General features: G+C 40.2%; 17 protein-coding genes and 4 long non-coding RNA genes across 53 annotated transcripts; 12 read left to right on the plus strand and 9 right to left on the minus strand.

Annotated features, from left to right (window-relative positions):
• Positions 1–21,017: 21,017 nt before the first annotated feature.
• vstm2lb (V-set and transmembrane domain containing 2 like b) lies at positions 21,018–47,781 on the plus strand. 2 transcript variants are annotated; one of them, XM_042511310.2, is made up of 4 exons: positions 21,018–21,305; positions 41,813–41,982; positions 44,152–44,196; positions 45,876–47,779. In XM_042511310.2, exons 1-4 carry the CDS (start codon positions 21,191–21,193, stop codon positions 46,167–46,169), a joined length of 624 nt encoding a protein of 207 aa, XP_042367244.2. In that variant the 5' UTR covers positions 21,018–21,190; the 3' UTR covers positions 46,170–47,779. The 2 variants fall into 2 exon arrangements, with proteins under 2 accessions (XP_042367244.2, XP_087941734.1); XM_088085608.1 differs by lacking the exon at positions 21,018–21,305 and adding an exon at positions 32,602–32,968 and having other exon boundaries at positions 45,876–47,781.
• A 695-nt stretch (positions 47,782–48,476) lies between these two features.
• tgm2b (transglutaminase 2b) lies at positions 48,477–60,638 on the minus strand. The gene is made up of 13 exons (XM_042511112.2): positions 60,515–60,638; positions 57,199–57,378; positions 55,097–55,312; positions 53,834–53,952; positions 53,214–53,342; positions 52,905–53,082; positions 52,602–52,734; positions 52,112–52,215; positions 51,773–52,012; positions 51,162–51,437; positions 50,909–51,069; positions 49,690–49,826; positions 48,477–48,979 (listed from the first exon to the last, which is right to left on the minus strand). The coding sequence occupies exons 1-13, from the start codon at positions 60,522–60,524 to the stop codon at positions 48,829–48,831; spliced, it is 2,034 nt and encodes a 677-aa protein (XP_042367046.1). The 5' UTR covers positions 60,525–60,638; the 3' UTR covers positions 48,477–48,828.
• Positions 60,639–63,943: 3,305 nt separating this feature from the next.
• On the minus strand, positions 63,944–98,311 carry quob (quattro b). The gene is made up of 24 exons (XM_042501439.2): positions 98,007–98,311; positions 85,136–85,333; positions 81,868–83,404; positions 79,795–79,998; positions 79,480–79,603; positions 78,101–78,194; positions 77,015–77,101; positions 76,795–76,911; positions 74,140–74,238; positions 73,892–74,040; positions 72,639–72,777; positions 71,807–71,929; positions 71,393–71,590; positions 70,261–71,246; positions 69,786–70,035; positions 69,264–69,353; positions 68,629–68,853; positions 67,754–67,924; positions 66,798–66,975; positions 66,336–66,452; positions 65,970–66,224; positions 64,985–65,253; positions 64,694–64,750; positions 63,944–64,542 (listed from the first exon to the last, which is right to left on the minus strand). The coding sequence occupies exons 1-23, from the start codon at positions 98,007–98,009 to the stop codon at positions 64,712–64,714; spliced, it is 5,652 nt and encodes a 1,883-aa protein (XP_042357373.2). The 5' UTR covers positions 98,010–98,311; the 3' UTR covers positions 63,944–64,542; positions 64,694–64,711.
• Positions 66,169–79,804, plus strand: LOC148190160 (uncharacterized). The gene is made up of 4 exons (XR_015778188.1): positions 66,169–66,298; positions 68,662–68,808; positions 77,038–77,119; positions 79,516–79,804. It is a non-coding gene; the product is annotated as an uncharacterized LOC148190160 (long non-coding RNA).
• Positions 85,251–272,272, plus strand: dlgap4b (discs, large (Drosophila) homolog-associated protein 4b). 8 transcript variants are annotated; one of them, XM_088085642.1, is made up of 16 exons: positions 85,251–85,365; positions 123,834–123,951; positions 182,203–182,250; positions 222,500–222,548; positions 239,652–240,925; positions 241,071–241,285; positions 244,057–244,158; positions 245,959–246,109; positions 248,800–249,055; positions 249,452–249,604; positions 260,940–261,379; positions 262,154–262,242; positions 263,203–263,690; positions 265,699–265,790; positions 269,469–269,639; positions 270,605–272,272. In XM_088085642.1, exons 5-16 carry the CDS (start codon positions 239,726–239,728, stop codon positions 270,845–270,847), a joined length of 3,600 nt encoding a protein of 1,199 aa, XP_087941768.1. In that variant the 5' UTR covers positions 85,251–85,365; positions 123,834–123,951; positions 182,203–182,250; positions 222,500–222,548; positions 239,652–239,725; the 3' UTR covers positions 270,848–272,272. The 8 variants fall into 8 exon arrangements, with proteins under 8 accessions (XP_087941768.1, XP_087941780.1, XP_087941771.1 ...); XM_088085654.1 differs by lacking the exons at positions 85,251–85,365; positions 123,834–123,951 and adding an exon at positions 138,131–138,502 and having other exon boundaries at positions 269,469–269,676; positions 270,605–270,792; XM_088085645.1 differs by lacking the exons at positions 85,251–85,365; positions 123,834–123,951 and adding an exon at positions 138,133–138,502 and having other exon boundaries at positions 222,500–222,581.
• A 4,265-nt stretch (positions 272,273–276,537) lies between these two features.
• On the plus strand, positions 276,538–285,348 carry tgif2 (TGFB-induced factor homeobox 2). The gene is made up of 3 exons (XM_042504791.2): positions 276,538–277,402; positions 279,885–280,126; positions 281,331–285,348. Exons 1-3 carry the CDS (start codon positions 277,384–277,386, stop codon positions 282,948–282,950), a joined length of 1,881 nt encoding a protein of 626 aa, XP_042360725.2. The 5' UTR covers positions 276,538–277,383; the 3' UTR covers positions 282,951–285,348.
• Positions 285,349–286,508: 1,160 nt separating this feature from the next.
• On the minus strand, positions 286,509–292,563 carry myl9b (myosin, light chain 9b, regulatory). The gene is made up of 4 exons (XM_042501472.2): positions 292,406–292,563; positions 289,071–289,274; positions 287,947–288,108; positions 286,509–287,396 (listed from the first exon to the last, which is right to left on the minus strand). Exons 2-4 carry the CDS (start codon positions 289,252–289,254, stop codon positions 287,221–287,223), a joined length of 522 nt encoding a protein of 173 aa, XP_042357406.1. The 5' UTR covers positions 289,255–289,274; positions 292,406–292,563; the 3' UTR covers positions 286,509–287,220.
• Positions 292,564–294,920: 2,357 nt separating this feature from the next.
• On the plus strand, positions 294,921–311,343 carry LOC121954142 (zgc:123305). 3 transcript variants are annotated; one of them, XM_042501501.2, is made up of 20 exons: positions 294,921–295,042; positions 300,525–300,725; positions 300,839–300,934; positions 301,058–301,326; positions 302,567–302,674; positions 302,804–302,912; positions 303,033–303,783; positions 303,910–304,003; positions 304,239–304,426; positions 304,524–304,617; positions 304,766–304,835; positions 305,028–305,120; positions 305,424–305,482; positions 306,527–306,677; positions 306,779–306,927; positions 307,103–307,189; positions 307,660–307,812; positions 308,098–308,212; positions 308,614–308,717; positions 309,845–311,343. In XM_042501501.2, the coding sequence occupies exons 2-20, from the start codon at positions 300,534–300,536 to the stop codon at positions 309,990–309,992; spliced, it is 3,030 nt and encodes a 1,009-aa protein (XP_042357435.1). In that variant the 5' UTR covers positions 294,921–295,042; positions 300,525–300,533; the 3' UTR covers positions 309,993–311,343. The 3 variants fall into 3 exon arrangements, with proteins under 3 accessions (XP_042357435.1, XP_042357426.1, XP_042357418.1); XM_042501492.2 differs by lacking the exon at positions 294,921–295,042 and adding an exon at positions 298,118–298,624 and having other exon boundaries at positions 302,807–302,912; XM_042501484.2 differs by lacking the exon at positions 294,921–295,042 and adding an exon at positions 298,119–298,624.
• A 291-nt stretch (positions 311,344–311,634) lies between these two features.
• Positions 311,635–315,793, plus strand: trim107 (tripartite motif containing 107). Its single transcript, XM_042496005.2, has 2 exons — positions 311,635–311,801; positions 313,194–315,793. The coding sequence occupies exon 2, from the start codon at positions 313,205–313,207 to the stop codon at positions 314,708–314,710; it is 1,506 nt and encodes a 501-aa protein (XP_042351939.2). The 5' UTR covers positions 311,635–311,801; positions 313,194–313,204; the 3' UTR covers positions 314,711–315,793.
• A 262-nt stretch (positions 315,794–316,055) lies between these two features.
• Positions 316,056–323,801, plus strand: tpra1 (transmembrane protein, adipocyte asscociated 1). The gene is made up of 11 exons (XM_088085671.1): positions 316,056–316,247; positions 317,205–317,388; positions 317,552–317,684; positions 318,142–318,228; positions 319,158–319,230; positions 319,425–319,504; positions 319,620–319,730; positions 319,851–319,911; positions 320,119–320,221; positions 321,463–321,543; positions 321,642–323,801. The coding sequence occupies exons 2-11, from the start codon at positions 317,216–317,218 to the stop codon at positions 321,910–321,912; spliced, it is 1,173 nt and encodes a 390-aa protein (XP_087941797.1). The 5' UTR covers positions 316,056–316,247; positions 317,205–317,215; the 3' UTR covers positions 321,913–323,801.
• A 557-nt stretch (positions 323,802–324,358) lies between these two features.
• chchd6b (coiled-coil-helix-coiled-coil-helix domain containing 6b) lies at positions 324,359–387,673 on the plus strand. 2 transcript variants are annotated; one of them, XM_088085765.1, is made up of 9 exons: positions 324,359–324,597; positions 325,932–326,028; positions 326,486–326,540; positions 328,110–328,266; positions 344,164–344,184; positions 348,012–348,095; positions 356,170–356,240; positions 369,613–369,748; positions 387,364–387,673. In XM_088085765.1, exons 1-9 carry the CDS (start codon positions 324,514–324,516, stop codon positions 387,385–387,387), a joined length of 729 nt encoding a protein of 242 aa, XP_087941891.1. In that variant the 5' UTR covers positions 324,359–324,513; the 3' UTR covers positions 387,388–387,673. The 2 variants fall into 2 exon arrangements, with proteins under 2 accessions (XP_087941891.1, XP_042357448.1); XM_042501514.2 differs by lacking the exon at positions 344,164–344,184 and having other exon boundaries at positions 324,363–324,597.
• Positions 387,674–387,815: 142 nt separating this feature from the next.
• On the plus strand, positions 387,816–672,211 carry plxna1b (plexin A1b). Of its 20 annotated transcripts, none has more exons than XM_088085701.1 (41): positions 387,816–388,147; positions 390,109–391,307; positions 392,296–392,357; positions 393,805–393,888; positions 396,208–396,259; positions 423,904–424,042; positions 431,020–431,081; positions 435,260–435,315; positions 437,436–437,562; positions 441,285–441,394; positions 481,963–483,405; positions 503,071–503,253; positions 547,184–547,324; positions 562,126–562,226; positions 566,028–566,151; positions 567,963–568,116; positions 569,232–569,331; positions 576,994–577,108; positions 597,974–598,174; positions 614,711–614,807; positions 617,265–617,455; positions 624,498–624,649; positions 628,288–628,411; positions 628,543–628,679; positions 632,160–632,327; positions 636,965–637,058; positions 638,065–638,301; positions 640,176–640,319; positions 642,780–643,014; positions 646,940–647,088; positions 649,513–649,769; positions 653,759–653,825; positions 657,362–657,508; positions 657,918–658,077; positions 658,567–658,670; positions 658,971–659,079; positions 662,603–662,793; positions 666,155–666,324; positions 666,614–666,826; positions 666,917–667,067; positions 668,448–672,211. In XM_088085701.1, exons 11-41 carry the CDS (start codon positions 482,224–482,226, stop codon positions 668,541–668,543), a joined length of 5,694 nt encoding a protein of 1,897 aa, XP_087941827.1. In that variant the 5' UTR covers positions 387,816–388,147; positions 390,109–391,307; positions 392,296–392,357; positions 393,805–393,888; positions 396,208–396,259; positions 423,904–424,042; positions 431,020–431,081; positions 435,260–435,315; positions 437,436–437,562; positions 441,285–441,394; positions 481,963–482,223; the 3' UTR covers positions 668,544–672,211. The 20 variants fall into 20 exon arrangements, with proteins under 20 accessions (XP_087941827.1, XP_087941822.1, XP_087941818.1 ...); XM_088085696.1 differs by lacking the exon at positions 423,904–424,042 and having other exon boundaries at positions 390,109–390,288; positions 390,997–391,307; XM_088085692.1 differs by lacking the exon at positions 423,904–424,042.
• A 19,582-nt stretch (positions 672,212–691,793) lies between these two features.
• LOC121948471 (uncharacterized) lies at positions 691,794–786,059 on the plus strand. The gene is made up of 3 exons (XR_006106149.2): positions 691,794–691,920; positions 692,720–692,844; positions 784,743–786,059. It is a non-coding gene; the product is annotated as an uncharacterized LOC121948471 (long non-coding RNA).
• Positions 786,060–835,058: 48,999 nt separating this feature from the next.
• On the minus strand, positions 835,059–841,016 carry LOC148190161 (uncharacterized). Its single transcript, XR_015778208.1, has 3 exons — positions 837,043–841,016; positions 836,557–836,652; positions 835,059–836,436 (listed from the first exon to the last, which is right to left on the minus strand). It is a non-coding gene; the product is annotated as an uncharacterized LOC148190161 (long non-coding RNA).
• A 6,192-nt stretch (positions 841,017–847,208) lies between these two features.
• On the minus strand, positions 847,209–857,789 carry LOC121961499 (rac GTPase-activating protein 1-like). The gene is made up of 17 exons (XM_088085779.1): positions 857,633–857,789; positions 857,101–857,197; positions 856,379–856,581; positions 855,956–856,110; positions 855,552–855,621; positions 855,383–855,436; positions 855,102–855,179; positions 854,757–854,871; positions 854,434–854,582; positions 853,666–853,830; positions 853,474–853,569; positions 853,094–853,292; positions 852,845–852,950; positions 852,184–852,316; positions 851,521–851,629; positions 851,185–851,293; positions 847,209–849,295 (listed from the first exon to the last, which is right to left on the minus strand). Exons 2-17 carry the CDS (start codon positions 857,186–857,188, stop codon positions 849,223–849,225), a joined length of 1,902 nt encoding a protein of 633 aa, XP_087941905.1. The 5' UTR covers positions 857,189–857,197; positions 857,633–857,789; the 3' UTR covers positions 847,209–849,222.
• Positions 857,790–861,588: 3,799 nt separating this feature from the next.
• On the minus strand, positions 861,589–867,248 carry LOC121949266 (major intrinsically disordered Notch2-binding receptor 1-like). Its single transcript, XM_042494911.2, has 4 exons — positions 866,914–867,248; positions 863,664–865,674; positions 863,012–863,230; positions 861,589–862,750 (listed from the first exon to the last, which is right to left on the minus strand). The coding sequence occupies exons 2-4, from the start codon at positions 865,662–865,664 to the stop codon at positions 862,556–862,558; spliced, it is 2,415 nt and encodes an 804-aa protein (XP_042350845.1). The 5' UTR covers positions 865,665–865,674; positions 866,914–867,248; the 3' UTR covers positions 861,589–862,555.
• A 587-nt stretch (positions 867,249–867,835) lies between these two features.
• On the minus strand, positions 867,836–878,628 carry evc (EvC ciliary complex subunit 1). Its single transcript, XM_042495751.2, has 20 exons — positions 878,128–878,628; positions 877,899–878,012; positions 875,708–875,794; positions 875,156–875,379; positions 874,967–875,051; positions 874,742–874,840; positions 874,493–874,621; positions 874,209–874,370; positions 873,878–874,094; positions 871,892–872,040; positions 871,667–871,765; positions 871,364–871,576; positions 871,103–871,212; positions 870,701–870,902; positions 870,281–870,496; positions 870,059–870,194; positions 869,632–869,734; positions 869,396–869,522; positions 869,200–869,296; positions 867,836–869,115 (listed from the first exon to the last, which is right to left on the minus strand). The coding sequence occupies exons 1-20, from the start codon at positions 878,305–878,307 to the stop codon at positions 868,967–868,969; spliced, it is 2,898 nt and encodes a 965-aa protein (XP_042351685.2). The 5' UTR covers positions 878,308–878,628; the 3' UTR covers positions 867,836–868,966.
• Positions 878,629–878,849: 221 nt separating this feature from the next.
• Positions 878,850–893,056, plus strand: evc2 (EvC ciliary complex subunit 2). 3 transcript variants are annotated; one of them, XM_088085795.1, is made up of 23 exons: positions 878,850–879,406; positions 879,816–879,891; positions 880,181–880,323; positions 880,934–880,990; positions 881,126–881,312; positions 881,415–881,515; positions 881,669–881,734; positions 881,862–881,996; positions 882,304–882,443; positions 882,774–883,098; positions 883,220–883,459; positions 883,710–883,885; positions 884,213–884,372; positions 884,511–884,687; positions 884,771–885,075; positions 885,469–885,643; positions 886,546–886,614; positions 886,848–887,075; positions 887,263–887,495; positions 887,598–887,685; positions 887,845–888,020; positions 891,183–891,284; positions 891,513–893,056. In XM_088085795.1, the coding sequence occupies exons 1-23, from the start codon at positions 879,164–879,166 to the stop codon at positions 891,919–891,921; spliced, it is 4,011 nt and encodes a 1,336-aa protein (XP_087941921.1). In that variant the 5' UTR covers positions 878,850–879,163; the 3' UTR covers positions 891,922–893,056. The 3 variants fall into 3 exon arrangements, with proteins under 3 accessions (XP_087941921.1, XP_087941910.1, XP_042367278.2); XM_088085784.1 differs by having other exon boundaries at positions 878,852–879,406; positions 886,471–886,614; XM_042511344.2 differs by having other exon boundaries at positions 878,855–879,406; positions 886,471–886,614; positions 891,522–893,056.
• On the minus strand, positions 885,081–887,968 carry LOC148190162 (uncharacterized). Its single transcript, XR_015778209.1, has 4 exons — positions 887,772–887,968; positions 886,446–886,569; positions 885,457–885,614; positions 885,081–885,179 (listed from the first exon to the last, which is right to left on the minus strand). It is a non-coding gene; the product is annotated as an uncharacterized LOC148190162 (long non-coding RNA).
• Positions 893,057–893,309: 253 nt separating the features above from the next.
• cytl1 (cytokine like 1) lies at positions 893,310–896,210 on the plus strand. The gene is made up of 4 exons (XM_042497385.2): positions 893,310–893,608; positions 893,699–893,743; positions 894,780–894,926; positions 895,029–896,210. The coding sequence occupies exons 1-4, from the start codon at positions 893,462–893,464 to the stop codon at positions 895,128–895,130; spliced, it is 441 nt and encodes a 146-aa protein (XP_042353319.1). The 5' UTR covers positions 893,310–893,461; the 3' UTR covers positions 895,131–896,210.
• An 8,380-nt stretch (positions 896,211–904,590) lies between these two features.
• Positions 904,591–907,102, minus strand: msx1a (muscle segment homeobox 1a). Its single transcript, XM_042500300.2, has 2 exons — positions 906,092–907,102; positions 904,591–905,893 (listed from the first exon to the last, which is right to left on the minus strand). Exons 1-2 carry the CDS (start codon positions 906,522–906,524, stop codon positions 905,475–905,477), a joined length of 852 nt encoding a protein of 283 aa, XP_042356234.1. The 5' UTR covers positions 906,525–907,102; the 3' UTR covers positions 904,591–905,474.
• Positions 907,103–979,678: the final 72,576 nt, after the last annotated feature.

The following is a 979,678-nucleotide window of genomic DNA, read 5'->3' on the forward strand; positions in this document are numbered from 1 at the left end:
GTAATCTGAATGTTTTTAGTGAAGGAACCTTGAATATGTTTTCTCTTCAGTTTCCTTTTTATAGTTCTCCTTACTTTCTTCGAAGGTATGATATGCTAATCTTTTTTTTCTATTCAAGGTTTACATTATTCAAAAAGGGGTTGCAAAAGTCATGTTCATTTGGGTTGGCTTTAATACATTTGGCCCTTTCCTTCTGTATTGTCTGAGGTGCACTAACAGGAATTACATGGTGGGGGATTGAGAGGTGGAAGGTGTTAGCGCTCCTTAATGCCCTGGAGAGCTGGCCTGACTTCTTTTATCTCAAATAAGCAGATCAGAGGACTGCTGATGGATTGCTGACTGCGTGTGAGAGATTTTCAGCTCTACTGGGTGTATGCACATGTTGTGGATTCGCACTTGCATACAAATAGGCCTGCATTTTTTTTTTTTTCGTGAGTTGTGAGCTTGAATGTTTCAAGATTGAGCCTTAGACATACTCTGTGTGAATAGCAAGGGCAATGGAACATTTTCATTCAGAATTCAGCTGTGGATGGTGTGCAAAAGCCTGACATTTTTACCACAAGTAGAGACTAATCCACATGCTTCTACTGTCAGTCAACATCAGCCTTGAACTGTATCAGCTTTTCCAAAAAGGAAATAACTGCTAATTGCTTCCACATGTTCTGCAACTTTGACTTCTTGTAGATTTATGTGGAAAACAAATCATCACACCCATCACTTGAGCTAATTACACAACTATCTGCCACACAACAGTCTCTTTCTGTCACCCTTAATTGTGTGCAGAGTTTCCCATTATTATTTCATGAGTTGACACGACACTGGTCAGTGATTGGCATTTTGCACTGTTCAGCATCAGCAGCAGTATTTATTGGGTGAAACATTGTGGCAGAAAGCTCAGAGGAGGATGAATAATGAAATAGTAAGACAAAAAAAAAAAAAAAATCCAGCTGGCTCAACTTGATTATAATTCAGATAGCCACTCTGTTCAATTGACAGAGAGAGATACAATGAAGATGTTTTTCTGATAAGAATTATTATTATATATTGTTTTTTTATTTTAAAAAATGATTAATATAAAAAAAAGGTTGGTGGGACTAAAGTCTCACATTTCGGTCCTTGAAAGGCATCATCAGTTCCTGTTAACTGTCACACTCTGACATCAGCAGCTGCTCCAATGTCTACAGGTCAACCTGTGATTGAAGTCTTTTTGGGAGAGAATTCACCAGAGCCCAGGCCACAGCAGTAACTGTTTGGTATGCAGACAGACACACTGTATTCCAATTGAGGCATCACACCGTGATCCTCAGCCCCTAATCCGTGTTGTTCATGGTCACGACTGTGCAGGAATGTGCTCCTCATAGCAAGCAAGCGATTAGGTTTTTCTAAAAAAAATATCTCAGAGTTGTATTCTGTGTCACGGACAGACAAACTCTCCATTTTAATTACATTCTGTCTGACTTACTTCTTTTCTTCCACTTGTCAAATTCTGGTATGTTATCGCTACATTGAGATTGCTCCCATTGTACCGACTATGTGTCCATTTCATTCTCTGCTTATCTCTCCATTTCTTTTCTGCAAAGTCCCTTTTGCACACTGTTGTTTCCTGTGACGGCAACAAGGCAAAATTGTGCAAATCCATTTTGTAAAGGGATCACAAGCAGATGCTCTGTGTCCTCACAGGAGACTACATGTATCTCTCTGTAAACCCTGTGTATATTGTCTGAAAAAACTGGAAAATAAATGTGCTCACAATGAGACATAGAAAGTAAACTAGAATTCAGCTTATGTGGTTGTCAAAATGGGATCATACCCTCTACAATACATCATAAATGACAGGGTAAATGAGCTGTTTTCATTTTGAGGGATAAAGGGACTACACTGCACTTAAAAGATACAGACAGGTTTAAATTATGATGCAGCTTGGTGGATGAAAAATGAAACTGATGGTTATTCATCTCTAAAAAGTGTCTGTTTTATACAGAGAGAGTTTGATCATTAAAAACAGGAAGTTATCATCTCCCTTTCAAGAACAGACTGTTCATAATGACTCCATTTTTACTGTATTCATAATTAAGTTTTACTTTAAAAGCTGTAAAATTTCCTTTTTAGGCTGAGGCAGGGGAAGCATAGCAGTCTTCTTATACAGGAAGGAAATGCAGAGCCTTTCCACTTTTATAAGCAAACCTGTGAAGTGTCACCGTGGCTGAAGGCTGGTGAAGCTCAATCCTGCCTGACCTCGCTGTGGTGTCGCCCCCTGGGATTTATGAAACTTTATACTCAGGGCGGATCTGGGCTTTGCCTCATAGACTGTGTATTGTGTTATGGTTCCTTGTGCTCACACAATAATAGAGCGAGATTGTGGGGTTATTTAAGGGAACCATGGTTTAGTTACACCTGTGCTTTTCCTGCTGTGGCAAGTCAAACACAATAAAAAGGTCTGTTTGGTTTCAGGAGCTACAAGTTATATTAAAAACTGATTTTGTTGAATTAATTCATCAGCTGGGTTTTCATCCAAATGTAGCACAAATTACTGCAGAATTTTAAAAAAATCTTTTAATTTAAATGCTTTTCCATCCAGTACTGTCATGCTGACCCAATTGCCAGAAGCGTACGTGACTGCAAACCATGTTAAATTTGCATTTTTCATACATAACACATCAACTTTGCTAAAGTGACATGGAAATAGCTAAATTATCCTCTGCCAGTGGAGGGGATTCGTGGATGGCTTGACACCCAGGTGAGACACCTGCTATGCTGCAGACCACTGTTTAAACCAACAAACAACAAAAGTGGTTATTTGACTAAGTCAACACTGTTTCCAGTGGATTTTTTTGTCACTTAATGTCACCAAACCTGACTTTTTTAAAGTGACCTGTTGGTGTTTTTTCAGCACAAATAGCAGTTCTTTTTTACCAAGACATTGCTTTTCCTGCCGGGGTTGTACCCCAAAGCAAGATATTTTAAGCCAAAATATAATCTTTTCCAAGCCATAACCACGTGTGTTTTGTGCCTAAACACACCAAAGTGTTGTTGAAAAATTTTCATGCATCTGCCACATTGTAAGATGTAACCAATCTATGGTTTGCAGAAAAGAACAAGGGCAACATTTTTTGAGGTGATTAAGTTGGTAATGCGGATATTGGGACCATTTCATCGAGATATGTCTTGGATGGGGTTAACTCTCCTGTCACAGCAGGAGGTAGTGTCACATGATGGCATCATTATCAAAACTCAAACAAAGAAAACTATGGAGGTATAATAACAGAGAACACACTTAATACAGAGTTTTGAACAACTAATAGGACAGCTATGTGCTTTTGGAAAAGTTCTGTTAACAGCCCTGTGTGCATAAACAATCATGCTAAAAGCCTTTAGAGACAAACCAAAGAGCTTTCAGTGGCCTATGTAATGATGGTTTGTTATGACTCTCCAACAGTGTTTATTCACTGAACCTGGTGCACTCAGTCACATTTATTGTTTACCTATACAAGATATAGCAATTTTTTCCCCACATTTTTACTATATCCACTAAGATTTTTTTGCACAAATTAAAAATGTGCATAAAATGTGTTGGATGGCAAGTATGTGTGTATGTATATGGGTAGGTATTTATCCTGCAGATGTATATACAGATATAATATTATTATTCTATGTTTTTTTTTCTTTCTTTTTTCTTTTATTAATTAATTAATTAATTAATTTATTTATTTACTTATTTATTTATTTTTTTGTTATTATTGTTATCGCAATACTTTTACTATAATTCATTTTTCTATCTGTTTATTTTATCTTATTTAATTAATATTATTATTCTTTTTTTTTTTTTTAATTATTTATTTATATTGTTGGACCTGTGTTTATTCTCATCAGTTTGTCTGTCACCTTCGTACTTTATAATTATACAAGGGGTTCAGGGGATTTGGGTGGGGGGAGGCACTGCTTATCTATTTATGTTCAATTTACTTGTTAATGTTATAAAAAAAAAAAAAAAAAAAGGGGGAAAAAAGGAACTGTACACACTCTTATATACACTGAATATTGTTGACTTGTCCTTTATAAATAAAAGTTATAAAAAAAAAAATGTGTTGGATGGAAAAGTACTTAATTACTATTTGACATTTACAGCAATGCGAGTCATTTTGTTGTATTTAGAAAAAAAAAGATAGAAAAGCAAGAAAAAAAAAGCATTTTATAAGTGTAATAGAAATAAAAGACCAAAGGCAAGATGAGGAAGTTAGGTTGATGAAAATAGGTAAAATGAAACTTTAGTTAATGGATTTTTTTAAACTCACAATTATTAAACAAAAAGATGATCCATGCAGCATACAATAATTATTATTGCTTCATTTCCACAAATCCACTTTATTCCAGGCATCTAATGCAATTCTTTTTCATTTGGAAATGGGAAGTAAAGTTTTTAAATTAAATTTGCTAATATCAAACGCATTCATAAAAGTATATTACCGGGCTCCTAGAAGGTGATCAGTGACCTGGTGTACCTTTCAGAGTTTGTGGATCTGTAATCTGGACCAGCATAGGGAACTGTAACGTGAACAAATTGTAATGAATTAATATTCTGTACACATTTTTGAAACATTTCATAATTTCATGTAATTTTATTTAAATTAGTGTATGCTGGAACTTAGTGTTTTTTTTGAACACCTGCCTTATATCTAGTAATTGGTCTGTAGATAATTTGTCTGCTTGTATTATCAGGCTCCATTGACATTCTCTCAGCATCTCATCATAGTGGCTCTGCAGCTCATACACCCTTCAAAAGAAAACTTTTCTCAGTTGAGGATGCATCCTTCAATGAACCCCACAGTTTGATCAATTTCCTCTCTATTCTGTGTGTTTGTCAATGTTTGCACTCCTCCACCATTTGTTACCATTGTCTCTGCATCTGCTCTCCTCTCCCAACCTTCCTCTCCCCTCTCCACACCTCATCAATCTCTATTCTGCAGCTCTATCTCTAAATCTGCTACAGTGCTTTCCCTCTCTTCCTCTGGTCTATCTCCTCACTTTCACCTCACTTCTCTGGTGCTCCCTGGAGGAAACCACTTAAAGTGATGTTTTATTACAACTTTCAACAGACCGACCTTTCCCACAGTCGTTTCACACCTCCTTTCCTAACAACATTCTCTCAGATAATGGCCCGTGCTTTATGTTTGTGTGGTGCTGTATTTTGCATTTACGTGATCATTTCCTACAATGGCATTTTCAATATTAAATAATATACCTTTGATTTTACATTATCATATATATATATATATATATATATATATATATATATATATTATTAAAAAGAACAGGATTATTCTTTTGACCCATATGATGCAACATTTTGGAACATAAATGTAATCAGAATGCAAAATGTGTGGTTTACTTTTTCTTGCTTTTAGTTTAGAATCAGCAAAAACAGCCTTAAGGCATGAGAGGATCACAGGTGACAGGATGACAAACCTACTGACACTCTGTTATCTAGATCAGCAATTCACATTTGTTCCGCCTGTGACCCATTAACACAAAGCATTCTGTTATCGTGACCCCTTTGTGTTTTTAGAGACTTGTGTACATAAAAATACACAATATATAGACATTTGTGCTGCCACATTTATTTCTGACAAATCTCCTACCTCAGTAATCCTCCCATGACCCCTTCAGTTCATTGTGCAACACCAGGTTATGGAGCAATGATCTAAATTATTCAGCATTTATTATTCAAGACAGAAAGGAAAATGTACCACTACAGAAAACAAGTAAAGCCTTTATTTGAAAGTTTTGTATTTTCTTAATTATTCTTAGATGTTTCCTTAAAAAAAAGCATGTCATTAGTCCCAGATTTTAGTTAATGTACAGACAATGTTTACTGGGTCCAGACCTTTGAAAAAGCCCCCTCAACAAAGCTCAAGTTATGTTATTTATCTAGCATTGTGGCATGAAACAGCAGTTTCTTGGTTGAAAAAAACAACTAAAAACAATTGGACTAATGCCGTCGTCAAATTGTTGTCAAGCTGTGTGCTCAAGTGCACCAGACAGTTGAGGAGTATCAAAAATGGCATCCACTGTAGACAAGATAGACACTGCTATCGAGGCTGTTCTAAATCAACATGTCTTCTCAATATCGCCAAACATCGTAGTTCATTTTTACTTTGCTCTGCCCCACTCTTAAAAGTCGAGTGTGTAGAAGTAAGCGTTGTGTTTCAGAACTGAGACTTCTCCCGTGTGCCAAGCATTTAGGAGAACTATGATGCCCTGCAGTAATGCGGACTCCTCACCGATTCAAGTACTTCTTTTTCTTGGAAATCAAAACTAAACTTTTTCTCTGCTTTGACTATATTTAGTACCACACAACATATTCTCCTCAGGAGACTGTCAGAAAATTGTCAGGATTTTTTAAAGATATAACATACCTGAAAAAAAGGTTTTTAATTAAATGAATACTGAATCGGAATATTGAATGAAACCAAAGAGACCTTGATATAAACAGCAAATTTTCTGCCCGGTCAGCAGTTGAAATATGTGGATATTTGCAAACAGAAAGAGATTAGTTTCAGCACAAAAAAAGCTACTGAGCAATTTAGCCATTAACAGTGACCTGCATAACTTTCCTTTTGAACTTAAAAGAGCCATGATCCTGAGGTTAATCTAAACAGAGGTCTTCTCGGGGTCAGGGAGGAGGAGGGTGCGCTCTGCCCCTGCTGTGCAATGGATTAGAAGCGGTGGCAGGTCATTACATACCTGGAAGCTGAAGCTAATCAGAATGTTGGCAGAGCCGCAGGCCGCCGGAAATGATTGCCTCTTTTTTTACCTTTCAACGTTCATCTGTACTAATGGTGTTGTCACAACGCTGGCATTTTTATGGCCACCTATAGCACATTTCCAACGCAAACACCGCAAGGAGGTTGTCCATATTTCAGGGGCTGTAAGATTCTTGCATAAAATGGGCATACATTAAGCACATGAGGACAAGAAAAGCAGGAGAAAATCTTTCAAGCAAAAAGGATTTTTGCTCCAGCAGGAAAAATGGAAAGTATATTGCTGAGCCATGTAGCATTGTGATGGGATTATAATGTACAGAATTTAATGCTTCTCGATATCCCGTGAAGCTGTTTCTTCAGTGCACATCCACGTGCCTCAAAGATATATCTGAACATACAGGATCCTCTTTACACGTCAATGTCAATATGAAAACACTTTTGTTCTATAACAATTTGGATATGATCATGAAAATGATCACATATCTCATTGAACCGTTTGTATATTATCAGGCTGTTCTCATGCACTGAGAAGTGAGACTTAAACTGCAACTGATGTTGCCAACAAGCCTAAAATTTATATTTATTAATCAGAAGTTATATTTATTATTCATGAGAAGAGTATTTGTAGAACAATCTCAGGATTTAGATTCAGATTGTTTTTGAAAAATATAAATATATACTTTTTTTGTCATAGTCTGCTGTGTCCTGATTCTTAAGACTTTTGGGAAGACTGGACTAAGTATCTGTACAAGACAATTTGAGTTGCCTCCATAAGTTAGTTTCTTTGTTTTCACTTGGTCGGCTTATTGAGAAGACTGTGTTTTCTTAGTTTTTGAGTTTCAGTTTACTGTGTTGTACCTGTGCTGCTTTTCCCTCACTAACCCATCCACACACATGCTCTGCATCACCTCCCTGCTCCTCAGTTTCTCACAGCCAATCAGCTTCCTGCCTGCTCCTCTGCCTCATTGCCTTATTACCCTCACCTGAGCTTCTTTGCCCTTTTTCTTCACCTGCACTTCATCACTTCATCAGTAGTTTGTATTTAAGGCCTGGTTTTCACTTCAGTCTTTGTTGGATCCTTGTTTTGGTCGTGTGGTTTTTTGTTGTCTCTGTGCTCAGAACTGGAATGAAAGAGTTATCTCTTTGAGTTGTCTGCTGTCTTCTGCATTTGGGTTCATGTGCTCTGAATCTTACACTTTTAATATATTGCCACTTTTGCCAATGTATGCCAATCTCCAAACCTCATATGCATTTTATCTGTTTTAAATGTTTAGATTTTTACTTTCAGTGATATGTCCAAGATTCAGGCTCTTCAATGAGGGTAAATTGATACAATTACTATTTGGTGACAGTTTTAAAAAAACGGTATCCATAAGCAGCATAAGTTTGTCTTTCTTGACTGGATGAACAGTGAAACTTCTTATCTCTGAAATCCTCCTCGCTGAATCGACAGAGTACTTTGCGTTAACACCCTCTGAGGTATAATAAGTGCCTGTTGTTTAGATTTTATTTAGTTTGCTTTACATATGCTCAAGGGGCATGGCGTTTAAAGACAAAACAATATGAAATGTCTTTAGTCTGCTGCGGCTTTAAAGACATCTAATTTCAGCTCAGACTTAAACAAACAGGCAGCAACATTTTTACTGAAATGCAAAAGAAATGTTTGAGTTTTAGTAACATGTCTGCTTTAAATAGTAATCACTTAAGACAGTTATAAATACTATATGAATGCATATATATCCCCTTTTTTATTGAGAAGTGATTCCTTTTCCTGACTATTAGGCATGAAGATCTTATTATGCATGTTAAATTATAAGCAGATCTCATAATTAACAAATATGCACTAAGCTGTCCCACACCACTGAATCAGCAACTAAAAAACACTCCTTTCTCTGTATATACTGTAAATCTGTATATTTTCTTTGACATTTTGAACCCAACTTTCCAAGTTTACACAAATCTTCATACTGCTTCATACATCAGTGAAACAGGCCTGATGTGGAGGCAATTAAAAAGACATTCAGAGTCGGTTAGTATGTTGGTGATGATTAAAAAAACAGGGTTCAGATCAGAAAATGGTGAGAGCTATGCTTTCAGCCTAATAAGTTCCTCTGGGCAAAGTTTACTTTGTACTAAGTCATTTAGATATAGAGTCTTTTTTAAAATTCTCTTAATGGGGGTTTAACACCATCTGAAACATTAATTATCATTTGGGGTCACTCCATGGATCCAAATTATATACCTGCAAATGAAAACAAAGCATGATTAAACATCATAAAACACTGTATATTTTTCCCCTCTGGTATTAAGTGATGATAAATCTCCACAAAACATTTTTCTGTATGCATTATGGTTTTCACCGCCTGCTCACTGTTCTCCTTCTGTCTGGTCCCAGCGGTTCCACTTAGCACTCATTGCACCATTTATTTTCATTATACTCTGACACTGTGACTACAGCCTAAAACCAGCATCTCATCATCTCAGTGCTTTCTTGGTTGGAGCTCACTATGGCCCACAAAACTCTGGATATTTTATTTCATTATCCACTTATTGCTCCAAACATTGTGTTTTAAGGGCTCTCATTTTGAGATCCAGAGCACAGCTTTTTATTTCATATTAAATTTATATAATAAACAACATCTCTGGAATGTCAAAGGAATAATAACATTGTCAAAGCTTTAATTAGAGACAGCTTTATTAGTTTTTGGCTGTATCTTCGCTTGTAGTGCTTTCAGTGAAGGTAAACAATAAACAAGATTGTTTTTGTCTTTGAAGCTTTGTTGTTCTGCCAAATATCAGTTCAAAGTTTATACATTTGGTCTTTTATGATCAGCCTATGCATGAAAAAAGCTGAGTGTCCAACAAATTGTGTATCTCACAATGAATAATTCATATCTCCCGAAGGCGTGTATGTAATCCTGCATGTGTATGATTTCTTGCTCAGTATGAATGAAGCTTAAGCTTTTCCATCAATGCACTCAGCAGTCTGCTGCTTTCATCCTGGAGAGCAGAGCCGAATCCCAAAGAACCTCTGAAGGAGCAATTACAAGACCACAGAAATGCCAACTGTCATGCTCCTCCCAGGGATGATGGCCAGATGTTGATGAACTGCCCCAAGTGTGGTTACTTTCTGCTGGCCTGACAAGAGGCAATGACTGCGAGCTGGGACTCAAGAAGAATAGCACATACACACTCTGCAACACAATACAGAATATCCTCAGTATGGTGGAGCGAACTGAAATCACCTGCTCAGCTGATATGCACAGTATCATCTTGAGTAAAAGCTGACAGCTTGTAAGACCCTCCAAAAAAGTGATTGTCCCTAAACAATAGTAAGTAAGCACAGCAGCCAATCTTAAGATTCCCCACATGTTGAAGCTGTGTGCTCAGGCACTGAGAGTCACATATATTTCAAGACTTTGGTGGATGGCATATCTTTTTGTAGTCTTTACAAAATAACAAGCACAAGGCCAAATTTGTGAAGAGCAGATTTAAAGGACCAGTGTGTGGATAAATATTTGTGTTTCATTAGATTTAGCTGAATTTAGGTTTTGATGATGGGTGACCAAAATTCTATGTCAAGACAACGTAGTCAGTTAGATGTAACAAACAGATGTTGTTGATATTTTGTTGGGTTTAAGTTGTGTCGTTAAGTAACCAATATCAAACTTCTTTTAAACATATTATCCCATCGTGATGTAGAAATGACATTTAGTCATAACGTATGGAGAAAGAAATTTTTACTTTGTTAGACATTTAAAATGTCATTTACCTGATTTTCTTTCCAGCCAATTTTTTTCTTGTCTGTCCAACACAAGACTCCAACATCTTTCTGACATCATACTGACATCCACTGCCAGCTGACTGTGACAGAATGGGAAATTTGAAAAGAGAGAACAGTAAATAAAGGGTGTAGGGCTAATGGTAAATTGTCTGTTTTAAGCTTTAATTACAAAGAAGGTACAGTTGAGGTGAAAAAGAAAGAATGGTGAGTGAGAGGTAGCAATACTAGCTGTATAAACTAATCTGTCCTCTCTCTGTTGAACAAGCTTCTCGGCTTATGCTCATAGTAATTGCTTATGAGTGATAGACAGACAACATGCATCACTGAGACAGCTATGAATACAAAATAAAGAATATAGTTTTACCTTACTGTGAGTGTTATGTAAATGTCCAGGTCTATGAGCAGCGGGCAACGATGTCAAGCAACTAAGCAACACAGATATTGAAGTTTCTGAGAGAAAATATAAAACCTTCAACTTTCAGACTTGGAACAAAACAGCTTGGCTGTCAACACCCTCCATGCCTGCTTTGCATTTTATCATCACTATAAAGTTGGAACCGTACCGATCGCTTCTCTGCCCTGCTGTTAAACTGATTTTTTTTTTCTTTTTTTCCTTTTTTTTTTTACAGCTTGGCACACTACACAAGAGCTCTTGTTGTTCATAAGACACATGAATTTGCCGGAGGGGCGGTTTGGAGCACATGCCAGTTTATTTGGTGAGCTTGGCACCGCTGCACATGAAAGTGTAATAAAAACCCATCTGCTACAAGACTGACGCTGAGCCAGTCCAATAGAAATGAGGCTTGTCCTCTGTTTGTAATTGCTTTTTGTTTTTTTTTTTGTCGTGTTTGTCTGTCTGTGTGTGTGTGTGTGTGTGTGTGTGTGTGTGTGTGTGTGTGTGTGTACTTGAGGATTTGGCCAACAGTTTGTAATTGTAATTTTTAGATGTAAAATCAGAAGTGTGCTGCTTCAGTTCATACAGATACACGACATATGGACCGCACCAATGCTGCTGCTGCCAAAAATACCAGAACATGTTTTTGTAAAGATTTCATTTAGGACAGAAAATACAAGCTACTGAACTCACCAACATGATACACATTGTTCTAACATGCTGTCAATCTTGTGCAAACAATGCATTTCAGCAACTGTGAACGCTCACTGTTGAACCTCTCATTTCCTTTTGAAGGCAACGGCAATGTATAATAGTGTTGTCATGACAACAGGGTATAGTGATGGAATTAAGTAGCTGCACACACAAGCAAATGCAAAATTGATTGACTCTGCATAATGCGCCCCGAATCGCACGCTCTCTCTTTGGGAATGCTGATGAACACGGGATGAATCTCATCAGAGAACAAACATGCTGCAGGATGCTACACTCTGGAAATCCCATCATCTTACAAATGAAGTAATGCATTTTTCAGCTGGCCAGATAGAGCTCCATCTCTTTTGGTGTGCTTGTTATTACACACTACCACCTTTATGTTTCTTTTCTGGAGCAGGCAGCAGTTTTAAATTTGAAGATTTGATACATTCACCCTTCTTTATAATATGTGACGGCAGCAAAAGGTGCCACAGCAGCTAGGCTGATTTCTCTTAGTATTCTGACAGTGAGGCCTGATGGGGATAGGGAGATTGAATGTGGGTGATCTGCAAGAGCATACATTCACATGATTTAAACCGCATGACTGTGAGATGTGGAGTGGGTTGTAATGAAGTCCAAAGTAAGCATAGAGATAGGCAGGTAGTTCAACATGTCACTGTGGTAAAATCTTATCAAAATTCTCACATTTCAGTCCGCTGCTGCAGAGGGGTTTGCTTTACAGTGGGACAACAGTCATCATCCCCTGGGGAAATTTTCAAGTACAAGCGTAACTTTAGAAATCCATTGATTCATTTTCCTTGAAATATGAAGGGACATAATAAGTAGTGACAAGTGACAACAGAGCTGAGTTGTTTCAAATACTGACTCACTCCATCAAATATGTACAAAGACAGACGACTCTATAACTAGCAGTCCACTGTAGACAAAGCAAATCATTTTCATGAGAAAGGTCTGTCTTCTAGACAACCGTCTTTAGGTTTACTCTAAAGACAGACATATAAAGAACTTGCTATGGCATTTCTTGTAGCCTACTATTTTTTCAGCTATTTTTGTCATTTAATCCATGGTTACAGAAGACTGCAGCCTCTCAAGACACCGAGCTTGTTTTGGGAAGTTCAAATTTTTCAGTGAATGTGATGTGGAGAGAAAATGTAAGAAAATACAGGCAAAACATGCAGATTCTCTCTTGCTGTCAAGTGACCATGCTAATAACTAAGACATCTCTCTGGTTTTGTTAATGATGGTTGTTGTGTGAAAATTTGGGAAATGCACGAGTTAAATGCGAACATTGATATAACAAAAAACTGTCACATAGCCCCAACAACTTTTTACACATTGGTTTCTGAAAGGATTAAAGAAAGGAAGATGATATAGCATGGCATCAACGCAAACATGTCCATTCAGCTATTCTGCTAAAGCTTCTATACATTGTGTGCTTTCAGCAACTTTATACATCCTAAAAACTGAAAATTATAAGTCCACTCAGTCTAAAAATACCTCAGTCTCCTGTGTGACAGTCCTGTGTTTAACCTATTCATCCATCATGTTTTACTCCCTCTATGGACTATGTCGCTCATTATGCTATGTCACCTAACTTTCTGGCAGTTAAATTATATGTTTTTTTTCTCCAAATTTACCACTTTAATCTCAAATAATTTTCAAGTTGGCTTTTACTAGCCCTAACCATGACCTGTTCCCCTAACTGCTTCCAACCTTGATGTGTCAACATGAGGAGTACTAGCCAATCACAGCACATAGTGTGATCCATAATAATGTGTCACAGGGATATGTGTAAATATGTGAATAGCTGCAGTGTGACTTGTCTTACCTGAGCTGGGTGCAAACAGACATTCCAATCTTCAAGCTAGGCTAACTTGCTTTTGGCTGTAGCTGCATATTTAGCATACAGACATGCGATGTCAATCTTTTCATCCAACTCTTAGAAAGTGAATGGCCATATTTTCTGAAATGTCAAACTTTTTGCAGAAAGGTGAACATCAATTTCCTAGTTTCTTGGGTGACTATATTTTTATGAAAGACATATTATAATCTTATAAAAATATTGTTTTTACCAGTTCTTTTTCAGCCAGACATTTTTTTTAACAACAGGGGAAAGTGCTTTTCAAACAATGGCATCTGATCCTGTCAGCCCTAAATTCGATTTAAGTATGTAGTTGCAGTTTTTCAGCAGTGCTCTTGTCTTGTTACATTGGATAGAGGCATGTCCGGGTTTGTTCACATTTAACTGAGATAGATTATTTACAAAAAGGCTTAATAGGCTTAATATGCCTCCACACGTGAGCCTTTATATGTTGATGTGACTGTTGCTTGGCTCATCAGTGTGGCCTGTAGGAAGCTGAATTGGACCTGAGAAATCCTGAGCCTGCAGTACTGATGACAATTGGTAAAGGATTAAATAGCAGTTGACTGCAATCTGCGCCCACTGTGTTGAAATGCCAAGGGCTGCTGAGAGTGAGAGCACAGAAGATTGCATCACCTCCTGAGCAAAAGCTGGCTCTAATGAGAGCGTACTAACACTGCACTGTTTAATAGCCAGAATGGATCTTGCTTGTCCAGCTCCCCATAGACGAGCAGGCACTGTGAGTCCACATGGCATTTATAGTAAGTGCTCACATAGCTATTGACTGCTGAGTCAATGACTAATAAAGAGCAAGTATTAAGTAGGAAGAATTTCACATTTATGTAATCACTTTAAAGTGTTTTCATAAGTTAATGCTAATTACTGTTGATCAGAACTCACTCCATTGCTCCACACTTTCTGTAGTTATTTGATAAAAATTGTAATTCAGTTTAATATTCAGAACCATTGCATCTACATGTGACACACAATACACTCATCAGCACCACACAAGATCTATCTTTATTCATTGCATGTTTCCGTCAAGCCACATTAGCCTCGGAAGGAAAGCGGTAAACGGAAAGATGGTTAATGTGCCGCACCTGCTGCTAGTTGACATCTTCGCTTCTCAGCGACAGCCAGTTAAAATTGTAGCAGAAATGAACAGGAAAGATTTACTGGAGCGCAAAGCTGTATCCAGTGAACCAGGAAATGGTGGCAAGGTTTTTGCCATTACATAATTTTTCCTGAACGGTCAGGGAGATGACACGTAGGAGACAGAGGAGACAGGCTGGCCAACAAGCTGCCTGACTGGGAAGTGATGAATTCTGTGGTGTGTGAAAATACTTTTCTCCTGTTGAGAACAAGTGTCATGGTGTAATGTTCATGAAGGGTCTTGTGTCGGCAAATGGCACTGCATCAGGTGGTGCTACAAAAGATGGCTTTGACTGTTTCCAGTCTGGTGGTTCAGCAGCTGTAAATGAGGGATAATTTTTCAACGGCACGCCGAGTTCAAGTCCAAGTGTTGCATTTCATTTTTAAAATCAACATGTAAATGTATTTCACTGCCAAACATCCTGCAGTTTTGAAGCCAATGCAGTTATTGTTGTACATAAAGTGTGGCAGACTAGAGCTTCAGATCCAGAATGCTCTATTTAAATGTCATAAAAAAGAAAGTGCATCTTTTTGCTTGTGATGCACTTTCAATGGACATGATAACTGATGAAAAAGGTGTATTCACTCTGCTCAAGTTAGCTTTCCCCTCCACTTGACCCCCAAGAGGGTCACTTTTCTCAAAATGTAAGCTCTGCACGTCTTCACCAGGGTATGGCAACATTTTCCTACATTTGACTCACAAAATAGCCTTTGGAGGTGATACCTGCACCATCTACATGCTAAAAAGCTTGGCCATTGCAAAGAGAGTTGCAGGAGGAGACGCCTTAGGACTTTTGAAGTTAAATCCCTAAGGATTGTGTAAAGGATCCAAAATAGCCTAAAAATACAGAGATGATTGAGCCTGCCAGCGACTGCACCCACATTTTAAGCCTTCACCTTGCACATTAAAGCTGTGGTCATATGGGTTCCAAAGCTCGGAGCTCAGTTTAATATTCATGAAGTGCTGAACAGCCTGAGACCTCTGTGCACTCGAGAGCCAAAAGATATATTGTTATTTGGTGTGGTAAACAGAGCTTTGGAAGAAAGTGCAGCGAGGCAATTTGCCACACATACTGTTATTTCCTCAGCCTTTTTGAAAACGCTATAGATGTATCAGACTGCACAGAAAGCTAAGGGTTAATGGGCAGAGGTGACTTTCATGGACAGACAATAGCGAGAATTGTGTCTCTCCAATCAACATCAATGTCACTTTAAGCAGTTAACATTTTCTGTTAAAAAAAATTAACATCTGTTATTTCTGTGCATGGCTTTAAATAACTTATCGATGTATCTCATACAATGGTTTGTATGATATCTGACATATTGGTGCCCCACGATTGCCATTATGTACATACAAGGCAAGGCAATTATATTTGTACAACACATTTCATACACCAGGGAAATTTAATATGCTTTACAGGGTACTAAAATACAGGAAAGGTAAAAGATTTACTATTTAAAAAGTGAAACGTACAAACAAGTGATACAAGATGTACAACATTTTAGAAGTAAGCTTGTGCAGGTCAAGTGAAAAGAGAATGAATAATTAAATAAGAATGCATTAAGTACCCCCAAATTTAGATGCACAAGTAATTTAAATCAGAAACAATTAATGGGTAGACTATATGTGTAAAATAGGAACATTTTTAGCTGTGACTTAAAAGTGTTCAGAATTGAGGCACATCTTATATACTGGGAAGCTGTTAAAGGTCTGTGTTACCTGATAACAAAATGCTGCTACACTGTGTTTTTCTCTTTGGACAACCAGTTGACCAGTCTCAAGTTTCCTTAGCGTTATTCTAGGTCCATATGCCACAAGCATTTCAGAGATGTATTAGGGCCCAGAGACACAAAGTCATTTGTAAAGGTATATACTTAACATGAAATTACGTAGGGTCAGGTTTAGGCAAGTGGAGCTAGCTAGGTGAGGTTTAGAAAAAGAAACACGGTGACGATGTCACTTAAAATAACTCAAAGTTCACTGGGTTTGACATGGTCTTAAACATCAGTCCCCTGGAAAAGTCCTGTGTCTGTTTGACCCATCCATCATCCCAACCTGCATCCTAATGCAGACTTTTGGTCTTTATTCAACTTCCATCTTTACTCCCGTCAGTGCACTGGTCACATGATGAGAGTCTTCCCAAATATATGCGTTGCACATGAATTACAAGTTTATAATTCCATGGGCTATATATAAATTGTGGTGCATTACTTTCCATAAATATACTTGCGAAGAGCGTATGCGAAAAGCCTGAACAGCTGTGTCGATCTAATTCACACCTGACACTTTTTTTTCTTTCGCCGTTTTTCATGAACATAGCTAAGCAGCTACAGGCTGGAAAAAAATGTTTAAAATGTTGATGCAGCACTTAATAAGTGTAATTGATGTACTGGAGATGACTGGAGCAGGATCAATGAGTAGTTCATCCAGTTTAAATGCCAACAAGCTTATACTGACCTGAAATATAAACACAAGGTATATGAGACTTGAGCTATGATAGCACAGCCTAAATAAATTAAGATCATTGGGGGAAACCAGCCTTTTTTCAAGCTAATTCATTTTCATGATGACAGCCCAGGGATGTCCAGGGAGAACATTAAAAATTGATCAGTATCTAAATGATTTATTTTTGCAATCCATATAAAAGCTGCAGCAAGTTCTTCTCATATGCTGAAACTTGTATCATTAGCCCTTTGTATTGTTTTATTTATATTCTTGTGGGAAATATAATGACAATGGAGATCAGTCAGTGGGGCCTAATGGGATTTTTTGGCAAATGATGAAAAGATAGCATTTTTCATTTTCCAGTAATAAACATTCATTTAAACCTAATACATACCCATAAATCTCATCTAAAATCTCAATAATATAATAATATTTCATTTATTGTCACATTGGGAGCAACGATTGTGCGTTACGTTCTCTGCTGATTGCATCAATTTGCTCAGAGAGAGGAGCGCGCTCCTCTGTTCTGCTATCTGAAAGCAGCAGGTAAAGAAGCGGCTGAATGTGTCAAAGAGACCTCAATAAATAATGGATGTCATGAAGCTTCTGTGGAAGCTGTCGGCATTGAAATCCACTCCCTGGTTGAGTCACACTCCCAGTTCGCTCCTTTCATTTTACATTTAACGGACCCTGTGCTGTATAACCATCATCTTCTTCAACACACATACACACACACGCGCACACACACACACACACACACACACACACACACACACACACACACACACACATATACTTCATCTCTGGCTGGGGCTGTCTGAGGCAGTTAGTGTTGGGGAGGTGCTGAGCTCAGAGCAGCCAGGCAGGTGTTGTGTCCGTCTTAGGGGTTCACGTCTGCATACATCAGCTTCAATTTTACCCTCAGTTCTCCGGGCTTGAGAGCCTGGTTGACACCCACAGGAAGGGAGCAGACAGCAGCATCAGCCAAGAGGAAAAATAAACAGCCTCTTTTGGACCAGGCACACAGTGAAAATTGTAGCGTTTCTCAAAGACCTCTAGGGTTAACTGGTTTTCTTTTGTAGCTGCGAATTGATTTCTGAGCTCTTCAAATGGTGCTATCTGTTCCCGCTCATATGTGGAAGGGGAGGGCTTTTAGCTGCGGATGTCCCAAATGTCTAAACCCCAAACAAATCACTTTCCAGTATTGCCAACACTGACAGAAGACAGCAGGTGCACTGGAATTAAATACCTCATTAAAGTCAGAGCAAACAAATAGATTTTATGGCCCCACATGACTTTGATACAACTCATATAAACCTGGGTGATCAAAATAACAGTTTAAATGTGTTCAAACTTTAATTAAAAAAAATACCTTCCCCAGAAAATCTAAAATGCATGCTGTGCGCTCCACATGTCAGGCTCTTGCACAGATGGATCAAAGTCAGCAGGATGAATGGCTCTCTTCGCTTTGATAATAATTAATTACACACTCAAGAAAAAACAAATGCCTATGCAGGCGCCATAGTAAGTGTGAGGGGATTATACCTCTTTTAATAAGCCCAGAGATAAAGAGTATCATGGCAAAAATTCTCGTCATGTATTTTACATTGTTTGTTACCAAAAATAGCAGAATAGTCTTTTTACATCAGATTAAGAGTCAGTCAGGATAATAGTTTTGCAACTTATTTGAGGCCATGTTGATTAAGATATATACAATAGCAGCATTTATATAATAATAAAAGAACTGTGTGATAATGGCTAGCTATGGAGATGCAGTTTGTGCTTATTGTGCAATAAGTATGTCTTTAATACCAGAGGGACAAGGAGAAAGCCAGGAATATTCTCTTTGTCTCCAATATGAGATCATTGTTCTTCACCTATAATGTGAATCTTCTGGCTGTCAAAGTGGGAGAGAAGGCCGCTTGTCTTTTCACTGAGCCCAGACCATGCTTACATTGTCAGCCCTGGACAGCTCAACACAGACACACATCTACTTACCTCTGAATCACGTGAAGGTGAATCCGAAAATACTTCAGAAATATTGATATGATCAGGATTGGATGTTGATGACCATGGCATCACTCCTAGGTCACTCTGTTGTTATTCTGATCTCATAAAACAATTTGTCAGTGCTTTAATGAAAGTGTGCAACATGAAGAGGTGCCTTTTAATGTGCGCATGAAATGCTGCTGGGTGGTGTCAGCTAATAATGCGGCCAGACAGAGCCGGTTGCAGTGTTATAATATCCCGTTGGATGGGCGGACGGCCTGTATAATGGGGAGGTGGATAGATCCCACAAACCCTGGACCCTGATGCGGAAGTCTGGTGTTTGCTTCCCATGAATGTGATTTGTGTTTTTGGACCCTTACCCATGTCCCTCCTTTCCCTAAACCTAACCATTCGTGACTTTGTCACCTAAACCTAACCATCTGTGCCAGCATGTGTGTATGTTGGCAGTCTGGCATTGATTGCTATATGCTTTTGTTGTGTAAACACAACCATGCCATGTCATCCTACCATGTCCATTTGTTGACATCATAGTAGCGACATCCTGGAAAATAAACTACAGATGTAGAAGGACACCTAACTCGTGAAAACGTAGACAAAGAAGAAGTCCACGACGAAAGCTGCGACATGTGACAAGCTGGGATGAGAACGTGTTGCCCAGATCTAAGCTGTTTCACATCTACTTCATATTTTTTTGATGACCATTTTAAGGCACGGACTCATCTGCATCTCGCTGACCATCACGATGATGCAAACCTTCTGCATGCTAGTAGACCCTTTTTACAGCAAATATTATGACTTGTTAAAAGAAGGAAAAGTGTGGGTGTAAATGTTAACATTAACACTTGCTCCATTCCATTAAGTATTCCAGTAAGCTTTGTCAGTGACTTAGTGTACAAAGTACCAAACCCTAGAAACGACTCACCTAAATGCAATCTAGATATATATAATGTTACTAATTCCACTGTCCTTTTTTCTGCTTTGGCAAGTCAAAATGTCTGCAGTGAAAAGGGTTTATGGGAGGCCCCATAACACTCACGCCAGTGTTAACAATCCTGTCTCAGTGGGAGTCAGCAGTTTAATGGCACTGACATTGTAGATTTTCTTTCAAACAGTACTTGTTCCTACATTAGCCTGTAGACTTAGTATCTTCTATGTTCCTGTTTTGAGCATCGCTGTAACCTCCACTGTGACACTGTGTTTCTTGCCAAAAGTTAGATGAGGAGACTGATACCAATCTCATGGTTGTCACTGTAATAGATGGCAGAAGCAGCCAGCTATATATAGTCTATTTTCAGTATTGTTTATTTACTCTTTTTTGTGCTTATTTTAACATAGGCCAATTTTGGGCAATGTCTTGTTAAATTGCTCTTTATCTTGGCCCCATGTTTCTAAAAGAAAACAAACCAATTTGTTGAGGATTTAAAGAGTTAATTAGGGGAACATTTGAACATTCACTCATGCTGTTAACTATAGTTTTCAGTCTTATATAACTGCAACTCAACCTATGCCTTTGGCTTGCAACCAATTATAAGTGGTAAAAACATCACCATAATCCCCCAATAATGGGTCAAAGTCCACTGTACAAAAAGTAGTTGTACATCTGATAAAATAAAAGTCCTTATTTAAAAAAAAATCCTGCATATTTAGATAAACTAAAGATGTAAAAACAACCTAAACAACGGTAGCAGTGTTCAAAGCTGACATAGTTACTGAAGAGAGTTAACAAGATATATAGTTATATATGTAACAAGATATATAATTCAAATATAGTGCAGTAATTTAACTTAAACTGACACAAACATGTCTGTGAGATCCCTCCGCCTAATTGACTCTCACAGTGTGAGCCGCTGCACCTGTCACCACGCCGCTTCTCCCTCCGCCTCCGCTGGCCGCATCATCTCCTCCCGCAGAGCCGAGCGGAGCAGCAGCAGCAGCAGCAGCGTCTCTCCCCTCCAGCCCTCAGCTTTATGTCTGTAAGGGTTGCTCAGCACCGGCGGGGATATTTTACCGATGCTCTTCACCTAATGTGACACTTTTTATACAACTGCTTGAAACACCGGCTGAAGCAATGGGAGCCTTTGGGGTGATAATAGGGATTTTACAGTACGCGGGACTTTATATTCAACTTAACGCAGCTCTCAACGGCGGACGCGGCGAAGTGGATAATCACATCTCCGGGAATGGTAAGTTGTCTTATGCCTGTGTTTGTTGGTGGTAGAAGGAAGAAGCTCTATAATAATAATAATGCGATATTCACTCTTGAGGAGTGACTGTGTGATTTTTTATAGGCCTATCCCTTTTAAAGTTTAGTCTTGTTGATATAAAGATATACAATATTTCTTACTGTTGTCTGTGATATATGCCCACCCAAAAGTGGTACAATATAGTACAAGTCTGTGAAGCTTTTGTTTATTTTTTTTTTAATGGAAGAAAATACGACTTATTTAAGAACTTATCAAGAGATGGGCACAAGCCACTTTCGTACCCCACGTTTAAATTAGTTTCAACACCACAATTTTTTATTTATTTTTTGGACAAAATTAGGTACAACGCCTTAAAAAGCTTTTTAAATCTGTATGAACCTGTATCCAAGAGGCTGGTTAAGCATATAATTCAAACAGCTGCTGACCAAAATGTCTTCACGATTGTCTGTGTTTAGTTATTTATGCAGAAAATCCTCCATGTAAAAATAACAGCTTAAAATCTATGAGAAATGTTAAGATAACTACAACCTAAATTTCTGTGCAAAATAAACAGATTCCCATTGAAATAGTGACAAAATATCAGGAAATAAAAGACAAGCTTGGGCTATGATAACCTTGCTAAATTATATGCGTTATGGATCATGACTTTTATCATGGGATCAGAGCGGAAATTAAAAATAGCTGAAGGTTGATGAGCTGAGGCTGTACCTTCTGTAAAGAATAAGTTGCTAGTTACACTGCTTTCTTGTCTGTGCACTCATCCTGGAAAATGTGCAGCAAAAGTGAGTCATTTTCCAGTCCTACATTACAAAAAGGCCCAGCTGCATCAACTGTACTCATAAGATCACACCTGAACAGCTCCATTTATGCATCTAAAGAAATTTACTCTCACCTGAGCCATATTAGAGATTTGAACTTCCAAACATCCCTTCACAAACACTATTCTCTGACCCGAAGCTCCCAGAATCCTAATAATCCTAATAACCTAATAAGGAAAACAATAAATGCTTTTCATTCATGGTTCGCAGCAGCGGCAGACGGTAGAGAGCAGGACGCAGGAAACCTGAGGAAAGAGCGAGGGGGGATGACATGCAGCATAATAAGCTCCTGTCAAAAGCAGATTGTGAATATTGCGATTTCATGGTATGTGCCTCAGACAGTGAGGCTACAGGCATAAAAATACTATCTTCTATTACCACTATCTTACCTCTGGGTGCTGTATATGAAATAATACATCATAGTATGTATGTAAAAGTGTGTTCAGCACTAAAAACAAGTTCAAGTCAGTTGTTTGAGGGGAGACATGCACCATAAACCAACACCAGATCAGCAGTCCAAATGGCCACGGTGTTATCAGATTAATTAAATGTACAGCACAGGTTTGGTTGAATGTTTTAAGCTAATGGACATGGAAACTTTTGAGAAAATACAAGTCAAGGTGAACCACAAAAAACAACAACAAAAAAAAAAAAGCCAAGGGTATGTGCCTTCAGTGTTCTTGAGACAAATTACATCTCCTGAAGGCACCCAAAGGAGAGAGGGGATATATGCTGCACTATGTGCTTTTTATGGAGTTGGGTGAAGGCCCGCGATGCCCTGTTGCTGTACTGTAGCACCTTCACCATATTTTATATTCACAGCTCGATGCCTCTTGTTGGAACAAAATTCACAGCGTTAGGTTATTATTGTTAAACTCCTCTGGGGTTTGAACCACATACTGCCTGTGCACTTGACTTCTAGTAACTCTGATTTCTTTGGTGATTATGCACTTTGTTAGGCAATACATTAGTAATATTACTTTTCCAGAAAGAACCAATGTAATGAATTATTAATAACATGTCAGTAATAAATATTACAGTAATCCCCCAAAAAATAACTCTTTACAAACTTGCTTTTGTTGTTGCCTCCCTACTGCTTTAAAATCCTTCAATCAGTCACATCCCTGGATTCATTTTCATTATCGTCATGCTGTGCATGCATATCACCAAACAGCAAGCTAGTTTAGAGGATGACAAGTTTTGAAATGCTGGAAAGATTCCCGTTACTTTTAATTTTGTTGGAAGAAAAGATGACAAGACCACTGTTGTTCCATGTAGTAAGTCTAAGACTGTTTCCAAAAAAACCCCTCAATCTCTAACCAACAGCCCAACAATGTGAAGCTCCAGTGTGAAGCTACATGGAAAAACAACTGTGGACAGCAGGCTAGACGCAACAAAGAACTGATGAAGCTTATGGTGGGATTTGTTGTGGATGAAATGTGGCCTATCTCCATGATCGATTCTGATCCAGGGGCATCTTTTATCCTGAGTCTCAGCTGAGTTGGGCTACCACACTGGTTTGGACCAGTGCTATGCCAGGTCATCTATGATAACGTCCTAGTGATGTCAGTATCGCCAGCTGGAATCGAACCAGTTTATTTGACCAGATTCTGTGGTGTCATTCATCCCAAATCGGGAATAGCGGACGCAAAAAGATTTATTCCTTTCGGCATGCCTAGTTTGGGCAGATGCTGGGCCAGGTCATTTTGGCTTCCTGAGCAGTTTTGTGGTGGAGATATCTCTCTGTAACTGAAATGCAATATGAATTGTGTAACAAATTACTGTTGGCAGGGAGTAAAAATATTACTTTTCAAAAGCATAACAAGTAATGAGTATTAAATTTAATTTTTTGACTGACAAGCCCAATACTATCTATCCATCATGTGAAATTGCCTTTTATTATTTTGATCAGTCAGTGTCATTCACTGCTGATTAAACTCGAAATAGCTTGAAAACCTGCTGTAAGATAGTTTTATCTTTTAATTAAGGCAAGGAGGAACATATATAAATAATAATGAGAACTATCTGGATAAAAATGTATGTGAGGATTTAGATCTAATTAAACAAAAGTAAAGCCTGCTTCAAACTTCTAATTAATGTCTAATTATGTTTCTTAGACTTTCTTGACACCACTTATACAGTGTAAATGTCACTGCAAATCTCTTTCTGAGTATAAATTTTCAACACATAGTAGGTGTTTTGTTTTAATTTGTTTTGTTTGCTTATATTTAGACAACTTTATTATTAATGCTTTCATTTTCAGTCAGTACTATTGTTTTTAGTGTAGAACACCTTTTCTGTTACTTTTCTCAGTGTCAGCTCTTTTAAAAATAATAGACATTTTCACCTACCAGCAATCTTACCTTTCTCCAGAAGCTCCAAACATAGATTTACTGCTGTCTAATTAAATTGTGTGATAACCACTTCATCACAGTGTCTCACCAGTTGTCCCTCGAGCCCTCTCTGCTTAGCAAGTTAGCTTTAGCTCGATCGCGATAAACGAATGCAGCATACAGCCGTTCCAGATAGATTGACTGTCTTGGACAGGTTAGAAAATCAATTAGTAGCATTTCTCCCAAAGGGAGTTAATTAAAATTGGCTATAATCATTGTGTTCCTTCTCCCACTCCATGTCTCAGACTGGCTTTAAAGACGAAAATGCCTGAGGGTGTTGAGTCTTAACAAAAATGAAAACCCCTGTGGAAAAACAGCTGTTCAGGTTTTTAAAACCTAATCCAAAAAACCCAAAAATAAAAGCCGTCTATTTTCACTTTTGAACAACTGCAGCTCCAGCACCAGAAAATGAGTTGTGGTATCCTTTGTGGTTAAGTAATCCTCAGGAGATTTTTTTTTTCTTTCAATCGCACTCTTTGATAAATTGCCCAGGCAGAGGGGTAGCTGAGCCGTCATGTAGAGCAGAGAGGCTGGATGCACTGTTCTAGAGAGTGCTTGTTAGATTCAGCCCTGACTCATTTGTTTCAGATAAGTGCGTCTGGCTGGGGCTCAGTCAGCCCCTGCACCCCAGTTTCCACTTCAGTTAAAGTGTAGATTGAGTCACCTGTGACACAAAATCATATGTTTTGTGTGAAGCCAAACAACCAGGTTACGTGGATCAGTGCCTTCACCTCATTGTGGCCCACATGTGTCAGAGTATGACTCACCTGCCGTACAGGCTGAGTCTTGGCAGTAAAAAGGAAGAGTGAGCATTGTTTACATGAGGGTCATGTCGACACCGTATAACACAAAGTGATGATGATGCCACACCTGGTTTCCTCATCAATTCTGAACCCTTCATATCCAATGTGAGACAGTGTTAGTGCTCTTTGGCAGCGTTCATCCTGTTATCCATCGTAAGCGTACCACTTTCACAGTGTGGGGGCGTGTACCAATTCATTAGGCTTCCAAAGTGTCTGGGATTCTCTGCCAGTCCTCTGCTTGGTGTCCTTTTAATGAGGATGGCCAGCCCCGGCAGTTTGCATTGGCTTTCAATTTAATGGAGCTCTGGCTGTGCGAGGGGGGCCAACAGATTGTACAGTCATGCTGTCACAGCGGAGGCTGCTGGCGGAGGCTCGGTAGGAGAAAGCAGGAGAGTGAAAGGATGGTTGAAACAATGCTTACCTCGAGAGGATACCAGAGGCAGAAGTAAATTTTAACATGCCGCAACTTGAAGGGTCAACTGCTTCCTTTGGTGGCACAATAATCCTTGGTGTGATATAATTATTTATGGTATGACCCATGTTTTAAAAAAGTACGTCTGCTTCACTGAACTTTCTGTGGAATCAATGATAACATTTAATTTTCCCTGTAGCTTTGCTATATAAAAACAAAAGCAACCAACCAGTCTGGGGAAGCAGCAAATTTGTAGAAATACTTACAGAAAGTAATGCACCTCAATTTGTACATAACCCAGGTAATCATGAGCCAATAATTTGTACATAGCCTATGTAATCAGGAAGGCTGCAATCACATGACCAATGCTCTGAGGGGAGTAAAGATGGAAGAAGAATTTAAGACCAAAAATCTGTGTAAGGACGCAGGTTGGGGTGGTGGATGGGTCAAACAAATGCAGGACTTTTCCTCAGTGGACCATGTTTGGAACCGTGTGAAACCAAGTGAACCTAGAATTAATTTATGACACATTTTTGCCAAATTTCTTTTCCCAGACCTAACAAAAGTAACTTAACTTGCTTTAACCTCACCTTTGAAACTTTATGCTAAGTACATAATGTCTTTCGTGTGGCACTAATTTGTTGGATATCATACAAACATACCTTGTGAATTTACACAGTTGTTCCTTATTCTTTCAAAATGAATTGACATGAACAGTCTTAAAATAGAACATTGTGCTTCTCTTGGATACTATCTGAAGACTAACTAATTATGAAGTCAAGCCTTTGGTCACATTATAGCACACTGTCTATACATGGTCCAGCCATATATTAGGTTTTGACTTACTCTTGTTCAGATATGGAGGGGACGTGACCTCAATCCCCTGCGGTGATTATGCACTTACTAATAACGGCAGGATCAGCTCTTGAATTTATTCTGAAGCACTGGAGAGAAGTTAGCAGTGAGCCTGGAAAATTTAGTTTTGTGTGGACCTTTATCACCTCTAGCTGAGATGGCCAGCTCTGCTCAGTGAAATGAGCAGTGTTAATAAATGACTGACACAGAGGTCCTTCAATTGAGAGGATGGATAATACTGTACAGGACATTTCTGATGAGGTCCTGGTTGAATAAACTCACTTAGACCCATTTAAAGAAATATATGTTAAAGGGACAATTCACCTCAAAATCAAAAATTGCATATTTTTCTTCTTGCCTGTAGTCCTATTTTTCAGTCGAGATTGATTGGTGTGATCATTGGAGCCATCAGTTGTAGAGATGTCTGCCTTCTCTTGAATATAAAGAAGCTAAGTGGCATTCGACTTGTGGTGCTCAAAGTGGCAAAAATATACATTACAAAAACTCAACAGCAATGTCTCTTTCCATAAATCATGACACAACTGTTTTCTCTCTCTAACAAACCTAACCGCTTCACATCGCAGAAGGAAGCGTACATCTGCTGCTGGCTCACTTGAGCTAGCTAACATAACAGCTCAGCCAAGGATAGCTGGCGCTACTGTTTACATCTTTCCCATGAGCCTCTTGTCAGTGAGTAGATGCATGCTTCCCTCTGCACTGTGATAAATTTTGCATGTGTAGTTGAGAAGAAAAAAAAATTTCCTACATGAAACTGCTCACAACAAGGCTTGCAGATTATCTTCAGTAACTGGGCCATGATGTCTGGAGAGAGACATTACTGTTGAATTTTCTCTTTTTTGGGGGGGGGCGCCTTGAGCACCACAAGCCGAGTGCCATCTAGTTCCACAATATTTGAGAGACATCAGACATCTCTACAGCCATATCTCAAACATTGGGCAACTCACACCAAAACAATCTTGATGGATACACAGCACAACAGATCAGAGGAAACACACGTTTTTCTGTTTTTGGGTGACCTGTCCCTTTGAGGTTACATTTTAAAACATTCCTTAAACCACAGTGACACTGCTTCACCTTTCATTTAACTTTATCTCACATTCAAACAACACATAATTTCTAGCAGAGTGCTCTAAGCACTTGGTACTCAACTGTCGTGTCTCATGAAAACATACACACCATCACTTAAAGGTTCTTCAGGGCAACATATTCAAACACAACATAATGTTGCCTTTCATCCCCAGAGAGTCCAGATGGAGTACAATGTGCATTCTAGAAAATGGCTCCGGTATGTGTTTTCAACAACACATGCTACTTTGTGTTACCACACACTGGGAGGAAATTCAGAAATAGCCTCTGAGTCTTGTGTCCCAAGGGCCATAAAAAATTCACTCTGGAGTACCGGCAGCAACAGGCAGACAGCTGCTTGCTTGATTACCGCCTCCATTCTTATTTCATTATTTTACCTTCCACCTTGAATGGAGGCTGAAGGTCTCGCAGCAAGCAATTATTTCCCCAAGGAGACTCCTGTCTGTTTGCCCTGCCGCTGATTCTGAACCAAATACAGCATTATTGACTTTCTGGCAAATTCCAAGGGTGCCTATGTTTATCTGTGTTATTATGTTTTTCCACATTTTGTAAAAGGCTGTCACTTGTACAAGCAACTGCTATACAGAAATCTGTTGGCACACTAAGTCAGGGTGTATTCAAAACTGCAGGTTTATACCAATTTTTGGCTGCAAGTAGTAAATAAATAAGAATACATAAACTTAATAAAACTGACTTAATCCGGCAGTAAACTAATATCTTTTTAATGATACTGAGTGAAAACTATAGTCTCTAAACCAATATAACTGGCTGTAACCCCTGAAGGTTTTTCCCATTATCTCTAACTAGACATAACTTCATTCTCTAGTTGGTTATCTGCATGCAAGCTTTTTAAGATCAAGATGGATATATGCAGCAGGTCTCTTTATTACAGGAGCTCCTTGTTGTTTCATCCACCATTCCCTTGGGGCTCCCCTGATTATTAAAGCCATTCATCAAGTTAGTGAAAACCCTCTTCCGAAGGAATTCTGTTCACAGGCTATTTACATTCACCTTGGTGGAAAGTTACGATGTTAAGCTGGATTTTTATGTCTTGGTATTTACTGTGTCTGATTTCTTCTCAATGAATCATTCCTTCTCTTCAGTGCCCTGCAGATGCGACTCAAATGGAAGCATTGAGTTAATGACCCTGATTTTACTAGCTGTCCCCTTAAGGTGGCAACTTTTCAGGTGAAAAATGTTTGCACTTAACCTAGAAAAGGATTTTTCGACAATTCTTTCGGCTGCCAGGGCTTCATCCCAAATGCCTCTATTTGTCTCATTCTTATAATACTTTTACACGACTGTGAGATGTGCGCCGACAGTCTCATATTCCCTCATTTCAGACATGGTGATATAAACATGTTACATTGCTTGCATTTTCTCCTTTAAAAGCAGAAAAATATTTACCACAATGCTCTGTCTTTGCTAGAGGAGCATTTGATGAAACACTATAGATTTCAAATACTGGAATGTTGTTGTTAGAACACTGCCCATATTTATTGTCTGTCCTATTTGTTTTTTCTTTTTGTTTTGTTTTTTGTTTTGGGGTTTTTTGCCTCTGCAAACAAGTACATTTTAATGGTAGAATCAATTCTGACCATGCTCTTTTTCAGTGTCTTTGGTGCCTTGGTATTTGACAAGTTACCATTACTGTATGGCAATTTTAAGTCTGCAAACCGATTGACAGAGCATTTTACAACACCTGCAGCTCTTTATAAATGTTACAGGTTTATTTGGTTGAATTTAGGTTTTGACGTGGAGTGATCAAAATTCAGTGTCAGGACGTCTATTGCCAACGTCAATTTGACGTAAAATATTGAAAAAATGGCACTGATGTTTGTTGGTTTTAAGTTGTGTTGTCAGGTAACCAAAATCCAATGTCTTCCAAACATCTCATGTCACCATCATCTTGACGTTATATAACAACATTTAGTTGTATGGCATGGATAACAAAACCCAATGTCTGCAAAACATCATAATGTTAATGTCCACACAACTTAAAATTTAATGTCATTAGACATTTAAAGTACAGTCAGCTCGATTTTCAATCCAACCAAAATTTAATGTCTGATAAGAGGCCATCACCTTTCTGACATCATATTAACGTCTGGTGCCAGAGGTGTTATTTCTCCATACCATAGAGTTTAATTGTTGTCCAAAACTGTTAAAAGCATTTAAGTGAGCCACAGTATTCTAGTACAATGACCACAAGTATGGTAATTTAAGTCACTCCTACAAATACTGTTCTGGTGCTGTATATACACTAAATGTGTGTAAATCCACAGCGTAAGTAGTTCAAAATAAATGCTCTATTTACTCTGGTTTGTGTAAAGTTTGCTAAAAACTACAGGGCCCAGCTGAATTAGGTTTTTTCATCTTACTTAAAGAATGGAACTACATAATCAATTAAAATTAATGTCTTAAGTAGGAACAACTGGACTTAAAAGTGTTGAGAGATGGACTAACACACTGTTGGTTTTGCTGTTTTCATGAGACATTTTCAAAGTAAGAAAAAAAGGATAACATAAGCCACATCCTTTAATGGTATGGCAAAGAAAAACAGAAGCATGCACAGTTGGTAACAAGCTTACCCTGCAAGCTTGTCTCTCTGGCTCTCTCACTCACAGACGAGCACACACACATGGACCAGCAAAGATACGGGTGTCACACTTGCTTCTCGTCCATGTTAATAAGCCCTCTGTAATTTAGTCATCCCCAAACAGCTCAAGCTCCCTCCAAAGCAGAGAGGGAGATGGAGAGAGAGAGAGAGAGAGAGAGAGAGAGAGAGAGAGGATCGATGGATTGACCTCACACTGGCACTCAGGCTGGATTTATCCCTCTCATTTTGCCTTGGACCTGAAGTGAGAAAATATTTAAGAGTGGTCTCTTTTGGGCTGGAGCAGTGTACACGCATTTGTTTATATATTTATGTCCTCCACCGTGTTGCTTTCTTTCATTATTTTTTCCCCTTTTCATTTTTAATGAGTCTTTGGTGAATAGCGAGCAGCTGCCTCTGTGTTCTTGTGGCCTCGCTTCTATCATTGCTCTCTGAGCAATATAGTTAAAAATGCCAAGGAGGACCATTTTAAAAATGCATGTACTGTACTTGCATCTTGAAACAAGGGTCCCCTGCCTCTACTAGAAGGCGGTTTTGACAAGACCGCCTTTATGAGAATCTATACTTAGAAAAGGCCAAGCCAAGCAAAGTCTTTCTGTGCCAGCTATATAAGCAATATAAATGAGACAACCCAGTGTGCTTGAGATTTCCCTGGAAGTCAATATTCACATCAGAAGTGTGTGTTTTCACTCTTTTCACAGCCAGCTTGGGGCCGTGAAAAGTTACTATTGGCTTCAGCTTTTGTGTTGATATAGCATTCCACCAAGGTTGTAGGATTGATTTCCTGACGCTCCCGTGATTAAAGTCAGGAAACAGTTGGATGTCTGCAGAGCAGGCTTGTCAGGCCTAACGTCGGCACAGCACTCACCGGGAGACGGTCTGGTTGTCAACAAGCCATGTTTCACAAGCAGGTAGAAGAGGGCACCTGCATAGCAAACTGAAGCCAATTTGACAACTGTCAGATCGATAAAGCCAAGAGAAGGTGGTTTGGGCACAGCATGATATGGTATTGCTAATGATTTAGGATGTATACAGAGACCTCTAGGAGTGTATCTGTCATAACTGTCATTGTGCATTTGAATTATTGTCCTCCAATCAAAGGATAAAGCTGAACTGTGATCAACAAAATAATCTTTGTTATTGTCACAGTCGGTCTTTTCCTCCTTTCTTGCCACAGTCCCTATTCCCCTACTTTCCATTTTCCATCCATCCAGTGTCCGAAATTAAGTTTTTCACCCACTGGCCAAGATGTCTGGTAGATAAAAAAAAAATCCACTGGCCATGCAGTTTTTTTACTGGCCAAAACAATAAATTGCCTTCTTTTCTCCACATATACATGTGTTTCAATACATTTCATTGAGATAATAATGTATTATGATGAATGCAAACTTAACAAGAAGCCAGAGCAACATCAGAATCTATATAGCTAGCTTATACAGTTATACTGCTCATCTCCTCATCCTTAACGTGTGAATAAGAAAGGTAAGCAGTGATGCAGTTTATTTGTGTAAGGCTTTTATTGTGATAGGTAAGAACAGAAAAAAGTGGAGCTAATGCTCTGTCACTGACTATGTGGGAGGCAATAAAGAGTTTGCTGTCTTATTGCAAACTATGGGGCCTGCTTGTTTTTATTTCCCGATCTCCGTATGTATGCGTGCAACACTAGTTAGCAGCAGCAGACCGGCAACAATTCAAAGTTTAGTGGATCAACTGATGTCCCGTACAGTAAATGGTGCAACAGAACTATTATCCAAGATTACCCCTATTTTCACCTGACAGCCTCACCTATCTACTAACCTGTTCCCACATTATAAGCCCTACAGTTACCTGACCTTCCCTGTCTACCCTATCATGTGTTCCTTCCTCTCCTCATTAGTCCTGCATGTCACGGTCCTAATCAGTTTCCAGAGGCCCTCACACTTTTTGTTTAAGACGATCTAATGTATAGCTTTAAGTTGTAGCAACCTTTCTTTGTTTTCACATGTCAAAATTTATGAGCATGTGGTTTTCTAGGTTTGGGGTTTTTAGTGTTACTTTGTTGCATTTATTCAGTTAGTCATGTTTCCTAATTTATTTTGTAGGTTTACTCTTTATGTGTCATGTCTGGTTTTACTTCCTGCCTCTGTGATTGTCTGCCCACTTTGATTAGTTTCACCTGTCCCTCACTCTTTCTGCAGTCTTCTCACCTGTTCTCACTTCAGCAGTTAGTGTTTTCCTACTTAAACCTGCCGAGTTCTTTTGTTCTTTGTCAGTTTGTTGTCATTTTTGGTTCAAGCCTTCTATCTGCTCTCCAAGACTGTGACACTGCAGTACATATACCAGCCCCTGATCTCCAGTCAGTTGCCACATTGCACTATAAAGGGGAGTGAATTTAAATAGCAGATGAAGGAGGACTAAAATGCAGACAGTTGAGGCTCATTTCAGTGATTAATAAACAAAAGAAGAGCTACAGAAGCTTAAAGTAGAAAGTCCAGAAGTTTTATTTAGTCCGTGGGATAGCAGGAATGGAGCAGGGGAAAGTACAGGCAGCATCTGAGTCTGTTTCAGGTTTAAGTGCAGATGGCTTGAAAACATATTGAGGCACATGGCAACTTGGAAGCTGAAAAAACTGCAGACTGATGGGAAGCATGGGAACAGGTGTGTAGATTGGTGCTTCAGTCATATGGTGAGGAAAGGAAGGAACGTTGTCTTGTGGGTGAAAAGAAAGACGGCCCATAGAGAACAGGGGATGTTACTGGAGAGGAGGGACAGAGAGAGACACTGTTTCACACCTGTGTGTGACATTTCTGATTCTGACTCATTACATCACTTTGTTATTTTGAATTAATTGTCCATAATGTGACACTTTAAAAGCTACCACTTTGTGTTGTGTTTTAGGTGATGAATATCACAAGTGATTTTTCAGATTCATTTTTAGCTCATGAAGTACAGGCTATAGTTTGCAAACACTTTTACACTACAGTGAGTGACAGGTACTGAGTCTTAGGCACTACAGCTCATGAATATGGAACAGACAGACATGACAGAAGAACATCCTGCTCAGAGGAGGTGTGAGAAGATGGTGGTTATGTGCAAGGGTGAGATGAAATTTAGTGAAATTAGTCACTATAAGATGCACAATTTGAATACAGCTTTAACTTGAGAGTCACATATAACGTTTTTGATAAAGCTGGGTTGTACTGCCTAAGTTTTGTGAGATATTTTCAGGTGAGCTGCTGATGGATTTTGACTCTGTTATGTATAGTAAATATGAAAGTTTCATGAGAGATTAAGGAAAACAACTTCATTGTACTTGCTGTGGGACACTAGAAAGTTTGTTGTTTTTTTTGTCAGAAAATGTGCGCACTTGAGAAAAATATGAACAGACACAACCCCTAAAAGCCTGCAGACCACCCCTAACATGTTGAGCAATGCAGCACACCACAGATGGAGTATTATTTGCAAAGCATACAGTAACATCTCGCAAATTTGGCTTTTGATCCTTCTTTTTTTTGTGTGTCTTTTTCTGTATCTGCGATTTGCCTTTTGTTCCTGACAGTGGTAATGAGGCCGTTGCCCTTCACTGGAAACAAATCAGTGAACAAAATGAGTTATACGATGAACTCAAAGAGAATAAAAAAACAATAATGTCATCTTCATGATGAAAGAAAGAAAGGAGAAGGCAGAGTTTGTGAAACTGCAGATTTTTTTTTAACACTTTCAGCATATAATGTGGGGAGTCAGTCATACATTTTTTCTTTGTTTAATTTTCTGTCCTCCATCTTGTGAAATAGTTCATAACTTTGATCTTTTTTAGAGTTGCTGTAATTTCCTGTGTTTTGCTTGTGTGGATGGGAGACATGACTGTACTGTGTGTGTGTGTGTGTGTGTGTGAGTGAGAGAGAGAGAGAGAGAGAGAGAGAGAGAGATGCTGCAAAATGATAATTAGAGACACTCTCACTCTGCCTCACATCTATTACTTTCACATATAGGGACACAATGCATTATGGCTTGGATACAAAATGCAACAGAAACACACTACAGCCCCATTATGGTTTATATGTGACATGCATTTCAAATCAGCACAGCTCCGTTTACACACATGCACTGACTGTATGCTGACTAAAAGCCAGAGGGCACCACACACAGTGAGACACACTCTCACAGGGTAAGTCTCCTAGGATGCTGAACACCTGCCAGAGCCAGTGGGCAAGGCTCCAGGAGATGTAGTGAGCTACTCTGAGAATTGGAAGCATCTCTTTATGCCACACACCAGAGAGCCAACAGACACAGATTGCCCACTCAGCGAGAGAACCACAGAGAGGAGGAGAAAGTGTGGAGGGGAACTGTATTAAAGGAGGAAGGAAGGTGAGAGTACTGAAGAGGCTCGAGGAGCAGAAGGAACCTCTAATAGGTAGAAAGTTAGAATGAAAGGGCAATAGAAAAGGGAAAGAGAAGAATAGAAACGTAGTGTCAACAACAAGAGGGGAGATTTGTGGGAGATGTTACTAGCTGGAGAGAGAGAGAGAGCTAAGAAAGGATTAAACAAGAGAAAGAAAGGGGTGGAAAATTGAGAAAAATGTTGCGTTTGCAGAATTGGGGTCTTATTGGTTGGCTGGGGAAATGGGAAAGTGCAGGAATTACCTTGCAGCAATAAGCCTGTCGGTCTCTATAGCTCTGGACTCCCGAGTGTATTTTTCGGACTTCCCATGCAGCTGTCTCCTTGACTTGACTTTGACTTCAGACATTGTGGTTTCAAATGGCTGTGGAGACTGAGTGAGTGTCATTAGGCTAATTCTTCACCAGTTCTCCTTTACAACCAGAGTATACTTTGATTGTAAGTTGTAGAGAATTACTTGCATTTCTTACATTTGAAAAGGTATCAAGAATTAATTTTTTAATTGAAGAATTAATGTTTTTGTGTCTAAGTGACAAATGGAAACATCAGTTTTTAAAATTGGTCCAGCGTGACCATTGCAGACAGCAGCGATAAAATATTGCAATGTTACCACTCAGGGCATGTTCACAATGTCAATTTACATCCACTTGAAGTGCTTGTTTTTGCCACTGGCCGGCTCAAATTACTGTTATAATAAGTGTCTGACAACATTAGGGAAATACAGAGATAGATTGTTTTGTTAAAGAATAAGATAATTTTTGTTTAACCAGATTCAGTCCCGAAGTAGCTTTTGCCAAACCCATCAGACTGTTTAAATAAACAGTAATTTTAGCGTGTAATGCCACCCATATCTGGGTTAATTAAGGGTTTATTTCAAGCGAGCATAGACTGGTTTCAAAAATTGCTGTTTCCATTAGTCACTCACAAAATATAAGGTCCATGTTGAAAAATACCAAACTTGCCCTTTAAGTCTATAAAATTAAGAAGGATAGAAACAGCCAATAATGTGTAAGAATAATGCTTCTATGATATGAACCAAACACGAGTGGCATCGTCTAAGTTGTTGTAAAACTGTAATCAACAAATGTAACCATTGTAACTTAAAGTTTACAATGATTATGGTTTTAACACATTTTCCACTCAAAATTCTTGGTAATTTTTGAAAAAGTGGGCCCTCGCTGATAATTTATTAATCTTTTTTACTGATCAAACAATTAAGTAATAAGATATCATTTCAAAATTACATTACTTTAGTTAATTAAGATGATGTTTTTCTACTTTGTTTCAAAATCATTCTTTGCACGCTCTCTTGTTTTTATTTTATACAGTGTGTGTCCCACAAAGATCTTTTTGTGTGTGGGAACACAGCCTGTTCAAAGTGACAGATGCTGCTGTCTGTGCTGTGCCGCTAGCTGTTGATACTGTATCTTGAGGACCAAGAAAAAAAAAATGTCAGCCCCTGCATCGAATACTAAGAAAACTCAGAAGATTGAAAAGCCACCCTGTGTTGTTTTGTCATATATTTTATACACAGTGAAGTTCTCTGCTATTCCAGGCTTCGGCTCTGGCACCATATGTTCAAAACACATTATTTCAAGACACTGTGATAAGTTTTGTCATACCCTCTGTGCTCTTCATCATGCAAACCTGAGAGAGGGGGTGCCAGTCTTGAATAATAAGATATAGGAGACGAAAAATGGCAGAAATAATAAAAAATATGCAGATTTTCTTTTTGTTATTCATACAGCACTTCTTAAAGTAGGCTTACTGTGCTTTTTCAAACGAAAGTTAATACTGTTACAGAAAAAAAGAATCACTGACAAGAAACCATGAAGAAAATGTCCTTTTTCAGAAACATGTTTTGAGGCACAAATGCATCAAATACATATTTTACCTCAACTTTGCTCCCTTCAGGATATTTTTTTCAATTTTCGTTCTTTGTCCTATCAGAGTGAAAGAAATTTGTGGCAAGCGATTGATTGAGACATTTATCTTTGCCGTCACTAAGTATTGATTTAGCCTCACAACAAAATTATAAAATTCAAGAAATAATTTGCAGCTTAAAAATTGCAACACACGCTAAGTAGCTATTTCTGAAATAACTGAGCTCCCCTGGCATTTATATACATTTATAGATTAAAAAGTTTATAGTTCTGGTAACATTACAGCTTCATTTCTGAATCCTTTAACTTTAGAATAATCACCAGAGCTTTTCCTCAGATGCTATTTCTGAATCTCTTGGACTTGCTCAGTTCAGATTTGGGTTGCTTTGTTATCCTGAAAGATTTTGCTGCCATCAGGAAAGACATGCATCATCAGATGAAAGTGAATCATTATGCCAGCTGTGATTACAGTCAACAATGGCACTGAAGGAACAGTTAGCGCTACAGGAAATTGTCCCAGAAAATATGTCCCACTGTGCAGCAGAACCACAAGACATCGGTGCAGGAGCATTTAATGTTTGTGTCTCCTTCTGCTTCACACAGAGCTGCACCAACATCAGAACTCTAGCTCAGAAAAACCTCTATTTGGATGCTTCGGTATCTTGTTATCTAGCTTGTTTTGTCTGTTTTCATATCGGTCTTAGCATGTAGTATAAGTTTGACAGTTTGAAATTAAGAACCAAACAAGAAACCCTAGCAATATGCACTTTTAAAACAGCTATGATTTTAAACATCTAGATAACTGGACTAAAAATTATATATCCTATTTCATCTTAGGCACTATGCCTCCAGTCATCCCTGTCATCCTCTATTTTTGTATATCTAACAAAAAATGAAAAAAGATTAATATATGAAAGCTGTCTTAAGAATTAACCTTTTAGAAATGCAGTGTTTTAAATGAAACTTTTTAAAATCATTTTTAAATGTCATAAATACCTTATCTTTAAATGTTAGGTCCACAATTTTTTTTCTCATAACAATCAAATGTTAATGTATGTCAATACTATATATATACAATGCCAAATGTTTATTATATGTGACCAAAGTTTTAAATAATGAGGTAAATGTGTGAGACAAACTGACGTTGGCTTGTGATGAATTTCTGTATATGGTCATCTGCTCCAAATACGCTACTGCAAGTATTAATATAAATTGCAACATGTAGTTATATGCCTGCGATGGTCTGGCGAACTGTCCAGGGTGTACCCCGCCTTCTGCCCGATGACAGCTGGGATTGGCTCCAGCCCCCCCACGACCCTTACGAGGACAAGCGGTTGCAGAAAATGACTGACTGATGACTAGTTATATGCCAGCATCAGGAAAACATGTAATCTTGGTTCCTGATGTTAAGATTTTGCTATTTTTAATTTACGCCATATATTTATATTTTAGTCAAACTGCGTTTTCAAAAAAGAAGAATGAATTTTAACACACACAAAAAAAAACTCTTTTCCCCCCTTTAGTTTTCACTTTGATCACAGTTTTGTATTGTTACATAAAATAGCTTCAAGCCATGTGTTTTATACGCTATCGCTTCCGGCCATGTGTTGTATAGCACACCTCATGATCTGCTTGTAGCTGACAGCAACCATAGGGAGAAAGTATGTTCTCTGCACTGATATCTGTCAGCATTTTAATAAAGCCTCGCACTGTGAGATGGTGATGGAACAGGATTGAGGAGGTAGACTGAGTTTGACTGAAATGTATCTTTATCTCACCTGTTATTTTTAATCTTAGGAGAATTTGCATAATAGAGGAGAGCTGGAGAGAAAAGTAAAAGAACGAGTTATTCTCAAGTGGCTAGAATATGCTCTTATTCCATCAAGTCTGTGCATACATAATGGTCCTGCAGGCTGCCATGACAAAACACACATACAGGAATTTAACACCTTACATAATGTGGGAGACATTCCAAGGACTTAAATCTACATATGGGAACATTTTATTTTTGGGCCTAGCCAGCTTGTTTATCCTCCAGCTGAAGAATAAAACATATGCACATGTATTGGATGCTGTTGTAACTTTTGATTGATGACTCAGTAGCTTGTCAAGGAAGTAAATGTGTTTATTTGTAGTCTGTTGGAGCAATACTGGGAGAATATTAATAAAACCCCTGACCTTTGTTGGCAAAAAATGTCGTTGTACATACACTAACTCCATTAACTTGTTTACTATATAACGTAAATGTCGCTGTCACACTGTGCATCCCGCGGAGCCCAAGCAGACTTTAAACTTTGTATGGAAAACAAAGCGATTAAACAGCAAAATCTGATTCGACTGGCATGATTCTGTGTCGGGCACAGCCCTAAATATCTAGGTTTCAAAAAACAGGTGCTCTTTGGGTCTAAGGACAAATATGACCAAAGAAAGAGGGAGAGGTTAGACTTTTTGGTTATGACAGAAGTCAATGCGTGCGTGTGTATTTAGTTGCTCTGATTTAAAGCTCTTTTCCTCACTTTTCCATCTATCTTTCCCAGCTCTTTCTTCTCAACACAGTTGCCTTTGTTCACTTCTGCCCCTGTCCTTCTTTTCTCTCTTTTCCTCTCCTTCCTTTTCCTCTACATTTCTTGGCCCCTGTACGGCTCCATCCCTCCTGTACGTCTCTGTCTGACAAATGAGGCCGCTGCCAGGCCGCAAGCAGCAGTGCATCAAGGGCACGGCTCCGAGGGCCCAGTCGCTCAAACGACACCAAAGCCCTCTCCACCGTTCCTCTATACTCAGCCTCTCTCCTCATCTCTCCTGTTCATCCCTGGATCAGCTGTGCACAGGAGCCCAGTGAATGTCAATTACAGATACAGTGACTGACTTCTGCTTTTGCTCAGCTGCTCTAAATGTTCTCAGTTTTTTGTTTGGTCTCTTTGAATGGGGATTATACTGTAGATGAGAGGTAGAATTTTACCTGAAGATAGCAAAGACAGATTATTCTCTCATCACACTTCATGTACAATGATGGGCTGAAGTTTTTCTCTTATTTTTACCTGTTTTTTTAAAATTTATTTATGTTTTATGTGTGCCTTTAATGAGTGCTCATAATTTTAATTTTGTATAAAATGTATTTATGTTTATGTTAAGTGTGAAATCAGAGGGTGCTTTTAATGGGTTGCTGATGCGTTTGGGAGATTTTTAGTTGAAGCAGAAAGCCTCAGAATAAATGCTTGGACTAATACATATTCATCACACTGTTTCAATAAAATAGGATGTACAGAAATATTTTTTGTTCTCATCAGAGAATTGCTGTTGACGTTTTTTTACGTAGTGTCAAACAAATGTATCTCAGTTTACAACAACTTCAACTCTGCGGTAATTTGTATTTTTATATTAACAATTAATCAGCTGACAATGTTAAACTCACAGATAATTATTAACCAACTCTGCAATACCTTCAGCACTATGAATCATTTTAGCATCTTTCAACTCAGTGTTTTGGTTTTACGTCCACAGCTTTACTGTTTTGGTTCAGTCTCACAGCTCTAATTGAACCAGATTTCAGTAGTAGCCGGTAACTGTTTTTACCAGAAAAGGCGTGATAAACCCATGCCACACTATCCGCCCAGCACCATGCAGATGAAAGAAAAAGATATCAATAAGCTGGTGAACATAGTGGAGCATGTTGGAGCTGAGGAACAGTGAGTATTCTCATGACGTGGTGGAGACCAAACCAGAGTGAAAAAGAGAGTGAAAAATAAACTTATGATGCACTGTGTCTCTTGACTGACTAGATAAGCAACTGCATGTTAGTACTTTCGGCATATCAACTCAATAAAGTGATGTCAATGCTGTGTTTACCAAAGTGGACAAAAGCATAGTTAATGCAGCTCCATGACATACTAACACTATGCAGCTGCTGCAGCAGCACTCTTATTCCTGTAATATTTCTTAAATATGTTCATATAAAATCATTGCAATCAATGAGACAGAGAGAGGGTGTGAGAGATGAATGTGTGAGATGAGGAGGAAGTGAGTATTAGGTGGGTGTGAAAAAAGGCTCAGTGTGGTGTGATGTACATTTAATCAATGCACATCTCCTTGGATGGTTTATGTAAACCATACTTTCATTGTACAGTAAATTAACTATATTATAATAAGATTGGTCAATACTATATACGATTATTGCCTGCACAACATTAAACTGACTATAATGAGATTACACTTTATGCTATATAACTTTAGTGAGGTGTTTGTATTGATTCTACGTGTAGCTGTTGCTTGGAGAAAAGAGCAAAGCAACAAAGTCATTTTTGACTTATGTCTGAGTTAAGCATCTATGTTAAATGTATTATTTTGATTTTATATGAAGTGGTTACGCATAACTTTTTAATCTTAGCTCATTAAATTCTTGGCTGCAGTAGTCAAGTTAAATTTGTAGTGAGAGTGAGAGGTTTATAAAGAAAAACAAAATTTGTCCCTACAGTTACATGTTTAATTCATTTTTACAGTTTTAAGTGCAATGTGTTTATACATAGTGAGCAGAGCAGAAGGTGCATTCGGGTCAGTTGATGTCTCCATTTTGCTTGAGCTTCTATAGACTGGGAGGATTACACAGTGTCCCCCCACACACATACTGCATGCTGAGTCAGATGGTATGTGATGGAAAATGTGGTGTTATGTTGAATTATTGACCATTACTGGGAGCCAACCCAGAGAAAATGATGTTCTCTGTGTAGGTGGTATTACAGTATGTGCGTGGGATTGAAGTGTTATGACACTTCCAAATTAGTATATCGGTACAATGTTCAACACAGGCTGCTGTACCGTTGACAGAGGGATTATATAATGTTCTTGAACCTTGAGTTTGCTATACAGTATCTGGAAAAACGTACAGAACTGTTGCAGATAATTGATTATGCAGGATGGATCTTACCCAAAAATGGCGACCAAGTAATGTGAGCAATTCTTTCATCTTATAATTAGCACTGGTTCGTGAGTCGATGCCTTCTCTCTGAATTTCTCATTGCTATATTTACTTGGCTACCAACACCTTGTACCTGTGTGTCACAGTTTTTCTCTCGCTGAAGTGTGATGCAGCTGAGTTGCCAGTAAAATGTTGTCACTGAGCTCCGTGAGAAATGAAAATCTTGAGGAATTGTTTTTCTGCCATTTTAAGGACGTCTTATGCCCATCATTTTCCATAATCTGTTGTTGGTTTTTTTTGTCTTGCAGCTCTCTTTACAGAGGTGCCACACGACATCACGACGCAGAGCGGTGAGGATGTAGAGATGGCGTGTTCCTTCCGTGGAGCAGGCTCTCCCTCCTACTCCCTGGAGATCCAGTGGTGGTACATCAAGGACCACAGAGACTGGCAAGAGAAACCTACACAGATCACTAATAATGTAAGATGCAAGGAAAAATAGGTTTTTCATGATATATTTTTAATGTGCTAGCAACTAGCTAGCAATTGAGCAGAGTTAACTAAAATCATTGACTCAACTTTTGAAACTGATTAGTTTTGGCCAAAGGAGTAACTGCTCATAATTGGAATACAAACTTGACCAGTGGTGCAACAAAAAAAGTTTTGATGGGGGGTGATTGGATGGGGGTGGCACACCAAAACAAAAAAAAAGCCATTTGAATAAATTGAAGAATTTGAGTATGCTGGTTAAAACATTGCAAATATGACAATTAAGGAATCACATACTGATATACTTTGGTATCTCATTTTACAGTTATTATTACTAATTATCCCATGTGCATAGACTATTAGCCTACAGCCTACAGCAGTATTTTGGATTCAACAACAATCCTCCAAGACAAACAAGACAAATATACAGCTTCAATTTGAAAGAGTACATTGAATATAAGTAAGACAGCATGGGAACAAGCCTTCTTAAGTTTAGGGGAGACTCGTGGGTACCCATAGAACCCATCTTCATTCAGATATCTTTAGGTGAGAGTTCATGGGACCCCTTTGAAAATGGCCACGCCAGTTGTTCTCTCTCCCAAATGTAGGCTCACTTTGGAGCATTATTTAGCCCACTTCCCAACAAGCCACGCTGACGTGGTTGGCACCAATCAATGGCCTTAGGTTATTCAGCTTCACAAGATACAGATGTGGTATCTGTATCTCGTACTGGCTTAAACAGCGAGTGTTCCACAGCCTCTTGAAATAGTAATGTCGCCCCCCCCCTTACTCTCCCTTAGAGGCACAACTGAACTTAGCAGCTTAAATATTGACAATTCAATTGTATGAACAAAAATAGTAATCATTTTTCAAATAGTTGTGTTAAATAATAGTTTCTGATGCATTCATCAGAACATACTCTGGATGGTGTAGATGAAGGGGTGCTTGAGCTTACCTAATAGGACTGCAGAGATATGAATAGATAGTTGGGACCCGTTGTATTAGTGCTGGCCTCTGTAAGACATGCATGACAAAGATACCAAGACATACAGGTGCACATGGACAAAACAAAAACATAAATTATATTTTCATGACTTCATAATTACACAATTTCAGGTTGCATATGTACTTATATACTGTATACACTGAGTAGAGGGGGGAAAAGGGGGAATGTAACAAGCTCGGCATGTATCCTTCATCTGCCAGGCCTTCTGCAAGTGACTAACATATTACATGTTTAATATGTTAATAACCAACTCATTTTTTGTGTGTGTTGTCAGTGTTCTTAAAAAATCAATTTTAGTTTTTATCTTATTAAACAACAGATTGTGTGAAGAAACCCAAACTGAACTTCTTTTCTGTGTCATTAAGAGCCTTGTGGTTAGTGCTTATAAGCAGCCGAGCATAACATAATCTACGATGGAGCTATTTTTGCATGCATGTTTTTTTATTTTTATTTTATTTTATTCAGTAACCCATATTCGTTCTTCAAGGTGAAGCAGAGTTACAAAGTCTGTTTTCTGTTTTTTGCAGTTCACTTTATTCGGCCAGAGGTGCCCAGACTGAACCTAAAGCTCACTGTATATCAGGGAGAGGGAAATGCACTATTAGCCACGGCAGAAACCCTCTGGCATGGAAACGAAGGGATAATTGCTGATTAGCATTTGCCAGCACTAGGGGAACAGGTTGACTCTCTCCCATCATGGGAGAACTCAGGCTCCCCTGTTGTGCCTCTAGACACTATAATTGGCACTGAGAAAGAAATAGATTTTCAAAATCTCTGCCTGCTCCATGCATAATTCATACCTATGCCCAAAAGAATACCTCTGTGCCTCTGCATACACATTCACACACACTCTGCTGCTCAGAGGCTTACGTGCTCAGTGCTGTAGAGTGTGTGCTCATACAAGCTTTTAAACATGTATAAGCATGCCTGCCCACGCACACAAACATACATAAAGCTCAACCACCGCGGAAAATGATAACTACAAAAAAGCTTTGTTCAAAAAAGACTGCTGAAAACATCAATAGTGTTTGTCCACTGCAATGTTTCACTGTTGTAAGTCCATGAAATGAGCCTGTTTTAGCATGAGATGTTTTTAGAAATGTGTTGCCTCGATCAGCCTTCCGTTGCTAATGCATCATCCGTATTTCTGTACAGGTTGTACCCCTGGAGGAAACTTCCAAAGATGCCACCAAAATTAGTGTGAGTTTGATCTTGCATCAGCTGTCAACAACCACAAAGCAAAAACACTATCAAAGAAAGCAAGCAGAATTTTTCATTAAGATGAATATTAAAGACATCCAGGGTTTGGCAAGATATATTTATACTATCCATTCAAGGATATGTGCTTCTTTTACTCTTAATTACAATTAAAGCTCGTGTGGAGAACTTATACATATGAATGAATGTGTATTGTTTACACAGCACTGATAAAGCCATCACATCGCTGAATTTCACAATATAAAGGAGTTGTGGAGTCTGGTGCCTGGGGCAACTTAATATTTCTTGCCTTTAATGTTTTCAGAAACATATTTACTGTACCATTTAGCTGTTTAAGTCCGGACACACCAAACTTATATAGCATATAGCAGCAACAAAGCCGACTGATGCATTGCTTCATGTCGCCTGCGTTTCAGAGAGAAAGTTGCACACAAACACACACTATTCATAAAAGGAAACTGTGTTGATGCTAGTTAGCCAGTTAACACATTAACACGACAATCCAATGTAAAAAAAAGAAAATCTAGCATATTTACCAGCAGCTCCACAGTCTAACTGGCAGTGAACAAAGACACAAACCATCAGGAAACATTTCTGCTAAAGAGTGCAATGGCTAAAAACATAATTTTACTTTATATAACAAATGTATGCCAGTCTAACTGCCTCTTGACTTTGAGCCCTACTTTGCTCACCACTGTTTCTGGCCTTGTGTGCTGAGCTAAACTGCCAGTCTGAGTGGTTTCATTCTCAGATGGCCTCCGCTTTCTTCAATGCCAATTCATGCTGATTTGGTGGGGAAAAAAGCTGCTGAGGGCCAATGGTGCAGGACATACCGCAGTAACTAAGGTGACCAAAGGCCCAACATTGATGTTGGGTGTGTCAGGGCCTGAAAATGAGAAAGTTGCTCACAAACTTTCTCATTTTATATCAAAACAGTACACAAAAATACATTTTCTCAAAACATTTCGAAACGTTATTTTAGTGAAAGTAACCATAGCTGCTGTAAGCTCAGAAAAAAAAAAAAAACTTGAAGAGCACACTCCCGGGGGCCAGAGAGACGCATCAAGCTCGGCTGCAAACACACCTCACAAGCATGCATCGACATTGTTTGTGTAATTACTCTCACTGCCGGAGGGGGGAGACAAACGTTCCACATTCCAGCTTTAAAGGGTTTAGATTAATGTCGAACATGTTTTACTGTATGTTTACATCATCAAGATTCAGTGTTGGGCTAGTTACTTTCAAAATGTAATACATTACATATTACCAGTTACCTTCATTTGTATGTGATGTTACATTACAATATTACTCTCTGTGTAGAGTGATACGTTATACTACTTTTATGTTACTTTTTAAAAAAAAATGTCAAAAATACGACTAGGCATTGTAAAACAGAAGATGGTCATGTTGTCTAAGCACAGAGTGACAAGTTTATTGCAGTTCATTAACGCACAAATCCAGTAGAGGGCGATATTGCTCAGCCCTGGCAGAAGTGGTGTGGTGAGGGTGAAAAATGAAAAATGAAAACACTTTGTTTTGGGTGATAATAGTTTATGTAGTGTAATTTTATAACCCTAAATCCTGTTTTGTTTGCATGTAGTTACTTTTGTAACACATTACCTCAACAATGACAAGAATATGTCATGTTTGTTCCACATCAGGTGGTAAAAGTGGCTGGCAGCAACATCTCCCACAAGCTCCGTCTCTCCAATGTCAAGCCATCAGACGAGGGCACGTACGAGTGTCGTGTCATTGACTTCAGCGGCACCGTGGCTCAGCGACATCGTGTTCGCGCCTACCTCCACGTGGAGCCTGAAAGAAGTCAGGGGTCAGAAGACGTCAAGCTGCAGGAGCCAGGGCAGCGGTCACACCCCCACCACCAGACTGAGGGCAGGGAGCTGAAGAAGCGATCAGCTGGCAGCACCACTGACTGTAATGAGAGCTGTGTGCTTTAGAGTGGGCAGTGTGCCCGTCTGTCTGCATGTTCATGACTTATCTCTAAAGAGGGACTGTCATCAACACACACACACGTCATCACAGAGTCAAGGCGTCAGACCGGACCCTTTGTGTTTGTTCTTTAATATTGCTGTTTGGATGCCAATGCTGTTGAATGCCAATAAAGGGCACGGTTTTACTGACTGTACATACGATTGTGTTCCTTTTGTTGCTTTGTTATTTGTCTCTGTGCTTTTTCCTATTGCATTAAGTTTGTGTTAATGTGACAGTAAGGCTGTAATCACAGAGAGCTTTTGTTATTTTGTCTGAGCAGGACTCATTCAGTGTCCGAGCACCCAGAACTTCTCCTCACAAAGTTACAGTAAAGGGCAGTGGAGAGTCAAAATTATCATGGATATCATTAATAACAAACATATACAAACAGACAGACCAATTCCTTTGCAATGTGCCAGCTCTGCCATCTTTTACCAAAACATGTGCCAGAAGCTGCAGTATTTCAGTGTAAATGCTTTCTAAGGAGTAAAGAATAAATTAAGCTTCTTTTTTACTTTATCTGAGAACGTTTCAATGTGCATTAATGTCATTTATGTACCCTTTGTTTAAACATTCAGTATTTAGCTTTCTAAATCATGACTAGAATGTAAATGTATGCCTTCATCACATCAAGATAATATATCAATTCTTATGTATATTCACACTTGGCACCGTAGACTTTTACTGATATCATTCAAATAAAGTTTTCTCTGTGCTACTTAACCAAATGACTCAAGAAACATAACTACTGTGTTAATTACTCCAAACTTTAGTCACCATTTTCTCAACGACAGTATAACTTTTTGAATTATTATGGAGTTTGTCATTTGAATTACGTTCTTCCCTTGACCGTGTTTGTTCTAAGTGCTGCTGTTTGGTATCTGTTCTGTTAAATACATTCATTTGAAATTACTTTGGTCTTTTTTTCTGTGATTGCGATAGTGTTGTACAAACGTGCTTTACTTTTCCTTACAGGACTTCTCTTCTATTGTATAACTGACGCCCCCTGACTAAGTGATATATTTAATGGATATTCATATTATACTTAATGTATAACAATAACAGCACATAAAAACTGATCAAATGTTAAATGAACCCAAGTAGTGAATGCAATAACTGCAGGAAGTTTGCTTAAAATGAACGATTTGAATAACGTTAGAGACGCTTTCTTCACAGAAATGAATGAAATGCTAAGGTACAGGTCCACTGTATGTTTATTTTTAAATTTTCTAATAGCCCTTAAAAGCAACAAAGCTGTGTGGTAATGTATTTTCTACTTTCACTCCACTATACCTTCTGTTAAAAATGATAACAGTTGAACAGTTGTGAACTGTGCCACATGCCTTTTACAGCAGCTCCCCAGCCTCGTTTTAAACACTTGCAAGAACAATTTGTGGCCAAAAGAGGGCAGCAGTTCCCTTAACTTTTGGAAAACAAATCAGCACATCCAAACATGTAGGTCCAGTGTACTGAAGGTAGAAATGTATTATCTTAAAAATTTGGTGATTTTTTTGCAAGAAGAGAAGAAGCTGACTTAGAGGTGAAAATGTGCTTAAAATGAATAAAATATGTTGTTACTATTCCCATATCCATGGTGGAATGTAGTGAAACACTACTTGCTGGATGTCGATACTCTGATTCTGCTACTGAACTATTTAGTTGAACTTGACCTCTTCAGTAAAGATATTCATGATTGAAGTAACTTCACTAAGACACCAGGTGACAATTGCTGTAGGTAGAATGTGCAAATGGTAGGTTGTTGCACAAAGTGAAAAGTGACCTCTGCTATATCATCTGTGCTGTTGATTTTTGTGAGCTTTCTTTGCAGGCAGGTGATTGTTAGGGCAAGTGGGAACACCTGAGAGTGTGCAGGTTATTTAAGTCTGTGTGCAGATGGTAGTTCAGTCTCCTGCCTCCACTATGTGACTGCATTTCCCTTCCCCTCTCTGGTTTGATTATGTTGCCTTAGTTCGATTTTGCTCTTTCGCTTTACAAAACCCAGACACATTTTTTATTCATGCACCACACGCATGTCTGACACCATTGACTTCCATACTAATTTAGTTAATAATTTAGATTCTAGTCTGGTTTAGTCTGAAGTATATTTTGTTCAACTTTGCCATTGTGTGTCTCAGTTTTGATATGGCCATTTGAGCCAGGTCATAACAAAAATCATTGCATTTGTGCTTTCAGTTGCACACATTTTATCCAACAAGGTCAAAGTTTGTGAGAAGACATTTAGACAGGTTGAAACATTACAACAAAACAAAAAGACATGTGTAACAACTCTTTTAATTGAAGCACTGAAAAAATATTAAAAAATAGTACATAGTACTCAAAATACTAAGCCTCACTTCAGATCACAGTATGTATTCTGTTAAAAGTTTTGCAAGCAGAGATTTGATCAGCATCAATGAGTACAAAGCGTTCACATTTAAATATTTATGGCTCTGAATAAAAACAGGTATAATTGGAGCATTCAGGAATATATAGTGAGATTCTAAAGTATTTGAACTGATGAGCATTTTATCTTCTAAACACTGTGCAAAGGTGGGAGCATTCGTATTTGCAGTTCTGACAAAATAACAGTACTGCCGTCTAATACATTTTCAGGATTACAGGGCTTTATTTTCCAATGATGACATTTCTGTAGCCCTTGACATGACACAACTTGTTGCTGTCGAAGTCGACCACCAGCTTTCTTAGCCCAGAATGGGTGGGAGTGAAGTATATTTTCACCTTGGCATCTTCCCCTGGTCCCACTGAGGAGTCCAGCCTGTAACATAAATATTTAAATATTGAAGTTTGAGACACACATTAGGAGGGCTTTATCTCAGTCCTCTGATTGCATAAATATTTAGACAATTGATTACCACTGACATATTGTAGGACTCATGTGAGCTTTGACTATTTATGGAGATGATAAAGAAAGGAGCTGCAGTGTTTGAACTCAACAAAGTACCATTTTTTTTTCATATACCAGAGCTTTGGCTGAACAACAGCATTGACCGTGAAAATGCATCATGCAGTCAGAATTAAAGGAACTGATTGGCTACTCCTTACTTTACTCGCTTAATGAGATCACAGTATATAAATAAACTCTTAGAGATTATTGTTGAGCAAAAACAAACTAGCTCAGTGATATTTCATTAAGTGCATTCTGTTTTAACCTTGTGGCTGCACCAGTAAACCCCTGTACTACTTTTTTTCACAAGTGGGCTCCTGTCCTGACTAAACAGGGGTGCATCCAGCCAGACATCTGGATGACCGTGGCAACAAATTATAAAACAAAATAAAACATATCTCACAGTCTGGAAGTCAAACATTTCCATGGCACTCATTTGATGATTTTTAAAAGGCCAAAATAAGCCCACATTGGAGGGAACATGTTCAAATAATTTTGTTACAGTGTCTAATTTATGTCAAGTATTTTGGTAATCTGTGTGAGTACAGAGTAATGATTTCTAGATGAATAACTCATATTACCTCTCAGAGATGACGCGTCCCGCCGTGAGGTTGGCCCCCTCGATGCTGAAGCAGCAGTTCTCCAGCGACTCTGGCAGAGGGTTTTTGAGGGTGATCTCTGCAGCCAGCTTCCGATTCTCCTTTGGTTCACCCAGGATCTGCAGAACACAGTCACATCTAGCTGTTAGTTAATTGAAAGTCTCACACTTGAGTACAATACACTTTTATTTACACCAAGCTTTGTTTATAATTAATAATACAATCTCAGATCCTATTAATAGATGTTAGACTGCCTGAAAGGCTAGAGAGGTTCGGAGTCTCACTTGGCTTTATTGGGAGATACAGCTGCGTGTCATAGCAGTGGAATGAGAGCTTATATCTATGTATCATGTGGCAAAGGGGGAGCATATAAATACACACTGTGGGAACATGTGTTGTCGTTCCAACATTGCAGTCGCATACTGATATAACCAAGGTATGGGAGAACTTGTTTGGTATGGCTGATACTAAGCTTTAAACATCACCATCAGATGGCCCATAACATAGTTTTAGTGATTTCCTTGACAGATTTTTTTTAATTTTCATGTTAACATTTCTAATTACTAATTTTCAGGGCTTGTTTTGACTTTGAATTTACATTTTAAGATCCAGTATGTAAGATTTCAGGGAAAAGTTTGTTTTCTTTCATGAAAATTCACCTGAAAATAGTTGTGTTTTGTTTTTTTTTACCTGAGAATGAGCTGTTAATATCTACATAGGGAGCAGGTTTTTGTCCACCATGTGTTACAGCACTATGTTTCTACAACAGCACAGAAGGGACAAACTTAACACTGGCTCTAGATAGGGCCATTCATTTTGGCCACTATAGTTAGCAACGACTTCGCAATGGGTTAAACTGTGTTGGAGAAATGCTGACATGACTGAAATTGCTTTATCCAGTGTATTTACCAGTTTTAATAACCTTGTTCATTTATTTTGGAGTGGAAGAGACCTCTGCAGATAATCCAGCTCACATTTAAAACCTCTTGGACAATTGACACTGGAGTAATCACAACTAGGTGTTCATGCTTGGCACAAGGGAGAAGTTGTAGCAATCTGCTGTCCTCACTACAAAATGGTTCCAAATCATATGAATGCTACACACTGCTCCTTTAATTCAAAATGACAATGTTATTTTTTGGCATTATTAATGACAGTTTGTCCCAAGTCTGTATCTCTAGTTGCAGGACATAATACTCACTCTGACTTTGATTTCAGGATTGTCCAGCACAATGTTTCTCACTGCCAGTGTTGCATCTCCAGTGGAGTAGTCCACCAACAGAGCCGCCAGGCGGATTAAGTTGTCCTCAGTGATTGCGCCTCCATATTTAGAGTAGTTCAGCCTAAGTGGAACTCGCCTCTCTAGATGAACAAATACAATATATTTAAAAAAAAAAACAAAAACAAAACAGCTATAAAGCAATCTGTGAACACCATATGGTGATTTCTCTCACCTCCTCCTGGTGAGAGTTCAACATTGAGCAGGTCTTTAAAACCACAATTTTCTCCCAGCAACCCGTTGTAAGAAACGGCGCAGGATCCAAACACCAGGCGGCACTTTTTCTCACTTTGTGTGTTGTTTGTGACCACAGCAAACACATCGAAGTCACAACCCTTCCTCATGTCTGATGTGACCTTGATAGTGAGATGTAGGCCCTCATTTTCCTGCTGCTGGAGCAGCTTGTTTTGATGGTTGGCCTTCTCAAAAGTCTGCCGCTCTTCATCAGAGCCTGGAAACATAAAATAAAAGGGGAAAAAAACAACTGAAGAACAAAAGTTCAAATTTGACTTTTGACAAATAGCAAATTTCTATATAATTAACACAATGAATTACCTTTATGCAATGGAGCAAGTCTTACCTTCTTAAACTACATTAAGCGCAACACAAATACTGACAGGGAATGAAAGAATAGACACAGCAGGTGACCTTGTTGTAACCTGCTGGCATGCAGAGGAGCTCTGTATATAGTTAAGGTCATGTTTTATGGTGTCTTATAATAACACACACTATTTATGGTGATGACCAACTCTACTGATGCTCAGTTAGATGTTCAGTGCTCTCTACCTTCAGGGTACTTGTAGAGATGAGTGATGTCCTCTCTGGCGTCACTGCCCACACGCTTTGTGCTGATCTTCTGGCCCACCAGTGTAGTGCTGGTGACTTTTGATGTACTGTTGTCTTTTTTCTTCATGGTGGTGATGACATCAGCATTGACTTCAGCAAAGACAAATGGGGCATCATACTTGAATGTGAGGTCGCCTTCCTTAATAGCCCTAACAGGGATGGGGCCACAGCAGTACACTCCTTAAGGAAGCAAGAAAAGGCAGAAACAAACATGACTGTGAAGATTTGTTTCAATCAAAAATTAGCATTGTGGGTTCATTAACGCAGCGTGTTTGTTACCTTCACTTTTCTCCTGGGGTGTGGGGTCACTGGCCTGCCAGCCATTAAAATCAGATTTAAAGTCTGGCCTGGTCATCCAGCTCTCCACCCAGCAGTGATAATTCCTGCAGACACAAACACACCATCAGCTTGATTCCTATACTTGACACTCTTTCTGTTTTGGCAGTTTAATAGAGACATCTGATTAGTGCACCTGTTCCAATGTCTTTACCAAAACCACAGTAAACTGGTTGAATTTAGTTTTGTCACAACTAAACTTCTACTGATTGTGTCTGCTCCGAAGAAAATAGTTCCATTGCAAACATAATGGTCACATCTTAGTCAATAATTGAATCAGTATTCCAAACCACAGTAAAATAAATGCATCTGATTTTTTTTTTGATGAAACTATATTCTTCAGAATATGTAATACTACCACATTCCAAGTACACTGGTACTACACAATCCTTTCTACTGCTGTATGACAAATGTAAAATGTATGAGTTCTTACCAGATCATTTCTTTAGACTGAATGAGCTCTCCATTTTCGTTGACTAAGCGGTGAATCACCAGGTCACCGTTGCTGTCGTGGGCTGACAGGTAGTTGGTGACGACTCGGCAGGGGATGCCAAGGGCCCTGGAAACTAACAGGGTATAATAATAACTTACGTGAAAATTGCAATACCAAGAGGAGGAGCAAGATGTATACTGTAACTATGTGGTTACATATATGGTGTTATGCTGTGTCTGTTTGAGACAAATCAAGTGTGTTTTCCAGTGATAGGCCACCAGGCTCCACCACGCCCTATCTTACTTGAACAGGCCACTGCAGCAAACACCCAGCACTGTCCATAGCGAACAGGCTGACAGGCTTGTGTGTCCCAGTTGCGCAGAATCTCCACACTGCCCCTCCAGAACATGGGGCTGACACCTCCCTCATAGCCATCTGTCCATTTTCCCAGCAACACCCCTTTGTCGTCATTACAATTCACCTAACAGGAAAAAGAAGGGAGTGCTTTTGTATGGTTACTTTGAAATGACATAACTGGTATCACACATGAGCTCATCTATGCAAATTAAGACAGCAAAAAAGATGGAGATATCAGAATTTAACATGACTTACCATGGCACTAAGCACTCTGGAAACATAGATGGGATTTCTCCTCCCTGAGCAGTCTTTGCCAGGATTCCTCAGACATTTAGGATTCATGTCCAAAATCCTGAGACAGATGTCCAGGATTCCACTTTCAAACTGTGTTTAAAAAAAACAACTGCTGATCAGCTGTTTGTCACGGATACAAGTATCAAGGTGGAAAAATAATCAAAAGAGAGATCCAAGGTTAAAACGTCCTTTGCAAAAAAAAACCAAAACAAAAAAACAGAAAGCAAATTATATGTGTAACTCTGCCATGCTGTAGAGCTCAATAGCCATACTGTTAATGCACTGCTAATGCCAGACTAATCAAACCGTATTGAATATCAAAGACAAGGCTGAGAACAAAAACAGTCCTCTCACTTTATCAGACCCAGACTGTCCACTGTCAGATATAAATAACTCACTGTCTAATTTCACTGTCAAATGTTCATCAGTTATTGCCTGTTTGCAGTTATGCAACTCATCATAAATCACTTGATAAGTGAGCCTTTTCCTGTTATCAGAATATGCTTCAGACTCCTTCACCCGTCTGGCACAATGCTGGCTTGGTGGACTGTGGATGTAAGATGAAGTGCTGATGTTGGTACCTGGCCAAAATTCCAGGCAGTTGCTATTGGATGTTTGTAGCTGCCACGAAAGATGATTCCATCCTGAGATAGGACATACTCAGTTAAACCCTGCTCGTCGTCCATGTACACCGCATCTCCTGTTGCATAGAAACATCATATAACAATACAATGAATGACCTTCACAGCATTCTCATAAAAACTTAAAGTTTCACTTAACTTAAAGGAATAGTTTATCATTTTGTGAAACATGCTTATTAACTCTCTTGCCAAGAGTTAGATGAGAAGATCAATATCACTCTCATAAATGTGCATTCAATATTGAACTACAGCCAGAAGCTGGTTATGTGCGCTGAGTATAAAGTCAGAGACAGGCTCTTTGGCTCTGTCAGTCAGCCTACACCTGGACTGTAAGTTCACTATTTGCTGGTTGCCCGGCAAGCTCAAAGTCAGGCATGACAATCTATCAATATTTTATTAATACTGTGATATGAGACTATATAATGTCTTCGATTTTGGAAAATACCAAAGGAGTTTATAGTTTATAGTGGCTGCATAACAGTGAAGTGATGTAATTTTCTGAACTGACCAGACTGTTCTAGCTGTTTTATTATTTGCCTTTATTCATTGAGTCATTAATCCACATTATTAATGATTATTTATCAAAAATCATTGTGTAAATATTTTATGAAAGCACCAATAGTCAATTCTACAATATCATCACACTATCAAGTTATTTGACATCTTTCTTAAAATCTTTCTTAAAAAATGAATATTTGACTTTCTCCATATCACTTAACCCTAGCTAAAAGTTATAGTATTGACAAAATAATGATTTGTTCAGATCAAATGAACAAGATACAACAAGTTTATTAATTAACTTTTGAGATGCTGGTAGGTAGATTTTGTTACCCTCAGGCAGTGCCAGGGTAGCTTTTTGCTTCTGCTTCCATTCTTTATGTTGAGCTAAATTAATTGTTTTCTTGGTGTAGCATCATATTTGCCATAAAAATACAAGAGTGGTACAGTATAGATTGGCTGAAAAAAATAAAGAAAACACTAATCATATCTCTAAAAATGTTAAACTATATCTTAAAAATCAAACAATCATCATTTACCTAAACTATTACAATTCCTCTATATAATCTCTTTCACACTGCTGCTGAATAGCTTCTATCATAAGCCTACTCTGAAGTGAAACATGATCATCAAAGCACTTTGTAGCTGAAGATTGCTACACATGATCCACTAAACGACAGCTTGACATATGGTCTGTTTACCCACCTGGGCACCAGGGGTTAAAGAGCAGGATAAACTCAATCCGCGATCGCCCCAGGGTCAGGGTGTAGCGACCAATAGGTGCATCAGGGGCAGAGCAGATGCACAGAGCCACCATGTCCCCAGGGGGACTTGTCACAGCAGCACTCCAGCGGGAAGTGTCAATGTTGGCAGAGAGACCAAAGGAGGCCCTGGTGCCATACTGCTCAGACGGCTGAGGACCTGTGTGTAACAGACAATATGGTCAGAGCCCTGAGATTACATGAGGGAAAAAAGCCAAGAGAAACATTTGTGTCTGGGGCATTGAAATTCGCAGGGTTTATTTTCACAGTTTCCCAACCCTGCCTAAATTTAATTCAAACATCTCTGGAATCTTATCTCATGCATGGACAGCCTAACTGTGTAATGGCACATAATTATGAACAAAATTGTTTGGGACCCAAGTCTCCCTCAGTACAGATTTCAATTCTGGAAAGTTATATAAACTTAAAGGGACAGGTCATATCAGAATCCAAAATATATATTTTCCCTCCTACTTGAAGTTCTATTTAATAATCTAGATTGTTTTGGTGTGAGCTGCAGAGTTTTGGAGATATCAGCCATAGAGATGTCTGCCTTCTCTTCAGTGTGATGGAACTAAAAAGCACTCGGCTTGTGGTGTAAAGTCAACAGCAACGTGTGTTTTCAGAATTCAAGATCCAGTTTCTCAAGATAGTCCACAGACCTTGCTGTGAGCAGTTTCGTGTAGGAACTATTTTCTTTCTACTAAATATCTGCCAACCATATCAGCTCACATCTAACATAAGGAAGTGTGCATCTACTACTTGCTCAATTGGCACCACTGAGATAGCTAATGTTACATCTCAGCCAAGGAGGACGTCATTAATGTTTACATCTTGCGCTTTCACAAGAACAAGCTTCTCATACATGAGTAGATGCGTACCTCCTTCAGTGCAGTGATATGGTTGAAAGGTGTATTTTGGTAGAGAGAAAACAGTACCAACATTAAACTGCTCAAAACAAGGTTTATGGATCATCATAAGTAACCGGGTAATGATTTTTGGAAAGAGACGCTGCTGGTGTTGAGTTTTTTCTCTTTGTTTTTTGGCGCTTTGAGCACCACATGCCAAGTGCCATCTATTTCCATTATGCTCAAGAGAAGGCACACATCTCGACGGCCAATATCTCAAACACTCGACAACACTCACCAAAATAATCCAGATTGACAAATAGCACAACAGGTACAAGGAAAATAGGTCATTTTGATTCAGGGGTGATTGACCCTTTAGTCCAAACAGTCAATTCTTTCACATCCTCCACTCTATGAAGCCAGCTAAATCGACAGCAGGAGACTTCTTTCTCACTGGGTGGGATTGAGGGTCCAGTCCATAAAAACATTCTTGACTTTCAAAGTTTGATAATGTTATCTCTGACAAACCCTTTCCTGTTGGCACGCAACACTTCCTGTTTATACAGTTAGATTCATTGGCAAGTAACAGCTGTCTTATCACACACTTCATGAGAAGTTTATCCAAATATGAACTGAGGAGAAGAGACAAATGGTTTTATGTGTATATAGGGTATGCTGACCGCAAATATATGAGAATTCATTATCTGGGACTCCCAACAATAACAGTTAAGTCCATCAACACCCACAGAACAATAAGGGAAGAGCTGAGGTTAATAATGGAAAAAACAACAGAACATCTTACAGCTACTGTAAGTGTGCTCATTGTAAAAGCCAGTAGCAACATCACTGGAAACTGAACACCGGGGGAAAAAAAACTTCCACTTCCCTTCCATTAACATTGCGGCTCCTTTCCCTTATCATCTTTGAAAGTACAATAGGTAGCAAAGAAAATAACATCTGCAAAAACACACAGTAGGTTCCAGTGTGACCCTTACATCCTGTGTGAGAGGAAAGTGAAAGCTTTGGTCAATTACTTTTCTAAATGTTTTAATGCAGTCCAAATTACTAATGTTCTGCACTAAAAGTTACAGTATAACATAATAATTACTCATGGGAACATTGCATTTCGTATATTAACTCTAAAATTCTACAAATTTAAGAAAGATGTAAAAGTAAATAGAAAAAGAAAGAGTAGTACCTGTCTCTACGACACAGTCAAGAGAGCTGACTCCTGGCTGGTAGCTTCCAGAGCGAAGGTACAGGCTGATTGAGAACGGTTGGCCTCTCCTCACAATCAGACGGTCTATACCGTTGAGATCAGTGCGATGGTCCACGTTGTTGAACTCACACTCCAGGTTCCAGCGATCAATGTCCAAAGCTTAAAAAGAAAAATGGGCATTTAAAAAAAAAAAACAGAAACAACATACATGCAGAAAATTATCATCCTTATATTGGGTATTTCAATTAGTATCCTTTAAACATACCTGTACCTTGACAAAAATTTGTACTACATCTCTGTATTTAAAGTACAGCTTTATCTATGTTTTAAAGTATCAAAAGTAGATACACACTTTGATTTTTATAAGAATTCTCATAGTTTTTTAGAACAGATTCATAAAATGCAAATAGAAATTAAAGGGTATCTCTTCAAATTCATTTAAACGTGTAGAACATCTGCTTACGGCACTCTTTTAGCACTATTATAGGACCTTGTTTTCATTTAATGGGAGGATAGTGTACATGTTTATGTGATGCTGTAAATGCTACAACATGGTCTCAGTGAATGCATGTTGTAAAACTTCTGTTTATATATATATATTTGCAGCAGGCTTGTGGTAAATTAACCAGAAAACTGTTGTTAAACTGTTTAAACTGTGTTAATAAACTGACTCTTATAATAGCTGTACTTTCCCGAGGGACTGAAAAAAAGGTCAAATGTTTGCTTATGTGATCTTCAATGATATTACAAAATTAGTGGACTTTGGAATAAACCGGAGGACTACAGGACACTTGCAGTCATTTATGGTAACATCATTTAGTTTCACAGGGCTTACTGCATGGATTTAAACACAGACAGAGAGTCACTCCTTGTGTAGTGTGCAAACACACAACCACTCCTTCTCTCCGAGGTGTGTTGAGACTAAGAGAATCCCACCCTTTGATTTCCTGTTTATAGGAAAAGAAAGGGTCCTATATAATGCCTCCATGGTCCTCCTGCTCCATGACATGTTAGGGGGTTAACCTCTTCCCATAAATTATTCAAAGGTGTTAAGAAAAGTCCAGGAAATGAGGCGGCTGTGTCAAGGCTAGGCTAGACGTAGATAAACAAAGACTAAGCTGCAAAAACTCCCTGCTGTTTTACATGAGGTCTTTCATTCCTCAGTGTGTCTCATAGCTCTGATGTTTTACTGATCTTACGTCAGTTCCTAATTAAAGACATGTTAGAGTAACTAATTGAGGGCAAATGCCTAAAAGATGCAACACCACCTATTCAGCTGTAGTCTGAGGATTATCTGAATCTTGCTGCTCAGCCTGTGCATACTCTGCAGTCATTTAGCCCACATTTGATCTGTGCAAATATTAAAAGCATATTGGCATTGCTTTGTGCAAATGCTATTTAACAATTTATTCCGAACCGTCTGGCAAAAGAAATACATCACATGGCTCCAAGAAATACAAATTTTCTTCACTTTTTTCCTTTTAAAAAGTTTTACAGTACTCGCACCTCAAGAGAGTCCAATAAAACAGATCAGCAGCTTACAGAATGTGAAAACTATTACAGAAATCAATAACATATGACTGTCCGACACCTGTCAGAAACAACAGACTTAATGGTGCGATGCAGACTGGTGTCATGCTTTCTGTAGTAATTTGGGGGTCTTTTGGTGGCTACGTAATTGTTAAAAAAAAAAAAAAGCAAATGAAGTGTGATTTGGTCCCAAACCACAGTGCAACGGCATGTGTCGTTGAAGGTGAAGCAGCTGTGGTAAAGCAGATGGTATTCATGTGTGATGTAAATCCAAACTGATTACATTTTATTGAACTTGCATTTTTTTCTGTAGTGTTACATAACTTGCAGCAGCACAATGCTCTAATATGAAATGCAGAGGCAAAGATTCCACAGCACTGACCCTGCCGTCTTCACTAACCTTTACATACTGCACACGCCCACGCCTCAAACCCACTGTACCAACCATGGCCCACACTACACACAGACAGCCTGTCTCAGTAAGCAGCACTGAGTCCAGCATTTGCCTAATAAGGAAATTAAAACTAGATTGAACTGGTGTGAACTTGGTAGTCACTGGTACAGAAAACACCACTTTAATGCAATGAAAAAAAATCTGAAAAACTCCCTTCCGATGTGAAAGGAGTTTTCAGTCCTGCAGGTAACTGCTTTTTAAACTTCCCACAGCTGGAAAACAAGTGACACTGGTTTATATATATGCTGTTTATTCTACTTACAAACTCTGCAATGATGTAAGCTTTGCTCATATATTTGTTGGTAGCTGATCCAATGCACACCTTACTAACATCCTGCGACTATGAAGAGTAAATATACCAAATTTAAAGAAAGCTTTTTTTGTAATGACTGTTCCAGTGCACAGGTTAAGTGTAAAACGCATATTCTATAAGTGAAACTTGTGTTCATTTTCTACTATAAAATTGTCGTCCGATATTTTTGGCATGCTACACATTTTGCCTACACACACAGGTCAAAGACTTATATCAGTCTTTAGAGGTGGTTCTGTGTTAATCTGGAAGTTTGACCACTTTCTTGTTTGGAAGTTCTGAATGTCTTTACAAGGGCTTACAAATATGTGTAGGGTGGTGTGTGAGTGCCCGTAAAGAGGAGAAGCACAGTGACTGTCTGCACTCCAGCTGCTTCTTGGCTGCTATTATAAGGGTCCCAGGGCAACAATCATATGCTCAAACATGAGGGTGAAACATTTTTTAGATGCATTGGTCTTTTGATCTCCGATGATCGTGTGCTGGACACAGTTTCTCCTGCAGCTCTGAAAGCAGCAGGTACAGGGTGATGATATTTGCAGACTATGATAACTTTAAACTTATCACCTTAATTATTTTCAGATATGCTGTCTACAGCACGCTTAATGATAGCAGTGTCCTAGAGTTAGTGAAAGTGTGTCCTTCCTGGTCATTAACTCCTGAATGAGTGTCAAGACAACTGCACACATAGCATCAAAATACACTGACAGTGAGGAAGGCTTAAAGTTGCATTACCCCAAACAACCATATTAGGAAATAATGGAAGAAACCATAGCAGCAAAATCTTTTGGGAATTGAGTTAGGGAATAAAAATAGCCTACAAACAGATTATTACACCACCAATCAACATGTGAGTATTTTAAACAATTTATCTTGTTATAAACTACTACTAAATTATACTGGCAAATGAAAAAATAGTTTTTTCCACCTTTTAAGCCTAAATGTTACTGGCAATAAACAACAGGAGTGTTAAAAAAAATAAAAGCAGCCAGAGTAAAACTTACCTTGAGCCATAACTGCTGCTGTGTTCTTTGAGTAGTTTTCAATGAATGTCCTGCTCAGAGGGGAATAATTGTGTCTCCTCTCCGTTATCTCAGCGTTATTTGTAGTCCCCCTCCTGCTAGTCTGTCTGATGGTGGGCGTGACGCGACCCTTCACCAAACAGAGCGCGCCCCTTTCCGCGTGTGCTTACATGCACGCGATCTCACACACATGAAGTTTTAATCACTGCACAGCCTCCGGTGATTCATTAATGTTAGTACGTAAGAACGGTGACTTTTATGCTATTGCGTTGTTACCGTGGAATAATACACTCTCTGAGCTTTTGACCCCCCCCCCAAGAAAGAAGAAGGATATTGCAGGGTGCAGTGTCGTTTCTCCAATATTTTCATTATGAGACAAAATAAAACACATTGAGATAACATGGTAGTACGGGGGTTATGGAAAATATAGGCAGGTGACTATGGAGATTTGTTGGGAGCAGGAGGAACTGTTAAATTGTAGTTTCCCTGAGGTTTTAAACAGTGGTGCTGGCAGCATTTTTTTTCATTGGTATGGCCAGATGGGGCTACTTTTATCTTCGGGTGGTACAGAAAACCAAAAGCCATAACTGAATTTCAGGAATTTGATTATGCTGTTGAAATATGTGTCCCTGTGAGAGTTAAAGATTCACATATCCATATACTTTGATGTCTTATTTTACAGTTAATATTAGGCCAATAATTATCTAATGCGTATAGACTAATACTGATACAGTAAACACTTTGAGTTCCAAGATATGTGGATAAATAATGGGTTCTAAGGGTACCCACAAGTCTCCTTTTAACTTGAGAAAATTTGTTTCCACTAAGTATTTTGTTCCTTACAATCATCAGTCTTCAAATATAAGCTGTATATTTGTCTTTTTAAATACAGTAATGTGGGCATCCATTTACATTTCCCTGGTAAGACCAGTGAGAAGCCATTAGTTGTGTCAGGGTTGCAAGTTAAAAACTCAAATGAGCCATGTCGGACTTGGTGACATGTTTTTATTATCACAAACATGGGAGCTGTAGTTTATCTTGAGTGATAACTCACTAGCACATGCTAATTACAGTCCCAAGCGGATGCACTATTTACTCCTTTTTGAGTAATTTTTGTTGTAAACTTTAGCATTCATTGATGTTTTTCATTGATGTTTTTCATTTCTGCTATTGTTTTTAATCTCTGTTAGGCACTTTGTGTTACTCTTTGTATGAAAAGTGCCATACAAATAAAGATTTGATTGATTGATTCAGCTGTTATATGAAATAACTTTACTTATCTGACTGATCTAACATTTACATCCTCAGAACAAATGAACAGCATTCAGAAAACCCTCAATAGGAATGAACACACAGTTGGTTTTGATCTTTTAATGGCATTTATTGACATCTTATCTGCTTTAATCTTTCAGTCAACTCACCTGTCAGGTCAAAGGTGATGCATCACGGAGAAAATGTGCTCTGGTCCATGATGAGGTGAAGAGCAGGGTATGCACAGGTAAAAGTGCACAAAAGGAAAAGTTGCAAACAACTTCTGAAGTCACTGCTAGTGTCACTGTTTCTTCTTTGGCACAAAATGTAAAAAGCTTTCTACAGAATGCTTCTTGTGCTCAATATCAACTGTTTCCACTGTAAAATTTGTACCATTTATGCTCCAAAAGTAAAGTAGATAATACATTTCTAATTGTAACCATGTCAATAAAAGCAGAGGTTTCAGCCAGTGATATGGCTTACAGACTCTGGACAGAACGGATTTAACTGCAAACATGCATCTTGGCTCCAGAGTTGGGCATTACATCAGGAGAGTGAATTCAATGATTAACAGAAGTGAAACCAAAGCCAGAGCACTGTGCAAGCCCACACAGTGGAAATGACTGAGTGTCTTTGCCAAGGCGGGCTTGGGTACTTCAGAGAGACTGTTGAATGTATCGCCTGGATTCACCTCCAGATGTAACAATAAAAAGTTTCAAACTTGTACATCACTAATGGACTCCTGGGCCCCTGAGCTCACGGATGCAAAAGGTCCCGCCACCTCTCCAACATGAGAGTTAGACACAAAGACTTAAATTTTCTGTCTTTTTTTGTGTTTCTCTTGTTGGTTTGCCCGTTTCTGTAGTTATTTGGTGTCTGTTTCTAGTCCCATGTGGATTTTTTCATGTCTTTTTGTGGTAATTTGTGTCTGTTCCTGGTCAATATGTTAATTTGAGTAGTGTGTTGCAGGTAAAGACCAGAGGGGAACCTGGCCCTTTGCTTGGCAGGCCCGTTCACTAATCCATCCACGGTCGAAAAAATGTTCCATAAAATGGTTTGAGGGAAATCTTGTTTTTTTCAGATGCAGAAAAGTGTAGAAATTATGGCCTTTGACATACACGAAGTAACCTGGTAAGAGTAAGTCAGCATAATATTTCCTTTTAAATACTGTTGTTAGTAGTTATGCTACATGTCTGTGATTCAGTGAAATGTCAGTTGACACCTGCAGTGTTTCATTCTCTTCCCTTCACTTTCAAAATGTCAGTATTGTGGCAAAACCAAGTAATCCTCTAGATTTCATGTGGGAGGTTTCACCTAGATTTTTGTCTTCTATATGTGAAATACTCACAAAAAACTTGGACTGTATGATGGTCTGATTCAATTCCATTCAACTTTATTTGTAGAAAAATTTAAAACAGCTGCAGTTGACCAAAATGCTGAACAACATAATGTTTTGCTTTTTGCTTTTTATCAGGGAAAGCGATCTGCGGAACACATTACACCATAAACGTATGTATTACATTTGTATCAAATATTATTGCTCAGCCATATCAATGCCTGAATTAGTAATGGCACTATTTGGCAAATGCCCATAATAAACGCATATCAGCCACCAATATTTGAGTTTAGAAATTTGAATCTGACTGTAAGCATTTTCTATTAAGTGAAAACAGACAATTTTTTTAACCCGCGCCTCTTGTGTGTCCAAGTGGGATTATTGTTGTCGCTGCTACACTAAGATAACCAGATCAACTTCTGTTTATCTCAAAGCCTAACTAAAACAGTTTCCATACTTATTCCACTGTTCACCATTTCCTCTACAGGGAATAGTAACTCCAAAGAACTTATATTGATTCTCTTTGGTAACTAGAGCAACCGAAAGCTATCAGGGAAAACAAATGCGTTAACCTTTTCCTGTTGTGGTTGCGCAATGGTTGACACACCTTATTTGTGCCGCAAATCAAGCCCTCATTTTTACAGATCAGACCCTGTGGCAGAGGCTTATAGGGGACTTTTTTTAAATGCTGATGGCATCATTATTTTACAACTATTACATGCAAATGTGCAATCACCACTGATTCATAATGATGACCTAAGCAAAAAAAAAAAAAAACACCTATTTACACTTACAAAAATGTCAACATGCAAATAAAAACACAATTTAACATTCATCATTGTTTTGTATTTCAAAATGAAAGCCATACAAGTGTTACATATCTCCATACCAGTAACATATTAGTTTATACAAAACGGTTAATGAAAAGAAAGTACAGAGTGAATGTGTATTATTTTCAGAGGAAATAAGTCTGAATTAAAGTAATTAAATTTGATAAAACTGTACAAAAGAAAATACATGTAGGACATAAAAGTGGCATTGTCTCTGTGACACAGTTCTTCACGGATCTCCTTAAGATTTCATTAATCTCCTGGGATCAGGATGGGGCACATCAGGATTATTCAGCCGCATTCTTTTACTACTGTAAAGTTTAGCATTATGTTATAAATAGCAGGTATGATCCTTTACATAAGCTATGAAAGTAGACTGTGCACTATGCAAAGCCATGTCAGTTACACATTTAGAAATGTATCACAATTTAAGTACAGTACATTCACAGACATCTTGTGACCTATTCTTTTAGTGGTGAGATTAAAAAAACATTTATTTACAGAGTGGTAATGGATTTCAGTAACAGCTGGTATAAAAGGATGCTGTTTGATGCTGACACCAACAGACGACTTTTTTTGGGTTGCCTCCAAATCTGTAGAAAAAAAGGATATCTTTTAACTAACTTTTCCCCTCCACAGCACAACCATTCATCTTTAATATACACATAATAATTGTTCAAAAACTAGTCATATTATTTACATGTTGAAGAAAGATGGGCAATGTATAACACACTATACACTCACCTTGTACCGCATTGCAGGTCAAACCTCAGTGGATTTTCCAACAGTTGTGGTTTGAACCTGAAGCATTCATAAAACTCTATTAATTTAATTTAAATCAGAACAGAAAATTAATCATGAACATGAGAAAATCCACCTAGAATTAAGACATAAAAAGACTTTTGAGCATAAGGATGACAGAGATAGTTTATTAAGTGAGTAATTTACTTTCTGGTTACATTAGGTATTTTTTTGCTAATGTTTTTAACCAAATGAACAACTGCTCAGTCAGTGGTTATGCACTTTGTACTGCACCTTGCCACAGGGCAGATCCTTGGCCTGGTATTGTGGTTTGGGTTTGGGCTTTGGTGCAACTGGTGGCTGGGTTTTTTCTGGGGATCCTGCCAGAGCATTTGGTTTGTGGAAGACCGCAGACGCTTCAGCAACCACTGCTTCCTTAACAGTGATCACAGAGGCAGAGACGGAGGAGGTGTCCTCCGCCTCTCCTCCAATAGCAGAGTGGTAGCTGTGACTGGAGCTGCTGAAGCCACTCACACTATCTCCTGATGACTCAGAGCTGTCCACTGGAACAGAGACAGGCTTTGATTACACACATGATCAGTTGATGGATGAATGCATGGGTGGGTGATTCAGTCTCAAATTTCTTTACTGGAAAGCCAAGTTTCAAACACCGGTGCAGCAATCAGTGTCCCTTCTCATATGCCCTCAGGTGTTAAAAAGTGATTGACCTCTGACCTTTATAATGTGACCTCATTGGAGTGGAATAAAACAGTACAAAACATCTTCGGTGAAGCTGTTAATGACCATTATGATGAAGTTTCTAAGTTGATTACTCAAACTGTTTTTTGTAATTATTTTTTTTTAGTTTTTAAGTTACTAACCCTTTAAATTATTAATTTATTGATTTGCTACTATTACATTTTCTCCAGTAGTTTTTAATTTTTTATGCTTTTGTTTATGTAGCTTTAAAGAAATTTATTAATTCATCAACAAAAAGGCAATAAATATTTTCAATTTTGAACTGGAGTTGTATATTTCAACACATGATCTTGACAAAAAACAACAAGAGAACAGTTTAAATTGCCTGACAAATAATGAATAAACAAATTGGCCATATTGTTTTCGAAATTTCCATCAATAACACTCATCATGGCACTGGGAGGTTCATGTGTGTACCATTGCATCTAATTCTCTAGTCCATTTGCAATAAATCATAAGCAACATTCTGTTCATATTTGAGTTAAGAGAACATCAGCTTAGTTGTACACAGTAAACTCACACAATAAATTGTGACTCCCACTCTCATGGTCCAGGTCATCCTCCTCCAGACCTCCAGGAGGCGATACATATCCTCCAGGGCCTCCTGAAACCACTCTCCGCTTTGGCCCACACAGGTATCCCACAGGGGACAGGGAACCTCTTCCAGAAGAAGAGGAGGAAGATGAACTGCTTCCTGAACCAAGAGATTTTGGCCGACCCCCAGGAAGCCTGTCCTGTGGACTACCTGATCCCAAAGAGGACAGCACCCTGTTCTCTGCAAAGACCAAGTGAGAATAAGTTTGATCAAAGGAAGTGTGATAAACTGGGATGTCAAAAAGTCATAGAAAAGTGAGTAGAACTGTTTTTTTTGGCAGTATTTGATTACCTCTTCCCATTAATACGTAGTTGACAGCTCTGTCATTGATAGCTGCATCACTGGGCTGGATGTCCATGAAAGGCTTGTTTCCAATACCCATGAAAACTCTCTCCTGCATGCGGACCTCTAAAAAACACACAAGATACCATTAGTGTACAATATTTCAACCTTAAGAAAAGACACAAGCACATACAAGTAAAAACACACTGACAATTAAAAAATAATATGAAATGTCAAAAAAGATGCAGGTACACATAAGCAGTGCAAATTTTAATATATCTATAAACATACCATACTCTTATCACATTAACTTCCAACATTACCATGTGATGATGTTATGTACAGTATATATATTGGCATGGTGTCATTTCTTTAACCTTACAACCTTAGCTGTGATGTCGCTTGAGGAAAAAGCTTGTAATCAGTCTGTAATCAGAGCGTCACCAGTGTGTGTTTATTTGCGTGCGGTACCTCGGTTGTGTACCGCCTGCTCCCACAAGATTCGTTCCAGGTCCTTGGTCCAAGCCTCCTTCACCTCCCGGCTGACTGCTTGAAGTGTGTATGTGTCCTGGGTTTTTCTTTTCCTGAACCAGATCTCAAAACACAGGCCGCTGTCACCGCTGTTCTGGGTCATCCCTACATCTGATGTCTAAATTTAAATAAAGATTGTGTAAGATGGTGGTTTAAGGTTTGCAATAAGACCGCAGCTCAAAGCCTGTCCCTGGTGTTACTAGGTTTTCTTCTCAGATAGGTGTTAGTCTAATATATACTCTCTTGCTACTATAATACAAAATGAAGTAAAAGTACTACAAATTCATTAACTTTTTCTTTAAAACTACCTATCTTATCTTATCTCTACTACTCTGGATGTTTGTAGTTGTGTTGTGGCTCTTTTATCTCTTGAAAATGGAAAGAAATAGACTGAAAGATTCCAAATCAGACCAAGGCTGAGAGATTCGATTTGTGATATAAGATTCTTTTTACAATGTTTTTGTTCAGTCTTAGCTCTGAAAAACCTTTTTTGTCCACTGATTGTATATTCATTTCTATTGACTATAGATACGGCAACAGTGCATTTCAAGTAATAATAGTAATAATAATAATAAAGACTTTTAGAACATGAATATGTTCTAAATATGGCGCCCACATAAGCCATATGTATATCAGTTACTCAACCCGCGTTACCTTGAATTCAGAAAAAAAAAAGACCAGACTGATGTGTGTTTTGATGAATAAACTTATTGCAGGATTAGAGTAATTGTTTCTGCTTAAGTAACCTCTGTAGGGAGTAACCCTTTACTGAAGAGGAAGTGGTAGCAATGCTTAGATTTTTGATTGCGTTGATTGCTTAATTTACTGGCACTTTCCGTACACAAGACTACACTTGAAATTCACATGAAATTGGTTGACATAGCAATTATGCATACCTTGAATGACTGTTTGTAGACATATGTTTCATTTCCTATGTCTGTCTTCCTGGTTTTGCTGAAAAGGATGAGTTCTTGAAAGAGAAAAATGTGACGTAAACATTTCTTCTTCCTGAATGTGACCCAGAACTCATCCTGACGTATCAGCTGCCCCTGCTCCTTCAGATTAACCTGCAGCACACAAAAGGCAAGTCTTGGGGTCACATACTGTAGTCAGCAAGAATGCACCAGAAAGAAGAGAGTATATTACAAACATACAGGCTTGAAAAAATTGAACATAATGGCAGATTTGGTTAATTGAATCACATAATTACCCTGAACAGAAATACAAAATAATGTGATTTTTTTTTTTATTACCTCTTCCAATGTAACAGAGACAATAAGGTTCATCTAACTAACAAAATTCCTATGAATCCAGCTCTGTTTCCTTTATCTCTGCCCTCCAGATATTATTGCTCCAGAGCATCATCCCACTCACACAAAAAAACTCCCTTTACATTCCATGGAAAAGATGATTAAACTATTATTTTTTCCATATACTTTTCATCCATTTCATTTGTTCCCACCCCACATTAATCAGCTGTACTGCACAAATATTCATCACAATGCTCTGAAGAACACTCCTCACCCACACTGTACACATCATCCCTTATGGAAAAATGCCCTGGTCTTGCCTGAACCTGTTTCTCTGCTCTTCTAATAGCGTTGCCCAATGCTGGATGAGATAAGTCATTCTTATCATAGGATAGATATCTGCACACCACCCGCACTTGTATGTCCTGTATAAAAGATATGAAATCCTCCCTTCTAGTAATCTTACTTGATATTTCAGTGTACAAAATTACACAAAAGATAAAAGAAACAAACTGTCTTACATCACACTGATGGATGGCGTCCATGGCCAGCAGGTTGTTGCCGTGGCGGAGTTGGAAGTGGATGACCTCCAGGGCGGCCTTGATCTCAGCCATCTCTCGGGTTTGTCCTGCACCGCATTCCCTCACCATGTCCTGGAGCAGCAAGCTGTACTTACTGATCCGCTGAACGGGCTTCAAAAGGTATGACCACAGGTCCATTTTATCCCCCAGTTTCAATTGCTTTTGCTGTTGTATGAAGAGAGACACTAATTTTAAAGTAAGCTTAAAACTCAGATTTTATGGAAATGCACAGACATCACCACCTTCAGTAAAAACTGTAAAAACACCTCTCAAGTGACAAATTTTGTAGTCAATAAAGTCAAGGTTAGGCATTTTTGGGGACATAAACATAAGTAAAAGTAATTTTTTGAGTGAATGGGAGGGCATCTAAGAATAAACTAGTGTATAGAGATGCACTTTGCATCTTTATTTGGTCATTACTTTTTATTCGCTTTTTTTTAAGTACAGCCTCATAGAGCTGCCCACATAGCCTGTGATCTTGCTAAAATATACTCTCATTTAAGAAAATCGTGATGTGGTTTTAGGAAGAGAAACGAGAGAATGAAGAGCAAAAGGAGGCTGGCAGCAGTCCTCACCTTGAAGAAAGCCTGTCCGTGATTGATGAGAAGACTATCAGACTGCGGTTTGTTCTTGCTGTAAAGGGCATACAAGGCAAAGCTCTCTCTCTAAAAGAAAAGGAATTTTAAAAAAGACCATAAGGCATCATTGTTTTCAGCAACAATAAAAATGCAAGTACCACAATGTGAAATGCATATTAAGCAACAGACCACAGCAGTTCACAGTTGTGTGAGCTAGGTACTCCTTATTTCAAATCAATGTGGTCAGTGATATCAACACTAAAGCATTTGAATCCTTGGAAGCTGAAGACATAGCATCAGTCTGCCGTCAGGACACATCTGGAAGGGCTTTTGTCAGCAATCGATTATACTTAATTATCACAGTTTTGGTTCAAAACAGGAAACCATGGACTGCGACTTGACATTGGACAGACATTAGACATCTGGCAAAACCATGGAAAGAACAATAACTCAGGTGCACCCCACTTGCAAACCATAATTCACACACAGCTTTCAATGCGCTGTCAATAATACACCTACGTGTCGTAGGAAGCAGCGTCCCACTCTGAAAGGTTCATTCAGGCAGGTCTCCAACTCATTCAGGAAAAAATGTCGGTGGAAGTCGTGGAGCTTTTCTAAGTTGCCGAAGATGCTCCCCCTCTGGCCCCTGAGGTCCTGAGGGACGTCAGACCTCTCTAGCTCAGGGAAGTAGTGCTCTCGAACGTAACCTAGAGCCTTCACATACTCCCTCTCTGTGGACAGCAGCTCCTCCATGATCCGCCGCAGTTTCCTGTTACACATATAGGAAATGGAAAATGTTAAAACTTAAAGCTCATAACTAAACCCGGGTGTGCTCGGGATCATACTCAGTTATTTATTTGTCAGTATGACAGTATTGTTTAACTTGAGAACAACTGCAGCATTCATGACTATAACGTATGTAGTTTGCTGTAATGTCCTGGACAGCATCTCACCGAGCTTTAAATTACAGCAGAGGGAGGGGGGTGTTACTTACAAAACATTGCTGCCATTGTCTTCTGCTGCCGTGAGTAATGTCTCCGGGGTCCTTGACTCTTTAGGGCTCTGGTGTGAGACTGTACATCCCCCACCCTCTTCTTCATTACTGTCTCTTTTTGACTCGCAGCTCAAGTTTCCAGAGCATATACTCTCGTTATGGGAAATGGGCATATTTTGGATGAGCTGCAGATTTTGTTCCAGTGGCTGTGTTTTGCCCTGACAGTGTTTGTGTCTTACATTCAAAGGTGAAAAGTCAGAGATGCTCACCAAATGAGAGCTCACACAAGAGCCCTCGCTTAGGGACCGACCCAAAGGTTGGTGCGGTGAAAAATTATCCCCCCCTTTGACTGAGTCTGCGCTTCTCAGATCTGCCTCGCTGTGGTGTTCTCTTAGCCTCCGTTTGACTTCTGGATGACAGTCAGATTTTTGTGCAAAAACTGGAGCCAGTTTCTCATTTTTAACTGCTGCTTCAGGTACATTCTGCGCTTGTGATTGTCCTTTCTTGCTCATTTTTGAGTCAGTTTTTAATTGTTGGTTGAAGCATGCAGCAGTTTCTCTTTCACTTTCTGAGATATTGACTACCTCTTTTTGAGAGGTCAGCTGCTGGGTCAGGGAGCATTCATCCTCCCCCACCTCGCTCCCCTTCTCCTCCTTCTCCAGTCCTCCATCCTTCCCTTGAGACTTTGCAGATGTGGTATGCTGGATCTGGTTCTTATCTGTGCTTTTCTCCTTTTTTTGCATCTCCTCAAGACGCTGCCTTACTTCTTGGCACTGGACCCAGGCTGCATTCCACACTCTCATCACCCCCAAGGCCCCTCTTTGCACCACACAGGCCTTAGCTTTCACAGCCTGGAGGTGCGGGGTGGAGAATTCGCCACCTAATCTTTCTTCATACATCTGGAGTGTGCTTAGGGTCTGAGCTGAGTAACACCCCTGCTCTACCTGCTCCAAAAAATGACTGCATTCCTTGGCCAGGGCAGATGCCTAGAGAGAGAGAAAGAAAAGGGGATTTTAGATTTGAAGGTTAACACAAATCAGTCAGAAATATATGGACAAAGGGCAAATGAAGAGAGAGAGACTCAAAATTGAAATGTCAGATGGGTGAAAAAGCAGGCAAGAATTACACAAACCTGTTCACAGAAGCGGTACATATGAACCAGTGTGTCCAGTTCTTTGTGCCTCTGTTCTGCCCGCAACATAAAATCATCCATATTGGATTTGAAAGTGCTGACCATAGTGAGAAAAACATCTGTTGCAGGACTGGAATCACTCATGCCAACAACTTCCTCTGCCTCCGTCACTAGCGTCAAGGCGTACCGTTGTTTCTCCTGTAACAAATGATAAGATGTCAAGTGGAATTTGCGTTTCCTCCCCTCTTCTAAGGAAGTTCCTAATTCACTATTTACAGTTAACAGCACAGCAATTTAAATATTTTCATTGTCAGGAAAATAAAAAAACTACTGGTATGCGTAGAGAAATCAGACAGCCAGATAATGTCAGCTGTTCTTATTTCTTGAATCTCTTTTGTTTAATTGTTGTAATACCTTAGACTCAGTGAGAAAATCATCAAAGTGTTGCAAGGCCTTTTCAGTGCACACCAGGGTCTCATCTGTTGTGTAAGAGTCCTTTAGTCTCTCTTCGCCTTCTGAACTGAACCACATCCCAGCCTGCAAGACGTAATGTACAATTATGCAATGTTAGTTTATAGCTGGGCAAACTGAGTAAAATATCACATATTTTATTTTTGAGGAACAGTGACAGTTCCTTTTGAGGAACATATTATGCTTATTTTCGGGTTCATACTTGTATTGGAGGTTTCTATTATTTCTATTTACATGCTTAAATGTTAAAAAAAGGAAGTTATTTTCCTCATACTGTCTGTCTGAATATATCTGTGTTCAGCCACTGTCAGAAATGGTCCGTTTTAGCGCCTGTCTTTTTAAGCCCCCTCCCGAAAAGTCCTGACTTCTCTGATTGGTCAGTCTTTCCAACTATTCATCATCCAGCTCTCACCATTGCAGCCATAAACGACTGTAGCAGCACTGTAATGACACTTAATACCTTTATATAGTATATCTGTAACAACACAATTAAACGGAAGTCCTGAAGGCTGGTTTAAAGGCAGTGTTTTTTGGCTTTGTGCATTTCTCTGTGAATCGAGCGTTTTGATACTTTCACAGTATTTATACAGCACCTATACCTGCTTCATACTAAAAAAAAAGTGAAAATTTAACTTTTTGGGGATCTTAAAGAAAATATACAAAAGGAGACCAACTTTAATCTGCCAGTGATCAACACCACGTTAAAGAATTTTTAGCTGTTTTAACCCATACTGTAGATTTTAATATGCTGAACAGACTGAAGAAGTGGTAGTACCGTGCTAATTTTGGCCTCCATCTCTCTGAGCCTGAAGAGGAACTCCAGGTGCTGCAGTGACTCATTTGATCTCATCACCAGAGTGTGGAGCTTCTCCTCCACTTGGTTATACAGACTCGTCACTGACTCCAGAGCATCTCTGCAATGAGAAGGAAGCAAACATTAAAAAAGCCTGAGAGAAGTCAAAGTCGGCTTCAGTGGCAGTGCTAGCATCATTTGTATTTTCAAATGTATAATGGGGATAATTTCACTTTTAAAAAGGGTCCCCTGTGGCATTTAAATGCCAGTTTTTGCCAAAAAGCTAAATATTTGATATAAGTAACACGTTAATCGAACAATGTTTATGGGCATGTGATGCCACAGTGCTCAGATTAGTTTTGGTCTTTATTAAAGTTAGTTACCAGTTGTCAGACTGTAATCAGCAGGCCCCCAAAAAGGCACAGCACCGCAAAAAAATGCAAACGAAATTAAATCTAGGGTTGTCTTTTACCTCCACTTTCACCGGCGAGTGTGTTTACAAACCCACAATCTTGCAGAGTATACCTTTGACTTAAAGTACGTAAATATTATTAGAGATATGTACTTAAAGTACCAAAAGTAAAAATAGTCATTACGCAGAGTGGCCACTGATGGTGTTAAATTATTATTTAGTATTGATTGTTTATACTGAAACATGAAAGAGCAAGTCCCATTAATGTTGTCACTGGTCATGCAGGGTGGTTTAATCAATAATCGTATAATTTGTATGTAAAATTGTAAAACCCGTGCATACCTATGGTTAACTAACTAAGCTCTTTCCACATATGATGCCTAATTTGACCTGTTCTCAAGACAGTGTGGGCATGGACAAACTTGCACTTGACTGAATGTAATGTAACTCCCAGCATTCCTCCACCCAACTAATTCTGTGTTGAAATGGGCTTGTGTTTAGCATGTCATTATGAATACTGTATGCTCTTTGTCTGCGCTGTTGGTGATACGAGTGGCAGGCATTACAAAAATGTTAATGTTCAGCCTGTTCGAGTAACAGCGTGAAAGCCTACAAAAAGGGAGAAGGAGCACTGGTTAGATGAAGGGAAATTCACCAAACTTCATCTACACATACTACCCACATTGTTTTGATTCAAAACTGGTTGAAAAGATACAAGACGATGCAGGTACATTTAGGTTAAAACACTGAGCGATGCTGCTGTGATATGCAGTACGTCTCTCAGAGTACTGACTAAAGGAGAACTATATATTCTATCAGATACCTGTAGTCTTCAGACTGAGGGAATCTGAACTCCTCCCTCCTCATTCTGGCCAGTGCGGCCCCTCCTTCTCTCTGCAGAGTTACCAGTCGAGTATCCTCGAGCACTTCTTTCATTGAGGCCCTCTGTTCCTCAATGCATTGCTGCACTTCCTGTAGCAGCCACATCAAAAGCAAAGTCAGCATGTTTGATCTGGTCCAAAGTGTTCTGTACACGACATGACGTCACACCGTGGACATGTATATTTTTACCTGGGCGGTGTCTATCTTTTTGCTGCCATCCACTTTCTTGATGGCCTTCTGCAGCAAGCTGTCTGCTCCTTGCAGGTCAGCCATGAAGGAAACCAGTCTCTGAAAAGAATAAAATGTAAGACTTTAAGACCACAGGCTGCTTATTAGCTACAAAGAGAAGACTTACCTCAGTGTGCAGTTAACTATGGCTGAAAAAAATCTTAAGAGCTACTGAACAATGGCATCCTGCTGAAACTTCCCAAACAACATTACTGTAGTAGGCTGCATAAAGCAGTTCATCAAAACTTTTCATCTTCTAGCCTGTATCAGTGCTTCTGCTTTACAACTTCTTTTGAACTGCACATGTCCACAAGTGGTAGCCCATTAAAATATTTTTTCTTTCTCAGATTGTTTTATTTTTAGGAACCTGAAGGTGAAAAATCCATCCATAAATTCACAAACAAAATGCAAAGATAAGAAAAAAAGTCATTAAAAAACATTATCTTTTGTAAGCATCCCTATTCAGTAAATCACCTTTTGACCCCTCAGATTTATTTTGGTTTTGGGAGGGGGGTCACTGGAACATTTTTGTTGATAATTATAACATGAGATGGAGTGCTTTTTTATTGAGCCGTGCTTATATTCAATACAGCAGCACAACCTTGAGTGTGGCATTGCTTTTACAACAGTCCTGCAAGCAACATTTACGAGTTAACAGTAATTTGTTTGTTTGTTTATTATTTATTTGGCGCTGCCACCACATTAATGCTGAATTTATGTGCTCTTTGGATGGTCCCACTTCCTGAGTTAGGAAGTCATTCTTCTTCTTTGATGCGTTAACGAGCACAAAGTTGAAACAACAGATTTGTTGCATTTTATTGCTTAGAGCATTTAAAAAAACAAACCATGTATCTTTATTGAAGCTTTATATAACAACATGCTTTTGTCTCAGATTTATTGCAGCACCAGAAAATCCCTTAAAACTACTAAAATACTGCTTTACCGGACTAATGCTAACTGGTTACTCTGCATGGACAGCAACTAACAGTTACAACCAATGCCATATTACAAAAAAATGACATGCAATATGTAAATTAATTAAACCTTTTTTACCATCAACAAAAAATCTACTTTTGACTCGGCAATATTTGTACCAATTTCTTTTGAAAAATGTCATGGTTGTTGTCCCCGCTTCAGTTGCTGGTAACGTGAATTATTGCAATATGGAACTCTTTTTTTCTTGAGTATTCTGACGCCACATGAATGCATAATAGGGATAGTTTCGCGGCTGGATTGGGACTGCTGCCAAGCGGCACATAAACATTCCTGCTGTCTAGCTACTTTGTGTATGTCTACACGTTACTGCAGGCCAGCTACTCTGTATCGTGAACATTTATCTGTATGTTTCCATTTATTGTGCAATCAGTGAAATTAGAGTCTGTCGACAGTATTCTGATGAGTTAACATTTGTTCAGACAGTACGTTATGTCATTGGCTGATGTTATTTAAGCACGACAGGAGGTTTCCAGTAAAGTTTCAAGGATTTCCCTCCCATCATCCTCTTCTGATGACCATTCATAATTCAACCCAGATATTTTTTTGTGGAAATAAAGTACTATTTTTGTGGTGCAGAATTTGTAACAACATCTGGTAATGTAAGCTAATTAATGGTAAATGTAATGAACATCAGTGAAGTGGAGTCATACATTTGACCCTTTGATTTCTTTCAAAAAACATGGGTCGAAGGTAATGAGCAACTTTAGAATAAATGACACAGAAATTAGGTAAAAGTACAAGAAAATTTCCAGAAAATTAGTTTAAAGAAGTTAAAAAGTTGAAAAAAAGAAAGAGAAAGGGAAATTAACTGGAAAAGGTGCTTAAAGATTAGCACAAATCAGTATACATAAAAAAAATTCTGTGACAAAATTTTAAATATGTAATTAGGATAGATATGAATACAGTTTTTCGTTTGCTTTTTTTCCCCTTGACATTTTCCCTAGCTTTTCAAAAACAATTTTCTAAAACTACTAATTTCATGCAATCTGTAAAACAATACTGCTGAGTCACTCATTGCCTTTTTCCCATCTTTTTGAAAGAAATTGCACAAATTTGCTCAGGGTCCAGAGGTTTATATACTTGTTAAACGGGTAAGAAAGCACCATGAAAAAGTGATGTCACTCCAGGTTTCAAAAGGTTAATAATGTGCAAAAAAAGACAAAATGTTTTAGATTATGCTGCAACCTAACACATCCTAAAATATGTTTATTTCATTTGTAGTCATATATTTTATATGATCTATATACTTAAATTATAAATACAATCAGGTCCTGGCTATGGAGCCAGGGTTATACTGATCAGTGTTGCATGACCAATATAAAATATCCGGCCCTTCTTATCCATCTGCAATTTAAACTATAATGAACAATATAATTAATCACCTAGATTGGACTTTCCCCTTGTTACCTCATGCTTCCTCCACTCAAAGATCAACGCTAAACGTGGTGTTAAAGAACAACAGAGATGATGAATGTTTGGTGTGGCCTTGTGGATAACGAATCATCCCCAGTGGGCAGACTATGGTTAAACAGCAGTCTCCTCTGAATCTATGGAAAACTCCACAGTTTATCAACATGATTGTGGGATGTTATATCACAGCTGAGAGCGAATAGTCAGTACCTGATGGAACTGCAGCCAGTCGGCATGACTGTAAGTAAATGTCCCTCCATGGTCAGAGGTCAGCTGGGAAGATTCAACTGTCTTGTTGAGGGCTTTCATAGAGGTCACCATGTCCATCTTATATACAAACATAAAGGCAAGGTTAGGCATGAAGGAGCACTCATCTCTAGTGTCGAATCAAAAAACAAAGGAAAACATGGAAGTTGTTTTCACGTCTGACCTGTAACCCTGGCTGTTTTTCAGGTCGAGGACACGTGTCTTTATCCATCAGCATCACAATACTATGGACAGCATGGAGAGCTTGCTCCTGCAGCAGATAATCAAGGTAAAGGTTGTTGTTAACTTAGATATTTTTCATCCTATTTTCTCATTTTTTGTGTTTGTGAGCGGTGGGAAGAACCACTTTTAAAACTGGTCCAGTACTGAGTGAAAGGGATCAGTGGTGGAAGAAGTATTCAGATCCTTTAACTAAAAGTACCATGGTTTTCCAAACCGTTTCAGTTTCTGGTTCAGTGTAGTAGGATTATCTTTAGCTTTTAATTATTTTTTACTTGAGGAGTATCTTTGTTTTCGCTGAGGAATTTCTGTATTTCTGTATTTATTTCTGATGTTGACACACTTTTGTCAATGACAGTCTGAGCCTGTCAGTGACAAAACCAAGCTCTTTTGGTGGGCTTACATTTATGGTACTCCAATTAGTTACACTGCAGGCCGTTTCACAGCAGTCAGTACATTAGTATACAGTAGTGCACATGTTGCTCCCACTAGACACAAACATGGCAAAATAGGGTTCAGGTTGAAAATGGTCAAAGTTATCCTTTAAAGGTAAAAAATCACGACAGACTGTGATGTGTTTTGATTCAGCATAAGTAGCACCAGATGTTCTGATAATTCAGATATGAGATGGATGATAATCACAGCAAAACAAGTGTACTCTATCATTCATCTTTCCACTATTAACAAAAAGCTTACAGTGAGAATTATAGTATATTTGGACATATTTTAATGCAAACCTGATTTAAAAAAGGGAGGATTGCGCCCCCTAGTGCAATTCTTTACTACTAACAAATCTTAAAGTTGCACAACCTTGATTGAACTAATGTCACCCAGGGTGTGTTTCACGTTCTCAGGCACACGATGACTAATCCTGACATGAGTTTCCTCATCTGTGTGAAACCAGGAATGTGACAATTTCTTCATCTGCCAGTGTTGGATGACATGGTGTTAGTGTTTTTTAAGGTGAATGCACGCATTGATGATTCAGACTTGTGCATGCAGGTTTTTTTTGTTTGTTTTTCTGCTTTACCTGCGCCATCAGTAGAGCTTTGTAGAGGTGAAGTGAAGGAGGCTTCTTCCTGGCATTGATGACCAAAGTCATTCCTAGCTCCCGCACTTCTTTCCTACCAAAACATTGAATCATGTTAGGGCACATTCAAACATTACCCAATCTTCACAGTAGTCTTTGTGATATAAAAGGTTTTTAGACTTATTTACTTATCCCACTTCTCAAATCTGTATTTATCTTTCAATCTTGCCCTGACATCCACACCCACACACACACACACATATCTTCACACATCCTATTCCACACTTTGACGCCTTCACACACCCCTCTTAATGGCCTCTTCTTGGGTTACTGTTGTGCGAGCCTACATCAGACATGGCTGCTAATTCTAGCGAGGCGCTGCATACCAGACAGTTGGCAGCCAGCCTGGCCAGAGACTGTTGTGGTATGGCTCTCTGGTGGGGACAGAGGAAGGCCAAGCTATCTGGTGAAATGGCTCTTTGCACTTCAAAGACTCCATTAAACCCAGTGCAAACAAATAACACTGTTAAAGTGCTCGCTCGTAGACTTTGTGGGGGACACTCATTTGGCAGAGGGTCAGCACAGGTCAATGTAACTGACAGCTGATCTGTAGCTACTACACATGACACAGTCTTTCAGTTCATAAAGTTCTGCATAAAATGTATTGTTTTATTGCTTGTAAAACTATTACTATATAAAGAGATGACCCATAAAGGATCAGTTAGTGTGAATGTAAGAGTATACATCATTTATTCAAAGCTTGTGCTGGACACTGGAGATATTGCAATGGTGTCTGCTGTCCTCTTGTGGTCAGACTTCTTATTGCATACAAGCAGACACAGGAGCTGCCTCATAAACCTAAGAGCTGTCCCCCAGCCATCAATGAGCCACTTATTTACAGATATTTGGTCTTTTTTGATGATAGAGATCAAAGGCGTATCATTACACGATGAGTCCTTGGGCACAGTAATGCAAAAGGCACCACAATAGTTGCATGGCAAAAGAAATACTTTCTTGAGGGAGGGGGGAAAATGCTAAAAAAATGTTAAAACATGCCAAACATTTCTAAAACACCCACTACTTAAACACAATCACAACAAATATTATGTGTGACAATAGACAATGCCATGCAGCCAAGCATGCAAGCATCGAGCAGGTGGCTCGCAGACAACAATGTCAGGCAATACAACAAACAGAACAGGTGTAGAATACACAAGCAGAGAGACAAACAGCCACAGCAAAATAGCAGCCAGAGAGGTAGAGTTTGCATGGGTCAACAGTAAGGAGACAAAGGTTAGAGAATGTTAGTGGAGCAGGACACAGTTGCATGCATCAGTGAGGATGTCCTTATGATGATCAATTCCTTGTTTTTTTAATACCTTGGTATGGAGTGTAAGTAGAGTAATAATTCACAGACATTCTGGGCTGTAACAAGAGGGGACATCCACTCATCTCTGCCTCCATGGACCTCCACCACTGCCCTGCCTGTCCTGTCCCTGCTGCCTGAGGGTTAACAAGACAGAGAGAAAAGATAAAGACTATAGATGCATTTTATTTTTCTTTTAAAGATGCAAATTGTGACTAATTAAAAGTCAATTTTAATGAAAAATGCCATGACAGTACAATTTAACATTGCCTCTTGTAGATATAGGAATCATATCATTTAAATGCTTAAAAATGAATGTTAGAAGTACCTGGCAAAGTAATAATGCCCAGTTCCAGTAGACCACTGATGCTTTTCAAACTTGATTCCTTGGTCTGTGGTGGCTGAGGAGTGTCAGAACTTGCAGAGGGTAATTGAACTTGTGCAGAAGATGGCTTTTCTATCTTTGAGTTATGGAGTTTGGCGTCTGGTCCATCTGCAGTGGAGGGAGTCTCACCCCTACTTGACTGTGAGTCTGCATGACAGTAAACACAAACATAATTGTCTTCTCATAGAAAGAGCAAAAAACCCAAATAAATCAAAGTAGAAATGGAGCACTGCAAGAAAAATACAGTGTGTGTGTATTTTGTTTCTCATTACATTGATTTTGTGAAATCCATCACACTGCATCTCTTGAGGATGCTCTTCTAAGACATCATTAATATTTTCTATAAATCAACTCTTGTGAATTTTCTGTTCTGTCCATTAACCTTTGACTTTTTATACAAACAGTAATAATCTAGCTCTTCATCCATTAATCTTAATAGTCCTCTATCAGCGTGGATGCAGTTGCACAGCTGTGTACAGTCAGCCTTTAAACATTGGACATGGTCTGTGTAACAAAACACTGCAGTGGCCTGGCTACTAAGCCTGGCTTTGATTTTAGACATCCTAATTGGCCTCTCCTTAGGGCCAACAAAGCCTTGCCTGTGCTCTCTCTCTTTGCTGCTTTAATAGTCCATGACAAGCATGTCTCCAGTCAAGATCTCAACATGCCCTTCTGAGGGCATGAGGGTGCACGCCAGCGGGTGCAGTGGGACACAGAAAGCTCCTTCTTGCATGTTATTCTGTCTCTATACATTAGAGGAATGCTCTGCACTTTCTTTCTCCCCAATGGGTTCAGGCCCCTCCTTTCATCAGGGTGCAGCATGCTATTTCCGTTCACTCCCTCGGTAATGGGAATAACGTGAATGTAGCCGTGCTGCCGTAGACCCCAGACAGCAGTGGGAGAAGATCATACTCAAGACTGAGCTTTGACCCTTTGAACTCTCTTTCTGAAGAGCTTCTATGATCTCTTTGTAGCACATTCCCTCAAGCACACGAGGTCACGGTCGAGTTTCAATCAGTCTGTTTGGTGTTAATGTTCAGTTGCCCTTTCAGCGTTGAGCAACGGATCATAATAAACAGCTGTATGTGCAGTAATAACAGTGTACAAACTTTGCATGTGAGACAGAGGAAAAGGAAATGAAGATTGTATCAGAAAAGTCGTTTGAACATTCAGCATTAAAGGGTAACTGTTATTTTTCAACACAGACTTCATTTTCCCATGTTTTGTGTCTAATGAGAACAATAATTTCTGAAACTTGAATCCAGTATTGAGCGGAACTGTGAAACAGGCTGTAATGTTACCACTCAGGGCATTCATTACAAGTGCTTGTTTTTGCCAGTGGCAGATTATTACACTATGTATCTGATAACATTAAGGAAAGGATCCTTACAGTGCAATCCCTTTTTAATTAAGAGTAAGATCATTTTTGTTTAACCAGAAACAGCCCTAAAAACTGCAATTGCCAAACACACCAGACTCCATTTAAATAAACACTTTTATCACTGTAAATCACACCTTATTCAAGGTCGACAGAGACAATATAAAGTTGACAAAGGCCATCTTGATTCGCCTTTCCAATATTTGGACAATCAACAAATCTGGCTTGGTTGAAATAGACATCCAGTTAGATGTGAAAGTATGCTGGATCTGTAAACGCTAAAATTACCGTTTATTTATGAGTCTGGTCAGGTTGCGATAGCAATTTTCTGGTGGTTTCTGGTTAAAGAAAAAGGACTGTCTCTGTTTGGATCCTTTTTATAAGTTGTCAGACACTGTGACACTCAGCCTGTCAGTGGCAAAAAAAAAAAAAATTTTTTGTGGACATAAATTAATGTTGCACAAATGCCCTAAGTGATTACATTACAGCCTGTTTCACAGCTGCCGACTCCATCAGTCTTTTTTAATTCTGCAGTTTCAAAAATGGTTGCCACCATTAGTCACTGTGACAAAAACATGGTAAAATGGGATCTAGGTTAAAAATACAAAATGTACCTCTGACTTGCCTACTCTGTTTACCTTTTTTAGGGGGCTTGAGTCTTTCCAGCTTCAGAGTCACCTGATCCAACAGTTCACCTTTTTTACACTGCATTATGCTGGTGATTGTTTCAGGGCAGATATCGCTGTGGCTCCTGTTGTTGAGTTTATAGAGAAGTGGACTTCCTTTAGAAGTCTCTGACACGGTGGACAGAGACCTAACCTTAACTTTGTGTTTTCCTGATGGTTTCACGACCTCCACCTTCTGATGTGGTTTAACATCACCATCTGATTCTGGATGCACACTTGCATTATGTTGTGACTGGTGGGATATAAGTTTCATGTGAACTTTGTGACTGTGGCTCAAGCCAGGGGTTGATATCAAAATCTTGGGTGATTCCTTCATGAGGTTTTCTGAATCAGAACTTGTGGGAAGGTCCTTGAGGTGAGGCACAAAGTTTTCCGGTGTCGGTTCACAGCAGTGTCTGTATTGGCAGAGCTCCTTACTTATCGTGGGTTTGTTACAGTGGACACAAAAGTTTGTGAGTTCGCCTCTTTGAGCTTCAAATGCACCCCTGGATCTTAGTTCACCCTCTTCACAAACGCCGACCTCCTCCAGCGCAGCCAGAAGGTCCACACTCCCCCTTTCAAAGGCAACTGGGTTTCTCAGTGCTGCCACATATGAGTCTCTGTATCTACACTTCAAGTCTTGATCAGTGAGCTCATGCCCCAGCCGTCTCTGGCTGCACGGTGTACAAGGCTCCTCTGGATACTGAAGGGTGCGTCCACAGGGAACGCTATTCCCAAGAGGCACAGGTGGCGGTGGTCTGACAGGTTTGAACAAAACTGGATTGGGTGGATTTGGATGACTGCCTCTCTGTTTATCCACAAACTCCTTCCCTTTGGCGATATCTACCAGGTCTACATAATCGCCCTCTATCTCTCGATAGTTACGGCTGTCCCAGGTGTTCGGAGAAACCCAACCAACAGGTTTGATTAAAGGTCTGGAGCATGACTTGGGGGTTCGTCTATCATGATCCATTTTGACAAGTTTGGAAGAACAGTCCGCAGGTCGCAAAGATGCTGGCATTCGGTCTTTTGAAGAAAGAAAAATGGCTTCCATTGGGAGGGTGGAGGAATTGAAATGGGAGGGAACTGAGATCTGTTTTGGCTCAGGGGGAGCTTCCCGGTAAGTTGGCATGATCTTAGGTTTGTCTAAAAACTCTGGGATGGCAATTGTAGCCCAAGGCAACTTAATTACTCCTTGATCTGTGCAAAGCAAGCAACGTGACAGAGGGGTTCCCTGGCGTCCTTCATTGATGTCCTGCAGCCATTCCTCAGTGAAGATGCAGGGGTAGGAGGTCTCAGGGACGGGGGTCTCCTCCACCTCTCGACAACCCTCCTCCAGAAGACTTTTGAGGACAATGCGAGCTGCTTGGTCCCCGAAAGGTTCAACCTGAAGATAGAAGTCTCCAGGGCGCAGCAGCAAAGGGTTAACGGGTGCTAACTGGATGACGGTTTTGTCATGGAGACACAGAGGCCAGCCCTCACAGCGGAAAACCACATCAGAGTATCCAGCCTAAAAAGAAAATAGTTTTCAGTGTAATGCTGATTTAATTTGCACTCTTTATAATTATATATTTTTTTTACATTTCTATGCACTTTTCTGACCTTGTGTTTTCAAATATTTTTTTTGTAGCATACTGTTAAGTTAAATTTGCAATCAATATAATTTGAAACATTGATGATTTCAAGTCATACATACAGCATGTGAAGAGCAGATTTACGTCACTTATATATTTCTGTGTGTATATATATTTTGTAGTCTACAACACAGTATTTACAAGCAAAACTATAGCTTTTAAATGTATCATGTTTTTACACAAACCTGTTTATGGGATGCATAGACTCCCTAACCCTCCACTCTGAACTGTAAATAAATGGATCGAGAATGTCTGTGCTCCAGCTATATAAGGACAATGTAAAAGGGACATCCTAAGCCCTAATAATGAAAAAAAATCCAGTTAGTGCAACACTGAAAAGGTTATTCCTAATGTATTGTAGCATATGCTACTCCAATTATGCTACTATTGTCTTATACCTATTTTGGAGATGAGCATGGGCCACGTGTTGGAACTACAGCTCCCATAAATTTGGGGGTTTGGGGGAGTGTAAACAGGAAGTGTGATGTCGGAATGCTGACTGTGGGCACCAGCCGACTTTCCTATAATACATTCATGGCGAAACCAGCGTGAATTCCTTTTTTAAAAACGTATATTTGATTACATTTGATAAATTAGCACTACTAAAGTAAGCCGACTTCAGTATTAGCTGTTCTTTTTTCTTTTCTTTCTTTTACAATGTACTGATGGATGTAGAGACAACAAACTGGATTACTCTGATACTGACGGAAACTTAAAAATGCGACGATTCTTACGTAATTCGGCGAGTTCTGTAGTAATACGGAGCGTTTGTTTTCCCTCTGTGATTTCTAAAGCAAATATATGGACATTTATTTGCGATGGACATCGTAGACAGTGGTATCTCGTAAGGGTAAGTCACACTGAATGTAAAAGTATCTAAGGTGAAGTCAGGTAATTTGTGAAAATGGGGAAAATAAGGTTTGACATCTTTGGGTCTTTACATATTAGCAGCAATTTTGTTTTATCAGTCAAAGATAGGATGGGCAGAGCAAAGAGTCAAAAAATCACTGGTCCCAGAGCTGGCCAGGAAAGTCATGTAGCATGGTGATTTTCTGTTTTTGGTAATAATATTGCAGCTAAAAAAACGGTTGCAGGATGCTTTTATGAAATGTTTCACTTTCGTAATATACTTGACTTTCATGCAAAAGAGTTGTATGTGAGCACGTAATATAGTCAGATAAAATGGGACATTTTTGTGTGGTAAAACTAGCGTGTTTTCAAGCTCCCAAGTGCCATAAAGCCATGACTTATGCTATTGTGTGCCAAACTGTCATATTATAGCTATTTCTGTCATTTGTGTCACTCAAAAGATGTTTAACATGATATCTTTTATCTCATTTTACCTGGCACTGGAATGAGGTAGGGGTCTTAATGTGTTTGAAGGTCCAAATTTCCAAAATATTCTGATTTTAAGAAATATAGCTGAGAACAATAACAGGTTCTGAAAGTAACCTTGAAAGTAATATTCAGAGTTTCAGGTGGTTTCATTGTTAATCTCTAGTGTCACACATGAAATGACTTCACCCCACATAATGTCTGTTTTACTGCAAAATGCTCTCATAGAGCTGATGCTGCTGATGTACCCACTGATGTGTATTGATACTCACGCATGCTGCCTGTTGGACACTCTCCAGCAGGTGCTTAGAGGGGATAAGGAAGTCCAGCAGACACTGTAACGCATCACCGTGGTAACGCTCCTCTATGGTGCGAAACAACTGGCTGAGGACGATGGGTGCTGTGGCCTCGAAAGGAGGGAAGAGGGCCGAGAGGGCACCCTGGATGGACGAGTCCAGAGATTCTGGGTTCTGGAAGACAACAAGAGGTCATGATTGGTGAGGTATGTGCAATAATTATTCTGTATATAGCTCGTAAGACTCTGGCATAAGTTTTGTCCAGGACACATCTCAAGAGTGTCAGCAGCAGCAAAACGTAAAAAAATGTTTAAAAGCATTAGGTTTACTTTTTTGTGATTTTTCCATCTTATAGTGTACGTTTGGGTTAATTTTACCAAGTTTTCATGAGGCACAGGGCCTTAAACAAACTCTAAAATGCAGACATCAAATTTAAAAAAATACAACAACGGCAAATTATCACAAGGAAACAGCAGCAACATATGACAAAGGCTGAACAGAACATTAGTGTCAGTGCAGAAATAAAGGGGTGGTGTAATCTGCACATTATTCTCAAATGAGAATTGCATTGACCTTTCAACTAAAGCACATTAATCATGAAACATTTAATTTAGGACAAATAAATCTTCCATTGCAGTATGTCTTGTCTCATATAATTAAAACAGCGGCCCCCATCTGAAATCCTGCCATCACAGTTAATAAATACTATCAAATGTGGTTTAAATCTTAATTGAAAGGCCTTTAATATCTCTTGTTGTGCTGTGTATGTTTGGGTCAAATGTGTGTGAAAATTAGTAACCTGAGTGTCTAATGTGAACCCTAAATTGCAGCTGTAAGTGTCTCTCAAATAAAACTGATTTATTTGAAGAAGGTTCACACGGCCCAGATGTGTCAAGAACAAATGCTCTGCAAATGCAAAATGACAGGACTAATATTTTCCTTGGCCTTTTACCCCTCACTGTGCTCCTTTGGAATCCCCTCAAAGAGTTTTTGGGTTTCCAGGAACAAAAAAAAAAAAAAATGATATGCCTCTCTGCATGAGTGCACTTCTTGGATCAGTGAAGTATTACCGGGCCTACCTGTATCAGAATTAAACTAAAACATGCAGCACAAGTTCAAACTCACAAGAATCTAAACATTTCAAATAATTCCATCCACTTAACAAAAAGGCTTTGAGGTAAATTAAAAACTGCCATCTATAGGGGATTGAGAGGGGTATTTTGGTTGAGCATAATCAAAAGCTTTTCAACTTATCTGGAGATGATTAAGTCTACATGAGTTTGGACAACTTGTTTCATGTCTGGCCAGGATATGCTTCATTTAAACTGGTATATTTGTAGCAGACCAAGGTCAGCGTCTGATCTTATTCAAAGTGACAAGAAGAAGCAAAGCAGACCAAAGAAATGCATAGTCCCATTTAAAGATGCAAGTGCGTGGAATGACATTATTCTCTGTCAAGAGGCACACTAGGTGCCTCTGTTTACTGCATGTATATATGTTTATAGCATTTTTGTTGAACAGCCCTATGGCATGAATGTGAGGTGGTGATGTTTTGGGATGTGAATGCTGTCAACATAGATTAGTAAAACAGCCAAGCATTTTAATGCAGTGCTGAGCACTGCAAAAACTGCACCCTAGATTTGATTGTGCAATATTGAAGCTACAGTGAAATGACTTCTTGGCTTTGCTTGTCAGTTGGTTGTAAATTTTTATATGAATCTAACAATTACTTTATGGTAATATGCTGGGACAGGGCTCTTTTAACGAACTGTAGCAGCTCTGTGAGGCTGTACTGAGGAGGCCTTGAGTGCTAACATCAACAGGTCAGCATGCTAACATGAACACAGTGGCAGCATTTCGCTGACACGGTATAATATTGACCATGTTCACCATCTTGGTGTGTAAGCAAGCTCACATTTTTTCTTATTACCAAGACACGCAAAGTACAGATAAGGCTGACTGAAACTCACTGTCATTGCAGGTGTTTGTTCATAACCCAGATCATTAGTATCTGGTATTATAATTTCATGGCACTAAATGAAACATTTTGTTTCTTTTTTTATATTTGCTTGGTTGTAATATTTTTTTTATATCCTATTTATTGGATTTATGTGCAAAACTTGATGACAGTACATCCAATACATTTCACTACATAACAAAAATGTGAACTTCATGATGATGTTCATGAGAAGTCAGGGGATTATCAGATACCCCTTTCCTACCAAAAATTAGCACATGCATGCAGGTTTTTTAAACAAGAGTAAACCAGCTAAAAATATACTAGACTGCTTTGACATTACCAGTACAGAGTAGAGGTGTATACATGGCTCTGCAGCAGGTCTCTTAACACATGCAGGCTCTGCAGCAAACAAGTTATGTGTGTGTGTGGGTCGTGCTGGTGTGTCTGTGTGCGGGTTGTGTTGGTGTGTCTGTGTGCGGGTTGTGTTGGTGTGTCTGTGTGCGGGTTGTGTTGGTGTGTCTGTGTGCGGGTTGTGTTGGTGTATCTGGCCTATCTGAACAGGTCTTAGTCGCTAACCACAGCAGGCGTGCTTTTCATGCGATCAGTTCACAGTACCCTGCTGTGTCAATCTTCCAGCCCCACAAAGGAGTCTGTTTTTGCCCCCCTCCCCTCCTCATTTAGCTTGATGGCCTGTGAGACCAGAGAGCGGCCCAGGGTAAACACAAGCGCTGCAGCTTCAAAGACCTCACACTGGTTAACACTGGGACTGTACTGACTGCTTGGCTAACGGATGCTTATGTGAGCAACACACTGGGAACAAAGGTCATAAAGCTGTTTCACTATTCAATGAATAATTCAGTAAATCATTCAACTTTGATTGTACAACTCAGTTTAGTTTTTGCATTCACTGTTGGCTAAAACTTCAGTATTGTGTACTCTGAGACAAGGGGGCTTTGTCCAATTTCAGTGTCTGTGAAATACGTTAGTGAACCTATGCTAAGGCTTTGTATCTCTTATAGACATTGCATGTCCTCAGTAGAAAAGAATGCTTCCTTTTTCTGATTGTGCACATCTGTCACAATAGATTAGGAAATGGAGAACAGAATACCTTCGAGGCAGGCTGTAGAATAGTAATGCATCACAGCTGCTTTAGACTTACTCCAGCCATTCAAGTTTGGGTTCTACTGTATTTCTCAAAGCTAATGATAAACCTGAGGTCACTTGTAATATGACACAGTTCTGGGAAGTCACTGTACAGGGTTAGGACCTTCAATATCCTTGTGTGTAAGTTTCATTTAAAAAAATTGTCTGATGTAGACTTTCATATTTTTTTTGATGATACCACAAAATCATTGAAGCATGTCCACTTCTCTGTAGCCTGACTTTAAATCAGTACTTTCTTGAAATTCAACCTTAAACAAAAATATCAGTGACTTATTATCATAACATTACTTCAACATCATTTGAGATTTAACCCTCTTTTTGTTAACACTCTGGCTAAAATGACAAACTCTTACGCCTGGATAAACTTCTTCTGAAAACAAAGACGGTAAAAAGCATGAGACATTTCCCCCTGACTGGAGCTCCTCTCTGTGGGTGGTTTGGTGAGTGATATTCATATGAGTGAGACCCTCTTGAGATTTTAGTGAGCATTGCTCAGCTGGACCCAGTTCAGACAGGCCAGCCAGCCAAATGAACTGAGGGTAAGCTGCTGGTGTTGTGAGCACTTCTGTATCTCATTACATCTGACAGACTGCCAGACAACATGCCAAACAGGCCTGGACTGTGAAAGGTTCAGCAGGAATTTTTTTGGAGACAAAGCTAAATTGTGTCCTGACTGAGAAGATGCTAATGGTGTGATAGCTGAAAACATAAATTTAATCATAATCATAATAATTGGAAACTTAACTTGTTAAAACTAGGGCTCCGTGTTGAAAGAGACTCAGATCATCAGTCGAAGACTGTCAGTCGACTGAGATTGTTCAAGTTAAGCGGTGATTTTTCAGGACTTTTTTGTCACATATTGTGCTGTGCACTGCACTTCAGGGGATGTTTTGGTCCCCAGACTTTGCTGAGGAGTGAGCGCTTCTGATTTTCAAGCAATTCTTTGCAGCTGTGGACATTGAGGGAGACAGAGACCGCACTGTAAGGTGAAGAAGTGGTGACTTTACAGCTCACAGCAGGTTAATACAACACAGTCTCTGGCTTTTGTTTGATATCTAGTGGCAGCAAAAAATGTTAATGTTAATGCACATTTAGAACCTGTCATTAGCACTGTTAGCTTGTTATCTACATTACGTGAATGGCACAATGAACGTCCAACAGACCCTGTTCAGACTTCACAACTTTGTATGGAAAACTAAATATTAGAAATGAATTTCTAATATTCATATTGAACAGCCAAATCAGATTCAACTGGCATAATTGTGAGTCAGGTACAGCCATGTTTAAAGTAATTAGTACTTGCACATAATATGCAAGCAATTTTGAATCTGAAAAAGAGCATTAGAACGAATGGAAAACTCTTCTCTAGAAGAAGAAAACATACTTTATTGATCCCAGAGGGGAAATTCATTTTTGTTTTTTCCCTTTGTTGTTATTTTTACACATTACACACACAGGCCTGAAATACACACAAACCCTTACACATGCATTAATAGAGAGATGTCAGAGCGAGGGGGCTACATGCAAATATGCACTAAGCATTGGGGGTTCAGTGCCTTGCTTAATAACACCTCAGCAGTGCTCAGAAGGCAAACTGGCACCTTTCCAGCTACCAATCCACACTCCATACTTGGTCTGTACAGGGATTTGAACCACGACCCTCTGGTTCCCAAGCCAAGTCCCCAAGGACTGTGCTACTGCTGCCCCCATAAATAACATATGAGGAAAACTCATTTCAAACTTCATTTTCTCTAGTTCTCATGAATTAGGCCCCGTCTACAGAGATATTATTGGTTATTAGTGAAAACTGATATTTTCCCCCTGTGTTTTTAAAAATATTTCTGTCCACATAACCTTTGTTGTACTAAATATCTCTTTCAGCAATAGAATACAAAAACTAACACTGTCTTTAGCTGTCCTCAGCAGTCTCCAGCAGTGTCCCCTCACGACAAAAGTAGTAATGTGTCCAGAATTATTCAAATCAGTAACCGGAGATCTCATCATCGTTGATTCTACTTTGATATGAGGATGAAGGCCCTCACTCAAATATACGATTGATGCTCTACGAGTGCTTAAGTTTTCTTTTCTTTCTCTTTAAACAACAATCCCACGTTGAAAAGTCTCTCACTATCTGCTGATTTGACAGGGTATAATGCAAAACTGCCTTCACTGGCGGACTTTAAACAACAGATGCAAAGCTCTGCCTTTGCATTTGTCTGCTAAGTGGTACAACAATACTAAGTTTATGTGTAAAACAGCCATTAGACCAAAAAGCACTTAAAAAAAAAAAAAAAATTTCCAAACCAGTAGCGTGCCATTGTTTCTTGCATATGCCAGTTACAGTAAGCCACAATGGGCATGTGCTGGGCTAATTGAGGAGATAATGTCATCGTTTCCCAAACACTCTGTTTTATATGCACACTCATCCGTGTGCACTTTTTATCAAAACATTAAACAAAGTTATGTAAAATGTGCACCTTAGAAGGTTTTTTTAATTTTTCTTTTTTTAAATCTTCATTTTAGTGTGCTAGAACTCTTTGTCTGTGTGTGGGGAAGAGTCCAAAATGTAGAGGAAAATGTAAAAAAAAAGCTGTATATAGGTTTTAGGCGTTAGATTTGTCTCGTTCTGCTTTTTGAAGGTATTTGTTTGTTTGCTGCTGGTATCACAGCTGTCTTAATACAGCAACAGAGGAGTAGTTTGGTTAATAGGTTGTACACTGAGTGGAAAAGTGATGCCAGTGCATACCCTGTATAAATGCCAAGAATACAACTGAAGTTCTGAGACGTAGTTTCTTTTCATGCAGGCTCCCTTTTGATGAACACACCCATAGCATCATAGTTTCGACTTTGTAGACATCCATTGCTAGAAAACCAAACTGCATGCAGCCGGCTTCTGAATAATTAGCTGAGAGAGAGAGAGAGAGCACAGGCATGTGTTAATATGAGTAAAGCAGATTTGGGGAGAGCTGATTCACTGGACCTATTCACCTATTTGAAGTGTGCAGTACATTTGCAATGTCCTTTTAAACTTTTTGTCACCCTGCTATTTTGTCTGCACCACAGCCTTTTCCTTTTGTGTTTTTAACAGATCCTCCCGCAACAAAAACTCCTGGTTAACAGCAATTTATTCAGTCCCGCTTGAGCACTCAGACACAATCACTTCCCTTCATCCTTATGATAACACAGTCTTTCATTATATATTGCTGCCCAGCATCTTGCTCACGTTTCCTTGACAGAAACAAAGTTACTACTTCTTTTTCCAAAGTATTTTTACTCCCACGTTTAGCCAGCAAGGAGTGTTCAATCATGTTTAAATCCTGAACCTTTATCCTGGCCTACAGAGACAGAGGGTTTTGATTGATGTCCAGCTGACGACTACATTCCACGGCCTCCTCCTCTCCACACTCAGCACAAGGGGGATTCCCTCGCTGCCCAGTATTGTCCACTGCAGCCAGTGATTAAACTCTAGAAATAGCTTCAGTCGCTAACAAAGCTCATTGTTTGACCTCAACTGGCATGCTACTGTGGACAAAAGGCATCTGTCTTTGTCTGGTCCACCATCCAGGCCCCCTGGGAGTTTTTGCAGTGATGACTATTAAGCAGATAATTACAGGTTTCCTCCATATTGCCTTGGGCTTTGGCCAAAGACAATCAGGACCCAGTTTTGAGCCACGGTATAAACAAGCTGTCGAGGTATGTTACGCACAATGTGTATCCGTGTTTTCAGCCACAATGGCTCAAAAGATTAGAGTAGGTAAGCTGACAAAATTTGATTTTAAAGAAGATTAACTTCAGCTAAATGGACGCAGCTCCTGATGTGACACGCTGAAAGGATCTGTTGATGACTCTGTCTTGACTGGTCATCACATTTGCTTGAAATCCTCATAAGAAACGGACTGTCACTGCACCTCCAGGCTGAACCCAAAACATAAGCAGATGTGACAGTTGAGTCGAGACCTGCCAGTTAATCCAGAAGACTGCCTGACTTCTGCATGTACAGACATGCAGACGTGTCCGAGTGTCTCAGATAACACAACTCAGCCGTAACATTAGCCAATCACAGCACCGGCACAGAAAACTAATGGTGTATGACTCCACAAGAAATATTAAGAAGTAATAACATGTGGAAAAGAGAGCATAATTCACGGCTAATTAATGACTATACCTGGTTTTACACTAAAACCTAAACGTGGGTAGATACTGAGCCTTGTTGCAAACATAATCAAGATTCTAGTCTTATGCTGCGTGTACATGGATTCAGGCAGACAGTAAACAGCAAACTGGATATTATTTTAGTGGATGACAGCAGGGCAGTAAACTGAGGTGAGGCTGACAGAGAATAACATCAGGCTGACGGTAGACAGCATTGCCATCCAAAGTTAAAATATTTTAACTCTGTGGCAAAATCTACAACCACGTTACCTATCTCTCTTCCAAGTGGACAAAACATCGGCAGTCTGGATAAGGATATTATGTTACTGTGATCATTCAGATTCTTTCATAATTTTTTAAGCTAAATCTTTTATTGACAAACAGATTTTTTTAAAATCTCTACCTGATTTTTCATGTTTTCTTCTGCAACTGCATTTTTGTTTTAAATCAGGTTATTAGACAAAAATATAAGTAATAAGATTTTCTAACTTTTTTCCTCTGACTAAACATTTTTATAATTGTGTATGTACTCCTGTTTGGGTTTTTTTTAATATAAATGTCTTCTAATGTCTGCTTTTAAGTGTTTATACCACTTATGTTAATATGCTGGTATTATTGACCTGATTTTTTATAGACTGTCCCTTTTATCAGTTAAAGGAAAGGACAGCTATTGAAAGCTAATGATTTTATTAAATTAAACAATACACAAAAAAATTATTTACAGATATACTATAATCAGATAATGATTATTAACAGTATGGCCATAAAGAATGTGAAAGTCAACCATAACTTTGTCCACTTGGCCTTTCACCTCACTATATTAGTATTTTTTACTGCAGGAATCTGTGATTTTTGTTGCTTCCTCCTCAGAAAATGCAGGCAGAGGGAAGGATTGCTGCAGATAAAAACACTGCCACACACTTCTAGTTTGTCATAAATGATGATTGAGAGGGATTATGTTTGTATAATTCTATACATTTTGGGGGGAAATCTTACATAGTGTACCTTTAAGATTTTCTATTCCATTCTTAAAATACATTTGTTTGTTTGTTTTTCCTGTTGCGTGCAAAAACTCTTGTCTGTCTCCCATCTGCCTGAATCCATGTGAATGCAGCATTAGTCATATCATAATCAAAAACATGTTCCCATGTTATCTCAGTTTTTTCCCTCTTCCACTTTTTTCCCTCTTAAACCTTTAGTATCTCCTGTTTGGCGCAGAGACAGTGCTGTCTTTGTGTATGATCCACTCTTGTAAACTCAGCAGAGGGGCACTCTATTCAGCTAAGCCATCTTAAATCCTTTTAACCAGTAAAAGAGGCTCCGACGACACAAACCTCTACATCATTTCTTAGTCACTGCTGCCAGGAGCAAACACAGTGTGTGTTCGCTATCAGACTTTTAATCTGGCGGCGTTCCTGATATTCATTCACTTTATAGTTTGTAGGAGCTCAAACTATGTTTGTAAAGTGAAGAGGCCCCTTTAATAGTGTGTCAGGTTTCTGGTTTGACCTTCTGTTTTGTTATATCACACAAGATCCAAGAATTTAAAACCAGCCAGTTTGTGCAGGATGACGGTGAGCTGAGATTTGATTACACAAGTGAATCATTAATCCGCCCTGAATCTGTAAATAATGAACAATGAACTTGTAATATTCTGCCGTTTAACTTGGAACAACACTGCTGCAGATATCTGTCTCTTACTGTCTGACTGAACAATCAACCAAGTGTCTGAATCCGACATTAATCTGTGCTGTCATTTTTAAAATGCTGACTCACAGCCGCCTTTCATGGCAACCACATGTTGCGAAATGTATCATTTAAAAAACTTGTTCTGAAACAAAGCCTGCATTTACTACTGTTTTGGATACACTTTACAAAAGACTGATTATCTCTTATCCTGTCATGCCAGGTGAGCATATTTTTAAGTGGAACCACAGGATCAGACAGGTGTATACAGTAGTTTCTCAATGCCTGATGAGGTGATTGGCAAGGAGGTGCAGCAGGGTGTGAATACAAAATTTAAAAAATGCGCAAGGCTTCCCCACAAGATTAAAAAACGCCCGATGTACACTTAAAAACAAATACAGGCGTGTAACAATTGAAAAATTCACATTTTTCTGGAATGTCTCCATGACTGATTCACAATGAACCGCTCCCATTTTACATGACAAAACAAATTCTCCTGGATCACAGCTTATATCCCAAAGCTTACATCCTGGCAAACTATCAGGAAACAAAATTCAAAACGATTTGTTTTTTGAGACAGTAACACACTTTGATGGCTCCCATAGCTCACCTCACAATGTTAAAATGGCCTAGAAATCAGGAAAGACAAATAATACAAGTAAAGGAAGGCCCTATGAAATCCATTAGGCTGTAGCACAGGGGATTTGTTAGTTGGTCGGCATGTGAGTGTGTTTACAAGGAGTGTACTAAACACTGACATCTGCTGCTCTTCATTCTGGAGCTTTGCAAAGTTTTCTGTAAGTCCAAACAAGTGCACAGCTCCAAACAGAGCTAAACAGAGCAGCTCTACATGGCATACAAAGTGTGAGATTTATCCCTTTGTTGCCTCGTCACACAGGGTGTCACCTCAGATTTGCCCTCAAGATCTGATTGTCGTTCAGCTGGTTTTGAATTTAAACAAGCAAACTGTGATTCTTGTGACTTGAGACTGAGGTGTGGTGATCACTGAACCAGCTATAATACAACTGTTATCTTCCCAAAAAAGCGAACAGCGGAGCCACAACAACTTTCAAACACAGTCTCGGGAGGAAATGACAATGTTGCTGTAACTGAAACACTGCAGACAATGCTTGCTGAAAACTCACAGAAAGCCCTATAGCTGAGCCGATATTTTCCCTCTAAACACTCACTGCAGAACCTCTGTTGAGTTTGACCCACTTTTTTGATGCAGGGATAATAAACACACTGAAAATGCGTCTCACAGCTCCACGAAAACTCTCACAAACTCAACTTGCTGATTGAAGCAGAATAGAAATAATTCGGCTCAAACAGCTTCTCGGAGCAGATGTCTGCAATTATACATATTTTCTCTATAAATCACATTGCTTTATAGTTTAGATTTTCCCAGTCTGCCTTTGTTGAACTTTGGCAAAATCACAGCAAGTGAAGCAGCGGCAGGAATTCATCTGCCAAAAGGAGCACAGACGATAGTATTGTAAAGACTTGAGGACTTGTTACAGTCAGAGGAGGAAGCTACTGATGACTGGCTGTCTCATTGCTGTTAAAGAGAGAGACACACAGCTGTGACCCTTTACAGCTGGGCCAGTATACTGTCAGCCAGTCTGAATCTGGATGCTCTCAGCGTGTCCACAGTGTTTTCTACAGTTAATAGATTAAGGTATGTGCATGCAATCTCTGAGCTGAGTGGTTGAGAAAAACACTGTGACTGATGAGCATATCTGACTGATGATATTGAGCAGTTATGTGATATTCTGTGGGAGTCTGTGACTGTTGCTGTTATCAAAAAAGCTGAAGCTGCAGTCATAAATATATATATCTATATATATTAACAATGGGTCAGATGACCTTTTGTGCAAAAGGTGTTAAAGGAACAGTTCATTCCTAAATGAAATATATATATACATATATATTTATATATATAAGCCCACTGCACTCTATACCTGCCCAGCACCAAACAGCAGACAGGCTAAATTAGCGACTTGCTGGTGAACATGATGCATTTAGCAGTTTAAGAGCCTGAGATTTTTTTTTCTCAGGAATTAGCGGAAAGCAAAAGAAGCCAGAACAAGATTCATCAGATGGACACGAACACAAAATGAATGCTAATATTGCAATGTGTCAGCTCGATGTTTAAGTGGCACCTGTTTGCCCCAAAGCCAAGTAAAGCATGTTTAAATGTTCGTGCAGTCATCTTGTTATGACTAACAAAAAAAAAACAAAATCTGAAATACAAGTTTGCCTTGTAAGAGCTAAATCTGTCGTCCTTCACTTGTTCTTCTAAAGTATCCTTTTGCCAATGACAGTTGGCATTTTTAACACTATATATCACAGAAAAACCTGCTCAGCTCAAACTACAAACATTTTGGCAAAATACGAGTTAATCAGAAACCTGAGAACAGGCTTTGATTTGCATTCACTTTGAATACACTTTGAATTCTGCAACAGACACACAGCAAGTACTATCACCGTGTTTACTGTGCAATGAATGAAACATGCTGCTGTAAGGCCTTGAGATGAAACTGCTTGACCTTGCTGGTGAATGAATGACTCTTGGCTGTCCTTCTCACACAGTAACTCCTGTAAAGCAAATACAGTCCACACCGGTAAGCCACGGCTCTGGGTTATGTTGTATTGCTGAGTGTTTACCCAAGATTGACGCTCCTAGTCATGCATGGTGCAGTAATCTAATAATTTAGAATCTGCAGGCTCATGACTGGAAGTTGGAGGGTGGTCACGGAAGACAACATCAGTCATACAATAAGTAAAACAAACAGTTAAGGCTGTAAAAGCTGCTCAAATAAGTGCTGCAGTGCATGTGAGGGGAGGGCAAAGTACAGTGGTGGCCAAGTCTGGACTCCTTTAAACATCCTTCCTTCCTGCTCTCTTTAAAGCTATCATTTATCTGGCACGCTGGGACAGATGTTAGGGGTCTGACTGATTTCCATATAAAGAAGAGAGGCACATTGAATAAACAGAATGCTGAATTTTTGGAAAGTGCAAGCTAAATATGCAACACTATGATCTGCATCCAACCCTGATTCTTTATATACATTTATTTGACAGTTTTTGCAGCAGCAACACCAACCATTAAATACAAGTTCAAAGATGCCACATCCTCCCACAAACCCATCATCAAACATGTTCCCATCTTGTGGCTTGCTCTTTGTCATTAATTAGTTTCTGTTGTGACCGGGATTAGACTCTCAACTCATAAAAAGCCCTGTAGTTTGAACCTTTTAAAGTGCCAAACACTGAAGTGGACAATTCCATTATGTGCGCATGCAAAGCAGAAGTTATTTCTACTGCAAAAGCCCTCTCTACTCACTGAAGTATGTGTGCCATCTGCATCAATTAAGTCCCAATCAAAGGACTTAAAGATGCAAAACAAAAGACAATGTGCTTCTCTCTTTCACTCTCTTTTTGTCAGCATGCACGCACTTAGAAAAGCTCGAGATGCTGTGGGTTGTTGATGTTAAACAGTCCCTCTAACTGTGCTCGGGAATAACAAAAAAGGTTTGAAGAGTGCGGTTACTTTAGCTTTGTGCTGCCATTGAATGTCACACAGATGAGGTTTCATAAAAAGGGAACAAAGAATGTGAATCAATACTTTGCTCAGTATCATGCAACTGAAAAAAGGCTGCTAAAAGCATGTAAATGCATTAGTTAAAACATGTCAGGTTTCCGAAACTTCAGTCACACATGACTGGCAAAGCCACAGAGAGAAACAAAGTCACTTGTCCAAACCAGAGGCACACACTCTCAGTTACTGGGTCAGTGGAGCACTTCAACTCTAAAACCAGAGGGTAACAAAGGACAAGAATTAAAGCCAGCAGTAAAACTTTTGCAACTGTGATGTTACTTTACCATCTTTGCAGATGTGTCTCCTCTATAAGGCAGAATGTTTTCTCATTTTTGTCCCTGATAATCCTCTCCAGACAGCCTCCCTTGGCTCTGTGCTGAAAGACTTGCCATGTTTAGAGCATCAACGAAAGAAGTCGACTGAAGTACATCCACATGACAGTGAGTTGTCTTGGCCAAAAAGTTACACAAGTCTTTCCCATTCTTTACAGGCTTTGCACAAGTCTTAAGTTTGTAGCAACAGAGAGCAGCGAATGTTCAGGCTGCCTGTTGATCCTTCACTTCTCTTTGGCTTCTCTGGCTACTCTGAGTGTTTGGGGGACAGAGAGAGAGAGAGAGAGAGAGAGAGAGGGAGAGAGAGAGGGAAGGAGGGAGTAAGAGAGGGGGAGGAGAAAAGCTTTCCCTTTCAGAGGAAATCCCCCTCGAGGCTTTTCAGACTTTCTTCGCTCTCTCTCGCAGGCTTTATCACATACCCGAGCACACCCACAGACACAATATGCCACAAATGGATACACAAAGGCATGCCCAGTCTGCACAAGGACACTCACTGATTGTATGTGTTACTGTATGTAATATAAGAATTGAAATATTCCTTTATCCATGTATGTTAACACACACATGCATACACAGTCCTTTGGTCCGGCACAGAGAGCTGCAGAAATCCAGCCCCTCGTTTGAGGCCCCTTTCTTTCTATTTTAATCACTGGGAGCTTTTAAAAGGCTAAGTCAGTCTTTCTTCTCTCTCCTGGCCCTCGTAGACTTCCACTGTCTGCTCCGGGCTTTCTCATTTCCTTTCTCCAGCAATTGTCTTCCGGCAGACTGCCCAGTCTTTGACTCATATCAAAGGGAGAGACAGCAGAGGGGGCTTCCCTGCAGAGGTCCGAGCCAAACAGCAGGCATGTGAAGAAAGCTGCTATACCTCCACATTAGGCTGAAGGAATGTAGGGGTTATACCCTCTGGATTACATTTTACATCTGCATTTGTAGGATGTAAAGAAATCCAAGACCTCCTGCTGCAAGAAGTGAGGTTCATCACCGAGGCATTCCTTGTGGGAAAAAAAAAGATTGACAGGTGATGGTTTATTTCTGTCTGAGAATGAGTGTGAGTGGAGCAGCTCACACGTGGCCTCAAGCCTCTGTCTGTTTCTTCGTTCAAATTCCAGAAATTACACGAGAGTCCATAAATATTTTCATCACAAGGAAAAAGGCACAGACTATATTTCTTTTAATCAAAAGTGCCTCATTATTCAGCAGGTGAAGTTTCAGCTGGAAATATGAAACATAAGCCTCTGCCCGTCTCTCTCTAATTCCCTCCGTATCTGTGGTTTCTTGCTCTGGAGGAATTGCCGTCTCCTGAGCATTCCTCACATGTTTTTCTTTTGCAGAAAGAAAGCCTCGCTAATTTGTCTCTCACCCTGAACCACAGAAATATGTAGGTGACGTTCTTGAGTTGAGGTACACTACAGTATTCTCTTCCCAGTTTATCCTTTTCTGTTTGATTCTTTACTTCTCAATCATTCTTTCTTTATCTCCTTGGTACTCTTTTAAAAAATGACCACAACTTGTGTCTTTGACATTCCACAAGAATATCTTATCCAACTTCCCAATAGATTGTAATTTATTATACTGCCTTCATAAAAAAAACCCTTGTCAAACAGCAAGAGCTTGTTGAAGGAGTTCAACCAGATGTGCTAGGTCATACTAATTAAACAATAATCAGTCTCCTCCATGGTTAACAGTTGCTGGATAATAGACCAGTGCCAGCATGAATATTTAAGAGAGCTGAATGAAAAATCAGAGCCTTAATATAGCAGCAAACTGCTTTTTGCTTTGACAAGATATAGTGGAGTATGGTGTCCTGAGCAGAAAATAAAATCACACTACCTTTCTGTGTGTGGTAATCTGAGCCTCGCTGTTCTTTGTTGTGGTACACAGTCTGGCCACATGGCTAGCTAAATGCAATCCCAACCCACGGTGTTGTAATGGAAGGTTAGCACACATCCTCCATGTCCCCCCACGTTAACACAGTTACCTCTGTCAGCACTGTTGTTGTTGTTGTTGTCAGCACTGTTAGCACCATTAGCTGCTAGCCACTGGCTCAGCCACCACCATGTTAAGAACCATGTGCAGACAGCTTAAGTCTCTGAGTCATGGATATGCTTTAAAAGTCATTAAAAAAAACATTGAAGGTGTGCAATGACTAATTTTTTGCAACCAGAAAACAAGCTGTTAACATTTCACATATATTTTAACCTCATCAAGTATATGGAAACATATTTGCAAAAAGTTGCTTTTTTACAAACCCAAGAGATATTGAGCAATATTAGTATCATTGTAGGTGTGTTTCCAGCCACCAGGTGAATATAAGTGTAACATTCACTCTCCTTTTAGCTCTGTAATTGGTCTCCACCAACTGTCTTTACTCTGCTTCTGTTCACCTGCTAGTAGCTATTATCTTTTTGCCATTTAGTACAAGGTAGGCAGCGTGCAAATTGGTTTACCAGTGCTTTTCCCGAGAGGGTGCCGAACAGGCTCCCTCTAGAATTTATACTAAAGAGTGCCGACCAAAACAATGAGCATAAAGACACTAAAAGGCAGTGAACAGTCAATGAGTTTGTTGTCAAACAAGCAACACCTGTTACATTATAAGCAGTCATTTAATTCATATAAAAACACTGTTTGAGCAGCTTTAATTTAAAAAATCGGTGAATAACCTATCGGCCAATATATGTTTTTCAACATAAACACATAACATGCATACACATTTTCTAAAAGCTTCCCTTAAATTTGTATGATGACCCAAATATATACCTCTAAGCAGGCCATTTCACAGAAGAACAAACTATGTAATGCTGTTTCTAAGTGACCTCAGACATATCTTTGGGAATTTATTGTCACTAATCCACCAATATATTCGGCAAAACTAGATAGCATAGATAAGCTTAACTCAGCCAATACTTTCGTGCCGGCCTATGTATCGGTTCTATCTGTGACTCCAGCTGATTTATGAGAAAAAGGGGGAATCTACTTTTGTTTTTGTTTCACTCATTGTCAAGGTCCATATCAGTCTAGGCTGTCTCACCAGCAGAAACGTGACGGTGAATCTCAGGGCAGGGAGGATAAAAGTGGGCCACAGCCGGCTGACACTCAGTTTTGATCCTTCTTTCATGAAAACCAGATGGGCGTCCATCTAAGCCAACAGAGAGATGGCGGAGCGGGTAGAGGGGGGCTGCTCTGTGCTCTCTGAGTCAGTGCATGGGGAGATTTGATAGGGCACTCAGACATAAACACACATAGGTACACAGAGAGAGAACCAGACAAAACTAGACGAAGAAATGTACACAGAGATAGAGTGCGAGAGTTCCGGAGATACCGCTAACGCCAGGAAGTTTTGGAGCACACACCCACACGGGTTCATTAAGCAACCGTATAAACATGCACATGTCGTGCAATTTCATAAGTACGGACATTAACACATGCATTCACACACACTTGCACGCAAACACAGCAGGATGAACCCTGTGCGCCCTGTTTTCCCTTCCTCCCTCCATGTCTAATTCCTTTCTAGTGAGTGGGAGACCCCGAAGGCGAGTGTTCAGGACCCCTTCAGTGATTTACTTCAAACCAGCACTCGCCCCCTCATAACCTCCCATACACACTTAGACACAGCAGCCCACGGTCTCGACTGTTTATAAAGCATGACTCACAGTGAGTATATTGCCATTAACGGATGGGAAAACACAAACTCTCCTCTTGGCAATTGACCCCCTGCATCACTTCTTGGATCAATTACCTGACCCGCTTTGCTCTCCAAGTCTATACTCATTAACTTCATGTGTACGGGTTGTTTTGATTTAACACAAGGGGAGAAGAGCAATCTCAGCATTGATAATTCATATCCCCCTCTTAGACTCAAACACGTCCAGCATGTCTTGGTGACATTACTATGAGGTGCACTGTCTCAGTGACAAATGTCTGAATAGCTCTCAGCTGTAATCACTCACATCTTGATGGGACAAGATGAAAGTGGGAAGGAGAAGACAAAGAAGTTATCTGTCTCTCCCTTGTGTCACATTCCCAGGGACAGCGACCTTATCAGCATCTGGAGATCTGCTGCTGTGACTCTGACATCATTTCCTGCCTGACCCCGGCCTGTCAAGATTAGGGGCCGAGCTTGTGATTTAGATATTTGGTAGTTCTTTCAACAAACAAAAGGGATACAGCTCTTCCCAGTCAGTCGATATCTGTCTACACCACAGATGTGTTTTTGTGTGAGGTCTTTCAAAAGAGGATTTAAGGCTTGTTTTGAGTAGCGTGTCACTTCTGTGCGGCAAAAGAGAAAAATAAGGGCCTCGTGGAGAAAAGATGTGCATTGAAGGACATTCCAGCAGAGTCAGAGGGGCTCCGTGCATGTGTTTGCTCGTCTTTCATTGTTCATTCAGGTGGCGACGAGTGATACATCGTGACATTAAGTGTTCCCAAATGTTCGCTTCCCTTGTAATTGTAAATCTATCGAGTTCTACATATCACGCTCCATTTTTAGGGCTAATAAAAGACAGGACAGAGACGCTTCCAACTCTTTAAATTGCTTTCCATCTGTCCCACTTTAACAGCTTTGCTCCCGCTGAGATTTTATAATGAGACATCACATCTTAATACGAGAAGGTCTCGCCGGGATACAAACACATTCTTTTGTCAGTGTAGCCACTCTGATTTTTTCAAAGGTATTTTGTTTCTTACAAAAGATGTTCAAAATTAGCAGATGATAATGGAATTACTTTTAAAAATTGCTTCTCATTCATTCTAGAAAGTTATGACTGGTGTAATTTACAAAATGATTGCAAAAAAAAGAGCAAACTGTCCTTCCAATAGGTTTTATTCAACAAGAACATCTCGCCAGGATACGAACACATTCTTTTGTCAGTGTATACCTAGTCTGAATTTTCAAAGGTATCTTACTTCTAACAAAATACTAAAAAAAGACAATTGACTCATACAAAAGATATTCAAAAATAGCAAACAAAAATAAAATTATTTTTTAAAATAGCAACTTATTCATATTAGAAAAAAAAAATAGCTGGCGTAATTTAACGACTTATAGCAAAAAAAGAGCAAACTGTCCTTTCAGTGGGCTTTGGTGCAGCAGCTCCTCATGCTCTCCACGTCCTAGGTGATACTGTCCTCATGTTATTATATCCTGTTTATAGCAAATCCACAATAATTTCAATCCCTTCAAAAAAAAAAAACAAAATAGTGCGCTTTGCCAGTGAATCCCACTCAGCTGCAATCTAGGATGTAGCCTGAATCTATCTGTGTGTGAGAGCTTAGTAAAGCAAATGCTGGGAATAATGATCCATGCATGCTCTGCAGGAGAGGAATGATGCATTAAAGACTTCCCAAACTGGAAACATCTTTGCTATAGCTGGAAAGAACAAAAGCATATCTATTCCATATTCTTTCTGCTGGCTTTGAGTGGACGTTCAAGGGTAAATGTATTTGAAGTGTTTGTGGTTTAATGATATCACGTCAGTTTGCAGTGTAGTAATTGAGGATGGTACAATGAACTTCGAAAGAGAAATTGTTTCTCCAGAGATGGTTTTGTAAAATAAAATGAAAGCGTTTTCCATCTCTGTGGAATATTTGTAAGCTTAAACAGGATAAAAGAAGCATTTAGGTGCTATATTGATTATTTTCATATGTGAAACTTTCGTGGTGGACCTACTGAGCAGTTCCACATGTTTTGGTTGGTCTGTCTCCGTCCTGATGTGTTTTCCTGAGAGCCACAGTGCTGAGAGGCTTTAACCTCAGCTGGCCACTGCTGGGTGCTGGTCCAGTGTAGGAAGCAGGTGTTACATTCACTACAGCAGACAAGTTGGAGGAAAAAAAGCGGCTGCAAGCTGAGGCACAAGAATGTGGGAAGCTTGAGAGTTTGACTCAGAATGTTTCCCTGTGTTCACACAAGTTACACAGAATAAAACGTGACTGACAGTCTGGAGTCTCGCTAGCGACCCCGTGAGGAAACAGTGTTCATAACATACAAGAAAAGCTACAGTAGATGGCTGAAAAATGAAGTTTTCTTAGGTTTTATCACCAGTGAGGCAAACATGTTAGTACTTTTCAGATTCATCTTCTCAGGCCCAGCTCCAGGTTGTTTTACTTGACTCAGATTCATCAGTCTATTGCTTCATTCACACAAGGAGGATCACACTAGGAACTTTTTCATGGGCCCCCTTTCTTCATGTGTCTACACCAGAACAACTAGGAGCAATCACAGTTTGTTAAATGCCGCTTTGACTTTTTTTTAGCATCTTTCTTCTCAGCACAAGAAGAACCACTTATGATGCAAGTTTACATAGATTGGTCGAAGTCAGCCGGTGCAGGATCAGTGAAAACCTTGAAGGTAGACCTATGCAGTTGTTGGTGGAGCTCCTCAGTGGGCAGATGATGCTAGCTTTGCCATTAAATGATTTAAGTGGCCTGAATTAGCTTCTTCTGGTGTGTTGTTATGTTTGTGGTGTGGTTTGTTGTTGTTGTTGTTTAGTGAAACCAGATACAAAATTCCTAAAATTCCTCTACAACAACAACCATGAAGGTGAGATCTGAACGAGACCAGAATGCATTATGTGCTGCAGTTTGTCAGCGTCAGCTGTATTTGACTACTGTTTGAGCTAAATGTTTAAATAGCATGCTAACACGCATTGCAATAGCATGTGCACATGTTAACAGCTATTGAATAGCATGGCAATATGCTAACTGTATGCATAACATACTAACATGGTAACAGGGTGACTGTTATCATGTTTGTGTAACATTTTAAAGTTCAGTTTGTCAGCATTAATCTAAAAGTAAAACTGAGGCTGAGCTTTTTTTGGAAATATTGTCAAGTATTCATACATAAGGAGACATTTTGACATATTGTGGCACTAGAGGAAGTCAAGGCAACACCCAACTCATTGACTAGGTTTACAACCACTTAAATTCTGAATATGATAATATTCCAATTTTGATAAGTGGCATGTAGCTAAACACAATTTTCTGTCTGGATGTTCTGAATTAGGCCTTATTCCGAATGTAGCATTTTCTTATTAAGACACATGAGACATGTTGTTATTATCCAGGTTTTAGGAGCATTCTTTGGGCACGTATAAAGCAGAATATATATCTCGGCCTTGATTGGGGATTTCACTGCAGTTTGTGACACAAGGCCCCTTGCATGTTTACAGTCAGTTGTGCATTGTCACGGATGTGTTGTACACAGACCAACTCACCATTCATTCTGGAGTAGGGATGCATACCCAAAAGAAAACCCCACATTCATGGTCGGAAGAAGTAACACACCTACTTGAAAACATTATGTTTTAAAGCAAAACATTATTAACATAATTATTATTGCTGTTATCTTAGCCAGTCTTTTACATTAATCTGAGTCTGCATGGCTGCATTTAACAGGATTAATTGTAAATTATTCATTTACATTAAACAAGCAGCTTAATGAGGCCAAAAAATGGGAAATTTTGTGCCTAAATGTAGTAGCTAAGATTCTATCTTCTAGAAAACATGAATGTCTGTTTGTCCATTTGTGAATACATTTCATGCTGGACCAATGTGTTGCACCAATAGACTGACCAACCTTGCCATTTTATAATTGTCTTTGGTTGGCTAAAAATAATTCAGCAACATGGAGGTTTTTTCACACCGATAGAGTCGAGCTTTTTAAGGAAGTCACCCAACTGAAGTAGTCATTAGCCACACTCGTGAAGACACCAAGACAGTATTTAATGATTCCCCCTCAACTCTGCTCACTTGTGTAAGCAAAGCTGTCGACACAGTGGTGTTTTGGGAGAGTGGTATCTGAAAACAACGCCTGCTGCCAGGCCATGGGAAACAGGGAGACCCAAACACGCCGCTGAGTCACAGATAGACCGCTTCACACACAGACAATGTTGTTTCAGGTGAAACGGAGGACAACAGGTGTGTGTGTGTGGGAAAAGAGCAGTCTGGAGATATCTTCATGCTTCTCCTATCCTCCCCCTATAACACATGACCAGTCAAGAGCAATTATGTAGAGATTGTTTGGTTCTCACTAGATCCACTAACAAACAGAGGAAACCGTCCAGCATGAGACAGCAAAAAGCTTTATTTGAGAAGGCCTCTTTTGAGATGAAGCGGAGAGCAAAGGGCCAAATATCACTAGATTTACAGTGTGATTCAGAGCCTGGCATGCGAGTAAACAGGAGTGTTAATTTTGTCAGGAAAGCCTGAGACAATAACACAGTAATATGTGGGCTTTATTAAAATACCCCTGAGTCAGTAAATCAGATCTGTCGTCTATCCCCACCCTTCTATTCCCCCTCTCTTTTCCGGTATCTGTCTCATCATCTGTCTCATGAGATCATTTCTCTCTGACCGCCTCTAACTGCTTTACCTTCCCTGACACGGATCTCTCAGCGCTCCTCTGTGTCAGCGTTTTTCTTTTCTTCTCCCTTTTCCCTTAAACATGTCTTGTCTTCTTGCATTAATTCCTCCTGCCACTCTCGACTCTTTTTTCCCTCTCACTCTGCTTAATTCCTATCCCAGCTGGCTTTTGCTCTTTTGTCCCTGCTCTTCTCACCCTCCTCTCCTTCCTCCCTCTTGCATTTTTTTTGTTTTTTACAGTAAGCAGTCCAGAAGCAGCTGTTGGGAGGTGGCTCCCTCTGACTGGAGCTAATCTGTCTGATTTATCACTTGGTAACTGGAACTGAAGTGGACAAAGCTGATGATGCTTCACTGAGACACCAAGCGTAAAAAACGAATACATGTGCATCATCACTCCACCCTGTTTTTCATTCTCTTCCTTGTCATCTCTGCTCTCTTTGTGCTCTAAAACACTATAAAATCATTACAGATAATCACATTCTTCCCTTTTTTCCCCCCTTCCTCTTGTCTTCTTTGATACTATTTCTATTTTGTGTAGGCGCGTCTGCTTACGTAAAACTTTGTTTACAGTAGTTGCATTTGGTTGCGCTTCGTCCTAGCTGGGCCTGCATTGCTTGCTTTCTTTGGGTTGTGGTTGTGGGTGACGCAGATGTTTTGGCTAACCATAAAGCCACACCACACAGCGGTGGGTTGACAGTCTACAGGGCCAACCCAATGCACAACAACAGCAAGATTTATTTGCAATTTAATGGTAAGGGACTGTAATTATATGGGGAGGTAGTCAGAAGGCATTGAAATTTTCTTTTGGCTGGAAGTAGGGTAGTCTGACTTTTGTTTGTAGGAGAATTATAATGTAGTTTTTGTTTTCTAAATGTATATTTTAATTAGCTGAAAGTAACATAAATAGTTGCATTTGAAAGACATGTTTTAGGGAGGGTGACCGTGATAGCCGTGGTTATATATCCGTCTCATTCTTCAATGTAATATCTCAAGAAGGTGTTGAGGGAGTTCCCTAAAATTTGGCACAAATGTCTTCCTGGACTCAACAGAGAACTGGTCAAGGGTAAAGGTCATTGTGACCTTGCATCTGTCTTTTTCTCGTGAACGTGATGTCTCAGGAACACCTTTAGAGAATGTCTTCGAATTCGACACAAGCGTCCACTTGGACTTAACAATGAACTGATCAGAATTTGGTGGTCAAAGGTCACTGTGACCTTTCGTCTGTTTTATGCAATATCTCAAGAGGGTCTTGAGGGAGTTCCCTCAAATTTGGTACAAATATCCACTTTGACTCAAAAATGAACAGATTACAATTTGATGGTCATAGGTAAAGGTTATTCTTGCATACATGTTTTTGGCCATAACCCAAGAATTAAGTAATCATAACTAAATAAATGTCTGTATGATAAAATGATGAAGTGATGATGTTTTATAGTCAAAAGGCCAAAGGTCAACGTCCCTGTGACATCTTATTGTTCTGCAAAAACACGTCCATTAGTCAGCATCTTATCTCAGGAACAGAAGAGGAGGCATTTGGTCAGATACTGAATTGGTGACACTAATTTTTGACGTCCGCCTTGAAGCTGTGCTTATTGTAAAGATTGTCTGTGCTGCCAGGGGGAAGACGTGTGTGAAGCATCCATCTTTTCACAAACATGGATGTAAGCTGTAACTGCAACTTGACTGGTGCGCGGAGGCATACAACCATAAGGCAGTATTTCTAGTTTTGTTTTTTTCTTACAAAATGAAACAAAGTCCAGCCCCCCTCACCACCCTAATGATTTTCTTACAGTCCCTTAAGTGGGACAGGGAAAAAAATATTACTAATACACATTAAAGCTAGATTTTCAATATAGAATATGGTGAAATAATTCACCTATACTGTATAAATGAGCATATACACTCACGGTTGAGCCTGCGTCCCTGCCTTGTATGGACTTCCTTCTCTGAACCTGCAGTGTAGATGCTTGTCCACTAGGTGTCATGTTTCATCAACTGTCACAATTGTGTTGTGACTGTAATTTTAGAAGTCTCTGCCTCTCAACAAGGCCACAGAAAAGGAGGGCTGCATAAGCACCTACATATCATCTCTTGACTTCAAAGCATCTGAAATGAGAAAGACTTGGACGTGTAGTTCAAGTGCAGGAGCAGCCTTTCCTAAAAAGGACAAGATGATCCACTGAAACGAGCCTGGGCCAAACAAGATAAGTGCTTCCTCCCTGTTGCCAGGTGAAGGCAGTCATTTCCACTGGCAGGATAAATTGATCCAGATGGCATGTGGACTTACGAGCATTATGACCCTCTCCTCACCTGCCTCCTTGTAAGGCATTATTATCCTAAGACCAGAAAACATCTGGCAGAGCTGTGTAATGCAGGGTTCACACACACACACACACACACACACACACACACAAGCATACTTCAAGGTTTTGTCTTTAAAGAAAGAATCTCCTGGTTTGGCTCTTTGGATTCGCTCCAACTTTCTTAATCATCTTAGTGTAAAGAGACAGCTGGTTTGTTGCAAAAAAAAGGGATATACACAAGTCGTCCAACATGGTGTGTGTCTGGAGCATTTTGTGCAAAAGGCAATTGTATATGTGACAGAGAAGGAGTGTGTGTGGCTACCTAAGTGTGCAGCTGTTTAAGCGATTGAGCTGACAAGGATGTTAGTAGCAACGAGCTAAGCCTTTAAATACATGTTTACCTACGTGTGTGTGCACACACATGCGCACATACACACACACACACACACCTATACAAAGGATGTGCTCTTAACAGGACACACATTGCTACTCATGCTAAAAAGCTTGAAGACTTTGCAGTCAACAAACACATTATGCTGCATGGGTTTAACCTTTTCACATAATGATTAAAAGTTCAATTCTAAAAATGTCAAGAACAATCAGCAGGTGGTCAAGGCACAAAAACCATCAACTCACTGAATTCTTTTATTCTTTAATTCCTAGCATTCGATTTCAATGCTGGTAGTAAGTGTAAATGAATGTTTAGCTGTCATGACATAGTTCCTTTTACAATCTTGCCAAGAAAAGAAAAAAAAGAACACACAAACAACTGTGCGTGCATGTTCCTGTTTTTTGAGGGGTTTACTGACACACCTGTCACTCTGTTTCTGTGTTTGATTAGGATTGTAAGACTTTTCTTTCTAGGAAACATTAAAGGCTTTTATCTGGGAAATGTGACTGAGCATCAGCTGGAAATGAAAAAGAAAACTAATAATAGAAAAGCCAGGTTTAATATTGCCACTGCAAAAAAACACAATACAGTGCATGTCGTGATTTATCTTGTATTGGTTAAACTTCTCATAATATAATGCAGGGGTGAAGGCAAACATTTTAAACACTCGGTTCTCACCCCAAACCTAGGCTTTGCCCAGACTTCAGTAGTGGGGTCCAAGGGGGTCCTACTCTGGGATTTTATTTATTTATTTTTTAAATTAACAAGCACTGCTTTAATGCTTTTATGAATTGTGATATAAATAATAACAGTAGTTGTTAGTAATAAGTATTGGGTAGTAGCAGAATACTATTATTAAAAAGCTTTTGACTAGAGTTGGAAAAATAGTTATGTTTTTGTGTTAACAGTGCTGGAATGTAACTAAATATATTTAATCAAGTACAGTTGTTAACAAATGACAGATTATTAGATCTGGGTTTTTTATTGCTATTGTCATTAGACCTCATCTTATTTTTGAAAAAGATAGCTAGCCTACGTATTTAGATGTGGAGCTATTCATAAAACATTTGAGGCTGAAACCTGGGATGCTTACGCCAAACAATGGTGCTGCATTTACGGCAGCTATATGCACTATTTTTCAAACCATTTGAGATAATAGAATGACTAAAAATATATCCATGGTTTTGGAAATACATGGTAAAATATCATCTTGTATGCCCACATCCTATTTTGTATCTAATCATTCTCCAAGTGTCATCATCATTCCAAAACACAACACATATTTAGGATGACTCATTTTCACTCCTGCCACTTAAAAAGAGGCAAAGAAATTTTGTGATGTTGCTATTTTAAGGGTAGAGATTTACCTTAAACAGCTTTATTAATCTTGAAACCTGTTGTTGTTGTTATGTTATGCTGCAGTGGAGTTCATAACATAATTGTTTATCTGACAAATCTGTTATATTTGAATTCATCTCATAATAATCTGTGCTTCTCTAATTACATATCAAGGATACCCAAACATTCCCAGTTAATATGATCTTCAAAACTCTGAACTGAATATTAGGCCAGCAGAAGAATATTTTCTTAAATATATTAGAGCTTTTTATGAAATAATTTGGTAGGATAAACAACATGGGCAAAGATCTTAACAACACAAAGTTAAAGGTATTTTATAATTCTAAAAGATTCAGGAAAAAGATTTGGGGCTGAGGCCATCCGCCACCCACCCCTGCTCCGCCCCTGCCATAAAGCACTGTAATATTTTGATCAAAGTTTAGTTTCAAAACTGTAGCAAAACATTTCACTCTTGTGCACAACCATAAAAGAGCCAGCAATTTTCATTGAAATGACATGTTTGGTTTTTAAAAAAATCTCTGTTGAGTTTAAAACATAATAATTCAGCAGCATAAAGGAGTGAAAGCTTAATTACAAAACCGCTGCTGTTCACACTTTATGAATCCTCAATAGATGAGTCATGTTGCTCAAGTTGTAAAAGCCTAATGACAGCTCAGCTCATTACAGAAGCACTAAAATAAACACCCAGGCATCTCTAGGGGCAGCTGAACCCCAAAACAGGCTGCAGGACACTATTAAGAGGTTGTGACCTTTAGTCTCCATGACTCAACACATCCCACAAGTCTAGAAAGAAAACACACACACTCATACACATCAATGTCTGTAGCCAACAGGTGGGATTCCTTGACGTAAAACAGGGAAGTCAATAACACTACTGCCTTTATGTAGGATGACAGGCCTACAGGTATGAAATGTGACCACTGGGATCAAATTAATGTCTTTTACCACCAAAAAATACATCAGTCTACTTTGTCCAGTTGTCTTTTGTCTAAACGTATAACAGGAACAGCTCTGTGTCCTGTCTGAATGCGAGGCCTTGTATCACCTTTCTACCCTATTATTTCTGACACAATATTTTCAAGCTTTGAATAACATGTTCACAGATCTGTTACTCTGTAGAGGAAGTAAAACATCTGGACATGCAGACAGAAAAAGAAAGGAAAAAAATAAAAGTGAAAAGAAAAACCTTCTCGCTGTGATTCCTCCACGGGATACTGAGAAGATGTGAAACCTGCACACAGACAACTGGGCTGAAGACGAGCTTCAAAGCCGAGCTTTGGAAAGAGCGTTTCTCTTACAGAACGTTTCTCTTAACTGGAGCCAAAAATCTTGCTGTAATTGGCCTTCCCACGGGAAAAACACACTGCATTGTTTTAGTGGCAATTTGGCAGCAGCCTTTCAATTAGAAGCTGTTTTCCAATTAGTTTCACAGCCAACCCACACAACCACTGAAGACAAACTAAAACTCCATTAACCATATCTCGGCAATAATCCAAATCATGACTGGAACTGACATTTGACACTTGGGAAGCTTAGTTCTAGATCAGGTAAACAGCAATTATAAAATAATATTGCAGTGTATATTAGCTGAATTCACTGAAGATGTAACATGCTTCAGTTTGCACTGTATGGACTGTAAATAATGTTTGTTTTAATCTTAAGCAAAAGCAATTGACTTCATACATCCAAATATTCTTAATGGAATATCTTGCTTTGAAGGGCATTTTTTCACAGTGGTGGAAGAAGTATTCAAATCATTTACTTAAGTAAAAGTACTAATACCATGCTGAAAATATGGTGCTATAAGCAAGTGAATTCAAAACTTACTTAAGTAAAAATATTTAAGTATTAAAAACAAAAAAAGTACTCACTATCAGGGACGTAGCACCTAATTCTGGGCCTCATGCATAACCAGTCTGTGTGGGCCCCCCTGCCCTTCCTCACTGTGTCTTAGACACTTAGTCTCTGTCATGTTCCTTTTTTTTTAATTCTACAAAGTTGAATTTCTTTTTTTATTTCCCCTTTTCTTTCTTTCTTTTTGGAATCCCATTTTCCCTTTTTCTTTGAGAAAGACATGACCGCAGCTTTAGCAGTCTCTTGGATCCAGCCTCATTGAGTGTGGAGGCAGACTAAACCATTTTGCGCCTTCAAGGGTTGTGGGGTGCACCAACGAACTTTCACCATTTTTTACAGCGACTTCAGTCTTTCAATCAATTAATCCAGCCAATTTTTATTTAGTTATGGCACTTTTTACTTAGAAATAAAAACTTGCAAAAAAACCCAAAATTTTCATTCTATGTTTCTTGCAGGCCTCCTTCCCTCAGAGTCCAGTTAATCAGTCCCACTTTTCCCACCACTGTGAAGCCCCTGCTTATTACGCAGTCAAATGCTCCCTGTCAGTGTTTTACTATTCTGTATGATGTTGTCGGATTAATATTACTGCTGCATTAATTAATATGTTGCATTTTAATGTTATAGATGTTTAAGAGTGTGCTATTTTTAACTCCTTTATAAACTGTTGGCTGGTTTAATCAACAGCAATGTACAGTCCTGTTAGAATCATACATCTCTAAAAAAAATCAGCTTACTACGGTGTCAGAAAAACATCCCTTTTTTCAGTTTTGTGACAATGAATTTCGGAGTCGATCCAAGATGATTTTTAAAATATTTATTCAGCTTAAAAAGTAGGAGAATTTTTCAGTGCATATAGGAACACTTCATCCTTAAGTTTATCAGAAAATAACCTCTAACTGAGTTGTCGGACAAATGTAGTGGAGCTATGGTTAGAGTAAGCAAAGAGGTCATGTTCGGGGGTAACAGCCAATCACAGCGCAGTAGGGCAGCTGTGATTGGCAAAACACTGTCATTCGCAGGGTACATTTTAGCATCTACCCATGGAAACTGTTTCTGATTGCAAATTTGAAAACTCTAACTGACTCTAACAACACCTCACTACTGAGATGTGCATCAAATATTAACATTTCCCTCAAAACCCAAAGCACAGGAAAGTGGGAGCTTCATCTGCACAGACAAGCCCTGAGGCTGAGTGTTTCATAAGCCCCCCCTTCGTCCCCTCACACACCTGGAGGCCAAAACATACTTCTCCTAGTTGATCTTAACTATTGAGGAAACATTAAATTACCACTCATTCAAAGCTCTCACTAATCTGAACATTGTTGCAACATCATGAAGCCACAAAAAGCCATTTTCAAACTATGAAATGCAGATTTTAATAAATTTGGTAAGAAATTTCAATATTAATATCAGCATTATTGAGTTCTGTTATAGTTCGGTCCTATAATTTACTTAACAGCTACACGTTTAAGTGTGCAATACCTCTTTAAGTCTGCTTCCTTTGCTATCTTACAAAAGCCTGAGGATATACTTTTTAAAGCTTGAAAAAAATGATAAGGAAAGATAATAAATATTTTTAAAAAGTTAACATACCTTGATACAGCCAGTTGATCGAGTTTTCTGCCTTAATGTCCAAGAAGGAGAATCATCCTTGTGCTGAGAGATATCAGCTCATCTATAGGGCTTAACATTGGAGGGGCAAGCTGAAACAACATGCCATATCCTATGCAACAGGTGTAGCCTCGGAGGAAGGGTGGAGGGAAAAGAAAGGAGGAGGGCTGCGGTTTATTTGGGGCGGAGGCTGCACACGAGACTGTTTTGGCGAGAACCTGTGGTCATGCTTCAGCAGGTTTTCAAGATCCATTTATTCACAGGTTTTCTGAGTGTGTGTGTGTGTGTGTGTAGCTGTAAAGTGAATGCACTAGTTTAAAAGCTGTTTTTCCAAAAAGTAATAAAAAACATTATGATACACACTGTAAAATAACTCATCTGGAAAGATAAAATAAAGACGGATTTTAACGCAAACTTCAATCTGTGGGTAACACCAGAAACAGAGTAACTCTGCCCTTGTTGAAGACTCCACAGAGAACACTCTGGCCTTCATAAGAGATCAGCTGGTGATAGAGGTTGCTGGATGTAACCTCTTTTGAATAAATATAGCTGTGTACTATCTCATGCACAGCCCGACCCTGTTCTCGCTGTGCCCAGTGTGCCTGCCTTCCACCCGTCACACAAAATGGAGCTCCGAATTGGGTCAAGCAGCCCCAGGAGTTTAGGAGGCTGTCCTGTTCAGACTGCGGCATTGCAGGGATTATAGTATGTGTTCTGTAACCTTTGTCTTAATCACACACTTTCTTTTTTACCCCTGTGCTCATGTGTTTTGATTGCTAAAATGTCACAGTGGATTGGTGGGTGAGGAGTACACACTACAGTGCATTTCTTCAAAATAAGCTGACAGGTGTGATCAACTCTGCCTCTGCATACATCTTTAGTCTATTTTTGTCCAACCCTAAAAACATGCTAACTAATAGTAAGGTTTGCTCTGTCAGAGCTGTATTTTTGTATTCCTGAAGACTCACAATATGATACAGACAATATGCTGTTTAACTTTAAATCTGCTTCATTTGCTATGTCATAAAATCTAAAGATGTTATATCCTTTTCAAAGTTTGAAATGGTCACTTGTCAAATACTGAAAGACAGTACTGATAAATTCTTTGGTATATGAGAACTTCACCTTCTGATCTAATGCGACCTGTCTTCTTTTTTTTCCTCGTCTATTTATTTATTTTCTTTTGTAGCCTACATGCACCAACCTATAGAGGAAAGCTTTGGATTTTTCATATTCTGTTGTCACAAATTATATGACACAGAAGAGCTCAGTCTTTTGGACAACAGATAGGTTGACAGATGTCAGGAATGTAATGGCATTGATGCATAGCTCACTCACAGTGTGTCCGCCATGAAAAGAAAAAAATGGGTGAAAAGTTGAGGAATGACAAGAATGAAAAGTACTCTTCATAAGTCATAGGAAATAAAAATTTGTCTCCAGAATATCGTGATACACTAAGTTCCAATTATAAGAGCGCTTTTAGATCTCGAAATTACTGCCCACACTATCCCACTAAATGTCTCTTTATTTAGCTGTTATAGTAAAAAGCTTTTGACTTACTCAATCTAAATTAAGGGACACTCAGCAAAATCATTTTGTCTTATTGTGTCCAAATTAACTTACAGATTAATTGTAATATTTTTATACATTTAAATATTTCATTCAAATTAAATAAAATATGATGCGAACAGGTCATTATTGCAAAATAAACCTTGACAGTGTTGGTGACAGGGTCTGTATCATCTTAAACATCTAGAATCACAATGGTGTCCATAGCAACGGTCTGTTATTCATAGCAGTGGTCTGCTATGAAAATATAACAGAACATAAAAGACATAACTGATAAATTAAAACATATATATATATATATATATATATATATAGAGAGAGAGAGAGAGAGAGAGAGAGAGATACTATATATAGATATATTCACATTTTTTGATACCTGTCCAGGGCGTACACCGCCTTCTGCCCGATGACAGCTGGGATTGGCTCCAGCCACCCCGCGACCCGAGCGAGGACAAGTGGTTACAGACAGACATTTTTTGATATAATATGTATGTTTGACTTGGTCTGTCATAATTTTGGTTTACCTTTAGAATTTTTGTTTTTGTTGTAGGTAACCTAAACGGTATCATTTTAATTTTGTGAAATCATTGTAGTTTCAGAGACAGACATCTTGTTTTTAGACATGAGAAATGTGGACTTACTGACTGCTGATTCTGCACACACTGTCCTGCCTGCACCTCAGTGTTTACAGAATACTGCATGCAATGTCTTCGACTTCCGCGACTGTCTCAGCATGACTGTGCGTCCTCCTATAGAGAAGATGTTATCACAGGCTCCCTGCTGTGTTGCTCATGCAGAGATGTAGGCCAGTTTAAATCTGATCTAATCCTTCACTCTTTAAGTCTTTAATTATTGGCAGTGGTTCACTGATGGGCCAGAGGCCTGATGTGCTTTTGCTGGACAAGTACAAAACACAGAGAAAAAAATCGTGTAACAGCGTAAGAGGAAATTTTAAATGTTGCCTTCAGAAACGAGAGCTTTCTTGCTTTTTATAATGAGGAAACTTAATTGTCATAAGAAAATATTGTTGTTGTGAATCTTTGAAGATTGGGATTATGGCATTTACAGTAGCTATATTTCCTGTGGAGAATATTTGCTATCTGAAAACAATTAAGTGTAAATTTAAAGCACAGACCTCTCTTTCAGGACAGACTACCATGTAAAAGTCTTCATCAAATAGCAATGTTTTGTTTTTTTAGTATTGTACAATTATAGTATGCAATCATGAAATACAAAGTAACAAAGCTTTTTTTTTGCTCTAACAGGATATTTCTATATAAATGTAGCAGAGACGTAGTTTTTTTGGAATGTGCGTTTATCCCCCTAATAAAAACATGAAGTAGCAGAGTTTATTTTGACAGAAAAAGACTTTCACACCATAATCTTGACGCACAAGATTTCCTTAAATCCCCATTTAATGTGACGATACCCCACCCCATATGTTAAAACTAACTATTGACATTTGGTCATGTTTCTCATGAAGACATACTTGTTGCAATATGTCTGAGAATTCTCATTATAATAACAGGAGTGTAAGAAATCTATTTTTTGAGCAGTGACAGCTCCCCATACACAAGCACATACTGTATATTACTTAGCTGTTACGTATTTCACAACAACAGATTTGCTTCAGGTGTAATAATAGCAGGTTTCACAGAATAAAGTGGCGAGCAGTTGGTTGTCTTCACAGTTAATCTGACAATTCTGTGTTCCCAGCTAAATTTTCTCTTGTTACGTTTTGCTCCCAGATATAGAAGAAGTCGCTCCAGGCATTCAGATATTTTCAGCAAACTAATGAAAGCACTTGATATGCAGTACTGAAAGTAAAAGCATGCTGATTCCAAAAAACTGTGTAACTCAAACAGAAACCCTAATGAGTTGGGTTTTGATCTGTTGTAGCTGCTGCAGGTCTGAGACCAAAGCGAAATATTAGGAATTCAGCATTTGTTTGTGTTGCCTCTCAGGTCTTATTGATGAGATATGCTGCGCGTGCTTCCTCACGCATGACTACACTCCTTCCCAGGAATACTACTCATCCTTGGGCCAACTCTGACTTCAAAGATGTGTATTTTTTGCAAATATGACTCATTTCCTCCTGTCATCATGGGGGCATACATTTAAACAGGCATGTTGTTTGAGGCAGAAATTCTTTCATGTGCTGTGTGAATGAAGAATGAACCCTATGCCTACCTTACAGAGGAAAACCAATTAATGATTATTGCTCTGTGCACAATAAAACCATATGGAGGAAAATATGTATTACATTATGTTACAGTTTATTGCATTATAGCAAAATGTTGTTGGTCATGATTAAAAAGAACTAGCCTCAGGGTGATGGAACGTGTCTGAAAACCTTCAGTTTGACCTTTGAAAAGCGTCTCATGAGAGACGTTTGTGTTTGCATGGAGTTCAACTTTACCTCTATCTTACATGTTGATAAAAGCCTCGCCACAGGCCCAATCAATGGAGACATTCCTGCTGTGCATTGTGCCACTGTAGAGGATAATATCAGGTGCGTATGGAGATCTGGGTAATCAATCATTACAGGATCTGATGCTGAGCACATACAAAATTGTTGATGAAAACAAGCTCATCAGTAATAGCATGCGTGCCTTGTTACTGTCTGCAGTTGACCAACAATTAATTTAACAGTGGATAAAGCACAACAGATCAAATCAGAACCATAGTTTTTTGTACTGTAAAATATTCAATGAATCTTTTAGTACAGTGAATCACCTCCACAAACAATTTCAATTTCTGCATTCATCTTCTTGTGCCCTGGAAAACCACATGAGCAGTTTTGCAGCCAGACTAAAAAACCTTCCACTACATTCCAGATAATCAGAGTTCATAAAGGTTTAAATTAAACTATCTGTGTCTTTCACACCAGCACCACAACTTTGCCAGCCTAAATGTTCCAAAATGGCATACTGATGCAGTAGCTATAATGCATCTGGACATGACGTATCCCTTCACATTTAAGTCAATTTTGTTTTGATAAACCAAAATCACAAATCACACATTTATCTCAAGGAACATTGTACTGTACAACATGTAAGACTGTTTATCTTATATCAATATCAGTTATCTTTTATCAATTTTAGGGAACTTTCAAACTCATGTAATTGCAAAGGAGTGAGATGGGCCATTAAAAGCGCAGTTGCTAAAAGAAAAAAGCAGGAGCTGGGTAAATGACAGAGAGGATGCTATTATATACAAGCAGAACCTAGGACACTGCAAAGGAGTGGAATACATGAGCAAGAGCAACCTCTAGTGGATCACAAGGTCTGGGTGGGTGGGCGGCCGCTCGGTGGAAACACCTGTGATGGGGAGATTGTTGAAGACTATGTGTTAGTGAGTAACTGAGAGAGAGAGAGAGAGAGAGAGTATGGGGGTGTTCAGACATCAATGTTATTGTGAAGTCTGCAGATACTGTAAAAGTGTGGGCGTGAGCCTGCAGATCTCAGAAAGTTGTTCAACACAGAAATGTGGCTGCTAACAAAAAACGCATGCGGGTGTGTGTGTGTGTGAATATGTGTGTGTGTGCGTGCATGTGTGTGTGTGTGTTTGAGTGGGCTCGTCTTTCTGTGTGTCTGAATAAAATTTGAATGTGTTTCATTCCCATTTGCACTCATCAAAAAGAGGATGTTGCTGCATGATGGTAGCAGAGTGCAGTACTGTAGCTACACAGAATCATAGAGAAGGCGCCCACCAAACATTAGAACAGCACAGCCCAGTTTCATACGTGGGAGCCAGGATCTAACTTTTTATAAGATCTCCTCAGCAGATGTGTTAACTGCTGTCCTTGGCGTTTACACATGCACACATCAGAAGTTTTACTAGGAGACAACTTTCCATGTGCTAATATCTTCCAACGTGTGAAGGTGTTAATGTACTGTATGTCACATCTGTGTGTGTGTGTGTGTTTGATCATTATTCGTCTGCAGCAGAGACGTTGAATGATCTCAGCAACTGCCAGCTGCCATGCTGTGTGGAGGGGTGAATGATGTCCTGAGATTTCACTTCTATCAGATATCTGCTCCGTTTTTCATCTTTTCTTTAATCTTTTTTCAGGCAAGTGGAAGTTAGAGAAGGAGACAAAAGGGAAGGGCGGGAGTGGGGCAAAGACAAGGCTAGGTAATTTTATATATGGCACATTTCATTAAAGTAAGCTCTGTGGTGTAGTGCAGGGTATACCAGCACTCCCAACTCATTTGATACCGTGGCTTTTTCAGTAATCTTGGCAATACCGATGCATAGAGGCATGTTTTTGCACGTGGGTGGCGTCAGTTGTTGATGGAGCGGACATCAACCCAGCTTGCAAATATCGCCACTTTGTCGGTGGACTTTGGCTTCACAAACTGTGGTGCATAGAGCAAAAAAAGCATACATAGTGGAGGTGGCTGGGTCAAACAAATGGAGTCATTTTAATAATAGTGTAGCGTGCAAGTATGTGTAGCATACGAGACCTGTGTTACATGACGTATATCATGTAATGTTACAAGACATTAGTAAGAACCATACTTATTTAAAGTCAAGCCATGATGTATTTTTCTTAACTTAACCACTTTTGTTGCAAGTGTTTTATGCACATTGTAAGTTTATTTTTGAAAAAAGAAAAAAAGAAATAGCAGTGCATTTTCTGTGAAAAGAGAGGTGTATTTTGTAAAGACACAAAGCATGCAACAAGCATAAATTGATGGGTCAACCCTGAATGTCCAAAACTGACACAGGAAGGTACCGATTGCATCATATTTTGACATGTGGGTCCACTGACAAAGTGGGCTGTATATGTATTTAAGTTGATAGGAGAACATATTGGGTATACCTACCTCTTCTTCTGGCCATTTACAGCAAAAAAGACCTATCAGCCAAAAAACAACAGGAATATACAGGAGAGATACCTACTTCCTCTTCACTTACCCATCTGCCTAGTAGTAAACCCACCATTTCAGCTGCCACTACACCACTGAGTAAACTCAATTAAATTAATACACGAATAAGTAACATGCTAAAAAAACAACAGAAATACATGAAAATGACACACATACATTAGCTAATCACAAGCCTGAAAAAATAGAAAGGTTTAGATTTTTCTTTGAATCTCTCTTTTTCCCATCAAATTATTTCCATATTTCTGACTTAACTTTTTCCTTTTTGGTGTCCACCAGTAAGGCATGTAAAAATCATTCAGGTGAAACAATTTTAGGGGAAAAAATCCCCCTTTGGTTGTCTACCACTCATGTCTAAACTGAGGCCATATACTGTGATTAAGCTCACAGGTAGATATTACTTTATTTCAAGGGGTCACAAGCCAATAAAAATAATTTGGGTTGTTATTTCTGCAGCCAGGATAATACTGAGAAGCTCATTGCTTTTCTCAGGATAATACTGAGAAAGAAATGGGCTGGGGAACAAAGAAAGCAAAACAAGACAGATGCTGTGTAGAGGAATACTGTTACATCTGCCCTGTTTAAAACATGAACATGGATGAGGACTTTCAGGTTTGTGAACGCTTGCTTTCACAAGTGAACAGACTTGTGACATTTACATGCTTAAGTAGTTCCTGCTGCTGAGGCAAAGCCATTTATAGCACAAGCACGGAAAAAAAGAAAAATTCTTGTAATTTGGTTCTATTCATCAAGGCAAAAAATGATTTGGGAAGACTAGAATAATGCAAGTTCTCTCTGATCTAATCACAAGACCACGCAGGTTTATGGTGGGGTATGTAATTTCACTTCCATTTGGCTATAATCACTGTATGTCAGTTCCAGATGAAGAACTGAGGATGACCTAATGACAGGAGAAAACAGATAGAATGACATGAATAATAAAATCACTGGGTCACAGGGGGCTAAATGCAGACACCAAGTCATCAATATCTGGGCATCTTAATCAGACACTCGAAATGATCACAATAATTGAGTGAAATGATCCTCACAGACAGCGACACCCACCTGGCTCCATCTGAAGGCACTGTGGGGAAGTTATTTTTCCTATTATGCAAATTGGTTTGTCATATCACCTTTTGTTACTGAGACTCACTGGCCACACTTGCACACGCGCACACACACACACACACACGCACACACACACACACTCACACACTCACACACTCCTGTCCACTTGCCAGTGCTAGGTGACAGGCTAAAACCTGATTATGCACATCATAGTGAGGGAGAGTCGTGAGTTATTACTTTGTACCTATGAATATTACTTGGGTAACAGTACAACAGAGAAAGTGGGTAGTGGTTAATCGTTAATGTCTTGGGTGTGAGCTGTGTGTGTGTGTGTGTGTGTGTGTGTGCGTGTGCGTGTGCATGTGTGTGTGTGTGTTTATTAGAGGACAGTTCACTACTGAAAAAAGCACAAGTTAATTAATAACCCTAAGTCTCCTTTGAATTATGCAAACAGGAACACATCATCATTGTATATAATGGACACAAATAGCTTTTTTTTTTTTGTTAGAAAACCAATATGAATTAGTTATTGAAATACCATTTATTCGGCCTCATATCCATTCAGCTTTCTACCTTTTAAACCAATTAAAAAATGAGGACCAGAAAAAGGAGACTGTTCTCCTCAATAACAAGAAAAAAATAGACATGAGAATAAAAACATTAACTAAGGCAAACACTGTGATTTGCAAAATGATGTAATTATGTATAAATGTTGGATTACACATAGAACAAAAACACTTAAGGCAATCTCTGTGTTCCTTATTTGCTGTTAACTTTGCCCTTTAACATGTTTGGCTATTAAGTCACTAAGTCATTAGTCTATAAGTTTGGAAAAATACACTCCCTCACTACCTTGTTTTCAGCTTTCAATCTGGTGGGGATGACCAGCCATTGTTTATTATGTTTTCGAACAGCTATATTAAGATACATATAGAAAAGTAGTTATGCTTGCAGAGTTACTGATTCTTCTGACGAATAATTTAAATAATGTAACATTAGTTTGGTTAGCTGTATTAATAACAGTCCATGTAATATTATGTTTGTTCTGTACAGGTAGTTTGTATCAGTAGTGGTTGAATGTAAAATTAGCTTGACCGCTAACTATTTTTTAGCTGCAAGTTCTTCTCCAAAACAAAGCAAACTTGAAGGAAGAAATGTAAACTCTGTGTTAAATTTGCACAGTGTGAACAAATGTTTTATTATAATATCACAATTCATTTCTCTTACACACAACTATATTTACATTTTTTTGTGTTATACTTATCAAATTCATAAATATGACTCTGGGGTGAGGAATGATCACATTTAGAAATATAACAGTAAAATGTGCATGGGATTGAGTTTTCATTGTTTTGAGGTTGTAGTACAACTAGGGACTATTTGCATTTAGGGCAGAAAATCTGATAACACTGGAAGGCAGTATGCAGATTTAAGCATTATAGATGATTTAGACTTTTAAATGTAACAGCTGTGAGTGTAAAGCAACAGAAGTAGTTTTGTCTTTAGAGTTTTTGATTTTTACTGTTAATGCTGTTATCGCACTTTAACTGGATTTGGCTCATTTGCATTAGATGCACAGTTGGGAGTCCCTTAGGGATACACAGCAGTTTTCAACATCTTGTAAAAACAGAGGAAAGGATGCCTAAGGAGAGATGGAAAGATAAAGACTTGGGGAGCTACACAAGCATAAATAAACATACACACACACACACACACACACACACACACACACACACACACATATATATAGAATATACACACACTTATCACAGACTCTCAGATTCTGTTTAACACTAATATTAAAGGACACCAAATTGGCACAAGCATAAAAATACAAAAATCTGAAGCAAATCCAACATGTTTTATAACCAGTATATTTAAAGCTTCTGTCAGGACACCACACAGGCTACAAAAAACATCCCACAATATCACTAATAATTGCCATCACATAGACTGCAGTTATTTTTTGCAATTACATGACAGTTCTTAAGATTATAGAGTAAAATGCTTAAGTTCTTGTGTTTTCCTTTTTCCCTTTGAGTCACATGCAGATCATGGTAACTCTTTCTGCTGGTTCACAGTTCTCACATATGCTACAGTAAATTTGTGATTTTTCTTAACAAAAACAACCTCATGTAAAAGTGGTAACTCCTATCGCAGCCAGCGCCAAATGTTTTACAACAAGCTCCAAAGTGTTATGTGACCGTACTGTTTAAGCAGGCAAACAGTTCCATTACATTAAGGTTAAAAATATGCTTGGATTAAAGGTTAACGATGTACCAGTCATGGTGAAGATAAGAACTGTATTACATTTACAGTATTTGGCAGATGCTATTGTTCAATGTGACCTACTTTTTTTATGTTTACACAGTTTTGGAACTCAATGTCGTGCTGGAGGCTCCTTCAACATGTGGACAGGAGGAGATGGGGATTGAGCAACAAACCCTACGATTAACGGCCATCTGAGCTACAGCCCGCAGAGAATGACTGTAAGTCAATAAATGTCCTTGAAAGTACCGTGGTGCAAGATTGTGTGTGGGTGATTGAGCATTGCTGGCTCATGTCCAAGCTTATTAACACATAAACAAGGTCATGTGTGGTGTCAGTGACATGATAACCAATGTGTCATGGCATACTTCACACTGATAAAAATGTATTGCTGCCGTACATTTTCTGGATACTTTCGCAGCACATTTGCCTTTGATTCCTCTTTCATGCCGTTTTACCATACCTCTAACCGACAGGACCGTGTTGATATTATTTACTAAAGGCCAGGTACAAATTAAGGTTATGAGGTATTTAATGTATGTGGTTCAGAGACATATTGTAGATGTGTAAGGTATACACACAAGCTAAAATATTTCAGTGCAAAGAGGCTGTGAAGACAAATAGATAATTAATGCGATCCTATCCGATCCTATCCGTGTTTAATGCGGTATTCCCACAAAAACATTGAAACACTTTGCATTAGTACACCAAGTGTTTCCAAGGCCTTGTAGCCCTGAATAATGGATTAATGCACTCGTGCAGAAGAGATGCATAGTATGCATTTATAATACATAAAAGCTCATTCAGAGAATAAACTGGCAGCTGGTGCTGGTTTTTCTTACAAAATCATGACTGGCAATATGACATTTGTGTCAATTTTCTCCAGTTTGGATCCAAAGACAGTAGTATTGTGTATTCTGTGTTATCTTGTGTGTTTAATACCAAATTAGGCATGAGGCCAACATGTGTGACAGTTAGAGGGTTTTCTGTGTCGTTGCAGACTGCAACTGAAAAGCATTTCCAATGTTTTGCCAGATCTTCAGGAAAAGGTCAGTCAGTGTTTGACCAGAATAGTTATTTTTGGAGAACAAATACATGACTACAAATTCTCTAGACACTAGCACTCTTCACATCTGACATATTTAATTTGACATATGCTATTGCCACAATTAGTTAACAGCCAGTATACTGGACAGATTTGTCCTCATCTCATCAGAAATCCTCTCAGTAATCTTCCCTTTAATCCTGCTGTGTTAAAGAGGAGAAGTTTCTAGTCACTATTCTTCATAGGGTTCAAAAAGCATCCTGGCTCTGTTAGCTCTGCACTTTAGCAGTCATGCAAATCCCCCAGTCTCTACCTTTGTCGCAAAGCTGCTTCTGCTCCCATTTGGCTGATTTCATTCTTTTCCCCCCATCTCTAAATGTCCATGGTAGCATTAAGGAACCATCTGTGGCTGTGTTTCATTGGTGACTGGCTCAAGGCTCTGGTTTTTAAATAGAAGTAATGGAAGGGTTAGCCCCAAATGGAGCGTGGTCAGGCTTTGGAAATGTTTGTGCATGTGTTTAAAGCATGAATGTTGTTGAGTGTATTAAAGGATAACTATTCTAAAATGGATACACAGTCCTACAAGAGGATGTGATGTGAGACAGCAAGCAGGCAGCCTTCACTCTGCACTCACATCCTGATCAGCCGCGGCATGTACAGCTTGATCTCTGTCGCTTCCATAACCTTTCAGTGCATACATCAACACAGATTTCTCTTACTGCAAAATGTCAAGAAAAAACAGCTCAGCCCATATCAAGCTGTAACTGTGTACCTCACAGTGCAGTATTTACAGTCTGCTTGTTACTTTATGATATAGAGCCCTTTTTCATTGGCAATTGTTATTGCTGAGACAAGTCAAACCATGCAGCATTGAGTTGCACTTCCATTACCAGTTTCAACGCTTGACCATCAAGCAGGTTGCTGTGATGTGAGATGGGTTTCACCATCATTATTCAGTGTCACCATTCAGTGACACCTCAGTGACATGTTTGAATAGCCTCTGCTGCTATTGCTAGAAATAGAAATGGAAAATACTACATCAGTTTCAAGTGTCTTAAATAAAGTGAAGACAAAAGAAAATGGCAAGGGCTCAGTCTGCAGATGAATTGCAAGCCCTGCTTGCTGTTTGAAGCAAGAAGACTTTGCAGGCAGGTGATGGGCATCCTGCGTATGTTCATGCTGTGCAGAGAGAGAGTAATAAAATCTGACAACAGTACAAGAATGTTGTTGACCACAATAACATCAAGAGTTCAGACAGAGAAACATTCCATTGGTTCATAAACACAAGCACCTCAATGGCCTGAAATACATGTGCACATTCCTGGTAGATTACTTACTGTAACAGGACATTGTTAAACTTCACCTTGCAATTTCTGCAAAGAAAGATGAGTTACTGCCATGACTGATTTGTAAAATCCCACCTCTGAGCATTTTGGAGTGTTTTGGCATCCGATTAGACTGAACGCATTAATATGTTACAACAACTGGACCTAATGGACAGCATTTTGTTTCGTTTGTTGTCACCTGAAACATCACACCTCCACCAACACAGCCTGCTGTTGTTGTTTCTTTTGCCTCAGAGGATTTTCTTCAGAACAGAGGAATGTCCTCACTGATGCTCATAACAGCATAAATTAAAGCTTTAATGAACTGAGAACTCTCTCTCTCTGTGTGTGTGTGTGTGTGTGTGTGTGTGTGTGTGTGTGTGTGTGTGTGCGTGTGCGTGTGCGTGTGCACGCGCGCGGACACGGGCGTGTGTGAGAGAGACCTAAGACGCACAGTTGGAGGGATAATGTGTAGGAGGAAGAAGTCAAGGTCAGAGAGGAAAGAGAAAGAAATTGAGGTCAAAACTCGATAATAACGTTAACATAACATAATTTGCTCCAGATTTATACGACCCCACACTTAGACACACACACTATAGAACTTTTATTGAGTCCATCATTTTATCATAACCTTGGTACTACAGAGAGGAATGTTCTCACTAAGATTGTGAAGGTGGCGAGCAAGATAATGGGTGTGCCCTCCAGTAGCCTAAATCACATATTCAACAAATAGTTGCTTAACAAAGCAAAATGGCCATCCACTAAGAATGTGCCCATCCCCTTACATAATTCACAGTACAAGCTGTTACCATATTGCCACTGCTTATGTACCCCTACTTCCATGAAAAACTGGTGCAAGAATTCTTTCATCACTGCTGCCATTCAAGGCTTGAGTGCTGAGGACAGGAGGAGGTAACTGCAGCTGTTGTTGATAAGGCCTGACCAAAGTGGTGATGTTAATGTTGATAATGATGATGATGAGGATAACGATGATGAGGATGGTGGTAATGATGATGATGATGATGTTAAAGTGACACTGACAGTTATTCTTTTGTTCTTAGGTGCAGCACATTGTATTTGTAGTGATGATCTTGTGTATTGATGTCCAGAACTACAGAACCATTCTGTTGACTGTGATGTATATTGCATTAAGAGTGGTTACATTGCTAGGTGATGATGACAATATTCAGTGTTTATTGTATTATTTATAGCCCCTGTGCGGTTATAGTGGACGCTCTAGAGGAGCTTCAACAACTCAGAACAAGTCTCCACATGCACAGCTGTAATCCATCCTGGCTACGCGTTGATGTCAACTGCTGCATGATGTTATATTGAATGTTTTATGTCTTCTGTTTTACGCGTATGTTTTTTGCTTGCTGCAGCACAAATTGTCCACTTGGGGCCAATGATACATTGACTTGACTTGACTCACAGTGGGGCTCGTTGGTATGAAGAAAATCAAATGTTACAATATTTTTGATCAAACACCTTTATATCAAAGTTGAGACAATATAGTGTGGTTGATGACTGCTTTCATAAAATATTTACACAATCAGATTTTTGATAAATGGTCATCAGTAATGTGGGCTGAATGGGTAAAAGCAAATAATAGAACAGCTAAAAATGTAAGTTCAGAAAATCACATTTCTTAAATGTAAAGTTGCTTTTAAAACCAAGAAAGACTTACGATATCAAAAATCTAAGACCATATCTAGTCTCATATCACGATATTGGTATGACGTCATGATATTGCACTGGCCAAATTTTCTGTATATTTAAAGATAATTTTTTGGGGCATTTGCCGTTTATTCATAGGACAGTTGAAGAGAGTTGGGAAAGGTGGGAGAGAGAGGGGGAATGACATGCAGCAAAGGGCCACAGGCTGCACTTGAGCCGGGCCGCTGCAGAAGCCTCAGGCATATGGGGAGCACACTTTACCTGGTGAGCTAGAGGCCGCCCCTAATTTTCGGTATATTTATATAGTGCTAGTGTCATACTTGTCGTATGGTGCATATCTTTGAAGATGTCAGCTTGAAATTGGGATGGACATTTATTTTTAGCATTTTATAGACTAAACAAGTAATCAGTGACTCGAGAAAGTTAAGAGAAGTTTAATCATTAATTAACACTCAATCACTTTACAGTAGTGCAGCCATTAAACCTGGGAGAAGACAACACTCATGATGTCAAGATATCCAAAATCTGAGACAGTCTCATATTACATTATTGATATAATATTGATATATTGCCTCAGCCTAACTACAACACAACACAATTCACTACCACATATCTTTAACCCAACTGTTGTGGTGGGGATGGGGGGGCATTTCTCTGTCACATTGTAAGTGTACATGGGTGCGCATGTGGCACTGTGAGTTTCTCAAACCTTCATTTGCCTATACAGCATATGTGTGTGTAGACTATACATCAGTGCCAGTGCATGTATGTGTCAGTGTCTGTCTGGGCTTGGCTCACAGGTCATGTGAGTGGGCAGATGTTGACGTGGTGAGTCTACTGATGAGAAAAGAAAGAGAGACACAGTGTAAAGGCAAATAAACCGGTGTGGTTCTGGCTAAGTGAAGGGTGGCTCATTTTTCTGACATTTCCTCTGGTGACATTTCCAGTCGAGAGAAAAGAGAATAAAGGGAGGAAGAAATGTAAAAACAAAACAGTGCAGCGGTGTGGCTCCTTGTCTTATGATGGAATTGGGTAGTTGGTCTTCATTTGCTCGGCTTTCACAGAGGAAATAATTGGTGTGACCTCTGGGAGGCCAACACAGATCAATTATCTGTGTTTTTGTGTCAGAGCAGTCTTGTTACAGCCTGACTGAGGCAAAGGTCAGAGAGGCAGCGGATTGTGCAGGTAAAATCACTTGATGGTGTATGTATAGACTGGATGCAATGTATGAGGAGCAGTATGTGAACACTAAAAGGGTTTAGATATAGTTTTTGTGCTCAGAATTGTATTATAACACTGTCTCTGTAATGGCAACATATCTTTGGTTTCATTTTTTCAAAGGAGTGGGAAATTTGCTGATTGTGGTGGAAAGTAATTTACAGATGTACGGATACTGCTTGAAGATGAAGTGTTCCAATATGTTGCTGTTAAAAAAAATAATATACCAGGGAGTAAGAAGTGATATCTCAGCACAAACAAAACAGGCTACATTAAAGATGGTGTGAAATTTTCATTAATATGTTGGCTGAAGCGAAATTGGTTTAGCGTATGGTGTAATAAAAAATATTTATCAACTGATCTTCTGTTAGTCTCTATTTTCCTTTATCTGAAAAGGAAATGTGGGTGCTCTATAGAGGCAGGGAGTTTAATTCATTTAATTCTTAATCGGTATGGGATAAAGACTACAAATCATAATTTGATATATTGCATCATCTGCATTATACTAAGACCAAATCCTACACAGGTTATTTAAGACAGTAATGATTCCCGGAGCACTTTAACGTGATTGCATAAAGATAAAATTCCTGCACTTTAATGCTGTTCTGATTGCTCAAAGCCGAGGCATGGTTTTGTCTGAGGCAGTAACCTCCACTGGGCATCATCAGCCATCAGCTTCTCCCAGTGGCCTATAAACTCCCCTGTGTTCCTGTCACTGGCTTCAAGTCTTATTTGTCCGCATTCACCCCCGGGGACCAAGCATACGGAAGGAAGCCTGGCTAAAACCAGAATCAAGGCCTGAAGAGTCCTGCTGTGACCTCTTGTCAAATCCTGAGCTCTGAAAAGCTCAGTTGTATCAGTTGTGCACCATGGAAAACAGTAAATGTATAAGTATCTGTAGAGATAATGTTGAATGTGTCATGGTAATTGATGTGTTTGTGATCACCTACGTGTAACTGGCCAGATTTTAACAGTAGATCTAACACTTCAGTTTAAAGACCTCTGATTGTTGCCACAGACGCTTAAATAGCTACAAAGGCACAGCACTGATCACCTGAATGATCACAAAGAGATTTATTTTCAGTGCTCTCCATGCTGGTTTCACTTTGCCCTTGTCATTAATCACACTGTATGTTTCTTTGTGCGTTTAAAGTGCATTCTGAAATCTGCTTTTTCAGGATGCCAAGAACAGACCTGTGTTGATTACAAGGCTGTTTTTAGCCATGCTAGCAGCATGGCTCCGTGAATGGCCATGTCATTCTCACAGTCGTTATGTCTGTTGGTGGGTAAGTCAGTCCTTTTGGTCCTGGCTCAAATATATCAACGACTATTTGATGAATTACCTTGAAACTTGGGGCAAACACTTTGGTGATATTTCCTACTTAACATCACCAGGATAATATTGATTTACACAATAATCAGAATAAATAAGTGCAAATCTAAACACATTTCCAAAAGCCTCTTTTTGGAGACTTTTTTATGTGCTAATAAACACTTGCTAGCATGCTACCTTGAAAAAGTAATAACTTAACATGGCAAACACAACCTGTTAAACATTAGCATGTCAGCATGTTTGCAATAAGCTGTATAGAGAAACTGATGTATTGTGATAATACTTAAAATTCAATGTAATGAGATCAGTACATATTGGAGTTCAGTTTGGTTATAGCTCTGGGGAAAATATGTCCTTAAGTCTGTTTGTCCTTTTTCTGGACAAACAGACTGGACCTTTAGCATCTTTCAGAGGGCAACAGGTCAAACATCTTTGTGTACCAGTAGTTGTACCTTATATGACTTAATGCAACAAATAAATGATTAGATGATTGATTTAGTCTAAATTAAGTTAGACTACACTCAAATACAAGGAATATATACACAGTCTTTGGTATTTTCTGCCTCCCATCTTTTCAAAGTGAGTAACTCAAGCTGATAATAAACTGAATGAGCAGAGAAAATTTTTTAGAGCTCGTTTGTATCACATTTGAGAGGTGTTGACAGGGCAATATATAGCACCGAAATCCACTTGGCGGAAATCTCACATACGCTATAGAGTGTGATGTTTACCTCATACACGCTGTGAAATTGTATAATGTGCTCATTACAGGCAGTGAGTGCCTATTACATGCATTGAGAAAAACGCTTACACGATTATTTTTCTTAAGGATCATTTTGTTGGAGTTCAGTAGGAGAGCTTTGTGTGTGTTGTATTGTTGGCTGGATCCCATGCGGAGCAATTGTGGAGCAAAGATGATGCAATGAACTGGTTGTTTTACAGTAGATCAACGAGCTGCGTGAGGCAACAGTACAAGACATACAGTCTGCAATGCATGAGATGATGCTGATATACTTGCACGTACTATAAGTTGAATGTTGCATTCCATAAGATTTGTTGAATTACTACTGACGTTCTCCTGCCTAACAAAAACAAATCAAATGTGGTTTCATTCCCACCAGATAAAATGGCCTGAGTGTGTTGATTACTTGACCATGTTCTCTTCACGTTGCAGGAAGCTCTAAATTTGAAATCCAATTACCCACCAAGCAAAAAAGCCTTGCAACTGACACCAGCTGACAGCCAATTCAGATGGTAACATTTAGCAGAGGCGGACAGGTGCACCAGTGTGTGTGTGTGTGTGTGTGTGTGTGTGTGTGTGTGTGTGTGTGTGTGTGTGGGTGTGTGTGTGTGTGTGTGTGTGTGTGTGTGTGTGTATGTGTGTGTGTGTGTGCGACTTATAATTTGGCAGCGCTCTCTTTCTGTTGACTTTTATTAAGCATTCAGCAGTGTCTGCATTAAAATGAGCAATCTGACAGGAGGACAGGTGGTTGGCAGGGATATATGCTCCAAAGCAGTTGGTCATAACAATATCAGAGTCCAGGCGGGAAGAGCGAATTTAGAAATGGAGGCATGTGCCATTGTTTATTTTCTCAGCATTCCCATTGAGAGCTGCTAGATATGCACGCTTTTGTTTAATCAAAGTGATTGTTTTCCAGAGAAAACAATGTATTATTAGATGGCTGGAGTGCCAAATTCAAATCAGGTGTGACTCAAAGGCCTTGCCAACTGGAAGACAAATTGACAAATTGGAAGACAATGTGACAATACATACTGTATGTTGTACTGAAGAGATATCTAGTTTGTCTGTTGATTATCTTCATGAGCCTATTGTCAGTTTTGTGTAATAGCAAATGGCTGTGTTTTGGTCCTCTCTCTCTCTCTCTCTCTCTCTCTCTCTCTCTCTCTCTCTCTCTCTCTCTCTCTCTCTCTCTCTCTCTCTCTATATATATATATATATATATATATATATATATATAATTTTGTGATGATTTAATACACACTCTGGTGATTCACCACACAAAAACTCATTTATGCTCAACATTAGATACATATTTGGACACAGATGCAGTGTCCTTCTGTGTGTACTCTGTATTTATTTTGTCCTTTTGTGTGCACATTTTCTGAAACCTTACTGGTTCGGATGAAACAGCAGCACCACCGGAGGTTGCGGGTCAGTGTAGTGAAGCTCAGCGAGATACGAGTAATAAAAAACAAGAATTCTCCATCCATATGTTGGAATATATGTAATGGTCTATTGTCCACTCTGTGTACAAAGCTGCCACCGTTAAAAGGTATATTATTACAACCCTCCTCCCCCGTCACTTTGCTTGTTGTCATGTAAAACTTTTGACTCTGCCCTATGGTGTCATGTATTGGTTGTATTTATGCCAACGTAAAGACCATGTGGAAGCACGAGGGCAGTGACCGCTAAAAACAGATGTATCTATTTTGTTTTGTAAAGGGAGTATAGATGATCCCTTTGTTAATTAATTGATTCTGTTGAACGACACAAATTTAACTAACACTAGTAATAAGGATACATTTTGATCTGCAACTTTTTAGAAATCCAGTTATCATTTCAGTAACTTTTTAAGCAGAAAATGAACATATATATATATATATGTATATATATATATATATATATATATATATATATCATCAGATGGTGTAGTTAATTGAGACTTCCAGAGCCACAAAAACCACCACTGCTTTAGGGATACATTTTTGGCAAACTGTCTTCCCTATACCTCCTCCTCTTTGTCTTCTAGTGTCAAACAAAAGAAAATCCAGACTCTAAATTATGGAGTCTGTTTTGTTTTTCTCCAGGAGTCAAAGCGCAGTGCACAGTTACAGAAAGCTCAGAACGATAACATGGCTTGAACGACTGCCCTTCAACCTTTGTTTCTTTGGTTAATGAGCTGCCAAGCCTTCTCTTACACAGCATGCACTTAATCAATGTTGTCAGGGATGTTGATGAGCAGGTGCACACATTACACATAAACAGGACTATTTCCTTAATTAGCACAGGCCACAGTCATACCAGTGTTCATGGAACAGAGTGAAAGGTTCCTTCCATTCTGCGAAATGTCACTACTAATTCTGATGTGCAGCTTTAATCGCCTGATTTTTTCCTGATTGTGTGAAACTTATTTTCTTCTCTGAACAGGAAGCAAGGGCATTAAGCCTTTGAAACCTCAGAAAATCGATATCTCTCAAAAACACATGAAGAAGTTACGAGTTGTGAGTTATAATATATAATATAGTATTCAGGACTTTTTTTTATAATTTATTTTCTTGTTCCCCTTTCCTAATTTCTTGCATGCAAAAGATGTCAAAACGAAGCACAGGAAAACTGACGACGATCCTGGTTTCATAAGGTGAAATGCCTCAGTGTGTGTGTGTGTGTGTGTGTGTGTGTGTGAGAAGGGGGGGGGGACCATCTGTTTATCAGCTGGACCATCACATGCCTTGCTGTGTGGACACAGTCATTCTCTGTCATTAATTTCAATCCATTAATGAATTGCAAACAAATGCATATTTACTTCTAGCCATGATGTGGAATATTAATGCATCCCAGGCCGCTCTGCCAATTAAGCTAAATGAGCTGAAATGTGAATTAATGTATTTTAATATATGTGGTGTAATAGACGGCACTATCTTGTAAAGCAAATGCTATGGGAAAGCTCAAATAGATTCCAATTAAGGTGTTTGATTACCTGTGATTATGCTCTCTCTCTCTCTGTCTTTCTCATGTGTTTGGAACCTAACACATACACACACACACACACACACACACACACACACACACACACACACACACACACACACACACACACACACACACACACACAAAACTCACCTCCCCCTCTAATTAAGCAGGTAATCCACCCCTCATATTCCCTTCTCACACAGCACAGATGCTGCTGAAAGACATGCTTAGAGTGGGGGAGAGAGCCGCTTAGATTCAAATACACAGGAGCTGGGCTTATCTGCAGGATTCATGTTGCAGCAGACATGATCAGAATACATGCCGAGGTGACTGCCATGCATTGTGGGTTCAAGTCTGGATCTTGAGGGCTTTTACCATCAGCTGGCTCTTTTAGTGCCTCTCGGCTGCTCCTCTGCATTGTGTAGGACAGCAGAGATGTCAGAAAAACGGATATGAAAGTCACAAAGCTGGTCATTACTCCAAGTGTCTCCTCTGAAAAACATGTCAAGTGAACAGTTGCTAAGGAGTCACTTCATTACAAGTTCAGTTTAAAAATTTCCCCTCAAACTACTAAACGGGAGGTCTGGTGAAAGAGTGATCAATGAGCAACAACTTGCCCTGCTTCAGAGAAAAGTGGTTACTGTAGTCTGCAGAAATTGATTGATTGAGACAGCGAGAGAGAGAGCCGTGCTTTGGAACAGATCCACATTGCACTACTGCACTAACAGCCTTCTAACCCACTAATGATTATTTTACTGCAGAGCTAAATTAGGCTTTTTACATCTGAGTTCAGTTAAAACTTTCAGCGAATAAAAATTCTAAGTATCACTTGTAAATTGAACTTTAAGGAGCTGTCAAATCACCATTTTTGGCCAAAAGATAGATCACAGACAGTGTTTGACACTTGTAGTACTGCTAACAATAATGAATGAGGCTATCCTCACTTGTAGTGTGTGTGAGTGTGCATAAGAGAAAAAGTTCCTGTGTGTGCCCAGCTTTGTAGTACATCAAGGTAAATGTCGACCTTTTAGGAAATACTTTTATTTTCTCCCTGGCCTTCACCTTTCAGGCACAAGAGCGATCAAATGTGACAGTTGGAAGTGGGCCTATAATAAAGCAATAAACCTGCTATCCTTCTGCTGCATTAGCTGGACTTAACCTTGTTTGATGTCTCAATACACTTCATATGTTTTCCCGTCTTTTTCTCTCTTACGACAATGGCATCTGTTTCCTGTGTGTTCTGTCTCAGAAGTACAGTATGTGATAATAGTTTTGTTATAGCACAGCGACACTAATGTCAGAATATCTTTAGTCTGCTCCAAGCTGAATTTAGATTGACATAATAAAAGAGGTGACAGCAAGAACACGAGCAAAGTGTTTGGCCTAGTTAGGATACACAGTGAGCTGTCCATGGTCCTGATTCCATTTCATATCTCCCCGTTCTTCACTCTCTTTCAATTCACCTCAGTCTGTGCATTATTGGCATGACATACGCACTTCATACAGTGCTAAAGCACAGGGTGGCAAAACAAATTACATTCCCTGCACAGACAAATCAGCCTGATAAGACATATGGGCGGATCCACACTGTTGTTTTGTATTTTTTACGGTTGCCTGTTTGCCCTAATGTTAGACAACAATCAACACATCTTGCAGAAAAAAATTGGACTAGATACATATATTTTTCCACCTCTCTCAGTTCAATTCACTCTGTATTATTGGCTGCACAAGAAATAACTCAATGCTACTAAAGCAATATACACATGATGCTGAAGGTGAGCTAAACTTTAAAACCAAATATGTACGAATACTCTTCTCTTTTAGAGATATCATTTTGTTTTGTATGTAGTTTCCTTTGCCTCCTCATCTATAAATAACATTGCATTTTTGTTGAACATTTGTGAATGCATGTTGTGCAGTTTATATATTTTTATGTAGTTTCCCTACAGTTCAAATCATCTCTTGGTTCTCATTCATTTCTGTGCTCTGTACTCTATTAACAGGCTCTTTAAAGTTGTTTAGGTTCTACAATCAATTACAGTGAACTTCAAGGCTGCAATTATTTTTGTCACTGGTGGCATTATCATTACCATGTGTGATAATGCATTTTATGTGTGGATTCATAGTGATAATGGATTAATTAAAGGGGCACCCCATTGTTTTTATGTGCCAGTATATTTGTCATTAGAAGTATTACTCAGGTTGTGGGAGGAGCTGTAAAATGTCCTCTGTGGCTCTGGAGGAGCGTTGACACATCTGAAAAAATAACTAAAACCATCCTGCAGATGTCACCAGGGTTATCAGGACTCAGGCTTGGAGGCAAAAAATATAACAGAAAGCATAGTGTAGATAGTAACCCCCGATTCGCAAAATCTCCTGTAAGATTTTATGTTCCATGTTACGAATCATCATTTAAAACAATTATCTTTTCCTTAACCCTAATCAAATGCTTGTTGTGCCTTAACCCAACTAAACCTTAATCACAGTGTTGTCACGCCAAATAACAGTGAGACAAGAATGTTTTGAAGCAGCCTGTGAGTTTTGCAAAGGTTTACCATCTAGCCAGGACCCTGTGTTACAAATTGTGGGGTCTGAAAATGAGGTCCTTTATCCATTAGTGAGGGTCTAACAATGCAATACTATTGAGCAGCATTATGGGAAATAAATTAATTAGTGTTTTTTTTAGCTTGACTCATACAAGGCATCATGTTGATGACTACAATCTTTGTTTTTTCTAAGTGCTCCAATTTTCACATAGCAAATCATTGTTCTTATACACTCTTAGACATATCTGAGATAGATTGCTAGCCTAGCAGAGCCAGACATTCAAGAGGTTTCTACCAGGAGCCAAGTTATCCCCAGAGGTCTCTTTATCTCCAAAAGGTTAACATTTTTCTTTTTTTTTAAAAAAAAAAGCAAACTCTGTGATTTAAAGTGGTATACCGAATAAAGCAGTTTTATGTTTTAAAAATAGGTGTTTCTCTGGCACTCTTGTGACAGAGGCAAAAACACACATGGCTCTCTCTAGAGCCAGTGTTTAGTTTTTCATTCTGCTGTAGTAACATGCCATTGCAACATGGTGGACTCCATAAATGATGACCAGCTCCCTAGATATAAACCGGTATAAAAAAAACCTTAGCCTAATTATTAAAGGCTATTGTATTCCATTTATGCCAATATAGGACTCTTAAGTGTAGACTTGTTCATGTTTATTGTCATGGATTACATAACTCAAGCAAGTTTCAAGAGTTTGCCATTTGTTTATTATATTAATGAATGAATTAATGGTTTCTATATTTAATAAATGGATGGAGTTGTTGCCTGAAACTAAAACATGCATGATTTGCACAAATGGTAAGCTGTGATGAACAGTAAGCTACAAATAAAAACACATAAATAACATTGGTAGGCTATGAAATCGTCTTCATACAAATGAATGCAAATAATTACAAATGAATGGTTGGTAGCCTAAATACACTGAAGCCTTTCACTTGCTGCCATCCCTCTCTCTTTCTCTCTCTCTTTCTCTCCCTCTCCTCTCTCTCCTCTCTCTCTGTCTCCTCTCTCTCTCTGTCTCTCCTCTCTCTCTCCTCTCTCTCTCTTTCTCCTCTCTCTCTCCTCTCTCTCTCTGTCTCCTCTCTCTCTCTGTCTCCTCTCTCTCTCCCTCTCTCTCTCTGTCTCCTCTCTCTCCCTCTCTCTCTCTCTCCTCTCTCTCTCTCTCTCTCTCTCCTCTCTCTCTCTGTCTCCTCTCTCTCTCCCTCTCTCTCTCTCCTCTCTCTCCTCTCTCTCTCTGTCTCCTCTCTCTCTCTCTCTCTCTCTCCCTCCTCTCTCTCTCTGTCTCCTCTCTCTCTCTCTCTCTCTCTCTCTCTCTCTCTCTCTCTCTGTCTCCTCTCTCTCTCTCTCTCTCTCTCTCTCTCTCTCTCTCTCTCTCTCTCTCTCTCTCTCTCTCTCTCTCTCTCTCTCTCTCTCTCTCTCTCTCTCTCTCTGTCTCCTCTCTCTCCTCTCTCTCCTCTCTCTCTCTCTCTCTCTCCCCCCTCTCCCCCCTCTCTCTCTGGAGTTTGGTTGGTTGCAGCAGTGTCTCAGTATCTCTCCCGGCTCTCCTGACAGACGGAGGCAGTCCTTCTCTCTGTCTATCTGCCTCTCCGTCTGTCTGTCGTGTCTATATATGTGAATATAAAGCTCGGTGATGGAGACCTCTGTGGACCGGGGCTCGTGTTTTTCTCCCCGCCGGAAACACATAAACTCACCGGACAAATAAGGCGTCAAAGGACAAACACCGGTTTTCAACGAAAACGCCGCGGCTGCCGCTGATGACAGCGGCGCGTGCCAGTGTTTTTCTCTTCTTCGTTTTCGTTTCTATCAACGCGTCTTCAAAAGCAGATGCTGGGGAAGTTACGGGCAAAACACGGATAAATCTGCCAAGTGGTCTTTTCCAATTTCCAAGAGGCGCTCTCACCGGAAGGTAAAACGGCTCCACGGAGACCAAAACTGTTGAATCGCTGGTTAATGTTTGTGTCTGGCAGCCTGCGAATCGCCCACTGAATGCATGTATGTTTTACATATTAAGTCAAATATGTTTGACAGGAGTGAGCATGTCGTCCAAAGTGGGAGGGAAGGTGACTCATGCTGATTCAAACGCTGTTTTGTGGTCAGTATTTACACTGCGCTTTTGCGGGTTTTAAAAGACACGCAGACTACAGACTATTTCTTGAAAAATTCACAGACTCTCTCACAGGACGAGAGGTTTGTGTGTGTGTGTATGTGGTTAAACAAAAACAACAGTGGGCGATCTGTCTGTGTGATGTTGTGATGTGTGACTGAAATGATGCAGCTCCTCCTCCACGGTTTTCTCAGCAATATTATTTTTGACAGGTAAAGGCATGAGGAGAGGTTTGGAGTCTTGGGTGGTATTGGCCTGTTAACATTGTGACTTGTCAGATTGGGTTAATAAGATGGTGATGGGTTACATCCCTGCTTGTGTATGCATATGAAAGACAGCATTTAAGAGGAGAAATATGAGTTTGAAAGCTCTTGTGTCACAATAACAAAAAAACACCACATTCCTTTTAGGCATGGGAGGTATGTGATATTTCATACCTTCATATATTTCTGAAATTTCACTGGGGTATACGGTATATGAGGATATAAGTGTGCAGTGCTACCACACACCCAACCCCCGACTGTAAGTGTGCTACTTTCAGCTTATCAGAAGAATGAATACACAAAATCAACAAAATATTACAAAAGGTAAGATTCTTACACCTTTTTTCCTTATTAAGCAGAGAAATACAACTGAAACAACTTTTGATTTCAGCTTTCTCTTGGTCATAGAAGACTGTAGAGGCTTAATTTCCTAGGTAAATCGTCATAAAACACATCTTGTTCAACCTCGACAGAAACAAAATAAAAGTCACCCAAACTGTCTTGATTACTCTTGCCAGTAATACAGTTATTAAATCCACTATTCCAACAATCACCAGCTCTGGCTTAGTCGAAATAAATCCTTAATTCACTAAGTTATATGGAAAAAACAAGCTTTTTTTCCCCACGGACTCTCTCTGTCATTGCTGGCCACCGGCTGTTTACAGTCCTGTAACTTCTCCCTCCACCACTAGGTGTCACTGGCCCTTTCAGCTCAGCTGCCTGTTCCACCAGTAGAGACCAGAGACTGAGCTCTGGTGGCGCATGCTTTGCACTACATACAAAGGGGAGTGCATATTTATGACGGTATTGAAATACAAACCTTTAGGATTTAAAATACCCTGGTACATCGTTCTACTGTGATACTGCCCATGCCCAATTCCTACTGGCATTCACAGAGGAGATTAGTTGTCTTGTGTTCACCATATATAGTTGATTTTTGAGAGTCATCATTTTGTAGGTTAAAAACATTCCAGCACAGACACTCTTGAGAGGAATGAATCAAGTTCTTTTTTGTTGTTTGTCGCAATGAGAATTGTGACAACTAGAGCTGCCGTGTGATTTATGGAGGATGAAAAACACTGTATTTAGTGGAAGATTACTTTTCTGCAAATAATGATATATTAAGGGGTTATTTAAAGTGCCAAAAAAGAGAGAAATTGCTTCCATGCTCCTACTGGAGTATATCAACATTTAGCCTGCTTTCAGAGATGATGATTTAGCTCACACTCCCAGTCCCGCATTTGCAAGGTCAGTTGATCCACAAACTGGGATGAATCACCCATCCAGCTCTGTCCACTCAGCAGTCACTCACTTTCCCACAGCGTGGATGAGCAGGGCAAAAATATCGAGGACAGAAAAGATGTTACTTGATATTGACAAGAAAAACTGTGATAAACATAAACTGACTGGTATGAATAAGAATCTGGCTGTCTCTGTTTGGCTCTTCAAAGGGTTCAACACAATTAACTGATCCAGATCCAGCTGTGCTCAGCCAGGGATAGTAATCAAGATAAATCAATAGTGTTTTTCCCAACAGTTTAATCAAATTAACCCCAGTGGGCCTCCTGTATAGATGACACGAGACAAGTTGTAATCACTTGATGTACTACAACATGCTTGGATCCTTTAGTAGGTTGCAGTGTCTTTCCTTCCATCAAATTAACAGTGGATTTAGGTCTAGCTTCCCTTTTAGCACAGCTTTCCGAATGACCTGAAAAGCAGCCTAACTGCTGCGTTAGTGGCCTCAATTTGCTTCAGCTGCAAAAAAAAAAAAAAAAGACAGAAAAAACTATCAGGCTATGCTAACTCATAGCCATTTATGTCCATCTTCCCTCTCTTGCTCTCTCATCCACTTTCACACACTCTACCTCTCTCTCCCTCCTGCTAGTATGCACTCACTCAAACTGTGTCTCATCGCATCTCATCACTCTCAGCGGCACTCTGCCCTCTCTGCTTGTCTCTGTCACACATGCACACACGCACATGTACGCACACAAAAAAGGGCCACACCAGCCCACAGCCATGTTGGATATTATTTGATAAGAGTCTGTGATCTTTGCACTTGCCACTAATATGCATTATCGTGTGCCACAGTTTGATTTTTGTGTTTATTTTTAATGATATTCTGCAATTCTTCTTGATTTGTTGTTGTTGTTGTCTACACTAGGCTACATGGTGACCTTTTTGACCTTAAAGCAAGGTTATCTGTTTGTTGAATTGTGTTACAAATGCATTTTATTTGACATTTTATAGACAGAAAAAAAAGCAGTAGAAACGAAATTTCCAAACCCCAGCAGTATTTCAAGGGCAGGTCATTTCTATTTTCTCTATTTGCGCAGTGGCTTCTTTATAAAGGGATGGTATATTGCAGAAGGCCATTTATAATGTATAGAGCCGCCCTGTATTAAATATCTGCAGAGTCTGAGGTGTGTATTCCACTGCTCAGTCAGGGGGGGCAGATTACACCATATTGCATCAATGAAGGCATGAAGGCAATATGGGGAAATGGGGGTAAAAAAATCTTTCCTCTCTTGTGTTTCTGCAGAGTGTATGCCGTGGTGTTGTGAGCTTTTGGAGTGTGTGGGCTCAGTCATAATTAATATTTAAGTGGATGCTTTAATGTTGCCGCAGTAAATGTGAGTTATAATGCTGGCGTCTTACAGAAAAGGTAGAAGACAAAAAGTTGATGTCACCGCTGTTGCTGAAGTTCAAGGATGAAAGCATAAAAGGAAGTTTATGATCATGTATCAACAGACTCTGAAGCCGCAGAAACAGATAAAGTAGCAGAAGTCTATATTTAAACAGCCTCACTAGAGAGATAAGATGTCGTCATTCCCCACATTTGGAAACCGTGTCTGCAGAAGAAACCGAATCTTTCATATCTCTCTGTCCTCTTTTCGTTTATAAACCTTTTTAGAAATAGATCACAGATTCGCATCTATTTTACAATATTGTTACAGGTTGTTTTGATATGAGAGCTAAAAAAAAGACATAACATTTGTTTATTTACCTTCCATTGCACTTGCCAGGTATAACCAGCAATGTCAAAACTGAATTATTCACACAGTTAAAACATCAAACAATTCCCCTGTTTTTGTTTGTCAAGGACTTATTCATATTTATTAAAAAAAAAAATCTTAGGGATAACAAGCTAATGTCCCTTATTATAAGCTATTCAAGATGCAAGAAAATCAACAGGAATATAAAATTAAACTGGACAATGTTAAGCAATGTTTGCTTAGGAAACTGCTGTGATCATCACCAAGGATAAGAGAAGTCAATGAAACAAATGTTTGTCATTCAAATTTAGTCTTGGCACAATTCACACCCATCTGCTGATTACTCAGTGTAACACTAACGGTCACAAAACGGTGTGCAATTTTAGAAAAATGAACAAGTCCGTGTCACTGCTGCAGTTCTTTCCTCTCGTTTTGCTACTTTTTCTCCCTCTCGCTCTCACCTGTCAGACAGTCGCATTTCAGCTGTCATGAGCACAAATCCGCTGACTCTATCTTTGCTTAAAAAACCAAAGACATAGAAAAGAGGTGGTGCAAACCTTCCACCCCAAACCTCCCACATTTCCAGCTTGAAATCAAAGCAGTGTAGTGTGGGTTTAACTGACATGAAGTAAGACACTTTTGACATCAATTAAAGCCTCCTCTACGTGTCCAGAACCCAAGACCATCCACTGTAATTAAACCTTGCTTCTCACTTCCCCAGAGGCGGCAGGCTTAGGAATGGGTGCCAAACCCTCTTTTCACCTGCCCTGCAGCTAATAGTCATGCTATCCGTGCTGCGCTGGGATACCAGGAGTTGGCACGGATTCAGGCTGGCAAGGGGGAGCTTTACCACAGAGGCTGTTGTAATTCTGCACACATGATGTGCTACTATGTTTGGTGTGTTGCTCGTTAGCACTGCAAAAATAGAGTATTTTATGCACTTACAAGTGAAGGATTTAGTGAGGAATTACAACCCACTTCTCAAACAGAAGGATTCTGAATATTTGTGGATTTTCAGTGATATTTTACTGGCAGTGTTTTTCTATTGGTAACCCCTGCAGTGTTTTAAGCAACAAGCTTAGACAACTAAAATGCTTATAGTTAGGGACAGATAATATTTAGATTGAAAACAGGGTTCCCACAGATTCTTAAAAAGTTTTAAAATACATTGAATCCATTTATTTAAAAAGAAAAAGGAGCCTTAAATGCTATTAAAATGTCTTAAATCAGTCTTTCAAAATTCTTTAAAATGCCAAGACATGTAAAGTATGATTTTATGAATAGTTTTTTTTTTTTATGACATTGCATTGTAAGTCTCAAAATAATTGCTAATAACTGATTTTTTTATTTTTTCAAAAACTAATTAATGAAATGCCTCTCATATTAACCTCTCACAGATCAGGGTAGCCAAACCAACAACATTGTATACATTTACTAAAACCAATTAAATAAGGAAATTGAAAACCAAATAGAAACTTTTATCATAATATAATGTGTTAATTGTTTTTCATGTTTTCATCTCCAGGAAGCGTTTTTTCAACATTTGAAATACGTAGATCATCAGACTTTTTCAGGGGACCAAAAAAAAGTCATGTATTAGGACACAATAAACATTTGGGCAAGATTGTATCTAACCTTAAGCAATTGATGTCAGGTCATATTTTTCTTCAATTTTTTTATTGTAAAATTTGGTCTTAAATTTTATTAAATTAAATTTTAAAAAGTCTCTAAACGTCATATATCTGACATCCTCTAAGCTGTTGGAACGCTGAAAAAGAAAAGTGCATTAATGCCAATCAGTACATGAAAAAGCAATTTGAGGATTCTGGTCAGACATTGCAAATTATATACTTTATACAACGTTTGCCAAAGTTTTCATACCCTAAATGTCAATTGTTATCTGCTGCCTATTTGAAATGCATGTCATGCATTTCAAATACACATTCACTAAAAAGATTATTCACTCTGTGGCTGTCAACATTTTCTATTCTGCAAAGCTTAAACTCTGCGAAACCTCAAGGATGATTATGAACTTTTCTTAAGGTTTGCTAATGACCATATGAAGTTATGCAAAACACCTACCTAAGGTCAAAAAATATATAGCTGGGAAAAATTAAAAGGATTCTCAGGTTTTCATTTCAATGCCAGCAGCAGCACCAAGCATCTTATCTTATCGGTATTGGCCAACATTCGCCTTGTTGATTGCCTTGGCCTATTGGCCAACAAAACAACATTCATTAATGGTAGTGGCTGATGATTATCTGTTCTGTCACATCAATTTTGCACAGGCTAAAAGCAGGGCTCGAGACTAACAGTGTCCTGTCATCTTGGGGACAAAAGGAAACATTTTTGGGACAAAAAGAGATTCGGGAGAGCTAGTTAACATTAGCATTTAGCAGCTAGTGGCGGGAAGTAACTGCAGATGGAGGGTGCATTGCATTATAACGTTCTCACGATGGGTTCAAGGTGATCGTGTAATATCTACTGTTTTGAAAGAAACTTGAATAAATAGAGTTGTTTGAAGGAGAACTTAGTTAATGTTTGCTATACAGTATATCATATATCGTAAAAAGGCTTTTGTAGCAGTTATTTGAAAAAAAGTTTATCAGGAGAAAGAAGGTTATTTTAAAGGTTGTTTCAAAAATTTGTGTGATTGAATTTGTGCTTATTCAAACATGGAGTTCTTTGTTTCCGCAGAACAAAACGGGAAATAAATAACAACAAAAACAAAATGAACAAGAACAACAACAAAAAAGACATCAGTTTAGTGTTATTATAATCACTGGCATTGGTACTGGTCCCAATTTTGGCTTTTGGTGCATCCCTACATATCCTCTAACGTCCCTCCTCACTGCACAGTAATGACATGATGGCAACATCCAGACTCAGCAAATGGAAAAGGGATTACAATCTGTGTCACGTGGTTACACTATTTGTGTAAACAAGTGCCATCTATCAGATAGCTTCAAGCGATCAACAGACCAAATACCCAGAAGAATAAAACATGTTTTAGTTACATTGGCAATGGGATTAAATTCCTGTGTGCAACAGCAATTATTTTGCCTTTGTCGGTAAAGTGATCGTCAGGAGACCTTTTTCTTTTTCAGCAGTGACGGCTGACAGAAGTTGTGTTTCCTTTGAGGTGACTGTGACTGTAACCTAACAGAGTGTGAGAGCAGACAGCCATGACTGAAGGAGGCCAAGGGAGTGTGAAATGCTGTTATGATGGATCCATGTTGGGTTTATGTTTGTGTGTCTGCATGCATATATATCTCTCTCTTTCTATCTTTACTTCTCTCTCCCTCTCCTTCTCTTTCTGTGTGTGTGTGTCTGTGTGTGCGTGTGTGTGTGAGACAGCAAGTGCCGCTTTGTGTGAGTCTGTTTGAGCCATGGATTGTGTCTGATTGTAAAGCAGAAGTCCTTTGAAGTATAAGAAATGTTTTTCTCTGTCTGAGAGAAATGATTTTCTAGTCCCATCAGGCAAATGTTGAAGACAGTTTTTTTTCTTTAAATTCATACTCATCTTTTCAGGCATGCACATGTCACTTTTTGGGTTGTAATGCCTTAGATTTTATCAGCTGGAAGATTGGAGAAACTTTTACAACTTTATGTTGTTTAGATGTAGTGTGACACATGTCATTCAGCTGTTCAGCTTTGACTACACTGTATGTTATGGAGGATATCAGAAAAACATCGACAACAAATTCCCTTGATACATTTTGAAATATTGACTATTTTTAGAAACCAGATACTCTGTAAATTATGGAAGGGGAGACAAATAAATTATGATTAGGATAGGATTTATTTATGCAAATCAATCATGGAGAAATCCACAGGATGTGTTCCAGCTATGACAAAAGAGGCTTTTAAACTTATTTTGAGAGTAAAAAGAGATGGATGAGAACATCAAATGGCATTACTGGCAATCAAACAAAAATAATTCTTTCTTGGTGCCCAAGTCTGTTCGATGCGGTAATGTGTGAATCAAAGTAACATTTTACATTGTGTTGTGTAAATCACTAGGAGTATTAGAAAAGGGCTGTTTTTTTTTGTACTGTAAACAATGTTCTTTTTGCACTGTGCATGCATTCTTTATTTCTTTGTCATGCCCTTCTTATTCTTTTATTTCCTTGATTTTTCTTCGCATCTGCCTTTTTCCTTTCACCCTAATCCGGCCTCCCACCTCCCAACAGCAGCCACCTAACCAACCCACCCAGCCGCTGCATCTTCCTCCCTCTCCACAGAGCCGCCTAATAACAAGGCTGTTCCACACTCAGGCCTGCATTAAGATGCAGACCCCTCTCTCCCCTGCTCTTTCTCAGAGGCCTTAATCCTTTCCTCCTCTCCCCTATGAATGATAGCCTCAGCAACTAGCCCCCCATCTCTGGCAGGCACAGGCCCATCGCTAAACATAATGGTGAGAAAATGGCCGCAGTCAAAAGATGCGTCTCGGTGAGCGGAGGTCAGGCTGTCAGCTGCTCAGTCACAGGGGTGGAGGCTTAAACCTGGGAACCTGGCTTAGAGAATATGGCAAGTTGGATGGTCGATACAAGACACTAATTGAGATTATGATAAAATTTGTGAGGTCAGAAATATTCCAGTTTTCTTTGGAGTCTAGGTCTTTTTTTTTGTTTCAGATCAAATGTGCGAGTCTGTACAGTACAGTATGCACAAGATTTGTGTTTATCTCAGCCTGTTAACCTTAGCTGCCAGAAGCTCTGTACGTGTTTGATACGTGAATGATAAGACCACCTCCTTACAATATAAGTAATGAGAGCTCTATGTGCTGGAGCTCTGTATGGATGAAATACAATGCTTTTCAGTATATTTAATATCATTCATTGTGCAAAATAAGAAAAATACTTCAATTTAGGATTGATTTTTGAACATGTTTACTTTATTAATAAAAAAATTAAATTGGCAGAAATCAACAAATTGGCCGCTTCTGAAATTTCTTTCAAAAGTCAATATCTGCCATTATCGATAATATCATGCATCCCTACTCCAAAGGACAACCGTCACATCCTACATGTGCAACAACAACGGAGAAGAAATTAATACTGCTGGCCACATAAACTGGCGGGTCCGTCCTCTCTCTCCTCTTGCTACAGGTTTCCCTTCATCCAGAGCAAATAGCCCACTTCACCTTGTGCTGCTGTTTTTTAGTCCGCAGATATTCCTTATCATAGCAACCAGACAAAACCAAAGTATCTCAGCAGAAAAAACACTGCGCCTCCAAAGGGCTCACAGCTAGGTGTTTTTGGAAGTGCCCCTGATTTTTCTAGCTTGGAGGAAGTGTTTAGGTGGACGCACGGCCTTATAAAAGTAACACCAGCAATTGTCCGACCAAGGACATTTTGGGCGGACAGTAGCATATGTGCCACTTGAACAGAAAAACACATTATCCTGATTTTTCAGCACACTATAAATAGTATAGGGATGTCATTTTGTGTCTGTGTGAATATTATTTGAATTCAGTTTGCCATTTGAAGTGTGTTTCTCAATGTAATGTATTTGGAAACACAAACTCTCTTCCTTCTTCAAACCACCACACACTACGTGATAATGTTTGCCAGTGCTGCCCCCCCTCCTCTCCTGCTAGTTTCCTAATAGCTTGAGAGAACTGTTCATTATTAGTAGTGAGACCACTTCTCAGCTGGACAGAGCTTCATTGAGATGCAAGGCCCCCCACTAGAGAACCAAGTGGAAAAATGAAATTAGAGGACACAAGAACAAGCAGACAGGAGCCCCACCTCTGTGTTCAATTTCCTTGTTAAATCTAGTCACAATGCCTCAGTAATCATCTCTCCTCTCTCTTTTACACACACACACACACACACACACATATGCACTCACATTGTGTTGCGATGAATAGATTCATTTAGATACTGTCTGTGAGTACTGCATAATAATGTCATCTGTGGCAATGCAGGTGGAGAACTTGTCTGACTGATAAATTACATATTGTCAGCTCCTGACATTTGGTTTCACATTTTTGCAGTTTATTACAATAGTTAGCTCAAAAATCTAAATCTAAAGTTTAACTAACACTCCTAAAAAATCCTAGTCAAGATGTACTAGATCTGTTCTCTGATAACTTCTTTTCGAGTACCCATTGAGTGAGTACGTTTTTATGATTTGTGTTACCTTTCTCATCCCCCTCACCCACAGTAAGCTATCAGAGGCCTGTTGTTGTTCTGTTAACAGAGCGAGGCTTTGTGTAGTGACCATTTTTTATGAGATCTGTATATAAAGAATCCCTCAGTAGAAACTTCATACATGTAGCCGTTCCAAGTGCAAAAGATGGTAAAGTCATCAATAGATAAAAAGATTGACTAGGACATGAAAGAGATAAAATGCAACAACAGGGTGTTAAAGAATGAAATTAAAACTAATGCTGAAATCCATCACAGTGCACATGTATAATTTTACTCGTGTTTACACAAACACAATGAGCATTTACTCCCATATTTGGAAACACTAATAATGTTTTCTGTCAAAAGTCAAAACTTTTAAAAACACACACACACCCACAGCACCACACACACACACTAGGAACAAACTGGGCTGTGCTCAAATTAATCGCAGCTGGACCTCTGCGTCCCCCAGTGATCGGTAAAAATCATTTAAACACTTTTATGGCTCTCTTAGTGCTCGCCACTACCCACAGAATTAACCACTGTCTCTTTGTCTCCCTCTATTCTCCTGTGTGTGTGTGGGTGTGTGTGTGTGTGTGTGTGTGTGCACCAGAAATGGTCATACTGTGTGTTCACTATCTTAAAACATATTATGCAATAACTGTGTAGTATAAGGTGTTATTGCATATCTGTTACTGCCACAAGCTGCATGCAAAATATCACCCCAAATTAGACTGATTAACTAAGAAACAGACCAAATGTTAACATTCACCAAAGATCAAAGAAGCTGCAGCTTAATTAATCACTGGTCCAATGTAAAAATGAAGACACAACAGCTCTTAAGCAATAATAGAGCCTGCCAGCTACATTATCATGTCTGAGTGCTTTGATTTGTAAGGTAATGAATGAATCTTTTTAGTTATACAGTTTAATGTTCTCTGGGCACACCTGTTTGAGCTGAGTTGTTTGACAAAACATCTGGGAAGAGATTTCATCACTTTCTGTCCACTGGTATTAAGAACAACTAACAGTATATTGTGTATAACCCTCAGCATTAGCCAGCAGCAAAAAAGTGTATTTATATGCCAGTATCACAGATTCTAACTTTTCAGCCAAATACAGAGCGTGCAAGGGTAAGCCATGATGCATAATTGCGTAGTTACAGTGGACGGATTTTCTCTCACAAATGGCATATTAACTTAGGCGGCAGTAACGAGGAAAAAGACATTGTGGCAAAAATGAATGACACTAGAAAAAATGAAGGAACCAAGCTGCAAAAGAATACATAGACAGTTTGGTTTCCCTTGCTAAATGCCTAACATGATGCTGATTTTGATTCAGCATTTGATTCATTGCTGTTTGCTGTCACACTAATAACTAATAGATGCCACATGACTGTGTTAGTTTTGTTTAGGCCTGAGTCTGGATTTTCTGTTTGGATTAGTTTGTGCAGCTCTTGAGAGTGATTTATTGTCTCAGTTCTGATTGGTACCAAAGTGTGATGATAATGGTTAAGCCAGTGTAAAAATGTCCAAAAAAGTTTGTTCAATCCAGTCAAACACTGGACCGGACTGGTATACCGAATTCTATCACTAGATCTAGTCTTACTTGACTGAGCAGCTGCTCCTGAGCAACATTATGACACCATGTCCCAACAGTGACTGAGCATCCACCTATTACCGTGCATCACATAACAGTGGAGCTCTCAGTCTACAGTGAATCCATTAAATTTGCACTTCTGTAACTTCATGTAAGTAAACCACGTAGCTATCAGCTGAAGATCAGACAGGAGACATAAAACCTTTAAAGACAGGTGAGTAGGCCCACTTCCTGTCATGGCACATTTGTGCTTTTTAAACAAAAAATACGTAATATTTAAATTGTGATATGCACTCAGTATGACACACAGCATAGCCAACACCAAGTAGCCTAGCTAGTTTTGGTTATAGCTAACCAGAAATCTTTATCTGGTTATTACCCTCTACTATATTTAGGTTTCTGTAGTGAATTAAGAGGTATCATATAAATCAATCATGTCCAAAGTCCTTCCCAGGGGCCAATTGTTTCCCTCAGACTGATTCTAAATGGCCCTCAGCTTGTCTTTCAAAATGCACCATATGATTAACACAGTATTGGTTGATCAGGCAAGATCACTTTGCATTTATTTTCATTCACCTCACAATGGCAGGGCTATCATGCCATTTTTTAGACATGCATCAAGTAGGAACTATGTAGGCAAAACTAATATGTTTTCATAGACTGATGGCAAATAAGCAAACTAACACTTACCTAACACCAGATTTTTTCCTGCAGTATAGCAGACAAGGCCACAGCAAAGAAGCATACAGTTAACAGTGAGGGCCACAGCTTTTAGGAGCAATGAAAAGTTGAATAATTATTCACTTAAAGATGAAACAATTGCATTTGTGTCTTCTATATGTGAAAGCTGTATGATGCAAGAAGCAGCTTGCCAGCAGGTATTTTCACATCTAATCTTGCCCCCATTCAAAAAAGTTTGTCTACCCCTATTATAGAAAATTCTTCATTATAATCGCAGGAATCAGCTGTTCTTTGTAAACAGTGGCAATTTTAAAGCAATTGGCAGATATAATCACAAACATGCTGTTCAGTGGTCAGTTAGGACACTTCTTTCATCAGAATCAAATCCAAAATGTTGCTATTTCAATTTCAGTTTTCTTGAGAGACTGACTCTGCCTTGTCTCCTCTTGTCACCCCAAAAAACAAATGAACCTTCCAGTAAACAAACACATCTGTGCCCGGTCTGCCCCCTCCCACCTCTACTGAAATGTAATCTCTCTCATGTTGCCAGTGCTCTGCTTACAGCCTGTCAGACACTAGTGGCTCCGTTCATCTGCTTATTAATAGAATATTATGTTAATAAGGTTGTCATATTGCTTATTACTTATTCAATACATGTTGGATTTAGCTCTGTGATGCCGTTAGCACAGGTTGCTGATTTAAGCTACTTTTAAATATGCCACAAAATGTCATACGAAAAAATGTTCAGCTAGCTTTCACAAAATTAAATCAGTTTAAGTTCGCACACAAGACCAGACCAGCAAAACCAGAAATCAACCCAACTTTGTTAAATGTTTATTTGTGTGTATGTGAGATTAGGCACATACAGTATGTTAAGCTTCATGCATACACACTGCGTTTCTGGTGTGGTTGGTTGGTGGTATGGTGTGGTTTAATTTTTATTGCTTGCTCCACATAAATTGAGCAATATAGTTGGACCAAAAGGGAGACTTACCTAGTCTGTAATTCACTCTTTCAGCTTTTATATTAACAATTATTTTTTGTTGTATAAAAATAATTTTAGACTCATGCATTTATTCATTATTTATACATTATTTATGCATTTCTTATGCTAATATGTCTGCCTGCTTGCTTTCAGTCTATTTTGTTTTTTTGAATTCTTCTTTGCATTTGTGAGGCACTTTAATATGCCCCGTGTTTGAAATATAAATAAACCTGCCATGGATTTCGATATGAGTTGTTTTGGAGTAATTACTGGAGTCCTCGGCAGCACAGACCTGTGGGTGACTCATAAAGGATATCACAGAGTGAGACGAAAAACAGGAGAGGAGGAAAGTGAGGATGGTGGAGATAAACAGACTGACAGGGATGCCGGGTTCAGACACCAGCTGCAGGGAAACAAATGAGCAGTGATGGGGGCTAAAGCTCGACATATACCTGATGTGGTGTACTAATAAATCTATATATTATGCCTTTGAACTGAAACTACAAAGAGAGCTTGTCTCCCCACACAACTGATGTCAAGATCTCATCCTCTCACGAATTGTTCTCTGTCAGTGTCAGTCAAGCATTTATTCTCTTTACAGTACTCACCCACCACAGTATCATTTCATGAGATTAAAAGCTGATGCCCCTTTACATTTGTGTTACAGTAAAACAAGGTTAATGATTAGTCTTAGCTCTGTCTCTTTATACTGTATAATAGTTATGCATACATTTTGTGTGTGTGTGTGTGTGTGTGTGTGTGTGTGTGTGTGTGTTTGCATGCATTGCGGTGTACTTACTTTCCATATCTCAATGTGTATGCCTAAATGCAGGATTTAACTTAACCCCTTTCCACATCATTAATGTATGCTGTGCTGAAAATGAAAACAAATAATGTGAGAATGATATCAGAGGCCTGTTGGTGTTCAGTGTGTTGTATTGGCTATTTTCATATTGACATGATAATTTTCATGATCATGTCTCTTTTCAAGCCATTTTAGCAGACTGACTCTTCAAATAGCAGGGCATGCTTGGTCTGTATTGGTCAGCTGGTCCACCACTTTGGTCTAGTGGTGATCGAATCTCTACTACAGATTATAGATTGCCATTAAATACAGTTGTTACAGTGTGATCCTCTGACTTTTCAGCTATCCCAGCAGATCAAAGTTTTTACTCATCTTGTGAAATTTCTCCCTATCTACTTAACGTGAAGTGTGACACTACAGTACCGCTAATTTAAGGGATACCATGCCATATTTTAACCAGCTTTGTATAGTAAAAATGCAAGTAGTATGTGTAACTATAGTAAAAGAGTATAAAAAGCAGAGAGAGAGAGAGACGCCTCTCTTTGTCCCTTTTTTTCTCTCTCTGTCAAACTCAGATCAAACAGTAAAACTAGGCAGCCCTGTCCTGCCCTTTGTAAACAGGAACTGGGCACCTTACTGTTTCCTTTATTGTGTAAACTGGCTATGATAAAAAGTCAAAAGTACGCAACTGTGTCACCTAAAATGTTTTCCGAAATATATTTTACCTTACTATTAAATTGTAGTACGAGATCTTCATTGACAGCAGGCCTCCATATTGTTTCTGTCTGGGAAACTTGAATGACGTCACCCACCAGAGGGAGCATTTATTGTTCCATTGCGGTGCAGTGCATTCTGGTAGTTGTAGGTTTTCTACTGCCTAAGCGAAAGGGAATCCCACAGTCCTTTCCCTCTGTTCTCTTTGGTCAAGTAGAACCAGTTTCAAAAGTAGCCTTTTAATGTCTTTCTGCTACATAGACAACAGAGGTTTGTGAAAAGGGCCATCTTTCCATCAGTGAAAAACTTCTTTAACAAATCAGGTAATGTTAATATACACTAAGATGGATAATATGATAAATAATTTTAACATTGTGAGCATGTTAGCATGCTGAATTAACATTTATCTCAGGGCACTCCACTGAAGTATATTGCTGTATAAAGAAAGCTTTCAAATGACAAGCTGAAATACTAAAATCAATACTTAAACCTTTTATCCACAGATAGCAATATCTAGAATAAGTAATAATGGCCAGTATGTCAGCTTATTTTCTACCTAAAAGCACTGGCTTGTTTTATCATTTAGTTTTGGAAATAAATCGGATTGATCTTAGGAAACCTATACTCCTTTCTAACCAGGATACCAGGAACACTTTAATATCAAGCTTTCTAACATGGCCTCAGATGTCTTCATGTAAAAATGAAGACACCAGCCGTACCTTCACAATAACCTGAACAGCCATCCAACCATCCATGAACTCTTAGTCTGTAACCCCAGCGTTGCATCACTCAGTGTTTATCCAGTCACAGAGGATTAACAAGGTTATCGTTGCCAGTCGATTCATAAGCATGTCTTGATTGAGTGGCCTGAAGCGACCTTGGCTTATCTGAGGAGAGTGCAGCTAGTTATATCATACTTTTTGAAGAACCACGGTAACTTAGCTTTGGAGAGCTAATTCATGCTAACCTTCCCTGCTCACTCTCGTTGGGCTGAGTCATTGATGACTTGTCAGTGCATTTGAGAAGTTGTGAAGGGAGGAATAAGCCCTCTTGGCACCAGAGCACTTATCATATTACACTAGCTTTTAACAGCACCAATGACAGATGTGAGCAATAAGGATAAATATCTCAATACAGTGTTTTGGGGTTGTTTTTTTTTTTAGATTTCTGCCTGAAAGCAAGCAACCATTTATTTGAAAGGAACCACTTTTTTGTCGTGATGCATAGCCAGTGCTTCTGCTTGCCATTTTTTATTGTGATAAGAACATATGATATATAGACTGCAGATTGTTTTATTGGTTAAATTAAACAACTCAAATGGGGTTTGTTTTGTGTGGGCTGTAGAAGTAAAGTGAGCATATTGTAGTTTATGTTTTCATTCCAAAATGAATTAAACACTGTGAAAGCAAAGCAGAATAAAAAAAAACACATATTAATGAATACTCTGCATAAAAGCCCAACTTGTAGCAACTTATGGTAATGAGATGATGCTATTTATGTTGCCTAACTGTGACAGCAGTAAGCCGACCATGACCACAGTTGGGTTAAGGCTCAAAACAGTGACAGATATATAACTGGGGGATAAATGCTGTCACTGAGACCAGCCAAACCTTACAGTGAATTCTAAAAATGGATAACAAGTAAACTGATGCCAGAGTTGGAGCTTTGTGCTGCATTCTGCACTGTGGCAGTAATGAGGACTTGACAACTCTTACAAGTAAAAGTGACAAGATTTAGAAGGCCATGGCCTTTACCTGGTAGTTTCTTCTTCTTTTCTTCGTGGCATTTTAAAATCTTGCAGTCTCTGCTGCATTTGGTGTCTGGACAACATTATTAAAGATTATATGGACAGTTGATGCTGTATTTCAAAGTGACATTTTTATGCGTTTGCACCAGCAATAGCCGTTTGCCAGAGGCTTTATGATTTCGGGGTGGTCCATCTATCCATAGTTGTGTATGTGTGTATGTCCGTCCGTCCAGCCATCCACATTATCTATTCTTGTGAATGCTATATCTCAAAAACACCTGAAAGGAATTTCCTCAAATTTGGCACAGATTACCACTTGGATTCAGTCATAAACTGATCAGATTTTTGTTGTCATGGGTAAAGGTCAGTTTGAGCTCACAAAACACATTTTTGTCAAGAACTGATGTGCTAATAATGATTTTTTTTTTTACACAAATGTCCATAATGATAAAATGATAAAGTGATTGCGACATTTATCGAAAAAGTTCAAAGGTTAACTTCACTGTGACATCTTAATGTTCTGCAAAAAACACTTTTGGCAATAACTCAATGTCATAACTCAGGAAAAGAACGGGACACATTTGGTATAGATACAGATACTGATGGGGTGATACTAATCATAAGAGTCGACTTTGAAACTGTGGTGATTATATATAGATCTTTTGCGCTGCCGTGTTGAAAATATGTCTGAAGCATCAGTATTTTAGAATTAGCAGCAACATCCATATTTGAAGCACTGTCAACTGTCATGGCCACATATGAGTCTGGATAGACGTGTATGTAAGCTGCCACTTGATTGGCTGGCGGAAGCATCGACTGCAAGGTGGTAATTTTGGTCCTCTGAATAATTCTCTTTATAGCAGGGGTGTAATATTATTCTATTTAACACTTTCTAGTACACATCACCTGCCAAACCACAGGTTCACAAAACATCCCAATTTATCTGTAAATATTTTTCATGTCACTTTTCTTTATTTAGTTATTTTTTGACCATTTATTCAAAAACACACATATGACACTTGTATGTAAATTTAGGCAGCTATGTCACTCACAGGTATAACAAGACAGCATTATTATTTTTATAATATTCAGTTGTGGAGATCTTAAGCGACTTTCAGATGCCTTAACAGTCAAGACAAACCTCAAGCTGCTAGATGATCTGCACGGTATAAAGTCAAATCCAAGTATTTTAAACTTGATCAAATTATCAATATGTTTTTAAGAAAGCCCTTTAAGCACTGACACACTGTGCGAAAGGAATGTAAAGTAGGATGGCTAAGATTAGAATGAGTTCTTTTAAGCACAGTCCATGTTATTCACATCCTATCTTCTGTCTTTTAGAACCACAACACAAAGTAGAATCAGCACTCTCTTTCTTATGATCTGCATTTCAAGTGTAAATATTACACACTTCAGGCAATTCTCGCCATAACTTAGTTAATCCAAATGTGATCTTGCAGTTTTTAGTATCGGAATAGACAGCAAGAACAGAGCAAAAATTGACCCAAGAGAGGCACCTGAAAGGAGACTGATGCAAGCATTTTCCATGTGTTTGTGCAGAATGGTTTGATGGCCTTTCTCGAAGAATTTATGACACCATTTACACTTTCATTTCTTTTTGATCATCATCAGTAGGTCATATTGTACCTCATCCTTCATGTCATAAAATCAGCATACATCAAAACACCTACACACAAATCAAAACCCCAAATCCAACCTGTTTAGTTCTGTTCTTGTATCTATATTTCAAGTAGATGTGAATGAAAAAATGCACTTCTTTTACACCCAGAATTGCTTGTTGCTAGTTTATTAGCTGAAATTAATGCAGTTTAACACTCCAGACCTACATTCTATCTTTATGAAGGTTACAATGTTCAGTTCTTATTATTTTGTCCATCCCATTTACATCAGGGAGTGTAGTCTCCTAGCAGCGGTGAGTGAGGCAGATGGCCCACAGCACAGGGTGCTATAGCTAACTAATTCTTGTGTTGATCAAATTCAGTGTCCGATATCACTATATTTCAAGCGAACTTTGGCCTGAATCTGTGAGTTAAACCTGCCCCATTTCTTTGAATATAGTAAATGGTAATAAATGTGCCCTGAAATTAATTAATCTGAAAAAATGAAATAAAGGTAAATTTGTCCAAGATAAATAAAAGTAGTCTTTTGAAAAGACTGAAAACCGTTACATCTGGCAGTTGTGTCTCAGTCAGGATATGCCCCATCAATGGACCAGAGCATATTTTGAAGCTGGCTGTCGTTTCGTCCGGCTGCAGTGTCTCAGCTCTAATACACCTACGTCTGTAACAGCTAAAACTGGATCAGACTTGGCAAAAGTAACCGGGCCTAATGTGGCCTAATGGAGCAGGACTGTTGAATTAGAGTTGGAGGGGGGGGTATTTTTATTTTTTTATCCAGATGTACATAATTAATTAGCAGCTGTGTGTACATCCCTGCATGTCTCCATTGACTTGTTGTCTTTGCTTTTAAACACATGACACATGCTGTCATGCAATCTGCTGCACACTAAATAGCACATTATATGAGCAAGAGAAGAAAATATCAACACTGAGCATATCATTTATCTTACAAGTACTGCATGATCCATGTTTTATGCTTTGTGAAAGTAAAAATGCACCCTGATGTAATTTTTAACAGACTCCATTGATCACTCTGATGCAGAGGCCCATTTAATAATTCACTCAAATAAACATGTATTCAATCTTTCTGCATATGACTGCAAGACATTTCCAGTATTAGTATTAATGTCATGTCAGTGTATTTGTTACTATCTCATATGAATCAAGCAACCTTCATATTAAGTGCCCGTGACCTGATTTTTTCTCCTGTGCTCTTGTATGTGTGGGCTTTGAAGGTGCACCAGCTACATACAGCCAGCTTTACTCTGGCCCATGTAAATTAATGCCATTACAGGGCAGATTATAATGAAATCATGCACATGAGTATTTGTTTATGCAATGAAAGAAAAACAGACAAATGGCTTTCAGAGCAAAAGGATTGTAATCTTTATAAATGCCTCTGTGCTTACGCTGAATCATCCTGCATTTCACCCATCATCCCTGCCACCATGCTCAATACATGTCATGTGAGTGAATTTAAAATGGGACAGGAATAATGCAATGTAAGACGTAGCACTTGCTGCATGACTGGTGGTCTCCATCAGCCTAGCCAGCAGTCATGCCCCGCATTTCATCAGTGGTGCCTAACACTGTTCGCCGACTGTGACGGGCCAACAAAGAACGAGGGAGAGATTGGTTGGGGGAATGATGCTAAATCACAGGCGTGGTGAATCAATTGACTTCAATAGGAGAGCAACACTGTATCCACTATAGCACTTAGTGTGAATAACAGCTTGGATTGACTGAGCTTTCTGCCTTGGAGGGTCCTTTGTGCATGCTTGCGGTTGGTGTGTGTACAGTGATTTGTGTTTTAGTGTCAGTTTTATGTTTCACTGTTGTGTGTTTTGTATCTTTTTCCCCACAACAAGACTACAGAGCCTCCATATAGCGGCTCTGTGATCCTGTATTTAGACACAGTGGTGCTTTAAGCTAATTGCTAAAGTCTACATGCCAACACGCTCACAACGACAATACTAGCATGCTCCTGTTTAGCACTCTGTTTGCCATGTTCACCATCTGAATTTAGCAAGCTGAAATTTGCTAATTTGCACCAAACACAATGTATAAGAATTGATTCCTCATATAACAGAGTATATATCATAAAAATTAGTGCCCTACAAATAACGTCACACTGCGTACATTAGCCTAAAGTTACGTATTTAAAGAAGTATTTCACGTAAAACTAGGCCATCTTTGCAGTAGAAGAGGCAAATACAATGAGGAAGGTCTGTGTGAAATAATGGCAGCCAGCTGGACCTCGTGTTACAGTTGAATGGTAAGCTAAAACATGTTGCTGAAAAAATTTTAGGTGAGAAATATGTTACTCAGTCACAAAATCTTCTGGTTTATGTTTGATCAGTGCTGCTTAGTTTTTACCATTTGATCGCGGTTCTTTTAGCCTCGGATTTCACTGTGCATGAAGCAGTGTGGCCCATTTACTACTTACTAACTATCGCCACCATGGCAAAAAGAGGCATTAAAGTAGATGAAGAACAGCAAGAGCCAGTACAACTCCTCGGAGTTTCGCTTGGGAATGGTGGGGGGGTGTCTGGGCACTGGTTAGATGGAGAGAAGTCTACCAATATTCATCTTCACATGCTACCCACATTGTTTTGATTCAATGCTGTTTTAAAATCATCCCTTCCAAGAAACATGGTGACAATGTACCTTAAAAACAATACAAAGTTAACTTGGTTGCACATCACACAGTTATGAGCACAGGTCTCATGGGGGAAAGTCCTGTGTTGTTGACATCCGCCACCCCAACCTGCCTCCATACATGAACTTTAGGTCTTTATGCTCCTTCTTTATTTACTCCTGTCAACACATTGATCACATGATTGCAGCCATCCTGATTACGTGGGTTCTGCAAGAATTGTGGTCTTTTATTTTTTGTAGGTATACACACCGATAGTGCATGAGAACAGTGTGCGTACAGCTTAGGCTGATGGGAATTCCATTGGTTTTCTTGTTGTATGGTCATAGACCAAAGTATTGACGTGTTGGAATGGAAAAGAATAAAAAAGAAATAAATGTAGAATATTTTGCTGGTGGATAAAGTGGCACAGTTACCCACAATAACACTCAAGGCACCTGTGCTTGCTCTGTGAAATACTGTTATAAGAGAGTGCTGCCTGTAACAGGATGGTCATTGCTGCCTGAAGGCTGTTTTATACTGACAGACATATGTCTTCTTCCTCCTGTAGTGACAAGTACTTATCCTGAATTGAATCCCCCAGCAATGATTCTCATGTAATCTTGACTTGCAGTCTTTGGCTACAGAAGCTGCACTGCCTCAGGTTATTGGATCCGCTATGAAAGGATATAATAATGCAAAGAATGTAATGGTATACTGTGGGGACGGAATATAAGTTTGTGCCCTGACTGCCACAAGTAGAGCATTATTATAAGTGCCCAACAGCAGTGTAATGACCAATAAGTTCATCACATTAAATCCCCAAAGTGAGTGTTTCAATTAACTGAGCCATGCAGTGACAATGTGTTGCAGTGGAATTTTAAGTTAATTTTAATGATATCATTAGTCTGATGGATGGCCAATACGACACTTTAATAAAGTATAATGGAAGTTGTTTTTAATTAGTAACTCAATAAAAAATGTTGGAATTTAAAGCGGTTGAGCGAATCAATGCATGCCTATGTAGAAGCTGTTTGTAGATATACATTACGTCTTGCAGGGCTTGAAGTGGTAATGTTTAGGTCAGTCATTAAACATTAGGTCATACCAGTTGTTCTAAGGTCAATGACCCAAGCGATAATCAGCTCTACTAGACTGCTAGGCTTACTGCTTTAGTCAATCCACTGACTTATTTAACATCGTGTCATGTGACCAAAGGTCATAAGCAGAATTCACACCTCCTAACATTGGAAGTGAATACATGTGACTTAGTCTGCTGAGCCATCTGGACACCCACTGCGTGTGTCGAAGATGCTGTAAGAGATGGTTGACCTTCACATCGGTGGTACACTCTGCACTTATCCGGGGCTGTTAACCGGCCACATGCACCCATGCATATTTGATGCAAAACCTCACTCGACCTCTTTAAAAGTGCAACAGAAAGTACGCCTTCTGACACACCTCCTCAAATTAGGCATTTTCGGATGCTTTTGTGACTAAAGCTTAAAGTGCATGTCGTCTGTGTGATTTATTCGTGTCTTTGATGTTCATCAGTGACAGAGCAAATCTAGGCCTTGACTTCCTCATGCTTTAAATAGGCCAACTGCTGACCTAATTGCTAGTACGGCTGTCAGTGGAAATGGGACTGGTGCTCCGATGAGGAGAGGAGGAAATATAAATGATGCTTAAAGATGAAGAAGACAAGTAATGGATGAAGAGAAGTAATGAAGTCCTCCACAGAAGAGGAGGGGAGATGGAGACGGAGGTGCGGTGTGCGGCGGATGGATGTCTCGTTTGTCTGTGACTGTGGAAATTGCCACACATGGTCACTGCATTCACACATACGGATGTGCACATGCACACACACACACACACACACACACACACACTCAGAGGCCAAAAATAGCCAGGCTATTTCAACGCTACCTCTGTAAAATTGACTTGAGGAGGAAACTGTTCTCCAGTTAATCTGCAGCGGTGACAGAACGACAGGTTTTTTTACGCAGAGAAAACAGAAAGAGATGTGAGAGCATGATGGTCAACTGGTGATGGAAAAGGCAGAGCCAAGAAGAGGACAGAGGAAGGGATGTACACTTGCATGTTTACATGTGTCCTTGCCTGGATGCATGTGCATATGCGTCTGACTGTTGAGCTTTTGACTCGTCTGTCCCAATCTGGTTGATGGGAAGCTATCAAATGTGGATTATTTTGAAGTGGAAAGCTTTGATTTGCTCAAATCCATTCTCTGTTCGGAGCAAGCTAATGCCAGGTTCTCCGAGGTCAGCTTCTGTCTCTTTTAATGCCATTGCTCCGTTCCTCCTTTGTTCTCTCTGCACTCTCTGTGCTCTTCTCCCTCTCCTCCCTTTTCCTGTGCCCCCTCACCCCTCTCTCTCCCTACCCTCCCACAGCTGCCACTGTCCTTGTTTTTGACCTATATTATGACCTGGACCATGTCCTGACAACACAAGGAAACATCAGATTTTGTTTCTACGCTAGCTCCACTCTGCCGCCGGCGATGCGTCGAACATGTGGGAGTCGTATGGTTTAACAAGACTGGATTTCGTCATTGTTGACTCATAGCGAGACCAAAACATTGATGTGTTTTATGAACAAAATGCTGATTCTTACATTGGCTTGATTTGTGTTAATTCTCCGTCCAAAGCATGTCCCCAAAATGAAAGTTTGAGAATGATTCACCTGTCATCTTCGAGTTATTTCAGCTCCGCTGCTCTAGCATTTAGAAATGGCAAAAGGAGGATTATCGTGGCAGTGACAGTTGCTTAAGAGAATATATAAACAGTTAACACTGATGTGACTCAGTTTTTCTTCTTCAGAATATCATGCGCTAGTTTGCATCTCAACTGGCATACACTGTCATACCTGGGGACATTTATGTTAAATATACAAAAAAAGAAAAAAAGAAGAGCACTGTGAGATTCTCACAGGCTCACCTACTTTTTAGTCTCTTTCTGTCTTGTCTAGTTCAGTGGTTCTCAGCAGGGGTCTGAGGACCCCCAAGGGTCCTTTTGGGAGCTCCAGGGAGTCCCCAGAAACATAAGATTATTTTCAGTACTTAAATTATCACAGAAGTGAGCCTTAAATGAGTAATAGTCATAATAGTGACTGTTTTGTTCATAGCTTTCACCTTCTCTATGTTATCTCCTTAACTTGAGTTGTCAACTCTAGAATTCTGGACTTAATCATATGTAACAACCACAATCTTTTCAGATGGAGATCCCTGAAGCAAAATCTTATAGAAATGAGGGTCTGTAACCTAACTTCAAACCTTCACATGATGTTAAGAACCACTGATTTAGTTGATCTATTAGATTGAAAATGATTTAAAGGCAGAATCATTTCTTTAGGAGATAAGTAACACACTCAAAGCAAACTCCACATCCCAACAGAAGAGGAAGCACTCAACTTCACAGCGTGACATCTGCAACAGGATTAGCAAATTGCTGTGACAGTCTGACATTTGAACCCTAGGGTAGAGCTAGCTGGTGAAGTTACGCCGTTGATAGTCTGTGGTGATATGGTCCTGACAGTGCCTGTTGGTATAGTTATAAATGTTTGTACTGCACCAACAGTATCCCTGCAAGAGCTTGTGTCACGGTTTTTCCGATGATGGCAGATTTAAGAAGGATTGGCAGTTAATCCTTCAGGGGTTGCCCATGCTGGAAGATAATAGCTCTCTTCAGTTGCAGCACTGACACGAAAGACTTGAGGTTGAAACGATTATGACCAGGTAGTGATGTTGTGTGAAGACAGAATAACTGAATAATTGCTCATTTGAGTTAGTGCACATGCACAGGCACACACACTTCCCGATAACACACTTTCTCTTGCATGGTAAACATTGTCTTAGCTATGTCTGACACAATAATTAGCAACTTGTTGTGTGATATGTGGAAATGGCCTAAATCATTTTGCTGATTGAGGGGAAGGTGGTCTCTTTTTATGATTCTGCCCCCCTCGCTAGTTCAGAGGTTTTTGCGAGTCCATGAACGCAGGCAGGAGGTGAGCTCTCCGTGACTTCTGTTTTTTCTCAGTAGCAGTTTTTGACTCATGGGGTGGACAGTTGATCTGTTAAGAGATGATTGGATCAGATAGATCGACGCAAAGGGCAGTTGCTGCGAGTGAACACACTTTTAGAGCCAGCAGAATGATTGGTTTCATTTTCAGTGCACCTGATGTTTTGCTGCTCCATCTATGCCCAGAGTACTCTCTGTTTTCCAGGAGGTGCAATGCATAATTGAACTGTTTATATATTTTAAAAGCGTCCAGCTCAAAAAACAGAAAATCTCTCTGTGGCAGCAGATGTTTTAATCATGGCGGGTCACCACAAATAAATGTGGGAAACTCTGTTGATACCACCTTTTGTGTTTATATGTCTGTTTGTTTCTTTAAGAATGTCAACAACATTTTAGCCAACATGATTCCAGAATAGACAACATTATAAAATTAGAGCACAGCGATTCTCCCTTATTTTTCTCTCAATCCCTGCTTACTTACCTGCACAAGTCCAAAGAAAAATAAACACTTTAGGACGACACAGCATGGCCTATCAGTAGCCCACAGCTGCACTGTTGGAGAGAAAGAGGGACAGTCCTGATAGTTGTTAGCTTGTTAATCCCTGGCAATGAGCCAAAAAGTCTGTCATTTGTAATTTAACCCTTAACTACTCAATACTCCACTCCATAAATCCACCACCAAACCAATTTTGTATGCATTAACAAGTGTTACTGTTGAAAATATGTTATTTTTTCATATTCCAATTGCATGTCTTATAAATATATATATTATTAATGTTCTTAAGAATATAAATTGAACGGCTCTTTTAAAGGGTGTACTTGCCTTATTATGTGATCCTATTAATTGTATCAGTGACATTAAATGGTCTTTAAAATGACAATAATATTGTTTATTTAAATTATCTCTTGGACACTATTGTCTTTTTAATATCCTACTTTTAAAGGGTGATATATTTCCTAGTTTTAGCATTTAGACCTGTAATCAGTATTTTTATTTTTGATTAATCTGTCAGTCATTTTCTTGATCAATTGATTAGTTGGGTGGTCAATAAAATGTATTTTGTGAAAATACTGATTAGTGCTTCCCATGATGATGTCTATAGTGAATTGTTTTGTTCACAAACCAAAAGTCTCTGGCATTGAGAAGTACAGAAACCAGAAAATAAACCAATTGATTTTTTATCAGATTAGTTGTCAATTAATTTGTAAGTTAACAACTTATCAATCTATTGATTATTGCAGCTATAAATGAGTTAGATTTGGTACGTGGCCTGTTATTTCATATTTCATCCTGTTTACACCACAGGGTTTTTGGTTGTTGTTGTTTTTCTAACATTTCAGAAGAAAGATACTGTTTAATTTTCAAGGTTTAATCCAGTCCATGTGTAGCAATCTCAAAATATCAGATCTTTTCATCTACTGGCCTTTCGAGGATGCCTTTGAGACTTGAGTGTTGACTGTTTGTCTCAGTAACAAAAGCATCTCAGCCACACTAACCATGAATGTGCAAAGTGCTCTGCTGCAAGTTGAGTGTGACAGATAAAAGTGTGTGATTGTTCTACTGTTATTGTATTCTGAGAGGGCTCTATCCTTTGCTGGATAAATACCAGACTATTGTGAAGCTGTTTCTATGATCTCTTTCACTGAAACATTTGAAATGTCAAACACATCACGTTTTTGAAGCTGCTAAAAATAGCAACGCTAGTTTTATTCAGATGCTTTTATAGCATATTCCACAAATTCCAAAAATCCATTTGTCTGATGAACCTGACCTCAATCACCCTCTTTTGTCTACTCATAAGTGTGCTAATGCAGCTCGCCAGCTGCAGTCATCGCTAGCCAAAATGGTATTGAGGCTGACCAGAAATGTATCTGAGCACAGAGGTCAGTGAGAGGTCAGTGAGGCTCAATCAGCTTATTGGAATACGCTGTTACTACTGTTCCCAAATCAGCATAGTTGATCCAGTATTGTATGAAGTTGGTGTCTTATGTTTTGCATTTATGGAAAATTGTTTAAATGGGGTTGAGGAAAGAATAATTGGATGTGTGAATAATGAGGATATGAAATAAGGGTCACACAGAATATCATACCACATAGTATGTAAGGATAAAGTATTTATATAACATACATTTACATAATCCTCTGAGCTGTTCCTGTTTCATTTACAGCAACTGTAGCATAATGAAGTATTATTTTCTTGTCAGCTGTGATCACACCGTATGACTTTACAAAGCAGAAATATGAAGTGACAGGAGGCTGAAGTGGGTTGCTGAGATGGGACTTTGCATGCTGAAGCATTTGCAGGTACACGTAGAGTTTTTAGTATCCCGAGGTTCGCTTTTTCCAACAGTGAGAGTCTGTGGAGCTAATTCCATGTAATTATAATTTTGTGCGCCCCAGGCCCAGTTTTGTGCTTTTCATGCTAATTTAGTTTGCTCTGTGTTTGCATAGTTTACACCTCCACAATAAACCTGGCAAAACATCCATGTGCCTTAAGTCAAAACAACTCAAAACAAGGTTTGGCAAGGTTTGTGTGTGCGCATGAATTGGGTGTTCAACACGTCTTTTTTTTCCCCTTCACTGTTTCTATTATTTAAAAAAAGTATTTCGTTGCTGGGAAGTTGGTCTTTTCATAATACTTGGCTGTCTGTGCAGTAGCGAGATGGAAATACTTGTGAAATTGATGCTATTTGACCAGAGGAACAGTGGAAAAGTGCTGTGGCACATTACATTCAACTACCAAAATTCAAAGAGAGTCCCAGGGATGATGTTTTTCTGTAGCCCGACACAGAAGTTAGGGTTGCCCTGATTCCTTCATCAAACACCCTTTGGGATTTTTTTTTTATTGTATTTGGATACTTGCCCAAAATAAGCTCTGTGGCAAACAAAACGTTAATATTTTTGTTCTGCAAGATAATCTTCACAAATAAACACCACTTTGAGGATTTTTGAATCCTAAATGTAATCACCAGAAATAAAAACCCAACAATAGGCTATAAACAAACTACATCACGGACAATATGACGGCCAGGTTGTAACAAACAATCTCATATTACAGTTAAACAGCAGGCTAAAATAGGTTTCCGAGGACAGTTTAAGCAAGAAAAAGGCATTATAGTAAAAAAAAAAAAATTTTTTAAATATCCGGGAGAGCTTCGACCATGTCCCGGGGGAAGCCGGGGACATTGAGTCCGAGTGGGCCGTGTTCCGTGCCTCCATTGCTGAGGCGGCCGACTGGTGCTGTGGCCGTAAGGTAGTCGGTGCCTGTCGGGGCAGCAACACCCGAACCCGCTCGTGGACACCGGCGATAAGGGGTGCCGTCAAGTTGAAGAAGGAGTCCTATCAGGCCTTCTTGGCCTGTGGGACTCCGGAGGCAGCAGACAGGTACCGACAGGCCAAGTGGAGTGCGGCAGCGGTGGTCGCCGAGGTGAAAACCCGGGCATGGGAGTTCGGCGAGGCCATGGAAAACGACTTCCGGACGGCTTCTAAGAGGTTCTGGACCACCATCCGGCGTCTCAGGAGGGGGAAGCGGTGCTCCGTCAACACTGTGTATGGTGGCGACGGGGCGCTGCTGACCTCGACTCGGGACGTTGTCGACACGCTGGAGAGACTACGTCTCACAGCTGGCCTGGGAACGCCTCGGGGTCCCCCGGGAAGAGCTGGACGAAGTGGCCGGGGAGAGGGAAGTCTGGGTTTCCCTGCTTAGGCTGCTGCCCCCACGACCCGACCCCGGATAAGCGGAAGAAAATGGATGGATGGATGGATGGATATCAGTTAATATCAGTCAGTCATATCAGTCAGTTTCGTCTGATTATGTGTGTGAGAGAGGGGGAGGGGGACAGGTCTTTTTCTCAATACACTTTTATACTCTTTGTTTCCTTGCTTAATGGCATACCAAATTGCAGAACTACAATCTGTAGTTCGAACAACAGCCCTAGAGCCAGCCAAAATATGTTGGATGATTTGATTTGAGCTTTGATGAGCAGGGACATCTGGGCGCTGGTAAGGAGGAAAGTTTACTAGAGTTAATTTATACATACTACCCATATTGTTAGCTGGTTAAAAATCGGCAAGGTATCCCTGTAATAGTCTGTACGCTTTGTCCATCCAGCAATACTGTATTGTACACTTAGTAATAGGGTGCGAATTCACAACATGCCTGAGTTGTGCACAAGGACCAGCTTATTATCAGTACTTTTTAAATGCAGTCTAGCTCTTTTATAAAACGTTGCTGGATATGCCATTTATTAAGTCTTTAATTAAAATCTTTGAATGATTTTTACCTATCTCTACTGATGATTCATTTCTAATTACTGGTATTTGTTTTAGGCTTATTTTGTGCCATTCAAGCAACCTTCATGATGAATAAATCCTTACAACGCGCACACAGTGTTAAGGGGTCAACTACACAGCACAATCACATTAGTCACACTTTTCTGTTCTGAATTATAATTAGACTCAGAAATTGAATAGCAAGTTGTAAGGACTTTGCTCTAGTAACTGGATTGTGAGGAGATTTTATTGCTTATAGTGCTCTCAAGGCCTTGATAATAGTATGCGTGTGTGTGTGTGTGTGTGTGTGTGTGTGTGTGTGTGTGTGTGTGTGTGTGTGTGTGTGTGTGTAATTTTACCTGTATGTATCTGTGGTTTATCTGTGGTTTATTTGTAGCATACAAAGCTCATCCTTCTGTTGCTGTGATTGCTTAAATCTGACTTAAAGTTGAGCGAAGAGGGTGAGTCTTCTGAGTCTTCTGGCTGATAGGCAACAGCTGCTGCAGTGATCTCCTCATGTCCAAACTTAACCACTCTCCTTCTCTTCCGCTCAACCTGTCCCTTATTATATTGCTTGATCTCCTCTCTTACCTCTTCTTTAATCCCTTTTCCTCTCTCTACTTCCCTCTCTGACTCCCCTCTGTCAAGTGCGCTCGAATGCTCTTTATCAATGATGGTGCAGAGATAAGAGAAGTTGCTCCCATCCATCTACTCCTCCACAGTTAGCTGCAAAAAACACAATTTGTCTCAGCTACTGTGCTCTCATTCAGCGTTGGCACAGGCCAGACATTTCCGTGAATGTACATTTGCTCACACAGACACAAGTAAGCCCTTGTACACTTTCACTTGGCACACACACACATGCACACAAACTCACGCAATAAGTTATTTGTGGCATACAAAGCTACCGGCTGTCTGCCAAGCTGCCTAAGATTAGATGACCTTTTTTTTTTTTTTGGAGCTGCAAATTCATATTGGCAAACAATAAACCGAGTAATCGATGATGCAGACCGTGATTTATTTTATGATTTAATGCTGCACTAATCAATCTTTTTATATTGACTTTGGATCAAATTACTGTGTGTATCGTGAAAGGGGTCACTTGCAATGAAAAGCCTACAAAGAATTATCACTCAGCCTAACATTTCCCCTCAACTCAGTGGAGTGTTGTAGCATCTTTCAGCTAATTGTTTTGATTGTACAGCCTGCAGCTGTACTGTTTGCACCAAATGGCCGAGTGAGTGAATATAGTGGCACATTTAGCTGTTAAAGATCTGAAAATGTCCCTCAGGAGTTGGTAGAGACCAAAACGGAGCCACAAGGGTAGTAAATATTGGACTTAAATTTATCAGATGGACACTAACACAATTTAAAAATGAATACTAATATTGCCTTTTTTCTGTAGGATGTGTATAGGTTTTATGATTTTATAAAAACATAATGCTGTGGCGATGCAGACATTTTATTCACCAAATGTATAGAACAAGGACCTCCAGATATGCATTTGATCCTTGTTAAACCTGCTCATAAAGTCAGCCGTCACTCTGGAAAACACTATAGTTTTAACTTTTAATGATTGATTGATGGTTTTATAATACCTGTTTTTAGGACGTTCTGCAACACTCTTAGTACCTCTATTTATATTTTAACTCCCCCAACACAGAATGAAATAGTCTCTCAAACTACTTTACTTTTATACTCATGCTACAAATTTGTGGCCTGCCCTGCAAAATGTTCCACCTCTTTATCACCAGTGCTATCTGCCATAAAAGTTAACTTACAGCTCTGCTATTTGCACTCACTTTTGCGTTTGTCAATCAGCTGATAGAAACTCTGGGTGGTGTGATTTTTGTTTTTTTGTTTGAAAAGTAAAGAGAAATTATAAATCTAAGGCAAACACTCCTTCTAGTACACAATCTGAACTGAAATGCAGCAGCTTTATTACGAGTTTTTGTGGAATCAATGAAAGAGACAGCCACAGGAGGTCTTTAATAGTTTATTAAAAAATGAATTTAACATGACTTTTTTTTTTTTTTTTTGCTTTTACATCTGTTCTTGTTTTTTATGTTTTGACGTGATGTGTGCAGGCTGCCGCGGAGAGTTTAACTTGTTTTTTGCTTTCCAACCACCACTATGAATAAAACACAGAAAGTTTGTGCTTAGGTTTCACATCCAGTCTGTAGTTGGACAGTCAGTATGGCCCCACCCATGGTAAATTATACACTGCAGTGGTTCACACAAGATCTAGATGTATGCACTTCAGTGTGTTTTAAAGCTGACACAAACCCACTGCACAGAGAGCCTAGATGCAGATCATACCCTGTCTGTTGTCCTTTAGAATTCCATATAAAGATGTTACAAATACCAACTGAAGTTTTTATGCTGAAATGTTTCACATCTACATTTACATTTAGAGTCAATGCCCTAATTTTGACAGGCAGCTATGAATGTCTCTGCCTACGGCTGTGTGAGTGACGCATTGCAGGCCTGATTGCATCTCCCCAACACAAAAACTGAGGGCAAGAGAATTTGCTTGTAAAGAAGCCATGTTTTTTTTTTTTGCTTATCAAAATGGCTTCACGTTATTGAATGTTTTGGCCATTTTTTCCATTTATGTCTTTACCTCCTATTACAAGGAAGCACAGGCCAATTTTGTCAAATTGGGAATGCAACAGCACCATAATTCTTCCTCTCTTTCTTTGTCTTAAGGTTCTCTGACACTTTAGACAGCTGAATTATGAACCCTAAATTATCTGCTGCCTGATCCGATCTGTTTGACCTGCTGTGCTTTAAATTAAAGACAAGAAGGCAATGAGTCACCAGCCTAGTGTCCTGCAGTAATAATGGCAGAGTGATGATTGTGAATTACACATTTTACATCCAGTGCCAACATTCAGTGCCAAAGCAGGACGTAGGTAGCAATTCATGTAGATAGGCCAGTGAGCCTTTGAGGACTTAGCCTTTGACTCTGGTGGACTGGAGTTTTGTTTTTTGTTTTTTTTGTTTTTTTTTAAATGTTAACCATGATGAAGCTCTTTTTTGAACTTTAACCAAGGTTTGTGGCAACCTAAACCAGTCCCTCCATTATTTGCAGACTGTTTTGGGGATTGTTGCAGCCTGACATGATTGATTTTACAATAGCTTGTCTATTAAAAAAAATTGTGTATGTTGTATGTGTGTAGGTGTCATTTTGCAATTAAATTGCGTGGGCTTGTGCAAATTGCAAAAATAGTTGTGATGCTGTCATGGATTCTGAGCTTATTATTGTGAGCATCTAGTGTTTTCCACAGAATAAGAATCCATTTGTAATGTTAGTGAAGGGGCAGCAGCTGAAGGAGCCTCCTATTCTCTCTACCCTGTTAGCACGAGCTAACACACATGAACTCATCCCCACTTGTCATTTTTTGCCACTTGGGCAAAACACCCACAGCTGTGGTTAACATCCCATGCCAAGCCGTTAATCTCACTCCAACACAGAAACAGCTTGATTCTGCCATTAAATACACAAATTTGCAGTAAAGTTGCAGTAATTGGACATAATTGCAAGGTCATGTCGATTTCAAAGAGATTGGCTGAAATAGGGTGAATTGCTGCTGAAAAATCGTATCATCCTAAATGGTCTGCCAAATGTTACCATGCTCCAACCAGCATTTGTAATACAGTATGTGGATATTGTGGGAACTGATAAAGTGAGTCTGATTAATTATCTATTCTTGATATAAAAAACAACCATTTTTAAATAATGTCAGATTCAATAAAAAAAAAATCAAACTACTGACTGTACCTACAGTAGATGTGGGAGTGGTAAAAGTGATCTCTCAGAAAAATAAGCACATTCTGTATGAAGGCTGCAGCAGCATCTGCACTTTTAGCTTTTCTCACTTCATCAATTTTTGATGAAGTCTGCAACAGCGTCTCCCTGTGCTTAAGGAGGTTGAAGTCTATGTTTTCTTCACTATAAACCAAAGTTTAAAAGGACAGTCTAACTGCCCAGACCACATAAAAATGAAAGAGGATGTGTTAACTTTTTGCCAGTTTTATCTTGATTAAAAGAGACATATTTTACTCTGTGATTGTGTTTTTAGCACTTTCAGCTAAATGGACTACTGCTGGATGCACTTTATGACACTGCTGAGTTGTTTAGAAATTATCTGTATGCTGCCAGTGTTCAAGAAAGCTTAATTCAACATTGAAGGGGGAACAGACTTCTGCTTTCACCAAGTCAGCACTTCCCACAGATAAAGAGGAGGCAAATTTCACTGTGCAAATTAGACTCTCAGATCCTCTTAAACAACAAAAAAACGGGGTTTAGAAAAACAAAAGGGTGACACATTGCTCACATCTGAATTTAATTTAATTCTTTTTTAAAGGCAGCCTTTCATGCCTGCACTAGGTTCAAGGAAGAAACGGACAAAGAGAGAGAGCAGGAGAGAAATATATAGGGAGGCAATATTATAGTAATCTAAACCAGAGTGATGGGACCATGAATCAGAAGCTGCAGAAAATAAGCTCTGTGGTGAAGCTGCCTTCACACCATTGGTTTCTTTTTCCTACTCTCTTTCGCTGCACCTCTTCTCCCCTTTCCCTTCTCTCCACATAAGCATCACCTAGCTGGGCGCTGTCTCCATGGCGATTTGTATGGGTCTCTTTGGCAAGGTCACCTTCACCAGATAGACAAAGTCAGTCAGTGAGGAATGAGAAAGGAAAATAGGAAATTGAGAACATTGTAAAATTTCAAGGAGTGTGACAGATATAAAACAGCATGAAAAAAAAATCACAACTGTGATGACCACAATTCTCAGTTATCAGTAACATCCTGATATTGTTAAAATGACCGGAAAATGTTCAAAATGTACTGATTAACACGCTGAAATTCATTCAAGTTTGATTTTGAAAAGTACAAATAAAATTAGCCACACTTTTTTTTGCACAAACATTGAAATAATAAAAGTTAGTACCTAATGCAAACATCTGAAAACTTAGGCTAGGTGATATAGAGAAAATAAAATATCACAATATTTTCAATGAAATACCTTGCTATCAATATTGTCACAATATTGTATGGTTGACCACTGGTCCTTTCATAAAATATGTACAGAATTAGATTTTTGATAAATAATCATCAGTAATCTGGATATAATGACTAAGTGAGTAAATAAAAGAACAGCAAGAACATACTGGATTAGAAAATGACATCACTTTACTGTAATGAAGCCTGTAAAACCAGCCTGTAACACTTATGATACTACGATTTCCAAAATCTAAGACCGTTTTTACTCTTATTTCACAATATAATATCAATATATTGTCCAGCCCTAATGAAAACCAAACCAAATGTTCATTAACTTTAACAGTAGTTTTTGAAATGCATGCTCAGTTGTTTGTGTCACTGTTGATGACACCAGTAGAATCACTTGTAAACATCAAAACTTGTAAACAAACAAGGGAAGAGCCAAAATGTAGAATGCTGCACTTGTATCTAGGAGACTGTTCAGGGGCAGTACTGTCATGTAAAACCTGAAAAAGTCATGGAAATCAATAATAGCAATTTCAAGATCTGGAAAAGTTTGGGGGAAAAAACAAAAACCCAGAAAGTTTTGGAGGATCATGGAAATTTGCATCACAAACACATGTACAAAAGGCATGGAAAGTTATGGAACTTTATTCGTGAGAATGTGCTTGGACCCTGACTGCTGCTAACTTTGGTTGATTCTGAGCAGTATTAACTGCAAGTTTTTCAAAGTGCTGTAATCAAGCACAGTTTTAATGAGAAGTTAAATATGAAACGGCAATATTAACTGTAGGGAATTTTACCACAATTATTGTGAAACTGGTAACTGATTCATCCATAACTAATGAGCAAAAAATGAGAAGAGAAGTGAGGGGTTGTGGGAGCAGAGATATCAAGAGGTGGGGGAGATGGTGGAAAACAACACATAAAACGAGCGGGGGGGTGCATAAAGAAGTAGCTCAAAGTAAACCTCATGCTCTTGTTGAGGGTAATCTTGGAGAAATATGTTAAGTGAACGCTGTATTGATAAAGTCCAGCTCAGTTGTTCACTCACTGCATCCATACACACACTCAGATCACCTGGAAGCAAATCACTGGATGCATGTGAAGAAGCCAGCTGGCAGCTGGGAAAACATGGTTTTTACACACACACACACACACACACACACACAAACACGCGCCATCATTTCTCCTTATTTGCCTCATTCCACCTCACCTCCATCTGTCATAGCATACCCAAATCCTTGCTAAAAGTTCACCCTCTTTGACTATACCTGACTGTGGTCCTGGCCCGAACCTCCTGCAGAGTGTGCTGGGGGTGGCCTTCGCCTGGGGACATAAATATTTTAGGCTCTCTCAGCGCTCCCGCTCACGGGGGTACGTTGGCCGTTCAGAGCCCAGGGGGAGGTGCTAATGGAGACAAAAGGAGAGAGAAGGTTAGAGATGGAGACTGATAGGTGAGAGTATGCGGGTTTGATATGGGAGAGTAAATGACAGTGTGAGGGATGGAGAGGCAGGAACATTGAGAGGGGGGAATGGATATGAGGAGAAAATGATAGTGTGCATTATGAGAGAATGAATAGAGGAGAAAAAAGGAAGAATGGAAGAAACGCCAGGGTGGGTGAGTGAAAAATGGGTTGTTAGAAGGGAAAATTGGTGAAAACATACTTCTTGTGCTTTGTTTTTTTGGATGGATAGCTGCTGGATATGTCAGGATAGTTAATGTAGCCATATCAGTGTTGCATGATGAACTGGAGAGTAAATCTCAGAAGAGACAGAGCAAGAAAAAAAAGGGAAATAATTGTGATGATGGCAACGATCTGTGCATTTATGACTCCGAAAATCCATTTGCTTGAGGAGAACATTAAGCAGTTAATTATCTATTGAACGAGGCAATAACATGCAGGGACAGATGACAATACAGAAGGGAAAGTGGGCAAGAGACAGATGGACCCACGGATGGACCAAAAAAAATGGATGGTTAAATAGATGGATGGATAGATTAAGAGGTTCACCAGACACATGCACATATCCTGTCTGACTGCTGATGACAGGACCTCCTGCCCTGTCCTCCTCCTCTCGTCCTTTTGTATTAGTGTGAGAGAGCTGCACTAGCCAACTGTTGCTACGACTACAGCTGTTGACACAATGGTGGTTATTAGGGGTCATTACCATAGCAAGGAGGTTCCCGGGGGCAATCAGAGGAGGGACGCTGCACCACAGAGATGGTCGATATCTAAAGGTTGTTTATGGCCATAATGTCAAAGCAATAACTGTAGTGAGTAATAGTTCACTGGCTAATAATATAGCTACATTAATTAGAAATTAAATCTTTTACTGGCCAGTGGGCCCATAAAACATGTAGTTATAAGGACAAAGGTTGTAATTCCTGTAAACTCTGCTCATAAATCAGGTTCAGGCCTCAGTGTAATAGATTGCATCAGAGGAAGTTGACCCTTAGCTAAACTCTGCAGCTGCAGAATCTTATATTACCCAATTGAGGTAATAGTCATTTAATTATATATAATTGACTATTATTCAACTGTACAGTTACAGTTGGTCAAATGATCTGATGCCTTGGCAATACATTTTAAAACAATAAGTCAATAGCCAAGGGTGCAGCTCTGTGAGGCTGCACATAGACGCAACAGTATTTTCAGATAAACGTCTGCATGCTAATATGCCAACATGCAGACCTTTAGCAGGTATAATGTTTACTATATATAAACAAAAAGCTGGGGATGGGGAGAATGTTGTTACTTTTGCAGGTTTTTGGTCATAAACCAAAGTATTGGACAAATTATTATTGACTGCACTTTAGCCTAAGGGGGACATAAATGAGTTGAGATGTTTCACTCAAAACCGGAGATATCATCGTCATGGTAGTGCCTGAAAAAAGGTATGGGCCATCAAAGTTATTAGGGCACTTTTATTTCACTCTGAGCTCCTGCTGGGTGTCTGAGATCCTCACCCTATCTTTAAAGCCGCACGTGTCCATGATCTCATTCTTTCGATCACTACCCAAAGCGCATGACATAGTTAATGGCCGAAATATAGATTAATTGTAAATTCAAAGCTTTGCCTCTTAGCTCATAGTCCAGCGCAAAGCCTGCATGACTGCTGAAGCCACCCAAAACTGTGTTCGTGAACAAGACCTCAATATACTAAAATTGCTTCACTTTTTAAGTTGTTGAGATTTTTCAGTCTAAATAAAAGTAGTGGACGGACTAACCAACCCACTGACGTTGCTATCCCTAGAGCAACCCTGCTAGAGTGGCCGAAAATCCAAATCCAAAGTATGATGTTTTATACTCTAGAATCTATCGATAATACATTAGTTAATGCCCTAAACCTCTCATTCTTTTATTGTAGCATTTGAAATCTGGTATAGAGACAATTTTCAAGACGATTCACCAGACGTTTTTATATAACACTTTTTATAGCATAAATATTTGTCATCAGTGATAGGATAGTTAGAGAAGTTAAGTATGCCAGACATAACTTACAGGGGACAAGAAGTGGAGCATGAAGTAGAGCAAGAAAGTAGCACTCGCGGTGCAAAGCTAAACTGCAGTGAGCCTCTTGCAGTATTCCCCCTGGAGTCAGCTTCAGTTACACTGAAACAATGACCAGTGAGATGTCTGACAGCAATAGAGATGACTATGGACTCTTAAAAAGAATGAGGGAACACTGAGTGACCTCTGACCTGTAGTTCATGTCCTCCAGAGTGAAATGAGTGTTGGTGTTTTGAGGGAATGTGTTTCGCTGATGTGTAATTATAAGGCAGTCATCCAGTAGGAATAACGAGAATCCTGTATCGCAGCATCACAATGATTTTAAAGTGTCATGTCTGTAAGCGTAATTTGAGGTTGTCGAGTAGCTGCCACTACTTCTGTAAATAGAGAAGCTGATGAAATATCCATAGGGCGATATGAAATATCGACCAAGTCCTTTCCACTGCCCTCTCAACCATCCTCTAATTTAATCACACTCTGACACAAAGAATTCACCCCCGAGCTTCTCCCACAGTGCTTTCCAAAACACTTTGGAAGGTGACTGTCCTCATGTATCACATCTGATGCCTGCGCCGTTTTATCGGAGGCTTCACCTAGCCATGACCCACACCATCCTGGCTCTGGGCGATTGGTTACCTTTGAGCACCCCTGCTGAGGCTTTACTCCTGCCACCGACAGGAGAGGAGAGGGACAGTGGGTAAATCTTTCAAATCCAAATTGGATTATGGGGGCACCACTCCCTTGATGCACTGCCTGAGTCTGACTATGTTTATTAAGGTCCCTGCTGGGAAATAGAAATGTGCAGATATTTGATACAGGAGTGTGCACATGAAAGCGCATACTGAAAGAGAGTGTGAGAGAGGGACAAAGAGGAATATGATGTCATGTTTGAATGACTTCTTCACATCAATCTCTCAGTGGAGCAGTCACAGTTTGATTTTTGCCTTTTGTCGAATGAGTGTTAAAAACAAAAAAGCAGGATTAACGAGCGGAGAGTGTTTTATGTTGATTCACAAAGCGGCTTGGTCAGTCAGATCGAAGCGGGATTGCGGGTGATCAACTGTGAGTGTTAGCAGAAAGATGGAAAGAGAGAGAAAATCAGCCTGATAAAAAGAGATGGCTGCACAGGGTTTATGAGAAAGCAATTAGACAGAGTGGTGAAACAAAGATGTCGGCGGGCTAAGGAGAGATGAATGGGAGATGACAGAGACGAGCGGCTGATGAGCAGCAGTGAGGCTGTGGGGCCTGTAGTGAAACGGTTAGATCTGGCTCAGAGTGGCTGCCTCACACAGCAGAAAGTGTGTCACGGGACTGCTAGGCTAATGCACCAGGCTAATGTTGCCTCGGTAAACCCCTGCTGCACTCAGGCCTCCCGGTTAGCACTTACTGTTACTGTTTGCGCAAGTCATGCCCTGAGAAACCATAATGGCACGATGAGCCACAATGAAAGATTTAGCTCGTACATGGGCAAAACAGGCCTGCGGTCAAACTCTGCTGTGAGGATCTACGCTAGTCACTAATTGCTGCTCAGTCAGTAGAATTTCTTTTTTTCTCCTCAGATGACCCTAAAAGCTCCAGCAGTTGGCAAAGAGCCAAAATTCTGAAAACAGATACTAAAGCTATGTGTACTTTTAAGGATCAATACAGTATTGGCAGAATTATTACCCTCAGTGTATACAAGTACATAGAAAGTATCAAACTGCCACATCTTGCGGTAGAGTTAAAGATGCCATTTGGAGTAAACTGAAAGCCTGGTCATTATTCAAACTTTTCCTAATTATAACCTAATATATGAGCAGATTTAAAATTACTAACATAAAACAGATTGTATAACACAAAGTACTTTTTAAAAGACCCCCCTCCCATTTTGTGATGTTTCAGTGACTTCCTGTTTACATTGAGTATCCCTTTTGTCTGGATGCTGTTCCAGATACTTTGTGACAACCAATTGACATTAAAATCTTTGTGACTTAAGGCATCCCCTAAGGATGCAGTCTGACTAGTCTAAAAATAGCTTGGAACTTAGGAAAGACTTAACACAAAAAGTCAGTAATAGATTTACGCATCGTAGGAACGACCCAGTCCCGCTCTGTTTACATTGCCTTTCTGTCATCTTTACAACTATTTGTACAATTGCAACATTTAGGCACATCAAATGAAATAGGTATCATGTCACCCCTGTATTGGTGTGCATGCTGGTACATCAAAATGCAAACAATATGGTCATCTGCTCAACAAACGTTGCTCCACAGTGCCTCTAGTGGTCACCTTCACAGGAGTACTTTAAATGTAAGTCTATGCAGTGGAGAGTGTTATAACCGGTGCTGAGAAAATCTTTACCCCAGAAAACGTCTATCTTGGTCTTGTTTACTCTGTTTTGTAATATCACTCTGGGAAAATAGGCTTCATTACTGCTTCAATCTCATGAATACCACAGACACGTTCGATCATGGCTGCAGGCTGCCAATTTGCTTCAGGCATCACTTTGTATCCCAGCAGACAGGTCATTTCATTTGATTTTTAGAAGCCTTTCTTACATAAAAGAGAGAGCTTTTATAGTATTGAAATCTGAATAACAGCCACACACATGCAGATCCTCACAAGGACATACAGTTAAATAACTCACAGTGTTTTGGGACATATGACAGCACTTTAAATGTGACACACAGCAAATGTTTTAAGTGTTAAAAGATTTTTTCTCATTGTTGTCTTTTATTTATCTATATATAGTTTTAAGATCAGAGGCAGATGTATTTAAGTGCATTTGAGTGCACAGTTGTACTTTTTAATGTTTATGACATGGGTATATGAACCCATTCACTGCAAAGCAAAATACTGAACTTCCTGCAGCCCATACACATGGACCACTGCTGACCTCAGGCTAATGAAAGATGAACCCAGTGGCAAAGCCCAAAATGATGCTAGGAGTGTATGAGGTCAGACATTTAGCCTGCATCAGAGCCTTGAAAACCCTGGGGGAGGCCCAGCTTCTCTCATCAAGCAGGGGTCAGGTTGAGTTCAATAAAGGTCACAGTCTCAGCTCTGTGGTACACATCCAGTAACCATCCAGATGTCATCACTGCTGCTCACCATGTGGAAAAAGATAAGGAAAAGCATCAGGTGATAAGACCACAACCTTTTTAATACCTTTCCTTCACTTAAATGAAAAGGCCTTGATTATTTTTTTTACTTAAAACACACTGCAAGAAAAATACTTAATATCAAAATTAGTTACCTGGCTGCAGTGATGTTTCTGTCTTACTGACTTAACTGTGATGAACATAAGCTGTTCGTCACAACTACTTTATTACACATTGAAAATCAAGTATAAAATCAAGTTATTTTAACTATAAGTAAGTTTAACCAGTATCAAGTTATGCAGCACAATTTAAAGGGATCTTTACCAATTTCCACCAGCTTTCTATCAAAATCATGCCGCCACCACGGATACCAAGAGTATAAAGAGCTGAACAAAAGGCTTATACACCCCTCCCTCTCTTTCAAACTCGGAACGAAATCTGTTCAAATGGTAAAACTAGGCTTTTGTGGTCAAATATATATTAAGATAATATTACTGCAATGCCTATTTCTCTCCTAATACATTTCCAGAAACATATTTCAGTGCCCTGTTTAGCTGTAATAGTGAAAGTTTGTGATGTCACCCACCAGCGGGCGTAGCACTCTGGTAGTTGTAGGTCATACAACAATTTGCATCTTTCTATTGCATAGACAGCCTAGTTTTATGTAAGGGCCTCTTTTTATCGGTTAAATACTTCTTTAAATTTAGTTAAACTTTATTATATAGATGCCATATACATTTTTGTTACTTTTTAGCACTTTTCAGCAATCCTGAATCAGACTTGTGAATCAGGCTTGCTACCAAATGCACCCAGGTGTGGTCAAATCAGAAGACTTCAGAACAGACCGGAAATAGCTAATAAATAACAGAGGATGCCCTTTACAGCTGAACCACAGCAGTCCTCCTCAGGAAATAATCAGTTTGATATTTCTCCTCCTGTCGTACAGACAGTTGTCACTAGAAATAGTCTGCAGTTTTGCATTACACCAGGCTGCAGTGGCTTTTGCATATAATATTTAATGACAGGCTGCAAAGGCGTCCTAAAATTAGGGTCTGATATGTGCTGTCTGTGGTATGTGTGCCCCTAAAATGCTCTCATAAATCAATGTAATATGTCTCAAAAATTACACCAGTACACTGAAGTTGTTTCAGCATTTGCTGTTGGAGGCTTTAGCTTCTCTTAGTGAAGGTCTGTTTGTGCTGCACTCTAATCTTTAACAACTCCGGATATGAAACATTAAAAAGACAAGACAAAAGCTCAGAGGACTACTAATTTGTTCAGAATCTTGCTTTATTGGCAAAGTGAGTGTTTAACCACACAAGTACTTTGAGTCTGTTTTTTCCTGGTTCATGTCAGCTGTAAAACAGCTGAACAAGATAAACATAATGTCAGGAAGTTTGTGATCTACTGACATAGAGTCTGGCCATAGATTGTGTTAAAAATAATGCACAAGGCCACCTTGATGTCACCCATTGGTTGGTGGACTTCTTTTAGGAAATAGCAAAGAAAGCCCTGTGCAATAAACAAAAACAGATTTAGACTGAGTACTGGATTTCAAATAACTCTGCTTTTCATGTTTCAGAGCTTTACAGGCTGCAAAAATGTGCAATTTTTTTCAGTCTATGCTGGACTTTCCTCAGTGCAGAATGAGGCATACATACTGGTTCACTATATATACCGGTCACTCTTACAGGTGCTTCCATAAGGAGCGATGACTTTACCATTTTGACTGTCACCAACTTGGATTTTTGGAACCAGAAGGGGAGGGTGGAGTTACCCTAATGCTAGCCGCTAGCTTATTTAGCACAGTGCTTTTAAAGTCTATGGTAAATTGTGATAATGCTAATGCTAATTTCTGCTAATGACAATTAGTCTTAAACGCTGAACAAGACTTTTTTAGCTGACAAGATGTTTCAATTAACTTTTATTAACTGAAAACACACTAAAATAGCGACAGCTTTAGCTATGCCAATACTCAATCTAGAGGTTACGCCATGGTTGTGTTATATTACTAACATGGATTCCATGGCAGCAACAGATGGCACCCACCTGTCACTCAAAGAGGCCACACCCTGAATTATGCATAATAATATTTAAATTGTTGTCAAGAATAGGGAAATGAGCTACAGACACCAAAACCTTTATTTGTAACATGCTGTAAACATGTTTATTTCTGCTGTAAAGTTGGGCATTTTCAAGTGTGTTTATGGGATTGACTCACTTTTGGGCCTAACCTCAGGTGGCCATTAGAAGAACTGTGTTTTTTTGCACTTTTGCAATGGCTTCTTTCTTAACCCCCTAGGCTTTGCCTTAGGATGGTGCAGTGAGTTTGGTGTGAAGGATGTCTGGCATGATGCCAGTGTTGAACGTTGAGTCCACAAACATGTTGCATGTGCATGTTGCTGGGGAGTTGAGGTGTTGCAGGACGTAGCGCTGGGTTCCATACTGACTGTATCCTCCACTCGCCTGTTTGCCCAGTAGGCAAACTGCAGGGGGTCCAGTAGGGGGCCTGTGATGGCCTTCAGGTGGCTTAACACCAGTTTCTCAAAGAATTTCATGACCACAGACACCAGCGGATTTAATCCTGCAATGGAGGGTTTCTTGGGGCCTGGGATGATTATGCAGCATTTGAAGCAGGAGGGGACTTCACATGTCTCCAGTAATCTGTGAAAGATCTGTGTGAAGATGGGGACCAGCTGATCAGTTCAGATTTTCAGACAGGAGAGTGATACACTGACCTGGTGCCTTTCTGATCTTTGTGGTCTGTGAAAGAGCTGACATATATCCTCTTCACAGATCCTGAGTAGGTGGGGGGTCTGTGGGGAGGGCGTGTCAGGTGGGGGATTGATGTCTGAGTCAGAGCGGGTGAAGGGTGTGAAAGTGGGTTTATCAAACCTGCAGTAAAAAACGTTCAGGTCATCAGCCAGTTGATGGGTTTCTTACTGTAAATCTTTGCCTTTATACTGTTGATGAACAGTATCCAAAAGTTATATTATGTAAGTGGAAAAATGTTCCTGCTGATTCATGATATGGGTTCCTGGAGCTTTACAGCCTCAGGAAGCATTTTCCTAATCTAATCTATGCTTTTTAATTGAAATGCTTTATCTCTCAAGATGTGCCAGTTTGCCTATCTCGAAAAGCTAATTGATTTTCCAAATAAAATGGAAAAAAGTTGTCAAGACAAAATAAGCAGTTTTGAAGACAATGAAACACGTGAACAAAGCACTATCATATGTCCATATTCACAAATCAAAACTATGCTGGAAATGCAGAAAAGTCCACCGACAGCTTTTGTAGACATTTAAAGCAAATTAACATCAACATATTTTCTGTGTTAGATGTACTCTCTAAGATACATAAAATGTTTCTCTTTTTGTGTTGCAGGACTTCTTCTGTGACCTCAACGAGACAGTTATTAGCATCTCCATCAAGGTACAGAACATTTGCTCTCCCCTTTTTCACTAACCCTCAGGAATATGATATATAATCTGCTTTCATTTAATGCCTTGGTTTGCATCTTCTGCTCAGTTGTGACTGGCACAAGAGGGTCAGTGCTAATGAGACAGTGAACTGCTTGATGTTGTTGCTGGATATATTGAAACGGCTGAATCACCGGGAGAATTAGCTAATAGGCTACAGAAAAACAGCACATCTTGACCTTGTCTAGATTGAACTATGATGGATCCTCAAGGCTTTCTGAATGAAGGCAGCTGTCAAAAAAGAAAAAAGTATGAAGCTGTGGGAGGCAGAACTTGTCCTTTGTGCAGACCAATAAGACTCTGGGGGCCTCTTTTTTCTCTCAGGCCAAAGACTGATCCGAATTGAAATGTCAGTGTATCTGATGTGAAATAGTTTGAATGTAACATGAATACAGTAAGTGTAACAGTGTTGTGTTGGTGCATGGATGAAAGGGCATGTTTTGTCATGCAAACGCATGCACAGTGTTGCCTGCAGAGCAATGAGCGCTGTTGGAACATAGCCGCGATGCTCAGCATCATGAGTGTCCTCTGTGGGCTTCCCTGAGGTCCAACACTGGACTCTTGATTTCACACTGGATTAATTTCATTCTGAGCACAAATCTCTTCTGCTGTACTATCCATAGGAACAAACTGCCGCTCATGTTATGGAGCAGGGGAGCATTGCAAAGGAAATGTGGCCTTTTTTATACACAGTACAGCTTTTGACTGCTTTATCGTGTTTCTTTTTACAGACTATGATGGTTTTTGCACTTCAAAGGGAAATTAAGTTGTATGAGGAACCAGTCAAATGAAACACAGGTGTATTTTCTTTTTGGAAAGTGTATGACGAGAACAAGAAGGAGTGCTGGGAAGAGCTACCACTGTGTACCTTGTTGTTAAATTTCCAGTGACATTGATAGCACTTTCTTGATTTTTGTACTCAAAGAAACCGATCAATAGCCTTTCTGCAGCTGGTGCATTAGTGATTTTTTGCTCCACTGAGCTGCTCGACAGTCATGAAAAACAGCGACCCATTCATTGGGGCTTACTGAAAACATCAAGGGGTGAAGAATTTAAAAGCTTAACTTTTTTACAGCCTGGGATACTAAAAGGAAAAAAAAACCCTTTAATAAATTTTTCAACAAATGCTGACCTCTGCAAATATTGATTAGATCAATATTACCTAAAATAAACCTACACAGTAGGGAGGAATCGCACATGGACAAGCATCTAAAAGCATATATGTCCATTTAGTTCCTGGGTAGCAATCATGGATGGATTATAAGGCAGGTTTAATGGGCACAGGCCCAGGGACCCATAGTGTCAGGGGCCCAACTGGTCACATGCAAAATGACAGTCAAATCAAAATGTATCAGCCCCAAACAGACAGAAAATCATCGCAAAGAGAAGAGACACAAGACTAAGAAAATGGAAAGGAACTAAAAGAGACACAAAACGCCTTCAAAGAGGGACTTCAAGAGACACAAAAAAGACCTATAAAGATAGAAATACCTTTAAGAGACACAAAATGGCTCAAAAGAGACACAAATATACCAAAAAAAAAAAAACACCAAATCACCTCAGAGATGCAAAATGACTGCAAAGATATGGAAAGGAACTACAAAGAGACACAAAATGACTAAGATATTCAGACTACAAACACAGACTTTCGGACTACAAAAACACAAAAAGACCAAAAACAAATGTAACAACATTGCTTCAAAGAGACAAAAAAAACTATAAACTACATAAAATTACCAAAAATACAGAAAACAAAACGTCAAAGAGAAACAAAATGACTACAAAGAGACAAAAATAAACACAGCGAGATGCAAAAAGGCGGTGTGTCTTGCTCCACAGTAGTAACTGTGCCCAGGGGCCCATTGTCTTATATCAATAATACCTCATGTTGTAACAGTGAGCATGAAATTTCAACCAATAAAATCATCACAGGGTTTCTACAAGAACTTTCTCAGACATTTTAAGCTGATTAAAGCTTTATTAAAGGTCTGCTCATAATGGAAACACAAAACAAACAATATGCAGAGTATTATCAGAGTAAAAACCAGCACGTCTGTTTCATTTGACTTCAGTAAATCATGCCTCTGTTAGTTTACAAATGCATTCTGTCGCAGTAATTTACATAACACAACCATTTTTCATTTATTAGGACACCTAAAGTGCCTCCCTGTATACTCTTTAGTACTCTCAAAGGATTTAAACCAGCATTTCACTCAGTTGATCACCCAGATGTTCCAGACAGCACTTTTAACTGCTAATGCTGTTTGCATGTAAGTGCATTAACAAAATAAATGGTCATAAGCAGCACAATCATATGAAATATTTCATTTAGTGTTAATTAGATATTAAAAGCCATGTGTATTTAGTGGGTTTAGATGGTGACAGTGAACAATGGGCTTGAGTTGCATTAATGACATTTGAATTCATTGTTTAATGTGAAGTGTAGTAGTGCATCTGCATAAAACATTTCATTTGAAATTCAAATGATTATTGTCATAAATACATGCATGCCAATTATGCAGTTTCTGTCTGTCTTAGATAAAGTGTATGTATTTATCTAGCTTTGTTTATGTCAAGCATTTCAGTACAGCCAAAGGAGTGTTTGTGTATTTATGCAGGAGAAGCTACTATACATAAGTACATCGAATATTTAGGTTTTTTTTCAACCAAGGCAAGTTTACTGTCAACATAAATATTTATCATGTTGGTATGCATCTAAGTACACTTGGTTAATTCCTTCTCAGTTTGAAAAGTATTCATCATTAAATGTTAGACAGACATGCTGTCCCCAAAGCTCTGATCCCACTGCCTTCATTCTTCCAACATCTAGTTTGCTCTTATTTTCTCCCCTGAGACTCAGTGTTACATTTTATCCATGATGAACTGCTGATGTTATTAAGTTTTCCTTTGTCATATCAAGGGATGCTGTTCTCATTCATCTTCAGCAGACAACAAAAGCAATTAATTTGGATTGTTGATCACTCCGGTGCATCGTTTGTTACTTAAATGATAAAGTAAGGCCATTGCTGTGTTTGACCAGTAATATTGGCAGTAAATTCCTAAACGAGGAACAAAATATCCTGATATTCCCTAAAGATTTTATCCCACCAACAGGCCAAAGATATTTATCAAAGAAGCTTTTTTGCTTTATGAATGATGATTCAATGATTAATCGGTTCTTAAAATGATTATTGATAAAGGTTTTAACAGCTAACACTAACAGATTCATCAATCATCCCAGCACTATTTCATCATTTGCATAAGCCTTTAGGAACTGCTAATAATACAGATACAAAATACTGAATGTTTATCACGTAACATTATGTGCATAACTGTTTAAAGAAATCGTGCACATACTGATAACAGTGATTGCTTATTCATACTGTACAGAGCCCAACACGAAATGCTCTAACCTCGACTGTGTGGCTCACGGTAAGATTTTCTTTTGGATTGTTCCTCTTGTTCTAAAATTTAAGTTGATTACAGTGAAGTTTGTGCCTGAGAAAATCCCATGTCTCACAGCTGTGTACTGCAGCTCAGGGCCGAGGCTGCAGATCTGCAGGGTTTTTTTTCCTCTCGTGAGAACACTTTGTTCCATTAATTTGCATAGAGGCGTTGGATTGACTTTAATGAAGTTGCAGCGGAACTCCTCATGCAAGGAGCTCTTATAAACTTGTTTCTAGAAATCTAATGTGGTCAAAAGAACAAAAGTGCTGACACAACCACAAGTAATGTATATTAGATGTAAAACGCTTCATTTGTTTTCATAATTATTAGGCCGAATCCTGGAACAGCTCGTCATTAGATACTGAAAGGCTATTGTATGAGTCGTTCTCTTGCTTCATTTGTGGGACTTCCAATTGGAAGAATTAATGATTCCCTCTTGACCAATCAGATCAGTGTGCTACCTTGTAAAATCTGACAATTTGATCTCTCTAAAAATAATCTTGGAAACCAATTGCCTTTAAAAAGGAAAGTAAATATAACTATGAATCATAATTTAATTACTTTACTTACTTTATATCTTATTGTTAAGTGTACTTAAAATTTAGCTGTGTTTACTTAAATTTGTGAAGTTGTTGCAAATTAGAAATGACAAGAGAAATTACCTTGGTCTGTCTGAGAGTTAACAAACTCAGTAAACCAAATTGGTTTGACTTAACCTAATTGTGACAAAGAGGATTTTGCCCATGATGAAGTGATGAAATGATTGACTAGTTTGCAACCAGCAGAATACATATTGTATAGCACAGTAAAATTGCTTTGCTAAAGTTGCTAAAACTTAGAACGATTGATTTGATTTCAAGGCAATTGGTATCCTAGACTATAAGATTTTACAGTGGAAGTATTTCAACAGAGGTGTGCCAAAAAACAAGCTGGAATAGAATAGTTGTATTGATAACATCCACAACTTTAAATGGAAATGCAAAAATTACGGTTCTAATGTGTAACAAACCGAACTGAACCAGACTGAAATTGACTGCTTAGTGTAACATTGGTACTGGTGGTTCACTGTAGAGACTGCTGACCCTCACGTTTGAAAGACACCAACACTTCTGCTGCGGGTGATCTGACTCAATTCCTGAATGAATGCTTTAGTTAAAATACCTAACAATATGCTGACCTAGTGTTGTGTACCTGCCTCCCCTCAACAACACAGTATTGTGTCACCACATTAACATAATACAGTATACAGGCTCGTTTCTGTCATTCTTCTGTTTACATGCCACCATCTTTCTCTCTCTCTCTCTCTCTCTCTCGCTCTATCCCTCTGTATTTGTGTGTGCACTGTGTCCAGTTTGTGTAGGCATTGCATTAACATGATTTAATCCTCTGCATGGCTTATTGGATCCAAATCCTCCTAAAGCTTTTAAAGCTCCTGCCTTTTCATTTCTGTCTCTCTCTGTGTACCTATCCTTCTATCGGACAGTGAAGGAAACTGCAAAGCGACCTTCTTCTGTGTGTATTTTCCATAATCAGCATCACAACATCTTGACCTTTATACTTAAACCGCATGTGATACTTGTGATTTTACATGTTAGCCAGTCCTAAAATGGGATTTTTTCTATTTTAGTATTTTTTTCAAATGATGGGGCACAAATTGATTCCCATGTGCTATATTTCAACCACAGTTACCTCAAGTAACAAAGGCTTGACTGTCTCAATGTGTTTATTTGTAAATCTGGTGCAACACAAATAGATGATAGTTTCGATTAAGTTAATAAATAATATTGTATTTCCTATCATGTTTTTGCATACAGCAAGGAAATAGGAGTGCATTTTCTAAACTCCATTCCCCTAAACTATCTTACAGATGAGACTTGTCCATCAAAATATCTCTCTCTAGTTTGTCACTAAAGCTCCATTACAATCAGTGCCGACCTGATCTTACTTTGATAGATATGATTGATTTTTTAAGATTCTCTATATTTTTAAATAAGCAAGTAAAATCTTGAGAAAAATCAACTGAGACCTAACAAAAAGCTCCCCTTTAACTTGTCTTTACTCATTGTCTAGTTTAAGGGCGGTTTAACTTGGATATACTGCTTTAATATCAATGACAAATATGTACTGATAGTTGAAGAAAATACTGTCTAAAGCAGTGTTTGAACTTTTTCTGCCTTTTGAATTTTAACGATCCCGGCATGTAGAGAGAAGTCAAGCTGTCATGTCAGTTTTAAGAATGACATTTGTATTCTGTGTGGAGGCAGCTCCAGATGAATTAAACATAATATGTGTCATCCATTTGAAGTTGGGTGTGTATTTCAAACATATTCATGGGTTTTTTAATCAGAAATATCAGTATACTGTATAAGTCTCTAATAGACACCCTCTTCTGCACAAAGTAGCGAGAAAAACGTTTCTAAAATGAACTAAAGCCCCAGTTGTACATTGTTCACCGTGTGTTTGATTTTGATTTACAGTGCTATGGTCGGATTTCTAGCTGGGCTGATAAATAAAAACAATAAAAAGGATGTCCTTGTGGCCGGCAGGTCTTATGGACGCTGACCATTAGACATTTTCCATGGAGACGTGCTGGCTTGGCTCAGCGTGTCAGTCCAGTCCGGCGGAGACTTGCATCTCCATGCCCAGATATGCTCTTATTTTCATCTATGTAGCTATTTGCCCCAGCTCCACATGAACTAGTGTCTCATGCGCAGTAAAATGGCACAATAGATAATATAATCTACATTTTGCTTCCTAGTTAGAGCAGAACATGCTGTGTCTGGACAGAGCCAGAGAGGTGCACACTGTGCTGAATGTTGGTGCTGAATAATGATGATGAGGCCAATCTGACGCCACCTCAACTCACTTCACTTGGAGGTGGTCGGTCAGGCATTGGCCTGACTCTGCAGTTGGTTCATCTTGCATGTGACTCGGCACAATTTGGTGCGTTTAAGCTGGTAATGGAAACCCAAATCAATGTGGCATGGTTTAATCTGGCGCAGCCAAGAGCGCTAACGGAAAAGCCCTACATGCAGTCTTAACAACCCCAGTTTGAGTCCATCCAGGGACATGTGTTGCATGGCAGTCATACTCTCTGTTTCTTCCCTCATTAAACTGCAGGCCATATGGTCAAACATAAACTATCATGATATATACAGGACTCAACAATATGGATTGCCCAACTGCCTGGAGCAAGTAAAATGAAACATCGGGCTAGATTTAGCAACTCACTTACCCAGTCGAGCAAGTCGTTAAAAATAAATAAACACAATGTTTTTCAGGAGCTAATGATGGAAATAGCTAAGGAGTGTGCCATATTGCTGTCCTCTCAAAGATTAAGCATAATCGAGCATTTAAATTATCCTGGAAACAGGAGTTTAGTTAGGAAGCGTTGGAGGATTTGGGTGAAACTCAAACTATGTATTGCAGAGTTTGTCACAAGGCAGATAATATAGGATGGTGTCTTGATGTTATTTTTGATAACTGTTAATAAATAAAAACAGGATAGTGGCATGTGAATTTTTGAAGCATGTATCCAACTGGAAAGTGCAAAAAAAAAAAAAAATATTATTGCCGAACTGATAATCATATACATTACCTGTACCGTTAGTCTGTCACTTTGCAAATTTCTTAGAAAAAACTGTCATTCCATTTATATGCAAGTCTCTATCTAACTTGATTGCACACAGCTGCAGGAATTTCTGTTTGGTGACCATCCCTGATCACAGAGCCTTTCACCAGGCACAGTTGTATGTCTGCGTAACAAAGTGTTAACCCATGAAACCAGTAGAGCTCCTACATCTCTCACACAGATTTGTCTATGACAGGATTGGAAGCAAAAATAGAAATAGCTTTAACAGTGCAAAAGACTATTTTATGCTCATCCGCAGTGTGTTGGCCGGCGAACAGAGAAAATTACATTTTGTTCTTCTCTCTTTCTCGTTATTAGAAGTGTCTGGCTTGGTTGAAAGTGTTTCTCAGACAAAATGAGTATCAGGGTTAATGTGCCTATTATTAACATTTGGGTTCTATTTTAATAACCTCACGGCCAATTGCTGGTCTTCAATATCCAGGACCACATGATGTAACCTAATTAATGTGACAGAGACAGATGCTTTAATTTCTCACTTGTGATCTCATTCCAGATAATATTTAAAGAGAGAAAGTATATTTTAACATTTACTGTAGCAGAAAGGTAATTGAGAAGAGGCCTTGTGAAATTTCCAATGGGAGGCCGAGTCCTATTATATGGCAACTTTATTGTATATCACCGCTTTTCATTAATGAAAAAGTAATTGAATCGTAGAGGTACGGAGAATGAAACATGTAGTTGTCAGTGTTCTCATGCCTGTGTGCAGGTGCATCATCAAGTCCTGCAAATTACACGAGCACACTGTTTCTTACCGCCTCATTTTGAGTGGAAATGATTTCAAGGCACCTGTTTTTGTGTGAAGGTCATTTTTTTCACTCATGGATATTCCTGCAACATGGCTTCTCTACCTGTTATTTTTAGCACCATTGTGCAGTGCAGTCATGGAAGACGGAAGTTATATCTAGCATTGAAATTCGAGCTTGGAGCGCAGGTTATCTCACATCGCATCGAAAATTAAACCACACATGCCTGAAAGATGACCTCTGGGCTGTTTTGAAAACTGTATTGTGGGTAACTGCAGTCTTTTCTTTTTTCACATACATGTGTAGCTGCTGTTTTCTTGACTTACCTAACCCACATGCATAATTCAACAGGCAGCTGAGGTTTTTTTGCTGCACGTAATGACAGCAAGTTGTAGAGGAAGGCACTACGACTTAACATCTGAGAGCCAGTGACAGCAGAAGCCATATCCTGTCATTTTTACTGACTGCCTCCCCTCTGTGAATCTCTCGTCATGACGTCTCACTCCTGCAAATACTTTGCCCTTTTCTCATTCCCCCTTCTTTACTCAGTGTGATAAATTCTTGTCCCTCTCTTTATATCTACTGACTGCTCTGTATTTTTCCCTCCAATCTGCAAGGCCATCTGGTCTTCCGTCCTCGGCCTCGTGTCTGTCTGCTGTATCTTTTGCTCTCTGAATCAATTTGACAAGATTAATAGAGTGAACCTCAGACAGATATAAGCTGCTCATTTTGATAGGGATCGTTGGGAGGAGATAAGTTCAATGCCGGCCATGAGCAGATGAGCGGGCCTTTTTTTTCTTTTTTTCCCCCTCAACAATGACAGCTCACCTAGCCAATTGAGAGGATTTAGGGTAAAAAAAAAAAATATTTAACCTGTTTCATGTAAAAGATTATTCTGAGGGGAAAAGGTCGAATCACTCTGATGTGACGCTCACTTGTCATGTCGACAAAATGCACAATTGTGACCCCTTTTATCTTCCAGTGTCAGACTAGGCCACAGACACATTGAAACCACCCAGCTGGCAGTATAAACGTCCCTGCCCTGAACTGTAGTCAGATTAACACGCTGCCAGGTGGAATCCCACTGAAAAAGCTGATTGGTCTTAGATCAGCTGGGTTTTTTTCTTTTTTTTGAGCATCATAGATCTCCGTATCCTGACATTTTCCCACAGTGAGAGCGAAAGTATAGTAAAAAAATAACCAATATCCTGCTGTGATAAGTTTAGGAAAAATGGCTCAAGAGTACCCAAAACCTACCAACCCCAGGCCTTTCAAAATAGCTTATGTCAAACAGAACCAAAGAAATGCTACCAAGGCACTTCCAGCCAGAAGTAGGGGCAAAAGAAAAAAAATAGGAAAAAGTGCAGATGATTTACTCAAGCAGTGGTGGAAAGTTGAGTCAGGTGAACAAAAAACTGTATTCATAATTACTGTGTTTATATTCAAAGAGTAAAACTAAAACACTAAAATTAGTGCTGTAACATAAATGTAACAGTTGCTCATAATATATTGTACCCTTTTTTTACCAAAACAGGAAGAGCCAGTAAATACCACACACACTGCAGAGTCATTTGTCCTGGAAATGAATACTAGTTATAACTTTTCCCACTAAAGCCAGACACTACACAGATAGTTTTTCATCCAGTGGCAGAGGGACTCTACTCACAGTGATGTTTCACTGCCCCCAGTGGCAACGAGGAGAACTGTATTTGACATCCATTTGACTGTCTCTGTGTCGATCCTTTTGTTACTCAGATGCAAGGTAGTCCCAGAGCCAAATAGACGTCTGTGTATAAGGACTACAAACACACATGCACACTAGATGTTATCATTAGCCTATTTCAGATCAAAGAAACCATTTTAGAACATCCACTGCAGCTCAGCTTGTCAAGTCGCCAGTATGTGGTATTAGAACATGAGGCACATCACCTGTCAGTACTCTGCCAGCGTTGTTTGGTTCAGTGTGGAAAAAAGCGGTTTGGCATAATGGCAGATCTCTTTAACAGGAGTATTGCAGGATGTCTGTTTAAAATGGGCTTTTGACTCTAGCGCCTTGGTTGGTTGCCTTTAAGTGATGACTACTCCAACAACACAAAGCATTAAGATGTGGTTAGAAAATAATGCAACAACCATTTCTTGATACATTTGGTAATACTGAAGAATCCAAACCTGTAAAAGCTCAATTTAGCTTTGACTGAAATATTTGACAGGAATATTTCCTGTCACACACCGCCAGTTCAAAAGCTTTATGTAACACAATACTGAGTAAACAGCATCACTCAGTCTGAGGGTGTTTGACCGAATGCTTGTCTGGCTGACCTGAATTTGGCTCTTTTCTTTTCATCACTGAAAATATGCAGTGATAATGTGCACTCTGATTGGTCCACCGAGAGTCAGTCCTGGATCTGTTTTAGCTGTTTGAATGTGACCTGAGGCTGATTTAAATTGTTCTCGTTTAAGCAAACAAAATGCTTCTCAGTATGAGCATACTGCTTCAAACAGGCCTGATGTGAATGTATAATGTGCTGCAGTTTTACAAGTTCAGGCCAACATTTTGTTGGAGACCCAACCTTTGGGTACCAACTGCTCGAGTTGCATCGAACCATCTCTCTGTTCTATTATTCTCTGCAATCGAGCAAGAAATTCTCACCGAAAGTATGAGTGTAACACATCCTCTTCTTTGGGAGCATAAAGATTTGACATTCAAACCTGGCGTTAGCATCAATGACATAACACACAGCCCTCGGCCAAGCCCGGCACCCAGGTACACTACGCCACAACAGTAATGTGGTGATTCATGCATGATTTTAACATTTAACTGTTTTTTTGTGTGTTTACTCGCCCAATTATAGTCTCTACCCCTCCAGACACATTCTGTTCTTAAATGTTCGCCCACACATCTCTTAACCTCTTCTCACCCTCCACTTGAATTTCCTTTTCCAGCAAACCAATTTATCTCACATGCTAATTAACGAGGCTGGCCTCAATTAAAGCAGTAATTGGACTGTATGGAAAAACCAAACTGAGACACATCATCAACAGTTTTTATTGTTATTCTCCTATGAAGAGCTGTTACTATTACTAAGGGAAGCTTTGTTTTGGCTGCGATTTAGACATGATTTATCTATTGTGGTAAGACTTGAGTGGCAAAGAAAAAAAGTAATTTGCTTGTACAAAGGAACCCTTTAATATAAGATCTACAAAGTCCTGTCAAGACAAGTGAAATGACTGTAGGCATTTCAAATCACTACTAGCCTACAGCAAAATCAACTGATGATGCTCCGACAGAAACTCACACCATTACTTGCACTTTGTGAACCAAATAGTCAGTGCCAAAAATAGAGCAATATAAAGCACATCTCTCCTCAGCCACATACTCACACACTCTTTCAAGCTCTTGACAGCGGGCAGTTTTGGGACCAGAGTCACTTTGGTGTTGCTGTCTTCTAACATGACACTCTCTGATACTGAATTCTTTGGCCAAATAAGAGATGACGAGACCAATTCTGCTGCAATATTGTGACATGACACTTACATTTCCTTTCAACTTGTTTTCAGGTTTTTCTTTTTGTCTTCCAAAGCGGGAAAGGAGGTGACATGAGCCTAAAAACAAAAACCTGTATGTTACAATAAACTGGGTCCACACAAGGGTTTCCCATCAAACTAACAAAGATATAGCCAGAGGCCAAAAATTTGCACAAAAAGCTCAAACAATGATGTAAACGAGGCTCATGTTCATGGTTTAAACGTGTTCATGCTTTGCTACTGAGGGCTGTAGATCATCATGTATTTGTCCACAGCCACAGTCTGAACTCAACATAACACTGACCACATGCACCATTTTTTAGCAAATCAGTTGGATAGAGCATGATAAAGAAATGTCACCTTTTTAAGAGTTATAGCCTGTTATATTGAGCAAGCACCGTAATATCTGTCAACCAAATGAAATGATCACCATTCCCTAAAAAGTGAGTGCCACCGTTATTTTTTTTATTTATGGAAGAAATGTCACCATAAAATAGCATTTAACTTGAGCAAAGTCCATGAACTTTATATCCTGTTATTATACTGTAACTGTCATTCATTTCATTTGTTGTTTTTAAAAATCTCTCACTTCATATCAGTTTGTCGTCATCATTGTTTTTCCAGTAACCCAGTATATGCCTAATGTGTAATATTCTATGAATGGTTACATGAGAAATTATTTCTCTCTGTGGGCATGTATTTATTATACAAGACCATAAACACAAGCACCGTTCGGCTTGGAGAAGACAAGAATGATGAAAAAGACTGTGGCCTCAAGGCCGTGGAGGCTTTTCCTTGGTATTTCCAGTTCATTAATATGGTAATGTCCTTGAGTTCCAGTTACCAACCATGCATGACATACAGTGATGCATCGCCCTGTGTTGCCACATTCCTGAAAATTGCAACATTACTGTGGACAAGGACGTAAATGACAAGAAAGAATGAATCAATATGATATTCAACAACAGATGTAGGTCCATGAATATCATTTCACATTCTTTTTGTGCTGTGGTACTGTATTACTGGAACCTCAGCTTGGTCTTAACCGCTCTGCTCGAGTTCCCTGAAATACGGTAACAGCAGGCTGCTCACCTCCTCCACCCTTTGGGGAGGGCAGGTTTTTTTACAGGCTTTTCTTCTTTTTAACGAGGAGACAGGGACTGTGCGGGTAATGGGCTTTGTTCTCTGTCAGTAATTGAGAGGTGGAGAATATAGTATATTATATTAATGCTCTGGTCCTGAGGAATAGAATATAGGGAGTTAGCAGTGATTAGCACTGTGAAGTGGCAGCCTCCAGATGTTAGCAGGTGTAGCGCTCATTAGCACTCCCAGGAGAAAGTGAGATAAAGATATGGCAGTTAAAAGTCAGATGGGGAGGCGGTCGCCTGAAGGTTAGAGAAGGTTAGAGGGGTGGGCTCGTACTATAAACAGGAAGGCTTTGTATTTGTATTCAAACACACATACAAACACACATCCCATAACAGCTATAGTCCAAATTAAGAAGCAGGAGTGTTAGTTGGCACTTTATCTTATTCACAAGGTTTTTGTTCATTTTGTCAATCATTGTCTCTTCATCCACATTTCAAGTGATTGACAACTTTGTGATATTTTGGTCTGAGAACTGTGGGAGGGAACTGGAGGTGTATTTTCTCCACAAAGAAAAGACTTGATCCCAAAATCATCTTGCTGTGAGGAGACAGCACTACTCAGACTAAACCCAACTGACAGATGCCTTTGTTCAAAGCCTCCCTAAAATAATGCCAATGCTTTGTTGATGCTCTTAGGTCTCACAGAGTGCTGTATGCTATCTCTAACATGCAGTAATTAAAACTTCATGCAAAAACTGTACTTTAAAGAATTACTTCACACACACCCTGTGTTGCGTTGAATTTGCCAAGCAGATTTTGTATTTCTTGCATGCCCCCAAAGTGAATGAAGAATCCAAACATTAAGACAATTCTTGATTATTTGAAGTCTTTGTTTAACAACAGCAAAACTATATCAAAATATCCTTTTTCAAACTCTTACATAACTCTTGTAGTATAACCCAAGTCTCATTTATTCAGTCACATGCTCCCAAACACTTGTATTTTTACTAAAACTTTCCCAGCTGGCCACCAGTGTCGTCAGATATAAATATATAGTTGAATTTATGATGTAGGGTGACCAAAATTCAATGTCAGGACTACATCTAATGCCAACTTCAAATTGATTTAGAACAACAACTATCACCAGATGATGTTGATACTTTGTTTGTTTTAAGATTTGTTGTTAAGTAGCCAAAGCCAAATCAAACATATGCTAATGTCATCTAGACGTAGAAGAACGTCGTAATGGTAAAGTCCACACAATTTGAAATTCTTAAACAAGTAAAATATTTTCATCCCAATTTTCTTTCTAACCAAATTATAATATCCATCTAACATCAAGAGTCAACATCTCTCTGACATCATGTTGATGTCTGGTGCCAGCTGGGTTGCCATTTAAAACACATACGCATAATAAGTCCTACACATGGATTCGAAGTGCATCTGGTTTGCATTCCCACCTGTGTCAGACAATGCACAGCTACGTCAAAATGTTCCATTCATTCTTCTGCTGAGGATGAAGAAGTTCCTGGTCTGAGAATATGACTAACTGCACAAAGCAATCTCTTTAGCACGCCATCCACAATAATCCTTCAGAAGGAGTAAAGGATTTAGATTAAGCCCCCATAGCTGCAATGCTAACTTTGTCATTATCAACATGCATCTTCTGTGCGTAGATGTATCGGTGTGCTTATGGATTACTTTGCACCAGATTGACTACATTAACACTGAATACACAGAGGTGGAACTGCAAATATAATGCACAAGCACATATTGCCAAGAGGTTGTGTTTCTGTGTGCTGTGAGGCAGTGGTTTGCAATAAGGCTAACACGCTGAAATGGTAAATAGACCCTGGGGGGCTGGGAGGAGATGAGATTAAGGCCACGTCATCTGGCCACAACTTCTCTTTAAAACGTCAACACGTCACTTTGCAGGATGCCCACATGTCAAACCATGTGCAAAGCTTTATTAAGACACTCCTGTCCAGATCAAACTATGAAGAGCATCTATGTCTGTCTCACACACATGTAATAATGTTGCCAGCAAACTCAGGTCACTGGGTCACTTTCCATTTTTACAGTCGCAATCCCTCACCTGTTTCTCTCTAATCTCGACCCTTCTCGGCCCCTTTCAGTCTCACTGTCTTTTCTCCTCTGTTGTTCTCTCCTACAAAACACTTCTCTTCATCTGTGATTAACCTGAGTTGAAGCATCACGTCCCACCCTTTCAGTCAGCTACAGTTGTCTTATGGACCCATTAAAATGGCGTGCTTGAGCCTTTCCGGAACTGTGACGCGTGACCGTGTCTGGCTTAGGATTTTAAACCACCTGCTGTCTGCTCCAAATCTGGGTTAGATGGTTGGGTGGATGGAAATTATAATGACGTGGTAAATGATGTAGGAGAGATAGTGGTTATGTTAATGTGTGGTGTTAGCAGCTTTTTTTTGTTTGTTTGTTTTCAATCTCTCTCTCTCTCTCTCTCTCTCTGAGCCACAGTTGACCATGACCTCCTGTGGTCTGTTGCAAGGGAGTGGAGGAGCACATCTGGTGTTTGGATGTGTGTGTCTGCTTCTGTGCGTGTGTATGTGTGTTAAGTGTGTGTAAGTTGAGCATCTGGCCAGGCAAAAAAAAAAAAAAGCAGTGCTGGAGCCTGGAGCGTGCAGTCGGAGGGGGCTGTCGAGCACTTCTGTGAAGATGCCCACATCTGTTTCTCTTCCTCACATACACAGTAAAGTAAATAACAACACAAGTGCAAACTGCAAAAATTTAGGTAACAGACACATATCATGAAGGCCCCTTTTCTTTCTTTCTTTTTTTTTTTTTTTTTACTTAAACCCATCTAATGTGGGTTGGCATGCACTCACACAGCAGTTATAGCTTGTGACGTACACATCTTGTGCTGTTGAATGCACCACGTAGGCCTCAGGCAGGTGTCCAACCTGCAGGAAAAGAACAGCGAAAATAGCATTCACACAAACACACACATGCTTGCACTCAGGCATACTCTCTCTCGCCTAGCCTCTCACAAATCAATGCTTCTGCTCTTCTCAATGTTGTGGTTGGTTGGCCTCATAGTGAACCATGGTTGAAAATATTGCTTTGAGTGTATTATACACCCATCTTCCAGGCTGAATTTTTTTTTTCATTTTTTTATAAAATACCAATGTGTGCGTTATGGCAAATGTTAAAATCAAAGATATGATACAGGTGATGGGTTTAGATCAGTATTAATGCCACAATTATGTCCTTTGATTCATTTGATTTAATTAAGAATACAATTTACCAAATACTAAACCCCACCTCAGAAGAGCAACTGTCAAATCATAGCTAAGTAACGGTAACTAGGTACAGCAAGTCTGTCGAGCTTGGGATTTCTCCACAGGACTTTTTTTTTTTTTTACACATGGGGTGTGTTTTTTTCATGCCATTAGTCCACACGGCAGCATATTTTTGTGACCGGTTCTTTTTGTCATGAGTACTTTCACACAGAAAGCAAATACAGTATTATACTGTGAAAGAGGGACATTAATTTTTTTCTTTTTTAATTTTCATGAACTTTTGCACTGCAAAATAAAGGCTTTTAGCAGTCTGAGTGCTTCTATATTAGGGTGAAGGCTAACATTTGCAGCTCTGTCCTGCTCTATTCAAACCCAGCTAAACTCATTATTTAAGACAGTTACATTTGCAGCGCTCGCTAGTTCTCATCCTCACTTCCTTTTCTCTTGTAACACTACAAGTGAAATACTGTTTAAAACAATAAACATAAATCCAAACGTGGTCTTGCCGGCTCAAGTCATGGATGTAAAATGAGAACTGAATACCCAGATCTTCCAGATCCATGGGCCCACAGAGCAAATGCACTAGTGTTTCCATGAACCCCACCTCCCAACTGCATGGTTTTGGTTATCATGAATCAGAGTAAGTAATTTTGTAGCTTTAATGACTTAATGATTATAACAAGGTTATTTAAATGTTGATACTGGGAAATTGATGTACCTAAAAAAAGTGCTAATTTACATACATCTTTATGACTAAGTAAGTTACTAAGACTAAGTTTTTAGGCCAAATTGTATCATGTGACCAACCAGGAAATTGTTTTTACATGGTTTGGTCGGTTCATGTATGGAAGCTTAGCAGCTAAACAAGGTTATGTAAGATTTAAAAATAATAGTCTAATCTTTACTTTGTCTTTATTATAGGACAGACAATACAAACAAACAGTTACAGAGCTGCAGCAACCTCACACACATCTAGTGCATCACCATCACACATCAAGTACACATCAAGTGTATGCAGTAAACTCAAACTCAAACCTGTATAAGAACTGACAAGATTTAGGCTCCATCTTCTACATGGATTAACATACGAGGGTTGGTGGAAAAGCAATGTGCTGCTCTCGAACATTGATTCCAGAAAAGGAAACACAGTATATTCTAATAATTACTGAATAATGTTTTGGTTCAGAAAGTGTGGTTACCTGCTTGAAATACATGAGTCATATGTCTGTTTAGATTGAGCACCACATGGTTTTATTCATTTCAGTGCTGTCACTGGCTGCTGGGCAGAGTGCTGAGGAGAAACAACAGATGTGACTTAAGTGTTTTAAAAATGCTTGGATTTCGTGCAAATTTGTAAAGCAAACCGTAGCTATGGCTGCTTTCTGTATTCACTGATCCTCTGCTACAGTGAAGTCCAAATATAACCATGTTAACAAAGAGAAGAGCTGACATGTTCAAACAGACCCAGTGCTATTTTCAGTCTACTGTCAAAGTTATTTAGGAACGAGAGCTCACTCCGACATTGTTTTGAATTGCTGTTAATCTTTGGATTTCATTCAGCGACACCCATTAACGATGAACATGGACCTTATCAGCGTGGGCGCTGGGATGAGACAGTTTCCTGTACCCCCCCCTCCAGAGACACACTGTGTACTTGGCACAGCAAGTGGTGCTATCACATTCTGTGTCACAGCCACGCAGTCGTATTATATGTGAGAGGAGGACCAGCAGTCTGGGAAATATGATTCAGGCTCGTTTTTTAAAAACTCAGCTAAAGTCATCACATCAAGGTTGAGCAGGAGTTTTAGAGACTGCTTGTCGCATTGTCTCTCAAAAATAAAAACAGAAATGAAGACTTAAAAAAAGATACATTTTTTTTAACTAATTTTTTTTAGGGGTACTGCTGTTAGATTACACAAATACGCCTCCCACCACTTTAGATGTCTCTTTCTTGTTATGTCATCCTCTTTGTATATCTAACACTGTATGTGAAGGTTTGTCTGTTCCTTTTTTTATCCTCACCCATTGCTGCCATTTATTTCCTGCTGTGTCTCTGCCTCTGCCTCCAAAAAGCATTTTGTTCCAGTGTCTGAGGCCGCTAAGCAAAAGGCAAAGTCCAATCGAGCTGACAGGTCAACTAAACCCAGCGCACTTTGACAAATATGGACACCTCCAAGAAAGTTTTTTTGGTGTTGTTGTTTCTTTAAAGTTTTCTGTCCTGAAACTTTTGCGTGTGTGTGGGCTGCTGGCCGTTCTTTGAGTGATAGTTGAACTGATTCACTTAATATCACAATCCATAAAAGGGATAGAAGCACTGTAGTAATGAATAGGGTTATGTACGTTTTTGACCAGCGCAGTGGGGCAGAGATGAGCTGACATGCGATACACAATGAAAAAATGAAAATATAAAAGTCATTTTAAGATTAAAGCTGAAACTATGCAGAAACATTTCAACAGATCAATAGACTGAAGGATTAGTTCACCTGATGTTTGACACCTGGTTACTCTGGAGGTTATTACAGATGATTAACATTATTTAACAAACTGGTTTCACTTCCAACTTGTCAGATACCATCGCTTGGTCAGTGGCAAACTGATACACAGATACACAGAGGCACCCTTTGGCGGCGGTATGAGACACAAGGGTCAGCATTTTTTGACACTCAAATCAACTGCCAAAATAACGAGCAAGAATGTCTTCTTGGGGTCGATGGGTCAGACAAACTCAATACTTTAGCGTGGAAGGCCACTGTTCATTTTCTATTGAAATCACATATCAGTTGAGTTATTTTCATTACAATGTAGCATACTATGCTTGTGGTGTATGTTACATGATGTGATATAACAATAGTGACAAACCTACTTATATCAAGCCAAACCATGATGGTGTTTTTCTAAACCTAACAACGCATAGTTTTTTGCATAAATCTAAGTAACCTAAAAACAAAGTGTTTAGCCTATGTATTAAGTTCATTAAAAAAAAAAAAAGACTGCATGCAATAAACAAGCATAAATTATACATTTCCCATGAGCTAAAGTGTATTTTAAAGAGACAAAGCATGTACCGGCATAAATTGACACGCCATCCCTGAACATCCAAATCGGATGCATCATATTTTTGCGTGTAGGGCCACTGATCAAGTGGCAGTATTTGAAGAGAGCAGAGTGGGCATTTCTTACATTTTCAGATAATCGTTCAGTGAAACTTTGTGTTGGGAAGGGAAGCATCTACACTGGTTATGTTTCTATATGTTTTTCCTTGAATTTGTCAACCAACTATGAGTCACCATCAGTTAAGAGTATATTAAAAGTAAAAGATATTGACCTGGAAATTATGCATGCAGACCTAGCTACAGATTCTGTCATTCACTATATCAGTTATGATGATTAACTGTCTCCTGATTGCTTGCGGGCAGGGGGTGTGCATGATTGAAATGACTACAATGTGAAAAACTTTTAAAGGCTCACTGCATTATAGAGCCTTTAACTGTTTAAAAACCAGCAACGTTTTACCGCTGATCATAACAATTTTAATTAATGTATTCAAAACATCTACAATTCTAAGCTGCTTATATAAAGTAGCTGATATCCAAATGAATGCACACACAGACCCTTGTACTAATACATGTACTCCCCTTGAGCACCTAAAATATGTGTGCTGTACATATATGATTTTTGCTAACTATGTAGCATGCTATTTGAATCCGAATCAGTTTATGTTTTGCATACGGTGACTCTTACAGCATATAATGTGCAGCACATATAGAATATTAAACTCTGGGATTACATAAGATTGCCCTTTAACTATATCTGCTCTTCAGCAGAAATGTTAAACAAATGGACTCAAGTAATACTTTATTTTTATGTCTGTTCATTCAGCAGTTTAAAACACAGCAGAAATCCATGAATCAGGTAGGTGCGTTGAAGTCGACAGTCAGTGTTTGGTCACATCAGTGTACTTAGGAGCTTCCCTCGTACCAGTAAAGCTGCTGTGGCAAAGACGTAAGCTTCTCAATTGGCTTGGGATTGGTTTGAGTGAGACAGGCTCATGTAATAATGTCAAAGTGGTTAAGCCCTTGGGCATCTTTAAAGAGCTTTCAACAGCCACACAGAGATAGACAGGAGAGTGGAAGGAGGAGGAGGGAAAGATAGAAAGAACCAGAGAATGACAGAGAGACGTCTTTCAGCTCATGCGGGAGAGTGGAGCAGATGAAAAAGGTGAAGTAAAGACATCTCATTAGGTAATGTGACGTTAGAGCAGCAATGAGGAAGAAGAGAGGCAGATAACACGGACGGTAAAGAGTGAAAAAAGAGGAAGTCGGAGATCTCGCACACCAGTAAACACACAGCTTGGAGTCAGAGATGACTAAGCTGTATTTCCGCGCATTCGCCAATGCCTGAGCACCTCTAAAGCCTTTAGCAGTGTCACAGTAATGTTCCCACTCTTCAAAGGAATCTCCCAACGCCTCTGTGATTTACATTAAAGAGGACTAATAGAGTCTCTGTAGTTATGGTTGACATATTCAATTCTACTTAGCATTTTAAATGTGATGTGTTAAGTCTCGGTGGGCGGTAAAAAAAAAGAAAGCAATACAGCTGAGTCTGAAGTGCGGCCTGTTTAGTGGAGGATTTTACCTCAAGTTTCTCACAAAGCCTGGACCACAGTAAAGGCAAGGGGGCTGGCACGGCTCTCCTTAGACTGAAAAAGGCTAACATGCAAGTTTTTTTTGCATGCGAAAGTCGTGTACGTAAAAAGTAGAGCAGTGCTCATGCTGTGTGCTCTCCCGCCGTGCCGAATGTTCCTTCCATCCATACTAATTGCAGTCTTCTCACCTGTGAATCGTGAATCTGAGCCAAACTCCCAGGAGGTGCACATAGCAGGTTATTAATCAGCCACCGAGGTCAGAGGAATACGCAGACTCATCCCCATCTTGTTTTCTCCTTGAATCAGCTAAATCATCCATAACTTTAGCGGAAGAACACATCCTGTGACACATCTGACAGTCAGTGAATCACCTATTCACATCCTTTTGCAGATGAGTTACTGACACTCAGAATTGCTCCAGGAAAACGGGGTTTCAGGCCGTCGTCATTAAGTGAGCGTCTCTGCCCGTGAATGACAGCACGCTGCTGAAAACACCAGTTTGTACCAATCCTTCCTCTCTGCAGGTGACACTGGATACGTTCTGTGACACGACAGCATGGTTGTTCGTCATATTTACACAGCTCGACTCAGGATATGAAGTGGAAAATTAAAGGAGAGCCTCGAGCAGGAGCAGTCCTGTTTATTTAAGTCAAAGGAACAGGAATCTGCTTTTTCGCCCTGAGTGGGAAATGTGTATGAATAAGAAAACTGACCGGAGATGCCTCTAGGTTTCTTTAAAGTATTGCATGGAGAATACTAATCCATTGTTTTAATTGTGTAATTGGATCAATTTTGTTTCAGGTTATGGCTGTGGAAATTAATATTGCGTAACTCCATGAGGATTTTTTTCTGTGCTTCAGTTCGTGGTGCGCATTTCTAAATGTTTCAGTTAACTGCTGTAAGTTGCATTATTTTCTGTTTTTAAAATTGTCAAGTTTTTAAATCTCATGTTAGATAGCATGAAGGCAAAGTGTGTCCATTATTGTGTAACCTCATATGTCAGGAAGCAGCCACACTCTTGCTTGTTTGACATTCTTGTCACATCCTCTCCCTTCACTGTATGTGAAAAACATTAAACTGCCTCATTATTTCCTTCCAGATTTAATTAGCAACACACATAATGTCTGTACAAATATGAGACCATCACGGTGTACGGTAGTTGATTCATGCTTTCCCATTTTTCTAATTTGTCCCCATTTATCATTCAGTACAAAATGTACAGAAGAGTCTTATTGGTTCAAAGATGGAGCCTCAGCAGAACAGAATGAGGACTCGGCTCGAGTTGCTCTGCTTTCATGTGTGTACTCTGTGCCGCCTCGGTGTGCCTCGGTGTGCATGCAGCCTCAACTGTTAATGCAGTTGTTTCTGATGATGTTACATCAGCGCTGACAAAAATCAGAATAACTACATGCTTTTTCAGCCAGTGAATTTCAAACAAAAACAGTTTGAGAATAGTGAGGTACAAAAAAAAGGTAAACTAGTCATTATTATATTAATGTTACAAACAGCAGAACCTGTTATAATGTATCAATTACAATCTTTGGAAAATCTGCGGTTAAAAAACACTATCTTGGCAGCTTTATATTTGTTGTAGAGGATTTTGCATGATGATCAAATTAGCCAAAACAAATATTGGCATTTTATTATTTAATCTATAAACACATCAATATAGGCATCACAGAAATCAGACTATATTCCATACCCTTACACCTCATATGGAGAATAGCAGCCTATAATAAGAACTAGGACTACCTCCTGAAAGCCGAAGATCCGAATCATCAGGCGGAGACCCCTCAGTTGAATCAAATTCTTAAAGCAGGGCAACATGGTTTTGTTGTTGTTGTTGTTGTTGTTGTTGTTGTTGTTGTTGTTGTTGTTGTTGTTGTTGTTGTTGGACAAAGGAAGAGAGGCTTTGCCCAGTCAGGCTCCGAGATAATGTTATCATCTGCCCTCTATTTTGAAAGGGTGAATTTACAGCTAGGTCAACTGATGGGATATGTTCTCTGGCTTTTGTTTGATATCTAGTGTCAGCAAAAGACATTGCACATTTCCAATCTTTAGCGTTGCTCGCATTAGCTCAGAGGACTAACTTGGTTTGTTTACTATTACAAACTCTCAGGCTTAAAATGAAAAAAAGCAGATTAAGAAACAGATTATGAAGTACTTATATTAAACAGTCAAATCCGACGTAGTTCTGAGTTGAATGCAGCTCTATTAATGACCAGTATTATAATGTGACAGATATGGGTGTAGTCCTTGCATCTCAGTGTTTACTGTATAGTAACCTTGAGAAATAATTACGCCTTCACTTGTAAATTGCTGTAAACAGACTTTTTAATTCCTCTTTGACCCATTGTCTCAAGTTAATTCTTGTGTTTAATTCCTAGAAGTCAAAGAAATACAGCCTCCAGTTTTAGTCTTTAAAACTGAATGTCAAGGCCCAGTTATTTTTACTCCTCTTGCCCTTGTTAAGTGGGTTAGCCAGCTGTACTGTGAGAATGTGATTCCCACTTTGTCCTGTAGCTCATAGAAATATGTATATTTTAAAGACACCATGAAGGACAAACTGCACAAGAGAACCTTCCTCCGCTGTGTGAATAAAGCAGATACAATGAACACTATCTTAATCTTTTACGCCAAACATACTGTCGTATGTATGTTGGGACGCGTCTTATACAGTTGATCATATCAGCAGTAGAATTGGTTCGATTGCCTTAAAAAGATGATAGCAAAATATAGACTTCAACTTGACGACAAAGAAAAGCCGTGTTGCATTGTGTTTTTGTTTGGAAACCCCTCTAAAGCAGTTCAGGGAGGAGGAAGTGTGTCAGAAGTGATGGCTGTGAATGCTAAGGCGGCTAGCGTCACTGCAGTGCGTCATCGGGGTTTTAGGGTTCCCCAGGGATCGAGTCACAGATATGGAAAGAGAGATCTGGGGCACTTTCTGATTCAGCTCAGACTTGCTAAACTAGAGAAACAACAATGAAACTGTCTCCAGAACAAGTCAGCATTTGCTCGAGTGAGTATGTGGTCGTTAAGCAAAGGGGTTGCCGTGGTAAATGACTTGTAGTATAGGCCTTTTGCTGGACGGATCACAACTGTGCGTTTGATGTCAGTCCTCCACATTAATGTATGAGACAAACTAAACTGCCATTCAGCTACGCAAGTGATGAGAAACAGCTAAGCTTGTAGCACAAAGAAGACTGCAAGCCTCAGAAACAAAACTGTCAAACGTTACATCTTTCTAAAGGTATTACAAACAAAATGTATAGAGGCAATAAAGAAAGAAAGGAAAGAAATATTCAGGAGGGTCTTTTCTGCATGCAACAGGTGGAGTTTATTATCTGACATTGAGAATTCAGTGCTAAATGAAAATATATTTGGCACAGCCTGTCAAACTGTTCCTGTTTTGTCAAATGTAAACTTACTCATGGTATTTGCACGAAGGCAAGGCACTTCTTTAAGGCAAGACAAGCCAAGTTTATAATTATTTAAATTGGAACATTTAAAAATCAAGGCAATTCAGAGTGCTCTACATAAAACAACAAAAACATAGAGACAAAGTGCAAAAGAAACACATTTATTTAAAAACAATCCAAAATGTCATTAAAGAGCTAGGGAACAGAAAATGAAATTGAGCTAAAATAATCTAAGACAGGTATAAAATTCAACAGCACATGTTACAGTGTAGTGTCACATTTAATTTATATTTGACTAAATAAAAGGCAGCGGCTAACAGAAAGGTCTTTAGCCTTGATTTTAAAGAACTGAGAGTTGCAGTGGATTTGCAGTTTTCTGGGAGTTTTTTCTGTGGTGCAGAAAAACTGAACACTGCTTTCCCAAGTTTAGTCTTGACTCTTGGGACACAAAGGGGGCCTAGCCCACAAGACCCTGGAGGTCTGGATTAGTCGTAATGTAGCAGAAGACCAGATTTTAAATTTCTCACAATATTTTGCTGTCAGTCATGTACAGGTGTAACAAAACTTTGTATTTAAATCACAAGGAAAAGAAAGTTAGGAATACAAAATGTGTGTGTCTCTGTGATTTATCCTCATGAGGATTCAGAGGGATGCATCACAAAGTGTTCCACAGTCTCAGCAAAGAATATCAATCCCAGCTAGCTTTTATTTCTCAAAACTATCCAATATCATTAGCATCAAATTTACTGTGTTTTTAATTAAACGTCTTTGATAAGAGAGTAGATTGATGTGTACATGCAATCTATGAGTCATTTATCTACACATTTTGACACTAGCTTTGGTTTAGGTGTCATGCAGGGGGGTGAGCTGCCAGAAATGAGTACTTGAAAGCAGAGTTGCCTTTTACCTTGCCATTGAACTCTTCTCATATCAGAGTAAGACGCAGGGAATGTTGTTTTAAGTGTGATCAAAAGGCATTGAGCTCTTGATTCCTTATGAAACTAAAGGGGATAGCAGGCAGCATTTCAATGGTAAAATCCATATTTGTTTTATGCATTACAATCAGTGATCGTAAGTAGTGATACTGAGATTGTTGAATCTCAGATGCTGAGATCGCTACTGGTTATTACTTTGGTTTCAAAAAAAAAAAAAAGGGGGGGGCTGTGCGGCACTTCTTCTGCCACTAGACGGCAATACCTGTGACCAATCACACCTGAAGCACTTTTTGCACTTACTAAGGGTTTTTTCCTTAAGTCTAAATTCTTGCTTGTGTTGTACGTCGCTTTGGATAAAAGCGTCTGCTAAATGAAATTGTAGAAATTGTAGAATTGTAGAATCACTTAATTGTGTGTTCTGTGGCCAGTAATAATAGATGGACGAAGCCTTGTGAGCCTCAGGGACTTTCTTTTGCCTTGGAAAAAGCCAAAAGCTTTACAGTGATGTCTGATGGTTTGCAGAAAGTATAGCAGCAACAGTGTTCAACCTTGATGAAGCAGTGGCAAATCACCCCACTGATTTCAGATTTTTAAAATCTGATACATGCACAAAAATGCTTCTAAGAGAACGGCACATGTTCATTTCATCCTCTAATATTCATATTCTCATGTTAAAGAATTGCAGCAAGTAGCGGCATCACAGTACATCTATGCTTTCAGTGTTTTAAAAGGCAATGTGAGCTGTAATCAACACTGCAAATGTCTACCTCATGGTGGCATCACACCTCCTCCTAACATGAAGCGAGCCTGCAGACTTTAATAAGATTTTTCTCACAAATAATCAAATTTTCTTAAGTTTTAATCTGTGAACCTCAATGCTGTAAATGAGTCTGTTTTCATTCATCTTGACTGCTGACAGGAGGGAAAACAGAAAAATCAGGGTTGATATTGAGCATATACTCTATATACAGACTGTTTACTGTGTATATAACTCTATATATCTTTATATACAGTATATGGTTTTGACCAATGACAACAGGCCTGAGCTGCAGCAAGTGCACAAAATTGCATTGTTTGCTGATGCATGGAGCAGGTTAGGATGTCTTAGTTGGAAAAAAACGTAATCTGATGTTCCATCACTCTGCCTTCATTTTGTCCATATTTGTGCACATTATCTGATAGCGTACAGATATAGACAGAACAGAGGAGTATGGAGATTGTGGGGGCAGTGTGGTGTAGTTCCAGCAAGATATGACTGTAGGAGACAACAAAGACATTGAAAAAGTGGCAGAATGCAACAAATACATACTATATTGAAGGTTATTTTCCGTCCTCAAAGTATTTAATGGCCTTGCAGACCACTATTGTTTCCAACGCTGTTTTTTGTTTTATGAGACGTTTGACTCCGCCCTCCAGTGCCATCTATTTGTTGTTACCATCATAAAGGAGACATAGAAGTATGAAGGCTGTGACTTTTATAACGTTTGAAACGCATGCATCTATTTCTGTACATAAAGGGAGTCTGAATGATCCAGGTTTCACTTATTTTGAAACCTTCATATCTGTCTGCTCTTCAGCCAGTATCTCTAACGTGGCATCAAAGAAAAACATGCCACCCAATTTGTAGTAAATGCCAAAACTGTGGATCTAAGTGCTTCTGTTCAGTGACGTTTTAGCGTCAGATGTCATCAAACACAAAGTGTGCTAATCATTACTTAACACAAGCGCTGACACGTGTGTCAAGTGCAACAAGCATCAGTGTCTCGGTATCAAGGGACCATCGCTGAGTCAATTCACTGAACTCCTTTTAGAATGACTCTAACATGGATAGCTGGTCCAAATGTAATAGTGATGAAACACTAAGACGGAGCTGCACAGCCAGGTGTGACATTACGTGCCTCGCTGTGCCAGAGGCAAAGAGAATTGATTGAGAGTAGAAGTCTTAGATCAGCCGTTACACAGAAAGAACAGGGACATCTGCACATCTGTATGCTGCTGCACGGATACTTCATACAGTATGCCTCCAATCGCAGCCATCACTGAACAACAAAGGGCCATCAAAGCTGCACAATTACTGCATTAGACAAATTCATCCAGTGATTCCACAAACACAGTGGAAATCTTACTGATTGCACTCCAATATTTCACTCTGATTTTGGAATTCTAAACACATCATTTCTAATCACAGCGTCACTCTCAGCAAATTTAAGACATCAGCATGACTACTTACTTTCCTTTATTAAAATATATTTTTTCAGATTCATTCAACACTAAGCTCTGGTGCAGATGGTAAAACATGACTCCAGTTGTCCTCAGTAATGGTAGCTACTGATCATTCGTTTGTCCCTCTCGGCAAAACAACTGACACAAATGAAGTGATTATGTTGATTTCCAGCATGAAGAAATCTGCGTGTGTATTCTTGGAGGAACACCTGCACTGTTGTACACACACAATCCTGTTGCTGCTGAGCTGTAGCAGCTGTTTGGGCCAGTGCTCGAAGACTGTCCAGATGTCTGCTTCACGCTCTTCTTTATTGGAACCACAATATAAAAAGCACAAAGCATACTCCATGACACGCATGGACCATTTAGAGACTATTATTCAGAGCAAAAGCACATTGAGACCTTCCATACTTAGCCTAGATTCCTCTCCATGCCCTTCTGTCCCTATTTCGTCACTTATAGTGGTTTACCGAAGCTGCTTATTCTTTAGCATTATCTCTGTGACAATGGAAAGGATAAACATAATTGGATTGCACTTTTTTTATTAAATAATGGTTAAAGAGAAACTGACTTTTTAACCCAGAAAGTGATCACTTAGCAAGTGTTGTCCTTTCCAGGTCAAACGAGCATAAAGCCCCAATTCTGATACCTCTTGTCTCAATGGATTTTTGAATCGTAATAACCCTGAGGCTGTTAGATTAATTGCATGTCAGTGTGTAGCTTAGCAGGTTTCTGTAATGGCTGGAAATATGTGCACTATTTGATTCTAGATATTTTAAGACTCTGACCTCCCTGCATGCATCCCAATGCTCTCTGAGGCCTAAGTAGCCATTACACGTGACTCACAGGCCACTTTAAATCACTGCTACTTTGAAAAGAGGTAAATAAGCTCAAACCTGTAATATAGCTGGTGACTAATCCCTGCTGCGAGCTAATATAAATAGCACATAAACAAACTTTAATAAAAGCTTAAAATCACACACACTGCTGTCTTGCTGTCTTAACGGGCCATTGTTACAACTCAGTAATGCAGCACTCTGCTGTCAGTGTGAGTGGTCTTTCTTTATCTGTGAACATCCCATGGGCTTTTACAGTAGGCCAGCCTGTTCTTGTCCTACTTTCCAGCACGCCTGTCCTCCCTTCTTGTCTGTTAAATGTGACGTGCCGGCCCTCCTTTCACCGAGGTATCAGACGGCAGAGCCACTAGCTGTGGAGACAGGGTGGCTTGGTCTGCGTCCATCCGTCTTGTTCTCCTCTGTAAAATCCAATTCCCTCCTCTCATGCAAGCATCCCCAGCGACACTCATCCATCTTTAGCTTCCCATGAATCTGGGCCGTCTGGTCAGGTGCTGCAAGCGCATCATTTGTTTCAGTTAGGTTTTTATCCCTCCAGCCCACTTTCTCCTGTACTCTATTCTCTCTTTTCAAATGGGCAGGCTGCTGGCCTGTAACTCACAAAGGGCCTGGTGACGCTATGTTCAAGGCTAACAATATCACAGTGGCAGGGAGGGAATGAGCTTCGACTTTTTGCCATCAGCAGCTGCTCTAAACCAATAAACAGGATGTTAAATTGAGAATCACTGCCATGGCCAGGTTGTTGGCAGTACTGTCGGCCATATTCCAGACAGCAGTAATAGCATCATTGGTAATGCTATGGGTCTCAACAGGCTGTAATTGAATGTAACTTATTCAGTTACACGTATATATCTATGTCTCCCACTGGGGCTTGGAAAGTGTCTCCTGAGTTTCATCCTGCAATAAAGAAGGCAGAGAGTTTAATAACAGTAATGGCAGCTTAATGGCTGCTACCTGCCAGCGTAATTGAAAATTTGAGATGTCACATTGCGTCTTTGTTTTCATGGCTCACTGATGGGATTCTAATCACACCGTGTTATATAGCTGAAAATAAGACTAAATCACAACACATATCTCTATGGTGATGCTTTTATTGCATAGTTCCATCAAAACATGGGAAATAATCAGGTTACCAGTCAGATCCAGCACAATACAATACAATACACACGGTGGTGAGCCTGATGTGGACACTTACATTTATACCTGAGGCTCATGTTGCATTTCCCATGTTTGCCATTGAGAAACCTTGCTGAGAGGCAGAATGGCCACATTGTTCCCATGAGTTCTCCTTGGTTTGTTACAGCAGCTGTAACCTGTTGTTGCACTGTGATACTGTAGTCACTGACAGGGTAATCGCAGCCTACAGCTACTGCATCTGCCATATGGACATGCATTTACTACTGTTTCTGCCTGTCTTTGTGTGTGTGATGACGTTCATTTGCAGTCTGTCTGCCTTTCTTTAGCCATGCTAGCAGCTCTGTGGATGACAAAGTCTATCTGTGGGTTCAGTTGGTCCACCACTTTGGTTCAGGCTGAAATACCTGTTACTGTATCTGACAATAGGACGGATTGCCTTGCAGTTTGGGACAGACATTCCAACCTGTTCTCATTCTGAAGTTGTCAGATACTGCACCTTTTGCAGTGTAATAACCTGACGCCAAAAGCCACCTTTTGCACCCACATGATAGGTTGATGTACATTGTCTGCTGAGAAGGCAGCTGGACAGAACCATTTGCAGTGTTGGTATTCGCCGTTAGATGGCCGGAAGGCACCTGCCATGGCAGCATGATACGCGGACAGTTGGCATCAGTTAAATGCGGCCGGACAGAACCTCTTGCGTCCACAAAATACACCGCTGGATGGCATCAGGTTAAAACACTACTGGTAACAACATTATGTATAAGGAGCAAAAAGGTCCCTATAGGGTGGGTGGGAGTGGCAGTGGATGGATCCAACAAACCCTGGACTTTCATGTGGCAGTCTGGTGTTAGCTTCTTGTCTGAATGTGAATATTGTTTTTCTACACTTTGCCATGTGCCTCTTTTACCTACCTCAGCCCACCATGGCCATTAATTCACAGCACTGTAGCACATATGCATTAGTTGACATCACATTAGGGCCATGCCAGAACGTCAACAGCAGACGCAGAGGGATACCTCGAGCATAATAAGTAAACACAGAATTCCACTGCAAAGTGGCAAGTATGCGATGACTTGGGATGAGAATGTGTTGGACATTCATGGTCCTCAGAGATGATCCCCTCACTTTTTCTATGGCGCCACATTAAGGTTGATGTTTGATTGATTGATACATGATTTTAAGTGAAATATCTTGACAATAATTGGATCCAGTGCCATGAAAATTGGCACAGATATCCATAGTGCCCAGACAAGAAAACCTAAAAACTTTGGTGATAGCCTGACTTTTCTCAACATTGATGTCTGTCTGAGTTACTGCACCAAGCGATGGATAAAAGTATCTTGGGGTCTTGCTCACAAGTGAGGGTAAAGTGAAGCGTAAAATGGACAGGCAGTTGTGTGATGCAGGTGTCGGGGTCGACTGTCATTGTGAAGAGGGAGCTAAGCTGGAAGGCAAAGCTCTCGATTTACCAATCCATCTTATTCTGCCCCACCATCCAAAGGAAGCTCAGAGTAGAGCCACTGGTCAGGGCCAGTGGTTTGGGCACCTGATCAGGATGCCTCTTAGGCACCTCCCATTAGAGGTGTTAACATAGAAAGGTCCTGACAGAGCAGGACCATGTGACGAGTTTGCAGTGAGAATTTTTTAGCAAGACTGCGTACATCCAGCTTCTCTGTTTACTCAACTCTTACACGTGTCAACTTTAGTATGTTACACTCACATCTGTCCATGAAAACAATAACGGGTAGGATATTAACATTGCTCTTACTCTTGCTTTAGGCTAAGGAGACATTAAATAGCAACTTAAAGGTACACATGAATATATATAAATAATAGTTTAAGTTCTTGTACTGATCAAAAAAAACTGTATATAATAATTTAAATTAACTTCAACATAACTGTGGAATTATTTCTTCTCAAATAATCCAAAAATATAATGTGTAGTGTAACTACAGATACACTCGAATGTAGAGCATGTCACAATTAATAATTGGAATCTGTTGATTCAAAATGTTGCCCGTTATTCAAATATTTGTACTGAATTATGTGTCTTATAAAAGAAAAAATTGTGATGTTTGCAGATTCTTTACAGTTGGCTGGGATTTGTATCCTAGCCTATACAAAAAAATGTGTAATATGGCCTACAGGTTCCTGCAGCATTTCTAGCACTTAAGTAAGGACCAGTTGTAGATTTTTGGCATCTATTTTCTACATGAGACTTTACCTGGAACCTGCTATTTTGACATATGTGAAAGCTGGCCAGCGGTCCATCCAGCCAGAACACCCAGACTGGAGAAAGTGCTCTTGTGGGCTAAATTAATGAATCAATAATAGACTGGATGCAATCCTCATTAAACATTGGCAGCTGTTTAAATAAATCCTCGATTAAACACAAATAGGCACACAGAATACATACAAAAACATTAACTCACAAAAACACACACAAGCTTCTGAGTGTAAGACAATACTCTACATGTTTTATATGCTATCCATATCCATATGCTTATACACAAGGCAGACATTATTTCACAGTTATGAAATGGAGAGTAAGACAGACTTTCATTACCAACAGCTTCATCTCACCACCTTCACTCACATAATTTCAAGTAGGTACTAAATAGTCCCTTATTCTACATCATACTCATGCACTGAGGCAGCAGTGATAGATTGTTTCTGACACTTCAAAGCAGTCTGAAGAAATGCTGTGTGGTAATTTAGTCCAAGTCACTATTTCCGTTAAGAGTCTGGTCGTGTGTGTGTGTGTGTGTGTGTGTGTGTGTGTGTGTGTGTGTGTGTGTGTGTGTGTGTTTTGTTGTAATAAAGGTATCCATGCAAAAACGCATATGTACAGTATGCTCATTGTGTGTGTGTGTGTGTGTGTGTGTGTGTGTGTGTGTGTGTGTGTGTGTGTGTGTGTGTGTGTGCGTGCGTGCGTGCGTGCATGTGTGTGCACCCGCAAATTGGCTGAAGGCAGTGCATCTCTTTCTTGAGCCAGGTCCTGCAGAGCTAGCATGCTGCGTTCACAGTCGGCCTGCATTTTACCAGCAGTCTCCATTTACACCGTCTGCCACTCGACCGTCTTCAGCTGAAACATATATGGATTTTGTGGCTTATAACAGGTACAGCTGAGGGCGTCACGCTACAACATTTACATTATGTCTTGTACTTAGTGTATAGACGTATACAAAATACAGCATAGAAGAGAAGGTTCGATACTTAGCACAATACAGAGAAAAGCAAACACAGTGATCAATCTTGTCTCACAGGGCTGAAAAGAAAATTGACGGGTTGGTGTTTGAAGAATATGTTAAGCAAAGAACAGATTCATATGTAGTTTATCTTTCTCTATATGCGGCTCTGTCTTCTAAAAGCAGTCCAACAATAAAAACAGTTGAAGTGCATATTGATTGCACTGAGAATGAATTTTAGAAAGCTTGAGTATATGAAACCAGGGACCGGTGTTTCAAGACTGATTTATTCTAATTAAGTGGTCCGATTGATTTGTACAACTAATTGGCTGGTACCTTTTAATTCTGGGAAATAAAAGGAACAAATTTCTCTGCAACAACCAGTTTCCTTCAGAGGTTCCTACAGATCTAAACATCTTTATCCAATAATGACAGAGGCAAAGAAAAAGTTTTTGTTTATCGCTGATAACTAATGCCATCCTGTATCTGACAGATATATCATCCTCAACAAATATTAAACAAAATAATAATGATATTGCTGTTGAACTTAGTACATTGTCAAAGAATTAAGTGTTTGGTCTAAACCAGAATAATTTATGAATGTACCAATGTAGTTAGAAATGTGTATCAGAAATATCAATTAAAACCAAAAGACTACTGCAAACAATTTTCAATAACTTAAAGTCAGTTTTAATCAGAATATGTACAAAATATCAGTATTCGTATAAGCATTAATCTGACAGTATCATATTGGAAAAGGTTAGATTTAAGATAAACATATCTGCAGTTTAAAGAATGTTGCCCCTCACTTTAAAAAATGTGATTAGAGCCGGTTTGGGAATTTAAGAAAGATTCTTTTTTTGTTATTCACCTGAAGAAGAATTGTAGTCTTAGACCAATTAGATTGGCCAGACCAAAATATGAATTAGGTCCTCTGGAGCCACTTTTATAGTGTTATTTTATGGTCTTTGGTTGTCAGATAGCTCAAAAATGGTTTGAAATACATCTGCTGAATAAGAACAGGTTAAAAAAAAAAGTTATATCAAGAGCAAGGTGGAAATCATGTACTGAGAACATTATCAAAGTCTGGTTGAGATGGCATTCAGTACATTGGAGTCAGTTGAAAGCCTGATACAGATGCTAAAGGGAGCCTTGTGCTTTGGAATCCAATGCAGACAACCGCTGACTTTTGAGGCTCTGGGAATAAGAACAGACTTGTTTTTTTATATGTGTATATCTACATGTGTTAATGCATGGATGCCTGTGTTTGTTCGACAGTTTTGCTGTTTTATTTTGTTTTTCTGTAAAGCACTCAGAACTGCTTTAGTATGATGTGGTGTTATACGAATCAAATTGAACTGAATTGAATCGAATCGAATCAAATCGAATCGAATCGAATTAAATTGAGTTGAGTTGAGCTGAATTGAACTCAGCTGCATTGATAATGCCACTGGGAAGCTAGAGAGTAATGAATACCGGTGCTGTTTAATTCCTGTATTTGTATGAGTCTTGTGTGGGTAATTCAATAAAAAGAGAAATAGAAAGACCAATTGATCTTTGTCGAGTGCTGACACTGCATCCCTGCTGACCTAATGGTTTATTTGGAACTTTTGAAACCAAAGTGCAAACTCATTAAAGTTGTAATGATGGGCATGAGCAGAAACTTGGCAAAAAGAGTTTTGGGTTTTTTTTTTTCAATGTATTTATATGTGCAACTTTTTGGCCCTGAGGATGACTTGAGCTGGCTGTTTTTCCAGCGCTTGTGCTTCCTCCCTCTGTACTCCATCCCCTCGGTCAGAGTGAGGAGTGAGTTCAAAGAATGAATAGGAAAACAGATGGTAGTCTGAGCTGCTGCAGAGCAGAGGAGTTCAGTGCTTCCATTGACGTGTAGTAGGCCCTGAAATCATACACATGTATCCGTGTTCATGTTAAAGAACTTTTTCATTTTGTTCTGCCTTCTCATGGCAGTACAACACATATGTTACAGTGCCGTGCCAGAGCGTAGTGTAAGTAAATGTCAGTACCCCAACACACCTTTAAACACACCAGACTGGTATGTTATAGCTGGTTATGCTGCTGATTATTTGGGAGACGTCGAATTGCAGTGGCTCATTAATCCTGTGTGCCAGTACTGCACTGTTGTAGCTGGCTTTCTTTTTGAACTAAAGTTGTGTTTCATGTCTTATTGTTGAAATACCTATCGCTGCAAAAGTTGTTGTGTCACATTAGATGTTATAATGTGACCATTTATGACTTGAGATACAGTGGAAATAAAACTGAAATATTGAAATTGATACAGCTTCCCCAAATGGCTTCAGCGGCTTTTTTATGTCATTGCCATTGTCATTGTCATTGTCATTGTCATTGTTTCACAAATTATGTTTGTAGTATGGCCGACCGGCGGCATATCATTAAACTGCCAATGGTTTGGTCCAGCCACATTACAAAATAACGCTGCACGGTGGCATGTCATACCACCCCAAAAGGTGGCTTTTGGCATTGTGGTCTGACGCTGATATTACTGACATTTTTTGATGATTTTGGAACGAGAATGGGCTGTTGTATCTTGTGACAAACTCTTCATCACAGGGCAGCTCTTTTTCACACTGCCTCATCTGATGTTACCCAAACTGTCGTTATTTAAAGATCAAAGAGGTTATTTTTAAAACCAACATTAATAAATGGACATAATGTTGTCATATTGTGTCATATACACTTGCACCTAATTTTCTCTCTCTCTCTCTCTCTCTCTCTGTCTCTCTAACACACACGCACACAAACTCACACACACTTACACAACTTCCATTATTGCAGTGACCATATTTAATCCGGTTGCCATATCCGCAGCCAGCGACTGAGTCATTAGCATAATTATAACATGCAGAGATTTTTGGGAATGAGTGTGTGATTCTTTCCAAAAGCGTTGTCACACTGCCTCACTTGTGGGATTCATCTTCAGTCACACTCAAGTTGCCTCCCATCTGCTCACTGAATACTACAAATTGTATAAGTAGGAGACGTTCTCATCCTCCTCTTCATGAAATGGCCCAACAGATTTCTAAAGGGCTCTCGTGTCTGCTGGCCTTTTCACCAGCCTTTACCTTCTCAGCTCAATATAGTTTCTTCAACATTTATGCAACTGTGTGCACAATTTGCATACAGCACTTAGAGCCTTTGAATAATCGATGTTTGCTGGATAATGTACCTGGACATAGTGACCTTCTGGTCTTGCAGCAGGTTGAGAAGTGATGACAAGGATTTGTTTGATTTAGAGCCGATTACTTCCACAACTTTGGCTCCCTGCCTTTTGGAATTAGTCTTGAGTAGGTAGGTGATATTTATTGATTGATTATTGATTTGTGTCAGTGTAACAAAATTGACAGAGAATAAAACACTGTGAAGTAAAAAGCAATGTCATATCAAAAATAAAACTTAAAGCTTGCAAAAACATTTTGTAATCAAGTAAACTATTGGTCTCTTATGAAGGTGGCTACCTTATAAGAAAAAGCTAAAACAGACCAAGGATCAGTACACCTGCAGGTTCTTTGACCTTTGAGAATAAAAACAACAGGGTTTCTGAACAGAATATTGATTTAATTTTTATTTTTTTAATTTGTAAAAAGGTAAAGGATTAAGAGGATGAAAGGTCTACAGGCATATTTCTATGAGGCTGTTCTCAAAATTTAATGTAAATCCATCCAATAGTTGTTGAAATATTTCAGTCTGGACCAAAATAAAGGGCAAAACCAAAATGTATGAGTATGAAGGAAATGTAAACTGTAATTTACTGCAAAAAAAGTCAATTGACTTTATTAAGTACACAGAACATGTTAGATGTAACTTGTTTCAGCATATTTCTTGTAACATTTGTAATCTATTACAACAAATCTATGATGAGATATTCTTAAACCGCTGGACAGCTGAACAGAACTCCCATGGTGCTGGTGTCCCTGGACAGACCATAATGCACTCAGAGAGGCCTCAAGAAGTAATACATGAGACATTAATTCTTAGGGCATCTCAGAGACTGTTTTCATGTTTAAAACAAATTCCTGTTGTGTTTTCCCCACATCACATCTTTGAGAAGTAGGATTCCGGTCATTTAAATGTCACCAGAATGAGTATAAATCAGTTGACCTTACAGGAATTTAGAGAAAGTGTGAGAGGCCTGCTGTTATCATAATCAGCAGTTGAGCAATGTGTAAAGAAGGATTCCTAAAATGTGTATTCCCAATCATTAACTAAGGCCTTTCACTGAAATATATCAAGCACAAATATTTGCTAGATAAATGTTGTTTTTGTTATTCTAAACCACAGTTGTCCTGTATTGTGACATCTGCTGTAATAAAAAGTAATCCTCAATCACCAATGCCCTCAGTTTAGCTACAAAATCCGAAACATCTAATCTAATGTAATTGTTTCTCAATTGAGGCCAATTTCCATCAGTGAGAGAGATTTTCCACAGCCACTGAACAGACATTTATAATGCATTCCCAAAATGAAGAGCCCAATCAGCAGATCCCTCTGGCCTGATGCTTCAATCTGTTTCACAATCTCATTTCTAATTTATCTTACTCTGCCCCAACAAACCCAGTGCTGTGAAGTGCAGTTTGACATTAGTCCTTCGAATCCGCAGTGAGCAATGAAGTGGGAGAGGAGAGGTTTGGCATGAATCCCATCCTCAATTCAATTCCCAAAACTCTTTAGTGTCTAAAGTGTCCTTCATTTGTCTTTAATTCTTGTTCATCTAGAACTAGAATTGTGCTTTGTGAATGAGCTCAAACACATGCAAGTGAATCAAAGTGTCAGGAATCCCGATGGCTTTCCAAAGTTGCTTTGGTCATACATGAAAAAAGTGAGGGAAAGTCACCTTTACCCATTGCTTTTCACTATTTGTATCTCATACATGTAGATTGGATGCCCTTACTTCCTTAAAATCACGTTCACTCTCTGTGTACAGTTAAGCGTGATGCATGTTAATAATAACTAACAGGCGATGCTGGATTGTGTTCCTGTCATTCGTCTTCTTGAAGCAGATATGAGGTGACCTTTAACACTGTTCAGAGGTGTGTGTGTGTGTGTTTGGGTGAAGTTTTTCTTGACATTTTATTGCAAAAGGTCACAGCACTTTTTAGTTTTTTTGTTTGCTGATTCTGTCCTGAAAATCAAAGCTAAACACAGTGGTGAAAGTGTTTTTATAAATTTACAATGGTCGTGGATGTTTGGGGCATAGTGGTGCGTTTCGGGCACTGTGAATGGGCTGACTGAGGAACATGACATTTTATACTGCCACCACCTCTAAAGCTGGCTGAAGGGCGGCTGGTTCATTCTGCAATATCATGTTACTTAAGCCAACCAAAGGAACAGCTTAACATTTCGAGCCATCACTGTGTTCTGGTTCCATTTCATGTTCTTGCTGCATTTATATTTGCCAATTTCTTTGTCAGTCTTTGTCAGTCTGATCAGTATTAATTGAGATATTTTCCTTTTGCCTTAATGGTTGGTTTTAAATCTGGAGTGCAACTTTTTTTTATATAAATGAACATCCATTACATTTAAGCTCTTGGCAAAAAAGTTCACACAATTCTGATTAAACCTATTGCCACCAGGGAAAGCTCTCTGTATTTAGTAATATACTGGTGTTGTGGTGTCTGTTGAGACTTCCGTACTGGTGCAAGTGATGAGTTTTATGTCAAACAGCAAAAGCTAAAGGGCCGCTAAAATTGGATTTTAAAGTGTCTTTTGCATCACTTGCAACCCAGCACACAATGATGATTGTAATGATCATGATAACAAATTCACAGCGACAGAAATCCTGAGCATGGCCGCCCGGTAGCTCACCTGGGAGAGCAGGCGCCCCATATACAAAAACTGGATCCTTTCCACAGCAGCTGCGGGTTTAACTCCAACCTTTGGTCCTTTGCTGCATGTCACTCTTCCCCACTCTCTCCCCCTTTCACGCTTGAGCTGTCCCATGAAATAACGGCAAAAGCCAAAAAATAATCTTTTAAAAAAAAGAAAGAAATCCTGAGCAGAATGCATGCCTATACTAGCAGAGTACTACGAAAGACAACATGGAGAACGACATGGACAGACAGCTTGATACTGCAGTTGTTTGCATTATCAAGCCTGTTTTCCACATTGGAAGGCCATTATAGCTGCATAGTTACTGACACCTCCGTCTGTCTTTTAAATGCAAATCTGATTTGCTTGTAGTCTGAACATAGCCTGCTGTTATTGGCAATAGAAAGGTCAACACATTTGGGTTATAGCAGTTACCAAAGAGAATGTGCATCCAAATGTTTGGAGACATCACAGGGTACAAGTGCACATTTGAATAGTGTTGTGTATGTACTCTAATGTTGGATGGTCAAATCAAAAACGTTTCTGACCTTGAAACACATGGCCATTTGCATCCTCTCTCCTGTTAGATAGCAATTTATCATTGAATATGATCTTACCCATAACCTTATCCAATTAACTTTAGTGGCCTACACCATTTTACCATAGAGGTAGCAGATTTTAAAAATTTCATATGGATTATTTTTGTAATGGTGATTTGTAACGGTTTTGGCAAACGCTGTCATCCTGCGGATGTGGAGCACCAGATAGAAAAACACTCATACAGGTGATTTTAGAAGACGGGGAGAAACAACCTCTTTTATGGTTTAGCCTGAAGCTCCTGAAACTCAAGTATTTATTATACAACCGACTTTTTCCATACATATTCAGTGTATTTCCAAAGATGTAAGTCTCTTTATCCTCATTCCAAAAAAGATTTAATAGAACGGCTGAGGGGGCGGCAGAAGGTCATCCATTAATCAAAGATATTGGGGGATTGATATCTGACTCCTCCCATCCACATGTTGAAGCAGGACACTTGTTTGTCCTGCTAACACTGAAAGGTGCAGTTTAATTACCATACTATGAATAGTGATGGATCTGCAGAGAGCTGAGGTTGTGTTTGCTCACGATGAACTGATAAGATCTGTGTGTAGAATTAGAAACCAGAACGAGTTCCGGCGTGGATGCATTTTTTGGCATTTAATACATGTGTAGAGTACCTTTGTGTGTTTGCCACCATCACAGATGAGAATCAAAGAGAATATCCAACAGTTTTCATGCTGTGTGAGTTGGATATGAATAAAGCAATAATACAGGGGCATAAAACACTGAACACAGCTGCATTTGAATATTAACATCAAGGTTATACCTTTCTACAAACTGTATGTGCAGGTCTTTTTTAGACCGATGAACAAAGGCGTCTTCTAACTGAATTTTCAAGGAAGAGAGAGATCCATAATGCAAAATAAGAGCGCTGGGATGCAGTTTGATGTATGACCTCAGAGAGTCTTCCACAGATTTAAGATGGCACTTGTCAAAGTATAGGCTTTTTGTAGTCGGTGCTGAGAAGCTTTAAGTCTTTCTCTGACATTGGCAATGATAAGGAGAAAATAGAGACAGTGTTTGTTATGAGTTCGACAGGGTTGTGATGTACATTTAACACACACGCATAACTGCTGCAGATATCCGACACACAATCTTGTGTCCGAGTACTGATCCTCGGTGTGGACTCCATAGTGTTATCAGACAGGACACGTGGTGAGTGTGAGACTGTATGCAGAGAAAAGCCCTGATCCAACATTGTCATAGCTTCTGTTACACTGCAGGTGTTATAAAAGCGACTGGAATATGGATGAGTGGGAGAGTGCCGTGATTGAAATGTGCTAAAGCGAGTCGGTGCCTTTGTACTACCCTCTGAGGTGTGGGAGAGGAGAAAGAGAGAGAGAGAAAGTAGGGCAGAGAGGAGTAAAGTAGACAACAAGGTGGAGCTTTGCTGGCCTGAGCCTGAACACAAGTTGCCCTCCAGCATTGGCTCTCAATCAGATCATTTTAACCTGACTGCGAAGCCTCATCCTTAGCTCTCTGTATATGTGTGGGGGTGTGAGTGTGTAGCAGAAGATGCTCAGGATTTCTCGTCGGTTAACAAGTAAAGCATGAAAAAGGTTGTATTTGTTCGTAACAGGCATAAATGCTGACACCGTTTTCTTCATATCTCTTTCAGGAAACCTCCTCCTACTCAGATTGCGGCTTCTGAGAAATGAGCTGCCAATGTAAGTCCTCTTCCTGACCTCAGCACTCAACTGGTAATGTTGCTTTTAAATTAATTAAACCCACTGAAAGTTACAATTAAGTGCACAAATACTCACGCACGCACAATGCCGCAGCCTTGGACCCCTAACCTTTAACTGCCTGCTCCTCGCTAACCATCGGGGACAGGCTCCAGCACTGACTCCATTTATTAGGAGCTAATTGCTATTCCCTGCAAACACAGTGATGGGACATCAAAGGATGACTCACTGCAGGACAAGCTCGGGAAATTCAGATTTCAAACACAACCCTTCCTTCAGTATTATGCCACGGAGTTGCCACTTCTGGTTTTTAGTTTGTCATCTCCAGCACAGGAAGGCTTAAGGCGTTATCAATAATGGATGAGGATGTGAGACTTTCCAGTGAGTTTTCTAGAAGCTTCTGTGCTTGCATTTAAAACTCCGCAGGACCAACTCACTGTACACCTGGAAACTGGTGCAGGGGCTTTCAAGCAGTTCTCAAGGCAGTGTTGTTGGTCAGTGCTGCTTACAGCAAAGATAAGAAGCTTCAGCGTTTGGATAATAAATAAGACTGTGAGAATGTTTGGAACAATCCTACATGAGTGTTAGTGCGTTCAAACTCTTCACATATTAATACCTTATATATTTGATATGGGGAGTGTGTTGCCAAACAGTGTCGTCTTTACACAGCTAACAGACGCAGAGCAGATATCTTACCATAAAAGAATATCCAAGTAATTTTATTATATTAAATGTAATCAAGTATTGAAAGTAAAAGTACAAGCAAATGTTGGCATTAAAACAATTCTAAGAATTTTAAGGGTTTTTCTTTGTAACATACGCCACCTTAAGAAAGGAGCCTAAATTACACGTGAAGAAAAATTTGATCTTTTCATGTTTTTAATACAAATTAAAGGATTTGATGAACAAAATCCAGTTTTCTTTCCTTACCATAACTTCATTCGTCTATCCGTCCCTTCATTCCTTTTTCCCTTTTTTTGTAGTAAGTGGCTAAGATGCTCAGGGGAAATGTAGTGGAGTTAAAGTATACATCTTCATCTAAAAAAATCGTGTTTTGTAGTGAAAACAAGAGCAATATTCTTCCAACACTGGCAGACTTTTTTAGTAAATAAGATTTCAAGGACTCGTAGACAGAAAGACTTTAAAAAATGGATATTTTTTAGTCCTGGTCAGTTGTAGTTGTGCATTGCAACAGTACAATTATAATTAGAAAGTCAAAGAAACATGATTGCAATATTTCACAGATCATTGAACATTGCGGCTGCAGGATCATGTCATGTTTTGTTGTGGAAAGATTGAATGTTATTTTCATTGCTACTGTAAATATCAGTGAGCACAAGCTGTACAATTGCCAGCTATAAACATGTGGATCTGCCTTTTGGAAATGGCCTGAGAGAGCTTACATGCACTATGTGATTTTAATAGGAATGTGAAACTGTATACATGTTACTGCACCAGATTCAGTTTAAGGATTATACCCGCCAACATGAACACTTCTCACATGGAGCCACATTTCTACCACCATCCCTCATTCCTTCAGAAATGTACAGTATACACACAACATTCTATCTTTGTAGTTTCTCTCTAATATTTGCACCCACACTGCCTATATCACACATACGCACATGCACTCTGAGACATGCATTTGCATACAAATGTAGTTCTTGACATTCACACACACAGGCACATGTACACCTCAGCAGATCCACATGTATTGCCAGTTTCTCTGCAGAAACCAGGGTCCTGCCAGCCCTGTTGCTGTGGTGAGGAGATAACAGGAAGCTCCAATCACGGAACTCCATTCAATCCTTCCCATAAGGCCCCTGATGGGAGTGTCCCTGGGGTGGAGGATGAGCGGGTATAGCTGACATCACACTCACAATAGGCCATGCTAGAGGTGTTAGAATTGGATCTGGAGGTTGCATTTGACACCGGCTTTTGTACAGTAGCTGTGCAAAAAGGGCGAACCGTGGCTTGACAACAAATTAATCGTGCAACTTTCTCTGTGGCAGATCAATTCGTGCTTTCCTTTTTGGGCCAAGGCCAGACACGTAGCATTTGCCAGGGGACATTCAGATCAGTGATAGCTTCTTAGAGGAAAGACAAGAAGCATACGAGCACAATATTGAAACACTACAATCAGAGCTGAGCGCACTCTGTGAATGAGAATGTAGGTAGGACAGCAAGGCTGCAAAGGACAGTTGTGATTGATGCATTCCTCTCTCTTTGCTGTCTGCACACAAAGAGACTGTGGCAATCCCCTGAATCACAGTATACAACTTCTTTTGTCTCTTCACTCCCTCCCTCCTCTCTCGTCTCTACACACTTGCATTATAAAGTGCTCATTCTGTGCTATTAAAAAGCCTCTTCTGTGTGTAGACAGTGAGAGGCAGGCATGGAAACACTCTTCAGTCGGACTAGGACAGCACAGAAGTGCTCTTTCTGTCCTTCGCATGGAATATAAACTGGGTATCTGTTCTGAAAAATACTGAATTGTTTCATCCCATTTTCTGCTGCCTTCATTTTCCTGCGCACAAACATATATTATATTTTTCTACCTTTTTGTTATTTACAGTGCCTAAAATGAAAATATGAAATGTTGGTTCTCCCCTGAGATGAGATGTGCTGCTACCTTTGAAATCTGTGTATTTTCAGATGAGTCACGGCAGAGAAAACATTTGTTAAATGGTTCTGATATACAAGGACAAAATACACAGCCCACTCACACTGTGAATAGAACATGCAAAAAAATTAATCACTCCATGTTACTATGTCAAGGTCAACATCCTCTCTGACTCAGAGCTTCTATCAGCAAAGATTCACATTACCTGCCTCAGTGCAGTTAGGTAATGAGTGCCAGTGATGATATTCAAACCTCAATGTGAAGGAAGCCTCATGAGAGACAGTTGATTAAGCAGACTCAAGGCCAAAACACACGGCCACTGGACAGTGTGCACACTGGACAGTGTGTGTGTGTGTGTGTGTGTGTGTGTGTGTGTGTGTGTGTGTGTGTGTGTGTGTGTGTGTGTGTGTGTGTGTGTGTGTGTGTGTGTGTGTGTGTGTGTGTGTGTGTGTGGGTGCGTGCGTGCGTGCGTGCGTGCGTGCGTGTGTGTGTGTTATTTTCTACAACTGTCTTGACATTGGTCATATGACGTGTTGTGGCTCGACAGTGTGTTTCAAACTTTATAACATAGTGAAACAGCCTCTAAATTATAAAATGCACTTTGGAACAATACAACAGAACCCTTATTGTATTGTTTACAACTTTTATTTACATTTACAATTTTTTTTGTTACAAGTTCAACTGTTGTTGAGTTAGGTAAAATCACGGCCCTGGGTCTTATTGTCTTATTCACAATTACATGGATAAGACGTCATAAAAAAATTATAATGACTCTGTTTTTTTTACATACTTCAATATTTGCACTTTTATAATGGCAAGATACATAGATAAGTAGATATCAGCCAGCTGTCCTTTAACAGTGAAGTGCCCTGGTTTGTTTGAAAGAAACATTAAAATTTGACAAAGCATTCCCAGGGCATGAGGTACAAGTAGCACTAACATAACTTGTTTAAAGTAATACTTCAACAACAAAAACTACATTTAGTCATGCTGTGGTACCTTAAATGAATCAAGAAAACTTTGTTTTTCTCGACAACCTGTGAAAATACTGACTTGCCGATTTACTGGGGATTACATTTAACAGAAACAAAACTATGTCAAAGCATCCATAACTCATGCAGTGTAATCCAGATCTCATTTATCCAGTCATATGCTCAGTACTTCCCAAACACACTTTCACTAAAACCAGCTCAACTGAAAGGGAAACTTATCTGAGCTCTTTTCAAAGCCAGACTCCATTACTAAGGGTTTTTTTGTGAAAATTTAATGTTTTGTTTTAAATAGTAAGGTTGTGAAAATGCATGTGTTTGGGAAGTTGTGATCATATGTCTGAAAAAATGAGACTACTGCACTAGTTGTGTGAGAGCTTTGGTATAGTTTTACTGCTGTTAAACATGGTCCCCAATAAATATGTTAGCCATTTTTCATGTAGGCATGTAAGTTAAACTTTTCTTTGAGAACTCAAGTTAACGTGGCATGACTAATTGATTTACAAATGGTCATTTTGTGGGTGAAGTATTCCTTTACGTCAAATTAAAGTCTGACTATAGAAACTGAGGAGAATATTTTTTTAGGTTTTACATGACATCATAAATGATACTGAACACAATAAAACCAATCAAAGTGTTTCATGGTGTCTGGAATGGCTGTTTGGTGAATAGTCCTTCCACAACAATGATGCTGCATGACCACAAGCTATGGATTAGGGCATGTAAACTAGCCGCATGGTGCATGAAGTGATTTTAAGCCGTGCCTGCAAATTGATACTCAAGGCGGCAATGTCGACCTCTGTGTTGCAGAAATATTCTCTGAAACTAAAGTCACATGTACATCCATGTGACTCTGGACAACAGCTATATGGTTTGAGAGCTGTAGCTCATGTCTCCCAAATGTCAGGGCTCTGTGTGATATAAAACCATCTATACGCACCATCTCTGCCTGTCCTGCTGGCTTTATTACTGTTGTCATGGCAATGGCTCATCCTTGTGTTGTTGATAGGTTGACAGACGGCCATTAGGGCATTATTGTGACGTCACGTGGGGATTTTGAGGTATGAATGCAGAACTGACCCACTTGGAATCCAGAGGGGACCCCTGTCCTCTGCTCCCCTCTGTCACATCTCGACAGGAAGTGACTTTTCACCTTTTGCTTTCACAGCAGGAGGTCTCATTGCACTGCTGCTTCCTGTGTCGGGGGTGGGTGGTCAAGGCTGTGTGGATGTATTTGACTGAACTGTGGCTATTGTTTGTGTAAGGCCAAGGGCATTTTGAAGCGAGTGAGGTTTAAGGCTTATCCTGGTGGGATTTATAGCCGTGCTGTGGTTGTTCATAACAGTCTGTGGGTGACTGCTCACAGCTCATACACATGCAATACAGCAACTCACAGACAGCACAGGACGTCACTGAGCTGAAGCTTAGGAACTAGATTTGGGAGCTTTCATTAAAGCTTCAGCTCTTGCAAAAGTTTACTCAAGATAAAAAACATCAAACCTCTTCTTACCCCTTCATTTAACTTGGTCGTGTTCTCTGAAAGTCAACCTCAGTTTTAGTTGTGCAAAAACATGAAAGACTGAATTCTGCTCTGAACTTCAAATATTAATGCTCATTGATGTTATCTATGTTGTTTGCCATAGCATATAATTAAAGAGAGACAGCTCTAATTTGATGTGATACTTTGATTTCAAAGAACAGCTGAGGTTTATGGTTAAAGTTTTACAGCATGTGGAGCCTTCAGTGTAATAGATAATGTCAGGATCCTTTAGCCTTTGAAGTAAATCCTGTGTGTGTGTGTGTGTGTGTGTGTGTGTGTGTGTGTGTGCGTGCGTGCGTGCGTGCGTGCGTGTGTGCATGCGCGTGTGTGTGGTGTCTGCGCATTTATAAAATTATGCCTGTGTGTGTGTGTGTGTGTGTGTGTGTGTGTGTGTGTGTGTGTTGTGTGTGTGTGTGTGTGTGTGTGTTGTGTGTGTGTGTGTGTGTGTGTGTGTGTGTGTGTGTGCGTGCATATGTGCACATCTCTATGTCTCTTTGCATTAGTCCTTGTGATTTGCCCTGAATCTAGAGATAGAGGCCACAGCTGCAGCCCACAACCCTCTCCTCCCGCTGTGCTTCACTGTGTGCAGGCCCAGCGAGAGACACCCATCTCTGTGTCATTCCCAAATATAAAATTCACTGTCGAATGAAGTAGCATCAGGCCATGTCTGGTCACCATGTCTGTAGCTTGAAATTGGGTTCAGATTGGTTATTTTATGAGGTTAGTGTTCGATCCTCTCTAATGTGTTTCTAAAGGCCTTGACACACCAAGCCGATGGCTGGCCGTCCCCCTACATTGTGTCCTGTACTGTTGGCCCCCATCAACCCTCATCGATTCAGCATGTTGAATCGGCGGCTGTGGAGTCTGTTGGTGAATAAAATCACTCTGATTGTCCGAGAAGAGAAACAGAAGTGAAAAAAAGTAAACAAACAGCTAAAGTCAAGAGGGTATAAGGTTGAAATGAGAGCTTAACACAAATGTTTCCTGTTGGTTTGTGTTGTTTTTTACTGACGCACAGTCAAAATGCTCTGTTCTTTAAATATTAGGTTGTGTCATTCATGTGCTAACTGGCTAACTAGCGTGATGGCGGTCTTCTAGTTTCCCATTTTGAATATGTATTACAGACAACCGCCGTCTGCTGGTATGGAGAGAATCTCCTCTGCACATAATGTGTGATGTGATGTGATCCTATGACACTGGCAATGGCCAAGACACAGCGACATGAGGCGATGCAGCAGGGGGTTTCGTCGCCACTAGTTAGTTCTCAGATGTCATGTGTCATGGCCTCAATGCAAGAAGCTAACCTACTACTCTCACTTCCTGCAGATTCAATTGCACATGACATGAAAAATACATTTTCCCAGTTTTAATCTCATGTCCCTGTGTTAGTTGATCATTTATCTGTTGTTACATGCCAAATATGTGTCCAAAAAAAATCTGTATCGAAGTATTTTCACATCAAAATCCCCGTCTTCTCTTTTCCTTTAAAACAGCTTTAAATGTTTCATGACTCATCCCACACCCAGGAGCATTTACAAAAGTTCACCCAAACAAATGAGACTTTGGGCAACTAGTTAGCCACACAGATCATATAAAACCAGACTGGATGTGGATGGTTTGTGGGTTGTAGTCACTAACAGAGCAATATGGAGAGAGACTGGAGGAGATGTGCGTTTGAAAATCAACAGGCAAAACCTTTGATTTCCTTTTCAAATTGATGTGATAAAGGTCTAATTTATTCATCTCTCCTTCGTCCTCCTTCTGATCTACCCATTACCCCTTTTGCACTGCTGGAATTTTGTGCTATTATGTCGCCTCGCCGTTCTGTTAAAGGTACAGTCACCATATAGGGGGACTGAGTTGTCTTTCCTTAGTTAATTGAGGTAGTAACAGGCAGCAGCAGTTAGCAGCTTACTCAAAGAAGAAGAACAGTGTTTGAAAATGTTTGCAAATAGGAAAAACTCTCTAAAATCACACACTGGAGCAGCATGATGCCGCTGTTGTTTGGTTCTGTGTAAAAAGAAAAACAAAGGCAGCTTAATGAGGGGACTTCATTGTGGACCTACAGCAATCTCTGTAAAATGGGCTGGTGAGGGAGGTGTGTGGAACTAACAGTCCGCTGTAGCTCCGTATCACGCTAAACTCTGAGTCTGCCCAATTTATAGTTCTCAAGTCAAATGAGAAGGATTTCTTGTAACTCTTCTCCGCCTTAATATTCCGTTTCACTGGGAAATACTTCACAGCACAAAGGCTAAAGACGCCCTGATTTCCATTTGACAGGACTTTACTATAAATGTTCACATTCCTGTAAATTCAGCTCAAGTCAGTCCCAAAACAGTTATATCATGCCCCCTATCAAACATGCATCCTTTAAAGATTTGAAGGGAAAAGACAAAAGTCCTTATTTTGTGAAAAAATACATTCCAAAGTTTAGCTGAAGCTAATATGACTGAGGCGTCAAGAGTCCATATTTGCCAAATCAAATGGGTATCTTCCAAAGTTAAAGTCTTTTAATACGAAATTCCCTCTTTGTGTCTCTTTCTCTCCTCCGGCTCAGCAAGAAAACACTGTCTGCGGGGAAACACAAAGAGGGAATTTTGTGCTGAGAAGACAGCGACTTGATATCCACTTGATTTGACTATCTCAGACTGCTAAAGCCACATATTAGCTTCTACTGAACTTTAAAATGTGTTTGTGCTGGATTCTGTTATACTGGAGTCATGCTATAAAGGGATAACTTTATGGCTAGCATGAAAAGGAGAAATTATTGAAATGTAAAAAAAGTCTCGGCATACATGTGAGCATTGTATTGAGACAGACATGAAAACATGTAAATCTTTCTTTTAAGTGCTGCTGCTTTAAAAGGTAATTCTGACCATGTAGGACAGCCATGACTGACTGCGTAAGGAGGAAGTTGTTCATTAGCATTTATATTCACACTAGTCCATCAAAGTGATTTCTTCGGTGTACACACAGTTGCCCTCACACCTGCAGGTAGACTGCTGCAACAGATCCATAAAGGGACATCAACAAGGTCAAAGGGGTGGTAGTGGGTGATACATGTTTGAACGTGGCCCATGATAACTCTGCCACATTGATTAGAGGTGAAAGTTAAAAGAACAAGATACATTTTGTATCATCATATGGCTTTGGCATTAAATTATATGGTTTTTTATGTAACTAAATTGCTTCCTTAATTATGTTGTTGTGGCAACACAATCCCCGCCTGGATTATGTGTAGAGGCAATGTTTCTTTTAGATAACGAAACACCATACGTAGGCTTTGGAGAAAGAGCATGTTGTATATATGTTAGAATTTTTTTTTTTTTTTTAGATTAATAGCAATTAATTTAACATTTGTGTATTTACAAACCTGAGCGATATAAAAATGTGACATTTTATTGACCTCTTATCTCTTCAGTTGCTCCCCTCCAGGCAGATTAGAGGTCAGGAACAGTGACTGAATTGCAACTGTAAAACTGTGCCTACAATTCAGTGCTTTAGTCGTCTTCTGAGACCAAATTTGCTCCTCATTACACAGCCTTGAAGTCTCCAAACACTGTTAACAGCAGGACTACACATTCATAAACACTCTGTACACCGTAACAGCAAGAAGAGCTGCTTTCTTAAATGTAAAACACTCTTGAGATCTCTAGGTGGCATGCGTAGCTTCCTAAATGTATTCACTGTTTTCTCACATGAGGCTTTTCTCTTGCGTTAAAAGAGAAAAAAAAACAGTAAAAACAGCCCTCCATATCTGTATAATGTTTTGAGGACATGGAAAGTTCCATCGCCATCACAGGCAGTGAAGTGGTGCCACTGTCTTTCACTGACTTCCTTTCTGGCTCACAGTCTTCAGAGATGGGCTAAAATGAGTGGGTCATCTATCACAACAGAGGGGAGACTGGTAAATTTATAGCAGTGAAAATAGGCCAGAGCACAGCACTGATGGAATAGATAGAGTGTAATTAGGACAAGGTTAGCCTGCCTTGCACGCACGCATGCATGTATGCGCACACATATTAATTATTTATTATGTGACACACATACATGCGAATGAGTGTTTGTTTGTGTTTTCTCGCAGACACTCAGAGGCATTCAGTGACTGACAAATTATTAAATTACCTCTCACTTGCACAGGGCCCTCATAACTTAAAATAAGGAAATTCAAATATTTCAAGCAGTCATAGGCAATTATTATTTTGCACATGCATATGTCTCACATATTCTCACTCATTTACACCCTCACACCTTTTTTCTGGGATAAACAAACTGACACACACCTCCTCCTCCATCTGATTACGTCTCTGAGACTAAAATGTTGGCTTGTTTCCTTCATATATGCAGAGTCTCGACATCAACCTTTCTTGCTCTCCCTCCTCCATGTTTCTCCCAACTTGCTGATTTCTGTCTCTCATCTTCCTCTGCGTCGCAATATTCCTTCGCTTTCTCCCCAATGCACAGTTTACAACACATTTACTCATTTTCACACCCTCTCAGTCCCCTCAGGTTGCTTTCATTTTCACTGCCGTCAAAACCCACACCTTTCTCTCCACGGCCCCCCACCCCCCCACTTCCTGCTATCCCCTCCTCCTCACCAGCAGCCTGTAAGTATTCGTTTCCCCTTGTTACATGGAACAGACACACACACACACACACACACACACACACACACACACACACACACACACACACACACACACACACACACACACACACACACACACACACACACACAGAGCTGCCCCCTGTCTTCCAGGGCAGTGCTGTAAGCCTACAGAGCAGATGGGCTCGGGGCTGACTGACTGAGCTATGCTCTGACAAACTGCCTTTCTGTACAGCGTTTGCTCAGATGAGGGGATGATGTCCTTTGCACGGTCTCTAATCTAAATCTGGCCGCCCACAAACTTGCCAATGTAGAAACTGGCAACCGTTTGAAAAATCTGGCAACTCAAGGGGCTATAACACAGACAACCTCAGTGACGTTTTGATACAGTATGTAGCAACCAGCTTTTCTGCTTCCAGGATGGCAAAGCTGGGGTCTGTGAATGAAAATATTGGGTATGAAAATTCCCTCCTTGTCTCAGAGTGATGAGTTCACAATGTCTTGGAACTATTTCATGGTAGCAAGTGTGGTAATTGAGCAAATATTGGTGGAATTAAAATGGATGAAATCTTCATGTAGTGCTTTTTCATTGTTAAATATTAACAGAAAAGGCTTTTAATTTTCATCCCAAAATATTCATCCTGCTGCTAGTGTTGTAGTGTTTATATACATACAGATACATGTTGTAGTGTTTATATATATATATATATATATAATTCTAATTTTTATTTACACTTCAAAGAGAAAATCAGAAACAGAATAACACATGGGCATATAAAAACAAAAAACTAAAAAAAACAGGTAGGTAGTATTGACAACATGTTACTCACAAGTGTGCTATATCATCATCAGTGTCTTTACATGGTCAAATTGTTCCCTCCAGTAATCATCCGCTGAAACTGTCCCATCGTTTCTAACCATGTCACATTTCCAGTCTTCCCAACATCTTTTCACATGCAATGATTTTCATCGTTTACACTCTCCACATGTTCATGGTAGGAGTTTTAGGCTCCCTCCAACACCTACGATCATCCAGACACAGGTTATTGGGCCTTTTCTAATATTCTAAATACAGATTTATTTAAATTTGGTGCTACAGTTTTGTCACAGAGGAGACATAGTCTTGGTGAACTGGGCAGTTCACATTCCAACCATTTACCAATATAGTCCAAAACATTCTTCCCTGTGTTGTAGTATTTTTTATAAACTGGCAGTGGTAGAAAGTAGTTACTTCAGTCATGTGCTGTACATTAGTACAAGTACTTTTCTTAAAAGTTTTACTTGAGTATTTCCATTTTTATGCCACTACTATATTTCTACCCCACATTTTAAAATATTATAGGTATTACTTCACTGCACTTATTTGACAGCTGCAGTAATCAGTTAGTTTTCCAATTAAGATATAATACATTTTTGGGTTTGCGACTTCTTATAAAAAAGCAGCGTCTAGTTGGGGCCCCTGTCACGTTTCATATGTCCATGAGTTGTCAGCTGCTCCATCACAGAGTTTTTCCCTGTAAACTTCACAGATGGTTTCAGTTAAACTGTTCAAGGTTCGAGCAGTAAATCAACAGTTCACAGCAAAATCAAAAATATCAAGTTGCAGAGTGTTGGAGATATCGACTGTAATGATGGCTGCCTTTTGTCAAATACAGTGGAATTAGAGGTCACTCGGCTTACAAAATATAGATTTAAAAAACTCAGCAGCAATGTCTCTTTCCAGAAATCATGACTTGGTTACTCAAGATAATCCACATACTTTGTTGTGAGCAGTTTAATGTATCAACTATTTTCTTTCTACCAAACCTGCCAACCATATCACCATTGAGCTAGTCAACGTTGCAGCTTAGTCCAGGAGGACGCCATTGATGTTTACTTTTCATGTTGTACCGAGCACGAGCCTCTCGTTCATGAGTAGATGAAAGATTCCTTTTGCATGATGATGCGGTTGATGGGTGTAGTTCAGTATAGTTCTGTATAAAGAAAGTAGTTCCTACATGAAACTGCTTACAAATATTATTGATAACATTTGTACACTTATTTTTGAGGATGTTAAATATTGTGCTTTTACTTGCTATGGAGTAGTTTTTTCATTGATTACATTTTCCTTTAAGCAAGACATAGAGTCCCTCAGACACAATATAGTTCCAGTTTAGTTAGTTATTATTCAGTTAGTCATTATTCAGACATTACTTGACGTCCACTTAGACCTTTTCATCATATCATATGGCTGACAAATAATTCTATAAATTTTGACTTGAACAGGTAAATCCCCAAAACATCCCCACATGCTGCACATAAACATCAGCGAGTGGTTGAACTTTACAGAAACACTGTTCAGCTTGTATTGAGTGTGATCGCCCTCTTCTGGTCAGCAGTGTGAACTGCCCGTGGCTCTGAGGTTGTGGTGGCTGAGAGAATGAGTAAGGTCATAAATTGGACACGGTGCCAAACGCATCTTTTCCCACTGGAGGAGCAGATGGCAGCTCCCCAGTGCACAAGGCAGGGCGATACTACCACCAGACGCTCCAAGCAGGGTGTAAAAACACACACAAACACAGACACATTAACGTTCCTGTGTGCACTATTCTCTGTAAGCACTGTACACGCAGACCGAGATGTGCACACACTTGTCTGTCCACTGTGTTAATGAATGCAGAAGCTTGACCTGAATTATTTCTTCTCTGAGGGTCAGCAGGTCTTTTGACCTCTGTGGTTATACTGTGGCAGGTGTGTGTCAGAACTACTGACATCAGTAATTATACATGATGCATAAATATTAGCTGATAGGCTTGATATTCACGCCTTTTTTGCATTGCTTAATGAAAACCATGTTACCTGCAACAACCTCCCTGCATTTTATCCAATATTTTTATGGCAAGGGAAATCTAAACTATTTGGAAAAGCTGATGCCTGTCTTACAAGTGTTTTAAACTTTTCCCTTATTTGAAAGCATAGATGTGGATTTTTCTGTAAAATAAACATTTATGACATGAAGCATTTAGTGCTCAAAATTTTCTTCCCCAAACCCACTGTTTCATGTGTGCCATGCAATGTTGCAATATCATGGTAGTATATGACTTTTATTTTTACAATATGTATGACATTTACACCATAAATTGAAGCCGCAAAGGCGGAAATCTGTGCTTCAGTCACCAGAAATCAGGAAATTAAGAGTTTGATGCTCCAAATATCCAATTTTTTGTGCCTTGTCCCCAATGTTGAAACATGAAAGTGGCAGAGGACTTATTGTGACATAATTAAAGACATTTGCACCATAAGTTCATTCTGAAAAGGCACAAATTGGTGCATAAAAATTGACCAGAGTGCAGGAAACTGTTTGATGGTTTAAATTTTCTGTCAGAGGACCCCCAACCCCCGGTTTCATAAGTGTACCCCCGAATGTTGAAAAAATAGTTACTCTCTTGTTCTTGACAATGATCAACAGTTTTGGCTTTGTGTAAATGTGATACTATTGCAATAAGGCACTGTGTAAGCTTGCTTCTGTTAAGATATGAAAACCTTGCATTTCAATATTTTGTGTTAAATCTCAAACAATGTCTTGGAGTTTCATTGTAGATAGAATTAGAAAAACTAAGTCTTCATACTGTATGAATAACTTCATTAATGTTTTAACAGGATTTTAGGGCACATTTGGGCACTATGACAAAATCACTGAGGATGCCTTTAAGGGCCTATGAATCAGCTTAATTAGCTCATAATCAGTGCTTCATTAAAGCAGGTGCACTGAGGTGATCAGCCACCTAATCATATAGAACATGTGAATTAAAAGGCACGTCTACAGTATGTTTTTGACTAACTGTAACTGTTCATTAGAGTGACTGGTATCATTTCCCCTTTACTTAGTTGCATTTCTCATATAATTATGTACTATTAAAGAGCTTTAACACAAAAAAATCATAACTTTTTGTAATTGTGCTAAAGTGTTCAAAACTTTTGAATGGCAGTGCGCAGTTTACAATCCTATCTCCATTAATGATGCAAGTATCACTGTCATTTCAAGGCGTACTGGTTGACACATTGAGGAGGGTATGCTAAGCTTAGCTGAGTGGCGTGTCACGACGGGATATGAGGCAGTTAGCTAATGTGGTGTAAAAGGATTTAGAGGATTTGACCCTATCAGCGGAGATGGCACTCAGAGAGGCTCTGTTAATGACACTCAATGAGTCTGTGCCTGCAGCATGCTAATAATGGTGGCATGAAAACCAGGGCTTATTATGAGAAGATTTTTTTTTTTCCTGCAAAAAGCTAATTGCTAGAAGTGTGTTAAAGTAATGTGTGTGCAAGCACATTTTATATAAAGGCAAGGTAACACACAATACATTCCAGTGCCTTCTTTTAATCAAGTCACATTTTGGTACGAATATGGCGCAATTAAGTAAGCGAGATGCTTTTCGACATCTCATCACTTATTGTCTGTCTGTCTGTTTGTCGGTACACTGCCATGTGCAATTTTCTCATTTTCGGCAGGTTTCTAGCTCTGTGAAGGTGAGCCCTGAGATTTAAAGCAAACATCTTCATTTGCAACATGATTACAAATGATTCAATTTTGTAGATTTAAATGTCCTTTTAACACAAGTACAAAGTAGACTTCTTTGTTGTTGTTGTTTTTCACACTGTAAAATATGAGAAGTTTATCTTTCTTAAAATAATCTTGGAAACCAATTGCAGTGAATAAGGAAAGTAAATAGTTGTTGCAACTTAGAAAGAACAAGGTATATTCACTTGGTGTTTTTATTTTTAAGTGTAAGTGCAACTTCAGTTAACAAAGTTAGTCTGACATAACTTCATCATGATAAAGATGATTTGCCAAAGATGAAGTTAGGAGATCTGCACATTCTGTTTTGATATCATGTTTAAGAAAATACAAGTATGACTGACTTGTATGCAACCAGCAGATTACAGATGTATAGCACAGTAAACATGGTTTACTGAAGTTGCCAAAACCTAGGAAGATTGATTTAATTAAACTTGTCATTTTTAAGTTGCAAACAACTGCACAAAGTTACGTAAATCTAAGTAATTTAAAAAGAGATAATGGTAGATATAAGTGGAGATATAAAGGAAGTAGAAAGTCAAGGCAATCAGTTCCCTAGATGTTTTTTTTTTTAGTAAAATCAACTTTTTGTACAGTGTAGGACCAGGCTGACTTATGACAGTTTTTGGAGACTGTAGTTTGAATTTAAATTTGATTTCAAGTGCTAAAGTATCCACCGAATGCATGATTGGCACGTAATATTACTTACTCTACAGGGAAAATATGTTAAGATAACAGATGAGCGATAGTGTCCTTTCCGCTCGTTGGTAGTTTCTGTTGTTTTGCAGTTCATCTGTCTGATATTTTTACAGAAAGTACATGCTATAAGAACACCATGATTCAGTGGTTAGGTTGATGGCTCACAGGGCACACCAGTACAAGTCTGTAGTTGTGCGAAGCAGCTGTAAATGTATGAATTTAAGGTGTTGCTTGCCTGCCTCGCTGACTCTCTCTGGATAAATTAAGAATAAATGTACCGTGCTGGGGATGAGATTGAGTTTTTAACCACTTTATTAGTTTGCTTCACATCTGCTGGGACTCTGCAGAGCTTTAGTGTCAAGAAACATTATTCATTTTTCCCCTGTCCTATCTAAATTTAATATACTACTATATATCAATCTTGGAGAGGAATTTGATGGCAGAGTGTGATACAGCTATGTTAAATATCCAACAGATTATGCAAGGTATGATCTGAATATTAAACATTTAAGTTATGAGGGCTGATATAAACATGTCATTCAGCTGCAACTGCCAAGACTACTGCAATGGCTAAGACAGGCAATAAATGGCCCAGAATTCTGCCTGGTGAGGTCTACATCCTGTAGTAAAGGAAACATTCATTTCTGGGATTTCACCCGTAAGTAGAACCGTAATCTTTTAAACTGCATTCACTTAACTACACCAACAGAGATAAGAAAGCAGCATGCACATTGTTGAGTTTGAATGGGCTTTCAAAAAATGGTATCTTCCCTGACAGGCAGGGCTCCTTTATTCCAGGAGGAATGATAGAAAGAAATCACACACTTTGCTGCTACTTTCTATATTTCATTTATTCATGTATTCCTCAAAAACCAGAAGGCAGAAGTATTCTTCACATAAATGTAAGGGAGAGCAGACCAGCTCACATTGGCATTCCTATCTAGAAAAAAATGATGTCCTATCGCTGATTATTGCATGCTGAATCATTAAAATACCTGTCAATGCATAAATACCACAAAGGTCTCTATCACCTTCCCTTTCATCGTCTGTCATTTTCCATCCATGAAGTACCATCATTGCTGCATTGCCAGGCAGGGCATTGGCGCAGCTTGACTAGTAGGACAAGGAGGTGTAGCTGCCAGCTCCTGCAACCCACCCACACACCCCGCTGGTCAAATCCTCTTTACTGGTTTCACTATGACAGTCGGCTCGCCATCCTTGGCTTGCAACGCAAAGATACGACAGGAGCTCGGTGATGAGTGCCAGGGAAACCCACTAGAGGTGAGAAGAGGAGAGAGACAGAAGAGTGGAGGAAGAGATAGAAGGAGAGACAGATGGAAGAACGGGCAGAGAAAGAGTGTTACAGGCGAATAGAAAGGGTTCTCCCAAAGATTTGGCTGGTCTGTATCACAACTAACCGGGAGGATGTGCTAAGAAGTAGCAGCGGGTTTATTATTTAGACTTTTTTATCATTTGTTTGTTGGTTTTCTTAAGAAAGGTGCATGATTCAATATCCAATGCTACGCCAACACAAAGTTTTATTTGTTGATTGGTGCACATGAATGAAAATGTTTGTGCTGGTTGAATTAACATTCTTCTAAATCTTCTTACAGAATAAGATTAGACTGAAAAGAGGAGATATTTGTTTACTGATTGCTGGCATGTGCTGCAGCCCCACATAGTTGTGGAGGTGTAGGGAGTTACAGATGACTGCCAGGAATTGTTTAGGGTTTTTTTTCCCATGATATATGCCCCAGCCCACTGGCTGCTGCTCGTCATTGTTCAACATGTTGTTTTTCCATCCACTTCCAGCATTTTAACACAGATGTTCGCTGTGGGAGGCAATAGAAAGCTGGCTCATTCGTTGCACAGTATTTCCCTAACATCCCTACAGCTAGCCTATTTGTAGTCTGGTTTGGCACATAAGTAGGCGTGTTTGTGTGGCTGAGCTGATAGGGGCTGTTGAATATGAATGTGTTTTTGTGTGTTTTTTACAGTACGATGATAACCGGTTCTAAACCTCTCCCCTTTCTGTTGTGCTTTTCTGTTCTGTTTGTCTCTGTTTTCCAGGAATCACCTTCAAGGTCATCAGTCATCTCGGTTTGGCCAGGGGGTCTTCTAGAAGGTTGGACCTCCTCACCACCATGAAAGGTTTGGGGACCAATCGTAACAGACACCTGTCTGACTCCTGTGAGCCTTCCCCCGGCCATGCAGACGCTCTCTACTCTCAGAAGACCAGCACTCTCCCACGTAGCCCTTACCTGCTGAGCCCCACAATGGACCACTACGGCACCATGGACCCTCATCTCTATCCATCAGCCAACCCTGGCTCCCTTCCACCAGAGTGCATGCTGCCTCTCAATAACCAGCTGTCCAATAGCAGCACCTTCCCCAGAATTAACTATAACTCCTACGACCAGTCTGACTTCTCCCCGCCTGGAGACAGCATCGGGGGGATAAGCACAGGGACCATGGGAACATCCATGTCCATGGGCATGGGGACAGGCATGAGCATGGCAGGACTGAGTGCACGTACACCCATGATTACAAGCGGCTCAGCAACTATATCACATCATATGACCAAGAACCAGGCGCCATCCAGTCTGCTGGAGTTTGACAAGCAGCTACCTGGAGGGCGTGATGGATTCAGCACGTTGCAGTTTCATAGAACGTCCGCTGCTGCTGCTGCCGCCAAGCAGCGCACAGACAGTCCTGGTCGCATCCGCTATATGCTGCACTCAGTGCAGAAGCTCTTTGCAAAGTCCCAGTCACTGGAGAGCCACAACATGAAAGGGAATGTCAACGGACGCTCCACTGGCAGCGGTGGAGGCTCGTCTAGCACCGAAGATGGTGGGAAGCAAAATCGCAGATCCAAAAGTAAAGATCGGGGTACAAAATCAGAGGCAACTGCCAAGCGACGGCCACGCTCCAACATGTCAGGTTATTGGAGCTCAGACGATTTGGACAGCAGCGATTTGAGCAGCTACCATAACACCATGGCTATGATGACTCTTGGGCGTCCGACTGGCCATGACAGCCATGGGGGACAAGGCAGATACATTCACAGTGGCTACAACACCATCAGCTCCTCCAAAAGCAGCAACGACATGAAGTATCAGACGCTCACTGGGCCTGGGAGTGGAGGAGTTGATGGACTAGGTGGAGCAGGAAGAATGGTAATAAATGATAATGACTATATGAAGGGAGGGTCCTGGTCCACGCTGACCATGGGCCAGCCGAGACAGGTGATCCAGAAGGGCTCAGCAACTCTGGACAGGTCCATGCTCAAGTCCAAATCCTGCCAACCTGAACTAACCTGCAACTACCTGCAGGTTGGACGAAGGGTGAGTAGGCCAGATTACATTATGGCTCTTGATTAAAGTTTGATATATAATGTATTTATTTTTGTGTTTCCGTGTGTAGGTTAAAGTATCCTTGTGATCAAGAGCATAAAAACAGTGAAAAAGACCAATTTTATCCTGTTTGTAGGGTGATTGGAGTAGCACTTTAGGCCGCAGTGGAGGAGCCCATGAAATCCCATGTCGGCGGATGCGCAGTGGTAGCTATGTGAAGGCCATGGGAGACATGGAAGACAGCGACGACTCGGAGGGAAGCCCCAAACCCTCGCCAAAAACCGCTGCTCGTCGCCAGAGCTACCTCAGGGCTACGCAGCAGTCTCTCAGCGACCAGCTACCCCCACGCAAGTAAGACAACAGATTGAGTTATTATGCAGCACATGATAGTTTTCAGAGGAAGGGAGACAACCTCATGTTCAGGGGACTATCCATGATTCAACTGTAAACCAAAGTAGACTCATGACTAAATACTGCTATCAGACAGCTACAGTCCTTTTATTAAAGAGACTAAAATTGGCTTACGTTTGTAAGGTTTGCAAGAACAACTACAAAATAAACAAATGGGTTTTTTTTATGTATCACTTTAAAGCTACAGTCAAAACAACTTTGTGTCATAGTTGCTTTAATTGACAGTATATTCTAAAATAAGAGACACATGAGACAGATAGTCTTTTTAAAAATCATGTCCTTCCTCCTCTTCCTCCAGCCCCTAATGGCATTCGCTAGAATTGACCACGCAAGGCAGCAACAACCAGATTCTGTTACTGCATTGCCTATTTTTCACCTCAGTTTTTTTTCAGAAGCATACTTTGGTGTACTGTTTAGCTGTAAAATAAGAAGGTTTGAACCGGCCACCATGTGGAAATAAGGGCATCTGTGAACAGCCCACCATGTTGGAAACAGCTTACGCACTGAGCAACATCCACTGGCCAGACCAACTTTCTCATTTTAAGACGAAACAGTACACTAGAATATGTTTCTGAAAAACAGTTGGGACAAGAAAAAGTCGATTTTGTGACAGAATCTTTATTCATATTTGATCAGCGTGGCCTAATTGGATAGTTTGACTGCAGTTCATGAGACGTGATTAACATGGCTTAGAGCTGTGTTAAAGACTTCTTGATTTCTTGTCTCTGATTGGTTGTTTCTGTTCATGCCACTAGAGGAGCTACAAGGCAATAGGGTAGGCAGAGGAGTTTGTTTTTTTCAGCGATTAAATGTCTCATTTATTGCGGTTTGAATACAGTGACAGTTTTGATTTTTTATAAAAGTTACCAAGTACAGCTTTAAGGGCTTCAGATATATCCTGTATGTGTCTTTGGATCAAAATATACTGTTTGTGCCTTTAAAATGGGTGCCTGCAGAAAGTGTTGATTTTCAGAGAACACCCAGACACGTCCCAAGAGCATGCAGTTATAAATACTGATTGGCAGAACCACTTAACAATCAAAAAATAAAGAAATAAACCACTCCTCTCTGGGTGTACAGGAAGGAAACTACCACACCCAGACTCACCATACAGTATGCAGGAAAGCACAAATGCATACAGTCTACACACACGTACACACAGTCCATGCTGAGCTTACTCACGCATAGAATTAAGTGGTGTCAGGCTCCCTGTTGTCCCCCACATGCCAGCCTCACTACTAAACCTCAGCTCTGACTCACCTTCCTACTGTTGGACACACAATGCATCAGTGTAGCTCGACACAGACAACATTAGTGTAGTTTACATAATATGATACTGACTTTGGTTTTCACTCAACCAGTAAACCATCACAAATAAGCCTCATCTCTCTGAGTGACTGGCATCGCGCCTCACTTGTCTTTAAATTTCATGCTTTCTGAAGCAGACATATTGCACAATATGTGATGCAGGCGCAGCAAGACATGGCTGGGTTATATGTGTCTTCTCATGAAATGACAGGAAATACATTCATATTCTTCATTCTAAAGCAATGTTAAGCAAGACAGAACTGTCATGTTTTGGAAAGTCTACTCAGACTCAGAGCTCAAAGTGCTTATGCACATCAGAGGAACAATCACAATGCCCTAAAGAAGTAAAAAGTTTTGGCTGCAGTTACATCTAGTTTCGATGTTTCTCTCTGAAAGACTGTCTGCAGGGATTTGCTCAAGAAACTTATGAAATTTTAATGATGCATATATTTTGGTCTTGCTTTGCTTTGACATTCCCTACCGTATTTTATGTTTTTAGAGTTTTATTCTATTATAATCAACTTGTGATATTCACCAAGATAACTCCGGAGACGGAAAAACTCAAGACGGTGTTTGTGACAATACCTTCTATACAGGATTCCCACAGTCATGGAAACCCTGGAAAAGTCGTTGAATTTCACAATCACGTTTTCCAGGCCTGGAAAAATCATGGAATGAGTAAAAATCATTGAAAGTTTCAGGAAAAGTCATGGAAGTTTTATTGTGTGTAATGAAATTGTCACAGTATTTTTTTGTGGATAACCTTCCATGTAATGTTGAATAACAGCAAATTTATTTTCTTTAGCTGTCAACGGAATGTAGCTCTAATATGTTTGATGTTTTGTTTACCATTGCGTACATTTCTACATTTTTCCGTCTTTCTCGTCATGTACGTCAGCGCCCTAAAATGATGTTTAAATAGAATTTGAATCTGATTTATTTGAAAAATGCAGGGAAAGGGGGACTAGAAGAAAATAACTGTTATCAATGGTCCTTAAAGTCAAGGAAATGTTTTGAAGGTTTGTACATGAAAATGTGTGAGAATCCTGTCTATAAAGCAGCTCTTGTTTTTGTTGTCAGGATGGTCCTTGAGTTTGCAGTGTGGAAATATCATTGCCTCCCTATATGATACTTGAACAGTGGGCATATTTCTGATAGGATAAGAGACAGAGTGTCGCTGAAACAAGAGGGCATCATCCTGAGAAACAGCCACAGGCCTACCTGCAGTACACAACTCCACATAAATAAAACATTTCAAATTGCTTTAAAGTCTCTGTTTAGAAATGTAAAGATTTATTCTTCCCTAAAGCGTGCTTGAATGACTAACCCTACTCCCCCTGCCAATCCCTGACCATCCAACCCCACTCTCCTCCGGTCTGCTCCACCCTGATTGGCGTGAGCAGCAGAACCCTGGATTACACCTTGTTGCAGGGGGAGCTGGATGCCCTGTGGTCTCCGCTCCACAGTGTGTCCTCTCTGCACCAGCTGGGCAGGTCAATGAGCAGGTCAGTGATAGATCTGTAAGCCACGTCTCAGGAGTGTGGTGCAAAACGCTTTTGTCTGATTGGATCGTTTACAATCATTGACTTTGCACTACCCTCCTCAGACGTCTGTAAAGTCAGTGGCAACTCCAAATGCCAAATTCATGCCCTGCTGCCAACAATTGCCAGCTTCCCTTAAGCCTGTAAATACCATCTGCCCGGTACTTTTAGGTGAAACGTAGCTGAGTTTGATACTATTCAAACGGGGAAATTAGGGAACATCTGTGGCCATACACCATGGCATGGCACCTTACTGTCATGTTACTATCACTGTGTGCCAACAAAGACTGTGTAAAAACGTGACTTTAGAGCGGCTGTTTTTAATAAGACATAAACCTGTTCTTTGTCTTTGGCACCATGATGGCACAGAGAGCTGTGTACACACATCGCCTGACATCACTGGCTTTGCATGCTCAGATGCTGCAAATATTGATGCCAAAATTAGTCAAGGGTCGAAATTTTGATTTTTCATAAATGAAAGTGGAAATGAAAGGGGTATCTTGAAAAGCAACCTTATCCTCCTTTTATCTCTCTTTCAATCACGGTTTTTGCTTGCGGTTTTTTGCTTCTCTTCTGATACATGTTTCCTTTCTGCCTCCCTGTCATCTTATATTAAAGGGACAGTTCAGATTTTTGGAAGTTGGGTTGAGATACTTAAACATAGTCAGTGTATTACTTACAGCAAATGTGGGTCAGCACGGACCCAGTTTGGAGAAGCAGACAGGAGTGCTAGCACAGAAGCTACACAATGTACTGCTGTGGATGGAGCCAGCAGCAAAAGGTATTTTAACCACCTGAAAAAAGTTCCACCCAGAAAGGACAAATATCATATTCAGTGTACACACGGATTTGATTAGGAATCAAATGAGAGGAAAACACTATCACAAAGTGGTTGTATCTGTCAAGGGGAGACTCATGGTTACCTATACAACCCATTTTATTTATTCCAAAATTTAGCCTAACGTTGAGGTGTTATTCAGTCCCCTTCCTGACAAGCTAGCATGACATAGTTGGTATCACTTGATTTCTTAGGTCTTCTACTTTTATGTGATATCAGTATCACTCTAGTGTGGTACAACCTATTAAAGACAGAAATATCAGCTGGTGATTAATGCAATTTTAAAAAATATAAAACATGTTATGTACAATTTGTTTGAGTTATTGTGTGACTTTGGTGAATCCGAGCTAACCCTATTAAACACCAAAGAATCACAATAACACATATAAACAAAGCAATACAGGCAGCAGTCAACCAGCATCTCCTGTGTTCTGTGAGGCAAAAATATTGTTTTTGTCAAAAAGGTCTGGTGGCTTTCAAAAGAGCATAGTTAAATATAAAGACTTAAGTTACCCGTCAGAAAGGGCTTTCTGAAAACAAGGTAAAGCAATGAAAAATATGCTGAAATCAGCATGCACTTGAACAGATAATGATTTTTTTTAGGTGGCTTAAATACATTTAGCTTCTGCCCCATTCACAGCAGTGCATTGCTTAGCTTTGGTCGCAGTACTTCTGCCAGCTTCTCCAAACTGGAGGCATGCGCAATGCCATCTACTGTAGGTAATCAGTTAACTAAGGATAAGTACCTCATGCAACCCCACTTTAGGAAATCCAAATTATCCCTTTAACATCAACTATTTACCAATCTGTTCCTTGAATATGTCCTCATGCACTCCTGGCATCGCCTTTAATTTTCCTCCTTATATTTCATAGCCTTAATACATGTCCTTTATCTTGTTTTTCTTCTCTTCTTACTCCTCTTCCAGCTGTCTTCCATCTCTCAGAGAGCTCTCCAATAACCGCAGCCTGGACAACCTAGACTGCATCGGTGGTACAGTCTCGTCTTTGCCACCCTGGGATGATGATGACTTCAGCCAGGCTTGCAGTACCTTGGGCAGACGTAGCTGCTTGGCACAGGTCAGTGCTTGGCTGGACAAGGATCACAATTAAATATGAGCTGTCAGAGGCCAAAGAATGAAACTGTCTCTCTCTGTCTGTTTGTGTCCCTTGTTCTCGTATTAGTTCAGCTGATATTTTTGTAATGAGTTAAGAGTACATTTGTTCTTGCTTGAAATTTACACGACTTAGCTCTAAGCAAACTCTCTACTTTCAAATCACCAGTCATTTTCAAAGAACCCTTTGTCTGCCTTGAGCTACTAATGCTCATTTCCGTAGTATAATTTGCATTTTCACAGACACAGCTTGAATGACGGTAATAAAATGAGCTTCCTGTGAACAAAGAATTCCTATTTTTCGAATGAATCTCATATTAATGTGATGGTCCTAAGACCTAAATGAATGACATTGGTAGTTTTAAGTCTAATTTATCTACTTACATAAGAGCTATTAGCCTTCCACTGACAAGGTCACTAAGATGATGAACAGCTACGCAGAGTGGCTCTGATCTTTCTCAATGAACTAGTCAAATGAGGCAGTGCAGGCTATTAGTACAGGATTTACACCCAATCTCTTGACAGGTCACTACATTTCGATAAATGTGTCCAGTATGGGAATTTATTGGTGTAATTTGCATGCACAGCAGCATATCCAACACATTTAAATTAATAGGCATTATAATTTAGACTTGTTGAGGTCAAGTTTTATATTTTGGAACAGTTTCCCAAACAAAATTAATTCAGAACAAGAAGCTAAATCAGAACAAGTGGAAATCACCTATAACTGACATTTAACATGACTCCAAAATGCATGTACATTTAAATTCTCTGCTTCACTTTCCTGTGTGTCTCTTCTCCTGCACCCACCCTCTGATATGCTTCTGTTACCAGTCAGTGAACCATCAAAATAACTTTGGTACAAACACATTTTTGACTCCTCATCAGGCTGTTTCTGTCAATCAGCAGGACATGAAACCCATCATCAGCAAGGCTGATTCTTACTCTTCAAAAGAAGTCTCAGAAAGAGCATGTTGTTGTTGTATAAAACATACTAGAAAACTTTTCAAAGCGATGTCTCTGGCCTTGGGATTTCTCTTGTTTTCTGAAAATTGACAGTTCTTGTATAGCTAGACATGTAAGAAATGTCAAAAAATGAAAATGCATTTTACAGATGAAATGACAGCCCATCCAAAAACTCAGCATGAAGGGAAGCAGGAGGAGCAACACTGGTTTCACTGGGGTTGAAACACTTTGTAGCCCGTTCGCATTCCCAACTCTTAAAATACAGCTGCTTGGTCAGTAATGTCCACGTCAGACACTGATGCAAAAAGGTACTTTCGGGTCGGTATGATACACCGCCAGGCAGCATCAGTTTATAAAGCTGCTGCATGCCATTAGTTTGAAACGCCTCCAATAACAACGTAATATAAGGACCTGGAGAGTCCCTATAGGGTGGACTGGAGTCAAGGTGGACTTAGCCCGCTGTTTGCTTCCCGTATGAATGTAGGGCCAAACCGTGATTTTTTTTTCTAAGCCCAATTAAGTGTTTTTGTTGCCTAAACTTAACCATGTACGTGTGTTGCACAAGGGAATCAATGTAAACACCCTGTAACGAGCAGAAACTCTGCCTTTCTTGAGACAAACAGAAGTGTATTTTGAAAAGATGCAATGCATGTAACAGACGTAAATTGACGCACTGTCCCAGAACATTCACAACATACGCAGGAGGAAACCCAGTGCATCATATGTGGATGTGAAAGTTATCTGACCAACTAGCGATATTTGATGAGATGGGAGAAGAGAATGTGTCGCAACACTAATTATACCTTTTGTATCTAATTGCCACACTTAGACTTTTGACAAGGGATTTAGCGTTAAAATATTGGACTGATATTAATACAATGTTTTAAATAAAAGTTTGGCTGATGGACAATACAGATACCAATGTTTTGTTTTGTTTTTTTCTATTGTTGTTTATCATTCAGTGCACCTCCTCTTCAGAATATTAATGAGTAAATTCCCAGTACCTCACCTTCTTCTTAGTAAGATCAAGCAGCAACCTCTGGGACTATATGCAGTGATAATGCAGGGTTGAAAATTGAAACCTTTTCAAAATATTTGTACAAAGAGATTTTAGATAAAGATCAGAAATGTGAATATAATGACAATCGCCACCTTAGAATTATGAGGTTCCAACTGCATTCTGAGATATTTAGCTTCAAAGTTTTTCCATTTCAATAGAAAAATGATATGAACCTTTTTGTTTTCAATAGAAAAACTCCAAAATGCATAGAACTTAAGAAAAACTCCAGGCATAATGGTAATAAGCTGTCACAGAATAGGAATATATGAATAACTTAATTTGAGTTTGCAGCCTTTAAAACTAGTCAAAACAACACTCATAAAATCTAAGTCAGTGTCTCTCTCATATAGCGATATCGATAAATTGCACAGCCCTAAAATATCGTCCAATACTGATGGTTAGTAAATCGGTGCATCCCTACTTTTGACCCTTTTGGTGTCATTTTATTGCATGCTATGAGATGTGTCTCACAAATGGAGACTGCCCTTTACGGACAGTTAACTGGGCAGTTAGTGGTCAGCAGCTGGTAGCAGCTACTGTGATCAAAATGAACCCACTCATGCAGAGCTATTCGCCTTCTCTACACTACTGCTGCTGTCTCTGCTAATCTTGGCCTTTTCTTCCTCCAGCTACGGGACCTGGAAATGAGTCATCATTATGAGGACCACAGCTCTGAGTCTACATACAGAGATTCCCGTTCCCACTCTCAGGACAACCCAGAGCCTCCAGACTTGCCCATGCCAACATGCTTCCGATCCCGCAGCCACAGCTACCTGAGAGCCATCCAGGCAGGCTGTTCCCAAGATGACGACACAGCATCCATAGACTCGGGCTGCTCACCGCCTCCGATTGACACCACTGTTCGCACCTACAGCACCAGCACTGGTGAGTCATTGGCTGAAAAACAGATGATGCATTTGCTGCAAATGAATTTATTTGAATTCTTGAAGCATGTTAAGTGAGGAAATGGAGCACCATGATGTAGTGTTATATGTTGCCAAACTGAGATCCGAATGTTTTTTTAATGACATACACAATATTTATAGTGCATATCTGTTTTGGTTATTTAACCAAAACAATTAGCAATTAATTAGTAGACCTTGATGATTATTGCAAAGTTGTGACCCCTTTCCAGAGCAACCCAGACACCAAATTCTTCTTTTCTCTCACACTACTTTGAATGCTCTTCGTAGTCTTAGTCCTGAGTGGAACACTAGTCCTCAAACATGCACACACCAGCATTTTTTTTAGCTTAAATGCAGCCTTTTTTGCCCATGCTAGACGGCCTTTCTACACAGTGGAAGACATGGAAAGAACAGTTTGGCTCTTACCTGATAGCCACTGGCTTGGACAAAGCTCCAAAGGAGAAACAACTTGCAATTTTTCTTCAGCGTTTGGGGACAGAAAGACAACGCATCCTACCTGCACACACAGGTAACAAACCAGCCCATCTGTCCTAAAAGAACTGTTATCAATTTACCCCTTCGAGGACTATAAAAGACACAAAAAAACCTGAAGCCTAACTAAAGTTGTTATAATAATAATAATAATAACAATAATAGCAACTTTATTTATATAGCAACTTTAAAAACAGAAGTTTGCAAAGTGCTTTGACAAACAAGGCAAAGCAGATGCAAGAAGGGTTTCTTGCAGAGGCCAGTAGAACTTTGGTTGTTTCTGAAATGATTGCAGGACATAGTAGCGCAAAAATCTTGATGTTGAATCTGTTGTATCAGAGGAATTGTGAATGTAGACCTATGTGATGACACACATAATACAAAATATTTTGTAGTAGTTGGTGTCGTCTGACTGCTCCCTGATTTCAGAATAAGAGGATGGATATACAGCATGTGCATCTGTTTGGGTTATTGTTACCATAGAATATCCACAGTGTGTCGCTCTTACTCATAGTTTCCTAATAGACCTAAGAGCATATGCTGCCTTCAGGCTCGTGGAATATTTCAGTTTCTATTGTGGTATTGCTGATTGGAGGATTTTATTTTATGCTGTGCAATAACAAAAGTGCATTTTGATTGTTCTTTGTGGTTTGATATCACAGAGCATTGTGCTTTTTTTGTTACACATAAAAGAATTGTGTCCCTAACAAGCAACTGGTAGCATTGTTGGGCGTGGGCTGAACGTTTTATAAATAACCCTGGATCAAAATATATAGGCTAGAAATATATTTTTCAAAGACAATAATAGGCGTAAAAATAAAAAAGGAATAATCTGTCATTCTGTTCATATGTGTACTTCACTACCTTTACTTAGTTAGATCCTACCAATGTAAACACTTTGAAACCTGAGTAAATTGGCTTGTTTTCTTTCAAAAACATGACTAGAAGGCAATGAACAATGAAAAAAGGCACGGCCCAAAAATTTGCAAATAAAAGATTCTAGTGTCTAGTCTAGTGTTCTACTGATTTCATGGGATTTGTGGAACATTTCTTACCAAGTTGCTCATCGCCTTTTCCCCCACGTTTTTGAAAGTAATTGCACACATTTGCTCAAGTTTCAAAGGTTTAACTACTTGTGAAAGGCGTCCGAAAGCAGCACTAGAAAAGTGATGTCGCTCCAGGTTTCAAAGGTTTAACATAAACACACACTTTAAAATATTTTTCCAACTCTAGTCAATGCATTTTTAATGATGGCACATGAAAGTATTCTGTACTGAATATTAATTATCAAAAACTACTAACATATTTTTCGTCGTAATTAATCTGAAAGTTTGTTTTTTAAAAAAAAAAAAAAAAAGTGGACTCTCTCCTTGAGATCCGGGCTAAACCACCAATGGCATTAAAATCCTAGAAACGCCCCTAACAACAGCTTTACCACATCTTCCATGTTTTTATACAATTGCCTAACAAAATTAAGTCAACGTCCCTAAAAATCACTTTTCTGTGTAGTTTTGAGTTTTCCGAGGCGCCCCTGAAGGCATCCGTAGACACGCCGCCACGCCTCCCTCGCGCTCACAGACACAAACAAAGCAAACCAAACCACCGGCTGCTCCTCCGCTCAGCCCGGACAGGGACAGTGAGTGTCGGCTCCGGTCACAGCTGCCCCGAATATAATTTAACTTTGAACTCAAGACGCTGCTTTGCTGTATATTTGTCCTCTAATGGCAGCAGGGTAAGTATTTAAATCGTTATTGTTATGACTTTAATAGTGCTGAGTTTGTTTTCCCTCGCGTCTGTACTTTAGCTTGATTGGTGAGTGAGTCTTTAACCGTTGACCACAGAAACTTGTACGGTAAGTTACGTTAACGTTAGCTACTTTCCTTTTAGTTTGTCGCCGACTTGACTCTATTAGCACCCGGTATCCGACAGTGAATTGCACTAAGGCCAAGTTTTACATCACTGAATGGGTGTGATGTTGACACAAATTGAATTCAAGCATAAACTTAAGCAACTGCTGTTGAGCATTAACTTCAGCAGCGCACCCTAAGCAAAAATGACTCCCACTGCTCCTGTCATACTGTCTGTCTCACACTGATAACAACATTGACTTTCAGCACGAGTTGACATGTAAATGTGCTTCTTTTGCAGCCCAGCTGTAGCTACATTCAGAGTGAATGGCTAATGTGTTTAACGTGTTCAATTTAAGAAGTGTTGGGTAAGTGAAGAGTCTGATGCAAACACATTTAGACTATTTAAGCAAAGCTAAAACAGCATGTAGGAAATTAGGAGGGCCAGTTTCCAAAATCTGAGATTGATATCTGATGGATCTGTTTGTCTCCACAATTTACCACCATGGTTGATTTGTTTTATGATTTATCATACTTGTAGTGTTTCTGTTTGATGCACTCTTAACTATATTAATTATTGAGCATATGTGTGAGCATTACAAAGTGCTCTGTTGCTGACAATGGAAAAGTCACTGTGTGTGCTCATGGCTGTGCTGCTCCACCATGGGAGTCAGAATAAGTGGGACTGGTAAAACTGTGTGGGACAAGTTATATGTAGTTGTTTTGAATGGCCATATAGTCATCTAAGCTTCATAAAAGCTGCTTCTTTTTAGTTGCTGGGATGGAAAATTGGCCTTCACGGAGGGATTATTTGAGGGCTGCCCCAGTTTGGTTCTGTGTATGACAACATAGATTAAATCCCATTTTGAGGTCACATTTAATATAATGGCTGTGCAGTTTTGTAGCTGTGCTGTTGTTGAAAGCATTTAATGCGATAATTCATCGGAATAATGGCTTTGGTGACAGGGGAGTGGTGATGGTTACAGGCAAGGTTGGCCATATCTTGTGGCTGTTTATTGATTAAACAATGCAGACGGGTCAACTGGCAGACAGCAGGCAACTTGGCAAACAATATTAAACAGTTAAATAGGGCATCACAATCCACCCTTTGTCTTTTATTGTTCTTGCATGTTGTCCAGCTCCAACTGACCTCCGAACAGAACCACCTCAACCAATCGGCTTAACATTTATATTGTTGCTGGTGAATAGTTCAGTAGGCTTTATAACATGAGAGGAAGCGGGACCGAAACTGTCATCCTGAGTGTCTCATCTGCCCCGCAGTTAATGAGATTGTTTGACCATCCTTGGAGTGGATTACATAATGAAGATGAGAGGCAGATTGGATCATGGTTCATCAGTGAAATGATGCATTCTGTAATGTACCCAATGAGGATTTAAATCCAGTAAAATTAACAAAGATGAACAATTGAGACCCAAGTCTCCTCACTGAATTACGGCTAAAAGCCCCTATTTTACTGTACTGTTATCGGTATTATTTCTGACTATGGCTGTGACTGTGTCAGTATAACATAGACATTCTGTGGGATAATATTTCTATTTTTTTAAAACCTTATTGTGGACTTAGGGGTCTAAAAAGTTGTGCTCCTGACTGTGACGTTATTGTGGTTACTGTGATTGGTTATTTATCTCTGCAGTCTTACAATGTCAAACCATAAAATGCAATTAACTGTGTGGGTTCCAGCACATAAAGGTTGACCAAAGTTTCCCATTTTGTGGTTTTTCTTTCACTTTATGAGTATTTACCCAAGATGTAATCTTTTAATATGCAGCAAATTGCTTACACTGCCGAAAGGGTCAGTGGAAAGCAGTCATGGGGTTGTTGGTAAACTGTTTTTCAGCTGCTGTAGCTTCGTGGAGCTAATTGTTTCCCAGCCTTGAAAATCACATCCTGAACCAGAGCTTGCAGTGGACAACAGCACCACTGTCCAGATGGCATGAAAACAGCAGTGCTCAGTGCCCACTCCAGATTCCACTCAACATTTTGGCACAAAGCGTCTGCTTGTCTCTGTTGTTAAATTCTCTTCTGTACAGCAACCAATAAGTTGTACTGAGCAGCTCCTGTATGCACATTCAGCTGCAGTGTTTGGCTCAGTGTCCATCTCTGTAGTTCTGCTCTCCGGTACTAATGAGTGTTTGGGTTATAAAAAAAAAAAAAAGGCGTTGTCAGCACTGGTTCTATTGCCAGTAACTTGCACGCATTTGATGTGTTTTATGCTTGCGCAGCTGTGTATGTTTGTGTGGCTGAGTTCTGTAAAATAAGCATATACAGGAAATGAGCTGAATTAGAGCATGTGCCACTTGCTACCCATCTGTCTGTGGGAACTTTGGGTGGATGCATTTTCTGGCTTTTAACGGACCTTTATCAAGAGTCAGTTATACGCTGTACTCTTTTTGTTACACCATAAAATTCTGTTTTAAGAGCCTTCATTTCTCAGTTTTGGCCATTCTGCCCCCAATTACTCACCAGTTTCACTGCTGAGATCTGGGATCTTGTGAAACCAGTAGCTAACACACTTAACACAGTGTGAACAGAGGATGTTGCGGTTGAACTTCAAACTTGTTTAAAACCTGTCTGATCTGCTATGTGGTTTTCCTTTGCACACCATTGTTACACTGTGTCTGGTAGCATCACTGCATCCCCTTAATCTCTGCAATGAGATATAGGGATGCTGCAAATATAATCAAATATTTATTATTAGGTTAGCATGTTAGCATGTTAACATATCCTAATTGACAGTTAGGACTGGGGTTTGGTACTTGATACCTGTAAGGAATCAACTGAAATAACGAGTACCAAGTAGTATCAAAACTCTTCATAGATATCTGTATTCAATCCTTTTTGTACCCAGATGAAAAAAGACTGCTTGTATAGTTTGCTTGCAACCAGTCACTGCAAGTGTTCTTCAGTTTAATGCATAATGTGATTACTATTGCAGTAGCTACAACCCATACAGTCTATGGCGTGGTGAAGTCGAGCGCTGTGTTTTTGACAGCGTTGGCAGTTTAGTGTGCCGAGATGCCACCAAACGTTTAAAAGTACAGCTATATTACATGCCGGTGGCGTCTGGTGGCATTTTACACAGCTGTTTGCCTCCATTCACATCACAGGTATCGAATTTAAAGGGGAAAAGAGGTATCAAATGAAGTACTCTTTCGTTATCAGAATCACTTTAAGGGCACTGGTATTGGTACTGTTATTTAGGGTGGCTGATGTGGCCCTTAAATAATACCAGGATATTTCAGGGTATCTTTGCAATAACAATATTTTTGGTGATATGACAAAATACTAAAAAATATAACAATATTTTATTGTTTTCAAGAACACAATTATAACAACAATTGCTACAAAAAAGTGTAATAGTTTTCAGCATAAATGTAATAGTTTTCCTTCAAATATTATCAAACTAAAAACTAAACTAGTTTTACAACAGTAACTGGTAGCTCTCAGCCTTACTTGTTGTTGCCAAGCTTAATGGTATGGTGAAATTATGTCAACAAGTTGGGATATTGCCATTATCACAATATTAATTCACTTGTCATATTAAAAGATATATCAGTATTATCATGAATGATATATGATGATAATGATATGGCACATCCCTACTGGTATCATACTTTTTACAGGATGTACAAACACAAAAGTATAGCGAAGGTCGATGGGAGCATCATCAGTTTTTAGTATAGTGTGTTCAGTCAGACAGTAATATATTTGGACAAAATGATGGAAGTATATGGAGAGTCCAGGCATCACAAAAGTTGAGAAAAATTTTCCTAAGGGTGGCATGAATGTCTGTAATTTTATGGCAGTCAAGCCAATAGTTATGGAAAGATGTCAGTTTTGACCAATGTGGTGGACCACCCAACTTTTCCATCCCAAGAGATCCCACTCATGTGGCTAAATTTGTCAGCGCTCTCTGGTGGGGAAATTATGTAATGATGAGGCTGTTTGCTAATTAAAAGATTATCTTGACATTTCCTTGCTATAGTTTCTTGGTATCCATTGGCCATACAGCATTGATATATTTGTCAAAAGCTGAAATCATCTTATAATATTGGCCCGGCCCATTTATTGTATCCAGCTCCCCTACTTTATCTCCCGTCTAATCTCAGAGGCAGCTGTCAGTTATGATTTCAGGGCTTGTTTTGTGGGCAAAGCAGATTCTGTGGTATTAAGACTTGAGGGTGAATTCTGTTCACAATGACGAAAGCATGATGTGACACTTGGAGAACTGCAAGGCAGGTGTCCAAACACACACACGCATCTACGCCCTCTCGCACACCCAGTTAGTGACAGCTATCCTGCAGACTGGGATGCAGGAGCGGAGCCCTCGCAACACAACTGCCACAACAGTGACAGCCCTATTCCGCCCAGCATCTATGAATCTCTGTCATGTGACAGACATGGACAGTGAAAAGCTGTCTCAGCAGGTTTTCCTAAGGCAAGGATGGTGGTCAGAGGCCGGTGGATAATCTACAGCTAGTGGCCTTTAAGCTATGGTGAGTGTTTCTTAAAATAGATTTGTTGGGCTGGATTTCTGTCTTGCAAGATGCCAAAAGTAGACAGGATCTGTTGTAAAATGATGACAGCACTGGATATCACAAAGATGCTACAGCTGACACAAATACACATCTATCTTGTGGCTTTCAGGGACATCTTTTTGACTAACAGACTGGGTCAGTGGTTCCCATCTTTAAATTGTGCAGCGGAAGATGTGTTCCAACAAGTAAAGCATCACAGTGAGTGATGAGTGACGTTTGTATGATAATCCTGTTATTTACAAAAAGGGCTGGACATTCTAAAGGGTGTGTGTCCAGTGTCGTTTTTGATGTTCATGTGCGGGATATAAAGGCAGAAGGTCTGGCAGGATGGTTGAGTTTGGGTGTGGTTTGGGTGTTATCTCTGTTGTTTGCAGATGATGTCAGTTTTGGCTTCATTGAAATATAACCTCAAGTGCATCACAGGAGTTTGCTGTTTAGTGTCTCAGCTTTGATGCTGATCAGTCACAGAACCAGTCTGCAACTGGCTCCACACTACTTTTGCAGAGTGCGAACACAAGAGAATGATTTGACTGAATTGCAGATGTAAAATAGTGAGTAGATACCAAACGCCCAGATGATGCTTATTTAGCTCAGTGGAATTGCTCACCTGGCACACATGGCAAAAACATTTCTAGCTTCCGGGTTTACTTACGCAGTATGCAGCCCACTGAATATGTTTTTCTCCCACTGGCTCCAACCCAGAGTTTCCGCCAGGCTCATAGACTTTACATTGTGGTGGTGTCACAGATTTTTCTATACCTTTTCTCGCCTTGAGGGAAATTTTACAAATATGAATCCTCAATGGATGAAAAATTCATAGTAGAAGGTTCATAACTGACCTTCTTGCAGTTCGAGGTATTCTGTCATCAGTCTTACAGGCATCTCTATTATAATAGTGGTCTATGGGGGAAATGCTTTTTGGGTCGCTTTGAGCTCGGGATATATTTGCAGCAATACTCCAACCGACCACTGAGAAAAATGGAATTTGGGCTCAGCAGCTTTCCTGGGGACCTGGGCTGAATCCACTGACATTTTGTTTGTTTGTTTTAAACTGGCAGAATCATTAAAGGGAACTATGATATGGCAAATATCGAACTATGCTAAGCTAACTGAAGCCTTTGTTATAGATAATCTTTCGGTTAAATAGCTAACTGAAAATACAATAGCATGCTTTTCTAAATAACAGGATGTAAACACATTAAAACAGTTTGCTCTTACAGAGGCTCTGAGAGGAGGACCAGGACGACCTTTCAGCCAGCAGATTCAATTCTCCAGAATAACTGACCAACAACAGTTTGTCACCTCACAGTTCAAGAGTTTAATCTGACACAAAGATATGTGTGAGGTCATATGAGTTTTGTGATAGGTGTGGTTGCATAAACATTAGAGATAAAGCTTAGCAGCGGATTACAGTGAACAACAACCCTTTTGTTTGAGTGTTTTCTCAGCCGCTCACATGTTTGCTGCAAGGCTTTTTCAAAATCCTTGATGACTACAGCATTCAGTGCAGCAGCACGAGGCATAAACAGTGTTTGCTTCATGCAGTGCCTCAGAGGGTCATCAAATGCTGTCATGTTGTTTTGTTTCAGATGTCACCACAGGAAATTGTGACTATTTATTACAATCTCAGGATTTTTGAGAGATTGACTGAAGTATCTCAAGTCTGGTGATTATGTGTCTGTGTGGGCTTGTACATTTTGAGTACAACACCTTTTATTACACAATGGCTGAGCTTTACAGAAAGGTATGGCCCAGTTACCAGAGTCGATATAACTGCTTTTATATGCAAAAAATAGTCTGTTTTTTGCCCTTAATCTGAAAAACACAATTTATTAATAAGCTGTTTACGTGGCTAATGAAAATTAATATTCCAATAATATTCCCATTTACATGCAGACATGCATATTACAGTTAATACTCTCTAATATGTTGTTTTCATGTCAGAATATGGAAAAGTGAAAGTGTTGGGGTACTTGTATCATGAAGGGATTTTTTCCCTTCCAAGATCACTACCATTTTTCATATCAGATATCAGACTTGTTCAGCCATGCAAATGCAGCCTTCCACTTTCATTTCTTCAACCACCTTCTTAAAAGTGTTGACTTTGTAAAATCCATGCACATTCAAAAATATGTCTATATCCAGATCTTTCATAATGTCTGAAAGTAACTCTGTTACTATATGAAACCAAAAACATGGACTTTTCTTTTAGGTATGCATGTTTTACAAAACTGGTTTGTGTACCACGCGTCCACAACAACGCACAGAGCTGACGACAAATGGGCAAGATGGCATGTGTCACAAACTATGTTATACATGTCGAAAGAAGGCCCCTGATACCTGAATAATATCAGCAATTCCCACACATCTTCATCGAAAGACATACTTTCAGAAAAAAGGCCAATCTGGAAAGTCCAAACGGAATATGCCATTTACATGACCTGTATCAAATTAAAAATATTGTCATATTCATAATGATTGGGGAATATTAGTGTAAATGAACTCATGGCCAATGGAATGGCCCATAGACAAATTTATTTTGTTTTTGGTGTTGTGCACAGATTATGGTTCTGCTTGTAAGTGACATCCAAAGACACACACCATGTAATTTCATTACAAAATCATTTGATTAAATTCATATCCCTGACACTAAAATTGCTCCTGCCACAGTTTCATCAGATGGAAGCATATTTGATGTTAATATCAGACTATGAAAGCACAAACTGTCCCACTGATTTTCTTATTGAGGTGCAATCCTCACCATAAACTGATATTCGTAAGCAAATACGTTAAAGGCAGCAAATACAGACTCTGTATCCACAAATGAAATTATTACATTTATTTAATAAAAGGCTGAAGTACCTTGTGCTGCCATAACTGCTTTGAGTTAAACAAACTTAATTTCTCCTTGCTCAGCCTCAAAATATCATCTGTCCCTCTCTGTACTAACTTTTCTATGGTCTTGTACAGGTTCCATCAACTTTCCACAGTTCTTTCCAGTGTGGTGTTGAGTAAAGCATCTGTTTAAGGGATCATATAGTAGCCGCAGGGTTCATAGTGTTACAAAAAAATTCCCTGTTTAGATTATAGGTTTTAGTGATTCAGCATTGAACTCTACATTTACTATGTACATATGCAGCATGAGGCAATTCCTGTGGTCTGCTGATTGAAGGCATCAAAGACTCTTTGGATTTTCATATAGGCAACAGAAGAGCTTTTCAGACTTCATATAATCTACACGAGAATTCAGTCTTATTTTCATTTGGAAATGATCTAGATGACTGAAGTCTGTAATGTCTCAACCACATACAGTTGTAGTTTTCATTTGTAGCACATAAACTTGTGATTCATTGTCTTTGGAAGAATTCCTGCTCACAGACAGGTTATTTATTTCTGCTCACGCTGATACACTTCTGACCGTAAAAGGATCCATTGACCTCATCACAGACAATTGATTTGGTTGATGGATAAGAGTGGCTCTGCTGCTAGTGGAATAATGTAGTCAGACAGGCAGAGGACTGAGCAATGAAGGGAGGTTTTTCACTGAGTTTTGTTTGTGTTTAAAAAAATCTGCTTTTTATGTTGAGTGCTGGACTCACGCTGTGTGGATTTCATTTAAGCCCACATAAAAGTTCCCACTGTAAGAAGCTCAGCCATAGATATTTAACCCTACATGCTTCCATGTGACCATGACACTAAGCAGTGTAAAATAATCCAATACAAAGCTTAGTACTTAGTGTCCACTTTTTTGTATAGTTTTGTCAGTTGCCTCAGTTTTTGGCAGCTCATTTGTCATTGGTGTCAGACTTTTTTCTGTATTTCATACCAGGGACTTTGATAACAGTCATTAAATAAAAAAAAAACCTGAGAAATATGGATGTAACATCTGTTTCTCTCCCTCCTCTCTCTCTATGGTTGATGTACCTTCCTATTGTCCTTTAAAACTGGAGGGCATATTTGGTCTGACATTAGGGAGTGGTGCAGATAAATGTCCTCCTTCAGCTTCTCAACCATATTCGGTCTTCAGAGTCAGATGGTCAACTAATTGCTTCAGTGAGTTCATCATCTGTCTCATGATCGAGGCTTTAAAGTGAAGAGTGTGTGTGATTTTCCTTTAGTCACCTGTCTCAAACGGTATGTTTGTTCTATGTCCTGCCTTATTTGATTTTCCACTTTACAGGATGCCTCACTGATTCTGATGGTGTTCCAGCTTTCATGCAACAATGTCCCTGTGTTTTCATGTTCATTATGATGTGGACATCCTGAGACAACTTGTTTGTCATCTCCCAGAATGATGCTGACAAGCAATTAGGGCGATGTTTTGAGCTGTTTTAGTACCTCTTCTGTAATTGGATCAATGTCTCCCACAGAATTGGAATCTATGTTTGGCGGTGGTTGACAGGTGAAGGGGGCAGCAAATTTTCTATGTATTTTTTTCCTATGTATGTGTGTGTTTGTCCTTTGAATGATTCTGTCTGCTCTCGAAATTCCAATGTTTTTGCGGGTCCGTGAATACAGCGCAGGCGGAACTCTTCATGAGATCTTTTTCCTCCGCAGCTGTTTGTGGAGTTGGGAGTTGCAGGGTAAATAATTGTTAAGTCAATCTGATCACAGCTGATGAGATCAAAAGGAGCAGCTGCTACAGAGGCAAGGGAATGCAAACTTCAACACAATGAATAGTTTCCCTTTCACTGACCTGGCATTCTGCTGCTCCCTCTGTGCCCAGAGTATGCAAAAAAGAAAATCTAAATGTGGCGGCAGATTGTTAATAGTGGTGGGCTGCCACAAATAGTTGAATATTTGGGAAGTCCTAAGGTTTGTTCTTGTGTTTTGAGTTTACTGCCTGGATATGATTAGACTCAAAGGTCTGCTAAAACATCTTTGCCTCTATCATTTGTTGTCCTTCTTCCTTTGTTTCTCTCTTTCTCATGTTTTCTTCCTCTTGTTTCCCCTTTTCCCCTTCAGTCTCTACATGCATAACCACCTGTAAGAAGGCTGCTCCTCCACCAGTGCCGCCACGCACAACCTCCAAACCCTACATCTCTGTGACAGTACAGAGCAGCACAGAGTCAGCACAGGACAACTACCTGGACCAGCAGGACCGGAGGTCGGAGGTCAACAGCCAGTCAAGCCACGCTCATAGCAACTCCTCTGACAGCCTTGACAGCACCCGTGCCAACAGTCTGGCCCGGGGCATTCCCCGCCCTCCACACATCATCCCCACTCCCATCGCCACCGCGAGAGATCCAATCGCCCCAACCACCACTAATGCTTCCACTGAGACAAGTGACTCAGTAGTTCAGCATGAATCACTTAAATCAGGAGTAAACAAAGGGAATCTAGTGGCAGAGGAGCCCCTAGTGGCGCCAGTTCCCAGGCGGAAGCTGTCCTCCATTGGCATACAGGTAGGCAATGGGACTGTAGCACTGTCGAGGGCTGGTGCAGTTGAATCAGGGCTGTTATATTAACTCATGCTAACACAGGGAACATAGAACCACGATAGAGAATGCTCATTTCTGCTCCTCCTGACTCTTTTTATTGTTTTAGACCTCTCATCATGGCCCTCCTGGGGTTGTAGTACCAAGTCACTGTTTTCTGAAGTGTAGCTTGTTCTGCCTTATGAGCTCTAATCCAGGGAAAAAGATCATTTTTAACAGTAATCCTCTGTGGTGTAGAGCTATGTCTGAGTGTGTCACCTCAAGCCCAAAATTGTGCATGCAAGCTAAAGGTCTCATTTGGGTGAACATCCCTCTATCATTAGAGTTGGCTGCATACTGTGCTGTAGCAGACCGAAAATGCATTTCAGTTTGCGTTCCCCCAGACCCTAACTTTCTGTTCTGTCTGTACTGAAATAACAGCCCTTTTCTCCATTTTGCAGACCCTGCATATTAGCAGAGCTCTGTCAGCGAAATCCATTAATCGTGACACTTAATAGAAAACCAAGCGCAAAATTATACAGATTTTCTCTGAATTATTCCTCTGATGTTTTGGTTTGTCACTTGGCAAATTAAAAGCCCTGCACAACTGTACTAGATAGCTAGTACAGTTGAGATAGACAGACTAGACTAGATAGATAGACTGTAGCTAGAATTGGGGGATTTTTGAGCTAATATTCCTCATTTTTGTTTCTTTTAGTGATTATGCTTTTTTAATTTCACTGTTTCACTATTTGTTTTAAGGTTGACTGTATTCAGGAAGTTCCACGAGAGGAGACCCCACCATTGGCCAAATTTCAGTCAATTGGAGTACAGGTGGAGGACGGGTGGCAGTAAGTCCTCTTCCTGTCCTTGTAACAACGTGAGGAATTTATATTACAACCACACACACTGCTCTGACCATTCTTTCCCTTTACAGAAGCTATGTAGATGTGAAAGCAATGTGAATGTTTTTGTCTGAAATCTATCCTTGTGTGTTGTACTGTTGGTGTTTAAGTGGATTCCTGGCATGAGCTTTTACTATTTGAACGTGTCTCTGCTTACTGAATATCTGAGACTTATTCTTAGGTTATTGATGTGTAGTTTGCATTCTGTGCTTGTAATGTCTTGAATTCCAGGAAGTTTCATACTGCCTTCCTCCTGTATTTTCTTAGTTTTGCATGCTGCGTTTTGTGTTTGTGTGTAGCAGCTGCTCTGACTCCTTCCTGGTATTTTATCAGCTAAACAAGAGTTCCTCTGTTCATTTATACCCCCTCCTTCCTTGTGTTTTTTCGTTGTTGTATACTCATTTGTGCTATACTATGATCCCTCAGCTGCTTTTGACCCTGCGCTTTCCCAGTCTTCTGCTGTTCTTGTCCATATCTAAAATTGGTTAAGATTCTTCAGTCATGCACTTATTATATTTCCTTATCTGACTTAATCGCCACTTGTAAGCATTTCCTGAGTTATAACAAGAAATGGAAATGATATTGAGTCAGACAGCATTCATGTTCAGCCTACTTTTCGATTTGCTATGTGAAAACAAGAAGGTAGACTCCCACTGAGTCTGAGTGCATTCATATCACAGCCCAGTCTTGGATCGATTCTGTTCATTTATTGATCAGCAGAAGTGACTCTGTGTCGCAACTAAGCATTACGTATTTGTTCCTGTAACGGAGACATCACTCTTGAATAATTTATTGTTTTGTTTGTCCATTGTTGTGCACACAACGGTGAACACAGAAAACTAAATTGGGAAAATTGTTCTCTTGAAAAGGCCCATCTGTAACAGTGAGTCTCGCCCTTTATTTCAGGCTCAGTCGTTCCAGCAGCATGGCCTCAAAACAAGAAATGGACTCAGACACACAGGACATCCCTGTCATCTCCCATATCAACAACACCAAACAATCTGAAAAGAAAGTTATGGTCAATAGTGCCAGCCAATCTACAAGCTCCCCACCTGGACAGGACTATTTAGACAACGGAGACGCTACTGGTGACACCTCCTCACCTCCACCGCCCAGGCAGATTCTCAACCGCTCAACCACACGAAGTAGCTCTTCCTCCTTTTCAGAAAGTCTGGACCCAGCGCTAGACCCCTCATCTCTACCTCCTCCAGACCCTTGGCTGGAGAGTGGGAATGGGAGTAACAACAGTGTTCCCCAGAGCGGAGGAGGGGGGACGCTGTGTCGGAGAGACGGCCACTGGTTCCTGAAGCTGCTGCAAGCCGAGACGGGACGCATGGAAGGCTGGTGCCAACAGATGGAGCAGGAGACCAAAGATAACCAGCTCTCAGAGGAGGGTAAGAATGCCGGGGCACTCACTATAACCCCAGGGGCCAGATGCACAAATGATGTGTACTCATATACGTGTTGTTTAGCTGAGATAGCTGCAGGTGAGGTAATGAGAACAAGAATGAATCTAAGGTGAGAGAGGGATAAAATGGTTTTTAGGGTATTTGCCAGTTTCACTGATTGTGCCATCAGGCTTTTTCTTTGCAGCTTACACAGCATTGTGTAAAATGTCAGTCAAGGGTGCATTTATAAGGTTGATTTCAAATTATTTACGAGAGATGAACTCATCATTACTTTTATTTACATTCATCTCCCTGTTAGTGATCGTTTAATTTTATCCTGTGAAGTAATTTGTAAAGTCAGTTCAAAAGAAGTGAAATGAATGAATCATTGATCATCCTCCTGATGTTTAATAATAATAATAATGATCATGGTTTGCAGAAATGTCATGAGTTAGCGGTATGGATGCGTATTGACGGCTGCTCAGGCACTGCTGGAGAGCCTGGCTGATACAACTCAGTCAGTAAAATTGCACTTTCTTTCCTGTATTTCTCTCTTACAGGTCTATTGAGTGGTGGAGGGGCACAAATATTGATATGTAAATTGATATTTAAGGGTGTTTCTACATCCATTTATGGCAGACCGTGGGAGTTGAAATAAGGCTTGAGCATGATGCAGTGATGATGAAGATTTATAAAACAGGATCAGGCGTATGCATGGCTTTATAAATAAAATGAAAAAAGAATGCAAATGCATATTTCTGTATTTGTGCGTACACACAGTTTTAGTCTACACAGAGTTTTATGCATCTGGTCCCGGACCTCTTTGTCTCTATGCCTCCCAAGTTTCCCACTCCAGGTGTGTTTGTATTGTGAGAAAGTGAACAAAGTTGTGTCAAAGTTTCGACAAGTTCATCTGGCCAGCTCGTACATTGTGGTGATCATTGCATAATCCAGTCTGTTTTCTACCCTCACTAAAATACTTGCGCAAGATTTTATGACATAAACAAAAAGGATACAGAGGTGTGTTTAATTTGCGGAAAGAGATACAAAACTAATAATAGTGTGATCTATTTCTATTGAAATGATGATGGCCAATCACATTTTAAAGACGTTCTCTTGGGTTAGCACAATAAATATCCATCTCCTAAGTTACACTAAGTTATTTGGCCCAGAAATAGCAGAACGTAGCCAAATGTACAAGCAAAGCATTGCTTAAAGTCCAAATATGCAAGCCCTTCGAATGAACCCCGCATCCTCAGCCTCCTTCCAGAGGTCTATTGCTGTCTGACCTCGCCATGTGGTTCAGAGCTCAGTTATAGGGCTGTGCTCTCTTCTGGGGTTCTTCCTCCGGCCCTACAATCAGACATTCTCAGCATGGAGGGGATGAGGCTGTAATACCTGGGGTTACCACACACAAGCAGGCCTGTAATCCCCTGAATTACACAAATCTACTCTGGAACTGATTAAACCTCCAGATTAGATCAGTGCTCCAACATCAGCACACAAATACACACACATAAACAAACAAACAGAGGGGAAGTTTGAATGCTCGGTTCATATTAGAAGCACATCACTGCATGAACAAGGCTCCGTGTCTTCATAAGCCCATATGTTTTTTCTTTTTTTCAAACAAATGTCCTTGACCTTTTATACAGTAAAGTAGTCAGTATTCAAATCTGATGCAAATCTGTACACTAGAGCTCGATCTCCCCATACTATAATCACATTGCTATAACACTGCAATCCAGCGATCAGCAGTCCCAATTTTGTCCGGGCAGATGTTTGTCCTAGTTTTGACACAGCGACAGACAAGCGTAGTGACCACTGATGGACAGCAGGCTAGAGTATTAATATAAACTTAGATGCATATAAAGAGGATAACATTGTCCCATACACTGTCATTCTCTTCATGCCACCCTGTGAAGTTATTTGGGCAAGACATTGCAAAGTACACTGAAATGTTTCACTACCTGCTGTAATAATTTATATGTGTTGGTTTTTGTTTTCTCTCCAGTGCTGGGGAAGGTTCGCAGTGCAGTCGGATGTGCCCAGCTCCTAATGTCCCAGAAGTTCCAGCAGTTTCGGGGACTGTGTGAACAAAACTTGGTGTGTATATTGCCTTTTTGTGACACTTCCACTCTCCTTGTCAGCACAGGCATGAAACCAAAACCCACATTTTCTGAGATCGAACTAAACCTAAAGTACGTTTGAAATTCTATCTTCTGCAATACATGATCACCTCAGTACACATAAAGGCTTTCACACAAATGAACACTGACTAATGTTGGAACAGCCATGATACACAGCATATTAGGCCTACACAGTATAAGGCATGGTGGCCCACCAGCACAAAATACAAGGAGCTTATATTAAGCCAATAAGCCATTCCTCTCCAATGACGTGTTTTACTGGAAATGGCATTTTACAAACTGTAGCCAACTACCAGCACATGACACTGTATCACTATAGCATCTCAAATAAATCTGATTAACCTTTTTGTAGATGTGAAACTCAACTTCCCAAATATTGGCCAGATGTTGATCATGGCTGGTAAATGAAACGTAACATGCCTGTACACTTACAGATACAATTAAACATTTTACAATGTCATTATGGTCTTCCGAAGCTGTCACCGTGGCAAGAAAAAAACATCTCTAAAAAGACATTTTTTGATTAGGCTTTTATTGAGACAGCAAAGCAAATAAAATTCAAATATTTAATCATCTCATATACTTTTTTTCTTTTTTAACAGTCCAATACTGATAAATAAAAAAATAAACTGAAAGGAGTGATTCCTAGAAAATACGAATACGTCGACCCCATAATCAACCTGAGTATATTAATACTTCACTCCCTGTTCACTCTGAATATGTGTCTACACAATCAGTCTTTTTTCTTCCTTTTTTTTTTAAATATATTTTTTAAAATCTACAATAAAAGATTGAAAAGGTAATTTGAAAAAACAGAGATCTTCTATATTCTCTGTCTTTTTTCTCATGCAACTGTTAAATAGATTAGCTAAATAGATTGTATGTGAAGTTGACCAAACCTATCCTGAAGCTGTGTGTAACAAAATGACCTAATGCAGACATGTAGCCTGATAGTGACACGGCCCATCAGACTCAGGTCAGGTAGCAAGAAACCACAAGAGAAATGAGAGAACGAGATCATATGGCCACATCAACTGTCTACTTGAAGCCACTGTTAATTGCATTATGCATTGCATTATGTTAATGTATTATTGACACAGTTGATGTTTCACTGTGAAGAAATCATTTGGCGTTAGGTAGGCATATCAACAATGAATGCTTTGTATGGATTGATCACTGTAGCATATACCTGATTATTTAAGCCACCTTATTTGCATAAGTGTGTGATTTAGTTTGCTTAGCAATGATTAAACTTGTAATAATATTTTGCACAATACATACTGGGTAGCTCTCCAGAGAAGCTACTTAGCATATCTTGTCCAAGAATTCACTTAGTTAGGAAGGTAATCACAAGCAATAATTGTAATAACTGCTTGTCCATAGCTTCTCGGGTCTGTTATCAGTATAGCAGCACAGCATGTGTTTTTCCCCAAATATCTGGACACCACAGCAGTGAATGCAGCGTCCTAAATATGAAGAAAAATGTGAAGCCTGCACAAACAAAGCCAGTCTGCCCAAAGAATAACAAACTGTGGCTGTGTCAGGGGAAAGAAGTCAGAGCAGGATTTACTTTATATCTGTTTATGGTTTGTGTAAAGCCTGCACAGACTGGCAAACAGTGTCAGCTGTTTGTAAACAAGTGGGGGGGTTAGTCTGTTGTTACTTTTAATCTTAATACGACGCTGGATGCGGGATGATTGCATCTCTTTTTGTTGACATTTTCAAAGGATGAATGTCCTTCTTGTATTTCTCTGGCTCAATGTTTGGGCTTATTTTGATTGTCTATGTTGAAGCATTTATAGCATTTTCAGTATTGCTATGTCACTAAAAACAACAAAGCTCTGTTGTGATCCTTTTTGCGTCTGGAGTTCAGCTTAACAAAAGAATTGAGCTGTGAAATGGCTCCCTCTAGTGATCAATATGGAAAGAGCAGCACTTGAAGACAAGTGCAGTATGTGAGTAATGCAGTGCAGAGGTGTAGTGCAGTAATAAGCTGCCAGTAAACACCTTTTTTGGGGTGCTGGGTGGTCTGGGAGTGTGGGGCGCCAACTATGAACCACAACTTCACTGGTCTGAGTCTGGCCCAAGGAATTTTGTTGCATGTTATTCAGCTGTTTCAAACCAGGTCCACAAAAAAAAACTGGCATGGGTGGTTATGGGAGTGGTGACCCACAAAAGCTGACCCGCTGATACCCCACCCATTGCCCTGATTCTCACATTATAGACACAACTAGGACTAGGAGTATTTTTAGAAATGTAGCCTAGTTTTTACTGGCAGCATCTTCTCAAATAAAGTTGAGTATGATTTTATATATTGGATTTATTTTATCATTATTTGTTTTTAATGACATACCTGATCCATCTCTGCTGCAGATGAGCATGAATTCATTCAAAGTAGACTCACTCATTTCTATGTTTTGTTTTCTTGTGCAACTCCTAGGCCAAGCAGCCATTTAAAGGCTGATTTGTCAGGAGCCATAGCCCAAGTGCTGAGTGTTAAATGTGTTTTTCACTCCCGTACAGTATGCACACTCAATAACAAGCAGTACAATAGACATGTAGTAGGGTAATGGGCTCTGACTAGCTAAATCCCAGCTGGTTGTAACGCTGGGTAAAATGGGCCGCCTACACTTAGTCTAACAAATAGAGGAAGCAGAATAAAAGCCTATGGGTATTTTTACATTTTGATTCAAAGATAAGGTGTTATTTTGCACTACATGCTGGCTTGTGTGAAATTAATTTAGTTCAGTTGTAGGGAAACCACTCCATAGATGCAGCTTTTCCCCTGTCCTGTGATGCTTTTTACTCTCTAATATAATGTATTTTTTTTTCTTCTTAATTTTTTTTGACCAATTGTTTTTATTTATTTTTGACACATCTTGCAGCTATACATCAACCAATAACTGCTGTCAGTGCCGCAAGACAAATATCAGTGCAATGAAAGATTGACATAGACGGTTACATACAAAAAAAGAAAACAACATTGAATCTAATAACAAATAAACACACACATATTTGACATATTGATATTTGACATTCTCTTAACAAATAAAATAAATATAAATAAATGTATGCATCATGTGATGTAGCCTGACTATTACAGCTGTAACAGAGGTAGAGAGGTAAATAAAATACTCATGAATCTTTTTTTAATGTTCCTTAACCCTAACGTGCCCCTTCCCCATGGGTCTTTCTCCAACTTCCATTACACATATACAAAGTTTCTCGCATGTGCATTATGGAATGAATGAATAAATAAATAAAAATGTGAATACAAATTCATATCATATTTCTGGCTAAGCTGAGTGCCTCATCCATGGCCTCAAGCATAACATGTGCAATTCATCATAGCAACAAAAAGCTCTGCAGGTAAAATCTCAGTTAAAGGATACATCAGCTGTTGAATAGGAAGAGTGTGTGCTAATTGCCATCTGAGTGCCAGCATTTTTTTTAGCAACAGTGCATGCTGATAGCCACAGCAGCCTTTGAATATAGTTAAAGCTCTTCTTTGAACCATCATTAAGTAATATACTGTATTTCTTAGGTTCTACACAACAACATTAACTGTGTCCTCTCTCCCCATCATTCTTTGGTTGATCATTCATTTTCACCCCCCTCTCCCTCTTTTGGTCAGAATGTGAATGCCAACCCCCGGCCCACAGCCCAGGACCTGGCAGGTTTCTGGGACCTGCTGCAGCTCTCTATCGAGGACATCAGTCTCAAGTTTGATGAGCTCTACCACCTCAAGTCCAATGACTGGCAGCCAATTCCGTCTGCGGCTGCCCAGTCGCCCCCTGAGCGGAAGGTACTTCCCACCCCTGCTGCCCAGTGCCCTGGCTGGGGTAGGAAAGCCGCCGAAACCGGCCTCTCTCCTCCCACCACCACCACCATTTCTCCCACTCTTTTTTACCTCCCCATTCGACTTCCCCCTGCGTGGGATGAACTCTTAACAGGGCCTCCCTGTCCAATACAAAGGGGCTAGAGAGATCCCTTTAGGCATGCATGGAAAAAGTCATCTCAAAGAGGGCTGTCGTTGGTGTGTTTTTAAATGTAAAGCCCTGCTTTGAGCATGCATGCATCACTTACTGATGTGCTGGTTGCAGTGGAGCATGGCTAAGATGCACTGGCTCATGTGACAGAATGCTGTCTTGCTTTGCTCCTTCTCTGTTTCTCTGTTGTCTTGTTGTGTGTGTGTGTGTGTGTGTGTGTGTGTTTGTGTGTGTGTGTGTGTGTGTGTGTGTGTGTGTGTGTGTGTGTGTGTGTGTGTGTCAGCGTTTCTCTCTGTCTGGTATGTGGTTTGTTGTTATATGTTTATATCTGTGTATATTTCAAGTTTATGGATTCATAGCTGAGGTGCTCTTGCTTCATGTTGCTTTGCAATGCTAATGCACTGACTGTTTGTCTTGTGATCCCTTTATTGTGCTTGTGCTTCATCAATTCATGTTACCATTTCATGTCTTCAAAAATTGTCATATAAATGACTGTTTTTCTCTGTTTGCCCCTATTTTTACCAATTGTCTATTTGTCATGTTTTTCTGTTTTTCACCTAAAAGCACTGAATGTTACTTCAAGCTTTAATGAAAAAAATCAGCACTGCCATAATGTCTCTGTCAAAGTCCTGTCTGCCAAACCTGCCTAGACTAAAAGAACCTCATGAAGACAGTTTCCTGTTACATTCTCTCACTGTCTTTTATCTGTCTTTTCTCTTTCCTTCACACACTGCTCTCTCCCTCTCTCTGTCTGTCATGTTTCATCACTCCAACACTACAGGACGAGGAGAAGGAGGCCACTCCAGCATCAAAGAAGCCCGGTAAGGGACGACCACAGCTGGGCCGCGAGAAGAGTGCAGACTCTTCATCCACGTCTTCTTCGGCCTCAGCAGAGAAGCAGAGACATGAGGCTCGCAAGCGTCTACTGGCTGCTAAAAAGGCTGCCTCGTTTCGCCAGAACTCCGCCACAGAGAGCGCGGACAGCATCGAAATCTATGTCCCCGAGGCCCAGACTCGTCTCTGAGAGAGACAGTGAGAGGGAAGGAAGTAGGGTTGGATCAAAAGACAGATAAGTATCACTGAAATACCTGGAAAAACGAGAGGAAAACTTTTGCAATGCAAATGAGCTACTCTGAGTAAAGCTGGATGGAGATTGGGGGGAGGAAAGGTCAAATTCTCAGAGATTGGGGTGGGGGTGGATTTGGGCATTTTTGACATACAGTTATGGGCTGGTCCTGGTGGCATCAAACGCTGATTTAACGGAGCAGAAAAAGGAAAAGTGAAGCTGTGTGGACTCAACAGACTACGAGGCAGGAGACTCCTCCTTTGAGGCTGCCATTGAAAACCTCAGAAGATGAACTTTGTCCTTTCTTGTTACTGCTCTTGATATAATAAAATTGAAAGTATTGTTATTATGACGATTATATCCTAAAGAATCTATATGAAGACTGTTTTAAACGTTCCTCTATCTTGGCTATAAGATCTATTAAGCGGACAGAAGGCAAACAATAATGCTCTTTTGTCTCCCATCGTCCTCCTCTCTTCCCAGATCATTGGCCATCTTGTAGCTTTGCACAACACCGCCTTGTGGCCATCACACACTGTGCACACTACATCACTGCACTCACACACTACAAACTCACACCTATGTACGTCTTCCTTGTATTTATTTGTTTACTTTTCTCGTCCTTTGTTTTGTATAAAAATATGTTTAGATCTGGTTATTATGAATATTTTTGGTATGATGAAAATCAAAGTCAGATTTAAAGGGTGGTTTATATAGTTCCTAACAATTAACTTGTGTATGTGTGTGTGTCCTTCAAAATGTTCTTGTGTCAAAGATTTTAAACACTGGTGAGAATCTGTAAAGTTTAGTTTCTTAATGATTTTTAATGAAAGCACATCCCGATATTGATGATGACCGAGCATGAGGATCTCTATTTCCAGCCAGAATGTCAGCGGCCATAATATTACTAATTATTTTCTTTGTAGGGAAATGTCTTCAACTCAAATCTCTTTTTGATTCTCTCTGTCCCATGAGCTTCAAATTTCATGTTTGTGCTGTAACTGCAGATATGTGAATATTTCAGTCAGGTTTTTTGTTCCGTCTGTTTGTTTGATGCTTCTTTAAGTGCTTTTATTAACCTCACTTAGCATTCAACTCGTACATCTCCAATGAATCTGGGGCTTTTATCAAAGTAATGCAGCAGGCTGAATATGCAGGATAACATTTTTATTTTTGGTGGGGACACACATTAGGACGTGTCTTTCTGTTATTTTTTATACTATGTTCCCAAGAGCATTTCGATTTATTTTGCCTCCCATCACTCAACAAAATCAATCTTAGTTATTTTTTACCATCATCGTTTCCCGTCATTGAACATCATCCAAAGTACCTGCACTTTTTTATTCAAAGATCAAATATTTAATTAAAGCATTGCATACATTAGCCATTGTGTTTTCATCATTTATTAAATGCTGCTTGCTTTTTCTTTTCTTTTTTTTTTTCTTGTTATGGAAGACTGCATAAGCCAAAGATGAATTCACTATTTTAAATTCATCTGACAGATTTAAATTTTAGCAGCAGGGAGCTCAACAGTAACAGTGCTTACTGTAAAAACAGAGTGGAGTGTAGCCACAGCACCACACGTATTACAGGGTTATTATTTCCATATGCACAGGCCTGCACGCTTTGATTTCTGACCTCCAGAGGGCAACAGTGTTTAATTTTCCATCCAAAATACAATACATTATAGTATGCATACAATGAAAAGACATTCCTGTAAGAGGACATTCAGCCCTGCCCTGTTTTGCATTAACGGGACACATTGTGTGGATTACACATATGTACAGACTCCTCTGTCTCATTTGAAGTAAGTTCCCAAAACAATGAGACCTCTTGGTTTATGTGTCATTCACATAGACATACATTAGAATATCTCTCTAGAAACAAACATCCAACCATAAAATCAACCCCGACATGCCTTACAATTAACCGCAGTTGTTTGCTGTCTTCCACTCACATTTGGTTTCCTCCAAATGGTAAGCAAGCCTAACTTCCCCTCCCTAATTAGACATGTTAAACCATTGCAACTCCATTGCTTTGGCTGCTGCAATGCCTCTTCCTCACCCACTGTGACCCAAAAAAGCAGCCTGAGGCACTGAATTGGAAAAGCCCGGTGACTACCATTCTCGCTCTATCTCAGAGAGAGCTTTCTCTTGATGGCGGGCTTTTGTTAGTCTGTTGTGTTTGCTGGCTGGGGGTGATTCTCAGCAAGGAAAATGGCTCAGGGGTGTCAATAGTCTGTTGCTGTCAATACCCCCCTTGATTTTTAGCAGGGTGGATAGCGTCGTTAGCACCTGAAGGCCTTTTGTGTTACTTGAACGCCATCGTTGGCTTGATTTGATTCCTGACTGCCAGGAAAAAGTTGTCTGTCTGACAAGCTGTTTTTCTGAAACGAGCCATGTCGTGTCAATAGCGGTGTCTCCCAGTTTTCAGATAGATTGTTATTGTCAGTGGATATCATTGTAATATTCTTACAAATGATTAAGTCTCAAGGACAGTTCTTATGTCAGCAACACAGCTTGAAGGCCATATTTTGCACCAACTATTTAAATCTCTCCCATATGCAACAACTGCCAGAATATTTTTAACATTTAAAACAATTTCATAACATATAATTTCCTTCTTTCTTTTCCCCATTTGCCACTTTTTTAGGCCCAAACCCTGCTGTCACCATTCCTCACACAAAACCGCAGGTCTGCCTGACTTGAACGCAGATCAAACACAAAGTGGCATCTCGCATTCGCTGAGGGAGGGACGGAGGGAGGGTAGGAACACAAAGAAAGTTGTTCTATGATCACAAACTGAAAAAAGGGATGTTTTTCCAGCCCACTAAAACTTGGATGTGTGGAAAGCCATGAGATGTCAGTGGCATACTTAAAGAGAAAAAAAGAGCTGTTCTCATACATTTAAACAAGGCTTCCCTCCAATACACACAGATAACAGTGGGACACACCTAGGTCTATTTCCTGGGTAGAATTATCCATGATCCAAACAGCTGACTGTGTGGGGGTTGTTGCTGTAATGCCATTGATTTGAGGGTGATAATGGTCCCCCCATATAGGTCTGATGGATCTTGCCTTTTAAAGTCAAAACTGTCATACTATCAGTATTTGCTTAAGCAGTTATCTGTTTTGCTAAAGCTTCATTTTAAGAAAGGTACTTGACATTCAATGCTTGCAGTGTGCCTCCGTCTACCACAATAGTTAAGTAAAATATGCTTTTATCCATAAATGCAAGGGAGAGAATGTAAAAAGGTGAGGCAAGAGGTAATAAATTAAATCATTTACAATGTGGCTATGGTCCAGAATGTATCAGAGCTTCTGTGATACTGGCTTACATTTTCAGCTTTCACTTTTGTCCTCTAAAGATGGGTTTGATATCACACATTATATAAAGTGTAGCTACCCTGTAGGATTGTTTTATGTATTTTTCTGTATTCCAGGACTGTGAAAAAAGTTCAATCAGTGAAGGCTACAAGAGATGAGAATATGGTATGGAAGCCCATTTCTGCCAGTGTGATGGGAAAAAACCAATCCTGTAGATCATTATAATGAGAAACTTTCTCAAAATAATGACTGAATATCTTGAAACAATGACAAAAAAATCTGATAATGAATTAGTATCTCAAAATAACGAGATCTCTCAAATATTAACGTTGAATATCAAGATAACATTTCTCAAAATAGTTACTTAGTATCTCAAATTAATGCAGTTTTTTTAATGACTCAGAATTACTGGAAACTGTTTTTAACTCGAGTTAGTATCTCAAATAATGAGATACTTTCTGAAAATAATGGGATATTTTCTCAAAATGACATACTTATATTTAATGACTGACTCAAAATAATGAAGTGATATCTCAAAAGAATTAGATTTCTTAAGATGACCTAGTAGCTCAATATAATGAGAAACTTTCTTTAAAAAAAAGGGTTAGTATCTCAAATTAATTAGAAACCTCCACGTAACTATTTACATATCTCAAAAAAATAAATTTGAACTCAAAATGATAAGAGACTTTCTTGAAAAATATTACTTACTAAAATATTGACCTCATATCTCAAAATCTCAAAATTATGAGGAACGATATTAAGTCATTATTTTTTATCAAAGTTTCTCATTGTGAGAAAATGGTGATTCAAATGATTTTTTTTTTAATCACACAGGCAGAAACAAGCTTGGATTAGAGAGAGAGATAGTTTAATCCCATGAAGAAAGTTTACTTTAGCTGTGATACCAGTGAATCCACTCACATACAGTAGTCCAAAGGCCTGCTTGAACAAATAAGAAATAAAAAAGCAAGCTCAATAGCATCTGTGCTTTGTTCCACTGAGTCAGGCATAACGCTGGGGACGGGCTTAGGGGCAGAGCCCCTACCACAAGAGATATGATATAGCAAAAAGTGTCTGTGAAAATACTAGAACAAATATTTTATGAAGCAAGCACATATTTTAAAGACTAGGATGTGTTCAGTATAATACTCTATAGGCTGTGTGTACGTCAGGGTTTGTGGGGTTTAGTTAAAAAAAAAGAGGGTTGTATTGTATGAGCGAGTTGTGAGTGAGAGGGTTTGTTGTTCCTAAAATGAGATTTACCTAGATTCTTGTCATTATACTCTGGTAACAGTTAAAGTACATGTGCAATACTGAGTAAAAGGGGGTCTTTGATATTAAAATTAAACTAATAATCTTGCACCCCCCTCATCCCCCGTGCTTCTTAAAGTTGTCTTCTGTAAATAGACCAGACCGGGAAAAAAACTCCATCTTTTACAATGCTGTAGATCTATTTATACTATTTCAAGGTTGTTCAAATGTATAATGAAGAGACGTAACATTCAATAAAATGCACATAATACTTTCTCAAAAAGTTCATCATGCTTGTATTTGCTCATTGTCTTGAAGCTGTTTGTTTACCTTTAATAACAAGATGATTCTGTTTCTTTATCAAAGACTATTTTTAGAGGTATAAAACTGCATATTGTTTATTGTTTTCAAAACATGCTAGGACTGAATGATTGCTTCTTATCTGTGTTAATCATATGCACATCTTTTCCTTTTGCTTTTCCCTCCCCCTGACCTCAGAGCAAATAGTAACAGAAGGTATAGTCTGACACGTAATTAAGTTTGGTCATCAACAGGCTGGCTGATAATTTTGTATGATGCTAATTTGCAGTAAGGGACTGTTCATAATTTATCAGAGGCTGGGGTGTGAATTTATTTTGACTCTTGAGAAAGCTACAAGTAATTTTCCTTGAGCCTCCCTGAGTGACGGGTGGGAAATGCATGACTGTCCCTCCATCATAAATTAGTCAGCAGGTTTTAAAAGTTATCCTTTGACGTCTGAAAGCTAAAAGTCAAAAACAAAATCCTGTGTGGTTTCTCACTCTTGTCGCGCAAGGTGGTACATCATTGCAGACAGTTTGTTTTTGGGCTAAATTTTGAATGAGAGTTAGACTTAAAGTGATTTTGATTAAATGGTACTATTTAAGCCCTACAGTAATTCTTTCTTTTTTCTAATGGAAATTATCCTCGCACATGATGTTTTAAAGGACCACCAAAAATTTCGAAAATCCAACAATGATTGTTTTTTCACCTCATAAATAACGAATTGTCCCTGACTTAATTTTAAAAATGCCTCCTCAGTTGAGAGCTCAGTTGGCCTGGGGACTCTCCCATAGACTTCGAGGAATCAATGCATTGCAACACAGCCTCGTTAGCCTGGAGTCAAACCAACTGTAGAATCGATAGAAATATCACATCGGAGTCGGATCCCGTCAGTGTGTGTCGAAAAAAAAAGAGGTGAATTGTGTTGTGAACTGGTAAATTGCAGTCGACGCTTTCGACGTTTATGATTTATGTAACAAGAACATTTTGCTCCACGTTACGTAAAGCCTCTCCACACTATGTCACGCTCACAGGAATAAAATCGACGACAATGAATACAGAAGCACATTTCGACACTATTTATACACACACTCGCGTCGTTACAGCCGTGGGGTCTGCACCGCGTCGAGAAAACAACATTGTTTCAATGACTGCGCTATACTTTGAATGAAATGGTTCTCCCGTCAGTCACAATTACACGGAGCCCGTCTGCTGTCTGCCGGAGCGCCCTGATTGGCTGACGGCTGTCCAGGAGTCGCAACAGAGGCCAGTGATTGGCTGACAGCTGTTGATGAGGCGGGATCATTTCAGCTGCGACTGTCAAGATTGGCAAAGAGCTGGCGCTGCTGCGTGCAGGTAAAAAGGAACAAGCGACACAAAACAGAAAACATTTATCTTGGCAAACAGCGAGGAGTGCGATGGAAACGGACTCTCCGGTGAAACATTTTCATGCGGCGGAACCCCAAAAGCGAGGCATTTAAGTCCGTGTAAAAAAGCGCAACACCTTCTTGGAAGAAAGTGCCGTTGTGTCAACCATCGCTTGGCTCGCGGGCACGCTTTGTACAGCAAGCAACTTGGACAGCTGCGTGTTTTCAAGCAAGCCATCAACAAAGAATGAAAGCATTCAAACGAGGTGAGCTACACTCGTGTTTTTATCGCCGCCCTGCACGTTTATAACCCGCAAAGTGTCCGTCCGCGAGCCTGTTGTGTCTTTGCTGTTGTTTTTGCCTGGTATGCGGGCTTTTTGTTGCGAGCAAATGCAGCGTGTGTTTGTGCTCAAATTTGGAGGGACAGCTAGCCAGCTAGTTATCTCTGGAGGCAGGCATGGTGTCCATCTGGCGGTGTGACATGCGGGAGGCTGTGCTTTGCTGCCTGCCTCCTTTGTGCGCTCCAGATGGCTAATTTACTGAGTAGGTCTTCGGTTTGTCTCGTTTCAGTGTAACATTTAGCGTTATTTGTAAGGCTCTTTTTTTCGTTTTTGCAGTGTATCATTTCACAGTGAGTATGACGTTATCACTTTGACAAAGCGAGCTGCTCTCCAAAGTTGATGTTTGGTGTCGTTACTAACGGTCAGATTCAAATCCTCACCTCGGTGTGTTGTGAAGTTTGGTGCACTGTTGAGCTTCCTAACTTTGCTTTTAGGTCAATTTTCCCTCATTTTTAAAAAAGGGTCATCTAAATACAGCAACTACCTAATCTCTGGCACAGATTTACCAAATGTATGTCGACATTTTGTAAACAAAAAGTTGGTCACTTTGCATGTGAGCTGTAGCTTTTGCTGAAGTGACATAATGTACTAAGCAAACATCTGCCTAAAATCTGTCTTGGCTGTTTGTTTTAATAAATGAATCCCACATTGAATGGGTGTAAATATCGTATGATAAATCTCTAAATGACTTTCCAGTGATTCAGTGGAGTAATGCAGCTTTGTTGTGGGCCACATCCTTTCTCACTGTTATTAACCTGAGATGTCTGTCAACAAATGAATGTGGCGAATGAATGCATGGGACACTGATTTTACTGACTATAGTTTTTTCAGACCCACTTAGACCAAATTTGACTTTAATTCAGGAACTGATGACATTTTAGGCTTATCTGAAAAGTTTTAACAGTTTGGTGGTATGACTGAAATCAACATTATTAGGGATATTTCTCTGCAAATGTATGCAAAATCTTACCGAAAAATCACAATCAAAGTAATAATTAACATAGAGCAGATACTACTATTAAATATTTTTAAAAATGGTGAAAAGTGTTGCTCTTTTTCCCCTAAGACCAAGATGACTTCCTTAAATGTTTAGTTTTGTCCACAACCGAAAGGAGTAAAAAAAACAAAAAAAAAAACAGAAAATATTCAAAGTTAAGAAGCTGGGTTCGTTTTTTAACACCAACAAAAATACTCATACATTTTTTTCAAATTAATTTGCAACTATTTTGATACTTGACAGCAAATTGATCAGTTATTGCATTGCTAGTGTAATGAAAGGGTCTGTGTTGCATTTTAACAGACACTTTAGAAACAGACACATTAGATTACATTCATTACCTACGAAAACAACATTTTGTTTGAAATTATAAATTGGGACATAAATATCATAAGGTTAGGCGAACGAATAATACTTTTATTGTCCCAAGGATATTTTGCTTTGCAGAAATTAGAATAAGAGTATTTAAAACAAATTAACAACAACACATGACATGAAAATATGCACAAAAAAAATCATCAAACGCTATTAAAAGCAACATCACCAGACATTAAGTTTAAAAATGTGCACTCAGAGTTGTTACTCAACAATCCTCAGTCCTGCTCTAACACATTTTAGGTGGAAGGCTCTTTACAGAAATAAGAAAAAATGCACTGAATTTGCATTTGTATGTTTTTATTTTTCCCCCCACTTTTTTTTCTTGGTTCAGGATTTCCCTCATTGTTGAGGAATGCACAATTCAAAAGATTTGTCAACTACTCCAGCAGTCTTGAGCCGAAGTGGCATGAGGTGAAAACAGCCTCCTTTGCATGGTCAATAGGTTCCTGGGCCACTGGCTACTGTGATGTTGATATGCACACAATCTTCTTTGTGAAGACAGGCGCTGCCCCGGGGGTCAGGTTTCACCCTGCCCCAGAGAAAGACATTTACTGCATTTTGTGGCCCACCCCTGGGATCAGGCATGCTCCATTTTGAGGGGAGATTCTCTCCAGTGGCCAACCATCGACTGACAAAAAAAATCCCACAACAAAGTTCAAACCTCAGAGCCATTGTTTAAATATGTTCAGACCATGAAGCCTTCGCCAACCTCACTTTAAATTGGGTGAAATTATGAGGTTAAAAGTAACTGATGAGGTTTGTGCACTTGTTGGCTACTTGGTGTCAAATCAGGGCAAACTACTTCTGTTAGTTTAGGTTTTATTTTGTGCATAAAAGTGGATCAAACCAAACCACTCTCTGCAGGAGCCAGGGTGAGTGTATGCCATTCGTACAAGATATTCCTCACACTTAATACATGGCAAAATAAGGATAACACCACCAAATGATTAGCAGATCTGATTAAAAAAAGGACGTCAGAATGTGACACTCTGTGACAGCAAAAGTGACTGACAACTCGCATCCCCTTCTTAGCTCTGGAAGAAGAGCATCGCCCGGAGCACGAGCACTCCTCGGCTGTGTCGGACAGCGATGACGGCTCCCCGCTCGACCTGTCAGGAAGGGGGCTCTTTGGGAAGCGCCGTCGCCGCGGCAACCTGCCCAAGGAGGCGGTACAGATCCTGCGGAGCTGGCTGTACGAGCACCGCTTCAACGCCTACCCATCTGAGCAGGAGAAACTCAGTCTATCAGGCCAGACCAACCTCTCCGTGCTGCAGGTGAGGAGCTGATTTCAATGAATCTCTTTAGTTTTGCTTTACCAGAAGCCCTCAGCTCTTGCCAGAGGAAATGACACTTCCTGCATTCAACTTTGTGACATTTTCATTTGTCTTTACTGTCCTTTTTCTTTGTTTATGATGGCGTATACATATATACACAAACCGATTTCACTGAGTCCTGATGCTCTGTTCATTCATTCATTATTACTGACTGTGAGGAGGTTTTTAATGTTTTTATTGTTATTTATTAAAATATTTTGCACTCTGTCATTCTGCTCTGCATCTAAATGCATAGGGAGGTGACAATAAAGCTGAACTGAATGTATTGACATTTTTGTAACAAAAACAGTGCTTGAACAAGTCATTCTAGTATTATTTGTCTTGTAGCACAAAAAGCCAACAATGACCTGCACATCGAACTCAATTTAGTTTTCTTTTATCGTTATAAAGTCTGACGCTACACACAAGAAAGGTGTCAAAACTACGGTCATAATACCTTTTACATTATTCTTACTTTTGTGCCATCAGTTTTTGACTTTATAAGCACAATAAACAAGCAAAAGCAAAACAGCAATCAGATGGTATCTGCTGCTTGACTTTCCCAGCCTTTCCTTTTCACTTCATTGCATCAGCGGTAGACATTTCCTCTTTTCCCTCTCAACACGCACAAACGGTCAGACAGGCAGCATGAGAGAAGGCATTAAAGATCAGCATGAGGCATCAGCAGCAGCAGAGTTTCTTGTTATGTAGTCAGTTCACAGGAATGCCTTTGGCTGCCTTCTCTGTGGCTCAGCATATTTGAGCTCAGACCTTCATTATTGCCAGCTGTCTGAGGGCTCTCATATCTGTCTGTCTCACTCTTTCTTCGATGTGTGGGAGGCTGAACCACTAGAGGGGGTGAGTAGGGCCTCCTGTGCAGACACAGATGAAGAAAAATGTGTAGGTGTTTATTAAAATCACAGGCCTTGGATCATTTTTAGATCTTGAATATAAGGCAAGGACTGAGTTATAGATCTGGCTAATTGAGAGTGACTGAAGCAGTTAAGTAAAAAAAATTAATCAAAGTGTTTGCAGGAATATCAGTGGAGGCCCTCAAAAGAAAAATATAAAAGAGCATATTTCTGTCTTTTTATCTTTTTTATCAAAGTAAGTGAGCAGCCAGTATCAGTTCTGTTCACACTTAAATTTTCTCCTCTTTTCCCAGATATGTAACTGGTTCATTAACGCACGTCGCCGCCTCCTTCCTGACCTGCTTCGCAAGGATGGAAAAGATCCCACCAAGTTCACCATCTCCCGCAAGGTCGGCAGTAAAAGTGAAGGCCACTCGTCAAATGGAGGTGGAGCCAGCTCACCAGAGAGCAACTCTTCCACCAGCTTATCTCAGCAACGCCCGTCTGTCATCCGCTCCACCCCTACACTGGACCTCAGTCTTCTTGGGAGCACAGCGACGGCTATTCTGACAGGAGCAGGCTACCCTGGCAAGGAGGGTTCAGTGCAGGCGCTGATGAAGCTGGACACGCAAAGTCTTCTGAGGGAAGCAGAGGAACACGGGGCTAATTCGGTTTGTCTCACCAGCACAACAATGGCAGCTAGCCCCACCAGTGGCCTCTTCAACACGCCTCCTCCGACTCCTCCTGAGCTGTTCCCCAGCCAGGACTTCAGCGACTTGAGGCTCCTGGTGGATGCAGCTCTGCAGAGGGCAGCAGAGCAGGAGAACCTGAAGAGGCTCCAGGAGAGCCAGAACAGACCTACAGAAGCTGTAATGACTGAACAGAAGGAGGCTCAGTGCAGTGCTTACAGCAGTGACATGGGACCCACGCCACCTCCAGAGGACAGCCAACAAGTCATGGATCCTTCCAGGGTGCAGAGCCTGATGGAGAAGGCCATGGCTGTTCCAGTGTCAGCTGTGACTTCAGTAAAGGCTCCAGTGCCTATCTCTTTAGCAGCCTCTGTACCGGACCCAGCTCCAGTCTTGGTCTCAGCTCCGAGTTTATCTCCTCTGCCAATGAAGAAAGTCATCTGGAGCCCCTTGGAGAAGGACACTGCCAGAGCCTCCAGCCCACACCAGCCTCCGCTCACCCCTGCCCATCTGCCAACCATAGTGCCAGTGTCTGCCTCAGTTTTAGGTCAGCCGAATACTCAGAAACCAGCTGCTGCTCCGGCTACCGCCCCAGCTTCATCCTCAGCTCCAGCCTCGAGCTCAGAGGCTGCTACAAGGCCAGTCTCGGTGCCATCACCAGTCTTTCTCCCGGCCGCAAGTCCCACCTCTGTCACTGCTCCAAACCAGGCTTCATCCCACACTGTAGCGCTTGTTCCAGCTGCTCGTCCTCAAGCCATTCCCTCTTTTACAGACCCCAGAGGAGTCCCACTTTACCTGCCGTTCCACAAGTCTCCCATAATCCCAGTCACAGTTCCATGTCCACCTCCTGTCTCTACCACAGGGTCATCACCAGCCCAGGTTCCAGCCCTTGCTTCTGTCCAAACTCCTCTCCCTGTTTCAGCTCCAACACACTCCTCTACGCCAACAATATCACCTCTTCTGGGCCTGGCTTCCCATCTCCCTCCTCCACCTCCGCCTTCCTCCTCCTCCTCCTCCTCCTCCTCCTCCTCCTCCTCCTCCTCCTCCTCCTCCTCCTCTAGCACCAGCGACAGTAGCAGTATAAGTGCACAGAGGAATTCAGCAGCAGCAGTGGTGCCCAGTGTTTGGAGCATGGTCCATACCGATACCAGGCAACCCAGTTCTCTTCAAGTGGTAAAGACCCCCATCACCACAGTGTGGGGCCCCCAGCACAGCCTGCACACAGTGAGTGAAACTGTTAACTAAGAGCTGGATATTGGCACCTTTTTAAAAAGTACATATATATATATGGAGAGTAGAGAGGCCAAACATTCCTGTTGGCTGGAAAACACTGTATATAGGAGAATGTATCTTCATCACCAGTCCCTTTTTCGTCTTAACACCTGTGCCTGCAGAATACAGGGAATGAGATCAGACGTATGAATTGGGACAAAGTGAAGCAACAAACATGCGGTGTTAGAGAGACTTGTGCTGTTTCAAGCAACTTTTTATTGTTCTTGATGGAGGCGCCTGCTGGTAAGAACATATTGATGTCATTTTTTTTCTCAAAAGGAACATTCCTGACAGTGCAGAGTGAAATGTATAAAGTTTTTGATGCCATTTTTCAAATCTCTTTCCACATTACAGTTTATGGATGAGGAAGAAATATCCCTTAATTGTACAAAAATGTCCGTTGGTGTCATTTTCAGGACCAGCAGTTAGCCTCTTCAGTAGCAGTACTGGACTTTATTGAATGTACAAAAGACATTGATATCATTGGCTGCCTATCATCCATTCCCCTCCAGGATAAAAAGGAGGATTTCTTTTCCCTACACACAGCAGCAACATCACAATTTTTTTTATAGCAACTCAGATTTTCTTTTTTAAGATTTTAGGTTATTTTTTATTCCACTACATTTCCCCTCATTTTCCTTGGTGATGTGCAGAAGGGAAATTGATTGTACTGCGGCGAGCCTGACTGAGTGACTCGCCACAATGTGTCTGTCTCCACCCCTCTCTCTTCCTGTCTTCCTGTCTTTTTATAGCTAAGGGAATTCATTGGCCTCCATGATTTGTCATCTCGACCACTCAACACATGCTCTCAAGTACCACATGTTTCATTTTCATAAAAACAAGCTGTATTTTCGGGGTTTTTTTTGGTGGGAGGTTAGGTGAAGGACTCATGTCCGTGACTTAATGTGACCTTCATCAGTTGAATATGATTTCAGGGATTGTTGTGAGGGGGGAGGGCTGTGGATGTAGGATGAAGGGGAAAGGGTCACATTGGATCTGTTACAGAAATCAATTTGAGTGGAGAGGTGAGCAGCTTGGTGATCTGATGACATCAAGCTCTTGCAGCTCCTGGACTGAAACGTTACACTTGCTGCAAGACCTGGCGCCTTTTATCTTTTGTGGTGCAAAACACTTTAAACAATGGAGCCTCATATTTGGGGGATGGCTAAATTTCCCTGTCAATTTGGAGCATTATGATTTGGTCAATGTATTTCAAATCTGAATGTCTTAAATGTGGGAGAGATGAATTGATGTGTATCGTGTCTAGGCAAAGCAATTGTAGCAGATGTACTGACATAGCTGAAATTGCTCGGGGATTTTCTTCCCTAGCGTGAAAATCACATTTTTCCTCATCAGTGCTTTCCACCCGTGTTTTAGAAATGGTTTGTAGAGAATTTCTATTCATTCACAAAGCTGTAGTTTCCATGAAACTGTTGTAGCATAAACCACAATATATGGCTGAATGCCATCTGGGCATCTATTAACTGTAGCATCATGTGGAGAAGTTCCTACTGTAGCAGGACTGTGCATCAAACCTTCAGTACTGTCATATTTTCTGGTGTCACTGAGCTGTGTTCGGTTTTAACGGTTACATTTTCTATGTGCAAGGAGTCGAGAAGACAGGAGAAAGACTGATGTCAGGTCAGAGTGCAGTTGAGCTCTGACCCCAGAAAAGCTTTTTTGTTCACTGCATTTCTCAACTCTCCTCTTGTATTTCCACTTTTTTGTTCCTCCTCACTGCCAGTAATGCTCTGTGGATGTCGTGGGAAAGTTTGAGGATTTTTTTTTTTTTTTTTGTTACAGGTACTCACTAGACTGATGTGCATTATACCTCAATTTACACAGGTCATGTCAGGCTTGGGTCATGTGTAGAATACTAAGTATTAAAGTAATATTTTTATTGTTCATACTACATCATGCCACTGTGACAACACCTTTAACGGTTGAGATACTGGAAATGGCTGGCTAAAGATTAGGCAGGCATGTTTTTATATAGGTTAAGGTTTATATGTGATTTTAGATGCTCCAATCAGATCAGACAATGTGATGATGCATGTAAATATTTTCAAGGTCATGTTTTGGGTTGTTTTTTTGTATTGGCATGAACTTTTATCTCAAACTATGTAGTTCCTTTACAGCCAAATGCATTCAAAAATGTATTTCAAGCTCAAGTTATGAATCATGACTGACCTTTGGCAGTAAGACTGGCTGCTGTGCCTTAAACCTACGACTGAGGGACAATGTCCCTTTTTTATATAAAAACTTCTCAATAGTCTGTGCAATATATGCCTTAAACTTTAAATGTGTGTTTTGTATAAGCATTTCAAAGAAATAAAAGTTCAGTTTTTCATAAATGATATTTCTTATCAGTTTTGTTGCCCATAAAAGCAATTTTTATTTTTGTGAGAATAACTAAATTATACAATTGTCAAAACATTTTCTCAATTGCCCTCTTATAATAGCTATTTAGCTATGGAAGACAGTTTGACGTGTCACAGCAGGGTCCTGATATTGTGCATGCTGGCTCACTGTCATGCTGTCACGGCTCACTGAGACACTTTCATTGAAGAGATTAGGTTAATGTTCGTAGTAAAGCCTGCATTTTCCCCTTTGATATGACGAGTCAAAAACTCTGCTGTGCGGGGCGGACTCGAACTCACCTGCTAGATTGTGAGCTCCATATGCTGAGGCCTTTGCTGTGTGTCATTCCCCCTCTCTCTCCCATATTTCCTGTCTATCTGCAACTGCCCCCCGCTTGGCCTACCAGTGTAATTGTGGTCAACAACCATTGTCCACTGAGATTTTTAATTTTCTCTTGCCACTGTATGGAAATACACCATCTCTAGCTTGATTGCAGTGTTTCGGAACCACAGGTGTAGCGCCGGCATAGTTTACCTGAACAACGTTCCCCTAAATTTTTTCTGCTTTTTAGGAAGTAGAAGAGTCACAATTTGCATAATCTTGTCAAAAGTCATATACATTTTTAAGCACTTGAATATCCAAATGTCACTAAAGTGTATGTCATGCATGAGAAGCAAACGAAATAGGCATCACTCCTATTGAGATTTCTTTATCTGTGTTATGAATAATGATGACCAAGCCCTTCTGACTGCAACCCGCTTTGAGGGTTTCACACATGTGCTGGCCCAACTCTGGAGACAGTCCAAATTAGTGGTTAGCATTGGCAGACATGCCAAAGTAAAGCCCCTCTGTAGGACTGTACCAATGTGTTAAATGTGTTTGTTTTTTTTTTTAATTGATAACTGAACTTTGTCTTTAGTTTATAACTACTAGCAATAGTGACAAAAATAGTAACATTAACATTAGAAATTTGAAAAATATCCATGTTACTATATTCATGCTCTTGTATACAGTTCAAACTACAAAATCCTTTGGAAAATGTTGGTAGTGTAAAGTACATTGTACAGTTTTGTAGGTCAAAGCTAAAACATCCAAAAATGCTGATTGTGATGTAAGGGTGCGAAGTAAGTATGAATCACTTGTTTGAAAGACAATGACTTAACAACACCGCAAACACACATTTCCTTTACTTTTTTTTTCTTGCGGTCAACGGCATGAATGAACTTACTTTATTTGCCTGAGCAACAATTCAAGACTGAATCCCTTCAGCAACACAAACATACCTGGTCCTTCAACAAATACACACAACCAGCTGACGGGAGGAAGACTTTGGACTAAAAGCTCCACCGCTAAACATTCTATCATTGTTTTTAATAAACACAATCAGAACGATCACTTATTTTCCATTCCTAACAAACAGATACAAATATTACAGATATGGGGACCTGTTGCAGTGCTTGTGCAGGTGTTGTAGCTAATTGGCAGGAAGAGGTAAACATTGCTGGTACTGTATGTGGCACTGGATCGTACAGTCCAAAAATACCCCTGCACACACCTCGCATCTCAAAAGTCCAACCGGCAGTCACAGTGGCTGAAGACTTGTAGCTCTGAGATACAAATACACCTTCTTGGTAACCTTCAATGATGACATAATTTTTAAAGTAGTGTATTGCAAAATGTTTCTGCGGGTCCCAAACTAATCTCAAGTTCCTACCATTCATAACCGTTTAAATCTAAATAAATGTCCACTACCCTTTTATAAAAGACTTTGATATAAACTATTCCTATTTAATTTCTCTAAAAGGTCCATGAGGGTAGGAACTAGGGATTAATTTGTGGTGCAGTGTGTGTGCGGGGGCCCTGAGGCAGCTGGTGTCTCCTTCTACTCGTCATCCTTGTCTTTGGCGCCGTGTTTGAGGATGCGGGTGAACTCTGCGTAGTTGAAGTTGCCTTTCTTGTCAATAGGCGCCTCACGGAACAGCTCGTCCACCTCTTCATCTGTGAAGCGATCGCCCATGGTGGTCAGCAGCTCTCTCAGATGGTCCTCGTGGATCACACCTTCGACACAGATGACACCAAATGAAGTGGAAATAGATACTTTTTTCCTGGAACATATCATAAGGTAAATGTTGATTGCACAATGTAATTGCTATGGCACAATGACACCGTCTACATTTTGGTTCCCTGTAAGCCTTGTTTTGACTTTGAAATTCTCTCTGCCATCAGGTACGGTCTGAGGGAAAAATGACAGCTTGTTTCCTGACACAAAGGAAGTGTGTCAACCAAAGATAGCACTTTTATCCCCAGTAACCAGAGTATCAATGTAAGTTCTTTGCAGTTTCTATCCCAGTAGCTGAAATGGCAGATTGGGGCCCTGGCACAACCAAAGTAACTGTGGAAAACCAAATGCATTGTGTCCTGTGTTGTTTGTAGTTGCTAGGCTCTGAGGTTAACAGAAAGTGATTTGGTTGTCTTTGCAACAGCAGCACCAACAAATAATACCATTTGGAAACACTCGAAGGGAAGGCCGTCTTTTTCCACTTTAACGACCAATGACCGTGAACGTGCTGATATATGTGTATACATTATTCTGTTTATACTGACTCACCAGATCCCTCCTCGTCGAAACAGGCAAAGGCGTTGCGGATGACGTCCTCTGGGTCTGTTCCGTTGAGCCTCTCTCCAAACATGGTGAGGAACATGGTGAAGTTAATGGGCCCTGGTGCTTCGCTCATCATCCCCTCCAGGTATTCATCAGAAGGGTTCTTACCTGAGGATGGACAACACTGTCACTTAATGTGTGTGATGTTACTGTACCTACTTTCACTGGGGACTGCACAATTCCAGGAAGGGCTGTTTTATGTGCATGCAGTAGAATCCTGTAGCTATAACCAGTGTTCAGCATATTTTGTTAAAGAACTGATTACATCAGCCAAGGAGGTTATGCTGTCAGCACGATTTTCGTTAAATTTGGTGAAAGGGTGTGGCATGGGCCATAGAGGATCCCATTAGATTTTGGTGTGGATGCAAATAAGAGGGTGGATAAACAAATTATTTTTCATGTGTTAACATTGTGAGACACAGAATTTGGCCTGGGCAGAGGTCTGTGCTCCACAGATGCCCCTCCATGTAACAATGCAATCCAGCAGTTTTGAGGGCCCTTTTTAGAGCCACAGTTTAGAAAAAACATTACATTAATTTTCAAGAAATCGAAGGCAGATTTCAGGAATTTAGCATTACTCTTTCACAAAGTTGTGGAGAGACATGTTTGAAAAAGAAAAGTGTTTAAATTTGAAGCAGCACAGGCTGAGATATTCTGACTTTTTGCCTCCAATAACACTGAATCCTGCATTTCCCATGATGCAGCTTGTAGCATCTTTCATTTGACCCCCCACCCCCACCCAAACCCGCCCCAATAAATGTCCACTTCTTTCAAGTTAGGGTGACTACTGTTAAAAATGTGTTATTACTGAGCCCAAACTGAGATAATCACAATGATGTCATCAGGATTATGTTGGTTTTTGTCAGGTTCAATGTTGTCATCTGTTATCTCAAGTATTTCTGAGATAAGAGAGCTCTCGCTGGAGTTAAAGAATATATCAAGTCTCTTGACAGGTTAGTGAGGAGCAGTCTGCCTCATGACAAGCAAACTAAACTTCATATGTATAATAGGTGTAGTGGCCTTTTAAAGGCAGTGTAATATTTCTGTGTAGCGAGAACATAGCAGTGTACCCAGAGAAGCCAGCATGTCATGCAGATCCTCCTTGTCGATGAAACCATCTCTGTTCTGGTCGATCATGTTGAACGCCTCTTTGAACTCCTGGATCTGAGACTGGTCGAACATGGCGAAGACGTTGGAGGTGGCCCTCTGAGGACGCTTCTTGGTGGTCTTTCCCTTGGCACGCTTGCTCGACATGGTGGCGGCTGGGTCTGGGCCTGCACACATTCGAAGGGCATGACTCATGGATTAGGTAATAATTATAATGCTGCACCATCAGGGATAGAATAGTTTGGGAACATTGCTTGTTAAGGCAGCTCGACATTAATACTGATATCAGCACCCATTTGAAAAGAGTTAAATTTGATAGTTTGCCATGCAAAAAACTGGAGCATCCGTGAGGCTCTTTCATATTTTCTCTCTCGTTTGCCCCAAAGCAAGAGAATCTTTTTCTCTCATTTCCTCTAGAGAGAGAATCACACTCTCCCTAAATGTCGCGTACAGTGATGGGTGTGAAAACGACATGTCTCCACAGTGCACGCTGCAGCTGACTTCAGATCCTTCCAGAATTAGACCTGTCACTCACATTCAGGTCTGCAAGGGCTTGTCATGTGTGTTCTGTGATTGTGTTATACCCAGTGGGCAAAAGCAGAGAGAGGAACAGGCAGGACCGGCAGGAGGGAGCAGGTGAATGTGGCTGATTAGGTATGATGTCATGTCCTGAGAGGCGCTGAGGTGATGTGAATACTGTACGTGGCAGTTACTCACACAATTAGATCATTCACTGAGGTGAACTGTGAGATCTCACACACCTTCCTGCCATGCAATGTTTTGTTTTTAGTCTTTAATTTACACCTTAAATATTACATCCTTTAGAGAACTTTTTTTGGCACCAATATTAGAATTTAGTCTAAAATGCATCTTTAAATGTATAGCACTTAGTCCTACACTGCAATCTAAACACGAGATGATGCCAAAATGTTAATCATGTCCAAAAAATGCACTTCCTCTCAAATAAGAGCATTTAAAGACCGTAGTAACTGAAAATTCATCAAGGCTTTGATGAGAATAAGAATAAGAATGGATGCATTTTTGGTAATTAAAAGTTATGTGTTAACCTGCAGTGAAATACAAGTACATATCATCATCAGACAGAGCTGCAGTAGGAACATTAAAATACTTAAAATTTGAAAGCCACTTTCTTAATTCCCCGGGACTTTCGTTTATTTATCAGGGGGGTGGCTGGAGTATGGAGTATGACTTTCTTTTCTTTCTTTCTGTCTTTTTTAAATTATGACCCTGCCCGGAGCTACAAATAATTTTCCTTGAGCTTTCCTCCACAATAAATAACCATAATTAACAGTTTCTGGATATGATAAATAATGTGATTTTGGACATTTTTACAACATGTCTTTAAAATCCACTTATGGTTCTGAGAATATTTAAAATAAATACAAAATATAACCAAAATATGTAAAAATGACAACATAACTCCCTCCCCAGTGCTTAAAAAAATATTTTAGGTGACTCCCCTGCAAATTTTCCTCCTATAATCTAAAAAAAATACAGTATAAAAAGATATTCTTCTGGTTACCAACAATTTTTAAGCACATTCTTGTATTTTAGCAACAAAATATACTTCCATGTCCATGTATTATGATACATTACAGGAGAGGCTACTCAGCAGTGTACTTCTGCGCTTATAAATAGCTCTTTGCTGCCCCATATTTCCCAAATCTCTGTCTCCGGGGACACTGCCTGTGTGACACTGTCTGTCATCATATTTAATGGGCTGGAGAAGTCTGTCAGCAGTCCCTGTTGCTTGTATGATTGCACTCAGAAAAGCTGGTAAAGGCAGAGTTAAACAGCTTTGCTCTCTCTATTTATCTTTATACAAATGAACGCTACTTTATCAGAAGAGCAGAATTATAACTTATATTTTCAATGCAAATTAAAGTGTGACCAGCCAGTTCTGTCCCATCTTGATGAATAACTTGATTGTCCACAGCAGTATTTACATGCAGACATTAACTCCAAAAATGGATCTGCATGTTCCCAGTAACATCACAGGAAGGAAATTCATGTACTTGTAATTATCTTGCTCCCAATGTCATACACTAACTTCACTCTTTCCTCTCTCACACTGCAGACACATGTTGGATCAGTCTCCTTTAATTTCACTACTGTTTGGCTGCTTCTGTCCCGTAGTGTGCCAGAAAAAAAGAAGAAATCTGGAAGGTGTGTGTTGTTGGCACAGAGCCCTCCCATTCTCCATCTAACAGTCGTGAAGGAAGCTGGAAACAAAACAGCGTCTAGCTCCAATTTAAAGTTTCAGGGAACAGAGGAATTCCATAATCTCATTCTTGTTTGGCTCCACTAATACAGAGGGGCACTGTCTCCCGGGAGAGGCTGATTGGTGTTTAACCCTGTGTCTGCTTTAGACAATCAGTGAGGATAGAGTCTTTGATAAGTGTGATTATTTGACATTTTCAAGGTGCAGGGAAAGCAGCACTTGAATTCTTGTGCATTCCTCACAGAGTGGATGATTCACAAAGAGGACGAGAACAACTGCTTCAGTAACGTAAGCGTTTGGCTGACGTGCCTCGTCTTGGCTTGCACTGACAATTGTATTTGTTCTCTGTCCACCAAAGCTCCTCTGTGAACCCTTTCATCCAGTGGGACGACAAAGCTCCTCTGTCCCTTCGCCCAGCAAGAACACACACACACACACACACACACACACACACACACACACACTTTGATATCACTGAACAGTCAGGCTGTCATCCCTCACCCTAACTCTGGGTCTTGCAGGTCACCACAACTCCAGTGAAGGCTGAAACGCCAACGGTCAGGAATTCCCAAAACAAACAGAGAGCAAAGTTGAAGTTAAGCTCTCATCGCCTATAAAAAGACAACATCAGAGGTGTGTGCATGTCTGTGTGTTTAAGAGAGAGTGTATGTGAGATCTAATTGGGTCAGCTGCATTCAGACATTCCTCCATCAAATATGCCGTGGTTATGGGACGGAAGTAAACACACATGGGAACAGTGCATTTACGCTGCATATACAAACATACACACACAGGTCAAAGGTAAATTTCATCTACGGGTCTTTGTTTAACCTCGTCAACATCTCTATTGTAACTTATCTGGTCACTTTAATCAAAGATCCACTCAAGCTCTCTGTAACTCTATCCTCCACTTCACTCTGCGCTCTGACAGTTACGCACTGTACCACTGAGCTTAGATGTTTTGCACATCCATGCCTCAAAGCACATGAAATGCAAGCTTTTTAACACGCTATACAAAATAGGCAATACAGATGTAAAACCAGCTTTCTGTCTCACCTTTGCTTCAGGCAGAAATATCTAGAAGTCCCTGAAACTCCTTTTGTCTGGTTCCAACACAGCAGTGCGAAGGGAAGCAGGCAGTCCTACTGGAAAGTTTGTTTAAAGAATCAGACTCCCGGTGGGTCCCTCCCCTTTCTGGCCCGTCCAATGGAGAGGGCGGCTTGTCCCATACAAAGACATCTCAGGCCAGGCCATTTCTCCATACAAGGCAAAAGAATGCACAGGCTGCTGCCTGCTACTGCCACAGACGCTGCTTGGGATGTTTGGGAAAAAAGGCAGAAATGACAGGAACTACGATAAGGCTGCCTTATTTAGAGAAAAGGGCCCAAACATTTAGAGGAGGCTCTGAACTGTGGAGTGTGGAAACATGAGAGAGAGAGTTGTGAGCAGATGCAGATCAGCATTTGAAAGCCAGTGTTTCTGTTGTAAGGCTGTGGGCTTTCCTTAAATAGGCAGTTTGGCTGGCCATCACTGGGGCCTGAACGTGCAGGGAACACCTTAAATTATGTCATGGAGGTAACATCTGTCCTCTGGTTGCTCACACTCTGTCATATCGTGTTTTATTATAGGAGCATAAACCTGCTTGACAATTATTCACTGTAAGAAAATGTGCTCTGATGTTTTTTGGCAGCCAGCAAAGCTCATTTTCACTTTGTCAGATAGCTTGTTGTTCTTTGGAGATATAGTCAAGGTTTTAAATACCTTCTGTCTTGGTAGACTGAATTTGTGTTTAACATCTTCATCTGCTTCATTGGGGAAGACATAATTTACGCTGTGGGTGTCCTCTGGGTGGGGTATCTTAAATTACTTATAATAATTTTAAGCAACCCTATAACCCTTTTATACATCCTCCATTATATGGGTAAAATGACCATTTAGTCTTTTCAGTGTTGCTGAAAAAAGAAAGGTATTTGGTACAAGTGCCCAACCCTCTGGACATTGAACATTTGATTTACAAATGACAATTTACCATATTTGTCCACATGTGTTTTTCTTGTAAAAAAACATATTTTTGGGGCATTTTTGCCTTTAATTGATAGAACAGCACAAGTGTGAAGGGGGAAGAGGGAGTTGGGGTGACATGCAGCAAAGGGCAGAGGCTAGAATCGAACCCGCGGCCCCTGCAGCGAGGACACAGCCTCTATACATGGGAAGCCCGCTCTATCCACTATCCACATCAGGTGCCCTAACATGCCTGTCTTTGATCCGCTTTTCATTACATTGATGGTGTATTCAAATGAAATCAAACAGCACATCATTTGTTTTTTTTAGTTGTTAAAGAAATGCCATAAATGCCTTATTCACTCTTAAAAAATTGGAGTAGTGACAGCCATATATTGTTCTTAAGTTGAGATTTAATTATAGAAAAATAGATACAGATCATGAACTGAAGCGTTCAGGCAAAGGAAGGAGGCCTCTCTGTTCAGATAAGGCTATGTGCAATGATGCCCTCTGCTGGGCGTCACTAGTTATTATTTCTGAAATACTTTAAAACCAGTCAATGAATGATGATGAGGGCGAAAATGATGAGGGAGGGCTGTAAAATAGTTCAGTCTGGCTGCACACATGACATTGTGAGGCATACAGTGTGTTGGGTATGCAAAACTTTTTTTTACAATTCATCTGTGCACACATAGAAAACACAGTGGTTTGTGCGATAAATAAAGAAGTAGCCTTATGTTAGTTATCTCTTGCTGTCAGTCAGTGCAGTGCAGCTTTAGTATAGTATCATGTGTTATCAACTTTCTTAGTTGATAGATATTCATACACAGCTTTATACCATTTTTGTTGACCCAAATTGTGTCTGCATGCTTTTATCACTATTTTCTCAGGTGCTTCTGTACACCATCACAGACTCTGCTACTAGCCAAGGTACCAAGGTTAAAAGTTTGGGTTTTTCTTTGTTGACACTTTTGGATTCATAGGATAGAAAAGCTTCATCCCAAAGACTCAACAACATTATCTGAAACTGCGTAGAGCAGAGCACTGCTTTTCAAGCGCTGATGTTGATGCATGCCGTTTGATGGAGCTTTCCAAACTACTGAGCGCCCATAATCTACTGTAACTGCCCATTTATTTTACTGCCCTTTAGTGTGTAACACATACTCTATAATGTAATGGCGGGATTGGTAAAAGTAAATAAATATTGGTGCATGTGTGTTTCACATAAGTTCTGTATCAAAATTATTGCACGATTAAAAGTTTATTATTTAAATGTAGAATTTGTTAGTATGCGTATGCTAAAGGTGTAATGTTTGCACAGGAGATTTTGAGTTCAACTTTATGCATTGCTGTCCAAGTTTTTTTTTAATGATTTTAGTTTAGCCAAGAGTTCTCAGTGATAGTGTTTATCTACAGCCAAGATCAACGTTTGCCAGTAAGATACAATATATTAGTCTTTATTGATTTTATCGATTGCAAAATATTAAACCTGTTTATTTCTTTTCTTAAACATGAAAAATGTATGCATCGGTGGAGGCTTTGTTTACAAATTACCGTTGGGGGTGGGTCATTTTTCCTTTCTAGATTTCTCATTGGCTGCTGCAGTGATTGACTTGTGTGACGCGCAGGCGCAGTACACTAGGAAGCATCCAGGATGGCTGTTGCTTTCTCAATCTGAAGCTCGACCTAAAGGTAAGCAGCTCTGGACACTCTCTCAGCATCAACGCAGAAAGAACAAACTGTCTATAACATCTCAAGTAGTCTTGAAAGGTGTCAGCTTGTAACAGTTTGCCAATTATCAACGTTATTTGTACTTGCTGTAACTTACTCGTCGTTTAAAGTCACGTCGTAAGGATGTGTCACCGCTGAATTCCCTGTGAAACAGCAAAATGTGAATGAAGTTCTGAACTGTGTGGCTCTAGCTATGTCATAAAAAGTACGTGTGTATAGTTTTAAAGCGTTTACATCAACGGTAGAATAATTTTGTCTTTTTGCTAGTGTACTAAGTATCGGGAGTTACAGTGACTAATACAGAATTGCGCCATACGATGACACGTAAAGCCGTTGCGGAAGTTGTTGGAATTTGTAGTTTATCTCGAGTTGTCTGCGTTATATACATTAAATAAGAATAAATGGGTGGCTTCTTGTTACTAAATCTTATATCGTTTTTTTAGTACCGTAGGAAATAACTGTCTTGCTCTGAATTCGTTACAAAGCCTTCACGAAATGACTCTTGTATCCAGAGGGACTGCACTTTCAGTGCAGACACTGATGGGGATAGATAACGTTATTATGCAATCCTCAAATCTGATGTAAGAGACATGTAAGAGAGTTTTTTTGGTGTAACAGTGGTCAAGAGATGGTGACAGACATGCTGAAACACACCGCATTAGGTTGAGGTAACCTCTGCCTGTCTGGAGGCAAAGGTCACTAAAGCCAAGACTAGCTGGGAAACTGGTATAGCTAAGGGACATTTAAAGTAATATACAAATAATTAAATTTAGTCTATCAGCCTATGTGGAAATAGTTTTAAAATGTTAATACTTGAATAAACATTAAGACATTAAACAAAGCCAATACATTTAGACTTTGCCTTTTTCACCTTAAAAAACTGTTGGGTATAAGCAACGAAATGTATTTTTAAAAAGGTAATAGCAGTCTGAGTATATGTTATTTTAAGAGTTTTTTCACTGCTTTACCTTTCCTACAGACAGAGGAAGCCAATAACTGTTCAGCTCCCCATCTATGTTCCTGTCAAAGCCATTAGACTCTATTTGGAAAAAACATATTTTTAGCATGTTTAACACCAGGGGCCGACTGATATTGTTTTTTCAGAGCTGATATGGGCACCAATTATTAGAACTCAATGAGAACTACAACCGATATTTGGCACCGAGACACATTTACAATAAAAATGAAAATATGTCTGTCAAAATTTCGAATTTGGAAGATAACAAACTCCAACACAAAGCTTTGTTTAAATGACTTGAGCAGATGTTTAATCAAAACTGAAACTTTCAATATCATATACAGCAAGTTCACTGCATTTTTTTATGATGTTTAGTAAAAATAAAAAAAAATTAAAAAATAAATGAATGGATAAAAGTTGCTCCCTGAGGTTTTACAGGTTTTTTCCTCCCGTGCTGACATTTTCCTTGTATGTATTGCAGACTGTCTTCCCTGGTGTTGGTTGAGTGTAATACGCATACTTTCTCATTAATTGATTTTATCAGTGATCATTAAAAAAAAAATGCTGATACAGATAACTGACAAAATGCCAAACATTGCCCCAATAATCTGTCAACCCCTACTAAACACTGGAATGAATATCTTTAAGATTCGGACTCTTAGTCAGACAAAACACAAAATCTAAAAATGTCACATTAACACCTGGATCAATTTCAGTTTTCTTGTACTTTCTTGTGTAATTGGTTAGATGTCTTTCAAAAACATGGGGAAAAACATAATGAGCAACTTGGCAAGACATTTCCCACAAACTGCAAAAAAAAAGTAAAAGCTGACAAGGTAGTTATCTGTAAATTAGCCCAGGGGAATGTAAGATATTATGAAAAAACAAGGGGAAATGTGCAGAAAACTACATTTATAATTATCTTAATTATATATTTAAAAGTTGTTACAAAAAGTAAAATTAGATTTTTATTTTTTAATCAATTTTCTTGTTTTCTTTTTATCTTATTTTCATGTAATTTCTTACTAATTTCTTGCTCATTTTTGGGCCATAATTTGTCAAGCTGCTTGTCACCAGGTGTTTTTGTTATTGTAAGAAAATAAGGCAATTTCCCTCATGTTTCAGAGGGTTAATAAAAATGAATGTACACATTAATACATAACAAAAACAGTGTTCGTTGCCGCCCTAGTGTCAACGTCATCGGTTTGAATTCCTCAACGAGAAGAACTTAAAGGCAATGAAGCTTGGGATTTTGCCAGTTTACACATGAGGGATAAGTACAGGAATGTGTTGAATGCATGTGAAGCCGCATGCTGGTACAGATCAAAACAGATCCTTCTAAGTCAGTTATTAACCCCCTCGTCTTTCCCTTCTGTTGTCCGTCTACTGCCCTACATTTTGTCGTCTCTCACAGCCATTGTCTACTGTGGGCTTTTGTTCTTCCCACTTTCTAAATACAGCTGACTTGGCAGTTTCAATCAAGAATCGCTCCAAATCAAATACAGAAGCCTGAATGGGTACAGAAAGATGTAATTTGCATCAAAAGGCCAGGAGCTGCACACTCATATTTTATATTTGCGTTAGTGGGTCAGTCACATGATAGGCCTAAGTGTGGTTTTTTTTTTTGTTGTTGTTGTTGTTGTCTGTTATTTTTCTGACAGCAGGGATTATCAGCATTAAATCTAATGACTTCTGTTTTTGTTGGACATTGTTTTCCAGTTTAGGCCTACCTTTCTGTCAGGTCCTCTCCCATGGGCAGTGGTGTCCATCACTATTTTCAAGTTATTTGCTTAAGTTCCTCGCAAATTGGCTTCGCCTGTGAAAGGTTTTCCAGTGTTGATAGAGCATGACTGCTGGAGAGTCCCCTTATCTTTGATAGCCCAGAGAGCTGTGGTCAAGCCCAGAAACTGTGTGGTCGATCAGTTTGTGTGTGTGTGTGTGTGTGTGTGTGTGTGTGTGTGTGTGTGTGTGTGTGTGTGTGTGTGTGTGTGTGTGTGTGTGTTTTCATGCCAAGCGTGTTTGAATAGCCTGTCCGAGCCTTTCAGAAACTGCTGGTCTGGCTGTCATGTGCAGTGCAAGTGGGGAAGTATGAATTCGTTGTGACAGGAGAGTGTGTATGTGATTGTGAAATTGTGTGAGATAGAGGAAGCATCAGCGTGTGACTGAATATACTCGGACACTCTCGCAGATTGCTATATTTTGCATCCTAGCTCACTATGGAAAGGACTAGAGCGCTGTCATCTCTGATGACCACTGTTCCAGTGGAGAGTCCTATCTAGTTTAGCAGTTGTAATCGACCTTACGAACTTTCGTAGCTACCTCTCAGTTGTCGAAGCTAACAAAATGTAGCCTTACATCTCCAGACAGATATGGTGAGGGGGGGTGCGTGGCCCTCGCCTTGAGATGAAGCTGAGCTTTCTGCAGAATGGAGATGGCAGGTTTTTCTGGTGGAAATGGAGGTAAAGTTTCTTGAGACTGTTCCTGAGTTCCAGTGGAGGGAAAAGCGTTTATAGTGTCGTATGGCAGAAGGGAGGTCAAGGGAACACAGCCTGGTTGGGAGGGGACATCTGCATCCTTCACTGTGGGTAAGACGTGGACTTTGGACAGATGATGCTATAGACACGTTGGATTTATTGTGTAGGCATTTGCCAAGTGACTCTTTATGTCTTCAGAACAAGCACAAGTTTACATAGACTGTTCTCTAATGTTTTTTCAGTAACATAAAAGTGATTGAGTAATGAACGCTATCTAAATTGCGTCTTTGGTTGAGCTTTGAGGCTCGGTAGATTTTGACAGATCCTGGCACGTCAGTAATCAGTTTGGTTAAAAACAAGACATAAGCTTTATGTTAGGGGTCAACAGATTATCGTCCTGGGCAATTATTGGAGCTGATATTTGGCATTTTGCTGATTATCTATATCAGTGTTTTATTTTAACGAGCTCAGATCAAATTAATTAATTCAAAAGTGCAAAGAAAGTGTCAGGGAGTCAATTTTACTTTGTAAAACCTCAGGGAGCTATATTTGTTTATTCATTTTTTATTACATTTTCACTGAACTTTATAAAAAAAAAAGTTGCTTGGAACTTGCTGTATATGATGTTGAAAGTTTCAGTTTTGATTAAACATTTGCTCTGTTGGAGTTTGTGATATTCCAAATTCTAAATACTGACAGAAAGATTAGGATTTTTATTGTAAATGCATATCGGTTCCAAATATTGGTTATTGGTCTCATTAACTACAAAGTACTGGTATGGGTAGCAGCCCTGAAAATACAATTATGGTCGACCAATCCTTTATGTGTTTTGTGTCGTCTACATTGAATGTTACGTTGAAGGTTACCTCCTCTGGCCTCCAGCTTTAGACGTCAGTTTCTCTCTCTCTGAATGAAAGTATTATTTATGTCAGATAATTTTGAATTTAAAATAGTATTACAAGGTCAGTGGCTGTAGTGGAATTTCACTATAGTGGCTCCTCTTATACAGTATATGACAGGAGCAGGGGCTCATAAGGCAGCTCAGGGTACTTGTTTCTAAATCTAACAGACTTTGAAGAGTCAGTGTTGATGCGGGTCTGAACTAGGTCAAATGTGATGTTTTCAGTAGCCTCTGGCAATGTTTGACTTCCTGACTTACTTAAGCTACTTGTTGTTGGACATGTTCTGTGCATGTGTACTGAATAGAAGGAATTGTATTGATCCCTTTTTTGACCTACCTGCAATTACTTCTGAAAATAAGCTAAAATGTATACTCTTACATTTGTCTAACAGTGTGGACATGTGTGTCCAAATGAGTCATATATTGCACTGAGCTTATCTGACAACATTAGAACTCCAGCTAATTAAATTTTTTCACATTATCATCATGAAAGGCGAAGATAAGGACTTCAGTAGGCTTACAAAAAACAATCTTTAAAAAAGTGTCTCTGATAGATCTAATCTTCCCTCCCAGCTGTTAAAATTTAGCCTATTAGTCATGGTCAACATCTGATTCCAAAGGTCAATATATGGTTAAGTTAAAACAGTAGAAAAGTGTCCTCTGCAATCACTGAAGGGTCATCCTCCTGTTAGGAGCAAATGGTAGTGGAAAGGTTTGAACTTACTTGGCCTAAAACTTTAAAATCTTGTGATATGTGAAATAGCTTTGGTCATATAACACAGAAACTGTGTTTGCTGCCAGGAGAATGAGCTATATCAAGTATTTTCACTCACACTTAATGTAGTAGATGCTAAATATGCCCTCTTGAATGCCATCTGCTCTTTTGTTTGGATCCCCGTTGTAATAAGTTATAATTCTAAAACAGCTGCTTTTATATTAACTAGAAATGGATAACAATGTTGACATCGAGTCCTGCTGACACTATGGGAAAAAAAAAAGGGTGAAGGATTAAACCTGCAGACAACGGGAAATACTGAGTGCACAAAGTTTTTGTTCCTGTGCCGAGACACTTGGCCTCACTGCTCTCACTTCTTCATGTTTTCTTTTCAGTCACAAACCATGAATATTGTGGGCCAGTTTGCGGAGACAGTGTTTGTGACGGTGAAGGAGCTGTACCGTGGCCTTAACCCCGCCACGCTCACGGGAGGGATCGACGTCATTGTGGTGCGACAGCCTGATGGATCGTTCCAGTGTTCCCCCTTTCATGTCCGCTTCGGCAAGCTGGGTGTGCTGCGCTCCAAGGAAAAAATTGTCAGTGTTTTTCTCATCTACTGCTTCAATTCTTTCAACTACAATTCTAATACAGTACTATTTCTCTGCTTTTGCTGATTCTTTGACACATGTTTGCAACACTGTGATTTTAGGTGGACATTGAAATAAATGGAGAGTCAGTTGACCTGCACATGAAGCTGGGAGACAATGGAGAAGCGTTTTTTGTGGAGGAAAATGAAAACATGGAGGTAAGATGATCGACCCTGAGCTCCTTATATTGTCCACTTTCTCAGTTCTTTGACAGTGCATCAGTTTGGGCAGTCTGGTGTCTGTAAGTCATCATGTCCAACTTTTCTTTTTTATCTGCTCAGTCTGAGGTCCCAGCCCACCTGTGCACCTCCCCAATCCCTCTTGAGGTCCCTGAGGAGATAGAGGAGACCCCTGAGGGATCCTCCATCGCTGGGTCTGGCACCCGCAGGAAGAAACGGCGTCGCAAACGCATGCGCTCTGATACTCACCTGAGAGAAGAGGCCCGCTCCTCATCGGATGAGAGAGAAAGAGAGAGGGAGTGGGAGAGAGAAAGTGAGGCCGGGCAGGAGAGTCCTTTGAAAGACGAGCCTGTCCAACCTTTGCAAGTCAGGTCAGTGATGGAAAAAAGAGGGAAAATCTTCACTGACAGTGATTTCTAAGAGTTGCTGAAATTATAGTGCTTCTGTTTTTAGAATGTACACCTGATAAAAGGTTTTATTATCGCTGACATTGTTACATTTTGGTAAAGATATCACAGTGTTTCAGCATTTTGGTCACTAAGAAATTCTCTGTGCAGAACAGCGGCCGCGAGAACAAAACTATTTAGCAGAAGGCCACATACTGTGAGGCTACATCCATGCTAATACATTTTGTTTTAAAACGCATCACTATTGCAGTGTTTACGCCTGGCATACACACTATTCTGGCATTTTGAAAGAACTAAAAGAAAGACCTTTGAAAACACTGCTGCTGACCCCGTTTTAGTTTGAAAACTCTGGGGTTGTGTGTTGGTCTAAGCATGTAGAAACAGAGACTTTAAAAAAATAATGATGATGCCCATGTTTGTTACCCAATTTGGTCATATCTAGTTCTGATTATTAATTTCATTATCAATTTCTGGATTTATCGAGTGCTTGTTTGGTCCACAAAATGTCTGAAAATTGGAATTTTTCTGTGTTTCGGTGTTTTCCAAAACCCAAGCTGACGTCTTCAAATGTGTTGTTTTGACCACAACCCAAATATTGTCCGTTTATTGTCAAAGAGGAACCAAGAAACCAAAAAATATTCACATATAAGAAGCAGGAATCAGATAAGATAAGTTTATTCCTCAAAAAATTACTCCATCCATTATTTGTTATATGAAATTAGTTGATGATCAATTCAGTAGTCAAAGTCTAATTGATTAATCATTGTGACATATCAGTCCAAGACATTGCAGCTAGACCTACATATCTTTTGTGATTTATCCTTCTTGTGTGGGTAACATTCGTTTCCCATCTGGCAGTGTTAAACTCCTCCTGGTCCTGCTTTGATATGTTGGCGTATTCGCTTTGCAGTAACTCCCAGTCTGTTTCGTCCCACCTTGACTGCACGATAATTATTTTACTTCCAGAAATAGTTCCATCTCGTTGTCGGTCCAAGCAAAGAAATCTCTGGTCTTACTTTTTTCCATCTCTAACTAACCACAGAGTAGACAGTCTGCTTCCTGTTTACACAGGCGCATTGTTTGAAAATGAAATTGTATTCGTGTGAATGTGGCCTGTGTGCATTTGTCAGTAAGAACAACCTGTTACAGGGGGTCATGTGAAGGCAGTAGTTTTAAAAAAAACATCCTCTTGTGTGTGTTTAAGTAAATCAGTGTACTACTCACTGTCTGAGGAGCCTAATGAGGAGCTGGGGGCCACACAGACCAGAGACACTCATCCACACTCAGAGGGAGAGCAGTCCCCCTTAGAAAGGTGAGAAGGGTTCATCTTTATGGTGATTTTTTTTTATTGCATTGAGCTGCTTCACTGAGGCAGTCTGAAATTCAGTGTCCTTTGTCAAAGACGAAGTCATGCTGATTTATCTCTTTATCTCTGTCACAGCAGCGTGTTCTTCAGCCGGCCTTCCTCTCCTAAGAGCGACTCCGAGCTCCTCAAACCCCAAGAGTCGTCTGAGCCTCAGATACAGTGGAACTGGGGCGGTTTTCCCACGGTATGACAGCACTCACACACACAGATGTAGCTGTGCTTTTGCTGCCTACTTGTGCCGCAGATTTTCGATCGACATGCTGACACAAACTCAAACTGCTCTCTCTGCACCTCCTCCCAACAGCTGTGTCAATCTGAGAGGACACCAGTGGAGTTGCAGCGCATCTCCCCTTCCCACAGTTCTCATTTCCGCACCATTGAGAGACAGGACTCCTTTGACATGGGCCATGAGCCTGTGATCAGCTGTGGCAGAATGGGCAGTGTAACAGTGGTCAGGCCACAACCCAGGACTCAGTCCTTAGACCTAGGTAGCCACACTGTGCAAATCACCCCTTTATCTGGAGACAAAACCTCTCACTTTGCCCATTCCACCCCCAGTGACCTCTTCAAGTCTTGTGCATCAACAGTGGAAACTGATGAGGACTCGACACAGGCACCTGAATCCACATTAGGAGAAAAGGGGAACAAAGACTCATCTTTTTCGTCAGCTAATCTAATTAATGGCACCAGTTCTCTTGCAAGCAAAGGACGCATCAGTGTGGAGCAGATAACTACTGTGACTGACAGTGTGACCAAATTCAATGACGCACAAAAACAACTTATAGAAGAGAGCGAACGCTGCACAGTCACTGCGACAAGTAGTACAGAGATATCGAGTCCACAGCAGCAGGGTGCCTCATCAGAGCAAAGTGAGCAGGGTTCCAGCAGCAGTGCCCCTGTCAGCGAGGGGGACAGTGGGATAGATCCCTGTGCCGAGGGAGCGGAGGAGGAAGGTGGACCTGGAGGTGGTGAAGGCTCACTGACCAACAAAACTGAGGGATCAGCAAACTCCTCTGAGGCATCCTCCAGAGTGGAGCAGCAGGACAAGAAGAAAGGTGACACATTTTTCTAAGCTCTCTGATTTTAATTACTTTGTTTGTTCAAATCTCATTCTCAACTTTGCATTTAAAAAAATAATTCTGTTTATGTAACCAATTGGGTTTTGCATCATTTTGTTGCAGGTAGACGTAATCACCATCTAGGACCAACAGATATTTACTTGGACGATCTTACTAAGTTGGATCCCGAGGTGGCTGCACTGTACTTCCCAAAGAGGTAAAAAAAGACACTAAATGTGTGGCTCAGTTTTAATTATTTATGAAATTCCCGTCTTACATTTGTGTGATTTGTAAACAGTTACAGATGCATGCGTATATTGAAAGGCAGTTATGTCACTAATTTGCCTGCAGTGTTTAATTTACATTAAAATAACCCAACAATCATGCTGTTTTATCTATGAAGTGTTGCCCTTTAGTGGCAAAAAAATTAAGTGTCGTAAGTGTTCCTACAGTGAGACCGAGGGAACGTCTCAGCATGGGGCAGAGGGGGGCTCCTGCTCAGGGAGCCAGTCACCTCAGTCCGTGGGCAGCGGGGCCTTGGACAGCGGTACAGAGTACCTGTCAGATTCCACCTCCTACAACATGGATGTCAGCATGTCCCTCTGCGGACAAGATGGCGAAACCAGCCACATCACTAAAGGTGAGTGAGAGTGAATCCGTGCTAGAGCATGAAGGAATGAGCATGTTGTCCCAGTGGAGTAAAATTTGTTGTCCCGTCGCTTTTGCTGTTTATCCAGAAAAGTTTATGGAGCACATCGTGACATACCAGGATTTTGCAAACAATCCAGGAATCATCGAGGATCCAAGCCTTGTGATCTGCATCAACTCCAAGTAAGCTCTGGGTTTGTTTACATACATGAAAACATTTAAAAAATGTTGTTTCACTTTTTATGTACAGTATTTATTTAAGAGGATGTTCTTCAGTGCTTAAACAAGTTAATGTCCAGGATTGTTCATCGGCTGGCTTTATCTTTCCCAGCTATTATAACTGGGCAGTGGCTGCTCCCATGGTCTTGTCAATGACGACTTTCCAAAAAAGCCTACCCAAGGTATTTTATTGTTTCTACACTACACCTCACTAATGTTTTTTTTATGAAGGGTTCCTTAATTAAGCTTACCACGGAGTTCTTTCTGTTGATTCACGAGTTGACGGCAAAAGCAGATGAGATTGTAGATAGCTGGTGAAAGAGATGACAGGATAGATATAATCATGCTTGTTTGTGTGTATTTTTGTCACGTAGAGTACGATAGAGCGTCTGGTGAAGGATAAGATGCCCAAAAAGTCTGGACGCTGGTGGTTCTCCTGGAGGAGAAGAGACATGGACAGTAACCAGGTACATTCTTTGGAATTCCTGAATCCTTGATTTAGGATGCTGTGCCTGACAGAAAAGAAATGTAGCATGTTTGTACCTTCAATACTATGCAATAATACATCTATTGCATCACTAAGAGTGGTTTTACGCTCTGTCCATGCAAGACAGAAGAAGACGAAGGGTGGTAGAGATCTAAGTGACTGAAGCAGAAACAACATGTCTGATTTAAAAAAAAAACCAAAACAAAACAAACCAAACCATTACTGCCACTTCACGTTGCTTTTTGTTGAATGTAGCTGATCATATTAACTTCTTGTTTTTCAGCAAAAGACCTCAAAGGAGGAGCAAGAGGAGCCACTTACAAGTGTTTCTCCCACAGTAAAGTAAGTGACCTCACTAAGAAATGATCTCACACAAGTTAACAATTCTTACACGCTGTGTTTCATTTGGCATCTGCTCCCGCTGATCCACAGCTGGTCTTTCTCATGTTTGAGTGTACTTAAGGACATTCAGACTTATTGCCGGGCAGGCTAATACAAGGACTGCCAGTACATGTTCATCCATCTGTATTTTGTTTATTTGGTTCTCATAATACACACAATTGAAGAATTCTGTACATAAGCTAAAATTTTGGCTTGAAATACAGTTTGATGTGAAAAAGACATAAAAGTAGGCATTAAAAATAGCCATGAGCAGCAGTAAAGAAGAACTGTTCATCAAGAATCTGTAGCTATTATGTCACAAGCCTGATCCACTTACATTAGTTCCTTTATATGTCTAATTTAGAAATCTGTAGGGACTTGTATCCCGTTGACTGAATTTCTTTAAATTCTAAGGGTCGCCTATAGACAAGCACATTGAAAAAACAAACAAAAACACAACCAGCAGCCCTAATAAACTAATCACAATTTTTGCAGTCTTTGACTTTCATAGTTGCATTTTCATGACATTTTTTATGATGTCATGTCAACTTAAGATGGATTTCCAAAACACAGGAACTGATGAATTTGGGCCTAATTGTTATCATTATTCAATATTTGTGTGGCATTTTGTGTGGTGAATTTCAATTGCCAATTTAAAATAGTATTATGTAGTTTGTCATTGCACCACCAGAGGGTGCCAAAGCACTGTCCATGTAGTATATTACTCAATAAACATTCTCAAAAACAATTGTCATGATACTTAACTATGAGCAGCTATGCCAATGTTTGACATAATCGAAGTTTAAGATTTTTGATGTTCAGTCATTGATACAGATTCCCACGTGTAATGAATTTTTCATGCACAAATCACTAAATCATTTTATTTGTCACTCAGTGTTTGTCTGTCATCTATTATGACATGACATCTATTATTGAGAATAAATACGTTGTGACAGACAAATATAATTCAAACATAAGTTGTTAACTGGTTGTGTGTTTCTGCAGAGCCACACTGGATGACATTGACAGCGATGAGGCGGCAGGCCTCGGCCGAAAAGCCATGATTCCTTCCAGCCTATCACAAGAAACCCTCAATGCCACTCAGTGTATCACCCAGATGTACCGCAAATCACTACGCCTGACCTCTAAACAGATAGTAAGAGATATACATTGTACAACCTGGGTTTTTTTTTTTTTTTTACTTTTACTGTGACCGCTTTGCTTTACGCCAAGCTAACTCTCCTTTCTCATAACCAGGAGCACTTAAACCTACGTGATGGAGCCAACAAGGTGGTGTTTAGCGTCACCACACAGTACCAAGGCACCTGTCGTTGTGAGGCTGCCATCTACCTGTGGAACTGGAATGATCGCGTCATCATATCCGACATCGATGGCACCATCACTAAGTAAAAAGCACGGCCTTTTCTCTGCATGCTATGCTGTACAGATAGTCCAATAGACAATTGGATTCAAAGCAATTCATAGTTCCTGAACACTATGAGAGATGAAGCACGATAGATCATTGTTTAAACCTTTATTGTCGCAGTATTATGAGCAGTCTTCACTGTCTGTCTCCTGCAGGTCTGATGCTCTGGGTCATATTCTACCTCAGTTTGGAAAAGACTGGACACACAAAGGCATCGCCAAACTCTACCACAAAATACATCAGTATGTGAAAATTCCTTTTTTCTGGGGGGAGGTAGTCAGATTTTACCAGTTTCTTTGACTGAACTTTCCCACACATTACTCACACCGTATCAAGCAAACAGATTCAATGCGTTCACTGCTGATGGTCTCATGATGATGTAATTGTAAATGCGGCGAAGTGTCTAATCTGCATTGCCAGATGTTTCTTTGTTTATCCAAGTTTTCATATGCCTTATGTTGTGCCTTTGAAAACAAGCGCAGCTGTTCAGTTAATTGAAAAAAGATTGGATTATATTTGAAGCGTTTATCTTTTTTTTGCACATATCGAGAGAAACAGGATACAGTGCATATGTGTTGTAGCAGGTACATGATGTAAGTATTGGAGTGCTTCATGCTATGGGGCCGCTCAGTTACAAGCAGAAGTGAAAAGCTTTTTCTAATTCTGTTTTAATAAATCTAAAATGCTAAGATGGTCGTTCCTTTCCTTGCAGAAATGGCTATAAGTTCCTGTATTGTTCAGCGCGGGCCATAGGTATGGCTGCCATTACTAAAGACTACCTTCACTGGGTCAATGACAAAGGCATTGTCCTCCCTCAGGGCCCTGTACTGTTGGCCCCCAGCAGCCTCTTTTCAGCTTTACACAGGTAACAAAAACAACTGCTGAACTACTTCACAGATAGCATCCTATTATCACACCGTTACTTTAATGAATAGAAATAGTGGAATGTTGGATATAACTGTGAGTAAAGTAAGTATCTCAGATTGAAGTATGAAAACAAATGTAATGTGCTGCTGACCTCTAGTGGCTTCTCCTACATGAGAGAGGCCATTCTGCTCAGCTACTACTCTATGCAATGCATAAATGTATGCAAGGAGACATTAACGGTATGCTCATTTTGATTCTAAACTGTCTGTCCTGATTTGTGCAGAGAGGTTATTGAGAAGAAGCCGGAGGTGTTTAAAATAGCCTGTCTCAGTGACATCAAGGACCTGTTCAACCCACAGAGACGGCCCTTCTACGCAGCCTTCGGCAACAGGACTAACGTAAGCAGCACTGGCTCTTAATACAGCAATAACCTTCAGCGACAATTCTTTTTCTGTCAAGGTTTTTACGGCTGCTAAAATGCACATTTGGCTGCGATTTTAACCTCCAGCACAAACCTTGGTTTGTACATCACAAGATATCATGCCTGGAAAAAGGCAAAAAATGGTATTATGGTATTATTGTATTCTTTAATATGTACTACCCGTAGTATATTGTAAGTGTAAGAAATGGTGTTTGCTTGTTGGATATTGAGTAAACAGTGGCTAATGATTTATCATAATGGATTAGTGCTATAACAGCCAAACAGTCTTTTTATTGTATGTAGATAGTGCAGAGGTTAAAGTCAAGCCGAAGCAGGTCTGTATTAACTGTATTTGTTTTGCTTCCTTTCATTTTGCAGGATGCTTATGCCTATAAGCAGGTTGGGGTGCCTGACACCAGGTTATTTACCGTCAACCCAAAAGGAGAGCTCATTCAAGAGAGGACTAAAGGCAACAAGTCCTCGTAAGTGTGCAACAGAACACAGATATAAACACCCTTTCCACCTTTTTATGCTTTTAAAACTCCTGACTGGGATTATTCCTGTTTTTACCATACACAAGAATACTGAAACTATTTTTAGAATATGAAAGTCCAACAGCCTTTTATATCTAAATACAATGTGAGTTTTTATCAGGGATCTTTCAGGGTCACTATTTGAAAAACTACAATCAGATTCAATTTGCGATTATTTCCTGTCCTGTTCCTGGTGGAAAATATTACATCAAACTCCTGCTAAGAAATCTGTCATATTAAAATTCCCTGCATGTTATAAAAACACAGAACACTAGAAACCCAAGATATGTCATATGTCATCTATATTCTTGTCAATTTGGCATCAATATGATCAATACAGATAAACTGGTTTTTGCTTACAACCTGTTTTATTTTGTCCCCTTAATTCACTACCAGCCTCTGTTGGTTTGCTGCACTATTTTAGTAGAAGACTGTGGGAATCAAGAGAGGCAAACCATATTTAAAAAAATGAAGATTTCACTAAAATAAGTGTTGGTTGGTGGATCCGATACACACCAAATTAAACGCAGATTCTTGTTCACTCCACTGCTTCAGCAGTTTTTCCTCCTTTCCCAGAAGCCAAGAGAACTTAGACTTGTTTACGATCTTGCTCCTCTGCAGAGTCCCCTCCATTTATACTAGCTACCTGGTTTACTGCTTCCTGTTTGGTGCTGGAGAGAGCTCAGCTGTCGTTTATTGACAACATTCACATCATTGCACTTTAATATTAGCATGAGCCAAGACTACATTCAATAATATGAAACGTGTCTCATTTTGTTGGATGGGTCAAGACAAGAAAAAGACTGACTTTAGACAGCTCGGACTGAAGTTTAACCCCAAACTTACACCAAACGATCAAGATCAAGATCGACTCCCATTATTTTACTCTGTCACTGGAAATTTGTCTGACTGTAAAATCATTCAAAAATTAGTTTGGCGTAAGGTCGGCATCAGTCCCTGTATCACAGTGTGAACAAATGAGCTGAAAGCAATATATGTTTGTTTATTAAGCTGATTCTGAGTCAGTTTTGTGTGTGTGTGTGTGTGTGTGTGTGTGTGTGTGTGTGTGTTTGCAGGTACAGCCACCTCAGTGAGTTGGTGGAACATTTCTTCCCCATGCTCTCTGTCGGGGGAAGCACCTCTGCTTTCGACTGCCCTGAGTACAGCAGTTTCGCCTATTGGAAGGAGCCTCTGCCAGAACTGGACCTGGATGCACTACTGTAGACACACACTCACCTTTTCCTAAACACACACATACTTGTTTTCAGGCAGGCACACATAGTAAACTGCCTTTGTTCTCTCCTCTTCCAGAAAGGCATTTGATAGGATATTTCCCAGCATGCCTGAATACTGCCTTTGATAGACCTGCCAACTGTAGTGCCTGTTTATGAGACTTAAAATAAAAAATAAACTGGAGCAGAAAGAGCTGACTGTCCCGTCATATAGAGATAGAGCCAAATTAACTCATAATAGGCATGGGCTCAACATTTCAAAAATAAGTCTAAAAATCATGATGCAGCCCTTTATCTCAGTGCTCCTCTAGCTAAGCTGTTTATGCAATATTTAGCCATTTTAATGTGAACATTCAACACTGAACAACTGGACATATATGCCTTTGGACTGTTTGAACATTTTATTATTGTTTACCAGAATCATAGTCATTCCAAAATACGAATTTAAACTCTTATCTGATGTTTCCTAACACTGTGACACATTTCAGCTCTGAATGCAAACACCAAAAACACAGAGAGAAAACGAGTTGTATTAGAAAAGCATTAAGTGATGCCTATATCACACACGCCAAAACTGTTGCCTGTTTTCTGTAATTGATGTGGACATTTTAATTTACTCATGCCCAGGTACACACACACACACACACACACACACACAGAGCTACAAAACAAACCACTTATCCTTCATACATTTTAGATTGTATGTCTAGTAGACAAAATAGTGTCTTTGGATGTGAGTGTCAACATGTACCAAGCAACCAAATATGGTATGAGAATGTTTTTAAAATGCTTTGGATCATTTTAGTCTGTTTGAGATCTGTTGAGCAATATTCTTTTTCTGTCAAGGACAAGGGTCTAATTACATTTCACTCACCTGAGTCAAAAGTAATTAGAGCTCTGGATGGGAGGCTAGATTTTAGGTGGGTTAACTGCTGAACCAAAGCCTGCAGCTGAATATGGAGCTTCAGACCGTAGCATTTTATTTTTAAATACCTGAGGACTGCGATGACAAGTCAATCTGAGCATATGATCATTATAAAACTACAACATGCACATTTCACATCTTCCTTCAAGCATTACCAAGTTTAGAAATGTTTGTACACTACATGAATGCGGCGGTGGGTCAGACTGACTTGACCAGAGAAGTGTAAATGGACACTGGAGGGGAACAGCAGTGATTACGCCTGTAGCTGTGCCTTCGTACTATTATGACTATTTATTACTTTTGCATATATTTCTTCATCCAACTGTGTGCTGATACATTGGAGCTGAGGATTTTGCTGGTACTTTTTAAACCAAATGTAGAAATATGAATAAATAAATAAATAATACATTTGACGCTGTTTATGCAAGCCTGTTGTCTTTGTTCTCCACTGTTGGGAAATGATTGATAGTTACGTTCAATATACATTTTTTTTTTCCTTTTTTGTACTTGATTGCAATCAGTTCGAATTTCAGTTGCTGTCCCTGTATAGTTGCTTTGCATTCTTACTATATTCTGTATACTTTTGCAATATAGAAAAATAAAATAAAAAGCACTTAAGCTGAATCAACAATTCTGAAGGCCTGCCCTTGACCATATTAGACAGTGGGCAGAGTGGATTAAGGTTTGGCAATTTTTACAAAGTCAGGCTGAAACATGCTGCTCAAGATGTATTACCACACTGAGCTCTACAGCGAGGCAGATGCAGCTGCTGCGTGTCTGAAAGGCGGATTTGACCGCTGATCTCTGCGTCAGTGCCTCTTTATTGACTTTTGCCTGAACAGGAAGAGTCGACACAAGGCAGCAGTGCAGTAACAGGTAAGGCTTTTTAATCTTTGCACTTAATTTCTATTTACTTCTTTTCTTTGAAATATGACGCACAATTTAGTTGTTTGCAAAGAATTTGTGTGCTGCGCGTTATGAGATGTGCATTCAGTAACGTATTTGAATAAACGTCACCCTAATTATTTTTAAGGAAGTAAAACTACATTAATTGAAATTAAAGCTATACCCTGCAGCAAAGTAAGTCTGAAAATTCACAATAAGTTCTGTTGATTATTTTGAGGCAATCGAAACTGATGATTTGGCCACGTGGATATTCTGTTGGTTGAAAATCGAAACTTTACAAATAGGCACGCTGCCAAACAACGCACAAACAATTGTGACCTACATTGTTCGCTCCTTCAGACACGTTTCATGCGACGTAAATGTGCCACTTAGAAAAGCTATATTTCGATGACACCATAGTGTAGTTTGTGTATAGTCTAACCTAATATTTGTGGTCATTTTATTTGCGTGAACCTAAGATACATTAAAGGCACAGTTCACTCCAAAATCAAAAATACATATATTTATCTCACTACTTGTGGTGCTATTTATCAATCTAGATTGTTTTGGTGTGAGTTGCAGAGTGTTGGCGTTATCAGCCTTTTCTTGAAAACAATGAAACTTGATGGCACTCCACTTGTGGTGCTCAAGGCACATAAAAAGTACATTGGAAAAACTCAACATCAGTGTCTCTTTTCAGAAATCATGACCAGGTTACTCAAGATAATCCACAGACCTTGTTGTGAGCAGTTCAATGTAGGAACTATTTTCTCTCTACTGAACTGACTCAAGCATGCATCACCTCATGAATGAGAGGTTCATGCTTGTGACAGCGGGAGATTTAGACATTAATCATGTCCTTTTCAGCTGAGCTGTAACATTAGTTAGTTTAGATAAGCTAGCAGTATCAAACTTATGATTAAAATGTTAGTGTTGCCATCTCTCATCCATGAATAGTTGCACACTTATTTCTACACAGTGATGTGGTGTATTCAAATTTGGTTACCTTTAGGCAAACAAAAACGATGGCAGTGTTTCGGCATATAGATATTCAATTTGGACAACAAAATTCAAAGGAAACAACTGAACAATTGACATAATGTCAAATATTGAAGCAATGCAAAGAATAAAATCGACTATTTTCGGTGTTTGTCCAAATTTTCTTCGTGAGAGGGGACTTGTGACTGAAGTCCAGGCTATGACCCTCATATACTTTTAAAAACTGTTTTTACTTCAAGTCCTTGTTTCCTCTTTGGCCATTTACAAATATTTAACTCATTACCTGGAGCATTCACAATCTAAACAGAGTCAAATAAGTCAGCCAAGTTAAAATATTTAACTATACATATTTCTGAAGTCTTACCCTGAGTTGTCTTTTTCCAGGGCCTGCCACCATGTCTGTCAGTGAGACTGAACCAAACTTTTCTAAAATGGATCATCTGGATGTTTTAGCTTCAGAGCTTACTTGCTCCATCTGCTTGCATCTCCTTTCTGAGCCCGTTTCTCTTCCCTGTGGTCACATCTTTTGCTTGGCCTGCCTTCAGACCATGGGAGAAGGCCTTGACCAGCACAGCTGTCCTGAGTGCCAGACAGAGTACCAGGGTACACAAGCACTTGTGAAAAGCTCCAAAATGTGCAGTATCATAGAGTCCTACAAAGCTACTGTTGGCAAAGTCAGCTCCACCGCAAACCCTTCTGATATCGACCATGTAACAGTCAAGAGTGATCATACCTCTGTCACCAAAGATTCAAAGGATGCCTTTCAAATTGGGTCTGGATCCACAGAGCTGTCCTATTCTTTGGATCAAGAGCAAAGCAGCGGCAAAGGCAAGATGAAAATGGATGGACCCAAATTCAGAATGGCCTCTCAAATCACAGAGCTGAACCTTAAATTGGAGATGGCGGAGATTGCGCTGAGGAAGGAGAGGGAACGGGAGTTAGAGGTGAGCACTGCTAACAGTCAGCTGAGAGAGAAAGCATCCAGACTTTTAGAGCAGATAAAAGATTTGTCGCAGAGCTATAGCACCCAGGTGATGCAGCTGATCGAAGAAGAGATTGGTCCAGGCGAGGCCAGCATAGGCAATCGAGTCAGTCAAGCTTCGGAGCTGACGAAGCAGCTAAGACAAGCTGTGCTCCGAGCGGAGTCCCTCCTGACTGAAGATGACGAGAATGCATTCAGTGACGAGCTTCAGACTCTACAGCCACACATTGAGGAATTAATGTCCAAACCTGTAGGAGACGAAGACGACCACATTGAACCAAAAGTCAACCCTGCGCAAGCCTGTCCCAAGCTGGAAAATATGAACGCTGAGCTGAGAGTCAAATTTGGAGAGATTCAGCGCTCCCTTCGAAACACTCTCAACCCTTCAGAGGTGACCTTTGACCTAGAAACAGCCCACCCCAACCTCGTCCTATCAGAGGACTTGAAGACGGTTACGTTCAGCACCACCAAACAGCCGTACCCACCTTCTCCTCAGCGTTTTACCAACTTCTTCCAGGTCCTCAGCACTCAGAGTTTCTATGAAGGTGATCACAGCTGGGAGGTGGAGCTTGAAGGTGCTCCGTGGATCATCGGCGTGTGCTACAGCGGGAAGCTGGCACGTAGCGGGATGCCCTCTGCTCTGGAGAGCAGCCGGAGCTCCTGGTGTCTGATGTGGTTCAACAACCTGCTGACTGCCTTTGAGCAGGGACACAGTGTGCCACTGAAGAGGACCACAGTATCGCGCAGGCTTGAGGTCAGACTGAGTTTCAAGACCCACAGGCTGAGCTTTTACAACATCAGCCCCGTCAATGGGAAGACCCATGTGTACACATTTAAGGCTAACCTGACTGAACCAGTGCACCTGGCCTACAGAATGATGTCAGGCCACCCCAAAGCTCGTGTCACTGTTTGTTCATAATCACTTTATTTTTATCAACTATATATTCTGCTGAGCAAATGTGCTCCATAGTACAAAGAGTGTGGTAATAATATTTTTGAGTCACAATTTCTATGAGTAAAGAAGCTAAAGACTTTAGTTGTGTCTTGTGAGAAGACACAGACTGATTTCCTCATTCCACAGGGATCTTGTTTCAGAGAGTTCAGGAATTATGATGGCACTTCCTTATCACCTGGTACTTTTGCATAATACTTTTTATGCATTGTATGATAATAAGATTACACAGAAAAAAATAAAAAAAAGCAAGCATTAAATGTGACTGGAATTCTCATTGCAATGTGCCAGAAATATACTGTCAATAAATGCCTTTGTTTTGCTATTGTTATTCTTGTAAAACAGGGATACTCAACTTGCTTTGTGTGGGCTCCACTTTTGTGAAATAGCAGGAGGCCAGTGGCCAAATACTAAATGAACTTTATCAATATTTATCATTATATACAATAAATGCGTTGCCTTGCAGCCGTGCACAGACCAGGTGTTTACAGGGGTGTTTCTAGGATTTAAGGGCATTCTGGGCTTAATCCAGACCTCTGTTGGGAGGTCTGCAGGATCCACCCCTGGCATTTTTTTAAATAAACAACCCCGATTTTGATGCTTTTTTTTTACACACTCTGGCACCTTATTTACTTTCAAAGTCGAAAAAAGAAAAAAAAAACCCAGCCTGAGTTTTTGTTTGTTTAAGTTGGGAAATGGTCAATGAGCCACTTAGCAGCCTCTCGCAGGCCAGCAGGCTGTCAGATGAGTATTATTGATTAGGGTAATGTACTCCAAGTGTAAAGATTTAAACTAAGTAAAGATGTAAATGCTGAATAATATTTGTGTTTTCTGATGTTTTTTCTATTTCTGTCTCACAAACTCCTTTCACAATCTATAGGCCTTTTTCACAATAGACATTTTGCCTTGTCAAAGGCCTAGTATCCCAAGCTTCATAATGTATTATCATCATATTATTACCCCTTCTTTGACATCTTTGGGAGATGTCACTCTGGTAATTTGTATTTAATTGCCCCAATTTGAATAAATAAATGACAAACTTTACCACAACCTTTTTTTGGTCCTTCTTCTCCCATACTAAAGAAATCTTATTTCAAGGGCATTAATGAGCAAACCCACTTGAAAAGTAACATGTACAAAAGAGAGCAAATACTACCATCGAAAAAGAGAGAGAAAAAAAAAAAAGCATTTTAAAATGTTTAAGTTTAACGCTAGGGGGAACAGCTTGCCCCTCTCTCTCTCTCTCTCTCTTTCTCTCTCTCGAGGAAAAACCCCCACATACGTCACAATGTCATCTCGCGAGACTTCCTCCGCTTGTTTGGTGAGAGTGTCAGCTGACCTCGCTGGGAAATTTTGTTAACGAAACTGTCCGGTATAGCCATGTCCAGTATCGGTGATCCATTTACTGGTCGATTACATGGTGTATGACAGCATGTGCTGAACTTATATTATTTATAAAACGTTTTCCAGCAGTTGTACCTTTGAATCCGAGTCTACTGAATCGGTAAGTGATTATTTTGAGCACTTGAAGCTCTCTGGGTCAGCGTCATTGCTCTCGCTGTAGTGTCACGTTTGTTTTGATGCTAACGCAAGCCAAGCGGCTTTTTAGCTGGGGTACATAATATCGATTTCCAAGCCACATTTTTCGTTAGCGTTGCCATCATCACTCTGATTGTCTCTAAGGAAAGCGCTGAGAATATCGTTGCTATAAAAACAACCTAAACTGCGAGCGTCGTTAGCTGCAAGTAGCAGCGTTAGCTACCGTCTGAAATCCCCTGTAATACCAACCGAAAAAAATCGGGATTAATCATATGAAGGATTCCTACGTTAGTCTAATCAACATCACGTTATAACTAACTAGCTCCCCATTGACATCTTAAACCTACTCCAGCAAGAGCGGTCTAGAATTAAAACCTTTCTGTCATATGTTGTTAAATGTTACTGTTATGGATAGGTAGCTATTTTATCATTTTAATTATCCAACTGTTGAGTAAATAAATGCTGAGACACGATGAGATCGGTTTGATCGTTTGAGATTTGACATTTAACACCACACATTGCTGATAAAGCAGCCGATCCTGTTACATAATGTTTATCTTGAAGTGGGGAAAGCTGTGACGGGTGCCTGCCTGGTACAACAGTGCAACAGTTGCACACCTCCTAAAGTCTTAAACCTCTGCACCACTAACTGAGGCAGCAGCTTTTTCAGTTTCTCAAATGTTTTGCTGTGCTCACATGACATACAAGTCAGGCTCGGTATACATATGTTTATAATATAAAAGGAGTCTGCACCCTTTTATGTCACCAAAGGGCCGTCCCTTTACTGTACAACCAGAACCTTTCCCCCAAAAGAGGAAACTGTTAGTATGATGACTTAAAAGTCAGCATCAGCTGATGTAGTGGTATAAGTAATAAAATTCCGGTTAATATCTGACATAACCAGGTTTTTTTCCTCCCTCAGGGTCCAACACCATGCTACCCACAGTGACTGCTGTAGTTAGGTTTGCTCAGTACAATGGCAGTATTTCACCTACACCATTTGAGAACACATCAACATTCCCAACTTGGCAACCTGACTCTGAAGCCAACATCACCAAGCCTCACAAATGTCTACAAGTTCTGTACGAGGACATCGGAGACTCCAGGTATTCCTCAGCATACAGTAGAAGAAATCGCTGAAATCTATGAAAGACTCAAAAAAAACCCTCACTATTTTAAGTGAATATCCAACAAACTGCACAAAATAGATCTAATTATTTTTTCAGAAACTTCTGTATTATCACATTCACATTCATCTCTCTGTCTTAGGGTGCGGTTCTGGGACATTTTACTACTTGTGCCTAATGTGGCCTTCTTTGTATTCCTGATGTGGAAGCTGCCCTCAGCCAGGGCAAAGATAAGACTCACCTCCAGCCCCATCTTTGTCACCTTTTACTTGCTGGTAAGACACAAAAGACGGAAACACTAATAACCTGTAATCAAAGTAATTATCTTGAGCTTGGCGCCATGCCAAGGGACAGTACACCTGTTAATACCTTTAACTTTTGTCTGACAACAAGACAAACAACCTTGCAGAAAGACTTGCTCAAAAGTGTCTTTCTCATTTACTGTTTCGCTTTATAATCTGTTCCATCTCCATTCAAGTCCTTACTCTTTGTTTCCAAAATGTACTGCCTCTGTCTATTTAGGTTACCATTACAGTAATGGTAAAAAACAATCAAAACTCTAGAGAATGCTTGGCAAGGCCAGAATTAACTCAGCTGTATATCACCAGTGAACCAGTGCATTGTCGCTATCACCTATGCTTTTCCTCCAGTTCTACTCCAGGACATTTTTTCTTGTGTTGAGAAGACAGATTGGTATATATTGTCTAACATGTTTTGCACTGTATTTTGCAGGTGTTTGTTGTAGCAGCGGTTGGGATTACCCGGGCCGTAGTGTCCATGACTGTCAGTGCATCCAGTGCTGCCACCATCATAGACAAAGTAAGCACAGGAAACATAAAAAACATGTTTGTGTCGTTAATCGTGGGAAAAGAAAAAGGCTTATTCAAAATTGAAACAACAGAAAGTAATGTTTTCTGGAATTACTTCAAAGTAATTCAAAGATGTCAACATGGACATATATACGATCAAAATAGTTACTGATTGGACCTTAAGTAAATCCCCACAGCTCATGGTTGTTCATAGAGATAAAAATCTGGGCATAGAGTAAATGGTGCAACAATAGGCTTGTTGTTTTTACTCTTCTTCTTTTTTTTTTTTTTAAAAAAAAGTTACTCTTCTCTTTCTTTTGCTGGGAACATAATCTGAGCTGTGCTTGTCACAAGACGTTCATGTTTACTGTAAACTACAGAAAATAATGTCCTTTTAGAAGAGGATCTACTTTTAGTGTGGTGAGATATACAGCCTGGAGGAAATGGTTCAGTTGATATACTCCTTTGTAAACTTTTTATTTTATTTTATTTTATTTTTCCAATTAAAGTTTGAGTCTCTCTCATTTCAACGGTGTAAGTAGTTCCAACCTTTTTTTATTTACAGGTGGTACATTACAGATTGCAGCCCTAGCATAAATACTTTGGCCACACTGAAATAGCAGTCACCATATCCCCTTTTATTGAATACCCAGAGGGGTCGATATGAGCTTCAGCATGACTTTGTTTGGCTTTCATGTCCAAAAGGAAAGGCATGGCTGACATTCCTCACATACCAGACAGATCCCTATGGGCCTGCTGTTCCCGTAGCATACTGTCATGGCTGCGCTGTTGAAGACAAAAAATACACATGATTATATAATGCTTTAGAGTGTGGCCTGACTTATAAAGCTGTGCATATGTTCCAGGGTCAATATGTGTTACCACACAGCTTGTTTGCGCTTGTCACAGTGGATCCCCTGATGTTTGTTGTCTCTTCAGGTGCTGTGGGAAATCACCCGTTTCTTCTTGCTGGCTATCGAGCTCAGTGTTGTCATCCTGGGACTGGCTTTTGGTTTGTTGGCTCTCCTGGTTTCAGTTCTCATTTACTGTATATGTGTACCATTGTTTCTGTCTCATGACATGAAGCATCTGTTTCAAAATGTTTGGTTTCTAATGATCCTGTTCAGCCCTGAATCTAATAATGAATGTTAGTGAATTTGCACAGATTTTGTTCCTGTAAAGCCTCTTTCTGTGTTCATTTATCAGGTCACCTGGAGAGTAAGTCCAGTATAAAGCGAGTGCTGGCTATCACTGCTGTGCTTGCTTTGGGCTACTCCATCACACAGGTAATAATGGATGATAAGAGGTTAAATAGTGTTAAAAACTTCACTGAACATCACACAGTGGGACGTTTTGTTATGTTGTCTTAATTCAATTGCAATAAATGAGATCTTGTTCTAGGGCACACTAGAGATCCTGTATCCAGACAGCCACCTGTCTGCTGAGGACTTTAACATCTATGGACACGGAGGAAGGCACTTCTGGTTGGCCAGTTCTTGCTTCTTCTTTTTGGTCAGTAATCTGTAACTATACAGCAGAAGAAAAGCATATGAACTAAAACAAAAACCGTACTTTACAAATAGTCTGTCACTGTATATAATAATTGACTGATGATGTAATCCCTCTTTATAGGTGTACTCTTTGATTGTGATCTTGCCTAAAACTCCAGTGAGGGAGAGGATATCTCTTCCATGTAAGTTATGGATTTCATTGCAGCAAAGATGAGAAATTAGATGCAAAAGGTTTAAAGATTTGCAGTATATATCATTTATTCTAAGTAATCCAGGAAGATGTGCTGCTTTCTTAATGTTGGGCTTTTTTTCCCACCACACAATGCTCTATAATTGAAAACATTTGTCCTCTGTTGCCAATTAATTGTTGTTTTGTTTCCTTTGTCCAGCTAAGAGGAGTTTCTATGTATATGCTGCCATCCTGTCTTTACTGAACCTCGTCCAGGGCCTGGGCAGTGCCCTGCTGTGTGCCGGAATCATAGAGGGACTCTGGTCAGTATAATCCTTTGAGTATTATATATATATATATATATATATATATATATATATATATATATATATGAATAAATGGACCCACATAAGTATTTTAGGTAGAAGAGGATAAATTGAATAGATTTGCAACACACACTGCTTAGAAAAATGCCTGGGTGGCTGTTTTTGTTTGGCTGGGTTGCAATTAGAGGGATGACTCTGTTTTGGAAGGTCCTATGTGGATGAGAACATAACAGACGTTTTCCTTTTGGCAGAAATCCATTGGTTGTGTTTGCTGAAGCTGATGATAATCATTAAGTCCTGTAACTCTGGTATTGTTTTTTAACCTGGACCCTATTTCCCCATGTTTTTGTGACTGACTAATGGGAATAAACTTTTTTTAAATAGGTCCAGTTTTAGAGAAACTGTGCTGCTGGCAGCTGTGAGAAAGGCTCCAATGTAACCACTTGGGGCATTTGGGCACCATCAATTTACATCTATTAAAAGTGCTTGTTTTTGCCACTGACAGACTCAGATTATTATTCCAAGTGATGGACAACATTATGGAAAGGATCCTTTATAGAGACAGAGTAAGATCCTCTTTGAATAGCCAGAAACAGACCCGAAATCCTCATCACCAACCCCACCAGACTCCATATAAATAAACAATATTTTAAGTATAATTTTGTAGATTAAAAAAAACGTTTTGGATAAAGCCATCCTCTAAGTAGGTGAATTAAAAAAATTACTTCAACTAAACCAGAGTTGGTGATTGTTGGAATAGTGGAAAGACAAACCAAAGATGTTTGTTCCTCTCAACTTTGAATGTGAAGTGTGTTTGACAATAATAAAATTACTGTTTTTGAATGCAGTCTGGTGGGTTTGGTGATAGTAATTTGAGAGCTGTCTCTGGTTAAACAAAAGGATCTTACCCTTTAACAAAAAAAAATCCATCTGTGTAGGAATAGTGTCCATAATGTTGTCAGATGATTATTATAACAGTCTGAGCCTGTCAGAGGCTAAAACAAGCACTTTAAAAAAATAAAATAAAAAAATTGACAGTACCCAAATGCTCTGACTGGTTACATTGCAGCCTGTTTAGGCAATACTTGACCAATTTCAAAAACTATTGTCCCTATCAGTCACTTAGACTCAGAAAGATGGGGAAAAACGGTCCACCGTTAAAAATATCGAATGTACCCTTTAGTATGCCTGTTTACACAGTGTGAACCTTGTCTTTATTTTTGTCTCTTCTAAACCAGCTGTGTGGATGTCACCACCTTCCTGTACTTCTCTGCCTTTGCTCCGCTCATTTATGTCACATTCCTCAAGGGATTCTTTGGGTTTGTACAAACTAAAATACAAAATACACAGAATACATCATAGCAGCCCTTCGGACAGCTGACCTCCTTTCTGTCACTGCTTTCCTTTTATTCCACAGTTCAGAGCCCAAGATCCTGTTCTCCTACAAGTCACAGGTGGACGAACCGGATGAAAGTGACGTCCACCTTCCACCGACGGTCGCTACAACCCTTGGCCGCAAAGAGCTGACTGACCAGGGCCTGTTCTACTCCTCCACTCAGATCGATGGCTCTGGTCCCGGCAGCTCTCGTATGGTTGGAGCATACTTGGATGATGTCGCCTCCGGGCCCTATGGGTCCAGCAGCATTAACAGTATAGAAGCTGAACGCTGGAGACCTGTCAATGCGTGAAAGAATGAAGAGGAGAGAGGAAGAAGAGAGGGTGTTATACAGCTCCACTTTAATGTTGTATGTATGTGGTGTGTAATGCAGGGTGGCGCTCAGAGGAGTTGGTCAAAAAATGCAGAACAAAACAGTTGGAAACCAAGAACGGGTAATCATGGTTTGACGCCAGGATAAGTTAACAAGTGGACACTTAAGGACAGACCTTTGCTAGCCAATTATGTGGAGGACTATGAATTTAGCAACTGCATTTGTAACACTGTTGCCAGAGTGCACTGCTGCTGTAGCTCCACACTAGGAGTACTGTCCCTGATTGCGGCCCCGTCAGACTCCGTTCTGTTCAACGGGCTCTTAAATGTGGGAGCTTACCGACTCGTCTCTCGGCACATTTTCTTGTCATTCCAGCATCATGCATCAACTGCTTAACCTTCAGTAATGACGTTTAAAATCCATTTAAAGCACCCGAGTCTTTAACATTTTTTTGATGGCAACTCAACATCTGCACATTCCCACCAAAAGCTTTGAATAACAGCATCTCAGCTGAAATTGTTATCTGCTGCCTTGTATTAGATTTGTGACTCAACTGGCTAATCATTTATTACTGAATCGCCGTGCCTCTCGACACAGGGCAAGGACTAGTGCTAATTAACTTTGATAGGCGTACTTTGTCCTCTGAAATAGACGCCATCCCGTCTGTGAACAAGTGAAAGGTTTGAGCGTGATGTGTGTCACTGCAATAGGATAATGAAAACAGCAACTCCTTAATACAGGCAGTGTGTTCACACTGAAGTTCACAGACCATCTAGATTGCTCTCAAATAGTGTCTCGAGCTATCTGCCATTTCACTCCTTTTTAATTTATTTTTGGGCTTTTGCTTTCATTTGTCATACCAGATGAATCATTCTTGCTACTGAAAGCACATTTATTAGCTCCATAGTCATAATGGTTGTTGTGTTATTAAGGATTTTTGTGTATTCCAGATTAAACATGCCCTCATTCCATATCAGCATAGTTCTGCTCTGCTTGCTGCAAAAGGGTTGCTATTCCAAAGTTAGTATTTTTTTTAATTTCCTGTGTTCAGAATTTCCGCAGTTGTCATTACCCGTGCTCAAGTTACCCCTTAAACAATATTGCTCAATTTTATGGCATCATATGATGATGTGGACATTGTTTATTTATATAGAGACTTACTTTAAATTTCCCCGGAGCAAGACACGCTCCGGTGACTGGTGTGTGAAGGACGGGTGATTTTGCGACTGCGTCAAGGAAAAAAGTTTCCTCTCTGATCAGTTTTAGGCTTGCATCTTGGTTCAGCTCACGAAATCAGTTCTTGTCACACCCATTGACATTCCTGCAAAGTCATACATGACTTTTTAAGCCACCTCATACCATATTTAGTTATTCCTACCAAGGAAATATATATATTTCCACTTGAAAATGCTCTATGTTCGGTATGAATGGATTACTGTGTTTAAGCTAGCAGTATTCATAGGTAGCGGTGACCTGTATGCAGAAGATATAGATACATTTATTTTTTCATCATGTTGAAGCAACAATGCAGTGATGAAGTTGTGTATTTCCAAGAAATTACAGTATTTGCCTGACTCTTAGAAATATTATATATTGAAATTTGAGTGTTGGTGATAACTGCTGCATAAATTGGAGTTAGAATAGTGTTTGGGAAATCAGTGATGTGATTCATGACATGAGTTCACAAGGTGCATTGGTAAAAAAGTCCTCTTTCTTCATAGGCAAGATTTTTGATGTTGAAATCATTTTGCAAATGATCTGTAAATTGCCTTTTTATTTAAGTGCATTGATTGTATAATATTCAACCCATATTAATGCAATGTATTTGACCATTCAGTGACCTACAGAATAAACCATGGACTCTTTCATTTGTCTGTTCTGGGAGTTTATCAGAAATGTTTGCATTGGGAATGTATTTATTGACATTTTAGATAGTTCCAGTCAGATATTAGGCTATTATATTTCTATAGTGACTTTGCGGTTGGAAACATATAATGGTAATGGTAGTTTATTTTGGTCCTTATTAACAATTTTTCCTAGACAAATATACATAACAACATCAAGTCATTAAATCAAAATAAATAACAAAACGAAAAACAAACAAAAAATAGACAGACAGACATAGATAGATATGAGTAGGTTGAAGAACGATACCACACAATGGCTGGTTTAGGTATTTCAGGACATCTAAAGGACAGGACTCCACTCTGTGGTTTCTTGTGGTAACTACACTCTGGGAGAGGGTTTTTTCTTCATATATTCCCTCCTGTGTTGATAACACGACTGTTTGTCCTTCTGTCCTTCTTATCTATTTTTGCTTATGTTTTGTTGGTCTCAGGAAGCTGCACATCAGTCAGACTACAGTTTGACTACAATTCCCATCTACCCGTCACTTCCGAATTATTTTATCCAATGAGATCAGGGGATACTGTAGCGCCAGTTTGACCTTTATTGGAGTGTTTTAACCACCGGTCGCTGTGGCGGCGACTCCGTCCGCTCTCATTTATGTCTCTCCGTCATTACACCAGACAAGATTTTAATTATTTTTTCTAATTGGGTGGGAACGGACAGCTGGTGAAGATGGGAGGTAATGGCAGCACCTCCAGGAAAGTGTCATTCGGACTGGACGAGAACGAGAAGGTCACAGTAATTGAAGGAGTGAAGGTAGATATAACGTTTTATCCTGCTGTAGACATTCAGAAGCTAAGTTTGTGTTGTGCTGTTTGGCACGACGACTGAAGCTAATACTGATAAGCTAGCAGGCTATGTAGCGAAGTCGGTACAAGGTGCACTGGAAAGCTGACAGGTCCCATTGCCATGTCCTCAACTGAACCCAGTCGCACCCCCTCCTCTTCGTTATGCCCACATACCGTTGCTCACTAACTTACCCATGTAGCAGCCTGGTGAGTTACGACGTGTAGGTTTGTTGTCAAATGCCATTAAAGTTGGCATTTGCGCAGCCATATTGCAAGCGAAATTTCGTCAGCTCACCGTAAGCGTCAGACAGATTTGCTGTCAGCAACGTTCAAGAGAGTTAGTTAACAATACGCTGCTGTCAGGGTTGTCAGGAGTATCCAAATTTAATGATTTAATTTAATGATAAATGATCTGCTGATGGCAAACGTCACGAAACAGCTTCATAAACAGAAATTGAAACTGTTTCTCACATTTGAATCAGGAAAATGGTGCTGAAGTTAGGGGCCGTTATTTATTTATTAGAGGACTGGTGTGTCTGGGGTTTGACATAATTTCTTGTTTGTATTGTGACCTTTCCCAAAGTTACAAGTATTTTTCCTTGAGGGTCCCTGAGGGACTGTTGGAAAATATGTGATCATTCTTTCAACATTAACAACCACGATTTATTATATTCACACTAAATGCGGGTATTGGAGCTTATGCAAGGAGCAAATAGCACAGGCGGGAGCCAAAACAAATGGCTAATTTATCACCAAAACAAATAGCCAAATTTTTTTAAAAGGAAAATTCAAATCCTTACATCACAAACTGTGTGTGCACTTCAGCAGAAAATGGGTGCATGACAGAGGGTATTTAAAATAAATATAAAATACCGCAAGTTGAAGTTGTATATTCTTCTACAAAGCCAAAATAAAAACCAGAATCCCTCTCGGGTGCTTAAAATTATATTTTATATTTATATTTTACATGCCTCCTCCCCTTTGCACCATCCCCAGCCCCCTCATAAATAATGAACAGTCCCGTAGGAGGGTAAATTAATAACACGTTCATATGTAGGCACATGTCTTACCATTCAGGAGGGTCAGAGAGGTGAGGTACAGCTGTACTGCAGCACATCTAGAGCTGGTAGGCAAGCACGTGATTTGCTCAAGGGTAATTCAGCAGGCTGGATGATGAACTTTTTAACTTGCTTTTAATCTGCTGCTTTCCAGCTGTCCGGTATGCACACCGAGGGGCTTGTATATGTTTGTGTTACTGTGTTTATGTGCACTACTTCTGTTAATCCTTGCATTCCCATCCAGCTCTCAGAGGATGTGCTCCGACGAATGAGGGATTCTCAGGGGTCTGACAGCGACAAGCCACCACCATCTCCACCAGATAGTCACGAACCACCACCAAGTAAGTCCCAGTCAGAGACCTTTACTTTCTCACAGAGCTCCCATTGGGAGGCCCACTGTGTCAGTAAACATGTCCTCATTCAGTGACAGATGAGAACAGAAGCAGGATAAAGGTCAGTTAAACTACTGTGTGACTTTTTCAGATTATTCATTATAGAAAAGATAGAATTAAGTAATCCTGAACTTTGTATTTTATGTAGTTACATTTATGAGATTTACACTTTACAGATTTATGAGGTTTGTGCTGCTCAAATATGTGGTTTTAAATATAGATGTTTCTTCTTTTTTTTTTGGAATGGATTATTTCTTTAAGGCAGATGTCATTCTCACAGGGAACATGATTGGTCACAGTGGTCAGATGTTAACCCTTCATATACCAGCAAACATTCGTTGCTCAACCTAGTCTGTTCTGCAGACTAATCCATATAGAACTGATATTTATTCCATTTTGTTTTCAGGTCCAAAACCAACAGGACCCTCCGCCGCAGAAATACAGGAGGAAATCCGCAAAAAGTAGGTACTTATAATGTCAAGGTCGCTTTTAGTTGTTATCCAGCCTTATGAGCTGAAGTGCTTCCCATAGCTCTGCGGATAATGATACTGCATTGGCATTTGCTATCTTGGAATTTAATGCCTCCGAAAGATGCAAATTGAATTTTGCACCTTGTGCAGAATATTTGATCCTAACATATATTTGTTATATATCTAAAGGCATATTATTAAGGAATTGGTGGTTACTATTTGTAAACAGTATCGCTAGCCAAAGTGTAAGCCAACCTGAGATTGGCATTTCACTCAGCTATATTTGCATTCTTTTTGGCGCTCTGCCTCTTGCGTGCATGCTGCTGAAAGTCTTGCACCTTGTCGGTACCTTTTCATAAAGTCCCAACCTCACCTGCGTGCTGTGGGGCTACACACGCATAAACGTCTCAAACATCCCCAACATAGCAAAATAAGAAAATACAGGCAGTGGGCAGGGTCTCTGCTGATAAATACACTGCTACACACTACTGGTGTGTTAAAGGGGACGACTGAGAGGAATTAATTTGTTTGAGTCTTACATTGTGTTTTAGGAAAATCCAGCATAGTATAGCTTTAAATTGGGACCTCTGTGTTGACACAGGCAGCTAATAGCCAGTGGAGGTGACAGATGTATGGAATAGTAGACACTTGATGCTAATGTGCAATGTTTATGGAGAACATATATAAACATGCTGAGTGACCTGTCGGCGCTGCCCGTAATGATTTACTCTGTCTGGATAGCAGGCATGTTGCTGTGCTGCTGGAATGCTTGTATACTATCCTGAGCCTCTATAGATTTACACATTTGAAAGTCCAGTAATTCTTACCCACTGTCACTCTCATGCTCTGCTGAAAACTTATTGGACATAATATATCATTAGATTTCACTGGTGTTTTTGTGCTAAAATTATGTGATCAGTTCTCATTGATACAGCAGAAAGTTAGGAAGCTACATAAATAAGCTCTTGGCTAAGAGCTACAGGTAACCCAATACAATAGCCCTGCAATAAATGCAGTTTTTGTGAAGCTTATAATTGTGTTTTTTGGTGAGACTATAAAGTCTATGGCTGCAGTATTTTACAACTTTGCTGGATTTGATTGCATTATATGAGAGACTGCTGAAATTATATATTATGTGTGTGCTATTGCATATTTGCAGTGTGACTTAATACTGCATGGTTTTATTTCTTCATGATAAATCCTAACCTAATTTGATTTTAACGAAATACTTCAATTAGATTCCAACCAACAGTTCATGAATGACAATTTTTGTAACTGCTGTGATATATTGTCAGTGAAGCTTTTGTGAGTCAGTCCAAGTGTTGTTTTGGGCATTTTCCACTCTGCCATTTTCACGATACTGATGCAAACGATACATAGAGTATGTTTTTTTTGTCCTATTGTGCTCTGGAAACTTCACCCAAAATTATTGGTATTTGTGTAGAAACCAATATCCCTCTGACCTTGCTGGGTAGCTCTCTGTGTGAACAAGATCTTGCATGTTTAGCAGACTTTCATTGGGGTAAAGGTTGAAACAGTTCTTATCTCACTCTGTTTCAGCTTTGAGCGTGAACAGGCCCTGGTGCAGGAGCAGTTGGCCAGACTGGCTCAGAGGGAGAGAGAGATAGGAGCAACCGCAGGACTGGATGATCTGACCCCTGCCCTCCTCATCGAGAAAGGAAAGGCCCATGAGGAGAAAGAAAAGGCCAAGCTACTGGTGAGTGATGCTTTTTGGGTCTATACCAGGAGTCAGAGTTGTGTTTTCCATTGGTGCGCTTCATGAGATTTACTTTATTATGATAAATGTGCCACAAAACGACTGATTTATTAGCAGTTTGTCAAAACAGCAAACCATGTGTGTTACACAGCAGCTTTGACCATGTAACCATGTACCTTAAACAAGACTTACTTATGCTTTTATTCAATCAAATTGATCAAAACAACTATTACAGTTTACTTCTGTACTTTAACTTGTGTATTTTGTGTTTCCTTGTGAGACACTGGAGACAAAGGCACACATTTCCTGTGCATTTGATTCTTTTGAACAAAATTTGCAAATTCAGTCTACACACTTAATGTCTTGCAGCCTGTTGCACCAGCTATGTTTCAGCCAAAACTTAGCCCAGTTATACCGTTGTGATTTATGTAGCACTATAATAAAAGCAGTTCCACCATGAATATAAGTTTCAGTATAACTCTAAATAACAAATAAATAGTTACGCATTGCCAAGGATGGATGGAAATCATTAAAATGTCACAAAATTATACTCACTAATGGTAAAACAGCAGTTTTTCCTCCACACAGGATCATTTTTTCATTAATTATGAAAAATGAGCATTTTCTTTTCTTTACTTTGTTTTGCATGGCTCTTTTAATTTTCAGACTTTCCAATATATATGTATAGAAACACCAAATCTTTATCTGTATCTAGCTAAGAAACAATGTTCTAAAATTAAAACATCACTTGATCACACATTTTACCGTTTACATTTCTGCATTGCTTAGCAGGAGTATTAGATTTCCTTTCTTTCAAAAACCTTTTGTATTAGTCGCCAGCACCCTCTACTGTTTAGACTTTAAATGGCACCTCTGGACTTCAGCACTGGTGAATCATTGGAGTATTAAGGTGTATGTCTGCAGCCCTGGTTTCTGTATTGTAAAGGCAAAGGTTTCTGGTTATTCTCTACTTTCTGTTTAATTGTTAGCAACACTGAAGTTGAGATGCCTCATCTTCTGTTACATTATTGTAAGTTTTAATGATTGCACTATTTTCCTATCACTCACACAGCAGAGTGCTTCCTCAGTCTGGTTTCTCTTTGCTCACATTCAGTTTAATTGTCATTGTCATTGCACCAAAGACAAATGGAAAAAAATAAGATATTTTATTTCAGTATCTTAAAAACGCTCAGTTCTGGAGCTGTTACAGTACGTTTGATAACAGAGTCTCTCCACTGAATAGATTATGTGTGTGGTGTGGGAGCAACATAAATATGATGGCGGAGATGTACACTATCTGTATTTTATCAGGGCAGAGAATTTTCTGGTCCTTTTAGCCTGTTGGAGTATTCATATGTTTATTTATTTCAACAGACTATATTGATAATGACTGTATTCAATACTGGATAGAAACGGTAACATGAACAATGCCAGTTCACTAAACACACAGTCAATTAACAGTGCAGTGTGTGAGAGCCAGAGAGGTGATTGCCAGTGATTTGTACGTTTAACAAGCGTGTGTCACATGTATATTGATGATCTATTGCCAATTGTTCATTTGTGATTCCCTCCCCTGTGTTTTTTCACTTGCTTTGCTTTGTTCAAATGAAACTCTGGATTTCCAACATTTTTCTCTCTCACTCCTCTCCAATTGATTTGTCCTGCAGTGTCTTTTCAGGGTGCCAGCGAGCTGTAATGAATACTGAATGAAGCCGCTGGCTTAGCTTACGCTGATATGGGCTCCAAACATTTAATGATGTCGCATCCCAATGTGAAACTGAAACACTCTTACCCCACAGCTTTGTTGTCTACTTTTTCTGACTTGACAAGTCAATACAGCTTGTCAGTGTGTGTGTGTGAGAGGACGTGTGTTTGTGTGTGCAGAAGTGGGGAGACACCTTAAAGGTTTATTCTGTCTGTTGTTTTAAAGAGAAGAGAATAAGTAGTGACCCAGCTCTGTCATTGGTGATGGTTCTGTTTGACAGGTTGAGTGTCTTATTGTCAACACTTGGATCAGAGGTTTCTTCTGTGTGCGTGTGTGTGTGTGTGTGTAATGGAAAAGAAGCTTGGGGTTTGGCTTGCAAGTTTAACCAAAGGAAGGGGCAGGTTTTGCTGTTTTTAGTTATGGCTAGAATTGAAGTAGATGTATGTGAGAAACCTAGACAGCATATGGCTTGATTGTTAATGTGACTGCCCTCCAGCACCTTTCACTTCCCACCTTTTCCTCTTTCTCACCTGGCCTTCCTGTTCGGTCTCACCTTTTTTTCTGCTTAGCTGACGAACACATTGCCCCCCTCCACCACAAAAAAAAAGATAAAAAAAAAAGAACTAGCATACTCTCACTCACTCTAATGATTAAGGAGATTGATGTACTATATTTTTGTTGCATTGCTTCAGCTTTTGAGTAGATTGAAAGCACCTGGGAATCTGATTCAAGAGCTCCGTCGCTATCAGAATCTCCGCTTAGCAGGTGGGCTTCCCTCTCCTCTTTGCATTTTCCATCGACTTTGCATCCAACGGCAACAACACAGCTGGATGCCTTAAAGAAAAAGTCTCTCCACCCCCTCTCTTTCCCCATTCCTTCGTAAAACGCTCCACTTTGAGCAGTTTGGGAGCTGCGTTATTCCCCAGAGGAGAAGACACACACAGATATGCAATCACACACATACTATTGTGACGCTATTACAATACACAAACGCATATATAGCGTGTACCCCCCCAGCCGATTTCCCCACGTGCACTCTTTACTCCCCAGCAGGCAGCCTGTGCATTAGTGTTTGGGTGAGGAAGGGGTGAGGGGGTGTGGAGGTAACACCTGTCAGAGAGCTGAGCTGCTCCCCACACTGCCTCAGGCTGCCTGTCACAAACACTCACATTAGCCATTTACTCCTGTCTCAGCGCCAGCCGCCACCGCTGGGACTATTTGTGTGTGTATATATATATCTGCGTCTGTATATGTGCATACCTGCACGTTAAACAGGCTCAGTGTCGATTTACATCAGAGGTGTGTGTGTGTGTGTGTGTGTGTGTGTGTGTGTGTGTGTGTGTGTGTGTGTGTGTGTGTGTGTGTGTGTGTGTGTGTGTGTGTGTGTGTGTGTGTGTGTGTGTTGTCTGGAATATCTGCTTGGTTCATCCACAGTTCAGTCAATAATATATTCTTTTAGTGTTTTGCATATTAAGTTTATTTTGTACCACAGTATTTACATTTTTGTTTGTACAAAAATCTGTTTCGTTGTAGCATCTGATTATGTAAATTCTATCCGTGTAGGGATGCAACAGTATGACTTGTCGTAGTATGATTTTGGTGGTATTACGGTATCCTGGTATACTGTACACAATTATTGTAATTATAATTATTAGTCACAATGACCCTTCAAGAGATGAAAACTTTATTATTTTAAATGAAGTATGTGTAAAAAAAGCTGACTGGTAGTCAAGGAGGAAAGCAGATATGCACACTATATAAGCCCTCAGGAAGTGCAGCAGGCTTTGAAGCAGATTTTCGTAATGACCAAACACTGAAATTACACAGTCATGGCATACCCTGCATCCCAAAAAGATCTTCTCCCATTGACTTACATGCCAAGAGACACAGCTGTAAATTAAAAAAAAAATTGCATCACAACTCCCACAAAATAACTTGATTGGCTTTTAGGATTAAATCTATTCAATACTTTTACATTTTGAAAGTCTAGATGAACCACATAGTTGAGTCATTTTATCCCAATTCCAGTCACTAAACTGGAAGTAGCAAGTTTGGCCATTTTTTAAAATCATTTTGTGTCCCCTTTCTAAATTTGGATGTTTTTGCAGGTCCGAGAAAGCACAATCGGCATAACTTGTCATAAGTTCATATTCCCCTCAGCAGCAGTTTTAGAATGAGCTTGACTCACAGGGTGAATCATTGATCTGTCGATCTGGTCGGAGCCGATCCAATCGATTGATGAGAGGAGCAGCTGTTGCTAAAATCAAATTAGCAGTTAAGTTTCACTTTCACTGCACCGGGCATTCTGCTGCTCCACCTGTGCCCAGTGTGGTGCAATCAGTAGCAAACAGTATATATATTTCAACAGTGCTCTTAATGAATAGTTCCACTCCAAAAATGTTACCACCACAAATAAATAAATGTGTGGGAAACTCTGCATTCCTATCACAGAAGTGTTTGGAAAGTGTAGAAAAACTCCCTTTTAATGTTCCACCAGTGAGATAAGCCAAGTATGAACAGGAGAAGTGCCGGGATCTCAGAGACGAACTAGTGCCGCTGAAATCAGGATCAAGTTCTGAACACTTGCAGTGACTGATTAGGGCCTATAGCTGCTGAATATCTCTATAACTTCATGCTACCATTTTAATTTAAAGTGTGTGTGTTCTCTGACATTTTATTATCCATACCTTTCAGTTGTTGCCTGTTTAGTCCACCAACTGCTACTTCTACTCCATATGTTCATTTGTCCCTACGATGCCAAGCTTCTCACCCCGACTACAAAAGTGCTCTTAAAAAAGTACATGCAACTCGGCTTTTTCGACATGTCATCCTATGTTGTTCTGAGACGACATTCAGGCCTTAACAGTTACACCTTGAGCGAAGACACGGAAGAGATGACAAGTTACATTAACACCTCGTCTCTTCACCTCTCCTTTCTTTCATTAGCACCTCCTGTGTTTGTTTTCCTCCCCCGACTATTCTCTCCGCCTCAGAGGTGTCATTCGTGCTGCAAACAAAATGCTATTAGTATGCACAGGCATTCAGCGCTGAGCAACTCACACACATTCGCACACACAGGTAATAACAAGCTTCTGCTTTAAGCTATTGAATTTCAGAGGCTTCCTAGGTGGGTGAGAAGAATAGACTTTACTACCTGTTTGGGGTTGGCAGTGAATGTTTATAACCTGTCAGCTGATTTGCCTTTCATCCTGTATATTTAAAGCTAGATTCTGTCTGCTGCCTGCAATAAGAAAACAGTGATGGTGAACAATGATAGAGGGTATAGTTTTAATTATGACCAGTTTAGTAGAAAGGGTCCATGTGGGGCCATGTGGTGTCTGGAGAAGACACAGATTCAAGCCAAAGTGACAAGTGTCCAGTGTTACAAATGTAACAATTGTTATTTAAAAGGTTTTTGTATTAGTAGATATGTATATGTCATATTTGGATTTTGAATATCTCTGGATCATTTTAAGTTACTTTAATTCCCGTCACCTCTGTTTTATTCTACCCCATCTAGAAGTTTATTAACTGTAGAGGCAATATTCAATTCAGTTTTATTGTAGAAAATAGGTTACTCCTGCATCATACTACTTTGCTCTTTGTTTCTCCTCTTCAGTTTATTCAAACCCAGGAGAGACGTTTCCTTGACTCCCACAAATGCATCATTAAAGTAATATATTTTCAAAAACTGCTGTTCAGTCCACCGTATTTTCCCCATGATCACAGTTTCACACGATGTAGTCAGTTTGGCTAAGATTTCATTGTAATGAAGCCTAACATTTTGAGAGAAGAAACTGGCATCCTATTTTCAATTGTAAATAATGGTACCTCGATACGAGAATTTTGTGGGCTGTACAGTTTGAGCTGAAATGTGTGTCTGAAAGTTGATGTGCTCATTTGGTCACTCCTGATGTCCCTGTTTTCTCACACCTCCTCTATCTTTTAACAACCTTGCCAGATTGTTGTGTAGGCAGTTAAACAGCAAATCAGGTAGTTTTTTCATGTTATAGTAGTAAATGACTGTCAGATTGTGCTGATTTAGTAGGAATTTGGTGAATTTTTAGTTTAGGTGTTTTAATTCCCTTGCTAAGAAGTCAGACCCACATTGTTTCTTTTGCCGCATGACATTTTGACTTCATATGGCTGCATATTTGGGGGAATAGGTTTGCAAATGCAGTACCTGGATGAGTGAGGTTTTTAAGCGTTGTAAGGAAACAGGATGTAACCTCATAAATAGTCACTAGATGGCATTGTTGTAGCATTTTAGGTTTTCCCGGGGTATAAAAAGCAGGATGGATGCGTGTTCTGCACAGCAACATGTGCTCCTGGGCAACATGTTCTCCCAGCATTTATTCCTCCTCCTCTCACTCTCATCTTTTTATCTTTCTCTTTTCAACCCCTCAGTCCCCATCCTTAGTGTGTGTGTGTGTGTGTGTGTGTGTGTGTGTGAATGATGACTCACAGCGAAGCATTTGACACTGTCCAAAAGAAAGATGATGAAAACCATGGTGAGAAGCTCCGACATTCATTTAAGTCAGACCTGAGATGACAAACACTCAGACCACAGCGGATGATGCCACACATGTTAACAGTATTGGATTGCTGCTGCTGCGCAGAAACACAAGGAAATGACACTTGACAGGGGTTGAAATGTTGTGTTTTACACTGAATATGCAGCCTTTCAGTTACAAGATGTTCTCGCTAACCAGCAGGCCCCCTGCTGTCTCAGGCATTTGTGTATGATCACCACATATAAAGCTCTCCAATAGATCTGTGTACTGTTGTTTCAGCTAATGCTTTTCCGTTTATTGATTTCTTCATTCATACGTTTTTTAATTAAGTGTTTCCTTTATCTCCATTCTCTATTAATACATATAGTGTAGGCACTCCTAGATATTATTTAACCTTCGGTATGTTTAAAGACATCGTCTATGATTTCAAGGCAAATAAAACATTGCTACCAACCATCTCATCCCTCCTCCCTCAGCTAGCCTGTGGTTACATCAATCTGTCAATTCATATCACTTCAGCTGCTTTGAGTGTTTGCTTTCTAGCACCAGATGGACATGTTGGTTTAGCTCTATCCAGCCAATCCTGAAATAATCTCTGGATGGATTTTATTCCCCTTGACCCAAAATGACAACATGTATCTAAAATAAGACCCATGAAACTGTTGTTTTTCAGTCGATGATAGCACATCATTGTTGAGCAGATTATGGAATCAATGCAAATCACACTGTGAATACAGCAGTAAGATGGACACCCTTTAACATCGTGAATCCGTTAACTGTCTATTCATCATCCAGTAATGGTTTGTTTTAAGAAAAAGCAGATACTCAGCAGGCCAGCAAGCACATGGAAGCATTAGGCCAGCGAGCTCAGAGAGAGAGAAACATGGACAGGGATGGGCTATAGGAGCTGAAAGGCGGAGAGAAGAGACTTGGACCGTGGTACAGTAATAGATTCAGATGTCTGACTCCGACAGCCAGCCAGCTAGATAGCTAACGCTGCTTGTTAGTCAAAGACAGAGAGAGGAAGAGAGAATTTATATAAGAATCCAGAGGAGAGGAGAAGCATGGATCAATGAAAAAGGAAAAGAAAGATTTGAAAAACAAGTTGAGATATGGCATATGAGTGAGAGAGGTTTGTGTTGAGACTGAGTGGGGTCTACTCCATAACGATGGCTTTTGGGCCTGCATGTGTGACTTCCTGTGAAGTTGCAAACAGAGATATAAACTCTGAATTTCTTTCCCATGGAAACCGACAATGTAAAATACAACAGCAATTCAGACTCACACATTCACACACGGATAAACCACTTGTTATCAGCAAGTGTAATCACAGACTTGACATCTTTTCTGCATGTTAAAGCAGCTAAGCCCTTTGTGCACGCTCACGCTCACTCACACACGTGCACACACGTACAGTGCTCCCCCATCGTCTCAAACGACGGTAATTGCTGACGAGCAGAGCGTTCACCGGCTGAGGAGATTTTGATCGGTGCAGAGCAGTAAGGGGAGGGAGTCGGCGCCTAGCACAAATCCTGTCGGTTCAAAGGACAAATGTGTAGGAGTGGAATACCTCTCCCATCAGAGAGCCGTCGTGATGTAATGAGACAGCTGGACAAGACTTATTATCCAAAGTAGAAATAATGCTTCTCAGATGTTTGTTCTTATATGGGGGAATAAGGATTTATGTTGGAACAATTAAATTATGAGTCAAAGGTTTTAGAACTTATGAGATTTCTCATCCTCTAGGCAGTTTGGTAAGTCGCATTTATCACTGTCATAAATAAGACAGTGGACAGTTTTATGACACTGATTTTATGTCTGATGTCGGCGGCACTTTATTTTAGGATTGTAAAAAACATCATTCTATCTGTTTTTAACATGTGGAATCATATCCTATGTTTACCAAGTGACAAAGGCTCAGTGTCTGTAAGGAAAGCATGTTTTCAAAATAAACATTTAACTTGTGAATTCTACAACATCTTATTTATGTCATATTTTACTGTTGCCCAGTATTAGTTAGGGTTGTGTATTGTTTAAAAAATACCCCTACCAATAGCAGTAACATGAATGGTCCAGTGTGTAAAATTTAGGGAAAATGTTGTCAGAAATTGAATATAATCTTTATAGCCTGACTCTAAGAATCATGTTTTCATTACCATTGAATGAGCCATTTATATCTTTCTGTAGCCTATGGAGTGGCTCCTCCTCAATGGAGTCCATGTTTCTACAGTAGCCCACAATGGACAAACCAAACACTGGCTCTAGATAGGGCTATTCACATTTTGGCATTTTTGTGTCGACCACCGCAGTTCAACACGCTGGGCACACAGGAGACATTTCAGTTGGTGTGATACCAATATCAAAAGAGAACTTCATTGGATACCTTTTTTACGCTACTTTATTCAGTACCCGCTGTGTCAATAGATGCATTCACAGGATTGGTACAACTCACTTGGCACACTGAACTGCCAGCTCCATCAAATACACCGCACTTGACATCACCACACCACAGGCTGTGTGGTTTGTAGCTGCTGTGGTCGTGAGGCAATCACATGTCACAGTAAATCAAAAAAGCTTTGTGTTGATTGGCTGCACGCAAAACCATATAAATAGTCTTTTTTAAAATCTGGGTACAAAAAGGATTGAAAGCAGTTTGAATTGAGTTTTGTTATTGCTGGGTGCTGCTTAGTTCAGTTGATACCTTGAAGGTTTTGACCAATATCCAGACCTTGTATTAGTGCACGGATGACTCAAACATTTTAATGAGACATTGTGTTTCTGCTTGTTGTATGTAATATGGTATTGCTTCATCTTATGGGTGCAGTAAATCATGTACTGCGTCTTTGTTGTATTTTCTGGTGATAGTAATTATTTACTGAAGCAGTGCATTCACAAATAATCCCTGAATTCTTTCTGAATTCAGGGAGATCCGGTTTTGTTGAAAATGTAAAATAACATTCTTGACCTTTTCCTGTTGTGGGTTAAAATAGCTAGAACTAATCAAAGACCAGTGCAACCAAACAGTGCCTTTCTATTGTCAATACATTTTTTCCAATACCGAGACAGCAATGATGTTTAATTATACTGAAAATCACTATTTTAGGCTAAATTTGAAGAAATTTGAGCAAGTGAATGAGCCACAGTAAGTAAATGAGAAAATAGAAAATGCCTGATGTTGTTTCTCTTTCGTTACTACCCTTGTCTTTCTTATCTTCTCCCATTCCTCCTTCCTTTATTCTCTTATTAACAAAACCTATTCCTCTTACTCATCCAGGATCTCTCTTTCCCTGTCCTCTTTCTACCTCTCTGTCTGTTTCAGTCTCTGTTTCTCTGTCTGTCTGTGTGACAGTCTGTGGTGTGAAAGCAGGCTGATGATGAAGTGCTAATTCATTTAACCTCCCCCGACTATGTGATCAGAACTCACATTTAATGAGCAAGCAGCTAGACTAACCAATTCATGCCTCCGGTACTTCTGCTGTACTGTGTACTGCGCGTATGAGTTCATGTGATTTTTGGTGGGTGCATGCAGGTGTACAAAGCACCCACAGGTGTTAATGTGGTGATTTGTGCATATGTAACTGAACTGCTGTCCTACTCTGATGGAGGCTGTGCATTTTAAGTTTATGTGTTAACCCTCTGACACATGCAGAGACCTGTATGCCTCTTGGTGTAGTGCTGGCAAAAACTTAAAGTCCCTCTCAAGAAACATTTAAAGTATGCAAAAAATACTCAGCTGTGATTAAAATTTTGTTTAACAAGACTTTCCCACATATTAGAAAAGTCTCTAAAAGGGGCTGGATACAGATCAGCTCTCTTGCCCTCATTGAGAAATTCTGGATCTGGCCTCCGCCCCGCCCATCACTGCTGCTTGCGCTACGTTTTAGCTTTTTGCTCTCTCCAGCATTGGCATAGTGCGATTCAGCCAAGCATGTTTGAGCCTCAGTTAGTCCCACACTCAGATGATGAGGCTGTTGTGGACCAAAATCGGTGACTAGCAGATGTACCAAAAGTGTAGTTAGCTTTTTTCATAATTGTGTGTATTTTTGCTTGTAGGCAGACTGGCAGTAGCTGACACAACTGTAGTGTTTATGAAACAAACCATAATATCTGCTATGATGGGATATTTGGTAGATAGTGAAAAGAAGCTCCGGGGTCCAGTTTACACCCCAAAACTGCACGCTCTAACATGTTTACTGTCAGACTTGGAAACTCTTGTTCTCTGTATTCACAAGACCATCTTATGGTAGCGGTTTCAGACTTCTTTATCGGTTTGGTGTTGAAGTGTTTTTCCCCACCCATACAAGTTTCCCATATTAGGCAGCAGTGAGCAGACACCTACAGTGCTGTACACCAGAAGACACTGTCAAGAAACTGTAGCATAGATTTGCTGATTCACGGTGCAAATTTAATAAAAATCAATGCTTTTGTGGAGCGTTGATGTAAAAAAGGTATTTTACGTGGATAAGATGTTGTCAGTGTGTGGGTTTACATAGAAATCAGAGGGTACAGGTTTTCTGATGCATTGTTCATCTTCGCTGTGTATTGACATCTATTTTGTGGGTCTTCTTCATCTGTATGTGTTTGAGGGAAGGAAGGCTGTGTTACATTTTGACACTACATGTCAAGACAACAAATCTGCTACTTTAAAAATTAAAGTCAAACCAGTAAAAATCATTTGCTCAGTCTATACTCACTTTGGTTTAGTAGCTGTTTATGTTAATGAAAACTAAGGAACAAATAATGGTAATTATTTAAATGTGGTGGATAAAAATTTGGTGTACATAAATTGAGCGCACAATATGTAAGGAACAGCTTTGTGATTTTGAGTTCCTCAGTCATTTAGTAGACTGTTAAGGAATTGTATTTCCCTGTAGCTAAAGAAGTTAAAAATGTATTCAGTACATTATTAAAGCACCTCATCGTCTTTATTTTGATACAGAAGCATACTAGAGATTATTGAACACGGATCACTTAGTGCGCCTTTGAAGACAAACCACACAAACACTGTTGAGTTTTAGCTAAGCATCAACATCGACCAAACAAGAACAAGACCGGGGGTGAAAGCACTCAGCTGTACCGATTGCATTTATTACTGGCACATATGATGAATCTGCTTACTGTACTTATTCCCATAGAGATACATAGGAAGAGAGCTGTCTGTGAATAAGCTTTGATTTTCTCCTCCCTTTCTGTATTCCACTCTTTCTCTCTAATTAAAAAGCCAAATCAGGAGTTTGACTGCACAAACTGTGTCTGCCAGTGACATTCTCCAGCCTAATCCTCATTTTAGCCTTCTTTCCTCATCTCTCTCTCTCTCTCTCTCTCTCTCTCTCTCTCTCTCTCCACTCCTGACTCCAAGTAGAAAACCACACCAAAATCTTTTTTTCCCCAAACACATAGATTTATTCAAATGTACTATTTGCATAATTCAGTATTTACATAATTGATTTCCAAGAAAGCGTTTCTCGCCATGTGAGGTGGTGTTAGAGACCAAAAGGTCTCATCCTGTCAAATTTCTGTCACTTTTTTATTTTCACTCCCACACTGACACGCACACACACACACACACTCTGTTGGCAGATTATTGAGGTTTCAAATCTAAATCAAGCATGAAGCGTTGTCAAGCCGGTGCATCTGGTGACCCTCATGGTACAACCACAGCAAACATGATTCAGCTAAGCGTAGATAATTAAATGTATTGAGATCCATTAAATTGGTGTGTTCAGAAGGGGCACCGTTAATTTTACTATGCTGGTAAATTGTTTGCCCCCTTTCACCTTTAAAATAGTTTTGTAGATGCAGGATCGTTTTAGTTCTGGTGGTGTGTATTGAACATGCAGCTCAATCTTAGCTGCCTTTTGTTGTCATTAAATAATACAATTTATCCAAAGGTTGTTTTTTGACTTATTTGGAGAGGGGAAGCTGGGTCTATCTCTACTGATGAGCATGATTCATGCTCTGTGGTTGTACACCTACAAATATTTTAGATCAGGGTGAAACTGATATGCTTGATACTCCATCAGAGGAACATTGTTCAGCTATGTCAGAAATTCAGAGTTGTTAAAATCTGTTTTGGTATGGCCACACTGAGGTGTAGTGAAAACCTGGCCAACATCGAGAGGAGGGATAGGACATGTTTTTTAAAATATAATGACAATGTCGCACATTTTCAGACATTCTCTAATGGGAGGAATTCATTGTATTGCACTTGGACGTTCACATTAAAGTGACAGTGGTTAATACAGAGTTCTCATGGTCATGAAATTCCTGGAAAAAGTTATGATATTTAAAAAAAAAACAAAACTATTTTCCAGGCCTGAAAATGGTTTAGAATTAACTGAATATTTTTGAAACGTTTTTAATATGCATGATTTCAGCCACTGTTTAAAATATGTTAATAAAAATCCTCAAACATGGCTAACGTTACTTGAAATACAGCCCTTGTATTGCTAATTTAAAATCTAGTAATGCCCTGTACGTGACCATCAAAACATCACTAATAACACGTAATACACTTGGACACAAGCAGCGGGGGGAAGAAAGCAGTTCTTTATTGTGCGTATTTCACTGGCATTGTAGAATGAGAGATGTTGAGAGAACAAGTGTTGGTGCTATGGTTACCTGGAGTTTAACTCTTTAAAACCTGGAGCAACATCACTTTTCTCATGCTGCTTTCAGACGCCTTTCACAAGTATTTAAACTTTTGAACCCTGAGCAAATTGGTGTTATTTCTTTCAAAAATATAGGGAAAAAGGCCATAAGCAACTTTGTAAAAAAATCCACAAACTGCAAGATATTAGTGGATTTAGGAAAAAAATATTTTTTTACAAGCAGGGTTAAATGTCTAGGGAAAAAAAGAATAAAGCTAGGGCTATGTTACCGAATTTAATTTTTAAGCACTGTTTTTTATGTTCCTTTTGTGGGTTTTTTTTTTTTTTTTTTTTTAACTAAGTTTCAGCCAACTTTCTTGTACTTTTTACTAATTTATTGCTATTTTTTGTGTTATTTCTTCTTTCCTCGCCCATGGCTTTCCTCCTATGTTTTTGAACAAAATCAAAGGCAGTTTGCTCTTTTTTTAAAGTGTTAACATACCCACGCCAAATTCATGTGTGATTTTTACCTGCAAGCCAGTTAGTCTGCGGTGTTATTTATGTTTACTGAGGCATCACAATTAACTTGATTAATATGCATTAATGCTAGATGTATGAGCTTTATCTTGGTCTAAATCTTGGAGAAAATACGAACCATCATCAGATACTTTAGTGGTCGGGTTTTTGCTTGCTCAGTTGAACAGGACTCTTAATGTGCAGACTGAGTCTGCTGACTGCTGGTCACCAGGGAGCTCAGAGCCGCAAAATAAAAACAATGAATGGATGTTCCCGAAATGCCATTGTCCGTTATGGCCCGCACCAAACTGCTAGGGTGTGTGTTTGTCTGCATCAGTATCACAACAAGCTCCTTCACCTCCCTTCTAAAGTCTATCATCTATGGAAATGGGACCTCCACACTCCTGTGAGCACTCAGTGGGGGTCCGCAAATACACAAACACACAGTCACACTCAGACACATATTCAGTTTAGGGCCTGCCACCAAAGAGCAGGGAGGTTAAACAGATGGCAGCGGTTGTATCCGTTACACAGATTACCCAACACACACACACACACACACACACACACACACACACACACACACACACACACACACACACACACACACACACACACACACACTGCAACAACCGGCTTTGTGAGTTCACCTCATTTAACTGAATGGTGTTTTTATGAGGCATGGCAACATTAGAGCCACCCACCGCTCTAATCTATGCCTTTCTGTTCTCTTTCTAATGCTGCACTGGGAGCACTTGGTTTGAGTGGGCAAGGCTAAACACGCCCAAATATGGTGTCCTGTTTGTCTTTAATATATACGTGTGTTTGATTTGGCAATGGAAATAGAAATGTTGTAACATATAGCCCAGCATATGCTGTCACACTCTGTAATATCTTATGGCTTCATTCAAGGCTCATCAATACCCAGCTCTGTAAATTATCATAAAAACAGATAGTAAGCTGCTAGTTTACAGTTACTGGCAAAGTCCCATTAAGAGGTATTGTAAAATAGGCAATAAACCCCCATCTGCATGAAAACATTGTATTTTTAAAATAATGTGCACACTCACTATGCTTACTTATTACTGATTTCAAACATTTAGTTTTCATTGTGTTGGAAGCATAACTTTCACTTCACTACCATTTGATGTCACGCACCAACTGTTTTAATACCTTAACTTTATATTCTTATACTATCATGTAATTGCTAAGTGACCAACACTGATTATATTGGTTGGTTTGAAGGCTGTAGGAACACTGAAATGTTGGCTATGTTTATTTTCATCGTATCTATAAACAGGGTTACCAAAGGTCCTTGAAATCATTGAATTTGAATTTGAATGTGAATTTGAACAAAAACCTCAAAAAAGTTTTTGAAAGTAGTTCTTTTGATATGTATATATACATTAGTTGTTAGTGAATTGGCTCCTTTTGCAGTTATATAAAAATAAATTCTGTCAGTGTTGTAGCAGTAATCAATCAGTCTCGAATAGGGATGCAAGATATTGGGTTTTTTAAGATTATGCCGATTCACTTACACCTCATTTGGCCGAAAACCAAAATCAATGTATGCACTATTTTCCTTACCTAATTTTAGTAAATATCAAGTCTCTGCATACTGTTATGATGGAAACTTAAAATACAATGCTTCAAATGTATGTAACAGTAGTAGTAGTATCAGTTTGTGATTCAGCAGAAATCAGCATGTTTGCAAATTCCGATATTTCGTTTTAAAGCTATAAAAAACTATACTATCTGCTGATACCATCGACATGCTGATATTATCATTTATCCCTAGACCTGGAAAATCCTTTAAAGGCCTTGTAACTGATGTTCATGAAGGTGTGGGAACATTGTATTAACTTTCTATTACATGAATTTACTGTCCCTTAAGTCAGGAAATAATGGATTTAAAACCTGTGAAGCAGTGAAGTAAAACAAGACAGATGGGTGGACAGGGCAGGGGGTGTGAATGTAAGGCTGACATGCAGAGAGGATCACATGCCAGACCCACAACATTTTGAGTGTGTGGAAAACGGTTCAGCTGCCTGTGCCACCAGGATCACCAGTAGAAGATTAACCAGGAGAATTTCATATGTTGTTTCATTACCTTGGCAAATCAGTGGTAAGATACTTGGTCACAGAATGCGTGTTGGGACACATTGGATGCATTATGAGATCATTGGAGGCCAAAATTACATCTCTTACAGCATCAGACATCTGGCAAATTAGGTTTTACAACTCACAAGTAGTCCTCAGCCTAAACTGTGCAACTTATACATAATGGTGTTGATTACTCTTTGACTGGCTGCTTTAACTTTCCTGTTCTCTCTATCACATAGACTATTCGCCCTACTGTTATCTCTTCTTCTCTGCATGTTCTCTCATTATCTGCCTCATTTTCATCTGTTTCTTTATTCATCTTTTTGTCACCTCCTTTTTGTTTTCCCTGTTATACCTGTCTTCCATCCTTCTCCTCTTTGTCTTTAATGCCATCTCTTCCGACCCTGTGCTTTTCTTACACCCTCTGCAGTACCGTCTCACTAACCCCTGCTTTTTCTCCCCCTCCTAGCCGGCAGATTTGGATGCCTGGGTAAGCAACACTACCATTGCTGGTGCCTCCCTTTTTTAAAACTCAGTTTTCTTCCTCTCTCTTTCTCTCTTTCACTCTCTCCTCTCTATTCAAATGTCATGTTTTCATTGTGCATTAAAGCGAGGCTGTGAGTGCGCTGCCGCCACCATTCCACACAACAACACTTTGGGAGGTATTCAGCTAGAAAATTACACATCATCTGTGCTGCTAGCAGAGGTGATTTTACACACAGACACACATACACACACAGCCCTTAAGCATCAAACAGCCGCCGCAGAAAGAAAAAAGTGCAGTGAGCACAGTATAGGGATTTGCAGATGTGCTCTTTGGGGATGCATGTGCCTGTTAAGTTAGGATAAGATTAGATTGGATTACAATAAATGTAATGTCAGTCTGTGTGTAAGTGTGCGTGAGTGTGTGTCTACACGCCTGTATTCACCATGCCAGCAAAGAGCACAGAAGATGAGTAGATCATCCAGGGCAAGATGGTGTTGCTCCATCTGATCTTTATCACACTCACTAATGCACAACTCGGGTACAGCAATCTGTCACCATTACACCATGGCATAACACAGTGTGTGTGTGTGTGTGTGTGTGTGTGTGTGTGTGTGTGTGTGTGTGTGTGTGTGTGTGTGTGTGTGTGTGTGTGTGCGTGTGTGTGTGTAAAAAAAAACACACTGTCTATCTCAGTGTTATAAATCTATGCCCTATTGCTGCCTTTTTCTGCCTCACTCTCAGCCTTCTATATTGTGTTCATGCACCATATCATGTTCACACTGCTGTAGCACTGCTTCACTCATTACCCTTTTTGGTTAGAAACAATGTGTGTTTATGAGAGCCCTAGCACTGATTGATAACCATTTTAATATGCAGGCACACTAAACCTCTACAGATCAAATGTGTGAATTCTGGAGAAAATTCAACCATCCTGTGTGCACCGTGTGCACCATGTGCATGTTGCCTATGCTTTTATGCATTTTAGCCGTAATATGCAATTCAGATTGCACAGCTGTTGAGGTTCTCCTTTGATCTGTCTGCATACTCTCCGCAGCATGACCAAACTTCTGACAGATGCATGTAAACACTGAAATCCTAAATCAAGCCGCAAGGTTTTTAGTGTATCAGTTCAGTTCAAGCTGCTGCCATTCAATTCAGTTTGAGTTAGTTAATTTCGGTACAGTCTGTGGTATGTTTTCTGAAAATAGACTTGGTGTCATGTTTTCATGTGAAGATATCTTATCTGCACTGGTTCCCCAACCGGGGGGGGGTCACCAAAAATGTCACTGAAGGTCGCAAGTCCCTTTTGATCTTAAGGAATATAAGAAAATGTTTCATAAAAATATACAGTAGGCCTATCATTTCATTTGTTTCTGTGAAAAAAAATGAAATAGTTATCAATAGTTATTACTTTTTTAAGCTGAGATTATTATTCAAGATATAAACTAAAAGAAATTTCATAGAATAAGGGCCCAGTGAAGATCTGAACACAAGTTATGCTTACAGAGCCTTCACTCTCTGCTCAACAGCCTCTTCCTGCATTAGAGAAGTACGCTAAAACAACTAAAGACATAATTTAACAATGGCCATGTTTCGGGGAAAAGGAAACACTTAATTTGACGAAACAGAAGCATATTAAGTATGTATGATTATTCCTCATTTCTGATGCAATATTCACAGGAAATAATTTGCTCAAAATTAATCTAATTGCTTGTTTTACACAAACTTTCAGATAAACTACAGTTATTTGGTTCACTGTTTGGGTTAATTTTAAATTCTATCAGTTCTTCTGTACTGTTATTGTTAGGGTATTTTATGTTATCTTTAAAATATGTCACTGAGTTAGAGGTCATCAGTTTTCTCAGTAATTGAAAAGGGGTCCCTTAATAAAAAAGGTTGGAAAGCGGTGCATAGTGCCAAATTCATCAGTCTTTAAAAATGTGTGATCATCGCTTTTATCTTCCAAGAGAAAACCTTTTTTGTATTATTATGATTGAATAATCTAAAATGAGATGGATGATGGATTAGTAATGCGTAGTGAGTGAAAACATTGAGCTGATGGCACAGTGAAGGATCACAGCACAGTAGTATGTTTGTCAGTCACCCACACAGCTGTCTTGACAATGCTTGCTAACATCTGAAATTTTGAAACCTGCACATCTCTTTTGACTATCCCTCTCTCTTATTTTCATTTTGCAGCGCTGCAGTGCCGCCTCATTACTGTTTTTCTGTCTCTGTTTATTGCGTTATTTTGATGAATATTTATCATAAAGGAATCCCTTTTTATGTCAGTTATGGGATTGTGTAATAATATTGACACACTGTGAAGCCTCATGCCGTTAAAACAAGCTGTCTCCATCACGTAACTCGTGTAACACAAGAATCTTTTCTAAAAAGAATGAATGTTATTTCAAATCTCGATTGCATGTACAACTCTGAAGCTGAACTAGCAACTTGTTTTCACAGTGTATCTTTTTGACATCGGCCTCCTATCTTCCGCTGCTTGCATGCTGCTACGCCATGGCCCAAACCTACAGCCAATCTGCCATCTTGCTACTTGTCAAAGCTTGGCCTTTCACCTCATTCTAACGCCAACATCGCCATGTCAGGCCCTGCCGCCGCTGTGCCAGTCACATGCCACCTGAGTAGTTTTGTAAGTTCTGTTACATTAGACGGATCTGCTATAACATATCCATTCTTTTGTGCTTTACTTTGCCATGTAGATGTGACGTACTTTTCATAATAGAGATTTCCATGAAGCATTATAGAATTGTAAAACATCCAAAAGTGTATGTATGAGATAGAAAAGTTCGACATAGACGAATGATCAATTGAAAAATGTGAACCTGAAATTTGATGCAATAACCACATACTTAGGGGTATACTTATGGTCCCCCTAAAATGTCTGTGTTGTTAATCTGTTTTAAGACGTACATAGGTGGAAGTGCATCTGCTGATATAGTATATATATAAACCCTAACTATATAGTATATAGTTACTTTTTACTGGAATGTGAAGCAGAGTTGATGATACTGTGAATTATATCTTATATCATAGGTGAGTTGTGTATTCAATCAATTCATTAGCTAACAGTATTCTAGTCTTGTCTTCTGAGTCTGGTTGGCAGTGAAAGCAACAGGTTGCTTAGTTTCTTCTCCCCTCAGCCAGAGACGAAACAACCATTTAGTTGTCAACTATTAAATTAATCGCCAGCTAATTTGATTAGCATTTAATCATTTTAGGGTTTTTTTTTTTTTTTGGAAAAAAAATTCTCTAATTCCAGCATCTTAAATCTCTGGATTGTAGACAAAACCACTTGAGGATGTCAACTTGTGCTTGGGAAACACTGATCGACCATTTTCACTATTTCTGACCTTTTATAGACCAAACCGCTAATCATCGAGGAAAAAAACGACAGATTAATTGTCAATGAAAATAGTTGTTAGGTGCAGCCCTAAACTCAGGTATACGGCTACAGTGGCTAGTGCCCATGTTTTCAACATGCTTATGAGCAAACATGTTAATGGCATTTTTAGGCCATTACTTTGACTAACATAACCCACTTTGTAACAATGTCAACTTAAAAATTGCCAAGTGAAACTTTTTAATTAGTGCCTGGATTGATTCTCCTCCTTATTTGCAAGGCAGTCAGAATTGAGTATTTACACAAGCCTACACAGGTTGTAGTTAATTCTTATGTGTCAATATAAAGAACCACTGCAACAGCCATTCTTCATATTCTGCCTATCTAAAAGACAACTTTTTTTATTTGTTTGTTTATGATTTTTCTATATTGTCTTTTTTTCTCCTTCTCCCTCCCTTTTTCTCAGGCCAGACAACTGCAGAATAAAGAGAAGGAACTAGCCAGCATATCCAGCTTCTACAAAGAGCAACTAGAAATACTGGAAAAAAAGGTAAGGACCATTTTCTTTCTAATAAAGATGTATGACATTAAAAGGACATAGCCAGATCCCATCGGATTAATAAACACATTTCCTCACATGTCCATTAGTTGCATTGCATTAACTGATGATGTTTGATCAAAATCTTTTTTTCCTTCGGTGGTTTTTTGGTGAGAGTTTAGAGAGGGAGATTCTAGCACTTTCAGCACTTATTTTGACATTTATAACAGGAGACCTCACTAACGAGATAAAAAAAATATCCCGTAGGCTTTTACTGAAAAGAAATCTTCTCACATCAGGAATATCAAAACAAGTCTTAAAGTGACATATTACTCACTCTCCTTAGAGAGTAAAATCTTGCTGAGACACAAGACACTCTTCCCTGCCTTGGAAATGTCAAGCCCACATACCAATGTCAAAATGTAAATGTAAATGAATTGAAAGTTTGAGCAGACAGATGAGAGTCACGACTCACTGTTGATGGACCAGCACTCAGGAGAGGTTTCACAGCGTTTTCTCTCTCGGAGCGCTTCAGTTGTCTAATCAAATGTACTGTGCTTTTCTCATCACTATGTCCTTTTGCCAGCAACCCTGTGGTCTTTTCAAAAATGGAAAAAAAATAAAAGTGGTTTGTTTGGTGCTTTTAAGAAATTATGACCCGTGTTCCCGCCATTTAAGCACTAATGTGTATTTGATATTTTGCACCCTGAAAAAGCCACAAGCACAGTGGTTTGATAAATGTTGCCTACATAGAGAGTAAACTTTGATAAAAGAATTTGTGAGAAGCAAGGTTGGTAGTGCCTGGTGTATGATTTTAGGGCAGGAAAAAGATGGCTTTATGCTTTTAGGGATGGACAGAGGCTAGAGGAAAGGACAAGAGGCATGAGAGTAAAATTACAGAGTGCAAGTGAAGTAAAGAAACGAAGGTGACTATGAGAAAAACACAAGATGAGACTGAGAGGCAGACTGTAGAATTATGAACAAACTGGCATACAAGCACCTCACAGCTGGATGCCTCCACGTAGTCACGTTGCACTTACAGTTTACATCCATGTCTGTGAAATTATGGATGCTTAAGCACTTTCCTTAATCAATTATTGATAAAATTAATCAACTAATTAATTTATTAGCTTATTTCAAACAATACCAAATGTGTTTTTTCCTCAATCAGAGCTTACAGCAACACATTGATATACTTAAACAACACTGCATAGCCTATCAATTGATCCATTAAATTTCACGTTTGATTAATTCTTCACAACTGAATAATCGATTATCAATTAATTGTTATTATCCCTAGTTATGACGTTGAGTAATGGCCAGAAAAGTGTTTTTGCTGAAGATTACGATGTTACACTGAAGATGACCTTTGACCTTTTTGGATATAGATTGTCATAAACTCATCATTTTATCATAATAGACGTGTGGGGAAATTTTGTCAAAATGACATAGGAATTCTTGAGTTACTGGCAAAAGCATGTTTTTGTGAGGTAACAGTGACCTTCCACCAAATTCTAACCAGTTCATTCTTGAGCCTAAGTGGGCGTTGTGCCAAATTTGCAGAATCTCCCTCAAGGTGTTTCTGAGAATGAGATCGCTTCAAGGTCACAGTAACCTTTTGACCTTTGATCGCCAAATTCTTATCAGTTCATTGCTGAGTCCAAGTGAACATTTATGCCAAATTTTGAGAAATTATCTCAAGGTTTTTTTAAGTCATTGCGTTCACGAGAATGGGATGTACAGGTGTACAGACGGTGCGGAGGCACAAAAATGTAGGATGGAGGGAAAAGATGGCGCAAATATTTTCATTTTTATTAAGGACACACTGAAAACAGCAAAACATTAAGTCAATGAAAGGTGAATATTTACAGGTAGAGACACATACACACTCACACCCTTCCCTCCCATGGCCCGTCTCTTGTTTGTCCTCTCACACCAACAACTCCACCTCCAGTATTCTCTAGACTCTCTTTGGGACTTGACTCCCCCTCCACCCCTCTCCCTGCCCCTCCCTCCGTCCTACAGGGCCCATCAGGCAGACGGGGGACCTTATCTAGTCCCTGGCACTCGCCTCCTTTAGGCCTCTGAGAAAACCTTTTACATATCCAAGTTAAATGGAAGGGTCCCTGCACACCGTGCGGCAAGCAGCACACACTGCAATGCTTGACGTAAGAGACTGATTGGCAGAAGAGTGGAGGATGCTCTATCTTTCTCCGCTCGCCAGCGCAGTCACTTTTTCTATCGCTTTTTTCACCCCTCACTTGCTTGCCGCTGACCTGCATGCGGATGAGGGAGTGAGAAAGAGGGGGACTGAGAGCAAGAGATAAAGAGGCTATATGGACTGTGCATTAAACAGTCTATCCTGAGCCAGTGCCCTGAGCTGGCGTCCATCTCCCTCCTTCTCTTCCTTCATTTTCCAATCTAGCACCCCATTCATCCAGGCCTCCTTTCATGCTCCCTTTCCTTTTACCCTGCCTATTTTTCTTTCCATTCACACTCTCATACCTTTGGCAAATACCAGTTGGGCTGAAATAAATGGCCACTTAAAAGTTGAATTGTGACTGTCACAGGTCATATACATAAATGCAAAACACAATTTGAAACAGCAATATGTCTCACTTTTCACATAAATTATAATCCATGTGAAGACTGCTTTACATCGCTCTGTCAGGGCCTCCCTCACATCAGTATTTGATCCTGTTAATGCAAGGCACAGTTGTAGAGGTGTTCAATGCCATCGTCTACGTGTGAGTATCGGTCTCAGAGGAATAATCTCAGAGGACTGTTAAGTTTCCTGTACAAAAAACACGCACATGCAGGCGCTCATGTTCATGTGTTGGTGATCTGAGGCAGAGATTTAAGCTATAAGAGCAGCTGGATAAGAAGGAGAATCTACTGGTAATTGGTGTGTGATCTTCCCCTGAATCAACATTTTACTCTGGCTCAACAGCAGCCCCTTCTAACAGGCTAATAACTGCACATGTACGTGTGTGTTGTTGATTACCAGTATGAAAACACACTCTGGTGTCCAGTTTGCCTGAGAGATAAAAGATGATAACAGACTATTGTGTTTGTCTAAAGGCTGTGGATGCTGTTAGTCCACCACTGATACAAATGAGAAGACAGCCTGTGTGCGTGTGTGTGTGAGTGTGTGTTTATTGTGACAGGCATGTGTGTATGCTGTCACCTCAGAAGTAATTGTGATAGAGTGGCCAATCCACTGCACAACTTCGCATTTCCCCTCTTCCACACATTTAAAGACATCCCAAAACTGACCCCCTTCTTCAAGCATACCAGTACATCCTCCACTTCTCCTCTCTCCCAATCCTCTCCTCTCTCTCGTTTATTTGTGGATGCCTCCCTAATCTCTTCCCAGTGTACAGGTGGAGTATATCTGTCTCCCTGTGGCAACATACCCTGTGACTCTGTAAACAAGTCTCAGTTTAAAATTCACCTCTTTTAATCCCCCTCCACCCCCCCCACCCCTGTCGACTGCTGCCTCCGAAATAAAAAAGAAAAAAAATTAATCCGCCTTCGTCCAAGCGTGGAGCGTGAAACAACCCCTCCCTCAAAATCCTGACATCAGCCCATCTCAATCCACAGCTGCTGGAGGGTGTTCAGACGAGTGTGCATGCAAGGATCATCTGAACACAAGCATTCACATACAAACACAGATTTAGTCACACACCTGCATGTATGCAAGCTTACACACACACACACGTAGCACACATGCAGCAACACTAATCCCCTCCATGAGTCTTTCCAACACCCCCAAAACCTTGCTTTCCCCCCATTGAGGGTTATCATCCCCCCTTTCTGTCTCTCCACATTGGGCTTTTGTCCCCATGGGTGCAAATGACTGGGAAGAGCTCAGAGTGTGTGTGCCAGTGATAGTGCTGCCACTTCTCCGCTGTCATGAGAGCTGAGCTGGGGCTGTTGCTCTGGGTCTGTTCTGTCAACAGACACACACACACACACACAAACATGTTCAAACACACAAAAATGGCACACAGCCTTGAGGTCCCCCAACATTTCGACTGGATAAGCTGTACCTGTCAGTCCAAACACAACAGTCACACTTATTGTGTCCTCAATTTCGCCATGTTTCCCAGCTCTAGTTGTATCAGTAACTTCTGATGCAGCATCCCTCCCATAACCATCAAACTATTTATATACTGTATACTATCTATAAATCTTAATTTTTCAATAACTGTCTTTGAAAAAAATTTTTTGTCAAGTACCTCTTGAACAGCTCAAAACATTTTTAGAAGAAAAAACAGAGATACAAAGGCACAATGAAATGAGGTAAATCCCATTTAAACATTCTTTGTAATACTAACGGTATGTTCTTATTTTGGTTTCACTTTCTCTTTCACTTCTTCCTGTTTTCAGCTGTATTGTTGCGTGAATAGTGCATTCATTTTCTTGATATTTGTCTGTCATTCAATTTTGAAATTGTCTTCTCGGTCATGATGATGAAACATGGAAGTAATTGTTGTTATAATTATTTGCGGATTTATGTATGACTGATGAATTAAAAAAATGTTGTTTTTTTATGAAAAAATACCCTAAAGTACCCTTAGGGGTAGACGTACCCTCATTTGAGAAACGCTGCTCTAGCTAACTCAAAACTACAAAGGGGGGGAGCAAGAAATGGAAAAAAGGAAAAGATCCCTCTCTGGCTTTGCACCATGCTAACATGGCAAAATGTGTTTATTCCAAATGGGGGGCATTATATCAATTACTGCCTGACCCCACCTGGTGCTCAAGATAGAGCCTTTTTAGGATGCACCAATCATCAATGAGAAGTTCACTTTACCTTTAAACTGTCTGCTAGCTCCTTGTCTTCCTGGTGCCCTACTCTCTATGTCCTGCATAATCCGAGGCACCCATGGGTTTAAGCCCCTGTGGGGCCTCCTTTTTTTATCTAGGCTCCAACACTGAATGTCCCGCAAGGCAACTACAGACTTTCAAGTTTAAGCTCAGCTTTCCTCAGTTGAGTGTACCCACTGAGCCCTTGACCTGAGGTTAAAGGCTAAGACGCTAACATGTGGCTAACTTCTTACCACATATTCCCAGGGAGCCAGACAAAGTATTAGCTATCTCTTCTTTAACAAGAAGTGAGACTTACTGTCTCTTTAATGTCCACGAATCCAGGGCTTGGCTTCCAGAACTTTCAAATTAAGGTAATGTTTAGTGCTTAGTAGATTATTGAACCACATGAGCAGGCATTCTGAAGTCTGGAACTGTCATTCATTTCAAAGGTACACGATGCTGGGATGACGTATGCTTCTCGTCTTTGTAGCTGCAGTTGAGGTGAGGCATCTGCAGTATTTAAACCTTGTGTGTATATTAGCAAAGGGGAGACTTAGCAGCGAGAGTATAATCCTGTCCTGGAAAATCCAATATAACACCGGAAAACATAACTGGCAGGGATAAAGTCTTATACCTAGGGATGTTTAGTGTCCCCACATTGTGAATTACAGTGACAGCAAAAACGGGTGTTTTGTGTTTTGCTTTTAGCCACTTTCCAAGCTATTCAGAACTTGTAGGCAGAGTTAAGCAAAGGGATGTTTTTTTTTTCCTGTTCCAAAGCCATCAAAAAAAACCTATGAACATGGCACAATATCTTGATGATCTCATCAAAGTTATATATGTTTTCATAAATCAACTTATAGAAATAACTCAGAATTTGGCATATTTCTGCAATCAACTGCAGCAGTTTCCATGATGACTGAAATTGAAATTTACTGGGTGGATACTTAAACATTACTGATAGAGTTTGGGGAAAAACAACTTCTACTCCTACATACAAGACTTACGACTTATATTTTACTGTCTTCTCTTTAAAGAACGTAGGAAGGAAAGAAAAGGATTGAGGGGCAGATTATTGCATTGTAGTGAATAGTAGCAGATAGGATTAAGGAAAAAGATGGCTATGACATTACTTGAGTCGTTTCCAACACCAGACTTTCAAATCAGGAGAAGCATGTCTGCAGATCAGCGTGAAATAATGAGATATGAAAATGACTAGGGGGCACTGGAGGAGTAGAGGGCTAGGGATTGTGGAGGAGGTTTGTGTTTGATCCCATCTCCTTCCCTGCTCAGTCACTTCAATTATCTTCCTCTCCTATCACCCCATCTATTGGGAATATAGGGAATGATTAAGTAAAAGCGTGAGCACTGCGGTTATTGGTTTAAAATGGTGATTACTGCCAGGGTGGCGAGAAAGATTTGCTTTGTGTTGGGGGCATTCCAGGCAAACTGTATTTCATGTGATTTGACACAAAGCCTGTAACATGGTCATTCATCTTATGGGGCTGATGATTTGAAACCTTTTCTCAACACCGGGGCTGGAAATACTGCACACTTTAACATTTTCTTAAACTACTTATGCTTGTGACATCTTTCTAGTCAGCGCAGCTCATAACCACAATTCCGTGTAGTTAACACTGTGACCACTGATTACTCCAGTAGAGGTGTGCTGTATATGACCTTGCCCTCTAGGTACGGACTCCACCTGTGTAGGAATTGCTGTTCAAATGCCACTGTTTCTTACATGAAATAAAGCATTATGAAGTACCAACAGGCAATCAGCATTCAGATTTGTAAGCAGCGCTGTAAAATTCAAAGGTCTCTAATTTAACAAATGTGACATTTAAGATGGTGTTTTATGCATTTTGCCTATCATCATTGGCCTATTACAGCTTGAACTGAAGCCAAGAAATAACAAATTAAATACTTCTCACTATGGTAATGTTATGCAGATAATCCATGTTTTTAAAGAGCTATTATGCCCATTTTCAGGTTCATACTTTTGGGTTTCTGCTAGAACATGTTTAGTGGTCATAAAACGCAGAAGACCTCATACTGTCTGTGATGGAACTGTATTCACCCTCTGTCTGAAGTGCTCAGTTTTAGCACCTGCCCCCTCCCGCAAAAAGCCTAGTCTGCTCTGATTGGTCAGCTTTTTCAGTTTTTCTGTATAAATTGATGTGAAAAACTCCTGTACTCTTGTTCAATCTTCATTTTGACGAATAATAAATAAACTTAATGAGACACAGTTGATCTTAGATGAACATACAAATTTAACGACAACACAAATCAGATTTGAGAAGCTCTTGGTACAGCATGTACATGGACAAAGACATACCAAACACTTTAATAAATGGAACAATGATTCACACTCGTTAAGTGTATTTCACATAACTTAGAGATGCGTCAAAATTGGATTCTAAACATCATCAAAGTCTTGATCTTACAGTATCTTAACCTTCAAACACTCTGGAGCCTTCTCATATGTATACATGCAAACAGTGAAGGACTCTGATGCTAAAAATGTCTAAACCATGACCATGGATGAATCATACATACATTTCCAATACTTAAATAATTTTCGATGACACTGGTGTCTCTGATCCGTCATTGCAGCCAAAGGAAAAAACTGAGAATAGAGGCACTTTCTCCTGTGAAAAATCACCAGTAAAAGCTTCTTAACACAACGTGACACGTTCCAGCAGGAATATGTTTCAGAATTGGGAAGAAATTAACAACATTGGCAGCAAAGATCTCATATTTGGCAGACGTTAGCATGTAGCAATATGAGGAAATGTAAAGTATTTGTAATGTTAACACTTGCAGAAACATGCCAGGAGTGGATAACCATATAAAGAAATCCATCTCAAGCTGACTTCACCTTGTCTTGAAAGTAGAAAAAAAGTTTGAAACAGTGTATTCAGAACAGGTTTTTGATCACAGGGATTACTTTTACTTGTATTTACCTCATTATTTGAAATTTAAGCCACATATGCACACACAACACAGTAACATTTTATATGACAGAAAATAAGGAAAGGAGTAATTAGTACCCATTAAATTCTAATTCATGCGACTCGATTTGAGAACTTAGTCAGTCTTGTTTTTCCTGTTTTGAAATAACGTAATGTTCTTAAAGCCATCATTAGAAGCAGCATATGCCTGAGCCGTCTGCCAGGTGTTCACAATGTAAAGGGAAACTCCTTCAGAGCTGCAAAATACGACTGAATCGTTCTCAACTTTCTTTCTCTCTTTGTCTCTCTGCCTCCAGAACCTTGACAACTACAAGCAGGCAGCTGAACAGTACAACGAGGCAGCTACTAAAGCTGAGGCCCACATCAGGTAAATACTGTGAATTACTTTGCAACACCATTTTCAGTGGAATGAACCATTCAGTATTCTCATTACATCGTTGCTCCTTACTGCCTCAGTATTGTTATATTTTTACGAGCCTATCATAGGCTAATGCAGTGTGCTGAATGCACCTGTAAATAATCTATTAGTTGAGGGTGGGATTTTTATCTTTCTCTGGGCTAACCCTGCATATCAAAATTTAAGGCAGACATCATATGCAGAGTTAAAAAAAAAAGAGAGAGAGCTCTGACTACTGGGCTGTCCGCACAGCAGTTGTCAGAGAGCAGATGTGGGCAGAGACCTGTGTGAAGAGTGTGAAGGCTGGTTGAATGTTAGTATGATGTAAATGTGAATCGCACGCCTCCTGTCTCTGCCTGACAGTCTAAAAATTAATTTCCACACATGCAGAAGTGATAATTTACTATTATCACTTCTCATCTCCCATATAATAGTATTGTGACAAATGATTGTATTTACATATCAGGGCTCTCCATTTACACAAATATTGAGTTAAATATTTCTGACATCTGTCGCAGCTCAGTGTATAAATACCTGAGAATATCTTTTTAAAAGGGATGGTTTAGATTATTTGAAGTGGGGTTGTATGAGGTACTTGTAAGGTATTTGTACTTGTACGAGAAGCAGGCAGGTGTAAGCGATATGCTATTTTGGACAGGAGCAGCAGAAAAAACTGTATTTTAGCCACCTAAAAAAATCAGTATCAGTGTATGCTGTATGTAAAATATTTTCACCACTTTCCCATCAGGCAGCTCGTTCTGACGAGGAACTGAAGCAGCCATCCATGCAGTCTTCAAAGCCACCAGACTCCTTTGAGAAAAACAGTAATTTTACCTTGCTCGTCTATTGCCTCCTTTGATAGTTAAGTCGATTTGTGTTATTGTGTGACTTTGGCGTTTAAAAATGTTAGTGCAGATTCATTTAAGACACAATAACATAAACTAATCAATCACGGCAGTGGAAACTTCCATGTTCTGCAAGGTAAAATTATTTTTTTTTTCTCTAAGGAGGCTGGTGTCTTTGAAGAGAGCAAAATAATGTTTTCAGTTTCCTGTCAGAGGTCTCTCTGTGTCAATGTTCAGCTGTGACAATATTCCCAATATAGCGTTAACTTAAACTGATATTGATTTTTTTAGGTGAGACTTTTTCAAGGTGGCAACAATACATTTTGCTGCTGTCCCCGTCCCCAGCAGTACATTGCTTAGCTTCCATGGTGGCACACCTGCCTGTCGCTCCAAACTGGTGCCATGGCACCTGACATCTACTGTTTGTAATAAACTGTCTATACCTATCTATAAGCTCCCCATACAACCTCATTTCAATAAGTCCAAACTATCCCTTTGAACTTAAGATTTTGATAAACTAAAACAGGTATTTAAAACAGTGTGATAACCATGGTTTTAAGTTTAATTATGTCATTTGGGCATGCATTTTATAACAAAACAATATCTGGAAAATGCTGCAATAATTATGAGGCAGTTCTTTTGTCTGTTAGGTGGCCTTTCAAAGTATGTTAATTGTCCACTAAGTGCATGTTTAACACATGAATGGAGCTATAATAGCCTAATGTATAATGCACATGAATCATTAACAGGTGCTGCTTATTTTGTCTTTATTTGTTATTTCTGTTAAGACTACTTTCTTTCTCTTTTCTTGCTTTATTTGCAAATTAGACGTGGAAAAGAAAATGGTGAAATATATGATTATCACCAACTTGTTTTTATTCCATTGCATTATCTACTCGGAGAGACAACTTGAAGTGTGTGAATCTTTTTAGCTTGTATGTTGTATGCATTCTTGTTTGTGAATGGGCGCTACATTTCATGTATACATTTTTACAAAAATACATTCTTGTGGCATATTGGCACTCATCTGTTGTCCATCATCTGTATGAGAATTTTTACATTAACATCCTCGCTTAAAAAAAAGAAAAATTATTATTTTTTTAAAAATACAGTGGGTTAGAATTAGGGGTTAGCATGCACCTCAGTTTTATCATTTACCATTATATAATCATTTGTCTTGAAGCCACTACTAGTCTAATTATCCCAGCAATAAATGATGAACAACTTGGCTCCATTCTGCTTGTAGGAAAACAGAAACAGCAGGATTTCACAAGAAGCAGGGGTTCTCCTCTGAAATGGCAGAGCTCAGACCTCACCTCCTGTCAAAAAGCATGTCAGATTCATTCAACACTGAACCGCCGCCTCACTGCCAGAGCATGTGGGTCTTGCCAATTTACGCCCCACTGTAACACCCATTCTTACCCCCTTTTGGAAATACAGAGAGAGCCCTGTGAATCCAATTTAGTCAGAAAGCCATTCATTTTCCCTTTTCCCACTTGCATGGCAATGATTATCGCAAAACTGATGAAAGACGGCTAATTAATTCAGATCTCTTTTTTTCATCCGCTTTTCTCATGCACTCATTCCTCACCTTTTAGTTGGCAGTAACAAATGAATCCTTTTTGTTTTTACCCTAAACCCTATGTCTTACTATTCACCATTAAAACCTAAAATTAAGTTAAAATGAAACAAAACCTTTAAAATTAAAATATACATTAGGAGCCAGCTGTTTGTTTGCTGTCAGCTGAGTTAGTCTCATGAGATGCAGAGGGAACACAATAAACAGAACTGAAAAATCTCCCTACTGAACATTCATAATTTCATATTGGACATATTAGTAAGTTTTTGCAATAATAATTTAATAGCAAAATGATAAATTCTAATAGATAAAATAAGTTGTTATTTTCTTTATCCATTTTCTTACAGTGTGAACTATATATATATAAGCCATATAGTTAATTAGTCTGAGACTTTTCATTGGATAATGAAGGTAGAGTCAATTTCAAGTCATTAAAGTGTTTGTTGATGTTGTAGTGACACAGAGGCGTAACTGAATTCTCTGCAAACTTTATGCAATATCATTAATATCCAAATTTATCTGCCTTTTCCTTTTAAGGTGGGAAATGAAAGAAAGTCAGTTTACAACTTTACAGCATTAGTTTGTTACTCTGAGTGCAAGTTAAGGTGCTGTACCATGAAAAAAACATCTTTCTGTCCAAAGACTTTAGTTGGTGTCATACCTCTCTCTATTATTTAAAATGGTCAAAAATATGGATATCTAAAAGTAACTGCATGAATCTCATTTTTAAGTCAGTAGTGTAGTGTAGTGGCAGGCAGTCTTTCCTGGAAACAGCAGGAGGAAAAAAGAGATGCTTGGTCTTTTTGCTAGCTGTGCACTGTATGATGGGCAGTGACCTCATCCACCACACTGCCATCCTCTTGCACCTGCTCCATTGAATTTAACAGCATACAATTCAAGTCCAAAATTTTGTCCTAATGATTACATTAGCAGGGATTTGCTATTGTCCATCGCTGCATGGAAGAGGTTAGAAGATCAGTTCTGCATGAGTTTGCCGAAAGACTATTTTGTCCTGCCACAATGTGTTGCTCATTATTTTATTTTATTTTTTCAGTGTGCGCGCACACAAACTTTCACTCCCCTTTTCCCTTTTCTATCTCTGCCACACATACAGGCACACTTTGTATTCAGGCAGCCACGTGCTCGTCATGTTCTGTCAGCATTTGGGCAACGTTTCATTGTTCCGTGGTCACGCTGTCATTTCACACTACACTGACCACCCAGTAATTATTCTATTTACCCACTGCTGAAGGGAGGGGGGTCGTGGGGGCTGCAGCACAGTCCAACATGTTATGTAGCTACAGTATCTTTTTCCTCCGTCTTTGTCTCTGGCTCCTGTTTTGCCCATGAATTTCCCTCTTATTGTGTCATTTTCCTAATTCTGCTTGTTATTTCGCTGCCCATGGTTGTAACTATGTCACCTTTATGCATTTTAGTCAGGTTTTTTTTTTAGAATTTATATCTGCCTATGTCTCTGTGATTTTATTGGGTATGACAGAGAAGAAGAGGTAGAGTCTTCCTCTGGATAGTTTTGATTGTATTGGCTAGACTGTTGCACCTGACCAGAATAGGTAAACAAACAGTATATCATTTCTACCAATATTGGTCTGTCTAAAAGATCGACTTTGATGACATTTTGAAGTAGTGTTGGATCATGGGTGTGTTGTTATCTTCATTGTTTAACAACCATACAGAAACATTTCTATAGCTATGCTAACAAATATCATCGCAGCTTAAAATCTAGCAGAGATGACTTACACAGAAATCATGTTCAGTGATTAAAGTCATCTCATGAAATAGTTGCAAAAAGTGCTAACTTATCATGAGCGTTAGATGAGCCGACTACCCGTCCACTGTACAGCTACTGTAGCTGCTAGATGGCAAATTCAATTGTTGGGAAGCCCAGCGCCTTTAACCATAGTTGGCTTTGGTGGTGTCTATTTTTTCATATCATCACAGCTTCATGGAATTTCACCGTAGTATACAGTTTATGATGGTATCAGTGTGCAGCACGAACACACACACTCAAATAAATGCACACCTCCTCCTGCCCAGGTAGTGCTGACCAGCGACTTCACTACGCTTAGCGGGCTCTTGTTAGTCGTTTGGTTAGTCAGCATTTCTGGTTTGTTGCATTTGTCTCCGGGTTAGGTGTGAAGATAAAATATTCCTTGCCGTCTCTCTCTTGTTGTTAGCATGAAGCGGGTCGTTTTTTACAGGCTGGGTACTGTCTTGTTTTCCTCACCACTCACAGTCAGCTTAGCTGCCTGTTGCACCACACTGACCTCCGTTGGCATGAGAATTACACAGCATGCAAAACATCCTTATTACAGCCTCTCCAATGCGATATTATTAAAAAGATGAGGGTCTGTATTTTTGGGGGTATCAAAATCATACGTCAGGATTTCTTAATACCCTAATATACTGTAATACTGTGGTACCGCCCAAAGAAGTCCCTAGATAGCACTAACTAACTAACTGAGTGAGGCAGCAGTCAACCAGCGGCTCCTGTGTTCTGCGAAGTATAATTACAGTTTCTGTTTAAGAAGTCTGTTGGTTCTTGGGTAAAGAGGATAGGACACCATTGACAGGTGATTCAATTAAATGTGCCTTTTCTTGAATGAAATTACAGATTTCGTTGGGTTTGAACATTGTAGAAACGTATGAATTTATTTGGGATAATGTAAGGTATGTTACATAGGTCTAGTTGTGTTTTGACATTTTAATGAGGAAATGAATCAAATTGCTAAAATGAAAGGAGTAGAAGACTTTCAGCCCCCTCAATGCTCCTGTAACTGTAGAGAGACAAATTAAGAGTGATTTGCTGAAAAAAGAAATACATGCATTTTAAGAAGAGAAGCAGTCGATATTTTTTGAAGTTCAGACTCAACCATAGCACATTATTCAGTGGTGGAGAAGTTGATTTGAGTTTTCAGAACTGACGGAAGATGTTGGTTGATGGCTTTTCTGCATGGAGTGGTTAAGGTCAAGTGGAGGAAGAAGATGTGACTGAGTAACACTGACCAAAGGCAGTTTTGGAAAAGAAGGGTTAGCTGTGGCATCATGCTGGAAACCTTCTGATGTGCAAGACTCAACAATATAAGTACAAAGGTGCAGATCGTTTTATGGGCTGTTTACCAGCACCAGGGTTTCAAATTTGATAAAAGTGGTGAGCTGGTGGAGGAAGTAATCCGATATGGTGAAACAGAAATTAGGTACAAAGCTGTTGCTTATTTATAAGCGATGCCACCATTACAGGTCCCTTTAAGTCTTTTTCATTTGTTTTTTGGCAGTCATTGTAGTCCCACTTTGGCTGCTATTTCTGAGCTGTGATTTCAGAACCAGCCCCACATAGTTTGAGTGCAGAAGTTTAAGCTAAAAGCTGGCTCTCACACCTGAGGAGGGCACTTTGTTGATTGCAGGGCAACAAGATGGAAGCCTCCGGGGTTATGGCCTCTCTTTTCCTACAGTGGACAGGTCACACTCTCTGAAACATTATCCTCATGTGGGGACATAGTGAGTGGTGAAATGTTATCTAGTGCCACTTGGCTTGCCTCCCTATATAGGGCATTTTAGAGAAGTTCATCCATTAGCCTTGCCTTAGGGTATCAGGCTACCCATATTCCATAAAAATACCTCACCTAAGAGACCCACAACATTGCAGCTTAGCTTACTTTAAGATCTAAAAATCCATTAATCCTCTTAGAAAAAACCTTGTTACCCTCAAAGTGTTAGCAAAGACAGAACATAAATGAACCTTAGGTGGATGTCTGTGTGAGGATTCACCATGAAGTAACTGCTGACAGTTTGTGGTTAAAAGCCTTCTTTCATGTGGGTTTGTTATATCTACTTTATTCCGTATGTGTGTCTATTCTTGTGTGTATGTGGGTAGCGTGTCCAATTAGTGAAACAGACAGGTAGCTAACTGTAAGGATCTCTGTGCCCCACAAGGTAGTAGACTGCTAGTCATTACTAGAGACAAGACCTGTCTGCGCTCTGGTCCAACAAAAATTTACCATTAAGACAGAAAGCTGCAGTTACTTAGACACTCTGCCTCTGTTACTGCCCCAGTGTGCTTCTCTTTGACTGCCTCTATACAGAGTCTATATATAAAGTAACACACACACACACAAACGCAACGGCTCAAGAATAACAGACAGGTTAGATTTGGTCTGTGCAGTTACAGTTGATATGGGGGAGGATGAACAAATGAAGATTCACGTTTTTTATTTTCACTGCTGCATTAAACAACAGATTTTCATAACTTTATCAAACATCACCATTGTTATGTTGATGTGGACAGTTGTGTATGCAACAATCAGAAGAACATTTGGCTGCTGTTAGCATACAAACTAGTGGTCTTCACAGGTCCGTTAGGTTTTTAAAAGCCCTTTGTCATGCACATATGCTGGCTTGGCTTGACTCGGTTTGAAGGTGTGTCTTTAAAGGGATGGTTCAGATCTTTTGAGTGGGGTTGTATGAGGTACTTATCCATAGTCAGTGTATTACACACAGTAGATGACAGTCGGCACACTCTTCAGAACAGAGAAGCAGGCAGCTGTACTGTCATGGAGGCTAAGCCATGTACTGCTGTGGGGTCAGCAATAAAATGTATTTTAGCCACCCAAAATCATTACACCTAAAGTGTACACTATATTGAGAATATTTTCATCACATTACTTTGTCCCCAGACAGCAATTTCTGACAGGGAACTGAAGCCGTTACATAGCTCTCTCCATTGCCAAACTCCATTCAGAAAACAAATTATTGAACATCACTTAGAACAGGAGCTTCTGACCGACAGCTGCCTCGATCAGTTCGTTTGTGTGTGTATTTGACTTTGGCATTTAGTTCGGCTTCACTAAAGTCTCACTATAACACATGTTGAGATGTAATACTTTATAAGCCAGTGTGACATGCCTCACGTCGTATGTAAAACTGTGTCCTCCATGGGAGCCAAAGTAGGGATTCATAGTAGTAAATCATGTGTTCAGGTATTGCATTACTTATTGTGTTGTAATGATTTGAAGGCTACAGTGTGTTTTTTTTTCCAAAAGAAAAGTTCTGTAAAGAGAAGAACCTTACAAATTAAATGACACAAAAGTGGAATTGAAATAGTTGATGATAAAAAAAGGCTAGTGATGGATGGTGATAGCAGCGAAACGCTCCAGAGAGCATGTCTCACCCCACATCACCCGCAGCTCGAGTTGAGTCGTCCAACCGCAGGGTCTCCTGATTGAAAAGTTATCAGCGATGAGATGTCACACACAAACACACGTGCACATGCGCCCCCTTATCTTGTTCCCGCATGTCACCTGTTTTAATGAAACACTCTCCTTATCCCCTCCCATCTCTCTCTCCCTATATTTCCACAAAGTGAGTTTGGTGGGGATCAATCAGCCAGGCTAACAGAGTGCGAATTGTTCTTCTATATTCCTATCTCCTCTCAGCACTTCAGCTGTCAGCGTACGAAGATACGGGCGGAGTTCTGTCTGTCTTCAGTTTGTGGCTTGTAGTTGTTTTTGATTGCTATTCCCATTTGAGACATAGACTCTGTAAGTGTTTTGGTGGATTTAATATTAAATTTAGAGAAGTTTTTGGGGTGTTGTCATACAATGAGATTATGATCAAGTGATTATTATGACTACCTTGATAATCATGGTTTCTAAATGATGTCAGTCCTCAGACAGACCTTCGCAGGTTTGACGAACTAAATCTGTAGTTTTGATTTTATGTGATTCTGATAATTTTGCGATTTGATATGTAATGTGGATGTTATCCCTGTGGTGGTATCATAAAAGCTTTACAAAGCCCCTAACAATACAAAATGCATGCTCTGACTGTCATTCCTTTTGATCTCTCTCCAGCCATGATATCTTTGATCCTCTCCTCTCCCCCTCCATGCAGTGTAATATTAAAAACCAAAAGTACAATGCCATGGCTGCAGCTTTAAAAAAACCAAATCATACATTAATAACCGCTCACACACACACACACACACACACAAACACCAACTAAGACACAGAGAGAATAATAAAATGCTACGCCTTTACGATTTTTCCTTTTTTGTCTTATTACTTTATTCCCTAATGTCATGCTTCGCAGTGGCGCAGAACTTGAGCTCTCTTCATGAAAACCACACGCTGCCAAGGTGAGACAAAAAAATAATGAAATACTTTAACAATTTGAGCCTAATCTTTCTCCCCCCACCTCTGCACGTATTTATGCAAACCGTCACAGGCAGAAAGCAATTGGAGTGTTGTTTTTCTTCTTCTCCCCCTGCAAAAGTTAGCTATCAAACTAGCTGGGGCGGCTAATGTTTTTCTAATAAGAGCTCACCTTTAATTTCAGTCAAACGAGGCAGTTGGTGCAGATTAGCAGAGGCAATTTTCTGCTTCAGATTCCATTATTAAAACACTCCTGCTATCAGAAAGTTTCTCTTGTCGAATTGAGAAAAGTTTTTTTTCTTGAGCTTGGATTAATACCTTTGGGCTATTGTTGCTGTTATCTGCTATTCTTAGGGAGTAATTCAGAATGCCGGCCAGCTGTCAGAGTGCTAAGTCAAACATCAGCCAGTCGTATAATTTTAATCATGCGATTGAAACTCTTGGCAATGGATTTTAAACTGACCAACACTTCAGTGCTGTCCTCATTTTCAGTATAACACAAATTCTTTGTTTTTCTTGGCAGATCCTGTCTTTAATCTCATAATGTCCTTTTTAATTTGAATGAGAGCCATTCAGTCTGAAATCCTGTATCATGTAACATAAGGCTGTTAAGTATTTTAATATTAAGCAAAGCCAGCACCTCAGATGAGTGTATCCAGCTTTCTTTTACATGACTGAAACTCTGTTTGCCTGCTCTTAATAACATCAACAAGTGAATAATATAGACCCTGATAGCACCTTGTCAGTGTCCCAACTGAATGACTGTTGGTCACACATTAAGCAAAAAGCACTACTCTTCAACCGTCATCCTGAGCACAGAGTGGCATGGCACTGCACAAAGTGCAAGAGGTAAAATGCAGATTGTGATGGTTGCCATGGGCTACTGCAAGGGTTATTTGTCATTAAAAGCGTCACTGTCACGTTCTGTTTCTCTCCCTTTCTCTCTCTCAGGTTGCATTCACTTCTCCTTTCATGAATATTCTCTCCGCATGTGATTTATTTAATCCTGTCGCTCCACCCTCCACTGCACACACAGACACACACACACACACACACAAACTCAGAGTGCACAATACACATACAAGTGCAGAGAAATTTCTTCCACAGTCTTCCGTGTGTACAGTTTATCTCATGCGCACACACACATGCAGTGTATTTACAAAGCACAGTTCAAACACGCACACACAAATTTATTGTGTGTATTTGTCAGTGAAGGTAGGGACAACTGGGCTCATTCATATGTGAAGGATGCATGAGTCTGTAATTGCTTGGAGGAATGGCATGAGGGCAGTTCTGTGTATGTGCATGATTGCGTACGTGAATGTCAGGTGGTCAGCTTCCCAAAATAAATAGGCATGTCCCATCATGTTAAAGGAAGCCATGCATCTCCTTATAAAATGGACCACTAATTCTTTGTCTTTCTCTTTCTGTCTCTTGCTTGTTGTTCATTCGTCTGAACAATACAGTAATGTATACAGACTGAAGAAATGACTGTGTGATAACATCATGAAGTTCATTAGAAAATGAGAAAACTTGACATAATAAATGTCTAAACAAGGTCTTGTCTAGTGTCATACACAGGCAGAGGAGCTGTGTTCAAAGTTCATTATCGTCCTTGGTAGCAGCAGTTGACAAATGAAGCCCAGATCTAAAATAAAAACTTTCATGAATGAGAATTGCTTTTGATGCACAGAAAAAAGGAAATTTGAAACATCTTAAATTATCTACAATTTGTTACATTTACTGTATCCAAATTATAATACTATGCACTACATACTCCTATGTGCACGATTGTTCAACATACTTTTTGTGTGAATAATCATTAGTATGGACTGCATATTTTTGGACAAACTGGGCCGTAATTACTATGTCACTTTCTGAGAGCATCCTTGCCAATTTTAGATGCATAACCAGGGTAACGAGTTCCAACCTCACCTCTATGGACAATATAAAAAAAACAATATTTAGTATATAGTTCGCCTAGCAAAGGGAAATCTTATACTCACACTCACCAACTGAAACAGAGCCGTGTTGTTTGTGTCCATTATGAAGGTTTGGGTCTACTGCATGGCATTGTGGGAAATTTATGCCGGCATAGTATCTATTGTTTGCATACTGTGATACTGTACACAAAGAAGTAGCAATTCATGCAATATTCGTTTCATACAGAAGTTTCAAGCACATTAAAATACTTTTAGTATTTTTAATGTTCTATTCTAATCTTATCTTTCCTGTTCCATTACTGTATATTCTGATTTGTTCTATTACATTTATTTATTTATTTTATGTTTTCTTTTACAGTAATTCTTTTGTGTTCTATTCTCCTCTGTTTTATTCAATTTTGTTCTAGTCTGTTCTGTTTTGTTCCTTGCCGTTATATTATATTAGTTTCTACTTTATTTAATTCTGTTCTACTCTGTTTTGGTTTGGTTTTCTTGTATTTTGTTCCATTTTATTCAATTTTGTTCTGTTATGTTTTGCTCTATTCTTTTGCTATTGGAATGAGTGTGCATATGAGCGGTTGTACAGGATACTGTGAATAATAAATTTTGTGTGTGTGTGTGTGTGTGTGTGTGTGTGTGTGTGTGTGTGTACATATCCATATCCCAATCCTTCCAGTTACGAGTTCTGTCACAACAGCAGGTAAATTACTACAAGCAACAGAGCACTCAAGGATTACCCTCATGTAGGATTAGCATTCACTACCTGTGTGTGTGTGTGTGTGTGTGTGTGTGTGTGTGTGTGTGTGTGTGTGTGTGTGTGTGTGTGTTTGCTTGCATGTGTGCATATGATTGTGTGCTTTTGTCTACACACATGTACTGTATGTGTGAGTGAGATAAAAAGAAAAGAGAAAGTTTGACTTTGACTCTTAAGCTGCTTTGTCAATGCATAATTCATCTCTCTCCACAGGCTGCACCTTGAAGCCTTTGAAACTATCTTAGCTCCTCCAACTGCAACTAAAACAAACCATAAACAATCTCCTGTGTTTTTATTTTCCTTTGCTCTTCATAAGATTTAATGATACAAAACAGACATTGTAAGTGCTGCGGTTACTGTGGTTTCAACTAAGCCTTCAAGGATTAATCAATGTTTAGTCATTTGTATGTTTTTTAGTTTATTTTCAATCATTATTATTATATTCCAATTCGGCATAGTTGAAATTAATGACTTATGGTAGTTAGTCCTGTGATTCTTATTTTAAATTTATTTTCTCAAAGCAACAAAGACTGCCACTGTATCTTGTGCACGTGTGCCAGAGACTGAAGCTGTAGATTTATACTCAAGATAATGTTTTCTTGAGTACAGCTTATTTTACAGCTTTATATTGCTTTGTCTAAAAACTAGAGGAAGGTTTCATGGCTGTTTGTCACCTGTCAAACGATGTTGCTGACTCTGTTCATTGCCCTGTTGCATTCCTAGTAAGGCCATCTCTAATATCAGCGTGAAGTTTGTCAGTATAACATAATCATAATAGATGTGAATAATTGTCTAACCTATGACAAAAGAAATTCTTATTACAGTTGCCTACAGTTATAGTTACTGTATAAATGTATGTTTTGAGCTTTTAAGCTCATAGAATTATAGAATTAAGGATTTATATCTCTCTGTTAAAGATGTTCAATTCTTCCATGTTTTATTTCAGTGAAAAGGTTGAATATGTTCTATAAATAGGAAGATAAAACATAAAACTGATTGAAAATCTTTTTTTGTGAATTTATTTATTTCAGTGTCAGTGCTTATGTTATTTTACAATCAAGAGCAAGGGGAAATAGAGCTCAATACCTATACCAATAACAATAAATCAACAATGCATAATACCAATCAACTAGGAATGTTTTTGATAATACTGAGCAACTGGTGCAGCACCACTGGCAATACCTGGTACAAGACAATCCCTTTACAGGCTAAGAGCCTCTTTACATCTGATATAACCATTTTTCTTGGATGATCAGATAACAAGTGGACTATGTCAGTCTCCTCACTTCTGGTATTAAAATGCATCTTCACATGCCTCTAAAGAGACCAGTTTTGATCAAATCTTTCTTCCCTGCTTTCTATGCAAATAAAGACATACATCATCTATGTTGCAAAGACCAAATGCATTTTTGGAAAGTTTGTTGTGCTCTACGCACCCTTTACTGCCAAATTAATAGTTTCCCCCGCCACTATCAGATTACTACTGAGGAAGTGTGAGCTCCACACCAGGTACAGTTGGTTACTTACCCAATGGTAATTAACGGATTTCAAGCTGTTTCAGTGTCAGTATGAGTTTGTTGGGGCAGGTTTAACAGCTGCTGCTGTGTCACCTCTTTCTAACCAAGCAGATGTTTAACTGATTGCTTCTACAGTGCTGTGTAATGACAGCAACAGAAAGTTTGCCTATCTGGAGGAAGATGGATACACAAGAGAGTAGACTGAGTAAATGGTCCTTCAATGTGGACATATTTAGCATACACTTTGCTGAGAGAATGTGGCCATAAGCAGCCCAGACCACCTTTACATGTGGTCTGATTGACTGGACCTCAAGACACACTGAGGATGCATAGGATGCATTTAAAACTGTATCCGATCTCCAAAGGCGCATTTCATTAATACAAAGTTAAAACTGACAATCAAATGAACTTTAAAAAAATGCACAATTATACATCTCCAAGAGGTTGGAGCATTCATAGTAAATGAAGACATTCTCAGTACACAGTGCCGTGCCATAATCATACTGACCCTCCTCTCTACCCTCTGTTTATGTGTAGACCTCGACAGACTGCATCTGTGTGCAGTGAGCTGCAGGCCAAGGTGCTCCAGTGCTACAGAGAAAATCCACAGCAGACCCTGCACTGCTCCAGCCTGGCCAAACAGTACATGACCTGTGTCCAGCAAGCCAAGAAGGTAGGCGAGGGCTCTACACTACAAGTCAGTGTGATGAGATGAAAGAATGAAGAAAATAGTGTTTTTTTTCAACTGCTGTTTTTTGTGGGGGTGTGTTGCTCTGTTGTAATGTGTAAATATGTGTGTGGCAGGTAACTTCACACGTCTCTACTTTCAATTTCCCACTCCCATTGTTTTGTTTTTGCCGTTATCACTACTTGCTCACTCCCCTTGAGTAACACACATGGCCACAGTACTTAAAGTGGCTCTCTTTTCTGTAAAGATGTTTTTTTTTTAATTAGCTCACTTTTTTTTTTAAAGAAGACAGAAGGATAGCAGTTAATTAGTGAGACCTGGAAGGAGCTTGACAGTCACACTGACAGAGGAACAAAAAGGTGAGGAGACAAATAATCCTTTCAGTGCTCCTTATACTGAATCAGTTAACTTCTTAGAATTGTAATCTGCATGTTGGGTTACTTTGACACTTCAAATAGGAAGCTAAATCAATGAGACATGCTTATTGAGCGGATTTATAAGTCACCAGGCGTGTACTGTGTTTTGGAACTTTCTGATAGGAAGATTACACCGTTATTAGTGTATTAAAATCAGTTGTGGCATTCAGCTCTTTGAAATGCATTCTGCTTTCTGCTGATACTTTCGCAAATAGTGTTCAGACCCTATGCTTATCTACAAAGTGCTTATTTTACCCAATTTCTCCATCAAAAAAACAATAATGAATGGGGCAATTTGCACATATTATCGTGACAAAACGCACTGATATGGCTCCAAAGTAGATAAAAGGCACAAAACAACAATTGGTGAATTTGGCAGTTTAAACGGTTGATAAAAGCAAGGCAAAGGCTCACAATAAAAGCAATCAGTCTTTTTAAACTGGTTCAAAAGATCCATTTGCCAGTGGGATGGTGTTCTTTGCAGGGGAAAAAATATAAAATCTGTGTATATGTGTTTGTACGTGGGTCAGTTTTTTGTGAGCATGTGTTTTATAAACTCAGATTGTGAGTGCAGACTAAAGGCAAGCTGTTTTTCCCCTTTTTTGAGGCACTTGTTTAATACAGATTCAATCAGCAATATCCTTGAGAGAATGAGTGTGAATACGAGCCAGAAAAGGAAAGTGCAAGGAAACAAGAGACTGAAAGAAAGAGTAAAAGGGCAAATGAATGAAAAAGAAAGCTTCAGTCTGTTTTGAACGTGTCAACAGTACAGCCATCCCTCTGTAAGTGAAAGTATTGTGGGCTATAAACTGGAGCAGCCTCAGATGCTGCACTGTCTTCTGAATAGAAATTTAAAGTCCTTAACTTTTACACTGGCAGAAGATGGTGGATTTGACTGGCATTGATAAATGGGGTGTAGTCCTTTTCAGACGGTGGTTTAGAGGCCAAAAATGACTGTGCTCTATGGTAGACTTTTATCTTTTCTTTGCGGCACAGCAGGCCAAATTGTTGAATGGCTCTTAGCTACACTTATGTTAAAAATCCTCGAGTTTTGTCCACTTGAAAGTCATATGGTCCTGCCTTTTTAAAATTCCACATGGTTGCTGTCTGGCTTTGGAAAAAACAATCTTGATCCAAAACATTTTTATCGCAGACATCTTCTCTGTCTAACCTTTCTTTATTGAGATAATCTAACAGATGAAATCTTGGCTCTTCAGGAGTGACCTGCGGTACTCTTTTGAGGATGGTTGGATTTTCAGGTTGACCTTTAAGACTTCTGAAGAGTGTATATCCCAAGCTCAAACTTAAAAAGGCATATAAATGTTCCTTGATTTAAGATAGGTGTGTTAACGTGAAAGACCTCACATTTGAGTGTCCTATTAAACTATCTCCATCCAATATACATCCTACATTATAACCTTTACGTCTTTATTTCTCTCTTTATTCACCCATATTGAGTATTATCTGCTCGTCCTTGGATCTTTAATGCTGCTGTCACTGTTGATCCATCTCTTCTTTGCCAGTTCACATCCTCCATTTGTACCTCCTTCTATATTAACACCTCTTTCACTGCCCTTCACTGCACACTTTGTCACATTAGCCACTGCATTAGCTCTGAGCTGCACTGCTCTCTGTGGAGCTCTGTTAGGTCATAGGTAGGTTCAGCTAAACTGTCAGGTGCTATCCCTCGCATGTTTATTTGCTTGCACAGTCACACAGCCTGGTGTGAGACATGCTGTTGCCATTTTTGAACACACACATTTCTAAAAAGACCTGTTGAGGGGCCAAATCATTCATACATGTTCATACAAGCAGCAAAGCGCTTTAAAAAAAAAAAAAAAAACAAATAGTAAAATGAAGTGAGCAATTCAACTGTTCTGTTGTAGTTTTAGAGCTGAGCCCTCTCTCCCAATGGTTCTATCAGGCCTTACTTTTAAGTCTCTTGTTGCTATTATTATTTGCATTTTATACTCATCCCATCTATACACCAGTGGCATGAATGGGACGGGTCACGAACAGTGCAACGAGAGTAGGCAGATGTGGTCAGTGAAAGTAGCTGGGAGTGATGAATCCACTGAGAAAAAGAAGATAGAGACAAGAGTCTTGATCTGGTCCAGAGATTTCAAAGTATTGGGCGCGTGTGATTCAAAGGGGGGTGCAGAGGGAAAGATGTGTGGGAAAGGTAGTGTGGTGAAAGGGACAGGTGCATGCTGGTGTCCTGAAAACAATGTCAAGATACTGTAGTTATGGTGGTTTGACTCACTTATCAACATGGTCAGCAGTTACAGCAGCAGTGGCTGCGACACAGCACATTTATGCTATATGGTATTTTAAAACCATTTAACGCCTCAGACTATGGCGATTTGCATCAAAAAACGTGAAATCTGAACACATATACACAATGAACATAATACATTTTTCTCTTGATATTCTCTTGGATGGCCATTCACGGATAAACACCCATACATCTGCTTTGAAGTCAGAAAAAAAGGCGCTAAATATAGCTCTGGAACTTGCCTGAGAATCATCATAATTTTAAGTGGTCTTGGGTATCAAAGTGATCTATGTATACATATTTTTGCATGTGTATGAAAAATCTGTAGGTAACAGTACAAGATTTAGGTTTTGGAAACGTTCTGGTGTCTGTTTCTTCTCCATTTGTAGTCTGCATTGACCATCAAGTTTAAGCAGCAGTCTGTGTGGAGAGCTGGAACACAATGGCTGAAATGCAATGTGTCAGCTGTCATCTGATGACTATCTAGTCTGGTGTTAGCTTTTTTGAAATTTTATCCTCATTCTTATGAAGATATCTGTATATAGAGATTGGCTGAAATGACCAGGAATGAAAGAGGAAGTCCTGGCCCGAATATCTAACTGCTAATAGTTATTAGAGGAACTGCTAATAGTTATTTTGGGATACTTTTAATGGTGTTGGTTATGTAACTCAGTTTAGAGCAGTCATCTCAGAGCCCACGGAGTCTCTTGATCTAGTCAGATGTTGCAGTCTGAAATCTCAGTGACATACATATAAAACATATTTTCTGAAATAGTTGAAACAATTACTTTTCAATACCTCTGTCCGTAATACAGTCACCTTTTTAGAGCTGATTATTTTCTTAGATTTTATGGAAACATTTACGTAGCTATGCTGCTGGGTTAAAATAAGAATACTTGCAAGTACGCAAATGACTGAGATTGGGTCAAATGGAGAGGGAAGACAAGCAGAGCTACCATCGGAGGCTCCCGATCAGTCAGCGATAATGAAAAGAAATGAGTGGGCAGTCCCAAGACCCCTCTGGACACACAGGCAGCTGTCCAGTGTGCCTGTCTATAAGTGGATCTGACAGAGCCAGCAGCTTGGCAGAGCAGAGCACTTGGACGAGAGTTTTAGGAAAAGTTTTACTATGGCTGCAGGTAGTGAAGGGTCAACAGAGAGCAATGTGCACTGCAGAGTGTGTCATAAGAGAGTGCACTGACTGGATCATATTTCATTATGAAATATAATATTCTATAGACCCTGGAGGAAACATTTTGTTAAGGGTGAGACTGTTAATAATGGAGGTTTTACCTTTCCCTGAACAAGGTGCCTGTGTGCTCGTTCCAAAAGTGGAACAGAGGGTTTGTTTGTCAAGGAGGTAATTACATTCACCTAACATGACCACATCATGTCCTGAGTGACAATATGAAAAATAACATAGCAAAAAGACGCATTTTGGAAAAGTCATTTGGTTGCAGTTTTGACAAACAAATTATTGTGTCATCAGGAAATAAACAGTTTAATAACCAAATGTCTATTTTTTTTAAATATTAGATATCTTCTTTAGGAGCAGCACTTTCTAAATTCTTTTACATTAACACTGGGCCAACATGCCCATTGTAATTTTGTAATTTTCAAAAGACCACTTAGCTGCTGCAGTGAAGGACAACAATAATACACCAAAATATTTTTGAGATGCACTCTGGCTTTTCATAGGTAGATAAAATTGCAAGTGAGTTAGGAAAGACATACAGTGTAATTGAACACAGTCATTTTTCAGCTTTGTGCAACAATAACATGACTGCTCAATGGGCAGCAAAGCCTCTATCCTGCTGAAAACCTCCCGACAGCTTAAAAGCTCTGTTCTTTTGTTATCTGTATGTGCTTTTAAGGATTTTCTAAAGCAGATGCATTCTTCCCTTTGATTAAAGGGAGAATGCTGTATTTTTCTCCACAAAATGAATCTCTGTCTGAAGCTGATACCTTACGCTTGTTGCTTTTCTTGGACATAGTTATCGCTCTCTCTTTTGTATCTTTCTGTTCAAGAAGCTTGACACGTATAAAATATCATCTTTCTCTCTTTCTCACATTATTTTCTGTATCATGAAGTGGTGTAAGCAAAGTTACATTTTGTGTTGAATTAATCCTGGCAGCAGTCCCTTATTGTTTTGGCATGGATCACTTCTGTCCACCAAGCTACCACCGACTTGTATGACTTTCCAAGAGTTTATTCATATATGCCTTAACTGTATATATCTGTTTCTCTATGTCAGCCTGTCTGTTTGTCAATCAATCTGCCAATGAAACGAGCGGCCTGCTTATCTGTCTTCTCTGCCAGTGTCTTGATCTGAACATCACTAGAGTATCTATCTCACTTTTTCTGTCTCCCGCTTGAAGTCCACCCAACTCACTATCTACAGTGGCACAGCCTTCCTTATATGTCACTCAAAAGTTCTTTTATGTCTTATGATTCATGCACACACACACACACACAAACACGCATTCGTGCGCGCGCACACACACACACACACACACACACACACACAATTTTCACACATACTGCCCTCTGCCATCCATTAGAGACAGTTGCTTCAGGATATGGCCTTGCACCTCCTCTCTGACAGCAGAGGGACAGGGGGTGCAATAGCAGCGTCTCTTGTTGGGCCATTGTCATGCATATGTCACCTTAAATGTGTGTGTGTGTGTGTGTGTGTGTGTGTGTGTGTGTGTGTGTGTGTGTGTGTGTGTGTGTGTGTGTGTGTGTGTGTGTGTGTGTGTGTGTGAGGGATGCAGGGTAAATGTCAGCTCACCAAGGCCCTGCGTTACCATGAAGCTTTGTGTCCCTTTTTGGTGTGACATTATCTTCATATACTGTCACTAAATGGTCATTGTCATTGGAAGTCTTTATATTCAGTGTGTGTTTTTCAGTCCTTGCGTCCGTGCGTTCCAGCAAGTGTAAGCTCATGAGCGAGTTTGCGAGTCCACCCTTTGCCTCTCATCATCTATTCTCTCTTTCAAACCTCCTTCTCAGTGAAACAAAACACAGGCGTCCTCAAAGTCACATTCAAGAACAAACGTTTCTCAAACCACCACTTACTGTAAGTGTCACCCCTCCCTTCTCTGCAGTACTCAAAGGCTTCAGTGCCAACCATTTGCAGAATGCTAGTGCTGTGCCATTTAATACCATTAGCAAGGGCCAGTGGCATTGTAGCAACACTTGCCACTGTATCCCACATACTTAACCTCCTTGAATCCGTCGATCTCCTGAACGCAGTATTTGTCTTCTCCGATGTGTAAGTGTGTGTGCGCATGTGCCAGCCTCTGAGATCCTTTGTTAAGTGCCACTTTAGTTCTGCCTTGATAACCATGACAGACCACAGCTTTGCGGAAACAGTATGTGGGTGCATTTGTACTTGTGTATATGGTGCCATATTGAAAGGTAATCAGAAATCTATTTATTCTCAATTAAAGCCTTTTAAAAAGGGCAGTAGCAGTTTAAATTTGGCTCCTGTTTTCAACAGGTTAAAAATATACTTGGAGGATTCTGATTGCTCTTTGCCTCAGTTATATATTGTATTCCAATTAGGACTGGTTACCAAACTCTGTATTTCTGATTAGATCACATGTCCTTTATTGTCCTCATGGGGAAGTAATTTTGCTCAGGTCAGCACAACACAGAAGATACAACAATACATAACCATAACATAACATAACATAACATAACATAACATAACATAACATAACATAACATAACATAACATAACATAACATAACATAACATAACATAACATAACATAACATAACATAACATAACATAACATAACATAACATAACATAACATAACATAACATAACATAACATAACATAACATAACATAACATAAATATATACATAAGAATAAATATACAAATATAAATAAATATACTGTTAAGGGTACCAACCAAATTATTTCTGTACTAATAAGTACAGATTTATGTTAATCCATTGGCGCCAAATGTTGACACTTGAGAGTGAATCTGGGCGAGAACAGCTGTTTTAGACAAAGTAGGATGGCGGCAAAGCGTGATGAAGCCTTGAAGCGAGCCACTGAGCTCCAAGTCCAGCAACAGAGCTTTGCTGAGCCGCCGGCAGAAGCGCCCTGAAGCTGGGAGGCCGGCCATAGAACTTCACGGTGAGCCAAAGCCATTACTGCAGCACAGATCTGCTGCGACAGTTTTGGTGTCTGGTATATTTTCTTCTCTGTATTATTTTAGTAATAGCATAGTATCACTGCTAGACAAGCAGACACACATGCACACAGACAAGAAGACAGACAGACAGAGACAGAGGATTAGCTTTGTGTGATTAGAAAAGGGCGGAGGAGCAGAATTGCTTTTTAGTCTACTATTTCACCCCTGCAGGTTGTTCAAAAATTCAATTTTTGTTATCCTAGAGCAATTAAAGTCCGAAAAAAGGTAGATACCAGTCTCAGAACCAGAACCAACACTGGAAAAGTTCAAATGTGAACAGTGACCGACATGAAGTCCAATGCATCAGCATTATCAATGGCCTCAGAAGTGACAGGTGAAATTAACAGTGCTTCGATGCTGACACCCCTGTGCTAGAAATAGACTTGTAAATGAACATGTTGTTAAGCACAAAGCAGAAAAATAGAGCTACAGAGACAAGTGTGAATCTGTATAAAGGTTACAGAGGGACGAACCCCCAGAAGAGTTGCTGTCTACGAAAACACCAAGGATTACATTCACAGTCGCAACAACCTATGATGTGGTGAAGTAAAAACCTGTGTTTGAACAGAGCAATTAAAAATCCTTGTGTCTGCCCACAGCAGTGCTCAGACATGTCTGATCTGGATGTAAATACAGCTGGTGGTTTATGTGCTTGGCATCAGCAAACAAGATTAACAAAAAATAAGATTATCTCAAACTATTTTGACTCTCCAACTTGATTCAGTATGAAGTTTGTGCTGTTTCACTTACATCCAATTTGCGTTTTACATTGCAAGGACATTTTGTCTATGCTCACTTTTTTAACCTTAACCCTTAAATCTGTTTCTAGAGACCTAAGAGTCCATTGGTTTATCTACTACATGTTATGGGCAGTTTTTGCTTGTCAGTGTGAATTTCATGCATTTGGTACTCACCTGGACTGAAACAAGAGGGCATGCATTTCCCAGCATGTAAAAAAACACCTCTGCCAAGTTCTGCATCCACCCCTTAACTTTGTCTCTTGAGACCAAGGAGTCAGATACTTCTACCAGCACATATTTTTGTCTGTTTTGGCTTGACAGTGTGAACTTCATGCATGTTGCAGTCTTCCCGGCTGAAATAACAGGAGATACAAATCAAAGCTACTCTTTAATCAGTTACCAGTAGATAATGTGTCTACCTCTTGAGTTTCTTTTCAGATACTTTGGAATCAAACAAGTAAAGAACAGGATGCCATTTTAAAAGTAGTGATGACTTCCAAATATACCCAAAACAGTTATGAGAGGGGCCCTAGGGCTAAACTATTGAAGACTGTATTATTGATACGATCTAGCATTACTGTTTATAGGTTCCTCACAGAGTGAAATCGGCAAACATCAGAGCAGAGAAGCTGCAGCAGAAACTGCGTGATGATAACTCAGAGATTACTGGAGTTGACAACAGTTAGGTTTGGTATTGTACATGCAATAAAACCTTCACCAGTAAAAAGGCAATACTATGAATACGTGTTCAACAAGCAAAAACATGTAGAAAGCGATACTTTAATCTGCTCTGTCCACAGTCTCTTTTGTTTTATAAAATCTGATGAAATGACAATTCCAATACTTTAATTTAATGGTTTATTGACTTACATTACCTTTTATTTTAGTTTGTACAGATTTTAGAGATATGAAGCATTTGAAGATACTCTAAGAAATGACATCACAATAAGCAAAATACCAATGCAGGCATTTGCAGACCCCTACCTTTGCAGTGTTAAAAGGTTAAAATAATTTTTAAAGCATTATTTAGCAAGGGAAAGCACCTATATCATTAAACCGCTGAACTGATAAGGAGTATTAGATGTATAAAAAGACTCTTATAAAAAGGTATTGAATTTAACTTCAGGAATCCTGCATATATCCTCTAGAATAAGGCAGGAGTTTGGAGTGCGTGGGGTTGCAGATGAATCCTGCCGCATTTAAGTGCTTTTCTCTTAATGTCACCTCCATCAGTTGTGCTGTGTGTCTTTGTGTGTGTGTGTGTGTGTTGCATTTCTGTGTATGTGTGTCAGTATCTGTGCATCCTCTGTATCGGTGTAGAGCTATTACCCCTTCTTCAAAAAATTTCAGTTGACATTTTCCACACCAGCCACTTTTAACCACAAACTAATTCACAGACGTTTTCGCAGGGAGCCGTCCGTCTCTAAATGTAGTGCCAGCAGCATCTTAAGTACCTCTCAGACAACATTCAGTCCCAATAAAATGTTTAGACCTCCATTCTCCATGAAAAAGAACTGAATAGCTTTAGTAATGGCAGACGATTTCACTCGGCTATTTGCCTGTCTTCCTGCCAAAGTAAATCCAAGCAACAAAAAAAAAATCAAGATGTCTTCATTCAAACCTGTTCAGTTTGTCCAGGTGAAGAAGTTGATTGATAGGAATGGGAATCCTGCCATTTCCAGCTAAAAAGAGGGGAGAAAAAAATGAGGGATGAGTCTTTGTAGCGGGGATGAAAGAGGAATAGAAGGTGCCTGTCAATGTGGGAATGGATGGAGACTGATGAAAGAGAGGAAAAGTCGGAGAGATAGAAGCTTAAGAGTGCCTGTCAGTGAAGGAGGGTTAATGGAAAACTGTAAGAGGGAGATACAGTAGGGGTGGATGATGGGAGGAATGTAGAGAGGGTGAATAAAGAGAAGAGGGTTTGTCAGCCAGGGATGGCAGAAAGTATGGAAGGAAGAAGAAAGAGGAGAGGATGATCTGTCAATCACTCCTGTATAAAGAAAGAAGAGGCTGAGACAAAAAAAAAGTACGATTTTAGGACTGTAAAATAGAGAGGAAATAAAAAATAAATGTGTTTTTGTGTAACTGTGTGTGTGTGTGTATGCATGTATGTGTATGGCTATCTATAGATGCAGGTGGTGAACCCCACTGTGAGCCTTGGCCTGCCTGCTAACTCCAATCTGATAACAAAGCCACTCTATTCAGCAGCAAACTGGCCTCTCTCTCTCTGTCTCACACACAGACACACACACACAAACACACACACACACACACACACAGACACACACACACACACACACACACACACACACACATGCACAGATTGTATATGTAATATTCCTGTCATTAATATCTGCTTTAAATAACAAGAGCATTCTCTGATTCTAGCTTTTGTGTGATTGCAACTCGCTGTAAAATTGTAGCAAAACTAACATAATGTATATATGTATTTTTTTTCTCTGCCATTTTCATTCTGTTAATACCTATTGTTATTTAAATTACTTGCCTTATAGGGTTTTCTTTCCACATCTCATACCATTATTCTGCTTTGGCAACATGTGAAAACGAAACATTGACATACCGCCTGCGTTGTTGTGAATTTCATATAGCCATACACACTGCCCACACAGTCACACATGCTAGCTCACATATTTCTCTTTATGTCTCTGTCTTTCCTTCTTTCCATCCCACCTCTCCTTCACATCTATCATCTCCAAGGCGACCACTCCATGACGGCACAGGCCACATAAAGATTAGCTGTTCTCTCTTCATGTCCCTCCCCTCCATCCTCCAACAGTCTCTTTTTCTCTCTCTCTCAAATCTATAAAACACTCCATCAGCATCCAGCTAAACATCTCATCCTTGCTGCCATACTCCACTGAACTGATCGTCATCTCTTTAACATGTGATCGATCTCTAAATTGTGACAAGGGACTCACAAGGTGAAGACAGAGGTTTTCTCATCATCATTATCATATTGTTATGTATGTAAGTAGCTTGATCTCACGGATTATGTGATGTCGGTTTATGTACAAGGGTATGTTTTTTTTTCTGTGAAGGAAATAGCATAGCATAGTATATAAGAAAATTATGAGAAATATAATTGACAAGCAGTATTGCTGTAGTAATGACATTATATTGATTAAAAAAAAACTGATTTAATCTATTTAAGATTAATCTGACAGCACGAACAGGAAAGAATGAAAATAGAAGATTATCAGGGTTCCCATGGTGGAAACGTGGAAAAGTCATGGAATGTCACAATCACATTTTTCAGGCTTTGAAAAGTCAAGGAATTTGTAAAAATCATTGAAAGTTTGGAAAAAGTCATGGACTTTTGTGTAATAAAGTTATTATAGTAGTCTTTTGCAAATAACCTTCCATGTAATGCAATTTATTTTCTGTGGCTATCGATGTACCATAGCTCTAATATACGTTGATGTGTGTGTGTGACTTAGCTTTAAACTGATTCTGCGTCCCAATTCTACCAGTTAAGTATCAAATTCTCGCCCCCTATAATCTTAATAACTTTATATTTTTTTCCGTCATTGAGCTCAGTGACTGAGGTTATTTTTCTCTCCATGTCTGCATATTCTTTTTTCAATTTTATTTGACTTGTAAGTATTTTTTCAGTAGCTCTGAACATTGCTTGATAATCCATCAAACAGTTGTTTAAACCAGAATTTGTGCCAATCCATCCCGTAGATGTACTTGATTATGCTTTGCAGATAGTTTAACTTTTACCAGCTGGTGTACAAAATGAAAAGTCAGGAGATCACCAAAGCCATCAGGACTTATCCCCAGAGCACCATGAATGTAGCAATCCATTCAATAGTTTTCAAGATATTTCTGTCTGGTCCAAAGTAGTGGACTGACTGACCGCCACTGTGGCTAAAATCATTCAAAAGCTAATGAAATGTGGGAGGCCAGAATAGTAGCATTACTTAGGGCATTTAAGTTGCTAATGTGCTTAAACATGTTTGGAAAAATCTGCCCTTCGATTCTTTTATTAGCTTCCCCTAAAAACATTTGTATATCCACCTTTGTTATTCACTGACTTTTCATCAAATTACATCAGTGACTGTTTCTAGTACATTAATTCAGTGATTGTACCTTTAACTGTTTGATGGCTAATGATTTACAGACTGAGCAACTGCATGCCAGACAACCAACCGACACACCTATAGAGTGAATCAACAGTTAAGATGGTCCTGTAGATGTAACAAACTAAGAGACTGACTGATTAAGAGGCTTCCTCAACTGACTAACTGACTGACTCGCTGTCTGTGACTGTGTAATCAGTGTAAGTCTGTGTGTTTATAAAGCAGCCATAGCCACGGCCACTGTGTGTCTGATTGACATCCCTGCCTGGCAACTGTCTCTGTTCCTCCAGAGAGAGGGGGAGAACTGTTAGCACTGAGCAGAGAAGACAGTTATTGATTTTCTACTTGTCTATTATTTTTGTTTTTTGCAGGGAAAAGGCAAGTAAGCAAGGCAAGTGTGTTTGTGTGTGTATGTGTGTGAGCGCCTCCTTAAACATGATGCAGATGTGTTTACATGTGGGTCTTCTGTCTGTATGTAACTCACTACTTATGACTGGTGTGAACACACCCAGTGTGTGTACAGTGTTGCTTCTACGCTGCTGCTGTGCAAAGTTGGTTCCCAGCCAACAAAAAAACAATCTATCTACTGCTCACACTGCTCACTAATTGGATGGAAACTGGCAGGTGGACGTAAACATGTGTTTGTGTGTCTATACGCTGTGTACTAGTGTTTTTGTGTGTACCACATCTAACCTCAGCAGACACTACTCCATCTCAGCAAGAATCAGTCATAATGAAGTAGAAATAGTTCCAAATCATGTGTATAGGATGAGAAAGCATAAAATAAAAGAACAACAAATTACATTGTGTTTATTTTGACCCCACCATAAAATTTACTGCCATGTAATGTCTACATATTAGTGCTTAGATTACTCAGAGAGTCTAAGATCTACGTAATAAGGCAAGCATAAGGCCTGTGCACATCTTGTCTTAGCAAGAGACATTATTGGAGCTTCAGTGTGCAACATCCAGCTGATATACTGTAAATGGGGCAAACATAATATTATAAGCAGCTTTCAGTACAACGCAGTACAGTTAAACAGCTCCACAAGCAGCATCCTCCAGAATGACAATAAAGTTGAGTCAGCACCTCTTTAAAAAAAAGTTCTAACAAAAGCTGAACATTGTAACCTTCATGAAGGTAGAATTTATTGCAGGGCTGTTGGATTAGACTGCATTAGCTTCAGCTTGGTGTACCTAATAAACCGGCAACTGAGTGTGTGTCTTAAATTCAGTGCAGACCTTGAGCTTGAATATTTGGCTGCCCTCCTGCCCAAGGTGTCGTGCATAAAAAGCTTTTCCTGTCTTTAAATTATCCAAGTGTGGATGGCGGCAGTCCAAATTTGGACCTGGGGCACCAAATTGAACTGTGTGTACTGTGGGGGGTGCAAGGGGTCAGTTTGAAATTCAGGAACTACCTCATACACTATGCATGAGGCATAATGTCCCATCACACTGCTGTATATGAGTGTGGCAATACCTACACACACTGCCGCCACACACTCACACATGCGTGCACCTGCACACATGTTAATGTGTAGATAAATTCCTGCACACATAAACGGAGCTACTTTCACACACGTTTTCATGCAGACGCACACCGTCCCCCTTTATATCTCAGTACGTGAGCGGAACAGTAAAGTTAAATCCCCTTGTCACATTTGCCGCTCATCTCTGATTCAATGGCACAGGCTGCGATGCCCTCGGATGCACTTGGCAAGTGAACAGCTAACCTGCCCGCCAGCATATCTGCCTGCCAGCCGAGCACTGAGGTAGTTAGCATGCCAACTAGCCCACCCAGCAGCCACAAGCTAATGCTTCACTAACCCTGGGTCGCCCTGTGTCTTTCTCTATGACTGTGTGTTTGTATGTGTATTGACACAAGAGGTGTTTAGTTTTACCCCATTGTGTTTCTGAAACACAATCAGCTGTCAGTGTTTCTTACTCTACACCAACACACATAAACAAATCTAAATAAAACTCCATCAATGCATTTTCTTCTGCTTATCCAGGCCGGCTTGCAGTGGATGGCTTATCTAAATTTAAAACGCAGCATTCAATACCACTCTGGAATCTTTACCACTTTGTCTTAAATTTTAATCCCTTCTATGCACAACTTAAGTTTGAGTTTATCATTAACTTATTGCAGAGGCAATTTATTTGCATCAGCTAAAACAAGACAGAAAAACAAGCAGTACATTGCAATTTACATTGCCACATCAAAAATGCAAACATAACATGCACATGACCTACACTAACAATGAGTCTTATTAATGAATTTAATTGCTAACGGGACAAAGGTGTTATAGATTCAATGTTTATTTTACCTGATTGGACCAGATATTTGGTTGGTGGTAGCAAACACCTTAAGCAAGAGGGAGATATCCTTCCCCTGTGTTGTCCAGGGGTCATTCTGACCCCAAATGAAATCTTTTGCTGTCAAAATGTGTTTTCTATACTTATGTAAACAAGGTCTTTTGGCCCTAAATTCCAAAACGAAGGGAAAAATGTGTGGTAATGGGTTGGACTGAAGTAGGACTAAAGGTGATTGACAATTTACACAATATGCTTTGAATGACCGTCAAACCAGGCAGGGTCATTTTTGCCCCCAGAGGACTAAAGGTGTATGGCAATTGGGAGGACATTATGAGGATTAAAGTGGCTGATCACAGTCAGAAGAACTAGTCTTAGTCATATGCAGAGCTTGTACAGCCTGCATTAGGATAAGCTATAAAATATCAAAATCGTACTGGGGTTGTGCATTGGCAAGAATCTGGTGATGAGTTACCTATCACGATATATGGATTACAATTCAATATATCATGATATACTGCAATATTTCAAGCACAGCGATTTATTGCAATTTTTTAAACTCTTATTTTAGGAAAAATGTCAATGCTAGCGGTGCCCGCCTTACTACTCTGCCTGTTTCATAGGCCTGTGTTCTTTGTGTTTACGCCAGTGATACGTTGGAATGGAAGCGAAGGGGTCAAGTGGCAGATGATAGATTACAACACAGAAGGATTTAGCAGTTGAGGGTATAAACACAACATAAAATGAGCCTCTGCTATGAATCTTTGTATCTAAACTAAACTTAACAATCAATACAGAGTCAATAGAGTATCACGAAACATAATATTGTGATGTTCAAGTGTATCGATACTTTCGTACATCCCTAAATTCTAGGCTTGTTAAAGTAAAGGGTTAAGTGACGCAGTTACGGTATTAAAGAGGTGTACTGCAGAGCTATAGATGATGTAGATGATAGTCGGACCAGATGTGGAGCTAAGAGGAGCACAGTTGAAGGATTTTTTTGCAATCAGGTTGGATAAATTGTCAGTAGCCAAGTTAAGACACTAGTCTAATTGAAATAGGCTTATAATACACTGATATTAAATTTAAAAAATCACTCAATCACTAAAAAATGATATTACCTATTGCTCCAAGCCCTGCATCAGCTGCAGATATACACCTAGCACACACACCACCTCTCTCTGTTCCTGTCATCTCTAATTTTGCACTGACTAATCAATGAAATACCATTCTTTTCTACTCTTTTCCTTCAACTTGTACGACCGCAGCCCCTCTCTCCCTATTCCACAGTCTTCTTCATGAGCAGTCTCTCATCTGCTGCTGTCACTTCTGCACTAAGGACTGGTGCTATGGCAACAGTACAGAGTCCTGATAAGCAAGCAAGAGGCAGTTACAAGCTTTTAGATTTTAAGGTGGAATGAGGAAATAGAATAAAAGCCAAAAATTGAAAAGCTTTGAAAAGCTCTGACGTTTCTTAGATGCACTGCAGGTTATAAAGAATAGTTGCAATGAAGTGCCTTGCTGAAAGGTTTGGGGTGGTGGGTGGTGGGATAATTTCACAAAAAATCAAAATATTGCAACTGTTGGATTATTGTTCTCATAAACCACTTGGGACTTTCCCTGCGGCTACTATGATTCACTTGATTAGAACTTATACGTGTGTGTCTGTGTTTTTCTGTGTTGTCGCGTGGAGTCTGTGTGCCTCTAAAGGAATACAGTACATTATGTGTGTTTCCATCTCTTACACTTGAGGAGACAATTTTTTGACCAGTGAGCTGATTAAATGCAAGTGTTGTGCAAGCCTACATCAAAATTAACCTTAATTTTTCTTAATGTGGGTTTCTTATAAAGGAGCCATGTTTCCAAGTTACTGAGTATCATCTATCAGTCAGGAAGAGCCCCAAAATTTGCAGTAATGGCCTCAAGTTTTTATTAATGCTCAAAGATTTGTCAAAAATAAATTCTCCATGTTTTTAAGATTGGGCATGTAGTCTGTTACATAATTATAATTTAATCATCAGTACAATGCACGTAGAAGAGTTTGCATTGTAACTATTGACTCCAAACATTTACTCTAAATTTATTAAAAAAAGATGCTTTAGCAAGAGAGATGAATAGTTTCCCACTACAGCCAGTAAAAGAAAGCATTGGCTGTACCCTATAGGCGAACACCATGCTAGTTTGCCTTGAGTTTCTTGCTGGAGGAAAAATATTTGTTGGGTTCTACACATGCAAGATTAGGCAACTATTTGATGAAATGTTACTACCCTTGTTAGTCTGCACCAGAAATTCTAGTTGATTAAAGTTATTGTCAAATTTGTTACTATTTTATGCGTTTGTGTTCACCCAGTGAAAATGATGTAATAATCAGGCAAATTTCCATATGTTCTTTACTTAACTAAAGAATTTTTTTTCAGTTAATGTTATATGTTGAGTTTTATCATGCAACATGTTTTCGGGCTTGTAGGATAATGTACACTGTTCATAATGCACCGTGCCAAGTGCCACATATTTCATATATACATTGAATAATATTAGTAACGGTTTCATATGGCTTTGATAATATCCACAATAGTTTTATGAACAATTTGTTGCTTCTGCTCAATTTTAACTGTTTCATGAGTGTTTTCGTTCTTTCATATCACTTTCTGCCATAATTAGTGCATGTACATGGGTTTTTAAACCCAGGAAAGCCCACTAAAAGTAGGCAATATACTCGTTTCCCATTGCAAATGACCAGAGCTGCGTTCACAGCTTTGACACAGTCAAGTATGCTTTTATATCTGGGTGTGTGTGTGTTTGTATTCTTTTTTTAACTGGTGCGTTACATTTGATGTCGAAGACAGGCTGAAAAAAAAATGGCAAGCAGCATGGGGGCCAGTGAAAATGTTAGTGTGGTTACTTCTTCTTTATGTCTCCTACAAATTAAGTCTCTCTTTCTATCTTGCTGCAGTCTAATTTGGAAAAATGTTAAAGTGCCACTTGGATGGAGACGGACAGTATTTTGCAATGGCACATCATTGTATCTCACTTGCAAAGGGGATAAAATTTGCACGTCAACTTGAATGTCATATTTCCAACACTGCTGATCGGAGCTGGAGCCAATAAATGCCCACGATGACTGCAGTCATCTGACATTGGAGTGAATGCTGATCGCAACCCTTTCCGTTGAATACAAAAGCCTGGTGTTAGCCAGTTTTATTGGTTTAAATTTCTGTTTAGATGTCAGGAAAACTAGTCGAAACTTCTCTTGTTGGAAATGCTCTTTTCTGTCAAATGTAGAAGTTAGTTTTCAGGAAAATAAGAGAAATGCTCACCTCTCCCTTAGTAATATTTAAATATTCAGAGGTGATACTTTGTTGGCATTTTAATAATATGCATTGTGACTCTTTGGCTGCTGTCTTTTTGTGTTAGGGACTGGTATTTCCTGTGATACATCTTAACTTTTTTGATTTTCCCCTTGGGTCCTAGGAATTTTAAATTTGTAATTTGACGTGTTTCTCTTTCTACCCTCCTCCTTGTCTCCCTCTCTTACCTTTCAGAGTGCGCTGACGAATCACGGCTAAGAAACCCAAAGAAAGCAGAAGCAAGAGGAGACGTGAAGAAGGAGAGAGCATATCAAATCCGTCCATTTCTCGCCTCCCACTGTCCTTCTATCCATCCATTTATTTATCCACCATCACTGAATAACCCCCTCCTCTCTCCCACTCACCTTTCTTCTTGTTTTTTGAGTGTATTATCTTGACATGTCACTTCAGAGTGTATGATGTGTTGATTTATTGTTACATTGCGCTGGCACACCCCAGCCGTCGAAGAAATAAATCCCAGTGATCTGGTGGTGATGAGACTGCAGGTTGTGTGTCTTTGTGTCGTGTATGTGTACGCGTGCGAGTGCATGCAATGCGGATGGCTGTCTCTTGTCACGGCACGCTAATAATGCTTCCACTACTGAAAATGGGGTCGTGTGCACCCTTCTGACAATGCTGCACAGGCCCAGGGGCTTGATTGTGTGCCGTGCTCATGGTTTCATTAAGAGAGAGAAGGAAACGGAGAGTGAAGGAAATAAGGGATAAATGAAGTGGGGGACAGATGAATAGTGAAGTGTATTAATATGCGTGTGTATGTGTGTGTGTTTCATGTGTTTTTTCACTGTAGTGAACCCATGTGCGAAAGTGTCGTCATGTGAGAAGTGCTTGCGTGAATTCATGCACATGAGCAACACACCGGACGGGCCACATATTGTCCCTGCTAGCTGCGTTTCCATGGTGACAGCAGGGGTTGGTGCTAGAAGCAAGGTGTGGAGGAACCTTCGAGATAACCCAGAAGGTCAGCTCACAGAGCTTCGGCTCACGGCACTACAGTGTACTCACACACTTAACCCTCTACGTGTGTGTGTGTGTGTGCGTGCGTGTGTGTGTGCATGTGTGTGTGTGTGTGTGTGTGTGTGTGTGTGTGTGTGTGTGTGTGTGTGTCTGTGTGTGTGTGTGAAGGAGAGGGACTCAGTTAAGATGCATTTCCACTTATATATGGACATGGTTGGGCAACCTCAGAATGACAGAGGCTTGTTATCGCACACACACACACACACACACACGTATTGCACACAGTAAAACAGCAGACACACACAGAATATGAATGGACTTGAAAATATGCCCTCATACTTGTTCCTGGATATAAACACACATTGGCACAAGTGGTAGTCAATGTGAATGCAGTAGAGTGTATCTGTTAATGATAGCTGTGAGGAGTGATCTATTGATCATGGTTTGACTCTCACTTGCCACCATGGTATTGATCGTGATCTAACATTCACAGCGCCACTGACCGATCCATACAATATATGCTCTATTATAAAAATCTAGCAGAGTGAGACCAATGCAATTGATTTAAAGAAGTATTTCACTGCTGGAAAGATGACCTTTTAATAAAACTAGGCCTTCTGTGCAGAAGAAAGATGCAAACACTTTTGAAATTGGTGCTTCATGACCAGAGAAAAAGAAGGCTTTTGCCCAACAGGTAGAAAACCTACGACTACCAGGATGCATTGCACTGCTAACCAGTTAACCCACCCACTGCTACGTGTGGAAAAAATAGCAGCCAGCCGTCAAGAAACAATCTTGTATTACAGTTAAGATGTAAGTTAAAACATGTTTCTGAAAGCATTTGAGGCAAGAAATATGTAACTCATTGACAGAATCTTGATTTATATTTGATCAGCTGCTTAGTTTTACCTTTTGATCTCATTTTCGGCCTCTGTTGTCACTGTGCAGGAAACGGTATGGTGACCACTACCTGTTCAAAAACACTTTGCTGTTACAGCAAAACAGGGCATTAAAATATATTTTTGAAAACATTTTAGACAAGGAATAGGCAACACAGTAACATAAATTGGATTTATTTTAAACAGCAATGCAATTTTTTTATCGTTTGATCGGATTTTGGACTGAGTTTGTGAGAGAGAGAGAAAGAGGTGTGGGTCTGTTTCTTGATCCACTCGAGCAACAGCCCAGGAGAGCTGGCTGAACTCCGCCAGATGACGTGTTTTGCATCAATTCACGTCATTCGGTAGAGTGATATCTGGGCAGTGGTTAGATGGGGGAAAGTTTATCACAGTTCATTTACACATACTACCCACAATGTTTTGATACAAATCTGGTTGAAAATCTGCAGAAGAGTGTGTGCATGAGTGTGTCTATTAGTCTCTCAGTCCAGTTCTGTGTCTGTGAGCCAGCCTCCAACCGCAAACTCCACTTTTTCGCCAGGGATTAGGCAGCTCTAACCCAACAGACATGATGCACATATTACCTATATTAAAGCCAGCACCATATTAGAGGTTTCAGCCAGTGACTCTCATATCCCCTCCTCTCTCCCTGACATTTCTTTACAAATACCAGCCTCTATTCACTCTGTTATTGCCTTCTCCCATTCAGCAATTCTCTGATTAAACAAGCTCCTGAAAAGCCTAGGCACTGCTATCTGCCATTTGGCTTTTATTAGAAACCCACCCCCTTTAATTAAATTGGCTGAATTACAGAAGTATCAGGGATATTTCACCAATATATGGGATAAGAGAGCACAATGGGTGGGGAAAATGGAAGACTGGGCTTTATGAGATGTTTTGAATGCTGTTTGGTGGTGAAATGAGATAAACACAATCTTGATGGTTGGGTGATGTTTGGGGTTTTTTAAGGAACCCGAGGTTTGTTTGATCTGAATGAGTCTCATCACCAAATGTACGTCACAGCTGAAACTCTCAGTGCCTGCGATTTTATTTTATTTTTTTACAGATTTTCTGAAGAACTGGATTTATTTTTCACTCCCTACTTCTCCTTTGACTCTGCTTCAACCCAGCACCTTCAGTGCCATGCCTTTCTTTTCCCGCCTTATTACTGTGAAAGATTGGGGATTGAGGTTGCCGTGGTAACCGACCCAGCTTTGATTGGGGGGAGACAGCTGCATGGTGCAAGGTTAGAAGATGGCTGCTCACGCCTCACAGTGTGCCACTATTGATTTCCAGTCCTTGACAATAACTGGGCCCAGTTGACTACAAAAGGCTGCAGAAAATGTACATAAAGCAAAGGTTTTTGTGTGTGTGTGTGTGTGTGTGTGTGTGTGTGTGTGTGTGTGTGTGTGTGTGTGTGTGTGTGTGTGTGTGTGTTGACGGGGGGTGGAGTAACTGTAATGCTCACTCTGCAGCGAACATACAGTAATTTTCTTGCTTTTATCCACCCGCTTAAACGCAGGTGTTTGTCTGAAAAACTATTCTTTTGACTCATTGCCAGAGCTTTAACCTCTCAGACATCCCGTAGCTCGAGCTAGAGACAAGTTTGACAGTCAGCCACGGAGCCTAATGTATATGTTTTAGCAGCCTGTGCCGTCTCCTTTGTTCGGCTCTTGAAACGCTGTTTGTCGGCTGCTCTTTCTCATCCAGCTGAAGAGGTGTCAGCAAATGAGAGGCAGCGTCAGACTTTGACAAACTGCTGCCCTTTGTAAAGACTTAATGGGGATCAATTCAAGTAAAGTTAGACACTTGTAGAATTCACACGCCGTCAGCTAATGCTCACACACACATTCCTGCACATGTACTTAGTTCTTTTTGGAGCAAGTCTTTTGCCCTACACTTTTCTCTCTACCCCTACCGTTTCCCTCTCCTCTTTTCTTCTCTCTTCCCTCAGCCAACTTGGCATTGCATATGTGAGAAGTCGACAGTGAGCCTAATTGGAGTGTGTGGCTCCATCAATGACAGTCACCGTTCTGTTTCTGCACGCAGCACACGCTCACATGGAGCTCTATAGCTAATTGAATAGTCTTTTATTAAACTGTGTTAATGTGAACTGGAACTGGCTGCTGGTGAATTGAATTAGACCCCCCACCACAATCACCAACCGTACACATAAACACGCGCAGCTCAGTGAAGCAGTTGGATGGATGCAATCTCAGCATGGAGGGAGGAAGAGGAGGAGAAAACAGGAGGAGAGTGTGAGAGGTGAGTGTTTTGGTACTTTCATTGTAATGTTTGTGAATAAGATCTGTGTTCAATGTGTGAAAGTTTCATAGGCTGCCATATCACAACAAAATAACGGTTAAGTAAAGTCAGTTTGGATTTATACAGAAATTAAAGGGCCAGTTCATCAAAATCCAGTATTGTGCATGTTACTTGAAAATGTTAGAAATTACTATTACATATAGAAGTAGTCTGTTAAATTATTTATTACGTTATATCAACAGCTAATCGAACTACTGGTAAGACGGCAACCAACCCAACCCCTAAAGTAAAATAGACAGCATTACTGGGATTAGAAACTGTGATGTAATTATAGTGTTGTCTACACCAAGAATAATAGCTATAATAATAACAATGTGAGCATCAATGCTGATGAAAGATTACAGTCTATAAACAGTGCCATCAGGCATGCACTGCCCTCTCCAGGTTTGACAACAGCTTAGGAAAACCTCTGTCTCCGTCTTTGTTAATAACAAAACACTGATTTCAAAGGTTAGCCCAGTTACATCCCAGATGTCCATCTTGATAGCATCTTTATAAAGACTGTTCCATCAGACAGAGCTGTATGGGTTTTTCTTTTATCTTAATGTTAATGTTGTCTCTGCCATGATGAACGTGGCACCCTGTAAATATATATAGATTTTGATTGGCTGTCAGGTTTTCTATTGTTCATCACTCTGAAAGTGGTCCAAGAGATTTTGTTCCCCACTGTTGTTGTCTTTATATTTGCGGTGTGGACTGCACCATCTAGTTAAGTCAGCAATTTTACTGTCAGTATAGTTATTTTTATAGTTATAGGTCTTGGTGTGGACGACCCTTTACTCATTATAGTTATGTCCTGTCTGTCACAGTGTTGTATACCAATTGGCTGACATCTTTATCTTGAAGACTTGATCAGCATTTTTGGCCACACCTCAATCAGTGCTGTCACCATAAGCTTTGTCTCTGACATTTGAAGATATACTTTCAGAATCACATGGAATCAATCTGCTGCTTCGCTGTCCTTTGCTGTCAAAGGAACAACCTGAAGAGGTGAGTCAAAAAGTAAAAAAAATGAAAAGGTTAATGATGTTGAAAGTTATTTATATAAGTGATTGTGACTCATATTCACTGACTGTGGCCTGAGAGAACAAGATATTGCACAATGCTAAACACACCCATTTTTCATAATGCAGTGTCCTTTAACCATGTAGCATCCTGCTCTCCTCTTTCAGCCTGAGGGACAGATACTAACACCCGTGCTGCAAATATCTGGAAATGACATCATGTGATTTATATTTGGATGGTTACCTAATAGGATAAAAATCTGCTGCTAAAACACGAAATGGGCCTGAAACTGCAATGATTTTAATTTCTGAGTTTTCCTTTGATTGTAAGTAGAGAAATGACTCCCCGTCATTTTATACTTGATGTGAGCTGCACTGAGCGTCTTCCGTGTCTCCATTTGACCCCCAGGGAAACCCACTTTCTTTTTTATCCAGCATCCACAGACAAAGACAGACGGAGAGTCAGAATACAAAGGATGGTAGGACTTAAGAGAGAATGTAGAGATAACCAGAGGGGCCCTGAAGCAGCAGGGGACCTGACCCAAGTGTGTGGAGTGAAATTGGGGCTGACAAAGCACGTGACTGAGGGTGGAGCACTTCAAGAACCCTACACTGTCATGGCCGACACAGGGGAAGGAGAAGAGCCTTGAAAGAAAGAGAACAAAAAGAAAAGCAGCAGGCTGAACAAACCAGATACACCAGTGAAGATGGAGAAAGGGGAACAAGGGAAAGAGGTCAAGGTTATGAAGGACAAATATTTCATCTGGGTGCAGGGGGCAGAGAGAGAGAGAGAGAGAGACATGGTTGGTAAAGTTAGTGAGGTAGCGAAAAGAGAAGAAGCCAGAAAGACAGTCTACGGAGGCCTGGAAAGGCAGCTCGAAGAAGATAGCTCCCTCCTTTCTGCGTTATTATATTACACTGGTGGATAAAAAGAATCCGACATCCTCTAAAGTCATTACAGCCCAGTAAGACTGGCTCAGAGGGCAACGCAGCTCCTTAACCCCGCTCAGCACATGCCTGGGTGTGTGTGCGTCTCTCAGAGGGTGATTGAATGAGAGAAAGGGTGTGCACACGTCTGAAAGACTGAGCAGGCCTGTTTGTGTGTGTGTGTGTATGCATGCACACAAATTCACCAAACCAAAGTGGCACATCACTTAATCCTTCCCCAGTAACTAGGATAAGCCACCAGTCTTATCTTTCCTTCTCCCCCCCACACCCCACCCTCGTTCTTTCCCTCACTCTTTCTTTCCTCAGGAAACTATTGTCCCTTCTCCCGTCATACCCTCCACACCCCACACCCCCCTCTTTCATTCTTCTTATTACCCTCCTCAGCCCCAGACTTTAATGCCTCATTATTCTGTATTTAGGGCCTGGAATCTTCTCTTGCGCCAGCAGTAGGGGCTAACATGGATTCTACATTTCTTTATTGCCAGGCTGTGCACAGGATTTGAGAGCAGCTTTCCGGGAGAAGAAGGATTTTGCTGCCATCGACAATCATGCTTTCGGCTCCTAGCAAGGTGTGATATTTTGATATTATGCCAGAGAGCGTTGCTACAACTACCCTTGGGAATGGAGCAACAGGTCTAGGAGTATCTGAGGTTATGCTGAGTTGCAGTTACAGAAAATGTGCAGTTTGCTTTTAAAGCAAACGAGAGTTTCTTTCAAAAACAAAGGAGAAAGACAGAAATTAATGACCAAAACAAAATCTGCCTAAAACTCTGTTTTAAACAAAGAAAGCTTAAAAAAACAGACAAGAAAATGACCTAGAAAAGTGCTTTATTTATTATTATAATTATAATAATTGTAATTATGTAATAATGATGATTATAGATCACTCCATCATTTTAGAAATAATTTTATAAATCTACTCTTCTTACGATTAGCGGAACATTTCTCAGCAAGTTGCCTATTGCCTCTTCCCCCATGTTGTTTTTTAGAAATTACACTGATTTTTTCAGGGTTCTAATTCTTTAATACTTGTGAAAGGTGTCTGAATGCAGCACAAGCAAAGTGACGTCGATCCAGGTTTCAGAGTAAAGCATTGGCCAAGTGTAATATATCGGCGAGTATCCTAGCCTTCTCAGTTCATATACACTTAAAAAGTGGTTTAATTTGCATTCAAAAAAGTAGGGACGTACGTTACAGCGTTGGAAGTCATTGGTCCACCTGCTGACTTGATTGTTACGTTTTTTTGTCATTTTGTGACTGTCAGAATTGAACAGAAACAAACAATGTAACTCGTATATGTAGCGTTACATTGTGCAAAAACCAACATCAGGTCACCTGAGAAATTTCTTATAGAAGTACTTGAGAAAATTGCATTTTGAGTCCAAAGCATACAACATACAAACTTTGAATTGGAATACATCTGGAACGCTAAAGACAAGGCTACAGAATGATACAAAATCTGAAAACAAAAACAAAATATAATGAAGCCGTCCTGCGAATGTTAGATGCCTTTGTGTCTGGTGCTGATCTTACTAATAATAAGGAAACGATTCATGATCAAAACAACTTTGCTCACAACAGGAAAGTGTCACATTAGAGAGAAGCAAATCATTCTAGTGACTCACTTTAATTTTTTTTAGGTCAAATGACAAACTTGCTAGTTGTTCAAAGTTTAATTGCAAAAATAGTTTTTCATCAGTACAAACTCAAACACTGGCCAACTATACCCAACTGATGGATTCAATTTCAGGAAATTACCTTGAGAACAACAAGTATTGCACTTTAGTCTAAATAACAAATAAGATGAAATTGGCACCAGCATTATTTTATCAATTTTTTCACGTCACATTCTTCCGTTCCTCTTCACTCTTTTTGCTCAGCGCTCAATGTTTTTCATTTTACCCAGATTTGTCAGTTAACACTCATGCATCATCACCTTAAGTAGTACCAGAATGAGTGAGGACAACAGACTAAGTGAAATGATTAGGGCACTTAGAGGACTCAAATATTGGTGCACCAGTGCGCCTTTTTGTTATAAATATCTAATTGTAGTCTGTTCTATTCCATGCATGACACCCTTGACAATCTTTCTTCAATTTTCTACCAATTTGTGCTGAGCTCAGATTGGGATTGTAAGGTGTGGTGGGGGATTTTGTGTTCATTGGTAACATTAAAATACAGTCAGTGTGATGCCCTTTAGACTGTATCTGCAATTATGGGCTGTACAAATTAATGTGATTTAGTAAAGTGCAAGGATATAAAAGAAGTAGGGACAAGGCATTTGCTAAGTGAACAATAACACTTAGAGGGCAAATTGTTCAGAGGGTGATGAAAAACACTTCTCAAAAGGATAACTGACAAAAACATGACTGCTTGATGACCTTTACAGTAATTTTTTTAGGATGGACTTGGGGAGTTATTTTCCTTTCTTAAACTGAACTCATAGCAGCTGTAAAAGCCACACTTTGCTGCCAGGGTTCACTTAAAACAAACATACTTTGTACAAGGTGTCATCGAATCAAAAGGCAAATGTATTTATACCTGTTCCAAACAGCTTCATATGAACCAGGGTGAAAGGCTTGCCTTGGTAGAAAGGTCGCGGTGGGATGAAATGTGGATAACAACCCACTTTTAAACAGTCTCACCTCAGCTGCATTCATGTTGTACTCATTTCTACACCTAAAAAGTGACAAAAGCAGCTGGACAGTTCGAAAGACACTGTCACCTTTGGACTGGCCTGGTCTAACAGTTACACTGACCATTTGACAGACTTATAACACACACTCATTTTTCCTTCTCTGTGCTCACTCTGTCACTCATGGCCTTGCACACAAATGTAGTGTCAATAATGGCAGGGTGCTGGTTGTATAATGATCCTATCTTTCCAGATTGACGGCGTGCTATCGGCTTTGTCTGTCACACAAAGAGAAGAGAGGCAGTGTGAGTACAAGTAGATCACCCTTACACTCACACTCACACACACACACACATACACACACACACACCAAACCCCTCTATCGTGACGTCCTCCCATAGACGTCCTGTGTCAACAGAGGCTTTGATTAACTGGGGACAGGCACTAGCCTTTGTATCACTTGGACAAAAGCGGAGTTACATGCTGAATTTCCATTGAAGACGGCATACTGCAAGTTGTAGCAGTGAAATTATGTGGTACAGACTGGCACAGCATGAAAGCTGTAAAAGGAATATTTGGTTTTAATACATCAAATCATTTTTCCTTTCAACCCTGCTGCTTTGTTTTTCCGCTCCTTGTTTATGATTAATACTTTAAAAAAAAAAAAAAAACCTCCATATGTGCTGTCTCTCATCTTGTAACTTCAGCCAGGAATCATCTAGAGAACATAAATTAAACACAGCCAATTTCCCTCCCCACTGACAGTGTGATTTTACCTTAAACTTCCAATTAGCTGCCTTCACTTTAGCTATCCATCACTCTCCAGAAAGCCTTTCCCTCCCCACCACACGATGTGCATCAGCCACACTGTGATCAATTTAACTCTGATGATAGGCATGTGGGCTGTATCCATCAAGCGCGGCTATTTATGACAGCAAAAGGAAATTAATATTTAGCCGCTTTCGTGAACGGAGCTGGATGTGGCACCATGTCTGAGTGAGTTTGTTGATGCAGTGTGTGCACTCATCCCCTGAAGGTAGGAAGTGTGTGTGTTTGTGTGTGTAGTAGTAGCAGATAAGTGACAGGGTTAAGGACCTCTGAATGATGCCCTCTGCCTCTTTACCTGCTGGCAGGGTGTCTGCCAGGTGAGAAGCTGGCCAGTGCCAACAGGGCAACTGAATGCCAATCAGCAGTGGCCTGCAGGTCATGCGTCGTCAACTTCTGTTAGAGGAGCGGGTTGAGAAGCTTAGATGTGGACTTTGTAATGTTTTAATGAGCTTTGTGTGGGTATAACGGCATATTAGACAGAGTTGACGGGGTTGTGGTGGAGGCAGGGGACTGATTTGGATGCATCCTCTGGAATGAGAGCAGATGGAGTTTGTGTTGTCTGCTGAGACATCAATGGAAGCTTGTTTCTACCCATAGATGGCAGCATTACACTCAGAGTCCTCCATTCCTGTGTCACACCCCTCTTACAAACCTTTCATTGCAGCACTGCAAAGACTTTCTCTGTGACACTGTTGATCCCTAAAGGGAAATTCGCTTTTCACCTCACAAGGAGATCAACACAGGTTGTAGTCTCCTGGAACTACTCGAGTTTCCTGCTTCAGGACACAAAGGCAGGCCAGGTTCCCTGCTGTCATTGCGCTGCTTAGTAAAACAGGTCAGATTTAGATAGATTTCAACTTTGTTTCTTCAAAAAAGGTTGGAAAATGTAATTAATTAGATCCCAGAGGTATACTTGTGTCATATCTCACATTTGCTTTATTTTATCATTCCAATTTTTCATGACTTTGTCAATCAGTGTTTGCCTAATGACTTCATATCATTGTTTTCTGTTTTAATTAGTGATTTTTAGGAGTACTAATGTATTGGGGTCCTGGGAGACCCCAGTCAAAAGCACCCAATTCCTCCTATGCAGTTTCAATAGATAGATCTATTTTGATCATGTTTGCCTTGGGTCCTAATTTAAAGTATTACGCGCTATTAGGGGAGGTAGGGGTACTCATCAGTCAGTTCAGGTCAATCATTTTGAAGGAGAGAGACATAGATGCAGCAGACAGATTTCTTCATGTGCTCTGTTGATGACTCTAAACACTGATCTACCTAAGATATGTTGTTCAAAGTTAGAATTACATTCCATAATTTGATAATGATATATTTTCTGACCATGTAATTTAATTGGTAACTTCAAGGAAAATGCAACCTGCTGCTAGAAAATCTATTTGTCCTCAAAACACAGACAGGAAGGTAGCAAATGTTTGCTCCCCCTGTCACATGCCTGTATACCCTGAGCAGAGCATGAGTCATATAGTGTGCTATAACTGCCTGAACTATAACTGAACTATATGAAGTGCCTGAGGGGTGACGTTTTTCTGTAGGCCAACCCGGAAGCTAACGTCGCCCTGGTTCCCTTGTCAAAAAGCCTCAGGGATTTTTCCATTGGATTTTGGATCATTGCAGAAAAAATAAGCTCTGTGGTAAACAAATGTTTATAATACTTACACATTTTGTTTAGCGAGATAATCTCCACCGATGAACACCACTTTCAGGATTTATCTGTTAAACCTTCTGGTACCGCTAAAATCCAACTGTTGATGCTTCAGGATGCTTCAGGTCCACAGCAAAACAACAACACTTCTGGCCTGAGACGAGCCAGGTCCTTTAAAATAAAAGCACCATGAGTCCCACTTTGATTAATTTAATCATAACAATACATTTTAAAATGTAGTTATAATAGTACTTTACTTCACTTTTTTACAACCGTGTTTTATAGATTGTTATTACAACAGTAGTGTATTAAACTTTTACTATATGACAGTAGCTACTTCTTCTAACTTTACTATAACTGCAGTTCATTCAGTTATTTTGTATTTTAGTAGTTAACATTAGTTTAGAGGACATTTAAAAATATTGATATATATATTGAGTATCACGATATAGCCTTAAAATATTGTGATATTATTTTAAAGCTATACCGCCCAGCCCTAATATAGAGATAGGTTAGGAACCATTGAAAAATGAAGCCAATGCAGAAGTGCCAAAAACTGCAGTTCATCAAAAGGCCACTTGAGGCTGGCTCCAAAAACAGAGTAAAAACCCACAGACCCCATGTTAAAATTCCCAAAATGGTTTTGGTCTTGCTAAATTCAACATCAATGACGACTGTGCGGGGGGTGATTTTTTTTTTTCTAACTTACTGACTTTATATTTGAGTGACAGGCTGGCTGTGAGGTATCTCTGCAGTATCTGAATGAGATCCACCACTCGCTCCTCCACAACTCCAACCTCTCGTCCAAATATTGTCTTTTATGGTGCCAAAAAAAACAAGATGGGAATGGCTAAAATGCAGAAATTGAGGCTTTAAAACGGCAGTCCACAAACCAGTGGGTGAAGTCACAATAGCTGCGCCTGTTATTGCTCTGTCAAGACCTTTTCAACAGGTATATAACCTTATGTACCGGACTATTCCTTGGCCGACTGCACTCGGCCAAGAAATAGTTCATTAATAATTCCTCCTAAAACCATAATGTGCTGTTTTTACACTTTGTTTTTTGTTTGGATTAATCCATATATATATATAAGATATAACATCTTAATTAGTGAGCTTCAGAGGCGATGATTTTGTTAAATATGGACAGGGCCGTGCTAGCTGCTAAGCTAAGCTAACAGGCTGCTGGCTTCAATAACATATTTACCATATGGACATGCAGGTGGTATTGATCTTTTCATTTTCAGTGTATTTCCCAAAATGTCAAACTACTCCTTTACACCAGACAGGACTCTCTGATGGGCACACAGACACACACATCGATACACAGCCTTTATAAACTGGGTCACACAATCTGTTGTACAGATGCCTCTACATTCTGTTTACTATCACGACCCATGAAATTGATTCTTTTATCTGTATGTTTGTGAGCGTTTTCACGGCATGACACAGGTTGCTCTCCCTCTTTCCCTCCATGGCCTCGCCATACAGTACCTGGTATGTCTGTGTTGTGTGCGAGATACTCATTTCATGCTTCATTTGTTGCCCGACGAGCTCCGTTAATAAACAAGACCCTTTGTTGCCGCTGACTCTTTGACACCTTTCTGCAAGCGCACGTGTGTGTCGGCTGTCAGACGACTTGTCTTCAGCACCCGCATGGGATTAGGGGAGGCGTCACGCTCATCAGCGTCATGCCGTTGTGTCGATAGTGAAGGAAAATACTGTCAAACTCATTACCAACTTCACCATCACCCACTTAGGGATTATAACTCCTTTTACCAGCAAATCAGTGAATCTTATTGTTCTCGGATTGTGTGACAATGGATTTCTGAATTGAAAAATGGAGCATTTATATGAACGTAATCATGGGAAACAGTTGATATTTTTGCTCCCTGTTATCTGTCTGTCCATGTGTCTGTCTATCTGTCTTTGTATCTGTGAAAAAAAAATAGATTGCATAAAAACTGCTCAAGGCAGGGTTCATCTCCCATCTGCCCAGAATGCACCTGTGATTTGAGAGAGCAGCGGTAACACCTGAAGCGCGCACAAAGGAAGGTACATTTTTCCATTCAACTTCTCCTCTCTTAGCATTTTATGTCTGTCAAGGACCTCAGCCAGGCTGCCGCAGTCTATTTTCTTTGCATTTTATCTAGAAACACTTTATATAAAATCCTTCTTTTTCATAGCTCACTAGTGAGGCTCTTTGAGGAAGATCCACAAAAGAACAGTTGCCATAAATGTGACTATAATAATCGCCTTGATGATTTTCATAGTGTTGTCGTTTTTATAACATGTTTTTCAAATTTGTGTAATACACTAAAGCACATGCATTCATGATGACAAAGAGGATATCACAGTAATTCACATTATTTTCTCTTTATGCCACACTCTCTATTAAAAAGCAGTTTCCTTGGAGCCTAACATTGAATATTGAGTTTACTTTTTCCACCCAGACAGCATAAAGGAGTGTTTATATGTTGTGTTATTAAAAGGCAGAGAGCTGAGACAGTGACTAATCTATTTCCTTTCACACACAGCAGCCAGTAATCACTGTTCTATGGAGCTGCTCACTCATCCATCCATAACGTTATCAAGACACATTATCTGTGTGTATGTGTGTTGGGGGGGTTTGAAAGCCCTTATGTGTGTCCGTGCGCTCGTGTGATTTTTAGAGGCTTTGATGCAGGGGTTAAAAATGCTCGTGTGAGAATTTTAGGGTGAGCATATTTGTGTTTCTTAGGATTTGAGAGCCGCGTGTGTGTACCTTTGTGTCAGAGCTCCGTCCACGCTGCAGATCCAAATGCAACACGTTCTCCCTCACAGCCTGTGGCTTGATCTCACGTTGTCAGCTAGCGGAGGTCACACTCTAATGTGCGAACATCGGCCCCTCTGTCTGGCCTTGAAAGGCAGATAAAGCTTTCTGCTTGGACAAGGCCACAAAGACATGTCTCCCAGCTGTTTTTTACAGGGATCTGGCTTTCTGTGCAGCCACCAAAGGTCTCTATATTATGTCACAGTATGTGACAGTTTGCAGTGCCATGGAGATGGTAAATATGTAAAAGCTCATATTAGTGCACATGCAGGTTAACCACTGGTTTGGTTTAAAATTTACAAGCCAGGATGATGGATGTAGTGATGGATGAAATTGAACAAACAAATGTTTTGGAACGAGTCTTTTCGTGTCCAACTTGTAATGGGTCTTTCAGTCACTCGTCCAAGTGCTTATGAATCCCTGACTTTTCCCACTCGCCCACTCACTGTTATTGTAGGGTACTGCTCATGTTGCCGGCTATGATAAGTGAATGGGAAGCAATTAAATTGGACTTGAGTCCAGGCAGCTTGGCATTTACACCCACTGAATCAGACCGAATGAACCGTTCTCTCGATATGGAATGCCTGCTGCTTGCACAGGGAGAACAGCAAATCGATGCAGTTGTGTCACATTTTTGTTACATCTGCTGGGTTAGCATAAGCTAACTTTATGCAGTTGTGATCACGAATCATGCATAGATGGGTATTTTATCTTCAATGATGTAAACGTATACATGATGACTGATATTGCATTGAAGAGAGGTTTGTGGGGCGAATGTGCAAGTACTATAATGAAGTGTCACGGAGAAACCAACAGCATATTTGGCAGAAAAGTATAGAAACTCCAAAGGTTTGAGAGATTTACTTGAATCAACTCAAAGGAACACATAATGTGAAAAGAATTAGTATGTCCCTCTCTAGATGGATGCGTTTGGAGAGGGATGACATTCACAGACAGTAGGATGGTCTTCAAAAAGTGATGTAATGTCAGGTGCATCACAGTGTTGTGTTCAGTGTCATATCTTTTGATGAGATTTGCGTGGTTGAGAAAAGGAGACTTATGGAGAACTGAAGGGCAATGCAGACTTTTCTTTTGAATTCTTGTGAACTGTAGATGACAACTAGAATGTTCAGATGTGCTCGGTTTGCTAGCAATAGATGCGAGCTTCCTTCTGTGCGGGGATATGGTTAGAGGGTGTAGATCGGTAGAAAGAAAATAGTGCTTACATAAAACTGTTCACAACAAGATCTGTGGATTATCTTCAGTAACTGAGTCATGCTTTATAGAAAGAGATAGGCACTTTTTAAATTTTTGGCACTTTGAGCACCACAAGCAGAGTGCCATCTACTTCTATTATATTCAAGAGAAGGCAGACATTCTTGATAAATAGCGCTATAGGTAAGAGGAAACATATGTATTTTTTGACTTGGGGATGAACTGCCTCTTTAATCAGCTTGAAAGGCTATGCTCCCCAAATATTCAGATTGAGTGAAAGTCTTCATACCACCCTGCGAATGACAATGTTAAAGTAAAAGTAGGTAAGTAAAGTCAGGAAAATGTACTTAAGGTATAAAAAGAAAAAGTACCCATACTCAGACAAATCTTTGAAAACACACCCCCACACCAAAAACTCAAAATTATTATAAAAAGATAAAAGGAAAAAAACCACCCAAAACTTTAAAGTTATTGAAAAAAATAATTAGGAAAAAAACACTCCAAAACTCAAAATTATAAAAAGAAATAGGAACAAAATCCCTTTAAAATTATTAAAAAAAAGAAAAGAAAAAGACTTGAATGTTTATCAAAATAGTTAAAATAGGCAGTTAATTCTTTGTGAATTGACTGACTGATTAATTAACCTATTGTTGCAGCTTGTATGCTGGTACTGGTAATTTCATTTATAACTAAACATCATATTTTAACTTAACTTAACTTAACTTAAGAAGAGTGAAAATAAAATAGTCGAGTAAAGTACACTTTGAATTTATACTGAACTACAGTACTGGGTAAATGTACTAAGTTACATTCCACCACTGCCTTTGTGAAATCAAAGAAAATCATGTTCCCTCGTTTTCTATTTTTCTTTCGATTTATTAGATGTTCTCAGTAATCTAGTCTCATCTGCTGTGTGTGTTTGTGTGAAAAGATGATGTGTAGTGGTCAGGCAGTGATCCTCATGAGACTGTCAGGACACCGCCCTCGACCTCCACGTGACCTCGGCTTTTACTTCCCCTCACCCTGCTAGCACCTACACCTGTCGTCACCCATTAGATAGTAAGGCACACAACGCCACAGGACGTGTCCCGGTTCATTCTTTGACCTTTTTTTCACCAACATATTTACATGATGTACAGTACAGAGTCAGTGAACCTCTCGTCTTGAATTTCTCCTGTTTTTCATCAGCAGCTGCATCTGTCTGAACTGTACTAATGTGGTTGAAGAGAATCAACCAGCTGGAGGTCCGATCAGGCTTTAAATGTGTTTGTTTTTCAGTGCAGCTCTGTTCAGGATTTTAGTATTTACACTTAAATCCATTTGCTCATGCATAACTATGGCGATCAAAACATGCTCAACAAATACATTACATAGACGATGCCATGCAAAACCATGTTTTGACTTTCTTTTTTATTTTTTAGTTAACCTTTATTTAACCAGGATTATGACAGAGTATTAGCTATTAGCTATTTATACCATGTCACGTGACTTCCTGATTCGCAACTTTCTTTCTTGCGAATTTATTCTCGTAATATTACCACTTTTTTCTAGTAAAATTACAACTTTAACCTCATAATATTATTACTTGTTTTCTTGAAATAGTACAACTTAATTTGCATTAAATTCTGAATTTTTTCTCATAATATTTTGACTTTGTTCTCAACTTTTTTTTTCAGTATGGCCCCAATAGCGAAATTGTCTGAAATCAGGTACCAATAAAATACTTACCAGTTGCTGTGCAGGAGATAATGTAAAGTGTTCAAGTCCAAAGATGAAGCAGAATAAAGGGGTTCACTCTGCAGGGGTTTATTTCACACTTTGACCCCTCTGTACATTACCCCACTTATTACACAGCTAAAGAAATCAGTAATCTGACACAATTTTCTTTTTGCAACTGCATACCAAAATGATTAATTAGCTAATCAATTTAGCATATTAAATGTCATGCATGTGTAGTGTCAGCCTAACCCCAAAATAGGGATTTTGGTGATATGCAACATATTTCAAACGGAGGGTCACAGTAACAGGCAGGTTAAGGTGGAGAAGCATTTGGATGAATGGTGAGTCATCCACTGGTCCTCCTGCAGCTCCTCTCTGTATATTGGAAAGCAGCCTGTGCTCCTTGACTCATTCCCTTCTCTCCAGGGAGTCCTCTCTGTCAGACTGCAGGGGAAATTGACCTGTGAGTAAAGCAGGCATTTGGGGGAATGGTTATTTATTGAACTGGTAGAGAGGAGACTTGATGATTCACTGACAGGTTCAGTCAAACACACATACACACACACAAATACAAATGTTCTCCTTGCAAGAGAACTTCTATCAAAAGTGTTGAAATATCAAGGTAACTCCAACTGCCAAATGTAGCATGGATATTTTTTCGCTCTGCAGTCAAGAGTGTTTTCTTTTTCCCATCCTGGTTTTCTTCTCATCCCACTCTTATTCTCTGACTCACAAAGGAGCTTTCTGTTGCTTCAATATGATCCATTCTAGTCAGTATAACTGTTACTCAGGTGTCTGTAACATGTTTTTACCACCCCTTGTTTCATTTAACTTCATTTTGTTGTAATCAGGTGCTAAGAATAAGAAATACACTAATGAATTGATGCAGTGGGAGTTGAAAGCAAGGGATGGAAAAATGTTTCCAAGCTACATTAAAATCTTAGCTTTGTACTAAAATTCTGAATCGCAGAAATGGCAATGCAGTCTAATTATCAGGCTAAAAGTATGTAAACAGATATGACATCAACTTCAACATTCATGAGGTTTTCATCCAATATCAGACATTTATAAGCATTTGTATGATCATTACGACCAGCATACAGATCAACATTAACATTTAGAGTGGCGTTTCTGGTCAACTGGCGAATATAAAAGTCCAATATTGACTCTCTTTTAGCTCTGTTTTGCTTTTCAGCAAATCCTGATGGCAATTTCTGGCTCTTTAGCTGCTAAATGCTTCACTGTGTTCATAAACTAGTTGCTTACTTTGACTGTGTGCTATTTAGTGCTGGGTGGATAGTGTGCAGTGGATTTATCAGAGCTTCATTAAAAACAGCAACTGCTGTTGGAGACATGCTGAGACAGTGAAACAAGAAAGTCTATCAAAATGATAGAAGAGTAGCAGTAGATAAAAGTTACTTCAAAACTCCAAACAGTTAGCTGAAAGATGCTCAAATGCTTCACGAAGGAGGTATGGGAAATTGCAGATGCAACTTAGTTGTATCTGTCTTGGTATCTGTCGGTTTTTCCCTAAAAGTGCAGCACAGACGCCATTTAATATGTATCATATCACCATCACAGTGATGTAGATTGCTGAGTTGAGTTTCTCATCAGAAGGGGATAATGGTGAAACTTAGTGAAACTGTTGTTGTTTGAGACTGTTGTTTGAGACATCATGTTTTTTTTAGGACATTGAGACATTTTGCAGCATTGTCACAAGAGCTTTAAGAGCTTAATATGTTTTAGTCCTCACAGTGAATCATTTTGAATTTGTAAGTAACATATGAACATGCAGCCATGTACGCTGCTACAGAATGCGTTTGACATCCATCAAAACCGTCGTCTCAAGATGACAGAAATTGGAAAACTGGATCCTCTGAAAACTTTTTTAAGCTTGCTCTACAGGGTTCAACCACCCAAACTGAACCCAATGAACAAAGAAACACAAAGATGCCTCGAGAGCATTTCATGATACCGCTCTTTGAGAAACACACAAGCGCACCCCACCCAGGCCAGCGGCTCAGCTGATCTGATGCTTAGCGACATGACCTTCATGTCTTGCCCAGCACCATGGTAAGCCCCCTCGGGTGCTCACTCCCTCTCTCACCTCCCCCCACCAACACTGCCTGTTTGGGGCTCTCCCTGCTCTGGTCTGGTACCCACTGTCACTTGCTATTCGGAGACAACATGTAGGCACGGCTAGTACCTCACAACACGCAGGTGCAGCCGAGCATGATTAAAACAAAAAATCATATATACCCACTACCCCATGCACACAAATGACAAATATGGACAACAAACACACACACAGGTTTGAGGAGACTGTATACAAATGTGTCACTGGTTTATTTGTATTTAATATTTTACGAGTGTGAGTCCTGTAAAAATGCTGTGTTATCCAAGGTGTTACAGAATATTTGAGTCAGGGTTGTAGTGATTTAATGTCACGATCATCAGTTCTCTGCAAATGCACTGTCGCTGATGTGATGTAAATCAACAGGACACGAGGAGTTGGAGGCACTGTAGGACCTGCCACTCCCTGGTTTCTACTGGGTGGTCATGGTCATAGTGTGTGTGACTCTGTGTGTGTGTGTGTGTGTGTGTGTGTGTGTGTGTGTGTGTGTGTGTGTGTGTGTGTGTGTGTGAGACTGCTAACAGGCAGGGTTGTAATCAAGCACCAGGCTGTCCTGTCCTGACATGAACTGGCCACTTACGATCCTGAAGACACGCTCACTCTGACAGCTTACATTATAATTCATGAGGTGAATGCTAGTCTCCTCCACACACACACAAACACACACACACACACCATATTTAACCTTTGGAACTTGTCGACACAGCCGCAAGATTTTTATTCTCTTCATCTCACAGTGTATAGTCACTGCTACAAAGATAGCCCCTGCAGCCTTCCTGCGTTATTGTTGCAGATAGTTTTCCTCAAGACACAAACAACATAATGATGATCTGGTCTGTTTGTGATGTGAAAGACTTTTGACCTGGTAAACTGTGTACTATCTTCTGCAGTGGTACCATTTTTCATAGCAAAATGTTGATTTGATTTGAGAGATTGCTAGCAAATGCTCATATTAAAATGATAAAAATAGGAAATGATTTCAAACCTGCAAGCCTACTTTCTAGTCATGCTGGCATGTGTCTTCTTTGGATGTCAGTGTTGTTAGTCTGAGGTATGGGTTGCAGTGAAATTACCTCTTAAAGATGAACTGTAACAACATTGCTTATCCCCTTGACTTATTGTTGAGCACCATCAGATCAGATCAGAAAATTTAATTTGTCCGTTAATTTGTTTATGGCCAAATACCTGCAAACTAACAACATTCCCATCAGCCACAGATTTTGTGTGTAATGCTGATCAGCAAATATTAGAATGCTAACATTCTAAAGAAAGATGGTTCAACATAGGACCCCAGGAAGTGTGCTGAGCTTTGAAGCTAATTTTCCTTGTATCCGAACAGTGGAATTACTCATTCCAAGCCTGTCACGTGATGCCGTTAGACCCGAAAAGACTTTTTTTTCTGTAGACTTGCATTTTGAAAGAGATATCTGTAAATCAGTGGATACATTTTTTGGAGTGTCACAACCCCTGCAAAGTGATTCAGTCCAATAACATTTTGAAGGTCGAGAAGAGCCGCGAGATTAAATCATTTTATTTCCATTAAGGTTTGTGGAGGGCTAAACTGTAAGTTAGCTGCTTGGCTTGCAAAAGTCTGTAGTGCGCTTGCTGTATGAGCTTAATTATACAGAAGATGCGGTTGATTTTGGTGAAGTCACACTTTTTTGGCTTTATATGCCACTGAGCAACTTCCACAGAAATGAATTAGACCCCGCCTTTAACACTGTATCCCGTTCTCTTTATTTGTCCATTAGGTGGCATTTTAGCTTTCTCATTTGGAGCATATTAGCATGCTTACATCACCATTTTACTCAAAGCACCGCTGTGCTGATGTGCAGACACAGAGCTGATAGCGTGGTTTCACACTAGCCTTGTTGAAGTTTAACTGTCTTTAAAAAAAAACAACAGTGTGAACAGTCTCACTGTTTCTGCAACAACTCTTAATAAAAGGGCAACACAATATAACATGTTTTTCATTTTTGCTGCAGATTGAATTTTCATTTTCATTTTCATAAATTCCAAGCAAATTCTGCACTTGCAGGTACTCTGCTTTACAACTTTTTTTTTTTTCATTGCCATGAATCTCACAAAAACAAGGATGCATCAAAGTAGGTCTTTGACATGCAACATATAAGCTTACAAATGAGTAGTTCAGTTGAGCCCAGAATGCTAACTTTTGCTTGAGTTGATATATTAAATATTTTTCCAGGCTTTTTTTAAAATGTTGTCTAATAGGCTGACAAAAAAGCTTAAAGTTTCTTTTTATAGACAGCAAACTCAACCCAAAGTTGCCTTTACACAAAAACCAAGTATCTGATTTTTCTTTTTACCTTTGTGACAGACCTTATCTATTTGTGACTGTGAAGAGTGAAAAGTTATACACCGTGATGTTTCTTTCCAATGTAGTCAGTCATGAGAACATCAGATTTGTGCCACAAAGTGTGCAAAAATATTCAGAAATTCTGTCAGTATAAATGGAGCCTCAGATGTAGACACCAGCACTGGTGTTAGGTTTTCAACAGGACAGGAACACAAACACAGCACGTCAACAGTGACAAGAAAACCAACACACACGAAACAACCTTAGAACATTTCTGTTCGTTTGGTTGTCCTCTTTGCTTTGTCTCTCTCCTTTGCTGCCTGTGTTTCCTTTACTGGCTCTGTATGAGAAACAGGAATGTTGTAATGTCTGAAAGGAGAAGCCTGTGTTTCAGAGGGATGTATTTGTGTGTGTATTGGCCTCTCAGGGCGTGTAAGTTTGAGACGGGAAAATGCACTTTGGACCACAAGCTTATTAATGCATGCATCTCCCTGTGACACATCCGTCTGGGGGAAAGTCCAGGTCAGACTCGCAAAGATTCTCTCTGTTTTTCTTTGCGGGTTAGAAAAACTTGTTTGCAGCAGTGTCTCTTTTCCCTCTTGGTTTAGGAATCTCTGCGGTTTTAATTTGCAGATTCCACTGTCCAAAAAAGCTTAATTGTTCCACAGCTGTGCCATTTTTTTAAATCCTTTTTTTGCAGTGAGAATGAGGCCAGTGTGAGCAAATTCCTTGGGTTTGTGCCTTGCTGGAATAGATAGCTGGATAACGTCTGCACTATGAATAGTCATCTCCAATCTGACCTCAAACGACCCTGCACATTATTGTGTGTTTTTTCACACACATTCACATGCACACAAAGTTGAACTGAAAACATGGTTAAGAAAAAAAAAAAAAACTTATTTCAGTTCTTCTGGACACAGTGTCCACAGTAGTGCCAGACATCGCCAGCGGGCACAAGAAAACAGTTCTGTGTGTGTGTGTGTGTGTGTGTGTGTGTGTGTGTCAGTCAGTTGGCCTTTCAGTGTGTGCATGTAAGTGTGTGGGTGTGTTGGAAGGAACCAGGAGTGACTTGAATATGTACTGTGAGCAAGTATGCACAAGAAGAAGGAAAATTGGCTTTTTCTTTAATACCTGGGTCCGTTCATAGCTCTGGCCTTTATTCCCACCAGGTTTAGTAACATTTAACTCACTTTTATTACGAATACTGAATATTTCCCATGGTTAGCACAACATTTGTTTAAAAAGAAAATAGTTATATTTCTATTTATACATTGTTAACATGAATTAGATTTTGCCAAGCCCCCAGGAACAGTGCTAGGCTTTGAAGCCAACTTTACATAGTGGCCGAACATGGAATTGAACATCTGGGTCTTAAAGTGATGCCATGTGGCCCAAAAAAGACATTTTCCCATAGACTTACATTGCCATTGTTTGTTAATAAGTGGATGCATTTTTTTAAGCATCAAAACCCCTGCAAAATGACTCATTTACCTTTTGGGATTTGATCCATTTGGCCTGGTAACATTTTGAAAGTCTAGAGGAGCTGCGAGATTAAATCACCAATATCACCATTATCACCATTCAAGTTAGCAGACCGCTAAACCAGGAGTTAGCTGCCTGGCCACTACAAGACTCTGGTGCACTTGCTTTATGTGCCACACGGTGTGGAGGATCAGGCTAATTTAATGCAGAAATCAAGCTTTTTTGGCTTCATGCGTCACCGAGCAACTTTCATGGGAATAAGCTGGGTCCTGCCTTCAACTCTGTATCCAGCGCCCTTTATACATTCATGGATTTTGCAAACTGTCTTCCTGGTTCAACAACTCAGTGGAACTTAGTATAGTTCTGTGCAAATGCAGATTTTCTATGTGAAAGTCTGAATTTCAGAAACACACAAATATTCAGGGGCAAGAACACATCACTCTGTGTAATTATCTCTCTTTTCATCTTACTCCACTGTTACCGTCCCTGTCTGCAGTCTTTGTTGTGCACATGCTTAGTTTAAAAAACCTGATTCAACAGCCAGTTTACCAGTTTACCAGTTTACCAGTGTACGTGGCAAAGAAATCTATGTTCTCCAGGAGAAATGTATCTGAGTAAATCAGGTTTCTCTAAACCCCTACCAGATTACAGAAGCCAGGTTTCTTGTTAAAACGACATTTGAGAAATCAGCTTACTGAAGAAAGCTGACTGACTCCAAATAAATGATTTGATTAATATGGTTTGGGGTTTGTTTATAATCTGTGTGATTGTCACCACTCATCTTCTTTGTCAGCTCAGTGTTTTCAGGCATTATGTTATGATCGAACGATTCAGCCAGGTATGAATTCAGTGCAAAGCCAGCGTTTCGTGACAATACAGGAAGTACTGTTCCCTGTATGTAGCAAGACTAAGACCCATTTTTATCTGGTAGTGGCGTGCAATTTGTATTTTGGATACAGTCAGTACGTTTACATGGACAGTTAAGTCGACTTGCATTTAAAGCTCAATTAGGCCATTTAATTGGTATACTGTCCTTGTCTCAGTATATAAGTTCTGGGGGAGAATTGATTTATTGATGGAAGTATGACCGATTCCAGCAGGTAAGCTCCCTTTCAGCTAGCTGCTATTGGACCTTCTTCCGGTTGACCTGTTACGTGCCATACCAAACAAGGTAGCAAGCAGCAAACATGTCGAACAGTGAAAACATGGATAACTTTTCAGCAGTGCACATTTTGCACTCTTTGTGCTCACCACTCTGTCTGCTCTATGCTTTACTTTTACCTTTGTCCTGTTTTCCCCTATCTTATCATGTTTTTCCTGTCTTTCTTCTACAAATTTATGCTGTTTGACATCCAGGTCAAGGCCTGGTGCGGGGAATATGGCGCATGCGCACAACACCTAGGCCAGTTCAGGCCCTGTGGCAGTGTAAAAATGAAAGTCTAAATAGACCCTCAACGACATTATCTGGGAGTGTTAGTCCTTTGAGAAATTTGACTCAGTATAATTTTAGTTGGTGTAACGTGTTTACGTGTATACAGTAATTAGACTTTTTCAAACATCATGTAAACATCATTCAAGGTTTTGCAGAAACGACCAATAACACTGTTCTGTCTGGTGATGCATGTCTTTACCTGTATGTCTATGCATCCCTACTTGTGTAAAGTCACATAAAATATTTGTGTTTTTCTTTGTGCAATATACACCACAGAGAGAGAGAACGAAAGCAGCAGCTTGTGCTTGGAGACAGGTGCAGTCATCTTCAAGACACTTCCCTCTCTATAATATCTACATCTGCATCTCTTCCTTCTTCCTTCCCCTCCTCCTCCTCCTTCCACCTCTCTCTCTCTCTCTCTCTCTCTCTCTCTCTCTGCAGTGTTCAGGTGGGATGGTGACGCATCGGCTCAAGCAGGCGTCTTATTAGCTGAGCGCTAACAGGCAGTCTGTGTTCCCGTGGGGGCTGAATGCTGCTGAGTCATCCTGTACAAGCTGAACAGTCTTCAGTCTTCTGCCTGACACACACACACACGCGCGTGCACACACACACACACACACACACACACACACACACACACACACACACACTCTCACACTCTCACTCACTCACACACAGTGGCAGCTGAAATTCACTCACCTGCACACATGAACTTCTGATTTGCTGAATTCCAGTGATAGTTTCACAGTGTAGGTGTATCAGGTTCTGTGTGTGTGTGTGTGTGTGTGTGTGTGTGTGTGTGTGTGTGTGTGTGTGTGTGTGTGTGTGTGTGTGTGTGTGTGCGTGTGGGAGCCACACAGAAAAAGAGGATTTTACATGTTACTGCTGCAGCCAACCTCTAGCTCTCTTTCTCTGCATCACCTGTGCAGCTCATTGAGACAGCAGCATGAGACCAGAGTTGTTGACAGATCTTCTCTCCACCCTATCAGTCTGCCTTTTTAGTCTACATTACCTGATTTCACCAGCGCTGAGTTTGAAACATGCCATGTGGTAATGGATTGCTGTGGTGAAAGACCAGTCACAGTTCTCATCAATCACAACCTCCTCATACTGAGGAATTTTATAAATTGTTTGTTTTTCATGGCAACCGCCTGCGTTTTTCTGCAGGTGAAGAAATTGCATATTTAACTTGCTGCCGTGCTTCCACTTTTAAGCCATTAGACTCTCTGTTAATGTGGGAAAAATATATCAAAATCGAATTCTAATGAAATTTGTAGGGCTGGACCCAAATATTTGGTTTTTTTATTAATTGGGTAGGTATTTGGTTTTCAATTTAGGCATTTGGATTTTTTTTTTTTTTTTTTTGCAGAGGAGGAATGCTATTTTAATTTTTGTGATACTGGTGCTGCATCTGTCACACACAGTGACATGAATGATCATTTTACCCAACGGATATTATCTGGTTTATTAACTGAGTCAAGCCATTTCCCATGGTCTCTCCATCAAAAGGCAGAGCTAATATCCCCGATAGCTGCTAACTTAGCACCTGCTAATGAGTGCTGTTTTTCTATCGCTCTCTTTGCGGAGGGGCTGCTAATTATGGTGTCAGATGCAAAAATACAAGTGGCCCTATTTGGAGCCAGTGTTTGGTTTGTCCATTCTGGGTTACTGTAGGAACATTTTGCAACTTGGTAATCTATGTAAGCGAGGACCTGCTCCCTGTGTAGATATAAACAACTTCTTTGGTAACGAAAACACAACAATTCTTATTTTTTAGTGATTGAACACTAAAGAAAGCATACTTTTTATATTATATTCCATTTTCTGCCAATATAAACGCCTTGAAATCCCACTCACTGAAACTTTAAATTATTTGAATACATCCTGCACCACTGCTGCTGACGAGACATTTACAGCATCTTAAATGTTTTGCCATTGTCGGGTTTCCTCTTTTACTTTCAGCACCAGTACTGCCACACTTGAAAACCTCATATTTACTTACTTATGGGTTACTTGTAATCACGTGGGATTCATCATTCAGCACACCTGAGTAAGAGCAGATTTAGATGATTAAGAATATTTGGTGCATCTAGAGTTGACTTGTAAGAGAATGTCGCCGCATGAGGCCCATTGTTTTATCAATTTCTTACAATTTTGCAATTTTTGAGTTTTTTAAGAGACTAAAAGCTTGAAACCCTTTGTACACCCCTTGCACATGACTTTGGATAAATTCATATATAACTTGGCGAGCCTCTTGTGCTGAGTCATGGTTGGGCAGTCACTTTTCGGGGAAAGTGGTTTATCATATGGTCAATTGTATATTTTGTTTTTCTTTCAAAATGAGACAAGACTGCAGCTTTGCAAGCTACAGATCTTTTCAATGTTAGCAAGGCCGGCTTCTCTGCTGAAATGACTCTGCTATTGTATATTTCTGATGTTCTGACACTGTACATTGACAAATACTGCCAAGTTCCGCCTTTATACTGAGAAAAAAAAATTGTTTCCTCAGCTGACAGAGCGCTTACTTTACATTGTTTGTCTTGAACTTATTTGAAGGAACATCCACCAGTATCCCCTTCCACCTTATGAATCTTTTTATCCATTTACAAAATATTATGACAGAGTGCAGAGGAGAGAAGTAAAGAAAGGTTGAGTGGGGTCATACCCGCGGCGTTTTTGTGCGCAAGAGATAGAGGTGAGGTGAGGTAGAGCCGGACAGAAGAAGTGAAAGAAAGAACGAAAGAGCGAGTGAGAGTAACAGTAAACAGTAGAATGATCGATGAACGCCTGACGTGACTCAGCTCTCTGTTGCCGGCCAGCATTTCCATGACTGGCGAGCCGCCTGCACGACGAAGACAAACGACCCGGCAATGAAGGAAAATGAGGATTTTATCACCCATTTCCCTCTCACACCGTTGCTGGCCCACGTTCCCCAGATTGCTTGTGTATGTGTGTGTGTTTCTGCGCTGGGAAGTTAACCAAATGTGTGTCCCGCGTTTCTGACAGGCTGGCTTATGGTCGTATGCTGGCCCAAGGGTGCAGTTTAGAGAAATCACTCACTCTGTTGGAGACTGGTGGAGAAATGCCCAAGGTCTGGAACATCTATACGTTACCTGGGATCCTGTGTGTGCATGTGTGTGTGTGTGTGTGTGTGTGTGTGTGTGTGTGTGTGTGTGTGTGTGTGTGTGTGTGTGTGTGTGTGTGTGTGTGAGTGTGTGCGTGTGTGTGTGTGTGTGTGTGTATGCAAGGGAGTGTGTTTAAAAGGACATTTATCTCATCCTCAGATATAATTACACTGCCCCGGGGTAGAGGGGAGTTATCCAGCTCTCCCTCCTCTCTCTCTCAAACCCCTCTGTCCCTCTCCTTCACCCTCTCCTTCCTTCTCTCTTACCTTCTCTTTCTTATCCGAGCTAAGAAAGCTGATCCGACTCTGCCATTTTCGGAAGTCATTAAGGGATTAACTTATTCCCAGAATATGGATCTCTTCCCTTGGAGCCAGTGAAAGGGGCTCCCCCGTTCTTCGCTTCCCCGGACACGGCTCCCTCTAGCTGATGTAATCAAGCAGGAGCACTCCTTCTTTCAGCCTGGAGCTCCACCTCAAGGGAAATTACATCTCGCTTCTCCTCACTTTGTCCAAAATATTAATCTTCCCCAAAATCTACTCAAAAAAATAGAATAATCACATAAAATTCTTGTGGATTCTGTAGAAGGGTTGTGAAAAATGTTTCCTGTTTTAATCTTCTCCATTTGAAGTAAAAGCTGCAGCTGGTGGAGCTAACAAACAAGCGAGCGCTTTTGTAATGATAATAACAGCGTCCCCAAAGACCCAACAGGAATCCGCAGCCTGGGGGGAAGAAGTGTAATATCATCACTTCCTGTTTGTGAATCCCCTCGCCCCCATGGGCTGCTGGGTAATGACACCTGCCAACACACCAACAACTCTCACTTACTCTGAGGGCAAGATTAACAGTTGAAAGCAAACCAGTTTGTTCTGAAGGGAGAAGTTGATTGAACAGGCTTTGGAGGGTTTGTAATGCTCCTCAGCTCAGCTCACCTGCGCTCTGTCTCACAACAAACACATCTGCTCGGCCCTTCAGACCTAACGCAGTACTTTAAACCACACTGCTTCAACGCGCTGTACAGTGATAAATGTCATGGCTTAGACTAGCTGATGCTTTTTAGGATTACCCCTGAATAAAAGGAGGGAGGACGCATTAAAAGTTATGAATTTGTTGTGTCACACAATGTGTCTGTTGATGGAATAGTTCAAGGATTTCTCAGGCCACTAGGCACCATTTTATGAGGCTGCGCTACAGAGAAATCACGTCCAGTAGGCCCTTTCTATTCTCTACTGTCTTCACAACTGTGCAGCTGTCTTCTGCCTTGCTCGGGGGCATAATAACCATGTGTTGGTGCCACACACACACATTCATGCACCGCCATACACACAGTGTTATCTTCAGAGTCACAAGTTGGTGTTTTTGTAAATTAGGGCCATGTGGCAGCCTCCTGTTACAAAGAAGCCCCACATATTTTGGCGCAGGCTAGGCATTTATCTAGCATAATGTGATTGAGCTGACGTGCCCTCGCTCTCAGTGGCGGCGGGTCAGGGTGGGCCACATGGTTTGGGGTCGGCCCCTCCCCTGGGCCCTGTTTTTACTCACAGCAGTGCTGGCCCTTGTTTGTTCACATGTCGTCTGTCAGGAGCCACGCTGATCACAAGTGACGACTCCTGGTTTAAGCGCTGCTGCTTTTTCTTTCTTCTTTCCCATTTGTTTTTGTCTTTATGTCACTGTCTGCACTTAATCAGAAAATCTATATCAGATACTACAACCTTAAAGGTTCAGTTGGTTACTTCTATAAAAACAACTTTTTTTAATATATTTTTCTAACACAACCAAGTATTTTTTTTTTATATATGCTAAAACTGTCGTTTATCCTGTCATTTGTCACAGCAATGACACTGCTTTATACCCCTCTTCCACCAAAATTAGCATGTGCACTTGGTTTTTTTAAATATGGGAAAACTCACTAAAAATAGTGGAAGACTTTTCCCATTGCCAGTAAAACAGCGCTGTGTACACGGCTCTGCAGAAGACAAGTATGCCTTTCTGTGTGTTTTTTTTCTTTTCTTTTTTTTAAATTAGTGCATTCACCTTGTGACGTGTTTCTATCAATGCTGATCAGAGTTGGACTCAATAAATAATGCAGAATCAACTGACCCAGTGTGAATACCAATAATACACTTTCCCATTACATTAAAAAGTTTGATGTTAGCAGGTTTTTGTGCAGTGGAGAAGAGGATTTAGAAACTCCTCCTGGCTCTGATTGGTTGTTTTTGTTCAGGAAAATGGCATTATGAAAACCAGGAGGAGCCAGAGGATCATGTTTTCTCTAACAGATTATCTATCTCAAGTCAGGATATGGTGACAGTTTTAGCAAATATGACAAAAAGCTTTTTTTAGGTTACCTAGCCTACTGTCGCTTTAAAGCCACTATTTACAGAAGTGTCTTTAAAATCAGTACGAGGCCATTCAGATTAGTTGAACAAAAATAGATGCAGTCTTTGTGCAGTGTGCACAAACAGGCTCGGATGGACAGAAATCTAGCAGCATGCGTTGCTGTCTGCCATAATGTCTTTGTTGATACTTCCACTCAAAATCAGAAATGGTTCTGACCCCTTAACTCTGCTATATTGTTAAAAGTACGTTTACCAAATGTATAATTACAGTAGCATTAGCATAGTTTTTGGGCCAACTGAGGGAAGAGGAAAAAAACAGTATTGTACATAACATATCCTTTTATATTGATATGGCAAACTTGTCAGTGAATGGTTTTCTTATTTACATATCCAGGAGACACAAAGCAACATTAATATTGATTTCAAGTCATTTTCTAACACAACCAAGTATGCAAAATTTGCTTATTTCAATGCAGCAGAAAAACAGGACACAAAACCCAGGCAAATGTTATCAGGTAAAATGAACCGTGTGCAATATCTCAACAGCAGTCAGCAAAATAATCAGTTTTCATCAACTGTAAATTTAGCAAAATGTCTGCTACATAATGCAACTACCTTCTACCACGTGCCACCAACAACATGGCCTTTATCTGCCCTCTATCCACTGCACCCTTTGCACATGTTCTCACTGCACACAAACACATGTTGGCATCCTCTGGGCCTTTCAGCTTAACCAGTGTATGTATAGTCCATCCATAATTTTCCATTTCCCTCTGGCTCAATTTTTCATCACCTCAATTCCTGTATATAGTTGGTTTTTCCTCCCTTACATCTTCTTTATCATTCTCCCTTTGCACCCTCCTCTATCTGACCCTTTACAACCTTTTCCCCCTTCATCTTTCCCCATCCCTCTCTTTCCTCTTCCTTTATCCCATCTCCATCCGCCCCCTGCCTTCTACAAGGAGCCTGCAAGCCCATCTTCAGAGTTATGGCTCATTCTGACCGAGTGTTACGACTCCTTTTACCGCAGATGTCTCCTGAGTGACAGCCTGTGAGTGGAGAAAATGCTAGTCAGATTGCTGTTTAAGATTGGCCAGGGGAGACAGAGAAGCCAATTTGAGCTGGCTGAGAGTTTAAATATTCCACCTAGATTTAGCTGCTGTGACACGGCAGTGAGACAAGAGGCTACACTCAACTTTAATAGCAATTTTCATCTGCGGAGATGGCTCTGGTGAGGAGCAGGGAGAGGTTGTTGGTTCAACTTGCTAATGAAAGAAGAAGAGGAATATGTTGCTCTTTGGGGAGTGGGTATATTCTCTCCAACAGGAGACATCCTGTGCCAGTGCATTGCTGTTGTTTATTGTACCGAGACCTACAGATCACCAAATCTCCATCTTTCCTTCTCTCTGTCTCTCTGCTCTCCTCCACCTTCCCATCCCCCTCCGCTGCTCTCTGCTTCCCTCCGCTCGCCGCTGTGGTGGGTTCAGTTCTTGACAAGGCCCCACATTCTGCTAGTTGCTAAATGAATAATACATGCATGTTCTAGCAGCGCTGTTAGACAGAGGGAGAGAGAGAAATAGAGAGACAAAGAGAGTGCATGAGAGATGCTGTGTTTGTTGGTGTGTGTGTCTTGAAGCCCCTTATGGAAAGGCCAAAGCTGTCACAGAACTTTAGATCCAGTCTATATACAGCGTGTACAAGAGGAGATGTCTGCATTCAGCAATCCTCTGTCTGATCTCCTTCTTTCTTTTAGTCCTCCAGCAGAGACGGGAACCCAAGGTTGTTGGTGCAATTCCCTTTCGGCTGAGAGAGAGGCCAACACAGCCCTTAGGAAAATGATTGAGAGCATAATATCAGTTGGATTTGAGTAACTTTGATTTCCAGCACTATGTCTGTGTGTGTGTGTGTGTGTGTGTGTGTGTGTGTGTGTGTGTGTGTGTGTGTATTTGTGTGTTTGCAATATAGCAGTTAGGTCTCACCACTTATTCCAGTTCCCTTTAACCCAGCAGAACGAGGGTTGCCCTACATTTTATCAGCTCCTCTCATTCAGTTTTTGACGGAGATCAAAGCAGTATGCCAGCAGCCAGCGGAGCATGCATGCATTATCAATCATGTGTGTGGCTTTTTGTTGTACAGGAAAAAAATATTGCAGTACACAGATCAAAAGGAAAAGGTCATCAAAGGCAAAATCATTCCTCTAGATGCAGGGTTGTAGATTTACACATATACAAAGGCAGGGGGGCACACGCCAATCCAAAATGTTTTAGCTGCATGCACTATTGTGTAGATCCAGTTTGTATGCGCGTGACAAAGAAATAAGTGTGAACAAAAATATTTCGTGCAATCTGTCCTCTGACCCTGAAATTAGACATGTGCAACTGCACGCTTTACACTTCAGAGGGCTTGTTATTTCTCGTCTCGCTCTCTCTCCATCGTCTGAAGATGAGAGATTTGTTGTATGACCATTTATTATCTCAAAGGACACATGCAGAGTGAAATGATTCACCTCTCTCTCTGAACTATTTCCACTGTTATTAGGAGAAACAAATGAACAGGAGCAGCAGGGGTCTTTGGGCTAAGTCTAGTTCATGGAAGCTGGCTAGTTTTTGATCTGTAAAGTGAAGGTTTTTTTTGCGAGGGTTCAGAGATAGTGTTTAACCAGCTATGAAGTGCCCTCTCAGCAGATTCCAGCGCTCCAGGTACAATAGAAGTTCTGGCACCTGAGACGGCAGGTTGCTGATTGATGCGCCGTGACTTCATGCTTCTCACACCGACAGGCGGCTCAGGAATCTGTCTAACCACCTCAGCACCAGACGCACACAAACATGCACAGACACTTTGTTTCCAGGCAGAGTACCTGTGAGGGCAGCCTCGCCATTGGCAGCGCCTTTAACCTTGACACACACTGCTGATGACCCAGATGTATGGCCGCTGTTTGTCTCGCTAATTTTATCCCAGCAACCCCACACACACCATCATTCACGCACTCCATACTGTTACACCTCATGCTGATGCCATTGAGAGTTCACTCCATCAGTTAGATTGCTGGAGTAACAGGGAGTGCATGGCCTTTTTATATGCACTTTGTAAATCTTGTGGCAATTTTGTCTGTATCATATTTGGAAAAGTCTTGCATTTGAAGGACCACTTTAAACGAGTGTATTTGCGGTTTCTAACTGCTAACTACACAAGAAACTGTCTTATTTGTCAGAGTGTTTTGTTATTAGTGGAATGTTTGGATGTTTTGGTTGTTAATTGTCATCAATTAATCGTTAATTGGTTAACCACGGAGAACATTTTTGACAGGTTGCACAAAATAATAATTTTGATACTCTTCAGTTTACTGCACTGTGCACCACCTTGGTCTGATAGGAGCTGCGAGCTATTGGTGCAGCATTACTGTTAAAAACACCATTCTGTCCCAACAGTGTTGCTGTGAAAAGATGATGCCCACCCTCCGATCTCCCCCCATCTCGCCCCTGTGAGTAAGCCGCTTATTTTTGAGCTGTAAAACCCCTTTGACACTGATGTTTTTTTAACGCTGTTATCTCTGTTACCACCATTACCAGTGTCAGCACACATAATAGTGCTACCATAATTAACAATGCTAAAGGGGTTTTGTGGTCAAAATGAAGATGCCTACTTTTTGTGGCGACCTGGAGGGACACTGGAGGGTGGGTAAAATGTTCTGCAGCAAAGCATTCTGCCACCAGGTGAGAATCAATAGCTGATCACTGAATGTGCATTTCCGCTAGCTAGCTTACATTAGCTCCCATCCAGCTAGGATGGTGCGCACTGCAAAGCGGCTAAGGAACCCGTGGAGAATGGCGGCTGGCCAGTGGACATGTTTCTACATGTTAATGTCGCTGGCCAGCTGTCTGAAAGCAAAGCCAACAACAACAACAACAACAACAAAAAAGTCAGAACATTTAAATCACATAACATTAAAATTTCACCACCTTTAAAAGGGTAGCACTATGGAGCACCAAACTATAAGGAAAGGCTGTTTTGTATTTCATGTCCTTATTTTCTCAAAAATGAACCCGTTAATGAGTTAAGACGTAAAATCAACCGAAACTGACATCTAATCGGAAATGTGATAATAAGTGATAAATCTAATCGGAAATGTGATAATTGAGAACTTGAAAAAAATTAACTACCTTTGACATAGAAAAGTGCAGTGGAATGGTCATTCAAGTCAGAATTCAAAGTCTTAAATCCAGGCAAGATCCACCATGCTTGACTTCATTGACACACTTGACATCACCTCCTTGTGTTTTAAGTAGTGTGTGTGTGTTATGAAACGTGCTGTAACAATATTGTAGCTTGCAGCTCAGTTGTCAGCTGATTTGTGCTTTATAGAAGTCTTTGTGAGTGTGCGTATCTTTGTCTCTGTCCCACAAAACAAATCCAAACAACAAATTTATGCTTCTGGCTTTGGTGGTTCACATTATTATGATCAGCATCTGTTTACACAGTTTTGAGCTTTTGTACATTATATAGTTGAGCCAAGATGAGCAAAACAGTTAATATGCAGTTTCTTTTCGGTAATTGCAGTGTGGTTATTAATGTAGGTCCTCTGTAAGAAGCTCAGAGACTTGACATCAGTTTGCTGTGGGCGTTTTTCAAGCAAATGCACTGGGATGTATTTAGATCGGAAGTTGGGAATTCCGACACAACAATAGACTTATGACTTGCACTGGATTGCAGCATTAGCAGCTGTACACGATTTAAACCTCTCAGAACCACCTTTCTAGCTTTCAGAGGCTGAGTCTTTGATCTAGTGATATTTCTGTGAATCTTTTGCCACAAATCAACTGCAAACATAAAAGTAACATTACTGGATAAAAAGAACCAAATGCTCTAATGTTACAAAAACATCTCTGGCCTCTGTCTATCTCAGTGCCAGTGAGTCATGAGCAAAATTCAGCCATTTCATGTAAAATATTGTGTCTGCCTTTGAAGTTATCAATGTGACGCTTAACATGTCAGCAATGCAGCCGGGGGGATAAACAGTCATTCAACGCCGGGATCAGTTTCACAACACAACATTTAGACCGTCTGGGTGGAAAATCAGAGCACTCTTCTTCTGTTATGTAGCTGTTTTCCAAGTTGCTGTTTCCTACAGCAATATTGGCACCCATAGTGAGAGGAAATAACAGACCTGATGTATCCAGTATGGTCATGTGATGTGAGAGGGACTGTAAAGGAAACTTATGTTTGTGCTCTGAAAATTATTCAGGCGAATTAACCAAGCAAGGTTTGGGTTTGAGTGTGTGAATATGTGTAAAACTAATGTTGTGTTTGTAAAAAGTGAAAGACGGAAAGGAGGATGTGGTGTATAACCATCTTTTAGAGACACTGCTGCCCTAAAATTGTTGGTATATCCTGATTCGATAATGCAACACAACCCTTTTATGTGTTATTGAGCGACTGACTAACTACAGACGATGGTGCAGCAGGGGCTGAAGTGTTAAGGCTGATGAGTTTGGCCAGCAAGCCAAGGTCACAAAAATTTTGCGGCTTTAATTGTATATAAACTGGACACACTTTGTTTCCATAGCAACTGTGCTGACAGCTCTGGGAGACTTTGTATGTGTGTGTGTGTGTGTGTGTGTGTGTGTGTGTGTGTGTGTGTGCGTGTGCGTGCGTGCGTGCATGCGTGCGTGTATGCGTGTGTGTGTGTGTATTTGTCATAGTGGCTGTCATGGTACATTGTGTCTCTTATAATGTAAGCACAAAAGCCTCAAAGGTCAGTTCACCTAAAACAACAAAAACACAGATTTCCCTACATAACTCTGGTGGAATAATTTTGGTGTGATTTAGACAAGTATTACAAGTTTTAAGATTGAATGGTTTCATGTTTTTAATGCTCTAAGCAATGAAAAATCCAAGTTTCTTTTTGCAACAAACTTTTGGATAATTCACCATTGTCAGCTTTGAATGTTTTTAGCTCTTTCTAGTAATGAAATAGCCCAGAACATCAACTTAAGTAGACATCACTTAATACAAGAGAGAATAGTGTTAATTGTAATTTTGATGAACTGACTTGTATTGGGGGCGGCACGGTGGCTTTGTGGTTAGCACTGTTGCCTCACAGCAAGAGGTTCGAATCCCGGTTGGAACGGGGTTCGGTCCGGGCGGGGGCCCTTCTGTGTGGAGTTTGCATGTTCTCCCCGTGTCTGCGTGGGTTCTCTCCGGGGTCTCTGGCTTCCTCCCACAGTCCAAAGACATGCAGCTCAGGTTAATTGGTGACTCTAAATTGCCCTTAGGTGTGACTGTGAGTGTATATGGTTGTTCGTCTATATGTGTCGGCCCTGCGATAGTCTGGCGAACTGTTCAGGGTGTACCCCGCCTTCCGCCCGATGACAGCTGGGATTGGCTGGATTGGCCCTCGACCCTTACGAGGACAAGCGGTTACAGAAAATGACTGACTGACTTGTATTGCTTTATTGTCTTTCTAGACTGATAATTTTGCATTATCTGACTCTTTCAAAGTCAGATAATGCAAACCCCAACGGTAACATATCATATTTATGATGTTACAGTCTCAGATGTTGATATTAAACATAGCCAAATTTTAAATAATGAGGTAAATATATATAAAGATGAGCCTTGTGAGCAAAAAAATTAGGCTTCATACTGTTCTAAATACTCTTGTTTGTAACAGAGTTTTCTACATTTAAGACAAGGTGATGTCAGCTTGTGGAAGATTTATTTATATGGTCATGGTCACAGGCACGCTACTGCATGTGTTTTTTTTTTGTTTGTTTGTTTTTTTCTCCAAGATTTCAAATCACATTCCTACTGGAATATGTCGGGGTGTGTTTAGAAGCTTTAATTGGACATTTTCTATGGTATTAAGTGTTATAATTCTCTGTTACAGTCATTCCTCAGCTGCAGTGACAGAACAGAAACCACAGTATGCAGCAGACTCTAAAATGCTGACCATTCAGAGCAGACAGGGCTTTTACGGAAGGGGGGCTTGAAGAGCAGGAGCTAAAACGTAGCGCTTCAGACAGAGGGTGAGTACATGTGTTCCAGCACAGACGATATGAAGAAATAATAGTGTTTTTGACTATTACTGTAAATTATCAGTAACATGTTTTAGTGCATAACAGGTCCCCTTTTAAATTGGTCTATAACTGCTTGAAACTAAGAATTGTTTTGTTTTTGTTACCTTAGAATGAGCTTTTCATATCTACGTGTGGAGTGGGTCCTTTTTCTCAGAGTATGCCATCTTGTTTCTACAGTAGCCTGGAATAGACAAACCAATCACTAGGTGGGTTTCCATTTCAGCTTTGCAGAAAAATTAAGCAATATTTTCTAAGTGAAATTGAATGATGTTGGAGACTTTTTCTTGCAATGTTATGCCCTTCTCCTCTTACGATAACATTCCAAGGAGCATGGCGATGGCAGTTTTGTGAAATGTGGATGTATGTAAAACCTTTTTTTGTGGTAAATGTTTGTTGTTTTTTTTTTCAAAATTGCCGTGTTTCCATTAGGCGTATTTTATATTCGCAATTTCAATATGCACAATTTGAGGGTTAATGGAAACCCACGTACTGGCTCTGGATTGGTCCATTTGCATTTTAGCATCAACCACTGTAGTTGTCCTACACACTTGGCATAGGTAAATGATTCAGTTCTGCAACCTCACTGGTAGATGTTACTAAACCCCACACACCGGCCTTTCACCCAGTGAAACCTGACATTGCTCTTCTTGTGCTGCTTTCAGATGTCTTTCACAAGTATTTAAACCTTTGAACCCTGAACAAATTGGTGTGATTTCTTTCAAAAACATGGGGGAAGCCAATGAGCAACATGGTATGAAATGTTCCACAAATTGCAAGAACTAAGCATCATATTTAAATGATGTTACACAATTATAACATTTAAGCACTTTTTAAATTTTCTTTTACTGTTTTTGTTTTGCCATTGTTTTTTTAAAATTAATTTTCAGGTCATTTCTTGTACTTTTTACTAATTTCTTGCAAATTTTTGGGTCATTTTGTCTTTCCTTGCACATTACCTTCCTCCAATGGTTTTGTAAGAGATCATGTCAATTTGCTCAGTTATTTAAGGGTGAAATGATGCATAGCAAACTCCTTTGAAGAGGACCTGCTATATTTGTAGATGTAAATGACTCATTTTAAGGGAACAAAAATACAACAATTATTAGTTTGAGGTAATCATAAACTTATGAAAACATGCATATTATATTATATACTGTTTCTGCCAGTAGATGCACCTAACTCCTACACTCAGAGACATTCAAGATGTCCTGCAATCAAATTATTGCCAAAGAGTTCTCCTATTGAAAGGAACAGAAGGCAAGCTTAGCTTTTCACGCATGTCTGTGTGTGTTTGTGTATGTGTATCCCCTGTGCTGTGATCCCAAATATGAGTCTAAAAGTATCAGAGTATTCAGTTTAGAGACAGGAAGACAGAGAAACTCTCCTGATTAACCAGAGGGCAGACAGGCTTAAAGCTTAGAGCAGATGCCACGACACAACCTTGCACGCTTCAGCTGGCACAGCAGCTCAGCACCTACACAAGCGGCATGACACAGTAGCATGTGAAGGCAAACTGCTGCATGACAACCTCCTGCCATTAAATAGGCTTCGGCACAAAGGAGGAGAGTGGATGTGTTTTCCGTTCTGCCCTCTCTTCTGCATCTGTCTGATTGCATCTGGGCTGTTGTTTGACTCTTGTTCTCACACACACAAACCCGCAGTCTCTAATTTACCTTCCCTATCCCAAGTGTCTCTTAATCGCTTGTTCTCTCTCCTCTTGTTCGATCTCCCTCCCTCTGCCTTTCTTTCTTGCCTCCTTCTCTGCCTGAGGATCCATTGAGGATTCACAACAATAGAGTTGTAGACTGGATTAAGCAATACAATGTCTGATGGAGGGGGTGCAGTGGGCAGAAATCAATGGGCAGATGTGATTTCCTAAGCCGCTAAACATCCTCTGACACGTCGACCAATTAGCTGTGTCAAACGGGGATATCTTTACTATGTGTGCAAGGTCATTAGATAAGTACGTCCGTAGCACTAGAGATTTCTGCACATGTATTCTATTTGTGTGTGTGTGTGTGTTCTGAGACAAAGGGAGGTATGAGATGGAAACATTTAACAACAGAGCTCAGTGTAGTTCCTACGTCTTGATTACCTGTCTGCATTGCTTAATAACATTTGGGATTGCACAATTTGCAGCTTGTCACACTCATTGCAATTGCATTCAGTTTAGAGAAATGAATCGAAAAGCAATTTTGCCATCATTTCTGTTTCATACGGTGAATAAATGCTGTTAGAGAAAGCTCTATTGCTTTGTACGTACATCTTTCAACACACCTGCTGCTTCTCATTCCTCGTCTGTCTGCTGTCACAGAAGACCTACTGAAGAAAATGAATGACAGAATAATGTCTTTTATTTTCTTACCTGTATTGAAAAACATCTTACAATAGCACAAAGAATAGCTCAGATAGCTCAGATAGCTCAGAATAGTGCAGTCATTGCTGACCATTGCCTTGGGCTGAGACTTGTTGGCTCGAATATGACACAGTGCCTTAATGGCCATGATGATGCTTTCAAAAGTTTTAAAGGGATACTTTGCTATTCTTAACCAGCTTTGTACATTGGTAGTATGTGTAAATGAACTGTGGTAAACGTCTGTTCATCTTACCAGATTTTCCTGCTCATCTCTCGCCTCAAATCCAGGATTTGCCCTCCACCACAGACACCACAGAGGATAGAAGCGGATCAAAAAATAAACCAACTGATCAAACTGTAAAACTAACCAGTGCTGATCTAATGTAAACCAAGATTCTGTTACTTTGTCACCTATTTCTTACCTAAAATGTCTTATAAAGCATATTTTAGCGCAGTGCAAATGGTGAAACTAAGTACCGCTAATCAAATATAAATGTAGATTCTGTTTCTGCATTGCCTGTTTCTCGCCTCAAATGCTGAAACATAGTTTACCATTGAACTTTAATGTGAGAATGTTACCAGCTGACTGCCATATTGTTTCCTATGTCAGAATGACCAAGATTATATTATGTTACCCACCAGCGAGAGCATTTATTTGTCTGATTTGGCTTGGTGCATTCTGTTGGTAGTTGTTGGTTTTCTACCTCTTGAGCTAAAGCAAATGCCACAGCCCTTTAACTCTGTTTTCTCTGGTCACGTAGCACTAATTTCAAAAGTATTTGCACCATTCTACTGCATAGACAGCCCAGTTTTATGAAAAGACCATGTTTCCAGCTTGGAAGAGAATACATAAAAATAGTGATGTTAATTTAACCTCTGCTTAAAATTTAATGCAATTCAGTATTAATCATAAGTGAATTTGACAAGTACACATTTATGGTCAGGAGTGTTCTTTCTCTCTGGAGGCAGTAATAGTACATATTTCTTATTGCTGCTTTACTAAATGTTATTGCCATAAGTTAATGCCACATATTTGGCCACTTGGGGGCAGCAGAACAAGCTATAAACCCAGCACTGACATATTATCACCTTTAAAAGTTAATATGACAAGTGTGCTAGCAAATGTTTGTCTATTTACTGATCCAGCAGTCACAAAGCAACACTAGCATTTATTGGAGTTAGATATCAATGTACATCTAATGGAATTCTAAGTAAGGTTTGGACTTTTTGGTACCAGACAGCGATTATACAGTATGTTTATCAGAACTTTTCTTTGTTCTTGTTAAAAACATTTGCTTGCTGCAGAAAATTACGCTGATGAAAGTCAGGTGATAATTCTCTGATTTTGTCACCTCTCATATTACTGTTACAATCAAAATATTGGTAAGTGCAACTTTAAATCAAGACAAATAGCTAATTAACAAATGTACAAGTTTTACATTGATTTCCAAGACAACATATTAGCTCATCCATTCATTAACTCCCCTTTGCCTTCATCAACCTCATCACTAAAACCTGAGAATAGAGTGACAATGTCCTGTTCTTTCATTAATAGCACACATTTAAAACAGAGACTTCAGTACATATGGAGAGTTCTCATACAAAAGGAACTAATGCCAAAGAGTTGAGGTCAAACATAACTGCGATGGGGCTGTTGGGGAAATTTTAAAACTCAAATGAACTAAACTCAAAGAATTCTATGAACTCCCACGCATGTAGCGCTACAGTTTTCTCCTTTCATTAGCTGTCACATCAGCTGATGGCCCTGTAGGTTGGTAATATAACCTTAATTAAGCTTTCCTCTTACACAGCATGTACTTTTTTTTCCTCCTCCATATGGCACCAGGCTGTATGTCATATTAGATGAAGCTGTGCAGAGACAGCTTTACTTGTGCTCTGCGTTAGATTGCAGGAAGGCTCAACTTTGTTCATGCTGTTCAAGTTGTAGGTGATGTAGTGTGGCTGCTGCTCTGTTTGTTTAAAATTATAAAAAGGAATAAGATCAAATGTAAAGCACTCAATTCAATTCAATTCAATTCAATTCAATTCAATTCAATTCAATTCAATTCAATTTAATTCAATTTGCTTTATTGGCATGAATATTTGTAAAACAATATTGCCAAAGCCTCAGATACAATTGAATGATGATATAAATAAATACAAGACAAAAAAATCAATAATGATATTCAAATAATGTAAAGCACTCTCTGAGTTTTCATAATTGGTCTCAGCAGCATTGGATGAATAGGAAAAATATGGAAGAAGCATCTCATTTTCAACATGGGAGCGAGTCTACATTTGACGTTTACGCACATTGTTCTAAATGCAGATACAGTTTATCCCTGACCTAATATTTGGTTACATGCACCAAGTCAATAAAATTACCCTGTATGTGCACCATCAGCCCTCTAACCTCATAGGATTTCTCCACTTTTCTCAAATGGCCTCATGCATCGCTTTCTGTATGACCAATCCAAACAGGAAGTCATCAGGAAGCTGTCTGGGGTTACAGCGACAGGTTGCATTGTTTAGCATTTAAATAACTCCCTGTCCCTCTATCTCCTCCAGGAGGAAAATTACACTGCCAGGCGCATCTTAGCATCCTAGCATATCGTGTTGTTTTGCGGGTTTGAGCTGTGCTTGGCTGAGTGAGTCCAGGACAGCTGTGAGTGAGGGCCATTCACTGCTCTGTCAGGGGTGGAGATGGAGGCACTGAACTGAGGCCAGCCATCCTGTGCTACTCCTACATGTCACCTTTTCTCTCTGTAATGGGTTCCTGTGCGGAAGACAGTTTGGAGTGAAAAGGAGAAATTTAGTGTGTGAGTGTGTGTGTGTTTGCTTGTGTGTCCATGGAAATGCTGAAATAGTCTCAGGTAAACAAATACGTCAAGTGCAATCCTACAGAAACCTCAAGGTCTTACCATCGAATAGATTATGTAAGGTCCCCGGTGTGGATTACGTAAGAGACACGAAGTGTGACACCGTGTGACCCTCTCAAAAGATGGAAAACAACATTCTCCAAACCATAAAATATTTTCAGAAAATGTTTCATTTAAAGCTTGAGTAGCTGATAGACATGATGAGAAATGATGGTCTTGACTGATGGACTAATGGTATTTATTAGTCCGACTGTCTCTTCTGTTGAGGCGCAGTGACGATTTTGTCAAACACAAGTTCATCTCACTATGACGTGTCAGCACTTGTTGATTTGTCCAGACAATGTTTGAGTGATTCCCTAGAGTCTGCATCTTTGTAAGTAGAACATTGTCAAGTAGAAAACCTTAACCCACACACAGAGAGGAGGCAGAATAAAGCAAAATCATCCCGCATGAACTACAATCCCCATGGTGCCATGGCAACCAAGACGTGAAGAGATTAGTTGTGAACAGGAACAAGGTGAAAGTTTTTTTTCCTGTGGTTGCTATTGTGATCATTTACTTATAACTTTACTGTTAATTTACTTATACAAATGTTTTCTTGGAAAGTTTGTTTATTCACTTCATAATTATTTTTCTTTCCATTCTCAAGTCCACATAAAAAGGTATTTAAGTCTAAGTTGAGTTACAATCCTTTTTGAATTTTGTCAAGTTGAATCTAGAGATATAAATTTGTGACTCAAGTCTGACTTGAGTTCAAGTCATGTGACTCAAGTTCACACTTCTGGTAGATATCATGAACTGCAGAGTCTGCACAAGCATAGTCTGCGTTATGAGAGAATCATGGCAGCATTTCTTGTGTAATGACAGTTCAGATCTTCGGGCACTCTGACTGCTGAAGTCTGCTGTGCTGACATTTCTATTATCAATCCTAAAAGGACAGGATGGCCCATCTGATTTTACCATGGCTCACATTTATTTTGTGTTTGCTGCTCTTGAGCTGTTTTCTGGGGCGCCAGTATTCCTAGTGGCACCACAGATTAGAAATCACTTATATTTCCGTAGTTTAAAGTTGCCAAAGGAGTGTAAAACACATCCTGCATAAGCTGGCACTCCATCCTGGAAGTCTTGCATACATACAAAGAAGCTTGTGTACATAATTGAAAACTGCTGTACACATTTTTCAGTCTGTTACTTTTATTTTTTGGATTAGAACTCAAAATGTGTCTAATACAGTAACTAAAAAAATGGCGTAATGAGCATGTATGTGCAATAATATCAAACACACCTTTCCAGGTGACCCAAGCTGACTGTGGGAACAGTATAATCTACAGGCAGTGTGTTTCTGCGCAACAGCGTCCATTGTAGACTTTTTTTTCACCCCAAGGCCACTGGGACATGAACAGTGTTGTCTCTCTCTACATAGGATCTTGTGTCCTCTCCGCCTTCTCAATAATTCAATGGAAAGAGGAGACGTCAGCTGTGGTATAATTACTGTGTGAGGGTGACAAGTTCTTCTGTCAAGGGCAAGATGGGACCAAGCTTTACAGTACTGGAGAGGGCTAAAAGACGCGGCAACAATGTGTAACCTGCCGCTGTCGATGACAAAAGCTTCAGCTGCCGGGAGATGATGAAACTGCAGGTAATTTATGGGGAAAAGCATTAAGACAACATTTATTGTTTTTGTTTTCCAGTAAGAACTCAACTTGGTGCCTAATCATTGCAAAGCAGTTCCAAAATGGAAATGACATCAGCTGTAAGTATTCTCTGTTTTACACATTATAAAAAAAAGAATCATTGCAGGTGCGACTTTTTTGGTATAAACTTTAATGTGCGTCTTGGGTTTTAATGTTGTTTTGCAAGTTCTCAGCGGTCAGGAGGCAACACGATTCATCACTGTTAGGCAGAGAGGTGTGTGAGATCTGATTTCAGCTCTGGGCCCAGCTGAGACGACAGACCCTGTTAATATAACACCAGCCAAACCCCAAACTTCCTGCTCAGAGAAACCCTCGGCATAAGCATAACCTGCCAAGATGTGACTAAAACTGTTACTGTCACCGAGACCTAAAACCTGGCATGGGCAAAAGCTTGGCATAAGGCCCCCGGTTCTAAAGGAGCTAGACGAAGCAGGCAGTCATTAGAAGAAGACGTTTTGACACACTGTCTCCCACGGGTACCCAGGAAAAGGTCTGGACCAAAATGTATCAAGTCTCCCAGAGAACAGGAGTGTCTCATTCATCCTAATGTAAAAAGGCTGAGCTGATCCAAGACCAGCGCTTATGATGAAACTCTTCTTATGTGACTGAAACCATACAGAGTGGAATGGTTAGGGCAAATAAGGGGTTTGATTGTAACCTGCTATATGCCTCAAAACATTTGGGGATTTTTTTCTGTTTCTGCCCTATAAAAATATGATCAAGATTTTAAATACATATGAATTCTGTGCCACTAATGTCAAAGGTTTACTTAGCAGGAATTGACGGTTGCTGTTTGTAAACAGTATCACCAGCAAAAGTAAAAGACAACTCCAGATTGTCTCAAGTTTTGGAATGGACTTTGTCCACTTCAAGTTTACGGTGTTTCACCACTGTGTCTGCCATTTTCATTTTTTAGGATGTGTGATGCTTATGGCCTGGCACCCAGTCCCTACCTTTTTTATTACTGACTTCACCTGCGCATTGTGTCCCGGAAGTGAATTTGCCTTTCCTAGAAAAGTGAAGGAATGGCCTGCCTCACTCTGCCTCTGACTGGCTTGCCCTGACATTCTTATCCTAGTCCTAGCCATTCATAGGTACTATGACTCCTTCGCCTTCCTAGGTTTCGCAGATTACTTTTGGATAAGTCTGTAGTTTGACATTTAGGAAAATCCCATAGAGTATTCGTGTACAGCCATGCTAGCCACTATGTGAGGCTTTGAGTCAATTCCTAACGTTAACACACCAACATGCCCACGATGCCACCAAAACAAAAAAGAAAAACAAATGACCTGGAGAAAGTGCTTAAAAACTATAAGAATTTTGTAACATAATTTTAAATATGTAACTATGATAATTACAAAAAAAATTCCCTAACCTTTTTCAAATAATTATCCAAATCTACTATTTTGTGAAACTGTTATTCCCGAGTTGCTCATTGCCATCTTGACGATCAAACCACACCAATTTGATCAGGGTTCAAAGGCTTAAATACTTGTGAAAGGCGTCTAAAGGCAGCACAAGGAAGGCAATTTACTTCAGGTTTTAGAGGGTGTGTGTTAAAGTGTGTTAGCATGCTAACATTTGCTAATTAGGACTAAATAAAAAATACAGCTGAGACTAACAGGGATATCATTTGGTCATAGTGTATTGACCAAATGTTAAAAAAATATACTTATGACAGTAAAGGTAAAGCCAGAAGATCACCAATGCCATAAAGATTTGTCCTTTATGCACTGTGGATATATATATATTTCATGGCAATCCTTCCGATAATTGTAGAGACGTTTCACCATAAACCTAAAATATCTACTTGTGGGTCTTAGAGGAAAAATTCTTAGGTTAACCAAAGTCTCCTTGGACTATTTGCGGGGATTATGATTGTCTGTCTAAATTCCATGGCAATCCATCCAATAGTTGTTTAGATATTTAATAAAATCATAAAATATTGCATGTGTAACAGACACACTGTCTTAAAAAAGGACCTCTAAAGGGACTACTTTTGTGATCATTTCTAAGCCATACCATATGCTATTATTGCAAGCCTGCACACTGAGCAGAAAAGTGTGATTGTAGTTTAAAGTGAGCAAAACTCTTAAAGGACATCTACAAAAGCAGTTGTACATCTAGAAACATCAAAGCTCCCGTCTTTACTTCTCTTTCTCCTTCTGTCCTTCTTGTCCTCCAAATCCAGTGCCTGTGAATTGAAAAAAAAAAGAAAAGGAAGAAAAAAGCCAACATCAAGAGAAAGTCACAATACAAGTTCCTGTAATTTTGATCATAAATGCAGTGTGTTACGATTAATCAAAAGGCTGGTCTCACTACCATGAACACCCCAAGGCGCGCACATCAGAAGGCGGCGCAGAAAGGCCACATTAGTTGTTTGATGGCAGCTGAGAGATGACACAAAGAGGCTGTTTGTAAGTAATTAGTTTCCGTTCGCCTCACCTAGATTTTAATTATGATTAGGAACTTCAAAATAAACTTTGCACCAAATATCTATGTGTTTCTTTGAAGCTTTTTTAAAAAGGTGGGCAGGGGGAGAAAAAAACAGAGTTGCTAGCTAGCTTAGCATGAAGTAGCCTTTCATCATCATGCTTGACTCAACACACAGCACCCAGACAATAATACTGTTGTTATGTTTGAAGTGAAACGCCATATGAGGTGTTCTGGCACAATATGCTTATAATATTGTTGCTCTAATCATGTGATATCAAGGTCATTATTGCTTTTCATAGCAATTATATACATTATAAAACTTCTGCTGCTAATTGAAATTCCTCAACATATGGAAACATGCTGGGACGTATGTGTTTTAAGCAATTAAAGGTATACTACGCAGGAATTGTCATTATCTGTTTGCAAATACAACATTCAAACTTTTCACTTGTTCCCTACACTTCTTTCTCCGCTGCACTTATACTGCAAGCTATCATGGTTGGGATGTTACATTTGTTGTAATGAAAGAGCCAGTACTTTAGCAAGCTAACTAAGCTAACTGCTGTCACTTTTGTGTTCAGCAGGTTAAAAGGCCAAGTCTCTTTTACTCTTCAACCCCATCCTCTCCTTTAGAGCTGGCTATGGAAAGTGAAAGCCAACCCCAGAATCACTCTTGCTATGAAATCACCATTGTCCATTTGGCGTTTCGCCTTGCAATATTTTTTTTGTTTTTTAAGCACTCTGTCTGTGATGTTTGTAGCCTCCTTTTGAATGAAAATCCATTTTTAGGAAAATCTAATGCTTACATTTTCTAATAACATATTGAGGAAATGTTGGTAATTAAGTGGCAAGTCTTAAAAATGTTGATACTGAATGTATCACTAAATCTAGATTGACATTATATTTAAATTATTTTACACCAAAAGGGCAATCTTGAAATACAGTTTCCACATATAGTAACTTTATTTTTTTATTACCTTTTTTAGATAGGACAGATTAGCAGTGTGAAGGGGGGAGAGAGAGGGGATGACATGCAGCAAAGGGCTGCGAGCCGGACTTGAACCTGCAGCTGCTGCGGCACAGCAGTGCCATTATACATGGGGCGCCTGCTCAATCCACTAAGCCACTGGATGCCCCCTTTTTTAATAACATTTAATAGAAATCAAAACCTTAACCAAAGTACATTTGGTGCTTAAACCTTAGACAGGAATCTGGTTGTGTACTCCTTCCTCCGCAACCTCCCCAACCACCTCCTTATACGGTATAAGGAGGTGGTTGGGGAGGTTGGGGAGGAAGCATGACTGTAGTGTTTTGTTACCTGAAAAAAAACCATCTCCGAACATAATATAGGCATTGATTCCATTGCCACAACAACATGGTTAGGAAAGCAGTTTAGTAACACAGGGTTGGTTCAGGAAGTCCTGAACACAGTTAAATAATTTAAAAAAAATAAAAAGACAATACAGGTAAACAGCAGGGTCTCTGCAGAGAAATACGCCGCAACACACTTCTAGGGGGTCTTAAGTGATCATTGAGAGGAATTATTTTTTGTATGTGTCTATGCATTGCTTTTTAGTAAAATGCTGTGCAGTTTACCTTTAATGAGGCCACAAATTTTCTGTATTTTCGTGGGGGCTCTACCAACCTGTCACATTCATAATCAGAAGGATCCGTCTTCAGGCTTAGCACTCATTTCAGTGTGATCCAAACTGTTAATTTTGAGATTTGTGACCACCGTAAAATGATTCACGAGCAATTCCGAATTATTATCGTACCAGTCTTTTTCTTTCCACCATGACAGATTGCAGCCCAGAGGAAAACATTCAGCAGCTGAGGAGCTCCAGCTTCAGCAGACAGGTGATTCACTTCTAATGGATGTTAATGTGGTGGACATGACTGAGGATATTCCCAGTGGTGTGCACTTACAGTTAATTGATAATTGAGGTCTATGAAAAGATGCACATTAAATCATAGCCAATGAGCCTGCCTATAAGGTTGCACAATTTAAAGAACAAGTCTCCAGAGTCTCTTAAGGTTTCCCACAACTGAAATGCACTCTGAATGAATAATTAAGGCGGAAATATTCTTAACTCATATTACCTTACTTAAGACATTACTATTTCAAACATGCAGCATATGCATAATGTTGAAATGCATAAACACTTTCACCTCCGCCAACTCCAGGTTGCTCAATGCTCTAATGATTTTCTTGATGTCTCCTTATGCTACTGTTTGATCTCTAAGTTTCCTAATGAGCCGATGTGTTGAGATGTGATTCTGTGATTCACTTGAAGTAAATGTTTTCTCACATTTAAGCATTAATGATCTGCAACAGGTTTCACATAAATTCATGTCTGGTTTGCTCCTCTTTGCTAACACCTGATAACATAGACATAAAGTGTAATCCCACAGCAGAGGCAGTGCGAGAAAGCTTTTGAATTTTTCCCATGCATTCTATGTTTATAGGCACAAAGACAATGGTAAAAAAAAATGAAGCATTTTCTGACTTCCTCAGTGTATTTATCATGTATAATGTTTTTGCAGCTATCAATTGGCCTCAATGCTATTGTTGAAATCGTCACATCAAGGAAATATTTTGATGAATCAGAACTAACTGTTAAAAGCACTAATAATACACAACAACATAAGCAAGCTAACTAATCAAAGCAGTGGTTCACCATCAGCTCCTGTGTTCAGCAAGTTAATTTTACTAATTTTGTCAATGGAGTTTGGCTTTTTTTTTCTTCCGTTAAAGGGTTTTTTGGGGAGATATTTTTCTTAGTTGCTGTGAGGGTCAAAGGACAGAGAGATTTCTTATGTTGTAAAGCCCTCCGAGGCAAATTGTGATTAGTTATAATTGGCTTTACATAGAAAATTGAATTGAATTGAATTGAATTGAATTGAATTGAATTGAAATGAAAGACAGCATAGACAAGTTTCACTTTCCAGAAGTTCCCCTTTAGAAAAAAGCTGTCTGTTTGGGAAGTATTTAGCATACAATGATAACGGACACTTTGATTACACTGTAGGAGTTGTGTGAGAGTTTGTAAAAGGATTTTTTAAATATAATTTTTGCTGTTGTTAAACATGGACCCCTATAACTTCAATTCATCAAGACTTTTATTCGATTTTGGATTCTTCTTTAACTGTGAAGGAATGTGAAAAAACAATGAATTCTTTATGAATTAAACATAACACAGGGTGAGGAATTGAAATGCAATATTATTTAAGGGGGTGAAGTATCCCTTTAATAAGGATATTTCTTTAAAATTAGTGTTGATGATATCGGAAATGTATGGCACGTACGCAAAATCACAAATAAAATACTGTTTTTAACTGTTTTTTGTTCTGATGTGGCAATAAGACAACATTTTTCCTATATATATATATATATATATATATATATATATTGGACACAAGAAGATTGTAATAAATAATTCTAACAACATAAATAGATGAAATATTCATGATATGATCATCGTGACTCCACCAGAGACTCTGAACACATACTGTATATGAGTGGACTAACAACAAGGAGGAGGTCGGCCAAGGCGGACACAGGAAGAATTTTTGTTGTTTGTTGACAAATTCATTCCCTTAAATTACTATACTATAATAATATATACTTTTACTAACTATAAACAACAGTCCCCATGAATGTATGGCTTTAAGGGGGATTTCATCATCAAGGAGGACATGTTTCCTTGTTATAAATGCATGTTAAGTCAGCCCCTGTGAGATAAAAAGAAAACACGTAACAAATGCTGGTAATCATCTTGTCACAGAAAAACAAGAAAAACAAGAATCTTGAAGGTATTTTAGCAGGTAATTACCCAAACAGTTCAAACATCTAATCATCGTCTTAAATCTCAACAGAGAGAGACAGACAGAGCAGTTTTTTTGTATTTTAACTGGCAGTATGTTTTCCCTTCAAACCGGTATTTCAAGAAGTTTTTTTATCTCTTCTGATCTGGCAGCAGCGTGTGCGGATGGCGTGGCTCCATAACGGCCAAGGATCCTGAGAGCTGAAATGGGATCGGATCGACTGAACAAACAGATCAGGCAGTTATAGCCAGATGATATCCTGTATCCTGCTACCTAACAGTTAGCCATCTTGTTGTTAGCCAATTAATGGCTCATTACCTGTTTAGTCAGAGCTGTGCCACCTCAGGTTACAAGGCCACCAAACCTGCACTTCACCCGCTGACTCAAATCTGATTAGTTTCACCTAATTGGCAGAGATCAGATGTTTTTTGGCTTTTAAGTAAGAGGGATCGAGTTTCACGGGCAGTGAAAGGGATACTATTGACTGATGGTGAGGAACAAACGATCATCTTTCAGGTTTTTAGGATTAAAACATTTGTGCTCATTATCGTCCATTTACTTATCATGAAAGTAGTGCATGCGACTGTGATCATTTAAATGTGTTTTCTCTTCGAACACAGTCTGTTGTTTTGTATATCTTTACTGCTTAGTGCACATAGAAAGGCTGCAGAATCTATGTATGTTTCTTTGTTTCATGTATGTGGCTGCACAGCACTAATGCACACATCCTCGCCTGGCTGTATGTTTGCACAGTTATGTGTATGTGTTTTCTGCACAGATGCAGGTTAGTGTATTCTGTGTGTTTTCAAGGACAACTGGGACTCTTCTTTCTCTGATCAGTCAGTTCTTGTATCTCTCTGCTCACTTAAAACGTTTGTTCTTCTTGCCAAACACAAGCCCATTAATAGTGCATGAATAAAAAAAAAAAACACCAAGCAAATAGAGAGCAAAACAGCGGCAAACCACCAAACATCCTTGCGTACATTTATTTAATATTCTCTGTGCTTTCAGCCCAAGCTGCTCGGCCTGTGCACTGTCTAGTCAAATCATGACGGCCAAGATTAATTTGGCTCTTTGAGAAAAAAAACAGCACTGTATGCAAAACACTGTAGGTATAAAAATGGAGAAGTGTTTTATTTAGGCATCTTTAAGGTGCTGTATCTTTATTCTGACTGTATTATAATACTGCAGAAAGGAAGCCCATTTTGCATGCAGTCTTTGATCATGGTTTGCACAAGACTAACTTTGTACTCAGTCTGATATGTTTTATATCCATAAAAGTATTCCCATGAGAACTTACAGTAGCCCTGAAGTGGAACTGGATGGACTCACTAACTCAGAGCTAATCAATATGGTAGTGTTTAAGTGTAAGATAGGGAAAGGCTTTGTCCAGAAGCCTTTCACATGGTAAGTGAAGCTAATCTCTTAGTATTACTATGGCCAAACCAACCATCTCTAATGGCAGACAGTGGGCTTTTGAAAACCATTGAAAGCAGGGTGGTGTGACAGACTCAGGGGGAAATTTCCTGGCAAGTGCTGAAATTCAGCTGCTCTTTTATTCACATAAAACACACAAATGTCTTTATCTTTCTCAATCAAAAATACACTCCCCCCACTCCCCTACCTCTCTGAAACACACACACACACACACTCTCTAACACATACTCAGAGTCCAGGGCCAGGTGGTGTGGTTAGTGCCAGATCTTGCTCTCTGCTCTCCTGAGTGCAATTGGTAACCTGAGCTGCCTGTTTGAATAACTCTGTTATCCCAAAAGCTTCCTCGCTGCAGAGACATCATGGAACAGTGCCCAATACACACTTTGTCTAAGCTCCTGATAGTCACTGACTGCGTGATGAATATTGAAATTCAGCTTTCAAAGTCACTTTGACTGTCTCGTGGTTGCTTATCATAAGAAAAGAGTTAAGAATTAAAAGTTGGCGAGATAGCCTCACGGGCGCAGCTTGTATCCAAAATCTGTCATCCGAGTGTCACTTGGTATAAGTTAGTCGGCGTGAATGTGTCAGCTGATGGGACGCGACAGCCAGGCCCGGGGCCTCCTCATTTAATTAGGAGCCCGCCTTGTTTTGGGAAGCTTGCGACCAAACCTGTCTCCCATCATCTCCCAGGGCATTTTCTATTTTGAAACACCGTTCACTGTAAATTTAGCTTAGACGTGTTCTGCTGTAGATGTAACCTGCAGGTTTCCAATGTTCTGCACCACATCAGGGCCAAACTGTGCCTGTCAGGGCTTTACTCGCTATCAATGTCACTCAGTTGTCCTGCAAATATTTGTTGTCACCCTCTGCCCCCTCCCAACACCAGTCTGTCAGCCCTACACAATACTTTTCATTTGCTGATGTCCAGTTCCTAACCTTGTTTTTTGTCCAAACTCTGAGTCAGAAAGCTGTTTCAGAATATATTGTGATCACAATGACAAGGTTACTGTTATTTTAATGATTTTATGTCTATGATTCTACTTATTTGCACTTTTGAGTTTGGCGCCAAGCTAGAGTTCAGTAGTAACTGAATACTTTGTTTGAAAGAGAACTCTGTTTAACTCCCTGTGCTAATATCATACAGTGTATGATGACAGACATTAGTGTAACATTAATGATAACTTCTGGAGTATTTTTCCAGTGAATGTGAGACTCCCTCAAGGTCTTTTAAACAGTGTCAGGTGTTCCATGCCACAATGTGACACAGAGAAAATGTTGCTTTTTTATGCGTTAAAAAAAATCTATTTCCTGGCATTGTATTCCGACAATTTCTCTTACCTGTCAAGTATGATGACACCTAAACTATCACAAAGATAATTAAAGTTATCACATAGGCACAGTAGATGGACAGAAAAGTGCTTTATGCAATTTTCAAAATCTTTAATGCACTTTATTTACTGTATGAAAATGTTAAAACTGACATCTCAGAACATGACACATTCACATACAGCTGAGAACATGACCAACTAATAAATGTAAGGCCAAAAACTTAATGTTAAAGGAATACTTCACCAAGTGATCCCAGGTATATTCATTACTTACTCAATGTTATGTTGAATTTGTGAAGACAACTGAAAATGGATAAAAGTCTTGATAACTTGGAGTTATAGGGGGCCGGGTTACACAGCAAAACCGTATCAAATAATCCGCTTACAAACTTTCACACGACTTGTACAGTACAATCCAAGTCTCATTTTCTCCAAACTTCCCCAACACAACTGCATTTTTGCTGAACAATCATATTGTTTAAAAATGAGCTTAAAGTGAAACTTACTTGAAAATATGCAAAAAGAAAAAAAACAATAACAAAAACAAAAGAGCCTAAAAGACTTAAAATGCTTAATAAATAAATAAATAAATAAATAAATGCATTCATCTTATTATTATTATTTTTTCTGTAACATTATTTTAATTAGGCCTATAAGATTATTATAATTGTGAACAAAGTTTTCGGGACATTTTTCCTTAATTTCTTTGGATAATGTTCTCATAATCCTCCCCGCCTTTTTAAAATGATTTTTGAAAGATAATTTTCTTATTACATTTTACTTCTTATTTACATTTTTATTTCTTGCAATTTGCGGGACAATACTTGCTAAGTTGGTCATCTCCTTTCCTCCCACGTTATCTAAAGGAATCAAACCAATTTCCCCGGGTTTCAAAGGATCATATAGCTTGTGAAAGGCATCTGTACGCAGCACAAGAAAACTGATGTCGATCCAGGTTTCAAAGGGTTAAATTAAATGTAAACACAATGATGAAAAATTAAGGGTATGTCTTAAAGGGTACATCATAAAATCAACTATTATGTGAAAGTGTAGGAACACGACTGGTTGTGTAATATTAATGTAATGTAAGGCTCACACACACAGACCGGGTTTCGGCCCGGCCCGGGGGCGCCCTCTATGGGTGCGGCACGGCCCTGCAGCAGCAGAGCGCCTCCTCTCTCCTCCCTCCTGGAGCCGGAGTTGCATTCCTGTCCTCTCCTCTCCATTCACACGCAGGGAGCTGCCGGAGAGAGAGCACCGCCGCTCCGTGACCAGACAGGAATGTCCCCAAGTTTTGGAATTTAAAACCATGGCGAGGATATCTAACCTGCGGATCACTTGAACCTGTAAGTACCGAGAAAACACCGGCGCGAGGCTTTTTGTCGCGTGGAAGGAGGTAGTTTTTGTTGGAGCCGGCTGAAATATTTAGGTTACATTTTTTTTTCTCTCTCCATTGCTCCGTGTGGTGAGTTTGTCGTTGTGTTTCCCCTCCTCGCTTCTCTTCATGTCTCCAACGCTCTCGGCTTCTGTTTTCACAGCGAGTTTGCAGACCAAACCTCGGCGTGAAAACGGGATATTTGGAGTATCTCTACCATGCAGTTATTAAGGTGTGTGTGTGTGTGTGTGTGTTTGTGTGTGGAGGCTTGTGTTTGTGTTAGCGGTGTGTTGAATGTGCGCCCCGGTGTGACCACCAGTCGGATTGATCCGCACCAAACTGTTAAACTGCGGGTAATTTAGGCGCCGAACTAATCTTTAGCAAGCGAACTTCATTGTTATTGACGTTTCTCTTTTTAATTATTTCACATTAAGCACGTTGTGCTTGAAAGTATGGAAATATGGGTGGGTTTTTTTTTTTGGTGCAGTGTGAGGTGAGTTTCTAGCTGGTTGGAGAGCGTCGGCTGCAGCAAAAACACACTTTTCTGCTTTGGAAAAGCTTCGTCTTGCAGTAATATGTGGACTCTTGTAGTAAAAGAAACCTCAGTGTTTGGCGTCTAGCAGCTAGCAGGCTTATCAGGGCTGCGGGTAGCTGTTGCGTTGCCTCAGAGGAGGAATGCCACCACCTCCACCACCATACATAATTACAGGTATTCACGGCGCTCACACTCACTGTCGCCTGGATAAATAGTCCGGGGAGACTGGAGGAAGCTGCATGGCTTTACATTAAACATTTGCTTCCATGCTTGTGTTTTCCCCCCCACACACATTTTGTACATCCTGGCTTTCTTAAACGGACCTAAGGGAGGAGTTGTGTTCTCCAGAGGGACGTGGTGCTTGCCTTAAAAAAAAAATCGATTCAGCTATTAGCCTTGAAATAATTAGAAATTGTGTTGGTGTGGTGTGAAAAGAGCGTTAATCTGCTAACGAATGAGAGAGCAATTTGTGAGCTTTGTTATTCGACAGCAATTGAAATCCCCTTTTGAGCAGGGATGGAGTGGTGAGGGCTGTCTGTGGGTGTGTTGAGTGCGCATTGGTTGTCAGCTATTGAAAATGCTCTCATTGCTCTATCGGATTCTCCTCAGTTCTATTTTTTAATCAAATCCTGGTTAACCAAATTAGACTACCCACCCCGACCCCCGCGCGCGACGTGAATTCATTTGGAGCCCATTTTAAACGTGTATTCATGAATCATACTAGACGAGCAAGGGCTTAGACATGATTTTAACCCTTTTTTTTTTTTTAAGAAAAAGGGGCCAGACTGGAGCCTCTCACAAAAAAATCACTGAAAATCCATCTGATGTTTAAGCTGAACTCCTACATTGTGCATTTAATTTCACCGATCAGTGTATTTTATCTTATGTGGCAGCTCTCTTACAAGGCGTTATGTGACTAACATGATAACTCTTTATCATAAGTGACATGACCCAATTTTCCTCTGTTCAGTCAAGCAGCAGCAGCTTCTTATTGACAGTTAAATGCAGTGACCATCATTCACGTTTAAATGATGAGGGATTTGAACCGTGGCATGAGTGTTTGTTTAGGAGGTGGTGCCCAGTCACAGCTTTACATCATTCAACCCCAGACTGACTGACATCTCGCCAACCACACAACGGAGGTAACAGGTTCAGTCAAAACAGGCATCGCTTTACACCGGTGTGTGACTGACAGCGAGGAGTGGCAGTAATGTAACCAAACATAGCGATGACTCTTTGTGCAAGGGCTACGCAGTCTCATTTTGTTTTATTTAGCTGGCACATGGGTGGAAATGACAAAATGTTCCAGGTTCCTCAGGTGAAAAGTGACATATCCAAACATCCACATATTCTTAAGTGACCCAAAATAAGGAATCAAACTGAGGAAAATCTGTGAGAAGCGAGATGATTATCCCATCATGCTTTCAAAAAGTTCCCACCTTCCATAGCTGAGATCCTCAGAAAATCATTTTTTTTGGCTCAAGTGTGACCTTGCATGGCATTTCACATGAAAGCTGGCAACCCAGCCAGAAAATTACAAGCAATTTGCCTCAATCTTCCCTAATTATGATACAGATCTGCCCCACAATAGACCAGCAGTGTCATGCATTTTGAAAGTCTGCCCCGTCCGGTCTGGCTGCTGCCGTGAAGGGTAAATCCGTGATGTCCAAACTTTGGAATTCGAGCTGACATGTGCACTTTGCACCCCACCGGTCCTGCCTTTGTGTGGCTCGACTCCCCCCGTCGCATTCCTCAGGACTTTTCAATGAGTGCCATATTTAAGGTCTAATTAGATTGTAGATGGATGACAAAGCAGAAGAGCTGTGCTCAAGTGAGAACTGAATCATGGCTTGGCACTGTAAGACTGGCCCTGAATATTTTGTCTCATATAATGAAGGATTTCAGAAAAAGGAATTAAAGGAGTGGAATTAAATTCCATCACGCTCACATGGGACTTTCTCAGTCGGAGTGAGAAACTACTTCACTGGGTCATTGGAATTGTTTATATATGTGAACCGACTTTAAGTGCATAACTGTATTCTTCAGGGTACGCTGTGCTGTGATTCATTGCTTTCATGCGGCGAGTCGATATATGGACTGCATTCACGCTCACGGTGTGTGTGTGTGTGTGTGTGTGACTGCAAGATCCAGCTCCTTTTCCAGTTTCCCTTACTGTTCGACATTTTAAACCAGTGTGACAACCTCATGTTTAGGCATTTCCTCTTCTTGCCTTCTCTCTCAGCCTACTCCTCTGCCGTTCTTCCTGCCTCCAGACTTATGCTGCCACTCAGGCTTTCTTTCCTCCCTCTCCCCGTCTCTCTTCCTGTCAGGAGCCCCATCACTGTCTGCGACTACCTCCATACTTCCACGCCGCCTCTCTCTCTGCCCTTTTCTTACCTTCATTTTTCCTTTCTGTCTCCCCATCCTCTCTCCTACACTCTTACTCCTGGTCTAGTTGCATGTTGGTTTTCTCCTCCCTCCATTCATCGCTCTCTTCATCTTTCGAGAGAAGAAATCATGTACATGTGGCTTAACCCACTCTTCCACCGTCATCCTCTTTTATACATGCGGGCATAAAATTCACCTTTTTTCCATTTTTAACTGGTTCTCTATAGGGATGCACAATAAAACAGGCACATCCTTGGTATCGGCTGATACTGGCTTAAAATGAAATATCAGAATTGGCCAACAGGGTGACAATCGGACACATCATTGGAACATGCTTTTATTGTACACAGTGAGTGAATATTACCAGTACACTGAAAAACATTGTATTTCATGTCTCCATCTGTGCATAATGTGATGTTAATTCCATCACAAAAGAGACTTGATGAAATTAGATGCGCAAAAAAGTGGATATATCTGTATCGGTTATTGACCAAATGAGTTTGTATATTTTAGCATATTGAATATTGGCAAAAAATCAACTATCATTTCTGGTGGGACAGCTAGTCCTCTCTCCTACCCTGGCTCGCTGCACAAGTTCTTTACTCTAAATGAAAGAGGATCCCCTCTCAAACCAATACAGGGGTTATGTCGGAGAGTGTCGGGTACGCCATGGCCTAAACTCTCTCGCCCATGTATGATCGAGGGCTTCCTTGGCACGGCGACGCTGTAATGCGATATCTGCTTTCATATCCTAGCCGGTGGAAACGGCATGTTTTTATTACATAAGTTTTCATTTGTGTCAGTCTTGCTAAAGAGGTTAGCCGGCGCTGTGCTCCGAGAGTGTTTCATTGAATCTGTCTGTCTTTTGCACTTTTTCAACACCTCACTCTAAGTTTCCTCTGTTTGGATCTTTACTTCCTTCCTTCCTTGCTTCTGTCACATCCTCTCCTGCTTCTCCATGTTGTCGCCTCTCCGTCTCTTTCTGAGGCCTGTCCCGCCCTCTCTCTGTCTCTCTATTTGAGTGTTTTCACTTGGTCTTTGTGGGGTTTGTGTGGTGCCTTGAGGCGAGGAGCCACACAGCAGCAGCAATATTAAAACACACTAAAGAGGGACCAGCAGCGGGGCTCTACCCGAAGGCCCTGTCGTACACACACACACACTCACACACACACACACACTCAGCTCTCATGGTGCTAACACCTCTCCAGCCGACAAGCCTTAATATGAAATAAACTCACTCGCCAATACCTGGCGGGCCTGTCTTGACTGACTGCTCAAATAGGAATGACCTCCATTTGGCCTGAATAAGAAGCTGGGATTGAGAGTCAGTGGGCGGTGTTGAACTGCAAAGTGCTAGTGCATTACGAATCATATCAAGGGGTGAGTTTGCAGGTGAGCCAGCAGCATAAACCCTCATCAGTGCCAATCAGAAGCGAATTTAAAGGCAGACTAAGCTATCTGCAAGCTACATCACATTTTTAAGAAGGAGGGTGCGCTCAGGGCTGGCGGTTTTACTTCGGTCCCAGGAAACCGCTCGAATTAGAGAGGATGCATGAAGTGAGGGCCAGTGTGGAGAATTTGAAATGAAAGCCTTGTCTGTATTTTTTGATGCCTTGACCTTCTTAAAAAAAGATTCCTCTTTACATCCCGCACTTCAGACGTTGCCAAATAAATATGACCACTGCGGTGGCAGAGCTGAAATTTCCTCAGCCAGAAAATGGCTTTTTTTTTCTTTGAGGGAAGCAGCCTTAGTTTCTCCGTCTCTGTCGTGCTCATCCAAGTGAACTGTCTGTTATGTATAATTAATTTTCTCCTCTCTCCCAGTTTATTTTTATCGCCCACTTTTAACCATTCCTTCAAAGGGCCCCTCCCCCGCTTCCGTCCTCCACAGTGCCTGCTGAAAGTGACAGCTGCTCGGGTACGGGGGATGCTTTTTGAAGCAGGCACTAAAAAGGCCACTCACTCACGAAGACTTGGAAAAGAAAAATCTCTGCAGTTCTGACAGTATCAAAAACATGCCTGCTAATCTGGCTGCAAATTGAAAATAAACTCTGTCTCCACTGTAGTCTGTGTAATCTGTTGGGGAACAGAATTTACACGCTCTCTTTTTGTTCAAAGAGTTGTTGATTAGTTTGGTCGACATGTAGCGCAGAGTGATGAGATTGACTTAAGTAGGGCACGAGGAACTTGTTCACCGTTTTGCAGGCACTTAATTTTATTGACAGGAGGAATGCATTGGATTTATTTTCTTGTAAAATCAAATTGACAGCGTCTCATAATATGTGGAATGGGCTCTCATCCAAACCAAAGGAACACTGGTTGTGTTTGACCCTCAGTCCCCTGGCATGTCACCACCGAGATTGAGTTACAGTCATCCTGAAGGTTCTGCCTGAAGGTCCAAAGATGCAGTGTTGACCCCGGTTCCACTTCTGACCCAGTGGCCTTGTGTAGAAATCCCTCCGCCCCTGCAGCTAGTGGGCACGGCCTCGGCATATGAGGTTTCCTCTGTGGCATGCCAATGCTCTTGTCAGCATTCTGTCCATCCCCCCTCAGACACTGACTCAGACAGGCAGCTTCGGTCCCCGATTTGTGTGGACATAAAAAATGGCTTCTCTTGTTGTGTTTCTTCCTGAGGAGAAGAGATGTGGAAGTTGATCAGTACATTAGGAAGTCACAGTTCCTTCCTGTAACACAAGACAACATCTATACTGTCATCTGCATTATTGTTCTTTCATCTTATTGCTTGACTGAGCAGCTGACATGGCTGGTTACACATAGTACTTTCTGTTATTGTGTTCTTCCTGTGTAAATTGTATTCTCTTCCTTGTGTAGTTTCTGTGGAGTGAGTCTTCCAAAATCACTGTACAAGATGCATATTGTTGTTGATTTTGGATCACCAGTCAGTCTTCAGACTTCACTAAAAAGTAAGAACCGTAGACTATAAAAACAATGGACCGTAAGGGTATCGACCAAAATAATCCAGCACCAAGTTGTATCAAAACTTCTCCAGTCAGACAACACCTGAATTTGACCCTGTTTGTATCTAGATCTAGAAAAAAAGACTATTTGTATGGATTTGCTAACACAACTAAATGCTGCCATTCAAATGCCTCCATTCCTGGAAAAAAATATTAGATGAAGTACTTTATTAACATCAGTATTACTATAGGGGTACTGGTATTGGAAATGGTGTCATACGTTTTTAAACAATACCCAGCTCTACTTTGTGGACTCCTGTTTTAAAATTTGAAGTTTGGCATTTTGACTTTCGCCATCTAGGTTTATTTTGAGCCAGAAGTGACCATATTGGGTCGTATTGACAGCTTGTCACTTAGAGCAGCCACACCCTTAAATTCAGATCAGTTAAATTCAACTTTATTTATAAAGTGCCTTTCATGCAAAATAGCAATATAAGGTGCTTGACTTGAAAAGATATTTGCATAAAACAACTATAAGAATAAACAATATATAAATATTTGTAGGGTTAAGCCTAAATAAGGTGAAATTGGTGAGTTATATAAAAATGTATCCCCAGATGGTTGTCTTGGACAGGGAAATAATCTATAGAAACCAAAACCGTTTTTTGTACCAGGCTGTAAACATATATGTTTCCGAATTAAAGTTTGGCATTTTAACAACGAGGTCTGTGGGGATTTACTCGCTTTTGGAGCCAGCCTCAAGTGTGCATTAGAAGAACTGCAGTTTTTGGCACTGACATGTTGGCTTCATTTCTCAGCCCAGCAGGTTGCTGCTTGGTAGAACTGTGTGATAGAGAAGCAGAGTTGCAGATTGCTTCAGCATTCAATTTATCTTGGAAGCCATAGGCGGCTGTGAAATTTGTCATTGGGAATTGTTATTTTCTTTTTCAATTTAAATATTGGTACATGTCAGGGTTTTTAAAGCCAAAATCACCTTGAAGGAAATAATTCTAATTTGATCTGCTCTTTATAGAAACTCATGGTGTCTTGTTGATAATTAGTGAAAAATGAAAGCTGTGACCATTAGCTATCGTGTGCAATGAATACGATATAGAGGTTCACAGTTCTCTATGGATTGCAAAAGTTTTTATGCATATGATAAGGCGTCACAGTATTAATATTTTTCTGTTATGTCAGAATATGCCTAAAATGTTGATATGTCAAGGCCATCACTCATACTCAATGTTTGCCTTCCCGAGTTCCCCTTGAGCAAAGAACACCAGATTCCACCGGTTCAGTGGAAAAAACAGCAGATCTTTGAGTTCATTGCATCTGGCCCCGCCTGTCAGTGTCATCGGCAGAAAGTGTGTGTTGCTGATGCTGAGATAGTCTCAGTTTAGATGAGGGAGCCTACTGGTTGTTTACCGTGCTCACTAGAGTCTGTCTGCCTCTTCAGGCATGTTTGGCTTGTTAATGAGAACCACTGTGTGAGAGAGGAGGCAGCACACTGTGGGTGTGTGGGTGTGTGTGTGTGTGTGTGTGTGTGTGTGTGTGCCTGTGCATGTATTTGCATTGAGATAAGCAGCACATCGTCAGTGCGCACACTATACAGGACGACGGTATGCAGGATGCTATGTGCACGTGTTTGTGTGTGTGGGAGCATGGGGACTCCTCGTGTTTAATGTAAGGTAACAGTCTCCACTGTGCAGGAGATGAAACAGGGAAGCGTTTACACAGGCACATAGCCATTTATTGTTGTGATTAATGTTAATGGTGCAGCAACTCATAATTGCTCACTTCTTTTTCCCCCCTTCTCAGTCTCTCCAGCTCCTACTTCTTCATTCCCGTCTTCCATCTTTCGTTCCCCCCTCCTCGCGCTCACACACCCTCCTGGTTTCGTTTGTATTTACCAAAGGGAATCTTAAATAATTCAGGCGGTCTGTTCTCCCCAGCGCTGTAAATAAGACTAATAGAAGGCGGGCCTTTGAAGAGAGCCACTTGCCCAGGGAAAGCATGGCCGTGGGCTAGCCTATAAATCAGCTAGCTGCCTGTCTGGCCCCTTTACTGTGGCTGTGTTGTGGACTAGCTGGCCAGCAATAACCCTCGTGTTAGCGGAAGGAAGGGCGACGTATTCCAAAGAGGTCAGCAGCATGGTGGTGTCAACCCTGAGGCAGCGGTGGGCATTGAGAAAGTGTGTGCATATGCATGTTGGACGCATGCAGGATCACTCTCCCTCTCTTCTCCCTGAGTTGCTCTCTTGTGATTTTGTGTGTGCGCACACACAAGCTGCATGGCTCATAAACCACACACTCTGATGTCAGCACCTGCATGTGTTTTTTACCAGATGGAGATAAGTGCTTATTTATTCATTTTGTTTATCACCCCCCTCCTCCCCCCAAGTGCCTGGCACTCTTAAAATGTGGGCTGGTGCTTCTGGCTAGTTTGTTGTGTGAGTGTGTTTTGTGAGGTCTTATGCAGGCACACACTTCACAAAACCAGTCAATAAAGGAATAAAACATTTTCGCTTTTCGGCGTAACAGAATGGGCAGTTAGCCTTCTTAAATCCACTATGCGATCCCACTTCAGCTGCAAAAAGAAGGGTAGATTTTGAGTAGCTTTAGCTCTAAATCACTTTGGAGCACTTCCCAGCCTCTCACCTCCCCATGTTTAACTCTCAGCAGCCACTTTTCCACACTAGGGCCAAGTGGGACCTGTCAGGTTTAGGGGCCAACTAAAAAAAACATTCTAATCTCTGGCTGAAAGCAGTATTAGTTCATTTGTAACTGTACCACAGATTACAAATGATTGTTGTTAACAACAGTAACAGATGTTGTTTCCACAGAAAATGTTATTTTGAAGACAACTGGAACATAAACAATAGTGCGAGCCCGTTTGATTCTCGTAGTAGGAACAAGGCTCCGACTCTCCAGCCCTAATCACAGTGTTATGTCCTTGCCTTAGAAATTGTTTGGATTCCTGGCATCCATTGGGCCATGCTTATGCTGGAGCCAAACTCAAGTTGTCAAATTACAAATGCAGGCTGAAACTCCCCTTAAAACTGTGCTGAAGCAGCAAAGAATAGCCCGCACCTCCTTCCTCTACCACCTCCTTTTCTTTCCATGGCCTCTTTGTCAGCTCCCTCTTTTGTGCTCTTCTCAAAGGGTTAAAGAGGGAGAAGAGATGAGTAGCCCGTCAAGCCTGGCCTCCATTGTGTGTTGGCATTGTGCCACTGCATAGCATGTCGACCATAGACACATGTACAAGGGACTTTTCTCTACTCACACAGGCGCTACAGTTACCCCGTAATACTACCCCCACCTCCTGCAAATCAATGCAAATACTTTCCAAAGGTTAGTGGCATTAGATGACTAATGATAACACTAACTTTTCATAGGCAGCTCAATGCAAAACGGCCACAAATAAAGTGCATAACATTGCTTCTCTTGTGACCTCCAACTTCCTGGTATGCATGGCTTGGATAATAATCTTCTGGCATCCAACAACTTAAGACAAAACTTTTAGGATGCTCCTAAAAGACCGGTTGTTTTTCCTCTGCTCCCTCAGTGGAAACATGTGCTCGAGGACCATAAAACCTGTTCCCTCCCTTTCCTCCCTTACATAGCTTGTTAAGGAGAAAACCACTCGACGGCATGTTGTGTCGAACGTCGGCCTAATTCTTTTAGCAGACCTGGGTTACCTCCGTGCTGCACTGACTTCCCGGGGGTGCTTTTAAGTCGTCTCTCCCTCCTCAGCCCCCTGCAGAGGAGAGGCAAGCAGAGCTGGGGCACTTTGGGAATAAGTACTTCAGGCCAGACAATGGTGGACCACCGGTAAGGGGGTTGGGGTGTCGATTGTAACCAGAAATAGAAGAGCAGCTCCTCCAAAGGCTCCCAAACTGGAAGGAGGGGTGGGATGGGGGGAGGTCAGAGGTTAGACTGATCCCTACTTTAAAGGTGGAATGAGGCCATGGAGGTTTTATTGCCAGGGCCCTCATGTTGCTTTTTTGCCCAGCCTGGGGTAAACCTCTGAACTGCTACTGCATCATGGGGGAGGGGCGTTTAGGTGGGTGTGAGTGCGAGCTACACATTGCTGTCCCATGATGGCTCCAGTTGTGCTCGGTGACCTCTAACCCCGACCTCCTCTCCCCCTACCAGGAGCTGTCACATAGGTCAGCAGTAACTCCCATGTGAAGAGAGGTAGAGTAGCAAGAGATTTGATAAGCGTTGCTCCTCGGCTGTTTCTTCAACTACGAGTTTGTCCCCTCATCTGTTGGATTTTCTGGTGCGGCTCAGGAGGCCAAGCATGTGACGAAGCAGCCAGCAAACATGAAGGAATGTGTCAGCGATACCATTCAGCTCTTGTCGGGCCATCGCATTCCAAATGCAATGGGGTGTGTAACTTGTGACTGGTGTGATGTGCTGATGCGTAGCAGCTGGGAGGAGTTGCTTCCTTTCACTCCATGCCTTTCTCTCAGGGCCGTTCTCCTCCCACCCCTGCTTCACCGAGATCCATGATTTCCTTGGCTCCCATTGCATGTGGAGGAATGCGGCTGTTCTGGTTGATCGGCTCGGCTCTGCGTTGTTCCTGAGTGTGACCTCATTTGGCTCTTGAGATCAGCGTGACACGGCCCCTTGTGCACCAGCAGACTCGCTCTGCCTGCCCTCTGACACATGACAGATAGTATTTGTCCAACTGGCACTTGAGGCAGCGCCGAATGATGACTATAACCTTGGAAACAATCGCACAAAACCAGTGGTTAATTTGAGAACAGACAAAATGGGGCAGAAGAGGCAACTTTTCCAAGCAAAGACATCATCAAGCTGGAACAAAACTTTAAAATTAGCCATACGTGAGTTTTCTTTTTCCCAAACTACAAAATAAGACGCATCTCCGAGCCATCGCCACATGTGCTGTTCTCAAAACATGGCACAAGCTGTTTTTAGCTCATTCAAGAGGCACACCTCATCCTGCCCTCGGCAATCAGTGCTGCAGTCAAACTTGGCCACAGCACAGACACTTTTTCAAAAGTAGCCCGTCTCCCAGTCTGCTTGTAGCTGCATCAACATAAAAGCCTTGAGCGTTTAGATTTGTGAAAGGGCGGGATAGGAGAAATCTGAACAAAATGATGCCAGAGCCCGCACCTCGGCCAGAAACGGCTGAGGGAAAAGAAGGAGACAACAGAGGAGTGAAGGGAGGGAACTTGGCAGCAGCAACTAACTCAGAACAGCAACAAGGCAGCTCGCACCAAAGAATAATAAATAATGTTGTCGAGAGAAGCTCTTGTGTGCAAAGCAGGGCAGAGGAAAAGAGAGTGTTGGGGAAAAAAGGATGACAAAAACTCAGGGAAGCTGAGTCAAACTTTAATTAAGGAGTGAATGCAGCATTTGGAACAGCTGCTGCTGCTTGTGCCACCCCGCCACACTGGCTTTACGGGTTTTTTTTTTTTTTTTATTTGGAAGCCAAACAGATGTTACGAGGGGGTGGCGATTTTATCGGACAAGAAGTTTGATTTCAGGGAAGAGGAGGAAATTAAACTCTGACTCTTTAGACTGGTGAGGGAATTAGTGTTACAGTCTGCTGGTCATAGCCACAATGATTGTGACCCTGTAATAACTTTTGTTATCTGCCCCACATTACAGTGTGATTGAGTCACTGTACAGGCATCACCATCTCTGTTGAGGTCCTCTTGAGCAACATATTGACTGTCTGCATAACTCAATGGCAGCATAAAACAGAGCGATGCATAAATTGCACCTTATGCTTCCTGCTCACGCTCTGCAAGCTGCTCAGGGTAACGACATTGTTTCTGTATATTTAACAATCCTCTAAATAATGCTGCTTGTCATAGGGGCTGGACTATAACTCATATTTATGAAATTGCCATCATTAGGCATGTCTTACTTGCTTAAATTAACTAAAATCGCAAATGATTCACAAGTGATCTGAATTCATATAATTAAACTGAAAATGGCTATTAGAACTAAAATTCTAACCAGACGTTTGACCGACAAGTCAGACTGCAGTCAATCTGGTTAAACTCCAGTGTTTCCTCTATAATTGTACAGGCCAGTCAGAACAGCAGGCCAAAAAAATATGATGCCAAATATCCATTCCAGTGTTTCCTTTGTATTTATTCTGCAGCAGTGCTGCAATGTGAGTCCATGAACAAAGCAGGTGTCTGTGGTTAGTTTACATGTCTGTAATAGCAGGACAGTCGAGTGTCTGTTATTGAAACAGCTAAAGTTAGTTAAACAAGTGATGGGAAGTTAACATCTGGCTCTGTAGAGAGCGACACGCTAACTGGCTAACAGATTCTGTGTTTTCGCGTTTTTCGGTCACTGGACCAGAGAATATTTGGTTAAAACAGATGGGTGATGCTGTTTTGCCCCCATTTTTCTCAGTGTGGCATTCTTCTGTGTGCTGGGAGTGTGTCACAACCAATAAAATATATATTTCAACAGCTCTCCTAATGTATGGTCCAGCTCCGGATACACAGGATTCCCACAGTCATGGAAAAGTCATGGACATTCACAATTACATCTGCCAGGCCTAGATAAGTCTTAGAATTTTGTAAAAAAAAACAAAAAAAAAAAAACCGACCTTGAAAGTTTTGGAAAAGTCATGGAATTTTGTGAATAACCTTCCACATAATGTAACATAACAGAAAATGTATTTTCTATAGCTGTGGCGTAACTTTTAATATGCGTCGATGCATGACAACATTTTATTTACCATCATAGACGTTTCAGCTTTTCCCCCGCATTCCCTCTCTCCATTCATGTATGCCAGCTAGCTGAAATTACATTTGAATCGAATTTGAATCTGATATTGAAAAACACTGGGAAAGTGGGGCAATTTTTTTTATTATGGGTCCTTGAAAAGCCATTAAAAAGTTTTGGAATTTTTATTCATGAAAATGTGTCGGAAACCTGGCTGTATAAAATCAATATGTGGCGGCAGACGTTTTACCTGTGGTAGACTGCCACAAAAAAATCAATATGTGGGACACCCTAAGTTGTTCATGTAGCTTCTGAAAACAAACTGATATACGTTTGGAAGAAGTAACTGTTAAGTATTTAAAGAAACATTACAATGCTTAACTTTATAACAGAATAAAGTGTAGCACTAGGTGGATGAATGAGGACTTAGTTAGAGATTTTAGGTAGCATCGTGCAGCCTTAGCCCGTCATTTCAACTGTGATATTGAGCTTTGTGCGCACCTGTCCTTCATGGTAGGCGTCCTGACATGCCAGTCATGTCCACTGGATTTCACAGTGGGTATTTTACTTTCAGGTGATATTCCCTCCAGCTTACACTCAGTGGAGTTTCAGTCTCTCACTACTCTGATCCAAACGTCTGTCATCATCAACGTGGAGAGATCCCATTCGGTTGGGCTTGCTCACCCCCTTTATCCATGTGTCTGTCTCTCCCCCTCGTTCCCTCTTTTTCATTCTGTCACTCTCCTATGGAGGACGTGATGAAAATGGCTGTTTAATCATGCAGAGAGGTCAACCAATCAAAGGGCCCGGGCAGAGTGATTTAAGGGCCTATTCAGAGCACAGCTGGAGGGAGAGGGAAAGGGAGGGCGATGGAGAGAGAGAGAGAGAGAGAGAGCGAGAGATTGGGGTTTGATTGCTGTATGGCGCAGGTCACCTCTCATCCACTTACCACTGGTCTCGATTCACCAATAATTGTCCCTGATAGATTGATGTATAGGCAGGGAGATGAATGGATGGAGTAGGTAGAGGGCGGAAAGGCAGAGAGACACGTGCATTAGTGAGCCGACCCGCCGGTGATGAGATACGTACACACTCTCCAAACTCACACGACCTCATCAACAGCAGTATAGACCCACGTCTTCCTCCCATTAACTTTGGCAGGCCGCTTCCACTGTAACTGCTGAGCTCCCTACCACACACACACACACACACACACACACACACACACACACACACACACACACACAGATATGGCGTCTGCAGACAGGGCAGTTCTCACCTGAATGTCAATGGGAGGGAATGACATATGGTTGGGAGGAGCAGAGGAAGTACAGACAGACAGAGACAGTGATTGTCTCCAGGACCTCTGTCTCCCGTCTTTGGCTCCTGTCACCCAATATCCAATCTATAAGATATAGATATTGTCTATAGGATCAACTGGTGTTCAGTCATTTACACCAGCATCCATACGTTTTTGCTGTCATTCACACAACACCTAAGTCGTCCGCTGTAGGTTCATACACACTCCTGCAAAAGCAGAACTTTAACGAGCTGGTGTAATTCTGTGTGCCTAACATAATTGTCGCATTTTAATGTTATTCAGTCCAATAAGAAAATATTCAAAATGTGATGAATATCAGTATATTTGTTGTAAAACTACATTACACTATTTCTTACACTATTTTCAATACTGTCATTATTCACTCACAGGTAACGTGTTTTATACTTCACGACAACTATAACCCAGTTAATATTATTTCCATATATATATATATTTACACTGTACATCTTATTTTCAAAAGCACACAAAGCTGATTGTGTATCCTGGGCCCTTTCAATGCATATGGGTCAGTATACGGAGGTATTCAACTTAAGGGGCACAGAGATGTGAGTGACGGGTAGGTTGACGCAGAATCATCAGGTGCTGCTCCCAGACGACTCCAGAAGCACAGGAGGATAAGGTTTGACCTAACCCCGCCAGCCATCACTTGCATCTCTGTGAGGTTAAAGTTGGAGACAGACACAGGCAGGACAGAGCGAAGTCTTGGTGGCGACTCTTTGTTCCCGTGGTGTTGGTGTCCCTGCTGGTTCGAGTGTAGGAGCTGAGCCTTGGTGAAACACACAGAGAGCAGAGGACAGAAGCAGCTTACCCATAAATGAGACCAAAACATAGCATTATATATATTTTTTCAATTGATTGAGACAGAAAAAAGGCTTATAATTGTAGGGAAAACTGTGATTTTTATAAACTTCATCCACAATTTGGCAAATTCTATGATATTTTGCATCTCACAGCTCATTCCATTTTTTTTCAACTTCTGCAATAGCGTCTACGGTGTCCACATCTGGAAAATCATAGGACCGTATTAAAGTAATCGCATATTTGCTGTAGTAACCTCTGTTTACCCTTTAATACCAAAGATGACTGGGTCATAAGCCCATAGCTGATAACCCATGTTGATCCATTTATCGTGACAACAATAACATGTTTTGGGTCATTGCAGAGCTATTATGTTCTCTTTCTCTCCATCATTTTGTCTTAAACCCCCTCTTACTCCTGTTTATTCAGAAATCCTGTAATAGTGCTATGGCAGTACTCGTGGGTCTCCTAATGTAGAATGCACTCAAACATGATGTGATAGTTTCTCACCCCTGAGTCTCCTGATATTATTGGTTTGCTCAATCTACATAGAAGTGTAATGCAGCCCTTTCCTTGTCTGGCCTGGAAAGTTTGTGATTTTTTTCTTCACGCTAACATTGCAAAGAGAGATTGAAGAGAATTTCACCAGGTTCTGACAGGGTATTATCTGATCAACTTTATTGAGTCAACAGTATTGACTTTAGCTCCTGTTCACACGTCACCCTGACATGGCAGTTTTCCACAAGGTTTGTGGGTGAAGCTAAACGTTTGAAGGGATGTCTGTCACTCCTGCCCCGTATTTTCTTCCTGACTGTCTCTCTTCAGTGTTTCCCTCTTCCTTCTTTTCTGTTTCTTTCCTTCTCTCTGTCCTTCTCCCAGCAAACTGAGTACAGGTTTGCTGGTCAGAGGCCTCACCTCAGCTTTACACTATCACTTATTGTACACAGTTAATGTTTTGGCAGCTGCCAGCTCAGTTATATTAACAACACGCTAAGTAAATTTTTGTTTTGGGTTTATTTGTCAGCCCCAGTGAATGATGCTTTCTGTTCCTGCCGTGGTAGTTTTCTATTTTCTGTGATTTTGCAAAGCACCCAAATATTTGCACAGGCTAGGAGGGCGCACAGGTGCACGGAGGGTAAAGACTTTGCTGATCAAGGTTAGCAAAGGGAGCTAATGTTAAGATGTGGATCAGTGGTAGGCAGTGATTTGACTGCCTTTATTCTTCACCTGTGTTATCATTGGAAAGTTGTGGGGTGGGCTGGTTACTGGTTATCTCTTGTTTTTTTCACTGGTCCAGAAACCAAAAAACACCATTTCTCTTTTTCCTATAATTTTGGTAATTATATATATATATATATATATATATATATATATATATATATATATATATATATATATATGTATATACATAAATTACAGCTGTTATTCCACGTTTTCATGTTATTATATATGAATGTCATTTATATAGTGTGTGCTGCATTGTAATGCCAATGTTACAACCAATAGATAACTTTTGTATATTTTTGCTGAGAAATGCACGTCACACAGAAAAATACTGGTGAATCACCAAATCTCTAGATCATGTGCAGCCAAGTCACGCTGCTCATCTGGACTGTGTGGCTGCTCTAACCTGTTAACATGGGGGCTGAAATGAAAAGAAAAAGTTTTCGTGACGCACATGTGCTGTACAGGTAGGCGGTGCGGTTCACTTGCTAACATTTCTCTCAGAAGGGTTAGTGAGTGGACAGTCAGCTTGTCTGGCATAAACTTGCACTGGCCCTCGGGCCCCCGGCCATCAGTTATGTTGGGCCTTGCCTTTGAGGTTATATAATGTCCAGAAATAGTGAAAAAAGTGACATATTCCCTTTGGACATCCTCAAATAACTAGTTTTGTCTTAAACAAGCACCCAAACTCCAGTCCAGATCATGATGTATTTCTCCCCATTCTGTTATCTCTTGTGTTTAATCTAAGGACATAAAGAGGTGAGAACAAGTATCCGTGTCTGCTTCACAGCTGCAGTGTTCAGCAGCAGGGATTTTTTTAACTTTGTGCTCACCGTGGCTCTGCTTGTGTTTCTGATACAGCTGATGAGTTAGTGTTTGTAGAGTACCACTCCAGCAGATAGCTGGCCTATTGCTCTCTCTCTCTTCCTCTCTCTTTCTCTTCCTCCCTCCACATCTCTCTGACCTTGCGTCGGCGTGTGCTGATGAGCGCTGAGTGGATACACTCATGTGTGCGCGCGTGTGAGCGCTAGAGAAACCGTGGGAGCTCCATTTGTTGTGTAAATGCAAGCCGCTAATTGACTGCCGGGCACGCAGCCTCTCCTTCACCGGCTGAACCCTGCCCTCCGCCGGGTCCCGGGGATCCTGCCAGGGGAATGTTTGCCCCCCTCACACACACATCCACACACGCTCACAGCGCCCTCCCTTTCTCTCTCATCCTCTGTCGGAGCAGGCCTGGCACCGGGCCAAAGTGAGGATGGGCACAACGCAGGCCTCTCTGTTCTCTCTGTCTCTCAGTCTCTGTGTCGAGCTCTCGTAATGAAAAGCTACACGGCATTTACTCAAGATCACATGCTGCGCTTTTTGACACTCTTTTGATACAATTTCTCATCTCATAAAACACAATGAGTTCTCTTTTTACACCGATTTGGTAATTGTTGGATGAATCTGCTCTTTTTTGAAATGAGCAGACCATGGGGAATCTTTGTGAATAGGTGCCTTCTCCTGCATCAGTCGTACGCTGATAATGCCACTTGTAGCTAAAGTAACACTCACTGCACTAACTCTCAAATTTAAGCCATAGTAAAGTTAGGGTCTAGTCCTCTAGCCACAGTAGCTGTATCAGTTTTAGCCTCAGTGGTAAGCCCACACGAGACAGTTAGCCCAGCTGTTGGCTGGCTAGAGGCCCAGATCTCACTCAAACACACACACACACACACACACACACACACACACACACACACACACACAATAGTTTCTGTGTAAGGCTGGCTTATTTAGAAGCCTGTAGCTACACATAATGCCCTTTTGACCTCTCTGTAGAGTGTTTGTGTCTCTCTATTTAAACATAAGTAAGATGTCAGGGTAAAGTGGTGTTTCGCTGACTGACATGTCAGTATTCTATAGAACATGTATGATGTGGAAAATAGTGCTGTTATATTGACAGAATGAAATATTAAGTACCTTTTCTGAAAAAGTTAATATTTTAGCGATGACTTTTGGTGCTTTCAGAGGACATTTACCCCCCAAAAATTTGGAGATATTTTTGTAACAAGGGCTGGGTATTGTTTAAAAGATTATGATACCAGTACTAATACCAGTAACCTTTAAGTGATACAGATACAAATAGAGCACATACCCATAATGTGAATGGACTGGTGTGTGGTGTATCGCTGGAATTTGGGATGTTTTGGTAATATCTCGGCATACTAGACTGCAAACTTTGTCAAATACACCTTGCTCAATTTCATTAGACCACACAGGCTGTATGGATTGTAGGTGCTGCTGCAGGAGTGTGAGCAGTTTCGGGGACAGACGATTCAAAACTACCAGGTACTGGGTTATTTGTACTGATGCCTAGCTTTATTTGTTACTAAAGTTAGTATGATCCAACAGTGTACGGCAGAGGTGACATCTTGGCTCATGTAGCGTCATTGCATTTTATAGTGTGTTTCCTCATGAACAGACTGCAGCATGCAGTGCTCTCTCTGCCACTGGAAAATAACAGCTAAAGGGTAACGTTAGGACACAGAAAAAAATGCTGTGTTTTCACACACCAACAGACTAAATGATGGATTTTAAAACTTATTATAGATCTGAGCAAATTTTGTTTTTCCTTTGGCTGAGTTGCAGACACATTTAACTTAACATTACAGACATGCTGTAACTAATGAGATATAACACCGTATTCACAGCCGGATTTAAAGAAAATGCAGTGAAATATAGACACTAATCCAAGTTGTTCACACGGCTCTGAGGTGGCACAGTGGTAGTCAAAGATTGCAAAGGAAAAGTGTATTTTGTACATCATACGGCAGTCGGAGACTGTTATGAAGGAATCACGGAAATGCAATCAGAATTACAATACCCAGCTGGAAAAATGCATGCAGACACACACACACAGGATCAGACCTCCTGCGCTGAAGTTTTCCCGGGCCAGTCCATTGTTCTGCAGAGGTAAACATCAGGGAGCACAGAGAAGGGAACATACAAACAATAAACTGACACACTCTCCCATAACACTGTGTTTAGACTGCAAACACAAAGGAGCAAGTGTGTATTTGTGTTTGTCTGGGTGTGTTGGTGTGTATGTAGCACAGTAAACTTCAGTCCTGAGAAAGAAATTCAAGTTGCTGTGTACGACCCGGTGCGTAAGAATGGCAACTTGCCGATTTCATACCATTAACCTTCCCACGGTTTGAGCCATCCAAATGTCAACTATGTCACTTAATCGTTCTTGGAAGTTCAGAAATGCTGAGAATGCAGCGGATTGGAAGTGAGTCAGTCAGTAGGTAGCCACAGTTGAATGCTCGGCGTGTTTGATTTGATAGTCACGGCGTCACTCTGCTGTATATGTTTATGGTATGCATGCATGAGAATGGCACTTGACTTTCAAACTGTTCGACACTTAAATGTGAAGGACTGTTATTTTAGGCGTTAAACGGCAGCAAATGAGACACAAAGAGACAAAAGCAAGGATTTAACATCAAGCTTGCCACTTATGCTCCAGAGACAACAACAATAGGATTAGCCGGCACGCTAAATAACTAAGACCTAGGCCAAGCCTCTTACACTGTCACAAGGCCCTTTTTAATGTATGTTAATATGGTCACATCATTTTAACACAATAAATTGCCTTAAAAGTACACAATAACTGCTTTTTATGTCACAATACAAATATGTCCATATTTCTTCCTTGAGAAGGCAAACTTATTCAAAGTTCTGCGTTTTAAAAGACAACTGTTAAAGTGGCATTGATGATATGTCAGGCTGTGACAAGCATTATTTCTCAGGATTGTGTTTACACTTAGCAGTGGGATGCACTGAAACAGTGGAGCTGTTCATTCTCAGAGTTGCCCAACAAGTTTGATTGACTTCAGTTGCAGCCACAGAACAGGAACATCTAGTAGCCACAAGTCGAAACGAAACAGAGCTAGAATAAAAGTGAGACAGGGAACGGTTCATTTGGAGTATCACTGTCGAGGAAGAGTTCATCAGTCGCTCACCATTAAAAACAAATGTATTTCCTGTTTTGATCTCACTGTAATCCCCACCTCTGCTCCACAAACGCATTCACCGCCAATAAAGCTTATTGAGTTATTGACTGTGTGCGGAAGTGGGGAGGAAAGAGGGGAGAAAATGATAGGGCGGTTGGAAAAGTGGAGCGAGGGAAAGAAAAGCAGGAAAGAGGAAGTGAAACTGAAAGATGCGCTAAAAATGTGGCACAAAAAAAAAAGTGTGTGGGAAAGGGAGAAAGTAACAGAGACGGAGCAAATTGCTCTTCCCCCCCTGCTAGCTGTACCAGCAGTATTGCTGCCAGACAAGCAGTGTTGAATCTGAGTCAGCAAGACTTGAACTGGGGCCCTTGCTTATAGCCTCGGGGCCGTGAGTAACACACAGACTCACACAGACACGGTGTCAGACCTGTCGCCCTATTCTCCTCAGCCCTCCAGCTCCAGCCCTAACTATAGCTGTTCAGCCAACCACTCTTAATTAGTAGCTGCTGCTGCTGCCGCCTGCCCTGCCCCGGCGCCACTGTGGTAAAGCCCCAGCCCCACATCTGTGTGTGTGTGTGTGTTTACTTTGTGTTTACTCTGTGCATCAGCTGCAATGCCCTCTTTGCTGTGTGCATGCTTGCTTTCTCTGTGATAGTACGCGTGCAGGCGTTACAGGTGGAACAGGAGTCAAAAGCAAAGTCTCTTGCTGTGTTCACACTGTGGTTTTGTGCGTCATTCTTACTATCGTCACACCGCATGCTCTGCCTCTTAAGTCTCCCTCTAAACTCTCCATCTTTCTCCTGTTGCCGCTCAAGAGAGCTGCCACTTTTAAGCTGCCATCACAGAGGGAAACTAAAATGCTTTCTTAGTGCCACTTCTCAGAGATCACTTTGAGTTAGTGCATGAGAGCGGACGTGCTCCGAGAGGCTAAAGAGACACAGCGGCTGTCAGGGAAATCTATATTTCCCCTATTTCCGATGTTCTGGGAGCGCTTTAGTAACAGACTGTTGACTTCACAGTTTCTGGAGATGGGCTCAGGATCCTGTTTCACTGTTGTTCTTGTTGAGGTTTATGCCTGTCAAGAGAGCCAAGTGTGTGTACGTTTTGTGTGCACATTTGTGTGTATTTACCGCTTAAATACTTGGCCGTACTTCAACGACCACAGGAGACAAAGAAAGTATTGCATGCAGCACTCCTTCTAGCTCCCTGCCTGTGTTCAAACTCCATACATCTTCCCCCTCCCTGCTTCTCATCACGTCCTGTCATGTTCATAGCATGAGGCGGCTGTGAGGGTCTCGTCCAAGCTGCGGATAAGGCTGACATATTTCTCCCAGAGGACCCCGAGCCCAAACATAGCTGGAATAAGTCTGCCAGTAGACCACGACAGCCACCGGCCTGCTAATCAAGGCCATATTACAACGAGAGAGAGAGAAGACAGTCGTGGCTTAGCACAGGAAATGCATGCAGCTGCAAAACAGACAGTGGATAAACTAGCCCCACATGCATGCTCTCTATGCACACACATTCATATTTGTTCCTGGAGGAATACAGGCCCGCAACCCAGCAACACAGTGACCCAAATTAGCGGCATCGCACAGCCCCTTTCACTCCGAGGCCAGATCTAGGCCACGCAGAATCACGCTTTCTAGACGGAGCACCTCGAGCGTCGCCAACCGTCATCCATTCACACACAACCACAGCACTCCATACATTGATGGATGACTCAGAAATCCATTGTGAAGTGAGAGATTTGGTTGTGTGCTCAGCCGGGGAGCTTGTAAAATAAATGTTCAGAGCGCGGCGCTGCAGCTGAGGCTTTCCAGGATTTCTCTTATTTGACATGATAACAGCTTTAAGAGGTTTTTGGTGGTGGTCAAAGCGGTTGTGGTCACCCTACATGATCTGTCGATCTCTTTTACTCTGAGTCTATTTTCCTCCCTCCTCCTGCTTTTCCGAGCGAATCAGCTTACAAAGAAGCTTCATGTTCTCGTGTGCTTGTTAAGCCCCATATGTAGCTGCACAATATCCCTTCTTTAGTGACAGACTGATGCATGTGAGTACTCAAAAATGAGATCAAATAAAGACTGCTGAACTGAATTGAACTTAAACTGTCTTCATCTGTTCTGCAATAAGCAACAATTTACTGGCCAACAGTTGTCCTTGTGGCCATAGAGCTCTGCAGGTTTTTGTCCCTCTTTACAGGAATTAATGCCCACCGCCTCAAAGGCAGTTACATTTAGCTCATGTTTACGCTGCATACTGTGGTAGTGTGTCTTTTTTTCTCCCCCCCAAGAGCGACTTGTCTGCATTTCTAGTAAGAGTGTCATTTGCATTTAAGATGCTAATGTAGCCTTTTGGGGGGAGCAAAAATGGCTAGAGTGTATCGGCGCTTTGTTTTTCGCCCAGTTATTCATTAGGCTTTAATAATTGCTGCCTCGCTCTTCATATAAACAACACCAGGAGAAATGGATTCACTTCTTTCTCTCCTTGGAAAGGTCAGGGTGTATAGCAAGACACCCCACCGACTCACACATTCACAATTCATGAGTCACTTCTTTCAAAAAATGTGCTTTCTCTTGGATGATTGAGCTGAAAAACTGACTGTTTGTGTGTATGTGTGTGTGTGTAAGTCGCTACAGGGTTTAAGGCAGTCGTTGAAATTCAAATGAGGCGTGTAGATCGAGACATGAGTATTCCTTGAGAGAGCGAGAGAGAGAGAGAGAGAAGAAGACAGATAGATGCAGGGATCTTCTGAGGATGTCTCCCATTGTGGGTAGAGGTCACAAGCATGACTCTGGTGACAGGTTCTTGTCGTTGTGTGAGCCCTAACCTTTCCCCCTTGTGAAATCAGGAGTTTTAACAAGCCAGAACAGATCATACAAGCCATCCTTCAGCACACCAAGGGAAGGGTCAGCCGACCTGCAGAGGAAAGTGGATTGCAGCGCGGCGATGGAGACGGGCTTAGTGCTGAATCCCATTATCAAACAGCGTTTGTCAAATAATAGGTCAAGGCCCACGTGTACCAAAGACATATTAGGTTGTGGTTTAATTCCAGAGCTTTGTAGAACTGATTTTGCTCTGTGCAAAGTTATTTGGGAGAGAACAAAAGGTTGCTTTTATTATGTTCATTAAGACAGCGCACCGAGGGCAAAGCTTGATCTCATTTACTGATTTGAAGAGAATACATTGATAACAACGATGGCAATATCTTGGTTTTTTTTTGCTTTTTAAAAATGAGTTGAAAAATGTTTAACTTTGGGTAAACGCTGCACTTGTCACTGTCACTTTTTATGCAGCCCTCCAATCACAGTAGAAAAGGGGCAGGACAGATACAAGAAAGATCAAATGTTACATACATGTACAAGTTCTGAACAACAACAGCCGTTTTCAGCTGGGACCACGCAGTGGTGGTCACATGGCGTCAGTCATGAAAATAACACCAGCAATTGTCTAAGCAATTAGAATTTGGTCCAATAACAGCGTATCGAACAAACTAATCAACCAACTGACCAGAAAATTTCAGCTCTGATGATATCAATCACTTTAATTTTACCGCAGTGCCTGTCCTATACGACTTCAAATTGAGGAAACGTGTCTGTTCTCCATCCAGTTTTGTACCTACACTTCACAGCGTGGCATATATCCCAACATTTCTTGCATCATTACCGATGCCATCTACTTCACTTTGAAGCCGAGAGACCTAGCTTGCATAAATACCCAAACAAAACACCATAATGGCTCTCAAATAATGCCTCAGCAATATTTTCAATCTGCTTTGAAAGTGGCGCTGAGTGGCTGAAATAAGCGAGGGATCGGGGAGTTATGAGTGGCAGTAGGTCCCTGGGGGACTATGGAACATGGCAGGTCATTTGCCTGGCCGGTATTGGTGTGATATATTTGTACACTATGGCGAAATGGCTGCCTAAGAGTGGAGAGGAAGGGGTGGAGGGAGCGAGGTGCTTATTCAGCAGGCTGGAATGCAATAGAAACAGAGCGGAGACGTAATCAGACTGGGGCAAATAACATTTAACACATTTAAAACCACAGGGAGCAGAGGATTTCTTATCTTGCAATGATTTTGTCCCCCAGTGAGGCTGTGTCTGTCATGCACAGCAATATTCAGACATGAGACAGTTTTATTCATTTACTCAGTAGGGTACACTCTGTGTGGGGCTTCGTAGAGAGAAGTTTGTCTTCCCTCTCACTTCATTTGTCAAAAAGTTTGGCAAACATAAACAAAGAAGGGCATGTGTGCAGCTTCAGGCTTGCAGCATCCGCTGCAGAGGTTGTCCTATAAGCCATAGTTATAGAAGACTTTTCATATCCAGCCTAGCATTGAACAAGATGCTGATATATTTAGTCCCTCTTCTCTCCTGTCTTCTCTCCTCTCCTCCCCTCTTTGTCTCTGGCGTTCCTCTCACTCACCACTCTTCCTCTCATCTTCCCCCGCTCCCACCAGTCTATCCTTATCTCTCTTCCTCTGTGCTCACATTTCTGTCTTTCCGACACGTCTCCCTCTGTGTTTTTCTTTCTCTCCGTGTCTGTTCTTATCCTCCCCCATGCTCTCCTCCTCCTCCTCCGAGGCTCTACCTCGTCCTGGGCCCTGTTGCTGAAACAGCACCGGCAAGCTCTTTGGACACAGTTTTGGCTTTGTCTCTCATCTGCCTGTTTCTCCTTTTTTTTCATTCACACTTCTTTCCCTCCCTCCTTCTCTCGCTACATTTAGACACACAAACGTCTAATGTAAACTTAGACGGGCACAAAGGCCGTCAGACTCCCACACACAAACACACGCCCTGTTTACACTAGCGGCTGCTATATTAATTGTGCTGTCTGCCAAGTTGAGAGACAGTCTCGGTAATGTGACCTAATGAACGTGTGCTCAAGGTTGCTGTGTGTTTTGTCTTCTGTTCGCTGCTACCTCCCCCTGTCTGCCCTGTGACTGACTCACAATGGCTGATGTTACTCGTTCTTCTGGATCGACCAGTAGGGCCAGCCCTTCCTTTTTGGGAGGGCTCCAAGAACAGCCAGACGCCTCTCGAAAGGCTCTGATCATGAAATGGATGTGTTGGACTGAAGACAGGAATTCTACTAAGACTTTTGTCCTGGTGAGGGATATTTTGGTAGAAAAGAGGCTTCCTGGTAGTTCATCATCAACTTTTGTAGCCAAAAACAAAATCTGTTAAACCTGTAAACATTATACCATCATTTATGCTTCTTATGTACATCCCATATTTATATAAAAAATAGTTTCTTACAAGAAAAGTGGGTTGACTGCAACAGTGCGAACTAAAATATGTAGCCATAAATAATATCATTTACCAAAAGTCAGAGCAGTCATATTACATGTCATACTGTTTTAGTTAATGCCTATTGTTAAGATAGATGTAAATTCCTCTTAAAGATATGCAGGATTTTCCTCTGTGTGCCCTCTCTAAATCGTAAGGTTTTTGCGGTTCTTTGAATAAAGTGCAGGTGGATCTATCTCTATCTTTTTTTTTTTTTTTTATCAGCAGCAGTTTGTGACTCGCAGGCTGGATAATTGATCTGTCAATCTGGTCAGATCTGATCAGACTGATAAATGAGAGGAGCAGCAGCTACAAATGAACGCAAACTTTTAGACCCAGCAGATTAAACAATTAAGGTTTCTCTTTAGTGCGCCAGATGTTCTGCTGCTCCATCTGTGCCCAGTGTCTGCTCCGCTCTCTAAGAGTGTTCCTAATGAATGGTCCAACTTTGTGGCAGTAGATGTTTAATTTAAAGCCACGATTAAATGAATGTATAGGAAAAACCTTTGTTGTCTGCAGAGGCTTTGTCCTCTGCCTGTATTTTCTCTTTTTCTTCTTATTTTCTGTGGAGGGGGCATTTATGGGTGTGTATCCCCAGTGCTGGGGGTAGGGTAGGGCTTTATAAAAAGATAGCAACCAGGTGTCAGACTGTAAGCAGCAGACATCAGAAACACAGCTTCCAAAAAACGCAAATATAGCAAGGCAAAATGCCCAAGGAGAGTAAAGTTGGCTTTTACTCTCACTTTTTCTGGTGAGCTTATTTACAAAAAAGAACAAGAATCCTGCATATTATACTTATGAAGAAGGAGAAATATTATTTCATACAAGGTAATTTGACCAAAATAAGACAAAAAAGAACTGGGAGAAAACCCATACTTAACAATCAAAAAATAAACAAAAACAAAAAATAAAAAAGCTGCAGGTTGTAATGTTGTGTGAACTCTATGAAACCTGACTGGATGACTGGACTTTTTACTCTATATGGAAATAATAATAATAAAGAAAAGATCAATTTAAGGCAACTAAAATCAGCTGAGAGACACCCCAACCTCCCGTTTCTGTCTCAATAGGAGCACCAGACAGGTTTTAGCCAAAATAACTCCCAGCTACTCCTATTTTAAGCTCATGTTATAAATGCGCAACTATTGAAACACTTGATTAAACTCTAAAAAAAAAAGTAGAATCCTTATGGAAATTGTAGTGCGGCACCATAAAGAGTATTTTGTTTTTGAAGTACTTAGTCTAAGTTGAAGTGGTGTTGGGTATAGTTATGTGACAGGCACTCAGTTGCCCACTACCTTAGGAAAAAAAAAGTTTCCCTTTTAGCTGAACATGCACAGACTGTTCTCCTCTTATCTCTCTTCATTCCTTCTCGTTCCGCCTCACCGGCTATCTGAAAAGGTATCGTCAACTCTTCTCATCTCACCCCTCTATCTCTCCCTCTTTTCTCTCCATTTCCATCACCTCGCCTTTTCACCTGCACCATTTTCATCTCCCCCAATTATTACACCTTTTCTCACTCCATCTCCTGCTTCTCGCAGTTATATTTTTTCATTCTCTTCTCCAGCTGCGTTTCTCATTCAGATTTTTTTCTCTTTCATGAGAAGATTTTTCTGCAGACATCATTTACTGTGCATTAACTCCCTTATGTAGTTAAAGACAGGAGAAAGTGCAGACTAAAGTGTCCTTATTGTACGCGAGGTAGTTACTACTAACTGTTTTTGAAGGTATTAGTTACACACACACATTTACACACCAGTCTTGCTCTCCGTCTCAGTCGCCGCCTCTATAGTGAAGCGGTGATGCATGCAGCTCTGTGTGTCGCGCTTCACCAGGAATACAGTATGTGCTGATGATCTGGGACAAGACAGGAAATCGTCTGAGCTCACAAGCCCCTATTCTCTTCCTACTGAACGCCACGCACGGGAGTGCACATGCATTCACACGCACACTTGTCTGTTGGCTGGAATATCTCCTGAGCTAAAAACAGTTGGGATAGACGAGCTTCCTTTGTTTTAGCTCCACAACGGCGCGACTGAAGATAATTGCCGTTGGCCTCACATGACTCAGATATAACAGTGCCATTTAAACAAAATGAATGGTCCTGTCCCACTGAGTTCCTGGGCATGACTGTGTCTTTGTTTAGTGTGTATGCTGTTGTGAATCTTCCTGTATGTTGTGATGAGTTTGACCGTGCGGGTCAGTTTGTTTTAGGTGGCAGATTGGCTCATTAATTGCGCTAGCGTTTCTTGATTTCAATGCAGAACAAAAGATGATTTTTTCTTCATATTGAAATATACAGTAAATTAGAAATAAGCTTATCTTTTTCCAAGGGATGAAAGGAATGAAACAAGTGGATGTCAGATTGTTTAAAAAAAAAAAAAAAGCGACAAAATGACATGAAATACAAGAGACCTTTCACTTTTACTCGGGCGCTCTATTAACACTAGCTTTAACTTAAGCATGGCTTTCCGTATTAAAAGGTGGTGAAATTTTAGTGTTTGCTGTTGTAAGTCTTTTGCTTTTTACTTTATATTCTGTTGGCTTTGCCGACAGACAGCCAGCGAGCTGCATTAATGTGTTGAAACACAGTGCTCACAGCCCACCCTCTGGTCTTCATCATTTACGTTTACGTTAGCCTTGGTTTCTCTGCACTGCGTACCGCTTGTATCCAGAGTTTCTGTGGAAACATTGTGCCCAGTCTCCCCCCATATAGTCCCCAACAGCAGGCAACTTCATTTTGAAAACCTCTTTAGCACTGTTTACAATGTCAACACCACTAGCCATGCTGACACTGCTAACTGTGCTAACAGAGCTAATAGTGATAACATACAACAATGCTAAAAGGGATTTTGGGCTCATTATCAAGCCACTTACTCACTATGGCGACCTTGGGGGAGTCTTGAGGATGGGCACAATGTTTCCAAAGCAGAGCTGTTGGGTTGGGACGGTTTCATTCGCGGTGATCGATGTGGTGCAGCTTGTTAGCTCCCACCAGACCCAGTTTGTGTGCAGTGCAGTTAACTGAAAAGCAGCAAAATTAACCTATGCAACAACATGCAGAACTGGTCAAAACTAGGTTTTTCTTGGCGATTAATCAATTAATGGTTAACCCTTGTAATCCCTATGATGAACTGTGACCTGCATTAAATGTTGGAGACTTACTGTCTGTGCCCTTTTAGTATCCACAACATCTAAAATGGACTGTCAAATTGTTTTTCGATGGTTTCGCTGTTAAAGAATTGAACCCACATCTGCATTAACTCTGATGTCTTGTGACCTATCTGTGGACATAAATCTGCTAAACACCATGTGACACAAGCCACACGGCTGTCTTAAAGCATTTAGAGCATAGGATAAAGCCATGTGGTCATAGCCAATGATATGGTTACTTATACTCCTCAGCAGCACACATCCGGAAACAGTATGGGCCTTAATGGCCAAAGATGGATAAGGATGCTGTCCGAGTCAATAGTGAACCAGCCCAGATACGCTGAGAGTTCTGGCTTGTGTGCATACAAGTGCTTCTGCTTGTGTATTGTCATTACAACAAAGCAGGACATTTATTTGTGTAGATGACGTAATGAATCAGACTGAGGGGGAAGAAGGAGAGCAGATGGTCACTTGTCTGTTTCAATAAACTTAATAAGTGGAGACCATATCAAGTCTGATATGAGCTGAGAAGATATGAGCTAGATTAAGTCTTGGACTTGTGTCAAGTCTTTGAAGTGCTCAGGTCAGATGTGGGCCTTTTTATGATGTAATCTCAATATGGAAATCAAAAAGGATTCTGGTTTAGATAGTCTTTATCTGGAGATTCGTGTTTCATATCATTCCTCCTGTGAACATAAAAAACAGTGATGCCACAGATATGACGCAGCCAAGAGCAGACTGTACTGAGGACTTCCTTTTTGTTTTTCCATTTCCATTTATCCTCGATTTATCGACTCTGTGGTTCTCCAAGATTGAAACTTGCCTGTGATTAATGTCAATTTGGAGTTGTTATCAGCAGTTTGAAATATTTTCTCATTAGCTGCTGCGCTCGCTGTTGGTTTAAAGCTGATACATCATTTTCAAATACTTGCGCAATCCCAGGGAGAGCTGATCATTCATCTAGCACTGACAATGTTGGCGGTCCACATAAGCTCACTCTGGCAGCATTAAGTCCGAGAAGGGGAGGCTACCTTTATAGCGCTATTAAAACAAAAGGAGACAGTGATTCTTTTTAATACCTTTCTCCTTGAAGCGAGTCCTCTTCCACCCACTACCGCCATGAACAGCACTGTCCTCAAATCCTCAGAGAGAGGATTTATAATAGCATGCCTGTTTTTACAACGATCAACACTCTCTGGCAAAGTTTTTACAAAGCAGTGCAGCACAAGCCCACTTCAGCACTCTAGTGGCAAGGGTCAATCAAGCTCATAAATGGAGGGCGTTAGGAAGAGAAAGTAGAAGGAGGGAGTTGCAGTTCAGGACAGCAGTGTTTGGTAATAGGCTGTTTTGGGCAGAGCAGGCTGCATTCCATTAAAGTGAACTCAGCGGGGAGAATATAAGCAGCGTTATGGAGGAATGCACCGGTTTTGCTGTAGCAGAGAGAGCTCAGAACAGTCTATTCATGGGTTGATTGTAAATGGACATACCTTATATAGGCCATATTTTTATATATGAGTGTGCTTTAAAGCTGGTTTTATAAAAATATGATTTCATGGGCGTACACGTCAGTTTCAGTTGATCAGTCACTTCATCAGTCACCAGCCAAAACATGTTGTTTACACTGTATAATAGCAATATGTTTTGGCCGGTTCATATATACGTCAATTATGTCCACAGTTAACCATTTTGGCTCCCACTTGACTCCGTCCACTGACTGAACCTGTCCTCATTTTGTGGTTTCATGACATCAACACCTGCACAACCCGCTTCGAAAGCTTTAACCACAACTTAATTGGTGGTATGAATGACTGTTGGAAAACCACCAGGTTGTTTGAGGTTGACCTGCATTGTGACTGGTATTGCTCAGTGCTGATTCAAGTCATTGGGTGGCATGTAGGTGCTTGCTGGGTTTGTGATTAGCAATAACAGTGCCCGGCACCATTCACACTCAGCAGGGTAGTTTCCTAAAATATCTGTGCAGGTGCAGTTTTGTTTTGTCTCACAAATTGCAATTTCACAGAGCTTTTTAAATTGTCATTTAAAGAACCAACAGGCCTTGGCTGCTGGACAGATTGTACCCAGGGTCAGACACACAGACAATCCAAATAGCACTGCATTCTTGAGAGTTGTTGACATTAAACCGCACCTTGTAACAGTATGCTTAGCAAATGTGGATGCTACATTAGTTAGCATTTTTTCACCATAAGATAGGCCAAGTAAATCTTTAGTGAGTGTATTGAACTGATTAAGGCTATGAATCAAACTTTTACTATATTATTATTCTCCCTTTTTTACAAAAGTTACACTGTCTTGCTTTAGGTGCAGTATGTTGGACACAATGTAATCAGCATTGGAGCAAATAAATGAAGAAAAGGTATTTAAAAAAATGTAAATGTAGCTAACAGCTAGGTATACTTCTTATGAGATATTCAGAGTTTATCTTTGATTCAGAGATTGTCTGCACACAGTTCTCAACATGGAGGGGACTGAAGCGGTGGCTAGCAGCTAACAATGTTAACAGCGCAAAATGTGCGAACAAGCAGAATGCACAGCAGAGGCGATCAGCCTGTCAGTGAAATACACACACAGGGACTCACATGCACTTACATGCATGCACGGCCAGACCGTCTATTGCAACAAAGAACATAAAAGCTCAGATTACAACACACACACACACACACACACACACACACACACACACACACACACACACACACAGAGTGGTACAATGCATATAAAGATATATGAATCTGGATCAGTATATATGGATTCAGTCATCAAAGATCCAGTATCATAGATGCAAAGTAAAAACATTAATCTGTATTGTCACCTTAAGGATCCGTCTTAATTTTGAAATCCCCATGGCACACCTTTGTTACCTTTTCCTTCCTTTCCTACAGCAGTACTAGCAGCCTAGTGCCAGGCAGATAATGGCAAGCAGCCAAGACAATAAGGATATTCACTGATAATGTCTCATGCGCTGAATATCCTATAGAGCTCCTTTAGGTTTACTAGATTTTAAAGTTGTACATTTTTGGTAATTTCATTCCGGAAATGTAATATTTAATCCTCATAGGGCGGCATGGGCATATTATGTACTTCTTTATGGAGGATGACGTCAAGTTAACAACCTGCTGCTGCGTGTCATCACCTCCTCTGATAGTTTAACCTCACTGTTGGTCTTTTAAAGCCACGTCAAACAGATGCAGCATTAGCTTTATGCTACAGACAATAGTACAGGCTCAGTGTGACATTGCCCTGCTGAGCCAGTGGTGAAACACTGCACTAACCTGCACGATTAATGCGTAACTCTGTGACTCCTATCAGGGTTATTGCGGCCTTGACCTACATATTGCCTACCTCTCCCACCTTCACACACTGATAAACACACACATACACTGTTACACATACATTCTCACACACACACACACACACACACACACACACAGACACAGACAGACACAGGATTTGTCATGGAAAGAAAGACCCAGTCGCACAAACACAGTCGAGAGATTAAGAGTAAACCACTAATCTGACGGTGCCTGCATCAGTGTGTTTGTGTGTCTGCATGCTCTCTTTTTGAAATGTGGGCAGGTTTTATGCGATGGCTGGTTCATTCTGTCTTAGCAGCTGGAATGAAGCCCTTTGTTTTTCGAGGAATTTCACCCCTGAGAGAAGAAACGGGGAGGAGAAAATGTGTGCTCATTTTCAGTGTGTTGTGATCGCTATAAATTTGGTGTTTGAACAGTTTGTTTTTTATTTGGGTGTCTGCGCTGCTATGAGTCATAAAAGGTGGAGAACGTGACAGAAGAGATACAGAGAGAGTTGCGAGCTCTTTTGCAAAACCCACGGAAAGAAATGGCGCTAGGATGAGAGGATTGGATGGAGAAGATATAAGGAGATATAAAGATGGAGACAAATACAGTTTGTCTGCTGCTCATGTCTTATTGGAATGACAAGGGCTGCATGCCTGGGAGACACCCTGGGGCGCTCCACCCTGTGTTCACCCGCCAAATCAGACACAATGTTCAGAAACTGTTCAGAGCACCAAGATGGTGCCATTTATTATCCAACCACCTCAAGCTGCTCAGAAAGTGCTAGAAGCACAATGGCTGTATCACTCTTTGCTTTAATGCCAAAATAGCACTAGCTTTGTAGGGTTAGATTTGAAGGATACGGCAAGACACACACACCTGTCACATAGATTACCTTACACACACAAATATACACGGTATGTGTTTGTTTGACGAGGTGATGAATTCCACATTGAGGTTTGCCCAGACCACAGCACATTCCCTTTGCATTCCAGTTCGGAGCAGACTTAAGCTGCTTTTACACTGCGTGTTCAAGGTAGGAATGTTGCGCCGTTATTCCACCGCGCCATTCTGTGTAAAATGTATGATCACAGAATGGGGAGGGTTGCTATTCTGCAATTACGCCAGCAGCAGATCTAGTATCAGAGCCATATTGACTTTTCTGCGAAAAACTAAGCCTGTAGGATAGGACTTGTGCAACGTTTTGACGTGTTATGTGTGCGACCCAACACTGAGAGATTTAAAAAGCAGCTGATAGCAGTCAGCAGCTAACTCAAAGAGGAAGAGCACGAGGGCTGGGAGCTTCTTAACCCGCCACCCAGAGGGCGTGATCAAACGTCATGCAACAGGAACAGTAAATTATTGTTATTGCAGTGTTATACCACTGTGCCAATGTTATGCCATTTTTCATAAAGCGCTGCATAATGCTTATATTATTTCATAGTAGAGGCTGACGCATTTGTGTTACACTCATGCTAGTCATGCCTCTTATGCTTCTTTAACATGGTGTGCAATCTAAAATCACACACTGGGGCGGCATTATGCTTAATAAAAGAAAGTCTGGTGAATCGAAGGGTCTTTATTGAGGAAAGATTGCAGGATCTCTGTGTTAAAAGGGCTAATGTTGCCATGGTGTGTGTGTAGTGAGTCTTTCATGCTCTTTAGACCTCATCTTAAACACACACAGTAGCCGATGACCCCCTTCTCCCTCCGTGTCGTATTCGACAAATGCAGGCAGAGCAGGGACAACTGTGTGCTGAAGCTTCAGAGCACAGGCAAACATTTGTCACCGACTGCAACACACACGTAACCACATACTTGTATACCACTGAGTGTCTGAAGCAACGTCTGTCGGCATATAATCCCATTTACCTCTGAAAACACAAGCGTGTGAGAGTGTTTATTGTCACAGGGAATGAGGAGGAGAAGAATTTGTGTGATGTAGTGCCCACAGTCTGTCTACTGTCTCGAAGTGGCAGCTGTCTCACACACACACACACACACACACACACACACACACACACACACACACACACACACACACACACGTCTGTTATCCATAAGGCACATCGGGTGTCAGAGAAGCAGTTGTCCTTGCACTTATTGCAGCTCCAGCCCTTGAATGTGTGAGTGGATTGTCTGTCAGATTCTACCCTCGTCCTTGTGCAGGATACTGATCCAAGCCTGGGGAACAAACAGAGGACAGTGAAAAATAAGTGTCACGAGTCAGATTATTACAGATTATCAGGCTAACAAAAAAAAAATCTGTGGTGTAAAGTCTAAAAGCCTGTTTTTCATGTTTTTAATGATTGTTTATTATTATGTGTTTTATGACTCTACGGCTCATGATACTTTCTCAGAAAAACATTTTACAGTCTTCAGATTCCATTATTCCATGGAACAGAGTGGAGCAGCTTGTAAAGCGTCTGCTGTAAAGAATTTATTCTTGGCTGACGTACTTGAGCAAAACTAATGCAGAACGAAGCGAGGTCGATGTTTGAGGCAAGTGTTTCTGCTCCGTGGCTTTTTCCTAACTCCTTCACGTCGTCAAGGGTAGACGCTGTACAGGTCCAGATCAGGTTTTATCACTCCAGACGGGCTGATGGTTTGAAAGTCAGCCCAGCAAGGTGCTTTAAAGACAGGGGGCTCAATTTGTTCCAGTGCCTGACTTCCTTACAGACACACACGCACACACACACACACACACACACACACACACACACACACACACACACACACACACACACCACTTTTGTGCTCTGGAACAAGGCATTTGTTTTGGCAGGCCACCTGCCACAGAGAGAGCGAGAAAGGGCATTGACGCTTGTCCTCCACTAAACTGATTTACGTTGGCACTAAAACAGAACTCATAAGGACTTTTTATATGCCTTAAGACTTGCCAGTCAGCTTGTTCCCCCGGCCAAGGCAGGAAGGAAATGATACAAGATACCACAATATATAATACTGCTTTGTTGTCAGACCTCTTGAAAATTGGTCTTACCTCCTCTGAAATTTGTCTTGGCTCTCTGGATGACTCGAATACGATATAGGGGCGGTTGATTTTGGCACTTTAAAAGTGCTAGCTCATATTTTGGATATTCTTTTCTCATTCTTAAATGCTTTTTTTTGTCACTTTTTTTCTCCTTAATAAAGTAATGATATGAAGTAATGACACAAAAACGAAAATCACATGTTGAGTCGACTGTTTCTTGTTATATTGGCCCCAGGGGCTCTCCAGAAATACTGTCCATACCAAGTTATTAACACGTTTTCTGCTGTCATTCGCCTGTTTCTGAAAAATGAGGACCTTTATGAACAAATTTCCATGGACAAAGACAAATGGGCTTTGATATTTTTTGATAACATCCAAGTGAGTTATTGCAATAATGTTGACATTCTCTGATAATCCTCAGCAGACGGTGTGATTGCTTTGTCGCAGTGTTGAGATTTGAGTTTTTGGCACGTTAAGAGGACTGTTTCAGCTTTAGATTGCTTGTCTGACCCCCCCCCTCTTTTAGCCCTCTCAGCCTCTGAGACAGCCTCTCATTGGGACATATGTCAGACTGGCAGGCTAACGAGGCTGCAAAAACTAGCCTGCAACATTCGTACCTGTGTGTGTGTCTGCGCACAGGTTTGAGTGTGTATTTGCACAAAGCACCAAAATAGTTTTTAGAGAGCAACCCACATCCTCTGCAGTAACTTCAGTCAGACTTGTTGTGTGTTTGTCTGTGAGTGTGTTGTCTGTCCGGGGATTGCCACCCATCCGTCCGTCAGCGTGTCGGGGGATGGTAATCCATTCTTCCCATATGCAGATAGTGGCGGTGAGATTAGGCAGACCCTGGGAGAGGATTAAGGCTTCAGGGCTTGGCTCCCCTTCTATCTTACCTCCTCTCTCTAACCATCCTACCCCCACACACACCCCGCCACCCGCTTCCTGCCGCCTCCTCGTGCTGTTCAATCTTCCACCCACCCCTCACCCATCTCCTTTTTCTCCCCCGGGCAAATCTCCAATCTCTGGAGTGCGTTGGCTGCTGAGTGAAGAGGTGGAGGGCAGATTAAGATAGAGACCCATTAGGTTTTTGTACATGTGTGTTTTCATTTGCATGCGCATAACATATTGGATAAAGTGTTTTTGTGTGCCTATATTGAGGCCATTTGTGCACAGACACGAAGATCAGTTGTGTGTGTGGGTTGAAGTGCACCCAGTGTGTGTCTTTTAAACCGTATTGCTTTCAGTCACCTCCTCGATTATGCCATGGTTGGGTTGCAATAATTGACTTTGTGCATATATGAGTGTGAGTGTGTGTCTTGGGAATTTGCATTCATTTTCAGATGCTCATTCTCACACATATCCATCTTGCTTTCTATATTTGCTTTCTTTCTTAAACCTTCAATTCGACCCTCTCACCTTTTCCTCTCCTCCCAGATGTGACCCACATGTTGTGACGCAGCAGTCGAGAATTCGTCCACTCTCTTCTTTCCTCCTCATCATCCCTTTCTTGCCACCTTCTCCTTCTCTGTCTCCCCTCCGGTGGCAAGCGCTGTAATTGATATGCCACCGGCAATAAATCAGCACAGCTCTAGGGCCAAGCCGCGACCATTATCTGAATGGACAGGTTTAGCTGCTTTGGAGAAGAGGGTGAGAGAGGGAGAGTTGATCCAGCTCAGCTCACCAGCAGCTCACTGCTACTTCACCAGCATCTGGAATTTCCTCACAACGTACACGAGAGCACACCGCCACCCCCTTCTCTTCTCAAGATTCCCGCCGCCGTTAAGCCAAATAAACAAAATGAAGTCAGACTGTGGAAGGACCCCTCCTCCCTCTCTGTTATGTCTTCTACCTCCTTTCCAATCCCTCATTCTGATTCCCAATGCCCATCGGGACACAGTACAGTCCTGTCAATTGATAGGGAGTCGCGATATCAAATCCAATCAACTTGGCCCCTTACAGCCCGTCCTCTCTAATGCTTTTCCCTGATGTGATAACAGCCTCGGCTCTCCCGTTATGGTGGCTGCCCATTCCCAAAGCCACAGACACGCTCCAGCCCAAAATGATTGACATGTTTTTCCTTGATCGTGCCAGATATGACTCCGCAACCTTGTTTCAGCGCTCTTCCCACCATTTCACTTCAGCTGGGGAGGAAATTGAAATTGAAGAGGGCTTAGGGGGATAAGGAGGTAGAGGGAAAATTGAGAAATTTAAGAAAAAAGGGGAATGTGTAAGAAGCTGAGCGATTGACTATGTTCTCAGCAGTTGGGCATGTCAGCCATGACGGAGTGGAAGTGGAGGGACTGAGAAAGAGAAGGTTGCCGCCCAATTTGTGAACACATTATTTGTCTTCAGTCCATCTGATTTGCTCTCCTGTTAGTTTTGAAGTGGCTCACTCCATGTTCTTTTCACTAATGTGTTCGTTAAAGTGTGTCGTGATGTCATCGTCTTATTACCGGGATAGATAACAAGCAGCCGGAGACCCCCAGATGCAATTTGTTGTGCGATTCACACACTCTTACATCAAGCCGTGGCTGGCCTAAATGAAGAGGAATTACTGTGGGGATGATTTTTTTCCTCCACTTTCTCTCTCGTTCTTTATCTGCCTCTCTCATTTGCTCACTTTGCCTCATTGTATCTTTTTCCTCACTCGGAAATGACAAAGGAAAATGAGGCAGCCGGCCTCCCTACGTGCTACCACGTTTTAAATTGGCATCTGCTCTCGTCATGCGGCGCGGCCGTACTGTTGAGCAAGAAATTAGTTTTTTTTTATAGGCCGGCTCGTCACTTTATTGCGGCTGCTTATGTCGAAGAGGACGGCGTCTGCATTGAGTCGTTTTAATCTTGCAGAGTGGAGAGTGAGGGTATATCTGATAACTGCAGCTCAGGCCCTTCTGTCTGCAGTTACCGCGCCGAGGCGCCTTGATCCACGGGGCTCCCCTGGCGTTTGATTCAAGCGCAGGTAGAGCTCTGATTAAAATGCAGCAGAGGTGCTGCCTTTTGTTTGGCTCCTGCTGCTCCTCACTCACCCTTCTGCTCTCCTCTCTCTATGTCTTTTGGTGCGTGCAGTTTCTCCTACATTCTCTTTCTATTTTTCTCACTATGCTCCTCTTCCCCACCTTGCTTTTTCTCTCACCTATATTTCTTCTCCTGGCCTTTCATTTGTGGAAATAGGATGACACCACCTCTCCCTGAACCTGGGCTGCTTTGTCTCAGCTGAGCTATGGTTTGCTATTCCACGAATGTCGCCACTACTATTTCTCTTTTCTCTCTCTCTCTCTCTCTCTCTCTCTCTCTCTTTCTTTTCTCTCTCACAGACTATTTGCAGCAGCAGCGACTAAAATTGATGTGCAATTTAATGACTCCTCTTACTGAGGTGTTTAATTCTTTCAATACTTCCAAAAGTGCATTTTTCTCTCTCTGAGTATTTACTCACTCTCTCTCTCTGACACATACTACCTGACTTTTTATAAGAGCCCCTTTCACTCATGCACTGCAACCTGAAACTTATCTAGACATTACCAGGAGGAGCTGTATATAATGACAGTTGCACTGGATTAATTGTACTTTACCCCGTCAGTTCCCTAGCACAAAGTCTGCGTAATGACCGATTGGCCCCATGTGTGAACAGAGCAGGTCATTGTCTGGAGAATTCACGACGAGCGAGTGAATGTGATGATGATTTTTCTGTCATTTGGTTCATGCAAAACCAGAAAGTAGCAAACATCCGAAGGTGAAAAAGAGGTCATTTATAAGAATATGCCAAAAATGTCTAACAGGTGAGACGGTGACATTCAGGAACTTCTCTCAGTAAGGACTGATGCTAAATTCACCACAGACAGCCAAGAAATGGCAAGAGATTCTGTAGTTTAGGTGACCCTGGTGTCATATCCTGCCTCATGCATGCTCTACCCAGGTGCCACCCCTCAACTAAATCAAACAGAGTATTTCCAGAGCGCGTCTGACACAATCTCCTGTTGTCTCCTACATGTGTGAAAGGGCATCTCTGGACAATATCCGGACCTGATTCTATGGCTAAAAGCCAGCCAAGGATAGGTGCATTAACACAATACAAGAAACCGGTTTCTGAACACACTCACTCATCCCTTTGAGGTTGATAAACTGACCACACTCCCTGACCTGTACGCTCGGTGCTTGATAGACAGATAGCCTTGTTCCTGTGGCTCACCACATGGAGAGCAGGAGGCAGAAACTGAGATAAGGAGTAAAAGAAAGGAAAACCTCACATTCCTCTTTGCCTCTCCTGTCTCTGTCCTTCTTTTGATTTTCCTCTATCTCATGTTTTCGCCCTCCTTTATCTCCCTTCCCCCTCTTCCTACCCTCCTCATCTCTCCACAGTGTCTCTCATCTTTTCCGATTCGGCGTAGTCGTAAAACACCCTTCGTGCAGACACTTTGATAGTCAAGGTGAAATTGAAGCACGGGGTCCCTGGGAGAGTTGCATTCTGTTTTGCATAATCAGCATTTACAGGAGAACTAATGTCCTGGCATTGCGGGAACATGATTGGCCTGTCAAGTGGCGGCACACGCCCGGAGAACCCCGCGCCTCATCATTGCATTGTCGTTGGAGGACGCCCAAAGAAGCAAATACTTTTCCTTGTGACTCCTCCTCTTCTCCTCCTCCTTGTCCTTTACGTAAAACGACCACCCTATAAATTATCTCGCTCCTGCCCTTTTAATATATCGCCTCTATTGTCTGCATCCCAAGTTGTCAAGGGATACCAGCTGCGGGGTACACCGTGTGCTATGTGAAATATATTTGTGTATTCGGGAGAAGCTCATAAATGAAAGCAGACCTAAGTAAATGTGTATTTGCGGAGCCCCTGCTCTTCATTTATCAGAATTAGGTGGTATGAGAGGACGATGATGGCGGTGAGGAAAGAAGTGCGGCCGGATGCAATGAAATGTGGGCAGTGTGGGGCTGCGTTCACATTGAAAATAGTGTTGCATCAAGAAAAAGAACGCACATTGTGCCTAGGCATTTTTTTCTTTTTTTAAAAAAATAAATATGAGGATTTCCTTTTTTGATGCAGCACTGTTGTCTGTCTAAACGCTGCTTTAATCCCATAGGTGACTACATAGCATAGACGGGCAGGTTTTGATTGTGTTGATTGTGATTGCTGTTTGCGTGGAGGGGGTGGAATTGGCTGTGAAAGAGTGTTGTGTAAGATAGAGACCCTTCAAGACTAAGAATCATGCTGTATATGCAGCACACATTTCACTCAAGGGCTTTAATATTTCTGTCTGCTAAAATTATACTTACCCTGATAGTATGCATTGTGATTGTAGCTCCCTGAGGGGAGGCAGTGTATCTTGGGTGACCTGCTGTGCTGCCACGAGAGCCTGATGCCTGGGTTATGGTTATATAGACAGAATTACAATAAAGGGTTTCTGTATAGTGTGTTGATACCGTTCAAACCATGACAGGAAAGCCTTCAGCAGACCTGGCTATAAATTGCTTGCTGTCAATGTAACAGTGCCCACTGGCGTTTTTTTCAAACCCATGCCTCCTCCAAAGCCACCATGGTAAAGTTGAAAGTTATGAAATATTAAAGAGTTCAATGTTGCGAGTCTATAACTCATTCCAGCAAGACTCCCATTATGTGTACAGAGCCTTTAATAATCGGCCCATGCCTCCCCTGCTGTCTCCACTCATAATTAAATGCAGACACCCATTTGCCTCCCAGACTTGATTTGATATTATTTATTTATCATGAGGGCAAATGTCAGCCTATTTTTTTTTCTAATTTTGGCTGTGCAATTTGTGAGCCTTTTAGGCCTCTCTGTCTGCTTGATGCATAATCAATAGGAAATGTTCCTTGGATGCTCACCGTGTTTTTTCTCTCTGCCTTCCAGGGCTCCCACCTCGTGCCTCTGCGGATGATGTTCCTGATGACGGCTCGCAACGCTGAGAACAGGACAGTGGATCAATAGGAGTTCTGTTGCCCCCTCCCTTCTCTCTCTCTCTCCCTCAAACTGTCCTCCCATATTCCTTGACAAGAAGAGCAAAAACAAAAGAAAATCCTGACTTGGGACCAGCACTTGCTCTCCTCCTCCTTCTCCTCCTCTCTCTCTCCTTCCCCAACCCCCTAAGCCTCGCCTCTAGACAGCCCAGAAATGTGTCCCCTAGCTCGGTCAGCGGCTTCTCCTGGCCAGGGGAACTTGTTTCTCCTTTTGGGGCTCTTGCTTATCATGAGTTCATCCTTCTCTGGAGGCCAACCCCCACCCTTCAAACGCTTTGCCCCTACTGAGTGGGGGCTCACACATCTGGCCATCCACAACAAAACTGGAGAAGTCTATGTGGGAGCTGTCAACTGGATATTCAAGCTGTCCAGCAACTTGACCAAACTGCGCAGCCACATGACTGGCCCAGTGGTGGACAATGAGAAGTGCTACCCTCCTCCCAGTGTCCAGTCCTGCCCTCATGACCTGGCCCAGACCCCAAATGTGAACAAGCTTCTTCTCATAGACTACGAACAGAACCGCCTCATTGCCTGTGGCAGCACTTCGCAGGGGATCTGCCAGTTCCTACGTCTGGATGACCTCTTTAAGCTTGGCGAGCCCCACCATCGCAAGGAGCACTACCTCTCCAGCGTGGCAGAGTCGGGTACCATGTCGGGGGTCATCATAAGCTCCCCCCACAGTCCAACCAGCAAGCTGTTCATCGGAACCCCTATTGATGGCAAGTCCGAGTACTTTCCCACATTGTCCAGCCGCAAGTTGATGGAGAACGAGGAAAACGCTGACATGTTCAGCTTTGTCTATCAGGATGAATTTGTTTCCTCTCAGCTCAAGATCCCCTCGGACACTTTGTCAAAGTTCCCTGCTTTTGACATCTATTATGTTTATAGCTTCAGCAGCGAGCAGTTTGTCTATTATCTAACAATGCAGCTGGATACTCAATTGACATCACCCGATGCCAGCGGGGAGCAGTTCTTCACCTCTAAAATTGTCCGCCTTTGCGTGGACGACCCCAAGTTCTACTCCTACGTGGAGTTCCCCATCGGCTGCACTAAAGATGGGGTCGAGTACCGCCTGGTGCAGGATGCCTTCTTGGCACGGCCAGGGCGGCAGCTGGCCAACTCTCTGGGGATCTCTGAGAATGAAGACATCCTCTTCACAGTCTTCTCTCAGGGTCAGAAGAATCGGGCCAAACCACCCAAAGAGTCAGCATTGTGTCTGTTCACCCTGAGGAGGATAAAAGAAAAGATCAAAGACAGAATTCAGTCCTGCTACAAGGGAGACGGGAAACTCTCCTTACCCTGGCTGCTCAACAAGGAGCTCGCCTGCATCAACTCGGTAAGCTCAAATCCGTTCTTTGTGCTTTTTTAGTTCTGTTGAGTGCGCACTTTAGTTACAACCTTTTTACTTGGAGAGAATTAGTTTACTTATCAGTCGAGGCACACATTAAGTTTTGATTGTGTTGGCACTGATGCAGACTGCATTAGCATTAGCTTGGCCCTTAAAGAACCAGTTTAATGGGAAAGTATGATACCAGTGCTTTTGGCAAAAGTGTAATACCTTGTCTCAAGGTAATACTGTAAATATTCTTGTTAGCATACATAAGTACATAAACATACATATCATTAAATGGCAAAGAATAATTTTGATGTTGTTAAGATTGTCAGGGTTTCTGCAGATCCCTAAAATTTCTAAACAGACACGTTCAATTCATTAATCTAAAAAATAAGGCCTTATTTGGTACTGAAGTGTCTTTAGTCAACCAACCAAGTCTTAAAAATGCAAAGATATGAGAAGTGGGACTTTATTTTTTTTCTCTGTTGGATTGTTCAATATCTCCGGCAACATCTTTTTTTTTTTTTTAAGAAGTTACCGAATCACTCTTAAATTAACGTCGCACAGATCAGTATAGCAGAACCATCAACACACAATTTATGTACAGACACAATTTTCAGAGCAGAGAATCCACTGTCTTCTAGCTTGCTGTCACTGTAGCCTGGACAACAAAGCAAAGTGCAAATTCAATGACAGTTGGCTATTAAACCGAGATTCAAGCACATGCAGAGTGAGAAATACAAAATGCTGAGAAAACTTGCCAACAAACTCCAGGTTTTTACCTGTTCTGTTCTACCTTCATTCCCATCACAAGACAAAAAAAGTCATATTTTATGTTGCAATAAATATTTGGGCAAAATTACCCCTGATTCTTAGCAGTTAACATCAGTTCATGTTTTGGTAACAAATACTAAAATCCATTTTGAGTGGCATTAACACTGTCCCAAAAAGTCTTAAATGTAACTTGCTGTAAGCTGCTGGAACCTTGGTCTCTGACTGCTTCTCCTGTTTCTCAACTCAGCGCTTTTTTGTGTGCTTGCTAATTGAATACTGGCCTACTTATGCTACATTCATTCATAAGCAGCGTTGCTCCATGCCTGCAGTGGTTAACATAAAGTGTGAACAGCTCTTCCTTCTTTCTCATGCTGTCTTCTATTTAACTGTTTTTTTCTGCCCATTTTCACTCTGCCCACTATCTCTGTGCTGCTTTGATTTAGTCAGACAGGGGACATCATTAGCCCAGTCCCCTGGATTTGTGAAATGTCACTCAGGAGTAGCACTCGCTCACACACACACACATACATACACACGGTATGGTTCGGTGCACTGCAGTGTGAGATCCTGGGGGATAGCACGAGCAAGACTTGGTTTTTACTAACTGATCCACGGTGCATGGCCCTGCATGCATTGCAGAGGACACTGCTCGCAAAGACACACTGGAGTTCTTAAGGCACTACACAACAGCACACACTCTGGTTTCTGTATATACCTGTTCATATGCTTTTATTTCCTCTGCCTTTCATGCCTCATTCTCTTCTGTCTCCCCTTGCATACCCTTCGGGCTGCATCTGCCTCACGGCTCTTGTGTCTTTGTTCCATCTATTAGTGTTAAGTGTGCCTCGCTCTCAGCTGACCAGCTGTCTCTGCGACCTCATCTTCCATCCTGTGTGCTCTTTAAATTCACCCATCCGTCCCCTCCATCTCACTCTCTCTTAAGATAGCTTAATTGAAATACCTGTTTTAAAGCATTCCTTTAAATGTCAGTGCACACCATTTTTTCCAGCAGGTGTCTTCATTGCACACACTCACACACACACACACACACACACACACACACACACACAAATAAATACACAAACCATTCACCCTGTGTGTTGCAACTAATGGAGTGATCTTTGGTAAGAATAGCACTCTTTCTCTGCGTAGGCCTTCATTAGCTTGAGTGCTCAGGTGTGTTTTGTGGGGCAGTGTAAGTGATGTGAATGACCGAGCCAAGTCCTCTTTTCCCCCCCCCCCCCTTTTACCACCTTCTGTAGATGTAGTCTCTTTCCTGTTCAATGGTTGTCCTCATTCTTTTTTGTGCTTTTTTCCCTTTTGGGCCCATCACACTGACAATAGCTCTGAGGCGAAAAAAGCAGCATCTCATTTATTTCAATTAGACCTTTACACTACTGCTGCAGTGCAGTGCAACATCATCCTGTAACTCACTGTGCTGGCCAGTTAAATGATGTATGTGCAAATTCACATGCCTGGTAACAGCATTGTGCTGATGTGCTGCTCACCTCAGGGTTCTCCTCGTATTCATTTATTTGTGGCAGACTTTTTAATTAGAGTCTGTCTTCCAGATACTCTGCTTGATAGAACTTCTCTTTTAAAGAGCAAATTAGGAATGATTTTCTTTAAAGAGCTTTTTTGTGCTTATTTTCAGGTTCATTTTTGTTTTGGGTTTCTACATGTTTACATGCTTTATTGTTAAAAAATATAAACATTTTATATTTTTGAAGTCATTTATAATTTTTAATACCATGACTCAAGCTCTTCAAACTGCTGTAGAGGAAAAAAGGAACTTGTGAGGAGTTCCTTTTTCCCTGCACTGTGTTTACGGACCTGCAAAAATGTCCAAATTTAGATAGGGGACACAGAATGATAAGAAAAAGGGACTAATTTGAATTCTGTGGGAAACACTGCACCTCATTGTCAGCACTGAGCTAGAGGAGAATGATTGCATCATGACTGTCAGCAGATGGACTATCTAACCACAAAAGAGTAAATACGACCATACAGTTTGTTGGCTTTTGAAAATACTAGAAACTAGACATAATGTATTGCATTTCATCTGACATGGCCTTACCATTGCAGCCTATAGAATGTTTTCACGTGTTATCGCAGGGGAAGATGTTCATGAATAACATTGAAGATGGCTTCCATTGTAGTGTCTTAAATCATGCTTGTGTGCCATCATACATTGTGAGTTTTGTTCATTTGCAGAAAGAGCATCCCATAGCGACCACTGCTTCCCCATCCCATTCTGCCAGTCAGGCCTGTTACCATGGTTACTGGAGTTTTTGATAAGGATTACTCTCACTCATAATTTATCACCACTTAAACATCCTCTCAAAATCCCGTCATCCCATATAAGATGTCATCAGTGATGATGTAATAGCGTCAGAGATGAATTGGCTGACCCCACGACAGCAGTGAGGCTCGAGGGGTCAGCCTCAGGTTAATGACGTCTGCCACGTTGCCCCTAAGCAGTGACCTCATGTCAGCTGACCACCACTGAGCTTAACCTCTGTCAGTGGTCTAAGCAACCTCAAAATCTGACCTCAGATGCCTGATATCATTTTTCAGTGTGGGATGAGCCGCGACATAACTAAGCATAACAAACATGGAGAAACACAGATGAGGCTCCAGACAGCAGAGCTAAAAGTACAGAAAAAGCAGAGAGCTTTACAAGCCAGCCAAGTTCAGGATGATCTTACCACTGACCGTAGGGATTAAACTGTTTCTGGTTTCATTATAAATTCCTGACAGTATTACCATTTCAAATTTGACTTAGGGTAGGGTAGTGAAACTATATTTCATTGCCGGACTTTGAAAAAGTCCCTGTAAATAATATCCGGCCTCAGTCACAGTTAAGTGACAGTGTACAGGCTAAAGGTGCACAGGCACAGCATGCAGTTTGCTTTTCTTTTACCTTGTTCACGGCGTCCCTGGTCCTCATCTACAGTGTCACAGACACTCGAGCAAGCATGTGGAACTAGGCATGTCGTAGCTTGTCTGGCCAAATTAGCATAAAGCTTGCTGCATGTCAGCATCCCACCACAATGCACTTTTTGGGTATTTTTGTTTGCTTGCAGACATAAATGACAGGAAGGCACCTTTACTCAATACAAAGTCGATGGAGAGTGATGAATTGTTCTTCTGCGGTGGGGCCTTAAATGCATCTCTATTGAATGGCCGGTAAATTGTGAAATCCACCAGCCACAGTGGCAGGTGGACAAAAAGTTAATTTCGACCCCTGGTGTGTATCAGTACTTTTTTTTTTTTTTTACATTTTCAGCGCTTTTTAACAATAGCATGAGAATAGTGATAGCTCGAAAATTTTAGTCTCTTTCATAGTGATTTGAAATTTTCATATCGTTTTATCTCTAACTGGAAATTATCTCTGATCTAGGTGTTTAAACTGGCAATCTCCTGCTTCGCAGCTCTCTAAAGTTTAAGCTACTGGTGTTTAGCACTGAACCCCACCCAGATTTTCCCAGCCACTCAAGGAATTCCAATGCACTCCTCTAACCTCTAGGCTACGAAACTCATAAATGCCCATTTAAACTGCATTCGACTAAGAAGTGTGGGAACGATCGTGTGATGTGGGGGTGGAGGGTGAATACGTAAGGTTGACCCTGCCATAGAGCGGTGGAGAGGGCAGGGCTGGGGGGGGTGCGGGTGTGTGGGGACTGGACAGCTGTTAGACACACAGCCATGATGGATGGCCAGCCACTCCGTCCGCTCCCTGTGCGGAGTTCATATTTGTGCTGGATCATAATTTCTGGCCTCCGGCCGTCATTAGAGTGATATGTTTATGGGCACAGAGAGGGGGTGGCTGTTTTTCTGTAACACAAATGTTTGGGCATATTAGAAGCAGCTCTGTTATAAAAAAATATGTGTGTTGGATGAAGCAGATACACACCATTCATCACCCCAGCCCTGTTACCTGGCTATATTTGTCTTGTGTGTTTGTGTGTGTGTGTGTGTGTGTGTGTGTGTGTGTGTTTGCGTGCGTGTGTGTGTGTGCGTGTGTGTCTGTTTGTGTGTCTCTGTTTTGTCCCTGAGCTTTATTAGTGAACCCCTGACCTTCTCCCCGGTTTGAGAGTGGATCAATACAAACCATTTCCACACAGGGGAGAGTGAGAGAGGGAGGTATAGAGGTGAGTGAAGAAAGGATGTTTCAGGAGGTAAATGAGAGAGACGGCAGCAAAAGCAGAGAGAGGGACAAGAGAGAAAGAAAGAGGTGCCGGACGTGGGTGGGCGTAAAAATGAGAGGACGCGAGGGAGTCGGGGAGAGAGAAGGAGTTAGACGCCAAAGCGCTGTACAGCAGAGAGTAAGGGAATTTGAAAGATGGTGTTGAGGAGATGAGAGAGACAGAGTGAGTGTGAAAACAACTAGAGCGAGCCAAGGAAGAGGCTTGAAGGGAAAAGGGAACGGATTCAGAAAGAAAGCACAAAAGGGAGGAAAAGCCAGCTGTGTTGTTGACTCTGTCCAGAATGCAGGGAAGTTTCTCAAACCTGATCTTTAGCACTGACATTGCTATTTTTAAGTGATCAAGCCTAGATTTGTGTGTTGAGGCATTTTGAACCTGTCTGCACTGGTCGCTGTGGAAATGATTGTACTGTAGGCATGCGTTTACACTCACTGATGCTGTATTTTGAAACGCAGGAAACCAAAACAGTAAGCTACAGGCCAGATGAAAAACACAGATATGTTCTTTTACTGTTGGCACCATAAAAATGTCCAGAGATATCAGTCACGAGGATTTTGTGAAGGCATGCTTTGCACTGAAGTCACAGCTGGCTGACTGGAGTGTGACATCAGTGTTATGGTTGTCTTTGAGCAATGACAGTTGGAATTTTGATTCAACTGGATTTTGATGTCAAAACATCTTTGAACATGTTTTGAATCTGATTTCTAACCATTTTTCGGTGTGATTTTATTTAATTTATTTTTCGATGCGACAAAGCAGCGAGATTCCAATCCGTGTAGATAAAAAAAAAAAAGCGCACATGTGTAAGACATATCAAACAAGACAGACATGTAAAGGAGAATGATACAAGAGTGGTGATTTTATTGAAAGAGGAATAAACAGAGAACATAGTATGTAGGAAGAGACGGAGAGAACGAAAAACAGCCTAGGAGAGAGCAGCAAGCTTTTTACAGCCAGGGTGTGCTCGAAGGAAAGGCAGTGATTCACCGACGGAGCGAAGAGGAGGACGAGAGGAAGAGTGATAGCCCCAGAAATCTTTTCGCCACCACTGCCAAGAACAGCAGGAGAAAAGGGCGAATGACAGAAAGAAGGGAGAGAGTGGAGGGAGGAGAGGAGAGGGTGATTGAACGTTGGCTGCTGCACAAATAATATCGGTGTCCGTCACCTGGCCACCACACTGTCCTCTTCAGCAGCACGGCTCTCTGTCATGTCAACTCTGCGTGTGTATGTGTGCGCGTCGTGGCTCCTCTGACAGGGAGTGTATATCTAGGAGAAGGCCCGATAATAAGGAGGGCTCAGGAACACAACAGAGCTCTCGTAGTTTTTATGAAATATCACTGGATTTATAGAGGTGTCCTCCGGTCCGAGAAAGTCAGGGAATCTTTTTGCTCAGGGGTCACTTTGCAGAATATATTTTCTTACTCACTGCAGTCATCACATTAAATAGTGATTTCCAGCAGCTTTTCTCCACAGCAAGCAAAACATTCAACTAGCCAGCTGTAATCTTTGGGTGATTAGAAAACATGGATTAAGTTATAGAAAGTCATGGAAAAGTCATGAGATGTAACACCAGTGCACTGCAGGGTCATATTACCTTCAGCATACTACATAGCAGTCCTTGTCCTGTGACAGTCTCCAGTTATTGTTTTAGGGCTGATTAAGGAACTTTCTACAGAATAATTGAGCATATTCGGTGTGCTTTTTTTGCATTCTGTTATTGGTCAAAACTGCATTTGTAATTGCTTATTTAGTTCACTCATACTATGAAGACAGGCTGTCCTGATCTTGCTCAAATCCTCCTGCAACCTGCAGTTTCAATGACTACATGGACATGCAGAAAATATTCTGGTTTCTCCCCTAATTCCAAAAAAAGACAATATTCCTACTAAACGTTTTATATGGCTAATGATATTGTATATTCCACTGTTATTCCCGTTCACATGCAGCTGTGTGTACTCTGATTCATGCACTCCAACATGTCATTTATCATGTCCAAATATAGAAGAGTGGAACGGCTGGAGCTGCTCGTCATTTTGTTGGGCTTATTTTGGGTCAGAATAGAATTTTTCCAAAGGTTTCACTGGTGCGGACTTGTTTGATTGTACAAACACATCCTCCCTCTTTCATTCCTTCAACCACCTTCTTGAAAAGTTCAGAGTTGCAATATTGTTGATATCCAGACCTGTTAATATCCAATTCCCTCATAATGTTTAGAAGTATTTAGACCATAAATTTTGGCTTTTCTTTTGTGCATGCATCTCTACCCCACCCTTGCTAATTATTGGTTAGTTGTTATTTTATTTGGTATTTTTTTTACAACTTATTCATGACAATGCACAGAGCTAACCTTAAACATACAAGACGCCATGTGTCACAAACTGCAGTAGCAGCCTTGATATAGATGCATATTCCAATGTGCTGTACTCATGTTAGAAGATGTCGAAGCTATTAAAACTCGAATAATGCTGACATATTCCACATGTCCAGAAACAGAAAATGTTAAATTTGGAAAAAAGTGCATGTACATGTAACCAGTGCCTTACCTTTTTACATGTGAAACGATACCAAGAAAACATTTGTTTAACACTGTTAAACATACAAAAACTTGACCTGGAAAGTCCATTTTCCTGTTTCACCACTGGTACTACATGATGCTCGTATCTGACCCAAAGACTATTCAAAATGTCAAGCTCCTTTCTCTTGATCACCAGATGGATGGTGAGGTTTTGAACTTTGTCACAAGCCAATTCATCAATCAACCGGAGATCAATGATAGTCAAAAAAAAGTCAGTCTCAAGTTTTCATTTTTTCATGTTGCATAGGCCAGCTGTTGACCATCAGTGTCAAAGGTGAGATTTAATTCTAAACCTGAAATCGATCCTCGTGTGATCACTTTTGACTCGTAGTTATTTTGAATTTTGCCAGCTTGTTGGCGATAGCACTCACCGCTGTGGTATTTCAATGCTGCCTTCACAAGACATTACATGTGAGGCAGTGTGGGTGTTGCAGTGATGCATCTTTCCTTGGAACATGCTTGATGTGTGAAATGTGAATTCAGGGCATTGCTGTGAAAGAGCTTGAGGCTCAGTCACTTATGCCTGAATAAACAGGTTGGTCACTCTTGGTTTTTTTCTAGATTTTAATAGTTGGGGCTATTTACTTAGGTCAAGCATAAAGACTGTTACTGCATGTACTTGAGTATTAAGTTCTGATTATTTTTTACAATATTGCTGCTGCTGGAGCTTTAAGTTATCATTGTACTGTGTGTGTGTGTCTGTGTGTGTTTGTGTGTGTTTTGTGTAGTCAGGGTAGCTGCTAAGTGGAGCGTGGTTATCAGAATAAGTAACGTCCCGTGGTGAGCTGCACTCTAGAGACTGATTACAGCAGTATAGCTGATGCAAATGTTTTAACCCATCCTTACACCCATGGCTGATAAGAACACACACTATTACACTGACTCAGTCAGTACGTTTACGTGCACACTTTAGTGGAGCTACGGTTATAGCTCGATTACACTTCTGTCCTTGTCCCAGTATACAAGCGCGGGGGAGAGTAGATTTATTGATAGGTATATTTCCGACTCCTCCACAGCAGGTGAAGATATACCCCCTTTCAGCAGCTAGTTTTAATAAACCTAAATTATTATACAGTTTATGATATAGATGGCATCACAATCACAACTGTTTACTTACAATGACTTTGGGATAGAGAGCTGCTGCGTCACAAACATATAATGAAACAGTCCTGAGCAAACTCTGCCTTCATTGATCCGTTTCATGCCTACTAGAAAAGTAGTTTAACAGTTTAAGTGAACGCTAAATTCACAATATTTTTACCGCTTTACCTTGCCATAAGACAGCCCTTACAGATGGAGATTTGAAGCTGTTATATCAGAAACACCATACTGCAATGAGAAAAACATTTTAGTTGCTGGTTCACGGCTTCCTCGATCAGCCTGTGTGAGGTAAAGCAGAGCAAGTATTCAGATAGGTGTACACTTAAAATGATATTGATTTTTTTTAGGTGGCTGAAGTATGTTCTGCTGCGGCACCGTCCACAGAAATACGTTGCCTAGCTTCCATGCCGGTGTTATGGGACTGTACTTTATTTATCAGAGGATGGGGGTGGCTGAGGTGTGACTTTTTATTTAAAGTAAATATAAAATACCACCTTTTCAAGTTGCATGTCCCTTGCTAAGCCAAAGTTGAAAACACAAGTCCCTCCTCAGTGCTTAACTTTTTTTTAAATGCCTGACCGTTAAGCAATCCGCCTTGCCCCCTCAAAGGTTTCGAACAGTTCTTGTCCTAACCACAGAGGGAGGCGGGAGCAGGGGCCAGGAGCACACACAGAACGCCTAGTTCAGTTAAAGTCTGACTGAGGTGTTTACACGACAGAATAGCTCAACTTCCAATCAGATTATCTGGGTGTGTTAGTCTAATTTCGTCAGACTAACACAGTAACTCAACATTTTCTATCATCATGTAAACGTGCTGACTGAATTAGACGCAGTAGAGCTCACAGTGTGAGTTCTCTTCATTTCGTTGTTTGTGTTTTCCCTCCTAGATTTCGTTTTCTTGTTTTGTTCAAGTCCTTTTTATGAATAAGCAGAATGTCAGGTTTTCTCTCTGCTGCTAGACCTGCTAACAGATATCCTGCACGTCACGAGCTGTCATTAAGCAAACCGGGCAGATTTTCATTACGTTGTTACAGAAAAGAAAAAGAGCGGAACTGGCCGGCTCCTAACCTTGTTAAATCCATCATTATGAATATCATCTAATAAACACTGCTCAATTGTGGTCTTTGTAAAACACAGTTCTGTTCCTGCGGACCTAATCTAAAAGGATGTGCCGGCAAATGCGTTAAAGTAATTAGACCTGATTAATTGAGCAAGAGTTGACGAGCAGAGTTAATTGACAGTCTAAATGAGTTGAGCTAGGAGATGCCGATCGGGCGGGTTGTCTCAAGCGTTATTGGCACTAATGGGTCATGTTTCGGTTAATATTTTGGGATGTGAAATCCAGAATTTGTTCATTTGTACGCAGGATAGACATTTGATTGCGTTACAGTGGTGTGTGTGTGAGCTAACAATATCACACCCACTCTGTGCTCAAGTGTCGCTCTCATCCCATTATTAAAGGACAATAGAAAACCTTTTGGAAAAGACCCCATGCAGACTGTGTGTGAGCTGCTTAATTCTCTCTCTCTATTTTCTGACCTTTCTCTCTCTCTCTGAGGAGTGTTTAGCTCAACAAATCCCCATCTCTAGCACCCCTCTAATGATACTAATTGTCAGTGTAATTATGTATTGATCTGTACTGTGTGTGGGTGGTGTGTTGCATACATCATTATCAGGAGTTATCAGAGAATTTGGGGCAGGGGTGGTGCTTGCATTGCGCATGCTAATAGTCTGTGTTTGTTTGCTTTAAGTTTGTTTTTAGATACACACGTCTGCTTCCAGCTTTACAGTTTGGCTACCGTGTAGATGAGCTGAATGCACACAGTCAGCACAGGTCTACTTTTTAATGTGTGCTAGAAGCATATTCTTGCTGTTTTCCGACAACCTGATTCTTATGTTTAAATATGACATAATATATCATGTCCCAGTGCACCCAAAGGTTATTGTTTCAAACTGTTAAAAGACACTACTCTGAGGTTACAAATCAGCAAAGTCTACTTTAAATTAGTACAGCTCAGATTATGCTTTATTAAATAGAAATTTTAGAAACTAAGATTAAAAAATGATAATCTGCTGTTGTGCCAGAGTCCCACAAGGTAATAAAAAAAAGATTTCTAAAGACGATTGCTTTTTTTTTTATATACAGAGAAAATATATTTCGAAATTCTTATTTGAAAAGTAATATTAAAATGATTAACCCAAACAGCAAAGTCTTTATTTCTAAAAATGCAATTTTCTTTTACATATATTTTCTTTTACCATTAATGGCTGGGTTTACATCCTATGCAAATTTATGTGAAATTATTTAAACGACTTGTTGAAATGTTGGATTTCACATTCTTCACGTTGAATTTTATTACTTGAAGTTACATTTGGGTCACATCAGAGGAGCTTTTTTTTATATTCAGCGCTCATCTATGATTCAGAGGTTGTCTGCAAATGGCTCACAACATAAGGGAGTTGAGCCGATCATGTCATGGTGCTAACAGTTATAAAAGCGCTAACAGCAATAAGCAACAGTGCTGACAGAGTGGTGGTACTGGAGGATGGGTGCTCCCAGTTCAATGAAAGGACACCTGCATTTTTTTGTACCCAGATGTGAAAAAAAGACTATTTGTATGGTTTCAACAAATCAATAATTCTTTGATTTGATACGATATAATTGACCCACTACTGCAGCGGATATAACTCATACAGCCTGTGATGTAGAGAAGTAGAGCACAGCGTATTTATGGATTTGGCAGTTAAATGTGCCAATAAGTGGTGTGATGGGTAACAAATAACAACAAAAAAAACAGAGAAACTCAGATTACAACATGCAAAGAGGGACTTTACTTTACTTTCTGCTCAGGACTACATCGCTTAAATATATCTTTAGATATCAAATGGTGTTTTGCTGCTATATTAATGCTCTGAATATTGCATGGAGCTCCTTTAGTCATATTTCCTTTGAACTGCTGCTTGATATGTCTTATAAGCAGTTACAGGTACCATTTGAACTTCTTAAAATATCTTTTGCTGTGTGAAAGCTTTAAATCTGCTGAAGAACTCTCACCACTGGTCACTGAGCATCTCCATCAGAACAGTCGGAGGTTAAGTACTTTGCTTAAGGGCACCTGCGGTGGTTGATGATGGAGGGAAGAAGCGTGTTACTCATTCACTTTCCCCACCCACATTTTCCAGCTGGTGTGGGGATTTAAACTGATGATCTTTTGATCACAAGCCCTCCACTTGTCAGCCTGTTGGCTTATATTGGCATCAGTTTATTCTCAACAGACTGTACGCCTCTCTACATTTACTGGTATATTCTCTTCCTGTACATTGTGCATACAGTATATATTTTTCCTCTTCTGTCTCTCACATTCAGTTGGATCACGGTCTAAACATGTGGTGACAGCTTTTGGAAGCAGCTCTCTGAATAGGTGCCAACTCCTTGAGGTTTCACTGTCTGCCTGGAGTGCACTCAACATAGAAATTACTACCCTGCAACCCATGAATATGGAATTGGTGCAGTCATCTCTCTTTCTAAATTATTGATCAGTTAGGATCCAGTAACATATTCTAGAAAACAGCTACAGCATTTTGGACGGAAACAATTCATCGCTTGTAAATAATTTTGACAGAAATTCATTTCGTCCTCAGACCCCCCATACCCCTCTAGTCTCGAGTTTTAAATCATCAGCCCATGTAAACACTCAAGATGTTGTTAATGCATCAAGCAATTTGTCTAACACCTTTGAGACACAACCAATCAAACACACTCTGTTGCCATGGAGCCAGTGGCGTCACAGCTGACGTTGGCGATGAGCCCTATGAGACTTATACATCTTGCTATTCTAAACAGACGTTATTTTAGAGCAAGTGTGTCTGTGCGTGGACTTGTGTCTGTTTTAACATTCATGCACCATATCTTCATTGCACACCATGTTCGGTTTTCTCTTCATGGTAAGTATTTTTGGAATAGAGCAGTGATTATTTATTTATTTTTTTTAAAGGGAGAGTTCACCCAAAATAAAAAATACATATTTTTCCTCTTGGTGCCATTTATCATTCTAGATTGTTTTGGCATGAGTTGCCGAGTGTTGGAGATATTAGCCATAGAGATGTCTGCCTTTACGTGAATATAATGGGACGAGATTGCACTCGGCTGGTGGTATTAAAAATACATTTGAAAAACTCAACAGCAATGTCTTTTTCCGTGAATCATGACCCAGTTACTTAAGATAATCCACAGACCTTGTTCTGAGCAGTTTCATGTAGGAATTATTTTCTTTCTTCCAAACTACACCCACCAACCGTATCACACCTACTGCCAGCTCACCTAGCACCACTGACCTTGCTAACGATACAGTTCAGCCGAGGAGGACGCCACTAATGTTTATATCTCACACTCCTCATTTATGAGTGGATGCACTTTTCCTTTTGCATGGTGAAGCAGTTGGTGGATGTAGTTTAGTAAAAAGAAAATAGTTCCTGTATGAAACTGCTCACAGCAAACCTGACATAGCTTTAGACAGTTAGTCATAAATTATCATCATATGATGAATAATTCCTTTAAGTCAAGCTTTATTTCCTTTTTGATTGTGTGTGCTGAGTGAATGCAATAAAATCCCTGAAAGAGTATTCACAGGTATGAGCAGGTTCAAGGAATATTAAAAAAGAATTACAGGATTACAATAACCAGGAAGTACTTCCAGTATGCATAGTATATTTGAATTGGAATCAGCTGTTTGAATAGTAAAGTTGAAGGTGGCAGCCAGGTAATTGGAAGCAACCTGCAAATGTAATTTTTGGCTTGCCTTCACATTAGTCATAGTGAATTATTTTGTAGTGTTTATTGAAACCTCGTCATTTGTATCACCATCCATTATACTATAAAACTCAGCAGCATCATTACAGTGATATACATAAGTAATTATTGTAAGTATGTGTGGAGTGTGTGTCTGTGTTTGTTGCCACTTTTCAACAGTTATGAGTCACAGCTGTTAGGCACTGTACATGGAAGAAATGTTAGAGTAAGCAAACATGAGGCCTCACTCTGACCTGGCATGAGGTTAGTTGGTTGTGTGTGTGTGTCTGTGTGTGTGTGTGTGTGTCTGTGTGTCTGTGTGTGTCTGTGTGTGTGTGTGTGTGTGTGTATATGTATACTATACTTTTTTTTTTTTTTTTTACAATGATGTCGAGTAACTTGGAGCACACAGACACACACATGCAAACTTTTCATTATGACTGTGTAGCTATGGAAACCATTAGATGCTTGGTTTCTGCTTTATAAAGGAGTGCAAGGCACGCAAGCACAAACACACACCATGAGTTCAAGGCCCCATCCTGCTGAGATTTCTTGGTAATTTATGAGCTGCCCTCTCCCAGAATCCCTCACCCCGCCTGGAGCCATCCACATGTGCACACAGACACTTACACAAATGCCAGGTGAGACACACCTGAACCTGCCAACACACTCCTGGGACTGTGTGCGTGTGTGCTAACTCACACACTGTGAAAACCTTCACCATCATTTGATATGAAAACAAGGTGGAAGTCAGCAGAGGAACAACTCCTGTGGCTGATTCCAGATCATTTTCCTTCCCTGCTGTCCACTTCTCCTTACTTCACTCCGGTACACCCACCCACCCATACACACACGTGCGCGCACACACACACACACACACACACACACACACACACACACACACACCCACATACACACACACACAGACACACACACACACACACACACACACACACACACACACACACACACACACACACACGTTAAACTTGAGACTAGGGCTGGGTTGATGGATGATACCATCTACCATGTTTTACTGTTGACAGCGTCATATGCCAGTTTCATAGTCATCGCTCAATCCTATTTGAGACTGTAGGAAATGTTTTTTTTACTGGAAATGTGTGTTTTCCTGCTGGCTTGATGATGACACAATGGATGACTATTAAAGAGATAGGAGACGTTTTCACTTTTTCCTCTATCACACACATACTTGTATTCATGCACAAACACATGCGACAGCACACAGATGAATTGCAGGCTTGTCTTGAAACCATGTTGTCAGCATTAATACCAGCAGCCACTTATGTCCCTCTCTCTTCTGTCCTCTCCAGCTCTCCATGATACAAAAACATATTTTTTCCGTATTTTTTTCTGCACAAACAGGTTATTATGGAGAAACATAGCACCTGTTCATGCAACGTGCTGCCCAGCTAATTCATGCTGCCAAATGAACGAGTGTTTTTGTGTTTACCGTACATGTTTCTCTTCCTCCCTAATAGCCATAATTCACAGCAGTGCATTGAAACAACAACACCATGGCCCTCTGCATAAGCCCATGTTGTATTCTGCTGTTTCCATATGTGTTTCTGAATGGAGGTTACTATTGACAAATTCCACTTGAGGTCGGTGTAATGTGTGCCCACACATATTTTCTTGACATAATGCGTTTAAGAAATAGCAATCATCGGGGAATGATTATTCAACCATTTCCTCCAGCGTGGGCCAACCAGCAGACTGTAGTCAGTCAGTGTTACTGTGGGCTGAGTTGTGTGCACACGTTTGTTTGGTGCCATGTGAATGAGTATATTTCACTGTTTTGGATGGTGAAGTGGATTAAGCAGCTCCATCAAGGGTAAACCACAACAGTTGTGGCTGTTAACCAGTAACACGTGTGACCTCTAGATGTTTCTAGGGCCCACTCTTGGTTTATATTAACACATATATGTGTTCAATCCTCATGTATTGTATTGTCAGTATGTGGGTTACATGTTTCTCTGTGACCTTGATTATCAGCTGACAGCTCACGCGCTCTATAATGTATAAAGTATAATGCTTCACTATGAGCCTGGATATTAACCCCTTTAAAGCTCCCATTAAAGATCACAGTTTGGGGAGATTTACATGCTTTCAGTCTGGGTATGCAGTGCAGCTTAAAGGATTTGTCGATTAATGGATTGGTTGATTGGCACATTATTAATAGGCAGCTTTTTTTAATCACTTACCGGTTAAAGTAATTTTTAAGCCAGAAAAATCACTGGTTACACTTTCTCAAAAATAATTACTTTCTGATTATCTTTGTCTGTATGATGATAAACTGGAAAGATTTTGGTTTTGGACTGTTGGTCAGATAAAAGAAGACATTTTAAGAAGTCACTAAGGTCTTTGGGGACTTGAGATGGGCGTCTTTTTCTGAAGCAATTGATCGGTAGATTAATTGTTAATGAAAATAATCATTAGTAAGGGTGGGTGATATGTCCTAAATCTCCTATCATGATAACGGTATATATCATGATACAGTAACTGTTCTCCAAATTCAGTAAACCATCTTGGTTTAAAATAATGATACTGTACTTTATCACATTTGATTATTTTCTTTTTTTTTTATTGGAACTTGCATACAAACAAGACATAGACAACACTTGATTTAAAAACAAAAGACTCGTAACAGGAAAAACTAAGATTCTCTAAAAATGGGAGCTTTAAGGATCCTGAGAGCATTGATATTAAAGGTTACAGTTTTATGTATTTCCCAAATTACGCTAGGCAACTTGATAAGCAAGATCATGGATCGTTTGAAAATAATGAGAATTGCAAAATAATTTGAGAATTCAGCCCTGATTTGCTACACATCCTGTTCCAAATAGCTCTCGCGGTCGAAATGGTATTGCCAAATCTCTAACAGTGGAAACATTTCTACTCTGACATGATATATACCGGCATATCGCCTAACCATTAGTTGCAACCTTCACATGCAATGTGCAAATGTCAAATATTTTTTAAAATTAGAACTACTGTTGACACACTCATTTCCTTCAAGGAGGGGGTCTTTTGAAGCAAAGCCTAAACCCCAGTGAACCGCAAATCTACAAGTTTATAGAGCACCACATGCACCAAGAGAAAAACAAAACAAAGAAACCTCCTCTTCTGCATTTATGAGACCCTGTTTCCAAAGTCAGTGGAAGGTTGTTGGCTTAACTCTTTCGTCCCCGATGGAGTTCTGCGTCTTTGAAAACACTGTAAAATGTGAAATACGGTCTCTAGCCAGTAACTCTGCAGAGACCACAGAGGGAAATATTCTTTCCATACACAGTATCGGCTCCAATTCACGTGGGGATCTTTTAGAGCCTAAATTACAGAACCCACATCAGAATGTAGCAGCTATTAGCATGCTTTCCAACCTCAAGGGAGACGCCTTTTATTCCATGCTGATCTCTGCTTTTTAAACCTTCAGACCTGCAGGAATGCTGGAGCACCTTTACCCTCCAGTGCCCAAGAGAGACCCATATAGGCAGCTGTGTGTGTGTAGTGGTGTGTGTTAACCCCTATGGACTCTTGGGGCTACTGTATGCAGTATTTTCGACAGTGAGTCTCCTCCGTAGAAGATGGATTAACCCTTTTAAGTTGTTTTCCTTAGGCTCTGACGGCATTCGATTGCTTGTGTGTGTGTGTGTGTGTGTGTGTGTGTGTGTGTGTGTGTGTGTGTGTGTGTGTGTGGCTGACTCAAGTCCAGATTGATGGATTTCTCTCTCATGAATATATGGTTGAAAATTCTTGCCTCTAGTTGTATGTCATGTGAAGATGATGGGAATTGTTTTCTTGCTTTCAGCCAAATCTGGTTGTATACACATAAAATCAAGTGTGTTCACTGGATGAATGTGTATTGTGGTGTGTGTGTGTGTGTGTGTGTGTGTGTGTGTGTGTGTGTGTGTGTGTGTGTGTGTGTGCGCGTGTGCACAGGTTCGCAAGTCATCACGTGTGTTTGTCGGTCTGTGTTGTCTGTCAGTTGCCTTTGTTCGGAGGAAAGAAATTGCCCCCCAGCCATTAGTAGTTACAAAAGAAAGTTGTTTCAGGTAATGGCTGTGTGTGTTCCTGTCTCTCACTTCCTTACACACACACACACACACACACACACACACACACACACAGAGGCTTCAAAATGTCTTCTTTTTCTTTGCTTTTACCACAAGACATCGCTGAAGAAAGAAAAGGAGAGCAAGCTCTTTGTTGACTCCAGTTGATAGTCCTGCCACCTGCCACACACACACACACACACACACACACACACACACACACACACACACACACACACACACACACACACACACACACACACACACACCTCTACACTCTTTGGAGAACATAATGCAAGCCCAAAGAGGTGTTTGAGGGACGGAAGAAAGAATGGTGACTGAGTGAGAGATGGATGCAGTGGGAGACTTGCTGAGGAGCAATGGATGAAGAGGAAGAAGCAGAGCGATTAGGCGAGAAGGGGACGGATGGATGGAGGTAGAAAAGGACAGGGAGGGGATATTGATGTTTGCTCAGTTACTGTAGCCGCTGGAAGGAGACAGAGAAAAAGAGTGAAAGTAGGAAAAAAAAGGCAGAATAACGGGTTATTGACATGTGCTGAGCTGAGGGCAATTTAGGCAGATCGGGAGGGAGAGAAAATGAGGGAGGGGGGTGTTATCTTTTCTCCTGTGTGGATCAATCAGATGATGTAGTGATAAGACTGTGGATTACACCGCCATTTACACACTCCCCAAGTGTGTGGGTGCTAACTCACACAGGCGTGTGTCTGCTCTGGTTGACACACACTGACGCCCATTCAGTTCCACACTTTAGCAGTCAGTCAGCTGCCTCATTTCTGACAGACAAACATGCCCACACACACACACACACACACACACACACACACACACACACACACACACACACACACACACAAACACACAAACACAGTTGGTCTCTGTTAAAAACAGTAAAGCATCAAAAGTTCAATTTTATTAAAGAGGTTGTTTTTTTTAACATCAGACCTTGGACCAGTCACTGTTATCAGAATTTTTATTTTCAGTTGGTAAATAAATTGTCAAAAATGTCCATCACAGTTTCCAAGAACCCAATTTAATGTCCTTAAATTGCTTCTTTTGTGAAAAAGATTATGAATTTACAGTAATATAAAATGGAGAAAAATGGGAAATTGTCACATTTGAGAAGCTGGAAAAAGTCAGTATTTGGCATGTGTGGGGTTTAAACAACTGTTCCAATATGGTTGCGCCAACAAAGCCTCCTTGATTTATTAAAATCTTTGTCAGTTTCTGTCTGTACAAAAGTACTAAATGTGTTGGTTTAACAAACCATTCATTGTCTGTGGCACTTAAACCTACTTCACAGCCAACTGATTGTACTCTCTCTCTGTGTGTGTTGACTGGTTAAGGCATCATATGGGTCAGCGGGTTGCCCGGGGCGATGGCCCCCTTGTGACACGGGAATGCTCCAGTTTTTGTCACATGGTCACCAGCATTACCGCCATGTCACCGGCGTGACTGAACACTTTACAATACGCTGAAGGTTTTGCACGGTGGGATTCTGTTCGGGAGAAAGAAGGGTGTGTTTGTGAAAGGCTCATGTTTGAATAGGCTGCTAAACATTTTGGGTAATCAAGTAAAAGCATTAGAAGTTAGATGACGTACCTATAGTTCTGTCTGTACCCCCGCTGTGATGTGGAAACAAGTAACAAGTGGACTTTTAGACGGCGTCTCTGCTGCTTTAAAGATATTTTTTTTAGTCGCATCTTTGGAAGTCACTGGGCTAAGGCGCTTGATGTCTTGAGCTTGATCTGATCTTTGGTTATGTTTCATTCCCTATTTCTCCTCGTCCTTCTCCTCTCTATACTTTGAGCTGTTTAACAAAAATAAGGCTTTAAAACGCAAATAAAAGGACACTTTGAAATATTCTCTGTGACACTGTGGATGTACTGAATCAGAAAAAAGTACACAAGATAAAACAGACCTTGTATCATTTTCAAATGTCTTAATACACATTTGACACACCAAATCCATTGAATGTGTCTTTCACTGCTTACATTCATGTTTATTTCTTATTAGAGTATAAAATAAATACAATAAAATAACACCTTCAGAATTGAGATTGAATTTTGAACATTTTGATTTTTCAGTCAGGCTTCTTTTTTTTTAATTGTTGTATTTTCTTCTTCCCTCCAGCCGCTGCAGATAGACGACAACTTCTGTGGCCAGGACTTCAACCAGCCTCTGGGTGGAACCAGCACCATTGAGGGCATCCCCCTCTTTATCGACAAAGATGATGGCATGACCTCGGTGGCGGCGTATGACTACCGTGGCAACACTGTGGCCTTTGTCGGCACGCGGAATGGCAAACTGAAAAAGGTAGGAATGATTTTTCTTACTGTTTTAAACACGCATTTTTTTCTTTTTCCACATGAATAGAAAGAAGCAGTTGCTTTTATTTTGGTTGACTTTTTTACTGCTGTTGTTGAAGGCAAATTGCCTGTAAGTCAATCCATTGGAGGAAAAAAACTTGCTTTTTTGTGCTTGTCATTTCAAGGACATTTAGAGAAAGGGATGCAACTCACTGAGTGAATGTTTTTTTTTCAGTTTTGAATAGCGAGCAGCTATTCAACCAGTGGTGGTTATTGTTCACTTAATGAACTGTATGCTTGCAGCTCAATCGTTGTGCATTTACACAAAGCACTTTGCAGGCACTTTTTTTTACACTAAGATTAAATGCAGTCAACTCTATTTTTCTCGCTAGTGGCCATTTCCAACAGGACATTCAAGTGCCTCTTTAAAACCTGTTCGTTTAACAAGCAATTTAAAGCAAGTCTGTGGCTACTCCTCTCATCGATTGTCATGTTAGTCACGTCACACATAAAATGTTACTGCTGTATCCCAACGCCATGTACCGCCTCGCCTCTAATTTTAAGAGCTCGCCTTCAATCAATCCAACAGCTATGACTGGTGAATGGCTTTTCTGCTCTGGTCAGCTGTGTGGTGTGCATTAATTCAGGTGGGTAGATGGAGGGTAGTGCAGATGGATGGAGCAGTGATTGATGGATAGACTTTTTATCTTTATGTTTATATGAGTCTGACTTTCAGATAAACTCAGCTTATAAGAACTTTTCTTTTAGAGAGCAATTTAGGAATGAATTTCTTAAAAGGGACCTATTATGCTAATTTTAAGGTTCATTTGTATTTTGGCTTTCTACTAGAACATGTTTACATGCGTTATTGTTCAAAAAACACTATGATATTCCCCATTTTGTCAGTGCTGGAACACCTTTATCACCCACACACAAGATTGTCTGCACTTATTGGCAACTGTTTCAGGGTAGTATCGAGTATAGTGTCACTTTCTTCCTCTCTACACATTATCATGTAGCAGTGTGTAATGTAAACACTACCAAATAAAGAAATCCATCACAAACTGATGTCAGCTTGTCTCGGAAGTGGAAAAACAAAAGTATTCAGAATGGTCTGGAACCTGAGGTTTTTGCTAACAGGAATTACTTCCACAAACCTCGTTATTTAAAATTTTGGTTTAACATGAACATCCGACGATCTGACATAACGACAGAAAATAAGGAAAAGCATAATATAATCTCTATCATTTTAGTCGTCTTTTTAGTAAAATTTCCACATCAGCAGTGTGGGATTTGTGTCGACATGAGATACAAATCTTGACAGCACCAATGCAGCTTTTGCACCTTTTTGTGCAGGACTGAGCTCTTTGATGAAACCATGTTAACTGTACATTGATGGAAGAGAGTGAAAATTGGGCTGAATATAGTCTTGGTTGACACGGTGATTGTATGTTAGATTCATGCTTTTACAATGTGCCATAATTACGATTCTCTCTGTGTAACGTGCTTGTGTGCAGCCCGGGTATTCGTTACTATGTGTCACATCTTTGCGTGTATGTGTGTGTGTATCCAGTGCATGGACGACAGAACTCTCGGGGTAAATGGTAGCTCATTAGAATTCACCCCGTTTCCCACTGCACTGCTCAAGACCTGTCATCCATTCAATATTATGAATGTATAATCAGCCTGTGTGTTTGTGTGCTTTTAATGCATATTTGTGTATGCACGCAGTGTCTGTGTGTTTGTCACTCACAGTACGCATAATAATGTGTATGCTTGTGATGGCATGGATTTGTGTGTGTGTGTGTGTGTGTGTGTGTGTGTGTGTGTGTGTGTATGTATGTGTGTTTGTGTTTATGAGGCAGTGAGAGACAACAAACAATACAGTGTTGACTAAGATTCAGCGCTGTGCATTTGTCAAAGTGACATCCATTCACTTAGCTTGGCAGTAGTCCCTTTTTTATGTCCCCATCGCCACATCTTTTCTTCTGCGCTGTTGTACACACTGGTTGAGGTGTGTGTGCATGAAGAACAACACCTGAGAAAGCAGTGCTACAGCACGTTGTTGAGGTGTGCTTTTGTGTGTGTGTGTGTGTGTGTGTGTGTGTGTGTGTGTGTGTGTGTGTGTGTGTGTGTGTGTGTGTGTGTGTGTGTAATGACAGAGCCAAAAAGCCTGCAGTTCTTTTGGCTGCCTTCTGTTTCAGACAGAAAACCCCAAAACAACAAGAAATCTGGTCTTGGAAAATATTCAATTTGCATAGAGGGAACAATATCTAAAACCTGACATTGGAGCACACACACACACACACACACACACACACACACACATTCACACTGAGACTCAAAGCGCTGCCAAAAAAATTTGATGGTAAGGGAGAAAGAGAAAAAAGGCAAAGGAATAAAGAGACAGATGATGAAGAAAATTGGAAAAAAAAGAGCAACTGAATTAGTTGCATGTGATAACAGATTCTTCTTCGCAGATCTGGCAGGCATTCATCCTCCTCCACTCTGTGTTTTTTGGTTTCTATAAATGATTTTATATGTGTGCTTCTTATCTTATCAGTGAAATAAGATGTTTTAGACATTAGTGTCTGTTTCTACAGAGTGTGTTTTGAGCTGTAGACAGTTTTGTGGGAGTGTGTGCAGACCATGATGCCATAATGGAGCATGTTCCTGTTCTTTCACTTTCCTCTGGAGAGCTCTAGCATTGAATGCTGTTTATATAGCCATGCCTGAGGGTGCGGAGGGGAGAGAGGGTTAGGGACAGGGAGAATATAGGTAGGATGGATGACTGTGCTTAAAGGAGGCAGCGTTCTAGTTTTCGTCTGTCTTACTTTGAGAGCAAGAACCTTTTCATACCTGCAAGTCTGAACCAAGTTTTGCATTTTTGTTGCATTGTGTACTTGATTCAGTTAGTTTTGGTTTCACATAGCAATTATGCAGCCGAAAAGAACAGCAAAGAACAGCTCTTTCACACTACCTGTTCAAGGCCTAAATTTTGTGCAGTTACAATGCCTTGCTCTTCTGTATAAAAGCTATGATCTCAGAATGGGGGAACAGAGTTGTCTCCTTTAAGCTGGTAGCAGAAAGAGTTACAACGCCACATTGAGGTCTGTGTAAATGGGAGAGCCGGCAGGAAGGGACTATAGTTGGGACAGGTGTGATGATTTAATGACGAATTATGTGTGCAACCACCCATGGGAGATTTAAAAAGTAGCTGTTAGCAGTTAGCAGCTTGCTCAAGAAGATAGGCAGCATGTGAAAAAGTCAACAAATGGTGAAAACAATGAGATTGTTGAGCTCTTTACTTTCTGAGCAGAAGATGACATCAGCTGTCATGTAACAGAGACAGTAAATGATTATTATTGCCACTTTATGCCATATAAAATTTAAAGCACTGTGGACGCATATGTTGTATGTCACACCAGAAGCCAGTGCTATTGTGTTCAACATCAAAATCGTCACGCCTCTTTCGATTCTGTGATGCCGGCATGCCGTCTATAATCACACACTGGAGCTGCAGTGCAGTGGTTCTGTGTGAAAATGTAAAAGCAGCATGAAGAGAGACTTCTTGGTGGCCCTATACCGTGATGTGTGCGTAAAAAAAGCAATTGATTGGTTTGTTAACAGCTTTCCTGACTTCTCATATCGCCTCTCTCTCGTCCTCCGAAATTGTCTGCATTTTTGTGAGTTTTTTCCTACTGACTCTTTACAAAGTTATCTCTTCCTCTCCCCATGTGCTATCGAGGCTCATTTTGTTTTGTTGCATTGTTCATGGACACACTGAAACCTGCGCTGTACATTTATTCCCACTTGACAGCTTCACTGCTAATTTTTCCATTGCTCCGATCACCAACACCTGTCTGCTCTAACAGCAGCCACCGTCACTCTCTCTCTGTACTCTCTCTTTGCACTGACGCACTATAGTCTTATCACTTGAAGATAACCCGCCAAAACTTGTTGTAGTTGGTACAAAAGTACGAAACCATCCAAAGAATGTTTTCACACCAGATACGAACTGAGGGGTGGTTCACGTTGATCTGGCCTGAGACCAGCTCTTTCTTTCAGACCAAGATTCGTATCTTTGGTCCAGCCCATGTTGTGGGGAAGGTTGGTTCAAACTGAAAAGTGCAAAAGTGCAGGCCAAATGAGGTAGGGCCTCGAGAGAATGGATGGACTGACAGATTTTGAAAAAAAGTCAAAGCTCTATGTGGCTATAAACACAAAAATAAACAACCAGCTCGTGCCAAATGGATCCTTTCTTCTTCAGGGATCCTGGAAGATGTTTCTGTTGAAAGTAACATTATTTTACCTGAAGCAACTTTTCATTCGTCATTTGGCTGGAGTTGAAGTGCTTTGATATTTCGCATTATCTACACTCAGTCTATTTTTAACCAGCTCTAATGCTCAAGGTTGTCCACAGCAACAAGACGGTGGCACAAACAACGTTTTTAATGCACTAATGAAGTCCCTCTGTGCTCTGTTGGCCACACACACACTCTCACACACACTCACAAGGGAAGCTTCTACTAATGAGTCCTGGTTTGATGGCACAAAGATGGAAGAGATACAGGGAGAGGAAGGAAGATAGCTAGATAGCTAGATAGCTAGATAGATAGATAGATAGCTAGATAGATAGGAAGGAGCAGATAGTGAGAAAAGCATAAGGAGGTGGACACGAGAAGGAAGTGATGAGGAGAGGTGACGTCCACTGGTGTGATTAACTAATTCCAGCGGTCATCTGGATACCGCTGCGGTCAAGGACACAGCGGCGGACTGGCCGTCTGCTGCACTTAATATTTCGGATTAAAAGCCTCCAGTCCCTTTGACTGTTTCATTATTTCTGTCTGCTTGGCTTGGGCCGGTCACCATGTGTCCCTGCTCATCTGTCAGCATGCCAGCTTTACATACTGTATCATATCTCACTCTCTCTTTTTTATGTATTCCCATCTAAAGAAACACTGTGACTAAACCGCCTGTCTGCGTAGTAAAGCACTCAGCAGATGGACATTCAAGTGAAACTCTGGTCATTCTCTCGGCCACTTCTGCACTTTAAGGCACTGTTGAGCATCGACAATGAAAGGGCACTCACCATGACCCACACACACTTGCACACACATACGCAATCTCAATAGGTGGTCTGAGGACGCCAGACAAAAGAGAGGATCCCAGTCGATAATCCAATACCTATTGTAAGTGCTTGTTTTTGAAACTGCACACACATTTACACACAAACGCACGTCAGGATTCCTCAGCTGCGCCCTCCATCAGGGGGCCGTTTCGAGCCATCTGCTGTGCGTATGTGGCCAGTGTGCCAGGTGGTAGGAGCCCTCGGTGCCCGCTGTGCACCCATTGTGGCCGTGCCAGGCTCAGGTGGGTGCGCTGGGAACTGGCTGCCCAATTCCCATTCATCTGATCGGAGCATCAATGGAAAAAAGTCAAGACTTCTAACAACAGCAGGAACAGTCAGGTCCAAAATAAGACTGTAATGGCAAGTGAAACAAAAACAAAACATACTGGAAAAGTTTTAATATGAAGTAAAAAAGAAGTTCATAGGACTAAATAAGAGTCCTTCAAACTTGGATTCTTTAGCTAAAGGGAGACAGAGTGCCTGCTGGTGGAGTGTGAATGTCATACATCCAAAAGATAACATTACTGACCTCTGCAGCAGCTAAAGTGTTTCCATAAACTAATTAGCATTGGTTCAGTCAAGGTGTCCTTGAGCAAGAACATGAGCCCATATCAACTTGTTCATCTTAAATAATGAGAGGATGGCGGCTTGGCTTTCTGCGGTAGTTGGTGTAACCGGTGTAACATGGTGTTGGGGCATACATCGATTACATTACTTTCCCACTGTTCCACCATCGTTTTGCAAAAAAAATCAATACTTAGTTGGACAATGGATGCTACAGTATTAAACTTTAAGAGTTTGCTCCATACAGCAGCAGCAGTAGCACAGTCATAGACACATAATAGCTGCATACAGTAGACCTCTTTAGTTTGTTTTTTATGAACTATAGCTCTTGACCTTAAATTGCTGATTAGCTGTAGTTCGGCCACTAGTGTTATTTGATTAAAGGCTGCTGACAACTCTTATTAATAATAGACTGGCAAGATAATTAATAAAATGATAGAGAATTAAATATTTGCTGCAGCTAGCTGACCATTAAAACTGTTTTGGGTGTAAGTTTGATGTAATCTTTTATGTTCACTGTTTTTTTGTAGTAACTACACCAGTCACATGGCACTGTTGGGGTTAATAACAAGTGACAGTTTGTCGTTTGTATCTGTATATTGCTGTGTGGAGTCACTGATGTATTCCACAGGGATTGTCGGTGTCAACATAAAGAGACCATGTCACGGCCTAACTGACTGATGATTGTTATTCTACTAGTGCATAATGCTGCACTGTCAAACTCCCCTGTGTGTGTGTGTGTGTGTGTGTGTGTGTGTGTGTGTGTGTGTGTGTGTGTGTGTGTGTTTGTGTTTATGTGTGTGGGGGCACGTGTGTGCTTGTGTGGTTTGCATTTAAATGTTCACCTCCCAGCCTTCACTGACAGGACCTCCACCCAAAAAGGAACAAATAAACACACTGTGGAAACAAACCAGCAATATTTGACTCGTAGATGTAGTCAGGGAGGAGGGATAAGGGAAGAAGTGTGTGTTAACTCTCGGTATGTATTATCTTTCTGCATGATAAGATTCTAAACTGAAAATCTTTATTGCAAAATATGGCATAGTGACTTTTTTCCTGTGTGTGGTTTGTGTCATCATTTGGCTCGGCCAGCCGCGCTTTGAGTTGTATGGCCCGGGCAGCAGCACAGTGGCTGGCTTTGTGAAGGCGTTTGGTAGCCCTCGGTCATTAGTTCACACAACTGCACACGGTTACACACGCACGCACGCACGCACGGACACACACACACACACACACACACAAACGCAGAATGGATGAGAAAGAGATGGGGAAAATGTAGATGCAGAGAATGATGAAAGGGATCAGATACGGTAGAAGGAATAGAAGTTAAGACGGGGCGCTCAAGACAAAACAGATAATTTACACTTTGCGTTTAACACAGAGGTTTTCCACTTAATTTAGCTCTTCCCAGACTGCCATCAGTCACCCAATCTCATCAGGATGTTCCTAAATTAACAGCAGAGTGTGTCATTTTATGCAGCGGTTTCTTCTCTCTCCTGACAGCGCAGCTTTTAAATGGCGTTTTCCGATTACATACAGTGCCATTAAGCCATAATGTGAGTGTGCCAAGCAGAGCATATACAGTATATCTTTCTCCTTCTCACCACATGTACCCTCTCTTAGCATGCAGCCTTGCATGAAATCAACTTAATCAAATGAACTAGCTGGCCAGCTAGCTTCCTGTACAGAGGACAATGTTGTATGGTTTCTGCTGTCCTACACAGGTTGACTCCAGTGCGAAGAGCCAACACAGGGAGACACCAGGTGAATATCTGTGAAGGAAACGTGACATATTGGTCATTTTTTGAAAATTAGTGTTTCTCCATATGTTTCCTGATGAAACATGGATTTCGGCATAGCCAGCTTGAGTCTGTCTATATATTTATACACAAAAAGACACACTCAAGCCTCGGAGGATGCCATTGCAGAGTTTTACACATTGAATACAAGATGCAGGTGTGACTTCAGGCCTCAGGTGCAGCCACCTCTGTTTTTATCAGTGTGAGGGAAACAGCCGCATAGATCGTTGGATATTGTGAGCTTAAAGAATGTCTAAAAGGCATCTATAACTTTCATTTTAACTCAAACAGCCACTGTAAAACTACAGTTATGAATTAGTAAAAGGAATCATCCATTGCCTCTTCACGTCGCCTCTCCGCTTCTGTTCTCTCTCTCATTTTCTCCGTTTCATCTGCTGCTCACATATTCTCTTTCCGCTCTGTCTGTCTGTCTCCGTCTGTGATCAAAGATTCCTCTCCCTGATAATAGTTGAGCGTTGTGTGTGTGTGTGTGTGTGCGTGTGTGTGTGTGCGTGTGCGTGCATGCGCATCGAGTTGAGATATAGTGATCTCTATTTTTCCTCTAATCATTTTCTCTCATTAAAGAGAAGGGCAGGGTGCATGCGAACACACACACACACACACACACACACACACACACACACACACACACACACACACACAAAGTACAGGCATTGAAATGTACAGTACATGCACAACCCTGCATACACACAAATACTTTCACATCTTGGAAAATGGGTTGTAGCACTTGGGTTGTAAGGACAGACAGTAATGAGGGGTCTTCTTAAAAGATTTAATGCCACCCAATCTACTACGCTAACACAAACACGCTCGCGCACACACACTCGCAGTCTCATTAAACCAGTGTTTCTAACTTCGCACCTTTATCCTACATGCGCCTCATCGGCCGTAATGATCCATATTTTCCTACCTCACTAAGCCTTTGCGATAGTTTAAGGGAAACTATGAATTACTGAAATTTGATTGTACTTACATTCAAATCCTAACAAATGTCTCATATCAAACCCAGCATCAACTGTTACTCAGTAATTTCACCAGTGTGGTGCAAAATGTTCAAAGCTAATCACTTTTAAAGCGGCGGATAAGTTACAGTGTGCTCCTATGTTATCTAATGCCATTGATGAGAACAGTTCAGCCCTTGATAATCTCAGCGCTAATGCACTTTAGCCCAGTCCAACAGCGTGTGACTGCACCGCACGGCACTCATTCACTACCTCGGCGTCCCGATCCTAATTTACTACTAGCAGGGGTTAATGAGGCAAAGTGAGGAGTAGATGAGAGAGGGAAAGAAAGCAGAGAAAGGGAGACACAAAGAAAAGAAAGAGCGCGGCAGATGAATAATAAATGTACCATGTTAGAATCCATTTTTAAGGGAAGATTAGAAGAGTCTGGATGCAAGGTGAAATGCTCACATGATCCAAGTGAGGACAAGGCCAGCCTGTTTTTAGATCATCACCATTAGACATCGCAGGACACAATCCCTGCTTTTCATATCATATATATGTGCAGAATTACCTGCCTTTAGGATTTCTGTAGATTACTCTCATTTCTCCAGTGATTTCCATAAAATGTGAGGTTAGGATTATGCCTAAGTATATTTCTTATCTTGCAAGGATAACATTTTTTGTACGTATCAGGCTGTGAACGGCACAGTGTCATATCAGCATTTAAAGGAATACTTCACCCGCGTAATAACCACTTGTAATTCAATTAGTCATGCTAGGTTACCTTGAATTTGTGAAGAATACTTTGTTTTTCTCGCATGCCTCCACAGAAAACAGCAAACATATTTTTTTATTAATTGACTGGGGGCAGAATCACTAAAAAACCTTAATAGATCAGCATAGAGCACAGTTACGTATTTATTACTTCAGTTAGTTATTGTTTCAAATTATATTTAATAGTAAGGTTTTGTGTTTGAAAGTACTGAGAATATGTCTGGAAAAATGAGACTTGGAATATACTGCAAGTTGTGTGAGATTTTGTAAACATTTGTTTTGTTATAGTTTTGCTGTTGTTTGACCTGGTCCCCAATCATTAAAAAAACAATATGGTCACCGATTTCTGTGAAGGAATGTGAGAAGAACTTTTTTTTAATGAATGATGACATGACTAATTGAAGTGTTCCTTTAAATTACCTGTTATTTTTTTTTTTTGCACATTTGCAGCTAATTGTCTTTGGTTTTGACATGGAACATAATTTGTGCTTGTCAAAAAGGGAGCTTGTGGGTAACTCACCAGAATCCCTTTACACCTTACATTTTATTTAGAAACAAATATTTTTAATGGTAAACCACAGAACACTGTTGCTGTGTTTTTAACATACATTGTAGTGGAAAAACAATCATACAAAGCCAGGCTTTCCAATGCTTGATTGAAGGCTTCTGTTTTGTTTGAGATTGGTTTGTTTGCAGCCTGTTTTTGTAGAGTCTCTTTTATTGATGGTTGCCCAGCAGTCTCTTTGGGAGCTGCTGGACACAATATTCATCTTTATTGGAAATTTTCTGCAAAAAAAAAAAAAAAAAAAGAATAGTTTTTTTTTTCATCCTGATCCACAATAAAATCGGGTATCGTCCATCCCTAGTTTTGGGTAGAGGATTTAGTGTCCCGGCATAGCTCTGTCCATGCCAGCTGATTCAGCCAACAGCACACCTGGTGGATGGCACAGTGCCAAGGCTCCATGGGCACACTCTCTTCTGGCAAGACACCCACCCACACACACACACACACACACACACACACACACACACACACACACACACACACACACACACACACACTTGCACAAACACACATATGCTGACACCAGAAGGGATGTCATATCCCAGGCTAACAAGCCAACATGAGCACATTCATGCAGGTATACACAGACTTAAACATACTGGGGCACGTTGGACGGTGTTGCAGTGTCCAGAGGGTTAGGAGTGAGTGGCACAGCAGGTATAGATTACCTTTGGCCCACGGTGGCTGTATCTTACATACAGACACACACAAAGTCTCGCACACTCATTTCCTTGCAATTAAGCCCAGCAGCTCACACTATATGCCTTGGCTGGAGAGGTCTGACTTCAAATGGCTGTACAGCAATTCACAAACCCTCAACAACCGCACTTGGAAAGCTACATAACCCTTGAGCTCTAAAGAGGCAGGAGCGATCAACCGTTAACAGACAGATACACTTGCATAGCAGAAGGACATATAATGGAGCAAGCACAGCACCTTCCCTTAAATCTCTGTAAATAAGAGGATGTGAGGAGCTTCTTCATCATCATTATAGCAAATGACGAGTGTAAATGAGTGTTAATATGAGAGTTACTATCAAATTAGCTAATCTACTGTGAAGAATGCAGACAGCACTAGATGCACATGCACAACCTCCTATGGGAAGCGACTGCAGCGGGCTTATCAGATTACCCATTGCCGAGCTAATAGATTCTTAATAGATTGTTTTTGATTAGTTCCTCTGGTTTAGTGGCGTTAAGATGATTAACGTCTGTGTGTATGGAAACAAATACACATTTGTGTTCACCCGCATACATTTGCATACATTGTGTGATGAGTTGACAGAAAATGCGATTACTAGAATTACTTTTCTTGTTTGTTGTTTCAAGTGTGTCCTCACATGGCTATCATGTGCTTTGGGAGCATTTCAGGGCCATGATGTTTGAGCCGGACACAGAGTTCGCTCTCTTTCTTTCTCATACACACACACACACACCCTGGAAATACACGCACACAAACAACTCCAAAAGCAACAACTCCCTGCGTTCATCCCTCTCACACAGCATGATGGCGTCTCCCACCGTCTTAACTAATTACCCCCCTGCCCTGCACAGCCCGGAGGGAAATCCTCAGCCTGAAGCCTTTTCATAATGTTAGCTGGCTTGGTAACTTGCCCCCAGCCTGCCCGTCTTTAGCCTGCTTGCCTCCTGACCACTGCTAGCCATATTGCACTGACCCTGTGGCTAATCCTGTTAGCATAAGAGTTGGTGATAGCCAAGCGGAAAGCCAATTCCCCCATGCTGGTCTAATACCCTCTGGCTAATCTTTTAGCGTAACAGTTGGCTAAAGTGAACTCGCTTCAGTTTCTTTGGCTCGTTTGTTATTATTTCTTTGTGTGCAGGGCACCAAGTCCACTCTAATTATCGAGTTGAGATTTCATTTAGTGCTAATTAAGAGCAGTTCCAGCAGTGGCTTAGCTTCTTGTTTTTAGCGTTAGCGGAGCTAGCAGAGAAACAGCTAATGGCTCCATTATTGGTGCAGCTGACCTTGTGGCTTTACCATTTCCATCTGCTAAGCCCTTAAAAATGAAGAATTAGGCATTTAAGAGGAGGCTCACTGGGCATGGAGTGTTATTCACTTTCTCGCAGAGGGTTATTTCTTTTTTCACCGGCTCTCTCTTTTTCTGTCTCGCTTGCATTCCTCCTTCTCCCTCACCCAGACTCTCTTAAGTCTGAAAGACAGAGAGAGCTCATCATCTCCTCTTCATGGTAAAATATTTATCCATCCTTTCCTTTGGTTCAAATGTTTCAAACTGATGGAGTCTTTAATTAGTCATGTGTGCATCCATCTCTCTTCTCCCTGCCTGTCTCTTGTTCCCCCTTCAGTTCCAGTCTCTTTCACCCGGCCCCACTGTTATTCTGTCTTTGATTTACTCACACCATCACTGCTCTCTTTCTGCTCCTCTCTTTTCTCCATGGAATTAGTCATTAGCTGACTGACTGAGCTGATTGCATCTATTCCCAAGGCTAGCATTTGTTTGTGCATCTCCTTTCTCTCCCTCCCTCCTCCAGTCCTCTCCTTCACTCCCTCCCTTGCTCCCCACCCGCTATCTCCCGACAGTCTTTTTCCTCTTTCTCCTCCCCTCTTATTCTCACTTCACCTACCTACTTTACACCCCCCGCCTCCTCCCCCCTCCTGTCTCCTCACCATATCTCCCATGAAATGGTCTTGGCCACAGACACTGGTTTTGGTTGCTGAATTAGCACACTAAAGTACACACAGACACTCCCTAAAGTCTCCCCCATACCTTCTCCATAACCTTAATTGCACAGTGCCATTCTAAATTGGCTAACACCAATTAAGCCCTCACTATTATATTTAATTGGTCATTTAGCTTGGCTACTGTTTGAATGCGGCGTCTCCCTGGAAATGGTTTAGTTGGCCTCCGATAGCACATGTGGCCATTTCTGAGACAGTTTCCTCCTCCCTGTGGGTTATACAATGTACTGGCCAGCTACGGATGCTGCCAAGAGCCAAGATGGAAGGGTGTGTGTGTGTGTGTGTGTGTGTGTGTGTGTGTGTGTGTGTGTGTGTGTGTGTGTGTGTGTGTGTGTGTGTGTGTGTGTGTGCGTGCGTGCGTGCGTGCGTGCGTGCGTGCGTGCGTGCATGCATGCGTTGGAGGAGTAACAAATGGCAGGAGGGAGAGATATTCTCCTCTGTCTACCCTTCCCTCTCTGCCACCTCTCCCTCGAACCACCATGACACCCCTCTCCTTCTCCGCTGCTCCGTCCATGTGTTGCTGCTGGATTAAGCTAATTAAAGCACTGCAAACAGGGTCCCCAGAGAGAGGCTGCACACACACACACACACACACACACACACACACACACACACACACACACACACACACACACACACACACATTTTTATACACATGCACTCATTAGCAAGTACACAGGCGCACACAACAGGAAAAACGCGCAGGAATCATGAGAACATGTACACATACATGCAAAGACATGCACCACACTCTGCATGAACTGCACAAACAGGCTGCATGTAACTAAGGGCACCATACATTACAGTACACTTGTCATTATGTCGTCCTGTCAAAGCACAATGTAAATACTTTACGGGCCACTTTCTTGCTCAGCAAACAAGCCAGAAATCTTCTTCAGTGGATTTCAATGGATTTCTGTTGGGATTGAATTATGTGTCATTAGTGAAGAACTGATCTTAAGTCCATATAACCGCACCCCAGTGTTTGATGCCGCATCCTCAGCCTGTGTTCACGTCAAGCTTCAGCCTGAGGACGCCCAGCTATGTGTTATCATCCATAAGAGCCTTGTGCTGTCTATTTATGGGTCACTGGCAGCAAACTAGTGGCCCAGAAATAACACCAGACCCTCTCACTTAAACCTTGGTTTGTGCGTGTTTATGAGAGTGTGTGCATGATCTGAGCAAATACGGTCGATAGTTGCAGTAGTGTGGCAGCGAGGGTATTTTTAAGACATGATCGCCAGTCAGTGTGGGGGCGTTCATGCCTTTATGCACCAGCATCTATGTCAAAATGCGTGCGACTACGCACTGAAGCTTCAACATGAGACACTAAAATGTCCCGGAGACAAAAAAGAAATGGGCGAAACAGATGAAAGAAATAGCCGAGGACGGAAAGAACCCCTTCATCCTGTCACAGAGAAAGACAGGAAGAGAGGGAACGCTGTGTCACTTGGTAGGAATTCCTTCCGGATGTTTCTGCTTTCAGGATATCGGCTGCGTCTCTGGAAAACTGCCTGCTTCCAGGGAAACCTATTGGATTACTGATAACCTTGGAATGGATAGGGCCAGCACAGAGGGTGTGTGTAGGAGAGGGAGGGGAGGAGGCGAGGGAGAAGAGTGCATGGGCTGCTTCACTCTTCTTTTCCCCTCTTTTTTCTGTTCTTTCCCTCACTCAATTGCCCCACCATTGTATTCCCTTGTAGTTAAATCAATCACGGGGCCTGACGTTAAATATGAGTATACCTTTGGCTTTCATTGTTCCCTCTAAATTGTGTTTGTCCTCCGTGCCGATGCGAGGGTACGGCTTTCGACTGCACTGGTGCCCCCATGAGAAACCTGTTTTATTATTGTGCAGAAGATATCAGAGGGGTTTTGAGCACACAACAATAAACACAGTCACACCCGAGCACACACAAGCACACACCCAATAATAAGGCTCCAATAACATAGGGGTCTTTACTCCAAGTTGTCTCCAAATCCCCCAGTGGCTGGGCCTGCTCCTCGGTTGCCATGGCAACAGTAGTCAGGGCAGCCACGGCTGGCGATAGTGAGGAAGAGGAAGGATGAGAGAGAGAGAGGGGTAGAGAGAGAGAGAGAGAGAGAGAGAGAGAGTCACAGGGAGCATTGATGTTTGTGGTGCAGTCAGGGGATTTGAACACAGTCACAACATTGAAACTGGGTTGCTGCAACGTTGCTGAATGGTAGAGCTCGCACAGCAGCAGCTACAGTGCTGGGAATGCAGTTTCAACCGGGGTTGGAAATAAGTGGGCTTGTAGGTCATGTTTACCCCAGTGTGTGTGTGTGTGTGTGTGTGTGTGTGTGTGTGTCTGTGCATGTGTCTGTGCATGTGTGTTAGGGTAGAGTGAGAGAGAGAAAAAGACAGAAATGTGTGTGTGAAAGAGAGAGAGGGGGATGAAACTGCAGAGACAGCACACTCGCTCATTAACTCCCTCGGCATGTTCGCTCTGTCTTCATGTTTGTGCGCTTGCAGATGAGCTCTGTGTTTGTGAGGACATGCTCAGCCATGCACAACACAGTGGCTGCGAACAGGATTCAGTCTGCACTCTCTGTTGCTTTGATATTACATTTGCTAACAACCACACTATGGAATTTTGACTCGATGAAAAATCGTCAAACGTGATGTAAATGTAATTTAATTTGGCAGTAAAAAGTTAATAGAAAGTGGTTATTATGTCATATTTGATAGTATAAGAAAAGTATAATCTCAGCTAACGTGTTTTTTGCTCCGTGTGGCTTCTTTTACTCTCAGACAAAAGTTGTCCTCACATTCTTGACTCCAAGGCAATACAGCAGTGGGTTAATGCTATTCAGCTGACAAACCATTACTATTGCCAGAAAAATGTGAAAAGAATTACAGTAATGGTGTTGCAGGGGAATCTTTCCTCTCCCCTCCTCTCCATATATACAGTACAGAATAGCGCAGCAGACGCCAGATGCACGACAAACAGGCAGTTAGTGTCAGGACTCCGATGGAAAATCCATAGTTTCATTACAGGCCCAGTGGTATGAATGTGGCCGGGAGGCGACCAAAGCTCCATCATGGGCCCTACGGGAGCCAAAATGGCTGCATTTAGTGACGCAGTGGAGTGAAGAGGAGGCAAGAGGGTCAAGGCTGCCGCTGGGAATGAAGTGTGTTAGAGAGACAGAGAGAAGCAGCCAGATAAAGTTCATGTGCAGTAACTGGCACAGCTACTATTGTACCCTACTCACCTTCACTATGAGACTAATGCCACACCGTCTCTGTGCGAGTGTGTCAACGACCTCTCAATGGGATTTGACATCAGTGCTGTGGGTCACAACATGATGACATTTATTACATACGGTATATGACTTTCCTTGACAAGATTTCCTAGTGAGGTAACATACACAGTGCTCTCTATACCAGCCAATTTAGACGTCAGCAGTGGCAGCAGCATTTCTGTTTGATGTAGTTCACTAAGCTATCTTGTATTTAAATCTTGATATAGATTAATAGATAATCTTATATTTAATATAGTATTTACATCTTGATTTGAGTGCAAAGACTGGAGACTTATTTGTGACTTGTGAGTTGCCACAAAGAAAAGAAACTGTATTGAGTTTCATTTAAAATTCCTGATTTTTTTCCCCCACAAGAATGTATTGTTTCAATTACCTATTTTGTGTATTTAACGGTGCTTTACTCTGTCACAGTGAGTCATGGTGAAAGTCTCTTCCTCATCTCACCTCAGCTCCACAAAACATTGAAAATGGATTATCTGGCTGTATACTTAACATGCACAGCTCCTTATGAACTGTAGGCAGTCATACAATTCATGATGTCATGTTACTGCAGCGATTGTCTCCTTGAATATAATGTTGACTTTGTACTGCATACATTTTCTTGAATAAATTGTTCCGAAAACTATACAGGTTGGCAAACTTATTGCCCTTTTCCTTACACGTACTGGCTTGGCTTGACTTGATAAAGTGGACTTGGGCTGTTCCAAATACCACTGTTGGGGCTTTGAAGCCTCAGTGATAAGAGAAGGTGGAAGGTGGACTACTGCAGTTAAGTTAAGTTATGTAAGTTATAAATGGTGTGGAACGCCACGGGTCGGGCAGCAACACTAGGTGCAAAGCAGGTGCTTCACTTCCGTTGCAAGCCGTTAATAAGAGGTCGCAATTAATCTCACCCGCTCCTTTTCCTCATCATATAGTTAAATTAATTCCTGGATTGCCTGAACCTTCTTCCAGTTTCCTCTACCAGTAAACTGGTGAAAAAACAGAATCTAACATGAAGAATTAGAATGCTGATTTGGATGTTGATTACTATGGCAGAGATTTAAGTTTTGAAGCTTCAAAGCATTTGGTTCAGCCCAGCATGGCAAGGATGAAGGTCTCCATACAGCAGATCTACCTGCTTAAAGGTGTGTCTTTAACTGAAGACCTGTTTTGTCATTTTGAATCTACCGGTGGAACATTTCCTGTCTGCTCGGCTGGTGTTATTGCGATCAACAACTTTCTTGTACGGTTGTTGGAGTTTTTTTTACCTTCTTCTTGGCACTGCACGGAGGTACACTGGATTCCCATGTCCTCCATTCTGTTCTCTCTTTGCTTTTTTTGAGATGCAGCTAAAACTGATGCAGAGTCTGCAGCAGAGTTGTGGCATCATCACTGAATGTTATCACTAAATAAGGATGATGAAACCCGTTTGATATCAACGCAACCTGCTTGGTCAGGCGCACTTTGGCCTGGCTCTGGAGATGTGTGTCTTGGCACAACTCAGTGCGTGTAAACTGGTAATGAAAATGCAAATCAACATGGCATGGCTCGGTTTAGCTCGGAATGGTTAAAAATGCCAAAAGAAAAGCCCTATTGCTCCCATTTGGCTTGTTGCTAACGTGATATAAAATGGCACTGCTGGCACTGGCAACTCAAGGCGAACCTCATTGTTATTTCTGGTCCAAAACTCATCATACAGGGATTCTTTTTTATAACACAAATCAAAAATGGCTTTTTCTTGCACATATATGTCACTTTTCTATCACTAAAAATTAAGGAGCACATTAAAGACATAAAGCCACTTTGTTAGTTATTGAAAAAGACCTGAGGTGAGTTAATCTGGAAGAAGGTAGCTCTCAGGAGCTCACTGGCTATTGTTTGTCCCTCTAGTGATTAGAGTTAGGAGGCAGGCTTTAAGCGAAATTAGCTTTCGATTGGACCCTCTGATAAAGTGGTGGGATTGTAATTGTTTGTGACCTCCAGGACCAGAAAGTAAAGATCAGGGGAGACATATTGTCCACAATAATGTGGATTGATTTGAAACATGTTGTTCATTGCCTGAAAGTTTTGTATCCTCACAACACTCAAACAGCTGGAAAATCTCATCTTCCTCTTTCAGTGGTGTTTGCCAAGCAACAAAATGGTGTTATACAGCTATTATGTAATCATATATCCCAATCTAGCTCAGTTTTATATTTATCAGAGAATGTTTTTGAGAGGCAAGTGCAACCTAGTCACAAAACTGTATAAATGAATCCCCATTTTATGACTTACATATATTTTATGCTGTATATTCATATTATATCATTTGTTCAGGGTTTCTCACGTGGCTCCTATCCACTTGGGAACTCTCATCATCCATTCCCACATCCACCTCACCATCCCCCTCTCTGAGTCCCCTGATGAATTGACAACTATATTTTTTGTCACATTTGCACTTTCACGTGTACCTAACTAGATGATATAATGTCAAACCTTTGGAAAAAAAACAGCCTGATTCCTCTGAGGAGGCGGCAAGTGTGGGATCACAGAGGAGAGCTGAAGCGGAGGAGAAGGAGATGAGAGGAGAGGCGACACACACACACACACACACACACACACACATACACACACACTTAATCAGACTGATTGCTCGCGGCTCTGACTCCTCTCATTGCATCATCTCTCTAATGCATTGGTCCTGCATCACTCTCTCCCGCAGCGAGAGTGTGTGTGCGTGTATGTGTGATGCAGTTTAGAAATGCAGGGTCCTCAGTAGACTGGTGAAAGCCACAAGGGGCATGTCCTGATGTTATGAAACCTTGGAGGTTCACCAAAATGTGTGTTTGTGTGCTTGTTTACAGCTTTCTGATTCACATCCAGTTAAGTCTGTTAAGTCGGCGAGTGTTAATGTGTGTGTAACATTTATCATGGAGGGACTCTCTTACGGAGCACATTTATATAGAGCCAATTTCATTAACTGTCAAACCTGACTCGCGCCCTTCAGTGAAACAGTTTGGGGATAAATAAATGGAGTATTGAATGACTGGATGACTGGGTAGATGGATGAAGTAGCTGAACCAGTGAGTGTGCAGCTTTAAAATGCGTAAACAAGCTCTTTTTTGTTCTCAAGCATTAAAGCTGCATATTTCTCAATGCTGACTTAACTGTCGTACATGTTTTCTCCTACCCCTTAGTTATGACACTTTTTGGAGACACATACAGTGACACACACACACATGCACAGTGACTTGTTTCTCATTCTCATATCCTCTCCTCAGAGAAAGCAATGGAGCCAGGAGCAATGCAAATTGGGTAAAATGTTCCGGAAAGTGGCTTTTCCCACTGGGACCTCTCAACTTCAGCTCTGAGTTAGCACTGTGTGTGTGTGTGTGTGTGTGTGCACGCACCACAGTTGTTGCATTGGTGGGTGTGTGAACACGAATTGTTCTCCATGGAAGAGTTGATGCAAGGCTGTGTGTGTTTGTTCATCCTTATTTCTCCCAGGCTGCTGTGGGCAACAAACCATGTTCCATATGATTTTAGGGAAAGCAGAGAGCGAGAGAGAGAGAGAGACCGAGAAAGAGACAGAGAGAGAGAGAGAGAGAGAGAGAGTGTCCATAAAGCAAAGTGATGGTGGAAATTGAGGGCACCTCTCTGTAACACCTCACCAATTAGCTGTTAAGAAGGCTTGGCTAGCTCTTAATTTCACCAGTGCTTAGACAGAGGGAAAAAGACAGCTGTAAGTGAAGGAGAGGAAGATGGTAAAAAAAGGAAAGGATTAGAGGAGAGTTTTGACTGGAAGGAGATATTGGTGAGCTCATCATGTGATATTTTCTCAGCAATGTTTTACAGCTCTTCAGAGACCTGCTAACTCATTACCTTCTAATACCCCCTTTTCCAGCAAAATGAACATGAATGAACTGTTAAAACCCTCGTAAAATAGCAGGTATACCATTTTCCCATTGCCAGTAGACCAGAGCCTTGTACATAGCTTCATAGTAGACAAGTATGCATCCAAAATTCAGTAGAAACATTCCATAGGCTTTTCAATAAGGGGACCAGGGTGACGTTAGCTTCCACGTTGGCCTACAGAAAAATGTCGTCTTTGGGGCACTCCATAAATGCGAAAGTCTGCCTGACGCTGTGTGGGTGCTGGTGAAATTGTTGCCGCTTCCCAATTGGCTGTTGCGCTTTAGAAATGAACACGTGCTGAAAGCAAAAAGGAGCTGATCAGTGGTTACAGTTCCAGAGAAAGCAGGTCCTCTTTGCTTTGTAACTGTGTCCAAATGTACTGTTCTTAATTTGTACATGTATTTACATGAATTTTAGGCAGGACTGCAACAACAGGGTCAGTACTGTAAGCTAAATTTAAGGCAAAAATCTGTGACTGTTTAAATGCCACTGCTTCCAGTTTCAGATTGAATGTCCTTAAGATTAAAAGCCTTCTAGCATTCTTTACATGTTCCAGCCATATACTAGGTTTTGACCTAGTCTTGTTACTGGTGTGTCACTTTTAATGTCAATGATGCGCCAGAAAACAGGTTAGTAAAAGGTAGAAAAGAGCACGCAGGGCAGTGAAAATCTTATGTTGACTTATTTAGTTATGTGTTCAGTTTCTGTCAAACTTGTGACCAACTAATTCTGGACGATGTTGGAGTGCTGCTTGGATGGAGATGAATGGACTTTGTGGTCGTGCACCATTGCATTGCACCAGAAAAGGAGCAAAACTTGGCATGTCCACCCAAGCGTCATATTTCCATCAATGCTGATCATAGCTGATAAATACCCGTGACTACTGCAGATATTTGTCCTGGGAACAACTGACGATTGAAACCTTTGTTACTAAAGATAAAAGCCAGATGTTAGCGGGTGTTAGTGGGTTTTTTCCACTGGGAAAGAGTCTTAAGTAAGTAAGTCTTTACTCCTCAGCCTTGTCCGTAGTGATGCATAATGACAGAAAAAGATCTCAGATTATTTTTTAGATACTGCATTTGACTCACTGGAACCACCGATTTCCCGTCTTATTGTTTTCTTTGTCTTTGTGATTGAAAGCTAGTATTATTTTCCATAAGCAGCTAAACTTGAATGACTTTGAGAAACAAGCAAAAGTAAAACAATCAAAGTAATCCAGCTGCTGTGGAGTTCAGGTTTTTCGGCTTCTAACAGACGGAGAAGCTGACAGTTTGAATGGCAGAAAAAAAAAGTCTTTCATATGGTGCCAAGTTTCTTTATCTCTGAAGAACTGCATCACATGCCCTCCTGTGAGCGTGAATCAAGTTTACCTCTAGATGAACTCGGGGACCTGGTATGTTTTTCTGGCGTTAGCCGTGGCTCCCACCATGTCCGTTGCGGGGGTTGTATTGTGCAGGTTTGAATTTATTGCCCTCTCTGCATGAGTGAGTGAGTGTGTGTGTTTCTGTGTGTGTGTGTGTGTGTGTGTGTGTGTGTGTGTGTGTGTGTGTGTGTGTGTGTGCCCAGTTAGGGTGGACAGTGAAGCATTGCCCTTCCGTAAATGGGCCGTGGAAAACCTACAGGTTGGACCATCTGCTTCTTGCATGTGTGTGTTTGTGTGTGAGCGTGTGTCTTGTGATTTTTTTTCTGAATGGAAAGGTATTGTCTATTCAAAGTTTGTGACCTGGCCAAGAGCAATTTACCCAAGTATACACGCAAACAGTAGATTTATGCAGCGGCTGACTCAACAGACTTGGCATCAGGAAACTTAGTAGGATGCAGCAGAGGAAGACAATGGGACTGTGATACTTATTTTACTGGAAATGGCGCAAAGAGGAGGAAGAGGGTGAAAAAAAAAAGGTTAGGAGGGAAACTTGGAAGAAAAGGCCAGAGAATGCAGGACTGTAAATAGTTTAAAGACTGCAGAGAGGAAATGACGGGTATAGGGAACAAAATAAGGTTGTGTGAATGTGTTTGCGGAACAACGCAAACACAATCTGTCTCAAGCTCCAATCACCAGGCGAGCAAACATCACCAAAGAGATTTCAAGCCATACAAGTGCTTTTGAAAACATGCAGTATCATATTAGCACCAGCAATATTGCATTTTAAGGATGTGGGATACATTTTCATTGGGCACTTATCTCAACAGCCTGGCAAACGCAGCGCCATTAGACATATTTACATCAAATCCCTCCCTCCTCTCCACAGCTCCCCTGTGTTTTCTCCCAGGAGGAAACCAGCAAAGTGTGTGTGTTTTAAAACGCAAAGAGCGAGCCACGCCATCTGTAACACGCTCATTTCTGGAAATAAGAATATAAGTCTAATTGAGCTTTTTAATTGTCCTCTAAATCCTGCTGAGCGCCCATGCTGCTGCTTAATTGTGTGTGTGTGTGTGTGTGTTTGTGTGTTTTGCGTGCTCTTGCATGTGTCCGGTCTGTTGGGATGTAAATGGTTGTGTTTGTGAGTGGAGAGAGTGAGTGAGGGAGCATGCAGGCGCCTTCTGTGCATAATGAGCTAATAGCAACGTGTGGTTACCCCTTTGAGGAATCTATTAGCGTGCATTGTGTTTTTGCAGTTTTGTAAAGTGTGCGCGCATGTTTGTGTGTGTGTTTACATGAGTCAGGAAGCAGAAGAACGGGAGACTGAGTAATAGCCTTCCATGCTGTGTTTGGTACGTCATCTCGGTTCTTTTTTAGTACTTTTGAGCTATATTTGTGTGTGTAAATAACTGATTGTTTGCCATTGTGGCAGCTTAATTCCTGTGTAATTCGCTTTGATTTTAACCTCATCTAATCACGCAAATTACACATTGTATGGAATTAACGTAGGCTGTGTGGTAGAATGTTTAATTTCGCCATGGCTTCACGTCAAGTCAGCACAGCTGGAATAGAGTGCACAGTATGTGTGTGTGTGTCTGTGTGTGTGTGTCACTGTTACTAGCCATCTCTCTTTGATTGCATGATTGCATGTTTGTGCAGTTGTCTCTGTGTTTGTGTTTGAACACATGTGTGATAGAAAGTAATCCAGGACGAAGAATTTCCTCTGTTTTCTATATTGACAACTTCCCCTGCTCATACACGCTTCCTGTTTCTGTCTGTGGGGCAGTGGGAGAGCGACTGAGGAAGTGAAAGGGCAAGATAAGCTTGCAGATGTTTGAGAGAGAGTGTGTGTGTGTGTGTGTGTGTGTGTGTGTGTGCGAGAGAGAGAGAGAGAGAGAGAGAGAGGGTCAGAAAGAGAGTAACATCAAGAGACACAATAAAGAGCACTTCTATAAAAAGCAATCTTGTGACAGTCCAGTGAGCTCAGCTGACAGTCTGGAAACTTTGCCGTGCTTTCTTCTCCTCTCGCCTGTTTTGGTCCAGGGGAAGCCTTTTCACTAGTTTAGCATTTTTTCTGTGTGTGTGTGTGTGTGTGTGTGTGTTTGTGTGTGTTTGTGTGTCAGAGAATTTAAACACATTGTCTCAAACACAATTTTCACTCACTTCCACTTCTTTTCTTTCTTTTTTCAACCCACTAGCATTGATTTTAACCTTATTTTAAGCACGGTGCCCCTGCAGGAGGAGACTGCGAGAGATGGTTAGAACGCAGACCAGAGAGGAAGAGGACCAGATTTAATGCTCAGTGACATATGTCAGAGGCTGCTTTGTCAGACACACACACAAACAAACACAGATACTAGAGGCATTTTCTTAGATGCTGATGGTAGCACACAGTATCCTGATGCCGATGCCATTTCTTATCAGGTGATGCTGCTGCACTGCCATCAGTCTGCGTGTTTGCGTGTGTTTGAATATTTTAGTTTGACTTTCACCAGTCGAGGGAGAATTGGCTTGAGTCTGAGTGAAAAATGACCTTCTTAGGCAGCTGGATACTCACGATATCACGAGATCCTACGAAAATCCATCGTGTCAAGCTTTAGGGAAAGCTACCGAGTCCAGACCACCAGTGGTTGAGACCAAACATTGTCCTGTGAGGAGCTACTGGTAGTTACAGGCATGGTTTAGGTGTATGTGCCAACACCATAAATGTAGAACAACAACTTGATACTGGATGCCAAGATGGCACCTATTCATTCAGAGTTTCTAGCTTTCAGGTTTACCTCCGCAATATGTGACCCACTGAATATACACGGCAGTGCCCTCCTTCAGGTCTCATCTGCAGGTTCCCCCTTGGCATGTAGACTTTACATGTGATGACATCACAGATTTTTAAATAGCTTTTCTTGGCTAGAGGAAAATTTTACAAATAGAAACCCCTCATCAATCAAACATAATATTAGAAGAATCATAATTGACCTTGTCTGCAGATTGAAGTGTCTTGTCAACAGTTTGGCAGACGTCTCTTACAGTGGCTGATGAGGAAAATGCTTTTTGGGTGGTTGTTTTTGTTTTTGGTTGTTTATTTTTTTTCTTTACTTTGAGGAGTCACTGGGATAAATTGGAAGCAAAGCTGAACAACTTTTATTGGAGAGATGATGTTTATAAAAACAAAAACAAAAACAAAAAAAGAGTGGTTGCTCCTAGAGAGGGGAGTGTAGATGCTGAAGAAGTACGTTTTATCAGAACTGGTGCACATGGCTTTACTGAAAGAGGAGCAAAGAATTACACCAAAGGATTTTTTCAATTGAAAAGTTGTTTCTGCTCTCCTTCTGACTGGTTTCAGCAAGAGATTTATTCTCTCTGCTGGTGGATTTGTTCATTGGATTGAATAATAGACAGAATTATTTCCAAACAAACAATCTGGCACGTCAGGTAAGGTGAAAAGAGGCAGGCAGGAAAAGTTTGAGCTGATCTTTAAGATTCAAAAATGTGGATCATATGTAAATGCCAAATGTTGTTCAAACTTGATGCTAGTCCAAGTACATGTCAGTTTTGGAGTTTATTGGAATCGTGAATGATTACAAATGTTAGGCCACTGCACATCCAATGGTAAATTATAGAAGACTAAGGTTTGAGTTTACTCAAGAGAAAATATCACCGTATGTTATTTTTTTTAGTCCAAGTTGACTAGTTTAGGAAGACACTGATAAAACAGACAGACTTGCTGGTTGGGGCAAAAAAACAGGGCCTAACACAGATTATCCTTCTTCATGTCACTCCTTCCTTTCTGTTCCTGGTTAAACTCAAATCCTATTCCAGCCCTGTTCCTGATAATAAATGAGTAATGTCCAGTGTCTTCATATGCTGCTGTTGTCTTTCCCTCATTCTTTTCTTCTGTTTTTCTTCCCTCCTGGACCCCCCCCCCTCAACCTTCATCATGTCCTCCCTTGCTGACATAGAGGAATGAGAGTTGACCCAGCTGGCCACCACTTCAGACAAACTCTGCTCTCTCTTTCTCTCTGTGTTTGCCTTTGTCTCCCTCTCACTCAAACAGACAAACCACGCACACACATTATCTGTTAGTAATTGGCAGCCAGCAGCCTCTGATTTAAAGAAAAGGTCTCGCACTCATCACTCAGCTTTTCTTGAGCGTTCTCCTAAATCATTTCTCCTTTTATCCTTTCTTGGTAACTTTCTTTCTGTGTTTTATTTTTTTCAGCGATGCCCTTCTCTCTGTTTTTACTCTGAGCCTGTGGGACTGCTCTAAGTTCAGTGCTTTCAACACATTACGACATAATATTTTAGTTATGGTTTAGTGCACTGTAAATCATGTAAACACAGTTTCTCCATGTGGGAAACAAACGCTGTTTAAAACAAAAGACTCACGAAAACTCACAAAGTTTGCAAACACGCTCTTTCCTGGTTTTCCTGTTAGTGTCCCTGTTGATTTGGATGTCGCCACATTTGCTCTGGCTAATTGTGTGACTGTCGCTCAGCCCTGGATGAACCCGCAGAAACATACAGGCCGCTGATTACAGCTTCTAATTGTCATAATTTGGCAGGAATGTGGTTGAACGTGGGTGGGCCATATCATCTGGATAGCTTTGGGTGTCAAGCAAACCCACCCCCACCTCCTCCCCAGAGACTAAAACCATTGGTCGGCCCCATTGTGTTGCTATGGCTACATGCCAAACCAGAGGCGGGGCATCTGTCCTCCACCTGGTCGCACCAGCTGCTCAGACACAACTATGGCATGCCTGAAGTGTGTGTGTGTGTGTGTGTGGGTGTGGGTGTGCGTGTGCGTGTGCGTGTGTGCGTGCGTGTGCGTGCTTGTGCACTTCTATGTCTATTTGCGTGCCAAGTCCAGTTAAAAAAAGTGGCATGTATGTGCAGTGGAGTGTATTCCTGTAAATTTGTGCATATCTCTATCCATGCCCTCTGTGACCCTGTGGTTACATAAGGCAGTGTAAAGTGGCTCTAGTTGAGCGGTGGATTATTAATAGATGTTATTTGAGTGCAGCAGCACGCCAAACTTGCAACCCACATATAGAAGCATATGATGTGTCTGCCCATCTGGGCCCAGAGGCTGGAAAGCTGTACCCACTATCTGGTTCAGCATACCCATGGTCGCTTTTCATCAACTAGAATGTAGTGGGTGCATGATTTATTACTCAGCTCTAGTCATTGGCAGGGGGACAACATCCGCTTCCTGGTTTTGTATACTCACCTCCGCCTATTGGCCAGGAGACAAGAAGTAATTTTACATTGTTATCAAACTCCTTCAATAGTTTCCCTTCCTGTAAACAGGTACTAAAGGAAAGGAGACTTTGGGGCCAACTCTCTGAAACGGACAAACTTGCATCTGTGCCTTTTTTCTGTGGCGATTGCACAGGTGTGGACAGATGTTTTAAAGAGACCAACAAACGCATTCCTCACATTCCTTCAACAAGTTTAAGGTTAAATGTTTATGTTTTTTATTTAGTTTCTTTTTACCTACCCACACTGGCAAGTGGGTCAGAAAGGTTCTTCGTCAAAGTCATTTTTAGTTGCCCCTACACAAATTGTTTTATGTATTGGTGGTTATCAAATAAAGGCAACATCCTTTAGTGCCACACAACTTCACTGTTACAAGGATTATTTAAAAGCTCACTTGTGCTTTAGCTCATAATCTCTTTCTTTATCTGTCGCCCTTTTCTAGCAAATGCCCCATCAGTACTGTGCAGCTATCAACATTCATGAAAAGGAAGCTAGATGTCTTATTCCTTACCTACTTCCATTATCAGGTCCAGAAAAAAAATCCTTATTGTCAAGTCCTGCAGTTTGTGTACACAATTGTCACTGTTGTGTCAGCAGATATCTGTGCTGATGTGCTTTGGTTTAAGAAAAAAAAAAGGTCAAGCGAGACTGAAATCAAGATCGAGTTTTAAACAGCTGGGACATGAATTTGCAAATCCGAGGATCGCGAAGGAATGATTACCATACACAGACATTCTTACTCTAACCCTAACCAATCCGATTCCTCTTGCCTAAACAGAACCAATGCAGTCAGTGAAGGCAACACGTACTAGCCACTCATACGGAGAGTAGGGTGGGTCATTCCTTTGATGTCCTAGGATTTATAAATGAGCAGCTTGGACAGATAAGGATGCTGCTTGTACACCACTGTGTTTTCAATCACAGTGACTGATATGGAATTGAATACCAGGAGATGTGTCTACCTATGTGTTTTGTCTGTGATTGCAATATTTTGTTTTCAATGTTTCATCTGGAGCTTTGCATTAACAGATGACCTATTTACCACAGCAGATGCTGAGTCAGCTGATCCAAATGTTTAAAAAAACACAGAAAAGGGAAGGACAGATGAGCAATGGTGATGTTTTTAATAATTCAAAATAGAGGAGGCTTGGGTTAATAAAATGTCAAGAGTGTTTCTTCCTCTTTTACTTTCCATTGGCGTCATTTAATGAGTAATATCACGACTGCAAGGGATTAAACATCACCTGGGACGAGGTCACATCTCAGTGTGCGCGTGCACATGTGCCTGCACACATGGCTAGCACATCTGCTAAATGTCACCACATATACTCCACAGCTGTCCCTTTCCTCTGTCTCACACACACACACACACACACACACTTTAGTGTATTTTAATAGGGTTTAGTTAGAGCTATGTGTGGTCTGTTATTCCCTGCTCTCTCTGTGGATGACTGTAGCAGCTCAGTCTCTCTTTCCCATCCTTCAGTCGTACTTGGACTTTACTCCTCTCCACTTTCTCTCCCTCTGTTTAACTCTCCCTCACACACACACACACACACACACACACACACACACACACACACACACACACACACACACACACACACACACACGCACACATTTTCTCTCCCTCTCTGTCCAGTCCAGTCTTTTGGCTCTTAAATCAGTCATGCTCGTTGTATTTGGTCGGCAGCAGCCAAGACCGTCCCCGTGGACCATTACAGCACACCAGGAGAGCAGAATGAGGGGGCCGGGAGGAAGAGAGGGAGGGAAATGGGAACTGAGCTGAGAGATGGAGTGAGATATAAAAATGTAAAGAGGAGAATAATGCTGAATGAACAACACAGAGATGAAGCGGCGGAAGAGAGAGCGTTCAGAGAGTTTAGGGGAAGCGTGAAAGCCACACTGTTCCAACTCTCATTTGTGTTCCTGTCAGTGGCAGTCTTCCCAGTTCTCCCTTTTTCTTTCCTCCTCAGTTTCAGGGGTGGATTCCCCACACTAGGCCCAAACCCAAGCCAGGGACTTTCCTCTGGCTCGTCCCCAAAGAAGAGTTAGCAATATGGGCAAAAAAGTGGTTTGCCTCACCTGGGGATAAAGGAGTAGGAGCTAGAAAGCTGAGTGAGGGAAGGAAAATAGCTATATTTTGCCTTGCCACACTGCAGGGTCAGGCTTTTGGTTTCACACTGAAACTAATGTTGTCTTTGCTTTGGTGGAGAAGAGAACTGGGCAACTTCCATTGAAGGAAGTGAAAAAGAAAGGCTACATAACACTAGTTATTGAGTGCATATGTGTTTACAAAAGGCCAAACTGCCAAAAAACATTTGTTGTTAATCAACACAATCTCAGAGTCGGAATATTGTCATTGCACAGATATATACAATGAAATTAAGTTGCACTTCCTGAGCAGAGCTCAATAAAATAAGAATAAAAGACTAAAACAAATCTAAACAAAAGCTAAAAAGCAATTTAGTCAAAAAACTCACACACACTCACACACCAGATGCACTACATGTGCATAATGACATAAAAGGGTATAGAAAAAAGGAGATTATTACACATAAAATGAGAATATATTGCAGGGATTTAAAGGCACACATACTCTGAATATCTTTTGCATTTCTGATTTTGTGAAGATGTCTGCACAAAAATGAACCTCAAGTTCACTCACAGTCACGTACAGATACTTAAATATATTTTTAGTTGTCAAACAGCTACCCGCCCCTTCACCGTGTCCACATTTGCTGCATCAATAACTTAAACCTCATCCATCAATACATTTCTCTCCTCAGTTCTCAGCAGAAGGCATTACATTTAGCCTCCTGCCAAGAAAAACAGAGTTCTGCCTCCTGGACAAACACAAATAGAGTCCAGCCGTGTTAAGCTAACAGCACAACCCCCACCAGACCTACAGATCACACACTACATCACCATTCAACTCAAAAGCAAGACACATTTTGGTGTTTCTGACTCAAACCCAAAGTTCATTTTTTTTCCCCCCGTGTGCTTTTTCTTCCTGATACTGTCTTGTAATGTGGAACTGACACAGCAGAGGCAAACACACACATACACACACTCTTCCTCCGTACCTCCCTGCACACTGATTGTTATGAGGTTGCTATGCCAATGTCTTTCCAGTTCCCCCTTGACACATGGAGCGTGTTGGTGAAAAAGACTGGTGTGTGTGTGTTTGTGTGTGTCTGTGTCTGTGTGAGCATACATGCTCAGAGGTATTTTAACACACGCAGAGGTATTAACATACTCTCAGGCACACACCGACACACACAGACACACAAAGTAGTTGGTGAGGCAGTGGAGGGTTGTATTGACGGGCAGGATTAGGGCGGTCATGGCAGGAATGTGCCTCCTCCTCTTCTTTTGAGAAACCACCAGCCGCGCACACACACACACACACACACACACACCCACACACACACACACATACACTCACAATAAGCTATCACTAAAGCAAACATCCGATACCTTTCCTTGAGTTTGCACTTTTGACCTACTTATGCAGTACACTTACAGACACTGAAAGAGTTTTTGTGATGTGGGCAATTTAGTATTGCAATTACGATCAAAACATGATATCTAATGACATCTTATGAGTATAAGAATCATAGTGCAGGTGGTATGGTAGAAATACAACTTTTGATTTAAGTGTTTGAACTCATTGCCTCATTTAAAAGGAGCTAACAAGCTTGCTAACTGGACAGTTACCCCTTAATTAACCAACATTTAGCAAGCTAGCTATGTTAGAGAGCATTTTTCCATCTTCAGTAACAACTTAACAAATTAACTTATGTGCACTGCTGAAGACAGAAAAGGGGAGTGAATGAAAAAGCACAGAACAAATGGAGAGAAGCTCAGAGAGCTTTATTGACTGACTAGCATGTTTCTAGCTTGCTAGCGTGCTACTCATTAACTCCTCAGCTACTTGCACATCTTGCTTATTAGGGTTGGTACATTTTTCAAGGGAAGTTGAACTTGGGAATTTGGGAATTTTAATACAAACATCTTATTTTTAATTGGTATTATTATTTATATAATAGTTAATAATTATTATATAATTAATTGGTAATTATTATTATTATGGTTTATTTTACACATCAGTGGATTTATTTGACAATTTAATGGATAATATCTGCTTATGATTTGATAAAAGGCATGTGTCTATCTGCATACGACATGAAAATATCCCCTTTATTTCCATATTTCCATTTTATTCCTTTTTTTTATTCATTTGTTTTTATTTTTACTGCATCAAGAGAAACCATGCAAATTGTCAGTGTACCTGAGTATAATGGCAATAAAGACCCATCTGGATCTGATTTTCCATTTCTATAAATCCTGTTAATTCCCACCTTTTTGCTGTGCCACTTTCTGGTGTGACTGAGCCTCAAGTCATCAATCAAACCTCAATATCACACATTTACTGGCTCTAGCCTCTTAAATTTTACCTTCTACTGCTTTTATTTGTTGTTTGTAATTGTAAATTGAATATTTTTGGGTTTATGACTGTTGGTCCAGAAATATAGAGGCATCAGTTTGAGCTCTGGTAAAGGGTGATGGGCCTTTTTAACTATTCTGACATTTTAAAGACTAAACAAGAAGAACAACAGAAGTGAAGACCAAGAAAAGAAATAAGGGATGGTAGAAAGTGGGTGGAGCTGTTCGTCTTACGGGAACACTAAACTCACAGAACCACGTCACGTTTTGAATAGTGAACCACGCTAGCACACTGCCATTCACAGATTAAACTCACACACACACACACACACACACACACACACACACACACACACACACACAAGGCCACAACCACCGCTGTAAATCACTCTAAACCACGCCATAAAAGCTCATTTTAAGCGCCATCTGCATTCCTCGTTCTTCACAACTGCCAGACATTATTATTGTGTGTGCATGTGTGTGTTCTGTCATTACTTTTCTCCCCTCTTACCCTCCTCTCATTTAAGCTACCAAACCTCCTATTGTTACCAGTAACCCTATTCTAAATTTATAAAAAACATCCTCTGTGTCACCAGCTGACTACGTTGAGGTTTGCTGGTTTATGTGCTCATCTTGACTTTGTTTACGTCAACTGGTTCTGTTCTCTCTCAGCGTTTCTTTTTCTGCAGTGGGTGTTTGTGGTGTGTGAGAGCTGAGTAAAGTTTTTTTTTTTTTTTTTTTTTGATTTTTCGCTTGTGTTTTGGAAACACAGAAGAGGAAGATACTGTTGAGAGAAAACGAAAAGAAAAAGAGGAAGATTTAGGGGTGAAGAAAAGCGTCAAAACAACAATAAAGAGGAGGGGGAGAGATGTTGAAATCGAGGAAAAACCAGAAATGCTTCGGTAGGGTGCGAAATAAAATGAAACAGAGGAGAAGACTGAGAAATGAAAGAGGCGGAGGAGAGGCAGGCATTTGTGGCCAGGAGTGGTTTGGCACACATTACACTGAGGTGTGGTTTTGGCCTGGCTCCCATTAGCCTCTTGTGTTACATCTATTACAAACATCTGCACGCACATGCACACACCCACACACACTCCTACATGACGGCACAGTCAAAACAGACCCACATCTTAACCGCCATAGAATTCCTCCGCCATAATTCTGGTCCTTCCCAAGAAAGAATGAAATCACTCATCTCTCCCTCTCTCCTTCTCTCTCTCCCTAAAAGATGCTATTAGAGGCACCAGTGGCCATGTAATCACTTTGGCTCTCCCACAGGAAGACACACACACACACACACACATGCACACACACTCACACACATACCTACCTTGGTAATTACAGCTGAAGATTAGGTCCTATTCGCTGTAATCCTAGTGAATGGCTGATCTAGTCAGTAAATGGTGGGTCAAGCGGCGCTTCACAGTGTCACATCAGGAGTGGGAGTGTGTTTACGTTCTCCGTTTCTTCAAGCTATTAATTGATGCCTTTTTAACGTGACTGATTTAGATTAACTCGGCACACACAATAGCACACTTGCATAAATTCGCCGCACGCAAGCGTTCTGCTACACATGCAGATTGATAGACTGTCTCACACACTTTGTATGCGTGCACGCTTTCTCTCATACAAACACACCCTCCCCCACTCATACACTCGCACACTACACAAACAACTATACTCCCCAGCTGATCTCTTCCTGTGTTTGTATGTGCTCCACTTCTTCAAAGCCACATACACACACTCCATGGATGATAGCATCTTCCTCCCTCATTGCATTTAGCACTCTTCCCAATCTTTGTTTGGTTTCCCACCTTCCTGTGTCTGATAAGGCCAGCAGCTTGTTAGCATAGCTCTCACTTTTCCTCTCATGCACCTTTTACGCGCCCTGTTCAAGGCAGGGATGTCACGCCGTTACTGCGCCTTGCCATTCTGTGTAAAGGGTGCAGTCATGGAATTAGGGGACAGAGTGGTCTTGGCTTTAAGCTGGCATTGAAGGGAGTAATGGAGCCAATTGACTTCTGGGTAAAAAAAAATGTACCAGCAGTATTACTGGAAAGTGTGTGAAGTGTGCAACCCACCACCAGGAGATTTTAAAAATAGCCAAAAGCAATTAGCTGCTAACTCAAAGGTAAAGAACAGCCGAAAATGGCTACAAGTTAGGGAGACAGTGAAGTCCGACAGGCGAATTTGCATTTCCAAGAATAGCGAAGGAATGACCTGCCTTACTCTGCTCTACTCTGCCTCTGAATGGCTCACTCTGACAGTCTTATCCTGAGCTTAACCAGTGTCACTCCTCTTGCCATAACCTAACTAGTCCAACCAATGAAGATGAGAATTAGCCCTGACTTCCTTAACCATCCTAGGAAAGGCAGTTTGCATCTGGGAGCTTCTTACCCTCCGAGCAGAAGATGAGATCAACCGCCATATAACAGAGATGGTAAATGATTGTTATCGCCATGTTATGCCATTGCTATTGTTTAGAAAGGGCTGCCTGATAAATGTTATATGTCACACCAGAGGCTGTTGCGTTACACACAGGGTTGTGGCGGGCCGCAATAATCAAAAATTTGCTGCCACAAATAGATTTTCTATTTTAAGTGAAACTTAAAAATTAGTTGTGCAGGGTCTACAAGTTTGCTTTCACTCACTCTGCAACAGCTACTTCTCGTGTCCATCGATCAGATCAGCTCTGACCGGATCGATAGATCTGTTATCCACGGCGCGACTCAAACTGCTGCAGAGGGATAAAATTAACTCATGAAGAGTTTCACCTGTGCCACATTCACGGACCCTCAAAAATATCAGAATTGAGAGTGGGAGCACAAAATGACAAAACAGTTTACTGAACTTGGTAAACATGTACATTTTCACACCCGTCACACTTGTCATGCCTCTATGCCTCCAGAAACCAGCATGCAATTTAAAATCACACACTGTGGTGGCATTACGCCTGTGTTGTTTGATTCTGTATAACATGCAAAGTTGGCAAAATGAAGGGCCTTCATTGCGGCCCTATCACTGGATCTCACGTGAAAAGGGTGAGTGACTTAAAGGGTTAGCAGGAATGGTCCAGACATGCCAGAGTCACTGTGGGAGTCATGTGCCAGGTTGCTATTCTTATTTGCAAGCACCCATATCCGTGTAAATATTAAATCTAGTCTTTAAGTGTATGCACGTTATGTCTTTAACATAAATATCCTCTCAGCAGTCTTTGATGTAAATGTGTAATATTGTCTCGGTTGAGATATCCCATAAGGGATTTGTGTTGCGCCTCAATGTAAGAGGAGGTCTTTTCTCATTTGAATGGCGACACTAAAAAGGCATTCAATTGGAAAGCTCTATCTTCGAGTCTCATCTTATTGTATATGATAATGTTGTGGTGCAATTTCTCCCCCCGTTTGCAAGACAGCTGATAATATCAGTCATAGTAAAGCACCTCTCTAGATGCAGTGCTTTTCACACTCGCAGCTGCATGTGTGTATGTGTGTGTAACTCCATGCAGATGATTGAGTTAGCGTGATTTAGTGATGGTCTGGAAGATGAAATGCTGCCGCCACGTCGTGTAGAGCGACTCACTACGCACACTTATCTGACGACTGCTAGCTAAAGGCATTTAATTCGGAGGGGAAGAGGAGGAAGGAAGGAAGAGAAGGGGGAAAAGGTGAGTTTGTGGGAGAGGAATGAGGGAAAAGGAGAGAAATGCATCGACAAGGAAGGCTGAGGATGCAAGACGTGGGTAGTGATGGAGGGATAGAGCAATGACAAGGTCTTTTAATTTCACCAAGCATGCAGATTAAAAGGCCGTACCAGTGATAAATAGGTTTAATTTACTGTTAGAGCAGCTCACTTTCTTTCCCCGTGTTTACACTATATTGTGTGCATGCGTATGAGCTGGGAGACTCTTATCACTTGTGGCGGGGCCTTTGTTCCATTGCTTTTCTCTTTGTTTTTTCTTGCCTCCTCTTCCTCCAAAGCCTGTTGTGGCTGTGTGCATACACGTGTGTGTGTGAGTATGTGACCTTTTGAAAGCTCTGCTGGTGAAAGGCCACATGCTCACGCATGAATAACCATGGTGTAGACATGTGGGTGAATACCAAAGCCAGTCAATAAGATGTGGCAGAGCAAGTAACCTGATATGACACAATTCACTGGATTACACTGGCACATACTTGAACTCATCGACGAAAACTCAATGTAAGCGTTGATTGAACCTGTAAGGTGCAACTTCAAAACATGCTTCATTTAAAATATACCGCGTCACTTGTGTTGTAAGATGAATAAAGTGCGCACGAAATTACATCCTGACAAACCAAATCTCAGCGCAGCTCATAACAGAATTTTGGGTAAAATGAATAATAGATCGTCACGGCAGCAGCAGCTTATTTCATGTAAAAACATTAGTCAGATAAAAATAGATGACTTTTAGAGAATTGTCTCTTAATGGAGCAGTGATAATGATAGATGAGCGCTTGGGAACCCATGATTCTTTGTGCCTCTAAGTACAGGCGAACTGAAGGTGTGTGCATTAGTGTCAGTACTGTGTGGTGATGCATGGAAGAATTACTAGAGAGGTGTGTGAGAAGATGATTGTTGCCACATACTCTCTCCATTCTTTCTCTTTTCATCATCTAAGGCTATTTAGTATATTGAATGTATATATATATGTGTGTGTGTGTGTGTGTGTGTGTGTATAAAGTAAAAGCTGCAAGCAAAATCCACTGAATACTTTGTTTCCATCAGTTTATTTCTATTTTCAAGACAAGCTGAGGTCAGCTCGTGACAGATGTCTTTATACGGTCATCTGCTCCAGGCACACTACTGCAAGTGTTAACATGACGCAGCCTACACTGCTACATGTTGCTACATGCTAACATGAGAGAATCATGTAATCTTGGTTGTACTTGTTTTTTTTCCTCCCTGATTTCTAATCATATTGACGCTGACATGTTCAGTTAGGAAGATTTTGGTTGTAAAGTCTTATTTGATCTTCAAGGGAATATGTGCTGCTATACCCTGTCATTCCATGGCTGCAAGAACACTGCTACATGTAGCTACATGTTAATGTCAGGGAAACATGTAATCTTAGTTGCTGTTGTTGTGTCCAGATTTCGGTTTATATTTGTGCTAGAACATATCCGATCTTAAGAATCTTGTAGTTTGGGTTTTTCATGTGAGAGAGTGCCGCTATTGTCTGTCACAGTCCATGGCTGCAGTGGTAATGCAGAGACACCAAGGTTTGGCAGACCTGGAAATACTGACCAATCTGAGCAGACTGGGCTGTTTCTAAAAGGGGGCTAAAAGAGACAGGCGCTAAAATGGAGCATCTCAGACAGAGAGTGAATACAGGGTTATAGCACAGACTGTGTGAGAAAAATAAAGTGTTTTTTGCCCACTAAAGCAAGTAAACATGGTCTGGTAGAAACACAAGACATGTAGTATGAACCTGAAAATGTGGATAATAGTTTCTCTTTAAGAGGCAAGGAATTCTCACCATGGCAAGGCTTCTTTTTATGCACACACTTTTAGAAAATACAAATACTGTCAAATTCCACACATATAAAGCTTTTTAAAACTAAAAGAAAAGAGAGCATAATTCATGATAGCATCTGCTCTCCTTCCCAGACCTTAAAATAACCTGCTCCAGACTCACACTGTGTTTTGATAGCAGTCACGCTGACATTCCTCTGACTGTGTGTGTGTATATATATGTGTTTGAGTGCACGCCTCCTCCATCATTGTCACCATAGCTCTTTGTCTGTCTTTGTGCTGTTGAAGGAAAGGCTGCTTTGCTTCGGACTGTCTGACCCACATATGGTATAGGTTTACTCTGAGCTTTTCTACGTGTCGGCTGTATATACTGAGTGTGATGGTGGTGGTGGTGGGGGATTTGTCCCATAGATATATGCAGGCGATCACTCACTCATGTGTGATGCTGCATCTGCTCCCAGCTTCTAACTCACTCAGACACGCACATACATACACACACGCGACCTTGGAGCTATGAGAGAAAAAGAGAGTGTGTCTTTTCCCAGACAAAACAACTTACACCATAACAACAATGTTTTTCATTCATACAGGGATCTTCTCACTTACAGTGCACTGCAGCAGCATCACAAAGTATGGGTGTACTGCCAACCACCATACTATACCTGCATGTTTTTGTGTGTATTTGAGAGTTTGGGTTTTTACAGTGCTCAGTGCTAGCAGCCTTGTCCTCTTAAATTTCTGGTGCAAACTGTTAATACCCTGAAAAAACAAACATACGTGCACGTACACACACTCAGCGATAGCGAAAATGTATGTTTCCCTATGTTTCTTATGGCAACTCTCACCGTAGGAGAACAATTGATGGATTTGTTTTGTGTCTTGCCGCGCTCAAGTTCTGCCAAGCCCACCGTGCGATAGGAAGTGAGTGATTTCAGCCCTTTATCTGAACGCTCCTGCTGCAGATAGAAAACACAGCTTAAAGAGGGACACGGAGGATATGGGAGACGTTTACATGGAGCTGTCATTAGGTAGTCCCCACCGAGCCCTATATGATGTGTGTGACTGTTGTTTGAGTCAGTTTGGCTGTAATTTATCCCAGATACAGTGGCATTGAAGGGTGTCTGTAAGGTCAGGGTAAAGGTAAATATATTCGCAATGAGTATCTTCTCTTGAGCAGTAATATGATAATATTAGCTTTTTGATCAGTTACACAATCTTCATTATCAGATGGAATTTGTCTATTTGTCATGAAATGGTAGATGTTCAAATTTCCATTTGGGCACTAAAAGACTCCTAATTATCCATTAGAACTGTCCTTGTTGCCAATGTTGGTTTAAAAGCTGAAGAGCTGAATCAGTCTTGAGCTTGGAAAAAATCTCACCACAAAGTCTATTAAGTAGCTGTCATGGAGCTTTCGATCACATCATAAGATCTTTAAAAAAAAAAGGTCCAAGCATTGCATTCTGTAGGAGGCTGGTAGGTGCCTTCTGGCTAAAAATACACAATACCACTTATATAAATTAGACATGAAAAATAGGTAGCATTAACTACAGTTAAGGCCTAGCTTTAGGATGTCATATCAGGGCCATAGTAGATATCACAAAAAAGATAAAGCCTGGGTAGGGGGATTACATTCCTAGAAAAAAACTTTTTTGTAAATGTGCATATAGATTTTCTGAGATTATACTGATACATTTACAAGAAAAAACTCACAAATTGACTGCCAGAAAGTCAGGTGATGTTGAACCAAGATTGGTACCAGGACCAATACCTGTTCTGGTACCTGCTCACTGGGAAGCCAATGGAGCTTCCCAATGTCAGGGCTCTTCCACCTTTTGTTTGAAATTGAATTTGGCAGCTCAGTGGCTCTCTGTCACAGACCTTTGCCAGGCTTTTCAGGTACGCTGAATCTGTACTCAATATTACCAGAGGAATTTGGTTGGTACCCCTATAAGTACAGTCGGCACAAACCCTAGACATATAGAGAGTCAAAGTCCATGAAGCGAGTCTGTCATGGTGGACATATGGGTCAAAGACATGAGATATAAGACATTTAAAACATCTTTTTCTCTGATAATTATCCCCCTCCTCTGTCTGTGCAGTCTTAATTTTGTTATATTTTCCTACAATGGCCTAATGAGCCATAGTAGAGCTCAGCAAAGCCAAGTTGTATGTAATAGTAGACAAGATCTGGTACTAGAGTCCACTGATACAATGTATTGTGAACTGTTGTTCACTCCTTCACCCAGTCCAGTGACTGTAGGATCTTGCCACTTTTCTTTCCTCTGTTCATGACCCTCTTGCTGCTTTTCTTCATTTCCTTTTGTTCTGAAGAGGGCCACACTGAATTCCCCACTGCAGCAGGGCCCCCTAAATACAAACATACACACACACTTACACATACATACGGGGGCCCCCCTCCACATCAAAGTCAGGAATGTGGTGCCTGCTACCATTATGCATGGGTAGATCTAGTTATGTCAAGTTTACCCCTCTATAAAGGTAGCGTATGTGCATGCATGTTTGTGTGTGCCTTCTTACATGCTATTATTAGAGCCAAATATGCTTTGTGTTCGCTCACATCTCCAAATCTGCTTTGAAATGTCAAAGCCATTACTCGAGCTTCATGCTCATGCTGGTGTGTTATGGCTCTCAGTCAGACCTGGGAACACCTGGACCATTTCATTCTGTTCTGTTCCATGAGCTGCTAATTCATTTTCCAGGAGTCTTTTGAAGTTCGTCCTTACCTTGTCTCTTTTTGATTTTACTTCTCCTTTTTTATTTAAATTCACTGCGTTAAGCAATATTTCAATACGATGGGTTTCTTCTTCTCTTCCGTCATTCTACAGCTCCTTCGGTCTTTCTCCACTCTCTTCACTTTTCTTCCCCTTTGTTCCCTTTCTCCCTTTCTTCCCATTGTACATGCATGTAATAAAGGACACACAATAGGCAATCCCTGTCTCTCTCTGCCTTTAAGTCTTTCACTTTCATGTACATAAGCTCCATCAGTTGTCACTTGCGGCTGTGACAGCCATCATTCTCACTGATGTGCCACTGTCTTATCATCAGCCAGCCTCCCTATCACCAGCTAGCTATCCTGTGTGTCTATCAGAGCTAACCAACGCCTGCCTGGCACAGATAAAACCCGGCATTAGGGGATTTTAGGTTGATCGGTGGGTTTAGGGAGGTGTTAATGCACAGAGAACAGATAAAAAAAGGATGTTGCAGAAGGAGGATGGTAGTTTTAGTGTAGTGATGGTGCAGTGCTGATTTTATTTGCAGTCTGCTTTTTCTCTTATACAGGAATTATGTAAGGCTTCTGAATATTAAAAGGGAAGGTTTCAGACAAGGAAACTCAGGGATGGTAGTAAATTCCCTGGGGATGTTCGGGAATGTGGGCCACTTTATAGGGATGCACTAGAAGTTATTTCACAACTTGTTTCACTCATTTACTGCATGAAATATCAGATTTCCGTTGTTTTCAACTTTGTAAGGGCACCTCTCTCCAGAGAGCACAGTTGCAGTGGAAAACACAAGTTATTACTCCATGCCTTTTTGTTTCCAGTTTTGTTGAGCTGATAAACAACATTAGCAATCCAGGAAGGAATAAAACCGTAGGTCATGGAGGATCTTGGAAGTTTGGAGTTTTACATCAGAGCCACTGAGTGACAAAGACTAATCTTTTTATAAGTATTCCTCTGCTATTCTTTGCATGTGTCACATCATTATTCCCCACACTTAAACACTCCTCTCTCCTCCCTCTTTCAATGCTTCTCTCTGGCCTTACTTAAGACAATGCCCCTAATGTGTTTAAAGTCTGTTAATGTTATATTATACATGTTGACAAGCGAGTAGAGATGGGCTTTTCCTGAGAACATAAGCACAGCGTCATTCTCTGAATCCATCTATCAAGCACTTAGTGGAAATCTAAGCAATACAGAGGAGACAATGAGACCGCAGCAGCGTCTCCGATCATCACTGACTGTTGCATTGATTTCTTGACATAGCTCAGACACATAGTACATACATGTAGAGCAGTGTGTGTGTATGCGTATAAATATAAACCTGTGAATTTACACAGATTTGTGCATGCTAATATTGTTGCGGTGTTGGGAGATAAATGTGAAAACTGGCAGACATATGCGCAGACATGCAAGCTTACATGCACACATAGGCAGTTGTGCGCACATATGTGTACACTTCTAGAAGAAGCTCTTAACCCTCCTAAGCATACAGCTCCCCCGTTAACCTGATTATTAGATTCTGCTTGTTTCCCAGGCGCAGTTACTTAGTTTGATTCAATTAGACAAATGTTCCTTGTCTGGCCGTCCGTCCGTCCATCTGTCCGTCCATCCATCCATCTTTTTAGTTTATGTAATTCATAATCTTTAATTCTCTTCCTGGTTTCCATATTCTCCATCCATCCGTTCCTCTTGTACAGTCCTTTGTTCACTCCCTGGTTTCCATATTCTCCGGCCAGTGTTGGCTGCAGCGGCTGTGGAATAAACTGATTTGAAACAATTTATTACCTGTTGTTTTCACACGTAACCCACTCTCACTCGCCCACTCTTCTGTTCTCTCTTCTTCTCACTCCCCACACATTTATAAAGAAAAAAGTTTGTGCTGCATATGAACTGCATCCTAAAAGAAAGGGAAAGGGTGAAACAAAAACAGGAGGGAAGAAGTTGAATTGAGTAACGTGTTACCAATACAGCGTGTTTGAGTCCCTGTTTCTAAAGTGATACTGGAGCCAGGATTGGACAAAATGAGATAAAGTATGAAGAGACAGTCGTTTGTACATTTGGGACTTTGCAGGCTGGAGGATTCACAGAGAGCCAAGCAGATGGATACAAACAGAAGATAGGATGCCTGACAGACTTTTATGCTCTGCATTATTGTGTGCAAAACCAGTCTAGGCCGGGACTGGTCATTAGCCAGTGAACTGGACTCGGGTGCCTGGTCCAGAGATAGATGTGGCTGCCAACTCAAATGCCTCTTTTTTGTGTGTGAGAGAGAGAGGGAAAAATGCTGCAGGGAGCCCACAAGATAAAAACTATTCTTTCACCTTTTGTGTGTCAGCCAGCATTTTTCCTTATTACGGTTGTCTTTGTTTAGTTTGCCATGTGTGTCAGTACGTGTGTGTGTGCAAACTCATCTAGATGCGAGCCATCCGTGAATGAAATGTATCCTTTGTTTACGGGCCCATTATCTAGATAATAACATCCATATTTCCTCTCATCGACAGTGCTTCATCACAGCCTTATGAGCTCTTTCTCTCCATATATATCTCTATATTTCTTGGCCTCTCTCTCTCCCTCTCTCTCTCTCTGGCACACACACTTGCACACACACAGGCAGTGAGAGATAATGGGATTGTTGCCCCTGGTTTCTTTTGGTGAGATTGTAAATAAATTCTTTCATCGCAAAGTGTGTGCGCTCAGCGTCCACCCGTGCAAACCTATTTTGTGTGTGTGCGCGTACATATCTATCAAAACACATATTAGCGTATGCATATCTATCATCATCTGTGTGTGTATGTGTGTGTGTGTGTGTGTGTAGCTGTTTTCGTGTTATCATTTTTCATCTATCTGAGTGTGAACCTATTTGTCTGTGCGTGTGTGTGTGTGTGTGTGTGTGTGTGTGTTCAGTATCATTTTCCAGCTAGTCATTGCCTGCTGTCCCTTCCTTGTCACTGTGGGCTGATAGCAGTGCGAGTCGACAAAGCTCAGTAATGGAGAGCTGATACTTGCCCTCCCCCCCCGTTGCTCTGCGCTTTTCATTTGCTGCCGAGATGACTTTGGCTCACAGCCATCCCAGCCAGCCAATCTCCTATCTTGTATCTGCACCATTACTTTCCATATCTGGGCAAATTATTTGCCAAAGCTCACAAAGAAAATTTGTCTGTGTGTGTATGTGTGTATGCTGGTGTGTGTGTGTGTCTGTGCGTGTTTATGCATGTGCCTGCTTGCTTGCACAGTGAGGTTAATAGTCAGATTTGTCTACAGGTGTGTCGGATGGTTACGTTTTCATTGAAATCCAAAGATAGTGTCTCACAGAGTTTCTCTCTGGGAGTCATACAGGACCTCGATGTTTTCATAAACACTGCTGTTTTTGGTCATCATTTTAGTTTTAACAATGTAATCACAGTAGTTGTAATAACACCGTTATTCAGTCAGTGATGTTCCTCTCCATGCATATAGCCCTATTATCATGTCTGTGTTCATAATAATGATGCTATATTCAATACTGCTATTAATACAGCCTTTCAATTAGGCCCTTTACGATCTGTTAAGCAGGTGTTTTCAACCTTTTCCCAAACTTCTGATAACTTCAGGCTACCTGCTGCTTTAGTAATAACCACCTGTTATTACAGAAGTAAATGCTGTCTATTTTCCAGCTCGGGAAACATACAAAAAGACTACAGTGTGTCTGTGGTTTCAGAGAAAATGTGCAGTATGAGATATGTTTGTTGGATACTGTAAAGGGAATATGACGTGAGAAAACAAAGATACTGTATATCTATCTATCTATCTATCTATCTATCTATCTATCTATGTATATAACTGTTTTTCACTGTGTCTGGTATGTGCTGTAAATATAAAGCAAATAATATAAAATATAGTGTTTAAGGTGTAATAAATATGAAATAATTTTCAACTTTTAACAATAATTCTGGCTTTTATCAAACAAGTTGGCATTCATCTATCTCAGACTCTTCTCCCCTATGCCCTCGTGTGTGCTTGCCTGCAACTGCTTCAAAATAAAAGCCCCTCAACACCTTCTTTTTGCTTTCTGACCTTCTTTTTTGAAAGCTTTTATGTGAAAGTTGTTGCTGTAGAGCAGCTGGTGACAGGTGCTGTACAAGGAAGTGTTCAATCATTCTTATGAGCCACTTGATACAGTCTCACAGAAATCACAATTATAATGCAGAGGCAACACTTTGTATCGCTTTGTTCTCCGTTGTTTCATATTATACATGATCAGTTCATTAGTTATTAGTTCGTTGGATGATGCCTGATCAAGATACATTGATTGGCTCAGGATCAAAGTTCTACCTGTATTTAACTCAGATATTTACTTTTAATAGTACTTTTGTTAAAGTATTATTAGACTATTGAGTATTTTTGGCTCCACACTGGTTATAGCCATGGCCATAGGGATTATGTTTTTGATTTGTTGATCTGTCCATCCCGTTATCATGAATGTGATGGCACAAAAATGCCTGAGTGGGATTTCTTCAAATTTGACACCAACCACTATTTGGACTCAATTGTGAACTGATTAGTTTATGGTGGGCACAGGTCAAAGGACAAGGTCACTGTGATCTCTTCTGTCGAATTCTCATGAACATGATATCTCTTGAACACCTTGTGAGAATTTCTTAAAATTTGGCACAAAGGTCCACTTGGACTCAAGGATGAAAAGCTTTTTTTTGTTGGCCATAACTCACAAAGTCATCGCTAATAACAAAATTCCACGCAAATGTCCAATAGGATAAAGATGAAGTGATGAGTTGGTGACACTAATCATGGGTGTTCAGCTTGAATCTGATTGAAAAGCTGTTCTGTGCTTCTGGGGGGAAGATGTGGGTGAAGCATCCATGTTTTCACAGACATGGATATAAACTGTAAGTGCACCTGTTTCGCGCAGACATACAACTGCAAGGTGGTAATCCTATTTCTGCTTTCTTTTATGTTTTTTGTTGTAGATCTTGGTGAACTCTGTGAGTCCCAACCGTCCAGCTGTTCTCTACGAGAAGGTGACCGTAAGTGAGGGAGGAAGCCCCTTACTTAGAGACATGCTGTTCAGCCCAGACCAGCAGTACATCTACACACTGACTGACAGACAGGTGAGTTGTGTGTTGGAAATGCACACAAAAATGTGCACATATTAACACACGCATGCACACAAATAGTCCACAGCCCAATCCACAGAATACATCTGTCTGTGCAGCTATGAATCAGGAACCAAATGACTACATAACAAGTCACATAGAATCAATTTACTTACATTCTTAAATGTGGTGAATATGAGCAGAATGTGTGTCATAATGATGGGTGTATGTATATAGGCCCTCATTAGCCTCCATATATCCAGCATGCCTCAATGCAGCAGTTACCACAGGTACAGGGCTAACAATACCTTGCTAACACATATAGACACATATAGCTCCAATTACATATTTTGTTTTGGTGGACCAACAAGCATGTACACACACACACACACCTACACACACCTACACACACACACACACACACACACACACACACACACACCTACACACCGACACAAAGGCCTGCAGTTCTGTTAATACTGCATGTTGCAAAAATCATTTCCACCACAGCAGTCCAGTACCAGCTGTACAGAACGGACCTCGCCCGCATTAACCATTATTTCCTGTATATCTTAACCCTCCTACCCACTGTACAGTCACAACACAACTCACCTCCACTGGATATAATTACACAGCAACACACACACACCAGCAGCCACACACATTACCACCATGACGGTTCGCTAATAATCAAGACATTACACACACAGACATACTGTACAGAGAGTGTTATAGGTCACATGTGGTGTGTGTTTGTGTGTGTGTGTGTGTGTGTGTGTGTGTGTGTGTGTGCGCGCGCGCGCGCGTGCGCGCCTGTGGTCATTACCAGCCCCACCGCTGGTAAGGGTTGTGTCTACTTTGATGGTGAGTCGGGGAGGGGGAAGCAGAGGCGGAGGAGAGCGTGTCGCATCTCTGTTGCTCCCCAGGCCCAGCTGCTCCCCTTGTTTTTCTGTCTCATTAGTGTGGTGAGTGAAGGAAGCAGAGTTTGGGGGGGGGGGGGTGTACATGATGGGAATATGTCTGAATTTAATAGATCTAAAACAGGCTTTGGGAAAAGACTGTCTGATTAAAAAGGGTGAGATATGTGTCTGAGGTCTGTTCAGTGACGGTGTTTGAGGCTCAACGGGTTGATTCTGTAGCCTGCTAAACCGGAGCCCGGCCATAAAACGAGATCTTTGTTCCTTTTTCCTTTTTCTTGCCAAGTGCCAGCTGTCTGTGACTGAAGCTGCAGTAATTAAATTGGTAATCTGTGATATACTCTTTGTATTCCAAATAAACTAGCAGCTGGGTGTTGTTAAAATATTTTCAGTGTGGGCACCAATATGATACCTAAGTTTTGGTAAAACAGGCATACATACTCTACCTTGACAAAAATCTGCTAAGGACTTGGCCTACGTTGGGTGTGTGCTCTACCAGGTGATCTACAGGGGGGACCCTTATTTCTCCAGTTTTTATCTCATATAATGAATCAGAAATATCACAGAAAATGATGTCTTTGGCCACGCTGCACATTGTGGCCAGTCTTACCTCAGTTCCCAAGTCAGGGTCATTGTTTTGAATTTTTCATTTTCCATATCACTGTATGGGCACATATTCTTGAAAATAAATCAGCACATGGCTTCAGTGATTGGCAGGGGTGACGAGGTCAGTTGGAAGTAGCATTAACTGCGAACACTGGCATAACTTGAGTTGTTAGCACGTCACCTTCTCAAATTGGTAGAGTGGCTCGAAGTGCCACTGGCTTTTTTAATGATGCAATTGGGAGTTTTGATGTCAATGTCCAATATTGTCCAATATGTGGAGAAGAAGGTGGATGCACAGTTGGTGTTAGTTTTTGTGTGAGAGTGTCTTTGCAACTTTGTGGCCTGCTCCACTTAATTTTGGCAGCTGAAGCAGCTACGGGCATGAGGGACACACACACATATACACATTTCTACTTTAAGACACTAGTACAAGACATAAACGTGCTCAGGCTCACACAATTGCACATTTCATACACACACACACACACCCCCACACACACACACACACACACACACACACACACACACACACACACACACACACACACACACCCTTACAACCATTTACACTCAAGGACGTTCTGTCTCCATCCACCTCCCATCATGCCCCTTTCTTTAGAACTAACCCCCATCATGCTCACACACATACACCTTCATCTCGCTGTGTGTTTGATCCCCATTAATGGTTAGCAGGCTTGGGTTAAGCAGAACGGGGGGCTGTGGTTGCCAGACCTCCAGCTAAACCCCCTTTCTAGCACTAATGACTAGAGGGGGCAATTCCCTTCTCTCGACCTCCATCCTACCCTCATCTTTATCCCTCTGCCCTCCATCTATCCCGCCATGCCCCCCCAACCATCCCTACTTTTATAAATCCATGCCTCGTCTGCCACACACTCACACACACACAGACACACACACACACACACGATCCCATGTTTCCATCTAAGCCCAAATTGAGTCCTCCCCTCTCAGCTGCCTTCTACTGATCCCATTCCCATGTTTTTAATGATCTCTCACTATCGCTGCTGCGCTCCTCTTTTCTCCTCTCCCTCTCTCACACACACGGTCTCTTTCTTAAGGAGGCAGAGGTGGAAAATTGTGGAATTGATGGTGGTGGGAGGCTGGTTTTGAGCTGGAGCAGGGTGCTGCTGTGCTAAACACACACGCACACATACACAAAAACACAAAAACACACCAGTAAGCTTGCATGAGGAATGCAACCAATGCTCCCTTTTCCCCGTTTTCTCATGAAATAGATACACACAGAACAACTCTCATCCTATGAGTAGACATCTCTCTCTCTCTGTGTGTGTGTGTGTGTGTGTGTGTGTGTGTGTGTGAATGTGTGTAGCTGGTTGCCTGCGGGGTTCCTCAGACAAGCCAAGCACATTAAGGTGTCACTGGACATATCCACTGATGCGTAGCCCACGACAAGTCCTCCCCTCTTTTGCCTCCATCTCTCTCCCTCTCTCTCAAACACACACACAAATGGAGGCAGGGGGAGTCAGAGTTAGGGGCGAGGCCCAGTGATTTATGACTCGCTCTGTTCCAGCTATATTCATCACTGTCATTATTATCAATGGAGGATATGACAGCAGGAGAGGACAGCCTACCGTGTGTGCGTGTTTATACATGAGTGTGTGTGTGTGTGTGCATGTGTGTGCGTTTGATGAGACAGTATGTTTATTTTTACTGCAGCTTGTGTTGTTTATCCTTGTTATTTTTTGCTTGTTGTTTGTGTTTGTTTGAGCAACCAGGTAAATCTAAACCGGCTGACATTTTTAAATCATGGCATCGATAAGAATCTATTTAGTCCAGTTGCACACACACACACACACAAATGCACACAAAAACACACACACACACAAATGCACACAAAAACACGCACACGTGTTGGTTTAAATGACTAGATACTTGCTCTCCGATTAACAACTTCATCAAGTACAAAAGTTGTTTTTCTTTTCACAAAAAAGCTTCTCAAAGAACAATGTCACTCTTCTCTAACTTTTTGAAGCGTCTCTCTTCTGTGCAAAAACTGCCACTGTGGGAAATCATTGCAGGGCGTCTTGGCTCAGTCAAGACTTTCCATCATCAAATCATTTCCCTTTTCTGTTTTATAGCCAAAAAGGTAGAAAGCTCTGGCTGAATTTGATGTCACAGCTGCCATTCTTGCTGTCTTTGTACACAAACTCAGCTTCGCAGTGTCATGCACACATGGACACTCACATCCTTGTGTCTTTGATGGCAGCCATGCATATGATAGCGGCATGGAGTGCGGTGCTGGCTAATTGCTGAAAGCATGAATATTCATCTCCTCCAGTGTTGGGAAGGGGGACTGTGTTTGGAGCGTCCTGGAAACAGACGAGAAGGACTTGGAGGGCTTGATAAAAGTGGAGGGAAATTCTGTATTATGTGTATGCATGAGACAACCTTTGTTCGAGTGATAAGCATTTGTGTGTGAGTGTGTACGTGTGTGTGAGCGCTTAAAGAGTATGTATGTCTCAATTGCATTTTGTACAAGTGATGGTTCATGTGCTTGTGCATTGATTCAGCCACATCTGCATGTCTTTGAATCTGCACTCAGCATTCACACATGCAGTACATTTGTGAGTGTGTGTTATGTGTGTGGGCTAACACCATTGTCTGACTTTCCATTCAGCATCTGAAAGAGATTTCCCACTCCACATTTCACCAAGACATCCCTCCAAGGAATCTGCATTCATGCACTCACACTCACATACACAAAGTTCTAGTGCCATTCACAATATGTTGGTTTGAGTCCCTACAATAGCAAACAATGGTCCGTCTTGTGTTGTTTGGCCTCACAGAAAGGCCTCATCAAGTAATATCTTACCCATAGGGCTTCGTCAGACATCAATCCTCTGTGTAAGCGTTTGTGTGTCGATCTGTTTACATTCACATATTACTGGTTCGCTGCCAATCTCGTTAGCAAACACATTAGCACCGACTGACATCAACACACATAATAAGCAGCTGGTTGTATCAATCAAGACTGACATTTTAGTGAACTGGATACAGCTAATCAGTCAGTTCTAAGTAGCTTAAAGACAAATTTTCCATAATTCATCAAACTCTGGCCGCCTGAGGAACTCCCAAAGTTAACAAGTGCATAATGCAGCATTTAAGCACCAGCCATTGTTGGCTGACGCTTTGTTTTGTCGCTCAGATTGTACGTGTGGCACGCAGGAAATGTGATTTGCTGAAATGCTTGAACAGATTTAGAAGAGTAGTAGCTTTTTTCCTTTGTTTTTTTAAATTATTGATTTATTTTCTTCAGTTTTTTTTTAGCTGCAGAGCCTACTCAGAGTCCAACCCGTTCATTTAGATTTATGAGCGCAACTTCAGCTTCATCTTTCCACTCACTGGCTTGACAGTCTAAAGCTTGAATGAATATCTGCATGTCCTACACACACACACACACACACACACACACACACACACACACACACACACACACACACCAATCACTAACACATCAGGACAGCCCATGTGCGCAGACACACACACACACACACACACACACAGAGACTTGAGCAAGGAGGTGGTGATTGTTATGTAAATGTTAATAGACCTGGTGCAGCGAGGCAGAGACAAGAGTACAGTGACTAGGAGGGAGAAGTGCTGGTGCGGGTGGCAGCCTAGCCGTGTAGGTATATGGCACTCAATTACTGGAGTTCTAACCATTATAGCACCTTCCTGATCACAGGACTGAGCACATGCACACACACTCATACACAACATATACAGTACTGTTAATCATAGTGCACACTCACGTGGGTAGATGTCCACATGTATGGACCCTTTTGTTCATTTTTGTAATGGTAAATGTCTGTTCTATCAGCTGGGTCAGGCAGTTCTCAATCACTGATTGTACTTTATTTGTAACCCATGTAGTTGTGAGCTAGAAGGCCATGATTACGTGATCACGTAGTATAAAGAGCGAAAGAGTCTACTTCAGGGGTAAGATCGGGGTCGATGAATAGACCAGTCAGACACAGAACTTTGACACAGGATACTGCTGTTAGTGTCCCGTGTGAAACCAAAAGTCATTGTTGAGTTATTTCAAAGTACATATCGTCGTTGTCGGGCCAAAACCTTGTATCTCCACATTGCACTATTTTTCTTTTCTTTTTTTTTTTCATAAATTGATTCCCCCTCTACGTCTATTAGTGAGTTTTAACATTTCTCAACCAATGACATGTATTTAAAAACGCTTGTGATTCCTATCTCCATTGGATACTTTTAAAACCACAGCAGGGTTTTTTTTCTAATTCCTGGAAAAAAGCAATTTTGGAGATATTAAGTTGCACTTAACCATGACTCTTTTCTTAAACCTTCCCTAAACAGTAGGGGTATTAATTTGCAAGGTACATGGCACATATGTTAGATATCACTATAACTTTGTGCATTTTTCAAAAGATAGCATATAAACTGCTGTATTAGCATATGTTTTTTGGTTACTACATTGGTTAAGCAATCAACTTTATAATAGTGATGAGAAAAGTAAACTTGTTAATGGAAAACAATCTGCAGATAAATCAATGCTAAGAGTAATTGTTATATTCAGCCCTACTCCCTGACCATTCTGTGACATGATGAAAGAGAAGAATATAAAAAAAACAGAAAATTTAATAATTTAATAATTATTAAATTTAAATCCTTCCAGAAGTGGCAGATATGTGACAAGACTGACCAATATCCCATCATTAGCCAGAGAGAGACGGTTTCCATGTCTCTTAGTATCTCAAACTTCCCTTCTCTCTCTCATTTTTCTCTTAATTGTGTTTCCTGCCTTTTCTCCCACTTCCCTCTTTCCTGTCGTATCACTCTCTCTTGTGGTTTTCCTCCTTTAAAAAAAAAAGTGTGTACTTGATTGAATGTGTGCGTGCCTGATCAGAAAAGTGTGCTCAGACACTTGTCTTTGGTGTGATGCTATCAGTCCTAATGGAAGTCTAGCTGTCACTAGATAGCTCTGTCTTTCTCTCATCTCTCTCTGTTTTACTCCGCCGTCTTTTCCCAGAGGATGGCGTGATAGAGCAGACTGATAGGGTTAGAAAAGAGGGCGAGACGGATAGGGAGGTTAATGGTTTCTCTCTCCCTCCATCTCCCCCTCCTCCCCTTTCTTCTCAATCACTATCAATCGGCTGTACAATCGGTCCTCCTGTTGCTTGACAGTGATTGGGGCAGAAAGATGTGGCTCTGACTGATTGTCATTGGATGAGGCCAATCAAAAAGCTGGCAAGGCCCGCGGAGCCGCTCCGAGTGGCACGTCGCCGTATTCAGCCCCGCGCCGCAACCATCAGCCACACTTGGTAGAACAATGAAGTGTCGCTCATGCATGACAGCACGGGGAATTGTTGTGAATTTGAGTGAAATTTCTTTTCAAATTCATGCACAGCAGGCCTCATCAGACCCAGTTATGAAGCATCGAATAGGGAAAATGCAAAGTGGAAAAGCAGAATGTCAAATTTTCTTCTAGTCACTGATAGAAATCACAAAAGAAAGATACTGATACTGATAAATACAGCTGGGAAAAAAGTTTAGAATTAAAGGGGAACACCACCTAAATTAAAAAAAATTCTAATGTGTTATTTCCATGCCCAGGAAAAATTCTATCAATATTTGTGGGCATGAACTACTCTCTGTCTAAGCCAGAAACCAGAGAGTTAGGTCTCAAACTTGTGATCTCGTCAAGAATAATCTGTGGATGTATGGGAAAATGATTTTGTAGACCCACAAAATGATGAAACGGAAATCATATCCATATACTCACAATTTAACAATTCATCGTCTCTGGAGCGGTTCCAGATTTTATGCCCTGTGACATCACAAGTTTGAGCTTTAACACTTTAGTTTTTGGATGCAGAGTTGCTCAATTTTGCTAATATTTTTGGACTGTCTTAGAACATAGGGATAACATGTCTGAAATTTGAAAACGGTTGAAGTTTCCCTTTAATATTTACCATGGGTATTTTTTGTTATTGATTGATTCTTAATTTTTTTTTATTAGTCTTTTTGTGTGCAAAATTTGACTTCTTCAAACTGCTTCTTTTGTTCAAGCAATAGTTTCAAACTTGGAGGGACTCAATTTGAGATTCAGATGCTGGTAAAGGCAAATGTTGATAGTTGACAAAAGAAATTGTTGAAGATTAAAGGGTCACTCCACTGAATTTGAAAAATGAAAATATTTTTGTTCACCACCAGAAGTACTACTCAGTTCGGGCTATTATTTTCTGGATGTGGTCAAATATGAGAAAATATCCCTGATGATGTCATAGGGGTGATCTTTGCTTAGGCATACTTAAATTTTCTTAAGGAACGCCTGTGTTAGAAAACCGGAAGCATGGAGCTCAAAAGACTTAAAAGTAGAGTCAAATGGAAGATGCTATTTAGTTGCATTGTGGGAAATGTAGGATCCAGCAAGTTTCCAGCTTGATCCATCAACTTAAAGTGAGGACATCTTTTCCTCGGCTGCATCAATTTGGACCGTTCTGCAATATTAAACTCCCCGACTACCCCCTTAATTTTCTGCCTTTTTTCATCATTGATTAGTTGTCTAATTGTTTCAGCACTAATTATAACAATAAGACGCAAGTCTGTTGTTTTTTTTCACACAAATAATGGTTGTTTGTATTAGTGTTTTCTTCCTTTGGCACATTCAAGAAATATGAGATCATCTGATGAAAAACATGACAATCAGATCTGACTGTCTACACGTCTTTGGTTCAGTTTTTGATGCAGCTTTGTCAAAAGGCATATTCTTTTGTTTCAACCAGTTCTCTCCTTCTTTGCATTGTAATATTTCTTGAGTCTTCTGTAAAACCTGCTGGCAGTAATTTTGAATGACAGCAGACCATGAAGTCAGTCAGACAGATTTTGTTAATTCTGCTCAGTTTTTTGCCAGCTCTCTGCCAACACTATCCATCCACACACCCACCAGGTATGACTTTCACACGGTAACTCCTGTGAAAACAAATAAAGAAAAGCAGCATTTGTCCTCTTTTTCCCCCTCTTTCTCTCCTCTGCTTCCCTATGTCTGTGTATATGGTGGTGGGTCGCCTGGCAGTGCTAATGGAAATGCCAGCTGTGTGGCTCCTCACTCCTCACCAAGTCCATTTACTAAAGTGACAGAGTCATTTACCAGGCCGCCGGCCTCTCCCATCCTCACTTAATTAGAAGACCCCTAGGCCTGTCTACCTTAGCCGGTCACATTTACCTCTTTCTCTCTCCTCCTCTCGCTCTGTACTCTCTTTGTTCCAATTCTTTGTTTTCTGCAGTTTTTCAATCTCCGTCTCGTCCTTTGTCTCTGTCTCAGTTTTCCTCTTTTGCTCTTTCATTCCACTTTCTCTTTCTCCTCTCTTTCCATCAGGCACTCTCTCTCTCATGAGGGACAGGGAGTATTATGGACAAATGGCTACACAAAGAGTGAGAAAGTGCATTGACCTGTGGTTTGAGATTAGCTCTCTTTGGAAGAGTTAATGGGAATGTCCATGCGATGAGTGATGAGGTCTCACATCTTTATTTTTCAAAGTTTCGTTTGTCTTCTTTACTCACTCTGGGTTTTCTCTTTATTTTGTTTGTGTAGCCTGTCCAAGCTGTTGCACTTATCTCATATATCCCTTTTCTCATTCTTTCTATTTTTATTGGAAAAAGAGACACATTTTTCCTTGAGGTAATATTGGCAGGTAGTGTTACTTCAGCACTTAAATCATCATTATCTGACATTGTCAAGGATGAGAAGGAGAGCTATTGCATTGTTTGGCTGGATCCTTTTCAAAAACTTTTTACTTTGCTACATTTTACACAAAAGTGCTTCTGAATTGGTTTTAAGGTGCTTGCAAATGCACAGACATGCTGAGAACGCGCTCCTTCAGCTGCAGTGCATTCACATGGTTTGTACCCCGTTGCATATATATATGTGTTTGTCTCACAGCAGTCTCCCAGGAGAAGCGAATTTGAGTTGTCAACTTCATTGGCCTTGAACTCACAATATGTGCACACACAAAGGACAAATAAATAAGCTGTTTGATCTGCCTCTTGGTTTCACTGAAATGGAGTATAGAAGAAGAGATCAAAACAGAATTTCAGAAGAGGAAAAACAATAGAGCGGATGAATAATTGAGCCCAGTGCAGGAGAAAGAGGATAAAAAGATAAATTAAAGAGGCGAAAGAGAAGGAGAGCTCACTGGGAGGGAGAAACAGCACAAGAAAAAAAAATGCAATATGAGAGAGATAAAGATAGCGAGGGAAGCAGGAAGGGCAGTGGGCGCAACAAATACTGCAGGGAGTGAGTTTTGAGAGAGCAAACAAGAGATTACAGCTTTCACAGTGGGTACTATTTTCTTCCACTGACACATAAAGACCTAATTCACTAAAACAGGTCCGCAGCAAACAATTTGAGTTGACCACAATGGCCACATCTGTCAATAACATCTCTGCAGTGTAACAGTGATTTAGTATTAGGACACCATTCAGCAAATTGAATGTGACAGCAGATGATTTTTTGATGGAGCACAACGTTGTGTTTGCGGTTTCTCACTTTTCACTTCTTCTGCTATACAATCTTTACCCATCCTCCGGTCCTTCTGCGCTCTTCCTTCCTTTTTCGGAGCCAGACTCCCAGAGTCTTGTTTGCTTTGCTGCTTATCTCCAATCAGTCAACATATAAAGCTCCTAGCCAGTCATTGATCTCCTAAGCCCCTTACAATCCAGTCAATGCACACATGCTAACCCACCCTTTGATACAACTACCCCCCCCGAGCAGGTATTCCAGCACTGGAAGAACTAGCTCAGTTACATGGACACCCTGTTGAGAGACACATTTCCGCACTACGCCTAAGAGATAGCCGGACCACTGCTGGGGATGGGTAGAGCTCCCACTTCTAATGATCAACTGTAGTCATGTCACACTGATGCCAAAGCAGAAGGTGGCAGCATTAAAATGAGAGTCATTGCAGAGTAATGACAACCCATTTTGGAGTTATTCTCGTCGTATCTTTTTGTTTCAGTGCCCCAGAACAACAGATGATATCACAGAGAGAGTTATTTTAAACTGGTTACAATCAGGATTTTTGGAACCCTGGTGCTATCTAGAGAACCCTGATGTGTTGGCACCAGTTTGTTATCGAGGATTTGTCATCAACTCACAGCGTTGCACAATGGAAGAAAACACTAAGAAGTGTGTTATTGCACAAAGATATGCTTTTTTTTTTTTTTTATAGGTATATTTCCCTTTATTTATAAGACAGCTAGTTATACAGGAAAGGTTGGAGAAAGAGGGTGCATGCAGCTCACCATGTTGATTGTGTGCCTCATGTAGATTTAGTCCTTTGCAGCAGCCCAGGTTTGGTTGCTGCAAAATTGAATTAAATTAGTTAAATTGAATTAAACTGTAGGTTAAAAATACCTTTTTTTTAATTTCAGATGAAAACCAACTTTTCAGGTTCCAAACTGATTTTTTGTTTGGTTGAAATGCTCTGAACGGTTCAAAATAAGGTGCTGGGACTGAAACAGAACCCGCTCCATGTATGTGGAAAAGGGGTATTATTGGCTGTGTTGGTAGATATAGATTTTTTTTGTTTTATGCATACGGCTGTTCACTGCCAGCACAGATTTAACGATGAGAAGATGGAAGACGATTGACATTTATTGAAATAATGCAAGTGTGGTTAGAGTCGGGTTATAGAGGTTACATTATCCTCCACTTGCTTTTTTTCTTAGTTTGAATTGAACTCCTATTTTGAATTTCTTTTCTGCTCAACCAGGGCTAGTTAAGATTACAGGGTAAGGTTTGGATGAAAGCAGAGGAGCAATAAAAGAGCCACAAGTTTATGAGCTTTCCCCGAATTCTTCTCTTGAAACTGTACATGTGACTTTCATTCCCCAAAACACATGCAGTTTTCTTAAAATGTACATGAAAAGTTGACTGTGCATGTGCTCTCCTTCCTGCCCTTTGACCTTTGGGAGCTCCCCAGTTAAATCAAATTTCACTTTTTGTCCCAGGCTGCAGGTTTAGAGTCATATGAGGTTAAGTGTTAAGGATAAGAGGTTCAGTGGTTGTTCAAGGAGGCACAGGCGTTACTAATTCATAATGCAGTCTCATGCAGATATCTAAAAATAACTAAAAATAAACTGTGATTTCTTCCTCTTGGCTCCCAGACAGTGTAACCCACAAAAGAGGCTCTCTTCTGGTAGACATCTCTGCTACGCTCCGCCCCCCTCCTCCTCTCCTCTACTATAGACTCCCCCCTGTGTTTGAATGTTAAAAAAAGGAAGCCGCAACAAGGCCGATCCTTTTATGTCTGCAGATTTAACAACCAATGAAAAGCCGCGCTGAAAGCTTTACAGGTCCTCCGGGTTTTGGGGGTGACCGTCGCAAAGCCTGTTAGCAGGACGTTTAAAGGCAGGTGATGGCGCTCTGTAAAAACAGATTGGAGAGGAAAGGTGGAAAGTTTATAGCAGAAAGGAGATGTCATGGCATTGCGATATGGTCAGGGTCGAGGGCTGACAAGACGGGAGGAGAGAGCGAGGGAGGGAGAATTGAGTTACAACAGCGGATGCTATTGTAAATAAGGAGATGGCAAAGGAGTGGAGATGGCGGGCTTGGTTTATAAGGTCATTTAAAGGAGTAATGTGGCACACTGTCGGGAATTGGCTTTCATTAAAAGAGCCATCGGGAGAGACAGAAAGAGGGAGACAGCGAGGGAGTGTGTGTCTGTGGGTAAGCAGTATTCCCAACACACACGCAGGCACATTTTTTGGATCTACATGTGGTTATACATGTGCATTCCCGGCTCCAGTAAAGCATTTTATATTGCCATTGGGAAAACAACCATCATCGCCCCCTACCTCATCAACAGCTGTGCGCCACTCCCACTGTCGTCACTAGTGCTAGTACAGGAATAATTGTGAACAATAGAGCATATCTATCATACCACAGGGCAGTGATAAGGTTATGCTTGCTCACCAAGGGCCCATAGTGTTAGTATGATTTATGTGGACCATTGTCCTTAATCACAGTCATAATGATTTATGGAGAAGAGAGGGAACTGGTTTGCGTCCGTGATGAGACGAGGATCAGGCCATTCTTGCTCCTTTTCTTCTTTTTTTGTTAAAACATAAACTATTTGAAAGACACTCTGCGATGATTCCTTTCTCCCAAGGTGTCCAATCACTTCTCCTCAACTCTAGCTGATTTCCCCCTCATCCACCTCTCCATTATTCGCTCGTTCATTCACACTCATTTTTCCCCTCTGTCATCCTTTTATTATCTAAGACACACCAATCCCTTGTTCCATCCTTCTTTCAGCTCTCCTTTCACATGAAAACTAGACTCACACTCGTTCTGACAATGACACATAGCGGCCGTCTGCCACCATATCCCATCTACTCAGCACAATGTCCTCGCCGATTCGCCCCGTGTGTGTCTTCCATTACACCTCTCTTTCCCTCTATTCATCCATCCAGCCGGCACTTCCAGGAGATGACCACCTCCCTCTCTTCCCCACCGCTGCTCGTCTTTCTCTTTCCGGGCAGCTAGCCAGCTAGAAAGCTACTGTACTGAGGTCTGTTGACGGAATGAATGGGATGCTCGGAGAAGGATGAATCTTGGAGAGAAGAAGCAGAAGGAACATGGAGAGTAATGGAAATAGCCAAAAGTATAAAAAGGAGGAAGAAAATCAGGACTAGTGGCTCACAGTGTCAAGTGTTTTTGTCCATCTTGCCCTTTGCTTGAGCTGTATTGCTCCGTCAAAAATCCCCAAGGCCACTCTGATATAAGACATTTTAGAGCATAAATGAGTTCCACCATGTCCTATGTATCTCATATCTGTGTTGTACTTAAAGCTCGTGAAGGAATGCCGGCCCCAGTTTAATATTTCAGCACTGTGCTCCGTTGTCTGCCTGCTTTCCGTCCTGCAGCTAACCGGCTTTATCTCTCACCTCAGGCCTCTGCCATATGTTTTTCTTTTCTTGTATTTCTCCATACGTCTCTCTCATATCTCCTCTTTCATCCCGACCTCATAAAAAAGTCAGCCCCCACTGGGCCAGACTCTACTTTAGTCCCCACATACCACTCGGACAGGGCTCTCATGGTTAAATCTGTGTGTGTCTACGCTATAATAGTGTTACCCAAGGGAAGGGTTGTTAAATGCTGTTACTTACTGATCAGCCAGCTCACACTCTGCTGCATGATTTAAAACTGGCCTGCTGTGGCAATTTGATACACACACACTCACACACACACACATCATGAAACAATGATCAAGCGACTCAACAACTTGGGGCCCGTTGGCGAAGAAAAGTTGAATGCAGCACTGACACTTTTCAGCACATGTGCACACACATACGAGCAAACACACGTGCCCACTTTGTCGCACGCTAGCATTCTGGGCATATGCTAGCGATCTGTCACACACTTTAACACACATATCTTGTAAATATCTTGAAACACACACACACCTCAGACCCATTGGGGCCGTGTTGTGAAGCATCTGTCATCACCTTTAGCAGGAGTGGAGGGCTAACTTAAACACTCGATCTTGTTTCTTAGGCAACATCTGTAGCCTATCAGCAAGCTCGTTCATCCAGTGTGGCTGTGGATGGCTCACACACACACACACACACACACACACACACACACACACACACACACACACACACACACACTGACCGAGTCTTGTCACAGAGATGAAATAAGGTGTTGTTGCACAGGCTCTGTACAGGCGCTTTAATCCTCTCACTGTGTGTCATACATGTGCAGACACACACACACACACACACACACACACACACACACACACACACACACACACACACACACACACACACATAGACACACGAGGGGGGTGGGGGGTTTGCGGTCAGCTGTCAATCACAGCACTGTTACCACAGCCACCTGTCAGGTGTCCCAGCATGCTTTGCGAGGCCTCTCCTGTACACGCTTCACTGGAGGCTGTCACACACCACTGGACTGGAATCACTCACCAGAACACATGCATGCACAAAAACACACACTTCTCACAGACAAGCTTTCTTTCAATCTGAGGGACATACACACACAGACACAAACACACACTGACTGTCTGCTGAACTGAATCAGTCTGATAAGCTGTCAAATGCTCGTCTACATCCAGCTGAATATACAGCTTGTTTTTACAAGTTTGATTACAATGAGGAAACTAATTATTCTTCATCACCTCCTGCTCTCCTTCTCTCTCTCTCTCTCTCTCTCTCTCTCTCTCTCTCTCTCTCTCTCTCTCTCTGTCTCCCTAGGTGGTACGAGTTCCAGTGGAAAGCTGCGAGCAGTACACCACTTGTGGGGAGTGTTTGGGCTCCAGAGACCCTCACTGTGGATGGTGTGTCCTCCACAATGTGTAAGTACTACACACACTCATGCACACATTAACACACTTCACCCTGGTACCCCTCTGTTGCATTGTATAGCAGATAATTGTAAAAGAAGTGTTTGGGTGTTTTAGGTGTGTGTCAGCTGATCATGTTGGAGTGGAGGCACCCACCTGAATGTTTGAGCTCAGGAGATCTTTGTTTCCCCCAGATACTCCAGTTCTTGTTGTTTAAAGGGAAAATTCTCCCCAAAATAGACTCCAGGTTGTGCTATTCCAGGGGTTGTTTTCGTGTTCTTATCTCCTGAAAATAAAAAGTATGAGAGTATCAAGGCTTGAACTGATGATCATTGATCACATTTACTCTTTTGAGTTGACACCAGATTTGTTCTCAGTTTTTGAATCTATTCCATGAGTTTTTTAAAAGTAGGGCAGAAAGGAGCGTTGCAAAGTTTTTTTTCACAATAACTGGCACATTCTTTTCTCAATAGGGGGCATTTTCCCTTTGAGAGTTTTCCTTAGGAATGGAGATAGTGGATACATTTGTGTTTTGGCCATGGGGCTTTTTGTGGGCGTTTACAACTGTGAAGATGTCTGTAGTTACTTTTATTTTATTTTCAGTTGTAACCTTACTCGTATATTTAATTATGTCTTGTAAAGACAAGAAGTTTAACTTGATGAGTCTTAAAGAGACCTTAATATTAAGAATTGCATTTTTCTGATATTTAATTGAACTGACAGACTGAAACCGAAACCCTTTCACACATGCACTGCAAACTTTTATCTAGACATTAGTCTGAGGAGCTGTATTTGAGAACACAATTGTCCAAATGAGTTGAATCGGACATTCAACAAACTCTACCCTGCTAGCTTCCTAGTGCAAAGTTTGTGTTTTATTAGATTGAGCCCATGTGTGAATAGAGCAAGTCATTGTCCAGAGAATTACAGTGAGCGAGTGGGCATGTGATGAAGTTTCTACCATGCAATTCATGCGAAACAAAAATGGTCGGGTTGAGAAGAAGAGTAATTTTCACAAAGATGGTAACAAATATAACTGAAGAGATGATTATTCGGGAACTGTGTGGCCTTCGCCTAAATCAAACCTCTATTTTCATTAGATGAGAACACTTCTGACATAGACAATCTCCTGTTTTGTGCTACATATCTGAAATGCCCCAAAATCAGTGTGTGCAAGCAGGTTTTTAAACATGGGTAAAACGGCTAAAAATAGGATACTGGTAGCTTTCCCATTGCCAGTAGACAAGAGCTGTGTATGCGGCTCTGCAGCAGAAAAGTGCCTGTGTCTGTGTGTGTGTGTGTGTGTTGGGGGTTGTTTTGGTATGTCATGTTCAACGTCACAGACAGGCCGGAGAACATGCAAACAGCACTGCATTTGACCCGGGTGGGAATGCAGATTGTAGCCTTTCACAATACATTAAAAAGCTTGTTAGTGGGTATTTTATGCAGTGCAAAAGAGGTCAAAAAAAAACTCTGCACCTGATTTCTCCAGACATTATCCACAGTATATATGAGATAATGGCCAATATGAATATCGACCCCCTCAATTTCCTAAGCTGTATTAAAATTTGATTATTGATGCACTGCTATCTGAGCCACAGAGAGCTTAACTGCTACTCCTTTAATCAGACTCTTTCTCTTTATTTCATAAAATATAAATCATTGAACAAGTTTGTTTTAACATGTAAATGCTCAACTTAAAGGCTGTCCAGCTGCTCAGTGAAACCTCGACAGGCTGACACGTATCGAGAACCTAAACGCTGCACACCGAAGAAAAGTAGGCAGCCAGCTGCTGCTTTGAATGTGGCCTGTGTTCACCTCAAACTATTTTTAACGCCTTTTAATAACTTTAGCGGAATGTCTCTAACACCTTTTAATTAGCCACATAATTATGATTCATAGAATAAATCTAACTTCTCCAACTTGAAAGCTCCCTGCCAGGAGAGATACATTTATCCTGTGGAAGTCTGTCAACCGGCGAAACCTCTTAATAGCACATAAATAACAACACAGCTTGGCAGCCCGCATCACTGACACTCCCATTTATCTTAGTGGTATTTAGCTTGTTTTTGTGAGTGTGTGATGTGAACATGGTTCACTACACATTTGCTTTTTAAATACTTAACTTTTTGGCAACAGATTAAGGATTAGTCACTGCTAGTGTTAGCATTTGGCTTACGGACTAGGTTTTATGTTTGCTTTAAGATAACTGTTTAAGATTAGATTTGTAACATTAAGAGTGGAGGTTTGTAATGTTTAGAAAATAAATCTAATCACTCACAAGTGTAGCAACACTGTGTCTGTATGTAATCTCTCCATTTCCTCCCGTTGACTTGAGGGCGTGTGTGTGCACACACACAGGAGAGTGAGAGAGCAGTTACATGTTATTGAAAGGTGACAGGATGTTAAACCACAGTTGGAGCACCTCGAGCATTTAGCATAATGCCATCTCTCGGTGTGTTAATTAAACTTACAAAACATATCACCAACCTGTCTTTCCTCAAGGCACTCACACGCCACCTGTGCTTTTCCATTTTAGCAGTCACACACACGCATCTTAGAAATTACACACACAATCGTGATGGACTTAATCTAGAGATACCCTCCTGTTTGGGCACGTTTTGACCTTGTGTCTTGAACGCAGCTCGATCATTTCTTACCTATTAGTGTTGCCAAATCTGGCTGAGGCCCTTGCAGGCAAATTGGTATTAATAGGCAAATTATTTATAAGCCTCATTTTGGCCCTCTGGTGCTTTTAGCCACATCTTATTAAGAGCTATGGTAGTTTCAATCAGCAGTGGAAATGAACGGGGAATACACACAAACACACACACACACACACACATGCAGGTGCTTCCAGACAAATGGGCACACTTCATTCAAACAAACTCACAATAGTCACACGCCAGAGGAGCAGTAGAAGGAAAAGAGGTCCGTAATGAGAAAACGTGTACATACCTTTGTGCATCTCTACTCATGCCTGTACAGTGTGTATGTATGCGTGTGTGTGTGTGTGTGTGTGAGTTAGTGACTCCTGGGGGAGTGGTTGGCGACAGCTTTTTCTTGCTGAGCTCGAGTGAAGGCTAACTAAACGAGGGGACGGGGGGGCTGCTGCTCAGAGCAGGCAGTTAGCATTTTTTTCCCGCCTCCCTCTTATTGTTAAGGCCTCGCAGAGAGCCGCATCAGCACTTTCCCTCTCACCACCGGGACCAGTTGTTGTTAGCGTGAAGGTGAAGTGATAGCTAATGCATTATGAATAGCTAATAGTAAAAAGGCTACAATACGGGGCTGTATGCGGATTTTTTAGCACGATCAGTTGGCTCGTAATAAGCGGGGGAAATTGCTGACCCCATTGATATGCGGCTGGTAGGAATTGTATCATTTTTACGGTTCAGGGAAACTTTAATGATTGCCTGTATATCTCCTGAGAAGTTTGAGTTGGGCGGGGTTGTAAACTGAAAAGATGAGGGGGACTGGATGTTCATATAGCTTAGTGGTTCTTGCACAAATGTCAGGGCCAATAAGGTAGTGATGTAAAGGCCTGCAGTAATGGCTGGGGGAAGCTATTTGCCTATTTGTCTTCCGTTATTGCTCCCATTTCTGTGTGACGGTGATGGCTGTGCATGTTTGTCATCTTAATATGATTGTCATATTAGCTTAACAGTCTCTGTCTCTTTTTCCTCCCCTCGCCTCTTGTCTCACTCATCTGTTCCTTTCTTCTTTTTCTTGTCACCTCCCTTCTTATCTGTCTCATAATTTTCCCCGTCTCCCTTTCTTTCCCCTCTCTCCTCCTCTTTTACTGCCTCTCCCTAGTTGTTCACGCAAGGACCGCTGTGAGCGAGCAGGAGAGGCTCAGAGATTTGCGTCTGACCAGAGGCAGTGTGTGGAGCTCACCGTTCAGCCAAGAAATATCTCTGTCACCATGTCTGAAGTTCAGGTTTGTCTTCTCTTGTCTGTTGTGTCAATTGTAAAGGAAATTACACAGTTTTACCATTTAAAACAAAAAACAAAACATCAACATACAAGAAAGGGATAAACTTATGATGGTTATGAAATTTCAGTATCCACAAAAAAGGGCTAAAACTCATTCCAAGGCATCATACACTTAGTCATACTATTTGTTTGTGTTTTCCTGCCACAGTATCAGCTTTTGCTCCCACTAATTGTTTTTTTAAAAAACATGTTTTAATCTTTATTTTGCCTTAGGTGTGCTGTTGGAATACTTACACTATTCAGTGTTATTCAGAACACCACTCTCTTAGAGTCCGGAGCGTACTCTGGGCACAGATGGAGCAGCAGAATGCCGGGTGTAGTGAAAGTGGAACTTAACTGTTCATTCACATATAAATAGAATGCTTTATTTTTTAGAACAGCAGCACTCTTTATTTGATGTTGTCCATAGTTTTTCCAACCTACCTTACAAAAAAAAACCAAAACGTTTGCGTTCCCATGGAAACCACACCTCTGTGGTTCAGCGCTGTTTCTTAAAGTTTGCTTTAGCTCACTTTTACAGCTGCTGCTCCTCCTAATCCATTGATCTCATCAGATCATCTCTGATCATTCTTACCACAAGCTGATTATCAGAAAATGCTTTTCTGAAACTGAAATTAGCCCCCCATGACTGTTCCCGAGAAAAAAAAACAAAAACTTGACCAGAGTTCTGCCTGAGCTGCGTTCACAGACCCACAAAAAGCTTTGAATTCAGACAGGGCACACATAATACACACACACACACACACACACGCACACACACACACACACACACACACACACACACATATACACACTCTGGCACATAGATTCTTATTCTGTTAAACAGCACTGCGTTCCACAAAGCACACTGTTGTTAGAAACAAGCATAGCCAGTTTAGTTAACAGTGGTGCGGTGTGAGATTCATTTCCACCCGCACCCTTAAGGTCTAGGTAGGAAAGAAGTCTGCTGCATTCTCCCAAATCATTACCTTTTCACATTTACGTGGTGAAGGGTTAATTGCCAAAAACAGATATCTCTTTTCATTATTTTCCTAAGTCATATTTTTTAAGTGAAGTTCTGCAAGACAGGAAATATCAGTCAAACCGGTATTGGCTGTTGTGATAAGATATCTCTAAGTTTTCAAATATTCATAAATCATGTTTTTTTTGCACTCAAAGGAATATCAATCAAACTGGTGGTTTATTCATTTTAAAAATGTCCCTTATCTGTTTTTGCAAATGAACTCTTGGTAGTCGTACGTGTATAAGTGCAGTGAGAAAATGAAAAGTCATTTAAAAGTCACTGAATTTTACACCAAGGATGCAGCTGTAACTTAACATGTAGATTTAACTAGGAATCTCAGTCTTGCCATCTATATAATAGAAATCTATAAGTGTGTGTGTGTGTGTGTGTGTGTGTGTGTGCGCGCGCGCGCGCGGGCATGAGAGCTCTCATTCTGTCAGCAGCTCCTCAATGTAACCACATAGGTTTGACTGATTACAGTTTGCTTCACTTTCTCTGCGCGCATTAACACGAACACATTAACCTTGCTGTAATAGCTGCTCCGACTGACGCACACATGCGCGCGCACAAGCACTCACCCTCCTTTATTCCCGTCGCTGTCACATGCACTCATACCCACACTTCACTCCACCCCCACCCCCTCCTTCCCCAACACCCATTAACCCTCATGTCATATCTTATAACAATCCATGTACACCATGTCCTTCCATTGATCTTGTACTGATTGCCCCTCTCTTCCTCTCTCTCTCTAGCTGGTCCTACAGGCTCGTAACGTGCCTGATCTGTCAGCGGGGGTCAACTGCTCCTTCGAGGACTATGTGGAGACGGAGGGACGGATCCAGGGTGCACACATCTTCTGCCTGTCTCCCTCCGTCCGGGAGATCATCCCAATCACAAGGAATAAAGGTCGGGAATGAAGGATGATGAAGTCATTGGGGTGGTGAGGTCACTGGGTGGTAGCGTTGGGCGGGTTGGGTATGGATTACGGAGTGTTGGTAATATATTTCAGGAATTTAGTAATGAACTCTTTTTATGTTGGCACTCCATTTGACATGTTTTATGTTTATGTCATCTCCCTGTCTGTCCCTCTTCCCGCCCCTGTCTATAGCACTTAGCACTGTATATTCACCACTATGGGCTGATGTGTCTCCTTCTAAGGACTCTTTTTGTACATTAAAATTGGAGAAAAGCTCGAACAGAATTTTAATGTTACCACATTATTTGTTTAGTGCGTCTATATTTAGAATACCTTGTCACCACCAATATTGCTCACCCATTCCAATACAAAGCCCCAAACACAAGTCTACATTTATCTACTGAAAATAGAACCGTTTTTGAATTCCCATTATCATGCATTATGCACTGTTGTCAGTTTCATTTTATTCTATTTTTTTTCTATCTAAACGACACTGGTTACGCTTCTAGCGTCGTTTCAAAGCAGTGACTTCAGTGTGGTTTATCGTTAAATTTAAAAATATCTGCTGCACCTTTTTTTATTTTGTGCAGACATTATTCACCTGTTTCATGTCCAATTCTGTCAAGCCACAAATGATAAAAACTTGTTTGGTATCGACAGTCAAAGCACTGAAAACATGTCAGATTGTGCGCTCTAAGTTTCCTCAAAGCAAAATCTCAGTAGTTCTTCAACTCAGCCCATTATGCCCCATTATGAGTTCTCATCAGCTCTGGCATCCAAACACTTATTGGTGCTGCTATTTTTAATGCCACCCTACTGTGGGTGTGAGATGAGCGGTGTGTGTCGTTGAGCTACAGTGTTTCTTTGTGTGTGCGTGTTATTTGTCGAGGTCACACAAGTGGAATTTAAAGGGTGGCACTGAGTTGGTTTTTGTTTTGCTTTAATAGACATCCAATTTACCACATATTTTCCCAGTGATTAAATTAAGTTGTTGGTATGGTGTTTGAGCTGTTTAGTAATTATTTTAGATTATATTTTTCTCTAAAACTTAAAGACGTAAAGAACAGTTTAAATCTAAATATATATTTTTCATCATTTGGTGCAGGTGACAAACGGGTGGTGAAGCTCTATCTGAAGTCCAAGGAGACGGGCAAGAAGTTTGCCAGCGTTGACTTTGTCTTCTACAACTGCAGCGTCCACCAGTCGTAAGTTACACTGTTTGAATATTTCTGGCAGGATTCCCACGTTGATGGAAAAACCTGGAAAAGTCAAAAAAAAAAAAATCCATGAAAGTTTTGGAAAAGTAACGAAAAACTGTTGGCTGTTATTTCTCCAATACAGGAGCTCTACTGCTCCGTGTCAGCCTTTAATGATAGAATTAACCGAAAAATGAGTGTACTTTACAGTTCTTTTCATGTTTCCATTGTAAATGGTCATGTAAAATTTATTATGGCCAAATTTTGTCTATGATAAATGTGATGAAAATGTGGAAACCCTGTTGTAGATACATTTGATAGTCATTTGCTTTTTTTTTTTTTTTTAAATCTGTTTCAGTCTTCTCCCTCTCGTTCTTTAAAAAGGTGGACTCTCTGTGTAGTCTCCCTGAAGGCTGTCTCATGTTACTCTTCATGAGATATACAGTTAGACACACACAAATATGCCACCCCCCTCCGACCTCCACAGGAGGCTCGTGTTACCATTGGAGTGAAAAATCGAACGTGCCGTATATGAGAAACGATTGGGATATGAGATGGTAATTCTAGTCTTATTATCATAACCCACGACACACACTAATGATACTTCAATGATTAATTCATTACGCCATGGTCTGCTGTAATGCCTCCCAATCACACACTCTAACCACTTTTATGCCTCCTCTCCGCTTTATAAAACAAATACTTCCAGCTTTTCTGAGCACTCAGTACTCACCATGGTACTTATTTACACAAGAAAGACAAAGTCAAATACTGTGATGATGTAATATAGGGAGTGAAGCCTTGTGCCTTTTTCGATGAGTTAGTCTCCTTCACCCTCCAGATGCCCTCAGCTTTCCACTGCCTCTCCTAATCCACCTTCTGCTGAAAATCTCCACCACCCATCGAGCCACACCCCTAGGTCAGGCCTAGCATGAGCCCGATGCACCCTGCTGGGGTAAAAGAATCCTCTAACTCCTCCGCCCCGCCCCACATGATACCCTCCCTCCTGTCCATCCATGGCTGATCCAGGGGAGGCAGAAACGTCTGTTGGGGTATTAGCCTAGGGGCAGCAGATGGCTCAGAGGCCCCTGGGGTACCGCAGGGCTCCATCCTGGCTTCCCTCTGGATGTTAGATGAGCCTCCTCCGAGGATTGTCCGCAAACACACATACACATAGACATACACAGCCACACCTCTCTCCGCTCTGTCGCTTACAGATCATTGAAGCTCTGAACGTCCCGGACACCTAATCCGTTACTGTGACCTTTAACCTAGCTACCCCCGTCTCCCTGCTCTCACACAGAAAAATCCCCTGCCAGAGCAGTGATGATTAGCTCAGCTGGTTAAGGGTGTGGTGGTTTACAATGTAAACTCCCAGTTAATTCATGTCCCATAAGGACACCGTGATGTTTGCTGTAACTCCCAGTGCCTTTTACTGCCTTGGGTACATCTTGCGTCAGATGTAAATCCTGTGAGTACAAATTGCTTCATGCTTAAATAGAAAACACCCAGTTAAAAAAAAAAAAGTAACCGTCCTCTAATGAATGTATTAAAATGCGATGTCACATTTAAGATTTTAATATGGCAATGATCTCACACAGTGTAAGAAATGTATCAGAAGTGACGCAGACAAGAGAGTCGCCCATTTGAAGATATTACCCCAATGAAGTCTGATTAAATCCGCTCCCTGGGCTGATCTAATACAGCCTCCGAGTGATGTAATGGACACGTTTAATGAAGTTACAGATATGGCACGTTGCATCTTCGGCGGCGACTGATGGCGACGATAGATGCTGAGATAAGAACCCCATTTGGAGCTGGCACTCCGGCCTCGCATACCCGCTGTGCCCCGCAGACGTCAGTGTGTGGCGTCTGATGAGATCAGACTGGTAATGTTGTTGGCGTAATGACTTCAGGTCCGTGCAGCCACACGCATGGCCCCTGTTTCCAGGATGCTTGGTCATTCTTTACAGAGCCAAGTCTTTCTCTAATGGGCTTAAACTCAAATGCTGCAGGCTTTTACACAATGAGGGATGCACATGTTCTGAAAACATGCAGAAATTTCCGAGCAGAAACGATACTCATCAGCTGCGCCGTCTATTTTTGCAGTCTCAACTATTTAAATAGGCTTTGAAGTAACATTACAACAGAACGAAACAAAACAAAAGGATATCATACCCAAAGTGATAAAATACCATAGTGCAAATGTGGCATCATACATTATGACAGAGAACTGTCTTTGAGTCCATGTCAGATGTCCTGTATGTGCAAAGGAAGGAGCTGATTCATTTTTTTGTGATAACATTTTCATATAGTTTCAATAATAAATCATTTCTACAACACATCTCATTCATGTTTGTCCATGCATTTTACAGATTTTGTGGGTATTGATAGTCCTCAAGGAAAGTTAACCTTTTGTCTAACTCTTCCCTCCCCTCCCCACCCCAGCTGGCTTAGAATGGCCTATGATGTCTAAGTTGTATAATACAAAGAGTAACAAAAAACAACAACAACCAAAAAATTACATACAGAAATTAGTAAGACAATAAAATGAATAAGTACAACAACAAATGTACTGCTTGTACACATTTACGGCGTATATGTATATAGCACATATCCATATGAAGCAGAAACAGATACAGCTATACAAGTTGAATACGTTGAATTTTCTCAAAGTTCTCCTCCTTTGAAGTTCTGCATGTATCTGTCTAATGATCATATCGCTGTCAATGGCGGTCTGTTTTATAGCCATGGCACATCTTGTCTTCCACAATTTGAAGCATAGAATATTGATGATGTGTTGAAACAGTTGTTTATGTTTCACAGGCATCTTCTCGTCCAACGGGCCATACATAACAGAGTTATAACATATATTAATTTGTATACCAAAACCTTATTACATTTACCAGATCTCTTGTGCTCTGTAACAGTCTATTAAAATGTGCTCTTATGTCTCATCCTCAATACAGTGAATCATTGGACATGCTTTGGTTTAAATGTAACAGCTACACGATATGGGGATATTTGAATCCCCCCATCATGTTTCTTAATAGTTTACACTCAATCCTCCATCCCCAAAAAAAAACACACCCCTCCTGCTTATTTACTCAACTGATTACGTCGTGGCCCTTGCCTTTTCAAAAATGCCATAAATTTGCATAGTGGTATTAATCTAATTAGAATTCCCACTGTTTCAGTTTAAGGGTTGCCGAGATTGAAATAGAAAATCACCCACGGCCATGATTGCTCCTTAATTAAATATTTCCATACGCTTTTTCTCATTCCGCAGCCCCCCATTTATTAAAGATCGAGAAGATAGGCTGGAAATGAATTGTGGTTTAAATGTCTGTATAAGGCCATTTGAAGCACCTTTTCTCGCTATGCTTAATGCGGCTCGGTCAGTGACTGGGTCATTTGTTGTGTGATTGAGGGTGCTCTTACAGTAATTGGGAGAAAAAGTGCAAGGAAGAAGAGAGTACAGTTTTCTTTGATGGAGAGAAATGTAAAAAGCGGTGGATCTGCGGTAAAACATAGAAAATGAGTGCAGTAGAAGATGTAGAAGAATTATGCAACGAATTTGAGGCTTTTTGTCTTCAAGACGTTTTCCACTTCTGATTGCACTCTTTTTCTGTAAACTAAACACTCAGACTTACACTAATAAAAGGATGTGCATGAACACTGTGTTATATTAACCCCCTTTAGATTTTAAAGGGATCCAGTAATGATGGGATAGACTCTTCTGGAGGACCATTAAATTATTCACCTCCACTTCTTTGAAATGAATAGGAGCCAATAAATAACTCATTTTGCCAAGTGCAGGAGTGTCAAACGCGCCTCACTAGGAGAGCCGATTGTATTTAGAACTCCAAACTGACTGAGGAGAGGAGAGAGGAGGAAATCATAGCCCATTGTGTTGCGCCCTGAAAAAACAGTAAGCTAGTGCAGCTCGATTAGCATCTGAATATGTACGGATTAAATTAGCATGATGAGCGTGGCCATACGGGGAGCGTGTCTGCAGCCGCTCAAAGCCTCCGAGTGGCTAAGGGCGATGGCGAGTGACAGGAAGAAGGAATAGGGAGATGCTGGGGGGTCTGAAAAAAGGGAGCCCACCCCTGGACAAGAGAATTATTAAATGCCCACAAATGGCCCTGGGTGGGCTTTACCTTAAAAGGGTGTGCACCAAGGCTAAAAGAGGGGTTTGGAGATCCTAAGGCAGCTCCTGACAGGGGGGCCCTGGTTACTTGGAGGAACCAAAGAGCGAGCAGTAGGGGGTTGTCATACAGGGCCCACCACTGGCCTTGGGTGGCACACATAATGGCACCGTCTTTTATTTCAAAGGCCGTAATCATAAAAGTCAAGGGAAGTTGGCAGCGGTTACCTGCTGATATTTTGCTCGTTATTTCAGTCACTGGTACACTAACAAGGTTGATTTGACACGAATAAAAGATAAAAGCTGGGATAAAAATGATTATTATGAGGGCTCAGTGACAGATGTGTTGACGGGGGTGAACTACTAACTATACATTGTACTGTTCTCTGCTTGGCTCTGGTTGCCTGCTGTGTTGAGTTGGTGTTTTACTGTATTTTGATGAGAGCTGTTCCGTTGGTGGGCCCCCAACAAAAAAAAAAAATCTTTTTGACATTCAAACTAGCAATTGTTGCCAGGCTAACAAACACCATCGAGCTTGGCTAACTTGCCACGTGTTCATTTGTCTTGCATCAATAATGTCATCTGCTCTTTTGTCCAGTTTTGACACTCTTTCTTCTGTTTCTTACCCACTCACTTGAGACAAAACATTAAGCTCAACCCCCCCCCACTTCTGCTGTTTGAGTCTGTGCACTGTATGCTAACCTATCCTAGCATAGCCTAATCGCTTTCCCTCCATTTGTCGGCAGCACTGACAAATCTCCTATTTGCTCCTGTGTGGTATTAAGAGGCCTGTTATTTCCACAGCCGCACATCCCTCATTCTAAATGGACAGCTTCTCTCAGCACAATGCTAAATTGGTCAATTAAAGCGGCAGTGGGATTGAATTAAGCTCCAGCCTCTGATCTCGCTAAAAAGGAGGGGTCCGGGCTGGAAACGATCACTTAAAGCATGCACCTGACAAACGAGCGGCCCTAATTGATCCAAATGAATCCACGTCAGGGTTTGATGGAATCGTATATGGGCTGCATCTCAGAGCTCAAGAGTTAAAGCCTTCATTTTTCACGCAGATGAGGGGAAGGGCTGCTGGCATTTTACACAGGGGTTAAAACACACTCGTGAGCTCGTCGAGAGCTCATAGCAGTTCAGACACACGCGCAAATTCACACCTGGCAAATGTGGTTGAATACAAATCAGCCTGTATGTTAAGCACCCGCTCTTTTTATTGTTATGGATCCAGACTTGCTTACCTTGACTGTATTAAATGTAGTATTTTATTATATTTTCCCAATAAACCATATGCTCCCACAAACCGTGATAGCTAAATGAGTCACACAGAAAAAAACCCTGTATGCTTTGTAATAAAATGAAACAATTTTATTTGTGAGCTCATAACGGTTACATTAGATAATGCCGCGCACATAAATGAGATACCAAGTAGCGTAGTATGTCTCTGGGGCTGAAAGAGGACCAATAACATGAAGCTGTGTTGATAAACTGCATACTTGAACCTGTCTGGCTCTCCTCCGCAGGTCCCCTTAGATGTGACACACACACACACACGCGCGCGCGCGCGCACACACACACACACTCATACACACACACAGTCACTTCCCAACTTGCAACCTAACGTTTCCTCCCTCTCCCGTGAGACTCCCATGCAGAGCCCCGCGGGCTACACTCCCCCCCTCCCTATTTTCTCCCCCCTCTCTCTCCCACGATACCTGGCGTCTAAACCTCTCTGAGGGAAATCCACCTGCTTTTGATCTCTCCCTCTCTCCTTCCCTCTCTTCTTTTTCCCATCTTTCCCTTTCAGCCTGTCTGTCTGCACCTCGCCTCGGCTAAAGCAGGTGAATTTAAAATGGTGGAGCGCTCTTAGCCCCACGGATGAAAGAGAGCTTTAGACAAAGAACGAGGGGGGGGGGCTTTTTAAAATGAGGAGGCGGCGAATGAAAGGGATAGATAGAGTGAGAGCGGCAGAGACGGAGTGACAGAAAGAAAGGCTCAGGGCTGAATGGATGGAGAGAGGGATGCAGCAGAGGTATGGAAAGAGGGAGAAGAGTGGGGGAAATATATGCAGAGTAGGCCCATTGGGAGGAAGATCATTGGACATACAGAAGCGACGGGCAGTTACAAGCGAGCGGAGAGTGATGAATGAGGGAAGTGAGGGGGAGAAAGAGGTTAAGACAGTTGATAGATAGGACTGAAGGTGAGAGGAAGAAAAGAGGATTCCAGACAGGGTGGGAAAAATCCAAACTTGACATTGGCTGATAAATAGCCACCAGACGGTGAAAGGAAGGAAGTCTGAGAAAAAAATTGCGAGTAAAGATTTAAAAAACAAAGACTACAGTAGGACAGGTATCGACATTTTAATAGATCCTTCTGTATCACAGTCAGTACCGTTTTTCCCTAAATACTTTGCCCTTCTTTTTAATCCTCCCCATACTCTTTATATGTAAACACCTGCTTGTGCTGTGAAAAGCTGGTGACAAAGTAGACAAAGAATGAGCGGAGAGGTTGAGATTTCAATATGAAATTGCTCATCTTAACTCTGATCAGGTCCAAAAAAGTCCAGTCCAGCCCTACATGAAAGCGCACAGTGTCTTAAGCTCGAAGCTTGACCCGAGCCAGATCCACGGCAGCAGTTTTGGGCCAGTCTGATTAAAAACCTGACTTTGCACTGTAAAAACAGGCCTATATCGTGTTACCTTTTATATATTATCAAATAAATATGACAGAGCTCTAATTCAAACACCCCCAAAAGTCCACTTTATATTCCCTGAGACTGGCTCAACCCTTTGAAACCAGAGCAAATTGGCTTGATTTCTTTCAAAAACATGGGCAGAAGGCAAAAAGTAACAACAGAAGAAATGATCCAAAAATTAGCAAGAAATTTGTTAAACATACAAGAAAATTACCTGAAAATTTGCAAAAAAAACCCCCCAAACAAACAAAAACAAAACTGAATGAGTTAAAAAAAACAAGGAAATTACTTGTAAAAAGTGCTTAAAATATTCTAATAATTTTGAATATGTAGTTGTGATAAGTATAGTTTTTCCAGACAGTTTTTTTACGAATAATTTTCTAATCTATTAATTTCTTGTGGTTTATGGAACATTGCTTATCGAGCTGCTCATTTAATTTTTTCACAGCAATTTCTTTCAGGGTTTATAGGTTTAAATATTTGTGAAAGGCATCTGAAAAGAAACCAAAGCAATCCCTTATGTCGGTGCACTCACATACGGAGGAGATGACATTGGAACAGATTTAATAAAATATAATGACCTCTTCTAACCAGTTTATTAGTTTGGTTAACACATACAGTACAAGATATTACTGGTTTAAAGTCAGTAACTCTTTTTTAATAAATTTTACAGCATGACACCACCACCATTCTGTCTTGCTTTCTGCTGTCATGCTTTGTCAAATGAAGCATTGACGCAGTAAGATAAATAATTTAGACTTGGAAAGCAGGTGACCCTGCTAACTTCCTAACCGTCTCCTCTCATCTGTCTCTGTTTTAGCTGCCTCTCCTGTGTAAACGGCTCGTTCCCATGCCACTGGTGCAAGTACCGCCACATGTGCACCCAGAATGCCAACGACTGCTCTTTCCAGGAGGGACGCGTCAACATCTCTGAGGTAAGAGTCGTGCTGAGGACAGTTTCATATTGCTTTAATTTGACAACATTCTTATAGCCCTGATTCAATTTCATGGGTATTCCCCTTGATGTAAGTGTGGGATAAATTCAAAATGTAGCTCAAGAGATTTGATTTTTTTATATAGTTTTGCTGAATGTAATTTTAAAACAAAAGATTTGAGCACGTCTGCAATAGCTCCTCTTGATATAACCTCTTTTTCTCACATATAGTGTGGCAGATCATGCAATGAAAGCCTTTTCTCCCACATGCAATCTCAAATTTTAGCAACATAGGCACAAATTGCACTCAGCCGCACACGCACCTTTACCCTCACACCTTCTGTGGCTTTCGCCTCAGGGTTTCCTCACATCACCCCGCTGTGTGTGTCTGCTGTCTGTATGTGTAATAGCAGCTCTTGGCACAGTGACAACAGCTTGTGTACTGTGCAGCAATAATTCTGTCGTGGCCCATAAGGCCATAAGCAGGCCGGGATGAATGACTGTCTATGGAAATACTGCCTTGTTCTTACATAGCCAAATGCTGCATTAGCATAAAAGCTAATATCAATCGTGCAGAGTGGCGGCCACAGCGGGCAACATGCGAGGCATAACAAGTGTTTGTCAACTGCTGGAGTGTATACGAGGATATTAGTGATGGACACACAGCCATGCAATGTTTTCATTGTGTTTTTTCTTTCGCTCTCTCTTCATAAACACCAGACACAGGCTTGCATATATTAAGAGGCACAGAAAAAATGCACATCTTCTCAATAGACTTATGTATGTAAATCCACTGCACTCCCAGGTGACTGACAGTCATGCCTGTTCTTTATCTAACTGATGCCTCGCACACATAAAAGCACGAATACACACACGCGTACACACAACCCCATGCTATCTCCTTGTGTTTGTGGTCTGACTCTCTGCGTTATCTCTATGCAGATTAAATCCCCCCTCCTTGTTGGCCAGCCTGAATCACCGGCCTTTATTAATTGGTCAACCTTTATCCAATTACTTTCCTCTTTATCTCTTCTCTCAACCGGAGCTGTGTAGAATCCCAAACACTAGCATGCTAAGTCACAGCCGCCATGCCCATCCAAAACAACACACGGGCCCAGCCTTCACGCCTCACGGAGCTAATGTTAGCGGATTAGTGCGCCCATCTGCAAGACATGGGGAGAGCGCTGGCTAGCACACTCTGAGCTGAGAGGGGCCAGAGGGGCAACGGATGGATAAACAGGAAAGGCCTGCAGTGACGAAAGGAAAATCGAAGGAAAGCAGGATGCACAAGTAAACATAAAAACTACATGGTGATATTGATAAACGACAAGAGAAGAGGACTTTTTGATATCAGATAGTGGAAGGTCTGTCCACATGCTGATAAGTTACAGTTTTTGAGGCACGATGATGTAAAAATGTGCTTTTGGTGCAGTATGTTTTGAGTTAGAAGCTTGGTTAAAACCAGGAAGAACAAAAACAGCAGGACAAAGGGAGGGAGAGAAATGGATAACGGAGACATGGAGATTGAGAGAGTGGAAGAGTGAGAGAGGCAGCAGGGAGTGAGAAGGGACAGACAGTCCGGCTGACAGTGGCATGTGGACAGAGAGACCTCTCCTGTCACCTCGTCTGCCCAAGAAACCACCGACCACATGCTCCAGTAGAAAATCCATCATCTGCACTGTCACACACACGCACACACAGGCACACACGGACACACAGCTACTATACTTTGTGTCTTTCATGCACAAAAGTGTAAACATTTTGACAGTGACAAGCACGCGCGCACACACACATACACAGAGTCATTCATCATCCTTCTCCTAGCTGCCATATCCATTAGTTGCGCTCTCAATGCCCCAACAAGTACAGCTCTTCCTGTAGGCTAGACTTATCCTTCTCCTCTAACATCTCTCTCCCTCTCTGCACCCCATCCTTCACCACTTTGATGCTCATTCACCCCATTTATTTTTCATCCTTCTTCTTCACCTTGTGTGTGGATTATATATAGTTAAAGAAGGGAGAAGGAGGACAGAAATGTGCCTCTCTGCCTTAATACCTTATGGTTTTGCCTCTTTATCTGCTGGTAGAGTGGGAATGGGTTGGCATGCCATCAGGGACGTGTGTGTGTGTGTGTGTGTGTGTGTGTGTGTGTGTGTGTGTGTGTGTGCATGTGCGTGTGTGTGCGTGCACGTGCGTGTGCATGCGTGTGTGTGCTCACACCCTTAATTTAGACCTCAAACGATCCTTTTTGCCGTGCTGTAGCTTAACTCTGAATACAAATAGCAGTGTTTAACATAAGAGTGAAATGGTCTCTCCTGATAGCCGACACTCACTCAGACCTTTGCTGCTCCCTGCTGCAAAAGAACACAGTAGACAGGATTAAATAAGACTCATGTTCAGACCGCGATCAAAGGCCAGATAGAAGTTTTCACACAGGGTTGAGAGGTGGCTGCTCCTCACGTCTGGCTGTGTGGTCTGAGCAGTGTTGTGTCGTGCAGACGGGAGAGCAAAGAGAAAATATTGGACCAGCTGGTCTGAGTCCTCATGTATTGGGACCAAGACCAAAGTTAAAGGGATAGTTTGGATTTTTTTAAAGTGGGGTTATATGGGGTTCTTATCCATATTCAGTGTATTACATACATTAGATGTCAGTCAGCACACTCTCGGTTTGAAGAAGCAAGCTGAAGTCTAGTCTGGAAACCTAGCAACGTACTACTTTGGAGGAGTCATCAACAACACATATTTTTAGCCACCTCAAAAAAAAAAAAAGTCATCGCTTCAAGTGGATGCTATGTTGAGTGTATTTTCACTACTTAACCTTTCTGTCAGACAGTCTGTTCAAACAGAGAAGCTGTTAACAGCTCCATTTCCCCATCTATGCTCATGTCAAAGCCACCAGACTCCATCGAGAGAAACAGTCATTTTAGCTCACTGAACACAGGAGTCGCTCGTCTGCCGCTACCTTGATTATTTAGTTAGTTTGTGTTATTGTGTGACTTTGGTGAATCCAAAGTAACCTTTTCAAATACACAATAACACAAACAAACTAACTGTTTGAAGCATGAGTAGACCAGCAGCTCCTGTGTTCAGCAATGTTTAATCACTATTTTTCTCAGTGAAATGTGGCTTTGAAGAGAATGATTTAATAGCTTTATTTTCAATTTCGATATAATAGCTTTATTTTTGTTTTTTTTAAGGTGGGACTTTTTTTAGGTGGCTAAAAGTATTTTTTTGCTCACCCCTCCACGGCAATAGATTCTCCAATCTGGCTGACTGACATCTTCTGTTTCTATATACTGTCAGCGGATACCACCCCATTTTAAAAAAATTGGATCTATCTCTTAAACAGCTGAACTTTGCATTTGTGAAGTTTCCTTTTTTATACTAAGATGATCAACTCTCTCTCTTCCATTTCTTTACTACCTTGAAAAATTAAAACCTTAAATATGAATAGTTATAACTATACTATAATAATAAAAATCAGTAAACACCAGTGTCCTCATTCTGAATATAAAACATGTGACAGTTGAACATCAAATGTTCCTCCGCTTTATTCTTCATTTTTTCCTCTTCAAATGTTTTCACTCTCATCTCCGTCGGTATCTGAATCTTGTGTTACCATGGCAACCCAGAGGATCGGTGTGTTACCGACAAGGACTTTTTTCTTTTTTTTTTCCCCCCTCCCTGCTTTATTTTCTGTTCTCCCTCTCGCACAACCAGTGCAGCCTCATCCATCTTTAATTTGTTTGACCAACTTACATCATATCGAATATGTTTCATTAGGCAACAAAAAAAAGTCGGTTAAAAGAAATAAAATCCAACAAAAAATGTATTAAACAAGCCAACCAAGGAGTGAAAGTATTGTCTGTTTTTGTGAACAGACTGTGTCAAGATAGAGAGGAAATAGAGGGAAAGAAATGGGTAGACAGAGGAAGCGGGGAGGAAATAAATATAATGAGTGACATTTGCAAATCAAATATGCATGAATCAACAATGCCTCCAATGGCACAACAAACAAATTCTCGAATTAAGGAGCGACCGGGCGTAAAATTGCAGGAGAGGAGTAAGAGTTACTTTATAATAAAAACAAAAAAAGCTGGTGAGAGAGGAAGACGGAAAGCATGTCCTCTTGCTGTGTTGTTCCTTTATTCATGTAGTATATCTGCTCCTCTGATCCTCTGTTTTCTTTTCTTTTTGAACTTGCTTGATTGCCATTTTCATCCTATTTTTCTCCACTTCTTTCTCTTCCTGCTCTCCCTCCTTTCTCCTTGCACACCCCTGAAGAGAAAATGCTATTCTGAGCCAAAGCCTTGATGAGTGCCAGGCAAGGTTCGGGGTGGTTGGGCTCAGCTATGTTAAGACATGCTTACGTGTTTGTTTTGCTGCAGAGCAAAGGCTCAGTCTCACTCGAGCAATCAAGGCAGCGGTTCACTTGATTGAGATTTGTGGGTACAGCGCCTTCCTTAACTCCTTGGCTGTCACATTTCCCAATTTTATTTCTCTCTTTCTCTGCTCCACTCTTTTATTCGTCATTTTGAGTTTCAACTTAACATACAACAGACGTACTTTTAAACAGTGCTGGTATTGTTTAGGTTGGGTTTAGGGCAGAACTGAGGAAAAATCTGTGATGATTTGTATGATTTGATGATTTTGTAAGTGATGGGCATCACTTACAAAATCTAAAAAAATCTTCCAAATTTGGTTGAGTGGTTTAGATTTACTTCCAAACTTCACTTTCTGTCAGGATGCAGCCATTATAAACAGTATGATGCCTTGCAATTCATTTTTGATGTAATCCAGATGGCATGTTGTGTCCTTACATCTATTAAGTCACAGTAGCTTTCTCATCAGTTGGGGGTTTTCCATTGGTACTCTTGGCCATACCAAATCAAACAATACTGTTTTGATTTGCATCAGGTTTGCACCAGAGATAGACCATTTCTGCCCGACCGCCTTCAAGCGGGTTGAGGTGTCATCAGATGGGCTTCTTTATCATTCAGGAATGATTACTATGTAACTATAACAACAGCCTGGCTACCGACAACAGTTGCAAAGTGCTATAGTAAAGCGCTAAGCAAGGCACTGCTTTTATATGTCATCCACTTAAGAAAAACGTATCATCAATTAGGTCCCACCTGCTGGGCTGAGCTGATGCCAGGGCCCCAGGAAGTGTGCTGGGCTTTGAAGCCAGTTGTTGTAATAGCCAAAAACTGGAATTACAACTCCTGAGTCTGTCACGTGATGCCATTGGGCCCAAAAAGACTTTCTCCCACAGACTTACATTGGGCAAAAGATGTCTGTAAATCAATGGATGCATTTTTTGAGCATCACAATCCCTACAAAATGATTAATTTTACTTCATGCACCTTCATAGGAAAAACAAGGTCCTGCTTCCAACGCTAGGTCTCTTAATACACCCACGAGTTAAACCAAGTCAGGCCTAGTCACCACATGTGTATGCAAAAGGGCTAAGTGTCTTCCACTTCTGTGCACTGTGGAATGTGCAGCTCCTGTGATGAATTTTTCACTCTTTTACAAAATCAACACCTTCCACTCCTTGACCTCCTCCTGTCCCTTCTTTGCATGCATCTTTCTCTTCCTCCTACCTGTGTGGTTGTGTGCATGAAACCTTTTAAAGAAATAGTTTTACATTTGGGGAAATACACATATTTGCTTTCCTGTCCAGGGTCATGGATATGATGTGTTAATTAGTGAGCTTCAGAGGCACGTAAAGGTGGATTTTGATACCTTGAACAGACCCAGGTAACAGTTTCCTCCTGTCTACAGTCTTTGTGCTAAACTAAACCTACAGGTCTCTTGCTGTAGCTTCATATTCACCCCACAGATATGAAAGTGGTATCAGCCTTCTTATCTAACTTTTTGGCAAGAAAGCAAATAATGTTGGACTATGCCTTTCTTAATACACTGAAAATGAATACAAACTGAAGGCACGCAGTACAGAGAAGCATGTGCGTGATCAAAGTGTGACTGCAGTTGTGCTCACGTATTCACACATAAGCTCTGCTGTCTGTTGCCAATTACACAGATGTAATGTTAGCATATGACGCATCATCCCTAGACGCTGCGTTAATAAGAGAGACTCGATATAGGCTGCACTTGGAGCAAAGCATAACAATACACATGAATATATTTTCTCAAGTGCTGTCTCTCTCTCACACCCTTAACCAAGCACATACACTTATAGCACACAGCCTACCCACACATTCTTAAACAGTCACAGAAACACATGCTCACTCTCTGCCTTTCTCCCCCCGTCACACACACACACACACACACACATTCGCACAGACTTACATATGCACACACATGCGCGCACACATACACATGCACAAAAGCACGCACACACACTCTCCATGGCTGAAAGGGTTATTTGTGATGGAGGTGTGAAGGCCCTAGACCGTGACATTCTGGCACACTGTGTTTACCCTGGCTGGTACTCAGACACTGAGCAGAACATACACACACACACACACACACACACACACACACACACACACACACACACACACACACACACACACACTCCAAAAGAAGGACATCCCACAGACTGTAGGGCCAAGGCCGCTTGAGGGGCCTCGCTGTGTGCATGGATATACGTGTGTGTTTGCCCATACTGCTTTAGCGTGTGTGTGACTGTCACTGGTTCTTATCAGGACGAAGCACAACCAGCAGCACGGGGCCGCAGGGGGCATGTGGAGGAGGGGGGAGGTTGGTGAGGGGGAGTGGTTGAATAATATCTATCCTTTCCTTTTTCCACTCTTCCTTCTCTTCTTCCTGGTGTCTTTATCAGTTACCAATATCTCCTTTTCTCATCCTACCCCCTCTCCTCTTCCTACGCCATGGCTTCACCCAGATCATGTTTGGGTAGGTCTGTCGCCTTTTTCTGCCCACTGTCACAATCTGCAGACTCCACTCTCGTCCATCTGGCCCTCCCTCCTCCACCATCTCTCAGTAACTCAGTAATTTTTAGTCCTTTTCATCTCACTCATGGTTCATGCGGATCCTTAAAAAGTCTCAAAAGGTATTGAATTCATTAATCTAAAAATAAGGCCTAAATTTGTGCTAAAATTTCTTTAACCAATCTTTCAAAATTCTTGAAAATGCTTAGACATCGGAAGTATGATTTTCTTTCTTTTTTATATATGTTATTTAACAAATGCCCTGTGCATTAACTGCACCAATTTATTAAATTTGTTTTGCTACAATAAAAAAAAGTGGCATTAGAAAAAAGTCTTTAAAAGTCTTAAATCTAACTTGCCTTCAGCTAAAGGAACCCTGGTCTTACTAGCAAAGTGCAAATCAGTTAGCTCTTAGCTGGACACACATGTGTTTCTGCCTGATATTAAGAGAGGTTGTGCCCCAAGCCATATTTAATAAAAAATAAACAATGCTGGAAGAGGGAACATATGAATGAGAAAATGGGTGGAGGTAGGATGCAGTATCTCTCAGGCAGTTCTCTGAAACAATGCGGTCTTTCCTGTGCTTCATTTGTTATATAAAGACAAACCAAAGATGGACAGAGGTGCTGTAATTGAGACCAGATGTAAACAGAGATAGAAGAGAAGGAAGAAAAAGTCAAGGAAGAAACAAAGAGAAGGGCAGGGAGGCGAGGAGAGAAGTCTGGCAGTAACAAGCTGCAGATTACATTCAGAGTGACGCAGTTTATTTTCCAAATGCAACCCTCGGTTGAAGGGAGAGAGAAGGAGAAATTGAAGGAACATGTAGAGGAAGTGGAGGCGACAGGGTGAAGTAACCACATGCTTTCTTTGCCAGATGGATCTTAGTGGGGCCGGGATCGCCCAGCGTTTAACCCTTGGTTTGGTTGCAGCAGAGCTCCCGTAGCTGTTCAGACTGCTTCTGACAATCCTCCCCGTTTTCGTAGGCTTTCTCAGGAAACTTTTCCAAGAGTCAATAATCATGTTTCCACCTCGGGGAAATCAGAGTGAGATTGTATCAGGTGTTTTGGCAAACTCTCTTGTACAATCCTCTAATTTGTTAATGGAGAACAATGAGGTGAATTGAGGGAGTGTTTTTTTTTAGTCGTGGTAATGTAATTCAGCCCCTCAGTCACGCTGTACTCCTGCGTGTGTGCTTCCCACACGATCATACTGTTTGTATCAGGGAGCGGAAATCGCAGGAGAGATGTGGATTTTGTCCCTAGATGCAGTTGTCGTGCACATACACACACAGATGTGTTTGCAGGCTAACACACATGCACAGTCTGTCACATATGCATGCAGCTGTTTCATCTCTCTTTCTCTCGCTGGCTATTTTTAGCCTCATCGTCCCACAGCTTATCTTCCTTTTTTCCCCCTCTCCTCCAGCTCTTCCTTATGTTTTTTCAGAAGCTTTCCTTAAAATTCCCTCTCTTACTGTTGAAACCTCTTCACATTGTGCATCAATTCCTCCCCAACAGAAGGCAGGGAGGGTGGGTCGCCCTGGCTGGGAGACACTGTGGAGAGAGCAGTCTGTTATACCCTAAGAAGAGTGCTTAGTGGACAACTACACAAGGACGGCAGAGTTATATTTATGGGAGAGGGTGGAGTTTAGAAAATGCAGCTTGCTTTACATTTATGCAGATTTGAAGGACACTTTTTTGGTTTAATTGGTCAAAGAGTGTTAATCCTTAAATGACATTGAGAAAATATGAAGCAGTTGAGCTTAGTGCTGGCAAACTTAAAGGAGCAGTGCGTAAGTTTTAGGGGGATATGTTGGAAGAAATGGAAATATGATACAATTGTTACATTTTTATGTTAAAAATCACCTAAAAATAAGATTTTTTTGTTTTCCTTAACTTAGAGTCAGTTGTTTATATCTACATAGAGAGTGGCCTGTAGTTTATAGAGATTGACATGTTGCACTGCCATGTTTCTACAGTAGCCCAGAACGGACAAACCAAACACTGGCTTCAGATATGGCCATTCTCATATTTGCGACGGCCACTCTAGTAAGATACCCAACTGCGATGAGCGGCACCATAATTGCACTTTTTGTAACGAGAAACTGCTTTCAGTGTTCTAGTGTTTTAGTTCAGTGTTTCTAGCGGTTTACATCAACGGATCCTCCTGACCATCTGGATCTTTAGTTGATGGAGAAAAAAGGTGACTTCACATTAGCATGAAACGACACTGTAACGGTTTAATTTAACACTAACTGCTAAAGACAACATCAACACTTCCAGCCAGAGACATGCCAGGTGCTTCAAAATAAAAGCACCATTGCTGCTGCTTTGATCTATTTAATTATAACAGTACTTTAATTTTATTATGACAGCAGCTACTTGATTTATTTTTTTGTAGTTCATGTAAAAATTTTGTGTTTTAGTCATCTATAGTAGTTTAGAGGAGATTTCAAAATATGGACATATCTATATGGTCTATAGTGATATAGCTAAAAAATAATGCGATATTTTATTGTAACCATATCGCCCAGCCTTACATGAGCTTGATGAATTAGCTAACAAGAAACAAATATTCACACAAATGCACGCGCACAGGAATATGATGACATGATAGATGCATTATGCACTAGGCCCATGCACAAGTCAAATGTTTGTGTCTGTGCACGCTTGTGTGTGTGTGTGTGTGCGTGTGTGTGTGTGTGTGTGTGTGTGTGTGTGTGTGTCAATGTGTCAATGACAGGTCTCTGCGGTTTAATTATTCAGGCTGTATTAAATCTTCATTTCCGCAGCCCTCACAGTCAGCCCAGCTAATGGTGAACACAGATGAATATTGCATTCTCACCATCAACCCTCGTGTGTGTCAGAGAGAGGAAGAGATAAATGCAGCGTCACTGAGAGAAAGAGATGATGGCAGTTGGAGACAAATGAATAACACTGCAAAGTGAGTAGAAGGAAAAACAAACTCGGAAGTGCAGGCAGAGCTGAGGAGAGTGAGTGTGATTGAGAAACAGGGACCGCCTGCTGGGATGGAAAGGCTGGAGAGAAAGAGAGAGGGGGAGAAAAAAAAAACCTGTAGCGTGCTGCGCCATCCAATCTCACAAGAGCAGCTAACTGTCTCTGTTGTGTGGAGCTTTTCACAGTGTTGTTTCAGCAAAGTGGTCTGCACTGATTTTTATTCTATCCTCCATTTAACTGACACAATTGCCTTCCTGTGGAAACCCAAGATGGCCAGAGACATACAAGCTTTGGTGACATGGAGATGGACCCGGGTGCCAGTAGAGCGTTCAGTATCACTAAGTTTTTGAGTATGTATTTAATGCCTTAAAGACCAGAAAATGGGCTAATTTTCCCCACCACATAAAGATTTCACATTATTTTCAAATACAAAGCACCTCACAGATCCAGAAAAAAGTAATTTTTAATTTGTTAGGTGCTATTTTCCCTCTGGTGGCTGACAGCATAATTGTTCCCATAGACGACACACCGAAGCTGAGGCGTTCACTTGCTTTTTCTCTGCCAAACTGAGTTAAAGATGAAAATGGGCAAAAGCGATGAATTATATGGTGTCGCTGTGGAGAAAAAAAAGCCTGGCAGTAGCAAGAGTTTTATTCACTGGTATTGTGTTACACAACTTGTTCTTTGAGTAAATTGTGACACATAATTTTATGCTGCTAATTTATGTATCATAGCTTTGCTGAGGCACATCCAGCCAAAAGTAGGTTGTTTAGTAACAGGCAGCTACTGAAAAAGACTAGGAAGTGTGAATAAGGCAATATGCTCTCAGCACAGTGGGATAGACTGTGGCTCAGGTCATGTTTGTGACCTGGTGAAACAGAAACTTCTGTTCTGTTTGTTTTCTTAGTGGCACAAATCTGTGTTTTTGTGCTTGTTCATCTGGTTGCTTTTTCTGAAGGAATACTGCAGATAAATAGTTAACTACGTCTAACTAGCTACATAAAAAAATGACTGTCTGCACATTGTTGAATTGCAAATTGTCAGTAAATGTTTCCACTCTTGAAGACAAATATTTTAAAACATGGGGATTAAAAAAAAGTAAATTGTGTACCAATAATTGCAGAGAGTTGATTGTCAAGCAAATTGGCATACTAAATGCGAGTTTGGACCATAGACTTATGGAAATAATGGAATTTGCTGCCATGATGTCAGTCATTGGTTTGTGGACTCCTGTTTTGAAGCCTCGGGTCATATTTTGATGGTTTGGATTGGGTGCATCTGACTCATAGATGGTAGCCATGCTTCGCAGGCAGCCTGTCTCTCAAGTGGCCATGCCCTCGGTTATGCATGACTTAAAGCCTTAACAAAAATTAAACGGGGGAGTTACCAGACTGTAAACAAGTTCATTTCTGCTGTGGAATTGGACATGTTGTGCCTGAGAGCTCACATCGTAGAGCAGGCGCCCGTCTACAAAGGCTATGTACTTAATGCAGCAGCTGCAGGTTCGATTCCAACCTCAGCCATTTGCTGCATGTCATTCCCTCTCTCTTCCCCTTTTATGCTATAACTGCCCTGTCAATGATGGGCAAAAAAAGGGGGGCATTTTAACATGGGTGTCTTTGGGAAGTGGGAATTGACTCGCTCTCAGAGCCAGCCTCTAGTGGACATTAGATGAACTGCAGTTTTTAGCACTTCTGATTTGGCTTCATATGTCAGCCCCAGAGGTTGCTGGTTGCTTTAGAGCATTTTGTTCTGTATGTCCACCTCTTTTTGATGACAACAGAAAAAAGACAGTTTTGGTGTACTTTAGTGCTGAAATACTGTGTGCCAAGAACAGCCATCGGCAGCAGACAGGAGAGCGAATCTACCTCTGAAATCAAGGTCTTGTCTTTGAAAAGCTGAAAAGCACAAGGTTTGATCGCTGCTGACATATCTGGGTTAGAATGATAACCGGGTGCCAGGAGTCCCCCCACCCCCCCTTTCCACCCTACTCTATGAAAATCCATGAGGAGAAAAAAAAAGAAGACCCTCTGAAAAAACATTCACACATTTCCTGCTTTTTATTGTTTTATAGCGTACTGTGGCGTCTATGTCGAGGGGATAAAGTGTGTAGGTTTGGCAGCTTGCTTGTAAGGATAAGGGATTAGGAGATGAAATCAACATGTATGTGCGCCTGGGTGGTACATCAAAGCACAGACTGTGAGAGTGTATGTGTGTATATGAGGAACATATATGTAGGTAGATTCAGGCAAGCTCCTGCTCTGTGAGACTTTGATAATCCACGCTGAATAACATTCATGTCACACGTTCCCCTGCATCTCGCTTTAATTCAAACTCTTTCTGTGCTGCCTCATTCCTCTGCACTCACGCACTTTTCTCATTTACTCCTCATCTCTCTCTCTCTCCCCCTCTCCCTCTCCCTCTATCCATTTCTTCTTCACTGCATCACCACTCTGCGAAGGAAACGAAGGACGTGGGCGGACAATCTCACAGTCCCTTTCAAGGTTCAAAGTCCCTTTTCTTCCTTCGCTTCCCTCGCTCCTGCACTGTTCTACATGTTGCTGCCTTATTAAGTTGTTTCACTCACTCTCTCTCTCTTTCTCCCTCTCATCCACTCCGTCTCCCTCCCTCCCAACAGTAAGTGTCTGGTTGGTCACAGAACATCTCTCTGGTTTCTGCCTGCTAATGAGCCTGCCTCAACTTTGTGTGCACACACTGTACACGCACACTTTGTCACACACACATACGTACATGCTTTCATGAATGTTCCTCACCCTGCAGCCTGTGTAGGATAATTAATATATATATATATATATATATATATATATATATATATATATGATATGTGTACAATATTTTGCAGATTTTAACCTATATTTTACATAAAGACACGCCTACATGCACTCCTTTTAATCTCTATTAACAGTGATTTAATGGGTAGGCTTTTTTTGTCTTGTTCCTCTCATCCCTGTGGCTGGTACTTGTCCAAAGAAGTGCGCACATACACACAAATACACACTGAAGCAAACATGTGGCTGCTGGCCAGCTGGTACATGGCAGAGGAGGGAAATAGGGAATATGCAGTCCTAGCTTTGACATTTTGATGTATGACTTGCCTTGACATGATATTACATGGTTTATATTAATTAAGGACTGATTTGTAGCAGACTATGCTGATATGGTTGAACACTTTCGCACAATAAAAGTTCCCATATAGTGTCCTTTACTGCAATGTATGTTATTATTATTATTATTATTTTAAAAGGATGCTTCCAATCTAAAAATTTCATAGCTCTATGACATGTTGAAATGGTTTTTCAGCTTAAAAACAGCTAAGTTATTAAAAAATATTAAAACGCTCAATTAGATTGAACAAGCATAGACTCTTGAACTGTAAAACCGTTTACCCTATAAACGTGCTGTGAAAGCATTTCTAAAAAAAACATTTCCACCTCCATTATCTTTGAAGTATTTTACAATGGATGTCTATTTTATGGCAACCCACAAACAACCCAAATAACACCAAACCACTGATCTGTGGGATCTCTTTTGTCAACAATGGTGTCACATTAAGTAGCATTTGAAGTTTTTCACAGTATTTCACCACACTCTGAATGAGACTGAGTTTTTCCTCTTCTCTGAAGTATATATTTATACTGTTCATGACTTAAGAACAAGTTGGAAAAAAAGGTCTTGCCAAAATAATCTTTCAGAGTTTTGGGAAGTTTTTTGTCATCTGTGAAACAGATTGCTTTAAAAAAAAAAAAGTTTTACTAGGTGAATTTTGTATTGGTCAGGATCATTTTTCTTAGTGTTTGTTGTATTATTTATTTTGGCTACTATAGGCTGGAGTGCACAATTGTGGTGTGTTATTAATAGGATTAAAAGCATTCATGTTTCTTTCAGGTGAGTTGCATGTTCTCTATGTACTCTAAACACAGGACACATACTATATATTCACTTTTAGCAACTTATGTAACATTACTGTCACATCTTTAGCCGTTAGCTCGCGGGCTAATGGCTAGTAGCAGTATAGCTAACACTAATGGCAGATTATTTCTAATTTATATAAATGTCTTGCCAAAAGAAAGACAGTCACTAAAAAAGTTTTTAAAAAAATCTTTTCTGTCAAAACCTTTTCTATACCTATTCTTATGTCAAAAATACAGGAGAGAAAACATGAGAAAAAAATGTAGATAAGAGGGAAAAAAAGGGATTACTACTTTTTTTTCTCACTTGACACTTTTTTCTCACTTCAGAGCTTCCGTAGGCACACAGATCGCTGGTGGACAGAGAAAAACTTTATTTGTAGCATCGCAATTCTCACAAAAAAACAGTGTAAATGACTGTATTTTACATGATTATAGTATGGGCTCATGGTCTGACATTTTATATTTATTCATGTGGAGTTCTTGAAAAGGTTAGAGGCTTCATTCCCACCGGAGTTTCACACAGCCAAAAACGTATGACACATCATGTCATCATGTACGTTACTTTGGATAAAAGGATCCACCCAATGTCATATAATGTAATATAATATTAATGTATAGTGGATTGTAACAAGGAGTAGATGTGACTCTTTAGTTCAAAGTTACAGACGGCTCTTTGGTTTCCTTCATGAGACCTCTGTCACAAGGCCTGGGGGGCATGTAGACAGGCGGTGGGGGAGCATTCAACACTCTTCATATAGCTCCTTTGTTAGGCCCCTGACATACACACACACACACACACACACACACACACACACACACACACTGTCCCTCTTATTTGTACCACTGTGCCCCTCTCTCTCCTCTGTGGCCACCCATGCCATCTCATCTCTCCCATGGGCTCCCCATATCACTTTACTTCATTATTTAGCGTGTTATTTTTTCTCCTCCCTGATCTATAGTCCCCACATCACAGAGGCAGCTAATTAATTATGGATGGACTTAAAGGGGGGGTGAGAGAGTTTGGGGGGGGGGGTCTAAAAAAACGACCAGACACTCGCCTCATTACATATGCGCACTGTTTTTGGAGCTTTATTAATTTATATCTTGTCAGGCTATGCCGAAGCCTTCAGAAGTCTTTTGGTTTTTTAATACATTTATTTATTTATATAGCATCCCGCTCTTGCTTTCGTCTTCATCCTCCAACCACTCGCTCTCTCTCGACCCAACCCCCGTCTACAGTATGTCTTGATTCTTATCTCTCACCTTCTACATATCTGCACGCATACACACACTAGCCTGCCGACTGTCTCAGTATCAGCTCTTGGTGAATGTTAAAAGGTGTTTTGCTCACTGGTGAGTAGAGATTATCTCATCTACCCGCCAAACACTTGTTTTATTAATTTTTTTTCTTTTACTTTTTTCCATTTGGTGTGGGACAAGGTGGTGCGGTACACATCAGAGTGCATTGAAAATGAAGGAGGGAATATTTTAGAACAGGCTTGACCTAGAACGACAGCTGCTCTGCTTTGAGAAAGCTCATGGCGACGTTCAATCAAAACTGGCATCTGGGTGTCGGCAGTAAGATGTCAAAAAATATAGGTCAAGCATTGTAAGAATACTTTTGTTAGGAATAATAATAGCTTTGGCTTATTTTTGTCTCTAGAAACTTTCGAAGTAGGTACAATCAAAAAGTGAAGCTATTTCCTCTTATTGTGTATGCAGGAAATTTTCAACTAGTTAATATATACAATACATCTTTATAATCTACATAATTATATATTCCTTTACTGTTAACAAATGGGAACTGCTGTGCTAGCCTTAGGCAGCAAAGCTAACAGCGGCCTTTGAGGGAAAACAAACACAGAGAGGTAAGGAAAGCCCTCTGGGCAATTGGCTTTGAACAGAAGTTGGAGACTTGGATGCTCGCCATCATAAACACACACTTTGTAACATATACACTCATTCACATACTCAAAAACACAGGTACAAATACACACTTTAACAGCCCAAGTCTGGGTTTGAGGGCTTATTTTGTAGTTAATGGTTGATTTTTGTTTGTGCACTCAAAAACAAAGAATTTTAACTTTGGAAAAGGCAGTTTTCTGCAGCAGTATCCACATCTGTTGCTGTTAAAAAATGCTTATAAAGATATCAGAATGCAAAGACAGTGATCAAAATCACAAAATAGAGCAGATGTTTTTTGTGCCGCGTTCTGGTGCAGAGAAACCATCTGTAGCGTGCATTCCTTCACACATCATTTCCACCTCACGCGCACATGTAACTTTACTATAAAAGGCTCTTACCAGTCACAGTGGACAAAATGAACCTTATAATGAAGCGAGCTGCCGTTCAGTACAAAAACAGGTCCTTCTCTGGTGCATTTATGGGTAGCGAGGAGCTACAATCGTCATTCAGTCCTCTGTTGAATTGCTATCAGATATTAACTGATGGATAAATAAACTAACTCTGCTCACCTATTATCTGCAATCATCCACACGCATACACACCCCTCTCTTTTCCTCCCTTGTTGGTCCTCCTGAAGTGTCACATCTGGCCAAGAAAACCACAGCATCCGTTTTCACAGATGAAGTGAAAGCTGAGAAGTAGGAAAAAAGAGAAAAAAGATCTCTTCCCGCTTCAAACGAATCCCCCCAGTGAAATATTGTTTCAATGTACTCTGCACTTTGTAGCCCTAATGCCGGCTTTGAACTGTTTTGGCACCTGTCACAAATACTGATGAAATAGTTTCTCTCCATAGAGCACTTTTCTCTTTATTCTCCTCACTTTTCCTCAATATCCCCATTCTCCTCCCACCTACCTCCATCTCTTTCCCAGTACCCCTTTCCACTCTGACTGAAATGCAGTGTGATCTAGTATTCAGGGCTTTGTACAGTTTGATTTCTGAACTCTTGCAACATGCCATCAATGAACTGGTTCACTTGCAATTGGCTTGTCTTGCTGCTATAGTAAGACTTAGAAGTCTTTGATGTAAAGTGCTTGAATTCAGATTCATTTTATAAAGTGGCAGGCCACCTGACTTTTTCACATTCAACACCTTCTCTTACATATTTTCTAGAAAACTCTTTTCTGTTTCCTGGTTACTATGAATAACAACTTATACCAATCAGCCACAACATCGAAACCACTGTCGATTTAGGAGAATAATATTGGTCATCTTATTACAATGCAGTGTTCTGCTGGGAAACCTGTTGTCCCCAGCAGAACAGTGGATGAACAGTGTATGCCACTTGTTAGTACCATCCACCCCAACATGGTTGCAGACCAAGTACACACCCTCATGGCCTTAGCACTCCCGGATGGCAGAGAGCTCGATGTGTTGACTTGGCCCCCAAGTTTCCCAATCCAGTGTGTGGGATGTGCCATTGCTTACAACACGCAGGACTCTAAGGATGCGCTGCCAATCATGGATGAATTAAGAAAACCTGGATAAGAGCATGAAGGCGGGGTCCCGTTCATTCCTTTGAGAGCTACTCAGTGGCACGTGAAGCAAAAAACGCTCTATTTCCTGAGTCTGAAAGTACCTGGATCTTTCTCATTATGGGGCCCATCGGTTGCAGCGATGTTTTGGTGGGTAGTGCATGTCAAGTGGCATCGACATGACTGCCAGGTTTCCCAAGCAGGACGTTGCATTGTAGGGAGATGATCAATGTTATTCACCTCACCTGCCACTGGTTTATTGTTTTGGCTGATCGGTGTATACCTCCAACTGACAACTGCAACTGCATTTAACCCATTATTATTAGATTTCATATTGCTATATACCTTGAGATGACAAGTCATGGACTGAATGAAGGAAAGGGATACTATAAGGAAAGAGGACTGCCAGAGAAAATGACAATCAGACAGCTGAGCTGACACAAAGTCAATAGACGGATGAATAAAACATTGGTTAGCTGCAGCTTGCGCTAGAGGCTATGCTAGCTTCTGACACACCGGTATCTACAAGGTAACTTGCATGCCTTTTTTTTCATACTCTCGTGGCACCTTTGACAATGCGAACCCACAGCTTTTGACATGAGCATCTATTTTATTGAGGGAGGAATTCAAAAGCCACAAGTGCAAATAAATCTCTGCTTTCCTCTCTCTTTCTTCTTCTTTCTCTGGCCCCCTCCATCAAGCGTGGTCTGAAGCCCCAGGCTGTTAATTAAGTAGGATGTTGTCGGGGGGCTTTTGTTTCGTGGTTTTTGACTGTAGGATGGATGGTGGGATGGGTGGAGGGGAAAGAGACAGAAAGGTGAAGAGGGATCCAGGTATTCTTCCTCATACTTCTGGTTGCTCCGTTTCTCTGTTTCTTGTCTTTTCTTTTGACCATTTCTTTTTTCCCTTTCCTTGCATCAGCAACTCACTGACTCACCCGTTTCACTTTGCTCTGTTCCCAATTAAACTCACCTCCTCTTCTTTTCCCTCCACTCTACCTTCACTTTTTATTACACCCTTTTCACTTTTCTTTTCTCTCTCCACTTCCTTCATTTCCTCCTTCTCTCTCCAACCATCCTTCAGTCCCCCTCCTTGTTCTCATACTAGTTTTTTTCCTTTTCCTCCCTCCACCATTCCCCACCTCACTCCGTCCTTCAGAGCCATCCATTTTGCCTCCCCTCACCCACCTTCCCCCCAGTTGATTATACACCAGGTCTTCTGTAGCCCGTTTCTTCCTCCTATAGTATTCCCCCCTCTCATTATGTGTTATGCATGTGTTTGTGTGTGATCAGACACACAAGGCCAGGGCTAAGCAGCCTAATGAACAAACTCCAGCATTGTGTTCAGGCCCCGGGGACGCGCTGTAGCTTCTAATGTACAACAGCTCAGAGGAGAGGAGGGGAAAGAAAAATTCACTGACAGTGAGCCAGCTATCTGCTTAAAGGAAAAGCTGCAACAAGAAGTGAAGTCGAGGGTATGCAGTGAATATTTTACAAGGATCTGGTCGGTGTTTTACTATCCTAAGCTTTTCTGACTTGTCATTATGTTGTCCTATTCTGCAACTAGATAGGACACACTGTCAACTTCAAGCTATTCTACACTCTTCTTACATAGATCTTGTTAGATGCATATTTTGGACTAGAGGGAGGATAAGGAGGAGATTTTTTTGGAGGTTATAGTTTAAATTCAGGTGACATATGTATTTGGGTTCCTTAAGCTCAGTGGTTTTGGATGTTTTTCAGGCCAAGGACCCCTTATCTAAAAGATAGCCAGAGCAGAGACCCACTTTACACATATTGTGGACAGCTGAATTGCACTTGAGATAATTCTCTGAATACTTTGGGACGCTTGTTGTTTGTGCTTGCCCGTAGCTGCTAAGTTCGGGGCAGTTGTGGCATGGCTTGGGGCATTTGCCTCAGCCTCTGCGCTTCCGCTCGTGGTTTCTGGTGTGGACTCTGTGTCAAAGTATTTGGCTAGTAAAGGCACAAAACAATAATATCCATACATTGGGAATAATAATACAGCTAACAGGCCAATATGTTTCAGTAGTTTGAGTTCACTTTGTCGTTATGGATAGGTACCGCACAGTGATTTAATGTCAGCTCGCTCACTTCAAAATAAAAAAATGCCTATTTATCTTGACTAAACAAAAATATAATGTGTATTTTCAGATATGTTTTGAATTCTTGAAAAAAAAAAGTAAAGTAAATAAATCAAACTAAAATAAAAATTTGAATTATCAAACCATAATTTGGCAGCCTCCTGCAGTACCATTAAGGTCTGCCGAGCAGTTCTGGACCCCTGTTGAAGAATCAAACAAAAGAACCGCACACTTTATTAAAATCTCCCGCTAAAATTTAATTTTGCAATGTTTCGATATAACAGATCTGTGTCAGGCATTTTCAAAAAAATGCCTGACGAAAATGCAGTGAAAATGCCTGACAAAGATCTCTGTTAGATTGAAATATTGCACTATCACTTGGACCCTTGTTAAAAACTCAGGTTTTAGGTGAATGATGGATCAGAATCAAGTCCACAGTGTCAAGTCTCCTTTTCCTTAAAAATGAAAAAAAGGTTGATTCCACATGTCTCTTGTTATGTGAGTCACTCGATTGTGAAATATGTGATTTGTCAGCAGTGATCTGGTTTATTATCCTTTTGGCTCAAACTGTACAGCACAGGGTGGATTAGTTCCACCCAAGCCCTAACTCATATTGTATAAGATCTGTCACCCAACCTCCTGCTCTCTCTCTCTCTCGCTCTCTCTCTCTCTCTCTCTCTCTCTCTCTCTCTCTCTCTCTCTCTGTCCGTGTATTGACGAGATCTGCATCGCTGCCAAATTGAGGCATGAACACTTTAATGACTTCATTTCCTCCAGCACATGCACACATGCATATCTCTGCAACATTACATACTGCGTGGATTGTCCTGTCTTATCCTGCCTAAGTAATGTAAATGTGTACACACATTAATTCAGCTGCACATTGAGAAACTTGTTTGTCTGTATACATCAATGCAAGAACACACACACACACACACACTCTTTCCTCCAGGCTGGGGTACTCCACTGGTGTGAGCCAGTGGATGGGCTGCTTCCAAATGATCTAAACAAGACTCTGTCAGCTCTTACCAATATCAGTGACTGATGTGCACACACACATTCACAAAAACAAAGTTCGTGAGCTCATTACTCCATTCCACACATGGACATAATACACTGGAGCCTATCTTCCAGCCATAACGATGCAGCACTGTTGTGATGCAAATAGTTTCATTTGGTATATAATGTTTTGTAAACTTTGCATGAAAATCTCTCTTGCTTTAGTGTTGTCGTGCAGCATTTCTATCTAGTGCAAGGCCAGTGGTAGTGTTGCACAAGCCCGTAACACATATGAACAGAACGTCACAGATCTTTGGGCGGGTGTGTCGTGGCAAATCTGGCATGAATTCCAATATGTAACCCACAGTTTGCTCGCTGTGATTTATTTCATCAGCCCTTGTCTTATCTTACTGCCTTGTTTGCTTCTGAGTGCATTAAACAACCTCACTCTCAATTTACCATATTTGTCTCTTTTAGGGGAAAAAAAACTAAAGGATCTCTTTTTTTTTGTCTCTGCAGGACTGCCCACAGATCCTTCCCTCAACTCAGATCTACATCCCTGTCGGGGTGACCAAGCCAATCACCTTAGCTGCCAAAAACCTGCCCCAGCCCCAGTCAGGACAGAGAAACTACGAGTGCGTCTTCCACATCCAGGGGGAGACCCACAGTGTGCCCGCGCTGCGCTTCAACAGCACTTCCATCCAGTGCCAGAAAACAGCTGTGAGTAAAAAGGCATAGAAGATTGGAAATTTGGGTAATCTGGTTGTATAAGCGGAAGCCATTAAAGCCCCATAAATGTTGGAGAATACAGCATGTGGTGGTAGCATGCAGTAGTGCCAAAATGGATTGTGTTGCTTACAAAGATTATTTTATTGCTGTTAGTGTATAAAGAGGATTCAGGTTGAAAGATACTGACAGTTAGGTAAGGAGGAAATGATGGATCCTTTTTTCTCTCACAAGCTATAGTTTCGTTTCTATCACAAGCTTTTGTTATTGCTCCTTTGGAACCAAACGTAACATCTGCAAACATGTACCCAGACCCTAGATCTGTTTCCACCACAGACAGTGCTCTTAAATGTGGGCGGGATTGTTGTTACTCGCTGTATTTTCTTGTTCACCAGTGATACAAACAAAAGTCTGCACCCCGTTAATTGTCCACAGAACGGGGTTGTCAGGGAAAAGCACAGAAGCGGCACTCCACCAAGTCATTTTCCCAAGTGACGATTAGAATATATGCAGTTCACATAATCTGATCACAACTGATATAGTAATAATAATAATAGTAATAATGATAATGGATTGTATTTAATGGCTTGGATTTATATAGCACCTTTCAAGAGACCCAAGGATGCTTTAGATGGTATAAAGAATTTTTAAACCCTTAAAGATCCACTCATTAGTCAAAGTGTATGTCATCCAAGAGAGACAATAAAAACAGCTGGAATGGCCAAAGTTGTCATGTTAAAGTTTCCATCTTAAAAGCTGGCGACAGTCAGCCCAGTGAACACTTTTCTTTTTTCCTCCATCTACAGCTGCTGCTAGAGGCTTCAAAACATCTCTTCTTTTATAGCTGTAGTTTACTAATGTACGAAAAATGGTATGAACAGTGGTAAAAATTAGCCAAAGCTCAGCCCTGAACATAGAGTGTTGATTATCTACCAATGAGTAGACTGTAGTGTTTTTAGCTCCACCTTTTAGTTCTGGATCTATATGCTAGGTACCCCAAGCATGAGGGGGATGAAAAAAGGGGATGGCAAAGGTTCCATCCATGACTTTTCACAATTGAAAAGTATCGAACTGAGCTTGGTGAAAACAGAGCTTACTATAGTTGTGAATAAGATCAAAACTCAACCACTGCATCGACCCCATCTAGAGTGATCCTTTTATTTTTGTAAAGGCTAAAGCATAGTCATTTAACCCTATTACCTTCACCATACAATGCAACTAGGTAACTAAATCATGATCCCAGTAAGGACATTGACTCGGTCAAGGGTTGAATAATGGCCTCCTACATCTAATGACCACTTTGGACACTAACATACTCATTGTCATGATAGATCACCGTGCGCCACTTGGACACTGGCTCTGTTACAATCTAGATAAATGATCCAATGCTGATGTTCCCACATTGAACTGATAGTTGGCAAATAGATATTGACGGCAATAGTTCACACAGGCATTATTTGAATTGAGACACAATTACAGTAAGCCTTTGCTGTGCAGGAATTTTCCCAGGTTGTCTGTGCACTTGCTGAAATCATAACAGATTATCGGGGCTCATGCCATACATCATTATATCATTGATCGAGTGTGAAGCTGCAGTGGTCAGCTGCATAGTTTTGTTCCCTGCTTCTATGATTTTTTATTTTATGTATTTGTGGCTGGCAGGGATGAGTGGTGTATGCCAGATTTAAGTGTTCTCAAGGATGTTTTTCTATAGAAGTTTTCTCATAAGAATCTGTGTGTGTGTGTGTGTGTGTGTGTGTGTGTGTGTGTGTGTGTGTGTGTGCGTGTGTAGGGGATTTACAGGTAGGCAGAAGATTTTTCGCGTGTAGGTCCATGCTTGTTCTGTGTGTTGAATTATGGGGGTGTATCTTTGTGTGTGTGTGTGTGTGTGTGTGTGTGTGTGTGTGTGTGTGTGTGTGTGTGAGTGCGCGCACGTGTATATGTTTGTGAGGCTTCAAACTAGCGTGACAGATAAGAGGTAGCTAGCGTTGCGCTTCACTGAGGCTGAAAATGTGAAGAGGAAGTCTGTCTCTGAACCTAGTTGGGAGCGGATTGATCATGTTTACACCTCGACTCTATACCTCTTTCTCTCCCTTCCTCTCTCTGCCTGTAGAGCTCATCTTTCTCTCCGCCTGCCTCCCTCCGTCTATGATACTTTCTTCCTCCCGCTATTCCCTACTTTCCTCACTGCATCTCTCTCGTATTCTCATTTCTGCTGCTCGCTTGTCCCTGTCTTTTTCCATCTCTACATATAATGCCATGCAACAAAGCTGACGCAAGATGAGAGCTGTTAATTGTGTTTTAGATGAGGGTGTCGGTACTGTCACCACAACATGACACACATGGAAGAAAATCTTGGACAGATTAAAATAAAACATGTAGGCGTCGTCATGTCTGGCTAAAAGGCTGTAGCACCTTGAAGAACTTTACCACCTCTCTACATGCTGCGCCTTGTCACAACAGTCACAAGAATATGCCATGTAGATATTAGCAGACGCACATAGCACTCATCAGCAGCAGTCTGTGTTTAGCTGTATAGCCCGCCGGGTAGCCCCTGTGACAGCTAGTGCAGCTTTTGATTCTGTCCGTATTGACAGGCAGTCTTCAGGTGCTGGCGCGTGCTAGCAAGTTGTTTGTGCAGGCAGGGCTAATTAGCTAGCGATAGGGTTGTCTCTCCATAGAGATGTCTGTTTATTGACTGTTTATTGTAGCTGCAAGGCCAGTGCTAATCAGCAGCAAAACCCAGGCCCAGCCAAAAGCTGAATTTCTCCATTTGATGTCCACAAAGCAGACATGCTAGCAGCAATTAGCCTTGGGCTGTCAGCGCTTAGCCCTTGTTAGCAATTAGCCGTGCCAACTTGACTGCACAGTCACATACCGATGCATCAAGTCTGCATGGGGCCCGCAGTGAAATTCAGAGGATGAAAAAGGTGCCAGCTGCATGAACTTGCCATTAAGGCATAATTCACCCAGGCCTGGCTTATGAGTGTAATTATGTGTCATGAATTATTAGAATGAGAGTCTTATTATAGCTCTGCAGCAGTATTTCAAAAGAATGAGGGTCTTAAATATTAGTTTATCCGTTTATAGACCTTCATATCTCCACTTTTCATGCGCACCCCTCTATGTTTGTTCCTACTTTGACAGTGTTAAGCACCAACTCAATGAATCATGTATGACTCTGCAGTAGAAATAGACTTCATCTGTTATGCTGCGTACACACTGCTGCTTTAGTTTGTAGGCACACAGCTACAGGGATGGGGGTTAATCAGTGTCTGCGTGTGTGTGCATGTGCATCCTTCGATATGCCTTAGGCTATGGATCCCAGGATAGCTGCGTATGTGTGTGTCTGGCTGAGCAGTTTCATTACACCACTGAGAGAAGACTATTGGTGGAGGGGTGGTTTCTAATCAATGGGATAAACACAGGGGTGCTAATCCACAGTTTAGCCTTGTGTTTGAGAAACACATAAGTGTTAACCACTGTGTCAAACTGACACGCTCACTCACTTGTAAAGACGAGGACAAGGGCAGAGACAAGAGAGCTGTGGCGAGAATTCCTATAAAGTAATAATGGAGAGGAATAGAGAGAGAGAGAGAGAGGACAGAATACCGTGAGGTGGAGAGGACAGAGGAAAGGATAAATGCAGAGGAAAGAAGGATGGGAAAAAACGACAGGAGGAGATGTAATACTAGATTGTGGAAACAGCTGAAAAATGGAGATGAGAGCACGCAAGACAGACTAGAGAAACCAGAGCATAGTACACAATTTCAGGTGAGATGAATGGAAAAAAGTGAGAGGGAGAGTGATATTGAAGAGAACAGAAGGTGGGGAGAAGAGATGAGAGGGTGTGAGAAAGGAAAATCAGCTCAAAAGTCTCCCCTGTGGCCATTCTTCTCTCTTTCATACAATATCATCACACTATCCAAAAGAAGATAACCGTCCACAGGATATTCAGGATATCCAGCGTTGGATCATGTTTAAACCCTAGTTTCCCATACTTTATGCCTTTTACAGTGACCGTAATAACTCAATACTCTTATATAGTATCGGCTAACAGGAGGCTGTCAATAACATACTGTATATGTGACACAAATGATATACGATAGTGTAACGTCAGCTCCATACTAACCTTGTTGGGTATTGACTTTCCATATCTGCTTATGAGGGAGGGGGGATATTGATTCTATGGTATTTCTGTATAAGGTTACTGTACATACCAACTGATCCCAAAGGGGAACGAGCAAGCGAATCACAAGACATGAGAAAGAATGCCACGGTGGAGAAAGGTTGGTTTACGCAAGCAGAGACATGAAACAAGTAGGGCACACAATATGTTGAGACTTTGAAGAATTATACGTTTGGGGTAGGGATTTAAAATTTGCTTAAAGCATTCATTTTTTGCTGTGTTGAACTTTCAGAAACGTTTATATTTACACTTTCCCTTTTCTCACTTTTAAAGTTGGGTACTGAGCCAAACACAATTCAACATTTTTGGAACCTCTGAAACTTTATGAAATGGCAGATTGTCGAAGGTCTTACAGCGAGTAAATTGGAGAAAAACGCTGATCATTTTGTTAAAAAAAAAAAAGTCCTTCCCATATTTCTTAGTGCCAAACAAGCCCACATTACCACTGACACATACGGAGCCATTCGCCAGGCCGTATGGTAGCAGTTAACTCCGGTCAGCAGCCACCAAAACACCAAGCTTGTGTCTACATCGGCTCCTTTTGGACTCCTGACCAGCCGAGGCTGCTTCCTGATGCGTGTGGGCCAATCAGAGGCTGAGGTGAAGGTGAAAGGTCCAATAAGATGCTGAGCTGTGGGCTGGGAAGTTGTGCTCAGAGCGCCAGAGGGGCCATGGGAGCGAATAAACACATGCACACACAATGCTTGCGCACACAAACGACCACACTCTGAGGTCAGCGGAGCCGATGGAGCGCAGCTGGGCGTCGTTTGAAGGCCGAGGTTGAGAGAAGAGAATTTAACTATGTGAGACTCTCTCTCTGTTCCTTTATCTCCCCCCTGTTCTTAGCTTTTGGCCCATTTGTACTTCACAGTCTCCATTTTCCTCCTCTCTCTCTCTCTCTCCCTCCCTCTTTATCCCCCTTTCTTGTTTCTCCCTGGAGGGCAGGAATGAGAGGACAGATAATATCAGTGCGGGCCTTACACCATTACCTTCCGTCTGATAAACCACTCGGCCACTCCATCACCCTCTTTCCCTCACTCCTTCACCAACAGGAAAAAAAAAACAGACACAGGAGCAGGAGGAGAAAATCTAGTTTGGGATAGGATGTGTGTGTGTGTGTGTGTTATTCTTCTGCGTGCAGAGGGAGCAGCTGTTTGTTAAAGGAGAAATGGGAAGTATCAGGGGTCCTGATGGCATCCAATTAAGGCAGATAAAATGATGATGAATTGCAGTCGGGCAGTGGAGACGGACGGTCCTGTGTGTGTGTGTGTGTGTGTGTGTGAGAGAGAGAGAGAGAGAGAGAGCTCATGCACACAGACAAACACACACACAGAAAGACAGCAGAAGGGAAAACCAGCAACGCAGAATTGAAGACAGAGATGAGAGAACGAGAGCAGCGTGAGGGAGGAAAGTAAAAGAAAAGCAAGGAAGTTTTGGGGAAAGAATAGGAGCGACAAGCGAGATGGATGAGGAGGAGGAGGAGGGAAAGACTGCAATGAGACTGTGTAGAGGGAGAGTTTGGAGGAGAGAGAGGACAAATAATCTGCTCCCTCTCCAATGGGGAAATGAGAGAGGGATGGCAGAGAAGAAGATGGATAGATAAATGAGTGGATTGATAGGTGGAGCAAATAGAGGTCTAGAGAGGAGGCCAAACATGGCTGCGGGGAGAGCGGTTAACACAAACCACACTGGTCTAATAGTGTCACACAACCCCTATGTGGTATGTGTGTGTGTGTGTGTGTCTGTGTCTGTGTGAGTGTGAGAGAGAGAGAGAGAGAGAGAGAGAGAGAGTCGAAGCACAGTGCTGATGCAAACTTTCTCTGACTTTTTGAAGTTTAAGGGATTTGTTAAAGATGGAACTAAGATGTAACTAACTAAGATATAAAAACTGAAAAAAGGTAAATTATGTGGAAAAAATCCTTTCATTTTGAATGCATACACATAAATTCACACATCCACAGTTCTAAAGGTGGCAGAGACGAGGCTAATGAGGGCCTTGGCGCTGGTCGGTGGAGGGTAGGCGCAGCGGAGCATGGTACAGCCCGGTCTGGCATGGCCTGGCACAGCTTAATGAGATATAAACACTAGACCTGCCACCGCAGTCAGCCACAGCACACACTGACACTGTTTTAATTGGCTTGCAGACTGTGCGTGTGTGTGTGTGTGTGAGTGTTTAGTGTGCGGGTGGATTGAAAGTGCATGGGAGATTCACTAGAATTTATTTTGGAGCCCTGCAGATTGAGGAGCGTTCTTCGTTTCATTACTTTGTCCATAAATCGTGATCCCTCAGACAGCACTGATTCCATTTTGATTTTGGGGCACTACATTGCTTTTGTTTGTGTGTGGGCGATTGTGAGAATTCAGTGAGGTTTTGTGCGTGCGGCTTGCTTACTCAAATGTACACATTTACTCTGTAACAGTCTGTTTGTGTTTACACTGACTGCTCTGCGATCCATCTTCTGATGAAGCAGCTGAAAGTGAGGGAGGGGAGAGAGAGAAAGCGCCTTCCCCTTCTCACTTTCCTCACATGCAGTTCTTCATTCTCCAACATCCCGCTCTCCCAGTCATCTACCTGTCTCCATCTCTACCTCCTCCTCCTCCTCTCCAGCCTCCTTCTTCCTCTTCAACTCCATCCCATCATTGGCTCACCGCCTCTCCTCCTCCCTGACAGGTGAAGAGCACAGCTCCCACGCTCCTGTCCTGGATAAATAAGAATTAATTGCCGCTCAGCTATCAGCATATGCCAGCTTCTCCACCCATCCTCCACCCCACTTCCATCATCTGTTTCTCATTTCTGTCTCTCTCCTTGTATCTCCGCAATCTGTAACCTTTACTCTACATCTCCTCTCTCTTACAGCAGCGCTCCACCCTTCAATGTGTTCAGTTGTGTGTGATGGATTGATAGGCAAAGGAGGCAGCAGAGGGGATTGTTAAGATTCTTATGCTATTAGTCTGATGAGTTGAGCAGAGAGACAGTAGTTAAACCTGGGGGGAAGACCTCTGCCTGCCTCCGTGTCTCTCTGTCTGAATGCATTTGAGGCTGTTTTAAATCCATGCAGTAGCTTGAGTTGAAGTCAGACACCTCTAACACACACTGTTTGCATTATAACCTGCTTATTCTCCGAGTGAATGTCTGATATGCTGCTGTAAGGTTGATTGATATCATAGCAACTGAACCACGTTCTATTTCCACTTTATATATAGTATTTCACAAGAGACGCAACACTCGGTGCTGTAATTGAATAAAGAAGAGCCTTTTATTAAAACATTTATTGCCATAAATAAATTGATTTGTACATTTGAAACATTGTGACATCAGCAATAAGAGTTGCTTCATGAACAGGAAATTAAAGTAACAGAGATTAAAATGAAGGTGGAAGGAGTTTGTGTGAAGAGTGCATTTGGCTTCCACCCCTGTTATTAATGGCACTGAGATTAAAAACCAGCCACCATCAAGTGGTGTTGATTTGAGTCACATGACTTGGACCAGAGTCTCAATTTTGATGATTTTAGTCTCGACTTAGGGAAAAAAAGATCTAGACCTCATCTTGGACTGAACACCAGTAACTTGTGACTTAACTTGGCCCTGAGCCTTTTGATCTGAAAATACTTGTTTCTGTCTCCCAAATCCAAAGATTCAAACGTCAGACTCATTCATTTGAAACACAACTGCTGTACATTCCCAGCAAGTCGACAGTTAATTCCCCAGAGCCACCTTGTTTGATCCAATCTCACAGCATCCAATCAAGTTGCAGGAGAGAACCATGAAGAACTATTGTCAAAATACTGAAAAGCAGTTAGAAAAATTATGCCCAAGATAATTTTGTTTAAAAGAAAAAGGTCAGCAAGCTAATACCTAGCTAATTTAAACTCAATAATTAAATAACTTTTCACCAAGAAATACATGCACATTTTAAAAAGCATTAATGATTTAGTTAAATTCAGCATTGGCTTTTCTTTTGGTCAAGGGCACATAATGACTTGTTAAGGAAACAAAACTCAAAAGTTCTGGCCTTTGAACTTTGTTCTGGACTTTCCTGTCTTGACTTGGGACCTGAGTGCAAAAATTTGAGACTTACTTTTCTATCAAAACAATGACTTAGTCCAACTTCCACCATTGCTTGCAAAGACAGATAAACAGATAAAGACAGTAAAAATGTGTAAGTTGTTTGCGTGTGTTGTGTTGCCGAGGGCTGCTTTATAGATCATAAGGCACTGCAGTCATGCATTTGAGAGAATAGATGTTGGTGGCTGATGGCTTGCAAAATAAACAGTTTTGAGACTGAGCGGTGGAGTTTGCGAAGGGGAGAATGGCCACCAAAAGAATGGCATGAGTCGACAGAGGAGGAAAAGGGGTGAGGATACTGAAAATATGGACGTTTCTGCAAACGACCAAAAATCAGGCTTTTGTCCTGGGAGCAGTCTAGTAAGCTTACACTAGCTTAATGCGAAGGCTGGAAAATAAGAAACACTGGCTATGGCAGCATTATTTTTCCCTCAAGCCAGCATTTTCCCCCCTCCTCCCCTCTCGCCTTTTCTTTCCATCAATGAAGAAAGTTTGTGTGCAAGCTTGTATGCACACGTGTGTGTGTGTGTGTGTGTGTGTGTGTGCGCGCGCGCGTGTGTGTGCGTGTGTGTGCGTGTGTCCAAGAGATAAGCTGGGTAACTGGGTCCAGCCATGCCCTCCAATCCTGTTAGCATTAGCGATTAGCACTGGCTAACAGGGCCCTATTATGAGCGGGGGCTGATTCCACGCCGCCTGACCCCACACATACAGTACATACGCACACACACACACAGGCTAAGCTATAGGAAGGATTACCACTTGATCCTTGATTAGGAAGCCGTATCTTGCTGGAAGTTGTGTGTGTGTGTGTGTGTGTGCGTTAGTGTGTGTGTGTGTGTGTGTGTTTGTTGTGTATACATTTATACCTTGACATACAACTCATTTCACATGGGCCAACATTCAGTGCCTGTCCTCTACTTTTCTTCCACACTGTCCCAATGTGACTTAAAACTGCGTCACAAAAGTATTTTAAATCGAGAATAATCTGGATTGAAAGATGTTTTGTCAGGTCATATTTTTTGGTAACTGACGTTGTCACCTTGAGAGAGCTACGGAGGGAAGAAAGAGGAAGAGAGTAACCTGCTCTATCTGAGTATGGGCTCGCCCTGGGCTAGTTTGGTATTTTTAGCCGTCCAGCTTGCGCACGCCTTCAAAATGACTAATTATCAGGCTGTGACCCTCACAGAAGCTACCCCATGTTACTTCATACCTGCCTCCCTTCACCTCTCCTTCTCCATCTATCCATCATTTCCTCCTTCCTTCAGTTTTCACTGACAAAAGTCCTGATGGTTTTCATTGGCAAAATGTATTTCCTTATTTTTTCTGTCATTATTTCACGATTTATTTATTTATTTCTCTGCCCATTTCACTGGTTCTTCTTATGTATTTATCTTCTCTTTGAAGTGCCTATTCATTATTTAACTTAGCACATTCCTCATCTTTGTCCCTTTCTTTCTCTGTTGCTTCAGTTTTTTTGTAATTATCTGTGTATTTTCTCTTCATATTTGCATCATAAAAACTAAATAATGTAATAGGAATGCCAGCAAACCCCCTCCACTCATTTTCAGTTTAGGGATGCTGAACACTGGATTGCTCTGAACGCTTTTCAGTGTGTAATACTTTTTCTTTGTGAAAGAAAAGACAAATACTTCAACTTGGGGTTCATTTTTTGCACCTGTCCACTTTGTCAATTAAAAAAATCTGCAGAAATCAGCATGTTGGCCAATACTAATATTTTATTTTAAAGCCAATATTGCCCAATGATGTGACAATATTATCATGCATCCCTGCTTCAGTCTGTTTTTTGGCCCTCCATGTTTCCTTGGGTCAAAGGCTACAGACAAAAGGATTGTTTCAATCATTGGGATTACATCATAGAATATAGATCATAGTGGGTTTGTGGCTCCATTTCAATTTTTTATCTCCCCTTCACACATGCAAATCCTGACCTTTTGAGAGAGTAACCTGCCTAATGTTTGCATTTTCATATTGGAATCTGCTGTGCAGTGAATAAACCATGTACCAGGGTGCATGTGTGTATTCCCTGAACTGTGTATAGTGCAACACTGGTTCAGTATGAAAGTTTAATAAGCCTTCAGTGCAATGAGAGGAGATGAGCTTTGGATCATAACCTAACCTTTCCTATGCCCACTGCCCATTAAACACACATACATACATACACACACTTCCCTGAACTAAATATTCATGTTGTTGTTGAGAAAAGGTACAAGCAGATCCCAGTCCCCCTCCCCTCTCAATATACACCCCCCTCCCCTGAGCATGGATGTGCAAACAGACCTGTAACATGGGTAATAAAAGAAGGAGAGAGGACAGGCAGTGTTGTTTTAGCTGTCAGCACCTCCACACTTCCAGCGTGTGTGTGGTGCAGCTTATCAGGGAGAGGACTTGTCAGGGTGTAAAGCAGGGGTTAAGAGGCCTACACACATCTATCATCTATTTCTCTATCAGCGGAATTGGCCCCTCTCATGATCCGGAGGGGGAACAGGCAGTGCTCTGATTGGCCAGTGATCAGAGGAGCGGGGATGGAAACGGAAGGAAGCTTGACCCCGTGTCCTTTACTGTGGCCTGTCTTCAGCCCAGAGGGGATATAACAGAGCAGCATTAAAGACATAGTTAATGATACTGAAATGGATATAATATACAACTTATGACATATTTGGCAGTGAATTACATAGAGAAAATTGTCCTTAAGCTCCTGCTGTCTCTGAAACGATAAACACACTTCTGACTTCCATCCAATACTGGAGGCTGACAGACAGGAGGTTTGAGATTAGAGATTATAGGCTTATGGGTTGTAGGAAAACACACAACCCATTGAATACAATACATAGTAAAAAACTGCCTTTCTTTTACTCAAACACAAATTTGGGAATGATATTCCAGACCACCTGAGGAATACAAGTCCAATTTTGACCTCCGGCTAGCTAACCTTTCAGCAGAAATAAACATGTCTACTAGAGGCTGGAATCCCCAGAGACCCCACGATACAGTTCTATCACAATACTTAAGTCATAATACAATATTATTGCAATTTCAAACATGTTATGGATGCTGAATATTACAATATATTGCAATTTATTACCCATTTTCAACTGCAAATTATTTCCTAATGGTAAACTTTGCTGTTTTATATCATTAAATAAAGTTTTAAGTCCGTTTATCTCACTTCAATCATTTTTATTGCAGTAAATTGTATCTATTGGACTTAAAAAGAAGTCACTTTTAATATTTCAGTAGGCTACCAAAAGTTGCATTTGTATTTGTAATGATAATATTTTATATAATAACAAAATTGCAACTGGGCATGCGTTTATTGATATGATATTGCCACCCAAAAAATATCATGATACTATGCTGTGTAGATTTTTTTTTTCACATCCATAATGTCCACAGTCATTATGGACCAAAAGAAAACAAAAAATGTTTGGTCTCTATAGCTAATATCAACATTCATTACAAGTGTATAAAGGATGAAGTTTTGTATGACTCAGTTTAAAGTAATGCATAATTAAGGGTGTGGCTGCTTTAAGTGACATGCTGCTGGCTCTTTTTCAGATCTACTCATCACTCCTCCATAGTTCCACACTCTCCTTAAAATCCATCTTGGATTTTTGGAGCCAGAGGTGTACATCTCTGGCTCCAAAAATCCAAGATGGCAAAATGCCACACTCGACAAGTAGATACAGCTGTGGCTTGCACAGCTACATGACTTTCCCAACAGCTTCATGACTTGCCCACTATTCCTACACAATCAGGCCACGATCAGTCCCCTGAACCCCTCGGTTTAGGAGCTGAAGCCCGGAAGCAACTGCAAAGTTAGCATTTAGCTTGCTATGAAGTGTTAAGCTGAAAGAGAGGGGGTTACGTTTAGGGTTAGGGTAAGGTTTACTTAATGCGACTCATAAGGCAAATCTTTGTGTATAAGGAATTAGAAAGTGGATCATTGCTACGTTTGGCCTCATATTTCTTCACTACGATGTCATGCTGTAGCAGGCTTTAAATAACAGCCGCCATGTTGGGTTTGTGTTGTAGTGGTGGTCGCGGTTTGCAGCCTCCAAACAGAATGTGGCTGCAGCTATACACGTCTCAAACTTGAGGCTTCAAAACAGTAGTCCACAAACCAATGGGTGACGTCACAGTGGTTCTGTCCACTCTTTTTATACAGTCAGTGGTTTTGGCTAGACTGGCCACCTGTTTTAAGAAAGGCTGTCTAAAATTTTATACGAGCTGGCATTTAGATTTTGTTATTCAGGCCAACTGAAACAATTAGCAAACTTTTCTCCCTCTTTATTTAGTGTTTACATAAGATATAGCTTAATGGAGATTTACTGCTGCTACCGTTTTGGTTTTTGACCACTTCCAGTTTTGACAAGTCTGAGACAAGTGTGAATGTGTGAAGCTTCTTGTTTTCTAGTGTTCTTATATCAAGATTGGTGGCAAAGTTTGAAACACTTAAACAATTGCCAAATGTGAAGCTGCCCTTCGCTGGGTAACACCCCTCTTTTTACTGCTCTGTCTGTCTCTTTTTCTCTCTCCCTCACTCCTTCACTGTACCTTCAGTCCATGTTTTATCACATCTGTCTCATCTGTTTTTCTCCCCTCACTTTCTCCATGTCCACATGTTGTCTGTGCATTGCCGCTGTGCATGTCCTTTTCTTTCCCTCTTCCTTTTCTCATTCTTTTGCATGAATATGCACACACTCACATGTTCTCTCCATCTCTATCCGGTGAGGAAGTGCTGTTGTTCCCAGGCAGACTGGGTGGTCTCTTGGGGGAGGAGGGGAGAAAAAAATGAAGTTCATAAGCTCGGACTTGAGCAAAGAGAAATAATAGCTGACATCCCAAACATGTGTTGTTGTGTGAATGTCTTATCTTCCTGTGCTTTCATGTGCTTTTATTTATCATTTTTTATTTCCTGTATAGACCGAGCGATCCATCTTTGATGCATTCGCTGGCATCCGTCTCTTGGAAAGTGTCCCGTGTGCAGAATGCATATTTATAGTACAGTGTGCACATGTGCTTCTCCGGACATGTTTGGTATATGCGATAAAGGAATCTGCTTCATATTTCCTTGTTTGAGTGTGGGCGTTCTGGGGAATGGAGGTAGGGGAGAGAAAGTGCGACTGAGACTGATGGGGGAGGAGGAATAATGAGCGAGAGAGAGAGAGAGAGCGGAAAAGAGGGGATGGGGGATAGTGAGAGAGGGTGAGGCAGAGGAACGTGTGAAAAGACCAAGGCAGACATGTCAGGGAACAAATTGAAAATGCCAATTTCACTTTAGCCCCCACCAGCTCAGGCGCTTCCAGGCCAGCCACGGCCTCTTATTCCATGTGTAAATTAATGGTGTCCACAGAATAACACACAATCACCTCTCTCTATCCATCTCGCCCTCGCTATTTCTCCTTCACCCTTGCTGCTGGATCATCCTCCCTCCACCCATTTTCCCTCCACACTTCCTTCATCCTTCTTTTCACCATCTTTTCTTTCTTTCTTTTTTTTTTTTTGCTCCCTGCTCTCCACTTCTCCGTGCTCACTCGACCTCCATCTTTTCCGACCCATCAGCCATTCCAAACATTTTCCAGTCATCATCTCTTGTCGCTTCTCCCCTTTTATTTTTGCACTATCCTGCACTCCGTCCAGTATTATTGTCACTTTTCAGACTGTCCTTTTCTTGCCACCCTCAAACTTACCTTTCCCTTCCTAAATGACTGCACCGTAGTAACTTCAGCACGCCTGCTGTACTGATTCTCCTAAGATACCAGGTTCACTGGTCTTAAAACAGAAGTTCTTCTCACACAAAATAGTCATGAAGATCTATGTCTGCTGACTTGGAATATGTCTATTATGTGGATAGTGATGTGGGGATAGATATTATTTTAGAATTTGGACATTGTAATATTGAAAGTGTTGTCTTTTCCTGGTTTTAAAGGCTGCATTACAGTAAAGTAATGTAATTTACTAAACTTAATAGACTGTTCTAACTGTTCTATATTTTGCCTTTAGCCACTAAGTCATTTTACCTCTTGCATATCCATGTCCAGGGACCTAGTGTCTGATAATCTGCTCCTGATTATATCAAGATTACTGATGATTATTAATCAAAAATTTCATTTTTTAAAATATTTACGAAAGCACCAAAAGTATTGTTGCAATATATGTATTGAGGTATTTGTTAAAAAATATTGTGACATTTGATTTCCTCCATAACAGCCCTAGCTGAAGTGAAAAAAAGGACCATTGCAACTTCCCAGAGCCCAATGTGATGTCTTCAAACACCTTGTTGAGAACAAAGCCCAAAGATGTTCATTTTACTAATATACTGTAAACGTAAAAGAGAGGCAGCAAATCCTCCCATGGAAGCTAAGGGTTTTTCACTATTTTTGGAATGAAGAATCAGGATCAGCTCTAATGGCCAAATACGTGAATGCACATACATGGAAACTGTTTCAGGGTTTTTTTGTCTTCTCTATGCACATACACAGAAATAGACATAGTTAAAACAAGGACAAAAAAGCTAAACAAATGTGAACATAAACATGGGATTTATATAAACATCAGCTGCTATATACACATATTAATATATTCAAATTTCCTTGAAAGATGAGTCGATAAAAACAGCTGTCAGTTATCTTTTGGCCACTCAACTAACCAATGAAATGACCAATATTTTTTTTGCACAATGAAGATCTTGCTATAGTATAGTGGTGCAGTGTAAAGCCAGAAAGCTTGACATATATTAATAAAACTTTCTGTTAAAGTTTTCTAGCTGGGTGTTCTGCAGGCCAGCTCCCAGGTGGAGTTACTCAGGGGTAAAAGTTTCCTCTTCAATAGTTCATGGCTACTAAATAACTTAGAGCACCAAAATGTGCCCGAAAACACATTTTTAAAGAATTCCACCTTAAAATAAACTCCCAGAGCAAAGTAGTAGTTCTTCTGAGATACATGGTGACATCTTCCTTCATTTGGATATCAGCATCTCCGCCTTAGGGGCACGCAGCGTGTAAATCATCCAGTCGCTAAAAAAGTGAAGAATGAATTAATCAGCCATTCGCACATTGTGACATTGCTGCGTCCTCTCATTTTATTTATCTTCTCTATGCACATTTTGTGGTACTTTCCCACTCAAATACATTCTGATTCACTATTATTACAGATGTCAAGATAAATCCAACAGTGTAACATTGGAGTGGGTGATATCACATAGTGGTGAAGTTGTAGCAAGATTCAATCTGTGAGGGCCCCATAGCCTCAGGCTCGGGGCTTTCACAATGGATTTTATCACCACTCCACTAGAAGAGAATAGTCCTGATATCTCTCAGCCCGAGGCCATCGCAGATAGTGACCATACCAGTGGTAGTGAGAGTGACTGGACAGCCTTTGACTGACAGAGGCATTAGGTTAACATGGACTATCTCAAGTCTTACCCACTCTCAGTCTCCTGCTATCTAGCATCTGTTTTATGTTATATCGAAGGAAACTAATGAATAAAGTAGTTAATAATGCAGAATGTCTGTTAGACTGGGGGATGCAGGGTTCTTGATGAATGAGTATTTTCACATCATTGTGTGTTTACCTCTGTGTTTGGGAGCGGGTGAGGGGGTGATGTAACATCCAAAGCTGCATTTTATTTACTGGTGATAATCGTGGCTGATAATTTATTTGTTCGGAGTTTGGGAGGAGTCTCACAGGAGCTCTTTCTCCGTTATTCCTCCAGTTAACACAGTGCCATCACACCGCCGCGTTTGAAGCTTGTTGTCTCATTTAAAGCGATTCCATAAAACTGATTATGCCGACGACGAGTCAATTACATTTCAACTCTTATTAGTTCAGGATGCAAAAATGAAATTAGATGAGAATATTATTGTTGGAGATATATTAGGCTTTTCATTCATCACTGGAATGGAATGAGTCATACAGTGATGGGGATTCCAATCTCTTAATCAACTCTGCGCTCTGCCAGGCAGCGGCGGATGTGCTGCGTGTTAAAATCACAATATAGCCTGTCTCTCATCAGTCATTTTTATGGCCCTTCAACTGTGTGAGCACTGCAGGGTATGACATTACTACCAGCCACGAGCAGAACTGAGCTTGCTCTGTGGATTGGCAGATTTCTCTTTTACTAATTTAATATTAGACAGAGTATGTCTTACAATTATGTTATTGGTATAAGGAAATTACTGTTTTAGGTACCAATACGTGACTATGAATTTGTGACTATGAATGCTAATCTCGATGTTGTTGTTTTGCATTTCAGTACACCTATGAGGGCAATGACATCAGTGACCTGCCAGTGGATTTGTCCGTGGTTTGGAACGGAAACTTTGTCATCGACAACCCCTACAACATCAAAGGTGAGTTAATGTGGTGTCACACAGTATCGACCCTTATTGGCTCGAGGTATTCAATCTGCATGAACAAATTCTATTAGTCTCCAAAAGACTTGCTTGGTATCCTCCAGGGGAGGGTGTCATTATTAAAGGAGCAGTGTGAAGGATTTAGTGGCATCTGTGAGGAGTGCAGATTGAATCCAGCTGAAACTTCCTCCGTGTGCCAAGTGTGAACTCCCAGTTTTGAGTGTAAACCAGTGTTCAAATGATCAATTTAGACACCAACATTTTCTCTGCAATGGAGCATTAAATGTGAATTTGTTGAACAAGGGTGGACACAGTTTTTGCATTATGCAAAGTGATTGGGCCAATAGGTGGAATGCTAAGATGGAAAAATCAGAGCTTTTTAACACATTTCAAAATCAGATTTTACACTGACAGTGGGGGTAAGAAAGAAGTTAAAAAAAAAAACAAACCAAAAAGAAAAACGCTTGGCAAGATTCATTCATCACAATGTTGATTCAGAAGGCAGCTCAAGTCATTGTAACTTTCCCCACACTGAAACTTGAAAAAATTGATTAATTATTGATTTTCTGTCACTGATAATCACCAACTGAGAATGGTTGTAAATGAGCTGATTCTTGACCTTGGAAACAGTAGTTTGACAAAACAAACAGAGGTAAGATTGTTTTGTCAAACTATTCATATGGGTGTGTTTTGTCTGGTGTTATCGTTTTAAGTTATACTTCAACTATTTGTTAGGATGTTAGTGGTCTATAAGTACAATCAGGCTCATTGATGAATACACGTGGACTGTGCAGAATGCTTTAGTTAGTTATAAAATGAGCAAAAAACATGGTCAACTGATAAAGCTTTTATTCATCACATTTTTTTTTGTTTTGCAACTCATTTTCCAGCTCCACAATGCACACTGTCACATTCTTGTATCATAATTTATCACACCTGAAGGATATATTCTTGCACTCCTATTGTGCAAGCTTCCAGATGTTCCCACTGACAGGTATTATTATTATAATATATAGGGCACTGTATGTTCTTTTTTTTTACACACTATTATATTATCCACACTAATGTATAAGTACGCTTCTCTTCCCAAACAAAGTACCATGAGGGTAATGATTAAACACATACACATACTCAATGCACCACAGTGCAAGAAGACAATGAGATCATGTCTGTTGGATATAATTACTGGGAGGACAGTCTTTATAGTGCTGTCTCCATAATTGTTGTGGCCTGTAAAGCACAGCAGGGGTCTGTAACATTATTCCCCTGCTGTGAGGTAAAGTAACATCATCTGCAGCTACCACTGCGTTCGATATGGCCTGTTGAAGACATGCACAAGAAATTGTGTACAACAGAAGCAGCTGCATTGTCTGGTCCTGTTTGTTCCTCTTTGATTGCTGAAGACGCGGCGAGGAGCTGGGATTTGTGTGGTATTTCAGATTAGAAGATGTTACCTCTCCAAAGCGTGTGAAGCAGTGATCATTGCCATTTTGTCAGTAATGTAAGGTAACACCACAGAGTCACTTCGTTCCATTTATTGATGTCACTCCCTGAAGTCTCAGTGTACCAAGCAAGCTGTTGAAGTCTCACATTTCACACATTTTTCAGGCTCTTGTCTCTGACTGTTTTATGGATGTGTTTGTAACATATACAAGACATACCTGTATGTGTATGAATATGGGGACCTCGCTTTAAACCAGAGAAATGAGGTGTTTATATTCATGGAAGCAACGTAAAATGCTTTGACAGTCGATGGTTCTTCCAGAGACAAAGTGTTTCTAAATGACATCTTTTAGATGCAGCAGTATAGACAGCACACAACATCATCGGCATGCATCAGTGTCTATGCATTGTGTGTTATCTCAAGTGTAAATCTCCTCAAGTGCAACTGCAGGCGACCCACAGCCAGAAGAAGTCTCCCCTTCACTTTCTGTCTGTCTCTCTTCACTGCCAACCCCCATCCCGATTTCTCAATCATGATAATCATCTGGTGGCGTGTGAGTGATGCTCGCTTGTCTTAAATACTGATATGTTAATGTAATTAGAGAGGAGTCATTTAGCAGCCAGTAATTGGTACAGGGTTGCTTTAAAGCTGCTCCATGACCAATGGGATTTGGGGATGGAATAGCAGAGAGAGAGAGAAAAAAAAAAAAGATTTCGCTGTACAATTCCTGAGGCCGCTGGGAAATAGTACCTTAACTCAACTTAGTCTCAGTGACATTGAAGAAGTTTTGGAATTCTTGTGTGGAAGTTGAGAAACTTAAAATAGAAGTATTTTGTTGATTTTCTGACTGCTCAACCCCTCAGGTTGTTTCTCTACTTACTTAGCTTGTAACAGCTTTAACAAACTGTAATCACGGTGAGGTAACTTTTTTCTCTCCCTAGCCTCATTTGCTCCAAAAAAAGTCCTCATTGCATCATTTTCTGTCTATTTCTTCCTCTTCTCCTCACCAGCGCACCTGTATAAGTGCTATGCCCTGAGGGACAGCTGTGGGATGTGTCTGAAGGCAAACCCCAGGTTTGAGTGCGGCTGGTGCGTACAGGAGAAAAAGTGCTCCCTGAGGCAGGAGTGTACTCCTCCAGACAGCACTTGGATGCATGCCACCACAGGAAACAGCCGCTGCGCTCACCCCAAGATCACCAAGGTAAGCCATGATAGTAATGACACATGCTCATCAGTGATCACACAAACACCATATAGCAGCTCAGTACGCTCCTACAGCTCAGCAATGTAACACAATGGTAACTGCACCTACACACACGCGCTTCTCTAAATTGTATAGAAGTGTTAAGTGCTCACCACTCAACAACATGCTCCCTAATGCAGGCAGTGTTTGGCAAACACGAGGAACCTCCCAGAGCTATATTATTGTTTTTATGCCTCTGTGCTGGTGATAGCTATGGCCGGAGGCATTTTGGTTTTGGATTGTCCATGAGTACGTCTGTCCGTCCCCATACTTGGACTCAAGGCTGAACTGATTCAGATTTTAGTTGTGAAAGGTCAAGGTTACCGTGAACTTGTCTGTCACATTTCTGTGAATGTGATATCTCTAGAATATTGGGAGGGAATTTTTTCAAATTTAGTGCAAACGCTTACTTGGACTCGAACGTGAATTTATTAGGTTTTGGTTGTCAAAGGTCAAGGTCACTGAGACCTTGCGTCTGTCTCACTCTTGTGAATGCTATATCTCAAGAAAACCTTGAGGGAATTTCTTCAAAGTAGAAACAAACATTCATTTGATGAATAATGAATTGATTAGAATGTGGTGGTCCAAGGTCACTGTGACCTTGTGTTTGTCTCATTGTCATAAACGCAATATCTCAAGATGGCCTCCAGAGAGTTCTTCAAATATGGCACAAATGTCCAATTGGACATGTTCTACAACAGTTTTCTTGCCATTACTACTCAACATCATAACTCAGCAACAGAAGGGGAGACATTTGGTCAGATACTGAATTGGTGACACTAATCTTGGGTGTCCACCTTGAAACTGTGCTGATTGTATAGATCTTCTATGCTGCCGGAGAGAAGATGTGTTTGAAGCATCAGTGTTTTCACAGACATGGATATAAACTGTAAGGGCACAAAGGCATAAAACCACATGGTGGTAATTGTTGGCATCCAGAATTTATACCTAAGTTAAAAATAAATGACAAGAAATTTATTTTATTTATGCACATGTTTCAGCTTCCTACATAGCTAAAGGTAAAACCTCATGAAACTCTCTTTTTTTTGCCAAAAATGTTAACTGACGCCATCGCCACACAGTATCACACTCCAGGGTCTGTGAGGCCAGGGAGCAGCCCACTCTAAAATCAACATTACATGGAGCTGCAGAATCCAAGTTAAAGAACAAACTCTTGTTTTACCACTGCTAGAGTCTAAGCAGACTCATCAGCTTGCTATGTGGTGTGTGTTGCCCAGCAACTCGACCTCCTAAACAACAAACAAGTCAGGGTTTTTTAGGGCAGGGGTCAGGTGGGAGGGGGCTCAAGCGACAATATGCCCTTTGTAACAGGGTTGTGATTACCTCTTGTTTGGCAGACTTTGAAACTGAAGCCTCGCCTTTTGATGCAAATCAGAGGATTGCTGAAGTCAGCTCATTAGTAAAAGTAAGTTTTCCGAGAGAAGGGATTAGAAATCCCTACCTGTGCTGCGTCATTGTTTGGCCTCAGCAAATGAAGGGGACGTCACAGGAGGCGAGGCGGCAGGGAGGATAAACAACTTACAAGGCATCACCATGACTGCAACCACAACACAGATGGGCTGGCCAGGAGGAGGCAGTTCACACACCCCAAGACTGAACATACCGACATGATTAGAGATGATGGCTTCACACACACACACACACACACACACACACACACACACACACACCTGAGGAGGCAGAGAGAGTGGTAGTCTGGAGTGTTTGCGTGCAGGAGGGTGACAAAGAAACAGAGAATATCTAAGTGTGCTAATTGTGTCCCACCATGGGCGCAGAATGTGTATGTGCATGCGTGCATCTGACAGGCTGGGTGAGCTAAGGCGTCTAAACACCACGGCGTACCCATCTGTTATCATCGGTATCCGTTGCGGTGGTCCTCGTCTGACTATGACCCGGGTCACTGTTCCTACAGCTCGCCACTGGGGATTGACACACACATGTACGCTCTCACAATCACACACGGAGCTCGGTTTGAAAGCCACACACCACCGTGAAAGAAGTGTCTCAACATTTTGCTTTTAACACTACTATTCTTTTTTTTAAATTGAATTTCAAATAAGAAGAATCGTCATCTCAGTCAATACGAGTGCCATTTTTCTCTTCTTAAACGAGTGTGAAATATATGTATGGTTTATAATGCATGCCCATTTCACTGATGCAGTCTTTGTATGGCTGGAGCCCTCAGTACATTTCCTATGTGACACGGGTTCGTCTCTCTGAATGCGTAATGGAGATATTGGATAATTGGGGCACTGGCACATAGATAAATCCGTTCGCTAATGCTCTCTCTCTCTTCTTGCTCGCTTCAGTTATCTCTTTGAAACAAGCATACAGAGGCAATTGGGTTTTGTAAGTGTGTATGTATGAGAGACAGAGATGGTGGTGAGTGTGTGTGAAGGGGTGTAGGTGTGTGTTTGTGTGTGTGTGTGTGTGTGTGTGCGTGCTAGCATGTGCTGCTGCATGCATTTTGAAGAGTAAATCCTGGCCTCAGGGCAAGATGTTGGTGGCAGTCAAAAAGAGGGCGTAGAAGAGCTTCAAAAACAGCAGGAGGAGAAACGTACGGCAGGTTTGAAAATCCAGGAGAGACAAAGAAGAATAGAAGAAGAGGGAGACACTGGAGGAGGCGTTATCACTGAGCTGAGCCGAGCTGCGCTGCACTGCCAGCCTCACCTCTCCTCTCCACCTTTGACATTTACAGTGTGACATTTAATGCCAAAAGAACATCCGCAGGCGACAAAGAAAATATCTCCCTTTTCTTCTGCCATTTCATTCTTTAGTTCTCCCAAAGAGCATCACATCCGCCACACAAATTGAATATTACTCCACTTCTTACCCTCTGTTTGGCCAAATCCCTTTTTCCATGTTTGATGCTCCCTTTTTTGAAACATTTCTTTTTTCTCTCATTCAGGCTGCTTTGTTCATTTTTTTGCAGCATGTTAGCTGCTATGTGGCCATTAGCTGAAAGATTAGCCGCTAATTTCATTTGGACCGGAGAATGTGTGTTCGACCAGGACGGAAACACTATCGAAGAGGGAGTGTGAAAGCACACACATGCACACAACATACAGATATATATCATACACACACACAGCTATCCAGAGCTTTCAGAGCAGGAAGCATTAAACCAATTTTTGTCATTTCCAAGTGTGCTATTGCCCATTTGACGTTGTTCAATAGTGTGCAGTTGGGTACGGTTCCACTAATGACTCTGGCACCTAAGCGCTGTTCTCCAAACACAGCAATTGATGTTTTAGGCTGTAAATGATTGGTTTTAGACCAAGAATTTGCCTGTTAGGCTGTTAAAGTGCTATTTTTATTGTGCTGCATTTTTTCTCTCTCTGCACTGACATTGTGCACTAAGATTAATTAGTTCTACTTTCACAACAAGCAAAACACACTCTGTGTGTGTGTGTGTGTGTGTGTGTGTGTGTGTGTGTGAAAAGCAAACACACTCACACAAGCAAAAAACACTCCCACAGGGGCACACACACACTCTGAGAAGACTACATTTAGATTAAAATGTTTGATTAAAATGTTAAAAATCTGTGATAAAATAAGCTACAATGTATGGTTTGCATAATATCTTCAAAATCACAGCAACACAGACCGTGACAAACATACACACTCTCCGTCTGGCACTGTGTCCCAGTGTTGTGCAGCAGTGTCCTAGTACTGGCCTTGGATGCTGCCTGGCCCTCCATCATCCATCATCTCCTGCCTGCCTTCTCCTAGGGGACAGGAAGAGCATTACAGCTAGCCCTTAGAAACCAATTAAAACAACACAGGCCATGCCAGTATGTGTGTATGCGTGGGGGTTTGCATTTTTTCTGGTGTCTAAGCGTGTGGCACACTTCCGTGCTCTGTGTGTTTTTTTTGTCTTGCTTCTTTGTGATATTTTATGTATGAGAAAGTGTTTTTTGTTGTAAAAACTTTCTGACATTGCTTGGAAAATTGTCAGTGTGCAAGTTTTTGTACATTTACACAGCTTGTATACTTGCGAGAGGTCAACCGTTCCTCCCTCATATGATATTATTAAGCGCCAATTTTTGCTTTAGCCACGTCTTTATATCTCTCTATTTTCTTGTCATTTTCTTTACATTTTCAACCCCTCAACCCTTTTCACTCTCCCTTTCTTTCCTGCTCCCCTTCCCCTTTACATCGTCCTTCATCTATCCTGTCCTTCTGTCTCTTCCTTCCTCCTTCTGTCGACCAGCATCAAGAAAGATGTCTTCCTCTTTAGAGGCCTGTATTGAACCTGCCTCTGTGATTCGCCTGTTGTTTTTTAAAGCTTAACAACAAGTCTTACTGTTACAGCATTGAGAGAAGTAATGAAGCAAGCCAATTCTGAGTAATTATTACTCATAAAGGTAATTTTGCAACTGGATCAAGCTCATTTACTTTATTTAATAATCTTGCCATCTGAACATGCTCTCAAAGTTTGGCTACAGTAATATAATTGGCCCCAGTGTGATTTTGACTTCGGTCATAGTTTTTTTTCTTTATGTTTATAAGGATTTACATAATCAATTATCATTTTTTTTATGAAGTCACATGTAAACATTTAGTGGCAAAGACAGTTTTTGTTCGTGGAGAATCTCTCATGCAATGGATAGACTTCAGAAAACCTTACACCATGTTCAGATCATCTCTCTCCATGTCCCCTGCTTCCCCCTTCTTCCTCCTCCTCCTCATGTTCCTATAACTAGCAGATGCTATCTGTGCGCTGCCGCTCAGCCTGGCCACAATAGGCCTCACACAAAGCCTCTGACACAACGGGACAAGTCGGAGACGAAGAGGAAAAAAAAGGAATTTGAATGGGTGTGAAGCGCCACAACGGCCAGAAGAGAATAGAGCGAGTGTTTAGGCTGATGGCTTTTATCAAAAAGGGCTTTTTGTTTGTGTTGTTGAGTTGTGGATGTAACAACTTGTGTGTGAGTGTGTGTTTTGATAAGCAAGAGCTTATAGAGAAAGAGAGATTTGATTACCATATCTGAAGATTCTGACTGGTGCACCACAGCGTGCCACTCACTCTTTTGTCTCCAGCTAAAATATATGCATTCAGGCCCTCAGACAAAGAGACAGAGAGTGAATTAAAAAGACACAAGTCCAGAGAGGAAGAGGGAAAGGGCGAGGGAAGGAGGAGGGATGTTCATCAGAAGTCTAGTTGGTGTAAGATGGAAAACACTCCTTAATTATATTACTGTGGCATTTCAGCTCCGGCCTGCATGACACTGGGCTTTGTTCCCATTGTGTGTTTCTGTTAGTGGTGTCCTGAACACTTGTGGCTTTTACTCGCCCGCCAACTTTTCTATAATGATGTTAGACTGGGAATCATTGTCAGGTACCAGGTGGAGGATGGAGTTATAGAGAGCAGGTTGGATAGTGGATAGTTGGACATGGGTAGTTTAATTATTTTTGCTTCCCTTGATGAGAGGTAAATAAGTAGATTGACACATTGTTTTCTTGTGTATGGACAGTGAATATTAAGTTAACCCTTTGAAAAGCAATTTGGCTTGATTTCTCTCAAAATCATGGGAAGAAGGCAGTGAGCAATGAAAGGAAAAAATTGACCAAAATTTGTGTTTAACAATTATAATAATTATGTAACATAATCTAAACTATGGAATTATGTTAATAAGAAACATAACATTTTCCCCTAGCTCTTTTCTTTTTCCCTAGATGTTTGTCCATATACTTTTAAAAATAATTTTACAAATTTACTGATTTCTTGCAATTTTAGAACATTTATGAAAAGATTTCGGCTTGTGTTTTAAAAAGCACAATATGATTAATACAATGTTAGTTAATCAAGCAAGATCACTGCATTTATTTTCTTTCACTTCACAATGGCAGGCAAAACAGACAGTTTGTAGACATGCGCCAAGTAAAAACTACGCAGGTGGAACTAATGTGTTTCCATGTGAGGACTGTAAGTAAGCAAACAAGCACTTACTTGGATATTTTCACAGTAAAGAAGTGTTAGGTCAACAGCGAGGAGAGCCTCTTTCAGGAGTCGTAAAGAAGAATACTTTTTCACTTGAAGATGAAACTGTTGCATTTGTGTCATTTGAATGTGTTTTCTGTGTCTTTTCTTTTTTTCATATATAACCGGAACCTGAGAAGCAGCTGGCCCCCAGATATTTTTACATAATCTAACCTGGCCCTCATTCAGTTAGGACACCCCTGGTGTAGACTTTTGTATCTTACTGTATTATCTACCCAAAACAGATAATTCTTTGTGAATGTGTGTGTCTGCAGTTTATGCAGGCTTCATACTGTAATGGGAATGTCTTACTGATGGGAGCTTAATCATTATATCCCTCCTTTGTGGCAAGCAAGGTCAAAGTGTGACCTTATCCACACCCCCACTGCAGAACACCCAACCACCAGCGTCTCATCCCCCTCACCCTCCTCCCACCCTGCTGCGACAAATGACCCGACCCCACCCACACCAGGTTCTAATCCAATTAGCTTTAACTCTAATTATGCTAGCAATGACTGATTACCAAAGGGGCCATTGTCTGTGTCGCAGGCTGGTTGAATGGGAGCGTAATTAGCAACTGGGCTAGCCTCGGGTAGCCATTAGCACCTCCACACACCTTTTCACAGACCTCTTGGGGAAAGCATGGGAGCAGAGGTCGCTGTGCGCCGTAATTGTGTTCAGTAGATTAATCGTCACAAGGTTAAATGAGAGATGTAAGTGAGGGCTTGATGGGTGGGTCCAGGTTAAGTGTGTGAGTTGGCAGGTTGTGAATGTTTGACTGAGTTGAGGTGGAGTTAATGGATCTGAGGTCATTTTTCATCTCACTTAATGAGGTAGCAAGTATCTGATTCATTGAGAATGAGACATGACCATAATGATTTAAGTAAACACTCATTCATGCTGACATATAATATATCTCTATGATATACTGCTTTGGGTAAAAATCGATTGTTCCATATGTTGTTCTGGCTAACATATGTTGTCTTTTCCACCCAGTTGTCTCCGGAGACGGGGCCCAGGCAGGGAGGCACCATGCTGACCATCACTGGTGAGAACTTGGGTCTACAGTTTAAAGACATCCAGAATGGAGTCCGCATTGGCAAGGTGACCTGTAACCCTCAGGAGGACCAATACATCAGTGCTGAGCAGTAAGTTGACACTATGTCCGTCTTCATGTCTTCACTCCGACCCCTCTCTCTCAGGCTCCTTGTGTCTGAGACTCTCCACCCTATGCTTGTCTTTGTCCAGCGTTGATGTGTGACAGTAAGTGTAATGCACAGCACTCGCTGTCAAACCTCCAACTTAGCAAAAACTGCAATGGTTAAACACCACTTTCATCTTGTAAAAGAAACCAAGTCCTTGCAGTCATGCTCCTCCTGTGTTTGGTCCTGCTATTCTTCGTACCAGTGCTGACCATTTAAAGGGACACAACACTGATTTTCAAATAGCTTTGTATCATATCAACGCCTACATCTCCCTGCCCCCCCACCTGGAAGTACAGCCAAACTTTCTGCATTTTCATATTGCCAACCACCCATGTCATCAACACAGACTCCGATCAAACAGTAAAATTAGGCAGTGCTGGACAAATATAAACCCAGATTATGTTACTACGCTGCCTTTTTCTCTCCTAAAATGTTTTTTATCAACATATTTTAGTGCGCTGTTCAGCTGTAATAGCAAGAGGACAGGAAATGAGCGCCATACTGTTTCTTGCATTTTTAAAACGGCTGAAAAACTTAGATACAACAATAAAACTAAGCAGCACTGACTCTGTTACTGTATTGCCTATTTCTGGTATCAGATGTTTGCAGAAACTTGTTTTAGTTTACTGTTTAACTGTAATATGAGATAGTTTATGTGTCAGATAGAGGAGTTTGCATTACCTCACCCACCAGCAGGAGCATTTATTGGTGCATTGCTGTACATTCAAAGCTTATGCCACAGTCATTTTCCCCTGTTTTCTCTGGTTCTGTAGCACCAATTTCAAAAGTAATTGCATCTTTCTACTGTGTAGACAGCCTAGTTTTATTTTAAGACCATCTTTCCAGTAGTGAATTACTTTTAGCTGAGTTTACGTGGAACCTTTAATGTCACTAATAATCAGAATAATTGCTCAATCAGAATTGAATTACTTCATCTAACCACCTTCATCGCAATTAATTTGGTCCATTCTGAGAGACATGTAATGACATTTGCTGTGGGTGGTACATATCTTCTAAAAACTCATCCACAGATGAAAGCTTGTCATGTGAATGCTCCCTTTGATTAAATTGTGTTTACTGCTGTCAGGGAAATTCAGAATCGCGGCGGGTGCTGTGGGTTGAGCTTAACTCCCATTTAATATCCCACTTGGTATGTTCTGAGAAAAGTATTACCTGTGCAACAGCAGTAAACAATCAACGCTCCTAGTTCTATCTTTTTTTTTTAGGTTCAGTCCATTGGACATGAGCAAACTTTTTGTTTTAACTGGTTGCCTTATTGAAATCATTTTCTTACACTGTATCATGGGAATCAACAATTGGATTTTCAGTCAGATGAAAAAAAAGAGACTCTTAACCACAGCCAGTGTGATGCTGGCACTGTACTATAATAGCTAAACATGAGAAAAGATGGGCTTCAGTGAAAGTACTAGATGAGTCACACCCTGTATTTTATGTTGAATTCATCCTGAAGCCGAGAAAATACAATTTAGGACAAGGAAAAATAGGGGACGCTCGTCACAGCTGGAGGTGTCCTCAATATTCTATTTCCAACTATGTAGCTGTCATTTGTACACAAATGCTCCATTTGCTGAGTTTTGCAACACAGTCCCCAAAGATTTTATTTTCTCTCTGCCCCCTCACAAAGAGGGAAACTAAGAAATGTGACTTTGATGGTTTTGACAGCCAGGACAACAGAACGCTGTGCAGCTCTCACCAGTGATGACAGGTGCCCCCAAAATGGGTTTAGAAGTACGGTGGTGACGTGTCAGCTTTGATTTATAATTTACAGCCTCGTATATGTTGCATTCACACAGAACATTGGATTTTTACACCTTGTAGCACTGGCATCATATAAGGTAGTTCTGTGTTGTAACTTCCTCTTCACCACATTTTTTCTGAGCAATCACATCCAAAACTGCCAAGGTGTCTACGTTTAACCCCGTCACCCTGTAACTCTGCATTGGCCTGTTGCCATAGCAGCCGCAGGAGGAAGAAGAGGAGGAGGGTGCGGCTGGCAGTGAGGCTGTCATGCTAATTAAAAGTGATGTTAGCCATACGGTGCCATTAGTGGCCCGGTCGCTCTCGTCATTCCCGTGACCCTATCAGATCTGTGGCAAGGGAGACAGGACAGGGTTACGGGACTGACAGCACAGGTCAAAGGTCAGCTGGTGGAGAGAGGGGAAGGAAGGAGGCGCACTGACTGTTAGGCAGAATGTAGACACATTGTTCTTTCTACGGCTGCCAGCTCTTCATACAGAGCCTGTGCACACTCCCTGTGTTTGTAATTGGAGTGAAATCGCAAGAAAATGCAGCACTTGTAGTCCGTTTTGGAATTAGCAGGCTTGTCATTCACGTTAGTCATTAAATATTTACGAGATGGATTTGATTCCACATTGAGAAAAGTAAATTATTGCCAGTAGTGAGGAAAAACAGAACCTGGTGTAACCTTTTTTTTATTGCCTTATTAGTAGTTTCTGAATGACAGTTTGGCATATGTTTAATTTTTTAGTTTCACATTCCACCTTAGTTATTTGATTGAGGGAGGTATAATTTATAATGTTGTCATCTTTACAAATGCACCATGAACTTTCTGTCTTTCTAACCACGTAATAACAGCTCAATGTAGCCACCTGTCATCTGCGCCATAATGAGGCAAGCTAAGCCGCGGCTTCTAACTGAGAGCTGTCCAGCATTTTAATCACGGCCCCTGTCATAGTGGGAGACCTGGGAATAAATGAAAGGGAAAATAAAAACAATGGAAACGCACAGCATCGGAATGTGAAATTCACTGTCGCCGCCACAGCACCGCAGTTGCTATGGCCACCTGCAGGGAGGATGGAAGCAGGAGAGTTAATAACTCATCTCAGGGAGGGAGGGAAGCTGAGGAGATGTGTAGGATATGAGCTCGTTCAATTAATCAGCCTCTCCCACTTTAACCCACTCTCTCCCTCTCTCTCTGCCTCCCTGCCTTCCTCTCTCCTCTGCACTATCGCCCTTTCTCTCTGTCTCATTCGTTCGCTCTGGCTAATTAACAGTCAAGTGTGTCTCCAGTGGGTGAAACATGGAGTAAATGTGTGTGCGCGTGTGTTCTCCCCCGTGGGCTACACTGCCACTCCTTCCCTCATTCAATCATTTCTCCAGTGGATTTTCATTTGGCCAGCCAGCACCCAGGGCCAAGTGCAGAGCTTATGGTTCTATAGTAACGCACACACACACACAACCTCACACACACACACACACACAACTCCACCCTGTCTTAGTGCTGTCGATTTCCACAAATAGAAAGTTTAGTCTTCTTTTTGTTATTTTTGGGAATGAAGCTTTAGAAACGATTTATTCAGAACTCTTAGAGTTTTTGGACTTGGACGAAGCAAAAGAAAAACGTTGCACTATTGTGTGTTCTGCACCGTTTCCCCTCTGTCTTCCCTTTACTTGGTCCTTGTTCGACCAAGCATCTTTTGTCTGAAATGGCTGTCTCATTTTTAAGCAAACATTGCAAACAAACTCTTGACATCCGTGCATTTATTTTGATAGCAGTGATAATGGAACGTATCTCTCCACCTCTGTTTCCCTTTTTTCAGGATTGTGTGCCGTCTGAATGATGCAACAGGTTACAGAGTGCAGGAGGCTCAGGTAGAGGTGTGTGTGAGGGACTGCATTCACCCTGACTACAAAGCAGTCTCCACCAAGGCCTTTACCTTTGTGGTAAGTGTTTGTGGTGCTTATTGTTGTTGAATAAGATAACAGCAAAGACAAAGCTTTTTTGGAAATGTTGTTTGATACTGTATCATCGCCCAGCAGCCATTATTTATCCACCTGCCTGTGTCCCCCCTCAGTCCCCGTACTTTACCCGTGTCCAGCCCTCCACTGGGCCGCTGTCTGGAGGAACAAGGATCACCATTGAAGGCAGCCATCTCAACGCAGGCAGTGCTGTATTTGTGAAGATAGGGCTTCACCCATGCCGCTTCGAGAGGTGAGCAAATCCAAATCACCCTAATGTCTACATATTTTGTTATCTTGTTGTTTATAACAATCCTGGGGTTGCAGGTAATTTAGAGCATTTACAAAATTAGTTCTAGCTGTAGAATTGTAGGTATTGCTATGCACATATTTTTATTACTGCAAACAGCTCAATTCTGGTTCACCTTGATGTTGTGTGACCATCTAAACATATCTACGATCACATAAATGTCTTACTGGCATCCAGTACTGAGGACTAAGAAGATATGTTGAAAGAGTAGGGCTCGGCAGTATATTAGTATTATATCAATATCATGTGTACAATATGTACACATGATATCAATATCATTTTCTCCATATCACCCTGCCTGTGAGTAAAGAAGGGCTGCGTATTGGCAAAATTCTGGCGATTTGATACGTATTATGATACAGAGGTTACAACTCAATATATTGCAATTTTTTTAAATCCAATGTTTAGATGGTGGTGAGTCCTGTCTCATAGGCCTGTGTACTTTGGGTTTACGCTTGTAATATGTTGTTATGTTGGAGTGGAAGAGTCAAATGTCTGAAGCTTATAACACTGATGGCTCTAGCAATCAGGGGATTTAAACTCAACACAAAATAAACCACTGCCAGGAATCTCTGTATGTAAACTATTAATAAAAAATCCATACAGTGTTTCTAAGAATCAATACAGTATCACAAAACATGATATCCTGATATTCAAGTGAGGTGGTTGATTTCACAAACGGTTGAAAGCTCCCCAAACGGTGGAGAGAAATACACATGCGGCGTTACAGTTGCAAGAGCTTTAGCTGTTTTATTTTCTTTGAAGTACTGGGTTAAAATGTATAAATATCTGCCATTGTGACTCCAAATTTTTCTTTTTGGCTTATGCTCCTCTGCAGACAATTACTATCTCATCATGATTTCCCCGCCCATCTTTTCCTTCAGCCATCTGCCATCTTTTTCTTGTTTTTCAGTGTTTTGCTAATTATAGTAATTCCTGCTTTAAAAAAAAAAAATCATTTCTTTGGTGGTCGCTTTCTTTGATTTGCAGCGGGTCTGAAAAACGCTGCCGGCAACAGGATGACCTGCAGTCCTGTAATTCACGGCAATTGTGAGAATGACAGTGTAGCCTTTTTCTGGGAGGCTGATATCATTGTTCAGTTGTGCTGTGAATGACTTAAGTGCATGGCCCACATTTTACCAGAGATATGACTATAATTTGGAAGGAATGATATGGTGTTGCTGTAATTGGTAACTCACATTTTCCCCTGCTTTGAACACGTGTTTGAAATACCTTTTCTCCCCCCCTTCTCCTTTTTTTTTTAGTTTTTAGAATAATCTGCTGTCGTTATCTTCTGTTGTCACTCACTCTGTTAGCGACTGTGCCAGGATTTGAAGAAAAGGAGACAAAGATCCAATTTGATATGACTCTAATTCCTCCAGCCAAGAACTCTATTGTTTCTTTGAGTCCCTTCTTGGCAGAGTGACAGCAAACTGCGCTCCGGACTAAATCCACTCATGTGTGGTGTCTGGCAGATGGCAGAGAAAAGAAACCGTGCAGAAAAGATTGTCAGTGAACTAAAACAAGTACCTTTGTACTGAAATGAATTTCCCGGCACAAGCCTCACTAGTGAAGACGACTACTGGTAACTGAGAGAACTCCTCTGGAGCTTCTCCATTGTAGCCGAGGCAGTTTTATTTGTATCTTTCTTTCTTTCTTTCTTGTTTCTCTTTCTCGAGCAAATTCTCCATAACACAAGTGTTTATATTATAGTGGTTTCCCTCTCTCAGGCAACAAGTGACAGGTTAAACTAATGAGCTTGGACCTATCAAGTTCTTTTTATATCATATCAAAAGAAAAAGTAAAGGCCAATTTAAAGCTCTGTAGCACATCCCGAGAAAGGTGAACATAATAGTCTTGGCCTTTCATTCACTGAGCAGCAATAACCTTTATGGCCAAAGTAATGAACTGGTTGAGTCCATCTCTTTAATGTGTCTTTGTATTCAGTGGGGCCTCCGCTTTAATCAAAACCTATTTACCCCAAGTCACTCATCCTCTTATCTCCCTCTGCAACCCAATTTCATTCCTTCTCTTTTCTTTCTCTCTGTATCCCCTCTTGGCTTCCTTTTGTTTGGCTGCAACCTTGTCAAAAAATACGTACATGGCACCACAGGCACTCTCTGCAGCGACAGTGTTGTGAAAACGGTTGCCTTGGAAACGCAGCACCAGTGGAATGTGGAAAACCTTTTTTTTTTTCATGTCGTCCTTCATTTTTTTCTATCTTCATCCCCTCTTCAGACCTCTTTCAGTCTTAGGACGCTGTCGAAATTGCCTTTTGGGAGACAGCAAGGATGTGTCCAACAAAGACACACGATTCCGCCCTTTTTTTTTGTTTTGCTTTCTTTTGCCATTTTTGCTCAGTATCCAAATCCAACCCTCACTCCATCCCAAGCCGCCGGGATAGCGCCGCCAAAATAGGTTCTCGCTCTTTCATCTTCTCCATCATCTTCCGTCTTTCTGCGGATTTCACTTTCACAGCAGATAAGGGGGGAGGATTTGTGTACGGATCAGCTTGTTCTACTCATGTTCGAAATTTCACACTGCGCCGCCTGCCATCATGTCTGTACAATGCACGCACACCTCACGCTCGCAGGGCTCTGTAGGATGTTAGCAGACGAGTGACACAAAACACATACTTAGACAATGTTAATCTCCTACCTGCACAGTGCATTTATATGCTAATTCTTTCACAGTGAAAGCACACCTGCTTGACACACTCATTACACACATCCTGTATGGAGGTAGGTAAATACACATGGTCTCTCACAGGTAGCCGTCCTCCTGCTGCTCGTACAGCAGTGTCTCCCACCCTGATAGGGGGGGAGGGGATGGTGCAATGAACCACTGGAGTGGAGCACAAAGTTTCTGGCAGTGGCACAAAGTTTCCCAGCAGGTCACAGCTGGCTGCCTGTCTGCTAGGGAGGGAGTTACATCACACAGAGAGACGACCAGCCTGATCTGCCACTTCAGATCTATCAGCCAGAGAAAGCGCAGGAGGGAAGGAGAGACAGACCAGAGAGAGAGAGAGAAGGAGAGAGAGAGAGCTTTGAAGTACAGCACTCTGTGATTCAGGCTGATGAAACCACGGCTGGACAGACTGAAAGACATCGGCCTTGTGGATAGGCTGCTGTGTCACCATTATATGCGTGTATGTGCGCCTTTTTGTTGCATCTGATAAATAATATATGAGTTATTTAGGGGATGAAGTAGGATTTTTTTTTTTTTTTTACTGTTCACTCAGTTAAGTTTTTTTTTCTGTGTGTCTGTCTCACAGTCTGTCAGAGAGTCAGCTCCCCAAAATCCTTTTCAGGACCTTCCAGTAGCACAAAGTCCACTTTAAGAGAGCCTATCAGCAATCTTTGTATGTAACATCTTGCATTTTCCCCTGTCCTCCCTCACTCCCTGCATCACCTGCTCTTCCAGGCGGAGTGGCAAGGAAATAGTGTGTGTGACCCCGGCGGGACAAGCCCCAGGCACCACCCCAGTCATGGTGGACATCAACTCTGCTGAGCTGAGGAACCCAGAGGTCAAGTTCAACTACTCGGACGATCCCACCATCCTCAAGATTGAGCCTGACTGGAGCATCGCCAGGTGAGGACACTATCAGGGTCTTCTCTTGAGCTGACCTGAGTGCAGCTTAGCTAAACCTCTGGCATGAATATGGGGGATTTTCTGACTGCATGATTGATTCATTCCCAATATTACAAACATAGTGTATGTCAACCCTATTAGGTGTTTAACGCTGAATTATTCAGAGGAAAGGTTTGAAAACAGGGCAGTGCTGGCATAAATTGGTGTATTTTTTCAAGTTCTGCTGCACCATATAGTAGATAACTCTATTATTATATAATGTCATGTGACTATTTCATTATCTATAATTCACATCAACACTGTTTGATCTACAATTCTGCTTGATGTGCATCTATAGAACAGATACAAACGCATCTATACATTATTAAATCCCTGGTGGTGGTTGTGATGTACATTAATGCCCTTTTTTTCAAGGAGCATAGCCAACTAAACTGAAATATGAACTCTGAAAAATGTGATAAATGTATTATTCTGCAAGCATACTAAAAAAATAACTAAACATTCTTCTCCATTTTCACACTGGTTTGCTTTTCAAAGACATATTATTTATTCTGTTTATCTTTATGTTTCAAAAAGTAAATCTTTGAGAGCAGGAACAGCAGTAAAGGAGGCTCCTGAAGCAGTGCACTGCTGCAGTTGATGAGCTGCAGCAGAGATGTATCTGTAAATATTACTTGACTTATTGAAATGAGACTACATAGCCACAGGAAGATTTCCTGTGCAAACACAAGCTGTGTTGTGAAAGGGGGGAAAAAAGAGAAGAAGCTTGGAGCTTCCAAGTGCTAATGGGCTCACTAGCATGACCTAGAAACTCCTCTACTCCTCAGCTCAGAAATGAAGCCAGCACATACTGTACACATAAACACACACTGTTGACTGTCTAATTTACTTCAAAAGTATAGTTCCAGGAACATGTCATTGAGTTTTACAGTATGTTTTTCTGTTGCATGTACTCACAATTCTCATTTATAAGCCTTTATTCAAATAATTGACAGATCACAAAAAAAATAGCCAGGATTTTAGTCCATACGAAAAGTAAAGGCCAAACAAAAAATCTGAATTACTTGCACAAGTTGCATGTCAGAGTCTATCACTGCTCTGCTGCTCAGAGAATCTCTTTAACAGAAACACTGTTCTTCTTCATTTTAACTTTGTCAGCATTAAGTCATTTTCAACAAAACCCTACAACCCTCCCAGCCTTATCAATAAATTAAAAGCCTACTAAGAAAGGAGGAGGGGACATGTATTATTTTTGTATGCCTCTGAGCCAACAACATGGCCAAATGTTTCGGGGTTGTTTTGAGGTTGTCAAAAACAATGCATTTTTTGCATTGCATATGTACATCCGTACGTACATATAGCGTCTACAAAAGAAACTGGTAAAATCACAGAGTAAAGCAGTTATATGTTAAAATCAGTGTTTCTGCAGCGCTGTCCAGCATTCCCAGAGGTTGTAGACAAGATATTGCAAACTATTGCTTAGTTTGTTGCTCTGATAATTATTTTTTTCTGAGTTTGAACATTGTTGTAAAATTTCAATATAATGTAGGTTCTGGACTTCTCAAAACATAACATTGGTCTAGTCATTTTTAGACATTAGAGGCAGAAAAGTTACAATTTATATCTTTAAAGCAACTGAGAGTACCACCTCTTAGGACAGCCCACATTAGAGTATTCTTCAAGGGATATTGTCTGTTCAGACAGTGTAACAATCCACTTCTGCAGCATCGCAGGGGGTTTTGGGGAAAATGGGAGCCACGTTTAAAACTCTGCAGGGAGAGTCTCTCACAATGCAAAAGAAGTGTGAACAGATGAGAAGTCTCATTTGGAATAGGATGAATAAAATAGTTTAGGCTGGGCAAGGGGAAATGAGAATGAAAGTGTTGGCTCCAGCCTTAGGGGGAAATAACCTCGGCACTCGGCTTGTGTTTGGTATTTCACTCAGCACTCCCAGAGGAGGAGGTGCATGGTTCTCCAGGCCAATCACGCTTTTATTTACCAAGCTATTTTGTCGCCGCGTCCCCTTTGGTGACCCTTTTTGCCGGGGCGATTTCAAACAACGCTGAGCCTCCTCTGTCCAAAACACAAATCTGACACGACTCAGACTTGTTCCCCAGCCTTCAGGAAGAGGTTCTAGGGCTAACAACACTGACACATGGCACTGCAGGGATTGCGTGATACTCCACCTTGTTTACTCAGTGTAATACAGTGTACACAATACACTGTAATAGTGCACACTGTAGAGATTCTTGTCCTCTCACAGAACTACCTCTGTTGAGTGTTGCCATATATTGACATGAAGCTTTGAGCTAGTACATGTCCACAGCTCCATGTTCTGCTGTTCCACCAACAAAGGTGAAACTGTATGTAAATCCCTTCAATTCCTTTGTCTTCTATACACACCATTTACCACATCTGTCGCCCTTCTTTAAGCCTCAAAAGCCATAAGCCCTCTTTCGCCTCTCACTTTGCTGGCGGCTGAATCATTTCCAGAGCCACTTTCATCTCACGGCCTGGGACTGGCCTCACCTCCATCTCACAGATATCGGCTCCATCTAGCCTCAGAAAAACACCACCAACACTGCCACCGGTTGTGGATGTTTTGTCCTTTGTGTCCTGTGTCCAAGTACATTTGCATTATAGATTGCTCTGCCATGGAAGGGATAAAATGTTAAGTTTAGTAGATCTCAAGTGAAGAAAAGCCTTTGTTCAATAAGGGTGATGTATCGTCTATACCTGATGTATGGTGACTTGTTCCAGGTGGAACGCATGACTATATCGTGAACACTGGGTATAATTAATTTTTTTTAAGCCACCAGCGTAAGCAGGATTCAACACACATGCTCCTACATGCTCCTCCCACCCATTCAGGCTACTCTCTCTTTGGAGATAGTGTGTGGAGGGAGGGGTGTGTTTTTGTATTTGCAGAGCTCCACACCGATGCCACCTAGTCACATTTTGAGACCATGCACCAGTGCGATATTATTCATTTGTGAACTGGACAGCTATTAGTTTGTTTGTGGCTCATAAATCCTCACGTTTGACAGGTTAACCTTCTACTTACTGCTAACATCTGACTGTTAACCAGAAGTTTGAAGACAAAGAGACAAAGTGCCTCAGAAAAAAAGGAAAGTTAGTTAGGTTACTTATATTACTTAATTATAATAGTACTTTATATAACTTTATTAAAAGTACTTTATTTATCTTTATTATAACAGCACTTTAACTTTACAATAACACTGCTGTATAAATATATTAAATATATAAATGTAGAAATATAAATAGCTTTATTTTGCTTTATTTTAATAGTAATTAATTAACTTTCTTATAACAATACTTTATTTGAATTGAGCAGTTGGCTTTATAGCAATTCTTTATTTAACTTAATTATAAATGTGCTTTATTTAACTTTATTATGACAGTGCTTAAACTTTATTATAACAGTACATTATTTAATTATTGTAACAGCACTTTTCTTAACTTTATTATAGCAGTACTTAACTAAATTTTAATTGAACTAAGTTTATTATGATATAACTTTATTTGACAGTCCTCTATTAATGTACTATAAAAGTACTTTAACTTCATTATAACAATACTTTATTTAACTTTATTATAACAGTACTTAATTTAACTAAATTACACCATTGCTTTACTTAACTATATTATACCAGCACTTTACTTACCTTTATTTTGACATTACTTTATTTAACTTTTTTATAACAGTACTTAGTAAAACTTAAGTATGCATGATACAGATGATACAGAATATGCTCTTTTTTGTATTATTGGCTGTATGGAACCTAGCAATATACCAGCCAGAGTATCATATGCTTTTTTTTCATTGGTGCCAGCGATGACTCACAGTGGCACTAGCCTTACCTCACTCCACGTTTTTAGGTTGTATGCTAACTTATTTAGCTGCTGTCAGAACGCCTCACATCAGATAAAGTTCAGCCTCTCGGGCTAAGAGAGGCTGTCGACAGGGCGATGTTGGTGAACAGGACTCTCACCCATATTACCCATGTCTCCGATGGTCAGCGTCACATAGACCTGAATAGGTCACAGGTGTAAAGGTTACTGAACATGTCAGATCACGGACAGCAGTGCAGTTTCCAATTGTATCTTATGCTGAAAAATACCGCAGTACAACTTTAATACACTGAAAATATCTCCCCTGTCTTTCGAGAGGTGCTGGGGAGAGGCCAGAAGCTTTGGCTCTCTGGAGTAATGTTACATATTTGCTTATTCTTCCCTCCAGCCTCCATATTGGTTTAAAGAAGCTTTTAACATTCATGCAAGAGCGTTAGCGTTACTGTCATTACCTGAAAATGGGCTTCCATGAATAAGCAGGCGAAAGGCTACAGCAGGAGCGAGCATTAATGGTAAATTGCCGACTGAAGGGCCCTCTCTGCTCCCACAGAGAACAGATTTATTAACATTTATCTCTACTGATAGGCCTGTTGAATAGTGTATGAACTTGGACCCTGAAAGACAGAAAACTACAGCAAGAGATACATGAATATGTGACACAAGTACACATAGCATTGTTTCTATTTCCTGGCACCAACTGTGTTTATCCTGATTCTCTCGACAATAAGTGGTGTTGTCTCTCTCTTTTTTTTTTTTTTTTTTAGTGGAGGAACCATGTTGACCATTACTGGAACCAATCTGGCCACCATCAAGGAGCCCAAAATGAGAGCCAAGTATGGAGCTGCCAAGTCAGAAAATGTAAGTGGTCAGATCCAGACACCCGCACAGTTTTTTTATTGACAAAACAAAAAAAAGCAGTGACTTGACTTGGCAAGTGAGACAGAGTGAGACCAATATAGACACACAGGTGTCTCTGTCTCTCTCTCTCTCTGTCTCCCTGTGTGTGGAAAAAGTGATTTTCAGACGATACACACACTCCTGGGACACAGACACAGACGCACACACCTGACCCACCGGTCAACCAGCCAAGGGCCCATTTTCTGTTTGTTTTTGATGTTGAATTTCCTTTTAGCAGTTTAACCTTTGAAATGTCAACCAGCAATAAAGCGGCTCTGGCAAATCCCCCTCTCTTCACCTAGCACCACGGGGCTTAGCTAACCTTTCTCCCGCTCTTAGCTGAAAGTAAAAATATCCCTTCTTTTTCCTTTGTCCCCCTCTCTTCGTCATTTCATTTTTTATTTTTGCTTGGTTAATGTTTCTGTTGACCTATAAACACAGTTTTGTTCGGTGTCTTTGTGTGAAGGTGTTATGTGACATATAGAGCATAACGTGAGGCTATAACATGCTGTGAAACTCTCAAAAGGTCTCTTTAGCCGTGCTGTGTTATTGTTAACAGCTACTGGCTGACCTCTCCTGTTTCTCTGCGAGTCATTACGGTCTAATTTGTTCTTCAGTGACTGATTTAAGTGTCGAACCCCACAGGGGATTTCCACATGATATCAACACTGATTACAACACTGATGTTATTAAGCAAGCCTCTTCCTCATTATGTCATTAGAGGGACATTTAATCTCTCATATCACATAACCCTGCCCCAGCCTTCCTATGTATGTTTGATTATGTATTAGTTAAAATGATCTTTTGTGTAACAATGTTAAACATTTCTTGGCAATACTGTAAACAATGCAAACAAAGTAGAAAGATTGTTAGACAGGAAAATAAATGATCAAACTCATCTTAACTGTTAATCCTTCGCTCTTCCCTGTCTTCTCTTTCTTTCTTTATGTATTTCCCTCCTCTCTAGAACTGCACGGTTGTCAACAACACAGTGATGGTGTGTTTGGCGCCCTCTGTGGCCGGATCTGACAAAGGCTTCTCAGAGTCTGGCAGCAGCCCTGATGAGATCGGCTTTGTCATGGATGACGTGCGCTCCGTGCTGATTGTAAACGAGACTTTCAGCTACCACCCGGACCCAGTGTTCGAACCCCTGAGCCCCTCAGGCATGCTGGAGCTGAAGCCCAGCTCGCCGCTCATACTCAAGGTAAATTGCCTTGTGCTCTTAGCATTGATCTGTTTTGGCCTTGTCTCTACCTGCCTTTGCTTTACATCCATCACATCCTTTCTTTTTTGTTCTTCTCTTGACTTTGCTTCTCTTTTTCTGATGTTGTTTTCAAGTTCCTTTCTCAGGTCTCCTTCCTCCATCTCTACCTCTCACCTCTCTTTGTCATCTTTTCTGTCTTGTTTCTTCCTGTCCTCTTTTTTGCGTCTCCTTTCTCATTTTATTTAAGCTATCTGTTCTGTCTCCCTCACCAGGCATGGGAAAAAAAGGGTTTGTGTGACTGAGTGAATGATGTCAGGATGGTGTTTACCGTGGTTTTGCATCAGAGCTTTTTATTGAAGGTTGCTCGGTACAAAGATGTGAAAGTCATGTCTGAAAACACACCAGGAGCACAGGACAAAAGAAGGTTAGCTGAATGCTAGCACTTAGCTGACACACTAGCAGAGCAGTAATAGCAGATAGCCACGTTCCAGTAATGTTGAGTATTGTCAGAGCTGTTAAAAGCTCAATCTCACAAATAGTTATTTTAGAAAATGCTGAGGCGACCTCCCAGTCAGCATCCAAAACAACTGATAAGAGGCTGACAGGCATTTGAAATGATTTGCTGCTAACATTTCTGTGCAGACACTTTACTCCCTCCTTCCTCTTGCTTTGAGAGTTTTTCTTTCAACGCGGCCGTCTTTTTGATGCGACTCAACCTTGAAAGATGTTATTTCTTTGCCTGCTGTCTCCAATGGGGTTTGGAGACCTTTAAGGGAAAAAAAACTTCCAAAACGCCCACTTTAAAATCAGGTGCAAAGGAAAGTAATGTTTATAAAGTGGACCCATGCGTTGCTATGCCACCTGCTCAGATTTTTATCAGATAACTTCTGAAGAGCACCTTCATAGCCATATTTACTCTAAGCCATAGAGGCAGTACGCATTTGAATCCAGAGTGCATTTCTAAAGGCTTTGCCCCACCCACCCACGCTGTCTTTTGTCACTTCACCTCTCCCCTCGAACTTCAAAGCCGTTGCATCGTCAGAGAAAATTATCATGCAATTTCATGGAAAACGAAAGCCTTTTTTCTCTCGGCCAATCAGGGTGGAGTTTATAGAAATGAAGAATCACGCCTTTCTCCCCTGTAACTTTAAATATAATTCTTTAATGAAAAGCTCTGATTGCCCCACCGTGCTCCGGGTAAAGAATCGCAGAAATAAGCAGCACAGAAACAGCATCCTATTAAATAATTGCAGAGAAATTAGACGTTCATCGAGATTTTCCAGCAATTATTTCCTCCCACTCTGCAAAGCGCAGTGGGCTACGATGAGGAGGGGTAGGCAGTCATATCAGAGATGAAGGATGATTTCTGCTGAAATTATTTATTGTACTGTCCAACACCTTTATGCAGCCAACACATTTTTACAATCCTTGGACAGCATTTTTATTTGTGTGAGCCCTTATACACCAGATCTGGATCAAACACTTTCATAGCCAACTGGCTAAATTTAGCACAAGTTACATTTTTAACTCAAAAACAATCTCATAGACTTCCTTTTTAGTGAGGAAAAGCAAAATGCGCAGAGGATTCTCATATTTTGGTGCCTGATCAGTCATTTCTCTGCAGTGTTTCCTCCAATGAACAGTGCAGAATAACCGTTGCCATGGCTACCTGCAGTTTTAAAGTACCTTGCACACTGATTAGAGCTGTGACTGAACTGTTGACGGACACCTGCCAGCCAATTAGAAACAGCAGAAATCAAAGTGGGAGTGAATCCTTTTACGTTTATACTCTATGATTATTATTCCATTTGTGTGGCCCACCTTAGACTTAGACCTTGTGTAAGTAACCGAAGCATGTGTGTGTCTGTTTCCAGGGCCGTAACCTAATTCCCGCAGCCCCAGGAAACTCTAAGCTGAACTACACGGTGCTGATCGGGGAGACGCCCTGCGTTCTCACCCTGTCAGAGAGCCAGCTGCTGTGTGAATGGCCCAACCTGACTGGAGAACACAAAGTCACTGTGAGTAAAACTTTAATACTTAACTACATTACTGTTGATGAATGTTTCCCCATTGTATAAAGAGTCTTTCTTCATCAACTTAACATCATTCAACAAGAGATGAAAATGAAGTATGCATTATGTTTTGGGGGTGTCTGTCCCATTCTTGTGAAAGCAATATTTCCACCTTGAGTGAATTTCTTCAAAATTGCCAAAACATTCACTTGGACTCAAGGATGAACTGATTCAATTTTGGTGGTCAAAGGTCAAGGTCACTGTGACTTTGTATCATTATTATAAGCACAATTTTGCAAGAGCTCCTTGAAGGAATTTCTTCAAATTTGGCACAAACTTTAATTTGGACTCAAACAGGATTCCTGTGGATCCTTAAACAGTCTTAAAAGGCATTGAATTCATTCATCTAAGAATAAGGCATTTTGTCTTAAAACAATCTTTCAGAAGTCTTAAACAATGCTTGGGACATGGAACGTAGTCTAGTTGGGACATGGAAAGTCTATGAATCCTTTTTTTTTTAAAGATGCATTTTAAAATCTCAAAATAATTGGTAACATGAATCTCCATATATCTCTTATCTATATCATAATGCATGTATATTTTTTCTTTATGTAGTTTGCCAAATGCCTCTCACATTAATTTTAGGCAGACAGGGTAGTGGAACCAACAGAAATCATGTTTTAGGTTACAATTAGCATTTGGGGAAAATTGTCCATAATCCCCGTTTTTTGTTTGTTTTGTTTGGTTATTTTGGTTATGATAAATTTGGTTTTAAATTTGAATTTCATTCAGAATGGCATTAAAAAAGTCTTAAATCTTTTATGCCTTAAGCTGTAGGAAAGCTGGACTCAGAGATAAACTGATTAGATTTTGGTGGTCATGTTCAAGGTCACTGTGACCTCGCATCCTTCAAATTCTCATGAACACAATATCTTTAGAACACCTTGATGGAATTATTTTCAAACTTGGCACAAACGTCCACTTAGAGTCAACAATGAACTGATCAGAGTTTGGTCACTGTGACCTCACAAAGCTTTTTGGGCCAGAACACAACAATGAATATGCTAATTATGACAAAATTTTAAATTAAGTGATGACACTTTATATTTAAAAGGTCAAAGGTCAACTTCTCTGTGACATCGTAATGTTATGTAAAAAACATTTTTTCTAAATGCCATGTCACAGGAAGAGAACTGGAGACATTTGGTCAGATACTGAGTTGCTGACACTAATCTGGGGTGTTCACCTTGAAACTGTACTGATCTTTTGTGCTGACAGGCGCAAGATATGAAGCATCCATGTTTTCACAAATCTGTAAGTTCAACTTGATTGGTGCAGGGATGCGTACAACCACAAGGCGTTAATGCTAGTTCTACTTTGAATACTATTATAATATATAATATTTTGTCATCCCACTTGTTTTTTTTTCCTTGCCACCTCTGGAGCATCTGGCTTTCACATTTCTTTCAGCAGCTCAGCCCATATTCTTCTATAGCTCCTGTTCTCAGTGCTTTTTCCGCTGTGCTTTTCATCCCCCCTTTTATGTTGATCTACTTCCTGCCTTTTCATTCATTCATCTAATTCTTTCTTCCCCATCCATCAGACCTAAATCTCTTTAATTACTCTAGATTTCTATTCCCATTCATATAGCGGAACGCACACAAACACACACATCCTGCTTCTTACACCGTTGGCGGTGTTTGCGACTGTATTTATGTCTTAGAGGCTTTTGATCGGTCTCGTTTGGCTGGCGTCCTCCTTGGGATTTCAACAGTATTGATATTCAATAGAGACCAAAAATTGGCTAGTGGGCGTGAGAGGTCTATGTCTATTTTTACCCTGCTTCATTTGGTATTTCATAGACATAAGCCAGTTGAAGAAGGAATAAAAGAAAAAAATAAGACGGGAAGGGGGAAAAACATATCCCAACGTTATTCATGCGTTCTGCAAGCCAGTACTGTTATGATGTGATATGGTTGAGAGTCAGATGGGTGTGTGTGGGGGTATACTTGTTTCACTGGTTTTCAAAGATAGCCCCAGGGCACACATGTTGCCTCCCCCAATTAAGATATAAAGGGTTTTGGGGAGTTCGGTTTTGGCCTGATCTCGGCTCAACTCTACACAGCTAAGTATAAATGCATTGTGGGATTTGATGTTCTCACCTTGCAAAACATTTCATCACTATACTGAATGTATATAGTATTTTAGAATTATTTTCTGTTGTGGCCAGGTGTAGGTCTAAAATTACCATCACATCAGTGGTTTAAAATGTTACTGTATGATTCTCACATCATGCACAGTGCCAATTTTGGTAGCAGCATCTGCTTTATCAACTTTATGTAACAGTAAATGGAAATGTTTTTTATCTTAAGCTTGGAACCCGGTCAAAAACTGCTGGAAACAGACTCATATTTTTTTATGTGATTTCAAGAGAATGTAACTTTTCTGTTGGTGCTCATCCTCTAGGTACGTGTTGGAGGCTTTGAATACTCACCCGGGACGTTGCAGATCTACTCAGACAGCCTGCTCACCTTGCCTGCCATCATCGGCATTGGAGGAGGTGGAGGCTTGCTCCTGCTGGTTATCATTGTTGTGCTAATTGCTTATAAGAGGAAGTCTCGGGATGCCGACCGCACCCTCAAACGCCTGCAGCTGCAGATGGACAATCTGGAGTCCAGGGTGGCCCTTGAGTGCAAGGAAGGTGAGTTCGGACAACATCTGCTATAAGAAGGGTGTGACGCAAAGCTCTCAAACCCTAAACTTTCATAATGCTTGTTTCCTCCTAGTTTCCCTTCATCTTTCTCCCCAAATAACTCCCATGTCCCTGAATAACTTTCTGTAAATCTCTCCCTCGCTGCAGCTTACCTCAAACGCTGCACAACTCCCATTCAGTAGTCTCATCCATTTCTCTTTCAGCTTTTCTCTCCCACTCTCTATTTCTCCCTCCCTCTCACTGCCAACTGTCCCCCTGCTGTTAGGTGGCAGCGGTGTGTGTGTGTGTGTGTGTGTGTGTGTGTGTGTGTGTGTGTGTGTGTGTGTGTGTGCCTGTGTGCGTGGGTGTTGGTGTGTTTCCAGAGGAGCACTTTGATCTAAGCCAGCCACCAGATGTTGGCTCTCCACCCCAGGAGAGAGCTGCCTGGCTGGCCTCGCTACCATCCACACTGAGGAAGGGAGGGAGAGATGGAGGTTAGATAGATACAGGGGCACAGAGGTGAGAAAGTGAGGGGATGGTACGGGGGGAGGGGTTTGGCAACGACTGAAGCAGGGGGGAGAGACAGTGAGAGGGACTTACACACCAGTACATTAGCATATATTCATTTGGCAGGAAGCAGTGTGGATCCAGCGAGAGCCTACTGATGCTGTTACTGGTTTGTCTGGCAAGAGAGAGAGAGGCAGATGGGGAGAAAGAGAAGGAGAATACTGATAACCGCGATCATTGGAATACATTTTTATTAGAGATCACTTCATTTGTTGCACTGCTTTAGTGAACCTGAAACATCATAATACAAATTTACTGTCGTTAGTAGCTGGGGTGTCTAAAGATGATCTGCAGATCAAGATGTTCGAGGTCCGTGAGCATGTCGGGACTCCCAGGCCCCGACATGTTGAGTCACTTTGTGGCTGGTCACAGGCAACTTTTTTCAGTCTGGACTCGGGTCGGACTTGGGCTTATTTAGCTCTCCTTTTGACGTGCCTGTACACTTGCAAAGTACATATAAGCCCCTGTATGAAATATTGTTATATTCAGGGTTCCCATGGTCATGGAAAACCTTGAATTGTCATGGAATTTCATAATCACATATTCTAGGCCTGGAAAAGTCATGAATTCAGTAAAAATCATGGAAAGTTTAAGAGAAGTCATGGAATTTTGTTGTGTAATAAAAATTGTTACAGTTTTCTTTCATGGATAACTTTCCATGTTATGTAACATTGATTTTTTGCTCTAATATGCATCAATATGTGACTCCTTCTCTCCATCATGTGTGCCAGCTAGCTGAAATTATCTTTGAATAAATTTTGAATTGCATATTTTTGAAAAGCATCTTGCAAGTGGGGCAAAAAAAAGGGCTTTGAAAAGTCGCGAAAAACAACACATAGACTCATAAGTAAGTCATCTCAATTATCACTTATGACCCACTAGAGGTGCGTGGCAGTATATTTTTCTGCAAAGACTGCCCTCCGCCTGGATTTTCTTCTTTTTTCTGTGTTCGGGTTGTTCCAGGGCACAAGGTTCAGGTGACGCCGGGACTTTATAAAAAGGTAGCAGCAAGGTACCAGACTATATGCAGCATGCATCCAAGAGGAGGCTACAAAAAATCGTGGACACAGCACAGAACTAAAAGGAAAACTTTTCACTTATGCTGATGATACTGTTGACAACCAGAAACCGGGAATTCCTGAGCAGTAAGCCTTTAAACATCCCAGTCATTATCTCGAAGGATGACTTTGTGTGTGTGTACTTCACACCACTCCCCCTGACTCTCAAGTCTTCATGTCCTGCTCTTTTGCAACTAAACACAATCAAACACACACACACATACACAAACACAAACCCACACAGCAGGTCAAACAATGATTGGCTGGGGTGTGTGACAGTGAGTCCAGGTGCCCTGACCCTGTCTGTCCCCCACTGTCACCACTGTCTGGGAGACGACAACAGGATGGATGGAAGGAGGGAGGACGGAGCAAGGGATATAAATAAGGCAGACAACTTGTGAGAGGAGAAAGGGAGGGGAGGTGGGCAGGAAGATTAGGAGAGAGGGGAAAAAACAAAAGGGGGAAAGCTGATAGCGGCTAAAGAAAGAATTTGAAAGAGAGAAAGAAGTTGATATGAGGATAGCGGGAGATAAAGAGAGGAAGATAATGCTAGATAAATATTTGGTTGCAGGAGAAGATGGGTGGACAAATAAGAGGAGTGAAAAGAAGAGAAGAGCTTAAAATATGTGGGGAAAATAGGGAGGTGGAGTGAACTTTTTTTTTTCCAAGAAAATCCTGGCAAAGAGAGCAGCAAACGAAAATATATGAGACGAGCTATAATACTGGATGTATGGATAAAAACAAAATGGAGAGAATGTCTGAGGCAGGGACTGATTAGAGATGTAGAGAGAGATGGATGGCACGAGTGAGCCAGACAAACAGAAAGATGGAGGGATGTAGCCGAGGAGTGGCGACCGTAGGGGAGAGAGAGGTGACCTCTAAGATGTCACTTTGAAGGGAAGAAAGAGGGAGAAAAAGAGAGATAGGGAGAGAGGGATAGGGTGACACAAGCCATCTGTTAGTCTGGGCTTTGGTTCGTTATTTGTTTGGGTTGTGTATCCATGTGTTGGTGTATTTTGGGTGACACTATAGGGCACACACACTCACACAGTGGAGTTAAAGGAAGCGTGAAGCTGTATATTTTCTCCTCAAGGGAATTCTTGTATTTATAAAATAGAATGAAGGCAGTGCAGTGAAATATATGCACTACTGTATAGGATGTGAGTGAGAGAATGGATTTGATCCCATTTGTTCCCTCTGGATGTGACTTGTGAAGCCACTGGAGTATACAGAACGGGGTCAGAACACACACTCGCTGGGAATGGAAAATGTGTAAAAACACTGACACATGCACTCACATTAATCATCTGGGCACTAGGTTATGTGTTCAGCTGTGGGGCAAGACAGGAAAAAGTGTGTGTGTGTGTGAGTGCGTCTGCATGTGTGTGTGTTCGTTCAGTACAAGCGTGCAAGGTGGCAGCGTGTAATGTGTGTGTACTCACAGCCTCATGTTCCTGTGTGCAATTCCATCCTGAACGCCCCTCCAGCCACCGAGTACCACAACACTTTCCCTTTCTTTCTCCCTCTACTTCTTCCCTCCATCTTTCTCTCTGCTCTCAGCACAGAGCGATCACATAATGCTGCTTTTCACCGGTTACTCCTCCACACGCCTCCATCTTTTCCTCATTTTCACCTGCGCTGTCTCTAAAACATGAACATGAACAGTCAAAGACGAGATAAAGACTGGCCCTGGAATTGATTTAAACTTTTTGTAGTTGTTTAAAGTTTGATTATCCAGCACTGTGGATGCAGCTTTTCCATTCTTTTGTCTCTTCTGTGCAGTCCCTGATGTTTTTCAAGTCCTTTTCCCACTTTTTTGAAGGAGAATAAAGAATTACTTCAGAACACAACTAAAAAATTTACATTGAAATAAATGCCTCACTCACACTGGCCAGTTGATTACATACAATAGTGTTTCAACCTGCAGTCCTAAATATGCCTATATCCCCCCGAAAAATGCATCTGCAGCACATGAGGGGATGGGTTTTGCATGAATAGAAGCAGTGGTTTGTTTGGGATGAAAGGGTACCTGAGTAAGTTAAAGGGACCCAGTCATTAAGTGTTTATATGGGTGTGTTGTACTGGATCACTGCTGACAGAACGCTAAATGCCAACTTCGAATTATTTTAAGTTGAAGTCATTATCTAGATATCATTGCTGAAGACTATAACTGTAAAAAGCTGTATTTGTCATTCATTTGTGATTCAAGTCTGTATTTATTCTTTACAAATCTATGTCATTTGGAACAAAACTTTCAGTAGGACAACCTTCATGGTATGTTTTCCACTATTTCCTCATCTTTTGCGCAGCCTTTGCCGAGCTGCAGACGGACATCCACGAACTCACTCAGGAGCTGGATGGAGCAGGAATCCCCTTCCTGGACTACCGCACCTACGCCATGAGAGTCCTCTTCCCTGGGATTGAGGACCATCCTGTGCTCAAGGAGATGGAGGTACGGGTCAGTAGAGAGCGCTCCACTCACATTTACATTTGCTTTTGAACTTATTTTATCTATATTAGGGTTTGATCAGTATAGGGTTTAGAAGGGTAACATTAAACAGAGATATATCACTACACATTAAGACCAAAACAAATGAAACGTTTCTGTTAGAAGGGAGAACTCTGCAATGATGAATAAAATTTATATTAAAAGTTTAAGAGACTGTTGACCAAACATGTTTTGTCTTCTGTGACTCCTTAGTGGAGGGGTGAAGGCAGAAGAGGCTTCAAGCCCAAACTAGTAAAAAAAAGCAGAACTTGTATGAGAGAAACTCTCAGGGCAAGCCCCAGATTGATGTGATGCAGTGAAGGAATAGTTCTTTTTTGTGGCGTGAGCAATATCCGAGCTGTGCTAATTCAATACTTTGTCGCCATGTCAAAACAGTTGATCAAAGTCAGCCTCAGTGCAGATCTCAAAAACAGACAAAAACACTTGCATTAGTAATAAAATCTGAAAAATAAGAGCAGTAGAAACAGTTATCACATTCATGCATTCAAACATACAGAATATGATGAAGTCCTAAAGTGCTTTGTGCTGCTACACTAGTTGTAAAGTGCTTGTTGCTTTGTGCTGCTGCCTACAGTACCTACCTAAGATTTGGTCCAAGTGATAGATTGCCTCTTCAGGACCAAGCCTGTTTGAGGCTTCTGAAAAAGCAATGCTCACATGTTCAATAAAACACTCTCTCCTCCACTACTGCTCCTTTCTCAAGAGGGAACACTATCACTCACACGCAGCTGGGCTGTGTGGACACTGTAACGCAGCATGCACACGTACCTCCATCATTCCTCTGTATGCATTACACTCTCACACATACATCACATGGAAATGCACGCCTGCGCACCGCTGACATACATGTAAGGTGGCGGCTGCAGGGAGCGGAGCCCGGAGACGTGCAGTATCTGCTCGTGCTATCAGCTGTATTTCCAAAGGGATAGTGTAGCGCGACATTGGATTTTCATTTGTATGGCCCAGGCAATCACAGGCCACAGTAGTGCGCTAGCAAGCAGATCAATTTCTTATTACAGCATGAAGCTAGCATTCTCACTTCAAACCTCCCTCAGAGGGGGAGACCTGCCCGTTGCTTTCAGAGAGGAAGAGAGACGGTGGAAAGGGGGCAGTGGGGGTTAGAAGGAGGTAAAGAGGAAGAGAGAGCTGGGAAAAAGGAGGAGAACATTGGGACAATAATGGGTCATAAAACAAGAGTGCAAGCTTTGCTTTATGGTTCCAACTGTAAGCTGATTTTCCCTGTATGTAGATAAATATACTGGGTCTCATTCATGAAATTTTAGTAACTCTGTGAGTAGATTTGCGGAAAAAAACATCAAACCTACACCAGATTCATGAATGCCACGGGAAACTTAGATTTGGTCATAGGCGTGTGTGTATGCTCATGACTGCCAATCAATCATAAATTGACAGCTCCTGCTAGTAAGCAATTAGCAAACATCACCGCCCATGAACAGCCATATAAGGAGGTGAAAAATACTATGGATGGGTACATGCTGTCACCTGCGGACATGCCGTAAATAAAGAATGAGAGAGAGAAAGAAAAACTTTTCTGACACTGAGAATGAAATTAGTTGAGTTGAGAAATATGTTTCATTTTCTTCTGTTAGTAAATCATTTTTTAATCATTACTTTTCACTAAACATTCTAGCTAAATGCATCATATTTCTTCTCTTTTTTGATGTTTAAAATGTTTCAAAGGCATCTGCATATTTTGAATATAACAGAGTACAATACAAATTAAAATTGTAATTTCTTACTATGACAAGCAATATTTATCTTCATTCCTTATTTAGACAAGCATAATTAGCAGTCAGAGGCAGGTGTAGATTTTGTTGGTACCTACGAAAAGATCAGAGCCATTAACGCATTGATGAATGCCAGACTACTTGTACATTTTCTTCTGCAAACACTTTACACACAAATTCATTTTGCTCACATTTCATGAAAGAGACCTATTGTGTGTATTTGCGTGCCCTTACCTAATATTCCTCATTCTCACTCATAATCATGAATCCATTTCTCAACTTTACCTTGCATCCTCCTCTTCATACTGATCTCAACCTCTTTATCCGCCTCTAACTCACTCTTTTCTATATCTCCTGACATCTAATATTCTGCCCTTTTTTCCTTTCCTGTACCTTATTCCTTATTGCTTTCTCCTTTTTCTCTGTCATCCCTCCTTTTATCTTCCCACTCCACTCTTGAACTCCATTCCCTTGTTTTCTTCCCCTTTTCTCCTTCCATCTATCTGTCCCTCTCATTTTCTCTACCCCATGTCCAACCAACGGGTGCTTTTCCTTCATCCTTTATCCCCTCTCCTCCTCTCCTCAAACTCCTCCCCCATCATCACCTCTCTGCCCTCCTCTCCAGGTCCCCGCCAACGTGGAGAAGGCCCTGACATTGTTCGGCCAGCTGCTGACCAAAAAGCACTTCCTGCTGACCTTCATCCGCACCTTGGAGGCGCAGCGGTCCTTCTCCATGCGAGACCGGGGCAACGTGGCCTCCCTCATCATGACAGCACTGCAGGGGGAGATGGAGTACGCCACGGGCGTCCTCAAACAGCTCCTGTCTGACCTCATCGACAAAAACCTGGAGAGCAAGAACCACCCGAAGCTCTTGCTCAGGAGGTACGGAAACAGGGAGGGACAAAGGCAGTGCACCAAAACATGTCAAACACACACAGATAGTTTCCCCACTGGGGGTTCAAGTTTGAGGTTACGTTTCTATTGTTTATCACTTCTCTCTGGTTTTGGGCGTCCTTGAGAGGAGGCACCCTACTGAAAGTGGGCACTTTGACAATTTATTTTTTAAAAAACAAGAAAGTTTAATTGTTATTGTTCCCTATTTCGTAAGCCCTCCTGTTGTCATGAAAAATGATGCAAAACCAGGCCAATTGTACTCATTATTAGAGTTGGGTCAATTTCCAGTTTTGCTACATGTTTAAAGCAGTTTAATTTGTCCAAACTGGCTGATATTACATTTGTCATTATGTCACGTTCTGGCAATTTTAAAAGTACCTGAGGGCACAGTGCTGAATGCAACTCAAATTGCATTAGTAATAAGCAATATGACAGTGTGATTATAATATCATGTTTGTAAACTTTCTAATTGAGCAACTAGTGTCCAACTGGCCGTGTTTCCATTTATGGCGAGCCGAGGCATTGGTGTCAAACATGACAGAAATCAAATGACACCAGAGGGGAGAGCAGAGCAAGCCATATCCTTCTCTGTGTGTGTTTACTTTACTTTTTGGAGTGATTAGAGAGAAGAGGCATGGCAGAGTTATCCATTAGAAAGACTACAACTAATATGATAAAACTAACATTTTAGATTTGAAGCCAGTAAAACTTGGCTACAGGTGTGTGTTCTGAACATTCATTAGACACAGTGTTAGTATTTATTCCTGTTGCTCGCTCTGAAAGCACCACAGTGGCACGGGGACTGGCTGATTCATGAAGTTGAAATGAGGAATTATTCATACAAAACCTACTTTTTTCACAACACAAACCTAAACACAGTGCCGGCTGGCTGGAGGGAGATTGCCAGGGAGCTGAAAGTTTATGCTTAGATAAATGTCCATCACTAAAAACATGCTAAGCTAATGTTACTTGCTGTTGGTTATATTGTCTGTAATTTCTAGTAAATGTCACAAAACAAAAGGTTTGTTTTCTAATTTAAAAAGTAACTTAACAAACATAGGAAGATAGCTAGTGGGCTACTCACCCACCTTTAAAGTGTTTAAGTCTCCAGCACAGTTGATAGCTGCCTGGTTTGATTACATTAAGAACGAGAGGTGCATATTTATTGGAGTCAGTGTGGACAGAGAGCTCAAATGTTACATGACACTACCTTATAGACATTTCTGTTGGGACATAGTGCCATTATCTTTCAATCAGGGTTGACTGCTGAATTGTGCTGGTAAAATTCAGTAAACTGGTCTGGTCCGGTGTTTGGCTTCATATGAAACCGGTTTGAAAATTTTCAGACAGGCCCAACCCTACTCATGATGGTGCAAAAATAGAAAGAGAAATAAAAATGATAGAAAAGAGAAGATGATGCTCTTTGAGAAAGTCAAGCGATTAGTTTCTTCTCGTACCGCTGAAGTCATGGAGCAGGAAGGCAGGGGACTGGGACTGTAGCTTTTAGAGGCCTATGTGACGTTACCTTGTCTCTATCTCTCAACCTTGTCCCTGTCAGAGAGGATTACACCCCTGAGCACACACACACTCTCCCAATGGAGCCGCAGTCAGACACCACTCTCTCCTCTCTCACACACACACGAAGAAAGGTAGAGAGGGAAAAAAAGTACGAGGAATGGAGGGGATGTAAAGGAGGAGAAGAGGAGGATTTACAAGGGAGGGTGTGAGGTATAGAGAGAATGGATCGGTAAAAGGGAAAAAAAGGGGAAGATGTGCAGCAGTGGAGGGAAATAATGTGAGGTGAAAGAGGAAAAGGCAGTGAGGGAAAGGTGGATGGAGCAGAGGGAGGGAGGGAAATGTTGATTGACAGAAAGAGAGGGCAAAATGTCTAGAGGGAGACTTGGGCTGGAGGCAAATTGATGGAGGGAGAAACATGGGGAGAGAGAGAAGAGGCAGGAAGAATAGAAAAGCTGCAGGAAGGTGCAATATGGTGAGAGAGCAGATAGGCAGAGGGAGGAGGAGAAGGAAAAATGAGCTGCTGCAGACAGTTGGGAAGGAAAAGATACACGTATTTAAGGAAAGACACAATTAGAAAAATGGCCTGTCTCCAAATAAATTGGAATTAGACATTAAATGATAAAAAAAAAAGTTGTGTTTTTTTCCCCCTCTCCTCCTTCTCCTCAGAGAGATATTTAATTAAAAATCTAATCAAATAAATGACTCTCAGCCAGTGTGCCTGTGTGAAGCCTTTTCCAATCCCCTCCTGGGGCGTACGGTCACAACACGCTGTCCCTGCTAACTACACTAGCCTCGGGAGCTGGCGTTAATAAGCTCGGCAATTATTACACATGGTTCACCCTGGTTTGGTCTTTTTCCTGCAATAGATAGACTTTAGAACATGTTTTTTTATTTTTAGAAATGTACACAGAAAAGCAAAGGAGAAAGTCGTAATAATCTGCTCCCATGTGGATAGCCTATGGTGAGATGTCGCTCTTGCAATGGGTGCATTTGGTTTGATTTGCACATTATAAGCTCGGGTTCACTGCGTGTGGCCAGGAAAATCTTTGTAACGAGTGCAGTGACGTAGCTACCCCTGAATGAGCCGATGTTACAAGTCGCCCACTATCATGCCCTGACATGCCCAAAAGCATGTTCTGTCCAGGTGTATTCGCCTCCGTCGTCCTCCATTCCTCCGTTCCCTGTTGCCTCATCTTTCATCCGCTATATTTCGCTGACAGCCATGAAAAAAAAAACTGCTCCACATACATCAAACAGCACTCAACAGTCAAACGGAGAGGCTTGCGGAAGCGTAGGAGTTCACGTCTCGTTCCTGCTACAGGCCCTCGTCGGTTTCACTAGCACATTGGCCTAGTTTCCTGTGTTTTCCCTTTATTTCTTTACTATTCCTCAATCATCAAAAACGGATTTTCTGTGCAAAATTGAGAAGAAAATATCCTCCTATGCTGTCATTTCTCAACAGAATATACACCTTTTGCTCCTAATGACAAAAAGATTTACAAGAAGTGTTGGAATGTGGCCCAGTTAGACAACTAAGTAGCCCAGCAGAAGGCTCTCTTGTGCAGCCCCATAGATCCAAGAGAAAATAAATACTGGATAATTAAGCAGTCCTGTTTGTCCCTAATGTGAAACGGAAGGATGGTGGGAAGCGAGGAAGTAAATCTGAGGACGATGACGGAGAGGGAATCTGTTTTTTGGCCCTCCTGCTTTTTCTCCCCACATACCCTTAGTGCTGCTCTCCCTTTCAGCTGTTTAACAAATTAGACGCAATAAGTCCGTTAATTACAATGCTTTTTAATTGCTCTGTTCTCATTCGCCACTTGTTCACGTGTGTCTGTTCGAGAGCGTGCACGTGCGGAGGTTCCCCTCATTACACGGCAGGTTTGTGATTAACGAGAGAAGTTAGTGAATTATACTAATTGCTGTATTTTTAATGAAGACGAGTGGGTTTGCTTGGAGGGGGAAAAATGTGAGAGGGGGGTGCGGGTGTGAAACAATGAAAGAAATGGAGGGGTTTGTTTTGCCAAGTTAATTTGTTTGCATGTGACGGTGGGGGGAGTGGAGGAGAGAATGGAAAAGGGCTCGGTTTGTTTGAAGGCTAAACGCACGTCGACTGATAATGCCGCGTGTTCTCTTTGATGTGCGAGCGTGTCTTAAATGCCTTTTCCCCCCGTGATGAAAGTGTTGGTTTATGCCCAGAGATCATAGCTGGGAGGGGGCCTTGTTTGGGCGTTGAAACAGGAAGGAGCGCTTTGGGATGACTCCAAAACCTTTCAGTGTCTTGTGCAGACATTTATGTGCTTCTTCAAAAAAAAAATTCCAATTTTTGCTTTCTTTCCCCTTCTTGCTCTTCATTCTCATCCTTTGACCGCCACTCTCTACATTTCTTTTTCCATTACTCCCCCCTCAACCTTCACCTTCCTCTCTCTCTCCCCCTCTTCCTTTCATCTCGCTCCCAGGACGGAGTCAGTCGCGGAGAAGATGCTCACCAACTGGTTCACCTTCCTGCTTTACAAGTTCCTCAAGGTAAAATTGTCTGTCACACACACAGACACACACAACTTTTGAAGCTATACTAATGCCGCTGCTGTTTGAGAATAGAAAAATGCCTCAAAAACACACACACCTTCACAGCTGCAGCATTAGATAAGGCAGAGGCAGCGGGCTACCTATCCCTTACCTCTGCCTTTCATGTGGTAAATTCTCCTTTCTCCGAATTGAGGAAGCTGCAGTCTGAAGCGCTGTTCACACACAGCTGGTCATGTTGTGATCGCCGTAGCCTGTCGCAATAACCTGTCCTCTCTTTGTGTCCCTCGCTGGATTCTTTTACAGCCAGGAAAAGTGTGTGTGCGCCTGTGTGCAAGTGTGTTTGTATCCCCCTTCAGAGCTTTGGGGCTTAGCAAAAGAGGAAGGCAGAGATCTTACACAAATGCATTCTCTCATTTCTTCTGTCTGTCTGTCTCTGCTTCTGTATGTGTTCTTTCTCCTTTTGAATCCCCGTCCCTCTGATATGGAATCAGAGAGAATTATTGAGGCTTACACTGTGCTAAATTCTTGTTTCCACACACATTCTCAACATTCAAACATGGCTGCGGCTAATCAGTTAGCAGCGGGGCCTTAAACCCCCGCCAGGACAGACATTCTGGTGGACAGCGGACCAGCCAAGCCCCCGGGGGTCCCAGTTAGCATCTGTGTGCTTGAGTGTGTCCGTTTTGGGCGTGCACGCATGTGTGTGTTTTGGCTCTAAATGCAAGACTTGTTCGCCAGAGTTGGGTTCAGAGACGGGGGAGTGGGTTACTAGGGAAGCTTTTATAACAGCTTTTTTAATGAACCTCAGACAAGACAAAAACAGCAGAGAAAGGACAGGAAAAGGTGGAAGGATGTAGAGAAAACGGCCAGAAGTGTTACGGATGGGTGAGAGGAAGTGTTGGAAATGTGAAAGAGGTTTTAAAATGGAAAACACGAATGAAGAGAGAAAGAGGGGGATATGGAGGGATTGGGGAGGAAAATGAGTACTGAAGCAGAGTCTTGCTGTAGCTAGCAGCAAGGTTACCAACCCAGCTTTTATCTAACCTGTGCAATTCAGCACCTCTTTCTCCTACCTTTTTAGGGGTCATGGAAGAGAAAGGCCTGGAACAATTTCAAGGTTCAGCCAGGTGTGAATAGAGATGGGTAAAGGTCAAGTAGTTTGTTCAAAGGGAGGAAATAGATGAAGCTTTTACTTACCAAAGGGAGCAGGAAAGGAAAAAAAGCTTTTATCCATTCCTCTATTTTAAGAGTTCACTTGTCCTTCTGTGCACCGGCTTGTTTGAGAGAGTGAGGGGTCACGTGGATTTCTGCACCAGAAGATTTGTACTGTTTGTTGCTCCAGGTATAATTGCAGACAACTGGTTTAGGATTCCATATGAAAATGTCATTGTTATTGTATAATTTAGTAAATAAAAGAGATGTATCATGATATTGGAAAAAACACACTGACATCAAGAACCGTACAGCAAAGCTAAATTTACATCAGTCAGGAAGCTTTCATAAATATGGAGCCCCAGCTTTTCCAATCTTAAAGGAGACAGAAGGGCTGAGATGCGGCACAGAGGTGGTTTGTCTGCTGTATGACAGAGAGGACGTCTGCCGCAGTGCTGTGTTTTCTCCATAGGAAGCAAGCAGTGCTAGATTATCCCACAGAGTTCATCTGACAGCTCACCACGCTGACTGACATGTGTTGGTGCGTGAACATGCCCGGCTGAAGGGCAGACGACAGAAACGTCCGATATTTTTCCCTTTGTCTCAAGGCACAAAGTTTCACATTGAAGCTTTAAAGGATGGTTAGAAAATGTGAATTTCTGCTTAAAGAGCTTTAATGAGAGAATGTTTGAGACTATTTTGGAAAGTATTGTCATTTGAATAATGTAAAGCCTTTAAATTGTAAATCTAGGTTGTGACAGCTTGGCCATTATTTCCATTACGTTTTACTCTAACTGATGAGATTTGACAGACAAACATAGAACTTCCAAACCTTTTTGATTTATGGTCCTTTCAAACGTCCTCTTGTGACCCCTTGTCACAGTTTGCATGTCTGTGAGTTGCGAATAGTTCAAACTCAAAAACTCAAAATTTCATATGCCAGTTATGACATAATTTCACACAAATGTCTAATAAGATAAAATGATGAAGTGATGACATTTTATATCCAAAAGGGTCAAAAGCCAACTTCACTGTGATGGCATAATGTTCTGCAAAAACACTTTTCTGGCCATTATTAAATGCCAAAACTCAGGAACACAAGTTGAGACATTTGTTTGGGTACTGTAATTGGTCAAACTTACCTTGGGTGTTCTCATTGAAACTGAGCAGATTGTGTAGATATTCTGTGCCTTGGGGTTAAGCATCCATATTTTACCAAAAAATAAAACACTTAAAAGCTTTTACTAATTTAGAGTCTTCAAACTGTATATCATGTGAGTTTGGACAGACATTGATGTAAACTGCAACATGACTGGTTGGTGGAGGCATACAACCATGAGGTGATAAATTGTTTATTTACCAGAAATCAAACATAATTTTTCTCATATTGTTAATTATCTCACAGTTCCTCAGATTTATCTTGACATCTTAAGGGTATCTGACCCTCTGGTCTAACTACCCAGTGGAAAGTAAATCCTTAAGTACAGCAGTTCAAGTCGAAACAGTCAGTTAAGATGATATTTGTTTTTTTTTTTTTACCCTTTTCTCAATCAAATGTATTTTGTTACTCTGGTGGTTTGTGTAAAACCTTATCATCTGACTGCTCCTGTTTCTTGGCGCATATCAATCAATGATGCTGTTGCACAACGCTAAATCAGAAAGATAAAACTACAAAAATAAGACCCAAGTTGTGATTAGCGGAATCATCCTTTAAAGAGGAACCAAGAAGGTGTTCGGGCAGGCGGTGCTTAGTTGGCGGGCCAGCAGAACGAGTGAGTGAGAAAGAGAGCGAGGGAAAGAGAGACAGGGGCCCAACATCCCAGAGCTCGTTGCCTGGTTGACACGTCTCACACACCAAAGTGCTTCTCCAAGCGTTTTTCACCCCTCAGTCGTTAACCTTCTATTAACTCCTCCATCAATTGCCACTCATTCACACTCACACTCCCTCTGAATCCTCTCCTTCTTGCTCACTCACTTACTCACACACACACAAACAGAGATTTACAAAGGGTGTTTTTCCCAAAGAAGAGACACAGGGGAGAGGCTGCGGAGTGTGTGTGTGAGAGAAAAATGGTGTGTGTTGTTCTCTGTCAGTTTTTCTGCGCACTGTTAGCCAACACAGGCCACGGCCTCGTCCTTTACTGCTCTGCCTGCGGTTGCCTTAAAGACGATTACAAGTATAATTGGAGCTGCTCAGCAAAGCTCTGCACTTTTTTGCTGTTGGGTACTTTTTTGTAGGTAAAGTTTTTGCACGCTTGCATTCGTAGTTTGCATTCTAACAAACTGTCTTTCTCTCCTTTTCTTTTCATCTGTCCTCTTCACACCTCTCACTGCTACCCGTCTCCCTCTTCCTGCTTCCTTCTGTTGTTTCCTGTTTGCAGGAGTGTGCTGGTGAGCCTCTCTTCATGCTGTACTGCGCCATGAAGCAGCAAATGGAAAAGGGACCGATAGACTCCATCACGGGAGAAGCCCGCTACTCCCTCAGCGAGGACAAACTCATCAGGCAGCAGATTGACTACAAGACTTTGGTCAGTACACATTAGTGGACCCAACAGTCGGCCAACATATTTAGTGTCAGAGGATAATATAAAACAGATGCACACATACATTTAATAGAGCGCATTAACATGGATTTAATATGTGCCCAGTATTATTGGAAAGCATTAATCAAACAGCAACTATTTTGCAGTTGTTGGCAATCTACAACTAATGTTTTTGACATCAAATAGATCTTTTTATTTTGTTGAAACACACTTTAAATTGTATTAAAGAGCTGCATGTGCACCGTTCTGCAGTTGAATATTGATTCAAGCATGAAGTGTTGGTTTGTAGGTCAAAAATCATTGCAGGATCATTAGCCACACATCGATAGTTAATGCTCCTAGTCTGTGCTGGCTTCCTGGTCTAAATTTGACCTATGACTTCTGACCTCTATAGACGCTGCACTGTGTGAACCCAGAAAATGAGAACGCTCCGGAGGTAACGGTGAAGAGTCTGAACTGTGACACAGTGACGCAGGTGAAGGAGAAGCTACTGGACGCTGTGTACAAAGGCACACCGTACTCCCAGAGACCAAAGGCCTCCGATATGGACCTGGGTAAGGAGACGAGAGAACTGCCCACACACACGCTCACACATGCACACACACACACACACACACACACACACACACACACACACACACACACACACACACACACACACACACACACACACACACACACACACTCACACACACAGACCAAGTATACACTTGGAGCACAGGTGCACGACTACAGGGGGTAAAGAGGGAATTGTTTCAAGGGCTCTCTGAAGCAGGAGGGGGGCCTCTGGAGTGGAGAACAGATTCTGTATGAAAATAAATTCAAGTGAGGAGCCAAAAGTCATTCAAATGATCCATTATACCTATTTTAATTAATGAATTTATTTATTTATTCAGGCAATGCACTTTGCTCTCTACATCCTCACAGCAACTTCATTTTGTTTGGAGGAGGGAGTTTTTTGATGATGCAAACCGTGTCCCAGTTTTTTCTTTTTATTCTTACATTAAACAAAATTCCTTGATCTCCTTTTATGTGTTTGGCAGAATGGCGGCAGGGTAGGATGGCTCGCATCATCCTACAGGACGAAGATGTCACCACTAAGATAGACAACGACTGGAAGAGACTCAACACACTGGCTCACTACCAGGTACACTTTGACAAGAAAAATCCCATGATGCCTGGTGTCTCGTTGGAACAATAACTCCTTGTTAATTTGGCTGCACATTATTGTTGATTTTGAATTAATTTAGGAGGAGTAGTAGTTGTAGTAGTATTCATTCATCTTGTATTTTTTACTGCAAAAAAAACATGTCATTTTAGGTGCTTACGTAAAGTAGCAGTTTGGACAATAAACCCTGTTGGAGCTCAGTGAGTGTTTGTGTGGTTGGATTGTAATCTTGCTGCTGGACATTTTGTGCATTGCTAACGGATTTTGATCCTGTTTCAGGTGACAGATGGCTCAGTGATTGCCCTGGTGCCGAAACAGAACTCAGCCTACAACATCTCCAACTCCTCCACATTCACCAAGTCCCTCAGCAGATACGGTACGAGAGAAGGTGTGTGCATGTGTTTTTGTGTGTGTGTACGTCTGTGTGTATAAGTGTGTATGTGTGCCCTCATTTCATAATGTCCAAATGCATTTCTAACAAGATACTAGCAGAAGCAAAATGCCCTTTATTGCTTTCAGATGAATTCTGAGTTAACCTTCAAAAATGATGATGCTTCTAACAGGAAGAATAATCAAACAAACCACTGAAAACTTCAAATATGCTCATACTGTGTCCATGTTATTTTGTTTCTGGCACCATCTCTTACAGCTTGTTTAGCTGAGCTGGGATTCAGTTCAAGAAGTGGTGGACTGCTTCTTGACCTGTTCTTGAAACATTTCTAATTTGTAGACAGATTGACCTTAAAATGAATTAGAGCTGTGTAATAAAACGATCTTGAGAGGGGATAGTGGAAAAAATGGTGTTCATAATAATGACAAGCTTTGGGCATTTTTACTTGATACAGGTTTTTCAACAGCCAGTCAATCTGCTGCCGTTGTTCTCTTCTCTGCTCTGATTTGCTGCCTGTTTCAGGAGGGCGGGGCAATGCTTTATACACAGGGTGACCTCAGAGCAAAGCACACAGTGGAGGGAATGAAACAGATTTTAGGATATATTTTACTGGAGTTAGTAACAACAATGCTCATAATCCATAAGTGCAACAAAAGGAAGATGAATTCATCAAACACCTGTAGAACAAGCAGAACACAAACTTGCAGAAATGTGGTGGCGTCAGACATTTTCCCTGCAGTAATGTGTTGCCTCTTCTTATTCCACACCTGGAGCTTGTTATGCTGAAGTGCTCAAAGAGAACTCGCATTATCTTGCTAAGATGAGGAGATATTTTGCAAAAAAGGTATTACAAGGTCATTTATATGGTAGTGGTATTGAAATCCTAAGAGTGACAAATTGCAGATTAAGACAGTCTGCAAAATCTGCTGATAGTCAGCACCAAGACAGGAATCACAAGAAATCCTTTCCCATACCTGGAAAGAGACCATCTCAATGACTACAGCATTATTATTCTGTGAAAAGGCAGGCTACCTTGTATAGTTTTGTTAAGGCAGATAAAGCATGTTTGCAAAGTTAAGTTTAAGTTTAAATGTTTTTGGGTGTATTCTTTAAACATAAAATATGTTCAAAACCAAGTTATGTCTGCACAATTAAATGTTTGTTATTCTATTTGAATGTGTTAGGTAACTATGTACTAAAAAAAAAATAACAAATGAACCCTCTGGTTTCTCAAGGCTTCAATTATTATCAATGTGTTTTTCAAATTGGCAGCATTGAGCATTGTCAAATTCTATATTATGATAAACTGATGTTATTGAATTATTTGGATCACATTTTTGGCATATCCCTCAGCCCTATTTGAAATGTACAGTTACCTTAGTTCTGAAATGTTGGTTGTCAAGGCAAATTCACATTTTTGCAACAAAAAAAAGAAAAAAATAGTTCCTTGTCAATTCCTATTATACATCCCACATAGGATGTCATTTATGACAGCTGTCAACAGCACATTTTGACACTGAGTATACTGGCTTGTAGCTTGCCGGCTGTCCAAATCCTGCACTGATAAGTCTTTCATCACTGCTCACTTCTCTATTAATTTCGAACAAATTTGGGAACAGTGCAGCTGTGAGGTCAAATGCACTCAACACAAATGGACTGTCAAGAGGACGAAATGGGCAAGAAAATATATTTGCGTGAAGTTCTGAATAAAAACAACTGAAAGAGGGCATTTTGACAAAAGAACCAGAATTTCTGGAACATGTATGATGGGATGCATTTTTACAACAAATAAATTAGACACAGTCCTGATAAATTCATGCACGTTAATGCTAGGTGTGAAGTCGACCTCTTGTTTCTTTCCTCTTTCTCTTTCTCTTTTATATTTTCTAAATCCTTCTCTGTTGTACTCTAGCTCTGCGCCTGAGCCCTGCCACCGCGACACACATAAATACTCACTAACTCTCCCATCACCCTTACTCAGTACTTCCCTGGTTCACTTTCTCTACTGACATTTTGAACCTCTCAATCCTTTCCTGCTTTGTCACGGAAGTGACAAGCATTCAAACTGAAAGTGTAATGCTCCGTGTCACAAAATAGGGGATCACTGTCCAACAAAGGGAGGGAGGGAGCGGGAGAGAGAGTGACAGACAAATTTATTCTGGAATGAGAGAGTGACATGCAAGTAGAAGGAGCTGTCACCTTTCAGAAATGCTTTTAACTTCACAGAGATTTGGCTCCCTGTAGCTGCTGCAGATTTCTTATTCATGTGCTTTTTCTTATACCTTGGTATCTTAATTTTTAGGCACTTCCCTTTAAGATAGGGCTTAAGACAAAATGAATTATACTGTTACAAACTACAGACTCACACCAAGAAATAGGCTGCTTGATATGTTATCAGATTATATGTGATGTAATAATAGTAATACTGCCCTTGCCTTCTCAACCAGAGGTCACTGGCTCAAACCCACAGCAAGCACTGTGCAAGACACTGACTCTCAGTATAACTTAGATATCGGGGTTAGATTAGAGCGCTCTCTTATTAAGACTCCTCTGTTGTTTTTCGTGTGTTGCCGGCAAACTTTTTGCGCACACTTAAACAAAACCAAAAATTACATGCATGAAAATATTACAAAAAGAGCTTCAGAGCAGCAGTTCTGCACACAACCTTGACCTCCACAGCCGCCCATAAAAGGGAAGAAAGGGGAAAGCTTTCTGGGGCCCAGGCATTAGTGTGGGGGCCAGGGAGGCCATGAATAATCATGTTCATCCTAAATATAAGCAATTTCTGCAACATTTCATAAACCAAAATATTCACTATTTTATTTTGTCTTAGTTTATCTTTCTCTTTTTTTCTTTAAATAATAATGACAATCATAGATCTTTGACTTTGAGTATGTAGGCTTATGTATAAATTTAGTTAATTATAGTGTTTTTTAAATGAGTGAGGAAGTTGGTTAATTAAAATTCAATGACTTATGGAGAAGTGGTGGGATTAAATACATTTTTACTTCTTCTCACTCCTTTGCAAATATGTAAACCAAGTCATCATGTGTTTGACCATCTCTTTAGCCTTATGTTTTTCGTTGTCTGTCAATACGTCTTTTTGTCTGTATGCTTTTGTATAATAATGTCTCTATTTCCTTTTTTACATGTTGGAAAAAAACATCAGATCAAAATCAAATCAGACCATTATTCATTAAAGCAACAAAAATAAAATGGCAAATAAAGTTTTTTTCTTTTTTTTTTTTTTTGCAACCACATGACCTGAGAACTGAACTGATCTGAGCTAGGAGAGAAAGCCTATGTGAATGCATTGATATGAGTAATGCAGGTTTGTGGAGGACCCATTCACTGGATCTTTTCACAGGCCCAGCCATTGACCTCTTAACTTCCTGTCTTTATCCAAATTAATATTACAAAACACATGTTCTACTCCACATTTGTGTCTGTCCTTTCTTAATGTTGTTTTTGGTCCATTCGCTCAGCTCTCCTCCATGTCTCCCCTCTTGCCTCCTAACAGAGAGCATGCTGAGGACAGCCAGCAGTCCAGACAGCTTGCGCTCCCGAACACCCATGATCACCCCCGACCTCGAGAGCGGCACCAAACTGTGGCACCTGGTCAAGAATCACGACCACTCAGACCAGAGAGAAGGGGACAGAGGGAGCAAGATGGTTTCTGAGATCTACCTGACCAGACTGCTGGCCACCAAGGTATGGAGAAGCTTTGTATTTGCACACACACACACACACACACACACACTAAGAAATCAAAAAAAAAAACCCTTTTCACCACATGTACCACATTCCCTGTCATGTAGCCTACTTCCACCACCAGCTCTACCCCTGACCTTTGTTTGGTGGTGGTCTCAAAGCTCATTAACATTTTTCATAACCTTTTGCACAAAGACACACATATGCACAGAATTTAGTGTTTGTGACTTAATTAGGAGGTTGACCTTTGACTATTGAGCTGTTTGGTTGGTGTTACTGGGCCCTCTGTTGGTGGCCTCAGGGCTTTTCAGGCCCAGGCCTTTACTCTGAGATCATTACTCACCAAATTCCTCCATGTCCTTCAGACCACACTGAGGAACGTGTGCTCGGCTTTTTATGCAGCATGTGTCTTCAGATGATGATCTGAAAGGTTATTTGGAGTCAGGCGGTTTGTGATCATTTAGTAGAGAAACATCCCAGAGTACGTTGTTAACAACCACTGGCCAGCTGGGTCAGCTATTTTCATTCAAAAATGTCCGTAAAGCAAGTTGCAGCTGTATCTCGCATCATTTATCTCACATTTGCACATCTCAATATCTTAATATTATTAATAAAAAATTAAAAAGCATGAAAAAAAACATGTTGGGATTAAGAGGCTATGTGGTTGGTAATCCTTCATAATCTAAAATTTGCACAGAAACTTTTTGTTGTTTGGTTTTTGCCTTATTAATTTAAACTGCACTTAAGCACCCACTCAAGAAAGCATTCAAAGCTCTGAACTATGAAACATGAATGCACTTAAGTCCACTGCCAGAGCTCATTTATACTCCCTTTACATATTAAACAGATTGGTCTGACTTGATTAATGTGTATGTCACTGCCCGGGTACCTCTATGCATCCGTATTGATAATATAGATACAGCTAATAGATGAAGATAAAGTTTCACACAACAACAAAAAACAGAAGTTGTAATAATGTTCCCTTTAATGGAGGCACAACATGTGGAGGGAGAATTCTTTTCATTATATTATCAATTTGTTCCATTCCACCATTTTAAAATGTGTTTGTCGTCTTCTTCGGTCGCATCTCACTCAAACTGTGCTACACTGCCCCCATGATCTCCTGTGATACCGCTCCGTTTGTCTGAATCAGGAAGCTTTTAGAAAATATGCACAAATACAGACAAAATGAACACAGAGCACGGACAGAAGGCTCCATCCGTGTCCGTATTCATATCTATGATTGAGCCAAATGAGCCTGAAGCTGACAGCTCTGCTTTTACATTAATTACATTAATTTCTAACAGCAGTCAGGTTTGGTTCAGTTCAGTTTGTTGCACTTTAGAATGGTTGTTTTTGCATTTCCATTGTCAGAAGTTGTGGACTTTTAGGACCAATAGTCCTCCTTTTCTGCACCTCTCTGTTGAGGCACCCAGCACAGTGATGTAATACTAAAAGGTGGAGCTGGACACACTGCAGTCCTGACTGGTCATGAGAGAAACGTCACCCTAGCACAACAAGGACTCAATGCACAAACCCGCTATTTTTAAATCTTGCGACAGAAACTGTTAACACTTCAGCCTCTTCTATTTTGTTCCAAAAATGTCGGTGTGCAACCCCCTCTGTCAGCAATGCAGACATTCCTCTGCATCGCAGGTAAATACTGCCAAAGCTGGACAGAGCAGAGACGCAGCTATTACCAGTCAGTAACCACCCTGCATACTGTCTGCAGTGGAAACACTTGACAGATCTGGGGTTCAGGCACATGTCTGTTCAGGTGGCGTACCAGTTGTAAGGGTACTATAGCAGAGGCGTTTGGTGGAAACACAGCTCTGGTAGAGAGTCCTTAGCTGCATGCTGTCCCCTTTTCCCTTCCTCCCTTCTCCTGTCTGTCTGTACTATCTAATAGTACAGAAAAAAAAAGAAGAAGAATACTCGCGGAATACAAATGGACTCCAGCTGGTTTATCCTAAATCTGCTTGCTCTCCTCAATCAAAACGCACATACGCCCAATCATATACATAAACACATGGCGTGTGAGCAACTGCCTACACATTCTACTAACTGTGCCAGGCTTTTGCTCTCATTTGCAAGTACTAACTATCTGGGTGATTCAGCTCACCCTGGTACTTCCTCTCCCCTGGTTTTTCACTCATTAGCTGTAGATTTCCATTGTTCCAGCTCCAGGTAGGAAAGTGCAAGGTTAGCGACATCAATGCTGCCTCGATTGGGGAATGATTAACATGCAAGCCAGGGGAAGACAATGGGGGGGAACTTGGAGCGCTGCAGTTTATTCTTATTTATTACGGCCCCCACAGCTTTGTGTGTTTAGGAAGCTGATTTGTGGATGTGTGAGCGAGTACAAAACTGCAGATTCAACTTCTGGCTGGTTTAAATAAGGTTTTCTAAAAGGTGGCCTGGATGCTTGAAGATGGAAAATAACACGCTGAACGCTTGTGGGAAATATCAAATAATTTCAACTTCAGAGGAATTTGCGAGGATTCAGACTCTCCAGAGTTGTGTGATGTGGTAAAAAACACTGCAGAACAGCCTTAGGCTGAACTCACATTGGGCCCCATCCTAAATACTGTAAAGAACACTAAGCACTCAGCGCCATCACAAACTCTCAGAAAGTTGGAGTAGTAAAAGCAAAGCACTGTCATTCTGAAACACCTGCTACTGACAGCCATCGCCTCCAGCCAGACCATCAGCAGCAAAGAGGAGGCTGTTGTCTGTTGGTGCTCAACTGTGTGCTGCACCTTTACATTCCTGGTAGTTTTGTAAACATACAGTGGGTTTATTCTGCCCTTCTCTATAAAACTGAGCTATCTGAAGTGATTATAATGACGTGGTCAGACCTCACATAACGCGTTTTGGGACATAGCTCATGAATTCATCTATAAATAACGACAAAATTACACAGAAATGTCTAATGGGACAAAATAATGGAGTGATGACATTTTATATTCAAAAGGTCAAAGGTCAACTTCACTGTGACATCATAACATTATTTAACGTCATTTCTCAGGAATAGATAGGGAGACATTTAGTCAGATACTGATTCGGTGACACTAATTTTGGTGTTCACCTTGAAACTGTGCTGATTGTATAGATCTTTTGTGCTGCCGGGGGTTGAAGATATTTGCTAAACATCCACGTTTTCACAGACTTGTGTGACTTGCTTGTCTGGTGAGTGGATGCATTCAATCATGAGGTGGTAATTCTAGTTTTAAGATGGCTTAGCACATTTTAGCACTGGAATTAGGAAGATAAATTAAATCAATGCATCTTCTGTAGCACACAAGAAAAGCTCAAATGGTTTGTGCAAACTAACTAAACAAGTGTTGGTTCTCCTGCTCAGGGTACACTCCAGAAGTTCGTGGATGACTTGTTCGAGACCATCTTCAGCACAGCGCATCGAGGGAGCGCCTTGCCTCTCGCCATCAAGTACATGTTTGACTTCTTGGACGAGCAGGCGGACAAACACTCCATATCAGACTCTGATGTACGGCACACTTGGAAGAGCAACTGGTGAGTTGGTCTGTGTGTGTGCTGTGAAAGGGCAGCATTTGAAGTATTTGGTAGCCAGTTTGTGCCTCATTAGTGTTGTGAAAAACTTGCTGTAGTATGAAAATCTTTTTGACTCTAAGCCAGCTAACTTGAGCAAACACTTAACAGTGGCGGTGCAGCAGGATGCACAGTGTTGTTATTTCTCTTGCCTCAGGTATTTCATCACTCAGATGAGTCCTTTGTTCAGTGTGCATGCATTTATTGCAGTGTTCTCCTCCACCTCACCCCTCTGTTCTCTCAATACTCCCAGTCTTCCTCTGCGGTTCTGGGTGAACGTGATCAAGAACCCCCAGTTTGTCTTCGACATCCATAAGAACAGCATTACAGACGCCTGCTTGTCTGTGGTGGCCCAGACCTTCATGGACTCGTGTTCAACATCTGAGCATAAACTAGGGAAGGACTCGCCTTCAAACAAGCTGCTCTATGCTAAAGACATCCCCAACTATAAGAACTGGGTAGAGAGGTACGTCAGCATATGTTACATTTTTTTTCTTCTTGAAAGCTGTTTTTAAAAAAAATATCAAGATCTAAACGTTGTTTTTTTTTCCTCCAGGTACTACTCTGACATCTCCAGGATGCCGGCCATCAGTGACCAGGACATGAGTGCCTACCTGGCGGAGCAGTCCCGCCTGCACGCCAACCAGTTCAACAGCATGTCGGCCCTACACGAGATCTACTCCTACATTGTCAAGTACAAGGATGAGGTGAGATGTCAGCCATTTGTAAGGGCAGTCCAGAGATTTTCATTTCACAGCTGCTCCTCACTTTGTAACCTTGACTGTTATTGGAGACGTGTTATTTTTGTCATATGAGGGTATGTTAGTGTGTTGAGCCCAGAAAAGATTCTAAGAAAATCCAGGTTTATTATAAAAAGACTGATTACAGCTAATCTGAACAGCTAAAGTTTTGACATGATCAGTCCAACTGAAGCACCAAAAGCAAGTACATGAAAAGCACATTATTAGGTGTACTGTGTATTCTCAAATAGTGGTCATTCAGTACCTTTATTTAGAAAAGGCTTTCACTGCTAAATTTTCTAGCCTCCCAGTTAATGCAAACTCAGTCCTTCCTTTGTGTTTACTTGTTGTCCTGAAGTGTTATGTACCATCTTCACAACAGTGATTATATCAGTACAAAAGACTCATGTCATTCTGCTCTCAGCTTTTAACAGAAATACATTTTCATTCATTTCCAGTGAATTTTTTTTTTCAATTGCAAGTTTTCAAGCCTGCCAGTTATTGGAAATGTAACATAAAAAAAGCTAAAGAACATGCAGTGCATCGACAGCCGTTTAAGGGCACAGAAACACCAAGCGGTCAGTTGGCCGCTGGTCAATGGTTTAGTTTTGGCGGAGTGTCCTGCACCATTGGCCCTAGTTGGCCCTTGTAGGCTTTTTTTTCAGACGACTCTTGTTTGTATGTTGAATCGGTATCAAGAGATGGCGGAGCCCATTGGTGAGTGTAATTAGTAGTTCAGCTCAGTGTTCGAGAAGAGAAATGGAAGTGAGGAAAGCAAACAAACAGCTGAAGTCAAGAGGGCATGAACTTGAAACAAACTTGTTATATTAAGTAAGATATTTTTTATAGCCATTGATCTTTTTACCAGAAACAGTTTGTAATTATTTGTGTTATCGTTCTCTTGTGCTCGGTTAATATCCTTAGCTCTTTCAACATCAGGTTATTTTTTTAATGCACCATCTGTCTAACTAGTGTCTTGAACGCGTTGGTCTTCCGGTTTCCCTCTTAGAATTGCAAATCCAGAGTTATTTCCTCTCATGCTGCTGTTGGTTTGGTGTGTCTGGGTCTTAACATTGATTCGGGAAAAAAAAAACGTAAAAAAAACAAAAGTGTGTTAAAAAAATGTGAAAAGTTCATAAAAATATCACTTCAGAGTAGCGAGGTGGTGAGTATGGCTTGACTCCGCCATTATTTGAATACTAGCTTGTATATTTAGAGTATGCATCATTTGTGAAGCAGCCGGATGGCATGTTTGTGTCCTCTCTTTGGGAAGAATGACTCCATGTTGTGAAAGCAAAAGCCAGCACATTGTGACATTGACTGACCTCTTTCCCCGTCTATCTTCAGATCTTGTCGGCTTTGGAGCGGGACGAGCAGGCGAGGAGACAGAGACTGAGGAGCAAGCTGGAGCAGGTCATCGACACAATGGCCCTGAGCAGCTGAGGACCATCCAGCACCTCCATCTCCTCCTTCTCTTCACTCCTCCTCTCCATCCGTCTCTCTCACTCGCTCCTCTCACCCAGACAACAAACAAAACTCCAACCCCCAACAATACGACAGACGAACTGCAAAAGGACTGAAGCAGTATACTGCAACATGGGGGGGTTCGGCAGAGATGGGCGGGCCTGTGTACGCTTACATGTGTATGTGTGTGTTTGTCTGCAGCCCCGTACAGTGAGCAGGCTCATGTCTGTGTGAGAGACTGGGACACCAGACTTTTTTTCACACGTGCATACATGGAGAAACATGTCAACTGACAGCATTTGATTATTGTGGATGTTGGTGTTTGTTGTTTGCTTGATTTTGATTTCAGGAGTTTTGTCGTGATGAAGCAATGGTCAGGAAAGAACATTGGAAGCCTGGAGAGGAACTCCATATATGGCGTCATTAGCAGGATGGACCAATCTGCGATGAGCCAATGGAGAGAGGCTCTCTAGGTCATGTGACTCCAAACTGGTGTCGCAGTTTTAAAGGATGTTAGATTTTTCTTTTCTTTTTTCTTTTTTGTATAGATGTAATCAACTGCCCACTCTCTGATCTCTCGCCACTTGTATTACTGCTGAATTTGCACAATTTACAGAAACGTTACAAAGGAAGACGATATAGATATTATATATAAATACAGCTACGTTTTTAAAGAAAGATTAGGGAGGAAAACATTTCTGTTGTTTTTCATTTTTCTTTTTAAACCAACAGACAATTAAAATAACAACAATGAAACATGATTTGATATTTCAAAGTACAAAAGAAAAAAACGAACGTAGACATGAAAAAAAAAACAACGAAAAAGAAACAAAAAAGTCGTACTGTGCCATGTTTTCTTTGAATGTTGTTTAGTGCAGACATTTTGTTAGATGGAATGTGCTACCGTATGATTTTAAATATGAACATGCCTCGTGACTGAAAAGAATTGTTTGAGTGATGACCCATCACAAGATCCTCGTTGAAAATGACGGGGAAGCAAGGCGACGCGTCGTCGTCTCGAGGACAGTTCATGGTGTCATGGTGATAACATGAAGTTGCTGTTGTTTCTAATTCAATCAGTGCAATCGTTTGGTTTCAGAAAACCAAATATATACTCAAAGGATTGTTGCTTTATCATGGCCACGTTAGTATCCGGTGCCACACCTGGTTCTGCTCTCCACGGGTCAAGAGGTGACAGTTGGGTGATCATGTTACAGTAACTGAACAATGAAGTAGCTACATTGCACTACCTGGAAGATTTCCGTTTGCCCCGATGCCACATAGACACCATATCTAACTGTTAGGATTCCACAGGAGCTGAGTTTGTGTTACCTCTCCTTGAAGGGTCATCCATTTTCCAACACAGTGCTGTTAGAGTCTCTCAGACGCTGTTTACGTCTTTGCAGGAGCAACAATGAGGTCAGGTAGAGCTTAGCCGAGCCCCTCGGTAGAGAAACAAAGTGGGAAAAGCTGTTTTCAGCCTGAAGCCACTTTTTTTCATTTTCTCAATGTTAATACCCAAATCGAGGGACAAGGAAAAGATATACTGAGTGTTTCTCTCCACCTCTAACCTATCTATTTGAGACTGGGGTTTTAGCTTTTTATCCATGGGGGGGGGGGTATAGACAGATACAGAGGTGAGACACCTCTGTTCATTAGCTACACAAGGCTGAGTAATCCTCCCCTTAGCCTGCAGCTCTTGTTTCAAAACTAGCCTATTGCCATGTGTGGCTTAAGCTTTTTTTTTTATTACTGCTCTCTTAAGAGGATTTCTTTGTTTCTCTTTTTTTGAAGTCTTGAAGTCAGGGTTTTTGACTTTGTTGTGAGAAATAATGTTTTCTGATTTTTTTTTCTGCTTGCCGAAAAACCAAACTGTGGTCTGTATAATGTTTTTTGTTGATGTTTTCGTTTGTAAATTGTATACTTTTTTCATGATGAACAAAAAGCTGTTTGCCATTTTTTTGTAATCAGGTTGTTTTTTTTTGTTTGTTTTTATTTTCAACATGTAAATTGTACAATTAACGGTACACAGAAGACAAAATTCTCTTCGGTTCGCCTGAAGGTGAAGTACTTGACCGAACTCGAGGTTTTATTTTCCTGATCTCAAGGATCAAAATGAAATTGTTGCATCAGATGAGCATCTGTGTCTTTGTGATGGAAATGTGACTTGCTGCTTTAACTCTTGTACCTTGTTTTTCTATCAAACATTAGGGCTGTCATTTTATGCTGATCATAAATGCTGTCGCTATTCATTTTTACGCCATGTTCCTTAAAAAAAATCTCTCACATCCAGAAATAGTGAGCACACCTCCCAAATTAATGTCAACCCAGCGTTTTGTTTATATGTCTGAGATGTGACATTGCTTTCTTCAGCTGCATACATATGAGCCTACTTCAACTGGACACCTGGACTTGATAGTTCACTCTGTACCTGCCAAAAACAATCTTAAGGGACCACTCTGCCCGTGTTAGGATAGAAATTTCTCTTTTTCATCTGAAGCTAATCTGAAGAAAATACTGCAAAAACCTCCACCAAAATATACTTAGTCTACATACAAAACATGTTTTTTCCCTTTTTCAGTATACAGCTGAGTTTTTGCTGCATTTGTACATTTTGGTGCTCTTACTGTAGATCTCATGGCAAGGCAAATAGATGACTGCTGAGGCCAGAGCTCAGCGGTGCTGTTAACAGCAGTTCTTTGAATGATCAGTATGAGCACAATGTACAGTGGGGACAAATCCACTCGCTCCCTGCAAAAGCACACAGACGAAAACCAACTGAGGCTGCTCTGCCCAGTTGGTGATCTGTCAGGGTTGTTTTGGATTTTTTTCAAGACACTTAAACATTCTCAATGCATTCTCAGGTTCATGCTCCATTTGTGTCGTATTCTGGTTGATTGAATGAGTGCTGAGGGAGGTCAGTTTATCGTTTGCATGGCTGCTTGCCTTCTAGATTGACCTGCATTGAGAGAAGTCTGGTTGCATCTTTAGAGAAACTTTATCCTTCATTTTGCACCGTTTCGTGTGATAAGTGACTCGTATTGATTGTTGTGAAGGTGGTATACAGCATGTCTGTTGTCTAAGAGTGCTTGGTGTCATCACAAGGAAGCGAACATCAGCCGACAACATGCCGAAGGCAGTTTGACAGAGCTGCTGTTTTTCTGTCAAATCCGAACAAATGAATAAGTTTACTGCCCTGACTTTCAGTGTGAGCAGAGTCAGCACATAGTCTTGTATCTCATGTTTAATTTTCAGCTCTTTAGACATGCTTAGTCACACTTTTGCCTTCCCAAAAAAATACATAGTTGAATCAAATGCAAGCCCTGGCACCATTCTGTTTTCTTTTTTTCCCCCCCTGCTTTATTCTCATTCTGTAAAATTCAGTAGTTGTCCTTTTTTTTTTCTTAATGAAAGTTACATAGAATCCAAGGAAACGCAAAGCAAATGAATTTTAGACAGAGCTGGCAAAGGAATTTTAATAATACAATAACTCTGTTACATTTTTAGAGTTTCAGACTTGAAGCGACTGTCACAAGTTTGCAGGTTAACATTCATTGTGTAAATATTCTGTTATTTCCTATTTTGCAGATTTACTACTTGTAAATAAACACGCATCAAGGAGAGATTAAACATTTTTTGCTAAATAATGTGGCTTGTGATTTCTATTTAATGACTTATGCCGTTTATTGACGCATTAAGAAAGCAGCATTCATGCAGGTTTGTTGGCATATGTTCCCATTTAAAAAATTTACAGTAATATACATTGATATGTCCTACTGTAGCATGGGGTTTATGATTCCTCAAACCCTCTTGATGTGTCCCAGACTACATTGATTCCTAATATGTGTATGTTTGTTACTTTCTGTACCTGCAACTATCCATTTTCTCCATTCAGATGTGAAGCCGTGAAGAGATTCTCATCCTACGTGACCAAGGAAAGGGTAATTATGTGTGTAAGGTTTCTGTAGTCTCATTTAGCCACTTGTTAGCATCCACCTTTTTTAAGACACTTAAAAGCTTCAAAATTCACAAGTGGACTATACTGATGTATCTTATGTAGAAGATCAAGATATTCTCCTGAAATTCTCCTGAGCTTGTGTTCACAACAACCCTATTTCTGGCATGCAACCTAAATCCCATTCAAAATACCCAGTGACTGTGAGACAAAGGAACCGCAAGTACAAAAATGCCAACTTATTCCCAATTTTTAGGACTCTGCAGCACTCTTTTGGTCTTTTGCATGCATCACTCAAAGCTCAGTAAAATTGATCTTGATGCTTTGACTTTACCCCCACGAGCTAATCCACTGGTGGTGGCAATTCTATTGAAATAAAGTTATTTTACTGTCATATCTGTTGTTTGAAACATTGTTGTGACCTGACCCTAACCCTGCAAGACTGTGAAGCTACTTACTGTGTAGTGAAGCACTTAACAGGGAAGATTACCTTTTTTTTCAGGTTTCATTTTAATTAAAACTTAGTTTAAGTATGACTGGGTACCTGAATATATTTTTTGCACTGAGTGAAATGTTACCAAAACACCAAGTATCGAGAATTGTATAGTATCAAGAGTTGGAATTGAATGTATGCCCAGATTCATACACTACTTATTCTTTAATCAGACAGTGTCTGCTTTAACCCTTTGAAAAAATGACCCAAAAATTATCAGGAAATTAATAAAAAGTATTTAAAAAATTATGTGAAAATGAAAGATTAAAAAAAGTGTTTGTTTTTTTTAAACGTGGAAGGAACCTGGAAAAAGCAATATTCAAGATATTGCAATAATTCTGTAACATAATTTTAAATATGTAATTCTTCTTATTATGAATATATTTTTTCTCTTGTTCTGTGCTAGACATTTTCCCTAGTTAGAAAAAAAAATCTAAATCATGTTATTTTTTAGAATTTGTGGAATAATTCTCACCGAATTGGTCATTTCCTTTTTCCCCATGTTTTTAAAAGAAATCAAACCAATTTGCTCAGGGTTTAATGTTTAAATACTTGTGAAAGGTGTCATAAAGCAGCTCAAGAAAAGTGACGTCACTCCAGGTGTCAAAGGGTTAACTAACAATCAACAATCATTTTGATTGGATTTTGATTCATTTAAAAAAATGAAATAGAGAAATGGTTACACAAAAGCAGACAGACAAAAAAAGTAATATAATAACAAATAATATTTACAATGAAAAACATATAGCAAAATAAATGGCCAAACACACGATGACTTGGTTTACATATTCAAAAAGGAGAGAGAAGAAGTAAAAACTAATTTAATCCCAACCCTTCTCCGTAAGTCATGAATTTTAATTTATACTAGCAGACTTATTAAATCATTTTATTAAGGCAAAGCTCCCTTATGACTGCCTGTTTATTGGCATTTTAACATTTGAAAATTTTTTATAACCCTTAATTTGAGGCACTGGGAAAAGTTTGGCATTGGTACAGTAAACTCATCTGCACCAGCACTGAAATCTTGCTATCGATACTCTGCCCACATTAGCCTCTTAATAGGCTGTGTCATTTAATATCAGAGGATTAAGATTCAAAATGTTCACAGTCAGGGGAGAAACCTTCTTGTCAGCCCGCAGCATGATAGCTTCCCTCCTCTGTCTCCCTGCCTTTCATAACATGACCAGCATCATTAATCATTCTTATGGGAGTTTACTTGAGTGGCTGGTGGAGGTTTGTTCTCTGGAGGTGTTAATACGAACATGTTTACCCCCTAACCATACATCACACTTCCATTGCCCTCAGCTTACATGGCCACTTAGGTGGAAGAGTGGCTCTGAGTGTATAATACAGCAGAGCGTCAGCCGGCTCAGAAAGGCTAGGCCAGTGATTTTCAGGGCATGTATTGTTGCTGAACAAGAAGGCACGGAGCAACAGAGAGAGATCCAGAAGAAAGCATATGGGAATAAGCCAAAACCACCTTGTCCTTTTCCCATGGCCTGCCTTAAAACGTCAGCACTTCCCTCTCTCCCTCCCCCCAAGCGAATTCAATGAGCCCAGATAGACAGAAAATGTTATCGTTCGCACCATGTGTAACCAGCCGGGCTAATTCAATTAAAATTCCATCCAAGGAGGAACGCTGAAATTGCGTAATGGTCGTGGGAGCACTGAATCTCGTAATGATCCTGTCAAGAGGCAAATGATCTTGCAGCGCGAACATTATGATAAATTCCTTGCAAAGCACAAGATGCTCGTTTCTTCACCCCCACTCCTCCCTCCCTCCTCCACCTCTCCTTGCATGCAAAATTCTGTTGCCATAGTTAATAAAGCCATGATCTGTATTTGCCCCCCCCTCCCCTCCCCTTTCCTCTTTAATCTCGTTTAGTTACAATTGAAGAGGGCTCTGTGTTTTATCACACGCTGAACCCAGTGAAATTGGAATTCTATTTTAGCTGAGGAGTCTTTTGGTATCTGTCAATGTGTGTTGCATCAAGAGCATGGCAGAACCAGGGCGCCATAAGTGGCACTGGTATCTATAGGGCCCCTAAATCCGGTGAGCGGCTCAGTTCCTCCTGGCGAGGCGAAGGTGACAGCCGTGACTGGTTGGGGGATGCTACAAGATGGATTACTGTCACCGTTCTGAACTTTTGATGCACGGGAAAAGCTGTGTGTGAGTTTGAAGGAGAGGAGTGGGTGTTGAGTACAGGTGCTGCCAACCTTCAGCCCACCTCAGACATACACAGTCACTCCACACAAAGCTCCTCAAGGCAGCAAGTCTGCAGCACAGTGATTATTTTGTGATGTGATGTGTTCGGTTATCTGTAAAAGCTGCCACTTTGCTATGGATCCAGAAGCCAGCTGACAACTTATAACCAGAGCGATGAAGTTAAAGCTGCTTTAATCAATATAATCAATATATTTATATTAACTATGGTTCAAATAACAATGTGTAATGTGAAAGGTGCAAAGAACACAGAATATACACAGAATTATCACCCAACTCTTCAGTTCCCACACTTTATAGAGCTTTTTTATTTTCTGTAGCATATTATTAAAGCCCCCAACTTTAGGCTTACTGTTGCTTTACTGTCATTTTGGGATGCAACAGGTAGCTTCTCTTAGCAAAGGGCATTGATAGTTTTCATTGTCCACTACCTGCACAGCATCAAACTGCAGACAAACAAATACCAATTTCCCACACAAATTACCATGTGCAAACTGCTGCAGCAGACAAGTCTGCCTTTCTGTTCAGTGTGTGTGTTTTTGTGTGTGTGTCTGAGGTCTTTGAAAATGTTTCAGTGGTTTCTTCTCTTTATACATCTCTTACCTATTCAGTCCATCTTTCAAACTTGTGGTAGACTGACTCTGAATAATGTTTTAGCGCTGCTTAGGAAGAGACGGGCTGTAATTAGTGGCGGCATGTCATTACATCTCACCAGACAAGGAGCCCAAATTACCGCATTCACTCGGGTGTTGTGTTCCCATCAATGTGGATTGGAGCCAGAGGTGATAAAAACCCGTGTCTACCTCAGAGTCATTTGACCTGGGTACACAGGCGACGGCAGGGTAGGGCTTGGTTGGGCTACAGCCCTACCAGAAATTGCCATAGCCCCACCTTAGCCCTACCTCTGAACAACCAAGAAAAGTGCCATATCAGCTCCTTTAATTTTCTTATGTTTGCCTGTACACTGTGCTCTCCTCCTGACAAGGCCCAACAGCGCCTCTGCATCCTAACAGAGTAATGCAACGTCATGTGGTGATGGCGACAGCTTCACATATTAAACTGATCTGAGTTCAGCAGTAGAATCGCCCCTCTTTCCTTAAATGTCCTGGTTGGTAATCAACGCAAGGTAATCACTGACTTGAGATTAGTGGGAAAGCTCGGACACGTCACTGACATCACTCGCATGCAGCCGCGTCTTTACCCATGTTCCCCCGAAACATTTACCACTCGGGTTGCGTGTGAAAAAGGAGTCAGTGCAATCATCCTACAATAATCATCTCAACTGGCGTATTAGGCTATTGCTGCTTGTTGTGAGTATGTATGGTATATTGCAGTATTACTTCAATGTCAACATTCATATTGAAATGTTGACATTGATTTGAGCCCCACCAGTGTATGGATTAGCCCCACCTTTATATAGCCACTGCCTGGTTATGAATGCTGATTGTGAGCATTGCCATTGCATTAGAAAGCCAGATATAAGTGGATGTACTGTTTGCAAGTTTTTTGTGTAGTGGGAATGAGGCTTAAGTGACCAACTAACTGGTGAACTTAGTACTTAGAACTTAGTTTAGTTGAAGTAGTTTAAAGGACAGGTTAATTTTGTTGTAGTCTTAACTCTGATAATACAAAATTTCCATTTCATATCTACATTGAGAGAGTTATTGGTGTCTGTAATGGCCATAAAAGTAATACCCTCCAAACAAAGCTACATTGCAGAAGACAGGAGACAAAATCTATTGTCCCTTTTTTCATGCACAAATTAACTCTAAAGTTCAGCTGAAGCTAAATTGAGGCTGTTAGGTGTACATTTTGCACTTACATAAATTTTGGACTGCACGTAGATGATTCACATAGACAGTAGGGCATATGACAAAATTTACATCACATAGACATAAATCTTGCTTCAGAAGCACTCATTTGATATGGCTTACTTTAATTTCTGATGTCTTTCCCAACTTCAGCTGAACTTTAGATTTTTGGATTTTGTCCTCAGTGTACATCTTCCAAAGAAGACATGCTTCAGGGATCATTACAGGGAAGAGGAATCAATACAGCAACTATTAACTCATTCAACATACATAGTTGTAATTATTGTATTAAAAAAGAACCTGCTCCAAACTTTTTGTTTTTCTCACCAATTTGGGCGCCATCAGATTAGCAACCAAACATGATTTATTATTGCTTATTCAAATAAAGCTGCACATAATTATAATGAATTAATTTCTTGCCTGATTAGTGCTTGTCCTCAGGGTTACTGGTAGAAATAACAAACAATTCAGTTGTTTGGTGGAGTATCTGAGGTCTCTGTAAGTTTGAATATAACCCGTAAGTACAATAGTTATAAATTAGAAAAGGCAGTCATCACTGCTACGACACTTGCAGACTTTTAGACAGCTAAATCAAAATGACTTACACGTAAGAAATTGTATATACGTTATTATTTTAATGTGTCACTCATGTTTTATAATGCCTTAACCCCATTAGAAATCTATGATGAAAGGCAAAAACCCACAGATTCACGCCTTCAACAAGAGGACAGCTCAGGTAGGCTGACAATCACAGCTACGTCTCTCAAATAAGGCCTCAATTTGCACATAGTCACATAGTTTGATGTACTAGTACCTGCACAGTTCCTTGCATGGCCACCAGCCTCCTACAGGCTCCACAGTACCTCATTTATTCCCTGCATTAATACTTAGCAAATTTTCCACAGTTCAATTAAACACTTGAAATGTTCTTTACAAAATCAAGGCAATTTCTCTGAGCCAGTGAGTGCATTTTAAGGGCATCTTTTACCACGTCTGTGCGTCTGAGGTGAAGTGAAAGTTCACTGGTTGATGTTCCTCTGTTCTGACTGGCTTGTTAATTTCTCCACAGGTAGAAACCATTACAGACAGCATCTCCCCATCAGGGCCAGAGAAAATCCATTCCCTGCTCCACTGACCTAAAGCTTCCTGATGGCTGATTAATACACATGGGTTGACAATCTATATGGAGCATTGCAGAGCTTTGAAAGAGGTTGTCTATAGTATCTTCTGGACCTAATCTGCCGAACACAACCCAGCCACTCATGACTGATGGTTTCTGAGGATGATGGTCTGTTTTCTTATTTGATATGTTTCCCCCTTGAGCCAAAGTCAAATCGATGATGGGCTGAACTTGACTTCCAGGTGTCACCTTTGTTCACCTTTGAGCTTTCCTACCTCCCCAGGTGCACACATACAAACATGCATGGCTCCCCGAGGAGACCCCCTGCTGTGAATGGGAAGAGGTGGTCTGTCGGATTCGCCTGTCTTCCCTGCAAGGTGATGGGTCACATCCCACAGGATCCTGAGGAGTCTGTCCGATTAGCCCATCCACCCCTCACACCTCCACTCAAGGATGGAGAGATGACATGAGTTTGTGTGTGTGTGTGTGTGTGTGTGTGTGTGTGTGTGTGGGCGTCTTTATGCTTGTGCAGAAATGCTTTCACATGCATGCATTTTATTATAAGCTCTGTGTGTGTGCACACACATGGATGGTTTGTGTGCAGTCTGGAGGTCAGAGAGGTCAATTTCAGACTTCCCACACAAGACTTTGTCAGTCAATTTAATCATAGCTCAACCAGCTGAGGGTCCACACCAGATTAATAAAAAGCTTAAGAATTGTTGCTTATGGCTGCAGTCCACATTGGCTCCTTCTCTTTCTCTCGCCGTCATACACACACATGCAAACAAACCCACAAACACACAATACAGCACCCTTTGATCTTCAAATGTGTGTCTTTGGCTGCAATTTTTTTTCCCTGTGTCTTGCAGCTTCAGTGAACCGAACTTGAAAGCTGCTGCTTTTCCCTTGGAGAGAAGAATGAATCTCTTTAGGTCTATTGTGGCATTAAGCTTTGAGGGGGCACAACAAAGAAGTCAAATAGATATGTACACATTTTTCAGTTGCTTATTTTTCTCCAATTATTTGAATGGCTCTTGAAAGAGCAGCTCCTCAGACAATAAGTAGAATAATTTTCTCCGTTATTTCTCGGCTTGGTAATTAGCTACGATGCGAAGCAGTCAAAAAAAGATAAAATTGCATTGCATGTTCTTTAAAGATAACAAAGCAGAACAGATGAAATGAATAGAGTATGTTTACATTTTGTTTCTTATTCAGAGGCGCACATATGTGAATCGGCTTAAAACTTACATTAAATGTTATGATAAATTATTAGTGCTGATTAGACATATCAGACAACGCCAGGCGCTTCTTAAATCCCTCAAAGATTCAGCCTAAGCTTTGCCCTTTAACCCTTGCATTCAGCTCGTCTGTAAGCCTTTCATGTGTGATCAACAGAGTAGTTCTAAACATGCTACTTTTCACTCCGCCTCAACACAACCGCCATCCTCCCGTGCATTCACCGCCATCACTTTGATGTCAGAGGGACGCGGTGTGTCTTAACGACCCGGTGCTCATGAATTAATTAATCACTTCTTGGGAATGTCTCAAACACAGCAGCTTGTGATCAAGTGCATTGTGGGATTGAGATAAGGCACGGACATTGCCTGGCAATGGAACTGACACAAGGACCCTTAATTAGCTCAATTAATTTACCATGGGGATAAGGCCATGGTGGAGGCGTATGTGTGTGCGTGTGTGCGTGGGTGTATGCATAACAGAGTTGACGGCTACCTGGAGATTGAGGTTTAACTGCTGGTACAGTTCTTCGCCGCGGTTGTTGCAGGAAGATAAGAGAAAGGGTTCATAAATGTATGTTGGTGCTGCTCAGGGAGGCTGTGGATCTCATGGCATCACTTCATGCTGTATTACCTACAGCAAAGGATATGTGTTAGTGACCTTTAGGTTTCATAACTGCAGATGCCACATGGGACAATGTCATCATCATTATAAACCTCAACCCCCACATGTGAGAACTTATTGCTGTGTGTCTCACTCATAAACCACAGCTTGGTGTCTGTGCCCTCTGGTCTGTGAATGTAGTGGTTCCCTGCGGTCTCTTGTGTGTGTTTGGGTCATATAAACATTTGACATTTGCTAGTGCACTGATACCCGTGGCTTTATAGGAATTGTTGGGAAATACATGTATTCCCTTCTTTGCTGACTGTTAGATGAGAAGATAAATACTACAGTACTCTCATGTCTGTCCATTCAGTAAACCTGGAAGCAGTGCGACAGCAAGCATGGCTCTGTCAGAGTTTACCATAAAAACCAAAACCTGACAGTTGTTACAGTTTTGTTTGTGTACACAATGAAGAAGATGGTGGTAAGCAAATCATTTAAAGCTTCCTGTACTCTTTGGTAGTTTTTATTCTTAACCATGGGTGGAAATCACAGGGGATAGGATCTCACAAATTGTGTGAGTTGTGTGAGTTGTGACTGTATAAAAATAATTGACATCACCCATTGGTTTGCGTACTTCTGTTTTGAAACATTGAGTTTGGAATTTTGGTTGCTGCCATCTTGGAATTTTGGAGGTAGAAATAACCATAGGAGGAGGGGTGGATCTAACTCATAGGTTGTGGCGATAACCTCACACAGTGTCACCACACAGTAAAGCCTGGACTTCACTGTCGGTTCATTTGCCTTTTTTTCTTCCATTTTTACATAACGAGCTGTTGTTGGTGTTTTGTGTTTTCTGTTTAAACAGCTAAAAGTTTCTTAAAAATGTCTGTTGTTGGTGATGCCTCGGCTATGTTGGACCAGTCCATGTACAGTTATGACGCCTGGACTGATCACCAGACACCGATGTCATGGTTCCTCTTGTTCTGGGAGAGAACCTACTCTGAGAAAAGGAGCATTCTTGCACCGTGGACACAATGAAAAATCGTGGTTTCTTTGTGTCCCATTGATGATTTGCTCTTGAGAATGTGTTCTGTTTATTACCCCTGAAACAAATGAAATATCCACCCTTGTTCAAAGCTACACTAAGCTTATTGCTTCCGGGCTCAGATAGCCCACTGACAGCACATGAAGCGATTAACCAGAAAAATGCAAAACTGTAACCAACCAAACCCTGTCAGTAATCTAAGATTTCTTTAGCAGCATTTTAATTATTAGCTGCACTCTTAGTGGATGGGGAGGTCTGTCTAAATTGATCTGGTTCTCATCCAGGCTGCTGCTTATTCTAGTCTGTAAACTGCTGCTTGAATTACTGCGTGATATGAAAATTCTGCTGCTTCTGCTCATCCAGCAGCCAGCCCAGCTGCCAAATGTTCAGATGTGCTTTTATGTACTGTAGTGGGGACATTTCAGTGTGTACTCCCTGGTAGCTCATACATCAGCTTGTGCAGAGAGTACATAAAAATGACTATTCTCTTCTACCAAACACCAAAAGACATCTTGCTGTGTCATTCCTCTTCAGTACAATTACTGAGAATAAATTCATGTTGGCCTTACTGAAACACATAAAGTACTTGGTTGACAAAAATAGTGCTATAGAGAAGTGTGAGAATAATAATAGTGCACATTTTGATATATGGTGCTTCTCATCTGATCGTGCCCTCTAGTCTCTAGTTACATGCACACTTTTATTTAAAATTCACTTTAACAGCAGTGCCACTGACTTTACTTTGAATTTTCTTGCAGTAGTTTTTACAATAAAGAATATGCAATAAAGGTCAGAAGGCCTGGAATCCTGCAGAGGACATTAATAGGAAAAAAATGACTGTAACACAGAGAGAGAAAGCCAGGCAACAAAGAGAGAAGAAGTTTACAGCGCACAGTTCACATACCGTGGCACTCCCTGTGCCTTTCCATTGGCTATGAATTTTTTATAGCCCCTGTTGCTTGTCGCTCCTTCTCTCCCGCCTTTGTCGGCAGAGTTCAGTTCTTCTGGAGCATTCAAAAAGCCGGCAGCCTTGACCCTTTCCTCTCTCGTCTGAATGAATAGCATTTGTATTGCAGGATGAAGAAGTGATGGAAAGGAGGGAAAGGAAGAGAGGGAAGGTTAAAGCGGGGCGAGGTGGAAGCAATTGCTGCAGCACAGATGGATGGAGAGGTGCCTTCAATGTTAGGTCGTCATGGTAACCTGTCACGCAGGAGTCATCACAGGATTGTTGAGAGAGAGTAGAAAGTGATGGTAACGATTGGTTTAGCACATTTCACCTTGCACTTTGTGCAAAGGCAAAGCGTTTTGTCTTCCAGCAGAGGATTGTAGATAATGTCAAGTCAGTGTCATCATGCAGAAACAAACAGTGCAAGATACACAGAAAATGCAGGTACACAGCATGCTCAAGACCACATACTGAAGACACAGACTGTTTAATTTGCCTCACTGCACATCCATATGCATACGCTGCCAAAAATCAAAAATGAGATATCCCCATTATTCAGGGTTGAGTGAGGACGAGGAACCTAAAACAGGAAAGAACTGAAACACGAGAGGAAAGCAAGCACAGGGAAAGAGGCAGCAGGTGTGTGGCTGATAATAACCAGGTGGAGGTGGCTGGGCTCTGTTTCTGTCCATTGCTCCGCTGAGTCCTGTGGGGCAAAGAAGTGGAGGGCAGAGGGAGAAAAACAGGAAGGAGCAGAGGAAGGAGGTGAAGGGAGCTGAGAGTCCAGGGAGGTGTTGCCAAGATGAGGCAGTCATCCTATCAGTTTTTTTCTCAGTCTCTGTTGCCCCTTTCATCGCTTCCCACACCTGAGCTCATGTCAAAGCCGGGTTCCTCAGCCAGATCGATGACTGGACTGTCAGAGTACAAAAATGAGAACCAAAACCTGCAACGTGGCGCCACAGCACAGTGAGCCATTTTCATCATCAGGATTAGTGGTAATTCTCTCGCTTGATATGATGCCCTGAATGTCACAGTTTGTTAGATTTTCTGCATATCTGTGCTCCTCAGGCCCTTGTTATGCTCCTTAGCCGTACACCCATCTCAGCGCAGATGTTTTGACGTGTCACAGCAGGGAAGCACAGGTGTAGCTAATAACATTAACGATGGCTTAGTTCCGTTGAAATATGTGAGTAAGCCATGCCAGTGAGACAGCATGCACAATATGTCAGCTCTATAACTAGAACACCTGAATGGAAGAGAGCCATAATAATGTTCTTAGTTACATCTGCGTTTGACAAGTCAACATGTCCACTTTTAAGTTAAGTCTTTATTCTTTTAAGTTAAGTCTTTATTCTGTCTTTCCTTAAAGGAATACTTGATTCCTGAAAAGATCATTTGTTTACTCAGTCCGTGTTGTGTTGAATTTTTAAAGAAAACTTTGTGTTTCTGGCATGCTTTCACAGAGAATGAAGAATCCAAAAACTACAGTAAAACTACATCAAAACATCTGTCTACAAACTCTCACACAACTTTTGTGGAATAATCTAAGTCTCATTTATTCAGTCATATGCTCAGTATTTCCCAAACACCTGCTTTTTGTACTGAAACCTTACTATTCAAAACACTTCCACATAAACAGTCTCACACACGGGCAAGCTTTGGCGAAAATGCACGTGTTTGGAAAATACTGAGAGTACGATTGGATAAATGAGGCTGCATGAATTCTGCAAGAATTTGTCAATCATATTTTTAATATAGTTATGCTGTTGTTAAACCCAGACCCCTTTTACTTAAATTTGTCAAGAACGTTTTCCATTTTTGTATTATTCCTTCACCATGAAGACATGCAAGAAAAACATTTTTCCCCACAAATTCAGTGCAACAAAGGGTGGGTAAATGACATACAAATGGTAATTTTGTGGGTTAAGCATTCTTTTAAGCTCCCGTAAAATGAGCATTTAAAGTTTGTGAGAAAGGGTTCGTCTTCTGTCCTCATAGACTATCAAAGTCAGCTCATCACGACTTTGTGAGTATCAGATTTGATTGACAGTGACCAAACACATCCACCAACTGTCACCAGATTCAGATTTGAATGTTGTTAAATCCTGATTGGTGCATTGATATATATGACATCAGCTTTTTCCAACCAAATCCTAACAAATGGAAAGGGCCCAGAGAAGACCAGTGAAACTAAAATCTCAGAGAATCTCATGTGAAATAAACACAACTGTTCTAATTTTTTCAGAAAATGTGCTCATGTAGAAACCACTAAATCATGGTAAGACGCTGACTGAGAAAATGCGTTATAATGCCTTGAAAGTGTTTGCAAGTTCTGGAGAGTAATTAAATGCACTGAAAGACAAAAAATACCCAAACTGCTTGTTCACTCCTACTTCTACTTTTTACTCTATCTAAAAATGTCTTACAATACAGCAGGTGTGTTCATGTAAAGGAGATGGTGTAAGCACAACAGTATACTGAATATAATTTGTGTGATGTCACATTGTCATCTCCTAATTAGACAAGTGATAACTCTGAGGACAATATGCCCCAAAATATGTAACTTAAACCTTATTTTTTATTTAGGGTGTAATATATACTTAACATTTCCTCTGTGTTGCTTTTCACTTTATACATGAATGATAAACATCTACAAAATTGATGTTTGGTGCACATGATTCTCATTTTGCAATTCAATTACTGGTGAGTCCAGTTATGCTGTGATGGACCACTTGCTGTTTCCTATGTGTCAAAATTGTCTCTTAGTGATGAGACTTGATGGCTAAAATGAATTTGGTCTGACATCTGAATTGAGTTTTGAGTGGATCTGTAGGATTTCAAATTGGGGATGGGACATGCTGCAGTCTCACTTTGTGATTCAGGCTAATAAGACAGGTAGATTCTGACATCCAATTTTGACATTATGCAGCTCCAAACAGATACAAAGGCTGATTTTCATCACTGAATGTTTCTACTGCAGTGCCACATTTTGCTAATGATAGCATTTTACACTGCCAATGAAATGTGGATAATATCACAACTCTTCATGCAGTGTGCCTGATGTGGCGTGTTGAGTAGTGACTGTGTGACTTCACAGTGTGTCTGAGTGCTTGAGGCCCCACGTGCCACCACCTAAAGCAAAGCATTCACTGCCTGGGTCCACTGCTTCAGCCACGGTCCATTTAACTGCACCCACTCCACAATCGTGTCCAGGTCACTGCCTCTATGGACCTAAATACACACACTGTAAACACGTCTCCCGGTGTGAGGTGTGGCTGTGCACATTAAGGGCCCTATTTAGAGGATCTATGGCGAAAGCTCTAAAGCGCATGGTGCAAATGTGTTTAGGGTGTGCCAAAGTCAAATGTGATAGTTAAACGATGGATAATCTGGGTGCGAGGTATGGCGCATGGCGCAGAGAGGTTGTATTTAGACTCTGAATTAGTCAGTGGTGTGTTTTGGCCGGAACATGAATTAACCAATCCGTGTGTCTGAATGATGGATTTGGCGAAGTACAGATGTGAGAGGTGTTATGCTTAAGAAACTGATTTGCAGATAATTTGCAAAATATCCACCAAGAGCAGCAGAGGTAAAGCAGGCATGAGAGGACGTGGTGGTACAGGTTCCATCATTTTTTGGAACCTCAAGAACGACCTTACAATGCAGAAAATAATAATGTCACAACTCTTCATGCAGTGTGGGATGAGCAAGTGCACCATTTTGTGACATTTGTCACAAAATGCACATGTTGATGTACAATACAAAACAAAAAAAAACAGTACTTGAGATTGTAATGACTTTTTTTCTGTTGGATGAGATCACACAGACACAGTTTTTTCAGTGCTCATAATTAATGTACTTTTAAAGTCATTGCTTACTGCTCGGGCCAAATGAGATCTGTAGCTTTGTTAATGTGAAGTAAACAAGCACAGCCATCTGACTTGCAAGCTGTTCACTGTGTTTAAAAAAGGTCAAGGTAGGATTGTTGATATTCTTTGAAAAGGAAAATATGGAGATAGAGTTTGACTGGTGCACTCCTACGGAACATGTACAGCACAAGAATACAAAGCAAGTGACAGTATTAATTAAATCTACACATTAAACACCCACTGGTGTAATTTTATCTCCTTGTCAAATTGTCATTAGTTATCTATGCAGAGCATTTTATGCATTTCTAGTCCATTTCAGTTTTCTCTCTATGGACAACATTAGCCATGAAGTTTTTCTTTTGGCTGTGTGGAGTGCTCCTCTGTGGGTTACACTTCTCTGGTCCATTTCCACCTAGAATGTGGCACCCTCTCATGTTTATCAGATGTTATTCAGAGAAAAAAATCTGGTAAACCTCAGGGAGGATCTGGAAGAGGCCGTGAGCCACTCTGTAAAGCTGAATATGTCTGTAGGTGCTGTAGTGGTGTTGTCGCCTGGAGAGTACGAGGTCCCGGTTTGTGTGTAGTCCCTACTGAATGTCATAATACCTCTGGGCTGAATATTTTCTTATTTTTAGACATGAAAAGAGGAATTTTCTGCCACTGGAAATTGTTAGAATATATACAGTAAAAAGCAGAGGGGACAGGTCAGTGATGACTCACAGCATCTTCAACCACTGATGCAGTCATTTCCACAGCCAATAAGCAGCAAATCTCCTGTGTCACCCTCTCCTCTTTTGCCTATTACTGCAGCCATTATTGTTCTTTGAAAAATAAATTAAAGCATAGACATACTCTGTCTACTTTTCTACAAATACTCTCAAAGATACAATAGATGATAAGATATTAGACTGGGTGTGGAAAACCCCAAATTTCTCCTCACTATTGTCTGGATGGTTTAAATGACAACTAACATCAGTTTGAATGCTATCAGTCAGTTAAGCTGGCATCATCAGTGGTTAACAGCCTCATAAATATGGGTTAGAACGGTGCTACACAGACTGATAGGTTCTGTACACTGTTATCAGCCCATTAAATGGCCTAATTTTCGTTATATGCTGATAGAGGAAGTCAAGTGATGTAATGTTAGTATAAAAAGTAAGAAAGTCCATGTAGGGAAGGCAGTCGGTGGTGGATGGGTCAAACTGGACTCTCATGTTCCCATGTTAAAGCATGTCACTGTAGAGTTGTTTTAACTATGTAACTTATGTCACATGATGTATGCCAAGTCAGTTATGTCACGTCATATATTAATTTTGTACCAAACATACTTATTTTAAGCCAAACCATGATGTTTTTTGTAAAACTACTATGACATATAGGAGTCTAAACCTAACAAAATAAAAATGAGATACACAAAACTGCTGAAGATGCTACTGGGCATTTAATGGGCTGATAATGTCATTCTCAGCCTACTAGTTTGTGTAGCAGGTCCTGCTAACTAGGGATGAGCAAGTACACCATTATCTGTATCTGTGTCTGTATCTGTGCTCAGAATGGGCAGCGTTTAAGCAGGAAGTTGTTGGTTGTGAACTGGAATTGGAATTTTAAGCCTGAAATTGATCTGGGTTTATCAGTAGTTTCTATATTAGAAAACAATTCACAGAAGAATCTCAGGATTAGGCTTCAGATCCTTTTTGATCACGAGAACAAAACACTGAACACAGTTACCCAAATGGGAATCTTCCTTTATTACAAATAAAAATGTGTCCTTTATTATTTGGCTTAACGCCACTGCTAACCCATATCTAAGAGGCTGTTAAACACTTATAATGCCCATTTATTTAGTTAAAACATTTGAAATGGGTGATGAGCCTTTCTTGCATACCATTTACTGGCCAGGCTGGTCTGGCCTTTGCTTCTTTTTCAAATTGGAAACTGAAATATTGGTGACTGTTCTGGAAATATTTCCACATTTCTCCCTTACTGTCCACTAAATTTATAATAATCAATTCATCTTAGGTGAGAAATGGGCCATGCAGTTGCAGAATCATGTTTACAAGGCCTGGTAATGACAGATTAGGAGTTTAGAAAGTCAGCAACTCATGTTAACATCTTAACAGTCAAGAGTTAAAACTTGTTGCAAAAACGAAGCTTGTGAGATGTGTTTGGTTACTTGAGGCAAGAAGACATGTTTTCTTACAAAACTTTAATAGGACCAACTTGTGTCTGACTGTCATGTACCACATTTTTGACATTCCCAACTTGCACTCACCTTTTCAAAGTTTGAATCCAAGTCTCCTTAATGTATGTTGTTGTTCGTACTTTTTCGTACTTGTAACAAATTACAAGACCAAACTTCAAGTAAATGCATCCGTTAGTCTGCCGGCATCAAGTAAATTTGCCAGAAAAGTTAGGTGTTGCAGCATCTTGGAAACATTAGCTGCAAAAATAAAAGTTAAAGTTGAAGTGGAGCGTGAGAGAAGATGAGCGTAAAAGCAAAGTTTGTAGAGAATGCTGTGTTTTGTGTCAGCGCAATGTTTTTCATTTTCCCAGGGTGGGACCTCAGTGTTTTGGTGGTGTCACACTCTTTGACAACTCGGTGCTATCTGCCTTGATTGTTTTCCTGCTTGGCAGATATGATGTTTCTTCCTCCCCCATCCAGCCCCCCACGCAATCTCTTTCTAGAAAGTTTGTTATGTATGCTTTTATTCTGTTGGAAAAAAAAAAACCCAACAAAAAAACACTTGTCAGAATGATTTTGAAAAAAGTTTTTTGCTTTTTCTCGCTGCAGAAGAAAGAACAAGTTTGTGACTGAAGAGTAAAGAAAGCATGAGAAAAACAGCCCTGTGATGGATGGTAAGGCACAGGCAATTACAGACAACATACCAGACACTGTGCACATTGAAGATAGCACACACACACACACATGCATGCACTCAACAATATATGCACATACGTTCAAGACACTGGCAATGTGAGATAATCTTGAGTTTCTTTCTTTCTGGAAAACGCAAAACATTCCATTCCACACACCATTTAAGGCTCCCTGCTTGGCATACTGATAAACATACAGTGCTGTACAGAAAATGTACACACACACACTCGCACTCTCATTGCCTCCAACAAACTGGCTCCCACATGCAAACACTGATGAAGCACAGCCAAGTCCAGTGCACTTGTAGCACTAGCACACAAAAGCCAGCTTCCTTATCACTCCAGGTTCAATTACACACACTTACACTCACACACACAAACGAGGGTGCACAAGGTAAGGTGGCAGCCATAGTATTGGTTTTTGGAGGTGTTCCTGAGCTGCAGAAGGGAGGGGCTGTAATGCAAAGAGACAGATTCAGGTCACTCACTCATCGCTGGGATGAATATAGAAGGAGAAGGAGAGAAGATGCTGCATGTTGGAGGGAAAGACAAATGTGTGGGATGAGAAGGACGAAAAAACCGAGGAGGTAAAGGCAGGAGCATCCTGTAGGAAGATGAAATGTACATGGTGATGTTTTGGAAGAAGAGAGAGAATGCGGAAACAGACAAAGTGGAGAGGAGCAGTGTGATGGATGAAGAAGCGAATGACAAAAATGAAGTGTCAATACAGTGAATGAGAAAGAGGGGACAAAAGATGAACATGAGGATGCTTTGCATGCAGAGAAGAAGATTGTGGAATTAAAAGAAAAGAAGAAGGGAGGGGAGCACAGGAAAGAGAGATGGGGAAATAGTGGGATACAAATGGAGAGGGTGTTAGAGAGGGCGAGCGGTGTGCCAGACGGAGGAGGAATGGAGGGAGATGCTAATTGACATGAAGGGAAAGTGACAAGCGAAAAGATGAGTACGTAGGGAGGAGGAGAAGAGTCAGAGAGAAAGAGAGAATTACTATTGAATGAGGAACATGGGGGAAAAAGCTTTGGAAGGCAAGAGGGAAAGAGAACAAGCTGTCATACAGGCTGACATTCGATATACACGACGCACGAGTGTCTTAAATCATTGAACAAAATAGCCTGTGTAATAACGAGGGATTGTACTCGGCTTTCACATAATTCATGTCACATTTAGAGACTCAGCCACACCCCCTTTTTTTTTTCTTTTTAGAGTTTTCTGCATCTCTTTGAGACATTTTTGTAATAATGTTGATGTGACAATCCCTCTGAGATGCACCTTAAAAATGCACTTTACCTCTACTTGAGTTTTGAGCAGTGGTTTTAGTTTTGATCAAAACATTCGCAGAATGTGTGCACAGACGAGGCTGCACTTTAATAGCTCAAGTACTTTCCTTCCCTCTTTTGTCTTCAGAGATCTGAGCGAGCAGAGACGATGTGTAGAGGAGACAATACAGGCCAAAGTCTCTCTCTGTGTTGCACTCCCACACGCTGAATATTTAAGCTAGAGAGTTTTTATGAGGATACCGCAGGTGTGCCACGCAGGGGGTCTTTGTTCGCGGGGGGTGCAGAACAAGGCAGGTGCACAGGAAACTCAAACTCTCCCATCCCAGCAAGACCAGAATACAACGTAATAAGTCCCACAGCTTGTTATCACAGCATTGAACTCTGATATGCACAATGATGGGCTAACTCCTGGTGAGTTTGTGTGAGGGACTTGTTTTACAGAACAGCTCAGAAGGTAGCTGTTCCTTACTGATAAAACAAGAGAATGGGTGTTTGAAAGGAGACTGCAATTTTGGCATCTGATGACTTGACTTTGTTACGTGTCTCTAGTCTAGGTTTTGTCAGTATCAGGCAGTACTCCTTACATTTCACCAATATCTGCAATACAACAGCTTGTCCTCAAAAAATACAGATGTCATTAGAGATGCCCACTTACTGTCATTCTTTTATTGCACATACCTCCTCCTGCAGTCCAGCAATTTATATTTTCTCTCTGTGTTGGTCATGGCACTGAGGCCTTTATTTTAAATACCATGCATGCAGTCTATTTGAGTCCTGGTGAACTGTGAAAAGCACATCCTGTGCTTCATAGTGATGTGACGCACATGAGACCAGCAGAACATATCTCTTGGCTTTTTAAAATGAAGAGAGTTGCAGCAAGCATGTTTTAAGCCAGTTAGGAAGTAATCAAATGTATAAGGATGTATAGTTTCTGTTAATAGAGTTGTTTTAGTCTTAATTATATTATAGTAAGATTTTCAGAAGTATATGTTATATTTAAGCCTTTTAAAATAATCATTTTAACTTATGTCCTTGGTTGAGGACAGCGAGACTTGCTTCTTCACATATTTTTACCATTTTCTATACTTCAGGAATCAGAGCAACGCGTGAGATAGGAAACATATTGTTGAAAATTATTGAGGAAGAGTCAGATGTAGATTATTATGCATAAACACACACATGCACATACACAAACCAGTTAAAAAATGCACAATACTTTTATTCTACATTTCATTTCTACAAGTGGTTTTAATTGCATAATGTAAATGTAGTGCACTGTACAACAGAATCAGCCCACCCATGTTCTCAGTATACTAGGGCCAGCTTACAATAATTCACAAATAACATTTTTGAGAAATTACTTAAATGATGTAATACAAATGAATAAATAAATAAACAATTCTCAGGAGAATCTGTGCTCTCTACTGTAGAGCAGGAGCCATATTTACTTATTTTCTAAAATACAGTTTGTTGTCTGGGTTTGGCTTGAGACTAGCCACTAAAACTTCAGATAATAAAACTAAACATTTCCTTTAGGGAACCTTTCTGTGAATATTTAGCAAACACAAAATAGACTGATAACATTACATGCAAAACCTCCCATAATTAACATTAGCTTACATTTTTCTACATTATCTAAATGACTGATTTAATGCACCACCCTGTGAACATACTAAGGTAGGCAAACCAAACACCCATTGTCAAGTGTCCCCTTTAAGGAGATCACATGACCACACCTGAGTCAGGAAGTAGAGCACAAACACTCCTGCCTGAAAGGCCCCACCCCTTTCTCATTCAAACATTTCAGCTTCCTGAGAGGCTGCATTTGCAGCTTCCCTGCTTTGCTCTTTCCTTTTGACCCCAGCCATGTTATGTGCACCCTGTAAGTACATGTCCTTCCATATTTCATATTTGATTTACTTTCATCATCACACTCTATTTTTGTTGGTTTGTTTAATGACACACACAAACAACAGCAAAGACAAAAACAAACAAAAAAAACAATAAAATTAAAAACAACTCATTCAAAAAAAGACAATGAAACTGCTCAGCATTTTAACCTTAGACTTAAACCACATCCATGGGTCTTTACAGTACATTCAGCCTGCCCACTACCCATCCACAATGTCTGAGACAGGCTGTCCATGTGGTTAGGCTAACATGCCAAATGCTGGGTCAAGCTAACATGCTAAATGCTATGTCAGGCTAACATGCTAAATGCTGGCTCAGGCTAACATGCTAAATGCTGGGTCAGGTTAACATGCTAATGATGGGTCAGGTTAACATGCTAATGGTGGGTCAGGTTAACATGCTAAATGCTGGCTCAGGCTAACATGCTAAATGCTGGGTCAGGTTAACATGCTAATGATGGGTCAGGTTAACATGCTGAATGCTGGGTCAGGTTAACATGCTAATGATGGGTCAGGTTAACATGCTAATGCTGGCTCAGGCTAACATGCTAAATGCTGGCTCAGGCTAACATGCTAATGCTGGCTCAGGCTAACATGCTAAATGCTGGCTCAGGCTAACATGCTAAATGCTGGCTCAGGCTAACATGCTAAATGCTAAAATGCTAATTGTGATCTGCTAGCAGTGATGCCTTTGTGTAATGAGGATCTTTTGCCTTCACTGATGTGTGTGAATGCAAAGCCTCATTCAGCTCAAAACCTTTTGCATTTCAGGAGCACAGTTGGACTGAGAGGCTGAGTGGGCTGGTCATACTGAGACAGAGGTAGAGAAGTTTCAGCCAGAGAAGAGTGAGGAGGACTTTGCCGTGCTTAAATCTCTCAAAACGACCCCCAGACTGGTGAGTACAACAACACACTTACTTTCTCACTCTCCAGATGAGAACTTCAACATCCACTGCATTGCTTAGTAGTGCTGTGTTTTGTGTGTTCTTATGTGGTGTGTCAAATCTGCACAGTCTTTGTATGGCTGCAGGCCTAATATGTGTGTTTGTTGCTGCAGCCATTTTATATTGTTTTTATTGTACATGTCCATCTTGTCTGCTTTGTTGAAGTTTAATTCACTGTTGAATCTATAAGAAGCTGCAGCCAATTTAATGCATGTATGTTTATAATGATGGTTGCATCCGCCGTGGTGTCAACAGCTCTTTATTCGGCGTATGTGGCTTTTATCGAATGGTCTGAGTTTTGTCTCATTTTATTTAATTGTAGTCTGATTTTTAAAGGGGAAAATGGTTTGTTGATGAAATAATAATTTTAATGGCAATAATCATTTTATTGATCCAAGTTGCTGTGAGGTGTTAGTGCTAAGCACTGAGGCACCATGACGCCATATGTCAATTCTTTGATCAAACACCTGTGGCCTCCAGTCAGCACACACAAAATCCACATTTCATCAACAACAACAAAACCTCTGCCCCTCCCTACTTCTCCCCAATCCACCTTCCTTCTTTCTTTTTCTACTTTGTCCTTTGTTCAAACACAGGAAGCAGGAGAAAGAGAGGATATGTGTCCCCAGAGCAGGAGGTGGAGGGTCCTGATTTGACCGTTTAGAGCGTAGTGCCAGAAATGAGCAAGGAGAGAAAAAAGGACACAAGCCACATGATGTTGTTAGACGCTTAAATTAAAAATAAACCCACTGAATGCAGCACTGATCCAGCTCAAGTTAAGTATTAGATTTAGGCTGAAATTGAATCAAGTCATAGGTCATGCTGAGTTTAAATAGAACAAATTGTATCAATTTACATCATGTCAGCACATGTAGTCCACACTTGTATAAGTGTATGCATAAAAATACACAATCGATCTCATATACACACACTATATTAATGCAGCGCTCACAACCAATCTTAAAGTCTTTCAATGTAAAGAAGAGCATAACAAAGAAACCTGGAATTAATATGACAACAGCTCCTCTACTGAGGAACCTCATTTATTTTAGTTGAAAAAGAAACTTTAAAAAAGTTTAAAAGTCATTTACCTTTGTCCAAAACCTTTATTTAGGCTGGCGGTGGTTAATTTTACACGACCCCTCCTGTCGCTGAATGACAGAGGCGAGCTTTTGATTCCGACACAGCTGAACTCATGATGAAGTGTTGTTTTAATAGAAATTCGTTTTCTCTTTAAGTCCATGACATCTGCCTCCACGCTGCGTATGTGTGTGTGTGTTTTTTGTGACAAGAAAGACACACACATTTCACAGACACATAGCGCTACATCCTCCTTTGTGTGTGTTCCTGTCTGTTTGGATGAAGGTGTGACCCCTGGCTTCTTCGACAGAGAGGAGGGAGAATTAGAGGAAAGAGAGGAAGCAAGGGATGGAGAGATGGATAGAGGGGCTTGATGAATAGAGTGGTGTGGAAGAAAGTGTCTGGGCAAAAGAGAAGAGGAATGAGGTCATTATCTCTGTCCTCACCTGTGGCCTCTAGTCCACACAGGCAAACACACACTCAATCCACATTTCATCAACAACAACAACAACTCTGCCCCTCCCTACCTCTCCTCAATCCACCTTCCTTCCCTCTTTCTCTACTTTGTCCTAACTCTTTTTCTGTCTTCACATATGCTGATTTCTTCTTCTTCTTCCTTTTGTCAGACCTGCATAATTCTGAGCTTTAAAACTCACTTCTCCCTCATCCCTCCATCTCTGTTTCTCCCACAAGTGGAATCCAACCATCACATTCATCACAGTGATTTCTCCGCTCCTCACATCACTATTACAATCGTTTGCACCAATTCCCTTCCCTGCCCTATTACTGTCCAATTTTTTTGACCCCCCCCTTTACAGCACAGTGGGCTGTAATCACATCCACTGGACCATAATCACCCCTCTCCTCCTCCTCCTCTTCCTCTTCCTCGTCCTCTTTGTCTTCTTTCCTCCCCCCTCTTTTCCTCCCTCACTTTCGCGGGCGGGTCACGCCTCTTGAGGCAGCAGAGCAGAGAAATTGCCTGTTATCGAGGGTCGATTTTTCATGCGCTTGTAAATTGCTTTGTATTGACACTCTGTCAGAGCAGGGTCGTCACACCGGCTCGGGCCACTCGCCACCCTGTGGTCGCGCTGCTGATCTCAGGGTGCTTCCACTGGGATTGAGGAGGTCAGGAGGGGTCCCTTCTGGTGTGTCTGTGTTGGGGTGTTCGCTGTGTTCTTTTGTGTGTGTGTTGGAGTGTACACCCAGCGTTTGTGATTTCTGTTCAGATGGGATAAGACTTTCATTCTGGGTCGCTGGAGAGACCTCGGGGTGGAAATTACAATACTAACGGCAGCTGTCTTGTCTTTGCGCTGATGATTGTTGTGATGGTGTGTTTATCTTTTGAAACCTGTTGCCTCGAAGCTTCTGCAAATGGTTGTGAGATAAAATAATCATTCATCATGGCATCCTTTTTTTTTCTGAATATGGTACGGTTCATGTATCTTTTACCAGCAGCAACAATGTCCTGATGGCTGGTTTTGTTTTCTACTTGTGAGTCTGTGTGTGTCATCATGGCAAAATGTGGTTCTTGTGACATCTCTTGTAGTGGAGCATGTTGCTAGGTGTTTTGCCACTGACTTTGACTCCCAGCGCTTTATTTGCCTTTTTTCAAAGCAGTATTGACTTTACGGTCACCTCCATCATAACTTAAAAGACATGACATCATTTGCTTGACTTAAATCGTCTGATTTGTTTCAAAATTTGTTCATCAGTGTTACTAAAAGCCTTTTCACAACGAACAGAGTTCACATGATGTGCATCAGCCGTACCTTCAGCTTCAAAATCCTTTGTCTTATTGCATCATTTTCCTCTCTGTGTTTCCAGAATTAACTGTGTTCATGTGTTGGCGTATGTCTCAAGTCCCCCCCCCACTATTTCTCACCCATCTAATGTCTTAAATCTCTCACCTCTCCCTTGTCATTCACGTCATCTGTTTTTTAATCTTTCACACCTCTTACGCATTCTGTCTTTTCTCTGTTTCACAAAGTTTCTCCTCATTTGCTCATTTGTTGTCACACAAATTCCGGAACTGCAGCACTGACATTTAGCAGGTTGCCTTTGTGTTTTAAATGTGTTGTGAATTTTTCCTGTTAATAGGGGAACTAATGTCTGTATTTTTTTTACTTTGAATTACCTGGAGTGTTTCTGGCAGTGTTCATGTTTGTGAGCAAGCTCTCTGGTTGCTTGCCACAATAAGGCTTGATATAGAATCAAAAAAGCGAGCTATGAATAAAACGCTGCGAACAGCAGCTCTGCACACAGGTAGCAGACGAGCAGAGGTATTGGAGATGATTTAAAGGAATATTCCAATGAATCAGTCTTTAAAGTAACAAATACTCACTGCCTGTAGGCTTGAAAAGCTGGCTCTGAAAAGTTTGCAACTTGCCTCTTTGCAAACAATAGCAGCTGCAATTGGATAAATTACTAGCAGGCTCAGAGGGTTTCAGTCTGTAAAAGCAATGGCCTGAATGATATTGGATTTTTACTTTTACCAATAGCAGTATTGAAATTGGAGAGTTTTAAATATGAAGTGACAATTTATCAGCCAACGTTAATTTTTCTTACACAAATACAAAGCATAGGTGAACAAATCTTTTACTTAAATTATTTTTTAGACTATTTTGTGACCAAAATAAATACAAAAAAATAAATTTATCAGCGTTCTTTTGTGGATAAACTATGTAATCGTGTGACCTTTTCTAAATATCCTCAAACACAACTTTGTCCTTTCGATACTGCAGTTTTACACGTACATTATCAGTCAGTGTATGTGCTGATACCAACACGTTCTGATCCCACTGGTGTAGCACTGTTAGAGCAAATGTGCAGATGTGTGTGTGCATCCCTTTGATGTAAGCCTTATTTAATGGCAGGAATTCCTGTAGAGAAAGCTGCAATGCAACCTCCCCCCCAAAAAAGAAGACAGAGTCTGAAAGAAAGTCTGACAATAAACAAAATAAAACATCTGTCAGTATTGGTATTTCAGAGATGGAAAAAAATGTTGCTAATAGTTTAGCCTTCTGCTAACCAGAGCTAAAGGCTCATGACTGCAGCTTCAAGTTTGTTCATACAGAAATTTAGCTATTTAGATGAGTCCTTAATGGTGTCTTCAGCCTCACTTCCTGCCACAACACAGACCACTTTAGCGGGAGGAGAACGGGAAGTAGCACAGGAAATGGACTCCCAGTCAGCAGCCTCAGCTACCTGAATCCAGCCAGTGAAAACACCAGATCAGGAGACCAGACAGCTCTGACTCTCTGCCAAACTAGCAAACTTTCTGTTGCTGCCATTACACCCAGCACTTGGAGGTTTGAACTAGCTGAATTAGAGCCACTAAAGCTGCCGACTGAAGGTCCGTCTCCTGAGCTGCTGCCAGCTGTCCTCCTGCAAATTCAGTCCACAGCAGCGAGGAGTGAGACTGTGTGGTGGCTAGCAAGCAAATTCTCCTCTTATTTGTGGTCTGATAGACAGAGAGTGGAGAAAGGAAGAGCTGAGCGAATGTGCTGCGTGCAGCTCTACGATGAAATAAAGCAATGTATGGGAAACACTGGGTTACTGTATGAAGCGTGTGTATATGCCCGTGGTTACATGATGGGAGGGGCTTAGGACTGAAAGGTGTTAGCTGCAGAACTGCTGCTATGTTATTGTGGCAGAAAAAGGACAGAGCTTCAGGAGGTTTTATTTGAATTGGAGGTATTCCTTCAGCTTCCAGGGAACCAAAGGGATCAGGTCCTGGATGAGTGGGTGGCAGCAGACATATATTCATGTTTCTCTGCAGCCATTGGCTTCAGTGTGGTGCCATCTCCCTGGCAAGCTGTGGCAATGTCTGTGTTTGACACCCACTCTCTCGATAGGGTGGCACAATCTAGACTGCACTGGCACAGATCTCGCGCCAAGCTCTTTCGCTGTGAAAAGATGGAGCATCCAGAAGATGGTTAAGACACACAAAGAGGCAAAAGTGGTAAGAAGGTGCCGAGGAGAGATACAGAACCATGAAAGCAATAAAAGAAAAGCATAAAAGACTAGAGGACATATAGAGCCTGGACAGGAAGGAGAAAGAGAGGCAATGTGAGGAATCCAACAGTGGTGTTAAAAAGAAAAAAAAACAGAGTGAGTCCAGATGTGGTGTGAAAACGGGGGAGAGGAAAAGGCAGAGACTGATAAATTGGTAGAGAGAAATGAGGAATGCCTGAGAGACTTTCTTTCTTCCTTCTGTTCCCTCCAATGTAGAGCCAAGCCAGCCTTCCTGGCAAACGTCTCCTTCTCCACCCCGTCCGCCCCACCTGCTTCCCCTCCCTTTATCCTCCCACCGTCCTCTCGCGATCCTCCTCCTCTGTCCTGTATGGCACACAGCTGCTCATCCACTCCCCATGCATTAGGCCTCATCTGCTATGACTGTGTCCTGAAAGAACCCTGCAATATGCAACTAGCTTGTCTCAAGAGTGCATTTAAGCTGCAGCGAGCAATACACTCCATGTGAAAACACCCCTCGTTGAGTAATCTAACCCATGAATTGAGCAGGTGACCGCATGCACCTATGTGGTGGTAATATCAGCTGTTAGTCCAAAGAATGTGTGCTCCCTCCTCATCGGACTGCATCTGCCAAGTTTTATTATTATTTCATTTTTGTTGGTGTCACATGTCAAGTTGTCTCTCTTATCTCTGAAGCCACTCGGGTGTCCTGTGCAAATTATATATCTGCAGGACATTCACTCCATCATTAGCTGCCATAAAACTTCATTCTGATGGCTTTGCCCTAGTAGTGGAAGTTTCATCTGTCTGAATTTTGAATCTGAATTTTATGCTTCTAAAAATTCTAAAAAGCAGATTCAAAACTGCCTAGGAAATTATCTGGTCATTTTCAGCCTGTCGACCCTGCTGGCACTTTTGATTTTCTCCCACTTTTGCATGTCTCGCCCTAGGTTTTAGTAAACAAATGTGCTGGTCCTGATGGTTAAAGTTTGACCTGACACGATGACGTTATCACATCAGGTCAGAGGAATGAATTAAGAATTGCACATTGTAACATCTTCTTTTCCCATACATTACAGGCAGTCCATCATATTCTGTTTAAAAGTGAAAACAAATGTTCAGCTAGCTGTTAGTTATGGTAAAATTGACAACTATTTACAGATTGTGTTGTTACAAGCTTTGTCAATAGGTGGTTCTGCAGCATCCTCAGCATCCACCTTCCAGAGCCCCTGTGCTGTATTTCTGGAAACATTAGCGTACAAATGGTCCAGTTCTATTATCTTTAACTAAAAAGCATTGATAAACAAAGCTGTTCAAGATTGGGAAAAAAAATGATTAGTGTTTGTGTCTCCTCCTGTCTTGACTATTGTAATGGAAAGTTCACCAATCTGAGTCGCTCCTCTGTGTCTTGGCTCCTGTTGTTCCAAAATGCAGCCACTAGAGTGCTAACTAATACACAACATATGTCACACATTTCACTAGTGTTGGCCAATCTACATTTCTTACCCATAAAGGGCAGAATTGTTTTTAAAAATGGCTTAACCCTTTGAAACCCGAGCAAGTTGGTTTGTTTTCTTTTAAAAACATGATAAGAAGGCAATTAGCAACTTAAGAAGAAATGACACAAAATCTGCAAGAAATTAGCAAAAAGTACATGAAAATTAACTGAAAATTAGAAACAACAAAAAAAAACTTAACTTAAATGTATAATATACTTACAAATATGGTTTTCCAGACATTTTTATCTTTTAAAATATTTTTTTAAAACCAACTAATTTCTTTCAATTTGTGGGAGATTTCGTGACAAGTTGCTTATTGCCTTTCATCCCATGTTTCTGAAAGAATTCAAACCAAATTTGCTCGGGGTTCAAAGGTTTGAATCCTTGTAAAAGCTCAGCACAAGAAAGTGATGTGACAGTGAAAGATTTGTTTTTATGCATCTACATCTATTGAATAATAATGCCTCCTAATAAAATATGATTTTATACTACTCACTGGTGAGAAATCGTGTGTTTCAGGTTCCAAGTGATGAATGAAAACTTCACAATCATCCCAACATTGGATATTTGGTTCTCAGTTTATATATGGCTGGACCCACTAACAACTAAAACTTCTGCCATGCTATTTATTTTTGTAGCCAGTCTTATCAGACTGTAAAAAAGGAGGGAAGTTCAGAGAGTTTAACAACACCATATTACATCATTTCTGAGTAATGAAGCCATTCAAACTTTTGAGAAACTGTTATCTCTCGCTGCCACTTGGGACCACAGAATTGCAAATTAGGCTTACTGAGTTTTAAATGTACAAAAGTCACATGTTGTTTCTGTAATTCCCTTAACAGATAGGTTGCTGCATAGAGATAAGGACCATTTTGCTCCTCTGAGTAAGAGGAATGATGTATATTTGAGATTCCATTATTTGTGGGGTTCTCAAAAACTGGTGAATTATTTGCCAGCGTGCAGTGTTTTTGTAGTAACCTGGGTCATTCTGCCGTTTGGGGCCACAGAAAGTCAAGGCTATTGCTAGAAATCTAAAGTAAATGTGGATGCTTTTTATCCTGCTTAAGATTTAAATGAAATTTGTAAATGCAGTTTGCTGTGATTTGTTGAAAGAAACACAGAAGACATGATTGGAGAATTGAAAAGTGCTTTACTTCACTTTAAAATGTCAAAGACATCATCTGCAATAAACCACAAGCTCCATTTCCTCTGTGTGTGTGTGTGTGTGTGTTTGTTTGTGTGCGTGAGAGAGAGAGGAGGTTGAAAATGGGTAAGTGATGTCATTATTCACCCTCCACAGCAGAGTGTGCGCTGTTTTGCAGCATCTCATTACTTGTCAGTGTTATATAATACAAGAGTTAATTTTTTAACAGGTAGACGTGAGTTAAGAGACCAAAAACACAGAGTCATGACAGACTGAATGAGGCACAGAAGAGAGGTCATGTCAGAATCAAGTTGAAAGGGAGAGGTGAAACGAGGAAGGTTAAAAGCTTTAGAGCCACATGGCGGAGGAGAGTAGAAAGGACAAAAATGGAAATTACTTTTCATATGTTTTCTGTGATGTTTTTACTGATCAGAGGAGTGCATGTTCTTGCCCCATTTAAGTGTCTAAATTAAGGTGTCACCACAGCTGCGTTGTCACCAAGGAAATTCAGGATGAAATAAAAGGACTAAGAGAAAAAATGTGTAGCATTTGTGGGAAGTTAGGCAACAAGCGTGGTCTCACTCTTGGTGTCAGAAATTTCAAAACACACCCCTTGGGCAGTGTCCCAGTGTCCCTTGTTACAGTAATGTTGGGGACACTATTTAGCACTGTGCTTTCCACCAACTTCAATGTAAACCCATCTGTGGCGTTATAAGAGGCAACAGATGTAGTTGAAAGACTGTGCAAGTTCGTTTGGGGTGGGAGAGCAGGGTGGAAGTGTCCAACAAACCCTGGACAACATCAGATGTCTTCGTGATATCCGCAATCTTTTCCTAACCATAACGGAGTAGCTCTGGTGCCTAAGCTTTAACCACCAGGCCCATCTTATTGCCAACCCTTTCTGCATTCAGCTACAATGCAAAACACATTTTTTATTATCCATGAATCTGAGTTGTCTCCGGAAGTTTGTGAAGCTACGCCGTGTTAAAATGTTCACTGCATAGGCGAGTGTTGTTGGTGATCCTCGGCTCTCCATAAACATAGCTTTTCACAAAATGAATCCACCTCTTCTTCTTTTCCTTTTCCTTAAATGGGGCAACTGAGTCTTTTTTGCAAATTCAGATATCCAGGGAGGATGCATTTGCGGGAAAATGAGGGAGACATGGCAAGCTACTGAACTTTACAGTTCAGTGGTTCAAATCAACAGCTCTAGCTCTTATATTGTGTAGGTGCAGGGGTTATGCTAAAGGTAGCTCCATTATGTCAAGATTTTAGCCTCACCCAAAAATCCTGTGTTTTCTAACACGTATAACCTGTTAAGATGTAAATCTCAGATCTTCCTTAACCCAGACTTTAAATCTGAAAAATGTGGGGTGTCTGGTGGTTCAGTTGGTTGAGCGGGCACCCCACATACAGAGGCTATGTCCTCGCCGCAGAGGCTGCAGGTTTGATTCCAGCCTGGGCTCTGTGCTGTATTTCTTCCCCTCTTTCTCCCCCTTTCATTCTATAGCTGTCCTATCACCAACAAAAAAGCAAAAAAAAATCTGAAAAATGCAATTTATTGCCTTGGCCTTTCCTCACTTAGACATGTGTTCACATGGGTGTAGTGGAAGACATTTTTTGGGGGCCTCTTGCACAATAACAGCGTTTTATACAACTGCAAATAGATCTTTTCATTCACAATGGATAAAGTCTGTTCTTGCCCTCACCAAACATATAGAATATAGAGGAGCCTGTTTTTAAATCTTGCTCGCAGATCTATGATATACTTTTCCTCTTCTTTTTTGAAGTTATTTAAATGCAAACACAAACTTCAGCAGCAAGTTTTGCACACATTAATGACTGTGCTGTTGATTAGACCTGGGATCTTTTTTGCTTTGAGGTGAGAGAGCTAATGTCAGAGCCACCTGACATTGATTAAAATTATAAATCCATGTTATATGCATACAATAATGTAATCATAATCTTAATTTGATTATCAGAATGCTTTGATAAAGTTGTTAACATCATGCATAACAAAGGAGGCTTTGATAATATGCACAATTTCATGCGTGGATGAACAAACACAAAGGCAGCAGCTATAAAAACAAGGCGAGCTCTGTTGGAGGAGATGCACCTTGTGAAACTTGTGATGAGCAGGCTTATCTGATATATGAGCACCCCACCGGGAGCAGCAGGAGAGCCTCGGGTAGTCTGAGATTGTCCCTCACCTGATAGATCCAGGTTCATTATCCTGTTCTCACAAATACGCTGAGGTCCGCTGAGTCCCTCAGTCAGATACCTGACCCCGCCCTGTTCTACGGCTGTCAAATGTCCTGGCTCACCCTCGCCCCATCTAGAGGAGAGAGAAAATGTTCTCGTTTAATTAATTGATTAAAAATATTTATTCTAAAAAGGTGAACTTTCAAAAAAGTTAAAACTGTGTGTGATTGCTATCTTCACATATTGCTGTAACATTAATGGTATTGTTCCAGATGAGCTTTAAGGCCTATATGAAATATGTCTCCATACAGATTATTTCAGAAATGAATTGTGTTATTGTTAATAGAAATAACAAATAATGTATGGGGCATGAAAAAGCTACAGAATGCATCTCTTGGGAATTCCACCACGATTTGCCATCCCTCTCACCTTTCTATCCTTTAAACATGTAATGCAAATTCATATTTAACACCGTCCAATAGCTAACAAATGGGGGAGAAATCCATAATTCATGGGGTGACCCGCCAACATGAGCCAAAGAGGCCCTGTGACTGCTGTGGAAATTTGATTGAATTTCAACCTATAAATCATATTTACAGAGCATAATTGTCACACATGTGACCTTTATTCCACCTTCTTCATTCATCAGCCCTTCAAGGATTTCAGTTTTAACCCTGTAGTAATCACAATATTTACCCCAATATATTTCAAAAAGAGTAAACATTAATCTTTAAAACTTTTAGTGCACAAACTGAAGGTGTTTTTTTTTGTAGAAACTATGCAGTTTGTAGGCATTTCTGTAGCAGCCAGCAGTCTGTGCAGACAGACGTTGAATGTTTTTCCTTGATATGACCATGTCTTGCCTAATATGAAGACTGGACACAGTAGCAAGCTCATGCAAATTACACTGGAACTGTTTGAATTTGCAGATCCTGTAGGGACTGATTTATCTGCAGAGGTTGTGTAGCTGCATGGGGCATCCATCCAATTCACCAAAATTACTTACTTACCAAAAGAGTTTTTTAAAAGTTTTTTAAAAACTCTTCCTTTATTTTTGTCCATTTTGTCTCCTGTCACCTCATTGAAAACATGCTACACACATTATACATGTTCATTTCTCTGTAAAACCGCCAGACTCCACTACATGGGTAGTCAGAACAAAAGTTTGAGGTCACATAGAGGCAGACATTTTTTCTCTTTGCTTCTATTTACAATGCAACACATTGAAATTCAAAGGTTTAGTTTCTTTCATTAGCCGAAGACTAATTAACTGTGTTTTTATTGATTGAATACATCTAGAATTCTCATCATACTACAAGCTTTTGGTTTTGGCTGACCTTACGAACTGCCCATCGACCTGTTTTTTTAATTCGTAATCAGCAATAACTTCTAGGAACTTTCCAGCCTACTGCTGCCTGTGAGAAACACTGTTTTTGGGGGTTGTTTCAGGTGAACGCTCCACCATCACATTTTAGGTCATGAATGAGTCAGTGCTTTGGTCCCTAAGTGTTGTGCAGAGAGACTGTGCTTTGGGCACATATTTCACTTATCACTTACTCAGATACACTGTTAAGCAGAAAGTCACAGGTTCAAGACATATTTTAACGTGCAATGAAACAGTAAAAAGTTTTTTTTACACCAGCAGGTCTGAGTGATAGTTGTGTAGTACCAAAACTTCCAATAGAAGCAATGAATCTCACTCACTGTCTTCCTCTGCCAGTATTCATTTTATTCAATTCAGTCCAACCCGATGATAAAATGTATTTGTTATTGAATAAAGAGAGGACATGTAAGGGATTCCTTGCTTGTTTTGAGTCTACAGATTTTTAATCATAGGCACCAACCGTTAAGTTGTGTGATGTGTAAAAATGATTCACTTTCTCTTCATCAACAGCTGGGTGTTATAACTGAATCAGATGTGCTTAAGAATAACCATTTGTATATTAATTACTCCCCCCATGTTATGTTGAATCAAGAGGAAAACTTTGTTTTCTCATGTACCTCCATGCCATCGAAAAACCCAGAAAAGTCTTGATGAACTTAAGTCATTGGGGGCAGTGTTTAAAAGGAGCAAAGTTGTAATTGTCAGTTGTTGCATAACTAACTTACCTAGTTGATGCTAACATTAGCTTGCTACTATTTGTAGCTAGATACTACATATATTACTTTATGTCTAGAGTGAAAAACAAAAGAGATAATATGGAATATGTTTGGCACATGTGAACCAACATTTCATAAAATGCTATTTAGCAACATTGCAAACTGGGAAGATTTTAACTAACATATCCAGACATGCATGAATAAAACAAGTAAATCTATATTGTGAAACTTTTTACAAAGGATTTGCAGTTTAATAAATTGTTTGTGGAGCGAAAATTGTGAATTACAAGCTACCTCTTGTGATGCCACGGTTACCTTCTGTTTAACCAGACTCTATTGTTTGCAACAGATGCTTCCCAGATGTTAATTCACACATTACTTAAGTCTTGATTAGTTGTAATTGTGCAACCAGATAAGTTTGAAATTAATTTGTAAGAATGTAGAAAGGACATCAAGCATAAACCTAAATTATTTTCAATAGCGGCTTTAGCCCAATCCAGACCACTGAATTCTCAGAAAAGTAGGTTGGATAATGAAAATTCCTATTTCTTTCTCGCTATAACTTGACATAGTTTTTTTTAAGTTTGACACTCCGTACTCATCTCAAACATGTGTTAGCAGTGATTTTGAGAACCAATGTTTAATTTGCAGCTTGTTGGCAAAGTCAAAGTCGTCCTTAACCAATAGGAATGTCAGCTCACCTGGCCAATGAACGTCTGAACTGAACTGAATGAACTTGAAGTGGGAATACACACACACAAAGCACACATGCACACCCACACAGAGCTCCTAATGCTTTATTTATTTATATTTTCATTGCTTATGGATGCGGAAAGAGTGATGCAGAGGGAGAGAGAGAGGTGGCGGGGAACCATGTTTTTGAACAGGTTGGAGATGATCACAGAGTCTGAGGGGCTAGTGTTAATGACTTATTCATGGACCCTTCTGGCCCCTCACGGCCCTTGGGAATACACCAAACAGATGCAAGAGGGAAAGAGAGAAGGATGGGGAGGAGGGAAGATGTAGGGGAAGGCAGGAGTGATGTGGGACAGAGGAGAGAAACAATGCGCTAGGACAGCGGTGGAGGGATGCAGAGAGGGAGGGAGGGATAAGCTTTGCATAAAAAGACAAACACAATAGCAAGATGAAAGAGGAGAAATGAGGTGTGGAAGGGAACAGACGGAGAGAGTGCTCACACCGGTGACCACGTCCTTAGCTTGGTATCAGTCCTGGGAGTCCAGTTCTAGGCACCCAGAGGTGCTGCAGGAGGACTAACTGGCTGGCTGAGCAGGTGACAGACTGTTGGACTGCATCATTGTGCTCATTTCCATCTACATCTGCATCCAAGAGAGGAAGGGAAGGAGGGATTGTTGTAGACTTTTACGAGCCCGTAAGATGTAGATGCTGTCTCTGTTTATATAATATATTGAGTTCATATACAGTCCATGGAGATCACTGCACTCCCTCCTGAATGTAAAGTGTATGGAAGAGAGCAGACTGTCAAGTAAATGGAAAGTGATATGCTAGGGATGTCAGTTTTGGCTAACTTCACTTTCAATAGGCTAACACCCATTAACCTGTAACTACGTGCTTAATTCTTAGGAAAAACTGTCATGAAATACAAAACGGCCTTTTCTTTTAGTCCAGTGATCCTTTGCCTCTGTGAGTTTTAGTGCATCTTTCTATATAGAGGTTGTAAAATTTGAATGTTTTGTGATGTAGATGTCTTGACATTTATTTTCTGTTGGCTTTACTAACAAACAGCCAGGTGCTTCAACATGTGGAAGCATGCCCATCACCCAGCCTTTGGTCTCCACTGGCTCCTCGACTGCTCAGTACTACGCACACCTGGGTCAGGTGGGAGCTAACATTAGCTTGCTAGTGGTGCCGGTCATTCTGTGATAACAGCTGGTAACGCCATCCAGCAGCAGGACATTATGCCCATTCTCCGGTCACCCTGGTGAATAAGTGAAGTAATTTTGATTCCAGATCCCTTTTAGCTAATGGTGGTAACAGAGCTAACAGTGATAAAAAAGTTAATAGTGCTGAAGGGGTCTTACTGCTCAAATCTGAGCTTCTTACTCACTGAGGCGGGCTAAGGAGTGACCATAAAATGTATAAATAATGGATGTAGTGTGACGTCACCCAGGTGTTTGTGAATTTCTGTTTTGAAGCTTCAGGTTTGCCATTTTGGCCTTCGCCATATTTGGCTTTTTTTTTTTTTTTTGGAGCCAAAAAAGACCATGTTTGGACAAGAGGGTGGATATGTGGAGGAGTTGAGGGGGTTAAATGACAGCCATGTCATTTAAGCAGCCCCGTCCTTAAATATGCATAACTTTTGGCCTCAATAAAATGTTAATGGTTGAGTTATAACTCCCCCCCTCAAGTGGCCATTTGATGAACTACAGTTTTTGGTACTTTCCCATTGGTTTAATTTTCCATGTAGCCTCAGAGGTTGCTGTTTGGGAGTGACTGGAGGGTGGGCACAATGTTTCCACATCAACACTGAGTCAGGGTGTCACTGCTAGAGCTTATCGCTAAATTAGCAGTGTCAGTAGCTTGCTAGTTCCAGCCAGACCCAAGTGGGGTGCAGTGCAATAAACTGAAGAATAGCAAAATGAATCTATAGATTGACATGAATAACTGATCAAAACTATTCTTAACCATTGACATCCCTACCATGCACCATCATCACCCCATGCTCCCCCCCAAAAAAGCTTTGAATAACCCAAATGACACAACAATTAGGACAGAATAATTAGCAGTGAAAAATGCTATCTATTAACACAGTTGGCTAAATTGCACTTTATGGAGTGCACAGCTATATGCAGATGTTCTTCTTCAAAGACAGGCAGTGACAATTAATGTGTCTGATCAACACTGTCTTGCCATCGCCTCATTAAAACATGACCCTAAAATAGTTACACAGTCTCAGCAACTCTTTCATACAGGCACTGCTAAAAAATGGAAGCATTTGAAATATTGATCAAAACTACTTTTGATTCCTTTTTGTCTCCTTTCCCCCTGTCTCAGCGTAATAAAAGACAACTTCATTATCAAAAACACAGATGAGATTTTTGAGGACCCAGTCGATTTCTCAACCCTCAACAGAATTCGAGACCTTGTGATGTTTTTTTTTTTTTTTGTTGCACTTTTTGTTCAAACGCTTGTTTACAATTTCCACAATACCTCAGGTTGTTTATCCAAGCCATCAGAAATCTCTGTCTTAATCAGAGCTGTGTTCAAAGGTAAGATAAGGGCTCGGCAAATCCATCTTAACCCACCAGCGACACACTTCACAGCGATTTACAATGTGTCTTGTGTTGCTCATGAAAAAGAAAGTCGCAGCCTTGTCTTGATAGAATGGCAGATATCCACAAAGAATTGTGAGTCTTTGTTTTTTTTCAGTGAAACATCAGACCTCAACATTTCTTGAAGCATGTGGCAAAATTTAGAATGCCTGAGATCTTATTTGAGCGGTGCAAGATGAAATCAGATGAAATGTTATTGACTGGCTTTGGCTTGAAACTTGCCCCAGCATCTGCATAATTCAGGATGATGTTGCCCCAGTTTTGCAAAACTCTATTTTTGACCTCAAGTTAAATCAGATTTTGTTGCTTGTGGCAGAGTGCTCCCTCTTTTGGACAGGTTCTGAAACATTACTGCAGTTTTCCCTTTTCATCCTCCTGCATCGTTTTTTTTTTTTTTTTTTAATTTTTTAAATTTTTTTTACCCCTTTTGTTTGAGTGAATAACATCCACTGAGTTTTAAATATTTGTGTACTGTGCTGCTATATGAGTGTTTGTTTGATAATACCTATCCCGTAGTAACTACAGTATCTCTCTCTGTCAAACACACATGCGCATACACAGAACTACATCGCTTCCAGAACACTACTGTATATCATATCATTATAAAATATTAAATTAAGCTTTTTTTCATAGACGCCAAGTGAGGGGAGAAATCATTCTCTACCCACACTCCTCACCTCCCCATCGTTGCAGGAACTTTGATGCAAATCCTTAAAAGGGCAGAACTGGCGGGTAAGCTGTGCATCGCCATGGCAATGCGGACTGGGAGAAATCCATTTTTCATAGACAGGCACTGCCGGTTGGGCTACTCGGAGTGCAATGCATGTGATATCAAGAGAAAGGAGAGCCAAGGGGAAAACCAAACACACTCAAACAGCCAGAAGTCTGACAGAAAAAGCTTCAAGATGGGGCTTGAAAAGGTTGTACTTTCTAGTGTTTTAGGACTGTCGGTGGCCTGTTTCGCTCACTATATGTTGTGGTTGATAAGAGGAATTTGGGTGGGTACCACTGGCATATATGGAGAAAACTCATGAATGCAGATGCTCAGATGCAGACTATTTCTCTTACATGTTGCCAAATTTGTTCGTCCAGCTCCATACTTATAGTGTTCAGATATCAAAGTGTCATCGATCTACACACACAACTCTTGGCAAGATCGTAGATAAGCATGTTTCCCAAAACTTCAAAGTAGTCTATTTGTATCTCTAGTTAGATGCAAACAAGTTGTAGGTAGGGCAAAAACTGGAGGCAAGAAAGAACTAGAAAACATCTTGTGATGGGATTACTCGACACGCAGCACAGCAGTCTGCAAGTTAAACCAATGTGGATCAGGGGCGTAAAGTTGGGGGGCAATGACCTCTTCGGTGCTTCCTAACCCCCACTTCCAGTCCCCTTTCTTGGACCACACCCGTCTTTGATTGCGGCCTTCATTTAGATTCCGTCTACACAGCTGTAAAGTGTCATGACTGCATCATACACACACACACAGACAGACAGACACGGGAGACAAATGATTTTTTCTGATCCTGTTTGATTTGATCTTTGAATTACACATATGAGACTGTGAAAGATGTAACTAGAACGACTACACAAGTCACTTAAGTGACATCATAGCTTTTGCTCTCGCTGAAGTTAAATTGTCTATGTTTCATACAGAGATATGCTCACACAAGCAGCAGGTTTTGCTCATTCTTTTGATTCCCAATTGATAATGGATCCAACACATGAGCTAAGATAACATTGTAATTGTGTTTGAAACATAACTAAGTTACCTAGCTGGTGTAGGTGACATACATTGTTCAAGTCGAGAGATGTAGTTCACTGAGCAGTGTTCACGCACAAAAAAAGTGGTACTATGTCAGACTGCCACTCTTCTTGCAAATGTATCTTTTAAATTGACAAACATGTATAATCCATTGCACAACTCAAACAGGATAGAAAAATTATTTGTGTCTCACCATTGACTATTCTACTCTTTTTATTATTATTACTCAAAATCCAGCATTTTCAATAACATTAATAAAGTTGGAGGAGAGATTCAAAAAAGTGGTTAAAATCAGTGAAGCAGATATCCTTACTTTTAGTCCCAAGTATGAGCTCAGCTTTAAAAATGCTGGATCCTATAATCCTGTAATGCAACTTAAAAGCATCTTGCAGAAGGCATTCCCTGCCTGTTAGTAAATGTCTTCATCTTTAAAGCCCCATGCTGGCAGTATGTAAAGAAAGTGTTTCTTTGCTCAAGATTACTGATGTCATTAACAAGGTTCCTCAGACAATGGAAAGCTCCTCCAAGAACAATAAAGACATTATACAACTTTTTTCACCACTGGCTGAGTAGTATTCCCAATGATGAGTAAACTGGCCTTTATGTGTAACATCAGAGGACTGCTCCTTTATAGTCAATAAATAATAGCTATGCATTTTGCATCATTATGAGATAATTCTGCGTAGGAGTGTATGTAACTGTTGGCACTAGTTGTCCATGCAGTGGAGAAAGTAAAAAGAAAAACAAAAAAGAAAAATGTATATACCAATACTCAGTTTGGACACTATTCATACAGTACCTGTTTGTAGTTTATTAGCTGTTCATACACAAATAATATATCTATATTAATTTACATCCATACTACAAACAGCCCATTTCTACAGCCTTCCACATGTTCACAAACACCAAATTTCCCCCCAATACACACACACTGCATGTAAACACACACACCACTGTAGCTGTTAACACCTGCTTATATACACATTAGTTTTGCATGGGTACCTGTGCAATGACTATAATCCATCATGGGCTGTGCCACCCTGGTATCACAGCGGAGCTACAACACAGGCCTGCCGATGTTGGGCACGCTGCCAGGACCAGAGGAGGCAGAGACGATACACACAATCTCCCCCCACTGCTTAACAAATGCTGCCGCCTCCCCGCTCTCTTACACACAATCAAACACACACAGGCAGATGCAAATCACATGCACGCGCAGACTTGATTATGGTCACACACATATACGCACACAATAAACCCTTACAGGCACATGTGCATGCCTTCACACATAAACTCATCCTCGAGATATGCAAGCTGACGATCACAGATGTGTCTTTATTATGCGTTGTTAGTTTGCCCTGTAACAATGCTGGGTCACTTTCTGCTATAAATTAGGCGAGATTACTTAGAACTATTTAGAACTCCATTAGCTGCCAAACTGCATCGTTTTTCAGGCAACTTGACACATCAAAAGCTCTTATGACGAATTTAAAATTTGCACTGTGATGCAGCAGATGGTGAAGATGATGTGTTCTTTTTTTCTTGTGTAGTTTTTCTACGTGATTTTATGATATAGCTGGAAAAGTGCACTCAGTAGAGTTCAGATCTTCACCAGGTGGCCAAGTAGCCTCCCGGGGTTATCCTGGTCAATTCTTGTTATTACAGCAGACTTATTTCAAAAGATGCTAAGAAAACTATTTGTCTATTTTTGAAGGATGATTTGTCTATAGGCAACAACACAACAAGGTTGGAAATAACAACAATGACCCCAATTAAAACAGCCAAAAAAATGTTTTACTACATTACTTGCTTACATGTTTATGGTAGAAACATAAATATTAAGAAAAATTGACTAAATCAACAAAACCTTTAATTCTGCAAATCAAACACACAAAATGCTCCGCTTCTGGAATGCTCTCAGTGTGGTATGAGGCCATGCGTAGGATGGAAACTGCTGGTGCAAAAGATGACAAAAATTAGGAATCATTCATCTTGACTCATGCCTAACGTTAGTGGATCCTAAAAAACTGACTATGGAATTCACCTGCCTATTCTCAAAAATATAGACTGTATAAATAATGGATGTAGCTAATGTGACATCACCCATTGGTTTGTGGACTGCCAATTTGAAGCCTTGAGTTCGTCATTTCAGCTGTTGTGGCCTTGGTTTTTTGGAGCAATAAGTATCCATATTTGGGCGAGAGGTTGGAGCTGTGGATGTACAAGGACAGGATTTAACTCCCAGACAGCCTGTCACTCAAATTGTCCCGCCCTTAAATATGCTTGACTTTGGGCCTTGTTAAAATGACAAACTAGTGAGTTATGAAAAAAATTCACCCCCCCTACAGTTGTAATAAATGTAGAAATTATCCAGAGAGAGCATAACCCTTTTCTGTACTAGGCTGTTAACATGTTTATTTCTGCTGTATATTTGGGCATTTCAGCACTGGGGGTCTAGGGGATTTACATTGTTTTGGAGCCCTTTGGCAATGGCTTCATTTTTTTTTGTTTGCAGTCGAGCAAATTTGCAGAAAACTTGCACCCCTACCGGTTTGTAAAGAGGAGTTGGAAATCAGCAGTCAGACTATATAAAACAGTGAATAAAACTGTTTTTTTAAACAACGGTGAATCACCACTACCACAAGGGCTCTTTGAACATACAACCATACATGTACACACAAAATATTAGGCTGATTGGTCCAGTAGTATTCAAGATTAGCTGCAGACAGACAGATACACACACACTCGCACACAAACGCATGATCCCCTCTGGGGTTTTGCCAGGCAGCAACAATATGGAGTAGGCAGGTACTGGTACATGTAATGAATCCAGACTTTATTTTATGAAAACTACAGGAGGTCACAAAGTACCTTCCCTCCTCCATGTTTCTAATTGTTATCCAGATTATATGGCTTGATGTAGTGATGATTTTAATTATTAAAGCACATTAAAAATCAAACAGGCCTTTATTTTAAACTTCAGGAGAAAGAAAAGAGGCTTCCCATCTCTTACACCTTTTTGTACATAAAAGCCTGGAACGTAAGTACCATCTGATGCACAGATCAAGTGCTGGCCTCCACTCACAGTGTATTCACACTGAAATCAAAAGGAGAGTAAAAATTTAATTGGTCTCTGTGCTCTCACTGGCTTCTCTTTCTCACCAGTTCCCTATTTCTTTCTCTCTCCCCCTTCATATGCATGTCTACGTATGTGTGCAGGCGAGAACACACGCATAAACACATGCACACACTGACACACAACTAAATTTGTATTGCCACCCACCAGCAAACTGGCACCGGCTGTTCTCATGCATACTCACACATGCATACACACTTCTGTCACAATCATTTGTATGCAAAGTGGCTGGCTGTGATGGGTTGCTATGGTTGCTGTTACCAGGTTATGTGACAAGAAGCAGCAAGTTGCTTTACTTCTCATTTGTGACATTGTAAAGGTTTCAGGGTGGGAAGGTATAGCGCTGAAGAGGCAATAATACGACGCAAGTCGGCAGACAATGGAAGGAGGAACAATAGAGATGTAGACAGAGAGAGACAAAAAACATTAACGTTGCACAGTTATGGACACTTAAGGGTATAAAAAGTGTTGAAAACACATTAAAACAGCAGTTAAACAAGCAAATTGTTGGGTTTGTGTTAGTCATTCATACGAACACAGGGCTGTGGAGGTAAAAATATTGCTAGCTCTGCTGAAAAAAAAATAAAAAGGACACAGTATTGTGAGAGGGGGGAAACATTTGATAGCCAGCCAACATGAAGGACTCGGCTCCGTAATTGCCTCCATGAGATTCGTTAGTATGCATGTGTGTATGTGTGTGTGTTTGAGGCAAAGTGAGTTTATGGGGATGCTCTGTGTGTGTCTGTGTTTATGTCTGGAGCAGATAACACTGACAGCTTAAGGTCATGAAGAAGGGGAAGGGCACAACTGAAGACAGTGTATCTTTGATCTCAACACAAGGAATGTGTGATGGTGTGTATGAACCGGCATGCGCTGTTCGTAAAGGAGATAGATGGCAGAGTCAGCAAGCTGTGTGTGTGGGTGTGTTTATGCGGTTTGGCATGCATGCGTGTGCATGTTTAATGCATGAACATGTTTGTATTACATCTCTGTGTGTACGTGTGAGAGGAAGAGGGAAGCCATTTTTGGAAGAGTTCTCAGTATGTGTGTGTAGACATGTGTGTCTGTGCATAGGTGTCAGGATATGGTGCAGACGATGCCTAATAGGGTGTAGTCACAAGGTTACAGGTTCTCATGGATGTCGCACAATTGCTCTTTCTTATACTCTTCAATGAAAACCTATAATTCAGTTTGCCAAGGTTGACTCAAAGTGATTGTCAAACAGATCATGAAGGGAACAGACGCCATTGTTAGTTTTCGAAATACCTCTCAATGTGACATTAGGAGTTTTATACACGCTATAATCACATAATACCAATCAAAAACTGTGGATCAGTGTGGATAATGGAAGGCAATCAACATGGTGTCTCTGGACAGTCTCCTAATGGAGCGTTTGACTAATTGACTGAATCTATCCGTGAACTGTCTTGGCCCCCTCAGCTTCTCCGTCACTCCTTAATTGGCTATTGTTCTGTTATTACCAGTTCTCCAGGGCAGGACCATCTGCCAGCTCCAACAGGTGAGTCGTGAGAGACTCATGTGTCTGTCTGCATCTGTCTTAAGGTCTTTGTATATTTATCGGCACTGGCACGATTACGCCTGCTTTTTAAAAATCAATATGCTTTTGAAAAAATGCATTTGCAACATAAAATGCGGGAACTTTCCTGTGCGACTGTATCTTCCTATTTTCCTTCATTATCTGAAAAAAAGGTAAGAGGGGCCGCAGCAGGGAAAAGGGAGAAAAGAGGAAGGAGTTGCAGAAGGAGGAGAGGGACCTGTATCATTCATCAGCTGTGCAACAGTGCGTGAACCGTGCTGGCTACGGTATTATTTTAACTCTCCCTCTCATTTACCTTATTATCTCCTTATCTATGCGCATCATTATGGTGGATGTAGCCTGTGTGATGAATAGCCTTTTTGATTAAGGATGCATGATTCCTTTCGTTTAACATATGGAGCGAGCCTTGCGTCTGCCGCTGCACTCCAGCTTCTAACAGCAGCTGCATGATAATGTATATTAATTGTGTGATCTTTAACCTTGTGGAGCAGTTATTTGGAGACTGTTTTGCTTATTTCCAATGAGTTACTCCCTTTAATAAGCTATTAGCAGTCTTACCTAGCAATTTTGATTGCATCTTCAGCTGTCTTGTTTAGTGTTTATTAAATCTTTGTTTCAGGAAAATGTATCTAGCTGCTGGGGCTCGGTTAATGTTACTCACCTGGTGTGCAACGTTCTTAATGAGGGGTGAAATTACAGCAGATGAAAAGTCATAGTACTGCTTAGTTAGAGGGTTAAAAACAATGAAAAGTGTGATCAGGACACAAGTGTCTGGATCCAGTAAAAATAGTCTGGCTGTGGCGGCCATGTTGGTGCCACATGTTTTGTCCTCATCACCAGGAAATGCCTGAGCCGTCTGCCTCTCCAACTTCCCGTGAGTGCTTTGTAGTCTCACATGAAACAAATTTCAGTCTCTGATTCATCTGATGCCACACCACATGATTAAAATTCATCAGAATTCCTTTCCATTTTCTTACTTTTCCCTGCAGTTAACAGTATATTTGTTTCCTGGAGCTCATACTTTAGTGCACAATACTGTATTTAATGAAAGAAAAGACATCAGACACTGACAAATTATCAATACACGTTTGGCACATTTTACTGCGTATTGACAAATGACTGCATGGGGGTTTATTAAAATGAATGTTGGTGCTCAGACAAAGGTTAATAAGCACTCAGTTACAGATTAGCATTTTGCTGAAGCTTTTCCTATGAACGGTATTTCATGTTACACAGGGAGCGCCCATGCAACAAAAAATGCAACAAAAGTAATGTGAGCTGCTGCTGCTGAGCGGTTTTAAGACCGAATGAAAAGTGCAACAGCCGGGTGGCTGCATACCTCGAAACTGGGTGTTATTCAGAGAGAAATATGCTCACTGAAAATACGGATCATCTAAGTAACCCCCTTTTGCAGTGGATGAGTGTAACTAAATACATTTACTCAAGTACTGTACTTAAGTATTGTACAAATTTCATGTACTTTTACTTTATTAAAGTAGTTCTATTTTCTACTACTTTATATTTCTGCTACATTACATTTCAGGGAGATATATTGTATTTTTCCTCCACCAAATTTATTTGACAACTTTAGTTATTGGTTTATTTTGAGGTGAACATGTAACATGTTAAATGTATGATCTGTTTAAAGTTTAAATTATGTATGCTTATAAATTAAACTACATTACAGTATATTACTTAGAATTATGGAGTGCTTTTGAATGTAGGACTTTCACTTGTAATAGAGTATTATTATACTTTGGTATTAATACTTCTACTTAAGTAAAAGATCCAAATGCCTCTTCTACCAATGCCAGTTTGTGCAAGGGCCCTGACACACCACGCTGACACTCAGCTGTTGCTCAGTGTTGGTGCCCTCGTTTTTGCGGTGTGTCCTGCACCATACGCACCTATCAGCCTTTATTACCTGTTTTTTGGCTGATTCAGCATTTTGAATCTGCATTGGAGCAGGCAGAGCACAGTGGTGAATGAAAGCACTCAGATTTTCATTCAGCTGAGTGCAGGAGAAAGCCAACAGATGGCTAAAGTTACGAGGACACGAGATCCAAACAAATGCATTATATTAGCTAAGATTATGTTTTTAGCCACTGAGCGCTTTAGCAGAAATGGTGCATAATTGTTTTTGTTGTTGTTGTTTTTTCCCTAACTAGCATGTTGAATCCATCCTTTCTCCTGGTTTCCCTTTTATAATGACAAATACAGACTGCCAGGTGCAGAATGCACTGTGCTAATTGGCCGTTGCTGTAGTCTTCCCAGTGTGTTCAAGTGCAACTTTTTGGACACAAGCCACATGAGGCAAGGCAACTGTCGGCATTCATCGCCACTGGTTCTTTGATTTTGGTTTGGTGTCTCTGGGCCTTTAAATGCAGTCTCAAGCACTTAGTATGTAATGCTGCAGCATCCCAAGGACAGGTTTTGTGATATACTGCCTTTATATCTTAAGTAGGGTTTAAGTAAGGAGAGAGCAACTGAGGCAAAACGACCCATTAATGTTGAAGATCACTGTCACGGTTAAAGGAAACCAATACTGACTGTTAGTAAGAGAAAGAAAATGACCTCAAGTCTTTACATCCAGACCGTTGCTGCCCTATAAGAACATTGTACTATCTGACTTGGCTCTGAATGCCAACACTGTTGTTTGTTTAAACATATTACCAATTCTGTCATTTTTTTGGAGAGTGAAAGCAGCTCTCTAGGTGGTAGAGCATAGTCTAATTAAAGGTGTAACTTTTTGCTTTCCTCAGTCAAGTCCTGGTAACAATATCTATGAGGCAAAACCACTTAATGTTCCTACATAGGTATTCCCAGTTGATGCAACAATGGTGCAGTCCTTAATTTAAAGTATTTTTCAAGTGATTAAGTTGATAGTAACCCAATAAAAAAGCTCCTGACCCTCTTAGGATGTCAGACAACTTTAATAACTGACGCAACATGAACCATTACAACCCATGGATGTCATTTTGATGAGCCTGGAATAAATGGGGGTGAACACTGTCTATTTAGCAAAGCACTTTACTTAGCCTCTTCCAATCTGAGTCAGTTTGGAACTGTAACGTGCATGCTGTGTTTCTGACAGGATACAGATGATGTGTTGGAGAGGGGCTGCGCTCACTAGCCTGACTGTAATGAGTGCTAGCCGCTAATTAGCTTGTTGCTGGATGCCAGATATGGCTGGAGTTAAAGCCCCGTCACCGGAGCAGTGCAGCGAGGAGAGGAGAGAGCTCCTCTAATGAGCTCTCAGTGGTGTGTTTACTGTTAACCAAAGTCATGGCTTTACTCTCGGTGTGTCTCTCCCTCCATGTGGCGCTTGTGCACACACATACACAAACTCTTGGATCTCAACAGCCACGCACACACAAAACTATATTCATAACTCGTGTGCGAATGAGTACACACACACTAACAGAGGAACACAGTCAGGCGTGCACAAAAAAAGCACCTCACTGATTCAGTCCTCAGTGTTTGCCAGTGATGGGGGCCTAATTAATGTGGCTACACTGCAACTCTTCATCATATCTGTAACAAGCAATCTCCAGTCAGACATGATAGGCTTGATGTATGACGCATTAGTTAGCTGTGGATGGCTACTCCGCTGTGGAGCAAAAGGGAAAGAATGCTCTGCTTTTGGTCAATATGAATCTATTCCCAAGTCAGCTGCGTTTTCTTTTTTCCCTCATTTGTCCATTTAAAGGAGCTGTGCCTCTTAACAAGGGCAGATAGACTGCTTTAAAGGAATAGACACAGCTTTGTTTACCTATTTCTATAAGACTAATCACCACAAGGATTGAGGGATACCAGTGTCACCACCAGGCAGGCAATTACCTCTTGAGTGCATGAGCGAGTGTACATTTGTATCCACCGAACTGCTCTGTGGGCCAATCATAACACAGACGTACAAACACACACATCATGTAGAGCAGGTATGAGCGCAAGTCAGTGTGTGTTTGGTTTCTACCTTGAGTCATTGGCAGCAGCAGCTAGAGGACGTTTGCACAGCAGTGACTGGAGTGCGAGCGAGTGCCTGCGATGTGGTCCCCCTACGGTTCATTAAGAATACAGACCTGACAGAGCAAACTCATTCAGGATGGATGAGCTCAACGTACACACGGACACACACACACACACACTCACACACACAAATGTAAAACGCATACACCCGCCATGACTATTTACCTTTTTTATATTTTGCTTTCAAGAGAGCTTCTCTAATGAAAAACAAGTACTTTGAACTTATCTGTTGAGGTTGTTTGTTAAGGCTTTGGTTTGGCTGCAAAGGGGAGACAGTTTGCATGTGCACTTATTGTTATTGTCACTAGATATACAGGTTATTTGGGGAATGTATAGAAAATAGATATGTTCAAAGTCTTACACAATAGAAAAACACACACCAAGATTTGTGTATGTCAGATGTAGCCTACAGCTTAACTGATTACACAAATTGAACAGTGTTTTTCTCAGTTCACTGTAGTATCTTGGTAATTTTACATATTTGGCACTTTTAGAGCAAAAGGTGTTTTCCTTAATTGGGGTAAAGGATGAGAGAAATCAAAGTTACCGTTTTGCTGCTGGAGAAGCCTGATTTCTTGGCCATGAATACATTTAACTGGATTTCTAAAAAGGTTTTAACATGCACTGAGTGCATCATCCATGGGCACTTTAGACAATTAAAGTGTGGCTGTGACATCAGTGCAGCAGCATAATTTAGCAGCAATGTATCCTCCTGTCCTGAATAATTAGAAAATAAGTGAGGGTAACCTGCCTTCATGTAATAGTTTGACATTTTGGGAATTGCGTTATTTTGCTTAGTTGAAGAAAGTTGTGAGGATGAATACCAATCTCTACCGCCAACGGCAAGTTAGTTTAGATAAGCTTATGCAGTGAAAACGGGGGATATAACTAGCTTGGCTTTTACCAAGTTTTAAAATACTACCAGCTGACTACCAGCACCTCTAAAGCCCCATGTTCTCATCCCAAATTGTCACTACTTTGCAGTGGATTTCCACGCATTCCACATCCCTCTGCATCTGTTGTTAATGTTGTGGCATGCCGCAAACCATGATATCAACACAAGCACATGGTGCGATTGTGCTGCATACATTTATGTTTACACAACACAAGCACACGGCAACCAATGCAGGAACGTCAACAAATGCACATGTTGGCACCAATGGTTAGGATAAGGCAACAAGGGCATGGATGGTTATATTTAGGCAAAAGGAATACATGGTAAGGTGGAGAAAAAAAAATTCAGTTGAGATGGGGAGTGAACACTGGACTCCCACATGAAAGTCTGAGGTTTGTTAGATCCATCCACCACCCCTCACACCCACACTTTAGGGACTGCCGTGCTTCTTATATTTCATTATTACTGGCAGTGTTTCAACCTGACGCTGTATCATGTGAGCAGACAGGTTCAGTCTGGCCATGCAGCAGTGCATAATAACACAGCAGACAGTTCTGTCCGACTGCGTTCTCAGCTGACAAGATTCAGCAGTGTATCATGATGACGCAAAAGGCTGCTTTTGGCGGCGGTAACTGACAACTTCGGAGTGACAATGCGCTGAAATCTCAGTAATTCAAATATTACATCTTATATGTTTATTTTGTACAAAAAAATCTAATTCAAAACAATGACTTGCAGTTAATGGAGAATATGAGGTCACAGCCAGTCGAGTTATTTCCCTGTTACCAGTATTTAAGATAAGCTAAGCTAAACAGCTGATGGATATTTGGATGGATATTATTACCATATAAACAGGAAAGTGGTATCAATCTTCTCATCTAACTCTTGAAAAGAAAGCAAATAATGTGCATTTCCTAAGACATCTGTTGCTTAAACCTGATTACAACCTGATTACAGTAACCCCATTGCCTTTGTGCATGTAAATGTGATGACTCACAAAGCATGTCAGCACAATTGGTAGATCCATTCAAGCTTTGCGTTTGAATTTTAGTGCATGAAGCCTACAAGATCTCACTCACCCATCTGAAGCTGTTTACTTGACTGTATTTTTAGCTTAAAGGGGTGGTTCGGGAAGAAAGAAAGCATGTGACAAGATCATAGTGCAGAGAGGTGAGACTGATCAAATCTCTGCAACGTGAGTAGAAGATTAAAAATGTGTTGTCAATGATGGAAAAGAAACTTGAAAGCCTACAGTTATTTTTTTGTCGAATAAGGACTTTAAAGGTTCTGTATTAACATTAACACTGTTACTATAGCAGCAAAACCCAATTTTCTATGTAAAGATAAAGGGCAGTAATGGCGTCCTGAACAGAGAATGAAGCAATGCTACCTCTGTGTGTTGTAATCCAAGCTTCTCTGTTGTTTGTTTTGGTAGATGGTCCGGCTGAGCGTACATGTTAGTCTGTGTGTGTCCCTGAGTGTGTATCCCACTGGTTAGCTAATCACCGCCGCTCTGCAATGCTCTCATACAGCAGTTGTGCGCTGTTATCACTGATAACAACAGCACTGTTGCAAAGCACCCACCCACTTGTTCCCCCTCAGGTAAACTGTTAGTTCTGCTAGCAGTGTTCACACTATTAGCATAGTTAACTGCTAGCTGCTGGTTCAGCCACCCCTATGGTGAGAGCTTTGTGCATGCAATCCTGGCTCAGACTCTGAATCATAGCTATGCTCTGAATTTCACACAAAGCTCCCAACATTAAAGAGAAATAAATGTCTTTTCTTCAGTATTCACTAATCAATTCTCATATTTCTCAGACCATCAGTGTCTCCTTCAGTGCCTGCTTTGGATGTTAAAAGGCCAAAGTAGTTTCACCTCTGTCTCCTCTCAAAAGTCTTTCACATTTTTGGCCATTATTGATGCATGCTGGCCTTCACATTTGTTTCCTCCCTGCAGTGTCCCCGGGTGAGTTGGGATAGATAACGGTCCTCAGTTATTCATGGGGCTGTCGCACACAGTGACTTGTGACTTCCACAGGTCGCCGCAGGAAATAAAAAAAAGGTTCTGTGACTTTCACAGGGTATGTGTATTCAAGCTGGTAGAACAAGAAATTCCTAATTCTTGTAAAAAGTAAAATGGCATTTTCCTTGTGACATACTATAAATAGCATTGTAGAACTAATCCTGCAATTGCAGGTTAGGGAGCCTCTGGTGATGTAAGCTGGTGAGAAAGGTCAGGGGCTGTGGCGGCATCTGAGAGCTTTCACTCCTTGCTGTTCTGTTCAATAGCTTTTCCCTGCATGGCTCCAGGTCTCTGCCCAGCCGCACTCCCCATGGCTGTATGAATGGCAGGCCTCACTGTCTGCGGCAAGTGTCTACACCTCTATGTGATGCCCAGATTACTTTGTGTGTGAGGTGAATGTGAATACGTGTATGCTTGTCCCCTTCATAACTCTGAGTGCTGCCTGCTGGCGTTGGTGTGCAGGTGGTGTAATGAAGCCTCACAGTGTGAGACTGGGAATATATGTTTTTGTTTTTCAATGCTTCATTTTTCAACCGTGTGTGTGTGTGTGTGTGTGTGTGTGTGTGTGTGTGTGTGTGTATATGATGATTCTCACATTACGACTTGTTGAATCTGAGTGTGTGAAATATCCTGCCTGCAGTAAAAATTACAGTTTCTCATGTGGATTAGAAGCTGCTTCATGCATGCACATGTCTTTGTGTGTGTTCCTCTCTGGCTCAGTGTGTATCCCGCTCTACAGCTGGCGGTGTAAGACCCCCTGCGCTTCCAGCCAGGTGTGCATGTGCACATGTATTTGTATCCATACGTTTGTGTGTGTGTGTGTGTGTGTGTGTGTGTGTGTGTGTGTGTGTGCGTGTGTGTGTGTGGGGAGAAAGAAACAGACAGACAGGACTCTCCTATGGGCTCCATGCTGTCACAGAGGAAAGCCGATTATGGGACGTGCCAGGGTGTCAGGAACACCCCCCACCAACGTTATACAGACTCACAGCTTTCCACTCATCTGTATGGATGCAACTGCAAAGCTGCGTCTCCTCTGCTTCCTCCTGCCATCTGGAGACCAGGCCAAGTGCTTCCTCCTCAGCTTGATATGAAATTAAATGGTTGTTGCCCTCATATTTCATAGCCTGGTTTACTACTGTTTGTTGGATATTGAATGGCACCTAACAGGCTGGTAGGAAGCTAAAACTGGGTTAACTAAAATCAGAACTGGACTCCCTTGGGTTCAATAGATTGGAAAGCTGAAATAAAATGTAATCATAGTACCTTGATCATGGTTAAATCCAACACACTTAGAGCCTTTTGAAAGAAAATTAGTTGAAAAAAAGAGACAGTTTTTATGGTGTAATTCCCCAATTGCAAAAGAAAGAAAGACTGTCATGTCATAATTGTTGGAGTGTTAACAGTGTGGCTTCAAAATTTGCAGCAACAGTAGTCCAGACTGAAGTTTCTCAGAAACTACCAGATGGATTGACATGAACTCTCCCAGCTGGCAAGAAATCCTGGACATTCATGCAGGAGTCCGGTGTTTGCTTCCTGTCTTAATGTGATGGTTTTTTTCTGCACCTAGCCATGTGCCTTTTTGCCTGCACCTTGGTATGCGCTTTTGTTGCTTAAATATAACCATGTGTGTTTGTAGCATAATCCCATAATCCCACCGTGTGCTTTTGTTGACACCCTGGAACATCGAACGCAGATGCAGAAGGATACCTAGAGTGTGATATGTAGACTTGGAAGTCCACTGACAAAGTGGCAGTATGTGATGATTTGGGATGAGAACGTGCTGGAATTTCATGTGTTGATGTTAACAATAAGACATTTTGCAGATATTGGGTTTTGTTGCCCATACCTTATAACTAAATGTTATTTTATGTTAAGATGATGTTGGCATGAGATGTCTGGGAGACGTTCCATTTGGTTGCTTAAATACAACTTAAGACCAACAAAATATCGACGTCATTGGTCGTAAGTATTTTTTGCCAAATTGATGTTGGCATCAGACATCCTGACATTGACTCTCCCGACATCACAACCTAAATTTAACTAAATATCAGCATCTTGTAATGACACCATGATTTTGGTTGTTTTGGTTTTGAGTGAACTATCTCAGTAGCTCTTCAGAGGTATGTATGTATGATGTATCCTATTGACTTGGGAGATCCCAACTGTCCTCTTGCACCACCAGCAGGTAGACAATGAGATTAATGACAATATGGGATGGATTTCCATTTTGTTACCCACCGATTTCTCACATAGTGTCAGCATCAGATTGAACTTTCACTTTGCTTACTACTTTAGTTTGAGGCCAAATACCTGCAAAACTAACGACAATCCCATCAGACTTTGGGTTTAGTGCTAATTAGCAAATGTTAGCATGCTAATAAGATAAACTATGAAGATGGACATGGTAACATTATACTGTACCTTCTAAACATCAGCATGCTGACATTACATTAACTAAAAGCCTGATTGTTCGTGGTGCAGTCTCATAGAGCTGCTAGCAAGTATTTCAACTACTCTGATCCCAGAAATGTCTCTCTATATCTTTCAACTTTGCAAATTATGCAAAGAGAGAGCCCTCAAGCTGTGATTGGTGGGGTATCAACATGTAGTTTGATATTTCTCTTGTTCATCTAACCACAGTAATTTTAGGAACGATTATCACCTAATCTGACATAATGACCATATTGAAAGACATAAATGTGGTTTAATTCAAGGATATGACAGGGCCCTTACTTTGAGGAACTTTGCTGGCAAGAGACAGGCATATTTGTACTGGATGGATTCCTGAGAGAAAGCCTCCAAGCATGGGAAACATTTTATTCTTCTATCTCAACATGTCCCTCCAATATAGCTGTCTCTATCTAAAATACTAGAGAGTGCTACAATGCTCCATAATAAAGTTAATATTAGTTTTTCATGACACAGCTCACTTCATGTAAAGTTGTCTTACTAATAGAATGAGTAATACAACTATCAAGTAAAGTTTTTACTTTGTCTGCATTCCTTCTCAGTTTATAATGTGTCCAGTTCAAAAAATGGATATCAAAGGTTTCTTACTAGTGTTAATTTGTTAACAATAAATTTGACGATAAGTTGACCTCCTGTTATTTCATGAAAAAAAAAATCACAACTAAAATTAGGGCAAAATCTCTCTGTTCATTATGCTCTGACAAGTAAAGATGAGACAAAATAGTGTGCACTGATTGGGCAGAAAACTGAAGTAAGTTCACAGTAGTTATTTCAAACCAATGAATGCTTTTCTTTTAAATCACTTGTGTTAGCCATCAGCTTACCATGCTCTGTTAAAATGTAGTTAACTTAAATAGAGTTAAGTAAGCTTACAGTAAACATCTACTCCTGAAAGATTATTTATGATTTCTTTGCAACTCATCAACAGATATTGGCTCATTTGGTGAACTTTTAGCTCCACCCAGAGTGAATAAACAGAATGTTTACCAGATGATGCTTATCTGCCTGAATGACACAGTTTATATTTGATGATGCTGAATTTAGCGGAAGATATGTTATACCAGTAATATAAATTAGCCTAGTCGTAATATAAATAACTTTGGGCATAACTTTACGGTAAGTTATTAACACATTGTCATACTAAAAACATAGTTCATGGTATTACTTCTAATTGAAAATTTTAAAGCCAGGAGAAATGTCTTTATGATTAAAATGCTGACTAAAACTATATTAAAATTAAAGTTCCACTGACCAAACTAAATAAAAAACAAAAAGTGACTTTAAACCAACTGTTTATATTATAATATTCAGTAAGCGACTGAGTGAAACAAAATTTAAAATTCTCATCAAAATTAGCACTAGTTCTCACAAAATTATGAGGCATTGTTAGTTGTTCCCGCCATTTCTTGCAGACAATTTTGTCATCAAATTGTTATGACAGCCATGTCACATGTAATTATATCGAACAGCAGAAATTGAAAGAAGCCAAAAGGAGATGAGCAAACTAATTGCCACTATTATGAAGTGCCTGTCTTTTTTTTTTTTTATAGCACTAATTGACTCCTCTTATTGAGCGTGTTTCCCTTTGAGGACATGGTGATAGAATCTGCGAGCCCCTTTGTGTCAAACCATGTAAATGTGTTTATCAGTCATCTAATGCTTTTCCGATGGAGCTTTGTATTTTTCTAAATGGTGGCAAGAAACAAACAGATCTGAGATGGGCCAAAAACCTGTTCCATACAGTGACCACACACACGCACACACATCAGTGATGGAGACACACACATACGTGACTGCAGCACTCTAATTACCAATACAGCACGGCCCACTTTCTGCTGTGCTGCCAGGGACATTTGGTGGTGGAGAAAGTGACCAGGCTCCCATGAGTATCCCGTCCACCCGGGGCTCTTCAGTACCCGCTAATTATTCTTCACACCTAATCTGAGAAGGAGAAGAAGGAGAGACAGATGAGAGAAGAAAGAGAGAAAGTGAAGGAGGGAGAAGAAGAGAGGGAGGAGAGACTGGCCACCAGTGGGACTTGTGCTTTCTTAAGGGAACAATGAATCACATGTAGCCGCCACCTGTCCTGTGTTGTCCCTTCTGTTGCTCTCAGCATTGCCGACAGGAAGACTGTGTTTGTACAGTATCGAGCCAGCCGTGTTGGTATTGGCTAGAATGCCTTTCACTGGGCATTAGGCACTAATAACAGATTGGACAGCCGTTGGCAGAACAATGTCTGTATTTACTTGTTCTGTTATTATCAGGATTTTTGCAGAAGAGCTCTGTCTATTTATGTAGAGTTTTTTTTTTTTTTTATATATGTAGTCCATTTTGGTAGATATTTTTACCTGTTAAAATGACCTCCGGCCCTCTTTATACTTGTTGTAATCCATTTTGATGTATATTTTTACCTATCAGAATGACCTAAGTAATCCATTCTGATCGATATTTGTTCCTGACAGACTGACCTACGCCCCTACTACTCTTGACAACAGTAGCTATTCATAAATGATACTTTTGGCCCTTTAGGTTTGTGCCCAATAGGCCTGTTTAGTTTTCCATTCATGCCTAAGGAGTCAGACAAAACTCTCAGCAGTTGGTGGAGACCAAAAACAGAGCTAAATGTATAGTGAATATAGGCCATATGCCATAAGTACGTGGACTTACAATTCTCAGGTGGCCAGAAAAAGGACTCCAAACTCTCATGTTGCTCAGTGTCTGCTATATGTGTAAACATACTGTTAGCTAACATGTTTTCTATAACAGTTAACAAGGTTATTATATACTGTATCTATGTGCTACAAGTTGTTGCACTGCCCCCAAGTGGGAAACATATGATATTGCTAAACCACCACAATTTGAATAGCACTGAATAACTTAACATTACATTAATTTTACATTCCATTAATTAGTGTCACTTATTAGCTTTTTGTATTCTCACTGGTGAGTGCCATTGTCAGGACTGTCATGATATACAGTGTGTTAAACCTGGTTAAAAGTTTCTAAAAGGCGTTGAATGCCCCAACTGTTCCAGACAGCTGGTTACTCAGCTATTAAAAAGCCCTGCACACCCTCATTCCACCCACACAGGTGCTTTCACGTATAATGCCTTATTAGTCCTTTCCTCAGGACTGTGTGCTTGATTGACAGCTTGCTCACTTCCCTGTTAGTTTTCTAGCATCTGTTCAGGCGTGACAACACCTTATCAGCTTCATTAGGATGTAGATTTTGGTGACCAGCTTCCACCCAACTTAAACTTGAGCGAAGGTCTGCTGAATTGCTGAATCACAACTAATGAGCTGTTGAAATGTTACAGGTACTCTCTAAATTATCTATAGGCGGACTATTCAAATGAAGTGTTAGAGGTCTAATCAGCCAACACTTTCTCATTCCCAGGTCGTCAAATAACAACGCTTGTCAGCCCCCCCTCTGCACCAATGTACAAGGCACCCTTTAGCGTCTCTGTGTGATGCACAGCTGTCTCCTGGGTGAAATGTAATGTTTGGTTAATGTTGTGAAATGGTTGCAGTTAGAAATGGAACTACTTGGTAAGATTAAGAAAAATATCTAACGGTTTGGGTTAAAGTAAGTGTTTGTTACGGGGTTATGGTTAGATATATAACATAATGTAACATAAATATGTGACATGTCATGGTTACGTTACTTGCATAACGTCAAAATAAATTAATGTGCACTTTGGATTTAACATGGCACACAAACAGAAGTCTCCTGGGTCAAACTGGTGCTTGTTTGATTCATCTATTCTCCCTGATTACATCAGCGTCTTCATTATTTTCATGCAGGAGTCCAGTGTTTGTGTTTTTTTCCACACTTTGTGCCCCCTTCCCCTCAATCTTCCCATCTGTGCCCTTGTTGCCCAAACCTAATGATCTGTGCCAGCATGTGCATTTGTTGATGTTCTGGCCTTGTTTGCCATGTTCTTTTGCTGCTTAAACATAAGCACATGCTGCCTCATCCCACCGTGCGTATTTGTTGACATCATGTTCGCGGCATCCCAGAATATAAATAGCAGACGCAGAAGGATACCTAACTTGTAATATGTAGACTTGGTAGTCCACTGATAAAGCAGCAACATTTGACAGTTTGGGATGAGAACGTGTTGGCTGTTTATATGTTCTGAATCATATTCCTAATATTGTCATATTCAGAATAATAATGTAATATTAGTAAATGTAATGAATCTTGCCACCTATGACAATAGCCCTGGAGTCTTTTTTCTGAAACTTTTGTATCAGTAGTGTGTTTGATTACTTACTTGATTGTGTCTGGTCAAATACCCTTTTTAACTTTACTTATCTCTAATGTCTCTGAAATGGCATTGACTCATTACATGAAGCAGTTTGTCACATTGAAGGAAATGTCAAGTGTGCTTTTGAATGTCAAGATGCTAAAATCCCCTCGATATATCCGGATGTCATTAGTTTGATGTGATTATCAGAAGCATTAGCACCACTGAGTGAGTGCAGCGTCACAATGTTTACTCCACTTTCACTCGTTGGAGGAAGACGATGTAGAGGAGAAAGTTACACCATCACCACACAGCAGTCTGTATCATTGGGTGGTTGATTAGGTTGTCATATTTTTGTCAGTGTTCACAACTACTTAATTTCTGATTTGTTTTCTGGCATACAAAGTCAGGCAGCCGTGATGCCTCTGCTACTATCCCTCTGCGTCTGTATGTCGGTCTTCGTCACTCCGCTCAACCTTGGACAACATCCTGAGGCTTCGGGGAGACTTGGCCAAGGTGAAAATTCCTTTTGGAGATTCCCTCCATCCCAGCAGCATATGGACACATGCTTACACTCCACCTCTCCCATCATCCCTCATTCCACTCCATCCTCAATCAAACCCCCACACCCCTCCTACCTCCACCATCTGACTCTCGAGGAGGGCTCAAAGCACGACTGTAATTACAATCAAACACACACCCTTTGCTCTGTCACACACCGCCCTAGCCTGAGCACCAGAGTCCCCACACACAGGCGTCTTCATTCATTTTCTGGCTGCCCTAGATTGATCTCTTCCTGCAGCATATTAAAAAATTCAATGACACGCTCACATCCACCCGCGGCTGATTCTACCTCCATCTAGCGGGCTGGCAGAACGGAGCAGGGATGTAGGGGTTTAAGGCATCTGGAGACGACAGAAAGGAAGGTTGGTGGCTCAGGATGGCGGGATGTAGCGCTCCAGTATTAATTAAACTGGAGCAGGTTCTATAATCTGTGGACATTAGCTAGCACGGATGCTGCTGCAAGCTGCTGCTGGCTATGGTCAGCGTACATGAGCAGCTGATGTCTGTATGGTGCTGGCTGTGCAGGGTGTTGATATAATTGGCACTGTGAGATACAGTGCTGTATGTGGAGCTCTGGCGGTTGCTCCCAACACAAATGTGAATGAATATGATTAGATTTATGGTGAAAATTTGAACAACTTGACAAATTGATAGTAAATTGATAGCGGGGTAATGCCTTGCTCCCTGAGCTCACGCATAAATCAGATGTCATTTGGATTCCTAATGCAGCCAGATGGTATGTGTTTAAGTCGCTGTGTTCTGCCATCTGATGGTGATTGTAAGCCGGCATGTGCACTGTGCATGTGTGTGTGTGTTTGTGTGTTTGTGTTTTCCTTCATTTGACTAGAAGAAAATGCAAGACAAGTACAGTAAGTTTCACTTTGAAAGCCTCTCCAGTGCTTCTTCATGCAGAAGATGTAGTTTGGATGGCATGCTACAAGAATTTTAATACATCTCTGAAGATCCAGCTATCTCAAAATTCACAAAATATTCTGGCTTCTTATTCTTCGTTCTTTATTTTTTTCTTTATATCTCAGGTAGAAACGACCCAACCTGGCTCACGCTGTGACTGTCTGATGTACAGCAGGGTATGAAAACACACGGCAGCAGTATACACACTACATAAATCCAATCTAGCACCAAGCTCCATCCTGCAGCGGAGCCATTCTCTACTGTACACAGACCTCTTTTTTTTTCTATACAAGGGAAAGAAAAACGCTGTGGTTTATGCTGACCCAGGTCTGATCAGAAATGATGTATAGCAGGCGCAACTAGCAGAGAACTATAATCGCCTGCCCCAGGCTTTTAATACTGTTTCTCCCTTTCAATTCGGAGGTCAATTACAGGCAGGTTAAAGACATCATTAAACTGGTGTTTCCTGAAGTGCCTCTTGCTCCCTGTCAAAATAACTTATGATGCATTGACAGGATTGATTTTAAATGGAGACCAACAGCGTGCCCGGAAAGCCTCGGCACAGGCATCTATTTTCATTATGCATCACGTTGCGTCTCCAACAAATCTTTCTCTCTCCTTGGACCGAACGTTGGTGATTTGTCATTGTGGCTTTTATTTTTTCTTTCCTGTTTTCTTTCATACATTTTTCACAATCCGGAGGCTCATTGGTGGACTAGGCTTGAATTCAGCTGGCACAGAATCTTTGATTTAGATGAAGGTTTCCGTCCCAATTATCTGTTGGTTCTGTGTGTGTGTGTGTGTGCTTGAAGTTGTCTTTGCATGTGTCTTTTTGTGTGTCTGTGTGTGCAGAAATTAGCCAAGCCATTAGAGACCCTGGATTTTGAACTTCATGTGCAGTGGTGACAATAGACTGACCCATAATCTTTACCGGGTCAGCGGTAGTGACCTGGATGTGGCAATCATGCTATCATGCTTATGTATTATGGTATACCAGTATATTTAATTTACAAACGGTGTGATATAAAATACCCCTAAAAATAAAGACCCTGATCTTTCTATTAAGGTCATACTGCAACAGCTGTATTGAGGATGTTCTGCATGCAGTGCGCATCACGTGCACTGGAGGTTAAGCGCAAGCCTCACTTCATGTGTGAGCAGTGTGTATTCATGCTGGAAGCATTAGTTTTTGCGGCACTGCTACATAAATGCCTACTGTTAAAACTACTGTATTTCCAGATTTAAAAGTACATACTCCGCGCATTTATGAAGCCATGCAAGCTACTGCACATTCAGCAGCGGGGTCCTGCAAATATTTCACAGTAAAATGCCTTGTGTCAATAACATAAACATTGAGTAAATTTAATGTATTTGTATTTCCTCATGTCTTTGACAGATAAAACATTGTAACTGTAGTAAGAGGTAGTATAGAGTCAATATGATTATAAAAGGACCATTTTCACTGCCTACTTTTGCTGGAAACCACGCGCCATGCGTAAAAAAATCAGTGAGACCCTGTTTCTCTGGAACCCCCCCCCCCAAACAGGTTTCACAACGTGAAAGTCTTAGCCTAGGTTTGATGAAAGAGAGAAACATTAATTCAGAAGGTGTATGGTTGTTTTTCTCTAATTACTAAGGATAATGGGTTAAAAATATGACCTTTTGTTGACATCTGATGATTGTATTGCCTATTAGGTCAACTAGAAATGGCAAGCCTGCAGAACTGCAAGCGCCACACACTGACATCGTCACACCCGATGAAATTCTAGGAAGGTATGAAAAAATAGATATTGCCCAAGCCTATCGTCTATGCAGGTGTCGTTTCTCCTCCTCTATTTGCTGCCTCCTGGATGTGAACCAGCAGCTCCACACAGTCTGAAGCTGGGACTTTAGTGTTTAGAAGCACAGTGCCATTTTTTAAATTACTGCCTCTGTTTAGTTAGTTTGAGGTCATATTTTTAGCATGCTTGGTTAAATTCTGATGCACAAGACCCCTTTTAGCCCTTTCCCATAATCCAACCAAGACTTAGGATGGGCCTTCCCATCATAAAAAAAATATTAGACATGCCTGGAGCATTTGCTCCCAAATTTATGGCGGAATAAAGGTGCAAATATAGGTATGAAACAGCAGGAGTACAGGTTCACCCCAAAGCGACCTGAAGCAGATATAATGTGATAATAAGTACATGTTTTTGGTATTTAATTAAATTTATCACATTTGTAGACAGATAAAGGACCCTTAGGATTAACATCTCTGTGAGACTTTGGTACTGAAAATTGAGTTTTTCTATTTCTTTATGCAGGACAGATGGAACCGCGCTTCATTAAAAATGGCCACGCGTGGCAGTGCATGCTGGGAGCTGTTCCGATGGCAACCATTGATCCTTGACACTGGCGATATAGAATAGGGGCTTAATGAATTCACAGAACAAAGTGATTGAGATTAGAGAGCAAAGAGAGGGAAACAGAGAGACAGTAAGAGAGAGATAAAAAATGGAGAGAGAGAGGTGGGGGGAGTCAGGGAGGTTTATGGGAGCAGAAAGGATGGGGCTATTAAAGAGAAGGATGAAATGGTATTGTTCCCCCTTTCCTTTTGGGAGTTTTTGTGTCTTTGTGAAGCTATGCCAGATCGCTGAGCCCGAACCATGTGCTGTGGGGGCAAGTTTGTGTGTATGTGGAAAAGATGGCACGAGCAAAAGAGAGGGAGAGAAAGTCTATGTGAAAATGTAAGACGCAGACATTTTTGAGGGAAAATAATTCCTCTTTGTGTGTACGTGTCAGAGGACAACCTTAATTATAATTGCATAGCAGCTCAAAGCAGGAACTCGAGCCAAGCCCAAGCCAAGCCATGCTGAACTAGACTAAACCAAGCTTGGACCCACTCCGCTCAACATGCTTTGCGCTTTAAGCCCAGGCTAATTGGGCCAAAGGCAAGCAAAAGCCCGTTCCCAGCTGTGACGGGCACTGGACTGAGAAAAGAGAGGGATGGAGAGGAGGAAGAAGAGAGAGACAGAGAGAGATTACACCCCACCCCCACCCCTCCATCAATTTACATGAACCCCCATTGGATCAATACCATTTTGTATTCCCCCCCTTTTTTTTGACATTCTCTCCATTCTGTATGCACAACCTGTTTTATTGGCTCAGCTGGTAGGGAACCCCAGATGTTGCGTTCGCCTGGTTGCTCTCTCTGAGTTAAAAGTCTGTCTAGAGACTACCAACAACCAGGCAATCTGGCCAACTAAATAGGAGGACCGTGTGGAGAGGCCTGCACTGGTTATTGCAGCATGTATTTCTGCCAGTCTATCAATTTGAAGATAGGGATTGGATGTCTCAAGTCCACCTACCAGCTGTTTTTGGCAGCAGGGGGCCCCCCAGCCTTGCCACAAGGACAGCAGTATCGGATGCAAAATAATTGCATGTCTGCTCCACAGTACCATGGATTTCATCATCCTGTACACTGCTCGTGGCTCTCTTTCTTGTCTTCTTTTCTGACCCTGATTTGTGATCTTTGTGTTCTTGCTATAGGGACACACTCATATATTATGTAGTGCTACCATATTCAATACTTACATTACTATTCAATGAGGTATCAGGCAGTGCATTTTATTTCATCATGGAGTGGTCTCTGTTGCGAACCTTAACATTAATGAAATAAATGGGAAATCACAACACTCAGATACCGAAGATATGAAGTGTTACAACTGATTGCATGATCTGTGTGCATGTATATGAGTGTATGTGCTGTGTATGCGTGTGTGTGTGTGTGTGCACCTAAAGGGGGGGCTGTGCCCTCGAGGCTAATCTTCGGCACAGACAGATAGGCCGACAAACACACAGCAGACACACACAAACACACAGCAGAGGCACACATGTATGTATTCAGTGCAGGCCCCGTGCCTCTCACTGGCTGAGTGACAGCATGACTACTGCATGCAGTCTCTCCATTATTCAACAGCATTAGACGGAAAGAGGAGAGAGCACAGATGAGAAGTAATAGCGAGAGAGAGGAAGAGAAGAAAACGCTGTTTGCGCTCACTTTCAAAATAATGGAGGAATTCATCTATGCATGCTGAAGATGCCATTTGGTTTGCAAAAAAAAAAAAGACATATAAGAGAGGGAGCATTACAAGCCAGAGCAGACAATGATAAAAAGTAAGAGGAAAATAGACAGAACAAAACAGTCTACAAAGAGGAGCAGTATTAATCACAAATTACAATGCATGCGGGTAATAGGGTTAGGAAAGTCTGGTATGAATTAAGTAGGGATACACGATATTGGATGTTTTGCTGATATCCATTTTAAAAAACAACTCATTTGGCTGATTACATATATATATATATATATATATATATATATATATTCACTTTTTTCCCACCTAATTTTAGTGATCATCATGTGGAATTGACATCATATTATGCATCCTTTAAAAGTGATGGCCCAGCAGCAGATGGAGACACAAAATACAATGCCTTTTAATGTATGTAATATTAATTGATTTAGCAAAATAAGAAAAATACTTCAACTATCAGTTGATGTTTTGCCACAAAATTCTCAATCATCACGTGTCTCTGGAGAATTTGAGTCATCTCTGACCGTAGCTCAGGATATATGTGGAATTGGAGAAGAGACCTAGAGACATTGTGTGTGATGAGAAAAAGGCTCTGTATCAGGGTCAACTGATATCCTGTCTCAAATGAAAGATAAGCTGGGGTGATATCATTCTCTGCTTCTGATCTAGATGATAAAAAGGTTGGTTTTGATGAGCTGCCTGTAGATAAACCTTTGCATTTCCACCTTGAGGGCAACATTGTCTGCGTCTTTTTAAAACCACTGCTCTAAGTGGAGAAAGAAAGGTGGAGTGGTTTGGCATTTAAACAATTGTCAGCTACAATGCTGTTTAGAAATTTGTAAGACCAAGACCTCCCTCTCTACCTCTCAAGTGTCGTCTCCTGTTGCCTCTCATGTATCGTCACTGATTAGCACATGGATGAAAAATCATGTTGCACCAGTAGGGCTGATAATGCCTGCAAGTGTATGACACTATGGACATTCTACCTTTTTATCTCCCCATGCAAGACCAAAACGCTGGGCTCCACTCCAGTGTTCAGGATGGGGAATGTTTCAGCAGGCTGGTTGCCGCTCCCTGACTAACTCTGGGACTCTGTGGTTCCTGAGCTGCATCTCACACTGAACCAGACACTGCTTTGATGGTGTGGAAACTAGATAAGGACTTCAAAAACATGTTATCAGTGCATGCTGCATCTGTCGGCCGTCAATCGAAGGATTTGAGACAGATTAACAGCTAGTAAAGGTGTCAGTGCAGACTGGAAGCATCGAAATTCCTTGAAGGGTTTGAGTATTTTTAAGCTTTCACTATTTAAGATCCCTCAGTGTGTAAGACAGTTATTTAGTATGTAGGTACAGTTAGAATGGTATTTGCACTGCTTGTTCTGGCAATCTAATCAGAAAGTGTGAAACCTATAGTGAAGGACAATTCCAGTGTTTTTTGGGTTTTTCATTTCAGTTAAGATAAAAATGCCACAACTTCAGAGTAGATGTCAAAAACAAATGCGATGGAAACATGCTACAGATGACAAAACGTTCTGCAGAAAGCCAAAAAAAAAACCTCATTAACAGCGAAAATGCTGCAAATAAAAAAACGATGCCAAGTCAAAAATCCACAAACCCAGACAAAAACATATGCCGAAGAAAAATGCTGCATATCCAGTTAAGGGGGAGCTAGATGAATCTGTTGCTCTTTTAAAATATTTAAGACTAAGGTAAATATAAAAAAGAATATGACCCTCATTATGTCGCCTCTTCACTCCACTTTTGTACTTGCTTCAAAAATAACTCCACTTTGTTGTCTGGTCACTCAATCTGTCTCGGGAAGACAATCAAGCTACTAAATCTTAATCAATCTACTTAGCACTCCCCCTAGAGGCATGGAGAACTTCTGTTGTGTTAGCTGGGTATGCATCGTTTTCCTGTTGCGTATTTTTTGTGTATGTGTGTTTTTGACTTTGGATAATTTCTATATTTGCAGTGTGTTTGCTGATAATGTATTTGTTTTGACTTCTGCAGCACACAGTTTCAACACATTTCTAAAGTTGAAATTGTTTTGGATTTGTGTATGTGTTTTTGAATTGGCATTAAAGACAAAAAAGGGGACTACCATCAGAGAGTTTACCATATTGTTTATACCATAGTATTCATAAATACAGTGTATTTCGCCATTGTGAACCATGTTATAAATCCATGAGAATGACTTAATTAAGGTAATATTGGATTTTTGCATAATCTACCAAAGTACTTTGAAGGTATTTTCAGGATGAGCTAAAAACATCATTGTCTGGCACTTTTATCAACTGACAATATCTTAATTGATATCATCCATCCCTATGTGGTAATGTAGTTAAGGTACAGATTGATTTGAAAACTTGAAAACTTAAAAACACAAAATTATGCTGAGTTGGTGTTATCACTCAACTCAAGCAAGTTTAAAGAGTTTGCTTATTGATTTCCATTCTTTATAGAAATGAATGGAAACAAACAGCTGTGTGGAATGCTAATAAAGTTCTTTAGCATCTCTTAATCCAGAAATATGGTTTACACAATGGCTGACGGTGACACAACTTGATAGTTGTGCTAAAACAACAAAATTGCCAGTGTCCTTTATTATAGCATTTGTGCTATGTCATTTAGCCTATACTAAGACCTAACTTTCTTGCATTTTCTTTAAAGTATACACTTAACACAGTCTCTCCTACACTTATCATAAGTTTTCTTTTTTTGTAGCAAGGTTATTCTATTTTTCTCCATGTTTATCTTCTCCTGCTCATCAGTCAGTGTATCCTCGTCATTATTCTCCCAGTTAGCTCTATAAAACAACCACAAACCATTTCTGCTGAACAATGTTACCCTAAAATAGGCTTTTGTGGCTCTGAAAGGCCAGTCTGTAATTGTGCATAATTGAGAACACTGTACACAATACATTTGTGTGATTTCATATTAGTCCTCTTGAATGCACAAAGCTCCAAGTCTGAGTGGTTTAGATTGGATCGCAACAATAAGCCCTACTCTACAGCGCTGTAATTATGCAAATGCAATGCATGTTTCAATCAAATCGTGTACATAAAGCACACTCATAATGATTTGAATTAATCACTAGGCATTTAAGAAACTTACCACAAATGATTGAGTGCAGTGAAGAACAGTTTGGGTGATGTTATGACGAAGACTTTGGCTGCTATAATCAAAGAAACAAAACAATGTAGCAAAATTAGTTAACAACCAATAAATCTGTCTCTGCAGCCTGATTGCACCTCATCTTCTTATCTCATGAAAACTTAGATGCACTATACTACAAGTGGTCAAACTCTGTGGAACATCAATAACTTACTGTTTTGACTTCTATTCTGTAGAGTGACAAAGCAACACAAAATATCAAGCTTTAGATCATCTAAGCATTTTAAGTACCTGCCAACAAGTACTCATGATGGCTTGCTTTTCATCCGTAGCCTTTAAGAAAGGTGGCAACTTACACAAAAACTACTTTTACAAAGCGTTTAAAACAGTCTCGCACAAGCTGTTCCGTCAAGACTAACAAGCTGTTGTCACAACTCAGACAGCAGAGGCTGTTTTCTCAGAGGAAAACCTGCGCTTCACCTGCGTCTGCTGAGGCTGCAATGATGGGTGTCGATGCTGAAGCCCACTGTGTGGCTGAAGCTAATAGGACTGCCCACAGGGACCGTAGCAACAAAGCTAATGCTAATAGATGTGCATTAATATTCATTTATGTTTATACTGTTATTTATGTCTGTGTTAATGGTGGAGGATACCAGCTGTTCAGCTCAGCAGTAATGTGATGTGGATTGTATAATTGATAAAATATAGATGAGCAAACCTGCACTGGCTCTTCAAGGTTCACTTCATGGTCTGCAGTGTGTGTGTGTGTGTGTGTGTGTGTGTGTGCACTCGCGCATATATATAACAGGGAACATACTCATCGTTACACAGTCACCAACAGGGAACGGCAAAACTAACAGGGGACATTTTTTAAGTCCCCACTTGGACATGCTCTAAATCATCATAAAATCATGTGTTATGGCCTCTGGTGAAATTTTTCAGATTTTGCCAAGAGGGGACCAAAGTGTGTGTGAGTGTTTATATCCATATTCAGAGCTCTCCCTCCTGGTTGGAGCTGGTATTTGAACGACCCATTCACACACGTCGCTTTTAACACTCCTCTCCCCAGCAGCCTTTCAGACTGCAGATGGGCCGCTAAACAGGCTTTAGTAATGTTAATGTGGGTGACATGAAGGCTATTAGAGATGTAATGTATCAAATATGATACAAATGGCATTATAGGGTCAATGAAAAAAACAGTCTCCTAAAATGTGATTTGTCATTAGTCTTTGTGTTAAAATTCAAGGCTTGGCTTTAGGTGATTTCATAAGTTTTAAGCTCTATACTGTATTAAAATAAAGGGCTACCCAGAAGGCAGGAGAGAAATCAGTATTTTAGAGCCTTAAAAAAAGCAAGAAAACTATAATCCAAGCAGAATAAACCTTTACATAAAATGATCAGCAGTAAGATTTTTTCTTTTTAGGTTTAATTATGTAAAATGATGTAACATCAGACCTTGACTAGACCTTTAAAGTTGTTCAGTCCCTGACGATACTGGACCTGACCAGTTTTCCACGAGCACTGAATGTCAATCAGTTTTCAATATACTTCAATATACACTCTCAGTCTATGCCGCATAGAAATGTAATTTGTTTGTGGGTGCACATTATAGAAAACATGTCCAAACATAGGATAATGCAACATGAGTCCACTGTTGCCTGGTACATAATGACAATTAGTTCCCTCTTGGATAGCATGGAGTGACGTTCATACTCCACCATGTAAAGAATAAATAAAATGAGATAGATAAGACTTACACAAAAAGAATCTCACTAAATAATTCAAAAATTGTTCCTCAACTATGATTACAATGACTGTGATTATTATAATTATAACTAATATTTTATAACAAACTATAAAGGCTCAGTTTTAGTGGATGGCTTAACCATCTAGCTTGACACTGTTTTATAATGGCTTCCCAGAGGGCAAGGAAATATTTTTTAAATCTAAAGAAAGGAGAAATAACAATAACAACAATAATAATAATAATAATAATAAGGGTAGGAAGAAAATGTGGAGAGAAAATACCAGCAAGATCTTTACTAATTTTAATGAATTGCTTAAATTAGTTTATTATCAGAATTTAACTTAACTTGAGATTAGCTCAATCCTCCAAAACTCCCTTTGAGTTTTTAGATGCACTAGAAGCACTAGATTTCTGTCAATCTTACAATGTACATATGTTTTTTTTCTCTATAATCACAGGAATGCATTTTTATTTGCTGATCTACTCTACAGGCAAAAGAGGTCCACACTTGTGTAGTATAAAGCAACAGGGGTCCACAGTTGGCTGGTACATAATGACACAAGTTACTTGTAAATATATCTAAACTAAATCATGTAATTTTTTTTGCTTCTAAAGGATCTGTAAGTATGTATTTTTGTAACTGAATATAAAGGCTCAGCCGTTGTGGATGTCTTTACCATTTTATAGCTTGACACTGTGTTTAAAAATGGAGCTACCCCAGTCCATTCTCATTGTTAACTTTTCAAATACATTCCCTCTGTCAGTGCTTTTGGCATACCTGCATCAATCTGGATCATGGCAGGATGATGTGAGATGAGAACATAGCCGGACAGAGCCAGCGGCATTGTTATTATACGTCAGTAGACAGCCAGACAGCACGAGGCACATCTGCATACATCTTGCGTGGCTAGCATCACTTGAGAATATGGATGGACGTACTCAAAACTTCCATTTAACAGTTTTTACAAGCAAAAAAATGCCATGCAAGTTTTAGGTTTTATTTTGAGGATTTAAAGTTTTTTTTCTATTGGGAAAAGAATATTAAAACAAAATGTTTTTTTTTTTTTAAAAAGGAATAAAGTTTCATCATCATTGAATGATGCCTTTTCAAACCAATATTTGCATAAAATGAAGCAAATAATTTAAAAATAGCTTTGCTGGTCCAAAGTCTTCTGTAAAGAAACATCAGAGCCACTCAGAAATACTTAGAGGGCAACTGAGGAACTGAGTGGATTAGTTGTGGGCAGACATACAGTGAAAATCAGATTTTAACCGGTTTAAATAGTTAAGAATTCTGTATAGTTGCAGTGATTTGACAAAATTGCAGGGTCTCCCAGAATTCACAGGAATCAGCTGAATTTGGCATTTATTGTTATGGTTGAAATCCAATGTATGTGTGCCCATCTATAGGAATCCATTTTATTTGTCGCTCCACATTACAGAAAAAGAGGTCCACACTTGAGTTGTAAAAAGTGACATGAGTCCACTGTTGGCTGGTATATAATGACACAAGTTCCATCTTAGATATATAGTACAGAGTGACATTCCCATTTCAACATGGATAAATGACAAAGAATAGGAAAAAAAGAAATTAGATGCATTATTGTTCAAAGAAAATAATCTTACAAAAATGTAATAATAAAATTATTAATTTTTTTAGGAAATTGGAGATAGAAATATCATTTTAGTTTTTTCGTACATTGCTTTTTTGAATCGTGCACCTGAATAAGTTTTTGAGTTGCTGTTTAAGAGTGTGCTCCTTTTACCTTGTGTTGAAAAACACATTGACAACCCATCATGATATAAATGACTAGAGCAATCTTTAATGGTATTTATAATATGGGAGGTTTTGTGAGCAATCAGTTTGTCTCAGTTACAGGGATAAGTCAGTTAGAGGAATGATTAACCTCTGAAACCCTCTGTTCAACTGCTGAGATGAACTATTTCAAATTCTATAGGTTTTTGGCTGTACTTTTGGCTGTACTTTAACTTTAAATTCTAAAAAGGAAAGTCAGTCCACACTTTGTCCCTCTTGGCCTGTACAAAATGACACTTCTTGTTTTGTTTTGTTTTTGTTTGTTTTTATATTTTCTCAATGTTTTAAATTAATCTTAAATCTGCATTAGACAGACAAAATTGTATATACACATTACTAGATCTCAAGAAAACCAAAACAACTACAACTACTAAAACAACTAAAGAAATATAAAACAGCCAACAATACAAAAACTGCAGAACTAGGATCAAAATAGGATTCACTTTCAAGTAAAATAAAAAAATAACGCTGAGAGATTTGGATTGGATTGTCTGCTGTGTACGACCTTTAAAGTCTTCTGTTGTAGGAGAGGGAACTGAGAGTTTTTAAATGGGTGTACTGGCATGCAAAATTACCAGCACATTTATGGATTGTGTCTTTAACAGAGGCTGACTACTCATTTTGTATTGGATTAAATGATTTGCCATCTCTCTGTGTGCATGCTGCAGTGACCAGAGGGACTTATTATTATTCAACACAGTTTTGGTTTATATGAAGAATTTCAAATTCCTTAAAGGGTTTTTAGTTTATGATGTAAGCATTAAACAATCCTCCACATTGACTGAGTGGAGTTTCCAGCACCCATGTGCCTTTAAGGTTGCCTCTGAGAAATGAGTGACTTGGAGAGGGTGAGGTCAGCGTGTGCAGCTCTGTGCCAGGCCTTGATTCTCTGCAGTGTGGGGGTTGGTTTCTTTGTTGTTGACGATGGTCAATAGGCCATTCCACATTAAGCTTCAGAGATGCTAATTTATATTAGCTAGAATGTTACATCCAACTCTGACTGCCTGAGACATGGGTCTGTCCCCTGTCCTGGGTTAAGCAAGTGGCACACAGTGCTTATTTTAGCTGGTACAACATCTCTGGATTATTGGGAAGAACATCCTAAAAGTTTACAGATTGGGCATATAATTCTCCACTCAAATTCCCACTAGCTTGAATACTGATACAAAAGTAGTACTTTTTACTGGATAGTTAAATATTTGAACATATTTAATCACCTAATAATTACATGAATTTCATGGCAAACCATTGTGATGTTACATAGTTTATTGTGCCAAGTTAACATTTAATTGTTCTAATCATAATAAAAGGTTTGGTTTCAACTATAGGAGTAAAAACAAAACTAAAAGAGTAAGAGTGATCGCCTGATCATCATGTTAAACATATTCAGGAAACAGAAATAAAATGTCAAGAATGCAACATTGAGCCAAAGAAAAACATGGTGGATTATTGTAGTTTTGTAACATAGGTTTTGTTATTGATCTGTAATGTTGAATTTATGTAGTCCATTTTTCACCTCCTTAACCCTTTTCATTTGAGCTGCAGTGATATAAATTTAAAAGGTTTGGTCATAAATCAGTTTGAACTTATATATGAAAATAAATAGTTTTCTAACCTATAAAACATTTAATGGGGCAATAGCGATGTATGCATGCTTAACACAGCGCTGAGAAACAAAGCATTTTTTAAGTGACTGTAAGATTTAAAACAGCAAATGCAACTTTAAAATGGCCTTCCCCAAATAATATGTCAAGATCTACTACATGGTATTTTTAACAGTTTAACAATATACCATCAGTAGTGTATCAGTGTATCAGCGTACCATCAGTAGTTGCAATTTATTTATTAGTTATCAAGTAGTATTGACAAAAGTGAAATTAACAGTCTGTTAACAGCCAGTTTAGGAAAGATGACACTGACATGTAAAATTACCAGCACATTTATGGAGCGAAATGCGTCCCTAAAGGAGGTTAAATATTCATTTGTTTGTGAAAAATTGTTGTTCATCTCTCTAAGATGTTAAACATTTGATTCAGTGGTGCTCTGCATTATTAAGTAAGCAATCACATGGTGTTATAGATATATTGTTAGATTTATGAGCCTTCAGTTGATGAAGCTGACAAAAATGTAATTTCCTCTACACTGAAGAGGTGGAGTGACCAGCACCCATATGATTCTCAGATCCTAACTTTGAATGTTGAACAGTGGAGACTGCTGCCACTGAGAAGTGAGTGACCTGCAGTGAGTGATTTGACTCTGTGCAAGTCAGTCTGTGAAAATCTGTCAGGCCTTGATTCCCTGCAGTGCGGGGGATGGTTTCTTCTAGCTGATGATGGTCGTTAGCACATGACACGATTGAGCTAAGGGGTTGCTAACTTCTCATATCCAAGATGCTGTATCTGATTTAGACTGACTGAAACGTGGCTTATTCCCCCATCCTGGGTTTAACAAGTAGCACACACTGCTTATCTTGGTTAGTACAACATCCCTGGATTATTGGGAAGAACACCCTGAAATTGTACGGAGTAGGCATACAATTCTCCACTTTAATTCCCATTTTAAATACTGTTTTTTTTTTTTCAAAACTTGTACTATTATGGATATTTAAGTAGTTGAACATATTCAGTTACCTAATGATTACATCTGTTATTTCATGACATAACACTTTGATGTTGCACAGGTTATTGCCTCAAGTTTACATTTCATTATTCTAATTATAATAAAAGGTTCTGTTTTAACTAAAGAGGTAAAACAATACTACAGAATTAGATACTCTGTAAAGCATCTACAAACATTATTTAGATAGTTAAAATGTTGTCAATGGTTATTGATTGTATGGAGTAAAACTAATTTGGCCCTTTTAAATGTTTTATAGGTGAGCTACATAAAGAGTACATGTTTGTGTCCTGATTGTGTGATTATCATTTTAAACACATATATGAACAGATAGTCAATGTTGACATGCAACTTTGAGCCAAAGATAAATGTAGTGGGTTATTGTTGTTTTGCAACTTTTGTAACCTATTAAAAAATTAATGAAGGGCAAAAATGTAAGTATACCTTACAAAATGCTTAGAAAAGACATTATTTATTAAGTGACTCAAAAGATTTAAATAGCAACTGCAACTTTATAATGGTCTTCCAAATAGTATTTCAAGATCTGCTACATGGTATTTGTTAACAGTTTAACAGTTTATTACCATTAGCAGTTGCAACTTTATAGAAACCATCCAAACAATGTTTATAAACAGTTTTCAAACCAACTATTAATAGTTAACAAAGTGTTATAAATATTTGGTCTATCTATCCAAGAGATATTTATATTGTATAATTTATTTTTTTTGTTTTTACAAAGGTTTACAAATTAGTTGGAAACCATTAATACTTAGTTTATGTATTTATACAAGACTGTATAAGTCTTGGTATTTGACTTATAAAATAACAATCTATAACATTACTTATAATGGGTAAAGTTAATTAGTTATCATTTCTTCATTGGTTATCAAGGAGTATTGACAAAAGTATAATTAACAGTCAGTTAACAAATTATTAATGATGCCTATAATACAGTATTGCCAGCTTCAGAAAGATGATACCGACACGTAAAATTACCACATTTATGGAGTAAGATGCATCCCTAAAAGAGGCTGAGTATTCATATGTGTGAAAAAAAATGTTATTCATCTCTGTATGATCTATGTACATTTGATTCAATGGCTTTGTGCATTCTTTAGAAAGCAATCTGTCTTTATTACATTCACACACAGTTTTATAGATATATTTTTATATTTGCTTGGCCTTCAGTTGATGAAGTGGACAAAATATGTAATTTCTTCTACACTGAAGAGGGTGGAGTGACCAGCACCCATATGATTCTCAGATCCTAACTTTGAGTGTTGAACAGTGGAGACTGCTGCCACTGAGAAGTGAGTGACCTGCAGTGGGTGAGGGTTTGATTCTCTGCAAGTCAGCCTGTGAAAATCTGTCAGGCCTTGATTCCTGCAGTGCGGGGGGATGGTTTCTTCTAGCTGACGATGGTGGTTATGGTCCTGAGGACATTACACATTGGGCTTCAGGGTTGCTTACTTCTCATATCCTAGATGTTGTATCTGACTGAAACATGGCTTTTTTCCTCTTTCCTGTGTTAAACAAGTGGATGTTGGGTAAGATAATGTTAAACTGTAAAGAGTAGAAATACAAGCAGAATTCCACATTTGTCGTCAATTGCACAATTGACTACAAGCTATTCAAAAAAAGGAGTTAAACATGTTTTTCACATGAAGAAACATCTGCTGGGAAGTGACATAATAACCACATGTATGTAATATCACTGAAATAATTGAAAGGTAATTATTTATTAAGTGGCCCTCTAAAGCAGTAGGGCATCTTGGCTCTCAGTGGCTCTGTTTGTCTGAATTTTTTTAACGCAATTGGCCATCAGAAACACATTAACATTAGTTAAACTTTAAGTGCTAAAGAGTTGTTTCAGTTGACAACACTGGAATGTAAAGACCTGTAAAGCTGAGTGTCAATGTAAACTTATTTTAGCAATCTCACATGCCTTCATGCACACTCTCTGTGCCAAGAGTGACAATGCTGTATACCAGCCCTGTATTTGCCAACTAATTTACAACTCTATGTGTTACCAACTATAGTTATCAAAAACAACCAAAAATAGATATAACAATAATAAAAACTTAGTTCTGGGTTGCACAAACCTCTTTGAATGGGGGGTCAATAGAAGATAACTAGTGAAGGCCCATTCATAGATGTGTATCCTGCTGTGATGGTTTTGAGATGAGGTGTTGGTGGCTCATCACCATTTCAATGCCCATCAAAAACACTAACATACCAGTTAAACTTTAAGTGCTAAAGAAAGGTTTTAGTTCACAATACTGGAATTTAAAGTCCTGTAAAGCTGAGTGTCATTGTGAACTTATCGTATTAATATATTATTTATTATGTGCCTTTCACTTCATGCACACTCTTTGTGCACTGTGACAATGCTGCATGCCAGTGTGTGTAGTATATGTTATAGACTGTAGTCATTAAAAAACAAACATCTTTGAATGGGTCTAGATTAGATAATGCTAAAATACACTTACAAACACAGGTGTTTCATCCATCACTAAAAAACTATTCATTTTGAACACAATGGAACACATTACAAAACAAGATATTTGGTGTTCAAATCCATTACCTATCATAATAGCATGAAAAGGAGCCTTGAGAAATACATAAAAGAGACAAGGCTAAAAACCAAAAAAATGAATGGCCATGACCTTGACCCATAAAGCTGCACTGCATTAAATACCAACATGACTGAAGGATATCACAAATGAGCTCGGGGACACTAAAACCACTGACAGTGGACACAGTTTATCACTGTATCTATAAATGCAAATTAAGTGACTTAACTATAAAGTGAAAGCCAGATATCAGCAAAATCCAGAAACACTGCCAACTTCCCCGGACCTGAGCTCATCTGTCACGTCACAGTGAATATTAAGACAAGTTATAATTGTGTTCACATTATAGCCTTTATTTTAAAAGCTACAATGGCAACATTTCTGGTGCCAATTTACTAAACAATGAGAAGCTTTACTGAATAGATACATTTTGTATTAGATATTTTCTCTTTTACAAATGCAATTTTCTATTTCTTTTCATTAATCTATGGTGGAGTGTGAATATCACTCTGTCCTATCCAAAAGGAACTTTGTGTCATTATGTAAAATTAGCCAACTTGGGACCACCGCTTTTATTCTATATGTGTGGCCCTTTTTCTGTAATGTTGATCAACAAAGAAAATGCATTCTTATGCATATAAATTGAAGCTCTTACATACATTGTAAAAAGAGATCCTGTATTGTAATAACTCTTAATGGGAATTTCCAGTAAAAGTCTGATAATAAATCTATTTTTATGATTAATCAGCAAATACTGTTGCTGACCTTTATATCGTTTTGGTCCTTTCTGGGAAACCCTTCATTGTAAAGGTGAACATCTAAAGTAGGAATTCCAGTATGTTTTTCCATGGCCAAGGGATCAGCCAGTATGTGTGATATCTCTGATCTAGACACTAGAGAAAGAAGTCTCAGACTTGTAATGTCATGAAGTATAAAGTCTGAGCTGCTCCTTCTGCTCATCGAGAGAGCCAATTTTGGGGACCAACAGAATGTTTGTTATCCCTTAAACCCAAATGAACTTTATTATATTGGTGTTGTCAGTTCTGTAACAGAAAATGTTCCCATATACTTATAACATTGTTCTGGCTGTTCTCAGTGTCATCTAGAAAATCTTTCACAATTTCATATCAATGGAGCACCACCACACTTTATATCACATGACATCACAAGCACTCCAGTTTTTGGATATGGGAGCGAGTTGCCCATGTTTACTAATGTTTTTAGACTGCCTTAGATCATAGAAATAATATGTATGTATTTTAGAAATGGGCATAATTTCCCATTAATACAGTATCAAGCCATAAAAAGGTTAAGCCAGCCACTAAAGTTGAGCCTTTATATTCTGTTACACAAACATACTAACAAATCATATTTGAAGAAGAAATGTAACATTATTCAGATGAGATTTTTTTCACAAGTATTATTAAATATGTTTGTATGTGCTTTACATGGTTGAGTGTGAATGTCACTCCGTGCTATCTAAGAAGGAACTTGTGACATTATGTACCAGCCAACAGTGGACTCATGTCATTATATCCTACTCAAGGGTGGACCTTCTTCTGTAATGTGCACCAACAAACAAGTTGCATTTCTTTAAGTACAGACTGAGAACACAAGTATATTGAAAACTTGATTGACATTCACTACTTGTGAAAACTGGTCAGGTAAGTATTTTGGAAATTGAACAAAGTCAAGTCAAAGTTTGATGTTACATAATTTTAATTTAAAACTCCTTTTTTAGTTTTCTTACAAAAGGAAATGGAGTGTGGACATTTTTTTTTCTTTTTAGAGTGCAAAGTTCAAAGAGTACAAACAGAAGTCGACTTATGAAGGCCCATTCATAGATGTGTATCCTGTTGTGATGGTTTTGAGATGAGGTGTTGGTGGCTCATCACCATTTCAATGCCCATCAAAAAACACTAACATACCAGTTAAACTTTAAGTGCTAAAGAAAAGTTTCAGTTTACAATACTGGAATGTAAAGTCCTGTAAAGCTGAGTGTCATTGTGAACTTATCGCATTTATTATGTGCCTTTCACTTCACGCACACTCTCTGTGCACTGTGACAATGCTGCATGCCAGTGTGTGTAGTATGTGTTACAGACTGTAGTCATTAAAAAACAAACATCTTTGAATGGGGTCTAGATTAGATAATGCTAAAATACACTAACAAACACAGGTGTTTCATCCATCACTGAAAACTATTGTGAACACAAAGGAATACATTACAAAACAAGATATTTGCTGTTCAAATCCATTAACTATCTGCCATAATAGCATGAAAAGATTTAGAGAACCTTGAGAAATCTCTGCATAAAAGGGACAAGGCTAAAAACCAAAAATGAATGGCCATGACCTTTGACCCATAAAGCTGCACTGCATTAAATACCAACATGATATCACAAATGAGCTTGGGGACACTGAAAACCACTGACAGTGAACACAGTTCATCACTGCATCTATAAATGCAATTTAAGACTCTACTATGCTAAGTGAAAGCCAGATTCAACAAAATCCAGAAACGCCACTGACTTCTCTCTGGACCTGAGCTCATCTGTCATGTCACAGTTTGATTTCTTTCTTTGGAAGCAAACAGCTTTTAAGGATTAGTCACAGACTTGTGTTAAATCATTTATAGTGATTAACTAATTAAAATAAATATATTATTTATTAAAATAAGTAATTATATTGCTGATCATTTTATGTATAATGTTACTCGTTTATAGATTTATTTTTCTGAATTTTTGGTGATACATTGGTAGTCTAAATATACATGTATATATATATATATATATATATATATAAAACAAAGACAACAATAAAGTTATTAACAGTAAATAGTAAGATAAAACTGAATTCACAGGATTATGGGAGCCTTCTTTAAAAGATATACTTTGCTTTGGCAAGTATTATTTCTGTAATATTTATTATCACAAAAAATGTTGATATATTGCAAGCAATAAAGTTTACATACCCATTTTTAAAGATACTAATAAAGTATTATTGAAAAAGAAAAACTCTATAGTTGAGAGAACCAGGATAAAACAGTTTGACTGCAGTATATGGATGTCCCCTTTGATAGGCAGGCGTCGCTCAAGGCTTCAGGTCCCCTCTTGGCAATTTCTTTAAAAAATTGTAAAAATCACATTTGCAGTAATATTGTGAAAGAAGACCTCAAAAGTAAATTTTCAATTCTAGTTTTGTATTTTTAAAATGACTGCTAATAAAGGTTCCCTCTTGGATAGTACACTTAGATAGTCCCCTATTATTCATGTTCGCATGTATGTGTGTGTGTGTGTGTGTGTGTGTGTGTGTGTGTGACTGTATTTGTCTATCTACAACCACTTTATACAGTGCATAGGAATAAATAAGAAAACCATGAAATAACGACTTTAAATCAACTGATTTTAGGCCATGTGGAGGCATCAGAAAAAAAAGCTTCAAACATAAACTTATACAGATACACAGCAACATTAGCATTCATCTGGAGTCGTGTGTGTGAGTCTGAATGCAAGTCCAACTTTCACTCTTCTTTTAGCTCTGTTTTTGGTCCCAACCAACCAACAAATATCTGTCTCTTCGCTAAATTGTTCTGATGGTCCAAAATGCTGAAGCCCCATTAGTTCAAAAAATGTCCAAGTGGACCAGAAGACTGTTTCTCCGACTGCAAACAAACGCCTATGGCTCAGAAGTCCAGCTTCTCCAAAAATACACTCTTCCTGCAGTCAGTTTCAGTTTCCAGCAGTGCGTGAGCCACCAATCCTGGCTGCTTTTCCTGACCCTCTGCAGCAGTTCCGACCCCTCCCTACTTTTCCAACATTTTTTGTGTGTTTTTTAAGCAAAAACTTGATCTTTTCCAAACCATAACCAAGTGGCTTTTGTGCCTTAACCTTACCGCAAATCGACCACAGCATTGTTGACAAATATGAAATTGTAGCTGCTGTTTCTCTTTCTCCATTTTGAGATGATATATTCAGTTACCCGCAGTTTTTTGAGTAATAAACTTTCCTTGCAAAACAGCCTGTATGGTTAGGATGGATAGTCTAAAGAACTTTCTCTAAGAGCATATTGAGCCTGGCAGCTTAAAGTTGGTCTAATCAACAAACTATTGGGCCTGGTAAAGGTGATGACGTGACTCTCCACCTCTTCAAACCCTTGGGCCTCCTTACATCTATATAAAGACAGTATGCAAATTTAGGATAAACCATGACTCTAAAACTGCATGTGTTGCTTCAGATTTATTCAGAAGATTTGGATGGACAGTTTAAGAAGAGTGTTGACAACATTTCAAGAATGGTGGCCAAGGTTTTCTCCTGCTGCAGAAGAATTTCCTGCAAAGGATTAAAACTAAGTTTAACTCAGTGTTTCAGGGAAGAGCACTGCCAGTCATTTGCTGCAATGTGTATGCAAAATGATGTCTGCTCCAAGCAAATGCCTTTTGAGTTGTGCCAGACCACAACTTGCAAAGCTAGCTTTGCGATCTACTGTGCGTCTGCATTATGTACACATAATTTGGCATTGTATTTCTGTTTGTTGTCACTGATTGCCTTTAAAATCTATATCAGCTAGCTGAATGGTTCTCTTTTACAGCTGACAGCTACACTTCAGCTTCTCATACTTTACAGGAGAAGTGTATAAAATTTAGGGTGATTCAGTGACGTATTGTGGTGAGGATTAGACCAGCTGAAATTTCTCTCAGAGTTTCTTCAGTGTTCATTGTTCAGGAGGTTTTTACTGTGAGCCAAATTATTTGCAAAGGTCTCTTCCTCTCAAAAAACAAATGCACCCTGTGATAAAAACTGGTAAAATCAGTGTTTCTCCACAGCTGTTTGGTACAATGGAGACACGCCACTAGCCTAGCACCTGCTAATGTGTGTTCACCTTTTTTCTCTAATGACTTTAGAACCAGATGAGGTTTTTACAATGAATGTAATTATCCACAGAGGTCTCTCTTCCTCTAAAAAACGGACTGGATGATTTAATCTGGGAAAAACACTGAAAAAAGCCATTTCAGACAGAAAAATATTAGTGTTTTCTGACCTAGGTTGTCATAGAGTGGCTACTAACTATGGCGGCTGACACAAACATAAACGGCCCTACCTAGAGCCAATATTTGGTTTGTTTATTCTAGGCTTCTGTAGAAAAGTGGCAGCATGGTGATCTCCAATGATAAGGACCTGCTCCTTATGTAGATGCACACAATTTATTCTACAGTAACAAAAACACAACGATTCTTGTTTTTTACTTGTTATCCACTTAAGGAAACATACTTAATATTTTAAATGCCATTTCTTACAGTATATCCCTCTGGACCTAAGTCCTAGTTAGTGTAAAACCTCTCTAGGAGATGTTTATGTTGTCTTAGCAAAACCCGTTGAAGCTCTAATGTCACAGTTTCAGAGGAGGAAAAAGCATTTCAACAGTCTGACCCTCAGGGAGAAATTAAATATCTCAGCCCTTCTTTGCTATCTTATCTCACAAGCCGCCCCTCTAACTACATCTGGTGTCACCTTAAATCCAATATTGTACATCGTGACCGCATGTATCACACAAATGCCGATTTCTGTGTAGGCAGCATTGGTTCATCATTATCATTTAATCCCATGTGTTTCTTGCAGAACATGATTTCCTCCAAGGGCAAAGCAGTTTCAATTGTCAGCATAGTTGTCATCAGTTGTCAGGCTTTTTATACTTTTATTCTGTTTTCATGGTAACATCTTGAATAAGTGGAACAGAGTTAAAAGTCAAACCGCTCTTGATGTTGCCTAACAAACTCCTGAAAGAATTACATAATGAAAACATTTTAGAATGAAAACATGTCATCTTCCACTGAGTGTCAAGTAATTTAAGATTAAAAATGCAATAATGTGTTTTGCCATACCCCTCTCTCCTTCTCCATAGAATGCCCGCCTGTCTGTGACACTTTTGAAAAGCACAGCAATGCCATTTCAAACATGATTCCTTCAAACGTGACTCCTTCCTGAGCTGAAATCCTGGTGTGCTGTGATTGGGTGACACACAAAACTGGTGTCTCAACCCCTGATGTGTAATTTATGGAAAAGGCAGAAATCCTTTATGCACTCAGGTGTCTCGCTGTGTGTACTAATCAAAAGATGTGCGGTGACAGAATGGTGCAGGACGAGGCACTTGATGTTTTGTCAGTTGGAGTGGTGCTGGGAGACGTAGGAATGCTGTACGATTCATCATTTAGGTGCTTTTATCAAAGAGAAAATACACTGGCGCTCCAGAGAGAGAAGAGGGTGAGCAACAGAGAGATACAGCAAGTGTGTGTGTGTGTGTGTGTGTGTGTGTGTGTGTGTGTGTGTGTGTGTGTGTGTGTGTGCCAGTTATGTAAGCACAATTTTTGAAACATCTACAGGGAGTCAAAGTTGGGGAAGTTTTCTGTTTGAGCGTGACGGAGTGATAGATAGGTTAATGGTTGTTTCAACAGCACTTTACTGAGCTGTGGTCTCTGTGATGGCCAGTCACAGATGTGCTCATCAATGCCCTTACATATGCCCACTATAAGAAAATGCAATGATGACTCATTGTTTTTCTTTGGTACATGAATCAAGTACAATCATCTGGGTGGTTTTGCTTTTAATTAAGGCTCTGATGTAGTGTTTCCAGTCATGGTGGGAGAAAATGGAAAGAGATGAGATGAGAGAGCAAAGGTAGAGATTTCAAAATGTCATATTAAATTCAGAATCTACTGTCAGATCCTGTAGTTTTACCTACTTTTGCAAGAGCATAAAATCCAAATATTAAAAATCTATAACCCCCCCCACACACACACACACACACACTTACACATTCAGCTATTTGTGAATACTAATTTTCAAACTGAAGGTACACACTTACAAATCCCCTAATGCATTTTTTAAACTAGGCTTAAGAAATCTCATGACACATGCTAAAAATAATCCTTAAAAAAGCAGCCCAATCACAGACTAAATTCTTGGCATTGTATGTTTCTGTAAACCATGGGTATACATTTGTTTGTTTCATACATATCACGTTCAGATTACACGAATATGAACTGAGTTTGTCATCAGGAGGAGGATAGGAATGGTGGATGGGGTGACATCTATGCAAAACAACTAACAATCAGCAAACATTGCAGTTCGGGACATTTCAAGCAGTGTTTGTCGCAACAAAAAGCAGGTGTTTTTTTGACGAAAGTTCAGGACATGTCCAACCCAATTTGTGGCAACAAAAGTGGGTGCATTTTAACAACAGTTTGGGACATGTCAAGCTATGTTTCAGCTGATTTTGAAGCAACAAAAGCAAGTGTTTTTTAATGACAGTTCGAAACATTTCCAGCAGACAATGTAGCAACAAAAGCGGGATTCGTCCAGCCCAGTTTGTAGCCACAAAAGCAGGTGTTTTTTTAACAACAGCTGAAACATGTCCAGCCGTGTTTGTTGTGACAAGAGCAGGTGTTTTTTAACAGCAGTTTGGGACGTATACAGCTGTGTTTGTAATGACAAATTGTGTTGTGCATTTTGACAACAGTTTGTGACATGTCCAGCCATGTTTGTAGCTACCAAATTGGGCCCTACATAAGAAAGCAGGATTAACAAACTCTGAGCCTAATCCCAACCTCAGACTTGATTGAGCCTGAACAGGGAAACATCAAGTTTTCGGTTCCAGAACAGCTCATCAGAATGAGCTAAATCAACTCTGAGTAGGTTCAGCCTGAGGGAGGCGCGTTCACGGTGAGCACAAAAAGCCATCATCAGTGGAGTGCAGATAACATGATTCACAATGGCAGAAAGCGTACTTATTTCACCCCAACTGAATTGAAGACTTTAATGACTGCGTATGCAGAACATGAACATATCTTTAAAAAAAAATCTAATAAGGCAGCTGTAGCTAAATAGAGTGAGATAGCATGGTGAAAGACTGCTGACTATGTTTAATGTTTTCAATACTATGAGTTTCTAAAGTCCACTCATTCGTCAATCACTTTCACAAAATGATGGCAAGTGGGTGACGTGTCTGACATCCCATTCAGAACCAACTGAGACACTACTTTCTAGTCAAAAACTGGCTGTTATTAAGCATGAATATTCCGTTTATCTATATTAATTCAGTATGAATAGACGTCTTGTCACCATCTTTTCAACGCCTTTTTACCCTCTTTTCAACCACCTAAAATGCAATCACAACACCTTAGAGTCACAAATCAAAAATTTGATCATTTTCTTTCAACATTTCCTCAAAGTTACTAGACAAAGGCACAATTTCAATGCATGTAATGTTTGTTAATATGTCATACAATACAAGCTCTATATGCTGTAAGCTGCCAACAAGAAGCTTCAGGATATTGTAAAGGGAGAAGTTGTCAATGTCAAATAAAGACATAACGCTTTTCACTGTAGCCTCATTCACATACCCACTTACAGGTGCAAAGTATAGATTATGACAAAGACAGCAACAGTACCCTAAAGACGCTGTGGTCTAGACAATCAAACAGTGTGTCCGTTATTGGGTGTGTGGGCTTTGAAACTGATTTAGGTCTTATGATTTTAAGGCTCTAAATTGAAGGCTTTTATTTGCACATTTCAGAGGATGGAAATATCACCATTGCAAAGCCAGTTAAATTATGGCCTAAAAATCACTTTGGAATTCTGAATGTCATTTCCCCAGTGACCATAGTCGTTTAATAAAATTCCCGGATTGATAGGACATCCAAATGGGGTCTAGTCACCCTCTCCTGTTGCAACAGTCTGCTTCACGCTTAGCAGGCGATTGGCCTCAGGCTTAGAGGAAGAAGCAGGTTTGCTTCTTAGAGGAAGCAAACCTGCTGACTGGCAGAGCATGTTGCCATAGTAACTGACTCAGGGTTGCGCTGAACTGGCTTCGTGAAACATAATCCTGCGTTCTGAAATAGGGTCTGGGTATTTTAGGCCAAAACATCATGTTTCCCAATCCTTGCGTTATTGGTTTTTGTGCTTAAATCTTATCATACATTACTCACAGTGTCATAAAACAAAACTAAAAAGTAAAACATAAAGTGACATATGAAATGTATTGTTGGTTTTTGCAAGTGTACACTGCTAACATTTATTCAAGAAATTGAGTTGAAAAACAGTTCTTAATTTGACTTAATTTTATCTCAGTTATCCTCTGAAATTTTGTTTTACTATTTGAGCATGGTGCCACCATGATTCATACTGTCGTGATGTACAGTCTCAATGTAACACATTCACCCACACATCAGCCTTAAGTGTGAGGAGAGGATGCCTTTCACATTTGGTGCAGATGCCAGATTGTACTAGGTTCTGCAGAAACAAGCCAAAGACTCCCACCTGAATTTTACAACAGCTTCTTCCCTTAAAGCAGCATTATGTAGTTTTTCCACCTTGAAAAATAGCAATTTCTAAGTTGATCTAATGGTACACTAACTTTCAGCATGGAGAATGGCATCTATCATGCTCCCACAGCACTATGTAACTTGGCCAGCGGGCCGCAGTTCTCTGGTGAGAAGTGCATGCAGCTTTACGGTACGGTACGGCTCTGTAATCCTAATTATTAAGCCAGTATATATATATATATATATATATATACCCATTCAGCCAATCTGGAAAGAGGTTTATTAAGTTGCATGTTACAGCCTGATGTCGGCAGTATAACGTTACTGTCTATGCATGCTTCCTATAAGAGTTTTGTGCAGCAGTTGCGCAGACCTTTAATGTTGCATAGCCAGAAAAGTCTGGTAATATTACTGTACCTTGTCAGTCGACATAGTTCTTTGGCATCTCACAAGATCTTTGCCCACTCCGCATCCCTAAGATTGTCATCAAATGCATGTTGTCTATGAGTGAGACGGCATAACAGCACTATGAGTGTTATTCAACAGTACACTCAGAGATCTTCGGTGGGTGCCAAAAGCGCACTGAACTAAATTGCTATATAATGTTGCTTTAGCCAAATATAACAAAGTTGAGGCAAACTGACTGAGGTCTGTTTTAAAAAAAACAAAACAACAACAACTTTGCAGTGAACATAACTGTAAAAATATCCTTGCACTTGTGGCATTATTCAAACTAAACGTCGCTGTAATTTTTAAAAATTCCTCGTACCCGGCTACTAGAGGACAACTCTATTACTAAACGCCCAACCTGCGTTTCAAATGACAGTACCTTAACTAGAGACACACCTGGGGGATGGTATTGACTTGAGTTTGACTTTAGCCTGCCGAGGGATACAGTATTTACCCTTGCAGACACAAACAGATGAGTTCATACAGAAGTATTTCATTAGAGACGTGGATGTAAATCGTTCAGTTGGTCCCAGTATTCTTAATACCAGCTGCTCTGGAATCAATGTGCTTAATAAATAGCAGCTTACAGAGCCTGACCTCAAGGTCTGAGCTGATGAGTGCATTTGTCTGAGTGAGGAGGCAGACAAAGGGAAAAGCTAATCTCACTATCATCATCAGCGCATGGAATCAGATAGAGGAAGCCAGTGAGAGAGGCAGAGAGAGACAGAGGAAATGAAGAAAGAAGAGCATGGGTATTTTGGTCATTATTTACACCAACTCCAAATAACAAAAGAGGGATGAATGCTGCTATGGTAGAGTGACCATAGATAATACATTTTCTTTTCATTCTCAGTCATGTTAGTGACAATCCACTACAAAGACGGATGCTGTCATTGTGAAGATAATGAAATAAACGCAGTGTATCCTTAGTAAATGCTCAAATGAAAATTAGCCGTATCTCCAGTCTCTCTTTAAGGCTCTCCAAGGTAACATCAGTGTAATTTGTTTGAAGATTGGCCAAATATCTGATTCAGCCAAAAGCGGCAGAGAGTCTCTGTAAATCTAGGTGGATCATATCCCTGAAGGAGCATCATGCAGTTTTAGCTTTAACACTATCGCAGTTTAAAATAATTTGTCTCTGCTTAGTATGGTTTGCATTAACCATCTTAAACTAAACCAGACTCCAAAACAGTGTTTTGCAAACATGAAAACATTGTTTGACGAGATGAAAACTGTTGTGTCCAACATTGAGGCAGTGATTACAGATGGGAGATGACAAAGTCATTGCTATCCTGCAGAGAGACAAAAACAAGACCATTGTGATGCTTTTTTTAGGACCTCCAGTTCTGTTTTTTGTTGTACATTTTCACTATTTGAGATTACACAGCCTCACTAACAAGCCCTAGTCTGTTCACTTGATAGCTCTTATTGAAAGAACAGTAATATCCTTTGTCTCCTCTCAGTCCTCCGTTCTGCTCTCATATGAAATAGAAAAGTTTGCCAATTCAATTTTTGAAGAACAACATACATTGGAAAACTTGCCATATGTAATGCAGAAATGGCACCTGACAAAATTATACTTACAGCATTATGATAATTTATAGTGCAGTTTTCCATTAGACTTCTCAATTTGATCTGATAATGCATGAATTTATGCTTGTGCGTCCTCACTCTAAAAGGTGCTCTCGTCAGTTTTTTTTAGTGTGCTTGTGGTGACTAAATCACAGAGACCAACAAGTTCTGTGACCTCCTAAAAGAAAATGCTTATGAATTTCCCCTGAGAACTACATACTTTCCGCAATGAACAACCATTGACAGCTGCGCTCAGACTATTCATAGTGCAATTTAGGGTCCAAGTCCACCCTCAGCAGTAAACTAGTTGGCAGGGAGGTGAGTTTACCATCCGACTGCCACATTGTGAAACTGAGACAAGGAAGACACAAGTGGGTCTGGAGTAAATGTTTGTCAAATATTCAACTTAAGACTAACTTTACCGTGGTGATGCGGCTGGCTTTGCCACAATGTTTTGGAATGGACACGACTGTGGAACAAGAGATTGGACCATGTACAGTGTGGGGCTTGTGGTGCGTGAGGTCCATGCAGTCACAGAAAATGGGGTGTGCAGGCATGTCAACATAGGGTCTGTGTGGATACTTGTGGACTTTTGGGATGACTACAATTAAGTCACGCGGAGGCAGAAAATATGGATTGGCGCTTTTGCAACTCAAGCTTCCTCTTTTGCTGGAGAAGTACCTGCTCACAAAAGGGGCTAAAAAAGTCCCCAAAAATGGCATTCTAACTACGAACGTTCCGTATTCTTGTTGGAAACGCCTTTTTATTACAGCAACTTTACTGCGTTGATTCACTCTTATTGCTCTCTTCAGCATTTTTTTTTTAGATGCAGCAGGCGGCTGTTTTCAGATTTCTTTTAGATTTTTTTTTTTTTAAACCCTGTATACTATCTGCCTAGCACCATCATAAAACTAAAACATACTCATCTCACTTTTAATTATAGAAGAACAGTTAAGCTCTATAACATCACATGAAAACTATAATTACATATCAGTAGGTTAAAATACCCACCTAAAGTTATCCACTTTCAAGGTAATGATATTAATACATCTATCAACAGCAGAATTTAGCTAATTGATAAATCATGTAAACATAAATCAGTTGTAAACAAGCAAAAGGCCAGTTAGAGCCAGTGAGACAACACAGACAGATAGCTTACTCAAGGTGAGATGCCAAGAATGCAGCATTTGCATTACACCTTTCATTAAACAGTGCTTCAGGCCTGGTGGATTCTACCATATTATTTATGCCAGCAGTAGAAAAATCAGACTTGGATTGGAAACTGAAAGATTTTCTATTCCTCTCCAGATCTCCCTCTCTACTCTGACATTTGATATGATATGCATGTTCCCTCTCCAATCATTGAAGTGAATATGTATTTCCAACACCTGTCAGTTTACGTCCCTTGCTACCACTGCAGCCTCTCTGTTTTAATGCCAACCCTTAGAAATGCCCTACATCTGCCCTCAGGTACTTCTTACACTCAGCCAGCCAGTCCCCCCCCCCCTTCCTCCTCCAAGACCCATTCATCTGTGCGAGTAATCAAGTGTTTGCGCAGGAATGACTTTTGTGATTGGGATGAATTTTGAAAGATAAATCAATTTTCAAAGTTTAATATTTAAGAGAAGAGAGAGCACAGGGCGTTGTTGAATAATGCATTTGGTTATTTAGAGTTAGAGACAGAGAGAGAGTCTGGACTGTTTCCACGCTGGATGATATGAGAGCTCCAAAACAGTCCGCTAATGAAAAGGAGACATATTCGTCTGCCCTCTCGTTTGAATTTCATAACTCAGAGATGCGCCTTGTTGCTTTTAGCACATGCATTCTCACTCTTTTGTCTTCACACAAACACACACACATACACATTTTTCTATAAACCAGGCTTCTCTTTCCACTGCACCTGACTCACTTAATTTAAACAAGTTCCTTTCAAGTTTGGCCTCTCGTGGGAAAGCAGTTTTTGGAATACAATAACATCCGTAGTTTTGCTTTGTTGTATCCTGTAGCGCTCAGTTACCAAATGAGGTATGTATTCCATATTATGCTGCATATTATGGTGTGTTGATTTCAGATAACTGCCTCTCATCTTTGATAGAAATTTCTTCAACCTTGTTCCAGTTACTGCTTCACACTACTCATTTGTTTTACCAGTTACACTTTGGGAATCAGTGAATCTGTGAGCTCAGGTTTTATCTGCTTTCGCAGATGCATCAGGTCCCTTCCTGTTCAGACTTATTTCCGACCATCATGGGAGTTTATCTAATATGAGGTGTGTTTAAGACTATGGCTGACAACTTGTGCACTTTATGAAAATTATATGATGATGTATTGTTTGGCTTGCACACCCCTGCTCCAGGGACATGACAGCGAGCATAAATCTAGCTTGGAAAAGAGGAGCACCGTTGAGACATTTTCAAAAACTATCAAGATGGTCGCAGCTGGTCTGGAACTTTGTGTTAAAACCGCTATTGTGTCAAACTCCAATACTGTCACGGACATATTGACGCTACACCTTTACATTTCATCTTGTACGCTGTAGTCTGTATGCCTTTGTCTGTTGCAGTGCTATATTACATTATTACTCTGACTAGTTATAGGTCTGTCTAATTGTGTCCAGAGGCATTTTGGTCTACACCAATTGATAATGCCCTTCGGACATTCAAAAAGTGAAATGAGGGGTTCAAGACTTACTCACAACCTAACAAACTAGTTAGCTATTGCAATGAAATGGAAACAGTTAGCATCAACATTGAAAACTTTCCTGCAGCACAGAGCAGGCAAATTTCAATATCTTTCTTTCTTTTTAAACATGGGTAAACCCACTAAATATGAGTCATTTGACCTGGGTGTAAATGCTGATCGTACGCATTCCCATTGCATTAAAAAGCCCGATGTTAGCAGGTGTTAGTGGGTTTTTTGTGCAGTGGGAATGAGGCTATAGTTACAATACTCTGGACACAGATTAATATATTGAGTAACTGTGGGAGCTTTTAAAATTATTAACCATAGAGTGTCATAACTGCTGTCAAGCTGTTCTCTTATTAAACTGACACTGAAGCTGTGGGACATAAGATGCAACTCTTTCATCTAATGCCCACCCTACTTGGGTGTCTTCCTCATCTGTAATTTACACCCGTTAACAGAAGTTACTTCTGCGGAACTGCCTTCCGCTATCCTGCTGGGGAGGAGGGACGCGTGGTGATAAATAAAATAAGCCAGTGCATTGCATTACAACCGTCTTGTAGTATGGACAGTCAGCCAGGAGGGCCTGTTTCTTTGTAAGAACAGTGCTTTATGAATGCTTTATGAACATATTAATTATCATGCATTTTAAATTAAAATATGTCTTTAACTCTCATATTGCCATTTGTAACAATTTTATAAAAGCAATAGCTCACTCCAGGCAGTATTATCAGCCCTACACTTTGCATCTGGCCAAACACCCCTTAGCTGTGATATAGGCATAATCAGCACGTTGTTGTCCTAAACTGACACAAACTTTACAGTGGACTTCTGCATCTACACATTACGTTCTAGGTAATCCTTCTTTGTTGGCGTTCCAGGATGCTGCTACCATGATGTCAACATCAGCACATGGTGGGATTATGCTGCACGTGGTTATGTTTAGGTACCACAAGCATATGGCCAATGCTTGGATGTCAACAAACACACATGCTGGCACAATGGTTAGGATTAGGCAACATAGGCAAGGCTGGTTAGAATGAGGAGAAGGGGGTGCATGGTAAGGTAAAGGGAAAAAAACGCAACTTTCAGCCAGAAAAAGTCAACTCCAAACTCCTGCATGAAAGTCTGGGGTTTGTTGGACCTATCCACCACCCCTTCCGCCCACTCTTTTGGGACCTTAGCACTCCTTATGTTATGTCAGTACCGGTATGGTACAACCTGATGCTGTCCAGCTGCACATCATGCGCACACGACAGGTTCCATCTGGCCACATTTTCATATGAAACCTGCTGTCCATGTATCATGCTGCTCTGGCAGGTGCCGTATGCTGGCGCATAATAATGCTGTGAACGATTCTGCCCAGCTGCGTTCTCAGCTAACGCCATCCAGCGGTATATCATGTGGACATGGCTTTTGGCATGAAGATCTTGTACCGAAAGCACTGCAAACAGCAGTATTTGATGACTGCGGAATGAGAGCAAGCTGGCGCAAACATACCTTGGCCTGGCGTGAACTATTGCTTAAATAATCCATAACTTAATACAAAAAAACTTTGCTCCAACAGTTTCAGAGAACGTTGGAAGAAGCAGAGGAGAATATCATTGTCATATTTGCAAAGCTCCCCGTCTCTCTGAGGAGCATATTAGAGTAGAGCTCAGTTTTGTTTCTCAGCATGTATCTCTCCTCTCATTTCTGTCCTTTCACTTTATCTCTCTCTGCTGATCCCACTGTGCAATCAGATATGCAATTGTTACCGTTTCTTTAGACAAAAACATGTTTTGAATGAAGGCGGCTGCTGAAGATGAGTCCCTTGAAAATTAAGCAATTGTGTTTTAATTGCTTCTCCTCTGATCCAGCACATAGCCTACTACTCCTCTCCTTTTAATTCATCTACCCCTCCCTCTTAATACAGAGGAAGAATAGTGGCAAAAAAATGAAAGCAGTGTACTTTGACCCTCTTTCCTCTGTCCTTTCCTCACTGCAACTAATGCAATTTAATAGGTTTGATTCACCATGACATTATAGGCTCAGTCTGCATGTGTATGTGTCCACGGGCATGCTGCAATTTGTGTAGCTAAGATAAATCCACCGTAGTGTTAGCTCAGTTTCTTTGGGATCATCTATTTTAAACTTTTTGTCCTGTTGGTCTCTTTGTGCTGTCCAGTGGGCCTGGTTAAGATAAAGCCTGTGGAAAATCAATACAAGCCTTGGGAGACCCAGCAGGGAAAATGTTGCAGTCTTGGGACTGAAGGGCGAAAAATCGGAAAACAAAAATCATTTTATAGGTAGCCGTATGTGTACAGAAATATGGTATGTTACTCAGTTGATGTCTGTAGCTCTGTGGTATAATGTTCAATAAGTCCTGAATGTAGAGGATAACATGTTTAACATTGTATTGGAGAAAGTTTCATTTGTTGCTTTAAGGTTTGCATTTTTCTAAACAGATAATGTAATTTTCTAAGTTAACACTTTATAATGTCACTTTTTGTCACTTTATAATTCTAGACCTCTTTTGATACCATGCATCAGAGCTGTTTAGACATTTTACTTTTATCATGTACATCGAGGTCAGGTTCACTACTAAACAACACACCAAAAGTTAGAAGGAAATGTCATGCTCAAGGACATTTTATCAGAGCAGCCACAGCAGTCACATTGTTCTCTGACCTAGTCATGCGGGCATTTACAGACGGCACAATTTCACACTAAATTCAATTAATGTGAATGGAATTGTTGTAATAGAACTGATTCATCCACAGTATGAGAATAGGCACAAGTTAAACTAAACAAAGTTGAAACTAGGATTAATTTTGACATTAGTTTTGACCAATAATAAACCATTTTAGTATGGTTGTCTGACTGGGTATTCAGATATTTTATTTCATAATGAAAAATAAAATAGTTTTTTTTAAAATAATGACTTCACTTGTAAAATAATATATGGTGTTTATCATGTATCATAATGCAGATTATATTGATATTGATTGTTATATTTACAATTAACGTCACTGCAGGTTTCAAAATCTTAATATATGAAGAAATTATCTATTGGGGTCACAGTACTGCATCTGTTTTTAAACGAAGTAAAAGTATAGCATTACACTGAAATACTCAAGTACCTTACTTAAAGTCCAGCTCCACACAAAAAGGTGTTTCTCTTATGTTTATGTCCCACAGAATGTCTGACCGTTACTATACTGACTTTTATTCCTACAGAGAGTTGCTTTCACATTCCTCTGCTGAGGAGAGCGATGTCTGTGTACCACCCAAAAATCTGAGATCCGAATATACACACTATTCACCAATACAAAAGTCAATCTCCGTCTTATACGGGAAACATGTGTGGACGGGGGAACAGACTTCAACACAACACCGGCAATGAAACCTGAAACCTCTAGCACAGAGTTTGCATTAATATTAGCTGAAGGTTACTTCCACTATCTACCAAAAACTATACAGTAGCAGATAGTATTGTGTTCTTTGGAAACACTAATGATCTGTCAGCCTCCGCCAGTAAGTTTGAAACTATCAAGCTGACAAACAGCATAAATAAAAGATGCTAATTACATTTAGTATTCTGATATGTCTGGTCACCTATCGAGGTGTACAAAGGTCTCCTCACCTGAGTCACTGGTCGACCAAGCGCAAGCCACACTGTAGAAAGCAGAAAGTGAAACTTACTGCGTGCCAGATTTCTCAGGGGAGAAAGCTTAGATTTTTTGTTAAACAAAATATATTATGAGTATTTTCTGTCTTGAGAGGGACTTTAAGTACTTCAAGCACTGAATGTAGTTAGTTACTGCATGACTGTTCTCTGGTGTGACCCTTAAACCCTTATTACTGTGGCGCCAAGCTGTACAGCGGGTATCCTCTTATTCCCTGTAGTTATCAACTGTCTCACCCAGCCTCCTCTTCCAGCGCTAGATAGACATCACTCATATGTGTAAAATAACCACAGTTTGCATGTACTGTTAGAGACATGCGTCCATATTCTGTCTGTCTTCCTCTGTGCTTGTGAGTCTCACACGTCTCTCTGTGTGTAGCCGGTTACTGAAGACTGCAGACAGTGAAAACACATAGAGATCGCTCTTCTCCCAGCTTGACTGATCAGAAACTCCCTGGTGGATGCTGCTAGATAAAGTGAAGAGGAGGATATAAGGGAGTGGGAGTTAGACTGGCTGCCGATGGATTAGCAGCCATGTTTACATAGTGGCTGATTTAGTCGGCTGGAGCTGCCCAGGAATGATTTATTGATATTGAGGGAGATGGGGAGAGTATTAGAAAGTGTGATGTAGAGGATATAAAGAGCCACAGAGAGAGGAAAGGGAAACTCAGGTGTATCTGCGTGTCAGAGACATAAGAAGAGAGATCCTATAAAACAGCTGGAGGAGCATTTCTGAAGTCTGTGGTTGCAAAGTCAGAGGACAGATGTGTTCATTTGTTGGTGTTTGTAAGACGAAGGAGGCCACTCCTTGCTCTTCTACAGCAGGAGACACAGGGGCCCCAGAGGAGGTGACTGGAAGAAGTCAACCCAGATCTGTCATATATACACGCATTACCCATCATTCCATGCGCCTTCAGGGTGAACAGAGCAGAAAAGGTATGATGGGGAAGGATGAATGGCGCACATGTAGGTGCGCACACCTCTCAGGGTCTCATCCTGCCATGCTGACTTCTGTCAGCTGACTTCATTGTGGAGAGCAGAGACGGGCTTTTAAAGCAAGTCAAAAAGAGAATCTGAGTGGCTGGGAAGATGTAGGCTGCAACTGAAGGAATGAGGAGTGCAGTAAAACTTTGAACAGCTGAATAGACAGATGATCCAGAAACTTCTCCAGTAGCTTGTGTATGACCATAACTCCAAACACCTCAGAGGTGATTTAACAGAAAATGGCACAGAAACAATTTCAACATAAAAGGTGTGGGTATGCCAATGTCGTGTTCACTAGTTTATATGTCTTTTCAGACATATAAACTAGTTTTTTGGAGGGTTAGAAAAAAAAATATGCACAGTCTCCTTTCTACAACAAATACAAAACAATGGTGCTTGTGGGGAAAAGACATTGTTTAATAGGAGAAATTATCAGACAGTGATCCTGTAATTATGTCGCCAGTGTTATTTTTTCCTCTGAAGAGATATTTTTATCACATTGTGATATTGCATCGTAGCTCCCAGGAGACCACACGCATACACACAAAGGGCACCTGCATGCATCATCTTCAAAGATGTCCATTATGAATATGTACATTACAAACACATTTCCATGTCCTTTTTAATGTGCCTTTCTATCTTGATTTTTTTAAATATCCCTTCCTGTTATTTTCATCCATTGGTCTTGAAGTGGAGAGGAGCAGAGGGAAGGAGGGATGTTGGACAGATGGGGAGAAATGAGAAAGAAGCGCATGAGCAGGAGCCCAGTGCACTAACACCACCTGATATAGAATTTATTCCAGACTCTATACACACACACACACACACACACACACACACACACACACACACACGCATGCATACGCACATATGCATCATTCACAGTGGGGATCTCTTTATTATTAAAATGCCTGCCAGTGCCCTCTAGGCCCTTCTCCATCACATCACCTGGCAGCCGGCACCCTCACACCCCGGCTACTTTGACTAGTCCTCATTAGTTGTTCTAATATACCAAACACACACACTCACACTCTTTCTCTTTTGGGCAACTGGACATAGTGTGTATGCTCTGCTGGTGCTGTGTATCTCTTGCTGATTGATATGCTAAAACATACTGCTGCTAAAAGCTCACTGGCGGAACATTAATTACCTTCGAGAGACCAGCGCCCACTTTACACCTGGTATAGATCTGGTGTCTGGGTTATGTTTTGATCTAATGTATCTGACATGATCTGCTTATTTCAGCCAAAACACAGATTGCGAAACAAAATATTAATATTTAAATCCTCATAAGCGCTTATCATTATTTCCTTCCTACTATTATAATTGTCATATTTCTGACTGTGCTCTTGTAACAGTTTAATCTGTTATGGTTTTGCATTTGCTTGTCAAATATCTCTCCATAAGCCTAAACAGCAGACATTTGGAATCAACATGTTTTTCTTACTAATTTGTAGGAAAAGTACAAGTGTTACTAACAACATTAACAATGACAGTTTGACATGCATGGAAGAATGTTTTCAGTTAAAAAACAAAACAAAAAAAGCCTGTTGTTTTGTGGTTTGCTATTGATTTTTATTATGCGTATGTACAAATAACAATTTTTAGAAGGAAATGACACAAACTAAACTGTGCATGTCTACCTACTGTTAACTGCCCCTCATGTTATTGATGTCCCAGAATATTAGGAGCCATTTCGCGTATGATTAGGCTATTTTTGTGTCATTATTTTATTGTAGCTGCTAGGTTTACTTCACAATAAACCATTTGTGACTTTTTTTTTTAATGAAATATCATTAACTTTGAGATATCTATCATTAGCTGAAATATGATTGAGATTTAGGGAAAATAATGCAGGTTTAGACTTTTTTTTTAATTGATTTGTAAAAATTCAGTACTTTAAAAGAAAGTGTTTTTAACCAGAGCTTAAAGGAGTTATATATTGGACCGGGGGGCTTGACCTAGTCTCATCATTGCCTCCCGGCTTAATTCGTTGCACATTTGCTAAACCAGGATGAGAAGGTGCAACTATGTCAAGCCAGGTGTAAGTTAGTGTGTAAAAAAACACAGCGATTTCATAAGCTCTGGGAAAACGACGTTATCCCCATCACAAGCAGCAATATTGGTATGGCTTTTCAACCCTGGAAACAGCTCTAGTAGAGTAAAAAGATGCAGTTTTATACTGAACTCGTAATGTTACTTTTAGAATCAGCTGGACTGGGTGGCTGGAAATTACAAATAGCCCCTTTAAAGCATGTTATAGACAGAACAGTACAGATGCTAGATACTGTTTCAACCAAACATAAAAATAGACAGCACAAATCTTATCAATCAAAGATTCAGTATGTTTCAGCCTGAAGATTAAAGATACAGTAGTGTTCCACTCAACAACATTTGGGTTTTTTTAGGGGATGAAAAGAAGAGAAGAGTTCATGTGGCAGGTGTGCTGTTATATGCTTTGGGAAAAATTTAAACTCAAAGGTAAGCAAACTCTTTATGGTATTTGTACTCTATGAAAAAACATGCACACAAAAATTGACATATTCAGTCACTGTGTGTCGGTGGGGGACATACAATATTAGCCTGGCATAACACAAAGCTTCAGAGAAGAAGAGAAATATTTCAAAGTCAAAAATTAAAGAACCACTTCCAAAAATTCCAACTATCTTTAATTATAAGCATTTGTAGAAGAAAATATATTAAATTGGCAAAGTGATTTTCAAATACATCAGTTGGAATTGTCTTGATGTTTTTGCGAGCACACTGAATCTCACGACTTAAACAATAAACAATGTTTGAACTGTCTGTTGCTGGTTTTGTAAGCAATAATGAAAGCATCTCTTTCAGCCATACAATAGATTGCAGGAAATAAATCATCCCCTATGAAACATAAAGCACATGTGTCATGTTCCCCGTAACAGCTCATTTCAAAAACACACAGCTTTGCTCACATTTATCATCTTCAACTGCACCTGGGGCGTTTTGTTGTTGCTCTGCATTTCAGCTGGCTCCAGCGCCAGCCTCCCTCTCATACCCCTTTTAGCAAATTAGACCGTTTAATTAGGAAAAGCTCATTTGTATCAAATCATTTACATGGTGCAGCCAGCCTTTGCCAGGATATTCTAATTGATTATTGTTGCCTGAGGTGCTGTTGGCGTGTGCGGATGTGCTTGCGTGTGTGTGTATTCTTGTAAATGAGTCAATGACTTTGTGGTAATGATATAAGGAAATAAACTTTATCACTGCGCTGATTGCTGTGATCACGGACCCATGTACAACAATGTAAAATCAGCCTACTTACAGTGTCTCTTTTTAATGGTTATGTGCTATTTAAAGGGAACTACGCCCATTTTCAAAATTCATATGTGTTCTAAGACAGTCCAGACATGAACAACTCTCTCCCAAATCCACAAACTAGAGTGCTGAAAGTCAAATTTGTGATGTCATCAAGTGTAGGCCTGTAGTCACTCTATAGTGTGCTCCAGGCACTGTAGGCTGTCGTGGAAGTTATAATCCCCCTTTTTCCCTTGTCAAAAAGCTATTGAAATTTCTCCATTGAGTTTTGAATCATTACAGAAAATCACCTTTGTGGTAAGCAAACATTTATGGTACTTACACATTTTGTTCAGCAAGATAATCTTCACATATGAACACCACTTTCATGAGTTTTTAAACATAAATGCAATCACCACAAGTAAAAAGCTAACGTTAGGCTACAAATATACTACACTACAGGCACGTGACTTAACATCCCTACCACAGTGGAGCTGTAAAGCTGTGATCACAATTTAGACACTTTGTAGTTTCATTAACTGCTTGGTAGCAACCACAACTTCAAAATTTGCGAGTGTGGTATTTACAGACGTATTTCATGAAAAAAAAGTGAAAATCTCTTAAGCTTGTTAACCATGGACCTTATTTCAGACATTTAACCAAAAACCCATTAAAAAAAAACAAACAAACATACACACAAACAACAATAAAAAAAACCCAAAGGAATCTGGAGTGGTAAAATGCTAAATACTCATTCTTGGGGTACTCTACAGACAGTTAATTGGGAAAGATGTTACAGATGACACACTACCAACTACAATCACTCCCAGGTAGACAACTGACAATTGATTTGAGTCATTAATTAGCCTTTTTGTTTAATTCTGTTCTTTGCTGTAACCATAAACTTTAAAGTTAGTTAAACATGATGGTCATACTTACCGACACAGAAGCTATGCATTGCTGTGGATGGCTGTCACTGCAAAAAGTATTTTCGCTACCTAAGAAGACCCACCTAGAAATAGCAATATCAAGTGTATGCTATATTGGGAATATTTTCACCACTTACACACCTTACACACAGCCCAGTGAAGGCATTGGTAGACTTAGATTGCTGGAGTGTGGTGGCTTTGAGATAATAGCTTCAGTTTCCTATCGCAAAAGACTGTCTGATTGCATGGTAAAGCCTTAAAAGTATTAGTGTACACTTAAACTGATATTGATTTGTTTAGGTGGCTTAAAACTAACCAGTTAAGGCAGCGTCTGCTCTGCACAATATGCAGGGGGTTTCTACCTGGAAATCATTGCAAACAAGCACTGGAATTCAGTCTATAATACCTCTTCAGTAAAGTAAAGCTCATTTGGGTATAAAAAAGACAACAAACATTTTTTGGGTCCACAAAATCAGGATCCCCTTCATTGTTTATGGAGCTCCAGACTTTATACCCCGTGACATTACAAGTTTGACACTTTTTTCTCTGGTTTTTGGCTTTGATAGAGAATAGCTAATGTTCACAGATATTAATTGAACTTAACAGGCCAAATTGGAATTCTTAATTTAGGTGGTGTTTCCTTTTGAATTTGTATTTTCATACATTGTGGCAAATATTTTCTGTACACAGTACTTGTAAGAGCCAGCCTTCCTGTAGTTAATTTTTCTCCATAAGTGAACACATTTCTGCTCTGAAGTGCCTCTTAGCACACTTTTGTGGTGACATATCCAGTTCAGTCCCCTCTATAGGCACCACCCACCAGTAGGAAACAAAGTTCCCTGATTTCATTGTACTCTTTCATAAAGCTCCATTTGGGAATAAAACCCTTTCCATGGTCCCTCCGAAATGCTTCTGTAGAGCCGGGACCCATTAGGGAAAGGAGCAAACCTACTTCCCCATTGAGACTCACAAATGACCCTTTGATGAGGCTGCTCTTTGACCCTTTTTACAAAGCCGAGCTGAGTGCGTGGGGGTTTGAAGGATACAGGATAAAGAACAGAGAAAAATGACAGATTATTAGAATTCATCCAGCGGTGCAATGAACGGCCTTTCAGCGGCGAGTTCCTCTTTCCATTCAGCAGCTGCACAATAAAGAGACATTAAATTATAACCAAATGGTTACCATGGCACCCTCTGTGAGTAAATGTTTCAAATCTCGCTTCTCTTTCTTTGCATCTCCGACGCTTTTTTAGGGAACATCCTAATAATTACAGCCAGACCGGAAGACAGAAGTTCAAATGTGTCAGTCATAAAAAGGGCAGAGACAACATTTTCCTGCAAAAATAGCATAAATGGACACTTTGAACGACATTCTCAACTGCAATATCTTGCAACATAGATACTAAAAATTGATATTTCATTACCTATAATTACCTTTTGCCTTAGCAAGACTGTAAGAGCTCCTGGCAGCTATTAAAGAAGTCCTACCTGAACCAAAAGACATCCTGAGCAGGTATTTGTTGATCTACATAAAGGTGAACATTATAAGTTATTACCACAGTATGAGGCAGACTGTGATTAGCATATTGTAACAAATAGAGAAGAAACAGCATCTCTGGCTCAATAATTATCATGTTGCAATTCACAAAGAGAAATTTAAAAATGACATGAAACATGTTTTTGGAGAATGGCCACTTTGTGCCTAGTTGAGCAAGTAATTTTCTGTAAAACCATAACTGGTCTTTTTTTAACTTCTCAGTTGGAATAAACAAATGAGATACACCATTTCAAAAGAGTTTTGCAGGAATGAGTCCAAAAACGTAGACATGAGTTAGCATTTTAGCACTCCTGACTACTTTGTCGCAAAGTCATTTTTTTTAAATGGGTTTTTGGTTAGATGCCTGAAATAAGGTCTGCGTTTAACACAAGCTCAGAAGACTTTCACATTTTGTTCTACAAAGTAAAATACACCCATAAATACACCACAGATACATTTGGTGCCTAAATGTATCTTTAAAATGGTGGTTGCTAACAATTGGCTAAATGAGACTACAGAATCATCCTGCCGATTGCCACTTTACAGCCTCATAGTGGTGGTGACATTGAAGTTATGTGACTGTGGTTTAGAAGTGATGTCATAGAAATGGTGTCTATATGTGAAGATGATTTTGCTGAATGAAACATTTAGGTGTCATAAATTTTTGTTTGCCACAAAACTTATTTTCTGCCATAATCTTACAACAAATGGAAAAATCCTGTTGGACGTCTGACAAGGGAACCAGGGCGATGCTAACTTCTGGGTCGGCCTCCGAAAATGTATCATTCATTCGCATCATCACTCTATTAGTGAGCTTTAGAGGTTGGCATATTTATTTTTCCTTTTTTTCCGCCAGCTTTCATCCTCTTGCTAAGCTAAGCTAATCACTTCCTGGCTCTAGCTCCATACGTAACACAATGGCATGGGGAGTTGTGTCAATCGAAAAATCTCACTCATTCAAGAAAGTGAATGAGGATGGTTCCCAGAATTCACTTTAAATCTACAAAGATTGCATTTCTTTGATTCTTTTTTTTGCTAACCAAAAGCTTTATTAGCTACAACTATGGAAAAAAAGTCCCTGGCTATAGGATATCTGACTATTCCTTTAACAGCTACATGCATCACTACTGTGCAAACAAAATGTATACAGGAAGGCATACTGCTTTGGCCCATGCATGTTTACATCATGGCAAGTGATTGTATGCTGAGGGACGAGAAATAATTCAAAATCTCCCAGCAAACACAACCAATTTGACTCTGCGTCTGGTCACTTCCATGCTGATCTGAACAGAAACTATTTGAAAATGTGTGAATATTTCAGTCTAAAATGTAGAGTTTAGAGAACTGCCTGACTAGGTGAGACCTAAATGTCATTCAGGGTAGGGGGAGGGGAAAGGTTGGAGGGAGAAAGACAGCTATTGTAGTCTCATTAGTTTTTGCAGCTGACAGGTTCTCGAGCAAACCAGCAAATATGTGTCTCTCTGCATGTGGATGGGTGGGGAGAGGTAATCCTGGAGATCTCATAAAGAGATGCCATGTCACATCACATAGACTAACATGTTATGATCTACTCAGTTTTGGCCAAATTGACCCATCCATCAACAGCAAGGAGCCAGGTGGTGCAAAGAGAGAGGGAGGAAAAGAGACAGAGCAAGAAAAAAGAAAAAGAGAGACGGTTTTTAAAGGTGCAAACTGCAAAGTTAAAATTTTAGCATAAATTAGAAAAATATAATGTGACGCTTAAAACCTTTAATACAGTTTCAATTTATGTCTACATTTCACAAACACACCTCTAAAGCTCTACAAATTAGCTCATCCTTTGTTTTTAAGTTTCAGAAACCCTGCTGTGAATCAAATTTAGCTTGTCTATGACAGAACCAACAGGCTCCTTTTCTGTTTTGCTTTTGATCAGATTATTTGGACCAGAGATAGATGGAACAAAGCACTTCTTCCCATCTCTGATATATCTTTGTCTCTTGTTGTCTCAAAATGCCAGAGCCAGTGTGTCGACAAATCCAGTTTTTTCCTTCTGTGATTCAAACCAGATACATCTGTAGTCAGATCAGTGGGAGTGGGGGACTGTGGATAGAGAGAGGTGTTTGAGGTGCCTTTCTCTTTTGGTAATGAATTGGGTGAAGATGAAGGGAATGTGGACAGAGATAACAGCACTGTTGTTAAGGTTTTATGAAGACAGATGTGACTAAAATACTGGGTTCAAATAGTCAAACATCAGTAATGGAGGCATGTTGACTCACGATGTAAATACAAAGTTTATTAGCCTCCGTATCAAAGGCAACACAAGCTTCTTGATAAATACGTCTCCACTAATTGAATTCTGTTGCAATGTGGTGAGTTTGCAAAGTAATGAGAAAGTAAGTCAGGGACAAATTAGATCATTTAAATACATTATCGGTCCATGCAGTTTAGCATTTTTGCAAGAAATAGAAGCATGCACAACAAACACATAAATAGTTCTTTATGTTGTGTATGCCAAACTAGTATAAACTTGGGGATTTGTTTTTTTTTTATCTGCAGTACATGATGTTAATGATTTATACTGATGCAAAATCCATCTGAATTTATTTGTATTTACAAGTACTATGTGTTTCATGTGTAGATTAATTACTAAATGCCAAACCTATTACTACTTTGGAGTATTGTTATTTAGACAGACTAGTGTCATTACTGTATATTTTTGGAATCTCCTTTCTTACTGATTTAAAAAAAATAAAGGTGCCCATGTTGGCGCAGGTTGTACTGCTATCTTGCTGCACACTGGCCAAAAATGGGGAATATAATTTTTGACAATAAAGTGAAAGAGGAAGTTCCTTGTAAAAAGCAAGACATGTTCTCATCCCAGCTCTTCAAATATCGACGCTCTGCCAGTGCCCTACACATTAAAAAATGATGCGATATCTACACTCCTGCGTTAGCTTTAGATGTTCGGGGACAACGTGTCAATGTATCCTTACTACATGCATTGTGCCTTTCAAGGTATACTTTCAGTTTCATCAGGAATTGTTCAGTTTCCTCTTGTTAAATGTCTAGAGTCTTTTCAAAAATAAACTCATAATGTTGGTAAAACACGTTTTTAAGCTGTACTTCCTTAGGTCTAAGCAACAAAAGTATGTGGTTAGGTTTAAAAAACAATAACAACAATAGTTTAGCACAAAATAAGTTCATTTGTTACTTATTTGACGTAATATCATGTGACACGTCACTAGAATTACATGTTACAAATACTAGCACACAACATTGTTAATGAAATAATTCAATTGACCTTTGGTTTGGCATTGGAAACAAACAGCTGGCCTAGGGCTCAAAGTTTGGAGTTTGTCTGAGTCATCCATGTCATCTCCAACCCACCATATACAGATTTTGTTGTTCTTTAAATTACGGTTTCCCACTGCATCACAGCTTCCACCCAGTATGTTTCATACTGACACTAAGGGTGACGCTGTATGTTGTGTCTGACGCCAAGGTCTACTGACACTGAGGTCCAACGAGTTAGGAGAATGGGCTCTAATATTGTACGTGCCATAGCCAACATCAAATCTGCAAGAACATTTTAACATCGTTTAAAACTGGACGAATGTTTGAATCATAAAAAATGTATGCACCCACTGGCAACAGATGGTCTCCTGCATACTAGCAACCTTCTATGAAAACTGGTATGCCCGAACCAGAGTTATTATAGTTTTGCATTTTTATTAGTTGTATATTTTTATATTTTTGCTTTGTGGTAAAACTCAGACCTTTGTAGACATCCCAGTCAAATCCACCCATACCTCTTGATGCTTGTTGTGTTGACAAATTTGACCAGATTGAGAAAGACTAAAACTAATTACATTCCCTGCATATTTTATTTTATGTCATTTTTTGTTTTGCTAATTTTTTTTATAGTCATATTTTTATTTTATTATTCTAAACTTTTTTCTTACCAAGTTTTAGTTTTTAGTTTAGTTTGAATTAATTATATTAACCTTGTGTAATAACACTGTTGCCTAAAATTCTTTGTATGTGTCACTATAAAAATAACAATGCATGGAAAACTGGCAGTAGTTAACACCTCTATGTCTAAAAATAAATAAAAATAAATCCGAGGCTGTGAATCCAATCACATTTAATTAATTAATTTAATACATACCCTGCATAAATCCATTGCACTTTGAACCGGCATTATTTATTCCCCATTTAAAAGTAGTGCAACAAGCTGTCATGTTTGTGTCTACCTGATGAATTTAACTTCAATGTTCATTCTTGATTTATCTCTGTTTTGTTCTCTGCCAACTCCTGAGGGAAATACAGTATTTGACTTTTTGGTTGTTATGTTTACTGGTTAGTTATTAACTTAGTCTGTAGTTTGACAGCTGTCTGCTGTGGCTGGAAATGAGGCATATGAGAGCACTGGAGTGAAACAAAACAGTAAAGTTGCAGGCTGTGAAACCAAAGCAAAGAGTTGAAGATACTAAAATGAATCTGAGGGAAACTGCAGAGTTCTAATTATTTGTGTGTTTGTTGCTACCAGTGACCCCTTTCATATTGCACATTAGACCCCTTGTTAGCACAGAAATATTGATTAGATTAGTTTTAAATGAATTTAAATGTTTAATGTAATGTTTTGGTCATTACACAAAGTAGTAATCAGTTGGTAGCAAACATACAAATAAAAACAACTCTATAGAAGTTACATGGTTGCCGTTTGTGGCTTGTGGTTAAGGTGAGGTGCATTATGACAAACAATGAAACAGAAACCTTAAGGTTTAACAGTCCACATGGAAGAAATTGAGTTTAGTTTTTCTGCTTTCAGCTCAGTGCCTCCAGCTATCATTTATCTTTTTTTGTGTTTTTTTAAATTAAATTCTTTTCTTTTAATTTTTTTCCCTTCCTTTTTCTTCTTTATAAGTTGAGGTGAAGTCTATGAGCTTGTCGCTTCTCAACCTCTACAGACACATTTCTTATTTAATTTGACTTCAGCCGTGTCTTAAATTGAAGTGCCAGGTTGGTAAAGACAGACCAACGCAGGTGTGGTAACATTTTACAAATTTGCTCCTAAAGACTTAAACATAAACCTTATTATTTTTGGCAAAATTACCAAGTGCATCAGTTTGATATGTGCCCCAACCATTTGCATTCTGAAGCTGTCAAATACCACCGCTTTGTCAGTAACATCAGCGCATGATACCGACGCCAACAGCCATCTGTTGTAGCAGTATGATTTTGTTGTGTTATGATGCACCACCAGTCAGGCTGCTGGCACTAAACATGGCTATATGATACGCGGATGGGCGGTGTTAGTTGTTAACATGGACAGATGGAAGATGGCATGGCCATATGATATGTCACTTGATGGCGTCAGGTTGAACCACTGCTGGTACCAACTTATAGGGCGAGCAGCAGGAGTGGTGGATGGGTCCAACAAACCCTGAACGTTCTCCAGGAGGCCCAACATTTCCTTTCCATATGCATGTAGAGCCAAACCATGATGTTTTTTTTCTGTACCTAACAACCTGTGCCTTTGTAGCCTAATCTTAACCATGGGCTTAGGCTAACATCCCAGCATTGGTCCCCTAACCAGTGTCACCAGCAGATGTGGATACCTAGAGCGTAGTATATAGATGAGGAAGTCCACTGACAAAGTGGTAATATGTGATGACTTGGGGTGAGTATGTATTGGCACCCCAAAAGCCTGAGGAAAAAAAATCAGCTGGTAACCTGCTGTAGCTCTATAGTCATTAGATTTGATCAAATTGCTACCTGATTTGCAAGTGTCAATCACTGTCTTACAACATCTTACGTCAGACAAGGTTATTGAACTAATAAGCAGCCTCTCTAACCGACCTGCTGCCTTCAGAGCACGTAGTTATCAGCAGAAGGATTTCCAATAGAAGCCGCTAAAAGATCTTCCGGCTGACTATCCACACACCAAGGTTGCTGTCAGCGATGAGGCGAGTGGGGAGATAAGAGGAGCTAACTGACCAGATAATCAGGACTTAGTTTTTCCGCATTGTTCCCCTCCCACACTGCAGCAGCTGGCCTTTGGAGCTCAGCGGAGCAGACAACCTGAGCTCACAGGTTGGGAGAAGAGAGAAGAGAAAGTCAATACATCTGACTGCCTTGGGAACCCCCAAAGAAGCAGAAAAAACAAAAACAGATCCAGAGATGGTATGAAACCTACATACAGATGTGCACTCTGAGACATGATAAATCAATCAATAAATTTACAGCATTGCTTTTCATTTCCATCAAAAACATCAGTCAAAAATCCAGTGTGATTTTTAGAAGTACTCGGACCATTTCTTTGTCCTTGTCTCGTCACCGTCTCATCTCTACAGTATACCATGTCTTTCAGGTACAGAAAAAGCTGTGTATATATATATATTTTTTTAACTAAGGATGGAAAGAGAAGCATAGAGAAAAATCCTTAAGCCTCTCTGTTTTTGATCTCCGTTCTCAGCTAAAGCATTATTTTCAAGAAGAGCCAGCTTCAAGCACCTCCTGAGCCTCGACGGTTTGGTACTCAAACATGCAACAGGTGTGCTTTCTCTTGCACTCCTCCCTCTCTCACTGTTTCTTTTTTGTGCACTGAGAGCAGTACAGGTGATTCTCTCCTCATTGCCATGCGGCAGTCAGCTGTGAATGAAGGTCAATACTTTGAAGGAGGGCACGAGAGGAACAAGCCAATCAGAGGGGAGAGATGAGACGAAACTGTGATTGACTGGCTTGTGGTGGGGCGATTGGGCGGCCAAGTGGGGGGATGAGGGCGCCAAACGGAATATGCATACCCAATGAGGAATCAGAAGATGAAAGGGCCTTGTTGCCATGGCAACACACCTGCCGTGGTGGAATATCGGTGTGGTTTCATTGATATGAGGGCTACAGGGTTTTAGGCCATGGGGGTTTGAGTGAGGTTGGGTGGAGAGCTCACGCACATTTGTGTGTGTTTGTGTGTACTTGTACATGTGTGCAAACACCCTGCCACCTACTGAATTGAAATGCACCTGTGAAAACACTGCATCTATCACTTTCTCTGCAACCTCTTTGCTTCTGATGTAAGGAACCAAACACATTATTTTTTTATCCCTCTCTTTTCTTTCTTCAATCCATATATCTGACAGTAAAATATCTGCCATCTTTTTGGAAGTATCATGACATAATATCATCAGTCTTATTTTATGACATAGCATTTACATTCATGAAAACATTATAAAAACATTACAGATGCTCACACAGTCTCACAAGTCCTGTTTCATCAGACTGTCTCTAAAGACTGACCTGAGGGCTGAACAGATCGTCCTCTCATGGTCACGAGTCTGCTAAATAATTGGTTGGATTATCAGAATTGAGTTGTCATTTCCTTGATGCTCCAAGGGTCGTAGCTCTTTAACTGATAAAGAAACACAGATAGCACTGATCAAGGATGTATAATACGACTTATCATACAGTAAATCCCACATGGTTTACAACTGATAAGGGAATAATATATTTGTTTGGCTTTTTACAGCAGCCATTTTTCAATTTCCCGGCACACTAGCATCATATGTACTGTATGAAAAGATAAGATCAACCGTCATAGAAATTTATTATTCTGACTGTATGGTGGAAGATAACCTTGGTAGACTGCTTCCATGTATGATGCAGAAAGTGATCACATTTTAGAAATCTTAAAAGAATCCTGGGGGCACATGAATTTAATTTTTTAAAACCATTTTCAGTTTTTCACCTCCAATCTTGTCAAAAAAAATCACTGCATCAGTAGCAAGACAGCTGATAAAAATAGCCTTGTCACCTCTAGTATAGATGAATAAAAGACAGAGAAGAAGAGTGGAAGACTACTGACTGTTAGAGACAGAAAGAGGGTGATGTTAGAAAAATACATGAGTTATCCTCCCTGCAAGGCCATATGGAGTAAAGGCCTTGTCCTCCTCCTCCTCCTCCGCATCTCTTCTCCTCTCTCCCTCTCTCATTTATTTCAATTTGTCATGCTTTACTTTTCCCTTAAGAGAGCACGCTTGCTGGTGAGCGGCTCCATATAGGCCGCGAAATTGTGTCTGCGCCTAGTCTGTAATGAAACATTTAGATGCAGGGGAGAGTGATGGTTGCGCATTAATACAAGTGTTGGTGTTGCCAATGCGAGCCTCGGCTCTAAGCAGACGGCATGGCGTGCTGCTCCAAACAGCAGGGTGGTAAGAGATGTCTCCCCTCTCAAGTCAACACAGTTGTTTTTTTTCCCCAGAAGGGGTCAAGGGTTTTCCAATGGTGCATGATGGTTGAGAGTGTTTGTGGACATCTGGTGAGGTGATAATGGCATTGTGGAATGGAGGTCCTGGACTAACATCAGTGTGGGTCAAAACACTGGGGATATTGCCAACAGTTTAATGCTGAGCAAGATTGTAATGATGATGCTGAGAGCTGATAGAAATGATTTACTGGACTGAACCATTTGTGCAAAACAGCTACTTACAAAATCAATATAAAAAAGGCACTTTGTAGCGAAAGAACTGGGGTCTTCGTGGTAGTGATGGTCACCTCAGCTAAATTTTTTTTCTGAAGGTGAAAAAAAACAAAGACTCCAAGATCACCTTTTTTAGTTGACAAAAAGCAAAAAATACAGCCATTTCCTAATTTTTACCTATATTTTTTCAGAAAATGTATGGAAATTATGTTAAGGAAAGGTTACATGACTACACAATGATAACAGATAAATTTCTTGGCATCATAAACATGGACAGGGACCCTTAGATGAACTTACAAAGTTAATCAGAGGTAAAATGATAGCCATTTCTTTTTAATGCTAATTACATGTATTGCCCAACATGCAGCTTTTAGCAATTAAGTTGAATTTTATCTACCAGGCCTATTGATGACATTTTAATATTACAAGTTCATAGGAACTAGCATTTACTGGGTTTAGTATGGGCCACTTAGGGGTAAATGAGTCTTACAGGTTCTATAATTTCTGTACATGTCTCCTCTTATCTGTTCTAGATACATGCATTTGCGCTCCCAGAATTCCCAGATTCTGTATTTAAAAGGGTGGCCAGATGGGGCCTCTGAAAACCTTGGCCATAACTGAATATCAGGAGTTTGATTATAGTTTTGTATTATACAGTCAGTATGAATGTAAAGAGGTTGCTTGCTGATATACATTGGTTTCCTGTTTAATGGTACTAATTATCTGATATGCATACTGTTCTATTTTAATGTGTAAACACATTTGTAAGGCGAGTTATTGTCCTTCAAATTGGCTGGTTGTCCTTTTTGTAAAAAAAGACAGTTATGCAGCTTTAAACTGAAGAAGTCCATTGACTGTAAGGAACAAAACATTTATTGTGTTTTATAAGATAAATGTTTAATCTGTAATGAAACTATAAACACAAGCTGTCAGATAAATGTAATGGAGCAAACTGCAACGTTTCCCTCTGAATTGTATTAGAGGAAATGTATACAGAAGCATAAAATATTTGAATAAATAACTAAAATGTGTACTTGAGCATGTGGTTACATTTTGATATGTTATGTTTCAATTGTCATTATTGTTTATGCAGTCATAATAGCAGTCCTTAATGATATTTTAAAAAAAAATCAATCAGAAACACATTCATAGTTATTCTATTTTTAACTGCTGAAAAATATGAAAATGAATGTGTCATTAAGTGAACGTTGCTCACTGAAGGTTAATTAACCTCTGCCGTTCCCAGCTGTGAGGAAAAATTATACTCAAACCTCTCCGAAGTCAACACTCCACCACATGTTGCTGCATACCGTATGCTGTTGTAGCTTTGTAGGTGTTAAAATTTTAAAGCAATGCATAATTTGGCTTCAAAAGCATTAGCATTCATCTGCATGTATAAACCTGCTGAGGGGCTAACCCTTGCCTTAGGTTGCTAACTAAAAGAAAAGCAACAGATATTTACTTATGTATGAGTGCAGTACACATGTTGCCTTATGCAAATAGCCCCTCTCATCTTGCTGTGTAGATCAATTGGAATAGCACTGTTAATATATGAATTTCAAAATGTTTAACATGCACATCACATAATATGAGAGATGTATTATATATGAAACATTTTTTGCAACTAAAAATTGCTCATTTTAGCACATCAAAGCTTGAAGCAAGTAAAATCATTGCAGTGCACCTGTTCTAATCTTCTTTGATGACCCTAAACTGTTATGCCCGCCTTGTTTTTACCCCAAAGCATGCAACAAAACCATTAAAATTCCCCGTATTTAAATGCAGATGCATTTGTCCACATCTTCAGTACTCCCTTTAATATAGTGCCAGATTTTCTACATTGCCGTACTCCATTCAACATTTCTGAAATAAAATAGAACCAAAGGACTATCCAGCGAAGTAGACAGTTTCCTCTTTCTATTTTTTATCCATTGCTGGTGTTGGCTTCAGGCACACACTCTCTTCATTACATGCACAGCTCCAGTGAGACTTTGTACATTTTCAGATCTTTTGTGTGTGTGTGTGCATACATGTGCGTGTGTTTTTCAGAACCTGGTTAAGGGTCTGACATTGTGTGACAATAAGAATACACTTGTGTCATTGAGAGATCAAAGGGAGGCATGTCTGTGTGAATTCTTACATCTCTTTGCCATTGAAGCCAATATGCAGACTGATACTGTGGTCTATTGAATGCTACTTTGAGCTTGAACTGCAAAAAATGTATGTTTTGTATGTGTAAGAGAGACAGAGACAACCAAAGAAGGAATCATGCCAAGCATCCCACAAAATGCAAGCTCTTTGCCAAGTTCCCAATTCCACCACCTAGTTCACAAAATGACTTTCACCAAATCAACTCTCTCTAAGCAAGCAGACAATCACAGAAGAAATTCCAAATGTAAAAAATCAATGTGACCTTTGAACAGGGTGTCATCATTTTCTTGTTTATTTTTGGTATACTGCCCAGGCATGACATGAACAAAAGTGAGTGGCTGATCCAAACAAAGAAGTTAAAACAGATAATTTGCATTTGCTTTTTTATCAAGATTAAAATTCTACAGCAATGCTAGTGCCTTTTTGACTTTGAGCTAAATGCTAATGCTAGCAACATACTCGCACTAATGATGCTAACATGCTGATGTTTCTCAGGTAGGCTACCCTACCAAGTTCAACATCTTAGTTCAATGTGTTAGCATGACACTTCACCCCCCCCCCCCAAATCAAAACTGCAATTTTTTATTTTCTTGGTCAAGTGCATCTTATAATGGATGAGAGGCTCATGATCATGGCAGTGTGAGATGTAAGCATTTATTGCATCTTCCTCGGTTGAGCTGGACCATTCACTAGCTAAAGTTACAGCAAGGTGCGTTAGCTGTAGATGCATGCCTCTTTCTACATGGCAATTTAATTGGTAGCCTAGTTGTAAGCTAGTATGGTATAAAATAAAATATATAATTTAAATAGTTCCTACATAAAACTGCTCGCAACAAGGTCTGTAGAGTATTACATAAATATTTGGTAAAGGCATTTTGAGCACCACAAGCTGAGTGCCATCTAGTTCCATTATATTTGACTGAAGGCAGACACCTGCATGGCAGATATCTCTGACAATTTCAGCAAGTCACACCAAATTTTTTTTTATAAATAGCACTATAGGTATGAGGAAAGTTATACATTTTTGATTTGGGGGTGAACTGTCAATTTAAAAGGCACCAAAGTATTTTCAATTCATCCTGTGGAGGACAAGAGTGCCCATGCCTAATTCCATGGCAATTCATCATCCAACAGCCATCAAGACATTTCACTCAAAACCATAAATGTCAACATCTTGTTGGCACTTAAAGAAAATTCAGGGGATCAGCAAAGTCAGTAGACTTTGTCCTCATATACCTCGAGACATCCTTAATGTCTGTGCTAAATTTCATGGCAATCCATCCAACAGTTGTGGAATTATTTCAGACCACAGTGGTGGACCAGCTGACTGAAAGACTGTCATTGCCATCCCTAGAGCATTTCTCCTCTGAGAGAACACAACAGAAAAAAGAAATCATACTACGTCATATGTCATCATGCTAAATGTTATACAGCATTAGAGGAAGAACACACAATTTGTCCCTCCTGATGGAGGCTGTTAGGAGCAGCTTAGGACAATGCCACACTCCAGTAAAAACACTCTGTCTACTGAGTCCTGTGTGGCTCACAAAAGACAGTATTTTAATGGAAAAAAGGATAGCAAAAACAGCAAAATCAGTAAGGAGAAAAAAACACAGAAGTTGAATTGGCAGGTGATAAAAGACACCAGAAATGTGTTGGTAGGACATTTATTCTTTCACATGACTAATGTATTAGTAGTGGAACCAGTCTGTATGTTCATCGCCTGTGTCGGTGTCATAACCTCGAGCCGTAGCATAGCGTATGCTCTATAGGCTTATACATTTGCTTTATAGGTTCCCGGAACCAATTAAAAATGGTTCAAATATTCCCCAGTAAGTCCATCCATTTTCACTGTGCAAGCAGCACGACAGACTTATGACATAACCATCGTGGCTAATGTAATTAGTCTATAGTTATAAAAAGAAAGGCGGTAATGAATTGTTTAATTCTGGAGCGAGAGTAATCCGTTTTCCTGCTTAAAAGTTCCATTATCTCACTGTAACACATCCTCTCTGAGAGAAGATGTTAGACTTGCTTGTTGAACATTGTAAGTGTATGTAACGCGCACTGTGATGGACAAATCCTACATTAACACATGAATGCACAGTGGTAATAACAGTCACACAATCATGCACATGCACACAAGCTAGGAGCATCATAACTCTCTGTCCTGTTGGCCCTGTCAGTCTGCTCTCCCCCTCAGGCAATGGGAGGGGGGGCGCAGAGGTGGAGGGACTCTGGGTGGGAGTGCCTCAGGTCTTTTACAGAGGGGCCCATATAGACTCTCCTGTCCGCTGGAGGGTGAAATGAGCCCAGGTAGAGCATACTGAGCAGTGGCTGGTGTAGCGAGACCAGATAGAAGGCTCTTCCACCTTTAGCCCTCCTGCATGTTTTCCAGCTGATAAATTGCATATCTGGTCTGGGACTGTGGAGTGGGGACGGTCCGTCAGTTTTTTGAGTTGAGAGGCGCTCAGCTTGTGAGCGTGTAGGATGGTGGCGATGCTGTTGGTGGCTGTGGGGGTGTCGGCTCAAAATTCACTTATTCACTTGCTGCTGATGTTTGCTTGATTGGTCATGAGAGGCTCAAAATCAATCAGTCAATAAACCTCAATACAGTACCACAAATTAAACACACTATATACACTAAGCTGAGCTCTTTTTTATGGGATGGGTATGAGTAACATGTATTGGGTCTGACACACAGTGCAGGTAACCACTGAATTGTGCATTTTTGCTGGTAAATGTAATCTCAGAGTAAATATAGCTCTTCTAGATACACAGAGTCCTCATATTGAGGCTACTTTATACAGCACAACAAACTGTAAAACCCAGTGCTGTTTAACAACCCAATGCATCACCTCTCCCCAAGAGCAAAAACCAACAACTTTCATCAGATTGATTTAGATGCAAATGGTGTACTCACACGTGGTGGAAAATGACACTTGTTTCCTATTTTCTTATTTTTCCCCCCTCTGTGCACTGCTTTGCAAATTAAGTGGAGTGTTTGTGACAGCTTGATGCTGGCGGAAGCAACAGCAAGCAGAGCTTTGGATTGCAAATGTTCCCTGAGGGGGCCGGCCCTGGTTTGATATACTTAATAAACTTCAAATCCGACAGGCTGGCAGAGGCAGCACGCTGCTGCTTATTTCTCTCCCTTCCCACAGTGAGATATGGGGCCCTGTGGAAATGGGAATGGGGAAAGTTTAGACACTTTTCTAGAAAGGATCAGCAAACAAAGGTGTGCGTTTTTGTGTGTGTGTGTTCGTGCACACAATTGTGTTTGCTTGTTATGGAAGGCTGAACAATATACTTTAGAAATGAGGGAGTGTGTATATGTGCAGGGCTGGCACAGTGTTTTTATCAAATAAAGAAGCCTCTACTGGGGGTGGACACAATAATATAAAAACTCTTATAATATAATGCAACCCAATACAGAAGTCCTAAAAAAGTCTGCCTTCATGAAGCTTATGGGTTGTATATTTTTTATGTTGAATATTTGTTGAGGCTTGTGCTTTAAAAGATGCTGATTTGACTTTTTAGTATTTTTGAGGTGGTGTCATATTGTCTGTGTTCCCATTATTGTATCCACCATCTGTATATACGTGTTTGTACATGTCTGTACATATAGTCTGTGTGTGTGTGTGTGTGTGTGTGTGTACACAATATGTATGTATGTATGATTATTTTGAGCGTACAAGAGTAGCAGCCATGCCAGCAGCCCTGTGAGGCTGTTCTCATGGAAAACTGTACTTAGGTTAGCTAAAGCTCAGCGCAAGGTCAATCAGGAAGACTTTCTTCATGCAAGTTCTTCATTCATTCACAATTCTCTCTCTATCTCACTACCCCTGTTTACTCCAATCAGCTAATCATGGATGTTTGCTCTCTCAGTAAACCAACCAATTTTTGTCCAGTCTGTAGCCGCCAATCATGTTGCTGCTGTCAAATCTTAAATCTTTTCTCCTGTCTGCCGCTGTCATTTCAGGCAGAATCATCACACCCTTCTCCACCCCATTCACCTCCAGTCATGGTATTCCAGGACAAGCTCATCAAAAGCTCCTCTTTACATCCAGAGCTTCAGCCCCCTCTTCATCCCATCACCAACTGTACCACCAGCAGCGTCTAGACTCCATGGGGGGTACCCTTTTCTACTGCGGCTTCAACACCTTCTGCACCTATATACCATCATTATGGGATCTAAAAGACTTAACATTTCTCATAGTCATGCACACATGTTATCTTATTGTTATATTGACATCTATTGCATGTCTGTCTGTCCTGGAAGAGGGATCCCCCTTTTTTTTCGGGAGTGATTATTTTTTTCATTAAGAATGAGTCTCACAAGAACACATAGGTAGTAGCAGACAGAGAAGCGGTGAACAGCCAGCGTCCTCTCCGCACATGCGCGGTAAAATGCAAATTTGTTTTTAATTCCAAGTTAGCATTCTGCCATTTGCTAATTAATCCTAAACACAAAGTACAACTGACATAACTTATTAGTTTTGCAGGTATTTGGTCAAAAACCAACATAGTGAACAAAAATTCCAAAATGGTTGAGACATTTCACTGAAAAACCAAAGCCAAAAATGTCAACTTGCTTGTGAGACAAGCCAACATTTTCTTACTCTGACCTGCTGTGCTGCTCTTTCAGGACCTCCTGCATCAACCTCTGATGCTTTAGGTATCCCTGTACCTCAGCTGTTTATGCTACGGGGTGCCGTTATGGTGATGTCAACGAATGCACGTGGTGAGATGACACAGCCGATTATCGTGACGTCTCTCAAGCTGCATGGTCCCGATGTTTACACAACAGCACGGACTGTCACGAAGCCTGTGATTAGGCACCAAAGCCACGGATGGTTAGGTTCAGGCAAAAGAGGCACATGGTAAGGTGTTGAAAAAAAACCACACACACACATATCCACACGGGAACCAAACTCCACACTCCCACACAAAAGTCAGTTTTTTGTGGGATCCATCCACCTCCCCACCTGCCTGCCCCAAAAAAGCACTTTCGCTCCTTATATTATGTGGTTTTTCCACTTAAGTTTCAAAATCTAATGGGCAGATTGCATCGAGAGGCACTGAGCATATTCATGCTCTCCAGAGGACAGACTTTTCATTCATTCTTTATTTTGGACTGTCCATTGGCCCTCCTCTAGCACAGCCATCAGGCCCAAATGTCAACCTTGAACATTGTATATGTGTGCCCAATATCCTTTACTTACACAATGCATGGATATGACATTATGTAGCATTTATAAATGTCATAACAATCAGTGAGCCATCAATAAAACTCTAATTGTTCCTAAATAAGTTTAAACGTTTGGTATTTGTAAACTTTATACACCAGTATATAAATTAAAATCAACAACATTCTTTGGGTATTGGTCTCCTTTACACCTTCCCACAGCTGTAAGAGCTGTCAGCATGGCCCATTCTTCGAACAAGTAAAAACTTACCAGCAGGAAAGTGCCATAGCATAATCCTGCAACATCTCTCAGGACTTCTTTTTAAGCCTCCCCTAGTAAATTAAAGTGAGAAATTGAATTAGAAGCTTTTCTTGTCCAATAATACAGATTTAGAACAAAGTATCAGATAGAGAGCAAATACGGTATTCTCTCTTCTATTCTGACATATCCTCAGAAGTCTAATCTCTCACGTACATGCAGTGTTTGATGTCCAATTAACCAGAATGCACACAACTGAATATCCCATTTAAACCCCATTATCTAGACAGGGGAAATGCTCACAGCTACCACAGAGTTTCCTGTCAAAATGCCCATGATCTGTATTTTCAATAACGCCAGCTATTTCTAGACTTAAAGAAGAGATAAGGGGGCGTTGTAAGGAGAGAAAATATCGCTGGCAGTTACAGATTTACATAAAAATTACCTATTCAAACAAAAATAATTAAGGGTTCACAGTTCGTGAACTAATACAAACAGACAACCAAAAACTTTATGTTGCTGCATGAGAAAATCAGAATTTTCAAGTGAAATGGTAAATCTTTTTTTTAATTCCTTGCATTTTGTTATTATCCTCATATTCTTACTGCTGTTTTTATCTTGTTAAACCATAGCTGAATACCCCTCATTATATTTTGATCATCTGCAGTTCATTTCTATACTTATATACTTCATGCCCCTACGAGGTTAGGGATGACAACTTGTAGAAAGCTGCTTTCTGCACAGCAACTAGTGATGGCTCATGAGTGTCTTAAGTGAGCTGAAAACTCAGTAGTTTCATGGGAAAGTAAGATGGAATAGATATTTTTCTTCAACCCTCAATCACATGCTGTCTCACTTAATTGGCACTCAGTTATCAAATCTTTGAAAACCCCTGGTATGGTATGCCATAAAAAAACATTTTAAAAAATCAATGAATAGTATGCCCAAAAAGGCAAAGTGTCATAGTATAGTAATATAGTATAGTATGCCATAAAAAGGTCACAAGGGTGATGAGGGTCGTATTGTTTTTTTGTTTGTTTTTTTTTTAAAAAAGGCCATAGTATATAGGTAAAAAAAAAAAAATTAAATCATGGCAGAGAATGCCATAATGAATTTCATAATACCTAATGTCACAATAGGAGTCATAGTATAGCATGCCATAATGAATTTAATTTTAAAAAGAAAATCATAGTATGATATGCATTTAGAAATGAGAATTTTATATGTAAAAATAATTAAAAATATAGTGACTCATAAAAAGTCATACTATAATGTGAAATTTGAAAAAAAAAACTTTGTAAAAAAAAAATTCAAAGTATAGTTTGTTGTTGAGGTGGCATCAAAAGGTCATACAATAGCATGTTGTACAAAACGCCATGAAGAAGTCATAGAATAAAATGTCTTCCAGAAATATTACAAAAAAGTCATAGTAAACTATGTCATCCAAAACATTATGAAAAATTCATAGAATAGAAGTTAGAAGACAGAAGGTAGAACGTGGATGTATTGGTCATTTTATAAACAAAGTTTAAAAAACAAAATTACATTTATCTTTGGTACTTCTACATCCTGAAATTGAAGGCCGAGTTGATTAAAACTAGCACACTAAAATAAACTATTCTCTCTAAGGGCTCTGATTAAAACCAGCAGCTACTATGAAGATTACATTCGGTTGCTTGGTGATGTTGCTGCTGATGGCATCGTTCAATTCCTGCATTTTTTGAATTTGCAGAATTCAGGGGCATTTGGACAGAGTCCCATCAAAACATGTAGTTTTCAGCCATTTCTTCAACATACTATATTATGATGTTTTTGGCCTCATTTTTGACATGGTATACTATGACATGTCTCTTCAAGTTGTCTTTTTCAGCCATTTTTTTTGGCATGTCAAAATTTGACTTTTTTTCCACATACAACACTATGTCATTTTCAGCCACTTTTTCAGCATGCTATGTTATGATGTCTTTTGCCTTTTTTCAACATGCTTACTTTGAAGTGTATCTACAATCTATTATATGCAGTTTTCAGCCATTTTTTGACATGTCAAAATTTGCTGTTTTTAGACATACTATACTGTTGTTTTTGGGCCACTTTTTCAACGTGCTATATTGTGTCATTTTGGGAGTTTTTTTTTTTTACATGCTCTATTATGTAATATCTCTACAAGCCATGATATGTCATTTTCGGCCATTTTTTTTTGACATACTACATTCGGACGTTTTTGTCCCTTTTTTGACATTACATATTATGATTTCTCTTTAAAAGCTATAAAATGTCTTTTTCGGCCATTTTTTGGACAAATTTGAGATTTGTCAACATACTACACATGTCGTTTTCAGCCATGTTGCCATGCTGTTTTTTGCAAATGTCATATTTTGATTTTTTTCACCATACTATAGTATGGCATTTTAGGCCGTTTATTTGACCTGCGATATTATGGTGTTTTTGGCTGTCTGGCTCTCGACACGCTATTTTATGTGGGTTTTTGTGGTTTTCGGGTGTATTTTGGACGTCATATTTTGACATTGTGCGCCTAACTATAGTATGGCAATTTCTGTAATTTTTTAAAAATACTATTTTATGGTGTTTTTTTGGCTGTTTCTTCAACATCCTATGCTATGGCATGCCTCGGCATGTTGTTTCATGTGGTTTTATGTAATTTTCAGCTGTTTTTTAAACATGTCATATTTAGACACTTTTCGCCATACTATGGCATTTTCAGTTGTTTCTTCATGCAATATTATGTTGTTTCTGGCCTTTTTTGTAACATCCTATGCTGTGGCTCTTGGCATGCTATTTTATGTGGGTTTAAGCTGTTATTTGGACGTGTCATATTTTAACATTTTTCGCCATAGTATATTACTGCATTTTCAGTCTGTCTTTCAACGTGCTATCTTATGGTGTTTTTGGAAGTTTTTGCAACATTTTATGCAAAGGCGTGTCACGTTTTTTTGACCTGCGATGCTATGATCTTTTTGACTGTTTTTACAACACTATTGCATGTCTCGACATGTTATTTCATGTGGTTGTAAGGTGTTTTTTGGACATGACATGTTTTGACAATTATCGCCATACTATAGCCTTTCTTCTTTGGTCATTTTTTAAACATGCTATTTTATGTTTTTTTGGGCCATTTTGGGATGTATTTGCAACACTGTATACCATAACATGCCTCTACAGGCTATAATAGGTGCTTTTCAAGTGTTTATTGGACATGTCAAATTTCAACATTTTTGCCTTACTATAGCCTTGCTTTTTTGGTCATTCTTCCAACATGCTCTTTAATTGTTTTTTGGGCAGTTTTGGGATGTTTTTTCAACACTGTATGCCATGATATGCCTCCATGTGCTATACTAAATGGTTTTCAGCTGTTTTTTTGACATGTCAAATTTTGACATTTTTGACTTACTATAGCCTTGCTTTTTTTCGTCATTTTTTCAACATGCTCTTTTATGGGGTTTTGGGCCACTTTGAGATGTTTTTTCAACACTGTATACTGTAACGTGCCTCTACCGGCGACAAGAAGTGCTTTTCGAGTGTTTTTTGGACAAGTCAAATTTTGACATTTTTGCCGTACTATAGCCTTGCTTTTTTCGTCATTTTTTGAACATGCGATTTTATGGGTTTTTAGACAATTTTGGAATGTTTTTTCAGTACTGTACACAATTACTGGCCTCTCCAGGCTATGCTAAGTGGTTGTCAGCTGTTTTTTGGACATGTCAAATTTTGACATTTTTGCCTTACTATAGCCTTGCTTTTTTTCGTCATTTTTTCAACATGCTCTTTTAGGGGTATTAAGGCCATTTTAGGACGTTTTTTCAACCATGTATACTGCAACATGCCTCTACGGGCCACAATGAGTGCTTTTGAAGTGTTTTTTGGACATGTCAAATTTTGACATTTTTGCCTTACTATAACGTTGCTTTTTTTGGTCATTTTTTCAATATGCGATTTTATGGGTTTTTTCGGCCATTTGGGGATACTTATTCAACACTGTATACTATAACATGCCTCTAAGGGCTATACTAAGTGCTTTTCAAGTGTTTTTTGGACATGTCAAATTTTGACATTTTTGCCTTACTATAGCCTTGCTTTATTTCGTCATTTTTTCAACATGCTCTTTTATGGGTTTTAATGCCATTTTGGGGTGTTTTTTCAACACTGGATGCTCGAACATGCCTCTACGGGCCACAATGAGTGCTTTTCAAGTGTTTTTTGGACATGTCAAATTTTGACATTTTTGCCTTACTATAGCCGTGCTCTTTTTCGTCATTTTTTCAACATGCTGTTGTTTGGGTTTTAAGGCCATTTGGGGGTGTTTTTTCAACACTGGATACTGTAACATGCCTCTACGGGCCACTATAAGTGCTTTTCAAGTGTTTTTTGGACATGTCAAATTTTGACATTTTTGCCTTACTATAGCCTTGCTTTTTTCATCATTTTTTCAACATGCTGTTTTTTGGCTTTTAAGGCCATTTTGGGGTGTTTTTTCAACACTGGATACTTTAACATGCCTCTACGGGCCACAATAAGTGCTTTTCAAGTGTTTTTTGGACATGTCAAATTTTGACATTTTTGCCTTACTATAGCCTTGCTTTTTCTCATGATTTTTTAAACATGCAATTTTATGGGTTTTCACACAATTTTGGAATGTTTTTTCAATACTGTACACGATTACTGGCCTCTACAGGCTATATTAAGTGGTTTTCAGCTGTTTATTTGAGACGTCAAATTTTGACATTTTTGCCTTACTATAGCCTTGCTTTTTTTCGTAATTTTTTCAACATGCTGTTTTTTGGGTTTTAAAGCCATTTTGGGGTGTTTTTTCAACACTGGATACTGTAACATGCCTCTACGAGCCACAATAAGTTCTTTTCAAGTGTTTTTTGGACATGTCAAATTTTGACATTTTTGCCTTACTATAGCCTTGATTTTTTACGTCATTATTTCAACATGCTGTTGTTTGGGTTTTAAAGCCATTTTGGGGTGTTTTGTCAACACTGGATACTGCAACATGCCTCTATGAGCCACAATAAGTTCTTTTCAAGTGTTTTTTGGACATGTCAAATCTTGACATTTTTGCCTCACTATAGCCTTGCTTTTTTTCGTCATTTTTTTCAACATGCTGTTTTTTGGGTTTGAAGGCCATTTTGGGGTGTTTTTTCAACACTGGATACTGTAACATGCCTCTGTGGGCCACAATAAGTGCTTTTCAAGTGTTTTTTGGACATGTCAAATTTTGACATTTTTGCCTTGCTTTTTTTCGTAATTTTTTCAACATGCTGTTTTTTGGGTTTTAAAGCCATTTTGGGGTGTTTTGTCAACACTGGATACTGTAACATGCCTCTGCGGTCCACAATGAGTGCTTTTCAAGTGTTTTTTGGACATGTCAAATTTTGACATTTTTGCCTTACTATAGCCTTGATTTTTTATGTCATTATTTCAACATGCTGTTGTTTGGGTTTTAAAGCCATTTTTGGGTGTTTTTTCAACACTGGATACTGCAACATGCCTCTATGAGCCACAATAAGTTCTTTTCAAGTGTTTTTTGGACATGTCAAATTTTGACATTTTTGCCTCACTATAGCCTTGCTTTTTTTCGTCATTTTTTTCAACATGCTGTTTTTTGGGTTTGAAGGCCATTTTGGGGTGTTTTTTCAACACTGGATACTGTAACATGCCTCTGTGGGCCACAATAAGTGCTTTTCAAGTGTTTTTTGGACATGTCAAATTTTGACATTTTTGCCTAAACTATAGCCTTGCTTTTTTTCGTAATTTTTTCAACATGCTGTTTTTTGGGTTTTAAAGCCATTTTGGGGTGTTTTGTCAACACTGGATACTGTAACATGCCTCTGCGGGCCACAATGAGTGCTTTTCAAGTGTTTTTTGGACATGTCAAATTTTGACATTTTTGCCTTAACTATAGCCTTGCTTTTTTTCGTCATTTTTTCAACATGCTGTTTTTTGGGTTTTAAGGCCATTTTGGGGTGTTTTTTCATTACTGGATACTTTAACATGCCTCTACGGGCCACAATAAGTGCTTTTCAAGTGTTTTTTGGACATGTCAAATTTTGACATTTTTGCCTTACTATAGCCTTGCTTTTTTTCATCATTTTTTCAACATGCTCTTTTATGGGTTTTAAGGCCATTTTTGGGTGTTTTTTCAACACTGGATGCTGTAACATGCCTCTACGGGCCACAATAAGTGCTTTTCAAGTGTTTTTTGGACATGTCAAAGTTTGACATTTTTGCCTTACTATAGCCTTGCTTTTTTTCATCATTTTTTCAACATGCTGTTTTTTGGGTTTTAAGGCCATTTTGGGGTGTTTTTTCAACACTGGATACTGTAACATGCCTCTGCGGGCCACAATAAGTGCTTTTCAAGTGTTTTTTGGACATGTCAAATTTTGACATTTTTGCCTTAACTATAGCCTTGCTTTTTTTCATCATTTTTTCAACATGCTGTTTTTTGGGTTTTAAAGCCATTTTGGGGTGTTTTGTCAACACTGGATACTGTAACATGCCTCTACGGGCCACAATCAGTACTTTTCAAGTGTTTTTTGGACATGTCAAATTTTGACATTTTTGCCTTACTATAGCCTTGCTTTTTTCGTGATTTTTTCAACATGCTGTTTTTTGGGTTTTAAAGCCATTTTGGGGTGTTTTGTCAACACTGGATACTGTAACATGCCTCTGCGGTCCACAATGAGTGCTTTTCAAGTGTTTTTTGGACATGTCAAATTTTGACATTTTTGCCTTAACTATAGCCTTGCTTTTTTTCGTCATTTTTTCAACATGCTGTTTTTTGGGTTTTAAGGCCATTTTGGGGTGTTTTTTCATTACTGGATACTTTAACATGCCTCTACGGGCCACAATAAGTGCTTTTCAAGTGTTTTTTGGACATGTCAAATTTTGACATTTTTGCCTTACTATAGCCTTGCTTTTTTTCATCATTTTTTCAACATGCTCTTTTATGGGTTTTAAGGCCATTTTTGGGTGTTTTTTCAACACTGGATGCTGTAACATGCCTCTACGGGCCACAATAAGTGCTTTTCAAGTGTTTTTTGGACATGTCAAAGTTTGACATTTTTGCCTTACTATAGCCTTGCTTTTTTTCATCATTTTTTCAACATGCTGTTTTTTGGGTTTTAAGGCCATTTTGGGGTGTTTTTTCAACACTGGATACTGTAACATGCCTCTACGGGCCACAATAAGTGCTTTTCAAGTGTTTTTTGGACATGTCAAATTTTGACATTTTTGCCTTAACTATAGCCTTGCTTTTTTTCATCATTTTTTCAACATGCTGTTTTTTGGGTTTTAAAGCCATTTTGGGGTGTTTTGTCAACACTGGATACTGTAACATGCCTCTACGGGCCACAATGAGTACTTTTCAAGTGTTTTTTGGACATGTCAAATTTTGACATTTTTGCCTTACTATAGCCTTGCTTTTTTCGTGATTTTTTCAACATGCGATTTTATGGGTTTTTACACAATTTTGGAATGTTTTTTCAATACTGTACACGATTACTGGCCTCTACAGGCTATATTAAGTGGTTTTCAGCTGTTTATTTGAGACGTCAAATTTTGACATTTTTGCCTTACTATAGCCTTGCTTTTTTTCGTGATTTTTTCAACATGCTGTTTTTTGGCTTTTAAGGCCATTTTGGGGTGTTTTTTCAACACTGGATACTGTAACATGCCTCTACGGGCCACAATGAGTGCTTTTCAAGTGTTTTTTGGACATGTCAAATTTTGACATTTTTGCCTTACTATAGCCTTGATTTTTTCGTCATTTTTTCAACATGCGATTTTATGGGTTTTTACACAATTTTGGAATGTTTTTTTCAGTACTGTACACAATTACTGGCCTCTACAGGCTATATTAAGTGGTTTTCAGCTGTTTATTTGAGACGTCAAATTTTGACATTTTTGCCTTACTATAGCCTTGCTTTTTTTCGTCATTTTTTCAACATGCTGTTTTTTGGGTTTTAAGGCCATTTTGGGGTGTTTTTTCATTACTGGATACTGTAACATGCCTCTACGGGCCACAATGAGTGCTTTTCAAGTGTTTTTTGGACATGTCAAATTTTGACATTTTTGCCTTAACTATAGCCTTGCTTTTTTTCGTCATTTTTTCAACATGCTGTTTTTTGGGTTTTAAGGCCATTTTGGGGTGTTTTTTCATTACTGGATACTTTAACATGCCTCTACGGGCCACAATAAGTGCTTTTCAAGTGTTTTTTGGACATGTCAAATTTTGACATTTTTGCCTTACTATAGCCTTGCTTTTTTTCGTCATTTTTTCAACATGCTCTTTTATGGGTTTTAAGGCCATTTTTGGGTGTTTTTTCAACACTGGATGCTGTAACATGCCTCTACGGGCCACAATAAGTGCTTTTCAAGTGTTTTTTGGACATGTCAAATTTTGACATTTTTGCCTTACTATAGCCTTGCTTTTTTTCATCATTTTTTCAACATGCTGTTTTTTGGGTTTTAAGGCAGTTTTGGGGTGTTTTTTCAACACTGGATACTGTAACATGCCTCTACGGGCCACAATAAGTGCTTTTCAAGTGTTTTTTGGACTCGTCAAATTTGAGATTTTTGCCCTATGATAGCCTTGCTTTTTTTCGTCATTTTTTCAACATACTTTTCTATGGGTTTTTAGGCCATTTTGAGATGTTTTTTCAACACTGTATACTGTAACAAGCCTCTATGGGCCACACGAAGTGCTTTTCGAGTGTTTTCTGGACATGTCAAATTTTGACATTTTTGCCTTACTATAGCCTTGCTTTTTGTGGTCATTATTTTCATCTTGTGATTTTATGGGTTTTTCGGCTATTTTTGAATATTTTTCAACACTGTATAATATAACATAGCTCTGTGAGCTATCTTTAGTGCTTTCGAAGTGTTTTTTGGACATTTAAGATTTTGACATTTTTGCATTTCTTTTTTGGCCATTTTTTCAACATGCTCTTTCATGGTGTTACGACTGAGGTCGTTGTGCATGTTATTTTTTTTATATATTTTTTTGTGGCATGGCTGTGTTGGATGTGTGCGTGTTGCTCCTTGGCTGCTTCTGTGTATATGTTAATTCAGGTGCATCATCGCTCGGAGTTGATTGGTGGATCGAATTCACACGTCGACAGGTGATAGGTGGTGATGGAGGTCCAGCCCTCTTTATCGACCTTGATGATGTTGCCACAGCGCAGGTGGAACCCCATCTCAGTCCTCTCCCAACCAGTCGCGCCACGTTTCTCTTTGTTTAAGAGCTTGTGTTTAGTTGGATCTATTTTTGTGCTACGTTTGGTTATGCACAGGCAAACTGCAGTTTCATTATGTTCCTTTTGTTGTGGTTGTGTAAGGTTAAATTACATGTTGTAAAATAAACCACGTCTTTTGTTGAATCTTGACAAACTTGTCCTCGTGTCTGCTTGGGACTTGAGGGAAATGGTTTCATCATGTTGTGTCCTGGTCACCCCTAGACGAGGCATAACAATGGCTTTTTAGGCCATTTTGGGATATTTAGAACCGTATACGATGACATGCCTCTACAGCAACACAAAGTACTTTTCAAGTTTTTGGACATGTCAAACTTTAACATTTTTGCCTGACTATATCCTTACTTGTTTTTTTCGTGATTTTATCAACATGCGATTTTATGGGTTTTCAGACAATTTTGGAATGTTTTTTCAATATTGTACACGATTACTGGCCTCTGCAGGCTATACTAAGTGCTTTTCAAGTGTTTTTTGGACATGTCAAATTTTGACATTTTTGCCTCACTATAGCCTTGCTTTTTTTCGTCATTTTTTCAACATGCTGGTTTTTGGGTTTTAAGGCCATTTTGGGGTGTTTTGTCAACACTGGATACTGTAACATGCCTCTACGGACCACAATGAGTGCTTTTTAAGTGTTTTTTGGACATGTCAAATTTTGACATTTTTGCCTTACTATAGCCTTGCTTTTTTTCGTCATTTTTTCAACGTGCTGTTTTTTGGCTTTTAAGGCCATTTTGGGGTGTTTTTTCAACACTGGATACTGTAACATGCCTCTACGGGCCACAATAAGTGCTTTTCAAGTGTTTTTTGGACATGTCAAATTTTGACATTTTTGCCTTACTATAGCCTTGCTTTTTTTCGTCATTTTTTCAACATGCTGTTTTTTGGGTTTTAAGGCCATTTTGGGGTGTTTTTTCAACACTGGATACTGTAACATGCCTCTATGGGCCACAATAAGTGCTTTTCAAGTGTTTTTTGGACATGTCAAATTTTGACATTTTTGCCTTACTATAGCCTTGGTTTTTTTCGTCATTTTTTCAACATGCTGTTTTTTGGTTTTAAGGCCATTTTGGGGTGTTTTTCAACACTGGATACTGTAACATGCCTCTACGGCCACAATAAGTGCTTTTCAAGTGTTTTTGGACATGTCAAATTTTGACATTTTGCCTTACTATAGCCTTGCTTTTTTCGTCATTTTTCAACATGCTGTTTTTTGGCTTTTAAGGCCATTTTGGGGTGTTTTTTCAACACTGGATACTGTAACATGCCTCTACGGGCCACAATAAGTGCTTTTCAAGTGTTTTTTGGACATGTCAAATTTTGACATTTTTGCCTTTCTATAGCCTTGCTTTTTTTCATCTTTTTTTCAAAATGCTGTTTTTTGGTTTTTAAGGCCATTTTGGGGTGTTTTTTCAACACTGGATACTGTAACATGCCTCTACGGGCCACAATAAGTGCTTTTCAAGTGTTTTTGGACATGTCAAATTTTGACATTTTGCCTTACTATAGCCTTGCTTTTTTTCGTCATTTTTTCAACATGCTGTTTTTTGGCTTTTAAGGCCATTTTGGGGTGTTTGTTCAACACTGTATACTCTAACATGCCTCGACAGGCCACAATAAGTGCTTTTCAAGTGTTTTTTGGACATGTCAAATTTTGACATTTTGCCTTACTATAGCCTTGCTTTTTTCGTCATTTTTCAACATGCTGTTTTTTGGCTTTTAAGGCCATTTTGGGGTGTTTTTTCAACACTGGATACTGTAACATGCCTCTACAGGCCACAATAAGTGCTTTTCAAGTGTTTTTGGACATGTCAAATTTTGACATTTTTGCCTTACTATAGCCTTGCTTTTTTTTGTCATTTTTTCAACATGCTGTTTTTTGGCTTTTAAGGCCATTTTGGGGTGTTTTTTCAACACTGGATACTTTAACATGCCTCTACAGGCCACAATAAGTGCTTTTCAAGTGTTTTTTGGACATGTCAAATTTTAACATTTTTGCCTTACTATAGCCTTGCTTTTTTGGTCATTTTTCAACATGCTGTTTTTGGCTTTTAAGGCCATTTAGGTGTTTTTTCAACACTGGATACTGTAACATGCCTCTACAGGCCACAATAAGTGCTTTTCAAGTGTTTTTTGGACATGTCAAATTTTGACATTTTGCCTTACTATAGCCTTGCTTTTTTCGTCATTTTTCAACATGCTGTTTTTTGGCTTTTAAGGCCATTTTGGGGTGTTTTTCAACACTGGATACTGTAACATGCCTCTACAGGCCACAATAAGTGCTTTTCAAGTGTTTTTTGGACATGTCAAATTTTGACATTTTGCCTTACTATAGCCTTGCTTTTTCGTCATTTTTCAACATGCTGTTTTTTGGGTTTTAAAGGCCATTTTGGGGTGTTTTTTCAACACTGGATACTGTAACATGCCTCTACGGCCACAATAAGTGCTTTTCAAGTGTTTTTTGGACATGTCAAATTTTGACATTTTTGCCTTACTATAGCCTTGCTTTTTTTCGTCATTTTTTCAACATGCTGTTTTTTGGGTTTTAAGGCCATTTTGGGGTGTTTTTTCAACACTGGATACTGTAACATGCCTCTACGGGCCACAATAAGTGCTTTTCAAGTGTTTTTTGGACATGTCAAATTTTGACATTTTGCCTTACTATAGCCTTGCTTTTTTTAGTCATTTTTCAACATGCTGTTTTTGGGTTTTAAGGCCATTTTGGGGTGTTTTTCAACACTGGATACTGTAACATGCCTCTACAGGCCACAATAAGTGCTTTTCAAGTGTTTTTGGACATGTCAAATTTTGACATTTTGCCTTACTATAGCCTTGCTTTTTTTCGTCATTTTTCAACATGCTGTTTTTTGGGTTTTAAAGGCCATTTTGGGGTGTTTTTCAACACTGGATACTGTAACATGCCTCTACAGGCCACAATAAGTGCTTTTCAAGTGTTTTTTGGACATGTCAAATTTTGACATTTTGCCTTACTATAGCCTTGCTTTTTTCGTCATTTTTCAACATGCTGTTTTTTGGGTTTTAAAGGCCATTTTGGGGTGTTTTTTCAACACTGGATACTGTAACATGCCTCTACGGGCCACAATAAGTGCTTTTCAAGTGTTTTTTGGACATGTCAAATTTTGACATTTTTGCCTTACTATAGCCTTGCTTTTTTTCGTCATTTTTCAACATGCTGTTTTTGGCTTTTAAGGCCATTTTGGGGTGTTTTTTCAACACTGGATACTGTAACATGCCTCTACGGGCCACAATAAGTGCTTTTCAAGTGTTTTTTGGACATGTCAAATTTTGACATTTTTGCCTTACTATAGCCTTGCTTTTTTCGTCTTTTTTTCAACCTGCTGTTTTTTGGCTTTTAAGGCCATTTTGGGGTGTTTTTCAACACTGGATACTGTAACATGCCTCTACAGGCCACAATAAGTGCTTTTCAAGTGTTTTTTGGACATGTCAAATTTTGACATTTTTGCCTTACTATAGCCTTGCTTTTTTTCGTCATTTTTTCAACATGCTGTTTTTTGGCTTTTAAGGCCATTTTGGGGTGTTTTTTCAACACTGGATACTGTAACATGCCTCTACGGGCCACAATAAGTGCCTTTCAAGTGTTTTTGGACATGTCAAATTTTGACATTTTGCCTTACTATAGCCTTGCTTTTTTCGTCATTTTTTCAACATGCTGTTTTTTGGCTTTTAAGGCCATTTTGGGGTGTTTGTTCAACACTGTATACTCTAACATGCCTCTTTGGGCCATAATAAGTGCTTTTCAAGTGTTTTTTGGACATGTCAAATTTTGACATTTTTGCCTTACTATAGCCTTGCTTTTTTTCGTCATTTTTTCAACATGCTGTTTTTTGGCTTTTAAGGCCATTTTGGGGTGTTTTTTCAACACTGGATACTGTAACATGCCTCTACGGGCCACAATAAGTGCTTTTCAAGTGTTTTTTGGACATGTCAAATTTTGACATTTTGCCTTACTATAGCCTTGCTTTTTTTCGTCATTTTTCAACATGCTGTTTTTGGGTTTTAAGGCCATTTTGGGGTGTTTTTTCAACACTGGATACTGTAACATGCCTCTACGGGCCACAATAAGTGCTTTTCAAGTGTTTTTGGACATGTCAAATTTTGACATTTTGCCTTACTATAGCCTTGCTTTTTTCATCATTTTTCAACATGCTGTTTTTTGGTTTTAAGGCCATTTTGGGGTGTTTTTCAACACTGGATACTGTAACATGCCTCTACAGGCCACAATAAGTGCTTTTCAAGTGTTTTTTGGACATGTCAAATTTTGACATTTTGCCTTACTATAGCCTTGCTTTTTTAGTCATTTTTTCAACATGCTGTTTTTTTGGGTTTTAAGGCCATTTTGGGGTGTTTTTCAACACTGTATACTCTAACGTGCCTCTACAGGCCACAATAAGTGCTTTTCAAGTGTTTTTTGGACATGTCAAATTTTGACATTTTTGCCTTACTATAGCCTTGCTTTTTTTCGTCATTTTTCAACATGCTGTTTTTGGGTTTTAAAGGCCATTTTGGGGTGTTTTTCAACACTGGATACTGTAACATGCCTCTACAGGCCACAATAAGTGCTTTTCAAGTGTTTTTGGACATGTCAAATTTTGACATTTTGCCTTACTATAGCCTTGCTTTTTTTCATCATTTTTCAACATGCTGTTTTTGGGTTTTAAGGCCATTTGGGGTGTTTTTCAACACTGGATACTGTAACATGCCTCTACGGGCCACAATAAGTGCTTTTCAAGTGTTTTTTGGACATGTCAAATTTTGACATTTTGCCTTACTATAGCCTTGCTTTTTTCATCATTTTTCAACATGCTGTTTTTTGGGTTTTAAAGGCCATTTTGGGGTGTTTTTCAACACTGTATACTCTAACATGCCTCTACAGGCCACAATAAGTGCTTTTCAAGTGTTTTTTGGACATGTCAAATTTTGACATTTTTGCCTTACTATAGCCTTGTTTTTTTGGTCATTTTTTCAACATGCTGTTTTTTGGGTTTTAAGGCCATTTTGGGGTGTTTTTCAACACTGGATACTGTAACATGCCTCTACAGGCCACAATAAGTGCTTTTCAAGTGTTTTTTGGACATGTCAAATTTTGACATTTTGCCTTACTATAGCCTTGCTTTTTTCGTCATTTTTCAACATGCTGTTTTTGGGTTTTAAAGGCCATTTTGGGGTGTTTTTTCAACACTGGATACTGTAACATGCCTCTACGGGCCACAATAAGTGCTTTTCAAGTGTTTTTGGACATGTCAAATTTTGACATTTTGCCTTACTATAGCCTTGCTTTTTTCGTCATTTTTCAACATGCTGTTTTTTGGGTTTTAAGGCCATTTTGGGGTGTTTTTCAACACTGGATACTGTAACATGCCTCTACGGGCCACAATAAGTGCTTTTCAAGTGTTTTTGGACATGTCAAATTTTGACATTTTGCCTTACTATAGCCTTGCTTTTTTCATCATTTTTCAACATGCTGTTTTTTGGGTTTTAAGGCCATTTTGGGGTGTTTTTCAACACTGGATACTGTAACATGCCTCTACAGGCCACAATAAGTGCTTTTCAAGTGTTTTTGGACATGTCAAATTTTGACATTTTGCCTTACTATAGCCTTGTTTTTTTGGTCATTTTTTCAACATGCTGTTTTTTGGGTTTTAAAGCCATTTTGGGGTGTTTTTTCAACACTGGATACTGTAACATGCCTCTACAGACCACAATGAGTGCTTTTTAAGTGTTTTTTGGACATGTCAAATTTTGACATTTTTGCCTTACTATAGCCTTGCTTTTTTCGTCATTTTTTCAACATGCTGTTTTTGGGTTTTAAAGGCCATTTTGGGGTGTTTTTCAACACTGGATACTGTAACATGCCTCTACGGGCCACAATAAGTGCTTTTCAAGTGTTTTTTGGACATGTCAAATTTTGACATTTTGCCTTACTATAGCCTTGCTTTTTTCGTCATTTTTCAACATGCTGTTTTTGGGTTTTAAGGCCATTTTGGGGTGTTTTTTCAACACTGGATACTGTAACATGCCTCTACGGGCCACAATAAGTGCTTTTCAAGTGTTTTTGGACATGTCAAATTTTGACATTTTTGCCTTACTATAGCCTTGCTTTTTTCGTCATTTTTCAACATGCTGTTTTTGGGTTTTAAGGCCATTTTGGGGTGTTTTTCAACACTGGATACTGTAACATGCCTCTACGGGCCACAATAAGTGCTTTTCAAGTGTTTTTTGGACATGTCAAATTTTGACATTTTGCCTTACTATAGCCTTGCTTTTTTGTCATTTTTTCAACATGCTGTTTTTTGGGTTTTAAAGGCCATTTTGGGGTGTTTTTCAACACTGGATACTGTAACATGCCTCTACAGGCCACAATAAGTGCTTTTCAAGTGTTTTTGGACATGTCAAATTTTGACATTTTGCCTTACTATAGCCTTGCTTTTTTCGTCATTTTTCAACATGCTGTTTTTTGGGTTTTAAGGCCATTTTGGGGTGTTTTTCAACACTGGATACTGTAACATGCCTCTACAGGCCACAATAAGTGCTTTTCAAGTGTTTTTTGGACATGTCAAATTTTGACATTTTGCCTTACTATAGCCTTGCTTTTTTCATCATTTTTCAACATGCTGTTTTTTGGTTTTAAGGCCATTTTGGGGTGTTTTTCAACACTGGATACTGTAACATGCCTCTACAGGCCACAATAAGTGCTTTTCAAGTGTTTTTTGGACATGTCAAATTTTGACATTTTTGCCTTACTATAGCCTTGCTTTTTTCATCATTTTTCAACATGCTGTTTTTGGGTTTTAAAGGCCATTTTGGGGTGTTTTTTCAACACTGGATACTGTAACATGCCTCTACGGGCCACAATAAGTGCTTTTCAAGTGTTTTTGGACATGTCAAATTTTGACATTTTGCCTTACTATAGCCTTGCTTTTTTGTCATTTTTTCAACATGCTGTTTTTTGGGTTTTAAGGCCATTTTGGGGTGTTTTTCAACACTGGATACTGTAACATGCCTCTACAGGCCACAATAAGTGCTTTTCAAGTGTTTTTTGGACATGTCAAATTTTGACATTTTGCCTTACTATAGCCTTGCTTTTTTCGTCATTTTTCAACATGCTGTTTTTGGGTTTTAAGGCCATTTTGGGGTGTTTTTTCAACACTGGATACTGTAACATGCCTCTACGGGCCACAATAAGTGCTTTTCAAGTGTTTTTGGACATGTCAAATTTTGACATTTTTGCCTTACTATAGCCTTGCTTTTTTCATCATTTTTCAACATGCTGTTTTTTGGGTTTTAAGGCCATTTTGGGGTGTTTTTTCAACACTGGATACTGTAACATGCCTCTACCGGCCACAATAAGTGCTTTTCAAGTGTTTTTTGGACATGTCAAATTTTGACATTTTTGCCTTACTATAGCCTTGCTTTTTTTCGTCATTTTTTCAACATGCTGTTTTTTGGCTTTTAAGGCCATTTTGGGGTGTTTGTTCAACACTGTATACTCTAACATGCCTCGACAGGCCACAATAAGTGCTTTTCAAGTGTTTTTGGACATGTCAAATTTTGACATTTTGCCTTACTATAGCCTTGCTTTTTTTCAGTCATTTTTTCAACATGCTGTTTTTGGGTTTTAAGGCCATTTTGGGGTGTTTTTCAACACTGGATACTGTAACATGCCTCTACGGGCCACAATAAGTGCTTTTCAAGTGTTTTTGGACATGTCAAATTTTGACATTTTGCCTTACTATAGCCTTGCTTTTTTTCATCATTTTTCAACATGCTGTTTTTGGTTTTAAGGCCATTTTGGGGTGTTTTTCAACACTGGATACTGTAACATGCCTCTACGGGCCACAATAAGTGCTTTTCAAGTGTTTTTTGGACATGTCAAATTTTGACATTTTTGCCTTACTATAGCCTTGCTTTTTTTCGTCATTTTTTCAACATGCTGTTTTTTGGCTTTTAAGGCCATTTTGGGGTGTTTGTTCAACACTGTATACTCTAACATGCCTCGACAGGCCACAATAAGTGCTTTTCAAGTGTTTTTTGGACATGTCAAATTTTGACATTTTTGCCTTACTATAGCCTTGCTTTTTTCATCATTTTTCAACATGCTGTTTTTTGGGTTTTAAGGCCATTTTGGGGTGTTTTTCAACACTGGATACTGTAACATGCCTCTACGGGCCACAATAAGTGCTTTTCAAGTGTTTTTGGACATGTCAAATTTTGACATTTTGCCTTACTATAGCCTTGCTTTTTTCATCATTTTTCAACATGCTGTTTTTGGGTTTTAAGGCCATTTTGGGGTGTTTTTTCAACACTGGATACTGTAACATGCCTCTACGGGCCACAATAAGTGCTTTTCAAGTGTTTTTGGACATGTCAAATTTTGACATTTTGCCTTACTATAGCCTTGCTTTTTTCGTCATTTTTCAACATGCTGTTTTTTGGGTTTTAAGGCCATTTTGGGGTGTTTTTTCAGCACTGGATACTGTAACATGCCTCTACGGGCCACAATAAGTGCTTTTCAAGTGTTTTTTGGACATGTCAAATTTTGACATTTTTGCCTTACTATAGCCTTGCTTTTTTTCGTCATTTTTTCAACATGCTGTTTTTTGGGTTTTAAGGCCATTTTGGGGTGTTTTTCAACACTGGATACTGTAACATGCCTCTACAGGCCACAATAAGTGCTTTTCAAGTGTTTTTGGACATGTCAAATTTTGACATTTTGCCTTACTATAGCCTTGCTTTTTTCATCATTTTTCAACATGCTGTTTTTTGGGTTTTAAGGCCATTTTGGGGTGTTTTTCAACACTGGATACTGTAACATGCCTCTACAGGCCACAATAAGTGCTTTTCAAGTGTTTTTTGGACATGTCAAATTTTGACATTTTGCCTTACTATAGCCTTGCTTTTTTTCATCATTTTTCAACATGCTGTTTTTGGGTTTTAAGGCCATTTTGGGGTGTTTTTTCAACACTGGATACTGTAACATGCCTCTACGGGCCACAATAAGTGCTTTTCAAGTGTTTTTGGACATGTCAAATTTTGACATTTTTGCCTTACTATAGCCTTGCTTTTTTCATCATTTTTTCAACATGCTGTTTTTGGGTTTTAAGGCCATTTTGGGGTGTTTTTCAACACTGGATACTGTAACATGCCTCTACGGGCCACAATAAGTGCTTTTCAAGTGTTTTTTGGACATGTCAAATTTTGACATTTTTGCCTTACTATAGCCTTGCTTTTTTCGTCATTCTTTCAACATTCTTTTTTTTGGGTTTTAAGGCCATTTTGGGGTGTTTTTTCAACACTGAATACTGTAACATGCCTCTACGGGCCACAATAAGTGCTTTTCAAGTGTTTTTTGGACATGTCAAATTTTGACATTTTTGCCTTACTATAGCCTTGCTTTTTTCATCATTTTTTCAACATGCTGGTTTTTGGGTTTTAAGGCCATTTTGGGGTGTTTTTTCAACACTGGATACTGCAACATGCCTCTACGGGCCACAATAAGTGCTTTTCAAGTGTTTTTTGGACATGTCAAATTTTGACATTTTTGCCTTGCTTTTTTTCGTCATTTTTTCAACATGCTGTTTTTTGGGTTTTAAGGCCATTTTGGGGTGTTTTTTCAACACTGGATACTGTAACATGCCTCTACGGGCCACAATAAGTGCTTTTCAAGTGTTTTTTGGACATGTCAAATTTTGACATTTTGCCTTACTATAGCCTTGCTTTTTTTCATCATTTTTCAACATGCTGTTTTTTGGGTTTTAAGGCCATTTTGGGGTGTTTTTCACCACAGGATACTGTAACATGCCTCTACGGGCCACAATAAGTGCTTTTCAAGTGTTTTTGGACATGTCAAATTTTGACATTTTGCCTTACTATAGCCTTGCTTTTTTCGTCATTTTTTCAACATGCTGTTTTTTGGGTTTTAAGGCCATTTTGGGGTGTTTTTTCAACACTGGATACTTTAACATGCCTCTACAGGCCACAATAAGTGCTTTTCAAGTGTTTTTTGGACATGTCAAATTTTGACATTTTTGCCTTACTATAGCCTTGCTTTTTTCATCATTATTTCAACATGCTGTTTTTGGGTTTTGGCCATTTTGGGGTGTTTTTTCAACACTGGATACTGTAACATGCCTCTACGGGCCACAATAAGTGCTTTTCAAGTGTTTTTTGGACATGTCAAATTTTGACATTTTTGCCTTACTATAGCCTTGCTTTTTTTCGTCATTTTTTCAACATGCTGTTTTTTGGGCTTTAAGGCCATTTTGGGGTGTTTTTCAACACTGGATACTGTAACATGCCTCTACAGGCCACAATAAGTGCTTTTCAAGTGTTTTTGGACATGTCAAATTTTGACATTTTGCCTTACTATAGCCTTGCTTTTTTTCGTCATTTTTCAACATGCTGTTTTTGGGTTTTAAGGCCATTTTGGGGTGTTTTTCAACACTGGATACTGTAACATGCCTCTACGGGCCACAATAAGTGCTTTTCAAGTGTTTTTGGACATGTCAAATTTTGACATTTTGCCTTACTATAGCCTTGCTTTTTTCATCATTTTTTCAACATGCTGGTTTTTGGGTTTTAAGGCCATTTTGGGGTGTTTTTTCAACACTGGATACTGTAACATGCCTCTACGGGCCACAATAAGTGCTTTTCAAGTGTTTTTTGGACATGTCAAATTTTGACATTTTGCCTTACTATAGCCTTGCTTTTTTTCATCATTTTTCAACATGCTGTTTTTTGGGTTTTAAGGCCATTTTGGGGTGTTTTTTCAACACTGGATACTGTAACATGCCTCTACGGGCCACAATAAGTGCTTTTCAAGTGTTTTTTGGACATGTCAAATTTTGACATTTTTGCCTTACTATAGCCTTGCTTTTTTCATCATTTTTTCAACATGCTGTTTTTGGGTTTTAAGGCCATTTTGGGGTGTTTTTCATCACTGGATACTGTAACATGCCTCTACGGGCCACAATAAGTGCTTTTCAAGTGTTTTTTGGACATGTCAAATTTTGACATTTTTGCCTTACTATAGCCTTGCTTTTTTTCGTCATTTTTTCAACATGCTGTTTTTTGGGTTTTAAGGCCATTTTGGGGTGTTTTTTCAACACTGGATACTGTAACATGCCTCTACGGGCCACAATAAGTGCTTTTCAAGTGTTTTTGGACATGTCAAATTTTGACATTTTGCCTTACTATAGCCTTGCTTTTTTCGTCATTTTTCAACATGCTGTTTTTTTGGGTTTTAAGGCCATTTTGGGGTGTTTTTCAACACTGGATACTGTAACATGCCTCACAGGCCACAATAAGTGCTTTTCAAGTGTTTTTTGGACATGTCAAATTTTGACATTTTGCCTTACTATAGCCTTGCTTTTTTTTCGTCATTTTTCAACATGCTGTTTTTGGGTTTTAAGGCCATTTTGGGGTGTTTTTCAACACTGGATACTGTAACATGCCTCTACGGGCCACAATAAGTGCTTTTCAAGTGTTTTTGGACATGTCAAATTTTGACATTTTGCCTTACTATAGCCTTGCTTTTTTCATCATTTTTCAACATGCTGTTTTTTGGGTTTTAAAGGCCATTTGGGGGTGTTTTTTCAACACTGGATACTGTAACATGCCTCTACGGGCCACAATAAGTGCTTTTCAAGTGTTTTTTGGACATGTCAAATTTTGACATTTTTGCCTTACTATAGCCTTGCTTTTTTCATCATTTTTTCAACATGCTGTTTTTTGGGTTTTAAGGCCATTTTGGGGTGTTTTTTCAACACTGGATACTGTAACATGCCTCTACGGGCCACAATAAGTGCTTTTCAAGTGTTTTTTGGACATGTCAAATTTTGACATTTTTGCCTTACTATAGCCTTGCTTTTTTTCATCATTTTTTCAACATGCTGTTTTTTGGGTTTTAAGGCCATTTTGGGGTGTTTTTTCAACACTGGATACTGTAACATGCCTCTACGGGCCACAATAAGTGCTTTTCAAGTGTTTTTTGGACATGTCAAATTTTGACATTTTTGCCTTACTATAGCCTTGCTTTTTTCATCATTTTTTCAACATGCTGGTTTTTGGGTTTTAAGGCCATTTTGGGGTGTTTTTTCAACACTGGATACTGTAACATGCCTCTACGGGCCACAATAAGTGCTTTTCAAGTGTTTTTGGACATGTCAAATTTTGACATTTTGCCTTACTATAGCCTTGCTTTTTTTCATCATTTTTCAACATGCTGTTTTTTGGGTTTTAAGGCCATTTTGGGGTGTTTTTCAACACTGGATACTGTAACATGCCTCTACAGGCCACAATAAGTGCTTTTCAAGTGTTTTTGGACATGTCAAATTTTGACATTTTGCCTTACTATAGCCTTGCTTTTTTCGTCATTTTTTCAACATGCTGTTTTTGGGTTTTAAGGCCATTTTGGGGTGTTTTTTCAACACTGGATACTGTAACATGCCTCTACGGGCCACAATAAGTGCTTTTCAAGTGTTTTTTGGACATGTCAAATTTTGACATTTTTGCCTTACTATAGCCTTGCTTTTTTCATCATTTTTTCAACATGCTGTTTTTTGGGTTTTAAGGCCATTTTGGGGTGTTTTTTCAACACTGGATACTGTAACATGCCTCTACGGGCCACAATAAGTGCTTTTCAAGTGTTTTTTGGACATGTCAAATTTTGACATTTTTGCCTTACTATAGCCTTGCTTTTTTCATCATTTTTTCAACATGCTGGTTTTTGGGTTTTAAGGCCATTTTGGGGTGTTTTTTCAACACTGGATACTGTAACATGCCTCTACGGGCCACAATAAGTGCTTTTCAAGTGTTTTTGGACATGTCAAATTTTGACATTTTGCCTTACTATAGCCTTGCTTTTTTTCATCATTTTTTCAACATGCTGTTTTTGGGTTTTAAGGCCATTTTGGGGTGTTTTTTCAACACTGGATACTGTAACATGCCTCTACGGGCCACAATAAGTGCTTTTCAAGTGTTTTTTGGACATGTCAAATTTTGACATTTTGCCTTACTATAGCCTTGCTTTTTTCATCATTTTTCAACATGCTGTTTTTTTGGGTTTTAAGGCCATTTTGGGGTGTTTTTTCAACACTGGATACTTTAACATGCCTCTACAGGCCACAATAAGTGCTTTTCAAGTGTTTTTTGGACATGTCAAATTTTGACATTTTTGCCTTACTATAGCCTTGCTTTTTTTCGTCATTTTTTCAACATGCTGTTTTTTGGGTTTTAAGGCCATTTTGGGGTGTTTTTTCAACACTGGATACTGTAACATGCCTCTACGGGCCACAATAAGTGCTTTTCAAGTGTTTTTGGACATGTCAAATTTTGACATTTTGCCTTACTATAGCCTTGCTTTTTTTCATCATTTTTTCAACATGCTGTTTTTTGGCTTTTAAGGCCATTTTGGGGTGTTTTTTCAACACTGGATACTGCAACATGCCTCTACGGGCCACAATAAGTGCTTTTCAAGTGTTTTTTGGACATGTCAAATTTTGACATTTTTGCCTTACTATAGCCTTGCTTTTTTCATCATTTTTTTAACATGTCGTTTTTTTGGTTTTAAGGCCATTTTGGGGTGTTTTTCAACACTGGATACTGTAACATGCCTCTACGGGCCACAATAAGTGCTTTTCAAGTGTTTTTTGGACATGTCAAATTTTGACATTTTTGCCTTACTATAGCCTTGCTTTTTTTCATCATTTTTTCAACATGCTGTTTTTTGGGTTTTAAGGCCATTTTGGGGTGTTTTTTCAACACTGGATACTGTAACATGCCTCTACGGGCCACAATAAGTGCTTTTCAAGTGTTTTTTGGACATGTCAAATTTTGACATTTTTGCCTTACTATAGCCTTGATTTTTTCGTCATTTTTTCAACATGCTGTTTTTTGGGTTTTAAGGCCATTTTGGGGTGTTTTTCAGCACTGGATACTGTAACATGCCTCTACGGGCCACAATAAGTGCTTTTCAAGTGTTTTTTGGACATGTCAAATTTTGACATTTTTGCCTTACTATAGCCTTGCTTTTTTTCATCATTTTTTCAACATGCTGTTTTTTGGGTTTTAAGGCCATTTTGGGGTGTTTTTTCAACACTGGATACTGTAACATGCCTCTACCGGCCACTATAAGTGCTTTTCAAGTGTTTTTTGGACATGTCAAATTTTGACATTTTTGCCTTACTATAGCCTTGCTTTTTTCATCATTTTTTCAACATGCTGTTTTTTGGGTTTTAAGGCCATTTTGGGGTGTTTTTTCAACACTGGATACTGTAACATGCCTCTACGGGCCACAATAAGTGCTTTTCAAGTGTTTTTTGGACATGTCAAATTTTGACATTTTTGCCTTACTATAGCCTTGCTTTTTTTCGTCATTTTTTCAACATGCTGGTTTTGGGTTTTAAGGCCATTTTGGGGTGTTTTTTCAACACTGGATACTGTAACATGCCTCTACGGGCCACAATAAGTGCTTTTCAAGTGTTTTTTGGACATGTCAAATTTTGACATTTTTGCCTTACTATAGCCTTGCTTTTTTCATCGTTTTTTCAACATGCTGGTTTTTTGGTTTTTAGGCTATTTTGGGGTGTTTTTTCAACACTGGATACTGTAACATGCCTCTACGGGCCACAATAAGTGCTTTTCAAGTGTTTTTTGGACATGTCAAATTTTGACATTTTTGCCTTACTATAGCCTTGCTTTTTTTCGTCATTTTTTCAACATGCTGTTTTTTGGGTTTTAAGGCCATTTTGGGGTGTTTTTTCAACACTGGATACTGTAACATGCCTCTACGGGCCACAATAAGTGCTTTTCAAGTGTTTTTTGGACATGTCAAATTTTGACATTTTTGCCTTACTATAGCCTTGCTTTTTTTCGTCATTTTTTCAACATGCTGGTTTTTGGGTTTTAAGGCCATTTTGGGGTGTTTTTTCAACACTGGATACTGTAACATGCCTCTACGGGCCACAATAAGTGCTTTTCAAGTGTTTTTTGGACATGTCAAATTTTGACATTTTTGCCTTACTATAGCCTTGCTTTTTTTCGTCATTTTTTCAACATTCTGTTTTTGGGTTTTAAGGCCATTTTGGGGTGTTTTTTCAACACTGGATACTGTAACATGCCTCTACGGGCCACAATAAGTGCTTTTCAAGTGTTTTTTGGACATGTCAAATTTTGACATTTTTGCCTTACTATAGCCTTGCTTTTTTTCATAATTTTTCAACATGCTGTTTTTTGGGTTTTAAGGCCATTTTGGGGTGTTTTTCAACACTGGATACTGTAACATGCCTCTACGGGCCACAATAAGTGCTTTTCAAGTGTTTTTTGGACATGTCAAATTTTGACATTTTTGCCTTACTATAGCCTTGCTTTTTTTCGTCATTTTTTCAACATGCTGTTTTTTGGGTTTTAAGGCCATTTTGGGGTGTTTTTTCAACACTGGATACTGTAACATGCCTCTACGGGCCACAATAAGTGCTTTTCAAGTGTTTTTGGACATGTCAAATTTTGACATTTTGCCTTACTATAGCCTTGCTTTTTTCGTCATTTTTCAACATGCTGTTTTTTGGGTTTTAAGGCCATTTTGGGGTGTTTTTCAACACTGGATACTGTAACATGCCTCTACGGCCACAATAAGTGCTTTTCAAGTGTTTTTTGGACATGTCAAATTTTGACATTTTGCCTTACTATAGCCTTGCTTTTTTTCGTCATTTTTTCAACATGCTGTTTTTTGGGTTTTAAGGCCATTTTGGGGTGTTTTTTCAACACTGGATACTGTAACATGCCTCTACGGGCCACAATAAGTGCTTTTCAAGTGTTTTTTGGACATGTCAAATTTTGACATTTTTGCCTTACTATAGCCTTGCTTTTTTCATCATTTTTTCAACATGCTGTTTTTTGGGTTTTAAGGCCATTTTGGGGTGTTTTTTCAACACTGGATACTGTAACATGCCTCTACGGGCCACAATAAGTGCTTTTCAAGTGTTTTTTGGACATGTCAAATTTTGACATTTTTGCCTTACTATAGCCTTGCTTTTTCATCATTTTTTCAACATGCTGTTTTTTGGGTTTTAAGGCCATTTTGGGGTGTTTTTCAACACTGGATACTGTAACATGCCTCTACGGGCCACAATAAGTGCTTTTCAAGTGTTTTTTGGACATGTCAAATTTTGACATTTTTGCCTTACTATAGCCTTGCTTTTTTTCGTCATTTTTTCAACATGCTGTTTTTTGGCTTTTAAGGCCATTTTGGGGTGTTTTTTCAACACTGGATACTGTAACATGCCTCTACGGGCCACAATAAGTGCTTTTCAAGTGTTTTTTGGACATGTCAAATTTTGACATTTTTGCCTTACTATAGCCTTGCTTTTTTTCGTCATTTTTTCAACATGCTGTTTTTTGGCTTTTAAGGCCATTTTGGGGTGTTTGTTCAACACTGTATACTCTAACATGCCTCGACAGGCCACAATAAGTGCTTTTCAAGTGTTTTTTGGACATGTCAAATTTTGACATTTTTGCCTTACTATAGCCTTGTTTTTTTGGTCATTTTTTCAACATGCTGTTTTTTGGGTTTTAAAGCCATTTTGGGGTGTTTTTTCAACACTGGATACTTTAACATGCCTCTACGGGCCACAATAAGTGCTTTTCAAGTGTTTTTTGGACATGTCAAATTTTGACATTTTTGCCTTACTATAGCCTTGCTTTTTTTCGTCATTTTTTCAACATGCTGTTTTTTGGGTTTTAAGGCCATTTTGGGGTGTTTTTTCCATTACTGGATACTTTAACATGCCTCTACGGGCCACAATAAGTGCTTTTAAAGTGTTTTTTGAACATGTCAAATTTTGACATTTTTGCCTTACTATAGCCTTGCTTTTTTCGTCATTTTTTCAACATGCTGTTTTTTAGGTTTTAAAGCCATTTTGGGGTGTTTTTTCAACACTGTATACTGTAACAAGCCTCTACGGGCCACAATAAGTGCTTTTCAAGTGTTTTTTGGACATGTCAAATTTTGACATTTTTGCCTTACTATAGCCTTGCTTTTTTTCGTCATTTTTTCAACATGCTGTTTTTTGGGTTTTAAGGCCATTTTGGGGTGTTTTTTCAACACTGGATACTGTAACATGCCTCTACGGGCCACAATAAGTGCTTTTCAAGTGTTTTTTGGACATGTCAAATTTTGACATTTTTGCCTTACTATAGCCTTGCTTTTTTCATCATTTTTTCAACATGCTGTTTTTTGGGTTTTAAGGCCATTTTGGGGTGTTTTTTCAACACTGGATACTTTAACATGCCTCTACAGGCCACAATAAGTGCTTTTCAAGTGTTTTTGGACATGTCAAATTTTGACATTTTGCCTTACTATAGCCTTGCTTTTTTCATCATTTTTTCAACATGCTGTTTTTTGGGTTTTAAGGCCATTTTGGGGTGTTTTTTCAACACTGGATACTGTAACATGCCTCTACGGGCCACAATAAGTGCTTTTCAAGTGTTTTTTGGACATGTCAAATTTTGACATTTTTGCCTTACTATAGCCTTGCTTTTTTTCATCATTTTTTCAACATGCTGTTTTTTGGGTTTTAAGGCCATTTTGGGGTGTTTTTTCAACACTGGATACTGTAACATGCCTCTACGGGCCACAATAAGTGCTTTTCAAGTGTTTTTTGGACATGTCAAATTTTGACATTTTTGCCTTACTATAGCCTTGCTTTTTTTCGTCATTTTTTCAACATGCTGTTTTTTGGGTTTTAAGGCCATTTTGGGGTGTTTTTTCAACACTGGATACTTTAACATGCCTCTATGAGCTACAATAAGTTCTTTTCAAGTGTTTTTTGGACATGTCAAATTTTGACATTTTTGCCTTACTATAGCCTTGCTTTTTTTCGTCATTTTTTCAACATGCTGTTTTTTGGGTTTTAAGGCCATTTTGGGGTGTTTTTTCAACACTGGATACTTTAACATGCCTCTATGAGCTAAAATAAGTTCTTTTCAAGTGTTTTTTGGACATGTCAAATTTTGACATTTTTGCCTTACTATAGCCTTGCTTTTTTTCGTCATTTTTTCAACATGCTGTTTTTTGGGTTTTAAGGCCATTTTGGGGTGTTTTTTCAACACTGGATACTGTAACATGCCTCTACGGGCCACAATAAGTGCTTTTCAAGTGTTTTTTGGACATGTCAAATTTTGACATTTTGCCTTACTATAGCCTTGCTTTTTTTCGTCATTTTTTCAACATGCTGTTTTTTGGCTTTTAAGGCCATTTTGGGGTGTTTTTCAACACTGGATACTCTAACATGCCTCTACGGGCCACAATAAGTGCTTTTCAAGTGTTTTTGGACATGTCAAATTTTGACATTTTGCCTTACTATAGCCTTGCTTTTTTCATCATTTTTTCAACATGCTGTTTTTGGGTTTTAAGGCCATTTTGGGGTGTTTTTTCAACACTGGATACTGTAACATGCCTCTACGGGCCACAATAAGTGCTTTTCAAGTGTTTTTTGGACATGTCAAATTTTGACATTTTTGCCTTACTATAGCCTTGCTTTTTTTCGTCATTTTTTCAACATGCTGTTTTTTGGGTTTTTACACCATTTTGGAATGTTTTTTCAACACTGGATACAATAACATGCCTCTACAGGCCACAATAAGTGCTTTTCAGCTGTTTTTTTGAGACGTCAAATTTTGACATTTTTGCCTTACTATAGCCTTGCTTTTTTTCGTCATTTTTTCAACATGCTGTTTTTTGGGTTTTAAGGCCATTTTGGGGTGATTTTTCAACACTGGATACTGTAACATGCCTCTATGAGCCACAATAAGTGCTTTTCAAGTGTTTTTGGACATGTCAAATTTTGACATTTTTGCCTTACTATAGCCTTGCTTTTTTTCGTCATTTTTTCAACATGCTGTTTTTTGGGTTTTAAGGCCATTTTGGGGTGTTTTTTCAACACTGGATACTGTAACATGCCTCTACGGGCCACAATAAGTGCTTTTCAAGTGTTTTTTGGACATGTCAAATTTTGACATTTTTGCCTTACTATAGCCTTGCTTTTTTTCGTCATTTTTTCAACATGCTTTTCTATGGGTTTTTTGGCCATTTTGGAATGTTTTTTCAACACTGGATACTGTAACATGCCTCTACAGGCTATATTAAGTGCTTTTCAGCTGTTTATTTGACATGTCAAATTTTGACATTTTGCCTTACTATAGCCTTGCTTTTTTCGTCATTTTTTCAACATGCTGTTTTTGGGTTTTAAGGCCATTTTGGGGTGTTTTTCAACACTGGATACTGTAACAAGCCTCTACGGGCCACTATAAGTGCTTTTCAAGTGTTTTTTGGACATGTCAAATTTTGACATTTTTGCCTTACTATAGCCTTGCTTTTTTCATCATTTTTCAACATGCTGTTTTTGGGTTTTAAGGCCATTTTGGGGTGTTTTTCAACACTGGATACTGTAACATGCCTCTACGGGCCACAATAAGTGCTTTTCAAGTGTTTTTTGGACATGTCAAATTTTGACATTTTTGCCTTACTATAGCCTTGCTTTTTTTCGTCATTTTTTCAACATGCTGTTTTTTGGCTTTTAAGGCCATTTTGGGGTGTTTTTTCCACACTGGATACTGCAACATGCCTCTATGAGCTACAATAAGTTCTTTTCAAGTGTTTTTTGGACATGTCAAATTTTGACATTTTTGCCTTACTATAGCCTTGCTTTTTTTCGTCATTTTTTCAACATGCTGTTTTTTGGGTTTTAAGGCCATTTTGGGGTGTTTTTTCCACACCGTATACTGTAACAAGCCTCTACAGGCCACAATAAGTGCTTTTCAAGTGTTTTTTGGACATGTCAAATTTTGACATTTTGCCTTACTATAGCCTTGCTTTTTTCGTCATTTTTCAACATGCTGTTTTTTGGGTTTTAAGGCCATTTTGGGGTGTTTTTTCATTACTGGATACTTTAACATGCCTCTACGGGCCACAATAAGTGCTTTTCAAGTGTTTTTTGGACATGTCAAATTTTGACATTTTTGCCTTACTATAGCCTTGCTTTTTTTCGTCATTTTTTCAACATGCTGTTTTTTGGGTTTTAAGGCCATTTTGGGGTGTTTTTTCATTACTGGATACTTTAACATGCCTCTACGGGCCACAATAAGTTCTTTTCAAGTGTTTTTTGGACATGTCAAATTTTGACATTTTTGCCTTACTATAGCCTTGCTTTTTTTCGTCATTTTTTCAACATGCTGTTTTTTGGGTTTTAAGGCCATTTTGGGGTGTTTTTTCCACACTGGATACTGCAACATGCCTCTATGAGCTACAATAAGTTCTTTTCAAGTGTTTTTTGGACATGTCAAATTTTGACATTTTTGCCTTACTATAGCCTTGCTTTTTTCATCATTTTTTCAACATGCTGTTTTTTGGCTTTTAAGGCCATTTTGGGGTGTTTTTTCCACACTGGATACTGCAACATGCCTCTATGAGCTACAATAAGTTCTTTTCAAGTGTTTTTTGGACATGTCAAATTTTGACATTTTTGCCTTACTATAGCCTTGCTTTTTTTCGTCATTTTTTCAACATGCTGTTTTTTGGGTTTTAAGGCCATTTTGGGGTGTTTTTTCAACACCGTATACTGTAACAAGCCTCTACGGGCCACTATAAGTGCTTTTCAAGTGTTTTTTGGACATGTCAAATTTTGACATTTTTGCCTTACTATAGCCTTGCTTTTTTTCGTCATTTTTTCAACATGCTGTTTTTTGGCTTTTAAGGCCATTTTGGGGTGTTTTTTCATTACTGGATACTTTAACATGCCTCTACGGGCCACAATAAGTGCTTTTCAAGTGTTTTTTGGACATGTCAAATTTTGACATTTTTGCCTTGTCAATGTCAAATTTTGACATTTTTGCCTTACTATAGCCTTGCTTTTTTTCATCATTTTTTCAACATGCTGTTTTTTGGGTTTTAAGGCCATTTTGGGGTGTTTTTTCAACACTGGATACTGTAACATGCCTCTACGGGCCACAATAAGTGGTTTTCAACTGTTTATTTGAGATGTCAAATTTTGACATTTTTGCCTTACTATAGCCTTGTTTTTTTTTCGTCATTTTTTTAACATTCGATTTTATGGGTTTTCACACAATTTTGGAATGTTTTTTCAATACTGTACACGATTACTGGCCTCTACAGGCTATATTAAGTGGTTTTCAGCTGTTTATTTGAGACGTCAAATTTTGACATTTTTGCCTTACTATAGCCTTGCTTTTTTTCGTCATTTTTTCAACATGCTGTTTTTTGGGTTTTAAGGCTATTTTGGGGTGTTTTTTCCACACTGGATACTGCAACATGCCTCTATGAGCTACAATAAGTTCTTTTCAAGTGTTTTTTGGACATGTCAAATTTTGACATTTTTGCCTTACTATAGCCTTGCTTTTTTTCGTCATTTTTTCAACATGCTGTTTTTTGGCTTTTAAGGCCATTTTGGGGTGTTTTTTCAACACTGGATACTGTAACATGCCTCTACGGGCCACAATAAGTGCTTTTCAAGTGTTTTTTGGACATGTCAAATTTTGACATTTTTGCCTTACTATAGCCTTGATTTTTTCGTCATTTTTTCAACATGCTGTTTTATGGGTTTTCACACAATTTTGGAATGTTTTTTCAATACTTTACACGATTACTGGCCTCTAAAGGCTATACTAAGTGGTTTTCAACTGTTTATTTGAGATGTCAAATTTTGACATTTTTGCCTTACTATAGCCTTGTTTTTTTTTCGTCATTTTTCAACATGCTGTTTTTTGGGTTTTAAGGCCATTTTGGGGTGTTTTTTCAACACCGTATACTGTAACAAGCCTCTACGGGCCACTATAAGTGCTTTTCAAGTGTTTTTTGGACATGTCAAATTTTGACATTTTTGCCTTACTATAGCCTTGCTTTTTTGGTCATTTTTTCAACATGCTGTTTTTTGGGTTTTAAGGCCATTTTGGGGTGTTTTTTCAACACTGGATACTGTAACATGCCTCTACGGGCCACAATAAGTGCTTTTCAAGTGTTTTTTGGACATGTCAAATTTTGACATTTTTGCCTTACTATAGCCTTGCTTTTTTTCGTCATTTTTTCAACATGCTGTTTTTTGGGTTTTAAGGCCATTTTGGGGTGTTTTTTCCACACTGGATACTGCAACATGCCTCTATGAGCTACAATAAGTTCTTTTCAAGTGTTTTTTGGACATGTCAAATTTTGACATTTTTGCCTTACTATAGCCTTTTTTTTTTCATCATTATTTCAACATGCTGTTTTTTGGGTTTTAAGGCCATTTTGGGGTGTTTTTCACACTGGATACTGCAACATGCTACGGGCCACAATAAGTTCTTTTCAAGTGTTTTTGGACATGTCAAATTTTGACATTTTGCCTTACTATAGCCTTGCTTTTTTTCATCATTTTTTCAACATGCTGTTTTTTGGGTTTTAAGGCCATTTTGGGGTGTTTTTTCATTACTGGATACTGTAACATGCCTCTACGGGCCACAATAAGTGCTTTTCAAGTGTTTTTTGGACATGTCAAATTTTGACATTTTTGCCTTACTATAGCCTTGCTTTTTTTCGTCATTTTTTCAACATGCTGTTTTTTGGGTTTTAAGGCCATTTTGGGGTGTTTTTTCATTACTGGATACTTTAACATGCCTCTACGGGCCACAATAAGTGCTTTTCAAGTGTTTTTTGGACATGTCAAATTTTGACATTTTTGCCTTACTATAGCCTTGCTTTTTTCATCATTTTTTCAACATGCTGTTTTTTGGGTTTTAAGGCCATTTTGGGGTGTTTTTTCATTACTGGATACTTTAACATGCCTCTACGGGCCACAATAAGTTCTTTTCAAGTGTTTTTTGGACATGTCAAATTTTGACATTTTTGCTTTACTATAGCCTTGCTTTTTTCGTCATTTTTCAACATGCTGTTTTTGGGTTTTAAGGCCATTTTGGGGTGTTTTTTCCACACTGGATACTGCAACATGCCTCTATGAGCTACAATAAGTTCTTTTCAAGTGTTTTTTGGACATGTCAAATTTTGACATTTTTGCCTTACTATAGCCTTGCTTTTTTTCGTCATTTTTTCAACATGCTGTTTTTTGGGTTTTAAGGCCATTTTGGGGTGTTTTTTCCACACTGGATACTGCAACATGCCTCTATGAGCTACAATAAGTTCTTTTCAAGTGTTTTTTGGACATGTCAAATTTTGACATTTTTGCCTTACTATAGCCTTGCTTTTTTTCGTCATTTTTTCAACATGCTGTTTTTTGGGTTTTAAGGCCATTTTGGGGTGTTTTTTCATTACTGGATACTTTAACATGCCTCTACGGGCCACAATAAGTGCTTTTCAAGTGTTTTTTGGACATGTCAAATTTTGACATTTTTGCCTTACTATAGCCTTGCTTTTTTTGGTCATTTTTTCAACATGCTGTTTTTTGGGTTTTAAGGCCATTTTGGGGTGTTTTTTCAACACTGGATACTGTAACATGCCTCTACGGACCACAATAAGTTCTTTTCAAGTGTTTTTTGGACATGTCAAATTTTGACATTTTTGCCTTACTATAGCCTTGCTTTTTTTCATCATTTTTTCAACATGCTGTTTTTTGGGTTTTAAGGCCATTTTGGGGTGTTTTTTCATTACTGGATACTTTAACATGCCTCTACGGGCCACAATAAGTGCTTTTCAAGTGTTTTTTGGACATGTCAAATTTTGACATTTTTGCCTTACTATAGCCTTGCTTTTTTTCGTCATTTTTTCAACATGCTGTTTTTTGGGTTTTAAGGCCATTTTGGGGTGTTTTTTCCACACTGGATACTGCAACATGCCTCTATGAGCTACAATAAGTTCTTTTCAAGTGTTTTTTGGACATGTCAAATTTTGACATTTTTGCCTTACTATAGCCTTGCTTTTTTCATCATTTTTTCAACATGCTGTTTTTTGGGTTTTAAGGCCATTTTGGGGTGTTTTTTCAACACTGGATACTGTAACATGCCTCTACGGGCCACAATAAGTGCTTTTCAAGTGTTTTTTGGACATGTCAAATTTTGACATTTTTGCCTTACTATAGCCTTGCTTTTTTTTTGTCATTTTTTGAACATTCGATTTTATGGGTTTTCACACAATTTTGGAATGTTTTTTCAATACTTTACACGATTACTGGCCTCTACAGGCTATATTAAGTGGTTTTCAGCTGTTTATTTGAGACGTCAAATTTTGACATTTTTGCCTTACTATAGCCTTGCTTTTTTTCGTCATTTTTTCAACATGCTGTTTTTTGGGTTTTAAGGCCATTTTGGGGTGTTTTTTCAACACTGGATACTGTAACATGCCTCTACGGGCCACTATAAGTGCTTTTCAAGTGTTTTTTGGACATGTCAAATTTTGACATTTTTGCCTTACTATAGCCTTGCTTTTTTTCGTCATTTTTTCAACATGCTGTTTTTTGGGTTTTAAGGCCATTTTGGGGTGTTTTTTCATTACTGGATACTTTAACATGCCTCTACGGGCCACAATAAGTGCTTTTCAAGTGTTTTTGGGACATGTCAAATTTTGACATTTTTGCCTTGTCAATGTCAAATTTTGACATTTTTGCCTTACTATAGCCTTGCTTTTTTTCATCATTTTTTCAACATGCTGTTTTTTGGGTTTTAAGGCCATTTTGGGGTGTTTTTTCAGCACTGGATACTGTAACATGCCTCTACGGGCCACAATAAGTGCTTTTCAAGTGTTTTTTGGACATGTCAAATTTTGACATTTTTGCCTTACTATAGCCTTGATTTTTTCGTCATTTTTTCAACATGCTGTTTTTTGGGTTTTAAGGCCATTTTGGGGTGTTTTTTCCACACTGGATACTGCAACATGCTACAATAAGTTCTTTTCAAGTGTTTTTTGGACATGTCAAATTTTGACATTTTTGCCTTACTATAGCCTTGCTTTTTTTCATCATTTTTTCAACATGCTGTTTTTTGGGTTTTAAGGCCATTTTGGGGTGTTTTTTCAACACTGGATACTGTAACATGCCTCTACGGGCCACAATAAGTGCTTTTCAAGTGTTTTTTGGACATGTCAAATTTTGACATTGTTACCTTACTATAGCCTTGCTTTTTTTCGTCATTTTTTCAACATGCATTTTATGGGTTTTACACATTTTGGAATGTTTTTTCAACACTGTACTGTACAATTACTGGCCTCTACAGGCTATATTAGGTGGTTTTCAGCTGTTTATTTGACATGTCAAATTTTGACATTTTTGCCTTACTATAGCCTTGCTTTTTTCGTCATTTTTCAACATGCTGTTTTTTGGGTTTTAAGGCCATTTTGGGGTGTTTTTCAACACTGGATACTGTAACATGCCTCTATGAGCTACAATAAGTTCTTTTCAAGTGTTTTTTGGACATGTCAAATTTTGACATTTTTGCCTTACTATAGCCTTGCTTTTTTTCGTCATTTTTTCAACATGCTGTTTTTTGGGTTTTAAGGCCATTTTGGGGTGTTTTTTCAACACTGGATACTGTAACATGCCTCTACGGGCCACAATGAGTGCTTTTCAAGTGTTTTTTGGACATGTCAAATTTTGACATTTTTGCCTTACTATAGCCTTGATTTTTTCGTCATTTTTCAACATGCTGTTTTTTGGGTTTTAAGGCCATTTTGGGGTGTTTTTTCAACACCGTATACTGTAACAAGCCTCTACGGGCCACTATAAGTGCTTTTCAAGTGTTTTTTGGACATGTCAAATTTTGACATTTTTGCCTTGCTTTTTTTCATCATTTTTTCAACATGCTGTTTTTTGGGTTTTAAGGCCATTTTGGGGTGTTTTTTCAACACTGGATACTGTAACATGCCTCTACGGGCCACAATGAGTGCTTTTCAAGTGTTTTTTGGACATGTCAAATTTTGACATTTTTGCCTTACTATAGCCTTGATTTTTTCGTCATTTTTTCAACATGCGATTTTATGGGTTTTTACACAATTTTGGAATGTTTTTTTCAGTACTGTACACAATTACTGGCCTCTACAGGCTATATTAAGTGGTTTTCAGCTGTTTATTTGAGACGTCAAATTTTGACATTTTTGCCTTACTATAGCCTTGCTTTTTTTCGTCATTTTTTCAACATGCTGTTTTTTGGCTTTTAAGGCCATTTTGGGGTGTTTTTTCAACACTGGATACTGCAACATGCCTCTATGAGCTACAATAAGTGCTTTTCAAGTGTTTTTTGGACATGTCAAATTTTGACATTTTTGTCTTGCTTTTTTCCGTCATTTTTTCAACATGCTGTTTTTTGGGTTTTAAAGCCAAAACGGCCCAAAACCCCATAAAATCGCATGTTGAAAAAATGACCAAAAAAGCAAGACAAGACAAGGCAAAAATTTCAAAATTTGACATGTCCAAGAAACAGCTTAAAACCACTCAGTTTAGCCTGTAGAGACATGTTATCGTATACATTGTTGAAAAAGCAATCCAAACTGGCCTAAAAGGTCATAAAATAGCATCTTTCCATCCATCCATCCATTTTCTACCGCTTATCCGGGGTCGGGTCTCAGGGGCAGCAGCCTAAGCAGGGAAGCCCAAACTTCCCTTTCCCTGGCCACTTTGTCCAGCTCTTCCCAGGGAATCCCGAGGCCTTCCCAGGCCAGCTGGGAGACATAGTCTCTCCGGCTTGTCCTGGGTCTTCCCTGACATCTCCTACTGGTGGGACGTGCCCTGAACACCTCACCAGGGAGGTGTCGAGGAGGCATTCCTAATTAGATGCCCAAGCCACCTCATCTGGCTCTTCTCAACACAGAGGAACAGCGGCTTTACTCGGAGCTCCTCTTGGATGACCGAGCTTCTCACCCTATCTCTAAGGGAGAGCCCAGCCACCCTACATAGGAAGCTCATTTCAGTCGCTTGTACCCACAATCTTGTTCTTTCAGCCACTATCCAAAGCTTGTGACCATAGGTGAGGGTAGGACTGAAGATCGACCGGTAAATCGAGAGCTTTGCCTTTCGGCTCAGCTCCCTCTTCACCACGACAGATTGGTGCAGAGTCTTCTTTACTGCAGACGCTGTGCCAATCTGCCTGTCGATCCTTTCCTCACTCATTAACAAGACCCCAAGGTACTTAAGCTTCTCGAATTGGGTCAGGATCTCCTCCCCAATCTGGAGAGGGCACTCCACCGGCTGAGAACCATGGCCTCGGATGTGGAGGTGCTGATTCTCTTCCCGGTCGCTTCACACTCGGCTGCGAACATATCCAGTGAGAGCTGAAGGTCATGGCCTGATGCAGCCATAAGGACCACAGCAATCTGAAAAAAGCATCGACTCAATCCTGAGGTCACCAAACCGGACCCCCTCAACGCCCCTGCTGCGCCTAGAAATTCTGTCCATAAAAGTTATGAACAGAATCGGTGACAAAGGGCAGCCCTGGCAGAGTCCAACCCTCACCGGAAACAAGTCTGACTTGCTGCTGGCAATGCGGACCGAGCTAGGGCCTAAAAAATCATAAAATAGCATGTTGAAAAATTGACCAAAAAGCAAGGCGAAAATGTCAAAGTTTGACATGTCCAAAAAAAAAAGCTGAAAACCACTTAGTATAGCATGTAGAGGCATGTTATGGTATACAGTGTTGAAAAAACATCCCAAAAATCTCAAGTTGAAAAAATGAGAAAAACGCAAGGCTATAGTAAGGCGAAAGTGTCCATGACATGTCCAAAAAACACTTGAAAAGCACTTGGTGTAGCCCATGGAGGCATGTTATATTATACAGTGTTGAAAAAAACATCCCAAAATGGCCTAAAAAGCCATAAAATTGCATGTTGAAAAAATGACCAAAAAGCAAAGTTATAGTATGGCAAAAATGTCAAAATTTGACATGTCCAAAAAACAGCTGAAACCACTTAGTATAGCCTGTAGAGGCATGTTATAGTATACAGTGTTGAAAAACATTCCAAAATGGCCTAAAAAGCCATAAAAGAGCATGTTGAAAAAATGACTGGAAACGTCATAGTCTGAAATCAAAACAAAACATCAATGTATAATATGTCATCCAAAATCGCACAAAATCGTCATAGTATAGCAGGTCGTCCAAAATCACACCGAAAACATCATAGTATAGTATGTCGTCCAAAATTTCACAGAAAACGTCATAGTATAGCATGTCATCTATACTTGCACAGAAAACATCATAGTATATCAGTCGTGCCAAACTGCACCAAAAGTCATTTTATAGCATGTTGTCCAAAATTGCACAAAAAACATTATAGTATAGTGTATCATGCTAGATCGCAAAAAAGACGTTATAGGATAGCATGTCATCCAAAATCTTAAAAAAACGTCATAGTATACTATGTCATCATAATATTGTATGTTGTCCAAAATCGCACAAAAAAGTCATAGTATAGTAAGTAGTCCCAAATCAACCAAAAAAACACAAAAACATTATAGTACAGTATGTCGTCAAAAACTGCATAAAAACCTCATAGTATAGTATGTTGTCCAAAATGGCATCAAAACATCATAGTAAAGTATGTTGTCCGAAGTGGCATAAAAACAACATAGTGAAGTATGTTATGCAAAAAGGTATGAAAAACGCCATAGTATAGTGTGTCATCCAAAATTAATTAAAAATTTTATAGTACAGAATGTCGTTCCAAATGGCATTAAAAAAAACATCATAGTATAGTATGTTGACCTCAATGCTTCTAAACTGATTTTAGTCAATAATTTAGCAATAAACTGCCAAATCACAGTATGCTATAATAATGTCATAAGACATAGACGCAAGTATTAATTGCTGGTTCAAGCCCTTTCTTTGCCAATCATTGCTTTGGGTCTCTCTGTGGCTTCAGGACCTTCGTTGTATGCAATCCTTCTTGTTATCATCTTTCTAATCTTTCCTGATGTGGTTAAATAATGCCCCAAAAATGCCACCAAAATCTGTTACATTGTATGTCATTTCTTTTATCAACTATGGCAAACATCCACAGATTTTGCCATCAGTTAAGTCTAATAAGATGTTGACAGGTTTCTCTTTCTTCATATAGCTGTAAAATAAATGGAGAGTTCACTTTATGTTTCAAACCTTCAAAAGTACAATTTTAAACGATGACCTTTTTGCTCATTGCTTCAGAACCACAGCAATGAGAATGTGTCTGAAGTCTGGGTGACATGAGCCTGGTAACAGTGAACCTTTCTCCCCTTTCTCTACTGGCTGTTGTGAGCAGAGGTTGTGAGAAGCTCTACCATTCCTTCTAATAAGCCCCTGTGGGACCTGCCTGAATATTGCTGCAAGTACACGCAAGCCGTTTGCAAAGTGAGAGCGCTAGTAGCTACTTTTTATTGAGTGTGGGGGTGGGGGGCTTGGGGTGCTGCATAAGCTAGTGTGAACATTCACAGTTATAATATAATGACCTAATATCACTAATATAATGCAGTCTTCTCTGTGACATGTTATTGCCAAATGCAGTGGGTTGCAATAAGACGGCGGATTCAATAATGGTTCATCACTCACTACACTTGGCTTTACTTGAGCTGGTGACATTTTGTTTTACATCACGTGTGTGATGTAAGGATATTGGAAGTTGCTGGTCTAGTATGCAGTTCTTCTCTAGAGCAGCTAAATGGTACATACTGTATGCTGGGTCTTTTGTTTAGGTGGAAGTAGATGGTTAATTTCTTTAAAGAGTTAGTTTTCAGTAAAGCTAGGGTTACTTTTCTAAAAATAACTTAAAGTCCACACAGTGCATGAGATATTCTGTGAAAAAAACAAATCATTAATCACTGCTTGTGAAGTGCTGTCAAACTAGGCAGTGCTGATCAAACATGAATCAAGATTGTGTTACTGCATTTCCTCTTTCTAGCCTCAAACGTTTTCAGAAACACGTTTTTGTAGTTTTTAGTCTTAAACTGGGAATGTTTGGTCCGGAGAGTGGGCAAAGGCTTCCTTTTGACTCATTTTAACAGTACACTTAAATATGTTTCTTATAAAAACACATTTCAGTCAAGAAACAGGCCACATAGTAATGAAATCTTGACTCATATTTGAAATAGCAAAGTTTATGAGTAGTGACTGACAGCTAAGTTACACACTACTCTGCTGTGATTGGCTGGTTTCCCTCCAAATAGCAGAAGCCATTAAAAGATCTAAAAGGAGACAGAGGAACATGATTTTTTTCACAGATTATCTGTCCCATGTGCCATACTTTTAAACGTAAACTAAAATCGTATTTTTTTAGCCCAGCTTTCATGTAGTGTCTTTCTATCACTATTTTATGGTATATACTTGTTCTATTTTTTAAGATCCATTTTTATTAAAGATCCATTTTCACTTATTTCCTATGTTGTACTTGTTTTTGTTTCTTCAAACTGTAAAGCACTTTGAACTGCATTGGATTTGCTTGAAAAATGCCATATAAATTAAATTTGACTGATGACTGACTGATAACGATGTTTTCATTAGTGTATAATAGTTTGAAACTGAGAATAATTTCATTCTTTTGTTACATTAGAATGACCTGTTCATATCCAAACAGAGGCTCTTGATGGGGACTTATGCATTTTTACGTTATTTTTATGCCACAAATGCTTGGCACATGGGAGAAGTTTCAGTTGGTTGCAATCTTAACTTCAACCATATGAGGTTGCCACTAAATTTAATTAAATTTATTTAATTCTACACACACTAAAAGTATTATTCTGATGTATGTACATTGATGTGATTAAGGGATGAGCTCTGTAAGAAAAACATGAGAGAGATTCAGTGATGTCCAAAGTCCATTTTTACATTCACGTTGTGTGAGTCCCTGCCAACTTGATTTCTCTAACAAGAGATTAACCCTGTCTGTTGACACAAGAACCTCCCCGACAGCTTGTTGTGGTCTCCAACTAAGGCACTCAATGAAGGCGAGCAGAATGTCAGTGGGTGCTGAAGATGGTGGTGTGAGGGTGTTAGTGTAATTAATTTTCTGGGAGCTTTGGCCCCAGAGCTCGAGAGCCTTTTCCTTTCATTTTATATCAGGCCCAAGAATCTAGGCCCTTGCAGCTCGCGGTTCTGCTGTAGGGGTCCCCAGCCTTATCTGCAGCCCCGTCTTATCTCTAGCTTGTCCCTGCAACCTGACTGCGGGAAGATTAGCTCTGCACCTCTTGTCAGCTCCTGATTTTTTTCTTCAGTGAAGACAGAAAGGAGCCCAACATAAGCCAAGATTAAGCTAGTACTGTGGATGTGCTAACCATGTTTTTTCTGGAGGTCCTCTGGAGCAGTGGTGGCTAGGGTAAAGGTCGAACCTCTTTAGTTTAAGCCTTCGCTTTTACAGAGTAATTACACAGGGAGGAGCAGGAAGAAAGTTCACCTGGGAACATACGGCGCGTCCTTATAGACCTCCATATATCCTACTTGTAATTCCTTTCTCCTCAGCTGAAGCTCAGACCATCCCTAATGTATATTTCATAGAGATTTCTGATGTCAGGCTCTAATAAAAATACAATACAGGGAAATATGTTCTGTTGAAAGATCAGTTATGGCCAGTCGTACGGTAGATTTGGGTCAGCTGCTGGCTTTAAGCTGTCACAAGAAGAGAGTCAAAAGCAGGAAGTTGAAGGCTCTGATGATGAGACCTTCTGGGAGAGATCACAAGCTCAGCCAATTAGCCACTGAAAGGCTAGTGTTGAACTCTGACCCTGCCTGCTGTACTTTCATTCTACAGAGAGATCTGATTTTGTTCATTAGGTCCAGTGTGGTATATTCTCTGCTGTCTACAGCTTGCTATTACACAAGCATCAGAGGCAGGGTAAGGCCACAAATGGTCCAATTACAATTTCACTCGGCATTTTGACATTTAGAAGAGAGGGAGAGAGAAGAGAGTTTGTACAGAAGAAATAACATGAGAGTACATTCTCTTAGAAAGACAAAAATCCGTACAACTCTATGGGCATCTTGTAAACTTTTCCCCTCTGTGGTCCAAAATTATTATCATATTGACAGGTTATGATTTGTGTGATTTTAAACGATTAGTCATGCTGTTTTTGTTTGAATTTGTGGAGAAAAATTGCTTTCCCCCCAAACCACTACAGAAAGCAGCAAACATTTATTGACAGACTGGAGACCATGTTTAATAATAGCAAACTACATAAAAATATCTATTTTCAAACTCTCAACAACTCATGCAGTATAATCAACTCATTCTCATCCCAAGTCGTCACTCAGTCGTCCACTTTGTCAGTGGACTTTGACGTCTACCAATTAGACGCTAGGTATCCCCCTGTGTCTGCTGTTGAGGTTCTGAGACGCTTTAACCAACGCCTGGACATCAACAAAAACACATAGTTAGGTTAAGCATAAAAGCAAGTGGTTAGGTTTAGAAAAAAAACATAATTGTTTGGCTCTACATTCGTACAGGAAGCAAACAGTGGGTTCCTGGGTGAAAGTCTGGGCTTTTTTGGATTCATCCCCTCCAACCTGCCTTATAGTAACTTTCTAGCTCCTTGCATTACTTCATTACTGGCGGCATTTTAACCTGATGACGTCCAGCAGGGTATCACTGCTGTGACAGTTGCCGTCTGGCCCCACAGCCGTGTATAATAAAACCAGAAAAGGTTCTGTCCGGTCACGTTACAAAATGACTTACATATGAAAGCTGGCTTTTAGCATCAGTGTCTGACACCAAAATCACTGACAAAGCAGTGATATTTGATAACTACAGAATGAGAACAGGGTGTATATTTCAAGTCTCATTTATTCAGAAATATGCTCAGTAGTTTCCAAACAAATGCGTATTTGCTAAAAAAAAAAAAATCTTATTATTGGAGTCTGGCTTTGAAGAGAGCAAACATACATTTTACTAACATTTAAGTTTTTAGTGCAATCTGGGCAAAAAATGCATGTGTCTGGGAAGTACTGATCATATGACTTCATTAATGTTGTGGTCAAATCATATGACCACAACATATATAAATTGTGGTGATCCCCAATCAATCAGTCAATAGGGCTGTAAATCACTGGTTTCATCACGATACAATATTATATCAAAACTATATTTGCCGATATCACAAAGTCTCTCACGATACGATTTTGATTCGATTCAACTTAGGGGCCTGCGATTGATATGGGCTGATATTATCTTATTCACTTATTCAACCTATCATGATATGAGTAATTGCTATACAAATGATTATTTTGTAGGTGAGGTATGCCTTTAAGGTTAATATGATGTTGGATTTTATATTATCTTATAAGTGAATAGTTTGTCAAGGCTTCACCAACACGTTTACTCTAAAGACACAAACAGCCGACCCTTACTTTTGATTAAACCCTGACAGAATTCAGCTGGTGCTGTTCATCAGTTCCCTTTTAATGGTAGCCTTTTTTAGGGATATTATTGTGCATGTGTGTCAATTAAAAAACCTGCAAACCCAAAGCTGTCTGTCTCTTCTCCCATCAAGAAAGGAAAAATAAATAAATAAATAATAAATAAATAACTGCTGGTGTTTAGTAAATAAAGGCAATTCCAGAACATTAAGCTGCCACTTGATTTTTTGAATTATCTTCATCCTACAAAATGCAGTTTAAGAATCTTTCAGTTGACTGTGTTGGGTTCTTTCTATAAAAAATTAAACTGTATGTAACACAAGAATAGCCCGACACATTATGTGTGACTTGCTGCTGTATTTCTCTCTGAGACATAAATCAACTATAGTGACATAACTGTGTGGGCATGTGTAACTGTGCTACAACCCCTCAATTTATTATCAGCATTAGTGACATTATGAAAATGTTTGTTTTGTTCAACAGTAAGTTACAATATTCATGCAATGATTAAATTTAACTTTCATGCTGTAATTGTTTTAGTCAGAAATCAATCTGCTAGACTTAAAGCTGCAATAAACTGTTCAGTAAGCCTCCCTTACCGTTGCTACAGCTGTCACACAATAATAGTTGTGATCGATTTGCCACTTGAACTCAGCATCCCCACCAAGTGATGGTCCATGTGGAAAACATGGAAATAAAGGAGCAGCGTTGGTCTTGTATTGCAAAGTAGAGCTAATTAAAGTAATACTTCACCCCACAAATTACTATATACTGTATGTGTGAACTACTCACCCTGTGTTACTTTGAATTACTGAGGTGAAGAATTGTTTTTAAAAACTGAGGAAATTAATGATGAATTGGACTAAAGCAGTTTGTATCTGTATCAACCGCAAAACTACAAAACATCTATTTACAAACTCTTACACAATTTGTTCAGAATAGACCAGGTCTCATTTATCCAGTCATTTGCTCGGCAGTTCACAAAAACAGACAGCTCTTTGGAACAGATGAGTTAACTGACAATGAAACTTATCTATACTTTCATCAAAGCCAGACTCTATTGTAGAAAACAGCAATTTTACCTCAGTTAACACAAAAGCTGCCTCAATTTGTAATTCTCTTGTGTTATTGTGTGACTTTTGTGAATCTGAACCAACCATTATAAAACAACAAAGTCACACAATAACTCAGTAAAACTAACTAATCAAGGCATTTGTTGATCAGCAGCTTGTGTGTTCAGCAAGGTAGAATTACTATCGAAGGAGTCTGGCTTTGAAGAGAAAAGAGATAAGTTTCATCTTTAGCTGTTAGGGCTGTCTTTTTTGCAAGTACTGTGCATACGACTGGGTAATTAATATTGTTTTGCTGTTGTTAAAAATGCTCACTTATGACCTCAATTCATCAAAAAAAATTTCCATGTTTGGAGTCTTTATTTACCAGAGGCATGCAAGAAAGTAAGTTAAAGTTTTCTTCACAAATTTAATGTAACACAGGACAAGTGTCTGATATACAAAGTCATTTGGGGGCTTAAGTTCTCCTTTAAACTGTGTGTTACATTCAAATATTTTTTTTAAAAATTTGTACGTGTTGTATTACACTTTGATAGAAAACCGACTATTAATAAACATACTTGGACAAGCAGCACAGTGGTTATGTATTCTGTCTATATTCTGTTTATTTGTTCACAATATGTTTTACAAAAGAAAATGTTTTAGGGAGGGGAACTGATTTTTGGAAAACTGGAACACACAAACACTATCTAATTTGTAGGAATTTTTATATTTTCATAATGTAGCATGTAACCTCACATAAACATGTAGTTAGACAACTGCATACCCCTTGTTCTTCGAAATAACACTAGCTTTCTACTGTGATGAGGTAATTAGGAGTTGTGGCATGTGGAGGAATTCAAAGCTTGACAGACTTTTTGTATACTGTGATAGACAGCTGATCCCCAGGTTTAGGGAAAAGTCACTCAAATCTTGATCAGTGAGTATGCTCTGAGTTATGACATTATCTTATTATAAAACGATAACTGAGATGGAAGTGTTATTATGTTTTCTATTTCTTTAGCCAGACTAAAATGATGAAAGTTTCCCCCCCTCTTCACCTTATCTTTAAACAATTTAGTTCTGCTGTGAGTTTGATTTGGCATCTTACATCTCAGATATGCAGCAGAGTCTTGCATGTTTGCACAGCACATGTGTGACTCTGTGTTTGTGTGTGCATGTACTGAGCACACAAGGATATGCACAATCCTGTCATCACTATTTAAAGTAGGTCTCTCTTGCATCATTTCAAAATGCTTGACCATCTGTGGCCGTTCTCTCCATCCACAGAGGGACTTGGACAGAATGGCAGTGGCTAACAGTAAGCCCACTGTGTTTGCACAGGAACATGGTGCGAAATCTGTCATGGCCTTTGTTTATACGTGGGCACTGCTTTGTGTATCTCCCTGCTGAGGAGTGTGGGTCTTAGTCTGGAGTGGGCCTGCGACTTTTGTGTGGAGATTTTCTTATACACTATAATTGTGTTTCTGTGGCGTTATTGTCCTTCAGCAAATTAAGTCCCAGTTTGGCCTTAAAGGAACTGAATTACAGAAGTTGGCTAATATGAGCTTTTTCTGTAGATCCTGAATCCAAAAATATTTTATTTCCCTTACATCACCAACCAAAATAACCAAAATTAAAAAAAAAAAAAATGTTTAAAGTTAGAGTCTATATTTAAGATTAGAGTGGCAGTTGGTTTGCTTCTGTTTTCAGACTTAACATCTGCATTGACAAGTTTTGTGACAAGCACAATTTTCCACTAATCTTCCAGTTGGCAAGTAGAAGGTGACAGAAAGTTTAAAATCTGCTGAGAATTCAGGTTGGTTAATTTTTTTTTCTGTACTCTGTACAAGCAACCACAAACTGCCACCTGAAACTATCATTTGCAAATGTAAGTCAACTTAACAAATAGCCATTTTTTAGTACGACTGGTCTTAGTATTACACTGTTCTGCAGTTCTGTGTGTGGTCTGCATCTGTTCTATCTATTTTAGTTGTTTAAATGTTGCTGTGATATGAGTGTTAAAGTGTCAATCATTTATGTTGCACTCCTTGTGCAATTTTTGTGGACAGTAGCAGATTTCATTTACTGCATATACATATAGTATTCTGTAAAGCTGTACTTGTTTCTGATAAATAGTACAGAATAAAGGTTAATACGAAATGAGGAATGAGGCAACCCCAGAGCGCCTAGCAGATTTGGGCAGGATAAGATTGGGGTGGGTAAATAGTGATGGAGTTTTTTTCACTGATTTTGCAATGTTGAAAGTTACATATGAACATATATAACATAGAAAAACAAAGTCTGTATCTAAAAATGAATGTTTATATTTGGAATGGTATTGTTACTTAACACTTTAGCAAGGAGATGCAATAAACTTTGATCACCAAAATTGTACAAGTGGCCAAACCATAATCACAAAAAGAATACAGAACAGACCTATAGGGCACAGGTACAGGGGCCCAAAGAGTCAAGAGGCCCCTCTGGCCTGACAAAATTGTACTCAAATGAACATGTACGGACCCAAAAGAGACATAAAAAAATAAAAAGAGATGTGAAACAACTGCAAAGAGGCACATAATGACTACAAAAAGAAGCGAGACAACCAAAAACAAGACAAAAAAATTACTTCCTAGTGAAACAAAACCACAGAAAGATGCGTAACGACAAGACCACCACAAAGTCTGCATCACTTGCAGGGTGGGTCCTTTTGTGTATCTATGCCCAGGGGCCCATTTTATCATAATCTGCCCATGACCACAATCACGCTTTATCTACCATATGCAGATATTGTACAGTAATAAAAAAAGAACTAAAAATAATGTGGAAAAATAGGTTTTGTATGTTTTGCAAAAACATATTAACAGTCTGCAAGCCAAGTTGCACTCATCACATTTAATGTAGAAATTCCTCGAGGAGGATTTTCTTGCAGCCACATTAGCGAATGGAGTAAGGTGTTTACTGCACCAAAACAACTGCAGTAAAAACAGGTAGTGAAGCCACCAAACCTCACACCACACTGTCCCTCATTCTAACCACATGTCAAATCTAAAAAGCAAAAACAGAAACAGTTCAAGCAGTCAAGTCAAGTAGTCTCAAAAAGAATAAATCATTGTAACTTTAGCTGCAGAAAGAAAATTATTGTGGCGCTTGTAGTGACATATTTGAAAATCTTGCACTATCCATTCGTTATGTTTTTAGTGTTGCGTGTTCATGGCGTTTAGCGGTGGTGGTGAGCATACAAAGACAAGCAGAGCATTCCTTAAATGGAAACATTATACATATTCTGTGCAGCAAAATCATTAAGCTATAAAAGAGAAGCAAATCAAACATTTGTCCCTCACTGCCACCGAGGGCCACCGATCAGCGCAGGCAGCTTTACACGTGGAGCTATTTTGAGAGATAGAGACAAGAGACAACTTTGGGATGATTGACAAGCAACAGCTGGGAAGGAGGATAACACCAGCCTGGAATACAGTGTCACAGGAACACAGGTGTCAGTCACAGCGGCTAATTAAAACAAAGCCAGCAGTGTTAATGAGAAATGATGAGTGAATGTGCTGCAGCTCTCATTTCTGCCAGTTTACCTTTGACAAACCTATCAGCAAAGAAAGACTCTGTGATCTCAAGAAAGTTTGTAGACAAAGGAGAATTAATTGACTCTGACAAGCAATCATCTCACTCTGGTACTGAACAGAGTGGTGTTGGATTAGCATTACCACTTTCCATGGCATCAAAAACATCAGATTTGCAATATAAAATCCTGAGTTGTATTCTACTACTCATCTATATGCATGTTTAAATTTAAGACAACGACGACTCCAAGCATGACATGAAAGCTCCTCTGCACTTCACTCACTGAGGGCCATTTCCCATGTGATGCAGGTTGCCTTTGATATGGGAAGAGAATAGCAAAACCTCATTTTATGATTCAAATAAGCCAATTAAGGTTAGCTCAGTAACAACCTCTCTGGGTTTATGTATGCAGAGGCTTTCGGGGAAGTGCTTAGTCTATAGATGCTATCCTGAGTCACACAACTACATCCAATCTCACCTTAGTGAGAGGGATCAGAGGAGGACCATCAGACTCAGAAGATTTTTTTACACCACCACTTAATGAAATGAGGAGCTGGTAAAGGTACTTTTAGTAACTGCAGAGCTGCCCTCTGCAATGCTTTGCCTAATGAGCTGCAATCTATAACAACTACATCTACATTAAGCTCAACTGCTATGTATTTTTATTTTCATTGTGTGACTGACGCAGCTATACAGGTCACCAAGAGTTGAGTGGGCATTTCTTTAGAGGATGTGAGTCCAAAATTACTAATCTGTTTCACTTCTCTCTTCTGCAGCAATGAATGTGATGAGAGCTCTTCGAAATAAGAAATTCATGTGAAACTCTTGCTGATGTAGTGAAAAATCACCATCACACTAAAGTGAAAAATAACTTAAATTGCAAGGTTTCAATTTAAAAAAACAAATAGAAGAGACTTAAAACATGAAATTTCATAGGAATATCACAGTCTCAGAAAAAACGGACATGGTCCTTAAATTACCATAAATTGTTATGGTAGCTAAAGGTTGCTTATTTACACATCCAGCGGAGATTGAACTAAAATTAGGATTTATTTGGAGTTGTATTAGTGCCCATATAATGAATGTTAGTCCAATGTTCGCTGGGTCTCCACCAAAACTGAAGTAAATATCTGGCTTTTTAGGTGCTACTATTAGCTCTTATCCAGTTAGTTACTAACTTTGTCTTACATAAGGTGTTAGGCATATAGCATAGAGTCAGTGCATGTTTATCAAAGCGTTTAAACCTAAAATAGCTGCGTGCATTGGCTGAAAACTACACTGAGAACCTAAAGGGTGAACCATCAGTAATTTTGGGCCCATGAAACCAAAACAATGAGGTGAAAGATATAATAAAGCTGCATAGAGCTGGCTGATAATTCTCTGTGGATGTCTCACAAAAAAGTGACCTCTTTCACATTGCCCTTTTAACCATATTCTAAACTTAAGTAAAAGTACAATTACACCAATTAAAAATGACTCAACTAAATATGAAAATTATAATTTGAGACACCTACTCAAGGTAAAAAAAAAAGTGCTTGGCTCATAAATTACTTTTAAGTACAAGTAACTTTGGTGGCGTGTGCCCGCCAGTGCAAAATCATGAAAAAAACAGCACTTGTTTTTTTTCTTTTAATGAAGTAAAACAGAAGCAGATATGAATCTCCCACTCACCTCTTCCTCTCTATCTTATCATAACATCAGAGATTAACATTACATATGAACCTACTTTAACATAGCTTCTATTAGCCTATTAGCCATCTCACAACATTTTTGCCTCAAGTATGTGCGACTTACTTTAATGAGCTTGCAAAGTTAGAAAATGAGTTTTTAAAAGCAGAGAACTGAATGTTTTTCTGGAAACAGCATGCATTTCAACTGTTGTAACAGTTATTGTTTTTAGATTTTGATATTAAAAAAAGTGAGGCCAGATGCGGCCAGGAAGTGTTGCTGTAAGCTGCCTCTTGTTCTGGGTTTTGCTCCGCCACCATGACATTGCTGTCTACAGACACTTGGTTCTTCTTTTTTTTTTACACACAGCTGCCACTTTGCATCTGCAGTAAAGGTGCTATTTGTGCATAAATGATTGTCTCAAAATTATACTTGAGTAAAAAGTAGAGGTAAATTTTAAAAGATGGAATTTAAAAAGTATTCGTTGCTTAAAAAACTTTTTTTTTTTTTTTACTAATGTTGAACTACTTGTGGTGTGTTACTAACCACCCATGTCCATTGTTAATGTACTGTAAAAACACTGTGGCAGCTTTTAAGCCAGCATCTTCAAACAGGAGGAGAGCTCCATGGTGGGATAGCAGGGGAATGAGATGGTATGTCACTTAATGCTCACTAAATAATATCTTTTAAATCCAATGTGAATGTTTTAATATGCAATATTTGTATTTAAACACTGAAGTTCACTATTACTGCAAATAAATCAGCAATAAAATGTCTAATAGAATTCAACTGTGCAGCACTTTCAAAAATATATGTCATCCCAGTTAATTATGGTATTGGCCCTCTATGAAACTGAGGTTCCACTATGTCAAAACAGTCCAAGTTCCCTGATTTAAAGGAACATGCAGATTACATTTGATGTCAGCACAACTTGGAAAACAAGTTAGTGATAGCATACTGTCATTTTAGATGGCATCAGTGGACAATTTGCTGTTGCATGCTTGAAGCTCTCTACTCTTGTTCTGAAGGCTTGAGTGTGCTTTGCACTAAACATTGTGTATATCAGCTCATCTCATAAGAAAAGAATTCCCCTCCCGTACCAGATCCAGACTCTTGGAAAGAGTTATCTTCAGCTGTTTGAAGCTTGCGGCGTAGATTGTCTCTCTCTGTTTTCAGGGTCTGAAATTCCCTCAGTAGACTCCTTAGCAGTTTCTTGTAGCAGGTACATGACAGAGTTGAATTCTGCTGAGACTGGTCAATCTGGCATACGTCTGTTATTACGGAGACGTTGAAAGGAAACTGATCTGCATCTTCTTTGGAATAAACTGTCATACAAGAGAAATTGCGGGTTATGATTGCAAAACATCCCACTGTGGAAACATATTACATCATGTGCTGTGACCTATCTTGTATTTATAAGAAAAAAAAAGTTGCTCACAACTTACATGCAAGGCGCAGGGAGATATTGAGAGTGGCTTGTATCATACACAACACTCCTAAAGTTAAAATCACAACTCTGAGTAGTCTTCTGGGCGTCATACCTGCACACAAACATACACACACTGTTCAGATGGTCATTGATTCGGGACAATGCCACTGCTATCTGACTTCCGTCAATATTTGATCATACTTTGGTTTGAGGTGACTAGTTCCTTTGATGTGTCTTGCAAAACTGTTTTTAAATCAAAGTTCTTTTAGGTTGATAGATTGAAAACAACACAAAAGAGAAACACAAAATACTTAAAAAGACACAAAAATGCCAAAGACACAAAAGGGCCAAAACAGAGATTCAAACAGCAAAAAGGTAGAGTAAAATTTACAAAATATATGAGCAGCAATCATTTTGCAATTCCTAATGAATATTGCTATTTTTCAAGACTCTTTTAACTGAATATATCAATTAATGATTATGTACTTAATTTTGCTCTTACCTGACTGCTTAGTGCCATCCTTTCTTGCTTCAGTCCCCTGAAGCTCGTGTATCGTGGTGAAGTCACAAAGTTCCAACTCATTCGCCATGGTGAGCCACCGTGTGAACGTTCGGCCTAAATTCACTGCTGGTCTTACAACAACACCAAAGGTCCCTACACTGTCTGTTATGCCACTTTGAGGGTATTTCTCATGTCTCTCAAAGGAAGGAAGTTGGTTTTGGTTCAGGAAATGCATAGTTTAAAGTTAGATCTTATTATGAGTCACCCTCTAAATAGATCATATTTAGTCAAAAAAGGCCAAATTAATTGCTGTACACATATTTAATGAGTCACCTTTCACTGTATATGAAAACTAATTAGGTCTCATCCCTTTCATAGAAATCTTTAACAGCTAATTTTCATGCAGTTCCAAATTGTCAAAAATGGAAAAGACAGCTTAATTATTAAGGGCCTGAACCAGGTAGATTTTTTTCCTTTTTTTTAGTTAATTGATCTGCAAGATTTAAGTGAACTCTGATGTGCTAAATTGTTTCAATGTTTTGTATTTCCCCTAACACACTTGTGACTATTGCAAATTGGTGCAACAGCTTTAATACTATTGCTACATGACAATGAAGCTTCATCCTGCTATTTGTTTTTGTCTAGCCACAAGAACTCACAGCACTGGCAAAGGACTCTGACCAAACAGCAGGTAAAGTATCACCTGGAAAGACGACTCCAGCCACAATATGCTTCACCAGCTACACCATTACATGCTTCTTCCATGGACTGTATAAAAGGAGTATGGATTCATAGTGATTGTATTTATACATGACTCTTACAAAATCAGATTTTAAAAAGAAAAAACATAAAGAGCCCACCTATTATTCCCGAAGCCTCGATTGCTAATTGAAAAGCAACAGGTGTTTGCTCATGTGACGAGTCAAAGGTGCAGTTGGCAAGTTGTATTTAAGTCTTGTTCAAACTGCCAGCCTAAATCTGTTTTTTTGGCATGTCCAGATTGTATCAGATTGATTTTAGTGAGTCTGGACAGCAAAAACCCACATGAAATGTGATTTTTGCAAATCAGATCCAAATCTTATTTGGATTAGGTTTGAAATGCGAATCCAATCCAGTCCGGATTCTCTGGCAGTTAAAATTAGATTTCGAAGGGTCTTTTGCGTCACTCACTAAGCGACCAACAACAAAGATGCCAAGTCAAGAGTGATGAAAGTGCTGCGCAGAATTCATGCTGCTTTTGGCAGGACCTATGGAGGATGACATGGAGAGCAGCAATCCGTGGGCAGACGCCAAAATAAACTGTTGCTGGAAGTTTGCAGGCACCTAAAAACAATAGCACTACGCAGCATGTTATTTTAGAGGGCAAAATCATGAACCTACATTTTTTATGCTTCTGCACAGGAAACCTGCGTCACCAGCATAGCAATGTAGTTACTAACACCTACATCATTACCACAGCAACCTGTGCAAGATACATCTGCATACAGAGCGGGTCCTCTTCCACAGAGTCTGCCGAGTTGTTTCTACAATAGCCCAGAACGGACAAATCAGGCACTGGCTCCAGATAGGCCCATTTGCATTTTGGCGTTATTGCATCAGCCACCATATTTCTCCTACACGCTTGGCACATGGGAGAGTTTCAGTTTTACAACCTTGCTGCTAGATGCCACTAAATCCTACATATAAGACCTTTAAAGATCTGATTTGAAAAATAAATCTGATTTGTCTGCAGTGTTAATGTTGCCTTAATGTTCTGAATGGTGCTATTTTAATGTCAATTTGGGTTTCACACTTATTCTGTTGAATTATACCAACATGTTCTCATCCCAACTTGTCAAATACTGCCTCTTTGTCAGTAGCTTTACACATGACATGCTAGGAATCCTCCTGTGTCAGTTATGGATGTTCAGGGTAAGCGTGTCAACTTATGCACGTTACATGCATTGTATCTTTTCAAAATACACTTTCATTTTCACAAGAAATGTACTGTTTCTCCTTGTTAAATGCATACAGTCTTACACAGGTAAAACACTGTTTTTAGGTTTGTTATCTTAGTTTTAGGCATCAAAAGAAAAAGACAAGAAAAAGAAAAAGAAACATGGTTTGGCTTAAAAGAAGTATGGCTGTTGGTAACATAATGTCACATTATGTTACATATACGTCACTAGCGTAGCATGCTCTACATTATAACACACTGCATTATTATACAAACCACTTCACTGACTTTTGGTTTTACACAGGAAACAAACAGCAAACTTCTGAGTGAAAGTACAGAGTTTGTCTGACCCATTCACCTCCCCTTCGGCCTACTCTATATGGACTTTTGCATTCTTTATACTACAGTAGTTGGCGGCGGCATCACAAACTGACGCTAATGTAAAATACTCTTGCAAACGATGTTTCTGTGAGTCTGTAAGTGACACAGAGATAAAAAAAAACGGTGGTACTGAATATCAAAACATTTAAAAATGTTCATCTCAGAACCACACAAAAATGTGACATCATAAAAAATTATCCTATTTTACCACAACCCAGAATCTAAGGAGGAATGACCTCACGTGTCTGTAAACAAAAATAGAATGACTTTAACTTCACTTCAGTAATCTATTATCAGAGTGCAGTGTAAAAATGCAGCATTTGTTCCAAAAAGTGGACTATACGCTCATGTATCACAAGCTGATCTGAAACTAACACTGGAAACATGAATCATAAATGTATTTTAATTAAATGGAATTATTGAATTTATTAAATGTCACAACACTGTGCAGCACATTCAGAGCCAATTCACAATTTACCACTAGCTCACACACTTTGCCCTGCATTTTCAGCAAGAACATGAGATCACAAGAAAATTGACAATAGCGACAGCTGGCTGTTGAACATTTAGTGACAGGTATTAACTAACACGTGCAGGGTGCGATGAAACGAGAACGCAGAAGTATGCAAACGGCTGTCAACCTTACAGTTAAGATGAAAACAGGAATATGTGAATTACACGTGATAAGGCTCCAACATACACTGATCCCTGTTCATTATTAATTATTAATGTATGAACTCTGATCTGCTCAATTTAACATTTTCTCTAGAGGTGAATGCCAGGGTAAAAACATGTTAACAGCTGTCACCTGAGCAGCCTGCCATAGTAAAAGCAGAACTTTATTGGTTCAAATTAAAGCTTTATTGGTGCAAATGATACAAATAGTGACAACACTGTACCACTCCCATCTCCCAACAACCACAGGGGAACTGTGCATGATAGAGCTGTGGAGATGGGTGAAATTAATCAGTGTGTTCAGCTGAAGAAGAGCTGCTTCGCGACACCGAGGTGGATTATGGGGGGCAACAGTGCATTCTAGTGGCCAAAGGGAAAATTACAGGAAGTATTTAAAAAATGTGTTCAGTCTCTTTTTTTGTGGGGCAGTTTAAATTTTGAAATCTTTTTTTAAAAAAACTGATTAAATACAACAAATTGTCTCATTGTGAATTAGCACAGTGACCTGAGGGCTTTCCAGTTTCTATTTCTGATGTTACAGTTTTAGATAGAGCTTGAAGGCTGCCCCACAGCCTTTTTTACTGTGGGGCACCATCATTAAAGGCAGCCCACATTGCTTAATAAAGCTTTACTAAAACTGCTAAGGTTCAACTTTAGCCAAAGTGACAAAAACAATTGGTTATGCCATGGGTGTGGTGGTCTACGCTACAAGTGAAGCTCATGAAAAGAGACTTCAAAAGACATTTGGGGCTGTATGGTTAGAAGATATGAGTAGATCATATATGGTATATACAGTATTTATAGCTGAGTCCATCCATGCAGAAAAAACAATCCCAAACTCTGAGGCAGAGGCACACACAAACACACATACCTGCACACATGGCCGCTGCACACATTCACTAGAAAACACTCAGCCATTCATGCCCAGAGCCCCTCTCATACTATTCCATATCATGCACCCGTGCACACACATTCACATTCAATTACATGAATTCAAATGCACTCATGCAGGAGAGCACATACACACAAACACCTCACTGCATGTGTACAGGTATTTTAGGTGTGTGTGCGTGGATGTCTGCGCGCGTGCGTGCGTGCGTACGCGCATCCACGTGTGAAAGCTCAGTTTCTAAAAACAATACATAAATCATGGAAACAACGGCAGCAGTCAATGGTGTGCATGTGTGGATGTGGATGCACCCACTGGCGCCTACAATGCTGCCAAACAGGCCATGATGTCACTCTGCTGGCGGGAAGTGTATCGCTGAAGATTTCTATTCTTTGAAGAATTATTTTTAGCAAAGCTAGCAGCATGGCTCAAGGGAAGGCAATGTCTTCTTGACGGTTGATCTATCACTTTGATCGAGACTGAAATATCTCAACAACTATTTAAAAGATTTACACAAAATTTTGTTCAAAGATTTGTGGTCTCAAGAGTATGAATTCGATTGGCTGGTGGGTGAACCCCTGATCTTTCCTCTGGTGCCCTTAGCAGGTTTTGGGTTTTAGTGAAATGTCTTGAGAATTATTGGATGGACTGCCATTTCCACCACTGGCAAAGCAACATCTAAGGGACCACACCAAACTGACAGTCGGCCGTTGGTTACTGTCAGGATGTCAGTTAGTCTGTCGCTCTAGTTTTTGCAGTGTGTCTCACACCATTAGCACTAGTCGACTCTGGTCAGCCTTTTTTTTTTGCATGTTTAATTCCTCATGTTGCATCGACATCAAGGCCATGGTAAATGTAATCACTGATGGGCAGTTCAGCTCAGCACACAAACAGAAGTGAGGAAAGCAAAAAAATGACTAGTCAAGAAGGGATTAGAACAAAACAAACTTTTTAAATTGGTGAGATTTTTATAAATCATTAAGCTCTTTACCAGAAATAGTTCTTAATTATTTGCTTTCAGCATCGTAGTGTCCTATTAACGTGCTAACTGACTAACTAGCTGACTAACTAGCGTCTCGAATCCGTCCTGTCGGTCTTTAGGTTTCCCCTTTTGAATGATAAATACAGACTACTGCTGCCTGCTGGTATGGAGAGTTATTTCTTCTCGTGCAGAACGTGCATATTAGTTGGCTGTTGCTTGGTCTTTGAGGTTGTTCAGATGCAAAGTTCTGGCTACAGCGCAGGAAACGTAAAGTGATGTAATAGTTGGCCTTCATTGCTACAAGATCTTTGATGTCAGTTCAGTGTGTCTGGGCCTTAATGAATTGGCATATAATTTCCACAGACGTTCATGATTCCAAGAGGATAAATCCTCGTGATTCCCTCACTGGGTGAAATGTCTCAACTATTGGATGGACTGCCATAATATTTAGTATACATGTTTCCTTTGGTGACCTCTTTTTTGAGTTTTATATCTTGCGCTATTATGAGGTCATAGTTTTAATTCACAATTCATTTTCATCATCCTCTGCTGGACTTTTGGTTTTGTGCTAATTAGCAAATGTTTACATACTAGACTGACATAAGTGTAATATAAGCATGTTAGCAATGTCATTATTAGCAAGCTGATATTAACATTTTGCTCAAAGCATCACTATGCCTGAGCACAGCCTCACAGAGTTGCTGGTTGAGCAGTCTCTTTTAGTCCTGTTGATATTTTATATTGACGTAAGGTATATTGACACAGCCCCCACTTAAATGACTAGCACCCATTCATTTCTTGTCCTCAAATAGTAAAAAAAATACCTTGGCACTGTCAACATTTTTTTTGTAGGCTACCATCAGAGGTCTTAGTCTGAGATCAGCAACATCCTATTTTTTGCATTATATCACCTACAGTTTGGTCAGTGTGCGGGACTGTTTCTGAATACAGATGCTTTTGACATCGAGTGCAGTTTTATCTACGATGAACTTGTGCAGAATGACCAAAGATTTATCTTCTTAGGGACGAAATGAGCCAGATGTGGCATGTTGTTTCTCATTAGTGACATGCAGCTCAATCTTTTCCCTGATAAAACAACTACTCTGCCTTGACTTTGTGTATGACAGCTGGAGATGAGTACTCAGTTAAGTGGAAGAAAATAAATCAAAGCACTCGCCATCCTTTAGTGATGATTTGTCTAATTCTTGTCTGGTATGTCCAAGGAGGGAAAGTGAGAATGCGGACATGGTGTGTGTGTGTGTGTGTGTGTGTGTGTGTGGTGGTGGTGGTGGTGGTGGGGGAGTCAGAGAGAGAAAGTGTGTGTTTGGACCAGCTGCACAGCAAATCTGTTTATTCTGCACAATTTGGCATCAAACACAAGACTGCTGAGTGCCTGCTACTGCTTGTGGTGCCCCATTAAAATGGAATTTATTGCTGTCTTAAGAGCAAGCCCGAATTACACATTTTTCCCTCTGCGCTCCGTCCTCCTCCGTCTCTCTCACTCATTTGCACTTTTTCTTTTTCTCCGGCTGTAGTGGTGGTAGCGGTGTGAGGGCATTTTACCCACTTCTACCAGCAGCTGTCAGACAAGTCGTCAAAATGGCTCATTACAGAGACAAACGGGCAGGTATGGTTGGCATGCCCACCTTCCTATCAGCTATCTCCACTGTCACCTGAGTGAGGTACGCTCAGACATCAAATTGAAGAGCCTGCATCATCTATAAATGTGGTGGCATCTCATGCTCTCAGTATACACTACCTGTGCTGAACCATTTTAGTGTGTTTAATCATCCTTTATCCCCCCTCAGAGGCCAGTCAAAGGTGTGTCATCACATGTATAAAGACATTCTTGTCATGTGAAGGCATGCCTATGTTGTGTGGGTATTTTAAAGGGACAGTTTAATGTCACATCTTTGTGTCAGTTGCATCCAGATGTCAGTGACTGAAATAATCACGTTCTGTTTAAGCTTTCAGACACACATCATCATGAGCCTGACAACCTGTTAGCCATTTAGTTTACACTAATTTGTAACCAGACTTTGAACTTATGCTGTAAAGAGAGCGTGAACTCGGGGCCCACATCTCGCTCCATAAATCTCCTCAGCCAATGATAAATTCATATTTAATGACCACGGCCATCGTCTGGGAAGGAGGAGCATTCTTTCATTATTGCCTCTTTCCCCTGCTGCTTGGTCGAGATAATTGATTTCTCTGTGGTAACAAGGTATCGACCACGCATGGTAGCCAGCTAAGACGGCGGTTCGATTCAAAGGAGGGGTGGAGAGGGGGAGGAAAAAAAACAGAAGGAACGAGGGAAGAAGAGATAGAGCGAGAGAGCGAGAGCACTGAAAGCCAACAAGCCATACAATTATTTGCAGTTAAAAAACTCACTGGCTTTAGGTGGGTGTAGATTGGACAATGACTCTTGTCTTGTTTTTCAGGGCTGTTATAGGCCTAGTGCAGGACGCAGTTTGGTATTTCAGCACTGTATGTTTAATTCACCAAATGGAAAGCATATTGATCACACAATCTGTCACATAATTCACTGAAAACAGTGTCAGAAACAAATCTGGAGGACCACTTTTCAAGCACATGCTTAGCCTGCTAAGGAATGTCAGTCCTGGTCCTCGTGTTTATAAATTTGCAGCATTACACTTAAAGGTCCAGTGTGTCGGCATTAGGGGGATATACTGGCTGAAATAGAATACATTAAGTACATTTTCTTTAGTGTATAATCATCTGAAAAAAGGGATGTTGTTTTCATTATCTCAGAGCAGTTTCTATTTACATATGAAGCGGGTACAGATATTGCAATATTACAGATATTGCCATGTTGTACGTCATGTTTCTACAGTAGCCCAGAAAGGACAAACCAAACGCTGGCTCTAGATAGGGCCATTCATGTTTCCTATCGGTCAACAGCCCTTCAGTGACTAGTGTTGGAAAAATACTGATTTTTTTAAATGTGAAACTGCTTTATTCAATGTTTTAAGCATTTAAATCACTAGCTCCGGTTGTTTTAGAAAGGGAAAAGCCCTTTGCGAATTATTTGTCTCCTAGTAAAGTCCCCCTGAATGTCTGTATTATTGAGTTACCAGACAGAAAAGGTTAGCACACATAAGCAGGTGATAGGCCAGCAGCCTGTCGCCGGCATGCCAAACAGCATTGGAGAAAGCCTGATTTGTAACATGAAACTGCTTAATTCAGTGTTTTTACCATTTCTAATCACCTGACCTTGTTTTGGAGAGGAAGAAACATCTGTGGATAATTTGACTCCCAGTAAAAACCTCCTGAATGAACCTGGACTTGCATTTATATAGCGCCTTTCTAGTCGTACCACTACTCAAATTGCTTTTACGAGTCACATTCACCCATTCGCACACTCATTTGCACGCTGGTAGTCGAGGCTACTGTACAAAGTGCTACTCTGTGTTTGATACACAAACTGATGGAACAGCCATCGGGAGCAATTTGGGGTTCAGTATCTCGCCCACATCAACATGCAAACTGGAAAAGCTGGGGATTGAACCGCTCATATTCCAATTCATGGGCAACCCGCTCTACCTCCTGAGCCACAGCCGCCCTGAACAAAAGGAATTCTAATGAGTAGTTTCAGCTGGTTGCAATTTGCAATCCTAACCACTGGATTCCACTAAATCTCCCTAAATCTTACAAACTATTCCTTTAATTCTCTAAACCTGACAAACGGCTGCTTCTCCCCTGCCCATTGTGATGTGTTTTCAAACTCAAATCTGTGTGATGCTGAGCCAAATCCAGCAGGAAAATCTTCTAAAAATAGTAAGCAGGTTCAACAACAGCACAGCAGAAACTGCAAAATGCCCTCCAGCTAGAGACAAAATATGTAAAACACCGTGTTTTATGTAGCAAATGTACATACAGTCAAACGAAACATGCAGGAACTATTTGACTGGTCGTTAATATGGCTTTTTGCTCGAATGTATTGATTAGATACATGATCAGCTGGGTTGATTCTGACTGGCAGTTATTGACTTGACATCTCTGAGGTGTGGACATTATTGACCCTTAGCTCAAGCAGGCAACGCTGCAGACACCCACAACATGCTACACGGCAAGAGCTTGACACACTGTTTTTTCAATCAGTCAATAACAGCGATAAGGAAACACTATGAATTGAATAATGTATTGATTGTATTTTGCTTCCAGAGATACTTATAGCTCCTGTGGCATCACTGCCTGCAGGTCACTCTATAAATAGAGGAATTAAATAGCGCTGTTGTTGTTGTGTGTTTACCAGCTTACATTGTAATTTATTTAAGAGCTCTTAATTGGACTAGTTACTCATTTGGCCCTCGCTGGTCCCACAGCAGAGTGGAGCTCTATCACTGCACACTGGGGCATGCTGGAATATGGAGCTACAGAGACACACTGTACACAGCCAGCTGTTTGATGTCTGCAGCCGCCGAGCGTATGCTCCACCGTACAGCATAAATAAACACACAATCCCCCGATGAGAGGACAGATCGACACACAGGAGACCTTATTTCAGGCTAATGAACTATTAATGTTGATTTGAAATTCAAACATTTTCCGAGGGTCTTCTCCGCAGTCGTTCACAGCTCTTTGTGCGCTAGTGAGAGAGAAAGAAAGGAAGGAAGCGAGCACAAACTCATTTGGATGAACTCTGCACACCATATTTTCATTTCTCCCCCAAACAGCTGGGCTCAGATCTCAAAGGGCCTCGTGTGTTGTTGAAGCTCTGTATTGAATGAGGCCATACAAAATGTATGTCAATGGGTTCAGCCTGGCTTAGCACTCTCCACAGTAACTGTTAATGGAATAACTATAAGATGTATAAATGATCCTTGCTTTAATTCATAACAATGTTGGATGTCATCGCCTGCCCACTCAGCTCAATAGATTATGGAAATAGCTGTAATGACTATTGGAACAATGAGCCAAATTGCATTATCATTCAGTGCCACATCGGCTTTGGAATAACTGACGCTGTGCTTTTTTCTCTTTCACTGAAGATCTTGAATAACAATAGCCAACATTCAGTATCCAGCAGGAAAATTAAGATGAAGAGTGTTAAACATGAAGGTTTTAGGCTGCGTGAATCGGACATTAATAACACACTCACAGTTAATAGGTTAACACTAATCCATGTCCAGGTGTAAGAGGGTTTCTTTTAGGTTGAATTGCTGGTAACAAAACTAACTCATCCTAAATGTAAGCTTCACATGCACTAGGGCCTCATTTCTGCAGGGTTACTAACCCCGCACGCTCACCCCATGCATGAACAACACCCACCGAGACAAAAGAACCAGTCTTTTGATGTTTTATTTTTAGCTCAATCGTGGACTTTTGTGTGATCTTATTTGAGCTAAGACAAAGACGGTTAACATTCAGTCCATAATGTCTTTGGTGAAAAGTAACTTCATCAGAAAGACCACATTACAGTAGAGAAATAGAACCACATAATGGAATAAATGTACAAAATGTATAAAACAATATATTACTAGAGTCTTACAACCTCAAACAATGCAATTTCCTAATTAGCAAGCAAAAAAAGGTTAAATTTTTGTGAATTAGTTTTAGTCAGCATTCCTTCTCTAGATAACTAATACGTTAAACTGTGATGTCATCACACCAAAATCTGGAGCTTCTAAAAAAGGTGAGTTATCCCTTCTCCACCATTATGGAACTGGTTCCATTCTGGTTGAACCTAATTTTTAGACGTTCAGAGCACTTCAACCAAAATAATTGGGTCAGAACTCAAAAAGTTGGCCCCAAGTTGGATCCAAACTATAGCTGGTTTCCTTGACCTGAAGTGCCAACCATGAGGACATCAGTGGGCGTGTCATATTCTACAGGTTGGAAAGACAGGATGGGGAAAGCTGCCACGGAAAAGTCAAGTGAGAAATCGCAAGGCAAAAAGGAGCATGCAGTGGTTTAATAAATGATCGTTCATGCTTGTTTTGGATGTAAATCCATATAATATATAACTGTGACAGCAGAACAAAATGTTGCAGGTAATCAATGAAATCTGCAATTTTGCTACTACTCTTTACTTCTGTTGGGCATAGTGCAACACCCTCCATTGATGGCACATCCTTGATTACAATAGTTCTGCGCAAAAGTGATGGAAATGCAAGCTGGTTCGCTGGGTAGCTCTGAGTTCCCAAGAATCCTGAACAGAAATGGTTCAAGATGCAGAGCCAAATATGGTAGAAAAGGGGTAAGTGAGAGGAGCGGAGAGAGGAAATTTCCTCAGAAAAGGCGTAATTTCTCATTCATTACTGTTGATGGTTATTGGTAACCGTACAAGAAGCAGCTACTGTGGATACAAATACTTAATAGTGAGTGAGCATGCAAATCTGTTTTCATAAATTAAAAAAGCTCCAGATTTTATCTGTGATAACCACACAGATGTTGAGTCTCAGATCTCTGGCTTGTGAGAGAGAAAATACCGACTGAACTGCCCGAGGTCACAGGAATAACTTATGGTTTTCCTAATGATTTGCTGATTGCAGTGAAGGTCAGTAATACTGACTGATTGTGTGCATAATATACAGTAGATAATCTTCATTGGTTAAGGCTTGTATTTCAAAAGTGGTGCAACAGTAGCCTCTAGTGGCCAGTATGCCCAGTACGAATACTCATTTACTCAGATTGTCACAGTGCAAAATGCAATATAATTCCCATTCAGTATCAGTGTTATCATTGCAGTTTTAACTATATAAAATGTCATGATTGGTATATGTCATGGCAGACAATAAACATAAATACAAAACAAAACGTTAAATCCTGAAAAAAAGTCAGTTTCAGGACAATGACAAAGCAACCAATGCCAGAGGACAGAAGAGACACTGGCCAATAATTCGGTTTCTTTCGTATTTAACGTGCTAGAGCACCCCCATCGATGTGGTTACAACCACAGGTCCAAAGATGGACCAACACCACCAACAGTGAATGCAAGCTTTCAAACATCAAACCTAAGTGTTAAACACAAAAAGCAGAAGATAATGATCCTTGAATTGGTTTAGAACATTTTTTCTTTGTCAAAGCCTTCAAACCATTTACAATCACACAGATGTCACCACAGGTTTGGTCAATAATAAATCATTAGTAATAAAAGATATAAAAACAAACTCAAACATATGTGCAGGAATCTGGTTAGAAAGTCTAGTATAAAATTCTTGAATAAAAAACTCAGTGATAAACTGTTAAATGATAAAATTGCACAGTAGTTCTCCCACATGATTATATGACTCAGTTATTGCGGTGAGGAACCCAGAAATACAATACGGCTGATTTTTTCCCCCTCCTTTCCCATTACTTCAGTTGTGGAGAGGCGAAGAAGCCCTGGCGGTTAGAGGCAGCGGATGCTTTGCTCTTGTTCCCAAATCTAAGGATGGGGGTCAGGGGTTAGGGGGGTAGACAGTCAAATTTTAAGCTTGGTAAGAGAAATTTTAGTGCAAAACTGCCAAGTTGAATGTTTAGAGGTAATAAGAGGAATCCATTTTTTGATATGTGGAGTTAGCTTAATTTGATTGTTAATAAAAACAGACATGAGCTTGGATGTTTTAGTTTATTAAAACCTAAAATTGATCATGAGCTGCTGTTTATGACTAAATGCCTTATCCTAAAATCTGAAAGCTTAAGTTCTATGACTGGATTTTGATAGCTGATTTTTAACTGCCTTTCCGCTGTAGACTTACATTCGACATGCATTTCCCACACAGTGTCAACATTTGTGTGTTTTACAATAAACATGAGCCATTACATGTCAGTGTCAAGCCATTTACACAAGACACTGGTATATGACATGTCTCAGACAGTGCCTCCTATAGATGAGCGGTTACCTGGCTACATAGTGTTGCATAGCCAGACGTATCTCGCACTGTGCAAGCGCTAAAGAAAGGTCTGGCTGAACCCATCATAATTCAGCACTAAGGAAAATAAATGCTTAGAATTTCCTTTAACCAATCACAATCATCTTTGGCGGTGCTAAGTCCAGGATGCAGCTATGGTGCTCTTGTAAAATAGGGCCGGAAGGAAATGGTTTTGGTGGGGAGGTAAGTGCTTGCATTTAAAAGGCTAAATCCTTGCAATCGTCACACACAGCATTAAAATACGTTTCAGCATGTAGGTTGCTTGCTCGGAGGTTGTATTTCATGCATCGTGCTAAACAAAGAGCTGAAATATTTCTGGCTATGCGACAGTTTCACATAGCGACTGGGATTTTCTCTTATCGTCTGAAATAGGCGGCCAATAACAGGCTTTATACCCGCAGTCTACATCCCGCTTACATTACGTCAGCCTGTTAAACATTCATGATTTACATACATACATTTACATTTAGGTGAAACATTGTGAATTCCAGTCTAAACCTAAATATTATCTGTTATTAATTCATTTTTAAAGAAATAGTACCCACAATGTAAAATTCAAGCCTTTTCAACATAGACAATGCCAGGACCCTGAAACTGAAGCAGCTAAATGGAATTCAGCCATCTTTAATTTTATTATTTAGACCTGGGCTCTTCCTACAAGTAAAATGTCCTTTGTGTAAAAGACCTATTGTGAATAAAATTACCATTATCATTTCCAGTTATCATGACAGGGGAATGGCATTAGTTTAATAAACCCCTTTAGAAATGAAAAACTGTAAATGACCTCTTGGGGAGAGGTGAGAATTTGAAAAGAGATCATACAGAAACATTCCACATTTTCTTTCCCTTGCAGCAGCAGTGTGCAGTGGCTCACAATGGAGCCAGTCTTAAGGGTCGTAGATTTTAGTGACCGACAGTTAACAAATGTTAATTTCCTTAACATAAACTATGAATAAATATGTTCGATAATGAACTTTTTTCCATTTCTAAGATGAGAAGATGACAACACATCATTAAACACTTATTGTGACTATATAAACATATCTATTATTGATGATAAAGAGGAGACAAAACATTATAGACTGTATTTTTTCCCCAGTGCATCAGTGTTATATCATGACTACACCTTCAGCACAAATTGAGCACAGTCAGGATGACTCAGAGTAACTGATGCATATCAAGACAAAAAAGCTAGAATGAGATAATTAACAAGATAGGTTCTGACTATTTCTATTCATTTTATTTGATCTTTTATCTAACCAGATAGGTCTATGGAGAACTAATTCTCATTTACAGTGACAACCTGGCGAAGAGAAAACTAAATTAAGCTTAAGTGATGTTTGAAAAAACATGGCCCAGCTTTTTATTGTAAGAGTGTGTGTGAGTGTATGAGTGAGCTTACATGGTAGTGCTGGAGAGGGTCTGCTTCATGCGCTGGGACAGTGAGCTGGAGGAGGGTGTTTTGGCCATCATCTGGTGCTCTGGAGTGGTCACTGGTCCCAGTATGCTCACTACAGATAAATTAAACACATCCTTAGTTTAACACAGCTGAATTTTCTTATTTGTCAACCAAAGATGCTGAGTACAACAGCACAAACATTTCAAGTTGGTTTTCATCTTGTATTTGTGATATCATGTGGTCTATTTAAAAACAGTTCATTAAAACACATTGTCTTAATGTTGTGTAATTCATCTTGGAGAAGGTCTTATTCTTGATAATCCCCTTTAAGTGATTTACCTTTGGGATCTGGAGTACCAGTGAGGTGAACATCGTCCATACCCATATTATCTGGATAAGCAAACTGGCTCCAGTAGTTTGCTGGAATACTGAGCAAGCGCTCTACAACCTAGAAAGACATTAATAAAATAGTATTTGTAGTCAAAACCAGAATCTAAAGAACAGACGCAGTTGAAGTAAACAAAGCACCAACATCCATTCACACTTTGACTATGTGCCACTTTATTATAGAGCTGCAATGATTAGTTGATTGATACATTAGCAAATCAATGGAAAATTAAGTGGCAATTATTTTAAGAATTGGGGTTTTTTTTAAGCAGAAAAAAAAAGCCAAACACTGTCTGATTTCATGTTTCTTAAATGTGGGAATTGAATGCTTTTCTTTCTCATACATGATAATTAACTTTATAGCTTTGGATTTTGGATTGTTGGTCTGATCTAATAGAAACAAAAAATTTGAAAATGAAATTGGGCTCTGGGAAAATACATGCAGGATGTTTTACTTTTTTTTTAACCATATTTTGTTAAAACAATTAATGGAATAATTTATAAAATGGGCAGATTTATTAATAATAAAAATAATCATTAGTTGTAGCCCTACTTTATCAACACCAACACTAATCCTCTGACCGTAATGTATTCTTTTTTTCTCATTTTCCTCACCCGTGGTTGCCTGTTTGTGTCATTCAGGATGGTCATAGGGTCCGGGTCAGGAACAGCATGACCCACAAGAGTAGGGCCAAACACTCTGGCCAAGTTGTTCACATCCATCTTGGTATCCACACACTCAGAGACCCTAGGAAATAAAAGGGATAGAAAATTTCACAGCCTTAACTAAAATAAAGGTTGATCTGTACTGCACAATGATAAACAATTTAGACAATGACCTTCTGGCTTACAAGTAGTTTAGTCCTTTCTTTTTCAAGTATTGCAGATAAGTATAAAGGCACACAAAGAATAAATGTGGTCCCATGCAGAGGTAGGTTTTAGGTAGGAATATTGTTTTGAGTGAGATAGGTTAATCTACATTTTGCCAACAGGTAAGTGCAAGTATAAAGTAAAAAGACACAATTAGGTTTACTGAGAAATAACATGAGAAATGTACGACTCACACTGACAATAAGAATTGAATTAAGTTAGATAAAATATTGTGGCAATTAAGACCTCACAAATTTAAATTTAAGAACATTTAATGAAACATTTACATAAAACTGAAGAATTTGACCACTCCTATCTTATGGGTGGAAGGTAATGGGAGCAGATGGGAGTATGAATAGGACAACACAAAGGTTGTCTTAGCACTGGTAAATGTGGTCAAAATTACTTCTGCAGATGGATCATCAGGCAGGCCAGAGTGTCTCGGTTGGGTTGAGGCAGCTCACTGACGGCTTGATACAGCATGGCGAGACTGTTGCCATCATCCTGGATTTCTACAAAAAAAACCATTAACATCAGTTATTTAATAGCTCCTTGATTCACTCAATTTTAATGCTTGTTTTAAAAAAATAATGTCACATTCAAGCAGATAAATGGCAGTTTTCTGCAAGTGATTCTACAAGCCTCAAAAACTCACCAGCTGTTTCCATGAAGACTTTGTTGAGGTGGAAGGTGAGCAGTGGCTCTGGGAGGTTTCTGAGGAAGTCTTTGAGGACACCAGTAATGACGTTAATGTCGTCCACTTTGTGAAGCGAAGGCAGAGTCTTTCCTCTAATAAGCTTCTCCTTTAGTTCTTTAACCATGCGCTCCTGGCCAGAGACTCTGTACAGGCCAACCTGGGACCAGGGAAAGATAAAAGAAAGCAGCTCTCATTGTCTGGCTGCCTGTGATACCGCACCACTGAATGAGATAACTAATTAGAGAGAAATTATCTACTGTAATCGCTCAAGGGAAAAAGGATCAGAGCATAACATGAAGGTGACAAGTAAACAAGGACTTTAATAAAGTCTGCCTCACCTCGTGTAGGCCTCTGTGTTCAATCTCCTTAATGCAGTAGATAACCAAAGCTGGGATCATTGGGGAGGTGGCTGGAGCAAAGTCAGCCAGGGTGGTCTGCAAACAAAATACACTGAAGTTAATATAAAGTCTAAAATATTGAAAAAATAATGCAAAAGTGTAGTGTACCAAAAAGCAATGAGAAAAATGTACCTCTGTATTCTTGATGGGAGTGCTAACAGCTGTGGGATTACAGGGCAGGGGACAGGAGTCACGACACTCTGGGTGAGTCACAACTCGGCAGTCCTGGCAGCGAAGGTACAACTTGCCAAACTTTGTTCTTCTTCCACATGGTACACAGAACTCAGACTTGATCACCTTAATGATAGAGGGGACACAGTGCCCAAGGTGAGTAGATATGGACTTGCAGTGTTAATGCCAGTAGATAAGAGTTGGAAAATGGTACTCAATGCGTTTAAGGTATCAATCAAAATAACCCAGTGCCAACTAGTATTGAAACTTCTCCAGGCAAACCATGCCTACATTCCATCCTTTTTGAACCCTGAGCCAATTTTGAGCCAATCACTGCAGGTATTGCTTGATTTAACGTGACTTGTAATTGGCCCACTACTGCAGCAGCTACAGTTCATACAGTCTGCGGTGTGGTGCACGCGGTGTATTCACAGAGTTCAGTTCAATGTGCAGAGATGCAGCCAAAAGTTCAAAAGCGCAGTTGTACTACACACCTGTGGTGTCTGGTGACTTTTTGAATAAATTAATTCTTTCTTTCATACAATGGGTATCAAATGAAGTTGGAAAAAATCCATCAAATAATTACTTTATTAGTATCAGTATCACTTTAAGGGTACTGGTATTGGTACTGGAACTGCATTTTTTTAAAACCAAACTCAGTTTTACAGTACATAATACAGTCTAAATCCACAACACTTAACTTCCACAACAATAAGTATAGAGTCTTACTGTTTTGGGGATGAACTGGTGCTTCTTTCCTCCTCTATTAGCTCTGGGGGTTCGTAGCTTGACTGGGAAATCTGACACTGGTGTGCTGGGAGCCTCACTGGCAGTCTCAGATAGGTCAGTAGTGGTTGTATCACCCCATGCTGAAGCAACTGTAGACACAATCATATATTGGTAAAAAAACATGAAATCCAGTGAAGAAACTAATTTGTCAAAAATATTAATTTTATGCATATATTAGTTTTACAGTTGAATTAAAGTTTTTGGTTTTTTTTCTTATAAGGTCCTGCAGAATAAAAAATACAAAAGATCTTCAAAGTTCTCACTGCTCTTTCTGCTGCGTGTCCAGTACGGCACAGTTTCAATGGTGGAGACGGCCTCGACAGCGCCACCATTCACCGGCACAGTGATGGTGGTCTTAGCCACTATAGACTCATTCATCTGAATCATAAAAAAAAAGAAAAAAAATTCAATGCTCCTTTTAACCAGATCAATAGGGATTTTAATTGGTTTGCAGAAATAATAATAATATTGATGTTGACTTTCTCTTCACCATTTTAGATGTCTGATATTAATAAATAAGAGAATAAATCACCTAGTCATTTTACAGACAAACTACTTTTCAAGCATTAGTGTTATGTATTACATTCAGCTGTAGAGGTCAGCATTACCCTATCTGATGTGCGCCCAGTGGAGCGTGGCTTCTTCATTGCCTGTGGAGGAGCTTCAGAGTGTTTTCTGGAGGAACGCTGTGGATTGAAATGTACAGAAATGCTTAATTTTAGATTGGCAACTGAAAACTGAACACAAAATAGCAAAATAAAGTTGTGCTAATGCACAGAAACACACAAATCAAGCCACTAACTGCATTTTTAAATGCTATTAAAACTTATTTATAGTTAATGCACTCAAGAAGGCACATATTCAAAATATGAGCAAAGACATGACTCACTCGTTTCTGGCGTTTCCGCAGTCTCACAGTCTTCAATGCAGAGGAATCCCAATCCTAAAGTGGAAAGACAGACCATAGTACTGAATGAACTTAACCAACTCTGCTGTCCCACTATCTGATCCTCAAATCATAAGTTCTACAGTAAAACCTTTAAGAAAGGTCAATATACCAAAGAGTCATCTGTTTGGTCATAGCTGATGTCTGACAGCAAGGAAGCTGATTCATCGATGGTAGTCAACCTGTAAAATAGACTACAGTCAGCATTTGACCTTCCCGTGTCAATGGCTAGCTGGTGAATGACACAATGTTCTGATACAAGTTTTTAATACACAAACTTATATTTCACATATTGAATTCTCCAGAGTGTACATGTTGCACCTTTTCAATAATAGACAATGTATTTACTTGCTAGATAAAGTGCTGTGATAAAATACCCTTAATAAGTGAAAGCTCAAGGAAGGATGAGGCCCAGTTTTTAGATAAACACCTAAAATCATTATTACTTTCTTATCAGCACTGTCTTAAAAATGTTGCACCAGTAGCTGTTTCAGAACCAGACAAGGAGGATCTGACCTTCGACTGGAGTTGAGGTTGCCCTTAGCGGCCTGTGCTGCTTGGGAGTGGGCACTGAGGAAGGCGAGGGCAGAGCGCTGCTCCTCACTCAGGTGGACACTGTTACTGTTGTTCTCTGATACAAGTAGGTCCCGTATCAGCTGTAGCTGACGTTCCTGTTACACCGATAGTACAGCAGGGTGACAGAGAAAGGGCCATTAAGGGAGAAACACAGACAAATGCATAAAATGCATTATTATTATTATAATGAACAATCACCAGCTGGACAAAAATGTTAACATACAGTGAATGATAAAAGTGAGCTTCGCAGCGGCCAATATCATTATCTGAAAATTAACTTTAAGATTTTCTACTTGTTCCAGTTTCCTAATTATGTCATAATGAACCATGCAGAGTGTTAAGCACAAGTAGCATTGCACCAACCAGCTTCTCATACACCGCCTCAGCCTTCTGTCGCCGGCGGATCTCCACATCCACCTGGTTGCGAGCATGCTTTAGTTTGACCTCCAGGGCCCCCCTCTCAGTCTCTGTTTTAGCCAGCACCTCTTTACAAGACACCAGGTCCTCGCCTGTTCGCAGCCACTTCTTACGGCACTCCTCAAAGTTCATAGCCATCTGGAGGAACTCTGAATAAGACAAAATGAAGAAGAGGTTGTTGTATTGCTGCGGTGCACTATATGCTATTATGAATTAACTGAACAACAAAAAAGACAAAAAGAGTGCTCTGCTATAAAGAGACAAATGCGTAACAGTGCTTTCCTGTTAGTTAAAATGTAAATGGACTACATTATCCGGACTATTGAAATGGAAATTTTTTACAACACCCCAGTAACTGTTTCAACCCCCATTTGTGTTCTGGGCTGCAGCATCAGTTTCAACAGCATGCCTTTAGTCCTAGCCCTGTCAGCCTTTACTCACAAAAGTTCAACACTGATTTCTGCATTCATCATCTGTGGAAAAAAATTAATTGCACCATCTAACACATTTTGAGATGAAAGTGCACCCAATATTACCACTAATAAAATTAGCACAATGCCATAGCAAACCAGCTGAACTGCACCAAGACTACACAAGCAACTCCATTGTGTTTTCACAGCCTTGTAAAGAAGTGGCACATACCAAAACAACGTGTGGAAATAACTTACGTGGTTCAATGCCCTCATTCAGCCCGTCCACCTGGGCCCTCAGACTCAGGAACTGGTTGTACAGGTTCACCACGGACGACTCCATCATGTCTCACTGCTGCGAGTTAGATTAGAAGGGAGAAACGAGTGTGTTGGACGATAATGTTAGTTAATGTTGGCCTACTTGGATCTCAGTGACATTTTACATTGTTGTGAAAGTTGAATTAGCCTGTTTCTGACACTGCGTTTCATGTTAGCACCGTTAGGTTAACCTTCAAACGTAGGAAATAAAACAAACACTTTCATTAGCTAAAGGGGGAAAAATATTACTTATTTTCACGTTAACTACTTGCCCTCGCCATGACTTTATTTCCAACGTTTCTGTACTAAATAACAAATCTCGCAAGCTGAGTTAGCTTCTTTATTGCTGCTCCAGGTTTAACATTATTACGGTATGGTGACGCTAGCGGTATGCTAACACCACTATTAGCACGTCCGTGTTTACTTAACTAACTACAGTTACGCTGAACTAAGAAAAAGATAAAGCATTTACCTGTGCAATATGTTTCCTGTGAAAGCGTGACTGATATGTAATGTCACAACAGCTGATGTTAAAAGTAGATGTTAGTAGTTTACTCCCGCAGCAGCAGAGCCACACCTGCTCGATAAAGTATCTGCACATTCTTCAAACTTCAAAATCAGCGCCGGTTTTCTTCTTCGACGGCGGATTCGGCGGAAGTTGGAGCGCTCTGTCGCCCCCACACATCCAGAGTTGTAACTGCAGGGGGTTGCAGCAAGTTGTGTCTACGAGTGTCAGAGGACACTGGGTGTCTCGGCAAAACAAGGAGGTTGCCCGACGAACTAATATGTTTGTAATTTTAAAAATACATGTATTATATGACATTGTATATCATTATCACAGATTACCTCAGGAGCCCAAGAAATACTTGTACCCAGTGTTGGTGAATAACTGGTTACATACAACGTTACTTCTAGTAAGCGTACATGTAACCAGTTAACCAAGTAATTCAATTACAAAATAAACGTAATTGTATTCAGTCACAATTACTTTACAAAGACATGTAATTAAATTACAGTTACTAATCAAAACAACGGTAAACATTTTCAGTAAAAAGTTTATATGTTGAATAAAACATTAATTCTGTTGATTTACATCTTTTTTGCCATGCAGGAATGCCTTCTTTTGGACAATGTGGCTCAGCAAAGACAAAATTTGATGTTTATGCACTTGTTTTGCACTTGCACATGTTTTAGGTCTTTTTGGCTTTATTGCCCTGTTTAAAACATTTGTTAGAAATGTTATTAAAAAATAATCAAATGCAATGAGTTGCATTGCTTTAAAGATGAAATCAAAATAGTAACATAACTTATTATATTTTTTCACAAAGTATTTAGTATTCTGTAAACTATTATATTTCAAAAGTAAGCTTCCCTACACTGCTTGTACCAAGCAGCATTAGTTAAAATTTAGCTGTATCATATAAATATAAATGCATGAAACATTACACAAATTAATATATTACTCAGTCAATACGTAGGTTTGGCTTATATAATTTAACTTTATTTATGTCACCATGCATACAAACATTTCTTTTCAATTTGACTCATTGGTTTGGTTAACATATTAATTTGTACAATAAATAAATGATTTTTTAAAATAGGAATTGCTCTTTTCATTGTCCAATTTCATTATCAATTCATGACCCGCAGTCTTTTTTTAATTATACATTGATTTGGTTATACATATTAATTTTCATTCTGTATCAATCTCTCTTTCTATTGTCTAATTTATTAATAATTATTGAACTGCATTTCAAGAATTCTGATGTCCTTCACACATTAGAGACAAACATGGGGGACATACATAATACATGCTATTGCTTGCAATGACCCAGTATATCTCTTCATCTAGTCTAAGAAAAGGCAACAAAACATATTTGATAGGACTCTCTGGCTCAAAATCTGTGTCAAATTAGTCTGAGTTTGTAGTTTTAAGAATTTATAGGATGTTTCAAAATGAGATGTGTACTTGAGGTCACTTTCTTTCAAATGCTTCTTGCATATTGAGTTTAACTAGTAGCCCCTTTAGTATATCAATACCTTTGATATACAAGCCTTTTTTTCACAATACATGAAGGAGGTAGTTTTGCTTGAGGTGTGTGCCTCCTGCTTTCCTGACTGTGTATCAAAGTATTTAATTCAGTATGGTGAAATTATGTATGTAATAATAAAAACCTTTAAAACAGTATGGCTTTGTCCTGTTGCTTTGGGCCTGGCACATGGGATGCATACAGCAGCATCATTAATCAGCTATGGATGGCATATCTGGGTGCAGCAGCAGCTCTACCGTGCAACATTTAATGAGGGTAACACACACACACACACACACACACACACACACAGAGAGAGAGTCAGCTGCAATCTACATGTATATGTCTATAACACATCAAACATTTGAAACAACTCAACAACAGACTTAAACTGATTCTGTGCACTTGTGTGCTTTTCTAATGCATTGGCAGCCAGATTTAGCATCACTTGTCCTCAGCTCACTCTGTGTGTGTGTGTGTGTGTGTGTGTGTGTGTGTGTGTGTGTGTGTGTGTGTGTGTGTGTGTGTGTGTGTGTGTGTGTGTGTGTGCACGCGTGCATGTTCTGAATACTGCAGGTCCATTAGAGGTGATTGGAGATAATAGGATCTGTCAGTCAATATGAGCTCTCTGTCTTACTCAGTTATTCATCTCTATATGTACATTTCCTCTGGTCACAGATCACTGAACTGCCAGAATTCTCCTCCAACACCAATCACTGTCTGCCATTTCTTAAACTGAATGGACTGTCACTGCTATCTGCATTAATCTGTAATCTGTCATCAACCAAGTGCATCACCAAGCAGGGGATGAGGAAGGAAATAATTGATTTTGTAAAACAGAGCAGCTGCCTCCAGCAGACATTTTTTTCCATTCACCATAATGTCTTTAAATGTGTTATAGCGCAAATTTAATATTTATCAGATCAGACAACATGTTGTAAAAGGCATATTACCATTTTGCCGAGTTTATTCAGACAACAACAAAAAAAAAAAAATCAACCCCCAACAATCATTTAAGCGTTGCACAACAGTAACTGTAATACCTGCATATATTTTCTGTCATTTACAAGCGTTTTTTGGACAGTGTTTATCTGAATAATGACTAAACAGATTTTTAGCTGTCTGTCTAAAAGGTGCATGGATAATACAACAACAAGGTCCAAAATCCATAAGTGTATCTCTGGAGTAAAAAAAATGTATCAGGAGGCTTTAATGCACTGAAGTTTCAGGGGAAGCACCTGCAGATTGTGCTGACTGCAGGGTTAGGCCTCCACAGTGGCACCATTGGAAGGGTAATGGATCCACAAAAAGCCTCATGGGGAACACTTGGCAGATATACATCTACTTAGGAGGATGCATTGAAGCAGAACACACCCTCTATACATCCTGTGCATATTTGTGCACACAAAGCGAAGTTTAAAGGTCTGCATAAAGAAAACAAGTACTTTGATAGTTTTTTTCCCCAGCAGTATGCATAGTTTCTGTTCACTTTGGTATATAAAGGGAGAAAAGTGCTTAGTTATTGTTGAACAGAAACAAAATCATCCATATCTGGCAATGTAGAAGGAGTGGGCAAAAAACATGAACACAGAGAAAATGTGATGCAATCCAATACACTGCAATAAATACAATTTTTGAGATAGTGTCAATTGTAGAATTTCACTATTTCGTTAATGATGGGTTTTGATGATTGTTATCGATTACAACATATTGTAAAGTAGGCCTTTTTTTGACCACAGTATATTTTGCACATTGCAATACAGCCTTTAAGTTCAATCAGCACCAGCTCCAACTTAAAGCAAACAATACAAGCTTCACAATATTAGTTTTTATTGCAGATTATGTTGAATTTCATTATATTTTAAAAGTGTGCATGTTTTTGTGTCAGCCCTATATATATATATACACAGCATATGTGTGTATATACGTGCACATACACATTAAATATTAAAAGTATATTAAAAGTCTATTTAAGGATAATATATCCTGAGTTAACAGGATGTTTTTAAAAAACGGAATGTCACACCAAGACTATTTTCATCATCTGTGAAAGGATGGCAGATGAATCTGTTGGTGCTAAGTGAGTCTGCAGGTATGTGAAAAAGCTCTGGCCAAGTGAGTTTAGTGAAATGATAATGTGCATAGGTGCACTCCAAACATCCCATCAATTGAATTACAAGTGGAATCTCCCACTCAGAGAGTGTTTACTGGAAAAGGCTACCTATTTCCTTTACTGCTTCAACAACAACAAGATTTTTTGAAAGCTGACACTCAGTAAACACTCCAAGCCAAACACCTCCAGGAGTGGATTAAACACTTTTATGGTTTCCAGTTTGAAAAATGCAAGGGAACTCTATAAAAATATGATTTTTATTGATTTAAGCTGAGCAGTATATCTTGTTGCTTAAAGAAAGGACAAGAACATTCACACAAAAAGAAAGTAAAAATGCTCCTGTCGACAGAATCCATTATGTGCTGTAGACGTAAAACTCTTTTGTACTGATAAAACTATATTTTACACAGAAGTAAAATAAGCCCTGTGGTGTTAGGGAAAGGAAAACGCAAGAAAGAATCAGGAAATGCTTGAGGCAAAGGCTAATTCATAATGCATTTGTAACAGTGTTGTTTCACAGAAAAGAGCAGGCAAAACAAGAGAAAAACAATTTTGCATTGGCTCAGTATTACTAATTTCAACATATCCTCTCAGAGATATTTTACAAATATTACAACTATCATCATTAATTATTTCCCTTTGCAGCCACCTGTAAATTTTAGGAACAAAAACCATGAAATAAATTATAGTAAATGGGAAAAAGCACAGGCGTAGATTTCGGGAGGACACAGGGGGCACATCTCCCTTGACTATAGAACATGTGCATTTGTCCCCCCAAATAAAAACATGAAAGAAGCAGACAAATTATACTTTACAAAATTAAAGACATTTACATCATAAACTGATGCGAAAAATGCAGAAATTGGTGCATAAAGTTCCCCAGAAAGCAAGAAATTAAGTTTTTGTTGCTCAAAATGATCTCAGCGTACACCCTTGAGAGAACGATTGGCAAGATTAATTACACGTTCAGTTACAATTTGTTGTCACTGCATGTGGGAGTGACTTCAAAGTACGCTACAGTTTGAATCTTGTTTTTCTGATGACATAAATATCGGTGCTACATGCAGAATTGTGTAAGGAGTCAATGAATGTTAACTGATTGCCGATCCAGCCATATGGTCCTAACATCAGAGTCTGTCATCTACTTATCGCCATGAGAATGGCATGCAAGTTCCTGTGAACAGCACAAAGCTGCTGAAAATAAATTAATAAAATGACAACAGGCAACAATGTGGTCTTATTGTAAGAGTCTTCATGACCCCATGGCGCAAATGGGAATGACAATGATGAGAATGATTGTCACTGCAGTGGCAATGAGTGCAAGCAGCTTGCAGACCTTGGCCCGGCGGAGGTGAGCCTCTTTACGCCTGAGCAGAGCATCGTAGCCCGGAGTGTAGATGTCGTCCATCCAGAACTCCATGTTGTTGGGGTTCAGAGAGTCCTGGGTCTGAGGAACATGATGCCATTTAAAGATTTTTTAGAGTAGGTATAAACTCATACAGATTAAATACAAATCCTTATCTGATTTAAAATGTTTAAGGAAAATTTAAATAGTGTGTACACGTTCCCACTATGCATCAGTAATCTGTGATGTGCTATTTTATGACAGAATTGTATTTTACAATCAACCAGCTTTCTCCAGAGTTATATACAGGGCCTTTAAACGTTTTTAACTAACGTTTCCCTTTCAAAGTCAAACAAATCATACCTGTAAGTCCAAAGGTGAGATTCTTGCCTCCCTGTCATCTACAGTCCATATGGGCCTTCCCCTGCCCTCAGACAATCGGGGGTCCAGGATCTTCCCAGAGGTCAGCCCACCTGTCAGACTGCTGTCTTTGTGGCGGAACAGGGACGAGTTAAATACTTGTTCCACCAGGTTAGAGGACTTTTTGGAGAGTAAGTTAGTTGTGCTGCCTGACTGATCTGCCTAGAAGGAAAATGGGTCAAGAAAGATTTTATATAGACTGTATACACCGAACCTTTAAAAAGACGTGAAATTCAAGCTAATACCATGACTAAACATGCACATGAATTTGAATGGATGAGCTGTGTTTCTTTGCAGCCCTGACCGCACAGTATTCACTGTAACTATTTAAACCAATATTCCACAAAGTGGCCTGAATTACTTGTCAACCGACCACACAATCATAGGTGGCTACCCAACAGACCACAGGAGCTACAGGCCTAATGCATTTTTTGGCCACACGGCATGGATATACACATAGTGCAAATGTTGTACTTTAGGCTTCAAAATGGTCTACTGTGGAATCTGTTTATTCCATGCTCACATGCTGAGACACTCATCTAAGAGTTATCCCTTTATGTATCAAGGAAAATTTTACACTGTAAACTTACTCTACCTGTCCATGTGAAGCTTTGCCATCTTTACTTTTCGAGAATGACACTGTCCAGTCTCTTGCAGAGTTAGAGACATTCAGTTGTTTGGAATCAGAGGCACCTTTCTCCTCAGGCTGGGTTTTGGAGGCACGACGAGATGATGCATCCTTCTTCCCGTCTTTCCCCACCTTTAAATCAGCTTGACCTTTGCTGCTCTCTGTTTGTTCCCCATGAGGGTTCCACCGGCTCCAGTCCAGACTACTAGTACTGGTCCCTGGAAACAAATGCTCAGACACAGACAGAGGCTGAGGCTCTGATGACTCAGACGGGGTTATAGGGTGGCTCATAAAAGAAGAGACGCCACTGAGAGGCTCCAGCCATCGCCCACCAGTGCCTTGCCCATCACCACCAATAGGCTGCTGGATCTTTTCATCCAGCCGCTGCAGTGCAGACAGTACCTGGGAAATCTCAGCCTTTACATCATTCAGTGACTCCAGCTGTCTTTCTATTTGGCTCATACGGAGCAGCAGCTTACAGACACTCGCCTTAAGCCCATCATCGCTACTTTCCAGAGAGTGGAAAAGCCTTTGGAGTTGACCCAGGCGGCCACGTCTGGCCTCAGGGGTGTCCTGGCTGATGGATCCTGATCCATCACTAGGGTGCAGGACCCCTGTGGAACCGCACATGCTTATGTCATCTAAGAAACGAAAGATGGCACTGATGTCATCCTCACCGAACTCAGGGTCGTCTAATGAGGTCATGAAGGAGAGGCGATCAGCGTGGACCAGGCTACGGAGGCGTCGGGTGTCTGGCGGGTCTGTCTGGGTTCCTTGAGCCTTGACTCCATCGCCTCCAAATGGCAATCCACTATCCCCACTCTCACCTCCCGAGGATCCCCCCAAATTGCTGATAGCAGGGGTTGATCTTCTTGGAAGTTGCCCCCCTTGTGATTCCATACCCATTCCAATGCTGCCAAGGCCTATCCGGTCCTCTAGACTGTGACTCTTGTTGCCCCAGATGGGCTTCTGGGTCCTGGGAGGTTGAAGGTGCCGGGGGGACCACTCTGGGATTGCTCGGGGTCCAAAGTAAGTTGAGTCCTGTAGGTCATCAATGCTCTCATGTTTAGCCCGCTGCTCCGGTGATTGGTGGACTGTTGTTGGTGACGGGTAAGGATTCTGTATTGTTTCAAAGCTGTGATTGTCGAAGCCTTTCTGCCCCGCGCTGGGACTGGGAGATTCACTGTTAATGGTTACCTGGGGTATTAGAGGCGGCTGGTTATGGAAATCCTTCCTAAAGATGTTTCTCTTCTGGTCAACATCAGATGATCCCTGCTCAGGTTCAAACACTTCCAAGGGCGCAGAATCTCCACTAGATTCACTGTCCGTCTCCAAAGGCAGGTAGATATTCTTCATGATCTCGTTGGGGATTTGACCACTGGGATACAAAAGTGTGGTGTGAGGCAAGTCGAAAGACACAGCCCTCGCCCTGACTGGAGGGGATGACACAAGTGATATGGGATCAGGGGGAAGACTTGCACGCTTTTGGGCAGAGTAATTCGATCTCGGAAGCAGCAAGTGCTGATCGATAGGCCTGCCACCGGAGTCAGAGTGGGCGCGTGCTCTTTCTCGACCAGAAGTGTTCAGCTGGTGTATTCCAGGCAGACTGGGGCCCGGGGACTGGTCGACTGGGAGGACCATCTGTGCTCTCACTGGTTGGCTCTCATCAGGGGCCCCACCCGTCATCTGAATAAGATTGAAGATAGTTACAATGTCAGCAGCGACGCCTATGGGTGATAGCCCCTGGCCTCGGGTGGAAACCCGGTCTCTGAAGAGAGTGGCTGGAAAACAAGGGTCTTGGCTGGCAGCAGCAAACAGCAAACTCCTGAGTTCGATGAGGTGCTCCAGGTCAAAGCGGGTGCTGACCATGCGACAAAGGTCCTGGAAGCTCAGCCATTGACGCATATTAGCTAGTTCCTCCAGAATCGCCAGAAGGACTCGAGGGTATTCCTGCTGCAAGTTAGCCATGGCTGCTTACCTGAAAAGCAAAACAAGGCTGTTAGAAAGAAAAATACATTTGTATAGCACCTTTCAAACCATGGTAATTCAAAGTAATTAAGACAAGATATAAAAGAAATATAGGGCAATATAAGGGCGTAGGTTTCCTTTTAACATTGAGGGGAACACAAATGAAATGGGAGATTGCTCATTCTTCATCAGAAAAATTTGAGCCTTTTCTGCATCAATTTTATGGTGTAAATGTCTTTATCTCTTTTCAAAATAAAAGTCCTCTGCTACTTGCATGTTGTTTTGTGAGAAATGCACACACAAATATTACACCTATAGGTCAATATAAAAAGACACAAACGTGATTGCAGATGGAACTGAAGTCCCATATCCAATCTGATAAGTGCATGTAAATCTTAAACACCATCTCTCTTTCTTTGACACAAGCCTACAAATCTTTTTTTCAACATTTCATAATTAGGAGAACATGATGCATGTTGTATAATAATGTGTATTTCATGTAAATAAGAATAATAAAACATTATTGGATATTGTTGTGTATTACTGTATATTATTCTATTATATATATTTATTTTATTATCATCTGAAAAAATATTATAGGTCATTACCAATGCTTTTATTATATAACATGTTATTAACAGTAACAAAACCATGTTGGAAATAATACACCGAACGTTTTGTATTAAAATTAATTAGGTAGCAGTTCTCCACTAATATTCTTGAGGGTCTTAAATTACAAGTTTTACATTAGTTTCAATATCAACAGTGTTTCAGATGTGATACTGTTAAAGCATATAATTGGTCAAGTTATGACAATCAAAGTCGACTTTTTCAGCTCGGGTGGTAAAAACCCTTTGAGTGGGAATTGGAAAAGCGACCTTATTTTTGGGCCCTAAAATAACCGATCATCCGACCCGATGACGCCGTCACACTGCGCACACCACCTCACTGGACATTTTTAAAATTCTCTTTTCCATTAACAGCCTCAGGGCATACTCGCTTTTTACTGAACAAATGCAGAATATCGAAAAATGCACTAACATGCTTTCAACTTTCCTCCAGGCACCTTTGAAAACGGTCTGGAGATGAGAACGGGGAAGGACATTTTCTTGGAAAAGGCGCAACAATCTTTACAGCTAGTCACCTTTAGTGTTGGGACAACATCAATGACTAAATGCAATTTGGGTTGCCAGTACTTTGCTGAAGGTGTAGCCTGAACGGAGGCAAGCCAAGACGTCCTTCCACTTACCTCAATCTACTGAAAGAGAATTAAAGTGACACCTGCGTCCATGAAAAATGAAATAAAATCCAGTTTCACGCCGACGGCGAGGCCATATTCCGCATAGATCTGGGGCTGTTCATGCTGTCACACTCCTTTCATGGGCTTCTCTGTTTGTAGCTGCGACTAGCCCACAGCACAGGCAGGAGAGGAGAAAATTAGAAATCAGGTCATCTTCCCACAAGTCCTTGCAGTCCCCTAAGGGACCTCAAAATACATCCAAACGGTTTCCCCTCACCACAGATCAGCGTCGACACTTGTAAAGTCAACAGAGCACCCACATCTCTAATTGATACATGGGAGAAAAGCCCCACTGTTGGCAGGACACCCCAGTATGTATGAGTGGGTCAGGTCCAGGAGCATATTTCCTCAGTGTGTCACAGCACTAATTGGTTATGTGCGCAAATTGAGCATAGGCATAAAGGCCAGATTAAAAATTGATGTTTGCTAATTGACACTCCAAACTGACAGTAAACCATAAAGTCCCAGGTAAATTGCCTGCTAGATTGCTGCCTACACACAGAGCTGTCTGCCAGATTTCAGCCCTCCCAGACTTTTCACCATTACTCTGCATTATCATCCATAAAGGGTTGTACTTAAAACTCCATTAGAGCAAGAGAAGGGCAAGGCTTTCATCGGTGTGTAGTAGCACTCTGCTACAATCAGAATGGACATCTCTAAATTATCTGACAACTCACAGAGGAGCGCATCCATCATCCCATGTACTCAGGAATCACTGGGAATCAATACGGTGAATGAGCCGTGGTATGTGGGTGTATAGGTATGGGGCAATAAAGTATTACTCTCTGTCAGGCTTGCACAGTAGCATACTTCTCCATACCAGGTAAAAAAAAAAAAGAGCACAAAAGTTGAACATTGCATTCAAAACATATTCTGCTTGGCTGGTTTTTATTGGACTGTACTTGGCATTACAAAAATACTGACTAAAAGAGATTGTTTTGTCATTATTGCAACATTTCAGCCACCTACTTCAAGCACATTTGAAGAAACATTTAAAATGAGACAGGACAATTCATACATAAATTAGACATGCATACGTTTTGCTTAAAGGGATAGTTCCCCCCTAATCATTCATCATTTTTCCTCTTACCTGTAGTGCTATTTATCTATCAAGACTGTTTTGGTGAGAGTTGTCAAGTGTTGTAGATATCTGCCTGATATCTGGCACTCAGCTTGTGGCATTCCAAGTGCCAAAAAAAATACATTTGAAAAACTCAACAGCAATGTCTTTTTTCGACGAATCATGACCTGGTTACTTAAGATATTCCACAGACCTAGTTTTGTAGAGAGAAAATAGTTCCTAGTTGAAACTGCTCACAAAGTTTAAAGTAGGAACTATTTTCTCTCTACAAAACTACATCCACCAACTAAATCACTGTGCAGAAGGAAGTGTGCATCTACTCGTGAACAAGAGGCTTGTGCTTGTGAAAGTGCGAGATGTAAGCATTAATGGCGTCCTCCCTGACCGAGCTGTGATGTAAGCTAGCTCAGTGGTCCTCGGTAAGTTAGCAGTAGATGCAAGCTTCCTTCTGTGCACTAACGCGGCTGGTGGGTGTAGTTTGGTAAAAAGAAAATAGTTCCTACGAGAAGCTGCTCACATCACGATCTGTAGATTATCTTCAGTAACTGGGTCATGATCTTTGGAAAGAGGCCTTGCTGTTGAGTTTTTCAAATGTATTTTTTGATGCTACATTTTCAGTATTTCCAATATATTTGCGATAAGGCAGACATCTCCACAGACAATATCTCCAACACTCGACAATTCTCATCAAAATAATCTAGCCTGACAAATAGCACTACAGGTAAGAGGGAAAAGATGTATTTTGGGGTGAACCGTCCCTTTAATGCAAACAAACCTGAGGTACCTTCCTAACAACCACAATGGCAACAACAGAGCAGTAGTAACAATACTTTAAAAGGCACCAACTATGAAATACATGTAAGAGTATACTTTTTACAGGACATTACTCTTTGACTATGTAAACATTACTGTGTTAAGACTTCAGCTGTGGTGAGATTCTTGATCTCTTTTCTTCTTTGGTTTTGATTTCACCACTGGTGCTACAATAGTTGGAGTCAGTGAAGGATTCAAGGCTGGATCTAATGCTGGGTTCAAGGCAAGTAGGTCCAGTATTGTCACACTCTCGTTACCTGTTGAAATATGACACCATGAAGGACAGAGACAGAGGAGTGGCGTATACATATATTTACAATCTGAGGTAAAAAGGTGCCTACCAGTGTTGTCCTCTTCACCACTGGCTTCTGCATCTGGACTGTGGAGAGAGACCCGGGCCAAGCCTGCGAGCTCAGATATGAAGCTTTCTTCTGCCTCCTAATGGATGCAGCAACACAGTGCTTACAGAACGCTACCAAATCAAGTCGTAAACCTATTGTCCGGCCTGGAAATAGAGACGCCATGAAACATACTAACCAGCAGCTGTGCTTTGATCCTTTCCATGGTCACATCCTGAACTACTTTCTTCCGCCTCAGTTCCTCATATATCGCTTCCTGGTCCAGATCACACTGCTCCAACACCCTCCTTTTGTGGAGTTCAACCCTGACACACAAAAAAACACAGAAATAATCTATACTATTCTCACTGCATGTATTTAAGACTGACTGAAGTGTTTAGTGCAGAAGGGTAACGTAGAGCACGGGTGCTGTACCTCTGTTGAAACTCAGCAGAGGTGGGTTTCTTGCCCCAGTTCACCAGCTCCCTCAGCAAGGATCTGTTCAGTTGACTGCTGCTCTCTTGGTCCTCATTCACCTCTGAAGAACAGTTAAGTTAATACACAGTAGATTTTGTAACTTGAGTATTTTATGTACTAAAAACTATCTGCTGTTAAATAATGCTGCCATAACAGCGAAGAATAAAATAACAAAGTAGTTTATAACAAGTACAAAACAATCCTGGTAATCATTGTGCCATTGCAGATATTTTCCCATTAACTTACTAATGACATACTGTAAATGTTGCATCTATTACATACTTTTAATCTGGATAAGGAGTAAGGTTGCAGTTTCAAGAGCGTTAAAGTCAGAGTTGGCACAGATGTGGACATGTGCATGAGTGTGTTTTGACTACCACCTCACCCTGGTTTATGTTTGACTGATCCTGCTGTAATTTTTTGATGATGTCCTGTAGATGGGAATAGTAGCTCTGGACCAGCGCAGTTAGAGAATCTTTGGTCACATACACGCTCTCCGAGGCAGCCTCTGTTAGGTGGTGCTAAGGAGAAAAGAAATTACTCTAACAAACATGCCTAAAGCGACTTACCGCAGAAAGTTTATTCTAATTCATGACCCAAATCCTACCTTCAACCCATCGTCCTGTTTCTGCGACTCAGTGGGCAGGGTTTCCATCGTCTGTTGGATGCCGTGGCTGAGGGCATTGCCCAGCACGAGCTGTGCATGGTTCTGAAGAAGCTCCATCCCTGTTTCAAGTTCAGACAGCAACTCCTGCTGGAAGCTGTGGCCCACCAGCTGACTCTCAGGACCCAGATGCCTCTCTGCTAGGCTGGCACTGCTATTCTGTCGTTATTATGAGACAACAAGAGTGTTCAATCTGCTGTGGGGACATTCTGTATTTTGGATTATTTTTGAGATTAGAATAATGTATTATTAAAAAGTATACATTTTTACACCATGGGCCATTTTCTATGTCCTTCATAATATCATTATTATTATTATTATTTTTTTTTTTTAGTTATTATTATTATTGTAATTATTTCATACCTTGAGAGCTGAATTGACACAGGAATGGCTTTTACTGGGATCCTCCACTAGCACAGCTCTGAAATCAGTCTGTGAGAGTGCCTTCAGCTTGGACAGCCTCATCTCCTTCAGCATGTGCAGACAGATGTGCCTGACCACAAAGTGCCTCTGCACTGCCACCAACAGGTGCTCGTGTTTCCTCTCTATCAATTTCCCAACGTGGCTGAGAAGAAGATCACTTTGCATCATTTCCAAGTCACTCATCAGAAGTATTGATTTTGATACTAAGGAGGCCAAAGTGGATATGGCCACATAGAAGAAAGCTATGTTGGTGCAGATTTATATATTTTTGCTTATGTGAGGTAATATTTCATAGCCTTCATACACCATTAATACTTTTTGACAGAGGCCTTCTAGTTTCACCTGTCGATTGTGTAGCTCTGTCTGGCCACCATGGCTCGGAGGATCGTCATCTGTTGTTCACTCAGATGTTTGAGACACGCCTGCACCAGAGCCATCTCCTCACTCCATACCTACAGACAAAGAGGCTCAGTTAGAAAAAATGGAAGGCCTTTAGTATAATTAAAATGCTGAAAATATCTCATGTACTTAGATTTAAGAGAGAGTTTAAAAAATAAACATGGAATACTCACTGATGTATCTGACCCACCAGATTGTGTTTACCTGTTCATCTTTGTCCAGCTGAGCCCTCATGTCCTCCAGTTGCAGCTTGGTAATGCACTCTACCTGCTGCAGCTGTGCAGCCAGCTCCTGCTCAAAATCCAACCACAGCTTCTCACAGCGCTCAGCAGAGACGTTTGACTGGGCAGGGACGGAGGTGAGGAAAATGTCCTTGGCTAGCTCTCCGAGCCTCTTTGACCAGGAGGTTCGGAGTTTCTGAAGACACAAAAGCAAACATAACACTAATGGAGATACACTTGCACAACTATGCACAAAAAATACATACTGCAATATTCAATATCTTACCCTCCAGTGGTCACAGAGGACTTCAGCCACTCTGCTGTCCTGCTGCTGCTCCAAGTCAGAAATCTGCTGTCTGTGTTTCATCAGCAGCTCCTGATACACCTAAATGAAAGGTTACAGCTCAGATTTAGATACCAGTGGAATCTACAAGCAGTCACTTGGCCTATTTATTATGTAACAGTAATCCTCGATCTACATATTGAGCTAAGGGAAGCAAAATTTTCTGACCTTGGTGAGCTGCTGTAGGTCTTCATGTGGCGGTCTCGTTTCCAGAGCACGGCTCTTCTCTTTGGTCTGGCTCCTCAAAAGCTTCTTCCTCTTTGACTCCATTCTGCTGCACTTGTCATTCACCAGCTCCTTCATCTTTCTTGTGCACTCTGGAACATGATTGATCACATTTTTCAATAAGATGGACTAGTTATTTCTGAATAGCTGCAGTTTGTAAAGCCAGCTTAGTAAATGTGTGAGTGAACACAACTCTTTGAATATACATTTTTGTGATTTACTTTTTTGATGTACCCACTTTGCTCTAAATCTACATTAATTTGTAACTTCTGTTGTATGTAAGTAACCCTCAGTGAGCAGCCTAATTTGCATGTGGGCAGAGACAGCAAAAGCTTGTACAAAAAATAATACTTATAGCATTTTTTTCTGGTCTATAAAGAGCAATCACACCTCTGACTCATTAGTAAAATGAGTTCTTCTAGCTACATTGCTATATGATCTAATGAGGCTATAGACAGTAAAAAAGTATGACGTTCTGTAATGGATTTGTTTGCTATAAGGCCGTTGAATGCTTACGACTAGAAAGAGTCAGTGTGTCTTTGATTCCGAGGGACCAACATTAAAATAGTGCCTTTATTATTGTTTTAAATAGTTACATAGTTCTAAAGATCTCTTCACTTTCACTCACCATCTGTACTTAGAGAGGCAAGTTTCCTATGAAAGTAATTGAAGAACATCAGAAAAGTAAAATTAGCCCAGAGGATGAAGCACCTTGCCTAACTAATGTAAATACAGTATATTTCAAGTATTATTAGCATGCTTTTTATAACACAATAGACCAGCAGCAACAAACTGGGTCAAGTGTGATGCTGTAAGGTTTTGCATGAGAGTCTGGGGTGCAGTAACAGTGCAACAGATTTTCTGAGCTGTCCTGAAAGCGACTGACCTTATTTAAGGAGCTAAAGAGGATTCCCAGAAAATGGTCTATTTTGAGAGAGTACGTCATTCAAGTTTGAAAAGTAGGCTAGACATTGTCCACTGCTACCTGCCATCAGAATCTACTTGAGTATTATGTGAGAAAATTGCACACACAATTAGTCAGTGATCAGATAAGTGTTACTACACTCATATTTTTTCACTTTTCCCTTATGCAACCATTTTGCTTAAAGAGAGATTTCAACCCCAAAACAAAAATGCATCATTTTCCTCCTGCCTGTAGTTCTATTTATCAGTCTAGATTGTTTTGGTGATAGTTGTCAAGTGTTGGAGATATTAGTCCTAGAGATGTCTGCTTTCTCTTGCATATAATGGAACTAGATGGCACTCGGCTTGTGATGCTCAAAGCGCCAAAAAAAAATGCAATTGAAAAACTCAACAGCAATGTCTCTTTCCAAAAAATCATGACCCAATTACTCAAGATAATCCACACATCTTCTTCTGAGCAGTTTCATGTAGGGCCCTATTTTCTTTCTACCAAACTACAATATTACTGAAACTACCAAACTACCATATACCTGCACAGAAGGAAGCAAGCAGGTAAGCTGTCAATAGATGCATGCTTCCTTCTGTGCAGTGATTTGGTTGGGGTGTAGCTCAGTGGAAAGAAAATAGTTCCTACATTAAACTGCTCACAATGAGGTCTGTGGATTATCTTGAAAAAAGACATTATTTAAAATGTTTTGGGGTTTTTTTTGGCCTTGAGCACCACATCCCGAGTGCCATCTAGTTCCATGATATTGTAGAGAAGGCAGACATCTCTAACGCCAATATCTCAGACACTCGGCAACTCACACCAAAATGACTTAGATTGACAAATAGCATTACAGGTAAAAGAAAAACATGTATTTTTGATTTCAGGAAGAATTATCCATTTAACCCACAAAATACTTAGTACAAAATGCATTTTGTCAATTGTCTTTTGATCTGATAGTACACTGCAGTGAATTTCCTTAGATGAAACTGAAACTATTTTCACTTTACCCTTCTTACCCTCAGTGCACTGTTGAAGGCCTTCAGCCAGAGTTGCTTGAACCTCTGAAAGTATCATTTCCATGTGGCTAAAGGTCAAGAGGTCATCGCTTGTCAGCTGCTCCAGTGTTGTTGCTATCAAACCCTGCCTCAGAGACACTTCCCGCTTCAGCAAGGCAGGCTGGGATTGAAGAAGTCCAGTCAGCTCCTCCCACCACAACAACTTCTGCTGGATCCTCTAAGAGAAGTGGAAAACAACTTTTCCTTCAGTATATCAAGTTCCTCACATGATGACACCAGGGAGGGGAAACAAAATGAGTGGTGTTTCAACCAAGAAGTAGTATTGCTTTACCTTTAGATCATCCTCTTGTGTGTTCATCAGGTGGTTCTCAACTAACAGAAGAGTCTGGATAAGAGAGAGAATCACATCCTGGGCTTCATCTGGAGAAAAAATGCTGGTCTTCTTCAGCATTTGCTGGCACAAGTCTTCCACCTGTTTGCTGAAACGTCTGCACTGTGAAGAGACATGGACATTAGTTGTCCCTTGATAGCCCTCAGAGTAAATACAGGTGGTGTGTTATTAGCATTTGTGTTATTGTCAAATTGTTCGCTCTCTGTTTTTTACTGTGCTTTTACCACTTGAAGGCCACGCTCAAGGAGATCTTTTTGGGCTCTCTCTATTTCCTCCAAAGTACAGGGTGCATCATCATTTGTATCGCTGGCAGTGTGGCCTTTTGGCAACTGTTTCTTCAGCTCATTCAGTTCCTAAAGTGAGACGTGACAATTTTAAATTTTTTTAAAATCTGTTTGTGTCTCTAAGTACAGTCAATCAAGAACTGCAAAGAATAATGTATTATGTACTGCATGTGTGTAATCTGGTTGTACCTTTTCTTGCATGTGAAGAATATTCTTGGAAAAGTCAGCATCATTTTTGTCTTTTGGAAAACGACCACTAAATATTATTTTCACCATGTGAAGAAACATCTGTGGCAAGAAAAAGGAAATAAGGGAGAATAAAACAACCAGTTTTGCCCTTTGAACTCTGACACACTTTAAGAAACATCCGTAACTATTTTATTACTGTATTTAAGACAAATGACAAAAACTTACCAGATTTTTTTCTTCCTGAAGCTGGGAGCAATGCTGTTGTATATCCTGCAGGGCCAAACAGTAAAGGCTGATCCTGCCTTCAAAACTGCAGAGAACACAAGAGTATCATCACTTCCAGCAAACTCGGGTATGTGCATAGGGTTAAGATTTATGGCAATGGCTTAAAGTTTAGAGACTTTTGGTTCCTACCCAGATTGTGTTAGTGTGTGAGGGTAGTGGGAGACTCTGGTAAAGCTCTGGTTCTGCAGGCTCTTGGGAACCAGCGAGGAGGAGATAAACTGACTGCTGTCATCATTGTCCTGCTCTTGGCTCAGAGACTCTCCATCAGAGGAAGAGGATGATTCATCATTAGGCATTGCTGGCAACTTGGAGTGCTCATGCAGTGATGGATTGGATGCTCCGTCTGCTAAAGGCTGACAGATTCAGCGAAAGGTTGCAGGTTAGGGAAGTAGAATCATAAACCAACTGATTGCAGCATATTATGTTACAATGCATCAAGTTACAGTGTTCTGTTATATGACCACTTATATGAAACAACACAAATTTGACATAACTTTTTGTCTGATGTAATACTATTCTAGTCTACTAAAGTACAAATTATATTATAAAGTATTTTCTAACATTAGTGACCAAATATGTAAGCCTGTACTTCAGTAGTTTTGTCAGGAGTCTATTGCCTTGTGTACCTGCCAGGGGTGTATGTTATCATAATGATATGCTGTACATTTATGATAGACTTACTCTGTATTTTTGGTTGATGGGATAAACCACTTTCGCTCTGGATGCAAATGCAGCCACATCACTGTTCATGGTTGGCTGCTTTTTCTCCTGGACAATGAGTAAACAGACTTAAGTTGTTAGTTTTTTAGCTGGAAATTAATTATTAAACAGAACAAATGTGTAACCCTGAAAGAAGCATGAATGTTGTTCTCTGCCATGCAATTCAAAATGTTTGGCAGTCATTTCCAGGTATTTTACATCCAGTTACCAGTATATTTTTCATGTAACTATGATATCCACCTGAGGAAAGTTACTATTATTTAACCCTTTGAAACCTCATTCGACATTACTATTCTTTTACTGCGTTCAGACACCTTCACAAGTATTTAAAACTTTGAAATCTGAGCAAATTATTTTGCTTTCTTTTGAAAACATGGCAAAGGGGCAATGATAACTTAGCAAAAACTGTTATGCAAATTGCAAGAAATTACTAGATTTGGAAATTTATTTTTTGAAAAAGCTTGGGAAAAATGTCCAGAAACAGCTTTCTGTGTTTTTGTTTTGTTTTTAGAATTATCATAGTATTATATTTAAAATCATTTTACAGAATGATTACTTATTAAGCTTTTCAGGTCATGATGAAAACCATGGAGAGGATTGTTCTCAGAAACCTCCGCCCCCTGGTGAGCTCACATCTGGATCCACTGCAGTTTGCGTACCAACCGGGCATTGGAGTGGATGACGCAGTCCTCTACCTGCTGCACAGATCCCTGACTCACCTGGAGGACACCGGCAGCACTGTGAGAGTCATGTTCTTTGACTTCTCCAGTGCATTCAACACAATCCAGCCTTCACTGCTCAGGGGGAAGCTTGAAAGAGCGGGAGTAGACTGTCACCTGGCTGCATGGACCATCGATTACCTCACCGACAGACCACAGTTCGTGAGGCTTCAGGACTGTGTGTCGGATATGGTAGTCTGCAGCACCGGGGCCCCTCAGGGGACAGTGCTCTCCCCCTTTCTCTTCACCCTGTACACTTCAGACTACCACTACAACTCTGGGAGCTGTCACCTCCAGAAGTTCTCCGATGATACAGCCATTGTTGGGTGCATATCTGAGGGGGACGAGCGGGAGTACAGGACCGTCATCACAGACTTTGTCAACTGGTGTGAGCAGAACCATCTCCAGCTCAACGCCAGTAAGACAAAGGAGATGGTTATTGACTTCCGCAGGAGGAAGACACCCCAGACTACACAGGTGAACATCCAGGGTCTGGACATTGAGATGGTGGAGACCTATCGATACCTGGGTGTTCACCTTAACAATAAACTGGACTGGTCTAATAACACAGATGTCCTGTACAAGAAGGGCCAGAGTCGTCTCCACCTGCTGAGAAGACTGAGGTCCTTTGGAGTGTGCAAGACTCTGCTCCGGACATTCTATGACACTGTGGTAGCATCTGCTCTTTTCTATGCAGTGGTCTGCTGGGGAGCAGGGAGCACAGATCGGGACAGAAAGAGACTGAACAGACTGGTCAGGAGGGCCGGTTCTGTCCTGGACTGCTCCCTGGACTCCATTGAGGAGGTGGGTGAGAGGAGGATGTTAGCAAAGCTCACATCCATCATGGACAACCCCTCTCACCCACTGCATGAGACTGTGGGGGCTTTAAGCAGCTCCTTCAGCAGCAGACTGCGACATCCACCCTGCAAGAAGGAGCGCTACCGCAGGTCATTCATCCCATCTGCAATAAGACTCTATAACATCAGCATCACTGGCTGAATAATTTGCACAACAAATTTTTGTAAATTCTATTCTCAAATCCATCTTTTGTGTACATACTTATTCTATTACTTACTTATTATGTGTACATACCTTTTTCCTCTATGTACATACTTATTTTATTACTTATTTATTGTTAGTTGTTATTGTATAATTGTGTTATTGTATAATTGTGTTATTGTTATTTTCTTTGTTACATTCCACTTTCTCTTTTTCATGCTGCTGTAACATTTGAAATTTCCCCCAATGGGGGATCAATAAAGGAATATTCTATTCTATTCTATTCTATTTGTTTGTTTGTTTGTTTTTAATTCCTACTTTGTTTTTTTCTTCTATTTTTTAGGTTATTTTAAAGTTGCTCATTGCATTTCTCCATGTCTTTGAAAGAAATCGAGCCAATTTACTCAGGTTTCAAAGGGTTAAGAGAAAAATACCTTGTCGTTTGTAGTGGCACTTGGAGCCTCCTTTCTACTGTTGCTGACACAGTCACTCTGGTTGTTGTCTAATTCCCCATCATCAGGTTCAAGCAGCCGCCTTGCATTGTAACCCTGATGGGATGATAAAGAGAACATGTAACGTGCAAGGACTGAACACAATGTCTCGGTGACACAAGAGAGAGCCTGAGTGTGCAGGAGAAAAGGAGCTTCTATGTTATTTGCTTACTTGTCGGGTCAACAGCAGGGGCTTGAGACAGAAGACATACAGAAGAGCAGCAGCCACTATCCCCGAAAGCCCTCCACATACTGTAGCCACTGTTAACAGTCCTGTGTAAACGTGCAGCGACTCGGCAAAACTGACCAACACATCAGTCCCGCATCCCGGACTCAGGCTCTGCTCTGTCATTTCACGTTAAACTGCAGGAAAGCTAACGTTATGGTATTAGCATTTTGTCGAAAACTCCCGTTAGCTAACGTTCAGAACTCATCCCGAGGGAAGTAACGTTAGCCTCTGCTGTTAACGTTACGCCTATATTTCCCCGCAGACATTTGTTTTTACTACGTAAAAGACTTACTTTACGAAATATAAGCTACCTAATTTTTCTGCAATTTCCTCCAGCAAAACTTTTCCCCAAAACGACAAACACGGTTTAAGTACTAGCCAATGGGTGTGCGGAGATTGAAGAGGACGACGGAGCTCCGTCAAGACAGGAGAGCTAGCTAGAATTTAGCCGGAAACGAGGTGAATTTCCTTTTAAAGCACAACCGTGACTCTAAGTGGAAAGTTACAAAACTGTCCCTATAATAACATTTCCGCAAATACAAATTAACACTATCTATTCTTGGAGTTCACTGGCGTATTTAATTATTTGCATCTATCTCTACACTTCCAATCAGCCTTCGTTTTTACGTATGTTGTTTTAATTTGAAAGGCATTACCGGAAACACATTTATATACTTTGCATCTTAACGTTTCTTGAGGAGTTGCCCGTTCTTCCCAAGTTTTGGAAATGTTTTCCGAAGTTGTGCAGCAACGGTGGTCATGGACTTTGTGATTATATATAAGTCTTTGAAATGGCGTCCATAGTTTCTTTTAAAAAGTAAGCTCCGATTGTTCGCGAGAAACGTTGCTACAGATGATTTTTCTAAAGAAAAAAGGCGGTGGAAATGTTGTCATCTCGAATTTTAACAGCGGCAACATCCAGAAATGCAGCCAGCTAGCTAGCGGCTCTCCTCGGTGAGAGTGGCACACCAACTTACGAATGCTTCAGATACACTCAACCGCGAAGAGGATCACGATATGGTCATTAATCTTGAATATCCACGTGTTGTGTGTGTGTCCACCTCCTTTATGCCATCGTTGGTGTCACGATGTAACCCGGCGTGAGGCTCGGCGTGCCGGCGTATTGGAGCAGAGTGGACATCAGCGTTGTTATAACGGTGGCATTACATCACAGGCTGCATCATGGTACACAACACTACCACCCTTTCTCTCGGAGAAACAGGTGAGTGACCTTATGGTAAAAAATACACAAATAATATACATATATATATATATATATATATATATCTAAGTATTCAACCTTTTCCATTAGAAGAACCCACAGCTGGTGTAACTTTGGCATCCAGTTTCTTTTTTGATGAAGATTCAACCTCTCACCACCAGGAATCAGTTCGTTATCTTTAACATTAGATACAGATACAATCACATATCACACAACTCTTTGAGATTACAGAGGTTATTCATTTTGTTCTATCACTGAACCTTATTGCATCAATCAATATTTTGATTCGCTTTTCATATGTAATCAGGCCTATAACAGATGTTGCTTTGGTTTGAGAGATAACCTTGTTTTGGATAAAGCTATATAACATTTGTTAATAAACATGTGTATTCACTTTTGCCATTGCCAGAGCCTCTGCAGTATCCGTGTACTACTACATGACCCCAGTGTGAAATCAGCAGAGCAGGGATTGCTCAGGATGGACGGTTTGTTGTTGTCTCTCAATTCTATACATCAGCAATACAGTTATAACACAACTCACGTCTGTGCAAACACCAGCTGAACTGAACATATTAGCATATGATAAGTGAACAGTGTCTGTTTTTTTTACAATGCTGTACACACACAGATGATGTCTGATGTAAGGTCACAAATATGTAGTAAACATATATTTGTCAGTTTCAGCCTTTGGCCTTTGTAACTGGCTGTTCAAACACCCCATATTTAACCCGACAATTACGATGAAAATTAATGGATGCATGGTGTTGTCTGCAGAGGAACCACTCTCTTCTTCAGCTCCTGCTGGTCCGTGGGGACACTCCTTTTATGTGCCACTTACCTACATGTCAAACATCTTGCGCCTCCGGAACCGCAGAAGCACACTCACCAGATACAACCCAGGCCTCACTCTGCCTCAGGTGTGTTTAAAAATGGCCTATCACAGAGTATGCAGATGTAGTGAGTGACGCACCTTTTTATGTAGCTGGTAATTCATGACATTATTGATTTGAGATTGTTTTCAAAACTTTAATGTACAGTGTTTGGTACTTTTGCAATGCACAGATCATGTTTCAATCAGCCATTTATTTCTGCTGTTGCAACATCTTTTTGAATTTTTTTTTAAATTATTGATTTGTATGATTTTACAGTATAGATTTAGGTCATATATTTCCATTGGGTACTGACTTTTTGTTTGAGTTTCTGAAACAGCACACACACTCTTCATACATATACTGTGGGGGGCTGTGCGGCACTTCTTCTGCCACTAGACGGCAATACCTGTGACCAATCACACCTGAAGCACTTTTTGCACTTACTAAGGGTTTTTTCCTTAAGTCAAAATTCTTGCTTGTGTTGTACGTCGCTTTGGATAAAAGCGTCTGCTAAATGAAATTGTAGAATTGTAGAACATATACACATAATGGTCACATTTTACTTTATCTTAATTCCCACGCTGATACTTATTTATAACAAATAAAAATGATCATGTTTGGAAAGAATTACATATTGTGTTGACTGTTTCTGCAGATTCAAAGTGTGGCACCTCCATCCGCATTCGGAGTCAAATTTTACAAGTGTGCAGAGGTACATCAACTTAACTGTTTGAACACAGCCCATTTTTATCAATGTGCATTTAATTCCAATATATTTTTGCTGAACTTGAAATGAACATGTTGAGTGATTCACACTCGTCCTGCTGCTCTTTCATGTGCTCCCCAGGTGAAGCTTGACACTGACCCTCCTCAGCTGATCTTCTTCCTGTTGATTCACAACATGGGCCCAGTCGGTGGCACCAACTTGTCTCAGGTGGCTATTCGAGACTCCATCTCTGGAATTGTTCCCCTGAAATCTGAAGGCAGGGTGGTGGAAAGAGGCTACCAGACTTTTGCCATTGATTCACTTTCTGGTATGTCTGGGAGTCAGTTTGCTTTAAAAGATAGTTCTACAAAAACATGTCTGGTTTGAACTTGTTCTTCATGATGCAATAATGAACATTTTTCCTCTGTAGCTGGATCCCAAGTAATTGTCAACTATACCGCTCATATAAGAAGTCATAAGAGTGAAGTCCTGGACCTTCCAGCTTTTCTCACCTTCTCCAACGCCTCACAGGTATTTTCTGCTCTGCGCCATTTTGGCTCTTTTTATCTTGGGAAAAAAAAAAAACATAGTAAGTCTATTATGATTTTCACCATATTAATATTGTAGTATTATAAGAATATTTACTCTCTTCTCACCCAGAGTATTGTTTTCTTGACTCCACAGAATGATGTCAGTATGTTTGGTCCATTAACAGCTAATCTAACCTTGAGGGTGAATTCCACGGACAGAGTAAGCTGTGAACAGTTCCTTAACTGGAAACGCACCTGCAAGCTATACGCATTGCTTGTTTTGTTCTTGTACCATTTTCAAATCTGTGTTTATGAAACTGATTTGCTGTTTCTGCTCGCCATTTTAGATTTATCCCAACCATGGGGTACATTTTGCTGGATTTGTTGCCGGGTTCTTTGTGACGCTGGTGCTGCTGTCACTGGGATTTCTGGCCGTGAACCTGATAGCTCCCAGAACCAGGCTGAACCTTCTTCAACAAAGGGTATCACACAATTAAAATCTGTGGTTTGTTCTAGATAATCACAATGACAACAATTGATTAAATTGTTAATGTGGTTGTAGTCTTGATAATTATTTGTTCAAAGAAAAAAAATCTGTGTACAGTATATGGCAATTTCTGACACCCTGTTTCAACACTATTTCTTTTCAGTTACATATGTAACTTTGTCTTTTTGAATACCTGTTTTCTCAACATAATGTCTGTATATTTTGCTTGTGGCTTTAGGTTTTGTGATTTAGCTCAGTTATAAGTTAAAACACTGTGCATATATTATATTTTCTTGCTCCAGAGAAACAGAGGTGATTCAGACCCAGAGTATGCAGACTGCAACATGAGTGAGACAGTAAAAGATGAGGCAGCGTTTGAAGACAAGATGGTGGACACCATGGTGCTGGAGGATCCCCAGAACATGTACCAGGCTTTGGAGAAGTGAGCAGATGATTCAAGAAAGAATTGAGTGATGATCAAAATCCCAGTCAAACAGAAAAAAATTGGCAATTGAGTCTCACTGCTTGTGGGGAAAATGCAATGTATTATACTGAAGTTGGGAGTTTTCCCATTGATTCTTGACTGTGTCTTGTTAAGCTACTTTTTCACCCAAACCAGTAATCATTTTAACATTTTTATCATCATGAATGTCTCAGGTTATTATCAAACTAACCTGTGACAATAAATGTCATCAGCTTTTTCAAATCAACTTCACTGGAAACCCACAATGTACAAGTTTCCTCTGCTTACTCTACATTTTCTTCCTGTCAGTCTTGAAATGTCTACACTGCTGCATGCCACCAATAACCTGGAGGCCACCCGGATCAAGATCTACAAGGACGTGATGTCCTCCCTGCTGGGCGGCCTGCGCTCCCGAGGCCAGGCCAGCGCTCAAGCCCAGCAGAGGCTCCTCAGTGTGCTCCACGGACAGATGCTGGGCATGGAGGGTCGGTTGAAGGAGGAACGAGGGGCTCGCATGGCTGCTCTGGCTGGCCGGTGTAACTTGGAGACTCGGGAAGAAATGGAAGCAGAGCACCGCAGAGAAGCGGCTGAAAAGGCCGAAGCTGAGCTGCTGTGTCAACATGCGGACCAACAAGTAATAAGTCTTTTTTTAGGGACTCCACGCTCATGTTTTTCCCTCTGGATCAAAAAAAACCTTGTTGGTTTGTTGCTTTTATTACATAGTATCACTAAACCTAATTTTGTGGTGTTACTAGGAGCTCCTCCACTGCAGTGTCCTCCTGGAGAAGCTGCACAAGCTTAGCCAGAGTCAGCTGCAGCGCATCCTGTTAGTTCGACATGAAGAAGCCTCAGCGAAGGTCCAGAGGCAGACCATCGAGTGGCGCCGGGTGGAGCTGCACAAGATTTTCTCTGAGGAATTAGAGGAGGCCACCAGGATGGGCGAGCTGGAGAAGAGTACAGCCAAGAGTCTTCAGCACGACTACTTTTCCTGTCAAGTGAGTGACGAAAATTCACTTTCAGCACATTCAAATTGACCATTTGAATGATGTAATTCTGTATGTATTATTTCAGTTTTAGACCTGCAAAACTGACATATGGTCAACAAAGCATGGAAAACGGCATTTGCCGTTCATATATTTGCTTTATTCTTCTCAGCTATCTGTATTTGTGGTAATCAGTACGAGAAGGTACAGATGTTAAAAAAAAAAACAAACATTATGACACGTCCTTCTCTTTTCCGTTCAGGATCAGCTAGAGGAGGTGCTAGACGTCGTCCTCGCAAATCAGCGCTATGTGCTCGCTGAACGCCACGCACAGAGGAAGTTCTTGGTGCATAGCCTTCACAGCCTCAACAGCCTGATTTCTGACAGCTTCTCCAGCACTTCTAACAATCTGGACAGCTGGTTCACTCACATCAGGAGGTAAGTGCCTTTGTAGTTACCAGTGATTACAATCTAGTTGTGCTATTACACTACACTGCACTGTAAACATGGTCAAGTTAACTTTTAGAGCAGTATGAATGTACATTTTTAAATTTTAATATAAGTGCTTCTATTTGTGATCTAAAATTTAATTAAAAAAAATATGGATTTGCTAAAAACACTGGCGCAAAATAAAGTGAACACACTTGCATTACCAAAAAAAGTACATATTAATTTTTAGAAATAAAAGGACGTCTTGTTTTCCTCGTATTTGTACATTATATCGTCATTGTGTTTTCACCTGGCATGCTTTCATCTCTCCACCAGAGGGAGCCTTGTGCCTGCAGAGCAAATAGACCAGCTTCAGGAGAAGGCCCAGAAAGAGCTGGTGATGGTGAGGCAGAGACTGGATGAGGCACTGAGCCAAGAGAGGAGAGCCATGCGCTGTGGACTGATTAAGAAGAGGCGGGAGCTCATCTCTGACATGGTGAGGAGATCACGCATATTTAGGATTTTATTCCAAGCGACTGCATCATATATCTGCTGTGGATTGATACCACAGAACCTGCTCATCTCATTCCCTGACTTATATAGCAACGTTAAACCTGCTTCCTGCCTTCTCCAGCTGCGGGTCCATAAACAGAGACAGAAGGATCTGTCAGGTCTGTCCAAGGGTCTGGAGGGAAGGGGAGATATAGCTCAGCACCTGCACTGTTGGCAGAACTTACTGACGGCTCACAGTTTGGAGCTAGCAGAGCTCATCAACAACCTGGATGAGGAGGCTGCTGCTGACATCCGCAAGGTGCCATTTTAACCCTAAACAGGCACATTCATGACCAAATCATGGTTGATTTACTCCCTCCTGATCCTCTACCTGTTCCCTAGGTGACCATGCGTGTGATCCAGGGTGCCATAACAGAAGTCAAAGCCATCCAGCCTTCTGCGACCCAAGCCTTGCTAACACTCTTGCCTCCAGGAGCCCAACCCTCCCTGCTGCAGGTGGAACCAGAGGCAGGACCAGCCCAGGGGCAAGGGGCCGGCGCTCTCCTGCAGGGCCAAGAGAGGTTACACCAGGAAGGCAAGGCAGCATTACGCACCCTCAGCTGCACCAGAGAGGCTCTACGGGAGGCCATGGAGAGCGAGCTGCAGGAGCAGAGGGAGCTCAGGGCGCACTGCAGAGCTTTCTTCAAGTAAGTGATATAACAACAGCAGTGGCTTTATTTCAAGAGATTCAAATACAGGAAAGTTCTTAGAGTGTTTGTCCCCATTATTCATGGATCCTTTCAGAGAGGTACTGTAGATAGAGGATCAAGACAAAAAAAAAAAATCAGGGATTTTTCAAAATGAGCTTTTTCTGATGATATGAGACTATTTTACAGCTGGTTTAGGCATCAGATGATGTAGGAAAATGTAGCAGATGCCAAACCACTCTCCTGTCAGAACTTCTTTGGATTAAAAAAATCATCAGCAAACAATGATTACAATGCCCCAGATTATAACATTATCCCACTCTCAACACAGCCATGCAAAGTCTTATGGTTATTCATCTGACTGCCAGTCTTCCTTTTTACCTTCTGTCCCAGCTGTCTGTGTTCGTCCCAGCTGACTCTGTCTGAAGAAGACCGGCTTAAGATGAAACTAGAGTTTCAGAAGTGTCTGTCAGTGATGGACCGCTGCCTCGTGCTGCCGCACGCTGTCTCCAGAACCAAACTCCACACGGCTCTGGCAGCTTGGAGAAAGGAGAGCGAGCAACAGATGGTGAACACATTATCACACATAACTGTATTTAGTTGTTACAGTATGTTCTTTAAACCCGCGTGTGTGGGAGGAGAACATTTCTGCCTTTTGTAGCGGTAGTCTCAAATAGAATGCCACAATGGCGGACATGTAGCTTCCCTGCAAACCTTCTTTTGCTATAATATGCATTTTTTTAGCTTAAAAATAATTTGCCTTTCCCAATAATCTCGTAGCATCCAATTTTTTTGATTTGAAAATGCAAGTAGAGCACTTCAAAATTATAAAACAATGTACTCTATAGTTGTTGTACTGATTATAAGCAATGTTTTGTATTAAAATTAAAATATTTGGGATATGTGATAAAAGAAACATGTGGGACAGCGATCTAAACCGTGAGTGTACGCCATCATGGTGATGGAAACAAGCAGAAATCCTTCATTCTCAACATCCACCACAGGTATTATGCATATTTGTCATATTATTTCTGTGATTCTCTTGTAATTCTTCCATTTCTTTGGAAGGAAGTCTTCTCTCACTCTGTGTTAACTTTGTTGATACATTTTTGTTTTAAATCTCCTCATGGTGCTATTCTAAAGGCCACATGTATTAAACTACAGCAGGACATAATGGTGTATTTAATGTTTTAAAATGAGTAAGAAATGGAGAATGCCAAGCGCCAGTGCAAACCACACTGTGATCGACCTCAATCGTGTGGCCGCTGGATGAGTGCACATTGTTATTCAGAAATAATAAAGGGCTCCACAGAGTGGTTTCATTTCTAATCACATCATAACAGCATGCTGGGAGTGATTTCCCAACCAACCTTATGGATATTGTGGTTTTCACAGACAAATATGCAATCCAGGGGGAAAACCAGCGAGGCCAGACACAAAACAGACACATCTGATCTGCTGCTTTTTCAGAAAAGGCTCGAGGATAGGATCCAACTGTTTGAGAGAGAGAAGGAGACGGAGAGCGGTGTCATGAACAAGGTAAAGTCGTGAAATTATTTTTAGTTTAAGTCACTTTGAAATACAGTAAGTTACTCAATAAAGGTATTAAGGCTGTATTAACCTAATATATAAAATCCTAAGCTTGCTCACTAGCAGAAGATACAGTTCTTGGAGCAAATGACTCTCTGAGTTTAAGTTCAGTATCTTAATTAAAGAACAAGGTGGTTTGAGTTGACACAAGGTGAATGAAACATCTGTCGTAATATTGGCAGGTGATGGAGGAGATGCGCAGGGAGAGAGAGGATGATCTGCGCTCTCAGGGCGACAGCCTGGCGATGCAGATGGCTTCCATCCATTACCAGAAGGCTGAGAGGAGGACCAAAGTGTTGGAGACCTCCAGAGCAATGCTCACTCTGCACAGTCTGCTCATTCAGCAGCTCAGAGAGAGAAAGAGCCTGGAGAGACAAGACATGGCCCAGAGTATACAGAACCACTGCTCGGTAGGCCTGTATTGTAGCACTGTATGGTTGGAGGGCTGCTCATGGGCTTTGAGGCATATAATAAGGTTCAACTTAAGTCTAATTCTCAGGAAATTCTAATTTCCATTCTAATGTTTCCTCTGAGACTATTACTTTCTCATTAAACTTTGTAGTCTTTTATTAGAGTGTAATTTGACTCTCGCCACAGGGCCTTGAGGAAGCAGAACAACAGCTTCAGAAGGAGAGAGCGGAGCTGGAGGGCCTGAAAATGTCTCCGTCCAGAGTCGAGTCTAATCCAACACAGAGGGAGGACTCTGATGAGGGAGAGGAGGAAAGTGAGGAGGAGAGACTGTTTCAGCTGCAGCAGGATTGCAGGATGACGTCCATCCTCCAGGAGGCGCTCTACAAGAGCGATCAGGTCATGGTGCTGTTGGCTGAGAGGTGAGCTGTCGTGCCAGTGTTATCTCCAGAGTAATGAGGAATTTTGTGGATTGACATAGGCCATTAAATTTTACAGTGTTGAAACTCTCTGGTGTTTTTCAGGTTGCAGGAAATGACGGGCAGCAGTCAAACCATGGAAGATTTAAAAGAGCAAATGGAGCTCAGGAGACTTTATGCAAACTGTGACCAGGTCTGAATTTATGGAGAGTTTTTTTCTCCAATGTTATATTTAACACAAACATGGGAAATAAGGGAAAAATACAGGAACATCCTTACTTTTGTGTACATTCCATAGGAAGTAGAGGAAAAAACGCTTTAAGGTTGCTCTGTACGCTGCTCTTCTTCTCAGGATTTGGAGTTTGCATCTCGGCTGGTGAAGCAGAGTCAGGTGTCTGCTGAGGTTCTCCTGGAGGCCCTGCGACTCCTCCTCCCCACCCTGCCTGAGAGCGAGCTCCTCTCCATCACTGACGCCCTCTGCCCCAAACAGCACCCGGTTTCATCATCTGCAGAGCAGGAACACTCAGGGTAAGAATCAGGTCTACTGGCAAACATTATTGTAAATAAGAGTTTTAAGCCCCTTTAATACACACAGTCTATCCCTGAAATGTTCAGAAATATTTTCTGCATATAGTCATGTGCGAATGAGGGCAAGGATCAATATTCTGGGAAATACCGCCAGGTTCCCTCCTAAAGACCAGGTAACGTGTCGGGAAAATGCCAGTACGGCAGCTCTGTGAAAGAAAGTAGTAACATTGCAAGTATAGAGTTACATCCATGATCTGTCCTGAGATGCTTTCATGTGGAGTAGGGCCAGCACAATTTTAGATTTTCACTACATTATTATTGTGGCCAAAAGAATTCACATAACAATATTGCAATATCTATAGAAATTGAGGGGAAAAAAATGCTATCAGTCAACTTTTAATTTAACTTTATTCTGCCTCTACTTTGGAAAATAGATTACACTCAAAATATGAGTAAATGGAAGTGGAGAGGGTGACAAAGCAAGAACAGAGGTATGATTTCACTGGGGCTTAGTTATTTACACAATATCATATGTGTGTTGTTAATATAATATCAATGTTTCATTTTTTGAGTATCATCAATTGCGGTACATCGTGGCACCTAACTTGAGCGAGCAAACCAATAACAGGACTCCGCTGATGACATACTTGTTTGCAGTTTAGCATTTATGCCAATGCTTTCCCAGGTGAATTGATGAAATAACAAGCCATACAAGCTCTTTTGTTTGCAAACGAGCTCCTTTTTTAAAAGAATAGCTGGAAACGAGACAGATTCAGAAATGAGGGAGCTCCACTCAGTCCACGCAGAAGGTGACATAAACAGGCAGCCAGAAGAAGTTTCTGCTGCTAAAACGAACGTCCTCGACTCATGAGGTGATAATAATTGGTAGCGTCATAATAAATGTATTTTTTCATTTGTTGTGCATTTTGTGTCTTAGTCTATCTCTGCGAGGCTTTTAACAAGCCCTGTGCACAAGGAAAATTAACCATCATACAAACTCTCTCTTCCTTCCAACTTGCTAACAAAGTTTTGATTTTGGTTACCACCTAATGTGCACAGGCCAAAAAAAAACTTTTTTTCATGCACTAGTCTCCTTGTCCATGTTATTTTCCTTTCGTATGAGGGAAAAAAGAATCGAACAAATTGAATATAGTGAAAACATTTTTGCCCAAAGTACGCAGCCAAAGTCTTAGCGATTCAAGTTCTGTGGTTTAACAAAGCAGTTCTCTGATTGAGGTCACTGAATACAAGCAGCGTTTCAACACAGCTGGCTGAAACAAACCCACCACCAAGCATTGTCTCAAATTTAAATACCGAACACGGTTCCACAAGGGTCCTTTTCCCCGAGCCAAGATGGAGAGATAAATGATTATACTCATCATTTAATTTCCCCTCTCTTCCCGATACACTGGAACACTCACGTCTGGCCCCCGCTGAGTTTGGATTACTTGACTGATGAATAATGTCTTATGCATGGGGATCAGAGCTGTCTGGCCAAAGGACAAACGCTCTGTTTGGATCACTGTACAGTGCATTTGTTTCCTTTTCTTTTTCAGTGCTTTTGTTTCTGTTTTTTGTTTGCAGAATAGAGTTTTAAATGGAACAGTTTTAAATGTAACTAATGCAAATTCATGTAAGCTGCATGATGTTAAACTCCATTTTAAAAATATATACATATGTATGTGGTTAACAGTTAATTAGATGAAAGGAAATTGGAGTTTGTTGCATTTGATGATTGATGGTACTTTGAGATTCAAATCACTATTTATAGCCATGCATTCGTCTGATAACAGAACCAGAATGAAATGCTGAAGGGAACATATGTATTATGTGAACAGCTATTTCGAAAGACAAAATCAACCATAAATGAAAGCTGAAGTGGACAGAAAATTGGTTATGATCGAGCAGCCGAGTTTGAGAAAATCGTTTGTGTAAATGAGCATTTTGTTGCTAACTAATTTAAAAAAACATGACATCGGCTTGGTATGTTTTAACTTTTACAACTCAACTGTCAGACCTGTTGTTAGTATAGTACCCAATACACTCTGCCCTGCTTCAGGAAAACTCTACAGAAGGTTCAGAAGGGGAGGTATTGCTTAAGATGCATCAGCCATGAGCCTCAATTTTCCACACAAAGATTTATTTTCCAAAACTCAAGAATTGCAATAAAACATAAAGGAGGGAGCAAACCCATGGGTTGTACACAAACACAAGGCTGTCTTAATGAGGATAAATTATGCTTCTAGTTAAACTAATCATGCACAGGATAAACTGAAGAGAAAGAAACGCTGCTTACCAGCACTGCCGCTGGTAATGCGATGAGAAAAGAATGAGTGAACGGTGCACAGGGTTTAAATAGGGAGTGAACAGGTGAACTCCATCAGGTTAATAAGGAGTGAACGAAGAGTAAAAGGAACCAATCAGTGCCGAGGAAAGGGGAGGAGAGGAAGTGTGATTTTGTTGAGATCAAGAAAATCTGCAAAATTTGATGCATAGTGTTGCTGTTCCTTGTCCTCCTGCTCCTCAGTGTCCTTCCTCAGTTTGTCCAGGTTCAGTATGTTTCCTCCTGACTTCATCATTTACTGTTCATTCTCTAATACTTTGTATGAAAGTGTGGTCAGACGTAGAGTCTCTAGCATCTGTTCCATATGTAATCAAACACCAGTAACCTGTGAAATATCCTGAATGCAATGACATTACAACTATTAGACCTACTGACAAGCAGTTACTTTTCTATTTTGCTTTTATGAACATCGTGATCATTTGAAAGATACTGTACTGTTGTTTTTAAATAATGACATCACATAAACCAGACAATGCACACTTTGTCTGTTTGTGATGCTTTTCTGTGAAACCACTGTTTTACTTTGAGGCAGTGTGAAATATGAATTTTCCCGTAAGATTGTGGCCTTGTGTGATTTTGCAGTTGGAAATATCTGTATTCATCTGTTAATTAATTATTCAGGCCTAACAAGTGTACTTACCAAAGAAAAAGATTAAATATTTACGTACTTAAATCACACAGCTCTCCCTCTAATGAAAAGTTATTACCGTGTATCTGGTAACCGGGCATGCGTGACCATTTTTTAATCAAAGTCAGCCATTGTCTGCAGAGATTATATCGCAGTCACCAGCTTCATAAAATATTGACTTTTTGACCAGGTGTGCTGGGGGGGTGAACAGACTTCTTCCTGTTAAACTGAGAGAAGACGTGGTGCATAAAAATATGCCAAATATGCCAAGCTGCACCGTGGAACGAGGGAGGTGAGTTCAACACATCTGTGTTTTTTGCTTGCTGCTATATAAAGACTTAGCGTTGCACTATCATCAAGACTAATTTGTAGTTCAGTGATCACTGACATCGTAGACAAATCCCTTTTTGATGTTTAATATGGCTTTTGGCAGTTACATGGCTGAGCTGCAGTGACCACATGCATGAGGTAAGCATTTTAACACTCAAGTCCCACTAACAACAGCTCCTTTGTCCTCCAGATCTCACAGACTCCAGGAAAAGAGGCAAAGTTTGATGGAAAAACTGCTCCCCAGATCCCGTCTCTTGGCTCCGAGAGATGTTGCACCACTGCTGGTTGGAGAGACAGGAAAGGAGGACAGTTTTACTAAAGCACAACAGTCTATTTATAAATCAACCGTGGCTGAAAACACGGTTACACAGCAGCACAGTGACACTGCAAAAGAAAGGGTTGTGGACACAGTGAATGAAACACTACACAGCACAGCAGAGGAGCCCACTGTACGGGGCATCCCTGCTTCAGGAGAGAGGTTGTTCGTGTTTCGGGATCCACCTGAAACTTGTGACAGTGTGGGTGTTCCTAAGAGAAAAAGAAAAAGGAACTTTCTCAATCTTAAGAAAGGCTCTGTGGCTCCAACAAACTCTCCTTGAGAATGATGTTTTTTGCATCTTCCTTTTATTTTTATGATAAAGGTACTTTATGATATATAAATCCAAAATAAAGCAATAGTTTATTGTGCAGCAAAGCACTGTTGGTGCTGTTCTAAATGCATGTTGTACGGTGGTCACACAACAGTGGTTGACAAATAGTTCATTAGTTTTAATGGTCTTGTCTTAAATGGACATTCAGAACATCAGCAGCAAACAGCTGTGTGCTATGTAAAGAAAAAGTGGAGTAATGGTGTCCTGTGCAGAGAATAAAGTCATGCGCCGTCTGTGTGAACGGTCCAGCCGTGCATCAATAGTAGTGCTTGTGTGTATCACTGGCTATCTAACCACTGCTGTTTTGAATTTTGCTCATATGGTGGTTGCCACTTATGACATAGTGGGGGAATGGTGTCATCCCGGAAGGGTAAATGCCCAACCTGGGTGAATTTGCGAATCCTAGGATAGTGAAGGTATGACCTGCCTTGCTCTCCCTATGATTGGTTAGTGCTCGTTGCCTTCGTTGGTTGGATTGGTTAGGTTTAGGCATGAGGAGTGGGAATGGTAAGGATAAGGGTAAAAATGTCAGGGTAAGCCAATCAGACACTATCGTACAAAACACAAATTTGCCCTTGGTCCACCGCAAGTTGACACTGTTAGTTCTGTTAGCACAGTTGCTGCTGTTAGCACTGTTTTCACTGTTAGCAACGGTAGCTGCAAGCCGCCAGTTGAGAGCCGTGTGCAGACAGTCCCAGCCCAGACTCTTAATTCGTAGATATGCCCTTAAAGTTACATGCAGCTCCTTTAAATGGTGAGAAAAGTTGACGGACTCAGATTTACTCAAAAAGTAAAACTTTACATGTGTTACAGGGAAGACAACAGATAACCCCCCACTTCCTGTGGTATTGGTGTATACTGCCAGATTCTCCAAGTGTTTTTATTCATGTTCAGAACTCCAGATGTTAGACATGTTAATTGGCTGATGTGTGTATTGTATACCTCTAAATTCAAGATGCACAAGTACATCAAATATATCCCAAATCCAAGTTTTTTCATGTGCAACAGTTAATTTTTTACAGTTTATTTTGTAAAATAAACGTTTTTATGTTCCTCTTGATGAACCTTGTGACTACAAATCAAAGTTTCCCCTGAGTTTTGCCTCTTTTTTTTTTTTTTTTTTTTTACATGTACATTGCCTTGACCCCACCATAGCTATCGTAAATATCTTGGTTTTCAGGAATTGCCAAGCCACAAATTTGAGTGAAAACTGGCAAAGTGTTTGGCTGTGTTATCAGCAGGAGACGCTCAATCACCCCTGGTATTTGCTGCGTGCATGAACACAGTGTTTGCTTTCCAAAACACAGCAGACCCCCAAATGTTTTTCTCAGCCTCACTCGCTTCCACGTCATCGTCCGTCGTTTTTTTTCGCCCCCCTCCAGCACTCACTCCATCTCTAAAACTGCTGCAAGTCCTCCTCTAAACTATTCGAAACCCTGCTGACAGTCGCAGCCGCTCTCTGCAGCCCTGAGCAGCAGTGTTTTCAGACATGAGGCTGGGACTCGCCACTCTCTTGTGTTTCTTCAGCTTTGTGTGGCTGTCGGAGTGCGCACCTCCGACCTGCTACTCCAGAGCGCTCGGCCTCAGCAAAGAAGTCATGGCTTTGCTGGATAAAATACACACGTATCATCGCACGGTAAGCGCTTTGACCTTGAATGCATCGTCAAAATGAGCACACTGCTACTCTGTGTTTTGTATTCTAACGAGAGTGTTTGTTGGGTTGCAGAAAACGTGTGCGGAGGTTCTACCCACGATCTTCCTTGATGTCCATGTAAGTTTGTCATGCATCAGATGAGGGGACACATTGGGGTGCTGAAATGGGTTCCGAGGAGATTTGGGAATATTTGCATTTTGCTTTTTTCTGCTAAAAAAAACACCTTTCCCCCATAGATTACCATGTAAAGTCAGTTAGATATTAACAACTAAGGTAGTTTAATGCAAAACCAGCAAGTTGACAAAATCCACTGCAAGAGCTGTAAGAGTGTGTATTGCAACCAAATCTTAATTGATGGATTCATAGGCTGTTGCTTGTATGTTTGAGGATTTAAGACTATTTGAGCAAAGGGGGGACACCACCATCCCAATATTTAGAACATGTGCATTTGTCTCCCAGAATAAAACTGTGAAAGTACCAAATTACTTTCATTTTGATAAAATTAAAGACATTTACACCAAAAATGGATTCAGAAAAGTAACAAACTGGGGCATTAAAATTCATCAGAATGCAGGAAATGAAGTGTTTGATAATCCAAATTTTATGTCGAAGGTGCCCCATACACTTCCTCTTTCATATGTTTCCCCCCGACGTTGAAAGGAAAGCTACGCTTTTGTTTTTGAGTATTCAAGATGTAATAAAATGTAAATACTGACATGCAAAAAGCAAAATCTCTGAGTAGAAGAGATAGAATATCCTAATATTTTTTTACCAAATACCTTGATACCGATATTGCAACGACATTGTAGCATTGACTATTGGTGCTTTCACGAAATATTAACACTATGAGATTTTTTTTTTATAAATAAGCATCAGCAGTCTAGATATGATGTTTAAGAGGGTAGAGGCATATAATAAAGCAGTCTTGTAAGTTTGGAATATTAACCAGGAGTTAGACAACACTTATAATATTACAATAATATTACAATATTCAAAATCTAGGCTGATATTAGTCTCATGTCATGACACAAGTATAGTATTGATATATTTCCCAGCCCTAACCCGTAATAATAAATCGAGAATCATTCACTGTCATAATAGTGAATAGTTTAGGAGGACACTGTTTGTTTTAAGAGTTGTTTTGTCTTTATAGAACGCATGTGTCACAGCTAAGCTCCGAGACTTTCTCTACGTGGTGCTGAACCATCCAAACCAGTACTGCAGAGAGCGTCCCAGAATGGTGCTGCTGAAACGAAAAATCCAGAACTTGTACACAATCATCACCAGAATGTGTTATCGGGTGAGAGCATCTAAAACGCCTGCAAGTTGTTTTTGACTTTCACATGCTTTGTTTTCAGGCATGCGTTTCTTGACCGCATGTCTTGTCATGTTTTGTTGGCAGGACCTGGTATTTTTCACAGATGACTGTGAGGCAATCGACACTGGACACATTCGCCCTCACTTTGATGAGGACAGGCTCCAGCTACTGCAAGAGGAGAGATGAGCGACACAAATAGCAGACAACAGTTGTATTCAGGAAAAGCACATCAGCAATATGTAGGTTGTTAATGCATACACATCACAGCCGGCACTGTACTAGATGCATCATAAGCAATACACACATAGTGCTGTTTCATGTCGTACCTAGTCGTCTCTGTGTGAGCTGCAGACTCATGTTAGTGGACATTTGTGGCTGCATTCCAGCAAGGAGTGCAGAACTTTCCACAGGAAATTTGCTGAATGCCAACCATGCCGATGAAAACCTTGAAATAATAAACCAATAAGAGATGCTTGTGAGCCAGGCTTAACCGCTGCTTACTTACCAGAGCTGATCAAAGGTTCATGTGTCATTAAGAGAAATATGCTGTGTTGCTATAACCCTTGGTCTGACTAACATGTCTTAAAGGAGCACTGTACAGCAGTTTGTAAACATTTGAGGAGTTGAACATGCTGGTTCAAAATGTTATGTAAGAAATAGATGTCCTAAGCATTTCTTTCTCGCACTAGGTTGTATAGTTCCTTCAGAATTCCCTCAATTTGAGGTTTTTACGGTGATTTTTGATTTATACCAAAAAAGTGGCTGCAGATTGTACTGGACCTGAACAAAGTAAACATTTCCTGGGCCATAAGCAGAATGGATATAAAATAATAGAGCTCTCATTGTCATAGACATAAACTTGTTTTTATGTACACTTCATTACAATCTATTCACAGTATGTCTCAATTTATATATTAAAACTCCTCATTAGGTATCAGCTTTTATGAACTTGTTTTATTTTTTTTGTAGTTATTTCCAAAATGCCTGCCAGTTGATTCTGGGAAACACTGAGACAAAACTGGCTCAAGTCCCGACCGTGAATCAGCATGATGTCCTTTTCTACTTTTTTTTTTCTCTTGAGGAAGTTCTTTTCGCTCTGACCGACATTCTGGTTTCCACTCAGTGTGTAGCAATTGCTGATGGAGTTTATTTTAATAGAGACAATATGCTTTGTTTTGTATTTCAAGTAATTGTTGTTAAGCTCAAAGTATAAACGCGTTTTCTCTTTGCAAAGTCAAATAAACTGGTTGTTGTGTTTTTTTAAAATGTGATTTATGAACTGTAAGTGAAGCGATGTAGTTTTTACACAAACCAAAGTTCCCAGTCTCTCAAATAATACTGCAGTTGCCATTATTTTAGTACCAGTGGTGTGACATGTTGGATTTGGGAGCAAGTCTCTCTGGTTTAATGTATGGTCTCTGCTGCCATCTGTTGGACAGACTGTATGATCTGCTTATAGAAATCAGTGTGCTCCGTCTACTCAAATTTTTCTGTAATTTAGGGTCGATTTAGACTTTTTTTTTTAAAGTCAACTTTATTGTAAATTCTGCCATATGTACAGTATATAGACAGGATTGAAATGCTGTGTCTCCCAGACCTCCAGTGTAAACATGCAAGTTCGCAAACAAAATAATAGAAAATATATAAAAAGTAGGTATGTACTAAATAAAAGTCATAAGATTACAGCTGAGGAAGGCACATATGAAAACACACAAGCGCTAACTTGGAGCAGTATGGAGCAGCAACTTCAAATATAAATGGGAGGTAACCGATTATTTCTATTATGCAGTAAATGATTATTGTGCAAATGGGATGAATAGTGCAAATATAATAAATGGTTCAGATGTAATAAATGACTATGTACCTTAAATATTTTGACGTCTTGGGAGTTCAGGAGCTTTTGTCCTGGAACTTTGGAGGTGTGGGTGCAGGAAATGAAAACAATCAAACTTTGCTTTCCAGCGTAGTGTATTCAGTTTTCTGTAAAAGGTCAACGTACTTCGTTGAGACAAAAGTTAAACAAAACAGAAACAGGAAGGTGAATCAGAACTCCAGTTCATTGTCCTCTGGGGAGCATAATTCAATTTTCTGCTTTTCTCTGTCTCAATCATCACCTTCTCTCCTACATGCACTGACTCCCCCTCCACTTCAGCTCCCTCAGTGGGGCAATCAGCTGATATGTTTCAGCTGGAAAGCAATCAGGGTCCTAACTGCCTGTCTGCTGGCCTAATGTGGGTCTTGTAGTCTTTTACTGGGTGCCATGATGGTTTGTAGTCCTTGCTGCAACCACCAGCAGAGAATGTATCTCCACTTAATGACTCTACATCCCATGAAATCATGTAACAAAATCTGTTTTTTAAAATAAGACATTTTACCTTTTATGTTGAGCATTTTGCTCAACCCTGGATTCTATTTTCACGATCCCCACAGTCATGAAAAAGTCATAGAATTTCACTATCTCATTTTCCAGGCCTGAGAAAGTCACGGGATTAGTAAAATCCTTGAAAATAATGGAAAAGTCCAATAATTTTTCTGTGTTTAATAAAATTGATTGTAGCAGTTATATTTCATGGATAACCCTTTGCATAAGGTAATATAACCACTTCCTTTTCTGTAGCTGTTGACATAAGGGAGCTCTAATATGCACCAATGCGTTTTGTTACCCATCACCTATGTTACTTCACAGACTCCCAACATCTGTATGCCAGCTACCTGAAGTTACAGAGTTTGAATCTGATATGTTTGAATGACTAAAGACAAAAATGAAATTGTGACAGTGTGATTAAACATGAAGGTCATGAATCCCAAAGTTTTCATATCTATGCTAAACCCACTACTAGTTATACTGCATTTTTGAGGTAGAGCAAATGGGTTTTACATTGTGAATGATCATGGAAACTTAATTATGGGTCTATTATGGTTGAAAAGTAATGGAAAAGATTTAAAATTATGACATTAAAATTGTGTGGGAACTGTGGATTTTGAATGTATCTTGTTATATGAGTCCATGATTTTAGAGTTAATTGCAGCACAGTTCACTTGACTAAAACTAGCCTGAGTTGAATAAGCCTTGGGTTGGGCCCTACCAGACACCAGTTTCACTTGCCCTGTCAATGATCCCTCCTTCCTTTTGAAGCCACTGGTTTCCACCCATGTCAGTACAGTGCCAAAACATGCATGAAAATTAATTGTAGAGACTTGAATGTACTTGTGATCAGTAATCTATTCCCAGTGATATTCAGCCAGCTTTTCTGTCTGTCAAATGAAGCCTACGCTATTGTTGGCAATGCTATGTGTTACTACCAGCGTGGACTTGTTTGACAACTCTCCCGGTTGGTTTATTGAGAGATTCTTCAACATGTCTTGGCTGCCAAACAGCAATATATTTAATGACAGAAACAATCAAAATTTCACAATGTCCATGTTTGGCTTTATGAAGATTTGTCCTTTGCCTTTCTGACACCATATATAGATTCTTAACGTGATTGATTATCTGCACAAACAAGCATTTACCTCCATTAATCCTGCATTGCATATTCACATATTTTGGTGAAGCATTTGTTCCACAGGGAGCCACAATTCCTGTTTTGTCTTTGCTGTTTGTTGTTTAATTGTTACTGTTAACCTGGTGCTGCCAATGTTCTTGTCAAGTTCTGCATACAGAAATACCTTCAACATGCAGATAAGATGCTTTACATTTGTCTTGAGTTTGCACATGGCTTCATTGATGGCACAGGCTTGCTACATTACATAACGGCGTCATCTGAGTCAGGTTAACGCATCTTGTGCAGGATGCAGGAGAGCTAAAAACGTGCAGAGCATGAGCAGAGCAAATTCTTGAGGATTGTTGAAGTACCACTTATGTAGGATCAGGCCCATCAGGCACTTCTGTAGACTGATTAAGAGACAGGTTCTTCATGCACTGGTCATTCATATATTGATAGTAGGCAGAATTGCATGTTCAAGGTTTATCTTGAGATGGAGTTTGATAGTTCCTTGATCTGTCACAAGGTGGTGCTGGTTGGCGTAGTTGCCACATCATAAAAGGATGGTTTTCCATCATTTTATGCTCCTGGGCAGGGGCGTTGTCGTAGGGGGAATAGTGCAACTGATTACCCAAGGCCTTGATAGGAGTGGGGCCCTCAAAAATCCTAGAATGAAAATTTTGATGTTGTTCACATAATTTTTTTCTACATAATTAGTCCCATAACTGAAATAAAATTGGCAGAATGAATCAGTTGTAAGACTGAACTTTGTACAAAAAAACAGTGCAAGCTCTCTGCCACTCCTCTCAACCCTTAAAGGCGCAAAATGGTTCAGTCCACCCTGCACCACTTTTGTCTGTAAACGCAGCTAAAGCTGAGTGAGTGACTAATTACGCTGCTGGAGCACCAAAATACAGTATGCTGTGATGTCTTTCCCCAAGAAAGGGAAAATCGAGGTTCCAAAAAAGAACACAAAAATGTAAAGCTCCAGAAAGGAAACTGACTTTGTTAAAAACAAAACAAAACAAAACAAAACAAAACAAAATGTAAAGGTTGCATGAAATGGATCAAGAGAGAAAGGGTGGGGGTGGGGGGGTGCACAGAGACTGCTTATGCCTAGGGCCCAGAATTTGGCGCTACGCCCCTGCTCCTGGGCATAGATTATGTATGGGATGCCACTGACAAAAAGTTATTAAAAGTTCTCTTTGCTTGTTTCACCAACAGTAATTACTAAAAATCTTATTTCTAGATAAATCCTCAGCCATTATGTTTAAATGGTACTTCCTGCTGTTTTGAGAGTTGAGAGATGTACCTTTTACTATGTTTTAATAAGACATCAAAATGAAACATTACATTAATAAGTCAGGACACATGGATTCATAAGGATTTTCAAAAGTCAAAACTGATAATGTTGTTGATTTTAATCAGCTAATCTATAGGTTTACCACTTTGAATTTTTAATAGCATGATATTGTATTGTAGTGTAATTTCACAATCCATAATGATAATAAGTAGGCCTATATATTATAAAATAATTATTCTTTAAACACTAGGACTAAATAAAAACACCACAGCTCCATCAGTCCAGTGCAGAAGATTTAAGATTAGATTATTTAAAAAATAAATCTTACAACACATACAAATAATCATTTAAAAGTCTGCACTTTGATCTGAGTCCATGTTGCAATGAGCAACTTTGTGCCAAGAATCAAGTCATTGCACTTCTGAACCATCAGGTCTTAACCTCTCACTGCTAATTAACTAAACCCACAAAAACTAACATGTTAGTCAGCAGCATGTGGCTTGTTAAGGAATCCACCCATAGTGGGTTTATAAAGCTTAATCGCTGAGCTTATTGATCATCATTAGGAGGGCCGCAGAATTATTTGCTATCATTAAGGCAAAACAGAGAACAGAACATTTAAACCTCATGTGGCCAGGTAATTTAACAATTAAGTGTACCAAAAATGCTAAATGCTGCACAATAATAAAAAACAACAACTTAGCCAAAGGGTGACAGTAATCATTCTCTGCTTTGTTGAAATAAATTACCTTGTAAAGGACAGATCAGAAACCTATTTGCATTGAAGCACTGGTGATGCAGAGTGTGATGCAGTTTTGTTTAATGGGGTTTTCAGGCAATTTTCCATCACATTTAACACTTTTATTGCATCTTAAAAGAAATGCTGCCTCATTAGTCCACATAAGAAAATCTTACCCCCCTTAATTTCCAATAGATGATTGGCACACTCTCCACACTGTTGTAATTACGCTGCTCAGTACATTTGGTTTCGTGTTCAAAACTCTTACATATCAGTGCAAAGCTTCCCCTCCTGTAGACAGTAAATGTACCTTATAAACGCACAACTGTTCCACTGATTTACATGTTGAAGTAATTAATGAATAAAGGGTCACCAGAGGACTTCTGATAGCTAAGGGAGGTGAATAGAGTTAATCAAACTTCCAAACAGCTATCAACATTTGTAATCAATCATTGGGAGATTATCCTATTGGTATATCAGTGGTTAATAACTGCAGCCTGTAGAGTAAATGGCCAAAGTCTAGTCTTAGACATAGGTCAACCTATGCCCATTCAATGCATACAGGCCGAGACACCGCTGCCCTCTAGTGGACACCACAGCCTTAACAAGAACAAAATGAGGAGGTTTATTGATGAATCCGTTTCGGCATGCTTGTAGTTGTGTCAGCACTGCAGTATAACTCAAGCCGATGAACAGACTGGTGCAGTAGCGCTAAACGGTATAAGCAATGTGTATTATTTCATACACTGTTAAGATATTCATCCGCTTGACTATCAGCATATATAGGTCCATGCCATTTTAAAAAGTCCAAACCAATAATGTATTTATATCTTTCCTCTATTATTGACCTTTATTGCATGACTTCGTGGTGAGTTCACTGCATTTCATTTCTTAAAATATGTCATCGCTCTAATATTTCTGTAAATGTCCTATAGGAGCACATCTGGTTTTCTGCATGAGATTGACTTTATAGGTTTTTTTTTTGGTTTTTTTTTGTAAAGGCAGCCGCAAGAAATTGGTGATGATCTTTGCTGGTGCATTGCAAAGAACATTGATTTATGTCATTCTTGTTGCGTTATTTATGTTATTTACAGCACGTGCCTCTGACAGTCTGAGGGCTCGACACAGTTTGTAGCCTATTTTGCAGAGCAAGGAGGTCAGTACGCGTTCAGTTTAAATAAAGCTGCATTTAATTTTGACTGGAAATATTAACAATGATTTAAACGCCTTTGTTTTGGCCAAGTCTTCTCTCATATCTATCAGTGTGAACCTGTGCAAAACAGAAACGACAAATCCGATGAACTTACCCTTCTTTTCTTTTTTTAAACACGTAAGCATTTTCATAACATGTAGACAACTAGCCTAGAAAAATGTTTAAAGAGATGTTGTCCTCCTGAACCGGGCTGAAATCACATCATCTTCAAATGTTCAAAGGGCCCGCTGATTTGGAGGTATATGACATCATATTTGCCATTAGTATTTTTGAAATATCATTATTGCTCTGGTTTATTCGCTCATCGTGCACATTTCACTGAAAAATATTTTCTAAAAGGCCAACAGACAACAAAGAAGCCCCCTCAAATTAGCTCGCTTGCAATAGCCTTTTGTTATCCATTTCGGCTTTGCGCATTACTAACATTTTAAAAAATATTTAGTTGTTAGTTCAGTAAGGTTATTTTAATAATTTAACTTTTTTTAATCGAATTGAAAGAGCATTTTTATGTCACTCCGAATCTGAACAGAAGGTGGTGGTGTAGTATCTGAAAGAAACAGAAAGTAACTTGTGTTTTTATATTTCATGGATTTTTTTTAACGCATTTAAAATCATCAAAAATAAACGGATTTCGCCTAATCTGTAATAGACTAGACTCATTAACCTGCAATGCATGCAATCTAATATTTTAAATAAAAATGACAATGGTTTAACCTTTGCAACTCGGAGCAGCCAGGCCAACATAAAGGCTGCGTTAAAATATCACTTAGGCCTTTTACAATAAAAGTAGCCTATATGAAATTTGCAGTCATTTTATTGCTTGTGAGGTTAAATTAGTGCTTTTAACAATCTCATTTGTGAAGAACCGAATGACATTAATTCATTTCTAATAACGATTTTCTGGAATTAACTTGCGTGTCAAATCAGTTTATTTAAATTATTTTAAAAAATACTTGGTTTAATAAAACACATAGGCTAATTGATTAACAAGTAGCTACCATACACGTTAAATATCGTATTGACAAATATCTATTTGGGCATAATATTTTCGCAAGCTGCACATTTCACGGAAGAAAAATCAACATGGGCCTCTTTTTGTGATTTTGATCAGGCAAAGTATGGTGCAATAGAAGTGTTTTTTCTTCACAATATTTGTTACAGAATAAACGGAGATAATCCTCTGTTTCTTTTTTCAGTGACCCATATGAATTAATCTAAAAAGTCCCACAGCGTATCCTCTAAATGTATTGGGGGAAAAACTGATTAAAGGTTAAAGGTCTATTAAACATCCACTCCCTCCTCTGCTTTATTAACCGTCCCTCCGAGCTTTAATGGCGACTTCTAACGGCCCATTTTCCCTTTTCTTGAGGATCAAGGAGTTTTAACGACAGAGTCAAACAGCTTCCTGTGATCTTTTGGATGATATAAACAAGTGAGTTTTGTTTTGCGTTTGGCTCCTGGCAAGACTGAGAGCCGGGGACAAAAGAATGAAAGAGCTGAAAGAATGGACGGATCCCCTTTGGCTCCTTTGTGTCAAGTTTCTCTTCTTTTCAGACAGAGCGTCCATCCGTGTGATTTAAACGCATTGTCAGGGATTATGTATTAATTCATGCCTCGTGGGTATAAAGGAGCGGAGATTGTCGGGGGAAAGTGCACTGCAATAAGAAATATAGACAGAAAATGCACCGAAATCAAACTCTTAAATGAATTCCATATTACAATGCGTTATCATATTTTAAGATCAAATGCATGTCTCTTAAAATCGATAATAAATCAGGTCTACCCGGGCCCCTGTGTAGGACAGCAGCTTGTCAGCGCTGAGGAGGAAATCACAGCGCACAGAGGAGAAGTGTTGCCCGTCCCAGTCCCCCGTTGACATTTTAGGAATGATAAAAGTTCCGCCTTGCCTGGAGCTACAGCCTCGCTGGAGCCGGCCTCCGTCTGCGGCAGATTGCCTTTGCTCATTACAGCAATTATTTTACTCCAATTTAACCCCTGCCTGAATGGCAGGGAACTCAAGAGAAAGCCTTTAAAACTGCTCTGGAGTGGCCTGTAATTTTCTCCCTATCTGATCCCTGTTTTGTCATTTAAGTCTTCCTGATGGCACAAAATGACGCTCATCAGAAGGATGAAATATTTGTCTTTTTGTGCCGCCGGTAAGGTAATATGTTTGTCCACATGGGTTCTAACACCCTGTCTTCTCCATAATGGCGTGTCACTTGGCTCATTTTACACCCTAAACACTCCATAATGACACTCTGGTGGATTGTTTACAAGCAATTTAGCCCACAGATCTCCAATATTTATCGGTGTGTTTTGAAGTCAGCACAACTGGTTGTGTGTGTGTGTGCCCCCCCCCCTCTCCACACATCTCCACCCCCTCTAAACTCTGCTGGCGCCAACAAAATCTAGGTTAGTTGTTTCAGAGCAATAGGCAACAGCTGTAGCAATACATTCCTCCAAATAATATGTGACAAGTTTAAATGCACACCAGCGCTGCGAGGCTGAAATACGTGCAAGTGTGAAAAGTTGAAACTAAAGAGAAGTGAACGTTAAATATTCAATATTGTCACGGTGCGGATAACACAAGGCCCTATCAATGACACTCCCAAAAGCATCAGTTTCAAATCATGGTGATAAATATTCTAATTTCTGGACATTTTCGCAACAGGCCTGATAATAATTACTCCTGTTTCTTTTAAAATTGTTTGCTATTTCCCAAAAGTCACAACACACACAATGAGCCCAAACTTTCCCCTAAAAATAGATAAAATAATTGTAAAATAATGAGCATCACCTCAAGTTTTCATTATAAGTACGAATATTATTATATCCAAGCACAGTTTGTCCTGAACGTGAAATGATCTACGGTTACCACGCACGTGTCAGTCAAAACCAACAACTGCTTAATGAAAAAGAATAAACAATTTATTGTTAAGTTATGTCACAAATATATTCATAATATAAATGAGGATATTCTTCAAATATACATTATTTTACAGTACACATATCCCTTCCGAAGGGAATCATTCCAACAACAGACAGTGCTGTTATAAAAAAAAAACACAACCCAAAAAACCCCCCCCCAAAATGCTGTGGTTCTTCAAATTCACAAAGAGCATTCATTGACACTGGATTCAGTAACCCACTATAGTTACGCATTGATATGAATGCAGAAAAAACGATGTTCTCTTTGCAGTGTGACAGCAGCCCACTGATGCGATGGAAGCCCAACATAAGTTTACTGGTGCTGAATGTCAAGAAGCTGGTTTAATAGCCTTTTTAAAAAGGCTTAAATGTAACGGAGTGGGCTACGTTTGACACACTACAGCACGCAGTCTAGTGTCCATACTTGACTGTCCATTTGTGACATTTCACAGGCCTACAGGCACTAAATTATTTTTCCACCTCTGCACCGCAAAAATCTCCATTTTAAAGTCATTTAGTCTCACACAGATTATTTTCTGAATTAATATTTATATCATTACGTTCCTGATTGACATTATCATTAAGTTCAGGAGTAAATGACTAAAGTTGGATAATTTTTGCAGTGTGTGAACTTACTGGCGAGGTCGAGGGAAGTGGATAAACTTCAAGGTCCTCAGAAGGGGGTCTGTTTGGAGGTCTTGCCCCCCTGACAAGATGTGACACGGAGTTCACCGCCAGGATGCCTCTTTATTTAGTATTAAGTGTTACCTCACCTGTCCGAGGAGCCCCCTCCCCTCTCGCGTGGCCCTCGAGAGTAGCCTAACCCCCCTTGTGTCCCACTGCACGTGTCCTTCGTCCCCTGTCAAGCGAGGTGGTACATACTGTATCCGACGTGAGCGGCGTACAGTCCCACAGGGGAAACCGGCAGCGAGTGCCTCTGGAAAGGGTGCGACCCTGCGTAGGACGCGGGGACGTGCGCACCGAGAGGAAAGGAAATCCCGAAAGCTGGAGGCAGCATGGGCTTAGCTGCCATTTTCAGTTTTTCAAGTTCTGCCTCCTGCAACCGCTTGGCTTTGGCTCTCCTGTTCTGAAACCAGATTTTCACCTGGGTCTCCGTCAAGTTGAGGGAACTGGAGAACTCTGCGCGCTCAGCGATGGAAAGGTACTGCTTCTGGCGGAACTTTCTCTCTAGGGCCAGCAGCTGGGACGTGGTGAAGGGAGTCCGGGGCTTTCTGTTTGTCTTGTGTTTTCGCAGGGGACATGCAGGAGGACTCAACCTTCCTGTAATGGGACGAAATGCTTTAATTTAAAACTTTGAATTGCAGTGCGCAAATACACACAAGAGAAATGCACTGCGTAAAAGTTTTCATGTTACACACGTCGACTAAGAGAGAAATCCTTGTTCATAAAACTATAAACATAAGCATCAATACACATTCTTAATATTTTCTAGGATCTGTGTGCTGACACCAAACTTACGCGGAGGTGTGGGAGAAAAACGAGGACTCTGCAGCCATGAAGTCCTCTCGTTATTGTCCGGGCTCTCAGGTTTTATCAACACGTCTTCTGGCATATTCATGATGTCGCCCACTGAAAACGAGGAGCTCATGGGTAAAGCAGGAACTGAAGTATCCAGACTACCAAAAGAACCCATCCTGACGCCCTTTCCCAGCGCGTGGGACGTCCCGGGAACGGACGGGGCATCCGGGGATGCCACCTCTCTGCTGGGTTTCCTATCAGCCATCAGTGCCTCGACGCTGAAGGGCAAAATAGCAACTTTGGGCTTCACGGTCTCCTCTGCGGGGCTCAGGCTGGTCTGCATCTCGCTTCTGCTGACGAGAACCGAGCGGGGAGGGAGCTCTTCGGTTTTCAAACCAGCGGTCAAAGCTGACATGGCGATCGATGGGGCCATACAGGTCCGACTGGCACGGGGTGAGGTGGCTCGTTGACTCTCGTGGGTACAGCGGAAAGAGTTACAAAAAAAGTTGGTGCGCCCTAAGGTGACGGTATCCTCATGTTTATGTGACCAAATTGGAGAGCAGGGCTATAATAAGGCAGGCGTGGAGAGACAGACGGCCAATCAGAGGCCAGATGGGCTGGTCCCTGCGACTTAAAAAAAAAAAAAAAAAAAGAAAAATCAGAGTGGAGAAGTTAACAATGGTAACTTTTTTTAAACAAGCAACTTCAGATAAACATAAACACAACAAACTCTTAATGGTTTCATTAAGACTAAATCCCACAAAATGATGTTAGTGTACCCTATAATTACCCTGCCATTAACTTATTGACATTTTATAATCGGGGCATTATTTCTATTATTACCCACCATGTTTATACCATCTCTCTGTCCCAAACATTTTGACATGCTTTATTCACATCCACCCGTATGATGACTGCTTTTGGCCTAAAGTTGCTGAAGTGAATGTTGCACAACAGTTTACTGCTGCCTCTTTATGTGATGAACCTCTTGCAGCGCGCTGTTTATTGATGGCTGCGGGGCTCTAATCAGATTGAAACACACAGGCCTTCGCAGTCATTTAGGGGTAATTATTGGGCTTGGGGGAGGGATCACTAGGATTTTTTCCCCTTTGACTACATCCATTAAAGTCAAAAATTATGTGGAGTCGGTGGGGGGAGAGGGGGAGGAGGCAGCGTGGAGCCAAGGGGAGATTTAACCAAGGACTGTCATTGATTTACCTGGCTATACTGTGTACCTTCTCATTATCTGCAGTGCCTGAAAAAATATTTTTATTGTTGTTAATATGGCTTGCATAAAATATGCCCGTAGTTGTTGTATTTCACTTTAAAAAAAAAAAACACGCACACGAGATAAAGTTTGATTTCATATAAAAATGTTGCTGCTTTAACTTCTATATTCCTAGAGACATGAGAATAGATCACCTTTTTGCTGTGTTGCCAGTTTCTCAGGAAAGCGTCTGCGTCGCTAATTGCCAAGCATAAACAATCTGTCACGATTTGTCAGTCTCCCTAATGGGCAGACAAGTTATGTTGTTTTTAGGCGCCAGCAGCGCCCGGATCAAAGCGCTCGGCTTTAGGGAGACTATTGAAAAAGTTGAACCCGCACCGAGCGCGCAGCACCGCCTCCTCCTCTACCCGCCCTAGCCCAGGGACACTGAGCCATTCAGCCTGAAAAATTAGCTTTTTCTCAGCCGATCGCACGCCATTTCCATCTATTCAAATGAGCGCTATGGTCGGTGTAATAGTAGAAAAGGTCAGCGCCCACTAGTTACTCTCAGAAGAGTCCCGCACTGAAAAGGATTCCTCGGTGCAAGTGTTTCCCAAGACACACAGAGACCGCAGATCCCTGTCTCATGAAGTGTTTGTTGTTCTGACTTTGCGCAGGAGTGCGCGGGGCGTTAAATACAGTGGGGATTGTGAGACCTCAAACCAATCATGCTCATAATCTATCTGTCACTGTGCCATAACTTTACCAAAGGGAAATTAAAATAATCCTCTTCAGGACCACAAAAGCACCGCCGACCCCTTATGCCTCATAAAGTTTAGACTTGTTGTGGTGTAGCCTAGTCATGGTTGAAATACTGAATGACTTCCTTCACTTGAACAGTGCAATTAACATTCAAGGTGACACAGTGATTTTACCACGCACTCAACTACCTGCTTTGCACATATAAGCTATAAAGATGACATGATAAGGTAAATAATTTGCTATTTGCGAGACTTCTATTAGAGGAAGTGAAGCAAATCTAGAAAACTGGCTTTGAATGTTGATTGCTTTTATAAAGTGTATTAAAAAACATGTTAAAATGATTAATATATATATATTTATATCGTTCTTCGCTAAAAGTATTTATTTAATAACAGCTAGCCTGCACTGTAAAATTTGACAAGTTGATCTTAGTTAAAATAATCTTGGAAACACACTGCTTTGAAAAGGGAAAGTAGTCTAAATATACAGTAACTATTAATATTAATATGTTTACTCTATATCTAATTGTTACGTTTACTTAAATTTTAGCTATATTTAGTCTAGTTAATTTTGTAAAGCTGTTGCAACTGAAAAATGACAAGTGAAATGACCTTGCTCTTTCGAAGTACCAGCAACTTCAGTAAACCAAGTTAGTCTGACTCAACTTGATCATGACAAAGAGGTTTTTGCCTCTTTGCCTTGTTTTGTGAACACCTCTAAGAAAATACAAAATATGAAATACTAGTTTGCAACCAGCAGAACACATATAGCACAGTATACTTGGTTTACTGAAGTTGTTAAAACTTTGAAAGATTGATTTAAACAAACTCACAAATTCCCTAAACAAAAACTTTGCACAATTAAGTCAATAAATGTTAAGTAAATGTGAAAATTAGATACAAATTACACAAACTTTCTTACATTTATTCAAGGCAATCAGATTTTACAGTGGATTTACGGTTGCCACATTCATATTGAAATTGCGGCCACAGGTGTTCCCCAATAGTTGTTTTGCATTTTTACAACAGATAACCTGGTTCCAGTCGGTTTATAAAAAAACTTAACACATAAGTCTTAATTTATCATTTCCTCGGCAGCACATCCTGTGTGTGCAGGTAGCAGGGGCCTCCGCGTGCAGCTGCAGTGTGTTTGGAAACACTTAAAGCCTCTAACCTGGAACGAGTGGCATTGCTCCGAGAAGCTTTGAAGTCGCCGGAGTCTCCGGGGCCGCCGCGTCCGTCTGAAGTCCCCCTCTGCTCCGAGGCTCAGACACTTAACCCGTCCCTCCAACACCAACTCGTTAAACGAGTCTGCGTAAACACAAATATGGCCCACGTGAGACGCATTAACGTGTTTGTTAACGTGGAGCAACAACGCATATCCTGCTAATTTTTCCTGGTGCTGTGTGCTCATTCAGAAACTCATAAATCACATGTGTGATTCTGCTGGTCTGTGATCAGTTTTTTTTTTTTTTTGGCCACTGCATCTCCTCCATGCAGTGTTTTCTGATTTGATGACCACAGGATAGGCTAGGCTCTAAGTTGACAAACTGTAAAATCTGACAGATTATTTTTAATTTTACCTCTAGGAAAACGATTGCCTTTAAAATGTGTAGGCCTAAGTAAATATAACAGTTAATCTTAATTTATGTTTACTTTGTGTCTTGTTAAGTTTACTTAAAATTTAGTCGTACTTCACTTTGTGAAGTTGCAACTTTAAAAAAAATGACAAATTTACTGAAATCAATATTTATAAGTTTTAGCTACATCAGTAAACCGAGTTTACTGAGCTATATATCTGTGTTCTGCTGGCTGCAAAATAGTCAGTCATATGTGTATATTATTAAACATGTCAATAAAACCAAACTCACAGATCTCCTAACTTCATCATTGGCCAAACCCTCTTTGTAGCTAAGTTATTACGTTAAGTTAGACTAACTTGGTTTTCTGAAGTTGGTAGCACTTAGAAAGAACAAGGTAATTTCACTTGTCATTTTTAAGTTGCCAGGGCTTCACAAAATGAAATAAATACAGCTAAATTTCTCGTGAACTTACACTTGGATATAAAGTAAACATAAAAGATTTATAGTTAGATTTACTTTACTTTTTCAAGGCAGTCTGTCTTCAAGATTATTTTAAGTAATATCAACTTAGATTTTACAGTGCAAACATGATAAAATATTTTAAGAAATGATAAACAAAATACCCTTAATGTTGTCTGCTTCACACACCACCGTTTTTCCCCCACATCTCAGTCGATAATTTAATTACGATTGTATGCAAAAGTTGATTTTAATAAACATCTATTAACCTGATTGTGGGCTTTGGTTGTTGCAGCATTCTTGTCTCCACTTATTTGTCTTAACAGAGGGACAGCGGTGCTGGAAAACAATGCTGCTGGCAATTAGCATCCCAAACAGTGGCCTTTAAAGAAGAGCGATGTGCCATGGAGAAGACGATTACCATAGCGTTTTATTTAAATCCCGAGGCAACAAATGAGGGCCGAGCTGAGATACAAAACAACTGTAAGGCTCATCGGGGCCTTTATTTAACTTTATAAACTACTTTGATTCCCAGTCAGGAGGCAGGGACTCCAGACAAAGGCCCATTGTTGCCTCCTCTCAAAGTTGTCTTAACCCTTTTCATGCAAGGTCTGTCATTTTAGACTGTAAAGACATAAAAGGGAGTGTCGATGTCAAATGGCATTTTCAGGCAAAATATTTGCACTTGGTTCAAGTAAATGACTTTCGTCTGGGGAACAATGGGCGCTCATGTGAGTATAACTCCTATATCCTGGTCACATTTTACATTTATAAAGTGATATTTGTCCCTCTTAATGGGACATTAAAATGTGTGAGAAATTGTCTGCTGAAGTCATATTATTATTCAGAATTAACACATTTTTGCTTTTATAAGTTAAACTGATAGCAACTTTATGATGCACTTCGGAGAGATGAAAGGAAACAGCCGGCAGTCCAACCTTAGGTCTCCATAATTATACATAATGTATCTTATTTCAAAGCAATTAGCGCAATCAGGCGGATCGGAGCACTTTGCTGCCAGTAAGTAACAATGCCTCACGGTCATTTAAGCTTCACCATGCCATTCACACTCTGGCTCACAGGTCACTCTGCAGACTGCAGTCCATTTGGCAGGTGGATGTGTCCAAAGTCCAAAAAGTCATCACCACGCCAGTTTATGTTCGGTTAATCCCACCACTTAAAAAAAAAAGCTTGTATTACAAATGAATAGGCCTATTCAAATCTTAAATACTGCAGCCTGCACATGACTAGCAGAAGATAAGCCATTGCCATTGCGTTTTCGAAAGTTCTCTTCTTGAAATATAGATTCATATTATCATAAAACATATTTAGTATTTCATCCTAAACGCTTAACATAGAATAAGTGTGGCATTTTAAAACTGATCAAATATTATAATCATAAATATGTGCATATCGATTAACAATAGCCTAATCATTCTTGAAGTTTAAACTTTGAATAAAAATAAACAATATTTATATATGTGTACACAAATGTCATATCTAATTATTATAATCTAGTTAAAAGTGCAAAAATAAATAAATGAATACATGAATAAAAAGAAAGAAAAAGATTGCTGATAATTAACGTTTTATAACCATCGATTAAAGCTATTTTCCAAAAGCATATTTACAAGCAACTATTCAATTTTATTTACAGCTTTCGATGTTTCAGAGCGAGTCAGCTATAGTCGAGCCCCCAGCAGCTCGCCGGGATGTCCTCGGTGAACAGCAGGGAAACAGCAGCTCGGAGAAGAAATAGACTCCAAATGTGATGGCACGCTGAATGACGATGATAAACGCATTTGAAGCCTCGGCGATTTAACGACATCATGCGGCTTGGAGTTGCAGAAAGAGAAAAAGAAGAAGAAGGGATAGGTGTTTTTTTCTCTCGAAATATTAACTCTCTAAGTCAATCAGATCCACCGCTTAGTGAACTTTATTCCCCATTCATCTCCCTCACCTTTCCCCCCGGCTGACAGGCGGGATGAATGTGTCCCACGGTGATGATAAAAACCCTCGTGCGGTTCAGAAAAAAGGCGTTGTCGCCAGCCTCGCGGGGGGGGCATATTGTTAGAGTGGCTCTCAAAAGAATTATTTGCCTGGCATCGCTTCAGAATCACTCGGAAATGATGCATGATGATTTAAGATTGTCTGTGAGGAAATATCATATCGCTGCACGAGCTATATTGCCTCAGATATGATGCACACGACTGTCGAGGATTAAGAAATATTAACTAAGTTTATGTCCTATTTTCTTTTCTCAGTTTTACCAGGATACCCCCCAAAAAATGTGTTTTGGTTGAAAATAAGCCTATTTTTTGCGGCACATCAAAGGACTGTGAACAGCCCCGGTGCACGGCTCTGATTGGTTGTTAAAACCGCAGCAGCACTTAAAAACACACCTGTAATGGAATCACTGCTCGTTTAAAAATGAATGCGCTGATTGAAAACCTCTAAGAGCCATTTTTTTTTTTGTTAAAAAAACTATAATTCTTATTGAAAAAATATAATTCAAGATAATTAATGATAATATTTATATAACATTATTGTTAAACAAATAAATTGAGCGAGTTTATTTATTTTCAGTAGTCTATAAGTATGTTTTATCATCATTTTGCAGCGAACAACTCTATGTGTTCTTAAATCAGTGGGTCATTGGCCTGACTGTGCTTTTGTGCTCCAGCATTTTCAATGTACAAACATTTATTGCATTTATATTATTTCAGAAAATGCATTTATATGCATTTACTGAAAAAGTAGGTGGAAATTGCCCAATCTTATTCCCAGTTATTAGACATGAAAACACCACTGCATTCAATCTAAGTGATTTGCACTTCTAAAATGGTTAGTTACACTTTTTGTATTAAATTAATTCTGTTTTTAATTGACAAAATATTTTTTTAAAAAGCTGTGAGGGATACACCCCCCTAATATTGACTACATATTAAAATTTAAGCTATGTTACACATTATTATCATTATTATTATTATTATTATTATTATTATTATTATTATTATCATTGTTGTTGTTGTTGTTGTTTATGGACTTTGGGGGGAAAATATAAGTGACAATAAGTCAAATGCTAAAAACCTAATTCTGGTTTATAGAGATATTTTTTCTGTAATAGGGAAAACAGTAATATTTTTATTACTCCCTTTCGTGATTTAGCCACTTACATACGTCCCACATATGGGCTATAGACACACGCGCACACACACATCGTCAGTCAGATAGGATCACTATCCCTCACACCCTGACCTCTGCATGACTTTAAAATCAAAATAATTTCAGCATGTGAGCGGCGGTATCAGTGTTTCTGCTCGCCGTTCACTCCTCTGTGAAACTTAGATAAAACTGCGGCTTTTAAATTTACAACATTTCGGCGTTCAATCAAAGACATCTCAATTACCCGAGGTATTGGTGTGAAATTGAATTATCGCCCCTTTATTTCTTTCACGCCATTAAACAGGGACCACACTAAAATCATTTGCAAATCACTGGCCTGGGTAATATGATATAGGCCATATAAATGGACTGATTAACCAATGACAAGTCATGGGATTTATTTTAATAAGTCGATCATTTGGGCTTTTCTAACGCCGAGTGCTCTTGTTGATTAGAAACTAAATAGAGTCTTAAATGAAATGCTTAATAAGCGCATAACAAGCAATAGTTATAGCAACAAATCATGTCTGTATTAGGTTATGCGGGGGTTCAAAAAGATGCTTAATAATGAAGTAAATGAAGTGGAGCATCAAAACGCTGTCACCCATATTTCCCAGCGCTCAAAACAAATTGCAGGAATAATGAAAACATGCTCAGTCTTATTTTAGAGCAGAAATACTGCTGCACACACTATTTATGCTGTTGCTACATTTGCAAGTTTTATTATAGCAGCACATTATTGTTATTATTATTATTATTATTATTATTATTATTATCATTAGTAGTAGTAGTAGTCGTTATAACAATGACTATTATTATTCATATTAACAATAATAATAATAATAATTTCTTGATTTATTTCCATTATTGCAGTATGTAACCTCCGAATGATGTTACATAATAGAACCTTAAATTCAGTGGTTTTATGATTTTTTAAAAATGTGTTTGTCATATTTATTACAGTGACTGCATATGCCTTATGCAATTTGAATTAAAGACAAACCTTGAAATATAAAAATTGTAATCTTGCAATGGAAAATGAAATAAAAAATAACACATCTCATGCAAAACCAGGCATCTTTATTTTTATTTGGCAGTACCAATATCTCCAAATAATGAACTAAATATCAGATATTACAAATTGTTAAAAAGGGACTATTTCCTCCGAGGATACATTAAATGTTCCTTTCCAATAGATAAATTTTCCCTTGGAAAAACTATAATCATTTCCCATTTTCATCAAGATAGGCAAGAATAAATAACTGGAGGTAATTGTGTTGGAAATTAACTCTGTGGGAACTGACATCAGATTAGAAAAATAGGTTTTGAAATGCAATCATAAGGATTTATACAGCGGTGTGTGGTTCAGCCATTTTAAAATATCACCGCAAAATCTCTGCCTTGCCCTTCCAGTGACACCATGTACATAAACCATCTTTCACAAAAACCTTAAGCCCATCATTTCGGGCAGTTCCCTCCCGCTTCAGATCTGGCCAAAGAAAAGCAAAGCAAAACAGCAAAGGGGGGCAGAATCAGGGGGTTCGTCTGGGAAGTTGCACTGTGGACGGCGAGCCGCTGTGTGTCCTGTCCTTCAGATCACAGCGTAGCAGACTTGGCTCCATCCTAATCTCACAAGTCTCAACAGTCTGCAACTCAAGTTTATCCAGAGGGGGTTGAGCCTCTCGTAGCCCCCCCATCTAACCCGCCCCTGTCCTCCGCCTGCCTCCACCCAGAGGAACACTCTGTCAGTGACCCTTTGCTGACTTTAGCTGCCTAATCCTTTAAATGTGGGCAAAGCCTGAAATGATGAGGAGTTGGGCTTTTTTTTATACAGGTGATGTCCTTTGCCTCTCAATGTTTCCCTGTGGCCAGCAGGATGAGCCTAAAGACAACAGGAGATCCTCTAGTTGTAATGGGCCAGGCGGCAAACCTCACATCGAGCAGTCTGCAGCAGGAATGCAGGAGGATTTGTGCCACACTCTGCCATGCCACGATAATGTAGGGTACATCCCCTCGGTTTGTTATGAGCAAATCTTGAACAAAGGGGGCCAAAGGATTAACAAATTAGACGTTTTATTTATATTTTAACAAAGTAAAACCTGACAAATGAATTGCTTAGATCCAATGTGAGGAAGCCATTAGTATGAAGAAATTTGATCACAAGAGTCATCTAATCAACTTTACAATACCTTATACCCAAGTTATGTCTGTTTAATGTTAGCTATGAGTTCAAGTTGGTGCTGTGAATCCGAGACGGTCTGAGTTCTGTGCTGGCGCCTGTGTCCTGTGCTGGGTCAGGCTGTTCTCATTCACTGTTTGTGCTTATACCGACAAAAATAATGCTCTATACTTTGTATGTTACCCACGTAATTGTGACCAATGCAAACTCCACAATGGGAGGCGATCACGGTGGTGGCTTGGTCAATCAAATACAGTACTTTGACCCAGGAGACCAGTGTTTGTGTCCCATGTACAACAAAGAGTCAACATTGAGTTATTTTAAGTAACATACATATCTACAAAATCATGTCATCACGTCATAATGTTGGATATAAACAAACACAGGACTCTGACCTAGGAGACCTCTGTTTGCATCCTGTGAAACCAAAAGTTGACGTTAAATTATTTATGTATGTAATGTCACATCAGTGTTGTCACATTTTCACATTGTCACATTGCCATGTTGGGTAAAAACAAACAAACAAACAAACAAACAAACACAGGACCTAAACCATGGAGACTGCTGTTTGTGTCCATGTATGAAGTTATGTAAGTTATATGTTATGCATGTACGCAACATCACATTGTCACATTGTAATGTTAGGTAAAAAACAAACAAGCGGGACTTTGACGCAGGGGACCATTGTTTGTTTCCTGTGTGAAACCAAGAGTCAATGTGAAGCTATTTTAAGTTACATATGCATCATCACGTTATCACATAATGATTCTAACATTACAGGAAGGGGTTGTAATTTGTAAGATATTATACAAACTTTTGTTTGAGTATACGTTGACTTTGTATTGTGGTTCGTGTGAGCATACTGCACTCTATGTTGGATAAACCTGCCAAGTAAAGAGATGCATGATCGAGTTCACCAACAGTACAAACATACTAAAGTTCTGCCCAACTGGCAATGCTTTAAAGTTGGCCAAATGCATAAATTATTTTTCCTCTAAGTTAAAATTGTATTGTGTTGCATGACATTGCATGACACATGGCACGGCATTATGCTGTTTCTATGTAGGTCAGGAGAAAAAAAAAAGATTTTAAAAACAGGCGTTTAAGCTAATTCAAAAGGTCGTCTTCATTAAAGGTTACTCCATTCGTCACTGCCTGTTAAATGATGTCATAGCATGTCACTTTATTACAAAATCATTTGGCATTTCAGGGTGTTGTCACCCACTAGTGCGTACACACCAAAGATGCCCCTACAGTCACAGCTCCTCAAACAGTGAGCTCACTCGAGCAGCAGCACATGTACCCACCTCCTTCCATCACCCCACCCCTCTCCTGTGGGAGACATATTTAATTTAATTAAGGCCTGTCAACGCTATTGATTTTGGCACTTTCAATTATGGCCCAGCCGTTTATGGGCTCCATGGGCTGTGGATCTACTGATCTGTGATGAGGGGGGGCCCTATCAGCGCAAGACCACATGGACGAGGAGCCTCTCTGTCTTCCTTATGGCCCTGCGCTGTCTGCAGGAGACACTGACGTATGGCTGCTGCCTCTGTCCCACTCCCCTCCTGCTACCCATAATTAATCCCTCATTAGACAGGTCTTTATTGTTTAATTTGTGCCGTTCATAATCAAATTGGGCAGATTAATTGCTACAGAATTTAGAAACGGGGGTGAAAAATCACCACTTTTAATTGCCTTCAGGTTTTATGACGCCCAAGGCTCTTTAGTGAGCCATCACTGGACACGGTGAAATATCTCACACCCTCAAGAATTTTCTCTACATCAGTTTTTGAGTGATGAACCATTATTGAGGTGCTCTTTTTAGAGAGCGCGGCTGCTTAGCAGAAGCTCATTAAAATGTTTCTCGGAGATATATTTTCCCTTGCAGTCCTAATTGCAAAAGTCAACCTTACAAATTCTTGTGTTTATTTATGGTCATGGCCTTTTGCTTGTGTTCTGTTTGTGAGTGCTGGCTGGTCAGTGTGGTGTGTGTGTGTGTTTGTGAGAGAGAGACAGTTTCAAGAAGGGATGTTCATGAGAGATAAAGTCTATATATGAGTATAAAAATATTTCTTAATAGTTAGATGATATGAGAAACAAGGTAAATATGAGAACTTTTTGTTTCTTTGTGTTTAGACAGAGTTATTATTAATGCTTCTCATATTGTAGTTTCTTTAGAGTGCAGTTGAGAAAAGTGATTTGGATGAATAGTGTTAGGTGTGACAATAAAAAAGTAACAAGCTATTTGCTTGACACATTTTTATAGCGTATATTTAAGTGGTGACTAGAACACCAGTAGCTGCTCACACTTAATAAAGAAATACTTTTGTACGCTTTGCACAAGCACCTTGTAAATGCAGTTGTAATCCGGATTTAAGTGAAAACAGAGATGAATATTACAGTCACTTAGTATGGGTTAAGGTTCACAGAGCTGACTTTAAAAGTAAAGGCCTTTGTTCTATGAGCCAAATGTATAAACTGCTTGACTATTGTTTTTTAATTGTAAACTGAGATAAATGCACGATTTAAAGCTGCAGGGATTAGGAAAAAATATTTCTGGCTTAATTTTTTTTTTTTTATTTGTTAGGGGCTTTGATTACAAAATAGTGACAATTTTGGGGAAATATTTATAATATGTATCCTAAACAAAGCAACAAAATAAAGCATAAGCAACAAGTAATGATTTTTTTTCAAAAAAAACTTTGAATGCAGTAATACATGCAATTTTGCACACATAATATACAGGATACCTGTTTGCTCCCTTTCACAGACTGTGTGTTCTGTGTGGATGTGGAACTGGCTGGCTGGGTGTGTATGTGTATGCAACGTGTCATGTTTCAATGACATCATTTAATGAGAGCATTGATGTCAAAAGTAGGGTAATTGCGTCGGCTGTCGTGTCACCATACACCTTGGCAATTACGGCGTCACTCAACGATTATGGTTCATTATCTCTCTGAGAGGTCGGCAGTCCAAACAATGGAGTCGCACAAACCTATATACTAATTGCTAACAGACACAACTAGACGTGTGGAGCCAGCTGAAGTGGTATATATTTAGCTTCTGTTGAGTGTGTGGGAATTATGAGGGTGAGTTACCCAAATATGATTATTAAATTTCACTTGATGGACAGATGAGCATAGTGAGAAGTACAAGTGTGCTATTTAGTGACGAAGCAAGCTGTTAAGTACAGTGTAGGAGGACAGGATTGGATGGCTTAGTGGAAAATACTAAGAGCCACTTAAATGGTGGAATTAAGGGTAATTGAGAAAAGGCTATCAACTCCAGTGCTGACCCTTTTCTACAATGAAAAGTTGGAAGAAAAGTTGGCTGTACCTTGAGTCATTAAATCCAGACGGGACACGAGTGATACACTCACAATGGAATCTCTTTGGGACTTGATATGATTTATTAAACTTCTCTTAGTTCCACATTCGTAAGTTTTCCCATGGACGAGCTGGTACTGTCCACCATTTGTGCCCTCACTAACCCCTTTGCCCTCTCTGCTCCACTTCAGTCCTTATAAGGCAGTGCGGATTCCTCTGGCTTGCATGCTTCATATTATCTTCACATCCCCCTTATTCAATATCGCTGATGATTATCTCTGTTGAAGCTGAGGGCCATGACCAGGAGCCTCGGTCCTTTTATGCACAACTGGATCTCGGTTTATGTTTTCTGTGTCATAGTGTAACAGTTGTGTAATTGGTTTTGTTTCCAACAGATGGTTGTTCACTGTTACTGTGAACCATTACAAACTCTAAAGTGATTGTTTGGAGACACGCAGATTTAGTTACAATTTATTGTATTTTGCTTCAACAAGTTCAGATGTTTTACAGGAAGGCATGCTTTCAGAGTTATGATCACGCTGACCAGGTGATGACAATCAAACTCAGACGACATCACTGAGTTACTTTTATATAACCACACTTCATTTAGTCTAACGTCATGTCATTCAGCTCACTTGGCCTGAAATTCTTCTTGGAAGGTGAAAGCAGTTTGACGAGCACCAGGTGGCAATGACCCAGAAAATTTCAGGCATGGTTTAATTTTTATTTGACTTGATAATCCAAGCATATGTCAGCAGTATTTTTTCTCAATGAGTCATGGTGAATAGTCACTTCTATAAAGTGTTAATCCTTAAAGGTGCAGTAAGCAGTTATGGAGAAAAACAATTATTGAGTCCAAGCATCAGCCTCCTGGGCTGAAAAATGAAGCCAATATGGAAGGGCCAAAAACTGCAGTTCTTCTAACAGCCACTTGAGGCTGGCTCCAGAAGTGAGTAAATCCTGATAGACCCCCATGTTAAAATGCCCGAATTTACCGCAGAAATAAACATGTTCACAGCCTAGTCGAAAAAGCGATTTTAGTCTCTACAGCTAATATCCATATTAACAATTACAACTTTACAAAGAGTACATTTTTATACCCAACAAAAATGTGAAATACTTGCCCCCATCAAAATTATTCATACCAGCAGCAAAGCAACAGTTGCAACAGGTCTGCCATTGTTATTACATTGTGACATGACAACCGTTGTGCACAGCTTGACTGTTTCATGTCCTTATTACCGGACAGAAAGCTCAGAACAATAATCTTGTTTAGAAAAAAAATTATGTTGCTTTTTTGCTGCACAATTATCTCCTTCTGTATGAAATTACTAATGAAAAAACAACAAACATTCAAAAAATATCACATGAATTAATCACACTGGTGTGTAAAGGCCGTAATGCTTGATTACATGCATACATTGCTTTTTTTAAAATCAATTAATTAATTTTTTAATTTCTCATGCACAGTTTGAAACCAGCACAGGAATGCCACTAAAAATAAAAACTACTGTATTAGGATGTAATTACAGAATGTAACTACACCGAATTGCTATGGCAGAAAAAAGTGCTAGTCATGAATTGAATAAATATGTGTTCATTTCATGAAACCTTTAAGGATTATACCTTTAATTTTCCATTCCAAACCACACACACACACACACACACACACACACACACACACACACACACTCACACACACACTAAGACTCATTATGAGCTGGAGTTGCATAGCTAATTATAGTTGCGCTGAGCCACTATGGCGAGGCGCGCTCCTCGCTGTGTGGTGGAGCCACAGAGGCTGCACAAACATCTCCTCAGAGGCCCCGCTCCTTGTTTAATGAAACATCGCAGGGGCCCTGCGAATGCACACAGAGAAGCACAGCACAATCTGACGGACAGTGTCACCGGGGCCATGCCAATTATGTTTTCAGCAAAAGCCCACCAAGCCCTCTCCCCCCTTTATCCATACCCCCCATCCCACACTGCCTCCTCCCAGCTCAGACATAGAATAACAGGACAGAGATATGATTACTAATCTTGCCCCCCAAAAGCCAAACACTAAAAATTTGGGGATTTGTTTGTTCAGTCATCAAGAAGTGTTTCAGACTGAAGTGCGGGTCTGGAGGGATGATGGTGTAATGAGAGTTTGCAGCTTCAGATGTTTGTTTTTGTTCTGATTGGATTGCGTGAGGCTTGATGTGTCTCTGAGTGCTCGCTGGTCTCATTATGGCTGTAGCAATCTACTTTTAATAGCAGCAATTTGTTGGATATACCAGAATTGGTGTCATGGACTGTATACAAGACACAGTTGTTTCTGGACAAGGTAATGTAATACAGTAATCATGTTTTCTGACTTGCTGGCTCGGTAATGTGCTGCATGTCATGTCTGCTGTTTGGGAGAAATCACTACTGCAGCACCTGAACATGTATCTCCCACCTTGTGTGTCTCAGATGATAACCTCTTCCTCTCTGCAATTCTGATTGTCTCCATTGAGGTGCCTCTGTTGCTCTTTCCAAATGGATGAGGATGTGATTAAGTATCCTTCTTATGGATTCATTCAATTTGCTGGCAAAGGTGTTACATCCACCTGACGAGGAAGGATGGATATTTCATTTATCAGAATCCACCATTGTGTAGAAGTGAGACATCACATGTGTAGCTGAACAGAGAGCAAAAGACAGGGGAATAGAAGGGAGAGCAGGTACAGAGGGGTGCTTCAGAAGTAATTTACTTTCTGGATTGAATGTAAATGTGACCAGAAGAATAGGTACCACGAGTTATTGTCTACCAGAATAAGATCCTTCTCTCTGTCATGGCTGAAATCATTAGCCCTGCAGTGCTTGCAGTTACACAGAAAGTGACTGGAAAGATATATTGTGTATTTTATTCATTTGTTATGTAAAGGACAATTTACAGCGAGCAGGTCATTATTGTGAAAGGGTTTATTTTGCAATAATGAACTGCTCGATGTACATTATCCCATGTATTACACAGCTACTTAGAAAATATTTAATAAAAAATGATTTCATCGGTTTAAATATTACTTTATGGCTTTAGCAAAGCATCTCAAACCTGTGTCCATTGCAGCAGCCTGGTGCGCAGAAATAAGAGACCGTAAAATAGCTTAGATTGAGGGCAGAAAGTGATGAAACTATATACTGCTTGAATTGGACATAGAGAATTGTGACTACATAAAAGGTCTGGATGAACTTTCAGGCAGCAGATATCAGAAAATTGAAACTTATGTTGCATCTGATCCATACGAAATGAGGAAAAGGGATTTTTCCCACAAATTGACTGATTTGCCTGGAGTTGACACGATTGTCGTTACAAATTACCTCATTCTCAAACCTCCTAATGTTGCTAACATAACACAGCCAACTGGTGAAAGAGACACAAGAGTCTAGTGGGCTGTAACTATTTTGTGTGTAGTTAGATCCAAGACTGAAACAACTGCTGTCTTGTTTTTGTCCAGGTGAATGAATGTGCTTGCACATAAGTGTCTTTTCAGCTTTGGACATGGATGTACCACTGTCAGTCTAATATTAATAGTTCATGTTAGCTAACTTTAGCCATTATTTTTTACCTACTAGGTCAACCGTTCCCAGTCTGATGAAACGTTGTAAAAAATTGAGTTGCGGCTGAAAACACTAAAAGCAGACGGCACATTGTAATTACATCCAACTCAAGGTGTGTTTAACACAAGACTTTCACATTAACATTTGACAGTAGTTGACTCCATTCCTCCAGACTCAAGATGTGGGTTTCTTTTTTTCTCTACTTCTCCCTTACATCCTGCTATTTTTGGGACTTAAAGCAGCCCTTGTTTTTTCCCAGTTTGATCAACTGGAACAGCCGTAAACGGCACAAATCATAGGCATTTATGCAGTTGGTATTCTATGCCTGCAGTTGCAGTCTATCTGGACAGCGTGCTGATGTACCACTGACGTCATGTACAAAGATGTTATTGACCAATCAGAATAAAATATTCAACAAACTTGTATAATACATTGATACATCCATACGATCCAGTGATCAAAAAATATGATAATAAAATGATATGATGACATTCCCTTCAAAGAGGAATGTTTTAAGATTTGGAGAATGAATTGATATTTGACCTTCTAGATGCAACGCTATTTTTTTTAGGACCATATGTCCCAAAATCAAAAAAGGATGGGACCTTTTGCCTTCCACTTTCTCTTTTTATGCAGCCAGGGAGCAACTCAACTGTCAATGGTGGATAAATCTAGATGCACACAATGACAGAAAGGGGCCCGTAAATGAACAGCGGAAGGCTTCGGAGTAAGAGACGTGGTCATTTCTTTATTTTTGCTAAACAGGATTAGTAAACCCATGAAAAGAGATGGCGTGCAAAGTGATACGATTATGGGCCGTGTCAGTTTCACTTTACAGTTTGAGGAGCTCCCACCTCTTTCTTCGGGACAAGAAGACTCAACGGAGATCAGCCTCGGCTGCTCATGAGCCCTTCAGGCTTGGCTTTTTGGGCTATTCGAGGCTGACATGAGGGCCTCTTCCACTCCTCCACCCCCTGCAGCGCACAGCCCATTGGGCATAAGAAACACAATTAAATTCAGCATAAGCATGACCACTGACTGCTCAGCTGCAGCCTAATAGGCTTAAGAGGGGAAAAATAAATCTAATTGCGTGTTATTGGTCTGAAGTTAATCCTCTATGGCTTGACACTGAGTTTTTGGCAGGTGCGTGAGGTGTGGTTCTGAGCAGCAGCTCAAGATTGAGTCAATGTGAAGAGTTTTGGCGGTAACAAAGCCAAGGGGCTGCACTTGACTCCTGACAGAGGCTGAAAACCACTAAAAAGCTTCTTAAGTGGCCCGTAAGTCTTATCAAGTGCACACTCTTGTACGGATAGAGCGCACTGTGAGAGTCTACACACCAGTGAAATGATGATGTCAGGACCACAGTGCAGAGTGATATAATGTTTCAGTGCTGTTTTATTTGGGGTGAGGGGATTATGAAAGCTTGACAATGTTCCACTGACTGCAGGCGTGGGAGGTAAGAGGCAGCGTTATGAATTTATTGTTTCATTACACAGTTTTGAGACATATTAGATGGGATTAATATGCAATTACTCTGTCCTCCAGTGACACCCGATCTGATTTCTAAAGGCTACGTGAAACGAACCAAAGCAATATAAAACACTTAACTTGCTGTTTGGTTTCTGAAATGGTTTCCAGTCCTGAAGCAATTCTGTGAACAGATTGTATTTTTCTCCCGTCCCACCATAATTGGAGCCTCACTTTTGCCCTTTTGTACATATTATTAAGTTGTTAAAACTATCAAGTCAGAGTTTGGGCTTTTAACCATGTAGCCACACGCATTGTTAATCCTTTTTCTGTTATTTCAACTCGACAAGATTTGGCCTCTCTCAAGGTTTTGCTCTAAGTGTACAATACCTTTCAGCTGTGCGTATGGTCATGGATGTGCTGGTGCAAGATGGCTAAATAGCTCGTGGTGTAAATAGGACCCAGACAATTGAGCTCCAAAGTGGATGGAAACAGTTTTCTAACTTATTTACTTTGGAACGATCAGGAAAACCACCTATTTACTTCCAAGCCCTTCTTCTTTGGAAGATATAAGCCTGTCTTTAATTTAGTGAGCACTTCAACAACTCACTTTTCACAATGAGTACTAATAGCTCTCCCTTGGCCGGCGGCCCTGTGGCATGTGAGATCCGCAGCATTGTGACGGCCTCCTTTGCTGCAAGCGAACCACTCAGAGACAAGTCAGTTAAACCTCAGACGATTCTGGATTTGGCTCTCTGCACGAACAAGTTGTTCCACCCCACTGTTTAGACACCATTGTTGGCCGCTGAAACTCCAACCAGGCGATAACTTCCCAACGGTGGGACGGCAAGACAGAGTGGTGGTTTGTGGTCGCGTCCAACATGGATGTTGGCTAAAGCCTAGTGTGTAAAGACATGACATTATCTAATTAGTCGTAAAAAAAAAACCTCCAATGTTTTTTTTTTTTTTTATTGTTAGAAAGACAAAGTGAACAAACCAGCATAAAAAGCATAATATAACACCTTTTTGTTGGCAAACACAAAGGCCACTTATGATTGACATATAGTTCTAATTTTAGGAGCTCTGCAGAGAGAGAAAGGCCAGGCTGGACATGGAAGATGAATTTTGCAGATCTGAAGAACAAGAAGAAGGCTTCCAAAAACTGAGAAGTTTAAAAAAAAAACAGATTGAGATGAAGGCCAAGGTTTTACCACAGAAGGGTTCACAACAAACTGGAGAATGCTGGAGAGGAAAGCCAGGCTTAAATCAGGTAGCTTGCAATCAGAGTAAATGATCAGCAGGTGTGTGAGGAGCTGCAGGTGTGTGAGGAGTTCAGCTGGAGAGCAGAATGTGGGTCAGCCACGCCCAGCCTGAGACACACAGACAGGGGAAACAAACTCTGGACAAACATTCAACAATAAGGGAGGGGAAAACACTGGAGAAAGAAGGGGAAAAAGACAAAGTACTGCAGATCCTTACAGGTCAGGTGTACATAGGGGCGTTTCTAGGATTTGAAGTCATTCTGGGCTAAACCCAGACTTTTGTCAGGGCATTTAGGGAATCCTCACCTGGCACTTTTTATTTTTGACATACAGCACCCAGTCTGATACTGGACATCAAAGTGACATTAGACAGACGTTGGACTCTTAGACAGACATTAAATTCTGGTTGACAATATTTTAAATGTCCCACAGGATTAGAATTTCATTTTGTGTGGACATTAATATTATGACATTTTGCAGATGTTTTGTTCTAAATGCCTTACATGAATTGTTCATGTAAGGCATGAAGAACATCCATTGTTCTATGTCAAGATGACATTGGTATGAGAAGTTTGCAAGACGTTGGATTTTGGTTACTTAACAACACAACTTAAAACCAACAAAATCTGAACGTCATCTGTAATTTTTATTTAAAGTCAAATCGCCCATTGGCATTAGACATTGTCCTGACATAATATTTTGATCACCTTACGTTACAACTTAAATTTAATCAAATATCGACGTCTAACAACATTGGTGGCCAGCGGGGTCTATTCTGATGCTCTTTTTTTCACTCTTGAACCTTATTAACATCCAGATGTTCAGTGTGAATCAAGTTATTTTAACTGTTAATTAGCAAATAGTCAGCGGGTCACCTGGCGGCCTACTATGGACATGATATGCATACATTTTATAAAAAGAAAAAATAACAATTTTTTTCTCTGAAAATGATAAAGAATTAAAAGCCTTCATGGCTGAGTTTAGATCATCAGTAAATGGCAAAACAAACTGCACAGCTGCATAATTGGTGCTATGAGGCACGTCCAAATCCAATTTTTTGAAAAGTTATCCAAAATACTTTTTCGATCGTAATTCCGCAGGCTTTCTTCCACATGTTTGGATTGCATGTGATCATACAACGTTTCATGATGATATCAAATCCAGATTTCTGCAGATGCAGGCGCAACGACAGTTTACCGAGCCATTGTTAACAACTACAGACGACAAAACGTGATGAAGCTCCAGCTCTCCTCACAGACATCACATTGCAGTGAGCGCTTATCTTGGAGAATGGGAGTTGGCAGTCGATAATTAGCACAATCAGTCATGTTGTTTTAAAGGAAAGAATCTCCTTGGAAGTATTGTCGAGTCTTTGATCACAGCCCGATCACCTGTCTACTTATCTGGACCGTTCTACACTCGAGGCCTCTGTTTAGTGTTCAGATAGCGTCTTTGTGAGCCGAGTGGCTTCTTCCTTTGTGTGGTCAAGCATGGAGCAGATGAGTTCTCTGCCTTGAAGAGAGAGTGGCTGGACTTCTGTGGTGAATGCGCACAGCATCAGTGTAACCTGAAGAGTGCATGAGGATTTTCCCTAACACTGATAAAACCCAGATTTAGTGCCGCTCATAAAACACAAGGCAAATTGTCCGCTTAGAGCTATCTGCTTCAGGACCTGGTAATAGGGTCCACTAAATTTTCATTTCAAATACCTCTGCCAACTGAGGCAGATTTTTTTTACTGTTTGAACTCTGTGGGTGGGAGGAAGTTTTGATCTTTATTATTCTTCCTAAAAGTGAAAAAAACAGACTTTTTTTTTAAATTAGTTTTTGATATTTTTTATACAAGTTTATGCAACAAAATACACTATAAACATATATTTTCTTGTAATCTTAACATTTGTATAGCTGATAAGAAGAAAATTTAGAAAAATTCCACATTATCTATGTTTCAATAATGTTACATATATAGACTTCAATATGGAAAAGTATACACATAGACCAAAATCTGCAAGCTAAGGGGTAATAAGTGTTATCATTGGATTAACTGGTTCATAAGCCTCCCTTCCGCTCTCATAGGTCTGGAAGAAAAGTCCTTTCACACGCAATTTAACCCAAAGTTCATATCCCAACGCATCACAGCAATTATCTCAATATCCGGTTATACTGAGCCTTTAAACGTCAGGCATATGTGAGTCCAAACTATTAAATTTGTCTTATTTATCTTCAGATGTTCATTGTGATAATTTTATAAAAATAATGAAATAATAAAACCTTCTTTTCCTGCCATTTCTCTCTACATCTGTGAACATTCAAATGTTTTTGCAGCTTTTTTTCACACTTAAAAATACTTGTGGAATTGATTTTAATTTTTGAAAATACAACAGTCCATAGGTATATTTTTTTACCTTTTTAAGCACATTTCTCATTGACATGTGCTCCAGTCTACCACCGTCATTACTTAACCACAGTGCAACAGTAGCTCGGCAGTGATGGTGTGGAAACAAATGTGGCAACAGAATCAGGCCGGGGCTCAATTTATGGCTCACTGAAAGTACAGCGAGAAAAGACAGCTGCACTTCCTGCAATTCCATGTAAAGCCCCAAAACTAAGTTAATGATGATAATTACAACTTTCATCAATTCACTGTCACAGAACTTGGATTTCCTTACTTTAGTTTTATTTCTGAGACCGATTTTCTCCTCAGTTCCCTTTTTTTCTCTCTCTCTCCCACTCTGTTTCTCTCCCGCTCTCTAGTTTCACAAGAATAAGGGGAAACAAGAATATTATTACGAGTAGTCAAGCGAGTAACTGCAGCCACGTTTTTTGAACAATAATGGGTACAGTGCTTTGTCTTGACCCTTGAAAATGGCCTACAGTAAAAAAGTAAAGTGAAGGAGGAAAAAAGTCAGCAGGGAGGTTTACATGCACACATACAGTGCATGTGAATATATCAGTTTAGATTTTAGTCTTTGTGTGCACGTTATTGTGTGTGTGTGTGTGTGTGTGTGTGTGTGTGTGTGTGTGTGAGTGTGTGAGAGAGAGAGAGAGACATAGAAACAGAACGACGGACCGGGAGTGAAAGAGAGTGAAGCTGAGTGAGAGAGAGCAGGAACCTCCTCTGGTATCTAAGTGATTACAATGAGTCCCTTTCAAGCCGTAGCGCCCATTGCTGTGACTTGATATGATTTTTATCAGATGCTGAAATGCTACATTACCAAGTGGGCAGTAAATTATGTCTAAACCAATTACAGTGGGACCCTGTGCGGCCCAACGGCCACAGAGGGCCAAGTGGGAGGGGATGGAAGTGGAGGGGGAGGCAGGAATGAGAGAAGGATATGATAGGGTGGGTTTGGGGGGTGAGGGGAATGGCTGGAGTTTGTCTTGATTAGTGGAGTCTGGGGACGCATGAGAGTCTGGCGATAAGGCCACTTGCAGAAAGTGTGTGTATGTGGGAGAGAATTGCAGAAGAAATGCACATAAACAAAGGTTAATGTGTGTGTGTGTGTGTGTGTGTGTGTGTGTGTATGTTTCCATGTATGTGTGTGTGGATTGGTGGAGATTTATGTGTGCATTTAGGGAAGGTGTGTCTGTCAAAGGTCAGAGAAATCAAAGCAGAGAGTCATGGGAAAATGTGTTTCAAAGCTGCCCCCAATAAAGCAATAAATTATCCTCAGTTACCTAAAATGCTTGTCGGGTGAAACTGCTGAATTGGTTTCACATATCTGGCTGGCAAATCAGTGCATATTCCCTTTTTTATTGTCAATAAAATGTATCTGAAATATATCAACAGAAATGGCTGCGATATCACAGTATTGTGACACTTCAAGAGAAGACTCTTTTAAAACATAATATTTTTCTTATTCTGCAGTACCTTCTGAGACTAAAAAGTGTCTGGTAAAAGAAAATACACAACATTATCAATAATTTATTGATAATCGATAACAAATCAGTGTGTATATACAGTATATATACACATATGTGTATGTGTGTATATAGCTCTGTTCAGCAGAGGGGCACACAATAACTGAAATTACATTAATTGGGATTAATGCACCAAATACAGAAGTATTTCATTAGCCCTGGAATTGAATAATCCAGTCAATATAATTACTCTGAAACATTATATAAATTTGCTTAAATCATAGTCATGCATTTTTTAAATGTTCCTCAAATGTAAAACTTATTTTCTAAGAGTGCTCTCCACTACTTTTTAAATTTTCTCTTACCAAAGAGAAAGGCAAAAATAAGAAAACACTGGTGTATTTCAAAAATCCACGGATACTAACAAAATAAGATCAAATCGTGAATACGAGCAAAAAAATGTGTTTTTTTTTATCTTGCTTGAAGCTGAGTGTCCAAGTGGAAAGTGTGTGTGTTTGTGCATGTGTGTGCGAGTGTGTGTGTGTGTGTGCATGTGTGTGCGTGTGTGTGTGTGTGTGTGTGTGTGTGTGTGTGTGTGTGTGTGTGTGTGTGTGTGTGTGTCTTATCCTATCTGCCCTAATTTGTATATTGCCATCCTTTTCATAAACACCATTAGAGGGCAAATAGGTGATCATAAACTGGAATGGCTCTCCCTCCCATTTGCCCAGACAATTACAATAAAGTGAAGAGATTAAGCAGAACATTTTTATTGGCCTCGGCCTCTTTGAAGACTAGTGGAATATCTTCCTCTTGTCTCTTTTGTGCAGATTATTCTGCTGAGCTGTGCAATGTGGCTCACTGAGTTATACATTCACTGAGTTTTGTTGTTATACAGGGAACAATCACAATATCCTTTAGAGAAAAAATAGAGAAAAGATTACTACATGGATAGTAAAAGCAAGTTCAATTGTACATTTTATGCAAGTGCAGAAGTTTTAATGAGCAATATATAATAATCAGAAACCTGAAAATCAACTACAGCAGCATTGATGGTAAAGTGCTTTTCTGTGATACATTTTCCCCTTCATGCCTTTATCCCTATTTATAAATTTTCTATTTGTGCACTTCATTTAGTCCGCTAACATGCTATTGGCCTGTCATGTTAAATTACATGTTCTACATATGATGAAGTCCAGTTGCCAGTTGACCCTGTCACAGGCAGAGAAAGTTGATATGAGCAGAAAAATGAACCACTCTGTTGTTTAAAACCACCTGAGCTGTAACAGACAAAAGAAATCTTTCATCCAACAGCCAACATTTGCCTGTTTTCTGTTTTGTGTCCATTTTCATTGTTAAATAGCGGGGATTTAAAACCAAAATGAAAATCCCCTTTCTTTGTATTGTTTATTCTGCCTTTTCCCATATCCGCTCCCGCTCCGTCTACAGCCTCCCACCCCTATTCACCATATTCCCGGATGCGAGCGGCTTGGAGCCAGCGATAGACTGCAGATGAAAGGGGAGAAAGAAGGGGGAAGATGGTAATGAAGCGGAGGAAAGAGACAAGAGGTCCCTGTGGGGACTCTGACGCCTCCCGGGACTTGTTTCACTGTCAGACCACGCTGGCCCCCACGTCCACAGCTCCCTGTGGAGAAGATGTGTCGGAGGATGTTCTGGGTCAGCCATGGGAAGAGACCATGTCTGAACAGATAACGGCTTTCTGCCAAATTACCACTGATGCTTTTGATGTTGGGGAGTGTAAATAAAAAGAACGTGGCTTGAAACAAGGACTGGAAACTAGTCTAGAGTAGCTGAAATGGTCTGAATCAGACTTTACAATTACCATGTGTGTGTAGGTGAATCCTCACATAAATATTGCAGGAGAAAGGAAGCATATGGAGACGAAAGGCTCATTAATTAGATGAACAATGTCTAGAATATTTCTATACATCCTCCAAACTCTTTGAATGGGGACTTATGTTTTCCTTATTTTCTGTCATATACGTAATATTACAATGTCAGATGTTCATATTAAATGTGGCCGAAGTGTCAAATAATGAGGTAAACATATGTAAAAGTAATCCATGTGAGTCAAACCCTCAGGTTTCAGACCTTTCTGAATACTCTGTTTACAATGATTTATTCTACTTTTGAGACAAGCTGATTTAAGTTTGTGATGGATCTCTTTATATGGTTGTCTGCTCCAGTTATGCTACTTGGGTGTTTCCATCGTATACACTGCTACATGTAGCTACATGCTAACATCAGGAAAACATTAAACTTGGCCACAAATCGATTTTTGTTTTGCAAACACATAACTATTGCTACATTTACATGTAGCATTAACATCACACCTGTGTTTTCGAACCCCCAAAATGGAGACCTTTGAAATTGCTGCTGACATTAAGTTTGAAAACTCTGAGGTTGCGTTTTAGTCTGGATTGGCAGACACAGAAACTTTTGAAAACAATAACGCAGACACTCATGTTCACCTCCCGATTGGATTTTATCATGTCATGTCAAGTCAAAACATTACATTAGCTAAATGTAGGTCTACAAACCTATTGTGATTTTATACTTGTGTAGGTTCTGTGTTCTCATTCCTTGCTTCCTCTGTTAATGGATAATGCTCCCGGTCAGTACCACTCTAATATGTCATCATATTTGCATTGCAACCACTTCCAATGTGTTTCAAACCACCTTGACTGCCCTATACTGATGTGTTACTTGCAGTGACAGTTCGAGTTAGTCATCAGTCCAAGCAAAGAAATCTCGTCATACTTTTCACCATCTCTGTAGCATTATCTATAACTAAGAAACCAACTGCAGAATAGACAGTCTGCCTCCTGTTTATATCCTTAGCATGTGACAGGGTGCATGAATAGTCAGGTGAGATGTGTTTTTAGGTCTGTTAGTATGGAAAAAGATTATTTCTTAAATGATGCTACAAAAATCATGTGTACAGAAAACATTTTGCTTTAAAATACCATTTTAAGATGAAAGTCTTTTAGCATGGAAGTGACCTTAGTTGCCAATGTTGTTAATTTCTCCCTGATTTCCCATCATATTCCTGCTGGAACATGTCCAGTTGTGAAAATTGTGGATTTTGAAGCCTTTGTTGGTGATATTATATATTACATTCTGCTGCAATGATGGTGCAGAGACACAGAGAGCACGGATGTGGAAGACCTGGAAACACTGACCAGTCAGAGCAGACTTTTTTGGGAGGAGGGCTTGAAGAGATAGGTGCTAAAATGGAGCGTTTTAAACAAAGGGTGAATACAGGTGTTTGAGTACAGACAGCATGAAAGTGCTAAATATTAAAGCATGTAAACATGTTCAAGTAGAAACCCAGAATACGATTCACCTGAAAATGAGCGTTATTTACTTTAAGCCTTTTTCAATGGTGTTAGCCTGACAGCTTCTGTGAGTGGCAGGCGGCACCATGCTACGTCATCCTGTGTGCTGCTCTGCTTTTCCTCAACAATTTACCACTTTAAAAGGCCCAATGGCCAATCTGCAGACAATCGTCCCCTGTAACACTATCTGGGCCCTGCTGATAAAATGCAGATGTGGCTCCTCTCAATGTGAATTTGTGACCCATTAAGTAGAGCCCCTCCTTTTTCCTCACTACTCCATCCCTCCTCTTGGCAGAGACTCCAGACCGCCTTTTCACATGCATTCCCCAAAAGCAGGTATGTGGATAGTATCAGACTAACGAGTCACAATGGTGAATTTGTTCAACAAGGAGCACCGCATTACTTAAATCCAAGCGTGGCTCTCCCTCTCTTTGAGATCTGCGGACTAGATTGCCGCGGTCTCCCCAGCGTCTCGTTTAGGGACGGACAAAAGGTGAATTCAAGCGCTCCCTTTGAGGTTCACGAGACCTGACTCTAGTCTATTGATGTCAAGTCTCCCCTCAGTCTCCCAAAATGTCTCCATTGGTTGGCCATCGCCGCTGTGTCTCGGACAAACTTTCCAACACTTTGGTTGTACTTCAGTTATAAAAACAATGAAAAGAACAAATTGAAACATATTGATAGAATGACTCATTGTTTACAAGCCAGTGTCATGTTTAACTGACTGAACGAGTGCCTACCTTCCCACAATTATCCTCGGCTGTCACCTTGATCTCCTTTATAACCACCTTCTTGTGCTCGACAGCGTGTGGATTGATTTGTTTGTTTTCGACGTCAGAATATTTTAATTGCAGGGTAATTTAGAGTCTAAGATAAAACAAGTTTTGCAAGGTCAACACAATGAGCACTATGTTGTCATTCTGTAGAGCTAAGAAATCTCTTTTAGAAATGCACTGCCATAACTGATGTCTGATGATGTGTTTAATGGGAGTGAGCAAACAAAACAGAAAAAGAACAGGAAAACGTGCAAATACGTGCGTAACAGATTGCATTGTCTTGTAGTGACGGCATCCATTCCAAATTTTATTTGCTTTTATTTGCACTTACAATCTTCTTGTTAAACTTTTATAATATGAATTTGAGGCAGTGTTTTTTTTCTGGATGACATTTAATTCTCATTTATTCATTAAAATTAGTAAGAAGGCTACATTGTTCACATGGTGCTGTTGTCTGTTTGAACATGGCCTAAACACCTCTGCTTCATCTGTTTGTTGGATTATATATCAATATCTGAAACTTGACTTTCATCCTGACATCAGTATTGTCTGACCAATTTTGTAACTTTCCAAAACAGACAATCTAAAAATCACACTGACTTCACACAACAGGTGTCCAGAGGGTTTGAATTTCACTTTAAAACTCATTTTTTCTTGTTTTTTCTCACATCTTCTTCTCACTTTGAGTATTTACAACCAAGTACATCACCCTGAATGCTCTGAGGACAAAATGTGCACCTTTATCACTATTTGTATGATTCAAGGACATAGGTTTCGTTTTAACATTGGGGAAACACATATGAAACGCGGGTATGGGGGTCATTTGCCAGAACATTTTGAGTATCAAACAATTTTCTGCATTCTGGTGAATCTCTATGGACCACTTGTGTCTTTTTTGCAACAATTTATGGTTTAAATGTCTTAAACTCTGTCAAAATTAAAGTCTTCTGCTACTTTCATGTTTTTCTGGGGGGACAAATGCACATTCTAAATTTTGATAGGGGTTTGTCCCCTGCATCCCCCCTAAAATCTACACCTATGATATGATTAACTGTGTGATTAATTGCCTTTAGACGTGGTCAGACAATGTAGTTTTGGATTACTTGTGTTTTTCAACAGAATTACAACAGCGATAAAACAAATTTGGACCATGGCTGCCTCTGCGCAGTATGTCTATACTCACTATCTAAGGGGCAATGTCCACCAAAGCCTTTTTTTGTCACGCTTGAGACTAAGGACCCAAAAGCAGACAGACAAATGGATTTTAGAAAAAAGAGTTCTTTATTACAATAGTGAATTTTGCAGGAGAATGATGGACAGGATGACTGCAGGAGGTGAGGGGTGATCCGTGTTTCTGTGGTTATCTTCGGCTGGAGGTATTGACCGGATGGTAGGCAGGGAATGCATGTTCAGCATGGAGTGATTGTGGAGCTCGCTCTCTTAAAGGTTGCAGGCTTGATTGCAGTTGCTTGACTGTGTAGAGTGAAGGAGTGCAGACAAGGGGTGTGGGAGGAAGGACAGACAAAACCAAAACACAACAGGCATACACCAAACACACATAGGTGACTGGAAAAAATAAAGTACACATATATATTTACATATGTGGACTAAATGAGAGTTGTCGAGTGAGGGAGCTGCCCGTGGAAAGGTGCCCCAATGCAGGCAGTGGTTTAGTGCCTTGCTCAAGGACACCTTGAACTGGCTCCTCTCCAGCTTTCAGTCCACCCTCCATATTTGGTCCGGACAAGGACTTGATCGGTGAACCTCCAGTGCCTGAGCCGAGACCCAATGGACTGAGTTACTGCCACCCCTTTTATACATATGTATATATAATTTTTATTTCCTGCGGTCAGGATAGTTTTTTTTAATTCTCTGCAATGGGAGTGCTGTATATTTAAACTATACTACAAACACCAGCAGTCTTCTGAGTGCTGAGAGTTGCAAAATGCCCAACTGTGGGCGAAGAGGAGCACTCATCACCGTCAATTTTTTACCCAACCGTCCAATCACTATGGAGGAGGGGCATGACATGAAGACTAACTGTCATATCCTACATGTACAAGTGCTAAACAAAAACAACAATGGAGGAGAATTATGTTAATATAGTGTATATATATTATATGTTTCCTCTTATGAACCCACATACACCGGCGGGTCCGTCCTCTGCTTCAGTCTTTCATTATTCAGAGCAATTACCCTTCATTGTGTCGACCTTTTTCTTCATATCAACCAGGAGCAACCAAAGCGTCTCGGCTGAAAAAATGCTGCCCCTCCAAAGTGACCTCAAGTGCACGCAGCTGGCCGTATTCTGTGGAGTGCTTGACATTTTCAGCTGGAAGGAAAGGCTAGGTGGACACTGGGCTTAACTGTATCAAAATAAAATCAGTTCCATTTAAGTAAAGCTAGTAGCACAAAGTCACAGATATAGTCACTGGAAACAAGTGCAGATACAGCTATCACACTAGTGACACTTTAAGTTTCTCTTTATGTTCATGGGTAATAAATTGTATTTCAAGACTTCTATATAATTCCAGTGAATTTTGTTATGACCACCCTGACCGCTTCTGATTTGAAAGCAGCCAAATAACAGTGTCTCACACAGTTTATACTGACCTCATTGTTCAGTTTGTAAAGATCCCCCCTTATCTGTGGTTTGGCTCAGTAGTGCCTCTGGCTATGCTTTTACATACTCTGTGATCTAGCTCATTGCGCCACTTCACTGTGAATAGAGAGAGTTAAAGTCAAACCCCGGGGTAACAGAGGATAGCATTATGGATGAGCAGCCTGTGAAAAAGGCCCATTGAAAAAAGGCCTTTGACAGTTTAATTGGTCGAATTAGTCACGATATTCAAATTGCCTCTGTTGACCAGCCAATGACTGAAGTGTGTACTACTGTAGGCCCGGCCAACCACAGAACTCTGTCCAGATTGCAAACGAGACACATTAGGGCATTCCCTTCCTGCCAGTAAACCCCAGTCCAGTGGCACAGAACTTTTTGCCAGTGCGGCTCCTTGAAAAAGTTTCATTGCTACTTTCTTGCTACATGGAAAACATTGAAAAGTCCTTTATAATATCTGTCAGCTCCGCCAGTCTCCAACATAAACAGGTGTTCCACCCAAGGCAGTGTATTTACTTATGTCAGGGCTGTGCTTACATATACAGACACTCAACACACTTTTAACATTCTCCTCAGTGCTACAGTCGAGCGGCACTTGGCATCAGTGTCTGCGGCTGGCTACACTGTTTCAAGAGGACAAATTAAAGCCATATAATTTGCCTGCTGAAAGACTCGCTCTGTAACGCAGGTGTTAGGGCCCAAAGCAGGCGTTAACTCTCTCCAGCCCCCCAAACTCACACACACACACACACACACACACACACACACACACACACACACACACACACAGTGCATGCTCACATTAACATGTATGGAAGACACGTACAAAAAGTATCTCGTGCAGTCACTTAAGTCCCCACTGCATGGTTAACATGGTTGTAAAACATGCTGGCCTGCTCATGGCTCCAGCTTGTAATAACTGGTGATGACAGTAATATGAGTTTGTGTGTGCGCTTGTAGATGATGTGTGTGATGGTGAAAAATGTATATACATGTGTCGTGCAAAAGAGAAGGATGAAGACTTGGATGTAGGGATTTAGTCTGTTTGTGTATGTTCTAAAGAAATAGTTTAAATAGAAATAAAATTATGCTTATTTGCAATTTTTATAAGAGTAAGATGAGAAATTTCCGTAAACCTGCAAAAACAGCTTTTGGGGGCTGCAAACAAAAACTATAAAGCATCAGCAAACACATACACCAGATTAACAACAACATTAGCTTTAATGGTTAATGGTAAATGGACTGCATTCATAGTGCTTTTCTAGTGTTAGTGTCCACTCAAAGTGCTTAAAAACACAAGCAACATTCACCTGTTTTTACACACATTCATACACTAGTGGATGAGGCTATCATACATGGTGCTTACAAGTCATCAGATTCGCACACAAACTCACACGCCAATGGAGCAACTCAGGGTTCAGTATCTTGCCCAAGGATTCTTCGACATGTAGACTGCAGGGGCCAGGGATCGAACCACCAACCCATTCTTATTCCGAACTCGTCAAAGCACCCCTCCGTAAGTGTTTTCACTGTACGACTGTGACGCCAAAAGCCATCTTCCATGTCCACATGCAACATGCATGAACACATCAGATGATAACACGGATGGTCAAAACCATCAGGTAATAATGCTGCCGGTAACCACATGTACTTATAGGGTGGGGAGGCAGGCAGGTGGGCGGTTCCCACAAATAACTAGATTTTCGTGCGTGAGTTCAGAGTTCACTTCCGGTGTGTATGTGTGTAGGTGTGTTTTTTTCTGCACCCCGCCAGGTGCCTCTTTTGCCTAAACTTAACCATCTGTGACTTTGATGCGTAATCCCAACCATCCCGACAGTCAGCGCTGTGGTGTAAACATAGGGACCATGCTGCTTCATCCCAGTACATGTGCACTTGTTGACATCAAGGTAACGGGCATCGTCATCCCACCATGACATCATCCCACCAAGTGCATTTGTTGACATCACCATAACAGCACCCCGGAGCGCAAACGGCTGACGCACAAGGATACATAAAATGTCATAGGTTGACACAGAAGTCCTGACAGAGCGGCATCATGTGAAGAGTTCAGAGTGAGAATATGTTGCAACAAACCCAACCGAACCACCCACCTTCCAGTTTAAAGATGACCACTCCATATGGCATAACCAACTGATGAATCTAATTCCAATATTCACTCTCCTTTTAATTCCCCTCTGGTGTCTACCAGGTGTCAGCTTTAGGCTGCATCCACACAAATACATTTTTCATTTATCAATTGCTACCTTTACGCCTAGTGTCCACTCAAGTCTCGCATATTTGAACCCTAAAACAAAGACTTCTGAAAACTCTGTTGAATGCAGTTTTAGTTTCCATACACTGGAACTGCATCTTATCCTGGAGCTGCAAAAATAGAGGCTTTTGAAAATAATGTCGTGCTTGCTTCGGATTACTTACTTATTACAGGCTTACAGTAGCCTATTTGCTTTGCAACAAATCCCATTGTGTTTTCTTGGGCTGCCCCTTTAAAGTCGGAGAGTTGAATCATCAGTCCTAGACCTTTCAGTTGACTGGGATTTCTTCAAGTTGAACTGTCTTTTTGTTTTTGCTGGTCAGTGCACTGTGTGGTGTACTTATGGGGATGTTTTGGTCTCCAGATTTTGCTTTGTAGTGAGTGCTCTTGACTTTTACACTACTCTTTGATACAGAGCTGCTGAATGCCTGCAGTGGCCACAGAGGGAAAGAGAGACTTCTCTTCTGCTCAAACGTGGTGAGATTACAGCTCACAGCAAGTTAATACGCTGCAGTCTCTGACTTTTGTCGGATATCTAGTGTCAGCAAAATTGTTGCACATTTGCGACCAGTCATTAGCGACTACTTGTTCACTGCGACTTAACTTGTTCACTGTATTACACGAATGCCGCTGACTTAGATTCTTTATATGGAAAACAAAACAAATCGTCGAACATTGGGTACAGCCATAGTGTTTTCCACCACTTTGACCACTTTATACTCACGTGTTACTTTAACTGACAATTCAACCATGTTGCCTGATGCAGCAAAGAAAGCCTTAGAGTTTTTGCTGGGTGTGTTTTAATTTGGACAGCTGCCTTCGTGTTTAAGTTAGGCTAAACCTGCCCTGACTCCAGCTCATAACGAGGTTGGGTACCACCATACCTCTAAAAGGGTTCCCATTTCCTCCAGTTAAAGCTGCTCACCTGCCGAGCCTAGAGACTTCCGGTTGGCTTCACACACACAAACATTATGACAAAAATGTACTGATATAGCTCTTTGACACTTAATTTTTATTGGGTCTAATAAAATACTATTTCAAAAAGTCACTCCAGAGCTTTTGTAATGAAAATAACTCATTGTGAATGGGGAAAAAAGAAAGACTTTTGGACTTTTTGGACTTGCAATTCCAACTGTGGCCACTATACCAAAGTCCCCGAACAGCTCAGAGCTGTTCCAGGAGCTTCTTCCAACTCTCAACAAAACAGGTAAACATAGACAGATATTGATCTATTCACATAAGTCTCAAAAAAGGCAAATGAGTGAAATCCCCAAAATGTTGAACTATTCCTTTAAAAAATAAAGCTGGGAAAAAGTGGATCCAGCAGCGAAGGAAGCGGAGAGGATGAGAAAGCAAAGACGGGGGAGGAAAAACGATAGAGCACCGAAATGCCTAAAGTAATAATCCTTATGAGACACAAAGGCGTGCACTCCCTGGTGTTCGTATGTGTGATAGTGTGGCTTGGCCTTCAGCCACTTCCAACAGTTAAAGAAAGCACTCGAGAAGAGAACAGAGGCTGTCCCTTCCACTTACCTCCCCCCAACCTCTCTCTCTGACTTTCTCTATATAAATGCTTGGCAGTTTTACGCATGGCTGGGAGCAATTTCCCACAATGTGTAAATTAGTCAATCTCCCAAGTCAGTAAAGTGGCCTTTGATGGGGAGGACATTAATGAAGTGTACCATTAGGCCTCACATTTGTATTCTTAGGGGCTCTCCAAGCTTTTGATGTCGCGGGGCCCCATGGCTGATTATCCACATGCCAGCGCTGCATGCCTCTGTTACTTAGACGAGAGGGAGGGAGGGGAGGAGAGAAAAAGCAAAGATGCTTGGACGTTTAATGTGCTCTCTCGTCTTTTTGCTGCCCTGCTGGACTGTCCACACTGTCCTGCTGCCTGTTTGAAATTGGCAGGAGAAAGAAAGAGAACCAGGGAAGGAGAGAAGAGCGGGTGAGCGGTCCAAAAAGTGCAGTCTAGGAGCCGGACTTCTCGCTGACACTTCAAAGCGCTGTCTGGAGTAAATTGCTGCGGACCGCTTCATTCAGTGTAGAAGGGCTTTCCCTTTGCGGATGACAGTTGCATGGTGACAAAGTTCAATTGGCACTGGTAGGAGTGGGGAGAGGGGGGGTGGGCCCAGATCAAAGCGGGACCATTGTAATGGTTTTGTTCCGTGGAAAATCGCTTTTTGTCCCCGGCCTTTTCAAGCCAACTCCTGGCTCCAGTCAGAGTAAATGGGATTTTTAACTCCCTTGTGTGGGTGGAAGGGCGAGGGGAGGTGGAAGAGCAGAAGGAGGGGAGATTCTTAGCCTCAGGGTAAGGAACTCAAGACCTACTCCCCGCCTCCCCTCCTGCTCCTCCTTTAACCCCCTCCGCTCGCTGACAATGCAAGGCCAACTTTGTTGATGTTGCTGGGCCTTTCATCTGAACTCGGCATCATAATCTTCACAGAGAAAGTTTAGCAGAGCAATTGAACAATTATGTTTATTGTAATTACCAGAATGGGAAGCGGCAATGACTTATGTCCTGAAAATGTGCTCTCAACTACACTCTCTCCACACACACACACACAAATTCTCTCTTCCCTCTTCTTTCCCTCTCATTGACAGCCTCACACATTATATATAATTTTGTTGTGTACTGGGAGATAAAGCAGAACCTGGCGAGGTTGATCTTTGCCAATTATGGACAAATAAACAATCATCATCTATCTCTGAGCCCTCATCTCCTCCGCCTCCTCCCATGCTCCCTGTTCTCTCATCTGCACTCTAAAAACAGGAGTTGTGAAGTCTCAATCGTCATTTTGCTTTGAGTCAGTAGTACAAAGGAACACATCAAAACCGTGACATGGGAAATACTTTTGTTTATTTCTTCAAATAAGCCCTTTTTCGTCAAGCTAGAGGAACAACTCTCATGATTTCACTGGTCTGTCAGTTGGTACACTGCTTTGGTCCAAACTGGAATATCTCAACAACCACTGGATGGACTGTCATGACATTTGGTACAGCAATGCATGGTGCCCAGAGGATGATTCCTAATGACCTTGGTGATCCCCTGACTTTTCCTATAACAGCACCATGAGTTTGATTTTATATTTTTTTGTCAACAACCACTGAATGGATTGCCATGGCTTTTACTACAGACATTATGTCCCCCTCATGATGATTTTTTATCACTCTCATTCATGTTTTTCATCAAGCACCACCAGCAGGTTAAAGTTTTGTGCAATACTAATGACATTTCTATCAGCCTAGCCAGCACTTTGTGTTTATTGCTAATTAAGAAATGTTAGCATGCTAACACATTATACTAAGATGGTAAACATGGTAGCCTATCATTATACCATGGTAGAATCCCAGTTGCATAAAGGGACACTCTATTCTGCCTATTTTCAACTAGCTTTGTATCAAAACAGTGCGGGTAGTATGTGTTGATGAACTCTGGTAAACTTTCCTCCATATAACCAGTGCCTGGATATCCTTTCTTACCCCCTGGTAAAATTCTGCCAAATGACGTAAATTACATTACAGTTTCTTTCGTTACGTTATTTCAAAAGTATTTGCGTCTTTCTACTGCAGAGACGGCATTGTTTTATGTGCAGGCCATGTTATTTCAGTGAAATACCTCCTTAACGTCCTCAACATGTTAGCGTTAAAAAAACCTAAAAAATATGTTAACAGGATGTTAGTGTTTACCTCAAAGCACTGCTGTGTCCGAGTGTAGCCTCTCAGAATCACTGGCATGGCGGAAGATTCATAGGGCCAAGACATATCCTGTGTTTTTTGCACCTGCAAATCCATTGTTTGCAATGTAGATGAGCAAAGGGTGCACTTAAAAGCAAGAGTAATGCCAGCAAACAAGCACTCCCAAGCGCCTGTTTTTCAGGATGCAAAAGTTGCACCCTGAGATAAATAAAGTTCAACCAGAGACAGTTAAGAGACTGTCCACTTAAGAATCATTTCCTGTATTCTTGTCACATTTCGCCACTGCTCCGCCCCTTTAGGAGACAAGCAGTCCTGAGTCTAATTATTCCAACGGGAAAAGTGAGTGGGAGTACAGATTATAACTGTTCCCTTAGTCCCATAGTCACTGAAGTAAATATTGGACCTATTTGTCACAAGCCCTAGCCCTTCTAAACATTTTGACATTGAAATGGCATTTTTTCAGACGAACAAAGTTGGAGGAAATTAATTTGTTTGAGGCATGTCTCTGTTCTTGCAACATAGTCTGGCAACAACTGACACGATCATACACTCAGTTGATTATTAAGCTAGCAGATAAAAACAAGCTGCAAAATAAGGAACAAACATTATATCTGTACTGTATATAGTGTTGTACTGCTTGAATCATATTTCATCCATCCACACAACCTTTACCACACTTTAAAGCAAGGTCGGGGTATGCGGGGGAGAGTCAAAAACTTCCAGAGACTGAAAATGAGTATGACTTCATATCGTTGACACAGCTTGTGATGAGGTATCTTCTATTATAGCATATCTTTGGTCCAACTTTGGAACGCAGCAACCGCATGTCATGTGATAAGGAGCAACCTAGCATAGCCGGCAGATATCTTCTCTTTCTTCCATAAATTATCAGTCTATGATAAATATTGAGAGGTTGATCAACATGACAACATTTTTGGCTTAATACACACTTAAGAAAAACAATGCCTGGATGAAAATCAATTCTGAAATTGTGGTTTTCTGGCAAGTGAGCGATGGCAAGGTGCTGGTTGTGGTCGCCTAGCAACCTTAGATGCAGCTTGCCACAATGCCCTTGATATATATATATATATATATATATATATATATATACTGTATATATATATATACAGTACACATGATAGTAGCACCTTATATTTATGCACCTTCCTTATGTTTTCCAGGTGATCAAATATGCAATTTTTGCACCCTCAAATCTATTTATGTTGATGCAGACACACGGAAAGCATGCTCAAAAGCAAAAGCAAAACTGTCACATCGTGAAAGTAAACCCAAGCGCCAATTTTTCAGGGCGCAACTGCTTCAGCCTCATACATAGTTCAACTTTTGGAACTGCACGTCATGTGACGAGAAACAACCAATGACACAGATCTACATGTGACAAATAGCTGTCTCACATATATGACATTCTCAGCATTTGATCATATCATTTTTCAGGACATATTACATCATTAGTAGCTCCTTTTCCTTCTAATTTGTTTGGCTATTACTACATCTTAAAGCAATTAGCAGTTTTTGCATCAAATCTTCCTATTCCATCACAACACATTAGTGACAGTAGGTTTCGGACTAACTCTAAACTCAGTACCGAAATGTGTGTGTGTGTGTGTGTGTGTGTGTGCCTCCATACACACAAGGTATGAGGATATTTTAGTAGCCAAGTGCGTCAGACAGAGCTTGAGCTCGGTCTGTGTGATTGACTGTATGAGCTGCTGGCCAAATGTCTCCGTTTTTTCCCTTGAGCTGGGGGAGAAAAGTGTTATTTCTTCAAAAGCCCCATTTGAGAAACCCCGCAAGCCTGTAATTGCTAGGGAAAAGGCCGGACAACCTGCCAAGCCAAACACTTGAGAGGGAATTTGAAATATTGTAAACAGTAGAGTAACCCACTCACTGTCGAGACCAAGACCAGAGGGGAGAGAGAGGAGACATGGGGGTGTTAGAGGGATGAAGGGTGGTTGCAGATGAAACATAGAGTGTGCGAAAAAGAAATGCTTACAGATTTATAAGCATTGATGATGACAACAGCTCACCGTCTGCTTTAAGGCTCCTCCAGGAGAGGTACCTCTATTAAAAAAGTAAAAGAGTTCCCCTGCAAAGTCAAAATGCATGTTTATGGATCACACCTTTTGCAAAACTTGCCACAATTTTCTATGCCTATGTTGGACTTCTCAAATTCAGAGATGCCTCACCTCTCCTCACTTTCTGAACAGTGAATGTAGTTTATGATCACCACTAACCTCTTTTATGTGTTGACACAATATTTTTCTTGAGCTGTCAAATAAAAGCGGGGGATTATTATTCTAGCGCGACCCCATTTTCCCGTCTTAATGACCCGAGCCATGCTCTCCCGGAGTAGGAACCATTAAAACACAGTTTGGGTTCAGTGCAACTCTGCAGTTCTGTGGACTTATTTTTCCCCCCTCCCTGCTTTCCTCACTCCCCCTTTTTTTTCACCTTCCTTTTAAAAACCAAAATCCCCCGACACCAATTAGAAGGCAAAAACGGAAATCTTTGACCAAACATGACATTTACAGGCTAGAACTCAAGACTTCTAACAGCTCCCCCCACCCTTGCTTGCAGACACATATTATGCAGGCGCTAACGTGCAACACACACACGTTGGGTTTGTTGTAACAGCAATCAAAATGCAGAGTCAGTGCATTTTTATGACTTATATTCTTGTGTTCAGTCTTATTGTTTGATGTTTAGAAAGAGTTGGTGACCTACAAGAAAAGGTTGCAGGGCTTTGAACCGTCAAACTAACACCTCTTATTTCATTTCTCTACCTGTCAGCGTTCTCATTTCTCTCATTTCATCTCATGTCAGACTGCCACCCTCAGCGTCGATCTGTGTCAGTCTCCACAAAATTACATCTACATGTGTCTGTATGCCTGCACTGTAACCAGACTGGACCACAGCATTAAATAAGATGGAAACACATCATTAACTCAGACCCCCCCCCCCTTCGTTCTCCTCCCCAACCCAGGACTACAGAGCGTGCACCAAAACAGTTGGGTAATTACTGATAATTAAATCAATTACAGGCAGTCTCTGCCTTGCCAGTTCTGGATGGCGGCAGCCATGTCAGGGCGCTCCAAATATTTGAACAGTACAATCCAAATATCCTCTGAAAGCTGTTTTTCGCTTCGGAGCAAATCAACCGCCAGCCTCGCTCTGACAGCAGCAAGTCAGCGTGGCCATGTGGGCAGTGCCAGCAGTCGGCAAAGGCCCTGATGAGCTTCAGCATTAATGACGAGGTGATTAGTCAGCTTTTCCTTCCTGCGGAAGAGGCTCTGCAATTTCATCCCAATCATAGTTTGCTTTGAAAGGTTTTTGGATGACTGTAAAAAAAAAATTGTGGGGGCAATTAAATTGTTTTTACTCTTTTTCCCCCCCCTAGATTACTATCTGGTGCTCTTGCGGTCATGGTTGACAGAAAAGAGATAAAATGGACCATTTACTGCCTCCTTTGGGGGTGGGCTCAGGCTGGGAGAATGAGATGCTGGGGAACAGGATGCTCTGTTTCTCCTTTTCAGTGCTTTTGAGCCTGCCTTTCAATGCCTTTAGAGTCTTGAGTACTTTGTCAGGTGTCTATCTGTCTGTCTGTCTCTCAGTGTGTGGACAGACGCAGACTTCCTGTCAGCGCTGAGGACTGGCCTGTCATCTTTGCGCTCTGCTGTCAGCAGCCACTCAAGCTGAAGATGAGCATGTCCGCTGGGATGCGGCGAACACCTCGACACAGTGCCATTTGCTACCATGCAGGGCTTAACGGCCTAGAAATGTTCACTACAGAAAAATGATCCATGTTAAGTGTTAAACTATGTTAAACAATCTCACCATGTTGTTGTTATGTAAAATCTTAATTTTTAAAGTAAGTGAACAGAACTGGTGAAAACATGCAGTGGATTAAAAAGTGCAATACGTCTCTCTGAATAGTGGGTAGTGGCAAAAAACACTCATGTAAAAGTACCTGAAATTTGTATTTACATACAATGTCACAGTCTGTGTTCTGAATTCTTCAGACTTTTGGGAAGACTGGCCTGGTGTATGAGATAAATTTAAGTTGCCTTTATTGATAAATCTGTCTTTGTTTTCACTTGGTTAGATTATGGTTGAGAAGATTGTGTTTTCTTGGTTTTTGGGGTTCAGCCACTGTGTTTTTCCCTCCTGTGTTCCTTTGCTGCCTTTCTCATTTCTACCAATTTACACAGCTGCCCTGCATCAGCCTCGTTAGTCCTCCCTGCTCCTCAGTTTCTCCAAGCCAGCTTCCTGCCTGCTCTTCTGCCTCATCACCTAATTCCTCTCACATGAGTTTCTCTGCCATGTTTTCCACCTGTACTTCATCCCCTCGTCAGTCTAGTTTGTATTTAAGTCCTGGTTTTCAGTTCAGTCTCTGTTGGAGCCTTGTTTTGGTTGTGTGTTGCTCTTTTTGCTGTTTTTCTGTTCCGACCCACAATAAAGATGTGTTTGAATCTGATCTGTCTGCAGTCAAGCATTTAGGTTCACCTGATCTGCATTTAATTAATGCAATACTCGGTACAATACATGAAGCAGGGGGCAGCCAGAAGTCATCATATTTGGATGAGAGGCTGAAGCTTTGGAGTAGCAATGGGCTGATATGACATATAATTCGCATAACGTTGGGCCTTAATAAAACGTAAAATTCATTAGTTAATTAAAAATTTAAATGTAATACAGTTGTCATGAATGTTGACATTAACTATAGTAACCAAAACCAGTTTTTGTACCAGGCTGTAAACATGTTTATTTCTGCTGTATAATTGGGCATTTTAATGTGGGGGTCTATGGGGATTTACTCTGTTTTGGAGCCAACTTCAAGTGGCCAACTACAGTTTTTGGCAGTTTCTCATAGGCTTTATCTTTCAGTCTTTTAAGTTGTCGCTTAGTAAGAATTTTGTCTGGAAAAAAAGTTTGTCACTCAGTAGATAAAATCATAAACTGTCTCGGTATTACCAGGATAGACTGCACCACCTTTCTTTAGTGTTATATTTAATTGCTATTTACAATAAAAACTGATTCATGGGAGTACAAAGAGTCATTGATTTATGTTTCAACATGAGCAGCAACAAGTCAAATCATTTTCTGCGGACTGCGGTGCCACTGTAAGTAGCACTTTACTCTCCCACCAGGTTTTGTGTGGCATTATTAGCTGTGTCTGATGTGGAGCAGTGGAGTAGGGAGGAAGGGGGGAGTTTATCAGATGCAGATTTGGTGGGTGAAGGCAGCCACAGTGGGGAGTGGCCACCAATGTCTCTGTGTGGTTTTGATAAAGATAGAGATTTATGCTCTTCCAGCGTTTATGGGTCTGGGCCATTGTGGCGATGCCTACTCAGACCTGCCGCCACCTCTGTCTCGACAAGCTGGGAGGGAGGCGGATATTGTTAACCGCTCCCTTTCCTCGTACCCCACCTCTTAGACTCTATCACCCCCATCGTGCCAGCTGAGGGCCAAACTGGTGGCTCGGTCACTTGTCACATGCATACAATGACCTCGCTGATAAAACATTTACCATGAAGAGGTAAAAACGTGACAGCTGCAGAGGGGATTTCCCCAGGGTGTCTCTGTCAGATTGTTTTAAGGGTATCAGATCAAACACAGGCATTAATATCGGGTTAATCATGACAACCTCATATACATTCACAGGTCACTGGGAATGTTAAATTGAAAATGAAACCTGAGATCTATTACATCTTTTCTTCTGTGGATGAAGTGAATGAATAGAACTATAATTTCAGTCTAATAAATCTGTATTCCTCAATACAGTTTTCCGAATTGAAAAAAAAAAAAACACAAAAAAATAGGCTAAATTGGAATTTCATCATATGGGTCAGCATTAGGGCAACACTTATTTTTGATCAAATGCATCATGTTAGTGGTTAAAATCAAAGCATTTTTCTGTATCATGGATTTTTCCTTAGCGGAAGCTTCTTCCACTGCAGACTGACATTTGTTGCAGATAGTCCACAGAGGCTTCAGTCGGAAGAGCGAGGGCGCAGAGGGCAGGAGGGGGAAGCAGTGCGCCGCTGCGCTTGTCCCCCCTGGCTTATTGAATTACCTAAATGAGCAGAGGAGACCAGGCTGGGGCTCTTAGTCGTTTGAAGTTTACAAATCATCTTGACTGCTCTGGGGCTTGGGGGGGGACGTCGCGAGGGAGGGAGCGGGCAGGCAGGCGGGGGGGTGTCTTTTGATGCCTTAAATAAAAACATCAGTGAAACAAACAAACAAGGGAGAGAAAATGGATAAAGATGAAGACGGTGAAGAGGTGGTAAGGAAACACCATGTTGGCAAGTCAGGAATGATGATGGTTGAGAAACCACTTCCTGTGTATGATGGGAAAATTGCATAAGTTCACTGTTGGTGTCTGGACAGCTTTGAGGACTCTTTGTGTGTGTGAGTGTGTGTGTGTGTGTGTGTGTGTTTGTGATGTTCACTGTGGATGCTGCTCTATTTGCAGGCAGATGAGTTTCTCTTAAAGGAATAATTCAGCATTTTGAGAATTGTGCTTATTCAGGTTCTTGCCATAAATTAGATGAGTAGCTTTTTATCACACTAACGTGTACGGTGCAGTTACATCCAATAGATGGTTAACTTAACCCAGTAGGAAGACTGGAAAATAGTAGCAAGCCTTGCTCAGTCAAAAGGTGACAAAATTTCTACCAGAAACTCTAAAGGCCGTGACACACCAAGCCAACATTCAAGAACTAGCTGGGACAAAAGACCCCCGCAGCATCACCATCACGTCACCAAAAAGTTGCATGGAAACACACCTAACCAACAGCCAACAAGCATGCATGTTCGGCGCCTTTGGAAACTGAAAGAGTGCCATGATGCTACGGAGTTAGTTAGCACATTAACAACACAACACAATGTTGAAATATTGAAAAAACAGATAGCATATTTATGAACAACATAACCCATCAGGAAATGTTTCTGTTAAGAGCTCAATGGTTAAAGAAAAACAATCTTACCTCATATAACAAGTTTGTTTCGATTTCATTCACCGACAGGGTCCATGGTCGCTGATTCAGCAAAATAGCCAACGACGGCCGACAAGAGCTTTTGGTGTGGAACACACTGCAGCAGCAAGCAGCCCAATGCAGGGGACATCGAAAGACTGGTGCGAACAAAGGTCAACCGTTGAGTTGTCTCACAGTTGTGTACAGTAACTTTCTGAGGTCTCCACTGGTTGCCTTACAACCTAATGTTGACCACACACCAACACTGCTAGCTGATTGTCTTTGAAAGAACCAGTCTAGCTGTTTCTCCCATTTCCAGCTTTAATGCTAAGCTAACTACCTGCTGGCTGAAGCTTCACATTTGCCTAATACTGTGTTCAAACTGAACACAAGGCAAGTTTTCACCTTGCATTACTCCTGTGAATACAAGTGCTGGAGTTTTTTTTTCAGGTTTTTTAATTTTTTGCAACCCACAAATCCCCCTCAACAGCTATGCTAACAGTTGTGCTAATTAACTGGGGAAGGCAGCAGACAGCAAAATTGGTTTTTAGTAAAGTACAACCAATAGCTAACAAAGAGGCTCCATGCTCTCAACCAGCGCGAACCAAGACAGCAAGTGGCCTGCTTCGCATTTGGAGTGAACACACCATAACAGTGGTATCATCTCACTTTCTGCAAGAACACCAACAAAAATATAACAAAATGCGGAACTATTCCTATAATGCATGCAGGAAGCAGAAATACAGAGCTTGTTTTTTCTGCCTGCACATTTGCAACTTTATTGTAATAGCTGGTAAAAACTACTTTGTTCTGAGCATCAGTAGCCTTTTGTAGTGACCTTTGCTCTGTTGAACATTTGGTCTATTTGTACAGAAACAGATGGGAGGAAATTCTGTGCTTCATTTCATTCCTGTGTGGATCAAGTCACAAAATTCACTTTCAAAACAGAGCACCATATTAAATCCAGTTCTGGTATTGGTTCAAAGTTAAATTGAGAAAATATGGATAAAATCATTTGTCTTTCCTTTTATAGATTCAGTGTTTTGAAATAAAAATGTAACTTTCAAGTGGATTTTGCCCCCTAACAACACAGACTCTGTGAAGACCAATCAATAATTGATTGTGCCTGGATATGATGGAGAAAAGATAGCATGTTGTTAGTACAATCAGGGGTTTTTTCCAAACTATTAAGTGGAACTAATTAATTATGGCATGGAAATGCGTTAAAATGTCTCCCTACCACTGAAGACAACATCCATTTTCAGAATGGAAAAGCCTGAAATGTAATTAGTTGCATAATCATGGCAAAATAAGGTTCACTTAATTCAAACCATATTGTTCACATTGCATGTCCCCATTTCCCATTTCCATTCCTCAAAGCAGCCGTAATACAGTATTTTGTTTTCAAAAGATATTTACTGCTCTCTCTGGCTGTCCCATTTGCAGTTGATTTTTCAGATTCATAAGGCCCGCTCATTTATGTAAAACACATGCACACACGCTCACGGATGAAAAAATGACAATGGGGAAAGAGTGATTTCAGTACACAGATTACCAGGAAGTCAATCAACAACTGTCTGGGGACGGTAGGAATCCATTTCAACTTCTTGACCCGTTGGCTCTGCGTCTCTGTAACCACGCGACTCGACTCTAATTGGACGACACAATGTCTGGGAGTTCTGAGGCTGGACAGAGCTCACGGCAAATTACCGCTCACTTCCTGCTCAATCTGACTAGGCACTCGAGCCGTCAAGGGAGCTGTTGGACTTTGAAAAGTGTTTGCTTAGCTTGGCTTCTCCGGTAACCGTGACCCTGTTGTAATGAAGAATAATTTACCATTTTGGAAAGTTAATTTTTGTGCATGCCTTATTTACAACAGCAACATCCCAACAGTGCATGGAGCAGATCCAGTGATGTGAATGGGTAAATTGAAATGGCACTTATGAGATTTAGTCCTGAAAATGATCTTTTCAAACACAAAAGAAATGTTTGAAAATGTTTCATACTCTTCTCTTCATATTAAAGATAAACATGGGAAATACTCTGAGTGCAATAAATAATAAAATGTTACCATTAGAATACTTTTAAAAATATATATATTTGTTGCTTTTTTAGTGAGGGACAAATCAGACAAACATAGGTTGAAAAACAATATATTTTCAGGCAACCACACATGGCTCTTTTGCCTCTCTCCAGTGACTTCCTGAGGCTTTGACAGAAATTATATGGAAAATCAATAACAGTTATTTTTTTAAAGTATTGTTGTAGACCCAAAAGTTATTCTTATCGTCTCTAATTATAAAAATGTATAATAGCTCATGTCTTGAATAAAATCAATCATCAACTAAAATGTGTGTCATACGTCTACAGCCTGGTGCTTTTTCCTCCAAATTTTGCGGAACCTCATAGCGGTGGCTAGTCTGGAGTTTAGCTAGGCTAGTTATGGATTCCAGATCCAAAAAAGCAAAAGTCTCAGAGGAAAAACGAGAACTGAATAGTACATGGAAGGATCCATTTGTTTTTACCACCAACACTGCAAAGTTAAAGTACCAAATATTAATTTATAGCCCAATGCAGAGGAGCCACCTTGTAATAAAGCATATTAATGACTTCTAATTCGGACCCTTGTCGATTGGCTATTTAGACTGCTGTGTCACTTTAAACATAAGGCTCAAATATGTTTTCAGCTCCAGACAGGTTTTTTTTTTTCTCTTTTGATAAAGGTTGCTGACCCCTAGTCTGTTTCCCTGGTTTGGATTTTAAACTTGGATAAATAAATGAATGAAACACATTCCAGATATTAAAAATAAATAAACAACTGTGCTTATGTGCATGTTTTGTGTGCAAGTCTGTTCATGTATTAATTTTAGGTGTAAAAGCACAGTTGAGGATTTCAGAATGAAATTATTCTTCATTAAAATATATGAGGTAAGGTATAAGGTATACCTAATTTATTGTGAAATTGTACATAAGAACATCCTTTAGAGTGGAAGTCACAGGTAATGTATAAAATGTGCAGACATATCTCTCAGTCTTTATTTCTGTTCTTGGGTCCGTGTCACCGCGTTGGCTCCAGCAGGCTCCGTGTCTCCGTGCTGCTGCCTGGTGAAAGCAGCGTCCAGTGGAAGAGGATTGGTAGTGACATCTGGCAGTTTGATAAAGTGGATTTGGTTTCTTAGGGGCAATTCCAGGCTACTCTCCCCGGGCGCCAGGCCTACTCTGGTTAGTATATGACTTACATGTGTAGGCTGCTGAGAGGGAGGACTGCTGTGGAGTTGTCTGTGTGTGTGTGTGTGAGATAGAGAGAGAGAAAGAGAGAGAGAGAGAGAGAGTCAGCATGTACAGTATCTAAGCAGGTATGTGTGTATGTGTTTGTGTGCGGTTTGGTGTATTGGGCAGAGGGGAAGCGGTTAGTTCAAATGGAAAACAGCAGTCCCTCCACCATTTACATTAATGCAAGCCTTTCATCACCAGCTCCCCTAAAGCAAGGCCTCTCTCCTTCTAATTTACTTTAAACACACACATTAGTCTCATCAATAAACGCTAATGGCTCTTTATGAAACAGAGGTCCATTTCCCATTTTTCAAATGAAGGCCCTATTTCCCTGCAGAGTCTCCAAGTCCGATCTAATCCGTTGCTGGGATGGCTGATCCGTCCTTCCGTAACATCCTCCACCCTGCCGCAAAGTGAAGACAACAAACAACATGCAGACATGTCCAAATACAGAGGCCATGCTGGCTAGCATGTAGCTGCTCACAACACATGGTACATATAGACGGTAATAGGCCTTCTTTAAATTTCCTCTTAAGTCTAACTTGTCAGCTTACGTAAAATGCTAAAAGGTTGACTTTTTTTTCTAAGAAACTTAAGTTTAAATGACTCCATATTTTCCCCTTGTAATAATCTTCTGGTATTAATATGATACATAAACACAAGTCTGTTACCTTCATATCTGCTGACGTGAAGCTGCTTTTTAGGTTTTTGTGACCACATTTGTCTAAACGGATAAGAGCGCTTTTGTGATGCAGCCAGAAGAGCTAAACAGATACCTTGTAAGATGAAAGCATTTGTGAAAATGATCTTTTAATGCAACAATTTACAGAGAGGAATCTGTAGTCTCCCAGCACAGTGAAGAGAAAGCACTGGCACCAAAATAACAGCTCATACAGCAACTGATTTGAATCGCAAAACATCCCCAGGAATGTCTTTATTTTTGCCATATTTTGTTCTTATGTGGCTTCAAAACTGAATGATTATCCCCACATCTGTCCCCCAGCAACTGATTTATGAACATGTTGTGGGTTCCGAGGTTTGCTTTAGGATCGGACCACATGAAAGCCGAGGTGAAGGTCAATAGCATGGGCCTACTGTGGCTATGAAAACATCATGGGTGTTTTCTCGCCAGGGCTCACACGAATACTCTGGGCTTCAAGGACAGACCACGCATTCTGCAATGCCACCATCAAAAGGAGAGTTCGCCCAAAAATGTAAATAGGATTTTTCATCATCGGGCAATTTCACATGCACCTTAAAGCAGAAACACAATCCACGGCACGACTGTATGTATTTTGCATGGTGTACATGCTGAAGAAGCTGATCTTAAAATATCTTATCAGTCGTTGCATCTTTATCTCCACATTTTTTGTTCTTTACTTCTTAGTCAAATAATGACTAAAAAGCAGAATGTTTTTCTTAAATAAAACTGCAAAGGTATTAACATGCTTTAAGTGTCAAGTATATATATATATATATATATATATATATATATATACATGTATCATAATAAGCAAAGCAACTAGTAACTGCAGCTAGTTGATAAATGTAGTGGGGTAAAAAAAAAAAAAAAAATACACATTTCCAAAGAAATGTTTCTGGGTTTCAAGTAGACTTAAATGAAAATATTTAGTACAAGTACCTGAAAATTGTGCTCAAGTATTGCACTGGAGTAAACTTTCCTTCACTGTAAGAAGGTAGTGCAGATGTAAGATTTCATGTCTGTATGTAATGGAACATGCTTAAGATGTTTGTCATGTGGCTGTAACATGATTCAGCAGTTTTTCTGTATTACATTAATGATGAAGAATCAATAGTTTAAAACATATATGTATAATTTATTGAGCAAAAACTTTCAAAGCATTATCTCATAGTCAACTAAATTATCTTTAAAGAAATTAATGTGTTCAGTTCAAAATGTTCAATGTCTTATCCCAGGAAGCCCTGAACTGTTATGTGTTCATAGTGATGAGCCAATTTGACCCGTAACACACCTGATTCACAATCGTATGTACGCCTTTACAATATTCTCCTGTATATAATAATAAAAATGTGTTGAATTTCAAAACCCTTTTGGAAAAAAAACTGCACTCAGAGTTTTAGGTTAAAAGGAGACTGACAAAATATATATGAGTGACTGATAAGATTTTGTTAATAGTTACATAAAATGAGCAGTTTACAAAACATCCTAGATAGGTTTTTGATTTGTAAAATGAATTAATTCCTTTCATCTCATGTCCTGCCCACTGTCCTGTCCAAAACTGTATCTCTTTTACTTACTCATCCAGCCCTCCCAAAACTGTCTCTCTGTCTCTGTCTGTCTGCTGATAGAGGGCCCTCTCAGGAGGAAAAGGATCTCCAGTCGGGCCTTACCTCACCCGTGGCATTGGAGGGGGAATTACAGGGCTTAGTTCTCTCAACTTGACCCCGCTCCTAATTACTTGTCGGATAAGTCTTTTGGCTCCTAGCGCAGTGTTGTCCTAACCTCCACTTGTCTGCTGTGTGTCCAAACATGGAGAAAGGAAAACACGTTCCAGTGGACCAGGGGGCTTAGCCTCCACGCCGCGTTCTCACAGAGCCAAACGCCCCACCGCAGGCTCCCAGGCACCCACACAGGTTAGACTGAGCACTCCAGCTTATCTCTGCTTCTTCTACTCTGAGGATGACTGAGCAGTGGGAAAAGGATAGATTATTGAAATGAGAGGTGAACTTATAAAAGTTTTAAGTTAAGTTTCACATTCTCCAACAGTTAAAAATTCAACAATATGTCAGTATTTGAGGCAGATTAAAGAAGCAAAAACTATCCAATGTAAGCTTGAGGCAGCTGGCCGGCCTATCTGGAGTATTTTGAAGCATCATTTGCCTTTTAAATAAATCACTGACAGGCTCCAGTAAGTGGAGTCAACCTGCAGCGAATTTGTCTTCGTCAGACCATATTGTCTCAGACATTTCCAAACCTTTTTTGGCAACCTCCCCTGTAATCATGGCCCCTTCAAAGACAATGATCAGTGCAACAACTTAGGGTGTAATAGACGCTAATGATGGATAATAACACACAGAGAGAATGAGAGAGAGACGACTCATCATAATCTGGTCTTTTAAGTGTTTCTGATGTGACTTTACACTCAGCAGGAACGTGTTGCATTTTTGTTCTTTTTAAAGAGTAATTCATAACAGTGATGGTTGACTGAGAGACTTGTTTAGTTCCTTCTCTCTGCAGTGAGTTACTCAGCACTTTGTGCTGAAATTAGCACACAAACAAGCAGCAGATGTGACTAAATAAAGCTGAGAGGGTTGATCACCATTTTTTCTCTTTTATCAAAGGAGAAAATTAATATCGAACACGGTTTTGATACTGATCGTATCTCCTCAACTCATCCCTCCCCTCTCTGCTGCAACCCTGGGAAAGCGCTCTCTGAGATTACCATTCTTTAAATCATAACCCATAACAGGGATTATCAGATTCAAAGATTAGCTTTTAAATGAGAGCTCCCCAAACCTTTTAAGGTATGTCATCAATTCTGCCTAAATACACAACGATAAGGAACTTCGGTGGAAAAGGACAGTCCTCCAGGGACTGAATAAGTTAAAGGAGAAGAGTTTATTCCATTATTGTCTAATAGCTTCCATAACCATCACCCTTTACCCCCAATAAAGTCTCATTGGCCTGAGGATTGAGTCTGGATTACATGGTAGCTCTGCTAATAATGTCAAACACATGAAGAGACCTGACCCCGAAACTCACCCATCACCGCAGCGAGCACAAGGTTACCTACGCACCGGAGTGTTAAGTGTAACACACTGTGGTAATGGGAATATAAATAGCATGAGGATGTAGCTTTCTTACAGGTTATAAAAGAAGTCAATAATATGTTGTGCACAGCATGTGAAACATGTATTTACAGCATGTTATTTCATGGCGTAATTGGCATTTGCAGCTTTGACAAGACTCGTGTTAAGGCAGAGACAAGATATAAAGAAAGAACAGCGTCCTTTCTTATGTGTAAGTTTAGTGTGTGTGTGTGTGTGTGTGTGTGTGTGTGCATACCTCAGCTTGTAGACTGCAGCACTGTACGGCTCCCCCCAGGGCTGCACTGAGAGGCTGGTGCCAGAGAGTCTCACCTAGTCAGGTTAGCCTGGGAACATGCTCATACTACAGGCATTTCTTCCTCTCACACACACACTCACACACACACACACACACACACACACACACACACACATGCTCACTCACTCACATGTCTGCAAGTACACAATGCTTCCCACATCATAAGCTAATGAGCCATTATATTGTCATTAGTTTTTTATTTGCACCACCCTGTCTCTCAGCAATCTGTCACAGTGTTCACATGGCGATGACTCAGAAACTAAACAGTTTTGAGCGTGTGTATGTGTGTGTGTTTCCACTCACACATACACATGCCCATGTGCACACACTTTCGTGCAGCTCTGCATGTTGCATGTGTATTGTCATGTCTGCGTGTGATCGAGTGCTCCCTTGTCTTTTTTACCGTCATGTTCTTGACATGTAATCCATTTCCATTTGTCAAAAACAGACAAAATCCACCACGATGTCCATGATGATGTTTTCCTGCAGGGCCTCAGCAACCATACATGATTTAAGTAGACTTGAAATTTGTTTGGGGAACGTCTACTGTGTAAAGCAAGTGTTTATGTACATAGCACGTCATTATCTTTGCATCTTGATTAGATTTCCCAACATCTCTCTCTGTTTGTACACCTAAATAAGAGAATATGATGGCAGGACCACCCAAACTGAGCAATCACACATGTAAAATAAGAAAAGAGATGCTCATTATGGGGCAGACAGTTTGACGCTCTCTTTGCATGGTCTCAGTTTGCACTTGAAGATCACAAAAAAATGAATGACAGTAAATTCAGTAAATGTTGGACTGTCGGAAATAAGGCAAAAACCTTAGGCATCATATTTGTTTCATAAGTTGAGTAAAGTGATTTATCTTCTCACATACAAGAGTTCACAATGAAATAACAGATTTGAACATCTGTCAACATCATTAATTAATCATGACGCCGCCTGTGTTGGCTTCCAAAAGATCCCACGCTTTTTAAAGGTGCGATTTTAAGTTAATACTCTTGTCAAAACAAACAAATGAAACCACAACTTGGAGCAGAGTGATTGCTGCTGCACTTAGAAGGGGAGGTGTGCAGAGAGCCAGGCTCACGCCGAGCAGACGGGCTCTCCCCAGTGTTCACTCCGAGGAATGCAACCTCTGCATAGTGTTGACAATAGCACTCGGTATGAGCTGGAATCCTCCTACACGCCAAAACACACATCCACATGCTGCCACAGACTCATCAGAGTTCATTTTTGTTGAGATTGATTTGATCTGAGCGCAAACTTTACACGCAAGAATAGATTTTAAACAGCAGGGATGATTTATAGGAGCATTAAAGAGCATAAAGATAAGTCACAGAAAAGGTTGGTCGACATTTTAAAGTCATTAAGACTACAGATGTGAGTTCCCATCGAGAACATTAGTTTTTTTTTAAGCACTGGGGGGAACTCAAATAAAATAGGTTGTTTGAGTACCTATGACACAGCATTTTGCATTTCAAACAACAAGCATTTCCTGCATTCTGGTAAATTTTAATGCACCAGTTTGTGGTGGGGGGGCTGATCACCCAAGGCCCAAACATTTTCAGATTTTCATTAAAGCTCTCTTAGGCCCATCTCAGGCGCAAAATGGTTTAGTCCACCCCTGCGCAAGGATTTGCCTCTTAATGCATCTTGTGCAAGATGAGTGGTTGCTAATTAGAAAAATCAAAAGGGATAGAGATATGGATCAAGAGAGGAATGATGGGAGGCCCGCAGAGGCTGCTTATGCATAGGACCCAAAATTTGTTGCTACATCCCTGTGTAAATTTTGGCAAAATAAAAGTCCTTTGCTACTTTCGTGTTTTTATCGAAGGGAGGCGTGTTTTTATATACTGGGGGGATCCCCCCTGAAATCTCAACCTATAGTTCCCATCACCTCTGACAAAGATGCCCCAAAGACTTTTTTCTGTTTGGGATACATTCAGACTGAACTGCATTTACCATTAAATGAAACCTTCAAAGGCCTTAAATAGAAGATATTTAGATTTTTTCCTTTCATATACAATTTAAAACTGCTGTGATTTTCTTTCATGGCATAACGCATTTCAACTCAAATGCAAAGCTGACAAAAATTGGCTCAGAGAAATGAATGATTGTTCAAATTAACATTTGTTTGTAATCCCTCTTACTGTCACAGAGCTGAGATAAATATGCAATGATTTTGGTTTTTCTGTGGTGGTAAATGTGGCTAATCATCCTGAGTTGTCAGGCAGTGACTCAGAGTTGAGCAACAAGGTAATAATGCTCCTCTCGTGCCGACAGGCCACTTTCTCTGCTTGCAATCCCCTTTTCTTCTCAACCTTTGTCCTGCCCCTTCCTTTCAGTTAGAATTCTCAAAAGATTCTACTGAGTGTTTCTTTTGTGATAATACTAAAGCAATAATTATGAGGCCGACACAGTATTTTCATCATTAAAGTGCAGCTGTGATGGATGTGGCTGTTTCTGAATTGGAGTTTAGCCTTTAATTACCTCTGAGTGATTGCTTTCCTTGAACAAAACACAATGACGCTGTTAAGGGAAGACATAATTAAATAGCAATTCTAATTACCAAAAAGCAGCGCATGTGATTCTGTTGTGCCTATAGTCAAAAGGTTCACAGTGTAGAGTCAGCTTGTATTGCAAATACCAGGAAGCATTTATGAACATAGTGTATATTTAGTTTCATTCAAAGCTGGCCCGGCTCTCACAGCCTGCACCTCGGTGAGTCAGAGTTTCAACATCACCTGAAGAAAACTTGGCACGGCGACTCAGCAAGCGATGGAAAATTAAAAAGCCCGGTTAGTGCCTATGGGTGAGAAACAATTATGGGTTTGTGTTTATTACAATGGTCTACAAAGGGAATGAAAATTCCTAAGCTAAGTGTTTTACCATCAAAATGCCAAGAGTGAAATGGATGTAATTAAGCCCACAAATACCTCCGGCTTTTGTAACAAAGCTGTTTTACTGCCTTTAGCAGCATGTGAGTTCTTTGCTTAACACCAAGTGGTCGATACAAGAGCTTTGGCTGGAAATGACTCTGGAATCAGTCATGCGCAATGCAACATGACATTATATCTTCTTGCATATTTGTTTACCAGACCTGAGATATTACTGATTTAGATACTATAAGTCTCCATAAACAGAAGATTTGTGCTCATGCAGTTCTTCCATTACACAGATGGTGTTGTGTCACAGAGTAGGAATCATACTTTCCTTCATTTGTTGCAATAACCCTCACCATGTCTTTTTCTCTGTCTGACAGAACTGGAAAAACAGACACGTTAAATAAAGAGATGACCATGTTATTGATTCCCCTTATTAAACCAGTACCAGTTGGGGGGCAACACAGAAAAGAAGAAATTCACTTGCTTAAAAGAGGGATTTTTAGGCTTTTAGGTCACATGAAATACACAAAAATTTAGTACCATTAGGTCATTCCCAATATTTTTTTGATCACTGTATGTTGTCAGCTGTCCGGACTTCAACATTAGCCTTTGTTTTATAATTTATAGCCTGTATTTTTAATTTATGCCTGTCTTTTCCTTTTTTTGTTGAATCTGATAGATCTGCAAAAGTATTCCAGTGTATCTGTACTATCCCGTATTTCTGTAAATGGCAAAACAATGAATTTAATGTATTCTAATCTAATGTAATCTAAAATCATCTCAGCTCAGACCCCACATCACACTAATTCCAGGCGACCTATAGATTGAAACTATCACTGAAAGAACTTAAACAGGTGATTTCACATGCATTTGTTTGTATGCTTGGGCAGGCACATGCATCCTCCTGCAGCACACGCTGCCAAAATCTGCTCCAGCCTTGGAACTCAAGTGCTACAGAGTCTCTGACTGCTACAAAACCATGCCATCCTAGAAAACACAAATTCACCTTCAGTGTATCCCGTTCAAACAGATATCTTTCTCTTCAGTGCACCGGTCATTAATTACTAATCTTTGTAAACACATATAGATAATTTAAAAGCTAAAACAAAGCCACATTATTGTCAGATGACAGTCGATGGTTTCCAACATTGCATTTGGTCTGTTTGTTCTGCCTCTTTTGCGCTCCACATGGACTGTTGACCTGCACGCAACCAAAGCACTAATAAATCAGCACTACTGCAGATGGAAAGCAGAATGCTTTTGATACCAAGATCTTATTGTGATGCCCACAGATTCTGCATGCAGATATTTGTTCTTGAGTTCAACGTGTTTCAACTTGCTGATTTAGGTGACATCACTTGTGTCAATTTATTAGACTCCATGACTCTATACTAACTTGTTTTCCACAAAGCAATAATAATATCCAATTCCTGTAAATACTTGTTGGTTGTCTTTTTCTCTTCTGTTGGTCTATGAACCCCACAAACTTTCATATAAGATAATATAGTACAGAACATATTTGCGCTGTGCATTAATACTCTTTTAAGCCCATTTCAGGTTCCAAATTCTGAGACACCAAATTGCAACTGAACATTCAGTTAATGTGACCTGTGATAACGCAAGCTTTTTTTTAATGTTCCTGAACAGTTGTTGCAGTATAAACATCATATGTTTGCTCTGACTGTGTTACACACAAAGTTTGTTATGTCTGCTGGATATCAGGAGGTTACAATGAAAATAAAGCTCTCGCGCACCATCCACATCGCCCTCAGGATATTTGGACACAGTTTAAACTTTGCTGTTTAGGCCTCAGCACTCGTGTGAAAACAGCAACTCAAGTGGATTTACGAAACAGTGAATGAAATTCTCAAGTAGCAGTGTGTGTGTGTGTTTGGGTATGTGTACGGACTTTTGTTTAGCGTGGGTGTGTGCTTGTTTGTGAAAATTACTGGGCATTTTGTATTTTCCTGACATGGAGTATTAATAAGCAGATGTCAGAGCCGCAGTAACGGTGAAGGGGTAAACCACTTGTGAGTTTAAGAGGAACAACAGAAATATCTTTAGGCCGTGAGCCTATTAGACACAGCATGTTTTATTTCATGTGGACTTAATTCTATCAAAACCACACTCAAGCGTGCCCTTATATCTGAGCTCTACATTTCCCTCAATTGGAAACATCTTCATTGAGATACATAAACATATTCAAAAGGCCTATTTCGCTCTACATTTAGGTCCTGCCTGAGATCTGATTTTCCTCTCTTTGATGTTACATTCATACGCTTCCTCCTTCCCGGCAACATGTGTCCCTCGTTACATCACGTCATGCCAACGAACAATCAGTTTGTCAAAACACATCTCCGGGCTCCGAGAGCGGGGATGAGAAAATCTAGTGAGGGGAAGAATGGCTGAAAACAGAAGGGACTGTCAGGAGTATTATTAAAGCAGTAACAGATAGCTGCTCTTAGCATCGCACAGCCAGCGGCTCCAGGGCCTCGCCCCTAGCACCTTCTCCTTGATGTTAGCACCGGGCCGCTCTGGGACCAGATCGGGGCGTCTCATTGAGTGACAGCTTCAATAAGGCTAATTACAGTGGGCTGTAGGGCCCAGTTATGTTGTCTGGCGACTCCACCCACTGTGGAGCCAGAGCGACTGTGTTAACTATGGTGTTAGACCAAGGTAGGCATCAGTCAGCCACTGCTGGACCTCACAGCAGTAAACACACACGCACACGTTCAGGCGCAGAGGGATACACACTGTTCATCATCAAAGTCACAACAACATGAACACACACTTTTATTACAACGTAACTCAGAAAAAAGATGACCCTTGACACACCTCATGACCCGAGTGAGAATAATGATGGCAATGTGCATACCAGCAGAGGTGGAATGTAACTAACAATATTTACTCAAGTACCATGGTTAAGTACTAAAATGGGGTACTTTACCTGAGTATTTCCAGTTTAAAGGAAAATATTGTACTTTTCACTCCATTTATTTGACAGCTTTAGTTACATTAAAGATTAGAGCTGTACAAAATGTGTTACACTGTTAAGTAACCCAGCACTGTATATGCTGCTACCTAGCCTACAAATTATTGCATCAGTAAGAGGACCAATTTTTACTTCTGACATTTCCAATGCAGGTCTTTAACTTGTAATGGAACATTTTATATTACAGTATTGCTATTTTTTACTTAAATGGATAGCTCACCCCAAAAATCAAAAATATGAATTTTTCTTTTTACCTGTAGTACTATTTATGTACAGACCTTGTTGTGAGCAGTTAATGTAGGAACTATTTCCTTCTACCAAACTACACCCGCCACCTGTATCACCACGTAGAAGGAAGCGTACATCCATTATTAGGTTGACTAGCACCATTGACCTAGCTAACATTAGAGCTCAGCGGAGGCGGATGCCTTAAATCTTTACATCTTTACATCTTTAAATCTTTACACCAAGTGCCTTCCAGTTCCATTATAATCAAGAGAAGGCTAACATCTCTACAGCCAATATCTCCAACAATCTGCCTCGCACACCAAAACAATCTAGACTGATCAACAGCACTGCAAGAAAGAAGAATTTGTATTATTGATTTGGGGATGAACAGTCCCTTTAAGTAGGCCTTAAAGATCTAAATAATTCCTCCCCAGGATGAACCAGCCAGATCCTGATGGACCTTTTCTTGTTATGGCATCTTACATGATCCACATGCCCATATGTGTAAAATTGTGCTTCTGCTCGTTTCCTGTAAGATTTATTTAATGAAAGTGAATAGATTCTTTATGATATTAAACAGAGGTTGTCTTTGTCTCTGGTAAGGTGGCCCACTTCTGCTACAAAACACTGGGAAATCCTGCATACAGCTCTGCAGCACTGAGGGAGAGACAAACAGTCTAAGCTTGATGTCGAATATAGCAGTCATTTGTATGATCAGTATGTGCCTGTGTGTGTTAGACATGCCAAACTAAAGACTAAAGAATATCACAATGTTTACATGCTGCGTATACAGCATGTGAATGTCTCAGGTTTGGCATGTTTACAGTGTGTTTACAGCCCCGTCCTGTTGCTGTGGTCAGAGTTATTGCTGATTTGCCATGCTATGTCTTATAGATAAAACATATTCTCAGATATGTTGTGACATTTTTTTTATGTTATGACATTAAGAATACTACAAAAAATAAAAACTCTTTGGCTTTCCTTGTTATAGCCAGCAGCCAAACTGCTTTGCTCCCCATTAATTATAAATCAGGTGCAGTCTTGCCTGTTTATATAAAAACTGGAAATTAAGCTTAATTAGAATTCTGCTTAATGACAGTCATTACAGTGTATTGTAATTCATTATGTAATTGTCAGTTGCTCATCACAATAACCCCACTGGCATGTTGTTTCATTTATCATTACAAGGAGTTTTAGTTTAATCAAGGACCTGATGTTTTCCTGGTGCCGCGGTCGGACCACCTATCCGACTCTGTAGATGATTTAGAGTTTTTAAAATGACATTTCTGAGTCACACACACAAAGGTGCAACCTAGCATGCATGAGAGACGTTATCTATTTTATTGCTCAAATATGGGATGAGTCATGACACATCAGCAGTGAAGACATTATAACCCGGTGATATCCAGCGAGACGGTAATGTTTGTGAAGTGGGCAGGCCGGTGTGGGAGGCTCATTCCACAGTGGTGCCAGGACTGTTTAGAGGCCTGTTGTGTCTGGAGTCTCTCAGGTCACTTTAATATCAGCCCAAGGCTTTGAAATGGCCCCCATGTCGCTCCAGCAATTACAGGAGGATCCCCCTCGTCCGTCTTCCTGCCTTTGCTCCTCACCCTGTTGCTGCTCTCCGCCACTTTGCTGCGTCTACTTAACCTCTCACATTCTTTCCTTTTGTTTCCTTTACATTTAATTCCTACATTAACTGATGCCAAACTCAAAGCGCGACATAATATTCTATGCATTTACTCCAAACATTTGCAGCTCCAAAAGGAACTGTTAACCCCCCGAGTCCATCATCAACCTTTTCAACCATCTCTCTCTTAACTCAGTGTTTACTCTATCATTGATCTGCCAGTAAACCGAGTTCCTGTCTGTGTATTTGTGTTTAAGCAAGTCATCCCCGTGAGCTTGCATGTATACAATAATGCTTTTAGGGGATTGGGCCCTGCGTTGGGCCCTTTTAACTTCAGTCAGCGCTGCATCCTGATATCCTGGTGTGACTGGTTTGAGGGGGTAATTCACTCCACCAGAAACACGGGCTTTTAGAGGTTCCACATGTGCCTTGGCACCAGACAGAAGAGAGGCCAGTAGGTTTCATTAATTGTGGCAACATTCCTGTAGCGTTGTCAGGCGGTTTTATTAGTATTAGCTATGCCCGCAGGCTGTCATTATGCCTCATTTGGAGCTCGTACCCTTCCCATGGCTGTCAAGCCATAACTGTTTGAGAATATTGTTAACCACTAACAACTTAATCATCAAATTAATAATGCCAGTTTAATATTAGCGACTAATTGATCCAATCAGCCAATCTCAAAGCAAGCCACTGAATATTTTATAATGAGAATAGTGATATATAATAGTGCTCTAATTTTCTCATATAAGAAGGAATTTACCTCACCGTCTCTGGGTTTTTATTTAAAAAGAACCACAAGAATCAGCCCAAATGTGGATTTAAAACTAAATTATGTGTACCTAATGTGTGCTTTAACAGAGACGGAGTGACAAAAATATTTGCAGGCCTCCCTTGTCAAACATCCCAGAAGAAATGTCAAATGCTCCTTTAATCCAGGCGGCTCACTAGGTGGATTCATCGCAGCAATCATCCTAATAACAGTAAATCCACTATAATTGACATGTCAAAATTACTTGCAAAATTTTTTTTCCCCCCCTGACACAAACCGAGATGATCCAGCAGGTTGAAAATGAAAAGCAGATTGATTGCTGCAGCAGGCATTAACCCCACCTCATGGTATGATCTCCTCGGGTCGGGCCCAGCTACTGAAACAGTCGCGCTTCTGACTGGTTTGATCTGAGCCTGATGACAAGGTCAGCTGTAACTGGCTGAGAGGTTGTCATGAGTGACTGCAGAGCGCTCCTGACGCATCTGTGCAATTATTTGTCAGCATGTCGGGGTACTCAAAAGTGAGTTTTTTGAAACTAGGCCAAAAAAAAAATGACATTGTGAATGACATTTGATTGTCTTTTGCTGGCAGAGCATTTATATAATCTTGTTTTTGGATATATTGAATATGGTTCATTTTAACATTTTAATTCATTGCTTAAAATACTTGTGTCTGCAATTTACAAAAATTCAATCTACCTTTTCACTTTTACATTCTCTAATTTCTGGGACTCAGCCTCCAACCGACACCATGTGACTTACTCCAGCAATGAAACGTGACTAGTTAGCAGTGCTTATTGTGGTTGTCTGGACATGATTTGTTTGCACCAATAAAAGCGCGCAGGAATTGTTTGTTTTTAATGACCATGTTATCCACCATGGAAGCATGAAATTTTATGTCTTTTTTCCACCAAGGCCTCCAAAATCACCCCGGGATGAGATAATGAAACTGAATTGCACTTTATTAGAAATACATTTTGTTGTTTTAGTGTATGAGTAAATATTTGCCTTTGATCAAGTGTGTTTATGTGCTCATTGCATGCGAGCACATGCATGATCTGATTGTTTGTTTGTGCAGGATTTTTTGCCACTTCTGGAAGAAAACTCGTGAAATACTGACATCATTATGACTTGGTCAGCATGTATACATTGTGCTGTAAGTGGCTGCTAATTTACATTTTACCACTGTGTGTTTGTGTGTGTGAAACCAGGCTCCCCGCTCGCCCGGCAGTTGGCCGTCTCTCTGCATGGAGCTGAGGAGTGAGGAGTGAACGAGGAGCACTGCTGCCATCCCACTGCAGATCAAACACACATCAGGCGGTGCGAGGACGACAAACAGTCAAAACAGAACTTGATCTTGGGGGCAATTACCAGTGTTTGCTTAATCTTTGGAACGTGTTGTCAAAAACCAGGGTCAGTGACGCTGCTTGACTCTCCCTTTTTAGTCGGGGCGAGAATAGGGATTATTACTCATTAGGAGTTCACAGTTTGGTGTTTCGAGATGTGGGGATAGAGGGGGAATTGGTGTGTGTGTGTGTGTGTGTGTGTGTGTGAGAGAGAGAGAGAGAGAGAGTGAGTCCCCCCATTCAAACACAGAAGAACGAAGAGCTGATTAAATGTGAGGGACAAAAAAAGGGGGGAAAATGTTCATAATATGCTTATAGTACAAGTTAAAGTGTGAATTGGTCTAAATGGACAACAATAAATTGGTTCAAATGTTTCTCAGTTAACTTTTCAGTGCTTGTGCCGGTGAACAAACTTCTGACACTGACACTCTTTCACCCTTTTTCATCGTTAACCCGCTGGCAGTCCTCTCCCAGCGATTCTGTTACCTGTTTGTTACCTCAGCACCAATTAAAGCTATTTGAAACCTCAACCACCCACAGGCTCCTGCACCGTACAATTAAGGTGGCGTGAGACCTGGCTTCACACTAATTCCACACCGCATTTAGATGACAGCGTCGAGGGCCCTTGAGGGTTGTGTGAACGGCTTTATTGGATAGCTAGGGATTTATAATTACCTGAAAAAGCAATTGTGACTAATTCCACCCAGCCTTGGGGATATTACAAGTTAGGTATTTTAGCTCAGAGGTGCTCGGCCTCTGATTGCTTATAAAGGAGTGTGAATGCCGGAAAGTTGGAATGGAGACGCCTTTAATTCATGTTTTAAAGAATGACTAACAACATGCTGTGACCATTGTTGAATGGTATTACTGATTTTCATAATATCATTTGTATTTATTCCCATCAATCCATCCATTAGGGTTATTACAACAAAATTACTTAATACTTTAAAGTCCTTTTGCAGAACAACTGTGTTCATGCACAACTACAATCAGATGGACTATTATAAAAACACAGGTCAAAAATCTAACATCAGCCCAGCCAATATCTACACATTCACAACAGACCATGTATACTGTGACTCCTTTTAATATATTTTTAGTGTTTGTTTTGCATCTGGCATTTCCAGAAGCTCTGACTGGATGTCTGTTGATCATCATGAAGCTCTGGGTAAGTGAAATTAATTCCACCTGACAGAAAATATTGTACAGTTATTTATTTTCACTGTTATTCCCATGCATATGCACGCTTAAACCGCGTGATTATGTGTTGAGGCCATTTTATGTGTTTTTGTTTTTTTCTTACAAAGAGTCACCTCAGGACAAGTGGTTGCACTGTCACATGCTGAGGGCTGCCTGGCTAGTACGTTTTAATTATAATTGTTCATTTATTTATTCTAATTATAACTATTTAACACCACATTCATTGCTTACATTTAGCTGCACTTTCACTGGGGGCTTTTCTGCTTTTCTTTTCATAACCCTTCTCTCATTGTCTCCTTCACCTGCGCTGTCCATTTCTTCAACACAATGCTTCAAAATGCGCACTCCAAGTGCGCATTAATGAAAGTTTCTAAAAGTTGTGCTGACATGTACATGCATGCATACGACCAGTTGTGTGTGATGACAGGCAGAGGTCATACCACAAGGTTAAAAGCAGTTTGGTCAGGACAAAAGAATTTCTCGGACTAAGGTCAGAGATGAACAAAGAAGTCTGTAAACCAAAATGATTGAATACAACTAAAAGTTTGGGTAATCATTTGACCTCCAAATCAGTTTGGCTAACCTGGGGCTTTGTTTACATTCTGTCTCACTTTTAATGTTTCTTGCCGTGTTCTGCATTTATTTACAAAATAACAAAAATAAGACCCAAATGCTAATGTGGTGCTGAGCTAGTTAGCACACTGGGGTCATGACAAATAAACAAATGGAAAACAGATGGAAATACTCATTTGTGAATATCAAAACTATTCATACTGGCAGCGATGGGAATCTGCAGTTGCAACAGATCCTCCATTGTTGTAATGTTGCGACGTGACGTCCATTCATGTTGTGAAAGTTTATGTTTCTCTCCTGACACAAAATGTTCTTACTCTGTTTCATTAATGAATAAAACGCCCCTGTCTAAAGGCCTTTACTTCTTCCTTCCTGAAGAAATCGCACATGGTCCAAGGGTGTATCATCGTATTCTAAGATAAATGACCATCTTCTACAGCCTGCACTCCACTCTTAGAAGATAACATTGTTCACGATTTTGTCATGATTGGTTTAATTAGCATACAAAAGACTGGATCCCATGAACCTTTACCAACATGTTTTTTTTTCATATCCATGATATTCAGCAACACTGTTTCTTTAGATCTAATCTCTGCTGTATAAAACATCTGCACATCCTACCACAGCCACTCCTCTGACCCTTGTACTCACCGCCCTTGTCCGGCTTTTGAACTTTAACATACGTCGGTCTAGGATTTATAGGAAATTGTGTTTGCTGAATGCCACCAAAAAGTTACCATAATTATGTAGATATATGAAGTAAACCACACAACATACTGCTGGGAACATTTGTATTCCAGGGTTAGATTGTTAGTGGTTTGCGTTATTACAAATGTAAATGGGATTTTAAATTAAGTTTTCTTCTTTTGGAACTGAACACGGATGTTTGATTTGACTTTGTCTCTCTATAAAAAGCACTTATTTTAGCCCTAAGGAGCTGAATCCAGGAAGTGTGTCACCTTTTCTTTAGTCTGTTTTCACTGTTCCTTCTTCCTCCTGTATAGAAACTCCTTTTCTCTCTCTCTCTCTCTCTCTCACGCACACACACACACACACACACACACACACACAAACATCTTGTGGTCATGTAGTGACTAACCCGGGGGATGAGAAGAGGTTTCATGCTGACAGGATGTCAGTGCTCAGTGGGAGATGGCTAACTAGTGGGAGCATCAAAGACCGGCTAAATCAGCTCCCTTCCACCGCAGCGCAGTCACCACATTCCTCCAAGGTGCAGATATGAAAGGGAGTATGCGCTTTGTAGACGTGCCAATGAGAAAAATGCATAACCTCAGATAAGAAGTGTCTCTGTCTGTAAATGTAGTAGACAAGTTTCTATCATCAAAATTTTCACTCTCATTTCTTGTTTTCTCCTCAAACTTACTCACACTTCTCAGCCTTTGATACATTTTGCACAATGTATCTCTCCCTAACAATGCTGTGTGAAACAGTACAGCTGTCTTCACTTTGTAGTTTACTGTTGGCTCTTTTCACGACTTTGGCAGCAGTAACACAGTAACCACCATCCTTAAAGAAAATCTCATATACCACTCAGCACACACGCCGAGGGGCCCGATGAGAGTACTTCCTCCAGCGAGGAGCGGTAAAAGCTGTTGCGGAGAGGAAAAAGGAATATAATGAGACATTTATTTGGTGACAGCTTCACTCACTGTGCCTCTGTTTCACACTAAAGAGATGCCATAAATGACAAAATGGAAGTCGTGAACGGGGACAGTTCTTTCATTTTAAAGGCAATAACTCTCAGATTGAGCTCTCTGTGGGGTAGATGTAGTTAAAGATGTTGGTTTTTTATCCTAAAAATGGATTTTTTGTGTTTGTTTGCACGCTCATTCGTGTAAGCAGTGAGTCACTTTTACAACTCTCCCTCCCTTTTTTGACACAAAATAACTGTGGGTGAGTAAACATTGACTTTATTTCATCCAAAGTGGGTTTTTCCCCTTCTTCGCTTCATAGCCTCACTATTGTGCTCTGGCCATTCTCATTCATCCCAAACTGCTGCTTCAACCCCAAACTCTCCCCTGCCAAGCCCGTCACACAGCCAAACAGGCCCTGCTTTGACTGCCACTTAATTACACACCGTTTTACTCCACATTTTACCAGTCAAAAGGAGGGGCCGGCTGGGGGTATGTGGAGGGGTGTGGATGGGGGAGTGGGGATACTGGGCCCCCAGTATCCTCTCCATCAATGTCGGCGGCCCCCACAAAGGCCCTCATGACAGAGGATGAGTAGTTATAAAGCCGTGGCCGTGCCTGCCGCTCAAAGTCACCCCATTCCTAATTGCCCTCAGAGATGGCAGATAATGGAGGCACTTTGAAGTGAAAATGGCTCCTAATGAGCGAGAGAGAGGGAGAGAGAAAGCAGAGGAGAGAAGTAGGGAGGATGGGGGACAGCGAGGGTGTGTGTATGTGTGAGGATTGCAACCTGTTTACTTGCAGGAGAAAATAATGTAGGAAAAATGTAGAAAAAAGGATGTGTGATCAGGAGCTCCTCAGTCTGTCCAACTGTGCTCACAGGAGCGCGGAGGAATCCGAGACGGGAGTCTGAGACGGACACTCAGCAGGGGTCTTCTTCATCCATCTTCCTGGCTTGCCTCCTCCTCACCCCTCCGTCTCCAGCCTCCAGGCACCTGTCTCCCCCAATGGTTTGTTTCGAAGCTCCTCTCTCCATCTTTTCCCTCCTTATGTCCTGCTCTCCTCCCTTTCATCCTTTCTTTTTGTGTCCTCTGTCTGTCCACCCATCCCTCCCTTTGTTCCCATCCCTCCCTCTTTCTCTGTGTTTCTGATGGACAAATTGACAATGGCACCGCCACTCGGTCTGGCGTCAGGGCCTTCCCATACCAGCAACATGCCTGGGATTCTTTGCACTGTCTTGCATACTTTCACATGACACCAAGGAAACTCAAATGATTTACATACAAAGCATTTCTCTTTTTACTGTGTGCTCCTTTTGTCATGCTCTCTGGTACTGTCTCTTGATTACCTTTTCTTTGTTATTGTGATGAAGCTCTCTCACCCTTTACCTCTGACTTTGTCAGCAGGCTATAAAGTCAATTTACTCTCACGGTACTACCATTCCTACCACCACTAACCTACTACAACAAAGTAAATCAGAGCTGGTCACATTAGTAACTGCGCAAGAATGAAAAATTATTGTTTGAATAGAGTAGCCAATAAGAAATAACTAACCTAAAAAAATGAAACCAGCCTGGATGCCAAAATCAGATGCGGTAGTTGCCTGTGGAAACATACTGAACATACTCAGAATCAGCTTTCTTGTTTGTTTGTTTTCTAATGCACTGTTGCCAGAAATGAAATGAAATGGAACTATTATCACTTATAGTTATGTATATTGATGTTTCTTACCAATCTCTACATTTTTATTTATTAAAATGTTTTAATATTTTTTGTATGTTTTACATAAGGAGCAAAGAGACTGAATAGGACATACAGTATTCCACGCACTTACATGTAACTGTAATTTATGAGGAAGAACAATCTGGGGCTAAATGTCGGCATGATGATGAGATGAACGAGATGCTGTGCCAATGGTTATAATAATTGTCATGGTTTTGCAAAGTTTCCATGATGCCAAAATTTAACATTTTCTTTGGTTTTGCTGCATCTTTCATTCCTGTCAACTCTGTTTTCATCCTATTGTTGTTCCAATTTAAATCCTTTTGCTGTGTCAAAGCAGGAAAACAAACTTTGGTCATTCTGAACTGAAGTTGCATCTAATCAAATTCTATATGTTCTAATAAACCTTAGATTGAGTGAACAGTTTCTCAACATTTGCCAATCAAAAGACATCAGAGAGTTGTAGCAGCCTGTGTCACGACCTGTCCTTGTTGCCCAATAAAACACAATCCGCTCGACTGATGAAATGGCCAGTTCACTGTAATCTGCCTTTATCAGGCCCCATCAGCCATTATGATACTCCCTTTAGCCTTTGTCTCCCTCTCAAACAAGTTGTGTTTTCAGCCTGGCCTGCCATTTCAAAGGGGGCCCTCTGTTCTCGACAAAGACCAGAGCCAGCAGGGCCCTCCCGAATGACAATACTTTGAGGAATCAGTTGGTATTTACTGCTGGAGAGGTGGAGTGCATTAAGCCAAGAGACTGATTGTTGTTGTGTTTGCCTTTACTAATTGGCTGGAAGGCATTAAGCTGCTGATACAATTCAGAGGGAAAACAGTGATCAGAGGAGGAGACGGAGGAGGAAAAAGGAAAGTAGGAGTGGAAACTGCAGATTTAAAAAAAATGCATGGTTGGTTGGCCTTCTGAGGGCTGATGAGAACATTAAGATTATAAGGACATGCCAGACGGTGACATGCGGTCAAACCTTGTTTATTCAAAACTAAATTATACTGTGTGTATTCCGGCATGCTGAATGAGGTCATGACCCACTTTATCAGAGACTTTGTGCGCAATTATAATGTCTACATAACACGTATTAACCACCACAGTGGGGAATGATTAGAAGCAGGTTTATTTTAGGATCATCCACAATCCACTGGGGTCCCTTGTCCTTCACAGAAACCTCAGAGACCGTCACTTCGACATATGAAGGAGGGGAAATGAGGACCTGGTTCGGTCTAACCATGGGTACTTGTCTACTTAGTAATCAGGACAAGCTGTGGGGAGACTTGGCCTAAACTCACAACCGCAATTTCTTCCTCCACAGTGGAAGAAGACCAGGAGGAATAACAGAGGGGGGAACGGTGAGCGAGCGTTTTTTGCTGGACGAGCAGAAAAGTAGCCATCCCTGTGATGTGTTGCAAGGAATGGAGGCGAGCCGCAGGTCTAAAAGGGACGTACTGTATATTTGTGTGTGTGTGTGTGTGTGTGTGTGTGTGTGTGTGTGTGAGCATGTGTATGCACGTTTGTGTGTGTCACATGTGGACCAAAGGCATGCATCGGTTTTGCTGACAAGAGCTGCCCCGAAAACAGAGACGCTACTCATCAACTTTTAGGTCAGAGGGAGCCCAAATTGAGTGTGTGACATACAGCCGAGAAGGAGACAGGAGAAGGAGGAGGAGGAGGAGGGAGGGGGGACTCAAAATCAATGCGAAAGCCAAAAAGTTGGGCTCTCAAATGGTCATGGTTGAAACCAGTATTCACAGTGAATTTCCGGCCACAGTGCCATGCCTAAGTCCCCTTGATTATTTTCTGGTTCAGGGGTTGCCGCATTTCAAAGCCTCCCGTCTGCCCACGTCTGTGATTCGGTCTTGTTAAGAGGCCTATATTTCAGCGGCGAAACACACATAAAACCTGAAGCAAAATTAAAAGTGACTCTCAATCACACAGAGTTCTCAGTCTTCCATTTGGGGTGTGGCAGTGTGGACCTGGACATTCAGCAGTGTAACTCTTGAGTGGGCTGATATTTGAGTGTGTTTTTGGAGCAGAAGGTTAAACTTACAGTGAGACGGGGAAATTTAAGTCTTTTCACGCAAGAGAGCCACGAGGCTCGATCGTTTCAACAGTGAGTAAGTCTTTGTCCTTCGTGAGGATGCTTCGGTGGAAATGCACAATCACCCTCTGTCGAATAAAAAACACCCAAATCAAATGAACATGATGTGAGTCAGAGCTTTTGCACCGAAGAGGACGTTTTTTGAGTTGAATCTGAAAGTGATCCAGGATCAGATATTGACAATTTGCAACAGGCAGACATGATTGCTTGCATCTTATTTGAAATATTGTTTTGATTTGTAGACACTAGAAGAAAAGTTTTTTTTTAAGCTGTGGTTAGGCTTTCAGAAAGTTTTATCCATCCAAAATCTAGAATGTGCACATTGCTGGCATGCACAAAAGATGTGGGATTTTTTTAAGATTAGATTTTAAAGGGCCATCCCACCAATTATCTCTGCTTTTTACACTGATGGAATATTTGAATCTTTTGATCAGTTAAATCATGTAAATTTATCCATGACCCAACACTTCAGATACTCACAATTCAATTTTTTTTGTAATCACGTCACTGGTTTCCCCGCTATTACTCCTGCATCCTGGGGCTGACACCATTTTTATTATTGTGCTTTAGCCTGTTCATGAGCTTTAGGTTGTGATTTACCCAGTATGTTGACAACAGTTTGAGCATTTATATAATTAAATTACTTTGTCCCAGACTTGTTGCTGCACCAGTACATCCCTAAAAATACTAAAATATCACTTTACTTGACAAGCGCTAACTAATGACTTTTCCAACTAATCTGGATAACTATATTCACAGCAACTTGGTTTATCCTGATACAACATTACAAATAACACATAAGCAAAACTATTACATGCATAAATAAAACGTTTATCACCATCAAAAAAACATAAACTTTTGTCTGCATATTATGTCAATCGGTGATATGTGTACCAAAATTCTTATGCCAACTTTTCAAGTTGTTGTTCCAACTTGCATGAATTTTCCAAGTCAGGAACTCCAGTTTTTTTTTTCAATTGTTCTGACACCACATGCAGGGTTCGTCCTTACCTCAGGGATACCATTCCAAAGCTATACAACAGTCAACGCCCCAAACTTTGACCTCTGAAAATCTGCACACTACTTGGTCTGTTGATTTCAATACAGAGATAGAGACTGAGGTCTGGAAGTCAGTTTTGAAAGTGTCCAAGCACCATCGATTTGTGCCCATCATTTTTTCTTCAGGCCCCAGACACATCAAACTGAAAGTCGAGCTCGGACCATTGGTTAATGTCTTTCACCATAGTTTTGGCAGAGTGTCCAGCACCGTTGGCACAAGTTGACCGTTGTCGGCTTTTTTTCCCGGCCGATTCAGCGTGTTGAATCGGTGTCAGAGAGAGCGAAGAGAATGAAATCACTCTGACTGACAGTTCTGCTCAGTGCACAAAATGAGAAACGGAAATAAGGAAAACAAACCACTAAAGTCATGAGGGCGTGAGATGGAAACAAACAGAAAATAGAAAACCTTCTCTACAAACTGAAGGTGTGGGACTTTAAATAACTGGGTATATTAGGCAGGGATGGTCTAGTAAAAGACACTGAGCTGCATTATGAGAGATGCAGGGTCTAGTGTTTTTGGACCCTGATCCAGATTTAAAACCTGGTTATCTCAGCTCTAAATCTATTCTTTTTACAAAAAAATTTGTCTCCACTAAGCCTTACAACTTCATCAAAGTGTGATACATAAAATTCTTAATTACCCCTTAAAATTCGCATCAGACATCAGATTTATCACTTTAATTACTTTAACTTCTGTATAAAATATCAGAATAAAGTAAAGAAAAAGTAATCTGCATTACGCAGAGCTCAAGGTATCAACTTTAAATCACTTGTTTGTCCCACCAACAGTCAACAACCCAAAGATATTTCAGTTACAAGGACATAAACACAGAAAAGCAATAAATGCTCAAAAGCTGAAAATTACCATAATCAATCAGTTGTCTAATTGATTCGGTAATAATCTCTCTGCACTGTTATATTAGTTATTTGAATTTTGAAAACAATAAAGATATATTCTATTCTATTCTATTCTATTCTATTTTATTCTATTATATTATATTATATTTTATTATATTCCATCAAATCTCGAGATAAAAATAATTGTCTTCGGGCTCAACTCCTGCAGGACATAAAGGGAAAAAATGAAAGCATTCAGATGAGGGACCAAGTATCTGTTTCACATAGTCGCTGTCGCTGTTCATGATGCTCCCCCCTGCTCCCTCCCATCATAAGACATGAAAGAGCGAACCTCATAATAAAATGGAATAAACCATCCTCCAAGGTTGAATTATTGTAATTACGTGTAATTGAGTGTTTGGCGGCAAAACCATTTCCTCCTCAGATCCCGCATGTACTTTGTTGAAAATCACGATCACTTTGTTCTTGGCCCCAGCCACCGATTGACCTTCTCCACTTGCAGTCTTTCCTGAACGGCTGTGACATGAGACAGTGGGGGACTTGAGGGAGGCGGTGGGGAGGAAGGGGGGGCTGCGTGCTATGTTGTCACAAGATGAGTTACTCTGCACCAGTTCCATATGGTTTCAGTCATCTGTTGGGCTCATTTCTTTCTTTCCCCGTTTCTCTCTGCCTATTTATAAATACACAAAGCCGTTCGCGACGTCCTGGCCTTGGCCAGAGGCTGGGGTTAAGAATGGGAGAAACCACCAAGACACAAATTAGTTCATGTTTCATTCCAGTGTCTCTGAGGAGGTTGGTTTGTTCTGGGGCAAAAGTACGTGCCTGTACAGTAGACGTGCCTGAGGATGCATAATAGTGGCCATTGTTTTCGGGTTACGCTGGTCAGCCAGCAGTCTCTCAGCAGAAGAGCAGAGTTTAATTGACCTCAACTGGCCAATTGTCGTCCTGGAAGACCTTTTTTCTTTTGTACATTGTGGGTCAACAAAGATTATACAAAAATTACAGACTGTCATATTGATGGAGGAGAAAATTGTAGGACGTTACCTATGCCACCACAGTATAACATTCTCTCTATAAAATAGATTTTTGGAGTGAACCCGCTGACTTGTGCTAACGCCCATAATTCTCAGTCATTTCTGCATTACATTTTCAGTATTACAGCTGTCCAGTGAGGATGAGGCAATGGGGCAACCAGCGACCTGCTCTGTAAATGCTTCCATGGAGCTTTTTACCCCTCAAAGACCATTGTGACAGTATGAATGTACCAGTTTGCATCAGCTCTGTCAGATCGTAATTGGGTGACCGTGCAGGAGAAACTCTTCAGTGAATCTTTAACAAATGTGTTCAACTTTAGCTCAGAGGGCGCAGCACCATAACTGTCCATTACAGTGATGACGAAGCAACATAATTAATTCTGACCTGCACAACTTGCTCACTTAGTATTACACGAAGGTGTTTTTTTTTTTTTTTTTCTAAGACTCACACATTTTTACAGTAACAGGATGTGACTTTTTTTTTGTCCAGCCAAGGTGTTTTTTCCTCAGTTGACAGGAAAATAAACACAGTTATTTGGTTGTATGAATGACTGTGAAAGCATAAGATTAATGCCCATGGTTAATATTATTTTACTGCTGAAAAGACGCGCTTTTCGTAAAACTAGACAAATGCAAATACTTTTTAAATTGGTTCTACATGACCAGAGAAACTAGAGGGAAAGGGCTGTGGTATTTGCTTTTGCTCAAAAGGTAGAAAACCTTTTTACATACATCTATGGTTTTAACTAGGAAACAATATGGCAACCTGGCTGGAAAATAACCATCTTGAATTACAGTTAAACAGTACAGTAAAATGTGTTTCTTAAGACATTTTAGGTTAAAAAAAGACAATGCTTTAATAGAGTCTTAGTTTATATGTGATCAGCACGGCGTAATTTTACAGTTTGATAGAATTTTGGTCAAAGTTTGAGCGACAGAGAGAGAGGGGGATGTTGAGCCTGTCGCTCTATCCGCTTCTAGACTCTTTGTGTCCGTGGTGGCAGGCATACGAAAATGGATAAGAACAATCTATAGTTTAAGCAACCGTTGAGCCAGCCATTAATGTATAAAGAGAACTGGATACAGCATTGGAGGCAAGACGCCATTTATTCCTATGAGAGTCGTTTAGTGGCACATGAAGGAAGAGCTATTTCTGCAGTATGAAATGGAGCCGGTGAAAATCCACTGGATCCAGTAGATTTCAGCTGAGAGATGAGCAGGGAGATCTGGCCTCTGGTAAGATGAGGGTAAGTTTGCAACACTTTATTTACATGCTACCCACACCTTTATGGTACAACGCTGGCAGAAAATCAGCAAAAGTATCCCTTTAATATTAAGGTTGCAAGAGACAAAACAAAGGGTTAATTTTAAGTTTAACCACTACAAAGAATACTGTATAAAGAGAGGAGCTCCATTTATTAAAATATGCATTTTTGCATATTTTTTTATGTTTCATTGGTCTCCAGCTGAACTTGAACCCATGATGTTGCTGCTACATCTTGGACCTGAACGTCCCAATGGTCAGTGATAGTTATAAATGGTGGTGTAGTGATGAAACTGACAGTTTACATCACACAAAATTACAATAAGTAGCATTACTCACAGTCCATGGAGAAAGTAATCATTTGAACCAATAAAGGGATAATTACATATGTTTGACTTTTGGTGGGTTGAGTTAAAATATCTCTTTGATCTTAAAAATAAAAGATTCCATGAGTTATAATAGAGAAATTGTAATTCTAGTATTCATAGTCGATTTGTCAGTGGGTATCACGGACTCCCCCTTGATTACACGGACTCCAGCTCAAAAGTAAGTTGCCATTGAGGATGTCAGGTTGCCATTTTCTTATGATTGGCTGATGAAAGGTATAATTTGGGACTGCCAAGACAGCAACTTCAAAAGCTTCCAATGCCATATTAGGCTGGAATGTGAAAGCTGTCCAGGCAAAAAATGATCCAATTTTCTACTGGCTTTAATTACAAAGAGGATCCCCTTTCATTGGTGGGGCAATTGCTGTCCATTTCTGAAGACCATTGTGGAAAATGAACAAGTCAAGCATATCCAGAATGCTTAAATCTGGACTGTCTTAGTGTGGCCGTGGCATGATTATATCATATTTGAAACTCACATGTCCATAGTCTCAGTAAAATGACCTCCATACTAATGGTAACAAAGAACCAAGAGACTTTTTTTTTCCAGTTTTTTTCCAACACGACACAATGATAACATAGATGGCTGTAGTCCAATCACTCAGTGTCCAAAAAGTAGTTTCTTTAATAACCATTTTGTTTGTGCTTGTGGTGAAGGGTAAGACAAAATAAAATAAGTGGGTAAAGGGTAATTTGCCCTGTAACCGTGTCTTTTCAGAAAGTTTCCCTTTCTTGGCTGTCACCACGCCAACAAAATAAAAGCATAAATTGTGGTTAATCCCTGGAGCAGAGACATTGTGCCTGAAGCCTGTTGGTAATGGGCAATGCCCTTTCTAATCTAAATAAAGTTAAGCGTTTGTAACAGCGACTGCATTATGGAAAATCCAATTTGTGATTGCAACATCTGTACTTAACCTATGGGTAGTTTTTTGTTGGTCCAAGCAGCTAAGCTGCATGTCTTTTCCATGATTAGTTTTCCAGGAAACTTACATGTACATGACCTTGCATGCAATGCTTATGATTCATATGCAAAAACTGGTTTCTGGTTATTATGGTGGTAAAAAAGAATTAACATCTAAATATTCAAAGACATGCAAACCCTTGTACAGATCCCAGAGATACAGTATATGCACATAAGAACTGTCATACATATGCACAGCGTCATCCAGCCTACATTTAAATAATTACAGGTTATTTGTTTAATTACCATTTGTTTGACATCAGTAGAAATAATATGTATTTATTGTTATTGATAATTGCATCTACATGACATCATTAGACAACAAAAAAAAAAAACTCAGATGTTAAGGACCTAAACATCTATGTCAAGCATCTACTTGGCACCAACTCCAAATATCTTTTCTTCTGGGCTATGAAAAGGCTTCTTCTATTTGTCTCATTGACATAATGCCAAGCAAAGCAAACCAGAGGAGTTAATTCACCATCTTGGCCAAAGCTTCCTTCTCCACCCCCACCTGTCAAATCCTGTCAGACCATATGTCATGAAGAGAAGGACGTAAAGAAAAGGGACTATTCTCACACGTTTGGGATGTGTCCAGAGGCTTATTTGTAAGCCTGCAGGGTGTGGCAGGTAAGCTTCCACCTCAAAGGCAACAGCTCCCTCCCTTGTAATTGCTCTTCATCAGATCAAGCTGCATGACATTCCTACAGACTGTTTCAAGTGACTACTGCCAAAAGACAGAGTCGACTCCCATCAAAAGGGAGTATCTCCAGTCCAGATCAGTGGTGGTTGATGGGATGTCATTGTGTTGTTAGCTCAGGTTTCAGACTACACCCAATAAAAAAACAGTGCAAACAGAAAATACAGCTCACTGAGAGATGCAACCAAGCAAAATACAGCAGGAAAACGAAAGCCAGCAACATGCATAAAAATTGTTATTTGCCCCCATACGACATCCTT

Source organism: Plectropomus leopardus, chromosome 2 (genome assembly GCF_026936395.1).
Source record: "Plectropomus leopardus strain MGB_pleo_1.0 chromosome 2, ASM2693639v1, whole genome shotgun sequence".
NCBI classification, from domain to species: Eukaryota; Metazoa; Chordata; class Actinopteri; order Perciformes; family Serranidae; genus Plectropomus; species Plectropomus leopardus.

What these genes read in the sequence shown, in the direction of transcription:
- vstm2lb (XM_042511310.2), top strand. Translation starts at nt 21,191, where the DNA reads ATGGGAGCCTTTGGGGTGATAATAGGGATTTTACAGTACGCGGGACTT. An exon ending in TAATCACATCTCCGGGAATG is followed by an intron (nt 21,306 to 41,812) that starts GTAAGTTGTCTT and finishes TTTGTCTTGCAG; the next exon opens with CTCTCTTTACAGAGGTGCCA. An exon ending in AAGATGCCACCAAAATTAGT is followed by an intron (nt 44,197 to 45,875) that starts GTGAGTTTGATC and finishes GTTCCACATCAG; the next exon opens with GTGGTAAAAGTGGCTGGCAG.
- LOC121949266 (XM_042494911.2), bottom strand. Translation starts at nt 865,664, where the DNA reads ATGGCTAACTTGCAGCAGGAATACCCTCGAGTCCTTCTGGCGATTCTG. An exon ending in GCAAAGCTTCACATGGACAG is followed by an intron (nt 863,231 to 863,663) that starts GTAGAGTAAGTT and finishes TTTTCCTTCTAG; the next exon opens with GCAGATCAGTCAGGCAGCAC. An exon ending in TCTCACCTTTGGACTTACAG is followed by an intron (nt 862,751 to 863,011) that starts GTATGATTTGTT and finishes CATGTTCCTCAG; the next exon opens with ACCCAGGACTCTCTGAACCC.
- plxna1b (XM_088085695.1), top strand. Translation starts at nt 482,224, where the DNA reads ATGTGTCCCCTAGCTCGGTCAGCGGCTTCTCCTGGCCAGGGGAACTTG. An exon ending in AGATTGACTACAAGACTTTG is followed by an intron (nt 657,509 to 657,917) that starts GTCAGTACACAT and finishes TGACCTCTATAG; the next exon opens with ACGCTGCACTGTGTGAACCC. An exon ending in CCAGACTGCTGGCCACCAAG is followed by an intron (nt 662,794 to 666,154) that starts GTATGGAGAAGC and finishes TCTCCTGCTCAG; the next exon opens with GGTACACTCCAGAAGTTCGT.
- quob (XM_042501439.2), bottom strand. An exon ending in AAAAACAGCCAGGGTTACAG is followed by an intron (nt 76,912 to 77,014) that starts GTCAGACGTGAA and finishes TTTGTATATAAG; the next exon opens with ATGGACATGGTGACCTCTAT. An exon ending in AGGATCTGCCCTGTGGCAAG is followed by an intron (nt 64,751 to 64,984) that starts GTGCAGTACAAA and finishes TGAATGCTTCAG; the next exon opens with GTTCAAACCACAACTGTTGG.
- msx1a (XM_042500300.2), bottom strand. Translation starts at nt 906,524, where the DNA reads ATGGCCCCATCGATCGCCATGTCAGCTTTGACCGCTGGTTTGAAAACC. An exon ending in TTTTTCTCCCACACCTCCGC is followed by an intron (nt 905,894 to 906,091) that starts GTAAGTTTGGTG and finishes GTCCCATTACAG; the next exon opens with GAAGGTTGAGTCCTCCTGCA.
- evc2 (XM_088085784.1), top strand. Translation starts at nt 879,164, where the DNA reads ATGCTTCAGATACACTCAACCGCGAAGAGGATCACGATATGGTCATTA. An exon ending in CTGCTGCTGACATCCGCAAG is followed by an intron (nt 884,688 to 884,770) that starts GTGCCATTTTAA and finishes CCTGTTCCCTAG; the next exon opens with GTGACCATGCGTGTGATCCA. An exon ending in TTTATGCAAACTGTGACCAG is followed by an intron (nt 887,686 to 887,844) that starts GTCTGAATTTAT and finishes TCTTCTTCTCAG; the next exon opens with GATTTGGAGTTTGCATCTCG.
- trim107 (XM_042496005.2), top strand. Translation starts at nt 313,205, where the DNA reads ATGTCTGTCAGTGAGACTGAACCAAACTTTTCTAAAATGGATCATCTG.
- tgif2 (XM_042504791.2), top strand. An exon ending in CCAACCTCTCCGTGCTGCAG is followed by an intron (nt 280,127 to 281,330) that starts GTGAGGAGCTGA and finishes CTCTTTTCCCAG; the next exon opens with ATATGTAACTGGTTCATTAA.
- myl9b (XM_042501472.2), bottom strand. Translation starts at nt 289,254, where the DNA reads ATGTCGAGCAAGCGTGCCAAGGGAAAGACCACCAAGAAGCGTCCTCAG. An exon ending in TGACATGCTGGCTTCTCTGG is followed by an intron (nt 288,109 to 289,070) that starts GTACACTGCTAT and finishes GTCCATCCTCAG; the next exon opens with GTAAGAACCCTTCTGATGAA. An exon ending in TTTCGACGAGGAGGGATCTG is followed by an intron (nt 287,397 to 287,946) that starts GTGAGTCAGTAT and finishes TCTGTGTCGAAG; the next exon opens with GTGTGATCCACGAGGACCAT.
- dlgap4b (XM_088085642.1), top strand. Translation starts at nt 239,726, where the DNA reads ATGAAAGGTTTGGGGACCAATCGTAACAGACACCTGTCTGACTCCTGT. An exon ending in TGTCCTCCATTGGCATACAG is followed by an intron (nt 261,380 to 262,153) that starts GTAGGCAATGGG and finishes ATTTGTTTTAAG; the next exon opens with GTTGACTGTATTCAGGAAGT. An exon ending in CAGGTGGAGGACGGGTGGCA is followed by an intron (nt 262,243 to 263,202) that starts GTAAGTCCTCTT and finishes CCTTTATTTCAG; the next exon opens with GCTCAGTCGTTCCAGCAGCA.
- tgm2b (XM_042511112.2), bottom strand. An exon ending in TGCTGCAGTGGCCTGTTCAA is followed by an intron (nt 52,735 to 52,904) that starts GTAAGATAGGGC and finishes ATACCCTGTTAG; the next exon opens with TTTCCAGGGCCCTTGGCATC. An exon ending in CAGTCTAAAGAAATGATCTG is followed by an intron (nt 52,216 to 52,601) that starts GTAAGAACTCAT and finishes TTGTGTCTGCAG; the next exon opens with GAATTATCACTGCTGGGTGG.
- tpra1 (XM_088085671.1), top strand. Translation starts at nt 317,216, where the DNA reads ATGCTACCCACAGTGACTGCTGTAGTTAGGTTTGCTCAGTACAATGGC. An exon ending in CTGCCACCATCATAGACAAA is followed by an intron (nt 318,229 to 319,157) that starts GTAAGCACAGGA and finishes TTGTCTCTTCAG; the next exon opens with GTGCTGTGGGAAATCACCCG. An exon ending in TTCCTCAAGGGATTCTTTGG is followed by an intron (nt 321,544 to 321,641) that starts GTTTGTACAAAC and finishes TTTATTCCACAG; the next exon opens with TTCAGAGCCCAAGATCCTGT.
- LOC121961499 (XM_088085779.1), bottom strand. Translation starts at nt 857,188, where the DNA reads ATGATGGAGTCGTCCGTGGTGAACCTGTACAACCAGTTCCTGAGTCTG. An exon ending in ACCAGTTCATCCCCAAAACA is followed by an intron (nt 853,831 to 854,433) that starts GTAAGACTCTAT and finishes TCTATCATTAAG; the next exon opens with GTGATCAAGTCTGAGTTCTG. An exon ending in CTGATGATCCATCTGCAGAA is followed by an intron (nt 852,317 to 852,844) that starts GTAATTTTGACC and finishes TTTATTTCCTAG; the next exon opens with GGTCTCTGAGTGTGTGGATA.
- chchd6b (XM_088085765.1), top strand. Translation starts at nt 324,514, where the DNA reads ATGGGAGGTAATGGCAGCACCTCCAGGAAAGTGTCATTCGGACTGGAC. An exon ending in AAAGCTGAGGCCCACATCAG is followed by an intron (nt 356,241 to 369,612) that starts GTAAATACTGTG and finishes GTTTATGTGTAG; the next exon opens with ACCTCGACAGACTGCATCTG. An exon ending in GTGTCCAGCAAGCCAAGAAG is followed by an intron (nt 369,749 to 387,363) that starts GTAGGCGAGGGC and finishes CTTACCTTTCAG; the next exon opens with AGTGCGCTGACGAATCACGG.
- LOC121954142 (XM_042501484.2), top strand. Translation starts at nt 298,559, where the DNA reads ATGGCAGAAGGGAGGTCAAGGGAACACAGCCTGGTTGGGAGGGGACAT. An exon ending in GTCCAACCTTTGCAAGTCAG is followed by an intron (nt 301,327 to 302,566) that starts GTCAGTGATGGA and finishes TGTGTGTTTAAG; the next exon opens with TAAATCAGTGTACTACTCAC. An exon ending in ATCGATGGCACCATCACTAA is followed by an intron (nt 306,928 to 307,102) that starts GTAAAAAGCACG and finishes TGTCTCCTGCAG; the next exon opens with GTCTGATGCTCTGGGTCATA.
- evc (XM_042495751.2), bottom strand. Translation starts at nt 878,307, where the DNA reads ATGACAGAGCAGAGCCTGAGTCCGGGATGCGGGACTGATGTGTTGGTC. An exon ending in CCATCAACCAAAAATACAGA is followed by an intron (nt 875,380 to 875,707) that starts GTAAGTCTATCA and finishes TGAATCTGTCAG; the next exon opens with CCTTTAGCAGACGGAGCATC. An exon ending in CACAAGAGGATGATCTAAAG is followed by an intron (nt 874,095 to 874,208) that starts GTAAAGCAATAC and finishes CACTTCTCTTAG; the next exon opens with AGGATCCAGCAGAAGTTGTT.
- cytl1 (XM_042497385.2), top strand. Translation starts at nt 893,462, where the DNA reads ATGAGGCTGGGACTCGCCACTCTCTTGTGTTTCTTCAGCTTTGTGTGG. An exon ending in TACACACGTATCATCGCACG is followed by an intron (nt 893,609 to 893,698) that starts GTAAGCGCTTTG and finishes GTTGGGTTGCAG; the next exon opens with AAAACGTGTGCGGAGGTTCT. An exon ending in TCACCAGAATGTGTTATCGG is followed by an intron (nt 894,927 to 895,028) that starts GTGAGAGCATCT and finishes TTTTGTTGGCAG; the next exon opens with GACCTGGTATTTTTCACAGA.